Source organism: Dromiciops gliroides, chromosome 1 (genome assembly GCF_019393635.1).
Source record: "Dromiciops gliroides isolate mDroGli1 chromosome 1, mDroGli1.pri, whole genome shotgun sequence".
NCBI classification, from domain to species: domain Eukaryota; kingdom Metazoa; phylum Chordata; class Mammalia; order Microbiotheria; family Microbiotheriidae; genus Dromiciops; species Dromiciops gliroides.
This window is the reverse complement of record NC_057861.1, coordinates 715,634,963-716,788,395: the sequence shown is the minus strand read 5'-3', so window position 1 is coordinate 716,788,395 and position 1,153,433 is coordinate 715,634,963. Positions and strand designations below refer to the sequence as shown.

The 1,153,433-nt window shown below is 40.4% G+C and overlaps 6 protein-coding genes, 1 non-coding gene and 1 pseudogene across 14 annotated transcripts; 6 read left to right on the top strand and 2 right to left on the bottom strand.

Annotated features, from left to right (window-relative positions):
• Positions 1 to 147,151: 147,151 nt before the first annotated feature.
• LOC122739155 (histone-lysine N-methyltransferase SETMAR) lies at positions 147,152 to 161,607 on the top strand. Its single transcript, XM_043981002.1, has 2 exons — positions 147,152 to 147,434; positions 160,153 to 161,607. Exons 1-2 carry the CDS (start codon positions 147,207 to 147,209, stop codon positions 160,939 to 160,941), a joined length of 1,017 nt encoding a protein of 338 aa, XP_043836937.1. The 5' UTR covers positions 147,152 to 147,206; the 3' UTR covers positions 160,942 to 161,607.
• Positions 161,608 to 197,255: 35,648 nt separating this feature from the next.
• Positions 197,256 to 299,361, bottom strand: SUMF1 (sulfatase modifying factor 1). Its single transcript, XM_044001578.1, has 11 exons — positions 299,330 to 299,361; positions 298,487 to 298,679; positions 298,123 to 298,437; positions 289,633 to 289,806; positions 287,727 to 287,801; positions 257,509 to 257,591; positions 248,415 to 248,537; positions 247,517 to 247,631; positions 245,989 to 246,102; positions 210,869 to 210,928; positions 197,256 to 198,216 (listed from the first exon to the last, which is right to left on the bottom strand). The coding sequence occupies exons 1-11, from the start codon at positions 299,359 to 299,361 to the stop codon at positions 198,109 to 198,111; spliced, it is 1,392 nt and encodes a 463-aa protein (XP_043857513.1). The 3' UTR covers positions 197,256 to 198,108.
• A 1,987-nt stretch (positions 299,362 to 301,348) lies between these two features.
• LOC122753838 lies at positions 301,349 to 328,221 on the bottom strand (annotated as a pseudogene).
• Positions 328,222 to 329,077: 856 nt separating this feature from the next.
• Positions 329,078 to 724,618, top strand: ITPR1 (inositol 1,4,5-trisphosphate receptor type 1). Of its 8 annotated transcripts, none has more exons than XM_043977912.1 (63): positions 329,078 to 329,363; positions 330,251 to 330,327; positions 340,092 to 340,171; positions 354,886 to 354,993; positions 360,831 to 360,901; positions 477,891 to 478,006; positions 484,918 to 485,004; positions 485,842 to 486,000; positions 488,596 to 488,694; positions 490,463 to 490,546; positions 490,645 to 490,791; positions 492,970 to 493,065; positions 494,529 to 494,573; positions 501,863 to 502,017; positions 505,909 to 506,008; positions 506,475 to 506,635; positions 507,979 to 508,120; positions 508,944 to 509,102; positions 512,190 to 512,362; positions 513,576 to 513,695; positions 514,616 to 514,810; positions 517,186 to 517,437; positions 518,547 to 518,688; positions 519,280 to 519,433; positions 520,378 to 520,565; positions 527,153 to 527,291; positions 528,870 to 528,924; positions 530,310 to 530,475; positions 530,571 to 530,741; positions 531,774 to 531,839; positions 534,401 to 534,538; positions 539,014 to 539,139; positions 539,961 to 540,161; positions 541,249 to 541,500; positions 542,569 to 542,694; positions 544,785 to 544,913; positions 549,492 to 549,612; positions 550,802 to 550,986; positions 553,353 to 553,501; positions 555,038 to 555,149; positions 559,546 to 559,578; positions 570,299 to 570,334; positions 571,568 to 571,618; positions 580,835 to 580,967; positions 582,023 to 582,213; positions 631,550 to 631,730; positions 633,828 to 634,084; positions 639,316 to 639,516; positions 641,607 to 641,717; positions 644,015 to 644,110; positions 646,928 to 647,050; positions 648,305 to 648,409; positions 651,125 to 651,317; positions 659,946 to 660,068; positions 664,445 to 664,620; positions 671,051 to 671,215; positions 678,328 to 678,523; positions 679,632 to 679,724; positions 680,640 to 680,779; positions 681,402 to 681,567; positions 683,794 to 683,954; positions 709,999 to 710,160; positions 723,188 to 724,618. In XM_043977912.1, the coding sequence occupies exons 4-63, from the start codon at positions 354,902 to 354,904 to the stop codon at positions 723,272 to 723,274; spliced, it is 8,253 nt and encodes a 2,750-aa protein (XP_043833847.1). In that variant the 5' UTR covers positions 329,078 to 329,363; positions 330,251 to 330,327; positions 340,092 to 340,171; positions 354,886 to 354,901; the 3' UTR covers positions 723,275 to 724,618. The 8 variants fall into 8 exon arrangements, with proteins under 8 accessions (XP_043833847.1, XP_043833850.1, XP_043833846.1 ...); XM_043977914.1 differs by having other exon boundaries at positions 329,105 to 329,234; XM_043977915.1 differs by lacking the exon at positions 340,092 to 340,171 and having other exon boundaries at positions 571,571 to 571,618.
• On the top strand, positions 401,997 to 402,120 carry LOC122737836. Its single transcript, XR_006354599.1, has one exon. It is a non-coding gene; the product is annotated as a U6atac minor spliceosomal RNA (small nuclear RNA).
• A 118,291-nt stretch (positions 724,619 to 842,909) lies between the features above and the next one.
• Positions 842,910 to 848,691, top strand: BHLHE40 (basic helix-loop-helix family member e40). The gene is made up of 5 exons (XM_043975426.1): positions 842,910 to 843,375; positions 843,675 to 843,744; positions 844,030 to 844,137; positions 845,072 to 845,195; positions 846,539 to 848,691. The coding sequence occupies exons 1-5, from the start codon at positions 843,305 to 843,307 to the stop codon at positions 847,390 to 847,392; spliced, it is 1,227 nt and encodes a 408-aa protein (XP_043831361.1). The 5' UTR covers positions 842,910 to 843,304; the 3' UTR covers positions 847,393 to 848,691.
• A 122,996-nt stretch (positions 848,692 to 971,687) lies between these two features.
• ARL8B (ADP ribosylation factor like GTPase 8B) lies at positions 971,688 to 1,023,740 on the top strand. Its single transcript, XM_043966609.1, has 7 exons — positions 971,688 to 971,984; positions 1,007,583 to 1,007,663; positions 1,011,345 to 1,011,418; positions 1,012,252 to 1,012,345; positions 1,017,600 to 1,017,667; positions 1,018,366 to 1,018,436; positions 1,021,469 to 1,023,740. The coding sequence occupies exons 1-7, from the start codon at positions 971,862 to 971,864 to the stop codon at positions 1,021,516 to 1,021,518; spliced, it is 561 nt and encodes a 186-aa protein (XP_043822544.1). The 5' UTR covers positions 971,688 to 971,861; the 3' UTR covers positions 1,021,519 to 1,023,740.
• A 7,720-nt stretch (positions 1,023,741 to 1,031,460) lies between these two features.
• Positions 1,031,461 to 1,070,273, top strand: EDEM1 (ER degradation enhancing alpha-mannosidase like protein 1). The gene is made up of 12 exons (XM_043967662.1): positions 1,031,461 to 1,032,197; positions 1,039,276 to 1,039,348; positions 1,043,006 to 1,043,109; positions 1,050,179 to 1,050,350; positions 1,052,084 to 1,052,267; positions 1,053,315 to 1,053,489; positions 1,054,848 to 1,054,968; positions 1,057,767 to 1,057,937; positions 1,061,044 to 1,061,117; positions 1,061,807 to 1,061,903; positions 1,064,796 to 1,064,999; positions 1,066,015 to 1,070,273. The coding sequence occupies exons 1-12, from the start codon at positions 1,031,671 to 1,031,673 to the stop codon at positions 1,066,102 to 1,066,104; spliced, it is 1,992 nt and encodes a 663-aa protein (XP_043823597.1). The 5' UTR covers positions 1,031,461 to 1,031,670; the 3' UTR covers positions 1,066,105 to 1,070,273.
• The last annotated feature ends 83,160 nt before the right edge of the window (positions 1,070,274 to 1,153,433 follow it).

Sequence of the window (1,153,433 nt, the reverse complement as noted above, 5' to 3'; positions counted from 1 at the left end):
AGAATGGCAGCTAGGTGGCACAGTGGATAAAGCACAGGAGGACCTGAGTTCAAATCCAGCTTTAGACACTTGACACTTACTAGCTGTGTGACACTGGGCAAGTCACTTAACCCTCATTGCCTCTAAAAAAAAATGAATGTTGAAAACTATTTTTACATGTAATTGGAAAAAGTAAATACTATTTGAAAAAAAAACCTTTGAGTGAATAAATCATTTTGACTATTATAAATACCAAAATTAACAACAAAGGACATATTAAGGAAGACATTATCTGATAAGTAGAAGTATGTATAGAATGATTTTTACATATATATGTATGTGTGTATCTAATGGTAGGCATTTCTGGGTGGACAAGGAAGAAAAAAAGGGAAAAATCTTTAAAAAAAAAAAAAAGAAATTTACAGGGGCAGCTAGGTGGCACAGTGGATAAAACACTAGCCCTGGATTTAGGAGGACCTGAGTTCAAATTCGGCCTCAGACACTTGACACTACCTGTGTGACCCAGCTCAAGTCACTTAACTCTCATTGCCCCACAAATAAAAGAAAGAAAGAAATTTACCTGATAACTTTATTATATATATTATATGGTCACGTTATATATATAAAGGAAGGCCCCTACAAGATGTTGGAGCATGTGCTTTAAGCAAATTTTGTCCTGGAGAATTTCTGTCTTCAGACAAAATGTTGGTTCTAGAGAATTCTGTTAAATAAAGGGGTGTGGGTGGGAAACATTGTATTTGACAGTGATCTTTGACATTAAGGGTCTTTCTGATTCCCATTAATATCACTCCCCTCCTCCACATCTGCTCAGTGTCCTTGTGATACCCTAAGACTCTCGCTAAGGTTATTTCTTTTCCTTCTCGGTACTACAACATACCTGGCAATCTGCCCTCTATGAGTTGTGCCACCTGTGTGGTGCATCTTCTACTCTCTTTCTTTCTCCTCCCCAAATCCCACTCCATCAAAACTCAGTTGCCCTGTATTTCATGATATGTGATTAACTAGTTGTACTGGAAACAGGTCTGATCTAGAATTCAGGTCCTAGGTTCTTGGGAATTTTGCAGAGAGAATTTTCATTCAAGGAGGGTTGGATTTAAAAAACTAAGATGCTTTCCAAATATGACACTGTGACCTTGGAGAAGTCACCTTATGGTTCTAGGCTTTGGTGTCCTCATCTTCAAAATGAGAGAGTTAGACTAAAGGATCCATAAAATCATCTTCAGCTCACTATTCTATTAATATCATCTGATAAACTAGTTTGTCCTAAGGTGTTAATGGATGATAATGGCTTACCACATTGTTGTTCATCCTTCATTTTGGAAGAAGACCAATGGCATTATGAGGGTAATGTCTTCACTTACACATTAATTGGATTTAAGTGATGCAGAATTGCACAAAGTCATCAACCTCACTCTCTCTACCAGAGTCATCAAAGTCCAGTGGCAAGACAAAAGTCAAGATAACTGGAGATGGCCTGGGATGCATTGAACGACCTCAGCACCTTTGATATACACGCAAGCTCTAAGTGCTCCACAGCTCCTGCTTCAGATACAGGAACAAATTGTTCTCCTCCATCCACTCCACTGGGGGAGGTCTTCACATGGCTGGGGCAGACATTCCCCAAACTCATTAATGGGTTTGATGCTTTTAATTTACTCTAAACCTGAGTTAGCCTGTCTTCCAAGATGGTTTTACCAGGGTATGACCACTGCACATGCTACAACCTTTTGGAGCCACAGATGAGAGTTGGGTGATAGGTGGAAACCAAAAGTGTGTAACCAGCCCTGAAAAGGACTCAGCAACCCTCATACCAGAAGTATTAGTCCTCCTTGAACACTCCATACACCCCAACTTAACACATTATCCCTCTCCTAGGTAACATATTGGTACAAAGCCTTAACCCAATGGAAGGAATGTCAGCCACCTGATAGGACAATGACAAAGGCATTTTTGCAGTTCTTCACATCACTTCTTGAAGGCCCAAACTAGATTGCCTCAGGAGCTGATTTGGGCATTGATTGGAAAGGCATACGCCTTTGCAGCAAAGGAACAAATAGAGCAGCAGTGATTGTCTGGCACTATGGATATTCTTCAAAGTAATGAAAGTAGTTCTACCTAGAATATGAGAGAATAACTGCCCTGGAGTTGATAAATATGTTCATGAGAGAATAGTATCTTAGAGATGGAAGTAACCTTAGAGATCAACTAGTCTACTCTTTATTGTATAGAGGAAAGGGCCAGAGAGAAGAAATGGTTCATCCAAAAATACGCAGGCACTGAATGGTGACAGATCTAAAATTTGACCTAAAACTTTTTTTCTATATTTCTGAGATATCTCTGAGACATAAGAAAAGAACATTTTACTGTGTCAATACTGCTTGGAGTGGAAAAAATTATTTTGCTAGCTTAGTTTAAGGGGTTTTTTGTTTATTTTTTTTACATCTGGTTTTTTAATTGCTATATACAAACTGAAATAAAACAACAGTGTAGTTAAAACCAACACAAGTTCATTAAAACCAAATCATGTCCTTTTCTTTTATGTATTAAAATGGGATGGCTGTGAGTGATGCCTTTAATTATAGTCTTGATGTTTTAGTTGCCAGATAGTTTATTTAAAGTGACAGTATCATTTTCTTATTACATAATCACTACAACTGAATTTGTAATTCAAACAAATAGAAGACTATCTAATGATTCTGAGACAGAAGTAAAGGAGACAAGCACATGATAGATAATAATCTAAATGTACTTATTGCAGATTGCTGATTCAGGCCTAATTTGGTTTAGAAGTTAACTGATTGTAACAGAGGGGAAAGACTCATTATATACACACTGCTTGGATAGGGTCAGGGCATATGGAGTAGAAGATAAAAGGCCCAAGACAAATATAGATTTTACTGACCAAACTATTATCAGTGTCCACAAAACTGTTGGGAATTGGTGTGATTGTGACTTTTTAAAGTCATTCCAGAGAATTCTAGTCATCAAGACCAATGGGGAGAATCACAAACTAAAAGAATTTCAGAATTGGTAAGAATGTCAGTGGTCATCTATTCCAACCCATGCCCCACAAGTGTTCCCATTCCCACATACCTGGCCTGTGACCATCCAGTCTTCACTTGAAGAACTTCAGTGAAAGGAAACCCACCAACTCTTGAGACAACCCATTCCATTCTGAGACAGTTGTGATAGTTACATTTTCCCTCACATCAAGCTAAATATGCCTCTTTGAAACTTCTAGGTATTATTTCTGATTCTGCCCTCTTGGATCAAACAGAACAAGTCTAATGCATCTTCCCAAAAGTACTTCAAAACAAAGACAATTGTCACCCCCCACCCAAGTCTTGCCTGCTCCAAAAAATACATCATTTTGTCCTATAACTGATCCTTATAGGATAGGGTATGAACCTTAACCATCTTAGTTATTCTCCTCTTAACATTGTCTGGGTTATCAATACTCTTCTTAAACTGGGGTCCCCCAAATTGAACACAATCCTTCAGTCCAGGCACTATGGGACTATGACCTTTTCATTTATGTAAGCTATGTCACGCCTAACACAGTTCAAGATCAAATTAGCTTTTTTTTTTTTGGCTTCTATATCACATTTTTGACTCATATTAAATCTATGTAAAATCCCTAAATCTTTTTTTTCAAAACACTATATAATTATACCTCCCCACCCCATCTCATACTTTTAAAATTGATTTTTTTGATCCCAAGAGTAAGACTTTACATTTATCCTTTAAAAAATAATGTCTTGGGGCACCTAGGTGGCGCACTGGATAGAGCACCAGCCCTGGAATCAGGAGTACCTGAGTTCAAATCCAGCCTCAGACACTTAACACTTACTAGCTGTGTGACCCTGGGCAAGTCACTTAACCCCAATTGCCTCACTAAAAATAAAATAAAATAAAATAATGTCTTCTTCTATTCAGTCAAATGTTCTAGCACATAATAGATCTCTTTGGATTCTAATTCTGTCATCTAGTATATTAACTAGTCCTCTTAGTTTTGTGTCATCTACAAATTTGGCAAGCATTTTGCATATGCTTTTATCTAATTCATTAATAAAAAATGTGTAACAGAATAGGATCAAACAGAGATCCCTAGTGTATGTAAACCAAAATTTCCTTTCAAGCTGAAATTGAAGTATCATAACTCTTTAGATATAACCAACCAGTTCCAGATCTACCCAATCCTATTATTTTCTAGCCCATACACGAGAGACTTTGTCAAATGATTTATTAAAAGATAGATAAGTTTTACTTATAGCACTTCTCTGATCTAACCAGCTTGGTCATTCTTTGTAAAAAAGTGTGACGTTCTCTGTGCTCACTTCCCCAACTTGCATTAGAGGGTGGCTGACTATTACTCCCCTCAGGATTCTAGGGCTAACCTCAAGGAAAATGGAAGTTTTCTAGTCCTGCCATTCAGAAGTCCCTATTCAATGTACTCTTCATTGATTATCAAGTCAAATTAAGTTAACAGTTATTATACAGGACCTTACTATCAGCTCAATGCAATTAGTTTTGGGGAAGAAAATATTTACTTAACAAATATAGCAAGGACATTTGTTAGAGAAACATCCCCCAGAACCAGGGGGCACACTCTCCCCTTGTGTAAACACAGTCTTCTGTGAAAGAAAGTTCCAAGTTTGAAAGTACATGGGACCAAAGAGTAAACTCAGAACTCCCTCCATAATATCCTTTCTTCTGGGATCTGAGACTCGATATTCTTGTAGAGTTCTGAAGCTGTTTTTCCTTGATGTCTCTTAGCTTCCAACGTAGATACAGTCAATCCTCAGCTTTTGTGGGGGTAACATTCCTAGAAAACTACCAGGAAAGTCAAAAACTCAAATACTGATACATTGAAGCTATGGAAAATAGAGGGTCAGGTTCCCATGACCACCAAAAATTGTAATCTCTCACTAGAGATTGCTGAAAGTATACTTTTCTACATACAATTCTTGATAACAAAACATTAATTCTGATAATATGCACTTTTCCTAACACAGGAACCATGAAATAACCCATAAGATGGAGGGAAGAAGAGAAACAAAGCTGGAGAGGACCGGGAAGAAAAAGTAATGTCAGAAGAAATCCAAGGTAAAGAAGGAAAGGGTAACCTGAGCCCTTTAATCTTTGATCTCCCTTTTGGCTTGGTGAACTCTTCCCCAATAAAAGTTCTAAGCTTGGAACTCCTGCCTGGGGCATTTCATTGCTGGCCTATTGGGCATAGATCTCTGGGCTGGTTAAGGCAGTACAACAAGAGGGTAATGGTGACCACCATCTATCTCATTTCCCCACAGACTTGACCACTTTTACATTTTTTCAATTCCTCATCTCCCACTTGAAATGTTACTTTAGTATTTTCTGGAGTAAATTCAGAAACACTCATGAATATTTTCCTCCTTTTTGCAGATGTAACAAACCTTGACTTCATTGACACCACCAGATTTGTGGCTTCAGGCATTCCGACATAGAAGTTTATCTAAAACCTTTATTTTCTCACTAAGCTGCATCACTGACTTTGCATGCTTGGGCTTATAGCCCAAAGGACTTGCACTACATTTGGGGGCATAACTACAACATAATATTTGAGTTTAAAAGGCAAACAATGAAAAAATTAGGACATATGCCCTTCTCTATCCCTGAAGTCCCTCCTCTCCTATACACCAGGAACTTTTAAATATCACTAAGTGTGGTTCAGCAATCATATCTGCCAGGTTTTTTGTTTTTTTCTAACTCTGAGAGTCTAGTCCATCTGGTTCAAGCAACTTGAATGTGCTCACTATCTCCTAGGCCTTAGTCAATGAGTAAGCATTGCCTCTAACTGAGATCAGGGAAGGACTTTAATTCAGAAAGGCCAACGTGATCCACAGCATCCCAGGTCATTACCAGTTGTTCTGACTCTTATCTTGCCACTGGCCATTGATGACTCTGGAGGAGAATGAGGCCAATGACTTTGTGCAACTCTGCCTCACCTAAATCCAGTTCACAGGCAAGTCAAGACATTCCCTCATTCTTCCAGAATGAAGGGCAAACAACAATAATCTTGGATATCACGTTCCTATCAGACTTTTTTACTCTTTCTTTTCCCATCCAAAGGTCGTTCTCTTTGGCAGAAAAAAGACTAAATTAGAGTTTAGGTTTTTTATGCTCTAAATTGTCATTATCTCATCTACCATAAGCATCAATCTTAATGCATCCTTTATCTTTGTCTTGTCATTAATACAGCTATAAAATATTTATTTGTTGTCTTTCATATTCCTCACTATCCTTAGCTCATTCTCAGAGTTAGCACTCATGATATTATCCTTTTTTGTTTGGTGGGTTGGTTGGGGGGGTGGTGTTTGTTTTAGCAGGGCAATGAGGTTTAAGTGACTTGCCCAGGGTCACACAGCTAGTGTCAAGTGTCTAAGGTCACATTTGAACTCAGGTCCTCCTGAATCAAGGACCTGTGTTTTATCCACCACGCCATGTAGCTGCCCCCATGATACCATTCTTTCTTTCTTTTTTTTAATTTTTGGTGAGGCACTTGGGGTTAAGTGACTTGCCCAGGGTCACACAGCTAGTAAGTGTTAAGTGTCTAAGGCAGGATTTGAACTCAGGTCCTCCTGACTCCAGGGCCATTGCTCTATCCACTGCGCCATGCAGCTGCCCCCATGATACTTCTTAAATAGCTATGCCATGCAAATCTTCCTCTTCTGCAATCTTCCCTTCCTTCTATTTTTCTACAAATCTTATTTTTAATCAAAGTTAGTTGGTAAGTTCCCTATATATCCACATCAATTACTTCATAAAACTCCATTTTTTTCTCCTCCTCAGAAATATTTCTCTTTCTGTTTTCAGAAATTTATTCTTGAGAACTTCCCAAGTTGAGAGGGGAGCAGGTTTCAATTCTGCATATAAAAGAATATTGAAAAATATGCCTTTGGGGTTTTGGAAAGATAAGCACATTAATTCATTGTGAATTGGTACAACCATTCTGGAAAGTCATTTGGAATTAGGCAAAGAAAATGATTAAAACATCAATGTCCTTTGACCCAGAGATTCTGCTACTAGGCATATATTTTAAGAGGATCAATAACAAAAGGAAAGGCTCAATATGCACCAAAATATTTATAGAAGCACTTTTTTATTAGCAAAGAATTTGAAAGAAAATAAGTGTCCATTGATTGGGGAATAGCTAAAAAGTTTTTAACAGAATATCATTATGCTGTAAGAACTTATGGATATGATGAATATAGAGAAGCATGGGAAGATGTATATGACCTAAAACAGAATGAAGTAAGCAGGACCAAGAAAACAACTTACATATTGACTATAATAATGTAATTTTAAAAAATAACAAAATAATTTAAATTGAATATTGCAAAATTATAATGACCAAACTTGGCCCTAAATTCTCACACACACTGTGTATATAAATATGTATATATAAAGACATTTCCCCAGCTTCTTTGCAAAGGTGGGAGACTATGGATGTTAAACCATGCATATAATTTCACTTATATGTAATTATAATTATAATATGTAATTAATGTAATATATATAATTCACTTATATATAATTTCACTTATATGAAAAGTTCTGAAGGAGAGTGAAATGGCTGCACTGGGAGATGTAGGTGATATGAAAACAAAATGTTATCAACTAAAATTATTTTTAAAATCTGCCTCCAGCAATATGCCATTTGCTTATCAACAAAGAGGTCAGCTAATTTCAGAGAAATTCATCAGCAGATTTGACCTCCAGGTGACTTTGATACTAAATCTAGGAGGGGTTTCAGTCTATACTGGTAGAGAGAATACTCAAAGGAAAGAAGCATTGAAGGGAGGAGAAGAAGGAGGTGGAAAGGGAAGGTAGGATGTGGTGGGGTATGAATGGGAAATAAATTTCTAACAACTTGAAAAATTCAGCAATGTAAATGGTGGTCTGAGGAATCTCCCTACTGACTGAGGCTCCCTGCTGAAAAGACACTTGATGACCAACTACTCTGGATGGAATTTTTCCATTAGATGAAGAACTAGATACTGGTAACTTCCAAAACCAAGGTGCTATGATTCTATGATTTTATATAAGGAGTAGGAACCTGAAACCAATAAAATTTTGCCCAAAGATCATCCAGTCCAAAGCTTCTTAAACTGTGGGTTGCTACCCTATATTGGTAACAGAATGTGGGGATTGTGAAAAATTTGGCAATAGTAAAAGGTTATGTATACCGATTTTATATACCTATATACTCGGAGTCATGTAAAAATTTCTTGGGCAAAAAGGGTCACAAATGGAGAAAGTTTAAGAAGCCCTGATCTAATCTAACCACCTTATTATGCAGATAATAAAACTGAGGCCCAGAGAAGTTCAACGACTTCCCTGGCTCATAGCAAAGAATAAATGTTTATTGACTGAATAATTGCCTAAGATCACAAAATATGTTAGAAATAGGATTTATACTCAGATATTCTGACTCTAAATCCATAGGTTTTTATACTGCATTTAATTCCATCTTTCATAATAATCCATGTCTGTAAAATTGGAAAAAAATAACAGTCAATTCAGTGTACAACCTATGTTTTGTTTTTTTCACATAGCTCAAAATAACCTTGAATTTTTCTGGACATACAAGTGCCTTGTATCCCATTTCAAAGGATATTGGTTGCTTACTACCAGATGTGGTACATAATCATGTGGTCTAACCAGCCCCAGGTCTATTGTTATTCAGCCTAACCTATAAAGCAGTCCTAAAGCATGACATATAAATACTCCATAATAGCAAGGCTATGAGTTCCAACAAGGGGTAAACCCAAAAAAAGATTATGTTATTATTTATGTTGATTACCCCTTAAAATGTCCTCTTGGGACTTTGCACTCTATAAATTCTTCAGAAAGAAGTCCTTGGCCTTGAGCAGTTCATATTATAAGCACCAGGGCTGACGAAAGTCTTCATCTTGGTAAGAAAGTTTTTAAATATTTAATAACTGTGGAGCAAGCACAAATTAGAGGATAGACAATGAATAGCTGATAATTTCAGTAGAAGGGATTAGCCATGGGTTGATTTATATCCCATTGTTCCTTTGAACACAGTCTAGAAGGTCCCCCAAGTATATTAAAGAAATATGTCTTCGAGTATGGTCATACACTGATACATATTAAGTACCCGCATGTGTATGATACTGAACTGGAAGTCAGACAATGCATTACATTCTTTATGGAAACGATCAAGTACCACTTTCACCAGGAAATTTTCCCTGATTACTCTAGCCTATGGTAAATCAAAAACAAAATAGGACTTTAATATGTACATGATAATACTGTGCTAGGCCTAATGTCCAATGATCTCTTTCTTCTCTGAACTTCTATAGCAGATATCGCTTAAACCATTTATTTAGCACCAATAATGTACTTCGTGCAGGCAAGAAGTTGCTGTATTCTTATTATAATCAACTCTTTAGTTATTTAACTACTTGTATACAGTGAATTTCCCAACTATATCTTTCCCAAAATTTCTTTTTGTTTTGTTTTATTTTGGTTTTTTTGTTTGTTTTGTTTTGTTTTGTTTTTCGGTGAGGCAATTGGGATTAAGTGACTTGCCCAAGGTCACACAGCTAGTAACTGTCAAGTGTCTGACGCCGGATTTGAACTCAGGTCCTCTTGAATCCAGGGCCGGTGCTCTATCCACTGCACCACCTAGCTGCCCCTCCAAATTTCTTATACCTGTATATCACCTTGCAATTTATGACGTATTCTCACATAATATCAGAGCTATAACTCGGCAAGACCACCAGGACACTGAAATCTAGAGAGTGTTAACAAACATTTGAGTTCTTTCAGAGCCCTCGCGAATGAAGGAAAAACAATAACAACCACATTTGATCCCAGAGGTATGGGAACTACAGGAGTTTACTGAACACAATAGTCTTCCTCAAGTTGAGCTCCGATCATAGCGCCTTCCAGCTCAAAGACCTTTTGTGGCTCCTACTGATAACGGTCATCCCTAATCCAGCTCCGACCTACCTTTCCCAATTTATTTCATCCTAATCCCATTCAAAGAGTCTTCATTCCAGCCAAAGTGAATAATTTCCTCTACTCTGAGCTCTCTGCCTCTGCACATCCACAAAGACCATTCCACATGGCTAAAATTACTTGTCTTCATCGCTACTTATTGTATCCATCTCCTTCTTCTAGGCCCAGAGCAGATGCTACCTCCTTGGCAGCAAAGCCTTCCCTGAGCTTTCCTCAAACCAACGGGATGAGACGAGGTACATAAGTGGTGATTAGGGAGAGGGAAATTAGAGGAGTGAGGGTGTTTGTGGGGAGAAAGATCTTGAGCATATGGGGCACTGGCCATCGAGGGCAGGCCTAAATGAGACAGTACAGTGGGAAGCCCTAGGGATCCAAACACAACAGGAGAGCACTGGGCAATATGGGGAGGGGGGGATGGAAAGGGAAGAGTGCAGCGAATAATTGAACCTCACAGTTTGGCTGACAGTCAGCCTTATTCCTGATCCCTCCTGCCTCTCACCCTTGCAATCAGTGATAAAACCTTCAGTAACATTGACAACCTTCCCACTGGCTCCCAGCCCCCTAGTTTGGCCCACATCACACCTCCCGCAAACAGAAATCATTTGGAGGAGCTCTTTCTGCCTAATGTAAGATGACTTCTCTCATATGAGCATCTGCAAATCCATTTTCTTCACCCTTCACTTGGGTAAGCATTTTTAAATGTGGTTCTGACTGAGGCCTGTTGTGCTTAAACACATCAGGGAATTGTGCTCCAATTTAACTTTTGCAAATAACCATTGATGTTTGTAAAGATTCTTCCCTCCCCACTACCACCACCACCAAAAAAAAAAAAAAACCTTCAACTGAATGATAGCATTAAAAAAAAAACAAAGATTCTCTGAAGTTTTAAACATTTAAAAAATGAACTATGATTCCTTACCAGGAGTGGTTTTTTTTAATGAACTGAACACAAGCATTAACATAGAAACAGTTGGATGCTGATCATTTAGCTGGAGAAAACTATATTACACAGCTAATGGAAACACTAGGGGGGCACAGGGGAAATAAGAACTATGTGTTGCCAATAGCAATATATCTGTCGGCAACTCCACGTTACCAAATAGGCTAGCGTTTACTATAAACACTGGAGAAGCAACCAAGTTTTATAGCATCTTGCTGACCTCTTGGGAATTAGCCATATGAGGAATTTCAATTCTGAGAATGCTAATAAGGAGCATCTTAGAGAGAACTTGAGAAGAAAAAACAATAACATAAACTCACTTGGTGGCCCCAGAGCAGCCCCAAATACCATGGGGTGGCAGAGGTACCCCAGGGAACTAAAAACCTGCCTTTTCAAACAGAAGTAAAGAAACACAACCAACAAAACTACTATCTGGAGGAATCCCAATTTTATTTGGACCAAAATCCTACCCTTACGGTATGAGAACTCCATCCATGTTAATGCTCCCTCCAAATCCCCGACCTCCCAATTCTTCAATCCCCTTAAATCTCATGACTTACTCCTTTCTTTGCTCCATTTCAGTCATAGACAGGTAAGATCACACAATGGATCTCATCATGACCCCCAAGTGTCCCATCTCCCTGATTAAAAACTATCATACGACATGGCTATAACCTCCTAACATTCTCTCTTCCTATGTCTCATCCCTCAACTCATTCTCCACCCTCACTGAAGCCTCCAATCCATTCATCCCTTAGTATATTCTCAGGCTATTATCCCTGCTCTTACTTCAATTCAGCAAACATTTATTAAGCACTTTTGCCAGGTACTAGGAATACAAATAAAGCAAAAAGACAGATAATCCCTACCCATAAAGAATTTACAGTCTAAGTGGGAAAGGGAGCTGGAACTGTTTCTATTGAAGGGAGAGAAAACGGTTTATGGGAATTTGGAAGTGGAAAATAATGAGCTCTGTTTGGGATATATTAAACTTGAAATGCCTATGCAATATCCATTTATAGAGGTTCAATAGATAGTTGATACATGGGATGAGTTTTCCAACCAGAGACTGTGGATGAATACCTACATAAAGATTATAATTGAACACATGGACTTTGATGAGGTTATTGAAAGAAATCAGAAAATAGGTACTAAGACTAAGGCTTAGGGGATATTCCAAGAAAGTACAAGACAATTTAATAAAGGAGATGAGGAGTGATCAGACATGTAGGAAGAGAACCAGGAGAGGGTTATTAAAATAAAGGGGAGAAAATATCCCCAGATGAAGGAGACAGACTATAATGTCAAATCCTACAGAAGGACTGAAAAAAGACCAGCACTGTTCATCTACTATGTGAGTACTGATGTACTAATGGATCAGCTCTATGAATGGTGCATCCAACCATATTTCACATTTTGGGCAATTGGGATCTTTTATTCACTTGGCTTTTCCTGTGCAGATAAGTAAAATTATTTTATGTGATAATGTTTGTCATTCAGAAGGCTTTGCTTGTTCAAAGACTTGATACGGTCAACAAAAACAATCATCCAGACAACTTCCCCATTTCCAGAGACTCTCTCTTTCATTAGGACTCTATTTTAAACATTATCGAAGGCAATGTCAAACATCATCATGGGTGAATCCATGGCTCCATGATTTATATTTCATTTGATACTAATAATCTCAGAGAAAGAAAACAAAATTATCTCCATTAGAGGAGTGACTTGAAAGCTGTATTTTGCACTACCAAATCAAGTACTTTTTCCTAGACAACAAATAATAAGCACAGGAGTATCTCATTCTCTACAGCTTTCAATAAAATGTGTAACTACAAAGATGTGCTCTTTTGGAGAATGTGGCTTGTGCAAAACTGCCTGTTCCCTTATTGTATGTTTATGCGTGATACCTAGAAAATCATGCAGTATTGATTTGAGGAATTGGAGATGGATACCTTGGGGAAGAAAAGACAGAGCAAGAAGAAAACTATGCCCTTCAAGGAGGTCTTCATGAAAAATCTGAATTTCATTTGTTAGATATGTTTTAGAGATGATTCTTGTTCAGGTGTAAGCTGGCATCGATAATCTCTGTGGTCCCTCTCAATGCTGAAACTCAGTGACACTGTCATACATGCGTATATTCATTTCACAGATTCTGTAAAAGTATGAAAGCAAACATAGGGGTAAGTAGATAAGTATACTTCTTCAGTCATCTTTTTTTAAAAATAATGTCTTCGGGGCAGCTAGGTGGTGCAGTGGATAAAGCACCAGCCTTGGATTCAGGAGGACCTGAGTTCAAATCTGGCCTCAGACACTTGACATTTAACTAGCTGTGTGACCCTGGGCAAGTCACTTAACCCTCATTGCCCTGCAAAAACAAAACAAAAACAAAAAAATAATAATGTCTCGGGGCAGCTAGGTGGCACAGTGGATAGAGCACCAGCCCTCGAGTCAGGAAGACCTGAGTTCAAATCTGGCCTCAGACATTTCACACGTACTAGCTGTGTGACCCTGGGCAAGTCACTTAACCCCAATTGCCTCACCCCCGCCCCAAAATAATAATGTCTTATTTTTTCTAAATATCTTCACCTTTTCCTGATGTTTTGAGAATTGGTCCCTTAATTCTCACAGTCATGTCATATGTAACACAGACCTCTTCTTTGCATACTCAGTCTGTTCTAGCTTCTATTTCCTCCTTAGTTTTCTTTTGTGCCTTTTCTATTTCTTCATATAGTATACTGCTTACTATAGTGTTAGAGTCTGGTGTCTCTGCTATCACTGATATAAAAAATTTTCATAGAAATCTTGACAGACCTTATCTTTCTTATCAAGTTCATCAACTTTCTTCCAGAATAATGATCCGGCTAAACTGGGCTCTTCCTAAGCTCTCTGTAAAAAAATACATTCCCTCCACTGGTTCTTCCTGTTTTGTGTGATGTTACTACTTATCTTCCACCATCCTCTGTAAGATTTTTACAAATGAGTTTACATTATAAAACAGTGTTTCACCTGGCAAGAAGATCAAATATTTTCTGGCTGAGGTGGTTTCTGTGGGGGGTTTTGGTTTCTTGATTGTAGGAAAATTATAACTATTAAACTTCCATAAGAAATGAGGGTGGTATGTGTCAATAGCTATTCCTTTGTCCATTTCCCATTCTGCAGCAACATTTGCTTAAACAGGTTGAACTAGAGATGTTTTAATTAAATTCTCATTTTTTTCTAATGTCATTGATTTTTATATTTGTTCCAATAACACAATGGTCTTATGATACACAGAGAGATGATTTCTAGATGACTCCCAAGTCAGTAACCTCTAGTTTCTAATATATTAGAATCTAGTGAATTTCATTTTTGTAATGTTATTCTTTGCTCACCATGTTCAGTAAATCTTAACCTCTGCTTAAACAAAGAATTCACATTGTATAGGTACCAAGCTTCTATGTGCTCTACAAACTTCACTGCTTTCATTTCTTAACCTGAGCCATTATTTTATAATACATTTTTCATCATCCTCTTTTCCCTCATTTAAGTTAAAGGCATTGAGTATTAAAGTATATGTTGATTTAATTTCTAGTCTTATCAAATTTTGCATAGAATTTCTTTACCTTATCTTCATTTTCTATAAAAAATGTTGAAAATAAGATGTAAATTCCCTCATTATAATATTTTGCAATAAATGGCAACAATTACACTAATTAATATGTCACTTTATGGCTTACAGATGAGATAATATATCTAAAGTGAACCATAAAGCCTTTTATAAATATGAGTTGCTATTACGGGGAAAATGATTCCTGAAAAAAATTATCCTGACCCAAAGCAGAATAGGATTAACCTGGGTATATTCAGATCTCCTAAAGGACATGTGTACCCTCTAGGATTTACCAGAACAAGAAGGACATGGCATTAACCTAGCTGAATAAATATTAATCTTGTTATTCACTGCTACAGGATGCCAACCCGGAAGAATAGACCATGTAACCAAATAACTAATCATAATAACAAACTCCAATTGATAAGAAAAGCTGGGAAATGAGGCAGTAGGCAAAAGAGTTGGCTTTTCTTTTTCAAACTTAGTCAGCACAGAAGCTACAAATTGTGGAAGCAGAAAAGCAGAAACTATGCCAATAGAGCACAAGGTCAAAGCCATACTGAAGATACAGCTATGGAACACGTACAAATGTTCAGACAGCAGACAAGTGACATCTACCAAAAGGGATCCTGGTATCTGGATACAAGATATTCTGAGGTGGCTTGACTGGATATGAGGACTGATTGAAGGAGACTTTATCACAGAGGGAAGAAAAGTTAATGGCAATCATCGAGTCATTAAAGGACTATGTGGAATTTGGATTAGACTACCCCCTATAGAAGTAATAAAGACAAGTAAAATGGGGGACAGGAGGATGGACTAGATGCCTCTGGGATCCCTTCCAGTTGCAAATCTGTGATTCTGTGATGTGATCCTACTCACAACAGATTTAAAAGAGACAAATTTAAGCTCAACGAAAGGAACGCTCATAAACCATCAAAGTTGCCCAAAAGTAGAATAGGCTGCTATTGAACTGGTAGGTTCTCCCTCATGGAAGGACTCCAAGCACAAGTTGCACAACCAATTGTTCACTTCATTGTAAGGAGCATTCTTTTTTCAGGAATGCCCTCAACTAGATGGTTTCTTGAGGTCTCTTCCAATTCTGAGATTCTGTTCATTTCAAGTTCTTAAGGGACCTTAATTTCCTTAAGTTTCCCAGTAAGTGTCACCAGAGTCCCATATCATTGAGTTTCTCTTCTAGAACTAACCAGGTGCAGGTGCAGGTGCAGGTGCAGGAACTGAATATGTTGTGTACAGGCTGAGCATCTTCTGGTACAATCTAAAATCTCACAGGCCACGGCCTAAGGAAAGAATCCATCCAGAAAGTCCTTCATGAAAGAGCCAGAAGAATCAGGGTTACCCAAAGCTTAAGTGGATTGCATAGGACAAATGATGCTGAGTTAAAGGGGAAGAGGGTATACTAATAGAGAGGTTCCTCCAAGAGTTCACACAGTCAGTAACACCAGGCTTCTTTGTGAGTCCCTAGGGGTTCTTAGGCCTAGGTGTATAAGGGTAGCATTGTGGTTCAGACTCTTCCAAAGTAGTTGTGGATATGCAGGAACCTGCTGCCTCCTCCCACCCAGAAAATAGTCATCACTGGAGCAGGGAGTACAGTAATATCTCCCTCATTTCATTTTTTCTTTTTTTTTTTTGTGGGGCAATGGGGGTTAAGTGACTTGCCCAAGTTCACACAGCTAGTGTCAAGTGTCTGAGGCCAGATTTGAACTCAGGTCCTCCTGAATCCAGGGCCAGTGCTCTATCCACTGCGCCATCTAGCTGCCCCCTCATTTCATTTTTTCAACAAGTCAACATTGTGTTTAACTTGTTTTAAACCCGTGCTTATTAAATTCAGGAAAACAAGGAGAAAAAGATAGTCCTTGACTTCAAAGAGCTTACAGTCTAGTTGGGAAAAGGAGATGTATAAGTGAAACATCCAGACAAGTATTAAATTGAGTGCTTAGGAGACAACATGGTATAATGGAAAGAGTGTTTGCCTTAGCTTCTAAGGGCCATGTTCTCATTTTAGCACTGCCACTAACCAGCTACACGACCTTCTCTACTTTGGAAGTTGATTTGTTCATTGGTAAATTGGCAGCATTGAACTAAAGGATCAATAAAGTCCTTTCCATCTCTAATATTTTATGCATTCAAATTGGGATTTTGATACTCTGACTTGGCTAGACTCTTACTTCATGAAGGCTATGTCACTGAAGAGGTAGAACAAACCACACCTTGGGGAAGAGAAAGAGAGGCATTGAGAGTCTCTCCATTGACTACAACTGCTATTGGGCCTGATTTTGTATCACATATCTTTGATTTCTATATCCATTGATTAATGTTCGGAAAATGAGCACCATTATATCCAAGTGTTCATTCTAAGTTAAATCTGGAGCCTGAAGCTTTTCAGGGTTAATTCATGCCAGGACCATCACAATAGCTTTCTAATTAGTCCAGTGCCTCAAGTGTCTCCCCATTCAAGTACATCTTCCACTCAGCAGCCAAAGTCACTTACCTAAAGTGAAGGTCTGAACACATCGATAAACTCTAGTGTGGCTTCCTATTGCCTCCAGGCTCCAACAGAAAAACCTTTCCCGTTTGAAGCCTTTTACAACCCAGCCCCTTTTGGTCTTTCTATCCATTGTATTCTTTACTCTTCTCAGGGTATCCTATGATCCAGTCATGCTGGATGCAATCCTTCACCTCCGACTCTTGCTTTGCATTAATTGCCCCCCCCCATAGGATGTCCTCCCTTCTTTACCACCTCCTCTTAGCTTCCCTGGTTTCTTTCAAAACTGTGCTCAAATCTCATATTCATCTCCCCTCTGCCACCTCTAGTTCCTTCCCTCTGAGATTACCTTCCATTGCTATTGAATATATCTTGTACGCATCTAGTCATTTGCATGCTGTCTCCCCCATTAGAACGTGAGCTTCTTGAGAGCAGGGACCATGTTTTTTTGTTTGTTTTTGTTTTGTTTTTTGTTTTGTTTTGTTGGGGGGTTTTGCCTTTCTTTGTATTCCCTGGTATTTAGGACAGAGCCTAGTATATTGTAAGCACTTTGGATCTATGCTTGTTTATGGATTGAAGGATGGGTTCTGCCCTCTTCCTAGCCCTGTGACCTTGAGCAATAGCTGCTCTGAGATTCACTTCCCTCGTCGGTTAAAGGGGTGATGATGCCTTCCAGCGCCTTTCTCGTGGAGTACTGTGAAGATCAGAATCACAAGATTTCAGAGTAGGAAAGGATCTTTAGAGACCATCTTGTCCAGGCTATACCCAAACAACCCCCTCTACAATCTACTGACAAGAAAGGATAGTGGGCACCTAGAGGTTCTCATAGCCACATGTATAAAGGGAGCACCCCTTTTCAGTCTCTTCTAAAATAGTTGTGGCCATGCAGCAACCTGCTGCCTCACCCCACCCCCAGAAAATGATCATCACTAGAGCAGGGGGTAGACTAGTGATAGTCTCTTTTCATTTTTTTCCCAACAAATTAAGGAGTATTCATTAAACTTAAGAAAATGAGGAAAAGATGATCCTTGCCCTCAAGGAACTTACAGTCTAGTTGGGGATAAGAAATATATAAGCAAAACTTGCAGACAAGTAGAAATTCAAGTGCTCAGGAGACAACATAGTATAATGCAAAGGGTACATCAACACTTCTAGAGGCAACTCATCTCATTATCTCCATTGAAATAATTATCCAAAGTACTTTGATACCTTAAAGTTATATACAAATGTAAGCTGATCTTGCTATTATCATTATCATCATTATATTGTAATACAAAATCATATCAAATATTTATATTTACATACATTATGTATTTGAATAATACATAATTATTAAATTAGTGTTGTTGTTATTAATAGAATTCTAGATCAGAGCTGGAAGTCAACTCAGAAAACATCAATTTTATAGATAAGAAAATGGAAGGCCAGGAACATTAAATAACTTGCTCAAAGCACCAAAAGTAGCTCAGAAGTGGAATTGAAACCACATCTTCTGCATCCAGGACAAGGCCACTGTAGAACACAATTACTACCATTATTATGTAAAAGCCCAAGGCCCTGTCACCAGAGGGAGAGAACCACCCATGATGCAGATGTTATTGTCTCCCAAAACTTGTCAGCAGACATGCTGGCTAAACAAGTAGCTATTCTAAGACATGCAGAAGAATACTCTTCCGCTAACCAAGTGAAGAGCCATATGCCACAAGATGAAGTCAGCCCCATTCTCCCAACTCTCTATGCTCAAACTCCCACTGAGATCAACAGGAGCACCATTCACCAAACCAATATCACATATGGCCTTAAGCGTACAAGTTCCTGAGTGTTGTGATAAACAGAGTAATCTTTAAACAGAAACTCCAGTTCCAAAATGCTTGTGGGTAAAAATTAGTTCGGTTTTGCTTATTGGGGCAGCATGGGGGGTAGGGGGTAGGACAGGAGGTGAAGTAGGAGAGACGAATTTCTCAGATGGAAAATTTACTGGCAGAGCTAGAACAGAATAATGAAAGGGAGAAGGTTACTTCTTTCTCCCTGAAGCAGCATATTCCTCCTGGGTTTTTTGTGGTTTTCGGTTTGGGTTTTGGTTTTGGTTTTTTATTAATTGCCGATGATTGTCCAAACAAATGACGGCAATTAACTAAAGAATTGGGCTCTCTCTGTTGTGTCTCCCAAAAAAAAACACTACTCAGAAAGAGAGAAAATTCCCAGGGGCCCTGGATAATTCTACTTATTTCTAAGAGCTCTGTGTACAGGAAATATAGCTATCTCCCCAAGCTAAGTCATTATTGATGGACTTGTTAACAACTCCCCTTCTAGATGTGTTTCTAGCTACAATGTCCCCACAGTCCCATTTGGGAGTTTTAATTTTCCTTCCCTGGCCCCTGTTGGCAATTAGGCATCCCTGTGTACTAATCCACCAAAGATGCTGCTCCTACAGAGCAGGCCATTAAAAATTCACATACAGCATCCATTTACTGGGATCCACACATATTGGGGCAATGCAAAAAAATAACCACAAAGAGCTAACCCTGAGCCCCATAACCTCAGGATGGCAGAGATGCTGACAGGCAGGTAACTGAAAGAACATATTTTAACAAATACACCTTCCTTGTGCATTTGACTTTCTTTTTGTGTGCTCAGCTGAAGTAATTAGGAAAAGACTCTACAGGGGGCCTACCCCCAGAAGTCCCACTCAGCTCCCTCCAGCTGGGGCTCTCTCTGCTCTGCCAATCTCTGGAATCAGGAAGAGAGGCTGGGACTTAGCAGGGAGCCCAAAGTCTATATCTGCTCCAGGGCACAATCCCTCCTGGGCCTAGAAAGTGACCTCTTTGAAAAGACAATCAAAAAAGGGAAAATTCTTGTTCTGTTTAGAAAGCTATCAATGACAATCCCACACCTTTTTCTGACCAGTTATCTATCCAATACATCCTCCCTTTCTCAGATTTCTCATTTCTCCCTTTAAAGATTCAACATTAGCAGCTAGGTAGTGCAGTGGATAGAGCACCGGCCCTGGAGTCAGGAGGATCCGAGTTCAAATCCAGCCTCAGACACTTGACACTTACTAGCTGTGTGACCCTGGGCAAGTCACTTAACCCTACTTTGCCTCACCAAAAAAAAAAAGATTTAACATCGGGTTCTCTGTGCCTGGCCCTATGCCAGCCCCTTTTATGGAACACAAGGGAAACAAACACAGGGTCCCTGCCCTCAGGAAGGGGATAAAGGAGGAAATGGTGTAATGGGGGAAAAAATGAACTTTAAGTCAGTAAAAATTTGTGTTTGACTGCTTCTGGATACTAACTGTATGAATGAGGACAAGTCACCTAACTTTTGAGTCTGTTTCCATATTTCTCAAATGGAGATAGTCATAAGTGAAGTACTTCCCTGAGTGTTGTGCAGAGGATATCTTAAAGAATTGTAAATCTTAAAGTACTATGTAAATGGCAATCATTATCATGCTAATCTAATTGGATAGATCACAAGAAGCAGAAGCTGTCTATTTGGTCTGAGGTCCCAGAAACCAAGTTTCCTTTTTATACTTCTCAGGACAATAGGGATCTTGAGGCAGAACACAAAACACAGGGCTGTTTGTTTCCCCTTGGGGACTCATAGGAAACTGGGAAGTTGGCTTGATGTTATCAAATTAGGAAGGAAAATCATCACTGATAAGTAGTGGCCTTAGACTAAACTGGTTTACCTCTCATCTGAAGGGACATCTTTGAGGTGCCCACCATCTCTACCTTCCCAGTAGACCATCCTGGGCAAATATCCACCCCTTTACAATAATAAGATAGAAGTCAGTCTAAGGAATTCTTGGAATGAAGAGACCAGCCCTGTCTTCTCAGGAAATAAGTTTGAATATCTAAAATTAGGCCACAAGAATGATCATGAGAAGATGTTATCATGGAATCCAAGCTTAAGAAAAACAAATGAGTTCAAGGATACTGCCAAGTAGTAGGGTCACACATCTGTGTTTCAAGAAGGCATCCCAGAGTGTTATCCTAAAGATGTCAGAGGTCACCGGGTCCATCCCCTGGTTCTTCAGTTTACAGAATCATTAATGAAATCTAGAGAGGTTAAGTGACTTATGATGACACACAGGTCAATGCAAGATTTAAAATCCAGTTTGTTTAAGCGTTGGTTTTTAAACTACAGACATAACTCTTTTTTCCACTATACCTCTCTAAGATTTCAAAGGTGACAGGCATGGTTATGGACTGTGGCGATTAAAATTATATGGGATTGACCTATTAATGTCCAAAGTTTTAGGGAAACTTAGCTGGGGTTCTAATATATTGCTACTTAGAAATTAGAGGCTACTGCACCAGTTTGGGGGTATTAAGCATTTATTAAATCATAGTAAATATTAGTAAAGAGAGCACATGGCTCAGAAAGTTAAGAAGGAGAAACAGTGGAGAGACATAGTGGGCTGCATCTGCCCCCTCCAAGTTCAGCACGTGACTGTGTAAGCTTCCTGTGAGCCTTTACACATTGCTCAAAGCTAATTGGCTAGCATCATTTAAATCTATTGGTTTACTGGATTTGAGGGTGGTTTGGCACAGAGCATGCTGATGTCAGAGTACAGAGCCCTCCAAGGGGAAAAAGTGTTAAGGTAGGTGTAGTTTTAATCCCTATTCACAGCCCAAGGTCCAACCACATTTCCTTTGAAATTCTTCTAACTCTGGGCTGACCTTAAGAAAGGTCTGGCCAGGCTCTCTGGGTCTCGTAAAACCCCATTATTTTCTCACAGGACCATACAACAGTCATACAAATCTTCACACCCAAGGACGTTTAATGCTGGGCTGCTATAATTTCTCATATGCAGTGGTGACTTCTTTTTTTTTTTCCTTTTTTCCATTTGTTATTTATTTTTAGCATTCACTTTTTAAAATTTTTTAGTTTTGAATTCTCTTCTTTGTTCCCCCCTCCCCCTACCAATTGAGAAGGCGAGTAATGTGACATCAATTATACATGTAAAATCATGCAAAACATGTTTCTGTATTAGCCATTTAGAAAAAAAAGCAATAAAAATAAAGTTTTAAAATTATGCTTCAAGGAGCAGCTAGGTGGCACAGTGGATAAAGCGCTGGCCCTAGATTCAGGAGGACCTGAGTTCAAATCTGACCTTAGAAACTTGACACTTATTAGCTGTGTGACCCTGGGGAAGTCACTTAACCCCCATTGCCCCATTCAAACGTGTGTGTGTGTGTGTGTGTGTGTGTGTGTGTGTGTGTGTGTGTGTATACTTCAATATTCAATCAAGCTCCATCACTTCTTTCTCTGGAGGCAGACAGCATTTTTCATCACAAATCCTTTGGAATTGTATTGATCAGAAAAGCTAAGTCATTTACATTGGATCATCATACAATATTGCTGTTACTGTGTACAATGTTTTCCTGATTCTGCTCACTTCACTTTGCATCAGTTTATAGTCCAAGTTTTTCTGAGAGTATCCTGCTCATCGTTTCTTTTTTTTTTTCCTTTTATTTTTTTGGGGGGAGGGGGGTGGGAAAGAAGAAAAGAACTACTTATTTTATCCATTAATCCCCAATACAAACACAATAAAGCTGTCTTTTCTAATAGTGACCTTTTTTATGTAAAGTTGGGATTAAGCTAGCTTTGTTCAATAAGACTATCGTAGCCAATGAGAAAAGTCAATTATTAGAATTCCCACTGAACGACTTCCAAGAAATTATATTTGAAATGGTGAACCCAAAACCCTCTAGAATCTCTGTAAAAGACAAAATGGAAACTCATTAAGGAAGTCAAACTCAACTAGTTAGCCCCATCTAGTGTAAAGGAAGTCAATTCTATAAAATACACACACACACATATATATACATATACATATTTATATTTTTTATTTATTTATTTAGGGGCATGCAATGGAGGGAAACTACCCCCTATTTCATCTTCCCCCTCAAACCACTATGTACACAAAGCACCATACTTTCTTTTTTTTTGTGATATATAATTAAATGTTATACTTGTATCAAACATAGATAACACATATACATATACACATATATGACATGTATAATGTACATTTTCTATGTTATTACATTTAGATATACCTAAATATATTCTAGTACATATAACTTAGTATTTTAAATCCTTCCTCTTCCTTTTTTTATAAATACACAGTTTTCTTTATATATATGTAAATAACAGTTTTATAAATAACATATACATATCAATTTATATAAATAATATATGGCAAATTAGTTTAAACATAATTACTATACAAATAAGACCTAAATAACTCATATATGCACAACATGTATTTTTATGAGTGTGCATACAAATACATACATACATATATATATGTATATATATGTGTGTGTGTGTGTGTATATATATATATATATATATATATATATATATATATATATATCCTGTATCCTTACAGCATACCACTTTCTTTTTTTTTTTTTCAGGTTAAACATTTTTATTTCCATTTTTCTGTTCCAATCTCTATCCCTCCTCTCCCTCCTCCTCCCCCTTTCCCAAAAATACTTCAGGGACACTCCATGGAGGTCAAAGACAGAAGGAAAAAAAAAAGGTCCCCTGTATACCAAAACATTCTTGGTGGTAGCATAAAAGCCTGGAAACAAAGTCAATGACTATTGAGTTTGGGGAATGGCTGAAACGATACTGAATGTAGGGAAAGGAACAAGGATAGGATCTGAGCTGTGAGTTCAAACTCCTTCTAGTAATGTAGATTGGAATCTTCTCTACAATTTACAATCCTAGAGAGATGCCTAGAGAATTAAGAGGTTAAATGACTTACCCAGAATGGCAGTCAGTACATATCATGGGCAGAATTTGAACCTAGGTTTTCCTGGCTTCCAAATCAGCTTACTAGCTACTATGCCATACTGTCTCCACTCATGAATGTAAGGGAATATTATTATATTTGATTGCATAGAAAGAAATGACAAGTATGAAGAATTGAGGAAATCATGGGAAGACTTGTATGAACTGATGCAGAGTGAGGTAAGCAAAACCAGGAAAATATCTCCTCAATGTCTACAATAATGTAAAGTAAAAGAATGCCAAAATGAAGACAAACACTGTGTAATTATAATGACCAATCTTAATCCCAAAGAAGAGATGAGGAATTTCATTTCCTTCCTTTTCCTGGAGAGGGGGGGAGATTCTGGGTGCAGAATGTTTCAGATGATGTTAAACACGGTCACTGTGAAGGTAGGTTTTGTTTCATTCTCTTCCTTTGTTACAAGGGAAGGCTCAGTAGGTGGGAGGGCTGGTATATCAAAATATGTTTTCCATAAAACATTTTAAGAGCACTCCAAGGAAATCAGAGAGAAAAAACACAAAATAATTTGGACCAAAATGTTGACTTACTGGCTTTATAGATAAGCAATATGGAAGACCTAAACACATTCAGAGACCCCAAAACAACTGAAAAAATGTCTGTCTCATCTAGATAAAATAACCATTTTGAGTTTTTCAGTTGGGCTCTGAGTAGGCATCAGGGGACTGTGGCCAGGGCCAGGATTTCTCAAGTGAGATTTCATACCCAAAGCCAGATGTCTCTGTGCATTCCTACAGGTATTGAGATTGAGTAACTGTGAAACCTTCAGAGACAGCATTTTGTCCATATTTCATGATTCCTTCTCAGGGAAAGGCAAAGGGCTTCATTATCTGAGCTGTTTATTCTCCACAATTTTTCATAGTTCAGCCCATGTCGGTTTTCCCCAGTGCCTCTAATCCTAAGGCTGGCCTCAATTCATGCTCACAGACAGAGCCAGTCGCCAGCATCAGGCATATGTGTTCATACTTGTGTTCTCTAAGATGCCCATGTCCATGGAGGAATCAAATATATTAGTCACCTATTCAATGGGCTTTTACTTCTTGAAATTTGTAAGAAGAGGAAGGGGGGAGGGAAGGGAAAAGATAAGCAGTGTGAAGAAATATTGATTACATATCTAAGGTTTACAAAGTGTTTTATATATTTTATCTCATTTGAGTCTCATAATAACCATATGTGGTAGGTATTCTCATTATTATCATTTTACAAATAAGGAAACTGACACTCAAAGAGGGCAAGTGATTTGTCCACAGTCACCCAGTAAGTGGCAGAGATAAGAATTAGACTGAGGTTTCTTTGGCTCAATAATTCTACTTGCTACCCCAGGGTAACACTGTATATTTTCCTCTTTATGTAAAGTCCAACCTGTTCTCATGGGCTGAGATTCAATTAAATTCAATTTAATTTAATAAACATTTAGTAAGCACTTGGTACATATAAGCAAGGAATAGTACTAGGTGCTAAGAATACAAAGGCAAAAATTTCTGATACATAAGTTTTGATGGAAGAGAGATCAGGAAATTCAAAGAACATACCTAAATATGGAGCTCTGACAGAGATGAAAAACTACAAGCTGGGGAAGAAGAAGAAGGCTGTTCAGAACACAAAATGATAGTCATGAGATATCAAAATGGGTCACTAGAGAGTGTCAAAAATAAACATTCCCTCCTTCACTATTAAGACTGGGCCTAGTCATGTCTCTGTGTGTGTGTGTGTGTGTGTGTGTGTGTGTGTGTGTGTGTGTGTGTGTGAGAGAGAGAGAGAGAGAGAGAGAGAGAGAGAGAGAGACCAAGGTCCAGAGATACACTAGGGCATGAGATGAATGAATCAAAAAGAAATTAAGTATTTACCATGTGTCAAGTACTATACTAAGCACCATACTAAGATGTAAAGAAAATTGTGGGAGTATCTGCTCTCAAGGAGCACATATTCTAATTGTGAGAGATAACATTGAAAGGTGGGTTCAGTAGCAGGGCAGATAGAAAGGCCCAGTGGTCCCTGGGGCTCAGTGGCAGGGAAGATGGCAAACCTCAGAAGTGCATAGGGTATATCAGAAGGTCAAGTGGCAAAAGTTAGAGAAGTTCCAAGAAGGAAAGGATCACGGGGTTGGGATGGTCAAAAGTGAAATTAATAATTTTACATATATTGCTTATTTGAGCCTTATAGCAATTCTGTGAGGTTTAATGAAGTTATTATTCCCATTTTATATATAAGAAAACAGCCTCAAAATGTTCTATGGCTTTCCCATATCCACACATATGATGAGTGTTGAAATGGTTTGAATTTAGGTGTTACGGGTTCTCAATTTAGAGTTCTATCCACCATGCAAGCCTTTAGTAAAATGAATAGACTATTTTGGCTAAAAAGTAACATTCATGCAGCAGAGGGTGGCAAAGTAGGAAGGCCTTGAATGGTAGATGAAGGTTTTAGAATTTATCCTGAAGACACTGAGGAGCCTCTGATGATTCTGAACAGAACAGGAACATGATCAAAACAGTGTCTTAAGAAAATCAGTCTTTGGGGCAGCTAGGTGGCACAGTGGATAAAGCACTGGCCTTGGATTCAGGAGGACCTGAGTTCAAATCCAGCCTCAGACACTTGACACTTACTAGCTACGTGACCCTGGGCAAGTCACTTAACCCTCATTGCCCCTGCAAAAAAAAAAGAAAAGAAAAGAAAATCAGTCTGATAACAGTGTGCATCTACTGACTTGAGGGGTAAAAGACTGGTGGGATAGAGAGCATTTAGAAAGTTCTCTGAGGTAGTCCAAGTATGAGACCATGAGCACCAATGAGGGTGATATCAAGGAGAAGGGAAACGAGGTGGCCTGGCATGAGAAACTTGGAGTCACAGATCATAGGTTTGAATCCGGAATACTCATGTGCTCTTGGTCAAGCTAATTCACCTCAATGGGCCTCAGTTTCTACATCTATAAAATGAGGCAGTTAGAATCCGTGACCCCTGGTGGTTCCTTCTAGCTCCAAATTTATTAAGCTATGAATATTTTTTAACTTCATGTCATTCTAATTTCTTCCCCCATCTTCTATGAAATGCCTATAATTACTATAAGCTTTGTTTCTATTCTTCCAGGCAAACAGCAAAGTAAATTTTGTGAGCCTGTTTACGATTTACAATTCCACTCACTCAGCAATGTGTGTTGCCACACTTGGTAGGAAGAGATTTAGCTTGAGTTCATGCAGGAAAGCTTAATTAGTCTCCTGTGACTAAAATTTACTTCCTTTCCTAAATTCATTTAGATTAGAAGAAAAGGAAATATTTCCCCTCCCCCCCCCAATACCAATGGCCAAAGCATTTCAAATTCATTTCTAAATAAAGTTACAACCTTGAGGGCTTTTTATGAGGTGCTAACATTATTGTGTGGTGGTATCCATTTCTAAATCACTTCATATGCTTATCATTTCTGACCATAAAGGATCTAAGTGAGCACAATGAATCACCAGAGAAGACCATGAAACTTCCCTCATTAGAGACTTTAGAAAACGGAAAAGGTAGACAACATGTCAGGTTTTGAAGACTAGCCAAGCCAGGCCTTGAAGAAAGGGAGAGGTTTCAGAAGGTACTTCCAGAAGGCATGACATAATCACAGACCAAATACCCAATGGTACAATATGGGTCTGGACCTGAAGGTTGTTTGAAACTCAGCCATGGGTAACAAAGGTTACCCTTAGAAAGATGGACACAGCACTCACCCACCTGGTCACCTTCCAGGGATGGGTCATGGGCCAGGAGGATACACTGACTCACTGTATCCTCACTGTAGCCATAGTTACCTCACTGTAATGGTCCTACATATGTCCTATGCTCCCTCTTAAGGCTAGATCGCATTTCATGCACCTAAAAAATGCCAGCAATGATTGCATTGCTCTTTTCTTCCAACAAGATAGTCACACCTGACCCCTAATGCCCCAGCAGCTGCCTATTCACTCAGCTCTCTCTTTAAGATGAGGTCCACCCAGAGCCACCGGCCTGGAGGCAGAGGATAGGATAATACTTTGTACTAGGAGTTAAGAGAACTATGTTTAATTCTTCTCCTGGAGAGCTGTAGGAAATGAAGGGGTTGGACTAACTGCTGTCAAACATCAGAGAATTGGAAGGAACTTCAGAGGTCACCTAGGCCTACCTGAGGAAAATCTATTTTAATGCTGTATCATTTGATTATTAGTATTAATTTGTAATCTCTTTTACATCAGAAAGCCATCCCTTATACCAGCTTACAGAGAAAACCCACTGGGTTCATTCTAGCTGAGGAATGTCATCACGTTCAGTCTCTCCCAGGGTCTGGGCTGGGCCTTACTTCATTTATCCTGTAAACAAAAATTAAAGGAGCTGGTCAAGTGCTCAGAAGAACTACTTCTGTGGAGAACTACTTCTGTGACCTTGTTCCCATTGTTAGTTTGGAGCAACCTAGCTCAGGAAGGAAAAATCAAGCCAGAATAGAGTGGTTTTCCCTGCCCAGATTTCTAGAGGCTGCTAAATTCCATGACCAGGCCTCAATCCTCAGTGGACCTCCCCCCTCACCTTAATAATGATGAAATAATGAGGAGGGGCTGAGAACTCATGGTCCACCCCCTCAATAAATATCCACCAATCGGAGTTGCCATTCACTTTTCAGAAGGGAGACACAGAGATTGAAGGTGATCACAAGATATTGCTGTTTCTCTGTTGGTCACTGAAAGAGACCACTGACCTTCAATTTATTGATTATAACCTGGCCTAATTAAGAAATTGATTTTAATACCCAGAACTTTGTCTCTCAGAATTCTATTCCCTACAGAACCATTCCTGAACAAAAGTCCCTATAATATTGCAGACAAGAGGACACTCAGCCTTTGTTTGAAGGCCTACAGTGGAAGAGATCCTGCCCATCCAGCTTGGTCATTCAAGCCTTCGTTCAGATCCCCATTTCATTCTTCCATTCTCTTCCTTATAAGATCATTCCTCAACAGTGACCTTTTTTAGCTATTACTATAGACAACAAAATTAGGAACAAATTGTGTTCAAACCCACTTGAAAGAAGACTATGAGAATCAGGGGACCTTAATCTCAATTTTTCTAAAGGTTTTCTATAATTCTATATAACACACAACTGAGTCATGACATTCTATAAGAGGGTAACTCGACTTTAATCATTTTGCTCTCCTGTTTGGTAATATCCTCCCCCAGGGAGGTCATCCCATTTTTTCAATCTCCCCAATTATTAGAAAGTTTCTTCCTCCTCCTCCTTCTCCTCCTCCTCCTCCTTCTTCTTCTTCTTGGCAATGGGGGTTAAGTGACTTGCCCAGGGTCTCACAGCCAGCAAGTGTCAAGTGTCTGAGGCCAGACTTGAACTCAGGTACTCCCGAATCCAGGGTCAGTGCTTTATCCACTACTCCACCTAGCTGCCCCCAGGAAGTTTCTTCTTAAGTCAGACCCAAACCCATCTCTCTGTAGCTTCCATCAAGTTTTCTAGTTCTGACCTCTGGATCCAGTAGAGCAAATCTATTCCCTTTTCCAAGTGGCAACCCTTTAAACACTTGAAGCCAGCTCCCCTGCATCTCTAAAGTTATTTTATTTCAGGTAGGTCTCTCAATATCCCTCCTAGCTGCATGGTTCTCTATTACTCTAAATACCTCAAAAATAAGCTGAAAATCTCAAGATCCAAATTATCCTCCGGTTCATTTGAGTTCAGAACTCTGAAACGTCTCCAAGAGCACACTTGAATTGTATGCTACAGCAGTGGTGCTGTAATAGAGTTGGTTTAACTACTTAGCTGTCTGCCCACACAGATCCCTCACTACAGTCTTCTTTAATCAGTTCTAACTAAATGAGTTAAAGGAGAATAATTCAGGAACTAGCCGGTCATTCAGCATGCACTCAGCACCACATCGTCTTCCCCAAACAACAGCTATTTAGAAAGTTGAATGTTAGAGGTAACAGGGAGCTAGCCAGAGATCACTGGGTCCAGCCTCTTCTGTTTAAAAATCAGGGAACTGAAGGCCAGAAAACAGAAGTAATTGCTCAAGGTCACAGTCAGGGACTTAATAGCCAGGACCAGTACACTTTCCTTCATGCAACAATGTCGCTCTTGAGTAGCCTGTTCTGTCACAAGGAATATGATAGCATAGAAAGACCAGTGGTTCTGGAGTGAGAGGACCCATCTCTGATACCTGGGGTCTGTGTGATCTTGAGCAAGTCACATAAAATCCCTGGGCCTCAGTTTCCATATCTATAAAATGTAGAGTTTGGGCTAGATGACCCCTGAGGTCCCATTCAGCTCTAGATCCAAATGACGACCTTATTATCATCATGGGACATTTATTGAGTGATGCACCAAGAGAGATAATGGGAAACATCACTAGGGAAGCTTTCTTTTAGGGGTTGTCTAAGCATGGCTGGAGGCAGTGTGGTACAGTAGAAAGCAGGATGGATCTGGATGTAAACCCTGGTTCTGTTGCTTCTTAGCAGTGGGATCTCGGGCAAACCCTTTCACTTGTTTCCTCATCTAGAAATGTGGGAGTTGAACTATCTGGTCTCTAAATTCCCTTCTAGCTCAAAACCTATGATCCTATGACCTTATAACACAAGGATAATCGCCTGTTAGGTATTCCTTTAGCCTTTGAAGCAAAGTCTTAAACTGTTAACCCAGGCATCTACCCAAATTTGGGGTTAAGATTATGTAAAATAGGGGCAGCTAGATGGCGCAGCGGATAGAGCACCGGCCCTGGAGTCAGGAGGACCTGAGTTCAAATCCAGCCTCAGACACTTAACACTTACTAGCTGTGTGACCCTGGGCAAGTCACTTAACCCCAAATGCCTCACCAAAAAAAAAGAAAAAAAGAAGAAAAAAGAAAGATTATGTAAAATAATGTTCCAAGGCTTCACCCATAGTATTCCCCCAAATCTTTCCATCTTGTCATTTTTTTCCAGTCATGTCTGATTCTTTGTGATCCCATTTGAAGTTTTCTTGACAAGATATGGGTTTGTCATTTCCTTCTCCAGCTCATTTTAGAGATGAGGAAACTGCCCAGGGTCATACAGCCAGTAAGTGTCTGAGGTCAGATTTGAACTCAGGCAGATAAGTCTTCTTGACTCCAGACCCAGCACTCTATTGCACTGTACTGCCTACCTGCCCTATTTATCCCATTCCCATGTGTCATAGTGAGAACAAGAACAATTTATAAAAATAGAAAACTCTGTGCTATCAAACAAGTTCCAAATGACAAAGAGGATAGAACACGTGTCCTTACAGTCTCAGGCCAGGTCCTTCAATACTCTCAACTCCCGGGCCTCAGACAGCTAAAGCCACAAATCCGAAGTGCCTGGTCAAGTGGCTATGCTAGAGCCAGATTGCAGGCCAAACCTCAAGCTGTTTCAAACTTTAAAATGTAATAAGCAATCATGGGGTATAAAACACAATTGAAAACAACTTCACTAAGTCAGAAAACAATTAAAGGGGATACAGGTTTCAAGGAAAATGATGTAGCTCCTCCTGGAGAATCAACACAGCAAACAGACAATTAGGCACATTCTCCACGGGAGCAAGCTGGGGAAGGTGATTTCACTTCCTTCTGGGCTTCCTCTTTTACACCTCAGGGAGCAAGCAAAAAAACCAACCAAACAAACAAACACCCTACCCCCTTAAAGGACAAGTCCAGCCTATATATAACAAGTATTATATATGATACGCATGACCACCAGCTCTCAGTCTATGGAAACAAAGGTTGTTGGCCATTGTTTGGCTTCTAAATAGCTCAGAGTGACAGTAAATTGCTTCTGTTTTGTCCAGAAACCCTGAGGGTCTTCCCCTCCCAGTTTTTGTTTTTGTTTTTGCTTGCTTCCTTCCTTCCTTCCTTTTTCTTTCTTTCTTCTTTCCTTCCTTTTCTTTCCTTCCTTTTCTTTCCTTCCTTTTCTTTCTTTCTTTCTTTCTTTCTTTCTTTCTTTCTTTCTTTCTTTCTTTCTTTCTTTCTTTCTTTCTTTCTTTCTTTCTTTCTTTCTTTCTTTCTTTCCTTCCTTCCTTCCTTCCTTCCTTCCTTCCTTCCTTCCTTCCTTCTTCCTTCCTTCCTTCTTTTTCTCCATTTATTTAAGTTTCTGGTTGTATCTGGGCCATCTCGTCATCCAGATGTATTTCTTGCCACTGAACCCAGATGGCACTAAAGAGTGAGGCTGGTGACTTTGCACAGCCCTCCCTCACTTAAATCCAATTCAGTACAGGTCAAGACATCACCCCAATGTTGTGGCCATCTTCTGGAACAAAGGATAAACAAGAACAATGGGAACAAAGGTAGATGTGATGGAACTTGTCATAGAGAAGCATTAAAGATATAATTACTCTCTCTCAGGCTAGTAACTTTATCAAAAAAGGAAAAAGAGATTAGTGTAAATGGATTAGTTCTTAATAAAGCAATGCTATCTCTTAGACATTCATACTTCTTTTAAATACTCATGAAAACCATCTCCTAAAAAAAAAACACAATACATTCATTCATCTCCAGATAGAGAACAAATTGACTCAGAGGGTAGATTGAAGCATTTTTTCTTTTTTCTTTTTCTTGCTCTTTTTTCCCCCAGAAAATTGCTAATGCTGAAATATGTTTTATATTACTTCATATGTCATATGGGTTTTGTATTTCTTGCCTTCTGAGTGGCAGAGGAAGTGGAAGGAGGAATAGAATTCAGGACTGAAAATAAAAATTAAATTTAATTTTTTTTAATTCCAGAATTTTCCCCAAATCACAATCAAGCTCACAGTTCCTTCCTTGATTTAGAAACTCTCTTCCTTTTCTTTTTCTTTCTTTTTTTTTTTTATAAAATTGGTTTATCATTTTCCTTTTCCAGTCCTACAGAACTGTTCCCATTCTTCACAATTGTTCAAAGATCTGTGCCAGCAACTCAGTAATCTCATTAATCAATCAGTCAATAAGCATTTACTGAGCACCTACTAAGTGGCAGGAATTATACTAGGCACTCAACATAAAGGAGAAAAATAAAACTGTCTGTCCTCAAGAAGACATCCTGTCATATCCTGTATATATCTTGCTTGCATACAGTTATTTGCATGTTTTCTTCACCATTAGGTTGTGTTTTTGTCTTTCTTTATATCCGCAGTGGGGCAACTAGGTAGCACAGTAGCTAGAGCAAGGAGTCAGGAAGACATCTTCCTGAGTTAAATCCAGCCTCAGACACTTACTAGCTATATGACCCTGGGGCAAGTCATTTTACCCTGTTAGCCTCCGTTTCCACATCTGTAAGATGAGCTGGGGAAGAAAATGGAAAACCATTACAGTATCTTATCCAAGAAAAAAATTAAAAGGGATGACAAAGAGTCAGACACAATTGAAACTACCAAACAGTATCGCCAGTGCTTAATGCAGTGCCTAGCACATAGTAGGCACTTAACAAATGTTTATTAACTAACACCCACCAGCACTTTCAGTATTTTCAGGATGTAGTTAATCTAGGTGTTGTTAAGGGTTAAAATTCTAGCTAGTCTGTCTAAAATATCTAATGAGTGGTCGCCAATAAATTATAAGCTTTAGCAAGAGTTAGGTTTTTAAGTATTTATTAAGGAGAATAAGAATTGTGGTAAAGAGAAAGGCCTAGATTCCTATCTATTAAAGGGAGAGCACATTTCTAGCTCCCTTCTCCACCAGAGTCCAAAGGAAAGAGACCGAGACTGAGCGCCAGTCTCTTCCTTCCTCCTCCCACTAGCCCGCGTCACTTCCTGACTCCTGGTCTTGCCCTCAAAGACCTTCGCTTCATGGGCAGAACTCTTCTACAGTAAGTCTCCAGCAGGTGGCGTTATTCCAATCGTTACAGTGTGATAACCTGAACACACTGAAAACAGGTTGAAGCTCTCATATAATCTCACTTATCTTGCATTTCAATATTCTGTCAATCATTACTGGGCCATCCTTACCATTTTGAAGATTATTTACCTCAGTGGAGAAAACAAACAAAATAGGAATTAAATAACTCTTCCTCTTCTCTGCCATACATTATCATCATCCCATTTTATCCTATCCCATCTTTGATCTTCCTTCCCCCCCCTCCAACATCAGTGGGGAAAAAGGCACTTATTATTATCCTTTGAACTTATCATTGGCATGAGTTCCTGAGAGCTCCCAAACACAGTTTTTTATAGAACTATTCTACTATTTTGTATTCATCTCGTCATTGTTCTTGTTTTCAACTTCTACATATGCCTTTTTTTCAAACCTTAGTTGATCAATGAATTGCCTAAATATTTCAGAAAATGATCTCTGGATAGCTCTTTCCCACCTCCTGTTTTCCTCATTAATGAAATTGTTGGCTTATGATATTAGAATTTCAGTATTAGATCATGTGATTCTACTTATCATTTCTCTAAACTTTTTGAAATATGTCATCCTAAAATCTAGGTGGTATATTATTAAAACATGCCCAGGGGCAGCTAGATGGCGCAGTGGATAGAGCACCGGCCCTGGATTCAGGAGGACCTGAGTTCAAATCCGGCCTCAGACACTTAACACTTACTAGCTGTGTGACCCTGGGCAAGTCACTTAACCCCAACTGCCTTACTAAAACCAAAAAAAAAAACAAAAAAAAAAACACGCCCAGCTTCCCTCTCCCTCTCCATCACTGGCTCTGTGATGAGGTAGTTGCTCTCTCTCAAGGTTCCATAATGCCAGATTCATCAATAAGTTACTTCTTGTTGTCCAATACCATATGCAGAATAAGTTGCCCTAATTACCTCCTCTTGGTTTGAAAGACTGAAACTAACAGTCAAGTCAGTACTGGCAGAGAGTAGTCCATCAAATGTCCAGATTTGTGATGTATTTCCTAAAATGCTCATCCAGTGCTCCTTTTAATCTAGTGGTCTGTAGTGTACTCCCAAAACAATACTGATACTGTTCTATCAGTCCTTGCCAAAATTATCTTCACCATGGCTTTTCTCCCTCTGGCTTCTAGGTTTTGTCATACAAATATATTATCTTCATGTGGCTCATCATATGTGTAATCTCTTCAGTAAAATCTTTCCTGATGCTTCAGTTCTTGGTGTTCAACATCTCTCATAATAGATATATAAATATTTATACATTATAAATTATATATTACAAAATATATTATATTTATATGTTATAAATATTTGATATATAAATATATATATTTATACACATACATATATGTGTGTATATTCTACTAAACCCCCTGAACTCCAGTAGAACATAAGTAGAATTCGAGCTTCATTTTAGTCTTTGTATTCAAAGTTTGGGACACTAGTCTTAGCACAGTGTGAACTTAGTAATATTTATTGAATTTGAATATATACTTTACTTTACTTTACTGACTCCTTTATCTATTCTGCCCCTTTTGAACAAGGCAAACAGTTCCATAGCCTAAGTGTAGTAAGGAGTTCAATCCTACCAACAGAATAAGGTCCAATTTGTACCAATGCATTAGTGTCTCTGGTTTACCTTGTTTATTGCCTATACTCTATGCATTTGTATATACATGGCTAAGGACATTAATTTTAATTACCATTTCTCTTCTTAACATTGTCTCCCATGAATTATTGGTCTTTTCTTCTAAGTCTTCATTCTTTCTATTCAACTTCTTTCATTTGGAGAATGTTTTGAGACCTTTAGAGTCAAGAATAAACATGTTTTTCAGAAAGCTCTTATGGTAATATAAATGGGCAGATAGGTAATACAGTGGCTACAATACTGGTCCTAGAATGCAAAGACCTGAGTTCAAAGCCAATCTCAAATACTTACTAGTTGTATTCTCATGAGTAAGTCACTTAACTTCTGCCTGTGATAACACATACAAAGCACTTTGCATACTTCAAAGTGCCATATATAGCAGCTATTACTATTATTGGTTTTATGTCATTTTATCCCTAACTTGAGCCAAGTAGAGAGGTAAGAAAATGAATCTATTAGAATATACTTGTGAAAACTGGAAGTTCACAAAGAAACTTTTGTAGTTTCTTTGTAAGACAAATTAAAGGCACTGAATTAATTCCTACTTGGGCAGGAATCTGTTTAGTCTACTTAATTCATCTGAGCTAATGAATGCTAATGGTTTTAAATGACAGCTCAATGACTTTTCCAATATTCTTAGGCCAATATCTGATTTACAGATAAATAATTTATATGCACAAGAACAGGTTTCTATATATGAACCATTGTTTCTATATGTGCACCAGGTGGTGGTATTTATGTATTGTCAAATAAGATAAAGATGAAATGAAAAACAGCATGAAAGGACAATGTCTACATGTTTAAATACATGATTCATTTCAATTCGAAGACCAAATCTGAGATCCAAAATACTGTAAAAGACCTGGGGATAGAAGTTGATAAGTTCAGGGGTCAAGAGAGCTAGCAATATCCTAAAAGTAAGAAATCCCTGATTTGATATATAGATAAGTAGAGAGAAACCAAAAGGCCAGAGTGTGTTCTTAAAACATGTAAGAAGCTGAAAGATAAATGTAGCATCCAAAGAGAGTGGATCTGAAGACATCAACATTAGCTAACTATAATTTTGATGAATGGAAACTGTGAAAAAGTTATCTATCCAAAGCAGTTTCCTATTGGCTATTTTAAATTTGGGCTTGTATACAAAGTACCTGTCTGGTCTGAGAAGCAAAAACTGAAACCAATCAGAGAGGGAGATTAGGGCAGTATCTTAATTTTGTTTTTCATCTAATTTAATGTGCAGCATATTTTAATTGTTTTTTAAGTAAAATATTTTATTTAGTATGGTCTTAAATTGCCAAGTTACAATTTAAGATTGGCCAATCCCCATAATTGTTCTAGGTATAAGCCTTAGGAAACATATGGGTATTCTAAACGTATGGGGGCAGCCAGGTGGCTCAGTGGACAAAGCACCGGCCTTGGGTTCAGGAGGACCTGAGTTCAAATCCAGCCTCAGACACTTGACACTTACTAGCTGTGTGACCCTGGGCAAGTCACTTAACCCTCATTGCCCTGCAAAAATTAAAAATTGAAAAAAAAAACTAGGTGAGGGCCTAGCTAGGAAGATCTAAGTCAAGTAGGGCATCTGTGATATTTCTGGCATGCCTACATTGATTAATAGCTTCCAGGTGGATAGGGAGCAGGACATGTTTTTGTGTGGTTGATTTGAGCCCTAGATGGGTCATGTAGCAGTTGGTCAGGTGAGAAAGAAGCCTAGTACAAGGGGGTCAGGCCAAAGTAGAACAGAGAAACATTCACATCAATAAATAAATCAACCCAAAATCATTTCTTAAGTACCTACCGTGTGCTAGGCATTGAAGATACAAAGAAACAAGTATAACAATTATATAGTTATATAATTACATATAAATATAGGTATATATAGTTTTATACTAAATGGATTCAAAATGTATTTAAGGTGATTGTTTTTATGGGGAAAGGACTAACAGCTAGGGAGATCAGGAAAGGGATGATATTGAAATTAGGTTTTGATCTGAGTCTTGACAGACACAAGGACTCACAGATAGAGCAGATAATGGTGGGGGTAGAATAGGTGGGTAGAGTGTGGTCTCTGCTGTAATTTCAAGAAGAGGTAGGAACAATCAGAAATAGAAATGTGATCAAGCCCTGGGGTAGGCAGAGGCTTGATGAGTTAGAAGTTAATACCAGGCATTTCAAGGCTAGGGGTGGACTAGAATAATGCTGTTCCCTCTAGATTTCTCTATTTGTTCCTATGTGGATACACTGCCAAATGCACTGATTTTGCCACTGTGATAAGCCAATGTGAGACTGAAAAAAACTTTTCTTCCTTCACCATCCCTGTACAAATTTTCACAGCATATATTTTCCTTTAGCATTCACAGGGTAAAAATCCAAGAAGAGAACCAGCCACAATTTTAATAGGCCATGTTAGAGAGGCAGTGTGGGACAGGGGACTTAGAGTCATAAAGATTTGGGTTTAAGCCCTCCTCTGACAACTACTGGCTGTGTGACTCTAGGTAAATCACTTACCCATAGCAAATTGAAAAAGTGGTTCAGTTCAGAAAATGTTGACTTATACTCAACTTTTCAACTTTTCAAGACCATTTGTACTCAGTGAAGTACACCTGCATTACAGCAGATGTAAGATTCAAACATACAGAATCCTATTCCCAGAAAAGATATCCATTAGACCTAAATAAAGCTATAGCCTTGATTCCAAAATTCAAATGAGTTTACAGATGATATTCTCACCCCAAACCCTACAAAGGAGGAAATGAAAAAACAGAATTAAGAGGCACTAGAATTAAGAGGGACTGGGAAAGGCTTCCTATAGAAGGCAAGATTTTAGCTGGAACTTAAAGGAAGCCTGGAAGATGAGATAAAGGGAAGCATTTCATGCCTGAAGAACAACCAGTGAAAATGCCCAAAGTTGGAAGATAGCAACTGGTTTGAGGAATAACAAGGAGGCCAGTTGTCACTGGGTCAAAATGAGGCAGGGGCAATGGGAGGATAAAGTATAAGACTTAAAAATTTTGGTGGGGGTAGATTGGGGGGGGTGCGAAGCAATGAAGGTTAAGTGACTTGCCCAAGGTCACACAGCTAGTAAGTGTCAAGTGTCTGAGGCCAGATTTGAACTCAGGTCCTCCTGAATCCAGGTCCCATGATTTATCCACTGCAGCACCTAGCTGCCCCCATGGGGGTAGATTATAAAGGGCCTTGACCACCATTTTATATTTGATCCTGAAGGAAATTGTGAGCCATTCTAATGTGTTAAGTAGGGGAGTGATTTGGCTGAAGCTGTGCTTTACAAAATCACTTGGACAGCTGAGCAGAGGGTGGAGGAGTAGTGAGAGACTTGTTATAGGCAGACCAACCAGCAGGTTCTTGCCATCATCCAGATGTGAGGAGATGAGGGCCTGAAGCAAGGTCATAACAATATCAGAGGAGAGAAGGGGGCTCAAGGGCTGTAACAAAGGTAAAATTGAGAGGTCTGAGCAACATATTGGATATGGTAGAGGTGAGAGAGAGGGAGGAGTTGAGGATAATATTTAGCTTGCAAGCCTGGGCGATTGGGAGGATGGTGTTGTCAACAATGATAGGGAAGTTTGGAAGGGAGAAAGTTGGGGGAGGGGAGCAGAGAATGAATTCAGTTCTGCACAAGTTGAAATGTCTAATAGTCAGTTAGTGATGAGAGACTAGAGGTTGACAGAGAGGTTAAATCTGGCTAAATATATTTGAGAATCATTAGTATAGAGATGATCATTAATTCCATGGGGAGCTGATGAGATTAACAAATGAAACTGTATAGAGAAAGAAAAGGAAAGGACCGAGAAAAGAGGTCTGTATAACATCTACCATTAGTAGGTGTCACCTGGATAAAAATGCAGCAAAGAAGGCTGAGGGGTGGTCAGATAGATAGGAGTAGAACCAGGAGGGACCAGTGTCCCAAGAACCCTAAGTAACCAGGAGAAGAGGGTAATCAGCAGGGTCAAAGGCTACAAGAGAGGTCAACAAGGATGAGGACCGAGAAAAGGTCATTAGATTTGGCAATTAAGAGATCACTGGTAATTTTGGACGGAGCAGATTCCATTGAATGATGAGATCAGAAGCCAAACTGTAGGGGGCAGCTAGGTGGTGCAGTAGATAGAGCACTGGCCCTGGATTCAGGAGGACCTGAGTTCAAATCAGACCTTAGACACTTAATACTTACTAGCTGTGTGACCCTGGGCAAGTCACTTAAACCCAATTGCCTAAAAAAAAAAAATTTTTTTTTTAGTTTTTTTAAAAAGGGGGGGCAGCTAGGTGGCACAGTGGATAGAGCACTGGTCCTGGAGTCAGGAGGACCTGAGTTCAAATCCGGCCTCAGACACTTGACACTTACTAGCTGTGTGACCCTGGGCAAGTCACTTAACCCCAATTGCCTCACCAAAATAAATAAATAAATGAATGAATGAATGAATGAATGAATGAATAAATGAATGAATGAATGAATGAATGAATAAATAAATAAATAAATAGATAGATAGATAAATAGATAAATAAATAAATAAGAAGCCAAACTGTAGAGAGTTAAGGAGAAAGTTAGAGGAGAGGAAGTATAGGTACCTATTGTAGACAGCTTTCTCAAGGAGTTTAGTCACAAAAGGCAGGAGAGATATGAGGCAATAATAGGGATAGATGGATCATGTCACCTGTAAAATAAAAAGTTGGTGATTTCTAAAGTCTTCTCCTTAAATTAAAATGTTATGATTCAAAAATAGGAACCATATTACACAACTCAGAGGACTTGGGTTCAAATCCTGACTTTATTATTTACTACTGTGTGACCTTGGACAAATCACATAACCTCTCTTGGCATTTGTTTCCTCATCTATAAAATGAGAGGGTCTGACCAGCTGGTCTTTATGGCCCCTTCCAACTCCTAAGTCAAAGGAAGAATGGGCCATCTTATTTAGATCTTTGCTCAGACGCTTTCCATTACCCAAACCACGTATCAATTTATTCTATATAACTGAAACAAGGACCAATGATTTTGACAAACTATTTCTAAAATCTATTAGCTAAAACAGGGTTTTCTCTTCCAGTTTTTCCAGGCAGTACTGTCTCTAAAACAGACATCTGGAGGCACTGATAATCCCTCCACCTTCTCTTGGGGAAGGTCTGCCAACCTTTTCCTCAGAATCCTCCTTGACTTAATTGCATGTGACATGGTACCTGGGCGGGGAGGTGTTGCTACTATCTGAGGATCGCATTGGGAACAGCTTGAGACTACTCTGCTAGAGAACAGCAGGCACAGCAAAGGTGAATGTGTATTCTGCATGTGAATCAGGGAGATAAAAACCACCTTGCTTTTATTGCTGCTATAATCATAAAGGATGTATCCAACCTCATTAGAGAGCTATCTGATTATAGAGGAATTCATCACATTTTGTATTAAGTCTGGGAAATATACTTATATTTTAATCTGTCAAGTGCCAAAGGGTATGGTGCCTGAGAGAATGAATTTAATGGGCATGGGCCAATGTGTCTTTAAGGGAAAGAACAGGTAGTAGCGAGAAGGTGTAGTTAACACCTCCAGACTACCCAAGATTCAAGTTTCAGTGGAGTCCATTTAAACAGCAAGTAGACACACTTCCTTTCTACTGGTTATAAAGCATCCAGAGTTACAAGATAAAGATGCGACCATACAACAGTAGTTCCATCCGCATGAACTTAGGGAAGGATTTCAAATGCAGTCATTGTAATTATGGGGAAAAACACACAATTACCCCCAAACATCTTCATGCAACAAACATTTATTAATTATTATCTATTAGGCTGCATGGTAATAAGAGAAGAAGACAGAACAATAGAAACAGAGAGAGAAACACACACACAGAGACGGAGAGACAGAAAGGGAAGAAGGAGGGGAGAAGGAAGGAGGGGGAGAAGGATAGGGACAGAGACAGGGAGACAGGGAGAAACAGAGACAGAGTGAAAGAGCTGACTTCAAAACCAGTAAGTCCTGGGTTCAAGTCTTGCCTCTGACACATATTGGTTGTATGGCCCTGGAGAAGGCACTCAACCTACCTCTGCTCTAGGCAACCCTCTAAGACTGGAGAGATGCCACCAGCCTGAATTGATAAAAGAAATTTCTTCATTTCAAAATAATAGGTCCAGTCTCTAGTCCTATCTATCCCTATGTGCAAAGCATTGCACATAGGTGCTGAAACCTAAAGAAAAAATGAAACGACCTCTGCCCTCAAAAAACTAATCTTCCACTGGGAATATATTATGTACATAGGTAATTATAAAATACTACACATTTCAAGAGGAAGAGTGTCACCATTCTCCTAGAGATATAGAACACGTACACAAATAAATCGATACCAAGCAGAAGCAATTAATAGAGATTATTACCAGGGCAGCTAGATGGCACAGTGGATAGAGCACCGGCCCTGGAGTCGGGAGGACCTGAGTTCAAATGCGGCCGCAGACACTTAACTAGCTGTGTGACCCTGGGCAAGTCACTTAACCCCAATTGCCTCACTAAAAAAAAAAAAAGAGAGAGAGATTATTACCAAAGCATAGCACATAGCACATGGGAGGCACTTAAAATATTTTGCTTTCACCACAGAGTGAGAAAATGTAAACAAGTAGGAAGTTGGAAGGGAAGGGTTCAGGAAACAGCTCATGCAGTAGGTGACTCCTAAGTTGTCCTGTGAGGAAACGAGAGATTCTAGGCAGCAGAGGGGAGAAGGGAGCCTATTCCAAACATAAGGGACATGTGTGAAAGTACAAAAGTGGGAGATACAATGTTGGACAAATTCCCAGGATGTCAGGCTACTTGATAACAGACTTTCCAAGGGTCTGATGACTACTATGCTTTCTTGCTACACTTAACTATCACATTTTAAAATGCAGATTGACCCATGGATTCACATTTAATTTTTATTTGATTTTTTTCGCAATTACACAGAAACAAAAAGTTTTATCATTCATTTTAACGTAACATTTGGAACATTGAGTTCCAGATTCTCTCCCCTCTCCCCATCCCTGAGAAAGCAAGCAATTGGATAGAGATCACACATATGCAGTCATGCAAAACACCCATGAATTCTCAATCTGCAAACCAGGTATGCTTAGAAGTTGAAGTTCCCAAGCCGTTATAGAGTGAATCGATTTTAAAAGCTGTCCTCTTTTCCACCAGATAGACCAAATTTTGGTTAATGAAATCTTAGGACAATAAATCAGTCTTTAGGTTTTCCACATCCCCAAATGAAGGGCACAATCCCTAGCTTAGTGGGGCACTTCATCAGTGAAAGAATAAACATGAGTGGGGGCAGCTAGGTGGCGCAGTGGATAAAGCACCGGCCCTGGAGTCAGGAGTACCTGAGTTCAAATCCAGCCTCAGACACTTAACACTTACTAGCTGTGTGACCCTGGGCAAGTCATTTAACCCCAAATGCCTCACTTAAAAAAAAAAAAAGAATAAACATGAGTGGCTGGCTCATTGTTTACTCTGAGAGCATCTCTCTGGTATCATGAGAAAGGCCATCAGGTCAGTTGGAGTTGGCAGATTTCCAAAACAATGTCCTTCAATTCTTCCCACTTCCCTGAAAAAGTAGTATAAACATTCTGACAAACATTCCTCTTAGGAAAGATAACTCACCGCCACCTCCACCACCTTTTCACCTACTGTAACCTTTTTTTTTTTTTTTTTGGTGAGGCAATTGGGGTTAAGTGACTTGCCCAGAGTCACACAGCTAGTGTCAAGTGTCTAGGGCTGGTGCTCTATCCACTGTGTCACCTAGCTGCCCCTACTGTAACCTTTTTTTCTTTGCTTTTTTAAAACCACTATTTTGTATTATTTAGCCTAAATTCTCACCAGTTCATCTTCATATAACTCTAGGAAACAGTCAGCCTAAAAGCTATCAACCAGCCCTTGCTGAATAATAGTTAAGTAGTTAGTGCCAATTTTTGTTTGTTTGTTTTATTATCAAAAAAGAGACCTTAGCATTATTTCCCTTCTAACTTAGCAAATAACATATTTCCAGTTCAGTTTAGTTCTCAGCACCAAAATTTAATAAGGGCATTGATAAGCTGAGGAGTATCTAAAGAAAGGGAACCAGAATGACGAAGGCCCTGGAAATCCTGTAATATGAGAATGAGCTGAAGAGACAGCTTCCATGTAGCCTGGAGAAGAGAAGACTCAGGGAGATTATGAGAACAGTCTTTAGGTATTTTTTGCAGGGCAATGAGGGTTAAGTGACTTGCCCAGGGTCACGTAGCTAGTAAGTGTCAAGTGTCTGAGGCCGGATTTGAACTCAGGTCCTCCTGAATCCAGGGCCAGTACTTTATCCATTGCATCACCTAGCTACCCATAGCCTTCAGGTATTTGCAAAGTTGTATGGAAGAGGGATCAAACTTATTCTATTTTGCCCCTGTGATCTATGCATGGACCATCATGCCAATGAGTGGAATTTGGAAGGAATAAAAAATATGCATGACATCAGAGGAAAGGCTAACATAGTTATCTAAAAGTGGAATGGAATATAAAAGAAAAAAATTCTGAGGGCCTTTTTTTAACAGACATGTGATTTTATCCATAAAGGGAGCTCCCAGTGAGGAATATCCTCTACTAAGGCACTTATCCGCCACATAAAATCTTAGAGAGTTGCTGGCAGCATTGAGAGGCTCAATGATTTGCCTGGGGTCACATAGCCATATATGGCAGAAGTGGGACCGGAATACAGCTCTTAATGATTCCAAGGCCAGTTCTTTTTCCACTACACTACCTCTATACATAATTATATGCTGGCAAAATTGGAAATTTTTTAATGGAGGATTATAAACAACAAAAAAGTAAAGTACCCAACTTAATAAAATATGAACTAAAGAATTAACTCAATCTCAGAAAATGAAATTAAACCAGCTTTAAAGGAACTACCAAAGGGGTGATTGGGGAGGGTCCCACAGGTTTAGACAGATTGACAGGTGAAATCTATCAAATGTTTAAATAGCATTTACTACCCATGCTAAAAAAATCATTCTTGTAATGACCTGAAACAAATATTTTTCTGGTGTTAATATGTGGCTATTAGTCATAGAACACTACAGTCTCTAAATAAATCAAATTGAAAAGCACCCAAGGAACAATGGAGAGGAGTGTGGTGGGCACGGGTAGGCTGTAACACAAAGAAAGAAAGAATATGGAAAGAACATCAATAGAGAAGGGAAAGCAAAAAGAAGGATAGGTTAGTCACATTGTAAGAGTAAGGGATAATGATTGAATAGCCTGTTTTCTCTATTGTTATCCTTGTGATAGCAAAAGAATGTGAGAAAGAGGAAAGACACCCAGCACATGGAGCAACCCTCCTATGACCAGCTTATGGGAAAAGTCTGAGAAATAATAATAGAGGCTAGGAAGGAATGAATGGTTTGTTCTTTTCATCATTGGAAGGAATATCCATATCAGTGAGAGTACAGATCCATTTGAGGAATTGAGTAATACAAGTAACTGGGAGTTTCAGGAGAAAGAATCTGAACTTTAATTGGTAATTGATGGGAAAAAATGAAGATTTTTTTTGGTGAGGCAGTTGGGGTTAAGTGACTTGCCCAGGGTCACACAGCTAGTAAGTGTTAAGTGTCTGAGGTCGAATTTGAACTGAGGTCCTCCTGACTCTAAGACCGGTGCTCTATCCACTGTGCCACCTAGCTGCCCCTAAAAATGAAGATTTTTAATCAAGGAGTTGACACAGTCAGGACAGTATGTGAAGTCTAAGGTAGAGATATGGATATTCAGTTAATCTTCTTATTATGACTACTAACTCCATCAATGCAGGTTGTAATCTGCCCATGTCTTCTCCTTTGTATTTTTCCCCCATATTTTCCCATAATTCTTCTACAGAAGTATCGCCTAACATGGTAGAAGTTCCTCTGTAGATATTTTTTACATCAGTGGGTATCGGTGGGGCACTCAAATTGCCCATCTGTTATTCCTCTTGCATTCCACAAGATCTACTCAGTTCTCTCTCTCTTTTCATCCTTTTCCTAAGTGATACACTTCATGGCACTTCATAGCACTACTTGAGCACAGACCATCATTGGAAGTATTCTTCAGCTAACATGCCCACTCTGGATCTTTCCACTGCCCTTAGAATTACCTCACAACTTTTATTTCTCAAAGACTTTCCAAGTTTCTTAGTAATCACAGAATATCTCACACACACACAAATGAATTTATTTTGAAACGACAGATCTTTGTACAATGAAGCCATATGTGATGATTAAAAGTGTGGCCCAATCATTCAAATGCAACATGCTTCACATTCTTCTTCCTTTCAATTCTGAACTGAACTCATTGCCTGTCCCAAATATATGTACTGCTATGCTAAATTAGAGTTATCAAACACACAGCCCTCAGGCTACATGCAGTTCAAGTGCAACCTGAACCAGATTAAAATGTAATTGGGAACTGTTTAACAAAATAAAGAAAAATACAATAAAACATAATTAATGCTAATATGTGGTTTTCTGGGTCAATAAGCAGCCCACAGGGGTCTTTATCATGATTTAGTAGCCCCATTTCTACACACTGTACTAAATCAATAGGATGGCCATCTAACTACACAGCAATAGGAATTTTTTATCCATTTCATATTTACTGTGTTAGTTTCTAGCCTAGGAGAGATGCAATGATTTTAATAGGTACCATCATTTCAGCAATTGACCCAAGAAATCATTCTTTTTTACTAAATTGGATTTATATCAGGCATGCAAGAATGGTTCAGCATTAGAAAAACAATCAATTTAACTAATCATGTTAAAAAATGAAACCATCCCAAACTACACAATTATCTCAACAGATACAGAAAAAGCCTTTGACAAAGTACTATATTCATTTATGCTAAAAACTGAAAATATATCAGCAGATATTTTTTAATATCATAAAAAGTATCTCTCTCAAACCAAAAACAGATAGGAATACACCTGGATCATTCTCAGTAAACATATGAGCAAAGTAAGGATGCCCACTCTCCCCATTATTGGATATAGTTCTAGAAAAGTTAGCAATGGTAATAAGACAGGAGAAAGAAATTAAGGGAATACAGATGGTTTTTAAAGGGATTAAATTATCCCCATTTGCTAATGATATGTTGACTTAGAAAAGCCTAGGGAAGAATATCAAGGAAATAAATTTTTAAAATGTGAAGGAAGGTGGCCTAGCCATACCAGATTTCAAAATAATAATGAAACAATCTGGTAGTGGCTAAGAAATAAAGTGGTGGAACAGAGGAAAAGATTAAGCACATAATACACAGTAATACATTGCCATAGTAATCTAGTGTTTGATAAACCCAAAGATACAAGCTTTGGGAGTAAGAACTCACCATTTGACAAAAATTGCTAGGAAAACTGGAAAGGAATTCAGAAGAAACTAGGTAAAGAACAACCTCTCATATTGTACACCAAGATAAGGTCAAAATGGGTACATGATTTAGACATAAAGGATGATGTCATAAGCAAATTAGGGGAGCATGGAAAATTTTACCCATCAAACTATGGATAAGAGAAGAGTTTATGACGAAACAAGAAATAGAGAAGATCATAGGAAGTAGAATGGATAATTTTGATTACATTAAATTTAAAAGATTTTGCTCAAACAAAACCTAAATAGCCAAAATTAGAAGGAAAGCAGGAGGGAGGGGAGAATTTATAATAAGTATCTCTGGAAAAGGTCTCATTTCAGGGGCACAGTGGATAGAGCACTGACCCTGGAGTCAGGAGGACCTGAGTTCAAATCCGGCCTCAGACACTTAACACTTACTAGCTGTGTGACCCTGGGCAAGTCACTTAACCCCAATTGCCTCACCAAAAAAAAAAGGCTTCATTTCTCAAACATATAGGGAACTGAGCCAAATTTATAAAAATATGTCATTACTCAATTAATAAATGGTCAAAGGATATGAACAGGCAGTTTTCAGAAGAAGAAATAAAACCTATCTATAGTCATATGAAAATGTGTTCTAAATCACTGTTTATTAGAGAAATGAAAATTAAAATAATTCTGGGTTGCCACCTCACACCAATCAGATTGCTAATATGACAGAAAAGGGGGATGGAGGGGATGTGGAAAAACTGGGACACTTGATGGAATTGTGAACTGGTCCAACCATTCTAGAAATGAATTATGCCCAAAAGGGCTACAAAACTGTGCATATCCTTTGACTGAACCATAACATGTATACGTGTTGTTCAAGGAGGACTAGAACCTCTGGTGTAAGAATTTTCTGAACCTTTTTTCAGAGCTGCTCATCCACCACTGGTGTTTACCTGTCACCCAACTCTCACTGGTGATGCCAAGAAGCTGCAGCTTTTGCAGTGGTGATACCCTGGTAAAAAATCTCAGCAGATGGGCTAAAGCAGGTTGAGAGTAACTGACAGGCCTCAAACCCGTTGGCAAATTATGGGGTGTCTACCAAAAGCATGTGAAGACTTCCCCTAGAGTAATGGACAGATGAGAGCAATTTGTTCCAACAGCTGTGAAGGAGACTGAAAGAGACACAATTCAGTACTTAAAATTTGCCCAGACAACAAAGATGCCAAGACCATCCACTATATCCCAAGTCATTGCCAGTCATCATGACGTTTTGACTTGCCCCTGGACTTCAATGAATCTGGTAAAGAAAGTGAGGTTGTTAACTTTATGTAACTCGGCCTCACTTAAGTCAAATTCATACAAATCAAGATACCACTCCATGATGTCACTGATCCTCTTTGAAAATGAAGGACAGGGCAGCTAGGTGGCACAGTGGATAGAGCACTGGCCCTGGATTCAGGAAGACCTGAGTTCAAATCCGGCCTCAGACACTTGACACTTACTAGCGGTGTGACCCTGGGCAAGTCACTTAACCCTCATTGTCCCACAAAAAAAAAAAAAGAAAATGAAATGAAGGACAAACAACAACAACAATCACTACTAGGTCTGTTTCCCAAAAAGATAAAAGAAAAAAGAAAAGGACCTATATGTATAAAACTATTTGTAGTATCTCTTTTTGTGATGACAAAATCAAAAAGGATGCTCACCAGTTGGAGAATAGCTGAAAAGGTTGTGGTATATGGATTGCAATGGAATACTATTGTGTTATAAGAAAAAATAAGGAGGATGGCTTCAGAAAAACCTGGGAAGACTTATATGGACTGATGCAAAGTGAAGTGAGCAGAATCAGGAGAACACTGTACATAGTAATAGCAATGTTGTATGATCAACTGTGAATGACTTAGCTATTCTGATCAATACAATGATCTAAGATAATTCCAAAGGACTTGTGATAATAAATGCTATCCACATCCAGAAAGAGAACTGTTGAATTCTAAATGCAGATTGAAGCATAATTTCTTCACTTTATTATTCATGCTTTTTTTGCAACATGGCTCATATGAAAATAAGTTTTACGTGATTTCAAATCAATTCTTGATTTATACATGGATGAGGGAAGGGTAGGAGGGAGGGAGATAAATCAGAACTCAAAAAATTTTAAGAGAATGTTAAAAATAAATAAATTATATTTTTTTAAAGAAAATCTTAGGTAACCAGCTAAGATAATAATTGAGACAATAGTGTCATTAAAGTTATAGGCTACAAAATAAACTCTTAAAAATCAACAGCCTTCCCATAATGATAACAAAATCCAAGAGGCAATAGTGGACAGTAAAATCCCATTACAATTAACTACAAAATGCATAAAATATTTGGGGAGCAACCTACCAAGTGTAACAATTGGAATGATGCCACCTGCTGGAGATTTACTGTAGGAAAGCTCCAACATGAGGATAGCGCCTCTGAGGGCAGGACCATGCATCTTTTCTTTGGCATCAGGAAGTGACGTTTGCTTGTGGGAGCAAGAAGGGGGAGGCTGGCACGCTGGCTCACTCTTTTTCATGTGGACTCTGGCAGAAAGTGGAGCTAGAAAAACGATCTCCCTTTGATATATAGATGAATCTAGGCTTTTCTCTCTCTCTTTACCAAATTCTTATTCTCCTTAATAAATGTTTAAAAGTCTAACTCTTGCTAAAGCTTATAATTTATTGGCGACCATTCATTAGATTTTTAGATAGTATAGCTAGAATTTTAGCCCTTACACAAGGCAAACAAAACCCTTGTATAGATTCCAAGACAACATGGTCCTTCAAGAAATAAAGAACAACCCGAAAAAGATAGAGGACTATTTAGTGTTCATGGGTTGGACATATTCATATAATAAAAATTATGATACTATCAAAGCTTTAATGTTATACCAATCAAATTATCAAGGAAAAACTCAATAAAATAATAACAAAATTCATTTGGAAAAACAAAAGATCTGGAATATAAAAGAAAATTATAAAAAGCAGTAGGAACAAAGTGGGAATAGCACTTTTCAAACTGAACATATATTAAAAAGCAGCAGTCAAAAATCTTCTGTTAATGTTTTTAAAAATAGAGAAGAAGGTGAATGGAACAGATTAGACAAGGGAGAATCAGAAACAAAGGAACTCAACAAAGCAGTGCTCAATAAAGTGGAAAACATAAATTACTTGTGAAAGAACTCCCTATTTAATAAAAACCACTTGGAACACTGGAAAAGCAGGCTGCCTAAAATTAGGTTTAGACATTATACCATATTTCATAATGCATTATAAATGGATATGTGTCCTTAATATTAAAGATGATACCATAAAAATATTAGGAGAGAGATCTTAGACCTCTTACATTTACAGGTAGGAGATATTTTTAGTCAAACAAAGGATAAAGGTAATTACAAAAGATAAAATAGATATCTGTGATCATATGACATTGAAAAGCTTCTGCACAAACAAAATTAATGTACCTAGGATAAAAAAGGAAGTGATCAAATAGGAGAAACTTTTTGTATCAAATTTCATTGATAAGGTTTTAGTATCTAAAATATATACATATAGATAGATAGACAGACATATCCAAAAGTCATTCTCCAGTATACAAGTGATCAAAGTATGTGGACAAAAGAATTCCAAACTATTAGCCATATGAAAGTATGCTCCAAATCTCTACTAATTAGAGAAATATAAGTCAAAACAACCCTGGGATTTCATCTCATACCTTAAAAACTGGTAAAGATGAGAAAAGATGATAACAGTCAACATCAGAGGGGTTGTGGGGAAATAGGTAGACAAGTGTATTGCTAGTGGAGTTGTGAATCAGCATAGCCATTTTGGAAATAATTTTTGACTTATGACAATAAAGTGACTCAAATATCCATTACTCCTTGATCCAGAGATTTTATTGCTAGGCTTATGCCCCAAGAAGATCATTGATAAGACAAAAGTCTCTATATGTGCCAAAATATTAATAGCTGCACTTTTGTGATAGCAAGTAATTAGAAATAAAATAAATGCCCAATGATTGGAGAATCGCTTAAGCAAACTGTCAGGCAACAATATAACAGAATAATAATACTTTGTTATAGGGAATGATGACTATTATGAATAAAAAGAAGTATGGAAATCTCTACATAAACTGATGTAGAATGAAGTAAGCAGAACTAAGAAATCAATAATACAATAACTGCAACAATGTAAATGGAAAGAACCACCAAAACAAAATCAAAAATAAATGATGCAGGGGGAGGGTAGGTGGCACAGTGGATAAAGTACCTGCCCTGGATTCAGGAGTATCTGATTTCAAATCCAGCCTCAGACACTTGACACTTACTAGCTCTGTGACCCTGGGCAAGTCACTTAATCCCCATTGTCCTGCTAAAAAAATTAAAATTAAAAAATTAAAAATAAATAAATGATGCAAAATGACCAAAAACAAGCTTGGCTGAAAAGAAGAGATATGAGAAGACATTTTGTTTTACAGAAATGGTGGAAGTACATTATACATTGCACATATTTTTTAGAATTTTTCAATGTTTTGATCAGTTTTGCTGTTTTTTTCCAGCTTTTTTCTTTCTATGGTCTTTAAAAATACTATTTGTTCTATAGGATAGCTCTGTGGGAAAGGAAGAGGGAAAGTTATTGGGGGAATTTGTGGGGATGTAAAAAAATAAAAAACCAATACAAACTTAATTTTAAAAAATAAGGTGTCATCCCTATTCTTTTGGTCTTCATACTTCTGGTAAGGAAATGCACACTAGACAGTCTGAATGGCATGAAAAGGGCACAGAAATAGGAATGATGGGAAGTTTCTGAAAAATAGTACAGATCAGCTAGAGTATATGGAGAGAGTGCAAAAAAAGCAAAGAGTAAGAGATTAGGCTAGGAAAGTAGATTGGCACCAAATCATGGAACAACTTCAATTCCAGGAAAAGTAATTTGGACTTAACTTGGAAATTAATTGGAAGCAGAGGCTGTCCTGATCAGAGGTAAGCATCAAGAAAATAGCATGTTGGAATTCCATTCTTATAATAACAAGATATACTCATATTAAACCCCATTTGCTTCTTCCTGCCTGATTTTAAGGTGAAAAATTTTCCATGAAGCAGCTAACATTGCATGACTGCCTAATTTTCTCAATCTTACAGGACAGTAAGAGGCTCTTCTATCCCTAATCCTATCCCAATCAATAATGCTTGAGAGGAATGAACAAAACTTAATGATTCTTTGACCTCGTTGTTGGTTTTTTTCATCCTTTTCCAGCAGAGTCATGTTTGGTGTGGGGCAATAACAGGATAAGACATTTGGGGAGAGACTGGGACCATAAAATAAATCTAAATGAGAGTCATGATGTACAACCCTGTGAACATAATGGGTAGTGGCCAAAATGTCAATTAGTTTACAGAATAGACATATGAGTTCTGTAAATCCATATGGAACAATAAAGTTTAGAGCACAAAAGACCATAGAGACCTGCTAATTAGACATATCAGAGATACTTATAACATCTTATTTTCAAAAATAAATAAATAAAACTGTCTAGCCCTGGTAGGCTCAGAGATTCAGAATCATAGATAAGCAAAGAGTTAAGGTGACTGCTCATTATTTTTAATAGCAAATCCATTAGCTGACATTATAACATATCAATAGAAGAGAAAGCATAGTGAAAGAATGCTGGGATTGGAGTCAGAAAGATGTGTGACAACCAGCAAATCATTTAACCCCTCTGAGCCACAGGCATTCTTAGAAGACTGTAAATTATAGACAGGTTGCACTCTGTGTAATCAGTGGGGAGTTCCCACTCCAGTGAAATTACAGATCCCTGATATATTAACATATAAAAAATAAAAACCTAAAGCCATCTCAGAACTTGATTCTTTATCAAAATCAAAATTTGCTTCTGAAATTGGACAGTTAATAAGTACCCACAGCAAGTATAAAGCCTTGAATGCTAGTTTTGGAGTCCAAGGACCCGAGTTCTAATTCAATTTTTATCAGTAGATCTTTTATGTTACCTTAAGAAAGTCTCTTACCTCAATGATCCTCACTTTCCTTATCTGTTCAATAAGGGGTTAGATTAGATCAGGGCTTCTTAAACTTTTTCTACTCATGACCCCTTTTCACCCAAGAAATTTTTATCTGACCCCAGATATATAAGGTATATAAACTAGGTATACATAACCTTTTAATGTTGCCAATTTTTTTGCAACCCACAGTTTATGAAGCCAGTGACCAGATGGCCTTTAATGTCCCTTCCAGCTCTAAAGCCCATGATATATGATCCTATGTATATCCTTCGTACTTCCACTTAACTATAGTTTGATTCATTCAATCCACATGTTTATTCGGCACCTCCTATGTGCAAGATACTTCACTAACCATCAGGATTTACAAATAATTAAAATTTCAGCCTTCAACTTAAATAAGCACAAGAGAAAATAAGGAGTCAGTACGCTGAGGAGGAGAGAGAATGTGAAAGAATCCCAAGGATGAATGCTATTTTTAATCACACTATAGGAGGAGAGCCTCTGTCCTGTCACTCTTTCCACTTCCAACTCTAATACCTATGGAATATACATACATTGCCACCTAATTTACTGTCATTCCGTCTGTTCCTCTCATCTGCAGCATTTTTGCTCCTTTTCTGAGGTGCATTTTCTAGGCTGCCAGATTGTTATGGGCCTTGCTACTGATGAGCTGTTTCTGCTGAAGGTTCCAGGGACAGAGAACTCTGGTAAGGTACTTCTCCCACCCTTCTTCTGAAGTGACTTCCTTTCCATATCTTTGAAAAGACTTTGCCCAAGATTCATATGAAAATTGGTCTTGGGCAATGCATGTTACTCCTTTCTCTAGAAATTCCTATTATTCTCCTTTTCATCAGAATCACTAACTTTAAATTGCTATCATCATTCTATCTTTCCTACTGGCTCACAGATTCCCAGTGCCATTCATTAAGAATATTTCATAAGTCCACCACAGAAGTAGGTTGAATAGCACTCTACGTATGCTCTTAAAAATCAACTATTACCCATAAAACAGAAGCATATCTCCTGACAAATAGTATCAACAGGCTGAAAGAATGTAGTAGCAATCCAGTGAGGCCTGAAGTTCTTATTATTAACATAATTCCTTTCCTAGAGCATTATTTGTTTCAGATTAGGCCTAACCTAATTTCTTGTGAGCTCAAGGGCCTGGGCCAATTTGCATGGCTTCAGGCCATCCACTGAGCTTCATACCCTATGCATTTGATTTCAGAGCCTGTGAACTACTTGACTTTGTGTTTACATTCCGACTTCCCTCTACTTTCTGTCCTGCTCTTTGTATGATTTTTGTGCTAAAAATCAAACATGAGATGGTATTGATGTTGACCTTTATTCAAAAGGAGTCAAAACATTCTCAGATTATTGCAAAGGTCTTCAGAGAGCCCTGACATGTGCACAGATCGAAAATATTCAGAACTCTTGCCATTGTACAGACAGAGAAACTGAGGTATTGTGATGTGTAAAATTTAATGTTGGTCACCCTATTTCTGTCCCAGTGTAGGGAAAATTAGCTGGGGTTTATCCTATGTTTGTTACTTAGAAATTAGAGACTACTATACCAGTTTAGAACATTAAACATTTTTAAAGTATATTAAATAATAGTAAAGAGAGAACATGTGGAGTTCAGAAAGTTCAGAAGCCCTACATACTGTTAAGGGTTAAAATTCTAGCTAAACTGTCTAAAATATCTAATGAGTGGTCGCCAATAAATTATAAGCTTTAGCAAGTTAGACTTTTAAGCATTTATTAAGGAGAATAAGAATTTGGTAAAGAGAGAGAGAAAGGCCTAGATTTCTATCTATTAAAAGGAGAGCACATTTCTAGCTCCCTTCTCCGCCAGCGTCCTCCGGAAAGAGAGGGAGACTGAGCGCCAGTCTCTTCCTTCCTCCTCCCACTAGCTCGCATCACTTCCTGACTCCTGGTCTTGCCCTCAAAGACCTTCCCTTCATGGGCAGAACTCTTCTACAGTAAGTATCCAGCAGGTGGCATTATTCCAATCGTTACAATACCTAGCACAAAGAGCTGCCACCACCTCTGAGTCTCAGGCCAAAAAGAGGAAGATGCTGTCCCTGTCAGACCAGAAGCTACCTGTGGGTCTGGAAGAGAGGCAGTCCCTACACACCACTCCAAGCTAATTGGCCAGCATCACCCAAATCCATTGGTTCACTGAATTCGAGGGTGGTCTATGAGTAGAACGTGCCGAGGTCAGAGTTCAGATCCTCTAGCAGAAACAAGGTTTTCAAGGTAGGTGTGGTTTTGAGTGAAGTAACTTCCTGGCTCTGGGCTGACCTTAAGAAAGGTAAGCCAGGCTCTTTCAGCAGGGGTGTCCCTGGAAGTCCCAAAACCCCTATTATTAATAATTTTCTCACAGTATTAAGAGATAAAGGGATTTAATTACAAACCAATAGCAGTACTGGCAGTGCAGCTGAGGGGCTTTTCTCTGCCTATTCATTAGACAGATTCCCCAATGAGCAAAATGGTAGAAACCATGGATATGGGCTCTCCAAGTTCCATATATAGTCAGTCTATTCTGAGATGCTCTGACCCTAGAAAACCTCAAAGACCATAATTTCCAATCTGGTTAAATTCTAAATCAACAATCCTCCCCCATAATGATAGTTATTATTGTCATTACAATGCTTTGAGCATATATTTATATAATACTTTAAGGTTGGAAGAACACATTACATACATCATATCATTTGAGCTTTCCAAGAATGCTGGAAGGGAGGTGCTATTATTTGCTTCATTTTATAAATGAAGAAACAGAAACTTGAGAAAAGTAGGGTCATGCTAATATCTGAAGTAGCACAGATCTTCTTCACCCTGAGTCCAGCATTCTATCTGCTATTCTATGCCATTCTGCCTCTGGTGTGTAACTTCCCCCAAAATGCACAACTATAATTTCTTCTTTAAAATAAAATTAATTTGTGAAATAATGATATGTACTAGTCTCTAAAAAGATTATTCAGGAAAATGGATCCCTTCCAAGCAAGGTTACAATCTCCTAGTAGTAAACAGAGGATAGATGATAAGGATAGGAACTCAGCATGGGAACCAGGATGCAGGAATGAGGAATAGACAGCACTAGTAGCAAATATAGACCTAGGTGAAATCAAGCTAGACATAAATCAGGGTAGGTGGCTGGTAGAGAAGTTACTCACAGAAACACCAGAAGAAGGTAGATGCAAGTAGCTAGTATTGGGTATAGTCAAGAGTGTGAGCATTTTTTTTTCAAAAGGCAGGTTCATTCTATTAGTGAAAGAGTTAGGATTAGGTGGAGGCATTCTAATACCATGGATAGCTCCCTAGGAATAGTTGCATTTAAAGTCCATGTCTATTTTTTCCTCAAAGCTTTATTCTGATGCCTCCAAATTTTCTCAGAAACTGTCTAGCTGCTAGAGCAGTGTCATCTTTTCAAGGCCAAGTTTAGTCTCTATCATACAGAGAACTATCATAATTCCCTCAAAAAACTTTCTGCCACTGAATCAAATAGAAAGGCCATCTCCTATGACTCTACAGGACTGTCCTTGTGTTCAGGGGACTCCAGCTGACTCAAGGAGGAAATACCTCATATTCTCTGTGATCAAGTGGTTCATACTCTTGAGTCCCTCTCAAGAACTGAGGAAGGAGTTCAGGGACCCTGACAGATAGGGACTGAAAGGGAGAAGAGAGAATTAGGTTTTATGTTCATCTTTATTATTTCATGGATTCCTCTTTGATGAATTGTGTAACAGTTATTCAAGAACTAGAGCAGCTAAATGTTCATAACAAGAAACCAAGCTAAAAGGTAGTAATTTTTAGCAAAGCAAATCATGAATTTAATGAAAAACATTCATTAAGCACCATGTGCAAAGCATGATGCTTATCTCTGTTATCAAGGAGCTCACATTCAAGTAGAGGTAAAATCACATATAGAAGATTTGGGCTACAAATCAGATGAAAAGGTCCCGTGTTCCTTAAGGTATAGCAGGAAAGCAGGTGGTGATGCTTCTTATTTTATGTCATTTCCACTGAAAAAGTCATATCAGTTTCTGATGTTGAGCCATTTGGCATTTTTTAAGCTATGGTGGGAATTTTCTAAGTCTTTTCTTTTTCTAAGTAGCTATGTCTGTAGTACCAGCAGAAGCAGTTGCCAGAGTGCCTCTGCAGAGGCGCGATTTCTCGGGATGATGGCTATGGGACAAATCCTAGAAGCAGGACCAATGATCTGAGGTCAGACCCAGGGCTCCGAGCTTTCTCTATTAAGGTCTGCAGGGGAGACAGTAGTTGAGGGGATGGCAGTGGTTTGATTGGCCAAGTGTAGGCTCCCTTCTGACTTTCTCACAGGGTACCATGCTATTTTAGGTAGCTTGCTGTCTTGGCTGCCTCTTAGGTGATAGTTCTTCAGTAGTTGATGGAGATGGTTAGTCCCTTCTCTAAAAGAGTTGCTTCTGTGGATGATGGATGATGAAGACTGTCTATAAAGGTCTACAGGGGTTATAATCCACATATGTAAAAGAAGTTCCCATATGAATGACAACATAGTTCTTTAGAAACATTAGAGCACTTATACTCTTGTACTCTGATACTTGTACAATGGAAAGAACAGAGATCCTGAAGTCAGACAATCTGGGTACGGGTCCCACCTCTGAGATGTAGTAACAATTTTATCAAGAGCAAGTCATTTACTAATATGGAAATATATATGTGTGTATATGTATATAGATGTATATGTATGTGTGTATGTGTGTGTGTGTGTGTGAAACATGATTGTACATGTATAACCTATATCTGATTGCTGTCTTAGGAAGTGGGGAAGGAAGGGAGGAAAGAAGAAAAATTTGGAACTCAAAATATGACAAAAATGAGTTGAAAACAATCTTTACCTGTAATTGGAAAATAAAATAAATTATTACCAAAAGAAAAAAAAAAGATCAAGTCATTTAGCTTCCTCGAACCTCAGTTTTCTCATTTGTAAAAGGAGTGGTGTTGGATGACATCTGAGGTTCCTTTCAGCTCTTTATAATCCTATCACTTAGTTTCCTATTTTATATCTAATGTGCCACCGTCATCCCCCAAAAAAGTAATGAAAAGGTAAGTTAACCTATTTTACATGGAAAAACTAGCATCGGGTTCTTAGAATGGCCTCATCTAGTTCTACAAAAGACACACCACAACCTTTAGTGGAGATAAATTGCCAAGTTTAAAACATATGCTTTGTCATTGCTTGTGTTAGTTGTGTTACTAGGACAACAAATGATGCCCAAAGTCAAGAGCTTGCAAATAACAAACCTGATATCTGCAAGATTTTAGCTTCCCTCTGAAGACATGGAGGTGGAGCAGGGCAGGGAAAGAGTCCTATAGAACTTGTGCACCCTACCAACACTGTCTATTACCACCCACTAGCAAATACCATGAATTTGTTAGCGTTCTGTGACTGCTGAACTTTCAAATACTTGAAAAATGAAACTGTGAGTGGCAGGAGTGGGGAGCAAAGGAAGCTGAGCTCATTAATGGGCTGCCTTTTGACTTTTTGCAGGTACAAGGAATTCAAAGGTTTCCAAAATTGAACAAAAAGTAGGAAAATTGAAAGTTACAATCTCAAGTAGTTTTCTTCCGGCCTCTTTCTTACCAATTTTGCCAGATGTAGCCAGTCAGTCCCTTTGGAAGGGGACTCCTTTCTCCCAATAGGAGGGTTTAGGAGGATCCTATGGGAAAATGATGGCAAGAAAGGAAGATCCAGGTTTCAAAACAGCAAATTGTCTGACTTGATGAATATTCAAGATGCCAAAGTTGTGCTCTTCAATTTCGTCTGCTTTTTATAGGGGATTATTTAAAAGCAGGATGTGCTCTGCAAAGTAAAATGTTCAAGATGTACTCTCATCTAAAAATGCCAAGTTTTCTACCGACTCTGACTGCTCTTCTGAAGTCAGCCATGGGAAGTATCTGACTTAGATCATCCAACAATTTTCAATGCAAGTCATCAGCAGTTTGATTCTGTATGTAGCCTGCCATGTCCAGTAAGGTTCCCAGTACAAAGCCCTGTTAAACTTTACACGGTCAGTGAATTGTCCTGCAACAAAAAGAAATGCTTCATGGAGGCTTTTGAACAAGACATCTAAGTCCGCTCAACTTGAGAGGACAATTCTATGGATTCTCTTCTAGCCTGGCCCTTTTCTTTTCAATCAAACAAGGGAGCTGAGCCCTCTGTAAAAAGCCTTGCCAATGAACCTGCTTGTCTTGAGTATAGCTCCTTTTACTACGTGCTCACTTTCTTGGCCACTGGCATTTTAATTGAAACCATTAAAGCTTTATTGGGCCTATATTTTTACATAAGCCAAACAGATGGCTAGCTTTCAGGGGGTCTGGGGTTGCATAAGGTGATCTGAGCATGCAGCATGGTGCCAAAGTTCACATGTGAATTATTTAAATGTTTCTTCCTGGGCAACAAAGATAACACTTTAGTTGGGTTTAGGGTTGCTCTTTTCTCTTTTTTCTTTCTTTTTTCTCTCTCTCTCTTTCTTCCTTTCTGCCATCAATAAATCTCAGCATCTAGCTTCTCCATTTAACAACAGCTCTGAACAGTCAAGCAGCAACTAGATTGAGAAAGTTCCAAATACTAACCTATGAATAATTTTCCAACCAAGTCTTTTTTGCCTGGAGCTTCATGGTGGCAATACAGCATGGTGAGATAAGAAGATGTATTTTTTTAAAAGAGGAGGGAAGGAAAAGCAACATTGACCCAGTAAAACCTTGATTAATGGGCATGCTCAAAAAATAGGGTATTCTACTAAACCTACCTAAAATATTTTCATTTATTTTAATCAACTTGGTTAAAAAAATTTACTAGGAGGCTGTCGAGTATACAGTGCACAGTCCTAACTAAGCAAAATGAAAATAAGACACAGTTCCTTTCCTCATGGAGCTTGAAATCTAGCTGGGAAAAAAGTAATAAACACAGATAACTATAGTACACCTTCTGAGAAGGGGTCCATGGTTTCACCAGACTGACAAAGGGCCAGGACACACACACACCCGCGCATGCACTTTAAGATCCTCTGGGCTAGACGACCTCTGAGCACTCACTCTAAATCCTATGGCCCTGTGATAACTGCATTAAAGGCTTCAAAATAAAGCACTACATGAGGTTCAAGGGGAAAGGTTACTACCAAAATCTTCATGGAAGAAGTAGCATTTAATGAATGGATAAATATCAAAGAAAGAAGGACATTGTATGCATGGGAGACATCATGAGGAAAAGTAAAAAAGTATGATCACAAAGGACATGTCCTCTGGAGACGGGGCAGCACAGTTTGAATGGAGCTTAGATTACATGGAGGGAAGGATTGAATGGAGACAAGATCAAACAGAAGAGAACGGGCATATCAAGCTAGAGGTACCTCAGAAGTTGTCTAATCCAAGACTCATTTTAAAGAGGAGGAAGTAAACCCCAAGAAGGATGACTGGCCCATGGTCGTAGTCATCAAAGGTAAAATTTAAACCTGTGTTCTGCAACTCAAGAGCTAGTATTCTTTCCATTCCTCAAATAACAAGGAAAGTAGTCTGAGCCTTACCCTGTGAGCAATGGAGAGCCAGGGAGCCCTGTTTTAATCAGAAGAGAGTGACATAACAAAATCTATAGGAGGATTGGTACAAAATATTGATCAGAAATGGGAGACAAAGGAGGAATGGCCCATTTGGAGACTATAACAATTGACAAAGAGGTTGGTAGTGTGGCTTCTCAGCTACACTTGAGAATAATTTCGTTATCAATCAATACTACATTACCTGAGAAATATTTAGCAGCACATAATAACCCACCTCTCTAATCCTAAACTCCAAAGGTCTCAATGAAGTAGACAACCATGAATCATATGACTGGAATTTGCTGTTGATAACTAAGTTGGACCTTCCTTAAACTAACTTGTTCATAAATTGACTTATGACCAGCCTGCAGACATGGTATAGAGATTGGAATGCAGAATGCATGTTACCTCTAACCCTCAAGGGCTACTAAGGAATAAATGGTAACTCTACCAAAAGGGAAGATAATTAAATAAGACCTGACTAGACTAAGAATAGTGGGAAATACTTGAAGATGCACTTTGACAGGGTGGGAAAAGAACAGCAAGCAGCAATTCCATGCTTCTTCTAGTTTCTCTCTCTCTCTCTGTCTCTCTCTGTCTTTCTCTGTGTGTCTCTATCTGTCTCTGTATCTGTCTGTCTCTGGCTCTGTCTCTCCCTCTCTCTCTTTCTCTCTCTACCCCCTTTCTTTCTCTCTCCCTTCCCCTTTATTTGCCTCTCATTTGTACAGAGATAGAATAACTTTATTTTGCATCATGTCAACATAGAAGCACCACCAGGGCCCTGGATACAAAATTAAATTCCATCCATTATAGAAATGTGTGTCTGTGTCATTAGGGTTACTATTTAAAAGTATAGTCTCTATACATCCTTTTATAAAGATTTGTAAGTTAGAAACAGCATGGTATACTATGCCTTCAAAGCCAGGAATTACAGGTTTAAAGGTTCCAACTCTGACATATGCCAACTGTGTGACCCTAGGCAAGTCACATAATCATTAAGTCATCTAGGATACTCTCTAAGACTATAAGATTCAGAAAAGGTTCTGACTTACATTGATAGGGGCATTTTGCTCACTTGACAGCTCCCTGTTCCAATAAAAGCATAGCTTCAATCTCTATTCACCCTCCAAGTTTTTACTAAGCTACAAATTTCCCAGAAGTCCATGTGCTTACAAGGGTCCTCACTAAATATTACTATGTCAAGAACAATTGGGGTTCAACTAGCAAGCATCCTTTGTTGATTGATATCAACTTGGATTTTTTTGTCATTTGTCTTTCTTTTTTTTTTTTTTTTTTTTTTTAGTGAGGCAATTGGGGTTAAGTGACTTGCCCAGGGTCACACAGCTAGTAAGTGTTAAGTGTCTGAGACTGGATCTGAACTCAGGTACTCCTAACTCCAGGGCCGGTGTTCCATCCACTGCACCACCTAGCTGCCCCATCATTTGTCTTTCTCATGAAATTAGAGTGAAGAGAGAGCAAATAAACAAAGAAATTCTGGTTATCTAAGGGTTCCAAATATTCTGGTTTTTCTGGCATAGAAATATTTGGTCCAGGATGCAGAGAATTACATGGGGGATGGTAAAGAGCAGAAAGACGGTGATATAGTAAGCTAACAGCATACTGCTACTCCTGTACCCCCTTTCTCTTGTTAGCTACAGTTCCTGTCCTTGATTCTTTGCTGCTTTGGAATTTGCAGAAATTAAAATGGATTTGGCATGGGCTTCAGGACCTGCTGTCCCTGGAGGTTTTGTAAGAATCTGTTATCCTATTTCTTGTCCCATGGATTAAGCACATTTTCTGTTGGCCTAGGTGTCAACCATCTGCAATATAACTGGAGCTGTGACATGCCCACCGAGAGCGTGATTGCAATCACAGCTCTGATAACAATTGCAATGCCAGAGTCAGCAGCATGAAGGACATTGGAGTACTTGGGTCTGCTAGAGAAGCCTGTTCATATTACCCCTGCTTACCTTTCTGGTGCTGAGTGATAGGCCTACTCAGACAGGTCACAGCATAGACCACACAGAGAACTGTCCCCAGAGTTCAGAGAGGAAACTGGCCCAGGTACTATCCTGTACTTTAAAATAGGAGGTACGTCTCCCTCCTGCTATAAACCAGGGAGTTACTCAGGGATGTACCTGGGGGGGGGAGGAAATAACAATCTTGTAAGTCGGTACTAAGAGATACCTGAGACTAGACCAGTCCATAAACCAAAGACCTGATCCCTGCTCTCCTCCATCAGCAAGGTAAAATAATGGGAATACACACATACACACACACGCACTCGCGCGCGCACACACACACTTTCACATAAAACCTGCAGGATATCTTATGATTTTTTTTCTCCTTCAAGAATTCATTTGATGCTCATTTTAACCTGATTTCACCTGGATAAAAATTGAGGGGAAAGTTAAGGTAGACACAAAACCATAGGCTCTATCCCTACTAAGTCCAGCCCTGATGACATGTTATACCTTCCACAAACAAACAGTTCTCATTCTTGCAATGGAAATGAGAGGGAAGTAGCCATAGAACATGGGAAAAGAGATTCCACCACTGAATGACTCTACACTCTCCAGTGGAATGTGATAATTAACTGACTGCCTGTAACTAAAATGTATTCTTCACAGGGGCAGGTATTAACTGAATAGGAGAGTGATAGAGGCAGAGAGAACAAGGACTTCCTTCCTTCTACATGTAGGGAAGCACGTTTCTCATATCCTCCTAGACATAAAAGAGAAACCTGAATCCAGTGCCATTAGCTATGGATCAACCAAAGGCCAAACTGCCTGACTCTTCTATTTGCCATATGGGTAATGTTAGACAAGTCATTTAACCTCTCCTTTAACTACTGTTTGTAAAATGAGGGATCTGGACTACTTCATCTCTAAAATCTCATCTAGTTCTAAATTCTATGAGCCAATATGAAATAACTGTCCATTTATCTATGAGTAGCCTTTTTTTCCCTCAGCATACTGGGCCCCAGGCTATTAAAAGCTCTTGAATGTTTTATGCTCTAATTTGGGTAACGATAAGGGAGAAAAACATGACTTCATGCCCCTTGGCACAGGCGTATGGGATGATAGAGGGAAATGCTGGGACTCCACTATAGCTATGTTGCTTAGGCTATACAAAAGGAAGTGTTAAGAGCCAAAGACGGAGGGATCTTTCTTCATGCATTTATTAAACATCTACTCTGTTCCAGATCCTGTGGATAGGAAACAGTCCCTGCCCTCCAGGAGCTTATAGTCTTCTGAGGGGGAAAATACATGTACTGAGAGAAAAAATTGAAAAATATGTACAAAGGGGCAGCTAGGTGGCACAGTGGATAAAGTACCGGCCCTGGATTCAAGAAGACCTGAGTTCAAATCGGACTCAGACACTTGACACTTACTAGCTGTGTGACCCTGGGCAAGTCACTTAACCTCCATTGCCTGCAAAAAAAGAACACAAAAAACAAAAAAACTAACAAACAAACAAAAAAGAAAAATATGTCCAAAGTAAATACAAAGTAATTTAGTAGGGAAGAAGACTAAAAACTTGGAGTGTCAAGAAAGCCTTCATATTCAAGACAGCAATTAAACTGAGGGATCTCGGAATTCTAAGAAACAGAAGTAAGGAGAGGAAGTATTACAGACATGGGGGACAGCCTGTGAAAAAGTGGATAGTGGAACACCATGTATGTGGAACTGCAAAAAAAGCCATTTACCTTAAACATAGAGTACACTAAGAGAACCATGTGAAATCAATTCAGAAAGACAGATTGACATATAGGTCTTTTTCCATGGATATAATGGATTATACTCTAATGCCATTAAAAACAACAATGAAAGGGACCGTTTCAGAGAAACCTAGGTGAGCAGAATGAGCAGAACAACTTATACTATTGTAGATATTGCATAGTCTTTGTGTGTGTGTGTGTGTGTGTGTGTGTGTGTGAAGTAATTGGGGTTAAGTGACTTACCCAGGATCACACAGCTAGTAATTGTTAAGTATCTGAGGCCAGATTTGAACTCAGGTCCTCCTGAATCTAGGGCCGGTGCTCTATTCACTGTGCCACCTAGATGCCCTTGTTGTTTAGTCTTTTTTATTGTACATATTGTAAAAACCAACAACTTTGAAAGAATTAAGAATATTGATCAATGCAATGACTAAACACGATTCCAGAGAATAGCAGGGATAATGAATGGTTACCACCTCTTGTCAGAGAGGTGAAAGATTAAATATGTAGAATGAGACATGCTTTTTCAATGACAATGGGGGTATTTGTTTTTCTTAACTATGCACTTTTGTTACAAGTGTTCCTCCCTCCCCAATGGAGAGAAGATGGAAGAGAGAGGGGAAAAAAAAGAAATGCTGGCTAATTGAAACAATATAAAATTTTTAATTTTGAAAAAGAAAGGTTAAAGGCAGTTTAAGAAGGGCTTTAAATATCCATTAGAAGGGTTCATATTTTGTCTAAAAGGCAATAAATAGGGAGCTACTGAAGCTTCTTGAGCAGAACAGTGACATAGTCAGACTTGTGCTTTTAGGAAAATCAATTTCACATCTATGCAGAGGATTTATTGGAGACAGTAGAGGATGAATACAAGAAGACCAATTAGAAGGATATACAAGTAAGAGGCAATGAAGGAAGCTAGGTGTTGCAGCAGATAAAGCATTGGCCCTGGATTCAGGAGAACCTGAGTTCAAATTTGGCCTCAGACACTTGACACTTACTAGCTGTGTGACCCTGGGCAAGTCACTTAACCCTCATTGCCCCACCCAAGAAAAAAAACTTTAAAAAGAGGCAATGAGAGACTGATCCAGGCTGATGGCCATATGAGTGGAGAGAAAACTTAGCAGCTAAATGACAATAAGAGAAGGTGAAGGTTAAAGAAGAATCGAGGATAACTCTGAAGTTGTAAACCTGAATGAAACTCTGAAAGAATAATGATGTTCTTGAAAAAAAAGAAGAAAGTTCAAGAAAGGAGTAGATTTAAAGGGAAATATGAACTCCATTTCAGACATGTTTAGTTGAAAGTGTTTATTGGATTATGTAGCTGGTGATGTGGACTAGAATTCAAGAGAGAGATGAAGGCTGTATGAGAAGATTTCATAATTATCTGAATAGTGATGAAAATCGAACCCTTAGAGCTGTTGAGATGACCAAAAGAGATTACCCTCTTCTCTTCCATCAATCAAATCCTATCTCTCCTTCAAAACCAATCTCAAGTCCCACATCCTTCATGAAGCCTTCTTGGGTCTGGAAAAACATTGTCATCTCATACTACCCTCCACTTCTAGCACTAATTGTTAATGCCACTTATTTAGCAATTAATTTCCAATAGCCCAAATGGTACATTGGCACCACCAATATGCTGAAAAAACAAAGGAATATTTCTAATATGTTTTGCAGGCCCTCTATGAAGGATCTATGGATATATACAGAGCAAGAACTGCACAGGATAAGAAAGTATGTAAGAAGATGTGTGAGGGCTGTGATCTGCTCCAGGGGAGCAAGTGTCCATACTGATTCACCAAGTCCTGTGAAAGCTTTAGTATCTTTATCTCATGTTGTTATTTAACTCATGTTGTTGTAGCAAAATCTAGAGGAGACTGGTTTTCGTCTGCAGGCAGAGAAAGAGAAAGTTCCCAGTTGTTTCTTCCTGTATTGGGAGGCACTGAAGCTATTACTATGCAGAATGACTGCAACCACAGAGCAGCAAGATGGAAGCAGAGAGAGACAGAGACAGAGAGAAGAGACAATGGAGAGAGAAAAGAGAGGGGGGAAATCTTGAGGTTCAAATGGAAGCCAAAAGAGAGAGCACCAAGCAGCTGTTTTGTGATGTGAGTCTAGAGTTGAACATTAAGACAAACTGCCGCGGGTGCTGTGGCTGGAGCCACAGTGCAGCAGTTTGTGGGTCTCCTGGCTCAGGCCACGGTGATGCAGCCACCTTTACTTTCAGTGGCCAAAATGAGAAATTTAGAGACTCTAAAGAGTCTCCAAATTGCTTTACTGCCTCAGGGAGGGAAGAAGGGAGCGAAGGGAAGGAGAGATAGAATTTGGAACTCAAAGCTTTATTTTTGTTTTCGTTTTTGTTTTTGTTTTTGTTTTGTTTTTTTAGTGAGGCAATTGGGGTTAAGTGACTTGCCCACGGTCACACAGCTAGTAAGTGTTAAGTGTCTGAGGCTGGATTTGAACTCCTGACTCCAGGGCCAGTGCTCTATCCACTGCACCACCTAGCTACCCCCAGAACTCAAAACTTTAAATAAAAATGTTTATTATAAAAACAAGATTGGGAATCTAAGCTACTTATGGTTTTTGTCTTTCCACATAAATGAATAGGGATCAGACTATAAAGTACTGTCTCCCCTTCCCCACTCCTTTTTTATCCAAGAGAACAGATGGCTAAGTCCAGAGTTGTTTGTTCTTTAAAGTTGTTTACTTGCTGTTTAAATGAGCATCAAAGCTAGTTTGCTCTAAATAAAAAATAGGATCAGTCCTAACTGTCTTTTGATCTATATGTCTCCTCATTTGCAAGAGGGAGAATGAGTGAATAGTAGGAATTGATAAAGAGATTTTTTTTAAAGGACCAACACATGAACCTGAGTCCAAAATGCCAGACTTTTTTTTCCTGGCTGGGAGCTGAGTCAAATGAGAAAGACTTTTTTTTTTTTTTAGTAAATAATTTTACAAAGCTACTAATAGCATAGAAAGATTAGACCATGTGAATATAGACCATTAGGTCCATACCAATAGGTAATGTCTGAGCTATGAATAAGGAGGAGTGGTAAAAAAAAAAAAAAAAAAAAACCAGGACCCTCCCCTCAGAGTCAAGTACCTCAGACAAGTTCACTCCCCTCATTTTTTTCTCTGAAAGTTGGTTTGGTCCCAAGGGGCAGGCACTGTGGAGGCACTGACAAAGTCATACACTGGGACTGCAAAGGGAAGAGTTGGAAAAGAGGGTGCCACCCATATTTCTAAGGTGATGGGTACCTAAGAAAGAGTAGTTGGCTTGCCTGGGATACTAACCCCAGCTGGGACACTTGGCTACATGCTTATTTTTGTTAAACCCTCATTTTATTCTACCACCCCCACTAGCATGGAATACTATCATATATCTCTCCTCCCCTTCAGGGCTAAACTCTGTGAAAAAGCCCTCTCCATTATGCCCCCCCCATTCCTCTCCTCTCACCTTCTTCTGACCCTTTTGCATCTGGCTTCTGACCCTTTCATTCAACTTCCTTCATCAAATTCACCAGAGATCTCTTAATTGCCAAATCAAATGGCTTTTTCTCAGTCTTCATCCTTGACCTCTCTGCCTCCTGGCTTCCTTCAAATTCCATCTTCCAAAAGAAGCTTTCCCCAGTTCTTCTTAATCTTAGCGACTTCCCTCTGAGATTAGCATCATCTCCTCTCTTGCCTGGTATGTTCTTAGTTTTCCTGTATTCCTTCAATACAACTCAAATCTCACCTACTCCAGGAGGTCTTTCCCAGGCATTCCTCCCATCCCCCACTAAACTGCTGATGCCTTCTCTACTCAGAATACCTTACATCTCTGTACAGAGATGTTTACTTCTTGCCTTCCCCATTAGAATGTAAGCTTCTTAGGGGCAAGGATTAGGTGTTTTTTAATATACCTTGTATTTAGCACTGTGTCTGGCACATCATAATCACCTTTAATTAAATATCTGACAACTTGACTTTTACCTTTTCATGTATTTACATTTTGTCACATGTTCTCAATGAGATTATAAACTCCTTGAGGGCAATATAAATCTGTCTTCTACTTCATTGTTTCCTTTGCATCTCCCATAATACCTAGTCTACCTATGTAACATTAGTCAAATCACTTAATCTCCAAGGATATCAGGGTCTGTTGGGGTTTTTGTTTTATTTTTGTTTTTGTTTTTTTGTAAAACAGAGTGTTTGGACTAGGCTCTAAGGTACCTTCTACTTAGAGATCTATGATTCCTATGAGCCTTGCATATAGTCGGGACTATATAAATTATAGTTGATTGATATATTGATTGACCTACTTAGCTTCTCACTCTCTCCAAGATGGGGAAGGTTTTGAGAGGATTGGGAAACAGTACTCCTTGTAGTAGTAAGGATCACCATTCTTGTTTGCTTGTCATTATTTTTTTTTAGTGAGGCAATTGGGGTTAAGTGACTTGCCCAGGGTCACACAGCTAGTAAGTGTTAAGTATCTGAGACCGGATTTGAACTCAGGTACTCCTGAATCCAGGGCCGGTGCTCTATCCACTGCACCATCTAGCTGCCCCTTCATTATTTTTAAATTACAGCCAAATTTCTACTACCCACAAGTAAATTTCATTTTCTCAAAGATCCATAGAGGCCCAGAATTTCATCTCTGTTTTTCAACAACTTGGGTTTCAGACCACCAGCTATATGAGTGGGTTGGAAGAAAATCAGAGCTAGGCTTCTAAGGAATGAAGGTCAAAGGATCTTAGATCAACAGGTTTTTTAAACTGCAGGATCTTCAGAGGCTAGCCAATCCAACCTTCTCCTTTTCTAGATAAGGAAACAGGATTTGATGGGCCAAGTGAAGTTCCTCATGATCAACTAGGATTCAAATCCAAAATGATCATAGACCTAGAACTGGAAGAGACCTCAGAGACCATCTAGTCCACCCTTTCATTTACAAATGAGGAAACTGAGGAGCAAAGAAAGAAAGTGATTTGCACAAGGTATGTCTAGATGAGTGTTTGGGTATTTTATTTGAATGTTGATATGTCTGTATTTTATCATTTATCCCAAAGTTGGTTTAAAAAAGCACAACTTCAAGAATATCCATTAGTGTTTCTCATCCATAGCTTTTTACCTCACAAAATATGGATGATCAAAAATTAATTGTATTTATTCTAACTGTAAACTTCATCTATATTACACACTGCTTAACACAAGAACTTGCATTGTAGACACATTGTAAGACACATTGTACAATTGAATTCTTCCACTAAGCTAGCCATCCATTTCAGGCTTCCTTCCAGCAAAGCAGCCTATCATTTGACTGAAAAAAACTATAGTTTATCTGAAATACATAGTTTGGGGGTCCAATATCATATGAGGTTATTTGAAAATAAAGTTGGTAACTGAGGTATCACCTCACACCTATCAGAGTGGCAAACATAAGAATAATGGAAAATAGTGGATGTTGGAGGGGATGTAGGAAAGCTGGGAAGCTAATCCTCTGTTGGTGGAGTTGTGAAAAGATCCAACCATTCTGGAGAGTAATTTGGAACTATGCCCAAAGGGCTATAGAACTGTGCATACTCTTTGATCCGGGTTTGCTAGGTTTGTATCCCAAAGATATCCCCCCCAAAAGAAAAAAAGACCAATTTGTACAAAAATATTTATAGCAGCTCTTTTTGTGGTGGCTAAGAATTGGAAAACAAAGGAATGTCCATCAATTGGGGAATGGCTAAACAAACTGTGAAATATGATGGTGATGGAATATTATTGTGCTATAATAAATGACAAGCAGGATGATTTCAGAAAGGCCTGGAAAGACTTGTATGGACTGATGTATAGTGAAGTGAGCAGAACCAGGAGAACATTGTGCACAGAGACAGCAATATTGTTTGATGAAGAACTAGGAATGACTTGATGATTCTCAACAATACAATGATCCAAGACAATCCCAAAGGACTACTGATGAAACATAATCTTCACCTCCAAAGAAAGAACTGATATTGATGGAATAGACTTCTGAAGCATGCTAATTTTCACTTTCATTTTTCTTTTAATGGAGTTTTCTTGTACAAAATGACAAACAGGGTCATGTTTTACATAATCATAAAAAGATTAAAAAATAAAAAATAAAGTTGGTGACATTTTTTTCCAATCCACACTCAACTACTTCAAAGGTTTGGAAATACTTAAGAAACCCTGGCTTGCAGGCTAAAGAGAGTCCAAGTATAAATCCCTCAAGTGTCAATCCCACCAACATAACTTCCCAATGGAAGCCAGCTATTGATAAGTTGGTCCACTCCTAATTATGTAGGGCTAGATTTACTAAGGATATCTGAAAACCACAGGAAAGCCCAGGACATGGCAACTGCTATGGACTTCAAGGAACTTTGACACATGGAAACAGAACTCACATGCTGTGAACCTGAGGAAAAAAATGCATGTTTTTCCCATGAAAAGCAAAGGAAAAGAATCCAGTTTAAATCAAGGTTATACTACACTTGTAGACAGTTTCTGCCTCTTTTCTATAAGCATATACATATGTTACTGCATTTGTCGTTTTTAACTCTAACTCTCCTACAAATGGCTAAGACAAGGATGTCACAGGAATACTGTCTTAAAGTTGAAAGGAATCAGAGAGGTCATCTCTTCCTATCCCTTTATTTGACAAATAAGGGAAGGGTAATTGAGGAGAAGGGACTTGCCCAAGGTCATACAATTATGAGCCAGAGATGGGATTTGAATCCGGGACTTCTGAAGTGCCAAATCCATCATCTTAGGAACAATTCTTTCAATCTGGATTTCTGCTTTACACACTCCCATTTCATTGAAACTAAGGATATGACTCCAAGGTAAATTAACGAAATCTATGTTATGTTTTTAAACACACTGAATGAGACCAGCTGGTCTTAGTAACAATCAACAACCCCCCACTTAGGTCCCAAAATAATTTCTCTGCCTCATAGAAAATAGCCAATTGACACAGAACCCTTCCCAATGTCAGCTGGGTGGCACAGCGAATAGAGCACTGGGCTTGGAATCAGGAAGACTCATCTTCCTGACTTCACATCTGACCTTGTAGGATAATTAGCTATATGACCCTAGGTTAGTCACTTAATTCTGTTTGCCTCAGTTTCCTCATCTGTATAATAAGCTGGAGAAAGAATGGCAAACTACTCCAGTATCTTTGCCAAGAAAACTCCAAATGGGGTCATGAAGAGTCAGACGCAAAAGAAAAATGACTGGACAACAACCTAGAACCCTTCCCAATGTTATCAAACTATAGTACCAATTTGGAAGTCTGGGTTTGTTCCTACAGCTAGCCTGTAACAAGAGTAAAACCTATGTAGATGCAATCCTTTTCCTACAACCATCTTTTTCACTCATTTTATCCCCTACTCCTAATAGCAAAGGAAATGCACAGAAACCTTAAGTTAGCTTGTTAGCTAAAGAAAAAGGAGACCAAAGAATGAAACCAACACTGTGTTCTGATAGCCAGGGCTCAATTTTCCAAGGTGACTGCAGCCACCATTTGTAACAGCCAGCGGAGTTAAAAATAAAACCACTTACCCAACAGACAACTAGGGCAAAATCCTGTGGTGCTGAGTCAGCATCTTCTGACAGAGGCTTTTTCACTGGTTCAGGACAGCCATGCACAGGGACCCTCTAGGCCAGGGCCAGAAACTAATTAAGCAGTGTCTAAAAGAAAGAGAGGAGGGGAAACATTCATGAAAACCAAAACTATGCACCCTAGCAATAATACTGTGCTTATTCCAAAGCTCCCTGCTGCCCTATTGCAATAAAAAGACTCTGTAGAGAGGCCTAATCATTAAGAGTATTATAAATTTTAGTGGTCCATGAGATTTTCTTCACTTAACTCTCTAAAATCTACGAACGTAGAACACTTAAAGAATAAAAACAGCACCCACCCCCCACCAAATAAAAACAATTTATTCATTTTCCTAAAAGTTCTCTGACTGGTGAAAGTCTAGCTCTATTGTCCTTTGGATTATTTTTAGAAGGGATTTCTTCTGAGAGAAAAGAACATTCTACTTTAACTTTCTATCAGGCTTGATTAATTAAGTGATAAGGGGGATAAGCTTACATAGCTGATGATTAGACAGTAGTCTGATTTTAGCTCTTTTTAATATGCTGGGGGAAGAAACCACTGAATCTCTGGGATTGTAAAGAGATGTCCATTGGCTTATGATGAACATTACTCACCAGAGAAATGATTCTTTTTGGGGGGGCTGGGGCAGGGCAATGCGGGTTAAGTGACTTGCCCAGGGTCACACAGCTAGTGTCAAGTGTCTGAGGCCAGATTTGAGCTCAGGTCCTCCTGAATTCAGGGCCAGTGCTTTATCCACTTCACCACCTAGCTGCCCCCAGAGTAGTGATTCTTAAGAAAGGTACCTAAGTTCTGTATCACTTGCTAGATCTCAAATTATTATGGCAGGAAAAAAAAGTATTTTTTTATCCTCTTTGGTTTTAGGGAACAAATTGAATCATAGAATAAAAGAATACGAGAATGGCAGAAGACCAAAGAGATTGCCAGTTAGTAAGCATTGATTAAACACCGACTGTGGGCTAGGCACTGGGCTATTTTCTAAGGATACAAGCATAAAAATGACATAGTTTTGGGCAACTAGATGGCGCAGTGGATAGAGCACCAGCCCTGGAGTCAGGAGGACCTGAGTTCAAATCCGGTCTCAGACACTTAACACTTACTAGCTGTGTGACTCTGGGCAAGTCACTTAACCCCAATTGCCTCACTAAAAAACAAACAAAAAAAAAATGACATAGTTTCTGTCTTCAAGACTATTTTTGAGAAAGGACTAGGCGGTTGGTTAGGATAAAGCGTGGCTTGTGGCCTACCAGATATCCTAGGCCAAGGAGGAAAATGTCGGCTCTCTCTCACCCTCCAATACACATCAGTGTTGTCCCAGGGAAGCCAATCTAGTACTCCTACCATTGATGCTGACTGCATGTGTGACCATGGAAAAGTCACTCACCTCCCTAGGCCTTAGTTTCTTCACCTATAAAATGACAGGGTTGGACTAAATGACCTCTGTGGTCCCTTCTAGTTGTAGATCTCTGAACCTTTGAGTCCCCAAACTGAGTGGGAAAAGGCCAAGCCTCATCTTATAAATGAAGATACTGAATCCCAGAGAGATGATTTTCAACAGCAGAGACAGGATTAGAACGCAAGTCTCCTGACTCCCAGGCCAGCTCTGTTCTAGCCATTCTTCACATTCTGGACAAGTTGAAGGCTGAGGAAATTTCAAAAATATTCAAGGGGTCCATCATACCATGAACATCAAAACCAAGAAGGAACATTTATCAATGGTCTTACAGCCCAATTGAAGACTGGGGTGGGGGAGGGGAAGAAGCATAATATTAGAGGTTTTCATGTCTTGGGTAGAGAAAAAAAATATACCCTTTCTGGATTCAAATCACATTTAAATGATACTGCTTCCTATCTCCAGCTTTGAGATCAGCCAGTGCAGGACAGAGGATCAAGTAAGGTTAAAAAGAGAAAGGGTAGAGATGAAAAGAGAGGAAGAGGAAAAAGTGAGGGAGATGGATTACACCTTCCACCCATATCTTAGAGACCCATACTTCCCAAATATTCTATGAGAAGGAAGTTAAAAACTGTCTATGTGGGGCAGCTACGTGGCGCAGTGGATAGAGCACCGGCCCTGGAATCAGGAGTACCTGAGTTCAAATCCAGCCTCAGACACTTAACACTTACTAGCTGTGTGACCCTGGGCAAGTTACTTAACCCCAATTGCCTCACTAAAAAAAAAAAAAAAAAAAAAAAACACCTGTCTATGTAATATGATTTCAGGGGTACTACAAAGGCCCTAGTGGCCCTCCCTCAAATTCTCCCATCTCTATTGACAAGTGCTGGAAATTCTGGCAGTGACTCATCCCTTTACTTTATGGCCTTGGTTCCTATTAAAATAAACTTCCTTTAAAGAGTTGACCTTTAAGTTCATCTCAAATACTCATTCACAAGTGGAGCCTGTGATCTCATCTATGAGATGGGGGGGGGGGTTGGTGTTTTTTTTTTTAATTATTCAAGACAACTGAGGTTAAATGACTTTTCCAGGGTCACACAGCTAGTAGTGTCAAGTATCTGATTCCAGATTTGAACTCAGAGCCTCTTGAAATTTTGTGCTTTTCTGTGATTGATAAGATGCCTTGTTTGACTTAGTTGTGTGGTCTTAGGTCTAGGCTAGAACTTTTTTTTTAAAAAAAAGGAAAAATGTGGACAGTTTTGGTAATGTTAGTGTGTTTGAAATAGCAGCCTATTCATGCCTGCCTATCTATGTGCCTTTTGTCCATGTCTTCACATCAGTCTACCACAATGGGTCCATCCAAGATGGTGGAGGCCTTACTCAAGCTCTCTTGGCATTCTAAGAATACCATGAAACACACTGACTATCCATCAGATAACATTCCCTCTTGCCATGTGACCAGCCTGTCTTCTCCCTTCAGGCATAATTTATTTAATGATAGTCTTTATACCACTTCTTCATAATTCCTTGTTCTAATCATGTTACAGACTACTCACACCCACATGCCCCGCCCCACGCTTGCTCGCTCACGCTCTCTCTCTCTCTCTCTCTGTCTCTCGTTAACTGACTTCAGTTCTTCAGAGACTAGGCTGTTCCATGACAGAGATCAGAGATATACAACATCACTGGAAGATTATTAGTATTAAGAAGAGGACTCTGTTTTGAGGAGAAGATTGGGATCATTCAAAGAATACAATTTCCTAAAAGCAATATGGTCCCTTCTCTTTATTCTGTTCAACTCTGGGCCCAAATCATTGTTTTCTTTTTTCATTTTGTTTTAATGTCTGTCCAATACATACACATAGATTGCTGTGCAAAAGGAGAGGAAGTTGTTCCCAAAGAATAACAATGCCACACAGGGATAGCAATTATCATAGAAAATGTCCCAGTGGGAAACAGCACGGATATGCAGTCCTCACTGTCTCTAGCTCAATGAGTAGGCCTCAGACTTAGTGGCTTAGGTATATAGCAAGATATTCACTCAGATTACAGGCCCCATGCCAGTCAGAATTCAAACTTATATAGAGTCTTTGGACAAAATGTAGCATGAATAAGAGACTGACCCATCACCAGTAGCTGTGCAGAAAGAATGAGGAATGAGGGGAAGGGAGCCAAGAAACTTAATTCTAACTGTCACAGCATAAAAGCAGCTGAAACAGGAGGTACACCAGGTCTCTGGTTCAGTTAAGCCTTAACTTCCATGTATTATAGGGGCTGGGACCAAACCAGTCCAACTGACATGTATGCATGCATACATATATACCTACCTGTACACATGAGCTCTACACGTTTAAGCCAACATCAGTTATTTATACCTAAACGTGAACCTGAGAGTAGGGCTTCGTGAGAATAGATGACCAAAAGGACAGTTTTGAAGAAGAGAAAGTAAAAAGGGCTAGACATCTCAGAATCCAAGCATTTGCAGAGTAGAGACATAGAAAACAAATTGCACTTAATTCACAATCTTCTGGCCCTTCCCCTACCTAAAACTGACTCTCTGGCATTGTAATTTATTTTCAATCTCTGACCCTATCTTGCTGTGTTCACTCAATTGTTGCAGAAGACTAAAGCTTAAAACACAGGATTGGGGGCAGGGATGGAGAAGGGGGAGGGGGAATGAAAACAATGAAATGAAGAACAGCACCAAAAGAAACCATCAGAATTCAAACACACTAACATTGCCAAAACTGTCTACATTTTTCCTTTTTTTAAAAAAAAGTTCTAGCGTAGACCTAAGAACACACAACTAAGTCAAACAAGGCATCTCATCAATCACAAAAAAAAAAAAACCACAGAATTTTAAGCGGCTCTGAGTTGAAATCTGACCTCAGATACTTGACACGTACTAGCTGTGTGACCCTGGAAAAGCCATTTAACCTCAGTTGTCTTGAATAATTAAAAAAAAAAAAACAGAATTTCAGAACTGAAAGGGACCTCAGAAGCTTTCAAGCCCCATTCTTATCTTTTTTTTTTTTTTTGGCAGGGCAATGGGGGTTAAGTGACTTGCCCAGGGTCACAGAGCTAGTAAGTGTCAAGTGTCTGAGGCCGGATTTGAACTCAGGTACTCCTGAATCCAGGGCCAGTGCTTTATCCACTGTGCCACCTAGCTAGCCCCCATTCTTATCTAAACAAAAATTATTTGGAGCACTCCTCAAAAAGAAACTGGGTCATTCTGCATCATTCTTGACTTGGCCCCCTTTAAGCTCTCCAAGTAATGGTAACAGGGTTATGATAGCTAATATGTCACTGTGTGTGTGTGTGTGTGTGTGTGTGTATCTTTTAGGTTTACAAAGCGCTTTACATTCATGCATTTGATAATGAAAATGAAAATAATGATATTGGTGGTGATGGTGCCAAATATGGTGATGATGATGACTAGATAACAAAGTGGTCCTTCAAAAACCCTAAGGAGGGGCAGCTGGGTGGTGCAGTGGATAAAGCATCAGCCCTGGATTCAGGAGGACCTGAGTTCAAATCCGGCCACAGACACTTGACACTTACTAGCTGTGTGACCCTGGGCAAGTCACTTAACCCTCATTGCCCCGCCCCCCCAAAAAAACCCTAAGGAGTTGTTTACAGTCTGCTCAAATCCTTGGACACATCAGATAGGTCTTATGTTCTTTATATATAAAAAGGGATAGTCATAGATCATATGGTCCCCACCATAAAAGTGCCTATCCCCATCTGAAGTTTGCTTTATTCCAAGAGAATATTTGGTTACTGTATCAGCACAAAGCCACCATGTTTATTTTTTCTCTACATGGCTCCAAACACCGTGCAGGGTCTTTTGTTGTTGTTTTGGCTGTGATTAATGAGTTTCTTAGCAACACTGGGTCGGACATGCCTATAATCCCTGCTACTGGTGAAGCTGAGGTTAGTGTACTTCTCATGTGCAGGAGTTCTGAGCTGTAGTAGGGCTAAAGCCGCTTGTGTATCCACATTAAATGTGGCACCAATATGGTAAGCTCCCAGGAGAGGTGGGTCAACCAGAAGGGAAACAGAACAGATTAAAGGTCTTGTGCTGGTTAGAACTGAGATCATGCTCTTGAGTAATTGCCATCCTTCCAGGCTGGGTGAGAGATGAACATGGTCTAAAAAGCAAATGAACAAACAAAGCAAAAATAGTTTAATGCCCAGTAAACATAAAAATCAAATCCTGCTTGTAGCGAGAAAGTACACAGGTTACAGTGTTTTGAGTTTTTATTACTTACAGAGAATCACTCCCCATAGCAATCACAAACCATAAGAAGCTTGGTAACTCCTAAGTCATCACTGTATTTTTTGTTGAAAAGATGGAGAAATGTGAGCTAGACACTAGTATGGTTAGCTGGAATTGGAACAGATTAAATGATTAGGCCCAAAGAGTAATCATGAGTGGTTTGATGGCAGCTTGACATGAGGGTTTCTAGCGGAGTCCCCCTTGGATCTTGGCCTCATATTTTTGGAACATTCTACTCAATGATTTGATGAAGGCATAAAAGGAAGACTCATCACATTTGCAAATAAACATGAAGCTGGGGAAAAATCATCCCACCAAATGACAGATCCAAAAAGTTCTGCAGATTTAACCAATAGGCTGAAACTTCTAATATGAAATTTAATGGGGACAAATGTAAAACCCTACTCCTGAGTTCAAAAAGTCAATTTAATGAGTACAAGAACAAGGAAGTGTAACTAGATGACAGATTTGGGGAAAATATCTAGAGGTTTTAGAATATTAGGAAGATCGCTGTATTCAGAGTCCAAGGACCAGAGTTTATATCCTTTTGCTACTATTTCTACCTTTGTGAACATGGGTAAGATAAGACTCTGAGCCTCAGTTACTGCATCATAATGATAAGTCGTAATAATAATAATAATGATATCCAGCATTTATCTAGAACCAAACTTTATAAAAAACACTTTAAATATTATCCATAAGATATGCATCTGCAACATGAGGTGAGGCAGCTAGGCGGCTCAGTAGATAGAGCATTGGGCTTGGAGTCAGGAAGACCCGAGTTCAAATCCAGATTCAGACACTCATTAATTACCTTTGTGATGCTTGGCAGGTCATTTACCCTGCTTGCCTAATCCACTGGAGAAGGAAATGGCAAACCACTCCAGTATCTTTGCCAAGAAAACCCTATGTGTGGTCACAGAGAGTTAAACACAACTGAACAACATCATAAAAATGAGGTAGTTGGAATATACTGTCTCTAAAGGCTCTTGCATATTGAAATCCTATTATGTTAGTGGACTGCAAGTTCTATAGGAACCAAGAAAAAAAGTTTGTATCATCTTAGTTTGTAACAGAGGCATAGTGTCCAGAATGATGGAAATGATAGATCAAATGTACTCTGCCTTGGTCATACCAAGTATGATACCAGTTCTGGAGTACAGTAGTCAATATGGGCTGGCACAATTCAAAAATTGAATTCAATCCAACAAACATTTATTAAGCACTAGTCTGTGCAATACTTGAATAAAGAAACTGCTAAGCTGGCGCACATCCAAAGAGGTGTGACCAGGATGACAGAGGGCTGGAGACAACACCACATGAAAAAAACCTGAAGATATTTTGCCTGGAGAAGAATAAATTTACAGCAGATATGACTCCTTTCTTCAAGTATTTGAAAGACTTTAATAAAGAAGAAGGGTTCATCTTGTTCTGTTTGGCCCCAGAGGGCAGAACTAGTAACAGAGAAACTGATTTGGAGTTGCTGTAAGGAATAATTTCCCAACAATTAGAGATGTCTAAAAGTGACACAGGCTGAATTAAGAAGCAACGCATTCTCCCACACTGGAGGTTTCCAAGCAGGGGCTAAGTGACAGAGCTATAACCAGCTAAAACTGTAACTGGGACGTGTATATTTCAGTAGGAATTGGGCAAGGGGCTAGTGGAATGTAAGATAGTATCCATCAGGAGCAGTTGTGTCTGCAGGAGGGGCAGCCTATCTCCCAGAGAGCCTTGCTTCTGACTTCAGCAGAGTTTGGGAGGCAGAAGACACAACATTAAGAGGCTCCATGGGAACCTGGGAGCTGATGGCCAGCCCATGGTTTGTTTTTTTGTTTTGTTTTGTTTTTTGGGGGGGGTTGAGAGGCAATTGGGGTTAAGTGACTTGCCCAAGGTCAAGTGTCTGAGGCCGGATTTGAACTCAGGTCCTCCTGACACCAGGGCTGGTGCTCTATCCACTGTGCCACCTAGCTGCCCCCCAGCCCATGTTCTAAAAGACCATAGGTACATGAATAGTAAAGGTGGTCACCACAAAAGGAAAGCATGCTTTCCTTTTTTCCTTGGAGTAAAACCCTAATTAGCTATGTGGTAGTTTCCAATATTGTGAAAGGAATTTCTGTTCTAGTATTGGCTCTAATTACATCCTCCTCAAAATTAAGATTCTGTTATTCAACATAAGAATGAGTCTTTCTGCATACATGGGATGTCAAAGGCTGCCAGTCATCTCATGTATTTTTTCCGGACCTCAGTCACAGTGGATAGCTCCATCCTTAACTATGAAGATAATACTTAGATCTAGCACTTGAATCACGCAATAAGCAATATATCTGTGATTTTCTTAATTCCTTAGAAGTTTGCAAATGCTAGGGTATATATTTATAGAGATATATATCCATTTGGGGAATTTTCATTCTTGCTGAAATAAAAGTCATCACACAATATATGTCAATGAACTCTGCCTCTGATATGAACAAAGGGCCTGAATTTAGATAATTCCTTAAAGCATAACTCAGACAGGCAAATGGCCCTGGAACCAGAAATTAGGTTATAACCAACAAAGATATGATATAACTGAAAAAGAGAAGTTTGGTTTGTGTATTTGATGCTCATTGCTATTTTTACAGGGTGATCCCAAAGTCTTAGTGTAGTTTGAAGATAAAGACTACTTAACTGTAGTTAAGAACTTCTGTAGTGCGTTTTAAATCCTTCAACATCTTTTATTAATAGGCAAAAGTTTTGGAAACAAGAAAATCACAGTATTTGCAAAAAACAAAACAAAACCTGGAACTACCCAGTTGCAAATAGCATCTCAGAGCAAGGGAAAGATAATTATTAAAATGAAATAAATATATATATTTAGACTTAAAGAGTCAAAAATATGGACACTAGTAGAAGAAATGGGGAAAATTTTTGGAAGGTACATATGAGAACAGATTCCTGGGTCATGTCAGTCAACAACCAGAAAGACACAGTAGAGTAGATAGAGTGTTTAACCTGAAATAATAAAGACCTAAGTTCAAACCATGCCTATAATATTCCGAAGCTATGTGACTCTGGACTCTGACATTCAGTTTCCCATTTGCAAAACTGAGCTATTGATACCTGCCATACCTACATCATAGGATTATTTGTGGGATGCAAATGAGACAATGCACCTAAAATGATGTGCAGACTTTAAACTGACACATATGTCAATTATCATTATTATTCTCTATTTGTCAATCATTTTGTGGTTGTTCAGTTATTGTTCAATCATGTCTGACCCTTCATAAGCCCATTTGGTGTGGATTTTTGCAAAGATACTAGAATGGTTTGTCATTTCCTTCTCCAGATCATTTTACAGAAGAAGAACCGAGGCAAACAAGGTTAAGCGACTTGTATAAGGTCACACAGCTAGTAAGTGTGAGGCCAGATTTTAACTCAGAAAGATGAATTTTTCTGACTCCAGGCCCAGCCTATTAACTGTGCAGCCTATCTGCCCCAATTAATTATTTTACCTTTGGGGGGGGCTTGATTTGATTTGATGGGTATAGTAAGAAAACTCTTCCTACCAATGTACACTGCTCTGCAACTTCTCAGCAGGTCATCTGGGACATTGAGGAGTTAAGTGATTTCATCAGGATCAAACAGTTAATATGTATTTTAATCAATACAGCTATGACATATATATATATGACATATATAGACAATTCTGCTATAATCTGGCATATGCTTCCTAAAAATCACAGCACTATACAAAATTATTCAATAAAAACCATAGGGTTTAAAGGGATAATAAGGTTAGGAGTATAATACTCAAAAACATTGTCAGTGACCAAAAAAAAGTTAGAAACCGAATTTTAAAATAATAGCATAGCTTTGTACACATTAAATAGTCAAGATTTAAACCCAGTTCTTCAGAAGTCCAAATCTAGATTGGACTATAATCATTCAGTCATTTCAGTTGTGTGCAACTCTTCATGACCCCATTTGGAGTTTTCTTAGCAAAGACATTAGAATGGTCTTCCATTTCTTTCTACAGCTCATGTTACAGATAAGGAAACTGAGGTAAACAGAGTTAAGTTACCTGGCCAGAGCACAGAACTATTAAGTGTATGAGGCCAGATTTGAACTTAGGAAGATGAGTCTTCCTGACTCCAGGCTCAGCACTCTACCCACTGTGCCACCTAGTTGCCCAGAATGGACTAGCTTATCTCTAAATTCTCTTAGAGTTTTAACAGTCTATGATCCTTTGACTCTTTCTTAGCTAGAGAGAAACTGCCTACATGTGTTACATTCCATTGTACCTTAGAGCCTATGATAAGTTACATTCCATTGTCAAAACACAGATTGTGCTTAGGGGTATCTTTTAAAAGGTACCTACCATTTGGATCCTGCTTCTCTTGGAGCATATATTCAGCTAAGCTCATCCCTAAACACCCCTAGCTGATCCAGGAATAGCCAACAAAAAAGTATTCCTAAGAGAAAAGGGCAATGAAATTTTCACGACAATCAAGTTACTGTTTTTTCTAACCACATGGTCTCTGAGTTAGAACAGCATTTTACTGCCACCTCTTGGTAGATTCGCAGATAACAATAGTAGACATCTTTAGATAACTGAAATTCGGTTCCCATGTTAAAGAAAATGCCATGCTCCCCTTCCTAGATAACAAGCAAGAAGGAATGTATGAAATCGGATGCTATAAATATCACCTCTAATATTTCTTAACTGGCAATTACTGAATATTAATTCCATTAATTTTCTACTTCTAAGTACCATGCAAGAACACTAATATTTGTCCTCAAAGCAAAATATAAGTAAAATGTCATCATGGGTCTGGGAAGAATGACCAAGCCAATACCCCCACTCTCCAGAAGCCAGATGATGAAAGAAAAAAAATAAAACCCAGGGCTCTTTCTGAAAAAGCATGCCACATTAGAGAAATAGGATCAAAGAAAGTTAAAAAGACTTTACCATCTTCAACCTTATTTTATAGATGAGAAAAACTTAAGGGTCACAGACATAATGAACCATATCCAACATAGTCCCTATGTCCAACTTTTAATCAAGAGAGTTATGACTGTATAGGATATATACAGTCAATTCTGCTATAATCTGGAACCTACTTCCTAAAAATCATAGCACTGTGCAAAACTATTCAATAAAAGTCATAGGGCTTTTGGAGGATGATATTATGGGGGTTATGGGGATAATAGAGTTAGGAGTACAATACTTAACAACTTTTTCAGTGACAAATTTCAAAAGACAGGAAGCTAATAAAAATAGTAGCACAGGTTTACACATGTTCAATGGTTAAGAAATACAGAACTACTACGACAAATAGAGATGGCTCCTTGACCTTGGACTCCTGTTTGATCTGTCCCCTAGTTCCCATGGTTGGGAAGGTGGGGTAGGGTAGCATGTGTGGGTATGAACCAGCACCCCTGCCTCCAACTGCCCCTGTACCAGAAGATACATGATAAATATAGAACTTTAGCTTGACAAAGACCTGGAGTTGGAAGTGGGCTTCTGAATTGAGTCTCATGGGACCACTGTAGTGACAAGAAGAACCGCCACTGTGAGATCTGGATCACCAGCAACACCAGATGCTACAAAGGTAGGATGGTCATCCTCCTGGGTGGGAGACCTACTGGCCTTCTCTGGGAGGCACTCCGGGGAATCATCCCCCAAGGGGGGTGCCCTGCCCATTTACACTGAAGTGGTATACCACAACCATGTTCTGTAGGGCTTATCCCTGGGCAGATGGCTCATGGGTAGGAAAACTATGGTGGGATCAAAGAGGATGGAGCCATAACATAGTAGTTCTGGCTCAGTGGGTGAAGGGGATGAGCCTTCTCTTATTTTACATGCCCTACTCTCCAGACCCTACTTCTCTGTCAACCTGAGTGTTAAGCCCTTGCCCCATCCCAATAGCTTTCACCAGAGACAGACACCTCTTCACACAGGCCCCACTGCAATCTAGCAGCCCTCCCCATCCCACCATCCCACCCTCCCCACCCCATACTGTAGGATAATACATAAGCAAATGCAAAACTCACATTATGTTCAAATTGTCCCTTAATATATCAGTCGTGTTCGAACAAATTCCTATTTTCTAAATAAGTGTTAGAGCAGAGCTGACTGTACATAAATCAGTCTAAAAAGAGGTGTGGTGTTGTGGATAGAGAACCAGTCTTGGAGTCAAAAACACCTTACTTCAAGCCCCACCTCTGACACGATGTATATCCCTTAAAAAGTTACTCAACTTTCTCAATGCCCTAGGCAGCTCTCCAGGACCCAGAGATGCTGACCTGCATTAGGAGAGGAAGCTTCTTCACCGAGTGTCTACTAACACCAACCAAATCCCAAGTGTTTTCAAAAAGTAAAAATAAATCCACCCGTGCATGATAATGTAGACAATAGACTTTGCAAACCTTAAAATGCTATATAATCACAGCTATTATTTCTGTCATAATTCCCCACACCTTTCAAAAAAACACCATTGTGAGGCTTAATCCGGGATATGGCCCTGAGATCTCAAAGGCTATGACAATGGATCGCAAGCTCTGAGAAGTTCTGATCTAGGCTGACTTCAAGTACAGTCAAAGCAACAAACTGTGTGAAGATAAACATAAATATAGAGAAGTCCTTTGTCAGTGGGTTGGCTACTAGGTGATGAATTTTTTGCCCATGACAATCAATGAAACAGAAACAAGTATAAAAAAGATTTCAGTTCTGTATGACACCCCTTCCACTTTTTCACTGATGGTGACAGGGTAGTGGAAAAGGCAGCAGAGACCACCAAACATGTCAGGAAGTTTTCTAAGTCCGACGGAGGAACAGAAACAACAAAGTTTCCAGGCTGAAGTAAATAGGTTTCTTGAGAGGGGTTTAGTCCCCCAACAAGGCCAGTCATCCAGAGGTTACAAAATCCATGGGTTTATATACCCTTCCAGAAGTTACATAGTATCGATCTTAATTAGGTGCACTTCTAAAATTAAAGCATATTCTTAGGAAATATGGGAAACTGCCTAGTGAGCATAATGTCAGCATTTTCCAATACTCTTATCAAAGTCTTATGATGACAACAGGGTGGGTCATAGTCACGCTGCATGACCCCCTCCTATTATGCAAGCAGGCCACTGGTGAGCTACATGAACTCCTTGAGTCAAGTACGTCACTCGTGGTTTCTAAAATATAGTATTGGGGGCAGCTAGGTGGCGCAGTGGATAGAGTGCTGGCCCTGGATTCAGGAGGACCTGAGTTCAAATCCGGCCTCAGACACTTGACACTTACTAGCTGTGTGACCCTGGGCAAGTCACTTAACCCTCACTGCCTCGCCAAAAAAAAAAAAAGTTTTTAATTTAATTTAATTTACAAAAATAAAATATAGTATTGCCGACTACTGTATCTTATGATATTACTTAATGCTTGACATTGGAATGTTAGTCAGAAGAGAGACTTAACCTATTGACCATAATTGTAACAAAATAATATCTAAATATAATAAATCCCAATTTTAGTTAATATATTGATTATTATCTTAATTAAATCACTTACGACTATGGTAAATCTCTTATAACTAAAGGATGGGGAAAATCTCACTCACAAACATCACACAGCTTAAAAGAGCATCTACTCACAGCCCCTCCAGAGTGTGTAGTCTGAAGGTGGAACTACACAGTCAGGTCATCCCACATGCCCTCCAAAGAGGCAGGTACATATCCTCCAGGCTTGCCCAGGAGGCAGGATACAGTGCAGTCTGGTGATGTCAGCAGTGATGGTGATGAGCGTAATAGCAACCCAGATTTTTTTATAACTTAATGGTTTGTTTGCAAACCTATCTTTCCTTAAAGCACATTTTTTCTAACACAAATTCATTATTAATCTTTGTACAATCATGAAATTTTGACCAACAATTGTTTCCTGTCAGCTCCAACCATTTTTGTACATGTTGTATAGACAATTGTGCCTTTTTGGAGTTATATGTTTAGAAACTTGTACATATTGTTGAATATATATTATATATATATATATATCCTGTGAGAATCAGAATGCCAAACTAGATTTTTTAGTCATAGCAATTAGATTTTAAACATCATAATCCATACATATATACACATATATATGCATATAAAAACCAGGTAGCTGCTTCAGTTTAGAAAGTAAAACATCGGGGCGGCTAGGTGGCGCAGTGGATGGAGCGCTGGCCCTGGATTCAGGAGGACCTGAGTTCAGGTCCGACCTCAGACACTTGACACTTGCTGGCTGTGTGAACCTGGGCAAGTCACTTGACCCCAATTGCCTCACCAAAAAAAAAAAAAAAAAGAAAGTAAAACATCTTATGTCAAATCAAATGATCAAATTATATGTTCCACTGTTAAATGTAAATTTTTATGGTCATAGGGGAAAGTTTCTGTGTACAGATTGCTATGTAAAACTCCATATTTATTGTATCCATATTAGTCTTGGAAATGATTCTCTCCATCTTGTGTAAGACAGTAGCTTTACACTTCAGACAGAATTTCTCTGTTATGAAATATTCCAGTAAAATGTTGTTTACTGACTTAAAAAGAAAGACCATCTATACACATGAATTTAACTGTTGGTATCATAACTGTAAGATTTTTGCCCAATGTCCAACAAATGGGTTGATAGATTTTTTTTGAAAAAGAAACTAGAAAGCATATGCAAGTTGGTGAAAAAAATGAAAAATAACAGTTCACTAGATTCTCCATGGAGAAACAAATAAAGGAATGGAGATTGCTGGTCTCATAGTATAATCAAAAAACACACACAGAAACACACAAAGCAAAATAATTTCTTAGGACACTTGGTGATCTCACCTTGCAGTACTCATAGGAGCATGAGCAAAAAAGCCTACCATAAAGTTACCAAAACAATATCTATTTTAGAAAATGAAGAAGTGGAGAAATTACAAAGAATTTAGCAATCTCCTCCCAACCAAATGAACATACATTTTGCTACTTGGTGACATCAGGGCAAAAGTGGGTAAGAGAGAGTTAGAAAGATGTGTGCAAAAATATGGGTCAGAATTAAGGAATGAAAGAGGGCAAAGGTGTATAGGCTACCCAACGTTATAAATCACAAATATTTTATTCAAGAAAATATTTGAATGGTGTTAAGTATTGAACATCACCTGCCAAAATGGAATTGACAACATCTTAACAGATAGGAAAGGAGTGGTTACAGAGAAGTCATTTAGGAATCAGCAGTCTTTGTGCTACCCAACCATTGACTCATCAGAAAAAAAAAAGATAAAATCAACAACAAATTAAGAGGAAAAAAATTAAATCAACAACAAGTTATGAGAACTAAAAATGAAAAGACACTGTATACAATTACAACATCCCCAGTCTACCATATTCGAATAAGTGGTAAACATTTAAAATGGGAAATGGACAAGGCAGTTATATTTACATCAATTATCATCCCTCTCCTACTGCTTTGATCAATATAAAGCGGTCACCATAGGGAGGGCAAAAGGGAAGAAATTACTTGATCTTGCCAAGTGGAAAGACATGGCAGAAACAACAACCCTGATTGACACAATGGAAGAAACACTAGCTCTGGAATAAAAAAACATAGGTTCAAATCCTGCCTCAGATGGTAAGTACCAGGGTGACCCTGGACAAGTCATTTAGCCTTCCTAAGGCTCAATTTCCTCATTTGAAAATGGAGTGTTGAACCAACACTCGGGGCACTCCTTTCAAGCTCTCCATTTAGGATTCTATGTGGCTTAGAGTTTAAGCACACTTTGATCACATAAAGCAAAGTAGATTGTAGGCAACATTGATTCATAAAAAGAGTAAAAAGAAAGAGAAGAAAAAACAAATCTTCAGAAAGTTTGGGAAAACATGCAACTATGCTACATCATCTCAAAAATATATAGAGATAAAACTGAAAAGAAGAAAACAAATCAATGAAAAACAGAACAGATTTATCAGCTTCTCTATGATGATCTTTTTTCATCATCAAAAATAATGAAAACATCATATTTCACCATCCTGTGTGATAGATGAGAAGATAGAAGCGGCACTTAGAAAGATTAAAAGCCATGGAGGAAACTCAGGCTAGAGAAAACATCTTTTCAAATGTTTCAATTTTCAAGGTACTTTTAAAAAAATTATTTGATTTGGAGCAGCTAGGTGGTATAGTGGATAGAGCACCAGCCCTGGATTCAGGAGGACCTGAGTTCAAATCCGACCTCAGACACTTAACACTTACTAGCTGTGTGACCCTGGGCAAGTCACTTAACCCCAATTGCCTCAAAAAACTTATTTGATTTGTTGTTGTTGTCATTGTTTTGGTTTTGGGGGGTTTTATTGGGGGGGCTTGTGGGGCAATAAGGGTTAAATGACTTGCCCAGGGTCACACAGCTACTAAGTGTCAAGTGTCTGAAGCCGAATTTGAACTCAGGTCCTCCTGAATCCAAAGCTGGTGCTTTATCCACTGCACTGCCTAGCTGCCCCCAATTTATTTTATTTTTTAATTCATGGAACATTTCCATGATAGTATAATTTATTTTTTAAAAAGATGATTGCAGGGGGCAGCTAGGTGGTGCAGTGGATAAATCACCGGCCTTGGATTCAGGAGGACCTGAGTTTAAATCTAGCTACAGACACTTGACACTTAACTGTGTGACCCTGGGCAAGTCACTTAACCCTCATTGCCCTGCAAAAAAAGAAAAAAGATGATTGCACATGAAACTGCACATCTATTATGTATAAGTTGGTATTTCTTTTAAAGATATAACCAAGGTACTTGAAGGAGAGGGAAATAGAAAATCATTACCAAAAAAAAAAAAAAATCATGGGCTCTTTTAACTGCCAAGAAAAGGTGATTAAAAAGACAACAACTACCAAAGTCCCACACCTTTCTCATCTTCATATAAACCTTTTTTCACATGAATGACACACATTTTAAGAGTATACTTTATCACAGTATGACAAGGAAAGAAGCAAGCTTTCCCAAATGTTTTTTTCTAAAACAACCACATCTTTAGTCAGTTAATAAGCCTTTATTAAACACCTACCACAGTGCTAAGTGCTTGGGATACAACGAAAGACAAAAGACAGTCCTTGCTCTGAAAGGCTCACAGTCTAATCACTTTACAGGTGTAGCGAATACAAAATCCCACTGAATTTCTGTCTGTTGATTATCAATATATATTTTTAAATGATTCAGCCTGGTAAAATACAGCCTTACAATATCTCCTCCAACAAAGAATTTCTTATGACTATGTTAGTATCCTATACAAAGTCCAAATGGAAGAGACAGGCCCTGTAAGTACTGGTAAGTATGAGATCCTCCATATAATTCTATTTGCAGATCATATTATGCTGATTGCATCTGGGCTCAGAATCTTACAGGGTCTCCTCACTGAGATCCATGATGACTCAAAAAATATCACATTAATTATTCATATCAGAAAAAATACCTATTATATTGAGTATGACATGAAATTGGTTAGGCATTCCATTGGGTTAACCCATCAGGCACTGCAGGCAAACAATAAATTGGGTTCAAATTTGAACAAGAAAAAGGGCATGGGTAAAACTGTCCATAGAATCATGCAATCATAGATTTAGACTATAAACAACCTTAGAGATCACCTAAGTCCAACCTCACCACATTTTACAAATAAGAAACAGGCCCAGAGAGGCTAAGAAAAATACCAGGAGGCCACATTGGGATTAAGTGGCAAAGCTAGAATATGAACTAAGATCCCCTGAGTCCAAATTTACCATGTTCTCCACTATACCTTACATAGTCATCCAGTCATTCCAAACGCTTCACTGACACAAAAAAATATCTTTTTTAAAAGGAATATCTTCTCAGTGGTGCTATGTGTTACAAATCACATGTGACATCCCAGTCTCCGAGAAATCAGAACCTTTTGGGCGATTACCCAAAGGGTATTAGAGAGATTCATTGGGTGAGTAGGCTGAAGCATGTTTCTAACAATGACATCCAGGAAAAATTAGCATAAAGAACGCAATCCAGGAAATCTAATATGCAACGCATAGGCAGAGAGGGAGGGATAAGAGACACACTGCTCAAGTGCTGCTGCGTGATACCCAGAAACTGTCAAAATGAAACAAACAAAAACATGCAGTAGATCCTGAAGGAGAATTCATGGGAGGACACAGCCATGAATTTCACAGGATGAAGAAACACAGCTAGGTTGTGATCTGCACTGTTGAAGGAAATATTCACCTTGATGAAATCACAGCTCTATTGATAGAATTTGTCCTGAGCACACACAAGATAAAGCTCCTCCCCCGATATATACATACACCATGCCAATTACTCCCATGAGACCTCCTTTCCCCTCCACAGCCTCCTTGTATTCATTTTTTACTTTCTTTTCCCGAGACAAAAATATTGAGGATGAGGAAGGGGCAGCACTCTGAGGTCTATCCCGACTGGCACTTCTCTATCAATAGATTTGACACTGGCTTATTCTCTTCTTCTATCTTCTTCCACACTTCTGGCTGAGCAGTACCCGTCAATAAGCATGAATAGATATAATTCAGGGGTCAATAGAATGTTAAATCACTATGAATGTTTTGAGGCAAGTACTATTTATTGCATTCCATAAATCCAGGACTATAAATTAGAGCGTTTAGTAATTTCATAGACTGAGAGAAAGGTACGAATAGAGTCAAAATATATTGTGACGAACAATAAATGCCTAATGCAACAGATTATCTTAAATTGCCAGCTAGATATGGGGGGAAGAAGTGTATCCCTGTGCCTTTTATATTAAGAATAGGAGAAAATTGGCCATCATTAAGAAAAATCTACCTAAATTTAATGCTAAGTTTTCCTTTAAAGGTATTCTCAATTTACTTTCTAATGAGCAAAGGAAGAAACAGCATGGGAAAATGCATAGAGTATTGGGATTGGAATTAGACACAGATTCAAATCCCACTTCTGACATATCCCTGCTGTGTGATTATGGGCAAGTCACTTAACCACTCAGAGCCTCAAGTAATTCAATTCAATAAACATTTATTAAGCACCTACTATGTGCCAGGGAGTGTGCTAAGTTTTACCTACTAAACCATAAAGGTTATGATCTGCATTGGTGGAGGTAGTTCCCACACTGAAGAAATCACAGATTCTTCACTACAATGAATAGATGGGCAGTTATGCCCATGCATAGGAGATACAATGGGAAGAAAAGTGAGGGATTTGGAGTCAGGGGATCTGGATTCAAATTCTGCTTCTGCTACATGTGAACCTTGGACAGTTTGGGTTTTTGTTTTCTGTTTTTTTTTTTTAATCTCTCTGGCCACTCTGTCTTCAGGATCTCCCGGCTTCCTTCAGGACTCAACTCAAATCCAATCTTCTATAAGAGTCCTTTTGGGGGCAGCTAGGTGGCACAATGGATAGAGCACCAGCCCTGGAGTCAGGAGTACCTGAGTTCAAATCCGGCCTCAGACACTTAACACTTACTAGCTGTGTGACCCTGGGCAAGTCACTTAACCCCAATTGCCTCACCAAAAAAAAAAAGAGTCCTTTACTATACCCCCAGTCACCCAATACCAGTGTCTTTCCTCTGATATTACCTCCAACTTACTCTGAGCATACTTGTATGCACGTGTGTATGTATAATGTCACCTCCATCAGAATGTGAGTTGCTTAAGATCAAAGACAATCCTTTTGCCTTCCTTGATAACTTAGCATACTGCCCAGTACACTTTAAGCACTTAATAAATTGTCTGACTACTTCAGTGTCTTTATCTTTAAAATGACGGGGTTGGACTATATGATACCAAAGGTCCCCTCTGCTTCTAGATCACTAATGTTATGAAGCATGGATGGGATTTCTTACTAGAATCAGCCATACTACTCCATGTTATAAAAGGAGTTGGAACCCAGGAAATAATCAAGTGTTCCCTTTCTCTGGTTTCTTCCCCTAATCTTTCAAATATGACTTCATACAAGCTGATTCTACAATGCGTGTCTTTCATTAGGGATTTTATGACTTGCGGTTTTATTTCTTCTCATATTGACTGCTACGATGTGTATTTTATTATTAGTCATTGAGCTAAATTGTATCACTTTATGAAGCACAATAACATTTATGAACCTTAGCAAAATAATTGTATAAATTTGGATACAGCAATAATCTTCCGCCCCCTTAACTAAGGTCACATTTCCTACTTCTTGTCAGAGGAAAGATAAAAAGAAGAGATAAGACAAGAAGTGAATATGTGATCCTAGGGAAAGTTACTTCACCTCTCTGATCGCTCAGTATCAGTTTCCTCCTTTGTCAAAGGGGTAGGACAATGTTCCCTACCTCACAGGACTGCTCTGAGGAAAGTACTTCACAACCTTAGATTGTAATATCAATGTGAGTCCCAATAATAAGGATGAAGATAGATAAAAGAACATTTCTTTCAATTTGTTTTAAAAAGCAGTGAAAACACAATTTCATTTCAGTGTAAATTAAACAACAAAAATTATGTAACATATAATGACCAAGCTTATCCCCAAAGAAGAGGTGATAAAATTTGAACCCTTCCTTCTTTACAGAGGTAGGGAATTAAGGGTATAGAAAATCATAAACAATGTCCGACTCAGTTGATTTATGTGTATAGATGCTGACCTGCTTTTTCCCCCTTTCTATTTTTTATTCTTTGTTTCAATGGATAGTTTTCTGGATAGGGAAGAGCAGGGGGATATATTTATTGGACTTGAGATTTCATTGATATAGAGAACTCCCTCTACCAATGAGGGTATCAATCTCATTACCATCCATTGTAGGGGGTGGCATGTTGCCTGTAGACAACAGTTATCCTGCTGGTTTACGTGACCATAGTCTTCCACCACTAGCAGGAGACAAAGAATTGGCAGAAGGTTTTGTACAAAAAGACAGGTAGAACAAAGAGTCTCTCCCTTGGTTCCAGCTATAATAGTAACTGCTGTCTGAACTTGGCTGGCAGGATTTACAATCTTAGAGAGTTACCTAAGGCAAGGAGAGGTTAAATAAGTTGGCTGCGATCACAAAGCCAGTATGTGTCAGAAGTGGAATTGAAGTGAAGTCTCAAGGTCAGCTCTCTATCCACTAAACTATGTTGGCTCTTGGCAAAGAAGATCAATAAAAAATCATTAAAAAACAAGAAAATGTGTGACCCAGAAACTCCACTACAGGGGCTCAAAGAGGCAAATGACAGAAAGAAAAGTTCCATATATACCAAAATATCCATAAATCCTAATAATACTTTTTGTGGATAGCAAAAAAGTAGAAGTAAGTGGATATGCAACAACTGGTCATGCATTTAGTCCATGTTTTGATGCCTTTGGGTGTAACTTTCCTTTATATCATCATGGTAATTCTGCACATTGTTCTTGTTCTTTTTTTTTCCTCTTCATCAATTCTTGCAAGTCATCCTATACTTCTCTGAATTCTTTAGAGTTGTCATTTCTTATTGTATTTCTAATATAAAGAACATTAAGATTTCATTGCTTTATATATTACAACTTGTTCAGCTATCTGTCAATTTAACTTTCCAAGGACAAATGATAACACACTCCTCAGCAGCGAGGCAGCAAGGTGGTACAGTGGATAGAGTGCTATCCTAAAGTCAAGAAGACAAGTTCAAATCCATCGTTAGATGTTTTGTTAGCTATGTGACCCTGGGCATGCCATTTAACTTCTGTTTGCCTCAGTTTCCTCAACTGTTAAGTGAGGATAGTAATATCCCCTAACTTGCAGGGTTGTTATGAGACCCAAATGAGAAAATGTTGGTAAAGTGTTTATTCCCTTTCCTTCCCAAGCCCTATGCTGCTCTTCTTCTATATCTATAGCTTATGCCCTACTGCCATCAAACATACCCAAGTCTCCCCCATTCTTTAAAAAAAAACTTTCAACAGACTCTACCATCCCCTCAATCTACTCTCTTAGAGCTTTCTTTCACTTTTTCAGCCAAACTCCTAGAATAAACTAACCACACTCGCTGCCTCTACTTCCACTCCTATAATTCACACTTCAACTATTTTGCAATCTGACTTTTGATCTATCACTAAGCTGAAATTGCTCTCTCCAGAGTTACCAATGATATCTTAATTACCTGTTCTGATGATCTTTGCTCAGTCTTCATCCTTCTTCACCTGTTTCCTGCATTGTACACTGTTGACCACCTTCTCCACCCAGATGCTGTACCTTCTCAGGGTTTTCATGATGGTGGTCTTTCCTGATTTTCCTCCTATATGGCTGATCAATCATTCCTTCTCAATCTGCTTTGCTGGTTTATAATCCATGCCCTCTTACTGTGGGTTGTTCTCCCCAAGGCTCTGTCCTAAATCCTCTTCATTTATGTCTCTACTCTTTCTCTTCATAAAACCATCACCTCCTCTTGGCTTAATTATTATCTCTATACTATACACACACACACACACACACACACACACACACACACACACACACACATTTCTGACGAGTCCTGTCTTCTCAATTTGTTCATGAATCTCTCCACTGATCTTTATTACAACATAACCAACTGCCTCATGGTCATTCTAAACTGGATGTCCTAGAGACATCTCAAACTTATCATGTCCAAAACTGAAGTCATTATCTTTTTCCTCTTCCATTCACTCCTCTTCTTAGCTTTTCTCTTTTAAAAGCATCTCTATCCTTCCAGGTTCATAATCACTCCATTATTTTCAATTCCTTACTCTCCCACACCCTAGATACATATCCAACCAGTTGTCTGGGCAGGTAGGTGGCTCATTGGATAAAGTGCTAGACTTGGAGTGAGGGGAAAAAAACTAAGTTCAAATCCCACTTCTGATACTCACAAGCTGTGTGACCCTGGGCAAGTCACTTACCTCTCTGTGCCCCAGCCTTCTCACCTGTAAAATGAAGATAATAATAACATCTACTCTACAGGGGTGTTGTGAAGATCAAGTATAAAGCGTTTTGCAAACCTTAGAGGGCTATATAGATGCTATTATTATTATTAAATTTTGCCATTTTTACCTCCATAATATTTCTCATATCCAATCCTTTCTCTCTACTCAAACAAGCTACTCTCTTCAGGCCTTGGTCATCTTACAACTGTCTCCAAGTTGGTCTTAATGCCTCAATTATCTCCCTATTCTAATCTATTCTCCACACAGCTGCCAGAGATTTTCCTTAAATACAGATCCAACCTTGTGACTCCCCTACTCAATAAATTACAATGGCTCCCTACTGCCTCTGAGATAAAATATAAGCTCACTTTTTACTTTGAAAACCCTTTATGACCTGGCTTCAACATATCTTTCCAGCCTCACTGTATATTACTCCCCTTCCACACTCTCTCATCCAACCAAAAGAAATTGCCTTTCCTTGACTCCTCACACATGCGACTCTCTTCACCATTTCATAGTCCCGGTTTTTTCCTTTACAAACCCAGCTAACTTAAGATGTTCTATCTACATGAAACCTGTCTGATCCCTTCAATTCTTAGTGTCTTACCTCCCTATCCTGTATTTAATTACCTTGTTTTTATTTGTATATATTCTTTCTATTTATGCCACAAATACTTATATATGTACTTGGTGTGTGTGCATGTGTTTTTCTTCCTTCTTTTAAATATTATCAAAATGAGGGCTCATGGTGCAGTTAATGGGACACTTGGCTTGAAGACAAGCAGACCTAGTTTCAAATCCTATTTCTGACATTTACTAGCTGTACAAGTTTGAACAAATCACTTAACCTCTATTTTACTCAAGCAAATCCCTAGGGCATTTCTTCTAGGTCATAGATAGGTTACCATCTGCCTCCATTGGGAGATTCTAAGGAAGAAGGTTCCTCAAACTGACAAAGCCATAGATCCTTCATGTTTGTGTGTGTAAACATACATACATATATATATATATATATATATATATACATATACATATATATATACATATATATATATATATATATATAATGAGCAAGAAAAATAAGAAGAACTCTTAAAAATAAGATGATAAGATTCACAGTTTATTTCCAGGCAAAACTGATACTAAGGGAACATCAGCAGACATACTTTCAATATGATTATCTCTTCATATCTAAATCTCATCATTCAACAATAGTTCTTGTCAATATGCAAGTAGCAGCTGACACAGACACTTTGGCATGCTTAAGGAAGGCCTGGAAAGCAAGAGTTAACTTGGAAAGAAGTGCTTTAGAAAATAAGTGCAGGAAGTGAATGAACACACATAAAGAGATCAGGGGATCTAATAAAAGGGAACACCAGGAGGGAAAGAAGCAGGAGGCAGGAGAGGCAGTGATGCTATCCAAGCTCATTAGGGAGAGCAAACCAGACACAAAAGGGCCTTGAATTTAACAGGAAAAAGAAAAAAACACTTACTCCTCTTTTCAAGCACAAGGATTCCAAGGAACTTTAGTCGTTAACTAAGTGAGAAATATTTCACCTGCCACTAGCATGAACCCATCTCTTCTAGGGGCCATTTTTCTGATTCAGAATGCAATATTATGAAAGTTGACAAAAAGGTTAGGTTAGCCCACAGGTCAAAATGCAGGGTAAGACTACCACCATTAACAAGCTGGGCAATTTCCTTGGGTGCTGAGCCTCTAGTAAAAGTGTTTCTAAGGGATGGCAGATCACTGCAGAAAATACTAAAAGTGCAGGTTACTTATATACCCTTCCATCCAAGCAGAACTTTATCTAGCAACTTTTTTTAACCTGGAGCAACTAGCACAAAATATATCAAATAATATTGGGGAAGCCATCTACCACACAGAAGGGATGGACCATGGAAATATTTGGACAGGGAGAACTCATTTTGAAGATATCCACCCAGGAAGAAATCTCTGGCAGCTTCCTATTTTCACCCTTTTTATGGCTAACTTGGTGCTGTTTCTGTGCTTCTAAGGCACTACGAATGCTATGATCACCCTCAAAATTTTAACACCCTGGGGGCAAAGCCCAAGTTGACCCATTCTAGTCATTGCTCTGCTTTGAAAACTAAAAATATATGTATAATAAACTCATCAAATTTTCCTTAACATTCATTATGTGCAAGGTGCTGAGGATGTAAGACATGATCCCATGATCTTTGATGAGGAAAAGCAATCATAGCACCATATAAAATCGATACTAATTCATTAGCAGATTTTGTGAGAAGAAACCTGTTTCACTTCATTTAACCATTTCAGTGTAATGGTATTTAATAAAAGCCTCCTAGGTTCCAGGCATTATGCCTTATACTGTAGATTCAATGACAAAAACAAAAAAAGTGCCTGCCTTCAGAGAGCTTATATCCAAAAGCATATTTTCATTGGATTGTCTCCAAAATGTCAGGAACAATAAATGGGCACCCTCAAAGAAACTGTGTGCTAAAAATGATGGGATTGTGGGGCAGCTAGGTGGCGCAGTGGATAGAGCACCAGCCCTGGAGTCAGGAGTACCTGGGTTCAAATCCGGCCTCAGACACTTAACACTTACTAGCTGTGTGACCCTGGGCAAGTCATTTAACCCCAATTGCCTCACCAAAAAAAAAAAAAATGATGGGATTGTTCACTGTGATATAGGTACCCTATGTGAATGACTTAGGAAGAGTTGGAAGGAGTTGTAGTCTGTTTCTCTGAAGTCAACTTAACCTGTCTTCTTGACTCGCCCTGTTTTCCATAGCTGGACTCTTGGTGTGTCCTTGAGAGTAGAAGCAGCTACGAGATAGGCATGACCCAGTCTGCATCAGACTGATAAACTGTGCAAATGGAAGCCTTTCAGATAAACAGAACATTCTCCCTCCACGGGCCAAGGTTCCCAAGCCCTCCTGCTCCCCCTAGCTCATCCTCCCTTACTTCTCCCTTCCTTCTCCTATGCCATTCCCATTTGGGAGGGTTTTGCCCTACACTCTTCCCACAAGACTTCCCCTTTTTGTCATTTATAAATATTCAAGCTTCTGCCTGGATTGCAGACTCCTTCACACTTGGTATAGGAGTTCCATACACATGTTCATTCCTCTTGTATTAAATCCAATTTCAAGGTATGTCTCATGGATTTAGGATTTTTTGGTTAACAAGTCACATTATGTAAAAACTCCTTTTAAAAAGCAGTTCAGAGTCAAGCAGAGGACAGAGATCAGACTGGAAGGCTTATAGTTCCTAAGAGAAGAAGGAGGGTGTTCTTGTAACAGAAAGGCCATAGCAGGGAAATACCATACATACTACATAACAAATGGCTACCCCAAAGAAGCCATGGATAAGAAAAAAGTCCGCATATGCTCCAAAAATATTTATAGCAACACTTTTGTGATAGCTAAGAAGTAGAAACAAAGTGGATATTTATCAAGTGGAGAATGGCTAAACAAATTATAGTGAGTTGAATGGAAAATACTACTATACTGTAAAAAATGATGTGTGTGATGAATACAGAGAAACATGGAAATAACTATACAAACTGATGCAGAATAAAGAGAGCAGAGTCAAGAAAACAATAAAAACAATAACCACAACAATGTAAATGGAGAGATCCATAGCACTCCAAAAAATGTAACAAAATTATAAAGAAAAAAAATGATGACATTAAGTTGGAAAAGATGGAAAAGAAACCATGAAATGGCCTGTCTGACGAACAGGTAGAAAAAAGGTCAGCAAGCAAACCTTTAGATTCAGTATAACTATTTGCAATTGTCCACTAGTGAGTTCCTAATAATTACTCACACATCCGTATAGCTTAAGGTTTGCAAATCAAACCTTTATAAAGTAGGACAAGCATTCGTTTTTATCTCATTTTGAGTCAGAGATGGTTATATCGTTTCCTTCTACTGAACCTAGGCTGGCTAATAACATCTGTCCTTGACCAGATAAAATCCTACCTTTGGTTAATTTTCCGCTAATAAAAGCATAGATCACTAGAGTATTAAACTGTATTTATGTGTATAAATATTGAAATATATGTGTATTATGTAAAAATCTAAAGACATATGTTACCTATTCATTTTTCCACCGATATATGTGCATATACATATACAAATATCATGTATGTGTGTATATATGCACACACCCTCATGTATTTATCAATAGGCCCCTGGGGAAGAGTCCTTCTCTAGGTCCTAGATCTTTTGTCAACTTCTCCAGTGTCCTATTTGTCCTTTTGTAGTTACCATTGGGCCCAGTCTTCTTCTTTTTTTTTTTTTTTTTGATGAGGCAATTGGGGTTAAGTGACTTGCCTAGAATCACACAATTTTAACTCAGGTCCTCCTGACTCCAAGGCCGGTGCTCTATCCACTGCACCACCTAGTGGCCCCTGGGCCCAGTCTTCTTAACCACTGACAATTCACCCTCCAATTCTCCCAACTATGGAGGGGAAGGGAAAGAGCCATCTCCTCCTGGAAGTACCTCATCAAGAGCACCTAAACCTAATGGATAATTGATATCATTGCTTGCCTTCTCAGTCAGTGGGGGAGGGTCTGGAAGGAGGGAGAGAATTTGGAACTCATTTTTTTTAAATAATATAAAAAATAAATAATATTTTTCTATAAAATGAAAAAGAAAAATAAAGAGCACCTATACCTACCCCAAGAGGTGAGGAAGGGGATGGTCTCCTTTTGTGGTCCTCACTTCATAAATATGTGTGGATGGAAGGTGTATATGTATATGTATGCATATACACATGTCTGTACATACACATATATTTAAAATCCACCTAAGTTGATAATATCCCTGCTACTCTAAATCATGATATATGTTATATATTCCTCTTTACACTCATATTTGTGTATGTGCATATATAAATATCATACAAGTATACATGAACACAAATGTATTGCTCTCAATTATGAAATAAGCACAACTAATAATTGAGCAAGCACCACTGCTTACCTGGTGACAGCCATGCTAAAAGTCTATGTGGTGGGGGCAGCTAGGTGACACAGTGGATAAAGCACCGGCCCTGGATTCAGGAGTTCCTGAGTTCAAATTCGGCCTCAGACACTTGACATTTACTAGTTGTGTGACCCTGGGCAAGTCACTTAACCCCCATTGCCCCGCAAAAAAAAAAAAAAAAAGTCTATGTGGTGCCTCAAAACTCTGCTGCTAGTACTCGGGCCATCACCCTCATCTCCTCCCCATTGGAACCTTGACTTTCTCCCCAGGAACCACTCTGGGTTCTGATAGGTGAGCATTTCCCCTTATCTTGCCTGGGACCAAGACTCCACCAAACCCCAGAGTATGCTGGTCCCATTGTTCACCACCCTTTCCAGTTCCCTATCTGTGTGCTTTCTTCCTCAATTAGAATGTAAGCTTCTAGAGGACAAGTACTATCTAGCTTGTTTGTATTCGTATCTCCCGTGCTTAGGAAGGTAGCTGGCTTACAGTATGCGCTTAATAGATGCTCTATCATCTCTCCACAAAGTTAGCCTTTATTCTGACTGATAGAAAAAACACAGGATGATTTTTACCTGCTTGTACAAAAGCATCTGTGCTTTTTAATCTCCCTTTGTGTGACTTGCGTTTCCAAAAATCATAAAAATGGCACAAAAAGGAAGGGAGGCATCGAGCCAGCTTGAGGGGCTCTTGACAGATCCATTCCATGGGAGGCTGCTGAAAACGCAGTGTTGACTGGCTACCCACACTGTGATTTCTTCCGTCTAGACCAGCGGAGCAAATGCCGGGAGAGAAAGTGGCATGGGACGAACATCTCCTCATGACTCCACATAGGTGATCTCTTGCTTCTATTGTCTTAAAGAAGAGCCTGAATCAAGAACATGGCTTGGCTTTTTGGCAGCCCATAGGACAAGCAAACCCAGTGGTTTTTGCCTATAACAATGTGCTGCTTCACTTAGGCTGCCTTTGCTGCCCAGCTGGTAGCAGTTGGTGTGGATGGCTGGCACTGTGCTGATTTGTAATTGAGATCCTGTGAGTTACTTTGGTGTTAGTCTGCAAAATCAGATTGTGCAGGAGGATTAAAAAAAAAGATTTCAATACAATTTCTCTGAGATATAGAAGCAAGCTTTCTGTGAGCAAGGACAAATTTATATACACAGAAGAGAGATATACAAAGCATTTGTTCATTTTTTTTCCTTTACTAATTGAAGGGGTGTGCCATTTTTTATCTACAATACTAGAGAAACAGTGAATATTGTCTTTCTTTAAGGGCTGGAACCGATTCTTTTTTTGTCATGGTATGCCCATTGCCTATACAGTTAATAAATGTTTGTTGAATAATGAATTGATACTCATATCCTGATGGTATGAAATAACTAAAAGCCAACAACATCATCAAGGGAGAAAAGAATCTGTCAGGACTCATACTGATGAGTTGCACTTTTTCATCAGATTTATGTAATTGAATCTAAGGCCAACTATACTTTAGACACTGGGATCCCAACACTTCAATGTTGTATATTATACCTTTGTTGGCTATTCTGAAAGCATGGGTTTTCCGATCTTTTCAGGAGGCTCTACTTTTCATTTCCTCAAATTCTTAAGTATCACTGTTACCTGATTTACTATGACCCCCACCCCATCTAGGGACCCACCATCAATTAGATGACTGCAATAGCAACCCCATTTCCATACATGACTCTAATCTTCCACCTTCATCCCAGGAGGTAAATATTTTGTGAAAAGCTTTATACAGAAATACCAATAGAACAAAGACTCTCCCTCTCCCCCCCCCCTCTCTCTCTCTCTCTCTCTCTCTGTTTTTCTCTGTCTCTTTCTGTCTCTATCTCTCTCCCTCCCCCCATCCCCACCCATAGTAGTGACTACTTTCTGAACATACCCAAAAGAACTATATGCAACACCTGCTCATTCAGTTGCTATATCCTTTGCAATATCCTTCCTATATCAGTTGCTTGATCCTTGACAGAACTACCTTGTTTTCTTTTTTTTTGTGGGGCAATGAGGGTTAAGTGACTTGCCCAAGGTCACACAGCTAGTAAGTGGCAAGTGTCTGAGGCTGGATTTGAACTCAGGTCCTCCTGAATCCAAGGGCAGTGCTTTATCCACTGCACCATCTAGCTGCCCAGAATTACCTTGTTTTCACCCAAGGTATTGATCCACTGGACAAGGCTGTCCAATGATCAATCACCAAGTTCCTAAGCAATTTCTTACAAGATCTCTGTTATCCTGCACATAATTGCCAGTGTTGTCACTGTTACTACCCTGCTCAAAAGGTTTCTTGTTGTTGTTTTTTAATTACATTTAATTAAAGCAGAGCTTTAACTAGCATGGAGCAACTGGGGCTTTACCCTAGGGTGCTAACACTGATAAAGATCAAGAGCTGGGGGAAAAGACTGTACCTGTATTGACCTGCTGCCTCATGGTCCTTGATAAGCCACATAGTTAAATCTCTCCCGTGCTACCATCCTCAGACATCATTCCTACAGGAACTACTTTTTTCCTCACCCCCGAGCAGGATTGCAGGTCATATACTTTAGGTGATGGGCCTTTCCAGACATGTCTGTACCCTCCAGTTCCACTGCCCTTTATGTTGATAATACCAAGTCCTGCCCTGTCTTGATTGAATTTGCCTCAAATGCATGATTTCCTCATAGTTACAGCCCTCTGCCGTGGTTCTTCTTCAGAGCAGAAGCTGTCGTATTTTTCTATTTGTCTCCTTAGGCTTCAGCATAGTGCTCTGCACAGAGTAGGTGCTTAAAAATGCTTTTTCTCTCATTCATTTCCCAGCCAGCCAAAGAACACATTATTGTGAAGCATTCATTAAACCACATAATAAAATAAGGAACAAGAAAAATCCCCTCATACATACAAGAGTATATTCTTCCACATGTTACAACCCCATCCATGGAGGGAGGGATACAGGACCAGGAAAAATGCATTGAGAGCCCTATAAGTAAAAATGCATACAGTCAAGATTCATGTGTGGCTGAAGCATCTCTCAGATCCAGTCAATTCAATTCAATAAATATTGGGTATGTGCCTAAGGGGCAGAGAGGTGGTGCAGTGGATAGAGCACCAACTCTGAAGTTGGTAGGACCTGAGTTCCATCTCACCCCAGAAACTTACCAGCTGTGTGACCCTGGGCAAATCATTTAACCCCAATTGCCTTAAACATGCAGACATACTGAGATAGAGATAGAGATAGAGATAGAGATAGAGATAGAGATAGAGATAGAGATAGAGATAGAGATAGAGATAGAGATAGAGATAGAGATAGAGATAGAGATGATAGAGATAGAGATAGAGATAGAGATAGAGATAGAGATATATAACCACTAGACCCAGATGGCTTCAGCAGAGAGAGTGAGGTTGGTAACCTTGCACAACCCTCCCTGACAAGTTTGAGTCAGCACAAGTCATGACATCACCCTGATGTCATGGTCCTCTTGGAGAATGGACAAACAACAAGGTGCCCATCACATTACAAGACAATGGGCTAGGTGCTTATCCCCCCCCCCTCCAAAAAAAATCTTGCCTTCAATGAGCTTAAATTCTACTCAGGGGAAGTAGAATTGACATGGATATGTAAACTAGAAATATATATGAAGTAAGTAAAAAGCAAGATTACTAGAAGCATTGTGTACTGACTGAAGACTTCCCTTCAACAGAATGAACGGTTGAGAACAATTTGTTCCAATGGTTATGAAGACTGCTGAGACAGACACTGTGGAGGATTTAGCGCTTGGTCAGACATCTAAGATACCAAGATCATCTACCACATCCTGCGTCATCACCAGTCAGTCATCTTGACTTGTCTTGCCACTGGATTTTGATGACTGGAAGACAGAGTGAGGCTGATAGCTTGGTCCGATTCTGCATCACTTAAATCTAATTCACACACAAGTCAAGACATCACCCCATGATGTCATTGGCCCTAGAACAACAATATCTGACTGTGGGAAGCCAATGGTGCCATTGTCCTCTTCACTAGTTGGACCACATTGGAAATGTTGTGTTCAGTTCTGGGAGTGAGGAAAGTCAAGGAATTATGATATGTATTGTTTATATAGATGAATAAAAAGGGGGAGAGAGGACTGGGGGAGGCAGTGTGGCCTAGTGGAGGGATAGTCTCACAGTCAGGAAGGCCTGCCACTTCTGACACCTACTAGGCAGTGTGGCCCTGGGCAAGTCAGTTATCCCTCTGTGCTCTAGGCAATTACCTAAAACACTTTGACCTCATTAACCCTACAGGGCTTCCTAATCTTGTTCACCAAGTAGATAGTTTCTGGCTTCAAGAAGTTTATGATGTTTTATATAAAGCCCTGCCCTCAAGGAGGCAAATATCTTGCAAAAAGCTTTAAGCAGAAAGACCAAGAGAACAAAGAATGTAGGCAATCAGCACAATTCTGGGTATAGCTAAGTACTGAATAAATGTTTACTAGGTGAACAATTGAAAACTTGGCAGTTTGTAGTGAATGACCTGATATAGAAAATAAAGAAGAGAAAGAGATGGTAAATGACTCCAAGAATTGTGAAAAAGTCCAACATATCAGTGAAACTTGGTGGGCTATAATTCGTGGCTGGAATATGTTAGATATAAGGAGCCAGGGTACAATGTTACATCAGAAACAATACCATAAAAGAATCTCAGAGTTGGAAGTGGTCTTATCCACCCTATGCTCAGAAAGAAATCTCCGCTATAATGGCTATCCAATAAGAAGTAACCCAGCCTCAGCACAGACCTCCAATGAAGGGAAATCCGCAAACTTCGAAGGCAGCACAATCTACCTTTGGATACCTCTAATGGTCAGCAATTTTTTTGCCCTGACATCAAATCTCAATTTCCCCTATCTGCCACTTCTATATTGAAAATAATTCTACCCTGAGCCCAGACAGAACAAGTCCAATCTCTGATCCAAATGGTAGTCATCGAATAATCAAAGACAGCTCTCAGGTCCTCCCTGGGTCTTCTCTATTCCAGGCTCCATAGGCCATCGCAAATATGTTTTCTATTAGACAATATTAGCAATATGGCCTAAAAGGGTTCTTCAAGTGTGGGGAGGGAGGGGGGGACTCTTTTTTTCCTCATGTATAACATTGTATCTATGTTTCTGTAGGCAAACTGTTAAAAAAGATGAAAATTAAAATGCACAGACCTAGCACTAACAAAAAGAGATAGAGTCACCCAGTAAAATACCTGGCAGCCATTTCTAATAAAGATTATCATGTATTTTTTCCCAGCATCTCCCCCAAAAAAGAGCAAGCATTTACTTGGGCTCCTTGCTATTCCTTTGTTTCTTTGTTTGTTTGTTTTTTGCAGGGCAATGAGGGTTAAGTGACTTGCCCAGGATCACACAGCTAGTAAGTGTCAAGTGTCTGAGACTGGATTTGAACTCAGGTCCTCCTAAATCCAGGGCCAGTGCTTAATCCACTGTGCCACCTAGCTGCCCCCTTTGCTATTCCTTTTTGACTGGGTTTGCATGAGACACTCTAACTGTGAAGAACTAAGTAAGTGCCATAGGTAGAATATTATTTTCACTTAGTCTTGTACTACAGGGAGTAGGATGAAATGAGTAAAGATGATTTCCTTCCCCAGCCTGGCATGTAGGAGACACTTAATAAATCCTTATTGATTGACTCATTCAGAAGCTTAATGGATATGTAGCACTGAGACCAAAAATAAGTGCAACCTATAACATTTCACAGGCCAATGAAAGAACAGACACAGTGAATTTTGTGCTTTATTTTAAAGACAGTGTGAAAATCACAGTCCTTTTTGGGGGTAGAGGCAGGAATCACCAGTGTGAAAGTCCATGCTCCTGAAGGGAAGAACTTTCCATTCAATTTTGACTCAACAAACATTGATCAAGTGTTTATTTACAAGGCCTTGTGTCCACATACTGAGGATAAAAAAAAAAAAGTGTTTGCCCTCAAGTAGCTTACATTCTCCTGGAGAGGTATATATAAAGCACATAACTAAATGTAATCCAAGGTAGTCTGAGGTAGTACAGAGAGCACACAGAGATCCCAGGGTGACCACATATTGCAAATCATTTGTGTGAAGACCAAAGAAAGGAGAAGCAGAGCTGATATTGTGATAGGAGCAAACCACAAGCGACCAGGCCAGCTGGAGAAATTGAATGATAAACTCCTCATAGATTGTAAAACTAGAAGCTGTAACAATTAGAATGACGCCACCTGCTGGAGACTTACTGTAGAAAAGCTCCTCCATGAGGTGAAGGTCTCTGAGGGTAAGAACATGTGTCTTTTCTTTGGCCTCAGGAAGTGACATTTGCTTGTGGGAGGAAGAAGGGGGAGCCTGGTGCTCTGACTCGCTCTCTTTCCTGTGGACTCTGGTGGAGAGAGAAGCTAGGAATGCTCTCTTCCTTTAATAGAGGAATCAGGGCAGCTAGATGGCACAGTGGATAAAGCACCAGCCTTGGATTCAGGAGGACCTGAGTTCAAATCTGATCTCAGACACTTAACACTTACTAGCTGTGTGACCCTGAGCAAGTCACTTAACCCCCATTGCCCTGCAAAAAACAAAAACAAACCAAAAAAAATAGATAGAGGAATCTAGGCCTTTCTCTTTCTCTTTACCAAATTCTTATTCTCCTTAATAAATGCTTAAAAGTCTAACTCTTGATAAAGCTCATAATTTATTGGCGACCACTCATTAGATTTTAGACAGACAAGCTAGAATTTTAGCCCCCCTTAACAAAGCGAGAAATGAAGTAGTTGGGGTGGAGGATCGCAAGTATCCAGACCCCTGCTGAACGACTCTCTTTGATAAAATCCAAATAACTGATACATTCTTGGCTAGCCTTGCTAATAAGTTAATTTTTCAGAAGACAGAGAAAGCAAATTGGGATACTTCTACTCTACATGTGATTCTGAATCATCAGGGAGAACAGTTCAATGAAGTACAAATAATGGGAATCTTGAGAGGAAGTGACCTTAGCAACTTAGAATGTGTTATAGACAAAGAAGGGAACATTGATGACAATTGTATGTTTTTCTTATGCTTCAGGAGAGCAGAATTCAGAGTTCAGAACTAGGCTAAGTCCAAGAGAAATTTAGATCTGCAAAAATGAAATGAAAAGAGGCCCTTTTGAAATTATATTGAAATGTTGGTTGGTTGGCTCCTGTCCTTCATTCTCAAAGAGGGCCAAAATGGGGGGCAGCTAGGTGGTGGAGTGGACAGAGCACCAGCCCTGGTTTCAAAAAGATCTGAGTTCAAATCCGGCCTCAGACATTTGACACTTACTAGCTGTTTGACCCTGGGCAAGTCACTTAACCCTCATTGCCCTGCAAAAAACAAACAACAAAAAGATGGCCAGAATGACATCACTATGTTAGCATCAAGGTACAATGTGTCCGACTGTGACCAATCAGACCAATGTGAGCTTGAAATGCTCTACCACAGAGCAGGCATAAATAATCCATGTGAAATGTTAAGTGGAATATAAAGGAAGGAATAGGAACCCATTTATAGTGCATGAGAATACGATAATGGATTGTAGAGAAAAGGAAAAACTGTTATAATGAATGATTGATTGTATTGCATGTATTAAATGTTTATTATATACAAAGCACTGTTATACTATGATATTTTTGTTCTCTCTGCCAAATGGAATAATCTTTGGAGAGCAGAAGAATAAACCAAAATTAATTAACAACAAAGTGAAATCCAAAATAAGCCAGAAAATAGTAGTAAAGGGGCAGCTAGGTGGCACAGTGGATAGAGCACCGGCCAGGAGTCAGGAGTACCTGAGTTCAAATCCGGCCTCAGACACTTAACACTTCCTAGCTGTGTGACCCTGGGCAAGTCACTTAACCCCAATTGCCTCACTTTAAAAACACACACACACACACACACACACAAAGAAAATAGTAGTAAAAAAAACAAACTGCCCTTCATAAATTCAAGTCACCAGAATTAGATAAATTACATCCCAAAACACTCAAAGAACTTTCTTAACTACTGTCAGAGATTTCTAAAGAATCACGTCTTTAAAAAGAAAAATAAGAAAGAGAGAGAGAGAGGGATCCAATAAAACTGGAGATAGGCAAATATTTTCCCAATATTTAAAAAGGAGAAGAAGGTGACTGAAACTTAAGGTCAGTTTCTGGTTTCAAAAAAAAATTCTACAGTGGATTATTAAAGAGGCAGTTTGGGAGCACTTAGGCAGGGAGAAGGTAATCACTATGAGCCAACATGGATTCATTAAGAGCAATTCATGCAAGACTAACTTCATTTCCTTTTTTTAAAGGGTTACTTGTCTAGCAGAGCAGAAGAATGTCATAAACATAATGTATCTGGTCATTAGGAAAACATTTGACAAAAATCTCCCACAATGTCCTTGTGGACAAGTTGAAGAGATATCGGCTAGATGATAGTACATTAGATGGATTTAGAACTGGTTGAATAAACACTGTCACCTTAACAACTTATGTAACATAAGGACCCCTGGGTCTGGCCATTTACAGCACCATTGCATCGTTAAGGCTTCTGGGTCCTTCCATCTGCCCTATGTCCAGGGGTCAGCCAAACCTGCTCATAAAAGCCAATTTTTTAATTTCTAGCGTGAGCATTTACACATAAGAAATCAGAAAATGCTACAAAGCAAGGCTTGAATTATTGTATTCTTGATTGTTCAGACTTTTAAAAAATGATGGAGAAAAATGTCCATTATGCAGATTAAATTTCAAAGTATGTCTCTTAAAAATTTTTAATTTAAAAAATTAAAAATAAATAAATAAAAGCGTGTCTCTTATGTGTTGTCTCTCACAATTAAAGTGTGAGGTCCTTCAGAACAGGAACTTTCTAGCTTGTTTTATTTATATCCACAGAACAGTACTTATCACATAGGAAGAATTTAATAAATGTGTTTTCTTCCTTCATTTATTCATCAATATATCAAAGCTGACTTGGCAGAACATCTCTAGGAAGTGCCACAGGGTTCCACCATTGGTCCTGTTATGATTGTTTTTCTTTGAATAAATCACTTAGATTATTCCATAGATTAAGATCTTATCAAATTTGATGGTATGAAGCTAAGAAGGATAGCTAATAAACTGGATGGTATCATTAGAATCCAAAAGGATTTGACAGGCTGAAAGAGTAAATTGAAGATGCCAAGATGAAATTTAACAGATGGAGGACCGGTGGTTTTATTTATAAATGAATTGTAATTGTTTTGTATTATATTATATATGTGTGTATAATTGCTATGTGTATTATATATGTCTGATATATATATAAATTGTGGATTATATTATGAATATTATATTATAATTATATTATGTTATGATCAACATAATATATTTCTCAGTGTCCCTGAGCAATTCTCTAAGACAAAAGTTACAGAATAGTGGCAAGCAAAACAATTTGGTTAAAATGTAGCATGTATGACGAGAAAATAATATGTAGTAATCCCGGAAAAGTAGACTGGAGCCAGATTGTGAGTGAACAATGTGGTATGCCAACCAAAAAAGTTAATATGACCACTCTTTCACCACCACCACCACATCTACATTCAGATCATATCTGGAGTATTGTGTTCAATTCCAGATGTCACGTTTTAGAAGAAATATGATGAGATGTAGCACATTCAGAAAAGCACAAAGAGGATTGGTAACTATGCTATTTAACCATGAACTGAAGAAACTTAAGAATTAGGACCATCCATTAATGGAATAGATTATCTCATGGGGTAATGAGTTTCTTTGTCATGGTAGTTCTTCAAATGGAGGCTGTATCACCACTTGTCATGGATGTTGTTGTTAGAACTCATGATTTTGGTAAGAGTTGAGTTAAATGGCCTCCAATTCTTCAGTTGTAAGATTCTGTTGGTGCTAGAGACAGAAGGAGTAATCTAAGCAAGGGGAGCTTATTCTGGGGTGTGGTATATTCATTCAGTTTTGGACGTGTTTAGTTTGAAATAATGGGAAGACATGTCCAGTAAATCATTGGAGATTTGGGCCTAAATCCTAAGGGGGGAAAAGAGTGAAAACGTAGTTGTGGAAGTCATTTGCATAGAGGAAATAATTGAAACCATAATAACAAATGAACTCACCAAGAGAGAAAGTACATTTAAAAAATAGAGGGCCAAGAACTGAGCCCTAGGAAAGCATTATAGTTAGGAAATGAGAAGAGGCAAAAGAAAAAAGGAAGAAGTCAGAGATGTAAAAGAACCAGATGTCACCATGTCACTAAAGCCAAAAGAGAGGAGAATTTCAAGATGATCAATAACATTAAATACAGCAGAGGAGTCTAATAGGGAAAAAATGCTAGGAGATTTAGCGATGAAGAGGTCATCAGTAACCTTTGAGAGAACACCTTTAGTGAAATGATGGTAACAGATGCCAGATCGCAGGGGGTTAAGGAGACACATTTTTCTCCCTGATTATTTGTTGCAATTGATGTTGAAAAGCTGGCTTTATTCTTTTGATAATTATTCCACATTTTATTTTATTGTTACTTGATCTGCCTGGTTTCACTAAAGTTACCCATTTTATTTAATAGCACTTATTTCTGAGAAAAAAAAAACACTTAAAAGACTAATTTAGGTATAAAATTCAGGAAAGGACCATAATAGACAAAGGAGGCAAAAAACATGAGAATCTATCTACAATTCTCATCATCATTTTGGAAAATTTCTAATCTTCTTGAAACAAAATCAATGTTATTATCCAGCAAGAAGCAGAAATTACATTAAAATGAATGAAAACTGGCAGCGCTGCATTTTTACCAGAATTAAGCACTAATAATATGGATTAATAGGAATGAAAAAGCTTGGTCTTTTAAAGCAAAAAGATACCAAGGAGAACAGATTCAGGATTAATATAGGCACTGTTGGTTCTGTTCAGCTACAGTAGTCCCATTTATTCACCCATTCATTTATTCAACTGAATTACCAACTGGTTCACACAAACCTCCCACAATTTTTAGAAAAAAATCACATCTTCCCACAAAAAAAAAACAGAAATAAGATTGTAGATGAAGAGCTAAAAGAGGAATTCAAAGGCACCTAGTTCATTCAACCCCTTTATTTTACAGATAAGGAGACTGAAACCCAACAAGATGAGGTGACTTGCTCAAAATCCCATAAATAGTAAGTGGCAGAGTAGGTCCCTTGACCCTGACTTCAGTGCTTTGTCTACCACAACACAATGGCTCCTTCAGAGTAATCTACAAGTAGGAAAAACAGACATCTCTGACAAAGTAGATGACATATACCATAGCTATTGCAATCTTAACCATTTTATAATAAATGACACTTTGAGTGAAAATAATGATGCTGAAGGGGGAATGATGAATGGGAAACTTGTCCCTGGGTTATTATTTAGAAATAAACTGTCTATCATCATATAAAAGAATGAAGCATCTCTTAAAAATAAGGTAGTTGGAATTTTTCTCATATTATCCAAGCATTTCCTTCTCAGGTGAATACTCTCAGAGGAATAACACCACCAAGCAGATTTCCCAAATAAGAGCTCAATAATTATTTCATTGACTTGGATAGTTTTTTCAATAGCAGCTCACTTTTATTACTAGAAATGACTGTCAGAGCTCTTTTCATTTCTCCTACGAAGACATGGGTGTGTAATCATGTCCTACTCCCTAACTTTGATAAGAAAACGAATTCAATGGCAGGTTCAATTTTGATTTCAAGTTATACCACGTCAGTTACTTATAAGGAAGATGTGAAATGAAAGCTTTCTGTTGGATGCTTTCTCTCCAGGAGAATCTTAAAATTCTAAGACAGAAAGAATGCTGTATAGTTGGGTAAATGGCTGGTGGAGGAGCTTCTCAAAGCTGGGTGCAGAAAGTCTGCTCTGGGGAGCAGCAGAACAAGCCCAGTCCCTCTGCCATATGACAATCCTTCAAATACTTGAAGGTAAGTATCACATCCTTCCTGCATCTCCTTCTTCAAGCTAATTTTCCCCAGTTCTTTTAATTGATCTTCATAGGGAATGATTCCAAGATCCTTCACCAACCTTGGTGCCCTCTCCTGCTCAACATCAAACAAAATAGTCCAAGTGTTGTCTTATAGGGCCAGGGGCTATAGGACTATCAATTCTTTCGTTCTAGAAACCATGGTGGGGGAAGGGGGAGGATATGTGTGTGTGTGTATTTTAATACAGTAAAACAAAAAGTTTTAAAGTGCAAGGATTGTTTCCTTTTTGTCTTGGTATTCCCAGGGCCTAAGGGCCCTAAAGATTATGTGACTCGCCTAGGGTCACACAGTCTTATTGGATAGCAAACCCAACACAAAGCAATTTTAGAAACTAATAGGTCTACATAATATATTATAAAGTCATCATACAATATTTTGGTTGTAATGTGTTTTGGATTATCCTTGTTATTCCTCACTTGATAAATAAATCAACAAGCATTTATTAAGTACCTACTATGTGGTGGGCACTGTTAGGCACTGGGGATACAAAAACAATAACATATACCCTGCCTTATGGGGAGACAACATGAGTACACATAAGTATTTAGGAAATAAGAGACTCATCCTATGATTTCATTGGAATTAGGGAATCCCCAGTGAAGAATGCCCCTCCACTTATAAAGATAAGTACCTCCTCTTTACCTTGAGATCACAGATTTAGGGTGAGAAGAGATCTAGCGTTCAGGGTGAGTTCAAGTTCTTGTTTAATACATGAGAGATTTAAAGGACTTGCTGAAGGTTGTACAGCTGGTATCTTAAGAAGGGTTGAAACCCAGGTCTTCTTGATTCCTTCTGTTAGAGAGTTGCCTAGATGACCTCAAGGTAAAAGCACTTACTCAGGGCCAACAGTCAATGCATGTTGGAGAAAGGGCTTGGAGCCAGATCTCCTGACTCTGAGGTCTACTGTGTCATGCTTTCTCACATACAAAACATATACAAAATGAAATAAGGTCATTGCTTTGGAATAAGGGGATGGGGGAACCCTAGTAGCTGGAGGAATTAGAAAAAGCTTCATGTAGGAAGTAGCATTTGAGCTGAACTTTGTTTTAGATGACAGAGGACTGATTATACAAGATATTACTTTACCTAGCCTTATAATAAAGAATGTAATTAAGCTAACTTAATTAAAAGACTCAATACCTTGCTGATACTTGGGGATTATGGGGATAAATACAAAGTACTCTGCTCCTGAAGATTCAGCTCGTACTTGTAATTCCATGAAAAAGACATTTTAAAAGTCCATGACTCCTCTAAAGTAAATGGGAGTTTGAGTCTCTGTTGGGGGGCGGGGGAAAGGGGCACCCATACATTGTTAATGTTCAATGAGCCATCCCCTCCCAGAGATATTGCCATACCCCTTCTGTAAATTGGGTGGCCACGGTAACTTTTCTCCACCATGAGGACACTATTTATGATGTTATTTCATTGTACTTAATCCTACAAGCTTAACCAAATCACTATTAGCAGTAAAACACCTTATGCTTAAAGTAATTTGGCTTAATAGAATTTCCTATTCCGGAACCACTAACAGCCAATATAGTCATATATTTCCACTGCCACTAGGGTGCAACTTAGGACTATATCCTGAAGCAATGACTTCAGAAAGCACTAACACAGTTTCCAATAGGGTCCTACTAAAACTGATGAAGTAATTGAGGCATGAGGAAAAGCTGGCTCAATAAATGGCAAAAGAATAATTATCTTCCAATTCAAATTAGATCATAAGATCATGGCACCAGAGTTCCAGAGCTTGAAAGGACCTCAAAGGTCATCTATTTCAACCCCTTCACCTTACAACTGAGGAAACTGAGACCCAAAAGAAGATAGACATCCCACCTGAAGTTATACAAGTAATAAGTGGCAGAACCAAGACTCAAACTCAGGACTTCTGATTCCAAGTCTTTCCTCTTCACCACATTTATTTATTGAGCTTCTACTTTATGCAAAGCACGATGGTAGATGATGGATATAATAAGGATAAAATTCATATTTATGTAGCTTTTGAAGGTCTGGAAAATGCTCTGCATACATTATCTCATCTGATCTTCCCAACAACACTGGAAGGTAGATATAGTTCTTATTCCCAGTTTACACTTGAGGAAACTGAGTATCAGAAAGGTTAAGTGACAAGTCCAAGTCTGCACAGTTAAGTAAGTTAGGATTTGCACCCTGATCTTCCCGACTTCAAATGAATACTCAATGCCACTCTAAGATGAGAAACAAATGTCTTTTAAGGAGCTTACAATTTAATAGAAGTAGTGGGGGAGAGGGAATAAAACATCTGAACAAATAAATATAACACAAAGTAAGATTGAATAAGGACAAATTAGAGACGTGGGCAAAGGGCTTAAACAATTTAAAGAAGGAGAAATCAATTTAAATTTTAGCTTAGGGGAATCAGAAAAAGGCTTTGGGGAGGAAGTGACATCTGGATGTCTTGGAAAAAAAAGGATTTCAGTAGGCAGAGATGTGGCAGGAATGTATTCTAAACATGTGGGAATGCCCTGTGTGAATGCTGAAGTTGGGAGATAGCAGCATATGTTTGGATGGCAGGAAACAGTACGATTTGACAAGAACATGGAGGGTATGAAAGGTAATAGAGTGAAATGAATCAGAAAAAGTAGGTCAGAGTTCAGGTTTTGGAAAGACTTAAGTGTCGGGTCAGAGTTTCTACTTGCTGTTAAGGCAACAGGGAATCATGGGAGCAGTGGCAAATACATTAGAAATATTATTTTCTTGGCTGTTTGTGGGATGGTTTGGAGAAAATAGAAACTAGAGAATATTAGAATAGTCCAGATGAAAGATGAGGGTCTAAGCTATATCAGGGGACGTGAGAGTGATACAGCCACACATCTGACATATCATGGAGAGGCAATCAGCAGGACTTGGTAAGTGATTGGTGTACGGGTAAAAGAACCAGAAGAGTCAAAGATGACTTCAAAGATGCTCTAGAGAGATGCTCTAGAGAGAAATTAGAATGCCAAAGGCAGGACAGATTTTGAGAAGATAATAATTCAGTCTGGGACTTCTTGAGTTAGAGGTGCCAGTGTAGCAGACAGCTGGAAATGCAGGTCAGGAATTTGGAGGAAAGATTATCTTGGACAAATATAATGAGTGTTTTAGCTTTATTATAAGAAAGAGGAAGAACAAAGAAGGGCTTAGAACACTGCAGTTTTTAGTGTAGATGGAATTATGACCATGGATCCTGGTGATAGGGCAAAACTACCCAATTCCTTATTTTGTTTGTTTTCTCTGCTGTGGAAAATTACCTTTGCATTGGAAAAGACAGGGGAAAAAATGGTAATATACAGTCAATACCCAATCTAAGCAGAGTTAATAAGTGATTGATCGCCTAGCTATCCACCCTTGATGAGTTCAAGTTACCAGATCTATACCAGCTACACCTTAGGGTATTGAAAAAAACAATCCCTCAATTAGTGAACATTTATTCGGCACTTATCGTGCCAGGTATTTGGAGGACAAAGACCAAAATGAAGCAGTCCTTGCCCTCAATGTGTATACATTCTATCAGAATTGACAGACATGGGAGCAGCTAGGTAGCACGGTGGATAAAGCACTGGCCCTGGATTCAGAAGGACCTGAGTTCAAATCTGGCCTCAGACACTTGACACTTACTAGCTGTGTGACCCTGGGCAAGTCACTTAAGCCTCATTGTCCTGAAAAAATAAATTAATTGATTGATTGATTAATTAAAATAAAATCAAGAATTGACAGCCATGATTGCTGAGTGACCATCATTGATACTTGAAAGCTTGTGGTGAATGAAAGAGGTGTCATGGAACTGGAGAAATAGAAATATGATTCTTTTCAAAAAGGGTAAGAAAGTAGTATACAAAGTATAGGCAAGTAAGCTTGATTTCAGATCCTAAAAAATTCTAGAATATATTATCAGAGGAAATATAGTTAATATCTAAGAAACAAAGCTATTACAAAGAACCAGGATCACTTCATCACAAACAGGTCACAACAGACTGATTATCCTTTTCGTAAAAGGTTACTAGACTGGTAGATTGGAGAAATGTTGTGTAGTTTATTGACATTCCCACAAAGAATTTAACAAAATCAGTTGTGGTATCCTTTGAGACATGATGGAGAAATGTGGGTAAAGCAATAAAATAGCCAGGAAGATTTAGGACCATGTAAATGGACAGACCCAAAGAGTAATCATAAATGGTTATATGTTAACTTGGAAGGGGTTACTAATAGAATGTCCTAGGGAATCTATGCTTCTTAAAAATGTTTATCAGGGCAGGTAGGTGGCACGGGGCAGCTAAGTGGCACAGTGGATAGAGCACTAGCCCTAGATTCAGGAAGACCTGAGTTCAAATCCAGCCTCAGACACTTAACACTTACTAGCTGTGTGACCCTAGGCAAGTCACTTAACCCCAATTGCCTCACCAAAAAAAAAAAAAGAAAGAAAGAAAAGAAAAAATGTTTATCAACAATTTGGGTAAAGGCATAGATGACATACTTAAATTTGCAGAGTACACGAAATTGAGAGAGATATTTAACATGGTGGATGACAGTGTTAGAATCCAAAAAAATATCTCAATAGGCTTGAATGATGGGCATAATCTATCTAGTAAGAGGAAATTCAGTAATGATAGCTGCAGAGTCTTAAGGTTGGGTTCGATCAGAACAGTATTATCTGCCAACAGGAGAGTAGGCACTGAGCCCAAGCATGGGGATTAAGAGAAGGATAATACTCAAGTCCCCAAAGTGGCAGCATCTACAATAGCGCCTAACCTGGCACTGGAGGACATTGCTAGAGCTCCTGCACCAGAGAGCAGCACTTAGGTGCTGAAAGACGGCAGCGTTCTGGCCCTGGCGATGCTAGGCAGCAGAAAGAACAGCAGCACAGACTCTAGAGGAAGAGACACTGGCATGAGCAACAGCAAAGACGGGCCCAGAATAGCCTTTTGCTTAATGTAATCTAGAAGTGATGAAGTCTTCTACATTGGTGACAATGAAGTAACCAGTGGTAACTAGACAACTCTTTCCCAGGAAGGAATTAAAAGCCCAAGAGGTGGCACTATTGGGAAGTAGTGGACTTTCTGGTGACAGAAAGGAGATAAAACTGTCCTGCAGAAAAAGAAGGGGATCACTCCCTAAGAAGAGGCCTTGATGAAAGCAAAGCTTTGGTATCCTTCTCCATGAGGCTCCCAATGAAGGAGAGGTTCTGGCTGGGAGCTGAGATACAATTTAAAATTATGAATACAGGGAAATAAAATGTACGACCGGACTGCGTTCCAGGCGTCTCTTTCCACCTGCTGGGCCTTTCTAACTTTCCTCTTAATCTTCTGGCCGCCTTCCAGCATCTCTAGTCTCCGTTCCCTCCTCGTAGCCCCTTTCTGTCCATTCCTCTCCAACCTCTTAACCTTCCGGCCTCTCCCTTGCTCCTAATCCTTTAGCCTTCCCCTGCGTCCTTCTTCTCTTAATCTTGTCAGCCTCCTCTCTGTTCTTCTAATCTTGTCAGTCTCCTCTCTGTTCTTCTAATCTTGTCAGTCTCCTCTCTGTTCTTGTCTGCCAGCCTCTCTTCTAGTCCTCTGGCCTCTGTCCCTTCTTGCTCTTAGCTTTTTTCTCCTTCCCCCATCTCTTAGTGCTCCAGCCTTTCTGCTCTCTTAATCTGAGTCTAACTCCCAGGTCTATATATATTTTACTTTTCTCCACTCAGATCTCAGGGCTTTTTTCACCCCCATATACACCAAGCTAATCCGCCACCCAGGGCTGCGGCTCGGGCCCATGCCCCATGCTGTGCACCTGGGACCTCGGCATGAGCTATGCCAGAGCCCGGCCTGGACGAGCCCAGGATCTCTGGGGTAGATTCTCTCAGGGTGGAGGGAGCTGGGGCCCCCTCCCCCAGCTGTCTGACCTGGCATCTTGTACAGCCCACGGGGCTTTTTGGCTCAGCTGAAGCAGAGGAGGAGGGGCACCAGCACCTCCCACACAGAAGAGACCCTGAGGGTCTAAGGCTTTCTAATCTCAGCCTAAAGGTAGGGTCCCCAAATCAAAATAAATTTCCATAGTGGCAATTCTCAGTATTGACCCTGGCACCAAGACAGGCTTTGTGCAAGAGGGTACTGATTTCTCAGATGCCCTAGTATTGATGACCTTGATCTCTGATGAGAATTGGTGACTGCTCCTAAAATGTCATCAACTGTGCCATGACCCTAATCGTTCCAGGACTGTTCCTATGCATCACTTTACATTGGGAGACCTACTGCAAACTACAAAGATTTGGCATCATCCATATGGACCAGGTCACTTTAAGATCTGAGGCTCAATCTGAAGGGGAGAGGCAAAACCTGAAACGTCTGGTGTGCATTTTCCTCTATATTTTGCCACTTCATCAGGGGCAGTTATATTATTGTTGCTGCAAGGAATAGAAGAGGAAGGGGGGCTATTTTTCTGTTTAAGTTTGGGACGGGGGTTTGGGGGGTGTGAGGCAATCGGGGTTAAATGACTTGCCCAGGGTCGCACAGCTAGGAAGTTGGCAAGTGTCTGAGGCCAGATTTGAACTCAGGTCCTCCTGACTCCAGGGCCGGTGCTCTATCCACTGTGCCACCCAGCTGCCCCTTCTGTTTTAGTTTTTCTTTTCTTCTAGTGCTGCCTATGCCAACCTTCTCACTTCTTCGGGGTCCCAGTCATCCAGTAACAGTCCTAAGGTCATTTAAATGACTTTAGATGGGGCAGCTAGGTGGCGCAGTGGATAAAGCACCGGCCCTGGATTCAAGAGGACCTGAGTTCAAATCTGGCCTCAGACACTTGACACTTACTAGCTGTGTGACCCTGGGCAAGTCACTTAACCTTCATTGCCCTTCAAAAAGACAAAAACAAAAACAAAACAAAAAGCCTCTAGAAGACCTTTAGGACCTTGCTACCAAGAAGTGCCAAGAAGCAACACCCTGGCCAGGCTACTTTGTGTGTGTGTGTGTGTGTGTGAGGCAGTTGGGGTTAAGTGACTTGCCCAGGATCACACAGCTAGTAAGTGTTAAGTGTCTGAGGCCGGATTTGAACTCAGGTACTCCTGACTCCAAGGCCAGTGCTCTATCCACTGCACCATCTAGCTGCCCCCTGGCCAGGCTACTTTTGCCCTTACAGGTATCAAACCCATCTTCACAAAATAAATTAATTAATTTAATTAAATAATAAATTTTAAAAAAACATGCTCACATCTTATTTGGTCCAGTGAAATAAGACTTGACATGACTTCCCAGTGGCCCAAGTTCAGAAGCTAGTCATCAAGAAGTCAGGAACTCCTCCCTTAGGCAGTACCCATGCTTCTGACCAGGAAACACTACAACAAATAGGGAGGCAGAGAAACTATACCCAGATGAACAAATGTTTTCCAACTCTTTGCGACCCCATTTGGAGTTTTCTTGGTAAAGATACTGGAGTGGTTTGCCATTTCCTTCTCCAACTCATTTTTTACAGATGAGACAAAAAGGATGAAGTGACTTGCACAGGGTCACACAGCTAGTAAATGTCTGAGGTCAGATTTGAACTCGGGAAGATGAGTCTTCCCAATTCCAGGCCCAAAATGCTATCCACTGTGCCACCTAGCTGCACATCTTATTATATCCACTGTAAATAACCAAGCAAGCAAAACCTTGGACTTATAACATGTCTTTTTGCCAAAGACCACAAACCACATAAGATGATATCAGCACTCACATAAATGCCGCAGGGCCAGAAAGAATTCCATCTTTGTGAATATGGAAACCCAGGCAAACATCATTGGCAGTAGCAACAGGAGAGACAGGCCTGACTCCAGGTCACTTGATACGTAGAGTGGGCTCTGTATATTAAAAGTGGCATATACTCTTTTCTCTCCATTATATTCAGACAGATTTAATGACAGGGAATTTAAAATTTTGGCCTGGATTCCCCTACCTCCTATCCTAGTTTCCCTGCTGGCCAGCTTACTGGTGTTAAGGAAAAAATTACTCAAGTCAACTGAACAAAAGATAAATCAATATGATGGTGTAATGATCAGGCCTGCAATGCCTATGTTCACACACATACATATGAACACACTCATATACATTGCAAACTCAAAATTAATGACTGAGGCATTGTAGGGAATGATCGTTGAAAGCCCAGGACTGAAAAGAGATTGACAATGAGGTGTTAAACTAAATGTAAAAGATGCAGTCTATGCCAGGGGCTTCCTTTATATGAAGTGGGAATTAGTCCCTTGAATAAATATAAAAGAGAAAGGAGAAATAAAATGAGGGATGATAGAATATGCTTCATAATGACCTTTAAAAGACAATTCAGGGGGCGGCTAGGTGGCGCAGTGCATAAAGCATCAGCCTTGGATTCAGGAGGACCTGAGTTCAAATCCAGCCTCAGACACTTGACACTTACTAGCTGTGTGACCCTGGGCAAGTCACTTAACCCTCGTTGCCCAGAAAAAAAAAAGAAGAAAAAGACAATTCACTGAGTTCAAAAGATAAACTCCAAAAGAATCCCAACTCTAGAAGAGACATGAAGCTGAAGGAAGGAAAGACTTAAGAAGCCATGTGGAATTGGGGAAACACTTCTTTGATGAGGAAGCCCAAGAGGAGAAAGAAGATACTAGATTAGCCTTTCTTTGCAACAATAGTTCCTGCTGGAGCCAATGAAGAAAGCCCTGAACTAGATTCTAAATTGGTCATCTAGTATCTCCTTTCTCCTCTTGGGCTTCCCCATCAAAGACTGAAAACTTGACCTCTAGGGTTGAGAGAACTATTGTTTACCTTTCTTTGCTTTATTCATTCACTCTGGCTTAATAAACAGCATTAACCACAGGTCTTCTGGGTGTACTGGCTGTATTAAAAGTTGGGAGGACACTGCTGAGAAAAAACCTCCAGAAGAAATATAGAGATGGATCTAACACTAAGGTGTTTTTGCCAAGAGCATGTCTCTTGTTGTGGTTGTTGTTCAGTGGTACTCTTCGAGACTCCACAGATATAGCAAACCAATACGATGCATGAGGTTTTCTTGGCAAAGATACTGGAGTGGTTTACCATTTCTTTCTCCAACAGATTAAGACAAACGGAGGTTAAGTGACTTGTCCAAGGCCACACTGCTAGTAAGGGTCTGAGGCCATATTTGAACTCAGGTCTTCCCAGACCCAGCCCTCTGTCCACTGAGTCATCTAGCTGCCATGAGTCTTGCTAGAGGCTAACAAAAGGATAAAGATAATTACTGATTCTTTGATACCACTTTCCAGAGTGGAATAGAAATGCATATACCAAGAAATCCATTAGGGTTTGAAATGGATCGTAGTAAGGTGAGAGGCAAACAGAAGTGGCTGAACCAAAGTGACTACTGCCTCCCCCACCACTGCTATGGGGTGATTCTTAGCTTGGGATTTTCCTGTGCCCTTGTTCCCAGCCCTCTCACTTCTGTGAACATGAATAACGAAGAGCTGAAAGCATGTAAAAGGCAAATTATTGTAACCCGGATTTTAAAGACATGGATCTAACCTGGATCACGTGAATTGTCACTATTTTCTAAGGCTTTAAGAACTCAATGAGGACAAATTTCAATGGATATTCTTAAATCTCCTTCCTTCCCCCAGTCCAACCCAACTGTTGCATTCCAGTTAGATCCAGTTAAGTAAGTACATTTAGATAAATGTCATTATAGTTGGGGGTGGTGAGGGATGAAATTCTTAAAATTTAAAAAAAAAACCTTTTGATCAATTATAAAAGCATGAGTAGGAGATAACTTAATGCAGGTAGTTTGGAATGAAAATAAAATTCCATATGCTCAAACACAACTTTATTGGTTTGGAATAAAATAAAATCTAGTTCCTTAATTCCCTGGTGCCCATTAACATGAGGACAAACACTGTCATTGAGTTTATTAGTTTCAGACTAGATGATGAATATGCTGCAACTAATAGGATACCTGCAATATATCCTTAAACAACAAGGCATTTCATACTATGAAATATCAGCTTTGATTGATGCTAATCTACCCAATGACCTTCCCCAAGAGCACTCTGTTGATAAGATCCATTAAAGGAAAGCTCTTCATTCATGAAGCTGAAAGTTCTGGGTGAGACTAGACATTAAAACCCTCAACTTACCCGCAGGCATCTGTAGAAATCACCAGATAAAACAGAAATTGCATTTGGCTCACCTCCCGGCCTGCTTCCAAAGGACAATGTCAAACACAATCATTTTTTTTTTTCCCAGTGACACCACCAGCTGTTGCCTCCAGGTTAGCTAGACTTTGTACTCTCCCTCTGTGTTTGAAATCCAAACCAACAGCAGATGGCTAGACTCAGTGCCAGACCAAAGGTAACCTGGCAGCTTCCCCTAACGATGGACTGCCAGGCTTGATTAAGGCAAAAGCTCAAGCAATAGAAATCTACAAACCAGGGTCTAGAAAATAAATCCAAGCTTCTGGTTTAAATACACTGGGTCTTTTTTTTCAAATGTCTAACACAAATGATACTCCGCCTAAGCCCAGTAACAGTGGGAACAAGAGATAAGATGCTTATAGTTCTTATTTTTTGCCCGCAAATTTTTTCCTCCATGTCATCAATATTGCAATCTCTCTGCTCTGATGATGCAATTGTATATTTAATACCTTTCTCAGCTAAGCTTACGGGTGTATTCTAGGGATTAGGATTTAACCTTCTAGAGTTGGAATGTCACAAAATCAAATCTGTTTGAAAAATATTTCAGGGAAAATATTGCAAACCAAGGTAGAGTTAAATGCAAAAGCAGAAGCTTCTGGGGAAGATTGGATTTAGTAGAGAAGGGAATTCAGAATCAAATGCTCTGATCAGCCTTCAGATGATAAATCAAAGCAGACATATCAATCAATAAATGAAAGTGGTATTATTAGGATTATGATGCAATAAATACAACTGCCTTGCTGTCACATATGGAGTTTTATTTCAAGTAAAAATAAGAATACCGGCCATTCATAATGCAGTGGGAAAAAATTGTTCGATTTAAAATAAATTTGAGTTCAAATCCTGGCACTTATTACTTGTATGACCTTAGGTAAGTCACAACCCCACTGAGCTTTAGTTTCTTCATCTATAAAATGAGGACGTTAGGCTAGATGACCTCCCAGGTCCCTCTCAGTTCCAAAATCTATTTTTATCACCTGAGGCACAGTCTTTTAGTCTGTCTCTGGAGATCTAAAAAGAAGACTGTGAAATGCAGAAGGCTTAAAAACAATAGACCTAGAGCCAGGAACAAAGCACCTCTGAGCTCAATCAATCCAATCTCCTCATTTTACTAAATGAGCTGAGGCTAGAGAGTTTCTGTGACTTCTCCAAGGCAACCTGTACTACTTAGTAAGGAGCAAAGATGATTTAAACTCAGCAGGTGCTGTGAGTACAAGTTCTGTGCTCCAAGGTCAGCCCCCCTCCTCCCATGGTGCTACACTCCTATTAGGAGGGCATAGATAGTTAATATATTAATAATGTGTAGACCCGTTAAGAATTTTAATTCACTTCTTCAAACAATAACCTCATCATTCCAGAGATGTCCAAATAGAATAGAGTAGAATTAGGCATCACTCTCAGAAAATTAGCATTTCCCTAGCATTTCAGATCACTGGGTTTGTTGCCCCAAATGCTGACACAAAATAGGCTGTTGTATTGTACCACCAACAGATCTCTTAGCCCCCTCTCTAAGGCAATTAATAATTAAGCAAAGTTCTGGTTGGAACAATTGAATGTGACTGAGCAGAAGAAAGCTCTGGAGGTAACACACCCTTCTCAAGAAATCAGGTTCAAAGTCTTAGAAACATAAGAGTGGTCAATGTTTCTTCTCAAGCCAACTAATAAAAACTAATAAAATGTTCATTCTTTCAATGCTTAAGGGCATTGCCCTGGGAGAAAACGCATCTTGGTACATTTAACATCCAATCGCAAAATCCCAGCAGTTTTTGCCTTCTATTTCCAAATTAATCTCTCCAAGATAGAGAAAAAATGATTTTTTAAAAATTCTATTTCTTATTAAAAGATGCTTGTTTCCTCTACTGTGATAGCAACATATAAAGACTGTCCCTGGACATAGGGAACTCTTGGCAAAATTAAGAAATTGGCAGAGCATGTTTTTACACATCCCACCAACCCTTTTTCTGTTACCTTTTAATCCTTTTCAGCCTTAACTGCCCTTTCCTCCATGCTCCCCACCCCACACATACCCACAGTCTATCCCAATATCTTATGTTGCTCCTAATCTCCTGTCTTGAGGATCACAAATTTGCTTGATTATAAAAGGCTAAGAAATAAGATGGGCTCTGAGAAGGATTTCTAGAGTTGATGAGGAAGACATCACGTAAGAACGTTATAAAGATCCCTCCGTTTCAGTATGTAGTATTTGGATAAATTTCCATCGGCAAGATCTTCCTAGAGCAATACTTGAAAAATCTGATCCCATAAGCAGAAAAGGCTTGTTAACCTACCTTCATCAACCAATGAAGATAACCCAGTACCTTTTACAAAAAGATCAAAAAAACCCTACCTTGTAGGTCATGTTCCTCTTGGGCAGTATCAAACGCTTCCTCCACAATTCAAAATTAAAAGGCTTGTAAAGGAAATAAAAGACTGTGCCTTTCAAGGTCATAAGTAAAGCATTTCTATTCCTATACTGGCTACCTTATTAGCTACCAGCTGAATATATTTGGCAATAAACTTGTTCATATTTCTTTGATGAGGGAAATTAATTTCCTGCTGGTGACATTTTATGTTAAATAAAGACATAATTCTCTGTTTCACCTCTTCTCCTGTTATCAAACTTTTCCCCATTTGATTACATGCCATTCTGAGTTATTATTCAGTAATCATCCATTCTGGATATTTACTTTACAGCTACAGTACATACAATAACAATATTCTGATTGTAATTTTATCTTTATGTCTTTTGTTGGCATATCAACAAGGGAAAAATTATGGATTTCATTAAAGCACAGTACAGTGATATAAGAGCAAGACAAGATGAGAGAGGTTTTTTTTATTCTGCTGAAAACATTTACTGCCAGTCTAAACACAAAAATGTAAAAAATATAGTCCTTTGGAAAATGTAAATATCACAGAATCATCACTTTAGACTTGTAAAATACAACCCTAAAGTTCCTTTAATGAATTGCCATATTTTTCTTATTGCAAAATGATCCAAATGCCATGCATTTTGACATAAAATGGCAGCAACTAAAAGGACATTTTTCTTACCAAAGTATGACTGATTTGCTGTATAATTTACTAGTTTTTGACATACACTTCTACTCTTAGTAACTTCTTAAAATTATTTGGTAAATGAAAGGTAAAAACACAAACGACTACATGAATTGCAACATTGCTTTAAATTAAAGGAAAACATTGCAGACAAAAACCAAAAATCTCTATATAGTATGGTTTCTTTTTTTGGGGGGGGGGGTGAGGCATTTGGGGTTAAGTGACTTGCCCAGAGTCACACAGCTAGTAAGTGTTAAGTGTCTGAGGCCAGATTTGAACTCAGGTCCTCCTGAATCCAGGGCTGGTGCTCTATCCACTGCACCACCTAGCTGCCCCTATAGTCTAGTTTCTATATAACAACCTGTTTGGTTTGGTTTTTATATATATATATAGGATTTGCATGGTGTTGAAAGGAAATCTTCATTCGGACCTCACCCTGGTCAATGAGGCAAACTCAGGAAAAAAGGCAAACATATTTTATTAGCACACCAAGGCAGTAAGCAATTAGAATGCGGACGGCACCAATTTCAAACTGTGCATAACTTTTATAGACAGAAGTAGATGACTTTCACGTAAGGGCAAAAAAACACTGACTGGTGCACGTATGACAAGGAGATAGGTTTTTAATGCCACTTCAGCTCTTCCATGTGTCCCTGTGTGCATAGGGATCCACAAGGGTATCTCCAGACTGCCATCCTCCATAAACTGCTTGTGAGTAGACCCAAAGGTCAAGCAAAGTTAAAACATGAGTCCCTTAGGCTGGCCTTGCAAAAGCTCCTGTTTGGTGCTAATCATTCTAATGATACAGCCCCATAATTGGATCTACATCACTCCTCTGTCCTCAACTGCACCCTCTTAATCTAGGACACCTGTAATTTCGGGGTAAGTTTTGGAGTAGTTCCTTACACCATGCAAAACACTGCAAAGCAATCCCTATGAGGAAGACAGATGAAAAACCTACTGTCATGGGGTGCAGAGCACCTCAGAAGTTCTCTGGGGCACATCACGGAACTTTCTCCTTGAGAAACTAAACCAGAGGACAGATAATACCTAGACAGATAAGCGGAACCAAATTGGACTGAGCTAGCTTCAGATTCCCACCCTTCCTTTTGGTCTCTCTTACCCTGGGGAGATAAATTTGGGTGTGGCTGCGGCCTTTGTGTCCTGAAGAGGGATCCATAGCCACCCCTCAGCCAACTCCTCTAGTCACAACCGGTGGAGGATAGTCCTCCACTCCTCACCCAATTCCCCCAGCTACCACCAGTGAGGGATGGTCCTCCCTCACTAAAGGAACTTTCCACAATCAAATGGTCACCCCTTCCCCCATCAGTCCTATAAAAGTACCTGCCATTCTCCTGCTCGAGGAGATTGGTACCTCTGAGCCACGTGCTTTGTGCCTATCTCCCCATGAGAAGTCCAAGGATTTCTTTCATGGTTTCCCTTCCCCCACCCTTCCCTTCCCTTGCCCCTAAATAAACTACCACCTTATTCTAACTACTTTTGTGTGCAAGAGGGTGTAATTCTTTAAAGAGGAATTCCTAAGAACCCCAACCCCTAACCCAACTCCATTACATTTCCCCCATTACACTACAAACAAATACTTCAGCCATGAAAAATCGGGTAGCCATGATGTTCGCCACTTCCATTCTGCCCAGAACACATTCCTGGCTTTCCATAGTGAGTCCCAGTAGGTCTGAATGCTGTTAAAGTTGTCAGGAAGCCACATGCAGCACCTATAAGGGCACACACCCCTCCTCTCTCCACCAGGAGGAGGTCTAGAGATGGTCAGTTTTGTAAGGCCACAGCCCTGAGGACATGGACCTCAGCACCAAGCTCCTCCATAGGTCTCATTGACAAAGACTTGCAAAAACCTCTTTGGTCTCTTTAGGAAAATAAGGGTATGGGCAGTGTTGAATAGAGAACACGGCTACAAAGATACTCTCTGTTATCACCTACAAGAGGCAGAATTGGTGGCCAAAATCGAGTGTGGTATGTGCTTATGCTCAAAGGTAGGATAGACACGGCTCAAAGGCCAAAAAGAACTCAACCCATCTTGCAGCGTCCCTGCCAATTTGGAGGAAACCAATAGCATGCCTTGCTACTGCACCAAACATAAAGTCCTTGAGGGGCTATCCTAAGGAGTGCCTCAGTGAATACCAATTCTTGGGGTAGTAAAGTTCCCTTGTTTCCCCAACAGTCACTTTCTCATGTAGCCCCATGGTATAGTTACATCCTGTCTGCCACCACATTGCCTGGCTGCCTTTCCCATTTGTGTCTCCTAACACTCCTCTAATATACAGCAAAGCTTCTTAAACTATGTTTCACAACCCTATATGGAGTCACGTAAACAGTAAAAAGTTATGTATACCTATGATATATATCTATATACCCATGGTCACGTAAAAATTTCTCAGGCAAAAAGGGGTCTTTAGTAGAAAAAGTTTTAAAAGTCCTGGCATAGAACAATTGCAGTGAGGGTAAATGTTGAAATATGTTTGTAACCCTCTTCTACTCAAGTATGAAGGGCCGGTAGGACTCATTTTTCCAGCCTAGGGCATATTTTTTGTTTTCAGGATTGACTATAAACCCATAATCACAAAGGTTCCTGGATATCATGCCTTATGCCCAATTAAAGGGGCATGGAGACATAGTCCACAATTAATCCAATTAAAGGTGTGGCTGGCTTTTTGGATCAAGTTCACGTAAGTATTGGGTTCCTCTGTTCCCCCAACTTCAAATGCTCAAAACAGGCCAGAAAGCATGGAAAACAAATGCATGCTAAATTACAGGTGAGGAATAAGGTCCTAGTTATCAGAGACAAACAGTCAGACAAGGACCACTTGTTGGTGTCCAGGTCCCTTTGCAGCTTAACTGGGTCTACTAGCCACTCAGGGCCTACTTCCTTGGTTGGACTGAAATCAATCCTCCAAGCTTCCCATGGAAGTGATGTAGCCTGGTCATTCTTTTGATAACCTTGATAGCGGTAAGACAGGTCAGCAGGATCTGGAAAGGTTCAGTCTGTGAAGACTGAAGGCTAAATATCTTCCTGGAGTTGTGGATCCACATGTATTCCCTTGGCTCCAATGTATGTACCGACTCTTTGAAAGGCAGAATTTGTATCAAAGCTGCCTCCTTCCAGACCTGTGAAAGAGAACTAGACAGAGCGTTCTTATATCTTATCAGGCTTTCATCTCCTATGGCCAGGCTCAGGCTGTGAGGGTCCAGCCCCCAAGTAGTAATAGGTGGCATTAGGTGGCATTTAGGTGAAGAGAATTTCAAAAAGTGACAATCCACAATTGTGCCTACTATTATTTCTAAGTTGGAACAACACCAAGTGACGTACCTGAGCCATTTTAACTGTTTTCTGTCATGGCTTTCCCCAAAGGGTCTTAACTTCCCTATCTAGCTATACAACTCTCCCTGATCATTATGGGTAAAAAGGTTAACCCTAAAATACTTGGTTATTTCTGCAGTAAAGTATGGCCCTTGGTGTCATTCAGTAGTACATGGCAGGCCAAATCTTGATCTAACATGAGGCCCCAACCTCCAGGTGAGTATGTCTGATGCAAGCCCTCTCCATTCATGTACAAAAAGGAAAGGGGGCTTACCATAACTGTGAGCAGGGGAAGTTTGCCTCAGGTGCCCCAAATGGGCCATCCCTCCCCAGCGCAGCTGGTCCCCTGAAGCCACCCCAGACACGTAGGCCTCACAAACCATGCCTAGCCCAGGCCTAGCTCAGTGGGGATGTGCATGAAAAACCTCAGGGATGCTCCAGCTTCCTCTGCCCAGCCCCCAGCTCCTGGCTCATGGCCCAGGGCTCTGCCGGCCTGGGGCAGCCAGCAAAATTAGCTTGGCACGTGGGGCCGGCCCAAGGGTCCAGGGAGAAAGAAGGGTTTATATTCAGGAACAGAGGTAGTGAAGACGCTAGGAGGTCTTGGGGAGGACAAGTGAAGGGACAAATGAAGACTGAGAAAGGGGATCATTAAGAGGACTGAGAAAGGAGATGTAGCTCAAGGTTATAAGCAAAGGCTGTGGCAGGAGAGAAAGTTAAAAGAGAAAGTGGAGAGTTTGTTGGCAGAAATTCACTGGTCATATTTCTACATTTATCTCTAAGTTGGTTCTCATAAATAAACCCATTTAGTTAAATTGAAAGAGACTTCCTAATCTTTTTTCTTGTAGTCCGGGAGAAGTAGTGGGGGAATTTTTAAAGGGCCCTTGCAGACTGGCTTAGGCAGCTAATAGCCTGCTATAGTTTTACCAGCTAAAAGCAGTCAGACAGCCAGTCAGGAGTTCACAGAACAGTTAAATATTTTTACATAACTGAGCTGTCCCAGAGTGGGTGGGGAGACCATCATCTGCTTCTCTCTCCTGATTACTTCCTTCGAGGCCTCTTAGGGTATGAAGGACTCGGGGGTTTCTTATCTGTACAAGCTATTAGTTCCTTGGTGAGTTCCCTAAGTGCTAGACTCCTCCCTCTTCCCATCATTGCAAATAATCAGTATCCAAAACAGGGTATAGACTGTTTAGTGCCCATGATGGCTAACAGGCACCAAGGTGACAGTGGGGGTGGGGGGTGGGGTCCACACAGCATATAGTTCTTCATGGCAACCTCCTTTGGACTATCTGGCGGATGTCACCCTGTTGGAGGCCTCCTCTCAACTCACTTTTCCCTCTTAAAGTTCCTTTCCTTTTTAAAGTAAAAACCTACTGTCCCTTGCCTTGCTTTCTGAACTCCCTTTCTGGTCCTTAGCCCCTTCTCCTCTGTCTTCCTGCATCACCCCCTTCATGACATCCCCTCAAATCTTCATTTCCTTACCTTATCTTCCTTCTCTTTCTTAAATTCCTTCTCCTGTCACCCTTCAAATGCTTATGACATAATTCCCACGAATTCACTAATAGTTTTCCCACTCTAGCCAGGGCAGAATTTATGAAAGTAATTACAAATGTTGGCTGCTGATTGATTAACATAAGCTGAAGCAATTGCTTTTAGATCCTGCTCATTTTCTGAATCCAACTGAGAAAATTTCTGGGTGGCAGCACACAAACAAATGTGCAAAGCACTGGGATGTTCAACTAAATTTTGAATAATGGCATGGAATTTTCCCCAGTTTATTGGTTGTTGTACCGCTGGCTCTAGAGGATCAAAGAGGGCCATTTTTGTGTCACTGAACACTTCCCAGTCCCCATCATTATTATTAATTCCAATCAGGAATCATTCTGGGCCAAGTGGTCTTGTTATGCTCATCCTTTAACTTTACAGCACAGGACAGGACCGTTGCCTTCTCATCCTTTGTGAGAAGGGCATCTAATAATTCCTCAATACCCTCCCAAGTGGTGTTGTGGCTCCTTATGATGGTCTTAAATTTCTTAATGACAGTGGCAGGGTGGAATGGATCGCTGCCATGATACAATGTCTCCTGGTAGAACAGTAACATGTACTCTCCTCTGTTGATTCTTAAGGATGCCATGGTCTTTGGCTCTGGAATCCAGATTGTATGGTGGTATCCTGGTGGTTTTGACCAGCACTTCTAATGGACATGATCATGAGGAGAAGTTTCAGTTTGAAAGCACTGCCCAACACTACCAATAATCCACTTGCCTAGGCTCTAGCTCTTCAAATCTGGTTTTTTGCATGCACAGTTGAACATCATCAAGGCTCCCATATTTATTTGGCCAAATTTGTTTCCCACAATTAGCTAAGTACCGAGTCCAGTTTAAGCTGAGCTTTGCCATGTCAGTTTTAGATATTCCTGGTTGAACTGGAAGTTTTTCCTTTTCCCAAACTTTTAACAGCTTACCTAATATTACAGGTTTACTTTGACCATTCTGTCCCTTGGCAACCTAATGTCAGGTTAAGACCAATTATTCACCATTGCCTTTCCCTACATGCAGAGCCCACTCCCATATATTTTTTATGATTATATAAAACATTACCATATTTGTCATTTTGTTCAAGAAAACTTGATTGAGAGAAAAAATGAAAGAAAGTGAAAAATAGCAGTCTGTTCCATGAATATCAGTTCTTTCTTTGGAGGTGGATAGTATGTTTTATCAATAGTCCTTTGGGATTGTCTTGGATCATAGTATTGTTGAGAATAGTCAAGCCATTCACAGTTCTTCATCGAACAATATTGCTGTGCCTGTTCACATTGTTCTCTTGATTCTGCTCACTTCACTATACATCATTTCATACATGTCTTTCCAGGTCTTTCTGAAGTCATCCTGCTTGTCATTTCTTATAGCACAATAATAACCCATCACCATCATATAACAAAGTTTGTTTAGCCATTCCCCAGTTGATGGGCATGCCTTTGATTTCCAATCCTTAGTCATCACAAAAAGAGCTGCTAGAAATATTTTTGTGCAAATAGGTCTTTTCCTCTTTTGGGGGATGTCTTTGGCATATAAACCTAGCAGCGGTATTGCTGGATATGGGTATGCATTCTGATAGGTGTGAAGTGATACCTCAGCCCATTTCCATATCTTCATGCACAATGAGAGAATTAAATTTTGGACTCATGACTAGTTTCTCCCTATCTTTCCTGAGTTTGGGGAGTTTAATTTTCCAACTACTTTATAGATAACCAGGAGTACTCCAACCTTCAATCAAAGGTCCAAGTGCCAGCTGTAGAATCAAACAGTAGACTCAGCCAGTGACAGTCATACAAGCAAAAGATCACTTCATAGTAGTCACCAAAATTTTTAAAAGGAAATCTTGGTTCAGACCTCATCGTGATCGATGAGGCAAACTCTGGAAAGAAGGCAAAAATATTTTATTACACACCAAGGCAGCAAGAAGTTGGAGTGTGACTGGCAGTGATTTCAAACCACATAGAGCTTTTATAGATAGGAGTAAATTACTCCCATATAAGGACAAGGAAATGCTGACTGGTACACATATGATGAGACAGGGTGTTGTTTTTTATGCTACCTCAGCTTTTCCCCATATCTAAGTACATAAGCACAAGGGTATCTCCAGACTACAAGCTTGTTGTGCATGTACCCAAAAGTCAAACAAGTTTCAAATATGAGTCACTTAGGTCAGCTTTGCACAATGGCATTCTGTTTTTTTCAGTGTTTTCATATATAGAGTATCTCATCTAGGTTACAGGATGATGCTGATACCATGGAAAACAGCTGGGGCAGCTAGGTGGCACAGTGGATAAAGCACTGGTCCTGGATTCAGGAGGACCTGAGTTCAAATCCAGCCTCAGACACTTGATACTTATTGGCTGTGTGACCCTGGGCAAGTCACTTAACCCTCATTGCCCTATAAAAAAGGAAAACAGCCTGAAATATCAGTCATTATTGGCAAGTTCAGATTTTCTAGGTTGTTCAATGATGCTGTCACTAACATAACCAGAATCTTCTCCCCTGCCAGTCTTAGTTTTCTTATTACTAGTTGTGACATATATAACAGCATATCAAGCCTCAGATAGTGCTATTAATAGAGCCTTGGTGAAAGATGATCTCTGAATATTAAATAAAGGAGAGCATTCTTATAATACTGGTGTTATAGCCCATTAAAGGCTTCTCACATTACAGTATGTTATGCAGTACATCCTTGTGTCCACTTGATTTGATAACCAAATATATAGTGAGACCAAATAATATAACCAAATAATAGTGAGACATTTTATACTACATACAGGTTGTACTATGTTGAATCATTTTCCATCAAATAAATTCATTTCTGCCAGTAACAAAACTAAAACCAATGCCTATCTACCCACAGACACTGTAATATAACCTGATGGTCCATTAGTCAAGTGTTCCCAGTAAAATGCATTTTGCCTCAACCACAAAGAAGCCAGGGGTTTAATAGAGATCAATAAAGATATGTTAAGTAGATAGCCCAAATTCTGCCTTTCTATCAGGAATTTTCCCAACCAGAGATTTAGAGCAATTGTGTCTGAAATCAAAACTTTTTGTCTAAAACAAACCCTTAAGAGAGAACTACTTGGACTTGAGGTGTCATTACACTGTCCTAAATTTGAAATGAGTTCATTGTAAGAGTGTGTTTCACCAATCTATCAACAGACACCGTGATATAATCTGCTGCTTCATTACTCAAACATTTCCATGTTTTTGGTGTTTTTTTTTTTTACCTCAGCTACCAAGATGCCAGGGTAGAGATGGATATGAATGTAAATTAAGGCATAGAGCCAAACCTCTGCCTAAATGTTGGGAATTTTCCTAAACCTAGGCTCTCAGAGAAATTGGGACTAGGGACCTATTTCTTCAGCTAGAAAAAAATTCCCTAAAGCATCAGACAAGGGAACCACATGCACCTGAGGCACCATGGGATTGCCCCTTGGTTTTCAAGGAGTTTATTCTTTTAAGGGTTATCACAGGGAAATAACGTATTGTGACCACTTGTGGCAATCTATTAATGTCTAGTAATAATTTTTTCTACAATACAGTTGCCCTAGTTAAAGGAACAGATGGAAACTATCTCCTTTTTCTGGATCATTGAAGGGCAGGTATGCCAAAAAGGCAATGAGAGAGGGATTTTAGTCATGAAAGGAATGGATGGAGGACTTTGGGCTCGCAACTCTGAAGACTGATTATATCACCCTGTAAACACCCTCTCATTATTTTATTCTCATATTCTGTAAAATGTTTTCAGAGCCTTTGCCAGTTAGATAAAAACAAATTAAACTGAAAAAGTGACATGAACTGAATTTCTTATTTAAAAACTACCTTATTAAGAAACAGGCTTCAGAGGAAGAAAAAAAATGATTCTTTTATCCTCCTAGCCCAAGGAAGCAGATGAAAAATCTTTAAGACAGGATATAATAAACCTTTCTCTTGTAGACAGGTGGAGGACAGTGGGTGTAGAATGTGGCATACACTATCAGACTTATTTTGTGGGTCAGTTTTGCTTTATTGTTTTTCTTTGTGGAGTGGGTAATGTTAAGTTAGAGAGATGGAATATATCAGGAAATAATTTTGATATTAAAAAATTAAAAATTGGGGCAGCTAGGTGGCACAGTGGATAGAGTACCAGCCCTGGAGTCTGGAGTACCTGAGTTCAAATCTGGCCTCAGACATTTAACACTTACTAGCTATGTGACCCTGGGCAAGTCACTTAATCCCAATTGCCTCACTAAAAAAAAAAATTAAAAATTAAATTAATGGCATCAACAAAAAATGGGGAAAAAATTAAATTACTATAAGATAGTCAGATTTTAAAAGACATTAACCATGGTTTGGGGAGGTACAGATTTAATTCTATACATCTGATTTTCATGAAGGTTAGAAAAAAATACTTATAAAACTGGTTTTTTACTCAAAATTTATAGATAATGACAATTGTGTTGTTTGAAAATTTATGGGGTACCCTATCTCTATCCCAAGTTTTAGGGAATTTAGCTGGGATTTCTAATATGTTGTTACTTAGAAATTAGAGGCTAGAGCACCAGTTTGGGGCATTAAGTATTTATTAAAGCATATCGAATATGAGTAAAGAGGGAACACATGACTCAGTTCAGAAGGGTGAGAGAGTAAAAAAAAAAAAAAAACGCATCTGCTCCCTTCAGAGTCCCAGGCCAAGAGAGAGAGTGTGTGTGTGTAAGCTTCTTGTGGTCTGGAGGAGAGGTGGCCCTTCCACACTGCTTAAAGCTAATTGACTAACATCATTGAAATCTACTGGTTTACTAGACTTGAGGATGGTCCTGAGCAGTACCTGCTGAAGTCAGAGTCAAAAGGACAGACCCTGCTTTCAGGTAGGTGTGGTTTTAATCTCTAATTATCTCTATTCACAGTCCAAGGTCCAACTACATTTGCTTTGAACTTCTCCTGACTCTGGGTTGACCTTAAGAAAGGTCAGTCAAGACTCTGGGTCCCCTAGAAGCCCATTATTTTCTCACACAATATTAGCCAGCCTTATAATATTTATTATTTCTCTTCAAAATAATGACTTTGTAAAATGTATTTTAGTCTATAGCAATCAATATTTTAATTACAGAGAGGATAGCCTAACAGATAGATAAGAAGTACTTGACAATAACAGTGGCAAGGAACATTCACTGATCAAGGCCAAATCACCAACCAAGATTAAAAATTGGATTGATCAAATGAGTGGAAGTGAAGCAATGAGAAAAGCAGAAAGAAAACAAAGTTAGCAAGGACCTGAAAGAAAACAAGTTCTTCACAGGTACAATTTCACAAGCCCTATAGGTGTGAAAATGGCATGATAAAATGTGCAACTGGTTTAGTAACAGTCTGAAAAACAGTAGTACTCTACTTGCTGTGCTGTAGGAGTTTGCCCCATAAAATGAATACAGAATAGAGTTCTCAGAGGGGTGCTTTAACTTACTTCATTCTCACCCAAATGCTTAATTTCCTGGTAAATTTATATAACTGGAGGAAGATAGGGTAGAAAGGCAGTTAGTTAAGCCCAGTATTTGATAAAGGTTTCCTTGGGGAACAAAAAAAGAAGGTGTGAGTGGTGGCATTAGCATTTTTGAGAGGGGCTGCAGATTAGCCAAGGTATTTAAAAGAGTTAGCAGGTACAGAAGCTAGATGTTGGTAATGGTAAGTGGGGCATGATGGTAGAAGGTGGGTGGCAAGGCTAAGTAATATTGTAGGCATGACTGGATGGTAAAGATTTAGTGGTCTGGCCAAGGGCATGTTTTTTTCTTGCCTCTATAAGCAGCAGGTGGTGCCACCAAGCTAGGTAAGCTGAGCCATCAGCATCCATTGAGCCAGCAGAGTTAACAAGTGAACCCCTAAAAGTCTCCCCCCTTTTATTCCTTAGGTTCTTCCTTAGGGAGCATGGCTTTCTTTTAGCTCCTTCCTCACTCATGTCAGTGATTTTCCTTTCAAACCCAGCTTACCCACATGGCTGACCCCAGGGAAAGACATGCCTATATTCTACCCTTTTTCGACCTAGGGCTTCTCACTCACTAGCTCATATCTCAGGAGGAATCTAGCCTCAATTACTATTCTCTTTCTCCCTCTAACATACTGTGTTCTCAACTAAATATAGTAAATCCTCAACATTCTCAAGTTTAAATTTCAGGACTTCAGGCACTCCATTGATGTTATTAGTAACCTCATCTTCACTTTCACATTGACAACTGTGCACATTTGTGGCAATGTGCAGTAGAGAAAAAAAATGAGAGGCTGATTTGTACACGTTTATATCCACAAAAAAGGAGAGAATTCATAAAAATTTTCATGAATCCACTCAAGTGATTATGAAGGAATCAAAAAAATCAAAAAGTAACTAAATCTGCAGGTAAATGAGACCCCATCCCTCTCCCCAGCACAAAAGACAGAACAAGTGTCCTGCCTCCCCTGCTGCAGTACCCAGGCTTCTGAGCATCCCTGCAGGTTTATCTGGTGGAGCAGCACAGCCCACTGTGCCTTGTCAAGCCCTCAGAGAGCCACACCCCACCTGGGAGTTTCAGGAGTTTGGGGGGAGGGAGACAGACCAGTCGAACCACACTGAAAGGGAGATTAGAGATAGCAGATTGCCCCTTTCTCTTTTTTATCTCAGGGTTAAACTGACATCCTGCCCCTGACCCTTCCAGTCCCATTCTGCATTGCCTCTCCCATCTTCTGCATTTTACGAGTTATTTCATTGTTACTGTGTTTTTAAAAAGTGCATATTTCCAGGATTAATTAATGGTATGTTATAAGGTATTATATGCAGAAAAGTATTTTCAGTAAGCTCTAGCAAAAGGTTTTGATGGTCATGCGAACCTAATCTCCTATTTCCCGTAGATTCAATAATATCAACATTCGTGGTTCTTTTACTTTTGTATCATTTTATAGGAATGTTATTTCTGCCAGAGTTGAGGACTGACTGTATACAGCTTGAACTCCCAGCCAGTGTGCAATGAAAAAATCCAAATTGCTTTTATATAACTTCAATATTTAAAATCTTCTCACCTCTGTAGTATCTTGCCTCCATTCCCAATCTCATTGCCAGCAGTCAAGTAAGCAAAATCATCACAGATTCAAATGGCCTTCCAGTTTTTAATACATTGGTACATACATACCATTGCAATGAAAAACTGCAATAAACAGAATCTGAGACACAAGATTCCAAGCATAATCAATTTATTAACAAGGTGAGGAATTTCCAACAAAAAGAGATCCAAGATTCCTCAGTAGTCAAGGATACTTTTGCCTGCCAAAGCAGCCTTTTTATACAGTTGGAAAGATAACAGGTTTTGTGAGGTACCAGAAATAGTCTGTGATTGGAACTAAACTAAGACTATAACTGGTATTTAGCAGAGGGAAGGAGGAGCTTATACTTGGCCTGATTCACAAGAGGGGATGCTAGAACCCATGGCAATGGGGAAAAGACAGAGTTGAACAATATGCTCTGGAAAATTCCATGTCAGGCATCACCTACACCATAGTGGTCAGGTGAGAGGCAAAACATTTTATGACCAGGCTGACTCATTCCCCTATCCCCACTCCTCCCTTCTGAAGTAAAACAGATTAAGTCCAATCTGTAGCCCAGAGGAACAGGAAAGTTAAACTCTTACAAACTCTACTACTAAGGCCTATACAATTAAATCTAAATCTTATCCATAAATTTTGATTCCAGTGATTAGATACAATTTTCAATTAACAAATAATACAAAATAAAGTGGAGTATCAATTTTCCATCTTCCCCCTTCTATTTTCGAAGCTTGTTTACATTCTCCCACCTAGTTAAATCTTTACCATGCCCACTGCTATCAAAGTATGTCTCCAGGGGGCTAGGTGGCACAGTAGATAAAGTACCGGCCCTGGATTCAGGAGGACCTGAGTTCAAATCTGACCTCAGACACTTGACACTTACTAGCTGTGTGTCCCTGGGCAAGTCACTTAACCCTCACTGCCCCGCCAAAAACAAAAAAAAAAAAACAAAAAAAACCACCAAAAAACAAAGTATGTCTCTATATGTAGCAATCAGGGCACAGTGAGGATTTTAGCAGAGCCTGGCCAAAACCACCATACTAGATAACAGCTTGTGTGAAAAAGACCTGGGGCTTGAGTAGACTAGATGAGTCAACATAAGTGACCTGGCACCCACAAAAAGCTAATACAATTTTAGGTCACATTAATAGAGTATCCAGAGTGAGGAAGGTAAGAGTTCTTCTGTACTTTGTGCTAGTTAGATCATAGATGGAATAATACTGTGATCAGTTCTGAGGCAGCATAGTTTAGGAAAGCCATTGATAAACATTTGGTGAAGGGCAACCAGAATGGTGAATGGGGCTAGGAACCATGCCGCTAGAAAACCATTTGAAGAAATTGAGGGTATTTAGCCTGGAGAAGAGGAGATTTAAGAAAGACATGAAAGCTATCACCAAGTAGTTTAGAGGCTGTTAGGAGGAGAAGGGATTTGACTATTCTATTTGTCTCCAAAAAACATGACTTGGAGCAATAGGTAGAATAAACAGAAAGGCCCCTTTCTAATTTTGAATAGGAAAGAAAAAATTTCATAATTAGAGCTCTCCAAAAATGTCTGGAAGTAGTAGATTCCCCATTACCAGAAAGAAGTCTTCCAAAGATTCATAGGATTTAGTCCTGAAAAGGACTGCAAACATCACCTGCCCCAATTCCCTTATTTGATAAATGGAAACACTGAGGCTCAGCAAGAGAAAGTCATTTGCCACCAGTTGCACAGCAAATGAAAGTGCAGAGTTGGAAGTCAATTCCTGGTGGACAGATTCCAGTGCTCCTGACAGTCCACACTTGTCAAGTGTGGATACCTCAAGTGGGATTATTGTCCAGATATCATTTGGACCCATATGGTCCCTAGAAAACCTTCAAACTCTGAGGTTCTATTCAAATAAATTTTCCATTTTATTCTTTTAAAAATAAACAAACCAATAAGATGAAGAATGCCATAAATGTATAAGGAAAGAAGAAACTAAATGTCCCAAAAGAGAATTTCATTTTTAAGAGCAAAATGTCAATTACTTTTTGCAAACAAATCAAAAGATGCTAAGAGCCTATTTATAGAATAGGATCTGAGAGGTAAGAAAAGTTATTCTACTCTTTCCTAGTCCTCAGCAAATCATTTTCCCTAAGCAAGCAAGTTATCTGCAGTGTTGCTTTATTATTGTCCTCAATGCTTTAATCAGCTTTGAAAGATACAGAAACAATAAACAAAGGGGAATCTGTGGTCTCTGATTTCAGAAAACATTTATAACAACTAAACTGTCCAAAACAACTGTCGTTTAACTTCAGCCCTATCACTCACTCCTTAAAGCTCTCTAGTGACTCCTTATCTCTATGTACACCAAGTTTAAACTTGTTATAAACTGGTTGTACTTAGTTTAAAGTCCTAGCTACCTCATAGGACACACGCTCAGCAAGCAAAATGGTAAGGTAGGCATATCACCTCATGAACCTCTCAAATACCACCCCTGCAAATTCTCAGCACTGAGGGGTGATACATGAGTCAAACAGGGCAGAGAGAAGGGCAGCTGTGTGGAGAAACCAGGAGGCAGTTAGGTGCCACTGGGCCTGGAATCAGGAAGATGAGTTCAAATCTGTGTGACCCTGGACAAGTCACTTAGTCTCTCTGACTGCCTCAGTTTCTCCAAGTGTAAAATGGTACCTACCTTCCAGGCTTGTTGGGAGAATTAAAGGAGATAATTGTAAAGCACTTAGCACAGTGACTAGTGTGAAAAATAATTATTAATAATCAATATCTTGAGGGACCCAGAGATCTTCCCTTTCTTCTTAGTCATTTTTCCCTCATCCACCCAAGGTCTAAGTTCTCTCTGAAAGATTCATTTGGAAATCGAAAGAATGCCCATCAATTGGGGAATGGCTAAACAAGCTGTGGTATATATTTGTGATGGAATATTATATGGTGCTATAAGAAATGACAAGCACGATGATTTCAGAAATTTCTAGAAAGACTTATATGAACTGATGTATATTGAAATGAGCAGAGCCAGGAGAATGCTATGCCCAGTGACAACAATATTGTTCACTGAGAAAAAATATTAATTGCTCATGGATAGGCTGAGCCAATATAATAAAAATGAAAATCTTAAGTTAATGTATTTATTTAGTGCTATACCAATCAAGCTATCAACAAATATTTTATAGATCTAGAAAAAATAATAACAAATTCATCTGGAAAAACAAAAGTTCAAGGATAACAGAGGAATTAATGAAAAAATTCAAAAGGTTGTCTAGCAGTACCAGATCTCAAACTATATTATAAAGCAGTAACTATCAAAATAATCTGATACTAAGAAATAGGTGGATCAGTGAAATAGAATAGGTACAAATTACACTATAGTAAATGACTATAGTCATCGAATATATGATAGACCCAAAGATTCAATATTTTTGAACAAAAATTCATTATTTGACAAAAACTGGTGGAAAAACTGGAAAATAGTACAGCAGAAACTAGGTCTAGACAAACATCTCAAAGTGAATATTAAAATAAGGGCAAAATGGGTATATGATTTACAAATAAAGGGTAAGCAAATTAAGAGAGCATGGAATATTTGTCAGATTTATGGACAAAGGAAGAATTTAGTACCAAAGAAGATACAGAGAGCAAAAACAAAATGTAGCATAGATAATATTTTTATTATGTAAAATTTAAAAGTTTTTGTACAAACAAAATTAGTGTAAACAAGATTATAAGGGAAGCAGAAAATTGGGAAAGAATTTTTGAATAAAGTATCTCTGATAAAGGCTTCATCTCTCAAATATATAGAGAACTAAGTCAAATTTATAAAAGTACAAGTCATTCCCCAATTGATAAATGGTCAAAGGAGATGAACAGGCAGTTTCAGGCAAAGAAATCAAAGCTATCTATAGCCATATAAAAATGCCCTAAATTACTATTGATCAAAGAAATGCAAATTAAAACAACTCTGAGATATCACCTCACACCTATCAGAGTGACAAATATAACAAAAAGCAAAAATATTGGATGTTGGAGAGGATATGGGAAAACTGAGAAGCTAATCCACTGTTGATGGAGTTGTGAAAAGATCCAACCATTCTGGAGAGCAATCTGGGACTATGCCTATAGAACTATGCATACCCTTTGATCCAGCAAGACCACTACTAGGTTTATATCCCAAAGATGTCCCAAAAAAGAGAAAAAGACCTATTTGAACAAAAACATTTATAGCATCTCTTTTTGTGGTGGCTAAGAACTGGAAATCAAAGGAATGTTCATCAATTGGGGAATGGCTAAACAAGCTGTGCTATATGATTGCAATAGAATATTATTGTGTTATAAGAAATGACAAGCAGGATGATTTCAGAAAGGCCTGGAAAGATTTGTATGAACTGATTTATAGTGAAGTGAGCAGAACCAAGAGAACATTGTGCACAGAGACAGCAATATTTTTTATAAAGAACTGTGAATGACTTAACTATTCTCAGCAATACAATGATCCAAGACAATCCCAAAGGACTATTGAAGAAACATACTATCTACTTCCAAAGAAAGAACTAATAGTGATTGAATACAGACTAAAGAATTCTATTTTTCACTTTTATTCTTTTTCTTTTATTCAAGTTTTCTTGTACAAAATGATGAATATGGTAATGTTTACCTAATTGCACATGTATAACCTATATCTGATTGCTTACCACCTCAAGGAGCAGTGAGGGAAGGAAGGAGGAATAGAATTTGGAACTCAAAACTTCAAATAAAAATTTTATTATTATTAAAAAAAAGAGTAAGATTCATCTGGGTCAAACCAGAGTATGGTAGAGACAGATCCTTTTGTCTAAATTGCCCAAGGAATTATTGATGAGATTAAACCACACCTAAATGAAAGGATTTTGCCCTGATCAGTTTGAATGTAGATTTCTTACATTCCTTTCTCTGATGTCATCCCTGGACTTCATTTTAATATAACCCACTTCTAATCGTGTAAACCAATTAGATTTGATTGCTTCATGATGGATCTCCTATAGTGGGAAGGTATATGAACCAAGACTCTATCATGAGGAAGGGGTCTTTGGTCTGAGAAAGATGCCGTAGTCCTCCTTTTATTAACATCCTGCTGGCCATATTAATAAAATTATTAAATTACCTAGGAACTAGGTCTCTCATATTTCTAATCATCATACTAAGCACATAGTAGGTACTTAATAAATGCTTGTTTCCTTCCTTACTGTTTGTCCTATTAATGAAACAAAGAAGAGAGGAGTAGAAGGCAAGGATCTGACTCTTCCTCCTATCCTATCTCCCCACACAAAAAAACTTTGCTTCTAAAAGTATGTAAATATGGGAGGGTCAGCCCTAAAATTTCATGACAATAGGAACTGGTGGGTCTCCTTTTTACTAGCATCCATGGCACAACTAATGCTTTTCTACTTTGTTTTTTAATCACAGAGACTCAGAGCTCACATAAAAAAATACATATGGGATCATAGATTTGGAGCTTAAAAGGACCTTGGAAGTTATCTAATGCAACCCCCTCATTTTACAGACGAGGGAACTGAGGCCTGAAGAGATGATGTGACTTGCTCAAGGTCACACAGGCAGTAATTATCAGAACCAGAACAGAAACCCAGATTCTCTTGTCTCTAAGCACTGAGCTCAGACACTTAGTTGAGGGAATAAAAACAGACAGATACTAGGGGTGATGTTAGTTTCTAAGAACATCAGTGTCCTTGCTTTTTTCATACCAGTTACCCAAATACCTTGAAGCTCAATCATAGTTCTTCCTGTCTCTTCCTCCAGCCAAATTAGTCAGTTAGAAGAGTAAAATTGGAAGAAAAACAGGTGAATCAGCTTATGACTAAATAGCTATTAAAAGATTTCCAAGGGCACTCGTTAAAGCTCTATCTGTGGTTAGTTTCTCCTAAGCTAACTAAAGGTGAATCATAGAAGTGGAGAAATGGAAGAGACCTTGGCAGTCATTTAGTCCAATCACATATAAAAGGAATCCCCACTAAAACATATCAACCAGTGGTTATCCAGCCTTCACTTCAAGTCCTCCAAGGAGGGAACTCCAGCCCCTCTCTAAATAGTCCATTCCACTTTGGAGCAGCTCCCCTGATTTTAAGGAATTTTTTTCCTTGCATCAAGACTAAATCTTTACTATTTCTACCCACTGCTATTGGTTCTGTCCTCTGAGGCCACACAGAATGTCTAATCTATCCTTCACAACCTTGAAGATGGCTATCATGTCCTGTTTCTTCTGTCTCTTCCCCCAGTCTTCTCCAAGCTAAGCATGCCCAATTCATTTACCTGTGTTGAAGAGGGTGCAATTCTAAAAAGCAAATGGGAGGTTGAACAGTCAGTGTCAGAGTATTCTGTTAAATGCCTAAAAAATAGCTTTAATGTTTGGCTAATGGTGGTTCTGTTCTTGCCCTAAGCGAAGAAAAGGAAACCTGCTGTCATTAATCACAACTTACTGAGTGCCCTGTGTGTGGAAAGCTTTGTTCTGGGTGAAAAAACCAGCAGCAACAGTAGCATCTGCAACTTCAGGGTTTAAAAAAGTCCTTTCTTCCCATCAATCCTGTCATGCAGGTACATGGTGTGATAGACCTATGGAGAGCTTATGACCCACTGATCAAACTCATGAAAGACACCTAAGCCAGAGAGAGAATCATAGAAAGCCATTTTTGGAAGAGACCCTAGAAATTATTCAATCAATCCCTCATTTCATAGATGAGAAAACTGATGCACAGACAAGTAAGTGCCATGCCAAAAATGACACAGCCAGCGAACAGGAGGAGAATTGAGACTCCAGATCTCATGCTTCTAAACCAGAATGGTTCTAATAATGAACAAAAGAATAGGTGCTTGGCTGGTAGAAAATACAATCCAACTCAATAAACATTTATTAAGCACCTACTCTGTGCCAGGCACGATGTTAAATGCTCAGGATACAAGTGAGGAAAAGAAAGGATCTGGCTGCAAGGAGCTTACAATCTAATGAGAGGACACAATGCACAAAAGAAGTTAGGAAGGGTTTGGGGACACCAGGGGTTACCTGGTATGAAGCCATCTTGTTCAGTGGAATTTAAACCAGGAAAGGCAACAGATCCAGAATGGGGTGAGTTGAAAGTCTAATTTGTACCCTCTATAGGGGCAGCTAGGTGACACAGTGGATAGAGCACTGGTTTGGAAGTTGGGAGGACCTGAATTCAAATATGACCCTTAGACACTTACTAGCTGTGTGACTCTGGGCAAGTCTCTTAACCCCAATTGCCTTAAACATTCTGGGCCATCTCCAGTTGTCCTGACGTAGATCTTACCACTGGCTCCACTGCAAGTCATGACTATCACCTTCCCAATGTCATGAAGGAAGGGCAAGCCACAATAACAATAAGAAGAATGTGCCCTCTATAAAGGCAGGCTTTGGGAGGAGTTTGGTATTCTGTCCTTCAACCCTCCAATCAGAAAAGAGGTGAAGCTGAGGGAGATGGTGTCAATCAGGACTTGATTTAACATTTAACCTCATGGTGATGAGGTTAAAAGAGATGAGCTTATCCTAGGACGGGCATCTTATTCAGTGGAACTAAAACCAGGGAGGGAGGCAAGGCAAAGTGGAATGGCAGGCAAGGTTGAGAACAGCTGATGTGGGTTTGGACCAGTCAAAGGTCTCTCATCTCCAGGAAGTCAAGGAAGTACATTGCCAGGCTTGGAATGAATTCTCTCCTCATCTTTGCTTTCCAGAATTCCTTGAAGGCCTAACAGGTGCCCCATTCCTCTGTGAAGCTTTACCTGGTGTCCCTCCCAGCTGAAAAAGATACTCTCTTTCACATAGTCCTAGAATATTTTGTCTAGATCTCTCCTGTACCACCATTATACCTGTCATGTAACATACACATCACAGTCTCCCTAGAAGATTGTAATCTCCTTGAAGGTAAATAATAAGCATCTTCCCCCTTTAAATCCTGTAGCTTTGTACATAAGAGGCACTCACTAAGTAGGTTAATTTTGTATACAGTAGCTTTTCCTTCTAATTCCCCCACCCCCAAACTTTAGGCACTTACTGTTAGGCAAAAATTTAATGCCAGTATTTTACTGCTAAGTATAAATGGAAAATCAATAGTAGAGAGCAGGCCAGATGATCACCAGATCAAGAACCTATGCAGAAAAAACCAAAAACAAACAAACAAAACACACAACAGCAACAAAAGAACCTATGTGGAAAGAGTTAATAGGAAGGGCACTGAGCTGGGCGTCTGAGTACTTGGGACTTTTAGCCAAATCAGCATTCTTCTCTTAATTGTAGGATAAAGGGGTTGAAAGAAAGAGAAGGAGGGAGAGAGAGAGCGAGAGAGAGAGAGAGAGCGAGAGAGAGAGAGAGAGAGAGAGAGAGAGAGAGAGAGAGAGCGAGAGAGAGAGCGAGAGAGAGAGCGAGAGAGAGAGCGAGAGAGAGAGAGAGAGAGAGAGAGAGAGAGAGAGAGAGAGAGAGAGAGAGAGAGAGAGTCAAAGCCAGACCTAGAAGGATTCAGCAGCAGAAGCAAAGAGGAAGAACTGTTGCTGGTGTTATCCTCCCAAACTGAGCCCCACATAGGATGCTATTTGGAAATGCCCCAAGGTGAAATCTGACTTTGGATACTGAGGATAAAGCACAGCTCTGCTGTTTACTTACCTTGGGCAAATCACTTAATCTCTTTAGGCCTCAGTTTCAGCATCTCAATCTTCAATCTTTAGTAGCTCCCTATACAATAAAAGCCATATCATGTTACTTCTGCTTTCACAGCCAAATTGGCCATTTATTGTTCCTCATACACACTCCATCTCTTGCCTCCAAACTTTGCACAGGCTGTTTCAGGTGACTGAAAGGCATTCCCTTGTCATCTCTATCTCTTGGAATCAGCTTCCATTAAGGGGTCAACCCAAGGACCACTTCCCACATCAGTCCTTTTCTGACCCTCGAGCTATCACTATTTCTTGCTCCTAAAGTCTTTCTGTATATACTATATTTAAGAGACAGCCTGGTCTAATCAAAAGACTGCCAAACCTGGAATCAAGAAAAACTGGATTCCAATTCCACCTCTGATATTTAATGGCAATTAACTCTGGACAAGTCACTTAGCCTCTCCTTGCTTCCTAAGAGGTCTGTGTAAAGTCATGGACATGTTAGGGATAGGGACTGCACCCATGATTTCCTTAGTAATGGAAACAAATACTTGCTGAGGAACTTCAACTCATGAGCCACTTTCCCTACAACATACAGTCTTAGCTACTGAGAGCACTGAGACATTATGATTTATCTAGACTCACAAAGGGAATCTATGTCAAAGGCAGGTATCTCATTGGTATTGATTGATTGATGATGATGATGACAGCTAGCATTTATAAAGTGCTTATCATGTGCCTAAGCACTTTACAAATACTACTTCATTTGATCCTTACAACAACCCTGGGAGGTAGTGGCTATTGTTAACCCCATTTAACAGATGAGGAAACTGAGGCAAACAGAGGTGGCTTTTATTTTTAATGTCTTGCCTTGTATCACACAGCTAGTAAGTGTCAGAATCAAACTCCAGGCCCACAACCCTTCCTCCTTGACTGAGGTGCCTTCAAAACCAACTCTCAAGATTACTCCCAGATACACAGACTCATTGCAGATCCCAAATCCTTCCCATTTATTTCCTCAGCTTTTTACACATTGAACTCTACCCTCCCATCTTCCCACTCCCACTAGACCATACATTCCTTGAGGGCATCATTTTTAACCTATATATGTCATTTCTCCCATTAGATAGTAAGCTCCTTGAGGGGAGGGACTGTTTTTGCTTTATCTTTCTAACCTGAGGACTTAGTGGTACATAAATAAGCCCTTAATAAAGGCTTGGGTTACTTTTTTTTTTTCTATCTTGTACCCCCCACAGCCTAGAATAGCAATTCCCATGCATATAGCAAGCTCTTAATAAATGCTGGTTCAATTTGAATTAGAGTCATTAGATTGTAAGCTCCTTGAGGGCAGGGACTGTTTCTTTTTATTAATTGTATCCCCAGGGCTTAGCACAATGTCTGGCACAGAGTAAGGGCACAATAGACTGTTTATTGGATTGGACTAGATTGAATTTAGAGGGAAAGAAGGAAGCGGGGAAGGAGTAGAGTAAATGACCTCTGAGGTCCTTCAAAGCTTGAAATGTGCAAACCTAGATCATTTTTTTTAAAGCTGAAGGAGAAAATATGTAAGAATTGACACAAAATGGGAGGCAGGGGGAGCAGGGCCCAGAGAATAATATGTATGATAACAATGTATATGAAAAGATCCCCCAAAAGGAGACTGGCAACACACATACTAAAATAGGAAGCTGAACTCCAGGTTAACTTAAAAACAACGCAAGTCCCAGAGCACAGATAACCAGACACCAACCTACTCAAATCAGAGGCTGTAGGCTTAAGAAGCCAGCTAAAGAAGTCAATTGACAAACATTTCATAAGCGCCTACTACGCGCTCAGGCAGGGTGTGCATGGGCGCATGAATGTCGGATGATGTCACTCTGCCTGATGTTTTTGCTCAGTTGTTCTGGGAGGGAAAGCTTCATCGGGAGGAGGGAGGGGGTTTTTCTTCCCAGAAATGGCTGTGATATAGACAAATGACATCGATAAACCTTTTTTTGGTAAATCACCAGAAATCTGGCCAGGCTGCTTCGCTGGAGTCTTTGGATTTGCCCCACTTGGTCACCAAAGAACAGTAAATGGCTGGTGATGAATTGATTCTCCACTCCCTCCTGCAGCACGTGGAGTGAGGGCCTAGGATGGGAGCTAGGGTGGAGGAGGAAAGGAGGCCGGCCGAGCTCGAGGACTACAACTCCCATGATCCCGTGGGGCAGGGGAGCCAACCACTCCCAGCATCCTCTTAGATTAACCCATTAACAGGGGGGTGAAGGTGGGCGTGGATAAGCAGAGGGTAGCTCTCGGGGCATGAAAACCTCTCCCTGCCTCGCTAAGCACGACGAACCGTGGGCTGAAGCAGTCAGGAGCGAGGAAGAAACCGAGAAAGGAGAAGACGCTTGGCTGCGGCCACCCTCAGAGGGCAGCATGTCAAACGAACAGCTCGGGGCCTCCCCTGGAGGGCAGCGGGATGTAGGGCGCGGCCTCGAGAACCTGCCCATCAGTTCCTGGCCAGACGGGGAAGAGCCAGAGTTTCAGGTACAGAAGTGGGCGGGGCTCTGCCTGACTTCCAGCGCCGCCTAGTGAGGACGTGTGTGCGTGGGGCGGACACCGCGGCCCCGGCCCCACCCCCTCTCCTTGCGCATGCGCCTTCCCCTCCCGTCAGTTATCCTTTAAAGGACCGGACACTCTCTGACTTTTATGGGGAGAAGCGGTGAGAGTATCACGGGCTTAAGGACTTTTTTCGCCATCTGGAGGAAGAGGAAAGGAATAAGCATTTATTAAGTGCCTACTATGTGCCAGAGACAGCGCTAAGCCCGTCACATGTAGGAGAACGTAGGGAGAAATGTAGGCATTGTGAAAACAAACCAAAACATTGTTTTTAAAAGTGAAATGCCCTGGGCTGGAGAGAGAAAACCCCAGCGAAGATTATCTGCAATAACTGTGTCTATCTTTTTTTGTACATTAGTTGTTTTCATGTTGTCGCCCACATTGCTCTGAGCTCTTGGAAGAGACAGATTGCCTTTTGCCTTTCTTTAAATCCCCAGCCCTTGGCACAGTGCCGGCACATAGTAGGTGCTTAATAATTGCCTTCTGTTTGACTGACTACTAGAAAGCAATCAATTCTACTTGTAGATAGCTCAGAGTGCTAGAGTTTCTGAGGCAGTAGTGGTGGTGGTGATGATTAAAGATTCTAACCCCCAAGGAATCCTTAAACTTTCCCAAAGGAAAAACAGCTCTGCCTCTCACCTCAGGAATAAGGTGTGGCCAAGCAGGACCCTGGTATGCTAATAAGCAAGATACAGATGAGTGCTACATATCTTACTGATGTCCCATTATTCCAAAATCCCGTCCCAGTTGTTTGGGAGTATCACCTCCTCTGGGGAGCCTTATCTGGTCTCTCCTTCAGCTTTTGGTGCCATCTTCACAAAAGTTACTTTCCCTCAACTCAGTATTTATTTCTTATTCTGATTCATCTACATTGCCTCCTCTATTAGAATATAAGCTTGTTACCTGCAGGAATTGTTTTGCTTTTTCTTTGTATCCCCAACACTTAGCACAGTGTCTGGCCATAGTGAGCACTTAATAATTACTTATTTATTGATTTACAAATATTATCCACTTTTGCTGATGAGGAAGCAGGCTCAGAGGTTAAATTGCTTACTTAGAGTTACATATCTGGCTAATTTGCAGACTCAGGAATGGAACCTGGATGTTCTAGCTCTCTGTCCAGTGTTATTTACACAATAGCATGCAGCTTTCTTAGATAATAAAGACACCTAGAGGCAGTTTGTTTAAAACCACAAGATATTTTTGATAACACTGAATAGGACTATAAAAGACCCAAGTATGTTCTATTCTGTCTAAACTTATTCAAAACGAGTGGTGACATTCTAGTTTATTTACTTGTGTAAGGAAATTGACTAACTACTCTTTTTTCTCAATAAATACTAGCCATTGGATAGTGACAAATTTTAGTCACTATTATGTAGATAGCTTAAACAGTTCTGTACTTTGAAACATGTTTTCTCCAAATCAGATTGATCAGTTGTGCCCCGAAAAGATTTAAGGCAAGAATGTAACTCCTAGGCAAAAATAACTTTGTTACTAGTTTGCTTTTCAGTATTTTATGAGAAAACTAAAATAAAACTTTGAAATTCTTAAGGTAGAATGAAGAAACTCTAATGCCAGAGGCAATCAAGGATTGAAAACAAAACAAAAGCACACATTAATTTTGTTTGGCCAGTTCTTAACTTGCTGTTATTCTGATCTCTGAAAGCAACTCCAAACATGATTTCGAAGATCTCATAGCAGGACTAATCTGGCCACAGGCCCCTCAAAGCTGCCTTTAGCAAAAAACAACTTCGTGGGGCTAAAGGCCAAGTACAAAGCTTTTTGTAGTTGGATTTCAGAACAACCAAAAAAGGAAGGAACCTTTTCATGGCCATACCTCTGAAACCCAGGAGAAGCCAAAGGCTTTAAACCTGGGGAAGGCAAAAATATGACTTTCTTGAAGCTTTTGTAGAACAACTCAGTCTGACAAGTATTTGCAGAGCCCTCAGACATTATGCACTCAGTATTGTGTTCATTATTATAAAGGATGCAGAACAAAAGGCCGGAGACTTCCTTGCCCTTAGGAGCTTTCATCTTTGTTGGCTAGACTAGCAGTCATGAAACCATTGGAAAACAACAGGAAGCAATATCTAATTAAGGTGCCCATTGTAAATGCACAAGAGCCTGAACAATGGGGGCCTTACTAACCAGGTAATGAACACATTTGGTAGGCCGAGATTGTCCCCCATTTTAATTTAGGCTTCTAGTGAAATGATATTCCAAATGTTTCTTTAGTTAAGCTTGTTTTGAAGAAACATGAAATGTCAACTCCCAAATTTCAGAACTTTAATTGTAATCAGTAGATCTTACACTTATATTTTTGCCTCAGTTTTTAACCTTGAAGTCATCAACATAGTAATATAACATAACATAATAGAATAGAATAGAATTTCAGAAATCTAAGAAATAATGAAACATATTTCATCCACCCCATTTTTCTGATTGTTTCTAAATTTTAATATCCAGTGACCTTGGTTCAATTGCTGTTATTTCCCCCAGTTTTAAGTAAAATTACTTACATGTAGTATTAGTAACACTTAGCTTTGACTAAATATCTCAGGTTTGAGTATATAATGCAGAGAAGACTTTTAATATGCATTCTAGTACCAGTCAACAAGTACCTACTAATATGCCAGGCACTGTTCTAGGTACTGGGGATATAATTACAAAAAAGGAAACACTGTAAAAGTAACATAATTGAATTTATGAAAAAAATGTGTGCCTAAAATAAGAAAAAAAGTGATGAGTACTATTTGTGTAAACATATTATATGATCCATTAACCAACAAGTATTTATTAAGGACCAACTAGCACACGTACTATGCTTGGCACTGAGGATGATACAAGTACAAAGAATGAAATAATTCCTACTGACAATAAACTTACATTCTAATGGGGGAAGATCTGAGGTATACCTATACTGTGTTGTAAATTTTGCTTGAAAACTTTCACATCTTATATTAAGTACAAATGTTCTATTTTTATTTTTCATGATATAAATATTTTAAAATATTCAGAAAACATGATTGGAAAAGGAAATGCACTAGTCGTGTAGCAAGAGCAAGCAATTTTGGTTAGAGAAAGTTCTGTGTAGAGGATCTACAGCAGAAAAGAGTTCAGAATCACAAAAGATTAAAAGGCATGAATGGGGAAACATGGTGCACCAGAGACAAGAACATCTACATCAATGAAAAAAAAGATCCCATAAGTTTCAAAGTGTCTAATGGTTTTAAGAAAGAAAAAAAAATAATAATTGTAAGTTTACACACACAAGTACTTTTGAGTGAAACTAACCATCTTGATTATTTAATATATACATATCCTTTAAGGTTATTAAATAAGATTTCTATCCTTTAACAATAAGTTTATAACAGAAATTACCCTACAAGTAAAGTATCTTTAAAGTAACCACTTCTTATTCTACACATTCCTGGATTTTTAAAAATGGTAATCCTGTAGTCACATCTCATCATCTAGTCCTTACAGAACATAGCTGCTGAGGTGAATGCTCCATTAGGGAATAAGTAAAATCATATTGAACTCATTAAAGTTCTTACAGACATTTAAAATTAAATAAGTATGAATAAGACTAAATATGAAAATGTTAAGTAAAGTGGTTCTCTGAGGTTTGTTGGTATATTAGACAAATTGCAAAAACAAATGAGTACACATGCACGCCAATGGAAGTCAAAGCTATATTTTAAATTTCTTGCCTGTACTTCTGTCAGTGCAATATGATTCTTTTTGGATGACAAAGAAATATAATACATTAAATGTAACACATTTATATAATTTAAACTTCAATATTTTAAGGATCTGTGTTATTATAGTTCAATATTAGAGAATATTTTAGAAAATTAAATATGTACATTTAATACTGTGATGGGAAAATTGTACTGATATGTAATTGTAACCAAAAAAAAAATCAATAAAACAGAATCCCCAGAAAAACTTAAATGCTGAACTTATAAATTTGAACTTTTAGTTTTGTATTTTCCTAGTAGTACTCAGTGAATGCTATTTTTTTCCTGCTTTGATAAAAAGATTAGAACATTTATAATTTAGTATTTGAAGATCTATAATTTCATTAGTGTGCGTGCATCCTTCATTGACACAAATAATAAGCCATCAGCAATTTGGTAGATACATATTAAGACAGATGTTAAACTGTGACAATAGATATACAGTCCATAAGTGAAGACATACTATGAGCTTTGCAAGCTTGATAGAACCTTCCAGAGCTTGCATTCCATTGCCACACCCTTTGAGAACCGGGGATCCCACTCAGCCAAGGATAAAGCATCAAAGTTGGACTTTAGTGGAGGAAAAGTAGCTTTTTCATTTTGTTTTTGTTTTTTTAGTGAGGCAATTGGGGTTAAGTGACTTGCCCAGGGTCACACAGCTAGTAAGTGTTAAGTGTCTGAGGCCAGATTTGAACTCAGGTCCTCCTGAATCCAGGGCCGGTGCTCTATCCACTGCGCCACCTAGCTGCCCCGGAAAAGTAGCTTTTTAAAGTTCTAAAACAGACATAATCACAATGAATGTTAATCTATCTTATAATCATATTATGGGATTTGAAGTATTTTTGATTCTTTCATGTGAATGAATTAAAAGGCATTTAGTAAGCACTTTCTATTTTACCAGGCACTGTTCTAGGCCCTAGGGATACAAATACAAAAATTATATAACTGCCTGGCTTCAAAGAGATTGATTATATTCTAATAAGGGGCGAGAACTCATCTAGGGAAGTGGTGATCAGGGTGAGGTATTTTGGTCTGGGAGTCACAGGGATGGTACATCAGGAAGCCAAGTGACATTTCCTTTTCACCAGGCAGTCTTGTTTGGAGAGGAGAAGGTTAAGCAAGTAAGGCAACAGAGCAGATAGATGATGATGATGACTGAGCCAGGTGTAGATACTGGAACATGCGCATTTCAGCCGACAGCTTCATCAAACAGGACTGAGGCAAGAGTGCCAAAGCTGAGCAGATTCCATTTCTCTTGGCACAGTCATCTCTATAAAACTCAACTCTGTTCCCCCAGATCCTCAACCACTATCACAGTCACACAGAGGTAACTACAAATAAACACATCAAGCAGATGTAACACTAGGTACTATGTGGTGTGTGTGTGTGTGTGTGTGTGTGTGTGTGTGTGTGTGTGTGTGTTCTATCCCCTACATGAGGTTGGGAACCACATCTTTTCTAAACTTTTTATGTCACCTAGCATAGTGCTCTGCACACAATAGGCCCTTAAAATTTATCAACAGAGGGGCAGCTAGGTGGTGCATTGGATAGAGCCCCGGCCCTGGATTCAGGAGGACCTGAGTTCAAATCTGGCCTCAGACACTTAACACTTACTAGCTGTGTGACCCTGGGCAAGTCACTTAACCCCAATTACCTCACCAAAAAAAAAATAATAAATTTATCAACAGTATGGTAAATGCTCAAAAGAAATGTACAATTAATTGCCAGATGAGTAGTTCAGCCAGTAAGCCCAAGAGGAACTGTGGGGCAAAGGGTTCAGGGAAGGCATCAAGGAAAAGGGGAAGGGATTTGAGTTGAGCATTTAAGAAGATACAGAATTTGGATAGACAGAAAAGAGCATGTAGTTTTCTTCTGTGGAAGGAAAATATAAGCAAAGGCATGGAAACCAGAAAGCAGAAGTTTTGGAGGGACAGTAAATAGATTCATTTGGCTGGAGTGGAGGGCTCATCTAATAGTCTAGGTAGAGACTGGGAAGGGAGATTCTCAAAATGCTTTGTCTGTAAAAAGCATCCTTTTTACAAACTCAAGTCATTTTTCCAAATTAGTTATAGTATTTTATCATCATTTGTTAAAGAAGAAACTAAGGTAAAGATACAAAATTATTTGCACAGTGAATTGCTGCCAGGGATAGAGATTAAATCTTTGCTTTCAGAAAAATGTAATACCCACTTTTCTTGCTTTTCCCATTGGCTTTAAGTATAAAATTGGTTTATGTTAAAGTTAACAGTTCAATTAGACTACATATTTACTAAGTGATCTAACAGAGTAAGTGCCATTAATTTATTTCTGTATCAGAGGGAAACTTTACAGAAATCAATAAAATAACATTTATTTGGAAGAAGAAAAGATCTAGAATATCAAGGGAAATAATGGGGAGAAAAGGAGGGAATGTAGAGATACTAGTACTTGCAGACCTCAAACTATGTTATAAAGCAGAATCATCAAAAATCATTTCATAGTAAGTAAAACAATACAAAAGTAGATCAATGAAATGAATTAGAGAAGAAACGATCAGAAATAATGGAACTCAATTACCCAGTTTTTCTTAAACTTGAAAACAAAACTTAGCTGGGATAAAATCCCCCATTTGACAAATAATGCTGAGAAAACCAGAAAAAAGTATAGAAGAAATTAGTCTTTAGAACAAAATCTTATACCATGTTGTTATTTAGTTATTTTCAGTTGTGTCTGACTTTTGTGACTTGTTTTGGCTTTTGGGTTTGTTGTTGTTGCTGCTGCTTCTGCTGCTGCTGCTATTTTTGGCAAAGATCCTGGAGTCGGTCTGCCATTTCCTTTTCCAACTCATTTTACAGAGGAGGAAACTGAGGCAACCAGGGTTAAGTGACTTGTCCACAGTCACACAGCCAGTAAATGTCTGAGGCTGGATTTGAACTCATGAAGATGAGTCTTCCTAACTCCAGGCCCAGCTCTAAGTTTCTTAACTTCCCATAGTGACAATTAAAGCTTCTCAAAAGTCAAGTAAGTTTCCTTAGACCAGGTTCTCATTGCTGCCCATCTCATTCCATATTCAACTATAAATTCAAAGTGGATATATGACCTGAATTGTAAAGATGACGACATAAAAAAAAATTAGGAGAGAAGTAGATACACCTCTCACAGCTTTGATAGGGGATGTATTCTTAGCCAAACAAGGAATAGAGACAATTACAAAAGTAAAATATGTTGTTTTGATTATATTAAATTGAAAAGTTTCTGAAGGAACAAAATGAATTTATCTAGCATAAAAAGGAAAGCAGTCAAAAGGGAAAATATTTTTATCTTGTTTGATAAGAATTTGGTGTTTAAGAGAGAATAACAACTAAAGAAATACATGACTAAAAGGAGTCAAAGGATATGAACAATTTTCAAAGGAAGAACTGCACACTATTAACAACCAAATGAAAGAATGCTCCAGAACACTGTTGTTGGTCCTTTGTTCTCAAAGAGGACCATGATATTGGAGAGGTGATGTCATGACTTGCAGTGAACTAGATTTAAGTGAGTGAGTGCTATACAGAATCACCAGCTTCACTCTCTCCTCCAGAGCCATCTAGGTCCAGTGGCAAGATATTGATCAGGATGACTGGAGATGACCCTAGATGTAGATCACTAATAATAAACTCTGAGGTTTTACCTCAGGTTTACAGACAGTAAATTGGCAGTGATGTCAAAAGATGGACATAATGTTGGAGGAGTTGTGCAAAGTCAGTCACACTAATGCACTGGGCCTCAGGAAGACTGAATTCATGTACAAGCATTCTAGAAACACCAGAACTATGCAAGCAAAACAGTTAAAACATCCTTTCTTTTTTTACCCACAGATTCCACTGAGGTACATATCCCAAAAGTCATTCATAAAAAGAAAGACTCCATGCATATCAAAGTATTTACAGCAGCACTTTTTGTGGTAGTAAAGAACTAGAAACAAAGTCGATGCCCATCAAGTTGGGGATGATTAAAGAAATTGTAGTGCAAAAATGTAATGGAATATTACTGGGCAGTAAGAAATGACACGTGATGAATATGGAGAAAGCATGGAGAAAATTTCCTAAACTGTTAAAAAATGAAGAGAGCCAAAGAAATAATGACTTCAACAATGGAAATTGAAATAATAATAGTAATAAAAGTGTGCTTGAGATCCATGTCAGTGGAGCATGCATGCACATCAATGAAACCATAATGCTTTAAACTTTTCATCAAAGCAGCAAAAAAAAGCAAACTAATTTACTGAGTACTATTAGCAAAGCATGAAACTAAAAGTGCAAATTCATAAGCTTCTCTTTCAGAATTTTGGGGGGATTCTGGTGGGTTTTTTGTTCAATGGGATAGCCCTTCAGGATAGGGGAAGATGAGACATACAGGGAGAAATTTAATCATTGTAGAAACAAAAAGTATGAATAAAAATTTACTTCTGCTATTGTAAAAACAAGTAGTATGATAGTGTTTTACATACAATGGGTGCTTGATAAATAGTAAATTAATTTTTTAAGATCCTCCTAGTTTGGTACCCAGGTAACTGGTATCATTAGGTCTTATGCACATGATTCCCAGATCTATATATTCAACCTTAATCTCTTTTTGGCTCCACTCTTGCATCACCATTGCCTTTTTCAACTTATTAAATATAATGTTCCATAGGCATGTCAAACTCAAAATGTCCAGACAAGATATCATTTTTAACTCCCAAACTTCCCCTTTTCCCAACTTTTTTAACTGTTGAGGTTACCACTAACTCACTCCCTTTTCTACAATCTATCCTTCACTCATCTGTCAAAGGGATTTTAATTTTACTAAGTCATAAATCTGACCATGTTACCCCCTACTTAGTAAAGGCCAGTGTTCCCTGCCTTCCTGCACCTCCAGGATCAAATGTAAGATCTTGTTTGGCATTTAATTCCCTTCACAACCTGAACCCACCATGCTTTTGCACTCTTCGTCCATTCTGCTCCCTCCAAACACTCCCCAATCCAGCAACACCAGCCTACTTGCTGCTCCTTGCCCACAACATGCCATCTCCTACTTTCCTACCTGTATTCTGGCTGTGACCCATGACTGGAAGGCTTTGCCCTTGTATGCAGTTCCTGGCTTCTTCCTTTTCCTTCAGGACTCAGCTCAAATTCCACTTTGTGCAGGAAGCTTTTCCCATTCCCACCACCACTACCTAGCTCCTTCTCTGCAAGATTGCTTTCCTTTTATGCTGTGTGTATGCATTTGTGTATATGTGTGTGTGTGTGTTTAATTATTTATATGTTGTCTCCCCCATTCACATGTGAGTTTGAGAGCAAGGCCTATATTTTTATCGTTGTATATCAACCGCTCAGCACATGCCTGTCACATAATAACCCTAACCCTAACACCTGACTGGTTCATTCAAAGCTCAAGGTAAGCTTATTTTGCTATGTAGGAATATAGGAACAACTCAGGGTTTATAGTTTTATGTAGTTTAACAAGTACTTCCTTATTGTTCTGAATCACTTTCAACTAGATTTCTGATCGAAGTACTTTAAAAAAATTTTTTTTCATTATTTATTTATTTAGAATTTCCCTGAAGTTACATGTAAAAAAATTTTTTTTCACATTGATTTTTTTTAAAACTTTGTGTTCCAAATTTTCTTCCTCCCTCCCTCCTCACCCTTCCCTAAGAAATCAAGCAATTCAATATAAGTTATACATGTGCAGTCATGCAAAACATCTCCACATTAGTCAGGTTGTGAAAGAAAACAGACGAAATAACTTTAGAAAGAGGAACTAACAAAAAAATTATACTTCAATCTATATTCATATACCATCAATTCTTTCTCTGTAGATGGATGATCAAACTACTTTTTAGCTTAAATTTCAGAAATAGAATTTACTTTAATCTTTAGTTTTATTTTAGGTAAATTATTGTGAACAACTTTGACTTTCAAAGTATATTGGCATTATAGGTGCTCATTAAAACAAAGATTTGTGATTGACAAAGTGGTGAATTTCCAAACAATGCATAATTGAAAGACCATCGATATAGTTATTCATATCTGAAAATAAATTGTGCATTCTCTCCAATATTTCTTTGTTCTGAAAAGCTTCACTTTTGGTTAACCATCAGTTAACCAAAATACCTCATTTCCCAACCATACTAGTTAACTGAGATGTTCATTGGCCATAGATTAGAGCTGGAAGGGACTTTAGAGACCATCAAGTCTAATATCTTCCTTTTACAAATGAGACATAATTTGAGACATAGAAAGAGAGTGAATGATTTGTCCAGGGCCAAACAGCTAGTAAGTGACTGAGGGACGATTTGAAGTCAGGTCTTCCTCACTCTAAATGCTGCTCATGTACACTAGTTCTCCCCACACCCCAGATTACTGTTATTCTCATCTCTGCTCCCTGCTGATGCCCACTTCCTTCAAGTTCCAACTAAAATACCACTTTCTTCAAGAAATCTTTCTTGATCCCCCTAATGCTGGTGCCTTCCATTTGTGTATGATCTCCAATTTATCCTGTATTTATATCCTGCTTTATATAGTAGTTCTAATGATGTCTCCTTATTTGTTTACCTAGCACTTAGTATAGCACCTACCACATAGCAGGTACTTGTTAAATGCTTCTTGACCTGACTAAGATAATGCTTCAATGTATTCATTTATAACAAAAAGAATAATGAGAAATGCTTCAAGCTCTTTACTCATTCTTGAGATTCTTGGATTAAAAATGCACAGCTATTTGGGTTTACAGTATTTTGTAAACAGGCACAATAGCATCTGTGTTGTTTCCTTTTCTATTATACATGGTTCTATTGAACAAGATTATTTTTCATTATAAAAATTCTTATATCGTGTTCATGCTATTACATATATATATATATATATATATAATTAAGATTAGTTCCTCTATCAAAGGACTAACATTCTGATTTTGAAAACTGAATGGATAATTTAGTATTTTTAAGTCTACTGAAGTCCAAATCAACTAAATAGTATATTTCTAAACAATTATATTGCCCTGAGAATACTTAGGGTTAGATTAGCAAAGAAAAATAATTCTCTTTAAACATGAAACATCTCAAAGACATAAAAAGCCCTCCTTTATAAATTGAGAGGCCTAGGACTCTTTGCTTTATTTTGTTTATCAGACATAATCAGAATCCCTGAGGGATTTCATCTAAAATTTCAGCTCTATAAATTATAGCCTCATTCACCAAAATCTGAAGAAGAAGAAGAAAAGAAATTGGTGGAAAAAGTTAGGAGATCAAAGTAAGTCCTCCTTTTTCATCTCTGTGCAATGAAATGCAAATCTATTCACCAAGGACTGATATGCTTTTCTGCAAGTTACAAAATTGTAGGAAGTCAGGCATGATTTTAAAAGGAGATGATTGTGTCATAAAATCATTTTTTGGCTCACTGAATTATACAGTATTTAGGAAAGAGAGAGCTAGAAAGAACAAGTAGATTTAAAAGAATTCTTCACAAAAACTTTCACTAAAAATGATAAAACTTAATTTCTCATTACTTCTTAAAATGCCTCACTAGTCACTGGCCTACATTACTTTTGATGTTCAAAAGCTTTAAAATAGACTCTGCATAAGATGATGAGGTAGGGAATTTGATTGACAAGGCATTTCTTTCTAAACCAGCCTTCATCCTTCTAGGCCATCTATCTAGATGAAGACAAAAATAGGAAAAGGCAGAACAACAGAAACTATTTGTAGATGGCCATGTATTAAAGTTCAGGTTCTTCTCATGACACGTAGTATGTATGATCATGGGTAAGTTACTCAGTCTCTCGTCCTAGAAAACTCCTTAAAACTCTTAAGTTACAGATGACTTGTGAAGTTACAGATGACTTGTCAGTTTGCTAATCATGAAAGGAGCTTCTAAAGGATGTTTCCTACAGTGATGAGACCACAGGTATGAACCCCCCCTCAAAATGGGGACACAGCAGCTCCCCCAGTGCCGCCATTGGGCCTTTTTTAAACCTATGACATGATTAAACAACTAGTCATAGATGGCATTCTTTTGCAACTTTCTTTTCTGAATGACTAGTAGAAAAAAATCACAATGGCAATAACCACCTTTGGGGTTTAACAATTGAACTGAGGGGCAGCTAGATGGCGCAGTGGATAGAGCACCCGCCCTGGAGTCAGGAGTACCTGAGTTCAAATCCAGCCTCGGACACTTGACACTTACTAGCTGTGTGACCCTGGGCAAGTCACTTGACCCCAATTGCCTCACTAAAAAAAAAAAAAAAATTGAACTGAAAAGTTGATTTATGTAATAAACAAATTTTTCACAATGAAAGTTCAAATTCAATTGTAAAATAATCATGTCCTATATGAAATATCAGAAACCTGAGTATTTAAGAATTTGAATAACCTAGGAATTTTTTAAAATTTAAAATTCAGTATTAAGTCTGGGAAAATGTCCCTCCCTAAAGGAATTTTTTCCATTGGTATTAACTCTTGAACAAAGTAAAAGGCACTTGTTAAGTACTTGCTATGAGTCAAGAACTGTACTAAGTGCTAAGGTTAGAAATAGAAAATACAAGTAGTTCCTGGCCAAAGGAGCTTATATATTCTGATTAAGAATAAATAGCACATACAGGCATATGAAATATTTAGATGGCTCTGTGATTTCATCAGTATGGGCACTCCTGCTCACATTTTTCCATTCCCTGTCCCTTCTTATGCTGTCCAATTCTAGTCATGTCTTTGTATAAATCCTTCATAGAAGATTCACCCAACTCTTTAAAGATAACTAGAGAACATTTCTTTTTTAAAAAATTGGAAGGTACTTTTTATAACAACATAAAAATCTATTTGCATTGGGGCTTATCTCAACTACAAAGTTTTATTATAATATCCCACACTGACTTATGGTATCTTATTACCTTTGTAGTATACTCCTGAACATGTGATGGGACCTGGAGCAGAAGACGATCCTACTCAAATAACCTTTCCAGGATGCACTTGTCTCTCAACTTCTTGCCTCCCTACCATTTGTTCATGTCTTCTTCATGGGGAAAATTATGATAATTCATGCCTCAGAGACATAGAAAGTGAATTAGAATTTGCCAGACCAGTGTTTGAATGTAATGTCATGTGCCAGTGCAGCGAACAGTGCAAGAACAGAGTAGTTCAAAGAGGTCTGCAATTCAGTCTCCAGGTGTTCAAGACTGAGAAGAAAGGCTGGGGGCTTCGCACCTTGGAATTTATACCCAAAGGAAAGTTTGTCTGTGAATATGCTGGTGAAATTCTAGGCTCTTCGGAGGCACGCAGAAGAATACAACGACAAACAGAGCATGACTCAAATTACATTATAGCCGTAAGGGAGCACGTATGTAATGGCCAGATCATGGAAACCTTTGTGGATCCTACCAACATAGGGAATATTGGCAGATTTCTTAACCATTCTTGTGAGCCAAATTTATTGATGGTCCCTGTCCGCATTGACTCCATGGTGCCTAAGCTGGCGCTTTTTGCAGCCAAAGACATTTGGCCAAAAGAAGAACTTTCTTATGACTATTCAGGAAGATTTCATAATCTCACAAAGAATAATGGAAAACAAGAAGTGCCAGATAAAGACAAAATGGGGAAGCCTTGTTATTGTGGTACCAGATCATGTGCTGCTTTCTTGCCTTATGACAGTTCACTGTACTCATCCCTAGAAAAACAAACCTCAGGTTGAAAGATCAATTAAAAAATATGACATGAGGCTACCATTGAGAGTAAACATATATAGTCCTAAAAATTGTTTCCACAGTTAGAACCAAGAGGCATTAAAATAAGCATATTCTAACTACCAAATACAGGGTTGGTTATGTTTTCATTTCAAACTATTTTCTGATTGAGAATGGGACAGTATTTCCAAATCATAAAATGAAAATAAGAATGTAACATCAAAGAAGAGAGAACTCTGATAGCACCCATTGAATTGTGTGACAATTTTAAAATCCTGAGAGGCATAGTTTCTGGGTATTTCTATTATTTTATTAATAATGCCATCACATTATTAATAAAATTATGGTCATTTGGCCTTCTGTCTCAGACCAAAGGCCCCTAATGGTGATGACCTCACAGGTTATGTGCTCTTTGAAGAGTACTGGTTCCTGAGGGGGTGCCAATCAACTCTGATTGGTTAACACAATGGAAGATTGGCTGTATTAAAATAAGGGTCTTAGGGTAGTGACTTAGGTCACCCAAATTTTGGTCAAAGAGACATCAATTTCCATAATCACCTGTTTTAACAAAAGGAAGAATCAACATTTTCCCAGACCTCTTTGAGAAAACACAATGAACAGGAATACACATATTATCCCAAACTTAGAATTTCTTTTACTGTCTGATTAAATCTTGGTCTAGGTAAATCTCTTAAGAGAGATTTCCCACACTAGTTGATTTCTGGATGAGGAAGTTTGTTCATTTGTTTGTCGTTTTGTTGTTTGTTCTCAAAGAGGACCATGACATGGGGAGGTGATGCCATGACCTGCAGTGAACTGGATTTAAGTGAGGGAGGGCTATGCAAGATCACCAACCTCCCTCTCTTCTCCAGAGCTATCCAGTGGCAAGATATGTATCAGGACAATTGGAGATGGCCCCTGATGTTTAAAACAATTGGGGTTGTGACTTGCCCAGGGTCACACAGCTAATAAGTATCTGTGATGAGATTTGAACTCAGGTCATCCCAACTTCAAAGCTTGTGCTGTGTCCACTGTGCTACCTAGCTGCCCCAGATGAGGAAGTAGAAAAAGGGAAAAAACCTTTTTCCTGATTCATTCATTAGTTATTAAATACAAGAGAGAAATATTAATTTCTCACAATTGTGACCTTTATCTTCCTACTTTATAGCCCTATTGTATGACAGGATGAACTATTTGGGAATATAATAAACACCTTCAGAGTTCAAGATACTCTTAGAGTATCTTGCTATATCATTTAGCAAATTTTTATTCCAGGACATTAAAACAGAAATGAGTAAAATTAGTAAATTAGTAAAACAGAAATGAGAAAAATTATGTGAGTAGTCTAGATCACAAAAGAACTCTCGCAACCTTGCCTTTGTATGTTGGACATTTCGTGTCATAGTAAATATATCAATATTTGTTTCTCCCTCCACTAAATCAGCAGGCATCTATTAAATGCTTACTATGTGCCTCATACTGTGCTAAAATCCAGGAATACAAATACAAGCAGAAACAAGAACAGTCCCTGATCTCAAAGAGCTTACATTGTAATGGAAGAAAACAACACATAAAAGTTATGAAGCACTAGGTAATACACCAGACATTCTCCAATCTGGAAGCATGAACCAAAGCATATCCTGACATCCTTAGTCTCCTGATGTCAATGTCACAGCAAGTGAACAAGCCCTGGATTCAGACTGAAGAGATCCTAGATTCAGCTCTGCCACTTAACAATTATGACCTTGGCCAAGTCACTTAACCTTGGAGGCTCAGTTTTCTCATCTGTAAAAATATGGAGATTAATTGAAGTAACATGATAAAGTAGAAAGAGCCATGGATTTGGAATCCGATGCCTTGAATTGGAATCTCAGTGATGCTAATTATTGTTTATGTCATGTCGGCCTTAATCTCCCTGAATCTCAGTTTCTTCATCTGTAAAATGAGAGGATTGTCCTAGACAATCTCCAAGGTCTCATGTCCAGCTCTACATCTTGGGATCATAGAATTTTTTTTTAATTATTATTATTGGGGGGAGGGGAGGAAAATGAGAGTTAAGTGACTTGGCCAGGGTCACACAGCTAGTAAGTTTCAAGTATCTGAGGTCGGATTTGAAGTCAGGTACTCCTGAATCCAGGGCCAGTGCTCTATCCACTGAGCTACCTTGCTGCCCCTGTGATCATAGAATTTGCATTAGTTTCTTCCCAGAGCTTTTGTAAGGATCAAGAGAAAGAGTATATGTAAACCATTTCTCTTTACAAACATAAAGCACCTTATGAATGTAAGCTGTCATTACCATCTGATTTCCCACAAAATGGCTCTTCATGACAAGGAAAGCATTGAGCTGGATAGCAACCTTTGGTTTGACCCAAGATGTCATTTTTGCAAGCTGGTTTTTCTTTTCCCAAAAGAATTGTTTTCTGGGGTGGGGAGGGGCAGTTAAGCATATTCTCATTCATGGAGGTGGTCCTAATCCAGTTGAGCTCCAGAGATAACTTGCTCTATTAATATGACCATAAGAAAGTTAAGCATAGGCTATTATTGTTTTGAGGATAAAAAGAAAGATTTCATTTAACAATATAGTTTTATTATCCCTACAATGGAAAAATAGTACAATTACAAAATTAGAATAAAATATTTGTGCATAGTTGTTGAATGCCAGCATATCTTACTTTATGAAATAACTTTTCCTGAAAAAACTTTTTCTGTGAAAAAACCTTTGAAACAAATTTTGGTAAAGCATAGCCTTCTATTCAGCTCATTTATAAATATGGAGATTTGTACTTTGGAAAACATTTTGACTTAAGGACATCATAAAAATCATACTTAAGAATGCAGTCATCTATTTAAATCATCTATTTAAAGGAAAATTATAATTTCCTGATAAAACATTAATAATATTACTCATATTAACTCAATAGCTTTCCTGAAGGATATTGTTCTAGGCTGAAAGGAAAAATTCACCTCATTTAAAATATGTGATTCTAGAGATAATTTCTCTTTCCGAGACTGGAACAATAGTTAGCCTCTATGTAGATACTACCTAGTCTCAAATGGAAAGATTAGAATCTCATTTTGAGTCTTTTTGTTTCCTAATCATTGAGATAAATATTGGTCTGTTCTTGAGGCAGGAGAATATGTACTACATGCTTTTAAAATTCTGTTCCTAAAGTCGGCATATGTCATCTGTGGTAGGTGAAGGGCAACACTTTTATTTGGATGATTTTATGGGGCTCTACCCATGCCTTGAACTTTCAGTTCAGATTATTTTCTACCTTGTCTTCCTTGCTCTGAAGAAGCTAGAAGATCAGGAGGTTCTCTTCTTTTAAGAGTTTTTGAAAGAGAGGTGTTCACATTGTGAAAGGAAGCAAGAATAGAGGTAGATAGGGAAAGGGCTCTTTACCAGGGCCAAGAACCTCAGCACAAAGTGTATAAAGAGTTTTTGTCCTTTAAAATCTTAGCCAGTTCTTTATGATTGTAAGCCTAATTCCTCCTATTTGGGCTCCCCAGGAAACATTATCCTTGCAAGACAATAACAGAGATTTTCTTTATATACCATGTGTTTAAAAGAGTTATGGCGGGGGCAGCTAGGTGGTGCAGTGGATAAAGTCCCAGCCCTGGATTCAGGAGGACCTGAGTTCAAATCCAGCCTCAGACACTTGACACTTACTAGCTGTGTGACCCTGGGCAAGTCACTTAACGCCCACTGCCCTACAAAAAAAAAAAGAAAAAGAAAAAGAGTTATGGCACATCCAGTTAGATTAAATTCAACTAATTTCTACCAAGCATCTATGATACTTAAATATATTTGTAATCACATTGATTCAGGATTTCCCTCCAGGGCTGCCCATCCGGTGGAATTTTGGTCTTTGTTCGCCTCAAGTCTGCCATAGGGTATCCACCCACCCCTCTGGCCATTCACCTGTCATCCCTAACTCTTACCATGAGGCCTGCTTCTTCCTGTCACACAAGTCATTGGTGACTGAAAATCTACAGTATGACAAACATAGTTTTTTGGAAACATCACAGTCTCTGCCCTCATAGAGTGCCCAACCTACCTGGGGAGATGAAATGATTTATCAGTATAAGATATTTTGTGATTAAATGTTAAATAAAGTAAAACAATTGTGGGACATCAACAATCTGTAGTCCCGGAGAGGAGTGATGGGAAGGGTGAAGAGGCTAGGAATCAATCATAAGCTTAGATATGTGCAGATCTGTTCTTTAGAACTAGATACTAGAGGAGAGGAGAGTCATCTTCAGATGTCTGAAGGACTGTCATATGGAAGGAAATAGATGTTTTTAATAATAAACATTTTTATTTATAGTTTGGGATTCCAATTGTTATTCTTTCCCTCCCCTTCCCCTTCCCTGAGGCAGCAAACAATCAGATATGGGTTACAGATGTATGATTATACAAAACATTATCATATTTGTCATTTTGGACAAGGAAACTTGATTAATAGATATTTTATTTAATTCAGAAGGTATTTATGAAGTATGTGTAATAAAATAATGGCATTTGGCAGACACCCAGGGGTCCCACCTGAAGACCATCAAAATCAAAAGCACACCTGGCTGGCCCTGAGCGGGGTGTTGTTCTCAGAGGCAGTGTACTACTGACATCAGCAAGAAACCACTCTCAACCAATCAGCCTGAAGGACCTCCCCTTTGGGGGAGGGAGATAGGAAGTAGGGAGGGGAGGCTGGCTTGCTGGATCTAATTTTTGTCTGGAACTGGCTTGGTGGCCCCAGAGACAAGAGAAAATGGGAGGGCCTTTTTTCGTTCGAGACTTCGACTTGGTAGGAGACAGAGAAAAGGCGGACAGAGAAAAAGAGAGGAAAGCAGATAGAAAGTAGATAGACTTTTCTGGCGTTATGGGATCCCATGTGTTGTCTTAACTCTTTAACAAATCCTTAAAAGCCTAAACTCTTTTTTTTTTTTTTTTAGTGAGGCAATTGGGGTTAAGTGACTTGCCCAGGGTCACACAGCTAGTAAGTGTTAAGTGTCTGAGGCCGGATTTGAAGTCAGGTACTCCTGACTCCAGGGCTGGTGCTTATCCACTGCGCCACCTAGCTGCCCCAAAAGCCTAAACTCTTACTGAATTTATCAGTAAATCTTAGCTTCCCCCCCAAAAAAAAAACAACTGGGGGGGGCAGATTAGAACCCACATTTAGAATTTAAACATCACATATGCATGTGCCGCACTAGGTACTGGGTATGTGTCAAAAACCTGCTTCGGTATAAGGACAAAAGACCAAGAGATGGACTTTATAGTTGCAGGAGAGGTAGAGGGGGAGGCAGATTTCAGCTCAGAAACCAAGACCTTTCCAACAGTTAGTTGTCTGCAAAATGAATTGGGTGCCTAGAAAAGCATTCAAGCTGAGGTGGGGTCCATGTCTTTCAGGGTCCATGTGTTACAGATGGAATTCCCATTGGGGATTAGAAGTTGAACTAAGTGATCCCTCAGGTCCCTTCCAACTCCAAGATTCTTTGCTGTTAATAAGGGCAGACCAGGGAAGACAAGAGTCCTGAGCAACGGTAGAAATCAGATAACAGCCCACCACCAACTCCATCTTCTGCCAATTTACTACTATGTTTATTAAGTTACCAGAGTGGGATAGAAGCTAGAAGGTTTACATTGCATTCGAAAGGTTTTAGGTTTCATAGAACTCATATTGACATCTCATTTTAAATTTTACAAAGCACTTTTTATGCAATAGTAATGTGAAGTAGATAGGGATGAAGAGTGGCTTCTAATCCAAGTCTCATTGCCTGTGATCTTTCAGATAGAACTAGTTCCTGTGACTTCAAATCCAGTGCTCTTTACACATTTTCATACAGAACCGGGATTTCACACTCAGGTTTTCTTGCCTCCAGTTCTAATGTTCTTTACACTATACCACCCTTTTAGAAGAATGGGGAGATAAATCTGGCATATATAATGAGACTCTTCTTGATAGAATTACAAAAGCAAAAGGATGAACTTCTGTAGGTTTTTTCCTTCTTTCCAAAAAAGAGAATACTCACCAATCATGGAACAGTTAGGGGTAGCCCTAGAAGATATAGAAAAATAGATAAAGGAAGAATCAAAAACAATTGAACTCAACTAAGGGATCTAATAAACCCCAAAATGTAAATTACCTAGGGAAGAATTCCCTATTTGACAAAAATTTCTGGAGAACAGGAAAGCTATCTAGGCCAGTATTTGTACCATACAATATAATAATCCCCAAATTCACATGTGACATGAGTATTAAAAATCATACCAAAATATTAGAAGAAAAACAGCTCAGATACCCCTGTGGATAACGAGTGAATTTTTAATCAAACAAGGGATAGAAGTAATCACAAATAACAGATAATTTGAACCACATGAAATTGAAAATCGTTTGTATCATAAAAATTAGCACAACTCGGAAAAAGAGGAAAGCAATCAACTTTTTTTCCAGGAAAAAAAAATAAAATATCTGTAATGAGGGTCTGCTATCCAAACTATGTAGGCAACCAATCAAAATATGTAAGACCAAAAACCGTTCTCTAAAAGATAAATGTTGCAAGATATAAGCAACTCGGGGCAGCTAGGTGGTGCAGTGGATAAAGCACTGGCCCTGGATTCAGGAGGACCTGAGTTCAAATCCAGCCTCAGACACTTGACACTTACTAGTTGTGTGACCCTGGGCAAGTCACTTAACCCCCATTGCCCCGCCAAAAAAAAAAAAAAAAATATATATATATATATAAAAGCAACTCAATTCTCAAAAGAATTGCAAATTTATATATGTACACATACATATATACATATATATGAGTGTATGTATTACATGTGTGTGTCTATTTGTGATACATATGCCACATATATTGTTCATTGGGGCAGGGGCCAAATATACAATGGGACGACAAAGAAGGTGATGCCTAAGCTGAGTCGGAAGGAAGCTCAGGATTCCAGAAGGCTCAACCTAGGAGGAAGAGTATCCAAGGCATTTGGTATAGGCAATACAAAGGCACGAAGACAAGAAATGGAAAGTCATACACGAGAAATGGCCGGCAGGTCAGTTTGGCTGTAGCAAAAAGGACGTGAGCAGCTGTCATGGAGAATCAGCCGGCAACAGATTTTTCTGCTTGGCACAGTCACTATCCCTAGAGAGGTGTCTGACACTCCTCCACCATCTTTGTGGCAACATTTCTTACCCTGCCATTAAGTCTGACAAGAAGACAAAAGCAGAACTCCTTAGCCTTGATGGAAGGGAAAACAACTGTCTTTTTCTCTGGCCCCAAACACAGCAATCCTTTCTGTCTCTCATTTGGATGAGAAGGGTGAAGAGCACTCCCAGGTTAGCCTGTGCTCTTGGATCGCAGGATCTAGAACTGGAAGACTTCCACACTCATGTATAGCCTGATGGCTTCCTTTTACACATAAGGAAACTGAGGCTCAGAAAGACTGTGACTTGCCCAGGGTCACAGAGCATTCTTGAATTTTCTAATGAAATGTGATATAAACTCAAGAGGGAGGAGGGAGGGAAAGAGAGAGAAGTGAAGTGGGGGAGGGAATCAGTTGTTTGAAAACTTAGTTTAGATGAGCAAAACAATGAAGACCCAAATGATGTTCCTGAGAAATTCTTTTGTATTTCTGCTGGGTTTTTCCATTAAGACAAAGGAAAGGCTTTTATAACCAACCCACAGTTTGGGATTGTTCTTGATGTATTCATTTTTAGAAAGGAATGATGTAGTTGAATTAAAAGCATCAATTCTCTATTGTTGACATAATTGGCCCAGAGAGCAAACCCTCCTCCTGCAGACTATTTTAAGACTGGATTTTCGCTGTCATTGCATTAAGGAATTACCCTCCTCCCCCTTCATAGGAATCTCCAGATTGTCTTCATCCTAGTGGCATTTGGGGGATTACTGAGAGTTCCTTTCTTCTGCTTATCTGTGCTCCTCATTTGCATAGCTCTTAGGGATCAGAAATGCCAATAATTATGGTACCACCATCCAGACCTTTGCCCAGGAGAGTAAAACTTGTCTTCCCTTCCACATAACCTTCTTTTTCCTCTTCTTCATATTCTTCAGTCCCCCCTTCTCTATTACCATGTACCCCATGTTGCCACCAGCTTCCTGGATGTTGACCACCCAAGGTTGTCCTCGTTGTGAGAGCCCGAGCAGCACAGTTACAGTCCAGCCTGTCACACCCGTAACTCCACATTAACAAAGCCATCCAGGCCCTCCTGCCTAACCTTGAAATTGGTACTGGACAATGGGAAGAGACCTAGGGTCAAATCCTTAGGGACCACTCCTCGTGTTACCTTGGGCAAGTAACTTACCCTGTAGAAAGTTTCCTCCTCTATAAAGGAAGGCCTTGGACTACATCATTTCTGAGGTCCCTGCCAGCACTAGATCTTTCACCCTATGAACTTCCCTGGACCTCAGTTTTCTCCACAACACTATTAAGGCCTTGGACTAGATTGCCTCTAGGGTCCCTTCTATGGATCTTCTGATCCTAGAGGCAGCCAGGGGCACCATAATGCACAGAGCTCAGGCCTGGTGTCAAAGACTCATCTTCCTGAGTCCAAATCCAGCCTCAGACACTGCCTGGCGGTGTGACCCTGGGCAAGCCACTTGACCCTGTTCACCTCCAAACTGGGTCATGAAGAATTGAACGTGACTAAAAACGACTGAACAAAAATCATCCTGTGAACAAGACATTAACCTCTGTTGGCCTCTGTTTCCTCCAATGAAGGTATGAGACTAGATGGTCTCAGAAATGAGGGAGAGGAAAGGGAACCAGCACCTACTATGGGTACCTACTGTGTTCCAGGCACTGTGCTAAGTGCTTTACAGATTGTATCTCTCAGCTCTATACAGCAGTGCTGCTCACCGCCTTGTCTGCCTCCACCCTGTTTTGACACAGATGCATACACATACCCTCATGGCTCCCCGATTTCCAAAATCATCCAGTTCCAAACTGACTTTTCTATCTTCCTCTGCCTGACCAACACTGCTCTCAATTAACCAGTCTGTCCACCCAAGAGTGATGTCAATCCAATGTAGATAATTACTTCTAAATATATCTCTATAACTCATCGTTTGAAGGTTTAGTCTAAGCTTTTCAAAATTAATCTAATTACATCCCAAATCCTTCTGTTAGCCTCACAATGGGATGCAAGGAGGACTTTGGTGTCTCCTACTTGCTCTGACCTGACAAAAGGCTCTTTCCCCTAAGTCTTTGCCTTGTCTTCTTCTGTGTGCCTACCTCGCATTTATTAGGAGTAAACTTTGAATGTACATGGTACAACTCCAACACAGGCCCTTTTCAAGCGGCACACACAGCCAAACGTCAAGGACTACTCAAAGAATGATCCTAGCTAGGTGGTACAGTTGGATAGAGTGCTGGTCCTGGAGTCAGGAAGACTGAGTCCAAAGCTGGCCTCATACACTTAGTAGGTGTGTGACCCTGAGCAATTCACTTAATCTTGCCTCAATTTCTTCATCTATAAAATGAGCTGGAGAAGGAAATGGCAAACTGCTCCAGTATCTTTGCCAAGAAAACTCCAAATGAGATAGATCATAGAGAATAAGACCCAACAAAGGTTCTTCATGACGTCTAGCCTTCCCATTGTTCTCCCTGCCAACCTCCTCTGCACAACTTTCCTTCCGATCTTGACAACTGCATTTCACTTAATCATATATCCATACAGTGACTCATTCAAGTACTTACTGAGTACTTACAAAGTGACAGATGAAGTAATAGTAATTCTTACAATCATAATCAACATTTGTATAGGTCCTTAAAGTTTTCAAAGCCCCGTACATGTTATCTCACTGATGTAGGCATAGCAGATATTACAGACAAAGAAACAGGCTCAGAAATGATTTGCCCTACTACACAGCTAGTAAACCATAGGCTTGATTTGAAATGCCCTTTCAAATCTAACTTTTCTGTATCTACTTTGGAGCCCTAGACAGATGTTAGTTATGATCATAATAATTATTATTACATTACCAGCCTCTTTGTAAGTGCTCAATGAGTACTTGAATGTGTAAAGTTGCTATCTAGCTATGTTGTCTAAAATATCTAATGAGTAGTTGCCAATAAATTCAAAGCTTTAGCAAGAGTTTAGACTTTTAAGTATTTATTAAAGAGCATTAGGATATAATGATCAGAGAAAAAGGTAAAAATCTACCTATTTCTAAGAGACCCCATCATCTGACCTGCCATGGCAAGGTCAGGAGCAAAAAGGGCCCAATGCTTCCTTCCTCCTCCCAGAAGCCTCCTGTCTAAACCGGAAACGTAAAACATCACTTCCTGACATCAAGGAACTGACCTTGCAAGCCACATGGCTTGCCCTCAGATGCCTTCTCCTCATGGCGGAGCTTTCCTACAGTAACTCTCCAGCAGGTGGCGTCACTCCAGTTGTCACAAATGAGTCCCTGTAAAGTTACATGATTGAAATGCAGATGTCAGGAAAGATCAGGGAACAACCTGGGCAAATAGAATCCAGGCACAGCACTTCCCCTCCTCTCATCTACTGCCAGTAAGTGAGTGATGCTGGATTTAGAGTCAAAGCATCTGGGTTCAGATTTCACCTTTGCTACTTACTAAGTTGGACAACCTTGGGCAAATTATTTAAACTCCTGCACCTCAGTTTCCTTGTCTGTAAAATGAAAGAGTTCATCTATGAGGTTCCTGATATCACAAAATCTATAATCCTATGACTATAAACATAACTTTGGAATAACATGAGGAATTCATTATTACTGAGGCTCACGCTGAAATTGGGGCTCCAACCATCCTTCAGTCAGCCCCTAGTGCCTGGTTTGAGCCTTTGTTCTTCACTTAGCTGTTGAATGACACAAAAATCACAGGATCCATAGTCTTAGAGCTGGAAGGAGCTCAAGGGCATCTGGTCCAACCCCCTCCTAGAGAAAGTTACAATGCATAGAGGTCCTGGAGTCATAGACTTAGGGACCTTAGAGGGAAGTGCCTCATTTTACAGGGGAAGAAAGCAGGAGCAGAGAGAAGTACCTGCTGAGGCTCTTGCTCTCATCAGCCAGTGGGAGCTGTATTCACAGCAAAGAGACACTCAGGCCACCTTTCCACCTAACTGCTTCAGGAACACAGAGCAACAAGCAGCTGTGAATGGGGAAGTGGTGGGGAGTAGCAAACATGAGGCTTTTTAAAACTTTTAACCCAACTTCTGTAAGTTCAAAATCGTTATCCCATTGGTTTTCTCTACTGCTTCAGTCTTTTGAAGAGGGAGAGTAGAACTTGGCTCCTGAACCCCTAGGCCTCTGTTCTAATCATTAACCTTCTTTCTTCTACATTCTTTCAATAGGGCTTAGTACTTTCCCATGGCTCTGATCCTCTGAGAAGATGGATTATGCCTCCCCTCACTATGAACAGTAGATTTTTTTAAAAAGAGAAAAAGATGTGCAAAAAAATAATCAAAATTGAATGTTTGACATTATAATGACCAAGCTAGACCTTAAAGAACATCTTCTCTCCTTCCTTTGTAGTGTGATGAAATAATGGGATTTAGCAGATACTCAAAGACCCACCTGGAGATTAATCTAGACTGATTGAATCAAGTGAGAGTGATTGACTACTGATTAGCCTACTTCAAGTTAACTGGATCGTAATCACACCTGGCTATCCCTTAAGAAGGTATTGTGCTCAGAAGCTAGACTGTGAACTCAACTGGAGAACACCTTCAAAACCAATGGATTTGGATGACGCCAACCAATCAGCTTGAAGCAGTGTGTAAGGACCGCCTCTGTTCCAGACCTATAAAAAGCTTCCACAATCAGCTTGCTAGAGAGTTCCTGATTAAAGCAGGCTCGTGGAGGAGGACTTGAAGAAGAACCCAACCAGGCTGGAACTCTAGGCTAGGTGGGACTTCTTTTTCTTAACTTTCTGAACTCCTCGTGAATATCTGTATGCTTTAATAAATGTTTAATGCCCAAAGACTGGTGCTGAATCTTCTAATTTAAGGCGATCTTACAATATAGATTTTAAACATCACAGTAGGAAGTGTAAGACCATGGCTGAAAAATGCACCATATATATCATGCTTTTCTTTAACATGTTATTTAGTTTTAGGGAACTTTTTTTTTCTTTCTTCTCTTTTCCATACTGTTTAAAAGGGATGGCTTTCTGGGAGGTGTTGAAGGAAGAATATAGTGGAAAATGTGTTGTTCAGCTGTTTTTAGTCAAGCTTGACTCTTCATGACCTCATTTGGGTCTTGGCAAAGCTACTAGGGGGGTTTGCCATTTCCTTCTCCAGATCATTTTACAGACTAAGAACTGAAGCAAACAGGATCAAGTGACTTGCCCCGGGTCACACACCTAGTAAGAGTCTGAGGCCAGATTTGAAATCAAGAAGATGAGTCTTCCTGATTTCAGGCTTGGCATTCTACCCACTGAACCACCTAGCTGCCCATATAGGTGATGTAAAAATTAAAGATAGCCATATGATTTTATTAAAAGAAACAATATCAAACTCATTTACGAGTTTTCATCTCTGGCTCAATCTTAACCTAGAGGTGAGGGGAAAGGGCAAACCCCCGAGCCCTCTGGTTCAGTGACTTGCCTAAGTTCCTACAACTAGTACATTTTCGGAGGCTGACCTCTTCCATCATGTCCCTGGATTCTTTGCTTCTTCATATCACGTCTCTTCAAATATTCCAGCAGGCTTATTCAATTCAATGGAGGGAGGCCACGGAAAAGGCCAAATTCTTGGCTTTAGTGTCTGAATGGCAGCTGCCTAGGAGGATAGAATTCCCTTTAGAACATTGCAGCTATAGAACCAAGAGCCCTCTGCAATGTTGTTTCACTTAAAATCATGCAAAGCAGGAGATAAGCATCTGATGAAGGCACTACTGGTTCAGCGCTAGTGGAGTTCCAAAATATAAAAAGAACCTTTCTGACTCAATCAACTTTTCTTTTCTTTTCTTTCTTTTTTTTTTTTTGTGAGGCAATTGGGGTTAAGTGACTTGCCCAGGGTCACACAGCTAGTAAGTGTGTAAAGTGTCTGAGGCCAGATTTGAACTCAGGTCCTCCTGAATCCAGGGCTGGTGCTCTATCCAGTGTACCACCTAGCTGCCCCCTTTTTCTTTTTCTTTTTTGCGGGGCAATGATGGTTAAGTGACTTGCCTAGGGTCACACAGCTAGTAAGTGTCAAGTGTCTGAGGCCAAATTTGAACTCAGGTCCTCCTGAATCCAGGGCTGGTGCTTTATCTACTGCACTACCTAGCTGCCCCCCAGAGTCAAGGTTTTCTATGTTTATTCCAAGGATCATTGATCCATGACTTCATCAGCCTAGGGCATCCTCTCCCCCTATTCAGAATGCAGCCTGTCTGTGACTTGTTAGAGAAGGCCTGGAGAGGTCCTTGAAGTTCATAAAATTTGAGTGACTTGTCCAGGGTCATGCAACCAGTCTCAGAGGTGTTGGGATTTGTACCCAGTCTTTCTGCCTCTAAGTCCAGCTAGGTAGCATAGTGAGGGCTTCTTAAACTTTTTCCACTCACGACCCCTTTTTGCCTGAGAAATCTTTATGCAATCTCTGGTATATAGGTATACATAACCTTTTGTTTTGTTTTGTTTTGTTTGCAGGGCAATGAGGGTTAAGTGACTTGCCCAGGGTCACACAGCTAGTAAGTGTCAAGTATCTGAGTCTGAGTTTGAATCCTGAATCCAAGGCCAGTGCTTTATCCACTGGCAGCACCTAGCTGCCCCCCATAACCTTTTACTGTTGCCACATTTTTCGCAACCCCCATATTCAGTTATGTGATCCCATATGGGGTCATGACCCACAGTTTAAGAAGCTAGGGCTTAGCAGGTAGAACTTTGACTTTTGGAGTCAAAAATACCTAAAATCAGGTCTTATTTATTAGCTGTGTGGCCCTAAGCAAGTCACTTACCCACTCTGTGGTTCAGTTTCCTCATCTATAAAATGAATAGTTTGGACTCAATGATCTTTAAGATCCCTTCCAACTTTAAGTATGTGCTCCTATGATCCATTTTATCCCCTACATCATACTACTGTGATTAATAACTAGTCAAGTCAAGTCAAGAAGCATTGATTAAGCCTTTGCAATGTGCCAGGCACATAATCACATAGCCCTTGGGGTCAAGTAATAACCTCCTTGGGATCAAGCCATAACCTCCAAAGAGTCCCCAGCCCCCACTTTGTAGACCTCTGTTTATAATAATAATAATGACATTTTTTTTTTGTTTGTTTTTTTAGTGAGGCAATTGGGGTTAAGTGACTTGCCCAGGGTCACACAGCTAGTAAGTGTTATGTGTCTGAGGCTGGATTTGAACTCAGGTACTCCTGACTCCAGAGCCAGTGCTCTATCCACTGCGCCACCTAGCTGCCCCTAATAATGACATTTTAAATGCTTTAAAGTTTGCAAAATACTTGGTGTACATTATCTCATTTGAGCTTCACAGCCTACATATAGTTTAGATAAAGACATATGAAAGGCAATATAGCTTAATGAGCAGAGAACTGGCCTCTGAGCCAGGAGGACATGCACTCAAGCCCCACCTCTGGCTGTCCAACCATGGGCAAGACACTCAACCTCTTGGTGCCCCAAGCAACTAAGTCTAGAAGTATCAGAGACGGTACTGCTCTATGCTGGTAGAAGGACTTCTTCGCTGGGATCTCCTTACATCTATGAAATCATGGATCCAGAAAAAAATCCACCCATAATCATGTCACCTGCAAAGAGAAATACTGTTAACTTCCATATTGGTGATGTTGATTCATTTTGTTCCTTTTTTCTGTCTTATCCTTATGACTAACATTTATAAACTATGTCAAAAAGAAATGTTGACAATCGGTAGCCCTTCTCACATATATTTTTTTTTATTCCTCCATTGTATAGATTCTTAGCTCCTTATTTCAAATAGATAATAACTGTAGTAATGAAGGAAAACGATAGGCAGTAATCTGTCAAAAGCCAGGGAGGAGCCAAGGAAGTCAGTCAACAAGCATCTGTTAAGTGTTTGCCACATGTTCAGCACTGTGTGCAAAGGTAATAAGTGATAAAATTGGAAAGGGAGTCAGATCATGGAGCATCTTGAACGCCAAGCTAAGAAGTTTGCATTGTATCTTGTCACCCATGGGAAAGTGTTTGACCAAAAGAGAAAAAGAGACCAACAGATGGACAAAGACAGAAAGAAGAGGGAGAGGAAGGAGAGAGAGAGACAGAGATTAATAACAGTGAATATAGGAACATTACTAAAGATAAGAAGACCTTTAGGTTTTTATTCCATTTTAGCCATTAATTGGGTACATAGGACCCTTTCTCCCCTCTCAGGTTTTTTTTCCCAATAATGGATATAGTTGCTAAGAATATTTTTGTACAGTTGAGTCTATAGGATCACAGAGTTACAACTGGGTGGGAGCTTCGTGATCACCAGATAATTAATTGGGTCAGCAAGCTCCAAACCATGCTCCTCTGGCACTGAATGGAGAAGGACTTGATAGCATGTGGAGCTCTTCAGAGCATCAAAACAAGACGACTTCACACCGGGCTGCTGAGAATAGTAAAACTAGGAAGCTCCAGATGGCCTCTGGGCTCCTCCTTACTGCCCCAGACCCAGCTTTCCAGGGCTCTTGGCTTCCCCTTCAGTTGCACCGTGTTGCTTTTAGTTGTTGTCAATAACATCCTTAGTTAAGATGGTGCCCTAGCATCTCTCTATCAAAAAACACAAATGAATCTGTCACTCTGGCTGTACACTGCCAGAGTGGTTTTCAAAAGAATGGTGCCAACTCATAACCAGATGGATAGCAAGACTCGTCTTTCCAATTGTTTTTAGATGGTTTAAAAACTGGCATCATTTAGATCGTTAAAAACTTGCAAGGCCAAAGTCAATCGCATTTCTTTTCAAACAGTGCCACCCAGTGGAAGTCTAGGCAACAGGAAATGATTTAACCTTTAAAAATGAAGCAAGTGTGTAACATTGTGTATATTCACACAAGTTCTCAGCCTTGGTGTCTACATTAGGTGGTATGGGTCTATGAGATACACGGCACTATTTTCATAGAAGAACCTTCAGGAGATTGAATTAAAAGAATTTAAGTGGAGATAATTATTCATATCAAACTTATTTGATGGTAAATTTGGCGGAATATTTTGATATTTGCATCAAATGTCTGATTAAAGTATGGCATCTCAAATGTATAGTGAATTGACACAAATTCATTAAAACTGAGTTATTCTCCAAATAATAAAAGGTCATGGGTCAGGAAAAGTTTCAGAGGAAGATATGCAAACTATTAACAACTGGAAAATATGGTTTAAAAAAAAATTGAAACTGTTCATACTGGAAGGGCTCCAGGAAGACAGACACACTAATATACTTTTGGTGGAGTTCTGAATTGGTTGAATCATTCTGTAAAACAATTTGGAAGTATCCAAAGGTTCAGATCCCAACTCTATATTTACTATTATATGACCTAAAGCCAGTCATTTTTCCTTTCTGAAACCTAATTTCCTCATGTACTAGATAGGCTATTGTGAGATTTAAAATTGGATACAAGAGCATTAAACTCCCCTTTAACCTTTCCCTTATTTATCTCCCAGACCAGTAAGTGGAAGAAGCCTCTGATCTTTAGTTAGGGCTTTTTTTGTGTGGGAATTACAAGGTGATGTTGATTAGAGAGATAGGAAAGTAGAAATACAAACAGTCTTAGATCTAAGCTTAGTCTATATTCCGTATAGAACTCACCAAAAACCCAAGGCCACCTCTGAGGCTGAGAACTGCGTCAAGCACGTGCTGTTACAGGGCTAATCACCAAGGACCATGCTAACGAACTTGAGTCAGTGTGTGTGTGTACCGAACAAACCAGCAAGCAAGAGCAAAAGACTGAAAGCGCCAAAAAAGACCTCACTTTCGTTCTCTCCTTGCCTTTTAAGCTAGCACCCCGGAAGTGGAGTGCTTAGCAGACAGAGGTGGAGTGCTTAGCAGACAGAGGTGGAGTGCTTAGCAGACAGAGGTGGGGTGCTTAGCAGACAGAGGTGGGGTGCTTAGCAGACAGAGGTGGGGTGCTTAGCAGACAGAGGTGGAGTGCTTAGCAGACACGGGCGGCTCGTCATGGTCTCCTCCCCAAAAGGGTGGTCCTTCAAAAACTGGCATCCTAACCGACTGTTAAAAGCTTTCACTCTTTTACCACACCATGAAGACCTTTTTAGCTCTAATTGTATTTTTTTTACGATTAAACTATTCATACCTTTTGATCTAGTCATCCCCCTACATGGTTTATACACCAAGGAAGTTAATGGCAGAAATGTCTTTTGTGGACCAAAACCAGGAGAATACAATGTGAGTGACAATGTGCAACAGAATTAAGGTAGTATGGGAGCAATATCTGTTGACAAGTGATTGATATGTCAAAACAACGTATTAATTTAAATATGTTTAAAGAAAATGCAGTTTCAGCTTAGGTGTAATAATGAACCCCTTTTTGCAGCAATAGGTATAGGTAGTCTTCAGATTTCAAAGGAGAGCAGAGAGATGTTCTGTCATCTGGGTCACAAACTCCATCAAGGAGTGAGGAGTCAGAATGGGGACTATGGGAGCCAGCAGAAATTAAGGAGCATCAGTGAGGGTGGAATGATAGGAAGGAGTTCAGTGAGCTCCCCTCCACAGATTTCTCCAAACAAATCTAGAAAATACAGGACACCGAATGCTGATGAGGAAATTCAGAAAGCAACACAGTGAGTTATTTGTCCATCCCAGCTCGGTATAAGGAGATAGGAAGGTCTGAAGTGACGGGGTTGGGCCAGGAGCACCCAACACATGGGATACTCCTGCACTCTGAGAGGGTCTTGCACCAAAATAAGAGGCCTTAGACCCATACCAGGGCACTCCCAGACACATGCCAGGGCAGTCACAACAACGTATGCAAACTTGCAGCTTTGTTGTCTGCTATGCAGTTCCAGGTCATAGATCCAGGCAAATAAGAAGGGGATCTACTCACAGGGGTATTGTTCCTGGGTAAGGAGATCCTGGGCTCTGTATTGGGAAAGGAAGAAGTTCAAAAGCCAGCAGCAGCAGTGATGTGGCTCAGACCCCAAGTTCAAGACAGGTTCTCACGTTTAGCATCTAGCCCAGCATGCAGAGGTAAAAGCAAGGCACGAATCCCAGACCCAAGGGAAGCCTACAATTCTTCCAGTGAACCAACAGAGCTTTCCAGCTAATGTATAGAGGGGGAGTCCATTGGCAGTCTACTCTTGCACAGATCCAAAGCCAGGTTAGAAACTTGGAGAGTCCTGGGGATGGCAGGGCAGCAGTCATACTTTTCCCCGCATCGGACCACTTTGGAAACACAAAAAAAGCATGCAGGACCTCAGCCTATCCCTGAGATTGTGGAATAAAGCAACATTCAGTACTCCCAAGAAAGCAGCAACAGGACCAACCCAGATCTTCCCTCCAGAAGTGTGACAGAGCCTAGCCCTAACGTCAAATCCGAAGTCAGTTAGTAGGCTGAAAGAGTGGGCAAACAAAAAGAACCCTACCATCATGAGCCATTATGTCAGCAATGCTCAACAAACAAATAGAGAAGAGAATGATTCCAAAATATTTACAAGCATTATCTTAGAGGAAAAAACATGTCTTGGGAACAAACTCAACTAGGATTCCTGGAAGAAATAAAGAAATATATCTTTTTAAGTTTCAAATTTTCATAAATGGAGTGAGAGTTCTTGAGGAAAAAATAAAAAAGAAATGAGAACTTTGGAAGAAATCATTGGAAATAGAATTAACAGCCTGTGTGGTATATGATGGTGATGGAATATTATTGTGTTATAAGAAATGACAAGCAGGATGATTTCAGAAAGGCCTGGAAAGACTTGTGTGAACTAATGTATAGTGAAGTGAGCAGAACCAAGAGAACAATGTGCACAAAGACAGCACTATTGTTTGATGAAGAACTGTGAATGACTTAACTATTCTCAGCAATACAGTGATCCAAAACAATCCCAAAGGACTATTGAAGAAACCAAGAAAGAACTGATAGTGATTGAATACAGACCGAAGCATGCTATTTTTAACTTTATTCTTTTTTTATTCAAGTTTTCTTGTATAAAATGACTAATATAGTAATATTTTATATAATTGCACATGTATAACCCATATCCGATTGTTTACTGCCTCAGGGAGGGGAAGAGGAGGGAGGGAAGGAGGGATAAAATTTGGAACTCAAAATTATAAATAAAAATGCTTATTTAAAAAAAAAGAATTAATAGCTTGGCTCAAAATGTACAAACCCTTTCCCAAGCAATAAACTCCCTGAAAATTAGAATGTATGAAATAGAAGCTAATGATTCTGTAAGACAACAAAAAAAATTTTAAACAAAGTCAAAAGGCTGAAAAAATAGAAGAAAATGTAAATTATCATATGGCAAAAATAAATGACCTGGAAGACAGAGACCAAGGAACAAAACTTTAAGACTCGTTGATCTATCTAATGACGCCCCCCCCCCAAAAAAAGCATAGATATCATATTTCAAGAATTTTTAAAAAGAAAACTGCCCAGATCTCTTAGAAGCAGAAGGCAAAATGGGAAAAGAAAGAATCCACTGCTTACTTCCTGAAAGAAATGAAAACTCCCAGGAATGGCATACCAGCATTTCCAGGTCAAAGAAAAAATATTGTGAACAGCCAGAAAGAAAGAATTCAAGTACCAAGGAGCCACAGCAGGATCAAACATGATTTAGCAGCTACCACTAAAAAAAAAAAAAAGATCATTTGGAATGTTGTATTCCAGAAGGACATGAACTTCTAGCCCAGGAAAACTCAGCAATGCTGAGTATGATACTCTGGGGGGGCGGGAGGGGAGGGGATGGATTTTTGATGAAATAGAAGACTTCCAAGCATTCCTGATGGAAAAACGAGAGCTGTGAGGAAACTCTGAAGTTCAAGCAAAGGAGCAAAGGGAAACATAAAAAGCTAAACCTGCAGGCACAATGATAAAGGACTAAACAAAGATAAACTGCTTACATTCAAATATGGGAAGTCGATACACGTGCCCCCTGAACCCTATCAGCACCATAGGGGAAAGCCAATTAAATGGGGCCTAGGAGCGATTCTGTTTTGTCTTGATTATTGCCAGACTGCAAAGAGAGGGGAAGTCGTATACACTGATCGGGGAAGGGAAAGGAAGATGGGGGAAATTATCTCACATAATGAGGATGTACAAGTCACCAGCTACATAGTCAAGGAGCTGGAGAGCAGCTGACAGTGGAGCCCCGCTTATACCTAACTGGTCAAAAGGAAGAACACACACACAGCTGGGTACAGAAATATATTTCATTCAACAGGGAATTAGGAGGGAAAGTGGGAAAGGAGAAGGGATTCCAGGATTAAGGAAGAAGTGATTCCCAAGATAAACAAATTCTAAAAATGTACAAAAACATTCGGCTCTTTTTGAGGTAACAAAGAATGGGAATCTGACGGAGTCCCCATAACTTGAGGAATGGACAAAAAGTTATGGCACACAAATGTGATGGAAGACTATCGTCCTAAATTCTTATCAGCATAATGACCAACCAAGATTCTAGGGGATGGATGAAAGAACATGCTACTCACCTCCTAATACAGAGAGGGGAAATCCAATGCAGAATGAGACAAATTATTTTGTGAGACGTAGCCAATGTGGACATTTGTTTTGAATGATTATACATGTGTAAAATGGGCTTTATTTTCTTGTGTTCTCAGTTGTGGGCAGGGCATTTGGGTAGGAGGGTGAAAAGATGAATCTTGGCTGATTAAAACAAAATAATTTTTTTAATTAAAATTTTTAAATCTTAAATCTTTTTTTTTAAATTAATTTTAAAACTAAAGTAATTTAAAGATCCTGCTTCTGACATAAGACCCCTGGGCATACATCTTATCCCTGGCAATTATCAGGTTAAACTCTTTCCTCTTCAGGTCCAAATGGTTGTCCTGTTTCTCCCCCTCCTCCACATTCCCTTTTTAATATTGTTGTCTATTTGCTTCCAGATTCATTCTCATTCTCATTCTTTCCCTCTCCCTCTCCCCACTCTGACTTGCTTCAGACAAAAACATTGTCTTTTTATATGGCCCCTAATGGATTTTTCTTGATGGGGAGAAAAGAAAGCCAGGGAGTGACACCCTCATATTCCTCATGTTAAGGGCTAAAATTCTAGCTAGTCTGTCTAAAATATCCAATGAGTGGTTGCCAATAAATTATAAGCTTTAGCAAGAGTTAGATTTTTAAGCGTTTATTAAAGAGAATAAGAATTTGGTAAAGAGAGAAAGAAAGGCCTAGATTCCTATCTATTAAAGGGAGAGCACATTTCTAGCTCCGCTCTCCACCAGAGTCCAAAGGAAACAGAGCCCAAGACCGAGCGCCAGTCTCTTCCTTCCTCCTCCCACTAGCCCGCGTCACTTCCTGATGCCAAAGAAAAGACTCCTGGTCTTGCCCTCAAAGACCTTTGCTTCATGGGCGGAACTCTTCTACAGTAAGTCTCCAGCAGGTGGTGTTATTCCAATCATTACACTCACTAACTCTCTTTTTTTAAATCATAGAAGTATTTTATTATTTTCCAGTTACATTTAAAGATAGTTTTCACCATTTGTTTTCGTAAGATTTTTGGTTCCAAGTTTTTCTCCCCCCCTCCTTTCCCTCCCCCTTCCCCAAGACAGAAAGCAATCCCATATAGGTTATATATGTATAATCACATTAAACATATTTCTGTATTAGTCGTGTTGTGAAAGAAGAATCAGAACACAAAGGAAAAAAACCACCACCAAAAAGTAGAAACAATGTGGTTCAATCTGCATTCAGAACTCAAAGTTCTTTTTTCTGGATGTGGAGATTTTCCATCATGAGTTCTTTGGAATTGTCTGGGATCCCTGTATTGCTGAGAAGAGCTAAGTCTATCACAGCTGATCTTGCTGTTACCATGTACAGTGTTTTCCTGGTTCTGTTCACTTCACTCAGCATCAATCTACTTAAGTCTTTCCAAGTTTTTCTGAAATCTGCCTGCTCATCATTTCTCACAGCACAATAGTATTCCATTACATTTATATACCACTACCTATTCAGTCATTCCCCAATTGATGGGCATTCCCTCGATTTCCAGTTCTTTGCCATCACTAAGAGAGCTACTATAAATATTTTTTGTACATGTGGGTCCTTTTCCCTTTTCTATGATCTCTTTGGGATACAGACCTAGTAGTGGTATTAGTGGGTCAAAGGGTATGTACAGTCCCATAGCCCTTTGGGCATAGTTTCAAATTGCTCTCCAGAATGGCTGGATCAGTTCACAATTCTACCAACAATGCATTAGTGTTCCAATTTTTCCACAGTCTCTCCAACATTTATTATTTTCCTTTTTTGTCATATTAGCCAATCTGATAGGTGTGAGGTGGTACCTCAGTTGTTTGAATTTGCATTCTCTAATCAATAATGATGTAGAGCATGTTTTCATATGGTCCACCATTCTATTTCTTAGCCAGTACCAAATAATTTTGATGACTGCTGCTTTACAGTAAAGCTTCAGATTTGGTATAGCTAGCCCACCTTCCTGTGCATTTTTTTTCATTAGTTCCCTTGATATTCTTGACCTTTTGTTTTTCCAAATGAATTATTTTTTTAGGTCTATAAAATAATTTTAGGTAGTCTGATTGGTATGGCACTGAATTAGTAAATTAATTTAGTTAGAATTGTCATTTTTATTATATTAGCTCAGCCTATCCATGAGCAATTAATATCTTTCCATCTATTTTGATCTGATTTTATTTGTGTGAAAAGTGTTTTGTAATTGTGTTCATAGAGTTCCTGGGTTTGTCTTGGCAGGTAGACTCCCAAGTATTTTATATTGTCTACAGTTACTTTAAATGGAATTTCTTTTTCTATCTCCTGCTGATGAGCTTTGTTGGTCATGTATAGAAATGCTGATGTGGATTTATTTTATATCCTGCAACTTTGCTAAAGTTGTTAATTATTTCGAGTAGAATCTTCTCTCTTTTTTCAGAAAGACACTGTAGGAAAAAATAAGAGAGAGCTAGATGGTCCAGTGGATAAAGCAGTAGACCTAAAGTCGCAAAGACATGAGTTCAAATATGACCTCAGACACTTACCAGCTGTGTGATCCTGGGCAAGTTACTTAACCTCTGTCTGCCTCAATTTGGTTGAAGATCAAATGAGATATTTGTAAAGTGCTGTTATAGAAATGCTAGCTGTTATTATTAGATACCATTATACTTAGGTGTTAATGGTAGCTCTCTACACAAATAACTACACTAAATTCATGTATATTTCAGAGGACAGACAGATTTGGGCTATACTGAACATTTCACCATAGGATCAGAGGTATGGGTTCTGAGTAAGAGCAAGATGGGCTCCTATGTAGGACAAGTCTCCAGGTAGTAGATGAAGGACAGGAGAGAGCTAAGGACATTGCTGCTAAGACCAGAACATGGATTGAAGGAGTCAACAGCATTAAGACAGGGTTGAGCAGAAATGGGCTTGGGTTTTCCACCTTTACCCTTGCCATTTTAAAGCTTGTCCTGGACTAGAGGTGTCAGGTTGGGGGAAAGTTCAGCATAACAGCATAACCACCAAATCTCACAGTATATACAATTTCCCATACCCACAGTCCTCTACTTTTTGGGAAAAAGAGGGATGGATCAGTAAGGACACTAGAGCCTGGGCGTGTTGTGGCTACTTTCTTGAGACTTTCTGGTGACTTAAGGCCAAAACAGACCAAGAACTATGAATTGTGTTCAATCAGATCATTATAGTAACAGAGGTCAGGGGAAAGATTTCATAGATTCACAGAATGCTAGAGCTGTAAGTTCCCTTAGACTTCTTAGAGATGTGGCATGATATGAATTCACTAGCTTCAGAATCTTCAGAGCCTCTCCTTTCTCTATTCTTAGTTGTCTTTGTTTTGTCTTCCCCTAACCTCTCCTCCATCTTTAAAAGTGCCCAGAAAAGAACTGACTCATTTTGAAATGTCATCCATAGAACAGGGTTGCGTTCTTTAGTCCGTTCTAAATTGTGATTGCCTTTTGTGCCCCTGCAATTTGGAGTCTTCTAAGATTGGGATCTCTTCTTATTTAATTCTGGATCCATCTAGTTACCTGTTCAAGACATATGTCCTCAGTAGACATCTCGTCCAACTTACACATCATCTGGGCACTGAGCAATAAGCACAAGTGGAGGAGGTGTTTCATTTTTATTGATCTGAATTGGATCTTCATCCACTTAATTTCTTCACCATGGACAGCAAGACTGATCTCTTTCAAATGAAGATGCATTTCATCAAAGAGTCTTTATGGAATTTGGGGGCTTGATTTAGTTAGCATAAATGTCAGCTAACAGAAGCATGGGGAGGGCTGTGCCATTACTATGGAATCTCTCTTCTGTCTGCACTCTGTATAGGACGTTCTATGACAATGGCAACTGCTCTGGGTGAGCACCTCTCTTTTTTGTCCAAGTTGAGGTTATTTAGCAGATCACTGGATCTGTCATGACATTTTGTACACTCTTAACATGCCTGGAACATTGAATTGACAGTTATATTCCATAGTCTTTCTGTATATACAAGTGGCAATTGAAACACACATCCCACATCACAATAGGAGATTCACATCATGCTGCTAAATCTGTAGGCTTATTATCATTGTTTTAAAAAGACTATTCTATGTCTAACATAGTACTTAGTCCCTCAGAATCATGGAGATGCTGGGTGCTTCAGGGTTTGAATCTTTCCTCTGACAATCTGTGATTCTGGGCAAGTCATTTCATTACCATGATCCTCAGTTTCCTCATCTTTAAATGAAGTTAATAGCACCTACCCTTCAAGGCTATGAAGTTCAATTGAGCATGTATATAAAGCACTTTGCAGACCTTAAGAACACTATATAAATGCTAGCAATGATTTTTGTAATGGAAGCCAGCACAGACCAAGAGGACAATGGACCACCATGATATGGAAAGAAGCAGCAGCATTTGCTATGTTGAATAAAATCGGGGTTAGGTTATTACAGTAGCATTCTCAGTGGACTTCACAGATCAAGTCAACATTATGAGAGTCTTCTGGGTCTTAGGCTTCAATTACATAGAAGGGTTCCTTCCCGCACTCGCCTCTTGCTGAAGGTCTTCAAGCAAAAATTGGCTGATCATATGTTAAGATGTCATAGCAGGGATTAGCCAGAGGTTGGCCCAGCTCACCCCTGAATTCTGTGGTCCTATAAACTTTGCCAAAAAAGAAAGCTCTTGAGAAAATTGGTTCCCAAAGAAAAATCAGTTTCCAGTACTGGCTGACACCAGCTAGATATATGATCCTGTTTAAGACATTTAGCCATTTTGAACCTCAGGTTCACTTTTAAATCAGAGATGACAATATTCTACTGCACCTACCTCACAGTGAAGCTGAGAGGGATGTTTGGACAATTAATCTGAGTGTATGCTCCTTGAGGACAGAGACTGTTTCATTTTTGTTCTGGTAGCCCCAGCAGATGACATATAAAACATGCTTATTGACTGAAAAATGCTATAGAAATGTGAATTGATAATATAATGTAATATATATATAATATGATATGAGATATATGACATGACATAATATGGTATGATATAGTGTTAAAGGAAATTTGAAGTTAGAGGACCTCAGTTCTAATCCCAGCTCTGCCGCTTACCACCCATGCTTCATTTTTACCATTGGTAAAATAAAGGGGTTGCAGTCCATGGTCTCTCTCTTATCACAGCAAGTTCTCTCTTTAATTTGAGCTCAGTCTTTAAAAATTACAAAGTGGTCACTAGGGGGAGCACACACACAATTATGCTTAACCTTAATCTGAAAGAGAAACTTGTAGTTACTTCCTGTGGATGAATATAGAAGTATGAACTCCATTAAGATGCTTTAGCAAGCAGTGCTCAGTAACAGTAGTGTGTATCACAGCTGCATTACACTGCCCCTCTCATGCTTGCATCATGAATGTCCATCGGTTGGGAATGCAATAAACAGAAACCCTCCCCCACCCCATCCCCAAAGGAGAACCTTTTAGAAGGCCTAACTCTAGTTCAGGAATGAAGGAAGTTAAGGAAGAAAAGTTAGTTTGGCAGAATTCTCGATCAACATATCCCTGGAACTAGGTCTTATGACTCAACTTTCATTTGTAAACATGAAGAACAGTGACTATGGAGGGCAGGAAACCTTATCCTCCTTTCACAAAACCCAGCCAAAGGAAAACTTAATCTAATCAAGGCCCTTCTAACATAACCTTTTGCCAAGCTGTGATTTAACAGGCCTAACCCAACAAAGCGGTTTCCTTTACATTCTTTCCACATCTCTCCTTTCCCCTTTATCTAAAGGGTGAGATCCCTTTAATGTAGTCTGGCCTAGGAGTAGAGCTAATAATTCACCTTTGAATCTTCATGATTTCCAGTAGATGAGAGACGGAAACAGAGAGAGGGAAGGAAAGAGGGGGGGGGGGGGAGGGGGGGGGGAGGGGGAGAGGGGGAGAGAGAGAGAGAGAGAGAGAGAGAGAGAGAGAGAGAGAGAGAGAGAGAGAGAGAGAGAGAGAGGGAAAGAGAAAGAGAGAGAGAGAGAGAGGAGAGAAACCACCTGTTTTGCTGAAACATAATCACTTTGCAAACACAGAGGTCACATTCCTTGGAAGAAAGGGGAGGGGAGGGAAACACTGGTTTAGAGAGGTTTGTAATCTTAACCTTGGGTATCTTACTACGAGTGGCCTGACTGCTGTGTTAAGGCTAGTGATTACTGGAACATTACTGAGTTGCCGTGGCCTGGGCAGTTTAAAATACAGGATTTCCTTTGAGAAAAATATGGGAAGTGCATACACACATATCCTGTGCTAGTCTCTCCTCTCTCCTCCCCTCCCCCACAATTAACTCTTACTTCAGTTTTCCTCAGTTTCTCCATTTTTTAAAAGGAAAATTGGCCTGGATTTTGAAAACAAATCAATAGCAGGTCTACCTGGTACAATCTCTGCAACTGACATGCGTCCCACTCTACATGACTCCCGTCAAAAGTGGTGAGCAATGACTTTTAACACACAGTATGCCGTGTAATCCATGTGTGTGCAAGGATCATAAAATCACCGAGTTCAAGCTAGAGAGGACCTTAAAGGATGTCACGTCCAATCCCCTCATTTTATAGCTGATGAACCTGAGTCCCCAAGCAGTAACTTACCCAAGGTCACCTGGGTGGAAAGTAGGAGGACCAGGATCAGAACCAGGAGCTTTGGATTCTCCGGTACTCTGAAATCAGGCGTGGCACCTGAGGCCCTTCACAAACGGGCCCTTACCCGCTGTCCCAGCCTTATTTCCTACCGTTCCCACCATGGTTCCAGCCAAAATAAACTCCTTACTTGTTGATTCCCAGATATGCTTGAGTGCACATACTGGTGCCCTCGATTCACTAACCTAGGACAAAACCAAGGGCAATGGATGGAAGTTACCAGGACATGGGCATGGGCTGTCTCGAGAAGCAGAGGCTGCAGACCACCTGCCAAGCGTGCCTCAGAGGAGCCTTGTTCACCAGTGGGTTGGCTGAGCTGGCCTCAGGTCTATTTCCAACCTGAGATTCTGTCACAGCTGTTTCCTCTGCTCCAGGAGTCCCCAAGTCATATTTTATGCTTTCTAGTACATCTGGCATTGTTTTGGTTAGGGTCCTGCACCTATAGCTGGAATCCACTCCCTCTCTTAAGCTCAGCCTCTTATAATCTTTCTTTCTTGATGCCCCATGAAGCCTCCTCTGATCTTCCATTTGCTAGTGCTCTCTCCTCCTCTGATTGTCTATTTTTTTTAAACTTATCCCCACACATGTGGTTTTTGTTTTTTGTTTTTTAATTCTTTTTCCATACATGTGGTTTTTCTCCAACAGAAGGTTTACTTCTTGAGCTTGGGATTGTGGGGTTTATTTTTACCTTTTCAGTTGTGCCTTGCATTTAGTAGGAACATAGTGACTAGGGATGGAAGGATTGTTGAATTGAATCTCCACACCTGGTAAGAATTGTTCCAACTGCAAAAAGTCACTTTGTCCTATCATAGAAATAATAGCTACTCATTCTGAAGGTGAGTAAACTGAAGCCCCCGAAGTTGAAGTGACTTGTCCAAGGTCACACAGTCCATAACAAGGCCAGGTTTTGAACCTCTACTTTTCCAATCCAGGACTCTATCATATAGTCTCATTAATAGAAGTATTACTCTACTTGAAATGCCTCCTTAACAATCTTACTTAAAGATGCCAGGCCCTGTCTTCTGTAGGAAGCCTTTCCAGATTCCCTCAAATGCTACTTCCCTCCATCCCAAACTACCTGGTATTTAAATATGTCGCATGTATTTGCATTTATCATCTTTATGGTTATGCCGCACATACATTTATAAATACCAGCTGCCTGCCCCATTAGAAGATAAGCTCCTTTGGGACAGAGCCTCATACAGTGCCAAGCACACTTCAGTACATCAGTTGATGGTACATCATCTTCACATCCTCCAGGGAGGGGGCCCAGGGGTGCCACCTTTCTGAGTCTTTTATCTCCTCCAGTCCCTCACAGGTGCTCATGGTGGCTGAATTGCTAAACAGCCCCTGCATAAAGTCCTAGATTTAGAGCAAAAGGGGCTTTTAGAGGTCATTGAGTGTAACCTTCTCATTTTATCAGTGAGGAAACTGGGGGCCCAGAGAGGTTATGATTTGTCCAGGCTCCCACACTCGAGACTGAATCGTGACTGTCCACACAAAGTGGCTTGTGGGTAGGGGAAAACCTCTACTAGCCAATCACTGGGTAAGGAAACCAGACTGGCTGAATATAGCATACTTAAGGAGAAGAGGCCCATTTTCAGGGCCTTTCAAAGCCAGCAACAGCCTGAGTGGGTAGCAGCACCTGTAACTTCCCTAACTTCCAGGGTTTTCCTGCTCCAGATAAAGTGTGTCACCGTGGGAGGTGTGATACACTAGCAAAGGATTGATGCACTATGTATGAAACACTTGCAAGGTCCCGGGCGGGCAGCCCCTCAACACAAGAGTTATTTTAACTCCATGGCTGCTTAGGGCAGTCACTAGAGATAATCTCTCAGAAAATATGGTGCTTTGTTGCTATATGACCCATACCCCCCACCTCGATTGTGGGGCCCCTGTGGGGCACGAGGCTCAGGGCATACTTGAGTTAATCTCCACTCTAGACCACAGCTCACAAGCCCCCAGTGTTGTTGGGGTTTTTAAACCTGACAAATCAGAAGACACAAGTTCGAAGCAGAAAAAACATTTAAACAGCAAAGTAGACAACAGGCAAATCCCACCTCCCATATACCAAGGGGTCCACACTCCCACAGGCTGCCAAAAGAACCAGCTCCCCCTTCCCTACTGAGATCCCAGTGTGGTTCCCCCTCTTGTGGCCTTTTCATACCATAGAAGGCAGCCCCAGGCCATGTACAAGGGGGAGCATCAGCTCCTCAAAAGCTTCCTGCCTTCTTTTCTCCTTGGCACACTGAGAGTGGACGAACTCAGCCAATGATGAGACCAGAGACCAAACAAGGGGAATCAGAGCTTGGGAACTGCTGCTGGCCCCCTCCCGCTGCTGGCCCAGGCCATCTGCAGCCAAGGAAAGAGCTTCCCAACGGACAAGATCAAGTCCTCTCCCCTGGCCCTGGCTACTGCTTTGATCACTAGACCTTAGGACTCCTCTTGGCTGGGATTAGGTGTGAGGGCCATTCCCTTTCAGCTGATGCTAAAAAGATTTTTCTATGTGCATTACAGGTACATTAGAACCTAGCTTCTTAAACTGTGGGTCACGACCCCACATGGGGCTGCATAACAATGGGGGGTCCCAGAAATTTGGCAACAGTAAAAGATCATGATGCCTATATACCCCGGATTGCATAAAAATGTCTTGGGCAAAAAGGGATCACAAGTGGAAAAGGTTTAAGAAGCTCCTTGTCTGCAGGGGATACACATTTGCTCTATTTGTATCCCCAACGCCTTGCTCGTGATCAGCTTCTTCTGGCTTGGAATTCTGGCCTCCTTCAGAGCCTCCAAGGCTCAGCCATCCCTGGACTACAGACCCCTGGCACATCGTGGTCTGCCCCAAAGCAATGGGAAGGATGGTTCATCTTCAGTGCAGAGGATGGAGCCGGGCAAAGTAAGTGTAAGCTCTATATAGGGAGGCCTCTGACAACACTAGATGATAAGGTGCAAATGAGTCTGGGTCACTGAATTCCACTCTTTGCTGCTTCTAGGTAGGCTTCACCTAGAGGCTGACAAATGGGCCCGACTTTCTGTCCCACACAAAGGAAACTGCTTAGTCACCAATATCTCTTACAAGTTCGTAGATTTCTCTTCTTATTTAGACCCAACAAAAACAACAAATCACAGTGAGGGGGTACAGTGGATGGTGTTGGGCTTGGAGTCAGGGAGACCTGGCTTCAAATATGGCCTCAGATGCTAACTAGCTATGTGACCCTGGGCAAGTCACTCGACTGCTTGCTGTCTGCATTGGTTTCCTGAACTGGGGGACAGAACAATCATTTATTAAATGTGTCAGGCTCTGTGCTAAGCACTTCACAAATATCTCATTTTATCCTCACAACAACATTATGGGGTAGATCTGATATTATCCCCCCAATAACCCTGTTAGCTATGTCATTTCAGGTTTATTACCCCAATTTTACACATGAGAAAACTGAGGCTCTAGGAGGTTCAGTGGCTTGCCAAGGTCATGTGGCTATTACATTCCAGGCCAATCAAGATTTGAAACACTCCAGATCTACAGCTCATTCTTTTCTATCAGAGAACATAGTTCATGGAATTCCTCTTCCTCAGTAGAAAAGATGGAGAATGGCAGATCATTGTCTCCCACGCCTAGAACTTCACTTGAGCCTAGATAAACACCACTAAACTGCACCTCGTGTCTTTTATTTGCCAAGCCATTAATAACTTTCTCACCTGGACACCATCCAGATTTTCTGCCTCTCTCAAATAATGAGGTCCCAAACAGGATACTGCCTCAAGTAATAAACCATTAATTCTTCAAGTGATTTAACAAGAAGGAAAGTTTTAAAGGAACAGCACAAAATATTCCTTTAAAGAATTAGCCTAAAGCAGGCATCAGAGAGGGCAAGAGGAAACTAGACAGGATGGCATGTACTTTGGGGGCATCTCGGCAGCAGCAAGGTGGTCTTGAGGGGTCCTCAGAATGTGGGGTGGAGGGAGGGGTTCTCACATGCGGATCAGAGCCTCCTGAATTTCCTGGGGTGAGTAGCATTCAAAATGGAAGATGCAGGGCAGCTAGGTGGTGCAGTGGATAGAGCACCAGCCCTGGAGTCAGGAGTACCTGAGTTCAAATCTGGCCTCAGACACTTAACATTTACTAGCTGTGTGGCCCTGGGCAAGTCACTTAACCCCAATTGCCTCACTAAAAAAAAAAAAAGGGAAGCTGCCAGTCATATCTCACTTAACAGCCAGGTCCAACTTTTCCCCCTTAATGAACAGTTTCTGGACAATGCAGTCAAGAAGTTTATAAAGCATATACTTGGCCATGAATGGTAATCGTCCTAGCTGTGGCTTTGCATGATTGAGACGAGCCACAAGACTTTCCTTGTGGTGTGACCCCTTCCCACCAGAGTGTTTTCTGTCTTTGGAGAGTTATGTGAGTCTGTGATCCAGAGCAGGCCGCCCTTAGAAGCACCTTCTTGCCACTCCGCTTGTGAGACTGCTCTTTGGAGGATTCCAGTGACATCCTTCCCATATTTTTTAAAGACTAAAAATGAGACATTTTGCAATTTTTTTCAGGAGTAAAAAGCCCAGACTTTCAGAATGCAGTAATATAGTAAAATTTAATCTCTTAAAAAAATAAAAAACAGCAACACCCTAACACGTTCCTCTATCAGCACCAGATGAAATGACGTGGGTGAATCTCTTATCAGTGCCACCTGACAACATGTGGCCTCTTTCCCTCTTGATTTTCCATTAGTTCATCTCCCTCTCCCCCCTGATGTTTTGCTCCATAGCACTTAGCATTATTACCCTATTTGGGTAGAAGCCTGAGAGACCAAAAAGGGATCTCTCTGATTAGTTGTTCATTGCTCCTTCACCCACAAGCCCACTCTACTTAGAAACATTAATAACATATCTAGATGAAGTCATCTAGTCCAAACCATTCTACAGATGAGTAAACAGGCCCACAGAGACCAAGTTATTTGCCCAAAGTCACAGAGTTTATTGGTAGCAGAGTTAGGTTTTGAACCCATTCTCCGACTCCAATTCTGGGGCTGAAATACTTTCGGTCTCCATTTCCCTAACTGTAAAGTGGAAATAATAAATCCTCCCCTGACTACCTCACTGGATTGTGGTGAGGCTCCAATGAGACAACTCACACATGAGAACTTTGTAAATGTTAAGTAGTAGATGAACACAAGTTAATGAAGAAAACAGAGCCTCGGTCTGAATCCCTCAGGAGAGTCATCCTGCCTTCAATACTCAAGAATGACCTCAATTCTTTCCCCTATTTCACAAAGGCCTCATACTAGTCAGATAAGAATTACTTTGGTGTCATTACTATTTTAGAACAGGTTAAAACTCATGACCTCAAACAAGAAAATAACTCCTTACTAATCCCCACCAACTTTCTGTCCTAACAGGGAAAGCTTTTGAAATGAACATATCTCACTTCCCAACTCACCTGAAAATAGTTTGCAATGGCTTCCCATTTTTAATGAAGAAATCAGTCAAACCCTTTCTCTCTCATAAGCACAAGACCAAAAGCACACAATTCTTCAGGCCTGATGTCAGTTCTCCACCTAAGGCCCTCTGTGTCCATCATTTCCAAGCTGAGTTAAGCATCTAAGAAAATAATGAACTGGAATTTCTATTCATTACAAACAAGCATGGTCCGGTCCATTCTTTGGCAACTTTTATTCTGTTTAAATAAAAAGAAATCACACAAAAAGAAACACTTGGGTAGAAATAAAAAAAGGTTTACTATCCAGGAGTTTACTAACCAGAAAGCACAAGAAGTTGTTATTTTCCACTTTCTCCCAACACTACTTACCATCAGACCAAGACTAGAACTTTCTAGTTGGCAGATTGTGCTGGGGTTCTAGGGAATTGCTATGTAATGCAATAACCATTTTGATTTTGTTTTGTCTGAAGTATGGGGGAAAAGGATCTCAGCCTTAAAAGGCTTGTGCTCAATGATTATGATTTCCACGTTAGAAACACTGTTCTTCTGACCTTTTATAAGCCTTTGGAGGGAAAAGTAAGAAAAACACTTCTAATAAAGCCCTGGACAGAAAGTTAACAGGTGTGAGTTCTGGCCCTTACTTGTTATGACTCACCTTGAGCAAGTTCCCATGTCTCAAAAGATGAAGACAAAAAAAAAAAAAACCCTATCAACCAGAATTTGTGAACAGCCTGTTCACCCCATTCCCAGCATATAATGTACAACAACTTGGAAGGAATCGTACAGTAATTGGTGCAGGAAAGAGGTGACAGGTACTATTTTGGCAGAAGAGCAAGTTAATATAAGTGAGGTTCTGACAACTATGAAGCTAATCAACACTTTATTAGTTGGAGTTTAATTCTATGCTCATTCATATGCTGGATCCTATTTTATTTCTTATTCTCCAACCCCAACTTTGGTCCAGTTTACTCCTTAAGATTAGATTGTGGGGCAGCTACGTGCCACAGTGGATAGAGCACCAGCCCTGGAGTCAGAAGCACCTGAGTTCAAATCTGGCCTCAGACACTTAACACTTACTAGCTGTGTGACCCTGGGGAAGTCAATTAACTCCAATTGCCCAGCAAAAAAAAAAAAAAAAAAGATTAGATTGTGAGATCCTTAAGGGCAGGGACTATCTTTTGTCTTTTTTTTTGTCTGCTCAGGCCTTAGTAGACTACCTGGCACATGGTAGGTGCTTCACAAATGTCTGCTTTCTGTCTCCACTAAAGACCATAGAAGGCTAAGGATGGGGAACTCAAGCTAATCAATTCTGCTTCACTTGGGAGATTCATAAAACAGTTTCAGGTTACATCAGGATTCTTATTCAGCACATTTTTCAAAAGCATATCAAGACATCATAGTTAAGCTGGCTGGGGGTTTTACCAAGCAAAACTTTTTATTTGCAATTGGTAAAATAAGGGAGATATATACGATCAGTTTAAAGACTAATATTTTGGCTATACCCAAGAGACCCCTCAAACTCTTTATTGATTAAAAAAAAAAGTCCAATACTATTTAGTCTCACTTCATGGTTTCTTCTCCATTTAAAAACTATCCCTTGGAGCAGCTAGGTGGCACAGTGGATAGAGCACTGGCCCTGGAGTCAGGAGGACCTGAGTTCAAATCTGACCTCAGACACTTAACACTTATTAGCTGTGTGACCCTGGGCAAGTCACTTAACCCCAATTGCCTCACTTAAAAAAAAAATAACCTATGCCTCAAAGAATGACTCTGGAACCAATACTATTAGGGTTTTCCACGATTGTCCAAGTCAGATCATTAAGTCATCTTCTTTAATGGCTTCCAGCTTTCAATTTCTTCCAGAAGAGGCAAGTGGATCATTAGGATGGTGTGCCATCCTTAGCATAGTGCCTGGCATATAGTAGATGCTTAATAAATGTTTATTGATTGATTGATTTCCAGAAAGGATTGGTAAATTACTTACCTTTATATAGCTTTATGCCTAAACTTCAAATTAAAAAATGCAAAATCTGAGAAGGTTGCTCTGTTGTTTGAACCTCTGCGGATAGTGAAATTCCATATGTGGTCCCTCTTATTTGGTGCCATGTTTTTGAGGTTAAAGAAGGATGAATTAAATTATCTGTTCCCAATTTAAACTAAAGTACTAAAGTAAGGGTATTACAGATACGTGGAATAAAGCAGGAAGGATGTTAAATGTGTTTCCTGGAAGTCATCTGGCAAACATGAATAAAATTAAAATTTTCAAAATATTTACAAGCCAATGAATATTATAATACTGACATATTACACAGAGTACAATATGTTAGTTTTGTTTGGATGTATGATTTCATTGGTGTAGGGAACCCCCAGTGAAGAAACCCTCTCTAGCAATGCAAATTGGTAGATGTCTTGCAATTTGGAGTCTGAGAGAATGACCTTAGAGAGTGAAGCTTAGAGGTTAGGTGACTTGCCCGAGGTCACACAGTCAACATGTATCAAAGGCAGAACTTGAGGGCTCTGGCCCCTTTTCCATTCCACCCCTCTGCTTCTTGACAAAATCGCTGTCTATAGTGTAATCCTTTGCTTGGTAATGTATCACAAGGGAGCATTTGGATCATCTTAGTTTCACACTGGTGGTTCTCCTAGACTTGTGATCTCCAGATAAAGCTCAATGATGTACACCTGTGATTCAATTCCAAATTGCACAATAAGTTTCTCCCAGAGATAAAAAAAACTTGCCAAAGCTTGTGACCAAAAGTCTGTGTATTTGGCCCCCCAAAGCCTGTCAAAGGCCCAAACCATGTTTGTAGAAGCAAAGTGGCAGTGATGCTGGGCGTTCATTTAAGAGTTAGAGCCAGACGAAAGGAAGGACGCACACCCAGCAACGAGGACTCTTCTTCCCAGGAGATGTCAGCATGCTCGGAATGACAATCACTTGCCTTTTCAGGAGGCCATCAGTGATGCAACAGAGAAGAGCTGTCCCCTGGGCTGCTCAGCCATCTTCACTGCCTAAAATCACCAAGATCATTTTTTGGATCCAGGCCTGATTTCATTGGTGTAGGAAACTCTCATCAAGAAAATTCCTTTTAACAATGCTAACAGGCAAACATTCTGCAACTGAGAGTGGAAGAAAGTCCCCTGGGGGCACTAACAGTGAAGTGACTTACCCAAGGTCAAACAGCAAGGATGTGTCAGTGACAGGACTTGAACCCAGGCCTTCTGACTCCAAGGATAACTTCCTATCCACTACGTAACTTTGCCTCTCACTTGATAACAGATCTCATTGGATCCTTCAAATGCCCAACTTGCCAACCTCTGACCCATAAGCTCTGAAACGTAAGCTCTGACAAAGAAAACCAAACGGTTTCAGTGGTGCAGTGGTCTGCCACTAGACTGGCTAATGGTCAGTCCACTGTTCCCTTATCCCAAGGGGGAGTCATCACAACTACATGCCATCTTTGGATGTTGTTGAAGAAAAAAGTGCAAATGAATAGAAAGTGCTCTGTGCCTCCTCCCTCTGGATGAAGCCTGACCTAAGACAACTCTTATTTATGTGATTAATATCATGGAAGGAGTCTTTCTTATCTTCATAAGCAAACAGTGAGACTTAGGAAAGAAACTGGTCCAGTTAAAGCCTGATTCAGCCTACAACGATTTATTCGAAATAGTGCACAATTCAAAGCACCTGTTATTCCAAAGTCTGCTAGATGCCCTTTTATTCTTTGATTAAGAATACCGGATCATCTAAACTTGATTCATTCAAGGCCATTCACCAACATTCCCATATTTAGAATGAACAAGGACAGACTACAGACCTCAAATGTCACATTCACCAAAGACTGGCAAAAGGAAAAATGGAGCTCAGGTACACAGCTGCCCCTGTAAACTAAAGGCACTTAATGTTTAAAAGACACAGCACTACAGAATCACCCTCCCCCAGGCATTCAGGACACTAAACAAAACTGGAGCCCCCCATGCCGTTCTCCCCAGTGGGAGGCACCATCCCAACAGACCATCCTTGGATTTCCTGAAGAAGAAAAAAGTGCTAATGAATACAAAGTACTATGTCCCACCTCCCTCTGAATGAAGCCTGGCATGAGACAACTCTGATTTACATGATTAATATCCCGCAAGGCTCACACATGTAAAAACATCATAGCTAAAAAATAAATCTATCATAGATTCTGCTTCTGAAATCATAAGCCTTCTCTTTAAAGACCACCCCCAAAAATAACAATAAAATTGCAGCTCTCTCCAAAGACAAAGCACAATAATAAAACATTGGCTACTAACACTCCATGTCAGTGATTGGGTCTCGCAGGGAAGGGAGGGTCCTTTGGTTGGCAGCTTAGTGGGTGCAGAAACTGCCAAAAGTTGGGCATTTCATTGGACAAGATCGGTCACTTCAAAGCTTCCCAGGAAGCTCAGTGCAGGCTGGACATCATTCTTCTGCTGGTTGGCATAGGAAGCCTCCTCCCCTCCTTGGCTTTGATCATGTATCCGGGAGACGGCTGGAGGCACAGCGGAACCCGAGGTTGGAAGCAGAGCTGTCTGGAGTGTTCTGGCTGCGGGCAGCACAGCGGTACCTGTAACAATAGGACTGAGCACAGAAAAAGAAGAAATGATGAAATTTCATTTTTACTCTTTGCAAAAAGCTCCAAATTGGCCAATGCACACACAGTAAAAAAAATACTAAACACAAATACTTTGTTTTCAGGTTAAAAAATACTTCATCATAAAAACTTTACCTCTCTGACCTTCACCAAATATGTGAGAATTTTATAGCTGATCATGCCCTCCATCCTCTATAGGAAGCACGGGTTTTGAGGGGCAGAAGTGGGCATTCAGCCCAATCTTTCCTTGTTCTGCAAAAGAGGAGACTGAAGGCCAGTGTGGTCCAAAGGTTTCCCACCAGACTGGCTAAGGCTGTCCAGCTAGCGAAGAGAAAAGCCAGGACTTCAACCCAGCTCCTTCTGACCACCAAGACAATGCTTTTTCAGTAATTTAGACACATTTCACACTTTAAGGCTCAGAAAGAGCTTTCTTCACCACAGGTCTCTGGTGATGGTAATATAAGTATTATCATCCCCATTTGACAATAAAGGGAAACTAAGCCTGAGAGCAGTGACCTGACCAAAATCACCAGGCTCCTGTGATAACACTGGTAGAATCTTCCCTAGAGAAGGTGCACTTTAGGGGAAAGAAAAAGGAAAAGAGAGGCTAACATGGAAGGCATCCAGGAAAAAAACTGTCCTGCCTCTGACACACAGGAGCTGTGTGACCATGGCAAATTCTCAGCGTCCTAAGCAACTCTTTAAAACTAAGTTATAGGGGCAGCTAGGTGGCACAGTGGATAGAGCACCGGCCCTGGAGTCAGGAGTACCTGAGTTCAAATCCAGCCTCAGACACTTGACACACTTACTAGCTGTGTGACCCTGGGCAAGTCACTTAACCCTCATTGCTCAGCAAAAAAACAAAAACAAAAAAACTAAGTTATAACTTACTAGCTGTGTGACCCTGGGCAAGTCACTTAACCCTCATTGCCCTGCCCCAAAACAAACAAACAAACAAAAAACACTAAGTTATAGACAAAGCAGTTATCTGTATCAGTGGAGGGAGTTTCCATACCAGAAATTCTCCAGAAGGATGAGATCAAGGTACATACCAATAATATATATACATATATATGTATACATGTATATGTATATATATATATATATTTTTTTTTTAAATTAGTTGACATTAGGGGCAGCTAGGTGGCACAATGGAGAGAGCACTGGCCCTGGATTTAGGAGGACCTGAGTTCAAATCCGGCCTCAGACACTTGACACTTACTAGCTGTCTGACCCTGGGCAAGTCACTTAACCCCAATTGCCTCAAAAAAAAAATATTTGACATTAAAAACCTAAACATTTGTTAAATGCAGATAAGATATTATTATATGGCTATTTCTTCCCTTCACCCGAATTCATGACATTTTCTCCACCAAACTCCTACCCCTTTGACCCTTTTTCCTGGTAAACACCCAAAATAATGCCTCCAAATGGAAATAACCCCTTATGTAACCCATGCATTTGTTTTTTCAACTACAAAATTGGGAGTGACTGGTGACCTCTCGATGTATACACATTTTGGGCTCTTGACTAGATTTAAAGTTCCTTCCTGTGCTAAAACTGTTCCAGCTGGGAGTGCCAAGAACACCACCCTTCCACCACATGCTGAGAAGTTAAGTACAGGATTCAGATCCTGTGTCTGTATGCTCTTTATAGGTCAAGCTTCTAATTTAATTTTGCCTGTTGTCCCAAAGTAGAAAGCTCCCACAAATTTGCATCAGGAGAGCAAAACACACCGATGCAAATAGAATCTTGAGATTCTGTCCTTAGGCCTCTTTTCCCCTATAGTCCATCCTCTCCACCACCCCTACCAAAGCGTCTTACTGATCACTTTGTCTACATTCTGCATCTGCCTATCTGTGCACAAGCTGCATCTACCCCAGGAGAACATAAGCCCTTTGAGGGCAGGACCTAGTTCATGTTTGCTTTTGTGTCCACAAGGCTTAGTACAGTGGCATGCACAGAGTAAGAGAGTAAGCATCAATAAATGCTTGATGAACTGAACTGAAGCTTTAGGGCACAAAGCAGGCCTGGAAAGATGCATTTATGTGGCACTGTAAGGCATGTGCAGCACTTTACAAATATCTCACTTTACCCTTATAATGGCCCTGAGAGGTAGATGGTGGTGGTGGTAGTGTTTTCCCATTTTACAGATGAGGAAACTGAGGCTGAGACAGGTTAAGTGGCTTACCCATGGTCACAAAGCTAGTATCTGAGCCTGCATCCCAGTTCTGTGTCCACTGAGCCACCTCACGGCAGCTGCTGTGCTGCCTCACCAAATGGAACGTGCATGAACTTCGCCGGTAGTGAGGAGAGAGATGGGAGATATGTTCTCAAAGAGGTAGAGAGAGCAAAATTGATACTGCCTTAGCTACTGAAGTCACACCAAGTGCTGGGACAAAGACAGGAGAAGAAACACTGAGATCCCTGAAAATAATGTGACTGTATTCATTGCACACAAAAGAAAAGCTCACTCCTGGTTTGGACCCATGCCATCAATAGGGCATTTACTGGAACTGGACTTGTACAAAGAAAGGCAAATTAGCAAAGGGATCCACCTCACCCCCATTTCCCTTCCGTCCTGGCTGGACTACCCCTAATGGTGGTTCAGCATTTGTGGGCTACCAGTCCAGAGTCTGTAACACGGGGAGATCCTGTGACAAGAGGGGCTCTTCTTGAAGTCGGGATTCTACTTTGTAGGGATGTGTCCGGGGCCTGGTGAGGCTTACTCTAAGGGAAGAAGGAGACAATAATTCAGCCCCAAAAGTACAGTGGAGTCAGAACTTGGGTTTGAAGCCTGATTCTGTCATGTGTAGATTATTTAATTTGAGGTAAATCACTTAACTCCTTTGTGCACTTCATTTTTCTCATCTGAGAAGCGGGCATAAAAATATCCCCAGTACTTGATAAGGTTGTTTAGAGATTCAGAGAAGATCAGATGTGTAAAGTTTTTGTGGTCCCCAAGGATTATCTTTTTTTTTTTCCTCTCAATGATCATTAGCAGTTTCCGGGAATAATTCAAAGCACAAATAGAAGAAAGGGCACACTTCAGGGATGTGCAAAAGAATAAGAGAGGGAAGAGAAAAGGCCAAAATGAGAAGTCCCAAGCCGATCCTTCTACCCACAGCTGTTTACAGTGACTGGAGAGGCGCTCACCCAAGTCATGACTGTGGGACACCAGGTAACTCCTACAGGCCCCTCAGATGCTCAAATGCCCCATCTGTGAAGTGGTAATAGTAAAATGTCTCACCTACCTCACACCATAGTTGCCATGATCAAATGAGAAAATGCATCATAGGGGTTTTTTGGTGCTGGTGGTAGTGGTTTTTAAGAAAGAGGAATGTATTCAATATAAAGTACCATTGAGCATAAGGTAGCATTTATTAACAGGAACCTAGAATTCTATACAAAACAGGGCTTACCCTCCTCTAGATATACATCACAAATCGACAAAGGCATTGAAAATCCATACCAGCCAGTTGAGGATTTAATTGTATACTGTCTTAGACTATTACTACTATTTCATGTTAATAGCTCTGTAACAAAACTGTAAGATTGCTTGGGGGCACAGATCACATCTGAGGCTTCTTCTTTATCACCTACCACCTCACTGAGCTCAGAGTAAATTCTTTGCAAACAGAACATTTCAAAAGCTTCCAAATCCTTCATATTTTTATGAACTCCACCCCCCAAGCCTCCCACAACCTAAATAATAATAACTGACATTTGTACAGCCCTTGAAGGTTTGCAAAGCACTTTACATATATTATCTCATCTGATATTTATTGCCTTTTGAGCTAAAATCCCTGAGTCTGACAATAAATAATTTTTCTTGTGCACCAAAAATATCTAACGATGAACTTGGCTCTCTCTTAAACAAGAGGTCATGAACACCATATGATACTGCACAGAGGAGTGGTGAGGAGATTAACCTTGGAACTGGAAAAAGATCATTTGTGATTTGTGAAACTAGGGCAAGTGTACAGGTTTATTAACAACTTCTCTCACAAAAGTAGCACATTCCCAGTGTTCAGAGAAATTTTCTCTGAGGCTGACACAAATTCTCTAGAATCATCACACCCCCTCACCCCCTATACACACTGGCATGGTTACTGGGATCACATAATCCAAATTTGTTCCTGTATTTGTCCTGTGGATGAGAAGGAATGCAAAGCTAATAATTCTCCAACTAGCACAGGGAGAAAGAAGAGAAAACGTGTCTGAAATAATAAGACCCAGAGGATATATTTCAAGGAAAATCCTTGTCCTCATGTGCTAGCAAACTCTCAAATGATCAGAAGGTATGCATGTGTCTAAGTACAATAGAAGCCTCACTATCTCGATACTCTCTGAGGGTTCTTGTTGGCATAGTCAAGTAATAGGGGTCTGTCAGAGTCTTGGTAGGCAATATTTCATAGTGGGAAGCGCACCACATGAAGGCAAAAAGAGAATTTTGAATTCTGGTCTTAAATTTTGGCTCTTACATTTACTAGCCGTGTGATGCTGGACAAATCACTTGGTTTCTCTTAGCCTCAGTTTCTTCATCTGTAAGATGCCAACAGTAGTAGCCATAGCACCTACATCATGGGGTTGTTATGGAGAAAAAAAGGAAACAACAACAAACAAATCCTTATAGGAATGTGTGGAGTTATTCTACTTATTCTGTGAAAAGCAGGGCAGGTTATGAAGGCCGTGAAAGCCAAAAAAGAAGTATGGAAGTTACAGTAAAGAATAAGGTCCCAGAAAAATCTGAAATTGGAAAGCTTGTATAAACAAAAGTTGAGAACTCTCTTGACATGTATGGGGAGAAAAATGAAATACTTTATTACAAATAAAAAAAAGAATATCCTAAAAAAGAAAAAAAGAATAAGGTCCCTAAAAAGAACAGGGTATCATGGGAAAAGGGCCTTGGACTTGGAGTCAGAAAAAACCTAGGTTCAAATCCTGGCTCTGTCTGTTTGACCTTAGGCAAATCATTTAACCTCCATGTGTCTCATTTTCCTTATCTGCAAAATCGGGTGGGGGGGTGTGATCTTGAGGACTCCTATGGTCTCTTTCACTCTAAATCTATTATCTTATAAAATCAAGAAATATAGTGATGCAACATCCTATTAACATACTATTTTACTGCAATGTCAGTGTGAAATTATGGATATGGAGATAGCCTGTCTCATCTGACCCACTTCCCGCTAACTTTCTTAATTCAAATTGTTTCTCCCTGTTTCTGACCTAATTATACACACATGTAACCCCGCAAGATTTGTGAGACAATGTTGACTAGCTGCAGCCCATCCAGATGAAGGTGACCCAGCTGAAGGAGGACACAGCATGCAAGGATCAGTGGAAGGAACCAGTTGTGTTTAACCTGTGGGATGGAAGACTCAACAGGGAACATTTTCAAGTCTGTGAAGACCTGTCCTGGGCTCACCCCAAGAGGCCAGAACCAAAAGCACTAGGGAGAAGGTATAGGTGCAGATTTCAGTTCAGAGTAAGAAAACTAATGGTTCAATGAGCTGCTGGAGCTCCCCTTTCTTTTTTTAAGTTTTCAACATTTGTTTTCATAAGATTTTTAGTTCCAAATTTTTCTCCCCCCTTCCCCAAAACGGAAAGCAATCTGATATAGGTTCTATATGTTCAATCAATTAAACCTATTTCTGCATTAGTCATGTTGTGAAAGAAGAATCAGAACAAAAGGGAAAAACCTCAAAAAACAAAACAAAAAAAGTAGAAGCAGTACGGTTCAATCTGCACCACACAATGTTGATACTGTGTACAATGTTCTCCTGGTTCTGCTCCTCTCACTCAGCATCAGTTCATCTAAGTCCTTCCAGGTTTCTCTGAAATCTGCCTGCTCATCATTTCTTACAGCACAATAGAATTCCATGACATTCATATACCACGACTTGTTTAGCCATTCCCCAGTTGATGGGCATCCCCTCCACTTCCAATCCTTTGCCACCACAAAAAGTGGAGCTCCCCTCTCTAGAAATGTTTGAGCAGAAGCTAGATAACCACTTCTCCGAGACAGTGTCAAAAGGATTCCTATTCGGGTACAGGTTGGTTTTGAAAGCCTCAGAGGTCCTTGGCCAGCATCATGTATGTAATGGCTGCTTTCCCAGAGGACTTCCCTTTGGACTCTTAAATTCCTTCCAGGGCTGCAAATACCTGCATGAAGAATGCCTGTCTGTAAATGCAAAGTTCCAGGCAACTCTTTTACTAAGCTGCTGCTCTTATGAAAGAAACCTGGGTTGGAGAAATTTCCTTAGGGGCACATCCAAATCCATATAATGCTGGGAGAGGGCTCCACTGAGCTCTTCTGTCCCTGTGCTATCCTTAGGAGGCCACTCACCTAGAAGATAAACTCCACAGCAACGTAGAGAGGGAGGCCTTCCATGATTAACTCTTCTAAATGCAACCACTTCTCAAAATAACTTTCACATGAACTCAATTGTGTTTACAATCCTCTTTCCGGATCACTTTTTTTATTTTTAGGGTGGGCCCATCACAGGGGCTTAAAACATACTTTGAGACAATTTTTCTCACACATCTCCCAGGTGTCCTGATGTATATTGTCTTACAAGTTTAAAGACAGCCTGGTGTAAGGAAGAGGTCACTAGACTTAGAATCAGGAAGATTTGGATTCCAATCCTGCCTCAGACACTCCCTTGTGAGAACCCTGAACAAGAAGGCACTTAGTATCATAGCTCTACAGCCAAACCCCCCTTATTTTGTAAATTTTATTAATTATTTTTTTAATAATAAACATTTTTATTTAGAGTTTGGGGTTCCAATTTTTATCCTTCTTTCCCTCTCTCCCCTCCCCCATCCTGGAGGCAACAAACAGATATGGGCTATACATGTTTGATTATGCAAAACATTACCATCTTTGTCATTTTGTATAAGGAAACTTGATTAAAAGGAAAAAAAATGAACGTAAGTGAGAAATAGCCTGCTTCAGTCTGTTCTATTCTTTCTTTGGAGATAGATAATATGTTTCATCAATAGTCCTTTGGGATTGTCCCAACCTCCTTATCTTATAGGAAAAGAGACTGAAGCTCAGGGAAGTTCAGTGACTTGCCCAAGTAAGTGTCTGAGCCCAGGTCCCCTAACCCCAGACCCACTGCTCACTGCTCTTGGTACTGTTCCATGCTATCTCCCTTCATAATCAGCAAACATTTTCCAATCCAGTTTTGATTTCTTTTTTTCTGTCAGTGTTTTGGGATCATGTGCAGCAAGGCAGAGAATGCACAGTGACATTTTACCATTCACTTACACAGACATTAAATTAGCATGATAGATTCTTTTTTTTTTTTTTTTTTTGGTGAGACAGTTGGGGTTAAGTGACTTGCCCAGGGTCACACAGCTAGTAAGTGTCAAGTGTCTGAGGCCGGATTTGAACTCAGGTCCTCCTGACTCCAGGGCCAGTGTTCTATCCACTGTGCTGCCTAGCTGCCCAATAGATTCTTTTTTTTTTTAAGTGGGGCACTTGGGGTTAAGTGACTTGCCCAGGGTCACACAGCTAGTAAGTGTTAAGTGTCTGAGGCCAGATTTGAACTCAGGTACTCCTGACTCCAGAGCCGGTGCTCTATCCACTGTGCCACCTAGCTGCCCCTCTGATAGGTTCTTTAAGGACGCACAGAATCACAGAGTTTCAGGGCTGGAAGGGCCCTCCGCAGCCATCTGGTTCAGCGTACCTCCAAAAAGAATCCCACCATAATAAACCCAACCAAGAACTGTCTGGCCTCTGCCTGAAGAACTCCACTCACTGCTGATGCAGCCCACCCCACTCTAGGATAACTTCTCTAATTCTTCGGGAGTAGTGATCGACATCAGGACTTAATTTAGCTCTGTGATTTCTACCCATTATTCTTAATTCTGCCCTTTGGGGCCAGACAGGGCAAATTTAATTACTCTTCCACACGAGTCCTTCAAATACCATACCTGAATACTGCTATCCTCCCTCCTCCTCCTCCTAGCCCTACCCCCAAGCCTTCATTCCACCAATCTAAACTTCTCCAGATCCTTCAAGTGATCCTTGTCCCACATGGAATCAAGACTCCTAACATCCTGACTGCTCTCCTCTGAATATGCTCCATTTTCAAAGTTCTTCATGAACTGCAGCTGCTCCAGATGTGGTGGGACCAGGGCAGGGCACAGTGGGAAGAACCAGCCCAAGGCTTCCAGAGACATTTCAATCGCTGATGGTGCATGGGATCAAATCAGCTGTTAAAACCTCTCTTCCCCTCTCTCTAGTTTCTGCTTTAACCGAAAAGATCTATGAACTTCTATGAACAAGGGAAGAAGTCTTGCCACTAATTCCTGTCAGTCATCACAAGAGAACCAACCCTCCTAACCCAACACTGGCAAGTGACACCATAAATCCATTTTCTAGAGATAAGTGCTTCAGTTCAAATTAAAATTCTAATCTTTGGCAACTAATGGATCAAGTAATTAAACAGTTATATGGCCTAATTCCAAATGTTCTCATTGTTAAGTTTGTGCATGTATGTGGGGTTTGGGGGTTGTTTTTTTTAATATCCACTTTTAGCACAAGTAATGATTCTTGAGGATGAGAGGTCTTTGGGTACCTTAAAATTAGGTCACTTTTTTCACCATGAAAAAGGAAAGAAATTCATTCTAGCATAAATTTAATCAAAATAGCTAATTAACGTGTGACATTGATTTCACCTGAGCCAGATACTGGTGCTGAAAACGTGATCTCAGAGATAGAAGCAATCTAATAATGAGAGTGACATACCAATCTCGGGGCTCAGAGGTCAGGCAGAACAATACACAGAGAGCCCCATTTTTACGAAAAAGCTCTCCACAACGGAATAATTTTCAGTACAGTCAGAACAGAACATGACACACACTCTTGGCTTCTTGCGAGAAATGTACATCCTTGGACTGGACAACATAGTATAGAAATATGTCAGAAAACAATACATGATGCAAGGGAGAGTTTATGCTGACTAACACATGAGTTAAAAGACATCACAAGAGCCGCTAGGTGGCGCAGTGGATAAAGCACCAGCTCTGGAGTCAGGAGGACCTGAGTTCAAATTTGGCCTCAGACACTTAACACTTACTAGCTGTATGACCCTGGGAAAGTCACTTAACCCCAAATGCCTCACAAAACACACACACACACACACACATAAACACACACACACCCCAAAAGTCATCACAGGGGTTTCCCAATTCAAGAAACACTAAGTGCTTACCATGGGCCAGGTACTGTCCTACATGCTGTGGATACAAAGATAAAAAATAAATTCCTTCCCTAAAGGAGTTTATGTTCTATTTGGGTGATATAACATGTAAGCATAGAAGTAAATTTAAAATATTTTAGGGGGCAGCTAGGTGGCACAGTGGATAAAGCACTGGCCCTAGATTCAGGAGGACCTGAATTCAAATCCGGCCTCAGACACTTGACACTAGCAAGTCACTTAACCCTCATTGCCCCACCCAAAAAAAAATTAAAATACTTTAAGAAAATGGAGAACGTTAGCAAATGAACAATGGATGTTCAACATAAAGTTTGTTGGCCAGTGCCCCATCATACAAATAGAGAAATAACTCAATGGCACATTCTATGAACTTCCACCTCAGTGAGTAAATGGGGAGGGAATTACTTATTCAGCAGCCTCCAGAGAACATTTACCTTCTGATGGGAACCTAAACCACAGTGTGTGACTATGAATCTTGTGGGAGAAATAGGTAAACCCCTATAGGAAAGAGGAACTCACCGAAATGTCAAAGAGTTGGCCCAATTGTGACTTTAAGTTTTGCTTCCTTCTCAGGGACCTTATGAATTACTTGAGCACTTTCTGTATTTTCTGTATTTGTTCATTGGCTCTTGGGAGCCCCCTGCATCTTCTGCTGTCCTATTTGAGAGGCCTTGAGCTCCTAGAGCCCTTGTATGAGAACTGAGCGATCCTTTCATCCACATTTGAGAAACCTAGACAGAACTAGACCTATATTTTATTTGTGAAGATTTCCTTGGAATAAATTCTAGGGTGGAGGCAGAGGAAAAAGGAATCCTGTAGGGTGGGTCTGGCCATATCTGTGTAAGCTCCAAGATTTGAGGGACCCAAGGCCATGTGTCACCAAGGTTTTATTATGAGACAGTATGGTACAGTGGAAAGAGTACTAGGCTTGCAGCCAAAAAGAATAGGTTAGAATCCTCAACGTCCAGTAATTTCCCTATTGTGTATCTTACTTTGTCATCCAGAAAATGAGAAATTTGGATTAGAAAACTTATGTGATCCTTTTGAGCTCTAAACTTATGACCCAATGGACTCTTCTAGAACTAAAAGATTTGCAGTATTCCTCTATACATAAGCACCAAGCCTCTATGTGGAAATAAAATGGAAAGAAATTTCTGTAGGCAATTTAAAGAAATGAGGCTTATCTTCTTTTCTACTTAACCCTCACCCATTATCAAATATCTCCTTAACTGGCAAAATAAATGTGGGCCATCTGGGTGTCTCAAGAGTCTTGGATCATCTGAACTTAAGTGAATTAATAAAAGAAGCATCACACAATCACCCTGTGCAAAGAGCCATCTTTGCATAAAGAAAAGAAGGCCTGGATCATTAAAAATATACAGCTTAGAGAGAAAAACAGGGAGAGAGCCTTTGGTAAATTGAAAAGAGCACTGGATTGGAGTCATGAATCTGCCAAGAAATAGCTTTGTGGACATCAAAAAAAAAAGAGAAAAGACCTATTTTTACAAAAGTATTTATAGCAGCTCTTGTTGTGGTGGCTAAAATTTGGAAATCAAAGGAATGCCCATCCATTGGGGAATGACTAAACAAGCTGTGGTATATGATGGTGATGGAATATTAATGTGGTATAAGAAATGACAAGCAGAAGAATTCCAGAAAGGCCTAGAAAAACTTGTATGAACTGATGTATGATGAAGTGAGCAGAACCAGGAGAACTTTGTGCACAGAGAGAGCCATATTGTCTGATGAAGACCTGGGAATGACTTAACTATTCTCAGTAATACAGTGATCCAAGACAATCCCAAAGGAATAATGATGAAGCATACTATCCACCTCCAGAAAGAATTGATATTGATTGAACACAGACTAAAATTTTTCACTTTGCCTTTCATTTTTTTCTTTTATTAGTTTTCTTGTACAAAATTACTAATATGGTAATGTTTTACATAACTGCACAAGTATAGCCAATATCTGATTATTTGCTGCCTCAGAGAAGGTGGAGGGGAAGGAGGAACAGAATTTGGAACTCAAAACTTTAAATAAAAATGTTTATTATCCAAAAAGAAAAAACAATTAGCTTTGTGACTGTTTAAGTCATTTGCCTTCACTGGGTTTCATTATCCTTGTCTATAAAATGAGGATAATAATAGTAATTGTATTATTTATCTTGCTATGAAGAAAGTACTTTTGCAAACAATGAAGCAGTATATAAATGTGGGCTAGCATTACTTCACTTCAGGTCATCTTCCAAATTCCTTCTGCTTATAGCACATGAGCCTATAAGAAGTAGCTCCGTCATTGATGGGGAAAAAAAAAAAGCACAGCAGAAACCAAAGTGCAAATACAAACCCACTGAAAACCATGTAGAGTTCACAAGGCACACATTTTATACCTGGAATTCTTTTAAAAGTTATACTAATGAGCATTTCCAAAGTCTTCCACGCACCTTCTTTTTTTGTTAACTTCTTAGTGTAATTTCAAAGATTTCAATGAGTCTCTAGAACCTGGTAGCAAATACAAACTACTGGTCCTATTCAGGGAAGCCAATTATAACTACTGTAGAAGTAAGCAGTCATCGTCATCATGGTCATCGTCATGTTGGTGATATAATAGTAGTGGTAGTGGTAGAAGTGGTGGCAGCAGCAGTAGTAGTGGTGGTAGTAGTACTAGTAGTAGTCATGGTAATGATGGTGATAATTGTGGCAATAGTGGTAGTGATGGTAGAGCTGATGGTGGCAGTAGTGGTGGTGGCAGTAGTAATGGTGGCAGCAGTAGCAGTTCTAATAGTAGTAGTGGAAGTAGCAGCAATAACCCACATTTATATAGAGCTTTAAGATTTAGAAAGCACTTTCTGCACAACACCCCTAGAAGGGAGGCAAGTCTAACCACGATAATGCTTAGAGAGGGGGCTAGATTACTTTCCCAAGGTCATTCAGCTAGTAAGCCCGGGAGTACATAGACTGTTAATAATGTACACATCATTTACAATGAGTCTCAGAAACAGAACTATCTCCAAATAAAATGAATATGAGAAGCACATGGGCAATCTTCTGTGCTCCTCATTCTTGAGCTTTCCCTCCCCATTTACTCACTGGGGTGGAAGTTCATAGAATGTGCCATTGAGTTATTTCTCTATTTGTATGATGGAGCACTGGCCAACAAACTTTATGTTGAACATCCATTGTTCATCTGCTAATGTTCTCCATTTTCTTAAAGTATTAAAGCCGTTCCCAGCCTCGCCTTCTGCATCAGCACATCACCACTTTCTCCTGGCTGCAAGTGAGCCGCCTGGGTTCGGGCGAGCAGCAGGAGAGATAAGGCTGAGCTATTGTTTCTATGTGAGGGGCTCTGCTCTGGAGATTCCACAAGCCTGACATGAAATACGTGCATTTTCCCCAGTGACTTTTACCTTATGGCACATGTACGATCCTCCTTTCTTCACTCGGTCACTCCCAGTGCGGGGGCCTTTCTGTGGATGGAGAGAGGACAAACTGTCAGGCTAGAAAACAACACTTTCACCAGGTGCAGAGAGGCCACTCTAGCCCAGCCTTCCATCCCTCCTTCCCTGAAGCATGTGATTCACATGCAAACTTTGCTCGGCTATTCCTAGGCCTCCTTCTCTCTGCCCCCAGACCCCAGTCAAACCATTTCTTATACTCCTTCTACCCCAATCCTATCAATATCATAGGGCCCAACATTATACCCATTTCATCTATGAAACTTTCCATGGCTGATCCAGCCCACCCTGCCTTCTCCAAACTTCTCTAGCACTCGCTGTAACATTAATCATAGGCTGGTCACTTATATCAATCAGTCATTTAATCAGCAAGCATATGTAAGTACCTACTAAAAGATAAGCACTGTCCGAGGCACTGAGGATACAAAGAAAAAATTAAACAGTCCCTCCCCTCTCCTCTACTGGGAAGACAACGTGGACCTATATGTGTGTGCAGATATACCATACAAGGTAATTGTTGGGCAGGGGGAGGGGGAAGGAATCTCATCTGGCAGGGTGGGGGACAGAGAAAGGCCACATGTTGGAAAGTAGCCCTTGAAATGAGCTTTGAAAGGAAGGAGGGATTCAAAGAGGTCCAAGTGAAGAGCAGGTGCATTCTGCATGGGAAGAAGTCTGTGGGGCACAGTGACCTCATCGGTTCCTCCAGCCATTAAATATACCACAATCTTAGATGAAACCTTAGCATTCAGAACAGAAAAGAATGAAGGAAGTGAAAGACTTTGGGCCTTGCACTATCACCTTGGGTTATTATTTAACATCTCGTGTATGAATGTCTTGTCTCCTCATCTATTTAAATTGTAAGCTCCCAGAGGTCAAGGACTATTTATCAAGCTCCCTTGCATGTACTTGGCATATAGTGGTAGACCACAGATGAGCTGCCTAAGAAGGTCTTCAGATCGCATACTGGATACTTCTGGGCCAAACCGGAATCTGCTGGCCTGTTCCTTCTAGGAAGGGCAGGCATGGGATAACTATGCCTTCATTACCAGGCAGTGAACATGGACATCCCAGAAGTTTAGCTGTCAACATAAGATTTTCACACTTGGGGAGCCAGTGGTGATGCAGTCCAGAGAGCAGAGTTAGCTCACATCAGTGCACTGTGTGGGGTGAGTGGGAATCAGGTGGAAAGTCACTTTCTAATCTTTGTTCAGAAATGACAAAACGAATCATGCAGCTGCCCACTTGTTTACTAGAAGTGAGAGAGGCTTGGCTTCCCTCTGAGACACAATTCCCTCTCGTCCATCACATACTGTCAGGGAGTTAGAAGAGTCAAAAATCTAAGGAACCACATCTATTCTAGGGACCACTGCCACTTACATTGAAAACTTCAACTCAGTGAGAGGTGTGGGAAAATCTGTGCTGATCTACTTAGGTAAAGAAGTGTTCCTGTCAGAAACATTCTCAAGCAATAGCCTACTCCCTGGGGCAGGTGAGGCCCAAGTTTTTTAGCCTTCTTCACTGCTTAATGCTGCTATTAATGGAATTTCATCAAAGATCATAAATTGAATCCTGTAAATCCTCAAAGGCTCAATTATCAAAATTAAGCTTTAATGCTAAGCTATTAGTTAGTTCTGGATAAATTCTTTGTTCCCCAGGTCTCCCACTGGCAAGACAGACACAAGACCCCCACAGGTAGAGAATTTTTTTAAAAATCTGAGCAGGCATTTCCCCTGGCATACCTGATGTGTTATAAATACTTCTCCAGAATCAGAAGGATATGGTTCATAATTCTAATCCCTTAGCAATGAAGTAGCAATAAACTAATTGATAACCTCTTAGCTCTACCACAACACTTAATCCAAGTCAAGTACATTCAACGTGATGCAATTAAACACATGTTTAATGAACACTAACTATATACAAGTCTCTGTCCTAATTAAGACATACATTCCTTGTACTCAAGGAGCATACCAACTAGCTATGGAAAGGGCATCTATAAAATCAGCCTGAATACAAAATAAGTCCTTCGAAAGGATAGAAATAAAGTCAAAGGGAAGAAGAGATTTTTAGCTCAAGCACAGTCCAGGCATCAGGAAAACTAAATTGAGTAGTGGCTGATGGGACAGGTTGGACAACTGAAGTGAGGAGACTAGCAAGAAGCTAGCATCATATTCTAAGTGAATGATAATGGAATCCTGAACTGGGAGATAGTGGTCATGGGGTGTAGTGGAAAGAACCCTGGCCAGGGACCTCTACCAACTGTGTAAACATGAAAAAGTCGTACCATCCGGAAACTTCCGTTTACTTATCTGAAGACACTTGCTCTACAAACCTCACAGGGTTCTAGGAAGAAAAATCCTTCACAAGTGTGTCACAAGAAGAAATGAAAAGAAGGAAATGGACGAGATCTATAAATGAGGAAAAATGGCCAGAACTTGACAAATTGATCATATTGGGGGAGGGGGGGTAGAGTCAAAGATGATGGTCTTTTTTCTAACGTGAGAGAAGCAATTTCCAATACCAACAATAGAAACAGAGAAATCAGAAGAACAGGGTTTAAAGGAAGATAACGAGTCCAATTCTGGATATTTTGATTTCATGGCACTGGTATAGTTTATCTTCCACTCAGCTTTCAAAAATGGATCTTCCTAATGCCTAAGCGTGGCCAATAAACTCCAATGGCTCCCTATCACTTCCAGGATCAAATATAAAATCCTGGGTTCAGCATTCAAAGTCCTCTTACATCTTACTCCCCTTCGTGTTAGTCTGTGATCCAGTGACGTTGGCCTCCATGCTGGTCCCTGAACTAGACACCTTGGCATCTCCCAACTCTGAGTATTTTCAATGCCTATCTCCCATCCCCCAAAAGCTCTCCCCCTCCTCACCTTGGCCCCCTGGCTTCCTTGGCTTTCTTTACGTTGCAGTTAAAATTCCACCTTCTTGAAGCCTTTCATATTTCCTGTTCTCCCTTAATGCTGGTGCCTTGTCTCTATTAACTACCTCCAACTTACTCTGTCTATAGTATTTTTGTACATGATTATTTGAATGTTGTCTCCCCTGTTAGAGCAGGAGCTCATTGAGAGCAAAGGCTGTTTTTTGTTATGTTTTGGTTTTTTTGTCTTTCTTTGTATCCCCAATTCTTGGCCAGAGTATATATTTAAGAAATGTCTGCTTGCTGACTGTTGACTGGTGGAACATCTAGGTGGAAATGTCCAGTAGGGTATGAGCATTAGAAATTAAGAACTGGGGGCAGCTAGGTGGCGCAGTGGATAGAGCATCGGCCCTGGAGTCAGGAGGACCTGAGTTCAAATCCGGCCTCAGACACTTGACACTTAACTAGCTGTGTGACCCTGGGCAAGTCACTTAACCCCCATTGCCCCTTGCAAAAAAAAAAAATAAGAAAAATTAAGAACTGGAATTTAGTATCTCTACACAGAGTAGACAGAGTAGAGAATGTAGATTTGCAAGTCATTCACATGGACAAGCATTTAAGCACTTACCAGACAAAGGTTGGAAAGGCAGGAGCCAGGCTACAAAGTTTGTATTTTACACTAGAAGCAAGAGGGAGTCACTGAAGGTTTGGGGGCAGGAGAATGAATGGCATGGTCAGACCTGTGCACTATGCTATTATTCTGTCAGCTATGTGAACGATGGTTTAGAGAGGGAAGAGTCAGAGGCAAGGTGATTGCTTCCGAAGTTATTAGAAGAGTTCTAGTGAGAGGTAACAAGAGCCTGAATGAAAGTGGTGACCATGTGACTGGAGAAGAGATGGTTTAATAGATGGGTCAGAGGTAAAATTGATAGGACTGTGAAAATGACTGAACAAGAGAGAAATGGAGAGCAGTCAATAATGCCTATGTTTTTAAGCCAGGGTAAATGAGAAAATAGTGGTGCCATGAACAGAATTAGGGAGACTAGGAGAAGCAGGTCTGGAGAGAGGAGTGATAAATTCAGTTTATGATGTGCTAAATTCAAAGGATTGTGAAATATCCAAATGGAAATGCCCCATCTGAAATATGGAACTAAAGTTCAGGGTCAAGGGTTAGAGATACAGACTTGGGAGTCAGCAGCAGTGAGAGAATAAATTGCAGTCAAAGGCAAAGATAAGATGTCAAAGTGAGGGAACAAAAAAGAGAAGCAAGACAAGGACAGAGCCTTGGAGCCAAGTGACTGACTTAACATGTACCACTTGTGTGTTTGGGCAAGTCACTCCAGATGCTCTCTCTGATCCTCTGATCTCCGCATTAGGAGGGAGGTCACTGGCGACCTTGGGAAAGAAGTTTCACTAGAATGGTGGGAGCAGAAACCAGGCTGCAAGAGAGCTGACAAACACGTGGGTGGTGAAGAAGCAGAAGCCTTGAGTGGGGATCACTTTTTCTAGAAATCTGGCAGTGAAGAGAAGCAAAGACACAGACTATGAGCAGAACTTTGAATTCAACAAAAATGTCAATTAGCAGACAGACCATGAACATTTCTGTCCCAATGGGACCACAGTAATACGTATTATTATTAAAGCTTACATATATATATATATATATATATATATATATATACACACACAAATGTGTATGTGTGTGTATATATATATATACATATACATACACATATATATGTATATGTGTATGTATGTAAAAGCTTTGGTGACGTAAAATGGTACTAAAGCTTTTGGAACATCCTGTATGCAAACACATACATCATACACGCATATACACATACATATATTTGTTAAAAGTCTAAGAGTCCACAGAGCTTTACAAATAAAGCCCTTTCCTGGGCAGTACTATGACGGGCAAGTAATTACAAATGTCTGACAGGCCGTTTTACTGAAAAATGGAGAAAAAATATAACTGAAGAGGAAAAGTCTCATCTCCTAAGTACAAAGAAAAGGGCAGGCAAATCACTGTCAAGGTTGCCTATCACTAGGAAGGCTGTTTCTGCAGGATGTATGAACATGGTACATCTGTACTTGTCTATCATGCAGTCCATTAACTACTTTATCTTTCTGCCTATGCAATGAGACACATTAAAGACACATCACTTCACCCAGGAAAGTTCAAGTAAAGGAAAACACAGAACACTGGGTCTTTTCCAATCACACAAAACAAGAAGGAAACAGCTCTGAATCTCTAATGCTACACTCAGATGTAACTCAAACACTCAGCAATCCCGCTGCCTACGTGCTCTGAATATTCCCTCTCCATATGTAACCATATGCAATTAGTCAGCCTGGTATAGTTTTTTTTTAAAAAAAGAAAGTAAAAAAAAAACAGCTTGTTGTTGATCAATCCATCTCAATAAGCACTTATTTAATATTTACTAATTGCTAGGTTACAAAAACAGAATCATCTTTGCTCTTAAGAAAGTTTTATTCTAATGGAGCAATGAACAGACACAGACAGGGAAAGTATGATACCATACAATCAAAGGATGAATGGTAACAACTATAGAGACTGAGTAAGGCCTCCCAGAGTGGGCAGCAGCTGAGCTAAGGTTTGAAGTGCCAGGATCAGATCATAATTGGAGTTCTGTATTCAGTTCCAGAAACCACATTTTAGGAGGGACAGAGAATGTGTCCAAGTATTGCAACCAGACTAAGGAAGGAACTGAAGACCACTCGGTGCACAAATCATATGAAGGAACTAAGCTTTGAGGTATTCAAGTAACTGAAGAGCTATCTCATGAAAGAATGGATTAGACTTTCTTAGTTTAGCTCTAGAGGAGAGAACTAGGTACGAGCTGTAGGAAAGACTGACATATTGAATTTGAAAAACAAACAAAATTTTTCCAAGTCACTCAAGCTTTTCTGATGTGGGCTACCCAGGAAAGGGGGTGTTCACTGGAGATCTTCAGGATGAAACTGGATGACTATTCATTGTTCACACTACCCCACGTTCCGGTTCAATGAGGGGTAGGGCTACATGAATGACTTTCAGAAGTCTCCTCCAGCTCTGATATGACTGTGTGGGAATCAGAAAACAATAACTAGAGTTCTTTATTTGACATTTAGGAGCTAAGCAACTGCAGACGTGTCACTTCATCTCTGGGCCTATTTCTCATTGGTAACATTACTGGGTTGGCCCAGAGTCATTCTAGTTCTCATTCTCTATGTCCTTTGTCCCGGGAGCATGAGACTTTGCAAAGTACTAGTAGATTAATTCTAAAAAGAGCTCAATGCCTTGTTAGCAGATCTCAAAAAGAAAAGGAATGCAATCATGAGTTCGTGGGGCGAAGGATGATAGACAAGAGCTCTGGGTGTAGCATTCATTGTCACTGGAGGGAGACTCACGCTCCATTTCAAAACACCGGGAAACATGGAGTGCATAAAAGCCTTGCAACATGAATGTACAACCTCCAACAGAAGGAAAGCTGGACAGTGCAAGCAAATAAACCACAAGGAAGCAGCAAGCATGCGGGTGGAAATGACTAATTGAAGCCTCCTAAGATTAGCAGTCTGGAATTTAGCCAGTGAGGATAGTCTCTGACATCAAACAGAGAAGAGACCCCCGCTAAAGTAACAGAAGGAATGGACAAGAGCTCAGAGAGACAAAACCCCCTCAGCTCTAAAGAGCTCGTGAGCGTGATTTCACATGCACCCTACACATGCACAGAACACAATGGTTTGGTTCCATTGCCAGAAAGATCTACCACCATTTCCATTCCCTTTCCATTATGACCTTAGTATAATGATGAACCTATCTCTAAATATAACAAAGGAGATTCCCTCTAGAACATTAAACAAAGAGTTCTGGTCTCTGCTGAAGGATTACCGCCACTGTACCGATGATTTTTTTTTTTTACATGATGACTTCTGTTCAAAACCACGATCATCTTTAGAAAGAAACCTATTTGATTCCAGCAGAATTCCCTAGTGTTCTGGTCCTTGCAAGGGCCCAGGGATTCTGGTAGAAGCCCAGTCACATCAGAAAACAGGAGCCTTCTTCCCTTGTGTTTCCTTTGAGCCCAATGGAACCACTGCCCAGTAAGTAGAAGGGGGGGCAACAAATTGAATCTACAGTTTAATGACCAAAACAAGCAAACAAACAAAACCCAGCCCCATATGAGCACTGGGGTCAGGGGATGGTCTCGATGACGAAGCTGCCTTCACAAGTACTGCAAATTCCAAGAAATAAAGAAAACTAAGCAGCCCCATTCCAGGTTTGTATTCTCTCAGAAGTAAGCAGTAGATTAATGCCAGAGCCTTCCTAAGCTATACTCAACTTGCTCCCTTCTCATTCTTCCCCACCTTATACCTTTAGATCCCATTAATTAATCCAAGGGACTCAGTTACCATCTCACAAGATGGTCTCTTAGAAAACAAGAAACAACACTCTCTTGATAACTCCATTTCCCTGAAGGCCTCACCTGCCCTCAGAGGCCAGATGGCTTATAGCCTTTGAATTCCAACATCACAGTAACCCATCACAGTGACCATCTGTCCTAGTTTCTCAAAGATCATCCCTCAAAGCAAAATAACGTCCTTGTGAAACATCCCCTCAACTGTGAAACACCCACACCCTATGCAGTCCTCTTCTTCTTCAGATTTCTTTGGGCCCTTCCCCAGGGCCATCTCCAATGCCAGGCCTTACGCCAGGGAACAAGAGGCTATCCAAATTTAGCATCCAATCCAGATCCTGGTGGCCTATCTTTACCAAGCCCCAAGCCGTTGTCCTTCTTTTCTCAATGGATTCAGTGCCTGGCTCAGTCTTTCTTTCCACTCCCCTCCTGCCCTCATACTAGGGGATTTCAACATGTGTATGTATGTGTGTGTGTGTGTGTGTGTGTGTATCAACACAGATCAGTATATACTGATACTTCCTCAAATATGTGAAGTTCCCCGTTCCTCAATCCACTCGATTCCTACAACCTCCTCCTCTCCATCCCAGCCACACACCAGAAGGGTCACACTTGGCCTTGCCATCACCCACAAGTGTTCCACGTCCGTATCTACAAACTCTAAAATTCCTTCATCTGATTGTTAGGCCTTAGAACTCCTAAGCCCATGCTTTGTTCTCATTCTGACTTCCACTATCTCCACACTTCAGGTCTTTCCCAGGCCATCACCCCTGCCCAGGCTACTTTCTCCTCTCTTCCCTATGAATCCCAAAGCACAGCTTTGGGGGAGGGGTGGGGTCTACTCAAACCAAGTGCAGCACACAGCACTGATTACCTGAATTTAACTGAAACATATTTAGAAGAACTTCAACCGGACATGCAGTGTTCTCTCCCAGACCATCGACCCCACAGGAGCTGCACTCTCCTCTCTTCCTTATAACCTCTTGGTGAACCAGCTGGACTCCATACTACCCTCCGCTCTCATAGCCCTCCAAGGACTGGCAATCATGCCTACCCAAACCCCCTCCCAGGGTTACTCTCACCATCTGCTCCCTTGATTTAGAAGAAATCACAGAACTGGGCAGCCTGGGTCCAGTCATCTCGTACAGACCTACTGGACTGTTTCTGGCCCTTCCTTGTCTCTCTGTCATGTAGCACAGTGCCAGGGCTACAACTGTGTGCCAGCGGTAGAACAAAGCAGATCAGAGCAGCGAGGATGTCCAAGTAGTCAGGGAAGCCGGTGTCAGGGACAGAAAGATGACCTTCAACATCCGACTCTCTCGACAACACTTCCACCCATTCTAGGAAGTGCAGGCATTATGGAGTCAGTGTGTCACAGACAAGCTTTAGCTGCTTCTGCCCCCCTGTCCCCTGGCCTGCCTGTCCCTCCCAGGTCCACTATTCCAGAGCCACCTTCGACAAAGACCCAAGTTTGATACTTCCATTTCACAAAACAGACAGACCTCACTTTCTAACATTTCTCAGAAGACCTAGCAATCTTTGCAACGTCTGAAAAATGTTTTAAATACAGCTCTTCTAATCTCCAGACGGGGCTACTCAACCCAAGTTCAGCACACAGCAATAATTCTTCTGGAATTTATTTAGAGCAACTTTAAACAGACCTGTAGAAAAAGTTCAAAGTGTCTTTCCCAAAGCACTAAAACAAGCAAAACCAAACAAATAAACAAAACAAAAACAAAAACCCAACCCCAAAGCACCTTAGGTATACCAGATTGGACTTTGTCTTTAAAAGGTATAGGGAAATATAGGAGTGTGCAAGGTCACTCTAGGCCCCACTATAATTTCTGCCATCTGTGTCCCTTTGAGAGTAAAGGCATCCTGGGACATGTGGCCAAAGGCTGGCCAAGCCTTCAAGCTGTCAGATCATACGAATTCCCCACAGGTAAAGTTTCTACAGCTGAAGCATTCAGGGTAAGGAAAAACAACAATCTTGCTGGGTTTCATAGCAGCACCGTGTGGAAAATGAGGAAAGGGGGAGAGGGGAAGACAAGGAGGAGAGGGAGGGAAGAGAAAGAAAAGAGGGGGAGGAGAAGATCCATCTCTTAGTGGGCAGTGGGGGAGGAGGTTGTAGACTGTGTATGACTGTCTGTGTGAGGGGGGTAATACCTGAACTATCAAAAGATAAGCTGGGAGGAGGAAGATAAGCTGGTTAACTAAACCCAATTAAGCCTGGAGCTCAGCACCTGCTCCTCATCTCTTCTCTGAGAAGGAGCTGGAGGCGGCCCCTCACACTGCAGCCAGGAACTCCACGGGAAGTGCAGAAGGCTCAAGTTTTGAAACAGGAAGAAAAGCCGTCTGTTCCTACAGATAGAGGGGGAGCAACCAGCTCCAGGAAATGATGGCGCCCATTACCGTGGCCACAGGCAAGAAGAGACCCAGATGCTAGCCCAGAATAAGATGGGGAAAAGGCAGATCTCACCAAGAGGACTGAGGTGAAGGGAAAAAAAAGGGGGAAGAGGTGCCCCTTAAACTATGCCAGTCGAACCATTCGGTGGCTCCTGTGGTTGCCTCAGGATAGGGTTTCTGAATTCTGAAAGGGTGCGAGGGTAACATGTGAACCATTTCCAACCCAAACAAGATTCTCTCTTTGTAACCAGCCTGTCCCAGCATGGAGGCTAACAACATTTCCTTCCACATTCCCGATTTCACTCCTGCTAAGTGAACAAGAGAACTCCTATCCCAAGCACTATCACTCTGTTATCTCTCTTCACAATGAGATGGCAGGTGGCTCACCCTTTCCCTGTGGACAACACATCTTAACAGACCCCAGAGCAAGGCATTTCCCTCCTATGTCTGGCATTCGCAAGTCTTTAATATCCATCACTGACTCCACTGGGTTCTGGCTGCCTTGTGTTTTCCACATGCTTGATAAAATCCTTAGGACCTCTCATCTCATCCCTGAAATTCATCACTGTCACACCTGCCTGTATTTCATGACTATACCACAGAAAATCACTGAAGCCCAAAGACCAAATGTGAGCAACAGTTATAAAGCAAACGAATTGTTTACCTTTTGATGAAACATAATTAATTGTCTTTTCCTAAGTGCATTTCTTTTTCCTATGAGAATCAGCATGGAATAATATTGAGCTTACGCTGCAAAGCATCCACATGTGTATCTCATTTGGACTTCACCCCACCCCCAACCCTATGAACTAGGTGCTCTTATGCTAGTTTTACACATGAAGTTTCAATGACCTGCCCAGCCAAAGTCACATAGTAAATGTGTTTCTGTGGAAGAATTTTAACTCAGGTTGATACATAGTGACCCCAAAAAACCAGTTGAGAGGAAGAAAAAGTCTACTTCCAGGCAAAGCCCAGGGAATGGATCAAAGCACTATTTCTATAACAGACCAAAAAAATGCAAGAGCCAACCAACCTCAGGTGAAGAGTTGTCTGCAATGAAGAAGCCAACAGCTGGCAGTTTTGTTGGGATTTGTTTGTTTTTAAGTAACATAAGCCTGTGCCTCACCTGGCTGCTAATAACTGGTCTATTGTATTCCAGACACACTGTAATGTAGGAAGAAGCTGTTAAGAGAAAACACACTGGAATCCCTTCACAAAGTGAATCATTTCCCATTTCCTACAAATGATAGTGATTTTCTTTCTAAATGGAATTTCAAACAATTCAGCATGTTTCTATAGTACTTCCCTGCAAACTGGGGCTCCAGACTGGTGTGGATTAGTTAGAAGATGGAGGCTCATCACTATTTTCTCCATATCTGTTATCTCGGGTACAGCCTTATTCTAAACCAACATATCAACTGTGACAATAAGCACAATCTCCCCAAGTGTCCCAGTTGATTGATTACATGTGCCTCAAGGGTCTTTGCAAACCCATGATTTCTATATTGCAGAATAATGAGGGTAAAAAACATTGTGTTACATACTCTAGAAATGGCTCCAAGCTGGGCTGGAGTAGGGGAGAGGAGGGAGGGATGATGGCCTGGTAAAGAAATCATAGCTAGAATTTAGTTTTACTCAAGATTTCGTTTACTCTTATTTTTAGAGGTTCACAGTCTCCACTTTTAGCAGTTCCCATCCATTAGCAAGTTATGGAAGCCTGAAGCAATAAGCTTTTACTAAATTGCATCTTTAGTTAAGCTTTTTTTAAAAAAAAAAAACCCTCAAGTGGGAAGCACTTCAATACATCCTGTGGTTCCCCTATGTCTGATAGTAGAGGACTGAAAACCACCGCCAGGAGGCTCAATGATACATTTTCTGTTCCTCAGTATTTTTCCCTGAATAGAATAGAACTGAAGTTCTTAAAGGGTAGTCTGTTTCATTTTTGTTATTGAAACATTGTGGAGGTGGCAAAGTGGAGAGAGCACCTGACTTGGAGTCAGGAAGAACTGAATTTGAATCCTGCCTGAGACACTAGCTGTGGAACCCTGGGTGACTCACTTAAACCTCTCTGCCTCAGTTTCCTCATCGGTTAAAATTTGCATAATCACAACAGCTATCTCGAAGGACTGTTATGAGGACCAAGTGAGGTCATATGTAAAGGCTTTTCAAACCTCAGAGCGCTACAGGTAAGCTCTTGTTATTCATCTCTCCAAGGGTTGGAACAATGCATGGTACACAGCAGATAACATCACCCATGATGGTAGAGACTAGTTTTTACGTACCTCCTTTCCTGAGCATCAAGATAAAGCTCATGAAAAGAAGAATTATTTGTAGCTGCAAGCTACCAGATGGACTGTGTTCATTTCCATGTCACTAAAGAGGCATTTTCAATAAAGTCCTATAAACAAGGAGTTCCCGTGCTTTTCAGGATAAGAAGCCATTAAACACAGAGTTTATGGCCCTCCTCCTATGCGCCATTAGGAGTGATCTTTCAGGGCAGCTAGGTGGCACAGTGTATAAAGCACTGGCCCTGGATTCAGGAGGACCTGAGTTCAAATCCAGCCTCAGACACGTAACACTTACTAGCCGTGTGACCCTGGGCAAGTCACTTAACCCCAATTGCCTCACTTAAAAAAAAAAAAGTGATCTTTCCTTAGTTCAAAAAGAACTTTCTATCATTCTTTGCTCATCAATGGGAATTCTCTGCCCAGTGAAACAAATCTCATTCCATCCATGCTTTTTTCTCCTGTGTGACTCTTGTCCACCTCCTCTGATAAATCTTTGGGGGAGGGAGGGAGAAGAGGGGAGGTTGCCATCTTCAGGATTTCCTGACAGCACATGGGTAACAAGGCACACCGCATGTCTAGGTTTCATTCCTCCATCTATCTCACTACATGATGAACCCTTGTTTTTTTTCCAGTCATACACATCTCTGATGCTCCTCCTTCTTATATGATTAATATACAAACCATTATTTAGCTAAAGTATATTTAGGAATTTCCATGGCAGAGCCAAGATGGTGGAGGAAAGGCAGTAAGCTCTCGGATCTCATGACACTATCACTCCAAAAACGCTCCAAATAATGCCATAGGATAGTTTCTGGAGCAGCAGAATCCACAAAAGAACAAGCTGAGATTATTTTCCAGCCAAAGATGGCTTAGAAGGTCAGCAAGAGGGGGCTGTTGTTCTGGGGTGGAAGTGGAGCCCAACCCCACAGTCACACTGACAGAGATGCAGTCCCAGGCAGGCCTCACGAGAGAAAGAGACCCCCAGAGCCTCCAAATCATCTGCAGTACCAGTGTCATCTGGAACTAAGCTCATGGTCTGGTGAGAGGGCTGAGTGGTTGGCCAGGGGGAGATTACAGGGGTCTCTGCCAGTGATGAGGCAGAAGAACTTGGGTGTTTCACCCCTGCTGGGAACCAAGAAGTAGGTTTGAGTGACAGTGGTCCAAGTAGGAGAGGGGAGCAGGCTCTTTGGGAGCTAGCAAACACAGCACACAAAGTTTTGCTGCCTGGTTAATTAGCAAATTGGCCTGGGTTATCTACGGACCAGAGAACAGGCTAGGCGAGTGAAGAACCTGCCCCTCCTTAAATACCACCTTAGACCCCCTGAAGCTTGGGACACTACATCCTAGAAGTAGTGCCCCACTTTAAGAAGGAGTTAAAAGTCAAGTAAAAGTCTGTCAAGATGAGCAGAGAAAGATGAGGACCATAGAAAGTTTCTTTAGTGACAAGGAAAATCAGAGTGTACCCTCAGAAGAGGATAGCAACATCAGGGCTCCTACATCCAAAACTTCCAAGAAAAGTATGAATTGGTCTCAAGCCATAGAAGTGCTCAAAAAGGGCTTTGAAGATAAAGTAAGAGAGGTAGAAGGGAAAATGGAAAGAGAAATGAGAGTGATGAATGCAGGTCATGAAAAAAAGTCAATAGCTTGAAAAGCCAAATTAGCCAAATGTATAAGGAGGTACAAAAGCTCTCTGAAGAAAATAAATTGCTTAAAAATTAGGATTGAGCAAATAGAAGCAAATGACTTTATGAGAAATCAAGACACAATAAAGTAAATCCAAATGAATAAAAAAATAGAGGGCAATGTGAGATATCTCCTTGGAAAAACAGCTGATCAGAAAAATCTATCCAGGAGAAATAATTTGAAAATTATTGGACTACCTGAAAACCATGATCAAGGAAACAGCTTAGATATCATCTTCCAGGAAATTGTCAGGGGAAATTGCCCTAATGTTCTAGAAGCAGAAGGTAAACTAGAAATTGAAAGAATTCACTGATAACCTCCTGAAAGAGATCCCAAAATGAAAACTCCCAGGAACATCATGGCCAAATTCCAGAGCTCCCAAGTCAAGGAGAAAATATTGTAAGCAGCGAGAAAGAAACAATTCAAGTACTATGGAACCACAGTCAGGATAGAACAAGATCTAGCAGCTTCTACATTAAAGGATCAGAGGGCATGGAATATCATATTCAAGAGGGCAAAGGAATTGGGATTACAACCAAAAATCACCTACCCAGCAAAAGTGAGTATAACGTTTCAGGGGGAAAAATGGGACTTCAATGAAAAGACCTGAACTGAATGGAAAATTTGGCTTTGAAATACAAGACCCTAGAGAAGCATAAAAAGGTAAACAGGAAAAAGAAATTAAGTGGGATGCTAAAAGATTAAACTAATTACATTCCTATATGGGGAAGATGATACATCTAACTCAAAAGAAATTTCTCAGTATTAGGGAAGATGTTAGAAATAAATTTAGACAGAGGGCACAGGTGAGAATTGATTATGAAAGGATGATATTTGTAAAGCATCTATTTTTTATGTTGGAGTTTTTTGTTGTTGCTTTGGTGGGGTGGTCAGAGTTGGGTGACATACCAGGAGATAAACAGTGGGTGAGTGTCTTGTGACTGGGGCTGAATTTGGACTAGGGTCCTCCTGAGTCCAGGGTGGATCTTTGTCTACTGTGTCACCTAGCTGCCCCATGATGACATCTTTAAGGTAAAATTGAGGGGTGAGAGGACTGCACTGGGGGAGGGGGAAGGGGTGAGATAGAATTGGGTGAAATCCCACATGAAAGAAACAGGAAAGGGCTTATGGAGTGGGGGGAGAGATGGGGGAGGAACAAGATAGTGAATGAACCTGACACTCATCAGAATTGGCTCAAAGACCTTAATCTCATCAGAGTTGGCTCAAGAAGGGATTAACATACACACTCAATTGGGTGGAGTAATCTATCTAACCCTGCAGGAAAGTAGGAGGGGAAGGGGATAAACAGGAAGGGGTGAAAGAAGGAAGGGCAGAGTGGTGGAAGGGGCAGCCAGAAGCAAATCCCTTTTGAGGAGGGATAGGATGAAAGAAGATAGATAATAGGATGGAGGGAAACAGTTAACAATAGTAACTGTGAAAAAGAGAAAAGGAAAAAATGTACAAAAAATATTTCTGGCAACTCTTTGTGGTGGCTAAGAATTGGGAGATCAAAGGAATGCCCCTCAGCTGGGGAATGACTGAAAAAGCTGTGGTGTGTGATTGTGGTGGAATATTATTGTGCTGTGGGAAATAACGAGCAGAATGATTTCAGAAAAACCTGGAAAGACTTATATGAACAGACATATAGTGAAGTGAGCAGAACCAGGAGAACACTGTACATAGTGACAGCATTAGTGTTCTATGAGCAATTGTGAATGACTTAACTACTCTCAGCAATACAATGATCCAAGACTAATGATCCAAAGGACTAATGATCAAGTATACTATCCACATCCAGAAAAAGAACTGATATTGAATGAACACAGACAGAAGCAGGACACTTTGCATTTTCTTCTTTTTTTTAACTTGTCTTTTTATATAAAAATACGAATATGGTAATGTTTTACATAATTGCAGGTGTATAATCTATATCTGATTGCTCACCACCTCAGGGAGGGGGAAAGGGAGGGAGGGAGGGAATGAGAGAGGGAGAGAATTTGGAACTCAAAACTTTAAATAAATAAGTAAATTATAAAAATAAAAAATAAAGTATATTTGGTGGTGTGTCATTGACCTTCCTCCCTCCACTAGAAGGCAAGTTCCACAGGGGCAATCCTGCGTCTTAATTATCTTTGTACCTTTCCCTATACTTAGCACAGTGCTTTGCACACAGCAGACACCTAAGAAATATTTTTTTTAATAAAGAATCTCAATCAGGATGGATGGATATGTTGGATATATATACATATGCATTTCACTGAATATTTTACTCTTAATCTGATCTCATCTTGTTGAATAACCACCTGTCTCTATACTGTTGCCCAAATTGCATAGCATATGTCTATTCATTCCCAGTGGTGTTGTAAACAATGGAGTAATCTAGTAACCAGGCTAGTCTAGTTTAAAAAAAAAAAAAGACGACTTAATAGAGCTATGTTTCAATTTTCTTGTCCATAAAATGACCTTCCCCAATGGTTTTATTTTCTATTACAGGGAAGGGAGAAGAAAAAACAGGAGATAAAATAATGAAAGTTCAGAAAAAGGACTCCACAGACATTTAAAGTAGCATTATATTGCTGTTTGATTTGCCACTGCATTAAGAGATTGCTTCAAAGTTCAATTTATTAAATCAATAGTACTGAAAATAGTTTGACTAAAGAAAGGAATGAAACAAGAGTGATACTAAAGAACGCTAGAGATGACTTTCCATGATCTTAAAGCCCACTTTATACAAAACTTCACAGGCAAATCATTGCATTTATCTGAGAGAAACTACAGCATGACACAGCAGATTACATCTCCTAAATCATCATTTATCATTATAGCTTTTCTTTAAAGTGTTGTTCTGATGTGTGCAGCACACTGTAAAAATGTATTGTTAGCATAAATGGTCATTTGGGTCTTGCATTAACAAAGACAGGGCCTAGTCAATGCTGCCCACATCTCAACCTCTAGAAACATGGGTTCTAGACCCAGCTCTGCAAATAACTGTGTGCTCCTGGGCAGAGTCACAACTACTCTGTCCTAGAATTTCTCCATTAAGAGGACTACCTACCATTCCTTACTGACCCCAAAGCACTGCTATAAGGGCATGACATAAAAGCGTCTGGCACTTCAAAAGAAAGAATGGCATCACACACATTTAAAACTGGTGCTGTGCCTTCTAGTATTGTTTATATGTCTAGCCACGAAAGAGAAAAGAGAGAAAGAACGGCAACTGCATGGAACAGACTAGTCAAAAAGTCTTCTCTTTAGGAATGGGAGACTGACTATGTTTGTAAAGTCAGTGAAACAGGACTAGAAAGGCCCCAGTTGTTTTGTTTTTATTCTTCACAGCTACAACCTAGAGGCCTGGATCTGACAAAAATCTGTCAAATTATCCTATGTGTCCTAATATCCACTCCAAAGCACATTTATACTCAGGCAAAATGATCAACAAGAACAGCTTTGAAAGGGAAAGGGAGATGTTTTACACATAGTAGGCCCTCAATATTGTCACGCAGATGTCACAAAAGAGAAAGGCAAAGCCCAAGAGCTATTTTACTTACTCACTATGAGAGTTAAGGGGGAGGGATGAGGGGAGAGGGTCTGTTAAAGCAAGCAGGCCCAAAGTATGTTTGTGAACCCCTCCTGTCTTTTTAGCACCAGCTGGCAGTACTGTCTGCCCTGCCCTGTGACCTCCTGTTCTCCAAAGAAGCACAGACCTGGAGCAGCTGCCTAGTTTGTCATACCCTAGCAACTGGTTTCACAGACAAGTCACTGAAGCCGAGAAGGGTTAAGTCATTTACACAAGATCTCACTCGATTCTAGAAATAAACATGGGACACACTAATGCACTGTAGGTAGAGCTGTGATTTGGTCCCACCATTCTGGAAAGCGATTTGGAATTATGCTAAGAAGATTATGAGAACAGCCATATCCTTTGACCCAGAGATCCCATTGCTAGATACAAACCCCAAAGAGGTCAAAAGAAGAAAAAAGTCCCAGCTACACCAAGATACTGAATGTCTAGAAACAGGTAGGTGCGTATCAACTGGGGATGGTTAAATCAAATATGGTACATGAATGTGATGGTATATTACTGCTCTATAAGAAACAATAAATATGAAGAATTATAGAAGTACAGGAACACTTATATGAACTGATGCAAAGTGAATTAAGTACAACCGGAAAAGTTAAATAAACGTGTGTGTGTGTGTGTGTGTATTCACACACATATATAGACTTCAACAATATAAATGGATAAAACAACAAAATGTAAATGAATGGTAATTGTAATGATCAAGTTTGGTCATAAAGTAAAGAAGAAAATGTATCTCCTTCCTTTTTTTCTGTAGAAGTAGGGGACCACCAGGGCAGCTAAGTGACGCAGTAGATAAAGCACTGGCCTTGGATTCAGGAGGACCCAAGTTTAAATCTGGCCTCAGACACATGACACTTATTAGCTGTGTGACCCTGGGCAAGTCACTTAACCCTCAGTGCCCCACAAAAAAAAAAAAAAAGAAGTGGGAAACCACAGGTCTGAAACATTGCACATATCATCAGACTTGGGCAACACATCAGTTAGTTTTGTGAATTGCTTTCCCCCCACCATTCTTTTAAATTCTTTATTCAAGAAAAGGCTTTGGGGGTCAAGGAGAAAGGAAATGTATATGAAATAAAAGTGCTGAAAAAACAAAGGATATCAATTTTTTTAAAGCAACACAACTAGGGATTCACAATCTACTGGCTTCCTGGTTCCCCACTTAATTACGAGTCTGTTATTGACCAAAATACAATGATACCACATCATTTAAGATGGCTAACAACCACAGTGGGAAAGATGGTATAAAGTGTCGTAGGGGAAAAAACCATGAGGCATGAATTCTGGTCCTGATTATGGTTGTACAACCTTGATAAGAAATGGAACCTCTTTGGATCTCAGTTCAGGGATCTATAAATGGGGGGTAGGGGGAGGGAACAACATTTATACTACAGAAATAAATCACAAGGCTATAGAGGTGAAATGATGTCATATGTACAAGAATAATTCACTAAATAAATGAGCTCTATTTGTATTAAGAGTAAATTATTCAGTCCTCAATTTAATGTTCCACCTGTTGTGCCAATCCATTTTGCTGGTCTTCTGTTTCTAAAACGACCCAAACCTTGCAGCACATGGCAGTTCCTTCCCTGTTAAGCTATTGTGGTAAAATATGAAAGTTTTTAACAGTCGGTTAGGATAACTGAAAGACGCCAGTTTTTCAAGGACCACCCTTTTGGGGAGGAGATGAACAGTCCGCCTGCTGCGCATGTCAGACTGCCTGCCGGGTTTTTTGACTTCCGGGGTGGAGAGAAGGAGAGTAGGCCTTTTTTGCCTGCTTGGCGGGACTCCTGGTGGCGCAGCACAGACGGTCTCCCTCACTCCAAAGGTGGCCTTTTTTGGTTTGGTGAGTTTTTATAAGAAATATAGACTAAGCCTAGATTTAAGACGATTTCTACTGTATTTCTACTTTCCTATCCTTCTAATCAACAACACCTTATATACAATAAGGCTCTATCTAGAAAACCAGAAGCTTCTTCCATTTACTAGTCTGGGAGATAAATTAAGGGAAAAGTTAAGTAGGGGAGATTTATGATCTAATATCCAATTTTAAATTTCACAGTTTGGCGACCCCGAAGGGACCTTAAGGACCCTCCCACCCTCCCTAGTTTGGCCATAAGCCGGCTAATTCGGTGGATTTTCCGAATACCCCCCCCCCCCCACGGACTTTCCCTTTGTCTAATCTCCCTTAAAGACTTTAAGCCTCTAAAAGTCTTGCTTTAAACAGAAAAGCCAGCCCAGTTTAAAGGGCAAGATGCTCGAATATTCTACTATCCCTTTGATTTTTCTCATCGTAATGTATTGGGACAGCATAACGTCCCGACTTAGAGGAATAGTTTACTCAATGGTCCTTCAAAACATTATTGGTTTTTTCCTCATTCAGGCAGCAAAAAGTTTTTTGTATAATAGTATAAGTGAGAATCTTTGGGAAAATACGTTTAATATAAGTAGAAATTTTATGCCTGCAATTGAAATACCTTTTAATACCACATCCATAGTTCATACGACTAAGGATTTTATTTTTTTTGGGTTTTTTTTGTCTTGTTTTGTTTTTGTTATTATCATTGTTATGATATGGGGGAAATTCTCACATATGGAGAGAGTCCTCAATTTCTCCCACCCTTTTCCCTACCCTATACCTATTTTTTTTTTAATCCTTTTTGCTTTTTGTTTTGTTTTGACTTTTGAAAGGCACTGAAAAGACCTGGAATTCACCACACCTTTAAATTCTTTAAGAGCACAAAAGGGTGCTTAGCGAAATCTTTGCCTTTTATTTTTGGTTTTTGGTTTGCTTTGTTTTTTTTTTTACTTTTGTTTCTTTTGCTTTTCTTTAAAAAACCCGATTTTGTAAACTAAGTGACTTTTCAAAGGCATTTTAAGTATATGCTATTGAATATTGAATCTTGCTAATTGAAGTCTTATTTCTTTTTGATGAATTAATCACCGCTTTAAGTATCTGCTACTGTTATACTAGAGAATTCATGTATAAGATGATGTGGTCTACTTGCTAAAAGAAGATTATGTAATAATGTCTAAAAGAAGATTATGTAACAATGTCTAATATAATCAGCTATTTACATTCATTTATTATTTATATGTCATTATACTCTGGGTATGGTTTGGAATTATTGTATATATCACTAATATATTCTCAGTTATGCAGCATAGCACACATTTTTACCATCATATTGTCTTTGGTGAAATTAATGAGATTCAGAAATATGGAAACTTATCATTTCAGAGACCTAACTTGCTGTGAACTCTGATGCAGGCCCTGGAGAGAATATATGTGCAACAAAAGGAGAGACAGGTATACATAAGTCCATGGTTTGCTTATGATGGTGACTATGTAGAGCACCATTACTAGGCACAGTCTAGTATTCATCCTCTCTTCCCTCCTAATTTAACCTAATTTAACTGAACTTACTTATCTTTTTATCTCACTCAGTTGAATTCACCTGTGGCCTAGCACAATCACTGGCTGTCTCGGAACCATGAGATATGGTATGATAACCTTTCCATAACATTTTCAGGTGTCATGAACACATACTAAATTTGACTTTGATCCAGACACATGGTGTAAAAAGTGTTACTGATTGCAAAATGCTATGCTAGGGTTTAGTAAAAAAAAATACAGCAATTCAAAACAGTTAAAGAAGAAATCCAGCTTTCCAGACCAGAGTCCAGAGTCCAGAATCCAGACCAGAGTCCAGAATCCAGTTTCCAGACCAGGAATCCAGTTTCCTCCTGATGACATCTTACCACTTCAAGAAGACAAGAGAACTCAGAGACTTTATATGAACTGGTTTTGCTTTATTAGCTTTTACTATCTCCTTTCTGTTATATAACTATCTGTAACATGTACTCTCTGCAGAGGCTCTCCCTTTGCAAGGACTAATGTCAAGCGTCGGTTCATGAGAAAAAAAAAAAAAAAATCGCCCCTCTGGACAAAACTTTCCTCTCTTCCTTTTCTGTGTTGTTGTTCGCATATTATTAGTCAGCAAAAGTTATTATATTCTTTTTACTGTTCCATCAAGGAAACATTCCGTTTCTTGAGGAAGCAAAGGGGGGAAATGTGGTAAAATATGAAAGTTTTTAACAGTCGTTAGGATAACTGAAGACGCCAGTTTTTCAAGGACCACCCTTTTGGGGAGGAGATAAACAGTCCGCCTGCTGCGCATGTCAGACTGCCTGCCGGGTACAGTCCGCCTGCTGCGCATGTCAGACTGCCTGCCGGGTTTTTTGACTTCCGGGGTGGAGAGAAGGAGAGTAGGCCTTTTTTGCCTGCTTGGCGGGACTCCTGGCGGCGCAGCACAGACGGTCTCCCTCACTCCAAAGGTGGCCTTTTTTGGTTTGGTGAGTTTTTATAAGAAATATAGACTAAGCCTAGATTTAAGACGATTTCTACTGTATTTCTACTTTCCTATCCTTCTAATCACAACACCTTATATACAATAAAGGCTCTATCTAGAAAACCAGAAGCTTCTTCCATTTACTAGTCTGGGAGATAAATTAAGGGAAAAGTTAAGTAGGGGAGATTTATGATCTAATATCCAATTTTAAATTTCACACTATAAACTCCAAAACAGCTAATAAAAATCTTTATATTGAACAAACCAATAAGGAAGGCAATTTACAAATCACTCACTAAAACCCGAAGCAAGTTATACAACAGGAATTCTCTAAACACCAGGCTCATGAGGGCAAGGAAAAACTAGACATGCAAAAATAAAATAAAATGTTCATTATGTTAGAAAGTAATACTAGCTGGCATTTATGTAGCAAGTTAAAATTTACAAAGCAGTGCAATCATATAGTAATGTGTTCAAAAAATGCCTCAGACACTTATAGCTGTGTGAGCCTGGACAAGTCACTTAATCACTGTCTGTCTCAGTTTCCTCATGTGTAAAATGGGGTTAATAATAGCACCAACCTCCCAGGGTTGTAATGATCAAATGAAATTAACGTATGTGAAGCACTTAGCTGGCACATGGTAGGTGCTACATAAATCACCAGCACCAGCAGCAGCAGCAGCACCACCACCACCACTACTTTCTCCTCCTCCTTCTCCCCCTCCTCCTCAAGAAGGAAACTCTAGGTCCATTGCTCTGTGTCATCAATCTGCCCTCTAATTCAGCCCAGGTCAGTATAGACAGACAGAGAAGCCTGCAGACAATAAGGATGGGATCAGACACTCTGCTCAGAGTATTTCAGCACCCAGGAAGAGGCTGTAAACAATGGCAAAAGGAGGTCCTAGACTCATATTTAGGCATCCTCAGATCTATCCTCAAGCACTGAAATTGGAACAGGTGCCAACCGGCAGCTTTGTCACCCACTATCCAGGTCCTGATAACAGATTTGGGGCAGGCTGAGAAGGCAAAGAGTCCTGGGTAGGGAAGTCCTAGTCATACGTAATGAGAAAGGAAGAAATTGAGAAACCAGCCAATAGCAATGCTTCAGACCCCAGGAGCAGAGCATGGTCTCAGTTCTAAGGCAAGAATCCCATACCAAAAGAAAACCTACAATTCCCTGAACCAAAAGAGCTTCCCAGCTGACTGATAGGGGCTGAGGCCAGGAGCAGTGTACTGTTGATCAGATCCAAAACCCAGGTCAGGAACTTGAAGAGCTCAGACCAGAGCAGTAACAATCAGACTGCTTCAGGGGCACTGAAAGCTTGGAGATTCCCAGCTTGTCCCTGAAATCCTGAAATAACACAATACTTAATATCCCAAGAAAGCAGCAACAGAACCAGACCAAACCTTCCAGAAGTGTGGTAGAGTCCAGCCTTAACATCAAGGCCAAAATCACACAGTAGAAGAACAGGAGAACAAAAAGAATCCCACCATAAAAAGCTGTTGTGGTGGCAGGGAAACTCAAAAACAAACCCAAAAGAGAATGACTCCAAATTGTCTGGAAGCAAAGCCTCAGAGAAAAACACAGCTGGGGCAATAAATTCAACTAGAATTCCTGAGATGAAGTGAGAGGTTTTTAAATGTATTTTAACAAACTTTTTTTAATATTTTGAATTCAAATTCTCTTCTCTCTCCCACCTGTCCCCACAGACTGAAAAAGCAAGAAATGTGATGTCAGATAAACATATGAAACCACATAAAAGTGTTAGCCACGTCGCCACAAGAAAAACAACAACAAGAAGAAAATGAATAAATTATGCTTCATGTGTGCTCAGACTCCATCAGTTCTTTCTCTGAACATGGAAAGCATTTTTCATCATAAGTCCTTCAGGATTGTCTTGGATAGAGGGGCATTAGAATTGGGGGAATCACAGAAGTTATGCCTGACTCCTGGGTTGTTTAATATACGAATAATCCAATCTACTGACATACTTTATAGCTTAATTTCTTAGAACCAATGTGGGTACACATGAGTTAGGAATGGGGAAAATTGTTAGAATTTTATTTCCAGGTGCTTTTCATGATTGTCTCACCATCATCAGTCATCACCTGCTGCCAGCTACCAGAAGATTGGGGGGGGGAATGAGGGCTAAGTGACTTGCCCAGGGTCACACAGCTGGTATGCATCAAGCATCAGGGGTCAAATTTGAACTCAGGTCCTTCTGAATCCAGGGCCAGTGCTTTATCCACTGCGCCACCTAGCTGCCCCCTCAGAAGATAATATTTTAGACGAGACAAAGCTCAAAATATTTTTTATAGCGCATAGAGGATACTGAGATATTTGTGAGGCACATGGCTCTTATCACCTTGCTCTATAGCTACCCTGTAAGACCTCAGAGAAAACCACCTGTTATCTCTCCCACTTGAAATTCCCAGGGAGAAGAGCCAGATGAAGAGGGAGGACAAAGGAGGAGGCAAATGAACTTGGAGGGGTTTTTGTTTGCTTCCTTTTTGTTTTTCCTGGAGAGCTTCTCCAAAGCATCTGTTGGCTGAGGTTACTGTCTATACTAGGTGCAGTTAGGACATTGTCAAAGGTCTGCTAATTACTGATTGTTAAAACCTGCTAGACTAGAATATAAGGAGAGGAAGTATCAGGAGAAGAGACCTTTGGCAGTCTTTAAAACTGGAGGCACCTGAGTCCAGGGCTGCACTGAAGAGACTTGGCAAAATAGTACTGTACTTTACTGCTACACAACTGAGTCTCCAGGAAACGCTCCAGGTAAAGGAAGAATGGAGAGTAAAGGAAGAATTCTGTGGACCAGCAGATATTTTGCCAGATTTCTGTTTCTGCTACAGGTAAGTAACTGTGAGCTCCTTGACAACAGGGGCTGTTTTTAGCTTTTCTTTGTATCCCCAAGGCTTAGCACAGGGCCTTTCACATAGTAGGTGAGCAATAAATGGTTGTTGACTGATTGACAAACTAAAAGAGTAGGTCAAAGAGCTAAGAGAAAATGCCTCCCTTCCCTTTAACTCTTCCAGGACGTTAAGTACTCCCTGGGTGAATGGAAATAAGAGGAAAACCAAGAATAAAAAGTCTAAAGAAGATAGAGAGGAATAAAAAGCAGAGGCATAGGAGGCAACAGGATTAGGAGTTAAGAGAAAAATGCGGTATAGGAAGGAAGGAAAAGGCTCTCTAGGCAGCTGTGACTCTGAAATACCACTTGACACTAGCAGTGTGACCCTGGGCAAGTCACTTAACCCCAATTGCCTCACAAAATTTTTTATTTAATTTAAAAAATTAAAAAATAAAATCATATTGAGGTAGACAGAAACCAGTGGTTTCTGTTTGTTGCTTCCACATCTCCTGGAGCCAGAGGTGGGATAGCAGGGATAGACCCTGGAGATGAATTTTTTCAGGGTGGGGTTTGGGGAAGAGATGAGACACAGTCATTATGGAGACAAGACTGACCCTGAGCAGAAGCTTAACCAAGAGCCAGAGCAAGGACTAGTGTGCAGGGCACGCTACCTCCAAAGTAGCTAGAAGGGGACTAAGGAACAGAAAGATGCCTTGTTCATTGATTCACTGTAAAGTGATACCCTGTCTTCCTATTGACTTAAGCCAGTTTGGGTTGCTACTGTTACCGCATAACTTCAAATGTCACTTGAGATACCTACCAAGACAACCCTAAACTATACCACCATCAACTATACCATAAGTAGCCAAGTCAGGATTTGAATTCACAGTTCTGACTCAATCTTTTACTACTTTTTTCACTTATTTGGCTAACCCTAAAAGTCAGAATGGTGGAATCTGCAGAATGGCAAATTTTGGTTTCACATAAGGAAATACTTCCTAACTATCAGTTGTCTCAAAGTGGAATTACATCCCAAAGACCATGGATCCCACTGCACTAGATGTCTTCAAGAATCAGCTGGATAGGGGGCAGCTAGGTGGAGCAGTGGAGAAAGCACAGGCCCTGGATTCAGGAGGACCTGAGTTCAAATCTGGCCTGAGACACTTGACACTTACTAGCTGTATGACCCTGGGCAAGTCACTTAACCCTCATTGTCCCATTAAAAAAAAAAGAATCAGCTGGATGACCTCTGGTCACAGAGGTTGTAGAGTGGATTCCTATTTAGTTGGGATTCACTGACATCTGTAATCTTTATCCTGATACTGTGATTCGGTGGTTTCCGAGTCCATCTCTGAGATTCTATGATTCTACACTCTTGAGATGACAGCAGCATAATTCAGATACACAGCAGGATACCAGTAATCCATTATACAGTAGGCTCTCCCTATTGTCTCCAGCCTAAGCACGCTCTGAGCCCCTCTGGTCTGCTTTATAAGTTTTCTTAGGTTGTTGTCAACTTGACCGTGGTTCGAGAAATTATTTCATCCAATGTTCATCTTTAATCTCAATGGCCCCTGCATGCAACATTGTCTCAATCTTTAGCATTTTATACCATCTCTGTTATAAATTACCTTTGTGATGTTAGGTGAGTCACAGTGGAATGTGAAGTGAAAGCTGGGGTTGGGTTTTTGCAGTAACTAGGTCTAAAATGGGAAGGGGAAACAGGCTTACATCATGATGGACAGACATAGGAGTTCCCAAATCCCTGCTTTATATTAGCGTATAATTGTTTGAGTTGCCTCATTTAAAGCCAGTCCTCTCTGGGACAGAGGAATGGTATAAAGGAATAGACAATCTCTGTCCCCCAAGCCATTCTGTACATGGACAGATCACAAACCTACTTAGGGATTGGAGGTGGTTGTGCTTCCATCAGGCCCCTCATGAAACTCTAAACCCTTTAACCTTTGCTGATTATTCCATCTGTATGGAGGTATTCATGTTTTCTATGAGATTGAAGCTCCCTTCTACCATTAAGAGACTATTTTATGATTCATGTTTTCTTTTTACTCTCTGTTCTTAGGAACTTCAACATCCACTGAAATTACTATGCCTTTGTAAGACTACACTGTACATGGTATGAGGTACACAGTACACACTACATGGTACACAGTACACACTTGGCACCAAACAGGAATCCATAGAGTTCCAAGTCTGGATTCAAACTTGGGTGGCTCAACTTGATTAAGTCAGTCTCTCACATTCGGAACTCACAACCTTTTCTCTTGAGTTCCTAAAGCTTTTATATCAGGGCAAAACCCATGGTAATTATGTGGTCTACGGTGGCATGTCCACCGAATGGATGGTATACAATATATGGTACACATTACATGTCATGTGTTACATGGTACATACTACATGGTAGGAAGTACACAATACCTGGTACACAGCACACAATACATGCTACATAGTATACAGTATGCACTACATGGTACACAGCACACAATACATGGTGCATGGTACACAGTATGTACTACACGGTACACGGCACAATACACGGTACATGAAACAACAGTACATAGTAAATGGTACATGATACATTCTACAACAGACAATATAGCAGGAGCTTGAGAGTACTTTCTTCAAAATACCCTAGAGGGTAGGTAGTAAAAATATTATCCCCATCCTGTTCTCATTGTTGAGTCATTTTCAATTTGTGACTCCTTGTTAAAATTTTCATGGCAAAGATCCATAGTATACACTATGCTGTGCTTCACCATACTATACTATGCTATTCTTTCTTGTACTGTACTATATATCATACTTTAATCAATACAATATGCTATACTATTCTGTGCTGTAAGTTAATGTGCCATACTCTACTAGGCTATGATATACTACACTATTGTATTGTATAGTACACGATTGTATGCTCTCCTCTACTATACTTTATTATGCTGTGTGATGTGATATTTTACACATATAGAGTCTGGTACTCTACTGTAGTATGGTCAAATTCAAAGGATCCGTGTAGACCACATTAACATAATGTTGTATTGTATTTTTACTTTTTTGGTTAAACATTTCCCAGTTATATTCTCTGGCTGCATTCTGGGGTTTTGTGTGGGCCCTCTGCTATACTCTGCTGTGGTATGTTACTCCATACTCTTACACGCTACTCTCCTTGATTGTACTCTACTATGTTACACTGTATTACGGTATCCTTTGCTATGCTAAAAGATGTTCCACATTCCTATGGCATGCTACATCAATGCTATATTATATAATATGCCATACAATACAGGACAATTTGACATGCCACATTTTATGATGCTGCTGTATTCTATTCTGGTCTACACTACACAACACTACACTTTGCTATATTACGCTATGCCATGCTACAAAACTGTATAACACTGTATGTGTGCAACTAAATGGCCATCAAAATCCCTCCCAACTCTCATATTCTGTGACTGTAGGATTCTTTTTTTTAACCGCACGCACCTTGTTATCATAAAAATCTTGTGAACTTGTTTATAAGATAGAGAAAGCTTTGAATTGGGCTTTTGCTCCATTTCTGAAGAAGAGTTCACTTCCCCACCCCCACCCCCAGTCCATAGGGGTCATAAGTCATAGGGTTGTTGTAAGGATCAAAAGGAGTTTGATAATGTGCTTACTACAGTGCTTAAAAATTATTTTTCTCCTACCCTTCCCTTCACCTTAGATAAAGTATGTTCTTTTTATGCAACCAATTGCTGGACTTAACAAAAAAATGTTCCTCTGTCTTTGTTTAGGCGGGGGTGTGGGGCTGGAGACATAGGAGAAAATAAAACTATAAAATAAATGTAAAATAATATACTATAAAATCTATAAAACTTATATTTAGGTTACTTCCTCCTCCTTTAGATGAGCACTTTGTAACATTGATTTCGCATAGTCTCCTCTGATCAGGATTTCTCTCCATAATCAATCTAAGAGTATGGTGCTAAACTAAATCCTTCTTCTTCTAAACCCTCATGTCTATTCTCCTAGTATAGTGGATAGAAAACTAAGCTACGAGTCAGAAATCTTACGTCAGATAGGTGCCAGATGTGAACCTGGGCACTTCACAGCTACTCTGTACCTCAGTTCTCAGAGGTCACGTCTAGTTCTAAATCTATGATTTTTATCATTTAAAGTTTTCCTTTCTTTTTTAGGGTAATCCAGGATCTGATCTACCCTTTTGCTTTGGGCTTTCATGCTCCTCTTTCTCTCTGTGGTCCTTCCATCAGTTTCAGTTCTCAGGAATAGCTAGTTCAGTTGTTTGTGTTCCCCCTCACTCAGTCTAGAGCAAAGAGGGTCAGCTCTCTGCTTGAGAGCAAAAGCAGCTATGATAGTTTTCCTGTCTGTTCGCCATTTAAAGAGAAGATTTTCAATTAACTTCTAAGCTGAAACTGAGCATATGTGTGAAAGGGCCCAGGGCCTAGACTGTCCGCTCTCTTCTGCTTGGCTGATTAGAGTATTATGGGCATGCAGTGGGACCCCAGAAACCCAAGATCCCAACCCTCGAGACTGAGGGAAAAAGCTCCTCTTTCTCCCACCTCACAGATGAGGTGTGGCAGGACATGACCCCAGTAGGCTGACAAGCAATACTAAGGGTCTGCCAGAGGATATGCAAGATATGGATGGATGCTACATATCCCACTGATACCCTGTTATCAAAGATCCCCTTAGTTATCCAGCCCGTCTTTGCATTTCCCCTGCCTAGTAATTCCCTTCCCTTCCATTGTCTTGTAAAGATACAAAAGACCAGGTCTTCTCTTCACTTGGGGGGACAGTTCTCCATAGTGATCTGTCCCCCAGCCATTTAATAAACCTCTTTCTTATTTACAAGATTTCATGATGAGCCTCCAATCTTTGGGTGACTGAACCCCCCAGATCCAGGCCAGGATGGGGAGAGAAGTCCAGCTAGTAGCAGCCTCCTCTTCATTGGAGGTTACGAGGACATCAGCACACTCTTGTTCTAATCTCTGTTTGTGTCTATTCTCTTACTCCTTAGGTGAAAGATGATTGGATAGAGAATGAACACCAGGGGTCCCAGGAACTCCATGCAGAGTGGGCAGACAAGCCCAGTGAGGAGCAAATGTCATCCAACCTTCTCGAGCCAGCCCAGAATTAGTCCAATGCTGACACAGTAGTTTCTTTAATAAGCAAAGGGGTCATTTTGTCCATCTGTCTATGCTGAACTCAGAAGTGAACTTTGTAGGGTAAATGCTTTCTAGTGATGACTTTAAGTTTGAGCCCACCTTCCCCAGGCACCTAGGTGGGAGAGGGCACAGTATGCCCTGGGTTTGAGGGGAGGATTTTATACTTTTGAGTATAAGGAATGGAATTTACTACTTTTGGTCTTAAAATGGTTTGTTTCTGCACTTCCTGACCACAACCACTATCAGATGTTCCAATACTAGGGTCTCAGATTTAATGCCTTGAAATAGTAGGGCCATCAATCCCATGTCAATTCAGGAAGCAAATGCAGGTGTGAAACAATCAAGGCAGAAAGCTACACCTCCAATCTGTTACAGGGTAGTCCGTGGCCAGTGAAGACAGAATATTTTGAATCCTCTTCACATCCTTGGAAGAAATGCACAGATAGAAAGCTAATACCCACTCAGGCACCAGATGGCCAAAGATATGTATTCCCACTATGGCAGAAGGCTGCAGTTTTTGTTCTCCTTCCAAGCATGCAGATGCTTTTTATCTGTGAAAAAGGAAAAACTAACTCCAAGGCTGCTGCAAATAAACCGCGGTTCTACATTTGCCAGAGTGGATGGTGATGTCTCCTGGCTGCAGACTCAGTGAGGATTTCATACCCTTCTACTTCTGGGAAAGGGTTATTTTCAACCTCTCTATCTCCCAAAGCATAAGAAAGAGTACAGTTCCTGAAGGACTCAGCCTTTCATCTTTCACCAGGAAAGCACATCTAAGGCTTGGATTATTCATGAACAGCCCATGTGTTACACTCCCAAGAAGGCAAGCACCACAAAGCAAATTTATAATCACACTGAGAAATATGTCTGGGGCACAAAAACCCGAGTTATGACAACCTCACCCACCAGTGAGAAAATCTTGAGAAGTTATTCTTCCTTTTCCAGTAATTTCTCTTGTTTTTGAAAGGCCAAAATGTAAAATTAAGTATGCTAGGTCCCTGTCTAGCTAGTATTAGCAGGAATAGAGATGCCTGAAGCTGGATTGTCTGAATGCCCAGGCTTCTTATTCAAGGGCACGCTGTATGTGACTTTTTAATCTGTTTATACAATATAATATATTTGAGGATATTCTTTTTAAGTTTTCTTTTCAAAATGCTTCACCATTGGGGCAGCTAGGTGGCACAGTAGATAAAGCACTGGCACTTGAGTCAGGAGGACCTGAATTCAAATCCAGCCTCAGACACTTGACACTTACTAGCTGTTTGATCCTGGGCAAGTCACTTAACCCTCACTGCCCTGGAAAAAAAAAATGCTTCACCATATCACAGTCACAGGGTAGGGGGGACAAGTTTCTTCCCCCTGTCCATGAAGAACACTTTCCTTGTGACAAAGAAAAGTAAAAATGCAGTTACCTCATCTGAGGATGTATACGACATTCTGCCCTGGCAGTCCCCCCACCTTGCTGTTATGAAGAAGAAATGACATTTCATTATTTCTTTCCCAGCACCATCAGTACAGCTTCTTTTGGAATGATCTTATTATTTACGTTGTTGTAGTCGGTCTGCATGTTCTTCTGTTAAGATTTCTTTGAGCTAATATAGAGTAAGAAAGTCTATCAAGCATTTCTGAATTCCTCACATTCATTTCTTACTACACAATGTTCCATTGTTTCTATATGCCAAAAAATTTTCAACCTATGAATGATTAATTTTCAACATGTATACATCCATTGTTAATTTAGTCATTTCTAGATATGTCTAATACTTCATGACCTCATCTGGTTTTAGTTTTAGTTTTAGTTTTGGGTTTTTTTTTGGGGGGGGGGGGCAGCGCAATGAGGGTTAAGTGACTTGCCCAGGGTCACACAGCTAGTAAGTATTAAGTGTCTGAGGACAAATTTGAACTCAGGTCCTCCTGAATCCAGGGCCTGTGCTTTATCCACTGTGCCACCTAGCTGCCCCTCATTTGGGGTTTTCTTGAAGTGGTTTGCCATTTCCTTCTCATTTTATAGATAAGAAAATTTAGGCCAACAGGGTTAAGTAGCCTGCCCAGGGTAAGTGTCTGAGGCCAGCTTTGAATGCACAAAGATGAGCCTATCTGACTCTAGGCCTGGCACTCTATCCACTGTGCCACCCAGCTGCACTCAAAACGAATACACAGGGGCAGCTAGGTGGCGCAGTGGATAGAGCACCGGCCCTGGATTCAGGAGTACCTAAGTTCAAATCCGGCCTCAGACACTTAACACTTATTAGCTGTGTGACCCTGGGCAAGTCACTTAATCCCAATTGCCTCACTAAAAAAAAAACAACAACAAAAAAAACTGAATACATACACATGCACACACATACCACAGTCACAGATTTCATTTAGTCTGCTTATCTCCTTCCTTTCTTACTGCAATGTCACATCCATTCTGAAACTCATACCCCCTTAGGCCCCTTTCTCCCTCTGCTTGGAGAAGGTAGAGGTGGATATCTTGGGGCTCCTCCTCCTGCTAGACTGTGAACCCCCTGAGGACAGGGACTGTCTTTTGCCTTTCTTTGTATCCCTAGAGCTTAGCCCAGTGCCTGGTACATAGTAGGTACCGAATAAATGTCTGACTGACACAATGTAGTAAACTAGATGTATTTAATGTCCTTCCTCAACCACATTATAAGCAATTTGCAGACGATAACAGTGCATAATACTTCTATTGCCCTTTCCTATTACATCCAGAAATTTGCTGTTTTCTTAAATCAGTGCCTAAGAAATACTTCTCAATTAAGTGAATGAACTACATTGGAGGGTCATCATTTACAGAGAGGACCTCATCCCCTTGCAGTATTCCAGAATGCTGCAGCCTTGTACCTGGATGCTTGTATCTGTGAAAAAAGGAGGTCTCCTCAACCTGGAACATCTCTCTGCCATGCCAACCCCCTCCTCCCACTGATGCGTTTCTCTTGGTCCCTCTATTTTAGGAAGGGGCCCAAACCAGCCAACCCTGGCTATGATTCTGACTTTCTGAACTTCAATACAAGGGCCTCCCCACCAAGAAACCTGTCCTTCCCTTCTCATCCCATATATTCCTCACTACCATTCTCCAAGGGGGCCCAGGCTAGACAAACTTCATTCCTCTCCTGGATATGCTTCTGACTTTCTGGCCTTCAACAACACGTCCCCATGCAGGTACCTTCTCTCCCCTTCCTCACCCCCACCTCTTCTCAGTACCTTTGTATGCATAGTCTTCCCTCAGTAGATATAAGCTTGAGAGGCAAGGCCTTTTTGACTCTCTTTGTATACCCAGCACTGAACACCTGTGGAAATTTATTTGATTTGGGGACCCTACCTTTAGGCTGAGATTAGAAAGCCTTAGGCCCTCAGGGTCTCTTCCCTTCCCCCTCTGCTTCAGCTGAGCCAATAAAGCCCGGTGGGCTGTACAAGACACAGGTCAGACAGCATGGGGGAAAAAAGCCCCCAGCTCCCTCCGACCTGAGCGGAGCTATCTGACAAGATCCGGATAGCCTGTGCTGAGGCACATGAAGCTGGAGTGCAACCCCCACCCCCCCCCCCCACCAGCCGCAGCCCTGACTGGCAGATTAGCTTGGTCTGTGGGGGCGCAGGAAGCCCCGAGATTTGAGTGGAGAGAAGAAAAGGTATATATAGACCTGGGAGTTAGATTAGAAGGGATCTGTCAGGGGGTATGAGACGAACAGTAACGCAGGACTAGGACCAAGGAGGAAAGGCCAGCGGACAAGATTAAGAGAGGCGGACAAGATTGGAAGGGTGGCAAAGGCAGCAGAGGGCAGACTGACGGAGCAGACAGATAGAAAATCGGTGAGAGAGAAACACAGGGGTTCAGCAGTGGCAGTAAGGAGAGGAAAGTTAGAAGCAGGGGGATTTACAAAGTGAAATAGAATAAAGAATAGAATAGAAATAGAATAAAGTACCTGAGTGCCCTAAGGCAAGCGGCAGCTAAGGCCCTTATTTTATTAAAAAATTTTGAGGCACAGCAGGTAGGAAAGAGACACAATGGAAAGAGAAGTGCCGCAATGCAGTCAGGTTGTACATTTTATTTCCCTGTATTCTTAATTTTCAATAGTATCTCATAAACAAACTCTGCTTTGATTATTTAGTTGAGGCTTCTTAATATTTTGCTTATCAATTTGGAAGTGGAGCAGTGTGGTGGAACTTTATAAATGGCCTACATTAAATTAATAGCAGTCAGATAGCCAGTTAGTCAACAGTCCTCAGATTAGCCCCCAAATTAGGCCCAGCTAGTCATTTAAAAATATTCTCGCATTTGAATGGTGACCGTGGCAGGACTTACAGCCCAATTATAATTTCTCTAAACCTATAATTTTTCATAAATCCAATTATATAAATTTTCCAGGTTAGTTATAGTTATGAATAATTATCTTTTTTCCAACACAGTGCCTGGCCCATGGTAAGTGCTTAATAAATGCCTGCTATCTGCTTTGCCTGTCCACCATCTTTTATCAACTCAGTTATTGACCAAAAGCCTTTACTGAATAATACGAATTCACATACTCTGCTCCAAAATGTTCAACAGCTCCATAACATACATAGTCTTGACTACCATACAAATGACTCAGCCTGAAATTCAGGCTCCCCACTACATGGCTCATTTCTTTCCAGAATTATCTCCCACTCTTCACCTGTGTTACTATATAGGGAAAAGGGACAATGGATTTCCCAGCTCTAAGGAGCTCCCAGAGAGGACCCTCCTCTCTGCTGCTGCCTGTAGCAGTTTGCCCTGCTGCCCCGGGTCACAGAGATAATATGTATCAGAGGTGGGACCACCCATCAGGTCTCCTTGGATCCAAAGTCAGCCCTATCTCCTTTCTACCATACTGACTTATCAGAGTACCCTCTAGCACATCCAAACTAAATTCCTTACTACTCCCCCAATATACCCTATGCTTTCCAACCTTGACTCATGTGCTCCTTTCAGCCCAGAATACCTCAGCCCTAAAGATAAGCATTGCAAAATTCTATTCCAATTCCAAAGCCCTAGTCAAATGACACTTGTGAAACAAACATCATTTGTTATGGATTCTGCCCCCAACCCAAAAGATGGTAGCATGCCAGCCTCTGAAGTTCCAAAGTATTGGTCTCTTATGATACTCATAGCATGCTGTGCTGCATACTCATTATGTGTGTCTACTTCATTCTCTCCTATTGGACTGTCACCTCCTACATCGCTTTGAGGACAGGGACCGAGTCTCTTTACATACCCTATAGATCTCAGCTCAGGGCTTTAACCATAATGGGACTATACAAGGTACCTAGTGAACTGAACTGAACTGAACTGAACATCTTCTCAGCACTTGAGAAATATGGTCAAGTTTTCCCAGAGAAGGCAGATTTCCCTGAGCCAGCACAGCAAAAAGGTACCAATGTAGAACACACATCCAGATAGAGATACTTACAGGATCGTGGGTTTCCTCAACAGAATGATGAACGGTCCACCAGTCTGAGGTCCACTCCCATGCATTCCCCACTATGTTGTACAGACCATAGCCATTGGGAGGAAAGGCAGTAACCTGTACAAAGTGAAGAAGAGGTTAAAATGTTCATCTGTTTCCATAAACCCATTTGGCTGAAAAAAGCACTAAATCAGAAGTCTGGCTCTCCCACGTGAATATCAACGTCCATTTCATCAGTCAAAATGCAATCTGGCCAACAAACACGAGTGCAAACAAAGAGGCATTTTCCAGGCTGGGGCCCTCAAAAGGAATTTATAAACCCGCAGAGAGTTTATGCTTGCATGGTATAAAATACGATTAAGTTATTTCTAACAGGAAATTTATCACTGATCATAAAACAAAACTGCATCTAACTGAGGAGGGCAGAAGAGGGATGTTTACACCATCTGAAATATAAAAGTGAACTTGGCTGCTGCTCTAGCCAACTGCACTCAAGTCCCTGTTCTTCCTTGAATATGATAACCTCTTGTGTCCATCACATGTTTTTATTCATCTCCCTCCTTCCTCAGGAATACTGTCTTATGGAAATGCACAGAATTTGGAATCAATCAAGAAAGACCAAGATTCATCCCTGCCTCCCTGAGACTCAGTTTCATTGATCTCTGAAAAGACAATCGTAATATCTCTAGTGCCCTTGAGTGTATGTGTGTGTGTGTGTGTGTGTGTGTGTGTGTACATGTATACAAAGACATATCCATATATACATATGTGGGCAGGTAGGCTGCTCAGTGGATAGAGCACTAAAACTGGAATCAGGAAGACATGGGTTCAAATTCAGCCTCAAATACTTACTAGCTGTGTGACCCTGGGCAAGTCACTTAACTCTGGTTGTCTCAGTTTCCTCATCTATAAAATGAGCCAGAGAAGGAAATGGCAAACTTATGAAACTAAGGGATTTGCTTGGAGGTCAAACAACTGATACCTGCCAGAAAGAGGATTTGAACTCAGATATCCTCAACTCTAAGGCCAACTCATTCTCCACTCTGTCATACTGCCTCTATAATAATGACACCAACTAGCATTTAAACAGGTCTTTAAGAAGTTTACAGAGAAAATCCTGACATGAACCTTTATTTTCTGGAAACTATCACCCTTCAAGTATATTCACAGCATTTTACCATTAAAAATCACTTAGTGTCATTCAGTATCTTACACACATGCAAAACCCCATCCTGTCTTTTCCTTTGCCATCAAAAGGTGTAGTTATCTTCTTTGCCTTTATTTCTTGAGGCAGAGATAAAGAATATTTCTTAAAAGAAAGTTTTTAAAAAGAAGCAAGTAGCTTCCTAAGTAGTTACTCCCAACCAGTGAATTTCTTTTCAGGCCATTAAATGAAGACATGTCTCACATAATTTCATTTAAAGCGTCTGATAACCTGCAGTATCTGCCATGTGGGCAACAAACACATGCCAAGGGAGCAGAAGAACACACAGGGCAGATCCTGCTGCCGGTGTGCAGCCCTGATACTCACAGGTGCCGTTCCTTGGTAGCCATCTTCACCAGTGTTGCTCACGGGGAACTCTCCCTGCCAAATGTTGGCATAATGTTGACCTTTTGGCTGCAACTTGTTGCCCCACGGGTAAAGTCTGACAGAAGACAGAGAGGCAAGAGCCTGTCAAATGTACTCAGGTCTTTGGACTGGAATCCAGAAAAGAGAGGAATGTAACAAAAAGAAAGAACATGGCTACAGTGGTGAGGCCAAGATACATTTAATGGGAGACTTTTAATGGGCAGGATCGGGGGTAATGAAGCAGATCTAGATCATGTGATGCTCACAGCTCCCTCTGTCTCCTTCCAGATCATTCATGAGCACTGAAATAGAGGGACGCTTAGAGAAGTGCAACCAGTCGGGCCACATTATATACTAATATGGTAGCCTGGTCACACCACATTACATTGGGACCTCTTTTTAAATATTTCACTATTTTGAGGAACCTTTTCCTAGAAGATTTAACCCAAGCATCAATGCGCTCCAAGTTTTAGCAACATAGAAATACGTATTAGTTTTAGAAAGTACCTAAAAATAGGACAATGCTCACAGGGAGGGAGCTTGCCAAGCTGATGTAAAGAGCAATGAGTGCTTTTCTAATTCCCCAGCATTACAACCTCTGGGTGTTTCAAAAGCAGAAGGATTAGAACTCTTTTTACAGCACCAGGGAAAGGGCTTGGCCAGCTCTTTGCTTCTGAGGGGTATATTGGTTGGCTACCCATTGGTCAATATGCCAACCAACTTAGCTAAGATGAATTAAACACAATGAGAAAAGAAAATAAGAAAGAATTAAAAAAAAACTCTACTTGATCATTGCAAGATCTCCTGAGCATTAAAAAAAATGGCAAAGCTGTTAAGAAGATTTACACTGTATAAGTACCTATTCTCAAGGCCTCCTCTGCAGCTATATTCCCATTCTGCCTCTGTGGGTAACCGCTTTCCAGCCCAAGTACAGTATGCAACCGCATCATTCCAGGAGACATGAAGAACTGGGTGATCCTGCCTGATTAGTAACAAGGGGAAAATGACACAAAGAATGCAAAGACAATTAGTGTTCAGTGAAGTTCACTTTATTCCAATGAGCCCCAGTCATTCCAACAGTATTAACACATGGTTTAAACAGATATGCCCAGATGTTAGTCCAGGGTTCAGATATGCTTAATTGCTGAGCCAAGTTGTCTTTTGTTTTCTGCTTTACTCCAGAAATTACTGAATCCTAGAATCTCAGCACTCCAAGGGACCTATAACAGAAGCAGATCCTTCTCTATAACATCCCTGACTAGTGCCTATCCTTGAAAATCTCCAGCTAGGGATGACTCCCCAGCTCCTGAGACAGCCTACTTTTATTTTATTTAATTTTTTAGTTTTTCCCCAATTACATGTACAAAAAATTTTTTAACATTCTTTTTTTATTATTTTTGAGCTCCAAATTCTCTCCTTTCCTTTCTCCACACCTCAACTCAATGAGAAGGCAAGCAATTTGATACTGGTTATATATGTGTAGTCATGCAAAACATATTTCCAAGTTAGTCATGTTGTGAAAGAAAACAAAGACCAAAAAACAAAACAAAACAAAACAAAACCCAAAACCCAAGAAAAATAAAGTTAAGAAAAACTATGCTTCAATCAGACTCCATCAGTTCTGTTTCTGGAGAGGGACGACCTTTTTCATCGTATGTCCTACAGAATAGTCTTGAATCACTGGATTGCCAAGAATAGCTAAGTCATTCGCAAGATCATCATCCAACAATGCTGTTACTATACACGATGTTCTCTTGGTTCTGCTCCTCTCTCTTTGCATCAGTTCATGGAAGTCTTTCCAGATTTTTCTGAGAGCATCCTGCTCGTCATTTCTTATAGCACAATAGTATTCTACCACAATGTGAGAAAATAATGGGCTTGGGGATGCCCAGAGGCCCCCTTGAGGGATAATATTAAGATTGATTGGATTGGCTTTGCTGATTAATTCACTTAAAGTTAACTTAATTAAAACCACACCTACCTGAAAGCCTGGCCCTCAGAGGGTGTGTTCTCTGAACTCTGACCTCATGTAACTCTGCTCATGGACCACCCGCAAGTCCAGTAAATCAAGGGATTTGAATGACACTAGCCAATTAACTACACACACACACACACACACACACACACACACACACACACACACACACACATACAAAAGCACTCTCTTGGTCTGCTGGTGGTGGGGGACTTGGAGAAAGAAGGAAGCCAGGCTGAGCTCTATCTCTCCTCTAGTCTAGATAGGCCTTCTTAACTTGCTGAGCCACGGGTTCTCTCTTTACTAATATTTGATATGATTTAATAAATGCTTAATGCCCAAAACTGGTGCTAAAGCTTCTACTTTATAAGTAGCCATATATTAGAAACCCCAACTAATTTGCCCCAAACTTGGGACAGAAATAAGGCGACCACATATAATTTTAAATGCCACAACACTCATATACGATTTATTCAACCATTCCCCAAATGGTGGTCTTCCTCTCAATTTCCAATTCTTTGTACCACTAAAAGAGCAGCTATAAATAGTTTGTACATATAGGTCCTTTTCCTTTTTGGTTTTTATCCTTTGGGAATACAGACAGCATAATGTACTTTTGAGTAGCTCTGTTAAAAAATGTTTCCTTGTATCAAGTCAAAATATGACTTTCAGAAATTTCTACCCACTGTTCTAGCCCTGGTTAAGCAAAACAAATCTAAACCCTATTGCACACAACAGCCAACAAAATAGGTGAAGACAGCTATTGTGCTTGCTCCCCCTGTCCAGCCTGTCGTCTTGTCTCCACACAAAATATCCTGTGTCTTCAATTGTCACTCTTATGGTATGATCTCAAGGCATTCCACCTTAGCCACCTTAGCAATGTGCTTTCTCAATGGTGCTGCTGAGAAAAGAACATAATACTGTGCTGACTAGGGTGAAACATAGCAAGATCATAACTCTCCCTCAAACACCCAGTTCCTCTACCTAGTCACATCCTATGAGCTGTTCCTTCACCCACTTCAGCCACACACACAAAGGGTCATAGCTTTGATCTTGCCACAAATGTTCCACCTTCATGCTCAAGAACTCCAAGATCCCCTTGTCTTACCATGATGCATTTGCTCTCTACCTCTCTCCCTCCACCCTCCCTTATAAAACCCTACTCTTCATCCACATGGTGACCTGCAATACCTTGATCCCTAAATGCTCCCCAGGCCATCTCCCTTGCACTAGCCACTCTCCCTTCTCTCCATCCTGACCCCAGGGTGAACCAATTTAACTCTACACCATCCTCTTCTCTTGAGTCCTTGACTCCCTTATTATATTGCCAATTACACCCAGCCAAACCTCAGCCTTAGTTCACTCCCATCATTTATAACCTTCGTGCCTACACATATGCTGCAAAATGAAGATGGAGAAAAATCACACAATAATTCTGATTGGGTCCACTACAAATATATGTAACTACCTTCAACTGTGCCCTCTGTGAGAAATAATTATTGATAATCGATATCTTGGGGGACCCAGTGATCTCTCCATCTTCATTAGTCCTTATCCCCCCACCCCTCCAAAAAAAAGGCCAGTTCGTCTTGAAAGTTGGATTCATTTGGGTCAAAGGAGTCTTGGTGGAGACAGATCTGTTTGTCTAGATAGCTGAAGGACTTTACTGATGCTTTCTGGCCAGCACAAACCACACCTAGGTAGAAACTATTTTGCTTTGATCAGCTTGGGTGGGGATCTACATTCTTTCTCTTAGGTCACTCAAATCTTGGTAAGAATGATGTAAGTCAGGTATCCCCAGACTTCATTTTAATATAACGTCTCCAAATCATGTCAACCACTTAGATTTAATTGCTATGTGATGGACCTCCTACAGTTAGAATGGTAAAAACCGGGACCCCACTGCCATTCGGGGTCTTTGGTCCAAGGGAGCTGGTCAATGACCATCCTTTTATTAATAACCTGCTGGCCTATTAAGAAAATGCTTAAATTACCCAGAAACGATGTCTCATAGTCATCACACCTCACTCCTGTTAGGCAGTCTTACTATATCTCCCTTATTCACCACCCTACTCTCTACAGCAGCTCTTCCAAACGTTTTCATCCATGGCTCCCTTTTCTCCCACCCTTTTAGCAGAGATCCTTGACTCATTTTACTGAAGAAAAAAAAAAATGAGGCCATACACCATACACTTATCTCATCCTATTCTTATCTCTTCTGCCACTCTTTCCTCCTTCACTCCTGCCTCATGATGAGGTGGCCACACTCCTTACCAAGGTTAACCTCTCTCCCTGATCAAGCAATCCCATTCTATCTTGTCTCCTACAACAGATAGCCCCCACTATCATTCTTACTCTCTCACTCATTTTCAAACCTCCCTGTCTACTGGCACATTCCCTACTGCCTAAAAATATATTCATGTCTCTCCCATCTTGAAAAAACCCTCACCACTATATCATCCTATATCTCTTCTACCATTTGAAAAGGCCATTTAAAATAGATGCCTCCCCTTCCTCTCCTCACTCTCTTAACTCTTTACAATCCTGTTTCCTACCTAATCATTCCACTGAAATCACTCTTTCCAAAGAGTGTATGATCTCTCAATTGCCAAATACAAAAGCCTTTTCTCAACCTTCACTCTCCTTGATCTCTCAGTAACCTCTGACAGTGGTAATCACCCTCTCCTCCTCCATACTCTCTTCTCTCTCTAGTTTTCAGAAAATCTCTCTTCTGGTTCTCCACAAAAAGGGCTGTCTGACCTCTCCTCTGTATCCTTTGCTGGATCCTCATGCAGATCACATCATTTAACTATACATTTACCATAGGGTTCAGTCCCTGGCTCTCCTCTCTTGGTGATCCCACCACTCCCATGAATTTAATTACCATCTCTATGCTAACAATTATCAAATCTACTTATCCTGTCCCAACCTCTGTTGACCTCCAATCTTGTATCTCCAACTGCCTCTCAGATATCTTGAACTGAATATCCAGTACACATCTTAAACTCAACCTATCCAAAACAAAACTCCTTATCTTTTCCCCTAGATCCTACCCACCTTCCCTATTACTATAGACTAGGGCAACACCATCCCCTCAGTCCCTCAAGCTCACAACACAGAAGTCATCCTATCTCATAGTCACCCTCATAGAAATCACTCCTCACTATCTCTCACTCCCCATATCCAATCTCTTTCCAAGGCCTGTTGACTTCACCTTCGCAAAATCTCTTGAATATGTCCCCTTCTCTCCTCTAACATGACCACCACTCTGGTGTATGCCCTCGTCCCCTCACACCTGAATTGTTGCCACAGTCTGCTGATGGGTCTGCCTGTCACAAGTCTCTCCCCACTACAGTCAATCCTCCACTTAGCCATCAAAGTGATTTTCCTAAACTGCAGGTCTAACCATATCACTTTCCTACTCAGTAAAGTCCAGGGACTCCCTAACACCTCTAAAATCAAACAGAAAATTCTGTCTTACATTCAAAGTCATTCATAACCTAGCCCCTCCTACATCTCCATTCTTCTAATACCCGAATCTCCACTACTTCTCTTCAATCCAGTAACACTGGCCTCTTGGCTGTTCTATGAACAAGACACTCCATCTCTCAGCTCTGGGCATTTTCTCTGGTTATCAATGCATTCCCTCCTCATCTTCACCTGGCTTCCTTTAAGTCCCAATTAAAATTCCATCTTCTATAGGAAGTCTTTCCCAATACCTCTTAATTCTATTAACTTCTCTCTAATAATTATTTCCCATTTATCCTATATATAGCTTGTCTGAACATATGTTTGCATACTGTCTCTTTCATTGGACTATGAGTTACATGAAGGCAGGAATTGTCTTTTGACTCATTTTGTATCTCCAGCACTTAGCACAGTGACTGGCACACTTAATAAATGTTGACTGACTAACCAGATTATCAGCATCCTTCACTCTGGACACTATGCCTCTGAATTCAGCTAAAGACTATGATAGCTTAAGTATTTGCCATATCATACTGATGACTGATATTAAACTTTCAAGAGGCTAACTCCACCCTCCCACCTATGCCCAACCCCCAATCTTTTCCAGAAGAACTTCTGTTTAACCATATCTTGCCCATCTTATACCTGTATAACTTAATTTCTTGAAGTGGGATGTAAGATTCAATATTTGTCCCTACTCAATTTCCTCTCATTGGATTTGGCCCGTTCTAGCCTGCTTAGCCATTTTGACATCCTGATTCTCTGATCCCACATGCTAGCTATCTCTCCCAACTCTAGGTCAATTGTAAATCCAATGAAGAATCCCACCTGTGCCTTTGTCCACATACCCGACAAAAGTGTTAAAGAGCATAGGGACAAGGATAGATCAACAAGGTACTCTGGTAGAAACAACCTTCCATGTTGACATCAAACTATTAATAACAACACTTTTACAGATATTTATAGAACGCTTTAATGTCTGAAAAGCACTTTATACCCCATGTACATTAAAATATTTTTCAGTGTTTTAGCTAGTCTTGCTGAGCTGATTTTTCTTCTCTTTTTTCCCCCCTGCTTTATAAGGGAAGGTAGAGGGAGAATGGATACACCAGTAACATAAGTAATGTAAAAAACAAAACATAAAATTTTTTAATTAAAAATATTTTTAAAAGGAAAGTACTTTTAGCTGTGTGACCCTGGGCAAATCACTTAACCCTCATTGCCCCATGGGGGAAAAAAAAGGAAAGTGCTTTGCATACAGTAATCTCCTTTGATTCTCAAATAACCATGTTAAGTTAGGTATTATAAGTATCATTTAACAAATGGGGAAACTGGGACTCAGAAAATTTAAGTTACTTATCCAAAGACATGTGAGCAATAAGCACCAGAGGCAAGATTTGAACTCAGGTATCTACAAAATCAAAACTCAGTACTTTTTCTATTAAACTATGAATGGCTACTCTTTGGGTTTAGTCATTTAACCACCCCAGACTAATAATCCTATTAAAAATGGAAAGGAAGAGGAAAGTCTGACATGTCTTTTTTTTTTTTTTTTTGGTGAGGCAATTGGGGTTAAGTGACTTGCCCAGGGTCACACAACTAGTAAGTGTCAAGTGGCTGGATTTTAACTCAGGTCCTCCTGACTCCAGGGCCAGTGCTCTATCCACTTTGCCATCTAGCTGCCCCTAACAAGTCTATTCTTAATAAAGACATGTTGGCTCTTTGTGGTCATCACTTCACTGTGAAGAATTTTATAAGCCATTCCTTTAATGAGATATTCTAGGATTTTGCCAAGAATCAAAGTCAAACTCACTGACCTATATCCTTCACATTTTATTCTCTTACCTTCTGCAAAAATCTGGAGGACATTTGCTCTTTAGCACTGTTCTCATTCTCCATGGCCTTTCAAAGGTCACTCACGGTGGCTCAGCAACCAGAGGGGCTAGTTCCTTCACTAACTCAAATTAAGTTCATTCTAGGCTGGTACCTGGAACTCTCTGAAGGCAGACAGTCACTCTTATTTTCTCCTTAATCTGGGCATTAACTTCCTACATATTACTCATTTTTGCTCTGTCCTTTTCAAAGATTATTCACCATGACAAGGGGGGAAAAAAGCAAAATTCAAAGTGTATCCTTGTTTCTTCCCTTGTGGATCCCTCCCAAGAGGCAGTTTTGAGCCTTCTTTGATCCTCCCTTCTCCCCTCATACTAACATAATCCTCATTTTTTTTCTTAGCATTCATCATTAGCATAAGTTTATTCTGTCTTAGTTATCCTGACACTGTTCTTACAGAAGCAGTCCTCTCTTTTGCATTCACAGGCATTATTAATGTTTCATCTGTATATTATTTTTATCTAAGTTGATGAGCTCCCTTTGCATCCACATAAGTATCTTTAGACTGTTCCTTTTTGTACTCACTAGAACTGTTTCCTTCTGTGTTTTCTGAAATCAAATCAGCACCAACTACCTAATGGTCATTTCAAACTCCATGTCTCAGAGACATCTCAAACTCAACATATCCAAAACAGGATTATCAAATTAAACAATCTAGTCCCCCCAAACACTCCTCCTACTGAACTCTCCTATTTCTGTCCAAGGTCCATTCTTCCATTTCCTCATGCTGGTAACCTTGGTGTTACCCTCGATTCTGAACTCTCTCTTTCTCCACTAACCAATCAGCTGCTAAATCTTGTTGCTACTACAACAACCCTGAGAAATGACCCCTCCTTTTGTTCAGGCCCTTATTGTCTCTCACGCAGATGAATAGACTGGCCTCTTGACTGGTCCCCTGGCATCAAATCTTCTCTAATTTCAGAGCCACCAGTGCAGATCTGACCATGTCACTCTTTTGCTCAATGAACTCAACTCCTCTGTTTTGTTTGTAAAGCCCTTCACAACTGCAGCCCAGCCTCACTGGATGTTACTCCGCTTCCCAAATGAGCCAAATTTGGCCTTTTCTTCCTTTTTCTGACAACATTCCACCTCCTATCTCCATAGCCTTGCACTGGCTATCCCCCATATCTGTAATTCTCAGTTCTCACTGGTACCTCAGATAGAGCACGTGAATCTTTTTCTGATCCCTTCAAATGTTTCACCTCCTTTTTCACACTACCTTGCATTTAATTACTTTTGCATTTGTTTTCTGTATATTGATGCTGGAAGTACTCTCCTCTGTGTTTATCCCATTGAAATGTGGGCATTTGGCGGTTGGGGATTGTTTGATTCCTTGTATTTGTATTCCTGGCCCAGTGCCTGGCACCTAGTAGGTATGCTTAATAAGGACTTGGTTAATTCCCAAGAACTTCCCATTCCATTGGCTTGACTTCTTCCTTTTGGATTTTTATTCTGTGAGATTCTATGTGAAGAAATGGGTGACAGTCTCCTCTCAATAAGGATAGAACCGTCACCATTCAAATTACACGCCTGAGGACCTGTGTCTCAGTCCCCCTTCCCTCCCCTACGGCAAACATATCACATGGTTCAAGTAGCCCTGAGCTGGTCTCCCGGAGGTCCTCTTCTGAGCTGTGTTCATAGAAGGAAAGACTGAAAAAATGTCCCTGTGTCACCTCCCAAAGAAGAATTATGGAAATTAGGGTTAGGAATACAACGTTCCAGTTAGCTAGGTTCCCCTCGTTGATTGTAACCTTGATGAACAAGGGAAAGGTCCCTTCTGCATTAAGGATGAGGGATTTAAAAGGGGCCTGTGAGCCCTCACTCTCTTCACTTGCACTTGCTGGCTGTAGCTCTTATGTGCAAGTGCCCATTCTTTTGAGAATGAAAACAAATGAGCCTCTGACACATCGACACCGAGTTCCAGAGAATTACTGAGCAGGGGTCATTTTCCCCTCATTCTCTATCCTCTTTCTCTGAACCTTTCTGAAATCTGCTTTCCTAAAAATGTACAGTATATTTCAGACAAATGCACTTTCCTTCTGTATCAAGAATCCTAAGATGAACTAGCTGTTTCCCCATTGAGATTCCCATCATTTCTAAAATTTAGTAACCAATTCATCTTTGTTAGTCAGAATCCTGGTCCATCCAGAACAGCAGATAATTACTTTGCCAGCACTTTAGAGACTTGATCAACTTGTGGCTTTGTGATTCACCCATCAGATAATGTTACTGTGGCACTTCAGGGATTCTTTTTAAAAGTGTGCCAGTCCAGAACTGGAAATAGTTTAAATCCTTAACCCTAAACACACAAGCTTCAGCAGTGGCCATCTGGCAAGACAGAATTATTGATAAAAGTAAATGCTGATATAAGTAAACATTACATAAACTTAACATTCCTCTTTAAAAATAATGTCACATTTCAAAAAGGCTTTAAAAGCCCACTATCAATGAACTACAAAAATAGCCATGGTAGAAAATGGGAACAAAAAGTTACATAGGGTGGCCAAATTCTGGGGAGCTCACCTAAAGACCATGAATTCATTCTATAAAAAGCACAACCATAAAATCTGAAGTGAGAAAGAAGGCTTCAGCCCTGGGAAACAGCAACCTAACTTACCTGTGCAGAATAGTAGAATCAGGGCCTTCTGGATGTCTCCAATTAGCTCCTTTAACAGGCAACCACCATGGAGCAGCTGCAACCTTAAAGAAAAGCAGGCCAAGGAGATGTTACTGTTGAGCTTTAGACTCCCTAAGAGACCCTGTGGAAAACTAGGCACAAATTTAAGTGTTGCAGGTTCCTGCTCCATTATCTGTAATGTTCTTTGGGCACTTAGGAAAAAGCAGACCCCTATCTCAACTTACCAACAAAGAAAAAATGCCATGTAAATCCATTCTTAATATATAAATGTTTCATTGTTATAACCCCATTGTAAAGATTAAATTAACATAACGTCTTCACAGGGTCGCCTATAGCTAAGATATTCATAGAACTTAAAGCATTCTTCAGAAAATCAAATAAGGCCTAGGTAGAATCATTTCAAGTATGTAGGCAGGGAAACAAAGGTGCAGAAGAGCTCAGGTCACAAAGATGCTATCTACCTACAGAGAAAGAATGATAGAATGAATTATGTATAGTATGGTTTTATATAATATATATACATATATTCATACTTGTCGTCTAATAGTAGCTTTCTCTAGGATGGGGTAAGGTGGGGGTAGGGTGGGAGGGAGAGGGGAAAAAAGTTCACAGCAGAAACAAAAAAAAACTTAAAAGGAAACATAGAAAAGCAGGATAGCTTTAAAAATGATAACTATTACATAGTTTAAAAAATAAACAATGTGAAATGGAAATTCATGGTTTTATATTGAATCCTTTTATGCTGTGCTGTGTACATGGAAATATCATTTGTATTTAACTTTGAAATGAAATTTTTAAAAAAATTTTTAAAGGTCACAAAAGAGAGTCAACGATAGGGGCAGCTAGGTGGCGCAGTGGATAGAGCACAGCCATGGATTCAGAAGGACCTGAGTTCAAATCGGCCTCAGACAAACAATCTCTTACCCAGTAAAATGTGCAATTCTCTTTCAGGGAAAAGATGGACATTCAATAACATTGGGGACTTTCAATGTTTCCTGATGAAAAGACCAGAATTGAATAGAAAATTTGATCTTAACATACAAGACTCAAGAGAAGTTTAAAAAGGTAAACAGAGGGGAAAAAAAGTTACTCAATTAGGTTAAACTGATTTACATTCCTACACGGAAGATAATACTCATAAAACTCTTAAGAAATGTAAATGTATTTGGGCAGAGAGAAGGACTATACACAGAAGGTATATAAATATAAATTATCTTTGATGTGAAGATACAAAAAAAAATTAAGAGGTTAAAAAGGGAGTCTATGGGGAGGAGAGGAAAGGGGAGGTGAAATGGGATGAAATAAATCATATGAGGAGGTGAAAAAAACCTATTACAATAGAGGGAAAGAAAGGTGGGGTGAACATTGTTTCAACCCTACCCTCATCAGATTTGATTCAAAGAGGGAATAACATATACATTCATTGGGATAAAGTAAACTTATCTCATTCTTTAGGGAAGTAAAAGGGAAGGGAAAGGGGGGGGACTGATAGAAGGGAGGACAAAAGCAAGGGAGAAAAGGGTAAAGAAAAGGGAGGGGGTGATAAAAAGGGAGGGCAGATTGGGGGAGGCAGGGGTAAGAAGCAAAACGTCAGTGAGGAGGAAATAGAGTGAAAGAAGGGGGGAAAAGTACAAAAGGGGTAAACAGAATGGAGGGGAATAGTCAGTAATAATAACTGTGAATGTGAATGGGATGAACTCTGCTATAAAACAGAAGCGAATTGCAGAGTGGATTAAAAACCAGAATCCTACAATATGCTGTTTACAAGAAACACATTTGAAGCAGAGAGATACACACAGAGTAAAGGTAAAAGGCTGGAGCTGAATATATTCTGCTTCAGCTAAAGTAAAAAAAAGCAGGGGTAGCAATCCTTATCTCAGACAAAGCACGGGCAAAAATAGATCTCATTAAAAGAGATAAGGAAGGAAACCGCATCTTGCTAAAAGGTACTATAGATAATAATATAATAATAGAAGTAATATCAATATTAAATATGCATGCGCCAAGTGGTATAGCATCCAAGTTCTTAGAGGAGAAGTTAAATGAGTTACAAGAGGAATTAGACAGTAATACTATACTAGTGCGGGATCTGAATCTCCCCCTCTCAGAATTAGATAAATCTAGCCAAAAATAAATAAGAAAGAAGTGAAAGAGGTGAATAGATACTAGAAAAGTTCAGACATGATAGATGTCTGGAGAAAATTGAATGGGGATAGAAAGGAATATACCTTTTTCTCAGCAGTACATGGCACATTTTCAAAAACTGACCATGTATTAGGGCACAAAAACATCATAGTCAAATGTAGAAAGGCAGAAATAGTAAATGCATCCTTCTCAGATCATGATGCAATAAAAATTACATGTAAGAAAGAGCCATGGAAAAGTAGACTAAAAATCAATTGGAAACTAAATAATTTCATCCTAAAGAATGAATGGGTCAAACAACAAATCATAGAAACAATCAATAACTATATCCAAGAGAATGACAATAATGAGACAACATACCAAAATCTATGGGATGCAGCCAAAGCAGTGCTTAGGGGAAAATTTATAGCTCTAAATGCTTACATTAATAAAAAAGAGAAAGAGGAAATTAATGAATTGGGCATGCAACTTAAAAAGCTAGAAAAAGAACAAATTAGAAATTCCCAATTAGATACTAAACTAGAAATTCTGAAAATTAAAGGAGAAATTAATAAGCAAGAAAACTATAGAATTAATCAATAAAACTAAGAGCTGGTTTTATGAAAAAATCAATAAAATAGATAAAATATTGGTTAATTTGATTTTAAAAAAAGAAAGAAGAAAACCAAATTACCAGTATCAAAAATGAAAAGGGTGATGTTACCACCAATGAAGTGGAAATTAAATCAAGAATTAGGAATTATTTTGCCCAACTATATGCCAATAAATTTGACAATCTAAATGAAATGGATGAATTTTTACAAAAATACAAACTGCCCAGGTTAACTGAAGAGGAAATAAAATCCTTAAATAAACCCATATTAGAAAAAGAAATTGAACATGCCATTAATGAACTCCCTAAGAAAAAATCCCCAGAGCCAGAAGGGTTTACAGGTGAATTTTACCAAACATTTAAAGAACAATTAATTCCAATATTATACAAATTATTTGGAAAAATAGGTGAAGAAGGAGTTCTACCAAATTCGTTTTATGACACAAACCTGGTGGTGATACCAAAACCAGGCAAAGCAAAAACAGAGAAAGAAAATTATAGACCAATTTCCCTAATGAATACTGATGCTAAAATCTTAAATAAGATATTAGCAAAGAGATTACAGCAAGTAATCACCAGGATAATACACTATGACCAGGTTGGATTTATACCAGGAATGCAGGGCTGGTTCAACATTAGGAAAACTATTAACACAATCAACCACATTAATAAGAAAACTAACCAAAATCCTATGATTATCTTAATAGATGAAGAGAAAGCTTTTGACAAAATACAGCACCCATTCCTAATAAAAACACTAGAAAGCTTAGGAATAGGTGGAGTTTTCCTTAAAAAAATAAACAGTATCTACCAAAAACCATCAGCAAGCATTATATGCAACGGAGATAAATTAGAGGCCTTCCCAATAAGATCAGGGGTGAAACAGGGATGTCCATTATCACCCCTGTTATTTAATATTGTACTAGAAATGTTAGCTTTAGCAATCAGAGATGAAAAAGGAATTAAAGGAATTAGAATAGGCAAGGAGGAAACAAAACTATCACTCTTTGCAGATGATATGATGGTATACTTAGAGAATCCTAGAGAATCAACTCCAAAATTACTTGAAACAATTAACAACTTTAGCAAAGTAGCAGGATATAAAATAAATCCACATAAATCATCAGCATTTCTATCCATGACCAACAAAGTCCAGCAGCAAGAGATAGAAAGAGAAATTCCATTTAAAGTAACGGTAGATAATATAAAATACTTGGGAGTCTACTTGCCAAGACAAACCCAGGAACTCTATGAACACAATTACCAAACACTCTTCACACAAATCAAATCAGATCTAAGTAATTGGAAAGATATCAATTGCTCAGGGATAGGCAGAGCTAATATAGTAAAAATGACAATTCTACCTAAATTAATTTACTTATTCAGTGGCATACCAATCAGACTACCTAAAAATTCTTTTATAGAGCTAGAAAAAATAATAACGAAATTCATCTGGAAAAAGAAAAAATCAAGAATATCAAGGGAAATAATGAAAAAAAAATGCACAGGAAGGTGGGTTAGCTGTACCAAACCTGGAGCTTTACTATAAAGCAGCAGTCATCAAAACTATCTGGTACTGGCTAAGAAATAGAGTGGAGGATCAGTGGAATAGGCTAGGCACAGGAAACACAGTAGTAAATGACACTAGTAATGTAGTGCTTGATAAACCCAAAGACTCCAGCATCTGGGATAGGAACTCAGTATTTGACAAAAACTGCTGGGAAAACTGGAAGATAGTATGGCAGAAATTAGGCATAGACCAACATCTTACACCTTATACTAAAATAAGGTCAAAATGGGTACATGATTTAGACATAAGAGGTGATATCATAGATAAATTATGAGAGGAAGAAATAGTCTACCTTTCAGATCTTTGGAAATGAAAACGGAACAAAGAGACAGAGAATATTATAAAATGCAAAATGGATGATTTTGATTACATTAAATTAAAAAATTTTGGTACAAACAGAAGCAATGCATCCAAAATTAGAAGGGAGGCAGAAAGCTGGGAAACAATTTTTGTGGCCAGTACTTCTGATAAAGGCCTCATTTCTAAAATATATAGGGAACTAAATCAAATTTATAAGAATCCAAGTCATTCCCCAATTGAGAAATGGTCAAAGGATATGAACAGGCAATTTTCTGATGAAGAAATCAAAGCTATCAATTCCCATATGAAAAAATGCTCTAAATCACTAATGATTAGAGAGATGCAAATTAAAACAATTCCGAGGTATCACTTGACACCTATCAGATTGGCTAAAATGACAAAAAAGGAAAATAATAAATGTTGGAGAAGCTGTGGAAAAATTGGAACACTAATGCATTGTTGGTGGAGCTGTGAACTGATCCAACCATTCTGGAGAGCAATTTGGAATTATGCCCAAAGGGCGATAAAGCTGTGAATACCCTTTGACCCACCAATACCACTTTTGGGTCTTTTTCCCAAAGAGATCATGGAAAGGGGAAAAAGACCCACATGTACAAAAATATTTATAGCTGCTCTTTATGTGGTGGCAAGGAATTCGAAGTTGAGGGGATGCCCATCAATTGGGGAATGGCTGGACAAGTTGTGGTATATGAATGTAATGGAATACTATTGTGCTGTAAGAAACAGTGATCAGGAGGAGTTCAGAGAAACCTGGAGGGTCTTGCGTGGGCTGATGATGAGTGAGATGAGCAGAAACAGAAGAACATTGTACACAGTATCATCAACATTGAGTGTTGATCTACAGTGATGGACTATATTCTTCTCACCAATGCAATGGTACAGAAGAGTTCCAGGGGACTCATGATGGAAGAGGATCTCCAAATCCAGGAGAAAAAAAAACTGTGGAGTATAGATGCTGATTGAACCATACTATTTCTTTTGTTTTGGGTGCTGTTGTTTTTCTATTTTGAGGTTTTTCCTCATTGCTCTGATTTTTCTCTTATAACATGACTAATGCAGAAATATGTTTGATGTTTTATATATATATATATATATATATATATATATATATATATATATATAAAACCAATATCAGATTACCTGCTGTATATGGGAGGGGGGAGGGAGGAAGAAAAATCTGAAATTGGAAAGCTTGTATAAACAAAAGTTGAGAACTATCTTTAAATGTAACTGGAAAAATAAATAAAATACTTTATTTTTTTTTTAAAAAAAAGAAATAACAGAAAAGAACTGCTCAGAACTTCTAAATATAGAAAATTAAATTTAAATTGAAGGAATCCATAGCAAGGGTGCAGTGGATAAAGCATTGGCCCTGGATTCAAGCAGACCTGCGTTCAAATTCTGCCTCAGACACTTGACATTTACTAGCTATGTGACCCTGGGCAAGTCTCTTAACCCTCATTGCAGAGAGAGAGAGAGAGAGAGAGAGTGAGAGTGTTAATGTATCCTTTACAAGCCATAATGCAATGAAAATAGAAATTACTTGAGGGACCACAAACAGATACAGACCCAAATAGAGATTAAACAATGAAATCTTAAATAATGAATGGGTCAAAGAACAAATCATTGAAACAATTGTTAATATGAATGTATGGATCACCTGGATTTGATGGTGGTGCCTTATTATCCAAAAGTATTTTTTACCCTAGGATAACAGGAGCAAAACGTCCTTCAGCTAAACTCCAAACTGAACCCAGATAGCTAGTAGATAAAAGTCCCTACCTGGTAACTTCTTTCCTCAGGACAGTAAGTTCCTATCTTATGGTGACATCTGGGTGTCCTCATCCTGACCAAACTCCTTTTTTGGAATCCTGTATTCTTATCATGTTGCTTCTATATTTCCTCCATACTTGTTATAACTGAAATTGTTAAAACTGCTTTGCATTACGTCCATTCTTGTTATAGTATTTGCTTTTGGGTTGATTTGTATCATGCTAATGAAACTGACAACACCCTATAACCAGTGAACAAAAAAATACCCTTGTATACCCTCAGAAAGAGGGAGTCCCAGAGCTCCCTTCTTAGGAGGGGGTCTCCATGTGATCATGTTTCTTTCTTCTTGGGACAAATAAACTGGTATTATGTTTTGGTTTCTTTTTCCTATCTGTCTCTGATCTGGTTTTCGGATATGTTCTCTGATCTGTTTTTTTGGTAGAAGGACAGGTATGGAAGCAAATTGTAGGAGAAATTATAAAATAAATTTCTTTGATCTGTTTATTGATTTTTTGTAGGAGACGGGCAAAATTAAAAACTATATTTAATTTTCAACAGCAAAAGATGGTGCCTGTTCTACTGAGCCCCAGCCATAGTTGAATTTGTGTAACACAAATTTACATAAAGCAAGAAATGTATATATAAAATAGGAGAAGAAAGCCTGGCTATAGTCTGTCTGGGAAAAAAAGAACCAAGGGTTTCATTGGAATTTAAATACAAGAAGAGTCAATTGTCTTTTTAAAAAATTTATTATCATTTTTATGTGTTTTCTTTTGAGTCATGATTAATATGGAAATGTTTTGCATGCCTCCCTATGTACAACCTATATCAAATTGCTTGCTTTATTGGGGAGGGAAAAGAAATAGAGGGAGAAAATTTGGAACTCAAATTTTTTTAAAAAATGAATGTGGGGGCAGCTAAGTGGTGCAGTGGATAGAGCACTTGCCCTGGAGTCAGGAGGACCTGAGTTCAAATCCGACCTCAGACACTTAGCACTTACTACCTGTATGACCTTAGGCAAGTCACTTAACCCCAACTGCCTCACTAAAAAAAAAAAATGAATGTGAAAATTTTTTGTTTACATGTAATTGAGAAAAAATGAAATGGAAAAAAAATAAACATAATAGCATCAAAAAAAGTCACTTATATGAAATGGAAGCCCCCCAAAATGTAATCTTGAACACAGTATCAAGAACAAGGAAGGAAAGTACAACCATTTCCTGCCCCTGTCTGACCTCTTCTGGGATATTGGGTTCAGTTCTGAATACATGTTAGGCAGGACCCTGACAAATGGGAAGAGGATCAAAGGAGAGTCAACAAGATGGCGACAGGACTGAAGACCAAGGGAAATGATGCCTCTGGTATTTGGACAGCTACCATGTGAAATACTCAAATATCCTGTAATCTGTATTTGTGCACCTTTTTTTTTACTTTGTCTTTAAATAAAATGTTTATAATAGTCCTCAAAAAAAAAAACAGAAGGACAGAAGTAGGAGCAAAGGGTATATATACTATAGAAATACTATTTTAGGCTTAATGTAAAAACAATGTCCTCAACAATTAGAACTAACTCAAGAGACAGCAGACTCTACCTCACTCAAGGGCTTCAATCAAAAATTGGCTGACTTGTCAGAAATGTGGTAGAGAAGATTCTTGTTAAGGTCAGGATTGGACAAGATGGCCACTGAAATCCCTTCCAGAGCTGAGACTCTGGAATTCTGATTCTGAATCCCTCACTCTAGATATCAGACCTTTCCTAAAATGGTTTAGAGTGGCATTAGCTATTTTTGTTGCCATATTATACTGCTGACTCAATTTCCCATATCTTTTTCAAGGGAACTGCTGTCTAGACCCATCTCCCAACATCTTATATTTATAAAGTTGATTTTTTAAAAAAGATAAATATAGTTGTTTCCTATTAATTTCATCATATTTAATATATTCCATCATGCTAACCAGTAGAAATGTTGGATGTTCCTCTTCCTCACAGCTTCATATTACCTGCAAATCTGATAAAATGTGGATCTTTACTCTTAGAGAGGGGCAAGCTGTCTTCTCACTACTACCACCCACCCACATCCACTCAATATACAGGAAGGAAAGTTTAACATTAATAATAACAATAAAAAGAAAAATAGCAACAAACTAGCATTTGTATGTCACTTTATAGTTTGCAAAGCACTTTACCAATATTGTCTCATTTTATCCTTACAACAACCCTAAAAGATAAGTACTATAATGATCCACAATTTACAGATGAGGAAACTGTGCCTTGCTGAGATTCACAAAGACAGTAAACATCTATGGTTAGATTTGAACTCAGGCCCTGATGCCAGGTCCAAAATTCTATCCACTATGCTACCCCACTGCCCTAAAAGACTAAGTGATGGAAAGATATTTTAAAGGTGTATAATTCATTCCAATAAACATTTATGAGGCACCTACTATGAGTGGGGAAAAAAAGTTTACTAGTCAGGAGAAACACAGATTTAGTTAAGACAGCTTCTGCCCTTAGAGTGCTTTCTTTTAATCTAGTAGAAAGCTGTCAATGTACATAAATAACTAGTATACCAAAACCAAGATTGAATAGTCAATAAACATTTTATTAAGTACCTACCATGTGCCAAGAATAGTGCTAAACACTAGGATGCAAAAAGAAAAACCGTTCCTGACCTCAAGGAACTTACAATCTAATGGGGGAAAGACAATACACAAAAGGAAGCTGAAATGGGGGGGGGGGGGTTGGGGGGGGGAAGAATGGGATCCCTAGAGTCAAAACAGAGCAACAGCAACAGGTGGGAAATGAGGAGTTAGCAAGAAATTCTAAGCCCTCAATATATAAAAGGAGGCTTTGGAATGAGTTTTTGCTCTGCCCTCCAGGCTTCTAATCTGAGAATGCCTGGAAAACCTTGCATAAATTGATGTATGATGAAGTGAGCAGAACCAGGAAAACGTTGTACACAAAGACAGCAATATTGTTTGATGAAGGACTGTGAATGACAGCTATCCTCAGCAATACAATAATCCAAAACAATCCCAAAGGAAGCATACTATCTGCCTCCAGAGAAAGAACTGATATTGACTAAACACAGACTGAAGCATGCTGGTTTTCATTTTCCTTCTTTCATTGTTTTCTTTTATTTGAGTCTTCTTATACAAAATTACTAATATGGAAATTTTTATATAATTGTAGATGTATAACCTATATCTAATTGTTTATCACCTCAGGGAGAGGGTAGGGGAAGGAGGAATAGAATTTGAAACTCAAAACTTTAAATAAAAATGTTAATTAAAAAATTAGAAGAGCAAGTGGAAGTTGATTCTATGAGACATCAAGAAACAATAAAACCCAATCAAAAGAATGAAAAAAAAACAGAAGAAAATATTAAAGATCTAATTAGAAAAACAACTGACCTGAAAATGGATCAAGAAGACATAATTTAAGAATTACTGGATTACCTGAAAGCCATTATCAAAAAAAATTTAAAAGCCTAGAAATCATCTTTCAAGAAATTATCAAGAAAAACTGCCCTAATATTCTAGAACCAGAGGGTAAAATAGAAATTGAAAGAATTCACTGATCACCTCCTGAAAGAGATTCCAAAATGTAAACTCCCAGGAATATTATAACCATATCCCAGAGGTCCCAAGTCACAGAGAAAATATTGCAAGCATCCAGAAAGAAACAATTCCAATATCATGGAGCCACAGTCAGGATTATACAGGATTTAGCAGCTTCCACATTAAAGGATCAGAGGGCTTGGAATATGATATTCTAGACACAAAGGAGCTAGGATTACAATCAAGATTCACCTATCAAGCAAAACTGAGTATATAATCCTTCTTGAAGACACCTAGCGCCATGGGGTCTCTGGATTGTAATTCCACTCTGAGACAACTGTTAGTTAGGAAGTATTTCCTTACTGAAGCCAAAATTTGCCATTCTGCAGATTCTACCATTCTGACTTCTAGGATTAGCCAAATAAGTGAAAATCTTATTGGACTTTATTGAAAGACCCAGAGGGCAACGTGGGAGAGGCAAGAGCATGCAAAAAGAGTGCAAGAGACCCCTCGAGGGTTTTTAACCTGTCTCAGGTAGAGGTGGGTCATTCCACCTTGATCCAAGCACATGCAAGCAAATTCCTTGCTTTCTCAATTAGGGCCGAAGGAAGAATGGGAGGGTGAGAATTTAGAACTCAAAATTTTTAAAAAACATGCTAAAAATTGTTTTTACATGTAGTTAAAACAATAAAATATTAAATAAATGTTTTAAAACTAAGCCTAAAATATCAAATTATTTTTTAGCTCACCAAAAAAAACCCAAAAAAATTAAGACTTACATTTTAGCAAACTAAGTCACAATTTGAGTGAACTCATGTAAACTAAATCACAATTTGAAACCAACCATAAAAAAGAGAAATCTCATGTCCTTTACTTGACACTATCAAAATACTCTTTCACAAAAAGCTGCACGGCATATTTCTGATGGCACAGAATTCTCTTTTATTTGTGGCTTGGCAAGAACTTTAATCTTAGGATGTTCTTACTGACCAGACAATTCAATGTTTAGGTTCCAGTGATAGGTAATTCATCAAACATCAAGTGGAGTACAGAACAACACTTAAGTCATTTCCCTCAAATGTTTAAGGAGCCCCTCACAAGCATTCAGCTCAGCTAGAGCTTTTCCCACTTTAAGAAAATCCATTATGGGGCAGCTAGGTGGAGCAGTGGATAGAGCATCAGCCCTGGATTCAGGAAGACCTGAATTCAAATCTGGCCTCAGACACTTGAGGTCCTCCTGAATCCAGGGCCGGTGCTTTATCCACTGCACCACCTAGCTGCCCCAGGAAAGTTCACTTTGAAGAAGGTTTCAATGCAAGCTTACTTTCCAAAACATTTCAAACAGGATCTAGCTTGAACTTAACTTTTTGGCTAAATCCCAACGGACAAAGTAAGATTCGTGAAGTACAGATTTTCCTGGTGATCTGCACTTCTCAAAATGGCAAATACGTTTTCATTTGGCAAACTGTTAGATACCACATATAAATGCTACACACTATGCAACAAAGGCACCATGGCACACAATGGAAAGCAAACTAGACTTACCTCATTTATTTCTCTTCACTTGTAAAATGAAAGACTTGGACAATATGACTTCTGAGATCCCTTCCCACTTTAAAGCTCTTAGCTTATGAGACAGAGTTTGGGTTCCATTCTCTCCTATATATCTGGTAGCAGCCTATTTTCCCTTTTTCCAGAGTTCATCTTTCTGAAAGTTTCTTTCACTTACACCCCCCACCATCCTCCTCCAATGGAAACTGCCATCTGTACACATCTTAAAATCATAATCAAATAATTACAACAGGGCCAAAAAGCAGCCTTGTACAAACCATTAAATGGGAGTGCTGAGCCCAAAGGCCGTTAGCCTCAATAAGGGTACAAGCTATAATTCAGGGTGACAATAAATGTATTTTCAAAAGTTCTGAACTTCATTTATTAAACTCAAAAGCAGCAACAAATGCTTACATTTGTCCTGTATTCTGGGATGTAAGGCCATCTTAGGTCTTTCATAGGACATAATATTGCTTCTCATCACAGACTCAACATCATTATACCAGTATTTTCATTCTCTCTCTCTCTGTTTCTCTCTCTGTCTCTGTCTCTCTCTCTCTCTCTCTCACACACACACACACACACACACACACACACACACACCAAGGAACACACATAGCGCTAAAGACAATCTGAAGAATGATAGAAAGCATGGGCTTCCCAAAGACTCTCACAAAGAGTCAAATGAAACATCTCCCAGAATTATGCCACTCCCCCTCATATAAAAAAAAATGGCTTTAACCTGACCTATTTCTATCCAACCATCTCCATAGCAACTGCCTTGTGTTTAAGTTGAAACAGCTGTACCCAACAGCAAGAGACAGATTACAATGTAAATAGTATCTATGTGAGCAGTACAGTCAGGCCAAGACTAAACGGCTTTGCAGAGGAAAGAAGAGAGTCTTCCCACCTCTCTTAACTAAGCTACAGCAACAGTTCATGGCAGGAAGAAAAGGTGATTTTATTCTTTGGAGGTGTTAATTACACCTTTCTAAACATACACAAACCCCAAAGAGAGGAGGAATTGGCAGAGGGAATCAAGAATTATATAACTATGCAAATCAAGTCTGCTGAAAGATGTCAATTTCATAACTAGTCTCCATCAAATTACATTTAGACAAGTGAATTTAAAAGATGGTCACTTACTGTAAAATAGTATAAACATGACAATGCCCCCCCAAGAGGATTTCTAAGGTGACACTGTCAAAAGTGAATGAGAACTGTAGACGTGCCTAGGGTGTGCACAACATAGTAAAAATGCACAGAACATAGAAATTCAAGGCCCATGCAATTACTGAATATCAAATGAATTAAACACACAGATACCCAGATAAAATGTCCTTACTCAGCACCCAACAGGTACTGATCATAAGAGGAATTTGCTTTATTAAAAGAAAAAAATCCAGTAAAATTAAATGAATGATTAAATTTGATGTCTTATTTCCAAATAAGTCCTAATGGCAAGGATCTTACAGTGCTGACTTTTAGGGATACACTGTAGAGTGGCAGGAAATGTCATCCATTCCTTTATTATATTTTGGCAAAAATCAAAATGAAATTCTGGACAGGCTTGAGGTTTTATAATATTTTCCCTCTGGTTCTTAGTTAAATTCCTTATAATTCATCACAATCCTAGGCCATGTTGGCAGTACACCTCTATAAATGTGGAGGAAAGCATGCCATAATCCATGTATGTGTTAAGGCCAATGATCAAGTTAGAGGCCATTTGCAAAAGGGCCATTCCATCTGCAAACTGCAGCTAGAACAAGATCAAGCAAAGAGAAAAGCCTGATTTGAGCTTTAAATTTTTAAAGGGAAAAAAAAAAGAAATTACTCAAAGTTCAAAATGGCATAATTGCAAAACACTTGAATTTTGTTCATGTGTTTTATTCTGGTTTTAAACTAAGGTTTCACAATTTTTTAAACCACCATTAACTTAATAAATGACTTTCACATACTGGTTCATTTGTTTTCTTAAAGTTGGTTTTAAAGCCTCCAAATTAAGTTTTATGTAGCATTGCTGTATTTAGAGTTAGGAGGATTTTAGTAGAAGCGTTCCAATCCAATCTTCTCATTTTACTGATGAGGAAACAGGTCCAGTGAGATGAAATGTTTCTTCGCACCCGGAGGAGCTGAGCAGAGGGCCTGGCCCATTTCTAAAGGAGACAGTGTTACTTTTTCAAAGCACACCTATGTATCTTTTTTTTCTATCAAAATGGTCTCATGTTGAGTGTGCAGCCATATTTAGGTAAATATAGTCAGAAATGTCATCAGAGGCTTCAGGATGCAATGCTATAAACCAATTGAATGACCCTAATGTCAGGAACGTCAAGCACCACAGAAGGCCAGAAGGGGCTTCGGGGGATCCCTTATGTCACACCACAAAGATTAAGTTCTACCCTTTCCATTCAACAGGCTAGCTTTGATGACGAGAGAGAGAGAGAGAGAGAGAGAGAGAGAGAGAGAGAGAGAGAGAGAGAGAGAGAGAGAGAGAGAGAGAGAGAGAAAGGTACTTGTCATGTAAGTAAACTTTAGAGCTAAGCCCCCTTCCTCCTGCCCATAAACCTCTTTTCTAAAGTTCACTGTCAAGAGAGCAATTTGGGACTATACCCAAAGGGCTATAAAACTGTGCATACCCTTTGACTCAGCAATGCCACTACTAGATCTGTATCCCAAAGAGATCATAAAAATGGAAAAGGAACCACATGTATAAAAATATTTATAGCTGGTCTTTTTGTGGTGACAAAGAATTGGAAATTGAGAGCATGCCCATCAATTGGGGAATGGCTGAACAAGTTGTGGTATATGAGTGTAAAGGAATACTACTGTGCTATAAGAAATGATGAGCAGATGGAGTTCAGAAAAATCTGGAAAGACTTAAGTGGTGTTAAGGGGCTAAAATTCTAGCTAGTCTGTCTAAAATATCTAATGAGTGGTCGCCAATAAATTATAAGCTTCAGCAAGAGTTAGACTTTTAAGCATTTATTAAGGAGAATAAGAATTTGATAAAGAGAGAGAGAAAGGCCTAGATTCCTATCTATTAAAGGGAGAGCGCATTTCTAGCTCCCTTCTCCGCCAGAGTCCAGAGGAAAGAGCCTGAGACCGAGCGCCAGTCTCTTCCTTCCTCCTCCCACTAGCCCGCGTCACTTCCTGACGCCCGGTCTTGCCCTCAAAGACCTTCGCTTCATGGGCAGAACTCTTCTACAGTAAGTCTCCAGCAGGTGGCGTCATTCTAATCATTACAGTGGACTGATGCTGAGTGAAGTGAGCAGAACTAGAACATTGTACAAAATAACTGCAATATGGTGTGGTGATTAACTGTGATAGACTTAGCTTTTCTCAGCAATACGATGATCCAAGATAATTCCAAAAGATACATGATGGAAAATGCTCTCCACATCCAGAGAGACTCTGGAGTCTGAGTGCAGATTGAAGTATACTATTTTCACTTTATTTGGGTTTTTTTGTTTGGTTGGTTTTTGTGGTGTTTCTATTTTGTTCTGATTCTTATTTCACAATATTACTAATGTGGAAATATGTTTAACATGATTGTACATATATAACCTATACCAGATTGCTTGCTGTCTTGTGGAGGGGGGAGAGAGAAGGAAAGGAGAAAAATTTGGAACTCAAAATCTTACAAAAATGAATGTTGAAAACAAAAAAGAAAAATAAATAAATACTACTGCTTATAAAAAATAAAGTTCATTGTCTAGCTGTCCATGGGGCAAGCAGAGTTGACTGCCTCATAACACAGGGTCATAGGAAGCAGCAGATTGAAGGGACCAGGCAAAAAATAGGAAAGTAACAGTGAGATGGAGATTTTGAGGGGGATTCCTCTGGCAATCAAAGAAGTCACTCACACACACACACACACACACACACAAAATAACATATATCAGAGCACAGAGAAAGGCAAGAGGTAAAAATACATCAGTAATTTCTGTCATTGGTATTCCTTCTACCAATGGAGACTTCACGCTTGGTAGAAGGTCAAAGCTTGCAGCCCCTTTGGACTTAGCTCTGTGGTCCTGAGATGACCAACATGCAGTCCCTAAGCCCATATTCAAAACTTTCCCCACTTGACAGAAAATGCCAGGGCTTGCATGCTACCTTAAAGAAGCCAGGATTACTTATACATCAGAAAAGGAATTCAGTGAAAGAACAGGTAAAAATGCTGGGAAAGAACGAAAGGAACGGAGGCAAGCAGAGCAGCCAGGGCAGACACAACCCCAGTAGTAAGAGAAGACACAGCCCGGACAATGGCAGGGACAAAGCCCAGTGCAGGGCGGGGGGTGTTAGAGGACGGCAGGCTCAGAGAGAGTCAGTAGGGCCGCAGCCACAAAAAAGAATGCAGTACCGGGCTGCATGGGAGTCAAACTATATCATGTCCTGAAGCCACATTTTAGGAAGGACATGAACACGTACAGAAGAGGCCTGCGATGGTGAGGCTGGACTTGAACCACAGCACATGAGCATCTAATAAAGAAACAGAGTCTGGGGAAGAAAAGACTGGTGGGGACAGGGAGAGGGGATGTGACAACTGCACAAGTATCTATGGGCTGCCACATAGCAGAGTTAGCCTTGTGCTGCTTGACCCTGTAATTAAAACAATGGGTGAAAGTTGCAGAGATGCAGACTGAGGTTCAACATCAGGAAAATCTTCCTCACAACTGGAGCTCTCTAAGACTGGCTACTTTGGGAAGCAGGAAGTTTCCCCTCATGTTATTGTTGTTTTTCAGTCATTTTGGTTGTGTCCAAATCTTTGTGACCCCATTTGGGTTTTGTTTTGGTTTTTCTGGCAAAGATATCGGAGTGGCAGGGGCAGCTAGGTGGCACAGTGGATTCAGGAGGACCTGAGTTCAAATCTGGCCTCAGATACTTGACACTAGCTGTGTGACCGTGGGCAAGTCACTTAACCCTAACTGCCTCATCAAAAAAGAGAGAGAGAGAGAGAGAGAGAGAGAGAGAGATCAGAGTGGCACTTTATTCTCTAGCTTATTTTACATATAAGGAAATAAATGGAGGGAAACAAGGGTAAGTGACTTGCCCAGGGTCACACAGTTAATAAGTATCTGAGGCAGGATTTGAACTCAGGTCTTTCTAATTCCAGGCCTGGGGCTCAAGCCACTGCACCACCTAGCTCCCATCACCTACAGAGTTTCAAACAAAGACCAACTGGCTAACCATGTCAGCAGGCTGTGGACAGGTATGAATGGTCCCTGGGGTCCTTTTTGACTCTGTGACCTTGCCCAGTGGAGTTTTCCTTTTTCCTCTTTCACCTTGATGAGAACTGATCCCAAGAGATCTTGACCTGGAAAAAAACGAAAATGGAAAAGACTGCCAGCTAGAGAACTAACAGCTCTCGGCCAGACGGCTTCCCCCAATTCATCCTCATTCCACAGAAATCCTGAGTCTCCCAAAACCCAAGGCCTACGCTAACTAAGCTGGCAGATCTCTGATTCACTAATGCGGAGCCACAGCTTAGCACAGAAGAGGAGAAGCTACTCAAAAGAACAAAGGGCAATTTCCTCAACAGAAGGAAAGGTCTTTTTTTCCCCTTAATAGCAGTTTCATGCCTTTCTTCCCATCTCTAAGACGGGACTGCTTCTGCCCAAAATTAGATTAAAAGATCTATTAAATATCCCATTTTGTTCTATATTAAAAAAAGTCTGCAGACTCTGCAGCTCCTTGATTGTCAAGGTGACCTAAGGGTAACTTTGGAACAGGGTCAGTGATGTTCTATTATGACTCAGGGGACAAGAAACAAAGGTCACTTCGCTTCCTGCCTCAATTTGTTCCCCGCTGAAGAGAGGATAATACCAGCTCGGCCTGTGGCTGTGGGAAAGAATAGCAAGGATCTCGGGAGTGCAGTATAAATATGAAACTGCCTCCACTATTTGCTCCCTCAGGCCAAAAACCTCCCTCCCACAGGGCCTTTTATCCTGCAGGGCTAAACTTCCCAAGGAAGGCAGGCTCACCATCCATAGCTCAGGCCCATGGTGGTCGCCCATCACACAGAGGGCCTGGGCATGATTTTTAGTTGCACTGACACTCTGGAGCAGTGATGTGGGAGCCCGCGTTCTGCCTCAGAGAGACCATGTGCATTTCTTACGTTTGCTGATCTCTGCTTTCAAGAGAGAGCGTGTGAGAGCAAACACAGGATGAACAAGGGGGAGCTCCCAAGTGGGAGTCACTCAGGTATGAAATACACTTTCCTAGTGTCACAAGCAGAGTCTGAATGTGAGATCAGGAAGGGACCTGAGGAATTCAGGCTATACCCCAGGGGGAAAGAAAAAACAACAACTTGACAGTTGAAGAATCTGTGGGATGGCCTAGGGAACTGGCAGCCAGGAGAGCTCAGTTCAAATCCCAGTTCCAGCAATTACTACAAAACCAGGTGGAAAACCACTTGCCCCCTCTGGCCCTCAATTTCCTCATCTGTAATATGAAGTGGCTGGCCTACGTGTTTGCTAAGGACTCCTCTACCTCTAAATACCCAAAATCACTGGTCTACAACAGAGGCAGAACTGGAAGCCAGGGCTCCTGGCTCCAAGGGCAACACTGCTTCCATTACAGGTATACTTCACTTTATGCCATTGATGATTTCCAGAAAAGCTAAGTATTCTTTTCTAATTAATTAAGTCATATTTATGGTGCAATAGAAGAATTCCACAGTTATAGTAGCCCTGTAGTGGATCCTTTAAAAAAATTTTTTTTTCAAAAATTAGCCTTCTCTCCTTCCTACCCCAACTGAGAAAGAAAAAAAAACAAAACCTTTTTACAAACATGGGCAGCCAAACAAGGCCAAGAATATCACTGGCCATGTCCAATCTGCACTCTGAGTCCACCGCCTCTCTGTCACACACTGAGTGTCATGTTACATCGTGAGTCCTCTCAAAATGTGGTCAGTTACTGTGTCAATCAGGATCCTAAAGTCTTTCACAGCAGATTCTCTTTACAGTGTTGTTGTGTGAATTGTTCTCCTGGTTCTGATCACTTCACTCTACATCAGTTCATATAATTCTTTCCCAGGTTTCAAGAAAACATCTCTGCCATTTCTTAAAGGACAATAGTATGCCATAATATCTGCACACCACAACTTATTCAGTCATTCTTCAATTGATGGGCACCCACTCAGTTTCCTATTCTTTGTCACCAAAAAAAAAAAAAGCTATTATAAATAATTCTGCAGGTATGGGTCCTTTCCCCTTAATTTTATCTCTTTGAAATAGAGACCTACTGGGTTGAAGGGTATGAACAATTTAGTAACTCTTGGGGCATAGTTCCTAAATGCTTTCCAGAATGGCAGGACCAATTAACTGTTCCAGCCATGACAGTAACTTACCTGTTTTCCTAAAGCCTCTATATCATGTTGTTTTCCCTTTTTGTCAACTTTCTTTATGTGAGGGGAATGAAGTGGAACTCAAAAGTTGTTTTAATTTGCCTTTCTCTAATTATCTGTCATTTAGACTAATTTTTCTCTAATTATTAGTCATTTAGATGAACATTTTTTTCATTTGTCTATTTCTCTCTTTGAAAAGGTCCTGTTCATCTCCTTTCACTATTTTTTCAACTGAGGAATGGCTCTTATCCTTTTAAATTTTACTCAGTTCCCTATGTTTTTGAGACCTCTCTCTAGGAATCTTTTTGGGTTTTGGTTTTTTGGTTTTGTTTTTTGGGGTTTTTTTTGCAGGGCAATTGGGGTTAAGTGACTTGCCCAGGGTCACACAGTTTTAAGTGTCTGAGGCCAGATTTGAACTCAGGTCCTCCTGAATCCAGGGCCGGTGCTCTATCTACTTTGCCACCTAGCTGCCCCTCTCTCTAGGAATCTTTTTGGGTTTTGGTTTTTTGGTTTTGTTTTTTGGGGGTTTTTTTGCAGGGCAATTGGGGTTAAGTGACTTGCCCAGGGTCACACAGTTTTAAGTGTCTGAGGCCAGATTTGAACTCAGGTCCTCCTGAATCCAGGGCCGGTGCTCTATCTACTTTGCCACCTAGCTGCCCCTCTCTCTAGGAATCTTAATGCAAAAATTCCTTGCCACTTTACTACTTCTCTTCTAGATCTAATTACATTTGTTTTGCTTGTGCAGAAATTTTTTATTCTTTTGTATAATCAAAATTATCCATTTTCTCTCCTGTGATCCTCTCTCTCTGGTATGGTCTTGAACGCCTTCCCTACCCAGAGATCTACCAGGGAAGCTCTTCCTTGCTCTTCCAGTTTATTTATGATGTCACTTTTTATGCCTAAGTCATGTATCCATTTGGAGTATATCATGGCACATACAGTGTGACTTATAGCAAAGCTTTTAGTAAATCAGAAACATATCCTAAAGTCTACTTATTTAAAGCAACACATTATAAGGGGTGGGGGATGGGGGAACTAACTTACTAGTTGTGGGATAATAAGCAAGTCATTTGTGGTCCTCAGCTTATTTATCTGTAAAACAAGGTTGGATTAAATGAATTAGAAATGAAGATAACTGGATTCTAATTGTACTCTTGCCTATAACTGTGGTAAAGTGTGGTTGTGGTCAAGTCACAACCTTTTTAGCCTAATTTCCTCATTTGTAAAGTTGAGGGTGTTGGAAGAGAAGACCTAAGGTTTCCTTCTAGGTCTAAGTTTCTATGACTTAACATTTCAATTTGTATATAGGATATTCTTAAGGTCGGTCACACATATATTTGGATCATCCATTTGCTATTTACCAAATGACCTCTCTGCCTTCCTACAAGGCAGTTTTATGATATGAATTTCAGAATATTTTAATGACAGGAAGAATAATGCATACTATTGATCTTACTTAGGATTGATCTCCAATGACTCAAAGGGAGTGTGCCCTGAAGAAATAGGTAGGCTGAAACAAACATGAGCTAAAATCAGATCTAGCTCCTTGGCCTGCCTCAGATATATCCCCTCTGCTCAGATGTCTTATTCTGGAACAGTTTTTTTTTTTAAAAAGCGTGCCATTATCCTGCCACACTTGGCTCTTACCTTTAGGTGTTATCATAGGCACCCTTCTAAAACCTCTATAGCACACTGATTGCTAGGGTCAGGCAGACAAGTCCTCTTTTCAAAAAGACACAAAGGGTTGCTGTTTAACAACTGTTCCCTCCTTATCTTATCCATTCACTCTTACCCAAACCTACCTTCCTGAATAATTTAGTTACCACTTACCTACTCAACTCAGATGGCTAGCCTTGTTTTCTCTTACTAAAGAAAGTCTGGATTTACAAGCTGAGATGAGTCATACCAGGTCCAGGTCCAGGAGGTTGTCAATACGGATACTCCACAAGATGATAAGTAAAATGGATTTTTTAAAATGTCTAAGTCACAGTGGGTATCAAGTAGCATTAAAAGGATCAGAGTAATGATATCTGTAAGAATTCATTTCAACATTGAACACTGCTTTCCAAACTAAATTGGGCCATAGGACATTTAAGGGCTTCAAATAAAATCAAGGAACCCTAAAATAGGTAACTGAGTATGAAATACCCAAAAAATAACAGAGGGAATTAAAGCAATTCCCCACTTAAAAAACTGTAGCCCTTAAGAAGTATTATTGGCAGCCAGACATTTATAATGTATATATACCCTCTCGTTTGATTCTTGCAACAACACCCTGAAGTATTATAAGTGTAATTTTACAGAGGATGAAAACCGAATTTTAAGCGATATTAATAAAATACAGAGCCAATCTTATAGTCAACCCAAGGCAACTATAGAAAGTTTGACACTTTCTTGCCAAAAAGGAGGAAGGAATCATTAGATCACAAGATAAACAGGTCACAACTACAGAAATACTTTTAGAGCAGGCAGATGTTATTTTACCAAATATTAATAAAGGTTGATAACAAGTGCATGGCACTGGACTTGTCAAATACAAATGAAAGTGGTTTACCTTTACAGAAAAAGCCTGCAAAATGGTCAAGAACCAAAAATGGAATTAAAGGCCATCCAGGTGAACTCAGCCAACTATGTTAACAAAGAGGCATTGAACAAATGGCTGAGTCATGCAAATCTCTCTGTGGAAACAGAAGAGTTTAATGATGGCAATTCAGGACCAAGTCTTTGCTATCATATATATATATATATATATATATATATATATATATATATATATATATATATATATATATATATATATATTATATATAACTGTATCCTTGATAAATCCAAACAGCACAAATTATGCAAGGACACAGTGAAAACTGTGTAACACATTGTTGACAGCTGTAAAGACTTAGCACCTCTCAAACAATAAACAATACAAGTCCTGGTGGCTAGTTCACTATTTTTCTGAACTAAGAGATCCTCATACTACAAATACAGACCTCAAAATGTCCTGAAGAACTCAAGTAATAAACTATACTGGAACTAGACCATTATCACTGACTGAAGCCATGATTGCCCAGACATAACACTGATCCATAAAAATCAAAGAACAATATTTTTAATGGATGTCACCACACCTATTACTCATAGTCTCCAAGGAAAAAGCTTTGAAAATATAGAAGCCTAACTAAAAAAGATCAAAATCAAGTGAAGAGAATATAAGGTAGCATCCCTGTCACCCTATATACCACTGGAATTGTACCAGGGAGGTTTTCAGTGAGCTTACAGAAGATAAGCTTACACCCTAATACTCTTAATGAACTACAAAAAGCATTTTATCTTTGTGAACATGGCTTTATTATCTACTGACTCAAAAAAAAAAAAAGAAAAGGAATTATGTACCAGAGATAGAGTAATTAAAGCTGAATCCACAGGACAAGAAAGCAAGAAGCCCAGTAAGGTAACAGCCTTAGGAATTAGACAGATATGAATCCTTATCACACTCACTCAGCATCTCTTCCGCACCAGCTTCTATGCTCTGGCAATACCACTCTCAACTCTCAACCCAAACAAGCCGATGTCTTCTCCCGCCAATTGCAATGAGCAGTAGATACTGATTCTGCCTAGCAACCTGGGGAGAGGGGAGGGAAATCAAGCTTCCTTCCAAATAAGGTGCCCCTAGGTTAGACCAGGGCTTCTTAAACTTTTTTTCTACTCTCCACCCCTTTTCACCCAAGAATTTTTTTTTTTACCATTGCCAAATTTTTTGCAACTCCCACATTCAGTTACACAAACCCATATAGGGTCGCAACCCACAGTTTCAGATGCTAGGGGTTAGATAACCCCAAAAGCTACAGAGACAGCTCAGAACATGTACCTACCAACCTCAAAAAACCCTGACAAAAGTAACTAAAGCTGACTCAGTCCAACCACAGAAGGAAAGAATGAGAGAACCAGAGGTGGTATTGGAATAGGAGGCAGTGAGAGAGGCAACACTTGGGCATAAATGAAAGAGGACTTAAATCCAGATGTTTTCCCAGAAGCTTTTTAGGGCAGTGACTAGGCTGTTCATAATTTCTTAGTGTGGTAGGAAGTTGAGATAGACACATCTAGAGACACACATATATGTATATATCCCTATCCCTTGGTTTCTGATTCCTCCCCCGATGATTACAGGTATATCCTTAGTGATAGGCTGAAAAATGTGATGAGTAAGAGGTGGGGGCTCCTGATTCTCACAAAAGCTACCTCAACTATAGACATGTGTAGATATATATATGTGTATGTGTCTATAAATACTCATGTATGTAATTTTTAAAAGACTAAATAAAACCAAAGATTCCAAAAGGAAGAAAATTCAATTAAACATTTAGAGCACACAAATAAAATTAACAAAGTAGAAGGAAGGATGAGTACTAAATCATAAAAAAGATGACAAATTTCTTTGAATAAGTATCATAATACAAAATAAATTTAACCAATGCCTGATGAAACACAGAACTCTGTAGAGTCTCAAAGTGCATGGAACAATAAGATATTCCAGAATGCTTCAAAAGGGAAATGAAAAACAAAAGACTCAGCTAGGAAAGAGCCAAAGTCAGAACTTATGGTTTGTCAATCAGAAGTTATTAACAAAGTAGAAAAACTCGAGTCAACAGTATCAAGGCCCCCCAGAGAAGTGAGAGAAAGAACATACTTGGGATACAAATATAATGAAGAGGACAATCTGGAAAACACAGACAATAATAATGCTCCAAACACTCATGATTTCTACTGAAGTAAAAGTCACTGATACTGAAGACAGGATGAGCAGAGACAGCTGAAGGATCCTAAGCCTCCCAGAAAAACGTAATGACTGAAAAAAACCGAACCCCCAAATACAGGAAGTAATATGAGAAAACTGCATGAACTTCTGACTATAGACAACAAAAGAACCCACAGATCACCTTTAGGAAAGAATAAAAAAATCTACAAATCCAAGATATGTTGGTGTTTACAATTTCAAATTGTCAAGAAGCCTGAGAAAGACCTTCAAATGATCAACCTGTGCAGTAATTTACAAAACATTAAATATAAAGAGAAAATAGCAGGACAGAAGCTTCAATACAGCCATTCTGAAAAGCAATTTTGAATTATGCAAATATAGTGGCTAAAACGTCCATATCCTTTAACCCAAAGATTCCTCTAGTCAAAGACAAAAAGAAAGGGTCCAAGGACAGCAAAATATTTACAGCAGCACTCTCTATGGCAGCAAAGAACTAGAGTTAAAATACATGCCCATTGATTGAGGATTCATAAACTGTGGTACATGAATACATTGGAATATTATTATATTGTAAGAAATGACAAACAGTGAATACAGAAAAACATGGTAAAGACTTCCTTGATCCAATGACAATGGAAGGAAGTAGTGGCCAGAAAACAGGAGACATAGCAACTAAAACATTGTGAAAGGAAAGAACCATCACAAAACAATCAGAAAGAAATATAAAAAAAAAAAACACACACACATAGAATAAAGTTGGCCCTAAAGAAGAGACAGGATGACATCTCCCTGCCCCACTCCTCTGCAGAGGGAAGGAGACTCACAGGGGTGGAACAGTACACAGACTAAAGGAGTTCCTTTAATAAAGAATTACCCCCAGTAAATCAGTTGTGTTATTTTATACTAGATTTCCATGAAAACACAGCTGGACCATGCAAGGCACAAAAGAATCCTTCGATGATATCACTGTGCTTTGGAAAAGATGAAGAGTTACCCCAAGATTACAATGCCTTGGAAGTCAAGTTCACGGAGTCAAACCCTCTACAGAGTTTTCACTTTGTTTAATGAATCGTACTCCTAACGTTGGCCAGCCTGTAAACATATGACCTTGGTCACTAAGGAGACCGGACAGTACCAGAGCAAACTCATTCACACTTTAGGAGGAAAGGAAGGTCCATCCAGTGCCAAGGATATTATACTCCTAGGTGAGGAGCAACACGATCAGTGGGTGCAGGTATGGATGCGGACGTGTGTGGCTACAAGAAAACAAAGTGAGTCCAAATAGTTACTACGCTAGGTCCACAGACACACAGACCATCCATGGCTACAGTGAGAGAAGTTCCTCCATAAAAACACCCCAACCAGTCAAAACACAAACAGCAAGTGGTACAAAGCTGAGTACAGGGATAGCAAACAAGAAGAGCCAGCACTGAAGTGTCTTCAGGTGTGCGAAGCACTTTAGCAACATGATCTCCTTCTAGCCTCATAACAATCCCGGGAAGTAATACCCCCATTTTACAGACGAGGAAGCTGAAACAGAGGTTAAAACAACTTGCCCAGGGTCATACAACTAGCAAGTGTCCAGATCTGAACTCAGCTCTTCCTGACTCCGGGTGCTCTGCCCCACCCACTGTGGCACCTAGATACTGTTAAAGCTCCCAAGTCCCACCTACATACTCTTAAAGGTCCCAATTAAGCAAAACGTCTTGCATTTAAGTCAGTTTTCTTGCAGGCCCAAAAGAGAAGCAGATTGTAGTTAGGAGAACTAAAGAAGATGCAAGACAGAGCAATCCATAAGACTCAGCTGTTGATTCAGAGAGAAAAATACTTAGTGATGCCATAGAGGAAAGCTTCCTAAACTGTGGGTCTCAAGCCCTGAATATAGGGGTCTCGACAAATTTGGCAGTCAATGTTTAATTTGTATAGCAATTTTACATAGCTATCTACCCAGGGTTGAGTGTGGGAAAGGTTTATGAAGCCTGGCCATAGGAGACACTCCCCAAAGCTAAAGGGGCTTGATTGTTAGTGAACTGTTTTTTGAACTAAAAAAAAAGTAAGTAAGGTAACATGCAATAAAATGCTGAGTGATTCTGTCTGGCACCTGTTTTGGCTTATTTTAATGTATGTTTTGTTTTGTTTTGTTTTGTTTGTTTTTGTTTTTTTGCAGGGCAGTGAGGGTTAAGTGACTTGCCCAGGGTCACATAGCTAGTAAGTGTCAAGTGTCTGAACTCAGGTCCTCCTGAATCTAGGGCCAGTGCTTTATCTACTGCATCACCTAGCTGCCCCCTTTAACGTACTTTTACTATCCCCTGGAGCATGCCATTCTGAAAACTTACTCTGTCTTGCATTACATTGCAGTTAAACCTTACTTAAGATTTCTAAAACCTTAACATTTTTTAATATTATTTTTGGAGAAAAAGTAGATTTTTGTCAGGCCTTAAAGCTGCTCTCATTACAGTTTGTGCAGATTTATATAACTGAATCAAATCCCTAGCACTTAACAGTTCTTAGCCCAGATGATAGAATTTGCTCATTTTTTGTTTAAGAGAGGACCAAGGCACGTTGACGTCTTACCTTAACTCTTCCCCAGCATCACCTAAACAACAAAATCTTCGTCATTTCTTTGCAAAAGATGGCTTTGTCCTGGAATCTCTTTCACTCATAATGAGTTTTTTTTTTCTTTTTTTTTTTAAGTGAGGCAATTGGGGTTAAGTGACTTGCCCAGGGTCACACAGCTAATAAGTGTTAAGTGTCTGAGGCTGGATTTGAACTCAGATCCTCCTGACTCCAGGGCTGGTGTTCTATCCACTGCGCCACCTAACTGCCCCTTATAATGACTTCTTTATAACCCTGATGTCTTGCTACATGAGGAATAAGACCAACACAAGTTCTCCTTCTGATTACAGAGGAAAATCTCAAAACAGAATTCCACCTTCCTTTATCAAGAGACAACTTTCTCAGGAATTTGCTTTTCTAAATTGTTAACAAACTGGACAAGGCCAAACCACAAGCAAGGAGCTAATCACCGGTCACTTGGGATGCCTGCCAATAGAGTCTAAACACCCGTATCTTCTTGTATGCCTGCCCCATATTTATTCCTCATGCCAGAGATTTATGAGATAGTCTAATAATACACTTTATTAAAACCAAAGCAAAGAACAGTCGCTTAATATTATCCTTCCCAGAGACAGAAAACCACCCCAGATCAAACAATACAAAAACCTGGGCTCAATCCCACCTCTTATCAAATCTGTGCTTCAATTAAGACCATTGCCTTTGCCTCAAAGTATCAAACAACATAAAAGTCAAGAACAAGCATTTTAGCTAACATCCTGAATATGAAAACAGATGATTCTCTGGAACCACAAGTCTGCAATGAATACCAGTTATTCTTTAAAAAAAAAAAGTTGAATCTTAAATCAATGTGTGTCCTCCCCATCCCCTGCCCTCAGGACCTAAAAAACAACACTGTAGAAAAATCAACTGGCAAAGAACGTCAATGAAACAGATTCCTTTTATTAGCTTCAGCCCTTTCCAAACACACTTAAAAGGTTTGCTTTTCCATTAGGAGCCATTTAAGCGAATGATCAATACCATAATCCAGTAAGAGCTACTTGTCCTTACCCTAGTTATGAACACAGAGACTTCACTATTTACTTACCGGGCACATTCGGGAACCTGGCAATAATCTGCCCCTCCTTTTACACCTAATGCGTGTGGAGATTTCTCCAGTGACAGGAGGTAATATATCTGCAAGTGCAAACCGCAATAATAATTGCAAATGCCCATCAGTCTAGGCCCAGTATCTTAAAATAAGCACCTGCTGCCACAAATGCATAAAATAACCAGCTCTCACTGATCTCTAGCTCCTTAAGTAAACCATAAATACATAAGTACTTATTGGGCAATCTAATTTCCAAATACAAACTTGTAAGGAGGAAGCCAATTCTTATCTATAAATAGTACTAAAAAAAATTGTCACAGGGGGAGGCACATCTAAAAAATTTTCGTTTTCCTAGAAATAGTTTAAGGACGTCATGTCATTCTTCCCTCAGTTAACATTTTGCTATACTGTTCTGAGCAGAAAAGAAACAGTAGCTCAAAGGGTTGAATTTTTTGGCATAATAACTTCTAAAGGAGTGGGCAGAGTAACACAAATATATAAAGATTCAGTTATTACGGGAGTTAAACAAACAAATTTTAAAAAAAGATAAAGCTCAAATCCCTCCATTTTTAAAGGCAGTTGAATCAGTCTCATTCTAGTCTTCTGACCCTTCAATTCCTTCTGTCTCTTTTTTTTTGGCTCCTCAAACTTCTCAACTTCTACTTTTGCTCCTAGGTGTCCTACCCCCTCCCCAAAAAAAGTTTCCTAGAGGGCAAATAAAAACAAAGCTTTCCCGCCCCCTCCAAATCATCCAAAATCAACATTGGTAAGAAGGCAGGGGAAGCTGGCTTAGCAGGATTCCCATCAAAAATAACCTCAAAAACATAGAAAAGAAACAAAATTGTTAGAAAATACCATTAGAAAATGAAAACTCACCAAAAGGTCAATGAGTAAACTGAAGTAGGTCTCTGATGCAATGAAAACTATTAGGGAGAAAGGGATGGTGGGAAAATATCAGAAGAATACACACAAAGTATCAGAAACTGAATCAGGTAATGACAACAAGCATTAAGAGCTTTAAGGTATAGCAAAAAGCACTGAAAGAATTCAAGGAAGAACCAGACAGACAGTGGGGAAAAAATCTCTCAGAAGATGAAACAATTCAGCAAAAAGGGAAACAAGCAGAGAGAAATCTGAAAATACCAATGAATACAACAAAAACAAGATGAATATAATACAAGGACAGCTACTAGCCTGAAATAATATACCAAGTTCAGGGAAGAGCCTAGTTGTATAAAGATTGAGATATAATGAATACAAAAAAGACAGTTTGGAGGGTGAAGGAAAGAAAATTTCCATTATTGAAATTCTGTAATTACCAAAACAGAAAAGAATTTGATTGCCATACCTTAGCAAGTCACACAAGGGGAAAAAAATTGCCAACAGGGTTAAGTAACTTGCCCAGGGTCACACAGTTAGTGTCACGTGTCTCAGACCAGATCTGAACTCAGGTGCTCCTGACTCCAAGGCCAGTGCTCTAGCCACTGTGCACAAGAAAATTTTAGAAAGACTTTCCATAATCTCAAGAGAAAACTCAAAATGTAGTTATTCACCAGCAAACTTCAAAAACTACAAAAACAAGAAAAAAATTAAAAAATACTGATTATGAAAAAAATTTTAATTTAATTTTAAAAAAATAAGGATTTCACAAGATTTTTCTCCAAAAGTCAGAAATGATTCGGGGGAAAAATTGACCATGTCAGCAGAGAAGTGGTAGAGTATCAGTATGGGATGAGACTTATGTTGTCCTGGCCAATGAGTGAATTTATTTTGATTGTCTATATTTTGTTGCTTCAGGAGAAGCTTTAAGGTGGGGAAAACAGAAGAGTCATAGGCAGTTGAAGCAATGATTTTAAGCATCATTATTATTAAATGTGGAACTTTTTAAAAGTTCAGAAGACATAATAGAAGACAATACAGATTAAGCTACAATTGTTATTTTGTTGGAGCTTTTTCTTTTTATTGAAATGTAATAAATTACATTTTTTGGCTTTATTTGAGACTCTACTCCTTATTTTATTTCCATTATTCAAATTCGCTATGGTTGTAATTAAGTTTCCATACGTGGATGCACACATAGATATACACCCAAATAACTATAATTAAGTTTGGTGTGGACAGAATGAGTCTCATGTCCTATTTTCAACAAAGGTACAAAAAGATTTTTGGCTCATCCTGCATACAGAAACTCTTTTTTTAGAGTATATACTACAAGACAAGCACCTCTGTTTCAACACAGCAAATTCAAAATTGAGCCCTTAACAAAAGGACTCAATATTATCCTGATTAATTTTTTCACTAATGTTTGAAATTCAAGCTTTTACCCAAAAAAACTGAACTAATACATGCTTATAATTTCGTATAATTTAGAAGAAGAAATTCTCATTTGAATCCTCTACGACACACTGAGGATCATAAGCAGAAAGCAAACTATCAGGACCTTGGATAGTAATTAGTGAAGTGAGATGACACATTGCTCACGTGAACAAATGAGTTCAAATGATATCAACAATTATAATCTTTTAGATTTACACAGTGTTTTACAGTTTACCAAATTGTTTTTCACAAGCACTCTGTGAGCCAGGCAGGAGAGGCTGTTATCTGTACAAATGAGGATTTCCAAGGCGCTTTTCCAAGATGACATGGCTAGTTAAGTGGCAGAACCAGGACCAACACCCAGGTCAAGACTCCTCCTACATTCCTACTCCTTCTCCTCTATCAAAATATCTTATAATACTTGCTTAGTTTCAATCTAAGATTCAATCCATTTACTTTGAGTTCAATTTCATTTGCACTGACCCAGGCAGCTCATTATTTAGGAACACTATTTTGTATCAACACCCCCTCCCTCATCTCCCCTCAAACTGTCCCATAATGTAATTAGGTCAGCCAGAGTCCCCCATTTAATTAAACATTTCTTACTGCCTGGTGGATGTCACTCTTCACCTCATCACTCAACATGCTGTCAAAGACAAAGGAATCACCAAATTTCTCGGCCTGGAATGAAGGGCAAAAATAAAAATCTGTAAGCGGCTACACACAGATCAGTTTCTTTAAAATCACCAAAAAAAAAATGATTTTTGAGAGGCCTGCACTTGGACTCAGGAAATGTGAGTTCAAGTTCCAGTTTTACTATTAGTTATACAATCTTTAGCAATCCAGTGAAACTTTCTGAGCCTTAATTTCCTAATTAGTAAAATCAAAAACCTGCTTACTTACCTTAATAAATGTAATAAAGAGTTAATGGCACAACATATTTTAAAACAAAAAACTTGTGTTTTTTCACATTTCCTCAGAAGACCCATTGGAAAATATCTCCTCAGACAACTGAAACAGGCCAAGATTATCCTTTAATATCAATATGGTTCAACCAGTGAATTCACAGAGTAAACTGTGTGCCTCCTAATAAAGTGTCTTGCACAGTGCTTAATATATTCTTTTTTTTTTTTTTCTTGGTGAGGCAATTGGGATTAAGTGACTTTCCCAGGGTCACACAGCTAGTAAGTGTTAAGTGTCTGAAGCCAGATTTGAACTCAGGTCCTCCTGACTCCAGGGCAGGTGCTCTATCCACTGTGCCACCTAGCTGCCCCGCTTAATATATTCTTGATGAGCTGACAAATAATTTAGCTTCCAGAACCATACAATTCCTGATGACAGAAAACTTTCCATGCATTCCAAAAAAGCGTACTTTGAAAATGTAATACTATGCTATCTGTGGGATTATAGGGAATTGAGAGCACTGTCCTCCCCACTACCCGCCACCACACACAAATATAACTGAGCTGTGGGCAAACCTTCTTGGTGGAAGCTGGAAGCACACAGATGGAGTCATGATGGAAGAAGGTTGGAGGACAGAGATATGCAAATCATCCACTCAGAGATGATCATTTAAACCAAAGGAGTTGATGAGATGACAAATGGAAAGGGAGAGAGAGGAGAGAAGGCAGCCTAGGACAAAACCTTGAGGGATATCTATATTTAAGGGGCAGGAAGTGGGTGAGGAATCAGAAAAGATGTGGTTAAAAAGGAGAAAGAGGAAGGAAGGAAATAGGTACTGATTAAGCACTTACTATGTGCCAGGCACTATGCTAAGTGCTTACAAATATCCCATATGATCCTGGAAGGTAGACACTATTATTATGCCCATTCTCCAGCTAAGCACAAACAGAAATCAGGTGACTTGTGCTAGGTCACACAGCTAGCAAATGTCTGAAATTGGATTTGAACTCAGGTCTTCCTGACTCCAGGTCCAGAGCTCTTTCCACTGTGCCATCTAGCTGCCTCCAGTGGTTGAGGGGAAAGAAAAAGGGGGAGAAGTATATCAGGAAACAACTGATATTAAAGACATTTAAAGGCACAGGACCTAGGTTGGGTCCCAGCTCTAATCATATCTGTCTGACTTGAGGCAACTGAGCATGTAAGCATGCGCCAAAGCTTCCTATCTGCCAAAAAGAGAGCAAACCGCATTTCTGTTATCTATCAAACAGGGCTATTATGAAGAATGTGTTTTGGGAAACTCTCAAGTGAGCTATAATTACTGTCAGCAGCATTGTAAAAATTAACAGAATGGCCAGCATCATGACTAGACCTCATAAGTGATGAGCAAACCAGCGACGACTCAAGCTTTACCACGTGCCTCTTGAAGCTACAGACACGGCACAAACTGCGCCTCTCAGCCCCTCATTCTTTTGCAGGAAAGGGGGTTTTGCTTCATCTGCTCTCCACTGACTCAGCAGCAACTCAACATTACTGGAAGACTGCCGTCCCACTGTCTGTTTTTCCCTCTCCAAAGCACTTTACAAGGGGCCTTAAAGGACCTAGCACCCACCTCTGTCACGTAGCCTGTGGAGTTCACAAACTTCTCAAATTCAGCATTACTGACTTCATACAGATCCATGTAAAAGGAGTTAATTCGGACCTTTCTGGCAGGTCCTTCCCCATCCTGCTTTATTTGAGGATCATCTGTGCCCATTGTAAATACGCCCGCAGGGATGTGGGCCATCTGAAAAAGACAAAAAAACAGGAAATTGTTGTACTGTCATTTCACCCTGTAGGAGGAAGAGGCCTGGATTCACCAGGACACGTGAGGTCTGGCCTGCCTTTGCCATGTCCTGAAGCTTCAGCCTCAAAGTCTGCCCCTCTTTGGGCCTCAGTTTCCTCCTCTGTAATATAAGGGCTTCCACTCCCAGCTCTACATCTGTGAGCCTTATAAGAGACTGAAGCGTCTTTCCTTTGATTAGTAATGTCACCTTAAACTCCGTAAGTCAGCATGAGAAGTGAGGGCTCCTTAGAAAAGGAATCCTTCCATTAGAAGGCTGAAGGTTCTGCCTCAAAATAACCTAAATAACTTAAAAGAAGCAAAAAATGTCATTTCTGTGTCCCTGAGTCATTTTGAATGGAACACTTTACTTGTCAAATCTTTTAGCATCGGGAGGGAGGCACAGAAAGCAATGGATGCCACGTTAAACTAAATTGTTGGAAGCTTTCTAATAGACTGTAGGCTAGGTAGGAACCTGACTAAACTAATGCCAATGTCCTGATTACTGCTCAAAAAGCTGGGGGTGGGAAAGCTAGGGGAGGGGGAAAAGTTGGGGAAGGAGGAAGGATGAAAAGAGGACAAATAACACAATGACCACTCATGATATAACATTAAAAGGATATGACCGGGGTGGCTAGGTGGCACAGTGAATAAAGCACTGTCCCTGGATTCAGGAGGACCTGAGTTCAAATCCAGCCTCAGACACTTGACACTTACTAGCTATGTGACCCTGGTCAAGTCATTTAACCCCCACTGCCCTGCAAAGAAAAAAAAAAAAGGATATGACCACAGCTGGAGACTCATTTGTCAAATAAACCAGCCAATAAGAGTTCAGTTCCTATTTCCACTGACTAGGAATACAGTCAATCAATCGAAAGCATTTATTAAATGCCAATTTACCAGGCACTGTGCTGGGACCTGGAGATGCCAAGATAGAAATAAAAACAAGTCCTATCCTCTAAGTGCACAAGCACACAGCATGTGGGGGGAGGGAGGAAATGAAGAAAGCCTTCTTAAAGGAGGCGGGCGGCACTTGAGCTGAGCTTTGGAGGAAGTGAAGGCCTTATGGGACAAAGGTAAGAAGGGAGAGGATTCCCAGAATAAGGGGAACGGCCCATGTATACAGAGAAAAAGATAGAATATTATGCTGACCAGACAGTAGGTAGGGCAATATGGGAGGGAGGGAAGGAGTGAGAGAGGGAGGGAGGAAAAAAAAAAGAGAGAGAGAGAGATAGGAAAACAGGAACAAAAGAAAGAATGAGACAGAAAAACAAAGAGACAGAAACAGAAAAATAGAGAGACAGACACAGAGGTTTGTGAAAGATTTTAAATGTCAAAGATTGATGTTTTTATTTGATTCTAGAAGCAATAAAAAGCCAATCAAACTTCTTAAGCAGGAAAGGTACATGACCAAAGCCCTGCTTTGGAAATACCAATTTGTCAGCTACTTGAAAGATGGATCAGAAAGGGGAGAGCCTGGAAGCAGAGAGGATGATCGAGGAGGTAATGACAGTCTTTCAGGTGAAAAGTGATCATGGTCTTAACGGGAATGTTTTGGTACTGAGTGAGGAGAGACAAGTGATCTATTTAGGAAATAAATCGGACGAGACTTAGCAACTAACTAATTAGACACGTGGCTTTAGTGAAAATGAAGAGGTTCGTGTGATGACTAAGTTGTGAACTTAGGTTCCTGAACAAATAATGATACCCTGGACAGAAACTCAGGGAAACAAAGAGAAAAGGTGGGTTTAAGTGGAAAGGGGGAGATGAAGAGAGGAGACATCCTTAATAATTCTGAAAAGAAGACAGAAAAATCAGAGAGGTAGTCCACTGACTCTCGGTATATGATATCTGGGTCCATCTACTCCATGTGTTTCCACTTTCCAAAATGCTTGTATGTAAGATATTCAGGGATCTTTAGGGAAAAGATGTTATTAGAGCTGACATTAGAATCTTGATCTCATATGACCTGTTACCATGAGAAATTTACCAGGAGAAGGCCAAGTACAAGCAAGTACTTTAGTATAAAGTATCCCCTAACCACACAGCTGTATAGCATAGATCGTGAGAACTAAGACCACTAGGTAGATGAGGCAGAGAAACAGATATAACCTTGATTTTAAAAAAACAAACTTCCTAAGAGATAGCAACAAGTGTAATGGACCACCTCAGGAGGCAGATTCCCAACACTAGAGGTCTTCATGCAAGCAAAGGTTCAAATAGTGATATAATGGGGGCAGCTAGGTGGCGCAGTGGATAGAGCACCAGCCCTAGATTCAGGAGGACCTGAGTTGAAATCCGGCTTCAGACACTTAACACTTACTAGCTGTGTGACCCTGGGCAAGTCACTTAACCCCAATTGCCTCACTACAAAAAAAAAAAATAGTGATATAATGAGGCTCCTGTATAAAACACTATGTTTACAATTGCTTCAGATGTTTATAAATTTCCTCAGTCCTCAGAAACAGCTTTCTCCTACATTAGCTTTTTACCTTTCCATCCCTACCTATCCTATCCAAAAAAAAAAAAAAAGTGGAAAAGACCAATCATAATATAAAAGCTTAAAAATTAGTTTAAAAAACAAACCAATGGGGGGGGGCAGCTAGGTGGCAAAGTAGATAGAGCACCGGCCCTGGATTCAGGAGGACTTGAGTTCAAATCTGGCCTCAGACACTTGACACTTACTAGCTGTGTGACCCTGGGCAAGTCACTTAACCCTCATTGCCCTGGGTGGGGAGGGAACAATGAAGTTTTATAAAAGATTTAAAGGACGTAAAAAAAATTCCTCCCAGAGGACAAATAGGTCCTGTTATGAGAATAGCTGTCAATTCCTCAGCTTAAAAGTGAAGACAACAGAGAGTTGTGCCCATTTCATACATGTTTTTTTAATTACCTAATTTTGTTCTCTTATCTCTGCCTGCCTGAAGGTGAACATCAACATTTCTAAAGATTTCCACTGTGGATGCCTGTCCTAATTTTTTTTTCTTTTATTGAGGGAATAAGGCTACAGAAGATAATTTTCCATTCTGAAGGTTGTAGATAAAAATAACCTGTTCTACCCTGAATAAAATATGCTTCTCCAATTGAACTAATGAAGTGAGTGTTGTCTCATCTTACAAACTGAAAAGTGCTCTGAATGGGACATAGGGACATAATGAGCAACAAGGAGTCTTCGGCATCTGAGAGTCCCTTGTGACAGCAAGGAGGTCAAATCAGTCAATACTTAAAAGAAATGAATTTAGGCTATTCACTGAAAGGTCAAATAATGACACTGAAACTTAAATATATTAGCCACTTAATGAGAAGACGACATTCATTGGAAAAGACCCTGATGTTGGGAAAGATTGGAAGCAAAAGACAAAGGGGACAGCAGAGTTAAGATGGATAGATAGTGAGATGGATGCAATGAACATGAACTTGAATCGACTTCAGGAGACAGTGGAGGACAGAAAGACCTGGAGTCCTATGGTCTATGCAGTCATGAAGAGTCAAACTTGACTAAACAGCTGAACAACAAAAAGTCTCTGGTGTGGTCTGCAGCCAAGTTGTGCCAAGTGCAGTTGTTCAGCATGGAACTCTCAATTCTTTCTTCCAGGGTCAGCTGGTCAGTAGCAATATTCCCCAAGAATTCAAATGGGAAGAGACCTCCCTCTCCCCACCCCTGGTACTCTTCATTCAAGTGAGGGTTATGAGTGACTGAGGTGAGTGAAGAAATCACCCTGTTTTCCCATTAAAGCTTTGTAGTGACTCAGAAGAAAAATACTGACAGCTCACAAAGTGCTTTCCATACAACTCCATAAACTAAGCTGTACATGTATCTGTAATGGCAATTCTACAGAAAAAAAAATGACAGCTCAGCCAGATTTAGGGTTTGGTCTTAGGAGGCAGGACAGTGTGGTAATTAGAGTTCTGGACATGGAATCAGAAAGACCAAGATTCAAATCCCTCCACACCTCGTAGTGATGTGACTATGAGCAAGTCACTTAATCTCCTTCAGTCTCCCCAACTGAAAAACAGGGATACTTCAAAGAGCTGCTGTTGGAATGAAACAGCAACCTAAAAGCAAAGCACTATGAGACCTGAAAGCACAACAGAAACAGGAGATATTATTATTGTCCAGTCTCACATCCCTGTGGGAGCTGGGACTCAAACGCAGAGCACTGACATTTTATAAATCTCATCCTTTCTCTCCTCTTTCCTCTCCTATTCAATATCAGAGATACATGGGGTTTTCAGAGAGGACTAGCACTTCTCGTGTGAGGGCTTGCCAAGCCCTTTTCAGGACCATTCATCTACCTTTGGTGTCTACCTGACACCTGTGGCTTCAAGAAGCCATAGCCATGCACTGGTCACAACCCAGTAAAACCGTAGACTGGTTAAATCAGGTTGAGGGTAACTGACAGACCCCAAACTTGGGGGATGTCTACCCCAAGCATATAAAGACTTATCTTGGCTGAATGGGCAGATCTGAACAATTTGAAAGGTGGCTAAAGCAGGGCCTATAGAACACTGAGAGCTTGGTCAGACATTAAAGACGCCAAGGTTAGCCCCTGCAGCCTAGGCCATTGCCAGTCACTGGACTGAGATGACTCCAGAAGAGAGCAAGGCTAACAACTCTGTGCAACTCTGCCTCACTTGAAATCCAATGATGTCACCAGTCCTCTTTGAAAACGAAGGACAAACAACATTCAATGTCAGCAAGAAAAATAGAGAAACTGACTTTAAATGGGTTATGATAGCAATGTGCTCAGCCATTTAGCCTCTAACAAGATTTATATATAGAACCATATGCATAATCATGTTCATTCTCATTCATTCTCATTCTCTCTCTCTCTCTCTCTCTCTCTCTCTCTCTCTCTCTCTCTCTCTCTCTCCCCCCTCCCCAAATATTATTAAGTACTTATGCTAACCTTCTCCTTGCCTTGTTTCAACTTTAGATGGTTAACCAAAGCATAGACCATCTTCAGTAATGAAAAACAGACTATTCAAAAATTCTATTAGCCTGGGACCAAAGTGAACATGTCTACAAATGGGAACTAGGTTTTAATGGATGAAAAAAGGATGCAGAAAGAGTTCATTTCTTTGTCAGTGTCTCAGACCTGCCTTTCATCAGACCTAACATCAAGGAACGATATCAATGCATTCATTCATTCATGTATTTTATGCAAGGCACTAAGCTACACAAAGGCCCTACCCTGGAAGAGCTTAGAGTCCACCAAGAGAATACATTGAAATAACTAGAGCAAAATGCAACTATGTTTACGTTTAGAGAAGCTCAAAGGTGAGATTACCCCAATACTGAAAAGCAAAAGTTTCATTTCAGGTTAGGCTTTAAAAAGAACTTATGGGTAGGGAAGAGGGCAGGCTCATTGTAAAATCTGATCCAAGTTTCACAAATGTGAAATCATGCATATAATTTTATTGTCCTCAAATTTTGACCCTTGAACAGAGCTGCTAAGGTTAAAATAACAAAAGGGAACTGACTGTTTTGCTGCAGTCAACTCAAGATCATTTTCACAATGATAAACTTTCATCAAGATGGAATTTTGATCTTATTTAAAATGAAGCTTTCAATTAGTGTCTTCTGATGTTTTCCTTCAGTCTTCTTTTAAAGTAAATGGGTACACTGCTGTTATTCAGTCATTTTTCAGTTGTGCCTCACTCTTCTGGACCCCATTTGGGGTGTTCTTGGCAAAAATACTGGAGTGGTTTGCCATTTCTTTCTCCCGATCATTTTTACAGATGAGGAAACTGAGGTAAATAGGGTAAAGTGACTTCTCCAGAGTTACATAGTTACTAAGTATCTGAGGCCAGATCAAGAAGATGAGTCTTCCTGACCCCAGGTCCAGCACTCTACTTCACCACCTAGCAGCCCCCAAGTTGGCATAAATAATGCCTTACCTTTCAGAAGTCTCCCTATAAGCTAAGCTAGACCATATATGACACTACACAGGTTACCAAGCACTTTTCCATTATTCAAATTTTATTTCCTTTCCCCCTCACTAGTATTCTTGATATATCACAAATACTAGCACAGTAAATTACTTTTCTAATGAAACAAATGGAAAAGTCATTATCTTGTCCAAGTTCTTACTTTCAAAACAAACAGTTTGGGGCAGTTAGGTGGCACTGGCAGTGGAGAAAGCACTGGCCCTGGATTCAGGAGGACCTGAGTTCAAATCCAGCCTCAGACACTTGACACTTACTAGCTGTGTGACCCCGGGCAAGTCACTTAACCCTCACTGCCCAGCAAAAAAACAACAACAACAAAAAATCCCCAACAGTTGAAAAACTCAGATATCTAATTTTTCCTGTTAAAAAATTCTCCTTGCATCCTACATTTACTACAAATCTTAATGTGTCATCATATTAATATCATGCTGATCCACCAGCTGGCTGGTATTTTTTGTGGAAGGAATAATTCAAAGTCCATGTCTTATCTAGCACCTTATAAATCTTTGCTTCTTTTGTACAGCATTTGTCAAAAGTATAGCATTCAAACAAACTGAATCAAGGGTTCTTAATGTTTTTTGAGTCATGGATCCCTCTAGCAAACTGGTGAAGAATAAGATTTTTAAGTAATTGCTAAATTTCAGGCATAGGTTAGTGAAAATAATGAATTACTTTTTTTTCTATCCAAGTTCATGGACACCCCACCCCACCAATCATATCCATAGATCTATTGGGACAGACTCCAGGTCATGAAGACCGTGCTGTTCTTTTATTGCATGATAGGAACTTGGGAAAGATCACTGGTTACATAAGGATTTAAAGCTGGAGGAAACTTTAGAGAAATGTTTAGTACAATAGAGATACCAAGGACACTGAGACTGACTGTAAGCAGAAATAACAGGTAGCAGAGCAAGTCTACAGTAACCCTACAATGGACTGATATTTATAGACAAAGGAAAACAGGAAGAAAAGGTACTTCCTTTCAATCAATCTACCTTAATACCCTAGACAAGCTCCCGCATAACTTTCCTGAACCATGATTCCTTCATCTACAAAAGGGGAGAGATACCTGTAGTGCTCAGTTCACAGAGGAAATACTGGTGAGCACTTCACCGACCTTAAGAAATATGAGCTACTACCAAAGACCAGTAAGTTAGACATCCTTGAAGACTTGAGGGCTGAAATGGTCAACTCCCACAATGAAACACTAAGTAAATCAAATGCAAGACCATCAAGTTAATAATGAGGAATGCTACTTTCCCATTATGACAAACACTAAGAAATCTGCATTCTTACAAAACCCTTTCAGGACATCCTAAAAGAATGAGCTAATATATTTTGTAAACTCCCCAGGGGACAAAAAGGCACATCTCTCACTAACTTTCAAGGTTCCTAATGGTTTAGAAAGACCACTACTGCTATGGGAATGACTGATCTAGATAAACATTTAGACAGACTTCTTGCATGTTATCATAGGATAATAATGTCCCAAACGTCCTAGCCTCCACTTAAAACTCCACTAAGACTTTTGGGACTGCTCCCCTATATTCAGAGCTAGATGAGACTTTGGAGGTCAAGTGCTCACCCTGATCCTCTAACTCCAAATCCAACTTCTCCATCTATACCATGAAATCCCTCATTTTACAGGTAAGGAAATTGAGGCCCGGATCGAGGTCACACGGTGAGTAGGTCTCCTGAAGCTCCGTTAAAATGTGGACTTTTTTGAGGACAGGGGCCGTGTTTAGGCCCAGCCACCAGCACAGTGCCCGATACAAAGTAACTACCGAATGCTTGTTACAACAAGAACCTGCTAAAGTCTCAACTGACTAAACCCAGAGAAAGCCGGGCTGCACAGGCACAAGCCCAAATAGAGAAGCTGGCAAGGAACACCTAAAGGTTTTGCAAATGAATTGAGTCAGGGAAAAAACACTTCCCTGCTTTGTGGATCAAGTGTCATGGGCTTATATGGGCGGGGCAGACCTCAGGCTCCGGAAAGGAGTCTCAGAGATGCCTTCTCCAACCCCCAATTTTCCAGATGAGGAAACTGAGGCCCGCGAGAAAGGCATCTTGCCCAAGGCCACACTTAGGAGGCGGCTGAAAGCAAAGCCGGGAGTGAAATCAGGTCCTCTGACTCCAAAGCCTGGGCTCTTTACGCGGCTCGCGCCGAGAGATGGTCTCTCCGCAGACATGGTAGAACCGGGCCGCTCCGAACCCGCCTGTCCCCGATCCCGGGGGTGCGGGGAAGAGCCCTCTGCTTCTCCCGAGTCTCTCCTACAGGGCGAGCACCCCCCAGCCCAGGCCCAAGGCCCCCTCCCCACTGCCGCCGACCTGCGGGGGCAGCACCGGCCGTTCGGAGGAGGCCCGCTCCGCCACATTCGCCTCCCGGGAGTATTTGTGCGCCGCCGTCCCGGGGCGCTGGGGAGAGCCACAGCCACACGTCCCCGCTGCGTGGGCCGCGCCGGCTGCGGCGGATCCGGCCTCCGAACCCAGGCCCCGGGCCGCCCCCAACGCCCCAAGGATCAGCAGCGGCGGCAACACCAGAAACAGCCCCGGGACCCGGCGTTGCCGAGTCAGCCCCGAGCCGGGCGCAGCCATGTTGTGTGAAGAGCCATGTGACCGCGCTGGGTCACGTGATTCCGGAGCCTCTCAAGGAGGCGCATGCGTGCGACTGCTTCTGCGAATTCCAGAGGACGAGGTCGCGCGGGGTCTCCCCACTTCTTCCTTGGTAGGGCCCAGAGGAGATCCGCGGGAAATAGATGTGGTGATTGGCCATATGACGAAGAAGAGTGAAAACAGCAGTTAGACGAGCAGGAGGCTTGTCTAGGGCAGCAGCAAGCGTAACCCCCGGGGTAGAAGCGCCCTCGTCTCGGGGCCCCAGCGATACTCTAGAGGTCAAATGCGACCCCGCCCCCCATCTTACAGATGAAGCGACTGAGACCCACAGAGCTTCTGTGAATTCCACTTAAGAAATGGAGACCCCCTGCCTGGAATGCTACCCTTCCTCATTTCTACCTCCTGGCTTTCTCCAAAACCCCATTAAAATTCCACTTTCTACAGAAATCCTGACCTGACCCCCCCCCCCTATTCTGGTGACTTTCCTCTGCTGTTTATTTCCAGTTTATTCTCTTTTTTTCTTTTTCTTTGTTTTTCCGGGGCAATTGGGGTTAAGTGACTTGCCCAGGGTCACACAGCTAGTAAGCGTCAAGTGTCCGAGGCCAGATTTGAACTCAAGTTCTGAATCCAGGGCCAGTGCTGCCTCCGTAGTTTATTCTTTATATATCTTGTTTGTAGTAGTTGTTTGCAACTTATCGTTAGATTATGAATTCCTTGGAAGCAAGGACTGTTGGGGTTTTGTTGTTGTTGGGTTTTGTTTTGGTTTTTTTGCATTTTATTGTATCTGTAGTCCTCAGCACAGTGCACTTAATAAATGTTTAATGACTAACTGACTTGAGAAAGTGAAGCCTTTTGAAGTTGTGGCTTGCCCCTTGTCACATAAGTAGTGGCAAAACCAGAGTTTCAATCCCGAAAGTCTTACTCAAGAGTTCTTAACTTGAGGTCCGGATCCATGGTAAAAATTTCAGGGAAATCTGGATATTTGGATGTGGGAAAAAAATTACTTCTTTATTTTTATTAATCTCTAACTGAAATCTAGGAAGACTCATGAACTAATGAAAAGTGAAATGAGCAGAACCAAGAGACCATTGTACACAGTGACAGCAATATTGTAAGAATAATCGATTGTGAAAGACTTAGCTATTCTTATCAATACATAGATCCAAATAATTCCAAAGGACTCATGGTGAAAAATGCTATCCACATCCAAAGAGAACTGATGAACTCTGAGTGCAGACTGCAACATTTTTTTTCACTTGCCTAATTTTTAAAATATGACTAATATGCAAATATGTTTTGCATGACTTGACATTATAATAGATATATTGTTTGCTTTCTCAAATGTATGGGAGAGGAGCTGAAGGGAGAGAATTTCGAACTCAAATTTTTAAAATATTAACCTCTACCTTAAATGTTAAGGCAGCTAGGTGCAAAGTGGTTAGAGCACTGGGTCTGGAGTCAGGAAGATTCATCTTCCTGAGTCCAAATCTAGGCTCAGATACTTGCTAGCTGTGTGACCCTGGGCAAGTCACTTAAGCCCAATTGCCTCACCAAAAAAACAAAAACTGGAATGCAAAATTATAAATAAAAATATTTATTACATTTTTAAAAAAAGAATTTGAGCCTAAATCTTAGGAAAATAATCTAGTGGGTCTTAAAAAGGATCTGTGGAACACTTGTGTTCCATGTGATGTGACTAGGAGTTCTATTAAAAAATTCTGGGGCAGCTAGGTGTCGAAGTGAATAAAGCACCGGCCTTGGATTCAGGAGTACCCGGGTTCAAACCCGGCCTCAGACACTTGACACTTACTAGCTGTGTGACCCTGGGCAAGTCACTTAACCCCCATTGCCCTGCAAAAAAAAAAAAAAAAAATCTGATGCTACTATAATTTTCTTTCTAAAGTATAACATTTAAAATTATATATACATATATATATGCATATATAAAATGGTTTAATTGTATGATCTTTTTCTGTAATAAAGTAGGCTTAATTTCCTCCAAGAAAAAACAGTACATCATGGGTGTATTTTATATACAACACAAAACTTTTTGGATCTATAATTTTATTTATAAAAAAACAAAACAGGGATAATGATTAGCTCTACATAGAGCTTTATTCATTTTAATGATATTTACAGTTCTAAACAACACCTTTAAAAAAACAAAGGACAGCTTCAGTTTCGCAACAAAGAAAGGAAATACACTTATAAAGACAAACATTGACAGACTTTTCACAGTAAAAGAGGACTATTCATTCTCCATACAAAATGCCCGGAAACATTTGGCTAGAGAACTAGAGTTTTTTAATCTGACCAGCCAGGTCCAGCAGGCAAGAAGTAAAGAAATGTGGCTTGCTATGTGCCATGCACTGTGCTAAAGATTCAAGCAAAAAGAAAACAATCGTTTCAAGGAGCTTACTGGGGAAAGACAGCACCTGAAAAGGAGCTGAAAAGTAGTGGGGGAGATGGAGGAGAAAGTAAAGAGAGGTGGCAAAGCCCATAATCAGCAGATGTCCAGCCAAGACCTGACTCCAAAATAGAGGCCTGGAACCAATGGATAAAGGGGGCCATGTTGGCAAAAGGATGTTCCAGGGCAAGAAGTCCCCACCTAGGCAGTAAGAAAGATTCAAGGTAGTAATAATAATAATAATACTTACTATTTACATAGCATTTTGCTTTACAAATATCTCATTTAATCCTCACAATAAACTTAGGAGACAGGTGCTATTGTTACCATCATTTTATAGATGAAGAAACTGAGGCAAATAGAAAGTAAGTGACCAGTCCGGAGTAGTAAGTGTCTGAGGCAGGATATGAATTCAAGTCTTTCTGATTCCAGGTCTGCTACTCTGTCCTAAGCTACTAGATGAAAAGGCAACTAAGTCATGGTGTGGAATCTGAAGAGTTAGAAGCACAGCTTGGAGGGAACACTCCAGAACTCTCAAAGTACTACTCTGCCCAAAGGCTGATTACAGTAAGGATAGTTCAATGCCATTTTGCTAGCAATTTCTTTGGCAGAATCATAGACTAACATTTTAGAGAGCAGATCTGTGCTGTTTTCATCTACGTTTTTGACATGGAATGTCAGGCTCCCTGTTTCCCACTTGGGGAATATTCTCTTATGATACAGCATTGATTCAACTTGGGTTATATTTCATAATTAGGGATCCACAAAGCTCTGAAGATTCCGAAGAGTTGATCAAGTGTCCCAATCTCCATTGAAAAATAGCTTCTTGCTCACCAATTCAACCAATATTGTGCCTACACTCTGCATTTACATGCACTGAAATGAACTATCTTGGAGGCTCTAGCAATACCCGTAGGTATTGGTAACAGATTACTATCTCATGTGTATATAGGAGGTATATCATATATTAACAAATTTCAAGATTTCAAAGTTCTATGAACAACTCTTCTTAAATGACAAAAGTCAATGACTTGTAAGATTTGGTACAAATAATTGTGATACGAATGACAAGCAAAGAATCCATATACTTGTCAGGAAGTCTAGAATCCAAGTATTTCTTGAGATCTAGAGAAAGGAATTTCAAAATGACATCTAGTCTGGCATCTTGCATGAGTACCTCTTGAAGACTGCTAAAATGATGAAGCACTTTCAGAATAGAGAAATTTCTCCAATTGCAATACTCAGATTCCCTCATTCTCTAATCTGATTATGTTCATTCATGGCTACTACCTGACTGGCAGTTTTGTTTCAACTTTTATATACAACATCATAGGTAATTTCTATCTTTGTGTTATTCATTATGCTAGAGATTATGAATAAGATGAGGCCAAAGGGGTAGTGGTGACAATTTCTCATCTGCCTATGCTCTAAGGACAGTTTCAAATTCAACATGTTAAGGTTCTTCTCTATACACATCTTTGGGGTTTTTTGGAGGCTTTTTTGTTTGTTTGTTTGCTGGACAGTGACTTGCCCAGGGTCGCACAGCTAGTTTCAAGTGTCAGTCGACGCATTTGAACTCAGGTCCTCCTAAATCAAGGGCTTTATCCACTGCGCCACCTAGCTGCCACCTATATACACATCTTTAATGCCAAAAAACCCTCTAGTTTTCACAGCACTTATATATTTATTTTGTGATAAGTCCACAAAAGTCCTTGTCTGATGCCTTATGAAGGTAACTCTTGTCTTCCTGAAGGCTATGCAAAGCATAATTACCCTTCTCAGTGGTCTGAAAACCGGTGTAAATACAGAGATGCTCATTTTCAGAATGTTTTTCCAGCCATAGTAACCCCTGAAATTGACTATGTTGTATTAGAATGAAGGCACCAAGACTCCTGTAAACAGCAACATACAGGTAGTACTATTTCCAAAACTACCTAAAATACATGTAAGAGATCTTAGGATCAACACCTTCATATGTAGCTTAGGTGTAGTCAGGCAAACTGTGTGCTATACTACATTAGTCAAGAATCACAGCAACTGTCCCACCTCTACCTACTACTTGACTTGTTACCTTATTTCTCAGGCAAGTTCTAAAGCAATCAAAGAGTGTGTTCTGTTAGGGAAAAGAAATGTTTATTAACTGACTTACAGAATGATGGTTGTGCCTGTGTTTTCATTGGAATAGAGAACACCTCAGAATGCAAATTCCTTCAGGTTAGCACCTTCTCTGCAACTTTTAGAGAGTTGACTTGAACAGTGGTATCAACAAATTCAAACAGTTACCTGTAAGGAGCTGCATGTTGACTTAGAAAGCTACAAATTAACATCTATATTTATTATATTTTATTTTGTTTAATATTTTCTAATTACATTTTTTTTCCAGGCAGTGAGGGTTAAGTGACTTTCCCAGGGTCACATAGCTAGTGTCAAGTGTCTGAGGTCAGATTTGAACTCAGGTCCTCCTGAATCCAGGGCGGGTGCTTTATCCACTCCTGACCCCCTTGATTACATTTTTAAGTGAGGCAATTGGGGTTAAGTGACTTGCCCAGGGTCACACAGCTAGTAAGTGTTAAGTGTCTGAGGCCTGATTTGAACTTAGGTACTCCTGAATCCAGGGCCGGTGCTTTATCCACTGCGCCATTCAGCTGTCTCCCCCCCCCCCCTTAATTACATTTTAATCTAGTTCAGTATTCACTCTAGAATTTCTTGTTGCTGGTATCTGCAAGTTTGATACCTCAGGACTACAGAACTAAGAAGTTGAGTCTTATCCAGGGACACACATGGAATGTGTGTGAGAGGGAAAACTTAAATGCAGGTCTTTGGGGTACAAATGGGGTTAATGTATATAAAGTGCTTTGCAAATTTTCAAGCACCATGTAAATGTTAGCTTTTATTAGTATTATTCATCACTTTAAAACCTGCTCTCTATACAATAGTCAATAATCAATAAAAATTTACTAAGTACTTACTATATGCTGGGCACTGTGATAAGCACTGAGTATATAAAAATCCATTCCACTGACACTTGCAGATCCACTTTCTCCTCTGAAATTAGTAGACATACACAATCTCTCATTAATTAATCAATTAACTTTGAGCCCCACTTTAATTAATTAAAATGGAGAGACCTTTTTTACCCCTTATAGGCTTTCACTTATCTCCTTCAGTATCAGCCCCTTTGAGTTTAAACATCAGTATTTCTGTCTATATAGTTTATTAAGAATTCAACAAATAAAGGGGAAAAGGACCCACATGGATTAAAATATTTATAGCTGCTCTTTATGTCATGGCAAGGAATTGGAAGTTGAGGGGATGCCCATCAATTGGGGAATGGCTGGACAAGTTGTGGTATATGAATGTAATAGAATACTATTGTTCTGTAAGAAACAATGAGCAGGAGGAGTTCAGAGAAACCTGGAGGGTCTTGCGTGGGCTGATGATGAGTGAGATGAGCAGAACCAGAAGAACATTGTACACAGTATCATCAACATTGTGTGTTGATCTACTGTGATGGACTATATTCTTCTCACCAATGCAATGGTACAGAAGGGTTCCAGGGAACTCATGATGGAGGAAGATCTCCAAATCCAGGGGAAAAAAAAGAACTATGGAGTATAGATGCTGAATGAACCATACTATTTCTTTTGGTTTTGGTGCTATTGTTTTTTCTATTTTGAGGTTTTTCCTCATTGCTCTGATTTTTCTCTTATAACATGACTAATGCAGAAATATATTAAATAATAAATGTTATTATATATATGTATATATATAACCTATATCAGATTACCTGCTGTCTAGGGGAGGGGGGAGGGAGGGGAGGGAAGGAGAAAAATCTGAAATTGGAAAGCTTGTATAAAGAAAAGTTGAGAACTATCTTTACATGTAACAGGAAAAATAAATAAATAATAAAAAGAATTCAACAAACAATATAAATAAACATTTAAGTATTTTGTCAATATAGCAAAGTGAGACAAAGCACTGCTAGGGTCAGGTTGTCTTTAACTATCAGTAGTAGCTGCTGACTTCTCAAATCTGGAAACACAGTCCCACCATTCAGCTGTCTCATGATAGCAGTAAAAAATCTCTCAAGAATTGTACAAGAAAAACTTCCTCAATCTCGCGGGAAAGTTTTCTTAGTTTTCTCCTCTGGACCTCACAGTCTCTCTCCAATCATGACAGTTTCCAGTTTCCAGATGACAGCTGAACTGTCTCCTAAGATGCTATTTCTAAAACACAATTATAATATGTATAGTCTCTGAAGGATGTTATGTTCAAATTAGTATTACATATATAAATTCCTTATTCTACCTCTGTTGAAGACCCAAGGGAATGAATTATTTCTAGTGAAAATCTTAGTGCCTTATAGATAGGCCAATAGGGAAGTTACTTTCAGACACCAATTCCCATCATATTGTAAGGGAAGGTAGTCGTTCTGCCTGTCTACTCAGGATGGAGACTCTAGGTACAAAGAATTTTTGTTTGTACTTTACTGTTTGGAGATATTTCTACATATGAACATATACTGGAGACTTGTTTTTCCCCCTTTAGTTCAAAGAATCTTTAAGTTCACTCCATTTCCAAAATGAATGATATCTAAACTTTTTAAGGGTTGTGTTTTCCCCTAACAATGCAGAAATTTAAAAAGCATTTGAATAATTTAATGTAGAAAAAAATCAACCTTTAAGACCTCCCTTACTATGATAATCTAAGAATCATTGTGTGGGTAAATCACTTGATTGAAAAAAAAAGGATTAATTCAGGATTTGTGTTTTCCCAATTTATGTAACTACAAGATAAAGAGAACATTGTGTCACGATGTGTTTCTCTTTTTCAAAAACTTCAACTTGTTTCATTTTTACTTCCTTCTCTCTTAGCATGCAAAATATGTGTAGGCATATCTTGACATATATAAAACTTAGCTTCTGTTATCACCATCTTGTCCTCTTCTCTAGCTGCTGGTCCTGGGCAGGCAGCGTAGTATAGGGGCAAGAGTCAGAAGACCAAGGTTAAAATCTTGACTTTGCTATTTGGTACCCATGTGACGGTAGGCAAGTCACTCACAACCTTTCCTGGCTTCAATTTTATCTGCTAAAGAAGAGGACAGAACCAAAACCAAGAGGCACTTCAGGAGAATTGGAGTACAGGGTATAGATGAAAGGGGAACTAGAATCTGTTGGGTCATAAGTGGAATAAGGGAAGAAACTATGAAAATTAGGAAGTTTAAAGGAATTACTTAGCCTCATCTTCTCTGTTACCTTTTATCTTCATCTCATCATCTCCATATAGAGATCCTTGGTCCTCCTCTTATCCTCAACAGGGCCTTAAAACAAAATCCCATTTATGATGTTGATCAAATCTGTGGGTAACAGGAAACTAATACAATGAATGATGGAACTGAGATCCCAAAACTTGTGAACTAGTTGAAGTGATGGCTGAATCTAATAAAATGAAATTTGAATAGAGGGAAATGTAAGTTCTTGTACCTGGGTTACAAAAAACCTAAACTGTATAAATACAGCACATGGATGATTGTATAGAAAGCAGTTTGTGTGAAAAAATATCTATATTGCAAAGTCCATGTAATAAAGTGTAATGAGAGCATAAAAAATAGCCAATGTGATCTGAGGCTGAATCAAGAGAAGGAAACAATGTCACTTTTCACAAAAGGTCTGTTCTGATGGTTTAGACTATTTGCTGTTAGGAGGAACCTCAGAGGTCATCCAATAGCAATAGGTTTATAAGTGATCACTCAGCCTCTGCTTAAGGGGGAGGTCTCTTACCTCCTCAGAAAGATAGTTCCTTTTATTAATAGTTCTAACTTTTGGAAAGTTTTCCCAGATATGAAGTCTAAATTTTCTTCTTTACAACTTCTGCCCATGACTCCTTGGTTTGCTCACTGCCATCAAACAAAACAATTCTTGACCCACTGGAGGAATTCAAGCACTTTCCTATAATAATCTGTTAGAGATGTTTGGGAAAGAATCTAAGTATTATATGCACTAGTTTTTCTCTGTGTTATCTTCCAATAAATCTAGGTTGTTTGTTCAGTCATTTAAGTCATATCTGATTCTTCTTGACCCCATATGGGGTTTTCTTGGCAAAGATACTGGAGTGTTTTGCCATTTCCTTTTCCAGCTTATTTTATGGTTGAGGAAACTGAGGCAAACAGGCCAGATTTGAACTTATGAAGATAAATCTTCCTGACTCCAGGTTCAGTACTCTATCCATTGTACCACCTTGCTGCCCAATAAATCCAGGAATTAATCCCAATGAACGATTCATAGGCATGATTGGTTTATCCATGGGGTAGCTGCCCTCCTCATACTACTTTGTCATTTCACTTTGTAATATTATCTAATTAATAATACATTTGTAATTGATTTGAATTAAGGCCCAATCCCCTTTAAAACTGCTGATATACTAGGTTTTAGGGGGTGCTTGTAATATATAAATTAATATAAATTTCTTCCATAATGATGTTTTTCCTGCCAACTAGCTCAGTGAGATCAGTTATAATGTTAAAATGAGAGTTTTGATTAAGTGAAAATACAGAGTTACAAGAAGTAGGTAATTTCAGAGTGTGTAACATTTTGGCAGAGTTGAGCAAAGCATTGACACTGAGTAGGAGAATGGACTCCTGATGAAAAATGCTATCCACCTTCAGAGAGAATTGATAAGCTACACGTGCAGATCGAAGCATACTTTTTCACTTCCTTTATTTTTCTTGATTTTTTTTTGCAATATGACTAATATGGAAATGTTTTCTATGACTTCATATGTATAAGTTATATTATGTCATTTGTTTTCTCAATGGGTAGGGGAAGGGCTGGAAGCAGAGAGAGAATTTGGAACTCAAAAAAAATTTTTAAATAACCAATCAATTAATTATTTTTAAAAAAGAGAGAGAGAAAGAAACTGAGTGGGAGGTGGGGTAAGAAAGAGATTTGAAGCAGCCATGAGAGCACTGGAAACCTGGAAAGAAGTGAAGATGTCCAGAAAGAGAAATGGTTAGGTGTCAAAGACAAACCATTTCCACATATTTCAAATTTTGGCCCAAGGAAAAGTCTTTACTTTTCTTCTCCCTCCAAAACCACAAGACCCTGCTCCTAGTATCCTGAATTTGGATTAAGGTACTTACACTATGGATTAAATGGGTTTAAGGATTCATCTGGAAACTGAACCACATTAATGTTTTTCATTCTATGAGAAAATGAATTTCAAGTCTTAAGAAACCAATTTTTGATGATTTGGAATGCAAGCAGAAGTAAACTGGGGACAACCTTTACACAGTAATTTTTAAGACCCTGAAATTTTAATTGACCATGACTTCAACTCATAGCAATTAATATTCACTATTACATATTCTAATAAATTATCTATTCATGTAATATCCAGGTAGTTTTTCCAATTGATAATTTTCTAAAAGATTATTGCTTTTTCTTTAACTGGCTCATGATCTTTTCTGATTGATATGTGATATTTTAGGGAAAAGAGAGTTACAAAAGAATTTGATAGATGGATTTTTTTTTTGGCTGGGCAATGGGGGTTAAGTGACTTGCCCAGGGTCACACAGCTAGTAAGTGTCAAGTGTCTGAGGCTGGATTTGAACTCAGGTACTCCTGAATCCAGGGCCAGTGCTTTATCCACTGCTCCACCTAGCTGCCCCTAGATGGATCTTTTATTGACAGAGGCATTTTTGCATGATAATGTGCCTTTATATGAGTTAAAATGCCAATATTTTTAATATCCGTGACCAAATCATCAAGCATTTATTAAGAACAGAATATGTGTCAGGCAGTAGGCTGGGTTCTTAGGATATGAAGACCAAAATAAAAGTCTCTGCCTTCAAGGAGTTTACCTTCAATTGAGAGAAACTATTCTATCCTTTTAGCTACACTGTACCTGCCACATTTTGTGATCCTGCCAATCTGACCTTCTCTCTCTATTCCTTACACTTGGCATTCCAGCCTTTGTCTCTGTCTCAATGCATTTGTATTGGCCAACTCCCATGTTTAGAAAATACTCTTTTCTCTTCTCCTATTCATCAAATCCTTCTCTTCCTTCATAACAGCCCAAGCACCACCTTCCACAGCCTTTCCACCATGCCCTCAACCATCTTCCCTCCCTAACTGCCTTGTATTAACAAATTTGTATTTATTTCTTTATTGTCTTTATATATATTTTGTGCATGTGTGCTTATATATGTTCTTGTCTCCTGCATTAGAATACAAGCTCCTTGACAGTAGAGATTGTTTCATTTTTTTGGTACCTGCATACCCATCAGCCACACAGTTCCTGTCTCAGTAGATACTTTTAAAAATGGTTGTTACTAAAATGAGATCACAATGAGTACATGATTTACACATAAAAGGTGATACCATAAACAAATTAAGAGAGCATGGATTCATTTATCTGTCAGATTCATGGACAGAGGAAGAATTTAGGACAAAAGAAGATATAGAGAGCAATAAAAATGTAAAATAGGTCACTCTGATTATATAAAATTAAAAAGCTTTTGCACAAATGAAACTAATGTAACTAAGATTACAAGGAAAGCAGAAAAGTGGGAAAGAATTTTTGAAACAAGTAACTCTGATAAAGGCCTCATTTCTCAAACGTATAGAGAACTGAGTCAAATTTATAAAAATACAAGTCAATCCCCAATTGATAAGTGGTTAAACCATATGAATTGGTAGTTTTCAGACAAAGAAATTAAAGCTATCTATAGTCATATGAAAAAATACTCTAGATCACTATTGATCAGAGACATGCAAATTAAAACGAGTCTGAAGTATCACCTCACACCAATCAGAGTGGCAAATATAACAGAAAAGGAAACTATTGGATGTTGGAGGGGATGTGGGAAAACTGAGATGCTGAGTCACTGTTGGTGAAGTTGTGAACTGATCCAACCATTCTGGAGAGCAATTTGGAACTATGCCCAACGAGCTATAAAACTGTGCATACCCTTTGATCCAGCAACATCACTGCTAGGTTTATATTCGAAAGACATCCCTAGAAAGAGAAAAAGACTTATTTGTACAAAAATATTTATAGCAGCTCTTTTTGTGGTGGTCAAAGGAATGCCTATCAAGGGGAATAGCTAAATAAGTTGTGGTATATGATGGTGATGAAATATTATTGTGCTATAAGAAATGACAGCAGGATGATTTCAGAAAGGCCTGGAAAGACTTGTATGAACTGATATATAGTGAAGTGAGCAAAACTAGGAGAACGTTGTACACAGAGACAGCAATATTGTTTAATGAAGAACTGTGAATGACTTGACTATTCTCAATGATACAATGATCCAAGACAATCCAAAAGGTCTAATGATGCAGCATACTATCCACCTCCGAAGAAAGAACTGATAATGATTGAACATAGACTGAAGCATGTCTTTTTCACTCTCATTTTTTCTTTTACTCCAGTTTTCTTATATAAAATAATTAATATTGTAATGTTTTACATAATCGAATATGTATAACCTATATCTTATTGCTTACCACCTCCCTGAGAGGGGAGAGGAGGGAGGGAAGGAGGGATAGAATTTGGAACTCAGAACTATAAATAAAAATGTTTATTATTATTAAAAAAGAATCCCAAGAACATTTCACAACTTAAAAAAAATGGATGTTGTGATTGATTGAGATAATATATACACATATAAGTATAAAGAAAAGGTAAAGTAAGTGCAATGTGATCAAGTAGATTAGGTGCACTAGCAGGGCTGGGGATTAGGAAAGGCCTCCCATAGGAAGAGCATTTTAACTGTGCTTGGAAGGAAACTAGGTATTCAAATATATATCAATGAGGAGAGAATGCCCCTAGCCATGAAGGGACGGCCCAACCAAAGACTTGGAGACAGGCATTCAAATATCAAGTATGAGGAATAGCAAGAAAGTCCATTTGGTCAGAAATAAGAATACACAAAGGGGGGGTAGGATTTTAAATGCAAAGCTGTGGAATTTGTATTTGATCCTACAGGCAATAGAGAGCCATCAGCTTTAATTGAGCAGGGGGTGACATAGTTAGATCTGCACTTCAAAAAAAAAATACAACTTTGGCAATTGCTTGAAGAATAGAATGGAGATGGGAAAAGTTTGTGGCACGATTATCAGTAAGAGGCCTTCACCATAGTTAAGGTTGTAGATGATAAGAGCCTGGACTAGGAGGGCAGCCAGGTAAGCAAAAAGAAGGAGGCAGATGCAAGAGATGAGGTGAAAATGGAAATGACAAGAATTGGAAACTGCTTGGATATTGGGGAGTGGGCACAGAAGAGTAAAAAAATGACACAAGGTTGTAGACCTGTGCAAATAGAAGGATGGTGATGCCCTAGGCAGAAATAGAGAAGTTCAGGAGAAGTTTGCCTCTGGATCTTGTGTACCTAATCTATACCACTGAACAACTTTTGTATTTTTAAAGCAGTGCATTGTTTGAGACCTGCCTTTGAGACTAGACTCCTTTCCTTTCCACTCTGCCCCCCCCATACACACATACAATTTTTCTTCAGATTTTAATCCTCCAAATAATTTTTGTTATTTTTTTGAGTTGTACAAAGTTAATTAACCTTTAGCAGTTTGATTGATATGACGCTAAATCCATAAATTAATTTAGGTAGTGTTGTCATAGTACAACCATGAACAATTACTATATCTCTGATTAGTTAATTCTGCCTTCAGGTAAATAAAACATTCTGTAAGTGCTCACTGTGGTCCAGGCACTGTGCTAAGCAGTAGGGATAAACATACAAGAAAGCAAGACAGTTTTTGCTCTGAGAAGCTTACATTCTGATGAGAGAGGATAACACATAAAGGGGTGCTGGAGAAGTGGGGGTATGCACCTGCTGGTCTGGTCTGGAGATAACCAATAAGGAAGTGAAGGCCTGGATCTCAACAATGATCAAAGATCAGGGTGGCTCCAGGAGCAGGAGACAAGTTTCAGTGTGTAGGAGGGAGAGATGAAGACTGAAGTAGGGTCATCACAGTCTGCTGATGGCCACGGAATGGAGTTTTTGGGAGTTGTATGCTAACAATTCCTGTCTGGGTCTAGTTATCTGAACGTCCAGATATTTTATATCGTCTGTGGTTTTTTGGAATGAAACTTCTTTCTCTATCTTGTCCTCTTGTCTTTTATTGGTAATATATTGAAAGGCTAATGATTTTTGGTAGGTTTATTTTATATCCTGTTACTTTACTTGGGTTACTACTTTTCTATAATCTTGCTACCCATTCGTTTCTCCTCTGCTCTACTATGCTTTTGACAGGTATCCCATTGCATATACTGCAAGAAAACTCAAAAGAGTAAAAAAAAAAGGTAGCCTGTGGCTACTAAAAATAATATTTTGTGTGGAGAGACAAAAAGGAGATAAAAAGGGAAAAAAGAAAAGTGTATGGGAAGGGAAAGAAGAGGAGAGGAGAGGAAAAAACTGAGAAAGAGCCATATGTTTCCTTTTTTTCCATCCTGGATCTTCAATTAATATTCACAATAAGTGAAGATGAGGTAGGATGCTGTCTTCTTTCCACTAAGACCTGAAATCATGCTTACACTTTTCAGCAGTCTAGGCTAAAAGGAGAGTGCCCTTGGATAAATCATCCTACTTTGATATTTCTATATTTCACCAATTTAAATAATATGCAAATCACTCTACTTCCTTTCCTTCTCACTCCTTGCACTTGTGGTTCCAAGTCACCCACTTCAAAATTGGCGCTTTAGACAGCATTTGACTGGTAACACGTGCTACTAAGCCTCAGTGCAAATACATCCCTACTTAAGGGAAAGAGTCATGGGCTCTGATTAGTAGGGGTGAGGGTGGGGTAGTCTCCCTGGGTACACAAGAGAATACAGCTCAATTATTTTTGCTTCTGATTAATTGCCATTTGACAAGTGCCTTAGTGTTCTAAGAACTAAGTGCATGCATCCAGAAACAATCAATGGCACAGATGAAATTTCCAGTCACAGCCCCTTTTTCAACATTCAAAGCTTTCTCCAAGAATACTCTTTTCCCCCCCTGCAGAAATGTCATGCAACCCAAGAGGATTCCCAGGAGGGAAGAATTTGAATAAAATGTTTCCCCACAAAACAGAATGAAGAGGAAGCAGAAAGTTTTAAGAATATTTTTGAAGATTTTTCTAACAATAGAAGGAGGAAACTCATTTCTGGTGATAATGCAAGAACTACAGAAATGAATAATACTAAACTAGGCCAGAAGCAATTAATTTGGAAGTAATTGCAGAGAAGGGGAAAAATGGAACTGGGCCATTCCGATTCCACTGGGAAATTCTTAAGGAAAGAGTTTTCCTTTCAAGGGAATTTGCATCACCACCAAAGTCACCGCCTAGAATAGTTCCATCCTCTTTCACAGTAAGGGAGAAACAACCTTTCTCTGGGTCACAGTAACCTAAGAAGAACAGGTTTGGTCAGTTGGAAAACCAGGAAATTCTTGTGCTCTTATCTCACTTGAGGTCTATGGACCATAAAGCAATATGTCGCTTGCCTGGCAAAAGCTGGCCATTCAAAACCTTTAGAGCTGCCCATTTTCTACCAATTACAATATGGGCTCCTTAGTCTGGCATTCAGAACCCTCCAGTATCAGTATCACATTCCATTCTCCCTTTACAGCTTTGGCCAGACTTTTCCCTTGATGTCTTCTCTCTCTCTCTCTCTCTCTCTCTCTCTCTCTCTCTCTCTCTGGCTGGGCAATGAAGGTTAAGTGACTTGCCCAGGGTCATACAGCTAATGTCAAGTGTCTGAGGCAGGATTTGAACTCAGGTCCTCCTGAATCCAGGGCTGGTGCTTTATCCACTGTGTCACCTAGCTGCCCCTCCCTCATGTCTTCTCAGTCCCAACCATGTTCTATTACTTGCTGTCCTGCTTCCATCTTTTCGTGTATTGTGTTCCCTACATCTGAACTGGACTTTCCCCCACATCTGTCCCTGTTGAAATCTTTCTCCTTCCTTCAAGTCCCAACCCAGATATCATCTTTTCCAGGAAGACTTTCTTGATCCTGTCCAGTTAGAAGTGATCACTCCATCCTCAAACCTCTTGTGAAAGTCTGTTTCACCTTTCCTATGAGGTTGTTATCATATTACACATTTTATACATGCCTTTCCCCCCACTAGACTATAACCTCCTTAAAGGCAGGGACTCTGTCATTTATCATGTTTGTGTCACCAGCAACTCATCCTGGGGCTTGTAAAATGGGAGATACTTAATGTTACCTGAATTTAATAGATGATTTGGACATAGAAACCCTAATATTTTAGTTGGTGTCAGTATCTTCCTGCACTGGATAATTGGATGAGAGAATAGGGAAGAAAATGTTTGCCATTTTAAGTTCTGAAGTTGAAGTTCAGGCATTTGGGGACCTAAAATCCATTTAAAGCCTTCTGAACACTGTCTGAAAGTCCCAGATTCCTCAGAAACCTGACAACTTTCTATTTGTTGCCTAACTTGGACTTAATCGCTTAAGTACTAAAAGGGACCTTTGGTCTCAAATTCTGTGACGCCTTTTACAATGCAGATCTTCACTCATCTACTCCTGCCCATCCTGTCCATGACCTCCCATAAGTTGGCCATTGTGGGTTAACATTTGTCAGCCTACAAGGAACAGAACAAGTCACCCCTCCTTTGAAACTGCTTTTCCCTCCTGATATTTACTGAACATTCTCAATGAAAAAAACCTTTGGAGATGGTCAGCTTCCTAGGCACCCCATTTCCCCAAAGCTTTATCAATGCTTTCCATGTAGCTTGTCAATCAAGGGTGAGCTTTTTTTCCCTCTTTTTTGAAATGCGACTATTAAGCTCTAAGTGAGAACACAATGATACTGCTGTAATTAGTCCAAGTTTAGTCACTCAATGATTTTCAGCTATTTTTAAAATAAAAAGGATTTTACCCCCTTTATTTTGTAACAGATATTAATCTGCTATCAGCTGTCATTCTCTAGCCCTAAGAAATCAACCTAAGACATAACATACCTTTGAGTTTATTTTTAAAGTCATGGCTTTACCTCTGTTTCAAATTGTTCTCTTTCCACCATGTGTTTTACTTTGAAAAATCACTAGAGTAAAAAGAAATGGAAGATAAATTTATTTTCGAAACCTAGTTCCTGTCTTACACCATCGACATTTCTCAGTATAATGTTTCTTCCTTCCCACTCCCAGAGAACCATTCCTTTTGAAAAAGGATAAAAAAGAGGGGGGAAACAGTTCAGCAAAACTACCCAACACATTATATAAGTCCAACATTATTTGCAATGTCATGCACTCATAGTCCCTCATTTCTGGAAAGGAGGAAATGAGATGGTCTCATATTTCTCTTCTTTGGGAAAAAGTTTAATCATTACAATTTTATAGCATCCATATTCAAATGTTTTGTTATTATTCTTTCCATTTTCCTTGTTGTAGTGACTGGATAGATTGTTTTTACTAGTTCTTCTTACTCCACTTTGCAATAGTTCATATTACCTTCCATGGTTCTCTGTATTGATCATATTCATCATTCCTTTAGTAGTAAAATCCCATTAAGTCCCAGTACCAGAATTTGATTAGTCAATCTCTAATCAAGACACTTTCACTTAAAAATGTTTTTTGATCCATTTCATTTTCACACAAAAGACATATTCTAACAAACAACATCAAAAACCTTTCTAAGGGGCAGCTAGTTGGCGCAGTGGATAAGCACCAGCCCTGGATTCAGGAGTACCTGAGTTCAAATCCGGCCTCAGACACTTACTAGCTGTGTGACCCTGGGCAAGTCACTTAACCCCAATTGCCTCACCAAAAAACAAAAAAACAAACAAAAAAAAAACCTTTCTAAGAACATTGCCTGAAAAACAGTAACATGACTATCAATAAAAAGGAAGATATGGTATCAACACTGACTAATGCAAAAAAATTTTTTTTACAATTTCAATGAATTTAAATACAAACTATAAACATTCTCCAAGTTATTTCCAGCCCCTCTGATCAACTACAATTTTCCAGTGCAAAATGGTCCCTCATGAAATACAAAGTAATTTAATAAGTCTCACAATTAAATTTTCTTAAGCAAATACCATTAGAAAATAAAGGTTTTGATAAAAAAAAATAAATGCCTTTTCTACTATCAAATTTTTGTGTGAATTTACCTATTTGCTCTTCAGAATAATTCTTATTGATTCTCATTTCAATGCTTTTACTCAAGGCTACAGAGAAAATAGAAATACTTGGAAACAAGGTTTTTTGTTTGTGTATGGAATTGAAGAACTGATTTTAAGAGAGCTGTGATAAATTTCAAGTACAGTTAGTTGTTGTTTTTTCTTTCTTTCTTTTTCTTAACTTCTGGCTTCCCAAGGTATCTAAGTCACTGAATCATTTTTAGAATATATTTAAAAGTATGACTACTTCCTGCCTAATCCACCCACTGGTATCCAGTGCAATTATAAAGGAAGAAAAGAAGGCCTTAGCTAATGGCAACTAGAGAACTCACATTGCCTCAGTCATCATCATAGAGAACAATGAAGGCAGCCATTCTAGGGACTATTGAGTTCAAGGGAAGGATTCTGGAAGAAGTACAGTACAGAATCTCAAGGTCAAAAGGAGAATCATCAGTCTAGTCCAATTTATGCCAGCACAATGACTCCACAAGTCATCATCTAGCCTCTGCTTATTAAAGACCTCAATTGAGGGGTCACCCACTCCCGCCCAAAGGGCCCAATGCCACCTTTGGATAACTAGAATGATTAAAAAGCTTTCCCTGATGTCAAATCTAAATCTCTCTCTGCTACTTCTACTGAATGCTCCCAGTTCTCTCCTCTGAGATCAAACAAAACGTGTCTGATCCCTCTAGGAGGTGATAGTACTTTATATACTTGAAAACATGAATCATGGACCCTTAAGCCTTTTCTTCTCCTTTGGGTTAATACAGCTAGTTTCTTCAACCCATCATAAGGCATGAACTTGAGTCTTAGCATCCTAGTCATCCTTCTCTAGACCTTTTCTGGGTCATCAATTGTCTTCCTAAAATGTCATGTAGAGCTAGATGTGAAAATACACTTGCACCCACAGACAGACTGAGTATGACAAATTGAGATGATTTTTTTTTGTCTCGGAGGCAAATAAGCTAATTTTAGGCAGGGTCTCTCAAGGGGTTTAACTGGGCCCCTTGTGTCCAAGGGTCACAAATGCAGTAGGCATGAGCAATAGTCAGAAAATTGGTGACAAGTTGTGTTACTGAAGCGACCAGAGGTAGAAGGTTACAGGCAAGATCTGATGTTCAGGCAGGAATAATTCAGTCCTGGGACAAGGATCAAGGAGTCAAGGTGAACAGATATTGATTACTTGCCATGCTTGGTTGGTATGTAAGTAGGTATGTCTATTAAATCAAGCCATATACATTTCACCTACCTAGCCAACTACTTCTTCTTCTTCTTCTTCTTCTTCTTCTTCTTCTTCTTCTTCTTCTTCTTCTTCTTCTTCTTCTTCTTCTTCTTCTTCTTCTTCTTCTTCTTCTTTTTGCAGGGCAATGATTTGCCCGAGGTGACACAGCTAGTAAGTGTCAAGTGTCTGAGGCTGGATTTGAACTCAGGTCCTCCTGACTCCAGGGTCGGTGCTCTATCCATTGTGCCACCTAGCCGCCCCCTTTAGTTATCTTTTAAAGTCATGTAATAAGCAGAAGGCTACATAAATGCTCAGGCTTAAGAAATTACAATTTAGAAGGGATTCAGTGGTCAGTTCTACTTCCCTTGTCTACTGCCATTATGTATACAACACACCAATCTCTTTATTATTATTCTAGGTTGGGATGTTTCATAAAATATATAGCTGTGGCTTTTTCTTTTTTAGGGGGGGGTTATTTTTTATTGTGGTTTTTTTTTTTTTGCTTTTTACCTAAAAAGTTTAAATGAAAATTTGTAATAGTTGCATTTTATTTCATCCATAAAAACTACTTTGGGCCTCAGTTTCCTTATCTGTAAAATGTGGAAGCTGGACTAGGTGGCTTTTTAGGTTCCTTCTAGCTCAAATACTATGATATATGACCCTATGATTTTAAGCATTTATTAAACATCGATCATATGCCAGGTGTTGTGCTAAGCATTGGTTAAATGCCATTGTCCTAATGAAGCTTATATTCTACCATGCTTGGAAGATGGGGTGGGTGAGAGCAACATGTCCAAAGGTTAGTTGTTACAAAATATATGATGTTATTGTGAAGGACACTAACAAACTGGAGGACCTACTATGTGTTTACATACAGCCTTTATTTTTCCCCCTTTACTATTCCTTCACTGAAAAGATAGTCTTTTTAAATGATCATTTTATCCATAATATTTTAATCCTCATAATACCATTGTGAAATATTTAAAATAAATAGAAACAGAGAGAGCTAGCTAAACACTCACATCCCTACATAAAAGTATAGGCTAAAGTCTGAAGCAGGATTCATGTTGCCATTAGAAGGTCCAGACAATTAACTGTGCTCCAGAACTTCAATGCATCTGTGATCTCATCAATGTGGACAGGAATCCCCTCCAGTGATGTGGACAGCAACCCACCTTTGCCCGCCCATCCTGGGTGACTTGTTCTTGTTTTTCTGTAAATCCTCCTCATAAAAATAGCTGACATATGTAGCATGCTTTACAATGCATAAGAAGGCTCAGACTGAAATTATCTGATTTTATCTTCCCTCCAACCCTGTGGAGCAGGTAATACCAGCATTATTATCTTTATCACACAGAAAAGGAAACTGCACTAAAGTGATAAATCAGCTGCTTTGTTGACCAACATGTATTATCCTAAATGTTGGAGAAAGGAGTCATGTGAAGGCAGGGTTTGTTCCACCATATTGCACTGCTCCCACAATAATAAGCTTTGGATCATAAATATAGAGCGGGAGGTCACTTTACATACAGGCCAACTAGGTTAATCTCTTCACTTTATGAATGACAGAGCTGAGTCCAAGAGAGGTAAATGGTTTTTGCCGAAGTTCACAAAGGTAGTAAATGGCAGATCTGGAACTTGAACCCACATTTAATCACTCAAAAATCAGCATTTTTTTCTACTATTCCTCAATAACCCCCATATATATATATATTACTTGTTTAACAGCAACACAGAGTGGTTGATAGAGTAAGAATTATTCTTCCAGTTTTACAGATTAGGAAACAGACTTAGAGGTTCTCTGACTTGTTGAAAGTCATATACCTATTAAGCACCTAAACTGGATTTCAAACTGAGCTCTCCTGAATCTTTCCATTATACTACAAAATGTGAAAATCTGTGTCTACATCTTCCTCAATAAGGGTGTGAAAGCCAGGAAGACAGTATATCCACAGGTAACAAGGCTCTAGAGATAGAAGTACATCATTTACTAACATAGTGTCAAAGATTTAGATATAGAAGGGATCTTAAAGGCTACCCTCTCCTTTTGCAGATAAGATAAAGGAGTCCACAATTAAATGACTTGTCCAAGGTCACACAGGATTAGAATCCAGATTGAGATACTTACTAGCTGTTTGACCCTGAGCAAGTCACTTAACTCTGTTTGCCTCATTTTCTCATCTGTAAAATGAGGTGGAGAAGGAAATGGCAAACCACTCCAGTATATTTTCCGAGATCATGAAGAGTTGGATGCAACTCAACGACAACAAACAATTCTTACTCCAAATGCAGCACAATCTGACTTCTCATCGAAGCTCAATTCAATACACATTTGAGATATACTGATGACAAGGAGAGGACTGTGCTCTGTCCTAGGCAGTGACTGTGATGCTAAGTTTGGGGAAGCAATGACCTCTGCCTTTATAGAGCTAAGGGACTAATAAGGAAATTTGATTCATACACAAATAATGTCAATACTGTACAGAATGACAGTCAGACTTAGAGCTGAAAAGGATCTTCTTGCTGCCTAGGTTCTCAATCTGATAGATGTGGGAGCTGGAAGAGACTTCAGACATCACCTAGTTTAAGTCCCTTATTTTGGGGAAACTGAGGCAAGAGAGTTAAATTGACTTGCTATGATTGTACAAGTAGTAACCACACTATATAAGTACAGGAGGATATGATGCTAAAAATTTCTCCTTAAGGTCAGGGACTGTTTTGTTTTTGTCTTGGTGGTGGTGGTGGTGGTGATGTTGTTGGTGATGAGTTGTTTCAGTTGTATCCAACTCTTCATGACCCCATTTGGGGCTTTCTTGGCAAAGACAAAGAAAAATAGTTTGCCATTTCCTTCCCTGGTTCATTTTCCAAATGAGGAAACTAAGTCAGATAGAGATTAAATGGCTTGCCCAATATTACACAGCAAGTAAGTGTCTGAAGCAGGATTTGATCTTAGGTGCTCTTCAGTGACAGCAATATTGTTCAATGAAGAACTATGAATGACTTAACCATTCTCAGCAATACAATGATCCAAGATAATCCCAAAAGACTGATGATAAAGCATACTATCCATCTCCAAAGAAATAACTGATATTGATTGAATACAAACTGAAGCATTCTATTTTTGCTTTCTTTCATTTTTTCACTTGAATTTGAATCTTCTTATACAAAATGACTCATATGGTAATGTTTTAATAGTTGTACATGTATAACCCATACCTGATTACTTACCACTTCAAGAAGGGGAGAGGGGAGGGAAGGAAGGAAAGAATCTGGAACTCAAAATTTTAAATAAAAACGTTTATTGAAGGATCTTAGTTGCTCCTAGTTCAACCTTCTATCCACTCTGCCACCTAGCTGCCTTTGTACCCCTTGTACCTAATGCAGTGTGTTGCATGTAGTAGATTTTTAATTTATGCTTGTTGAATTGAATAAAGGTGAAAGCAAAGTACTCTGTGATATCCAAGGGGGATATAATTATTACTTACTGGGAAAGATCAGAGATGGATTCTTGGCTATAGAAGGTGAACTTTGAGGGGCTTTTAGGGATGGGTAGGAATTTAACAAAAGCAAAGGTGGAAGGAAAACATTCCAGGCACAGGGATCTGTGTGATTAGAGGCACAGAAGCAGGAAAGGGTAGGGCATGTTCAGAGTGCAGGGAGTGGTCCCGTTTGGCTAGAGTGCAGACTCTGTGGAAGGTAAAACTGTGAGATAAGGCTAGAAGCCAAAGACTGAGCCAGATTATGCAGGGCCTTGAAGGCATGGCAAAGGACTCATATCTTTACTTGGTAGGCAGCTACTGGAGATTTTTGATCAGAGGAGTGAGAAAGGTAAATTTGGCTCTCGTGTAAGAGATGCACTGGCCAGGCTAGAGAGAAGAGGTGGAAAGACCTATTAGGTCATCTCAATAGTCCAAACAAGTAGTATAAAGGCCTTTTATTAGGTTGGTGGGAGTGGGAATAGAGGGTAGGAGGCATTGCCAGGGTAGAATCAAGAGGACTTGATAAAACCTTTCTCCCCTTTCCTTTAATGATCTGCTTAAGTGGCTCTCTCTACAGGAGGCTTTTTCTCACTACTACCCCTCCCCCATAGCTGACCCTATATTTACTTAGTCCATGTTTTGTACATACTCATATGAGTATATACTATTTCAATACAGCCAACAAACAGAAAGCATTTTAAGTGTCTATCATATGCCAGGCATAGTGCTAGGTATCGGGGATGCAAATCCAAACAATAAAACAATCTGCCCCATTCCTAAAGAGCTGACATTTTAATCAGTGAGACACACACATATAATAGATACATTCTATATAGATATTATATATTATATATCTACATTTTACGTATGTTATATATTAAGGCTTAAACCCACACTAAAACTTTTGAAACATTCTATATATCTCTATCATCTCTCTATCATTTATCTGTTGACAATCTGTCAGTCACATATAAAGAGAGTAAATACAAGGTATTTGGGAAAGGAAGTTACTAGAACTTTGGAGTATCTGGAAAAAGTATAGGAGTTTGCGTTTGAGTTAAGTGTTCAAAGAAAAGAGGGATTCTCTGGATTGGAGGTGAAGGAGAACATTCTGGGCATGGGGGCTTTGCTAATGCAAAGCCATGGAGACGAGACAGGAGATGGAGTTCAACTCCCCCAGGAAATCCTCTTTGATCTCCTCAGTCAGAAAGAAGCTTTTCCCTTCTGGATCCCACAGAGAAGTGGATGGACTCAACATATTGGATGTCTAGCCAGGCTTGAAGTGCCCCAGAGAGCCTGCTTCAGCTCCCTTCATGGCTGTTGGAACAAATTGTTCTCCTCTTCCCATTCTCCCTGGGGAAGTCTTCATGTGGTTGGAGTAGACATTCCCCTGACTCACCAATGGGTTTGAGGCCTGTTGGTTACCTGTTTTGAACCATCTGCTGAGAAGGTTTAACTGGAGTGTGGTCCTTGCACATGCCACAGGTGAGATTTGGGTGAAGGTGGACACCAAAGGTGCCCTGAAAAGGGCTCAGCAAACCCTCAAAGCAGAGGCGATAGTTCTCCCTGAAAAAAAAAATCAGCAAAGGCAAAGAGGTAGGAATAAGCATGTCTTAAATATGATTATTATTACCACTACTACTGGATGATATTTGTATGATGCATGAAGGTTTTCAAAGCACCTTATATATAGACATTCTCTCTCTACTCTGTGAAACATGTACTATTCCTATCCCTATTTAAAGATGAAGAAACTTAGGTTCAGGAGTTAAGTGACTCATCCAGGGTGAAATGACGAGTACAATAGAAGAAGGTTTAAACCTGGTTCTTTCTGAGGATGAGTGCCAAGATGAGACAGAGTCAGATTATGGAGGACCTTGAAAGTCAGACAGAAGAGTTTGGATTTCATACAGGAGACAATAGGATATCACTGTCAGTTTTTAAGCAGGGGAGGGATTAAAGGATCTATGTACTATAGTTTTTACCACTTATTTGCATAATCCATGCTGATCATTTATTCTGAGCTCTTTATAAATATGCCTTCTAAAATTTCTGGAGCAATGTCCAGAGCCTAAATAGCCATCCTAAATGCCTCTACTCCTATAAATGAATCCACATGGTAAGACTCTTTCAACATATTCTTGGTTGAATTTATATAACTGTCATGAGGCTGCTAGGAAAAGCAGCGGATAGAGTGATGGATGTGTTCAAATCCAGCCTTAGACATTTATTAGTTGTGTGACCCTGTGCCAGTTAATGAACCTCTGTCTATTTCAGTTTCCTCATCTGTAAAATGAAGATGATAACAGCATCCATTTCCCAGGGCTGTTGTGAAGATCAAATGAGATAATACTTCCCAAGACACTGCCAGTTGTCTTGACTTTTTTGTCTTGCCACGGGACTTGAATAACTCTGGAAGAGAATGGGGCTGACGATTTTGTGCAACTCTACCTCACTTGAATCCAACTGATGAACAAGTCAACATGTCACCCTTTGATATCATGGGTCCTCTTCTAAAAGGAAGGACAAACAACAACATACCAGAGCACTTTGATATCACCTTCTTGTATTCAATTAAACAATGAAATACCAAGAAAATTGGTAGGAGAGAGTTCCAGTCTCTATCCCTTATACTTATACTTAAGGATATATGTTGTATATCTACTTATATATGTATATAGAAAAGTAGAAATAAGTAAACATGTACATATATATGTGTGTGTGTTTTCTCCCTCTATAAAATTTCATTTTGCATTTTATAGAGGAAGAAACTGAGGACCAGGGAGAAAGATGACTCAGACAAATATCATACATGATAAGTGTACCAGTATACTCAGCAGAATGGAAATCTAAGAGAAAATGGTTTCCTTTTTGTCTTTTGATTCCTTTGCCTAGCATAGTACGTGGCATAAAGTAAGTGCTTAATAAATGCTTATTGATTGATTGATAACCAATGGGATATGCCTGTTGAAGGAGAAGGATTAGTCAAAGACAACACAAGGTTTTCAAACAGAGACTAGCTGTGACTAACCATGGAAATAGCAAAGGCTCTGGACGTGGAATACTGATGATCTAAGTGGCCTTGGGAAAGTTATTTGACCCCTTTGGGCAAGTTGTTTGATCTCTCTGGGCCTCAGCTATGTCATCTGTAAATTAAGGGGGGTAGCACAAGATAGTCTTTGAGATCCCTTTCAACTCTAAATGTCTGATATTATTTTCTGTTCTCTAGAATGATTTGTTATTGTAATTGATCTGAACAACTGTAATTGATCCCCTGACTTAGGGAACAGTGGAAAGATCACTGGGCTCAAGAGTCAAAAGACCTGGATCAAAATTCTACCTCTGATGTTCACTACTTATATTAACTTGGGCTAGTCGTTTTACTTCACTTTCCTACTCTGCAAAATATGGGGATTGGACTAGATCACTTCTGAGGTCCATTCCATCTCTAGATATGTAATCCAGTCCATTATTAGAAGGAAAAGAAAGTTGGGCTTTTTTGTTTTTGTTTTTTGGTGGGGCAATGAGGGTTAAGTGACTTGCCCAAGGTCACACAATTAGTAAGTGTCAAGTGTTTGAGCCCGGATTTGACCTCAGGTCCTCCTGAATCCAGGACAGATGCTTTATCCCACTGCACCACCTAGCTGCCCCCTAGGAAAAGAAAGTTTAAAGGGAAAGCTAATTAGCTTGGCTTTGGACATGTTATATTTGAGGTGCTTATTACTCATCTCGGTAGAGATGTGCTCAATAGGCAGGTAGAGCATACAGTTCTGGCTAAGGATCGATGTTTAGGTCTGCCTCTGAACCATGTCTCTTGGATAGCACACTTTTGAGTTTGAGATTCTATGGAACATACAGGTGAAGCTGATCTACCAGTCCCTGGAAAGTTGGGTTTGGAATTCATCATAGGGATCTGCTAGGAACTATATGCATAGGAATCAGAGCGAGGCCCTGGGAGTGAATGAGAATGCCAAGGGAGAGAGTAGAGGGAGAACAAAAAAAGAGGATCAAGGCTGGATCCTTGTGGGAACAATGATCCTTAAAAAGATAAGGAGCTAGCAAAGGGCATAGAAAGAACCCAGTTAGACAGATGAGAGGCAAGGTCTTTGAAACAGAAAAAGCAGGTGTTCAGCAGTGTCAGATGCCACAAGGAGGTCAAGGAGGATGAGGGCCATTGGTAAAAACTAAAACCTGCTTCTCTTCTTGGGTTATGGGTGGGTGAAACACTCTCACTCTGATTATAGCAAAACAGCCTTATTGAAGTTCTGTAGGTAGATTAATTTATTTAGTAGCTGCCAGATTCCAGGATTAGTGATGCCACACAGGGCCACTAGCATGCAATAGCAGAGTAGGCCACTACCTTTAAGGTGTAACTTGAAGGATACCAATTGACCCATATCTCATCCCTGAAATTGCCTCCACCAGCCTGCCACATGCTTAAAAATTTGTCCATTAGAGTAATTTGTTTGGGTTAATGCTTCTCCCCCAAACCCTTATTAAAATGCAAATTATTACCTGGAAAGGATGAGGCACCAAACCCTTATTGTGGGCTACCATTGACCAACATGAAAAACAGAGAAGCAGGCCCTTAGGTAGTGAACAGGTATATTCTCACCTGGGGAAGTGATGCTAAGAAAGAGAGAGATGAGACAATTTAAGTTCTGGGGACTGTCAAGAAGGGGCAGTAGCTAATATAATGATGTGCATGTGATAGGTGTTGGATAAATTTTTGTTGAATTGATTTGGGATGCAGGGAATGGGTGATCTAGGTGGAACTGGGAGGTGGAAGAGGAGGCTAGTAGCTGGTGGGGGGGGGCAGGGAGCATAGAAGGTCCGGGAGCTAAGAGGACAGCTGAAAGAGGCAAGGTAGTTTCAAAAGGAAGGAGGGAATGAAGACAAAAAGGAAAGGAATATGAAGACAAACTTTGTAGTCTTTTCTATGATAAAGTTGGCTACCAGATGCTTTTTTACAAAAATGCTGAATAAAACAAAGTCATTCAGTGATGCTTTTTCCCCTTCCCCCTAGCCTTCTACTTGTATTTATAGTGTTGTAAGAATCATAGAGGCAGCTAGGTGGTTCACCAGATAGAGCACTGGGCATGGGGTTGGGAAGACTTTAATTCAAATCCAGCCTCAGATACTTACTAGTTGTGTGATCATAGGCAAGTCACTTAACCTCTGTTTGCCTTAATCTACTGGAGAAAGAAATGGCAAACCATGCCAGTATCCTTTCCAAGAAAACCCCAAGGATGGTATGGTTCATAAAATAACAGTCAGACATATTGAACAACAACAAAGAGCAACTTGATGTCGGCTAAAACCAGAGTGAACTAATTCTATTAAGCCCCTAGTAATGATGCAATAGGGCTAGATTTGCTTTGTTTTCCCCTTTGTTAAGTGAGAAAATGACTCTTACCAAGCTCACCAAGCTAGTATAGCCTGGAGTGATTTACTAGATGTCCAAGACTCAAAATAGCGACCTCCTATGGCATTGAAAGCCTTCCACAGCTACTGTATTTGACATTTAAAGTCCTTCACAAACTGGTTTCAATTTACCTGTCTAGTCTTATTCTTTATTACTCCCTATCATGCTCCATCATGCAGCCAAATTGGCCTTCCTGCTGTACCTCACACATGCCACTGTCTCCCCTCTCTGTTCTTGTACACTGGCTACTGTTTCTCATGTCTGGTATGCACTCCCATATACAGCCTTTAAAAATCCTGTTTCTTTCAAAGCTTACTTCAAATACCACCTTTTATAGGATGCTTTTCTCAATCTCCAAGCACCCCTCTGCAAATGTTAATGCCCCATTCCAAATGGTCTTGCATTATTTTGTATTTACTGTACTGTGTGTCCCCAAAGTCTTAGTGCAGGTTTCAACTTTAATAGCTTGAAGGTGCACTAAGACTTTTGGGACAATGTATTCTGTATCTATATATGTATTGCCTTCCCCATAGAATATAAGCTCCCTGACGGCAAGGGCTATTTCATTTTTGTCCTTGCCCCATAAGCATCCAGCACAGAGCTTTGTTTTTGTTTTGTTTTTTGAGGGGCGGTGCAATGACGGTTAAGTGACTTGCCCAAGGTCACACAGTTAGTAAGCGGCAAGTGTCTGAAGCTGGATTTGAACTCAGGTCCTACTGAATCCAGGGCCAGCACTTTATCCACTGCACCACCTAGCTGCCCCCTCCGTTTTTTTTTTTTGTTTGTTTGTTTTTGCAGGCAATGGGGGTTAAGTGACTTGCCCAGGGTCACACAGCTAGTAAGTGTCAAGTGTCTGAGGCCGGATTTGAACTCAGGTACTCCTGAATCCAGGGCCGGTGCTTTAACCACTGCGCCATCTAGCTGCCCCCCCTCCCCGTTTTTAATAATAAACATTTTTATTTATAGTTTTGGGTTCCAATTTTTTATCCCTCTTTCCTTCCCTCCCCTCCTCTCTCCCTGAGGTGGCAAACAATCAGATATGGTTTATACACGTGTGATTATGTAAAACATTACTGTCATTTTGGACAAGAAAACTTGATTAAAAGAAAAAATGAAAGTGAAAAATAGCATGCTTCAGTCTGTTCCATCAATATATCAGTTCTTTCTCTGGAGGTGGATAGTATGTTTCATTAATAGTACTTTGGGATTTTCTTGGATCACTGTATATTGAGAATAGTCAAGGCATTCACTGTTCTTCATCAAACAACAATGCTGTCTCTGTGTACAATGTTCTCTTGATTCTGCTCACTTCACTCTACATCAGTTCATCTAAGTTTTTCCAGGCCTTTCTGAAGTCATGCTGCTTGTCATTTCTTATAGCACAATAGTATTCTATCACCATCATATACCACAGTTTGTTTAGCCATTCCCCAATTGATGGGCATTCCTTTGATTTCCAATTCTTAGCCACCACAAAAAGAGTTTCTCTAAATATTTTTGTACAAATAGGTCCTTTTCTTTTTTGGGGGATGTCTTTGGGATATAATCCTAGAAATGGTATTGCTGGATCAAAGGGTACAACACAGAGCTTTGTACATAATAGGAACTTAATAAAATACCTGTTGTTTGATTGGCAGAGGGCACTTTTCGGGTGTGCTATCACCTGGGGACAGAATGGCCTGCTTTGGATACAAAGAGTTTTAACAGTTACTAATGCTGAAAACAAAAACCGCAAGCCGCTAGCTCACAGCCTCCTGCTCAGAACCCTTTAGAGAGGGGCAGGGGCTAAGGCAGGGAGCGCTGATGAGTCCTCTGGCTCGAAGCTCCTGCACTCCTGTCTGCTGCTTTGTCAGACTTCACAGCGCCGCGAGTTGAGGCTGTTTCAAGGCTGGATCTCGCTGGGATGTTTTTGGTTTTATTTGGGGATGCGAGTGTGTATGCGTGCGCGCGCGCGTGTGTATTTGCTTCCGAATCTCTTCACTGACAAATCATAACGTTAATTGGTCATTCCTGGATAATCGAGTTTATTTACCTCCCGTCCCTAGGTAGAAGGCTCGTGCTCCCCAAGGACTCGCTAGAGTGTGCTCCGCGCCCCGAGCACTCTCCAGCAAGGTCCACCCTTGTATGGGACCCCGGCCTCCCATGCAAGTCCCATTGTTGGCATGCCATGCCAGGGCAGGGGTTTGGGATTGGGAGGCAACCGCGGGTCTTCATCCTTTACTCGGAGCAGCCAGCCAATAATTATTAAGCGCTTATTACTCTGTGCTAAGCGCTGGGGATACCGAGAAAAGCAAGACCGCCCCCGCTCCCCGCTACAAAACAACAAAAAACAAACCAACCAACACACCCAACAAACTCCTCGGTCTCTATCCTCGAGGAGCGTGTATTCTAATTGGGGAACAACAGCACTGGCATTTTTGTGCGTTGTGTGGATTTTTGAAATTCTTGGCCAAGGCGCATTGGCTCAAATTGGAGCTGACAGATCCTTAAAATGAAACAAAGCAAAAACTTCCCAAAGCAAAAATTTAATCTGGGCCCAGAGGTTGCAAATCGGGGTAGCCTTCGAGGATCTGGGCTGGGGGTGCACCAGGGGAATGGAGGTACATCGCCTTGGACTCGAAGGCTCCCGGCCGAGCCGCCCCAGAAAACTGTCCTGTTCTTTGGCGACGATACAAAACGACCCTGTCCCTCTGAGCCCCCACAACCTAGAAAACTCCAGCTGCTTTCACTCCCCCAGCACTCCCTGCTCCCTAGTTACCCCAAAGCTAGGGAGATGATTTGGAACCGCAGCCCGGGAAGCCCAAGGCATTCTGGGAATTGTAGTCCCTCCTCACCGCCAGAGGCGCCTGCGAGACCCTTGACTTGGACTACATTGCCCAGGGAACCATGAGGAGTATATAAGTCGGGCGAAACGGAGCCCAAGTGCAGTAACCATGTGGATGTTCTGCTGAGCCGTTTCCTGAAACTCACAGGGGTGGGAGGAGGAGGAGGAGGAGGTGGAGGTGGCGGAGGAGAAGAAGAAGAAGGAGGGGGAGGAGGAGAAGCAGCAGCAGGAGGAGGAGAGGGGAGGTGGAGGGAGCGAGAGAAAGGCGAGGCGAGGCTAGGCACAGCACAGCACGGCACCCGACGGGACGAGACGAGACGAGACGCCGGAGAGGTGCGTGTCCGGGTCCATCCTAACGGGACCGAGCTCCAGCTCCGGGGACATGGAATTACAAAGTAGCTGCTAGCACTCTCCCAGCCCGGCTCCCAAAGCAAAGCAGGCACCGCTCCTGGGGGCGACAAGGTACGGTCCCGGGCCGGGGGAGAGCGGCAAGCGTGCGGGGAAGTGATCGAGGGAGAGCCGGAGCAGAACTTTTCTGCTCCGCCCTCCTCGGGCGCTCGGGGCTCGGCTGGGTTCGGGGCTGCTCGCACACAGCAGGAGTGTCCTTGTCAGTTATCTGTTTCCCCTCCTTTTGCATATAGGTTCCCCCGCCGGGAGCCAGAGCAGCTAGATTGCAAATAGCGGATTCTATTCCGCTCCCTCCCCCAGTCCCAAGTTAGGAGCTAGGGATCAGTAGCAGGAAATAGGTCCGGGGGTGGAGGGGTAGACGGGGTAAACCGTGGCGGCTGTGAGCGAGTGTGTCTCCTGGAGGAAACAATCTTGAAAAAAAAATGTAGTCTTCCCCCTGCACGACTTGGTAATGCATGCGAATGTTCGAGCCCAGGTCTGCGTGGTGCCCGGGGTGGGGTGGTGGGAAAGGTGAAAAGGAAGAAAACGGGGCCGAGCGGATGAGATTTGGGGAAGGGGGCGAAGATGCCCAGCATCGCAAAGGATGCCATCTCCTTTATCTCCAGCAAACAAGTGCTTGGAGATCTGTTCTCACTTTCCCCCGAACTGTTTGAATATTGCAGAGATGCGAGACATAGAGTGTATCTGTCGCCTTTATGGAGTGCGTGCCAAGAATAGAAAAAAACAACAACTAGGCACTGATCACCTTCAGGTTTTAGATCTAGGCTGAAGTCGAATCGTGGAGGGACACACTAATGAAGTTTGTAGGAGGTTACCTGGGAGAAGGGATCTATGCTTGTTGGATAAGCTGGCTCTTGGTATCTGGAACCGAGGCCAAAAGAACTGACATTGGCCCTTGTAATGAGTCCTTTTTCTTCCTTTTTTTTTTTTTTTAAACTCAGGCGCTGACCCAGTGGAGCAGGAACTGTACCACCCCAGTCTGGGTGTGTTGTAGATACCGTGGCTTAGCCTGTGACAGGTGAGTGTGCTATCAGTAATGAGCATAGGCTTCCTTACTGCCCCCAAGCTTTTAAGAGCTGTCAGAACCGAGATGGAGGAAGAGAAAGGAGTAGATCTCAGGCTGTAGTATTGATTCTCCCACCTGACTGATAGTTCTGTGTAGCAAGCACCTGGCAGAGGGGAGTTGGTTTGCTGTAGGGAGTCGGTCACTGATCTAGTACTCAGAGTAGAACAAATCAAAGATCTGTAAGAAGGTAGACTGGCATTAAATGGGGGAAGAAGAGAGAAGATCTGACTTGTTGGGTAGTGTGCATGTGATTTAAATTCTCAAAGATATACCGTGTTTCATATGCTAAGCATATATAAGCAAAATTAACTGCCTCAAAAATAACATTCCATCAAGTGAATACGTGCTTGTCAGTTTAGGGTTGGATGGGAAGGAAGCACTGTCTTAGGAGAAATGAAATAATCACAGCTGATTTGGTTTATTTATATTGAGAAGCTCAGTCAAATCTAGAAATGGAGGAGAAAATATCAGCACCCAGCTCTTGGCCTGAAGCCAAACACATGTCAAAGAATTCAAGAAGTTAATGCTGTTGGAGTGTCTTCTGTGGGATGTGAGTTGGGGCCAGGGTTTCTGCTATAAACACAGGCCCGCCAGCTCTTCCAGATTGGCTTGAGACGCTTTAGTGGAGAGAGGCTCTTATTGTGTACATACGTCCATGCAACTGTAGGCTTGCCCATCTGAAGTTTTCTTCTTAAATGGTCAAAAAACAGGGCCACAGGGGGTGGACGGGTCTTGGTAACTCATGTAACAGTCAAAATATTTAGCTGTTCCCTGGGCTACAGTCTTTGGGCTTTTCTAATTTGAAAAGAAAAAAAAATCAGACACTTCATTAAAGAGGTGTAGCGCTTTTGTTTCCTGTTGATAAAATTCTCAGGAGTGCTAATGTAGTGCGAAGCAGTTGTACTCTATTCATCTGTATTTGTGGAGAGACGGGGCCCATTAATTCATTTGGTGCTAATGAGACTAAAGCTGGGGGTTCCATCCTCTTCCTGACCAGTTAGTTCTGTACCACAGACTGGCCACGAGACTTCTCTGATGCCTGCTTTTGGGTCAGAGATAGGGACAGAACATGCCCACAAATTCTCTCCATCACGTTCTCCCTATCCTTATTGGTAGAGCTGTTTATAAAAGCCATACGTTTTTGGTTTCCTCAGGGAGTAGAATTTTCTGGGATGGGTCCTTGCTTTCCAAAATCAAAGTAAATAAGTTGTTTGTGGTTGTGAAAAAGAATGCTGGACAAGAAGTCACAGGACCCAGGTTCAAATCCTGATTCTGTTCCTTTCTGCCCATGTAGGCAAATCACGTGGGCTCTGTGGACCTCAGTATCCTTATGTTAAAAGGGGCTGATGCCTGCGTGCCTGCATTGATGGCCTCCACCCCCGGACCTATTTCCTGCTACTGATCCCTAGCTCCTAACTTGGGACTGGGGGAGGGAGCGGGATAGAATCCGCTATTTGCAATCTAGCTGCTCTGGCTCCCGGCTCCTCTGCTAAGCTTGTGTGATCCTGTGATCAACTTTATTATCACAAAACCTTGGATAATTTCAGGGTTTGTCACCCAGAGGGTGGATTATTAGGGCTTGCTTATTTGAGGAAAGATGCTTCACTTGGGAAGAAAGCATTGTTGTTATTAGGAAGTAGAGTGGGTCCTTTCCTATGAGGTTATGGATTCAAATGTCTGAGAATATAATAACTGGTTTCAGTTTAATTCTTTGAACCACTTTTGAAGTGAGATACCGGTTTTTTTTGCCGAGTATTTGTAGGCAAAAGCTGGTGATCATCATAACAGCTAACATCCTCTATTCCTTTAAAGTTTGCAGAATGCTGGATGTGAGACTAGAACACATTATCATGTATTTGTCAATTTTGCAAGTACTGCCCCAGTTCTAACTCACCGTAGGACCTTGGACGAGTCAGTGTTCCTTTGGGAGGCTCAATTATCCTTGAAATAAAGGATCTGAGCCAGATCTCTCAGGATCCTTCCACCTTCAACAATCTGTCGCTCTGATTTCTGTGGGAGCCGTTGCTTTAGACCCTGGGGAAGATCCCAAGATAATAAGATAAAGCTTTAGTCCTCAAGGGACTTATTTAGTACAGTATGAGTGAAAGAAATAGCAGAAAAAATGGATAAAATGAATTCACAGCTCAAGCTGCAAATGTGGATGTTGGTGCCTTTTCACATAACCTTCAAGCTCACTTTGTTGCCCATTGTACTTTTTTCCCCCCATCTTGAAGTACAGGCTGCTCTTTGGCTAATCCAGTGTGGAGCAGTAAAGCTTCTCAAGGTTTTCTTTCCTTTATCAGCCATAGAGGGTTCTTCATGTTCCAAATGGTATTTCTATCCCTAGTGAGTTTTCTTGAAAAGCTTCTTTTATAAAACTCTGATATAAACCTACCATCCTGTAGCACCAGGCTGAACTTTCTTGACCTCTATGTTGGATCTCATACACAATGTTTTAAAGCGACAAGATATCATCCGTGATGGTATTCTCATTTAAAGAGAATAGCCCTCTTTGTTCTTTGAGAACCCAAACAGAGGCACAATGGTTGCTCAGGAAAATAAGAGATGAAAATCTGTATGATAGATTTGGGAATTATTGCCTTATGGGGGGGGCAAAGCTAAAGAAAAGTCAGTAAACAAATTATCCACTTTCAGTGAATTGTTGAGAAAGTATTATCAGATGGCTTTGTAGACTCCATGGGAAATCTGTTTGTGATTTTTTTAAAGTGGGCTGCTTATGAAGAAACCAGAGTACAAGCAGCGGAAAAATCAAATTTAAATCTGGCTTAGAGTTCCTTTTCTAGGTCAAACTGCCCTGGGATAGACCTGGTTTAAGCAGAGTCTATACAAGGCAGATGTGTTGCCTTGTTTGCTGTAAGTTTGATCTTGTCACACAGACACACACGCACATATTCTCTCTCTCTCTCTCTCTCTCTCTCTCTCTCTCTCTCTCTCTCTCTCTCTCTCTCTCTCTCTCTCTGTCTTTCTCTTTCTTTCTCAGCATTCATAGTCTAGTTCTGTTAGGGGAAGCCTTGCCTGTTGTGTGATCTCAGTTAACTTCTTGTGTTCTGTGTTGCTGACATACTGTCCTAAAGAGCAGAGCTTAGAATTCGAGGAGATTGTCTTGACTAATATTAGTTGCTTTTGGAAAGCGGACAGTGGCTTCAAGGGTGGTTTTTGAGAACTAATGAAGGAATTGAATGCAGGGTGATCCATGGCAGTCTGCAGTCTTTAGTAGCGGGACAACCCAAGCTCCCTGAGGACAGGAACTGTTTGAGGTTCTTCTGAGTTTGTATCCCCAGCGCTTCACATAATGCTATTAGCATTTTTGGTCCCATTAATGTATAAAACTCCCCATGTTCCAACTCCCTCCAGTGATGCATGTGAGCTCCTCCTCTGTAGTTTTAGACACTTTAGATAGAGTGTCTTGCTAAGTGCCACACAAGTAAAGTGTCAGGATTTCAATCCTTTTTACTTGAATCCAAAGCTGAACCGTTGTCCACTCTGACATTCTGCCTCTTGTTTTGCACATATATTTTCCCCCAGGGTTCCATGGCACAAAAAACAATTAGGAAAGAATCCCTAGTTTAAGAGAAGACTGAGTGCTAGGGCCAAGCTACCACATAAACTATTTGCCCTTCCCAAGAGTAGCCAACCCATCTTGATCCCTACAGACCATACACTGTGCCTGCATCAGTTTGGTTAGAGGAACAGCTCTGAGAAATGGGACTTAAGCTGAAGACATTCTTGCTGACTTGTAGAATTGTGCTCTTCTTTTTTTAAAAAATAATTTATTTATTTTTATTAGTTTTTATTTTTTTTTCAGGGCAATGAGGGTTAAATGACTTGCCCAGAGTCACATAGCTACTAAGTGTAAAGTATCTGATGTCAAATTTGAACTCAGGTCCTCCTGTCCAGGGCCAGTGCTTTATCCACTGCGCCACCTAGCTGCCTCATTGTGCTCTTCTTTTGACAGTTTCCAAGCTCGTGCTTGCTTTCCCATTGTGTGTGACCCAAAATGTTGCTGAGCTCTGTGGCCATTTCAAATATACGAGTTTTGTTTTATTTCTAAAGAGACTTGATTTTGTGAAGTCTGATACTAGTTGGGCCCGCATAGTTAGTGGAGCCTGTTTCTAAGCTTTTCATTTGTATTCTTCCATAGCAGGCTGTCAGCTGTCACTTCATAAACCTATTAATGTGCCTGCCTCTCTGCCACCCTTCTCTGTGCGGATGGTGGGGAGTGAGGTAACTCAGCTTGTGAGAAGCATGTTCATTTAGACTCAACAAACACTTGTTAAACATCTGCCACATATGGTGGCTGCACTCTTGTGGGTGCTGGAGATACAAAGACAACAGTGGAGACAAGCCCTCTCCTCAAGGGGTTTACATTCTGTTAGTGGGTATGGTCAATTAACAAACCAGGCGCTGGGGAAATAGCAAAACAATAATAATAACAGACTGATGAACTTTACACAGTACTGTAGAGTTTGCAAAGAGCTCTCTCTATGTTTGTGTCATAGATGCATAGACACACACACACACACACACACACACACACATATATATATGAAATCTCATTTGAGCCTCACACCAACCTTGTGAGTTAGGTTCTGAAGGCATTATTATCCCCCATTTGCAAATGAGGAAACTGAGGTTCAGAGGGTCTGAGTGGGGTCTTCAGCCTCTGGATCCTGTGTCTAATGAGCATCAAAACTGGGATTTGAATCCACTTCTTTCTAACTCCCAAGACCAGCATCGATTCCATTTTGCCACACTACCTTAATGAAAATTTCATGATAGGATGATTTATTTGGAGCCACAAGTGGTCTTAAAGGCAGACCAGTCCAGTATTTTCATTTTCAGATGAGGAAAGGGAAGGGACACCTGTCCAGGATCATTGAGAGAGTAAGCAGTAGGGGAAGGGTTAGTAACCCAGTTCCTCTGACTCCAAACCCACTGCTTTTTGGACTCTGTCTATACAAGGCTATAAAAAGTAATTTCTGAAGAAAAGGAATATTAACCCAGGAGATCCGGCACAGGACTCAAGAATGAAGTAGCCCCTCATCCCTGCTCTGAAGGCAGCAAAAGATCCTAAGAGATGGTTAAGAAAGAAGCTGCAGGGGACAGGGAGACCTATTCTGAAGAGAGTCCCCAGGCTTGGACTTGGTGACCCCTTTGTTCCTACAAGGAGCCATTTGTTTGCTTTCACCCACATGTTCTACTTTGTCCCAGGTAGTTGATGATACAAGAGAGGGGCCCTTCACATGCTCCTGGTGGCGTGACTAGATCTGTGTTATTCAGGTGGGCAGTTATGAAGCACCTGCTAGGTACTGTTCTCTGGACATGTCATAGACAGGGACAGGAACCAAAGTAGGCCTTGCCCTAACTGAGCTGAGTTTATTCCTCTTGCTACCTATAGACTATCTTTACCAACCCCTGTGGCTCACACATCTACCCAGGACTTCTGTCAGGAAGAGAAAAACATTTTGGGGAAGCGGGTAATTCAGTCCCAGGTGCAGAACTGTAAAAATCAGGGCCTAATTTCTGTGGTTTCCCCTCCTTTATTTTCTCATAGTTGAAAAATCACCGCAAGAGTCTACCTAGCCAAAACATTCTGGCCACATGTTCATTCTAGTGCATTCACATGTATATATACATGTATGTATGTGTGTGTGCATAGATATGTTTGTAGGTTGTAGGCTTAATACATCATAACAATTACCCTGGGCTTCTACTTAGATGGTAGTTAGAAAGTCTATGTCACAGTCTTGTTCTGGAGAATATGGGTTCTCAAGTTTACAGTTTGAGAATGTTGTTTGGTGTTACTAATAACAATAAAGTGTGGTGAGAGTGACATGTAAACGACAAACTAGAACTTTACTCTTGAGGACTGAGTATTGCCTCTTCTCTCCGGGTGGGCAAAACAGGTAACATCTGTGTGTATTCATTTCCTCTTCTGTTGAATGAGTATAAAAATATCAGCTGCTTGTTGCGTACACAGTTTAATCAACTGGTATTTGTAAAGGTCTTGTCCCATGGAGCAGTGGAGGGAGGGAAGGCATTGAATCAGGCTTTCCTGATTCAGGTGTCCTGCCTGTGACCATGGAGAGACATTGACTTAACCTCTTTAGTGCTCCCAGACAGACAACTCGCAAACACAGTGTTTGGAACTGGTTTCCAGTCAGTCAATAAACATTTATTAAAGACTCTGCTACTGTGTGGTAGTGCTGAGCACATAAAGACAAAAGGTCCTGCCCTCAAACAGTGTACATTTTATTAGACTATTTCACACTGGTGAAATTATACTTCCAGATTAAAAACAAAAGCCAATTTTATTCAACTTTACCCCCTTCAATGCAACCTACCTTGGCTTGGTTGCCTTTTCTTTCCCTTGTTATTTTTCAGTGACACTACAGTGTGGGCCTTAATTTGTCCTGGCTCCAAAAAAAGTCCTGGGCTGGGAAATCAGGAGACCTTGATACCATTTTCGGCTCTGCTGATAGAAGCTGTGTGACTTTGGGAAAGACCTTACCTGTGCTGGGCCTCCCTTTCCAAATCTTTAAAATGAGAGAGTTGGGGTGGATGATCCCAAAGGTTACTTCTCTGATTCAGCAATGGTGAACCAGTTGGGGTGAGATCTGTTGTACTGGCAATCAGGGTTGAGAGAGGTCCAGAAAGGAACACAAATAGCGTATTCAAAACTACACCTGTGTAGATGTCAATGTACCTTGAGTCATCTGTCCAGCATTTGATTTTTTTTTTTTTTTAGTGACCGTGATAAGATAATAGGTTTTGAACTGAAAGGCCCCTTGGAGGCCTTGTACTTTTCTGGATGAGGAGACATTTTGAAGTCCTTGCCCATGGTTACATAGCTAGTGAATCCAAAGCAAGGTCCTCTGACACCGATTGCAGCATTTTTCTTCCATTGGACTATATACAATTGCATTATAAAAGTGTGATAGATTTTTGAAGGCTGTATAATTATTACATGAAGGAATTAGAGAATCACTCTGTAGTTATGTGTCTTTAAGGCCATTCTATTTCTGACTGTCTTGGGTCATCTAGGAAGACTGCAGAGTATTAAAGCTTCTAGCTCAAATGAGTTACTTTTGCACCAGTTTGAAAACGAAAGCAGGATTTTTTTTTTCCTTTGAATTACGACTCTGAATTGAATCAGGTTTCATGTGGTGGACTCAATCTGAATTTCTAAAGATGGTTTGATGACTGAAGATCAGATTAGCAACTAGCAGTAGTGAAAGGGGGTAGGGACTCAAAAATGCCTTGTTGCTAATGACTATTTCACAACTCAAGATTCTATCTTCAGTTATCTTTGCTTAAAGGAAATTCTGAAATGTTACCCAGGGACATCCAGAGCTGTAGCGAAATAAGAGTCAACTGGGTGAGTAAAGGTAATTCAAAAAAAGAAAAACTGGAACGAGTCAAATGGAGATGTGTTCACTATCTCGGTTATAGTTAGATGAGCCTATGTGTTTTGGGGTAAGAGATTAGATAATACCTGTGTCCTCCTGAGAGGGTCTTTTTTTGTGATCTTTTGTAGCTTGGTATGATGATGATGATGACAACAACTGGCATTTACAAGGGGTTTGGAGATTTCTAAAGCACTCAACATATATTTGCCCATTTGTCCCTTGCAAAAGCCTGTGAGTTGAAACGTTAAATGTTGAGGAGACTGAGGCTTAGAAGAAAATGTAGTCTGCCTTGGGCCATAAAACCAGCAAGTGTGAGGCAGGCATTGGCTCAGGGCTTTTGTAACTCCTAGTCTGGCAGTACCACAGTGCTTGTCACATATAGTACTATTTCAGCTTCATGTTCTTATCTATCCATACTTTTACCCCTTAAATATTTGGTTCACCTTACTATACTCTTGTCTCCAGTCATTAAGTAGATGCTCTAGTGCCCTGTTGACCCTCAAGTTGAAGACATAAGCCACAACAAACTTGACATTGTGATTATCGTGGTATATCACTTTACAATCCATAATGTCGTTCATAGCCCACTTCTGTCATCCCACCTTCCTTGATTCCCTCCCATTGTTGGGGTCCTCACCTTCCTCAGGTTACCTCATAGATCCTTATCTGAGTACATGTTTTATGTCCTCCATAGGATGTAAACTCTCTGAGGGTAAGAATTATTTCCTTTTGGTCTTTGTATACCTATGTCCTGTAGGCCTAGCTCTTGGAGCTATTCTCTAGACAGAAAATGGATCCAGAGCCTCAGAGACCATCATGAGAAGATAGGCAGGGTTTTCTTTCTTTTTTTCCCTTTAATGTGATTATGACAATTTTGGGGTATCCTTTATACCAGGGACTCAACTTGCATTCCATGAACTGAATCTAAGAAAAAAATTTAATTACTATATTTTAGTATAGTTGATTAACTTTATAACCCTATATTTTATTTTATACATTTACAAATGTTATTTGGAGAAGGGGTCTGTAGACTTCCTCCTGCTGCCAATGAGTCCAACATCCACTCCTCCACCCCCACTCCACCCCCGAAAAACCCTAACAAGACAAAGGCGAACAAGCTCTTCTTTATACGTCTGTGAACAGTGGACAGAAATCTAATGTCTAGATGAAATTTATTCCAGTATAAGCCAGCATCAGTGTTAAAAAGAAGTTTGGATTCAAGGCCTGTCTCTGACAGTGTCTGGCTTTGTGAACCCCGGTGAGGGCTTTTACCTCGAAGGACCTCAGGTGATTCAAAACTAGGACTTGCAGAATAGTTGCTTATTGACATTGGTAGAGTAATTGTCTCATCAGTAACTCCATATAGATAGATAGATAGATAGATAGATAGATAGATAGATAGATAGATAGATAGATAGATAGATACATAGATACATAGATACATACATACATACATACATACATACATACACACATCATCATTATCATCAAAACCATGGATGTGGACTAAGAAAAAGAAAGAAAAAAATTCCTGGAACAGTTCAAGTTGCTGAGAATACCAAAACAAAAAATGATCCAGTGCATACATTCAGGGTGCTTACATTCTCCTGGAATGGGTAGTGAATGTTTGAAGATGTGGGGAGACAGTTTTGATGCAGCTGCTCATCTGTTGGTTGGAAATCTACTGCACCAAAGTTAGGTCGAGTGAGTGTGCATGGGTGCATATTTGTGTGTGTTCAAACCCTTGTGTATAGAAATTTGTGCATCACAACACTTTTCAGTTTCTCTTAAATTAGGTCAAACTTTGTAAAACCCTTTAAATCTGGAAATGAAATGTCTCTCAGAAGGTGAAATACCAGAACTGTGATGGTGTAGAATTTGAGCTCCTTGAGGGCAGACACTGGCTCATGTGTTTCTGTCCTCAATGCTTGATAAATGTTTGCTAAATCGAATTCAATTACATAGTGCTATTTTCCGTAGAGGAGCATAGGCTCATTGTTATTGTTAGTCCTTTATTCTCAGAAAGGACCAAAGACATCACAGGGGTAATGTCTTGACTTGCACGTGAATTGAATTTAAGTGAGGCAGAGCTGCACATAGTCATCAGTCAGCTTCACTCTCCTGTAGAGTTATTCAAGTCTTGTGACAAGACAAAAATCAAGATGTCTGGTGATAGCCTGGGGGTGCAGTGGGTGATCTTGGCTTTTCTAAGGCTCCCATAGGAGCATAGGCTCTTAGATTTCAAATTGACAGGGGATTACCTAGTCCAACCTCTCTATTTTCCAGATACTTTTTGACTTTATGAAGAACAAAATCTGACTGAAGCACAACAGCTTTTGTTCCTGCACCCTGAACTTGCTTTGGAGGTAGGATGTAGCAATTCTCCCAAAGTTCTGTGAGTTTTGGAGAACATCAACATAAAATTCTTCCCTTTAATGTCGGCAGCATCACTATATGAGTTGGTAGTGTTGGGTGCAGATGTTCTCCTCCCTTTCCATCTTTTTTTGAAGCAGATTCATTTTTTTGTTCTGCCACAGACTTAGGCTGGACTTAAAATTTCATGCTTGTTATTAATAGACTAGTCCTGGTAATGGAATTTTTTTCAAAGAACTTAAAAAAGCAGAGCACAAGAATTAGGAGAACATTGTGCACAGAGACAGCAATATTGTTTGATGAAGACTTGTGAAAGACTTAACTATTTTCAATGATATAATGATCCAAGACAATCCCAAAGGACTAATGATGAAGCATACTCTCCACCTTCAAAGATAGAACTGATAGTGATGGGACAGACTGAAGCATGCTATTTCTCACTTTCTTTGATTTTTTTCTTTTATTCACGTTTTCATATACAAAATAACTAATATGGTAATGTTTTACATAATCATAGGTATATAACCTGTATCTGATTGCTAACCACCTCAGGGAGGGGGGGAGGGGAGGGAGGGAAAGAGGGATAAAATTGGAAGAGACTTGCCCTAAACCAGCTTCACTGCTTGAGCATAACAAAGGGAAATGACTTCTCCATTCCCTTGAGTGATGTCCAGAAAATTGCCAGTTGTAAGTTAATCGAGTAGCCAGATCTCTTGGGAGCAGGGTCATTAGAAAATGGGTGGTAGGCTGCATAGGGAATTTTTTGGCCTTCACAGCTGTGATTAGCCCTGCCTAATTTTAAGGTATTTATGGTGGCCTGGTTACTGGAAGTCAGACTGTCAAGCTTGAGCGGCCACGTGGTTCCGTTTTTAAATAAACACGTGTGCTTTGCTTTTCTGTGTGCACTTGTAAAAATCCAGGGGACTGTAGATTCAAGGTCACTCGTTGGGTATCATCATGGGAAGGAGCAGAGAATGTTGAGGGGAATATGAAATTTAAAGTGAAAGGATGGGGGGGTCCTAATCTGGGACCCCTTCTTATTTCCTGTGGGATTTTGGGCAACTCACTTAATCTCTTTGGGCTTTAGTTTCATTTTCTGTACATTGAAGGGGTTGGACTCCTTTAGGGGGTTCTTCATCAAGGGGTTTGGTGTTTAAATGCATTCAGTAAAAGACATAGAATTGTGATTGAAAGAAACCAATTATCTTGAAATACAATAGCCCAAATATTTAAAAAATCTATTTCTCAGACCCCAGAGTAAGAATCTCTAGTTCTAGTTGAACTTTTGTATTTATTCTGTATATATTTTGTATTTATTTGTGTACAAGCTCTCCTCTAGGTCAGGGACACTTGTCTTTTTCTGTCATCTCCTTTTTCCCAGCAGTGCTTAGGTACACTGGCTGGGGATCTGGTCTTGAACCTAGGAAGACTTGGTTTCAAGTCCTGGTTCTGACCCACACTGGCTTTGTAAATGTGGGTGAGTCACTTAGCCTGTTGTTGCTCTGGGCTACTCTTTAAGCCTCTGAGTTCCAGAGAAGGAGCTGACCTATCTTGGTAGAGGGAGTTTCCTCACTTGGGAATTCCCTACACCAGTGAAATCGTATGTCCAGGCCCTGTCTGTAGCACATTGCCTGGGAAAATAGTTGGAGCCCTAGAAGTGGTTCTTGAATTGACTGCAATCCTGGGGTAACCTTGGGGTTAATTTTTAAGTGTTCTAATTTAGCCTTAGTTTCAGAGGTTGCTAACTTCTTAAATCTAAATTTTGTGTAGGTGGAAGAGGAGATCTTAGGAAAACTAATTTAAGGCAATGAGTGCAATATGTGTCTGGGAAATAGATGGGGAAAATTACAATAAGTGGATTCTTTGCCTCGTCAAAGCTTTTTGCAAAAATGCTTGCGTTCCATACAATGAAACGAACTCTGTTTCAGTGTGATTGTAATCTCCAGCCCAGCTTAACAGTGAAATAGAAGAAATTCAGAAGGTCATTGTCATCCTCTGAATGTTTTTGTAAGAGCTATTAGAGGAACCACCTCCATAACACCAGTAGGGTAGGATTTCATGAACTAAAAATCTTTAGGGGAAGTCAGCCTAGGAGAGAGATGGGAAATACCAAAGAATTAAATTTTGAAGAAACAAAAGGAAAAAAAAACAGGAATTGTATGAAGAAACTGGTGTTGCCTGACAGAAGACTCACCAAACTTAGATTTTACAGATAGGTCGAGGATGATAGAAAAAGGGGCAAGTAACTGAGGAAGAATACAAAAGTGCTATGAATTTCATGTTGTAAGACTGTTCAGAGTACTAAAGCTTGGAATGAGAGGTTGATGAGGGGACCTAAGGATAACAGAAAAAATTGTTTTCAGCTGTTTTGGGGGAAATGTGTAGATCAAAGAAGAGATGGTGGGATGGCTGCACCAAAGGGGATGGGACCATGGTAGCTGACAAAAGAGACAAGACAGAACTGCTCATTTTTTATTTTGCTTCTGTTTTCTCTACTAAGAAGAATGGCTTTTGGACTAAAAAGGATAGGACAATATTGGCTAAAAGTGAGTTGCTACTTAAGATAATTAAGGAGATGCTAATACTATTGGCTAGCATTTCTATAGGTCTTTAAGGTTTGCCAAGTGCTTTACATATATTATTTCATTAGTAAGAGATCAGCTAGCAATATATTATTTCATTAGTAAGAGATCAGCTAGCAACCGTAGATGCATTCAAGGTATTTGGCCCAGATGACCTACATCTTTGGGAATTGAAAGAATTGGATGCTGAACGCATTGTCAGTGATAATTTCTTTTCTAAATAGTATTTAATTTTTTCCAATTACATAATTTTAACATTTTAAATGAAAATTTGAGTTCCAGATTTTTTTCCTTTCTCCCTCCCTAAGATGGTGAGCAATTTGATACGGGTTATAGATGTGAAATCACGTAAACCATATTTCCATATTAGTCATGATATGAAAGAATAAATAGAACAAAAGGAAAAAGCCACAAAAAATAAATCAAAAATGATATGTTTCAATCTGCATTTTCTGTCCTGAGTCTTTTGGAATTGTGTTTGATCATCGTATGGCTGAGAAGAGCTAAGTCAATCATAGGTGATCATTGCACACACAGTATTGCTGTTCGTCAGCTATAATTTAAAGATGGTGTCTGGGTTTTTTATTTAAGAGTAAATTCTGCAGACTCTAGGCCAGTGAACTTAACTTAGATTCTTAGAAATGTCAGTAAACAGTCAACATCTAGAAAAGGAAGTGGTGATCAGAGAGCTAGCCTGGGTTCATCAAGAAAAGGTTGGGCCAGACTCATCTTACTTCCTTTTTTGACAAGGTTATTAAAAAGATGATCAAAAAGTATGTATACCATATTTAAATGCTAGATTTTAGCAAAGCATTTGATAAGCATATCATCTTGTTCTTATGGACTAGATAATTCTACAATTAGATAGATTTGGTTGAATGACTAGAATCAGAATAGTCATTAATTCTTGGATGTCAGCTTGGCAGATCTTCTCGTGGATAGTGCCTCAGATATCTGTGCTTGGCTCTATGTTGTTTATTATTTTTATTAATGACTTGGATAAAATCACAACTGGCATATTTATCAGATTTGTAGGTGATAGAAAGCTACAAGGGATAGCTAGTGCACTGGATTTACAGTCAGGATCCTGAAAGCTCTTAGCAGGTCAAAGCATTGGTCTAAATATAATTTTAGTATCCTTTGGGTTATAAGTGTTTGATGTAGGGACAGAGGTGTTAAACATGGGCCTCAGGTGGCTAGCAAAACACCCAAGTAGGGCCAGAGCCAGATTACAACGTTGTTGGTCACCCTGGGCAAGTCACTTAACCCTCATTGACCTGCAAAAAAAAAATTATTGGAAAGTAACAAAGTAAATGAAAATATAGTACAATGCAGATAATGTTAATTTGTGGTTTTCTAAGTCAATATACAGCCATCAGGGAATTGTTTCTATTTGAGTTTGATGCCACTGATTTAGGGTATCTCAGGTACCTTCATGGACGACCACATGAATTACCACTCTGCTCTGTTTTATTGTCTTGTTATTTATTAAGTCTTTATTTCTCCAGGTTCCAAGGCAGTCTAGTGGGTATGCTATGGAGTAATCTTTTCATTACCAAAACTACAGAAAATTTTCTTAGTTCCCACTCCAAAGAAAAATCAGCAAAATCTTTTCTCCTGTTTTCTAGCTTTCCTCTCTCAGTCTTAAACTCTGTATTTACAGGCTAAGCCAAACTCACTATTAATGACTATTATCAGTCAACAAGTATTTATGAAATGCCGACTGTGTGTTAGGCAGTGGGCCAGGGGCTGGAATACAAAGGCAAAGAATGAAACAATGCTCACTCCAGAAGCTTGCATTCTGTCCAGGGAGACAAAATGTACATATATAAGCATGTTCAGAATAAATACAAGGTAGTTCCGGTGGTCAGGCACTGTCATTTGGGAAGATCAGGAAAAGGCTTCATGTGGAAGGAAGGTGGTGCCTGAAGGAAAAGAGGGATTCTGTGAAAGGGAGGTGAAGCGGGAGTACATTCCCAGAGGATGGTTAGTACCAAGGCATGGACATGGGAGATGGAGTGCCCGAGGTGATGAATACAGAGAATAATTTGCTGCACAGTTTGTGTTAATGTTATCAAATTATATGGATCCAAGATTGAGTAGCTTGGAATGGGAGGTGACAGAATGGAGTTGCTCTCTGGGATTTTTCTCACCAGTGCCTCAAATGCCTACTGCCATTGAGAGTGGTGTCAGCCCCAGTCCACTCCATTTTACTCTCAAGGCCAGGCACTCATTTATGCCTCGATCTTGTCTCTCTGCCTCCTGTTTGTAACCTCAAAACCTGGGCAAAAGTCTTTTCTTCAGAAAACAGAGTAACCACAAAATATATTGAACTGTCCTCAGAGCCTCTCATTGCTGTTGTCACAGGATTCTCTCTCCTAGCAACGTCTTCCAAAGTCTATGATCCTCAGAAAGTCTCTGGTCATAGGGAGGCCACTGAAGACTTTGTGATCTTTTTAGCCATACCAGAGTACATGAATAAGGCAAAATTTGATGGGTATAAATTGGGTTTAAAAGCCAACCTCTGAGGCATAAGGTAGAAACCATAGTTAGAACAATAGCTTCTATGAAAAAGAACTGGGGTTTTTATTGGACTGCACTCTTATGGGTAAACAACATGCTATACAGTAGCCAAAATTTTAATTTGATCTTAGGCTGCAGTAAGAGAAAATAAGGAAGTGATATTACCCTGGCCTTTAAGACTATATATCTGGAGTATTATTTCATGTTTGGGCCCCACAGTTTAGGAAACAGATTAATGAACTTCAGAATGGCCTGGGGAAGGCAGCCAGAGAGGTGAAGACCTTTGAATCCATGCCATATGAGGGAGGATCAATTCAAGGAACTTGGGAATGTTTACCCTGGAGAAGCAAAGGCTCAGGGAAGACAATAGCTATTTTCAAACACTTTAAATACTGCCATGTGGAAGAGAATTCAAACTTGTTTGTAGGGTCCTGGGGGGGGGGGGTGCGGCAAGAGTAGAGTAGTGAATCAAAGTTGGAAAGAGGCAAATATAGGCTTGATACAAGGTGGGCCAAAAGTCATGAGTATTTAATAACTCCTTTATCTCTTGTTTTTAATTTACAATGCCATAGCATCATATACAGGATAGATAGGAGATGAATTTACATTATACATGAAAAAGCAAATCTCACAAATGGTGAAAAATAAAGAAAAAATAATTTTCAAAAAGTTTTCAAAACATCAGACCCCTTCTTGACTTTTGGCTCACCCTGTGTAAGGAAAAAACTTCCCAACAAAGCTGTTCAGAAGTGGAGCTAGGTGCTTTGGAATGAAATGGGGCAGGCAGCTAGGTCTTGCAGTGGATAGAGCACCGATCTTGGAGTCAAGAAGACTCATCTACATGTGTTCAGATCTAGTCTCAGACACTTACTAACTGTGTGACCATGAGCAAGTCACTTAGCACTATTTGCCTCAGTTTCCTCATCTTTAAAATGGACTGGAGAAGGACATGTTAAATCATTCCAGTGTCTTTGCCAAGAAAACCCCAAATGGGGTCACAGAGAATTGGACACAGCTGAAACAACTGAACAATGAAAGGATTCCTTCTTGCTGAAAGTCTTCAAGGAAAGGCAAGATGACCACTGGTTTCATGTTTTTAATGGGGATTTTTCCCCAGATATGAATGTTCTAATGGGCCTCTGAAGTACCTGCCAACCCTGAAATTCTATAATAGTATGAATGCTATCTTTGAGTTTACCTTTCTTGGGTATTGTGTTTGGATACCCTAGAGTGAAGAGGCCTTAAATATGATCACTTGTTGGAACGCCAAGTCTTTCTCATTCCTCAGACCTTTGTTATTGAGGATTTTTAAAAATGGTATCCTTTATTTATCCTATCTAGCTACTCTAGCAATGGTAGCATGAATATAGGAGGTAGGAAATTGAGTAGAGAGATCTCCAGGTTAAGTGAAAAAGCTTTTGAATATTTAAATACAGATTGATAATCTTGAAATGCACCCAAAGTAGATGAGCTGTGTTGAAGGCTTTTTTTTTTTTTTGGTGAGGCAATTGGGGTTAAGTGACTTGCCCAGGGTCACACAGCTAGTAAGTGTTAAGTGTCTGAGGCCGGATTTGAACTCAGATCCTCCTGACTCCAGGGCTGGTGCTCTATCCACTGCGCCACCTAGCTGCCTCTGAAGGCAATTTTTAATCAAGCCTATGATTGGTGAACTTTCCAATGATAGTGGTGAGGAATAAATTTATTCCTACCATTGTTTTACTTAGTTGTGTGTGTGTGTGTGTGTGTGTGTATGTATTAGGCTTCCATTGCACTTTTCCTCTTCCCACATCCAATAATGTGAGTCAACTTAAAAAAAAAAACAATTAACCTCATATTCAAGGTACTGTGCTAATTGTTGGGGATAGAGATACAAAAATGAAAAACAGTGAAGTTCTTGCCCTCAATCAACTTGTAGTCTAATATTCAAGGGATCTGGGGGAGGATGTTTGACCTCCATAAGGATGATAGAAGGAAGAACGGGATAAGGACAAAGGGAAGCCTGGCAAAGGACTATAAAGATTTTATGGCAGTGTTGAGAAAGAAATATGCCAACTCTTCCTTCTTGCCCTTTTTGTCAGAGGTTATGGAATAAGGAGCAGCATACAGCTTTTGAGAGGGTGCCAAGATCTAAGGTATTGTCAGGAAAAAGCTAACTTTCAGTGAGTACTGGAAGATGCAAGAAATAGGAGGGGAAGATATCTAAGATAAATGGTAAATTAGAGGGCACAGTGGAAGGGGGGCAGAGGAGCCTTGGGCCAGAGGAAGGGTAGGGCTGAGTTTTTAATTGGTGAATGATGGAGGTAGCAGATGGCTACCAGTGGGTACTGCCTTCCTGCTGATCCCAGGAATCTTGTGTAGCTTGGGTCCCAGGCTAGGCATCATGCCAACTGACTCTGAACGTTTAGATTCGTACCAGGTCTCTCAAGAGTGGACTCCTTTGTCAGTTAGTAGGTACCGTTCATAAGTTAACACTTTGACAGTTGACATGAAAAAGAACTAGATGTTTGAATGGATCATAAGCTTAACATAGACCACTTGTATGATATGGCTGCTAGAAAGCTTAACTTGATTGAGGCTTCATTTCAGAAAATTTGTCTGATTTTCAATTCACAGTTATTGGATTTTATGGCATGGGTTGCCGTGACCAAAAGAGTTTGTTCTGTCACATGGTGATCAGCTCAGAGGTGGGAAGAGGTGATGATGGGGAGAAAACTATGAGAAAATGTGGTAAAGGAGAAAAAATGAGAAAGACCCGAGGCTTGTCTACCTTAAATTCTACTACATAAGTAATCTTAATGCATGACTGTGATGAGAAGTTTCATCTTCAATATCATACATGCTTTGTTCTAAGAAAAGAATTGGAAGGGGCCAGACCTGGCCAGCATCAAATACCAACCTAAGGGGGCAGCTAGATGGCGCAGTGGTTAAAGCACGGGCCCTGGATTCAGGAGTACCTGAGTTCAAATCCGGCCTCAGACACTTGACACTTACTAGCTGTGTGACCATGGGCAAGTCACTTAACCCCCATTGCCTTAAAAAAAAAATACCAACCTAAAAACTTAAAGTGATCACGTTTTAATAAATAAGAATAGACTTATCAATATGTGAATTATCCCTGTGTCAAGTATCTGTGCTTCATCAGACCACTGACTCCTTAGAGCTAAGATCAGAATTTATAATAAAAAGATGGAAGAGTTGTATTGTCATGTAATTATTAAGACTCAACCCTGAATTTAATAAACAAATTATTATAAATCAGATATGTCAAGAACAATAGAAATTACATCAGCTATAATAATTTAATCTAGAGGTCAAATGAATGTAAACTAATTGGTGCAACAGAAAGAAGTCCAAAAAGCTCCTTAGTAAACAAACATTTGATTTATTCACTAAATGGAGAAAGATAGCTGCCAAAGGCAATATCATGTTAGAATATAAATGTTTGGGAAAAAGGATGATGGAAGACTATGAGTAGTGTTGTCTCATAAAGCAGAGATGAGTGGAAGGTAAAACCAGTCCAAAGAAAGGTTGGCAAGATATCCAAGGTATCCTAAGGACATTTGTAGATGAAATTGGAAAGAAGTCTACAAACAGAAGAAAAAAAGGAAAAAAATTGCAGATACCATTACAACAAATCATTTTCATCATCAGGAAACCTCAAACCACCATTCTTGGACCATACCACCAGTTAGAAGAAGAAAAAGTAATGGTATGTGAGAAACATTCATAACCAATATCTTGGGGATGTTCAGTACTCCTCTGCCCTTCTTTCTGAGTCATTCAGCTTTTTTTTCCCTGAAGGACTTTACTGATAAGATTTAGTCTGCACAAAACAACACCTATATGGAAACTGTTGTGCTCTGATCAGCTAGGTTGGGGTCTACATTCTTTCTCTGATGCCTTTTTTTTTTTTTTTTTTGGTGAGGCAATTGGGGTTAAGTGACTTGCCCAGGGTCACACAGCTAGTAAGTGTCAAGGGTCTGAGGCCAGATTTGAACTCAGGTCCTCCTGAATTCAGGGCTGGTGCTCTATCCACTGTGCCACCTAGCTGCCCCATCTGATGCCTTTTAGATGGAGATTTGAATGACTTAAGTCAGGTATCCCAAGGCATCATTTTAACATACCCCACCACCATCATGTCAAACAATTAGATTTGATTGCTATATTATGGACTTCCTCCAGTTAGCATGGTATATAAATTGTGAGTCCATTGCCATTTTGGTCTTTGGTCTGAGATGGCCATTGATCATCCTTCTATTAATAATCTATCAACCTTATTAATGAAAGATGTAAAAAAACTAAAGAACCCATTTTCCCTAGTACTTGTTGATTTACAGAATGGACACTCCACTGAATAGACCAAAAGGTTCCTTACAGGTGGCTTTACCACAAATGGACCCCCATATGTCAAGATAATTCATGATTCCTTGGAAGATGTCAAAACATCTGTTCAGTGACCTAAACATCAGGTGAGGCATAAAACATGGAGGTAAATATTCACCAAAACTATTAACCACTCTTACCTAGGAGATCAGGCATGAGGTTCAGCTTGTGAAGGATGGTGAGGGCCTCTAAATGTTCATCTGTTTGCAGATGAAATTATATTGATTGCATCAAGCCCCAAGACAATTTAGAGCCTCATGAAAAAACTCTGAAATTACTCAAGAGACTTTGGCTTGTTCATCTATATGGGAAAGACCAACTGTATGACATAGTGTTTATTGTCCAGATTCAACATCCATCTGAATGAATGACCTACAGAACTTGCCAACAGTATGTATATTTGGAACAGACAGTACTGATGAGTGGTAAGCCAGGCCTAAGTTACAAAGGAGTAGCAGAGTATGCTAGACTGATTTCAAGTGATTACAAGACTCCCTTATTTACTTCAAGCTTCCCACAACAGTAAAGACCCATCTTTTGAATGCAGACATTTTACTGGTGTTGCTATATGGCAGTGAGACTTGGGACATCACTGCCTTTGATAAACTGAAGAAGACCATCACCTGGGGGCCATGGACAGGCATGAAGTGAATGTAAATATGCTGCAACATATAAGCAATAAAAGACCTCTGATGAACAGGCATAAAGGATGTCTTTTGAGAATTAATTGTACACCAGAAAGAGAAGATGGGCTGGTCAGATGGCAAGGGGGGGGGGACAGGTGGACAGTCAGAGTAGAGCATTTCAAAGGTACCCTCACAATGTTGGGCAAAAGAAAGGAAGATCTTTGGTATACTGGGCAGACCCCTTGTGGGAAGACATGAATAAGAAACACACAGGATGAATTACAATCTGCATCATTGGTTGGAGCTCCCCAGATTGATGGGATCACAAATCCATTTGAGTGTTTGAATCTTCCTGAATTTTAAATTAGCTGTCTTCTTCAGGAGGAAGATAGCTGTTGTCTATGAAATAATGTTGGCCTGTGAACCCTTCAGTATACTTGCTGTAACATTCAACTGACTTTTAATTATTGAGCTCTTTGCCTTAGTGAGTGTAAATTTTAAAGCAGTGGAATCTCCCACAAGCCTACTTGATCTTCTAGGAAAAGTGACAGTCTCAGAGGAAAAGATGACTTTCCCATATTGTCCACAAGCTGCTGGAGCCCTTGGGTGTCCAGTTCTCCCGGGTGGGTTTTAAAGCCCAGCAAGTGACAGTAAGAGTTTGTCTTTCTGCTGTCTCAGCAGGTTAGCACATCTGGTTTTCCTCTTGAGGGTCCCCCAGCGTTGCTTGTCTCTGAGTAGATTGAAAGAAGAGCATAGTGTGAGACTAGCCGGAAGACTGTCTGCAGGCACAAATGATACAAGATCAGATAAAAAAGCAGGCTCTTCCAAGCCCTCTTAACAACAGGAAACTTTCCAGATGACCGGTCTGTTAGTCCCATCACTCATGGCCTTTCCTCCTCCCCCACCCCTACTGGCCCTGCATGCCCTCCCTATTTGTTGACTTTACTGGGCTTTGTTTCCTTCCAAGGGAATGATGTAGAAAGGCATTCTCCAGGTCGCTAATGCTTAATTAATGGGGAAACCATTGGAAGCCTCCTATAGTACCAGGAAGCCTTTAACCTAATCCTTTGTTAGTGTAATTGTTGCTAGAGACCCCTGGGGAAAGTGGGATTTAAAAAAAAAAAAGCAAAAGCTACAACTGTTTTGTGTAGGTGTCTTTTTCTTTTAAACTGTGGCCCCTGGCAAATTTCCTAGCAGGCTGCCCACCCATCATAAGCGGTAGTGGGTGGTCCAGTCTCTCTAGTTTTAGGAAAAGTGAAAGGAAAAAAAAAAGGAAATAAGTGACATTTATTGCCTACACGTAAATGGATAACAGTGGCAATTTGTAACTAAGAAGTTTTTGATGACAACCTTTCACCTACAAACAAAAGAAATACCACGGGCTCCAAGGGGTGCTTGGGAAGAATGGTGTTGGATCCCAGTTTGTCCAGCAGAGCAGCTCATAGTGTGAGCATCTAGGTTGGTCAGAAACAGATCTTTCTAGTCAGTTTCTCCTTCTGCAAAGAACAGCAGGATTATGGCTCTGCTCACCTGGTGGTGGTGACAGCTTTGAGGGAAAGCAACTAGCTTGGCTCTGCCCCAGCCCACTCTCCCTAGGGTCTGGACAGGCATTTCTCCCCCCCCCCCATGCCCCCAGTAAATACTCCTTTAAAGTTTTTTTTTTCCTTTAAAGTTTTTAGTTGCAAATTTTATCCCTCCTTCCCTCCCCCCCCCCACCTGAGGTGGCAAGCAATCAGATATAGGTCATACATGTGCAATTATGTAGAACTCTGACGTATTAGTCATTTCGGACAAGAAAACTTGAATAAAAGAAAGTGAAAAATAGCATGCCTCAGTCTGTGTTCAATCAATATTAGTTCTTTCTTTGGAGGTGGAGAGTATGCTTCATCATTAGACCTTTGGGATTGTCTTGGATCATTGTATTGTGGATAAGCATTTTCATGAGCTACTCTGAGGTGAAGGAGAGACAGAGGTCCAATGGTCAATTTTTAAATTGGAGTCTGCACTGATAGCTAGCTGTCTTTAGAAGGAGTTCTCAGAGAAAAGCCTCAATCTTCTTGGGCCCCCAGAGGCAGAGTTAAGAGCAATGAGTGGAAGCTGAGAAGAGGCATATGTAAATTGAACCTAAGGAATAATTTCCTAATAATTAGAGCTCTTGCCTTGGGAGGAAATAGAACACCCTCTTTCCCTGTCCCCTCCATTGGAGGCCTTTTACAATAGAAACTGAAGTAGTAGATCTGGTTTAGCTCCTGGTGTTACTAGGAGGTCTTGAGGTCCATTCCAGTTCTGTGGTTTCATGGGCTAAGTCCTCAAATTTTTTCTTTTTCTTGTTTTTTTTTTTTTTTTTTTTGTTTTGTTTTGTTTTGCAGGGCAATGAGGGTTAAGTGACTTGCCCAGGGTCACACAGCTAGTAAGTGTTAAGTGTCTGAGGCTGGATTTTATCCACTGCGCCACCTAGCTGCCCCTAGGTCCTCACATTTAACAACTCTCGATAGCCTTTTATGAGACTTGAAAAATGTAAAAACAATTTGAATTTTCCTCAGTACTGATTATTTATCAATGAATGAACCTAAGCCTTCCAAAGTAAACCCGAGTTCATACTAAGGTAAGCAATAACTATCAAGTGACTTTATTTTTAATACATTACCAGAAAGGGGAAATAAATTAATAATGTTACTTAAACAAATTGGCTTAGCTTCAGCTCATAAAATACAGTTAAGATGTTGTAGGATATCGAAAAGAACAAATGCTCAGTGGATTGTCGTTTCTGTCCATTACTTGTATATCTGTTCTCATTTCCCAAGTCCATAAACTCTGGCTCTATTGTTTAAAGCCTCGTTATGTATTCTTTTTGTTACCTTTCTCTGTAAACAAGTTCGTGCCCGATGAAATGTTGTTTATCCCTCTTGCAGTGGCAGGATTGGATTTTTGGAATGAATAGTTTTTTCCCCCATTTCTTTTCTTTCCCCACTGACAAGAAGAGGAATACTTTACTGATTGATTTTTCTGAAGGTAGAAGAGGCCAGTCCCTATTTTTTTCTGGGGTTCCTTCACAGTTAAGTAATTCCCCTCCAAAGAAAACTTGGCATCTAAGAAGCCAGCTTAAGAATGAAAATATTTTTATACTCCATTATAACCATCTTGGCCTTTTATAAATTTTGTGTGCTAAATTATTTCTGGTTTCCAGAAGGTGTTAATAAATAGATGGGAAAAATGATTTTGAAGTCAGGAACTAGAGAAAGGAAGATGAGAAGTTCTTAGTAATCTTGAACACCTTGGGTGATATTTGGTGATTGGTTGTAGGCTTCACCTGTCTGGGCATTGACTTCCTACACTCAATTCTGTTTTTAAAAACAACATCATCAATATGGGCTTTGTAACACAACTGCCGCTCCTAAATATTTACCCTTCTGATGAAAACTGTTATGATGAATCATGCCAATATTTGTGTGTGTGTGTGTGTGTGTGTGTGTGTGTGTGTGTGTGTGTAGGGTCCTTGGATATGGGAGTATTTTCACATGATTAAATTGGGATGGTGGGAGTTAGAGGAAACACACAGCTTTGACTTGCTAGTTCACTGAGGTCCTTGTTATAGGATCTTAGAGCAAGGGCTGGAATGGGTGTCACAAGCCATCTTGTCAATCAGTCAATAAGCAGGTAGAAATTACTTACTGTGTCCAGACATTGCACTAAGCACTAGGGCCAAAAAGCAAAAGCAAAAACAGTGCCAGGCCTCAAGAAGCTTATATTCTTGTGAGGGAAATGCTGTGTCCATAAATACATATATTCAAGGTATATACTGAAAATATATAAAATGCCAAGTATATTCCAAAAATCACTTAAGAGAAGGTCCTAGCTGCTGGGGGTTGATCTGGGAGAAGAAAGAATTTGAGCTGAGTTTTGAAGGAAGCTATGAATTCTAAGTATTTTACACATGTGAAAACTGGGGTATAGGGAGAGTGTATTTTGCCCAAAGACATTCATCAAGTAATCATTAGAGGTGGGATTTGAAATTTGAACCCAGGTCCTCTGACTTATCCCTGGACACTTCCCCAAGATTTTAGTTTACAGGAAGAGCTTTCAAGTAAAATTCTTTGTCTTTTTAAACTTCATCTGCTCTATTTTCTACCTGGGACTATGTATCCTTGAAATGCTGTACATGATTTTTCTTCTAGGCTTTCCCTTCTTGCTGAATATTCCCTGAGGTGAACTAAATATGTTAATGTATTTCATAAGTCAGTGCTCTGACTCCTTAATCACCCCTAGGTCTTGGCTGAGTTCCTTGTAGGCTCTTTATTTATATCTACTATAGATTGCAGAGAAGTCTCAAATTGCCTGCTTCAGGTATGACTTTTATCAGAGAAGAAGTAAATCACTGTTGGAGAGTCCTGAAAATGAATTTAATTTTAGAAACTGTGTTTGTTGCATGTGTCTTACTTAACCCCTTAATAAACTCCTTGCCTAACAACAGGTTATTGAGACTTAGAAATAAGCCTTTTTGGGAAAACTGAGGCACCACCACTATCTCCAGCAGCATTTTCCCTTGAAAGCATTTCTCCCTTTCTAACCATTGAATATTTTTCCTTTGTCTAGGATCCTCAAGTAAAACATGTCTGACAAGATGTCTAGTTTCCTGCATATTGGAGACATTTGTTCTCTGTACGCAGAGGGATCGACAAATGGATTTATCAGCACCTTGGGGTAAGAGCAGCTGATGTCTTATGTGACAGACTTAAAAAAAATTATTTCAATAACCTAAGTTTAAAGTCCTATGGAAGATTTTGTATGACTGTGATCACTTTAAAAAAATACACCTGGCCATAATAAGTATTATAGTATAAAGACTGGGACAGTTGAAATCTATAGTTAATTTATTTTTTGTCCCTTCCTACCCCCCACTAAAATCTCTAGCATATTTCAAGCTTCATTTTAGTCATGTTTTTTTAATCTTTGTCACAAAAAACTTTTCTGAAATAGAATAAAATGTGAATTCAGAAAGAGTAAAACCTCACAAGTACTGGAGAAAAAGAGGTGTAGGTAGACAGCAGTTCATCTGAAAAAAAGATCTCAAATTTTCACTGGACTGAAGCTCAGTGAATCCATAATATAACAGCTACCCCTCACCGCTGCCCCAGCTCATGTTATCTGAGACTCCATGGAGGGGCATAGGGTCCAGAAAATGGAACTGATGGTACCGCTTTTCTCTGGTAAGACCACTTATGTATTGTCATCTTCACTTCTTAGTGGTTCATTTTAGAAAGCCTTGAGCTTGTCCAGAAAAAGGTGACCAGAGGTCACTGGAGACCTTGCTCTGTGAGACTACCTTGGCAGTCTTGGGGATGGCTAGTTTAGAGAAAAGGAAGACCTGGGCAGGGATAGAGGATGTTGTGACATGATAGCTGTATTTAGGTGTTTGAAGGGTTGTCATGGGGAAGAGCGAGTGGTCTTGTATCTTGTTGACTGACTTTAAGAAATTTATGTCTTTGATTTTTTAATATTACCTACTTTTCTCTGATGTATCCTATCCTCCTTTGCCCTCCCAGAGAAAGGGAACTTCCCCTTCCTTATATCTCAGAATAAAAAAGAGGGGGAAAAGTTCAGCAAAAATTACCTGATTCTAACATAATGTATAGTGTTCCTCACCCATAGTGTTTAACCTCTTCATTATAGGAAAAAGGGAGCATTCTTACATTTCTTCTTTGGAGTCAAGCTAGATCATTATAATTTCACAACATTCAGTTTAAATGTTGTTGTTTTTGTTCTGTTTGTATTGTTTAGTTATTGTGCACATTATTTTCCTGGTTCTGCTTTGTATCAGTTCAAATAAGTCTTCCTGTGTTTCTCTGTAATTAGTTGCATCCATTCTTCTAATATACTAATATTCTATTCTATTCTTATACTATAATTTGTTTAGTACTTGTTTAGCTTTGCCCCAGAGATCAGAAAGAAGGAGCAGTGGGTGGAGTTGCAGGGTGGCAGAATTTGTCGTTTTGGTGTGAGCAGAAGCTTTCTAAAAAATTAGAATGATCCAACGGGCTTCCTTAGGAGGTCTTCAAGTGAAGGTGGAATGACCATTTGTCAGTGATATTTTCTTTTTCTTTGTTCTTTCTTCCTTTTTTCTTTTTCTTTTTCTTTTTTTTTTTGCGGGGCAACAAGGGTTAAGTGACTTGCCCAGGGTCACACAGCTAGTAAGTATCAAGTGTCTAAGGTCAGATTTGAACTCAGGTCCTCCTGAATTCAGGGCCAGTACCTTATCTACTGCACCACCTAGCTGCCCCCTGTCAGTGATATTTTCAGAGTGTGCTCAGGTACCCTCTGGTTGGTACAGATGATGTCTGAAGTCACTTCCATCCCTGAGATTCTGTAATTTAGACTCTCAGCTAGGAACATTATCATTTGACATGGAATGTGGCTAAAGTTTACTTTCTATCTGTGGGGAAAACTTGCTAAGCTAATAATGAAATAAGATTCCAGGGTGAATATTTACCTACTTAGCAGAACAAGCTGTTTTCAGGCACTTCAAAAGCTATTAATTATGTACCAGTAACACCCAGTGGTTATGATAGGAACAGAGGCCCTGGCTGCTAATTAGAAAGGACTCATCCATCGGTTAAACGTGAACCTCTTTGCATTTCACTCTTAACTCTGTTTCAAAGCAACAAAACTGCCTGTCCTTAAAGGTGTCCAGGAATTCCAGTTTGCTCATGACTTGAGAGTGGCCACCCCCTCATTATTCCAAGTTGTGGTTTTATGATATTAGAACTTCATCACGTCCCCACTTTTCCCCTCCCCGGATGTGCCCATGAGCTAGGCCTATGTAATGGCCCAAAGGGAGGCTGTAGCAGGTTACAGAAACAAGGGGCCCACGGGTTAAGTATTCCCTGAATAATCAAGGACTGCCTTTAGTTTTTGTGTGTGCAGAGGCATAAGCCAGGGCTGGGTTGCTTTCTAGGACAGCACCTGTTCTAAAAGCATTTAAGAGAGAATAACCACCAGTTCTACTGAGACCCTAATCCTGGTGGCTTCCTATTATTCATATGTATTGAAAGTATACTTGACTTTTTCGGGTTATTTCTGAGGATCTCATTTCCTGACCATAATTTAAACATCCAGGAGTTTGTCCTAAGCGTTAGCCTTTGGTTCTTCAGGAATGGGTGTCTAGGAAAGGAGATTCATTTTAGTGTTTAGCATTAACCCTTTAGTCTTATGCTTCATACCTCTGGGCTGCACACTGACTTCTCCTAAGCATTCTTGTCGCTGAGGAGGTTAGCTTGCAGGTACTGGATGGTGAGTAACCACTGGGAGTGAGCAGAGGCAGCTTGGACCTTATGACCAGGGTCAGACTGCAAACTCTTCTTCTTCTTCTTTTTTCTTTGGTGAGGCCGTTGGGGTTAAGTGACTTGCCCAGGGTCACACAGCTAGTAAGTGTCAAGTGTCTGAGGCCAAATTTGAACTCAGGTCCTCCTGAATCTAGGGCCAGGGCTTTATTCACAGCGCCACCTAGCTGCCCCCCCATGTACCTTTATAAGGACTGTGAAGATAATAATAATCTAACATTTATATAGCACTTTCATGTTTGCAAAAAGTACTTTGCATCCATTAAACTTATTTGATTCTCACAACACCAGTGAAGTATGACAGATACTATTATCCCCATTTTATAGATGAGGATACTGGAGGTTAAGTGGCTTGCTTAGGGTCACACATATAGCAAAGGTCTGAGGTTAGATTGAATCCAGACCTCACTGACTCCAGGTCCTTTGGCCTGTCCATTACTCTCCTGCTACTGCCTTCAGGTGAACCTCAGGCAAACTGTTGGAGTTTCTGCTCCAGTTTTGTTCTGGATGCAGTTCCTGATCTTCTCTATGTGGCATCTTCACGTTCTCCCCGACTCTGCACACCCAGGAGCTCGGGGAACTCTGCTTTGGGGTGCACTTTGACCCAGACAGATTTCCTTCCCGTTCTGAGGTCATGCATCTTCTCGAAGGAGAAGAGGTGTGTGAGGGGATGCAGACAGTGAGCCAGAGAGGCAGCAGCAGGGATACAGAGGATGGGGATGGGAGCCCAAACCCGGGTTTGATCCCTGGCTCTGCTGCCTCCTTGGAGGCTCAAGTGTTTTACATTTGTAAAATAGTGGTTGAACTAGCGGATGTGTAAAGGCCCCCTTGGGTTCTACATCCTGTCTGTGATCTCTATGATCCATGGTACCAGGGGTCACCAGGGAATGCTCCCTCTAACTGAATGGTGGATAGGCAGAATTTAGAGTGCTGGGGCTAGCGTGGAAAAGCACCCTCAACTAAGACTCAGGTGGTGAAAAGGGCGGCTGGCACTTTCCTGGCAAGGACAGGTGTGGCAATAGATAGTGAGGCAGTGCGGGGTATTTGGCACTATGTCAGCCTTTGGGTCAGGAAGACATGGGTTTGAATGTCACTTAATGTCTTTAAGCCTCAGTTTCTTCATCTGTAAAATGTGGGAGCTGAACTTGAGGGCCTCTGAGGGCCTTTGTGGGATCATATAACCCCCTAAAGAAATAGTGGGAAGATGATTGTGAACGTGAAGTTCTTAAGTGGCTACATTCTCCATCATCGAATGGGAACCAGTAATTGTGCTATTGTCATAGAATCAAGGTAGAGGTTGTAATGCGTTGGAAGGCGGGTGGATACAGTTGGAATCATTTTCCCAGCAAGACATCTTTCAGGCAGTGTTTTTACTGGGAGTAGAAGACCTAGGTTCTGGTCCCTGGCCCGTCATTCACTCTCTGGGTGACCTCGCTTAAGTCAAAGCTTCTTCAATTGTGGGTCATGACCCAATATGGGGTCATGTAGCTGCATGTGGGGTTTGCAAAAAAAAAATTTGGCAACAGTAAAAGTTTACGTATACCTATTTTATGTACCTGTATACCCTGGGGTCATGTAAACATTTCTCAGGTAAAAAGGGGTTAAGAGTAGAAAATGTTTGAGAAGCCTTGGTTTAGGTCACCTCTCTGGCTCTTGGTTTCTTGTTATATGAAGCGAGAGGCTTGGACTAGAGAAGGGGTTTGTAATTAGTTTTGTGTATTTGATCTTTTGGGTGAAGCCTATGGACTTCTCAGAGTAACATTTTTATTTTAAAAAATATTTTTAATAAAGTGCTTAAAGTTAAAAAATCATTTTTATTTTTAACTTAATGTGTATTTTAAAACTAGTTTACCCCTTTCATTACCCACCCCCACTTAGCAACTTAAAAACAAATTCCTCATTACATGTACAAGTAGTCTGACAAAACAGATGTCCACATTTGTCTCTCTCAATATTGTAAGTTCATCACCTCTCTGGCCAGAGGTGAATGGTATATTGCATCTTCATTCTTTTGGACTCATGGTTTAACTAATCATAGTGTTGATCAGAATTCTAAAGTTATTTAAAGCTGTTTTTCTTTATAATGTTGATATTGTATAGTTGTCCTCCTAGTTCTGCCCACTCCACTCTGCATCAGTTCATAAAAGGTCTTCCAAGTTTTCTCTGAAATTGTCCATTTCATCTAAACTAGAGCAGAGGTTAAACCTTCTGTGTGTCCTGGAATCCACTGACAGCCTGGTAAAGACTATTGATCCCTTCTCAGAATAACGTCAAATGAATAAAATAAAACACAGAGGATTATAAAGGAAATCAATTATTTTTAAATACAATTATCAAAATATTTCAAAAAACTAGTTTCTTCAACCACAGGTTGAAATCCCCAGACTAGAGGATCTCTATAATTCCTTTTGACTCTGTCATTCTATTATTCTCATTTGTCTGTAAACTTAAACTTAGCTACTGCTGCGGATATATAAGGCTTTGTCCTGATTCCAGACATGAAATTCCTTAGAGGAGATGTAAATGTTCACTCATTATTTATAAAATGTTTCTTTCTTTTTTTCTTTTTTTTCCCTCCCTCCCTCCCTCCCTCCCTTCCTTCCTTCCTTCCTTCCTTCCTTCCTTCCTTCCTTCCTTCCTTCCTTCCTTCCTTCCTTCCTTCCTTCCTTCCTTCCTTCCTTCCTTCCTTCCTTCCTTCCTTCCTTCCGTGGGGCAATGAGGGTTAAGTGACTTGCCCAGGGTCACACAGCTAGTAAGTGTCAAGTGTCTGATGTCTGATCTGAACTCAGGTCCTCCTGAATCTAGGGCCGGTGCTTTATCCACTGCGCCACCTAGATGCTCCCAAATGTTTCATTTTTTTAGCTAGGGTATACTCAGAAGTGACCTATGGGTGTTTCATAGTTCTGTGGTGATCAGCTATGGGATAAGCTCATTATGTTTGTGATTAATAGAAGGAAGTCTCAGAGGACTGTTGTGATCCAGTATTTTTTTTTAAAAGGCTGAGCTCTGGGCTACTGCCTTGCTTGGTTCAGAGAGCACAGGCATACACACAACACAGTCATGTAGTACTTCCTGGTGGTCGATGCAGTTTATCCATATTCTGTGGCTCAAGAAGGATTTAGGTTCTTTTATATTAGCATATCGGATTCATTTTTTCAAGCCCTTCCTCAAAGTTTAATTGACGTTTTCTGCCTTTTGCAGTCTGGTGGATGACCGATGTGTTGTGCAGCCAGAAGCAGGGGATCTGAACAATCCGCCCAAGAAATTCAGAGGTAAGATAGAAGAATGACAAAGATTATGCTACTATCATGAAGATCTTAAGTATACATTGAACCATTTTGGAAGCTTAAAAAAACAATCCTTTTAAGTGTACACTCTTCTCTTAGTACTTGCTTGTAATCTCATTTTAAAACCGTGATGTCAAATTGAAACGTCATCGTAACCTTGCAAAAATAATCTCTCCCCAAACAAAATAGAAACATCTGGCAAGTCAGAATGAGCGGATTGCTTTTACAAAGGCCTGGGCTATCTGAAGTGAATGACTAAATACATTTTACTAAGTGCTCATTAGGTTTCAAGCTTTGTCTGATTACATTTCTTTCTTTAAAGGAATAGGATTTATGGACTTGATCATGTGGAATATTTATCTCAGCACTGTTTGCTCTTTCTTTGGAGATTTCAGTCTCCTAAACCTGGAAAAGAAAGCTCTTTGGCTGTGTGACTTTCCATAGTTTGGTGTTTTGAGTTAAGTTAGAGGAAGCAGAGAAATTCCGTGGCGTGTCTTATTTGTCTTTTTTTTTTTCTTTCTCTTCATTTTGGAGCTTTCCTCAGACATTTTTGTAACTCTGCATGTAACTCTTTGTAACTCTTTAAAATGCACAAGGCCATAACTCAGATGAAGAGTATTATGAATCTTTTTTGTTATTCCCCCAGGAATTTATCCATTTCTGGTTTCTGTTCCAAGGCTGGAGTTGGGGTTGGGGTTGGGGTGAGAGGGCAAGGTTTATATTTGCATATTTATATCCCTTTGGTAGTACCTACTGTTTGGTGAATTAGGACTTTAAAAATAATCTTTTTGGGCAAAAGCTGAGGAGCCTAGAAGAGAAGGTAGTATATAATCAGACTGGAGACAAGCCAAGACTTTTGGCACCAGGCTTCAGCCAATTGGCATCAAGTGACTAGGAGAGGATTTTCATCAGAAGCTGGATACCAGTTTTGTTCATTCTGTTGTAGACTCTGAAATTGGTGAAATAGCTTTAGGACTTTTTCTTTTTTTGCTATTTTCAATCATACCTCTCTCTATTTTTATCTTTAATATAATAGAAACTCAAGATATGATTAAGCGAACCAGAACATAGCCTGACTTAGAATCACTGTTCACTGTGCGTGCCTTAGCTGCACCCTTGGCTGGTACTAGCACATTCCAACTCTGAGTTGAAGGCTAGAGGAGAAGAGACTGGGGCAATGCTGGGCCAAATGAGCAGTCTGGCTAATGCTTAGCAGGAGCTTTCCCCAAGCAGAACACTGTACCAGGTACTAGGGGACCTAGTAAGGTCAGTGAGGCCCCATTCCTACCTCTGCGAGGCTCCTGATTAGGGGGCCATGATGCCTGCACAAAGATCTTAAATGATGGCTTTGTGGGAGCAATCATCAGCCACAACTGGAGCTGGGAATCTTAAAGACAGAAGGAGCCAAGGTGAGAGAGATTTTGGAATCTTGAGCCATTAAATAAGTAAAGAGGCAGTAAGGTATAGACCATGCTACTAGTAGAAAGAGCACTGGGTTTGGAATCTGAGGCACTGGATTCAAATTCTGACTCTATTATTTATTAGCAGTAGTTGCTTGGAAAAGTCACTTAACACCGGTTTTCTCATCTGTAAGATGACGGTGTTGGACCAGGGGATCCCTTCCAGCTCTAAGTCCTATAGAGTAAATACCGCATGAAATGAGTTTACGTGAGCGTCACTCAAATTGGGAACATTGGAAAGTGGTGGAGGTGGGGGTATGGGGGAGGGGAGGAGTGAGTCAGTGCCCTAGCATGGAGTAAGTGGCCTAAGTCAGCTGTAGCTCCATCATACAGGTATTCTCATTGTAGAGGTGCCTTTGGCTTAGGGGAATCTTTCTGCCTAAATAAGGAGCCATTGCAGAGTGATGGGCTGCTGTCTTGCACAAGGAGCAGACTGAATGGTGTGTACTGTTGGGCCTGCCCATGCTGAGGTCACATGGGAGGGCTGTGATTTATGGTTCACATTTCTCTGGGAATTGTTCGTGTTCTAAAGTAAGCTGCTTTAGGTTGGTGGAAAAATCTGGTTTCCAGTGGGCTCTGCTTATTAAACCTCTGCAAATGTAGGTCAGTTACTACTTAAAACCTGTCTACAGTCTTGGATCCTGCACAGGGGTGGCTAGGCTAAATCTGCTTTCCTTTGGTAGCTGGGGCCTGCATGCTCTTAGGGAAGGCCATGAGTGTTGACAAGTGTTAACTGTTTCCAAAGCATTCTCAAAGACTGTATTCGTGACAAGGCAGAATGAATTTTCTTAGCATGAGCAGTTCTTTTTGAGAAACACTAACTTAAAAGTCTTCCCCTTCCAAAGGGATCTATGTGCATGTTTCAGTTGAAATTCTCATTTTTGGCACGCAAAAGATACTGGAACAGTGACTTGACAAAGAGAAAAAAACATGAATCCAGCCCAGTCCAACTGACTCCTGGAGGACCCACAGGCTCTTCAGACTTAGCATGTTCAAAATTCAACTCTTCATCTCCCTGCCTCCCCCTGCCACATAAACTGAACTTGCTTTTCAAATTTCTTTTGATGATACCACCGCCTTTTTAGTCCCTTAGGTTTGAAGCCTCAGAGTTATCTTGAACTCCTCTCTCCCCCTCACTCCCACATCTAATCATTTGCAAAGTCCTTTGGATTCTACACCCAGGACATCTCTTGATTCTGTCTCCTTTTCTTTTCCCCCCAAACCACAGATTCTGACCTGTTTTGTGAGGCAGCACAGCATAGTTGATAGAGCACCAGACTTGGAGTCAGGAAAATGTAAATTCAAATTCTGCCTCAGTTTCTTATTAGCAGTGGGGAAAGCTACTCAGCCTGGCAATGCCTCAGTTTCCTCACATGTGAAAGGAGGAGGTTGGACTCAGTGCCTTCTAAGGTTCATTTCCAGCTCTAAAGTCCACATTCTCTACTCCTGTATTCCTACAGGTGACTAAGCCATCATCACTCTTCTCCTGGAAAGTTGTAAAAGCCTCATAATTGGTTTCCCTGATGACAGGAGCTCTCCTTTTGGATCCATCGTCCTCATAGGTGCCAAAATAATAATCCTAAAGCCTAAGCCTCCACTCCTGCTCAAATTAATAATTCAGCTGCTCCCTGTTGCCCCTTGGATAAAGTATAGATTCCTTAATCTGATGTTGAAAGGCATTTATGATTCAGCTTCAGCCTTGTTTCTCTCTTGCATTCTGTATTCCCATCAAAGGGAATGACAGTCTGGTCCTCAAACCTTATGTGCCCATAGACTGGGAAAAGATTATTTCATTGTCTCAGATCATTTGTGTGTGTGTGTGTGTGACTGAGGGTTAAGCGACTTGCCCAGAGTCACACAGCTAGTAAGTGTCAAGGGTCTGAGGCCAGATTTGAACTCAGGTCCTCCTGAATCCAGGGCCAGTGCTTTATCCACTGTGCCACCTAGCTGCTCCCGGGAGCTACTTCTTTCATGAAGTTTCCTCATATTCTCTTGACTGAAAGTATTCTTTGCTTCCTCACTTTTTCTAGTGTCCTTTGGATTTTGTCTTTGACCTCTCTTGCCTTCCATCATACTTCACTGTGGATCTCTTGTCTTTCCCCCTCCTCCCTTCACTGATTCTTAGTAGAATATAGGCTTATGAAGGGCAGAGACTGTTTTGCTTTTGTCTCTTTATCTCTTGTGCCTAATTCAGTGCCTGAATACTGGCTGGGATGTTGCAATTTAAATGTGCACAGTACGGTTCTGTAATTGCAGTTCTTTGTAGCCTGTTTCCCAGTGACACTATTGCCCACCCAAGTTTAGCGTAGACATATGGAAAATCAATGAGTTAAGGATGTGATGATGGGACCTTGATGTGAGCAGTCAGCAGAGCTCTGCTTAGTCATTTTGCTTTGCTCCATGGTTGTTTATTGCCGAGCTCTTCTCTATCTTGAGAACTAGTGTGGAGTGGGTTTTTTTTTGTACTTAATAGTATTTTTTCCAATTACAAAGACAGTTTCAGCATTCATTTTTTTTCTGTTTAGAATTTTATTTTCCAAATTACATGTAAAAACAAATTTTGACATCAATTTTTTAAAACTTTGCATTCCAACTTCTCTTCTTCCCTCTCTTCCCACTCCCCACCTCCAAGAACTCAAGCAATTCAATATAAGTTATAAATGAGTAGTCATGGAAAACATCTCCACATTAGCCGGGTTGTGAGAGAAAACAGATAAAAACAAAACTTCAGATTAAGAACTATCAAAAAAATTATACTTCAATGTGTTTTCAGATACCATTACTTCTTTCTCTATAAATGGATTGCAATTTTCATAAGTCCTTAAGAGTTATATTGGATCAGGGCAGCTGGGTGGCACAGTGGATAGAGCACTGGCCCTGGATTCAGGAGGACCTGAGTTCAAATTCGACCTCAGACACTTAACACTTACTAGCTGTGTGACCCTGGGCAAGTCACGTAACTCCAATTGCCTCACACACACAAAAAAGAGTTATATTAGATCATTTCATTTTAACATTCATTTTGGTAAGATTTTGAGTTCTAAATTTTTCTCCTTCCCTCTCTTTCCCCGCCCTCCCCCAAAATAGGAAGCAATCTGATAAAGGTTACACAGTACAATCATGTTAAACATATTTCCACATTAGTTATATTAGTCTGAACAAAAGGGAAAAACAAAGAGAGAGAGAGAGAGAACAAAAAATAAGTGAAAATAGTATGCCTCGATCTATATTCAGACTCCATAGTTCTGTAACGATTGGAATAACGCCACCTGCTGGATACTTACTGTAGAAGAGTTCTGCCCATGAAGGGAAGGTCTTTGAGGGCAAGACCAGGAGTCAGGAAGTGACGCGGGCTAGTGGGAGGAGGAAGGAAGAGACTGGCGCTCAGTCTCGCTCTCTTTTCCTCTGGACTCTGGTGGAGAAGGGAGCTAGAAATGTGCTCTCCCTTTAATAGATAGAAATCTAGGCCTTTTTCTCTCTCTTTACCAAATTCTTATTCTCCTTAATAAATGCTTAAAAGTCTAACTCTTGCTAAAGCTTATAATTTATTGGCGACCACTCATTAGATATTTTAGACAGTTTAGCTAGAATTTTAGCCCTTAACAGTTCTTTCTCCAGATGTGGATAACTTTTTCCATCACAAGTCTTTTGGAATTGTCTAGGATCACTGTATTGCTGAGAAGAGCTCAGTCATTCACAATTGATCATTGTACAATATTGCCATGACTGTGTACATGTTGTCCTAGTTCTGCTCACTTCGCTCAGTATTAGGTCGTGTAAGTCTTTCCAGATTTTTCTCTTGAGAATTATTGTTACCTGTTCCTGAGGGAGGAGAAATCCCAGCCTTGTTCTTGTTCTAGTACCAATTTCTGTTGGTGGCTGCATACCATTGTTCTAGAATCATGGATATATGGGCACTGCTTTCTATAGTTAAATGTTTTCTACCTTCACCTTCACTCCTGTGTATCTTCCAACATTCTCCTTTGTTCTTGTTAATTGAGCAAAACTGTAGTGAACCTCTTCTAGAATGACTTTCAATCTCTAGGTACAGAACCCAAACTTTTTATTTTGGCACCAGTCATCGATACTCAAGAGATCATTTGTTTTCCTATAGTGGGCAAAAGTAAATCTTTAAATGAATTGCTATTTTCCATTATTAGAATATATTCCCTGTCCACATTACATTTGTAGGAGGAAGACAACATTGGCTTCACATCTGTTATATATCAGCCAAATTCTTTGCATTATCTGAATTAATTTTGCATAATAACATTTTCTTCCCAATATTTTCAGAAGAGGTGGGGCATCTTAGAAATTCCATTGCTGTCATTCTCATTTGGCTGTTGAGATGTTCCTAGGTGTAAATCTTCATTGCGGAGTATGCCTCGTCAGCTTTTTTCTCTTTGTCCGAATGGGTATGGGGCAACGATACTGAGTAAACAGAGAAAGAGAACCAACCCCAGCTTGAAACTGGATGCAGCAAACACATTATAGCATATTTCTCCTCCTCTTCTCTTCTCTCTCCCCTCCTTCACCAGTAAAATGATAACCTCCCAAGAGAAGCAAGTTTAAAACCAGGAAGGCTTTTGATTTCAGGAGACTTTCCTTCTAAATGTAATCTGCAGGTTTGTTTGGCTTTCATTGAAAGGTCAGATAGAGGCTTGGGAATAAGCCCACACTGTTGTGTTGAGAACATGATCGTCATTGTAGAGTTTCCTTAATTACATTGGAGCAGAAGTGAGGCTCTCTTTCCACTCCTTGATCTTTGGTACGGAACAAAGTACCATTTGTGGGGCCTCAGATCAGCAGGAGCCTGAGGGCCAAACTCTTGACTGAGGCCAGATAGAACCGTGTCAGTGTGACTGAGGGACGTGTTTGCCTATGTGGGGTTCTTGACCTGCCAGGACTTCTCAGTTTAGGAGGAGAAGCTATTTGAAGGTGGGATATAGAGGAGGAAACTGCTCTGTGGAAAACATTGGTGAAAAAGGACGACGAATGATGAGAATTCTGACTCATTGGGGATATGGCAATGATGAAATATCACAGAGTCTGTCTGGGTGATGTCTTATTCCGTTAGTGTCCGTTTCTCCCCCTTTTGTACTGTCCCTGTGCTTTGATGTGGGAAGTTCCCTGTGCAACGGAAGACTCTCCTTCAGTATAGTCTTAGATTCCTGGGATACTGCTGGGTTACATAACTTGCCCAGGGACACAGCCAATATAGGTCAGAAGGAAGATTTGAACCCAGGTCTTCCAGATTCTAAAGCTAGTTAGTTCTCAATTGTACCATCCTGCCTTACTTAGCTTTTTGTGCCTTTTCTAGAGCAGACTCAGAGACCATTTGTTGCTTATGCTTCAGGTCCAGGGTTTTGTTGTTGTTGTTGTTTTTTTAATAGTTCTTCTCATAGAGCTATATCAGCACTGTGGTCTAGTGAGTGACGTGACCTCCATCTTCACTGTTAGAGAGGTGTGTGGTGCGGACTATGTTGTCTTATCTCGAATCTCATTAGACTTTCATGTTCTCACCTGTAAAATGGGGTCATGCTATCTCCCAGTGTGTCCTACCTCAGAGGAGTGGTTCAAGCACAAGATTAGGTAGCAGATTTGAAAGCACTTGGAGAGCAAAAGCGGTCTTGGAATCCAGTCTGATCCAACAAGTTTTCATTAAGTCCCTACTGTGTGCACTGTTCTAGGCACTGGTGGTGCCCTCCGGGAGATGGCATCTTGTTGACTGTGTGTCAGGAGTAGGTTCGACATGTAAACAGTTGAGTGTTGTTTGAGGAAGAGGGATAGCGTATTAGCTAAGCGGATAAGGAAAGGTTTCTCATGATAGGTGACCCAGGAGTGGAACCTTGAAGGAGCCAAAGGATTCTGAGAGGCAGAGATAATGATACTTTCTAGTTCTAGCTTTTCTCATTAGAGCCATGACTGGTGCCTGGTTCTGTGCTGAAGATCCAAAACGGTACCATAGGACCTCATATTTATAGGCATATACGAATAGCACATGGAGCCCAATATACGTTGTCTTAGCAGATCACTTTTTCAATGCTAGGAGGGAGAGGCCATTCAAGGGTTCTCCCCATTTTGCAGATGAAGAACCAGAAAGTTGAGGCAAAATGACTTTGCCAATGTTGCATCTCTAGCAACTGGCAAGGACTCTTTCACTCAGGTAGGTATTAGGACTCCAGGTTCAAATGCATCGATTCACAGTACTGCTTTTAGGAAGCTTGGCTGTAAGGGTTGGGCTGCTAGAGACTGAAAACTAGACAGACTATGAACTCTGGGAGTTGAGAGCCTCTACCATCTTTGAAAAGTTTTTCAGTAGTGTCCAAGGCAGTGATACCATACAATGATGAAATATGGTGAGTCTTAGTGGATAATAGCATTTGGACAGCACTTTAAACTGTGTGAAGCACTTTATGTATGTTATCTCTCTAGATCTTCACAAGAGCCTTGTGAAGTAGACATTGTTTTTAATCCCCATTTTTACAGCTGAGGAAACTGAGGCTGAGAGAAGTTAATTGACTTGTTTAATAAATGTGAGGCAGGATGCGAACTCAGGTCTTCCTGACTCTAAGTCTGGTACACTCTATCCACTGTGGCCAATTGACTTGAAGTCATAGAGGCCTGGGTTCTGATCCTGTCTCAGCTATTAGTTGTGTGGTCCTGGCTTAGTCATGTGTAAAATGGGATAGTAATAGTACCTACTTCACAGGGTTGTTGTAAGTATCCAATGAGATCATATAGATCCCTATTATTAGGGAATATAGGAAATAATGTAAATATATTATTATAGGGAATATAGAGAATTGCTTTTTGTTATTCATAATAACAACAACAGTGCTTCAAAGACCTGAATGATCAGTGCCCCTTCTTCCTCCTGATGTCTTTTAGGTCATAAGCCTGCTTTGCCTCACTAGACCTTTTTCATAGGTTTTGGTGGCTAAGGAGATGCGTCTTCCAGTGGCTAATTCTGTTGCTGGGCTTCTCCCCACCTTTTGAGACTGGTCAACTTTTGTTCATAGTCACAGCCTGTGGTTGGGTCTGCATTCAAGGCCTTCCTAGCCAGAACCTGCCAGATTTTGTGCTGTGCCGGCATGACTTTTCAGCCCACTCCACCCCCTTGCCAATCACTAAAGTGGGGCCATTAATACTTGCATTGTTTATTTCACAGGGTGTTGTCAGAAAAGCACTTTGCAAACCTTTTCATATGTGTGAGTTAACTTAGATCAGAAGACTGATAGATCTGGAGGGGGAAAGATCCCTTAGATGGCTTCTGGTCTACTCCCCCCCCACTTTCTAGATGAGGAAACTGAGACTCAAGAATGCTAAATGACTTTAGTAATAAGTAGCAGAGTTAAGATTTGAACCCAGGATCTCTGACTCCAAATTCAGCATATTTTCCCCTGAAACACTCTACCTCTTATACAATAAAGAGGCATCAGACTAAGGCTTTCGTGGAGGCTAAACAGAGGAAGGACCCAATAAATGTAACAGGTTGACATGCAAGTTAGGTGTATTGTTGTTGTTCTTCCTTCCTTCTCAAGGAGGACCGTGACATTGGGAGGTAATGGCATAACTTGCAGTGAATTGGATTTAAGTGAGGAAGGACTGTGCAAAGTCACCAGCCTCACTCTCTCCTCCAGAGCCATGTGGGTCCCGTGTCAAGATCTACATCAGGATGACTGGAGATGGCCCCAGAAGTTTTAGGCAATTGGGGTTAAGTGCCTTGCCCAGGGTTGGCAAGTGTCCGAGGGCAGATTTGAACTCAAGTCCTCCTAAATCCAGGGCCCTGTTGTATCCATTGCACCACCTAGCTGCTCCCAGGTGTGTTGTAAAGTGCTGGGGAATGACTGACCCTGGGGAGCAAACACCTCTGTAATTGACAAGACTTTAAATTTTTTTGGAGAGCCCATGACACTGCCCAGAGAAAGATGCCTGGTGACTAAAGAGATGCTTTCCCAAATTAGGACGCTCTTAGGGACACAGGTCTAACAGCCAGCCCGATATTAGCTTAGACAGCACAGCTGGGGTCCAACAGGGTCTGAATTAGGACCATGGCTGTGGCCAAAGGGTTCCATTTAGGTGATTAACAGTTACAGTTTTGACAGGGTTAACTTTGTTGCCAACCACCCTTCTTCACGGCGGAACATTGTTTTAGTCGTTGCTGAGCAACAATATCCTCCCCCCCCCCTTTCATTTTGGCAAGACATTGAAGGAATAAACCCATATCTTATTTAGATTTTAAAATACCCACACAGAGAAGAGGGGGAGGGGTAGCTGACATTCTGATTTTTTTTTTATCCTAATCAATAACCTATTTTTAAGTGATATTGATATGAGCATTTACTTAACTAGACATGTAGAAGTTAAATGTCTAAAATCTGGGTTGATTTAAGTTTTATTTGAAATATGAATCATAGAGCAAAGTGAGAAGGTTTATGTGTATGTGTGTATATATATATATATGTATAATTTTTTATAATTTTATATATATATGTAATTGTTGCAAATACAGACTCTGATGGAAAGTCTCCCATTATGCTCTGTGTTCACAGAAATCAATTCAAATTTAATAAAAAGATTAGTGGGTTGCTTATAATCTTCATTTCGCATTTACCAGCCAACCTCAGCCTTGCACCAACAGACTCCATTTAAAGGGAACAAAACTATAATTTAAATCAATTCCCTGGGCAACATGTAACATTCACAGCGTGTTACGCAACCGCAGGGTTGGTGCATGTGGTGTGATTATGCTGTATTCCCACACAGTGGAATGTGTCGCCAGCTGCGCCCCAGCCTCCTTGCTCAGGGGTTTGAGAGGAGAGGCAGAAGAAGGCTTGGGGCTCCCTAGCTGGGGGCTCTTAGGGCTTTGATGCCTGGGGTGGTTTTCTCCTGTAAGATCTGGGTCATCCAAGGGCTGGATGTACTCATGATAATTTCTCATGAAAGCCTTGCCTAAGGCTGCTTCTGATAGGCATGGACTTTTACATTTTTTTGTGGTCACAGGAAAAAATCTCAAGAAGCTCTTTTGACTAAAACTCCCAATGTTACAAATTTGTGGAATTAAGCCCTGAAGTTTTAAAAAATATATTATTTTTCCTCTTCCTCACTCCTGACATACTGGGGTTCTTTAAGTGTTGTTGATTCTACCTCCATAGTTTTTAGCTTCTTCTTTCTACTCCCACAACCCCCCAGTCCTAGGTCAGGGACTTCATTTCCTCTTGCCTGGTCAATTCCCTTTGCCTCTTAATTGGTGCCCTCTCTTCTTACCCCAGCTTGCCATGCCGTCCTTGAAATAGCTGCCAAAGCAGTCTTCCTCAGGCATAGGTCGAACAGTGTGGCTCTCCTGCTCAGACATCTTCAAGTGCTCCCAGTTGCTCTAAGTTGAAGAGACATTTTTTTTTGTCCAACATTTAAGATCCTTCCCAGGCTGTCTCCCGCTTACCTGTTCAAACCTTATTTCACATTACTGACCATAAAACTGTGGAGTCAAATCAAGCTTTTCGCCGTTTCTCAAACTCAATATGCCAATTGGAAACTATGACCCTCTGCATCTTCTTACCTTGAGGGCTTTTTCCCTTCCTTCATATTCCATCTCCTCCATCCTAGGCATCAGAACAACTCCACACACTTGCCTGCTTCCCCCCTCCCCCCAGCTAATCATGTTTGCTCCCACTTCAAGTTTTCTCAGAACGATTTGTCTATAATCTTCTTGTCTTCTGCGTTATGTTCCAGCTTCCCCACCCACCCACAAGTACAATGTCTGAGAGTCATAGGATCATACATTTAGGCCTGGCGGAATAGGACCTCAGAGATCCTCTGCCCCACCCCCCCCCCACTTTCTAGAGAATAAAAACTGAGGCCAGGGAATTTGAGTGATACAGTCGAGATCATAGGGGCATTAAGTGGCACTGCCAGAGTTGGAATCCAGGACTTCTGACTCCAGATCTAGGGCTCAGTTTAACTTATTTTGTTGTTTAGTCATTTTTCAGTTGTGTCCGACTCTTCGTGACCCCCTTTGGGGTTTTCTTGGCAAAGATACTGGAGTGGTTTGCCATTTCCTTCTCCAGCTCATTTTATAGGTGTGGAAACTGAGTCAAACAAAATTAAGTGACTTGCCCAGGGTAACACAGCTAGTAAGTGTCTGAGACCAGATATGAACTCAGATCTTCCTGACTCCAGGTCGCTGTTGTCACTTTTAATCAAGTCCATCTTAGAATGGTAGACCCCTATATTTTGATCATTCAGTGATAATAATTTTAAAATATGGACTGCTTCATTGTATTTATACAACTTCACTAGCACAGGAATGTTTTTTCCGTCTCGGTGATTTCTGCTTCTTTGGAAAGTCTTGCCACCTCCTAACGAGTTGTGTGGCCCCCATACTCTTCTGCTGTCCAACCCATCCTTCACACTTTTGCCAGACTAGTCAACAGGAATTTGTTATGCCCTTCACATGTGCCAGCCACTGTGCCAAGCTCTAGGAATACAAACACGAGCAGAAAGAACAAGTGCCTACCCTTGAGGCACTTACATTCTAACAGGAGAAGGCAACATATAAAAGCAAGGACTGGGAGGAGGAATGTGGCTCTCTGGAGAGGTGGGGGTGTATTTGGGAGAGGCACTAAAGCTATCTGCTCTGTACAGATCTGATCGTGCCAATCACCTGATAAAAACTGTTCCATGGCTCCTACTTGTTCACAAAGATTCTACTCTTTAGTCAGGCATGAAAGGCCCTCCCTATTTGTTCCCATTCCCCATCATTAGCCTTCTCATACTGCTCCCTTGGTAGCGGCATGTTTCCCAGCCGACCTGGACTGACTGCTCCCTGCCTCCCTGCGTGTGCTGAGCTTTGACATCCCTCTGTCTTTGATCATCCTGTTTTTGGTGGCGGTAATGCCCTCCCCCACTTCCCTGCCAGTTAAATTCCTACCTGTCCTTTAAAGCCTGAGGCAGATGCTACTTCTCTCCTGAAGTCTCTTTTTATTTCCTTCCTTCCCTCTCCTCTTTCCAAGTTAGTCATGACCTTTCCCTCTTCAGACCCTGAATGGCTCCTCACATCTCTTCCTAGGCCCGATTGCGTGTCAGCTGTCAACTTTGCGTGTACCCACCTCCCCCAGGAGACTGTAAGCTCAATGACAACAACGAACATTTACAAGACAACCATCATTTATTAAACACTTACTCTGTGCTAGCTGGGCCCTCTGCTAAGTGCCCAGCATAGGAATAAAAGACAAGACATCCTCGAGGAGTTCACAATAGAGTGGGGAAAAGCCCACCCCACCCCAAAGGAAGTGAGAAGGTGGGGAGGCAGAGGGGAAGGGACCAGTGGGAGCATGATGATGGCGGACTGGAATCCTGGTGCAGCTGGTGGGCAGTGAAGAGTTTGCTGGGCTTCTGAGCCCTCTCTCTCTTCATGGAGGCTCAGAGGAGGATTTTGCTCATCCCCAGCCTTCTGTTCAGGGGAACAGAGGCTACTGAGGGTTCTGATGAAGTTCGAGTGCCAAAGCACTGGGATGAAGGGTATCCTGGTGATGAGCATGGGGTGAAGGCAGGGACTGTGTCTGATCTCAATTTCACAATTCCCCTAGAAGCTCTCCCAGGCTTGGGAGCACACAGTAGCTTCTGAATAGACACTGAAGTGGCTTGAACTGAATCCCTCGAAATCTGACCCCTTGTTTAACGATGGGGAAATAAGAGCACAAAGAGATGAGACCGCAGTGTGGAGTGTGGCGGATCTCCATGCTGGACCCCAAGTCAGGAAGGCCCAGGTGGGGACTCCTCCTTAGATACTCACTAGCCTGGGCAGGCTGTTTAATGAATTTCACAGGCTTCTGGGGGATAATAAATACAGAACCTATGGGACCTTCCCCACCAGGTTTTACTGAGCCTCACCCAGGGTTATGTCTATAAAGTGATAGATATTATTACTGCTACCTTACAGCCATCCAAGGTCATATTTAATACCCACATTGAATTATCCCTCAGTTTGATCCAATTCTTTCTGTTCTGAAACCATGTTCACCAAACAACTTCTCATTACCAATCGAGTTTTCCCAGATATCAGAATAGTCCCTAATAGGTACCTTGGTTTCTGGCCCAGAGTTTCTAACCACATTCTCCTGTGCTGGATAAATACTGGTACAATGTCATGATGTAATGATGTACTCATTTTTATGGTAAACTTTATCTCGGGCATCATACCTTTATTAGCATAGATAGGAAGGGTGCTTTAGATGAGGGAGCACTGGGGATTTCCCTTGCTAATAAAATTACACATCTGGTCCTTCTCTAACTTTCCCTCCTCCAAGAAACAAGAACAACAAGAAAGCCTGGCCAACGCTGGATTGCTGGTGCCTGGCCCACCATAGAAGTTTTAATAAATGTTTATAGACTGACTGATTTAAGGTGATCTTTCCTCTGTTGCTTGGTGATGGTCAATCCTGGTATCTCTAGAACTAGTGGGCAAATGTTGCCATCTTGAAGGCGTAGTATGTGATGCAGCTTCTAGGATGTTTGCTAACCTCTTCACTCACAGGAGCTGCAGTGCGTCTTCTGGAAGGTTCTCTGACCATTCTTGGCCTTCCTGAAGTGAGTTTGGAATTGGAAGGCATTCAGCCCTGAAGTTGGCCTTATCATTGCACTAAATGCATGGTTTAAGCTTCTTCATAGCCTCAGGGGCCCTTCAGACTTGGGACCACCATAGCCTGGGGCTGGAGTTTTAGAATCTTTAGGTCTAGAACCTCAACACTCAGTACCCCCCCTTCCTGGGGGGGACTGAGCCCTCTGAGAAATGGTTCACATAGTTGAGAACTGATCTTCTTCCCCTTTGTCATGGGCCCCATTTGACAGCTCAGTGAAGCCTGTAGACCTCTTCTCACAGAGAGTTGAAGGAAATGCTCCATTTCAGTTGGAAATTCATGAAAATAAAGATGGAATTTTTTTTTCCCATGCAGGTTCACAAACCTCTTGAAATATCTCAGCAGCCCTGGGTTAAGAATGCCTGACCTAGGGGCAGCTAGGTGGCGCAGTGGATAGAGCACTGGCACTGGATTCAGGAGAACCTGAGTTCAAATCCAGCCTCAGACACTTACTAGCTGTGTGACCCTGGGCAAGTCACTTAACCCTCATTGCCCCCCCCCCCAAATCATTAACAACAACAACAACAACAACAAAATATCTGACCTATAAGTGGTGTGGTATGGTGTTTTCAACTTGAAATCAAGGAAACCTGATCTTAGCTCTGATGCTTCTCATTGTGTGACCATATGCAAGTGATTTCACCTTCTCAAACCTTGGTTTTCTCGTCTGGAAATTGGGGCTAATAATATCAGATAACTTTCCCTACCTCGCTTGAGACCCGAAGTGAAGTAACATGCTCAATGCACTTGGCAATGTTGTCTATATCTTTTCACTTTTTTTCTGGATATGTCTCCCAGGGGTGTGCAGATGAGTGTTTAATGACCAATTCCCCAGGGGGGAAAGCATGCATCCCCGAGACACACTTTGAAGTTTAATCTGGACAATCCACAAAACCTCTGATGTGTACTGTTTGCTTATTTCCAGGGTGTAAATGCTCACCCTGAGAATTTAACAATCAGATCTCAGGAGCCTGCACAAGCCTGCTCCAGCAAGCTACTGCTTATCTCCCCATTGTGTCAGCTCCTGGAGAGGAAGAAGGGATTGTTTCCTTTTTTGGATATGGATCCCCGGTCCCTAGCACAGTGCCTCTTAAGTAGGTGCTGGTTCCCTGATTAATTTCAGTATTATTACCATTAATGATAAAGTTATACAACTTAATAACTAATATTTATATAGCACCTTGATGTTTGCATAGCACTTACATACATTATCTCAATTTATCCTCACAACTACCTTGACATGTAGTTGCTCTTCTTAATTTTACAGAGGAAGAAACTGAAGCTGGGAGAGGTTAAGTGATTTGCCTGGAGTCCCATGGCTAATAAGTACCTACTATGGGATTTGAACTCAGGTCTTGCTGATGTCAAGTGTAGTGCTCTATCCACTGTGCCATCCAACTGCTTATTCTGATGTGTTCCAGGAAACATTTTTTTTTGGTGGGGCAATGGGGATTAAGTGACTTGCCCAGGGTCACACAGCTAGTACATGTCAAGTGTCTGAGGCCGGATTTGAACTCAGGTCCTTCTGAATCCAGGGCCAGTGCTTTATCCACTGAGCTACCTAGCTGCCCCTCACAAATTTGTTTTACAGTACAGTTTTCATGTTTGTTTATAGCATGATATTTTCCTCTAGTGTCTAGAACAATTGTTTTCTCTCTCCAGGGTACAGTCTTCCCTAGTACCAAGATACCTGAGAAACCAAATTTGGTAGGAGGAAGTTGCTTGATTAACATGAAATTAGAGCACAGTTTAATTGAAGGATTTTTAACCAAGTAGAGTTAGAGCCTGATTAAGGTTCCCTACTCTGCTACAAAGTATGTACTGTCCTTGTCAGTGGCTGTCAGACATCCCATCTCCCTTCCTTGGCCAATTTTCAGAAACCAGACAGTCTGTTTGTATGTCATTGCCAGATAACTTAAAAAAATTCCTCATACTTTATAATGTATTACAAAATTTCATTGGTTGTATTTAGGTAAATTGCCTATGGAGATGCACTTTTAGTATCCCCAGATATCCCATTTTACAGGATGAGGAATCTGGAAAGATTTGTGGCAAACAGTCAACCTCATATTTGGTTTCTGTGGCTTTTTAAAATTAGCATTTTTTTCCCCAGGTACCATGCTTTTATTTTTTCCCCTCCCACCGGAGGACGGGGAAATGCAGGGAGTGGGGGAGGGGGAAGAAAAACAAAATCCTTATAACAAATATACAGTTACACAAAAACAATTCCCATCTCTGTAATTTCCAAAAAACCACGTCTGATTCTGCATATTTAGCCTCTCAATTGTCTGTCAAGAGTTGGGGAGCAATCTTCACCATCAGTCCTCTGGGATCATGGCTGGTCATTGCTTTGATCTGAGTTCTTTAAAAACTCTTTCTTGAAAAAAATGTTCCTTTTTAATGATATTATTGTTACATTATAAATTGTTATCTTGGTTCTGTTAGGTTCTGCTTGGTTCTTAGCTTCACTTTGCATCAGTTCATAAAGTCTTCCTGAAGTTTCATACAAAAGTTTCTCTGAAACTATCTCTTTCATAATCTTCCTTCCTTCCTTCCTTCCTTCCTTCCTTCCTTCGTCATTGTTAAATGACTTGCCCAGGGTCACACAGCCAGTAAGTGTCTGAGGGCAGATTTGAACTCAGTTCCTTCTGACTTCAGGGCTGGTATGCCATCTAGCTGCCCTTCTTTCATCATCAGCCTTTCATTCTTTCATTTCATTCTTTCATTCTTTCATCATCAACCTATTAGTGGCATTATTAGAACATCAGCAATACTGTCAGTACTCTGATCTCCTTTTTGTATCCTTTTCAAACCCTTCATCTGGGAGTTGATCTTAGGGTCCTGTAAGCCTTTGACTATACCTACTGCAACATCTCCTAGATACGACCACACTTTGTCTTGGTCAGAACACATCTGGAATGCTTTGTTTAGTTGTATGGACTGTGTTTTTACACAAAGCACCAACAAGCTAGAGTTCCTGCATAGGACAGTGACTGGAATGGTGAGAGCTTGAAACCATGAAATGTGAGGAGAGTTTGCATGACCCATGCACCAGATATTTAAATCAGTAAAAGTGAAGACAGAAGTAGATCGAATCCATGATGGAAGGCAGAGGTAGAGCAGCTCCTTGAGTATTCGAGCATAGCTGGGGATTACTCAAGACTAGTGCATAGGACTCCTTTATAGTGTAAAAAATTGAAGGGGCCTTGGGGACTCCCAGGAGTCTGCAGACCATGCTTTGAGACCTTCTGCTGTCCTGTGCTTATGTTACCACAGAGAAGTGGTGTCATGGGGACACTAAACCATATGTAAGGATTCCCAAAGGCCACATCTTGATCTAGAGAAACACATATTAACATTGTCAATGTTTTATTATATTTCTATTTTAAATTTTTTTATTATTTTTAATTTTTTGGGGGGTGGACAGGGCAATGAGGGTTAAGTGACTTGCCCAAGGTCACACAGCTGGTAAGTGTCCAGTGTCTGAGTCTGGATTTGAACTCTGGTCCTCCTGACTCCAGGGCCAGTGCTCTATCCACTGTGCCACCTAGCTTGCCCCATCTATTTATTTTTTTTAAATATTTCCCAGTTTAATTTTATTCTGGCTCAGGCAGCACTTGAATGTATTGTGGTCCACATGGTGGCTACTTACCGAGTGTTTTGACATCTCTGATACAAAGGATAGAACTATGGGAGAAGTTACCCGATTTGGGGAAATTTTAGGAAGAACGTCCTAACGACTAGAAATGGAACAGGCAGTCTTGCAGAGCAATGAGATCATAGACACTGGCCCGGATGTATGACTGTCTTCTAGGGATGCTCGGAGAGCTGTTTTTCACATTGATTGGGAGGTTGGACTCAGTGAATTCTAAGATCATCTCCGTCCCCAAGATCTCACGATCCTGCATTTTCCCATAAGACAATGGCCTGGCTCCTGCTGGCTTTGCTTCCTGTGGGAGCACTGACCAGTGTACATTTGAAAATGATACAGACATAGCTCTTCATATGTGCACCTCTTGAGGAAAACCTCTATGATTCAGCCTTATTGTGGAAAGACCATTCTGGATGAGAGCAAAGTCGTAATTACAGAATAATTTCAGATATTTAACTTGGTTACTTTAAAGTCTGTGTACATGCTCATATGTGTGTGCATGTACTATATATGTATGTATATGTAAATTTACACATACATATGTATGTATTGTTCTTAAAGTCCTGTCCCTGCAAAGTATTTCTAGAGGTCCCGCCAAGCTTAGTTTGTAATTACCAGGACAATTTTATATAAAAAGAGGATATGCTATTTTTAAAAGTTAGCGACTACATGCCTCTCATGCTCTTAATTTGCCTGGCAAATCCTTTCTCCATAAAGAGCAGAAATATAAAACCCAGCCCAACCTGAATTATCACAAATTCTTAATTGATTGGAATTCTTTTCTGTTTGCTGTGTGATCTGGGAAGCACTAGAATTGTAGGCCTTTGGAATTAACCGTTCTTTCCTGTATTTGCAAACTTGCTGTTCAGGACTCTGTGGTTAATGTGCCCTTTGCTAAAGATTTCAACCTCGCTTTTTGTCCAGACTTGTAGAACCTCATGAAAAAGGACAGTTTTCATTTTAATTCATGCAGCAAATATTTCAGATGTAGTGTCACAAAGGGAATAAAATAGTTTTTTGAGCGCTCGCACTTGCTCTCTCTCGCTCTCTCTCTCTCTCTCTCTCTCTCTCTCTCTCTCTCTCTCTCTCTCTCTCTCTCTCTCTCTCCCCCTCTCCCACTCCCTTCCTCCCTCCCTCCCTCCCTCTCTTCTTTCCTCTCTCTTGTCCTCTCTTTCTGTCTCTCAACACCCCTTTCCCCTTTCCCTTTTCCCTCTCCCCATCTCATTCTCCATCTCTCCTCTTTCCCCTCTCTTCCCCCTCTCTCCCCCTCTTCCCCCTTCTCTCTCCCTCTTTCCCTTTCCCTCTCCCTTCCCTTCCCCCCTCCCGTCCTTCCCTTCTGTCCTACCTCTTGTCCTCTCTTCCTGTCTCCCAAAACCCCTTTCCCCTCTCCCTGTCTTCTCATTCTCCCCCCACCCCACCACCTCTTGCCTCCCCCCCCCTCTCTCTCTCTCACACACACACACACACACACACACACACACATTTTGATAACATTGATAACTGGAAGTGACATTTTGTCCTTGGTGCTTCTGAGGAGTTGAGCTATAAATTGGAAGGAATCCCAGTGGTCACTTCCTGTGTCCTACTGAGTGGAATGATGGCCCCTTCTTCTTAGAGTGTAAGATAACTATGACACTTTTGAAAGGAAAAAAGTTTGAGATTTTGCCAGTGTTTATCAGGCCATTCAGGACTGGGACATTGTTGTGTGGGGCACAGGGATGGTAAGGTGTGTGTGTGTGTGTGTGTGTGTGTGTGTGTGTGTGTATGTTGTATCTCATTAGAAGTTAACCTTTGCTTTTAAAATAAGGCTGTTATTAGTCAAGGACATGTGATTTTATAGGTAGGGAGATCCATGACTCTTAGTTGCAGGGCTGCTTGAGACTCAGAGAGACTCAGTGATTGTCACATACTCACCCACAGCAGGTAAGGCGCCCTAGTAAGGGAGATTTGAACCCAAGTTCGAAAGAGTTTGTATGGCTTCCCTGATTGCAAGGCCAATACTCGTATCCATAGCTCTATACAGCCTTATGTAAGTGGAGGTCAGTGGAGGAAAGAGATCATTTTAGGTAGCCCCAATTTATTGAGCAAATGATATGGGAAAATTTTCCTATTTCTGCTGGTATCTTCCTGCTACATTTGAACTTGAATTTGTATTTTTCTGAGCATTTTGAAGGAATTTTTTGGTGGCTAAAATTGTGTGGGAGAGACAGTGCGGTGGCACAATAGATCTCTGGACTTGGAGTCAAGAAGACTTGAGTTCAAATCAAGCCTCAGATACTTATTAGTTATGTGACCATAGGCGAGTCTTTTAACAACTCAGCCACATTTTCCTCATATGTAAAATGGAAATAATAATAGCACTTGCCTCTCAGGATTTTTGTGAGGATCCAATGAGATCATATTTATAAAGTTCTTTCAATCCTTAAAGCAGAATATAAATATTAGCTAGTGCTACTATTACCATCATCATCCTTATTATTATTATTATTATTATTCTTTAAAATGTTGTGCTGATAATTGGCCTATCACCCGACCTAGAATTCTCTGTGGTACCAAGATACCAAGGCTAATTCCCTTTCCCTTCATATCCCCCTCCTTCCCCAAGATAATACTTCAGGTGTGTTTTGAGAATGCAATTATGCTGCATAAGTTTACCCATCAAGTGGAATGATATGCCTTGTAAAAACTTAGCTTTGGCCTTGTAGACAAGAATGCGGTAGTTTTGTTGCCATAGTTTCAGTGAAAAATCTGACCTTAGCTACAATAACATCCAGTTAGAAAGAACCAGCTAATCGGTTTTCTAAAATTAGTGTTCCCTAGTACATAAGCCAGCAAGAGCAGGATATTTAATTAAATATTATACTTAGTTATGGAAACCCAAGGGAATGAAATGCCTTGATGATTGAGAGAGAGAAAAACAACCATGATGCTCCATTCCTGGACATTTTGCAAACTCTTGAGAACTTTTTTTTTCCTTTTAGTAACTGGATTTTATTATCAGATTTTTTTTTCCCTTGGAAGAAGAAATAGGTGAGACATGATCAGAAAACTGATGAAAGGAAAGCATTACTTCGAAGAGCTCCTCTTTAGGGAGTGGGCTAACAGAGAAGGCCTTAAAATGAAATAGAATGTCATTGATGAGATGCATTTGGGGAATTTTTTCATGGTTAAAGTTTCAGGGTTTAAGATCTGAACAATTAGCAAAAAAATTTTTTTTGGTACACTCTTAATCCCTTGGATGCTTAAGTGTGTGATTAGCTAAGAAACAAAATAGATGTTTGCCCATTAGGAAACAGCTAAACAAATTGTGATATAGGAATGGTTTTGACCCAAGTATAATGGTTTAAAAATAAATGTTTTGTTGAAAATTTAATGTTGAACTTCAATACAACAACCAACACTTATTTATAACCATTTATAATTAATTTACTTTCAGTGAATATAACATCACTGCCCCCCCCACCCTATAGCACCCACTTTCTCCCTCTCTCCATCTTCACCCCCCTCTCAGTAGATGTACTCTCTTATAGACAATATGTATAGTCAGGAAAAACAAATCAACATATTGTGTGAAGGGGCAAATGCATGTCTGGTTCTGTTCCTCAAGGCCTTTACCTCTCTGCCAAGGGGTGGAAGGTATTCAGGTATCAGTATTTTGAAGTTATGATTGATTCTGAGTTGTTTGCCCTCACGTTCTTCTTGTGGTCATTGATGTGTAAATTGTTCTTCTGCTAAGTCTATCTCATTTCATATAGATCTCTCTGTATTTCACTGATCAATCATATTCCCTATTTCTTATAGCTCAGTAAAATGGATTACATCCCTTATCACAATTTGTTTAGCTCTCTCCTAATTGAGGAACGCCTATTTTGTTTCTAGTTCTTTGCTGTAACAGTAAATCATCTTCTAAAAATTCTTCTACCCTTTTCCTGTGTCCTTAACTTTGGAAATATATGGTTAATAGTAGCATTTCTTGTTTGTATGTATAGTTTAGTGACTTCAGAGTAGAGTTTCTAATTGCTTTCCAGAACTGTTGGACCAGCATTCTCTTGTATTCCCACATCATCTCCGACAATTGCTATTTTCCCTTTTTTGTCATCTTTGCCAACTTCAAGGGTCTGAAGTGAAGCCACAGAGTTGTTTTCACTTGCATTTCTCACATTATTGGTGATTTTGAGCATTTTTCATATGGTTATTGATAACCTTGCATTTCTTCATTTGAGAATCCCCTCATTATATCCCTTTTTTAAAATTTTATTTTAGTGAGGCAATTGGGGTTAAGTGACTTGCCCAGGGTCACACAGCTAGTAAGTGTCAAGTGTCTGAGGCCGGATTTGAACTCAGGTACTCCTGAATTCAGGGCCGGTGCTTTATCCACTGCGCCACCTAGCTGCCCCCTTATATCCTTTTTTTTACCACTGGGCAATGGCTCTTATTTCTTCTACATTTCATCTGTTTTTACATATACCCTGGATGTTAGAAATCTGTCAATTGTGGAGGGTTTTTTTTTCAAATTAATTGTGTGACAGATTTTCTCCTCCATGGTGGAAGGCTGATATCCCATGCTCTGCCACTGCACAATTGCTGAATATTCTGGGATCAGCATTGCATCATCCTCAGAAAGCAGCACTGCATTCTGTAGCTTTCAGATCTTCTCAGTCGTCTCTGATCCTGTCAGCCTGAGACCCCTTGTGGCTTTTTCTCCTGTTCTGCTCACCAGTGGACATGTGTCCAAAGTGTCGTTTGACTACACGCTTAACTTAACACTTTCATAAAGCTCTTTGTAAACCTTAAAGAGCTCTAGAAGTTTGAGTGGTTATCTATCTCCCTTAGCTGTTGAATCATAGGAACATAAAGACAGACAGCTGAGAATGACCTCAGAGCTTATCTGGTCTAATTCCGTTATTTTCCATGCTTCCATGGGAAAATTAGGTCCAGTGAAGTCATCATGTGACTTAACCAAGATCACACAGGAAATGAGTGTCAGAGGAGTGATTTGAACCCAGGGCCTCAGATGCTGTAGCTAGGCCTCTTTCTCATGCTACCTTCTCAGTTTCTATGGCATCCTATTACTGTAACTGTTTTTAATCAGAAATCTAGGCTAAAAATTTATTGAAACTTTTGTCTGAAATTCACTGTTAAGTGACGTCATCTGTACATTACTCTTGTTTCTCTCTCTCTCACTGTTTTTTAAATAAATGAAGGTAGACTGCATCTTGGTTGAATTTCTTCCTTTCCCTCCTTCATTTCCCCTTCCTTCTCCCCTCCCCCCAACTTTATTTCTGCAATTCTGTTAGAATCCTCATTTCCTCCTCCATGTGTTTCATTTAGCTCATTGACCTTTTTGGAACATGCTTAACCTCCCTGCTTCCAGTTCTTTAAGGTGTTGAGGGTCACCTCATCAGAATCACTTTATTGTCCTTATCAATAACTTGCTTCTCAAGGGATAAAATGAAGTGTGACTCTCCGTGGTGCTGCCCCTGGCAGCACTGGTTTACCAAAGCCTCTTGACCTGGGGTTCTGAATCTTTTTTATTCCATAGACCCCTTTGGTAGTCTGCTGTTTTTAAATGTATAGAATTACCAAAAACAAAACAAAACAAAAAACAAAAACAAAACCCCAAAACTCCAAACCCACCAATCATACTGAAGTACAGTGATCCAATTAAAAAAAATAACAAAAAATACCTCAGATGAACAGTCTCTCATCTTGACCATCCACAAAGTTATGCATTAAAACCTGGAAAGACCCCTGTCTTGAAGGTGTTTTTAGTCTAATAAAAGGAGATGAGAGAATTTCTTGGTGGATTATTCATGGAGACTTTTAATCCTAGACTTGCTTCTTCTCTGCTGCTCGGCATACTCCACCCACCACCTAGTCACAGTGTACTCAGAATCCAAATTCATTTTAATATTAGCCTGAGAAAAAAAATATAATTAGGAAACCTGCTGCAAAAAGTCCCAGAATGCATCTAAATACCAGAATAGAAGTCATCCTTGATAATTTGGTTTTAAGTCTTCTATCACATCCCTTTCCATGAGCATGGATGATGTGAAAGTTGATTATAATAATGAAACCATATCAAGGATGAGGGGGGAGGGTCAGATTCTCCTGCTGGTGGGTTGGAGAATGGGTGGCTGTAACTGGGGAAGAAAGAATAGAATGTCATATTGTCATTATATCATCCTGTTGTAGGAAGCGCCTTAGCATAGTGGGGGCAAGAAACCCTTAAGCTAGAAAGCCAGATCTGACACTTGAGATTTGTGTGACCTGGCAAGTCACCAGATTTTATTTGTTTTTTTGGCCTTAGTTTCTTCATCCGTAAAATGAATTTAATGTTGCCTGCACTTCTTACATCACAGAGTTATTTGTAATGAAAACACTGTTTCCAAACTTAGAAGTGCTTTATGAGTTGCTCTTATTATAAAGTCTAGTTTGATATGTCATGAAATTTACCCTTCACAGTCAAGCATCTAAGGTCTAAAGTTGAAAAGACATTAGTGTGGTCTAACTTCATTTTACAGATGAGGAAACTAAGATCTGTGGAGGCTAAGTGACTTGTACTGTGCTTCCCAGGTAGTAAGTACCAAAGGTGGAATTGGAACCCCAGGTCTTAAATTAGGCAGTTGTTCCAGTTGTTTGCGCGCACGTGTGTGTGTGTGTGTGTGTGTGTGTGTGTGTGTGTGTGTGTGTGTGAGTGAGTGAGAGAGAGAGAGAGAGAGAGAGAGAGAGAGAGAGAGAGAGAGAGAGAGGGAGGGAGGGAGGGAGGGGCAGGGAGAGGGAGGGAGAGCAAGAGATTGAGATCCTTTTGGCTATCTGGTGAAGCTTATAGACAGACCTCTTCTCATAGTCAGGTTTTAAATTACATAAAATAAAATACATACAATTATGAAGGAAACTAACTATATCAAAACACAGTTATCTATCTATCCATCTCTCTGTCCTTCTCTGTATCCATCTCCATCATCTCTCCATCTCATATTCTTTCTCATTCTCTCTCTCTCTCTCATCCCAGGTTAAAACCTCTGCTCCGTGACTTTTTTGCTGTCCCTGCAAACCCTATTTTGGTGTATCAGGCTTTTCTCATCATCACACATCATCTCCCCAGTCTGTTAGGCAAAGCAGTTTTCTCTAGTTTTAACCAACCAAAGAAAAGTGAGTTCTTTAAGTAAAGGAAGCAACATATGCCTATTCCTGGATGTTAATTTCCATCATTACTCAAATGGTTGTTTGTAACAGTGGGTAATCTAATAAATGCTGGGCACTTAATTTTGTATTTGAATGCATGTGAGAAGTGTTCCTAGGGCTTTTTATTTGTATCTTCTTGGTACATAGATAAGTAGGGCTAAGAGAGCATTATTAATAGGCAGCTGTGCATGTAATGAGGGGAGGCTGGGAAATACTGGGCTAAGTCCTTTCAGAAAGACAGGGTCAATTCTGCTAAGATAAATGGACAAGAATAGATGTTATCTTCATCATTCATCAATATTATGTGATGGCTATGTCAGGAAGTCATCTTAGTAGCTTGCCCTTAGGTTTTTTCTTTCCCTGGAAACATCTTTAAGGCCAGAAAGCTCACATTCAGCCAACAGAGTTGGGTTCATTATTTTTATCCTCAAAGAGGTCAAGCACCTAGAAAAGCCCAAACGAAATGAAAAGATCTCTATTTAGTTCAAGGGTGGTTTTTTTTTCTTTTCCCTTTAAACCTTACAGGGGAAGTACCTTTTCCTGGAACATAGTCAGAAAGTACTTCCTGTCTACTCTGATCTGTTGCATACAAATACATCGCACTTTCTCTGTCTTTATGTCTTGCTCTTCAGGTGGGAAAGATGTTTTCCTTTTCTCCAGAAAAGTAGAATGTTGGAGCCGGAGGGGGAAGGTACTTAAGCTGAGGAAACTGACACCAAGGGAAAGGAAATGACTTCCCTAAGGTCACATGGCTACCTGGAGCAAAATTTGCATGTCTTTCCCCCTGGTCTTACTGTCTAATGAGGAAGGTAAAGGAAGGATTTTTGAAAGATCCTTAATTTTTCTTTTGCAAAGATACTTTGCTTACCGTTGTTCACAAGCTTGGATTAAGTCTTAAATTAGTATTCTTTTTGTTATCAAGCTGTGAATTCTCTAGAACTGATCCATAGAAATAATAATGGCTCACATTTATATAGCATTTTCAGGTTAGCAGATTCCTTTATGTATATTTTTTCATTTAATGTAGGTATAGAGACTTATTGGCTGCTGCTTTGGTCTGAATCTTGAGGTCCTCAGCCCTAATAAATAAATGACCTCCAATAAATAAACACATTTTAAGGATGATGGTGTCTGGCTGTTTTCCTGTAGGCCTAATGTACAGGAAAGGCCACAGCGTCTGCATCGGCAATGATCTTGGCTGTTATTTACACTAGTTCTTTTCTCTAGTGTACTCTTTAGCAGCAGCACTGACCTCTTTGCTGTTCTCAGAACAAGACACTCCCATCTCTCAGCTCCGAGCATTTTCTCTGGCTGGCTGGCTGTCCCCTATGTCCCCCATGCCTGGAATGCTCTCTCTCATCTCTACTTCCTGGCTTCCTTCAAGTGCCCCCCAAATCCTGTCTTCTACAGGAAGCCTTTCCCAACCCCTCTTAATTCTAGTGCCTTCCCTCTTTATCCTTTTTTTGTTTTGTTTTGTTTTTGCAGGCATTGGGAATTAAGTGACTTGCCCAGGGTCACACAGCTAGTAAGTGTCAAGTGTCTGAGGCCAGATTTGAATTCACTTCCTCCTGAATCCAGGGCCGGTGCTTTATCCACTGAGCCACCTAGCTGCCCCTCTTTATTCTTTATATAGCTTGTTTTTATGTATTTATTTGCTTGCTGTCTCCCTCCTTAGACTGTGAACTCTGAGAGGGCAAGGACCATCTTTTGCCTTTCTTTGTATCCCTGGCATTTAGCACAAAGCCTGGCATATAGTAGATGCTTAATAAATGCCTAGGGATGGCACTACCAAATGCTTATTATCCCCTTCATCTAGGTCAGTGCCTGGCACATAGTAGGGCTTGATTGTTTAATTTACAGCATTGTGCAGTCATGCTTACTCGCTAGCCAACAGTATTAATACTGTATGGGCAGAGGTGGGTCATAGTGAGAGGAAATGGGAATCATGGGGCCATTTTGTGGTAGAATAGAGCAAAGCTTCTTAAACTTTGGGTTGCAGCACCTTATGGTGTCACGTAACTGAATGTGAAGGTCACAAAAATTTGACAGTAAATGTTTGATTTGTATACCTGTTTTATATGCCTATACACCCCGGGTTATGTGAAAATTTCTTTGGTGGACAAAGTTTTAGGTTTTTTTTTTTTTTTTTTGGTGAGGCAATTGGGGTTAAGTGACTTGCCCAGGGTCACACAGCTAGTAAGTGTCAAGTGTCTGAGGCTAGATTTGAACTCAGGTCCTCCTGAATCCAGGGTCGGTGCTCTATCCACTGCGACACCTAGCTGCCCCCTCCACCACTTTTTTTTTTACAGATAAGGAAACTGAGGCCCAACAAGGTAAAATGACTCAACCAGAGCACCCCAGTAGTGACATTCAGTTTTGAACTCAGGTCCTCTGACTCCAAAGCAAATGCTTTTTCTACTCTACTGAATGAGTGTTTTAACATAGTGTCTGGGAAATAAAGATGGCATATGTACCAGTAGAACAAACATAGGTATATATCAATCTAAATTTGCATTGTGTGTTTAGACAAGATTTCGCAGCTGTCAGTGTCTCAATTCCTTAACTCTTGTTCAGTCTTCAGTGCCTTATAATCAGGCTTCCATATCCTGTAGGACTCTTGGAATTACTCTCTGAAAGGTCACCATTACCTTCCTAAATGCCACAGATGTTTCTCCATCCCTTCCCCACTCTGCCTCTCTGAAGAGTTTCACATCATCGACCTCCCTTTCTCCCAGGAGCCATCTCCTTCCATGGCATCACAGATGACTAGAGCGGTTTCTCCTCCTCGAACTACTCCTTTGTGTCTGACTTCTTTCTTTTCCTCTTCTCATTCTCTTATGATGGGCCTTCCCCAAGATGATTTTCTTAGCCTATAAATATTTTGGTGTATTTGGGGCCTTTTAAAAAAATTTTTTAAAAAATTTTGGGGGGGAGGGCTTTCTTTTTAATCATTAGAATGTAAGCCCCTTGAGGGCAGGGATAGATTCTTGCCTTTTCTTTGTATCCCCAGGGCTTAGCACAGTGCCCTGCACAAAGTAAGTGCTTAAGAAGTGCGTGTTGACTGACTTAACTATCATTTACCTTCTTGGAGTGACAAAGGATCTTCTAATTTAGTGTAATAACATCATAGATTTAGAGAGGGAAAAGATTTGGTTCTGAGAAACTGCTGGAGTTTACCCCCTACCCTCATACCCAGTATAGAGAACAACCAAATTAAAGGGGTTTAGGAAGATTACTTATGGAGGGAAAGTTTATTTTTTTCCCACAGTGCTTAGGATATGGGCCCATTTTCTTTTAAGACAACCAGAAGCCAACCGTCTTGATGCCTTTAGAACTATAATTAAAAAACAAACAAACAAGAAAACCTCCCACAAAACTTAGTTTTCCATATTCCTGTAGAAGGCATTCATTAAAAGTCAGCTTGTGTTGAACACAGGCATGTGAATGAACGTTTGCTCATTTTTCTGTTTAAAATGAGGCCCTTCCTCACTTTGACTTTGAGTCTTGCTTCGGCCTCTTTGTAGGGTGATTGTAGGCATGCTGGCCAAGAAAGTCGATATTTGCAATTCTTCCAAATGGGTCTTCTTTCCAGCATTGCCCGAGTTTGAATCTAGTTGTACATAAAGTTTAATAAGACTTGAGCCTTGACGGTTTCTTTAATGTAAAGCTGTCTGCCAAGATTAAATTGCAGCCTCAGAATTAAACCAATGCAATTGAATTTAGCTCATTAATGTGGAGTTTGTATTTTGCTCAGATGCTAGGTCTGGCATTGCCGTTCATTTCCAGCCTTCCAACTCCATTTTTGTCCTCAGTCCCTGAAAACTCGAGGGCTGGGTTAGCTATAACTCATGTATACATTTCTCTCCAACACTTTTATAGTCTACTTTTACAGTCTCATCATTCCAGAACATTTTGCATTCTTTTGAAAATCTGTAACACGTCAAAAGGGAAAAAAGGGTATTCCTTTTCTTCTAGTAAATATGTAGTCAGAGCTTCACCATTTCTCAGGTTACATTTCACTTTTTTATTTAGCTTGTTAAATTTAGCAGCAATTTGATTTCCCCCATGCAGAAAGTGGATCTCAGCATCTTTTTCTAAAGCCCCTATGCTTGTGTCTGAGATGTACAGGTAGCAGTGAATGAATTCTTTGTCCTGTTTGCTTGGAGTTTAGCCAGCACTGTTTCTCTTGTCATCTTGGTCTTTCAAGGTGAGATGAAAGGCATTGTACCTTGGAACCCAGCTCAGGTTGTAAATGCAAGAACCTAAATTGTCAGTCAGTACCTTTAATTCTTTTAAACTGTTAGTGGTGGTCCTGTGATAGAGTATTACTGAGAATGTACCTTTGATATCCTCAAGAGTGGGTACTGGAAAACTTTCTGCAAGTTTTAATGCTTCACACCTGGAGAACTGAATGAATTTTTCCCAACATGTAAACTGCTGTAGGCCAATCTAGTCAGTGAAATCTCCCTTCTCAGCAAAAATGTCCTATCAGAGACTGAAGTGCAATCTTGGGTTACTAAGGCACGGTTACCCAGGAAAGTACAACTCGTTTTTCTTCTGTGACTCAGAGTACAAAAACCAACAAAATACTGGACTTATGTTGTCATAGCATTGTTTTTTATTTTTAATCAATTTTCAACGGTTGTTTGAGGACATAATAACTAATCCTCTAAAGTATTTGGGAATAATTATGGCTCTTCATGACCCCATTTTGGGGTTTTCTTGGCAAAGATACTGGAGCGGTTTGCCATTTCCTTCTCCAGCTCATTTTACATATGAGGAAACTGAGGTAAACAGGGTTATGTGAGTTGCCCAGGGTCACATAGCTAGTGAATATCTGAGGCTCATGAAGATGAGTCTTGCTGATACCAAGCCCAGTGCTCTATCCACTGTGCCACCTAACTTCTACTTCATACAGTGCTCTCCATTTTACAGATGAGGAAATTCAAGCCCCCAAAGGTGGTGATTTACTTAGGATCACACACTTCCTACTTGTTCATCAGGTCAGTTAGACTCTGGTTTCCCCTCATTAATATGGTTCTAAGAAATATTTGAGGTGGGATTTGAATCTAGACTCCTGACTCCCAAGTTCAGTGCCAGGCTTTTTCTACTTAGACAATTATGTAAAACATTTTGATAGTTAATTTTAGCACATTTATTTTCTACCATGAAGAAAGGCCAAAAGGATTTCAGATAGTTAATAACCATAATCTTCTCTATTTTGTGGTTTTTCTTATTTGACTTTAAGACAAAAAAAGTAAATTATCCATAGTTCTTTAGTATAGAGCTGACTTATCAGAGCAATTGAAAACAGCTTCAACCCAGGGAAATTTTATTCATTTTTGCTTTTAAAAGTATTATCTAAGTTTTTAAATCTGCGTGGCACTTCTGAGAATCATGGACTAAAAACCTTGCATGTCCCTTTTTGTATTGTGGGATAATGGGATGATCTCAAACAATAGAGGACAATCCTCAATGTTTGTAAGCGTGTGTAGTATTTGTCGCATGTTTTTCTTGGCCAGAAACGTGTGTCATGAAGTTGAAAATCTTTTTTTATTTTTAATCTGCTATATTTTCCAGACTGAACAGATGAATTCACCCCCACCAAAAATCTAAATGCTTTTCTCCTCTAAAAAGTGGGGCTGTGAAAGTCTCCTAAATAGTCAACACTAATTTTTTTTTTGAATACTGCAGAAGATCTGTGATTTCCTCAGGGTGGGTACTTCCGTCATCAAAGCTAAGCACAGCCCCTTCATACCTTAAGAAATGGTGTTCTCCATGGGTACAAACTGCACCCTAACCAGGCTGTGTCGTAAAATAGCCTTTGCTGAGCTGCCACACTGGTCTAGAGAAGAACTGAATGTCAATTTGGTAGATCTGGAAACGATCCTTTGTAGAGAGAAACAAATGGTGAGAGAGAGGTCATCTAGGAGAATCATAGTGTTCTGTTAAGACCTTCTAGTTTTTTTGGAGCAGGTACTGAACTAGCTATTGTGAAAAGTAGCTATTTTTAAATGTTTGCATGTATCTGCATATATATATGTATATGTGTATATATGTATATATGTGTGTGTGTGTGTGTGTGGATAGATAGATAGATAGATAGATAGATAGATAGATAGATAGATAGATAGATAGATAGATAGATAGATAGATAAGGTAAAGGAGATGACTTGGAAGGGAATAAGAAAACTTTAGTCTCTCTTACTGGGGCTATGGGCGTGTAAGTGACCATTGTAGAGAAAAATTATGAGAGAAGCTTGTCTCTGTTCTCCTGCAGCTGCTCCAGAAAGAATCTACCCAACATTCTGGAGCCCTTCTTCCATTCTTACATTTCGGAGGTCCCAGTGGGGCGCTTGGGCTATCTATCTGTTGTTATTGGAGAAGAATCAACTCTATTATTTATGGCAAAGGAGGAGACAGGATAAGTTCCACTAGCAAACAAATCGATACCTTCCATGCCTTCTTTTTCTAAAACTCCAGCCAAAGCTTGTATGCAGAAACTAGTTAACCAGTTAAAGTGCTACTTTACATTTTTTTCTTTGGCCCTTCCTTTAGTGCGATGATTCTCTCAGAGGAAAGTGTGTGTGTGTGGGGGGGGGGGGGCGGGAAACTAGACCTCTGATATCAATGACCTAGGAAACTCCTTTGCCAGTGCACATCTCCACCCTCTCTGTAACTTGTTGATTTAGGGAAACCTAGGTGGCACAGTGGATAAAGCACTGACCCTGAAGTCAGGACATGGACCTGATTTCAAATCTCAATTCAGACACTTATTAGCTGTGTGACCCTGGGAAAGTCACTTAACCCCAATTGCCTCAAATATCTGTGGCTATCTCCCGTCATCTTGATGTAAATTTTGCCAAAGGACCCACATGACTCTGGAGGAGAGAGTGAGGTTGGTAACTTTGCACAGTCCTCCCTCACTTAAATCTAGTTCCCTGCAAGTCATGCATCACCCCATGTCATGGTCATCTTTGAGAATGAAGGACAAACAAGAACAAAAAGATTTAGGGAGCTGCCTGGAGGCACTGATAAATTAAATAGTTTGCTTCCGATTACAGCCGGTACCTGGCAAAGGGTCTTCTTAATTCTATAACCAGTTGCTGTTTTCTGTGGGAGGTGATTATGTAGTGTAAAATGCCCCAGATACTTTGGAAAGCCTAAGAGGGGAGAGGAAGAGATTGCTGTTGAGGAGAATGAAGGAGGACGTCTAACTCACTGGCTGAAAATTTTATTGTTCCTTGGGTGAAAGAATTTGTCAGGAGTAGTGGCCAGCCTCCTGGAGATGAGCCTTTTAGCATCTGGGTAGGCTTGGCCTTGGATAGCAAATATGATCTATTGCTCCAAAACCCTCTACCGGAAGCTTCTCTGGCATGGTAGGTGCTGCTGGAGTTTTTGCTACGCTGGCATAGCCCTCGGGAACCCAGGGGTCACCTCTACACCACAGTAAGCAATCAAAAATCAAGAGCTGCCTGTCAAGATAAAAAGGGGGAGAGATTCTTTTTAAAAGAGATTCATTAATGCCTGTGTTTTCTTTGGAAGAACATATTTGTTGAGGCAATCCTTGTCTTAAGCATTTCCTGTGAATTTCAGTCACTTTTATAGATACAACTTTCACCTGTCATTGGATCTGCTGACAACTTGGCACATGCACAAAGCAATCCATTCTGGGATTGTTCATTTATTGCCATTAGAAGTTATCTCTTGTAACTTAATTAGGACTAATTATTTTTTAATTAGATTTCAGCCATGCTGTAAAAAGATATTTGCCAAGCTGCCACGCAGGTCCAGAGAAGGACCAAATGACTGTTTGGTGAGGATGGAAATGATGCCACAGGTGGGATAGAAACAAACAGAGAAAGAGCGGTCATCTTGGAGAAAGAGAGCATTCTGTAAATTCCTGTTAGGAGGATTTTGGGGAGCAGGTACTAAACTAGCTGTTGTTTTAAAACTAGCTATTTTTAAATGATTGTGTGTATCTGTATATATGTCGGGGGAGAGGAGGTGACTTAGAAGGGGATATGACAGCTGGAGTCTCTCTTACTGGGGGTACGGGGGCGCAAGTGACGCTTACAGAGAAAAAGCATTTTTAGGACATGTGCTTTGTTGGTGTAATTCTGGTCTTGGCCTCAATGTGAAAAGGGCCATCTGGAGTTTTGAAATGAAAAATAAGGGGGAGATCCTGGTAGAACTGGACCAGTATATTTTTGCATTTATAGGCTTGCTCTTTATCTACAGCAAGGATTCTTAATGTGTCATCCATAAACTTGATTTTAAAATAAATATGCGTGTGTGTATTTATTTTAGATAGCTATATTTCAATATAATAGGTTTCCTCAGTAATGCTATGTATTTCATTTAATGCATTTAAAACCACGAGCCTAAGGAGGGGCTGTTAGGCTTCACCAGACTGCCAGACAAAGTCTAGAACCCCTGACTGAGATGGCAGTAATGAGAACCTGAAGCTGGGTGCTGGCAGGGGAAGTGCAGATAAGGGGAAAGACACAAGAGTGATTGCAAAAGTGGAGATCCAGTTCAACTAATAATAATAGTTGGCATTCATAGAATAGTTCAAGGTTTGCCAAGTGTTGTAATTCATTCTGTCATTCAGTGCTCACAACAGCCCTCTGAGATAAGTGCTGCAGGCATTGTGATCACAGTTTTCAAAATGAGGAAACTGAGGCTCAGAGCCTCTAAATGACTTGCCCATGCTCACTGAACTATTCAGAATGAAAGGTAAGATTCTCACTCAGCTGTCTCCTTGCTGAGTCTAGGACTGTCCAAAAAAACCCCTCCTGAAGTCTGATGATTCCTTCACTCTATCTCAGCTACATTGGAAACACCCCTACCTGACAATAAATTCTTCACTCCTTCATATATATCTCATAGACACATATGTGTATATATATGCATGTGTGTGTGTGTGTGTATGTGTGTGTATGGAGATACTCTTTCATGAAGACTGTGCCTCACCAGCCCCCTCTTTTGCTCCTACTCAGGGGCTGTGGAACAGAACTGGAGGAAGTCAGACAACTGTGCTGATTGTAAGGACATTAGAAATTCATTTTATCCAGCCTCATTGGGCCCTCCCTGCAGCAAGGCAGCCCTTGTCTTCCTTCCCTAATTGATTCCTTATTCCTTTCCTCCCAGAAGCTATTCCAGACTTCACTGCCCAAGCATCCCACAACTCTCTCTCCCCTCTCAGCTGAGGAGCTAGACTCTGATTTTGCTAGAAAACTGAGACCATTTGACATGAGCTCCTCTTCTCCCATTCTCTTCATATCAGAACCTCTTGACATCATCTTCCACTGTCTTCTGCTTTCACCCAGTCTCTGACAAAATGGTGGTCCTTTTCCTTGCCAGGGCAACCCTTCTATGTACATTTGAGCTCATCCCCTCCTCTGGCTTTCTGTTGTCTCTGGGATAGGGACACTTGACCTGTTTTTTGTTTGTTTTTGTTTGTTTTTTGTTATGGACCCCTTTGGCAGTGTGGTTAAGTCTGTGGATCCCTTTTCAAAACAATGTGATTTTTAAAACTCCTTCATAATGAAGAGAAATAATAAATTTTCATTTGAGGTTAGTGAAAATATATATGTATTTTTCCCCATCCAAGGTCATAGGCCTCTAAAATCTTTATATGGATCCTGTGTTAAGTTAAAAAGAAAAGATAAAATGCAAACCCTCCTCTGTTTAGCTTCTAAAACTCTACACAATGTGGCCCTGACTTAAATTTTTATTTTCAGAGGATATTCCTCACCCATCACACTCTTTGATCCCACCAAACTGGCCTTGTCTCTTTTCCTCATATAGGACACTCCTCACTGGCAATGCCCATGCCTTGGAATACACTCCCTTCTTATCTCTTCCTCATTAAGTTACTCTCTTTGTTTAAGACACAGCTCAAGCTTTTCTTGATTTCCTCCAGTGGCCAATTCCCTCCATGCCAAACTAAATTGTTTTTAACTACTTTGCATATATTTGTATTTATTTATTTTATTGGGCAGCTAGGTGGTGCAGTAGATAGCACCCAGGCAGGCCTGGAGTCATGAAAACCTCAGTTCAGATTTGGCCTTTAGACACTTACTAGCTGTGTGATTTTGGGCAAGTTACTTAACCCTGTTTGCCTCAGTTCCTGTCTGTAAAATTATCTGGAGAAGGAAATGGTAAACTACTCTAGTATTTCTGTGAAGAAAATCCCAAAAAGGGACAACTAAAATGACTAAACACCAACAAAACCAACAATGCTGTTCATGGTTTTCTATGTACTTGTCTTTCACATTAGAGCGTCAGCTCATTTCAAGTAATTTTTTTTTGGTGAGGCAATTGGGGTTAAGTGACTTGCCCAAGGTCACACAGCTAGTAAATGTCAAGTATCTGAGGCCAGATTTGAACTCAGGTACTCCTAAATCCAGAACCAGTGCTCTATCCACTTCACCACCTAGCTGCCCCTCATTTCAAGTAAATTTTGTTTCTTGTACTTGTATCCACAGTTCTTAGCACACAGTAGTCAGTTCACAAATATTTATTTGTTGATTCGTTATTTTTACTACTTCACATGGTCCATTGTAAAATGCCTTCTATGTATAATGACAGGACCTGGCAGATGATTTGGAGGAGGTTGGGAATGATGGAAAGAGAGGAGGCCAGGTTGGCTATACAGTGTTGAGTTTGGGTGTTCTTGTAGAATAGCGATGCTGTTGATAGAAATAGGACAGTCAGTGTATGCATGTGGATGTGTACGGTTCCAGGGGCCAGCAGGAGGATTTCCATGTGGTGGTAGCTAGTCGACAGTTGGAAATATGGGTCATTGGTGACTTCCTAATGGTCAAATCCAGAGGGAACTGAAACCAAATTAAAAGGACTTGAAGAATGTATGGTAGAAGCAGTGACTATTCTTTTGAGGTGAAGAGGAAGGAAGTTGAGAACACTCACAACTGATGTCTCCATTTCCTCAGTGAAGTAGGCAAGTTATTTGCAGAGAACTCATTATTTTGCACAGAGTAGCAAAGGTTTGAAATAGCCACCATGGAGAATGTTTTGAAAATGTCTACTACATAAGAACACAAGAATTGCAAAGCTATCTTGAGAGCCTCACTGAAGGCTCATAGAGTCAGTTGCTTTCATTGGTGTTCATCAGTTTAGGAACAGAAGAAGAGAAAGAGAATTGTAGAATTTACTCAGGTTTTGAGAGTGGAAGGGCAAAGGAGTGATACTAGGTGCTAGGAAAAGGATCACTGAAATGTCTGATTTCAGAGTCTAGGATATAAAGGGAGTGAAATGAAACCAGAATGAATCAGGATATTGGTTTGATGCAGTAGGGAGGAAGTAAAGGATTAAAAGTCTTGATAAGAGCAAAGACCACATTGAAAAGGGGGCAAGGGAAGTGTAAGTGTGTGTATATATATATGTATGTATGTATGTGTGTGTGTGTATTTGTACTGAAGTGTGAGAAATAAGAATGGTGGCAGATAACACTTCCTTACAGATAAATGAATCAAACAGCAGTCTTATGATGAAATAACAATGGTACCTTTTTTGGGAGTTGGGCAAGCAACAGAATGAAGGAAAACTATTTCCAAACTACAAAGAGCCTGATCTGGGAGCTGAATTATTCTCAAATGGAATGTTTTCCACCTGGGATTGAAACTGCTTTTGAAAAATGCACTATGTTCCATAGTATTTCTAATAAATATTTTGTAGGGTTATGATGTTCAAGCATTTAATGTCTTTTACTTATGTTCAGTTTTACCCCTTTTTGGAGACATAAAAAAGTAATTTAGAATGCTAGTAATATGGAACACTGAATAGAAGAATTTTCTTTGTTATATGTAGCAAAGGAAGGGATGGGATAACGGAAATCTATATTGAATTTCCAATCTAATCCTGCACTTGTAGAATAGTAGCTCTGGAAGAGACCTTGAAGGCCATCTAGTTCAAACTCCTCATTTTATAAATAGGGCAACTGAGGCCCAGAGAGGGAAAGTATCTTGTCTGAGGTCTCACTGGCTAATAGAGTAGTATTCAAACCAGCTCCTTTTGACTCAAAGCCCAGTATTCCTTTCTACTTTGCTATGCAAGCTACTCAGTATCTGTGTTGATGTATATGAAATTATTTTGAAAATATGCTTAAATTCAACTTGTTGACTGACCATTGCATATCAGAAATGGGAAGCATCCCATTGATTGGGGCATGGATAAACACATTGTGAGAAATTATTATTAATAGGATTGTTTGGGGAGATTGAGTTCTCCCTTTCTTTTGTATCTTAAAGACCTCAGTTTCTGAAGGTCAAGCTAAACTTCTCTCTCCAGCTGAACCCTTCAAGGAATTTCTAATCTCAGATGAATTCTATTCAATCAAGCTTAAGTGGAGACAGATCCTCTTGTCTAGATAACCCAAGATGGTCTAAGTGTAGAAACGGTTTCTCTGTCCAGAGGTATCATGCTGCCATGATTGTCTTTTGTCTAAGAGAGATGGTTAAATGGCCATCCTTTTATTAATAATGTACTGACTTTATTAATAAAATGATCAAATTACCCAGAAACTATGTCTCTTGAACCTTTTTAATCACCACATGTGTTCCGTGAACGAAATGGAATATTGCTGTGAGAAATGACAAATACGATGAATACACAGGAGCATGGAAAGACTTCCATGAAAGGATGAAGAGTGAATTAAGTAGAGCCACAAAAACAATATATAAAATGACAGCAACAATGTAAATGAGAACAACTACAAAATAATTAAAAGTGAGTGTTACAGAATTGCAAGGTATAAGTATGATCCCAAAGAAGAGAAATATGAAAACACTTCCTTCTACTCTTAGGCTAAAGTAGGAGGTCCACAGGTGTTCAATTTTGCTTATGTTTTGGTTTTTTTTTGATGTAGTCATGTGTTTTGATGATTTTTATCTTTTTCTTTTTCCTTTATTTCTTTAAAAAGGGCACTCTTCATTATATGGGATGGCTTTCTGGGAAAGGAGAGAGGAAAGAGTACTGGGAGAATTTTAGATGATGTAAAAACAACAGCTGGGTGATGCAGTGAATAGAGTGCTGGGTTTGGAATTAGGAAGATGAGCTCATATCCTCCTTCAGACACTTTACTAGTTGTGTCACCCTGGGCAGGTTCTTTAATTGTGTTTGCCTCAGTTTCCTTATCTGTAAAATGAGCTGGAGAAGGAAATGGCAAACCACTTTGGTATCTTTGTCAATAAAACCCCAAATGAGGCCATGAAGAGTTGGACATGACTGAAACAACAACAAAAACAAAAACACAATAAATTTTAAAAAGAAATGTGAAGCATCTGGTTGGGTTGTTTTACTTAAAGGCTTTAGAATTTTTAAAGCTAATTTTGGGGTGATGATCTGTGGTTCTGCTTCTTAAAGTTGTTTAGGTTCCTTTGACATGTTGACTGGGAATGAAGTTAGGAAAGAGTTCCCTTTTTACTAATCCTCTTTTGAGATCACTGTTTTCCTGGTTTAGATTTATAATATAGCATAACATGATATATTATGGGAAGTACAAGTGAAGGAGATGTGCAAGCTTTGTTTATATCTAGCAGCCTTATCGAGGAGAGTTGTTTGGACCCCAGTTTTTAATTTTTGTTTAAAAATTATGTCTGTAACTTAGGTACACAGTGCACATTCATTGTTGGTCAAGAATTACTCATCTTCGTCTCTTCCAGGTTTAAAGAGAGTTGCATTTAAGTTCATAAGACTCTTGGCCTGTTAAAATATTATTTTTCAGTCTTAAGTGTTTTGATTTAATACCATCATTCTGTCCCTGTCCCACATAGAATCCTTCCTTTAAAGAAGATAATCAGTTAAGAAAAATAAACTGAAGGACTGACTGGGCCTGACATATACATGTAATGTTCTGTTCTATGCCTTTGCCTCTCTCCAGTTCCATCTCTTCTTCCTGACTAATCAGAGTTTGGTTCCCTTTAGTATTATATTTCTTTACATTTTATAGCCATTGTGAATCATGTTCTCTTAGTTCTACTGACAACTTTGCATTAGATGCTATTTCTTCACTTTGCTCTCAGTTCCTCACATTCATTGTTTCCTCTAGTGAAGTAACAGTCTATTCTGTTTACCTAGCACAATTTGTTTAGCTATTACCCAATGGATGGGCAGTCACTTTGTTCCCAGTTTTTTGTTACTACCCCAAAAAATTCTTTTATGGGTGTCTTCTTTCATATGTATGTGTATATGTTTATGTGTAAATGCACACTTATATGTATGTATATACAGATATGGAAAAATCTTAGTGCAGCTTAATGATATTAAGGCTTAAATTTCACTGAGACTTATGGGATACTTCGTGTATGTATGCATATCTTTTAGTTTTTGGTTTTAAAAATTTTATTTTCTTTTTAATTTATGGCATAAAACAATAATTTCCATAACATAGTATAATAAAAAGATTGCATATGAACTTGAAAATGTATTATGTACAACTTGCTATTCAATTTACCTATATAATAAATTTATATAGATATGTGATTTATGTATGATAAATTTCTTTTTTCCCTTGGTCAAAGGGAATGAATAGCTTAGTGATAATATCTTGCATATCAAACTTTTTTCATTAGAAACAAATATCTTTCCCCACTTGACAGTTTCTTTTCTTTTTCTAGATAGCATCAGTTTTGTTCATTCAAAACCTTTTAAATCTTCTGTAATCAAAATAATCTATTTTTGGTTACATGATAATATTCCATCCCTTGTTTGATTTTTCCCCCTAGCCATAGTTGTAAAGTACTTCCTTTTTACCTTCCTATTTTAAAAAATGATATAACCTTTGATATTCAGGTTTGCCATTCTTTTGGAGTTTGTTATATGGTGCAATGTACTGTGCTAAAACCAATTTCTGCCAATTTTCTTTCTTCTTTTCCTAATTCTTGTTGAATATAGAATATTTCCTTCAGCAGTTTGTATTATTGGATTTAACACTGGACTGCAGTGTTTCATTCCTTTGATTCCTTGTTTTTCTAGCATGTTCTGAGTGTGTATGTGTAATTTTGAGAACTTTCCTTTTAGTATCTTAAAACTTATTTTGCTTTCCTTTTAACTGGTCAACGCCTTCAGTTTTGAAACTGAATTCAGAGATAGATTTTTATACAGATGTATGTAATACAGTCCAAGTCAGAATATTTTCCCAAAAGCCATCTGGCTGGCTTCTATGTGATTTGGCAGATTCAGCTTGCCCAAGCAGAGGGAATCTTAAGATTTTCAGAAATGAAGCTTAATTATAAACCCATTTTGTTTTTATTGGAAAAAAAATGAAGCCCACAGAAGTGTTTTGTTATAATGAAATGCAATACTTATGGTTTAAATTTTTTGGTTGCTTTTTAATTTAAGTCCTGAATTAAAATTTTCATTTTCACCTGGGCAGGTTCCATCTTTTTTGGGCAGCATTTGGGCAGATATTCTGACTTGAGCTGCAGAAGAATGACTCATTGTTGATAAGTGATGTTCTTTAAAGCTATATTTTTCTTTTTTTTTTTCCTACTGGCTTTATAGCTCAGTTGGAATTTGATGTTCACAAATTAAAAAAAATAAACCAAAACCCTTAACAAAGCTTCCACCTTTTAAGTCTCTAGAACATTTTCTTTTCCATCTCTAATAATTTTAAAAACTCTTCTCCTTTGCCCCATTTCCTATAGTCTGCTTCTGTTGTTCTCCGGCTCTCTCTTTATAATGTCATTTCTCTTTTCCTACAGCCTAGTCAGTGAAACCTTTCTTTAATAAAGGAAATAGGCCCCAGTCTTTTTTTAAAATCCTGCAGGGAACCTTAGACTAAATTCCTTAGAAGAGGGAAGAAAAACAGGTATTTATTAAGCACTTACCTTGTGCCAGACACAAAACCTTCATTTTATACTTGGGGAAACTAAGTCATACAATGGCTAAGTGATTTTCTCGGGTCACAAAGCTAGTAGGTATTGGAGACAGAGTTTGAACTCAAGTCTTCCCTGATTCCAAGTCTAGCACTTAACCCACCTTTCCACCCAGCTACCTCTTCAAGGGTCTGTGCTTTCATTCCTGTGATCTCTCTTTCCACCAAGGTGGAACACAGCAGCTCCTCTATGCTTTAGTAGCCTGTGTTCATGAGTTGATGTTATTGAGAAATCCATGTGTTGTATGAAAGGAGAGAAGGTTAGCACTCTTCTTGATAAGGATGGAAGAGGTCCTAGTGGCCTTTACAATACATATACAGAGAAATCCATTACTCTGAAGCTCATGTGGTTATAGGTTTTTCAGAACTTAGCTAGATTGGTCTTAGGGCCACCAACATGCAGTCCCTGGCCTGCCCTGTGAGTCCATCTTGTTGCTCAGTCATTTTAGCATCTGCAGCAAATACAACATACATCACTGTACTGGGTTTCCTCTCCACTTGAATCTCCAATTTTATTTACTTTTTTTTTGGCAGGGCAATGAAGGTTAAATGACTTGCTTGGGGTCACATAGTTAGAAAGTGTCAAGTGTCTGAGGCTAGATTTGAACTCAGATCCTCCTGAATCCAGGGCCGGTGCTTTATCCACTTGAGCCACCTAGCTGCCCTTCTACTTTTTTTTGGTTAATACCCAAATCCTGTGTGTTATTGGAAGAATAAAGACCCCTATCAGGGTAATTTTTGTTCGGCATGTTTGAGAGGTTCTTTTCAATCTATCTGCATGAATTTGGGTTGGCTTTTTATCATTGGGAACATTCTGTAATGGGGGATTTAAAGATTGTATGATAACTAGAATTCTATCAATTCTTAACTCTTTGGAGTTGTCATTTACAAAGAGGGGCAAGCCAGGAAAGGGGTGGCAATAGATAATGCTAATGGGAAACAGCCTGGGTAGGTAATTGATGAAGACCTCTTTGGTTAAGCTTTCTTAGGATCATCTTATTCTTCAAGACTCTGACTTTACCTCATCAAGAGAATGCCAGCAGAGAAAGGAAAAAGATGGTTGTGGACTTCCTTGACTTTCCTTGCCTGGATGTTTTGCTGTTGCTGAATTAGAAAACTTCCCAGCTTTGTGGCTGCCCATCCTCAGTCTCACTTGAGAAACCTCTTTACTGCTATCTACATTCTACTGAGATTGGTGCCCCTCTCCCTGGGACGCCTTTCTAGGAAAGCCCCCAGACAGGCTTTACCTCTCTCATGCCCGGACTCTGGATCCTTGTTTCTAGTTCTCATGCTGACAAAACTTCCCAACTGCACCCTCCCCATACCCTATCATCTCTTGCCTCTGCTTTCCAGCCCTATAGGTACTACCTTCTGCCATTAGAGTGTAAACTTGTGGAGGATAGGGAATGTCTTACTTGTTTGTATTTGTGTCCCTAATGCCTGCCGGGCACAAAGAAAGTGCTAATAAGTGTTTATTTTCTCTTGGTCTCTCTGTCTCTGTGTGTCTGTCTATATCCCTCTTTATGTCTCTCTTTCTCCCTCCCTCTGTCCTTTTCTCTTTCTGTCTCTCTGTCTCTTTCCCCTTCCCCTTTTCCCTTACCACCCCACCCTACTGAAATGGCATTTATAATTTATAATCGCTAGGTATTGTACATTTCTCCAAGTAGCACTGGGTACTTATGTTTAACATTCACCAAATCCTTGTCAAGGAGGTAACTTACTGATCTTGGTCCAGTACATACTTGAGAAAATTGAAGCATCCAGGAGCATATGAAATGAACAAATATTTTTAAGTACCTATTATGTAGAGGCAGGGTTGCTGGCATTTATAGAATGCTTTGAAGTTTTCAAAGTACTTTATAAATATTATCCCATTGTTTCCTTACAAATAACTTGGGAGGTGGGTACTATCATTATCTTAATTTTACAGATGAGGAAACTGAGGCAAGGAGAAGCTAAGTGACTTGCCTAGGATCACACAGCTGATATGTATCTAAGGTAGCTAGTATGTATCTAAGGGCTTTAACTCAGGTCTTTCTGGCTCTAGACTTGGTGGACCACTGCACCACCTAGAGAATGTAATAAATAGTGGTAATAAATAACACGTATTAAAGCACCGGCTCTGGAGTCAGGAGTGCCTGAGTTCGAATCTGGCCTCAGACACATAACACTATCTGTGTGACCCTGGGCAAGTCACTTAACCCCCATTGTCCCGCAAACAAAACAAAAACAAAAAATTCTATGTAACATACATTTTGGGGGCAGCTAGATGGTACAGTGGTTAAAGCACCGGCCCTGAATTCAGGAGTACCAGAGTTCAAATCCGGCCTCAGACACTTGACGCTTACTAGCTGTGTGACCCTGGGCAAGTCACTTAACCCCCATTGCCTGCAAAAAAACAAAAAAACAAAAAACAAAAAAAATAAATAAATTACACGTATATAGTGCTCTAAGATTTGCAAAGGGTTTTACATATATTATCTCATTTGATCTTCCCGACAACCTTTCGAGATAGGTGCTGTTATCTCCATTTTACAAAGGAGTGAACTGAGGCTAACCAAGATGGATTGAGTTGCCCAGGATCAAATATCTAGTAAGTATCTGAGGCAGAATTTGAACTCAAATCTTCCTAACTCCAGGTCCAGCAATATCCACTGGGTCACATAAATCCCGCAGACGAGTGTGGTGGAGAGGGTATTGAGCATAGTAGTCCTCTGGAGAGGCTTCTGGGAATAAGAGGAAGACCAACTGGTTCTTAAAGGATGGGAAGTATTTGGTTGAATGAGAGTAGGGGGAAGTTATCCTAGATAGGCTTGGACATTACTTGCTTGTCAGTGAAGAGCCCTTGTGACTTTTGAGTAAGAGTAACATTGATCAGAGCAGTGATATTTGGAAGATTAATGCTGTGGTTTAGCGCTGTCAGAGAGACTGGAGACATGTCAAGGAAAGACACAAAGAAATTGCTCTAAGATTTCAGTTGGGACAGAAAGCAGAGCATGCCTGTTGGCCTTGTAGGTGATGTGTTTTGGATTACTTGATGATTTTTCATTCAGCAGTCATTGATTAAGCATCCATTTTATGCAACTTATTCAAAGATATTTAAAGGAGGGTCTAGCAACAGTGACAAAATTCATATACAGATAAGCAGTTTTACATGGTAACCATGAAATGCCTATAGTCAACAGCAGATAACTGCCGTCATATTTATTATGTGCTGGAGGAGAGGCAAAATGTAGATGATGAGAGTATAAAGAGCAATTCAAGGTTTGAGGAGGAAAAGACTGTTTTCACCTGGAAGAGAGTAGATAAGTGAAGGTTTTTTGAAGAAGGTGATGATATGGAAAGATGGCTAGAGATTTACAAAAAGTGAAGCTGGGAAGGGGGACGGTATTCAGATGAAGGGAAGAGCATGAGCAAAGTTGGCGTAGTGGGAAAGTGATAAAGAGTAGGATGAGAGACAGCAAGTACATTTAGTGTGGTACATGGGAGAAGTGGAGTATGAACTACATCTAGAAAGGGAGGGAGGTGCCAAACTTGGTGGACATCTTTGAATTACAGCTGATGATTTGGGACTTTAGTAGAAAATACACAGGTTGTTATTGAAAGATCTTAAGTATAGGAAAGACATAAGATCTTTACATACAGAAAATCTCTCTCTCTGTTTAAGGGTCAGCTCTTGGTAATGCCTCCATTTATGAGAAGCCTTTCTTGTTTCCTCTTATTGTTAGTACTCGAAGATGATCTTATATTTACAATATATCTTTTCTAATGTATCTTCCCACTCGAATAAGAGCTTTTTGTGGGTGGGGGCTGTTTTTCATTTTTATCTCATATCCCCAATGCCCAGCACAATGCTTTACACATAATAAGCATTTTATTTAATTAATATGTAATGAGTTGAATTAAATGGAATCCTAGAAGAGGCTAGAAGTGATACAATTAAAGGTACAGGTGGAGAGTTTAGCCATTACAACCATCTGGAGTTGATCTAGCTTTTGTCCTAAAACAAAAAAATAAAGAAGAAAGATTGATTCAAGAACATTTGAGGTGTGGAGGCAAGAAGGCATGAAAGCTCCCAGTGGATGTTAAAATCAGGGGGGTACTTTGACTGATGATCAAAATCCCATCCATAGCCAGTTCTGTGAATTACTGATTATTCACATCTATTAGGTACAGGAAAAAACCATATAGAGCCAGAGGACAAAAGGAGTGGTAGTCATTCCTGGCAAAATTATCTTATGAAAGATACTGTACTGATTCCATTATCTATAATAGATAGCTCTATCCTGTGGTCTGCAAGGTAGGAATTCATTGAGTGGTTTATGAAGGGTGCACATGTTTTCAAGTGGTTCATGAGGGATACTTGGAGTTTTGCCATCATTCCGGGCTTGTTGCATATCATTCCCTTTTGCAAACTTTAAGTCCTGATGCTCATACTGACCAATGAATGCCTTAAATGCAACATTCCAAATCCTGCCTCCAGGCCTTCACACAGTCCCTCCTCTGCTTGAAATGTATTTCCTCTTCATTTCTGACTCTAAGAATTCTTAGCTTCATTAGAACTTAGTTTTGATACCATTTCCTTCCTAGGCAAAGCCTTTCCTGGTCCCTTCCCCCCAAGTTTTAATGCTCTAATCCTCTTCAATTGTATATTTTCTACTCAACTGCATCCATACTGTTCCATACCCCTCGTAGAACATAAGTTGTTTGAGGTGAGCATCTGTTTGGTTGTATCCCTTGCACCTAGCATGATACTTTCCCTGTAGTAGAAGCTTGCTGAATTGAATTGAATTTATTCTCATACCCATATGTTTACTTTTGGGGAGGTATACTATGATCACCCCAAAGACTGATGTTTATCAGAGCAGATTTCTGATGGAGAGATAAATACCAAAGCACTAACCATCCCAAATAAGAGCTGATGAAAATGGCCATCTTTAAATTGTCCAACCCTAAATCTTGCTTTGGATTAGATTTGGGGGTCGGTTTAGGGATTGCCCAGATAATTTAATTGTACTGCCTCTGTTCTGGGGTTGACTTGTGTGTAGCATCATCTTTTAGATGAGAAGTCTGAGAGTTTGGGGGTGAGAATGTACCAGTAGTAATGGTTGCCATTACTGAGTTGCAGTAGTAATGTCAGTATATGATACTGATATGATTTGTTTTGCTGTCAAGGTCACATCGAGGCTTTAAAATTTGGGGTTCCTAGGATGACTATTCTTAGATTTTGAAACTAAGTGCTTTGTGCTCACTCAGGCACCATTTTTGCCTTATTCCATTTCTTACTGTGTATACTAAGAATTCAGTTCAACAAGATTTATTGATTGCCTACTATGTGTGTGATTGCCTATGCTGTGCTAAGCATTGGGATTACAAATGTAAAGAATTGATAGTCTACCCTTAAGAAACTTACATATTAGAAGGGGGTGGAGGAGATGCAACACTTAAACTAGTAAGAGTTTAGAAACAATATAAAGAAGTAGAGTTTGTTAATAGCTGGGGGGTGTGGGAGAGGGGGATCAGAAGAGCCAGGTCAGACCAACCCCTAGGAACTGGTGCATTAACTAAGCCTTGAGGCAAGTCAAGGACTCTTAAAATGATTAGGTGAAGACAGATTGAGTTCTAGGCACTGGAGATGGAGAGATAGAATGCTGACTTCTGAGAACAGCAGCTTGGCCAGTTTGGATATAAGATTTACTCACTGACTACCCTTATGATATCCCTGTGACTGTAATTTTTTGTTCTTCAGTTGTGTTGGACTCTTCATGTAACTATTCTAGTTCTATTTGGAATTTTCCATTCCCCTGTTGTTGTTTCAGCTGTGTTTTACTCTTCATGACCCCATTGGGGGCTTTCTTGGCAGAGATACAAGAGTGGTTTACCATTGCCTTCTTTAGCTCATTTTACAAATGAGGAAACTGAGGCAGAGTGAAGTGACTTGGCCAGGGTCACATAGCTAGTAAGTATCTGAGGCTGGATTTGAACTCTGGTCTTTCTGATTCCAGACAACTCTCCACTACACTAACTAGCTGCCCATTTCCCATTCCCATAGAAACAGGTAAGAGAGCAGAAAAATGAAGGTGAGATTAATTAGCACAAAGCATTTATTAAGTGCTAGGCTTTGTGCTGGAAGCTGACAGGGAAACATACGTTTTTGTGGTGGGTTCTGGACTCATGAATTTTTTTGTATTATCTATGAGTATTCTGTACTAATATGTTCCAAAAAGACTATGTAAGAGAAGCATTTATGCTTAAATAATGATCATGAACATGGGAGTTAGAGAGGGTAGGGTTGGCCTATTTATATAGGAGGCAGCTGGGCAGTGTAACAGCTAGAGCCCTGGACTTGGAGTCAGGAATTGAAGGGATTTAACCTCCTTAGAAAATTACTACCTAACAGGGTTGTTCTGAGGATCGAATGGAGTAACATATATAAAGCACTTTGTACACCTCAAAGTGTTATACAGATGAAGGATATTATTTTATATTATGTTTAGTAAATAGTGTTATTGCTTATTTAATATGCTTTGCTAGTATCTTAGATTCTCTCAAAAAGGAAATAATACCTTTTTCAAATTTTAATAATGACTCTAACCAGGAGTTTTCACTTTGAAGGTACACATCTTTCATTCTAGTTGAATGTCCCACAATTCATTAATCTCAACTCCTAATCAATGAGAGGTTACTCATAAATACTTTGTAGAACACAAATAAGAACATTTGAATGGTAACTCTTTGGAATAGCAGTGAAATGTGGGCATCTAGACAGATTACGTAAGATAATGTGTCTGAAAGCCCCAAAATGAAAGGTCAGTAAATGTTCTCAAGGGAAAGGCATTTGTTTCCCCAAGTCTTGCCAGTAAAATGACCAATTTCGGCAGTACATTCTTACCTGTTCAGATCCCCTGATCTGATCTAGAGGAGCAGAAGGAATTTGTATTCAACTGAGGCCAATTTACTCATGGCTGGAATGAGGCCAGTGCTTGGCAATTTGTCAAATGTGATTGGTTTTATTCAAAGATGCACTGAATTTGGTCAAACCCAGGCTTCTTTCCAAATGGACAAAAAACGGCTTGCTTCTGCAAATATCTAAGATGAGGGATGTAACCCATTTTTTAGCTTCAAGACTTTGAATGTTATGACCTCTTCCCTTTTCTCTCCACTCCCCATTTAAAAGGAACTGGTGTCTCTGGTGTGATTTTTCTTGAAGCCCCTCTTTTGAAATTTTGAGAGCTGTATTTTTTTTATTACAGCTATCTAGACAGAAAGCAAAATAGTGAGTAGCTTAGTGACATTCTCATGGATGCATTAAAGTCTACCATAATTTGTTGATAGCAGTTCTAAGCCAAGGGAATTACTGACTCTGTGGCAGCTTGTTGCCTTCCTAACACCGCCTCCTGGGCACGTTTAGTGCCCATGGTAATCTTTATTCCGGAAAGGTCTGACAATATATCCCTACTCAGCAGTCTTTTGAAGATTAATTAGTTAATATTCGTAAAGCACTTTGAAGATGAAAAGCACTGTGTGAACGCTCAGGAAAATTAAAATTTGTCTCCTGGTGCCAAGAAATAAACTCTTTCTGTGATGCTCATGGCAGAACCTTCCTGTAGCCACAGTAAGGTATCTACTGTATTCACTGCAGTGAGCAAGCCATATTTATTACCCACCCACAAGGGACTAATGTGAGTGGCTACCACTCCTGTATTGAACTGGATTGGATTTTGCATGTTATTGAATAGTTGACTCCCTGCTAAATAGAAATGTGATTGATATCAATGCAGGATTTCGGTTTCACCTCCTACATAATTAAATTCAAGTAAGTGGTTGAATCTGAGACTGGAAGGTTGGGGTGCAACATCAAAGCACTTTGAAATGAGAGTCTTCCATAAGAAGAAATAGCGCCCTGAACCCAACCCATCATGTTTTATCCTTCATAGAAGTAAGGTTTATTCAGTCTTTATTTCCATTTGGGATGGTGAGTAAGGTTTCTGTTGAAAGGTTGTTTTTTTTTAAAGTCTTGCTCTTGCTGAAGGAGTGGTATAATTCTGCCTCTGTATTAGATTCCCATTTACAGTTTAATTTCCCTTCTGCCAATGCAGATTGCAACCCCTATGAAGTCTAATAGGTGATTTTTTTTTTTTTTTAGTGAGGCAATTGGGGTTAAGTGACTTGCCCAGGGTCACACAGCTAGTAAGTGTTAAGTGTCTGAGGCTGGATTTGAACCCAGGTACTCCTGACTCCAGGGCTGGTGCTCTATCCACTGCACCACCTAGCTGCCCCAAATAGGTGATTTTTAAGAGCTGCTATTGCTGGAAAGATGAATTACTCTGTTGCCAATATGGGAATTCTGGTAGATTATAAGCTCCCTGAGAATAGGGACTCGCCGTTTTTTCCTCCAGAACCTTATACAGTATTTTCACATGGGAAGTATTTAATAGGAGTTGTTAATTGACTGGTGGCTTGGTGAGCTTCTCAAAACTTAGCTAAATTAATCTTCAAAAAAGAGACCTATGGGAAGCAAATCCAACATCGAGCCCATGGTCAAAGGCTTTCTTCCAGCCAGTGCTTATGACATTCTGGCATAGACTTTGAGAACCCTGGGTCACTTCCATGTCAAATTGATGCATTAGGATGGAGTTTGAGTGGAGGCTGCTATGCCCAACCAGCATATCTGCCAAAAGCCATTGGACCAGTGCCCTTTATTGCGGTCTCAAATGAGTCTTCATTAAATTAGGAGTGGAAAGAGAAATTGATGCTCTTAGTAAAAAATCCAATTCTGAGTTCTCAAAAGGGAGATTATGACCCCTGTGGATCTGGTGGAGTTGTTGTGTCTGCAGTGACACATCTTTTCTAGTTGTTCCTCTGTGCTGTCAGGCTCCACATATTGTGGTAGGCATACCCTGCCTGTCATTGTCTCCTAGATCTTCCAGCTTTAAACTGTTGTCTTTGGGGATGTTATGTTTGTTTTGCCTTTTATTTATTTATTTATTGAAACTAACAAGTATTTATTTTTTCTAGGATTCCCTTCCCTATCCCATGGGGGAAAAGAAAAAGAAAACTTGCAACAAATATGGATAGTCAAACAAAACAAATTCCTACTTTGGCCATGTCCAAATATGTATCTCATTCTTCACATTTAGCCCATCATCTCTTCTCAGTAGGTTAGTTCAGTGGAACTGAACATCGATCCTCTAGGATAATGATTGATCATTGTATGGTCAGAGTTCTTAAATCTTTCAAAATTGTTTGTTTTTACAATATTGTTGTAGTAGAAAATCTTCTCCTTGTTCTAGTCACTTCATTCTTCATCAGTTTGTGTAAATCTTCCTTTGTTTTTGTGAAACTACATACCCTTTGTCAATTCTTATGAAAAATATTCCATTACCTGCATATACCATACTTTGTTTAGTCATTCCCCAGTTGATGGACACCCTCTCAGTTTCCAGTTCTTTGACATAACAAAAAGAGTTGCTATAAATATTTTTGTACATATTAGTACTTTTCCCCTTTGTTTGATTTCTTTGGTGTTTAGTCTTTATGGTAGTACTGCCGTCTTGGCTTTTAAAATGGATGCTCTGGCTTACATATGCATGAATAGATATATATGTAGTACATATATATGTTACACGTATATACATCTCTACTGGTGTCCTACTTTGGTGCTAAATTCTAGATTCTTGCTGGCTTTGGTATTGGAGCTCAAGTCCCAGCAACTTTTTCCTTTTAGGAAAGGCTTTGAGTATCAATCCACTGTTAAGTGTCATATCTGACAATTCAAGGAGTCTTTCCCAGTCTTCCTAATCCTTCTCTTTGAGACTCCCCATAATATATCCTGTATGTATTTTGGTTACACAAAGTTCTTTTCATGTGGTATCTCTCATCACACTGTGAGCTCCTTGAGAGCAGGGACTTTTGTCTTTGCATCCCTAGCACAGGGCCTGACATATAAGAAGGGGGTTTAATAAATGCTAAATAACTGATTGATTGACCACTCACAGAATCACGTAGATTTAGAGATTCAAGGGGACTTCGCGATCTCCTCATCCCAGCTCTTGGAAACATTAAGGTCACAGGGTAGTAAAAGCTGGACCCCAGCTATTCTATTGACATAACCAGGGCTCTGTCAGCTATGTCATGCTGTTTCACCATGTCCTAAGAAGACTCTTTTGAAAGTCTCCTTCATGATCACAGAACCTGAGAGTGAGAAGGGGTCTAAGGCTATCTAATTCCACTGATACTTAAACAAGAATCCCTTCTACAACTCATATGAGCTATTTAGTGGTGATCTAGTTGTAACACCGTCCCTCCAGCCTAAAAGGGCTCTGACCCTTTTTTTGTGAGGCAGTTGGGGTTAACTGACTTGCCCAGGGTCACATAGCTAGTAAATGTCAAGTGTCTGAAGTCGGATTTGAACTCAGGTCCTCCTGAATCCAGGACCGGTGCTCTATCCACTGCACCACCTAGCTGCCCCTGACCCTTTTTTAATGGGAGAGTTCCTTATGCTACTGAAATCAAAGCTCTGATCTAAAAAAATATAACACTATATAAATGTCAACTATTAATATGTGGCACACACATAGGGAGCTATAATATGAGGTGTGCTAAAAGTATTAGTGCAGTTTTCTAATAACAAATGGTACAAATGGCATAGACTTATAAAAGCATAATTTGAAAGGGTTAGTTTCTTTTATACTTATTAAATGTTGTGAGATTTGAAAAATAATTTTGAAATACCAACGCTGATAAGATGGAAGATTTCATCATTATGCATTCCATTCTTGGATGATACTTTTTCAGACCAGTGTGTTGGTAGGGGGCATCTTTTTGCTTGGTGACATTGGTCCACTGATAAATCTCCAGTAGATTTTTCTTGTGGGGCCATATAAAAACTATCCTGTGTGCATCAGGACCTCATTCTCTGCATAATCATAAGGCTAGGGTTAGAAATACAATCATTTCAGTCATCTAGCAGCAGCTGCTGAACATTTTTACAAAGTTGTAAAATCAACTGGAGAACTGTATTGTACAAGTTAGTAGTTCTGTTGAATTTTAATAAGAAACATTGATATTTTATATAATGAAGCTTGAATTTGGGGGTATATTTGTATCATGTTCACTTCTGAAGTTATTGACATTTAAATTTGCACTAAAGTGGAGGGGTGGGCTGTTACTGGTGGGGGAATCAGAAAAGTTGTTGGAGGATGTGGAATTTGAGTTGAGTTTTAAAGGCTACATTAGAAATTTGTTAGGTAATGAGGAAAAGAGAGGACATTTCAGACATTTGAATCAATAAGCCAAGACATTGAAGTGGGAAAGTACAGGCTATATTCAATCAATACACATTTATTAAATACCTACTGTGTGTCAGGCACTGAGTAGCCTAGTTCAGCTGGAATGTAGTGTGTAAAAAATGGGCAAGATAAGAGTTATAGAAGAAAAAATTGGAAAAAGAATTAAGAGCCTGCCACAAGACAAAACCTTGTCTAAGCAACAAAAGCCATGAAAATCAAAGTGGACCAAACACAAGCCAATGACTCCTTGATAAGAAATATGAAAATAAAGTCAAAATACGAGAAAAAAAAAAGAACTGTAGAGTATCACATAGCAAAACAAAAGACAAATAAATAACCCAGAAAACAGATCGAGGAGAAAAAAGTGAACAATTATTGGGCAACCTGAGCACTATGACCAAAACAAATATATTTCAAGAAATCTTAAAAGAAAACTGCTTATATCTCATAGAACCAAAGAGCAAAGAGGAAAGAGAAAGAATATACTGGCCACTTTTTGAAAGAACCCCTTCAAATGAAAACTCCCAGGGACATTATATACAAAATCTAGCACTTCTAGGTCAAAGAAAAAACACTTCAAGTACCTAGAAATAAAGAATTCAAGATGCCACCATCAGAATCACATATGATGTAGCAGTCACCACTCTCAAGGAGCAGAGCAGAGAGCTTGAAATAATGATATTCCAGAAGGCAAAGTATATAAGCTTACAGCCAAGAATAACTTACCACCCAAACGGAGTATGTAATTCTACAGGGTAAAAATGGATCTTTAATGAAATAGAGGACTTCAAAACACTCCTGTTGAAAAGACCAGAGCTGTATAGAAACTTTGAAGTTCAGACATGGCAGTGAAAAGAAATATAAAAAGGCAAACATGAATCATAAGGGATTAAACAAGGAGGGACGGCTTACTCTCACATTTAGGGAGATGATACTTGTGTCTGCTGTGAACCCTGTCATCATCAGTGGTTATAGAGTCTAAATAGAAAAGGCTTGTGAGTGGTTCTGTTATGTCTTGATGATCTTAATAGCCATTTTTATTTAAAGTGTTCAGTTTCAAATAATATCCCTCCCTTTCTCCCCTCCCCCCTCATTGAGGGCAGTAAGCGATCAGATATAGGTTGTACATGTGCAATTATATAAAACATTTCCATATTAGTCATTTTGTGTCAGAAGACTCAAATAAAAGGAAAAAAAATGAAAGAAAGTGAAAAGTACCTTCTGTGTTCAATAAATATAATTTCTTTCTTTGGAGGTGAATAGTATGTTTCATTATTAGTCCTTTGGGATTGTCTTGGATCATTGTATTGGTGAGAATAATTGTTCACAGCTCTTTATCAAACAATATGGTTGTTACTGTGTACAACATTCTCCATGTTCTGTTCACTTCATTGTACATCAGTTCATGTAAGTCTTTTCAGGTTTTTCTATTGTCTTGATCTTAAAGAAGAATGTAAAGAGAAGGGAAGAGGAATAACCTAGGAGGGGAGGAAGGGAAAGGAAGGTTAGAGAAAATTCTTCTACATAATCAAGGTGTACAAGTAGTCATTTATACAAATGAGGAGGAGGTAGAGGAAAGGACCTGACACTTAAATCTCATTCTGGTCTGAATTAACCAGAAGAGTGAAGAATACATACACAACTGAACACAGAAATACATTTCTTTCCATTGGGAAATAGGAGGGAAAGGAAAGAAGGGGGGTTAGAGAAAGGGTTGGTTAAGAGAGGGATTAATTCTAAGTAAAACAAACTGATGATAAACAAAATATTTATAGTTCTTTTTGAGGTAGCAAAGAATTATAATCTAAGGGACTTCCCATAAAATAGGGAACAACTGAACAGGTAATTCTTTCAAAATCTAATTAATTAATTAATCAACCCATGCATTCATTTTTATTTATTTTGTTTATATTTCATTTTTTGTTACATTTTAAGTTCTGAAATGTCTGTCTTCTTCCGTCCCTCCCTACCTCATACTAGAGTAGACCATCATAGATTGAGTGAATTATATAATGCTATGACAAATGATGGAAGGGATGATTTGTTTCAGAGAAACCTTGGAAGAACTATATGAAATAATGCAGAGTGGAGTGAACACAACCAGTAAAACAATTTATACAAGGGACAACAATATGGTAAAGACAAGCAACTTTGAAAAAGTGAATGACTCTCATCTGTGTTATGACTAATCATGATTTCAGAGGATTAATGATGAAACATTCCACTCACTTCCTGACGGAGAGATGAAAAGCCCAAAGAGCACAGGATGACACCTATTTTTTTAGACAAGGTTGATGGGAAATTTTGTTTTGTATGTTTTTCATGTAGTGCAGTTTTGTTTTTCTTTTGTTTTCCATTGGCAAGTTTAGGGTGGGAAGAAGAAAAGGTAGATTTTTGCTGATGGAGGGAGAATAGTGATTTTTTTTAGGAAGTTATGGGCGTGTGAAGTCTTCTATTCTTTAGGCAAACATTCCCAGTCCCTTCCACTGATCCTTATATGGCACAAATTCAAGATTCTTCATCTTGGTTGCCTTGGTCTGGACACTCTCACTTGGGATAATAATAGCTGACATATATGGCTTTAAGATTCCTAGTGTACTTTACCATATTATGACATTTGATGCCTCCAACTCTGAAACAGCCACTGCATGTATAAAAGCCTCTGCTTTTACAGAGGAGGAAACTGAGATATATTAAGCAACTTAACAATAGTTCCTTAGTTAAGTAGGATTCAAATACAGATCTCTCATGAAAACAAATCCCATGTTGTGCCTACCAGACTGTGCTGAACTTGAACTTGAGGTAGCAATGGTATGTCCAGTTAGATTTTACCAAAAGACAGTTGTAGACATAGTTTAGGTGCCCCAAAGAATAGTTAGGGCTAGAGAGTTTTGAAAGTCATCTTCAAAGTTGCAGTACTTGATGGGACTGAATGAGAATGTTGGGAGAGAGAGTGTGTATACAGAGGCCAAGTACAGAACTTTGTGAAACACCTGTGCAAAAGAGTCAGGAAGAATAGGAGCCAGGAATTGAGACAGAAAAGGAAATTATGGAGTTTGGAGGAGAAAAAGAGACTGTGGTGACACCTAAGAGAGGAAAGAGTTCAGTAGTAGGAAGGGTCATCTGTTTGCATTTCAGAAAGATCAAGGAGGATGAGGAATGGGAAAAGAAAGATATTAATTAGATTGGCAGTTAGGTTATTTTTTTTACATTTTTTTTTATTTTAGCGAGGCAATTAGGGTTGTGACTTGCCCAGGGTCACACACCTAGTAAGTGTTAAGTGTCTGAGGCCGGATTTGAACTCAGGTCCTCCTGACTCCAGGGCCGGTGCTTTATCCACTGTGCCACCTAGCTGCCCCAGTTAGGTTATTTATGACCTTTGAAAGAGCAATTTTAGTAGAGTGGTGGAGGAGGAAGCCAGATTGAAAGGGGTGGAAGAGAATAGTCAGTGAAGAAATGGGAGCATTAAGTGTAGATGACTTTTTTCCCCCTAGAAGTTTGTCAGGGAGTGAACCCAATGAGATGGAGACAGGATAGTAGCTATGTGGGGGCAGGAAAAATGGGGAATTGGAGAGACTTGAACATGTTTGTAGGCATGTGGAAAAGGAGCCAGGATGCAGAAAGAAGTTGAGATGGGCATTATTGGAGCAATGTCCTAGAAAAGCAGAAGAGGTTTGGTTCAGTGGTAGTGAGAGAGGACAACTCTTAACCAGGAGTTGGGGAAGTTTCTTCCTTTGGGACTAGAAGAGTAAGGAGGGAAGGGTGGGTATGAAAAGTTTTGGAGAATAGAAGAAAGGATAGGAGTTGAAGTATCTCTTGTTATATGGCCCTAATCTTGTTCAAGAGGAAATTGAAGTCATTTGCCATAGCTATGTGGAGTGGCAGTATGATTGGGGGCTTGAAAAGAGAGTTTGCAACAGTCACTGTAGAGAATGAAATAGGGATTGAGTAAAAGTTGTGAAGGAAGGCCCTTGATGAATTTACTTCATTTCTTTAATTGAAATATATATATATATATATATATATATATGTATATATATAATCCTCTTTAGAAGCCGGAACAGAGAAATCAGATAGCAAGGGTTCCCCAAGAAGAAGATTAGCAAAGGAGAAGTGGTGGAAATTTTGTGGGTGCGGAAGACAATAGTGACTAGTGAATCAGTTGAGTGGTTAAATGTGAGGTAGAACTTGGGTAGGTTCTGGGAGAGATGGCTTAGGATATTCAAGATGCATCAAGTGCCTGGAGTTCCAGACAAATACCAAATACAACTTTAATTAGGCTGTAGGAGAGGCAGAAATTTGTCATCAAAGGTAGAGTTTTGAGGTTCGTTATTTTGGAGGTGGTTTACTTTTGTGAATTGGTGAAGCCTGAGATATGCCCATATTGTTGCGCAGCTAAAAAATTGGATTGAAGAAAGTAAATATCATGGAATGTTTTTAGGGACCCAACAGGGTCATTAGTCACTAATATTGAGGTATCAATGGTATGTCCAGTTGGATTTGACTGAATGGTAGTTGGAGATGGAGTCAATTAGGAGCAAAGCAAGTAGCCACATTTTCTGGCTGGTGGGGGCAGATTGCAAGATGGAAGGCAATCTACCATGAATCCCCCCAACGAGTCTGCTTATGTATAGATTTTTAGGTCAGTATATATAAGTTAAACATTATTTAAAGTAACATTATATGAAACAAAGAAAAGAAAGATGGTTATTCATAAAATACAGGTGGTTATACAAAAAGAATAGTATACTTGTTGGAGAAAAATGTGTATTCTTAGCTACAAGAGATAGATATGGCATTTATCATCCCAATATATCTGCTCTCACTTAAATAAAAGAAATCTGCTGTTGAACCAGACAGGAACCCATAAGACAGTGAGCCCAGATCTCTGGAATCTTCCACCTTGAGTTCCAACAAGAGGTGAGAATACAACACTGAAGGACAGAGCTGCAATGACTACAGTCCTTTAGCTGGTGTACAATAAAATAGCTGAATTCAGTATATTTTGAAACAGGGATGTTACTAAGTAGGGGAGAGAAAAGGGTCTTTTGTTACACCAATTGGTCAGGGAAATGTGTGGTACATACTGGGGTCTTTGGCTTGGGATACTAAGGCAAAGGAAAAGGGATTTCTCACTGGAAACCCTTCCTCAGGATATTTGTTGGTCAGTCACTTATGTTCATTTGGGAAGGGGGCAGTCTTTGTCTAGCATATGATAGCATAAAGGCTATCAGAGGTGAGGATGCTGAAGATTGTTTCAGCAATGTACAATGGCATCATGGAGAACTATGAGAAAGGAAGAAGTGGAGAGGAAGATGCTGAGCTGAAGTCATTGAATAAGTTGGAAGCAGATGATTCAGACTCCCTGGGTCCCATAACCCCCCGAGTGCTGTTGAATCAGGTTAAAATGTAGTTGGGTGTTGTTTAACAAAATAAATAAAAATACAATACAAACAGATAATATTGATTTGTGGTTTTCAAACTCAATATGTAGCCCCCCCCAAATCTGTTTCTATTTGATTTTGATGTCACTGGCCTAGAGGTTAGTAGATCACAGCGGCAAGGAAGGGGAAATAGAAACAGAGGAAAGGTTGAATGAGGGTCAAGGGAGGTGGGATGAAGGCAAACCTGTGCTCTCTAATGACAGTGGGTAGCAGGAATAGGCCTTTCCTGGCCTTTGGAGTTAGGAGGAGTGGGAGGAATGATATTCAAAAGAAGGTCGTAAAGGATGTGGTGCCCATTAGGAAGAAATCTGGTTTCCATTCAAAGGAAGAAGTAGAACAAGGTAGAAAATTGAGCATCTGGGTAGAACATAGACACACAGTCTGAGAGAGAGAAGGGACCTTCAGAGTCGTTGAGACCAAACCCTTCATTTTACAGAGGAGGTAAGTGAGGCTTAGCGAGTCTGAGATACAGCAAGTAAGTGTTTGCAGTGGACTTCAAGGTTAGGTTTTCCTGGCTCCCAGTGCATAGTAGTCTGCCATCTGCTTAAATTCAGTTGTAGAGCAGGGGTTCCAGAGGGCATAATGGAATGGGCTAGGAGATGGATGACCTGGTTGGTGGTAGCCTTAAGAAGAGAAGGATGGATCCATATAAGGAGGGGAGGGTTCAGGAAGAACAAATAGATAGAACTAGCCTCTAATTCCATACACACCTGGATGATAGGGATTAGAGAACCCAGAAAATGGGATGTTGATTGGAGCATCTGGCTGGTTGGCAAGGCTGGGGAAAGGGGGCATAGTTGTAGAGATTGTTTAGTTGACAGAACTTAAATAATAGAGGAAATACAAGAGTTGCCCCCCCCCAACGTTCAATAGATACATACTGCTGGTGTTCCGGAGCTTTCCTGCAGGAAGTCTCCACCAGCCCCCTCTCTTAGGGGGTGTTTTACTCCCACTGCTGGTGGATGTGGGGCTTCCTGGCTGAGATGGGGGCTGATGGTGATTAGTCAAGAAAAAGGAAAGCTTTGAGCTTTGGAGTGAGATGAGACATCATAAAACACCAGGGCTAGAGAGCTTGAAAAAAGCCTTTGAAATGCCCAGAAATCCCATTCTGAAATTCATTGACATTAAGCCTAATTTTCCTTTAGCACCAGATTTCAAGATAAATTTTATAAACAACTTTTATTATGTGGCTTTGCTTCTCTAATTACTAGCATTGCAACACTCCTGTTTTCTTTTGTTTCTACCTGTATTACCAGTTAAAAAGGCCTCTTGTGAGGTTGGCCAGCCAACCTAGCCACCATTTGGGTACATTGTTTCCATGGGAAAAACAGAATCTGACTTCCAGAATACTAGTTTAAAAAATATGAACTTCTGGGATTTCCTGTACTGCCCCAGCCTCAAGATAAGAGACCTTATTCCTTATCTTTACCTGCTGGGGATTTTTTGTTTGTTTGTTTTGTTTTTTAGAAGCTTTACTTTGTATTTGTACATTGAGGTTGGATTTGTGTATAGAACATGATTTTGAAATTCCAGTAAATAAAATCGGATGATGTTATGTTTTGCTGGGGCTGGGGGGGGGGTGGAAGATAGAGGGAGGAAGGGGGAGAGAGGGAGGGAGGAAGAGGGAGAGAAGGGGGGGGTGGGAGGGAGAGGGAGGGAGAAGGAGAGAGAGAGAGGGGGAGAGGGAGGGAGGGAGGGGGAGAGAGAGAGAGAGGGTGAGTTAGTTGTGATTCCTTCAGACACCTGTTTTTAAGAGTGCCTTTAATACCATCACACTTAGATAATGGACTTCTCACAGCTTGAGTCTGGACTGTTAGTGTCATTTTGAAGAGCAGGATTTTCTAAACATGTAAAGGAGGGAGTGTTTATGGAACTGGCACTGAAGTGTGGCAGAGGGTTTGAGGTGCCACCTGTTGAATTTATATTCATGCATTTTTAATATTGTATGACCTAGAATATCTGAAAACCATAGGAATTCAGATTTTAAAAGAAAGGGCTAATTGTGGGAGGTTCCTATTTTTAAGCTGCTGATCAGCCAAGAACTGATATTTATCAGTCTTTTTCAAAAGTGTGACAGCTCCAGGCTAAAACTCCTCATCTCCTCTCCCCGCAACTCTACCCCAATTCTAGGGATCTGTTACCCCTTAATATTGGAGGTTTGTGTTTTTACAGTGAAGCCTTCAGAGCTAATATTTCAAGATAGATATTATAATCTCTTATAAAAATATGCTAAGGCATTAACATTTTAATAAAACTAATTTCCTTTGATATTATATTTTTAGATTTCTTTTCTGACTTTATATATTTCTCACATAATAAGTGCCTTTGATCCCCACAATGAGGGTACTGATAATATTCCGTACTTAGAATAATAATTGTTATTATTCATCTCGGCATCATGGATGATAGATACCTGACCTCTGAGACAGGATGAACTGGGCTTCAGGTATTTCTGACATATACTGGCTGTATGATCCTGGGCACCCCAGCTGACTCTCTGACCTGGGGGTTCCTGAACTTTCTAATAAACTACATCTATATTTACTTTGTATAAATACACACCTACATATACACACTTGTATATAGAGTGATAACTTTTTTTGAATACAATTGGTTTCTGTCGTAATCCTATGTATTTCATTTTATTATTTTATGCATTCAAAAACATCATTCCAAGAAGGTGTCCATAGGATTTACCAGACCTCCAAAGGGGTTCCATGACACAAAAAAAAGTCAAGAACCCATGACCTAAGACTCTAGGTTGGGGAAAAACAACTGTTTTATATTGGTAGACAGTTTCTCTTAGGGTGCTCCCTACACTGGTGAAACCTCAAACCCAGTCTATATACATACATATATGTGTGTGTGTGTGTGTGTGTGTACACACACATATCTCATCAGGTTTGCAAAATGCTTTACATGAATTTTTTCATTTGACTCTCAACCCTGTGAGGTAGGTACTGTTATGGTTTTCCTTTTACAGATGAGGAAACTGAGGCAGAGCGAGGTTAAGGGAATTGCTCAGGGGCCGCTAGTAAATATCTGAGGTTGTATTTGAACTCGGATCTTTCTAACTCCAGGCCCAGGACTTGAGCCACTGAGTCATGTTGCCTCTCATTGGTTTGTACCGTGCTTTTCTTGACTACAGTCTCATTCCGATGCCCTCTTATGAGGTGGAGGTAGCTATGGATATTGGAAGGGAATGGCCATTGTGCCTGACCTACTTTTCTGTCCTTTTCTCTAATAAAAACAAGGTTGTGAAGGCTTATTAGTTGCATTGTCTCCTTTATATTGTTTTACTTAAATGGTTTGGGATCAGTGAATGTTGTGTAGAATTGAGTTGAGAATATGTTGAAGGTTTTTCTATATTAAAACTAAATTTATCAGCAATTTTTAGAAATGCCAGCAGGGCACAGGCTCTGACAGGTCCTGGCAGATTAGGAAGGTTTTGAGTGGGGGCTCTGCCAGCAGAGCTAGTCATGAGACAATAGATGCACAGTATGAGTTAGGAGAGGTTCTCCGGGTCAACCATTCAGAAGATGAATCTTTTGGCTTCAGCATCTCATCCGCAGTAATAAGTTATAGAGGAATTGCAGTTGATAATGTTGGCAAGAGAATCATGTTGGCTTGAAGCATTGGTGTATGTTGGTCTTTATAGTTTGCAAAATATCTAGGGTACATTATCTCTTTTGTTCCCCACAATGGCCTTAGGAGAGGTATGGCAAACCAATCATTTCCAGCTTTTTTAGATTAGCCAAGTGAAGCTCAGAGAGAGAGGTTAGCACAGTGCCTGGCACATGATAGGTGTTTAATAAATGTTTATTGATTGGCTGTGAGTTTCCCCATGTCATCCAGTTAGCAAATGTTCCTAACCATCGACAGTTTACTTTTTTGAATTGTTGGTGCAAAACTCAACCAGGTGTTCAAAAGACTTAACGGCAGTAAAGCTAGCCATACAAATGTACTGCAGTATGTATACATAGGTGTCCATTGCAATGACCTTTCCAGCAAGAAATACTAGAAATAAATATATACTGACTCACAGTGTCAATAAAGTGATCTCAGATACATCCAGTCCTTGAAAGTAAATGATGATAATATCTAAGACCTATATAATATTTTAGATTTTATAAAATGCATTTACAAATATTGTCTCATTTTATTTTCACAACAGCCCTGGGAGTTAGGTACTCTTATTGCCCGCCATGAGGAAACTGACAAGTTAAGCTACTTGCCTTGGGTCATACAACCAGTAAGTCAAGCCTTCTTGACTCTAAGTTGGGCACAGTGTTCACCGTGATGCTTAAATAATGCTTTTATGCTGAAAAAATATCTAAGGAAGTGTATCTACTTTGTTTTGCTATCCGCATAGTAACTCAGGGAATGGGAATAGTGTGAATGACTGAGCAAATTGTTTATTTTGAAAAATGCCACTAAACTTTAAGTATAACCAGCTCTCCAGTAAGTGGGAGCAGATGATCCAGGCCCTTTGTTTCTCTTTTAGGAACTTGACATGATAGGACAACTGATAAAAGAAAATGTGGTTGTGGGCTCCATTAAGAGAATGTCCAGAAAGGTGGGCCTGATGATGCTGTTGTACTCTACTCTGGTTTGACTACATCTCGGATGCTGTGTTCAGTCCTATGTGGCACATCTTAAAAATGTCATTATCATACTGCCACTCATCCAGAGGATAGCGAGGGATTTGAACCATGCTGTATAAGGATGTTGTCTTTTGTCTGATACATAGTAGGCATTGGATATCTGTGTGGTGTTTGATTTTGATCGGAGAATAAAAGGTTTAAGGATATATGACAGCTCTTATGTCACGGAGGCTTAGTCCCAAAGGCAGAACTGGTAGCAGTGGGCAGCAGCTAGAGGAAGGCAGGCTTGAACTTGGGCAGGAATGATCTCACTATTACAGTCGCATGAATATAGGGTGGGCTGCTTGGTAGGTAGTGGATTCCTACTCCCCAGAGGCCTTTGAACAGAGCTTCTGGGTCTCTCCTTGTTAGGCATGTCATAGAAGGGATTCTTTGTCAGGAATAGATTGGACTTGAGATCACCTGTGAGGTCCTTGAGATCCTGTGATTCCTGTTGCCCTTGTTGGGGATATGTTAGTGTGTTCCATCATCATCATCTTCCTTATGGAGAGGGCTTGGGATCAATTGTTTGTTACATTTTTTATTTTGGATGTGCATTCCTGGTTTGATCGCTATGACTTTACAGACTTGACCTTAACTTTGTTCTGTGGCCACAGCTCTTACCCATAATCATCTCCTAAGTAGTTTGAAGTGTTACATGGGTCCTGAAGAATCCAATCAACAGTGTATCACCAGTCATTGCTAGAAAAAGCACATTAACATACAGATCCTCTTAATAACACAGAAAAAGTAATTTCTTCTTGGTACATGAAAGATACCTTATAGCAAGTCCAGTAAATGAGGCATTTAGCTCACCTGCATTTACCTTACCTGCATTTAGTCTGCCCACATTTTCCACATCCTCTTCCAAAGGACTTAAGTGCCTGACACTCTTGTTTCAGTTCTCCCTTTAAATCTGAGTGCAGTGCCCAGTCTGTACCAGGAATGAAATGAACCTATTTCAGAATCACCATGACAGAAATTCCCGACTGTAGTCTGTCTGTTCCTCCATCTCTTGTGGAACAGAATCTCTGCGTTGTGAGAGAAGCCTAAATAACAAAAACAATGGGCATTTCTTGGCCATCTTTTTGAGGTATTCTTAGCAACATCATACTTGACCTCATGTGCTTTAGGGTCTTCAGTGCTAGGTTTGCACATAAGTGGCTCTGTTCTCAAGGGGTTGAGGCTCTAGAAAACTTATTCCAATTTCAGCATTCAGCTCATCTTAAGGCGTCATCATGTTTCAGTTTCTTACCCCACCTCAAGTGGTCCTCTTCCTCCATAAAAGAAAGCTGCTCACCCACTGATGTGCATTAAAGCAGACAGGCATCAGTCAGAGCAAAGCTAGCTGGACAAAAGGGTAGTCTCTTTTTTTGCCCCCCTCTTCAATAGCTTTCACATGCTGTTCTTTCTGCTTTGTTATTCTGTTATTTCACAAATAATGATGTCTCTTTCTCTCCCATGACAATCAGGATGAAGAAGCTTATTCCTTCATATTTTCATGAACCCAAGCACAGTATGTTGGTTTAAAAATGATTTCTCTCTGTTTTGCCTTATGTTTCTCATCTTTTGTAAATATTCGTCTGGACACTAATACATTGTGTTATGTTCTTCCTCTAGGAGCAGAGTTAGGAGTTAATGTGACAGCATGAACTTTAATTTAAATACTGGATTTGTTGTATTTGGGTGCAGCCAATACTTTGAGTAAACACAGTGTTTGTCCAAAAGCCTTCTAGAATTCCAGAAATCTGGAAGCTGCTGTAGGGAACATGTAAAAATGTTTGACATAGGCCTTGCCTGCAAGAAGCATAAATGTTGTCCCCTCCAATTAGAGCATGACATGAAATAATGAGCCAATAAGGTAAAAATATTCTGTAGCCAAATGCTGAAATTTTGCAAAAGAAGAGGTAGCTGTCTCTCTGTCTTGAAGTATTTTATGGACTGTCCTATGGAACAAGGATTACACTTATTCTGTTTGGCTTCAGAGGGCAAGGCCTGAGTCACTCAGTGGAAATTGTAAAAAGACAAATAGAACCTTAGGCTTGATGTGAGGAAAAGCTTCTAATAAGTAGAGCTGTTCAGGGACTAATTGGGCTGCCTGGGGAGACTAGGACTTCATCTTCCTTAAAGATCTTTGGGCAGAGACAGGCTGATCACTTACTGAGTATGTTCTAGTGGGGATTCCTTGGCTCTGAGTTGGAACGACTGTCCTCTGCTGGAAGGAGATCCCTTCCACTTCTAAGAGTGTGAATTTTCTTTAACGAAGCATCTAGAATAACCCCAAGATCAGCAAAGGAAGATAGATGCATAGTTTGGGGCACCATGAGACCACAAGACTTTTCTTTCGGATGTCAGGAACTGAGAGTCTGGACTTATGATTTCATTGGCATGAGAATTCCTAGTGGGGAAACTCCATCCACTGAGGCAGATTGTTCATTCATCTGTAATTCAGGAGTCTCGGAGAGTTGCCTGGGGGTCACTGTGAGTAAAAGGGACACACCTATGGCCATGTATCAAGTATATTTCAGAAGTAGTACTTGAACAGAGGTCTTCCTGACTCCAGGACCAACCCTCTATCCGCCACTTCTCAAGACAGATATATGGGGCAATTGCTTCTGTCATGACAAGTGTCCTGATTTGTAGTGAAAGAAATTGTGGAGGCATCTAGTTGAAAAATACTCTGTCAGTCAGCAAGCATTTATTAAGTACTTACTATGTGCTAGGTACTATGCTAAGCTCTGGGAGATAACAAAGAAAGGCAAAAATTGTCCCTGTGCCCAGAGAGATAGCATGTCATTAACTAGAGACATATACAGAGTGGATGAAAGGTCCAGAAACCAGAAGGTCTAGATTAAGGTGGTCAGTACTATGAGTAAAATCATTTAGAAAGCTTGAATTCATAGGGTGGCTCTAATTCTAACTGATGCCATTGTTCCTTTATTTTTCTCCCTTTTCTCAGCTAAGGGTGTGAAGTACTGATTTATTCAACATGCCTTATGTTCATTGTATGTTCATTGTATCTTACTTGGATACAATTTAGATAACACTGTAGATAACAGTGATACGATTTAGATAATAGTGGTGTCGGTCCTCAAGGAGCCTCTACTCAAGTAGAAAGAATGATTAAGATACAAAGACAGATGACTATGTAGCACATATTTTATTTTCTTATCTTTTTTTAACCAGATCTATGATTTTTTTGTGTATAAAGATTTCCCAGTAAGGAAACTAACTCCTTCTTCCAATACAAAGCAGCATTAGGGTGTCACAGATAGGACTTAGGATCCAGGTCTTCCTGACAGCAAGGCCAGCTCTCTGTGCCATACTCTTTCTCATAATTCACAACGTGTGTTAATTGAATTCTCATGATTCACAATATATGTTTGTGAACTAGTTAATAAGTGAATTAGAATGCTTTCTCTAAAGGAGAAATTTGTTACTAAGAAGGGGCATAAGAGGAAATTGTATTTGAGTTGGGCTTTGAAAGGTGGGTCATTTGTCTCTACTTGATTACAAAAATAGGAAGAGTTACTTTGTGGTGACCGGCTTATCATGAAATGAGTAACTAGCATCATTAAAAATTTTTAAAGTTATTTTATTGATACTTTTTGTTTTTACATCATTTCATTTCTAAATGTCTTCATCCTTTCCCTCCTACCCAGTGAGCAATCCATTGTAACAAAAGAAGAAAAAAAAAGGCAGGTTAGCCAAAGTAATTAAGATATCCACCAAGCCTGGGAGTATGTGCAGTATGCCAAACCTATAGTCCCCACCTCTGCAAAGGAGAGAGTGAGATACATTTTCTGATCTCTTCTTTTGGGGCCACTCTTGGCAGGACCATCAAAATTGCATAACAAAATGTTGGCCTTTTTACTTAAGTTTCATATTTTGTTTATAACAAGCAAGAGTATGAGAAGTATTACTTTCAGATTGCTGATTCTTAACACTCTGGGGCTTTTACAAAGGTCATAAGTGGATAAATGCAGCTATTGCGTAGGCATGTTCTTTTAAAAAAATTATTTGATATGAGGTTAAAGACTTAATTACATAAGATTCCGTAGAAAACAGATTTTTCTCTGCTACTTCTTTGGGGGTTTCTTAAGTGATTTTTAGTCTTTTGAGTGACAGCACTGGAGAATATAAAGTCATCTGTGTTCAGAATAGGGACATCGTGGGAAGGAGCAATTTGGATCAGACTTCTCACTTTATTTTGCTCCATTGTTCTTGCTGCCCAAAATATCCAAAGCCCAACCTGGAAGCTTAAGTATGGCTTAGGGACAAGAAGATGGAAGTCTTCATTTTTTTTTTTTTTTTTACCAAGCCCATTTATCAGTTAGTAACCTAGCACCATAATACTAATGCAGGAATGAATCTTAGAGAGCAGTCATTGAATATTACAGGTGGAGAAACTAAGGTTTGGAGAAGTGACATGATTTGCCCAAGATAATGCAACTGGTCAGAGGCAGAGCTAGTACAACTTCAGTCTTCTGAAAGCCAGTCCAGTACTTGGGTTATAGAACATGCTTGTCCATGTGGTTTGTAATACATAAGTTATCCCTAGTTTGGATGTTCCCTTTATATACCTTTCAGTTTTAAAATATTGATAGATTTCTATTGATATGTTTTGTTTTTTTCATCACCCGGATTTCTCCTCCTACTTTCCTCCCACCTCCTCTTAAGAGCTATCCCAAATAAGAATTTTTTTAAAGAAAAAGAAAAACATTTAAGAAAAGCAATTCACACATTGAAAAAAATCTATTATATGTATATATATATATTCCACATATAACTGTTCCACATATAAAAATTCCACATATAACTTGCATGTATATGTGCTTCACATATGTTCCACCCATAAACTTCAGCCTCTTGCACAGGAACAGAAAATGTCTCCCTATGTCTCTTGGGACAAAGTTTGTTTTTCATATTTCACAACATTCAGTCCTTCATTTTATGGTTGTTCTTTTCATTTACATTGTTGTAGTTACTGCATATATTGTTTACTGCTTACTTCACTGCATCAGTTCATATATTGTTCCATGTTTCTTTGTATCTATCATGTTCATTGTTTCTTAAAATACAGTGATGTATTACATTACATTCATGTACCATAATTCATTAAGCCATCCCCATTTGTGGGCTAGTTCATTGCTGCCACAAAAATTATTGCTGTAAATATTCAGGTATACTTGGAACCTTTATTTCTTGGCAGTGACATTCTTGGGGTATTTGTCTAGTAGTGGAAACTATGGGTCAAAAGATATGAGTGTTATAACCATATTTATTATTTTGTAATTCCAAATTGCTCCCTGGAATGGTTGTGCCAGTCCATAGCTTCACTAACAGTATTTTGGTGTTCCTATCTTTAGAGAACCACCGCAACTTTAATCACCCATATTTTGTTAATTTAGTCAAGATGTTGGGGGTGGGTGGGTACAGTGAAACTTCAGGCCAGTTTTATTTGCATTTCTTTTACAATGGTAGCCTTCTTTCATATTATTGTTAATGGTTTGCAATTCTTTTTTTTTTAAGAATATTTTTGTTTTCCCAATTACATGCAGAAACAATATTTTTTGTTTTTTTTAATTTATTTTTTATTTTTGTGAGGCAATGGGGGTTAAGTGACTTGCCCAGGATCACACAGCTAGTAAGTGTCAAGTGTCTGAGGCTGGATTTGAACTCAGGTCCTCCCGAATTCAGGGCCAGTGCTTTATCCACTGTACCACCTAGCTGCCCCCCAGAAACAAATGTTAACATTCGTTTTTTATAATTTTTGAATTCCAAATTCCCCGTCTTCCTTCTTTCCTTTCCTCCACTGTCTTTGAAAAGGTGAGCACTTTGATATAGATTATACAAGTGCAGTCATGTAAAACATATTTCTGATTTAGGCATGTTGCAAAAGAAAACATTGACACCCCCCCCCCAAAAAAAAACAAAATAAAGAAAGTTTAAAAAGTATGCTTCAATCTGCATTCAGACACCATCAATTTTTTCTCTGGAGGTGGATAACACTTTTCATGATAACTCCTTTGGAATTGTCTTGGATCATTGAATTGCTCAGAATAGCTAAGTCATTCACAGATGATCATCATACAATATTGCTATTACTGTATAGAATGATCTTCTGGATCTGTTCACTTTGCATTAGTGCATAGAAGTTTTCCCAGGTTTTTCTGAAACCATCTTGCTTGTCATTTTTTATAGCACAGTAGTATTCCATCATAATCAAATACGTACAACTTGTTCAGCCATTCCCCAGTTGATATGTATTCTTTCATTTTCTAATTCTTTACCACCACAAAAAGAGCTGCTGTAAATATTTTTGTACATATAGGTCCTTTTCCTTTTTTAAAAATGTCTTTGGATCAAATGATATTCACAATTTTATAGCCTTTTGAGTATAGTTTCAAATTGTTCTCCAAAATGGCTAAAACAGTTCACAACTCCCCAAGAGTGCATTAGTGTCCCTTTTCCCCACCCCTTCAACATTTGTCTTTTTCCTTTTCTGTAATATTAGCCAATTTGATAAGTGTGAGGTGATACTTCATAGTTGTTATAATTTGCATTTCTCTGGTCAGTAGTGATTTAGAGCATTTTTTATATGACAATAGATAGCTTTGATTTCTTGTTCTGAAAACAGTATGTTCATATCCTTTGGCCAGTTATCAATTGGGAAATCACTCATATTCTTAAGACTTTGACTAATTTCTCTATAGAGTTGAGAAATGAGGTTGTTATCAGAAAAACTTGGTGTAAAATTTTTCCCCAACTTTCTTGCTTACCTTCTAATCTTGGCTGCAATACTTTAGTTTGTGCTTTTGCACAGACCTTTTTATTTAATGTACATAAAATTAGCCATTTTTTGTAGTTCTTTTGCGAAGTATCTGTTGGTATTTTTTTAGTTGTCTGTGCATCATAGATTCTAAACACTTATCAATGAAATGTAATACAAAGATTTGTTTTCCATCTTCTTCCCTTCTTATTCTAGATGGACTAATTTTGTTTGTATAAAACATTTTCAATTGCATGTAATCAAAATTATGTATTTTATCTTTTGTAATTGCTTTTAGATCTTTTGTTAAGAATTCATCTCTTGCCCATAGCTGTGAAAAGTCTATGATCTGCTTCTCTAATTTTCTTATGGTATGATGATTAATCTTCAGGTTGCATGTCCATTTTGAATTTATTGTGGAAAATGGTATAAAATGTGGGTCTAAGCCTTATTGTTACCAAACTGCTTCACAATTTTTTCAGCAGTTCTTATGAAATAGAAAGTTCTTTCCTGGTTAATTTATGCTTTCAGATTTATCTAACATTGAAGGTATTGAGTTGAATTATTTCTAGTTGTTGTCTAGTCTGTTCCATTGATCTACTTTTCCATTTTTAAACTAGTACCAAATGGTTTTAATGGTTGCTCCTTGCTAATATAGTTTGAATTCTGGAAGTACTTTCATTTGATCTTTTTTCATTACCCCTTATACCCTAGAACTTTTGTTCTTCCACCTGAAATTTTATTAATTAATCTAGTTGTTTGTTTGTTTTTTGTTGCGGGGGGGGGTGGTGGTGGCAATGAGGGCTAAGTGACTTGCCCAGGATCACACAGCTAGTAAGTGTCAAGTGTGTGAGGCTGGATTTGAGCTCAGGTCCTCCTGAATCCAGGGCCAATGCTTTATCCACTGTGCCACGTAGCTGCCCCGTACTTAATCTAGTTTTGAAAAATGTTCTTTTTGATAGTATGTATAGTATTAAATCTGTATATTTGCTCCCAAACTCCTACCCTGAAACTGTAGACTAGTATTACTGATGAATATCAGTTCAATTTCTTCCTCCCTCCCTCCCTCCCTCCCTCCTTCCTTCCTTCCTTCCTTCCTTCCTTCCTTCCTTCCTTTCTGTGGGGCAGTGAGGACTAAATGACTTGCCCAGGGTCACACAGCTGGTAAGTGTCAAGTGTCTGAGGCTGGATTTGAACTCAGCTCCTCCTGAATCCAGAGTCAGTGCTTTATCCACTGCTCCACCTGGCTGCCTCCAGTTCAAAATTTTTAAATAAAATTCTGGCAAAATGACAATAGTTTATCCAAAATGCATGCATTATGACCAACTTGGATTTATACCATAATCTTTCTACATTAGGAAAACAATCAACAGAATCATATTAAAAACAAAAAAATCAAACTGTGAATATCTTAATAGATGCTTAAAATTTCTCTACAAAGTATAACACTCATTTATGCTAAAACCCCACAAGGTATAGGCGTAGAGGGACTTTTTATACATGATAAAACATATCTGAAACAAAAAGTAAACATTATGTGAACTGGGATACACTAGAATACAAAGATAACCCCTTTCCTTGCTATTGTTTGACATAGTTGCAAGAATGCTACCAATAGCAATAAGTAAAGCAACAGAAATGAAAAGCATAAAGTCATCAAGAGGAGACAAAACTATCCATTTTTGCTGATAACGTGATGGTTTATTTGGAAAATGGTAAGGAATCAGCAAAGAAACTGAGAATAATTTTGGTAAAGTTGCAACCTACAAAGTAAACCCTTCCAATGAACAGCATTTCCATATGGTAATAACAACATCCAGGAGGTGGTAGTATAAAGGGAATTCCCTTTGAAATTCCCTGCAACAAACCAGAAAATGTCTGGGAGTCAGTCTACTAAAGCAGGGTGGCATGGTATACAGAACACTAGACCTGGCAGCAGAAAGACCTGAGTTCAAATCCTGTCTCTGCCACCTGGTCAAACCACTTAACCTCATTTACCTCACCTTTCTCATCTCCAAAATCGGAATAAAACTAAGATCTTCTTCCAAGGGTTGTTGTGAGGGTAAAATGAGATAATATTTGTAAAGCATTTTACAAATCTTAAAGTGCTACATAAACGTAAGTTGTTGTTATTTTATTCAGTTACAAAATGTTCCTTAAAGGAAAAAAGAACAACTTAAATAACTGGAGAAACATTCAGTACTAATCACTGAGTCATACCTATATAATAGGGGGCAGCTAGGTGGCACAGTGGATAAAACACCAGCCCTGGATTAAGGAGGACCTGAGTTCAAATCCGACCTCAGACACTTGATACTTACTAGCTGTGTGACCTTGGGCAAGTCACTTAACCCTCATTGCTCCACCCCCCAAAAAACATACCAAACCATACCTATATAATAAAAATAATAATACTTGTCCTACCAAAGTTTATTTACATATTCTTTTTTGTCATTTTTCTAAGTATCTCATGTCTCTAAGTATGTGATGCCATCTACTGTCATCCATTTCTTTTAAATATTAACCTCTAGGATATATGCATATGTACACACAATCAGATACACATAAATGTACACACATATGTACATATAATTAAAAATTCATATTTACATAATACTTTAAAGTTTGCAAAGTTTAAATAACAATGATAGTAACTACCATTTATATATTGATTTAATATTTACAAAGTTATTTACATGTATTTCATTTTATTCTCACAACTACACTGTGAAGTGCTACAGATGAGGACACTGAGGCTGAGGGGTTAAATAACTTAGTAAGAACCTCAAGTAGGATTGGAACTCACATCTTCAAGGCTCTAAGCCTAATATTCCATCCACTTGGTACCTATTTGCCCCTTTACATATTATCTCTTCCATGTTACATGTTACCCCTTTATATGTTATCTTATTAATACAATAACCCAGTGAGTTAGATGGTAATATCCATGTTACAGACAAGGAAAGTGAGACTTTCCCAGGGTTACACAGATCATAAGGTGAGATTCAAATCCAGGTTTCATGAATTCAAATTTGATGCTCTATCCTTGACCCTCATTGATATGTATGTAGCCTCTGTGAAATGAACCTCAGTGAGTGTGTTGACTAATACCCTTCCAGCTGCTACCATCCCCATTAGTACTCTTTTCTCAAAAGATGAAAAAAAAATCAAACACCCATTCAGATTCTATGGTTAAGAGAATCAGTAGGGATCAATTATTTAGAATTTCTTTATCCCATTGGAAAATTCAGTGATAACTCCATTATGAGGATGAGTTTAGAGATGCAATATCTTTGCTCAAAGTCCCCACACTTAAATCTTTAGCCATGAAGAAGCCTTCTTCCTTTTCTCAGTTGGTTTCTATGATGCCCACTACAAGTTTTAATAGATTCAGTTCAGTTTAACATTTATTAAGTCCCAGGCTCATGTAAATTCATGGAGGTGGGAGATGAAATGTCTCATTTGAAGAACAGTTCATGGTCCAGTTTCCCTATAATGTTTTATTTGTGAATGAGAATTGTATTTAATAATGCTGGAAAGACAGGGAACCAGACTGTGGTGAGCCTTCATTGAATTTATATATCATTAGGTGCTTATATATTAGCCTACAAAAAATGAAGAACCATTGAAAAGTGAAAAAATGTTAACAGACTTGACCTTAGGAAGATTATTTTGGCAGTTTTGTGAAGGATATGTTAGAATGGTGAGAAGCTGGAAGCAGGGACATAAAGGGAGCTATTGGAATAATTCAAGCCAAAGGTGATAACCTAAAATAGAATGGTGGGCCTGTGAATGAGATGGTGGGAGATGGGTGGAGAGATCAACAGTGGTGGTTAGGGCTGACTTAGAGATGATGAATTTGGGGGACTGAGACCATGCCCTTAGTAGAAACTGAGATCTCTAGAAAAAAAGCCTTTTAGCAGGGAACGCAATGCATATTTTTATGGATATATTGAGTTGGAGGATATCTAAAAAGAAATATCTAGCAGGCAGTTGATATGTAATTGTGGCTGACAGAGGATAGGGTTGATTATATAGATTGAAAATCCTATGCATAGAGATTAAATTTGTGTGTAAAATCTCATGAAAGGTCCAAGAGAAGGAATGGGATGGGGTGCCTTGTGATTATCGTGCCATAAGTAGTTTATCAGATTATTAGGTCTGGAAGGGACCTCAGAGATTGTCTTGTTCAGGTAATTTCTGTGCTTATCCCCCAAAGAGCATCTTAGTAAAATACCAAAGGGAAATAAATGGATTCATATAGAAGAGGCATTTGCAGTTTGTAGATAGGCGAGGTAGCTTTATGGGGAGGAAGTTTATTGGGGGGCAGAGTGATGAGCAAAACTTCAGTGAATAAAAAAGTCAGAATTAACAAATTGGAGTCTGGGCTATAAAGAGAAGAATTAGTCCTTGCCCTCAGAGAGCTAACATTCTGTTGAAAAGACATGTACATATATAATAAGCAAATAAAAATATATTGAAAGTAAACAAAAGGCCATTTTGTAGGGAGAGAGACGCAATGTCATCTGGGTGACATAAGAAGGGCTTTATGTAGGAGGTGGTTTGAGTTGATCTTGAAAGTAAATTAGGGATTGTATGTAAGAGGCTAAGGTGAGGAAGAAGTGCATTCCAAGCATGATTGACAGATGAGATTTACAGGATGACAATGATCTTTTATCATCATTGTTGTTATTAATGACTACTAATTCCATTCTCATCTTTTCCTATGGAGCTTCGATATAAACGGTCCTGAGACAATTTATTGTTTTTATGATACCACTGAACTTTGACAGCTAATCTAGTCTCAGCAAGGACAAAGAATATCTCCCTTCCCCAATCACTTAGTCCTTTGGGATTGTCAATTAAGTCATTCACAGTTCTTCATCAAACAATCACCATGCACAGCTTCTCCTGGTTCCACTCACTTCACTATACATCAGTTTATGTAAGTCTTTGCAGGCCTTTCTAAAATTATCCTGTTTGTCATTTCTTATAGGATGACATTATTCCATCATATTCATATACTGCAGCTTGTTTAGCCATTCCCCAGTTGATGGGCATTCCTTTGATTTCCAATTCTTAGACAGCACAAAAAGAACTGCTAGAAATATTTTTGTACAAAGGGGTCTTTTCCTCTTTTTGTTGTTTATGATGCAGAAATGACCACTTGTTGCTCACCACAGAGGATCAAATCATTTTTTTTGGTGGGGGTGTGGGGAGGAGGTTCAGTATTGATTTTAGTACTTAATTTTAAAATCAATTTACAAACTCCTTGGGTCACTATAGCTGAGTGGTTGTACATCAGTCCTGATCTTACATCATAACATGAAGCCAACTTTTTGAGATTTATTTTTTATGAATATGCTATGTAACTCTCTACAGTCTATCACCAATAAACAATAAGTGCCCACCAGACTCTCTGTAGACTTTACATCATGGCTTAGATGTAGCATCACACAGAACGTCACAAAATTTTCCAATTTTTTTAGAGAGGCATGAAATAACCTTTTTATGAAAATTTGTTTTCTTCTTTCTCATGAGTAAAATAACCTTAAAGATGCTAATGGGATATATGGATATATTGAGTTGGAGGATATCTAAAAAGAAATCTCTGGCAGGCAGTTGATGATATATAATTGTGGCTGACAAGAGGGTAGGATTCATTATATAGATTGAAAGTCCTATGCATAGAGATATGCATATGTCAGTCAAGCATTATGTTTTGTATGCCTGACATTTTCACTATAAATAGAAATGTGATCATTATCTTTTGACCCCTGCATTGCAGGAGAGTTAATATCAGATGGGGGCATTTAATATTCTAGTTGTCACCATGCCAAGATTATTTGTTTCATGGTAGAGAACTTAAATCTGCCAAGTCTCAGGTGACATAATGGATTCCTTATCACTGATGTGCTTCTGTTGAATCTGTGGTAGGCATATAAGAAATACTCATCAGGAAGTATGAAGATCTTGATGTTTTTTCAGCTGACTCTGTAACTGCAGGTTAAAATTCATGACCATACATGGTTTGGGATTATTTTCTTTCTGATCCTTCCAGGAATTTTTTTTTCCTTCTGAAGATTTGACAAGAATTATGTATAGTTAACCTAATTAGACGTAACTGTTCTTTTTTTGGATAACTAAACCAATTAACTCCTTTTTAAGGTCTAAAATAATTTCAGTTCCCATTGATAACTAATCGTCTCAGTGTTATTAGGAATTCAGGGTTGAGGGATTTAAGATTGTAGTTACTTAAAACTAAAAGAAAGGCATTCATTTTGGTAAGGATTCAATGATAAGGCTCCTGCTAGCTCTAGAGTTATTATTTATGATTCCACTGAGTGTCTATTATATACTGGGCACTGTCATAGGCACTGGAGAGATAAAGGAAAACATGAAACAGGCCTTGCCCTCAAAGGACATACTAGTTGCTTATGTTAATAGAGAACATTGGTTCTCCATGAAATTTTCTAATCTTCTGATTGCCTAAATCCCATATCTCACTAACTGCCATTTTTGGCTTATTGGCCCTACCAAACCAATCATCCAGTCACACATCTCTAGTATCCTCCCTGGTATCATTGGAAGAAATAGCAATAAAAGCAAGGGTCAAATAATATTTGGAAGTGATAGGCATAGCAATGAGACAAGAATAAGAAATGGAGAGAATAAGCTTAAGTAAAATAAAGGAAAGAAATATTCATGACCATAGGGTAGATAGGTGGTGGAGTAGATGGGTCTGAGGTGAGGAAGACTGTTCTTCCTTAGTTCAAATCTGCCCTCATACACTTACTAGCTTTGTGACCCTGGGCAAGTCACTTAACCCTGTTGGCCACAGTTTCCTCATCTGTAAAATGAGCCAGAGAAGGAAATTGCAAACCACTCCAGTATCTTTGCCAAGAATACTTTATATGGAGTCACAAAGAGTTGAACATGACTGAAAAATTACTGAACAACAACAACAAAGAAGCAAGATTATCACTTTTATTCAGATGACAGGATGATATGCTAAACCTGAAAGAGTCAACTAAAATTTAATTTAAACAACAACTTGAGCAAATCTGCAGGATATGAAATAAATCCACATAAATCATCAGCATTTATGTGTAATACCAATAAACCCTAGTAGCAAGAAATAAATTGCATTTATAATTACTACAGCATATATAAAATGCTTGAGAGATTATCTCCCAAGATACAAAAAAGAACCATATAAATACAATTACAAAATACCATTTCTGAAAATAAAGACATATCTAAGACATTGGAAAAATATTAATTGCTCATCAGTAGGATGAAGCAATATAATAAAGATTACAATACTACCTAATAATTATGCAATACTATACCAATTAGACTAGCAAGGAAATACTTTACAAAACTATGAAGGGGAAAAAAGGTCAGGAATCTCAAGGGAAAAAATGAAGAAAAGTGGGAACAAAGGTAGGCCAGCAGTGCCAGATCTCAAACTGTACTACAAAGCAGTCATTATTCAAACAATTTGGTACTGTTTAAAAAATAGGTTGATCCATGGAACAAAATAGGTATATAACATATGGAAGCAAATGTATCTAGTACCCTTATTGTTCAGTTGTATCCAACTCTCTGTGTTTTCTTGGCACAAATGCTGGAGTGGTCTGCCATTTCCTTCTGAGAATTAAGGCAAACAGAAGTTAAATGATTTGCCCAGGGTTACACAGCTAGTAAATGTCTGAGGCCAGATTTGAACTCAGGTTTTCTTGACCCTAGGCCCAGCACCCTATCTACTGAGCCATCTAGCTGCCTTGACCTAGTTACCTAGTATTTGACAAATACAAAGACCCCAGCTACCAAGATAAGGAATCCCTATTTGACAAAAGTTTCTGGGGAAATTGGACAGCAGTATGGAAGAAATTTGATTTAGACTAATATATTACACCTTATATTAAGGTAGATTCCAAATGGAATGTGATTTAAATATGACTTCACAAACAAATGAGAAACATAAAAAATTATCTGTCAGATCTAGGGGTAGAGAAAAATTTATGCCCAAAGGATAGAGAGTATTGCAGAAGGATAGAGTGGATAATTTTGATTATTCAAACAAACAAATCCAATAAAGCTGAGATTAAAAGGAAAACAGTTTAATTGGGGGAATTTTTTTATATCAAGTTTCCCTGATAAAGGTCTCATCTCCAAGATCTATAAGGAACCAATTCATATTTGTGAAGATAAGAGCTGTTCTTTCTATGGCACCTAAGAATTGGAAATTGTGGGGATGCCCATCAATTGGGGAATGGCTGAACAAGTTGTAGTATATAATTGTGATGGAATCTTATTGTACCATTAGAAATGACAAGCAGGATGACTTCAGAAAAACCTGTAAATATGTACATGAACTGATACAAAGTAAAGTGAACAGAACTCCAGGGAACATTATATACAGTAACAGCAATATTTTATGATGAGCAACTATGAATGACTTAGTTATTCTCAACAATGCAATGATCCAAGACAATCCCGAAGAAGTATTCATGATGAAAAATGCTGTCTGCTTTCAGAGAAGGAACTGGTGTCATCTGAATACAGACCAAAGCATATTATTTTCCACTCTTTTGTTTGAATTTTCATACATAAAATGACATCTAGAAATGCATTACATGATTACACATGTAAAATCTATATGATTGCTTACCATCTCAGGGAAGAGGGAGGGGAGAGAGAGAAGGATAGAAGTTGAAACTTAAAACTTTAAAAAACAATGAATTAAAAAAATTGTTTTTACATATAATTGAGGGAAAATACTTAAAAATATATTTTTAAAAAGTATAAAAACTATTCCTCTAGCTGATAAATGGGCTAAAGATGTGAATAGACAAATTTTTTGTGGGGCAATGGGGGTTAAGTGACTTGCCCAGGGTCACACAGCTAGAATTTGTTTTGTTTGACTATACTAATTTGTTATAAAGAATTTCTTTTTCTTTTCTTTTTAATGGAATGAGGAGAGAGGAAAAATAGATTTCTATTAATTCAAATTTATTTTTAACAAAAGAGATAGGGCAGGTGCTACAGATATGTGGAATGTTACATACACTTTCAGATGAGGTCACTTTATTGGTAATTTTATTTAGTTGTTTTACTTTGTTTATGAAGACCTCACCTATTTAATCTATGTTTGTAATGTAAAAACAACACACATCAATAAAACTAAAAAAAAAATGTTGTCTAAGTAGAGGTGAAGGTTAGAGGTGGCCACCTCACCCCACTGATAAGAGCTACCTTTCAGTGCCTCTGCCCCACCTCCGAGGTCTAGTCTTCACTGGTTCCCTCCATTCATTCTGCCATGATCAATTTAAGAAATATAGCTAGAACAAGGTGAATCTTTTCTCATATTTTGGGCTCTGACAAAATGATTTTCTCCATATCATCCCCACAAGCCGCTCCCAGAAGCTGTTATAGTCTCTGTTCTCACAGCCCATCTGGAGAGGTGCTAAACCCAACTGACAGTATGCTTGCTGAGTCAGCATTAGCAGGGTATAGTAAAGCTGCCAAACAGCGGGGTCTCTCTTCATCTTTAAAGAAGTCATCAAATTCTGTACCAAAGGGCTTTTCTTGTGACACTGACGTTCTGTTAGCACTACCGCTGTTGTAAAGTTAAGTTAGGGGAAGAATGACACATCGAATTTTTGTTCCTTAAATACATTTGTTAGAGAGAGTGTGCTGGAGTGGAGAGATGGCTGGCCTTTGGAGAGGACCTGTCTTGGATTATAGACCTTGTGAATTCCTCAGAATAATGACATTAAATGAATAAAACAAAATGCATAGGATTACAAAGGAAACTAATTCTATGGAATACGGCTATCACAAATGTTTTTTAAAAACCCAGCAGTTTAATGGATCTCAAGTTAAAAATCTCTACTTAAGAGTCAGGATGACCTCTGTCCAAGACCTGCCTGATGTGTCCAGTGGCTGGGAGACCGTGGATGAATCAGTTAGCCTCTTCAAGGCAACTCTGCATTGGTGGAGGGAAATTCCTACCAGGAGTTCCCTACACTGATGAAATCAGAAGTTTGAACCGCCCCTCCTCAAAAACAAAACAAAATAAAACAAACAAAACCCAAATAAAAAAAGCCATTTCTATTCTCCAGTTTTATGTAAATTTTCCTTGCTTGTCATATTTTACATAAGCCTATTTAAGGAAAATTTGGGGGTGGTAGTGAGGCTATTATTAGGAGCCATTTCTAAAAAACATGGAATGGATATGGGGGAAAAGCAAGCAACGCCCACTCTATAGAAGCTTTATATGAAATAAACATCTATTCCTGCTTTCTGCCGACTGCGACTACACTGTATGAAGGGCTAAAAATAGCCAAATGCTCAGAAACCATTTGTGATGTAAAAATGGCTGTAGGGAACTATGTTTTGTGGCACTCCGGTCACGGCGAGGGGAGACACTGTAGCTCATTGGGAACCTTTCATCTTACAAGTCAGCTATTTAAAGGCCAAAAATTTTCCCCTAAAACACTGGAGCAAGGTCAGTACCAGGCTTTTTCTGGTGCTTAAGTAGCCAACAGTCATCCCCATGGACTTGAAATGCCACCCTACCCACACAGACAGCTAAGTAAACTTAAAATAATGGAGACAGGGCTGTTTTTTGTTGTTATTATCATGCCTGCCCAGAAGAAAGCAATTGGTTTTGAGTGTATTGGAACATTTGTGACTTGTTACAGGGTTTTGTTTATAAGAAAAAGAGGCAAACTTAGAATGTACCTGCTTTGTCATCAGGTCCTCTAACCTGTGATTTAAGCATGTCTTTGATCCTTTCATTGTTCCATAAGATATCTCAAGCATGAAATTTAATTATCAGATTATCTTCTTGCAAGACTTTGGTCTTTCAGCTATAAAATGTATTTCTAATATGGTCTAAAAATGCATAAAAAATTCAAGCTCTGAATTCTCTAAGGTTAAAGAGATCCTATTTTCATCAAGAAAGCATTTTCCCCTCTAGGAATAAGTTCTGATCTAGAGATGCTAGAGGAAGCCAAGAGAACAGCTGCTTAATTTAATGTCTGAAGACTGTGTTCTAGCCACTTCCATAGGAAAATCATCTCCACAGCTTTAATATATCCACAGTGGACAAGTTGACCCAATTCTTAATGTTTTGTAGAACGGAAAAGATTCTCCAGTGTCTTGTTTGCCACCCCCTCCCAGCCCTTCAGCACATATTGTTCTAAGGTAACCAGATAAGACTTGGGTATTTGTATTCTGCCATCATGCATTTTGACTCAGAAGATGTGATAGGATGTTGTCATATGACCATGTAGTCCCAAAAGGAATGTACTTTAGCTGCATTATCTAAAGCTGAACAGAACTAGAAATAAGTCACCAGATCTCTTGGTTTCTTAACCCTTTGGTGCTTTGTTTTTTGTTTTTTTAGCTTTAAGAATTTTTGTCTGTTCGAGAATTCTTTTGTGACCCAATTTATTGGGGGGGCGTGTGTGTGTGTGTGTGTGTGTGTGTGTGTGTGTGTGTGTGTGTATAAAGCAGTAATGTTCTAGATACTGCAATTAATACTGTATCTGTCCTTGGAATATTCTGTGAATGTTTTATCTCCTTCATTCTCAATAAATCGTTTTGGTTGCTTAGTTCTGAAAAATGGTCAAAGTACTTGAACATGGATTTGGTTCTTGAATCTTGCAGAAGATGGTCTATTTTATCTCAGACTTTTCTAAAAAAATCTACACAAAAAAAAAGGAAAATAAAATCAATGGAGACTGTATGGTACCATGGAAATTTAACAACTTTTGAAGTGAGAAAACCAACATTCAAAGCCTAACTCTGTCACTCACTGCTGACACGACCTTGGGCAAGTCATTTAACTTTTTAAAGCTCCATTTCATTTTCCCATCTGTGAAATGAAAGTTTAAATTAGGTGATCTTTAATGTTTCTTCCCACTTTGATCCTCTGATCTTCTGGGAGAGATTGCACTACAACAGGAAATGGAATGGTGGCTAGCCCTTCCTTTAAAGGATAGAAACTAAGTCCTTAAAAATGAAGTAAAAACACTTGGAAAAGCAGTCCTTTCTAGGTCAAATATTAAAAAAAAAATAATCTCCACGACCATGTAATAATACTGAGATATGTTACAGAGGAACATTAGGTATTCTCAAAGTATATCCATCCCAATTCCTACCTTTAGTTCACTGAGTGCATACGGCACACAATTTTATTTAAGAATAGGCTGTGTTTTACAGGCAGTCCCTCCAAACGCATAGATGCTTTCTGTGGGCCCTTGTGGCTTGGGATTAAATGCGTTTCAGGAGGCCACTTGGCCAACCTTTCTTCCGGTGATAATTTCTTAATGTTTTCTCCTTGCATTTGTGTTCTGTGCTAGTAAAACATGAGTATTCCTATTTCTCTCATCCAGCTGTTAGCTTGGGGAAGGATGCAGTCGGAGCCTGCTCTGCCTTGGCTTTTCACTTTCATTTGCCATATTTGGTAAAGCTGAGCTGTTCCCTGTTCCTGGAAAGGGCTGTTTAACTAGTTTCATGGACTGTTTCCCCTCTCAGTCTGGTTTTTAAGCCGGGGGACCAGAGCTTGCTGGCAGCTCTGATGTTAACTCATCAGATCACCCTTTCATTGCTCAAAACTATAGGAATTGGTGATCCTGGTGGCTTCTCCCACGTGTGTCAGTAATGAGGTGCTTAAACCTTTGTGTGTATGTGTTGGCGTTCATATACCTATGGATCATAATCACTTGTTGATAAATCTGGGACACATGAACCTGTGAATCAAATCCTGTCTTGTCTTTGTCTCACGAGTCAGGGATGGTGGGCCTGCCTTCGTAGTTTTCTCCCAGTTTGGTCTTCTTTCCACCATTCCATTTCCCTGTGCACTTCTTTATCTCTGTGAAGGCTGCTTCTCCTCTGACCTCCTCCTGTCCCTTGGAGGAGATAATTTTTCTCTCGTTCAGGAAGGGCACATTTCCGGGCCTGTGTCGTTGTACAGTATGCAGATTATAAGCACCCCCTCCGAGAAACCACACCCCATTATTAATCAGATGATTTTTCCTTAAACTGAATTCTACCTCTCCCTCCCACCTCAGACCCGTTCCTAAAATGAGGTCTCAGGTTCACATGGTTTTCTCCCAGTCTGGCCATTTTCATGCCAAAGTCTTGGTGAGGCAGAAAGAGGGGTGAGCTACTTCCTTCCACTTGAGTTTTGGGTTCGATGCTCAGCCAAAGGGAAGCCAGCCATGTCTCCCCGCTTCTATCCCTCCTCCCTTCACCAAAAAAAAAAAAATCTAACAGGAGACGAGTTGCTGGAGGAAGCTTTCCATCATTCATTGCCAAGAGAGTGGTTTTTAAATGGAAGGAAGTAGAGTTTTATGAGGGGCCTGGAGGAGAGACGGGCTGTGAGAGTTTCCCCTCCCAAGATGCAATGAGTCTGTTGCTAAGTGGGAGATACTGTGTGGCTCCAAGAGACCACTTTCATTTTCATGCATCTGGGGTCAAATTCTTCTGCCCTGTGACCTTTCTCTGTCCCTGACTCTTGCTGACTTATTTTTGGTTCTTTTTCTTTCCCTTTTGAGGTCTGCCTTGGTAGCTGGCACCTCTAGCACCTTGGGGCATCCAAAAGACAAATGAACATAATATTTGTGTTCTCAAAAATTTTATGGGGGAAGAGGCGAGTATGTGTTATCTACAGAATTAAATAAATTAAAAACAATTGAATGATTGTCAGAGCACAAGTTATAGATCATCATTGTTGAGTTATATAATTTCTAATTTAATGGTCATTTTTTTTTCCTTCTTAATCTCTTGTAGGAATAATGCCCTAATCTCAAATGTCCCACTCTCTCCCATTCATATAGTCATTTTCCCATTCTATGGTAACTAATTATATATAGATTTGAATGGATAGCTGATCAGTTTTTTTGTTTATTTAAAAAACAATTGTTGCTTTCCCCACCTCCCTGTCCCAGTCCTTGCAGAGTATACCCTCACACAGATGAATCTTTTCCTAATAAAATATATGAGATTCCAGATCTATAGGCACATATGTCTCTACCAACTGTGGTAGGGGAGGGCCATGGATATGTGTTTCATTCTCTGTTTTCCAGGCCCAAGATTGTTGGTTGTAATTAATCGAAGCACCATTGCCTTTTAATTGTTTTCTTTTTTATGATCATTTTATGCTATAGAAACCTTCTAGTTTGATACGTGTTCTGTTTTCCAAAAGCTGACACAAAACTATTCCGTTAATTACTGAAGCTCTGAGCTCGTTTTCTTAACTGCTAGGCCATCCCAGTGACCTGTTTGGGAAGTACTAGCAGTGGATCATCCCAGTTCCCAGTGAATTTTAAATAGGGCCTTGTGAACGTGATGCCTGACTTGTTCCCTTACTTCTGTTTTCTTTGCTCCACATCACTTATACAAGTCTTGCCCTGCTTCTCTGAATTCCTCATTTTTGTCTTTTCTGAGGCACAATTATTTTTACCAAATGATGGGCACCCACTTCCTTTCCAATTCTTTGCTACCAAAAGAATGCAGTTAAAAATATTTTGTCATACATGGAATCTTTAGTTTCAGTGACTCTCGAGAGTATTTACCCAATAGTATGATTCCATGGTCAAAGAGTATATGATACTTTGGTATCTTTCCTTCCATAATTCCAAATTGTTTCCCAGAACTATTGGGCTAATTTTTAGCTTTACCAGCAGGGTATTATTAGTCTGTCCCTCTCTCTATCATTCATCCAGCATCGACTATTTCTAACTTCTGTCAGCTTTGCAAATTTGATGAGTGAGGATGAAACTGCAGAATGATTTCAGTCTGCATCTCTGTTATTATTAGTAATTTGGGGCATTTTTCCATGGGATTTTGTTGATCCTTTGCATTTTTTCTTTTAAAAACTGTTTGTTTATCTGGTTTGACCCCTTTTCTAAGCAGCAAGGTGTTACAGTTGGCCAGAACACCAGACCTGGTGTCAGGAAGATCAGAGTTCAGATTGAGCCTTACACACTAATTGTGACCTTGGGCAAGTCACTTAATCTTTGTCTACTTCAGTTTCCTTATCTCTAAAATAGGGGAAAATAGTACCAACCTCTCAGAGTTATTAGGAGGATCAATTGAAGTAATATTTGTAAAACACTTTATAAAGCTTAAAGCACTATATAAATGCTAGTTTTTATTGTTATTGTTACTGTATTAGTTGTATTATTATATTGTGTATTACAATATTTGTGATTATAATTGTTGTATATACAGGGCAGCTAGGTGGCATAGGAGATAGAGTGCTGGGCCTGGAGTCAGAGTCAGGAAGACTCATCTTCATGAATTCACATACAGTCTCAAACACTTACTAGCTGTGTGACCCTGGGCAAGTCACTTAACCCTGTTTGCCTCAGGTTCCCCATCTATAAAATGAGGTAGAGAAGGAAATAGCAAACTACTCCAGTATCTTTGCAAAGACAACCCCAAACAGGGTCACTAAGAGTGGGACATGACTGAAAACAATAGAATAACAATATACAACAATTAGTTGTATTATTGTGAGTTTACCGTATGTTTTACAGATTAGTTTTTTTTTCCCCAAAATGACAATTTAAAAAAATTTAGCTGTATTGATTTTTTTTGTTCAAACACTTATTAATTTTAGGTAACATAAATAATCTGTTCTCTTACAAGATCCTGTCTGTCCTTTGATTGGTTAATTCTTCTGTAGCTGTAGTTTTGAAGGATCTCTTCAAGCATCCTCTAACTTTTTTTGTGGTATGACCTTTTATATTGGGGTTGTGTATGTCTCTGGAGTTTCTTGTGGCATGTTGGGTATATTCTTTAGTATCATGGCTAGAGAACTAAACAGGAAATCAGGAAGATTTGGATTTGGATTCAAATCCTGCCTCAAATAGATGCTGGCTGTGTGACTCTTATCAGGTCACTTAACTGCTCTGGGCCTCCATTTTCTCGTTGGTTAAATAGATATGATAACAGCACCCATTTCACAGAGTTGTATTTAACGAGGCCTGTTTGAAGGACTTTGCAAACCTTAAAGCACCATATGAATGGAGTAATTATGTGGTCATTTATTTTTTTATTTTCACATTTTTCCCCAATACAGAATAGAAAGAAATCTCAAGTAGTTCTGTTATTATTCTTTTATACTCAGGATCCAGTGGATTATGGCAATGACTGTTTTTTATGATTGAGTAAAAGTTTGTGGATATAAATGTATCTTCCGTAGGCTCACTGGAGCATTTCCAGGACATCTTCAGCCCCAGACAACATGATGGGGATGATATGTACCTCATCCCACATGGTTCTGATATCTTCTGCTAGTTCATTTTACATCATTTGGCAATCGTGAGTATTTGGTGTGGTAAAATCTATTAAAAACAACATTCTCTTGTGGTTTGATATTCTGTCAGGGAGACTACGGGCAACAATTTTTTCTGTGAAAATGCTCATGTTCCACTACAATTTGTGTTCAATTTTCATGGGTAATTTGAGATCTGCACTTAGGCTAGGACTTTATGAAGAATATTAAGCTTCTGGCCATTTATTTGATTGGTTTTTTTCTTGCATAATCTGTGTTGATCAATAAATTCAAGCTCCTAAAGGATGACCTTTCTGTAATTTCTGGTGGCAATGACCTAGTCCAGAATCATTACAAATGCCTTCCTTTCTACAAACAAAACTGAATGATTGAGACATTTGTTCTCTACTTTGTGCTTCCGTACACATTATTTGTGAGTTCATGGAGATTTTTGCAAACTGATATGCCAACTTTTGATTTCCCCCTTGGATTTTAGCTGTTCTGCAGTCTTTATCTGAAGTAAATTACTTTTGGTTACATTTGATAATCGTAGTGTTGTATACCTATTGTGAGCCATAGCATTGTTTAGTGAAGTGAGACTCTAAAAGTTTTTTTACTCTGGATTTCCTTTTATTGCCCACACTGGAAGTACATAAGTACAGGGGTTACTCACAGGCCTGGTCCCATTCTGATCATCACATAGGCTTTCACATACTCTTTCCAAAATGGGTGGCTTTGCCACTCCTTATGCAACTTGGTGCCCTTCCCCAACCTCCTAAAGACTTACATACCAGTGTCAAACTTAGTATGAACACACCTGATGAACTTAGCCCACTGTAGCTCAGAAGTTCTGAGCTCGAGAGAGCCACCAGCCTCTGCCTTTCTGGTAGCTGGGATTACAAGTGTGAGCCATCGCATCTGTTCCAAAAATATTTCGGTACATTTTGACAATGATACTTTTGTCAAGAAGTAATCTGTTGTTGCACATTCTACTGATATCATTATAGTTATTATTATGTGATGTAAAATGCTGGTCTAAACCTAATTTCTTCGAAGCTTAGCAAAGTTTAGCAACTATTTTTGTTGAATAGAGTCCTTTCCTAGTGGTTTTTAGTCTTCAATTTATCCAACACACAGGGGCAGCTAGATGGCGCAGTGGATAGAGCACTGGCCTTGGAGTCAGGAGTACCTGAGTTCAAATCCGGCCTCAAACACTTAACACTTACTTAGCTATGTGACCCTGGGCAAGTCACTTAACCCCCATTGCCTCACTAAAAACAAAACAAAACAAAACAAAACAATTTATCCAACACTGGCGTTACTATGGTCTTGCCTCTCTAGTCTCTTCTACTGATCTACTTTTCTGTTTCTTTAACTATAATCGAGTGGTTTTAATGATTACTCACTTACAATATAGTTTAAGATCTAGCAATTCATTCTTTTTTATTTTTTGCATTATTTTCCATTAGATTCTAGACCTTTGATTCCTCCAAAAAAGAAATTTGTTAACATTTTTATTATATTAGCATGGTCCAATCAAGGATAACATATTTTTCTAAATATTAAGTGTCCCTATATTGTTGTAAAGAGTGTTTTTAGTTGTATTTAGATAAATCTTATATTTGTTGGTAGCTTAACACATAAAACTTTTATGCCTTTCATAGTTATTTTGAATAAAGTTTTTTCTTTTTTCTTGCTCCTAAAAGAGACATATAAAAAGGCTAATAATTTTTATGAATAAATTGTATTGTACACTGCTACTGAAACTATTCATTATTTCTGTTAATTTTTATTGAATTTTTGGCTGCTCTAAGTAAACCATCCTGTTATCAAAATAGAGATGATTTTCTTTCATCTTTCCCTATTCTCCCAGTTTCTTTCTTTTATTTCTGTAGCTAACATTTAGCATTATATCAAATAATAATGGAAATAGCAGAGATCCTTGCTTTTACCCCTGATATTACTGGTAAAACTTATAGCCTTTCTGTAGTATTAATAATGCTAACTCTTGGTTTTGGGTAAATATTTTGACCGTGTTAAACAGTAATCCTTTTATTATTTCCCTTTTTGTTTTTAAACATAAACACAGTGCTGTTTTCTGTCCAAGGCTTTTCTTGTGTCTGTTCTAATTGAGAGGCATTGTGGTATATAAGAGAGCTGTCCTCAGAGTCCAGAAGACTTTGGTTCAGATGCTGCATGTGACACATCCAGGATGTTTATCCCTTGGCAAATCATTTGACCTCTCAAAGGCCCAGGAAATTCTTAAGACGATAAATTACAAAACAATTGTTAGTCTTCCTCATTGAAAAGGGTCTCCTTTGAGGGGATTCCTTAGACTAATGAAAGCACAGATCCAAACCCAAAACTATAAAAACAACAACAAAGCAGTATAACACCTTTATCTGTACATTAAGGTTCGATTCATGATGTTTGGAAAAGTAAATGTGGTATGAATTACCTGTGCTGATTCTCATCATGCCCTCATTTTCCTTTTCCAAATTGTTGTCATCCCTGTGCTAACGTATGTCTTCCAAAATCTAACTAGGCAATTCCCTCAGGGCTACATGGTACAGATGGACAAGAAGGGAATGATGTGATAGATAAGCCCTCTCTTTTTGGGAAGGATCAGTTAACAGGCAAGCATTCTTAATTGAAAACTCAGCATCTAATCGTTTGCAGTAAACCCCGCACGATGCAGTATGTGATTTTTTTTTCTTGAACAGTGACAGTTTATAGCAATAGATCTTTTAACACCTTTTGTCTGACACTGTTAAATATTGTTCGAGTCCAAAATAGAACTAGTGAGAATCTTCCTAAGCACATCTCAACTGCCAAGCTTAGCATCTTTGAGTTGCTTTGGTTCTTTCTTGTAAGCTCTGCTCTTGAGGCATAAAAAAGTTTACTCTCTAGTACAAGGTCACCCCAGATTCCTTTTGGTTCCCTCCTGTTCAGATGCTGCATTTCAGCCAATTTCTCTGAGTTTCAGTTTCCCCATCTGCAAAATGGGGTAATGATACCAATGGTATTTAACTTATCTGTTTGTTGTAAAGCTTGAGGGAATACTCTCTATAAAAAAACAACAACATACAAATAAATAAATAAATATTGGAATAGGTTTTATAAAATACTTTGCAAAATTTAGAGCAAGTGTATAAATGGCAGCAAGTATTATCTAGACTGGTTGTGTCAAATTCATGTCGACATGGGAATCATTAAACCATACGCAAAAATCCCTGGGGGCTGCATATTGACTTTGAAGACTACCCATTAATATTATCTGTGCTTTATTATATTTATATATATTTATTATATATTTATATAATATATCAATATAATATATGATATACTTGTATATTATTATATTTATTGTATTTTATTTTGTTAAATATTCCCCAATTACATCTTAATCTGTTTTAAGTTTGACATTTCCTTCTCCAGCTCATTTCACAGATGAGGAAACTGAGGGAAACGTTAAGTGACTAGCCCAGGGTCTCACATCTAGTAAGTGTGTGAGGGAAGATTTGAACTCAGATCTTCATGATTCCAGGCCGGGCACTCTATTCACTATACCATCTAGGTGCTCTCTGGATCCATGCTATTGCATAAGATGGTCCTCTTCATTCTTCCCCTAGATTTTAGCTCCCATCCCCATTTAGAACACTTTAGGGTGGTCATATTATATAAGCAGATTTTTTTAAAGATTCTAGAAGAAACAGCAGTTTTCAGTCTCCAAGTTTGCAAAATTAGTATTATTCCTTCCCATCTTTTCTTGTCCCCACACTCATTTTCCTACAGATGGTTGATTCAGAACTTGTTATATGGGGGAGGAAATTCAGTACCAAATTTGAGGAATTCTCTAACTAAAAAAAGAGTTCGAGAGTAGGGGAGGAAAAGAGAGCTCGTGTAGCAATTAAAACAGAATTTGGAACCTTCAGGGATTGAAGGATGACTTATTTTCATTGCTGTGGGTATTCCCTATACCAATGAAGATTACTAGTCCTCAATGCCTTGGTGGGAAGGCTGTAATAATTTCTGTGCCTGAATGTTCATTGTCTTTTGGTCAGCCTGCTGATTAGCCTTTCTGAGATGTAGCATCCTCTGAGGGGTCTGGGCTAGCTTGGTAGGCCTTGCCAGAGCCTATGAGGCCCAGGCGGAATCTCTGAGAAGCTGGAGTCATTGCCAAGATGAGGCTTTGAAGAATAGCTTCAGTAGAGGAGGCTTTCTCTTTGATTCTCTAAAAAAATCAGGTTTTTATTGATATTTTATTGATAAATTTTTGTTTTATATTGCCTAGATTGCCCATTCACCCCTCCCTTTCAGAGAGTCATTTCTTATAACAAAGAATGTTTTTAAAAAAAGAGGAAGAAGAGAAAAAAATTAAGCAAAATCAATCATTGTAGGGAAAAAAGCTCACATTTTATTCAGTATGCCTCATGGGCCTCTCATCCATAAGGGGGGCATTTCTTCTTATAGCTCTGCTTTGGGACCAACCTAGGTTTGTTGTTATTGTTTGTAATTTTTCAGGATTCATTTTCAGTTGCTCTGTGGTGGTTGTACTTTCTGTTTACATTGTTGCAGTCATGTCTCTTTTTTCTTGGAGCTGCTTCCTTCACTTTGTATCTATGCATTTATATCTTTCCAAGCTTTCTATCTTTATCATATTTGTCATTTCTTATAGCACTATTCCATTAAATGAATGTATCACTATTTGTGAGTCATTAAGCATTTATTAAAGGATTACCATGTGCCAGGCACTGTGTCTACATGACAGGGATACAAAGAAAGGCAGAGAGAGAGAGAGCGAGAGCGAGAGCGAGAGCGAGAGCGAGCAGCCCTTGCTCTGAAGGAGCTTACATTCTTTTTTTGGGGGGAAAGGGTGGAGCAATGAGGGTTAAATGACTTGCCCAGGGTCACACAGTAAGTGTCAAGTGTCTGAGGCCAGATTTGAACTTAGGTCCTTCTGACTCCAGGGCCAATGCTCTATCCACTACGCCACCTAGCTGCCCCCCAAAGAGCTTACGTTCTAATGTTGGAAACAACATAAAAAAAGTTGTACATAGTAGATATATACAATGTAAATGGAAGGTAATCTCAGAGGGAAGGTAACAGTAGTGGTGGGTGGATGGTGTGTGTGTGTGTGTGTGTGTGTGTGTGTGTGTGTGTAGAGGTGGACCTGGATCTAAAGAGGAAGAGTAAGCCAGCTATCAGGGATAATCAGTGAAAAAGCATGGCATCAGAGCATTGAAAGCTGTGGGTAAGGAACAGCAAGCTCTGTGCTTCGGAAGGGGTGGGGTAAAAGTGTTAGAATACTAGAAGGAAAGATAAGAGGCTTGGTTGTTAAGGGCTTTAAAAGCTAGAGGATTTTCCGTTTTATTTTGGAGGTAATAAGAAGGCACCATTCACCAGTGGATAGGCATCTCTTATTTTCAGCTCACACATAAAGTGCTGCTGTAAATATTTTGATAAACCTGGTGAGTTCATCTTTTCTATCCTCGACCCCAAGGTTATAGAGACATTAGCCACCCTGCTACACATTATTGCTGATTCACAGCTCTACCACCTCTCCATGTGCTTCTTTCCACAACCCAGAAGGGGCATATTTTCATAAGTTAAGAATCTTATGAGCCCTCCTTTCTTGTTCTAGCCACTGTGGAGGCTTCCAAAGGCCAGAAACATAGTCTTTATGTACAAAGAGAAGGGTAAAATATAAAATGTACAAGATAATCATCATCATTAATTGAGACCAGAACTACTCGAAACCCAAAATTCAAACAGTGGTATATTTTAAGTTAATATGACCTTATTTATTCCTACAAGTTGGAGGAATTTTTATTCTAAAATTATTGGCAATTAGAGTTGGAGTCCTCAGAGATCATTTCTAGTTTCATTTTGCCATTTTAGAAATAAGAAACATTGACACCCAGAGACAGTCATTGGAATCCTTAAGACCACTCAACTCAAGAGCTGAGACATAGGAACCAAGTCTAATGCTCCTATTAGGAAAGAGCAAAGGAAGTAATGAACAATGGTTTCACTTGAGTTTGTATTTGTTATTTTATGGTCAGAACATTCCCCTGAGGTAGGTAATGTCAAATCTTATCATTAACTTGTTAGTGGGGAAACTGAGGCATGGTGTGGTTGAAGAAGTTGTCATACTGTGTGTAAGGGTGAAATCAGAAAGTGAGTATTAAATAGGGAGCCCTGAGAACTCCAGCACTATCTCATCACTGCTTCCCAGAATCATGATTGGTTTTTTTTTGTTATTGTTGTTGTTGTTTTTATGTGTGGCCTTTTCTGATTTCCATTCTCACTCCCCCCTACGGGGGGGGGGGCAGAGTCTCAGGTCTTTCTCTTTCCTGCCCCTGATTATTTTATATTCTACTTATTAGTATATTCTGTCAGAAAACATTCATTAAGCTACTACTATATGCCAGGCAATGTACTAAGCCCTGGGGATGCAAAGAAAGGTGAAACGACAGTTGAGGAACTCAAAATCAATTAGGGGAAGCAAGATGCAAAAAACATATACAGAGGGGGAGAGGGAGGAGAGGAAACAGAGGGAAGGGTGCAGAGCACTTTCTTCCTCTCATTCCCCCATCCCACCCCTTACAGTGTTAGTTCTTTGGGATCAGGGATATTTTAAGGTTTTTGGTTTTGTTTTTTGCATCTCCAGTGCCTGGCCATAGTAGGCCCCTAATAAATATTTATTGAATTGAATTTCTCTCCTCTAGAGGAATTTCTCATTCCTTAAGGGTAAACTTTTAGTAACCACCAACATAGACATACTTTCAGATACATAAGCAAGATCCAAAAGATGCTAGATGAGACTGCTCTTTAGAGTTTGATTTGTTATTTTTTCTTGATGACTACTAACTTTAACAACATAATGGCAAGATTGCCCTGTTTGCTTGTGAGCATGTCCCCTTCTGAGAATTTCCTGTCTGGATTTTGTTGCTCCTATTATTTGCATAATTTTAGCCAGTGTTTAGGGTTGCCAAGTGAAGAAGTGTATAGAGCACTGGTCTTGGAGTCAGGAAGACCTGAATCCAAAAGCTGCATCGGACACTAAGTAGTTGTAGGATCCTGGGCAAGGTACTTGAACTCTCTAAGCCCCAGTTTTCTCATTTGTAAAATAAGAATAATAACACCTACTTGACAGGGGGGTTATGAGGATCAAATGAAATAACATGTAAAAGTGACCCTAGGCAAGTCACTTCACCCTGTGTACTTCAGTTTCCTCATCCGTAAAATGGCAAACCATTCCAGTATCTTTGTCAAGAGAATCCCATGGGGTCAGGAAGAGTTTTACTCTACTGAAAAGACCAGACAACAACAACAAACCTTAAAGAGTAATGTAAATGCTGGCTCCTATTGTTGTTGGAAGGATTTCCAAAACCTCAGAGCATGGAAACGTCAGTTAACGTTCAGGGGTCAGATAGATGTGTGGGAGAACTATGGGTGCAGAGTGCTGCATGCATTGTCAGATGCAGTCACAGTTTTACTTACCTGGGTTTCTTAGAAGAGAGAGGGTTTAGTGCCAGGGGTAGGGAGAGATGCCATATCTAGAGGTGACTGTAATATAAAAAGGCATTGATAGAACTGATCTTTTTAAAAAGAAGAAAAGCTCAGGAGATGTAATACAAAGCAAAAGGCATAGATTTTCTTTGTGAAAACTTTTTCTATGTAGAAAAAAACAACTAGGTTGATTTGACCTATGTCTTTGATAAAAATAAAAGGCAGTATAAACGAATGTGGCTACTCCCTTAGAATTAAGGGAAGCAGTTTAGAATCATGATCTGTGAGGTTAAGTGAAGTCAAAGTATCTATTAAGTGCTTGCTGTGTGCAAGGTCCTATCCTAAGTACTAGGGATCAAAGAAATAGAAATGCAGTGCGAACACACACACACACACACACACACACACACACACACACACGCACCCCTACCTTCCTTCCCATGCCCCGACAAAGAAAGGCTGCTTTCGCAAGGATTTCCCAGTCAAATGGGGGAAAGAACATGCAAACAAGTATACAAATAGCTATATACAGGGCACAGTGGTGATAATCTTAAAGGAAAGATACTAAGTGCAAAGGGAATCAGGAAAGACTTCTAGCAGGAGGTGGGCTTTTATCTGGGACCTCAAGAAAGTCAGGGAGACCTGGAGTCAGAAGAGGAGGGAGAGGATCGCAGGTACGGAGGTCAGCCAGGGAGAATGCATGGAGCGGGCAGAAGGAAGGTCTTGTGGGTGGAACAGCAAAGAGGCCGACATCATTGAATCACAGCGTATGCGGAGGAGAGGAAGATATGAAAAGATTAGCAATGTAAGAAGGGGCTGGATGGTGATGAGCTTTAAATGCCAGCAGAGGATTTTATGCTAGATACTGTGATGGGGAGCCACTGGAGTTCACTGAATAGGATGGGGCGTCACAGTCAGACCTATGCCATAGGGAGATGAGTTTGTCAGGGGAATGGAGGATGGATTGGAGTGGGAGAGATTGAGGCTAGCAGCCCCACCAGCAGGTTAGTGCCATAGTCCAAGCCTGAGATGATGAGGCCCTATACCAGGGGGGTAGCAGTGTCACAGGTGAGAAGGGGGCCGGCATATGTGAGAAATATCCTGAAAAGAAAATCCAACTCAAAATCGTTATCCTGTTACTGTGTAAGATTGAGGATGAGGAGATAAATACCTATTAAGGGCATTCACTTAAAGCAAGTGACCCAATAAACTTCCGTGGAATTTCTTTTTCCCTACTCTTAAATATTAGGTTTACCAGTCCCCCCAATAGCCTTCTCGCATTCCCGGAATTCCTTTATAATGTACTATTGCTTGGAGGAGGGTCAGTGTACTGTGCTTTCAGTCACTCTGCTGAACCTTTGAGGGTTGGCACTGGCCTGTTCGATTTCATTTATAGGTGAGGGGTATGAAATGTTGCAACTCAGGGATCATCTCAGAAGGACTTGGCATCTTGGCAGAGACTAGTCTGTAAGTCCTTGGGGTTTCCATTCAGGTGCAAAACCCAATGAACCAGGTGACTTTTGCCTTTGGAACTACTTAACACTGGACTGAAGAGGAAGTCATGGGGTGTGACTGTCCCATCCAGGTTCTACACCCTTGCCAGCCCCCCCCACTTCTTGTGGCATAGACTTAGACCTTAAACCTGTGTGCCACTCCTAGTACTTCTTCATGGGATCACAAGAAAGCCTTCTCACAGCTCTCTCCTGTAGCCAGCCTTAAGGGAGCTGTCTCCCTTTCAGATTAGACGCGACCTAGTTCAACTACTTCACTTAATTGTTCAGTCATTTTCTGATGTGTCCAACTCTCTGTGACCCCATTTGGGGTTTTCTTGGCAAAGATAATGGAGTGAGTTGCCATTTCCTTCTCCATGCTCATTTTAGAAATGAAGAAACTGAGGCAAATAGAGTGAAATGACTTGTTCAGGGTTGCACAACTAGTAAGTGTCTAAGGTTAGATTTGAACTCAGGAAGATGAGTCTTTCTGACTCCAGGCCTGGCACCTCTAGCCACACTTGCCACCTAGCCACCCCACTTTGCTTTATGGGTGATGATAAAACTGAGGCCTAATTGCGGAGCACTGATTTACTATATTAGTGTGTGAATGCTTATCTTCATTATAGACATTTAAACAGTCAGCATCCTGGTGAAGAGCAATCTTAAGTGTTCTGTTTATACTCAAGGTTAAAAGAAAACATGTATTTCAGTTTTTGTTGTTGTTGTTATTAATCCCTTGTCCTGGGTGATTTTCTGAAGGACCTCTGTGTTTATGTGCCCTGAGGTGTTGGCAGCACCGTCTCCTTCATTCGATTGAGGTACAAGGCACACCTCTAAAGAAATGAGACAGGCCCGCAAAAACAACACCACACCATTCAGATATTTACCACACAGAAATAACTGCAATACGAGAAGGATGTGCTAAGTGATTTAGAAAAGCCCTCACGTGTGAGTGGAGTTTGGAGGAAGGAGACGCGAGCCTCCAGTTGGGGAAATCAGACTTTAAAAAAGGGACTGACTGTGCAAGGCCCTGCCAGGCACCCAGACATCGAGCATTTATTTATTAAGCACCTTCTGTGTTCCAGGCCCTGTGAAAAGCTCCCAGTCTAATGCAGACAACTATGTGCAGACAAACTATGGGTGTGAGAGAGTGGAAATAGTGAGCTGAAGGCAGGCATGAGAGTGAAGAGGGGAGGGCTTACTTGAGGTGGTGAGTTTGAACACAAAGAAGCCAGCGGGCAGAGATGAAGAGGGAGATCTCTCTGGGCATGAAGAATAGGCAGTGAAAATGGGAGGAGTCGGGCGATACAAGGACAGTCATGGAGGCCGGTGTCACTGGATTGCAGATGTGTGGTGGGGTAAACGGGATTTTATATTGGATCCTAGAGGTGGTAGGGCACCAGAGTTGGAATGTTAGGGGAGGGGGGCATGGTCAGACCCATCCATACACACCCGAGTGTCCAGAAGATGCTCCTAGCAGCCTGGCCCACCCTGCGCCAACCCAGGAATGAAGAGATGAAGGCCTGCACCAGAGTGGTGGCAATATTAGAGGACAGAAGGGGACATATTTGAGAGATGTTACGAAAGTACAATTCACCAGCCTTGGCCACATATTAGACATGAAAGGAGGGGGGAGGTGGTGAGAGAGAGAGTAAGGAATTGAGCATGATGCCTAGGTTGTGAGTCTGGGAGGATGGTGGTCCCCTTGATGGTAATAGAGAAGTTTAGAAGGGGAAAAGGTGTTGGAAAAAAGGTGATGAGTTCAGTTTTGGATGTCGTGAGTTTAAGACATCTGGTTTGAAGTGTCCAGGAGGCAGTTGGAGATGTGAGACTGGATATGAGAAGAGAGGTTAAGTAGATATGAAAATGGATAAGCAGGGGGCAGCTAGGTGGTACAGTGGATAAAGCACCGGCCCTGGATTCAGGAGGACCTGAGTTCAAATCCGGCCTCAGACACTTGACACTAGCTGTGTGACCCTGGACAAGTCACTTAACCTTCATTGCCCTGCAAAAAAGAAAAAAGAAAATGGATAAGCAGATAATGAAAGTCATTAGGTTCAAAATTGCAGAGGTAGTTTGATAGTATAGTAGATTGAGTAAGGAAGACCCAAGTTCAAATCCAGCCTCAGGCACTTATGAGCTGTGTGATTTTGGGTAAGTTACTTAACTTCTTTTTGCCTCAGTTTCTCGAACTGTAAAAAATGAGGGTGATAATAGCACCTACCTCCCAGGATTGTTCTGGGGATCAAATGAGATGATATTTATAAAGCACTTCAGCACAATGCCTGGCACATGGTAAGCAATGCATATTGCTTTCCTCTTGCCTTTCTGGGTCTCAGTTTCCTTATTAAAATGAGAAGGTTGGAATAGGTGACTTCCCAGGTCCCTTGTAGCTCTACTTAGTGGCTTCATGATTACTGTGGAATTTGAGCAGGGTCTTGAAGAATAGGAAGAATTTTGATTGACTGAAATGATGAAGTAATAGAGGAGAGGGTGTTCCATCTAGAGTGAATTGGAAGTTTGAAGATACCAAGGAAGTCTGGAAGGTATGTGTGGAGAAGTATTCCCAGTGTGTTCAGTTTTGCTTGATGATCAATTCATGTAAAGGCAAGTTGTAGCCAGATAGTGTAAAGCCTTGAATGCCGAACTAAGAGTATAGGAACATATACAGCCAAATGAGCATGTCCCCTTAAAGTGATTACCTTAGGAAATTACAGGGTTCTTTCATTAATCTTTCCTTCAGTTTGTGAGTGCATGTATGTGTTTATCAATGTTCTGAAAGCTTTTCATTCCATGTATTTTGGAGCTTGGCACTTAATAAATGATTATTGACTTAATCTTTATAGGGATAGGCTACATCTATTAAAAAAGTTCTTAAAGTTTTCATTTGTCATTGTGGCATTTGGGTGATGGTGGGCTCTTTCCTGAAGCCATGGAGAAGCTGTTCTAGGTCATGGATAAACTGGGAAGCATCTAGAAGAGGACTTTAACTCCAGAACTGAACTTGTCATCTTTCTCCCCCAAACTCTCCCCTCTTTCTCTCTTCTCTTCTATGTTCTCCTGGTCACAAAGTCTTGCAATCCAGGTGTCATTCAGGATTCTTCACTCTCTCTCACCCCATCCCCTATTAAGTCCATTGCAAAATCCTGTCAACCCTTTCTTTGTAATATCTCTTGAATACACTTTTGTTTATATTTAGTATAGTGCTTGGGATATAGGAGGTTCTTAATGAATGTTTGTTGACTGACCAACTGACCTTAAGTGCATGTTATTTTAGGGTCAGTTGAAGGAACTAGAAATGTTTATAGTGGATAATAGAAGACTCAAGAGGTGTGAGGTATGAGACGTGGTAACTTTAAATATTTGAAGGATTGTTATGTGGAAGAAGGATTAGCCTTGCTCCATTTAGTCCCATAGGGCAGACCTTGGAGCAATGGATGGTATTTGAAATTGGGCAAATTTAAGTGTGATACTGGGAAAAATAAAACAACTCTTAAATAGACTTCTTTGGAAACGGGGCAAACTGCCTCAGGAGGTGATAAGTTCCATCTCATTGAAGGACTTCAGGCAGGCTGGTTGGGCACTTTGTTGGACTGTGTTGTGGAGAGGATTCCTTTTCAGGAGAGGGTCTAATTAGATGGCTTCAGAGACACCTTCTACCTCACAGAACCTTTGATTCTGGAATGGTGCCATCGTGTTTATTAGCTTTTGGGTTTGGTTCCAGGAGAAACTGCTCTTGTTTGCGAGTGGTTCAGGAAGATTGGGTGCAGTTGTCTTTTTGCATTTGTTGATGAGAAGAGGAAAAAAAAGAAAAACCCAGCTAGTGTAACTTCCTTCCACACCCCCACCCCTACCCCTGACCCACCCCCACTCCCACCGTCAGAATCTAATATGAGAGCCCAGCAGTGGTATTTATCAAACATGTGTATATCTGAGTGTGTTCTAGGTGTCCTACCAATGTGTGCCTGTTTTAAATGTGATGTGTAGAGTTGCTTGCATGCGGGGTAGCGCTCTGGGAATGTGGAGTTAATGGTGGCAGATGGGTTTCCTGGATGAATGTCAAGATTATTGCAGACATGCTAACTTCTATGGGCATCATGGTACATGATTGAATCCCTCAAGGCCAGGCCCACAGTATCCAGCAGTCATCATAACAGAGGAATGAGCGAAATAAAAATAGGACCTCTAGTTAATTTTATGCTTGGGAACTGTGGCTTTAAAAACACATGCACACATGCGCGCGCGCACACACACACACACACACACACACACACACAACCCAAAACCATACACACAAAACGCCCACCCCATGACTCTGTGGTTTTCAGAGAAATTCATTCAGTGCTCCAACAAACTGGTGTTAACAAGCTGTATTTATTCTGGGAAAGAAGACTTGGGCAGTGCCAACCTGACCAAATATGGTGGCAAGTCCATTCCCTGATAAGTCATTGAGGATTCAACTAGGCCACATTTTTTAAAACCAGGCTACATTTCAAGAAATAGCAAATAGCCGAACAGAGCCATCTGAGAGGAAGCACTTTGTATTTTAGACAGCCTTAGGCTGACTTTGCTCTTCCAAATAAACTTCCCAGTTATTTTAAGTGAAGTCTGACATTGTATAGAGAGATCAATTTATATTCATTTTATGATGCCAGTTGATCAAAGAAGATAGAGAGGCCACACTGTAACTTCTTTTTTCCAGAGACATGGAAGAACATTTTTTTTTGCTCTTAGAAGGGTAAACTCTGAAGGGATATTGTATCATTCATAGCCAAGGACAATAGGGACTGGACTTGTGATAGGATTTCATTGGCAAAGGAAATCCTTGAATGAGAATATTGCCTTTGCTAATGCAGATTGGTACCTTTTTGTAACTGAAAATGTTAAATTTTCGGGGGGCACTAAGAATTTAAGTGACTTGCCCAGGGTCACACCATCAGTATGTGTGAGTCAGAATTTGGACTAAGGCCTTCTTGGGTTCAGAGTTAACTCTCGGTCCAAGCCAGGATGCCTCTTTTGTGGCCAAGCCACACCATTCATTATGATCTTGGCAATAAAAATAGAATTAGAAGGAATCTAAACAAAATCAAGAAGCTACACTGAAGTCCTGATTTAGTAAGTTCTAGAAATGTGCTGATCTCCTTTGCTCCTCCTCTTGGACCCCTATTCCAGGCTGGAAATAGAAACGTCTTTTAGACCACTGCAAGGCAACAACATAAGCAGAGCTAACTTTTCTCTTTATTTTTTAGAGTTCTAGCAGAATTTGAGAGCAAGATGAGAATCACAAAGGCTCAGAGTAGGAAGGGATTGTTGAGGGCATCGAGTGCAATCCACACTCAAGAAGAATCCCATATATGTTACCCCCTACCACATAGATGTACTGTCTCCTGCCTCTGGCTTTCTGCAGGCTTTTTTCTGTGACTGGAATATGCAGGCTCCTTGGCCCTGCCTTGTTGAATTTCTGCCTTTCTTCAAAAAGCTGCCATTCTTATCTTTCCCAACCCATTGTCAACACTTTTTCCCTCTTGAAATTACTTTGTGCTTATCTGTATATAATTAATTCTATCTTCCGCTAGAATATGAGTTCATTGGGGGTAAGGCCTTTGTATCCCCAAGGCCTACTTAGCATAGAGCCTGGCGCATAGTAGGTGCTTACAGTGATAACCCCACAGAGATATGGGGCATGAGATGATTGGTCATAGCAGAGAAACATGTTTTTAGAGAGGGAAGAATTTAATTTGCCAGTTAAATAATGTGTTTGGTAAGAATAAAAGATCTTAAGAAGTGATCTTTATTAAGTGGCATCAATATTTTTATGGCTTTAGGATTCTCTAGCAATATGGCGAAGATGAAAGCAAGTGATACCTGTGTTGTTGCTGGTTCAAGTGACTTTTTACCAGATCATCTGGACCTTCATCAAGATAGAGATAGTAGGGAAGTAAAGACTTTCTCTTGTGTTTCTTGTTCTTGGAGGCCAAGAGAATGCTAGTCTCCCCCCTCCCCCCATATCTGAAGGATGTCAGGAGCTTGGGCCCAGGCTAAAAGAAATTAAGTTGATTCCCAGATGCACCTGGAAATCCCCAGTCATAAGCCTGGAATTTTTCAAGAGAAAACCATGTTTTTTTTTCCTTAGTGTAGCTAAAATTCCTAATAGAAAAAGATTTTTTTTTACTTTTTCCCCCCCTGAGGATTCTGGACAAACAGCAAGAGGAATAATAAAAAGGTTACATAACCCTTTTCAAACCAGGATCTTGAAGCTTACAGTAGAAGATCTTTTTATTTAAGGTCTAAAGTATGATCAGAGACTGAAATGCTGTGTGACTTTTGAAGTATCTAGCTCTGAAAAACTCAATTCCATTTACTTTGAACATGAAAGGTCTGTACTTTTGAGGCCGTTAGCACTTTGTCTACTGAAGCCTTTTAAAAGTAAATGTCTGTGCAGCATTCGCTCAACATAGCTATGTCTTGAAGCTACGAGCTTTTCTCATTTTACTGTGGGTTTCTTTGATGTACTTTCTGCCAGGCTACATCTATCCATCTAACTTCACCTTCCTTAAATAGGCTGGTTTTATGCAGATTGTTAGGTGGTGTTTTTTTCCTCTTCCCTATTTTAGCTGGTTACCTTTTTAAAAAAAATGGTTTTTTGGGGGGTGGCGCAGAGGATAAAGCACTGACCCTGGTTTCAGGAAGACCTGAGTTCAGATCTGGCCTCAGACACTTGACACTTATTGGCTGTGTGACTGTGGGCAAGTCACTTAACCCTCATTGCCCCACCAAAAAAAAAAAAAAGGTTTTTTTGACCATTAAAAAAAGTTGAGTTAGGAATGTGTGCTGAATCAAAAGAGTGCTTCACCACTTACCACTTATTTGGCCACGTAACCTTTATGAGCTTTGCTTTGCTCATCTGTAAAATGGACATAACATATACCTACCTTGCCTCAAAGGAATGTTGTCAATTCTCCTCCTCCTCCTCCGGAGGCAATTAGGGTTAAATGACTTTCCCAGGATCACACAGCTAGTAAGTATCAAGTGTCTGAAGCCAGATTTGAACTCAAGTCCTCCTGACTCCAGAACCAGTGCTCTATCCACTGCACCACCTAGCTGCCCTGAAGTTACTTTCTAAGTATGAAAAACATTGTTTAGATCTAAGTGATAGCTGTTTTTAGTCAGTGGTCCTGTGTAGAACATTTTAATATTTATCGTGTTTTTAAATATTAAGTTTAAGATAATGTTAAAAATGAATTATTTTTAACTCAACCAATTCCCATGTATTTTTCTTTGCTTTTTCTTTCCTCTGCCTATCACTGTCCCTACCCCCACCCCAAAGCTGACTTCCTTCAGGCCTTGTTGTGGAACAAGCTTTATGGGGATTAGGCTATAAGTCAGGGAATAGAAATTACATCGACTTTCCTTGAGGTTACTCCGTAAGGAATGCCAAACAGGAGTGTGATCAGTGTAAAAGAAACCAAAAATCGAGGCGGGGGAGGGTTCTAGGCGCCGCTTCTGTAGGGATCTAGGATATTTTCTCTTTTTACCTGTGATTTAAACCCCTCCTTCTTCAGGAAGCCTTTCCCTAGTTGCTATTCCCTATTCCCACCTTTCCCTCTGTAGTGGAGAAATTTAGCTTTACACTGAATGCACACAGTTGTCTTCCTGTTGTGGCCATCAGAATGTGATGCCCCTTGAGGGCAGAGATCATAGTTTTTGCCTTTCTCTGTATCCAGGGCACTTAGCACAATGACTGGCCCATAGCAAGTGCTTTGTAATCACGTTGTGATGGAATGTTATCACAGAAAGAATGCTGGATCATTTAGTTAGAAGACAAAGGTTCAAGTCTTTGCCCTGCCACTTAATACTTGTGTGTCCTAAAGTATGTCACTTGATATTTCCGGTCCTTGTTTCCCTCATCTGTAAAAAGAGGGGGTTGAACTAGAGAGTCTGTACGGTATACTTTCAGTTCTAAAACTCTGTGGTCCATTTGGTGGACACTCTGGGTTCTTTTTGTCTCCCTACCTTCTTTCTTGTTCATGTGAGAGATGGCAATATGCACCTGGAGCTCAGGAGAGAGAGTAGGGCTGGATATAGATAGATATATAGGTAGGTAGGTAGGTAGGTAGGTAGGTAGGTAGGTAGGTAGGTAGGTAGGTAGGTAGATAGATAGGTAGATAGATAGATAGATAGATAGATAGATAGATAGATAGATAGATAGATAGATAGATAGATAGATAGATAGATAGATAGATAGGAGATCATCTGCATAAAGATGATAGCTGAATGAATCCATGAGAATTGATGAGTACATGAAGTAAGACAGTATAGATGAAGGGGTTTTAATGAGGATTGTGCTGTGGGTAGATTTTAGGAAGTCTGTGAAGATGAATGGGAAAAATTAGATATTTACTTCAAAATTATTGATTTCCTTTTTCAATCCTATGCAATTTATTTTTTGAATTTAAAAACATTATTCCAAGAAGGGGTACAAAGACTTCACCAGACTGCATCCATGTCACACAGAAAATGTTAAGAGCCCTTGGTATAGAGAGAGAAAAGAAGATGGCCTAGGACGAAGACTTTGAGGACACCTCCAGTTAGTGGGGGTGACCCAGCCTGGCCATGATCATACGGCCAATATGGGAGAGAACTTGAACCCAGATCTTCTTGATTTTAAGGTCAGCCCCCTCTCCACTCCATACTGAGTACGTAATGAGCGCTTGTTGTCCTTTCTAATTCTGAAGCCTGTGTTTCTAGGCACCTGTTGACTCTGTCTTTGGGTTTATCTCAGCAGTTCTCACAATTATTTGTGACCCATTCTGTTTAGCATGAATACAGATGTGACATTCATCTACTTATTTATACAACATTTCATGGTTTTGTAAAAATTAGATTTCAAAGAAATGGGATTAGGTACAGTAGATCAAATATGTGTTCATTCACAGTTTCCTGTTTTGTTTTTCTAGACAAGGAAAAGAATGGAGCCAGATTATGTAAAATTGTTTTCCAGCCCTTCTCTCCTCCCATACCAGTCCCCACCCTTGACCTTAGCCTCTGAAATAAAAGCTTCCATGGCATGTAAATAGGTCCATGGAAGATTTGGTTGGCAATTTAAGACTGAAAATTCCACTTCCCTTAAAAATGCCATCATCAGGATTTAGCCACAATAATCCCTCTGCTGCTTGCTGTGCTTTATCAATCCTCTGAAGAATCTGGAAGTTCTGGACAGGTGGGACGGGTTTTTGCTTGTTTTTGTCACAGAACTAGCCATTTCTCTTCCTCCTCAGTGATTTGCAAATAGTAGGTGATTAATAAGTGTGCTGAAAAGAAACCCAGATGTGGAATCAGGACACCTGAATTTGCGTCCTGGCTCTGCCGTGTAGTAGCTTTTGTGACCGGGCAAGTAAAACATTACCTTTATGCCCCTCAGCTTCCTCATCTGTAAAATACATCCTGTGATTCTCCTACTCCCTACTTTACAGAGTTGATGTAGGTGTGTTGCTTTGTAAATCTTCAAATACAGGGGATCACAACTTTTTCTAGGGGTAGAGCCAGTAACCAGACAAGGAATAGAAGAGAACATAGAATTTAAAATATACAATTTAGATTATATTTTGTACAGCAAAAATAAATAAAAATTGGATAATATGAAGAATCTTTCAACGGGGGGAATATTTGCATCAAATATCAGTGATATCAAATATCAAATATGAAATCTTCTGTTTGTCATTCAAAACCCTTTATGACCTGGCCCCTCCCTAACTCTCTAGTCTTGTCATACCTTACTCCATTCAACTTATTCTGAGATCCAGAGACACTTGCCTCCTTGCTGTTCCTTCTATACAATGCTCCATTTTCCGATATTTTCACCAATTGTCCCCTAAGCCTAGAACTCTTATCTCTTCATCTCGGTTTCCTGATTTCTCTAGCTTCCTTCAAGTCCCAACTAAAACCCACCTTCTACTAGAAGCCTTTCCCAATCCACCTTAATGCTAGTGCCTTTCCTCTGTGATTATCTCTGATTTATCCTCATTATATCTTGTTTGTACATAATTGTCTCCCTCACTAGACTGTGAGTTCCTTGAAAGCAAGGACGGGGGTATTTTTCCGTTGTTTTTTTTTTTTTTAAATCTCCAGCACTTATCATAGGTAGTTGGTTAGTGAATGCTTGTTGATTTGAATCACTGATAAGTCTGATATTCAGGATGTATAGGAAATTGACATAAATATATAACACCAAGAATCATCTCCAGCACATCAAAGATATGAACCAAGATGACAAAAGAATTCTCAGTCATATGTGATCATTTGAAAATATGCTTTAAATCACCAGTAAGAGAAATGCAAATTAAAATAACTCTGAAGTTACATTTCATGCTCCACAAATTGGCAAAATTGATGAAGAAAACAGAAATGATCCCTATTAGAGAAGCTCTGTGGAGATAGGCACTCTGTTAAGCTGTGAATTTGGATTATTCAAGAAAAGTGACTAAACTGTCTATACCCTTTGACTCCTCAGTTCCATAATTGGGCATATATCCTATGGAGATCAAAGATAGAAACAAAGGTCTATGGTATACCAAAATATTCACAGTAGTGCTCTTTGTGATAGCAAAGAAAAATTGGAAATATTGGGTGCCCATCCACTGGGGAATTGTTGAAAAACCTGTGTTCCCTTAATGTGGTGAAGTACTGTTGTTCAATAAGCAAGCACAAACATGAAGAAGTTGGAGAAGCACTAGGATCTTTGGATGAACTGATAGAGAGTGAAATAAACAGGATTGCCAAAAGAACAGTGAATGCATGGACTATAATCAAATACATTCAAACATCACTCGAATAATTGAAAATCCGGTGAATTTTCCGGAGAATTGATAATTAAATAAGCTTTTCTCTTCCTCCTCCTCCTCCTCTTCCTTCTTCCAACATGGGGGTGTGTACCTGCCACACCCTGGCAGACTGTCTCAGCAGAAGGGCTAAACCAGGTTGAGGGTAGCTGACAGGCTTCAAACCTGTCAGGGAGTTAAGGGGGTGTCCACCCCAAGCATGTTAAAACTTTCCCTGACAAATGGGCATATGAGAACAATTTGCTCCAATTGTCGTTAAAGTGGCTGAAGCAGTTGCTACGGAGGCTTAGCGCTTGATCAGACATCGAAGATACCAAGGTCATGCACTGCCTCCTGAGCCATTACCAGGCATATTGACTTTGTCTTGCCACCAGACTTCGGTGACTCTGGAAAAGAGTGAGGTTGAGGACTTTGCAACTCTTCCTCACTTGAATCCAATTCACACATAAGTGTGATGTCATTGGTCCTCTTCAAAAACGAAGGACAAACAACAACAGTGGGACTACTTGATTAGAATATTGCATCCATTGTCAGATTTCTTTCTACTGTATCTGGTGCTTCTGCTGAGTTGTTTTTCTTGTTACAGGGGAGAGTTCAGTTTCGAAGAAGAGTGGAGGAAGGGTTTGTTTTCCCCTCAGAAATTACTGTCATATAAAAAGAGAAAGAACCAGTAAAGAATTTTTTTTTTTCCTTTTCTCAGGGCAATGAGGTTAAGTGACTTGCCCAGGGTCACACAGCTAGCATCTGAGGCTGGGTTTGAACTCAGGTCCTCCTGAATCCAAGGCTGGTGCCTTATCCACTGCGCCACCTAGCTGCCCCTAAGAATATTTTTTAAAAGTATAAGAATATGAGCTGTCAAACATGTGTTCTTTATAAACCCAGAGGCTTATATCATGCCTAATTACAGGTCTTAATTTCCCTAATACCCATTTGAGAATTCTTGAACTAATGAGATTCGTAGAATCTAGGAATTTTTGAACTGGAAAGAACCTACCTCAGAAAGATAACATCAGTTGTAAGCCATCATTTTTCATTTGGGAAGTCTGTGGCCCAGAGAAGTGTTGGGATTTTACTCAAAGCCATTCAACTAAATCAGTGATGGATCTGGGACTGGAACCCAGGACTCTTGACACGAAGTTCTGTCTTTCATTAACATCATATTACCACCTTTCTTCTGAGAGCCTTAAACCATGTCAGAAGTGAAATTTTATTCCTATTCTTCATTTTAGTTGTAGACTTCAATGCTCTTTCTACCACTCCTTCTCAACTCCCAGGCCCTCCGTGTCTCTGTGAATTGGTGTTTTAAAAAACTTTGTGCATCTTTATTCCCAAAGTGGGGAACATGTGTCTCCTCTTGGTCTCTCTCAGCTTAAAAATGTGATTTCTCTCTGACCCCTTGTCTGTATATATAATTTAATATTTTTCTGTCATTAAAGTCTATATATATGATTTTCACCTGCTCTTTCATTGTATAGCCTCTGATTTTAAGTTTCTTGACTCTCGACTTTTAATTTCACTTTTCTTATTGTGTAGAAGAAATAGAGGGTAGATGTTGTGAGCTCATTCTTGTCCCCTGTCTTCATCTCAAAATCTCCTGACACCATATCTCCACACACCTACTGTCTCTTCCTTTCTGACATTCTTTGATAATGAAATGGCCTTTCTTCCTGCCAAAGCCAGTCCCAATGCCGCTGCTTTTGATTGCATACTCTCCTGTCTTCTCTAGTAGATTGGTTCCTTAATTCTTCTCCCACTCTCTAATCGTCATTCTCTCCCTGTCTACTGGTTACCTCTCTACTATCTTCAAACATGCCCAAGGATTTGCAGATCCTTAAGTTATTTCTACACCCTACCATCCCCTCAAGCTATGGGTCTACATCTTTTTTTTTTTCACTTTCTCAGGTAAATTGCAAAAAAGCTATCTTTGCTTCTTGCTTTTACTCCTTTTAAAATGATTTCTTAACCTATTCAGATCTGGATTTCAGTTTCATCATTCAACTGATACAATTCTCTCCAAATTACCAATTTCTCTTAATTGCCAAATTGAATGGTCCCTTCTCAGACCTCACCATTTTCCCCTTCTTTGCTGGATTTGGCTCTGTCAGCTACCCCATTCCTCCCGGATCCTCTCTTCTCTGGATTTTTGTCCTGTTATTCTCTGCTGATTTTCTTCCTGCCTTCCTGATCACTCCTTCCCAGTCTCCTTTTCTGGATCATTATCCATGTCATATTCTTTAACTTTGATTGTAGCCCAAGGCTCCAGCCTGGCTCTCACAGGACCTTCTGTTTTGGTGACCTCATCATTTCCATGGGCTTAATGATCATTTCCATGGATATGACTCACAGATCTCTATATCTAGCTCAAATTTTCCTGCTGAGTTCCAATTCTACATCACCATTTTCCTGTTGGACATTTCAGATGGGATGTCACATTCATCATGTTCCAAACAGAATTAGTTCTCTTTTCCTCCATTCTCTTTCCTCTAGTAAATTTCCTTGTTTCCAGGCGACCACCATTCTTTTGGTCTCTCAGATTTATAATCCCAACTCCACATTCTCCTTCACCCTATATATCAACCTCATATCAAATCTCATCATTTTTGCTTTCACATAATCTCTCTCATCCAACCCCTTCTCTCTACTCACACAGCCACCACCTTACTTCAGGATCTTATCATTTCCCAGTTGGACTTTTGCAATAACCTCCTAATTTGTCCACCTGAATATCTCCCTCCTCCAAGCCATTCTCTACCAATGGGATTTTCCTTAAGTATAGATTTTTAAATATTACCCTCTTACTCAATAAACTCCAGTCGTTCCTTGTAAGTTAAAATACAGATTCCTCTATTTGACTTTTAAATCTCTTTACAACTTGTCTCCAAATTTTTTTGGCCAACTTCATGAAGCATTCCTCCCTTTCCCATACTTGTGCAGCCAAAGTGGCCATCTCTTTGTTACTTTCACAGGGCATAATATCTCCTATCTTTGTGCCTCGCTCAGGCATGCCTGGAATTCACTTCTTCATTTCCACCTCAGACTCTTTTACTGTCTTCAAGATACAATCCAAGCATCACCTTCTATGTGAAGCGGAGCCCAATTCCCTTCCCTGCTAGTGCCTTCCTTCCATTACGGACTGTTCTAAACTACCTTGTATTCATTCAGTATATAATTATATACGTAGATGTTTTCTCCCTTGATAGATTGGAAGGTCCTTGAGAACAGGGACTGTTTATTTTTTTTTTTTTTTGTCCTTGAAGCTCCAGTGTCAACCTCAGTACCTGGAACATGACTTAATAAAGCTTGTCATTAGGGGCAGCTAGGTGATGGAATGGATAAAGCACTGGCCCTGGATTCAGAAGGACCTGAGTTCAAATCCAGCCTCAGACACTTGACACTTACTAGCTGCATGACCCTGGGCAAGTCATTTAGCCCCCACTGCCCTGCAAAAAAAAAAATAGTAAAAATAAAAATAAAGCTTGTCATTCCTTGACTATATTGAGCCTTAAAGTGCTCCTATGGGCAATTAGGCCCAAAGGCAACGTAATTGTCACTGAAGATGGATGCTTTTCACTTGCAGTGAAAACAACTGCCCACTGTGCATTCTGGCCAACCCCTCTCTGCTTTGGCATGCTTGGCTTGCCCCCAGATGTGCTGAAAGTCTCTAGGGAGGTTTTTTTTTCAAAGTGACAATTAAACACTTATGTAATACTTCCCCCCACTAAAAACTAGCGTCTCCTTACAAAAGTGAATTAAGAAAAATTAAATCAATAGAATATTTTCATTTTTTAAACTCTCAAATTAATATTTTTTTCTAAACTCTGGTAGATGCCACATAGAAAATCAGGCTGGCCAGATGGCAAGTGTACTTCCCTGCTGACCTTCTTGGTCATCTCATTTTGACTTCACCACCTCATGTCAATGTGTCTTTTATATTGGGACCGTCCGCTCCCCAGCAGTTGTGGTGTGTTTTCTATAATACCTGACATGCAGGAGGGAGTGAAAGTTCAGAGAGAGAGGGATGGATGCATCACCTTTTTTTTCTCTTTTATTTCTTTCCCAGGTCCATTCATTCATTGATATAACTGGCTTTGTTCTTTTGACTCCTCCCCTTTCCCTCCCCTTGCCCCCAATACCATATAGATGAAAGAGTTTGCTCAGGTAGCTTGGGGGACAGGTCAGCTGTTGGTGCCGAAGAATGTTTCTTCTGTTCTCATTCCCCCTTCCACAGATATACCTTAAGTCCTCATCTGGTAGCTATTTTAAAACACTGGATGCTCAGTAAGTGTTGATAACTTGGCATGTCAACTTGTCTTGTTCCATCCAAGTTCTGAAGAGCAGTTTGGAACGTGTGTATCTCCACTCTGTCTACCCTGCTATTTTGTCTGGTTCCTAGCCCATAATTCCATTAACACTTAACAAAACCCCTCTATTCAGTTAAAAGCTTTTATACTACTCAGATGTGGCATATACTAGAGTTCAAGAAGATTCCCAAGTTTTTTTGGAAAGCTTAGTTTATTTTCTTTCTCAGAAGGACTACAATAACACTCATCAAACAAGCTCTTCTTTGTGGCAGCTGTTGAAGAAGAATATGAAGTTAAAAACCATGGTGGTGTTTTTTTTTAACTGTTGGATGTCTGCATAGCATATACAATATTGTAACCTGTCCAGACTTTAATTTTGGGCTTCACGGACACCCAGATGACAAGGGACAGTAAAGAAATGTCATTGTGTAGTATTCCTGAAAGTTGGGTTGAGCACTATTCCCTTAATTGAATTTTTGCCTTGATGTCAGTTGCTAAGCAACTGTGGAGACAGGGCAAAATCAGTTCGGCTAATTTGGTTCTGTTACAAATAAGTTAGCATCTCATATATTTACATAGACCTTGGGTTGCAGTAGCTTAAGCTACTCCAGTACTCTGTTAAGCTTCGAGGAACATTCTCAGAGTATAGATTGTGAAAGGGGTGGGAACTGATGTGTTTTGTCTTTTTAAATCTGCACTCACTTTTCAAACTATAAAGTTACTGAAAGTTGTAAGTCAAGATATCATTTCACCTTGCTTAATTGTTATATAAGGACAGGTGTTGTGTGTGTTGGGTCGCATGTGAACATTTTAATCGCGTTTCACTGATGTTTTCTGTAGTTTACCAGTACAGACGGTATGTTCTCCCCACTTCTACAACCACCCAAAGGCTAAACTAACCAGTTGACAGATGTTTCCTGAGCACTTGTAAACAAATGTGTGTAAGCACTTTCTCATGTCAGGTGTTCTGAACCCTTTTGTGTGTCATGGACCCCATGTGTGTGAAGCCCATGGGAAGAATCATGCTTTTGGATGCATAAAATATTAAGGATTGCAAAGGAAACCAATGGTTAGTGAAAAGAAAGATGTATTTCTTTTCTTATTCAAATTCATGAACTTTCTGAAGGAGGTTTGTAGATCCTCAGTTAAGGATCTGACTTTAACCTCTCTGGGATGTGGCATCCCTAGCTCCAAAATGGACATGACCATTCTCACTCTACTTTTCTCACTCCTGTGGTTTGGGGGAGGATGGAAGAAGATAATTCAGGGGATATATTTTGAAAACCTTAAGTTGTCATTCAGATGTAAGCTCTTTTTTTTTGTTTTTTGGCTCCTCCATGAACACTTGATGGCCTAGAAAAAGTTTAGCAGTCATGTCTCATGTTTTCTCAAGCAGATAAAAATATTTATATTTCCACTTGAGTAGCAATAAAGGAAAGTACACTGATGGATGCCATAGCACCTTAGAGATGGACAGGATCATGGGATCATTCAGTTAGAGCTTGGAACAGCCTGTCTGGTTCTGCCTCCTCATTTTACAAATGAGAAATTTGAGACTCGGAGAAGTGGCTTCATTGGAGCCAGATGCCATTTGTGTTTCTTGGCATCCTTAGACTCACTGTCTCCTTATTTTTTTTTCTTTTCTTTTTCTTTCTTTCTTTCTTTCTTTCTTTCTTTCTTTCTTTCTTTCTTTCTTTCTTTCTTTCTTTCTTTCTTTCTTTCTTTCTTTCTTTTTTTTTTTTTGGTGGGGCAATGATGGTTAAGTGACTTGCCCAGGGTCACACAGCTAGTGTCAAGTGTCTGAGGCTGTATTTGAACTCAGGTCCTCCTGAATCCAGTGCCAGTGCTCTATCCACTGTGCCACCTAGTTACCCCCCACAGTCTCCTTCTTAAAGGAGAAATTGAGTTTTTTTTTGGTTTTGGTTTTTCTTTATATGCTTTTGCTTGGGGTTAACCTAAAGACTTGATGTGATGGAATGATCACTGATGTCAAACTGGAAGGAGCCTTAGGGGCCATCTGGTTCAACCCTACCATTTACCAGAAGAGGAAGATAAGTCTCTGAAGGAGTGAAGGGTTTTGTCCAGGGGTGTGAAGGTCTTAATTGACACATGAAGGATTTGAATTCAGATCCTCAGCCTTTAAATCCAGCATGCATTCCACTATAGGACATTGTATGGGCCCTGAGGCAGCATGATCTCATTCTAATCATGGCTCTGCTACTTAGGAAGTGTGAGACTTTGAATATGCAGCCAGACTTTTCTGAGGCTCATTCATTCATCTCTAAAAGAAGAGAGTTAAATGATCTGTATTATTTCTTCTACCTCTGAGATTCCAGGTTTCCAGTCAGGTTTTTTTTTTGTTTTTGTTGTTTGTTTGTTTTGGGTTTTTTTGTGAGGCAATTGAGGTTAAGTGATTTGCCCTGGGTCACACAGCTAGTAAGTGTCAAGTGTCTGAGGCTGGATTTGAACTCAGGTCCTCCTGAATCCAAGGCCAGTGCTCTATCCATTGCGCCACTAGCTGCCCCTCCAGTCAGTTTTTATGAAATAATATCCTTAGCAGAATGGTTTCATTTAGACTATGTCTTATTGCTTGCTCCCTGCCACCCCGACTTTTTGGGAGATATTCTTGATGTCTACCATATGGATTTAGCTCAGTTGGTTAGGGTAGTAGTCCCCAAGTTGGGGACTTCTCGGGGATCCTCATCCTCAAGTTGGGATTTGATCAGCAAAAAAAAGGGGTGAGAGGCTGGGTGGCATCCCACCCTTTCCCTGATATAGCTGGTCATGGGAGACATCTCCAGCACAACCACATTTATATCTACCATATTGTCCAATAGTTCCTCAGACTGCTCCTTCTCTTTTCTACTCAAGTTCACAAACCACTCCCCTTCCCTTTATGTAATAGGCACTCCAGACTCAAGCATTTATAACCTAAGCACTGTTGGCACCCTCTGTAACAGGTGCAGTTACGAAGGAAGCTAGAGAAACCAATAGGCAAAGTTGAGGAGGGGGAGAGTGTCCCAGTCATGGGGGACATCCAAAGAAAATGCCTCGGACTGAATGATAGAGTGTCTTGTTCCTGGAAGAGCCTGGAGGCTGGTATCACTGTATCAAAGAGTATGTGGTAAGGAATAAGGTATAAGAAGAGTGGACAGGTAGAATAGGTCTAGTTTATGAATGGCTTTGAATGCCAAACAGAGGTTTTTGTATTTCATTCTGGAAGTAATAGGGAGCCACTGGAGTTTCTTGAGAAAGGGGCAACATGGGGGGGCAGCTAGGTGGTACAGTGGATAAAGCACCGGTCCTGGATTTGGGAGGACATGAGTTCAAATCCGGCCACAGACACTTGACACTTACTAGCTGTGTGACCCTGGGCAAGTCACTTAACCCTCATTGCCCTGCAGAGAGAGAGAGAGAGAGAGAGAGAGAGAGAGAGAGAGAGAGAGAGGAAGGAAGGAAGGAAGGAAGGAAGGAAGGAAGGAAGGAAGGAAGGAAGGAAGGAAGGAAGGAAGGAAGGAAGGAAGGAAGAAAAAGAAAAAGAGAAAGGGGCAACTTGGTCAGACCTGCACTTCAGGAAAATCACTTTAGTGGCAGAATGAAGGATGGACTGGAGGGAGGAAAGGCTTGAGACAGGTGTGAGGTAATGAGAAGAGGGCAAAAATGTTGCAAAGGTAAAATCAAATAGATATTGGGAACAGGTTGTGTGTGTGTGTGTGTGTGTGTGTGTGTGTGTGTGTGTGTGTGTGTGTTTGTAAGGTGAGGAGTTGAGGACAACACTGAGGCTGTAAGCCTGAAGTCACTGAGAAGATGGTGTTGTCTTTGACAGTAGTAGAAAAGTTAAGAGGTGGGGAGGTCTTAAGGGGGGAAGATAATGAGTTCTATTTTGGCTTTATTTAGTTTATTAAGATGTCTAATGGACATCCAGTTGGAGATATGAGATTGGAGATCAGTAATGGAGTTAGGGCAGGATAGGTAGATTTGAGAATCTTTAGCATAGAGATGATAATTAAATATATGGAAGTGGATGAAATCGCTAAGCGAAGTAGTGTCGAGGGAGAAGAGAAGAGGGTGCCGGACAGAACCCTGAGGGACATCTACAACTCTGTATAGGAATGGAGGTAGTAAATGATAGGAGTCATACAAAGCTGAGGCTTGGCTGGGTGTAATGGGAAAAGTGATAAGGGGGCTATGGATTCAAGAGAGGACAATGTAGAATTAAATTGACTCCCCAAGGTGTCTTTATGGGGAAAAGAAAGCGGCAAGTACAGGGGATACTGCCTGGGAGAGCACTGAAGGGTCAAGGGATTTGAGGTCACAGTGTGGACAAATAGTTGGGTTTTGTTAGGGAAGGCAAAGGGAGAGGTAGAAAAGACTATGGTCAGATAAGGGGATTTCAGAATGTGCAAATGCGGAAGTGATACATTTGTGGGTGATGGCAAGATCAAGGGTATGACCATCTTTGTGTGTAGCTGAGGTGGTGCGGAGGAGTAGCTTGTGGGAAGTGAATAGATTGAGGAACTGAATGGTTAGGGGGCTTGAGGGAGAATCAGTATGCATGTTGAAGTCCCCTAGTGTGAGGGCAGGAGTTGAGAAGAATTGTGAGCCATGTACTGAACTCATTGAGGAAGGAAGGGGAGTGGCCTGAAGTTCTGTGGACAGCAACTGCTAGGATTTTGATTGAGTGGTAGATATGAGGAGCATGAACCTTGAAGGACTTCCCATTCCCTCAGACTGGCAACCTCAATGTCATACAGAGTAAGGAAGGTCACCTCATGCTTAAGGCAGGGAAGCCTCTGGCTCCAGAGCAGTCACTGATGAGTTAGAACCCCAGGCCCTCCCCCCCTTTTCTTTTTGAGTTGTACAAGTTGAGCAGACATGATGATATTTTGCAATATGCATCACAAATCTTACAGCTTTCTCTTTCTCTTCAAACCTGCTCCCCTTCAGAACTGCCTCAGTTTCCTCTTTAACTCCTCCCTCTCTCTCACCTCATCTTATTTCCACATACCAGTTGCCAAATCTTATCATACCTTCTTAGAACTTCTCTTCCATTTGCTCATATGGCCTCCACCCTAGTTCAGGTTCTTAGTGCCTGTTTCTCCTGGACTATTGCAGCAGGCTTCTAATTGTTCTTTGTGCATGGTCGGGACAGGTCTAACCACATCACTTCCCTGCTTAATAAACTCTAGTGGCTTTCTTTTGACTCCAGGATCAAATATAACTTAATCTTTTCCTCACCATTTTAAAATGTGTATGTTTGTGTAACTTGTGTAATACATATTTTTTATCCAGTTATTCGCCTGTACAGTTTACAAATCAGTGAATAAATACATATTGGGAATAATGTGTTTACTTTTTTAACTGATAAAGATGTAGGATGAAAAGTTTAGAGGCAGATGAGTTAGGGGACAGTATTAAGGAAACGAAAACCACAGAATTCATTCCTGTCCACCTGGATCAGTTAACTTTAAAAAAAAAAAAGAAATCAGTTTATATTGGTAGCCTTTATTCTTACATCCCTAGATTTTCTGACCAAAGCCTTTACTTTTCTCACTGGCCATCTACCTGACTGGTGTGTGGTATTGATACAAGGGGAATTGGGCCAAAAAGGCTGCAGAGATGAGTCTAAATTCTTCACTGCTAGTGAAAAAAAGGAAGGTGTGTTACTGGCATCAGCACTGGTGCATCTCTGACAAAGATGATGCTGTTACTGATAGGTTCACCAACAGTGTATGACCATTGTGTATGAGGGATAGCTCCCTTGTCGTTTACAAAGGGAAGATCACAGTGGGATTCCAGTCCTTTTGCTTCTCTTTCTTTGTTTCTATACAGCTCATGGGCTGACTGTGTCATTTGTGTGCAGGACAAGTTCAAATGTCTGAATGATCATGTATGTTCTTGATAGTGACTTTCTCGGTGGCCTTCATTTCACTTTTTATAATTACTTGTAGCCAGAGAGAAAATTTTAAACCATGTGGTGCAGATGGAATTAAAAAACACACTGTTTTGGTTCTTTTTTTCTAAACTGTACTGAATGTTGGGATTTTGTAAATGTATCACACACCACAAAAGTTCATTGATTTCAACTCACAGTGGGAAAAGTCGATCTAAATTATGACAAATTCTGAATATTAAGATACTCTACCAGAAATGTCTGTGATGCATCATTGTGTAGTAGACAGGATGCTGGTTGTAGAGTAATGGACATCTCAATCTGAGGCCTGCTATCTGTGTGGTCCTGAACCATGCAGGAGGTCATTAAACCTTTTGGAACTCCAGACAGCTCTCTAAGATTACAAATTATAGTTAGGTTGCATTCCCCAGAGAGGGAGAGTCCTCACACCAACAAAATCAAAGGTCCTTGTGCTGATTTATAAAGTATAAGAGTTGATTTTATTACCTCTAAAGATATACATTAATTAGCTCTAGGCTAACAGTCTTCTCTTAAATAATGAATTGAAAAGAATTTATAATTAAAATCACTTTATGTGCTCCATCTGTTTGGTTTGAGGCAGATAGGTGGTGTAAAGTATGATGATAACAGATGCAGTTTATATAGTGCTTTAAGGTTTGCCATGTGCTTTACAAATATCATCTCCTTTGATCCTCCCAACAGCTCTATTATCACCTCTGTTTTATAGATGACGTAACTGAGGCAGACTGAGGCTAAATCACTTTCCATGGGTCATACAACTAATAAGTGACTGAGGCTGGATTTTAATTTGGCTCTTACTGACTCCAGGTCAGCTCTTTCCACTATGCCACTCAGCTGCTGGAGAGAGAATATTAGACTCAGAGGCACAAAGATGATGTATATTTAAATCCTTTCTCAAGTAAGTCAGTTAAACTCTTTCAGCCTCAGTTTCCATATATCTATATCTATATCTATATCTTTCAGCCTCAGTTTCCATATATATATATATATATATATACACATACACATATATATCAGGGCTGATAGACTATCAATCCCTCACAGGGTTGTTGTGAAGATCAAGTAAGTAAATATGTGTAAAAAGCACTTTTCAAATCTAAAAACACTATATAAATCCTAGATAATACGATTATTATGCTAAAATGTTTGGAAGTGTTTTTGTGTATTTTTACCAGTCCCCCCCTGCAACCTTATTTATACTGGTAATTTCCTAAGCAGATTTTTCCTTTTTTATGCAACATGAAGGTTAATTAGGTGACCTTGTCTAAAGGATCTCAAATCCTAAGTTAGTGGAGTCCAGTGTAATTGATCTTCACCTTCTTTGGATGAATAACCAAAAGATACCCTTTTTTTTCCAAGACTTAAAGTTTTCAGAGGCTTGATCAAAAAGCTCTTCAACTGGTTCCTTTTAAACAGCAAATTCCTTGACTACTCTTTAAAAGGTGATTTGTTTTGTGAATGTTCAAGTACATCTGCAATCTATCCACAAAGAGAGGATGTTGTAAAGATTTAGAGGTTGAAAGTGGTTATAACGTTATTGTAAATGGTATTTTCTCCACCTTCTCAAAATCTCTTTCCCTGCTCCCCTTTTTCCTTCTAGATTGCCTCTTTAAGCTATGTCCTATGAATCGATATTCTGCACAGAAGCAGTTTTGGAAAGCTGCAAAACCTGGCGCCAACAGTACAACAGATGCAGTACTTCTCAACAAATTGCACGTATGTATCAAAGACAACCCAACCATAATTTGTGATGCCCTCACGTTTCCACATCTGGTCTCATTTTGCATTTGATTGGTATTTGGTGGTGGTAGGGTTGAATCTCTGCCCAAACCCTGCCTTGGTGCACTTTGTTATTGTACATCATTTAATCAAGTGGTGAAGGTTTTTGTTTTTTTTTACCCCTCCTACTCCCCGTCCCCAAAAGGAAGATGGTTAACAGGTTTTACGAGAACTAGTATCTTCTTTCACAGTTTCTGTGAAATTGTCCTTTCTGATGCAGCATGGGGCTTCAGACTTTGAGAGCACATTACTTGTATTGATTTTTCACTGGATTGAGAATCGGGAGACCTCCAGCTTCTAGTCCTGACTTGCTGTGTGACCCTGGGCAAGTTGCTTAACTAATCTGAACCTCACTTTCTCCATCTGTAAAACTGTGATGGTAATATTTGCCCCTCCCACCTCCCAGGGATGCTCTTCTGAAGAAAGACACCGCTGTAAAACCAAGGTATTATCATATTATTGCCATTTGGGGCTTGGTGGTGATGTTCAGGATTATTGAATAGGCTTCATTGTTTAGTGAAAGAGGTGGCCCATCAAGGTCAAGGGTACAATCTCTGCAAGGGTTAGTTAGTTACCCTTGTCTTGTTCTTTGTCCAGAGACTGCACTATTAACCCTAAGCCAGCAATCTCACTGATGTGTGCTGTTGATTCTAAATGGGGGAAGGGGAGTTCAGCACAAATCCATCACCACAAATGTAAACAGTTTAAAGCAGATACCCAATTACTTGGGTCAGTAGCCAGAATGTAAAAAATGTATTCAGCAGACCCAAATTCATTTTGTCGTCCTTTCCTTCCGTGATGTAACATGTATTTAGTCTTGTGGGTGCTTCTCAATCCCCAAATATTTCTTCTACTCACCAGGGTTCTACTACATTTCCATTAATGGCAGGGTGCCATCTTCCAATTTCATTTTTTTTAAAAAATCAAATGAAATATTTTCATGACTCATGTTTACCTCAGTCCATAGAAAAAGTACCCATTCTTGCCTTTTCCTCGAAGATATGACCAGAGCTGTGACTCTGTTTCCCTAACTGTACAAATAAGCAGTTGACTTCCTACGTATTTTTGTTTTTGTGTGATCTTTTCCAGGACATTGAGATATATGGATCAATTTCAAATATTCATTGAGATATTGACAGATTAATTAGTGTTGTGCCTTTTCTGATCTCTGGCTCTTTGAAATTCAAATGGATTTCTTTCCTTAGAGGTATGAGTGTCTAGCCCCCATGATAAAGTTTGGATTATTTTAAATTAACACCATATATGGGATGAGAAACCTGAGCCACCTGGCTTCCTTTGCCTGCTCTCAAGAATCCACAGTGATTTAAGAAGGCTGACATCTAGTGGTCTTTAGTGTTTACAGAATCATTGAATTAGAGAGTTGGAAGAGACCCCAGTAACTATCCAGTGTAACCCCTACATGAAAGGAATCCCCACTGTAACATCACTGACAAGTTTAGTCTAGGCTTTTTTTTTTTCCCATGGACTCTAACCATTTTCATACATCTCCTGGTCATGCTTCCTTGGTTTTTCCCTCCTCCCCCATCCTCCCCATGGCATTCATTTTAAAAGTCTTGACTGTTTCCTGACGATATTTACCTGTTCCCTCGAAACAGGCTCCCACATTGTTTGGCTCTCAGCAATGAGCACTTCTTAATATGAGGCTTTCAACTTCGACAGGATAAGAGGAACTGAGATGGTGACAACTCATTATTGTCTGTTGAGACTCAGTCCTGCATTACTTGTTTCCGAAGCCTAATATAACATCCCGTGTTGTATTTTGAGTTTGTTGACCTTAAAAAGAGGGGATGGGGGAGGGCATTTTCCTACTATCCCAGTGACCTTTTTTTGCAGTCATTTAATCATGTCTTTCCAGTGTCAGCAGCAGAGTAAATAGCAGCCGAGGTAAAGAAACTTGGTCTTGGTTTGCCTTAAGGAACTTGGTAGCATCACTGATTAATAATCATAGTCATCACTATGGAACTTTGAATTACCTTTCAGGGGAAGATGAGCAGGTGATATGCCCTCAGTTTAGCAGTAAAGTTGTAACACACATCTGATAGGAAGGAAACTCGGAAATATATCTCGAGACAGTAGATTATGTGCAAATTCAGCATTTGCTTTGGTAGTTTTGCAGATAGAGGCCTCAGCTTTATTAGAAACAGTCTCATTAGCAAATCTAAGTCCATTCATTGGTAAATCATTGCCCATTATTCCCACTTGCCTATCTTGTTTTCTCACTTGTTTAACCTGAAACAACATGATAATTGCTGACCTCTGGAGGCCAATAGCTGTTGTGGGTGGCTCTCTCAGTGCTGCCTTAAGAAACTTAAAGGGAAATGTTTGATATCCATACATTTAGTGAAGAATAAATATCAGGTGTGTTTTTTTAAACCACCCCTCCCCCCCCCCAGTGAAGATAACATAGAGGAAAGGAGAATACCTGAGAAAATAATAATAAATTTAACCTCTAGATTTAATGCTCCATTCTGGAAAGGCAGGAAGACTAAATTGTAAGTCTTGTATGTTTTACCTTTCTAATAAAGCTGTGGAGATGATTAATTTTTGAGCTACAACTCCTTTTTTGCTGGTTTTTAATTTGACTGTGACCAGTTAACTCATTTAGATGAAATTCCCAGATTCATCTTTGGCATTTATTCTTGAGTCACTGATGTTCAGTTAAAGTCGTCAGTGATGAATTTATTGCTTCCAAATTTGTGTTTAGGTCTGTTGGTCCCCATTTCTTGGCAGTTTGAAGCTCAATTCAAGGTTCCATTGAGAGGGAAGAGCTTTAATTTTATCAGTGTGGGTTACTCCCTTTACTAATACAGATCCCAGCCTCTTTTTTTTTTTTTTTTTTGTGGTGGGGCAATGAGGGTTAAGTGACTTGCCCAGGGTCACACAGCTAGTAAGTGTCAAGTGTTTGAGACTGGATTTGAACTCAGATTCTCTTGAATCCAGGGCTGGTGCTTTATCCACTGCACCACCTAGCTGCTCCCTGCCCCCCCAGCCTCTTATTAATTTCATCTTTGAGAGTTGCTGTCACCTAAAAAGTCATCTTTAACCAAGGGAGGGATGATGGTACAGTAGAAAGACCATTGGCTTCAGAGTCAGAGGGCCTGAGTTCAGAGGCTTTCTCTGCCACTTAGTACCTGTGTGACTTTGGACAAGTCACTTAAGTTCTCTGGGGCTCCACTTTTCTTGCCTGTAAAATGGGGTACTTCCATAAATCACATCCATGGATGTATCAAACCATAAAACCCTGGTCTTGTACTTTGTGATCTGTGACCCTTACTCGCACTTATCTAGGCTGTTCTCAGACAGCAGAGGTACTGCATCTTTGCCCAAGTCTTACCTGCTTGGCAGAACCTGCTAGAACTAGTACTCTCCTGGAAGAGCCTTCAAGAAACCAAGGTCACCTCTAGATCACAATGACGCTTTGCTGTAAGACTTTAATGGATGTGAAAGAGAAATAAATAAGCTTTTGACGCAAACTCCTTGAGAAGTAGGAATTTTTTTTAAAAATCTTTTTGTTCCAGAGCCTCCCACAGTGTTCTGCATTGAGCAGGAGCTTAATAAATGTTTATGGATAGCTCGATTAATCAAGGAGTTGTCTTTTCAGTATAATGATTTTATAAGTGGAAAAAAAGGATCTTTCAGGGTACTAACAATGATTTTTGTATTATTTTATGCCATTGCCTTTTCTTCTCAAGATATGATTTTCCTTTTTGATTTATTTGGTGACAGCTTTCCAAAAACTTCACTAAGAAAATCATTTTCAAAGCAAAATGAAACATTAACTGGAAGAGCCAGTAGCTAGATGTTGAGTATAAACATTTCTCTCTAAATACCAAATGGAGAACAAGGCTGTCATAAAGGGTCAGTATCCTCATTAGCTCTGCTGTGCTTGGAGATGCCGTTGGGCATAAAGACTTTAAAAGGGAAGAAGGGAAAGGGGAGGAGAAGGAAGAGAAATAGGGAAAAGGAGGGAGGGAGGATAGAGGTGTGGGTGTGTAGGAAAGGGAGGGAAGGACAGAGGCAGGAGAGAGAGTGAGAGGGAAATGGTGGAGCACCCATCATGGCTGCCACTGTTTGTCCTGTCTTAGTCTTTCTGTGGAAATTCACATTGTAATACAGTGAAATTTTTGCAGCTCAGAATCATCAGATATTATACCTAAGCCAGTGAAGGGACAATCTCACATAGTTCTCATAGTCTGGTTTGGAAGCTCACCATCTAGTTAATGTTTCCCATCAGATTAAAGCTTTTGAATCTTGCCTTAGAGGAGGCTAATATGTAGATGGATTAGAGAACTGCCAAAATGGTGTGATTCCATGAGCCCCCATAGAGCTTCTGCTCTCAAGTAATTCCCCAACTGGCTTTTGATGATACCTGAAATCACCACCGCTAAAGGTCTTTTGGTTTGATTCCTGTGCGTCTGCGAGGGCACGGTTAAAATGAAGCTGTTACCTGGGAGAAATAACAACCTCCAAGCATCCACTCACTCCTTAGTTTACTCTGATAAAAAGATGGACCCATCCATGTGGGTATATCCTCCAGTAGGTTAAATTAATCAGTCAGTAAACATTTATTAAGTGCTTGCTGTATGCTAGGCATTGTGTCTTCAAGTAGCTCACAATCTAATGGGGAAACAACATTCAAACACATATGCATACATATGTAAACAAGCTATAGATAGGGTAAATAGGAAATATTTAACAGAAGGAAGGCACTAGAATTAAAAGGAGTCAGGAAAGGCTTCTTATAAAAGAGAGGATTTTGATCAAGACTTAAAGGAAGCTAAATTGCAGCCCATTTATACCTTCTCATTCTAGGTGACTCTTACCTGTGCCTTGACATCAAAGAGAAGCCTCCCAATGTGCTGAAGACTTTTCTCTTTAGACATTTCATGGGTATCAGTTTTCTGTGTGTTATCCACCTTCACCCAGGTTTTCTTATTCCATCAGCCTTTTAGAAGAGGTCCCGAGGGAGGCCAGACAGAGATATTTTGACTAGAGGGAGTTTGGGGTTGAATCAGGTTTGAAGGAAAAGGAGTGATCACAGATCTAGAATTAAAGAGAAGCCAAGAGACCTTCCAGTCATGAGATCATTGCTCTGGAGCTGCAAGAGATCTCAGAAGCCCCCTGAATCCATCTCTCTCACTTTACAGATGAGGAAACTTGTGGAACAAATGAGATCATCTACACAAAGGGCTTTGCAAGCTCAAAGCTTTCTCAGAATGTAGGCTTTTACCATTAAGTTAAGTGACTTGCCCAACATCATGCAGGGAGTAACCATCAGAGATGGGATTTGCACCCAGAGTCTCTGACTTCAGAGAGTGCTTTTTCCTCTGAGCCAGCACACCAATTTGCTCCTTTTCTAGAAGAAAGTACCTTTCATACTGATTATAGTAGCAGCAGGAAGAAAAGGAAGAGGAGGAAGAGTAACTGGCATTTGTATAGCAATTGAAAGTTCTTGAAGCACTTCCCTTACATTACTTGATTGGAGGCTGAGAATGGCCCTTTGAGATGAGTAGTACAGCTATCATTGCACAGATGGGGAGGCTGAAAGTTAGAGAGGTTATATTTGCACAACATCATAAACGTCTGAGGCACGATTTGAACCCAGGACTTCCTGACTTTAGGTCTGGGAATTTTTTTACTACATTGCTAACATCTACTTTAAAATTTTGCCAATCCTGACTTTAATACTTTAAAGAGGCCAGTATGAAAATTTCTTTACCCAATATCAGGGAACTAAGGGGGAAAGGGGAGCCTTTTGGGGATCAAAATGTTGTGGAAGTTAGGCCACATAGATAATTAAGGATGGATTTTAATTGGCAGCACAGTAAAAGATAACGTAAAGTGGATTAAATGTATAGGAAATGTCTAATTGAGTACAGCACGTTCTAGTTAGAGAGTACTTTATATACTAATGTATATTAGTTCATCATTGCCCTTGGTCAGAGCAGCGAGAAATCATGTTCAGGAAGCTGAGTAAGGCATATTTCAAGCCACCTTCTGAGAATATTTGATATAAGGGAAGACTGGGAGTCTTTGGAAAATCTAGTGTGGGAAGCCTTGGCACACCTAGTGACCAGATTAAATACTAGGCTTCTTCCCACAGCCTCCTTTTCAGTACACACCTATGCAGGACTGAGAGGAGGGGACTTGATGATGCACATGTTCCTAGAGAGCACAGAACACAACTCACCTTTCAGGGTTGTTGTGATAGAAGAAAAGTAGCATGGTGGAAAGAAAGATGATCTTGGAGTCAGGAGAGACCTGAGTTCACATCTGGCTTCTGATCCTCCCTGGCTGTGAGCTCAGGAGCAAATCAGGTGGAGCCCAACCTGGTGCCCAGAGCCTAGCACATTGTAGTCATCGAATAAATGAATAAATGAATAAAACATTCTGCAAATGAAATAGTGAGAAATGACTACTCAGGAAAACAGCCTTTCCAATAAGCGCAGAAGCCTTGGTATGTCTTTACTCAACATTCACTGACCTGTCCATGTTTATTAAAACCATCTCCTGTTTCCCAGTTCTTCCTTGTTTCACATCCTCTGTTCTTGCATCAACGTAGATTTCAGTCAGTTTTTGTGAGGAGTGGGAGGGGGAAGAGGATGAGAGGGCGGAAAGATGGAAGAGGATGTGAGAAAGCCAAGGAATCGCAGAGTTGATGGAATGAATTTTCTGCTAGGTCCTCTGCCTGATTTCACTGGGTTCCCGACTATCCTCACCCATCCACTAACTTTGTGTGATTGCCGTAAGTTCTAACAGGGTCCTCAAACCAGCAGTAGCAGCGGAAAGCTGCCTGCCTTCACCGGGCATTCCTTCTTTCTTTCCAGCATGCAGCAGATCTGGAGAAAAAGCAGAACGAAACAGAAAACAGGAAGCTCTTGGGAACGGTCATCCAGTATGGCAATGTCATCCAGGTAGGTGGGGATGGCTGAAGCCGCGCTCCTGCAGTTACAAAGTAAGACCGTCCAGAGCAGTTTAAAGAGTTCGGTCTCCAGATCTGAGATCTCCATTCGAATCCCACTTCTTGCTGAGTGAACCCCTTTTCTGGGGTGAAAGATGGAGAAAAATTGTGAAGAAATTTGATAAGGAGTAATGATTGTGCTCAGGTGGTCATTCTAGTGAATTTCTTCTTCCTCCTACCCCTCGCCCACTCTTAAACTTGAGGCCTCAATAGGCCTGTGGGACTTAGGGTTATTGGCATTGTTGGAGGCAGTCCACATTTCTGAGTTCAGTTCTTGGCCTCTGATCTCGTTGCATGCTTGTCTCTCTTGCCTCTGGCATGGACTAGAATGAATGGGAATGAATAACCATCCTTTCTTTGTGCCCTCTGTGGGGAGGTCAGTTTGCTTCCAAAATAGCCTAGAGTCTATTTTGATATCCTTAAGGGGCAAACAATTTGTCTGGTAGCTCTTATTAGAAACCCTTAACACAGCAGATCCTACAGAGGGGAGTGCAATGGAATTCTCACCTTGGTCCACCCTTCTGCAAGAGTGATCTCACCTCTCTTTTAACTACATTCTTTTCTCACAGTCTATTGAGTCAAAAGTTCCCGGTATTATTCCCATGGAAAGAACACTCTTTGGAACCCCTTAGTCGAACTCATTTTCAATTAACTCTTAGTCAAACTAGGTTCACTTCTGGAAGGAGCTTAGTCCCAAGAAAAGGTGTTTTCTGTGCAATTGCATAGGACTGAGCTATCTTAAGTAAAGAATGGCCCTCATTGGTTTCCATCTTCTCGTTGTGGGTTTTAGCTCCTGCATTTGAAAAGCAACAAATACCTGACAGTGAATAAGAGGCTTCCAGCTCTCCTGGAGAAGAACGCCATGAGGGTGACTTTGGATGAGGCTGGGAACGAAGGTTCTTGGTTTTACATTCAGCCCTTCTACAAACTACGGTCCATAGGAGATAGTGTAAGTAGAGATCTCCCTTAGAAGGTACTTCCTGCCCCACCTTCAATTTAAAGCTCCAGCTTTCAAAGAACTAGAGATGTAGCAATAGCCTTCATCCCCGATGATCCTCAGTACAATGTAAGTGTCATGACTGCTCCCTAGGTGTGTCTGTGTCCCCAGCACCTGGGAGGTGACTAAGGGCTTAACAAATATTTGTTGAGTTATCGAAATGCAGTTGTAGCTGTATTCTTATTCTGCACCAGGTTGGGTCATGCCTGGCGAGGAAACCTCTATGCAAATCAGCAACTGTGTTGTACCTATGGTCTTAGTTGCCTGGGATACCAAGGGATTGTGTCTTGTCCTAAGCACACAACCAGAAGGGATCAGAAGCAAGATCTGAACCCAGAGGTCTTTCTGACTCAGAGGCAAGTTCTCTATCTTCCTTGCCAGACCCTGATGCCATAGACCCAGACCTCAAAAGTCATAGGTGAGGGGGCAGCTAGATGGCGCAGTGGATAGAGTACTGGCCCTGGAGTCAGGAGGACCTGAGTTCAAATCCGGTCTCAGACACTTAATACTTAACTAGCTGTGTGACCCTGGGCAAGTCACTTAACCCCAATTGCCTCACTAAAAAAAAAAAAAAAAGTCATAGGTGAGTTCTGTATCAGCCAAGCTGATGCTCTGTAAATGTTAATGACCAAATGCTTTGCTGATCACTTATACTGACAATGGAAAAAAAATCCTCAAATCTCACCTTGACTTTCAAAAAGGATCCTTTGAAGATAGAAACTAAGGGGTTTCTTGGAAAATGGAGTTAATAGGTCCATAGGTCTAGAACTGGAAGTGACCATAGAGGGCACTGAGTCCAGCCCCTTCATCTTATAAACAAGGAAACTGAGGCTGTGAGAGGCTAAGTGACCTGTCCTGGGTCACACAGCCATTAAGTGTCTGAGATAGGATTTGAACCCAGGTCTTCCTGGCTCCAAATCCACTGTCCACTCTGCCACAAATGTAGTTGTCTCTTGATAAAGCCTTTGATCTGTCTCACTTTTGTGCTTCCCTTCCCCTGACCCCTTTCCCCAGTGTTACCAAAGTCCTTTTGGTTGCTGGTTTGGTCAGACTCCTGTGATTCATGTGGCCTGTCTAAAAATCTGGACAAAGAAGCTTGTTCTTTAGAAAGAGAAGATTGAGTCTTCGGTCTTCTAGCAGAGGAGCAAGAACACAGCTTTTCTAGGGAAACATCCGGCTTCTGGGGCCCTGAAATTCCATTCAGAACTTTTGGTAGAATTAGCTCAACTCATCATTGTGAAGGGGAGAAGAGATCCTTGAATGGCTTCTCTTTGAACCATTTATGTGTAGCTGAGGATAATGGTCCCCTGGGAAGTTTTGCCTTGATTGTTAACAATAGACTTGTATTAATCTTCCTTTACCAGCAGTGAAAGTGTTGAATGGATTTGGTTGGGAGACAGAGAGGAGACTTGAAGTTGTTGTTTTTTTTTAAAGGGCCCGACATATGGAAAAGGAATTAGTTTTGTTCTTGGCCCTGAAGGACCAGAGTAAGAGCAGTGTGACTGGAAGTTGAAGAGAGGAAAATGTAAGCTCGAAATAGGGAAACACTTGCTAGCTCTGCCAAAATGGAGTAGACCGTCTATCTTAAAGCTTTTAAAAGACGGAGTGTATTCTTTGCCTCTCTTCCTAACTGGGCCAGTGATCGAGCACCCCAAGATTAGGGTAGTAGCTATCTCAGAAGATGTTAGGGGCGACAGGGATGCTACATTTGGAGTTAGGAGACCTGGGTTTGAATTCTAGCTCTGCTGCCCACTAGTTGAGTGAGTGTGGGCAATTTACCCAACTTCTCTGGGGCACAAATACCTCATTGGTAAATTAAGGGAGCCAGAGTCAGAAGGCCTCTAAGGTTCCTTTCAGCTTGAAATATATGGTCCTGTGAACTTTAGCAACTTGTATTGGAATCTGCTGCAATCCATCCATGAAATGATGGAACTCCTAGAATGGCCTTAGAATTTCAGAAATGGAAGGGACCTGGATGGCCACTGTCTTGTCCAAGCTGTGCTTGAAGAGAAAATCCTCCTTCGACATAGCATGGCGGTCATTTGTCCTCTGCTTGGAAACCTCAGGTGAAGGGAACCTTCTTAGGACACTCTCCTGTCTTCAGCTTTCAGTCATTGCTCCTACTGCTGCCCTTTGGAACTAAGAACAGGGCTAATATGCCGACCCTTCAGACACTTAAAGACAGTACCATTTCCCCTCCCTGTCCCTCTACTAAAGCCTCTTTCTCCAGCCCAAATTCTTTCAGCTGATCCTCATATTCCATGAACCTCAGAAATTAATATAGAGAAATATCTTTTGTTCCATTAAATACCCCCACCCCTTTCCTCCCTCAGTGGAGGTTTGGAGTAGGAAGGTTCTCAGTATGTTGACTCGTGGGATATGCCAAAACTGTCCAGTGGCCATCTTGGTCCTTGTACCACTCTCTGCAAACTCTACGTTATAAAAAGCTTGTTTGTGGGTATACTCAGACCTAGTTATATCTTGGAGCCAAGAAATAGGCCTCCCCCCTCAACTCCAGCCTTCTGAGGACACCTGCCTTCTTTTCAGGTTGTCATTGGGGACAAGGTGGTTCTGAATCCTGTCAATGCCGGACAGCCTCTACATGCCAGCAGTCACCAGCTGGTGGACAACCCAGGCTGCAATGAGGTAAGAGAAATAAAAACAAAACACTCAGCTGTGATCTCGCAAGAAGTATATAGACTTACCAGAGATCATAGAATGTTAGCATTGGAAGCAACCTCGGGGATGGTCACGCCCAACTTTCTCACTCTGCAAAGGAAGAGATTGAAGTGCAGGAATTAAGTACATAGTAATACTCTTTAATTACACAGCAATGATAATAGGTAGCTTTTATAGAGAGCACTTTAAGGTTTACAATCCACTTGACAAAAGAGCTGGAACAAATTAGAGGCTGCTGAAACTGAGTCTGACCTCATTATACAAATGAGGAAACTGAGGCACAGAGAGTCTTGCCCAGGGTCACACAGCTAATAAGTGTCAGGGGTACTTGGATTTGAACTCATGACTCTGTATTCAGCTCTCTAGCTTCTATATCATTTGATCTTCCCAACAGCCCTTCCAAGTAGGTGATATTATTGCCCTCCTTGGACAGACAAGAAACCTGAGCGTGAGAGAATCGTTCTTGTTGGGAGTTTGAAAGAGTTAAGTCTTAGGTGGAAGAAAGTTGGCCTCTTAGTAGCCATATGTTAATTGAGTCCCAGGGGTGTCAAATATAGCCTAATTCACTCAGAATAGAAAAAAGTTCTTGTTCTCAGGCTTCTCCTGGAGGCAGCTGAGTGACACAGTGGATAGAATGCTGGACCTGGAGTCAGAAAGACTTGAGTTCAAATCCACCCTCAGACACTTGTACTAGCTGGGTGGTCCTAAGCAGATCACTTAATCTCTGTTTGCCTCAGTTTTCCTAAACTGTAAAATGGGGATAACGATAGCACCTACCTACCTTCAGGATTGTTGTGTGAATCAAGCTAATATTTGTTTTTGTGGTTTTTTTTTTTTTAAAAAAAAAGCTCTTCTCGCAGTACCTGGTACATAGGAGACACTATAGAAATACTTATTCCTTTCTCCTTTTCTTTCCTGCTGGTGAGCAAGATGTTTGGTAGGGTCAATAGCAAGTGAGATTGATTGATTGATTGATTGATTGATTGATTTCAGGGCTCATGGCTTTATTTTTTAATTATATTTTTATTTATCTCATTAAATATTTCCCAATTATATATATATATTTATCATTTTTTTTAAAATTTTGAGATCCAAATTCTCTCCTCCCTTCCCACCTCTCCCCCATACTTGAGAAGGCAAGCAATAGGATATTAATTATACATGTGAAGTTACGCAAAACGTAATTCCGTATTATCCATGTTGCAAAAAAAAAAAATCACAAAAAGGCAAGAAAAATAAAGTGAAAAAATTATTCTTCATTCTGCATTCAGAGTTTATCAGTTCTCTGGAGACGGATAGCATTTTTCATCACCGGTCCTTTGGATTATTTTGGTCATTTTCTTGATCATGGTATCCAAGTTTTTCATCATTGATCATCTTTACAATATTGCTATTACTGTGTAGAATATTCTTCTGGTTCTGTTCACTTCCCTTTAACAAGAGATGTTTAGAAGATAAGTAACCGCAGCTGGGTCGACTTTATCAGGGCTGCAGAAGCATGGCAGTGCTAGGCCTCTGCTTGGAACGCTGCTCTCCTTCCCACAGAATGGCATTGCCCTAGTTAGCTGTGTAGTCACACCTTAATTCTGCAGGTATTTAGATCCTTGCTGACTTTTCAGAGTTTTCCCCCAGCCACAGTTTTATCTTCTGTGCGGTAATGAGGACTTAATGAGTTTGATAAAGGGGTTGACCTACCTGACCGAACACTGTGTCAACCTCATCATTCCTTTTCCAGGTCAATTCTGTCAACTGCAACACCAGCTGGAAAATCGTCCTCTTCATGAAATGGAGCGATAACAAAGATGACATATTAAAAGGGGTAGGTTCACGCTGTCTAATTAATGGTATTGGCCTGTATTTTCATCATCTTCTATCAGCTGAGTCAGAGCCCTTTATCCTGTGCGTGTTCATCATTAGGGTGATGTGGTCAGATTGTTCCATGCTGAGCAAGAGAAGTTTCTGACCTGTGACGAGCACCGAAAGAAACAACATGTCTTCTTGAGGACCACTGGGAGGCAGTCCGCCACTTCTGCGACCAGTTCCAAAGCCCTGTGGGAGGTCGAGGTAAGCAGTAAAGAGCGGGAGAAGGGGGAGAAACAAAGGCATGGATTTCTAAGAATAATCTTCCTTTAGTTTAGATCTCTGCACGTTCTCCTCAAGAAAGTTTTATTTCGTGTATTATTTAACATATTAATTATTTATTTTATATTTTAGTGTAATTTATCTCACATATTAATAATTTTTTAATACCTACACTTACGTCACCCCAGTGAGGTAAAGACAATTAAGGAAAACCTTAGAGTCCAACAGTAGATGCGGTATTCAGCCTTTATAGGCTCCCACCTCTCGTGAGAGACCAGAGGGGAACATGTACTAGAGACATGTTCTAGCAAACACGTCTGTTTCTGCTGAATAGAATGTAAGATCCTTGAAGGCAGAGATTATTTCACTTTTATATTTGTATATCCAGTACATGCCATAGTGGTTGGCACATATTTGGTTGGTTGGTTGACTTTAGGCATTGCAGTTGATCTGAGTTGACCCACCTTTTATTGTATTTTTCCCCTTGTATTATTGCAGTCTTTCATTGTATGTGATACTTTTCCTCGTTCTGATTCTGCATGCTCCCATGTTTCTCTGATTTCTTCATCTTTGTGTTTCTTATAATACAACAGTGTTCCATCAGATTCATTCATATGCCATAATTTTATTTATTCACCCCTTGGATGAATGCCTTTTTTCTCTGAGTGCTTTTCTCTGTAAGCCTTCATCTCTGTCTCTCTATTCTTTTCTGCTATTGACATTACTATAGCAAAATAATAATAATAATAATAATAATAGATGGATAGCATTTATATGGCACTACTTAGATTTGCAATGCAGTTCACAATTATCTCATTTGATACTCACAACAATCCTGTGAGGAAAGAGCTAACATTGTCACCATTTTACAAATGAGGTAGGCAAAAATTAAATGATTTTCCTATGGTCACTCCGCTAGTGAATGTCTAAAGTCGGGTTTGAACTCAAGTATTGTTTTATTCTGAGTCAATATTTATTTGCCAGTCTATAGACATACTTAATATTTTCCATGATAGGAACTGAATCTAATTTTTCCTTTTGCCACATAAGAGAAAAAAGGAAGTTTGAGATTCATAGTTCAAGTTGGAATGAATTTGGTTGTAATCAGTCAGAATACCTTGTGGTTGCCATATTTAAGAAATAATATGGGTACTAACTTTTAAAGTAATATTATGGTGGTATGGCATTGTTTCTGATCATTTTTTCCAGGGCAGTGAGAGCTAAATGACTTGCCCAGAGTCACACAGCTATTAAGTGTCAAGTGTCTGAGGCTGGATTTGAACTCAGGTCTTCCTGAATCTGGGGCCAGTGCTTTATCCACTGAGCCACCAAGCTGGCCTGCCCCCCTGATTATTTTTTAAAAATCACTCATTTTGTACATATCAACTTAGAAGGCTACTTAGAATGTTTTTTATAATAAATAGTCTCTAATAGGATTTATCCTCAGAGCCTAGTGCCAATTCCTTGCAAATACTACATATTCACTTGATTTTTGTTGGATTTTGAATTATCGGTTTGATTAGCTGTCATATATTGACCCAATTTACAGGAACTTCTACTCTTACGTCCTAAGAGCTATCTGATTGTTCTTCATTATTGGAAAATCTAGGGCCAATTCATTTTTCCTAAATGCACCACAGAAATATCGAGCCTCTGAAGTGATATTGTGCCTTGTTACTTCTGGAAATTCAGAGACCTTTTCAAAATCTCTGTTGACTCTATGTGTATTCTGAAATTTAAAAAGGTGAAAAGACACCATGTTTATTATATAGTGAATTATCTAGATTCTTCAGTCTCCAGAAAACCACATATGTGTCAACTAATATTTTGATACATAATTAACTTGTAGATCTCCTTATGCATGCTGATGAATTCCAAAATCCGTTGTTGTTTTTTTTAATCCCAGGAAAGTCACGCTAATCTTTCCGTGAATAATTAAGGAATTTTGTACTAATTTCATTCTGATAACCAGTAGATTCGACTTGTACCCTGAAGAAACATTATTTAACTCTTTCCATAAATTTGGATTTACAAAAGGCTTGTTGAAAGATGATCATTTATCTAGCCAGTCTTCCTGTCCATTTAAATATGTCAAATTGGCTGTTCTTTTATAAGTGTATTACATTTTCTTTTAACATGGCATCCCACTCCTCTTGCCAGGTGGTTCAGCATGACCCATGCCGTGGTGGAGCAGGATACTGGAATAGTCTCTTTCGATTCAAACATCTTGCTACTGGGCATTACTTAGCAGCAGAGGTAAGGTGCAACCACAGTCCTTGGTTTATCTCCATTTGTTCTCTCACCTCGCTATCATCCTACAGACAATACAGTCAACTCAATATTGTTCCATGCTATCTGACTTGTGAACTACCCCCTTACTTTTCCTCCTTAACTACTTCCTATGAGTGCTTATTAATACCTCTACTGGAAGACATAGCAAGGAAGGTAGTAAAAATCCTCCCATTTTGTTTAGGTGTTGGTACCTTGATTAAAATTTGATGAAAAAGAAGTTTAGAAACTAGCCTTCAAATGACATTTTAGGATTAGCAGTGGATTTCATTTGTCCATTTTGTCAAATCCAATCATATTTCATGCCATGATTTGGGGATAATTGTGAGTTGATTTCTAGGTAGATACATGACGTGAATATGCCAGAAATGGAAAGGAGTAGAAAATTTATAAATATGTATTAGGTTATGAAAGCAAGTATAATTTTGGTAAAATCTGTAAAAAAAAATCTGAAAGTATCTTCTAAATCTTTTTTAGTTTCAAATAAAGAAACCTGATCATTTGGTGCATTGAGAGGACAGAGATGGGCACAATCTCTTTTATTAAAGTAAAAATCAAATTTAAGGAAAATAACTTCATCCCAAATACTTGTCAAGAGTTTTAAAGGCAAGATTTAATAGTGAAGGACAGAAGGAATTTGCTTCTTAATTTACATGTTAAATTAAGGAGACTTCCTGCAGTGTGGCAGATGTTGAGACCTATTCATAGTAGCTCCATGAAGTATGTCAGAAAACTTCTGTTGTCTTGTGCATTGGTGTTATTTATCATGGATCTTCAAGGTTATTGATAAGTGGGTGAATCAGCATTCTGCTCCTATTGACATGAAAAAGGCAGAGCTTAAAAGCCCCAAGCTCTTTGGGAGATCTGATACTTGAGTGATTTATTCCAAGATTTTTTTTTTTGCTCTTTCAACAAATATTTAAGAGCTGAGGATAAAAAGCCTACTTTGAAATTTCAAATATGACTCTAAGGAATTACTAACTGGCTGTGTAGAATTTTGATTACAATGGTTTGCCGAGATAAGTGTTACCTTACCTCTCTGGTACTAGGATAAAGATAGCTCTTGCTGGAAGGTATTATTTCTTAAATTCTAGTAAAAAGGATTTCTTAGAATTACTTTCAGCAGATTTGAATTGATTTCTATCAGACTTTTATCTGAGCCAGACTATCGCTTTGATAGTCATTCAGTTGCATTCCTTCTGTCCGGACCTGAGAGCCAACTACTTGGCAAGAGGTCACTTGTAATGTGTGTGTCGTGCTTGTGTATCTTGTGTGTGTTGTAGTTGTGGCATGCTGGTTTTGTGGAAGGGAAGAAAGAGGCTCCTCGTTTTTCTAACATTGTTTGCAGGCATTGAAGCCTTGTAAAAGTGGGACCATGAGCCTGAGAAAATGATGGATTTTTAAACTTCCTAATGATTCTTTTTCATCAGGTAGACCCTGACTATGAGGAAGAATGCCTGGAGTTTCAATCCTCAGTAAGTATGGGCAAGAGCCACTTCTTGTCTTCATCTAGGAGGGCATGACCATAGGCCCTGGAACCGAACTAGGTTTTCTGTATCTGTAGGCTCTGAGTCTGGACTCGAATGAAAGGGGTAGTTTGGATTGGCTGGCCCCCGGGTGGCCTCAGTATCCTTTAAAAGGCCAACTCCTATAGAACATCATTGCTCATGATTTTCTTTCCATCTGGTTAATCAAGGTGTCTTATTACCTCTCTCCTAGAGTGGAAAAGTCATCAGGTTTTCTAGAAAAGATTCACCATATGTTCTATAGTGTGAATCCAATGTCCTTATTATCTAGAGAAGGAAAGGGAGGCAGAGTAGAGTAGTGATATGCCAATGTGTACCACTGGTTCTGATTTCATTCAGTTTTCTCGGAAAGAACACGAGATATTGTCATTAGTGTCATTTTGTCTGTGAAGTTGTCCTGTTAGACATTGCATACCTGATAGTCGATCTGACATCCTAGAGTTTTAAGAGTATGTCCTCTGTTGGCCAGAAATGGGTAACTATCCTTGTTCTTTGTTTTGGTTTAGGCATGTTATTGCAAATTGATGGTATGTCTCTAGTATAGATTATATTTCCAGTTAATGATGGTGTTTAGAAATGTGTACTTCAAATAGGTATGTGTTGTTTGCTAAGAAGGATTAGAAAAGGGACACTGGAAAATATTAAGTGATAAAGTGTGTGAAGCCTTTTTCTTGGGAGGGGTCTAAGGAAATTGGATTTTGGTCCTCATAGCTTTGAGAAAGAGGGGAAAAACATTATTTGGACAAGTTGTGTCTACTTTATAATTAGTCTAGTAGCATGGGAAACGGTGATAAAAAATTTTTAGGGTTTCTTAGAAAATAGTAATAGCTTTTATTTCTATAGCACTTTATGGCTACTTTATTACTTCCTGGAATCATGGAATTTAAGGGACCTCAGTGGTCATATAGCCAGACTCTTAAATGAAAGGAATTCCCACAGTAATATCCCACTATATCATATTTTACTGGATCTGTGAACTCAGTGTTGTAAGTGCTCCCTTTATCAGTGGAGATCTAACCCACCTCCCATTCCCCCATGCCTTCTCTTCTTGTTTTGTGGTATCCTTTTCATGTACTTCTGTGGTTCCTACAGAGAAGATCTACCTAGTATGCTGAAGGTTTTCTTCTAGGTCTTTATCTACTTAGAAGATAACCAGGACAGTACTAGTGATACCCATCTGTCCTAATTCATTTTCGATGTGACTGGCCCACCAACTTTTCCAGTCATCATTTCCTTTATGATCTCCTTTATACTGCTTCTTGTACAGTGGCCACAATTACAAATACACTCGCTGCCTTTTACATGCACCTGCCATGTGTCTCTCATTATGCTTTGGGTTGTCTACAACTCTTATTGTTTGGAGAGCAAAATATTTCATAATTCATAATCATGCAGCATTGCTGCTGGAACATTTGAGTTAAAAAAAATTGGTTTGGGGGACATGTTTAGGATCATTAAAAGCATCACCCAGCTTCCCAAATTCAGTTCAACTCATTCTAATATAACCCATCTTATTGTCCATCATTGTCCATCTGCTGTACCCCTCTCAGGCAGATGGACTGATCTGTAATGACTCCACATACTGACCATCCATCTACATGTCAGCATTTGGACAATAGGCATTTTTAAATCCACCTCGCTTTTCACGAGTTGATGGTGAAGCTGTTCTGAGTAATCATAGATCTCATTTAAGAGAATTCAATTTACTCTCATTACATCTAGGTCTGACTCCATTTATGCTTCACTTCCTGGCCATCTCCTAGCCAATGACTTTGCTCTGGATTAGGAGCCATGCCCTGGAAGATTTCATCTTTTGACCTTAATAAGTGTGACTCTGAGACCCCACTGTTCTGATTGGTTCATGTCCCGCTCTGTATCTGGCTACAGCCATGCTTCACTTCATTCTCCTTCCATCTGCATGAGAGATTCCTTGACATCTGACTATAAACCATGCCCTGGAGAACTTAACTCTTTCTTCCCCCTCCCTTAACTACCACTTAGGGTCATGATTGAGTCAAATTACCTACTGCATTCGGGCACTGCTCCAATCAGACTTCCCTTAACTTTCTAGCCATCTTCTCATCAGCCACATGATAATCAGGGTCAATATCTGTCTTATTCCATTTTCTATTTTTTAAACATGGATGCATTGTTTGAATAGGTCAGGTTAAAACTGTTGCAATTGCTCACAGTATTTTTATAAAGATTCTGAGATTTGGTCTAACTGACCGACTAATTACAAATGAACAGCAGATTCTGCTATGATTTTCACATCATTGATCAGTTGTTTATTGCTTATGAAGACTGAATCAGTTTCTTTGTTACTTCTAGTGTTTGGCATATCCAGTGCTTGACATTCATGTTTTGGCAGAATATCTCTTTATATATATATATATTTATATACATATATATACGTGTGTGTATACACTCGTACATATCTATACACACACACACATACATACACACATATCTAGAGAAAGTGGGTGGGGTATGAGGATTCTGAACAGTGCACAAGCCTTTAGACTCTTAAGTTCTCAAACATGAGTCACGTTTTCCAACATACTTTTCACCCTCATTTATTGTGGCCTCCTTTACATTGAAGTCACTGATCATCAAGATGTATGTTTCTTTGAAGTGAAAGATATTGCCACATTCTTCATAGGATGTTCTTCATAGAATGTTCCTCTGTCTCTTCAGCCACTTTTACAGAGTCGGTATATAAGCTTCAGTTTTTTCATAGTGTTTTTTTGCTTATGTTCATAATGAGTACTGGTAAGATGGGATGACAAAGAAATGATGTCTCTTGTTGCTTTTGTACTTAGAATATAATAAAATGCCATTTACCTTCATTTGCTTCTCCAAAGTACCGTAAGCCATTCTTCTATTAAAGGAAACACCTTTTTGTCTTCTTATTTAATTTATTGTGAGAATATGAATATTGGTGTGGTTCATTTTTTTTTCCTATTGTATGCCAGTCCACTTGTCACTCAACAAATTTTTTTTTTTACATTTAGCATGCTTATGATTAAGTTAAAGTTTATAGATGGCCTAAAAATTATTCCATTCTTAGCAGCTTCTTCCTCACTTTCTGCAAATCTATGACCATCACTGCCATAATGGAAGGAGTTTCATAGGACTGCCATTTAAAAAAAAATTCAACATTAAATGGCTTGCTGTTGGCCAATAATTTATCACCTAATGACCATTGTACTAATGATGGAACTCTTGTTACTTAGTGAGACCGAACCTTGGACAGCAGATTCCATCTGTCACAGGGATCATACTTGAGTCTTTCCAGCATGATAGGATCTACCAGATTTATGCTTTACTGGCACTTCCTTCCAAACTAGGATGAGGATGGTGGCAAATAATGTTATCCAGCAGCACTTTGGAAATAGCCATGTTTGAACATCTACAATAATGGGAGAGGTCAGTGTAGACAACCCAAAATTGACATTCAGAAAGCATTTTCCAATTGCAACACATTTGCCTTACTATGTATGTCTTGATAGAATTGTAGATTCTCAGCCCTGGATGGTATTTGGAGATCATTCAAGTCCTCCCCATGGTAGAAAACCCCTTTAACCATTAATCGTCCTTGGTTTGCACATTTTCAAAGCTTAAAGAGCTTACTACTCTGTATGTTAGCTTGTTCCATCGTTAGATTGCTCGAATTGTTACAACACTGTCCTTTATATGGTTGAACTAAATTCTGCACCTTGAGTCTCTCAAGCACCCGTCCCAATTCTGCCGTGTGTAGCTACACATATCATTTACTGCCTCCTTCATATGACAACCCTTCCTAAGCTTTTTTCAATCTATATTGAATACTCCAGTCATTTCAACCATTATTTATATGGTGCAGTTTGCAAACCTCTCACCATCCCAGTTATCCTCCTGGGCATGTTCTTTTGCCTGTCATCACCTTTCCTAAATGTTGGTTCTTAGAGCTAAAAATACTATTCTAGATGTGGTATGATCAGGACAGCATATAGTAGGACTATCAACTCTCTTGATCTGAGCATTGTATTTCCATAAAAAAAGACCATTTCCATTGCCTTTTTATAAAAAAGACACACACCTGTGACTCATTGTTTATTCATTCAGCTTGTAGCTAACTAATATCCCTAGATCTTCTTATTTTATTGATGATTTCTAACCTGTGTACTGTAGACCCCCTAAGGTGGATTAAGGGGGGGGGCAGGTTATTGGTTCAAAGGTCCGTGGATGCATTTTTTGCGCAAAGTGTTAGTAATATGATCTTTAAGGTCCAAAAAATTTTGCAGCGTGGGTCAGTCTAATAAATGATCAAATATACTTAAGTAGACCGAATAAAGTCTCACAAATGTATGTACTACTTTTCCAAATAAGTGTAGACAACGTTGTGATAGTTTTATGCTGGTTCCTAGTGATCACCTATTTCCCTTCTGTGATTGTCAAGTATGTTTAATGATTTATTTTTAGAATTATTCTGGGATCAAATATCAGGCTTACTGGTCTCTAGTTTCCAAAATACACTTAATTCCTCTTTTTGAAAATCTTGACGTTTGCCCATTCTCTATAAATAATCTCTTAATAAAATATTACTAACTGGTTTTATGTTTGTATCTGCAAGTTATTTCAGCCTTAGCTGGGGTTAGAATTATAGGCGTAGCTGATCTGAAGAAGAAAACCTACCATTAGTAACTGAGAACTTCTTGATGGGGCTAGGGTGAGGGTGCGCTGTCCATGACAACGATTGTGGATATAGTTATGCAGAGCCCACGGTTTCATTACTCTGGACATTACTCAAAACTGTAACTCTGAGGGCAGCTAGGTGGCACAGTGGATAAAGCACCGGCCCTGGATTCAGAAGGACCTGAGTTCAAATCGGACCTCAGACACTTGACACTTACTAGCTGCGTGACCCTGGGCAAGTCACTTAATCCTCATTGCCCTGCAAATAGAACAACCCCCCCACCCCCCCTGCCAAATATAACTCTGGTGTGATAAGGATAACATGAGAAAGGTATAGCTCACTGCCACCACCATGATTCACCTATTCCTGTGCCTGCCTCAGGACGTTACCTGTATTGGGAGTATACTCAACTTAACCCACTTAACTTAAACTTCACTCACTTTTCTGGTGCCATTAGTAGAAGAGTAGAAAAGTTGGGACATGACAGGTTTAAGACTATTTCATTCTGTTCTACTTTTGCTCTTAACTTTCCCCCGTAAGTTTTTCCTTGTTGTATTCATTGTATTTCCCTCAGTGGTTGACATTATCTATTCAGTGGTGCCTTGCAGTCATTTAAAAAGGAGAAATGGGAAAGCTTTCAGATTTTAGGCTTGGCCCTCTTGATTTATGCTATTTGCCCACTAGATGGCAAAAGTAGCCTGCACATCGAGTGGCTGTGATCCAGTTAGCCTTACCTCGGACCAAGATGTCAGGAAATTATGAGCCGCTCAGATCTGGACAGAGCTGCCTTCTTGCAACCTTAGGTTCTCTTTGACCTTCTCATATGTTTCTCTGAAGTTTTAGTCACCAGGCCACAGCTTGGACATGTTCCTCTGTTTAGTGGCCATTGCAGAGTTTAGATCTGAAGGGATTGTGGAATGCTTTGCAGGTTATTTGAGGTATAACAGACTCTATCCAGTCGGGATCGGTCCTGCCCGACTGAGATTTTCGTGCTGTGTTGTGGGCCCTGGACTGTGTATAGTTATCACCATGTGGGCCAACTGGGGTTCAGTTCAGTTGGCTGTTAAAGGTATGAGGGAGAAAATGAGAAGGGGAAAGAAGTGGCAAATTTGGCATACTGAATGTATTTCAGGGGGAGATGGAAGGAAAACACAAGAGATTATTGGTTTTTTGGGGGGGTGGGGGATTGTGGGACAATGGGGGTTAAGTGACTTGCCCGGGGTCACAGAGCTAGTGAGTGTCAAGTGTCTGATTTCGGATTTGAACTCAGGTCCTCCTGAATCCACGGCCAGTGCTTTATCCACTATGCCACTTAGCTTCCTCCACTTACAAGAGATTATTAATGAAAGAGGCAAACCTTGAGGAGCCTATGCCAAAAGGGATTGAACCTCAAAGGAGAAATCTGTCTCCTCTCTCCCTTTTGCTGTGAAGATCTTTAACTTGTCTCTTCCTTAAGTTTTGCAGTTTTCTTTGCTGTTGGAGGACAAAGGTTCTGTCTGAGACGAACGGGCTAGAGAAACTGGAAAACCTGCTATTCCTAGTTGGAGTTTGTCACCAAATATCTGAAGCTCTGCCGACTGTTAAGGCATTTTGCTTATGCCTCACTGGCATAAATAAAGCCTGTATAGAATCACAGGGATAAAAAGGACCTTGAAAAACCTAGCCTCTTGTCAGGATTTGCTTTACAATTCAAAATAACTCAGGCAGATGGGCATCTGACCTATTTTTGAAAGACTTCCTTAAGAGGAGATTTTATAATCTCTCTGGAAAACCCAGGTTGTTTAATGGCCCTTGTTCTCAGAAACTTTGGGCTTCTTGCTAACTCGGGTTTCTTATGTTTTAATACAGGGCAATTTTACCCTTAAGAAGCTCTTTCAAACACACTTTCCTGTTTGATTCTGGATGAATGACCTGGGCCCATCTAATTTCACAACCTAAACTGTTGACCAGTACATAGAATGCCATCTTAGAAGCCATTGAATTCAACCCCCTCATCTTGCAGATGAAATAACTCAAGCCTAGAAAGGTTAATAAATTATGTGCCCCAAGTAACATGCATAGTGAGTGGATGAGCTAGGATCTGAATTTTCTCGAAAAAACATTTGTCCTAAACACACTGGAGTTGTTCTTGGCTTTAAATCGGCTATTTCTTCCTTGAAAAGTGGATTGTTCCCTTAATAGAATCAATGTGGACCACCAGAGCAAAATTTTCAGATAAATTGGATCTCGTAGATGCTTTTAGATTTCTGGCTGGTCTCTTTAAGGGACCTGAATTCCTTTTTATCACCAGTGGAACTATTTTCATGGAAGACCAGGACTGTTCCCTGAGGCTGATTTAAAAGGCATTACAGTGGGAGGCAGGTTGCATAATTTTTTTTTTTTTGGCCAAAGTGCTAATTGTCAACTTTTATGACCTTTTTGAAACAGAGGTGTAGTTTCTGCCAGCTCCTGGCATTCAGAATCATTCTTCTTGGGACCTGCGGCTTAGAAGATGATCTTAGTACTTATGACATTTGCCAAAAACCACTTTTCTGACTTTCTGATAAATTTTCTTCCTCAGATGGACTCTGATCAGGACGCATCAAGAAGCAGGCTACGAAATGCCCAAGAAAAGATGGCATACTCCCTGGTCTCTGTGCCTGAAGGAAATGATATCTCCTCCATCTTTGAGCTAGATCCCACCACTTTGCGAGGGGGCGATAGCCTTGTTCCGAGGTATGACAGAAAAACGCTCCCCATACGGGGTCAGTCCGTGCTTGGAACCTGACATAGTAGTGAGGCCCCTGTACTGTCAGCTGGCACAGCACTTTTACATTTGCATACTGCTTCCGTGTTGATTCTCTCTCATTTGACTTTTCTCAACAGCCCTTTGAGGGAGGCTGGGTAGACAATATCATTTCTGTTTTTACAGATGAGGGAACTGAGGTACAGGAAGGTTGTGATCTGATCAATATCAAATGACTAAAGATTTGGCTCAAGTCTCTCATGTCCGCTTCCAGGGCTCTGTCAGCTACAATGTTTTGTCATCTCTTACACCAGCCTCTGTAGAAAGAAAAACCGTACAGCCAGGCTTTTCTGAGAAAGGCCAGAACTGCATTAACTAGCCAGCGTTTGGAGTAGTCGAGGTCTGGAACCCTGTGTCCTTTGGGAAAAGGGGGCCATAGATTTAGAGCCAGAGGGGACATTAGTAGTTTCCTACCACAACTGCCTTCTTTTACAGATGGGGAAACCAAGTCCTAGCCAGAAGAAGTCACTTTCCTGAGGCCAAATAGGAAATCATGGCAGAGCTAACTCTGATTACAAATCCAGAACTCTATCCTCTCCACCACCAAATAATTGTTCAGTAATCAGACTTTAAACATGTGATCAAGTAAGAGTCTAAAGGGTCTAGTTTTGAGGTGCCATGGCCAGGGAAACACCTAAACATAATTCCTTCTTAGTATTTGTGGCTTTACTCACCCCTTCATTTCCCTTTCCTGATTGGATGCTGCTGACCGAATGAAGAAATAATAGGAAGGAAAAATTGTTGGAATGTATTGGAAATGGTGGATGGCCCAGTGGATTGCTGCAAGAGTGCTAATGAATATTCCGGTTATTTTATAAAATTTTAATTTTGTTGTGCTTTTGGAGGAATGTGGCATGTTAAGTAGGGCTCTGCTTTTTTTTTTTTTTCAAACATTCATTCAGTAAAGGTTTAGGAAGTGCTGGCTATGTGCAGAACAAAAGTACTTATGCTCCGAAGGAGATGCAAAGTTAAGTACCCACCCTCGAGAAGTTGACAGTCTAGCGGTGATGTCTGACAGTGATCCATGTGCAAAGTGATAAGAGAATTCCAAGGAGGGAGCAATCACTTTTTTTTTTTTTTTGGTGAGGCAACCAGGGTCAAGTGACTTGCCCAGGGCCACACAGCCAGTAAGTGTTAAGTGTATGAGGCCGGATCTGAACTCAGGTCCTCCTGACTCCAGGGCTGGCGCTCCATCCACTGCGCCACCCAGCTGCCCCTGGGAGCAATCACTTTTGACAAACAAGGGAAATCCAGAAGGCTTCCTGGAGGATGTGGCATTTCATGTGGACCCTCAAAAATGGATAGACCCTCAGTAGTTTGGCATGGTTGGAAGCAAGTGGTTCAGGCATCAGTAGTGGAATGAATATAGGCCCAGAATGAAAAACTCTTCCACCAGTGTGTCTGGAGCATAGACTGTTTTGTGGAAAGAGGTGAGGGATAAAGCTGAAAGGAGATGTTGAAATAAGAGTGCAGAAGGGCCCTGGATGTCAGGCTGTTTATTTGGCACAGGCAGTTGGGAACTGCAGGAACTTTTTAAATAGAGGTAGAATGTGATCAGATCTGTGCATTAGGAAGACTCATTCATCAGTAAGATGGAGGAGAGACTGGAGGTGGGCAGGGATTGGTTAGGAGGGCATTGCTCTGGTCCAGTTCAGAGGTGATGAGTACTTGATCAATGGTGTTGGTAGCAGGAATGGGAAAGAAGAGACTAATGAGAGAGAGTGTGTTGGGGGGACATCAACAAAACCTGGAAGCTGATTTGATAAAGGCTCTGAGGAATGAGGGCAGATGAAGATGGTGCTAAGATCTTGGGGTGACTGGGAGAATTTTAAAAACTGAATTACATTTTAAAATAGGGAAAGCAGAAGGAGTCGGTTGGGAGAGGAGAGAAAGGGAATAGTGTTTTATTTTGGATGTGATGAGTTTGAGGTCCTTGTGGTACATTCACATTGAGATGTCCAATAGGCTTTTGAAAATATGGGTCTGTACAGTGAGAGGTTGGGGCAGATTACATGCAAATTATCATTGGCAACATGCAGTTGAATATATAGTTTTTTATAACACCTAAATATTGATTTGTTTCATATTGTGAGATATAAAATTGGATACTGAGCATTAACCTCCCCTTCCTAACCTTTTCCTTAATTTATGATGGGTAATATTCTTTTTAAATTAAATTTTCATTGACATATTTTGTCTATTACTATTTTCCTAGCATATCCCCTCACCCTTTCCCTCTTAGAAAGCCTTCCCTGAAAGAAAAAAAGAAAAAAGCCACTTCAACATATCAGAAAAGTTGGCCATTATATGCAGTGTTCTATGCCCAGAGTTCCATATTTCTGCAAAGAAAGGGAAGATTTGTGAATGGGGTGTTAAAGAAGCCTCACCACATCTCTCTACTGTGTAATAACACTGCAGGTGGTATTCTTCTTTCCTGGATGCCTTCACTTATCCAGATTCAACCCACCCTTCAAAGCCCAGCTCCATTTCCATCTCCCCTATGAGGTCTTCCTAAAATCTTTGGTCCTCATTTTTCACCCTCTTTGCTGAATTCATGTGACATGTGGTTATTTAGCACCTCTGTGTTTGTGGATGTGTCCATTCACATAGGAGAAGATCAAGTAAATGAGGAATGGCTGTCGCCCATATTTCAACATGTATCTAAGCAGACACTTAATAGGGCTTGTCCAATACTATGTATATCTGAGACAGACAGTAAATATGAATAATTATGTGGAACCAGAATCCAAAGGGAGGAGGAGAGTCAACTGTACACTTTCAGAGAATTGCCAAATACTTTTACTGACCCTAAGCAGCCTCCCATGAAAGCAAAGAACCATTTTTTTCATTCCTCTAGTGTTGTGCTATAGAAATGAGACCCACAATACCCCTGTTCCAAAGACTAAATATGAATATTGCATAGAGGAAGGATTCACGGGGGGTGTGAGCAGGCTGCGACATATAAGCAATAAGACATTACCCAAAAAATGGGAGTAAAGAATGTCATCAAGGAATTTTCTATATAAGTAATTTTATAACAATGAGAAGTTAAAGATTGGCCCCATGGCAAGAACAAGGGATGGCTTTAGTGCTTACACTGGTACCTTCATGATGAGAAAGGTCACTAAGTTTCAGAATATGTAAGACTCATCCAGACTGGGCAGGCATGGCTGTCTTGGAATTTGCCTCATTCCTGAATCAATAAGATCACTGATCCATTTACATATTTTTAAAAATTTCCTTGGATAACAGACTCTTACTATTATCTTGTATTATTTATTGTTACAACAGCGTATTAGTCAAGTTAACTCACAAACTCCTTAAAGGTAGAGACTATTCCTTTAATATTTCAGTACCCTGCATTCAACCTTGTGCTTAACATATCAAGCACTCAATAAATAGTTTAATTTGGGGGGGGGTACAGTGTTGTGCATAAAAAAGGCCCCAAAATTTAAGAAGTTGATGCTAGGATACCTGTCGTGGTTATGACCACTGTAATATGCCACGTCTGAGAATTTGAAAAGATCATTAGCCAGGACCAAGAAATTTAAACATTATCAGAAATTGATAGGTATTGAGTACCCACTAGCACTTAATGCTACTAGGTACTTAAAAAAATATGCATTGCTGTGTATATGGCAAAAACAACAATGACAATAACAGTAACAACCAAAAACCAACCAAACAAACAAAAAACCCCATACCCACTAATTATCTTGTGTACATTTACTTTTGGGGAGGGGAAAGTGGGAATATTTTGAAACAAGGTGATTACAGAAAATGACCTAAAATGCCCTAGATGAATTCTTGTTTTCCTTTAGGAACTCCTACGTCAGGCTCAGACACCTGTGTACTAATACCTGGGTTCACAGCACGAACATCCCCATTGACAAGGAAGAAGAAAAACCGGTGATGCTTAAAGTGAGTCTGGGAACTTGGCTGCTGACTTTGGGCCTTTAGTTGATCCCCAATGAAAGGGTTTCATTGTATCCAGAAGGGAAACATACCAACCTGTCAAGTTGTGTTGATTCATGACCAACTTGAACGTGGCCAAACTAGAGTTCTCCCAAAGAATTCTCTGCAGAGAGAACTGAAGTGAAGCAAGCTCGGAGCAGTAGAAATAATGAGACCATTTAGTTTAGCTTCTGGTCTTTAAGCTTATGCAATTACCTGGATTTTCATGCCTGTCTTAAGAACAGTTTTGGCTGCTAATAAATAGTGTTTTGGCTTATAAACTTGAAGACTATTAAATTTCCAATTGATATTTAAATATAAGGCACCATGAAAAATTTTGCCATTTTCATTACCTTATATAGTGAAAGCAATAGAAATTCCACTGCCTGGCCTCTTAACCCTTTTGTTTCTTGGATTTTCATGAATTTTTTAGATTGGCACATCTCCCGTGAAGGAAGACAAGGAAGCTTTTGCCATAGTTCCGGTGTCTCCCGCTGAAGTTCGGGATTTGGACTTTGCCAATGATGCAAGCAAGGTTTTGGGATCCATTGCTGGCAAGCTGGAAAAGGGGACTATTACACAGAATGAAAGAAGGTAAAGGGATCAGAAAGTGAAGGGATGCATTTTCTCTTTTCCAGAGTGTACAATCACTTGCCTTTATAGCGGGCTAGAATATGCCATTCATAGTGTACTTGTGACCTCTTCTCATGAGCCACCTTGGAATCTTGCAAGCACTTGTAAAGGGAGGTGAGACTTTTCCCCATTCCAAATAGACCTGTGCACTGACTTTCTCACCAGATCCTTCGAATCGTTAAAATCAGTGGTGATTTCACCTGTTAGCTTTCAGTAATAAAAGGTAGCAGAGTAGGGGGCAGCTAGGTGGCGCAATGGATAAGGCACTAGCCTTGGATTCAGGAGGACCTGAGTTCAAACCCAGCCTCAGACACTTACTAGCTGTGTGACCCTGGGAAAGTCACTTAAACCCCATTGCCCTGCAAAAAAAAAAAAAAAAAAAAAAAAAAGGTAGCAGAGTAGAATTGAAGGTGGATTTGGAACCAGAGGACCTGTGTTTGTATTCCTCCGTTTGAACAATGAGGCAGTCGTTCTTAAGTGTCTTCTGACGTCCCTTTTAGTTCTAAATCTATAATTCCTGGTTTTTTGTTTTGTTTGTTGTTTCCCCCCTTCAGTTCTGGAACTTCTAATTTGGGGAAGATTTATTCAGTTAGGAGCTTGGTTACTAAACTGTACTAAGAAGAAATTAACATTTTATCATCCATAATTTGCCAATCAGATAATCCACATGTGCATAATAAAGAACTGACTCTAAACTCTTTACTTTGTCATTGGTAGAATAGATATAGATGCACTGACATCCCAACACATATAACTTCCTATTTGAGCCTGTTCTTCTTTAAGGCTTTCTGGTTTCAGTGTGTAATATATTTGCCATTGAAGGTGTCTAGCAACCAAAAAAACTAGGAATGTTTAGCCTGGAGAAGACTTGGGGGGGCGGAGGGAGGGAGAAGCTATTTCAGATACTCCTCAAGTATTTGAAGTACTTATAATTGTCTTTGGCTTCCCGGAGGAAGTTATAGTCTGGCAAAACGAAAGGGCCACATGGACTAAAGCTTTTCAGTACATCAATTGTGTCAGAGAAGTCTTAGCTTGTTCTTCTTGGCCCCAGAGGACAGAATTAAGAGGAGTGGTTGGAAATGTCAGAGAGAAGGATTGAGGCTTAACGTCAAGGAAGACCTAACCCTTAGAGCTTTGCACAAATAAGGAGGGCTCCCTTGGAGGCTGTGATGGGTTCTCTTTCCTTGGAGGCCTGTGGTCAGAGTCTGGATTACCACTCATCAGAGCTCAGATAAGGGTTTGACTAAATGTCTTTTCAGGTTCTTTCCAATTCTGAGATTGTGCGATTCTGGTTTCTTCTCTAGATCTGTGACCAAGCTGCTTGAAGATCTAGTTTACTTTGTCACTGGTGGAACTAATTCAGGTCAAGATGTGCTTGAAGTAGTATTCTCCAAACCTAACAGAGAACGTCAGAAACTGATGAGAGAACAGAATATTCTCAAGCAGGTCAGCTGGGCTCCATGACATGGGAAAGTTTGAAAGAATGAATGGAAGTCATCCTTCCTAGAGTTCCTTGTATGATTCCCCCATAAGAGGCTTGTTCAGGCCTCAGGGTAAATAAGTCCTGGGACTAAGATTTCCCAATAAATTTAAATAGTGAATCAGTAGATTCATAACAAATAGAAGGTTAGCTATTCAGTTCCACATCTTTTTCCTCACAAACCCTTCATGAATCTCCCTTCCTCTTGTTCCCCCCTCACAACCCCCAGCCCACAAAATATCCCACCATTATAAATTCATTTTTGCTCAGTTATGCTTCAGTTGGTTAGGCTGGGAACTGATGGGTTGCTGTGGTGATGATTTTAGGAGGTCCTTAAAGAGGAATAGTATCTTTTAGGAAATGTTGATTTCTTACACTTAGTAGCAGTAAATGGGATATTGGGAAACTAAAGTCCATGATATTGTACCCTTTGCATTATTAACTTGGTAAAGATAGAGACCATGCATGCCTTTTTAATGTTGCCCTTTCCCATGTGCTTAACTAAGTCCTTCACTCACAATAAATGTTTGCTCATTTGAGACCTAAAACCCCTCTTTTCACAGTCAGTCAACAAGTTGAATAGGTATTTGTTGAATGAATGCACAAGTGAAATATTTATGATCTAGCTACTGAATGCAGAATATATTATACTCAGTAGGTACCCAGCTGCTTTTGACTCACCAAGCCCTGGTGTCTTCTTTGGGGCATTTAGAAACAAATGAAAAGCGTGGCCTATCAAAGATGATGACGGTACTCTTTTCCATCTTCACTTGCTAAAACACCTTACAGATTTTCAAGCTGCTGCAGGCCCCATTTACAGACTGTGGAGATGGACCGATGCTCCGTTTGGAGGAGCTGGGGGACCAGCGGCATGCTCCCTTCCGACACATCTGCCGACTGTGCTACAGGGTGTTGAGGCATTCACAACAGGACTACCGAAAGAACCAGGTGTGGAACAGGCTGGAATCTGATGAGCAGTTGAATGGTGGTAGAATTTGTTCATTGAACTTGACTTCCTAAATGAAGTTGTCACCTGGTCAAATTAATGTGCTGCATGGATTTTTTCCTTAATGGATAGGGTGGGCATTTGACTTGTTCACTGAGCCTCTTACTCTTAGGGAGATGCTGAATTTTTCCCAGACACCAGAGGGCTGTTTAAACCAAGGACCCTGCCAACAATCCCATGGAAGCTATCATTTTACTTGACTTGATTTTACCCTCATTTCATTGTGTTTGTGATGTCTTCTCTTAAGACTTGGAAGAAAAACGCTCTACTGTTCTCAAACTTGAATGTTTTGTTTATTTTTTTGTTTCTTAATGTGATGTTTCACTGGGATCTGTAACTCTTGGTGAGGAAGCTCTCTTCCGATGCCGATGGTCTCCTGCTCTGCAACTTTACAGTCTTAAGATAGTTGCCTAGGGCACTGAGAGATCAATTCCTTTGCTCAGGTCCAAACAGACATTGTGTCACTTGAAACATGTGTCAAGAAAGACTTGAACCTAGTGAAAGAATGGCTTTCACTACGCCTTTTAATACATGGGAGTGTTTATTTCCTTGTATAGTCTTTTTCACCTCTATTCCCAGTCAACAGCTGTTGCTTCTCTTCATCTTGAACCTGGCACGTGTCTGGTAGAATTCTGGGCAGATAAATATGATTCCAAGGCATTCAGAAAATCTATTAAGAAATAATGTTTTTTCACGTGAGATGAAATTTTTGGTCCATTATATATGGATTAAAATTTAACTTTTTTTGCTGTAAACTTTTTTTTTTCCTTTGCCATTATTAGGGAGGGTGGACTTAAGAAGTTCCTTTGAAATGTAATGATCAGTGAAGATTTTGAATGCCCCTGTCTTCTTTACTTAATTTCATAATTCAAATAGGAAATCATACAAATCTAATTTGTTCATTATTTTGTTGAATATTTTCATTTCATTTATCTGGGAAATTTTTACCTCTTACCAGAACATGGGCTATGATGAAATTTTTTTTTCCATAAAAGTATTTTATTATTTTCCAGTTACATGTAGAGATAGTTTTCAACATTTGTTTTTGTAAGATTTCTAGTTTCAAATTTTTCTCCCTCTCTCCCCTCCTTCCACCCTCCCCAAGACAGCAAATAATCTGAAATAGGTTCTATATGTACAATCACATTGAACATATTTCTGCATTAGTCATGTTGTGAAAGAAGAGTCAGAACTAAAAGGAAAAACCGAAAAACCGAAAAACAACACCAACAAAAACAATATGGTTCAATCTGCATCTAGATTCCACAGTTGTTGTTTTCTGGATTTGGAGAGCATTTTCCATCATGAGTCCTTTGGAACTCTCTTGGACCATTATGTTGCTGAGAAGAATCAAGTCTAGCTGTGATAAAATTTTTAAAAATTAGGCCTGGATCCAAATTCTTGCATAAGTTTGTGCCATGTCCTGGTAATGATAACTAATTTTAGCATGTCAAAACTTACACAGTACTTTATATGCTTTATCTCACTTGAGCCTTCCATCAGTCTTATCAAATATGTTTTATGGCGACAGATGATGACTCTCTCCAAACATAGCCAAAAGGGTTCCTCAGAAGATATTCTGTCCATCACTGACTCCTTCTCTGACTCCTTCTAATCTGGGGAGACCTTCCTGAGCTTTCATTCTATGGGCATAGCCTTCAGAAATTCAGGGTCACCTCTGTGCCATGATGGAAGAAGATGTCTATTTCTGAGGTGTATGTAAAACTAGTACATTATAGTTCAGGAGAATAATAGACAAGAGGAGTAGATAGGATACTTACCTACCCTATTCAGGTCTTCAGATGAAGTACCATGGTGATTTATCTTAGGCAATATCTTGATTGAATAACCTTGCCTTGCCTTTAGAAGTGTTCTCCTAGAACAGATATTTTTAACCATTTGTGTGTCCTGGACCCCTTTGGGAGTCTGGTGAATCCTATGGGACCCCTCAGGATAATGTTTTTGAATGCGTAGTATAGGATGAATGCAGACCATAGGATGATGATGGTGGTTAACACTTATATAGTGCTTACTATGTGTGAGAAATTGTACTAAGTACTTCATAATTCTCATCTCATTTGATCCTCATGATGCCCCTGCATGGTAGGCACTATCATTATCCCTGTTGTATAGATTAGGAAACTGAGGCAGAGGTCAAATAACTTGCCCAGCATCACACATCTAGTTAATGTCTGAGCCTGCATTTGCACTCCGGTCTTCCTGACTCTAGGCCCAGCACTCTATTCACTTTGCCACCTAGCTGCCCCTTACTGTAATCCTCTAGGATTACAAAGGAAGCCAATTATTTTAAAATATAATTGTCACAATATTTAACACCAAGATCATAGATCCCATTTTAAGATCATCAGGGAAGATCATCATGCAGTGGAAAGATCAGGAGAGATCTGAGTTCAAATCCTGGCTCTGTTATGATTTCAAGCAAGCCCTTTTGCCTCTCATGTTTATCAGTAATACTTGTAGGACTTAATTTTGATAAGAATGTTCTACAATCTGGAAATCAGTTTTTTATTGCTATTACTACAAAATAGAGATAATCACAGGGATATATTTCAATTCTCGTGGATCTTTGAGAGGGAAAAATTTGGAACGAGCCTGTTCAAATGGGATTAATATGCATTTACTCGGCATGAACAGAGCAAAGAGCACCAGTTAAATCCTCTTGAATTAATAATAAATTCAGAGTTGATAAACAAAATCTGACCTTTTAAAATTGCCACTCGTTTAAAATTCAAACTGTGCACTTAATGAAACACCCCTCCCTGAAAGCATTAAGTGATGCTTTCCTCAATTATATTCACTTGTCAGATTTCATAAAATATCAGGTGTGAGAACATTTTAGTTGTCACTTTGGGGGGTGGCGTATTATTCTCAGGGTAAAATTCTGGGAGCAGTAACTTCACTTTCCATATAAATGTTGACTTTAACCAGTCAATTGGTGTCCTTTCCTTTAGTTCTGAACATGATTACAAATGCCTTTGTTTTCCCTGACCCCGATCCCTCTCCCAAAGGAGTACATCGCCAAACAGTTTGGCTTCATGCAGAAGCAAATTGGCTATGATGTGCTGGCAGAAGACACGATCACGGCTCTGCTCCACAACAATCGAAAACTCCTGGAGAAGCATATCACTGCTGCAGAGATTGACACCTTTGTCAGCCTCGTGAGAAAAAATCGGGAACCCAGGTGAGGTGGACCCAAAGCTGTGGGGACAGCCACATGGTGGATCCGCAGCCTTTTAGGCTAGGGAAGTCACCTGGACAAGGTGAACTCAGGTCTCTGAAATTATATTTCCTGGAGGCTACTGGGGCTTGGTCTTGTTGAGGCTAATCATTTCCTTTTGGATTTTTTTCCAAGTCCCTTGTCAAACTCTCACCTTGAGGAAGCCAGAGGCAGTCGTCATTCTTGTTGACCTAGAGTCTTACTGGGAGGTGATATCGCTGTGGCCAGAGTGAATTGTTGCTTTGGCTGGTTCACACACCAGTCAGCACAATAGTTACTAAATGATGCCAGATGTATACAGGCTGCTTTTATTTCTTTTAATTGACTTCAAGGCCACGTATTTTGACATTGACTAGACCAGAGGTAGGCAGCCAGTGACGCTGGTGTAGTTACTGAGGGCAATTGAGGGAATGGGTGGTGGGGCTCTGATGCCACCTGCTATATGTGGGAGCAGTGTGACGAAGGACACTGGATTTGGGAGCAGGGACCCTAAGAGCGAATCCAGGCTTTGATGCTTCCTGCCTCTGTAAGCCGTTTTCTCTCTCTAGGCCTCATTTTCCTTATCTTTGAAATGAGGTGGGTGACCTAGCTGACCTTTAGAGTCCCTTCTAGGAGTCTCAGTCTAGGATATCACACACCTCTTTTATTTCCCTCCCTCTACCGCATTCTGAATTCTTCCTTGTCTTCCATTTTGCTTTCCTTTTTCTCCTTTAAATTCTTCCTTTCTCTACCCAGACTTTGGGTTTCTAGTAATATTAGTGGGCAGTGGGGACACTTAATACACTCACAATGTGTGTTGTGGTTTTTTTTTATTACTGATTTTTAAAAAAAATTTCTTTTTTGGCAGGGCAGTGAGGGTTAAGTGACTTGCCCAGGGTCACGTAGTTAGTAAGTGTCAAATGTCTGAGGCTGGATTTGAGCTCAGGTCCTCTGGAATCCAGGGCCAGTACTTGATCCACTGCGTCACACTACCTGCCCCTGTGTGCTTCTTCTTATAGCCTGCTGTGTAGATCAGCATTTTTTGGAAGCATTGCTTTGGCAAATCTTAAAGCACTATGCAATTATTAACTGTTAGCATTAGCCATTTTCAGGGCATCTCAATGCATGGGTCTTAAATGGAGAGAATTTCTTTTATCTGAAGAGAATGCCCATTTTTGTGTTTTCTCCTTCCCAATAGATTCTTAGATTACCTCTCAGACCTGTGTGTGTCCATGAACAAGTCAATTCCAGTGACCCAAGAACTGATCTGTAAAGCTGTGCTGAATCCAACCAATGCTGACATACTGATCGAGACTAAGTGAGTTGCATCCTGGTGATTTTAAGACTATTGGAGAGTTGAGGGTTTAGGCACAGAAAATGCTAGAAGACTCCAGCCAATATATGTTGCCCGGGCATCACAAAACAGTGAATCCAAACCACTGAAGAAATCATAGTTGGTGGGAGGTATAATTATCCAAAATAGGATGGTATTAGATAGTTCTTTTGGAAAGTGCTATCTTACTCATTTGCATGCAGAGCATTCATTTTTGTCTCTTCTTCAAGATGGTTCTACTGCTTTCATTTGGCCAGGCTCAGTTGAGATACCAATTAAAATGTGAGCATTTTTTTTAGCCACTCAGCTTTAATGTGAAGTATTTACAATTGTGAAAAAATGTTAAGTGTCTTTAGGTCTGGAAGGAAGTAATTCTTATTCGCTGTGACTATACTATACTTAAAGAGAGCTTCCTAAAATGTCATCCTGACATTTTTTTGTTTGGGTGGAAATAGCTTGTATGTCACTATTCAATAGTGACAGCCGATCTACATGAAGGAGGTCTGTCCTGGAAAAGTATTTCACCATGGATAGGATACAGGCTGTATTTTTAATTTTTAACTATAAATATGCTGTTGAGATCTTTGTGGGTGGGATGTTTATGTCTACCAAGCATGATCTAATTTGTCATTGGCTCCAGGCTCTTCAGATGTTTCCCAGGCATGATCTAATTTGTTCTACAGGCCCTGGGCACTTGGAGTGTGAGGTTATGACATTTTAGTTTCAAGTGTTCAGATCATCTCCTGGGCTGAGCTCCTGGAAAAGGATCCCAGCGTACTTGAGACGTAGAGAGCCAAAGCCCTATTTTATTCCCAAGGGTGGAGTTTATAACATCTCCAGAGTTAAAGTGGCTTACCATAGAGCTTAAATTAATGCTTTTGGTTTTCCATCTCCTCATTATCCAGGTTGGTTCTTTCTCGTTTTGAGTTTGAAGGAGTGTCCACTGGAGAAAATCCTCTGGAAGTTGGAGAAGATGAGGAGGAGGTCTGGTTATTTTGGAGAGACAGCAACAAGGAGATCCGTAGTAAGAGTGTCCGGGAGCTGGCTCAGGATGCTAAAGAAGGACAAAAAGAAGACCGGGATGTGCTCAGCTACTACAGGTGATGAGAACACTCGGTGTTTGACTCTTGACACGAGGATGCTGGGGAGTGGGTGCTCAGGATCAGTCAGGGATCCACGTGTTCCCTGGTCTTGCTCACAGAGTCATCTGCAAGTCATATGAGGACACAACAAAGCAAGTTTTGTGGTTATTATTACAGGATTTTAGAACAAATTTAGTCTAGGAGAGGCAGTATAGTATATAGTGCAGTGGAAAGAGCTTTGGACTTCTAGTCAAATAACCCGGGTTTCATCTCCATCACTTACTCTCTGTGCAGTGGATAAGCTGTACCTCTCTGAGTCTGTGTCCTCACTGACTGTTGTTTTGAGAAAGGCAATCCTAGAATCATAGATCTGGACCTGGAAGGGGACCTCTGAGTGCATCTGCTCCCCCTCCCCCATTTTACAGATGAGGAAACTGAGGAGATCCGAGTCAAATATGTTGTCCAAGTTCTCCTAGATAGTGAGCATCAGGGGAGGGATTTGGACTGGGAGCTCTGTGGATATATTTCAGGGGCCCTTTGAACTTGGATGGGAAAAATTCAATCTTTATTCTCACTAACTTCTAACTGGAACTTATCTTTTCCTTCAACTATTTGAAAAAAAGTATCCATAGGAAGGGTCTGTGATACAAAAGAAAGGTTAAAATCCCTTGCCCTAGTACCTGGGGTTTTGTTTTAAATCGGACTAGGCTGCATCCTAGATGAGACAGGTGAGCTATGTGTAAGGCATTTTGTAAGCCTTAATGTGCTAGCTATGTAAATGTCAGGTAGGGGATAGCCACTTAGCCTGGTTCAGGTGAGAGTATTAGCTTCAGACTCGGAGTATTTAGATCTGAATTCTGCCTCGGGCACTCCAGTGGCTTACCTAGATCTTAACAGTTCTACTCATCACGTGCCTCTCAGGTCAACGGGAAAGGCCACCAATCTCAGACCATCACTCAAGTTTTAAGAGCTAGGTGTAAGTCTTATTCAAAAACTTAAGAGGTCTTCATGCATTTCCGCTCCCATCACTGATAAGGATTACTACCCCTGTGCATTTCAGTCAATGGTGTTCTAGAGTTGGATTGTACAAAAGATTCCTGGGGCCTACCTGGAGATGAACTTCTCTGCTCTTTAACTAGGAAGATCTTGGAGTGACAGATACAGAAACTAAGAAAAAATAATATAGTTCTAATGAATAGTGCCTGTCTCCCAGAGTTGTGAGGATCAAATGAGAGAATACTTGCAAAGCACTTAGTGCAATGTCTGGCACATTAGGCATTATGTAAATGTTAGCTATTATTGGGGAATCCATCACTGATCTCACCAGTGACTTAATATGATGATTCCACAAAGGCCCTGTCAGAGTTCATTCCTCTGGCCTAGCTTTTTAACACTCCAAGCTCAGTTCTACATCACAGCCAGGCTTTGGGACAAGAATGTAATACAGGATGTTAGTAGCTATTGAATATTTTTCAAATTTGGGGAATTAAAAAAGCACCAGAGTCAACAACTAAAAAGGACAGAAAGCTTAGTACATAAATTCTCACTCAAGAACATGGCCAATAGGGATGTATGTGGAAGGATTTGAGGATGAAACTCCTTCCATCTGGTGCTACAAAAAAAGACACAGAAGGTAGAATTGATGGGGAACTTTGTTTCGTGAAATTAGTATGATTTTCCTTTAAACACACTTTTTAACATGGTGGAAGATTTCTGCCAACAATCTTTGAGGTTTATGCTTTTCACAAGTTGCAGCCACCATTCAGGGAGTTAGTTTACTACAAAAATATTAAGAAAGCGCCACCCTAATAATGACAACTCAGTGGACAGCAACTTTGTTGTGCAAGGAGGGATGAATTTTAAGTTGTTTGAAAAGAAAGAAAGCGTGCGATGTAAAAACTTGTACCTGAAATTATGAATACATAGGTATATTTCTGTATCTATTTTTAATAATAATTGCTAATGATATTTATTTATCACCGCCTGTGTGCCAGGCACTGTGTTAAGTACTTGTTACAAATATCTCATTTGATCCTCACCACAACCCTGTGATGTCAGTGCTATTATATCCCCATTTCACAGTTGAGGTAGCTGAGGAGGAAAGATTAATTTATTTTTCAAGAGTCATACATTTAGGAAATGGCTGAGGAGGAATTTGAACTCGGGTCTTCCTGATTCCAGGCCCATCTCTCACTCTATCCACCAAGCCACCTGGTTGCCTCCTAGACTGATAGAGATTAAGTGACTTGCCCAAGGTCACATGGCTAGTGTCTGAGGCCAAATTTGAACTCAGGACTTCCCAACTCCAAGCCCACTGTGCCATCTGGTGTCATAATGACTACATTTCTGTGACTTTGTAGGACTTCTGAAAACGTCTTTTTTCTCTTCACCAGGTATCAGCTGAACCTGTTTGCTAGGATGTGTTTGGATCGTCAGTATCTGGCCATCAACGAAATATCCGGCCAACTTGATGTAGACCTCATTCTTCGATGCATGTCTGATGAGAACTTGCCCTATGATCTGAGAGCATCATTCTGTCGGCTCATGCTCCATATGCATGTTGACAGAGACCCTCAGGAACAGGTTACTCCCGTGAAGTATGCCCGCTTATGGTCGGAGATTCCCTCAGAAATAGCAATTGATGAGTAAGATGACTTTCTTTTTCCATCAAGACCAATGCATGTTTTTATTCTCTTATATTTTAAACAGAAACAATAAGCAAACTACTAGTCCAGATTGCTTCTGGATGGTTGTGGGATGACATCTTTGCATTTTAAAAACCAGTCAATCAATTAGCATTTATTAATGGCCTGTTGTATTTCAGGCAGACACCGCACTAGAGATACAAGTCCAAAGGATGAGATAATCCCTACTCACAAAGAGTTTATGTTCTAAAGAGGCAGACAACACATATACAGAATAGTTATAAAGAGAGAAAATGCAAAAAAAAAAAAAAGTTAAATTTAAAGTAGTTCAGCTTTAAATAGTGAGACTACAAAATTTCATCATTCAATAAAAAATTTTTGTTTTAAGTATTTATTATAATGGACTTTTGGATCTACCTGGGAAAAATTGAAAGCAAATTTGGCACTATCAGGAGATCAACATTCTCATATTTACATTCACACATTTTAATGGGGCCCATTAATATTTTGAAGGCAAATAATTACCAAAGGATTATGTATTTAAATGCCATTATTGAAGATTACTAAACATGTAATCCCAGAAAATTTTTATAAATTAGGATTTATGGTTAGTTTTTATTTGTAAATTTTTGTCAAAAGTTGGCATATTGTTTTTTAAAAAAGGAATCCTTTAAAGACTGGCTAATTAATGTTAATACTGGTTATAATAAACCAGTGTCTGTAAACGTTTGAGATCATGTAAACCAAGCCAGTAAATTGTAGGATTGCCCTCTTTCCCCATTACTTTATACCTGTCATCGCTCTAAGGTGCCTGTTATATCTGAGTTAAATGTTACTTCAATTTTAAAAGAATGTTTAACTTACTATTCTTGAACTGTCACTTTTCATTGTAGTGATTTCTCAAAGTACTATCTGATTTCCATGTTCAAACTTCTTGAAATATGTAATTTAAAGAATGTTAGTTTTTGAAAAATTATATTTGTGAAATGTTTTGCAGAGTTGAGTAAATTTCTATTTCTCACTTCAGTAATTTAAAAGGCATGATAAATACGTATATATTTATCTGTTGAGTTTCAGCCCAAAGACTTAAATTTTACTTTTCCTTCCAGCTATGACAGCAGTGGAACTTCTAAAGATGAAATTAAAGAGAGGTTTGCTCAGACTATGGAATTTGTGGAGGAATATTTAAGAGATGTGGTTTGTCAGAGGTTTCCCTTCTCTGATAAAGAGAAAAATAAGCTCACATTTGAGGTAACTTTAAAATTTAAAATACTATATCTTAAATGCACATTTTAGTAAGAGATGAATTAGAAAATATCCACATTAGTTTGTACGCTGGTCCTTGTAAGTTACTTTTTATATTACATTTTTCTTTCTTCTTGAGAATTTAATTACCATTAGATTATGCAGTAGTTTATTGGGTATCTCCAAGGTCTAGTGTTTATCTTTAGCTTTTTGAAAAATATCTCTGTGATGAGATTCTAGAAACTTGAAATCAAAAGGTATTGTGTTTAAGCTACAGCCATATTAAGGAAAATCATGTAGACCAAATGAATAAGTCAGCATTTCCCCCCACATTATTAAATATAACAGAATCAAATAAGATGAATAACTTGGCGTCTTTCTTAGTTAGAGGTCTCTGACCATTCTTTCCATTAGAACATCTTGCCCATTTCCAGAAAGTAGTAAAAGGTAAATGGAATAAAGTTTCTGCTGTCATTAGTAAGTTGAGAATTTTTACAAACTTGTTAGTACGAATCAGGAGTCAGACTTAAAGTAAGGCAGTATGAGCTCTGTTTGCTATTCTTTTTAAGTCTGTTTAATTCTTTTTTTAAAAAATAGGTTGTAAACTTGGCCAGGAATCTCATCTATTTTGGTTTCTACAACTTCTCTGACCTTCTACGATTAACCAAGATCCTACTGGCTATCTTAGATTGTGTACATGTGACTACCATCTTCCCTATTAGCAAAATGGCCAAAGGAGAAGAAAATAAAGGTAAGAAATAAGTGTTAGATGACTAATATGGAAATATGTTTTCATTGTATAACTGATATCATATTGCTGGCCTTTACAATGGTGGGGGAGTGAAAAAAGGGAGGGAAAGAATTCAAAACTAAAAATGTTTTGTAAGTGAATATTAAAAATGAATACTATAGGGGCAGCTAGATGGCGCAGTGGATAGAGCACCGGCCCTGGAGTCAGGAGGACCTGAGTTCAAATCCGGCCTCAGACACTTAACACTTACTCGCTGTGTGACCCTGGGCAAGTCACTTAACCCCAATTGCCTCACTAAAAAAAAAAAATGAATACTATATTTGTTTTTTAAAAATAAGTGTTGGGGAACGGGGGGTAAGATTATTTGATTATGGCATTATAAAAAATTCCTTCTCTTCCTTATAAACTTCACTTTTAGCTGCCTTTTATCATACACTGCTCTCAAATTCTTTGTATTATATAATTGGTCACTTTATCATATGACTATATAATGATATTACATGTAATTCTGTCTTATTTGGGGTATTTCTTGTTTCTTCAACTAGATTATATTGTAAAATCCTTGTAGGCTGATGTCATGTATTATACTACCTTTGGATTTTTGGTGGGGGTGGGGGGGTGGAGGGATGGGGTGGTTCCTGTGATATCTCTCCAGGGTAGGCAGTTGGTAGTTTAACAAGAAGTGTTTCCAATTAGAATCCTGACATCATTAAAGTAAATCAAGTGTATGTGGCTTGGGATGATTACCTTTCATATCACTTAGTTTAGTTAGTATCCTAGAGCAGATGTGTATGGGATCCTCTTCTTCAATGTGAAACTTGTCCACAGAGAGAAAATAGTTGAAGGATATAGTCAGACTCTCACTTGTAAAGCCAAATGCCCCTCCAAGGGAGAACCTGTAGAAAGGGGGTCGTAACTTGAGGATTGTCCTTTCTGTTCCCTAGGCAGCAATGTGATGCGGTCCATCCATGGAGTTGGAGAGCTGATGACTCAGGTTGTTCTTAGGGGAGGAGGGTTTTTGCCCATGACTCCCATGGCAGCTGCTCCCGAAGGGAATGTGAAACAAGCAGAGCCTGAGAAAGAAGATATCATGGTTATGGATACTAAGTTAAAGATCATTGAGATCCTTCAGGTACCTTCTAGTTAATGAGGGACCCCAAAGAGCATTTCAAAAATGGAATCTCTTCCAGGAGAGGGAGCTGTAGTACTCTTGTCTGGATTGGATAGAAGGGCTTAGAATTAATCTGCTGCTTCCTTGAATGACAATTCATGGGATCATAGATTAAGAGCTAGAAGTTACCATAAAAACCAGCTTATTGAGTCCTCTCATTTTACAGATGAGGAAGTTCAGATTGAGAAAATGTAAGTGGCTTTGCTCATTTCAAAGTAGATAATGTATTTAACCAACCAATAAGCATTTATAAAGTGCTAATGCCAGGCATTGTGACAAGTGCTGGGGACACAAAGAAAAGAAGTCCCTGCCCTCCAGGTGTCAGTTATTGTTATTGTCCAAATGCACACAGGTAACAGAACTAGGATCTAAACCCAAATTCTCTTCAAATTCTGCTTTCTTAAAAAAAAAAACAACTCCTGTTTTATTTTCTTCTCTGCTTTTATTTATCATCATTATACTTATTCATAATAATAATAATAGTTACCATTTAGTACTTTAAGGTTTGCAGAGGACTCTACTCATTATCTCATTTGATCCTCACAACAACACTGAAGATGGGTCCTATTGTCATCTTCATTTTACAGATGAGAAAAATGAGGCGAGAGAGATATTGTATGATTTGTCTATGGTCACGCAGCTAGTAAGTGTCCAAGGAGGAATTTAAACCAAGGTTTTTCTGACTGCCAATGCAGTACTCCATCTGTTCCATCCCACTGTCTCTATTACAAGAAACAATCCCGGAACATCACACTAACAGGGAGTTCTACCTCAATTTAGCCCTACCATGAATTCATCTTAGGTCTTCACTTGGCTTTGTCATATCTCTATTTATACATTAGGAAAATAGGGAAGGGATATGATTTACAGCTATTACTATCCTCATGGAAAATCCCTTTGATTTTTCTGGTTTAAAATTTCTCCCCAAACAGTGAGCAATTCTTCTGTTTTCAGATTTATTTTTAAAGTACAATACTTAGGTTTCGTTTCACTTCATGTAGGAATTTTTGTGCTTCCCATCACTATCATCTCCCAATGTCTTCTCCATTGTCAACCAATAGAATCCTCCCTTGTTGGTTTGTTTTTGTTTTTGTTTTAGGGCAAAGGGGTTTAAGTGACTTGCCCAGGGTCACACAGCTAGTAAGTGTCTGAGGCTGGGTTTGAACTCAGGTCCTCCTGAATCCAAGGCTAGTGCCTTATCCACTGTGCCACCTAGCTGCCCCATAGAATCCTCCCTTGTAACAAAAAATATGCTTAAATAAAACAGATCAACATGTTGTCCATGGCTGACAACACATGCTCCATTTTGTTCTTGTATTTTACCACTTTTTCTGCCCATATAGGAAGTCTGCTTCACCATCCAGTCTTCTGAAAGCATAATACAGTATACTTTCAACCATATTGTTTCATTAGCTCCTTTTTTCAGTGGCAGACATTTCTCAAAAGTATGGGGACTAATTATTAGCTAGACCTTTTCTCATTTTTGATTCTCCATTTGACATTCAGTAGGACACCATTACTTCCCAATACAGAAGAAAGAAACTTATCATCTGTCCCTTTCCCAGAGTCTCTTAACACAAGCAACCAAAGCTGATGTAAGAGAATTCCTCCAAGGAATCTTTCTAGGGATTATAAACTGATGGCAGACTTACCTCCAAGATAAGACCTCTGGTCATTCCCTCTTGGTGGTCTGTGTCATGACCTCTTCAGAAGATGGAGATACTTTTTTTTTACTCTATGCTGGATCTCTTCTCTGGGTATACACTGTCACTCAAGTCCTCTTGCTTATCAGATGGACAATTATTTGACTTAAAAATCACTATAATAATAAAAGAATATATAAGAAGCTTTTTTGTTCAATTATATGATAACCAGACTTACAGGAAATGGATAAATGTTTACAAAAATACATAATAACCAAATTTGACAAAAGGAGAAATAACCCAATGTCACAAAAAGAAGTAGAAGAAGTTATAAACTGCCGAAGAAAAAACTCCAGGACCAGATGGATTTTACACATAAATTCTATCATATATTCAAAAAGATTTAATTCTAGTATTCTGCAAACTGTTTGCAATAATAAGAAAAGCAGATACCTTTCCAGTCTCTTTTCTGTGATAGAAAAATGATCTTGATACCTAAATCCAGGAAAGACAGAGTGGGGAAAGAAAAATACAGATCAGTATTCCTGATGAAATTTAAGCAAGAAATTTAAATAAAATATCAGCAAATAGGCTGAAATAGCATATTAGAAAGATTATACTCTTTGATCAAGTTGGGTTTATACTAGGAATGAAGGGTTGGTTCTATATGAGGAAAAGTATAAATATAATAAACCATATTTATGATATAAATTTTGAAAGCACATTATCAATAGAGACAATTTCTTTTTACAAAATCCAGCATTAGTTTTTATTTAAAACTCTAGAAAACATAGGAATAAATGTACTATTTCTTAATGTAGTAAATTATATCTATCTAAATACAATAGTAAATACTATATGTAATGGAGAAAAGCTAAAGACCTTTCCAGTAACAGAAATAAAGCAAGGATGTTTGTCACTGCTACTACTTAGCTCTAGAAATTCTACTGTATTAATAAGAAAGAGAAATTGAAGGAATAAACCTAGGCACTGACAACAAAAAAGGAAAGTATTTCTTTTTTAAAGATGATATGATGATTTACTTAGAAAATCCTAAAGTATCAACCAAAAAATTAATCAAAACAATTAAAAATTGAGCAAAGTTCCAAGATATAAAATAAATCAATATTCCTGTATGTTACCGAAAAAATCCAGTAGGAGGAGCTAGAAAAAGAAATTGCATTCAGAATATCAATAGAGGCTATTAATCATCTTGGTGTGTATCTGCCAAGAAGCACTCAGGGACTATAAGAATCTAATTATAAAACACTCTTTGGGGGGCAGCCAGGTGGCACTGTGGATAAAGCACTGGCCCTGGATTCAGGAGGACCTGAGTTCAAATCCAGCCTCATAACACTTGACACTTACTAGCTGTGTGACCCTGGGCAAGTCACTTAATCATTGCCCCACTTAAAAAAAAATTAAAAAATAAAACAGTCTTTGAAGAAATAGACCTATATAATTAGAGAAACATGGGTAGGTCATGGGTAGGTAAAAACAATACAATAAACATAACAATACTATATACATTAATTCACTTATTTACTGCTATACCAAACTACCAGAGAAATATTTCATAGAGCTATAAAAATACATATGGAAAAAGTACATATGGAAGTAATAAAAAATCAAAATCTTAAGGGTAATAATGAAAAAAAAAAGTGGGAAGGATAAAAAATAGGTTGATGGGGGGGGGCAGCTAGGTGGCGCAGTGGATAAAGCACCAGCCCTGGATTCAGGAGTACCTGATTTCAAATCCGGCCTCAGACATTTCACACTTAATAGCTGTGTGACCCTGGGCAAGTCACTTAACTCCCATTGCTCTGAAAAACAAAATAGATTGATCAGTGCTTCAAATTAGGTACATAACATAAAGAAAGAAATTAATACAGTAGCATAGTGTTCAATAAAACCAAAGGCCCCAGGTATTGGAGGAAGCATTTAATGTGTGTGTCTCTCTGTCTGTGCCTGCGTGCGTGCGTGCGTGTGTGTATTTAATGCTAAGAATTAGCAGTCTGGCAGAAATTAGATTTAGACCAATATCTCACACCATATTACCAGATAAGTTCAAAATTGACATATAACCTAGATTTAAAAGGTGATATTATAAGCAAATTAGAGAAACAAAAAAGAAATTACCTTTCAGATTTATTTATAGCACAAGGGTTCATGACTAAACAAGTGATAGAGGATCACATGTGATAAAATTGATCATTTTGATTACATAAAATTTAAACCATTTTCACAAACAAATCTAATATAGTTGAAATTATAATTGGAGGTGCAGCTAGGTAGTGCAGTGGATAAAACACAGGCCCTGGATTCAGGAGGACCTGAGTTCAAATCCGGCCTCAGACACTTGACACTTACTAGCTGTGTGACCCTGGGCAAGTCACTTAACCCCAATTGCCTCACCAAAAAAAAAAATATATATAATGGAAGCAGACAAATAGGTAAAAAAAAATCTTTGCAGCAAGTTACTATGATTGAGGTCTCATATTTAAGATAAAAAGAAACTGATTCGCATTTGTAAAACTTAAGAACCATTCCTTAATACATAAATGGTCAAAGGATATTAATAGGTAGTTTTCAGTGGAAGAAATCTAAATTATGTACAACTATATAAAAATGCTCTAAATCCCTAATAATTAGAGAAATATAATTAAGTTTGAAGTTCCTTCTCATACCCATGAAACTGGCAAAGATGACAAAAGAGGAAAAGGACAACTATCAAGGGCTTCAGGAGAACAGGCACACCTTGCAGGTCTGTGGATTGGTCCAACCATTCTAGAAAGCATGCTCCCCACATTCCTCAACTCTACTTTATTCTTTGACCCAGCTATACTACTAGTATATACCAGTAGACCTATATCACAAAGAGAACAAAGACATTGGAGTTCTATGTCCAAAAAAGTGGGGTGTTTTTTTTTTTTGGTAGTAGCCAAAAATTGGAACATAAGAGAGAATACTTCTAACAAAACCACAGCAGATGCTGAAGAAGCTTTTAAGAAAACAGAGCACTAATTTGTGTTAAAATTCCTAAAAAGCACAGGCTTAAAATGACTCTTCTTTATTTAATATGGTCAAAAGGATATACTTAAAACCAAAGAACTAGTATTTCTTGCTTTGGAGAAACACTAGTACAAAAAGGGATAAAGCAAAAACATCCTCTCTCTCCACTATTATTTAACATCTTTCTAGAAATGCTAGGTGCCTCAACAAAATGAGAACAAAATTAAGGGTGTAAACATTGGCAAATATGAGGTGGTTATCTCTACTTAGAGATAGGATGATGGAGTTACTTAGGAAAGTCCAGGTTGCAATGACTTTTCAGTATGGACACAGTGATGGACAATATACCTTTCATTCAAAGAGCAGTGTATTTGGGTCTATTGCAGAGTGACGAATTTTTTTGGCCACAACAACTCTCAAGGAACGTATGATAAATAAGAGAGAACATTATAATTATCAGCAGTGAAGAGAATGCTCCAGTTGACAGAGCCACAGATCCTTATGTATGGAAGTGATGTGTGTGAGACCCTGTGCTCAGCAGTAAGGGATATTACAATGAAAAGCAGTCTAGTCCCTGTCTTCAGTCGATTTGATAGTAGGTGTGTGGGGGTCAGGGGAAGAACACAACATGTAAACATAAATATAAGAAAAGGTGGAATATGTTAAGGATAAAGGAAAAATACAGAGCAAGTGCTCAAGGAAAATATGAGGAAGGGAACACTTTAAAAAAAGTGTCTAGTGGGAAAAGTTCTGAATTTAGAGCCAAAAGACCTGAGTTCAAATGTTAACTTTTTTATTTACTGCCCATATGAGCTTGGACGAGTCACTTGACTACATTAGTCATCTCTGAAATAAGGGGATTAAAATAAAGGTCCTCTGAGGGCCCTTCTAGCTCTCTTGCTGTGATCTTATGATAAGTGACCCCTAAGGTTGCTTTCAGTTCTAAATTTTTGATCCTACAACAGAGGATCAAGAAATGATTCAGAGAGGAGACAGCCTTTGAGTTTCACTTTTAAGAAGAAAGAAGAATGTCCAGATGTGAGGTGGCCTTTGTGATTGCACGGTCATGAGACTAGGAAACATCTAGAATATAAAGAGTGGGCAGAGGAATGATGGGAAATCGGCCTAAAAGTTCAGGTGCTGCAAGATTTTAAATGCCTGGCTAAGGAATTTATAGTCTGTCCTATAGGCAGTAAAATACCCACTGAGTTTTAGGCTAAGCAGTGGAGAGAGTAACATCATCTGTCTTATGCCTTAGGAAGATTATTTTGGTAGCTATGTAAAGGATAGACTTGAAAGGGGAGAGATTATAGGGAGGAATACCAATTAGGAGTAGGGTAAGGATATCTATGTGAGAAGATATGATTATATATGAAACAACTGGGTGGAGGGAGAAGGAAGGATGAGTCAGATTCCATGCATTTATATATATTGTAAAAAAAGTTTTTTTATTGATATATTTTGTTTTTATATGATATAGATTTTACTTTGTATCCTTCCCCCTTCAAAGAGCTATGCTTCATAGCAGAGGATTGTTTTTAAAGAAAGAGGAAGAGGAGAAAAAATTTGGCTAAATAGAACAGTACATTGAAAAAATCTGACATGATCTCCTTCTAAGTAAAAAGGAACAATTAGATTTTAACAAAAAGCTACAGTGATATGGAATGGCTTAATACACTGTGTCCAGGCACACACATTTCTTTTAACCCAACCGTTTACAAGTCAGCTAAATATTTGGTTCACTCAATTTTCAGAGGATCTGGCATGGCTGAAACCAGGCCCAGATCAAGTGCCACAGCTGATTGGCAGGGGCGGGGAGGGGGCTGACGGTGACGTGTAAAAGGCAGTATGTGAATATAATCAATCTCTTTCCATTTCCACTTGAATCTCCAGTTTATTTTGAATGTGAGATTGGATTATAGGATCTCATGCCTCCTGTGTATATTTAAGCGGGAGTTTGATGAAAGCAATTCCCAGACCTCCGAGACGTCCTCAGGAAGCAGCAATCAGGAGGGGCCAAGTAACGTACCAGGTCAGTTATTCCAACAATGGATCTTCAAAGATGGAATGGGGTCTGGGATGGAGAGAGGACTTCTGTTCTTAGAGAAAGTCAGAGGTGCACTACCTTGGTTTTCCCTTTTTTCTTTTTAGAAGTGGTGAACCTTATTGCTTCTTCAACATAAAATGTTTTCACCTCTACTTGGAAATAGGATGAAAAACCAATCTGCTGTTTTTCTCCTCTTCCTTATTCCATTTTCTTTTTTTTTTCCTACTGAAGATCTATTCTAACCTTGATCCTAAGTATTTTCATTATGTGTCTATGACCAAGCCCAAAGGGAAAAGCCCATTTTCCATTATGAGGAGGATTAAGTTTCCTTCATTCTTTTTTTTTTTAATTTTGGCTTTTACATAGTAAGATAAAGCACATTTATTTTTAGTGGTTTCTTTCACATTAATCAGCAGCTCTGCCACAAGTCCTGGGGGCTTCCTGGTAACTGATGTTTATGCAAACCAGGCCTTTTCATCAGCAGAAAATGCAGAGTGCCCCAGTCCTGACTAGACTTCTCTGTGGACTCTCCTCTTTAGCCTTCCATGAGCATTCAAACTCTTCCTCTGTCCTCCCATAGCATGACCAATAGCAGTGGTCTTAGTGACCTTTATGCTCATATCCATGACCTTTGTACCCACCAGCCATAGTTCCTTCACAGACACTTTGGCATTTTTCTGGCCTCCACAGAAACAGAATGGGTAGCAAGGAAACGTTGTCATTGCCTTCAAATCTGTAGTCACTGCTCTTTGGGGTTACTGCACTGGGGGAATATTCCATGTAGTAGCATCATCTGAAACCGGATCTGCTCAGAGGAACTTCTACTTGTGTTGGAAATTGTATTCACTTCCCTGGTAATGGGCTCTTAAAAGGCATCCGTGGGGAAAAAAGAAAACTTCTTTTTAGCACTAGGCTTTCTCAAACCAGGCATGGTGATGGCTTTCTCTTAAAGTGGGGCCATATTTTGAGGGGAAAGTGATATGAAGCAACAGCAGTCACATAAAACTCTTCTCAACAGAAGTATTTAATGACATGGCTAAGAGAAAGCTTGCTTCATAACTTGCTGTTTCTAATCCTGGAAGATGTTTGGTTCCCATGTGGGTAAGGGCACAGGTATTTTTGGTAAGTGCTTGGGGGGTAAGAACAAGTGATTCCGGACATCAAGGAGTTGGTTGGCTGCCTAATACTTCTTTAGCAGTTGAGGGCTCGGGGTATTTCCTGAAGATTAATGAATCCCTCAATCCCCAGGAAACACCCACTCAGTGAGGCAGCTATCTGTGTTATAACTTGGAATGAATGGGGGTGGGGAGGTAGGAACCCAGGGATGATATGTGGTCGTAATTTGTTTTGTGTTTTTTTTTTCTTAAAGTGGTGATAACTTTATTTAGTGAGAATGGAACACCATTAGAAAATGAATCCCCTCACCTTCAGAGGACTTAAATCTACATTTTTTTTAATGATAAATTTCATTCATTGTTTTCTGGCAAAATATTTCCAAATGCTGATGTCATATATGTCTGATGTTCTCAAATGAAATGAATGTATAAATTCCTCGTTTTCCAGGAGCTCTTGACTTTGAACATATTGAGGAACAAGCTGAGGGAATCTTTGGAGGAAGGAAAGTATATTTTCAATATTATGTGGCAAATGTTTCTGGGGTTTAAGGGAGGGAACTTTCATGTCTGTCCCTAGGCCTTTATTTCTCACAGTCAAAGGAAACACAGACTTTCTTCAGGCTAAATTTACATACTATTCCTTGGAATTCTGACCAGCCAAGGTAGCAAAGTCCAGTGGAAAGAAAAGGTGGCTAGATGAGTTAATGAATGATAGAATAAATGAATGAATAATGAATGAATGAATAGATGAAAAAACATTTATTAAATGCTTATGGTGTGCCAGGCAGGCACTATACTAAGCATGGGAGATACAAATACAAAAGAGAGAGAGTTTCTGCCCTCAAGCATCACAGAATTACAGAGTTGGAGAGTTGGAAACAGCCATTTATTCCACTCTTTCCTTTCTAACATAGATACATCTAGGGGAAATAATAGAAAGGAAAGGGTGAAGTCATAGGGATGATGAGCAGAGGGATGAGGTAAATGAGTGATACATACTTTGTAGAAATAATGGTAATATTTATTTGATTCCTGTTCTCAGAGTAAGAGGTGAAGATGGAGGTGAGGGGGACTACATCTGTTAGCATGACAAGACGAAGGCATGCTCAGGCAGCTGGGGCCTGCTTGATGTAATCGGCTTTGTCCACTCGGCAGGACCACTAGGCAAAAGCTGGAAATCTCTAGTCCATAACTGCTTCCTCATCAGCATTGAAAGTTCTCATTGGTCACCACATCAGCTAGAGTATTTTGAAGCTGTTGGGACCCCAGCGCTCAGGCTTGTGTGTCACTCGCTGTTTAACCTTAGGCAGGTCACTGATAGTTCTCTAAAATAAATGATGATTATCATGAATCTTTATCATCCATTGTCTCTACCTTCATTGGCTTTAAGGAAAAAAGGGATGATGTTCATCTTATCAGTACCATTATTATTAGATTATTCTCATATAAACTGGCTCTGTGACCCTGATATACTTGCATACACATTAGAGAGGATACAATTCATTTCTCAAATTTGAAGAGGTAGAGAGACACAGAAAGAGTTGTATACACATGGGTGTGCTGACTAGTGGGTCACTGAGTTTTCAGCCTGAAGGATAGAAACTTCAGCTATCCCATAGTTATTAAAGGAAAATGACAAAGCAGAGGGACCCAGGCTCATCAGAATGGAATTATAATGGCAAACATTGATGTGACACATCTTCTTATCTCCAATTGATAGATTCAGAGATTTGCAGTCCCTTGCCCACTGTAACACTCACCTTGTTAGTGTCAGACGTGAGACTCAAACCCAGGGCTTCTGGGTCCTTTGCATCATGGGGTGCTATATAGGCAAGGAGGGAAAGTCGACAGTGAATGTATCTTCTTCTCCCCTTCTGCACATTTGTAGTGAAGAGAACACGCCTTTGGACTTGGACGATCACGGCGGAAGAACGTTTCTCAGAGTCTTACTCCATCTGACAATGCATGACTACCCGCCTCTTGTGTCTGGGGCGCTTCAGCTTCTCTTTAGGCACTTCAGTCAGAGGCAAGAAGTCCTTCAAGCATTCAAACAGGTAGCTTTTGGTTGGGCTCAACTCTTTCCATTGCAGGGATTGTCCATCGATCAGAAAGGGTGTTGTATTCAACTAATGGATTGTATTCATGTCAGGTTCAACTACTTGTTACCAGCCAAGATGTTGACAACTATAAGCAGATCAAACAAGACTTAGACCAACTGAGGTCCATAGTGGAAAAGTCAGAACTTTGGGTGTACAAAGGGCAAGGACCTGATGAGCCAATGGATGGAGCATCTGGTGAAAATGAACACAAGAAAACAGAGGTGGGAAATCTTAATTATCTAGGAAGTTATGTTGAAAATCTGGATCAGTCGTGCAGACTTGTCATGTCAGTGTCATAAGAATATCCCAATGCAGAATCTGCTATCACCGTTAAAGACCAGCAATGGCCTTGACCTTGTCATCTTAGAGAATTGCCTGGAGATACTGACGACAACAACAACAATAACAACATAGCTAGGATGTGTAGACTTGAACCCCAGGTCTTTGCAACTCCTTTCTCCTTCTAATACACTATGTGCTCCCTCATAATCTAGATAAATCATTTCTCCCCCAAAGGGCTAAGCTTTAATTTCTTTTTTTTCTTTTCATTTTTTTATCTTAAAAGTATTTTATTGTTTTCCAGTTACATGTAAAGTTAGTTTTCCACATTTGTTTTTATAAAATTTTGAATTCCAAATTTTTCTCCCTCCCTCTGTTTCCTTCCCCCTCCCCAAAACAGAAAACAATCTGATATAGGTTACATACGTATAATCACATTAAACCTATTTCTACCTTAGTTATGTTATGAAAGAAGAATCAGAACAAAAGGGAAAAACCTCAAAAAAGAAAAAACAAAACAAAACAAAAAAGTAGAAACCGTATGGTTCAATCTGCATTCAGATTCCACAGTTCTTTAGGACTGAACTTTTAACTACAAGTTCAGAATACAACCAGCCACAGTCTGAAGGAGAGTGTCTCACTGTCCTCTAATTTTGCCCCTGATCATTACCTTTTACCATATATTAGCCTTTGTTTAAATCCATTAATTAGTTTTGTTGATTACATCATGGAATCCAGTCACAGGATGGGTTAGTTACTTCACTGACAATAACTGTTAAATATTCTGAGATCATACCACTAGCTACAGCCTGGTATCTCACAGTAACATGGTACCGATCTGTCTCCATCACTGCTACTAAAAAACTGGTTTCGAGCCCTTATGGTGGCTCAGTCCCCTTACATATGATATTAAACAGTGTCCTGTAGCATCAGAATTGTAAGGTAACAGGAACTATGTATGTTTTGGTCTCTAGGAAGGGAATAACAAATCTCAAAAGCATGAAAGTACCAGTAGCTACAACTACCGAGTGGTAAAAGAGGTAAGATTCCAGCCCCCTCCCTTTTTTCGTTTTTATTTCTCATGGGAAACTACACCAGATCAATTGGCAACCTGAACGTCTTAGGTCCTTTCTCCTTAGAAATCAGTTCTTAGCTTTAGGGCATGGATTCTTTTTTAAAAAAAAAAAATCATAGGACCCTTTGGGAGTCTGATAAAGCCTGTGGACCTCTTCTCAGAATGGTATTATTAAATGCATTAAATAATACATAGACAAAGGAAAATATTGAAATACTACTATCAAAATATTTCTTTAAAATGTTCATAGACCTCAGGTTAAGACCCCTAGCTTTGGGCCATCCAAAATGGGAAGGCTTTAGCAATGGCAATATTTTCCACAATAATGCATCTTTCCCAAGTTCTGTCATCTATGGCTGTGTATTCAAAGAGTTCATCTTCCCCAACATTTTCTGTTCCCTTTTGCCACTAGGAATTAGATTCCCCAGCCTGCCATTTCAAACTCTTCACAATCTGGATCCAGGCCTCCATTCTAACCTTGTCTCATATTACTCCCTTTCACATAATTCACACTCCCCTTAATTGGTTTGTTCTCTCAAATAAGGCTTCCATCTCTTGCCTCCATGCATTTGCACAGACTTTTATCTATGACTGGAATACACATCGCATCTTTCCCTTTTCCTTAGAATCGTTCACTTCATTCTAGACTTAGGTGCCTACAATGGAAAGAATTTCCCAGTCCCCACAGCTGTAGCATTCTCTTCAGCTTCACATGATTTTGCATTTGCTTATCTGTGTGCTGTAACCCCATTAGACACTGGAGAGAAAGGACTTTTGCTTTGTTTTTTATTTACCCAGCTCTTTACACACTTTATGCATGTTTTTGTTTTCATATTGCCTGAATTTTTCACATATTCCTTTCCACAACAAAGAAAATTTATTTTTTAATTAATAAAGTATTTAATTTTTTTCCTGTTACATTTAAAGATAGTTCTCAACTTTTGTTTATACAAGCTTTTCAATTTCAGATTTTTCTCCCTCTCCCCTCCCCTCAACATCAGGTAATCTGATATAGGTTATATATATATATATATATATATATACACACACACATACATATATATATACATATATATACACACACATACGCATAATAAAATTAAACATATTTCTGCATTAGTCATGTTATAAGAGAAAAATCAGAGTAATGACGAAAAACCTCAAAATAGAAAAACATCAGCACCAAAAACAAAAGAAATAGTATGGTTCATTCAGCATCTATATTCCACAGTTCTTTTTTTTTTCCTGCATTTGGAGATCCTCTTCTATCATGAGTTCCCTGGAACTCTTCTGTACCATTGCATTGGTGAGAAGAATATAGTCCATCACAGTAGATCAACACTCAATGTTGATGATACTGTGTACAATGTTCTTCTGGTTCTGCTCATCTCACTCATCATCAGCTCATGTAAGACCCTCCAGGTTTCTCTGAATTCCTCCTGCTCATCATTTCTTACAGCACAATAGTATTCCATTGTATTCATATACCACAACTTATCCAGCCATTCCCCAATTGATGGGCATCCCCTCAACTTCCAATTCCTTGCTACCACGTAAAGAGCAGCTATAAATATTTTTGTACATGTGGGTCCCTTTCCCCTTTCCATGATTTCCTTGGGGAAAAGACCCAAAAGTGGTATTGCTGGGTCAGAGGGTATGCACAGCTTTATCGCCCTTTGGGCATGATTCCAAATTGCTCTCCAGAATGGTTGGATCAGTTCACAGCTCCACCAACAATGCATTAGTGTTCCAATTTTTCCACAGCTTCTCCAACATTTATTATTTTCCTTTTTTGTCATTTTAGCCAATCTGATAGGTGTCAGGTGGTACCTCAGAATTGTTTTAATTTGCATCTCTCTAATCATTAGAGATTTAGAGCATTTTTTCATATGGGAATAGAACAAAGAAAATTTCTTAACAACAACAACAAAAGAACAAGAGGAAGATAAATAAAATAATCAGCAATATTGATCATTGCATCAAAAAAATTGACATCATATAGAGTATTCCATACAGGGGCTCTCCCCTCTCTGCAAGTAGAGAGGGGATGTGTCTTTTTACATCTTTCCTTGGAGGCCAGGCTTGGTTTTTGTAATTTTGCCAGATTTATTTTCAGTTGTTTTATGGTTGTTTTTTCCCATTCACATTATTGTAGTATAAATATTTTGAATTGAATATCAAAAAATCATCATTCTGAGGACTAGGGCCTCCAATCAAGCTGTCTATAGCAACCAATAAGCACTACATTTGACTTCTGCTGACACCATCTAGGCAGCTGTTCATAGACAAAGCCTTGTCTTGTTCTTTCTGGAACCTAGTTACTGTTCAGTAGGGGTGTAAGCAGTGAAGGTACTTCCCACCTGTTTTTGCCAATTTTGCCACCTTTGTCCCCCCCCCCACCTCCCCTTCTTTTCTTTTTTGTTTTGTTTCTTTCCTCTCTCCCTTCTCTTCTTAATACAATTTCTATTCAGAGAACTCTAGGACTTCTGGGAAGACCACTTAAGCAGACCTATTGTTTTCTACCAGATTTTAATTAGACTTAGCAAACTGTGTGTCCAAGAGAGTGCCTCTGTCAGGAAGAGCAGAAAGCAACAACAGCGGCTGTTGCGAAACATGGGAGCCCACGCCGTTGTCCTGGAGCTCTTACAGATCCCCTATGAAAAGGTAAGTTGGCCACACAGCAGAGACATCTCCCACAGAATCAGTGTTGCCTTATTATCCCTTGATTTCCCCCTTTCCCCAAACTCTTGTGAATGCAGAGATTGCGAAGGTTTGGAACTTTTGTGCACAAACAAGAAAGAGCTTACTAAAATGGAGGATGAGGAAAATGTGTGGGGTCGGGGGAGCAATTAGTCACTCAGGAGCCTTTGAAGAAACACGTTAATAAACTTGGTTTTCAGACCCGTTGGATGACGCTTCAGGCCAAGAACCTTTCTTCTCAGCTAAACACACCAGAAGTTGAGTTGCCTGGAAATGGAAAATGTCATCTTTTAGATGTAGTCTGTGAACCACTGAAATGACTTATGGACAGTAGGTAGAGCATTCTTGGCCAGATGCTTCCTTCCTGTGGTGTAAGAGTTGTGCTTGGTCATCAAAGATTGTATCAATGGAACACAAACTTTGGTCAGTCTTAACCAAGAATGTGGGCCAGAGTCAGAGGCCTGTCCTAGCTGAGGGCACAGAGAGGATCATCAGCCACATTGCTATTTATTTCTACCTAGAAAGAGCTGGATTTTTCAGCCATGGCAACCCATGAAGCATGGAGGGGTTGTGATCTGCATCAGTGGAGGGGAGTCCCCACACCAGTGAAACCATGGATCTTTGAAAGAATCAAAGTATAATGAGCATTTGTAGGAGCGTTCAACAAAAAGTCACAGTTTTAAAAGTTTGTACTTGATCAGGTTACAGTATCTCAACAGACTGAATGCATAAATAGCTTGAAACTAGGGTTAGTCTATGCAAGACAATAGCTGCAGCTCAGCCTTTGGAGCAGAATCCAAAGCTTACTTCATGTACCTATGGGAACTATGGGAGGTCGCTTGTTGCTAACCCATCTTTCCAGCCTCATTAAACAGGGTGTCCCAGAATCCACCTCCTGGCTTCCTTCATGCCCCGGATCAAACCTCACTTCATACAGGAAAGCTTAATCACGCAGCTTCCCTCTGTTATTTCCACTTTATCCAGTATGTTTGTGCATAGTTGTTTACATCTTATCTCCCCCATTAGACTGTGAGCTTCTTGAGAGCAGTTACTGTCTTGTGCCTTTTATTTTTTTTTGTATCCTCAGTATTGAGCACAGTGCCTGGCACATAGTAGGAGCTTCAAAGGTGTTTATTGACTGACTACTAAAGCTTTCATCTGCACTGAGACTTTTGGGACTCCCTGTACGTTACTTTTCTCCCCACACACTGCTCTTTTTCACCTCTACCTCATAGAGTGCCTTGCTTTATAAAACAAACTCTGCTTTGTCTATAAAGCTTTTCCTAAGCCCTGGTGTTGCTTTTTCTTTGTATCCTCAGCATTTAGCACAGTTGGTATATTGTAAAAGCTTATTAAGAGCTTGTTGATGAATTGATTCTGCCATCTCCCCCAACTGCTACTGCCCTCCCTGCCTAATTACCTTGGATTTATTTTGCATTTATTCAGTATGCATTTATTCTGTATATACTTGGGTACAGCTAGCTCCTGATTAGTGCAAATAATAGATCCCGTGAAGTGGCCTCATATTCTAATTTGCACAGCATATTTCTATTGGGCTGGAATCAGTCAGCATGTTTTACAGAATTAGAACTTAAGATAGTGTGAATTCAAATGCTTGTGACTACTTCCAGGAAATTCATCATTTTGCACTAATTAGAACCCAGCTATGGGCACATGCAGTCTCCCCCGGTAGAGCTTTAAGGTCCTTTTAAAATTCTTGGCTTCATATCCCCACTGCTAAGCATAAGGCTTGCCACATAGTGGGTGCTTTATAAATTCTTATTGATTGGTTGACTGCTGACCAAAGCTGTAGTCCAGAACTTGAGCATTTTCTCAAGGGATGGAAACTTTTATGCAAATTTGATTTAAAAAACCATTTGGAAGAGAATGGATTTGGTGGGAACTTTAAGTCTAAGATCCAAAGTTTCTTTTTTTTTTCTGACAAATTCTCCAGTGTTCCAAGGTTCCTTAACACCTCAGAATCATGTGAGACTTGTATTAGGAAGAGGATACTTATCCTTTTTTGTGTCAGGAACACCTTAGGCAGTCTGGGGATGCCTATGGACCCCTTCTTAGAATCCTGTTTTTAAATGGATTAAATTTTTTAAAAATAGTATTACAAGGTAAGCAAAAGTAAGTAAAAGTAAAGATTGAATTTTTCCCATCCAAGTTAACAGACTCACTGAACTCTTATCTGGGGATCCTAGGTTAAGAACACCTGGTCTAGGATTTTTTTGATGATGAGTAATCTCAGTGATAGGTTATCCTTAATATTGTTACCTTTTTTTAAAACTTGTATTATTTTACAATTATTTTTTAAAATTTTAATAAGCATTTTTATTTAAAGTTTTGAGTTTCAAATTCTGTTCTTCCTTTTCTCTCTCCCTGAGTTGGTAAGCATTCAGATATAGGTTTTACATGTGCAATTATATAAAACATTTCCATATTAGTCATTTTGTCTAAGAAAAATTGAATAAAAGAAAAAAATGAAAAAAAGAAAGTGAAAAATAGCCTGCTTCAGTCTGTGTTCAACCAATATCAGTTCTTTTTCTGGAGGTGGATAGTATGCTTCATCATTAGTCCTTTGGGATTGTCTTGGATCATTGTATTGCTGAGAATAGTTAAGTCATTCACAGTTCTTCATCGAAGGTTACCTTTTTAGATTCCTTTTCATAAAGAAAAGATATTCAATTAATTCACAGTCTAGTGGAATTTTTTAGAGAAGAATAAAACTGTATAGAAGCATTTAAAATTATGGCCATGAGCCACAGTTAAGTGTCTTTGTTAAGAGACACTCTAGATTTCTCATGGTGAAGTTGTCAGTCAACAAGCATTTCCTAAGTGCTTATTATATTCTAGGAACTGTACTAAGAGCTGAGTTTACAAAGAAATTCAGAAAATATGCTGCCATTCCCCTCAATAATTGGCCTTGCCAAGTCATGCTTAGACTTTAAAAATTGTTTAAAACTTCCACTGCCCTTTTTCTATTGTCAAAACACATAGCTAAAATTCTTCCATAAAGCAAACACAAGTCCTCTGCTTTGTCTCCCTCAAAGGATGGTTTTGAGAATTCTTTAGGGCAGGGTCTGTAAAAGTGCTTTGGGAACAAAAAAGTCCTTTCTGAATATGGTGAGATTGTATTTTGCTTTGTAGATCAGTACTTTCCCTATCAAATCCCTCTTTACTTGTTCAGAATTTGGTGAAATCTCTGCAGAAATGTGAACCATGATGGCAGAGATTTAGCTGTTTCAATTACCCTCCAAGGCAGACCTAGAATACATGGGTAGAAGTCGATAAAGGGCATATTTGGGCATGATAGCTAGGTTAAACTTCTTAACTAGAGATAGACAAATGTGGGATGGATTGCCTTGCTAGAAGTAGGTTTCCCCTCATTCTTGGTCTCCAGGTAGAGGCTGAACACCCCCCTTTTCAGATACAGTGTAGAAAGGTTTCTTTTTCAGGTACAGGTTGGATCGAGATGGCTTCTGAGATGCCTTCCCGCTGTGAGATTCTGTGAAACTGGTGCAGGTCTATGCAGGTAGTTGGTCTGGCAGTAGACAATTTGAAAGGCAAACCTAAGAGATGGGAGCATGACAGTATATTTTCAGTAATGGGGAAAATGATGATGGTTTGCTTTCCAGGAGCTCAGGTGGACTTATATCAATAATCCACATGAATGAATGGATTTTAATTGGGGAAGAATTTTTTTATTAGCAATCACTTTCTCTGTTGTTGCCCAATTTGTAATCAGTAATTAAAAGGTCAAAACCTTTTCATTGGGATATCACTTGTTTTATCCCTAAATTATTTATTTCTAGGAACCAGACCTGTGGTTTTTGGTGCGGAGGTCTCCTGGGTGTGAAAATTAACTCCTTTAAGCCTTAAATGATTGCTTGGGACACTGAGGTTTTGAGTGACTGACCCATACGATCTTCATGAGAAAGTATGTTTGAGAGTTAGGACTTAAACGCTGATCTTCCCAGCTCTGAGGCTTGCCATTTGATCTGTTTGCCCATTCTGCATCTCTTTGTTCCTAAAAATAATGTGTTTCCTCTGGACCAAAGGATGCCTCAGAGTGGCTTGTCTGCATCACACCATTTAAGTATCATAGTTTTCAGTTTGTTCAAAGGGCTTAATTCGTAAAGGCCTTTGAAATCTATTATTTATGGAGTTACAGAGCCAGAAGGTTACTTAGAGAGCATGTAGCCCACTGCCCTTATTTTACAGGTGAATGAATTGAGGCTTAGATAGTGACTCGACAGAGGTCATATGCAGTGTCTTCATGCCTCACACCTAGTAAATACTGAAGCGACTCCATCATACGAGTAGCTAGTGAAAGAGATACCATAGTATTGCAGGTGTTCTACAGTGCTGGTCAGTATTGTGTCCCATAGTTGTGCACCCTGTTAACCCGGCCTCTTCCTCATTATTCCACCTAGGCTGAAGACACCCGGATGCAGGAGATCATGAAGCTGGCTCATGAGTTTTTACAGAACTTCTGCGCTGGTAATCAGCAGAACCAAGCACTCCTCCACAAGCATATAAACCTCTTTCTGAATCCTGGGGTAAGGATCATTGACTGCCTGAGCCTCAGAGAAAAAGGGCACAAGGCAGGAAGGATGACTTGTCTTATAAAATGTTGTTCTTCTTAGGGTCCAGATAGGTACCCTGTGTGTACCTTGGGATTTATTTACAAAGTCATAAATCCTTTAGAGGCAATTTGGCATAGTGGATACCAATAACCTACCTGAATTCATTTCTCAGTGATTAACAAACTCCCACCCTGTTGTACCCTCCCTATTACAGTCATTCTGAGCCCCTGTCTATTATTATTCAAACCCAATTCTCAGTTCCAAAGTTTCCTCCCCGCAAACATCCCACTCTAAAGGTGCCCACCCCTTCCAGTGTGTGACTCCGTCTCCCCACTCTCTGAACTTTAACTGGCTGTGCCCTGTGCCTGAAATGCCATCCTTCCTCTGCTGTATCTTCTGGCTCCTCGGTCTTCAAACCCCACCTTTCCTGAGCCTCCTTAATGCTAGGCCCTTTTCTCTCTTGATTACCACCTTGCAGGGAAAGGGCTGCTTTGTATAGGTAGAGGGAGTTTATTCACCTGGGAGTTGCTATATTGATAATGTCCCAGGTCTGGGTCTAGCCTATATGTCTCTACTACTAAGTCACTTAACTTGTATGTGCCGTAGGGCTTATTTAAAACCAAGTCATCATCGGATGTGATGGCAACCATCTCTTACTGCCCCAGCAACTTCCCAAGCTAATGAAATCACAGGTCTTTCTCGTGAGCCATACATATCATTATTCTTGCACTTCCTGAATACTTCCACATCCTCGTTATTCAGTTTTCTTAAACAGATTTTCCTTCCTGTGTCAGATCCTGGAGGCAGTGACGATGCAGCACATTTTCATGAATAACTTCCAGCTTTGCAGTGAGATCAATGAGCGAGTCGTCCAGCACTTTGTTCATTGTATCGAAACACATGGCCGGAATGTCCAGTACATCAAATTCCTGCAAACAATTGTCAAGGCCGAAGGGAAGTTTATTAAGAAGTGCCAAGACATGGTCATGGCGGAGGTAAGTGAGAGCGGCCTATTTACGTATAGTCACTTCCCACAGCTGGTGGGAAGGAGGACTTTCCATCTGACACCCTCAACTGAAGAAGCCTTCAAGGGTAGTGACTAGAGAATTGGCCACAGACACTGGAAGACCTTGGTTCAGGTCAGGCCTCTGACCCACACTGGCTATGGAACCCTGGGCAAGTCCCTTCCCTTCTTGGTGCCCCAGGAAATTCTCCAAGTAGTTGGATTCTAGAGCAGTTACCCATCTGATAGAATTTCCTTATCCAGGAGCCCCCTCTAGCAAAGACAAGCACGGGCCCTATACTTATCCCTATAAGTATTAGCAAACCTAACCTAATATGAAGGCCCTCTTTTTTTTTTTTTCTGATAAAAGTATTTTATTTTTCCCCAGTCATACTCAAAGATAGTTCTCGACTCTTGCCTATACAAGCTTTCCAATTTCAGATTTTTCTCCCTCCCTCCCCTCCCTCCCCCCTCCCCTAGACAGCAGGCAATCCGATATAGGATATATATATATATATATATATATATATATATATATATATATATATATATATATATACACATACACACACATACATAAAAACACTAAACATTTTTCTGCATTAGTCATGTTATAAGAGAAAAATCAGAGCAATGAGGAAAAACCTCAAAATAGAAAAACAACAGCACCAAAAACAAAAGAAACAGTATGGTTCAATCAGAGGGCCCTCTTTTATAGAGGACTTCCTACTAAACTGCTCCCTCCAAAGGCAAACATTTTTTTGCAATTAACTTTTCACTCAGATCATTTGCATTATCTGTATTCTTGGGCTGGAATTGGGGTGTAAATAAAGCTTAATTTGGGAAAGGGAATAAAACCAGCTCAATAGTAATGAACAGTTAAATATTTAAATAAAAGTGTTTATTATTGTTTAAAACAACAAATGAACAGTTATATCTTCTCGGTTATTGTTTGGGAGTCTAGCACCAGAAGGCCAGTGATAGAACTTTTCTTTCATTTTTTATCCCAATAAATAGGTTTCTGTAGCATTTTATTCCCCTCCAGCTTTTGATAAACATGTTTTTCTTTTTTTTTGTAGTTGGTCAATTCAGGAGAAGATGTGCTCGTCTTCTACAATGACAGGGCCTCCTTCCAGACACTCATCCAGATGATGAGATCAGAACGGGACCGGATGGATGAAAACAGCCCTCTGATGTACCATATCCACTTGGTAGAACTCTTGGCAGTATGCACGGAGGGTAAAAATGTCTACACAGAGATCAAGTGTAACTCTCTCCTTCCTTTAGATGACATTGTCCGAGTAGTGACCCATGAGGATTGCATCCCTGAGGTGAGGGTCAGCAGGGCTGGGCTCTGGTGTCCTCCCTTCTTAATGTGTGTAGAGCTGAGATTCCAAGTTGTGAATTCTGGTTTAGTGGGATAGGAAAAAATTCCATAATACCCTTTTTTGGACTTAAGTATAAAAAATCAGGCTTATAATCCTGTGCCAGGAAGAATTAGTCTTCAATCTTACTTTCATGAGAGAAGTGCATGAACTTTTGTAGTCATAGGATCATAGAGTTGAAGTTGGAAGGGTAAGAGGTAAAGGCCTCTAAGGTAAGGGTCCCAGAATTCAAACTTCATATTCCACAGATATGGAAACTGGAGCCAAGAGAGGGGACAAAGTTCACCCAAGGTCTTGCATGTGCTAAGTATCAGAGGTGGGATTTGAACCCTGGTCCCCTGACTCCCAAGACAGTGCTCATTCCACTATACAAGTTTCCTAGCTTCCCTAAGGATAGTCGACCCTGTAGAGTTTGGAGGGAATTTGACCTGAGTAAGAAGCTTACCTCCTATATTCTGTTGAGTTCTGTTTCACTCTCTTTACACATGTAATTATTTCATCAGGCTGTATTGACTATAGTGGAGAGAGCAAGCAAGACCTATGTTTGAATCCTGCCTCTGAGACTTACTAGCTGTGTGACCTGGACAAACCATTTGACTTCTCTGACCCTCACTTTCTACCTTTATAAAGTTGACATTGCAATAGCACCGACCTCATAGAATTATTATTATTATTATTTTGGTGGGGGCAATGAGGGTTAAGTGACTTGCCCAGGGTTACACAGCTAGCAAGTGTCAAGTGTCTGAGGCCAGATTTGAACTCGGGTCTTCCACCTAGCTGCCCCCCCTCATAGAATTATTATGGCTCAAATGAGCCAGTGGGTAGAAAACGCTTTTCAAAACTTTAAAATTTAAAATAAAATGAGCTGTTGTTATTATTAACTCACAGGCTCTTACTTAAAGTTGGAAGGGACCTGGGAAATCGTCTAATCCAGCCTCTTAGTTTTGCCTGTCTTATTACATGGACACTGACTTCTGGTCTTCTTAACCATCTCTTTTGCATCCTTCCTTCTAGGTTAAAATCGCCTACATCAACTTCCTGAACCATTGCTATGTGGATACCGAGGTGGAGATGAAGGAGATCTATACCAGTAACCATATGTGGAAGTTGTTTGAGAATTTTCTTGTTGACATCTGCAGGGTAAGAACGTTTGGGAATTGAAGATGAAGTCTTGTCTTTGTGATTGTGGCTCCTGTCACTGACCCTTATCCAAAGGAAGTACTTGTTTTTTACCTCTCTGGTATAATAAAAAATACCCCAGCCTTTGAGTCCATGTCCAAGGTCTCCTTACTCCCTGTGTGACCTTGGGCAAATAGCTTAACCTCTTGGTGCCTCAACTTCTTCCTCTGTAAAAAAGAGAACCATACCATGTATAAAAGTCCCTTCCATCACTAAATCTGTGAACCCGTAGACTGAAGTCTCTTCATCTCTCTACTTCTGCCCTTTTGCCTTTTGCTTGTTGCTGATTGTGGATTTTATTAGTTATATTCTGGAAAGAAATCTGTTTTCTTTTTTTAGCCACAACTTGTTTTCTAAGATAGTATCTGTCATGCTTATCTAGGCAAGGTTTATGGGGATCTCCCTACCTCATTAATAGCCACAAAATTCAGCCCTATAAGAGAATGTTCCTGGACTTGGCCATTTATTTTTTGTGACTTCTGTGTGTGGGAACCTATAGCATATCTCATCTTTTGATGAATCTTTTCTAACTCAGCACTTAGTAGATTTTCCTATATCCTTTTTGGTTTTGTGCATTGGGTGTAGTAAGCATGTCAAGCACCGAGAATATTTACTGCCTGGTGTCAGATGTGCAGACAGAAATATTAGGCCCAGAGCCTGGAAAGCACTTAGAGTACTAGCTTACCTTGACATGTGCTAGGGACCTTCATTTAATAGCACTCAGCAGCTAATGTCAGGAACCTTTCAGGCTTTGACTTTTCAACTCCTACCACTTCTTCTTGTCCTTGTCCCAAACCAGCCCAGGGCAGGGTGGGGTAGTGCAGAGTCCTCTACTTGGATTCAGAGGATTTGGCTTTGAGCCCCCAGTTCTTACTCAAGTCATTTATCTCTCTGAGTCTGACACTATACTCCTTATACTGACATCCTCACAGGGTGGTTGTGAGAATGTGAGCGATGGTGGGCATGAATGCCCTGTCTCAGTGTCAGCTGTTACTATTTAATTAGTTCCCTCTTAAACTTTTTATATTCCCCATAGTGCCAAAAGCCTAGCAGGTACCCTGATAAACATTTATTTACTCCCTTGATTCAGTTATTTTCTGGGTCTGTGATTATAGCCTCGCTATGGCTGTCCTCACAACAGCCAAATTAAGTACAACTGAAGTTCCATTAAGAAGATGGCACGTCATAGGATTTAGAAGGCACTGAAGATATTGGAGGCAGCGTGGTGTCAATTTGTCAATTCAATAAATATTTATTAAGTACCTACTTCGTCCCAGACACTGTGCTAAGCACTAAAGATACAAAAAGGGGCAAAAGATAGTCCCTGACCTCGTGGAGCCTACAATCTTATTAACATGGTGTCTTGGAAAGAGCTCTCGATTCGGTCTCAGAGGTCCTGGGATCAAAACCCAGATTTGCCACTTACTGCCTGTGACCTTGGGAAAATGACTTAATCTCTCTGGGTCATCTGTAAAATTGTGGGGGATGAGGTTTCCTTCCAGGTCTAGATAAGGAAACTGAGGCACCCAGACCGGTTCTGACATGTTCAGTCAAACCCAGGCCTGCTGACTCCAAATGCACCATCTTTTCTACTGTACCACGCTGACTATATGTGCAGAAAGATGCCTAAGTCAAAGCTTATTCTTTTGAGCTGTATTTGACAAAATAAATTCCAACTTAATAAGAGAATTTGTATACCCCCTTGAGGTCCACTGTGACAGTCAGAACAGAATAAAATTATAGAATTTTAAGAACTGGAAGTGGGGGCAGCTAGGTAGCACTGGCCCTGGATTCAGGAGCACCTGAGTTCAAGTCTGGCCTCAGATACTTGATACTTACTAGCTGTGTGACCCTGGGCAAGTCACTTAACCCTCATTGCCCTGGGGGAAAAAAAAAAAAAGAACTGGAAGTGACTTGAGCCAAGCCAGTTATTGTCATTTTATATGTAAATTACTTGACCTAAATGGTATTTGTTCGGCACTTGGTGCTGATTAGCCACAAAAACCATCAGTTTTGATACTGTCTCCAAAGCTCTCCAATTCTTTTCTTAGGCATGTAACAACACAAGTGACAGGAAACATGCCGACTCGATCTTGGAGAAATACGTGACCGAGATTGTCATGAGCATCGTGACGACTTTCTTCAGCTCCCCCTTCTCTGACCAAAGCACAACCTTGCAGGTAAGCAAAGTGCCCAAACCGAGTTGGCTCCTGGTAGCCTCAGGCAGGCGAGTGTGACCCAAGCTAAGGGCACCTGGCAGGCTGGCAGGAGGTAGGACTAGAATAGCCCCAGGGAAAAGGGTGAAGATGAAACCCTGATGAGATGCCAGGGCACACAGGGAACATCCAGAATCATGTGATCCAGATCGTGACTGTGGAGCCTTTTCTTCCCTTTCTGTATGGCTTATAGCCCTTTTGTTCATCTTTCCCAGGATCCGCCATTCAATCCAATTCTGCAGTGTTTTGTTAAGTACCTGCCTAGCTATTCAGGGCCTCTTATACTCATGCTTTGGGGCAACTCACTAAGACTAGACCAGATCTGCATTTTTTAGTGAGTTTCTTCAGTATAAATTGTCTGTTAGTGAAATCACTAGAGGAGGGGGAAGAGTTCCTGGCACTGCTGTGAGAATGCACAAAGGGAAATGGAAATTTACCATGAAGGAGTTTGCCTTGTACTGTGGGGATTGAAATGGTACAGTTAGCTCTAAATGATCTGGGAGTCAAACAGTGAGCATTTATTGGGTGCTTACTGGGGTGTTTAGGGAGGACTAGGACCTCAGGTGTGAGGGCTTGCTGAGCCCTTTCAGGGCTGCTCATCCACCTTTGGTATCTACCTGACACTCAACTCTTACCTGTGGCTCCAAGAAGCAGCAGCATGGGCAGTGACCACACCCTGGTAAACCATCTTGGCAGATGGGCTAGACCAAGCTGAGAGTAACTGATAGGCTTCAGACTCCTCCAAAAATTGGGGCGGTGGGGGGGGGGCGGGTCCACGAGAAGACGTCTCCCAGCAGAAGGGATGCATGAGAACAGTTTGTTCCAACAGCCGTGAAGGTGACTGAGGCAGGCCCCGTGGACTGCTTAGAATTTGGTCAGGCTTTGAAGATGCCAAGGTCGCCTGACTTTTTTTTCTTGCCACTGGAGTTCAGTGACTCAGGAAGAAAGAATGAGGTTGATGACTGCGGAACTCTATCTCACTTAAATCCAATTCACGTGCAAGTCAAGACATCACTCCATGATGTCATTGGTCCTCTTCAAAGAGGAAGGACGAATGATAGTTATAATTGTGTGTTATGCACTGTGCTATAAAGAAGGCAGAGCAATTATTAGGGAAATAGTGATTAGCTCGATTTTTTTAATAAAGACAGCAGCCTAGAAGCCCTTGACAGGAGAGAGGTGACACCAAGGACCATGTTCCGCAGGATGGGTTTACATAAATTTCCCCCTGATAGTGGGAATTGGGCCCAACATGTGGCAGAATGATTCCTGTCACTTTATTCTGGACGTTTTGAGTAGCATGCTTATTCTAGAGAAATTGAAATGGCTTTTGATTTAGCTCAGGAATGCCTGGGAAATGCAGTTGGCTAGCGATGTGATTTACAAATCTCTGGTGAACATGGCATATTGATGTCAACCACCTTCTAGGACGTGGACGTGCTGTTAAAAGCCAGATTTGTCCCACCCAACACACATCCACTCTCCTGAGTGGAAAAATTACTCTCCAGCAGTGACATTTCAGGTGTTTTGCTTGTGATTTAAAGGGACAGTTCACCATGGCAGTGCTGACATCCATGTAAACTGTGAAACTTTGGTTGTAACACACACCCTTCTATTGAGCTGTCTTAGATAGTTGTCAGAACAAATAACTACTCTATTGCATTTGTTTGGGCATTCTTACCTCTTAGTCACCAGTCTATCTCTGCCTTGCAGAAATCTTAGAATGTATTAGGTTTTCTACTCATTACACCAATGGAGTTTCTCATAAAAGGGGCTCTTTTAACAGGAAAGGAGTTGGCCTTGGCCAAATGGAATCATCAAGAATCTTTGCTCTTATATTTACTAGCCATGTGAGTAAGGCCTCAACAGATCCATATACCCAGTCCTTTAATGTTTAATCAATCTTTTGTCTATCACTCCTACTGTGTTTTCAGTATCTTTAACTTCTTTGAGCCTCAGTTTTCCTGATCTGAGAAATGGAGCTAAAAATACCTATAGTACCTACCAGGGTAAGGGAAAGGGAATATGCATTTATATAACTCCCAGGGTGTTTAGGTACTGTCGTAAGTGCTTTACAGATATCTCATTTGGGGGACAGCTAGATAGCGCAGTGGATGGAGCACTGGCCCTGGATTCAGGAGGACCTGAGTTCAAATCCAGCCTCAGACAGGTGACACTTACTAGCTGTGTGACCCTGGGCAGGTCACTTAATCCCCATTGCCCCGCCAAAAAACAAACAAAAAAGCAAACATATCTCATTTGCATCACAAAGCATTGTTGTGAAGATCAAAAGAGTTGTGAATGTCCTTTTTATACGTAGATGTATAAAGATAGGATTTTTGAAGATAGTGGTCTCCATAATTTGCATAGTGCTTATTGTAGATTACTTACTCAAATAGAGCCTTATTTTGTGGACTAAATGTTTTTTGTGTATGGCTGATCTACCCTACTAAATTTTAAATCCTGGGAGAGCAAGAACTATTTCCCACAGATAAATACTTAGAAGGCATTTCTATTTATTACATTTCTCTTTGTATTAAGTGTTTAGTTTCTGAGCAGTTGAAAGACTCTAAGATAGCAGCTGGTGGCACAATGGATAGAGCACTGTACCCAGAGTCCAGAAGACTCAACTTCAAATCCAGCCTCAAATACGTATTAGCTGTGTGACCCTGGGCAAGTCATTTAACCTCTGTCTGCCTCAGTTTTCTCATCCAAAAAAAAGAGGGTAATAACAGCACCTACCTCCTGGTGTTATTGTGAGGATCAAATGATACATTTGTACAGTGTTTTGCAGATCTTAAAGCACTGAATAAATGCTAGCTATTGTCGTTGTCGCTGATTCTCATTTGATATTTCTGGAAATCCTTGGGCTCCATCCCTGACAATGATAAGAATAAGCAAGAAGAATGTGCATCCACCACACAGAATTGAATTATATGATGTTAAGTGCTTTATGAAGATAGAGATCAGATTCTTTTCTGTTCCAACATTTACAGGAAGGCCTGAGTTCTTTAACTAACCTCAATTTTCTTGCAACAGACATAATTTTCATTAACATTCAGAGGGTGTTTATTCAGTTGCCTGGATCGCTTCCCCTAACCTTCCCTCCCAGATACCTTGCAGAACATTTGGCTGGTAATTTTTATTAAGCTGATTAGCTTTTTTAACTGTGTGAACTGACAACATAAAATGGGGTGTGTCTCCCTCATCATACCCAGGGAGTCCTGCTTCAAAGCATGAGGGTCAATGAAATGAAGTATTCTCCTACAGATGGTTCAAGACCTAAAGTAGACTTGCCCTCTGAAGATGTGAGATCCTCATATACTTAGATCTGAATTGGTCAAATGAAATCTTGCACTTTTCCAGCTGTAAAAAATAGGATTGGCCTTTTGCCTACTTTTTAGTGGAAAACAATACCATTGAGTAAAGGATTTTTAAACATCCATTCATGACCTCTGCTAGCTTTGTACACTATATTATAGCATATTTGAGGGATCGGGTGGGTGGGAGTTGTGAGCTAGGACTTTTCTAGAAGATCAAAACTCAACAGTACTTCATCCAAGACTCTGTTGTTTTGTTTTGTTTTTACCCTTCCCCCCATTCTCCCAACTAATCCTTGCTTCTCTTTCCTTTCCCAGGGGCCCTTCTTGTGAGCAACCCTAGGGCAGATAACTTCAGCTTTGTGCTCTGGCTTAAGATAATTGACTTGCGGGTTTAGGATAAATCAGAAGTTTGTCCTGTGAGAAACAAAACCAAAGATGACCAGATAACAAGACTGACATATCAGAGGAATCAAGGGATTATTAAAGTTTAGATTGACCAACTAGATATCAGGACAGACACACCTAAGAAGTAAGGGGAGATAAAATTCTACTGCAGGAAAGTCCATTAGGCAGGGCTACTACCTGACTGGACCTTGGAGACAGAGATAACCCAAAGGTCCGGACCATCATTTCAAAAAGAAATCCCCCTCCATTCTCAGGAATATGACAGAGGTCCAGGCTTTCCCCAGCCTACCCCAAACGGAAACTTTCTGTTTCCAGGTAGATACCCCATCTATCCTCTATAAAAGCTTTTGCCTTCTCTCTATTCAGAGAGGAGGATCTTTCTAAGCCCTTCTCCCCTAGGGGTGAAGTCTTTGACTTCCCACTTGGTCACTTTCTCTAGCGTCAAATAAAAGACCACTTGAATTCCGATTGAACTGTGTGTAAGTGTAATTCTTTATTTTCCCCATGACAATAATTATATGTTTTTCTTCCTTACTATTTCTAATGAGCCCTAAAAACACTTGGTGATCTCCCTGTTCATCTGCTCTTTTCCCTCTTTTGCCCTGGAATATTTCCTATTTGGTTTGCAAATGAAGAGGTCTACTCTTGAATTAACCACTCTTCCAGGAGTTAGATGAAAGCTAGACCTTCTGAGGCATCTTGGGTATCTTCAAAGAAAACCCAGCTGGGTATAAGGAGAGTTGATTTATTGTTTGTTTGAAAGAGTGAAATGCAGCTTCCATGTTCTTTTTTTCTCCTTTTTTCCCCCCATTAGACTCGCCAGCCAGTCTTTGTACAGCTGCTACAGGGAGTGTTCAGGGTTTATCACTGCAATTGGCTGATGCCGAGCCAGAAAGCCTCCGTGGAGAGTTGTATAAGGGTGCTCTCTGATGTAGGTAAGAAACCATTGTTTCTAATGTAACCAAAGTGCGTTTTGTTTAAAGAAGGCATGGATTGGTGGAGAGCCCCTATAGCCTAGTCTATAAAAGTATCAGATGTGTAAATAGTTAATCTAGGTTGGAATCCTGCTTCAGATGTTTACTAGCTATGTGATCATGGACAAATCATTTCAGCTTGCCAATCCTGTATTTCTTTGTTGGTTTAAAAATCATATTTTAAATAAACATTAATAGCAATTGTGCTGTCTACTATGAGAAAGTACTTTGAAGACTGTAAAGTAGAACTGTTATAATTAAATTCTTTCTTCTGTTCTTGCCTCAATCCTTCCTTTTTAAAATAGGATACAGAAATCTCTATTCCTCTTCCTCCCTTGGCCTTAAATTTATATTGGTCTCACTTATTTTTGCCCTAAGTACTACATATCCTGCAGCTGTCTGCTTGTACTACCAGGCTAAGAGAAAGGCTTCTTTTACCTTTGTAGCATCTTATGACTGCTACACATTAATTGATAACAGAATAATGGGCAAGCCAGCATGATATTAAATATCTACCATCAATAATGGAACGTTTATTTACCTATACATACATATAAAGTAGAAAACATAGAGCTAACATTTATACATAATTTTAAGATTTGCATTTGATCCTCACAATAACCCTGGAAGTTAAGTGCTATTATTATCCCCATTTTGCAACTGAGGAAACTGAGGCAAACAGATTAAGTTAATCTGAAGCAAAAAGATTAAGCCCAGCTAGTAAGTGTCTGAGGTCAGATTTGTACTCAGGACCTAGCTGTAGCAGGTATATATGTATGTGTGTGTGTATGCACACATACACAACTACATATATACATATGTGTGTATATATATATATATTCACACATAGGGATATATAGATAGATGTCTATCTATATAAGTATATGTATACATATAAATATTTGATTGTATATATAATTGTGTGTATGTAGAGATATAGATATAAATATTTGATGGGCTGATTATCTTCAATCTTCTGGTAGATGATAGAAAAATTATAGATGAATGATAGAGAAATAGAGAGCTTATAGAAAAATAGGTGATAGATGGCTGGATGGATGGGTAGGGATAGATGGCTAGATAGCAAACAGACACATTTGACAACACACCAAGTAGTCCAGTGCTCAGAACTTACTGTCTTCTCTTCCAGCTAAAAGCCGAGCAATCGCCATCCCTGTGGACTTGGACAGCCAGGTCAACAACCTGTTCCTGAAGTCACACAACATTGTGCAGAAAACTGCCATGAACTGGCGGCTGTCGGCAAGAAATGCCGCTCGCCGGGACTCCGTGCTCGCTGCCTCCCGTGATTACAGGAACATCATCGAAAGATTGCAGGTGATGGTCTAGTCCCACATATGCCCTCTTTAAGTTTGACCAAGCACATGGGATCCATCCAAACTAAAATAAAGGAATTTCAAAGTTGTGAGCTTTGGAGAAAAAAATAGCATATTGGGAGGGGAGTATGAAATCATTTGGGAAAAGACAATTTTGACTTGAGAAAGTCATCTGAGGTTACTGATTGCTTTAAAGGTCCTTAACTGGGAGTCCAAGTAGTCCATGGATAGATTTTGGGGGGATTCTTTGAATTTGGATGGGGGGAATGGCATCTTTATTTTCACTAACCTCTTTTTGAAAATTAGCATTCCCTTCATTTATAAATGTAGGCCACTAACATTATCCTGAGAAGGGGTTCGTAGGCTTCACTAGGCTTCCAGAGGGGTCCAGGACCCACTTTCAGAATCCTTGTTTCAGAGGAGTGGCTAGCCTTATAAAGAGTATGGGCCAGCTCTTGTCAGGAAACAGAGTGCTAGCAGCCAGGGTGTGAGGCTCTAGACGTTTGTTTTTGTCACCCTGGGAAGGTCATCTTATTTTCCCAGAAGTTCATAACATGTACTTTATGAGTGAGTTTGGCATTGAGAGGAGACAGATGCTTCTATTGACCAGCTGACCCCCAGGTTGTCTGGTAGGCTGTTTCAAAAGATCTGTTAACTCCTTCCCAACCTGAGGCTCTCATATAAGAAACTTGTACTTTGGGACTCTAAGTGGCATCTTTAGGGTCGCTCACGCTCTTTACTACTTGCTTTGAGCAAGTCACTTCCCCTCTCACAGCCCCAGTTTTCTCATGGATAAAATGACAATTGGTCAGACTAGCCTCCAGCTTGTAAGCTATGATTGGGTGCATCACTCAGTGGATTGTCATAGCGAATTCTTGAGGGATCTCCATCGACAATGAAATGGAAGTCCTCCATGAATCTGGCTGGGTCGGTAAATACTACTTAATACTGTGGATGTGTAAGTTTCAAATTGTTTCACAAGGTGTTTGCTCTATATGAGGATGTTCTGGAGGATGTGCTGTCAAGTCAGGGTCAGCATAATCTGGGTTCTTTTGAGGATTCTCTCTGATCCGCTGAATCTTGCTGAGCATCATTGAACAGTGTCGGTGTAGTCACTGAACTGACTCCCTGTATCCACAAATTGAGTGACCACATAGTTTGCTTTGCTTGTTCAAATGGAATAATCATCTTGCTACTCATGACATTTATATAAGGTCTTAAAGTTTGTAAAGGCCTTTACGTGCATATTATCTCATTTGAGCTTCACAGCAACCCCAGGAGGCTAGGTATGACAGAGACTGTTCTACTCACTTTACAGGTGAGGAAACAGGCTCAGAGAGATTAAGCAACTTGCTAATAGTCACACTTGTTGTTATTGTTGTTCAGTTGTTTGACTCTTTGTGACCCCATTTGGGGTTTTCTTGGCAAAGATACTAGAGTTGTCTGCCATTTTCTTCTCCAGCTCATTTTACAGATGAGGAAACTGAGGCAAACAGGGTTAAGTGACTTGCCCAGGGTGACAAAGCTAGTAAGTGTCCTGATGCTGGATTTGAACTCAGGAAGATGTCTTCCTGACTGCAGGCCCAGATCTCTGTGCACTATGGTACCACCTAGCTCATGTCAAAGGTGGGCTTCGACCCCAGGTCTTCCTGACTTCCAAGTACTACCGTCTATATGCCATGCCTCATAGCCAAATAAGCAGATTTGATATCACTGGATGAAATAAATATAAAACTTTGTGTGTGTGTTTTCCTCAGAAATGAATGCACAAGAGATTTCCTCTCTTGCAAAGACTGAGCCTAGAGTCTGTTTTCTGTTTCAGTACAGTCTGTACTCGTCTTAGCCATGCCGGCTTTAGGTTGGTCCTAAGTCGCCATCCTGTAAGAGACGTGCCCACTGGTGGAACGCATCCCCTCATCTGTTCTCTGCTACTTGCCTTTCACATATTCTTTGCGGTGTTTGACTTAGCTGCCCTTTCACATTTTTCTCTGTTTTCCTTTCCTACAGCAGTGTGTTTTGTATTTGAAGACCATCATGCTATCAGGGTACATCTATTTAGCATGTTGATACAGCATGTTCATTTGTTTGTGTTTTCATGTAACCGTAACATGGAATGCATTGTTGGCCTAAAAGACTCCATTTCCCTAAAAGGATGGGTGGCGGGAAGTTTGCACTTCAAAGACTAGCACTTCTCTTCTTGAGAGGATGGAGGGTGGGGAAGAGCAGGTCATTTTAGAAGTGTGCTCCATGAGTTGATGGTGCAGAGTCGTAGTATGAAAAACTGCTTATGGATGGACTCGACTTTTCAGGATGCCAAAGCTCAACCACTGCCTTGTGCCATTAACACGACCTGCCGTTGCCTTCCAGGATATAGTGTCCGCATTAGAAGACCGGTTGCGGCCCCTCGTCCAGGCAGAGCTGTCTGTGCTCGTGGATGTGCTCCATCGGCCAGAACTGCTTTTCCCAGAGAACACAGATGCCCGAAGAAAATGTGAAAGTGGAGGCTTTATCTGCAAGTAAGTTGCTTGTGTCTCAGGGGTGGTGTGAGACCCGTCAAGAATGCCTATCTGGGGCCTGCTGTGTGTGTGTGTGGAGAGCCTAATTTAAGAACCCTAAAAACTATTGTGGGGGGCAGCTAGGTGGCATAGTGGATAAAGCACCAGCCTTGGATTCAGGAGGACCAGAGTTCAAATCCAGCCTCAGACACTTGATACTTACTAGGTGTATGACCCTGGGCAAGTAACTTAACCCTCATTGCCCCTGGGCCAGGGGGACTATTGTGGAAGGAAGAAGTGTGCCCCCTGCCTTGAACAAGTTGACTACTTTTAACTATGGTTACTTTCCTTAAAACAAGATTGGGAGAGCTGAATGGGGAGTTAGGGAAAGCCCTATTGGTTAACACCATTTGGGGCAATTTGCTCCTAATTTTAGCTGCAAAGCTTTTTTTACTTGCATGTTCTAGCTCACTGTTCTCCCATTACTTTGTAGTACCTATTTGTTACAGACATAAGCTGTGAGAGAATCCTAGGAATGTAAACATTAATATCTAGATTTCTGTGCTCACTAAATGCTTCTTCTCCCACCAATTCCCACCTCCTTAATAGGAGCATCCTATTTTGGATCAGAGACAAGTGTATGTTCTCCACAGTCAATCGAACCACAAGTATTTATCCCATGCCATTTGTGTGCCAGTCACTGTGCTAGACTTTGGCAGTTTGTATTTTGCTGGAACTGTGATTTTAGTGGATGTCAGTGGTATAGGGAGTTACTGGTGAAGGACTGGCCATCATTTACAGATTGGCCGCTGGTCTGCAGGTTATAGTCTTAGAGCAGTTGCCCAGGGCACTCAGAACTTAAGTGACTTGCCCAGGGTCACACAGCCTGTAGGACTAGGAGGTCAGACCTGAATGCCCATGTCTTTCTGACTATCCACCACCCCACGAAGCCTCTCAGACCCTGGGCTCTGGGAATACAAAGACAGAGCTCTTATGGAATTTACATTCTGTCAGGGAAACAAGCGCATCGAGCATCTTCATGTGATTCCTTACTTTACCTGTTTAATTCAAGCAGGACTCTGCAGCATGTGGCTTGGCAATGCCATAGAAATCATATTGTTTAAATACATTTTAGTGCATTGGTTTTCCTGCTTGTATCATGTATATTGTTAGCTCTTTTAAGCAAAAAGATCTTATTTTCTTTACCATTGTAAAGAAGGGGCTCAGAACCTGAAGCAGTACCTGGTACACAGCAGGCACCTAATAAATACTTGCTGGTGAATGTAAGGATTTGACCCCACTCATCCTGGATCCTGGCTTAGGAGGTCATCTGGAGCCTTAGCTATTGCTTCTCCCTGTCCACCAGCAGGTGTCACTTTTGAGACACAAATGAGCTAGTGGGCCAGCCAGCAGGCTTCTGGAACACTGCTGTTGAATGCAGGGCATTTGGTCCAGGCTTCTTGGCCCTGTGTCCAGTTATCCTGACATGCTGAAAAGTTACTGCTCCTAAAAGACAGTGGCAGCAAATCAAACCATTCCTTTTCCTCCCCTTTTCAGGTTGATAAAACATACTAAACAACTGCTCGAAGAGAATGAAGAAAAACTCTGTATCAAAGTGTTACAAACACTCAGGGAAATGATGACCAAAGATAGAGGCTATGGAGAAAAGGTACTTGGCACATATTTTCATTCAACAGCATTTCACTATTTAATTAAGGGAACAGAGGGGAGGGAGAGGGGGAACATAGATTGCAGGTATTGACTGTTTAAAAAAATAATAAAAAGTTTTCCCTAAAATTTATTGAGGAAATAACTTTAAGCCTCTAATTTTTGGTTTGAACTCAACCAACAGCTTGCCAGCATGCATTCCAGTATATGATTTTATCCTCTTTGAGCCTTTAATAAGCTAATTATACTCAGTTCTTTCTTCTCATAGCCTGCTCACCTCATGATATGTTCTTTTTGGAGTAAATAATTAACAGAATTTTGCATGTCTTGCTTTTAGTTTATATTTAAATTCCAAATGAAAAATGGTGTGTGTGTGTGTGTGTGTGTGTGTGTGTGTGTGTGTGTGTGTGTATATGCCGTGCCCGCGCATGCATATATATATATATATATGTGTGTGTGTTCGGTTCCTGATAGTCAACTTACATTTCTTATTGTTGAGTTGCTACATATGTCTTGCTGCTTATGAAAAAGCCTCTGGTTTTAAAACTGAAAGACATGCTGCTCATTTAGTCTGAGTATAAATGCAAGACCACCATCCAGAATCCTTGATATTGACTAAATACCCATGGTGTCCTGGGAACTGTTCACCTCCAACCCAAGTCCACAGAAAATAAAACTGTCAGTCTTGTATCCCTTTCACCCACATCTTCCTGCCCCTCCATGTCTTCCCTGGTGGTTGCAGTTCTCATTCACTGTTTCAGCCCCATTTTGGTGAATTTAATAAGGATCATTATACTAGGATTACCATAATTTAGCAAAGTGTCTCACAACTCATTTACTCAGTGGAGTGATGATGTCATAAGAACTGAATCTGAGGTGTACTTATCAAAATAAATGTCATTAGAGAAAACTCAACTTTTACCGCCTCTTTTTTAAAAAAAAAAAGTTTTAGTGCTTATTGATTGTCAGAGGCCTCGGATTAGTAGAAAGCACAGTGACCTTCAGAAATATTGGCTAAGTTTACAGAAGGGCTGGGGAAGACGTCTCACTTTTATCACTTTGCATAGTTTAGGACTTTCAGAGCCCAAACAAGATTTTAAAATGTTTCACACAAAATGACAAAAAGAGTACAAATAAAGTGGCAAGATGAAAAATAGTATTATGAAAGAGAACTCATGGAGGACCCCTTTTAAAAGCTCAGCCACACAATAGCCTTCCTAAGAAACATTTGTCACCTCTGTGGAAATGACATCTTAGTAGCTTGTGAGGCATACTCGTGTACACAGATTAAGACTGACCTAAGAAAATATGGACTATACATTAATTAATAATTATATTCCTTACATAAGGATTCAAAAGTTTATGGAGTTTTTTTTAATTCAAGCTTCTCTGGTGGATTTAAATTTTGATGTAGTTTCACAGGAAAGTTCTCCAGAGTGGATCTGTCTTCTAAAGTGGAGTCTAGGATATTTATATTATTAATGATAAGCCTTATAGCTCTTTAAAGGTTGACATATAATTGGAATCTGTTTTAGAATAACGGGCCATTTTCTACATTTTGATTAAATGTTTAATATATGCCAGGCATTGAGTCCTGTACATTATAGACTGTTCCTGTCAACAGACAAATTAGTGGGATTACTAATTAGAGAAGCAATGTGGTTTAGTGGGTAGAGGGCTGTCTTTGGAATCAGAGGACCTAGGTGCACATCCTACCTCTGGTCCTTACTACCTGTTGACCTTTGGAATGTCTCTTCCCCTCTTAGGACCTCAGGTTCCTCATCATTTGAAATGAACTGAAATAGGTGGCTTCAGAACCCAGATGGGATCTCAAAGAGTTGGACTCGACTGAACAAAGATCCTTTCCGGCTCTAAGTCTTTGATCCTCTGATCATCATTTTGTTATAGTTTAGTTGTTTCAGTCGTATGCAACTCTTCATAAGCCCACTTTGGGGTTTTCTTGGCAAAGATACTGTAGTGGTTTGCCATTTCCTTTTCCAGATCATTTTATAGATGAGGAAACTGAGGCAAAACAGGGTTCAGTGACTTGTTCGGGGTGACACAGCTAGTAAATGCCCGAGGTCAGATTTGCATTCCAAAAGATGAGTCTCCCTGATTCCAAGCTCAGTGCTCTATCCATTGCACCACCTAGGGCCTGGAGTCAGGAAGACCTGATTTACCTGGCTAGTAAGTGTCTGAGCAAGGCAGTATTAGAACTTAACTCTTCTTGACTTCCAAGTCCATCATTCTCCATTTTGCAAGCTAGTTTATTCATATGATGTTGTATTACTTTGAAATTTTTGTCACCTAGAAAGTAGAACTCCTAGATTCCTTACCTATATCTCTCCATCTACATCAGCAATTAGTGACTTCTGTGATCATGTAGAAGATGGCAGCTTGCTCTCCTTTCCTACCAATCCCATTAATTCTGGTTAATTACAAAAGGTTGCCATTCATAGCCATCCAAGAAGAGATGCCAAATGTGATGTGCAGTCAGACTTTTCCCATGTTAATGCCTGACAGAAGAGGATATAGGAAAGAAAGAGGGGATCTTGGCCCACAAATTAGTTCCATTTATTGAATTTCAGAGCCAAAAGGGATGATCTTATGAAATTAAAGATCATCTAGTACAATTTATGGACAATAGAAAAAGAATTACTGTGCCCGCCTGATTTTTCTTGGCTTTCATAGGAGTAGAAATTGCATTCTCTTTGGTGCTGGTGGGGTCACCATTGCTAAGACATCTTCTTTTTTCTTGAGATTAAATCATCTCAGAGAAGCAGATGAAAAGACCTCAGTGCCGTGGAAGACATTCTAGGAGGTAATGGCAGCTGCCACCTCTAATGCCAATAACAAACAGATAATAGCATTTCCTGTCCTTTATAAATGTAACAAAGACATTTTAGCAGTTGGAAAATTCGACTTTTCTCCTCATATGCACTTTATTAAGGGAACAAAGCAAAGCAAAGAACCCAGACTGCTTCACCTCCTCTCATGTGACCCCCAATATTCATTGGTTATTCCCTACCATGCCCATGATTTAAATCGATGCCAGGAAAAAAAAGAATCTTTTGTAACCAAACATCTCAAAATCAGGTCCATTCATCACATATTTATTAATTGCCTGGTATGCATCTGACACTGCCGAGTGCTGGGACACAGAAATTTAAAATGAGGACCTTCACTGGCCTCAAGGAACTTGCATTCTACTAGGGACAATCCATAGGGAACACATTCAGGTCTCACAACAGCATCCCAAGAGGCAACCTAGTTGTTAGATCTTATCTTAACATGGCTGGCATTGGAAAAGTTACATTATAGCAATTTGCCTAAATAGGTGCTTAAAAACAAAACAAACTTGAAAGGAAAATCAGAGGAAAAAGAGGTGTAAATTACATTTCCCCCCTTGAATAGTCTCAACTATTGTGTACAGGAAGCAGTGGGGTTCCCATATGCCCAAATTATTATACACTGATTACTAAATCTTCCCTTTTTTCCAGTTGGGTAAGACATTTATATTTTTAGTTCCCAGGTCTCTGTTAGGAACTTAAAGGTTTACTTTATGTGTCCAAAGTTAACGTGGAGACTTGACATAAAACCCTTTCAGAATTTCTAATGAATGGTCCTCTTGCATTTATTCTTTCGACAGGATACACTGGTATAGGAACTGATTAAGGGAAGGAATCTTCTTCCTTTTTGCTTTTTAATCTCCTCAGCTCTTTACTATCACAACAGTATCATTTGATTTTAACTTGGACAGACCTTTCCTCTTAAACCCAGTAGTTGAGTTGGGTTTGGAACGTCTGGGCCTGGAAGGTATTCATCCCATTATTTTCCTGGTGACCCTGTGAAAATTGAATTGTCTGCTAATAGAGATCTGATGCCTTGTGTCTGACATCCGTCACACTTCAGTTTGGGTTGCCCTAGTCTTGTTAAGATTGAAAGTGAGAGGTTCTCCTCCTCCCAAATTGACGTGCGTTGTCTCCCTTTCAGCTTCCATTCTTTCCAGCTGCCATCTGAAAATATGACGTGATTAATTGGGGAATTCTCCCTGGCCCACAGTTCTGTACACATTTTAGCCAACTCGCAAGCCACAGGGTGGAGTTCTTAGAACTTGGTTGGGCCATCGATGTGGTTTGACACTCGGCATGTGAACAAAGCATGACTACATCCTGTCTGTTTTGTTCCCTGGTAGAATGTTTCAAGCAGAGCAGATGTCACCAAGTAAGGTGACAGCATTGTGAACTGGATTGGGGCTTTCATAACAATTACAACAATTTTACATCACTGGGTTTTAATCTGTGACAATCTCTAATAGTGCCTAGAACGTGAATTGGCTTATACTTTATATTCCTAATGTTTATTTCCCCTCTCCCCCTTTTTTTTTTCTTTTTCAGCTGATTTCCATTGATGAATCGGATAATGCTGAGGTCCTCTTTTCTCTTTTAAATGTCTCATAGTGGTGTTTCCATGCTCTTTTCCAAGTTGCCCCATGACCTGTCTGTCCTGTAGTCTCTCTCTGGTGTTTAACATTTTATTTTGCCTGCTTTGCCCATGGGAGTGAGTCCTAGTGTATCTATCATGTGTCTTCTTCATTGGCATTTCTCATGACTGATTTGTGTGCCATCGGTAGGACTGTAGTTTTTGTCTCAGTGTGGAGAAAGCTTTGTGAAGTTGAGATATCGTTTTCCTGATTGCTCAAACATGAAGCTAAATTTCTTGGTGATAGTGACCACATGCTGATGGAAGAAAATCTTCATTTTTGAGAATAGCATTGAAGTGAAATAATTTTATTTTTACACAAAGCATTAAATATAGAATCCTGTAAACATGCTTGGACTTGGTCTGAGGTTCAGACTGAAAATAACAACAATAATAATATGAGGTAGCATTCTGCATTATACTAAGCACTTTACAAATTATTATCTCATTCAATCCTCACTTTCTTGATAAAGGAAAATTAAACAAGAGAGAAAAGTAGTAAAAGAAGATTATTTGGGGAAAGGCACTGTAGGAATGGATGCTAACTTAGAATTACTCCTGCTTTGTCTCTAGACAGAACACAAATTTCAGAGAGTGAGAATTAGAAGTGGAAGGTTTGTAACTGAAGCTTTTCACATGGAAATGAAAATAGATTTTATCTCTGGCCCCCTTTCTTAGAAAGCACATTATCTATAGATTTCTATGCATGGATAGAACCCCTCCTAAATTCCTGAAAATTCCAGTTAATTTCCCTTGTCATAGCAGAGCAATATTGGAGAAAGGAGGTTAATTTTGGACAGAATTTTAAATATAGATTGGATTCATGGACCAGCACTTTTAAAAAATAACCCCCCAAACCTTGAATATTTGGGGGAATATTATTTTTCCACTGTAATCAGATGGTACAAATGTAAGTTATTTATCCCAGATAAAAGTCTTTTGTGTTATTCGAGAATTAGTATATATTTGCAAGGAGTGAGATTGAAAAGGCTAAAAATAGGTTTTTGTCTTTAAAAAAAATTTTGTGTTTCAGAAAACTGGATAACATTATAGAAAGATAGCTGTCCTTTTTTAAATAGGAAAATGACTAAAATATAATTTGAATTGGGATCTATTCCCGCCCCGAAAGAAAGAAAGAAAGAAAATAGAATGGGATATTTTCTTCACTAGTGCTCTAATACTTACTTCCTCAGAAATCAGAAGTAATCAGAAATGACCAGACCAATTTAAGGAGAACGACACTTAGGATTACAGAATTGTAGAGCTGGATGGAGTCTTAGGATGCCAGCTAATATCCTCCTTTTGTACTGCATGTGAGAAAACCAAGGGCCAGGGAGGGACCGTGATTTCCCCTCAGTTATATATCTTGTCGGTGGCAGAGTCAAGGTGCCCAGATTCCAAAACCAATCCTCTTTCTGCTATACAATGCTCATTAATAGCCTCAATTTCTAAATTATGTAAATTTGATCTAGGGGGGTCACATCTTCTGGGCATGGGGGAGACATGAAGAATTCAACGTGGGCAAGAGTAGTGAAGTGATTCAATTTATTTCCTTGAATGTATTAATGTTTATCTTTATCTTTCTACTTTACCTGTCCTTTTTGTGGCGTGGAGTGGGGGGTGTAGAAAGGTCCACAACAACAACCAAACCCCATACTACTAATCTGAAATGTTTTGGTTGTGTTTTCATCTCAAGGATATAAGAACCTCAGTGAGTTTAATTTGTCTGTCAAAAGTTCAAGCTATATTTTGAATTGCAAATGAGGCCATAAAACAAGAACTTTCACCAGTCTTAGGCTGCAATGCCCTGCTGTGGACCAGAGCAGGTCAGCTGAAGTGTGGGATCTCCCGATATAGAACTTGGTCTCCCGGCTGGGACTTTATTACTCCTTCATGGAATGATTCCATGGCTGTAGCAGGTGTGTCTATAAATACACAGTAGGAAATGGAATACTGTCTGTTTATGAAAAGAGCATAATCTGGCTAGGCTTTGAATTCTTTGTAAATTCCCAGAGGAAGCAGTGGTGGTTCCCTTTTCATTGTTACCACTAGCAACTGTCAAAGCCTGGTAAGGCATAGAAAACAAGGCCCCACTTCTTCAGGCCTTTGCAGTGTCTGTTGGCTGTGTATCATCATGTCTGGTTGGCTTTGACCATCTTTGTCTATTTTTAAAGTGATCATAGTATCTATGGGTTTCTTCCTCCTCCTTTGGTGAGAAGGGAGGGAGGGAGAGAGGGAGGGAGGGAGGGAGGGAGAGAGAGAGAGAGAGAGAGAGAGAGAGAGAGAGAGAGAGAGAGAGAGAGAGAGAGAGAGAGAGAACACGTGTGTGCGAGCAAGCCAAAAATAGAATGATAGGTTCACTTGACAGAGCCAAGGTTTGTGTTCTTCAGAAATCTAATAAGTTCATTCTGTCATGGGCTGGCATCAAGGACCCCACCCTACAGTGTAAAGAAATATACCAAACTCAGATCCAATAATAAGTGGGAAAAAAAACAACTGATCAACAACAGTGAATGTATTCTTCTAGCTGGTGACCAAAGCAATTACCCCTAGAAATTGACTGGGTAAGAACTGCCACCCCCTTGTCTCAAGCTGAGATAGATAGAAGAGGTAGAGCAGTTGTGAACAACTTGGAAGATCATTTACCATTCCAAGCAATTTTGGGTGCTTTTCCAACAACAAGGTGAACCGAGGACAGGGTAATAGATTGTCTACAACAGAAGTGCATGTTGGAGGGCCCTTTCAACTGTGTTCTGGAATAAAGCTTCTTTTAAACCCAACCAAAATAGGTTTCTCAAATAAAAGAAGGGATGGGTGTATCTCCACTCTTCTTACCATCACCTTCAAAAGGAAAGAAGAGAGAGAAAGCCACTGAACATTACTTTTCTGTAGAGCCTGTCGTGTCAGTAGAGAGGTGGGGAACTCATTTGAAGTGTTCTTCCTAGCTTCAGCTGAAAAATTCATGCAGTTTTCTCTTCAGAAGGAAAATTCCTTGGCCTTTATGGCCTCAGCTGGAGCCATCACATTTTGGACTAGAATTAACCTCCACTGACCCAGTGAAATGCTGGAAAATGGGACAGAACTGTGGCCCCTAGAGTCTGGCCAAAAGCATCGTTAGGAAACTTGGGAAGCAATAGAGAAACATTTTTTCAGTGTTGCCTTTTGTTGTTGTACCATGTTTTTGTCACTAAGGACATTTGACTCAAAGATATTTCTTGGGGAGAAGATGGTGGGGGGGTGGTTATTTTGTTTTTAAAGTTAACTCATCTCAGTGTTTCTTACCTGAAAAAAAATAATTCACTGACATTGGAGCCCATTCCAGAGTAATAAATAGAAATCTTTAGCAAATTGATGTGAAAGGACTTTGTCATCTTGAGAAAAGCAGTAAGGTAAGACCTTATTGCCAGTATTAACTGATAATGATGACTTCAGGTGAGGGTGAGGAGAAATAATAACTCCTTTAGCACAAGTCTGGTTTTCATGGGTTGTTCTTTTGCTTGGAAACCAAGCAAAAGGATGTGTAGCAAGTAGATGCATTTCTAGCTTCTGTGTTATCCCTGTCTGCATTCATCCATCATTGCCTAGTACAAACTAAGGACCGGGCTTAGCCCTGGGATTAAAAAGATGAAAATGATCAACTAGTTGCCACCCAAGGAGCTTATGTTCCAATGCAGGAAAACAGCATATATACAGATAAATAAATACAAAAATGTATACAGAGTATCGTGGTGGAGCACTGGCACTATGGAGGGAAGGGGGAATCAGGGAAGGCCTTTTATAGGAGATGGTGCTTGTCCCGAGCCTTGAAGAGAGCTCGGCGTTCCAAGAGGCGCCACAGAATCACAGAATTTTCTCATTTGGAGGGATGTCCAACACCATCCAATCCAACCATCCCTGAACAAGCATCTCCTCTATGTCCCCCATTGGCAAGGGGTCGTCCAGCCTTGGAAGAAGCACTCACCGCTTTGGGAGAGTTCCAACCATGGGAAAGGTTTTCCTTCCATCCAGCCAACATTTGCTAGTGTTCCTAGTTCTTCCCCCTGGGACCAAGTAGAATAAGTCTTGGGATCATAGTAGAACAGTTAAAGCTGAAAGGGACCTTAGAGGGCACTGAGTCTCTTCTCTCTTCTATGAGATAGTCCTTTATATACCTGAGGACAGCAATCATACCCCCCTAGATCTCCTCTGTCAGATAAATATTCCCAGTTCCTTCATCTTCTCTTCATGGGGTAGGAATTGAAGGAGGAATTTACCACTCCTGGCTGCCCCGCTGTGGATCCTTTCTCCAGTTTATCAATGTCCTCCTTAAAATGTGATGAATCATCGTTTACTCTCAATTAGCATGCTGTATCACTCTCTGGCTCCCTAGCCCTAAACTAGCAGCTAAATTAGCTCCTCATGTTGGAGAAGAGAAACCACCCACAGTTGCTTTTGGCCTGGGACCTAACCTGATTCCCCCCTGCCTCTTCCTGGTGCTGAGAGATTCTGAGTTCCCAGCATCCTGTCTGTGCTGCAGGGAAAGTCATGAGACTGAAGGTGAGGTTTGTAAATCCCAGAAAAAGAAATGGGAGCCATCCAGAGTTGGGAGGGAGTGTTGCTCTAGGAGGGTCAAGAGGAAAGAGAAAGAAGCATTAAACGCCTTCTCCTTCAGGGGGAGTTCTCAGGACGTTCAACATAAGGCAGAGATGTCCTACTTTTTTTACATTGCAGCGGACTGTTCTCTTGGGTACTTGCCAACATTCAGGCAGGACTTACATAAGAGCTGCCTTTTTTTTCCTGGAATTTAGGCTCACTGCTGATGTGTGACCTTCAGCAGTAATTGCCAATAAATGGAGTAGAGCTGTTTACTGTTAGATACAGGCAACCACAGAGAAGATGGAACTAGGAGAGGGCACAGGAGTATGTGCCTGGTGGAGGTTGTTGGTTTGTTTGTTTTTTTGGAAGGCTGAAATTATTCCATGGTGACTGAATGCATACAGTTGAGTCAAGTCAAAGTTGGACTAATTCTGCATTTCATCACTGAATCCCAGCGAAACTGTTGCTGATCTATAAAACAGAAGACAATTCACCTAAGCAGAGGGTCTTCTTTCTTCTATTTAAGTCATCACTGATTTTCTCAAGAGTTGTTTTTGAGGAGTTTGAGCCCCCACAGCCCATCCTGTCTCCTTTCCCCTTTCTTGAATGTTTATGCCTTTTACCTTCTTCCCTAACCAGAATACAGTTAGCAAACAGTTTTATGTTTAGTAGACAGGGAGCTCTTCGTCTATTTTCAGTGAAATGCCAGATTACCTCAATTTTAGCCCAATTTAAAAAAAAAAAAAGGAAAAAGAAGCTTTCTGCTCCATTTATGTGGGCTTTCCCTGACTGATGAATAGCAGGACACAGGAAAAGGTATCTGCAAAACCATTCAGCATTTCCCCGCCCACCCCCACCCCTCCAGCCTTCTATTTGAAGGTTATGAGTGGGTGAGAGAGGAACTTAAAAACTGATTCAAAGGGATTGGCAGAGTGACGCATTCATGATGAGCAGCTAGAAAGTGACATTGCCCTAACTAAATGGAATTTGGGGCTCTTTGGGGATTGTGGTTGTCAGTCAGATAATTCATGGGGAAAATCCTAGGGAGGTGAATATAGGGATTGATTGGCAGCAGGAGAAGAAAATTCAAGATTCTCATTGCTGTCGTGCTAGGACTGATAACACAAACTCTAGAAAATTTGTGGCCTTCTTTTTTTAAAGAAGGACCACAAACTCGTGCCCTTGTTGGTCAGAATAAATGTCTCCACAGTGTCCTTCCTGCCTGGTTACCTCCCTGCCTATGGAAGTATGTGGAGATATGTTACCATTATAGTTCATCATGATAGCTGATATTCCCCAGTACTTTATAGTTTGCAAAGTACTTTAAAGTTTGCAAAGCATTTAATCCTCATTACAACCCCAGGAGGTAGGTGATATTATTAGCCCCATCTTACAGATGAAGAAACTGAGGCAAGCAGAGGTTAAATGATTTGTCCAGGATCACACAGGTAGAATTTGAACTCTGGTCCTTCTGATCGAAAGTCTGGCTTGGTCACACAATTACCACTCTAATGAATGGAGAAATGGTCTAGAAGACAAGGAGATAGGAAGACCTTCATTCAGGTCCATGTCCCTGACACATGCTGATGGTAAGACCCTGGGCAAGTCACTTATCCACTCAATGTTCCAGGCAGCTAAGATTGTAGATTGCAGAGAAGGCACTGATTTGGCTTCATAGAGGAAGGGAGCTCCCTCAACAGAGCATTCACTTTACCAGTATAATCACAGATTTATTGCAAAACATGTTATCCATAGAGATGAAATACATATAGCAATTTATATTCAGGATATTAGGTTTGGAAGGGAATAAGCATTTATAAAATGCCTACTATGTGCCAGGCATTATACTAAGCACTTTAGAGCTATCTTGTTTAATCCTCACAACAACCTTAGGAGGTAGGTAGCATTATGGTCTCCCTTCTGCAGTTGAGGAAACTGAGGCAGACTGCAGTGAAGTGACTTGCCAGATTCACACAGCTAGTAAATGTCAGTCAATAAGCATTTATTAAGGTCCTATTATATGCCAGGCAGCCACTGTAATAAGATCCAAACAGAGGCAAAATACAATCCCTGCCCTTAAGGACCATACAAACCAATGTCTGAGGCTGGATTTGAATGGAGATCTTCCTGATTCCTGGCCCAGTACTCTATCTCTTGTGCTTTCCTGCTGCCATTAAGGGACTTTAATGAATTATGGTTCTGCTTACACTTTTTTCCCCCAAAGTTAACTGTTTGTGCTTTTTTGTTCCTTCATCTAAGTGGCCAGACTTATTGTTTTGGTCAAAGGTCATTGATAGATTTCTAAGCCAAAGAGTAGATAGAAGTTGAGTTTTCAAGTAGACTTTGAAGATCAAAACAGAAGAAATTAAGTTCATTGTTATAAGATCAGGTCACTTATTAAAGTTGATTTCATAATAACAGTTATCTGATAAATTGTAATCATTTGGTCTAATCAATTCAACAAGCATTTATTAAGCACTTACTGTATACAAGACATTGTTCTAGGCACTGAGAATACAAACATACATAAAAACAATCTTTAACTTCATGGAGTTTACATTTTACTAGCGTAATAACATTTAAACCAATAAGTACCATGTAGTTTGGGGAGGAAGAGAGTACTAACCAGGGGGATCAGCAAAGGCTTCTTGGAGAAGATGGCCCCTGAGTTGAACCTAAAAAGAAGCTAAAGGTTCCAAAAAGTGGAAGTGAGAAAAGAATGCTTGGTGTAGATGATGATAGCTTGTACAAAGGCACACCGATTTGAGATAAACTGATGAGTCCTGAGATGGCAAGTAGATCTGTTTGCCTCTTAGGTAGAGTACATGATAAAAAAATATAAGGTGGGTTGGTATCAGACTCTGGTAAACAGAGGAGGTTTTATTTTGTCCTAAGGTGATGAAGAGCTACTCAAATTTCTATATGGCAAGGAAGTACCATGTGTAAACCTGGGCTTTAGGAATAGTATTTTGGCAGGTTCTAAGTCTTGAACACTGATGTCAACAGATATTCAAGATGACCTTGAATCTGTGATGAGACCTGTTCGACCTATGAAAGCTAAATCCATTCGGAAATTGAAACTCAAGTCATTATGGTCCTAACCCAGCTAGACCGGTAATTAACAAATTAGTTGTCAACAGATATATAGTTCAGAAATTAGCTTCTTTTCTCTGAAAACCACATAAATGTGGTTTTGTTTTAGTTTGTTTCTATAATTTGTGGCATAATCCATTAATCTCAACAAAATCAAAGGAAAGCCTTCCAAATATACACATATAATGCAAATTACTTACATTGGTTTTTTTAATGCATCCTTTAACAAACTGGTAACTATTTATCCTGGTTCCTTCACAAGAAATGGATTTTTGGTCATGGCAAATCTGAGCTCCAACATTTACTACTCTTTGTGACCTTGGGCAAGTGACCCACCTTCTCTGAACTTCTTTTACCTCATCTGTCAATTGAAAATGTTGAAAAAAACAATTAAAAAAAATTTTAAAAAGAAAGTGTTGAACTAGATACTCTCTGTGATCCGTTCTAGTTCTACCTAAGGGAGTTAGATGGTTGTCTCAGAGACATCTTCATTGTACAACCATTTTTAATGAGCTTCTGCCAACACATGCCATGCATGGCACATCAAAGTAGGACAGTGTTGTTTTGGTAGACCAAGTTACCAGTGTGTATCTTTGTTTCAGAAAAAAAAATCTAGTTAGCTAAGTTGTTGGTGTAATATGCTAATGAGGCCAAGGTCATAAGTCTAGTTCCAATGTGGGCCATTTGTCTTGGATTTGCGCCCCACTTGCAAGCTGTGCCCTTGAACACACAAAGAGCCAAGTCACAGACACATGCCTTTGGTCAAAAGGAGACAGGACAAGGTGCAACAATGATTAGATCAGCTGTAATCTGTTGCTCCTGGGAAAAAAAAAACACACATTCTTTTAATGACGTCAGTCAGCATCTTCATTTATGTGCTGACATTTTTCATGTACATGAGCATCCCTTCTTCATACCTTTTACCTCTTCTATCACCTTTCTTCTCTATAGAAATTCGGTCCAAGATAGTGATCTGATCATTTCAGAAGCTGGCTAAGAAGAGGTCAGCAGCATAGAAAGCCTTTCCCTTTAATGAGGACAATGAGGGAGGATGACACAAGTCAATGGATTTTCAAAAGTCTTTGGAAAAGTTTAGGAGCCCGGTATTCTAAAAAATGTTAACCAACTTTCCAGTCACCCAGATTTGCAACTCTAGCTTCATCCTTGATGCTTCACTTACCCTCATTTTGGATCTGTTGCCAAATCTTGCCATTTCTACCTTCGTAACATCCACTTGAGTATAATCTGGAATTATGACCAAAGAGTTATTAAACTGCTTATATTCTTTGACCCAGCAATGCCACTACTAGGTTTATTCCCAAAGATGATTAGGGAAAAGGAAAAGAACCTATATGTTCTAAAATATTTACAGCAGCTCTTTTTTTTAACATGTCTCCTTCTTTTCACTTGCACAGCTATTACTCAAATGCCCTCATCGCTTCTTGGCTGAACTACCATAATAGCTTTCTGATTGGTTTTCCTGCCTAAAGTCCTTCCCCATTTGAGCCCTTTCTCTACCAGGCTACCAAAGTAGCCTAAAGGCCATGTCTGATGATGTCCCACCACTTCCCCCTCACTCTGTACTTTAAAAACTCCAGGGGCTCCCCATTACCACAAAGATCCCGTCTGCAATCCTCCCTTTGACCTTTAAAATCCTTCACAGCCTGAGCCCTCTAACTATCTAGTCTTATAATTGATTCCCCTCTGCATACTCTGTGATCCAGCCATACCACACTACTTAAGATTCCTCATTCAAGTCACTCTGTCTCTTTACTGTGCTGGGTTTCCCCTGTGCCTGTAATGCTCTTCCTCACCTCCAACTCTTAACTTCACTGATTTGCTTCAAGAATTAGTTCCGATTTCAGCTCCTATATGGGGTTTCTCGTTTCCCCATCACCTACTTCCTAGGACCTTTCCTCTGAGATTACCATCCATTTACATTTTATTTGTCTATCTACCTATATTTTCTTTATCTATCTATTTCTATATCATCTGTCTATCTACCTATGTCTTATATACATGTGTCTATATCTATATCTATATCTATATGTATGTCTGTATACATGTGAATGTCATCAGTATCATTTGATGGTGTGTTATCTTCCCCAGAAAGTGAACTCCTTGAGGGCAGGGGAAATTTTTGCCTTCATTGTATCCTTTGGGCTTAGCACAGTGCCTGGTGTGTAGTAAGCCCTTAACATAGACTTGTTTACTAATTCATTGTGTGTTCTGAGCATCAGTACCTCACTTCTGTTTGCCTCCATTTGGCAAACCCTGTTTTCCTTTTTGTAATATCTGGGTGCTGCTGCTCAAGAGATGTTAGATGGATGATCCTTTGCTAGGTCTTTCCAATCTTATCTAATCCCCCAAGCATTTAATTAAGTACCTACTATGTGCCTGCTGTGGATACAAAGGAGCTTACTACCACTCTTTGGGATGTGATATATGTTTGTTAAGTTGAATTTGTGTCTGCGAGGTACACAGAAGGTATTGGTTCCTGCTAGATGTCGTCTTTTTTTTTCTTAGTCTTTTTATTTTTATTTTATTTTTTTAAGTGAGGTAATTGGGGTTAAGTGACTCGCCCAGGGTCACACAGGCCGGATTTGAACGCAGGTCCTCCTGACTCCAGGGCCGGTGCTCTATCCACTGTGCCACCTAGCCGCCCCTCTTAATCTTTTAAGAGGGAATATATTATTGACTTCTTTTCCCCTAAATGATCTTATAGTATCTTGTCCTTTAGGCTCCCTGTGTTATACAGAGCCTCTCACTTCTGATGCCATGATATCTGGGGCATTTCTAGTCATATAAATTTATAATTATAATGCAAAGTGTTCCCATCTTAGTCTCTCTGCTCTCTACTTTGGCATAGAAGAGAGCCAATCCGCAGAACCTATGATCTCACTACCACTGGTGTGCATTAAGTGTTGAGTGTTAGACTTCTTTGTGAATATAAGAGATGTGGTACTCTGAACTAACATTACACATTTTATTTTCAACTAGCTGCCACAACCTCCAGAAACGGAGAACTCGGTAGAGGTGTGTTGCTCACCTATATTTGCTATGCCGACAAATATGGGTGTTTATGAGTTGTCTTGGTTGAGTGTCTTAATTGTTTGAGCAAAATCTGTGTCCCCGTATTTTGTGAACTTGAGGGAAATCCGTAGTTTGGTTGGAGGATCTGATGGTTCCTGCAAATCCCACTGATCTCTCAATGCAGAAATTGCCTTCTTGGCCAAAAAATCCCTTCAGTTCTAAAGGTGGAGTTGTGACTTCTAGCACTTTACACCAAAGGCACAGAGTTTTATATTAATGGGGTAGCATCCACATTTTTAACCTAGAAGTTGTTTTCCTTAGATGCATTGTGCAAATTCTCCCTTGTTTTAGGAGAATTCTGGGTGCCTTTGATGCATGTGGAGAAAAGTGCAGTTTCAAAATGCATCAACATAGCATAGAAATTCCACTGATGGAATAGATACACACACACACACACACACACAGACTAACTCCACAGGATCTGTGTTCTCTTTTCTAGCTGTATCTAAAGAAGTCTTTTGAATGAGGACTTGGGAGTCATTTAAGTACTTGAGGTTTTCAGGGAACATTTTTTTCTCTTATCGGTAGAATTAGACAATTTTTCCAAATCTGCTAATAAAGCAAGCAAGGAGTTTAAATTATTTTCAATAAACTTACCAAAGGCCTTGTTTTTTTTTTAAAAAAAGAGCAAAAAGCACAAAGGTCTTTATAGTTTATATGTTTAATGTTAATCTTTTTTTTCATCTAGCAAGAGAAAGTCCTGTTAATAAGGATGATTTATAATTAAATAACTGCACTTTGCTCATTATGGCTTCTGTGGGTGTGCATGTATGTATGTATGTGTGCATGTATGTGTGTATGTGCGTCTTTATGCATGTATTGTAGAATAATGCATGTGTGAATCACCAAGGAGCTGCCCCTCCCCTCCTTTTTTCAATTTTGCATTACAAATTACTATTAGATTATATGAAGAACCCATAGAGAAGTTCCCTTTGAACTCTAGCAAAACCAAGCATCCTCCTTTATCTTAAAGAGGGTATCAGAGCAGGCCAGATTAGTGAAGCATCATCCGAAGTAAATGAGTACTCCTGTTGTTTGATCCGGTGGTTTCCGTAACTTTGGCCTTGCTCTTGTTTTGGTTGTGTGACATGCTCTCAACAATTTTATTACTTATTGATGCTAAAGATAAAGTGTTTCTTTAGTATCATACTTAAAATGGCATTTCTGCATGCTCAGCAGGAGGTTGATCAAAGTCTACCACTGAGGCAACTGGAGGACCATAAAAGGGTATGTATGTGGTCCCAAATATTTGGAGCTAATCCTTGTAATGTCTCTGTCAAACTTTCACTGTCGTTCAAAGAGTCTAAAAAAAACATTATTAAGTACTTATTTAATGGCAGCTAAACATAGGTACTAATCTCAGTGAGACAGATTAACTGGAAACTCACCTTTGACTTAGCAGATCAGAAAACATTCCTTAAAAATCCTTTTCACAAGAATGGCAAGAAGATGTTAGCACTCGTCATTCCTAAGGGTTGAGTTCTTCCAATGAGATGATTTGTTTCTGAGAAACAACCTGAAGTCCATTGCTGTGGAAAGAGCACAGAACTTGAGGACCAGAGTTCAAATTTTAGCTCTACTGTTTGATTACCTGTGTGACTCTGGGTGAGTCACCTAACCCTCGGTTTCCTTAATTATAAATAGAGGGGCAGCTAGATGGCGCAGTGGATAAAGCACCGGCCCTGGATTCAGGAGTACCTGAGTTCAAATCCAGCCTCGGACACTTTACACTTACTAGCTGTGTGACCCTGGGCAAGTCACTTAACCCTCATTGCCCCACAAAAACAAAAAAACAAAAACAAAAACAAAATTATAAATAGAAAGAGTAGGACAAGAGGGACTCTCAGGTCTTTCCAAGCTCTAAATCTATGATCTTTTGGTTGTAATTAGTGTGTGCAAGGCTTTGCCCTTAGCAGAATAGCGGTCCAAGTTCACATGTCGTCCAAGGCCAACTATAGTAGCTGTGGAAAATCTGGGTACAGTGCTGGAGCAGAGAACCCTGTGTCCAGTTGTTTCTCCTGCCCGGCCAAGACTCTCCCAATCCACCACAGCCACCAACCTTCCCTAAAATCATCAGAGGGACGTGGAATGTCTTGTGCCTACCATTAGCAATGGGCATCCAGGAAGTAGAGACTCATTGCTTTATCTCCAAGGAAAAGTTCCCATGAGAGGAAGTAGATACTTAAGATACTGAGAATAAGTTGTAGCCATTCCCCTCCCAGCAGGCTTCGGGTGATAGGATTGTGGAGCAAGAGCTGAAAGAACTCTCAGAGGCTATTTGTCCAATTCCCTCATCTTAGAGAAAAAGAACCTGAGGCCTAGGGAGGTCAAATCACTTGTCCAAGGTAACACAGGTAGTAAGCAGTCAAGTTGGGATTTGAACTCAGGTCCTAGAACCTCTAGCACTAGTGTGCTTCCCAGGATACCACAGTGATGCATCTTCAGTGGCAGTCAGCCGCCCTAGCTGTGGTCTAAATTGTTTCCTTGTCCAGGTTTCCCCTATATTCACTCCCTTTCCAACACTTCATTTTCCTTTTCTTTCTTTTTTTTTTAAATTTTATTTTTAGTGAGGCGATTGGGGTTAAGTGACTTGCCCAGGGTCACACAGCTAGTAAGTGTTAAGTGTCTGAGGCCGGATTTGAACTCAGGTACTCCTGACTCCAGGACTGGTGCTCTATCCACTTCGTCACCTAGCTGCCCCCCATTTTCCTTTTCAATAAGTATTCCTGCATCTTAGAAATTGGCTTCTGGCATTTATCATTTCTCTCCTTAATGCCTACTCCTAGGATAAAGGGAGTTAGAACTGGGAGGAACTTTATAGAAAAACCATCTGATCCAAACTCCCCATTTTAAAGATTAAACAATGAGACGAATGGCCAAAGATCGCATAGGTGGTCAGTGGCTGGGATTTGAACCCAGGTCCCTGGGATCCTGTGCTTTTTATCAGAACATGCCCTGGCACCTAGTCAGGTGTCCCATAGGTTTGAAAGTCTCCAAGACCTTTTGTGGAAAGGGCACAATATGGGGGATTTAGGAGAGAAGCCTGTTGCCTGAGGACCATTGACAAGTACATTGTCAAAGTAAAATACTGGAAGGGCAGATCTTACTTTGTTTTCTTAGGAAGGTATTAGCACAGTGCCTAACACACAGAAGCTTAATAGAAATTCCTTGGTTGGTTTTCATTGAGTAGAACTCCCACAGAAGCTTGTAGGTCCAAGAAGCCAAGTAGGCATTTGTGTCTGTCCCGGTCCTTAGGGGCTCCATCATTCGCACATCTCTACCTGCAGAGGTGACCCTTGAGGTTGGGCAGATGCCAGTTGAGTAGGGATAAGCAGAGGAATCTCTGTTCTTGACAGAGCCATGACTACAGCTGAATGTTGTTTCTTCTTGACACTGATTACTCCTTACCAATATTCTTACTTGACACTTAATACAAATGAAACTGACTGTTGTTGAACTTTCTTTCCCCTAGGTAATGTGTGTTGTATTCCTCACTGCAGCGAAACATCTGATATTTGTTTGCATACTGTAGGTGTTAAACTGCTGGAAAATACTAGCATTATTTTTAAAGAAGTGTTTCACAGCCAACTGTTAAAGCTGAAGAAATGACGTTATTTGGGAAGTCATTTTTTTTTTTCCTGCTCTGCCATCAGATGGCTCAGTCTAATGTATTGTGAGCAGCTCAGGGCTGTTGAGTAATTCATGTCAAAACAATTATGAAGGCTCTTCCCCAAAGCATTTAAAGGCCCCTCAAGGTAAACTGTTGACTATGAAAACAGAGAACTCCAAAAAACCACTGGCCCTCATTGGGCCTAAGTTCTTACAGTAGGAATCCACCTGACTTGTGGAGGACAGGAGAGTGTGGGAGCTGCTTTTTATTGCTGTCACCTTTTAAGGAAAATTCTTGCAACTTGTTCCTTCCTTCATGAAGGCTATGGGCCTTGTCCCTCGCCTTAACATCCCACATGTACTCTCCCCACCGCCCCCCCCCCCTCAGCAGATTGTGACAATTCAACTTTCACATTCAGAGTTGAGAGAGGAAAAACAAAAACCCACAAAGGAGCCAGAGAGCATTAATTAAAAAGAACCCAGGAGAAAATAAAAGTTGTGGGGGAACATGTTTTCATAATGAGTGCATTTCACGTTATTCTCATATAGGGGGAAAAAACCCATAGCATTTGATGCATCAGTTGCTATGGTAACTGCTAGCTAGGGTTTTCAGTACAAAAGAAGGGAAAATGGTAATATGAAATCCCAGTATAACTTAAGTTTGGCATACAGGATGCAGAAATGTGAAGTTGGCATTTAATGAGTACACACATGGTGCTCCCCGCTTCCCCACCTTTTGCCTAATTTGAGCCTAATGGCATGATACATCATTTACCCACAAAAGTGAGAGTAGCTGGAACCCAGGTCACTGTTGCCTAGATGTTGGAGAGTATAAAACCGGGGAGAAATCTGAGAGATCCTTAATTCTAATCCTCCTGTTTCTCAAGTGAGTTGAGTTCAAAAATAGAGAAGTGACTTATCCAAGGTCACACAGCCAAAGGAGTCACAGAGTAGGATTAGATCCCAAGTGTCCTAGTAGTGCTTTGTGGCTAAAAACTTCCCTCTCTAAAAACAAAAACAAAAACAAAAACTTCCCTCTCTCTTTGATGCTCTGATTTACTAGAATGGTGTGATAAGTTATTCAGTCTTAGCTCTCTCTTTTTGGATGGTCATGGACCTGGTTTGGTCTCTCTCCCCTCCCCCTCTCCTTCCCTCCTTCCCTCTCTTCCTCCTCCCCTCCCTTCCTCTCTCCTTCTCTTCCTCCCTTCCCTTCCTCTCTCCTTCCCTCCTTCCTTTCCTTCCTCCCCTACCTCCCTCCCTCCCTCCCTTCCTTCCCTACCTCCCTCCCTTCCTTCCTTCTATATATTTTGGAAAATAAAATTCTATTCAAAACAAAATTTAAGAGGGCAGTTGAGGGTGCTTAATGAGCTGCAAATCACGGATTCGTTCCTCATATGACAAGTAAGCCTCCCCCTGTTCCGTGGCCAAAGGCTAAATCCCTCACTTTTGCCAGTCGTCTCACAAATGAATGCTATTGGGGCCCAAAGTTAGAAGCCAGGATGAATCCATGCTGCCTATCACCACTTCTGTGAACACAACTCAGGAAACATGTGTTGGTGGCAAGTAGGCAACTGCCTCCTTTGTTCTTGGAGAACAATGCACTGACTGATCCCCATTGCTTACCGCCCAGAGGAGTCTGCTTCTTCTTAGCAGCCTCTTGAGAGTTTTCTTTGAAGGAGGAGAGAGGTGGGACTTAATTCCTTGAATCTGCTTTTATTTCACAGTAAGGTGCTTCATATTCCAACTAACCCTTTGCCTCCTTCCCCCTCTCCAAACCCTGCCAGTCTCTGTGGAGTATCCTCATAACATCATGTAATCACACTGCAGGCGAACTTTGCGGAAAGTAGCCCCAAGGCTTAAGAAAACCTTGGCAAGTCTGGTCCACCCCCTTTATTTTCCCAGATATTTGCCTTCAAATCTCCAGCCTTCTTCTTGGGACTTGTTAACATATCACTTGAAATTCTACTGAGTCATGTTACAGTTGCAGGTCTCTTCAGAAGAACTCTTGGGGTTCTATTTCAGGACCTGCTCTGTTTTCAGCACCTCTCCTGCCTTGCTAGACTTCTCACTTAGCTCTCTTGATGATATGTCAGAGGTAGCTTCATGCCATACTACTCCTTTGCCCTAAAATAGTTCAGTGGAAAATGCTATGTAGCCCTCAGGTTGGGGGGCCTGACAAATGCAGGAGGTGTTAGAGGGCCCACTTGAAAGTAAGGGTAAAGAAACCCACTTCTTGTCCCACAATGGTTTGTCAAAGCAGTAATTCAAGAAATATTTCTCGAGCACTTACTGTGTACACTGTGCTAGGCCTTAGGGGATATGGACGATGTAGATGAGACACAACCCTACCTTCATGGAATGAAATGTAGGAGGGGAATATGATGCAGCCAATTCTAATGAGGAATACCTCCATCGCAGGTGAGAAAAAATGACCTGTGAAGTTTAAGGGATGGAAAAATAATTGCTTACTTGGTCGGGAAGGCCCTTGGAAGGTAATGTTGTATGCTGGGCTTTAAAAAATTTAAAAGAATTTCCAAATGCAGATCAGTAGACAGAGAGAACAATATGAACAAGAGTGCATCAGGAAACAAAATGGCCGGTAGTTCTGTTGGCTAGAGTATGAGGCAAGGAGTCTTGGGAGATGAGGTTGGGAACATAGGGTGGTACCAACTTGTGGCAGGCTCTGAATGCCAGGCAGAAGAGCTGGGAAAATCATAAAAAGAGGAGAGACACTGCAGTTAGTGAAGAGCGATTTCGGTTTTTGAGCAAAGGAATGCACATCAGAAAGTCTGGCAGCTGGGCGAAAGATGGTTAGGAGGTAAGAGAATGGAGGCTAGAAGATCTGTTACGAAGGTATTGTAATAGTACAGGAAAGTGGTGAAAAGGCACCGATACTGGAGTAGAAATAATGAGGAGAGAGAAGAGGAAGGATAAAAAAGAGTTGATTGGACAAGACTTGGGAGGTGTTAGATGTGAGAGGTAAGAGTCAAAAATAGTGTTGAAGTTTTGATTGGAGGAATGCCGGTGCCACTAATAAATGTGGTTGTTCCTTTGTTTTTGAAGAGGTCCAGTGACATCATGGGTGATGTCTTGACTTGCGCGTGAATTGGATTTAGTGAGGCAGAGCTGCACAAAGCATCAGTCTCACTCTCTCTTCCTGAGTCATCAAAGGCCAGTGGCAGGGCAAAAGTCAAGACGACTGGTTATGGCTCTGATGCAGTGGGTGACCTTTGTGTCTTTGATGCCTCTGTGAACTTGATGCCCCCAAGGTACCAGCTTTAGCCTCCTTCATGGCCATTGGAACAAATTCTGATCTGCTCATTCTGCCAGGGAAATTCTTTGCATGCTTGGGGTATACCTCCCCCTAACTTACCAACGGGTTTGAGGCCTGTCAGTTACCCTCAACCTGATGTAGCCCATCTGCCAAGATGATCTACCAGGGTGTGGCTGCTGTGCATGCCACAACTTCTTGGAGCCATGGGTGAGAGTTGGGTGAAGGTGGACACCAAAGATGGGTGAGCAGTCCTGAAAAGGGCTCAGTAAACCCTCACTCTGCAGCTGCTAGCCCCACCCCATCCCTGCCCCAAAGACCCCATACACCCTTACTAACAAATTAGGAAGGGAGAAAAAGAGAAGCAGGTCTAGAAATAGCAATGATACACACCATTTGGACATAGGCTTAAGGTACTGATGATTTTTCCAAGTAGAGAAGTCTTACCACAAGTTGGAGATGCAGGTTTTGAGCTAAGGAAATAGAGCAATGCTGGAAATAAAGAGTTAGATGTTATCTGTATAAAGGCCTAATAGTTGAAGCAATAAGAGGGAAGGAGATTATCAGTGTAGAAAGGAAAGAAGAGGACCAAGGGCAGAACCTTAGGGGAAATCCACATTACAGAATCCTGGATAGAATGAGAAGCCAGGAAAGGAGGCAGAGTTATCATAGAAAGTAGTTTTAAAAGGGGGCAGCTAGGTGGCGAAGTGGATAAAGCACTGGCCCTGGATTCAGGAAGACCTGAGTTCAAATCTGGCCTCAGACACTTGACACTTACTAACTGTGTGACCCTGGGCAAGTCACTTAATCCTCATTGCCCTCCCCCCTCCCCCCCCCAAAAAAAAGTAGTTAGGAGAACCTGAAAAGGTGAAGCCTCCAAAGTCAGTGAGGAAGAAGATACACAGAAATAGGGGTTGGCCAATTCAACAGATATATTAGGTGTCCATCATATTTAAGACACTGTCTGTCCTAGGCACTAAGGATGCAGAGATGAAAAGGGGTTCATTCCTTGCCTCAAGGAGTATATTTAGTGGGGAGGGAGAGAGACTATGACATAAAGCACAAATAATTATAGCATGTAATAGACAGTGACTGGGTCAAAGGTGAGTCAAGCAAAATACTTAAATAAATTTGAGGAGGAAGAAATCTCTCACCTTGGGTATTGGGGAAGGTTTCATAGAGAAAGTTGCATGTGATTGGGACTTGGAGTAAAGGAAAAATTTCAAGGCTACAGATGTTCAGGTGAGAGAAGACAAGAATCCAAACTGAGATGGTTATACTGGGAATGGAGAAGAGGGGGCGGAGTTGGAGAAAAACCCAAAGAGGTAGAAACCACCAGTAGATTAATAGGGACAGGAAGAGGTCAAAGAGGATGTCAAGATTAGAATTCGGGGTGACTCAAAGGATGTTCATACTTTTGATAGAGGCATGAGAGTTAGGATGAGGCGCATATTTAGAAGTCAGTTTTGTCAAATACCGCCTAGAAGTCGATTCAGTTCAGTAGACGTTTGTTAAATGCCTTGTGTGTGCAATTCAGAGAAGGAAAGGATGAAAAGGGGGACTGATGGACTGTATACTTATTATCGGTGAATATTTTATATTATTTTATATCGATGAATATTTTCTATTTCTATATAACTTTGAGAACATTTTCATAGAGCGATAGGGAAATAAACCAGTTTGCGAGGAGTTGAAGAAGATATGAACAGGGCAGCTCGGTGGCGCATTGGATGGAGCACCAGCCCTGCAGTCAGGGATACCTGAGTTCAAATCCGGCTCAGACACTTAACACTTACTAGCTGTGTGACCCTGGGCGAGTCACTTAACCCCAATTGCCTCACTAAAAAAAAAAAAAAAAAGAAGAAGAAGATATGAGAAGTCATGAAGCAATGTCATTCAGGTGTTGATATGTTTTTCAGGAATTCTGGCAGTAAGGGGGAGGGGAAGGATGGAATAGGGAGTAGCAGCTGACTTGGGCAAGTACACCTAAGTAGTTGCAAAAGAACCAGTGGAGATGGGGCAGTTAAGATGCAGGAGAGAAGTTTCAGGTTACAGGTCATAAGGAGAATAGTGGGACAAACTTATCGCCCTGAGTAAAAAGGGGGTGATGTTGCTGATATGTTTGGAAAGGGAGCCTGGGAGGATTTGCAGAGGACACTGATTCAGTCTTCTCAGTGAAATCGGGGGTCATCTCACCAACTGTAAGTTCAGTGGGTACTATTGGTGGCTGGAGGAAAGATAGAGGAATAGGGAAAATGAGTCACTTTAAAGTAGAAGGCTTTGGAGAGACAAGAGATCTTTCTACTAGACTAGGGACATAGGCAAGAGTTATGCTTCATGATTGGGGTATCTTTGGTAGTCTGATGTCCAAAGAACTCCATTATAGTTGGGGAGTTTCTGTTTGTAATTCTCCAGTGTTTAAAAGACTGAAAGGGACAAGACTGCTATAAGGAAGACATAGTGTCTACCCCTGTTTTTTGAATTCTTGTTAACACATTGAGAATATCCACTTTGGCTAGAGCCATATTTTTACATGTTCCATGGAAACTGATTTGTTGCATTTTGGACCTATCTAAATGTCAATGACTTATCCAATGAGCAGCTCCCTAGGAGACTATGAGTGCAAAACAGTTGTTAATCAACATTGGTAGAGGGAGTTTCCGCCCTAGTACCCTTTACCAGTCAAATCACGGGACTCAAGTCACCCCCCCCCTCCAAGAAAAAAAAATCACATGAATATCTTTAAAAATAGGATTTTTTCTAGTTGCTTTTAGATGGTATTCTAAAACAGGAACTGTGTTACAATGCTGGTGGCCCAGCAAATTGGTTCAGCCTTTTTGGAGAGAAGTCATGCAATACATAACAAGCTATAAAATTGTTCATACCCTTTGACCTGGTATTTCCACTTTGGGGAATATGTTCCAAGGAAATAACCCACAGGAGAGAATAATTTGTACCATGATGTTCACAGCACTATTTATAATAGTGTGAAATCAGAGACAGCCTCAATGCCCACAACAGTAGGAGAATGGCTAAATAAATTATGGTAGGTTGATGTGATAAAATCCTCCTAAACCATGACAAATGGCTCAGGTGTGGCCTATACTGATGAAGCGTGTTGATATTGATACCCCTGGATGCCACTGCATGTGTTGATGTGAAATGTCTCTGTACACTGACAAAGATTAGAAGAGAATTTAAAGTGATGGAAATGAAGTTTAATGTTCATTAGATAATCTTTAAAAGTCGCTTAAGTGCATAAGAATGATGGTAAACGTTATAATATGTAAATGAGCCTTTAATTTTAGTCTTTGCATTTTTTACTATTTGACAAAGAGTATCAGGAAGAGGAAACATCCGGAGTTGCTGCTTAGGGTTATGTGGTCTTGTCACTTGGAAAATATTGAACAAATTAACCTGAAAGTTTGCAAGTGTTCCTGATCTGTTTTCCCCCTAGTAAAACTAGGCCAATTATGACTGAGTACCCCTGTGTCTTTTGAATATTAGTTGCTCAGTTATGCATTAAATTCAGGACCTGATTTCATTATCCTGTTTGAATTAAGGGTGAGGCACTCAGGCAAATTTTGGTCAACCGTTACTATGGAAACATCAGACCTGCAGGAAGAAGAGAGAGCCTTACGAGCTTTGGCAATGGCCCGCTATCTCCAGGAGGACCTGGCAAAGCTGGGGGAGGAGGTAGGCTGTGCGGTAGGCTAATTAGTGCTGTGTGTGACTCTGGATTGCCGTGTGGTATCTGCATGTTTCTGCATAACAGATTGAATATTTAACAGGTGAACTGGGGCTGTGTGGGGATCTGGGGAAGGGTTGTTATTTTTTTTTTCTTTAAAGCAGCTCATTATTTCTTTAGCTTATATCCTATCAAGAAAAAAAAACCACCTATAAATATTTTCATGCAAAAGAAGGCCCTATTTTCTTCTCTAATGGAATTAGAAAATCCATAAGTTGAACATTTACTAAGTGTTTACTTCTTTTGCTTCACTAGATCATATTCCTTTCCCATGATATATGAATAATCCGGTCAACTTGACTTGATTATATTCCCAGTCACTAACAAAAAGTCTTCCTATTAACCAGTAGAATTAAACAAGTAATTACTGCCTAGGAAGAATTATCATGAGAGTACACAACAATTAGCCCTATACACCCACTTGCTTTCCTGGAGAAGAAATTATTTTTTTTTTGGAAGAAATGATTTTTTAAAGTATTTTATGGTGGCCTTGAGCTATTAGTCATTTTTGAATCACAGATAATCACAGATTTTGGAGCTATACCTGACCTCAGGAATCACTCATTCAGCAAACATTTATTAAGCTGCACCATGTACCAGACGTAACAGGATATAATGACAAAAATGGCGCATTCCCTGCCCTCCAAGAGCTTACATTCTCTTGAGGGAAAATGATATGTGCGTATGTTAGCAAATATATACAATGTATGAAATGATATGTATTATAACATTTAATCTAGAAACATAATCATCTAATCTCCCCATTCTACAGAGGAAGAAACCGAGGCCAAGAGGACAATGACTTGTTCCTTTGTGGTGATGATGATAGCTTGCATTTATGTAGTGGATAATCTCTAAAGTTCCCTTCTGCCACAAAAGTTCATTTCTGGTCCATTTTTCCTCTGTGTCAGCAAATGCCCGAAGCATTAGGAAATTGATTTTGTGTTGAATGGACTTACTGGTCTGGTACCTCACTCTCCATCATGGTGCTCCACCTTTCTAGGGGGAAGTTCAGGATCTAGTACCATGAGCAGAGGCGAGATGAGTTTGGCGGATGTTCAGTGCCATCTAGACAAAGAAGGGGCGTCCAATCTCGTCATCGATCTCATCATGAATGCATCCAGTGACCGAGTTTTTCACGAAAGTATTCTGCTTGCCATCGCGCTCTTAGAAGGCGGCAACACCACCATTCAGGTAGGGAAGGTGTTCGGTGATGGGGGGTAGTAAGGCACAGGGGTAATAAGTGCTGTTTACTTTCCATGTCATGGAGTCATCGAGTATTATCAACTGCTTGAACAACAGACGTGTCGTTCTGAAGGTGTAGTGTTTATTCTACCCTGCTTGTTCTGGGAATAAGATTGTGAAATCCTTTAAAAAACCAATTCAATTTAGGCCAGTTCGGACAATACTTAACCTCTCACCTCTACGGTCTACCTGGCATCTACCTCTCTGGTATTGTTTCACACACTTCCCCTTTATGTGCTCTCTTCTCCAATAACTCATACTTTTGTATTTCAAAATTTGCTCGGAAACAAGCATGACTTTAGAAAATAGTTGATAATCTGATTTTTTCTAAAAGAGAATGTCCCTGGCATTCAGATGAACTCATCACAAAGTGACCAAAAAAAAAAAAAAGTTGGGAACGTCTGTGTGATTTAGGTTTCTTTTTTTTCCCCATTTAAAAAAATACGTATGTATACCAGATTAGCTTCATTTCCTGGGGTTGTTGCTTAAATTAATTCAGATGCCTTTAATTTTAGAGTGCAATGAAACTTTACCAGTTTGTACTAATTGCGGATTCAACTCCACAAGTGTCTCCTACATGCAAAGGCCTGTGCTAGATGCTCGCACTACAAAGGCCAAAACTAGTCAGTCCCTATACCCAAGGAACTTGCGTTCTACTGAGGAAAACATGTATAGTACATGCATACGTATATACATACATACACCCATACATGTGTCTGTCTAGTATAGTAAAGTAGAAGGAAAATCTAGGAGGAAAAGAGAGCAGGAATGTGTAGAAGTGGCAGGGAAGGGTTTGTAGAGGGAATTTTGGATTTGCACCTTGTACGACAATAAGGATTCTCAAGTTAAAGATTGAGGAGAGAGAGACTTCCAGGTATAGAGAAGCTACAGAGAAGAGGGAGATAGCGTCAAGTACTGGGAACCATCAATAATAGTCCAGTGTGGCTGGAATGTCAAGTTGAGAAGGAGAAACATGGCTAGAAGGGTAGGTGGGATCCAAATTATAGAGGTCCCTAAATACCAGGCCTTTTTTTTTTCTATTCTACTATGTTATAGAAATACTTGTTTTATTTCTTAAGTTTAGAATAAAATAAATTAAATTTAAAAAAAAAGAAATTGTTATTTCATTCTGGAGATAGTAGGGAGCCATAGTAGGTTTTTGAGCTAGGGAGTCACACTTGTGTCTTCAGAAGATTATTTATTTTGATGGCTACATGGAGAAGAGACTAGCATGGAGGAGATTAACAGGAGGCAGTTTCAGTAGTACACAAAAGTTATGAGTGCCTAAGGGTGGGAGCAATTTGAATGGAGAAAGAGGGAGAGATGTGACAGGCAACAGAGTCTGTTTGAAGGAGTAATAATAGGCCCCTAAAAGAGCTGGGAAAAAAGGCAACCTAATTCAATTAGGCAAACACATGGGATCATAGGTTCAAAGATATTCATCCCCACTCATTGGTCATCTCCTGGACAGCCGCAACAGCCATCTTGCTTCCTGGATCAGAGAGCATACTGTGGAGATTTTAACCCTTTCATCTCTGAAACTTCTGCCCTGAGGCCCCTGATGTTCTGATGCTTCACCCAGTCCACTCTTTCAGGCAGCCTCCCCCCATGCTTCATGTCACTCCTTGCTCTCCTTTCTTCTCTCTAGCCTTGTCAGCTGCCTACCCATCCAACTACCCACCCCACCTGCGTTCTGGAACCAGGAACAAATGCAGTCTGCCATTGTTCCTAGGAAGGGAGGGGGTGTTACTCTCCTTTTTATCCCTGTCCCTCTTAGACCCAGGAGGCCTTCCATAGCCACCAGTCCCTTCTGGGGGTCGTCCTCTCCTGTTAGATTGTAATCCCCAGGACTTAAGACAGAGCCTGCCACAGACTGAGTCCTTAATAAATGCTTTTTTATTCATTTCACTCCTGACATTTGAAAAACTCTGCACTTGACATTAGAGATCTAAAGATAAACACACAGTCTCAGTCTTGGAAGAGCTTAAACTCTAGGTGTGGGGGGGTGGATAAGAGGTAGAATAAGTTTACATTTAAGAGGGGAAGAGGAGGCAGGATGCAGGACTCTGCTTTGAACTCATAATTAAACTGCGGGCTCCTTGAGAGCAGGGACTTTTTTCCGCCTTGTTTTGTATCTCCAGTGTTTAGTAGGTACTTAGTAAATGCTAGTTGACTTGAATGGCTCGATTCAATAAAGTGTTATTAGAATACAGAGTAGAATGGAAATGGTCTAGGCAAAGTGCTATATAAGAAATACGAGGATAGGAAATCACTTTCAGAGATATATTGTAAGGGTAACGTTTCTAAGACCCATCAGCTAATTGGATGTTAGAGGAGAAGAAACTGTGAGAAATAATTGAGGTTCCAAGCCTCACTTGCTAAACTGGGAGATTGGCAGAGCTACCAAAGAAACAAAGAAGCCATGAGGAGAGGCAGATTTGAGAGGGGAGATGAGTCCCCCAGAAGAGATGGCTGGGCATGCAGTTGAGGCATATAGCAGGAATTTGGAAACATGGAACTGGCTTAGGAGGCCAAGGTTGGAATGAGATATATAGATTTGAGAATCCTCTTGATAGAAGAGGTAACTGAAGGCAAGGGAATGGAAGAGATTCCCCAGACAGAATAGAAAAGAGGACAGAGATGGAGTTTTCTGGAGTATCCACATCAATGAACAGGAGAAAGGAGGAAAAGAAGCCAGTAAATAAAGCTGAAAGGGTGTCAAATAATTAGAGGGAGAACAAACACTGGAGAGAGGAAAGGAAGAGCCAAGAGGGGCTGGTCAGCCTTGTCACATGATGGAGAAAGGTCAAGGATGGTGAATACTGAGAAAAGGGAATTGGATTTAGGTATTAAGCAACCGTAAGCCTTTGTTTTGTTTTTTTGTTTGTTTTTGGTGAGGCATTTGGGGTTAAGTGACTTGCCCAGGGTCACACAGCTAGTAATTGTTAAGTGTCTGATGCCAGATTTGAACTCAGGTCCTCCTGAATGCAGGGCCAGTGCTCTATCCACTGCACCACCTAGCTGCCCCAACCGTAAGCCTTTGAGAGAGCCAGTTCACTATAATGGTGTGGATGAAGCTAGGTTTTAGGAAGGTGTTTAATTGGAGGCAGTGACTACAGACTTAGCTTCCTAGAAATTTAATAGTAATAAATGTTAAAGAAAATTTACATGTAATTGAGAAATATCTAACAAAGTAAATAAAAATATTTTTAAAAATAAAAAGCTCCCTCTGGAGCCCAAGGAAATTTAGTAGTAATGTAAAGGAAAGATATATGATGATAAATTGAGGAGGTGGTTGGCTCAAAGGAATTCTGACTCAGTAGATAGAGTTTTGGTTTTGAAATCAGGAAGACCTGAATTCATAACCTGCCTTTGATACTTCCTAGTTGTGTGACCCTGGGCAAGTCTTTTAACCTTTCTCAGACTCAGTGTCCCCATCTGTAAAGCAGGAATAATAATGGCACCTACCTCCCAGGGTTGTTGTGAAAATTAATAATATTAATAATAACTTGAATTATTACATCAAGAATTTACATTGCTCCTTAAAGTTTGCAAAGCACTATGTTGTCTCAGTTTATTCTCACAACAATACCAGTTAGTAGGTGCTATTATTTTCTCCATTCTACAGGTGAAGAAATTGAGGCTGACAGAGGTTAAGTGACTTGCCCAGGGTCACACAGCTAGTAAGTGTCTGAGGTGGGATTTGAACTCAGGTCCTCCTGAATCCAGGGCTAGTGCTTTATCCACTGTACCACCTAGCTGCCTCCCCATCCTTCATTCTTCAAGAAGACTTAGGGACCTCTGCTGTGATAGACTTGCTGGTGATAGACAAATGAAGCAGAGTTGTGCAAAAGTCCTCCTTCATCAAAGCATTGGGGTCCAGTAGAAAGAGATTAATGAGGTCAGTAAAGAGGGACTATAGATGAGGGGGTAAGAAGGAATGATTAATGAGGCAGATGCCAGATGAGATGGGAAGGAATAGGATTAAAGCTACAAATAAAAGAGGGCTCCTGCATCCTTTGAGACCAGAAGGAAAGAATGAATGGGTGGGTAAGGGTGTGGAGGAGGTGATGAAGGGAACTTATAATAAATGGCCTTAGTCTTTTCAGGAAAGTAGAATGAGTTCAGCTTTGAACCTGCAGAGTTTGAGGCGATGGCAGAACATGCCGTCCTTGTCTTAGGTGGGGCTAGGGGAGGAGGGAGAAAGGATGAGGATGGAGTAGGTAATATGAAGGGAAAGAATTTGGGACCACTATGGGGGAAGGTATGATCCAGAGTCAATCTGAGATGAATAAAAGGATTGCTCTCAACAGTGAGGACCCTGTTAAGGTTGGCATGAGTCTGTTGTGGACTGAGTCAGTGTGGTTTCATGAATCCCCAACAGTGCTTAGGAGTAGAAACAGAGGGTGACCCAGGACTGGGCTTGCCAGAGTGGGGACTGCTGAAAGACAGGATTCAGGAATGAGATTGGCTAACCATAGGGGCAAGAAGGCAAGCCAATAAAGTAAAGCCAGAGTGGGGCTGGTAGCCTCAGAGAACACAGAGGAATGCTGGGAGCAGAGGCTACTTGTTAGCTGACTTCTTGGCTAACAAGGTATTTCACAGGAGAGGTCCCTAAGGCAACCTGTTATAATGAATAGTTATGTAGATACGAGTTCTAATCAGCATGTCAATTATTGACATATAAACGGTACTTTATTTTCAAGTGTTTTGAGTATTGCCCACAATCTTGTTGTCACTGTTAATTTAGTATATCTGTAAAGAGGAGAATGACTTAGAACCAGGAACCTGTTCTAAGGTCCTGTTCATGTTATTACAAATTCCTAAGTGCAGAATGTGAATGAACAAGGTTTGCTAGAGTTTGGCAGTTTTGAAGGATGTTTCCCCACCATACAGAGTTAGGCACTATGGTATATTAAAAAAAAAAAAACTACCCCAAAACCCCTCATTATTGAAGAACTCACAAATTGGGTGGGAATTTGTGATAATTAGCCCCGGAGATCAAGTTTACTAAAGTGTAGTACTTGGGGGAATTATAATGAAGAATCAAGTGTGGTACAGTGGTGGGGTGGTGATGGTAATCGTTGTTGTTGTAGTTTGTTGTAAGAAGGAGTACCTGGGTTTGCATCCCTGCTCCCTTATTCCATATGTGGTCTTGTCCCTGAACCTCTCTGAGCCTCAGTTTCCTTTTAAATTTCTCTAAAATGAGGGGATTGGCACCTGAAGTCCCTTCTAGATCTAAGGTCATGATTCTATGAAAAGCACATTCAATATTGCCAAAGTGTGTGAAATCTAATCACAAATGTGCCCAGGAAGGAGCCTTTACCAAAGGGTAAACTATCTCAGTGTGTGAAGCTTGGTCATCATTAATACATAGTAAAAAGTATCATATAACTGTTGTGTTCAAGAAGCCTTGATTCATGTGTTACATGGAGCGCCTGTAGAATACAGACTATTTCATGACTAATGAGCCACATGATTTAACTCTGGGCACATTAGGCACTATAGAAATAATGATCTGCAGTATGTTTTTTTCACAGTTGGTTGGTGATCATGTGGCATAATGAAGCTGTTTTTTCCCCAAGTTTTTTTTATCATTTTTAAGTAATTATGAATATTAGCTTCATGTTTTCACACATTTGTTACTCATACCCACATGCCTCAGTTTCAGACAAAATGCCAGGCTTGATTTACATCGATTATTATTCTTAGAACAGGTGAAAATATTCTGTTTCTATTTCATAGGCCAGGCTCTCATGAGTGTCCTTCAAATGTACTTTAGGGCATACTGTTGAATCACCAGACATGGATATGTCATGACTTCACTGTGGAATCCGTATAGTTTTTGGTTCCCTCAAGCCATACCGTTAGAACTTGGGTTCTACTTTCCAGACTCCCTGTTGCCTCAAAGATAGAACACTCTCTCCTCAGCCTGATATTTAAAGTCCTCTTTAATCTGGCTCCAGCCATATTCCTCCCCTTCATACCTTCTGTATCCCAGGAGCTAAACTGAACTCCTGGTGTTCCCCACACTCACCTGCCATCTGTCACATCACTTTGTTCACTAAGGCCTGGAATGGTCATCTTCTAACATTGCCCCTGTTGATTCAGTTCAACGAGGATTTATTAAACACCTAATATGCATCCAGCACTGTGCAGGGACTGGAGATAGAAGGCAAAAGTAACACAGACCCTGCCCTCAAGAAGTTTACACTCTCCTGGGGAATACAACATGTAAACAGATAAGTAAACTCACAATCACTCTGCAAAGTAAATGCAGGATGGAGAGTGCTAATAGCTAGGCAGATCCATAAAGCACCAGTGGACTGCTGTAGGAGGAGGTACTCGAGCTGATCTTTGAGGAAAACTAGGATTTCTAAGAGGTAGAGAGTGAGCAAGAACATTCGAGAAATAGGGGTAGTCTGTGCAAAGGCATGAGGGCAAGAGAGAGTATATTATTATCCAAGGAAGAGCAAGAAGGATGGTTTGATTAGAACATAGAAAGTGGCGGGGGGCAGCTAGGTGGCACAGTGGATAAAGCACCGGCCCTGGATTCAGGAGGACCTGAGTTCAAAGCCAGCCTCAGACACTTGACGCTTACTAGCTCTGTGACCTTGGGCAAGTCATTTAACCCTCATTGCCCACAAGCAAACAAAACAAAACAACAAAAATAAAACCCATGAAAGTGAGGGGGAGGAATGTGAAATCAGACCATAAAGATAGGTTGGAGGCAAATGACAAAGGACTTCTAAGTACCTAACCAAGGAGTGTGTCATTTACTCCTAAAGGGAATAGAAAGCCTCTTCAGCTTCTGGAGCAGGGTGTTGACCTGGTCAGACATGTGCTTTGGGAATATCAGTATGGCACCTATAAATGAGAGAAGGAAGAGACAGGAGTGGGGGATATTCCTTGAAATCTGTTGCAGTAGACCAAAATGATTGTTGAACCTATGAAAGCTAATGAGCTCATTAAGAGCAAGTGCAGGGAGCAGCTAGGTGGCAGAGTGCATAGAGCACCAGCCTTGGAGTCAGGAGTACCTGAGTTCAAATCTGCCTCAGACACTTAACATTTACTAGCTTTGTGACCCTGGGCAAGTCATTTAACCCCAATTGCCTCACTTAAAAAAAAAAAAGAGCAAGTGCAGCAAGAAGAAAGGAGGGGTGGGTGGGAGAGGGGAGGCATGATATGCATGATGGTCCTACAAGGGATGCTGAAAAGGATTGGTCCCACAGTAGGAGGAGAACTAGGAACACCAGGAGAGTAGTCTGGCTTTCTGGGATTAGCCTGCTTTCCTCACTGAAAATAAGAGAACTCCACACGTGAATTGTACACAGCAAAGGTGGCATTTGACTTGGGTTAAAAACCACAGTAATGACCATTAATGAGGACTTGGGTTCTGCATTTCATTCAGGCCAGAAGGCAAGAATGAGTTTCTTTGGTAACTCACGACCTCATTCTCTCTTCCCCATTAACCTGACCCACGTTACTGCAAGGGGGAGGGAGATCCATTTGTGGCCACGTGGGCCTTCACAGAGCTGCAGGTTGCTTATATAATAAATGGTAGAAAAAAAGCACGCAGGACAAAATGACCGCTGACCTACATGTTGCCTCTGAATGGAGAGCTCTTCTTATCTAACGAAATCCCTTTTCAAATCAGATTTATGCTTTAGTTGACTCTTCTCCCGCAGTGTTTAAGGCATTCATTCAGCAAATATTCATTAAGCACCTACTTTGTGAAGTTCACTTCAGTAACAAACATTTATTAAGCACTTACTGTGTGTTGGAGATACAAAATGAAGGAAACAATCCTTACTTTCCAGGAACATTATGCCACGCTAGGTGCCTGGGGAGATGCAAAGATAAAAAAAAAAAAAAGACCCAATTCTGGCCTTGTAGGAGTCTCCAAACAAGACAACACGTCATATATCTTCAATTACAATGATTTCATTGTCCCACTCCCAAGTTTTTCCTTGACTAGTAGTCAGGTCAGTGTATGTAGGAAGTTAAAAAAAGAAATTTGAGAAAGGATAGAGAGGGTTCTGGAAGAAAAGACCGGAAGCCGAGTGATTCTTTGTACACAGGCTAGATGTGACTGTGATCTCAAATATAAAAGTGTATGTTCAGGTCATAGAAGGTCTATGGATGTGATGAAAGATGGACAAAGTAAATACTGCATGATTCCTTCTTTTGCTTAAAGGCTGATGCTCTCCTACCAGAGGCTTGGATCACATCCTTTTTCGTTTTCTACTGAATCATTTAAAAGAGGATGTGGTCATCTGGGACAGGCTTCTTGCTAATATTCCATTGCTTCGGCAATGGAGTCTTCCATTTATGGAAATGTATGTGTGATGCAACACAGAATTTGGCAACCCAAGAAGCTTCCCAAAGGGAATTTGCCCACTATTTTCATTATGTCTCAGCTCGCAGATCCTGCCTAAAGATCTAGGGGAATTTGGATTACCTTTCCTCATGGGCAAAGTGTGATTTCTCACTCACCTTAACTATGTTCCTGGCTACTCTGGCCCAGCCCTGGCTTTCAAAATCATCACAATAAATGAGAGTGGATCACACCCATGTGACATGGTAGATGTGGGTGCTGTTTGGATTTGAACAATGTCGTTACTGTGATTCATCTCCCTAGACACAAAAAGGTTGGGGCGGGGCAGATAGTGGCTGTTGATGATCTCTGGGTCACATAGGAACTTGACAAATTGTCTGACCTCTAAATCTAGTTTAAATTTCTTTCCTTCTTTTTTTTGGAAGTATAAAACTTCCTCCATCCAACTGTCCTCACTCCTCCCTGCCCCCTCCTACCAACCCCCAAAAGAAATCTTGAGTTTCCATTTGACGTTTTGCAGTAAGTGGGAAACTGTAAAATAAGCATTTGCTTATGAATTAATTTTTGGCATGCAGCTAGTTTAGCAAACCTCACAGCACTTTCATATCCGTCCCATGCATCCTAGCCAACTTCTTCTGTTCTTTCCCTTTTAAGTTGGTGCTTCCAGCAAACCGGAATAGATACTTCCATTCTCCCTCCCTTTTTTCCCTTCCCAGAAGGTAGTATCAGAGGAGCCCTTACCTCAGGGGGGACAACTTTGAATGGACCCAGTACTTTCAGCAAATGCAAATGTATATGTGTGTACTAACATAACTTCATTTATCAACTTAAAGGGGTGGATTTTTTTTTAAATTCTGACTAATTGTTTTCTAGTTCCACAAGTACACTGAGGTCTTATATATGAAATGGTTTGGGGGCAGCTAGGTGGTGCAGTGGATAAAGCACTGGCCCTGGATTCAGGAGGACCTGAGTTCAAATCCAGCCTCAGATACTTGACACTTACTAGCTTTGTGACCTTGGACAAGTCACTTAACCCTCATTGCCCTGCCAAAAAAGAAAAAAGAAAGAAAAAAGAAATGGTTCAAGGCTGTCTAGAACTGGTGTTATGTGTAACTGGGCTGTAGACACACCCAAGGACAAGCTCTTTCCCTCACATACACATCTAGAAATGGAAAATACAAGGGGAAAAAACTGACTTACATGTCCAGCTAGCTCAGGGAGATTCCTAATTTAAAAGTCCTTGCCCCAGAGCCCTCTTACTTCTGAAGATGGTTTAAGGAAATCAGGAGATGAGAAATTAAGGGAATTGGTTTCTTGCCCATCCCATCTCTCCCTCCCACACTTGTAAAATAAACCACTGAATAAATGACTGGAGGGAATTAAGGTTCCAGTTAGCCCATACATAGGTGGAAGTCTTAACGAAAAGTTGGGTTTTCCTTGGCAGCAGAGAAGAGTATGTCTTGTGGGGGGGGGTCAACCTGGAGTAGAGGTGGCAGTCACCTTCAGAACAGGTGAATAATGGGTTCTGGGGCACACGACATCAAGGGATAGGTTTGCTTTGGTTTTGTTTTTTTGGCAGAGGATCCCGAAATGAGTCATCTCTAAGTGGTGTTTTCTAACCTCAGGTTTCATCCATGTGGGAAATGAATTTGGCCAGCTGTGAACTAAAGAAGTCCATTTTTCTTATTGACATTGCAGGGATGAGAAGCTCCCATTAGGATAAATTCAAATCTCCTGGGCAACACCCAAGCATATTAGCTGGAGACTAGATCTATATGTTCAGGCAACAATAGCTGGAATCCCATAGTTGTTCCAGTGTAGTTCTGGTAAAGATTTAGACGGCAGGCCGCCTTTGGCGAGCTGCTTTTGTTGGAAGCCCAGAATGGGAGAGCTCAAAGAAACTGACGGAGAACATCAAGTCCAAGGCTGCCTAATGTAGGATCCATAAACTTAGTTTTGAAAAATATTTTGATAACTATTTCATTGTAATCAGTTACCTTTGTGATCCTATGTATTTTATTTTACATATTTATTGTTTTGTTTTTGGGTTTTTTGAGCAGGGCAGTGAGGGTTAAGTGACTTGACCAGGGTCACACAGCTAGTAAGTGTCAAGTAGTGTCAGAGGCTGGGTTTGAACTCAGGTCCTCCTGAATCCAGGGCCAGTGCTCTATGCACTGCACCACCTAGCTGCCCCCTATTTTACATATTTAAAAACACTATTCTGAAAAGAGGTCCAGAGGCTCTACCAGACTGGGTCAAAGGCATCCATGTCACAAAAAGGTTCAGAGTCCTAATTGCAGATTCTAGTCCCTCATTTTATAGATCATAATCATATATATTCTGATTTAAGTTGTCCTGGGCCTCTTGTGCATGAAATTCATTCAGACAGCGTGTTATACAATAAAATATTTTAAAGTAGAAAAGAATAGTTTACATTGTTAAACCAACATATACATATATTTACTTCTTTCTTCCTCCCTTCAAAGGGACTGTTTTGTTTGCCTTATGCCTCATCCATTCTTGTTGTGCTTATTGACCCAAACCTCTCTGCTTCTGTGTATCCTTGAAGTGAGTTCAAAACTAGAGTAGAACAAGAAATTAGTTTGCCACTTATTTCTAACTTCGGGTGCCATCAGTTAGTCGATTAATATTTAAGTACCTACTACGTGCCAGGCACTGTGCTAAGGATACAAAGAGAGTTCCTGTTCCCAAAGAGCCTACAGTCTGTTGGGGGAGACGTCATGCAAACAACTATGTACAAACAACTTGCATACAGAAAACAAAACGGGAATAGTCTCAGATAGAAAACTCTAGTATTAAGGGAATCAGCAAAGGCTTGTCATAGAAGGTACATGAAGGAGGCTAAGAGGCACTATAACACTCATTACAGAGAAATTAAAGAACAAAAGTTCAAACCAATAACTTTTTTCATTTTAAACACTTCCTTGCCCATGAGTTTATTTGAGTATCTTCAAAGATGGATCTACTGTGCCCTCATGAGAATGTAGTGTTGTCCGATGAAGGCAATTGGGAGAGAACATGGGAGTGAAAGTGGGGAATTGGGGAGTTCACTCCATTCTTCTCTCAAGGGGAGATAATGTGGCTCTCACTGGCATATTCTTCTCCTCCTCAAATGGTGGAACGGACTGCCCCCCAATCCTAGGTTGAATACTCACTGTCAGGTGAGCTCGAGGTGGCTCATTTTCTTCTTGACTTTCTTTTTCTCCATATGAATATGGTTTCTACCCAGATGATTTGAATATTTGTTCTGAGGGCCTAGAAGGAAAGGTGTGAGTTGCCACACATGAAATCCAAGCTGTTAGCACTGAGAAAATGTCTGGTAGCCAAGGTAATCTAAATCAGATCGAGAAATGTGAGGTCCTGGAAGTTGAGAAGATGGGGAAGCTTATGTTACAATCTTTCCCCCTCCACCCTCCACCCCCAGCCTTCCTTTTTCTTTTCTGAGCATCAGAGCATGCCGTTTGAAGAGAACTCTGGGAGCTCTCCATATCTAGTTTTCTATATTTTAGTATGGAGTTGGGCGGCAGCTAGGTGGTGCAGTGGACAGAGCACTGGTCCTGGATTCAGGAGGACATGAGTTCAAATCCAGCCTCAGTCACTTGACATTTACTAGCTGTGTGACCCTGGGCAAGTCACTTAACCGCAATTGCCTCACCCAAAAAAAAAAAAAGTAGTATGGAGTGTCATGTCCAATCCAATGCAACAAGCATTCATTTAGGGCCCATTATGTGTTTAGGAACAATACTGGGAACACAAAGGCCAGGCAAAACAGTCCCTGACCCCAAGGAGCTGGCATTCTACTGGAGAGAACAATGTTCATTTTGAATAAACAAGCTACCCATAGCGGCAGCTAGATGGCGCAGTGGATAGAGCATGGCCCTGGAGTCAGGAGGACCTGAGTTCAAATCTGGCTTCAGACACGTAACACTTAGTAGCTGTGTGACCCTGGGCAAGTCACTTAACCCCAATTGCCTCACTTAAAAAACAAAACAAAACAAAACAAGAAAACAAGCTACTCATAAAGTCTAATATATGACCAGAGGCCTTTGGGGAAAATACCAGAAATCTAAGCGTGATGTGAAACTATTTGCGAATTTAACATTCATTTTCATTTTCCATCTTGGGATGCAGTTTCAGATTCTCATTATAATCACCCCAACTTTGAGGATCCGGCACAAGTCCTGACTCCTCCGTGAAATGTTCCCAAACTACTCTAATTCACACTACTCTCTTTTCAGAACACGATTGTACTCATTGGCAGGTTAGCAGCTTAATTTCTTCTCATTTGATGGGTATTAATCTGGTCTCGTTCTACTTGATGATAAACTCCTTGAGAACGGGAACAAAACTTTTAAATTCTCCATAGCGCCTGACATTGTTTGGAGGGGGGGGAGGGGGGGAGGGGAGACAGAGACGAAGACAGACAGGACAGGGAGAGAGAGTTGGCACTCGGGTACTGGACTGATGGAAGAAAGTTGATTGCCAGTGACAGGATTGTATTTTAGCCAAATGTGAACCTTCTTCCTTAGCTGGGGGATTAGGGACTAAGAGAGAATAAGGGATTCTTTTTAAATATGTGTACCCAGTTCTGAGAAGGTCTCTGTCTTCTCTGAGAGGTGTGTTTTTTTTTTTCCTGTTGCTTCCCCTTATGATCCCCTCCAATTCTATACCCCCTCCAAAGTTCCAAGTGCTTTATTTGTCTAATCTGGAAGGATGAGTAAGATGAGTCATTCTTTTCTTAGGAGTTATACCTCTCTGGCTCACACCTTCGACTTCAGGGGAGTATAGGCATTCCACTCCAGGCTTTTGATCTGGAAGCACATTTCAGGCAGCTCTACTCAGGAGCATTGTGAACGATTATATTCTGTTCTTTACTTAGGGCTAAACCTTGTGCTGTTTCTGTGTCTTCTATAAAGCAGGATTTCCTAGTGATAAATGTAAGATTCTCAGGACATAGACAATTTATATATATATATATATATATATATATATATATATATATATATATATATATATATATATATATATATATATATCCTGAACCTGTGATTTCATCCATATAGAAGACTCCCAAAGTGGGCATTTACTCCACTGATACAAATAACAGCTATTCTGTAAGAAGACTTACAATCTTCTCTAGCTTTAAACAATTGTAGAACTCTTGCCTGGATGCACTGAGAGTTTGAGTGATTTGCCCAGGGTCACACCTTTAATAAATATCTGAAGCGGGATTTGAATTCAGATCTTCCTAAGGCCAAGGACAGTACTAGTCATTGAGTTACACAGACATTCTCTGGTGAGTTGTGCTTTAATGTCCCAAACTACTAAATAATAAAGAATACTTTATTATCTATTCATAGCACTCAAAGGAAATTGAGGCCCCAGAGAGGAAATAGTTTCAGATAAGGTAAGTCCGAGTGAGACAGACATCTCAGAGCAAGGAGTTAGAAATCTAGAAATCTAGAACCAGCACCTTGGGGTTGGGGACGGGCTTCCCAAATGGAACAACAGTAAGTGCACTGCCTCTGGGGTCCAATCCCACTTCTGATGCTTACGTTGTGAATGACCTTGGACAAGTCACTTAAGCTTCTTGGACCTCAGTATTCTCACCTCTAACATGAGAGAACTGAGAGTCACAGGGTGAACTTTCTAAAGTCATGAAGGTAAATATGGATTTCAGGATTTGAACTCATGTACCTGACGCCAAATCCAATGCTTATTCCATTTTGCCCCATGGCCTTACAAGAGGCCAGACAACACAGTGCTTTAGAGTCTGAGATGTTCTCTTCGACTGCTATGATACAAGAGTCTCATTTATTTAGCAGTTGAGGACATTAAGGTACAACTCACCAGAGAATGAGTATTTTTAAGAAATGGCCTTTTTATACATACTTCAGGCAACTATTATTTAAAAACAGTTCTATTCTGAATTCAGGACTTCCTCCCAGTTTGGAGATTTAAAAAAAAAAGTTGTATTATGGCATCGATACTTTAAAAATCTTTATTTATTTATTTATTTATTTATTTGGTTGATTTTTTTGGGTGAGGCAGTCGGGGTTAACTGACTTGCCCAGGGTCACACAGCTATCACACAGGGTCAGACAATATCAAGTACCCGAAGTCGGATTTGAACTCAAGTCCTCCTGACTCCAGGGCCGGTGCTCTATCCACTGTGCCACCTAGCTGCCCCTTAATACTTACTTTTATAAAACACTTTGCCGACAACTGTAGCAATATTCCACTTCAGTAGAGTGTAATCAACAGAAAAGGTCAAAATCACGTCCAGTATCATATGGGTAACAACAGTGGGTACCACAGAATAATGGGAAGTGTAGTATATTGGAGAAAGTGTTGGATTTGGATTTCAAAAACCTGGATTTGGGGCAGCTAGGTGGCGCAGTGGATAGAGCACCAGCCCTAGAGTCAGGAGTACCTGAGTTCAAATCTGACCTCAGACACTTAACACTTACTAGCTGTGTGACCTTGGGCAAGTCACTTAACCCCAATTGCCTCACTAAAAAAAAAAACAAAACACAAAAAAACCCTGGATTTTAACTTGGCTCTGCCATTGACTAGATGTCTGACTTCAGGTGAGTCACTTCATCTTTCTAAACTTTGGTTTCCTCATGTGGAAAGTGATGGGTTGTGGACTAGATGACCATTGGGGTCTCTTTCAGCTTTCAGTCTAGGATCTTCCCTAGAAAACATTTTGCTCATGTCCTTCAGAGACCTTGCCTTGATGTTTGTAATGTCTGCTGCCTGGTCTCCTTCTCCCCCATTCCACAGAAGGTAGTTTTTACATTGGTTTGGGGAGGGGGTCTTTTGAGCATGTGGTTTTATCTTTTTTTTTTTTTTAGTGAGGCAATTGGGGTTAAGTGACTTGCCCAAGGTCACACAGTTAGTAAGTGTTAACTGTCTGAGGCCGGATTTGAACTCAGGTACTCCTGACTCCAGGGCCGGTGCTCTATCCACTGCGCCACCTAGCTGCCCTGTAGTTTTATCTTGTTTTTCAAACTTTCAGTAGATGACCTTGTACCTGAGGGCATCCTTCCCTCTACAAGGTGTAGAAGGCAATGTGTTTGTTTGGAGTTTACAGACATAACTGTTCTGTGTTTGTATTGGCTCCTGCTACCATAGTGTAAGTGAATGACAGGAGGAAGTCAGGAAAGATTCTTCCTTTAGCCCTGGAGTCTCATTTGCTAAATAAAAGTGACGTGTGCCCATAAATGCTGCTTCATATCTCCAGAGTTTCAAGTTTCCCATGTCTGGAAAAAGTTAATGGAGAGTAAACTCCCTTACATAACTTTCTCTCCGTGGAGACTGAGGTCAGCTCCCTTAATTAGGGCTTGTATAAAAAAGCTAGATTATACTACTAACAGTTTTCCTTTTCAGTCAAGAGAAACATATGTTCTGTTGCATAGTGGATCATAGATTGTAAAGAGGCATAAAAATGTTATTGTGCTGGCATATTTCAAAGTCCTGGCTGCTCTCAGTTTCTCATCCAAAGCATGGCTGATGAAGCCTATTCTTCTTCATGCTGGTTCCAGGTTAGGAGAAGGTGTTTAGGTGAAGGTGTTTCACCCTTTTGGAAAATTTTTATTTTTTATTTATCTGGGGTTTTTGTTGTTGTTATTGATTTAGAGAGGATGACATTTGAGGCACCATGTCCAGTTATTCCAAGCGCTGTTTATTTATTTACCTGTTTACACGAGTGAAGAGAGGTGGCATCATTGGCTTCATTGGGGACATGTTCCCACTGTGGTCAAGATTGTGTTTGGTTACCCTTAGGTTTTGTTTTTGTTTTTCCAGGGCAGACTTAAGTCAAGTCACTGGAATAATGTCTCCATCATAGTAGAATAAAAGTGCAGTGCATAGATAGCTGGGCTCGGAATCAGGAAGGCCTGAGTTCAAATCCTGCTAATGAAAATGTGCTTCGGTTTACGTACTCAGCCATAGGTGATCATGATAATGATGATGGCCATGACGGGATGATGATGGTGGTGGTGGTGATGTTGGATTGGAGTTATGGAGATGGAGATGGAGGTGGTAGTGGTGGTGATGATGGTGGAGGGTTGGGACTGGACATGTGATTGCATTAAGATAGGGAACTCCTAAGTAGGAAACTCCTTCATGCAATGTAAGTTGGCACCTTCTCTGCAACATGCACGGTTTCATGGTCTGGAGCCTTGCAATCTGTCCACTATAGGACAGTGTTTCTCTAGTAGTCATAACAGCTAATATTTACATAGCAATTTAAGGTTTACAAAGCCCTTTCCATAATCATCTGTTTGGTGGAGGGAGTTCCCACTCAGTATATAACACACAGACAAGCCACAGACCCTTCCTTAAAAGGGAAGAAAATGTCAGTAGTGCCCATATCACAGACACTTATAATAAAAGAAAATACCTCAGACACTTATTAGTTCTAAGGCTTTGGGCAAGTCACTTGACCTTTTGGTGTTCAGTTTCCTCATCTGTAAAATGGGAATAATAGCACCCACCTCACAGGGCTATTATTGAGGATCAAATGAAACAGCAAATGTTCAGTGCTTTGCAAACCTTAAAGCGGTGCTGTCAAATGGAAACAGGGAAGTCCTGTGTTGACTAAGAAAACCACAAGTTAACATTATTATCTAAGTTGTATTGTATTTGTATTTATTGCTAAACATTTCCCAATTACATTTCAATCTGCTTCTGCCCATACTGGATACTGGAGAGTTAATCTGGGTGACTGACACCCTTGCCTTGGAGCACTATGTAAATATTATTCTTAAAAAATAATAGCGTTATCTGCTCATTTCAGGTGAGACAAAATCAGTCTTCCTTCCACCAGTCTGTAAAGCTGATAGTAAGCAACTTAACACCCCTGCCCTGAGATTCCTGGGCATTGTTTTCCACGGGAACCAGCCCACTCTTAGAATTTTGTATGGCTTCCTTGAAACTGTGTCTCCAGAGGGAAGGAGGAAAGGTTAAGCCTGCCTTGCCCCCCAGGTATCAGTGAACCCTGCTGTGGATTCCAGTTAGTAGATTGGTGTGTGAGTTGTATATAAGTCTTCTATTTACAAGAGGAAGTATCCAGTTTAATTTTATTTTCACACTCAAAGTCCAAGTGTTAAGAGAACATGATGTTTCAACACTCCCTCAGTCATCAGCTAGGGAACGGAGGTTGTATATTTTCACATACACTTTTCTGAGTATATTTCTACATTTGTTACCTGGCAACATGGTTGCATTGGGACATGGGGAATTATTAACTCCTACTAGCTCTTCACTGTTCAGAGTTAGAGAAAAGAGTTCTTACTTACTCTGTGAAGGAATTCAGAGTTAAGAGAATGGAACGTGAACGAATCAGCCTCTGAAGGTTAGATACGGGGCTACAGATGTGGCCGATTTCTATCGTTCCAGCTCTGCCAGGGACCTTATGTGTGACCTTTTGCAAGTCACTTGATCTTTTCGCTTTTGTGTAAACTGGTCGTGTTGAGCTAGGTCATCTCTGAGGTTTTTTTCTAGTTGTAACATGCCATGATTTTGTGAAACCCCAAAGTAAGAGAAGCCATCAGCAAGTATTTATTAATCGCCTACTTCATGCCAAGTGCTGGTCATACAAAAAACAAAAATGAAAGTCTCTAAGTCTGAGAAGCTCACACTCTGTGGAGAAGCTCTGACTATATGGGGAGACTTCATCTATTTTTTTGGTAGGTGAGATTTTGATAACCAAAGTATTCAGGTCTCTAATAATGATATGTCTACATAGAACCCAGGCTCTCCAGAGAGCAGAAAATAGAAGGTGAAGAGAAGCAAAGTTAGGCTTCCTGTAGGGACAGACTTCATCTTTCTTAACCAGCATTTATTAAGCTCCTGCTGTTTGCCAAAGATAATGCTAGATCAAAATGAAACAGTTCTGGCCCTTGAGAAACTCACAGTCTAACCAGGGAGTCAACATACACATATATAGGCATTTGTGATTTGTGGAGTGGGGGATGAAGGCACTAGGAGCCAAGAGGTCAGAAAAGGCTTCTTGTGGAATGTGCCCTTGAAGGTTGAGCTTTGAAGGAAATTAGGGATCCTAAGAGGAAGCGGTTAAGAGAGATCAGTCTGGGAATTCATGCTGTCGTTCAGTAGAGTGGTGTGCCTCACTTTGGGGCTTCCGTCGGAGACTGGACAACAACTTGTTGGAGATGTTCATGGTAAGGATTATTTTTCAGGTCTGGGTTGGCCTAGCTGAGCACCCAAGTCCCTCTGAACACTGAGATTCTGTGATTCTGAGACTCCATCTGCATTCCTGCCTTAAGTCAAACCCCATTCTGTTGCATGAAGAAGTGAGAAGACTGACCCACACCCCACCCCAGCCATGATTGAATAGCTTTCCATCAAGCTCAGCGGACAGGAAAAGCACAATGCAGGCATGCCATCTGCAGCATCCCTGGTGGATGCGGAGGGCCACTTACTTAGGAGGAGATGCTTTCTTTCCGAGACACGAAAAAGGCTTGTCAGAGCTAAAGCTCTGGAGTTTCCTACACTGATAACATTTCCAGAAGGGTAGCATTCATTCCCTTGTTATTCGGGGGATAAGCGTGTTGCCACAGTATGAAGGATCTTTAAAGCGTTCTAGTTTACAAGCAACTCAGCACGTACAGGTTAAGCATGAAAACAAGGTGCTGAAAGGGCTTAGCACTGCCCCTCCTCCCCCCAACCTGTCCCAAGGCCAAAGCGTCTGGGAAGTAAGGGGAGGAAGTCCTTCCCCATTGTTCCAGGGAGGACTGGAACTGGGTGATGTAATAAACTGTTGGACCAGGCTCAGAGAATGTGGTCTGCAGCTTCTTCTCTGCTGTCTGCTGTGACACAGAGGCCTTGGAAGAGGAGGTTCCTTAATTCCACTGTACTCCTCTTGCCCTTCTGTGAATCCTTGGCACTTATCACAGTGCCTGGTATACAGGAGGTGTTGAATGATTGCTTGACTGACTTCCCTCTCTGTACATTTAAGGAAAGAATAACTGCCCAGTTCTAGAGAAGCAATGAAATCAGATGGAAAGAACCTTAGCTTGTCAGAAGCCTAATCCTGGCTCTGCCACTAACTCACTGTGTGGCCTTGGGCAAATCACTTGGCCCCTCTGAACTTGTTTCCTCATCTACACAGTGGGATGTACTACTAGACTCACAGGGTTTGAATGGGTAAAAAGTATTCTGAAGATGGTGTTGTTTTTAAGCCCTTTATAAATGTATCCTGGAGTCAGGAAGATCTGAGTTAAAATCTGACCTCAGACACTTATTAGCTGTGTGACCCTGGGCAAATTACTTAACCTCATTTGCCTCGGTTTCCTTATCTGTAAAATGAGCTGGAGAAAGAAATGTCAAAGCATTCCAGTTTCTTTCCCAAGAAAACCCCAAATAGTGTCGTGAAGAGTCAGACACAACTGAATGACAACAAAAGAGATGCTGGGAAATTATCATGTATATTTAAATATCTGCATTAGGTACTTTTTCATTCATACGGTCATAGGCTTAGAACAGGCTGAGACCTTAGAAGCCATGTAGTCTGGTCCACTCATTTTATAGATGAGGAAATGGAGTCTGGAAGAGACAAAAGGCTTGGGGTCATATAGGGAGTGTCAGAGGCAAGTTATCTGACTCCAAATGCAGGGCTCATTTCTACTGTCATGTTCCTTTGAATAAACTTTCTAAAGATCTAAGGCAGCAATATTCATCTTTTTTCTCTCAACTATTGCTATTGCCCATCCAGTTATCATTAAGAACGCTGAGCATGAGACTTACAGACATCCACCAATGTCTTCAAAGCAGCCAGCAGTGCCTCGGCTCTGGGCTTTAACCTACAGGAGAAAGACTGGACCCTGTGCATATGCAGCCTTGGCCTCTCACTACCTATGCCCTGAACTGGGAAATCTCTAGCCTGCTGTTTCAACTTTTCAGATGATCCCTAACCGGATTAAAGTCATCAACAGGCAGGCAGAGGCTGGCTATTCACAAGAAACAGGGTCAGGCCACATTTTTTCTTTTCGGTAAGCACAGGAATCAACAAAGAGATGTTATATAACATCTATTTATATCCTCCTTGCTCACTAGCTGCAGGCATACAGGAGTAGCTGAGAAGGGAATTTAATGAGCTCTCAGGGTTTGCTCACCTTCCTGAGCTGGTAAGAGCCAGCTCGTTCTGAAGTGCGTCAGCAAATGAAGCTGCCTGTGGGTGGGTGCTTTGGGGTAGGTGGACTGGGTGGTTGCTATGGTTTTCTTTAATTCCCCTGTCTCTCAGAGATCTCACTTTGTTGTTTTTTTTTCTTTTCTCTCTCCTTCCGTCCCTCCCTTTTTCTCCCTTCTCCTCCCCCCTTTTTTTGGAGTCTGTAAACTTCCTTCTTTCTCACACCTCCTCATAGCTCTTGGGTTGTCTCAGGGAAGCCAAATGTTTGTTCCTTCCGGTCCCAGCTTGGAATTGTGACCTCAGGATGGTTTTACAAGACATTGGCCTCACCCCCCCCACCCCCTTTCCCCCCTCCACCCCTAGGAATGGTCCTAAAGTACAGCCTTCCCCTTTTCCCCAGAATGATACTAATTCATCATTATGAAAGAGATGTCGTCTGTCCAGGACTGAAATGATCTAGCTCCCAACCAGAATATCCCTCCTCGGATTTTTTGTTTGTTCAGGATGCATGTTTGTAGCTGTGCTGTGAATGTTCTTTTTGTCTTTTTCCCTTAGCATCTCTCTTATGGGCAGATAGTAGCAGTTACTTTTTTTATTGGTCCTCTGTAGTGTTAATCATCCTATATAATCTCCAGATCCAGAGGCTTCTTAGTGGAGGCAGTGAATCGGTCAAACATACATGACCCATGAGGCTAATTCCAGAGCTGAGGTGGGACGACTTGGCACTTCCCAAAGGCTTCTGGGCAGGGGAGATGGGGGGAAAGTCAGGCAGCTGGTCCCAAGGTGACTTGTGGATCAAATCCACAGTGGGGAAAACAGTAATACCAGCCTTGAGAATTTGGAGAGGGGGCTGCATCAGAAGGGCTCACCTGCATCCCTGCTGCTTGGGTGGTTGCCACAGAGACCTCTGGGATAGTGCCAACAATCCTCTTCTCACCACAGCAGAGGCATTTTAAAAGGAGTTAGGTAGACTTATTTGTAATGAAATGTTCTTGGAGTCAAACTGTGGGGAAGGCTAAGTCTAGAGAGGCCTTAAAAAAAAAGAAAGAAAGAAAGAAAGAAAGAAAAGGGCACGCTTGCCCAGGAGTTGAGCAATAGTTAATAGCAGTAGCCTGTTGGAATAATCAAAGGCAAAGCCCACTGACTTCCCCTTAATAACTTCTGTTGGAGACATCTGGGTAAAATATCCCCAGATTCCAGACCCAGTATGTAATCTTCCCCCCCCCCCCCCGAATAACTAAGGGACTTTCCCTTTGGAAACAGCCCAACATTGTCATTGCCATAGTTGAGAATATTTTCTGATGAGGAACTAGCTGCTGTTACCTTGATTCTAGATCAGGGTGGGGAGGGGGACTCAGACTCTCCCTTATTAAAGAAAAGTCTGTGTCCAGAGCTGGGCTTTTCCACTGGACATTATCTCATGCGGCTTTTTACAAAGAAACATCCAGACCAGGGCTTGCATTTTTCTGCTCATTTCAAAGTAACGGGTGCGTTCTTGAAGTTTCCACCAGCTCCCCAAAGTGAAGAGGTTATAAACTTTTCATCCAGCTGTCCAAGAAGCTGAGAGGGGTGTGGTCCCCAAAGTTATCGCAATTCCTCATACCAGTTCCCTCCCTCCCTTTGCATTCAGGCTAAAAACCTTCTTTTTCTTTTTCTTTTCACCCTTCAAAAAGCGGAATTGGCTTCTGCTGACCTCCTAGACGTTTTTGGTGGTTGTTTTTTTTTTCCCTGTGAAATCTGTTTTTATTAGCCTGCTCTCCACACAAGCCTACAAACGGTGAAGCCAGGAGCCTGTAATTAGCCAGTCTGGGAAAAGAAGCCAAGCCGTTGGATGGGAAACACAAAATGATCAGCTCGCCTGTTTCTTGGTTAACGATGCAAGCAGAGCCAGGGCTAGGGCACAGTAACTGGCTTAATGCGTCCCCGGTCCCCAGGGTGGCAGACACTCCCTACGGAGAGCCACATAGACCAAGACATGTGAGCAAAGTCTGATAAGCACTGGGGAAAACGAGAACCCCCAATTGGCTCCCACTGGCTCGTCCTGGAAGAGCCACTTTCCCATTTGGCAGCAACTCGAGCTTTCCCACAGAGATGCAGCTACCTTTGAGGTTCTTTAACCCCACAGAGACACAGGGTGGGACAGTGGGAGTCTCTAAGTCTGGAGAGCACAGAGAGCTGGCTTGGACACTGAAGATCCATGTGGTTTGAGCACATCACTTATCCTTCCGGAACCCCAGCTTCCTCATCTGAAATATGGGGAGGAGGATGATAAGCGTAGCTCGGGATTGGGAAGCAGAAGCTACCTACGGAACAACAACACTTTGGGACACTATTTGTACCAAAAGTCACCTGCTGTTATTTCCACCTCGAGAGCCTTTTCTTTGTTCCCCAGTGCTCAGCATGATGCCTGGCTTAGGCACCTAGTAGGTGCTCAAGAAATGTTTATCGAATCTCTGTGTCTCTGTCTTTCTCTGTCTCTTTCCCTATCTCTGTCTCACTCTGTGTCTCTGTCTCTGCCTGTCTCTGTCTCTGTCCATCTCTGTGTGTGTGTGTCTGCCTTTCTCTCTGTCTCTGTCTCTCTCTTACACACTCCATATACCGAAGCAGAAGCAGCTAAGTGGTGTTAGAGAGAGAGAGAGAGAGAGAGAGAGAGAGAGCGCGCGAGCGCGAGTGCGAGCAAGCTCTGGACTTGTCAGAAAGACCTGAGTTCTAAATTTGGCCTCTAATACTTACCAGCTGTGTGAGACCCTGGCCTCAGTTTCTTCAACTGTAAAAGGGATAATAATAGTACCTACCTCCCAGGGTTGTTGTGAAGGTCTAATGAGATAATAAATGTAAAGTACCTGACACATACTCTATCACTACATCTATTTATACTTTCTGATCAGGTCCACATTGGGAAAACAGTAATTTCAACACTGAGAATTCAGAGATGGGGGCTGTATTAGAAAAGCTCCCAGGGGCAGCTAGGTGGCGCAGTGGATAGAGCACCGGCCCTGGAGTCAGGAATACCTGAGTTCAAATCCGGCCTCAGACACTTAACACTTACTAGTTGTGTGACCCTGGGCAAGCCACTTAACCCCAATTGCCTTACTAAAAAAAAAAAAAAAAAAAAAGAAAGGCTCCCAGACTGAATCCTTGCCACTTTAGTAGTTGCCACAGAGATATCTGGGATGGTACCAAGAAGTCTTGTTCTCTCCACAGGAGAGATATTTAAAAGAATCAGATTGAGTTTATACAGGTTGTATATATGTATATGTATGTGTATATATTTATACATGTGTCTATGTAGATATTTGTATATGCATATATGTATTTTTGTGTGTATATGTACATAAACATGCTTTGTTTAGCTGGATCTAACTCTTTAAGATTTCATTCAGGGTTTCTTGGCAGAGATACTGGAATGATTTGCCATTTCCTTCTCCACTTCATTTTACAGATGAGGAAACTGAGACAAAGAAGGTTAAGTGACTTGCCCAGGGTCACACAGCTAGTAAAATGTCTGAGGCCAGATTTGGACTCAGGAAGAGGAGTCTTCCTGATTCCAAGTCCAGTGCTCTTTCCACTGTGCCATCTAACTCTCCTATATAAATATGTACATACACACATGACATACACACATATATATATTTACACATATATGTATATCTATATATGTTATATATATGTACATGCATATGTATGCACGCACGCTCTTACATAAACATATATATTGGGTGGGAGAGCAAACTTGTGATTTTATTGCCACAAAGAACTCTAAATGTGATAACCCTCTCCCCTGATGTAAATTAGCAAGTAATTTAGTTTATGTTCTGTGATTGAATCACAAAACATAAGGGACTTGCCTAGTCTCTGAGGTTAAATAATTAGCCTGTGGTTATGGTCCAAGACAGTTCCTCTCTCCACTTCATCCTAACCCCACTCTCCTTTGAGGTAGGGCAGGTTTATGGAATTTAATTTCAATAGCTGAGGATACTCCCTTTGCCAATCAAGGTTGGGATTTGTTTTGAAATGTCATTCAGTCATTTTTCAGTTGTCTGACTCTTTGTAACACCATTTGGGGTTTTCTTCGCAAGGATACTGGAGTGATTTGTCATTTCCTTCTCCAGCTCATTTTATAGATGAGGAAACTGAGGCAAATAGGGTTTAAATGACTTGCCCAGGGTCACACAGATAGTGAATGTCTGAGGCCAGATTTGAACCCAGGCCTTCCTGACTCTGGGCCTAACATTTAAGCCATTTCGCCACCTCCCCGACCTGCTCTGCAACTTCCAGTCCTCAAAAGTTGCCTGTGCAGTAAAAGGTTAAGTCTAACACAGCTTTTATACATCAGAGTTGAGACTCAAACTCAGGTCTTCTGACTCTGAGGCTTACTCTCTATCTACTATGCCATATTATTAAAATATATGCTACCTGGTCTTTCATTTTTGAAATTTTCACCCTCTGAAGCCCTAAGTTTTTCATGACATCTATACAAATTATTTCAATAAATTGCTTTAAAACCTACTAGCCTAAGAGTGAGGCTGGACTAACGAACAATTATAATTATAACTAATATTTATACAGTACCTTAGAAACCATTTTCTACCTTATGGCCCTGAGATGATTAGTGCAAATATCTCCAATTCACAGATAAGGAAAATGAGTGTGAAGCTTGGGTACTGAACCCGGGTCTCTTTCTACCCTATACTCTTTGACATCTCTTAGGTAAGACCTCTAAGGTCCTTCATGACTCCCAGTTTCTATGATTCTCAAGGGCACAAAGTTGAATTTAGCAGTTGACTGACTTACTTAGATACCCACCTTTGATGCCTGAGCCATGATACCTTGAGAGGCCCTCACAGGAATGGGCACTGGGTAATTCCACCCCACTGATCTTTACCCACTTGGCTCTGTCCTTTCTGCCATCAAATAGATACCCTTCTGAGGCACTGCGTGGAGCTGAACAGAAGGTCCCTGTAGATTTTAGGCACAGTGATGCTAAACTACTAAGGTTGAAATGGCTTAAGTGACCTTCTCAGCCTGGAGAACAGCTAAGTTCAGGCATGGACTTTGGCTCTGGCCCCAGAAACCAACTTAATCGAGTTAAGGGAATGAAAGGGCCTCAGATCCTATTTCATGGGCTCAGAAGACTTCTCTTGTTGCTTGTTTTTCCTGACTTTCCCCTTTGAGACACCAGTCTCCTGGCTGAGGATGGGGTGAGTTGGTTGGGGGGGGGCGGTGTGTGTGATTATTTTTCTTTGGGTTTTATAGTAAACTTGATCATAAATAAAATATAGACTGGCTACAAGGTAGCTGCTGAACCAGTCTCAATACAAGGACCTGATAAGAGCCTTGTCAGATACTTGTCTCCTTTTCCCTCTGGCTCCCTGTGGTATGCAGTGGGAAGTGAGTACATCTGAGCATCTGGTCCTTTTTCCATGAATGCAGGAACTGTGTGGGTACTTTGGTAGTTTTCCCACATCATGGTACAAATCTCATGCCAGGTAAACTTCGGGGACAGATGTGGGATCATTGGAGCATCGAGGTTTGCTCGATATCGAAATAATCAGTCACTAGGTCTTGTTTTCAAAACCACAGAACTTGGGATGCTGTTTGACCTCCAGTCCCCCCTCTCTCCCTCTCCCGACAGGCTTCCCTGGAAAGCTTCACTTCAGCCTCTGATGGAGTCCTTGGGAGCACTTAGAACATGAGAATATAGTTAGGTTTTGGCATCCCTTGTAATGGTGTCAGTACTTTTGATATGGGGAGCTACTTTTTTTCTGTTTTCCCTGAAATTCTTGGGCTCTTGAATACAGAAGATGACTCCTTCATGGAAATCCTGTTGTCCCCCTGAGCATTTTCAGATGTTTTATGAAAGCATGGGAACAGCCTCTGTTTTTTGAGTGGGAAAGGCTTCCCATCTTCACTTCCTAGCTAAAGGGAAGAGAATTTGGACAGAGGGGGCTGCAGTGAGTCTGTGGGAAAGCTTGTCATGGCCCTTGGTATTCTGATTTGAACCACTCTTGTAACTGAATTATGGAATCAGAGTTGGAAGGCACCTGAGAGAATGGGGGGCCAAGTCCTCTCTCTTCAGGCAGGCAAATACACAAAACATCTCAGACTGGAAGAAGAGAGGAGGCCAGAGCAAGGAATGGTTGTTCTTCAGCTGTCGGTATCCAAGGCTGGATGTTTCTTGTTCCATTCTAACATTCTATCAGAAAATCATTATGCCTAAACCAGGTCTTTTCTCTAGCCTCTCTCTATTTTTTGTATGTAAAATAATACCTTATGTCCTACTCTTATTATCCTACATATGGCAGGAAAGACATAAGCTCCTTGCTGTTGGCTTGGAAACTTGGGATGCTCGGGATGCTTCCTGGTCTGTTTCCCTGGAGCAACTTTGACAGATGGATGGACCTTGGGCTTAGAGGTGATCAGTTATAATTGGTGGCAACTCCCATGCCAAGTTCACTGGCCTGTAGTTTGATATCTCTTCCTTTTTTTCTAAAAACAAAACATCAGCCCCTCTCCAGTGCCCAGGCCCCTCAGTTACAAGTACTCGGAGATTATAGACAATGCTACAGCAACGACATTCGTATGTCTCTTTTGGTACTTCAGCAGTGGAGTTCACTCGGGGCAGCCAGCCATTCATTCTCTCACCTTCACAATTGGGGCAGCTGGGTGGCACAGTAGATAGAGCACCGGCCTGAAGTTGGGAGCAAATCTGACCTCACACATTTACTAGCTGTGTGACCCTGGGCAAGTCACAACCCTGATTGCCTTAAAACATCTGGGGCCATCTCCACTGGACCCAGATGGCTCTGGAGGAGAGATTGAGGCCAGTGACTTTGCACAGCCTGTCCTCACATTTAATATCCAGTTCATTGCAAGTCATGACATCCGTCATGGTCCTCTTTGAGAATGAAGGACCAACAACAACCTTCACAACACACTGAACTTTGGTTTCAGTTTGTTCTTAATTATCTTTATTGACTTCTTATATTCTTCCAAGTCTGAAGATGATCCTCATGGTTTCATAGACTTTGCTTTGGATTTCTAGGCCCTTAGACGTCATCTAGACCATCTAATTTCCTCATTTCTCAAATAAATTAAATCCGGGAAGGTGGAGTAACCTTGCATAAGGTCATACAAATCATAAATGGCAAAACAAGGACCTCAACCCAGGCCCTTTGGCTCCAAATCTATTGTTCTTTTCCACTTTTCTCCTTGGTAGAGAGGACAAAAGAAAAAGTGGAGTAGAGTAGCTGCTTTTCTCCCATTGTCATCCACCCATCAGTACCAGACCGGGGTCTTATCTCTTATTCAGTCTTCCTTTTGCTTCCAGAAAGTGTTCTCATTACTATCACAAAGTCTAAGATGAATGTTTTTTTTTCCCTTTTAAAAATTAGTTTTTGTTAATTGGTCAGAAGCGGGTCCATCATAATATGTTCCACATCACTTTCTCCACCCTTGTGAAATCATTCAAAATGTTTTTACTTTTTTATTTCTTTTTTTTGGTCTGGACCTGTGATATCATTGGTATAGGTCATTCTCAGTGTGGAAAGTTTCCTTAGTCAAGCAGTTTAACACCTGTTCTGCACCTTATAGTCTTCAAGAGCTGAGATGTGGGTATGGGATCATAGGATCATAATTCCACTGCTTAGCACAGTGCTTGGCACATAAGTGTTTAATAAGTGCTTGTTGACTAGATACATAGATGATAGGTAGATAGATAAATAGATGAATGGATGGATAGATGCTTGTTGACTGCACTTGAATAAAAGGTAGCTCAAAGGCCATTTTGTCTAACTCTCCCTCGTTTTACAGATGAGAAAACTGAAGCTTCAAGAAGTTAAGCGTCTTATATGTTGAATTTGGAATACTATCAGATACCCAGTTGAAGATAACCAGAAATACTCACCAAAACTCTTAGAAGAGTTCATCAGGGGAGAGATATGAATTTCTTAGATAACTGAATAAAGATGATAATTGAAGTAATGGGACCAGATGAGCTCATCAAAAAGATAGAAAGAAGAGGGTCAAGGACAGAACCTTAGATGACATCCAAGTAAATTGAAGAATGATTGACAATGAAAAGTGCCCAAAAAGGGATAGGCAGAAAGGAAGGAGGAGAGAACAGGCAATTATAGGGCTACAGAATCCAAAGGAAAACAGATTGTCAAAGAAGGTGGTCAGTAATGTCTGATAACACAAAGATCTCTGGAAGGATAAGGACTGAAAAAAATAGGGCAGTAGAGAAATTGGTATTTATAATCTGGATCGTGACTGGTTTGGTTAGCAATATTTATTTTTTAAATAACAAAAAAATAACCAATGGTGCTTAAAGAAACAACAAAACAAAGAACAGGTCATCAGCACTTGTGAACTTTATCCTTACAGACTTATCGGGTGCGTAAGCCAAACTAATTAAAGAAGAACAATACTAGAAAATAAGCCATGTTAGAGGACATGCTTATAGACAATCTAATGTGACTGCACATTGAACTTTATTAAAGCTAAATCATTTCATTGAAATATAAAATTTTAGAGCTGGTAGGCCATCCAGCGTCATCTCACCCAACTCCTAACCCGTGTAAGAACACCAGTCTGTGTTGGAATGCTCCCAGTGTCAAGGACATTATTGGATTATTGTTATTGTCAGAGACAATGCTGAATGACTCTGCTTGTTAGAAAGCTTTGTTTTTAAATTCAGTCAAATGATTTGCACTCTTTAATCCTAGTTCTTCCCTTCAGAATTCTACAGTTTGTCTCTTCTGTTTGACAACACAAAGATCCCTTTGGTTATTTGAAGGTAGTTAACATCCCTGACCATCCTCTCTTTCCCAGATTCGGTATCTCTAGTTCATTCAGTTCTTTCTTGTGTAGGATGCATTTAGACCCTTCACCATCCTTGGAGTTCTACTCCAGGCATCCACCAACCAATTAGTTGGCATCTCTTTTAAATTGTGTCTCTGAGAACTGATTATTCCAGATCCATGTTGACCAATAAGGTTAACAACAATGGGTCTGTTACCTCCCTTATATTGGGCACTCTATTCTGATTAAGAAAACCTAAGCTTTTGAGCATCCATACCAAACATCATTCAAACATCTCCTGAGAATAGACTGAAAAGTCCAGATTTATGCTGCGAAAGATTTGGGAAGAGGGAATCATAAAGAAACAAAAAGTTCTTCAATTTATGTCAAGCTCCAGTGTTTTAACACCCAGAAGGCAGTGTTTCTGTGAACTCTAGTCAGCTCTTAATTATCTATGCTGATGGGAACAGAGCAAAGATAAACTAAAAATCTTTTTAACCACTGCTTTTATCCTCCTAACACCAGCAAGCGTTTTACCAGAGCTGCTAATAAGTAGATTTGTCTAGCTAGAGATTTTACCTCCTGCCTCTGCTTGCCATCTGGTCTTTGAGGGACTATTGAATGGTGAAATGGCCTACAGTCAGGCAGCAGGGAATAAGAGAAGCAAAGAATTTTTTAAAATTTACAAATTTAATGATCTCCTTGAATATTGAGGAGTTGAAGTTCTTGGTCTGACATTCAGAATTTTAAATTCATTTTACTGTGGATAAATGGAAAAATAAATAGAAAGAATGGCATAATGAATGGTTTGGATACAGAAGTTCTTAGGCTGACTGGAGAATCAGTATCCAAAGCATTGATCCCGTGCCCCACTGAGAGCAGACTGGGTGCTGGACTTTAGAAAGGACGTGGATAGGAAGCACACTTACAGAAGGATGGCTAAGGTCCTGAGAAGACTAAAAACCAAACCTTCAAAGGATAGATTGAAGGAGTTAGGGATATTTATCCTGGATACATAAGAGTTCACATTCAAGGCTTTGAAGAAAGCTGTCAGGTGGAAGAGGAATTAGATTTAGCCTACTTGACTAGAGGGAACAGAACTTGGAGCAGTAGTGGAAGATGTAAATAGGGAGAATTAAGATTGGGAGTAAGGGAATAATAGGCAGCTAGGTGGCGCAGTGGATAGAGTTCCCAGCCTTCCTGACTTCAAATCTGGCATCTGCCACTTACTAGCTGTGTGACCCTGAGCAAGTCATTTAACCTTGTTTGCCTCAGTTTCCTCATTTGGAGGAGGAAATGGCAATGAAGAAGGTATAGCAAACTACTCCAGCATCTCTGCCAAGAAAACCCTAGATGAAGTCACGAAGAGATGAACACAACTGAAATGATTAAACAAGAACAACAGTAAGGAAACACTTCTAAATGATTGGTGTTCTTTCCTGGAGGAGGGATTAAGTTCCTCTCAATAGATATCTTCAAATAGAGTCTGGATTAACCACTGTCACTATTCCTTATAAAATCTATCAGTGAGGTTATAAGGGAGATTCCTTTTCAGATCTAGATCAGACTGAATGATAATCTGAAGTTCCTTTTGACCCCAAGATTTGTCATTTTGATGATGCCTTTGAGGGTGACCAAGATAACCAAGTACACATCTGTCATAACCAGGGCGATGTGCAGCCTGCTCTGAGTGCACATCCAGGAGGGAACTGAAAACCTACCTAGACTTAGGAAATGCCATCACTGCTCTATCCCTGCTGATTCCTGGGAACAAATGTCACCACCAGAAGAAAAGTTGGAAACTATCTCCAGAGTCTGTGAAATTCTTGGCAAGAAACTGAAGTATATGGGGACACAGGTGGTGGTGTCATCTCTTCTGATTCCAAATCGGGACCTTCGGAGAAAGGAGGAAATGGAAAGTACAGCTAGCTAAGTAAACTGTCGAGAATGAGTGTCAGGTTTCTGAAATATGACTTAAGATAGCATTTTCTTAACTAATTTGGCCATGAAACCCTTTGGTATTTTACATATGGTATTTAAACCCATACATTTCTCATCCAGGGAATTTTAAGCCTTAGAACTGGTTAAATAGCCATACTACCAACATATTGATGAACAGATCCATGTTACTGTGTAAAGTCAGTCATTAGTGACCTGCAAAAAACTGGTCTCAGAGGCAGCTAGGTGGCTCAGTGGATAAAGCACTGGCCTTGGATTCAGGAGGACCTGAGTTCAAATCCAGCCTCAGACACTCGACACTTACTAGCTGTGTGACCTTGGGCAAGTCACTTAACCCTCATTGCCCCACAAAAAGTAAAAAAACAAAACAAAAAAACTGGTCCCAGCCCCTGTCCAGTTCAGTGTCTATCAGCAATTTGCTTTAAGATATGGATGGCATGCTCATGAAATTTGTGGAAGGCACAAAGTTAGTGGAGAATACTTTTGATGCCAGAAACTGAATTTTAAAAAAACATGTGGATTGCAACAGTGGACTTGGTTAAAAATGATGAAAAAGTTAACAGAGATAAATTGGAAATTCTGAACTTAGATGATAAAAAATTAACATCGGGGCAGCTGGGTGGCACAGTGGATAGAGCACCAGCCCTGGAGTCAGGAGGACCTGAGTTCAAATCTGGACTCAGACATTTAACACTTATTAGCTGTGTCACCCTGGGCAAGTCACTTAACCCCAATTGCCTCACTAAAAAAAAAAATTAAAATCGTATGTACAAGATAGTGGAGCTGTTTTAAAGACATCATAATCTTTTGGGATGATTTGGTATTTTTCATGACCATGATTTTATTGATTCAGAAAACACTATCTAGTAATACTGATTGGCACTCACCCTGCATCTGAGAGGCTTAGCTTCCAGGGGAAGGATAAGTGACTTGTTCAGAATCCTACATCCAGTAAGAGGGTTTGTGTGGGTGTGTGTGTGTGGGGGGGGTATAACAGTATTGGGACTTGAACTCAGATCTTCCTGATCCTGTGCCTAGCTCTCTATCCAATATACCACACTACTTCTCAAGTGTAACCTTAGACAGTGTCTAGAAAATGGAAGTTAGTGGTAACATTTTGTTTTGAACTGGTCAAGTCACACCTGGAACTTTGTATTCAATTCTAGTTACTTTTTAAGAGGAACATCAAAACAACTTGAACATATCCATAAGACAGGATGCGAATCTGACTCAAAACCATATTCAGTGAGGAACTGTGAACGTTAATCCTGGAGAAGAGAAAGCTAAGGGGAACAGATATCTAAAGGGATTAGACTTCATCTGTGTAGCTCTAGAGAACAGAAGAAGGACCAGTGGGGTAAAAGTTCTAGAGGCAAATTTTGTTGCAGACTGAAGAGGAAGGCTAGTGAGTTTCTGTATTTGGAAGCATTTGGGCAGAGACTGGATAACCCCTTGTAGGTTCATATGATTGAGAAAGGGGAGTTCTTCACCCTTATTGTTTCATGGACTTACTTGGAAATTGAGTGAGGCCTATGGACTCCATCTCAGGATTTTTAGAAAATTCATAAACAAAGGATATGCTAAGTTTCAGTTAGAGGTTAGTGAAAATAAAGATGTACACTTTCCCATCCAAGTTTATGAATCCCTTGGGTGTCCATAGTCCCCAGGTTAAGAACTCTTGATTAACAGCCAGTCTCTTCATTTTCCAGATAAGGAAATTTGACTAAAGATGTGAAGTGATTTGCTCAAAGTCACAGAAATAGTGTGTAGCAAAAGCAGGATTGAAATTCTAATACTCCTACTCTAAAAACCACAGTCCTTTTGCTACTGACTGTCTGGGCTGTTATAGAGGGGATTCCTGGATCTAAAATTCTCTAACTATGAGTAATAGACTGCGTGTTCCAATAAGGGCCTGGGGCAGTTGTGAAAAGTCCCTATGATGAAAATTCTTTCCTGTTGGACAGAATCACAGTAGAATTGGTGGTGTGGAAATTTCCCAGGATTCCAACCCCATTCTTCCTTGTCCTTCTGCCCCCACCCTTGTCAGGTTCCAACCCGTGCAGAATCTCTGCTCCCTAATTTCTCCTTCCTATTGCAGCTGTTTAAGAATTGTCTTCCATATCTTTGCCAGGAAAAAGGTATATAGGGAAGTGGCTTTCAGACTAGTTCTCTATATCAAAGGGCATTTGTTAGTTTAAGCTATTATGAACACAAAGGCACTTTTCTTTCTCTGAGGTGCCTGAACTCTAGGTAGAATACTTCTTATGTAACTCTTGAGGCAATCCTGTCATCTAGCTCTTTCTTCTCTTGTGGGGGGTGATTCCCTGCTCACTCTACCAACCAAGGACTTTTAAAGCATGTGGACTAGCCTTGGATGAAGGATCTCTTTTCTTTTTTCCTTTCTCTTTTTTTCGTACTTTACCCAGACAATTGTGGTTGGATTTTTAAGCTGGAGAGGACCTTGGCAATCATCCTCCTTCACCTTTCTTACATAAAGTGGTAGCTTTTCTCCTTGCTAAGGCAATTCCTTCTATATGCTTAAGTGATTCCCGTCTGTCTTTTCCAGCAGATTATTCCTTCTATTATCCCTTACTATCTCACTTATCTTCAGTCATTCCTCATCTGTTGGCTGATATCCACGGACGTGCCAATGTCTCCCCCATCCTCAAAAAACCTCACTTGATCCACTCCTCCCATTAGCTATTGTCCCATATCTCTCCTCCCTTTCATGGTTAAACCCCTTAAGAAGGCCATCTACACTAACTGCTTCCATTTCCTTTCCTCTCTCTTCTAACTCTTTACATTCTGGTTTCCAACCTCATCATTCAACTGGCATTGCTCTCTCCAAAGTTCTCTCTACCAATGAACTTTTCATTCCCAAACTCCATGACCTTTTCTCCTTCCTCTTCCTTCTTGACTTTTCTTCAGCCTTTGATATAGTCAATTATCCTTTTTTCCTCAATGCTCTCTTTTGGCTAGGTCTTCTTGACACGATTCTCTCCTGGTTCTCTTTCTACCTATCTGACCACTCTTTGTCAGTCTTTTTTTGTTTTTATTTTTGTTTTTGTTTTTGTTCTTGTTTTTTTTGCAGGGCAATGAGGGTTAAGTGACTTGCCCAGGGTCACACAGCTAGTGTCAAGTGTCTGAGAACGGATTTGAACTCAGGTCCTCCTGAATCCAAGGCCAGTGCACTATCCACTGCGCCACCTAGCTGCCCCATCAGTCTTTTTTGAACGATCTTCATCTAGGTCACTCTTGCCAATGGTAAGTGGTCCCCAGGCTCTGTACTGTACTATATTCTCTTCTCCCTCCATACTATATCACTTAGTGATTTCGTCTCCTCTCTTGAATTCAACTATTATCTCTATTCTTATTGATTCTCAGATCTGTTATCCAGTCCTAACCTCTCTCCTGACTTTCCAACTCACACCTTAAACGCTTACTGGATATTTTGAACTGGATGTCCCCTATAGGACATCTTAAACTCAGTGAGTTCCAAAACTGAATTCATTGTCTTCTCCCCAAAACTCTTCCCTCTTTCAGATTTTCCTATTATTGTAGAAGGCTCCATTGTCCTCCAAGTCATCGAGACCTACAGCCTAGGTGTCATCCTCAACTCATCACTTCTCTCAATCCCCATATCTGGTCTGTTGTCACGTCCTGAAGATTTTAACCTTCATGACATCTCTCTTGTATGCCTCTTTCTCACCTCTAGCACTGCTGCCATGCCGGTGTAGGTCCCTCTCACCTCACTCCCAGACTATTTCAATGGCCTTTTGATAGGTCTTCTTGCCCAATCTCTCCACAATCCAGCTCTCAAATTAATCATTCTAAAGCACAGGTGTGACCGTCACTCTCCCTATTTCAGTCAACTCCAAAGGTCTCCTGTCACCTCCAGGATCAAATATAAAATCCTCTTTGGTGTGCAAAGTTCTTTCTAATCTGGAGCCCTCCTACTTTCCAGTGTTCTCCTATCTTACTCAGCCCTACACACTTCACTCTTCAGTGGCACTGGCCATCTTGTTATCCCTCACAGATGACACTGCAGCTCTTGGCTTGGACATTTTTGCTGACCATCTCCTATGTCTGAAATTCTCTCCCTATTTATCTCTGTCCCTTGGCCTCCTTCAAGTCACAGCTAAAATCTCTGCAAGAAGCCTTTCTCAATTCTTGATGCTAGTGTTTCCCCTCTTTTGATTATTTCTTATTTATTCTCTATACATTGTTTGCAGTTATTTACATGTTGTCTCCCATGTTATACTGGGAGCTACTGTAGGGCAGGAACTGTCTTTCTTTGTCCCCAGCCCTTAGCAGAATGCCTCGTAGACAGTAGGCACTTAATAAATGTTTGACTGATCATCCCATTTTATAGATGAAGTAAGTCCCGAATTAGTGAAGAAAGAACTTACTCAAGATCAGTTAAGTTAGTATTCATTGAGTTACTGTGGCGCTGGGCCTAGAATGCAGGAGCTAATGTCCAAAAGACCTGGGTTCAATGACCACCTCTAACTGGGTAGGCAAGTCATTTAACCCCTTATTTTCCTTGCCTGTAATATGGGGATAACAACAGCTCATATTTCACAAGGTTGTTGTGAGGATCCAATGACATAACACTTTGTGAACTTTAAAGTGCAATTTAAAAGCTAGCTCATTATTATTAATAGTAGTGATTGGGGGCAGCTAGATGGCGCAGTGGATAAAGCACTGGCCCTGGATTCAGGAGGACCTGAGTTCAAATCCGGCCTGAGATACTTGACACTTACTGGCTGTGTGACCCTGGGAAAGTCACTTAACCCTCATTGCCCCCCACAAAAAAAAATAGTAGTGATTAAAGTATGGCAGAAATATCAGCTATTCTTAGATAGCAGAGTCAGTCTAATTTGAATCCAGGTCCTCTGGGTTCCAAACCCATCCTCTTACTATCATACTGAACTGCCTCCGGTTGAATGAAGAACTGCTCCTTATCCTTACCCACCTAATTCAGCAGCCCTTGGTGGGCTAAGCTTTGTCCTCATTTCACTTTCTTCCACTCAGGTGTGGTTTCCAGTCCCTTCCAAGCCAGGCGGGTTTGCCATGAATCACCCCTCTGTGTTTTGTGGAAGGACTTGAATGTGGGACAGCATTTCCTAAGCTCGACAAGTGAGATTTTGCCATTTCTTTATAATGCTGAGACAGACTTTAAGCACTCAATCCTGAGCTCATTAGTTCATACTATGCCCTGGCACTGCCAGGGGATGGACATAAAAGTAGGGGAGCCTTCTATATTGGAGACCTGGGGCTTATTGGTTTTGTTTTTATTTGGGGGGGTTGCTAGATTGAGAGAGCTTGCTGAATGTCTTAAGGCAGGCTTGTGTGGTGAGAATAGCACTGAATTCAGTCAGGAGACCTGAGTGATCTTATGCTCTGTGACCTTAGATAAGTCACATGCCTTCCATGGAGAGGCCTCAGTTTCCTCCTTTGTAAATTGGACTTAATTGTGGTCATAGCCACAGTGTCTTATGGCTCAGAAACCCAATGATTTCTGTCCTTGCTTTCTGATGGTCTTAGACCCACATTGCCACCTTTCTCCAGTGTTCCCGTAGGCTGTTAGCAGCTGCCACAGCTGGCTCAGGACGGTCACTGCCAAAAGGAGCTTTCTCACCCTGCCCGTGACCACATTTGCTTCCTTCCTTAAACCCACATCAAGTTCAAACCTGATCGCTTCACTCTCTGGGATTATTGCTCTCTCTGCCTTGAAAACATCTTTCATTTCCTCCTCTTTCCCCACCTTATTCTCTTACTCCACCTAAATTTGGCTTCTGTCCGTATGTGTGTGCACACGCTCACACGCCCTCGGCCTTGCTCCACCTCTTGTGGGTCTTTTAAACTGTTTCCTTAAGCACAGGGGTCTCAGGAAACTGTCAGCAACTTTAGAACCTCACTCTCCTACAGGAGTTCTTAACCTGGGATCTTTGGGGGGCTGTGAGCTCAGATGGGGGAGAATGAGACCTTTATTTTCACTAACCTCTAAATGAAAATGAGCATTTCCTTCAATTCTTTAAAAAAAAAAAAGTAATGATCCTGACAAATATGCGATAGACTCATGCAGAATGAGACAAATACTTTTAGGTATGGACAACATGGAAATTTGTTTTGATTGCCTATGAGTATTTCTTATGAATTTTTCTTTCTTTTTCTTTCTTTTTTTGTTCCTACTGGGAGTGGGGAATGAGAAGAAAAAGAAAGCTTGATAATTGGAAAAAAATAAAATTAAAACAATTTTAACTCTTCCCTCTTGAACAAAACAACCCCCCATGCACTGGTATAGAAGTGTCAGATGTGTGTGAGGAACACAACACCCCAGTGCAGCCTGAACCAGATTAAAATGTAATTGGGAAATATTTAACAAAATAAAAAAATAATTAAACATAGATGATACTAATATGTGGCTTTTAAAAGTCATTTTGTGAGGGGCAGCTAGGTGGCACAGTGGATAAAGCACTGGCCCTGGATTCAGGAGGACCTGAGTTCAAATCCAGCCTCAGACACTTTACACTAACTTGTGTGACCCTGGGCAAGTCACTTAACCCTCATTGGCATGGGGGAAAAAATGTGGTCTGTAAAAGTCAGTATGTGGCCCACAAGGAACTTTATGTATAGCTTAGTTGTCTGACCCATCCGAAGGGCTTTGGACAAAGGATCAGTGGGTTCTGCTCCTGACATTGTCATTCATTTGCTTAACCACTGGAATTCTGCTCACTTGATCTGAGTTTGTTTCTTCATTTTATAAGATAGTACAACTGGAGACCAGCCCCAAAATTAAACAAAAGAGTGCCTGTGAAAAGCTAAATACAAATTTTGAGTCTAGCCCATCATGCAAATAAGTATCTTCCATCTTATCTTGGGGAGGACCTGATACTTTTCTCAGTGGGGTGATCAAATCCAAACTGGCCTCTTACCTCTGGTAAGTAACCCTGTCTTGTGCCTTGGCATTATGGGAATGTACCAGGCCTATTCTGTGGAGTATGAACCCGAAAGACAGGGTGAATCTTGAAAAAGATCAAGAAAAAGAAATCATTGACCCTTGGATGTCCTCTGCAATTAGTGTATTTGCTCTTTGGCCCTCATTATTAGAGATCCTCAATTGGAGGTACCAAATCACTGACATTGGTTAGATCATTCTAAGGTTTGCAAAGTGCTTTACACACATTAGTTTAAACTTTGAAGCAGCCCCATGAGATTAGGTACAAATAGTTTTATTATACCTACTATTTAGATAAGGAGACTGAGATAGCCCATGATCATACAGTTAGTAGGTATCAAAGGAAAGAACCAAACATGACATTAAAGACAGTACTCTACCCATAGCTCCACCCTGCCTCTCATCAAATATAACTGTGCTGTGTTTTATTGCTTGTTTTCCCCCCTGGAATTCTCAGAAATGAATTTGAAGGTTTAATTACCACTGCAGGATCCAAGCATGACTTTTTAGTGGTCTTAGCCTTCTCCTCCCCTCCTCACACCATCTAGATGATACTTGGTCAGTCTATCTCTTTGCAAAGCCAATCACTTTCAGATGGTTGTTAGAACTTGCCAGCTCATCATGAATGTGTAATTTGTCCATCCCTCCCACCCCCACCCCTCACCCGAGAGGACTCAGAGCTATTGAGCTTAAGAGGTGATTATGTTGAAATGAACTGAGTCATTGAGTCGACTGGAGAGCCAACTTCTTGGCAGGTGAGTGTGCCTTGAACCCTGACTCTCATGGCCCCATCTTGCAAGCTTACTTAATGGCCTTGTTCAAGGTCTCTGACCCATTTTTTCCCCAACACCCTCCTTTCCTCCCTTTGTAAAGGGATCAGGAAGCTAAGAAATGAGCTTTGTGAACTTGATAGCAGGTAATAGGGAACTACTCTTCAGGAAATTTCACACAGTGCTTGTCCTGACTGCCCTAACCCGAGGATCCTCGTCTTAGAAGAGCTGGAGAAAAGGCAGCTCCTATGCCCTGTAACGTGACAAAACTGAGAAGAACTGCTCAGATATATCAGAACACCTGAAAGACGGGGGGGTGAGGGGGCAAGATACTTGAATTGGAGAAGCCAGTTTTCTCTACCCCCATTCCCTCCCCTGACCTTTCCACTCAAAGACCTAAAAACAAAATGTGGGCTGTGGTTTGGAATTTACTTGAGTGACATTTGGGTCCTTTCTGCCTGGTTGACTTTCTGGAACTAGATTTACTGAATATCCCAAAGGTGAACATAGTTTCTCTTAGCCTGTTATCTTGTGATGTCTACATCACTTTGGAAAAGCCTACCTTCAAGTGATGAAGGATATTAGAGGTTCCCTAGTCCTCGCTTGTCTTTAGTTTTGTAGATGGTCTGCTCAAGTTCTGACCATATCATTTTAATAATCTCTTCCATACAATGGTTTAGTTGTACTGTTTTTCCAAATGGTATTTGCAGGCCTAGATAGATGACAGATCGCTGTCTTTTTTTTTTTAAGTGCATTGATTTTCTTCAATACCTGGTCCCTGGATGCTTTTTAAAATTCCACTGTCCAAAAAGGGAAAAAAAAAGACTCTTGTGGGTTGTTTAGGTTAAATGTGTGAAACAACTGCTTTCCAATATGGCCTTCAAGTTCAGTTACCAATCTCCTCAAGTGCTCTCTCTACAATGAGGCTTATATTGTTCTATCTTTGTGGTAGATTAGTTCACTGTAATTAAATGAATATGAGTTTCTTTCCTATTCCATATGCACCCATCTTTGTTGTTCTGGAGAGAGCTCGTTTAGCGGCTAGGCAATGAAATCTCCAGCTTTGGCTCTTTACATGTCAGCCTCCCCAAATTGCTTTAAATTTGTTTTAACTTCTGAGTTGAAGTGGGTTTTCCCACAATCCCAGAATTGCAGCGTTGGGACAGCCGTCTAATCCAGCTCAATTCTGGAAAAGTGAAATAAGGGAGAACATGTGATAAAAGGTCTTCCAGTCTCTGTCTGAAGAGGAGCTCACTATATCCCATCGCTTCTAGCACCACCCTCTGGGACCGCATAGATCATTCTTATCCATCTGCCACTTCAACAATCCTTCAAATACTTGAAGACAGTTATCACATGACTCTTAAGGCGTCTCTTCTTCAGGTCAAGTATTTCCAATTCCTTCAACTCATCCTTGTATGGCATGAATTCAAGGCTTTTCATCCTCTCCTCTACACACTCTCCAATAAAGGACAGGGGCGATGATCCTTGAAATTATCAGTGACCGTCATCACATGTCCCAGAACTGAACACAGCAGTCCAGATGTGATCTGGCCAAGGCAAAAGACAATGAGACCATCTCTCCCTTATCCTGGGAAGCTCTTGATGTAACCCAAGAGCACCCTAGCTTTCTTGACTATTATATCATACTTTGACTTACATTGGGGCTTATAGTCCACTAAGCTATGAAATGATATAACACATGTAAAGCACTTTGCAAACATTAAAACACTATATACGGGGGCAGCTGGATGGCACAGTGGTTAAAGCACCGGCCCTGGAGTCAGGAGGACCTGAGTTCAAATCCAGCCTCAGACACTTGACACTTACTAGCTGTGTGACCCCGGGCAAGTCACTTAACCCTCAATGCCTGCAAAAAAACCCAAAAAACCCCAAAAGCAAAAAAAAAACAAAAACCCTACTATATACATACATATGTATATATAAATGCTAGCTATTATTAAACTGCCCATATCTTCAGACATAGTGGTGTCCAACTGTGTCTTGTACTTGGGAAAATAACTTTTTTAACCCAAGCATTAGACTTTACATTTATACCTTTTCAATCTTCTTATGGTTAGAAGAATTCAACTAATGGTACTTATACGGAGTTTCTGTCCCTTCTCTCCACCCCCACCCTCCCATCAAAATTTTCTGAACCACCAATATATTCCTATTTTGTGCTTCAGATTTTACTCTTTCATTGGTGCCCAATCTTCAAAGCTACTTAACAAGCATGTTCAGGGGTGGGGGGGGGGAGAGAGAGAGAGATAGATTGATTGATTGATTGAGATTTCATCAGTCATTGTGTAGATCTAGACCCTGAAAACACTTAATACCACAAATTCATTTCCTCTGGTTGTTCAACCCTCAGTGATATTGAATATTTTGAGTTGAAGTTGCTGCTGTTAACAAATCATCAGGAATCTCTTTTCTATTTTCCCTGCCTTCTCCTGAGCTGTGTATTTTCAGTCTTGCCTTAAATGAGAATAAGCTTTATGCTTTTTTGTCAGAATTGAAGGGGTTAATTAATTTAAACATTTGCCTCCACGATCAAATATAAAATTCTCTCTTTGGTATTTAAAGTTTGCTACAACTTGCTAATTTCCACCGTGGCCGTCTTCTCACACATTACCCCCTCTCCATGCTATACAGCCCAGCCATGCTGACACACTTGTGCTTCCTCACCAGTACTGCTTCACTTCCCCTTTCTTTGTCTTTGCCCTACCTGTGTCCTGGGCCTTGAATTTGATATAATATTCCTGAGATTTTACTTTTGTCTTCTCATCCCTTGTGTCTAGCACAGTGCCTGCACTCTTCGCTGTGTTGTTTAGTCATAGCTAACTCTTTGCAAGCCTTTGGGGGATTTTCTTGGCAAAGAACTTGGAGTGATTTGCCATTTTTTCCCTCCAGCTTATTTTACAGATGAGGAAACTGAGGCAAACAGGGTTAAGTGACTTGCCCATGGTCACACAGCTAGTAAGTATCTGAGGCCAGATTTGAATTCAGGAATACAAGTCTTCCAGACTCCAGGCCCTGTGCTCTATCCATTGCACCACCTAGCTGCCCTTTAGTGGGTACTAAATAAGTATTTGAGAATTGGTCAAGTATGTACTAAGTGCAAGGCTAAGGCCAAAGTTACAGAAGGAGAATGAAGATAATACTCTCAAGGAGTGAATCACCTAAAATTATAAAACCCCCAGTACACAAAAACTGTAAGAAAGGAGAGAAAGATAGTGTTTCAGAGAGGTAGCAATAAGATCACAGAAGGAGGAGAGATGCACTACTGACTAGGTAGAGAGGTGGAGTGTGTGAGATAGCTAATGAATACATCAGTATTGTTTGTTATTGTTTGGAACATTGGGTAGAAAGCTCTAGGAGAGGCTAATTGAGAAGAATCTAATGGGAAATACAACAGTTCTTGCCCTTGTAACTTTTATAGTCCAGCCCCAGCAAACCAAGAAGCAGCCGATTAAGTTAAGCATGGATAACATCTGTATGTGGATGCTAATTGAATTGAAGTCAGAAAGCTGTGAGATATTGCCCACCCAGCTAGGGACGCCTCAGTGAAGTGGAGGCTTTAGAGTCAGTTCTTAAGAAGAAAGAATAAACTTAACATATGGAAGGATGTTTAGATGGACAAAGGTTGGACTAGAGAGGAGAATGGAACAGTGGGGTCAGAGGATTTGGGTTTGGAAGGGACTGGCAGACAAGTTAATGAAAATTAAGTCAAAGACTAGGCCATGCCAAGACATAAAAGTTAAGTAGGAATCACAGGCATGAATCTGAACCTCACGCAGAGAGTTACTTATATAATTAGAGTTTGGGGAGGATGAGTGAAGTAGTTAAAGTAGATTGTGACTTTGGTGTTTAGGAGTGATGGAAGGAAAAGAGAAAGTGAAAGAGAATTGGGAAGTGGGGAGACTGGTCCTAAAGTGACTAGAGTAAAAACAAAAGCTGTCATGATGGAAGCCACTGTATAAAGGGAAGACTTTTGGACCAGGAGCTGGCAGACCTGAATTCTAGTCCTGGTTATATGGCTATAAACAACTCATTTAACATTTCTGAGCCTTTATGAAAGGGGATTCTATAAGTTAGACAGACATTCATTAATCGCCTGGTGTGCTGGGTGCCAAGGACACCAAGAAAAAATAAAACCGTCCCCTCCTCAGGGGATCCCTTGTGGTTAAGAGGATGAAACAAATACACAGCAACTGCTTATCTCTCAGTGATGGGAGTCTTAATAAAGTGGTCACTTACATAATTGTTTATCACCATAAATTTTTTCTCACCAAACTCAGAGAAATGTGATGTATTTTTACATGCTTCCAACAGCTTATTAACAACCATGTGTCCAGAAAGTAGTGATTGCACAGGCTAATAATAAAAGCCATCTAGAAACAGGTCAGTATTTCGAGTGCTGGGCTTGGAGCCAGGAAGACCTCTGTAAAAATGTGAAAAGGGTGAAGTCTCAATTGGGGGTCAGAGTTTAAGGATTTAATATGTTACCCTGAACCACTGAAGTTTTTAAAGAGTAAAGTTATATATAGTTTTATCTACCTAGAAGATCAGTTACAATATAATGAAGGCTATATTGCCAATAAGAAGATATTAGAAGTAGGGAGATAATTATAGTAGTCTAGACAAGAAGCTAAAAGGGCCTGAGCTAGTGAAATGGGGAGTGGAAAAGGTGAGTTGGAATTGAGTGGTAATATAGAACTATAATCAATAATTTGCAGGAGCCGCTGATAGAACTGTCAAGTAAGAGGAGTTGATTCCAGGATCATCTGACTCAAAGTATCATCCAGAGGATGGGTGACAGTGTCAAATGGTACTGAGACAGTAAGGGCAACAAGGACTGGGAACAGGACATTCTAATTAACAGTGAGGTTGTCTTTAGTGACCTTGGAGAAAGCTGTTACTAAGGCATGTGTGAGGCCAGAAGCCATACTTACAAGAGACTGAATGAGTGAGTAGTGAAGAAGTAAAAGTGCACAGAGAGGATAGATGACTTTTCTGGAAGTTTGGAGGCAAGATGTGCTGATGAGTGGTGAAAGCGAGGGGCAGAGGAGGTGCTGGTGCTGATGGTTTTAAAGATTCTGAGGTGAGAAAGAAGCCCAAGTAAGGTTTTTGTTGTTGTTGTTGTTTTGTTTGTTTTTTGGTTTTTGGTGGGGTTTTTTGTGGGGCAATGGGGATTAAGTGACTTGCCCAGAGTCACACAGCTAGTAAATGTCAAGTGTCTGAGGTCGAATTTGAACTCAGGTCCTCCTGAATCCAGGGCCGGTGCTTTATCCACTGTACCACCTAGCTGGCCCCCAAGTAAGTGTGTGTGTGTGTGTGTGTGTGTGTGTGTGTGTGTGTGTGTGTGTGTGTGTGTGTGTGAGAGAGAGAGAGAGAGAGAGAGGCTATTGGGGATAAGTGACTTGCCCAAGGTCACACAGCTAGTAAGTGTCAAGTGTCTGAGGCCGGATTTGAACTCAGGTCCTCTTGAATCCAGGGCCGGTGCTCTATCTACTGTGCCACCTAGCTGCCCCCCAAGCAAGTTTTTAAAGTGTTTTGTTTGTTTAAAGGAAGGGGGCAGCTAGATGGCACAGTGGTTAAAGCACCGGCCCTGGATTCTGGAGGACCTGAGTTCAAATCCGGCCTCAGACACTTGACACTTACTAGCTGTGTGACCCTGGGCAAGTCACTTAACCCCCATTGCCTAAAAACAAAAACAAAACAAAACAATAAAGGAAGGACAAAGGGGAAGAAACCGCTGATAGATAGAAGAATAAAGAAGAAGCATCATACAATCCCCACCTACAGCCCTGCACAGGATTATTGTGACATTCAAATAATATTATATATATAAAAATACTCTGTAAACTGAGGTGGGCTTTACTGTCTCGATCCACCCAATTCAGTACAGCAAGAATTTATGAAAAGCTATGGGGTAGGCCCTGACAAAAATGATTGCCTCTGTCCTCCAGGAGTTTATATTCTACTGGGGATGTAACATGGAGACAAATAAATTAGAAGTAGTACAAAGTCATGCAAAGTATTTAAAGAAATAATAGTAACTAAGTGGGAGAAGGGTCAGGAAAGGCCTTGGAAAGAAGGTGTCACCTCAGCTGTTCTTAGAAGAAAAAGAGGAATTCTGAAAGGTAGAGGCTTTAGTGATTGTTTCCATAAACCACGCTGTCAGGTAAAACACAATAGGGGTCATTTGTTTGTTCTCTGCTGGCTAAATAGCTGGTTTGCATCAATAGGTAGGATTTGTCGGTAACATGTTAATGACGATGGGAAAGGAATTAAGTTGATTCTGTCATTGTGCAAACAGGACCACACTCTGATTAGCAGGTGGTTCAAAGTTTCTTTCTTACAGCTGGGAAACAATGGTAGAATTACTCATAGGTAGGAGGAGCAGTAGAGAGAATGCTATTGGGCATGGAGTCAAGAAGACTTGAGTTCCAATTCAGCCTCTGACATTTACTAGCTGTGTGACCCTGGGAAAGTCATGTAACTTCATTTGGCCTGAGTGTCCTCATATTTAAAATGGGAATAATAATAGTGCCTTCCTTACAGGGTTGTAGTGGGGATAAAATAAGAAAGTATTTGTAAAGCACTTTGCAAACTCTCAAGTATGATATAGATGCTAACTGCTATAATTACTATTATTATTCAATAATAATACACACTCTAGTTATATTTATACAATTTATAAAATTGGATGGAAGGCAGATATTAGTAATAATTTTTCTTTAGCATGAACAGGACAAAGAGACCCTTTCTTGTTCCTAACACAGGAAAGGAACCTCTTTGGGCCTTGAGTTAGACAGTAGTCAGGAAAAAGCAAGAAAGCAAATGGGGAACACATATAAGGGAGATTTCGTCTAGGAAAAAGATTATTTTCCCCTATAGTTTCTATAACATGATGAGACTTATTGCTCTCCTACATATAACATAGTGATGGTGATCATCCAAGAGGCTTTGTTGGAGGTTGTAACAGATTTTGTTATCAGAATATGTGGCCTGAAGGTTAGCCAGGAGAGAGGTAAGACCCCGGAGCTGTGGTTAGCAAAAGGAAGGATAATGGCACTAGCAACAGAAAGATGACTTCCTTCAAGTCCCACCTAAAACCCCACTGTTTCCCAATCCCTTTTGGTTCTAGTGCCTTCCCTCAGTTTATCGTTTCTTATTTATCCTGGATATAGCTTGTTTGTACATAGTTGTTTGCATGTTGTCTACCCCATTAGACTGTAAGCTCCTTGAGGGCAGGAACTGTCTTGGGTTTTCTTTATATCCTCAGCATTTACCTGGTGCCTGGCACATAGTAGACCCTTGATATTTATCATTGATATCGAGTTCATTGACTGACTGATTATAGGAGTTAGAAGGAAGACCTTTGGAGAAAGTCATTAGAGCCAGACATGACCTGCTGGACCATAAGGTCATAGAAATACCAGAGGCCATTTAAGCCAACTCCCCTGATTTTACAGAGAAGGAAACAAAAGCCTGTGGAGGTTAACTGATTTGCCCAAGGTCACACAGTAGTGGGAGTTCTCTGAGACAGAAATTGAGCCCAAGTTCTCTGAGATCAGAGCAGTTGTGCTTTCCTGTGAAGCTTGCCTCCTCCCATGACCTTCACATTCCAGAAATTCCATTTCTCTGGACCTTGGTTTCATCACCTGTGAGATGAAGGGGGTCTGACTAAATCCCTGGGTTATCTTTCAGCTCTAAAACCCATCACCCTGTGATTTTCTAGGCCAGGGATTCTTTAACCTTTTTTTGTGTCTGGGACCCCTTTGGCGACAGTCTGGCGAAGACCTTCTCAGAAAAATATTTTTATATACATCAAATAAAATATATAGGATCCCAAATAAAACCAATTATATTGAAATATAGCTGCATTTTTCCCCATTCAAGTTCACAGTCCCTGGGTTCTGTGGACTCCAGGTTAAAAATAATTGATTTAGCCCTACTCTTCATCTTACACACGGGAAGACTGAAGCTCAGAGAATTGATATGACTCGGCAAAGGTCACAAAGTGATGAAGCTGAAATTATAACTCAGAACTCCTAGAACTACTAATTATAACACACACGTTGTCCTAACCTGAGGCCGTTTCTAGGCCCACAGTAACAATCTGAGCTTTCCTTTTGTGTAAACATGCTTCACTCTCTCAGATAAGGAAGGTGTGATATTGTGGAAATTGAGATTCCAGAGTGAGAACGGTCGGTCTGTTATTCTGGCCTTTTGATTTCTCTAGATGTGATCATCCCATACGTTTGGATATTTTTTAAAATCTAGAAGAAAACATATTTACAAGGGAGTCCAAAGCAAATACAAATGAAAGTTAGCAGTTTGCCATTCTCATTGTGTAACAGATTTTTACTTGTCTGTTTGCAATACATTCAGAAGCAAATACAAATAAATCTCACCTAACACCATTCTTTGGTTCTGCAGAAACACAATGTTAGGTGACATATTGTTAAAGGAAACTTTCATTCCACCATTACTAAGTAGCCAATTTGATTCTCAAGTAAGTTTCCAAACAGCCGCTGGGTTTCACAGTGTTATAGAGTTATAATATATTATTTTGGGGATAATAGATGATGGCATCTGGACCAACATTGTGCAGAGTTTGCCTGTTTGTAGAAACAGGACTATGTTGCCAGTTAAATTTTGTGCTTGTTCACATGTCACCCCTACCCTGACTTCAAACCCAGCCTTCCCCGATCACCCCAGACCACAATGAACTTGTTATCCTCAGAACTTCTCTAACACTTAAATTACATGATGTCTGCCGCACCTGTGATGCTTGTTTTCCTGAGACATCTAGATAGTGTAGTAGATAGAGGCCTAGACTTGGATTTAAGATGACCTGAGTTCAAATTCTGACTCAGATACTTACTGGCTGTGTGACTTAATTTTTCTCAGCCTCAGTTTATTCATCTGTAACAAAGAAATAATAGCACCTACCTCCCAGAGTTTTTTGGAGGAACAAATAAGATAACATATATAAAGCACTTTGAAAACCTGGAAATTCTCTATCATTGTTAGATATCATCTGTATTATGATATATTTTCTTTTGTTTTAGTTATTTGAATACTGTGTCATAAGCTCGCAGAGATTAGAGACCAGTCTTATCTACATGCATATATCCTTCAACCCTTCGTAGGAGCACTTAGACAATCGGGGGAATGCATTTTAAATGTTTGCTATACTCATTTAAAAAACATACTTAACTTCTGTTTTTGTTTCTTATTTGGATTATACTTCTTTCTTTTCCAACTCCCTCCTCCTCTTATTGCTTCTTCCTTCTAAACACACACACACATGTATGCATACATATGTATTTGCCAAAATTTGTGTGACAGAGAAATGGCAATCCCAAGAAGGACATTCCAAGGGAATGAGTAAACACTTATAAATTTGAGAGAAGATGCCCCCAAAACTACTAAACTGTGGTTTACCTTTGACCTAGCAATACTACCACTAGGCCTATATATCTAAAGAGATCCAAGAAAGAGGGAAAGGACCCATATGTACAAAAATGTTTATGGCAGCTTTTAGTGGTGCCAGAAATACTGGAAATTTAGGGGTGCCTATCAATGAGAGAATAACTAAATAAGTTATAGTATATGCATGTGATAAAATGCTATTGTGATGTAAGAAACTATGAAGGTGATGGTTTCAGAGAAACCTGTGAAGACTTTTATGAGCTAATGCAAAGTGAAGTGAACAGAACCAAGAGGACAATTTATAAATAATAATAATATTGTTGAGACCAACAGTTTTGAAAGTCCTAGGGATTCTGATCAACACAATGGAAATGTACACAGTTTCAGAAGATTCACAATAAAACATTTGATCCATTCCCAGATAGAGAAGTGATGAACTCAGAGTGCAATTTGAAGCAGGTGTTTTTTTAATATGGCCAATATAGGGATATGCTTTGCTTGACTGTATTTATTTGTAACAGGTTTTCTTTTTCTTGCTTTCTCAATGGATGGAGGAAATCGAAGAGAATTTGGAACTGAAAATTAATTTTTTTAAATGATGATAAAAAACAAAGTTGAGATCAGACACCTCCTTAAAGAGAACCTTAAAGAATTCCTAAGTCCAGTAAATGTATAATAGATGTTCCAACTGGAGCCATTTCTAGGTTTCTGAGAGGTTCTTCCTTATTTAACTGGTGATTGTATTTTTCCTTGTTGAAAAGATGAAAGGGATAAGATGAACTGATCTGACAGAGAGAACTGTATTAAAAGCCTGTGCTTTTCTTCCCTGGTAGCACTCCTTTTTCTGTCGGTTGACAGAGGATAAAAAGTCAGAAAAATTCTTTAAGGTTTTCTATGACCGAATGAAAGTGGCCCAGCAAGAAATCAAGGCAACAGTCACTGTCAACACCAGTGACTTGGGGAATAAGAAGAAAGATGATGACCCAGACAGAGATGCCCCATCACGTAAAAGAGGTAAGGGCCAAAATATTTTTGCATATATGTATTTTAATTCTGTTAGTTTGACTATAAAGTACCATGTTAGTGAGTTTCCTTACGGTATGAGTTTTCACTACTTCTAAGATCAAACATGATCAGATAGGAAAGTTATAAAAGGAATGTTTTAGTTTTCTAGTGCTCCTTGGTTATTTTGCAGGAACACAATTAATAAAGGAACCTGAGTTAAATCCTGCTGTTTTGGGGAACTTGCCTTCCTGTCTGGATTGAATAAATTAGAACCATTCATAGGATGTTAAGCTGGGAGGCCAGTTTATTGTTTTTCATCTTTATATCCTGAGTACCTGGCACAGTACTTTAAGAATGCATAATAGAGACTTAATACATTTGCTGAATCGATGAGCTGGAAGGGACCTTAGATTTAATCCAATAGCATCATCTTCCAGATGAAAAAACCTTCAGGTCATACATACTAGTCAACAGCAAAGCCAAAACTGCCCATTTTCCTCATTAACTGTTTCCCCTCCTTAACCACTATTACTTCTCCCACTCAACACTACTAAAAACACTGTCCTTTGCTTCTGTTATACTTATTCAAAGTCTAGTTTTGAAGAACCTTTTCTTGATCAAAGTTAGGACGTAGCTGGTATTAATAAGAGATTTGAAGAACTTACCTTTTGTGTATCTTGGCCATTGTTTGATGGAAAAGGATAAGAAAGTATTCTCAATTCAGGTAAAGGACAGGGATGATACAGGTTCAGTCCAAAGTAAAGTTATCAGGAAATATCAATCCCTTCTCTTCAAATCTTTCTCCAACTCTATGATTCTCTAGAAAAGACACAGACTTTGATGATTATTAGACTGTTCTTCTGAAGGCATAACTCTAATCAAATTGCTCTCCAGCACAAAACTTCCAGGGGATCCCCATTTCTTTCCAATGACATCTTAGTCCTAAGAGCTATATTTTAAGGACATTAACAAATTGGAGCATGTCCTGAAGAGGACATCTGTAGTGGTGAAAGGCCAAGAGATAATGCTCTACAAAAAGAATTTGGAGAAACTGGGGATGGTTAGTGGGGAAAAGAGACTACTTAGGAAGAGACATGATAACTATCTCCAAGTATTTGTAGGACTCCCATGTATAAGGAGGAATTAGACTTGTCCTGCTATGCCCCAAGAAGGAAAAACTAAGCACTGTGCATAGAAATTACTGATGGGCAGATTTGCTAGCAGAAAATAAACTTCCTAGCGATTAAAGCCATCTAAAAGTGAAATAGACTGCTTTGGCAGCTAGTGGGTTTCCAGTCACAAAAGATCATGAAATGGTTACTGGATGACCTCTTGTTAAGGAGATATAGTACTAGGGAATTCCTGTTTAGCTATGACTTAGACAAGAATAACCTCTTAGGCCCTTTCAATCTCTATTCCCCTAGCCAACCAACAAGGTTTTTTTTTTCTCCTTTCAGGTAGTTTATGTTCTAACCAAAGTCCTACCACCCATTGCCGATTTCATCTTTCCCTCTCCCATCTCCATTTATTTGTAATCCCTAGAAGGAAATTTCCCCTCTGATATTCACCTACATAAATCAGTCTCAGGTGGTTCTTCTTCAGAGGACCTTGATGATGAAAGACCTCTAACCTCATGAATTTTTAAAGTATACGTGGCCTCTCTTGGGAGGCATAGTGTATAAAACACTGTATTTGTAACCAAGAAGACCTGAGTTCAAAGCCCACCTGTGACTTTTCCCAACTGCATGACCCATAGCAGGTTGCTGGACCCCTCTGATCCTGTTTCCTCATTTATAAATGAAGCGCTTGGACTAGGTAGCCTCTGAGATCTTTTGATGATCTATCTCCCTCCTTGAATCTTTGTTACCATTTTGATGCTGTCCTATGTACTTACATTCTCATTTGAACTTTGGTTATTAGTATGTTTAAGCTATCCTTCTGGATCATGAATTTCTTAAGAAGAAAAATTCCCTTGTTTCATCTCTGCTTCCTTGGCCTGCCGTCTAGGGCCCCACATATAGTCAGTGCTCAATAAATGCTTCTTAACTTTAGAACCCAGCAGTTCCTCTTAAGATAATACCATGTGTTATTTAAAATGTGTTTTAGCAAAAGAGCCTTCGACGCAGATAACAGAAGAGGTTCGAGACCAGTTATTGGAGGCCTCTGCTGCCACCAGGAAAGCTTTCACTACCTACAGAAGAGAGGCCGATCCTGAAGACCATTTCCCATCTGGAGAAGGTGGAACCCAGGCCACACCAGACAAACCCAAAGATGACTTGGAGATGAGTGCCGTGATCACAATCATGCAGCCCATTCTTCGGTTCTTACAGCTCCTCTGTGAAAACCATAACCGGGATCTTCAGGTAGGTGGGCAGCGAGTAGTGGACAACAATGGACACCTGACATTAATGATGCTCCTAATCTGGGTTTAAACTCTCATAACTTGTTTCAGTTCCTTTTGGTTCAGCTATTTTGGTCACTTTAGTCAAGGGACACGAGCAGGTTTCATAAGTGAAGGTTTCAGGCAGCTTTGTTAGGTTGGGTATGTTTTTCAAAATGCCATTTGTTTTCAAGTGACAGAGAAAGGCATACACCTCCAATTTCTGTGGCAAAGAAGCCTATTACAGGAAAGTGTACGTGTGTGTGTGTGTGTGTGTGTGTGTGTGTGTATCATTCCTTAAGAGAGAGTCAACCTAAACCGTAGAACTTCCTTTAATGCCTCTCTAATATAAGACCTTGGGAAAGCCATCTCTTCTTGATGAGGAGGAAAAATAAGAACATGTCTGAGAAGCTCCCCAGAGAGCTGCCCCAGAGACCCAAGGTGGCAACACACAAGAAGCTCTTCTAGTCTAAGGCCTTTTTGGGGGTCCTAAACCTCTTTGACAGTTTGAAGCCTATGGGTCTCTTCCAAGAATTAATGCTTTTAAGTGCGTAAAACAAAACACATAGAATTACATAAAAAGACAAATACATATTGAAATACAATTAACAAAATATTTTTAAATGAATTCATGGACCCCCAGGTTAAGAAGCCCAGCTGTAGAGGACAGCTAGGTGGCACAGTGGATAAAGCACCAGCCCTGGATTCAGGAGGACCCGAGTTCAAATCTGTCCTCAGACACTTGACACTTACTAGCTGTGTGACCCTGGGCAAGTCACTTAACCCTCATTGCCCAGCAAAACAAAAAAAAAAAAGAAGAAGAAGAAGCCCAGCTATAGTCCATAGCTAGCAAGGTAGAAACGAATCCTTTTTAAATCTTTGCATTAGTGATTTCCTCTAGTTTGTGCAATCCTTGATGACACAGTGAGTAGGATGCTGGACTTGGAGTCAAGAAGACATGAATTCTAATGATACTTCAGACACTTACTAGCTGTATAACCCTGGGCAAGTCACTGAACTTCTGTTAACCTCAGTTTCTTTATTTGTACATTAGGAACAATAATAGTACCTACCTTGCAGGGTTATTATGAGGACCAAATGAGATAATATCTGTGAAGCATTTAGCAAACCTTGAAGTACTATATAAATCCTAGCTGCTGCTGTTGTTGTTGTTGTTATCTGGTCCACAAACTGGTAACAGCTAATCTGCAGTGGTATTTAACTTTCTCTTGGGCATGTTGGAGATTCTGTGAACAGTCTGTTACAACATAGGGGTGATGGTGTAAAAGAAGTAGTGCTAATACCATTGGTCACAGGGGAAGGATGGTGGAGTCAGTACAAATACACCTCTACCCCTTTACTGGAAGAACAAAGTGAGTGCTCTTTTGCTAATAAATCACTAAGTTCCATCTTCATGTAGTGATGGGCCTCATTATTATAACAGCCATTTGGAATTGGGTTGGCTCTGGGCAATAAACAAGTATTTAGCTGTCTTGTTCAAGGTCTCTCACATTTGTACTCTGGCCTCAAGTTCCACAGAGCAGTGATACTGAGATGATGACAACCCCATTCTTAGCTGATGACTGAGGCCTTTCTTCAGTTCCTGTAGTTTATTTTTCTGTGAAAGCTTGAAAGGCTAAAATCAGTAGCATATTTAATTGTGGTTCCTTCTTGACATCCCTCTCATTGATTTGCCCTGTAGTTTGCTCATTCCTTTTTTTTTTTTGTCTTATCCTCCCACCTACCTCCAAATGCCATCCTAACCATATCTAAAAGAAGAGGTTTTAAGTCCAATAAGGTATTTTTGGACAACTTGACTGTGATGTCAGTCTTTTTAGCCAAATGTCCCTTGCTGTAAATTTACCTCTTAGGTGAAATTGCCTTTTGATAAGGTCCTCTGGGGTACTTCTGTACCTAAACTGCTTTGGGTGAACTCTGTGGAGGAACTATCAAATCCTAAATTTCTCTCTATGATAAATATTCATCTTATAAAGTTCCACTGCAGCTCAATAAGAGAATCCATTTATCTTAGAGTTAGAAGGTTAAAGATATCCAGACTATTCTCCCACTAAATATAAGAATCCCATCTTGTGTCTTCAGAAGATGATCATCAGCCTCTCCATGAATATCACCAGTGATGTGGAACTCATTACCTAACAAAGCAGTCAGTCAACAAACATTAATTAAGTGCTTACTGTGGGTCAGACATTATCCCCAAATATTGGGGATAGAAAGAAGAATAAAAAGCAATCACTGATCTTCAGGAGTTTCCATTTTTAATAGAGGAGGCATATCTAAATAGATGCATTCAAGATATGTACAGCCTAAATGGAAGATAACCTAACAAGGGAAAGGCACTAGTAGGTGGGGGACCAGAAAGGCCTTATGTAGAAGGTGGTATTAACAGTTCTAGTTAGAAAATTATTTTTTTGTTGTTGAACCAAAGATTTACTTGCATTTTGAAACATAAGCTCTCCTTGTCCAGATGTCGGTCCTCCTCTATATGTGTGAAACTAGGAAACACAATTAAACTCTAAGGTGGTACCTCTCACCTCCCAGGTTGATTTAAGGATAGTTCTTCCAAAACCACCCAAGGTGACTTCCCAAGGTCCTTAACAGCCCCAAGATTCCATGAAGTTGAATAGCGTTTGTTTTGGACCATGAATCTCCTCCCTCACCCTGAATGTCTCTTACACCAAGTTAATAGTTGTGAAAATGTGGGGAAAGTAATCTGTAAGCAAAGGCTTCTCCTCAATGGTGATTTTTCTTTCAAATTGAAATTTAAGAAAAGGCAGCATCATTCCCTGCACAGAAAGAGAGTAAGGAGCCACTTGGGGTAATTAGTCAGCAATGAGAGTCACTTAGGGATTTGAAAAGGGATCCAGAGTATCATAGAAACCCAGTTTTGGTTTCTTTTATATGCGTTTGTTTTGTTGTGGTTGGTTTATCAATCAAGTGCTAGGAACCTCTTTAAAAAGCACCACATAGCACAAGTTATACTAAAGCTTTGGAAGTCGAGGAGCAAATTGCCTTTAGAATTCATTCTAGCGGAAATACAATGATAAATTGAATTTCTGTCATTTTCATAATTATTCATAATAATTTTTTCCCTTGTAAAAATTCTTCCAAATGTTAACTAGCGGTGAGTCATCAAGTATGGTACACAGAGTACTGGGCTTGTAATCAGGAAGACTTAGGTTCAAATCCTACTTCTGACACTTAGCAGTGAAAAAAAAAAATAGTCATTTAAACCTTTGTATACTTCAAGCAGTTCCCTAGGACTTGCCCTTTAAGTCTTAGATGGGTGGTGATATGCACTGGTATAGGGAGTAATGAAAAGTAGTGAATAATGAAATCACAGATCATATATAAACTCCTCTGGCATTTAAAGGTTTTTTCAGTCTGGTCCCAGCCTTCCTTTCCAGCTTACTGATATATACTACTTCCCTTCACTTACACATAGCTCTCCATCTTCTGTTTCCTTGCTTTTCTACCGACTAAACCCTATCCCTAAAATGTAATCTCTCCTCACCTCCACCTCTTAGAATCTTTCATCTCCTTCAAGATGTGGCTTAAGCTACATGAAGCCTTTCCTGATCTGCCTAGCTACTAACGCCTTCCCTTCAGAATTTCCTTGTGTTTTTCATGTCTCTATTTTGTATAGAGCTTTAGAAGAGGCATTGTGACTGAGGAGAGATAATGTTGGCCGCTAAGCCAGGAAGACCTGGACTCCTAACCTATGTCTGCCACATACTGGCTGTGTGACCCTAACAAGTCCTTTGGACCTGTCAGTGCTCTGGGCAACTCTTCAAGGGCATCTAGCTCCCTCCTTAGAGAGAGTTTCCTTATCTCTGATTTCCCTGGACCAGTGAAATCATAGGTCTGATCCCTATCCTGTGCTTTTATGTACATGTTCCCACCTCTGATAAAATATAATCTCCTTGAGGACAGGGATTGTTCAATTTCTGTCTTTGATTACCAGTGCCTGATAGTGCCTGGCACAAGGGAGAGCAGTATTTAATGTGTTGTTTTTTTTTCCCTAACTGATTTGATCAATCATGTATAAAAACAGAAGCATGAGGGATTGGGGAAGTAATGTGCTTAATGGGAAGAGCAGAACATTGCAATGTAGGAAGGTAGAAGAAATACTTAGAGTAATTCTCTTCTTTCTTCAGTGATTAAACATGATCTCTTCATGAGTGGTATCTTATTATAGAACAAGGGTTCTTAACCCAGGATCCAAGGACCTCCCCCCACCCCCAGTGGATCCACGTTTAGGTTTCAGGAGACTTAGGTAGGAAAAAATAATCACATCATTATTTCAGTGTGATTGGTTTTTTTTGTAAGCTTTCACATTTTGATTTTTTAAACAATATTCTGAGAAGGAGTTCACAGTCTGCCAACAGACCCCTAACCCAGGGAACCTTGCCTCCCATGTAGTTTCATGGCTCGGGAGATTTGCCCCAAACTTAACACATCCCAACCTCCCTGGAGCAGGAAAAGACAGAGCCAGATTCGTGTGTGTATGTGTGTGTGTGTGTGTGTGTGTGTGTGTGTGTGTGTGTGTGTGTGTGTGTGTCTGTGTATTTTGTAGCACTTAGCCTGGGCTGCTTCCCTAGAAGCAGAGTGGACCTTTAACAGTCATTTAGCAGCTAAGCTTACATCACCACCTACTCCTCAGATCCACCTCCCTCTGAGCTTGGTCCCATAGAAGCTTGGGTTGAAGGCTGAGTGTGTGAGAGTGTGTGTGTATGTTTGTGAATGAGTGAGTGTGTGAGTGTGAGTGTGTGTAGTGCACACGTGTGTACACATACATACCCAAGCGTGTTTGTGCCTGTGCCCAAGCAAGGGGGTCAGAAGTGGGCTGGGAAATGAGATAATGCAAAGAGGTAGTAGGAGTGTGAAGTGAGTGTTCCCAGAGAGGCGACTCTCCCCCTCATCTGATAGAACAGTGTCTCTTCTGAGAGCTATTCGTGTTACATAACAACCTCTGCCAGTAGGCTGCTACTTATTGGAGGCCCCGTTTTTAATTCTCTGTTCAGTGCCATGCTGAGTCATTGTTCATAATTGTTGATTGTCCAAACTGGAACACCACCATATTCAGAGATCCGAATGAAATGGTGCCATAATCATTTTTAATACCCCTTCTCCACCTTTCTTCTCCCTCCTCCCTCTCCCAACCCTCCCTATTCCCCTGAAAATGTTCAATTACAGAACTTCCTTCGTTGTCAAAACAATAAGACCAACTACAACTTGGTGTGTGAGACGCTGCAGTTTCTGGATTGCATTTGTGGGAGCACAACTGGAGGGCTTGGACTTCTGGGCTTGTATATAAATGAGAAGAACGTCGCACTAATCAACCAGACCCTGGAAAGTCTGACTGAATACTGTCAGGGACCTTGCCATGAAAACCAGGTAATCTAGTGTTTATCCTCAGAAGAAAAATGAGCCCCTCTTTAACCAAGAAGAGCTGCACTGACAACTGAGGCAGACTCTAGCAAGCATCTCTCTTTAGGCTTGTGGAGTGGCCAGCCTTTTTCCAGGAGCTGAGAAATATTCACAGTGACCTATTGCTCCTGGAAATTTTGACAGCCTGAGGCTGCGGAAACTTACCGTCTACTTTGTCAAAATTTTCCAGCTCTTTACTAGTATAAGGACCCTTTACCTATGCCTAAGTGAAAATAAGTGCTATTCAAATTAGAAGAACTTAGAGTATACCAGCAATCTAAGACTAATTATGGTGGGCCCAGCCCTATGATGGGTGCTATAGCTCTCAGAAGGTGGCCTCTCACTCCTAGATGCTTCAGATACCATAGATCCCATAGAAGAGCTAACAGGTACTTACAAACCCATGAAACAGAATGATTAAGAGGCAACCAGGTGGCACAGTGGATAAAGCACCCACCTGAAGTCAGGTAGAACTGAGTTCAAATGTGGTATCAGATACCAAATCCCTTATCTATTGTCTCACTTTCCTCATCTATAAAATGGGGATAATAACAGTACCTACCTCCTAGGGTTGTAAGAATCAAATGACTTAATAATTGTAAAACACTTAGCCCATTCCCTGGTATATAATAAGCACTGAGTAAAAGTTATTATTATTACTTTTGATCATATGTTAAGTTATATGGTATGAACTAGAGTACTATCAAAGTTCTGAAAAGATTGCCGAGGTTTGGAATTAATCGAGGCGGAGATCATGGCAGAAATCAGTCTTGAGCTTTGCCCTTTATGTAAAGACAGGATTGAAGTTGGGATCCTTGGTGGTTTTTCCCCAGTATGCTCTTTATTTAGTAGTAGCTCAGTGCTTTAAGCACTTTATAAGACTTAGGAATCTGTGTGATTCTGACCTGTGCTGAGTATTCAAGTCTCTTTGAGAGACTAACTTGATTCTAGCCACAATAACCATATTACCATCACAAAAGAAACAGGAAAAGGTTTTTTACAAAGAGCTCTATCTACTCAGTGGCCAAATGAAAATTCAGTTGAAGATCTGAACTTGGGGTGGGGTAGGGAGTTGAAGGTAGATGGAAACATTCATGGGTCTGGCAACTCATTGCTACATATTAAAATATATTTTATTAAAAGGAAAAATGAAGGGGAAACATTCTATTCCTGAGTACTTCCTGAGACATAATTGAATTAATATGAACACTCAGTAAAACAGTGGCATAGTATTGGGATGGGGAAAGAGGTGTGTCTACTTTGTATCAAGAGAATTTTACTATCAATTTGGAATTCCATTTCTACAGCACAGAACAGAGCAAAAGCCTGCCTAGGGGATTAAAGCAGTCTACTAAAAGTTTGGCAGTAGATTATCAATCATGATATGTTGTCATTGGAATAGCAAACTTATTCCCCATGTTTGGTACCTCCTTAAAACTCTAAGAGGAGGGGCAGCGTGGTGGCGCAGTGGATAGAGCACCAGCCCTAGAGTCAGGAGGACCGAGTTCAAATCCAGCCTCAGACACTTAACACTTACCAGCTGTGTGACCCTGGGCAAGTCACTTAACCCCAATTGCCTCACTAAAAAACAAAACAAAACAAAACAAAACAAAACAAAAAACTCTAAGAGGAGCTATCATATATGAAAAGCAAGTTCTCTAATGAGATTGAAACACACCTTTGGGGGTGAGGTGTAGAGAAGGACCAATCATCCAGTTTCAATAACAAAGTATATTTTCTGAACTGTTGAAGTTGGACATGACCATTGTATCAGTTACAGCACTAAGGGACTTTCCTGAGACTCTTTTGTACATCATTCGACTGTTTACTGTTAATTCTGAAACTAGAGATTTTCATCTGTCTTATTTTTTTTACCACTTTCTCACGGAAAATTTGCAATTCTCCCCCCAGAAACATTATTGGGGGGGAAAATGATGACTGCCCATTTTGGTGTGGAGTGGTAATAAGTGTTATGTCAAAAGAGCAGTTTAGTTTGTTGACTTTTTTACATTTTCTTTATAATGTGTGTGTGTGTGTGTGTGTGTTTGTGTTCTCAGAACTGCATAGCCACTCATGAATCCAACGGCATTGACATAATCACAGCTTTAATCCTGAATGACATCAACCCTTTGGGAAAGAAGAGGATGGATCTTGTATTAGAGCTGAAGGCAAGTTGTAATTGCATAGTAAAAGAGAGAGCTGGGGAGATACTGTGTTCTGCCTCAATTTACGAAGTCGTCTACCATGGGGAAAAAAATGGATAGATTAAATTAGAGACCAAAATAGGAGTTCTGAGTAAAATACAATGTTTCCATCCATCTCTTCTAAATAAACTCTTTCTGCCTGGACATCTCTTGCTTAGTCCCGTGATGTGACCTTACTGTATAAAGCAGAAACACCGTTTTAGATGTCATTCTAGTACTAAAAACATTGTTTCTGAGAGCATCAGTCTAAAACAATGGAAATTCCATTCTTGTGATGGTATCTGATCTTTTTCCCCTTGCTTGGTCAGTGGAGGGGTAATATACATCAGACTGGTGGGGGATGGGGAGGAGGCAGGTGCTTCAGGTTGGCAAAGACATGCTCTGAGTCATCTAGATTAAAAAAAAATTTTTATACAGATCTTAGCACATAGTGGGTGTTTAGTAAAGGTTTTCTTAAAATCATGGCAATCATAACATAATAACCAGGAATGTACCCTTGAGTCTGTGATTAGCTTCACTAGATTTGCCCCATTCGACTTTCACTAAATGGCCGATCTTAAGCTATAAATGACATTTTGGTCACCTAACATAACAAAGTGATCCTGATGAACTGAAGGCATGAGCCCAAGGTGTTAGCATTACCAGCCCACTTCTTAGGTATCTGAGAGAGGAGCGACAGTCCCTATATTGTAGTTAGTAGCCTGAAGGACTTTCTGGGGAAGGGGGAAGTAAGTGTTCCAAGGATGTCTTGATGTCTCCGAGAACTGAAATTGCAAATCAACTTAATGTACATTTAAAAAAAAAATCTTAGTGATTTAAAAAAAATCCTTCTTGGGCACATTTCCTATTTAATTCTTATCCATATTCAGGGCATGTTGTAATTTGTCCCTGTCTTCCCCTCACTGGTTCCCAGGACTTTTTAATTATCTTGAGCAGTCCTGAAACTCATGTGAAACACACAGCAGAGAAACTGGCCTGCCTCTCCAGCAGAAGTATGTCACAGGAAAGACAGGTCGTTAGTAAAGGGTTTTGACACTGAGATATCTCCTTAGGAGTGGTAAGGTCCTGCTTGTTTCTCCTTCAATGTTTCAAAAAGAATAATTGGAAGTAGTAGTTGACAATTTTTAAAATATAATTTTAGAATGACCTTTTTTTTTGTTTCTTGGTCTTCCTAATTAGACAAATTGTATTAAAAAAAATTAGCCTGAATTAAGCAGCAGATTATTCCTCCTCAGCTTCCAGTTTGCCATTTATCAACAGCGTGAACTGCAAGTAGCTCAAATTAATTGAGGATTTGGAGTACCACCAGGCAGCATTCAGGAGTTTTTGCTTGTAATAAGTAAATTTACCTACTAGAGAATACTGGGGGTATTCCCTCCCCCCCCCACCCCCTGCAAGGAAAGGTCACCATTTGGCAGGACAGCAAATTGGTTGAACTAGCATGACCTTTTGCTGAACCAGAATAGCTTTTGGTCCTATATTCTAAGAAGCTAAAACCAGTTGTGAAAATTAGTGTAGGACCCGGCTCTGAAATTAGGCCAAACCATAAGAAATCGAATATGTAGGCAAATAATGGATTTAAAGCCACTGGAAAATCTGATTGGGACACTGCTCCTTTGCCTGATATCGACTGTAGGATGGACATTAGAGTATTAGTGGCTGGAATAACAAATAACGACGACTGACATTCCCATAGGGCTTTCAGGTTGGTAAAGTGCTTTTCGACCTTTGTCAGAGGTGAGCCCTTATAGTAACCCTGTGAGAGGGTGCTACAGGTATGGTGCTCTCCATTTTACAGAAAATCTGGGAAGTGTTGATGACAGTACTTTAAGGAAGTGAATAACGTTTGCTGATCATCTTTTCAGGCCCCTCGCATAGAAATGCATGTGGCTGAGTTTTCCACAAACTGTGGTAGTAGGGATATGCCATCTGCACGTCCCCTTTGACAATTCAGAGCTGTTCTTACATCAGAGCTCTGAGAAATGAGGCCAAAAAGTTATGCAGAAACTTGGCCCAGATATGACCTGTATGTACTCTCTGTATGTTTCTGTGGGTTGGAAGTCATGTGGACCTGGGTGAATATGATCTTTACCCAGAGTTCAGCTATGTAGTAGAAAGTTCAGCCCATGGCCTCATCTCAGTGGAGTGACTAAAGAAGTGTCAGGCCCACCCATTCACCTAGGATGCAGATCTAAAAGGGGCCTTTTTGGGCAGCCATTGACCTACTTTTTTTCTTCTCTTTTTTTTTTTTCTCCAACTAGAACAATGCATCTAAATTGCTCCTGGCGATCATGGAAAGCAGGCATGACAGTGAAAATGCTGAAAGGATATTATACAACATGAGACCAAAGGAACTGGTAAGCGTCACTCCCATTGTGCTTGGACTACTTGTCCTACCTGCTGATTTAACTCATCGTGTAGACCACTAGCAGTGGTCTACGTACGGTCACCTCAGTGCACTTTGTGTTTCCCCATTTCTGCACCTTTGCTCATTGTCTTTAAAATCTGTTCTTGGGGAGCAGCCAGGTGGTGCAGTGGATAAAGTACTGGCCTTGGATTCAGGAGGATCTGAGTTCAAATCCAGCCTCAGACACTTGACACTTAACACTTAACTAGCTGTGTGACCCTGGGCAAGTCATGTAACCCTCATTGCCCTGCCAAAAACCAAAAAACAAAATCTGTCCTTGGAAGCTTGGATTGAGCCGAGCTCTCAGCCATTAGGCACTGCCTGCAACATTGCAGATGGTAGCACATTCACGCTTGCCTCTCCTTTGTGTCAGTGACCTTCTGGTGGGCAGCTCAGTATGCTGGACCTTTCTGTAGGACTCAACATTGCACGGATACCCGTAGAGCCCACTAAGGTTTCATCAGTTGTTCCCAGGTTTTGCTGCATGACTGATTCATCTTCTGATCATACATTTCTCTGCTGATATCCTTTATAGTGTATCTCTTGTCAGACTCCCCAGTACAGCCTCTTCATGCCCATTTAAGCCTCTTAACAGCCCTTTGGATGACCTGTAACTCGAAGGTCCCAATTCCAGTCCCACCTTCTCCATGAAGCCTTCCCTGATTGCCCCCATACCCAACTCAGACATGACCCTTTGAGGACTCGTAGTAGCACTTCTTTCTTCTCTCAGACATTCATCATACTTCCATTTGGTTTGATATTTACATGTGTATGTATCTCACCTCCCCTACTAGATTGCAAATTGTGTCTCATCAATCTTTGTATCCACCATAGGACAGTGCTTTGTGAGTACTAGGTACTTAGTAAGTGCTGAATTTGCATTTGACTAAGGAAAGATTCCATTGAGAGGCTAAATGGAAATACCCAGATCCTTTGGGGAAATCATCAGAATCACAAATAAACAAACAAATAAATAAACAAACAAACAAACAAATGAATGAATGAATAAATAAAAGGAAATATTTCAGTCCACTGTCTTGGGCAAAGAATATAGAATATCTCTTTGTAGCATTGGCCGTCTGCCGCCTCTCTTTGGGTCCTCTTCAGTAAGTCTTACTACAAAAACACTTTCTTCCTAAGTCCCATTTTCCTTATCTAGACCTGTGACTACATGCAGCAGTACCCTCACACAGTGCTGAAATATTTAGCCTCCTGATGCCAGTCCTCCTTACGTAACTGGAGGTGATCTCCACCAGTTCTCTGGTGCCAGTAATAAGTTATCTCTATTATAAAGAGAATGTGGTTCACAGGTATATTTTGAGGAATGATGCAAACTGCTTGCTATGATTTCTGAGGAGGAGAAAGGTCTCACCCAAATTTGGAGTTAATATAGAAAACTGTGAGACTAGCAACAAACTGAAGTAGTGGGATGAGTTGAGGGCAGAATTTTCATTTGGAATCTTTACTGACCTATATGTGCTTTCCCCTCCCCCCCCCCCCCAGCCCAGTCTCTGAACAAACTACAATTGACAATTAAGGGAATTAAGTTAGAGCTGAAGGATACCTCACACGTGTCCTCTAGGCCAACTCTCTACTTTACCATCCAAAGAAACTGAGGCCAGAGGAGTTAATGACTTGTCCAAGGTTACCTAGGTGGTAAGTAGCAGAGCCTCTGACTCTGCTTTGATAAGATGCTAATGACACCAGAAAACTGCAAAACTTGATTCTCCACGCTTACCAACATGTATCTTTAGAAGTGTAGCTAATTTATTTTGATTTCTACCCCACTACTGTGGATGTCACCCTCAGAGAGCTGAGGTCACGGTGGAATGTCATAACCCTCAAAAGGAAATGCTATCAAGGTTTATGTTAATGGTTTTATAAAGGCAGGACAGAGGGGATGCGGCAAGGCACAGAAGACAAGACTTGTCCGCTTAAGAAGAGGAGCCTGTTCCATTCCTGTCTCCTACTGGGCCAACCAGGAGGTCCATATAAACTCCTGGCACTTGTCCCCCCACCAACTTTTTATATCACGAATGGGCAGTGTCATAGTGGAAAGTGTGGCATGTGAGCCCCTGGTTGCCAGTTGCCCCCTTGTGGTTGGAGAGTGCCAGTCCCTGGTATATAGTACATAAGGAATATCTGGCCCTTATATTAAACTCCCAGCTATCTAGAACTCGGGCTATCAGACATCTCAAGTATTCATAACCCTTTGGGGGGTGGGAATACATTCTCCTAACAACAACTGAAAAACAGAATTACCTAATAAACAAGTTGAGAATGTGAATTTATTTTTCAAAAATCTGTTTCCAGGCTGTGTCCTGAGATCAGAAGAAATTCATCCCATTCTCCATGTTCTATATCCAGTCTTCTGTGTTTAGATAGAGAATTAAGTTTTTTACACTGATGACACCAAGGCACTTCTGAATCATTAAAGATTAATATTCTGTACAGTTTTTGCCTTAGTTGTTCCATGTTCCAATTATTTGAACATGAATAATACATTTATGACAAATATGATAACTCAGTAAACTAGAACATCCATTTAACCAAAATATCCATTCTTTAATATACTGGTGAAAATGGAAGTTTACTTTATTTTACCCTAGGGCATCTGAAAATGGATCGATTTGATTGATGACATTTGTTGAATTGAATTGCCAAAAATACAGACTATAGCTAAAGGTCTGCTCACTGTTATGGTCAGTGTGGGGTAGGCTCATGTTTTCTCCCCGCAGAAATTTGACTTTCTTGCCCTGACCTATAGGTGGAAGTCATCAAGAAGGCATACATGCAAGGTGAAGTGGAATTTGAGGATGGAGAAAACGGTGAGGATGTTGCTGCGTCTCCCAGGAACGTGGGCCACAACATCTATATTTTAGCCCATCAGGTAGGACGGACCACCCCATAAGCATATCTCATTTACAAGGGCAACCTTCCATGAAAAATGGCTGTGAAGCAGGCCTGTTTGCTTCACTATATTGTTGGGAGCCTGACCTTTGAATCCGTCTTGACCCAACTGCTGACTTTGGAGATTTAGAATTCTACCTTTCCCATTCTTAGCTATAATATGGCATCCCCTTCTTAAGAAAAGAAATCCTTGTGCCCTTAAAGGCATTTAAGATCAAGAAACCTCCCCTTTCCTTTATTCCCAGTGGTCTCTTAGCCAGAGAGAGTTGAAAGGCTTTCTAAGAGTACTGAAGTGATCATTTCTTGATTATCTAAAGAAATAAACTCTAATTTCTTGATTTCATTTGGAGCTCCTCAGCCTTCAAACTTCTAAGTTTGCAGTGGTTTTAGTAGCATAGAGTACTCTGTACCTCTGCAACAAGGAAGCCAGTTTCCCAGGTTTGTTTTGATTTTAAGACATCCTTCCCAAATCTTGGCATATCTGTGTTCTGTTCTGAAGCACTTTTTCCATCTCTGGTGAGCATCGCCCACAAGTGTGCCTGTTGGATAATTACTTTTCCCTTCCCTTTCACCTGAGTAATCCAATTAGACTTGTTATCCCAAGGTATTGGCACTACTTGTTGTTCCTAGGATAGGAGATAACGACATTGCACAGGCTGCTGGCAGCCCCTTCAATGATAGGCATATTTACAACGAGAACTTTTTATTTTGCATATCGCTGGAGGTGAATAACAGACAATCAGTATTCTGCTTTTTAAGTGGAATTGAAAATATGGATGTCCCCCAGGGAGCCAGACAATGTCACCACCGTTATAAATGGCATTTCTCTCACACCATTTCTCTCCCTGTTCCCCCCACCTCCTTGTTTACTGGCATCTAGCCATCCAAGGGAGCTTTCAAAATGTTTAGATTAGAAGGAGATCCAAGAGGTTGTACTGAAAATTCTTTTCTCTGCCTGGCTAAATAAGACAGGGGTAAAGCAGGACTCAGCGTGGGCAAAAGTGTTCTGTATTTTCTTCTGATTGGTTCCCAAAATAAACTTTGTGTACATAGCACCTAGTTGGAATATAACAAGTCTCCCATCACCTTTGCCCTCCTGCTAACAACTTTGCTGGTTATTATGTATTTTTCATACCAAAAATTTTAAATGAGTATGTGTGTTCCTGTTATAAAGAGAAATTGGGTCTCTCCTATTACTTCCCCCTCACCTTCACCCCCCATTCTTGTATTCCAGTTGGCTCGGCATAACAAAGAACTTCAGAACATGTTGAAACCCGGAGGTCAAGTAGAAGGAGATGAAGCTCTAGAATTCTATGCCAAACACACAGCACAAATTGAGGTAAAAAAAAAAAGAAAGAAAGAAAGAAAGAAAGAAAGAAAGAAAGAAAGAAAGAAAGAAAGAAAGAAAGAAAGAAAGAAAGAAAGAAAGAAAGAAAGAAAGAAAGAGAAAGAACAGTGAGCTCAAAGTGGTTTTAATTAAAGAACTTCAGAGGGACCTGAAAATCCATTGTTAAACCATAGATTGTTTGAGCTAGAAAGAGATCTAGAGATCAGATGGTCCATCCCCTTCTTTTTGATAGATGAGGAAACTGAGGTCAGGGTCATACAACTTGTTAATAGTAGGGCTAGGAATCAAACCCAGGTCTTCTGAATCTCAGCCATGTGGTCTTTCCCTCACTGCACCATTCATCTCAGGGGTCTTTTAAAAGCCAACTGCTTCCCTCGCAAATCAAAGCATTATTAACCATCCTTTGATCATGAGAGAATAGAGCTAGAGAACTTAGAAAAAATACCCTCTCACTATCAGCAAATATTGGAAGCGGCCAACAGTCAAAGCCAATGGTCAAAAATATCCTTAGCTGATATTTTAAATCTCTGGGCCATCGTCCTAAATGGACTTAATTCTGTTGACTCTTTTGTCAAACCCTTGTAGCCATGTTGAGTGGCGAGATCAATCTTGGGTAAAATGGTCATTAAATAATCTTCAGACCCATGATCATATGAGCCTGTGATTAGAAACTGCCTTAATTGGGCCCCATTCCCTGGAACTTGACTCAGACTGATTGCCTTAAACACAATGGGATCCTCAGCTGTTAGAGTTAGAAGGAAACTTAGAGGGGCAGCTAGGTGGCGCAGTGGATAAATCACCAGCCCTGGATTCAGGAGAACCTGAGTTCAAATCTGGCCTCAGACCCTTAACACTTACTAGCTGTGTGACCCTGGGCAAGTCACTTAACCCTCAATGCCCCCCCCCCAAAAAAAGAAGGAAACTTAGAGAGAGATCATCCTGCCCAGGACTTTCATTTTTGAGATGAAGACACCAAGACCCTGACAAGGAAAGGGCCTTGTCCAAGATGCTACAACTAGGGGAAAAGCTGGTGGCCAGACTCCTCTCTTGATAGGTACTCTTGCCATTGGACCACTCTGTCACAGAAACTTCAGTTGAAGAAAAGAATCATTATAGAGACTCAAGGGGGGAGGTCATTTTCATTTCTTTTTGTACTTCAGACTTCAAAGTCTATGTGCTTCAATTTGAAAATATGCATTTTGGACTACAATGATTTATCCGAGATTAAGAATCAGGGCTAGGAACATTTTAAAGGTATTAAAAGGTATTCTTGGGCTCTGACTCTGGAACCACCTGGGCTTTGATAAGTGAGCTTCTTGCATTATTTTACCCAAGCTCACTATCTCTACACTTAGCCTCTTTAGGTGTGCCCCACCCTCCTTTCCTATCTTCCCTTTATATATTGTCCCTTCCTACCCCACCAACCCCTCTTAAAATAGAACCTCTTTGACGGCAGGGAATGTTTTGGCTGCTTGTGTTCTCATTACCAGCATTAAATCCAGTCCTTGGCACATAGTAAGCACTTAATAAATGCTTTATCTGTCTGAAAGAATTTGATCATTGGTCAGGTTTCAATGAAGGAGGTGAATATAGAATGCAAGCTCCTTGAAGGTAGGAATTATTTCTTTTTTTTCTTGTCTCCCCAGTACCTAGCACAGGGCAGTGCACTGAGCTGTTGGCCTAATAAATGCCTGCCGAGGGGCAGCTAGGTGGCACAGGCACCGGCCCTGGAGTCAGGAGTACCTGAGTTCAAATCCGGCCTCAGATACTTAACACTTACTAGCTGTGTGACCCTGGGCAAGTCACTTAACCCCCATTGCCTCACTAAAAAAAAAAAAAAAAATTAAATAAATAAATAAATAAATAAATAAATGCCGATTAATTGATAGCCCCTCTGTGCCTTGCCCAGCTTAGACTGTTCTGGATATCACATTTTAGGAAGGATGTTGACACATGCTGAAGAGCGTCTGGATCTAAGCAGCCAGGGTGGTGACAAGACTAGAAACAATGGTGGGTTAGGATTTGTTGAAAGAAGTGAGGCTTTTTAGCCTTGAAAAGATTTGGTTTGGGTAGCAAGAGGTTATGACTGTCTTCGAGTATCTGAAAGCTATTGGATTTCCTTGGCTTGTATCCTGGGAAAGAACTATGAGGTGTGGGTGGAAGATGCAGGATCAGGTTGTTGACTTGATAAAAAGAAAAACATCCCAGTTATTAGTAAGTACTTTACAAAAATGGAATAAGCTCCTTTGGAAGGTAGTGAGTTCACCATCATTTTCAGTCTTAAAATGGAGTCCAGACGAGCATCTGTTGTTCAAATACAGTTTGAACTCCACAACTCTAAGGTCCCTTGCATCTTCCAGGATTCTTTGACTGCAAGTCATATGTAACTCCTAAAGTTTGGCTATATCAGGCTCATTTGAATATGAATGCAAAATCAACCTCTTTAATCATTAGGGTAAAATACTAATTACCAAATCTGAAGGTTCGAGGTTTGTAAAATAATAATCTTATAGATTTTCCAGAAATAGCTTTATTCTACTCCTCCTAGGACTCAGAATAGCCTTAGGTATTAAGCTCTTTAAGTATTAGGCTGATTTCTGTCTGCCTTCCATGACACCTTAATCCAAGGTCAGGAATAAATAAGTGTCTGATAAATGCCTTTTTATGATACTAAAGTAATCCTTTGATCTCATGCATCTCTTCCAGATCGTCAGGTTAGATCGTACAATGGAGCAAATAGTCTTTCCTGTGCCCAGTATATGTGAATTCCTTACCAAGGAGTCCAAACTACGGATATATTATACCACCGAGAGAGATGAGCAAGGGAGTAAAATAAATGACTTTTTCTTGAGATCTGAAGACCTCTTCAATGAAATGAACTGGCAGAAGAAGCTGAGAGGTAGGTTAGACACATTCACACAGATACGTTATGCTGATAACTCATAACAGCCCCATGAGTGCGGTCATTAGTAAAGTATTGCCCCCATCTTACTGATGAGAAAGCAAAGCTTCCCAGTGCCCCCAAACATGGGAAATACCAGAGATGACACTCAGACACAGGGCTCCAGAGCCATGGTTTCAGTCCTCTTGTCTCTGTCTTTAGCAGGCTGCCACACAGAGAAGTCACCCAGAGCCTTTAGTTTCAACATTCCAGGGGGTGTTTGTCCCCTAGGGTAGAAGGGCTGTGGTCCACCTCAGAATGCCATCAATACATACCTCAGAATTCTCCCCCGACAGGGGTCAGGGTTCAGAATCCTAGTCAGAATGTTCTGAGGACATTATCCTCATCCTCTGTTTGGTGAAACTTGATTGAACAATCCCTCAGAGGGGCATAAATGCTACTCGCAGTATCTCACTTTTTAAAAATACAAGCAACCACCAGGTCAAACAGAAACCAGTCTCTTGGATTCACCAGACAAGGCTCTTGAGCAAGAAAGTTAGGTGCTTTCGTTTCTCATTTACTAGCACACCTGCTAAGGAGACTTGGGCATCTCCCCCCTCGTAGGCTACCTCTGCCATTGTTAATTGTGTCGTTTTATAGGCCGTGGAATTGTTTGCCGCATTAGATGTGTCAGAGCTAATGAGTGAGTCCCGTTTGAAACGCCTGACTATCCGATGAAAATTACATGTTTAAAACACTTTTATAGGGGCTTTCCCAGAGGGCTGCTCAGCTCATGGTTTTCATTAGTTTTTTAATGTGGACCTTGAGCACTGACTGAGCACTTGGCACCAACAGATAGGACAGACTTGAAAGGATTGGGCTGTGTTTGTATCTCTTAGTCTGCAACTGAGTTTTTATTGGAAAACTCAGGTTGAGATTTTTGGTTTGGTTTGATTTTTGTATCGTTAGGTTCTTTTGGTTTTCCTCCTTACTATAGGTCCAGGTGGGAAATGGGGTGAAAGAGAGAGCTGTGTTTGTTTTTTGTGTTCAGGCTCTGCTTGCTCGCATGCTATCTCCTCCTGCAAGGGGCCTTCCCCAGTGTTCCCACATGCCAGGCCTTACCCCCCTCCTTTGTATTCCCTTTGTAGATAGTTTACATGTATTTACCTGTGCATGTATGGTCCACCCCATGCAAGCTCTTTGAGGGCATGAGCTCGGTCACTTTTGTTATTATAGCCTTAGTACCTGGCTTATGGCAGACATTTCATATTCAGGCGGCCTACTCAATTGGATCTCCTCAAGTCTGAGGTGGGACAGCTAATGTCCTCCCTTATTTGTCCTTGGATCACAGATTGAGAACTGCATCTAGAGGTCTTAGTTCAAGCGTCTCCTGTTTAATCTGGCCCTCTTGTTTTACAGGTGAGAGAACTGGGGCTCAGAGATAAAGTGTCGGTCCCGGGGTCACAGAGGTGGGGTTTGAACCCAGTCACTCCAAGTTCAGTGCCCTCTCTTTTGTATCAGGGTGCCTCTTCTCTACCTCCTTTCCTCATTCAGTTCTTTCTTCCATCCCCTGAGCAGCAGATAGATGAGGCAGAGCCATTAGACTCATCTTCTTCCTGCCTCAATACTGGGCTTAGTCTCTTATAGCACTGTAACATAATACTTTGAGAGCCTAATGACCTTCCCCGTTCCTTACAGTGGTACAAATGACAACCCGGCCCTGCCTTCTGGTCCTCTGTACTTCTCATCTATGTCTTCTCCAGAGAATTTGTCCCATGCTCTGAAGGCCTCCCTCTGGGTCTGTTAGCATTTCCCCGGTATCTTTTATCTCTCATCCTCCTTCTATAACTGCCCCACCTCCTTCCCTGGTCAGACACTTCCTGATTTTCTCTTACACCACTTCTTGAACACAAGCGATCATCCACCATTTGCTGAAGCTGTGTGTCCCTCCAGTGACCAAGAATGTGCCAGTAATAGCTGACACTTAGATGAGGCTTTGAGATTTACAGAGCACTGACCTCCCAGCAAGCCTGTGGTAGGTAGGGAGAAGGAGGGCTTTTATCCCATTTTTTTCAGATGAGGGAACTGAGGCACAGGGAAGTTCAATGACTTTCCCTTAGCCACGAACCTAGTGTCAGAGCCTGGATTAGAGCCCATTTCTAATGACCCCAGGTCGAGCTAAGTTTCCACCACATCATATTGCATCTCACTAAATGTTAGATGGAGTCAGATCTGTAATGAGTCTCGGTTTCCTCCTCTCTGGTCCTTCAGAAAGGTTCTTAGGGTCCCTGCTTCGCCGGGCTATTGTAAAGATCAAATGAGATAATGTCTGTAAAGTACTTTGTAACCTTCAAATTCCATTTACACAATAGTCATTATTATCTGTATGTTCTGTCGCTAACGGAGGCACCAAAAGACCTTTGGGAGGAGGCTCAGTTGTCCTTCTTGATGTCAGCCTCGAAGGGATGGGGATGTCCTGCAAGAAGAGGCAGCTAGGTGATACAATGGTTAGAACCTTGGACTTGGAGTGAGGAATGCTTAAGTTCGGTCCCACTGCACACACTGACTGTGTTACTGTGGGCAAGTCACTTGCCCTCTGCCTCAGTTTCCTCATCTGTAAAATGGGGACAGTAGTAGTAGCACCTCCCTACCAGCATTGTTATGAGGATCAAATGAGATATTTGTAAAAAGTGCACGTAAACTTTTAGATGCTACACAATTGCTAGCCGTGATCGCTATTATTAATAAATGTCTGTTTCCCCTAATAACCTGATTAGTCATTTGCGAGTTACCATGGGAACACATCATCTCATTTGATTGTCGCAACAACCTTATGAGGTAATTGCTGCAGATATTGGTACCCTCATCAGTCATTCACAAAACATTTGTGAATGTGGCAGCTCGGTGTCATAGTAGAGAGAGTGCTAGGTTTGGAGCTGGTGAGATCAAATCTTGCCTCATACACTTACTCAGCACCATGGGCCTAACCGGTCTCAGCCTCCGTTACCTCCCCTGAAAAGTAAAGGAGTTTGCCTGATGGTGATCCTTGCCCATTTGAAATCTTGCAGGCCTGTCTTTCCCATTGCACTCTGGCCAAATGCTTTCTCTTGACATCATCCTTTTTTCAATCTCTTTTGGGGAAGGAAAAAAAAAAAAAAGCGTGTTTCCTTTGTGCTTAAACACAGCTACTGGTTGCCAACTGCATGATTTTAATTGGCTTCAAGATTATCTCCTGGTGAGAAGAAGGAAAATTGTGATTAATGACTTTGAATTAAACATGAATTTGCATGTTTGTGTGGGGAGGGAAGAAATCTATTCATTAGGAAAAAATCTTTTTGTTATAATTGTATTTCCATCAGTAGCCACTTTTCCTAATAATAAACCTGTGGAAAACTTATTCCTAGCTCATTTATGTAACAATTTTCCTGAAGGCAACATCAGACTGGTACTCCATTCAGCTGGCTCATTACAGAATTTGGATTCAGATGCAGGGGGACAGCCTGTTGGAAGGTTTCCCTGGCTATTGTGACTACTCCCATACGCAAGAATTTTCTATCTTGCATAATAATTATTTCATAGGCTCATAGCATTAGGGCTTACTCCAACGCCTTTATTTTACACATGGGGAAACTGAGGTATAGAGGGATTAGGGGACTTGCCCAAGGTCACATAGATATGAAGAGGCAGAGCTAGGAATTAAAACTAGACCATCCACTTCCAAAATCAGCATGCTTTCTACCGTATCATGCTGCCTTAGGTCCCATCCCCTTCTTGGTTGTAAACTCCATGAGGGTATGGACTCCAGCAATCTTCATCCTTGTATCCCCAGTATCTGATACATACTTGCACACAACATATTCTTAAAAATATGTGGGTAGAATCATGTTTCAGTTTCTCTTGGGAATTTTAAAATCATCCTTCTTTATACCTTCCCTGACCCCATGACTATCACCACTGCTTAACCTCCTGCCACTAGCGCTAAGCACAGGATTATTGCACAATTTAAAATATAGATAGGGTAATTTTTTATGAGTTGTGTTTAACTTAGTAAACATTGATAAATATTTGTTGGTTTGAATTTAGTAAGTGGCTGCTCTGTACAAAGAAATGTAGATGCTGAGATGCAGATTATAATAGCATTTACTTCCTAAGGTTAATGGGAGGATCAAAGAGATTATAAAGCAATTAGCACAGTGCCTGGCACATGGTAAACTCCATAGAAATGCTGACTGGTATTATTATTATCATTATTATTATTATTAATTAGAGGGAAAGATAAATATTACAGTGTCCTCATTGAGCTTATAGTCTAATGGGGGAATGAGACATTTGTACATAACTATTACACTATTAGAAAATGATGAAATGCATCAGATAACCCTGGCTCAGATGATCAGCTACAGAGGAGATCCCTTTAACCACATTTTTCCATTTTATACAATTAAGCCACAACCCTAAAATCATTGTGTCTTTTAGGTCCACAGCAGCAGGTGCTAGAAACACAAGACCAACTCTTCCAGGTTCACTCGGTGCCCAGGGGATAGATAAAGCATGACTGAAATACGAAAAACCCAACAACAACCCATTGTTGATCATCTGAAATAATGTAATTTGTTAATAGGTTTATAGGTTGTCCAGCATTCTACAAACAGCATTTACTACCTGTACTTCCATCATCATGTCTGATGTTGAAAACCTGCTAAGAAATCAGTGGTAGATTAGCATTTGAGAGAGACAGAAAATCTCATGTTGTATTGAACAACAAAAACCAAAAACTGGGCTCTCGTTTAATTCCTCACACTCGGCCCCTGCGGTTGTGGCCAGATGAGACATGTTTTCTTGTTCTAGGGCAAAATGCCATCAGTAATGTCAGGTTTTTTCCCCCAGGGCAAATAATTCCTCCTTTTAAAATCCTCCCTCACCCTCCTACCCCAACAGCAGTAAATTTAAAGATCTTGAACAGAACTGATAGAGTAAATCTTTAACTTGAGCTTGGCATCGTTCAGGGAAGGAGGCCTGTCTAGCACGTCCGCTCTTATGTTGGATGGTGACTAATAGCTTGTCACCATCTCCCAAGTGCTGGTCCCATTCGAACTATTAGCCTTGGTAGAAAATGTGGTCTGTCCCTCCTTCAGAAAGCTCCACTCATTTTTCAGCACAAGTGGAAAAAGCCAGCAGATTTTTTAAGTACCTCTGGCTGCGTTTAATTATGATATGACTTCATGATTGGGAGAAAGCTTTGGAAAACGTGGCCTTCTTGCACTAGGCAGGTCATTTGATTTGCTCCCGGCTGCTGTTTTAAACTCAATGGTCATTCCATTGAAGAAAAATCCGATCAAGCTCTTTTCCCACGCATCCTGCACCCATATACAGGGCGGGGGGAGGGGAGGGAATGAATGAGAACACATTTTAGGAATTTTGCTTCTGGTATCACCAGAGACACTGAAGTTCTTCCTACGAAGTATTTTTATGAAACAACCTCAACAAGGCACCATTTAACACCATTTATACTGGTTGTCCCTAAAGAAAACGGACGAAGGCATTGTGATTAAAAATGTATTCAGAAAAGCAACATGGTAGAATGGAACGAGAACTAGGTTTAGAGGCCAGAGACCTGGGTTCTGATCCTGATTCTGCTTCTGATTGCTCTGAGCCTCAGTCTCCTCTTTTTTAAAATAATGGAGCCGGATTAGACTACCTCTCGAGTCTATTTTGGCTTTTACCCTGTTCCTGAATGAGTACAGGGTCTCTACATGGTTGCGAACAACAGTTCTGGACAGGTCACATTTCTCTAGGATATTAGGGTTTCCCAATCACTGGCATACACAACCACCTTGTGAGGTGGGTAGTACAAATGATCATTAGGCACATTTTTTTCAAATAAACAAACTGAGACTCTGTGAGGTTATGTGACTTGGCTATGAGCAACAAGCTAAGCTGAAGTGGGATGCTTACCCGGGTCTCTTAACTTCAAGTCCAGCCTTCTATTCCCTATGGCCTCTTAATTAACACGCAGGTGGTAGCAGGAGCCATCTTCTGAAATGGTTCAGTTTTCCTCAGTATTTCAGGTTGCTTTGCAGGCAGCATATTAGTGTCTCAGAGCTCAACTTGAAAAAACATCAAGCTTTCTTCATTAGGAACTGCTCATAGTGAAATCTGCCCCAAACCTAGAACATGCCTTTGTATGCCATGTGGAAGAAGATATTACATCTCACTTTGCCTTGCACTGGCCAGTCCAGGTTGTAAGATAGGATAGAACAATGAAGTGACTCCCCAGTTGGCTGGGCATTTGAGAATCTTGGAGTCTTAGGACTTTGGATTGTCATTGCTTAGTGCCTTTTCCCAAGGTAAGAATCCTTTCTACAGCCAGTCAGAAAAGTCGTCCATCTTCCTCTTGGATACTTCTAGTGATGTAGGTAACTCATTGCTTCTTGTGGCAGCCTGTTCCATTCATAAATAGCACCAAGTTACTAGAAAACTCTTTCTTGCATTGAATTGAAATCCTTCTCCCTACATATTCCATCAGTCCTGAACTTCTCTTGGAAGCAACACAGAACAAATCTATTCTTTCATCTCTCATCATGGCAGCTTTCACTTGTTTGACACACTTCACCCTTTTCTTTTCCCACCATTGGACTTACTTCAAGTTTGCCAGCATCATCCCTCTTGAGAGGAAGCCCCTGGAATTCAGCAGCTATTCCAGAAGTGATCTAACCAGCTTAGGACAGTGGAACAATGGTCAGGGCAGCTAGGTGACATTGTGGATGGAGGCTGGGTTTGTTGTCAGACCTGGATTCCAGTCCTGCCTTGTAGACTTAGTAGCCGTGTAATCCTTGGCAGGCCACTTCATCTCTCTCAGCCTCAGTTTCTTCTTCTGTAAAAAGGAGATAATAGTAGCATCTACCTCCCCAGGTGGTTGGGAAGATCAAACGGGATCATTTGTGTAAAGTGCTCCTGATAATTTATAATAGGCAGTTTATTTCTGTTAATACGGCTAGAGATCACATTCACTTTTTTCCCCATTGTTAAATCACAGGGTTGTTTCCTATTGCTTGCTACACTCTACTAAACTGTGCCCCCACATAATTTTTCGGATGAATTTCCCCCAGATGAAGCTTTCCCTACTCCAAACTTGTGGAACTTGGTTTTTAATATAAAAGTAAATTATTCCAGTTAAATTTTATTTTGTTTATTTGGGACCATCATTGCAGTCTTTTGCTCATTTTGAATCTTGATTCTGTCATCCAGGATGAAGTGTTAATATGTTGGCATCCCTTCTGTAGCTTCATTCAAATAGCTGATAACAACTTTAAACAGGATGAAGCCAAGTATGGAGACCACTGGCACTCCACTAAAGACCTAAGGACCTCTTCCCTTCTACTGACACTAAGTCACAGCATTATTTCTTTCCTTTTTTCTTTTTTCTCTTTTTGTGTGAGCCAATTGGGGTTAAGTGACTTGCCCAGGGTCACACAGCTAATGTCAAGTGTCTGAGGTCTAATTTGAACTCAGTTCCTCCTGACTCCAGGGCCGGTGCTCTATCCACTGCCCCACCTAGCTGCCCCACATAGCATTATTTCTTATAAGTTATTCAGCTAACAGCCAGTGCCTCTCCATACTGCTGTCCAGCCCACTTTTCACTGTCCTCTGAGTAACAAGGATAGCACAAAAACTATTCAGTGTCTTGCTGAAATCCAGATGTATTCTATTCTATCTGTAACATTCTTTTAGCCTTTCAGCGGAGTTAACTCAGAATAGGAAATGAGGTTACTTTGGGAATGACTTATTTGTTATTAACCAATTGTTCTTAGCTCTTAATGAGTACTTTTCCCCGCTAAATTCTCAGGAACTGTTGATTAATCTGTTCTCAAAATTGTCCAAAGACAGGTGTAAAGCTGTAAAGCTCTGTGGTTTTTAGAACCTACCCTTTTCAGCGAAGGAAAAAAAACACAACAGAATTAGAGGTTCCTTATTCTGCTACTAACTAGTTACTTTGGTTAGGGTTAATTATCAGATGTTTAAGTACTCCAAATGAGATTTCTTTGTTAAACATTGGCTAGTCAAAGAAATTGGCCAAATGAACACACTATAAAGTATAACACTCCCTTTCAGAAAAACCATGGTGACTAGTCATAAATGGGTTACAAGAAAGGGAGTGACTAAAAGTTCTGCCATTTAGTCTGAGACTGGCCTAGCCAAGGCCATTCCTGGGCCCCCAGGTTACTAGAAGGGGCATTTATTACTTTGCTTGGTTTGAGGATCCTATAGCCCTTTACTACACATAGATGCCAACGCACTAGGCAGCCCCAGAAGTCCACCAAAGGCTTCTGGGGTCTCCTTGCTGGGAGAGAATCTGGCACGTTCTTGCTTGTTTTCCTCCCCTCCCCGCCACCCCTTCATGTCACTCTGCCTCACCTTCCAACCACACACATAACACCTTCCCCTTGCTCATAAAGTTTCACGTAGCAATGTGTGATTAGTTTATTTCCCTGAGTCAACTTAAAAAAATTAAAAACAAGTGATCATTTCAGATCAAAGCAAAACCAAAAAAGGTCTCATCTCTGTGAGGCAGAGGGCTTCCAGGGATCTCCCAGCTTTCAGAGGGAATCTCCAACACTGATGGCGGCCTCCTCTTTGTCTCCACAGCCCAGCCGGTGTTGTACTGGTGTTCTCGGAACATGTCCTTCTGGAGTAGCATCTCGTTTAACCTGGCCGTCCTGATGAATCTGCTTGTTGCATTTTTCTACCCGTTTAAAGGAGTCCGAGGAGGTATCAGCCTTTTTTACTGGGATGGTGAACGCCGGAGCCAACTAGAAAGGACCTAACCTGGGTTTTGAATGCAGTTTTCCCAGCTAAATCTGCATTTACCATTCTTTGATAACTTTGCTTTATATAGTCTAGGACAGATGAAATTGTGAATTTTTATTGCCAGTATTTATTAAAATGTACCTTAGTAAACTACAGTTGTAACTGTGGGTTGGGATGGGAGGAAATTCGCATGATTGTTCATTAGCCAAAATGAGGCAAGGATAGGGGTTCTTAACGGTTTTTGTGTGTCCTGGCTCCCTTTGGCAGTCTGGTGAAGTCTGGGGGCCATTTCCCAGAATAATGCTTATAAATGCACACAATAAAATGCACAGGATTACCAGGGAAGCCAAGTATACTTGAAATGCTGTTACCAAACTACTGAAAAAAAAAAAAAAAAGTTCAGGGAGCAGAGGTTTAGAAGCCCTGGCCTAGAGAGAAGGTGAGAGCTGGCAGAGGTCCTAGAACTCATCTGGTCCAACCTCTTCATTTTATAGAGGACACTGAGGGTCAGAGAGGAGCAGTGACTTTTTGAAGGCCATACCCCTGTTTAGAGGCAGGCATAGGCCAGAGCCTGTAGTTCCCCAGGTTCTACCTCCATCCTTCTTACTACCATCCCATAGATAACATTCCTTTGAGCTGAAGAGTTGCAAATATCTAGAATATTTTTTTTCTTTGGGTCAGTCCATGAGTGATGGTTCACATGGTGATTTTTAATGAATTTATACCTCAAATTCCTTGCACCTTTTTCTCTCAATTTGTGATTCCATCAATGTAAGGAGCGCCCAGTGAGAAACCCCATCTACCAATGCAAATTGGCAATTGATCGGCAACTTATCATCTTGGAACATTGCCGAGAGGTTTAAAAGGCTTGCCCAGGCCTAACCTGCCAGGATGTGGCCTAGGCAAGACTTGAACCCGGGTCTTTCTGACTCTGAGGCTTATGCATGATGCCACACTGCCTCTCCTGTAGGTAAAGTACTTATTAGAAAAAAGGTAAACAATACATTTGGCGCTTTTGTATTTCAGCCTTCACATTGGGGCCCCTTGATTTTCTTTTTTTTTTCCTCTTTTTATTTTTTTTTGGTGGGGCAATGGGGGTTAAGTGACTTGCCCAGGGTCACACAGCTCGTAAGTGTCAATTGTCTGAGGCCAATTTTGAACTCAGGTCCTCCTGAATCCAGGGCCATGCTCTATCCACTGCGCCACCTAGCTGCCCCCTTAGTGAAATTCTTAAACGCTTTACATTTGTGGATTTCAGGTGGCTGATATTGTAAGTAGCAAGATTTCAGCTCCCTCTTTTCCATATCTACTACAGCTTCCAGGGATGCATTCTTGTCAGTTTAATTTCCACCCAAGTATTGTGACAGAGACTTTCAGGTATAATGTCAGTCTACCCATTCATGTTGTGCAATATGCAATAAAGGTCTAAACAGATGGCCCAGCAAGCATGTAGGAAAAGGCTGGAAAGCCATCTTCTCTTGTTGGCAGAACCATCCTTTAAGCTCAGCAGCTTCACATGTGAGGGCAGTAAATCATAACATCTCATATGCCTGATAGACGTGAGTTAAAGGTGATGAGAAAACATTATTTCCTATAGGTAAGTAGCTGATGTTTTTTCAGGAATTAAAAAGAACTTGGGAATTTGACCTTAAAATATATAGAAAACTACATATGGATTTTTTTTATGTGGCTGTTTAAATATCAGTGCAAAAGCAAATCATTTTTCTAAAGTTACACGGCATGAAGAACCAATTCCCAGCCACAAATCTCAGCAGGAACATACATCTACAAAATTTTCTCTAAAAGGACTATAATTAGTTTTCCTATTGATAGGATCAAGGGATGTTCTATTTTGTAAATTGCTTAGCCAAGAGCTCGGTATGATCATCAGAATGAGCAACGGCACCATGATTGGATCTTCAGACTAATGTCTGAAGTAGCCGCAGTTGGTCATGACAGAGTTTCCTTTTTTTAAATTTATTTTTTATGCATTTGATATTTCATTTTCCCCAATTACATGTAAAAACAATTTTTACTATTTGGGTTTTTCTAAAAAATTTGAGTTCAAAATTCTTTCCTTCCCAACCCTACTCCCTCAGTGAGAAGGCAGCACGGCAGAATTTTCAACTGTAACCATAGGTCAGTATTTTTCTGGCTTATTTTCTCTAGATGACTTGAAATGGATTCTCATTGCATTCATTTAACAGCTTTCTCACTAGTCATTGGACAAGTCTGTAGGGAAATCCAGCAGATCCAGCTCTTAGGGGGTGATCAGCTGGCAACACTACATCAGACCTTTCTGGATTAGAAAGCACATCATTAATAGAAAAAAATTAATTAAACAGAAAAATGAAGAGAAAGGAAACAAACAAGGAATTCTTGAGGAGAAGAGACCTCAGTTTTATTCTCGATTCTTCCGCCAAATGAGCTGTGTGACCTCGAACTAGTGATTTTACATCCCTGGGTCTCAGTTTTCTGTGTGTATAGCGAGGGGGTCAGATTACCTGTCTCAGGCCCTTTACAGTTCTAGCGTAGGAGGATTCTGATCCTGTGACTGGTCCTTCTGATTGGTAGGAATAAAAGATTTTAGGGAGCAGCTCTGCTCTTTCTAAAAGTCTGACTTTTTAGACTGCTTCCTTGTGACTGATTCAAACAGAAGTCATGATTAGACTCTCTTGGAGGCAACACATGATGATGATCTGACATCAGGGAGTAATAACCTACTAAAGTTGTGTGGTGTCGAGATTTCGGCAGGGGTTATGCAAAGAGGATTGTTTAAAAACAGCCCAGCCATTCATTCCCTCTTTTGTGAGAGTCTTAAGGGCATTCTCTCCTACCTGTTTCTCAGGAGCTGCATGGCTGCTAACTCTCTTCCAGACTCAGGCTAAATGAGTACTGCCTAAGATCAAGTTCCATTGGTGGCCTACCAGTGATTCCTTTAGGCTCCGGGTTCTCACTCTGTCGCCTCGATACACGGCTCCCCAAATGTCCCTGCTCCGACCAGAGCATGTAAAGTGACCTTGTTACCTGCCCTGATGTCGTTTGGCTTCCCACCCCTGTTGGGCAATGGAACAAGCCCCAGCTCCACTGCTGAGCTGGCCTTAAAAGCTCCTTTCTAAAGTGGCATTTCTTTCTGTTTATTTGAATGCTGATGAGTAACCTACAGCGTGATCTTTCAAAAGCATGAACCTTAGGCGACTGCAGATTTCTTTTGATTTTCAGCTGAACTTGTGGGCCTGCTGTGATGATTAAAGGAAGTGTAGTCCTATTTTTTACAGGGTTCCCCCTCCCCAAGTAGAAAGGCAGCAGGTTAAAATATCATTAAAGAGGTGACCGGAAGACAACCCACTAAATTCTTTCCTCCTGTGCGTGTTAAGTAGTTGCATATCTCTTTCTTGAGAATTTGGGTAGATCCATTCTACCTTTTCATGTTTCTTTGGGCTGTAGTATGCATGGGGTGGGGGGTGTTATGTGACCTCAGCTGTCAGGGGGTATTCGCCCTGGGCCTTGCTGGAATTCTCAAAACATACATCTCCCTGCTGGTTGGGAGTGCTTTCCTTATGCCCAGCTTCAACTAAGTTGGCTTTTTCTAAACCTTGAAAGAAAGACCCATGGGGGTACAGGGGGAGAACAAATAGTTTAAAAGGGTGCTCTGGCTCTTTGTGGTCACACGTTCAGTGAATCAGGTTGCTTGGTGCCAGTGGAGGAGAAGCCCCCTAGGCTGTCAGGCATTCTCCTTTCCTTGTCACGTGGGTTATGCTGCAACAAGAATCACAGTTTTGAAGATGCAAATCTCCTTTTTATATAAGCAGCCTTTACTTTGTGCTGCTGCTTGTTTACGTCGGAAGGAACCTCAAAATACAACAACATTTAAAGCACGTTGTTGTGGGGGGTGGTTAAGAGAGGAATATTTTTAGCCATGGCAGTTCATGTTATATAAGCAGACCATCTCATGGGACACCCAGAATAGGACTTGAAATAGCCAGAGATGACAAAAGCCAGTGTAAGATCTCTCAGGAGAGAGTAGCATAGACGGAGTATGGCCCTAAAGATACCAGTGTTGTCCACCTCCTTCCCTTGGAGAAATCTGATCTGAGCAGTAAGGGAATAAACTGTTCCTTTTCCCTTTTTTCCCCTCCTTTTCATTCTTTTAATTAAATTAAAGGCTCATTTGGAAGTTTAGCCTTCCAAGTGGGAAGCGAGATAAGATATTTCAGCTGCACGTGTGTGGAGGGAGATGCCATTCAAGAAAACACAGCTCCCAGAACGTGTCTGTCACCAGCACGAGTCAGAAACATTGATTTGAAAAAACCCAGACCCCTCCTTTGTTTTCCCAGGTACCCTAGAGCCCCACTTGTCAGGACTACTATGGACAGCCATGCTGATCTCCCTGGCCATAGTCATCGTTCTGCCCAAGCCCCACGGGATCCGAGCTCTAATTGCCTCCACCATTCTGCGCCTCATCTTTTCGGTCGGCTTGCAGCCCACGTTGTTCCTTCTGGGTGCTTTCAATGTAAGTACGGAATGATTTCATTCGTTTCCCAGCACTTCACCTTGCGGTACAACTGCCTTTCTGTCCCCTAGGAATTTTTTTTTTTTGGTCTGAATCTGAAAAGCAGAAAACCGTGGATGAGGTGCTGTTGTAACGGAAAGTCTGGTCCCTTTCAGGGACTCTCCCAGTGTAGTCAGCCCATGATTGCTTCTCCCATCCCTCCCCTCCTCTCTCTTTTCACTGCCACCACCCGAATACAGGCCGCCATTACCACTTGGTTGGACAAGTCTAATGGCCTCTCTACAGAATTTTCCACCTCCACTCTCTCCCCTCCTTCGTACAGCTGCCAGACTTATCTTCCTTATGCGCAGATCTATTCATGTCATCCCCTATCAGCCCCCATCTCCACTAAAAACCCCTTCAGTGTCTTCCTGAATAAAGTTCAAATTCTTTAAATTGGCATTCGAGGCTTACAGCAATACCACCCTACCTGTTCAGTCTTAGCCTTTGTCCTTTCTGCCCTCTGCTTTATAGCCAGACTAGACTGCTGACCAATGCCATGCTTTTCTATCTCTTTGCTTGTGTTTCTGTTGTTTCCAAGGCCTTTTGAATTCCATTCATCCTTTAAAGCTGACCTCAAACACTCTTCCTTTCATGGTTTTCCCTGAGCCCCTCCTAGTTAGTAATGGCTGCTTCTTCCATGGATTTTATGTGGCATTTTTGATACCTTTCCTATACATGGATTTGGTACCATAGTTATTAGTTATATTCCCTGTATCCCTGTACTCCATGAGAGTAGGGACCCTGAATTTATCAACCCCTCAGCTGCTAGCATGGTGCTCTGTACACAATAAGCAGATAGTCTACTGAACTGAGCAATTTAGATACTGACATTTCTGTTAATGAATTATCCTTAGATAATCCCTTGACTTTGTTTCTCCTTTTCTCCATGTCACTTTTAGGCCATGTCACAGTTGTTGGGGCATCTTCCTCAGAAACTGGTCAGGGGCAGGCAGGGGAATGGAGAAGGAACTGAAATGCAGATCAGATAATATTTCATCATTGTTCCAAACCAACAGATAGATATTCCCAAGATATGATGCTGGGTGTTGTAGGGAATGCAAATGGTCATAAAACCTGGTCTCTGCCCCTAAGAAGCTTATGTGCTAGTTAAGATTATAAGACATACACCCATAAAGCAGCACAAGATTTCTCTAATAATTGAGGACAACAGAGGTGTCATAAGGCAGGACCTAATTAAGGGAGAGATGAGTGAGCAGTAAAGACAAGCTCATGCTGCCAAGAGGTAACTTGAGTAAATGAGTGAAAAGCATTTCTTTATTATTTACTATGTGTCAGACACTTTGCAAAGTAATAGGGACACAGAAACAAAAGTGAGACAATCCCTGCCCTAAAGTAGCTTATATTTTAATGAGGGGAGATGTATATAGCAGAATCCTGGCCTCAGAAGGGAATGGAGAGTTAGGGGAATTGATTGAATTGGTGGTAGTACAGGTTGGATTATAATTCCCACCTCAAGCAAGCTGGAAAAGACAATTGCGCTGGATGGACTTCAAGACGAATACTGGGATGGATCATGGAAAGGGCTGTGAAGCATGAACTGGGGCTGGATCACTCTACTGGCCTTTGTGAGTTTTTGCTCATTCACTTACAAATCAGGACCGTGTGACCCAAGGATAGGAGTTCCCAAACTGGGACAGCTCCCCAAGGCATGGTCTCTGGAGGTCCAGTGGTCTAAAGGATAGAGCAGCAGAATGAATGGTAAGAAGGCATGTGGTCTGGGGCAGCTAGGTGATGCAGTGGATAGAGCACCGGCCCTGGAGTCAGGAGTACCTGAGTTCAAATCCGGCCTCAGACACTTAACACTTACTAGCTGTGTGACCCTGTGCAAGTCACTTAACCCCAATTGCCTCACACAAAAAATATATTAATTAATTAAGTTTAAAAAAAGAAGGCATGTGGTCAGAAAGGTTTCATGGAGGAAGTCAACTTGGTCTTGTAAGCCTTAGGTAGGAGGGAAATTCTACACAACTAGACCAAGGTGGGGGAAAAAAAAAAGCAGGGAAGTGTAGAAATTGCAAAGCATATCCTGGGAATGATAAATGGATCACTTGGCCTAAAATAAAGGATTGTAGAAGGGTGTGGTGAGAGATAAGGCTTGAAGCCAAATTGCAGGAGGTTTTGAATGGAAGAAAACTAGATTTTTTTTTCTTACTATAGGTAGTAGGGAGCCCTTGATGGTTTTTCAGCAGGAAGGATGTATGTAGAGGAATTTGATGAAGATTAATCTGGCATTGGTATGCTTGGAAGTATTAGAGAGTAGAGAGACAGGAACGAGGGGAGGGATGTTGGGAACAAGTATTCATTAAGTGCCTATTATATGTCAGGCCTCATGTCTAAGTGCTTTACAAATATTATTAATAAGTTTGAAGGCTGTTTGTTGCAGTAGGCCTGGCATGGAGTAGTAAATGCCCAAGTGATGGCAATGAAAATGGATTGGAAAAGGCATTTCTGACTGATGAATATTGAACAAAGGAGAGTTAGAATCATAGATCCTGGAGCTGGAAGGAGTCTCAAGTAGAGTGGTGCACTGGCTAGGCAACAAGACACAGGGACTGGCAGACTCGGATTCAAATTCTGTCTGTGATACTTGCTGGTTTTGTGACTTTACTGAAGTCTGATCAATGCTCTGGGCTTGTTTTATCATCTGTAAAAATAAAGCCTCTAATATCTCTACTTCTGAATCTGCGATTCTGGGATCATTGGATATTGCCAACTCTTATGAAGAGAGCAACAGATAATTCTTCTCACTGGGTTTTTAAATTATGACTCGGGTTTCAAGCCTGAAGTGATTAGGAAAATGGCCAGTGAACTTCAGAAAGACCAGAGAGGATGCTCTTCGACACAGGGAGATGCTGAGCTTCACACGGACTGATTTTTGAAGTGATAAAGAGCATCCAAATGGAAGGGACTCCAAGCAGTTAGAAGTATCCCCACGCTGGAGTGTGGGAGGAAGGCAGAGTGAAAGATTTGAAAGTCATCCATCCCTACAGAAAGGAGTCAATAGGGAAGGGCCCAGAATGTCGAAAGAGCTGAAGACTAAACCTTGGGGAATGCCTTCATCTAGGGAATTGGAGAAGGAAGGAAAGCATCCTAGGAAATGAAGGAAGAGTCAGAGGTAGGAAAATTAGGATAGTTTATTACAGAAACCCCAGGAAGAAGTGATTTCAGGGAAGTGCTCAGTATTGCCAAATGCAGAACGCAGGTTAAGAGAAAAAGGAAGGGGAGTAGCTAGGTGGCGCAGTGGATAAAGCACCAGCCCTGGATTCAGGAGGACCTGAGTTCAAATCTGGCTTCAGACACTTGACACTTACTAGCTGTGTGACCCTGGGCAAGTCACTTAACCCCCATTGCCCCACAAAAAAAAAAAAAGAGAAAAAGGAAGATCGATTAAAGGCCACTGGTGATTTCTTGAAAGAGCGGCTTGAACTGAGTAGGAGGAACAGAGGTCAGAGGAGTTACAGTAGTGAAGACCCTGGATAGCGACCACTCACTCAAGAAATTTAACAGTGAAAAAAGGGAGAGAAATGGAATGACAGCCAGAAGATCCAAAGAATGGAGTTTTATTGTTGTTGGTAAAATATAGAGAGGCATATAACCCCTACAATATGGTCATTTCAGCTAGGCAAGGGATATAGGATGCTTTTTGATCCAGAACAGGAACTGTTTTGCTTCTGACTGCCCCCTCCCCGAAGAGAACAGGAACTGTTTTTCAGTTTTGTCTTTGTATCCCAAGCTCCTAGCACAGTTCATTGGACTCATTAAGTGCAGAAGCAGGTAGGTGGTGCAGTGGATAGAGTGCTGGTCCTGGAATCAGGAAGACTCATCCTTGTGAGTTCAAATCCAACCTCGGACATTTACTAGCTGCGTGACCCAGGGCATATCACTTCACTTCACCCTGTTTGCTTCAGTTTCCACATTTGTAAAATGAGCTGGAGAAGGAAATGACAAACTGCTATAATGTCTTTGCCAAGAAAATCCCAAATAGGGGCAGCTAGATGGTGCAGTGGAGAGGGTACCAGCCCTGGAATCAGGAGGACCTGAGTTCAAATCCAGCCTCAGGCACTTACTACCTTTTTGACCCTGAGCAAGTCACTTAACCCTTATTGCCTCCTTTCAAAAAAGTCCCAAATGGGGTCACAAAGAATTGGATAAAATGGGGGGGGAGACTGAACAACAAATTAAGTGCATATTGGGTTTTATTAAACCCATGTTTCTCCATTGTCATCATCACAGACAAACTAGAATGAACTTTTTCCACTATGTGAAAATTCTGCTGTGCCATCAGGTAGCATACTGGAAAGTCCCCCTTATTCTGAGTGAGCCTAGAGCATTCTGAAGAGCTAGATAGATGCCTGTGCTCTATTGCTTATCCGATTCCTGAGATTCTCAGTTACTCTTACCAACCGGATGAACTGGCAGCATGTTGCAAGTAGCCAGAGCCAAGTTGACCATCACAGCAGAAAAGGAGTTGGTCAAGTCATTTAAAGATTCCTCTCCAGGATTCAGTGGATGCCAGCTGAATTTTCTCTTGAAGGGGTGGGCAAGTTGACATCAGTGTGACCCCATGAAGACTTAGGAGTTTTCTCTTCCAAAGACAGATTCTCAGAATGGCTAAATAAATTGGGGTGTGTGATTGTAATGGAATACTATTGTGCTATAAGAAATGATGAGCAAGATGATCTCAGAAAAACCTGGAAAGACTTACGTGAACTGATACAAAGTGAAATGTACTATAGATCAGTTGTGAGTAACTTAGCTATTCTCAGCAATACAGTGATCCAAGAGACCTCTGAAGGACTTATGATGAAAAAATGCTATCTATCCCCAGAGAAAGAACTGATGGTGTCTGAATACAGATTGAAGCATATTTTTTTACTTTAGTTTTCTTCAATTTTTTTAATGTTTCCTTTCACAGCATGACTAATATGGAAAAGTTTTGCATGATTACGCATGTATAACCTATATCAAATTGCTTGCCTTCTCAGTGGGGGTGGGGGGGAGGAAGGGAGAGAATTTGGAAATCAAAGTTTTAAAAATGAATGTTAAAATTTGTTTTTACATGTATTTGGGGGAAAATACTAAATAAAAAATCCAATTTAAAAAAAAAAAGAGATTTGGCCTCAGACACTTAACACTTACTAGCTTTGTGACTCTGGGTAAGTCACTTAACCCCAATTGCCTCACCAAAAAAAAAAAAAAGAGAGAGAGAGAGAGAGATTCTGATCCCATGTTTATATTGTGAGCTCCTCACCCTAGAAAGTCAATTAAAAACTGAGACTAGGTATATATTGATAGCAATTCTTTTTAATATTGGCAAAATATTAGAACTGAGGAGTGGGGGATGCCCATAAGGTATATGAATGAGATGGAATAATATTACGATGTAAGAAATAATGAAAGGGGTGGTTTCAGAGAAACCTTGAAAAACTTATATGAACTAATGCAGAATGAAGTGAGCAGAACCAGAAGAACAATTTCTACAATAACAACAAATTGTAAAGAGAAACAACTTTGAAAAATTTAGAAGCTCCAAGCAACACAGTGACCAATTAATTATAATTCCAGAGGATTCAAGATGAAACATGCTCTCCACCTTATGACAGAGAAACAGTTGGCTCAAAATGCATATTGAGGCAATTTTTTGAACATGAACAACGTGGAAATTTGTTTTGCTTGACCATATACATGTTTGTAACAGGGTTTTAGTTTTTCTTGCTTTCTTAAGAAAATAGGAGGAGACAGAAAAGGTGGTTCTTCATGAAAATAAAACTTAATTTAAAAAACAATAACAATAACAAAAACAAGATTGTGAGTTCCTCAAAGGCATAGCTGAAGAGTCTCACTGAATTGTGCCCCCATAATGCTTAGGATGTAGTAGAAACTTAACATGTGTTTTTAGTCATGATTAGCTCAAGATTACTGACATGGTAAATTCTTTTTTTTTTTGACATACTCAAGTAAGGAGGTTAGAAATTATTCATTTGGAAAATCATAATCTGTGTTGTATGTGTGTGCGTTCATGTGTATGTTCTGGTCATCAACAGCAGAATCTAATGAACATGAAGCATTCTCTTATTTCACATACAATTTGTAATGTACCTGAAAAGCAAAGTAATTAATTGACCAGATCAGCAAAACTTACTTTTGGGATATTTCCTGTTTTGCTGTTGGAGCATGTACTATTGGACCAAAGTAGTCAAATATTTTGGATCTCTACTCATGCTTTAAACAATGGACATTGCAAAGGTGGGAGGAGAGAGTGACTGGGTTTGGGAGGGAAGGAGAGGTAAGTTACCATTCGCTTTTACAATTTCCTCTAATTTAAGGGTGGTCTGCTGTGTCTAATCTTTGCTGTCATTGTGCTTAGGTATGTAATAAAATCATCTTCCTGATGAGCTTTGTTGGTAACTGTGGGACCTTCACAAGAGGATACCGAGCAATGATCCTGGACGTAGAATTCCTTTATCATCTGTTGTATCTCCTTATCTGTGCCATGGGACTCTTTGTTCATGAATTCTTCTACAGCCTCTTGGTAGGTGACTGACTCTCAGCATTAGTCATTCAAAAATGCTTCTTGATCATTTGCTTTGGCTAAGACTCTGGGCTAGGAGCTGATGATACTTGACATATATGCTTGATCTCCTTTGAACCTGCCAACCACCATTTATTAAGCACCAGTAAAATGCCAGACCTTGTGCTAAGTGCTAGAGATGCAAAGAAAGACAAAAACATCATCTCTTACCTCACAAAGGTCACATTCTAAGGGGAGAGACCGCATGTCAATAAGTCCAAAACTCTGTGTGTACACACAAGGAATAGAAAAGGTAGACGGAAGGGAATGTCAGAGGGGAGGCTCTGGAAGCAAGGGTGGAAGAGGACTGAAGGTCTGTCTCCTGGACAGAGTAGGATTTGAGCAGAGTCTTGAAGAAAATCGGAAGACAGAAAGGAGGGCTTCAAATTCTCCAAGCGTGGCTGATGACCAGCAAAATAGACAGGACAGGCGGTCTTATTCCTGTCTTACAAATGAAGAACCTGAGGCTTGGAGTGGTTAAGTGACTGACCCAAAACTCCAAGGCTCCAGTCCAGGAGCGTTGGCTTCTGATTATTTGCTTAGTCCAGACACGTGACTGGGAACTATTTCTGAATCGAAAGGTTTGGGCAATGAGTTTGGTATAGTTATTGGGACAGAAGAGTTTTCAAAACAAGTCATTTAATTTAGATCCAATTCAAGCAGTGAATGTCTTGGTGTAGCCTATGTAAAATGAATTGGTTCAGGCCCCTTTCCTTATAACCGAGTTTTTAATTACAGAGTCAATTAACTGTTTGCTCCTTTTTCATTTGGATGAGAATACAGACCCTTGGCATAAAGATTAAATCTCTTTTTTCCCCTGCATAAAATTAGGGAAAGGATAATGTTTTACCAATCTGTGAGTCCTCTTTCAGAGAATTGATTACTGGCCTTAAAATATGAAAGTATAAAGTCCTTCAGATCTAAAGGTTAGCCTCATGGCTTAGACTAGCAAAGGGCTGAGATGTTTAAAAATCCAGTGTCTCCCTACCCTGCCTCAGAGTCTCTCATTGACAAGATGGGGGTAATTTTAAGATATGTCAAACTCTGTGCATGTTACGGACTTCAGAGCTGACACATTACCAGCATTAAGCCCTTTTTCTTTGCCCTTGGTTTAAGATTGGTGTTAGCAGACAGAGCTTTAAAATCATCATGCTCAGGCATTTGACCTGTCACCTAGGAAACACTGACCTGCAGCACAGAGTATGTTTCTGCACCCAGGGCTTAGGATTGGGAAATGGCCTCTGTTTTGTGAGTGGAAGTTGGCATGAAGGAGTCCGGCATGCTAGCTTGTATCTGGGCCCATGCTTTAGCTCATGCCTATGTCATATGACTGCACAAGGTCTTACCTTTGTTCCTCTCCTCCCTGTGTCAAGATCAAAACACCATAAAAAGAGTCTTTTCTGAAAAAGAGAGGTCCTGGCTTACATGCGACCTTGGCCTTGGCCTTGCCCCTGGCCAGTGTAAGGCCTCACCTTCCCGATGCCTCTTGTTCTTTATTAGTTCCCATTACCCCTTTTTACTAGCCGATGTGAAAAGCTCATTACGGCAGTGAACCCTATAACTCATAATGCAACTTGCTTTTAAAATTTTCTAATCTCTAATCTAACATTAAGAGAAGATAAGAACAGCTCACAAGTTCCGGAAGCTTTACCCAAGGTTAGTTCTCTCTCAGAAGAGTTTAACAGGACCAAAGCTTGCTTGTGGCCTGACTCTCACATCATCCTAAAGATTTGCAGGGTCTGTGATCTCCAGGAGAATTAAACATTCCAGTGAAAGGGCATTTCTATTTGAGAACTGCAGGCAAAATACTGAAATCTGTCTTAAGACATGCAAAGTAGCCTGAGACCCAGACCTGCAAGAACTTGGATTGGTCCTAAGAAGTTACTAGAAAATACAGCTCCAGCCTGGTAACAAGATTCTTGATAAATGCCCAAACCCTGCATGATTGCAGCAGTTAGCTTGTATATAGTGTTTTAAGGCTTGCAAAAGGTTGTATGTGTTTTATCTCCCTTGATCCCGACAAGAATCCTGAAGATAGGGACTATTATTATGACCATTTTACAGATGAGGAAATGGAAGCTGAGAGATATTCAGTAACTTGCTGTCACACACAGTTCTGGGGATTGTCCTTTTTCAGGCTATGAAGTACAACACCATGAAATGCTTCATTGCTAGGACACTGATAGGTATGGGAGCAGGTGGTAGTAGAAATGTAGTGAAAATGCAAAAATGCTTTTGAAATTATGGCCACAAGGAAACCTAGCTTGATAAAGTACAATGGGGCGGGGCTTTACCTTCTCATGCCATGGTCCAGGGGCAGTCTGCTGAAGCCTGTGACCTTCTCAGAATAATGCTTATACAGTAGAGTCAGGAATACCTGAATTCAAATTCTGCCAGAGGCAAGTCCTAGCTGCCTGATTCTGGACAGCTCACTATACTTCTCTGAGGCTTCATTTCCTCATCTCAGGGTTATTGTGATAATCAAATGAGATAACATACATAATAGATCATCTCAAAACCTTAAGGAGCTGTGCAAATGCTAGCTATTACTATAATGATAAAGTAAAATATATCTTATTACAAAGGAAACCAATCAGATTGAAGTACAGTTATCAAAACATTTAAAAGTACAAGTCTATAGACCCCGGGTTAAGAACCACTGCAGTGAGGGGCAACTAGGTGGCAGGGGCAGCTAGGTGGCACAGTGGATAGAGCACTGGCCTTGGATTCAGGAGGACCTGAGTTCAAATCCAGCCTCAGACACTTAACACTTCCTAGCTGTGTGACCCTGGGCAAGTCACTTAACCCCAATTGCCTCACCAAAAAAAAAAAAAAGAAGAACCACTGCAGTGGGTTAATCATTAAAAGGTGCTATTGGGTGCCAGCTAGGTGGTACAGTGGATAAAGCACTGGCCCTGGATTCAGGAGGACCTGAGTTCAAATCCAGCCTCAGATACTTGACACTAGCTGTGTGACCTTGGGCAAGTCACTTAACCCCAATTGCCCTACCCCCCCAAAAAAGTGCTCTTACTTTATACTGTGTATTCTATATTAATGAGAAAATATTTCATCTGTTTGAGCAGTGAATCTCCATCAAGGAGGGAGGGGAATAAGCACTTCTGTGGTGCCCACTATGCACCAGGTATTGTGCTAAGTGCTTTTTGTAACTATCATCTCATTTGATGCTCATTATAATCTGATGACTTTGGTGCAATTATTGCCCCCATTTTACAGTTGAAGAAACTGAAGCAGAGGTTAAGATATTTACCCTGGGACACACTTAGTGTTTGAGATCAAATTTTAACTCAGGACTCCCTAACTCCAGGCTTGCCACTCTGTCTAATGCACCACCAGGGCTCTAAATGTAGTCCTCTATACAATTTCAATTTCGATGCGTCCTCATAGTGTGGAGGTTGTCCCTGGGATCTCAGAGGCTGTGACAGTGGAGCCCAATCTCTGGTCAGGTCAGGAGGCTTCAAATATGACCTAAGGGACAAAGGGAAGACTATTTCCCAAGGATCAGCCCAGCTGATCACTGAGAGGCACATCACCATGAGATAGGTAGCCTAATGATGAAGGATTTTTGGCTATGGCAACCCATGAAACAGAAAAAAAGTGAAGTGACTTTCACTCCTGCATCTGCAGGGAAGGTGCCAGGGAGATGGGAAAGGCAAAAGAAGGTGCTTAGAATTACACAGTCATAAAACAGTCACCAAACTTAGTTTTCCTGTTGATATTTTAAAGGGGAAATCCTTGTCTGGTGACCAGTGAAGGGACCTGTCACAGAGAGAGTGGAACCATGGTAGTCTTAACATTCTTGCTATAAACAAAACCAGAAAAAAAGAAGGAAGTGCAGAAGGAAAGATGGCTCACAAAGAGAGGAGATGGCTGACTGGGTTTTCTCATATGCCCCAAAACTACACAGTTGTTATTTCATGTGACATTTGACCATCACTTATTGAAGTACTTAAGTATTTACAAAAAGATAACCATGAAAATTAGTGTGGCTTGTGCCCCAGCACCATTTGCTAAAGATGAAGTGGTAGAGAAATACGAGGAAGCACTTGATCAGACCCTTCAAATAAAATAACATAAAAGGGGGGGGGGAAGGGAGGATGAGGAGAACTGTATTGGAAAGTGAGGCTTAGGAGAAAGAAATGAGAGAGGCCCAAATGTATAGATTGTACAATTTCTTCAAAAAGAAATTAGTAGGTAATTGACATGGTAAGTAAGCATCAAACAACATCACAGACAGTGACACTGAATACATTTTAACAGGAAGGAAGAACCTTATTATGGATGTGGGAGTTAGGCCCAAGGAAGTCAGGTGATCAAATTGGCAGTGTGTATTATACATTCTGTCACATCAGAGAATGTAATAAAAAAAATAAAGAATAGCAAAGAAAAAAACATATGGAGTGTAATCAAGATTTCATTCTGAATTACTAAAAACCTTTCAAAATAAACAATGGGAAATGGACAACAGAAATGACATTGATGTCGACTATTATAATAATTTCACCAAGAAATTAAACCAATGTAAATTTATTCTCATGATGAGGAGACCAAAAAGAGCCTAGAAAGCTCCTTAGTTAGCAAACGTTGTGACTTACTCTCCCAAATGGAGAGGTGGCTGTCAAAGGCAACACTGTGTTAGAATATAAACTCACGGGGGCGGCTAGGTGGTGCAGTGGATAAAGCACCGGCCCTGGATTCAGGAGGACCTGAGTTCAAATCCGGCCTCAGACACTTGACACTTACTAGCTGTGTGACCCTGGGCAAGTCACTTAACTCCAATTGCCCCGCAAAAAAAAAAAAAAAAAAAAAAGAATATAAACTCACCTGTAAAATCCTACAAAGAGGGATGATGGGTAATTATGAGCATAAATCAGAGAGAAGCAGTGGAGGGTGAAGCCAGTTTAAAGAAAGCTTGGCAAGATATTCAACTAAGCAGTCATCTCAAGGGCATTCAAGGATATAGACCTAAAGAGGAAAAATGGAAAAGACTTCCAAAAATTGTTACAACAAACTATTTTCTTCATCAAGGATTTTCTTCGTCACACTTGAACCTAACAACAAAGTTTCTGATGTGCTGATACAGGAAGTAAAAATGATTTTAAAGAATAAAGACCTGAAAAGCAGCTGTATTAGATTGCTATATCTAGAAGAGATCCATACTAGAGATAACAGTTGTGATAGCACTATAGCACTGAGGGCTTGATTCAAAGGGAGAGGAAAGAGGGTAAGTTGTCAAAGGGGTAGAAAAAAAATCTCAGACCTTATTGATTTTTTTTTAAGTGACCAAGAAGACAACTACCACTGACCTATATATCTCCTTTCACATCTATACAAAATCTCTGTGAGAGTATTCTATACATGAAGTGAAAGTATTCTCAATGAGGTCATTAGTTTGGAATAAGTTGGTTTTCTCATTATATTCAATCATGAAAAACACCTTGCCATCTCACAATTGACTGATGGATGTAGAAAACATAAGACCTTGTTTGTGTTTATCATTTGTTGATTATGAAAAACATTTTTAATAGATTGAACAAAAACGCCACTCATAAGCTTTTGTAGAACAGATTGTCTCTCAAATGTGTATATGCATACATAGGGATATATTATGTCTGCATATGTCTACATACATATCATGTATACACATGTGTGTATGCACACACATAGATTAAAAGATTATTCAAGATTCCTTGGAAGATATATATAAACAACAGAAATGTCACTGTCTAGTGACCTGGTAATAGACATTAAGTGAGGCAGAAAACAGGGAGTCATATGCTTGACAAAAATAGAGGAGCGATGGAGGCGATCCAGTGTGGAGTCCAGAATGAGAAGTGATTCCCTATGCACAGTGAGTTCTCCAGATGTTCTCGGTTATAGATAACATTATCCTGATTTTACCAAGCCCCAAGACAAGTCTCCTGGGAATGACCTGTAATCATTCAAAGGTGTTTGACCTATCCATACACACAGGAAATACCCAATGAATGCAGACTATCTATTGCCGAAATTTCAGCATGCTTCTAAATGGTCACCCCATTAGAGGTTGGCCAACAATATGAATATTCAGCTGAAAGAGACATTATTCGTCAAGTCCATCTGATTCATTCTATACAAAGGACCAAAGAAATGAAGTGACTTACCCAAGGTCCTACCTTATCCCTTCTTCCCACCCCAAGATTGCAGCAGATACCCTGACCAAAGGGCTTCTGGGCCACATCTTCAAGATGTCACATTCCATCTCCCATTTCTGTGTTTTTGCTTGAGTTGCTCCCTGTTCCTGAAACCTATTCCCCTCCTCATCTTCACTTAGATTCTCCAGTTTCCTTTGAGACTTCCTTCAGGTGCCATCTTCTTCAAGAGGCCTGTCCTCATCTGTACAGTTCCAAGTGCCTTCCCTCCCCTGAAATCCCATTATAAAAATTCCGTATTTGCTTACTTTTGTACGTGGTGTCCCCCTCTCTTCCCTAAGAGAGTGTAGGCTTCACATGGGCAAGGACTATTTTGGTTTTGTGTTTTTAACCCAGCACCTAAGTATGCCAGGCAGGCAGCAGATATTTAATATCTGCTCATTTGAATGAAATGTTCATTTTCCACGGAGCCAACTCCAGAGAAGGGAAACCCCCTAACAGTGAGAAAGCTTGGATCTAATCCCCACCACTAGGGATGTCGTGAAGGTCAATGAGATAATACATGTAAATACTTTGCAATCCTTCAAGTGCTCCGTAAATGCTAACCATTGTTATTATCAGTCAGTCAACAAGCATCCAGTAATCACTCAGGATGGTCCAAGTACTGAGAATACAAAGAAAGGCAAAAAAAGTCTTTCCCCTCAAGAAATCCATATTCAAATGGTTATGAAAACATCTAAATAACTAGGAAAGATATAAAAAGTATATGGAAGGTAGTTTCAAAGGGGTTGGCACTAGCATCTAGGGGGAAGGGGAATCTGGGGAAAACCTGACTGGATTGGCACTATGGAAATCCTTATAGAATTACTGATAAAAACTTGTCATAGAAATTTCTGAAAATTTGACCTTTTTTTTTTTTTAAAGCTTTTTGACTTAGTGTACAGAGAAGAGACGCTGCTTAATGTCATTAAAAGTGTTACTCGCAATGGACGGTCCATCATCCTGACAGCTGTTCTTGCCCTTATCCTGGTTTACCTGTTCTCCATTGTGGGCTATCTGTTCTTCAAAGATGACTTTATCCTGGAAGTAGACAGGCTGCCCAATGAAACCTCACTTCCAGGTCTGTTTGAAATGTTCTAATCCTTTTATCTAACTGGGAGGGCGGGTAAATAAAGAGGGGGAAGAGGGACAAAAGTGGAGATTCTGTTATAGAAATTATGATTTTTTTCAACAAAATTAGTGACACGACCAAGGTTACCATGTCTTCTGAACACCTAGAGAATAGAGTTTAAAAGTAAATCCTTTAGCAGGACTGAACTCACATGTTTCAAAGGACTGGTTGAATGTGATTTTGAACCTTAATTTAGCAGGTACACAGAACTCATGGATTTGAGTGAAGGTCAGGTTCTTTGCTACTACAATTTATATACATATATATTATATTTACATTTATATACATATCTATATACACACACACCACAGTGCTTGGTGAAATGCTGTTTGTTTGTTTTGCAGATTTTATAGTAGCTCCCAACACAAGAAATGCAGGCAATGTTTTGACTAACTTTTGCATATAGTTTTGGTTTCATCTCCTTAAACTTTAAAATCTTTTTTTTTTTTTAGTGAGGCAATTGGGGTTAAGTGACTTGCCCAGGGTCACACAGCTTGTAAGTGTTTGGTGTCTGAGGCCGAATTTGAACTCAGGTACTCCTGAATCCAGGGCCAGTGCTCTATCCACTGCGCCACCTAGCTGCCCCAAACTTTAAATTCTTAACAATTACTCATGTGTGGACACACACTCTCATCACGCCAGTTGAAGCTAACTTCATTTCACATCTTGACCAACATGAAAATCTGAAGTTAATCGTTCTGGGACTGAGATAGCCTATAATATCAATTAAAGCTAGGGGCAGAATTTGGATAGTTCTTGTTTAACATGCTGCATATTCAGTAGTGTCCTTCGGAGATGTTCTTTAAAGTAGAAGAGATGGGCTAGTGCATACGGTATTTCTCATGAGCTACGCAGAAATTCACATCCTCTGGCTTTTGTATTTCATCCAGAGACAGCATTTTTCAAATGAGTGTGTACATTACAACTCACATTTTAATTACAGTTCAGTTACATGACTTATCTTTGTAGAGGATTACTTAATGGGGTATGAATTAATGGCTTCAAGCATTTTGGCAAGATATGTTTAGACTGTTCACCATAAACTTTGTCTTTACAGACACCAGTGAAAGTTTGGCGGGAGAGTTCCTGTATTCTGATGTCTGTAGGTTGGGGGCTGGGGAAAACTGTTCTTCTCCTGCACCCATAGAAGGTAGGCATTTAAAATTTAATAGCCTCTAAACCCCATCTTCAATTTGATTTCCTCCAGAGCCTATGCCATCTCCTCGTCTAAGGCTAGGTAAGACTCGCAGGCTCATAGAATGGTACATCAAGATCAGCTAGCTCCCCTTCCCCCTCATTTTACACGTAAGGAAATTGAGACCCAGATAAATTAACTGAAAACAGGTTGGAGCAGACTCTGCTTAAAAATGAAACTGCTAGCAAATGTCAAAATGTTAGTGAGGGTTTTTTGTGGTTTTTTATTTGTTTGTTTTAGAGGAAAGGACAGGAATAGGGCACGTGAGAGTGGCAGATGATCTGTTGATAAATAGTACTATTTCTTTGTTCATTAGGAAAGTAAGAAAGAAAATGCCCTCTTAATATACTGTAGCCTGGGGAGATTACCATGAATGAGAAGGCCCACATTATAGCTACAGATACTTTAACAGTACATGCTTTCATAGATATCACACTTTAACTTCACAGTAGTCCTGTGAGGTCAGTAAGTAGTGGTATCCTCCTTGGACAGAAGAGAACCCTAGACTCCGAGGCATTAAGCAGCTTACCTGAGGTCAAACAATGAGTCAGTATCAGGACTGGGACCAGAATCCTATACATTTCAAAAGAGCGGGGAGTATTTTTAGATGTCGTCAAAGAAAGGATAACATTGGAACCAAACAGAGGAAGTTACTAGTGGTTGATGCTACAGTCGCTGAAAATGTGAAATGCTACTATTGATGGTTACACATTTTGAATGGAAATGTTTGGATCTTTTGCCCTCAGTTTCTAAATTTATTTTCCTTTCCTGCCTGTCAGCCAGTGAAATGGCATTCAAGAAATATAATATCAAAATCATGGTATATATTTTCTCACATGTTAAACCTGTTATTATTTGCTATGTTAACAGAGCTGACTCCTGCAGAACAAATTGAAGAAGATAAAGAACATACGTGTGAGACATTACTGATGTGTATTGTTACTGTGCTGAGTCATGGGCTGAGAAGTGGGGGCGGAGTAGGAGATGTGCTCAGGAAGCCATCCAAAGAGGTAAATTAATATGGAAGGGGAAGGAAGAGAGATGTGGGTGGGTGATAGTGCACAGTAAATGAGATTAAATGTATACTGAAGGAAAATAGGAGGGAGCCAAGTAAATGGGGTTCAGTGGCCGGTTATGCATACTTTCTCCAAAAAGACTGTTCTAGTTTACCATGTTAAAGTCATATGTGGAGATTCACAATCTATAGAGGGGCAGTGTTTATTCTGTATATATAAACAGTTGTAACATCAAATGCCAGTCATCAGGTTCATCGGCCTGAGATCCATCTCCCAAAGATCTCAGATCTCAAAAGTTTGTTTACTGCATGACAGATGGTATATGGAAGAGCTAATGATTTGTAATAGAGATATGTTTTTTTTTAAAAAAACGTTTATAGAACTCAACTTAGTCTCATCAGCTTTGTAGAAAATAATGGTTTTCACTTATTTCTGAAGCTGGAACGAAAGATACTAATGGGCACCAGAAGTTTCAGTTTGTCCTGACAGCTGACGGGAGAAAGGTCTAGCTTAAGCTTGTTTCAGGGTTTCTTAATGCTGTTTCGCCATGGAGCTGTCAAAACTCAAAGGATCGAGCTAATGGTTAGAATTAATGACGACATTTCCTTTCTCTCAGGAGCCTCTATTTGCTGCTCGAGTGATTTATGACCTCTTGTTCTTCTTCATGGTGATCATCATTGTCCTTAACCTGATTTTTGGGGTCATTATCGATACCTTTGCCGACCTCAGGAGTGAAAAGCAGAAGAAAGAAGAGATCTTAAAGACCACCTGCTTTATTTGTGGTAAGTCTTGCCACTCCCCTCAGGCTACCGAGGGAGGGGAGTTCCCATTCAGCCGGGAGCCACATCCGCTGGGATGGAGGAGTCTTGGGGAAATGTGTGAGCCTTGAAGACATGCCAGATGACGGGCTTTGAATTTCCCGAGCGTTTCCCTCTGGTTAAACTCTTATTTCTTCTGTACTCTTCTTTCAACATCGTCCGTCCTCAGAGCAAAGAATATTCTTAGAGGAAACCCATTGCCTTTCCTAACTTAGCCTGAGCAGTGTTTTCCCCATCACTACACTTCTTACAGCAGAACAGTTCTAAGAAACAAAGACTGAGGGTTCTGCCTGGCATCACGTGCCTCGACTTTGTGGTTGTTCCCTGAACTTGGGCCTTCTATTTTCACACCCTTGCCCCTGAACAGATTCAAAGGAAGGAAGATGTCCATGTAGGTCTAAACTCTCAGAAATGTTTTTAAAGAAAGTATCCAAATTTTACTTGTGTGCCTGTGTGTGTGTTTATGTAATAACAAAAGGATTATTTCATAAGAGATCCTTGGAAAAGCTATGCATCATTTCCTCCCTACAATGAGTCATTAATTAATTTAAAAATTTTAAGCACCTACTATGTGCCAAGCACTGTGTTAAGCACTTGCAATACAAAAAGAGGAACAGCCCCTGTCCTCAAGTAGTTTACAGTCTAATGGGGGAGACAACATGCAAATAAATATATGCAAAGCAAGCTATATGCAGGATAAATAGGAAATACTTAACAGAGAGAAGGCACCAGGATTAAGAAGGGATAGGGAAGGCTTCTAGTGTAAAGAACAATTTTAGTTGGGACTTAAAGGAAGCCAGGTAGGTTAGTCGGCAGAGTGGAAGAAGGAGAACATTCCAGCCAGGAGAAAATGCTGGGAGCTGAGAGATGGAGTCTAATCAAAAAACCTTTATTAAGTATCAGCTTTTCTATTTTAGCCAGCACTGGGTTGGGGGGAAGGACAGGAACAGAGAGAAATTTAAAGCATGCTTCAAGCTCATAAAAATTTTGGAACTTAATCAGGATGATATATTTAAAAGTATCATAACCTGATCTTCTGAGAAGTAAGCATATCTACTAAACTATAAGCCCCCTGAGGCAAGGACCATGTCTTATAGATATTTTTATCTCCCCCAGTTCCTAGCTCAGTGAATTATGTGTCCTAGATGCTCAATAAATGCTTGAATTAATGAATTTCAAGATGAGACATGCTCACTGAACTTATCAATGGTTTGTCTACTATAATTAGGATAGCATGAGCAGTTTTCACTTAACACACTGATTCTTTGGTCAGTATGAGGAAGTGAGAAGGCCACTGGTTTGGAAGGCAGAAGACCTGAATTCAAATCCTAGTTCTATTACTTATTTCTTTTGTCATCTGGGATAAGACACATAGCCTCTTTTAGCCTCCGTTTCTTCACCTGTAAAAAATGAGGTGCTATGGGGCAGCTAGGTGGCGCAATGGATAGAGCACTGGCCCTAGAGTCAGGAGGACCTGAGTTCAAATATGGCCTCAGACACTTAACACTTAATAGCTGTGTGACCCTGGGCAAGTCACTTAACCCCAATTGCCTCACACACACACACACACACACACACAAACATAAAAAAAATGAGGGGGCAGCTAGGTGGCGCAGTGGATAGAATACCGGCCCTGGATTCAGGAGGACCTGAGTTCAAATCCAGCCTCAGATGTGTAACACTTATTAGCTGTGTGACCCTGGGCAAGTCACTTAACCCCAATTGCCTCACCAAAAAAAAACGAAAACAAAAAACAAGAATAATACCCTCTTGCACACAAATTCAATTAGAATAAAATAATCTTTAAAAAAAAAAAAAAAGGGCAGCTAGGTGGCTCAGTGGATAGAGCACTGGTCCTGGAGTCAGGAGTACCTGAGTTCAAATCCGGCCTCAGACACTTAACACTTACTAGCTGTGTGACCCTGGGCAAGTCACTTAACCCCAATTGCCTCACTAAAAAAAAAAAAAAAATGAGGTGCTTAAACCAAATGATCTCAGAGGTCCTTTAATCTGTAAAACCTCTGATATATGTCAGAGGTATCCTTTTAAACCTGTGTTATGTTTAGACATATACACAAATCTATAATGGGGTTCATTGGAAGGCCCAGTAAATCCACATTTTTAGATGGAATTTATAGGGCAAACAGAGTTTATTTCGGTGCTAAAGAGAGGCTATGTTCTCTCTTTTAGGCTTGGAAAGAGACAAGTTCGATAACAAAACGGTCACTTTTGAAGAGCACATTAAAGAGGAACACAACATGTGGCATTATTTGTGCTTCATTGTCTTGGTCAAGGTGAAGGATTCTACCGAGTACACAGGACCAGAAAGTTACGTGGCAGAAATGATCAAGGTGAGTACAAAAATGCCCTTCAAGGCAATTTTGGTTCCAGCTCTTGAACATGCATGTTTAGGTCTGCCTCCCATGAACTAGTGTCCCACTAGAACAGAACTGTTGACTCATGATGTTTTCATCTGGCCTGTAGGTAACCTTTCAGGCAGATGCTTTGCTAACAGGTAGGGATCAGGTGAAGAGAGGGATTTGAATCTCATATTAATTTTTGCAGTGATTGGAAAGACACCGATAGATACTTAGAAGATGGGGCAGTCATTGTGAGTGCTTGGTGAACTAGGCTTTTGTGGGGCCTTGTGGGGGCTCAGAATTTGTGCTGAAGAGGTCACCAAGCCAGCTGCTCTTTCATACCTGTGGTCTAAACCTCATTAAAATGCTCAGGAACAGAGGAGAAGATGGCAAAAGGAAGGGAGGGAGGCTGTTCTATTTGGGTAGCTATGCAACTCTGGCTTCTCCTCGGGGTACTGGAGACTTATACGTGCTGATTGATTACACATTATCCTGAATGACCGCTCCCCCCCTTTTTTAGCTGTGATTGTAAAACTTTCTATGTAAACAAGCACAAATTAAAACTCTTATTTATAGATGGCAGGCTTTCAGTGCAAATACATTTGCTTCCTGGCTGTTCATTGGCAACAGATTTGGAACACTCCTGTGCTAAGTGCCACAGAGACTATCCTAGCCCTAAGAAGAACAAGGAGGCATTGCTTGTCCATGAGTAGCTTACAACCTGGTTTAGGAAATGGAGCATACGGTCATTTTAAAAAATGTCAAGTTTCAAAGTGTTGTACAAAGTGGTCCAAATTACTGTAACACAAACTGAATATTAAGTGCAGAGGAGATTAAAGGAGTAAAGCATTTGGGTTCTCTTAAATCAGGCAGCTAGGTGGTACAGTGGATAGAGTGCCAGGCCTGGAGTCAGGAAGACCTGAGTTCAAATCCAGCTTGTGTGACCTTGGGCAGGTCACTTTAACCCTGTTTGCCTCAGTTTCCTCATCTGGAAAATGAACTAGAAAAGGAAATGGCAAGCTGGTCTGGTATCTTTGCCAACAGAACCACAAATGGGGTCACGGAGAGTCAGACATGACTGAAAAATGACTGAACAATAACAATAACTCTTAGATCAGGAGAGGATTCCTTAAGGTGACTTTGAGCGTGGTTCTGAAGAAGGAAAACACAGATTAACAGAGGGAAGGGAGAACATGTGGGCACAGATAGCTGATTTAGGAAAGAGTCACATGGCTCAACTAGTAAGCAGACTAGTTTGGCAGACTTAGGGAATCTCTGTTAGGTAGAAAGAAGCTGATTGAGGGCAACCAAGTGAGGGCTTCGATGGGAAATGTTAGGTAATGGGAAACCATTGCAGATTTTCAAATATAAGCAATGCCAATGATTTGCCAAAGTGACAGTTTTAACCGTTGTCACAGGAAGCATTAGAATAAAAAAAAAAGCAAGGGGGCAGCTAGATGGCGCAGTGGATAAACCACCAGCCCTGGATTCAGGAGGACCTGGGTTCAAATCCAGCCTCAGACACTTGACACTTACTAGCTGTGTGACCCTGGGCAAGTCACTTAACCCCCATTACCATGCCAAAAAAAAAAAAAGAAAAAGAAAAAGAAAGAAAGAAACAAGTATAAATCATGGTACATGCTTACTTTGGCTAAGCAGTGTGTAGGGCAACAACGAAGCATGAAGCATAGTCCCTATCCTTAAGGAATTTACAATTTTGTTGGGGAGTTAAGACAAATAGGAAATAATTAAAAGATCAGAGCAAGACAGTAGAAAATAATTAGAGACCAACAGCAAAAGATATATAGAGCAGATGAAAATTGACCTTAAAAATGGGATTACCCTACCTACTGGGTAAGAACTGGCTGGCTATTTGACCAAAACTTCTGGGAAGTCAATCTGGCAGAAATTAGATTTAGACCAACACATTATACTGCACACCAAGATAAGCTCTAAATACATGAATATGATATAAAAAGTAACATCATAAACACATTAGAGAAACAAGGGGGATAAATCACCTTTCAAATCTATGGATAGGACAAGAGTTCATGACCAAAGGACAGAGAGAATTGCAAAAGGCACAATTTCAATTGTCTAAAATTAAAAACATTTTGCACAAAGAAAACCAACGCAGCTAAAATTAGAAGAAGAACAATTAAGTGGGGAAAAAAAGAATCTTTGCATTGTTTCTCTGATAAAATTCTCATTTCCATGACATAAGAAAATTATCCAAATTTTTAAGAGTAAGAGCCATTCCCCTAATTAATAAATTAATATGAATCAACATAAAGAGAACATGGTTTTCAAAGAAAAACGGCCAAACTGTCAACTGCCAGATAAAAATGGCCCAAACCACTAATAATTAGAGCAGTGCACATTAAAACAGCTCTGAGGTTCAACCTCAAAATCATACCCGTCAATTGACAAGGATGACAAAAAAGGAAAATGACATATGTTGGAGGGGCTACAGGAAAACAGGCTTATTAATGTGCTGCTAGTGGAGCTATAAACTGATCTAACCCTTCTGGAAAGCAATTTAGAACTATGCCCCGACAGTTACTAAACTGTGCATGCCCTTTGATCCAGCGATAGCACCATGAGGCCTATAGCCAAAGGGATCCATGAAACAGGAAAAAGTGATACAGACAAACAGTTTTTGTGGTGGCAAAAAACTGGGAGATAAAGGAGGTACCCGCCTCCTGCTGAATGTCTGGACAAATCATAGTTAACAATGTCATGAAGATTATTGTGCTATAAGAAATGACCGAAAGGGCTGTCTCAGAGAAACCTGGGGAGATTTGTGTGAAGTGAGCAGAACCAAGAGAAACAACTTGAGAAGATGGAAGGCGTGCGGGCAGATGCTAACACGGCCCATTCGTAATAGAACAAGATCAAGGAGCCGGATGGTTGGCCAGGAGGCTGTTGGGAAGTAGCAGAGGGGAGAACAGAAGAAAATGAGACTCCAGCTGACTCCGAGTCTAGCCCTCGTCCTCTCTGCCTCTGTCTGGAAGCCCTATAGGTGCATGTATGTGTCACGCGTACCTTGATCCGTATCAGAGCACTTGTAAGAGAAGGCCTTGGTTTTTCCATCTTTGTCATAAGTCTTTATGGTCTGCAATCTGTTAAGAAAAGTTCTTTTCGTTTTCCTGTCTTAAGAGAGTCTTCATGCCCAGTATCTCTGTCTACAGATCTTCCGGAGGTTGAATGTGAGGTTAACTGCTAACCACGTCACTTTGGGGTCACTGAATCCTCTGGCTGAGTGTGGGGTTTCTGCCTCAGTAATGAGGACTTAGAGGAGTCTTGTGAGCTATCACCTGATAGGGGATTAGCAGCCTGAGAACACCCCCACTGGCCCTGCCTCCAGAATGGCTCCAATGGACACGCTGTTTTCATAGCCCGCCATACCAGTGGTGCTTTGAGAACACCAGCTTCTGACTGATTTTGCTTTTACTATCCCTGCCCTTCCTCGGCTGAATGACTCTCCACATCAGCCTAAAACTATGGTGTCAGATAGATCGGAAGGGTGAATTTAAGGAAGCCGAGTGTTGTTCAGTAGGTAAGGGTCACAAGGGGAAGCTGAAATATAGTGAGTCTTTTAACACTGATTCTCAGCACAAAGTGTTTCTTTTGGGGGGGGGGGGAGTGTTATGGGGCAGTGAGGGTTAAGTGACTCACCCAGAGTCACACAGCTAGTAAGTGTCAAGTGTCTGAGGCCAGATTTGAACTCAGGTCCTCCTGAATCCAGGGCTAGTGCTCTATCCACTGTACCACCTAGCTGCCCCTACAAGTGTCTCTTAACAGGCCATGGAAAGCCTGTGTCAGACCACCCATCTGAGGTGGAGGCTGCTGCTGAAGATGTCAGTGCCATCCTGAGTCACCTGGAAGGGAAGTAAAGGAATCCAGCTAAAGGAGGAGAACAGAAGTGAGCAGCAGAACCATTTCAGGGCTGTTAAGGCTTAGTCACCCATTGCTGGGGGGCAAGGGTGGGGAGAGCAGCCTCAGTAACAAAAAAAAGCCCATGAGCTGTACCCCATGAGCCTTTGCAAGAGGTTGAGCCAAGTGGTTACCTACCACTTTGCAGAGGAAAGCCAGCTAAACTTTCAGAAAGGCCCTGTAGCCCCCAACCAGGCCGGGATGATTGTAGTGTCGGTCTGGTGACAAAGGGTGGGCAAATGAGCAATGCTAAGGATGTGAGGAAGATCTGTTAAAGAACTGCTGCTATTAAAGGCCTGCTGTTAGCATCCCTGCCTCTGCTCTTTAAAGAAAAATGGTTCCCATAAGCCCTCAGAGGCACTTCACAGGGACTCACTGCCCTCTTACCTCTTTACTGAAAGTGACTTTTCAGGCAGAGTGCTAGGAAGTGCCCCATCCTGTGCTGGCCTACTTCTGTCTGGTGATTAATGGGATTGTTGGAAAGACTGGAGTCCAGATGCCCCTGAATATATGAGAATATCCTATGTCTGCCAACCTCTTCAGAACCAGTTCTGCATGAGAAAAATCACCCAGTTAATGGACTGACATCATAGTTGTTAATTCTTTGTAGTAGTGGAGATGCATAGTTGCCCTAAGGAAACATTTGCAAGTATATGCTATACTCATCAAAAAGATGACACAGACCAGGGATCCTTGACCTTCTGGGGAGCCTTGAGCCCCTTCAGCAGTCTGGTGAATCCTACAGACCCCTTTTCAGAAGAATGTGCTTCAATGCATAAAGTAAAACACACAGGATTACCAGGGAAACCAGTTCTATTAAAATGTAGTTATCGGGGCAGCTAGGTGGCGAAGTGGATAAAGCACCGGCCCTGGATTCAGGAGGACCTGAGTTCAAATCCGGCCTCAGACACTTGACACTTACTAGCTGTGTGACCCTGGGCAAGTCACTTAACCCCCATTGCCCTGCAAAAAAACAACAACAAAAAAATGTAGTTATCCTTTTTTTAAAGTTCACAGACCCCAGGTTAAGTAAGGCCCTTTGATCAAGACTAAATCCAGTAAACCAAGTCTCTTTCCTTGTTGGACTACTTCACCAATTTTTTCCCTACGTGGAGAGGTCCTATAAGAAATGAAGCCACCACAGCCATGCTGTGAGCCTGCCGAGCACTGTAAGCCTTTCCTTGCTAATTGGCTCTGGGAGTGCCGTGTTCCAGTTTGGCACAGTTGTAGACTGTGAAGTGGTCAGTGTCTCTGGAAGCTCTGGAGTCTGATGGTGCTAGAAAAACTCTTTCCACTTCCTGGGGGATGAAGAGAACTCTCCCTCCCGGAGAGGAGAGGCAATATTGGAAGAAATGATGGATTTTGACAATGTTGGCAGCTGGGTTGTTGGGAATCTTGATCCTGGTTTCAAGATAGAAGAGAGTTTCTCATGTTTGTTCCGGTCTCCCCTCATTTTGGCTCATCTCTCACTCTTCTTTACTGGGTGGCAGCTGCCAGGTCACTCATGCCCAGAGGCCTGTGGAACCACAGTGTTTCAGATAATAATGATAGCTGACTGGTAGATCTTCAAGGTTTTCAAAGTGCTCTACTTCTGTTATATCTCCCTCATTTGATCTTCACTGCAACACTATGGTAGATACTATTATTTTATTATCACCCTCATTTTATATATGAGGAATATGAGACTGCGAGAGATTAAGGCATTTGCCCAGGATCACACCTATAAATGTTTGAGGCAGGATTTGAACACAAGTCATCTGACTTTAGGTCAGTCCATTCCCCCAACTCCCTTGGTACCTCCAGGCTATAACGTGTGGTTGGATGAACAACTTGGGACACAGAAAGCAGATAGTGAGCTGGGCCTGGAAGTGAATCGGAGAAGAGTAGGTTGGATTGTCTTTGTGAAATTACAGTTTGGGGGAATGACACCCTCTTCCCCCCAGCTTCTTATGGAAACACAAGTCCACATTTTAACACTAATATTCTTTCTGGTGAGGAGGTATGACTCCAAGTTGTGTCGTACCGTGTCATACTAGTCTCAGAAGGCTGGAAGGAGAAGGTCACCCAAAGAATGAGAGTGAAGAGTGGGTGCGGCCCAGCTGTGTCATGCAACAAATGAGGAATTATGTGAGAGCAGCAACATGAAGGAGGTCGCTTGAGAAATCAGCAGTGGCAGGAAAAAGTTACAGGACAGTCGTGTGGTGGGTGCAGGGGTGACCAGTAAACAGCTCCCGTGTTTCACTGGTATCTGTGCAGTGTGAGGAAAGGTCCAGGAAGGTCTTCAAAAGTGGTCAGACCTGCTGTGGTAGATTCATGGGAGGAGATGGAGGAAAGTCCCCCAGGATGAACCAGTGTGAATGGGCTGCAGTTTGCATCATTGGAGGGAATATCCATACAGTGAGGTCAGAGATGCACTGGTGTGTGGACTTCATGGTACAGCCAGCCAGGAGTCGGAGTGGGAGAGAGGACAGTGGCAGGAAATGTTGCTGGTTCAAGGGCTATTCTGGACCGTGCTGCCCTCCATCAACCCACCCTGCCCAGCTGTTGCGATCCATAGGCCAATGGCAATCTAGCATTCCTCCCAGCAGAAAAACAGATGTCATTGTGCTCATTCTATCCATTAAGTCCAACATACATTTTATTAAACTCCGGCTATTTGCAAGATTCTGCAGATGCAAATAGAGACATGGCAGAGAGGCCTTGCCCTCAAAGAGCTTATAGGCCAACAGGTGGGAGACAACGGGAAGAGAATGAGCCTTCATGAAGCACCTACTGTGCTCCAGTCACTGTACTAAGTGCTTCACAAATAGTATCTCATTGGATCCTATAACAACAGCCCTGAGAGGTAGATGCTGTTTACACTTTACACTTGAGGAGACTGAGGCAGGGAAAGGTGGAGTGTCTTATCCAGGGTCACGCAGCCAGTGAATGTAGGAGCAAGCCCAGTGTTTTATTCACTGGGCCACCTGGCTGGAATGAAGCACATGCACAAAGAGTTATGATGAGATTAAGACGATGTGAAGGAGAGGTACAGACACAGTGTTCTAGGAAATTTGAGGGGAGAGAGAATCTTCAGCCATGAGAAAACGTAGACTGGGTCTTGAGGGAAGAAGGAAACGCTGAAGAGGCCTATTGGTGGGGAGGATGGCCCAGCACAGGGGCCATGTGAACATGGAGCTGGAAGAAGTCAGGACAATAGTGGGAGGTGGTGGTGGAAATGAGTTCTGTTTGGTTGGAGGTGAAGTACACAAAGAGTCTATGAAATAGGACTCAGGAGGAAGAGAAGGGCCAAGTTCCTATCACCAGCCCTCTTTAGGACCCTGAACATTGCTCTATCACCACTCCCTTTCAAAGCAGAAGTGGATTTGGCTGTTACCATGAAGTGGTGTGTTGGGGTCTACACATCTGATTACCTTGCTGGCAGATTCTGTGTGTTCTTCCCTTCCAAAAGGTCTAAAGGTGGAACTTTGACTATCCAGGGTAGGAACAGGTGGATCATCCCATTGTAGTGGAAGTGCATCCATCCATAGCTTCACCCTGTGAAGAAGGAAAGGTGCACAAAGTACACGACACCCTGGGACTGAAGAATGACTTCTTACAGTTCTCTGTGAGCAGAAGCTGGAGAAAACCCTAACGCTCCCTCTCCCAATGAGAGCTGCTATTTGGATGGCTTTCAGTGAACTATCTTAGAACAGTATCAAACTTAACTATAACTTTATTAACATTAAATATTTACCTTTTAAAATAGTTCAGGTACCAAATGTCACCTCCAACCCCCCAAAAAGGTAAAAATTGATTAAGAGAACTAGAGGAACCCTGGAGCAGTGGCTATATTGCCTTTGGGAGATTGATGGGAAGATATGGACAAGATTTGCTCAGGATGATGGAATTGATGGACTGCAGATTGCATGATGGAGCCATTTCCAATGAATAGTAATAGTTAACGTGTATATAAATCTCACCCATGTTTACATAGCACTGTATTTAAGATTACAGTTCCATCCCCATAACTCTTGCTAATTGTAAGGAAGTTTGTGTTAAGTGCTGTGAGAATGATTTCAAAGCCCATGCTCCACTATATTTTTTTTCATCTCAGAGTGGGCCAATTATGTAACACATTGGATGGAGCCCGGAGCAATTATTTTAACTTTTTTCCATTTTCTTATTTTGTCCTATTTTTAAATGATGGGTTTTTTGTTTTGTTTTTACATTACCTTCATTTACAACTATATCTCTCCCCCTACCATACCTAGTGAGTCATCCCTTGTAATGAAATTGAAAAAGAAAGAAAAGAAACCTGTTCAGCCATACCAATCAGCTACATCTGACAGCAGATGAAATGTTCCACACCCATGGCCCTCTGCCTCCCAAAGAAAGGAGGAAGGTGCATCTTTGCAAGTCACCTAGAACAGCATTGTAGCCTTAAGATTACATCTATGAAGTATAACAAAGACTCAGTCTACCAAGTTTCTCCATCTATAAGTGACAGCCTATTAGGCAAATGCAAGAGATAAGCCAACCCTCAATTACCACATTCCCTCAGTAAGCTAGAAGCTCAAGAAACTCATAGATAGTGACTAATAAAAGCTGACTCTTATACACGGCTTTATGGTTTTAAAAATGACTACCTCTTAGCGATCTTGTGAAGTACATAGTAAAAGTATTGCTATCTCTTTTTATAGATAAGGAAACTGAGATCCCAGATAGCTAGAGGCTTGCTTATTGGTCACACAATTTGCATGTGGCAGGTACCAGACCCCAGATCCAAAAGTTTTGGACTGTTGGGTCCAATGTTCTTGCCACTATTCCGGAGTTTCTCTGGTTTTTTGTTTGTTTGTTTTTGTTGGTTTTTTGTTTGTTTTATTTTGGGTTTGGGTTTTTTTTTGTTTGGTTGGGTTTTTTTGTTTTTGTTTTTTTTTTTTTTTTGGTTTTGCAGGGCAATGGGGGTTAAGTGACTTGCCCAGGGTCACACAGCTAGTGAGTGTCAAGTGTCTGAGTCCAGATTTGAACTAAGGTCCTCCTGAATCCAGGGCCGATGCTTTATCCACTGTGCCACCTAGCTGCCCCCGAGTTTCTCTGTTTCTGAGGAAGACAGAATAGGAACTGAAATCTAACATAATCATTTATTAATTTAATATGGATTCCAGCCTTCTACCAACTCTACTAGCTTTTGAGTTTGAGGCTTATTTACTAATGCTGTGATTTTTATTTGGGGGCGTGGGGGACCTGTGTATTGAAGGACACAATTAGAAATAATTTTGTTCACTCATTTTTCAGTGGAAGGTCCTAAACTCTCAAGCTGTTAACGGACCCAAAGGGTCCTCTCTTCTCCTTAGAAATCTGTGTGCTTTCCTCCAGCATAATAAACTAATTCTCTCAGTTTTGTCCTAGCTTAGTGTAGTTCATGTGGCAAGAACACATCTGCAGTGCCGCCTCCCCAACTTAGCTTGAATTTCCATGAGTATCTCAAAGCTGTTAGAAAAACAGTAGGGTATAGTGTGCTCAGGGCTGGCATATAGGAAACATGCCTTGTACCCATAAAGAAGACAGCTAGGGCAAGGCCAACAGACATAGGCGTGCACTCAGACACACGTGTGCACACTGAGAACTTTGGTGGTTGGAGTAAGTCTGTTGCCTTTGGGCTTCTGGTCACATCTGGTTTCCCAGACTCAGGTTGGCACCTCTCCCAGGCTCCTGTTCCTCCCTGGCTTTTGCACCTCCTCAGCAGTGCTGGGTTAGCCATTGCAAAGAAGGAGGCAACTCCCCAAAATGGGGAGGGGGAGACATCTGAGAGCAGAGGGTGTGGGTGGTTAAAGGAATCTCTTGAGAGAGATTCATTGTCTAATCCAGAAGTGACCCTAAATCAGCAAGAAAGAAGCTTAATGCATTTAGTGGATTTTAATTCTCAGTGTTCCTGCCACGGTTCCTGCTGCTCATGTGCAGTTGCAGATGTTCGTTCAGATGACCCAGGTTGAGCAAAGACCAGGGACTATACTATGTCTTCCCAAGTGTTTTCTGGGAAGCACATTAATTATGCACTTTAAACTTTTGATAGCTGAATTGTTCTTGCCTTTTTCTCCAACAGAATTTAATGGTCAACTTGAATTGCTTGAGAGTGACCCTGAAAAATCAGGTGACAGGAATGTGTGTGTGTGTTAAGTAAATAAAAGGGGAAGGATGGATTCACTTAAACCACAGCCAGACACCGACTCCCACACCCAGATGACTAATGGGAATTGGGCCCAACTCCCTAATAATTAAAACATTAGAATGGCTGATCTGTGACCCTTCTGAGCTAGTGCAGCTCTTTCTCACAGAGTGGGCCTGCTCTTTGGTTCTTCTGCTGCTGCTGTTTGGGGCAACTCCCCTCATGATATTACGGTGATGTAATTCATGATAGACTGAATTCACTTAGTACAGAAACTGTTCTACAGATAAATAACCAAAGCATCAGTCTTTCAAAGGGATAAATAATATAATTAATATAAGGGAAAATGGAAGGCTCAACATGATGGTAGGGCCCTTGTACTCCATGTGTACAATGTGGATGGTTCTTAGAATGCAGCAACTGAGGGGCAGCTAGGTGGTACGGTGGATAAAGCACCGGCCCTGGATTCAGGAGGACCTGAGTTCAAATCTGGCCTTAGACACCTGACACTTACTAGCTGTGTGACCCTGGGCAAGTCACTTTTATCCCTCATTGCCAGGAGTAGGGGAAGAATGCAGGAACACACATTCCCGTGATCCTAGGTACCATGCATAGAGTGATCAGATGGCATTGGCATTGTCCAGACTTCAGCCTTTGATAGAAACTCGAGGTGGTGGGGAAGGGAAGAGCTGAGAGAAATAGAGAACATTGGAGGAAGGGGTGGGGATGGGGAACAGAACTCGATGCCTGTCTGTAAGTATTTGCAGGGCTGCGCTGTGGAAGAGAGATTCGATCTCTTCTTCTCGGCCCCAGAGAAGACAAAAAGGAGCAGTAGATGAAGTGACCGAGGAGTAATTTTGGTTTCCAATAATCAGGTTTAGAGCTGGAAAAGACTTTAGAGGCCGTTGAGTCAGCGGTGTGCTGGTAAATGTTTAACAACCAGCTCTACAAACAAAAACATGTGAGCACGATACACTTTTTATGTTTACTCTGCATTTTCAACATTTTCTCCACCACTTTCTTAAGCCGAGACAAGTCAGCAAAACAATAAATCAAGCCTTGATTTGTAGCATTTGCCAATTTCTGAGGTGTAAATGCTCACATTGAAAGTTTAATAATCAGTTCTCACAAGTCGGTACAAGCTGGCCCCAGCACACCTCTGGTCCAATTCTTTCATCTTACAGATGAAGAAACTAAAACCCAGCCAGTTTAAGTGACTTGCTTAAAGAAACACTATCTCTTAAGCAGGATTTGAACTCGGGTTACCAAGCCCAGCATCTTTCCACTGTACCACCTAGCTATTTTCAACGTAAGGAAGAATGATTGAGCATATTGGCAGAGATAAGAGGTGGCAAGAGGTTAAAGGTGGGGAGATGAGCCAAGGTAGCAGAAACAGAGACCAATGTCTGGTTGATTTGTGTAATGTGGGAGGAAAAAAACTGGCCCCTAGAACTGTTCAAGAGCAGTAATATTATGTAGAGAATATGAGGAGGGAAGGAAACAGACAAATCATTCATGTCTCACGAGAATCCCTGCCCCTTCTCCCCAACCAGAAATTAGGAATGTTGGATGGGAGAGAAAGTTTTCATGGAAGTTTCAACTGGATTGTGGGGCTGCCCTGTGGCCCTAGATGGGAATGTGCACTCGATTTCATTAGGCTCCTGATGAAAAGCACTGTGAGCTGCACTTCATTGTTGGGTAAAAGGGAAGGAGAATCCTGGCTGTGGGGAAAGGATCCAGGAAATTGTCAACTCCTGTGCTTATGTGCAGATGCGGAATGGTGTTGAAACTTTTACCCTGGAATTCCTCTGACGATCTGGGAGGGAGGGAGTGCCTTGTGTGAGATTCCTGAGAATCTGCTTTGGAGGCTGGGTGCTTGCTGCATTTGACAGCTTGAGACCCGGGCTAGCTCAAATGCCATCTTCTTCATCTTCCACCTAAAAGCACCTTGCTGTGTGTGAGAGGGTGGCATATGCTTCCATACAACTCCTAGTCCCAGAAAGTTTTCTGAAATGAGACGGCTCCGCAGCCAAGTTAATATCAGAGGGAGAAGGCTCTGGCACAGGCTCCTTGGCTGCTCCAAACAGTGTCAGCATCATTGGCCGCTGCTTCGTAAGGAGGTGGGGAGCGGGGGAGCAAGCTCCAGGCTGGGTTCCTATCAGAGGTGGCAGAGCTGAAGCTTCCCCACCCAGATTTAGAACCCGTTCTGTCCTCTGGAGGGTATGACGTCATTGCCATGCCCCACTGCCGTGGGCTGAAACCCTTCCCTTCCTTTCATTATAGTGCTTGGCCCTTCACCCACTCATCCTCTCCTCTCCCATGGCTTCCCCACTCCTCCTTTTCAGACCTCCCATCTGTACCCGAGTGGAGGGTTGCCAGGCATTCCTTGTCCACAGGTTACACCCACCAGCTGCCCTGGCGGAACCAAGTGCTAAAATGGGGTATTTTGGTGAGGCAGGTGTACAAAAGAACATGTACTAGGGAAAGAGATGGGGGCAGGAAGCAGAGTCCCGCCAGAGCCAGGGAAGGGGGGGAGGGCAGGGCTTGTTTTTAGCTCTGCCCCTTGATAGACATATGACCCTGCGCAGATTATTTCACGTCTCTGAGATTCTACTTCATCATTTGTAATTTAGCCATGCTTCTCACCTTACAAGGTTGTTTTAACAACAACAATAAGGAGGTAACAGGAGCTAGGGGGGGAAAGGCCTGGATTTGAAATCAGAGGACTTTACTGTCAACAATCTGTGTGACCCTGGACAGGTCACATAACCCCTCCATCTCAGTTTCCTCATCTAGAAAATGAGAGGTTTAACGCTAGATGGCTTCGGAGGTCTCTTCCATGCAGAGGTCTTTGGTCCTATGATTTTTTTCCTCCCTGAGGACTTAAAACTGCAAATGGAGTTGGGTTTATGTTATTCTCTGTGCATTAAATCTACTGGCAAAGTGTGCCGGTCTGAAAATGCCTTCCACAGTAGGCATCACTTTGTCAGTCTGGAATGTTCAAATATTCAAAATTTTGTCAAGTGAATTCACTTAAAATAAAGGATATATACATATGTATCTGTATACATATATATGTCTGTATGTACACATGAGTAGGTGTGTGCATGAGAAAGTTTGTTAGAAAGAACAAGGAACATTTTAAAATTAATTTTTATTTCCAATACCAATCCCCCAAATTCAGAGTATAACTGTAACTGTAACTAACATTGGTTACAGTGCCTTTTTTGCACAAGTCACAAAGTGCTAGAGAACCAAGGCCAGAAATCAGCACTGTTTTTCCTGCTTCCAGAAGTTTGCCTTGCAATCTGAGCATCTGTGGATGTGTTGGGGTCAGTGTAGCAGTCATGGCCACTTGCCTCTAAGGAGAACCAGGTACCAGTGTGGTGACAAGATCAGCACACAGAGGTGTTGGCGCAGGCTTTGCTCCTTGGCGAATCTGGGGGAGTTCCCACCTCCTTGGGCCTGTTTACTCATCTTTAAAGTCATCAGATTTAATTAGCTGATCACCATACGTACCCAGCACCTTTCATCAGGGGGTACTCTTAGGGAATTTTACTTTTTCCTTTTTGTAGATGAACATGTATTGAATACTCTGTCATAGAGGACATTATTTTGACTGATCAAACTAACTGAACTTAAACCTAGACTTAACTTTTAAATTGACAATTAAACTTTACTTAAAGGGCAAACTTTTAAAATGAGACACAATACTAATTTTTTTGGAGACATCAGGTTGGGCCTGACCTTTTAGCCACACCGGCAATGATCACCATGGTACTTTTCATCCCTAAAATTCTAACTAGGAGTGATGGCAAAAAGCAGGTCATATTTTATGGAATCTTGAAAGGACAGAGGTGGACTCTGGGCATGAAAGAGGCCCCAGACAAACTAGATGACCAATGGATTATGTAGGAGCAGAGTAGAAAGAGCAAGTACAAAGGTGGGTGAGTGAGAGATAGGAAGCAGTTAGAGCAACCTCCTGGAGGTAGAAAGTTTTGCAAATTGATCTGCAGCTTACTTGAGAGTAAAAGAGTTTATGGTACCTTTACCCAGAGTTCTCTTGTAATCCAGTCTTAAATCAGTTTTTTGTTGGTATACATTAGAGCAGGAGTTCTAAACCTTTCTGAGCTTATTTTTTGAAAATATTTCTACAATTCTTTTACCAAATGGTTGGTTTCCTTTGTAGTCTTAGGTATTTTCTTTTATGCATTTAAAAGCATGATTCTGAGAAGGGGTATATAAGGTTCACCAGATTCCAGAGGGGGTCTATGACACACACACACACATTTTTAATGACACATTAAAATGACACTAGCACACTTTCTTCTAGATGCTTCCTGCTGCAAGTAAAACCACCCTTTGATGAAGTCAACATATACAGAGCACTTCTTATGTTGGAGGAATTCTGTTGGGGGGGGGGAGGGGAGGGTGTTTTTGTTTTTGGAGAGGGTCAGGATCTCTAATGTCCTAGGTGTGGGAAATACCTTTTACCATTCCATATCAGGGACTGTTCTGTAACCTGGAGCCTTAAAAAGTTTCTAGAGTGAATGAGAAACTAAACACCTTGCCCCAGGCAATACAACCAATAAGAATCAGAGGTGCAATTGAACCCAGGTCATCCTGACTGGGTGACTTGGCTCTATCCACTAGGGTACACTGCCTCTCGCCTTGGGAATATACAAATTAAAATGTCATCATCTTTTCCCTCATAGAGCCTGAAATCGGCTCTTCTGCCTTCTTTCTGTTCTGCATCAAACAGGATCACACTGTGAGATACCCTGCAGGGATGGATATTTGCATATCGCTAAAAGACATACAAATTCGTTTATTCAGAAGGATCTCAAAGTGACTTGTCAAACTCTCCAGTTCCTTAATTAATCCATCTAAATTATGCCCCAACTCCAGGACATAGAAATGGTCCAAATATAATTAGATGATGTTTGTAAAGTGCTTTGAAGATGAAAAGTTTCATTTAAAGGCTGCTATCGGTTGGTTAAGGTAGCATGATTGCTGAACTAGGAAGGAAAGGAGAAGAGAATATCTAATTGAAACTACATGGGAAATTGTATGACCAGAATATGATTACACGGCTTGGAATTGGTATGGTTTGAAAAGCTCACTTCCCCTGTGGTAGGTGGATAAAGTCATGGGGTGGTAGTTGTTGGGCGAGCAGGTGCTGTGTGATCGAGGGTCCCGATTGGCCGTGGCTTCAGTGTCAGGAATCAGGTCCACACTAGCTTTTTCTCCTTCCATACCTACTTCCTCTCCAGCACCCTGGGTCTAGCCCATCTGACACTGAGGCCAGCCACCTCCTTCACCTGTAACCCTGAAACAACTGCAGAGAACAATGGTGTTTCATTTTCCTCAGGATTTCGTAAGAGATGGGTGGGGTTTATTACTGCTGGTAGTCAGTGGCCTGTCTGTAACACACTAGATGATGGAAGAAGAGCCCTTTACCAAAGTGGGGGGCTGGTAATTAGGAACTTCAACCCAGCTGTTGATCATATAGCATGTCCTATTTTAGTAATGCACCTCAAAGTTGAAGAAATAGAAGCAGACTGACACCTAAATGTGTCAAGAGAGCAGACAACCTTTATGTATCTGCTTGTTTTGTGAAACTTAAATTTTCACCATCCCTTTTCCCAGAAAAGTAAATAAACTGACTACTAGATTAAACATCACATTAGGAATGAAGATAGCTAGATTCCCATCCCAGCTTTTGTCACTAGCTTCGGATCCTATCTAAAATGACTTGAACCAAGCCACTTGTGTGTGTTTCACTTTTCTCATTTGTAAATGGGAACTAATCTCTACACTTCTACTCCTTAGAGTGGATAAAGGAATGAAATCAGTGAGTATTTTGGTGGTTTGATGAAAGCATTTTTGAAAATATAAAGCACTATCCATTCAACAAGCATCTGATTAGGTGCCAGGCCATTTGGGACACTAAGAATATGACAAAAATGATATTGCCTCTGCCTTCAGGGAGTTTATATTCTTATGGGGAAAAAGAAATTTTATTGATTTCACACACGTATGTACACACATGTATACACACATGTATATATATGCCTCTATACGTATGTGTACATGTATGCATAGATGTGCATAGAGACATGTAGTCACAGTTGTCTATGCATCCGTGTGCATACATACAAGATATCAGAGGGAAACAGTTACCAACAAATAGGGGTGCGGATGAGGAAAGGCCTATTGGGGAGAAGGTAATACCTGAGCTAATCCTTGAAGGAAGCTAAGGATTCTAAGAATTGGAGGTGAATAAAGGATCACATGTCTGGAATGGGGCCTAGCCAGCACACATGCACAGGGATGAGAGATGGAGTATTTCTCATTAATAGCAAATAGGAGGGGGCAGCTAGGTGGTGCCCTAGATTCAGGAGGACATGAGTTCAAATCCAGCCTCAGACACTTGACACTTACTAGCTGTGTGACCCTAGGCAAATCACTTAACCCCAATTGCCTCACCAGAAAAAAAAAAAAAAGCAAATAGGCCCGTTTGACTGGAGCCTAGAATACTAATGTAACTCCAGTTTCAGTGGCCTCTCCCACAGAGATTGCAGCTAATGTTATTGTATTTTTAAGCAGTAGAATGTTGGATAGCCACAGTTTAACTGTCATTCTTTGAGAAATCTGTGAGAAGAAAAGGAGTTTTAACTGTCATGCTGGAGAAACTGTTAACTGTGACATTTGAAGAGAGGGCAAAGGAAAAGGAATGAGAAAACTTATTTGTTGAGAGATAAAAGTTTAACCATTGTCTTACAAAGAAACATGAAAAAAAAATTCAGGAAAGACTTTACTTGTTGCCCCGAAGGAACTGAATGTTGGGATTGTGCCTCTAAAATTGAAAAGTTCACCATTTTAGTAACAGGTAAAGGTGACTTTGACTCAGCTCTTTCTCATAGCTGATAACGTAGATGTGTATCTATATCTTTATTTTATTGTTAATTACACTGCTAATAAATAGCATAGACAGACATTTTGATGTTTAAGTGTGGGGTTGATATGAAGAGAGAGAGTTTAAGTAAAGCTCATGGGAAAAAGAGTTTTCTCTAGTTTATCAAAGAAATAATATTTAGTAACCTTGGGTGGAGGACTCAGAGCTAACTGTTGAGAGATGTTGAGTTTTAGTAATGAATAAAGAAATATTAAGACATATTCCTTGATGGCCCTGGAACTGGAGATGAGAATAAATAAGGTGGGGCAGGTAGGTGGCATAGGGGATAAAGCACTGGCCCTGGGTGCAGGAGGACCTGAGTTCAAATCCGGCCTCAGACACTTGACACTAGCTATGTGACCCTGGGCAAGTCACTTAACCCTCATTGCCCTGCAAAATAAAAAAAGGTGAGAATAAAATAATTGAACCAGTAGCAGATAGAGTGGTTATCACCCCATATGGGCTACATGTGAGGAGGGTGGACCCTAAACCCTTGTTGCCTAAACAAATGCTAGGCAGTATTATTGTAAATTATTTCAGAGGCATTCAATGTTTTTTAGATTATTACTAGTATCCCATACCTAGAGAAGCAAATGCTGTTTTTGCTGTTTTGCCTATAATTTTTGAGAAGTGAGCTCCAGAATTATTATTTTTTCTCTGCCCTTTGACTATACAATAGGAACAACTCACTCAGCCAGCTCACAATGAAAGATGAAGTGTAATTTTTTAAGTGTTTTGTGATTTTCCCACTAAGCAGGATAAATGCCACCACAGTAATATTGATCCTATTTAATCCCTGAGCACCTTCTGAAAACATCTCTTAATTGAGAGAAGGTAGGATTTGTTCACTGGGGCTTCTTTAGTCTTTCTTATAATCTAATATTCACTAGGCCCTGGTGAAAAGCCAAGTGGAAGATTTAGATTGTCTTCTCACTTGGTCTGCAAAATGTGGGTTTTTAGCTTGAAGTAACTTAAATGCAGAAGTGGCATTTGGCACTTGGATGAAAGGACACTCCTAGTTTAGCTTCAATGGAATCTTCCAGGAAGGGGGATGGAGGGTGGAGAAGAACTGGGGAGAGAGGGAGAGGGAGAGAGAGAGAGAGAGAGAGAGGAGGGAGAGAGAGAAAACGAGAACAAGAACACAAGTCATCCATTTCTCCTTCCACCCCTAGCAAGTCTTCACTTTGACCTTTTGGGTTCCCCTGAACTCCCCTGATAAAAATTAAAACCCCAAGTAAACAAACAAAATACCTTCCTAACCTAAACATCCCAGCCTTATCTGCACAGTTCTGTAGCTGTGGGTGCAACATTTAAAGGTTTCCCTTATTTTTCTATACTCTCAATATTGTAAATAAAATCCTGTACTTAGGTGTGAGTTTTTCTAAGGAGGAGGTTACCTCAGTCATGGTTCTTTCTCAGAATAGCCTCTTCAGTTGAACCCAGGGAGAGTGAACACTTCTCAGAATGAATAATATTTGCATCACACAATACAACTTCCTTTTTTCTCCACCCTTTCCCCCCCCTTCCAATCATGGACATTTTGAGAGGCTGGTCAGTGCCGCCCCCATGTCTGCAACTTCAATGTTGGCGTTTACAGGGACTTTTCCAACTTTACCTAGAAAAGAACTAACCAGAACCCCAGCCCCTGTGGTTAGCCTGTTTCCGCCTGTGGCTTTGGTCCGTTTGTCTGCTCTGACAGAGGAAGCTCTCACTGTGACGGGAAGAGGGAGTTAACTGCACAGGCTGGATCACGATGCCTCAGCTTGTAGGAGGACCAGGGCAGACAGTACCTAATGCCATTGGTATGCGAGATGCCAGCAGTGAGGGAAGGGGGGAAGGAGGAAGGCAGAGACCCAGAGTGGCAGCTAAAGCTGGCAGCCACTTAGCGCATCTGTAAGCCTCACACATACCAAATGATGAACTCAACTCTGAAATCAAATCCCCTCTAATTAAAATGATTTTCACATAAAAAGTTGAGTTGACGCTGAGCCACAGAGACATGGTATTTGACCTTGAATAGACATTAAAACTAGATTTCTTGCAAATTGATAGAGCTTTGGAATCTCTAACTGGCTGGAGATCTGTGTGTGAACAGCTTAGTAGACACTCAGAGTAATCCAGCAGTTGTTTCTGCCTGGGAAGTCTGCAGTAAAGTTTTGTTGGAAAGGCTGGGCCAAAGAGAAATGTAGATAACTTACTTATTTGTGCTGGGGTTGAAATCTTCAAAACAAAAGTGAATGTTGTGATCAGTCTCTAGATAGAGAGATGATTTCAAAAGGATTCACATTCATGGAAGATTGGTTCCTTCAGCACTAGAGTGAAAATTCTCTGTGCAGATCAAAAAAGCAATCTGGCTACAATTACTAGAGTAAGGCCTGATCCCTCAGTGCTCCTCACAAGCTTGACTAGACAGCCACCAGTGACATATAGGAAATGAGAGGGCATGTAGCATCCAGGCTTTCGGACCATGGGGTCTCAACTGCCCATAGTAAAACAAGTCGAACATGATGTTTCATGATACTTTGCTCGTGGACACTTTAGCTTTTTTAGATTAAGAGCTAAAGAAGGTGGCAAGGCGGCAGGGGTGGGGACTAGGGGGGCAGGAGTGCAGAGAAGGAATGTTTATAGTGATCAGGAAAGGGAAATGTCTAGCACAGAGGATGTGAGGACTAGAAAAGACTTCCCGGTTCTCTCTTCTGAACTGCTCTTTTGGTGAGTGGCATTGATAACAGTGTCATCTAAACTACCACCATATTACAAAGGGCTCATCATAGAACAGAACCCCATGAACTGAACATGGTTTGTTTTAGTTAACCAAAGACAAAGAGACTCTGCCATCTTCCTTTGCTTTGGGGCCCATGGCAAAGAGGGGAGAGTTGCCTGTGGAGGTATAAGGAGGCTATTACTCTTCTATCTATGACCAGTGAGAATGAGGGATGTTAGGGTAACCTTTCCTTGTGCATTTAAGTGTGTGCCGACCTAAATCTTGCTATCCATTTATTTGGAACATTTCAGTAGTAGCCATTCCTTTTTCTACTCTATTAAATGGAAATTTGTACAGTCAATAAAGACCAAGTTCATTAGGCAAACTAACAGAATTTAAAGACTACAAGGAAACTGTGGTAAGCAATGTAAAAGATAAGTTTTTTCAAGCAATTTCATTTCAAACTGTTTGCATACCATCAGCTAATAAGATAATTACAGATGAGTTAGATCAGTCTAGTCATCCTTGATTCCTCCATTCCCCGCTCATTTTCAGTCATAGAGAAAGTCCTGTCACTTACTACTTTCTAATGACTCCTTCCTTTCCATTCCCTCTTCTCTGATTGCCTCTTACCTAGAAGACCAGAACTGATTAAGCCTTCCACTTGAGTTACTGTAGTAAGCTACTACAGTACAGGATAGGGAAGGTATGTGAAAAAGATCAGGGCAGTGTGAGTCAACAGTGTTATATAGCAACCAAAACAAATAGGATGATCCATTAGTGCAGGCATAGTGTCCAGAACAAGGAAGGTGATGGGCCCACCTAGCTCTGTCCTGATCCTGTTGTGTTCAGTTCTGGACACCAAACTTTAGGAAGAATATTGACCAACTAAGATATCAAGAGGAGAGTGAGAAGGATGGTGAAAGTGACTTGAATGATCCCATATAAGGATCAGCTGAAGGAACTAGGGATCTTTATCCTGAAGGATGAAAGGCTCAGAGGGAGAACATGAGAGCTGTCCTCAGTATCTGCGGGACAGTCATATAGGAAAAAGAAGAAACTTGGGGTTTTGGGCTTTAGAGGTCAGAACCGAAAACAATGGATAAAGGTTGCTGAGATTCAGGTTTTAATTTGCTCTCAGGAAAATGTTGGTAATAATGACAGCTGTGCAGAAGTAGAATTCTTCAGCCTCAGGAGCTGTAGTAGGCTTCTCAGCATGGAAGGCTCTTCACACAGGACTGGAGAGCCACTCTCCCTCTGTCTCTGTCTCTCTGTCTCTCTGTCTCTCTCTCACACACACACACACACAGAGAGAGAGAGAGAGAGAGAGAGAGAGAGAGAGAGATTGCTCCCTCAGTATTTTTCATAGAATACTTCATTTAGTGAAGCTAGGTCTATTTCTTCCCATCCTATGGTTAGGGGCATTTTCCAAGAGAATTAGGTTAAGAGAAGTTGCGATACAAAAACAAAGAGAAAAGCAGTTCCTCCTCTTAAGGATTTTCTAATAGGAAAGATAGCAAATACATATATGGCGTTTAGGCGTTTTTCCGTCGCCTTGTCCAACTCTCTGTGACCCCATTTGGGGTTTTCTAGGCAAAGCTACTAGAGTGGTTGGCCATTTCCTTCTCCAGCTCATTTTACAGATGAGGAAACTGAGGCAAACAGGATGAAGTGACTTGCCCAGAGTCACACAGCTAGTAAGTGTCTGAGTCCGGATTTGAACTCAGAGAGATGTCTTCTTGATTCCAAGCCTAGTGCTCTATCCACTGTTCCACCTAGCTGCCCAAAGACCATATATAAGTATGCATTAAATAAATTTAAAGATAACTAATTGCTACAAATAAATAATAATAACTACAAATCATTGGTGAATAATATAATGAATACAAACTAGTTAAAATACAAGGAAAGGAAAGAGGGCACAAGCAGTTAAGGGGATGGGGAAAAGCTTCATATAGAAGTTAATGACTGAGCTGCATCTGAAGAGAAGAAAGGGCTTCTGTGAAGCAAAGATAAGGTTGGGAGTGTCTTCCAGGTATGAGGAAAAGCCAGTACATGGGAAAGGGTCCACGGCAGGGACGGAATGTCATGGGTGAGGAACAAAGGTCAGTTTGACTGGATCACTGAATAGAGTCAGGATGAGGGGGGTGGTTTGGAGGTTTCGGGGAGGGAGGGAATGGGCACTGAGGCTGAAAAGACAATTTGGGGGCCAGGTTGTGAAGGTCATTCAACTCAACAAAAGTTTCTATTTGATCCTAGAAGCAAGAGGAAGAGATTGAAGTTAATCCAGTAGGGAGTTGATATGGTCATATCTATGCATAAGGAAAGTGACTTTGGTAGCAGCATGTAGTAGGATGGATTGGAGGAGGAAGAGACTTGAGGCAAGCAAACTAATTAGGAGATTATTAACATAACTCAGGTGAGAGGTGGTAAGAGCCTGGATAAAGAGAGTGGCTCTAGAAGTGGAGAAGAAAGAGATATCAGCAATGTTGTGGAGGTAGAAATGGAAAGATTGGCAATTAATTGGAGATCTGGGCCAGTGGGGTACTGAGAAATGGTTAAAAACCAGTTCTCCAGGGGAAAAAACTTGCAAGACACACTTATAAATTTAATCTGTATTATTAACATTTGTTCCATCACATTCTTAAATCTAGACAATCAACAAAACAGTAAATCAAGCCCTGTTTTGTAGTAAGCCTATTTCTGAGGTGGAAATGCTTACACTGAAAATTTAACAATCGGTTCAGGTCGGAGCTGGCTATTCAACCACCACCACCCCAACCCCACCCCACCCCCAGAGTAGGATGAGGGAGAGTGAGGAGAATGACATGATTAAGCACCTGGGATGGGAGAGTGAAAGAATGGTGTTACCTTAAAAAGAAAAGGAAGTCTAGAAAAGAGGTGGGTTTGGGGAGAAAGTGGCATAATCCCAAAGTCTGGACCCCAAACTGAGTCCAGGACTGGGCACAGATACACATCAGAAATCTTTACTGAGTGACTTTGTTTTTCCTCTCCTTGAATATGCTGCTTTCCTGAATGTCTCCTCTACATATGAGGCAGTCAGTATGGATTCATTGATAATATAACAGTGGGATGACTGTCTAATTTTAAGTCCTTAAACTGCATTTCTTTAAAAATATTCTGTAATCTCTGCATTTGAGTTGACTTCCTCTCAGTGTTCCTTCAATACTTGCATCGCCTCCATTCCCTTTCTTTGTCGAAGCTTTTTCCATTTCGGGCTTTCTTTCTGTTTGACTAAAATGTTAAAGTGCCATTTTCCTCAACATGAAAATACGAAATTGTTTGATATCAGCATCAAAAGGAATATTGATTGAGCAGGAGCTGTGGTCAAGGGAAGAGAATCCTCACTGTACTCAGAAGACCTGGCTTGAAATACATTTACTTGCTGTGACCTCAGACCAGTCATTTAATCCCTGAAGCTCAGTTTCTTCATCTATAAGATGGGGATAATCATACTTGCTCTACCAACCTTAGAGGATCGGGGTAAGGAAAACACTTTGTAAACCACAGAAGGTTACCAAAATGTGCGGAGTGTTATCATCAGTTATAACCATCTAGCATCCTATAACGTCATCCACCCTTACCATCCCTGGACAGTTTTCTGAATACCTTTTGTGAGGGAAGAATGATTCCCATTTTCCAAAATAAGACCATGAAACCATAACCCTGTCTATTTCCTAAGTGGGCAGATGAGAATCTGTGTAAAGTCGATTTCACCCACAGGAATCATAGAGGCAGAAATGATGTCACACTCCATCTAGTTCAATCTCCTCATTTAGCAGGTACAGAAATGAAGGCCCAGGGAGATTAAATTACTTTCCCAAGGCCACACAGGTGAGCATCAAAGAGTCCAAAGTCAACACTCCCTCCCCTGCACCATGCTTCCTTCAAGATTGTCCAGAGTGCTTGGTTTTCAGACCCCTGAATTCTACTAACTGAAGAAATTGCCAGTCAATAACAACTGTGAGTAGAAAAGAGAGATAGCCAAGGGTGGCGTGACTGAGAGTGAGGATTAAGGCTTTAGGGAAGAAGCCAAATGAGAGAGAAAGAGAGCTAGAATTGGAAGTGTTAAGTATTGAACTAATTCTTCTGAAGTGGGGTTTATATACTCAAGACCCTTGGTAGTGATAGATTGTGTGTCAGCTTTGAAAATGTTGTATCTGTTATATGTAGATGCTTCCACAGTTCACTCATGGGGCTCACTTTGGGGCATTTAGTTGCAGAAAACCCAGGTGGCAAATGAAGAAAGACCATTGCTTAACACTTATGCCCTGTCTGCCTCTTTAAAACCAACAGATACTAAAATATTGTTCTGTTAAATACTTAGTGGCTGGTGGTGAATCGATGTTGCTTTTGACAAAGATGAAGATGGGATAACAGTTTAGCTCCTTGCAAGAAAGCTGTTTGTCTCAGGGCTTTTTGACATATGTAAATCGAGACAGTTACAGTTCCCACTTAAGTTGTATTTTTATAATCATGACCTTTACTACAGGTGTTCCAAGGTAGACCTGAGTCACCATTACCATCTCAGCAGGCACTCGTAAAGCTAAGGATTAGGCTTGACTCTGTACAACAAATTGCTTTGGATGTTGCTTATCCCTCTCTCCTGAACACGCTCACAGACAGGTGCTAATGAATATCTCAGCAACGTGAACTCTCACTTGAGTAGCTTTCAGATTTTTTGCAGTTTCTGTAGTAGCTACCTGCTTTAATTCAAGACATGGGGTATAATTGCCTCAGCTGGTTCACAGTACTGGCTGAAGACAGGCCACATGCATGTGCTTGCCTTTGTCTTTTGGAAAGAAACAGGGGGAATGGCTCCTGGTTTCTTTAGAAAAGCACATTGGGATTCAGAAAAGCTCTTCTGGATTTAGACACTGTTAGAATTCATCCCCTAGAGGTCAAGATGGTCAGGGAAAGATGGAAGATTAAATGAACCTCGGATGCCTTGGGTTTTTTACCTCATTTCTACAGCTGATTAAATCCTGCCCGAATGTTTACTCCTGACCCCTTGTCCAGAGCTCATTTATCCAAGCTTTGCCTGCTGTTTGGCAGAAGAGCAATAGGAAAAGGGGGAAGTGGGGGACTCAAGAAGACCTGTCCCTTTCTATTCACCAGCAATCAGGTACAGGCCACAGAACTCCTGGTCTATAGTGAGGGGTGAGGCGAGGAAGAAGAAAAAAACGGATGAAATATTGTTGTCGTTTTGTCCCCTCACCTCTCACCCTGCCAGCTGTTGGAAGGCATCAAAAGGCTGGGGTGAGAGGAAAGCTCTGCTGGGATTTACCTCAAGACTGACCGAAATATCACCTCTCTTCAACATACTATTTTATTCCTTTTGTTAAATTCTGTTTTGCAGCTTTATGAGATAGAAGAATTGGGGAAAGGGAATGAAAGATGTTTAAAACAACAGCAACAACAACAGTGAAGTTTCTCCCCCCCCCAAGATGTGATTGTTTAGTTGTGTCCTACTCTTCATCACCCCATTCGGGCTTGACTTGGCAGAGATACTGGAGCAGCTTCCCATTTCCTTCTCCAGCTCTTTTTATAGATGAGAAAACTGAGGCAAACAAGGTGAAGTGACTTGTCTAGCATCACACAGCTGGTATCTGAGGCCAGATTTGAACTCAAGTCTTCCTGACTCTGGGCTGGGTGTTCTACCTAGCTGTCCTACGAAGATGCAACAGGGGTTAATGGAAAGAAACTCAATCCTGGGAATCATGAGACCTGAGTTTGAATTCCAGTTCTGGAATTACTTACCCAGTATGACCTTCCCAAGCCTCAGTTTCCTCATTTGAAAAATGAGATAGATAATAGTTGCACCACCAACCTCACAAGACAAAAGTCTTTTATAAAAATGAACAACTTCTTTTCCCTCCATGACACACTCAGTCATCTTAATTATGATCAGTGCTTGTGCCCTTAAAATCTCATTATTTCCAAGGTTTTATCAGCTATGTATTGGTAATTATGACTGCTTAAAGCAGGCATACAGACATCAACATAGGATCATGGATTTAGAGATGTGAGGATGCTTAGAAGCCACCAACTCTAAACTTGCCACTTAATGGATGAGGAAATGGAGGCTAAGGGAAGTTAAAAAGAAGGGTCACCGCAGGATTTGAACCTGGGTCCTCTGACCCAAAGTCTAGCGTTCTTCTGTCCACAGAGATAAAACAAATACAGTTTTGTTCTATTTCTTTATTGCTGTTCTGGTGTCACCCTCTAAAACATTTTCTCGTTCTTCCCCTTCTAACACCAATTCCAGGAAAGAAATCTGGACTGGTTCCCTAGGATGCGTGCCATGTCACTGGTCAGTAGCGATTCTGAAGGAGAGCAAAACGAGCTGAGGAGCCTACAGGAGAAGCTGGAGTCCGCCATGAAGCTCGTCGCCAATCTCTCCGGTCAGCTGTCAGAGTTAAAGGACCAGGTAAAGGCGGGGCCTCGCTTCATCTTCCCAGCAGCTGCCCTCCCCACCCCTAATCTCATGAGGAACTCACTCAGATATTTAAGAATCTGCCACAGTTTCACATGACTGGAACTAGGGACTGGGTCACGGATACCAACCTAACAACCACGCAGCTGGTCAGTCTCCCCCACTGTGCATTGCAGTGGCCACAGCTGCTGAGCAGGGTCAGGGTTAGCATGAAACACAGAAGTGAAGAATGCCTATGGCTGGAGGCTACAAGAGCAGGCATGGGAAGAATAGAACCTACCAATTGTACACAGAGCACATGTATCCTATGACAAAGCAATGTCACTCCTTCAATCCCAGCCCTGTCTTGGCCTCCGGATACAAATATGGCATTCCTTCCCCATCCTTAGTAGGACAAGCGCTGTCTTTGGTAATAGTGAGCACAGGTTAACGCAGATCCATCCACACTCTGGCTTGACCCCACTCCATGCGGACAGCGTGCAGTTTACAAACAGTCTGCTGACATAGGGTGGGGCTGTGAGGCAGTTGTGTGGGATGGGATCAATTAACAAAGTGAGTGGGGACCTGGGGCAACCAGGCTTGGGACTTTGACCTTATTAGCACATCACTCCAACAGTCTGAGACATCTGAATGAGAGTGTATTTCAGATGTACAACTCAAATCACTTTAATCCCCTTCTTGGTAAGATTACCCATTTTGCATAAGAAGTCTTTGTGCAGGTACTATATAAGAAGCAAGCATAGTGGTTTGCTACTTGTATGTATGTGTGTGTGTGTACACACACACACATGTATATATACATACATACATACACACACACACACACACACACACACACACACATATATATATATATACACATACACACACACATGAAGTGTTCCTGGGATCATTTTTGGACACAGTTCACAAAGTATTATTAACCCTACTCTGAATTTCTTTATTTCCCAACGAAATTAAGCCAAGCCCTGGCCCCAGACAGCATGCAGCCTAATGTACCAAATAAAGTATATTAAAGAGCCTAATGAGAAAGAGAGAAATCCTTCTTCATGAAATCTGTCCTAAGCTCAGAGCTTGATAGCCACCTAAAATGAGTAATAACCTAAAAAAGGAAAACTAATGAAGATATAACTAGATTACTTGGCTTATTATTTTTATCAACTTTTGCTCCCATGGTGAAACATTTGACAAATGGTCCACACATTTCAGCCAGTTGGTGAAAGTAAGTCTGTTGCAGCAGCTTCTCTCCTGCCCTTTGAAGAGAAAAGCAAAGTTCATATAACATCTATTGATGATGCAGTTCTTCTCCCTTTTGAGTGATCTGTTGCTAGAAAAATCTCAGTACAGTTAGAAGGTTTTTAAAATATATATATATATTAAAAATCCTGTGGGTGACCTTATTCCAGTCCAGAAATGCCAAGTATGAGAATCCTTCATCCCTTATTGAGGCCTAATAGCATTTCCAAAAGAGGAAAACCCTCGCCACGCAGACTTTTGTTTATGCCTAGAGTTCCCAAATGACAGCATCTCCACTATTCTAGCAATCAGTGGTCAGTCTGACCAAAAACCACTATGCCCATTCATTGTAATGTCTCAGTATCACAACTGGAGGCTCTCTGGAGCATGCTTCTGCTAAGCCAAGCACATTTTCCATTCAATGGAGAGTTCATTGAAATTTCTGTCTGGACCACATTGTCCATAGGTGCTTAGCTCACGTTGTAGTTGTCAGTGGATCACAGCATATTATTGAGCAAACCCTTTTCTATAGAATGTACAAGTTACAACTGGACAGCCTGTACCAAGTAAATTTTACTCTTTTGCAGAAGTGAGCTAGATATAGTGAGGTGTATATTGGTTGTCTTCAATACACTAGTTTTCCTTCTGTTTTTCTCCGTTACTGCTTTGTGAAATTGAAGAAGGTATATGTTCAGTTGAGAAGTGAGGCTGGTAGATGTATTATTACCTCTCATTTTGTTATTGGTAAATTTTATCATTAGTAAATTGGTATTACTGGTAAATTTTAATCCAAGTTAACATTTTCTTACTAAAACTAAAACTTTAGCTTCAGTTCAGAAAATACATCCCTGCTCTGAGCAAGGCAAAAAATTATGACCATAGACAGGCTTTCATACACATTAAATGGCTAACTCTTTGCTCTGGCCACATTTTTAGCCTTTTTCATAAAGTGTGTCCTTTATGATAACTTTACCCAGGATCCAAGAGATGCTCTTGTCGTGAACAAGGAGAAAAAAATGAATCTGTTTTTGGAAACATGATCTCCAAAGGCAGATGAGAAGTCAAGTTTATTCATTCTTACAAGTTCCCTCGAACACATACTTCTGTTTTAATTGGTGATAAGATAGCACAATTATGCGGTAAATACATCCTATCTTTTCTTCTTTATGGAATTGGGTTTTCTTCTAATTTGATGTTAGCACAAAGATGCTTTTGATTCTGTAACTGACAAATCTTTTTTCTGTACTTGGTTTGAAAATCAAAACTTGTTGCATGAGTCTTAGGTAATTATGTCAAATTTAAGGAATCCATCTTAAAGATCCTCTGGATTCTACTTTAAAAAAAAAAAATTACACTTAGGATAGAGCACCGGCCCTGGAGTCAGGAGTACCCGAGTTCAAATCCGGCCTCAGACACTTAACACTTACTAGCTGTGTGACCCTGGGCAAGTCACTTAACCCCAATTGCCTCACTAAAAAACAAAACAAAACAAAAATTACACTTAACTGGGAATTTAACAAAATTCCCATTTTTTGAAATAGTAATTTTTGAGAATTCTTGCAGCTTTACCACTCTAATTTTAAAAAGCTTTGATTTTTTTTTAATTCCTGGAAAAAAATTTAGTGAACAGGAAACATATGTAATAGTCATAAAAGCCACCAGCTTTGAAAGGTGGTCATTTCAGGGGTGTGGCTCCTTCAGTAGACAACTGGGCTCCATCATCTCTTAGAGATGTGGTGGTCCCCCAACTACCATGATGGGTCAACAAATCATTTGAAGTTTGTGTAATTTTTGGTGTTGGCCTCTACACAATTATTTGCTGCTCTTTAAAGTTCCAATTTCAAAACAAGTGTCCAAGGTGTCAGTTAAAACCCTAAGAGCTAAAAAAGGTCATTTGAGTTTGTTCCAAGTGGTGTTAGGTAAACCTTCTCTCCTGAGAAATCCAGAATCCGAAATGTGGAATCCTCTTCCAAGGAGTAGAACATAATACATAAGAATGTGTATTTTTTATGCCAGTGTCTTTATTCTAGATTTGTTCCCATCTTTCATGTAGAATCATAACCCTCATTTGTTTCAGTGCCTGTATTGGGAATTCTGGAAATGCTTGAAAACCTAGAATACCCTACAGGCTTAGGGAATTCAAGAAATTATTTCTTACAGGAGTTAACCATTGGTTGAGAAGTACTACAAAAACAATATGAGTCAACTAGCAGGGTTAGGGAATGGATATTTTAATAATGTTCATTGGATATTCTGCATAACAAAGAGTAAAAAGATTTAAGCTGTTCCCATTCCTCAAAGAATTCAAATATATCCAGCTGTAGATTTCGATTCGGAAGGCACTTCAGAACCTTGTGATGCTTCACAGTCATTATAGGAATTATCATCCAGGACCATAAAAATAATTCTGATTAGTTGAGTTTTCAGATTTTTGTGTCTTCTGAATAAGAAGAGCTTCCTACATCAGGAAATCATACTTACAAAGTAAAATTATAGAGTCTCATTATGGGCAGATTATGGCATCTCTGCAGGGTTGCTGACCCTTCCTTCCTGTGCACCTCCCCTACCCCACTATAAATTATTTAGAGCTTGATGTTAGAAAATTGGAATTCACCCTTTGTCTCCAATCGTATAGATTTTTATGAAGATATTTTCAGACACTTTGCTGTCTCTGATTTTAAAAGCCACAGTGTACTTTGTTGTCCTGTTGTTACTTCTTGTCTAGATCAATAATGTCAAAGCACGCTGAATGATGAAAGTAGAGCTCATTTGGGGGTTAAGAGAGATAGAAAAAAACAACAGCACTTCAAAATGTTCATCCTCAGTTCAGAGGGAAGAGAGATAAGTTTCAGTACATAAAAATTATTTAGCCAGAAATCAGATGAAATCGTGGATAGAGTGTAAAGCCTGGGTTCAAGACTACCTGGGTTCAAGGCTCTTATTAACTATGTGACCCTGGGTAAGTCATTGAACCTCCATGTGACTTACCCAACGCCCCAGAATTTAATCTATTCTGGCATAGGAGAGGTACTAACTTCGATCTGCTTTGGGGAAGGGAGTTTTCTACCATGCCACAATCACAAGGGTATTTGTACTTGCATCCTGTGAGTAAAATTCTCTCACTCCTATAAGTAAAATAGCACTCTTTTTGCAGAGCTCAGACTATGGCAGTGCCATTAAAAGAATTAAATGTCCTTACCTTTCAGTCAAACAAAGGTCAATAATAGTTCAGCTGTCCAGATCCAGGGGAAGAAATAAACCTGGAGGGGGAGAATAAGCTTTGATCCTGGTGTTGGTAATTATGCTGTGGAACATGCTAGTGGTTATTGGATTATGTGTGAGGCATGAAATTAGGCTAACAGATAGGGAAAATCATTTGAGACTATAGACCAGAATATAGCAGATGAGTTTCTGGCTACTGAAGGTTCCTATATACAATAATATATTATCCCATACAGATGTTGACCCTTAGCTCTTGCAGACCTAGACTATCTTCCCTGTGAATCATATTGGTTTGTTTCTATTACTGCTCCCCTGCCCAAGTTTCCTTCTAGTTGAAATCTTTCGATGACCACTTGCCAGGAGGGATGACCATTAGACTCTCCCGGCAACTGCCTTAATTCTTCTTCTTTATGGCAGCCACTTAAATACCAGCTTTGAATTACAATCTACAAGATGTCTACAAACCACAGTCATTCAGAACCTTGAAAAATTAACCATATGTTTGTTACTGTTTTTCAAGGAAGCCTCATAAGCTGGATATCAAACATTCACTGATTTGACAAATTTTGAGTGCCTACAGTGTGCACAGTTCTAGGGGTCACAAAAAAATGAAAATAAACGGATTGGCCTTTCCCGTCCAGTAGCTCATAAACTGAATGGGAAGACAAAGCACCATGACTAGCACCACAGAATGCATCAGGACAACAACAAATTGAGTTGTAGGGGGACGAAACTTCGAAAAGAGGGCCCAGCCTTCCAGAAACAAGACTTCAAACTGATAAGAGGCCTCTGATCCCTTGGAGATGAGTCCTCTTGGAATAGTTGTTCTTGTTAACCAAGTGCTACACTAAGTTTTGTTCTTCTTACTGACAACACTCTCTAAGTTTCGGTGTTCTGGGGCAATGCCCTGGTTTATCCTAGTTATAGCTCTACATAAATATCTAAATAGTGATATCTACATAAATATCTGAATAGTGATTTATGACACATAATCCACACTCAGACACAAAATATGAATTCATACATGATATCTTCCCTATCTTGAGCAGCCCAAAGCAGGTAAGGGCAATGTTACCAGTGGAGCCTCCTGAGCCCTTGATTTTATATTCTGTAATGATTTCTGCTTTGTAGTGTCAGTCCAATTTAATAAATTTTGAAAATAGTTTTGTTAAGAGAAGTGAGGTCAATGTGGGATAATAATAATAATAATAATAGTCAAAGAAATCTTCATGGGGGACTCTGACAAATGACTAGCAATTTAGATAAATAGGGAAGATGTGGTGGGCTATCTCAGGTAGGTCAGCATGGAGATTGGGGTAGCCATGATCTGTTTGGGATGAAAGTGAGTGAAGAATGTGTATAGGAGACAGCCTAAGAGTGTTCACATTGGACAATAATAAGAGGGGAAAAATGAGTAGTTGTAGGCAGTGAAAAGTTGAGGGCCCTGTAAACCAAAGCTAAGAGCTTAGAACTTGCCCCCTAGTGCTAAAAAGCTACTGCATGTTTTGTAGCAGAAGAGTGAAATGATTCAGTTACATTTGACAAATGTAATAAATGAAAAGTACGATGCTGGGGACTAAGAGCATAAACAAGGATTGACTGGAACCAGCTCTCACCTGGCCTGGGAGAGCTGCCTGTTCAACATTTGGCAGCACACCTGGGTATGACCAAGATGAAGGTGACAGCTGGTGTCCTCAGGGGAACATAGATGTAGTGAAGGGAGATGCCTCATCTAGCCTGTCTCCATTTTATAGTGGAGGGGGAAGGGGAGAAGGGAAAGAAAAGAGAGGGTGGGACAAGTCTTTATTAAGTGTCCACTATGTGCTGAGCACTATACAAATGTTCGCTCATTTGATTCTCACGACAACCTTGGGAAGTAGTTGCTGTGATGATCCCTGTTTTACAGTTGAAGAAAGTAAGGAAGATAAGGGGTGAAATGACTTGCCCAGGGTCACACAACTAGTAAGCAGCTGAGGTGAGAGTGAACTTAGGTATTTCCAAATCCATGACCAATGCTCCAACCAGTTTCCAGGAGGAAACCAAAGCCTAGGGAAGTCATGACTGACTCAAGATTCCATAAATAGGAAAGCCGGGATTCCAACCGATTCTCTTTCGACTTCAATGTCATGGACATTGTGGGTGGGGACAGGTGGATGAATGGGGGAGGGTAATAACGAAAAGACACAAAGATGTATTACACCAAATACACAGGGAAAATGAACAAAGATTAATCTAGACAAGGTAATTTGAGGAGGGAGAGAGCCCTAGTAATTGAAGTGCATCAAGGAAGGCTCCATTAAAGAAGTGGCGCTTGAGTTGCATTTTAAAGAGACATAAGGAAATTGACAGGCAGCACTGAGGCATAAAGGGAGATGGAACATTGGGCAGCAGCTACTAATTCAACTCTGTCATAACAAGAATGGGAAACGATATGAATGAAAGTGAAAAGGTAAGGTAGGGTGAGATTGTGGAGGGCCTTGAATGCCAAACCAGTGGTCTGTATTGATTCTAGAGGCAACAGTAAGCCACCAGATATTCCTGAGCAGAAGAGGAACATAAATAGCCCTGTGCATTACAAAGATTTTTTTTAAACTTTTATTTATTTTAGCTTTTTTTTTTTAAAAGAATGAAATGGAGATGAGAGAAACTAGGGTCAAAGACATCAGTTAGCAAATCACTGCAGTAGACCAGGAAAAAAAGTGATAAAAACCTGAACCAGAATGGTGGCTATTTGAGGAGGAAGGAGAGGAAACTGAAAGATGTTACAAAAGTAAAATCAGTGGGATTTGGTGTCTGATCTGGCTAGAAGAAGGAAGCAGGGGAATGAGAAGGAAAAGCTGAAGACGATGCTGAGGTTACACGCTGAGTGATTGAGAGCATGGAGATCCCTTCAACAGAAATAGAGACCTCTGAAGGCAGGGAAGTGAGTTCCATTATGGACATGCTGCTTTTGAGATATCAGGGATACATCCAAGTTCCATTATGGACATGCTGCTTTTGAGATATCAGGGATACATCCAAGTAGAGCTACCCAGCAGGCAGCTGAAGAAGTAGGACCGTTCAGGGGAGAGATTAGGGCCAGATATTTTGATACTTTAATAAATTTGGCATTCTGGTTTAGAGATCATAACCCAAGGATGAGTGAGATCACCATGGGAGAGTGTAGAAAACAGAAGAGTCAGTAAGTACAAATTCATTAAGTGCCTACTATGTACCGGGCATTGTGCTAAGCACCTGTGATACAAAAGACACAGAGCCTTGGAAGACATTCATCTTTTGGGAAGATAATGAGGCAGAAGAAGCCAAGAAAAGAAAGTGTCATGGAAAGTCAGGAGAGAAGAAAATAAGCTGCAGAGTGATCCACTTATGTCAAAAGCTTCAGAGAGGACAAGGAAAGTGAAGAAGGAGTAAAGGGCACCTTTTTATTAACCATTTGCAGTCTGAGAAAGTAGTTTTAGTCAAGTGAAGGAGTCAGAAGCCAGATTACAAGGGCTGAAGAGACAGTGGGTGGGAAGGTACTGGAGGCAATGAGTATTGACTGCTCTTTCTAGGAGTCTGACAATGAAAGGCAGGATAGAAATAGGACAGTGGGGGGCAGCTAGGTGGCGCAGTGGATAGAGCACTGGCCCTGGATTCAGGAGGACCTGAGTTCAAATCCAACCTCAGACACTTAACACTTACTAGCTGTGTGACCCTGGGCAAATCACTTAACCCCAATTGCCCTGCAAAAAAAAAAGAAAAAAGAAAAAGAAATAGGACATTGATGAAAGGGGTGTTTTTAAGAAAACTGATCCCTTTTGTAAAGGGGGGTTATAGAGGAGAGAAACTGGTGTTAGGGAAGCTACTTTGGGAAGTTGTGCCTGAGAAGGTGACTCCGAAGAGAAGAGCAGTTTCAGTGGAAAGGAAGAACTGGATCCAAGGTATGGAGAAGGAGCAGTTGGCAGGACTTGGAGACTGGTTAGGTGTATCAATCAATGATGACTCTTAGGTTTTGCACCTGGATAACTAGAAAAATGGTGGTTCTGTTGACAGACATAGCGTTGGGAATGAGCTAGTTTGAAGTAGGCTGGTCAGCACACATCAGTTTAAAAGGCCCTCAGATTTAGATGGGGTATCCTTACAAAGGTCACAGAATTAAGAGACTAAAAAATGATCAGTATTAGGTATAAAAAGTTTGGGGGCAGTTAGGTGGCACAGTGGATAAAGCACCAACCCTGGATTCAGGAGGACTTGAGTTCAAATCAGGCCTCAGACACTTGACACTTACTAGCTCTGTGACCCCAGGCAAGTCACTTAATCCTTGCTGCTCCACGAAAACAACAATGACAACAAAGTTTGATTACTCTTGGATAATTTAAGATACCCTATATTAGATGGAATTAAAAGCCCTGAAAATCCACAATTCATTAGAATTATCTGTTGAGACTCATCCAGATAAACTTAGCACAAAGCACTGAATCAGATTCCGTTAGATTGCAAGAAGTAAATGAGAACAGCAGGATCCTGAGTTCCATGGAAGGTCACCAGCCAGGGAAGCAAAGGTCAGAGAGTTGAGCTCGATGTTTGAACTACCAACAAGGAGGTGAAATAAGTCAAGAGCTGTCCTATAGAGAGTGCCGTGTTCAGGTGTACTGGGGATTCATTCTTCAGCTAGGGATACTATATCAGATTTTCCTTCTTGAATGGAATTTTGGAAGAACATACTTCCCTCCAGAGTTCTAGTTCTCACCTTAGGGCTCCCAACTCCAACTGAGGCTGTTAAGTAAGGTAACAGGACTGTACAAGCTCTGTCCTTTGTTAAAATTGGAGATTTTCTAAAATGCTTCCTGGAAATATTTGCCACCTGTGTACCCTGTTGGTTCACATGGCTTATGGAATAGTCTAGAAATGGCATCTGGCTCCAGCAAAGGCTAAAGGAACCCTTAGCTATGTTTCATGATAGTGGAGATGTTTTAGATGCTTTGGGGGGGGGGGCAGGGCAATGAGGGTTAAGTGACTTGCCCAGGGTCACAAAGCCAGTAAGTGTCAAGTGTCTGAGGTTGGATTTGAACTCAGGTCCTCCTGAAACTAGGGACAGTGCTTTATCCGCTGCGCCACCTAGTTGCCCCTTAGATGCTTTTTAAAAAAAAAAAAAAATCACACTTAGGTATATAGTTTTCAAGTCCTCCAGGACACTTGACATTTTAGGAAACAAATCAATCCACCTAAATGTTTAGATTTTCTCTGACACAGTGAAAGTGTTATGCCATTTTTATGCAGGCCGCTGACCCCCCCACACACACACACACACAAACACACACACAGGTTCTATGAAGAATATGATTTGTTAATCAGGGATTTGTTAGCCAAAGTATAAAGTCTAAGCTTCCTCAGTCGGCCACACCCAGGTTCTATCTGATATGGTTCAGCTGCCAATAACTATAACATGACATAATCAGCCTCCTTCTGATCACAACACCCCATCCTTCTCTCAGGCACTATGACGCACTACTTCGATTATGTTTGCTTATTTGCCTTATTCTCGCTACTAGATTATAAGCTCTTTGAAGGTCATGTTTAGGTCTATATTTCTAACCCATAGCACATTTCCAGAATACAGTCGATGCTACATGAGTGTTGAATCGTACCAAACATCTGCCTTAGAGACATTTTTCAGGCAAACCAGACTTCCAGACAATTGGCTGCTGAAGACTAGAGCCTTGGGAGAGTGGCCTTTGGTGTCATTCATGGTGACAGTCACTAGGTTTGGGATGGTGTCATTCTTTGTGACTCATCCCCAATACTTATTACAGAGCCTGGAACATGGGTGATTTCGATGTTCTGAAGCATGCTTAGGTAAGAAGAGAGAGCTCATTGATTCTTCTGAGGCAGTCTAGGGTTTTTCTCATTTGCACAAGAAGCCCACTTCTTTATTGACTAAGATTTTGTTCACACCTGATGCTTTTTGCATGGGATCCTATAAACCATCCAGGTAATGTTTCATAATGAGTTGACATTTCTATAGCACTTTATGTCTTCATGGACTCCCAAAATGCCAGAGTCCGAAGGAAGCTCAGTGGCTGCTGAGACTAGGACACACCAACAAATGGCCATCCAGACATTCTTAGAGCGCTCCAGTGAGGAGAAACCCCCTGCCTCCCACCTAAAAGCCTGAAGTATAAGGAAATTTCCCCCCCCTTTATATTAAGCCTAAATTAGCTACTTTGCAACTTCTGTCTACTCCCCATAGGTCTGCCTCACAAGACCAAAACAATCTAATCCTTCTTCCATGAACAGCCTTTCAAGTAGTTGATGACAGTTGTCATGTAACCCCCCAGACCTTTTGTCTGCACTGATTTGAGGCCCTTTATGAGCCTGGTTGTCCCTCTTCTGGTCAATTTGCTGTTTATTAATATCCTTCCAAGAATATGATGTTCAGAATAGAACACAACAGCCCAGGTTTATTCTAAGCAGGAGAAAATACAACTGGACTCTCACCTCCTTCTTCCTGGAAGTTCTGCTTCTCTTGATACAGCCCAAGGTCACATTTGTATTTTTGGTTTGTGTTTCCCCCACTGTCAACTCCTGTGGAACCTGTAGTCCACTAAAATCCCTCATGTCTTGTGCTGTGATGTTGATTTCTTGAGTCCAAGGGTAACTTTACATTTATCCCAATTAAATTTAATCTTCCTCAATAGCCCCATGTTGTGGTCTGACAAGTTGTTTAGGGATCCTGCTTTATTCACACAGTGTGTTAGCCCTCTCTTCCTCTCACCGCACTAAGTTGGGGTCATCCGCAGAACTGATGAATTGCTGCTTCTACCTTCATGCAAGCCAGTGACAGAAAAGTCAGACAGCCCAGGTTGAGCACAGATTCCCCCTTTCCAGACACTCGAGTTCCATTTGATTGAGTATGTACTACGTGCTGGATGCCAGGCACAGACTTGGGCACTAACCCTGCCCCTTAACCTCAAGGAGGTGACCTTCTATAAAGGAAAAAGAGCATGTGTGCACATGAACCGGTACAAAATAGAGAGTAGCTTCAGGGAAAGCCCTATCCACTGGGGCATGAGGGAGACCTCTTGGAGGAGGCAGCCAGTGGGCCAAGCCTTAAAGGTGGTCAGGGATTCCATGAGGCAGAAGAGAGCAGGAGCATATTCTAGACTTGGGGTGCAGCTGGAGATCAGGCAGGCACAGGGAGATATCAAGTCAGCCACTTAGGCTGATATGTCAGGGATATGAGAGGGTATGAGCCAGACTAAAGAGGGCTTTAAATGCAAACTGATGCAGCAGGGAGCCACGGGAGCTGCTCAGGCAGGAGAGGGACTTGCTCAGACCCAGGAAAGTAAAATTCAAAATCCAAGTCCATAGCTCTTTCCACGCTATCAAACTGCCTCTCCATGTTTGCAATGTTCTCAATACCTGTGACTTTGTTATTAATTCTGAGCAAAGCATGATTTTTCACTCTTACACACACACACACTCACATAGAAAATACATAACAGGGCAGCTAGGGGGCGCAGTGGATAAAGCACCGGCCTTGGATTCAGGAGAACCTGAGTTCAAATCCGGCCTAGATACTTGACACTTACTAGCTGTGTGATCCTGGGCAAGTCACTTAACCCCCACTGCCCCACAAAAAAACACAAAAACAAAAACAATAAAACATAACAATAAAATACATACAATTAGAGCTTATTGGGTATGATGACTAATTTACCCATGGCTCATCATAAAGACTGTCAACTGAGACATAGAGGGGCTATGAAATTTGCTGATCAAGGGAATGCCAGCACCAGTAAAAACACAGATGTTCTGAAATGTTTGTACTTATGTATCAATAGGGGTTCACTTCTCTTAAGCACTTAGCCGGGTGAGTTTTGGAAGAAAATGGCAGCTAGGTGACTTTATAGATAAAGCCCTAGGATTGGAGTTAGGAGGACCTGAGTTCAAATCCTCCCTCAGTCATTTAATAACTCTAGAACCTGGGGAGAGTCACTTAATCCATTTCAGTGTCCTCAGCTTCCGTGTCGGTGAAACAAGGAGGTTGGAATCCATGTCCTCTAAGATCCCTTCAGTTATAGCTCTGTGATTCTCTGGTTTTGTGACCCTTTGATTGTACCCCAAAGAAATGTCATCTAATTAGTTAGTCCTGTAGTGGGAAAGATTTCTCTAAGTATTTTCCTTAAAGACACGTTACATAAAGAAGCCATTTTCCAATGGGTGTTCACTCGGGGTAAAATACTGCAGGGGCCCCATTCATTCAGCAGGCGTTTTCTGCCTGCTCCACACAAGTCACTGTGCTTCTCCCTGTACTCTTCTGCTGCATTTTTCCCTTGTGAAACAGGAATGAGGCAGCGTGCTTGAATGTCACAGTGCATGAGGAGGTTCACAGAATTCCCCATTCTGCCCCGGGGAGATGCTCCTTTTGATGTTCGGTGTGTTGAGTCGAGTGGAAGTACATTATTTGTAGAAAGTGGCTTTCAGTGTAAACCATAACCACAGAGGTACATCTCTGGTTCATTATGAGATTTGACGCACAGGAAGCGTCTGGGTCTAATGAGAAAACTCTTTAACTTTCCAGATGACAGAACAAAGGAAGCAGAAACAGAGAATTGGCCTTCTAGGACATCCTCCTCACATGAACGTCAACCCGCAGCAACCAGCATAAGTCAATGAAATAGAGGGGTAGTATTTAACCATTATCATTATTAATATTATTATTATTATTATTAGCGTGAATAATGCTAAGCAGAGGTTCAGATTCAACCACTAAAGCTACATCTGTGTGTTTAGTACATTTGTAAATACCCAGTTTTATACTGTATGTATATGATTGCTACTATAAAGGTTGGGGTATATGTATTGTAATTAGAAGTGTTGGCACGGTGAGGTTTCATTTGTGCCAAAAAAAAATATCAAAAATGCCTTTTTTTGGAAGGACTAAAGAAAGCACCTGAATTGCACTTGAACAGGATTATAGAATAAGTATGTGACCTGTATTTTGTATTTAAAAAAAACTAGAATAGCCAGTATTTATGTTTTTATACAATTGTGCAATATGAATTATGCAATCACAACATGTTTGTAACTCCTGAGTGTCCAAAAGGGAGTGCACATCTTTGAAGCTGGTGTGTTAATACTCTGTAATAAATGGTTAAATATCAGGCAAAGAAGGCAGCTGCCAAACTGTATTCATAGCAAGTTTCAGGACCCTGGGCATTTTGTACTACATAATGATTCCATGATGATGCCATTTTCTTGTGGTTGGTGGCATTGGTGCCTCCATCTTTCAGTAACGTAGCCGGAAAGCTATGAGCTCTTGAATTGGTATCCATAGAAAAAAAATCTTTTAAAAAAAGTCATTTTAGTTTTATACATTATTTTATGCTTCTAAATTATTCTTGATCGAACTGATGATTTCTTTAAAAGCAAAGGGTCAAAGTAGAGGCTCAGGCAAAAAAATGCTTGTTAATGAATTTCTTAAAGGGAACTTTTTCTGCCAAGTTGAGGATGTATGCACACTGCTGGCCAATCAGTGTCATCTCCTGGGGTGGGGGTTGTGCTATGCTGTAAAGGAATGAATAAATGATGGTTTCTAGATTCACTGATCCAAATGCAGGATTGATTTTTCTTATTTCATCACATGCGACATGCTGTACCAATTAGAAGTTTTAAACAGACATGCATTATACCAATTGAAATAGAAACTATATCCCATTAGGACTTGTAGTTGAGCACTGACATGTAATACTTGTGAACGAGCCACAGTGTTTTGATTTTGTTTTTGTCACTTGATTTATTTTTCTTGACGGCTGAAAAAGTATGAAAGGAAACTTTTTTATATCTGTCGCCTAGTTTTGTACATGGACCTCATTTTAAAAAAAAAAAAGATGATTTCTCTGCAAATAGTTTTAAAATGTACTGAAAGCAGAGTTACAAAATGAGTACTACTAAAGTTTGTAAATGCATAAATAAAGATAGATATTTAAATAAATGATGCAGAATACTACTATATGGTGATAGACTGCTGGTGTTTGTTTGGGAGAATCCAGTGTTTCTTTTTCCACACTTAGGCACTCCACATAAATTTTCTATTTAGGCTAAGTTTCAATCATCAGAAAGACAAAGGGTTTGGGTACAGATAAACATTGCCTGATTGTGGGGCGGGGGGGGGGGGCTGATATAGAGTATGGAGGAATACTCTGCTCCCCCTCATTGTACTGGGAACACGCTAAGTCTGAGAGCCAATAGCAGGACATATTTAATACAATATTCATTCATTCTTCTACCACAGGGATTATCAAGCAGGCTGTCATGACAACCTGGTATGTGTCACAACACAAAGCTAGGCGTGTTTGTCTGTTTCTGCTGCCTTGGATTCATTAGGCAATCAATCTGACTGGCTATCTGTCATCTAGGAGTGTCCCTGACAGCATGGTCAACTCCAGATGACAGAGTTGTGGCAAGAGACTTTCTAGCGGGCAGAGCTTTGACCAAAATTTGGTCAGAGAGCCCACTCGCTCTCCTGCAGAAAAAGGGGCTTCTGACTCTGCTTTCCTGTATGCTCTGATGAATAAAAATTGTTACCTAAAGTTGAGAAATAGGTCGCAGAATTGGGAATGTTTTATATCAACAGTGTTCATTGCAATTGCTTTGGTCATGTTTAAGATTTTGAGGTAGGGGAGGTGTAGTGATAAGTTATTTATTTATTTATTTATTTATTTTTTAGTGAGGCAATTGGGGTTAAGTGACTTGCCCAGGGTCACACAGCTAGTAAGTGTTAAGTGTCTGAGGCCGGATTTGAACTCAGGTACTCCTGACTCCAGGGCCGGTGCTCTATCCACTGTGCCACCTAGCTGCCCCGATAAGTTATTTATTATCAATTCACCAGTAAATTCATTGTTACAGTATTGTTTCCACATTAAGTCAACCCCAAGATATTTGAAGGTGTGTATCTAGAAACAAAGAAATAAATGAGGCTATTGCTAAAAACCCATGAGAGAGGCAGAGACAATCTTTGCAGCCTTCGGCCAATTTTCTTCCCCTTTCTCTCTCAAGTTGTCCAATACAATATAAACCTGTGGCATGTGTGGTTTGTTCTCCAAGTCCCATCGTGTTCACTGGAAAGTTCTGCATTGACATGTTCAGGTTATAGCACCCATGAATTTGTCATGTTCCATTTGAATCCTGTCACTTAAGATACAGATCTTGGTTCAGTTTGCCAGCCTCAGCAAAACTGAAGCAGAATAGGAATGTCCCTACACCCTACGTGCAGTGTGATTCAGTTTGGGAGTGAACACTGAAGCCCAATATATACTGGCAAAGAAAAGTCGAAACACACACTGGAACCTTCTTTGGGGCATAGCTGCTTATTGAGGGCTCACACTGACCTTCTGAGTGCTATTTAACCCTAATGCTTCTTCACATGTCAGAGGCCAGGTCACCATCAGTGCCAGTTCACCAGGTTAGGTTTTACCAGTGCTGTAAAGGGGATCAATCACCAAGGGCTATATTTTAGAACCAAACTTACACTTCAGTCTAAAATAATATTTTCTTAGCCATATACCTGTAAGTCAGGCCAGCATTCTTCAGTTTCTAGATTAATTTTAGGTGAATACAACTTAACCATCAATTACTATTAGTTATTTAAAGAATACAGTGTGTGTATGCATATATGTATACATATATAGTATACTATTACTACTCATAGTATACTATAAATAATATACTATAAAATAATATTTTGTGCTATTTTAAGATTTTATAAAATGGGATTTTATAGTATACTATTTATAACATAAGGTACTGTAGTATACTATACTAGTATACTAGTTACTATTAGTCACTTAACCATTAATCTTTCACTAGCATAAATCTCCTAGAACTCATGTAGATTTCCCAATAATTCTCATTTACCTCTTTAAATCCATTTATTTTTTCCTAATATCCACATTAGATATTGCTCCTTTTCTGTTTTTTCCCCAAAATTGCCTCTTGAATTACTTTAGCCTTTTTTTTTCTTTGTGCTAATAAATAAAGTTTCCATTCATTTGCTCAGATCCTGTTGCACTAATTGATATTCCATCCTGTTTTAGTGACACTTCACTTTTTCCTAGAACTGTGCTTTTCCCCTGGTTAACTTCCTTTATTCCCGTTCTTTCACAATTTGATTCAACTTGTTTGGTTTGCTTCCAGGTTTATGTTCCTCATTCATTGTTCTCATGATTCCTTTCAACATGTTGCTTATTTTAGTTGTACTTTCTGAAAACGGGCTGCTGATGAATTTGACTCCCACAATATACATATATATACATATAGATGGCTGGGGCATTTTACTTTGCTCAAGTGAACATTTCTTAACACATTTGCTAAGCCAGAAAAGAAGCACTCTTTATTTGTGGAAATTAACCAAACAAGTTAGTCCTTGCTGTAGCAAACTGAACAAAGTTATATTCCTGAACCAGTGGGGAAATTTCCACAGCCTATCAAAAATATAAGGAAATGTACATTTTAAATGCAGAATTCTAGATTTCTGCAACCATCTATTATGAATGATTTGGATCAGGAGTCAATATGAGGACATCATATCCAATAAAGTACAATGAAAGTCATCTAAAGATCAGTTAGGGGCTGGAACAGCTCTTTTTAGCAATCATATAGTCTAGTCCCTTCATTCAGTAGATGAAGGAACTGAGGCCCAGCCAGCTTGTTCCTGTGCCAGATTAAGAATCTAGGTATCCTGGGGGCGGCTAGGTGGTGCAGTGGATAAAGCACCGGCCCTGAATTCAGAAGTATCTGAGTTCAAATCCGGCCTCAGACACTTGACACTTACTAGCTGTGTAACCCTGGGCAAGTCACTTAACCCCCATTGCCCTGCAAAAAAAAAAAAAAAATCTAGGTATCCTGAAACCCAGAATGTGGCTTGTTTTTCTATGCTATGTGGCCTCCTTGCCCCAGGACCTGAATGATAACTTACCAAAATCGTGTGGTTGAATTTTACAATCCCACCCAACTTCTTATAGAAAAGTTCATAGATATTTAGTATTTTAATTAGGGTGTATCAACAAAATAAATTTATGCCCTGTTTCCTTTTCAAGCATTCAAGGGAATCTACAAATCATAAGGCACTGAGTTATTTAAAAACAGTTTAGTTCTGTAGAAAGTTTCGATTTAATTCAAGCATTTATTAAGGGACTTATGTGCAAGGTAATATGTTAGGAACTTAAAAGTCATCAACATGAAAGGGCTCCCATAGAAGGTGGCCTCTGAGCAAGGCTGAAAGGATCCTGAGGAAGAGGGAATGCTGATTTTAGGAAATAGCAAGATCAGTTTGGATGAAACACTACATAAAGTGCAGTAACATGGCCTATCAGGAAGGTTAAGCTGGAGCCGGGCAGAGAGGAGTTAGTGTTTTATCCTAAAAGAAACAGGGAAGCTACGAAAGATTAAGTAGAGGAATGACTGGTCATACCTGGACTTTATGCTCACTGTTTTCTGAGATATGTATATGGAGGATTATGCTGGGGAGGGAAGACTGAGAGAAGGAAGACTAGTTAGAAAGCTATTAGAATCATTCAGGTGAGAAGTGATGAGCACCTCTCTGGTATTGGTGCAGGGGAGGGACAATGGAGAGTGACTTTGAGGTTGTGAACAAAGGGAGATGCATGGTGTACCCTCAACAGAGGGATAGGTTGAGTGGAAAAACAATGAGTTCCTTTTTGGACGCGAGTTTGAGATGCTGATGGGACTTCTAGGTGGCCAACAAGCACTCAATGATCTCCCCAAAGAGATGGAATCTGTGTCATCTCTAACAACCCAATAAGTATTTGTCACCTAATACACTTTTCAGAAAGGAATTAGTCCTTTTTCAACTTATATAATGTGGTTTTCTGTAGTGAAAATATGTATATGCCGAGACTCAGACTTTATCTTGAGTACTCAGATGTTTTTATTAGTAAACTTGGCTTTGCTTTTGCTCTTTATAATGGTAATTTGTCAGCAACCAACAAGAATGCTGGAAAACCCCTGTGAAGATTTCAATTTTACAAAAAGTACCCAAAATTCCACCAGTTTTGCATCACAAAGTAGTGGTTAAAGTAAAGGTTTGAGTAAAGTGCCATGAATGTGGTTTTTGTGGGTGGTTGTCTCTCAAAATGACTATTAGGACTCACCAGTTATCTGACAGGGGAGATCTAGAATGACATCTATAAATATGACAAGTGTAACAAATATCTTTCCACCCCTGGTATTCTCGCCACATGATCAACTCACCGAGCATCATGCCACAGGTGCCTAAAAAAACATTCTCAAAGTTTCTGGACTGTGAATGTGTGCTAGGGATGAAGTCAGAAAAAACAGAGAAGTTGTAATAAAGAGGCGCTTGTTCCCAGCACATTTCCAAATATGGCCTAGGAAAGAAATCAGCTATATTCTTCAGCAGGGTCTCCATGAGCCTCTACCTCTCATGACAAAGGTTTTACTCACTGGTGGATTACATTTAAAATCATTACAAGAGACTGAGCACTGAAATTGCAAGTGGTTTATTATAAGGTCATGACAAACTAGCATGAACAGAGGATTCTAACACCCAGAAGTGAAACTGCCTCATCTCCGCCGGCTGGAAAGAAAACAAGATAAAAACCACTCAAAAATAATGTAAAGGTTAAGAAAACCCCAATGATGATTTTGAAAAAGAGTCCCCAAACATAGGCTATGCATCCAGCATGCGGAAATAAAGGTATAGAGCTTATAAACAGCTCCCACATATTAAACTGAAACTATAACAAATGCTCCTGTGGGCAGAATTCAGCACTAAAAAAAGATACTACAGCTCTGGCCTGGCCGGTTTTTATACAACCTTAATTTAATCCATTTAAACTGTGTTGTTACATGTTAGCTTCCAAGTTGATAATATGAATATGAAAACCAGACCAACTGGGAATGAATGGTGAAGATTTACAAGGCATTTTTTTGACAGTTCTCTGGGAGGGGGAAAAAACTCAGAATGGACGGCTGGATGTGAACGAAATGAGACTGTCTAGGTGACAAGTTAAGTTTTGAGTTATGCCAATGACAAGAAGCTTGCCCTGACCGCATCACATCCTTAAATTGGAGCCACATCTCCCAGCACTCTCCTTCCTCACTGCCTTGCCTTGAATCCCCCTTAGGTTTCTTTCTTTTTTGTTTAATCAACCAAATATCTTAGTTTTTCTCTCTACTAGCAGAGTGACCTTAAACAAATCACTAAATATCTGAGACTTAGTTTCCTCAGGAATAAACACAGAGTAGGGGCCAGAATCTAATGTTTATATGTGTGAGCAGTAGATAGGAAGTCCAGCTTGATTCCAGGGACAAGGAACGGGCTCTGGCTTGAGGGACAGGAGGCTGAAAAGCAGCTGAATATGTGAATTACCCAGAATCACCCACCTGCACTCTAACTGAGCCTGAGCTTTTTGGCTAGATGTTTACACAGGACCTACCTGCCCTTCCTCCAGACCCAGAAAGGAGGGAGATGGAGAAGTGCCTCCTGGCACTCTCCTCCATTCTTTCTAATTCGAAGTAATCCACTTTCTAGAATGGCAGGTGACAGGATTGACTGCCAGCCTGGATACTCTGAGCCAGTAAAGGGGGGGACTGAAGATCTGCTCTCAGTCCACTGCCCCTCACATCAAACATATGCCTAGAGAGATCTTTTAGTATTTCCTCAACTGCACTATGTCAAAACAGGTTATGGAAATTTCTAGAAATAATAACATTTGTAAAGCACCTGTTTGCAAGGTTCTGAAGCTACAATGACAAATAAAACGGCTTCTTGTCTTCCCAAAGCTTAAATTCTATGAAACCTTCATAGTTTAAAAAAAAATGGGTGATAGGAGAAGGTTTTTACCAATAGGATCAAGAGCAAACAAATTTCTCAAATTAGCTGAGGCCATAAACCCCATTTATATGAACATAAAATGTTGAGGGCTGTATTCCTAACACTCTATTTTAAATAAAAACATCTGGGGGCAGCTAGGTGGTGCAGTGGATAAAGCACCAGCCCTGGATTCAGGAGAAACTGAGTTCAAATCTGGCCTCAGACACTTGACACCAGCTGTGTGACCCTGGGCAAGTCACTTAACCCTCATTGCCCTGCCCCCCCCAAAAAAAGCTTTATAAAAAAACTGAATACTGTAAATAAAAATATCCAGATTACATTGAGATACTAATCAAGTTTGAGGTGGGAGAAGAAACCTACAATACAACTTATGTCCTTCAATTATTATACCTACTAGGTTAAAAAAAAAAAAAGGAACAGTCATTTATTAAGCATCTGTTACATACAGAGCACTGTGCTAGGTGGGGAGTACAAGGGAGAGGGGATATAAAGTTTACACAAGACCCGGATCCAGGCCTCACTGAACATACTCCAGCATATCTGTGCTATTCAACATTACGAAGTTCCACAACAAAGGGCTTCATGAAGTCTGATGCCGGTGGCTATTATAGACCCAGAGATTCAAGGAAGGCTTCAGAGAAGAAATGACATTTGGGTTACACTACAAATTAGGCAGAGTTCAACAGATTAAAATTGAAGAACAGGGAAAGGTGTGTGCAAAGGCATGGAGAGATGAGAGCACCCAACAGGTTTGGGAAACAAAAAACATTCTAGTTTAGCTATTTGTTGTCGTTTTTCAGTTGTGTATGACTCTCCATGACCCCATTTGGGGTTTTCTTGGCAAAGATACTGGAGTGCTTTGCCATTTCCTTCTCCACCTCATTTTACAGATGAGCAAAGTCAGGTAAACAGGGTTAAGTGACCTGCCCGGGGCCACACAGCTAGTAAGTGTCTGAGGCCGGATTTGAACTCAGAGAGATGAGTTTTCCTGGCTCCAGGTCTGGCACTTCATCCACTATGCCCTTAGTCTAGCTATGACATGTAGTAGTACATTGAGGGAATCATGTGAAATTAGGCTGGAAGGGTAAGGTGGTGCCATCTTAAGTGAAAGTGCTTGAATTCTCAACACAGGAGTTTAAACTTTATTTTGTAAATAATAGGGAGCTACTGAAGATTTTGAGCAGAGAATGGCATGACCCAGATCTGTGCTTTTTGATTCACTGGCTACACATAAAGAGAATTATATACATATAGTAGAATTATGGAAAGAAGTAGAGGGGAAAAAATATAAGAAGCTATTATAGTCATTCAAGTGGGTGAAAATAATGACCAGCACTAGGTCGATGGCACTAGACAAAATCAAAGGATATTTTGCAGGTAAGATGGAGACTACTGGATAGACTGTATATGAGAGGGAGGGAGAGGAAGGAATCAATGGGGGCAGCTGGATGTCGCAGTGGATAGAGCCCTGGAGTCAGGAGTACCTGAGTTCAAATCCAGCCTCAGACACTTAACACTTACTAGCTGTGTGACCCTGGGCAAGTCACTTAACCCCAATTGCCTCACTTAAAAAAAAAAGGAATCAATGGTAATGCCAACGCTGCAATTGTAAGCAGCCAGGCAATGGTGGTGCCACCCAGGGAAGTCGTTATGTCAGAAGAAGCTGCAGATTTAGGAGAAGGAAAAGGAAGTAGTGCAGTTTGGGACAGGGGCTCTTAGCCTCTGTGTCATGGTGAAACCTAGAGACCCCTTTGCAGAATAATGATTTTAGATGCATAAAATACACAGGATTACCAAGGAAAGTAATCATATTGAAATACAGTTATCAAAATATTTTTAAATGAGTGGCTACAGCTAGTAGGCCAGCTAAACCAATTAAAAAGTTATTGGAATAAGTCTGATGGACAATGAAAACTGAGGAGGTGCCTGAAGTGGGGTGGAGCCTATGTTATTGAAGAGATGTTGTAGACATAGTATGGATACGACTTGGAAACTGTTAGGGCATGGGAGGTTGAAAGAGAACATTAAAAAAAAAAAGGGATAACTGAGGTTGGGAACCTGAGTGACTATAGGGAAATTTGCTGAATGACTTTGGTTGTGGGGTGGAAGGCTGGATATGTAGATTTGGAAGTTATGTGCATAAAGATGATAATTGAGCTTCTAGGAGATCATGAGATCATCAAGGGAGAGAGTGTAGAGAGCGTCTTAGAGAACAATCATACTTAGTGGTCAGGAAGACCATGATCCAATAAAGCGAATTGAGAAGGAATAGTCAGGTGGGAGAAGAATCAAGAAAAGCCAAGAGAAGAGAGAGTGTCTAGCAGGTTGGACAAGAGAACTAAATGTGGTGTCTCTGAATCCAAGGGCGATGGAGAATATCTAGTAGGGAGGGGATGGTTAATAATATCAAAACTCCAAAGGCCAACAAGAATTGGGTAAAGTCAATCATAGTTCATTAGAATGACATCAAGAACACAGGAGGAGGGATTAGACTTCTGATGGAGCAAATCAGCTGCCAAACCTTGTCATTTCTACATCCGAAATATCTCTCACCTTGGTCTCCTCTCCACCCACACAACCATCCTGGCCTAGGACCTCATCACCTCTTCCCTGGCTATTACAGTAACTTGTAGCTTGGTCTCCCTGCCTCAAGTCTAGCTTCACTCCAATCTCTCCTCCACACAGCAGCTGAGGTGATTGTCCAAAAATACAAGCCTTGCAGTATCACTCACCTAGTCAACAGGCTCCTCAAAAATCAAGTGCCAAGTCCTCTTTGGCGAATTTACAGCCCTTCTCCAGCTGGTGCCAGCTTACCTTTCCAGACCCATACTGCTCCTTTCCTAGCACACTACGGTTTAGCCAAACTGACCTCCTTCCTGCTCTTCATATACAGTGCTCTCTCAGTGTATCAAGGCTCAGCTCAAGCATCAGCTTCCACCTAAAGCCTCTTCTAAGCCCCCTAGCTACCAGTGCCTTCCCCTGCTATAAATCACCTTGCCTATATTTTATAGAGACACACAGGCATACATACATGTCAATGAGCATTTATTAAGCACTTACTGCATGCCAAGCATAACACATGTGTGTCAATGTTCATTTCCTTGGCTAAGTTGTAAATACCTCGAAGGCAGAGACTTTTACTTTTGTCTATGAATTCTCTATACCTACCATTGTGCCTGGCAGATATTAGGCACTTAATAAATGACTATTGATTGGGAATTAGAGGGACCTTTGATGGAAGGAAAGAAAAGAATAAATGGGTGATGAGGCTAAGGTGTTGTGAGGAATGCAAGTGGGGAGCTGATGGAGTCCACCTCAGCTGGCAGCAAGCCTTGCAATGATCCTACTTCATCTTCTCTAAGTGTAGGCCATAGGGATGTGGTTGGGGGCAAGAGAGGTGGGAAAAGAAAAGCTTTGAAACATTCTCTGTAAAGAACTAGATAAGAATAATAAAATGGCAACCAATCAAATTGGGTCCCTTAATTGAAGCCTGAGAGACTGAGGCCCTTGCTTCTGAAGGCTACTTCCTGTCTCTATTCCCACTGTGCTTAGAGAAATCCTGGTGTTTTACAAAGCCTTGTCTTCCCTTCAGTTTAGGGAAATAGAGTACCTAGTCTGGAGTTAGAAGACACCCGAGTCTGGCTCATGGCTTCTCGGCTTAGCAACTTCGTGATCTTGGACACATCTCAACACTTCTCTGGGTCCCAATGCCCTCTTCTATAGAAGAGGACAGCCCCTTTCTGCTCTAATGAGATGATCCCTTGATCCTACTTGGAAGACCTCTATGGGCTCCCCAGTAAGTCGTAGGGTCCACATAGTAGGAGCACAGAAAGTCATACATAGTTCATGTACTTCACTGTGAAGTAGAAGGCAAAATTGTTGATCAAATCTAAAGTATAAAATATAGTTGACTCAGTGGCTATTTATTCATAAAGACCTTTGCTTTTAACTTCTGATATTTCATTATCTTATTTAAGCCTCTCCTTGGTATTTTCAATGAGATTTTAACTCAATGAAACTAGGCTTTACCTATTTCTTCAGTATGTAACCCAGTGCATTCATATTTGTTGTTCAGTCTCAGTTTTGTTCAGACTCTGACAAAGTCATGGGGTATTCTTGGCAAAGTTACTGCAGTGGTTTGTCATTTCTTTTTCCAGTATATTCCCATTTTACAGATGAGGAGCAGAGGTAAATAGGGATTAAGTGATTCACCCAGGGTGGCAGAACTAGCAAGTGACTGAATCTGGATTTGAACTCAGATCCTCCTGACTCCAGGCTCAGTGCTCTAGCTGCCAGAATTTCATATGGTATGCCTTTAATAAATGTTTAATGGATAAATGAATGAACAAAGACATTCTCAACTTTCATAAGACTGTCAAGGGTTCCACGAGCTAGGACAGCCCTGATAAATCCCAGCTAGAGGTGACAGAGTTTTAATCTAAAGCCATTCTTCTAACTTCCTTCTAATGAGCTGCAACAAGTGCAGGTCAGTGGCTATCCCTTTTTCTGGTTGCTCCTTGACCAGCCAGGAGTAATGGCAAAGATGATGAACAGACACCAAGCTTCTCCTTCTCTAAGAGATGTCCGACCAGTTTCAAAATGGCAGCTCCCATTCTTCCAGGCCATACTTATCTACACTGTTAATTCCAATTGCATTCCCGGTCTTTATAATGTAATATACCTGAATTGTTCTCCATGTGCCTCCATGAAAGAAGCAAAGGCTCTCTAAAGGTAGAGTTTACCCATACTGCTCTACCACTTTCCCCTGTCCTTCTCCCCCTTCCCAAGGACAACATTTGCTAAGCAAATAGTGTGGGCTCAACAAATACTTGATTGATTTACAGTTACAGCTATGTGCTCATCTACCTTAGCTGCCTGTAGGCACTGTGACAATTTACAGACCATCCCAGAAAAGGTAAAAGGTACACTAAGTACTGTGATAAAAACAGATAAGCATGTCAATGTCAGCTGAATGTAAAGCTTAACTTATAGTCACAGTTTTCCAAAAAGGGTTTGACATAGCTATTTTTTAAAAAGATGCTGATTCTCCTTGATAACGCCTGAGAGAATCCCTTTCATTTGAATTGTACCTAAAATGCATTTGTCAGAAGGCAGCACATTACTTTTTGGTTGCTCCTATTTGATGATGAAAATTATTTAGCTTAAATTAAGGGGGTGGGAGGGGAATTAGATCTTCAGAAATGTTTCCTAGTCTTATTATTCTATAATCATGCTGATGCCCTGACCTGTTCAGCCCGTTTTTTTTGGAGCTTGAGAGAATGTGACCTCCCTCTATTCACATTCAGATCAGATATGCAATAGCATAATTTAATGACATTACTTATTTTGTTCCTTTCAAGATTTAAGCCCTCGCTTAGATCATGCTTGGACAACTCTGCTCAAATCATTCTTTGTCTTACAGGATTACTCCATTTGCTAGTTCCCAATCCCAATCTTTAGATCTTGCAATGTCCTTTTTTTCCTTCTCAATTCTTTGTTACTTAGGTGAGACACAACACAGAAACACTGCAAAATGTTTACTTGTGTTTAAACCACTTTAAATTTTCTATTCAGATTTTTATTTTAAATTTATCGCTGACAACACAAGTAAACATAACCCATATTTACATAGTTCTTTAAAATTTAATTTGGGGCAGCTAGGTGGCACAAGCACCGGCCTTCAGGAGTACCCAGGTTCAAATCTGGCCTAAGACACTTGACATTTACTAGCTGTGTGACCCTGGGCAAGTCACTTAACCCTCATTGCCCCACCAAAAAAAAAAATTTAATTGGCATTTTTCTAACTAGTGATCCAGTAAATTAACTACAGATAGGGCTTGGGATAGGTAAGGTAGGCAACTTTCCAGAATGCAACACGTAATGGTATGTCAAGAAAAGTTGTTTTTAAAATCTCATTTTCAATGCTTAGAAATCCTGCTTGCCATGACCCATGACATATAGATATGTACTATGTGCAAAGTCAAACATTTTACTGTCTACAATAACAGGGAGGTGCAGAGCACGGGTGCAGTTTTCAAATCTTACCCAAAGTGTGGGTGCCTTGCCTCATTTCTGGACCTGAGGATACAAAGTTGAGTATATATCCCATAAACTTGAGCTATATAATATGGAAAGTTCAGGGTGGGGAGAGAGTTTAGCAAAATGCTCTTCTTCCTCCTGAGCATTCTTTTAACCTAAAATATAAAAAGAATTTCCTAATTCTGGCTGAACTTTATTAACAATGTGTAGATCTGGTTTGCATCCCACTTGGAGCCTCCAAAACAGACCCCAAATATACACTGGATCAGAGGATCACAGATTTAGAGCAGGATGGGACCCCATAAGTCATCCAGTTCACCCCTTTCATTTTATAGACATGTGAAATGAGCCCCAAAGGATAAGTAACTTGTCCATGGTTGTACAAATGATTTAGACTAAAACTAGGATTTAAGCCAAGGGCCTCTCACTCCAAATTCAACAATTTTCCCACTATTCCATCTCAGTATTAATTCCACATCTATACAAAAGTGGAATCTGTTTGCATTTTTGACTCAATTGCTACTCCTGGCATTATCAACTTCTTTAGTTCCATTTTTAAAAAATCTGATTGACCTACTAGCGCTGTGACCCTGGGGTCACTTAACCCTCATTGCCCCACAAAAAAAAAAGAAAGAAAATCTGGTTGTTCTAACATGCCTATATATGAAAGGTCACCATCACCACTACCACCATCATCACCACCACCACTACTATTTTAAAGGTGACTCCTAATAAGTACTAAGTAAGTATGAAAAGGGGCACTTTTGCATGTGGTTTCATCTGATCCTCCTAATAACACTATGTGGTAGGCAGGACAGGTATTATCCCCATTTTGTCAATGAAGAAACTGAAGCCAGAGAAGGGACTTGGCCCAAGGGGCTAGAAAGCAGGGCTTACAGTCAGGCCAAGTCTCTTTCTACTACCTCACCTTCTTTATCATTCCTGTTAGGGATACTTCTTTATGACTTGTTAAAACACAATAGAGGGGCAGCTAGATGGAGTCAGGAGTACCTGAGTTCAAATCCGGCCTCAGACACTTAACACTTACTAGCTGTGTGACCCTGGGCAAGTCACTTAACCCCAATTGCCTCACTAAAACAAAACAAAACACAATAGAGCATAAAAACAAGCCCTTCATTTTGTACCAAAGATAATAGCTGACATTAACACTGCTTTAAGGCTTATAAAGGGTTTTGTATACACTATCTCACTTGGCCCTTGCAACTACCCTGTACAGAATATTCTACAAATATCAACCCCATTTTATAGATGAGGAAATTGAGGCTGAGAGAAATGAAGTGGTTTACCAATGGTGTCACCTGAGTTCAACTCTACAGCTCCTGCTGCTACTCATTTTTATAGCAAAGATGGAAAACATCCATGAAGGCTGGAGTAGTTTTCAACAAAGCCTTTTCCCCCCAAGCCATTTATCACACTAAAGTTCTTTGGAATACCCAACACTGATGTGAAGCCTTATTAGATAACCATAATTTTAAAACTTTTCCCAATTCCTACAGACTAAGGGAATTAACATAATCAATCACTGTCTAATAATAATGGTCTCAGAGTGAATGTAAAAGGGCACCCAAAGAGAGTTCATACTTTCCGGATCTATTTCTGTTACCATGAGAGAAATAACTAAACTTGACTGTGAGCACTTTAAGACTTTAGGTGTGTCCTTCAAAAAAAATAAACAGATGGGTTCTCCCAGTGTCTAAGCAACTCTTGAATAATATTTAAGCATGAGACTTGCTAAGAGTCCCATGCTTGAATACCCAAGTCAAGAGACCTAGGTTCCTACTTCCAGTTTTTCCACTAATTAGCTATGTCACCCTAAGCAAGTCACAAATTCTCTGAGGCCTCTTTCCTTCTCTGAAAAATGTGGGTGCTGGCAAAGATGATCTCTTGACCCTACCTATTCAAAAATTCAGATTCTGTCATTGCTGACACCACAGTGTCTCAATTAGGCTCAAAAGGTTGCCTGATATACAATAAAATTACAATACGGTAACACCTTTCTCCTAAAGAAAATCAGTATTTTCACATATTTCACCTCTCTTTACATCATCCCTAGATATCTAGCCAGATGCAAGTTGTAACATCCCCATTTTATTAACTGAGTCAGTGGCAGAGTGGGGACTAGGACCTAGGTCTCCTGACTCTCAGGCCTTTAATCACAAGACTGTGATGTCAGTTCAAACTATTAGTTGGTATCCACTCTGCTCTGTACTGTTTGTGCAATGCATGAAAATCATAAAGAAAAAAAAAAGTCACTCGTGTGGTCAGAATTTATTTTTGCAGATATGCATCACACACATGTGACTTTAATTAAAATGCACTTAGAAAGCATCAAGTAAAAAAAAATACAAACACAAATAAAATAAGTATTTTAGCCTCAAGGGAATGAACATTAAAGAAAAAATAAAGGGGTGACCCTCTTAGGAATTAGGGTCAATATGTAAGAAATGAGTCTTTATGAGTGGGAATTGTTTCATTCTTCGTGTTTGAATCCCCTAGGCCTAGCACAGTGCCTGGCACCTACATACTTGATTGATTCAGCAAGGTAAAATTAAGCCCCAAAGCCCCATGTTAGTTATAACCATAACCTTTTCCACATTCTGTCTCCAATATTTATATTTCAACATATGTTGTCATAAGAGGGAGTCTGGTGGGGTTGTCACAGAATGGGAAGAGACTTCAAAGATCAACTGGCCCAGTGATTTATCAACTATAGCTTCTCCAATAAACAACCATTTCCAACCTCCAATAACAGAGAAACTCAATACACCTTGACATAATCCATTCTTTTTTATAGGACTACTAGCTGTGTGGCCCTGGACAAGTCACTTAACCATGCTCAGACTTGGGTTCTTCATCTGTACAATGAAAGAAAGAATTAGAATCATTCGCCTCAATGGTTCTTTCCAGCTCGAAATCTATGATCCCATGATCCTAATCATTATTGAAGTTTTTCTTTACGCAGTCAAAGTGTGCCGCCAGGTAACTTGTAGCTATAAAGTACTCCATAATTAATGAGTCCTGTTCTGCCCTCTGGGCAAGATGAAGCCTGATCCTTCTTCCACATGATAACCCTGCATTTTGAAAACCTTTTTCATCCTCAATTTGGTTTAAAGTCCCCTCATTATTCTGATTGCCTTTCTCTGACTGACAGTGCTCCAGCTTGTCAATGCACTTTCTTAAATGTGGGACTCAAAACTGGATTTAAGATTCCTGATTAGATCTGACCAAGTCAGAATGCAAGGGGGATAACAGGGCTCTTGCTGTGGCCACTAAACAGCTCCTAATGGCAGTCATATATTGGGTGGGACATCCAGAGCCCTCCCCAAGACACTATAATTTACAAGGCACTAACAATACTTGTCATCGTTCAGCAACTTGGCACCTTGTTAGGAAAAAGAATTAAAATAGGAAAATAGCCTGTTTCCTCACCCCCTTGGCAATAGCCCAGGTGAGGTCCTGCTGGTCCTGGCCCAGATTCCTTCCCCAGGTGTGGCCTCAAGATGTCCAGAGGTCTGTCCTGAGCACAAAATGCCTAGTGAAGGCTCAAAAGGCAGCCTAAGATCACATGGTGTTTTCAAGCTGCCATAATATACTGCTAACTTATGCTGTGTTTGTAGCCCACTAAAAGCCCTAGATCTTTGGTGCACAAAACTTCTAACCTTATCTCCTCCATCCTGTACTTGTATATGCAATTTTTAAAAACTTATGTTCAAGTTTAGGGGGCAGCTAGGTGGCGCAGTGGATAAAACACTGGCCTTGGATTCAGGAGGACCTGAGTTCAAATCCAGCCTCAGACACTTGACACTTACTAGCTGTGTGACCCTGGGCAAGTCACTTAACCCTCACTGCCCCACGATTAAAAAAAAAAATCTTATGTACAAGCTTACATGCATTCCAATGAAATGTTACATTATATTTGGCCCATCTTTCTAGGCTATCGGGGTCTTTTGGGAGACCAATTTAGCCATCCAACACACCACCCTCCATAGCTTCATGTCATCCGTGAATCTGATTAGCAGTCCAACTGGACCTTTGCCCAAGTTACTGATGAAGATGTTTAACAGAATAAGGCCCGTGACAAAGGTGGGAGTGCTGCGTCAGAAACTTCCTTCCAGGATGCCAATGATCCATTGGTGTTAATGTCAGCTGGAAATTACCTCATTTAATAAAACAGTAAGTGGCCACATTTACTTGAATATCAAGTCATAGAATTTTATACCTGGAAGAGACCTTAGACTAGATCATTCATTTTCCTTCCCTTTGTAAATGAGGAAACTGAGTTCTAGACGTTAGGTGACTTGCCCAAGGTTAGACATGTAAATCCCACTTTTATGCTATGCAATAAATCACAAAACTCAATCACCTATTCATATTTGATGTACATAGGAAACAAAGGAGAGTCATCACGAAATCAGCGTGCAAGGCATAGGACAGAGAATCACTGTAGCTAAAGCACATGCAGTGTTAGATCATAGGTTCATTCTTTATCTTCCCATTATTACTTCACTATTATTAAGTAGCTTTTACTTAAGATAAGTTCTTTCTCCTATAGGTATGTATGCATGTATGTACACATATACACACATACATGAATTTGTGTACACACATATACATACAGGGTGGGCCAAAAGTCACAAAGGAGTTTCAATATTTAATAACTCCTTTATTTTAAGTTTTTAATTTATAATATCATAGCATCACACACAGTATATATAGGAAATTAATTTACATCATGTGTGGAAAAATCAAATCTTTTAAATGGTGAAAAATAAAGAAAAAATAATTTTCAAAAAGTTATTAAAACATACTGACTTTTGGCTCACCCAATATATACATTTGATTTTATCTTCCTGTCTATTTTGAAATTTAAACATACTCATTACACAATAGCAATTTTATAAGAGAAGACTCCAAAATATCTCAGTTATCTTTCAACTTTTGGTTCCCTTTCTTACTTATGACAGTAGATTTTAAGGAACCATCAGTTTTGGCCACTAGTCAAAACATCATAAAAATTGGTTCTATTATCTGAAATAAATATTGGAAGTTATTTAGGATGCTTAAGAACTAGCGGTTTTATTTTGCCTGATAGCACAAGTATAATCTATATCAAATTGCTTGCCTTCTCAGGGAGGGGGTAGGGTAGGGAGAGAATTTGGAACTCATAATTTAAAAAAAACGAATGTAAAAAATTTTGTTTACATGTAATTGAGAAAAAATAGAATAAAAAAAAGAACTAGTGGTTTTAAACATGGGGGAGGGAACCCAACACTTGTATCAGAGCACAAGGAGTAAGGCTTTTTAACTCCTAAAGGAAAAAAAAAAGTGAACACATAATATGGAACTGATATATAGAGTTGATGAGTTTGAAATAGTGTGCCTAATAATATTCTTACCCTCTCTTACTTTGTTGGATCCTTATTCAAAAAACTGGAATTTTAATGCTGTATTAAGTCTAAATATTATACACATATAAATTATATATATATACATAAACATATACATCTATTCTTAAAAGTAAAAGGTATCCCTACATAAACCTATTTAAAACTTATGTACAAGTTTACATGCATTCCAATTAAATGTTACATTATATTTGGCTCATCCTTCTAGGCTATTGGGGTCTTTCCGGAAACCAATTTTGCGATCTAACACACTATCCCTCAAAGTTTATGTTTCTACATTACATCATATGCTGATATTCCTCATCTTAACAAATTTTTAACACTTTAAAATAACAGCTAATTAAAAAAAACACACAATGGTTTTGCTTTAATCCCATCATTCTACATAGGAAAATATTCCTGAGTTTACAAATCTGCCACTTCATCCTAGGGTTCAGAGTTTAATGATTTAGGTGTTCATTTACGGATGCAAGGCAACATGGATACTGTAAAATAGTATCATTATAAAAGCTAATGACATCTTAGCAATATAAATGTTTAATAAGCAGATCATAAACACAACTATCACTTGTACTCCTAAAAAGAACCCAGCTGGTGTTCCCCCCACCCCACCCCTTCCCTCCCTCCCTCCCTCCCTCCCTCCCAGTTTTAGTTGCAGATTTTTTTGCTTTTTTTTTTTCTCTTCTTCCAGACAGAACAGTAATTTGATTTACACAACACTGTGGGAGTCAGGGTGTGGTCAGGCACTTCTAACTAATATTACAAATGGATTTTCCCTGAACTCCTGTAGCAACAGGATCTTAAGTGGTTACTGGTAGGAAAAAGGTGAGATCGAGGTCAAATTGGATTCCTAAGAAAAATACTCTCCAAACTGTGCAGGGGGAATACTGGGGGGTGGGTGGGGAGGGAGGGGGTTAGGAGGGGGGAGTTTAGAGGGGAGGGGGGAAGGGTAAAAGAGTAGTGGGTTTCATGGTCTGAGTGTTTTAAGGCTAGGCACAAGGCGGGGGGTGGGTGGGGGGGTCTAAAATAGGAATCCTGGCCATCGATGGCTAAGGAATAGCGTCCTTTGAAAGATGCCAATCGCGCCTTCATCCTTTGGCTTTGGAAGGGGAGCTAGGAGAAAAAAAGCGGGGGCCCAATGGACGGGCCCAGTTTCGCTTCCTGTCTGAACCTCCTTCCAAAGCAGGACAACGAGAGCGCTGGGGATGAATTAGTGATTATAGGGCTTCCAGGGCCGGGCCGGTGCGGTCTGGCCAGGCCGACTCACTCTCCCGGCATGAGGATGCCCTCCCCACCGGCTGCCCTTGACCCTGTCTGCATTTCCGGCGCCTGGATCCCTGGCTCGTCCACTTCCTCTGGGAGCTAGGCCTCAGTTTCCTTATCTGTAAGAGGAAGAGGGTTGAGCCTCGACGGCCCCGAAGGAACCTTCCGGCTCTGGGCCTAGGGCACGCTACCGTCTGTATGACCTCGGGCGAGTCACTCTGGCTCAGTGGGCCTCAGTTTGCCCCTCTGTAAAACGAGGGGCTGGGCTGGATGGCCTCTGAGGCCCCTCCAGCTGTCAGTGTCCAGGATGCCAGGCGGCTTCTCCCCAGGAGGGCCTGAGGAGGGGGCGTGGCTGCCAGCTGCCCCTCCCCCCCAATCCCCGCGGGGCGGGGGGAGGCCGAGCACAAGGCCGCTAGTTCTCTGCCTCCCCCCGCCTCCGCAGCTTTGGCCGGTCACGTTGGCCTCCGCATGGAGGAGGTGCAGCCAATGGCGAGGCGGGGTCTCCCGGAGACTCCGCCTCCTCTCCCTCCAAGTATTCCCCACCCCCCTCCGCTTAGTCCTTCGCCTCGGGTCCGCCCCGCCCCTTTTTCCAGCTGGGCAGAGCTCCCCAAACTCCTCGCCTGGCGTCTCCACCCCAAAGCTCCAGCAAGCTCGGGGTCCTCTCCCCCTTTCTCTCCCCACCTTGGGCTGCACGTGGCTCTGCACGTTGGAGCCTGGGCTCCGCTGGGGCCGCGTGCGCTTGCGCGCTGGGAAATCAGTCTGGGGAAGGAAGGGGCGCTTGGAGGAGCTGAAGGAGGGAGGGGACAGCCTGGGGACCTCCTGTTCCCGGGCCCAGGCTGACTCAGCTTCTGAGTCCCGTTCTCCAAGCTTCAGAGAGACGCAGCACGTGGGAGGATCCTGGGAGTGGTTCAAACCCCGATGCAGGCAACGCTCCATTATTAAGCGCCTACTGTGTGCCAGCCAGCGTGCTGAGCAGCTGTGCGCACAACAGCGAGGCCGGGGATGCCCTTGGAAGCATGCAAGCCCCCTCTCTTCAAGCTTTGGGCGAACCAGGGTAGGCAGCAAACGTTTGTTGTGTACCCACTATGTGCAGGCACTGTGCTAAACGCTGGCACTACCACGGCACCTGCCCTCCACCACCCAGGACTATTTTTGTAATAGTGCAACATTTATGTCCAAATCACCAATTCAGAATACTGATTTGTTTCTTTCGTAGTCCTACGGCTTTTGCAGGTGTCCCCGGGCTTCTCCAGACGCTGCCAAAGGAAGACCTTAAACACCAAACATTGCCATCTGCCCAATCGGCAGGAGATGTTAGGACGGATACTGACAAAGGTGGCAGGTTCAAGGGCCACTTGCCCTACGAGAAGTCTCTGTGGCCCCTGCCCCCTCCAAGAAACTTCTGTGCGTTCTGGGTATCCAGTATTATGTTGTGTAAATACTGGCTTAATTAATAGAACGTGAGGTCATGGGCGGGGAAGGCGGAGGAGAAGTGGAAGCGATTTTCATTTCCAGGGTCTACTTAGCACTGCAGTGGATACTTGGTAAATAGTGTTGTTGTTTTTCCTTAGTAAATACTTTTAATCGAATCCTTGAAGTCCCCCGCTCCAAGGCATCCTCCAATCAGCCACTAAAGAGATTTTTCTAACGTGCAGGTGATGCAGCACGTCATCACCCCTGCTCTATAAACTCCAGTGGCTCCCTATTGTCTCCAGGAACAAAGCCCTAAAGAATCTAGTTTCCTCCTAACCTTTTTGGCCTAACAGATACTCTATGATCCATTGACTGACGATGGCCTCTCTGGGCTCCAGGCATTTTCTCTGACTGTCCCCCTTGTTTAGAGCACTCTCCTTCATCTCTGCCTACTGGCTTCTCTAGCTTCCTTTCCGGTTCAGCTAAAAGCCCTGGTTCTACAGGAAGCCTTCCCTCCCCCTAATTCTAGTGCCTTCTTATTTCCCATTTATCCTGTTTATAGCCTTTTGGGGTACATATGTGTTTGTCGTCTCCCCCGTTAGATTGTGAGCCCCTTTCGGGAGGCACCAGCTGGGAAAGCCCGTGAGTTGAATTGTGTATTTCAGGCATGGGAGGCAGCCTGGGCAAAGGATCTGAGGTGGGAGATGGGTGATGAAATGTTCTAAGAGAAAAAACACCATTCTAGCTCTTTCCCCCTCCTTTACTGCCTGTCAAATAGGTGGCTAAAGCACCTGAAACTATCTCCCCTTTTTGGAGATGGGGAAACAGGCTCAGAGGAATGACCTACCCAATGTCACAGGATGACCGGAGCCAACCTCTGAACTCCGATTAAAATATTCTGATTAAAATTCTGAAGCTGTTGTTTATTACAATTTAATACCAGGGTTCCAAGGTCCTAGACTAAGGGATATGAAAGGGAGAGGGTAGGGCAGTGCTCACTTAACACCTGAAGGGAACAGCCACTTTTTTAGCCTCTAGTCACTTTATTTGTATCTCCACAGTGCCCTGTCCCAGCTCCAGCAGTCAGTGGAGGGTTTTTGAAACGTGGTGAGGTGAGATACACTGTGCTAGCAGCCTGATTAAGTCATGCGTTGACTTGTTTGACATTGCAGATAATAGCCTTGCAAGGATTTGGCCCCAATTTGTCTAAAATAGGACTTTGGCAGAAGCAACAGAGAATGAAGAACTGAAAGGAAAAGCCAAGACAAAACTGAAAATGAAGCGTTGGGAAGAGAGGAGGAAAGAAGACTAATTAGGAGAAAGGGCTTAAAATGGTGGAGTCAACTGACTTAAGAATTAGAAAAAGAACAGCCCCGGAAGGATGAAAAAAGGTGGTTAGACAAGAGTAAGGTACATGGAAGCAGCCATAAAATAGTCGGGAGGTGGCAGGTCCATGGCTGTGGACCCAAATATAGGTATACTTATACTTCCAGATTTTTTGCTGTGTTGATTGTTTTTGCTAACTTTTTTTTTTTACTCTTCTTCTATTTTTATGGTTTTAAAAAATTATTCTTTGTTATATGAGATGACTTCAGGAATGAGGGAAGATGCAAAGGGATATCAATAAAAATTTATTTTAAAAAAATAAGGTAACCAATTTTGATCTATATAATATCTTTTTTTTCCTTTTTTGTGGGACAGTGAGGGTTAAGTGACTTGCCCAGGGTCACACAGCTAGTAAGTTTCAAGTGTCTGAGGTCAGATTTGAACTCAGGTTGTCCTGAATCCAGGGCCCGTGCTTTATCCACTGCACCACCTAGCTGCCCCCATCTATGTAATATCATTATAATGAGCTTGATCCTTGGTTGTGATTTTTTAAAATCATGTTTCCTCTTCTGTTAACTAGAGAATGGATCAGGCACAGGATAGAATAGTTGGCTTAGAGCCGAAAGGACAGCAAAGCTCTCTGAACCCAATGTTTAGCAATCATGATTGGATGGTCTGGAATGCTAATTCCAGTGGATCTGAGATCTCATGGATGTGGGGGTGCCTTCCAATAATAAAGGCAGCAACCTATCCAGGCCTGCCTATCCTATATAATTCTCATTCATGCCCTTCTATAAGTTCACTCCAGGAGGCCCTACCCAACATACTTAGATCTTCATCACTTTTTCTTTATCATCATCATCATTTCCTTCCCATTGCATTCCTACTGAAGAATTGAGAATGAAAATTCACATGTAGTCCAGCATTGTTTGTGATGCTTGTCAGTGTCCTCCAGAAAGCATCCATCGAAATCACTAGAGGACTTCCTTTGGTCTTTTAACAATTTTTTGGGCACCAATGAGTAAATCATTCGAACTGTCTCTTCTTAGCCCTTGGTCTCATTACAAAAGCAGCCTACTCTTTTTCTGTTCATACATATTGCCAAATAGCCCTTTCTTGTACATAAGCAATCATTTGTCCTATGCAGTAGCCTGTTTACCATGAGTCTCTCCGTTGTTTTGGGAGCTACTTATAATTTGATTCTTTGGAGTGTGTGGTATTTCATATTGGTTGTAGTGTCCCACAATCACCAGGAAAGTATCGAGATAAAGAAGATGGGGTTTTGTTACAGGACAGTTTGGGATTATTGAAAAGTGTTGCGAAGATTTTCAAATGCAGTGCAGCCTGCTGTCTTTTTACTGTTTCATTGTGGGGACAGCTCATTATTTAATTGTAGTATCTGTCCAAGGTATAGGTACTGATGGATGAACTCGGTGAACTGCCTAATTTATGTCATAGTCTGGACAATAGACATTTTTTGTCCATTTAGCTTTTCCTGTATGAATTGTTAGACCAATTTCTGGAGTGGTTATGAATTTTTATTTGACAATTATAATCAAATCAATTCACTAAATCAAATAGTAAATGAATTCACATTTATAGTCTAAAAGTTGTAATTCTTTTTGTCATTACCGTCAAAACCAAAGAAGGAGGCATAAGATTGTAGGCTATTTTGTATTTTTAATCAGAAAATAAAACTGTATCTGTGTTCATCAGATCCTTCTTTACATTTAGAACCTGTACTTCCTTTTATGAACAGCCAACCCTTCAACTTTCTAACAACTTCAACCAAGGCAAGACCTTTTGTTCAAATAAATAATTAGCTTTGGAAATCAATATGGAAATAGGAGCATAGGTTACTGATGTGTTTACTTCCCATTCTGTAGTAATAATAGTAGTTCACATGATGCTTTCCTCATCTCACTCCTGTGAAGTAAGGAGCATTATTATCCCCTTGCTACAATCTGACAAAACTAATACACAAAGCAGTTAAGTGACTTACTCAGGTTTATATGGCCAGTCCATGCCAGAGCTCATGTCAGAGCCCAGAATCAAAATTAAGCCTGATACTTCAATCAGTGCATCAGGCTGTCTCTCCATGGTAAGGACATTGACCTATTCTTGGTATTAGGTATTAAATTATTTTTCCCTTGAAATCCCCCCTCCCAAATGCTGCATATACAATTGATGTTAGGTGATAGGTATTTGATTGAAAAATAAATTATTATGAAACTGCTTAGATTTTATCTTTTGATGCTTACATTATTTCTAATTGCAACACTTTTTCTTAGCAGAAATGTAATTCCCTTATGCTCAACCACTTGGCTTTTCAGGTTATAATTTATCCCCTGGGGAACTGGATTGGAAATAGAAAAGAGACCATGAATAACCTACCATTATTGAAGTTGTGTAACACTTTATACTTTAAAAAAAAGTCTTACTGGTTACACTTTAAACAAGTACAGTATTCATACCATACTAGAGGAGCTATGTATTTAACCTGGTTCTGGCAATAGCAGCCTTTAAAAGAAATTAACTGTGTATTTTCTAGGATAAGCTTTGAATAACTTGTACTCCAAAAAAACTTACATATAGCTACCTAACCGAGTAGATCTAGATCTCACTAAAATTAAGATAGCATGTTGGAGGACAAGAAATCAGATGTGCTGTGTGTATTCTTAATTCTAGTGCCAATCATATTATGTAGATTAGCCAAATTCCAGTTTTTTGAGAACAGGAAGGAAAACATTTTCTATTCTTGAAAAAAAAAATGCCCCAGGACATGTAAAGATCAAGTGCTAACGTCCTTACCTCTATGTTAGTTTGTTCTTTTGTAATGTTTTAAAAAATATTTTCACTTACTTACTAGGTTCACTGTTGAAGTTACCAAGTTCTCTCAGATACTACCTGTGTGACCATGGGTAGTAAGACTGTAAAACAGACTGAGCTACTGAAAGAAATCAGTAGAGGCTGCTGAAATTACAGAGGAGGAGGAGGAGAAGATGGAGAAAGAGGCCAAGGAGGAGGAGGAAGAAAGAAAGGAAAGGAGGAAGGAAGGAAGGGAGGGAGGGAGAGAGAGAGAGAGAGAGAGAGAGAGAGAGAGAGAGAGAGAGAGAGAGAGAGAGAGAGAGAGAAAAGAAAAGAAAATTTGTAAGATATGTACAAAGTGATTTATCATCATTGTTCAATAATATTGCATTTGATGTCCTTTTCCATTTACATTTTAGAGACCTTTTCCTTTATTTACATCTTCATTTATCATGGTCCAGAACTGATGATTTTAATTCTGTAGTGTTAACTTTTTAGATTATTACTGACAATCTTAAGGAATCATACAATTTTAGATCTGAAAGGAACCTCTGAGGTTTTTAGTCCAATCCCCTGATTTTCAAATGAGACACTGAATTCCACAGCAGTTAAGTGACTTACCCAAGGTCACACAACTGTTTAGTAGAAGAGCATTAGAACCTGGGTCTTCTCCTTCTGAAACTACTGTTTTATTCTTTCTTGCTACCTACGCTGCCTCTTGTAGCCTCTCCCTACAAGAGTACCCCAATTTACACATGTTCCTACAATGTTTTGGTAGTTACATTTGTACGTCTACCCCTTTTCCCAACTAGCATAAAGTGTTTGGTCGATTGGTTGGCAAATAGCTCCTGACATTTTATGTCTGCAAGCCAAATACCTAAATGCACAAGGGGAGCCATGCTTTAAAGGAGTCCCTGAGTAAATGGAAAGAATCATATCATGATAAAAATGATAACCTCTTCATTCTTAAAACAACACCTCTAACTATATCATAATAGATAAGGTGCCTGGAGCTGGATCAGTTGACTTGGGTTTACAAACCAACTTTGCCATTCACCGACTTTGAGACTTTGGGCAAAGCATTTAATCTTTCAGAGCCTCACTTTTCTAATCTGTAAAATGGGGGAGTTGGACTAGATTATCTTTAAGGTTCCGTTTCGCTCCAGAGCTATGATCCTGGGGGACAGTTCTAATTTAGTCTAAAAAAATAAGTGACATTTTAAAAGAATCTGCTCGATTCCCAAAAAGGACTGAAAATGCTTGGGGGAGGGGGAGGGAAGGGGGGCAGCACAATTACAACCTTTAATCAGTCTATCAGAACATGTCAAACTACGAAGCCATATCACAAAGTAGATGTGTCACAGAAAAGAGGGATTTGCTTTTAGAATAGCTTTTTCTAAAGAACCTTGTGTCATAGTAAGCCTCTGTACACACATGTAGACTATTATACTGGACAAATAGAGGAAGTGTCATTCTCCCAGGGTACATCGTGCCCTGTATATGTATTTATTTGTCCTCTTTTTTTTTTTTGCAGGGCAATGGGGGTTAAGTGACTTGCCCAGGGTCACACAGCTAGTAAGTGTCTGAGGCCAAATTTGAACTCAGGTACTCCTGAATCCAGGGCCAGTGCTTTATCCACTGCGCCACCTAGCTACCCCCTATATGTATTTATTTGTGACAAAGCCAGAGAATACAAGGGAAGTGGGCCCTAAGAACTGCCTTTAAGGGCTCCAGGGTAAGAGGAAAAGATTGACTTCTGGCCAAAGAGTGAAAGAATATTCCAATGGTATAAATTATTAAGGTTGACCTCTAGTTAAACTATAGAACTGGGTAATCCAAGGGGGGTGTTGAGTTCTTTCGAGGTTCACCCAACCACATGAGAGTTGTGAAACAAGTGTTTCGGGTTCCTTGAGGGATGGCTCCACCCCACAGAGAGGTTACGGTGAACTGACCTGATTGTATCATACAGTGCTGCCACCAGCCTTAATTTAAGACATAGTTTGAATTTCTGGTGCCTTTTTGATTTATAATTATTCAGTCACTATAAGCAAAGTAAGACAGAAGAGAAATCATGTTCTATTCTTTCCAAGGGAGGCAAAAGAAAAAAGGGAATGAGGGAGTTTCTTGGAGGGAAGAGTGACACATCACTATATCCTTCACATAGTAGGTTCTTCATAGGCATTTGTTAACCAGGGGATTAATTCAGGATGAGTTGCCACAGGTTCACAGACCCCTCCCCACTAGATAAAAATCAAATAAAATGGGTTGCTGAGCAACAAAAGTCCTTGAGACAGGTAGGACTTGGCAACCATTCAGAGACACTATTTTCTAACACCCCTAAAGCCATTCTTATTCTTAGAAAGCCCAGATGTAGAAGAGGGGAAGGGGGGAGTCCAATCATTGCATAGAGTGATTTTATACAAGATTTCTTTGCCAGAAATAGTCTGTGTATTAATTCAGGCAAATTTCCATTCTGGGGCTAGAGTAAAGGGTCAGTATATTCCTAGAATTCGCGTTTGTGCCTTTGGACTTTAGATGGGCTTGTTTAAATAGAGGTAGAAATGTTAGTAGAAAGCATAAGGTTGAACTTTAAATGTGTGGAATGAGGATTTTTTTTTTAATCGAAAAGACTGTCATTGGAAGCTGACAGTCCAGAACATATGTTACGATGTTTTGAATTATATAATTCTCTTGATTGTTGGCTACAAAGGCAAGAACCAAGATGAGAAATCACAATCACAAGATGAGAAAGACGTAAGTGTAGTGAAGGCAGAAATCTTCTAGAAGTCTGGTTATAGAAATAATCTGATCAAAGGTGCTTGGGGCCACTTCAAGTATATGCTTATCACATCCTTTATCCATAAGATAAACAGCAGGTATGTTGACTAAAGCATATTACAGCAGGCATACAGCTGGTAAAGGATTGTGGTCCCATAACACTGCTGCTGGGCTTTATTTTCCCTTAAAATATGCTGAATTGCCATCGCACCAGATCCTCTTTCAACTTCACACACATCTGGGGAAAATGATTACTTTTCCTTCCTTTCCCTTGATATATTGTTCCCTTCTGGTCTCTTTACTCTGAATAGGTAGCTAGCCTGTTCTTTATAGCACTCTTTGTTTCTTAATTCTATCCTCTACCTTCTTCTGTGCTACCATCTCTTTCCTGGCTGTTTCAAACACTGCCCAAAAAAGAGAAGTCAATAGAGCAATTGGAAACAAAACAAAACAAAAAACCACATAAATTGGAATGCCTCTTTTGAAATATTAAGTGTCTTTTCCAAAAACTATATGCAAAACCAGCAAAGATGGCACAGTAGGAAGTAGAGCCCTGCTTTGCCCAACAACCACTCCAACAAAGACCCAGAAAGAGTGCCAGACTAAGTTGTGAATGGAAAACTCAAGGAAAATTCACAGTGGGTTATCTTTCCAGTTCAGGGCAGCATAAGGAGACAGAGTTCTGAGGATATGCTCTTGCCAGGAAAGCAGCTGCACAGAGCCTTACATCACTGGGACTAAATTGAACCCTACAGCTGCTTACTAGGGGACGAAACTCCTGAATTCAAGCAGGGATAGGCATGAGGCTGTTCAGGGAATAGGAATGGGGCCACTTGACAGCCCTGTTGCTCTGACCCAAGAGCTGAGCTGCAGATGCAGGGTGGATTGAAGAAGAGACCTGTACCAGGGGGCTAGAGCAGTTGTGGGTCTGACAAAGAGCTGGAACAGAACAGAGCAGTAGCCAGGTGGCTCTGCCCTAGAGCAGGATTAAAGGTAAGTTCAGTTTCCAGCCCAGAATCTGAAGTCTGCAGTAAGTAATGAAGACTAGAAGCTCAGACCAAGAGAGAACTGGAAGTTCTAAATGTACTGAACCTTCCAGCCAACTGACAAGAACTGGTAAACGAAGCAGCCTACTAGAGCTCCAACTAGGGGAAAGTGTGCAATTGTGCCGCCCCAACCCAAACCTGGGGCAAGAGCTCAAAAAGCAGAGGCTGTTTTGGATGCACTGAAAGTGTGCAGATCCTAGATCTGAGCTACCCCTGACTCCATTAATGAGCATGACACAGAATCTGAAGAAAGTAGCAGCAAAAATCAAAAAAATACAAACCAGAACCAACTAAGGCCCAGGTTGTACCTCCAGAAATATGCAGAGCTTAACTCTAACACAAAGTACCAATTGAGAAGTACGTCTGGGAAAATGAGTAAACAAATACAATCCCACAATCATTATTGTTATTGTTGTTATCCTGCCTATTGTGGAGATATGGATGCCCAAGACACAGACTCAGAAAAGAATGACCCCAAAGCATCCACAGGGAAATCCTCAAATTAAAACACAGCATGGAAACGGGTTCATCTAGAATCTGTGGAAGTAATTAAACAAGAGAGTGGTTTTTTTGTTTTAAATGATTTTATAAATAAATTAGAAAAGAGGTAGAAGAAAGAAATAGAAAGGCAATGCTAGCTTTAGAGGAAAATCTTGAAGGAAAATTAAGAGCTTAGAATAAAAGTCACAAAATCTTGCCTAAATAATTGATTCCTCGAAAATAAGGATGAACCCCAAAAGAAATCATTGACTCCATAAAGCAACAAAATTTAAAAAATTAAAAAAAAACTGATCAAATCAAGAGAGCATAAACTATCTCATATCAAAAGGAACGGAACTGGAAAATAGATCAAGATAGTTATTCAACTAGCATTAAGTGCCTACTATGTGCCAGGCATTGTACTAAGCTCTGGGGATACAAAGAAAGGCAAAAAACAGACTCTGCTTTCAAGGAGCTACATTAATGTTGTAGACCAAAGCTTCTTAAACTGTTGGTAATTGAATGGGACGGGAGGGGTTGTAAAAAATTTGGCAGTAAATATTTGATTTTTATACCTATTTTATATACCTATTTTCCCAGGGTCACATAAAAATTTCCTGGGTGAAAAGGGGTTACAAGTGAAAAAAGTTTAAGAAGCCCCAGTATAGACAATATGCAAAAAACTATGTACAAACAAGTTGGAGGGAGTCTAAGAGGGAAGCCACTAAGATTAAAGTCTGGAAATGACTTCTTGCAGAAAATGGAAATTTAGCTAAGACTTAAAGGAGACCTGGACAGGAAGTCCAGTAGGTGATTAGGAGGGAGAGCATTCCGGGGATGAAGAGAAGCTTGTGAACATGCTTGAAGTTTGGAGAGAGTGTCATGTGCAAGAAATAGCAAGGAAGCCAGTGTCGCTGGATTGTAAGAGTATATGGACAGGAGTAAGGTATAAGAGAACTGGAAAGATAGGAAAAAGTCAGGTTATAAAGGGCTTTAAGAAAGATAACTTGAGAGTTATTTGACTACCTGAAAGTCATTACTCAAAAAAAACCCCAAAAAAGGGCCTGAACATCATATTTGAAAAATCATGAAAGAAAACTACCCAGAAGTGCTAGAACCAGAGGACAAAGTTAAAATAGAAGGAATACACCAGTCACTTCCTGAAATATACTCCTAAATAAAAATATCTGGAGCATCCAGGTCAAGGGGAAATCACTTCAAGCACCTAGAAAGAAGAGGTTCAAGTATCAAAGAGTCAATCAAGATCACAGAGGATTTAGCAGCCACCACTATTAAGGAGCAGAGATTTTGGAATGTGGTATTACAAAAGGCCAAAGGTATGGGCTTACAACCAAAAATCATTTGACCAACAAAACTGAAACAAAATCCTACAGGGGAGAAAAAAATGCTCCTCAAATGAAATTTGTTTTTCAGTTGTGTCCAAATCTTCATGTCCCCATGGACTTGGGGACTGGGAACTTGTCCATGGGGTTTTCTTGGCAAAGTTACTGGAGTGGTTTGCCATTTCTTTCTCCAGCTCATTTTACAGATGAGGAAACTGAAGCAGACAAGGTGAAGTGGCTTGCCCATAGCTAGTGTCTAAGGCCAGATTTGAACTCAGGAAGATGAGTTTTCCTGACTTCAGGGTGGGCAGTTTATCCACTGTGCCACCTTGCTGCCCCAAGAATGAGATAAACTTATCCATAATATGGAAGAGAATAGATGAATGGATTAGAAAGCAGAAAGCACATAGTAAGTACTTAATAAATACTTATTACAAGAATAGGGAGCTGGAGAAAAATCTATTATACTTCAGCTAAACTCAAAAAGGAATCAGCAAAAATAAATTTGATTTCTTAAAAATCACTTTTGTAGAAAGGTACCATAGACAATTATATTCAATAAAAGACCTTTTTTAAAAGTTGAAAATTAATTGAAGGCTAAAAAACAATCCTAAAAAATCAGTAGGTCAAAGGACAAATAAAAAAACAAAACACTAGATAATTTCATTAAAGGTAATGACAGCATACCAGAATTTTTTGGATGCAATCAAAGTAGTACAGAGGGGGGAAATTTATATCTCTAAATACTTGGAGAGAGAAAGAGAGAGAGAGAGAATAAATCAAAGAATTTAGCTTGCATCTAAAAAAACTAGCAAAACAACAAATAGAAAACTGCAATTAAATGCCAAAATAGAAAACATGTAAATCAAAGATGAGATTAACAAAATTCAAAGCAAAAATCCACCAAAACCACATTGAATTAATAAACAAAACTATGAGCTGTTTTCTTTTAAAAACAGATAAACCATTAGCTAATGTGATAGAGAGGAAGAAAGGGAGGGAGGGAGGGAGAGACAGAGAGAGACAGAGAGAGAAAAGAAAAGAAAAGAAAAGACCAAATTACCAGTAGCTTGGCTATATGTATATGTCATGAGTGTTTTATTTTTCTTCCCCCCTTCCCCTGCCATGATGCATGGAAAGAAGTGTGAAGGAAAGAAAATTTTGTTCATTAGAAAAAATAAAATTAACTTCTAAAAAAACTACTTACTCCCATGTGGCTGGTTGGACTAAACAAACTCTCGAGTAACAAGGTTGTGCTGAAGCCAACTGCCTAGCTGGAACTGATTGTAAAAATTTTGGTAGGAACATTTACATCCTGGAAATCCGAAAGCTACAAATCAGGGCTTGATTTATTGTTTTACTGATTGTATAGACTTATGAAAGTGATGAAGAAAATATTAATAGTGAAGATTAAATGTAAAAGTCTGTAATTTGTACATGCCCCCCCCACACACACACACCAGGAGCTCATTGTTAAACATTTACCAACTCATCCCTAGTTACAGAGCTCTTCTAGGAGTCTTTGCAGTGTTCTGGTGTTTATGTAATCATCACAATGTCACCCACAAAAGAAACATCCAGAGAACTTCACCATCCTTTGGAAATCCTTCTTCATCCTGAACGCTGTGTTGGTATTACTCCATTACAGTAGCAAACATTTTCTTTGGAAAAAAAACACTAGATAGGATGGTCAAATTGTGAGTTCAAAAGATAACCAGACTGCTACATTATAGTATCTTTTAAATATAAGGAAAAGTGGAGAGGACCCCCCAGAATGTTAGGTGAGCCCTCCTTGGGTGGGCTTATGGGAGGGCATTATGTAGAGCACAATTGCTGGACATAGTCCAGTTTCTTCCTCTATCACTCCAAAAATGTTCTGGTGTCATGTTAGCCCTAATGCATGCACCTGGTTTAACTTAACTTGGCTTCTTCACTCAGTCTCGCATCGTCAGAATCGATCCACCTGAGGCCTAGCACAATTATTAGACGTCTATGCACCATGAGATATGGTATAGTAACCTTTCCATAACATTTTCAGGTGTCATCATGGACACATAACTAAATTTGGCCTTGATCCAGACATATAGTGGTAAAAAGTGTTAGTAATGTCATAACTGTCTCAATTTTGTATTGCGTATGGATATGAGTATCCTCCAAAGGGGAGACTACAATATGCTGTATATATATCAAGTTTAAACTTGTTTTGTATATTTTGAAGAACTTTCATTGTTTAATTTGAACATTTTTGGACAATGCTATGCTAAAGATTAATGAAAATCCAGCAGAATCCAGGGACAGCCAGAATCCAGACCAGAGTCCAGTTCCCCTGATGACATCTCAACCTTCCTTTGAAGACAAGATTTTAAGGACTTTAAATGGACATTTTCGTTTTTCCTTCTGTTACTATATACATCATCTGTAATATGTATTTTCCCTTTCCTATATTGTTATTAGTATATTGTTTGTTAGCATTGGTTATGATATTCTGTTATTTTTAAAAATTTATTTATCGTTTATTGTTTATTGTTCCATCAAGGAAACACCCCGTGTTTCTTGACGAAACAAAGGGAGGAATGTAAAGAATCAATTGTTATTTGAGGTTTTTATGCCTTGGCACGCACTAGCCTGGGGCTCCGCAAACCGCATGGTGCTCCACACACTGGTTGAAGCCATTGCCAGGGCTCTGGCACCTCAGGTCATCACCACTCGCCGACGCCTACATGGGCCTGGCAAAATTATAATGATTGGAAGCCTAGTGAGGGCAGACATGTGACTGTCAGAGTGGCCATCCCATTGGCTGGGGCTGTGTGGGGAGTTTCTAGGTTTGGGGGAGGAGAATTGGGCATTCTAGGTGGAAGCTGGAAAGTGGCAAGCATTCTGCTGCGTATTTTCAGCTGATTCCTGGGCGGTGGTATTTTTTCAGGTATTATAATTTCCCTTTTCCCATTTTATTTCCTTTCCCTTGATCCTACTGATCCTGTTTGTGTTGGGTTTTTTTTAAGCTCATTCTTGTTAAAATAAATCTTGTTCTGTTTTGAGGGAGGCTGCTGGTCTCCTTCCTTGCCCCAATATTGTGGCGAGCCGCTTAGCTAGCACTCCCCAATTAAAAATTGGTCCCCACAGCATGTATAAATGCACAGCAAGTGCAGGCATGGATACTAGTTACTTTGTTAGAGGAAACATCCACATTGATGAAATCATAGCTCCATTTAAGATTTTGAGTATACAAAATATTAGTGATTCCCAGCAGAGATCACAGTGAAGGGCAGTTTGAATGAGAAATACTTTTTATCTCCCTCTCTTTGCAAAGATTGGGAGGAATTGATCATACTTATTTCTATTGATCACACTTTTGGGTGGGGTGGTTCAGGGCATGATCTTCTCTTGCAGTGTCTCCCTCCTCCCCTTCGCTTACTTGGCTGATTGAAGAAAAACTCAAAGGTTCTGGGTACAAAGAAACCTGTCTGCTTAGAGAAATGAGGGCAAAGGTACCCATATCAATATTTTTCTTGTTCTTCATCATCATCATCATCATCATGAGGGTTAAGTGACTTGCCTAAGGTCACACAGCTAGTGTCAAGTGTCTGAGGCCAGATTTGAACTCAGGTCCTCCTGAATTCAGGGCCGGTGCTTTATCCACTGCTCTACCTAGCTGCCCCATATGGCTTCTTTTCTCTGCAAAGTTAAAGAGCATAAAAATAGATTGTAAATCAAGTTCATAAAATGCAATGACTTCCCCCAAGCAGTCTGTTGATTACCAAGCTGGAGGGTGGTCTTCTAGCCAATTGGATTTTATGGAATCAATTAGCCACAGGTCTCTGTTTCCCTCCTTACCAAACTATCCATAGCAAATACACCTCTTTAGTGCTAAGTAACATTCTTTTTTATCTAGTAAACCACTGTTTTTTTAAAAATGCAAATAACCAGTAAGCAGAAATTTAAAACAACTAAGAAACACTTAGTAATGAACCATTCTACCTGCTGCATGTGACAATAAAATAGAAGGAAGAATCGGTGCCTAAAGTAAATTCACTATTGTTCAAGAAGTTTCTCCAAGTAGTCATAAATCAGTCACTCTCTGAGATGTGAGTCACCCTCCTCACTTTTCACCTGGCTGTGCTCTTGACTCTCCAGTCTCTTCCACCTTTCTGCTTAACAGCTTTCTGACCCTTAAGGTGTGTTATCCCCTGAGGCAGCTCCTCTGATTGGTGAGTTCTTCCCCAGGAGCAGTATTTCATGAGAATCCCAGACCATTCCTGCTCATTTGATCCTGGCTCCGCTCTTGATTTTCTGCATGTATTTACCTTACCTCCACTCAGATATCTTGCTGCCTCTATTTGGTGCTCCTCCTCCTCCCCAGTTTTCCAGCTCCCTTTTATGTGTTATTTACCCCTATTAGAATGTAAGTTTCTTGGGGACTAGTCCAGATGGCAAAATAGTAGAAAGAAGTACAGCTGAAGTCTCCTCTACAAGTATTCCACAAAGATCTGGAAAACACCAAGAACTAAAAAAAAACATAGTCTTTTTTCCCCAGCTCATGTTGGCATAGGGAGAAGTCTGTAGATGCTGGGGATGTGGTCTATCCAGGAGTACATCATGCAGAGCATCGCATCACAAGAACAAAATGAGGACCCCCCCTGCAGCTGTGTCCCAGTAGAAGTCATTCCAGGTCTGGTACTGTGGGCCTTACCTTGTGATTGGAAGTGGAAAGAGTGCCAGCTGTCAGCTCTGTTCCCAGTGGGTGTGTGAGCACTAGAGGGGGCCTGCATTTAGAGGCAAGCATTTAGGGAGAAGGATCATTCAGGCCTGGAGCTGTGGCTTAAGTGAGGACAAGGTCAGGTGTGTGGCTCTGATCTTAACAATGTCCAGAGACAGGAAGCAAGGCTGGAAGAAGGAGCAAACAAACAAACAAAAAAACCCAAAAACCACCACAAAAAGCTATTGTGGTGACAGGGACTCTCAAGATGCAAACCCAAAAGAAAATTACTCTAAAACATCTACAATCAAAGCAACAAATGAAAGCAAAGCTTGGGAATAAGTTCAACTAGAATTACTAAAAGAGATGATACAATAGTTTAGAATGCTAGAGAAAATATTTGGAAAAGAAATGAGAGTGCTAGAAGAAAATAGAAAAGAAGTGAGAGGTATGAAATAAAGAAATGAAAGCAGCTTGGCACAAGAGGTACAAAACTTTACCCAAACAACAGACCATTTGAGTTAGAATAGACCGAATTGAAGTTGGTAACTTTGTAAGAAAACAAGAAATGTTAAAACAAAGCCAAAGGATTGAAATTCTAGAAGAAAGTATAAAGTATGTCATATCAAAAATAACTCACATTGAAAACAGATTCAGGAGAGGATATTTAAGAATCACTGGACTATAAAGGACAATTAATTCCAATATTATACAAATTATTTGGAAAAATAGGTGAAGAAGGAATTCTACCAAATTCCTTTTATGACACAAACATGGTGTTGATACCAAAACCAGGCAGAGCCAAAACAGAAAAAGAAAATTATAAACCAACTTCCCTAATGATGCAAAAATCTTAAATAAGATATTAGTAAGTGATCACCAGGATAATACACTATGACCAGGTGGGCTTTATACCAGGAATGCAAAGCTGGTTCAGCATTAGGAAAACTATCAATATAATCCACCACATCAATACCAATACTAACCAAAATCATATGATTATCTCAATAGATGCAGAGAAAACTTTTGACAAAATACAGCATTCATTCCTAATAAAAACTCTAGAGAGCATAGGAATAGTTGGAGCTTTCCTTAAACTAATAAGCAGTATCTACCTAAAACCATCAACAAACATTATATGTAATGGTGATAAGTTAGAGGCATTCCCAATAAGATCAGGCTTGAAACAGGGATGTCCATTATCACCTCTATTATTTAGTATTGTACTAGAAATGTTAGCTTTAGCAATCAGAGAAGAAAATGGAATTAAAGGAATTAGAATAGGCAAGGAGGAAACAAAGCTCACTCTTTGCAGATGATATGATGATATACTTAGAGAATCAACTAAAAAACTACTTGAAACAATTAACAACTTTAGCAAAGTTGCAGGATATAAAATAAATCCACATAAATTATCAGCATTTCTATACATGACCAACAAAGTCCAGCAGCAAGAGATAGAAAGAGAAATTCCATTTAAAGTAATGGTAGACAATATAAAATACTTGGAGTCTACTTGCCAAGACAAACCCAGGAACTCTATGAACACAATTACAAAACACTTTTCACCCAAATAAAATCACATCTAAAAAGTTGGAAAAATATCAATTGCTCATAGATAGGCCGAGCTAATATAATAAAAATGACAATTCTACCTTAAATTAATTTACCTTGGATGACCTAAAATTATTTTATAGAGCTAGAAAAAATAATAACAAAATTCATCTGAAAGAACAAAAGGTCAAGATATCAAGGGAACTAATGAAAAAATGCACAGGAAGGTTGACTAGCTGTACCAAATCTGAAGCTTTACTGTAAAGCAGCAGTCATCCCAACTATTTGGTACTGACTAAGAAATAGAGTGTTGGATCGATGGAATTGGTTAGGCACAGGAGACACAGTAGTAAATGACTTTAGCAATGTACTGTTTGATAAGCCCAAAGACTCCAACTTCTGGTATAGGAGCTCAGTATCTGACAAAAATTGCTGGGAAAACTGGAAGATAGTATGGCAGAAATTAGGCATAGACCAACATCTTATACCTTATACTAAAATAAAGTCAAAATGGATACATGATTTAGACATAAAAGGTGATACCATAGGTAAATTAGGAGAGGAAGGAGTAGTTTATCTGTCAGATTTATGGAAAGGAAAATAGTTTATGACCAAACAAGAGAGAAAGAGAATATTATGAAGTGCAAAATGGATGACTTCGATTACATTAAATTAAAAAGGTTTTGTACAAAGAGAAGCAATGCATCCAAAATGAGAAGAAAGGCAGAAAGCTGGGAAACAATTTTTATAGCCAGTATTTCTGATAAAGGCCTCATTTCTAAAATATATTGGGAACTTAATCAAATTTATAAGAATCCAAGTCATTCCCCAATTGAGAAATGGTCAAAGGATATGAACAGGCAGTTTTCTGATGAAGAAATCAAAGCTATCTATTGCCATATGAAAAAATTTTCTAAATCACGATTGATTAGAGAAATGCAAATTAAAACAACTCTGAGGTACCACCTCATACCTGTCAGATTGGCTAATATGACAAAAAAAGGAAAATAATAAATGTTGGAGAAGCTGTGGAAAAATTGGAACACTAATGCATTGTTGGTGGAGCTATGAACTGATCCAACCATTCTGGAAAGCAATTTGGCTATAAAGCTATGCATACCCTTTGACCCAGCAATACCATTATTAGGCCTTTTTCCTAAAGAGATCATAAAAAAGGGAAAAGGACCCACATGTACAAAAATATTTATAGCTGCTCTTTTTGTGGTGGCAAAGAATTGGAAATTGAGGGGAATCTCATCAACTGGGGAATGGCTGAACAAGTTGTGGTATATGAATGTAATGGAATACTATTGTGCTGTAAGAAATGATGAGCAGACGTTTTTCAGAGAAACCTGGAAGGACTTACATAAACTCATGCTGAGTGAGATGAGTAGAACCAGGAGAACATTATACACAGTATCAACAACATTGTGTGTTGATCAACTGTGATAGACTTGACTCTTCTCAGCAATACAATGGTCCAAGATAGTTCCAAAAGACTCATGATGGAAAATGCTCTCCAAATCCAGAAAAAAAGAACTGTGGAATCTAGATGCAGATCAAATCATACTATTACTACTTTTTTGTTTTTCTTTTCTTTTTTTCCCTTTTGCTCTGTTTCTTCTCTTATAACATGACTAATGCAGAAATATGTTTAATGTGATTATACATATATAACCTATATCAGATTGCTTGCTATCTTGGGGAGTGGGGAGGGAGGAGAGAGAGAAAAATTTGAAACTAGAAATCTTAGGAAAACAAATGTTAAAAACTATCTCTACATGTAACTAGAAAATAATAAAATACGTTTATGATATATACATATATACATATTTTATTTATATGTGTGTGTACAGACACACACACACACACACACACATATATATATATATATATATATATAAAAGAATCACTGGACTAACTGAAATCTAGGACCAAAAAAAAGAGTCTGGATGTCATATTTGAACAAATCATGAAAGAAAACTGTGTAGATCTCTTAGAAACAGAGGGAAAAAAGAAAATAGAAAGAATCCACCAATCACCTTCTGAAAGAAACCCACAAAAACTCCCAGGAACATAATACACAAAATCTAGAGCTTCTAGGTCAAAGAAAAAAAATACTACAAGTAGCCAGAAAGAAATAGTGCAAATACCAAGGAAGCACAGTCAAGATCACATAAGATTTAGCAGCCACAGGTATAAAGAAGTGGAGAAATGGGAATCTAATAGTCTAAAAGGCAAGATATCTATATCTCTTACAATATTCTTGGTTTGCTTACAAGAAAGAATAACTTGCCAAGCAAAACTAAGTATAATCCTATAAGGGAAAAAATGACTTTTAATAAAATAGAAGATTCCTAAGCATTGCTGATTAAAAGAGCCAGAGTTGAGTAGAAACTACAAACACAAGAGGCAATAGAAACATAAAAAGATCAATATGTTCAAGCAATCATAAGAGCCTAAACGAAGATTAAGTATTTACATTCTAATATGCAGAGATGATATATCTGCCCCTCAGAACCCTATTATCATCCAGGGTTGTAGAAAGTGTCTATCTAATTAGTCAGAGGGTCTGGGATTGTGCCTTTTTTATTATAAAAGTATTTTATTATTTTCCAGTTACATGTAGAGATAGTTTTCGGCATTTGGGTTTTTTTTGTTTGTTTGTTTTTTGTTTTTAGTGAGGCAATTGGGGTTAAATGACTTGCCCAGGGTCACACAGCTAGTAAGTGTTAAGTGTCTGAGTCCGGATTTGAACTCAGGTACTCCTGACTCCAGGGCCAGTGCTTCATCCACTGTGCCACTTAGCTGCCCTTTAACATTTGTTTTTATAAGATTTCTAGTTTTAAATTTTTTCCCTCCCTCCCCCCCTCCCCGAGACAGCAAGTAATCTGATATAGGTTATATATGTACATTAAACATATTTCTGCATTAGTCATGTTATAAGAGAAGAATCATAGAAAAAACCTCAAAAAAGAAAAACAACAGCACCCAGAACAAAAGAAATAGTATGGTTCAATCTGCATCCATATTCCACAGGTTTTTTTCTGGATTTGGAGAGCCTTTTCCATCATGAGTCCTTTGGAACTATCTTGGACCATTGTATTGCTGAGAAAAATCAAATCTATGATAGTTGATCAACACATAATGTTGATGATACTGTGTACAATGTTCTCCTGGTTCTGCTCATCTCACTCATCATCAGTTCATGCAAGTCCTTCCAGGTTTCTCTGAAATCTGCCTGTTGTTTCTTACAGCACAATAGAATTCCATTACATTACATTCATATAAAGATTGTGTCTTTTTAAAAATGTTTTCAAAATCTTAGACGAAGGGAAAGGGAGGAGGGAAAGGAATGCATGAGGGAGTACAGAAGGGACAAGGAGAAATATTTCACATAATTTGAGTAAGCAAGTAGAAGACTATACAAACAAGGAGGAACAGGTGGCAGAGAAGTCTTAAACTTCACTTTCATCTAAACTGGTCAAATGAGATAAGAATATATATGCAAAGTTGGGTGCAGAAATACATTTCACTCAGCAAAAAAGAAGATGGGGAAGATGAAAAGGGAAAAGGGATAAGAGAGAAGGTAGGTTAAGGGAGGGATTTATTTTAAGCAAAACAAACTAATCACAAAGGATAGATATCAAAGAAAGTTTTTAAAGGAAAAGAAATAATGGGCATATATTACTAGGGTGACAGTCAGGGAAAAAGAAGGGCAGGGGAGCAGAAGCAGATTGCATCGAACCTAGAACATTGGTATTGAATGTACTCTTCTCTCTCACTACCTTCTTCTTTTTCTTTATAAAGAGTAGATGGCACTGGCCCTGGATTCAGGAGTACTTGAATTCAAATCTGACCTCAGACACTTGACACTTACTAGCTGTGTGACCCTGGGTAAGTCACTTAACCCTCATTGCCCCGCAAAAAACCCCCAACAAACAACAACTAAAATGTTGAAAACTATCTCTACAAGTAACTGGAAAGAGTAGATGGAAAAACTGTGATGAACACAATGACCAACCAGGATTACAAGGACAGGTGATGAAACCTGCAACTCATCTCCTGACTGAGAGGTAATGGACTCAGTATGTAGATTTCAACATAATTTTTTGGACATGTAAATATGGAAATTTGTTTTACTTGACTATGATATTTGTTGCAAAGGTCATTTTTCTTTCTTTTTCAGTGGGGATGAGGGTTTGGGATGAAGAAAAGGTGAATTTTTGTCAATTGAAAAAAAACAAAATTAAATTTAAAAAGCATATAGGTTGAACACAGCTAAGATTGGAAGGGAAACAATTAACTGGAAAAAATCTTAGCAACAAGTTCCTCTAATAAAGGTTTCATTTCTAAGACATATAAGGAACTGATTCCAATCTATAAGAACAGGAGCCATTCCCCTATTGATAAATGGTCAAAGGATCTCTAAAGGCAATTTTAAGAGCAAGAAATCTGATAAACTATCAAAAAATGCTCCAAATCACTAGTAAGTAGAGAAATACAAATTAAAGCAACTCTGAGGTTTTACCTCACACCTCTTAGATATCAGTTGAACAAAAAAGAAGGGAAAGGGAAAGGAATAAGTATGTATATAGCATCTACAATGTGCTAGACACTGTGCTAAGCACTTTCCCCCCCCCCACAATTTTTTTTTTTAGTGAGGCAATTGGGGTTAAGTGACTTGCCCAGGGTCACACAGCTAGTAAGTGTTAAGTGTCTGAGGCAGGATTTGAACTCAGGTACTCCTGATTCCAGGGCTGGTGCTCTATCCACTGCGCCACCCAGCTGCCCCAATATTTCATTTTTTTAAAAAGGAAAATAAATGTTGGAAGGGCTTCAGAAAAAACAGACATATTCATACATTGTTGATAGAATTGTAATTATTCTGGAAAACAATTTGAAACTGTGAAAAAATTACTAAATTGTGCATACTCACTGACACAGCAATAACTATTAATAGACGAAAAAAAGACGTACAAAAATATTTATAGCAGATCATTTTTATCTTGGCAAAGAATTAGAAACCAAAGGAGGGTGCACATCAATTGGAGAATGACTTAACAAATTATGTTATATGAATGTAATGGAACATCATTGCACCATAAAAAATTAGTGGTTTCAGAGTAACCTAGAAACCCTTCTATGAACTGATGCAGAGTTAAGTGAGAATAAAGGGAGAATAGTTTATATAATAACATCATTATGTAGACCAATAACTTTGAAAAACTTAATAACTGATAAATGCAATGACCAACCACTATTCCAGAAGACTGATTATGAACATGCTTCCCATCTTTTGACAAATGGGTTATGTCCTCCAGATGCAGGATGAGATGGACATTTTTGCGTGGCCAGTGTGGGAATTTGTTCTGGATAAATAAATCAATACTTAGTTTGCTGAATCACCACCTAGCAATCATTATCTACATAGTTCTAGAATGTGATAAATGTCAAATGAATTTTGGAGAGTAGATACTAGAGAAATTCATAGGAAGGGCATTTCCATTTGTGATTCTGGATGAATTCTGCTTGACAAGGCACATTTCCTATAAGGGTTTGGGTTTTTTTTCACCCAGTGGAGACAGGAAGAGAAGGAAAGAGAAAGTAAATACTTGTTGACTGAAAAAAAATTATTTTTAAAAAAAGAATGTAAGTGTATAACCTATATCTGATTGCTTACTACCTCAGGAAGGGGTGGGGGTAGAGAGGGATAGAATTTGGAACTCAAAACTTTAAATAAAAATGCTAATTAAAAAAAAAAAAGAATGGGGGCAGCTAGGTGGCTCAGTGGTTAAAGCACCGGCCCTGGATTCAGGACGACTTGAGTTCAAATGTGGCCTCAGACACTTGACACTAGCTGTGTGACCCTGGGAAAGTCACTTAACCCCCATGGCCCTGCAAAAAAAAAGAAGAAGAAGAATGGAATCTCCTTAAATTAGGTAGGGACTCTCTTTTTTGGGTTTGTATTTGTATTCCTAGTTCTTAGCACAGTGCCTGGCATATAGTCGGTGTTTAGTAAATGCTCTATTTATTATCTCTCAATCCATCCATCAATCTGTTCTTTTGTCTATCTATCTTATCTTCTGCCTCTATCTATGTCTATCTATATCAAAATATGTTTATCTATATCTATCCATCCTGGAAACATCTTCCACCTGCTGTTGTGCTGCCTACCTGCCTCTCTCTCTCTCTGTTTCTCTCTGTCTCTGTTTGTCTGTCTGTCTGTCTGTCTGTCTGTCTCTCTCCTGATTTAAAAACTATTGCTATAGCAGCAATATGCCCTCCAGTTCCTATTCTGTGATAGTCTCCCTCTTCCCAACCTGAGAAGAAATACAACTCCCAGGGTCTTCAGTAACTTGGGCCCACTAGCAAGGTCCAAGCCTTGCCAGAGTGACTATTAGATTAATATAACCATAAGTCCTGCTTCTTTAATATTCGTTCAAAGCACCCTCAGCACAGTTATTAAATTAATTCCTAGGCCACAGAGACTGCTAAGAAATTTTTGAGCAACACCCTCACTAACCAGCCCAGCACGAAGGGACATGTCCTTCCTATGAACTTCTCTAATAACCACTCACCAAAATTCATTTGTCATTTACCACATTCTATAAGTGTACAACATTATGAACTTTAGGTAGTGATTCAGTGTTTATAAGGCACTTCACTCATAATTACACTCTCAAGTATATAAAAATATTCTTGCCCCCAGTTTACACATGAGAAAACCGAGGCTCAGAATGAGAAGAATTATCTACTAGCAATTCTCAGAGCTGAGATTTGAAACTGTCTCCTAACTCCAGATGCAATGAATGTTCTTTCTACTATGTCACACTACTATTTAGTACCTTTTAAATGTATGCACCTTATCTTCCAGAATACATTATAAGTTTTTTAAGGGCAAGGATATTGTCTTATATTTTGCAATCCCCTCATTACCTTGTGGGTAACAGTAACTCAATAAATATAGATTGATTGGAGTAAAAAATGCTTTGTATCCAGCAAGTGTTTAATAAATGTTTGTTGTATTGATTTGATATTTTGATAAATTGTATTTAATAAGCAAACACTTGATCTTGTTGACAGATGGAAAAATATGGCAGCTATCTGCCAAACCAGTTCAAATAATGAGTGTATTTCTAAAATCTTTCATGGCGGAGAATAATGAAAGATCCTGAGTAATGTGAAAGATTATAAGCAAGGTGACCTCATCAGACAGAAAGAAGCAATGGAGAGGAAAACAAATTTACAGAAAGCTGAATGGGCTTCTTAATCAAGTCTGATCAGGGGCAGCTAGATGGCGCAGTGGCAAAGCACCGGCCCTGGATTCAGGAGTACCTGAGTTCAAATCTGGCCTCAGAAACTTGACACTTACTAGCTGTGTGACCCTGGGCAAGTCACTTAACCCTCATTGCCCTGCAAAAAAAAAAAAATCAAGTCAGATCATTTGGGGGTGGGGTGGGTTGTGATCTTTAAGGATGAACTGGGAGTACAACAAACTGATAAAAAGCAGAAAATTCCTCTCAAGATTTCTTTGACAAATTATTTTGTCCATTAGTGAGATTGTTCTGATTTTATTGAGCCCCAAAATATTATAGAGGCTCCTGCATGAGACCCATAATTCCTTAAGAGTTTGGCCTAGCTATCCATACAGAAAAAACCAAATGAATGAATACTATTATCTAAACTAAGATATACTTTTGGATGGACGGCCTATAGAGCTGATCCATCAGTACATCTTATTAAAGAGCCATTGTGGATAGACAAGGAAGTGATGTCAGAATTGAATTGGAGATGAAGAATGAACTGGATTGCATTTTGGACACCGAGTAGTACTTTGGGGGGGGGGGCAGGACAATGAGGGTTAAGTGACTTGCCCAGGGTCACACAGCTAGTGTCAAGTGTCTGAGGCCAGATTTGAACTCAGATCCTCCTGAATCCAGGGCTGCTGCTTTATCCACTGAGACACCTAGCTGCCCCCCAAGTAGTACTTTTAAGGACTACAAGATTCTTCCAGAAGTCAAAGCTTATCTTTTCAACATCATTATTCTTTCAGTGTGGCTATGTCAGGTCATCCACAGGGCAATAGAGAAGTTTGGTGGACCTAAGTAGATGACACATATTTCCAATAATTAGGAAAGGAGAATTGATATAAAAGTTATTCAATTTAATTCAATACAACAAGGTTATTTTTTCATTCCTACTTTGTGCCAGGGACTATTCAAGGCATTTGGGAATACAGAGACAAAACCAAGATGGTTCTCACCCTTTACAGACTTACATCCTACTGGGAAAGATAAACAGAAAAGATCAATCATATGCTAAGAGTAAGAGATAAACACTGGATAGCCACATGCTCCATTGTTATCCATATAACATCAAGATATCTAGAGGAAGGCTTTAAGCATGTTGAGTGAATTCCTTGTGGATAAATTACTAGAGAAAATGAACAAAAATCACATGATATGAGAGGCATGGATAGGTTGCAATCTCTACCATTGGAGGGTATAACACATTGATGAAATCACAGATCCATCAAATTATAGAAATTAATGCTGCTTTAATATAGCTGGTAATCATAAACACTCCAACAAACCTCAGAGTATACCTCTCAAAGTATTACTAAGCCAAATAACACATTAATATTTACAAATTATGGGACAGAAGACAGTACACTTGTAATTTATCATTGATTAAAAAACAAAGGGCTGTGTACTTCAACAAGGCAGTGTCAGTATCCATCGTAATTTGAGTTTTATGGGAAAATAATGTTGCTGTCACTTTCATAGTTGTAATCAGTGTGTATATTATTTTTGGTTTTTTTTTTTTTTTTTCAGGCAATGGGGGTTAAGTGACTTGCCCAGGGTCACACAGCTAGTAAGTGTCAAGTGTCTGAGGCTGGATTTGAACTCAGGTACTCCTGAATTCAGGGCCAGTGCCTTAATCACTGCGCCATCTAGCTGCCCCGTGTATATTATTTTTACATCTAATTTCTTCACTGTATCACTTCAAACAAGTTAGCCCATATTTCTTTAAGGTCTTTATATTCATTGTTCCATGTGGCACAATATTTTGTTACATTTATAGAGAACAATTTATTTGGCCATTCCTTATTTACCAAGCACATAATTTATTTCTATCTTTTTGCTATCATAAATAGTATCAACATGAATACTTATGTACAGATAGGTCTCTTTTTCTGCTTGTAATATCTTTGCATTATACACTAAGTAGTGGGATTTACAGGTAGAAGGTTATTAATAATTTTGTAACCTATCTGTATAATTCCACGTTGCTTTGCTAAAATCAAAATAAATAAAATGACAAATAAATTGCAAACAAAACTGGTACTGTGACCAGGAAGAATTTGATTTGCTGAATTTAATCAATACTATTTTTTTAAATTTCTACATTAGTCATGTTGTGAAAACAAGATTGTTCTTACCCTTCACCGACTTTTGTAGACTCCCTCCAAAAAGAAAAAAACTAAGAAAAAATAAAGAAAAAGTATGCTTCAACCTGCATTCATACTCCATCAATTTTTTTTCTGGAGATAGGTAGCATTTTTCATCCTAAAACCTTCAGAATTGTCATAGATCATTGTATTGCTGAGAATATCTAAGTCATTCACAGTTGATCATCACACAATATTGCTCTTATTGGGTACAATGTTCTGTTTGTTCTGCTCATTTCACTTTGCATCAGTTCATGTAAGTCTTTCCAGGTTTTTTCCGAGAGTCTCATGCTTGTCTTTTCTTATAGCACAAAACTATTCCACCACAATTATATGCAACAACTTGTTCAGCCATTTCCCAAATAATGTACATCCTCTCAATTTCCAATTCTTTGCCATAATTAAAAGAGCTGCCATAAATATTTTTGTACATATATGTCCTTTTCCTTGTTTTGCTCTTTGGGATACAGACCTAGTAGTAGTATTGCTTGTTAAAATATACATGGTTTTGTAGCTCTTTTGGAATAGTTCCAAATTGCTTTACAGAGTGGCTGAATCAGTATACAATTTTACCAACATTGCATTAGTGTCTCAATTTTCCTACATCCACTCCAGCATTTGTCATTTTCCTTTTCTGTCATATTAGCCAATTTGAAAGATATGGTAGCTCAGAGTTGTTTTGATTTGCATTTCTTTAATCAATTGTGATTTAGATAATTTTTTCATGATTATAGATAACTTTGATTACTTTGTCTGAAAACTGCCTGTTCATATCCTTTGACCATTTATTAATTGAGGAATCCCTCTTATTTTTATAAATTTGACTCAATTCTCTATTTGAGATACAAGGTCTTAATCAGAGAAACTTGCTGTAAAAATATTTTCACAATTTGATTACTAAATATATTCCCCTCCATACTATTTTCTCCATCTATCCTACTCTTTCTCTCCTTTCATTCTGTCCATCCTCAAAACTGTTTTTACCTACCCCATTCTGCCCTCCTTTCTATTACCCCTCACTTCTTGTCCCCTTCCCCTCCTACTTTCCTGTAGGGTAAGATAGATTTCTATCCAACTGAGTGTGCATGTTATTCCATTTTTAAGCCAATTCTGAGAATAAGGTTCGCTCCTTCCCTTCCACCTCCCCCTCTTCCCCTACACTGTAAAAGCTCTTTCATGCCTTTTTATATGAGATAATTTATCCTATTATACCACTCCCTTTCCCCTTCTCCCAGCGCATTCCTTTTTCTCATCCCTTAATCAATATTATTTCATGAAGGTTATCATGTAGCCAATGCCATGGATTTTTTTTCACAAGTTAAATGATTTGACTGTATTGGAGAGTGCATCCTGGAGGCAAAGCAAAGAAACAAGAAGACTTGCAAAGAGAAATTGAGCTCATCTGCATAAGGCTATGGAAAGAGCCAAAGGAATCTATTCCTATAAATGAAAATTTAACTTTTAAAAACTCTACTTCTGTCTCAATTTATTTTTACCTAATTGTCCTTCACTTCAGCATTCATGTTGTGGAACCATTGACCACTTCCTAGGAATAGAACTCTCTTCCATTATTATACTTCTTTAACAACTACATTTAATAGAAAATACATTGGTTATTTTGTCTTTCTTTGTATTCCCAGAAATTATTGTGGTGCCTGGAACATGGTAGGCATTTAATAAATGTTTGTTGGCATGGCTTGTTGTTGGTAAAGACACCTTGAGAAAGGTTGTTCCCGTGTTGAACTTTGGGAAAGGATTGTCTTAGTGAGAATCAATATCCTAGTCAATTCAAGAAGCACAGAACCTATTGTAATGTAATAGAGAAAAAAAAGAAGGAGGCAGGTGCTTTAAATTAAGTCATTGTACAATTGCTAAATTTGAATTGAATTCTAGCACTAGCTATTTTTTATCATAGAGAAAATGTCTGGTCCATTTGTCCCCTTTCAATTTTAGCATTTAATTTTTTTCTTAAATGTTTTTGGGAGAAAAATTATGTAGAGAAATAGAAGCAGTAGGCTTTATGCTGCTCTGCTAGGAAGAGTATTTAGTGAGCCCAATGCTAGGATCTAAGGCAGCTTTTATATCACTGCCTTATTACCTGTGGTCTCCGGTCCATGTTTCATTTGCTTCTCCACTAATAAGTTTTAGCATTTGAAGCACTGACATTCTGTAGTTTCTGTAGTTAAATCCTGTTAGTCATGGTTTCCAGAAATGAATAATGAACATTTTAATAAACATAACAAATATTTTATTTAAACAAATTTTACTGATACCTTGTTTTTATTTTACCTACATTTTTCAACATGCCCCTCTTTCCCCTTCCAGAGAGCTATCCCTTGTAACATAGAATTAAAAAAAATTTCAGCAAAACTAAACAGCACATCAAAAAAGGCTAGTATTATATGCAGAATTTCACACCCAGAGTCCCCAGCTTCTGCAAAGAAGAGAAGAAAGTACCTTCTTATATTACTTCTTTGGGGTTAAACTTGGCCACTATAATTTCACAGCATTCAATTACAATTTTTGTTGTTGTTGTTCTTTCCATTTGCATTGGTATAGTCATTGCATATGTTGTATTCCAAGTTCTGGTTACCTCATTTTGTATCAGTTCATAAAAGTCTTTTCATGCCTCTCTGGATTCATCATTTTCATTATTTTTTATAGCACAGAAATATTTCATTGCATTCATGAACTACAACTTGGTTAGCTATTTTTCCAATTGATGGGCATCTGTTTTCTAAAGTCTGTGCATTTTTAATTAATTGCAAAGACGTCTCATGACATCAACATGTGGTCTGTTATAGGTTGGATTTTTCAAATAATCTTTTGGGGAATGCTTCATAGTTGCTGTTTCAGAAGAAAGGTTAAACAGACCACCATTTTAGGACTGTAGTATTTAATTTAGCTGGCAAAATCAATGGCCTTTACATCATCTTGTTCTGGTCTAACCCATACTTTGCTTACTCTTTTTCCTGGCTTTCTCAGGAAGAAGTTTAGACCAGTGGTAATAATTTATCACACAAAGAGTAGTTAAATATTCATACTCCAAAAAGCTTCCTTTACTAGGAGGAGCCTGGAAAATTTCTCGGGGGCTGTTTACTCATTCTTAGTTTAAGATTATGAATAATAAAGAGATCTACCTTACAAAGCATATAGGCCCCCTACTTTCTCTATTCACCATTTATACTGTATTTTCTGAGGAATAAAGCGTTTTATGAACAATTAAATATATATCCCAAATGGATATATTATATGTGTTTTTGCGATTGGAGATATTCAACTTCATTTTTCTTATTGCTATAGTTTTTGGAAACAACATTCTGGAAGGAAAAGTAAATTCTAAAAAAAATCAAAGTAGATCTTGATTTTGCTTTTATTTCAAATTTACATATACTATCTAAAAGGTAGCAATGTGGTGAGGGAAAAATCACTGGACTTGGAATCAGAAAACCTGAGTTTCATACAAATTCTGCCATTTACTGACACTCTGACCTTGGGGAGAAAAAAAACAGCTTCTTCCTCTATAAAAAGAAGAGATTGGGCTAGGTGATCTCTACGACTCCTTTCAGCTCTTGCAATCTATATGGTCTGGTAATAGTGATACTTCTTTGTTATTTCTTCTGAGCCTTTGAATGAATTGCATGTATATTTCTACGTGTTCAATATATTGTACATTTTGTGAATGCATCATATCCTGGGAGAGGCTATTACCACGTTGTCTTTCCCAGGAAGAATGAGAGATTTGTCCTTGGGTCCATATATATTTACAACTCTGAAAGATAAATAAGTAAAATCAAATACAAGTTTCCATTTACCATTCTCATCTTTTGAGTTTGTATATGGTGGCTGGGTTTTGTGCTTCTTGAATTGTACAAATATTAGATTCAAGCTTTTAAAACAGACTTGACTAGATTAAGACAAATCAAGCGGAAGACACTGAGATAAGCAACAGGCTTCCATCAAGTGCAGCCTCAGTATGGTTTAGAACTGCTTTAGAACTAACTTATGAAATTCACTCATTTCAAGGATATTGATTCGATCATTCATTCTAAACTATATATACGTTATTCTTATTAAACTGCAGAGAATAAATCACTACCACACAAAAAGTGCATAATCAAACTGATAAATCTGGCTGTTTAACTCCCTCCTTCACTCCCACACATGACTTTGCATGTGAATGTCTAAGACCCGTATGCTCTATATTTTTTCACTATAATATTGCAATTAATCACATTATATAACCAGCCTACTGGTGTTCCTAATTGAATACAAAAACCCCACAACCAACACAAAAACAGTCTGTCTTTAGTGACAGTCCTAGGGGATTCTGGGGAAAATCTCAAATTTCATCTTTCTTTTGACCCCCTTACATGTTAGACAATATACCACAATAAAATATGTTTTGTATGATGCTCAATAATTTCTGGTCAGGACATATTTGACTCACTGCTGCCGAATAGTTTTGTTCTCAGACATATAGGATTTCATTTATAGAATACTACACTAAATCATTACCAGAACCCAACACTAAAGAAATGTAGGCTCTTCAACCATTTCAGACTCATTAAATATTGCTACGTAATCTTCTGAAGATGTTTCTCAAGGAATTAATTAAGAGTGGAAGTTAAAGGCCTGTGCTCTAGGTCCCTATCTGTCACTAATTTGGAAGTTGAAGGGGCAGCTAAGTGGTGCAGTGGATAAAGCACTGGCCTTGGATTCAGGAGGACCTGAGTTCAAATCCAGAATCAGACATTTGACACTTACTAGCTGTGTGACCCTGGGCAAGTCACTTAACCCTCATTGCCCAGCCCCCAAAAAACAAAACAAAAAACTAATTTGGAAGTTGAGACTCAGGGCATGGTCAAGTCAGCCTTAGGTGGGGGAAGTGTGCCTAGGGGTCAGTTCCTTCGGAAAAACAAAGCCAAACCAAACCTGGGGTTTTGGTAGATCTTAAGGTCAATGAGACAACAGTGTGATATGCAAATTTAAAAAAAGTAAATGCAATCTTAGACTACATTGAGAAGACTATGGTCCACAATTAGGAAAGTGATAATTCCACTTTAGTCTGAGTTAGACCACATTCTGGATGCCATATTTTAAGAAGCAGAATGAGATCATCAAGAGGGAAGAGACAAGCATGGTGAAAGACCATTAGATGATGATGAAGGGATCAGTTAAGGAAAAGAAATGGAAAAATTTAACCTGGAGGAGAGAGGAATGGGGGGGGGTGCGGTTCTCCCATAATACATATCATCACAACCTCTGGGTCATTCTGACTCTACTAATCAGTTGACAAGTCTTCTAACTCTACAACATCTTTCATATCTGCCCTTTATAGGCAACCAGATTGGTCAATGGATAGAGCACCTAGAATCAGGAAGACATGAATTTAAATGCAGATTCAGACACTTAATAGCTGCGTAACCCCCAGGCAAGTTACTTCACCTTTGTCTGCCTCAGTTTCCTCATCTGTGAAATGGGGATAATAATAGCATCTACCTCCCAGGGTTATTGTAAGGATTAAATGAGATAATGTTTGAAAACGTTTTGCAAATCTTTAAAGTGATTCTTGTTCAGGTACCAATTGAACCAGATGGCCTCTGGGGTCCCTTCCAACTCCAAAAATCTATGATTCCATGAGTCTCTTCACATAATCATGGGTATTCCATGTGATATTTCTGTGACCTGGAACAAGTCGCTTAATCTTTGTATAGACCAGTTGAACTTTTTGTCCTCAATACCCATTTATACTCTTAAAAATTACTGAGACTGGGGCAGCTAGGTGGCACAGTGGATAGAGCACTGACCCTGGATTCAGGAGGACCTGAGTTCAAATCTGGCCTCAGACACTTAACAATTACTAGCTATGTGACCCTGGGCAAGTCATTTAACCCCAATTGCCTCACCAAAAAAAAAAAAAAAGAAAGAAAGAAAAGAAAGAATTAAAAATTACTGAGACCCCCAAAGAGCTTTTGCTTATATATGTCACATAAATAATGTCTTAGTATTTATATGAAATTAATTTGACCTAAACTATCCCCTGAAAGGGTGCTAGGGAACCCCAGAGGTCTGTAGATCAAGCTTTGAAAACTGCTGTTGTAGAACGAGGAGGTTGGATTATATGACCTACAAAGTCCTTTTCCCTTCTAAGCCTATGATCTATAAATTGAGGGATTTGAATTAGATTGTGTCTAATAGTTTATAATATTATAAACTTCCTAAGAAGGAAATTGGTATATGAAGGAGACTTTTAAAAAAATAAGACTATAATATGGAGAAAATGAGCACGTGGGAACTTCTAAGAAGGAGCCTCATGAAGCACGAAGAAAATAATAAATATTCATCAGTGATATATTGCAGATATAAAACAAGCATATGTAATATGCAAAACATATGCTTCATAAAGCCCATGCCATATACAATGTGTAATTCTATATATTTAAATGCATTCAGCATCAAAATCCATTTAGACATATTCCTTTTTAAATGTTGTAAAGCAAACTATTTAATCTGTTCGATTCTGTTAATCTTCCAAACCCAAAAGAAAAAAAGTGGAGGATATTTGTTAAATTCTAAAGGTACTCCTTTATAGTGTTTGCTGTTCCTTCCAAATTTAATTTTTCATTATTCATTGGAAGTTCGTTCAAAGTCAATTGCAGTAGGATTCTCTACAATTTGATTTCATTTATTTCTGATCACATTTCTCTTTAATAATTTGCTTCTTAAAATTTCATGTTGTACTAAAAATTTCAAACTAAGTAGGTTTAATTGCATTATTGATAGGCAAAATGAATTGAATAAAATATTTTTGGATCTGATGCCCAATTCTCCTTCGTTGGTTTAAACATGTTCTGTACAAGTTTATCCTTATACTATAGCTTCTTAAACAGAAAACATTTGGCTTAGAAGAATCCGTGACCATTCATTGATTATAGAGCCTAACTTGCTGAGCGTTGATGAGGAATTTTAATCAGTTGGAAGCTAATATATTCCCCTTAAGTACCTAAGGACTTGATTTATTAAAGTTTACATTTTACATCAGGTATTTGAAGTTCGAAAGAAGTCATTCCCCTGCATTTGCTTGTCTCCCCTGTCTTCTGGCTCCTTCAGCTGCACACTGAATCGTGTTCTTATTCCCGTTCTGTGAAGGGGACTGTCCTGTTTCCACATGTTGTTGTCATCAGCATCTGCAAAGGCATTTTCTGACTGCAAAAGATTCTTCCCAGGCTAGGCCTTGGTTACCGTAGTGATCTTTTACCCTTTTACCTTATGACGTCCTAAGGCAGGGGAGAGAGCATTAGGTTCAAAGGAACTTGATTCAAATCCCAGTTCCACCTCTTACTAACAGGTGATCATGGACAGTCATTTCACTTCTATGAAACTCAGTGTCTTCATGTTGGAGTAAAGGGAGTGGAGTAAGCTGGCTGCTAATGTCCTTTTCAGCTTTAATATTCTAAGATCCTGTGATGGAAAAACCATACTTTGTATTAAGGAGTTTAATAAATATACTAGTTCAATGTTTTTACCCTACTGTCTCTTTCCAGGCATGAGGAGGGGCACAGGGCATCCTGTGTAGAGGCACATATGGGAGACATGGACTGTCATAGATAAGGGCAGTTGAGCTGGACCAAAGAGTGTGTTAAGGGCAGTAATGGGTAATAAGTTTCTATGCTTAGGTAGGTTGGTCTAAGTTCATTTTCTAGGAGATGCCATTATTTGATTATGTAGATGAGGAGGAGGAAGAAGAAGGTGACAATGAGGACGATGAAGAAGATGACGACAAGGACGAAGAAGAAGAAGAAGAAGAAGAAGAAGAAGAAGAAGAAGAAGAAGAAGAAGAAGAAGAAGAAGAAGAAGAAGAAGAAGAAGAAGAAGAAGAAGGAGGAGGAGGAGGAGGAGGAGGAGGAGGAGGAGGAGGAGGAGGAGGAGGAGGAGGAGGAGGAGGAGGAGGAGGAGGAGGAGGAGGAGGAGGAGAAGGAGAAGGAGAAGGAGAAGGAGAAGGAGAAGGAGAAGGAGAAGGAGAAGGAGAAGGAGAAGGAGAAGGAGAAGGAGAAGGAGGAGAAGGAGAAGGAGAAGAAGAAGGAGAAGGAGAAGGAGAAGGAGAAGGAGAAGAAGAAGAAGAAGAAGAAGAAGAAGAAGAAGAAGAAGAAGAAGAAGGAGAAGGAGAAGGGGAAATGATCATAAGATCTTAAATTTAGAGCTGAAAAGGACCTGAGAGGTCATATAATTCAATTCCCTCATTCTGCAAGATCAGAAAACTGAGGCCCAGGGAAATTATGTGACTTGCCTGAAGTCACATGGATAATAAGCATCAGAGGTAAGTTTTTAACTCAGGTTCTCTGAGTCCACAGTACGTGTGCATATTACCACACACTAATGTGGGAAAAGGTGATAGATAGATAGATAGATAGATAGATAGATAGATAGATAGATAGATAGATAGATAGATGCATATATGAGTGTATGTGTGTATTTGTTGTGTTCTCCTAACCCCACCCCTTTCCACATAATTTCAGAATGCCAAGCAAGGCCATGTATATAGTACTGGACATGTTCTTCTGAGTATATTCAAGGCATCAAAATTTAGAATGGCATTAAATTCAGTCCTAAGGGCTCACTGGGAGATCAAAGAGTCTGAGACTGTTTCTGAGTACTTTTATAATGCAGTATCTAACCCAGTGCCCCAAGGAAATAAAGATTATTGTTAGAGAAGCAATGTGGTACAGTGGAAAAAGAACTAGCTCTTTTTTCTTAGTCAGAGGATCTAGATTCAAATTCTACCTTGGATACTTATTCCCTGTGTGCCTTTAGACAAGTTTCTTTTTCTTTTTCAGGGCAATGAGGGTTAAGTGACTTGCCCAGGGTCACACAGCTAGTTAAGTGTCAAGTGTCTGGGGCCGGATTTGAACTCAGGTCCTCCTGAATCCAGGGCCGGTGCTTTATCCACTACGCCACCTAGCTGCCCCTAGACAAGTTTCTTAACCATCCTGGGCCTCAGTTTCTTTATCTATAAAATGAGGGGGTTAAATATATATGACCTTTAAGGTCCTTTTCAGCTCTAAATTTATGGTCCCATCATCATTTCAAGATGATGATGATGATGAAGAAGTACATAATCAAATAATGACATCTTCCTCTGAAAGTTGGACTCTGACCTACCTTTCCATGATTATCACACATTACTGCTCTTCACACACTCTTCAGTCCAGCCCAACTGTCCTTCTATATGACATTCCATCTCTTCTTTAGGCTTTTGCATAGGCTGTGCCTCATAGCTGGGATGCTCTCCTTCCACATTTTCGCCTTTTAGAATCTGTCTTCCTTCCAAACCCAACTCAAGCACCATTTCTTACATGAGACCTTTCCTGGTCTTCCTAGATACTAGTGCCTCCCTCAATGAGATTACCTATCTGTGATTTTTGTTTTGCTTGCTGTGTATACTTCTTGTCTTCCCCAATAGAATGCAAGGTCTTGGAGGGCAGGCACTTTCCTTTTTGTCTTTGTATTATAAACAATTAGCACATTTTTAGGAACTTAATGAATGTGTAACGATTAATTGTTTGATTAAAGGAGTGATGTTGAACCCTCAACCATAATTATTACTTTTCCTAATCTCATAAGAACAGATTTTTTAAAACGTAATGTATTTATTTTATGATTTTTCACAAGATGTACCTTTAGTACATCCAGATTTTCATAACCCATCAAACATTTTGCAGTGTGTGTTGTGGCAGGATATTCTAGAACTGCCAAGAGAAGTAAATTCACATAGCTGCCTGCAATGCACTAACTGTAACAAATTAGCATAAGTAACATGTTTTTTTAAAGGAATGACTTTTACAAGGTAAACAGAAAAACACTTTGGTTTTGCATTTATATCATTAACAGATGTCCAACTAGTATATGACTTTATCATAAATATTTGAAGCACATATCAGACTATGTAAAAGGTGCTACTTATTCTATGAGATATTATGAGATTCTTTGCTAAAATGGAATTGGTTATCACCTTGAAACTAACTAGGAACAATGGCCAGCAAGTCTATCTTTCCTAGTTTAGATTTTTATTTTTGTTTGTTTGGGTTTTTGTGAGGCAATTGGGGTTAAGTGACTTGCCCAAAGTCACACAGCTAGTAAGTGCCAAGCGTCTAAGGTCGGATTTGAACTCAGGTCCTCCTGAATCCAGAGCCGGTGCTCTATCCACCGCACTACCTAGCTGCCCCAGTTTAGATTTTTATAGTTAATATAAGGAAGTAAAAAGAACACTGTAATAAGAGGACCTTGGTTTTGGAATCCTGGCTCTACCATTTATTACCCTCTGTGATCTTAGGCAAAGTGACTTGCTCTCCCTGAGCTTCAGTTTCCTCATGTGTAAATTGAGAAGGGGCTAGACAACCTCTAAAGTCCCATTCTTCTCCAAATCCATGATTTTATGATCTAAGTAAACCTCTCCTACTCTGATAGCTTAATTGGAGGAGACCCAGGGTTGTCAAAGGTTATATCAGTGGAAGGAAAGCTTAGATGGGGCCTACCAGTCTGAAACCACATAAAGTCCACTTGAGGGAACCCCACAAGAACCAGCGCTGCTAAGCTAGAGGTGCCTCACAAAGTTTAGTCACTGGGTGAATTCTTCTACCACAGTAACTCTCCAACCCCACTTACCAAGTTGTAGAGACTTTGCTATCACTAAAAGGAATATCAACACTGATGAAATCACAAACTTTTGAAACATATCAAATCAAAAGTTTTGATTTGTGTCCTATCTTTTAAAGCCCTATGTAAATGTTGTGCATTTGGTGTGAACTACCCAAGTTGTTCTCTTCAATGCTGACTATGAGGTTGAAGAAAAGGAAGTCCTATGGGTGTACCCTAAAAACCATAAACAGTGTATCATTTAGAAGGAACTAGGCCATGGGATAAAATTCCTCAAAATTTACTGAGGAATTTTCAGTAGCAAAGATGTTATTTTGTTTCTAGTGCTACAATATAAAATTGTCTTTGACTGATATACACATGAAAATGAGAATTTTTAATTATCTGGTCTGTTAACACGTAAAGGATCATTTCAAGCAATGCCCCAACCTAAAAAACCAACCAACCAAACAACAAAATGCACCCCAAAAATTGTAGATTCATGTTTAACCATGTAATTGCATCTTCAATGTAATCATGTGACAATAGAAAAATTGTACAGGTATTGTTATCTGGCATAAATTCATAGATGGCAATTTGTTTGAGGACAGGAATCTTGTCTTCTAGCACATCATCCATCTTTGTATGGCCTCCAACAACGCCCATAGTCAATCAATGAAAATGTATTAGGTACCTTCTTTGTGCCAGGCTCCTGTGCTAACCACTTGTAATAAGCAGAAAGACAAAAGATAACTCTTGACGTTGAGGAGCTCCCAATCTAATACACAGGAGACAACATGCAGACAACCATGTGCAAATAAGCTAGATGTAGGAGAGATAGGAAATAATAAAGGAAAGGTGCTAGAATTAATAGGAATCAAAAATAAAAAAATATGGGGGCAGCTAGGTGGCACAGTGGATAAAGCACTGGTCCTGAATTCAGAAGGACCTGACTTCAAATCCAGCCTCAGACACTGGACACAAACTGTGTGACCCTGGGAAAGTCACTTAACCCTCATTGCCCCACAAAAAAATAAAAATTAAAAAAATAGAATTAAGAGGAATCGTGAAAGTCAGCAGACAACTATGTACAAATAAGCTAGATATAGGATAGGAAAGAATAAAGGGAAGGTGCTAGAATTAAGAGAAATTGGGAGCACTGGCCCTGGATTCAGGAGGACCTGAGTTCAAATCCAGCCTCAGACACTTGACATGTACTAGCTGTGTGACCCTGGGCAAGTCACTTAACCCCAATTGCCTCACCCAAAAAAAAAAAAAAGAGAGAAATTGGGAAAGTCTTCCTGTTGTAGGTGAGATTTTAGCTGGGACACAGTATTTTTTAAATGTCTATTAAAGGAATCAACATTAAATCAACATTAAATGAAATAGGATGTGATCAGAATAATTTTTCTTGACTACTGATACAGATTGAATCATATTGGTCCCCCCTTTCAGTTATAATCTCCCAGAAGACATTTATTCTCTTTTTTTAAATCTTACTATAGCTCCTATTACAGTGTTAACTAGCTATATATTGATTGTCCTGTATCTTTCAGATAGCTTTCATTGTTTAGTGTTATCCATTTCTTCCATTCCTTTTTATGGAGCAGTATTGAAAAGGAGAATAGTTTAGATTTATAACAATGACTCAAAGTATGATCAGAAGATCCCTAGATGTCCCTCAAGACCTTCCCAAGGTTCGGAAAGACATGTATGAAATGATGTATAGTGAAGTGAGTAGAACCAAAAGAACATTATTCACAGAGACAGTAATATTTGATGAAGAACTGTGAATGACTTGACTGTTCTCGACAATACAATGATCCAAGACAATCCTAAAAGACTATTGATGAAACAAACTACCCACCTCCAAAGAAAGAACTGATATTGATGGAACAGACTGAAGCATGCTATTTTTCATTTTCGTTTTTTTCTTTTAATCAAGTTTCCTTGTATAAAATGACAAGTATAGTAATTTTTTTACATAATCATACATGTATAATCTATATCTGATTGCTTGCCGCCTCAGGGAGGGGGAAAGGGAGGGAGGGAAGGGGGAATAAAAATTGGAACCCAAAACTATAAATAAAAATGTTTATTACATTTAATAGATAGATAGATAAGAGAATAAATAAATAAATGGGTGGGTGAGTAAATAAATAAATAAATGGGGGGGGGTCTTTTCCAAAGGGTCTTTGAAGTCAAAACTATTTTCATAGTAATACTAAGATATTTGACTATTAAAATACTCCTCCCTTTTCCAAGTGCATATCTCTGTAAGGCTGGATTTTCTTCATATGCTTTGACCAAAACAACATCATACCAGATTGACTGCAGAAGCTGATATGAGAATCCAGATGTAAAAATATGTAAAGCAATGCTACTTTTATCAGTTTTCAAAATTTTGGAAAATACAGATTTTCATAAAAAAATAAATTGATATTAATGCGTAATTGGTTTTAATGAAAAAATTGTAAAATGAATAAATATTTTTAAATTTTATGCATTTATATTTCTAATACTGTAAATATCAATAGATAAAGCCCACATAAACAAAAGATCATCAATATTTTTTAAGAACGTAAAGGGATTCTGAGACCAAAGAGCTTGAGAACCTCGAAGAAAATTCAGGAAAGAACAGAGATTAGTAACATGTCTTAGGGAGGAATCAAGAAAAAACAATGGTCACTGGCCTGGACCAACTCCAATCAGATCTGATCTTCCAGGGCACCCCTAGGACTAAATGGATTACCATTCCAAAACCTGGGCACCTGGCTTGATATTCTGAAGCCTTTTTAAGTATTGGAACTTCTCACTCCTCAGTTTTCAGACTTTTCTGAAGCTATCAAGATCTCCCTACTAATATTCACGTTTATTTTTTTGCTGGCTTCACCATTTCCATTTGGTTTGTCTTTTCCTGAGAAATTCTGGGATTCACCTTTCTTTTTTTTTAATTTAATTTTTTTTTTAGTGAGGCAGTTGGGGTTAAGTGACTTGCCCAGGGTCACACAGCTAGTAAGTGTTAAGTGTCTAAGGCCGGATTTGAACTCAGGTCCTCCTGACTCCAGGGCCGGTGCTCTATCCACTGCGCCACCTAGCTGCCCCTGGGATTCACCTTTCTGAACCTTCAGCTAAGGTTTCTTGCATTTGCATTTCCAAGGACAGTGTGAATGTGGGACTTGGAGCCCAGTGGTCAGGCTCGGAGTATTCCCTCTCTTTACTGACTAGCTTTGTGACCTTGGTCAAGTGCTTTCATGCCTCATTTTTGAAATAAAAGGACTTGACTAACTGATCACTATTTCCTTCCAACTCTAGCAGTATATGAGCAGGTGCTTATGCAGCTTTCTGATCTTAACAGTGGGTCTGGCTGCTGCCTATCTGATGTCTGATGTGAGCAACCCGACTTGGGTTATGAATTATTACGTCTTTGTGAACTACGGACCCTATTCTAGCACTATCCATGCCTACTGTTCTCCTATTTTGCCCTAAAGTAAAAGGGGACAGGACCATGGAAACTGATTCTCATCCTCATAATGACTACAAAAATGTAAATGGGGGGAAAACCCCAATTGCATGGAATTGAATGTTGTATAATTAGACCAAGCTTGGCCCCATAGAAAGATTAAGAAGATGAATGTCTCTTCCTTTGGGGCGTGGAACTTTGTATATGCTAGCCAATGAAGTTGATGTGTTGATTCGTTTTCCTCAACTGAATCCGCCCCCCCCCCATTACCTTTTGTACTCTGTGATAAGGGATGACTTCCTGGATAGACAAGGAGGGATATATTTGGAAATCAAACTGTCATCAAACAAAAGATATCAGTACTTAAAAAAAAATAAATATATACAAATTCACGCTAGGCAAAACTTCATTGAGTAGGCATACATATGTAGTCATACTTTGGATACTCACCTGAAAATATTTGTCTCCTCTGACAGAGTATATGCATAATTTTCATCTAGTGAATTACATATTTGCAACATCACTGGCATCAGAAAGAGTATCCCACCTACAGTTACCCTCCAGGTTCCGGTAGCACTTTGGAAGGGAGCCAGTACCCTGTCTGTCCTTGATGTCATCTGGTAAGTGAGAATAGCATGAATCATATTATATTTCACTAATGAATTACCAGCCAAAGCCCTAAAACAAATATGTACCATTTACCTCATGCCAGTTATTTCCCCTTTCTGCCAGTTTCTAACACTGTGTTACTTTGGCTTTGATCTGTGTTGACACCTGTTATTTAAAAACCCCAAATCCAACCCACTGATGTTACTCTGCTTTGCAGATAAAAGTAAAGGTCCATTTGTGACACATCAAACAGAATTAGGGGAATGTGGGATGTGTGTCGCTTAGTGTTGCCTAGCAATATGTTTAGGGCACAAGAATCACAGAGAGGATGAAATTCACACCCACAGGGAAATTATATTATTCATAAACACAGAGACACACATGCCGAAATCTCTGGTAGAAAATACATGAAATATGACTGCAGAATTATAGTTAACAAGAGCAGTTTGATGCTTGAAATAAAATGGAACATCCTTCAGAGTACTGTAGGAACAAATAATCTATATAATTGGTTGTCTCTCTCTTTTTAAAGTTTACATGTAGAAGTATTGCTGTCGCTTGGAAGAAGAAGTATTTCATGCCCACACATGGAGTTTACATTCATAGAGCTGAGCTTTGTCTATATGCTTACAAGGGCACATTTTGGAAATGTATAAACTTGTACGTGTAATTGTGAGTAGTAGACTCAACATTGGAATCAATCCAGTCCTTCTTGTTAACTTTGTTTCCACCTTTTATTTCAGAGTGTTAGGTCTTGGCATTGGTCTTTCAAACACAAACTTCCTGAGTGTCAACAACAACAAAGACCCAGGGCAGAATTCCCTCTACTATGATCAGGTGCAAGTCATACCTTGCAAGATTTCAGATAATCCTGGACAGATCTCCTGTTCTTCTTTCATAGATGATCCTGGATCTATTTCTAGACATTCTTGCAAGTGTCACCACAGAGCCATATCATTTGGGTTATTTCTGGAAGGTGGAGACTTTTCAAGTTGTGTTAGAAAAGAGATCTGAAGCTGGAAGAGAGTCCAGGAGCAGAAGGTTCTTGTCCAGAACCAACAGGAGCTGCCTCTTCTTCCCGCATCACCTTGACCCTCCAAGCAGGGTAGGAGGATGTGGGCATGGGGGTGAGTGAGAAACACTGGTGGAAGGGATGTGAGTCGACTTAACATGAATTCAGTGACTAGAGGTAAAAGTCACTGTGGAGGAAAGGGTTACACGTGACTAGGGAGGAGAAACTCAAAGAGCTAAGAACTCCATCTAGCTTCTTGTAGAAAGGGACTAGGTAAAATTAGCCTTAGGCAAAGTTTCTGTGTAAAGAAACGTGTCTTTAATCCCCGTGTCCCTACCCTACTTTAACCCTTCTCCTATATCTTGCTAGTTCTTTTCCCCACCAGTAAGTAGTACCAGGCACCCACCACCTTCATAACTCTCCATCTGCTAGTTGTTTTTATCAAACCTCAGGCCCTCCGGGTCTAATCTATACCCATCCATGAAGAGGAATGATTTCTGCTGCAATTGCCAAGGGATTGCTATGCTCTAAGCAGAATTCTAGCGCTTCAATAGACAGCCTATCCTAGAGCCTAAAACACCTAGACCATGAGCAGCAGATCCAGGAGCTGAGTGAGCTACAGGGCGAAGGATCGCAGAGGAGAAATAGCAAGCCAAGGTGAAATGGGACAACCACTCCCTAGTGGGAGAGATAAGAGAGTCAATCCTGGCCTCCTCCTTGGCTGGAGCCCCACCCAGACCCTTCCTATGAAGTCACAGCAACTGGACAAATCCCTAGGGGGACCAGTAGCCCCCACTGGAGGAGGTTTAACTATGGCTTCCTAGGATTTTAGCTGTGGATCCTTCTTATAGTCATTAAATTGTAAATAAAACTACTATGTTTGGAAAATGTCTTTCTACTGGCTGTTTCCTACTCCTAGAATGCACTGACCCCTCACCTCCATCACTTAGTTTCCCATACTTCTTCTGTGAACCAGCATAAATCTCACCTTCTGCCAGAGGTCTTTCTTTGTCTCTCATCCATCCCCATCCCAGCTGCTTATGCCTTCCCTTTTTCATTATTATGTTGATATACTCTGTATATCATCTACTCTCTATATTCTATGTATATACATGCCAGGACTTGGATATTTCCATCCGTCTCTGTGGTCTCTTTTTGTTCCCTCACTCCATCCCCATCCCTGCACTGCACTGGGCCTGGCTCTTGCTAAGTACTCAATAAATGCTTGTTGACTGGAATCTCTTAAACCTTTGTGCTTTTAAAGAGAACTGGTGATTACCCTTGGCTCCATGCCAGATTCTGACCCTCCCTGCTCCCTCTTACCTTGGGATACCTAACTCAAAAGGAGGAATCTCCAAAGTATACACAACTCATTCTTGTCAAGAGGAGGCCTTTGACACAGGAGTTGCAAACACGGGGTTGTTATGAAGTCAAACCAGAAAGCACCATACTAGAAGTGTGTGGCTTTAAGAGACTTCTATGCCATACCTTAAGGCATACTGTCTGGAATTAGGGAGGAAATAGCACCTCTGTATTGTTCTGCTTCTCCCCAAAAGGTAGAGGAGGATTTCAACTTGATACAAGAAAAAAAAAAACTTCCCAGTAGTTAGAGCTGTGCAAAAATGGAATGGATTGCTTTAGATCGTCGTGGGTTTTCCAACATTTCAATCAAAGGCAGGATCATTACTTGTCCTTTTCAGGTGTGAGTTGAGCTAGATAACCTCTGGTGTCCCTTGCAACTGTGACAGGCTGTGAAATGACTGTTGCTATTATTATAACTTTAAAAAAAATTAAAGGGAACATTGTTCCAAACTAAAAGTGACTGGTTATTACTATGACTGAAAAAAGAATTAATGAAAAGGGAACAAAGATACAACACCTTGTAATTTCACTTCTTTTGGAAAGACCCTGAGTATATTACTGTAATTGTCTTCATAGAGAGGTCAGCAATCAGAGTCCTCTTCTGTAAACTGAAGCTGTTGGCCTAAATGAACTGTCTAGTGCTAAAATTCTATGATTCTGCAGAGCAGGGCTCAAGAAGTCCAAAGTGAATACAATATAAGGGACATTTGTCAGGAAAGAATGAAAAATAATTTCAAGCATGTAAGGAAAAAAATATATTCATTTTATTCCAATCAAGAAACTAGGCTAAGGAACTATTTTAAGGGGAAAAATCATTTTTAACACCCATCCTTTTGTTTCTAAAATCTGATTAGTTATTTTGTTCCATTAACCCTTTTTAACAACAAAATTAAATGACAATGAATCTTTGCTTACCACTGCTAACATGATTTATTTTAAATAAGCAGTTAGTTATAAGCGTTTTGTGGCTTTTGCAAAGAAAGTTCTCTCTTCTTCGCATATTTTCACTTTTCACTTAAACAATCAGAATTCTGCCTGGAATTTTAACAGTCTGGCTCTGAGGGTCATAGGTAACTAATCCTCTTTCACTTTTACTTCCTTTCTCCACAGAGTTTGTGCCTCCATTTTGAAGCCTAAAGATTTCTCCAAATATAGTAAATGCTGAGGATACACAATGAAATTTAGGGGTTAGATGTGATCTGAACTGGTCAGAGTGCAGTAGCAATATCATCTTCCCCTATCTAAATTTTAAATGAATGAATGAAGTCATTCTAAAATCTGAAAAGCAATCACATTTGGGGTGGAGGGGTGAGGAGGTGGAGGGATGAAGCCTTTCTTTTTTCTACAGTGCTTAGCACACAACTTTTGGCACATAGTAGGTGCTAAATAAATGCTTGTCGACTGACTGTATGGTGTAATGTTTAGAAAGCCAGCTTTGGAGTCAGAAAAACCTCAGTTCAAGCCCCTCCTGAGATGATCGGCTCAATCCTTTCCAGCAACAATGAGAAAGGGCGACAGATATGTCATATGCAATGACAAAAGATTCCCAAAGCCAGGGAAAGAAGGATTGCTTAAATTCTGCAGCTTTGACTTTCTGATCAGGCAGTTACTACAGACAGAGCCAATAAAAGAATCAAGCTGTACTTGGGGAGGCTTTCTCCTGTTACCTTCTCTACACTGTAGTGTCTTCCTGGTTAAGGGGAGACAAAGCATTTGAAGACCACGCCCCTTTTTTATCCAGTGTTATGAATACATGAATGTCAAAGATGCAGAAACTGGAAATTTTAAGTGATCTGTACACAATTCCCCTGCAGAGGAACACAAGAAGATTTGAAAAGTGATTGCTATGATTAAGCACTAACGTGAATTTGTAATCCTTTTCTCACTGGATTGTTCATACCAATCCTATCACCATTAAACTAACTCATTGGGTACCCAAGAATTATGAGGTCAAACAGTGTAAGTGATTTCATAGCTATTGTCTTCATAATATTAGGCTGAACTACTTTGGGCCTCCTCAAAGAGGACTAAAAACAACAACAACGATAACCAGACCTTACAAATATGACATAACATGATTTTAAAATACAGTGTATTCTCCAACAACTTGGAAGATATTCCCAAGACCTGAAAGAGGGAATGAGTATTGTTCTCTGGGGTCAAGGACCAAAGACTTGCATCCTCCTTCTGGAAAAAAAAAATAACATTGATCTCCACTGCAGCTGGATAGGCTGCATTATGGGTGCAAAAGGAATTATGCTCCTCAAAAGTTACTTGGGGTTGCAACACTCCCCAGCCACGCCCTCTAACACTTCAGAGCATTCTTCTGAAATATGTGGGCATATGCACAGCCAGAAGTTGACAGATGTTTGAGAAACCATTCACACTCTGCATAAGCCTTCTTCAAAGATAGAATATAAAAAGGCAGAAAAGGAGTTGGGTTGGGCTGGGTTGTTTTGGTTTTTTTTTTAATTTGTTAGGGGAGAGGGGTATTTCTGAGTTTCCTTCATAACTGCAAGATACACAGCAGAATTGGGAAAAATATTCCAGCCCATTCTATCAAGACGATGGGGTTAAAAGATGAGGCATATTGTTGAGTTTGTTACTTTAGTGGTCTTCCCTCCCTACATCATCCATTTGTGAAAAGTAATGTTCCTACAAAGGTATTTGCTGTATTTGAAAAACGCAACTCTTTAAATTTGGTTAACTTTAGGGGGCAGCTAGGTGGCGCAGTGGATAAAGCACTGGTCCTGGATTCAGGAGGACCTGAGTTCAGATATGACCTCAGACACTTGACGCTTACTAGCTGTGTGACCCTGGGCAAGTCACTTAACCCTTATTGCCTCGAAAAAAAATTGGTTAACTTTTTAATTCATTAAAATATTAAAACAGTCCTCCCCCCTTCCCTCCCCACCCAGTTTCTATCATTAGAAGTAGCTAGACTGCAAAGTGGATAGAGCACAAGGTTTGGAGTCTGGAAGATCTGAGTCCATTTTCAGGATCGGACACTTAATAGGTGTGTAACCTTGTGCAAGTCAATTAACCTCTATTTGTCTCAGTTTCCTCATCTGTAAAATGGAGATAATGATAGCACTTTCCTCCCAAGGCTGTTGTGAGGATCAAATAGATAATAATTGTAAAGTGCTTAGCACAGTGTTTAACACATAGTAGGTGCTATATAAATGTTAGCTATCATCATTGTCATTATTATTGTTAATGCACTGAAAAAAAGTATTCATACTCCCGTTTTATAGATGAGGAAACTGAGACATTATGTTTAACAATTTGCCCAAGGTCATTCAGTGTGAATCAGTGGTAAATCCTCAGAACTCAAAGTTCTTGGCAGTGATTCAGAAAACCTTGCCTCTTTCCAAACTGCTTTAAAATAGGACCTTCAAGAATTCTGATGAAGAGACTGAATTTGGCATATTTTATGTGTAAAAGTCAACTCAGTAACTCCATATAATAATCATTGTTGATTTGTTGAATCAAAGCCCATAATAATTCATGTCCTGTATGTTCCCCCTAAAAGGGAATTTTCCCTCATTTTTCAGTGAGGATAATAAAATAGTTCCTGGGAAGACCTTCAAATTGCAGTATAATCATCTCTGATTTCTATATAAAACTATGAATTTTTGTCCTTTCAGTCTTGGTAAGGAAGTTGAGTAGAAATAATTATGTTTGAAACATCTCATTTTATATTTATAGAAAGTTTAGTCTGAATGACAGATTCCTGGACAAGTTAAATTTGAAAAGAGCATACTTTTCTTCCATTTTACTTATATTATGAAAAATCAATATACAACTCATACTTTTAAGTACTTTTGTAACTTTATTGATTACATAAAATAGTTTCTGTTCCCTTAAGGGACCATCTTAAAAGTTGTGCATCCTAGTAATTGTATTTATTTTATTTTTAAAGTCCAATTGTACAAATCCGGGTGGAATTCAGTATGTTTTAGTGGGTGTGGGTAACTACTTTGTAAAATTCATGCATTTTCTGGTAGACATTAGTGGAGAAATTGAATGTCCAAAGATTCCCCAGTGCACAGTGAATTCTTGTGAATCCTTTAAAAAGTTGATTAATCTGAAAACAAAGAGGATGGCCCGTTGAGGAATAACTGAACGATCCACGGTATGTGAATGTCATGGAGTTCTGTTTTACCATAAGGAATGCAAAGAAACATGGGAAGACTTATATAATTCATGCAGAACACAGAAAGCAGAACAATGACCATAGTTATATAATGACGTATTTTATGTGTAAAAATTATTATATAATATATTATTAAAATGAGTTATATAATGAAGCATTTAATTCAACAAACATTTATTAAGTGTCTACTATGGGACATGTACATAGTAGATTTTTTTTTGGCATGCAAGAATTATATTTAAACAGTCTTTCCAAGGGTACAACAGGATTACTGATAAAACTTTAACTTTATTTCCTCCAATTTTCCCAACCTATTTCCCTTTCAGGCACATAGTAGATTAAGACAACACTAAAAAACAACACGATTCAGTTCAACTTCAGTGACCAATGTTGGTTCCAGAGGACAGATATTGGAACATACCCATTTCTTCCTGGTAGAGATGTGGGAAACTAAAGGTTCAGAATGTTACATAATTCCGTCAAAATCACTGTATTAGTTAAATCTATATTACTTAACTTTTTGTTTTTTAAATAAAGGACAGTGTTATAGGAAATTGGATATTAATAAGGGAGTATGGTAAAAAAAACCAATAAAACCTTTTAAATTTAAAAAAGTTGGATAATAAAACTAGCTAAGACACTGCATTATATTACAGTTATATTACATTATATCACAGGCTTTTTTCTTTTTAAAAATTTCAAAATATTTTCCTTTGTGCCATCTTGATTGCTTTATGGCATTATCTGAGAAAACTGGGGAAAGGAGAGGTCCCTTCAAAGAATCATTGACCTAAATTGCACCAGAGAGCACTCCCTGTGCTATCCATACCACCTACATGTCTCCAGGAATACTAGTCAATTACAAGCACTAAATGTTTAGTCATTTCCTGCATCACATTTACGAGATGGGTTAGCTTTGCACTATTAACATATTTAACTGAATTACAGTTCAAATAGTTGGTTTCCATATCAGCAGCTGTTTAGTTTAATCCCTTTTTGGGAAAAGTGCCACAGGCAAGCCTTCAGTAAACCTCAAGTTAATATTTCAGCCTCCTTTCCTTAGATGGTCTAGCTGAGTTCTATGTTGACTCAGTATTACCAACATTTTGCTGTGGTGTATGAATTTGTGAAATCTTTGTGGATAAAATTGTCTTAAAGAGAGAACATCGGAGACCCTCTGACTTTTTTGCGGAATTTAATTGTGTGTTGTAGGGCATGTTATGATTTTATTAGTATGCTGTAGGTTAGTTCTTCCGCAGAGAGTGAGTTTGCACTCTAATGGATAGTTACTTACTGTGCCTATGGAGAACAGGATTGACAAGGGCATAACAATCTAAGCCTCCAAAGGCAGCATTAATTACAGCATGTTTACTTCTCACTTTTGACTGGGAAGCCATGTTTCAAATAGAAGTTTCCATTAGTTAGGTGACCAATTAAGGAAGCAGAAAACATCAAGATGGAAAAGTGTAAATATCACTGCAGAGCACTATTCCGAAATGGAGCTATTAACCTATAATAACGGAGTAGACTATAGGTATTAGTAGCAAGTTTTCATCAACTATAAAGGTCAAGATACACGTCATGGAGAAATCAACTCGATGTGCAGAGCTTTGAGATTAGAATATCCTTATCTCATTAAAGGACAGTGCTACTTATCTACTAGGAATAACCCTGATTTATTTTAGCAGGCCCTTTAAAAAGTATCATGTAACATTTGCTTTCTTTTGTAAAGAAAAAGAGGTCATGCAGGCAAGAATGCCCCCATACAACCACTCCCTTGCTGTGTGACCTTGAGCGAGTTTCCATGTTTCTGTGAGCCTCAGTTTCTTCATTTATAAAAGGGTACTCAATGAGGGAATCTCAAATCTGTCTTTTACCTCTAAAAGAATATAGTTACAAAAGTGCCATTGCTTTACCCCATGGTTGAACTTGCATTGTCCATTAAAAAACAACAACACCCATCAAAGTAAAATATTACTTTTTACAGATGACAGTTATCTTTGTTGTATGCAGCTCAAGGTTTTTTGATGCATACATCTTCCTCAAAATTCTTCCCCTCTTCCTAATTGTCCCATTTCTGTTTTATCATCTCCCTATAACCTAGGCTTAAATTCAGGATGATCTTTAACTTTTTTCTTCTGGCTTCTTTCCTCCACTCAGGAATCCCATCACTTCCATAGTCATGCCAATTTTTTTCCCCTATATATACTCTTTCTCTTTGCTATTCCTATTGCCTGCAAACTAGTTCAAGCTGTCATTGCCTCTTGTAGGGATGATTTCAATAGCATACTAACTTGTCTCCTAGACAGTTCCTTCAGGGTAATCTGATCTGGTCACTCCACTGCTCAAAAATCTTCAATGGCTCCCATTGCCTACTGAATAAAATACAAACTTCATCTGGCATCTGCAACCTGACCCCAACATTCCTCCTCAGTCTTATCTCATATTATTTTTCCTTCTCATATGCTTTGCTTCTGCCAAATTGCATGATGAGTCATTTCCTAAATTCATTCATTCATTCATTCAATCAGTGAGCATTTATTAAGCACCTGCTTCTGTAGGTGGCAGACTCTGTATTGGCACTGGGTATACAAAGAGAAAAATTTAATAGTCCGTGTCCTCAATGGATGTTTACATGGGTGGGGAACTGGGCATGCACAAATAAACATATGCAAAGGAAACAGTGAGGGGAAGCACCAACAGCTGGGAGATTTTTGGAAAAGCCTTATGTACAAGGAGGTGTCATGAGAGATGAGCTTCGAAGAGATCTAAGGATTCTGGGAGGCAGAGTTGAGGAAGGAGAGTATCTAGGTGAGGGAGAGAGGCAGTGTCAAGGCTTAGAGATGAAGGATGGACTATGATGTATGAGGGACATTGGGAAAGCCCATTTGGCTGTACTACAGAGTCCGATCTGAGCCTTGGGCCACACTTTTCCCTTATGCCTGAATTGTACGCCCTCTCCCACTCTCTTTCCTCATTCTTTGCTTGTTAAAGTCCTTTCTAGTCTTCAAATTCCAACATAAGTGCCCCCTCCTCTGTGGAGCCTTCTCTGCAATTCCCAGCTAGGAAGAACTTCAAGGGTTTCTCATAGCATTTTCTTCCCTTTTCTTGATTCTTTGGTTTGACTTGATGTGATTTCATTGAGTCATTTACTAAGCTCCTGGTGTGAAGCAATGTGTTCCCCCTACAAGCTCAATTAAGCCATAGAGTCCCCATTTTTATGGGCTTGCAGACAAGGACTTCAAACATCATTATAAACACAGAATTTTAGAGTTGACAAAGGCTTTAGAATCTCCAGCCCTGCTCACTCATTTTACAGATGAGTAACCCAACGTCCAGAGAGCGTAAATTACATGCTCAATATTACTCAGTTAGCTAGTGGCAAAGCTCAGACTCGAATGTGAGTATATTGGCATCTAGTCCAAATCTCTAAAGATACTAATCATATGTGTGTACATACACACACATATGTAGTAAGCCTGACATCTCTTCAATCATATGGTAAGAGGCTACTGGGTGCACAGTGAATAGAGTACTGAACCTGAGCTCAAATCTAGCCTCAAACACATACTAGCTGAGTGACTCTGGGAAAGTCTCTTAACCTCTATGTGCCTCAGTTTCTTCATCTTTAAAACAGATATAATTATAGTGCCTACCTCCCAGGGTTATTATGAGGGTAAAATGAGTTAATACTTGCTGAGTGCTTTGTAAACCTTAAAGGACTTTATAAACTTTCTAGCTATTATTATTGTAAGATTCCCGAAAGTAGAAACTCTGCTTTATTCATCTCTGTATTCCCCAATACTTATCACAGTGCTTTGCACATATTAAGCACTCATTAAATTCTTATTGAATGTGTTGCTTAAATGTGATTAGAAAAAGAGCAGAAAAGTTATATTCTTGTCCCTTTAAGTCCTACCTATGGAAACTTGAGCAAGGCCCTTCAATCCACTGGGCCCCAGTTCCCTCATCCCTCAAATGAAGAATCTGGATCAGATGACTCTCAAGTCTCCTTTAGTTGGAAATGCTCTGATTGTACCTAAATTGTCTAGTAACCTGCCTAAATTGCCTTTTAAAATTTGTTTGAACTTTAATTAATTTTATTAAACTTCAATTTCCATGACATTTCTTATATTTACTGTTTTAGAAGAGGCCACTTTGGGCAATAGGCAAGACTTTTCAGCGAAATGTCTTGTTTGAAAGTTCTTTTCACAGCTGCAGAGTTTCCAGTTCATAAATTTATGAGTTAGTCAAGAGAGGCAAAAGAGTCAGTCAGGGCCTTATTCACTACCTACTGTCACTTAAGGGCTTAATAAATACTTCGTGACTTGACTCTCTTGTTGGCCTTGAAGACATATGGGGCCTACCTGTCCATCTGACACATATAGAGATGAGTAAAGTTATGGAGTAGAAAGTGCCTGGAAATTCAGATAAAACTGTTGATGCAAGATTCTGTGGATCTAGAGAAGCAAGTCTTTGTCCCTTCTTCTCTCTGCTGAGTATTTATAATAAACTTAAATAAAAAGTCCTAGAATGAAACTCAGGAATTACTTTTCCAACTCACATGCGCACTACAGGCCAGATGCTCAGAGCTAGCCTTCCCAGTGCTATCAGCTTGAGCCCTTGTTTCAATTTATTTTCTTTAGGTTAGCCACTAGTGATTAGCCCTCAGTTTCACTTAACCAATGAACACCATTTAGCTTTTACAAACATAATATAATAAGAAGATATTTACTGTTAAGATAAAAGAATAGAACAAGAATAGAAGCTACAAAACATACCCCCAACATTTGGAGGCACAGTTCCCTTTATCCGATCTTGGTCCCTTGGGAGAGTAGGCTCAAGCTGAAAGTCTTTTCTACAGAGTATCTGCTGCACCAAGTTCACTTATGAATTCAGCACACCCAGTGGTTGAATCATTTAGGTGTCTTCGATGCTGATGCTGAGTCAGAGGTGCTTTAGACTTCATTCATCATCATCAAGCTACTGGCTAATTCCATCACGAACTCTAGTTCCCAGACTGCAAGGGGCTGGCCTTCTTGATTTTTTGAAGCTCACAAGGTCATAGCAACCTTCAATATTCATTCATAAAGAAAGAATAGACACTACAGAGACAGAAGCAAGAACAAGGCCATGGGCTCTCATGGTCATGCTGGGTCTTGTTGAAAGAGGGTCCAGGGTCCTTCTCTCACCTCTGCTTCCTTACTTGAACATCCCAGTAAGCAAAAGAGACTAGCCCTTGGTTAGTTAATGCCTTTTGAATACTCACTTTTTTCTAGTTCAGAAACCAAGCAACAGTCAATCTCATTACCATGGGATTTTAGCAGACCACAACCAGTGACAGAATATCTATTTGTACTCCCAACTGATGAGCACTTCCTTTATACCACATATCATCATGCCTTTTTTAGAATCAGCTTCTTCCACCTGGGCTGGCAGCAGGAAGGACATAGCATACATGCTTGGAACATGGAGATCCATTGGTCAGGCTCCTTTTATAGACCTAGAACCATTTCTACTTAACCCTTTCTCCTCCAAATCAAGAGTCTGAGAGGAGTCTATTCCTGTCTATGCTGCCTATGTCTAGAATATACCCTCTTTCCTTCTCTGAAAATCTTCCATATTCAGTATTGCCCTCAGCAATACTGGGCTATCCCAATCAGAGATGCAGGAGGTTTATGAGCTTAAATCCATTTGGCCCAAGCATTAAGAAGTTTGGTTCAGTTGACAACCGAGCTTCTGTATCCTTGGAGTCAAAGTCCTTCTGCCCACAATTATATGACCTTCAGGAAGTCAGTTAATCCAGTCCATTCCTCATTGTCCTTATCTATAAAATTATGCAAAACTATGCACTTTCCAAAGATGCTTTGCTTTTGTCATCTTAAAATCTTTAGATGAAAGACTAGGTACCAAGAAATGTTACCTCATTTCTTCAGATTGGAAGAAATCTGCATTTTTCTGTTGTTATTTTACTTCATAGTGGTTGACATTCCTCTTCCATAAATTTGTGGTAACAGATGGGTAGAACTAAAAATATTAGAATCAGCATTACCATACATTAACTATATTTGTTTTCTTAAAGAATACAACGATGACAACAAAATCAAGCAATGAGGTATATGAAATACATACTGGAGAACAGGTAAAAAATGCACTTTTTATTTGTTTAGACTTGTCACAAATTTAAGTGCTCTAGACCTCCTCCATCATCTTAAATCAGAATGAACCATAAGAAATACAACAAATCTCCAGGGAGCATATGTTCACAGAGACCTTGATACAAAGCCTGTCCATCCCCAAAGAAAGCACTTAGCTTTGAGAACAGTGCACATGAGTCTACAACACAAGATAATGTAGCATTTACTCCTACTCTTGGCTGCAGAATTATCTCGAAAGCAAACAAAAAACTGGCTTTAAAAAAATAATGGCTATGAAGCCTTTCAAGACAACACGGTCTTTGTTGCCAAGAAAAAAAAAGTCAAAGAACGGATCAAAAGGAGGAAAGAAAAATGTGGTTAAAAATAAAAGTGATGATGTGTTCATCTAACTTGAACTTCTCAAGTCTGTCAGAATGAATTAAAGAATTTTTCTCTGAAAGTCTTTGCCAACTTCCCACCATTTTTTTGGATGGACAGGGGGATTGAAAACAATCCATAGAGGCTCAATGAAGTCCTGATTTTTTTTCCAGAGCAGATGGTGACTCAAAATCCACCACAAACCAGTAACTGCAGATAAGGCCAGCTCAAGCTGTCTGACTGGTACTGGCCTTCTTTGGATGTTTCAATCTCACACCCATGCACACCCATTCCAGAGTTATTTCTTAGTCCTTCCTTTCAACAACAATATACCTAGTTTATACAGAAAGAGCTGACCCATAAAAGATCAAGAAAAAAGAGAACAAAGAAATTTTTTTTTAAAAAAAGATAATGCTTGTCACCAAATCTCTACTAACAATGAACAGCATTCATTCACATATCTTGTGCAAAATCTAATCTCTTAGAGAATAATAGGTTTTCATTCATCAATCAATCAACCAGCTCTGACTGATGAAACACCTAGTATGTACCAGGCACTGTGATAGGTGCTAGAGAAGCAAGGACAAAAATAAGTAGTCCTTTCCCTCATGGAGCTTGCATCAGCTATTTATTAAGTGAAGATTCATAAACTAAAACACTCCTTTTCCTAGATTTCACTAGTTAAGTAAAAAGTTAAGTAATTGACTAGTGAAAGAACAGACTTCCATTCTCAGATTAAGTTTGTGGGTATTCCTGCAGCATTATTAACTCATACAAATAAATTGTTCCCAAAGGGAAAAAAAAAAGGACTCTAACTGGAGAATTAATACAGCCAAAATAAGCAGTTACCTAGGGCAGTGACTGACCCGAGGGCAGCAAAATCTCTAACAAAACAGTTATGTGAGGGGCAGTTATGAGGTGGTGCAGTGGCTAAAGCACTGGCCTTGGATTCAGGAGGACCTGAGTTCAAATCCAGCCCCCGACACTTGACACTAGCTGTGTGACCCTGGGCAAGTCACTTAACCCTCATTGCCCTGCAAAAACAAATAAACAAACGAAAGTTATGTGAGCAAACTCAGCCTTTGAATATGGATGGATGGATGGACATCTTCTAGTTGGCTAAAGGTAACAGCCTTCTCAGAGCAAGGAACAAGTTAGAACATGAAACAGCCATGTTGTTGTATGTGCAAGGTGGCAGATGGGACAGTTTTGAATGAGACCAGCCAGAATTCAACAAATCTAAACGATCACTTTCATTACTATGAATCTATAGAAAGAACTCAGCATTTTCTAATTATGCCTGTCTTTAGACATATCTGTCCTGAGTGGCTTAAAATGTGCAAACTAAAAATAAAGAGTTGCTTCATGAATGATGATGCAGCCAAAACAAAAGGTTCAGATGACATTGAATGGTTAAGAATATTGGTATGATTTCATTTGTCATCTTAGTAACCTTCTGGTTACCACAGGCACAGGCTACTACTTGAAAACACCAACTTGCACAAACATGGATCTCAGGGAATAAGTGAGGAGGGGTATTGATAGAGAAAGAGAATATGTTTATACTGATGCTTCTGAGGTTGTCAATTGAGAAGCATTATTAATTATTAATCACCTACTATGTGCTACTGTGTACTTGTTAAGAAAGGAAGCATAAGTCAATTTTCTTTGTTGAATTTCCTGATCATTCTTTTAGGTTCATAGGATCATAGATTTAGAGTTGGAAAGGTCATGTAATCCAATTCTATCATTTTACTGAACAGATTGAGAGTCTGAGTGATATGTCCAAGGTTGCACATAGTAAGATATAGAACAGGGATTTAAACCTTGTTCTACTGACTTAAATGCCAGAACTCTTTCTACACTACTATGCCTGCAAACAGTAGGCACTTAATGAATATTTGGGCAAAGGAGGAAAGAAGGGAAGGAAGCAAGCAAGCAAAGAAGGAAGGAATGAAGGAAAAGAAGGGAAGGAAAATTGGGGGAAAGGAAGTAAAAAGGGGAAAAGGAAGGAAAGAATGAATGAAAAAAGGAAGGAAGAAAAACGGAAGAAAGGAAGGGCTTACTTGTTTAGATTCTACTTTGAGAAGCTTTCTTTTACTCTTCAGGTATATATTCAGTATACATTATTAGTAACTATAGAAACATCTATAAAATAAGGGGGTTGGACTTGATGACTTCTGAGGTCTATTACAACTCTATATCTAATATTGTATGATACCAAAAGAATGATTACGAAATTCAACCTAGAATACTGACTTAGACTTTCTTAGCTGGTGAATACAATTCCTGGTTCTTCCCCATTAGATTGTGAGTTCCTCCAGGGAAGGAATTGTCTTTTGCCTTTCTTTGTATCCCAAGCACTTAATAAATGTTTATTGACTGACTGGTTCACTGTAGGCAATAAATATTTTTGATTGAATAATTGATTAACTATAACTTCACATACATTAGACTAAACGCATTTTCTCTAGATGCCTCCACGGCCCAATGCAGCTCAAAACCCTGTGATCCAACCAAACCATCCCCCACTAATGCTTATTGTACATTCTTAGTATTATGAATAAGAAAAGAAAACCACAGAATCACAGAATGTTAGAGTTGGAAGAGGTCTTATAGATCTTGTAACCCAACTCCTACATTTTATTCAAGCACAGAAAGACTTGTTCGAAGCCATATAATAAAGTGGCAGGACCTAGATTCTAGCCCAGGGCTCCAGATTGCACATCAGGCTTCATCTCTCTTCTCTGTCCTTTTCTTGCAATGGTTACTGTTCATGGTCCTCTCCTTTCTCCACTTTGCCCCTCATATTTTTAGCTACACTATGCTTAGAATATAACAAAATATTTCCTGAATAATAGGTCTCTGAATATGCATATTCTCTAAATATGAATATAAGCCTATTTGCAAATCTAGTGCTTACACTCAGAGTGTTGTTGGCAGAGCTCTGATGGAAAATGTAGTACAGTGTAGGGATTACATTCCATATATTTTCCATAAATTGAAAATAACTTTTGTGATTTTCACATTCCTTATAATTTATTTTATCTACTTTAAAAATATCAAATCAATACTAAATGCGCCTTACCCCCTTGTAGACTTGAGAGCACTAAAAATTTCTAGTGACCCTGTGATTGATGATAAGTGAGGCTAGGATAGCCTGTGTGGCTCCTGTCCATTGCAGAGGGAATTTAGGGAGGTCTGCCTTGGGAGAGAGTGAGACAGAATCATTCATTATTCAGCTGCAACCTTGTCTGCTCCCACACAGTTTTAGGCCATTCACATAATGTTCAGCCCAGAAGACCCTTGGGACCAGAACGGTCACTGGACCTGAACTCAAGAGACCTGGATTCTCTCTGTCATCTCTTTGCAGTGGGACTTTGGGAAATTCACTTAACCCTGCTGAAACTCAATTTCCTCATTTGTAAAATAAAGAGAACTGTACTTGCAATTCCAATCACACAGGGTTCTTGTGAGGCCTAAATAAGACAATGTATGCAAAAAAAATTTTTTTTTTTAAATGAACTGCATCTTGGTCCAGGGGCCTGTATTCAGGGCATTGGGTTTCAAATCCTGTGTCTGTGACTTACTTCTTGCGTGACCTTGGGTAAGTCACTGGGCTTTCATTTCTTCATCTGCAAATGAGAAGACTGGACAAGGTGATTTCTGGGATTTCTTCTAAAGTGATTTTGTTATCATTTCCCCTTGTGGAACTGCACAGTACTATGAAGCTCATGGATGGGATGGCAAGAAAATACAAACAGGGACTGTGTTCATTTGTTGTCCTTCCATTCCTGGTGTCTTGCGTGGTACCAAGCATACAGTAGTTGCTTAATAAATGCTTGTCAAATGTAATTGGGGTTCAACGGAAGATAGATTGAAAACTCTTTTAAATCCTTCCTCAATCATCCAGTCCTTTTCTTTCCTAGCTCAGTAACACACTTCCATTATTCAAAGTTGGTAGAGAAAAGCTCCCATAAAGAACATTAATAGAGTTCTCGTTATTCAATATAAATTCCAGCTTCCAATCCATGCATCAAAGTGCTCAAGGTTTCCCCTAAGGGATGAAAAAGCCCCAGGCAACTCACATTATAGAGTCCCACCCCACAACATTAGTACTAAAGTTCACCTGGTCTGTGACCATGATGAGGGAGGAGTGGGAGAAGGGGGATGGGAGAAAAGGAATTAAAAGGAACTGAAAGGGTTGTACACTTCTAAAGGGCTGATCATCTCCAAGCAGATGGATAGGACAATGAGATAAGGTCCTAGAAGGTTGTTGTGGGGAGTAAATGCACCCCAGAATGAGCTCACTGTCACTGAGGGTGGGACCACAAAGGGAAGAGTTGTCTAGGGTGTGTGGAAAGCAAAGTACTTCTGCTGGGTGGTATTATTAAGATGGGGTCTACGGGGTGTTTAAGAGGACTAGCACCTCTGGTATGAGGGCTTGCCAAGCCCTTTTTTTTTTTTTTTTTTTTGGTGGGGCAATGAGGGTTAAGTGACTTGCCCAGGGTCACACAGCTAGTGTCAAGTGTTTGAGGCCAGATTTGAACTCGGGTCCTTCTGAATCCAGGGCCGGTGCTTTATCCACTGCACCACCAAGCTGCCCCTGCCAAGCCCTTATGAAGGCTGTTCACCCACCTTTGGTGTCCACCTCATTCACCCAGCTCTCACCTGTGACTCCGAGAAGCATGTCCAGCAGCAGCTACATCCTGGTAAACTATTTTGGCTAAATCATGTTGAACATAACCAAGAGGCCTCAGACCTTTTGGTGAATGAGGGGGGTTTCTACTCCAAGCATGAGAGGACTTGGCCTGGCAAAATGGGTGGATAAGAACAATTTGTTCCAACTGGCCGTGAAGGTGGTTGAAGCAGGTGTTGTGGAGCACTTGGTCAGACACTGAAGGCACCAAGGTCATCCACTGCATCCTGGGCCTTTGCCAGTCATCTCGACTTTTGTCTGGCCACTGGACTTAGATGACTCTGGAAGCGAGAGTGAGGCTGAAGACTTTGTGCAACTCTGCCTCACCTAAATCCAATTCACGCACAAGTCAAGATGTTGCCCTCATGATCCTCTTCAAAAAGGAAAGACAAACTATTAAAATAGAACCAAGGACTAGATCTAGTTGATATAGGAGGCAAAAAGGGGTTAATAGAAAAACCTAAGACCCAAGCTCTAATTCAGATATTAGCTCTAAAAGGGAGTCAGACCCCAGTTAATGGATAACTTATGCTAGGTTCTTGTACCCACAGAAATCAGTCCCCATCATGGGAACAGAGGGAAAGAAGCCATGATGAGGGGCAGTTAGGTGGCACAGTGGATAAAAGCACTGGCCCTGGATTCAGGAGGACCTGAGTTCAGATCCGGCCTCAGACACTTGACACTTACTGGCTGTGTGACCCTGGGCAAGTCACTTAACCCTCATTGCCCTGCGCAAAAAAAAAAAAAAAAAAAAAAAAAGAAGCCATAATGACCTTAGACTAAATGACAACAGTATAGAAATTCTAATGAAAAAATGGATATATTTTGAAACTAGCCATGGGAATCAGAAAGCGACATGCGCAGAAAAGGCCAAATTTGTCCCCAGATTCACCTTATGACGTGTAAACCCCCAAAACACACCTCCACTGAAAAATGTACCCACCTCGGGGATTGGCTTAGGACCCCAGGAACTCCAAATTAGGATAACCCCCCCCTTGTAACACCCCTATGTGGACAATATTATAATGAGAAGGACAGGCCCTCCCCTGTACCTCCCCAAGGTAGACATTATTATAATGAGACTGATAATCAATTTATCCATACTATAAATATAACTGTCTTTCCTTTCCTTATTTGAGAGATACCTTTTCAATATTCTGGTTCTCTCCCTGTGGACACCCACAGTATTGAAATAAAACTTGGGAAACTGAGTCACTGAGTTTTGTAATTCTTTTGGGATGACTCACAATCAATTTGACCCCAAATTCCATCCCACATCATAGTGATTTCATTTATATGGGTGACTATTAGGTAAGGAAACTCCTATTACTAATGCAAGTCCATACCTTCTCTTCAACTTATAGTCAGAAAGTTGACTAGAACATCAAAAAGATTAAATTACTTGCCACATGTAATACAGTCAACATAGGTCAGAGGCAGCACTTGAACTTAGATCTTCCTAGCTGATCCACTATGTCACACTGCCTTTCTCAGTAGTTTTAGCAATCCTTAAATTCTAGTGTCCTGTAGCAAAGCCCTGGCATCTCTGTCTTAGTTCTAGCCCTGCCAAAGGAACCTTGGAAGAGAAAAAAAAAAAAAGGCATGAAAGCCAACTGATGATATGAGAATGCTCAGTTCCGCCCTTTGTCTTGAAATAATGGCAGAAAATCTATGATATACATGTACTTGTATATCCATACAAGCCTTAGACACTGAGCCCCAGATTTCTTTTTCATAGAAAAATATATATATTTTTTCACATTAAAGAAATTAATGATTATAAAAAATGGTTCCATACATCCAAACTTCAAAGAACTTCCATTTCATAATAGGAGAACTTGGCTGGCCATGAGGACATTTTAATAAAGGCAATTAGAGAGAAGAATAAAATGAAGTAAATGTGACTACTGTAAACTTCCACTGCAGGATGTCTTGCATAATCTGAAATGACAGATATGAAATGGCTCCATAAAAATGTTGACATACTCAGTATTTTCTATTTGTATCATTTTTGAAACCAGGTATTCTAACACAGCAAAAATAAATAGAAAACCTAGAATCCAATATTTTTATTGATTCTATGAAGGGCACGATGATTTGTGTCTCCATTCAGAATCCATAATTCTGAAAAGGCTGGCCAGGCAGGAGCTCCCTTTCCTGTCTACTTCTCTCTGTTCTCTCCTATTTGTCCATGGCAGCCCTATCTCATTCTAGCTCATTCTTTCATTGTGCCCTCTAGAACTCCCTGATCTAGGTTAACTGCCCTTCATATTAAATCTGTGCCCTCCCCTTGCTGAAATTGCTTTGCAAATATTTTTTATTTTTATTCTGTGTATGTGTTATTTGAATAAATGAAAAATGCACTTAATAAGCCCTCACTATGTGCAAAGCACTGTATTTTGTCAGACAGTCCCTGCTCTCAGGGAGCTCACATTGTAATGGGGAAGACAATGCATATGGATAATTTGCCCTATAAGTCAGATGGAAATTTATGAGGATCCTTAGCATGAGGCATCAAAGCAGATGTTAATGCCTCTTCTTTAATGTCATTTTTTAATGCTACTACTCCCAAGACTCTTGAGTTTTTCCTGGGTATTTCCCTCCTCCCTCAGTAGAATGTAAACTCTTTGAGGGTTGGGGTAATTTCTTCCCTCCCCCCACTCCCCGCCAGCACAGTATCTGGTACACAGTATGCATTTAACAAATGCTTGTTAAATTATAGAATTGAATTGAATTTCAGCATAGTTCCTGGGAAAAGTTCTGATAGTTCCAGAAAAAAGGTTTAGAGAAAAAATAATCTTATGAGAGAGTACCTGGAAGTATGACTCTACTCATCTTCAATAGAATCTCCATGGAAGAATCTGAAGGCAATTGCATCCTTTGGGTCTGTGAGAGTTCCAATCTGGTTCTTTAAGTGACTTGAATATGTTGCAACTGTAAATCCTGAAAAGAACATCGAAAGTCTCCCTTCTAAAAGCACCGGCCCTGGATTCAGGAGGACCTGAGTTGAAATCCAGACTCAGACACTTGACACTTACTAGCTGTGTGACCCAGGGCAAGTCACTTAACCCCCATTGCCCCACCAAAAAACAAAAAAAGAAGAAGAAGAAGAAAGTCTCCCTTCTACCAGTTTCTAGCAGTAGAATTTTGCCATTGTCAGTGTGATCATATTTCCATTTATCTACATGAAACTTGTTTCACTATAAGAACAGAGGTTTTTTCTGGGGCTTAAATAGCACCTAGATTACCAAGAAAGTGTAGAAATCTTGTTGGTGGCTGTAGTTTCTAGTACTAGTCTTATAATTTCAGCAAAACAGCGAGCTCTGCTTCCAAATGGGCTCCTCCTAATGAATTTGTTTTTCAGGATCAGATTTTATAAAGGCAGTCAATTGCATGTTGTATGCATTGGTATACTGTTAACAGCAAACACACAAACAAAATGAATATATACTCACTGAGGCAAATAACAAAAACCCAAAACCCTGTTACTTTATACTCTTAATTTAAAATTAATTAAGAATCAGTTAATGTCTAGAGGCAGCTGGTGGCTCAGTGGATAGAATACTGGGCCCGGAGTCAAGAAGAACTGAGTTAAAATCCAGTCTGACACCTCCTAACTGTGTGACCCTGGGCAAGTCACTTAACCTTTGACTTCCTGACAAAATGGATCCACTGGATCCACTAGAGAAGGAAACAGTAAACTACTCCAGTATGAAACGATTGAACAACAAAAATATCTAGTTGTCAAGTGGTCAATCTACTATTTACAAAAATTTATAAATAGAAAACAAAGTAATTACTTAAACAAGATGATAGAATTTATAAAGGATGATTCTGTTTATTAGTGGCAATATAATTAGAATCATCAGAATGATCATACTAATCTTCATGGTGCTACCATGTTAATTGAAGCAGTACAATTAAAAATCGATTTGGTGGAATCTATGGAATCAAGACTCCTAGTGCACAGCAAGCATTTATTAAGCACCTATTAGACAAAAGGTACTGTGCTAGGTTAACTGGGGATATAGAAACAAAAATCAAATCCCTGCTTTCAAAGACCTTACTTTTATCATGGGAAACATGTGTATATATACACACACATACACACACACATATACGTATATATAAATAGATTAAAAAGTTAGAAATGGGAAGGTAGAGCACTGAATAATAGAATCAGGATCCAAAAAGATCTAAAGCACTGGGTTGAATCGAATTAAAATGAAATTCAATAAATGTAAAGTCTTACACATGGGTTCAAAAAATCAAATACAAGGCAGAGGAGACATGATTCAATAGGAGTATATCTGAAAAATATCAGAGGACTTTAGTGGATTGCAATGGACTCTGGCTCACATTCAAAATGAATCAATAGTGTGATATGGCAGCCAAGAAAACAATGAATTTGATCTTAGACTGCATTCAGAGAGACACAGCCTTCAGGAATACAAGATTGTAAATTCTCTTCAGAAGGTGCCTACATGTTGTGAGTCCTCCACAATTTATGAATGAGACTGAAGCTAAAACCAAATGGAAATAAATTAGCTATAATTCCTAATTAAGTCTTTGTTATTATTCTTAAACCAATTGGATTTTTTCTCTTTTTTTAATGACTGCTGTTATTATATGTAGCCAGATCAGTTAGCTAATCAGTAATTGTTAAAAAAAAAATCTGGTTATCTTGTGTGGGGTAAATATAGTTCTAGGAATTCAGAAATAAGATTTTAAAATGCTTTGTGCATTAATGATTTCACCCCTTTCTATAGCCTTAATACATAATCTTTCTGAATCACCTCAGTTGGCTAAACTTTCTGCCATAAACCTTTCTCAATTTAACTTGTCCAGTCCTTGAACAGCATATAGATATGAAGTCTATTGTTAGATTTGTACAAAGGCTTACTAGTGTGTGGGGTTATCTCCACACCAAAATAAAGCATCACAGGAAATATCATCACACAAAATGAAGTCCCCACAGCTTTCACGGTGGAAGCCATTTATATTAGATTGATAAAAATAATGAACCCTATCTGTTCTTTCTCCTCTGCATTAAGAGAGCAATTGTTCAAGAGAACAAGAATTTGGTCTCACACGTACACACGCACACCAGTAGCCACTCTAGGGGTCACACTGACCAGAGAGGATTCATGACCTGAAGTGTTAGTAGGAGTGTCTCCTCATTATACCATCAGCTCCTTGAGAGGAGAGACTGCTTTTTGCCCTTGCCCTTCCTTAGCACTTAGCATAGTGCCTGGCATATAGTGGGCGCTTAATAAATGCTCATTAACTGAATAAATGAAGAAAAGTGGAGCTATTAGGGCCCAGCAGGCAAGATTCAGCCATCTGATACTAATGAACAATAGGCAGTGCTCATTTTTAATGTGAACAGTTCTAAAGAATACACATTGTTACCGCAACTATATAGGGTATGGGGAAGGAAGGAAGGAAGGAAGGAAGGAAGGAAGGAAGGAAGGAAGGAAGGAAGGAAGGAAGGAAGGAAGGAAGGAAGGAGGGAGGGAGGGAGGGAGGGAAGGAAGGAAGGAAGCTGGCACTAGGCTAAGCACATTTTACAAAATATTATCTCATTTCATCTTCACAATAACCCTGGAAGGTAAGAGCTATTGTTACCACCCCCATTTTACAGATGAAGAAACTGAAGCAAAAAGAGGTAAAGTGACTGGACTAAATAGCTGGGGGTTGGGTGGGGAAATGGGGCAGAGGTGGAGAAAGAAAAATTATAGAGGTGAGCAGGGATAAAGAGAAAAAGGCAGCTTAATTTTCCAGGGCCTTCTCTGGGGACATTGAGGGCAAATTAGTTTTTGCTCCAACAACAATATAAAAGGCTGTGGTAGATAGAGCGCTGGGCCTAAACTCAAGGTCTGAGTTTGAATCTAGGCCCAAGAACTCACTAGTTATATGTGACTGTGTATAGACACCCATATGTATAGATAGACACATATGTGTATGTGTGAACATGTATACACATATGTGTATGTAAATGTGTTTTGTGTGTGTGCACATATATGCATATATGCATCTCTAGAAATTCTAACAACTATTATCACTTTACACCATCTACTACTCTACTATTTGCATAGCACATTAACATTTCTCATTGTATCATTTGACCCTCAAGACCACCCCACAACAGAGACAGTGTGTGTAACATTATTCCAGTTTTATAGATAAACATAGGAAAGGTTAAATACTCCCCCCACAAGGGCCCTAAAGGAGAGGGTGAAGAAATACGCAGACTCCTGTTCCAAAGTCTCCTCCCCCCTCAAGAAATACATTAAACAAAAAGAATGATCTATGAGAACATCACAAAATTTTTATTTTTAGTCATGATAAACCAAGAGGCCTCAGCTACCTGTGTGTAGCTAATAAAGTTCATCTGGGCTTTTTCTTAACTTTTTAAAGGGAGTAGTATCATTTTTCTTGGAAAATGCAAATCTAAAGAATTTAATGGGTATTTTTCCTTTTCGGTTTTTACTCTTCCCCATCTAAGGTTTAAGGGGAAAAATTTTTTTTAAGGAAATGGTAGTTTCTATGAGGTAATAATGTTTTTCTAGAACAGTGCCTCATGTGGAGAAGGTAGAAAGATCAAAACCTGATGAGGGCTTATATCCGTTATTAGGTTCTTGGAAGGATCTGTGGTTTCATCATGTCATCTTGGGGAATGTGGGAATTCCCTCCACCAATCAAATCACTTATGATTTCATAGACAAGCTATCTGTGAGGGAAATGCCTGGAGCAATAACTGACTTGCTCAGGGTTACATAGTTAAGGTCACAATCAGTATGAGGACCCAAGGTCTTCCTGAATCCAAGCCTAGCACATCAGGCCACGCCACCTACATAAGTTTTTTACTAGGATTTATTCATAGGACAAAACAAGAAATATATTGTCTCCTGAGGTGGAATGTAAGTTCTCTGAAGGCAGGGCTAATTTTTGTTTTGTTTTTTTAACACAGCGTCTGGCACATAATACTTGTGGATTGATTGAAAACAGGTCTGGGCTTTAATGATTACAAAAAAAGTAGTGAATTCTCAAATGGAGACTGTCAAAAACCAGTTTAAGTGATAAGCTAGGCTATAAAATCGCTTTTTTGCAGAGAATTTAAAAAATAGGTTAGGTTGTTATCTATGCCATAGTGGGCCATCAACACCTGAGTGTGAATAGCTTCAGTTGACCCTCAGTCCATAAGCATTTATTGAATTTTATTTTTGGTGAGGCAATTGGGGTTAAGTGACTTGCCCAAGGTCACATAGCTAGTTAAGTGTCAAGTGTCTGAGGCTGGATTTGAACTCAGGTCCTCCTGAATCCAGGGCCAGTGCTCTATCCACTGCGCCACCTAGCTGCCTCCATAAGCATTTATTAAGCACCTACTGTGTGCCAGACACCATGATAAGCTCTGAGAATATAAAAAGAGGCAAAAGATAGTCCTCGTTTCAAAGAGCTCACAATCTACCGAAAAGGACAACGAACAAACAAATATAATCAAACAAGCAATTTACAGGATAAATCCAGTTTAACTGGAATGAGGAGATCAGAAGCTGGATCGTAAGGGGTTAAATCAGAGGGTGAGCGGAGAGAAAAAAGGTGGTTCTCATTGTAGGTGATCTTTTCAAGGAGTTTAGCGCACAAGAGATCTAGGACAATAGTTATCTAGGATGGAAGGATCAAATGAGGGTTTATTGAGTATGAGGAAGACACAAGCATAGTTGGAGGCAGTAGGGAAGGAGCTGGTAGGCAAGAGAGAAATTGAAAAGAAGGGATATGATGGGGATAACCCAGGGGATAATCTAGGATACAATGGGATCCCTTATGCAGGTAAAGATTGGCCTTTGCAAGGAGTAAGGCCATCTCTTCATATGAAACAGGAGTGAGTGAGGAGATGGGACAGAAGGCATCTGAGTGATAGGAGATGAGGAAGAGGGGAGGAGAGGGAAAGCATGGCAAATGACTTCAATATTTTTCTGTAAAATATGAGGCAAAGGGGCAGCTAGGTGGCGCAGTGGATAGAGCACTGGCCCTGGAGTTAGGAGGACCTGAGTTCAAATTCGGCCTCAGACACTTAACACTTACTAGCTGTGTGGCCCTGGGCAAGTCACTTAACCCCAATTACCTCACCAAAAAAAAAAAAGCAAGTTTCTTAGCTGAGAGGATGGGGAAAAGTAGATCCATGGAAGGGCTGAGGATGAAAAGGCTTAGAGGAGCTGCTGTGGACAGGGGGATAGTGAGTTGATGAAGAAGGCACAGAAGGGATCTAGCAGCAATGAGGGCTCGATTGAGGTTGTGAAACATAAATTTGTAATTGACCCAATAAGGGTGGTTCTGTGATGAGAGTGATACCTAGTTTCCTAAGAGTAATATCTAGCCAGGTAGGTGAATATGGGGCTCTCCAGTAAGTCGTGATGGGAAGTAAGGTTAATCCACTGAGGTTCCCTGGGCCAAAAGATCTCTTGGGGACATGAGGTACCTGGAGAAGAGATGCTGAAAAAGTTCACAGGGTGAAGGTAGGGGTGGAATGGAAGGCAGCATAGAAAACAAACTTCATTTATTTAATTCACAATTGCTCCTATAACTGGTCACATAGGGCTGGAAGGGACATTAGAGGTCAATGAGTCTAACTCTTCAAATTAATCCAGTCAGTTACTAAGCATTCTAAAAATACCTACTATGTGCCAGACAAGGTGCTAAGTGCTAGAGATACAAAGAAAGTCAAAAGACAGTGCGGGACCTCAAGGAGCCCACAATCTATTGGGGAACACAACAAACAAACATGTACAAATATGTGCAGGATAAACAGGGAAATAATGTCCAGAGAGAAGTCTCCAGAATTAAGAGGGGTTGGGAAAGGTTTCCTGTGGAATATGGGATCTTAAGGAAGTCAGAAATTGAGATAAGAAGGGAGGGCACTTTCAGTCATGGGGATAGGCAGAGAAAAATGCCTGGAGCCCAGAGATGAAGCCAAGAGGCTGGTGTCACTGCATTGAAGAGTACATGTATGTGTGTATGTGAGGATGGGCGTAGGAGTAGTAATTAGGTTTAAGAAGACTGAAAAGGTAGTGGGTGGAGGTGGGAGCTAGGTTATGAAGAGCTTGGAATGCCAGCCGATTTTATATTTGATTATGGAGGTGATAAGAAGCCAATGGAGTTTATTGATCTGGGAGCTGTCACAATAAGACTTTTATGAGTCCCAGAAATTTTAAGTGATTTGCTCAGGGTCATACAATCAAAGGTCCGAGGTTGGATTTGAACCTAAGTCTTCATGACTCTAAGCCTAGCATCAAAGAAGACAATCTGTTGTTATATCCATCAAATATTACATAATTCTTACCTTATATAATAAATAATATAGGGCATTAGAGGCAGCTAGATAGCATAGTGCTAGACCTAGAGTCAGGAAGACGAGTTAAAATCTGACCTCAGACACTAGTTGTGTAGGAAAGTCATTTAACCTCTATTTGCCTCAGTTTCCTCAAATGCAAAATGGGGATAATAATAGCACCTACCTCAGAGAATTGTTGTGAGAATCAAAGGAAATAATAATCGTAAAGCAGTCAGCACAGTGCCTGACACTAAGTGTTTGATAAATGCTTGTTTCCTTCTCCTTCTGGTAGGGGATCTTCTAAAGTGGCATTTTGCTCTGCCAAATCAAATGCACTTCTATTGTCTATATCTTTTGGTCCATCGTGTGTCTGTAAAGCTGTGGTTTGCTATGGAACACTGTTCTCATACCTTTGTCCAGGGTGCCCCCTGTGCATGAGTAGATTATTCTCAATTAAAAAAAAAATAATAATGCAGAGACAGGAAAGTAGTCATGTGTTATTTGTTAACATGTTTTTGATTGTTTTTGTTTGATAATAATAAATTCTGAGATTTTTCCCATGTTTTTAGTACCCTTCCCTTTCATATGCCTTGAGGGACTAAGTCTCAACATTGTCATAATTGCACTAGCTCCAATATGGGTTTCTTCCATATATACTTTGGCTAGTCCAGATGCTCTTCCCAGCTTTGTTTTCTTTAGTGCCATTCTGTACTTCCTTTTACAACATATTGCATAATTAAAGAGGGGAGGGACCTCGATTGGACCTCTGCTTCTTATTTCTCTTTCCTTTCAAATGTCCTGGATTAAGAGTTTTTGAAATGATATTTTTCACAGACCAAAGAAGGTATGTCACTTCCATTAAGACATTCTCTCCCCACCGCCCATGTCTACCCAAGTAATGGATCTCAACTTTGGCTCAATAAGAATGCCTTAGTTGTCATGGTTCATTAAGTTATGGACTTCATCCAAACTGTTAAGATGGATGCTGACTTTAAATCCAATTTTTGTGATGTGGAAAATCATTTGCTAGGAACTGGACCATAGACCAACAACTACTTTTACAGGCCACCAACCAGGCCAGAGTTAGCAGGTAATTGCGGATCCCTCTAGTCCAGTTACCATGATGCTGATAGGACGGAAGTATGTGCCAGGATCAATTTTCCAACCCAAGCTATTTAGTCCTTACTTAATGAATACACTGGGATTATAAATGGCTACCGAAAGCAGTTTTAGCAAGAGGAAGCTGAATTAGCCTACATAACTTTTCCCCTGGGACCAGGATACCTAAGGAGCCTTTACTTCGAAGAGTTAGTCTTTAACATACATCTCTACAGTGGTACAGGCTTGACGAGGACTCCCAAGTGTGCCACTGCGCCACAACTGAGAAATAGAATAAAATATCTATTCGATGTCATCTATACTATTCTTGCAGGTAATTTCTGTTTTCTGTGTTCTCTGTTGAGAACTACTTTCATTTTATAATCACTTCCTTGTCCTACTTTTCTTTCCCCTCTATCCATTCTCAAATTCTGGTCTTTAAAGTGTTTAACTATTATGGAAACCATATTCTCTCTTTTTAAAAAAAAAAATTACTTTTTTTACCATATTCTCTTAAAACAAAAACCCTGAGAATTACTTTGAAGACCAATCACTTGGGTCCATTCCTTCAGGGTAACAATCCTATAAGGTTATGATTACTTTTCTGAATTAAGGATAAGCTACTTCATGTCCTGGGTATCCAGGGAGAGATGAAAACACAAAGTCCAGATGTTACATTCACCAGAAAGGCTGTTCTGGAGCAAAGGGGAAAAAAAAGAAAAATCCTTTCTGTAACATGAACACCATCCATGCATACCCCCAGCAGCTTCAGAGATGAAGTATCGAATAGGGAGTTATGATAAGGCAAATGTGGAAATAAAAAAAGGGAACAAAACCAGGAAGTAGGCTGCTATACTTTCTTTCCAGCAGGCTCCAGATGCTAACACTTAGCTTTAAATGAATAGCTTCTCACCATTTCTTGAGCAAATGAAAAGATGCAAGGATTAAAGAATAAAGTATGGGTTAGGGGACCAAAAAAGAAGAAAAACAGCATGAGGGGGGAAAAACAAAACAAAACAAAAAAACAACAACCACCCAGCTCATTTGGGTATCCCATCAGACAATTCACTCCTTCTTACCTTATCACACACTGTGCTCTATTCATTAATTCAGCCATACCCCTAGGAATCCCCCCTTCTTTTTTCTTCCCATTTGAACACTGGAAAGAAGAACGCTAACAGGGCTGCACTAAGGAAGGAGATCGGAGCTGATAAACACAGCCTCTCCCTCTGAGTTACACCATTAAAGGCACAGATTCAAAACTGATCCACTAGGAATGATCAGAGAAACCTGGCTGTCAGAATGGAGTGTGAACTGTTGTCTGCTACAGAAAAACAGCTTGCCTGCCAACCCCGAAGTTAGGTAACACCGCGATGCAACTGTTAATTTCCACCCCACTGCATCCTCTTAAACATATGATGTCTTTTACACTGTGCCACTGTTATATAAGTCTAAAGCCCAGACGTCGCAGTGCAGCCAAGTTACCAGGACACCCGCATATATTCCACAGCTACTTCTTAGCCAATTTTGAGCAAAGCACCTCTTGCGTAACGGGGGTAAAAAAAAAATCAAAAACCAAGAAAATAAAACCTCTATTTATGAATATAAGCTAGTCCCAACTAATTTACTTTAATTCACATTGTTATCTCTCTCCAAAACAGGCCTGAAGAATAATAATCCTTTATTTACTAGTGATGGAGCTTTCAGGATTCAGATCAAAGGGCTTTTTCACTGATGTTAAGCTTATGTTGTAAAGACTCATTTTTTGGTTAAATTTTCTAATCAAGATGAACAACTCTCACTGGCCTCCTTGTTACTGCATTGAGGATTTTTATAAGAGTCTTTCATACACACAGACATGGAGTGGTAAAAGTGTCGGCTAGGGAGACTTATTTTCTCCTCCATCTGTTATGGCAAAAACCCAAACAATCAACCCACCAAAACCTTATAGGAGTTAGACACACAAAGAAACAACATATTTTCTCCAAGATCTTTTACACATGAGATATGAAAACCAAAGACCATGAAGAGAGAGGGGTTGTCATACAGATTTATCTCTGACTCAGTAATGAATAGGGCAAAACTAAAACTGGAAAGAAAGATCCTTTGGAGTAGCTGGGTAGAGAAGGAGGGGAACAATGAATTTACACGGACTGTCCTATGCTTTGGTTTTTTATTATTGGCTTCATGGAAATTTCATCATCTGCAGTAAGTTGTCCTGAAAAACAAAACAAAACAAAAAAACAAATGTCAGGGCCAGCCTAGGACGAAACTACTTTTGATAGAAATTGTCTTATTGGCCCCTGTTTTCCTTTTAAGCAGTCTATTTCTCCCCTAGTCCTCGACCCTTCTCCCACCTCTGCCCCCTTCCAATATGGCACTCATATTTGGAAGGACCCTCAGAAACCAGCTAGTTTTATGCCAGAATAGCAGGTGGCCATCCAGTCACTGGTGGAAGACCTTCAGGGGAATGGATCCTGACAGTTGAGAGCCTGGTCCTCCAGTCTGCTTACCTGGAACTACACTTCCTTTTCCTTTCACCATCCAATCTTACCTATCCTGTGCCCCATTACCTTGTAGAATGTGTATGTTTGAGCATATGATAATAATGATAGCTAGCATTTATATAGGACCTACTATGTGTATGTGCCTCTCTACATATATATGTATATAGTACTACACTGTGCTAAGCAGTTCACAAATATTATCTCATCTGATCCACCTCACAACAACTCTGGGAGGTAGGTGCTGTAACTATTCCCATTTTATAGCTGAGGAAACTGAGGCAAACAGAAGTTAAGTGACTTGCCCAGGGTCACATAGCTGGTAAGGATTTGATGCTGGATTTGAACTCAGGTCTTTCTGACTCAGGCCCAGCATTCTTTCTACCGCATCACTTAAATGTGTATGTTTCGATAGTAATCTTCTGGAGATTAAAGCCTTAATACCAAAGAATGGCTCTGAGTAAATCAATGCAAGTTTTCTGAATCAGAAAGAGAAAGTGATTGCATTTGTTTTTTAAAGGGTAGAGGTTGGGACATGGTACAATGGATAGAGCATTGGTGTGTGTGTGTTGGGGGGGGGTCAGGAAGCCCCAAATTCATGTTCTGCCCTGTGCTTACTAGCTACATGACCTTGAACAAATCACTTAACCTCTGTCAGACTCAGTTTCCTCATCGTAAAATGGGGATAATAGTACCAACCTTCCCAAGCTGGTGGAAGTCTCACATGAGAAGACATGTAATAGGCCTTGCAAACTTTGGCACACTGTGTATATGCTAGCTATTTTATAACTGCAAAATAATGTTTTTGCATGCTTCCCAATTTGGGGGGGAGGGGGCAGGGCAATGAGGGTTAAGTGACTTGCCCAGGGTCACACAAGCTAGTGTAAAGTGTCTGAGGCTGGATTTGAACTCAAGTCCTCCTGAATGCAAGGCTGGTGCTTTATCCACTGTGCCACCTATTTGCCCCCGTGCTTCCCAATTTTTAAAAAATGCTGTCCTGCAAATGACATAGAGGAAAGTCAAGCTCTGCTGCCTAACCACTTGGCCAGTCTACAGAAGTAGGTCTCATTTTATTTTGAAGACCTAGATATTTCAAAATAATAGCCTGTGAGGTACTATCTCATGCCTATCGGAGTGGCTAATATGACAAAAAATAAAATGTTTGGGCAGCTAGGTGGCGCAGTGGATAGAGCACCAGCCCTGGATTCAGGGGGACCTGAGTTCAAATCTGGCCTCAGACACTTGACACTTACTAGCTGTGTGACCCTGGGCAAGTCACTTAACCCTCATTGAAGAAGAAGAAGAAGAAGAAGAAGAAGAAGAAGAAGAAGATGGTGATCATGATGATGATGATGAAGAAGAAGAAGATGAAGAAGATGAAGATATTGGATGTTGTAGGGGATATGGGAAAACTGGGCACTGTTGGTAGAGTTGTGAACTGATTCAACCATTCTGTAGAGTAATTTGGAACTATGCACAAAAGGGCTATAAAACTTGTATACTCTTTGATGCAGCAATACTACTGCTAGGTCTATATTCCAAAGACATCCAAAAAAGAGAAAAAGACCTATTTGTACAAAAAAATTATCATAGCTCTTTTTGTAGTGACTAAGAAATGGAAATCAAAGGAATGCCCATCAATTGGGAAATGGCTAAACAAGCTGTGGTATATGATTGTAATTAAATATTATTGTGCTATAAGAAATGACAAGAAGGATGATTTCAGAAAAACCTAGACAGAATTACATGAACTGATGCATAGTAAAGTGAATAGAACCAGGAAAACATTATACACAGTAACAGCAATATTGTTCAATGAAGATCTGTGATTTAGCCATTTTCAGCAATATTATACAAGACAATCCCAAAGGACTGATGATGAAGCATACTATCCACCTCCAGAGAAAGAACTCATATTGACTGAATACAGACTGAAGCATGCTATTTTTCACTTTCTTTCTTTCATTTTTTTCTATTTGAGTCTTCTTGTATAAAATGACTAATACGAAAATGTTTTACATAATTACTCATGTATAACCTATATCTAATTGCTTACTATCTCAGAGCAGGGGCAGGGGGGAGGGAAGAGAGGGGAGATAGAATTTGGAACTCAAAACTTTAAATAAAAGTGTTAAAAAATTTTAATTAACAAAAACAAGCGAGGGACTTGGATGAAACAAACAAACAAAAAAATAGTCTGTGAGCTTCTTGAGAGCAAAGAATTTATTTTTTGGTCTTTCTTTGTATGCCTAATACTTAGGTAAAGCCCAGCAAATAGTCAGTGCTTAATGTTTGCCTATTGACTTGACTTAACTAAATATGAATGGATGGAAAACCCATTTGCTTTGGACAAATATGATCCATTTGGCCTCATACAATAGACTTGTCAGGTGATAATGTGTGACACATGCTTTCAAATCTGAAAAGCTCATTATTGTTTGAGCTTTGGGTGAATAAAGAGTTAGCTAATTTATAAATCAAAGCAATACAAATTTCCTACACTTTGTAACGTTTTATTTGTATGTAATGGCTTTTTTTTTGGAGTAGCTTTTATGAGGACAAGTACCCATCTCAATTAGTGATTGAAAAAGAACTATAAATAATAGTTATCAATAACACCATGTTTTGAAAAATTTTGTAAGAAAAAATGCCACTAATATCAATAATAAGGTTGATTATTTTGTTATAAATAGGAAAATTTTATATGATTTTCATTAAATTCAGATCTCATAACTTTTGAGCCAAAAGAGATAGTCTTCTAGCAATTTCTCTCTTTTTAGTTTTTTAAGTGAATGCTTGCAATATGATACAACTACTGATTGAAAGACTGCTAATGAGGTCACTAAAATGACATTTTGTTTGATTCAAGAATGACTTTGTAAGCAAGTATTGAAAGATAATTTGTTTGACCAATAGAAAAGTGCCTATCCTCAGCTTGTTGTATGCCAAGTACTTTGCTAAGCTCTGCGGATAGAAACAAACAAAAAAATCCATCTCTGCTCTCAAGGAAATAATATTTCAATGGAGGAAACAACATACAAATGATCATTTTATGTAAGATATATCTAGTGTAAATGGAAGATGATTTTAGAAGGAGGGAGAGGAGTGTACAGGAAAAGCCCTCCTGCAGAAAGTGGGATTTGAGCTGAGTTTTGAAGAAAGCCAGGGAAGCTAGCAATCAGAGGTGAGGAAGAGGATCAAGAGCATGGGGTCAGCTATGCAAATACATGAAGATGGGAGATGAACTGTTATTTGTGAGTAACAGCAAGCAGGCCAGTGTGGCTGGATCTTAGAATTCAGAGAGGTGAGTAGAGTATAAGAATATTTAAAATGTAGGAAGGAGCTAGATCACTTTAAATACCAAACAGAGGATTTTATATTTGATCCTGAAGGGAATAGGGAGCCATTAGAGTTTATTGAGTAGAGGAGTGACATTGTAAACCTTGAACTTTTTGAAAATGACCTTGGAAACCAAGTGAAGGATAGACTGCAGTGGGGAGAGACTTGGAGCTGGAAGACCAATTAAGAGGTTATTTTTTAATGTAATAAACATTTTTATTTATAGTTTTGGGTTCCAATTTTTTATCCCTCCTTCTCTCCCTCCTCTCCCCCCTCCCTGAGACAGCAATCTAGAAGGTTATTGTTAAATGCATGAAGACTAAAAAGAGAAGTTGAATGGGGTAAATAATTTTCATATCAAATTTCTGGATTAAGGATCCGTAAATTGTACACATTGCACATATTTTCAGGCTTTTAAAAAATGTATTGGTCAGTTATACTGATTTTTTTCTCTTTTTTGTCTTAAAAATACCATTTGTTACATGAAACGGCTCTCCAGTTCAAGGAGGGAAAGTATAGGGGGGAGGGAGGGGAGAGTGATAAAAAAAGAAATCAATAAAAACTTACTTAAAAAGAACAACGACTTTTTAAAAAAGCTATTACAATAGTCCAATGTAGACTTGTACAACTGTAATGACTCTAAGTGGAAAAAAAAAGGGGACACAGATGAGCTGAAGGCAAAAATGACAAGATTTGAAAATAGATTGGCTATATGGGATGAGTCACCACTGAAAAGTCAAGAATGCCACTGAGGTTTTGAGCCTGGGTGACTAGGAGGATGGTGATACCTTAGAAATAGGCAAATCAGAAAAGGGGAAGGTTTGAGGTGAAAAATAATGAGCTCCTGGTTGCAACAGGAGATCAGGAAACTAGGGAAGTCTATGCAGAGCTCTTAAACATATACATAGAAATGCTGGTTGAATCCATGGGAGCTGATGAGACACCAAGTGAAATAACAGAGATAGAGGGCAAAAAGAAGAGAACCTAGAAAAGTGCCTTGGGGGTGGCCTCGAGACTCTTACTAGCTGTGTGATCCTGGGTCAGTCACTTCAGTCTGTTCGCCTCAGTTTTCTCTTCTGTAAAATGAACTGGAGAAGGAAATGGCAAACCACTCTAGTATCTTTGCCAAGGAACCCCAAATGGGGTCAAACATGACTGAGACAACTCAACAATAGTGGGACTGATCTCTTGGAGCCTAATATCCATGGGTCTAGCTTTCAAATGGGCCAGTTAGTCTTGTTTTATTTTAGAGTCAAAGTAAGGTATAAGAAAAAGATCATTAAGTATATTGAGGGCATTTGGGGACATTCCCCCACAGGACATTATACCCCATGCCTAGTTACAATGTGATGCATTTTTATGTGCTGAGGCCCCATTTGTACAATATTTCTGCATTCATCTCCGAATAGGCAAAAACCTATTGGTACCTTGTTGCTCAATACACTCCTTCTTCTACCGCCTTCATTCTGTCCCCTGATTTCCCCACACCACCTCTCTTCCCCTTCCCTGCCTCGCTTTGACTCATCTTTTACTCTTAGAAACAGTATCTCGTGCTTTGTACCCCCTGGCCTTTTTGTCCTTTCTCATCCTCAGTTGAAATTTCTCTGTCCTAAGTTCCATTCCCTTTGGGCTTTGATTTCAGCTAAATGATAGGTCTGCTAACCTGATAAATGAATGTGTACTACATAATGACTGTTAATGAGTTAATATCTTGCCCCTCCCAGGTAGTGTACTTTGATTTATTGAGAAGAGGGAGGCACTTTGGAGAACATGCCTTTTCCAAGGTTTATGTAGTGATCTTTCCTCTCCCCCTTTATTTATTTATGTGTTTGTTTTTCACCAAAATATATCATTCTCCCTACATTTTTCATAAAACGACATACATAAGTTTTAGCTTAGACTTTGTTCAAATAAGATTTAGAATTTTAAAAATATACAAACAAATCTTATACAATAGAAATAATGCAACAGGTGTTTATTGATCAAAATTTGTAATTTATATACCTATAACAAAAAGCAATAACCACAATACTATTAATAAGGTGATGGAGTTGGGGGAACTTACTTTATTCAGTGCACAGTTTCTCAAAATTTGGTGTCTTTGTTGGTATTGCTACTTAAAATTCTTTTTTTTTCAAGCATGAATCAAGATCAATATGGTCTTTATAACAGCTACAAAAGAAAACCTCATTTCACACAAATAAGGTGTTATGGATTGTAGTAAAATTGGTATAGCTTTGTTTCATAAACTAAAGAATACTTTATTTACTCACAGCTAAAATACAATATAAAAAGATTTTAAGGTTAAAATGTTGTTTCAATATATTATTGGGAGACAAATATATTAACCATTCTTGTTCAGATGAATTGAGGCCAAATGTATCCAATCTGTCCATGGCAAATAGGTTCCTTATCCATTATTTAGAAGAATGTAGAATTTTAAGGAAAATGGGAATTGTTCCTGTAGACTAGTCAAGTGATTAATAAGTAGATCTTTCGTTTCTTCTACTTTTCTCACAAGACAGGTTTTTTAAACTGAGAAACTGTAAAAGAACTTATAAATTCATTAATAAATGATATATTATAAATAAATTTTATATTATAAATATATGATTATATTCTAATTTGTATTATAAATAAAGTTATTACCCATAGCTTTTTCATAAATGCAATTGCTTTATCTTTTTGGATCAGAGCATGAATTTGAGGACCTTGATTTGAGCTTGAATATTTAGTTTTTCCAAAATATTCACCAAGTGCATGGATTTCAGGAGAAAATATTATTATAAAATGAATTTACTTTATCTTTATCCTAATCACTAAGAAAAATAGCAATTTTATCTTTCAGCCCAAACATTATGGAGACTACTTTGGTTCTTGAAAGTACTTTTGGTCTGTATGTATCACAATATTATATATACATCCTGTGCTCATCATATAATTTTGCAGAGATACTTCTTTGTAATGGACTATACTTGATAAAGTTGGTTATTCTTATAATAACTTGAAAAACTAAATACAGCTCCTTGTTCATATATCATAATACAAGTGATTGTCTATGAAGCTTGATATGGATCTAAATTACAGGAGGGATATATATATATAATTTTTTTGGGTGAGGCAATTGGGGTTAAGTGATTTGCCCAGGGTCACACAGCTAGTAAGTGTTAAGTGTTTGAGGACTGATTTGAACTCGGGTCCTCCTGACTCCAGGGCCAGTGCTCTATCCACTGTACCACCTAGCTGCCTCGAGGGCTATATTTTTAACTAGTGTTTGGAGATTTACATTTTATATCACATTAATTGAGCTTCAACAATACAGAGTTCAATACAATTCTCCCACATTACATCATTTTCTTTCTTTTTTTTTTTTAGTGAGGCAGTTGGGGTTAAGTGACTTGCCCAGGGTCACACAGCTAGTAAGTGTTAAGTGTCTAAGGCCGGATTTGAACTCAGGTACTCCTGAGTCCAGGGCCGGTGCTCTATCCACTGCGCCATCTAGCTGCCCCATTACATCATTTTCATTTAGAGTTCCATGTTATACTGAAATTTTTCCTAACATCAGTTTCAAGAATATATTATGTACGTATAATAAAATGAGCATCTTTACTTGTATCTGTTGTTTCAACCACTTTCAATGCAAGATAAGATTAGTGTCTCAGTTGGTTTATTGATCCAAAAGGTCTTCAGACATTTAGACAATTCTTCTGTCCTCTGCTTTATCTGCACAAAGAACCATTTAAAAAATATACAAAGCTATAAGTTACAGGTAGTTTGTGAGAAAGACCAGCAGATGGGGAAATCAGTAGTCTTAAGCAGAAAATAATGATGATGATGACGACGACAGCGACAGTTAGCAGTTACATAGCACTTTGGGATTTGCGAAGTGCTCTATGTACATTATCATACTATATCCTCATAATGTCTTTGTGAGGTTATTGTTCAATTGTGTCTGACTCTGTGACCTCTTTTGGAGGTTTTCTTGGCAAAGATACTGGAGTGGTTTTGCCTTCTTCAGCTCATCTTACAGATGAGGAAACTGAGGCAAACAGGGGGAAGTGACTTGCCCGGGTTCACACTGTTAGTAAGTGTCTGAGGCTAGATTTGAACTCAGGAAGATGTTTTCCTAACTCCAGGCCTGACGCTCTATTTACTGTGCCACCTAGCTGACAAATAAGCTATATTTTAGACGATGATTTTTGTTGTTATTCAATTGTTCAGTCGTGTCTGATTCTCTGTGACCCCATAGAACATACTGTCCATGGAATTTTCTCAGCAAAGATGCAGGAGTGGTTTGCCATTTCCTTCTTCAGTGGATTAAGGCAAACAGAGGTTAAGTAATTTGCCTAGGATCACACAGCTAGTAAGTATCTGAGACCAAATTTGAACTCAGATCTTCCTGACACCAGACCCAGTGTTCTATCCACTGTGCCAACTAGCTGCCTAATCAATATTGAATAATTACTACACTGTAGCAATTGTTGGAGTGAATTTTCCATGTTAGTCTCCCTTTTGTTGACTTTCATTTGAACTTTATTTCCTCAGTAGCAAAAGAGGGTATGTGCTTAAGTTGTATTTGAAAATACCCAATAATTTTGCCTATTGCTTAATTTTTCCATCCTTTCCTGCCCTCTTACCCTCTGCATTTCCCACCTATCAAAGAGACTGAGCATGCTCTGCAGTTCAGAGAACTCTGCCTTAACCCATTGGATTAAGAGACTCTATTAGAAATTTCAGAGCAGCTAGCTGGCACAGTGGATAAAGCACTGGCCTTGGATTCAGGAGGACCTGAGTTCAAGTCTAGCCTCAGACACTCGACATGTACTAGCTGTGTTACCCTGGGCCAGTCATTTAACCCTCATTGCCCCGCAAAAAAAGAAATAAAAAAATTTTTCATATGGTACACATAGGTGGGTGGGAAGTTTTGAGGTAAGCAGACCTTTCAATGCAAGTCATATCACACCATACAGATGGTAGCTCCCTGCTCCAACAAGGTTTAGGGCTTTCCCCAGCTTCATGGTGCATCCCTGAGCCCAAATTTCTGACTGGCAAGTGAGAGTGTGGGTAGATCAATGCAACCTCCAACGTCAAAGTTCACATCAAGTCAGTATGTCGGTAATTTCATTCTTATGGACAAAAGGGTGGATGTAAGATGCAAGGTGAAAACCGTTCCTGCCAAGTCCTTTCTAGGCATCATAATGTACTGTATTAGCATGTTAGGGAATTGTTTCAATTGTTACAAGGCCTTTTTACAAAGGTTATTTATTTATAGCCAAGGAGTGGCATCCAGGACACGAGGACCAGGGGCAAATAATTTTACTGGGAGAGTACCATGACTCACTATTCTGCATAGCTTATTTTAACAACAAAAAAGTATATAATAAATTCAACATGTTACTTTCAGAGCTATCTTGACTCTGTTTCCTTCTAAACTTTATTTTGTTCTGTTTCAAAACATTTATTAAGCACCTACTATATACTAGATACTAGAGATAGAAAGACAAAAATTAAACAACCCATGACATTTATGAACATACATGGCGGGGACGGACACTCTTCCTGAGGAAGGTACAACTGGTATACTTGGACAAGGAAAGTGATTTTCAAAATGAAGTTATATTGTGTCTTCTAGGTGATTTAGGATAATAATAATAATGGCAATGATAATGGTAGCTAGCATTTATACAGCATTCGAAGGCTTGCAAAGCACTTAATAAACACGTCAGATCATGTCACCTCCTTCCCACTCCCCACCCCTACCCCGACTCATTAAACTCCAGTGGTTTCCTAGGTACCTCTAGGAGCAAATATAAAATACTCTCTTGACATCTAAAGCCCTCTTACCTCTCCAATCTTCTGACACTTTGCTCCCCCAAAGGTCCACTTTGATCCAGGGACACTAGGTTTCTGAAGGAGACGCTCCATCTCTCAGCTTTGGGCATTTTCTTTGGCTGTTGCTCTCCCTCCTCTGGCCACTAACTGAACTCCTTGGCTTCCCTGAAGTCCCAACTAATATTTCTCTAGGAAGCCTTCCCCAATCCTTCTTAATTCCAGTGCCTTTCCTCTGTTAACTATTTCCTATTTCTTCTGGAGATAGCTTGCTTTGTATGTATTTCTTTGCATGTTGACACCCCCGTTAGATTGTAAACTCCTTGAGGTCAGTGATTGTCTTTCACCTCTTTTTGTTATCCCCAGCACTTAACAAACTTAGGCTGACACATGGTAGAAGCTTTATAAATGTTTATTGATTATCTCATTTGAGACATGCATTACCCGTTATCCTCATTTTATAGATGAGGAAACTGAAGCTAACAGAAGTTAAATGACTTGGAGCACACAGATACTAAGTGCCTGAGCCAGGATTTGAACTCAGGTCTTCCTGACTCCAAGTCCAGCATGCTCCTGATTAAACCACTTAGCTGCCTCGAAGAGGGACTGAACTAGATGCAAATGGAAATGAGTTGTTCATTCACCAGAGGGAGGTTCCCTGTGATCCTTTTGCTGCAGACCCTCCTGCAGCAATGAGACAATTATCAGAAGAATTGGTAAAGCCTCTGAGATAGACATAAGGCCTGCCTGTGGTCATGGTACAGCTACAGCACATGCCCAGTTGAGCAGCTTTTCTACCACCAACCCAGGGGAAGCAGCAGAGCAAGAAGATTGAATTTAAAAAGAACAAGACTGAGGAGACTGAGAAAAGGTCAATGAAGGACAACAGTGGGAACTCCGGACAGCATATACCTGCACAAAGCAGACTCTGGGGCCTTGCCCTCTCTTCAGAATCAATTAATAGGCCAAACTATGTTGTCAACTTCCCCAGCTCTCTCACTAACTAGATGTGACTCTGAATGATATACTTAACCTCTCTGGTCCTCAGTTTCCCCATCTGCACAAAGAGGGGGGATATAGTAAATGACCTCTAAGGATCCTTCTAGCCCTGATAACCTAGAGATCTCTGATCGTTTCCAATTTTCCATTTTCCTCATCACTCTCATCTAAAAATCCTTATATTTAGTTTTAAATCTAAGGGTGAAAACTGGGTAAACTAAAGAACCCAGAAAAAAGGGCCAATCAGTAAAGATGAACACCAAGGAACGCAAGTACAGTCTATGTCTGCTCTATTTCATTATTGTCTGTGGAAGGAGGCACAATGTGCCAGTAGAAAGAAGGATGGATTATAAGCCAAAGAACTTTTCTGATTAGGGAAAAAAAATCTGTATGACCTAGACCACAGTATTTATTTAATGTTTCTGACCCTCAGTTTCTAAATCTGTAAAATGAAAGGGGCTGTGGGGGCAGCTAGATGGCGCAGTGGTTAAAGCACCGGCCCTGAATTCAGGAGTACCTGAGTTCAAATCCAGCCTCAGACACTTGACACTTACTAGCTGTGTGACCCTGGGCAAGTCACTTAATCCCCATTGCCTGCAAAAAAACAAAACAAAAAAAAAAATGAAAGGGGCTGAATTAGGTGACCTCTAAGGATCTTTCCTGTTCTACAACTCTGACTCTAGGATCTTTATGGAAACATCAAAAAGGAGCCCTAAATGATCAGGGGTGAAACAGGGATGTCCATTATCACCTCTATTATTTAGTATTGTACTAGAGATGTTAGCTTTAGCAATCAGAGAAGAGAAAGGAATTAAAGGAATTAGAATAGGAAAGGAGGAAACAAAACTATCACTCTTTGCAGATGATATGATGGTATACTTAAAGAATCCTAGAGAATCAACTCAAAAATTACTTGAAACAATTAACAACTTTAGCAAAGTAGCAGGATATAAAATAAATCCACATAAATCATCAGCATTTCTATACATGACCAACAAAGTCCAGCAGCAAGAGATAGAAAGAGAAATTCCATTTAAAGTAACGGTAGATAATATAAAATACTTGGAAGTCTACTTGCCAAGACAAACCCAGGAACTCTATGAACACAACTACCAAACACTCTTCACACAAATCAAATCAGATCTAAATAATTGGAAAGATATCAATTGCTCATGGATAGGCAGAGCTAATATAGTAAAAATGACAATACTGCCTAAATTAATTTACTTATTCAGTGCCATACCAATCAGACTACCTAAAAATTATTTTATACAGCTAGAAAAAATAATAACAAAATTCATCTGGAAAAACAAAAAATCAAGAATATACAGGGAAATAATGAAAAAAAATTCACAGGAAGGTGGGTTAGCGGTACCAAACCTGGAGCTTTACTATAAAGCGGCAGTCATCAAAACTATCTGGTACTGGCTAAAAAATAGAGTGGTAGATCAATGGAATAGGCTAGGCTCAGGAAATGCAGTAGTAAAGGACACTAGTAATGTAGTGTTTGATAAACCCAAAGACTCCAGCTTCTGGAATAGGAACTCAGTATTTGACAAAAACTGCTGGGAAAACTGGAAGATAGTATGGCAGAAATTAGGCATAGACCAACATCTTACACCTTATACTAAATAAGGTCAAAATGGATACATGATTTAGACATAAGAGGTGATACCATAGGTAAATTAGGAGAGAAAGGAATAGTGTACCTATCAGATCTTTGGAAAGGAAAACAGTTTTTGACCAAACAAGAGATAGAGTATATTATAAAATGCAAAATGGATGATTTTGATTATATTAAATTAAAAAATTTTTGTACAAACAGAAGCAATGCATCCAAAATTAGAAGAAAGGCAGAAAGCTGGGAAACAATTTTTGAGGCCAGTGCTTCTGATAAAGGCCTCATCTCTAAAATATATAGGGAATTAAATCAAATTTATAAGAATCCAAGTCATTCCCCAATTGAGAAATGGTCAAAGGATATGAACAGGCAGTTTTCTGATGAAGAAACCAAAGCTATCTATTCCCATATGAAAAAATGCTCTAAATCTCTAATGATTAGAGAGATGCAAATTAAAACAACTCTGAGGTACCACCTGACACCTATCAGATTGGCTAAAATGACAAAAAAGGAAGATAATAAATGTTGGAGAAGCTGTGGGAAAATTGGAACACTAATGCATTGTTGGTGGAGCTGTGAACTGATCCAACCATTCTGGAGAGCAATTTGGAATTATGCCCAAAGGGCGATAAAGTTGTACATACCCTTTGACCCAGCAATTCCGCTTTTAGGTCTTTTTCCCAAAGAAATCACAGAGGGGGGAAAGGGACCCACATGTACAAAAATATTTATAGCTGCTCTTTATGTGGTAGCAAGGAATTGGAAGTTGAGGGGGTGCCCATCAATTGGGGAATGGCTGGACAAGTTGTGGTATATGAATACAATGGAATACTATTATGCTGTAAGAAATAATGAGCAGGAGTTCAGAGAAACCTGGAGGGTCTTACGTGAGCTGATGATGAGTGAGATGAGTAGAACCAGAAGAACATTGTACACAGTATCATCAACATTGAGTGTTGACCTACTGTGATGGACTATATTCTTCTCACCAATGCAATGGTACAGAAGAATTCCAGGGAACTCATGATAGAAGAGGATCTCCAAATCCAAGAAAAAAAAAAAGAACTGTGGAGTATAGATGCTGACTGAACCATACTATTTCTTTTGTTTTGGGTGCTGTTGTTTTTTGTTTTTTTCTATTTTGAGGTTTTGCATCACTGCTCTGATTTTTTCTCTTGTAACAGGATTAATGCAGAAATAGGATTAATGTTATTATGTGTATATATATATATATGTGTGTGTGTGTGTATAGATATCTATATGTACATGTATATGTATATGTATATAGATATATAGATATATAGATATAACCTATATCAGATTACCTGCTGTCTAGGGGAGGGGGGAGGGAGGGAGAAAAATCTGAAATTGTAAAGCTTGTATAAACAAAAGTTGAGAACTATCTTTACATGTAACGGAAAAAATAAAATACCTTATATGTAAAAAAAAAAGGAGCCCTAAATGCAGAATTATAAAATAGCTATTTTGACACACGGGACAGTTCAGTTTAGGGAGGGAAGGCGCTGGCCAGTGACGGTGGTGGAGAGGGAGAGACGTCCCCACTCCCTCCCTAAAATACTGAGAGCCCTCTAGTGAGAACTCTGATGTAGTGGATAGAGTGCTGGGCCTAGAGTTGAGAAGGCTTTAGTTCAAATCTACTCACAAATTTACTAGCTGTGTAACCCCGGGCAAGTCACTTAACCTCTGCTTGCCTGTTTCCTCATCTGTAAAATGGGAATAATGATAGCATCTACCTCTCGGAGATGTGGGGATCAAATAAGAGAACAATTGTAAAGTGTTTAATATAGCACTTGGCACATATTAAGGGCTATATGTTAGCTATTAATAATAACAATAATTAATAATAATAATAATAATAATAATAATAGCCAAAAGTCTTTAGCAGACCCTGTATATTAAAGAACGAAACAAAACCCAAATTCACAGACCTCAGGTTAAGGACCTTTGATCTAGACAAAAGCTCTTCAAAAAATACAAAAATGAGATGAACTAAGAGAGACTTCTGGTCACCAATATGGGGAAGAACTTACAAGCGCAGAAAGATATGTAGGCTATAATCCATTTGGGGAGTTCAAGTGTCCCAATGTGTTCGATGCTGAATCAGCATCTTAGTTCCCTCACCAGAAAGTGTCCTGAAACTAAATTTGTTCAAGCATCGTGAACATGGCTGGATTCAACACTACCATGACAGATGTTTACCCATAATTTTCATTTGTAAAAATAGATAGAAGGCAAATTCATCCTAATTACAGAAAGTAACCTGAAGCTAGAAGAATCTGAATAGAAATCATCAGAAGTTAGAGCCATATGAAATCACTTGGAAAAAAAATGTCTTTTTACCTGTGAAAAAAAACTGGTTGACTTCCAACCCCAGCCATCTTCTTTATATTCACACACACACACACAGAGATCATGCCCTGGAGGTCCTAACCCCTTCACTTCCACTACTCCTTTAGCCCACTCCAGCTATATTTCACTTTACTCCTTAATTGTTGTTTGGTCATTTTTCTGTTGTTTCTGATTCTTTGTGACCCCATTTGGGGTTTTCTTGGTAGAGATACTGGAGTGGTTTATCCTTTCCTTCTCCAAATCACTTTACAGATGAGGAAACTGAGGCAAACAGGGTAAAGTGACTTGCCCAGGATCACACAGCTAATAAGTGCCTGAGGCTGGATTTGAAATCAGGTCTTCTTGATTCCAGAGCCAGAGCTCTCTTCTCTCCATCCAGCCTGCCCTCATCTTCTTACTGCTTCCCCTAACTTCCTGGCCTTCCAACTCTGAGTCCAGAGTCAAATGGATACAACTTTGCTACTAGAAAGGATGAGTCAATCTATTCCCCTAAGGATCTACTCAGTATCTAGTTGACTTTCCAGTCCAAACCACTCCTCCCTGGCCACTATTCCCCTTTATATGTTGTCTGGCATCCACAGCATTGAATAAAGAGCTTTGCACATAATAAGTGCAAGGTTTTTTCATCCACCCACCCACCCATCCATTCATTCATAGATTGCAGATGGAAATCAAGTGCTATTAGTACCCCTAAATTTTGGCACTGAAAGCAAAGCCCTGGATATACCTGGCTAAGGCTTTGACCATAGACCATAGAGACTCAGATATCATTGTCTTAAGTGATCAACAACATATGTCACTTCAACTCTTGGTCCACTAGACAGAGATAAGTGATAGATCGGTAGACAGACAGACAGATAAACTAATTTAGATAGATGGACAGATGAACAGAGAAACAGACAGGAAGACAAATGGACAAATGGATAGATGATAGATAGATAGATAGATAGATAGATAGATAGATAGATAGATAGATAGATAGATAGACAGACAGACAGACAGACAAAGGGAAAGGTAGATAGATGATAGATATTTTAAACATATAGAAAAAGAAAGACAGATAGGCAAAGGGACAGGTAAATAGAAATAATATAAACATTAAGGTAGGTGGACAGATGGACAAAGAGACAGACAGATAAATAGACAATTGGTCAAATAGACAGATGAATAGATGATTAATGTATGTGATCAGATGTGGTCATGGCTATGTGACCCTGGTAAATCACTTTACTTCTCCATGCTCCAGGTAGCAGAAAAGGTGCCCATCTGTACTGGTACAGGAAGTTCCTAATTGGGAACTCCCTGAACAGATGAAATCCCACATTTAGTCAAAAAGGAAACTACTCTCGCCAATTTAGAAGGCAAACAAAACATCAAACATAAACAAAGTTTCATATTAATCTAACATTGAAAGTGACTACAATCCACTCATACCTGAATAAGTTCATACTGTCGCACAATCTATGACATAATGGGAAGGTAATTAAAGCAACATTCAAATGGTTTCCCAAATGCATTAGCCAGCTGTGAAGTATATAGGCAATGAATTAGGCCTCCCTATAACTTTAAGGAAGTCTTATTCATCCTGTTCATATTCCTGGTCTGGAAATTTGAAGGAAACTTCCAGGATTTCCCAAGGTTTGTGTCATCCATCTCCTTAGTGTGAAAAGAAATGACACCTGGGTCTCCAGAAGAAAATATCCCCTCCCATCTCATTGCTCATAAACTTTCAAATATTTGTTCTCATTCATTCACTCCTTTGCATTTGGCCAAGTCAGCATCATTTAAACGGGAGAGCATCTTTTCACCTTGACTAAACATTTCCAATCCTACTTAATATCCAGTGATCTATTGAATAGCACCCATAGTTCAGTGATCTGAAAGGGATCGGAAACAGGCCAAGGACCACTGCTAAAGAGGTCACTGAGCCTCTCTCTCCAAACCTCACACATAGTTCCAACAATCCCTGGCAGTTAAAAAGCTGTTGGTTTTCGGTTTCCTTGTACATTCTGTACTGCCACATTTCTAGCGGTTGTGTCCTGACTGTTGACTGGAGCAGAGTACAGGGCCTAGAGCAGCTGGCTGGAAGTCACAAGGACAGTCTCCTGTTCCTAAGTACTTGATGGTGCTGAGGACATTAGTAAAAAATGAAAGGGAAAAAATATATATATATATATATATATATATATATATATATATATATATATATATATATATATATAAAATCTCTCAAGGACACTATCACGATAATGGCTGTGAGCATCACAAAGTCCCCTGTACTCAGTTGAAAGACACCTCTTACAATGTAAAGCAGTTGGATTCAATTCACTGAACGTGTATTAATCAACTGACAAACATTTATTAAGCCCCTACTTTGTGTGCCAGGCATAGTGTTATGAGCTGGGGAGACAAAGACATTAAGAGCTTGTTATGTGCAATACACTATGCCAGTGATAGTGGCTCCTGCCCTTATCGAGCTTACATTCTACTAGTGGGGGGAGGGGAAGGGAATATAATAAGTAGAGAAAGGGACTACTGGCTTTGGAGTCAGAGGAAGTGGGTTCAGATCCTGCCTCTATCATTTAACTATCCATGGAACCTTAGGAAAGTCACCATTCTGAACCTCAACTGCGCAGTGGGGTTGTTGGACTAGAACCCCTCTGATAGCCTTTCCAGCTCAAAATCTGTGATACTAAATGTACACATGATTTTATGAGAAGACGAGCTTATTTTTTGTCTACACGTGTCATTATGAAGATGCATTGCAGAGGTGTTATTATAGTGGGGATTCCTTTCCTCTATGGGTTGGACCAGATGGCCCCAGAGGTCCTCCACCACCATCATCATCATCATCTCATCGGTGAAGTGGATAGAGTGCCAGGCCCAAAGTCAGGAATACTCATCTTCCTGAGTTCAAATCTGGCCTCAGATACTTACCAGCTGTATGATCCTGGGCAAACCACTTAACCCTGTTTGCCTCAGTTTCCTCATCTGTAAAATGAGCTGGAGAAAAACTTGGCAAACCACTCCAGTATCTTTGCCAAGAAAACCCCAAATAGGATCATGAAGAGTCAGACATAACTGAAATGAATCAACAATAACTAATGTTCATATAGTACTTACTATGTGCCACTCACACAAGGCAGTTGCTTACATGGTGGTCAGAAGAAGCGATGCAAGGACACTCTCAAGGTCTCTCTTAAGAACTCTGGGATCAAAAAAAAAAAAGAACTTTGGGATCGATTACATGATATGGGAGACACTTGCACAGGACCATCCAGCATGGAGTGCCCTCATCAGAGAAGGTATGTGCTCTATGAGCAAAGTAGAATGGAAGCAGTCAAAAGAAACACAAGATGAGCAAATGGAGAGAATCCACCCCAAATGTTCACATGGACTAGTTGCGCCCGACCTGTGGCAGTGCATTCTGAGCTGAGCTTGGATTGGTCTGATCAGCCACTGTAACTTGGCTCCAACATAGTGATGTCATTTTGGTCCTGTTTGAGAACAAAGGACAACCACCACTAAGTGCCATGCACTATGCTAAGTGCTTTGGAATTACTATTTCTTTCAACTCTCACAACCCTAGGAGGTGAGGGCTATTATTATCCCCATTTTATATGTGGAAAAAACCCAAGCAGTGACTTGTCCAAGGTCAAGCAACTACTAAATGTCTAAGGTAGGATTTGAACACTGGTCTTCCAGATTTCAAGCCCAGTGCTCTATCCACTGCACCACCTAGCTGCTTCTTATGGTCTTAGAGAGTTGCCTGAGGTTCTGAGGAGCTGAATCTGTCTGTAGCCACAAAGCATTATGTGTCCAAGGCAGTGAATCCAAGACCACTTGGCCAGGATCCTTCCCTTTACATGACAATGATCAACAAGAGCAGCAGGCAGGGTAATGAGGCTGAATTGGGCTAGTCATGGAGAACTAGCCCCATTCAGGTACTCAGGACCCATGGCAAGGGCTGGCTGGAGAGCTGAGTCACAGGCAAGGTGTGGCATAAAAATGGTCTAGGAACAGTAAGTTCATATTCTTGGGATTCACTGAAACCAGACTACGGAGATCAGACCGAGAATAACCTCTCCTTTCCTCACCCTGACCTTGTTATTAGCTCTTCCCTTTGACTCATTCCATGCTGGCAATCCACTGCTAGGAATCCATGAAGACCAGGGTTCCTTCCCGTCCTGTCTGTGACACAGACTAGCTACACAACTCTCAGAGCTCCAGGCAACTAGCAGAGAAGGTAATAACCAGCATTGATAGAGGGAGTTCCCTCATTCTACAATCCTCTACCTGAATGAGATTAAGTTTAGTCTCTATCCCTATATCTCTGAGCATAAAAGGCTGAGATGTCAGCCAAGCTAAGCTATATATATATAATATATTATATATATTTATATTTTGGTGAGGCAGTTGGGGTTAAGTGACTTGCCCAGGGTCACACAGCTACTAAGTTGTCAAGTGTCTGAGGCCAGATTTGAACTCAGGTTTTCCTGATCCCAGGGCTGGTGCTCTACCCACTGTGCCACCTAGCTGCCCCTAAGGTATATTTCAATACACAAGTCTGTAGCCCAGGAAGACCCAGGTACACACAGACCTAATAGCCACCAACCATTCATAAGACTTAAAAGCAAGACTGCAGATAATCAGTTGAACATAATCGGGAATTGGCAGTTCTTTATTATCAAGGAGGGAAGAGATTTTCTCAAGTGTGCACATGGTAACAGGGAGCCTTATTAAATGAGTTCACCTCACCTTGCTTTACTACTCTTAACAGATGTTCTCATTTGTTTTTTAAGAGTTACTTTGGTCTGAAGTGACCTAAGTTAGACCTTCTCACTGAGTTGTCTGACAAACGATTGGTCTGATCTTTTTAAATGAACAATTTTTTTTTTTTGGTAAGGAATTGACTTCAGTTGATCAGATGAGTTAGTATCATGTAATTAATTGATCAATCAACAAGCATTTCCTGAGTATAGAGGACAGGAAACACTTCTGGCTCTCAAGGGTCTTCTGTTCTAGAGGAGAAATGGCTCCCTGAGAGCCACAACTGTTTCAATTTTGTGGCTGTCAGCACCTAGCACAGTGCCTGGCACACAATAGGTGATTAATAAATGCTTTATTGATGGATTGAAATAACAACGATTTTTTTTTTTTGGTTGGATGGTGTGGGGGAGATGAGATTCATCCACTCACACAGAGACCTGTGAAATCCTGGTGGGGAATTACAAAATACACAGAGAATAAAAACAAGTAAATATGAGGGAGAGGTATTATCAATTGTTGAGGTTCAGGAGAGTTCTGATGTAGGAAGGGTTTAGAAATTCTAAGAGGCAAAAGGGAGAATGCAATCCAGACATGTGTGACTGGGCTGTAGGGTGTGTGTGTGTGTGTGTGTGTGTGTGTGTGTGTGTGTGTGTGTGAGAGAGAGAGACAGAGACAGAGACAGAGACAGATACAGATACAGAGACGAAGACATACAGAGAGAGACAGAGACAGAGAGAGATAGGAGATCTGGGAGAAGGAATTATGGATTAAGTCTGGAAAAGTAAGTTGTAGCCGTAGAGTGAAGGGCTTTAAATGTCAAACAGAACAGTTTATATTTGATCCTAAAAGAGACAGTCAATAAACATTTATTAAATGCCTACTATGTGCCCGGCATTCCATTAAACACAACGGGGAGCCAGTGGAGCTTTCTGAGCCCAGGAGCACAGGTGTCTTGTGTAAACAAAGTATTCACCATCCAAACTGTATTGTATGATCATTAAATAAATGCATTTGTATTCTAATTTATACAACTTAATTAAAAAATCTCCCAGGACTCATCCTAAATTTGAAGGGTCATTTGCATATATTAAATCACCTTAAAATGACCCAGGAAGGTAGAACTGCTCTCTCATATTCCAAAGACGCCCCAAGTACACCAGGTTTCTCTATTTTTTAAAAAATAAACTACAGAAAATTCTCCAAATCTCCGTTACACATTGGGGGGGGGGGGGAAGGGGGCTAAGGTATCGCTAAACCAAGGAGCTAAGATTTCTAAGATGTGGAAACTTCCCTCCCCTCCCATGCAATCATCTGTTAACGTAGTGGATGTTTTAGGGAAGAGGAGAGAGGGGATAATCACTGCTGCACCCTCAGTTGCTTCATTCGATAGTTATTTGAGGGAGAGCTTGTGGCCTGCCCAAGGTCACATAGCTAAAACTCTTTAAGAGGTGGAGTTGAACCCAGACCTGCTTCCTTTAAAAATGAAAAATTTTATTTTCAGTTCTAAATTTGCTATCCAACCCCATCGTTGAGAAGGCAAGAAAAATAAAGCCAATTACAAATTTTGTGTGTGTGTGTGTGTATGTGTGTGTGTGTGTGTGTGTGTGTATGGCAAAACAAATGTCTTCATTAATCATGTTTGAAGAAAGAAACAGAAGAACCCTGCTCTTCTTGATTCCAAATCTAGCACTTTGTGGAGGAGGAAGAGGAGGAGGAGGAGGAAGGGGAAGAGAAAGGGGAGGAGGAGGAAGACCACACTATATCACACTACATCACACTACCTCTCCTATCCTAGGGAAGTGCTGGGTAATGATCACCTCATACCTTGCTTCTACTCATTTCAGAAGAGATCAAAAAAGTTCATGCCACAGTTCATGCTAAAAGTTCACCCTAAAATGTTTCCTTATTAAGAAATTACATCTGGTTCCCAAAAAAAGGCAATCACCTATTTGCATACAAAACAAGTTAGTCTTTCATCCTGGGTTCCCCTTTCAAAAAAAAGATTGCAGGAAAAAAAATTGGGCTCTGCCACCTATTCCCATATCTGAGTGATTCAATTTTTCTTGTAGCACTCAGACCTCTGCTATGGAAATGCTGTTTCTCTGACCTTATCGCCTCTCCTCCAGCATCTTTTGTAGTCAGCCTTGCCCTCCTTTATCAATGTCCTCTTAATATAGGCCCTGCTCATTCAATCAGTGCTTCACAACAGTGCCTGGCACTGAGTAGGTGCTTAATAATTATTGACTGAATGACCAGTGTTCTAAAGCCTATAATTTACCTTTATGTTGTGGGGGGGGGAGAATGTTTGTTGAGTTCATTAATAATATAAATGAGGAAGGAAAGAAAGAGCATAGAAGAGTCAAAGCTTAGAAGTTTTCTTTACATAAAAATGATATGCTGGTAAGAAATAATTCTTAGCTATTCATTGCAATCCTAGACTGAAAGGAAGCTCAGAGATCAAGCAAGAAAAGACCTCTGTGCTATAGCCCTTTTGAAAACCCCTTACATAGATTTCCTCCTTTTACCCTCAAAATAACCCAGTGTAGTATTATTCTCATTTTCAAGAAGAGGAAATTTAAACTCTTTTTTTGGTGTGTGTTTATTTTGTGTTTTAGGAGGAAGGGGGAAGCAATTGTGGTTAAGTGACTTGCCCAGGGTCACACAACTAGTAAATGTCTGAGGCCAGATTTGAACTCAGATTTTGAACTGATTCTAGGCCTGGGGCTCTATGAAATTAAAACTCTTAAGTGATTTGCCTGATCGCATGAAATAGCTCAAGTAGAATTTGAACCTCACTGTCTACTGAATCAAAATCTGCTGTTTTTTCTACAGATCAAACTTCTATTTGGAATCATGGACAATGCCTCCAACATTCCTAATGACTGGTCATCTGGTCTCTGTTTGAAGACAATGGTAATAATAATAATAATAACAATGACAATTATGTAGCACTTTATGATTTGCACCTATACCTTATTTGATTCTCCCAACAAGCCTATAAAGAGGCGCTGTTAACACCTCTATTTTACAGACGAGAAAACTAAGGCTTGAAGTTAAGTGACTTAGCCAGGGTCATAAGGCTACTAAGTGACTGAAGCAGTAGGTGAACTCAGCTCTTCTTGAGTCCAAATCCATCCTTTTATCTACTCTACCAAATGCTTCAGATTTCCATTGGTAGGGAATTCTTACAGTCCCACTTTATCCTTCTGCCCCTTGGCTATGCCATTTGGAGAATAACTGATTGTTACTAAATTTTCACCTCTGTTGAGTTGGAACCTGTGTGTGGACCATTAACTTCCACTCACTGTTCCAAATTCTGCCCTTTGGAGTTAAGCAAAGTATGTTTAATCTCTTGTCTTCCATATGACAACCATTTGCTAGCCTAATTCCAATTACTGAAAAAAAAAAGAAATCAGGGAGTAAAGGAAAGAGGAAAACAAACATTGATAAGCACTTACTATGTACTTGGTATATAGAAATCTTCTCTAGCTGAGGGGGTACAAGGAAGGTTTCTCATAAAAGAGGTGACAACTAGGGTGTGCCTCGAAGGAAGGGATGGATTTTAGTATGTAAGGATGTGGAAGGCTTCCATTCCTGACTTGATTAATTCAAACCATTTTCCAGAGAATCACATCACTAGGTTGGTGAAATTCCCTTCTTGGGAAGAGGCTCACGCCTTGACAAATGGCAACCCTGGGTCACCTCTGGAACAAGTTTATCCTTCTTCAAGAGGACAGCCCTTCAAATACTTGACAGCTTTCAGGCTCCTGCCTCACAACATCTTGCGCCGCCGCCACCACCACCACCACCCCCCAGCCTTAAAATAATAAGATCATGGCCCTTGAGCTGGAATGGACAACTTTTCTTCAATTTAAATATTCCCAGTTCCTTCAACCAAGCTTCTTATGGCATGGCTTTAAAATCCTTCACTATCCATATTGTTTTTCTTTGGACATATTTCAGGATATCCATATTTTCCCTAGGATGTGTTGACAAGAACTGAGCATAATTTTCCAGATGGGGTATGATCAAGCCAGTCCATTTGGACCTCCTAACTCTCCTACCACAGAGAAACAATTGCCCTCTTCAAGAAAAATTTAAACCACTGACAAAGACAAGCTAAGATGTCTGCTAGATTTTAGAGTTGCCCCTCACCAAGTTACTTCTCTTAAGAATTGTATTAGGTGTAGAAATATGTTTAATGTGATTGTACATATACAGCCTATATCAGACTGCTTTCCATCTTGGGGAGGAGGGAGGGAAGGGAGGGAGGGTGGGTGGGAGAAAAAAATTTGGAACTAAAAATCCTGTGAAAACAGATGTGGAAAACTACCCTTACATGTAACTGGAAATAATAAAATACTTAAAAAATATATTAATTGTATTAGGGGCAGGTAGGTGGGGCAGTGGATAAAGCACCAGCCCTGGATTCAGGAGGACCTGAGTTCAAATCTGGACTCAGACACTTGACACTTACTAGCTGTGTGACCCTGGGCAAGTCACTTAACCTTCATTGCCCTGGGGGGGGGGGAGTTGCAGTAATTTTTTGGACTTCCTACCCTACTGCCTTTTAGAAACATTTGAGCTTATCAGCTAGCAAGGATCATTCCTTAGTTCCCTGGGGTCTTGATCTCTTCTGAATAGGGTAGAATTCAAGGTCTTTCCACAGGAATTGTTACCCTGCCTCCTCAATTCCTCCCCTTCCCACCCCAACTGCTGAGCCTGGGTACATTTCACTGGGCTTGCCCTTGGTGTCAAAATTATTGGTTTTGGCTCTGATTAAAATGGATAAAATCATACTAGAGTATAGACAAGGTTAGCATGGACTTTTTCATCAAATCCTGATAGAGTGAAACTAGAGGACAATTCTTAAAGGTTGTAACAAATAAAAAGAAGCAGAGTTGTGTATATGAGGTAGCAAATGCATGGTACTCATTGACCTCAAAGGTGTTAAGGCTGAAAGTGTAAAGAATGATAACTGACATTCATATAATGCTTGAAAGTTTGCAGTGTTTTGTACATATGATTTTTTTTTTTTGGAACTTCACAACGATCCTCATACGTGTTATTCTCATTTTACTAATGAAGAAACTGAGGCTCAGAGAGGTGTAAGAATTTGCTCATGGTCACCCAGAAATAGGGGTTTAGACATTAAGTCTTTCCATCAGAGGCTGCCATTACATGGCACCATGCTGTCTCAACAGGCATACCTAGTTTTAGGAATGAGAGAGCCAGCAGAAGATATGACCGAGGGAGGGTGGAAATTTGGCTTTATCCTTGCACTGTCAGAGGCAATAGATGGTCTAGGTCACTATCTATTTCCTTATTAAAGGTGCTTCATATCATTACAATGTAAGTTCCTTGAGGGCATAGGATCCTTTCTGTCTCTAGATGGCCAGAATTTAGCACAGTGTCCTGTATATAATTTTAATAATTTTAATTTAATCAATTTTGTTGATGATTACTACAAAATTGATGCAAAGGAAGATAATCCTACCCCGTAACCCTCCTCCTTGCCCCATATCCCAGCAAACCCCGGTCTCCTGAAGAGAGAATAATACTGGGTTAGATGAGCACCAGAATTGTGACCAAATGACAGTTCTCTTCCAAGGAAACTAAACCTACTCGAGAGGATGAACACAATCAGGGTAGGTTTCTCCTTCAGGAAGGAAGTTCTAGAATAATTCACTTGAGAAAGCAACTGAGTCATGGAGAAGGCTACCTTATTCCAGGAGGAATAACTTTCCTTCCCAAACGCAGAGGACAAACCAGGGAACAGACTTTTTTTTTTTTTTAAACCAGGCATTTCTCACACTTGCTAATGAATTTGACACTTGTGAAACATAAACAGGAAGCGGGAATTCTCCAAAGCAAAGTGAAGGAAATTCATGCCCTCTTATGTCGTCAATGTGTGCATTCCAGTCCTCAGGCAATGCCCAAGAATCACAGCCATAACTGGGAGAAAGCTCAGAGACAATAATAATTATAACAATTTAAGCAACAGCTGCATTTTGAAGTGTACAAAACCCCTGACATACACGATCTCATTTAAGCTTCGGAACAATCCCGACAGGCAGGTAGGTGCTACGGGGATCATCCCCATTTGACAGATGAGGGAACGGAGGTGAAGTGATTTGCTCACATAGTCCGGCCACTAAATTATAAGGGGCAGGATTTGAACCCTAGTTTTCCTTGACTCTGGGTCCAGCCTTTTAATTACTATACCTGCTGGTTTTTCCCAAACTGTGGCCTGTGAGAGGCTTAAGGGACTTGTTTAAGTAAGGTCACAGGGAGTCAGAGGCCAAGCCTGTACTCCACACTTCTCTGGTACCTACAGAACTAGGGCTAGCCTTAGTACTGAACCCAAATGGAGGCCTATGTATCACAAGTACTGACCTCATTTACCTTGCCTTCTAAGCTTTTTATAGGATTATAAGATTTGAAACTGGAAGAGACACCTAAGATCATCCTCAGTCAGATAGGTCATTCCCTCCTAAATCTGGGTACCCAGCAGCCAGGGGTCTGACCTGAGGATACAATAAAGAAACGTACTGTCATCTCTCAAACACCTATCCAATCGGGCCACAGGTCCCTGAAATCCCTCAAATTCAGTTTCATCTCTAGTCTCTACCTTCTCTCCTTTCACACTTAAAAATAAAAAACCCGGAGCTGCTAAGAGCGGCTAAGCTCGACTGATTTGAGTTTCCTTTCATCTGAGCAAAAGGTATGGAAATTTGGGACTTTCGCACAAACTAAATCCTTTGGGGTAGGGACGAGGTCATTAAATGAAGATTTTGTCTGGCCCAGGATGGGGGAAGGGCAACTTAGAGGAAAAGGACTGTGCCCCTCCAAGTCCGAAGCCCCAGGAATCCCTGCAAACTGCAAGCCGGAGCCCACGTTTCTCCCTCTTAGGATTCTGGCTAACCCCGCGCACATTTCCTCTCTCTTGTCCTTTGGGGCAGCCAGCCAGGAATCCTCCCCAGAACGGTCCTGAGGACTTGATATAGGTGGCAGGAGATCAGGTGGGGGGGCCACCCGCCCCATTCTCATGGGCGTACATAGACCAGGCTGGGGGTTCCTGAGTGACTTGGGTCTGGCGACCCTTTTCCTTCTGCTTCCTGGCCCCGGTGTCCTAGCACCGGGAGGGCCCCGTGCCAGGTGAGGGCCAGCCGAGGTGCACGGCAGCCCAAGAGAACTTGGCAAGAACAGAGTGCCCCTGCCAAGTCACCGTCGGGATCTGCGTGGGACTCGGCCCGGAGCCCTGGACTGGCCACCAGGAAGCTGCGGAGAGGCTCCAGTCCGGGGAGGATGGGGGGGGGGGGGACAGCTAGCTGGCTTTCCCAGCCGGCCACGTGAAGGTTCACGCCCCGCGCTCCTGCTGGGAGCAGCCGCGGTTGTGTAACGTCGGCTGCACGGGAGGGGGGAGGGCATGGCAGGATGGCAAAGCGGATTCCCCTCCCTCCCCCGTGCCCCCGCCCTCCCCGTGCTCCCGCAGCCCCGCTGAGGGCAGCCGGGCATCCGAACGGAGGACTGGGGGACGCGGCTGCGTGCGGGGCGCGCCCCCGGGGGCAGGGCGCAGTGGCCGCACTCGGCCATCAGGTGCAGCCGGCATGCTCGGCGGCGGCCTCGGCTGCCCTTGAGGCTGGAGCGCTGCCCGTTCCGTGATGCGAGTCCCGGCTGAGCTGTTCCAGTGGGGTGACATCCGCCCCTCCCCTCGGCCCCTCCCCACGCCGGGCAATTCCTGGACTCCGGGTGGAGGAGGACAGGACGGAAAGAAACCAAAGCCCCTGGGGCAGGGAGGCTGGGTGCCCCCCCTCCCGGCTCGGTTCCTCCTGGAGCGGAGGGGGTGGGGGGAGCGGAGGGCGGGGGAGGAAGCGGGCTGGCTGGGAGAGAGGGGATATTCCTCTCCCAGCTTGAGTCAGACACAGGCAGGCGGATCTGGCCATTCCTCCCCCCCCCCCCCCCGCCCCGCTCCCCGGAGACTGGAACTTACTTCATTTCCCTAGGGCAGGTTCGCCCACACGGCCAAAGCCAGACCTCCCCCCTCCCCCCGCCTGCCTGCTAGGACGCCCCCCCGGGGGCTGGGACCCGGACGTACCCCACCCCCCTTCGGGTAAAGACAGCCGCCTCAGACACCAGGGTGCAGGGGGGAAGCGGGAAGGGGGGGGGGTGCGATCAGGCTGGGGGCGAGGAAAGGAGGATGTGTGTGTGTCGGGGGAGGGCTCCCTTTCAGCAGCCCAAGCGTTGTCCAACACGTGAGCCTCATGTGATGGAGAGGAGGGGAAGGTGGCGGGGAGGGAGGTGCAGGGGGAGGGGGGCGGGGGCAGGTCGCTCCTTCCCTCCCCGGCAGCAACCAGACGTGCCTGGAGTCACAGGGTGGAACACGTAGCTCCAATCCACCCACTCGCTCACATTTAACCCAGCCTGCAGCCTCCCAATTACTCCTCGGATCAGCCCCCCTCCCCTCCACCACCAACCAGCCTCCCCCCTCCCCCCCCCACTTCTCCTTCCCTCCCTCTGTCCCTCCCTCCCCACCAGCTCATTCACTTGGCTCGCACGGTCCAGACGTCGCAGGGAGAACAGAAAGACAGTCTGTGCGGGCAGACAAACCCGAGCAAGAGGCAAAGAGGGGGACTCCTGCACGCTGCGAGCTGAGCCGCGAGCATCCCTCCCTGCGCACCTCCAGCCGCAACCCGGCGCATCTGCCTCTCCCCGAGCTCCCTCGGCTTCAGACCTGGGACTTCCAGTATCCGGGAGAAAGAAATCAAGAGACTTCTTGGGGCTCCTGCGACTTAAGTGAGGGGGGGCAGATCCCACGGCCGCCCGCTCCGCGAGTCCCAGACAAACAGGGCATTAAGTTTTCCGCGCCATCGCCGTGCCATGGAAAGGATCACCAGCGCCCAGCCGCCCCCCGCCTGCCTGGGCAAAGTGCCGGGACTGGAGCCCACAGGGTAAGGAAGTTCGGAGGCACGGCGCCCCGCTGCCAGCCGCGCTCCCCCGAGGAGTGCGGGGTGCGGGCCAGACGGGATGGCCCTGGGATCCCGGTGTCCCCAAGCAGCCTCTTCCCCAGATGCCCCTTCAGTCCATTCAGTTCCCTTTCCCCTGGGTCGCCCCAGACTTGACCTCCTCTGTCCCCTCAACTCTGGCTCAGCTCCGGCGCATCCTGAGCTGTTGCCCAAGAGAATGGACGATGCACGGCTCTCCCCCTCTTTCCCTCGTTCATTCTGCATCCTGTTTGCTTTCCCTGCAGGATGGATTTTGCCCACATGTACCCAGTGTACAAACCCAGGAGGGGATTAAAAAGGAGCGAGGACAATAAGGTAAGAACAGATCTTGTGCCGCCACCCCAATCCCCGACGCGCCCCCCCTCCGAATCCTCCCCCAGCTCCCACCGTTAGAGTTTCAATGAAAAGTGTAGTCCCGGCTCGGGTAGGAGAGGAAGAAGGAAGAGAAGACAGCGAGGGGATCGGGACCGGGCCAACCCGGGACCATATTTCCGGGGTTACCCTGGGTCTCCCCGGCTGCCCTCAGAGCATGACTGTGTCCCCGGGAACCCACTGACTGTCCCCTTGCCCGGGTTGCCCACAGTCCCCTTTGCCTTTCAGGAGACCTATAAATTGCCGCACCGACTGATCGAGAAGAAAAGACGTGATCGGATTAATGAGTGCATCGCCCAATTGAAAGACCTCTTACCCGAACATCTCAAACTTACTGTAAGTGAAAACCTGGACTCTCTCCAAACTCTGCTCGCCGGGGAGGGCGGGCGGGCGGGTGGCTGGTGCGCAGGTTTCCCCGCCGCCGTCTTCAGGTACCGCTCGGTACTGCAGCTCCGATGTTGCCCCCCGGAGTAGCTTGGCGGCTCTGGTCCCCTCAGTCTGCATCCTACCTGGTTTGGAAGCTTCGCTTTCCACCAGAGAACGGGGAGTGGTAAAGGACGCGTTGGAAAGAGACTCCGGCCCGGGCTTTGTGAAAGCTTTTTACCTCAATTTAGGCTTTTTTCCTCCTGGGGCATTAGAAACTCGGGCTTTTTCAGAGTTCACAGACTTTATTTGCTAGCCCATTGCGCCCCCAATTTACCCTTAGGAGAAGCCGCAAGGTGGGAAGGATGCTTTCTTCACTATTTTATATGAATCTCCCCTGGGTCAGATGCTTTTGTCATTTTGGAACTGAAGCCTGTAGGACTCCCAGGTTTTAGGGCGCTGGGGTCTGGGAGGAAAGAGAAGGGAAGGAACCAGGCTTGGGGTTTGGGGTTTTATTTTAAACCAGGAAGTTTTTTAAAGGGAAGGAAATCTCCTCGGGAAAGCCGTTTTGGCTTCCCTTCTGTTAGAACTCCCCCTCTGGTTTGACACCACTGCAGAGAAACGTTATCTCTGGATTCCCCTGAGTTAAGGTCAGGGTACCAGCCGGGGCTGGAGAAACAGATCTGTCAAATGCTTTCTCTTGAGGCATGTCACTGCTCCTAAAATACCTCTGAGCATAGCTGTCACCTCCTTTTTTATCTTTTAGTTATGGTTGTGCGTTTCTAAAGCAGCATTCAGAAATGCCAGCCTAACCCAAAGTAACACGGGAAGGGAGAGGACAGCCTCTCGCTGCTAAGCTGCTTCCACAGACAGGGGCTCACCCCGTTCCTTTTTTTTTTTTTTCCAGACCTTGGGTCACTTGGAGAAGGCTGTGGTTCTTGAGCTTACCTTGAAGCATGTGAAAGCACTCACCAACCTGATTGAACAGCAACAACAGAAGATTGTGGCTCTTCAGAGCGGCTTACAGGCCGGTGAGGACTCAAGCTTGCTTGGCTCTCAGCAGGTTTAGTGAAAGGAAAGATTTAGTTTCAACATCTGTTGTAAGGACATCTCTGCGACAATTACTCGCTCACATTGGTGTGGGCCCTGCCATTTTATCTTTCCTAAAAGGACAAGTTTTCATCTAAGAATCTATTATGCCACCTGACATGAATACAAATTAGTGGAATGGTGCAATACTTAACGTACCCCTTTTTGCTTTATTGTCTTGGGGACTGGGAACTTTCTTTAAATACTAAAGTAACTACCTAGTACCCACTGGAACTTCTGACATTTTTTTTCTATTTGGCTTCATCTCCCTATTATTTTGAAAATACTTTATTTAGTTACTTTTGGAGGGGGGGGTGTCTTAAGAATCTCAAGTCACAGTTCCCTCGATCACTTGAGAGAAGACTGCTGGCATACACTTGTTCTTGATTTATTCATTCTCTTATCACTGTGTGTGGCATAAGCCTGCGCCTGGCAGTCGTACAAGAACAATTTTCCATTCGTTTGTGCTGTTCCTTGAAGAGCCACTAGGCATGTTGGTGGAGTTAGGAAATATGATTAGAGCACCCAAGTTTAGTTGTCCATTTTTATTGATTTCCAAAAAGCAGTTGGAAGGGCTCTTCCAGTCTTGTACCTTCCAAGTAATAATATTTAGGTTTATAAGTCAGTTTTGACATCTTTTCCCTTCCTCTATTATGACCTCATTCTCCCATAGTCATTTTGAAAGCTCATCTAAGGATGACCCTTAAAGTGTCAGTTTTGGGATTTGGAACAGATCACAACAATTCTCCTTCAGTTTTTTGTCTGTTTTGTTTTTCATGTTTCAATTAGGGGTATAAATATTTTATTATCTACTGGGAAAGTGGATGAACAGCATGAAGATTTAGGACATTTACAGATAAGGAGAAGCATTTTTGTTTGCTATGGGATGAGCCATTGAAAAAAAGTTTTCTTTGGGTTAATATGTCCAACCTATTAATACATGAGAAGCTGAACAGTCACTGTCCACAAAGAAATTAGTATCCATGGGATCTTGTATTTAAAACTGGAGAAGCCTAGGAGGTTACCTCATTCAACCCCCACATTTTACAGATGAGAAAACTTCCCAAGAGAAGGGAGGTGACTTGTCCAAGGTCACAAAGGTATAAATGGAAGATCGAGGGTTCAAACTGACATCCTCTAGACCCAGCATTCTTTCTACTGTACTACCCAGCCCATCGCCTTATGTTAGGGGGTTCTTATATTAACTAGTTGAGTTGCTTCCTTTGGTGAACGGACCTAGGGTAGGCACCCTTCTAAAATTTCTTCCCTTTTTTGTTTTCCCCAGGTGAGCTATCCTCGAGAAACCTTGATGCCAGCCAGGAGATGTTCTGCTCTGGTTTCCAAACATGTGCCAGGGAGGTGCTGCAGTACCTGGCAAAGCATGAAAGTAGTCGGGATCTGAAGTCTTCGCAACTCGTCAGTCACCTCCACCGAATGGTCTCTGAGGTCCTGCAGGGCGGAGCTGTCCACAAGCCTAGCGATCCCACCCCCAAAATGATGGACTTCAAAGAGAAGCCCAGCTCCCTGACCAAAGGCACTGAAGGGCACGGGAAAAACTGTGTCCCGGTAATCCAAAGGACTTTTGCCCATTCGAGTGGTGAGCAGAGTGGAAGCGATACAGACACTGACAGTGGTTATGGAGGCGAGCTGGAGAAAAGTGACTCTAAAGCTGACCAGCAGTATTTTAAAAATGATAACGAACATAAATACCCACTGGGAGAAAGAGTAAGCGCCATTAAACAAGAATCTGAAGACCCACCTGCAAAAAAGACCAGACTAGAAATGTCTGACAGGGAAAGCCATTTTAGCAGTGATATTATTGGGTCTTCTTTTCTGGGCCCTCACCCTCACCAGCCTCCCTTCTGCCTGCCTTTTTATTTGATCCCACCATCAGCGACAGCCTATCTGCCAATGTTGGAGAAGTGCTGGTACCCCACCTCTGTCCCAGTCTTGTACCCTGGGCTCCCTGCTTCAGCTGCAGCTCTCACTGGCTTCATGAACCCAGAGAAGATCCCGCCTCCTTTGCTGATGCCCCAAAGACTCCCTTCTCCATTGCCACCCCATTCCTCCATCGACTCTTCAGCTCTGCTCCAGGCTCTGAAGCAGATCCCACCTTTAAACTTGGAAACCAAAGACTAAACCCAGTGTGACCCCTGACCTCTTTTGTTTTGCTTCTTAAAAAAAAAAAAGTCTAATGAGACTGAGTTTATATCCAGATTAAACAGAGGTGTGGAGGTTAGGTGGTGTGTGAGTGTGTGTGTGTGTGTGTGTGTGTGTGTGTGTGAGTGGGTTATTGTACACAAGTATAGGACTTGGAAACCTCCTTTGGCTCCAGCAGTCAGAAAGCTTAGGGAAAACATGAAGGATGGACCTAGGTTAACATATGTAGGGGTTGGCTTGTTTGGCATCATTTTGTTTAAATAAAACCTCCCAGATTTTACCACCCAGAGAAAACAGCCCACTGAAAACAGAGTCAACTGAATTATTCAAAACTGTGACTTCTGTTCGGTTTATCCAGATTTAAATTTGGGAGAGAGGGCTACGGGGTAGGGTTTTTTAAAACTTTTTTTTTTTTTGGTGAACTGGAATATGGTACTTTCATGTGAGGACTTGGACAAAGCACAGCTCCCCACCAGGCCCACAGCTTGAGACGGACTTATTCCACCCCACCCATCTCTCAGTATTTTTCCGTGTGACTCAAACACAAAAGGGCAGTCAGTCTTAGTACTGGCGTTTTGTTCATCTCCATCCAAAGCTGTAAAGTAGCCCCCCATGGCGTTGTCCCCGAGGATTTCTGGGAAGACTTGAGATGGCTTTCTCTCCACACCTTGGCCTTGAATGAGTACAGAGCATAGTTGCTGCTTAAGCTGTATATGTAATTATCTAATTAAGGAACTAAATGTGCCCTGTTGGACAGCCTGACCCACCAGAAGAACGAGTGAGGAGTGTTCCTCCAGACTTCTCTGGCACCTGATTTTTTGTCTTCTTTTTGCAACTGCTGCACAGGTGTCTGAGGTACGGGAGAGCAGAGGGCTGCTTAAATTACGTAGAGTGTTTATCAATCAGGGCATGAATTGCTACCCTTAAAGAGCAAATTTGAATATAGTTTATTTTTTCCGTTGAAAACTCCTGCTAATCGTCTTAGCCCCCTCAACTGCCTGACCACCCGTAGACCAGATTGTTTCTGCAGTGATAGTGCCCCTGTCTGATGGCTTATAACTGTCCTTTAACTGAAAAAAAAAAGCATATCTCCTTAGTTAAAAAAAAATTGTGTCCAGAGTAAATGTTTTCTGAATTGTCTGTCTATGACTGCACCAGCTATTGAATGCACTATGCCTGATTGTGTTCTAACTTCTTTTGGGGTCTAAAGTTATTGCCTTATTTGTAAAACTGTTATAAATATATATTATATATAAATATATTAAAAAGTAAAATGTTTAAGATGTTTATTTGTATAATTACTTGATCAAAACAAGTGAGAAACATGAATGTATTTCTGTTTTCAGAGAGAAGAATAATTTTCTCTAGAGAGAGGTACAGTGTTTATATTTTGGAACCTCCTTGAAGGTGTAAAATTGTAAATATTTTTATCTAATGAGTAAATGTTAAGTAGTCGTTTTAAAATACTTAATAAAATAATCCTTTTCCTGTGGAAGATAAGGTTGGTCTCCTGTGTTCTTTGAATATTGAGTTTACAGGAGAGAGCCATTGGTGGGCCAGATGTTACATGTAACTGACATTTTCCTTTCTTTTTAGGTCACAAATGGTTAACTCTCAGAATATAATTCACTTTTCACATGCACAGTGTTAAGTCAGAAGAGCTTAGTCAACTTGATAGGTAAATATTTGGTTTCCTTTTTTTTTTTAACTGACTCTAGCTGGTATTTCATAGTCACTCTCTCTTGGTGCCAAGCAAAGATTTCTTTTCTTTTTCAGCATGAGTTAAAGCCCTGTAGAAAAGAGAGCTAGAGTCACTCAGCAGAATGTCCTGAGAAGTTTTGAACAGGGCAAGACCCTTAATAGCATGGGGCTTCATCAACAACGATTATGAAATATTAACTGATGTTGAGAATGAGGCTCATTCTCATTTTCTAACTTTCAGAGCAGGGGCTGATAGATTGACCGTGTCCAGCAAAAAGTACTGGAGGAAACCTTTCCTAATTATGTTACATCCTTCCTGAACTTCCTGAGATTGGGTGTGTTGGTGTGTGAATGAATATTGGCGGCGTTGCTTAGTCATAGATGCTTAAAAAAAAAAAAAAAAGACACAAGGCAAGTATGTTGAACAGTGGGCAGAATAACTCCTGGGCACAGATTGAGGTTGGAGCCGTTGGCTTTATGGGTTTTTAACCAGAGGCCGAGTACCTTTGTATTAATCTTCAGCATTCCTGGCTGAGGTTAATCAGTAGAATGGGTTCTAAATGTTTGGTTAGATGCACTCTGATGGCTAGGCTGCCCCACACCCTCCAGCTTGTAAAGTAGTCTGCCAGACAGAAGCTTCACCTCCCATGCAGTGAAAATGACCTCAGGGATCTGAAATCCAGGCAAAAAACCCCACGCCACCTGACCAGACACGGCTTGTCATGGCTGTTCTCTCCAAATGTCACCTTCTCTCTGTCTCCTCCACAGCCTCCTGATGAAGCAGCAAGAGTAGGGAAGCTTCCCCTCAATAAAACCGGGATGGAAACATTCTGAATGTCATTATTCTCCCACTTAAAATATTCATGGAGGAATCCGAGAGGTTTAGTGTAGTGGAAAGAGCTTCGGGGACCGGAAGTCAGCAGATTGGTCCCAGCCCAGCTAATGTGTGACCTTGGGCAAGTCACTCATCTTCTCTGGCTCTGGTTTTTGACTTAACTGCAAAATGAGGGGATTGGTATCGAGATGATTTCAGAAAGTCTCTCGCTGTTCTGAGTTTCTGATTCTAGGAGAGCCTTAAGGGACATTGCTTTCTGCCTAGCTGAAGAGTTTCCCCAGGGTAAACAGAATTGGTTTAATGGCTTACCTCTGCATGCTAAGCACCTAAGGCAGAAACTGTTTACATCATTATTTGCCGGGCAAGTGAGTGTGCAGGATCGCTCTCTAAGATTTTGTGCAACAGTGGAGATAAAGACGGATCACAAATCTAAAGCCATTTACTACAACCCCCTCAATTTTATGGAGGAGGAAACTGAGACCCAGGGAAATTAAGTCATTTGCCCAAGGCCTCAAGAGCTTGTAAATTGCAGAGGTGAGTTTTGAACCCAAATCTTTTGACCCCAGATCCAGTGTTCTTCCCACTGTAACCATTTCCACCTCGGCTTTGGTGAAAGGAGTCATTGGGTCTCCCTCGGGAAAGTGATCGTCATAGCATTAACAGCCCAGAGTTAGGGTGGTAGGGACCGACGTGGGTAAGTGAAGAAACAGAAGCACTTTGCCTTCCATCCCGTTACCATCCAGAGTGGAAAACTGGGGTGACTGGCTTAGGTACAGGCACTTTGGTGGTACATAGCCTCCTAAGCCCCACCCTACCTCCCACTCCCTGAATTCTGGGCAATGACTCAGGAAGGCAGGTGGTTTGGCCAGTGACTCAGGGAGGCAGCTGGTTGGGGAGGGGGGGAGGGGAGGAATGGATGGGTGAAGGTGGTTTCACCAGCTAGTACTAAAAAAGGACTTGAGGCTCCTATATGCACAAAAATCAGCCCCATAGAGTCCTCCCTCCCCCATCACTACCTACTTTCCACACAATCCTCCCCCCAGGCTTCATACTGCTAGTTTGTGACTTTCTCTCCCTTCAAAGGTTGCCCTTTATGCTTATTAGAATAATTTTTATCTAGGAAAAGAATGTTGGTGAGAGAGTGTAAGGGTGGAGGCCTAGCTCCCAGGGTCCTGGACACTCTAGCCCTCCCTGTGATATTCCCCTCCAGTCCTGCCCCAAGCCCTTGGGCCTGCTTTAGCGAGAGAGGTCTGGGGATTTTCTCTGAAAAGCACCACCTTTGTGCCAAATGTAAGTGAGGTCCCTAGACCTCAGTTTTCTCAATTATAAAATTAGGAGACTGAACCGTATGGCTTCTGCTGCAGATTCACGATGCTATGAGCTTCCTACGAGGCTGGGGGCCCTCTACAACTGAGCAACGGAGAACTGGGAGAGCTGGGGCAGAGCCGGCTGAGAGCCGGGAGATAGAAGGAGAGCTCAATTTTAGATCTGGGAGCTGGCGTTGGGAGCTGACACCTAGAGGTGTTGGGGGCTGAGAAGTGGAGCGGGGACTGGGAGGTCGAGTAGGAGCTCAGAGTTTTGGACATGGGACCTGGGAGCTGGAGTTGTTGAGGGCTTCTGGGACCCGGAGGTGAGGGAGGCTGCAGCCGGGAGCTGGATATTGTTGGGTGGCAGGGAGCTGGAGGTGAGGAGGCTGGGCTGGGAGCTGGGAGCGCAGGACGCCTTGCTCTCCGGCTTCTGAGCTCATTCTGTTCAGACAGGGTGTGTTGAGTTTCCCCCGGCTTGTTTTGATGGTCTCACCCAGCTCTGACCTGCCTCGAATGTTGACACAATGTCACGTTTCCGACTGCAGTCTTTCATGTGCAGCCCGGGGCTAAATACGGCTGCCGGTTCCTGGAAGCAGACGTGCCTGGCACCACTTCAGCAGAACCCGATCCCCAGGGAGGCTTGGCACAGCCCGGGCGGACGGAATACCACCACTGCAGGCAGCGGACCTTTCAGCCCGGGGTTTGCACCCCTAGAAATAGCACCTGGAATCCTCTGCACCTTGAAGCCCACCATGTGACATTAAAGCGCCTCCTGGGAAAGAAATCAAAGGGAGGGGGTGGGGAAGGAGGCCTTAGAAGCTCTGCTTAGGAGGAAGGGAAGCTGTTCAGAACGCTCGTCTTTGCATCCTCCCGCAATGGACGCATGAGTCATCTCCACTCCCAGGCCTGTTCTTGGGAAAGGACCATGAGGCATGACTGGTTTAATGGTACAAGAGAAAGGCCATGGGTCTCAAGGGTCAGAGGACCTGGCTGGGTTCAAATCCTGACCCTGATGAAAACTACACGTGTGATTCTGGGCTAGTCACTTAACCTCCCTGAGTCTCAATTTCTTTATCAGTCAGATGAGGACCTCTGAGTGCTCCTGCGGGTCTAGATCTATAATCTTATCATCTTATGACTCTGGGCTAATAATAATAATAATAATAGCTACCATAGATAGTGCCTACTATGTTCCAGGCACTGTGCTTTACAATTATGATCTCATTGGATGATTACAACAACCTGGGGGGAGGGGGGTTGCTGGTTATTTCGCCTATTTTATAGTTGAGGAAACAGACTAAGTGACTTGTCTGGAATCGAAGTTAGTGAGTATTGTCAGGCCAGATTTGAACTCAGGTCCTCCTGTCTCCAGGCTCAGCTCCCTATCCACTGAGTCACTTAACTGCTTAAAAGTTGGCCTCAGTTTCCCCATCTCATATATCACCTTTTTGGGGGGCCATGAGGGTTAAGTGACTTGCCCAGGGTCACACAGCTAGTAAGTGTCAAGTGTCTGAGGCCAGATTTGAACTTAGGTCTTCCTGAATCCAGGGCCTGTGCTTTATCCACTGCTACACTTAGGCTACCCCCAGTTTCCCCCATCTCCTAAATGAGACACTACTCTTTGATGATCTCTAAAGACCCAGGTTCATAGCCACTGAGAATCAGATGGAACCTCTGTCTTAATCCAGTGCCACCCACACCTGGACTAGGATCTGCCATTGGTATCATCTAGCTCATCTCTAAGATCTCAAGAAAAGGTGTACCATTGCATTTTTCATTAGCACTGATGGTTCTAAAGTCTCTCAGTCTTAGCATCATCCCATCTAGAGGACAATGGGATGAGACTACTGGAAATGACAAGGTTGGTAGGGTAAGATAAAAGGACCCAGACCTTTGGGCTAGGGAGCCACTGAATGCTGTTTGGGTTCTTAGAGTTAACAGCTCATATTTCTATTATTACAACGCACTTTCTTTACAACCCATGAAGTGGAGAATATGGCCCACATTAATTATCTCCATTTTACAGATTAGGAAACAGAGGCTCAGAGAAATAAAATGACCTGCCCACTGGCACAGATCTCATATATGCCTGAACTGGGCATTGAACCCAAATCTTCTGTCTCCATGACTGTCGCCTATTTTACTAGACTGTCTTCTAGTTTTTGTGGGCAATACTCGCCCATACCTGCTTTCCTTCAGCCTTGTCCCAGAATCCAAACATCCAATTCAGTTCAGTTCAATAAGAATTTGTTAATTTATTAATATGAACAATGCCATGTGTCAGACACTCTTAGGTGCTGGGGGTTCAGAGGCAAAAAATCAAAATGTAATAGTGGAAAGGAAGGAAGGAAGGAAGGAAGGAAGGAAGGAAGGAAGGAAGGAAGGAAGGAAGGAAGGAAGGAAGGAAGGAAGGAAGGAAGGAAGGAAGGAAGGAAGGAAAGAAGGGAGGGAGGGAGGGAGGGAGGGAGGGAGGAAGAGAAGGAAAGAACAAACGAAGGAAGGAGGGAGGAAAGAAGGAAGAAAACCTAGAGTTAAATCCTTGTTCTGTCACTTTTACTTGTGTGACCTTGGGCAAGTTACTTAAACACACACACACACACACAGCAATTTGGTGGGATAGTAAATGGAATTGAAGGAATCAGAAGAGGGCTTTTGTAGTAGATGACACTTGACATTACAGGAGAAGGAGAGGTATGGGAGGGAATGGGGATGGGTGTGATACCAGGTGTTGGTCCCGAGGGCAAAGCTTGGTTTGCCAGTAAAGGGCAAGCAAGAGGCCTACTTGTCTCTACAAAAAAAGATACTGATCTCTAATAGTGACCCTAAACTTGAAATACTGTCAGATTTAGCTCTGATAAAGGCCTAATTGCCCATTTCTAGTGAGCTAGGTGATTAAAAGAGGAGCAAAGGATATTGCATGCCCAAATAATTCTTTATAAAATGTTCTTTAAAGCAAGAGTGCATAGCAGTTGACAGGCTCCCAGCCACCCTCTCCTCTCCCCACCTGGCCCGGCTGCCCTCTTCCTGGTATGTGTGGCTTCAGAACAAGGCTGAAGTCATTGAAATCCCCCTCCTGATATTTATCCCTTCGCCATCTGTTTGGCTGGCTATCATAACTGAACATTAGCCTGGGTAAGGATCTCAAATTGGACATGGAGGTTACATTTTGTCTTGTGGCTATTGCTTATGTCTTGTGATATGGTTGAGGAACAGCCCAGAATAGTGTCTCTCCCTATTACCTCCAGGATCAAATATAAAATCCTCTATTTGGCTTTTCAAGCCTTTCATAACTTGGCCCCTTCCTACCTTTCCAGTGTTCTTTCCCCTTACCTCCTTCCATATATTCTTCAGTCCAGTGACTTCCTCCTTATAATTGTCCCTCAAACAGGACAATCCATCTCCAGACTCCTGGATTTTCACTGATTGTCCCGATGCCTGGAAGTCCTCTCCTCATCATATTCCAATTACCCTACTTTCACAGCTTCCTTCAGGATTCAGCAAAAGTCCTACATTCCAGAAGAAGGCTTTTCCAATCTCCATTGATTTGGGCAACTTCTTTCTGAGATTACCTCCAATTTATCCTGTATGCACCTTGTTTGTACGTACTTGTGTGTATGTTGTTCTGCCACGTTAGACCAGGAGGTTTTTGAGCAGTGTTATTTTGCCTCTTTGTATACCCCAAATGGAGGGGGTAGTGCCAGGTATCTAGTAGCATTTGTGACTTGTTGTCTTGACTGGGGTTGGGATCTAGGCAGACAATGGCTTTATGGGAGTCCATGTGGGTGATGGAGGGCAGTGGAAAAGACACTGGATTTGGAGTGAGAGAGCTGGCCAGCCAGCTGGCCATTTTTGAGCTTAGTGACACGGGACAAGTTATATAACTTCTCTGGAACTCATGTTCTTCATTGGTAAACTGAGGCATTGGACTAGATAGCTTCTATGGGTCTTCCAGAGCTAATCTGTTTTTTAAAAAAATAAGCATCTATTTCTCTCTACCATTTCCTGTAACCCCTTTGAGAAGGGGGGGGAGGGATGAAGGAGGAAGGAAGGGAGGGAGGAAGGAAGGAAGGAAGGAAGGAGGGAAGGAAGGAAGGAAGGAAGGAAGGAAGGAAGGAAGGAAGGAAGGAAGGAAGGAAGGAAGGATGGAAGGATGGAAGGAGAAAGAACGGAACAATTAAAGGAAAAAATGAAGAAAAAGAAAGAAAAAAAGGAAAGAAGGAAGAAAGAGAACCTCCTCTAACAAATATACCTAGTTAGGCAAAGCAAATGCCCTCATTGGCCTCATTTCTAAAAAATGCATGTCTAATTTTGAACGCCATGACCTCTGAACATGCAGCCTTCCACTTGGTGTGATTGTAGAGGGATCCAGAAGGTACTCCTGGTCCCAAATGCCTAACCTGCCTACTTCCTAATGCCTGAAATCCCTTCAGAAGGGGCCAGTGTTTCATTGTCCAATTTAGATAATGCATAAATTGCACATTCTCCTGGGAGAATCATTCTTCCTAAGGTATAAATGGCTGGCTTCAGTTCCTTTTCTGAAAACCTATCTCACAGGAAATCTTCCAGTCCAGGGGCAGCTAGGTGGCGCAGTGGATAGAGCACCACCCCAGGATTCAGAAAGACCTGAGTTCAAATCCGACCTCAGACACTTGACACTTGACACTAGCTGTGTGACCCTGGGCAAGTCACTTAACCCCAATTGCCTCACCCCCCACCAAAATCTTCCAGTCCTGAGGTTCTTAGCCTTTTGTGTGCCATTCTGGAGAAGTTTTGACGTTAGGTGCTGGGGGTTCAGCACCTGGAGAAGGCTATCGACATCTCAGAACAATGTTTTGAAGAGCACAAAATAAAGTACATTGGATTACAAAGGAAACCCATTTTATTGAATAGTTATCCAAATTTGTTTTTGTTTGTTTGTTTCGTGGAGCAATGGGGTTAAGTGACTTGCCCAGGCTCACACAGCTAGTCAGTGTCAAGGTGTCTGAGGCTGGATTTGAACTCAGGTCTCCTGAATCCAGGGCTGGTGCTTATCCACTGGGCCACCTAGCTGCCCCCCCAAATATTTTTAAAAACAAGTTCATGCAGCCCAGACACTTGACATTTAGTAGCCATGTGATCCTGGGCAAGGCACTTAACCTCATTGCCTGCAAAAAACCAAAAAAACCAAAAAAAAAACATTAAAAACAAAACAAGTTCATAAACTGAGGTTGAGAATCCCTTCTAGTCTGACCCCTTTATTTCAAATCTGGGAAGACTTAGGTCCCTAGGGGAAAAGATGACTTACTAAATGAGACAATAAAAGGGGGTGCTGATGGAAGAATTCAGGTTTGTTTCTTTCAAGGGAGGCAGAATGTAGTCCATTTGAATGTTGTTGATTTTTTTTACCACTACAGTAAGGCTCTCTTTGGATGATTTGCTGAAGGAAAGGGGGAGAGAGCTGAAGGGCACTAGGGACCTATAGGGAGGGAAGGAATCAGCGTAGGGAGAGGGCCCTGGGCTGGACAAGCATCCACCACTTGGCCATTTTTCTGCATGCAGGTGGGCTCTGATCCCAGTCACAGCTTCCAGCAGTTATCCCTGAGGGAGAAAGCTGAGCAGGGGACACCCAGAGATGTCAGAGCTTCCTGCCCTCCTTCTCATCCTCAGGCAAGGTTACTGCATGCTGCGTGTTTACCAGTGCTGGCATTGCAGGATCCCTTGAACTGTGCCCTTATACAAAGAGACTTTCACACAAGGAGCACACTGTCCGGGCATGTTCCGAGTCACCAGCACTAGCCTGAGCCAGCCAGCAGAAAGAAATAGGGGACGGTGTCAAATCCACCTTTTCTTTTATGTTTCGTTATTGATTTTAAAAGTAGAACTGTCACTGCCCAATAACTGTACTTCTCCTCCCTCCCCCCAAAAAACAACCTTCTCTTTCAGGAACAAAAATGTTATACAAACTAAACACATTTGTGTTCTGATGGCATATATAGTATTCTGCCCCACTGTCCCCACCTCTCTGAAGTATGATAATACCTCACATTTATGTAGTATTTTAAGATTTGCATGAGCAACTCTCCAGTTATTTTGTCATTTGATCCTCATAATAGCCTTATGAGTTGAATACTTAAAAACATTTTTTTATCACCAACAACTGATTTCATTGGTATAAAGAACTCCTGATGTGGACACTCCCTTATCAATGCAGATGTGGTACCCAAATTGCTATTTATATTTTAGACAGTTGCCCCTTACAGGGTAAGTGACCTTACCCGGGGTCACCACCACTAATATTTCTAGTATTTACTAGTGCTTTGTGACCTCATTTGATTTTTACAACAATGTTATGAAGGAGATGCTGTTTTTAGCCTCATTTTACAGATGAGGAAACAGAGACTGAGAAAGGAGAAGAGATTTGCTCAGGGTTACATAGTCGAGTCGATGAAGAATTCAAAATTTAAGCTTCTTGACTTCAAAGTCCAACACTGTATCTACTCCCCTGGGTTGTGTTTTGAGAAATCTGGAATCAACTGGTAATTACATTCACATGAATTCAGATGCACCATTTCATTTCATTATTGAGGGCATTGTGTCTATTATTCTTATATCTTCACCCTGGCATCAATTCATTTGGGTCTTTCAAAGTTTCTCTGAATTCTTCTTATTCATCACTGAATACAGAAAAAGGTATATCCATTGCTTTCCTAGTTCACAGTATACTCATGCATTCCCCAACCATAAGCCACCCACTTAGTATCTAGGTGTGTTTTTTTTTCTCTTTTGCCAGAACCACCTCTTTCCTCAGCTATAGCCCAATCATAAGATTCTAGAATTTTCAAACCGAAAGGAAAATTAGCAATTAATAGGACCCAACATCCTCACATTATGGAAGAGGAATTGAGGCTTGAGAAGTGACTTTGGATCAGGCCTTAACACTGCTATGCAAATCTAATCGGTGTTGGTCAAATTAAACTGAAATGGATCAAATTAATTAAATTGGTCAAGGTCACACAGTCCCTTAGTGGCAGAGTCCAGACTTCTCTTTTGTCTCTACTACTGATTCTCCAGACTTCCTCCACCTTGTTCCCTCCCCAACCAAGGATAGTTTTCTCCATCCCTCTTCAGTTCCCTTTTACATGTCATCTTGCCCTCATTAGATTGTAAGGTACTTGAGGGGAGATATTATCTTTTGTTTGCTCATATTTGTATTCCCAACATTTTGCACAGTGCTTGTAACATAATAAGGCTTAATACATGCTCTGAATATCTATCTATTTATCTATCTATCTATCTATTATCTATGTATCATCTACAAAATAACCCAAATAACTGATAACATTCCTCTTTGGCAGAGAGAGCATGAGAGCGCCAGAAAACCAAGAAAGGAAAGAGTGATGAAGAAAGAAAAAAACGATTCAGCAAAAAGAGGTAGAAGATACCTAGGACCCACCTCTCCATACCACCCAAGAACCTGACTTGAAGCAGCAAAATCCATATTTGCCAAACACCCAAGCCCCTGCTGGTAAACTGGCATCCTTATAGCTGGCATTTGGGACAAATTTTGCTCCCAGGCCCTGGAGGAGTGTTCCTGAAAAATGATGCTCCAGCCCCTTGCATTTTAAAAATAAGCAACTTTACCTTTCATGAACTCGCTCCTGAGCTCACTGCTCAGGATCTGGTTTCAGGGCTGTTCATCTTACAAGGTGTACTTGTCAGGGGGTAGGACTCTCCTACAGCTTTCTTGAGAAGCTTGGGCTTTTCCAACAGACTGTCCTTAAGGTAGATTGTGGAGGGAGAAGGGGAAAGTTTATGCTGATACTTTGACCTTGGGGGCCTCCTGCACAGGAATCCCATCTACAACATCTTCAGAAATCATGCCACTAACCCATTCTATCCCTATCCACTCACTCTCAGTTTTCAGGAGGAAAGAAGTCTTCTCCTAGCTAAATACCCCCGTTTTTTAACTGATATTTGTAGACCTATTCACAGTTCTGTCCACTTTCTAGCTTTAGTTTGTCAATGTTCTTCCTAAATGCGGTGCCCAGCACTGAATACAACACTTAGATATGGTTCTCTTCCCTCACTCTGGACACCATGCATCTGTTAATATGACCTAAGTAAGATCTGCCTACTTCATAAAGGTATTGGAAGAAAGCACTTTACAAACCTCTAAACACTAGAGAAATAGAAGCATTACATCATTACTGTTGATGATCTGTGCCTCAGTTTACCTCATCTGTGAAATAAAGCATCTGAATGACCTCAAACTAGTCAATAATTTATTAAACTCCTATTATTGTCTATGACCATAGTCTTATATCGTCCGACCTTTCCTGTTCATTCATTTACTCAAGAAATACAATTTCATAAGTGCCTACTATGTCAGGAATTGTGCTAGGTGCTGATAAGACAAAGCTAGAAGGGCAACAAGCTCCTTCTTCAAGGAACTTACATTGTATGAAGGAAATGGAATGTATACAAATAAAGAAATTATACACACAATCACACACACACACACACACACACACACACACACACATGCAACAGGGGACTGGCCAATGAAGTCCCAGTCCTGGGAAAAGGTGAGGTGGATGAGTCAGCTTCTGAAAGTGTCTGATGACGTGGAAGGGAGAGGCCTGACTGTTCCCAGGTATTCTGCAGCTGTTTGTTCCATTCGAACTTACTTAGAGGCAAGGTTAAGCCTTTTGATTGGCCTCTGAACTAGAACTGAGTGTGCACACAAGAGATACTGATTGGTCAAAATGATGTATCTCCCTTCCTGTGATCAAGTGAGGAACTTCTGGGGATCTCCGGGTTGAGGATACAGGTCAAAGGGAGGCCTCTCATCCCATCACCCTGAAGCCATAAGTTAATAACACGGCTGTTTTTAGGTCTCTATTGTGCCTCTTCTTTCCTGCATTTAGGGGAGGGAGTATTGGAGGTGGATATGATCTTGTGAGGCAACTGGAAACCAAATTAGAGTTTACCAGCAGCTGAGTTCAATGTGGTTGCACAGCACTGAGCGGTGATCTGCATGACCCGCCTAGCTAGAGAGGAATCCCTGGGTTATCCAAGATACCATTTCCCTGCATTAGGGAGCAAACTGATTCAGCAGTGATTCTACATTCAGATATGAAGTTGGTGGGGGCAAATACTCTGCAGTAACCACTTTAAATTAGGGCTCACTCTCCCCAGGGGTCAAGGTGGTAGAGGGGAGAATGTGTCAGTTGAATGGGATGTTTTAGACTTTGGTTCTCACTTTGATTTGTTGGTAAATATCCCTTTGTAAAAACTGATATTAAATTGATAAAGCGATTTCATGGGGGCGGAAGGACGCCAGCAACTATAGGGGAGGGAGGAATCAGGAAAGGTCATTTATACAAAGATGGTACTAAGGCTGAGCTTTGAAGAGAGACAGACATTCTAAGAAGTAGAAGTGAGGGGGGCAGCAAGGTGGTGCAGTGGATAAAGCCCCGGCCCTGGATTCAGGAGGACCTGAGTTCAAATCCGGCCTTAGACACTTAACACTTACTAGTTGTGTGACCCTGGGCAAGTCACTTAACCCCAATTGCCTCACTAAAAAACAAAACAAAACAAACAAAAAATACATATTCTCAATTGTATGTGGCACCTGTGCAAAAAAATTGACTGTTATGTTAGTATAAGAAAAAACCTCAGGGCAGCTAGGGAGCGCAGTAGATAGAGCACCAGACCTGGAGTCAGGAGGACTTGAGTTCAAATCCGACCTCAGACACTTAATACTTACTTACTAGCTGTGTGACCCTAGGCAAGTCACTTAACCCCAATTGCCTCACTAAAAAAAAAACCCCAGAAACAAAACAAAACAAAACAAAAACAAAAAAAAACCCCTCATAAACAAATGCAAAAGGAAGCGAGAAAGGAGTGCTTTCTGGGGGTGAGGACTAGCTTCTGGAAAGATAGATAGGTTGTGAAAGGCTTTGAAAACACAGCAGAAGAATTTATATTTGATCCTAGAGGCGATAGGAAGTCAGTGGAGCCTCTTAAGCAAGGGAGTAATATAGTCAGGTCTGTACTTTTGGGATGTCACTTTGGCAACCAAGCTGAAGATGAATTGGAAAGAGGAGAGACTTAATATAGAGCTAGAGCTGGAAGAGACCTCAGAGGTCTGATAGTCTTACCCCTTCATTTAAAAATTTTGAGCTACTGTGACATGTAAAATTAAATGTGTGGTCACCTATTTCTGTCCCAAGTTTGGGGAAAATTAGCTGGGGTTCCTAATATAGTTGTTAATTATAAATTAGAAGCTTTAGCACCAGTTTGGGGGCATTAAGCATTTAATAAAATATATTAGATATTAATAAAGAGAGAACACATGGCTTTGAAAGATAGGAAAGCCTAGCTAGGATTTACGGGAGAGAGAAGAGAAAAAGCCTCCTTCACCTAAGAGTCTTAGGCCAAAAAGGGGAAGATCCTGTGCCTGTGAGAGCAGAAGCTACCTGTGGGTAGGAAGAGAGGCGGTCCCTACACACCCTGCTCTAAGCTAATTGGCTGGTAGCATTCAAGTTCATTGATTGACATGACTTGAAGGTGGTCTTAAGTTAGTTAACTTCCTTTAGTTAGTTAGAAAGGTCGATCTACATTTCCTTTGAAATTCTCCTGACTCTGGGCTGGCCCTGCAAAACCAGTTCCTGTGTGTGTGTATGGGGGGGGGGGTCTGAGTCCCCCAAACCCCATTATTTTCTCACATTATATGTCCAATTAATTGATTTGTTCTTTCTCTCTTTCATTGATAAAAGTGTATGAAGATATACATGTTCCCCTAAGGACTTCCTTGGCTGCATCTCAAAATTGTTGCTATGTTGTCTTATTATCATAATTTTCTTTGATAAAAATATTTGTTCTTTACATGATTTATTCTTTAATCCATACCTACTCTAATATCATATTACTGGCTCCATTTAAATCTGAATCCTTTCTTCATATGTCACTTATTATAAATTTTATTGCATTGTGGTCAGTAAAGGCTATGTTTAATATTTCTGCATTACTCATCTGTTTATGAGTTTTTTATGACCTAGTATATGGTCAAATTTTATAAAGGTGCCATATAAATCTTAGAATACTTATGATCCTTGTGCTTTCCTTTCAGTAATCACTAGAGGTACGTCATGTCTAATTTTTCTAACATTCTGTTTAGGTCTTTCTTATGGCACAAACATAAGACCATACTCTGGTTAGAAGGAAAATTCTTTATCTCTTTATTTCTCACAGATGTGGAATTGGGGGTTTCATTAGAATTCGAAAACACTAATAATTATATTTATATAATCCATAAATCCAGGGGGCTATAACATGGATGGTAGTGGACAGGTAAGCTTTAGTGAGGTCATAAAGTGGGGTAAGGGGAACCTTAAAGAAACATATGACACACATATTGGGGTACAAACTTGGAAAATGAAAGATAAGGATGAAAGTTTGAGATGAGATTATACAATGATAGTTCTGGGCAGTTTAACATTTGTATCAATTACTTGGAAAAAGGAATAGATGGCACTCATCAAATTTTCAGATGACACAAAATAATGAGAGATAACTATAACACTGAATGACAAAGTAAAGATCCTAAAGGATCTCAACGGACCAGAGAATTGGGTTAGATCTAATAGGATTAATTCGGTAGTGATAAAGGTTAAGTTTTACATGTGGATACAAAAGATCACCTTCACAAGTACTAGAAAAATGAAACGGGGGCAGCTAGGTGGCGCGGTGAATAAAGCACTGGCCCAGGATTCAGGAGAACCTTAATTCAAATCCGACCTCAGACACTTGACACTTACTAGCTGTGTGACCCTGGGCAAGTCACAACCCCAATTGCCTCACCAAAAAACAAAAACAAAAACAAAAACAAAAGAAAGAAAAATGAAACGGTGGAGTAGCTCACTGGTATTTCTCTTCAATTTCAATGAACTGTTGCTATGTTTGGTAGGTTTTTTATCTTTGTTCATCATTTCTCAGGAAAGCCAAGCTTAATTGGAAACCTTTCATGAGGAAATGTTTTTCAGAAATCCCATACCTTCCCATTTTACAGTTGAAAAAACTGGGATCAAAAGACACGAAGTAGTTTTCTCAGAATCACAGAGGTAGCAAGTGGCAGAGCTGAGATTTGAACCTCGGTCCTTTGGTTCTAGATCTGGTACCCTCTCCATTGTACCATACTGTCTCTCTGCTCTAGTGCTTAAAGAGATAAAAGATTAATAAATTCTAGATAGGGGGGAAGGAATACACAAGACAACTACAGTATAAGATATATATAAGATGTCATAAAACTAGTGTAAGGGCAAGAGGGCCCTTTCTGACAATTTGGACAGAAGGCCAAGATTTAAATTTCAGAGATGGCTCCCACAACTTAACAAGTCAGAAATCATTTATTGAGTAGATACCATGGAAAGTTCTGTACTTGGCCCTGGAGAATGTAAAGAAGTAAAAGACACAATTCTTGATTTCTAGCTGCTTGCAGGTACCTAGGGAAAAAAAATAATAACAAGCACTTATGTATGATCCATCCCTTTAATACTAGAATTCTTCAAGCGATGTTATATGACTGCTAATTATGAAATACCACAATCTCCAAAGAATCAAAATATAGATGAGCCAAAGACAATGGAGAGATCCATGGGGCCTATAATAGGCTAGATTATTTTACCAATTGGTGACATGCATGCAAGAATCATAGCCCAATGCCTGACACATAGTAGCCATTTAATATTACCTACTGATGGGGGCAGCTAGGTGGCACAGTGGATAGAGCGCTGGCCCTGTATTCAGGAGGACCTGAGTTCAAATCCAGCCTCAGACCCTTGACACTTACTAGCTGTGTGACCCTGGGCAAGTCACTTAACCCCAATTGCCTCACCAAAAAAAAAAAAAATAATAATAATAATAATACCTACCGGACATAGTATATGTTTAGTAAAAGCTAATTGATAGTATCAAAAAGAGTGATAGATTTTGTGTCAGAGGATCTAGGTGAAACCCCATGTTTACCACTTATTTGAGCAAGTAACAGCCTCTCTAAGCTTTAGATTCGTCATCTGTAAAATGAAGTGTTGGGACTAGATGTTATCTAAGGTCCCTTCCTACTCTAAATTTGGAAACTATGATGCCGAGTGGTGTAAGAGTCTTCATCTAGGAGGTCTCTAACTGGAAAATGAGATGGACTTATTTTATTTTGAGACTGAAGGAAAACAGAAATATCACCCCAGTGTGGAACTAGTATCCCAGGACTGTTAAAAGACCTAGAAGAAAGCCCTCATTCCATATATTTTCTTTTATTTTCTTTCTTTCTTTTTTTTTTTAGTGAGGCAATTGGGGTTAAGTGACTTGCCCAGGGTCAACACAGCTAGTAAGTGTTAAGCATCTGAGGTCGGATTTGAACCCAGGTACTCCTGACTCCAGGGCCGGTGCTCTATCCACTGCACCACCTAGCTGCCCCATTCCATATATTTTCACAGAAGACTTATGGACAGATATGAGTGAGAATTGCATGAGATGACTGGGAATAGAGTTATTGTGATCTGTCCTGTGGAAGAAGTGCCCATTTCCATGAGATTAGAGATCCATTGAAGTATCAAGGTATTGAAGCAGATTTATCTAGAACTTTATGATATGCAGAACATGTCATATATGTGATCTCATTTGAACCCAAAGCACCACTGTGGGGGAGCCAGTTCAAGTAATACTATCCTCTCTCTTGAAATGAGGGAACTGAAGAAAGAAGTAAAAGGAACTTGCTCAATGACACATTGCCCACAAATGCGCTTTTGACTCTTCACCTACAGCTGAGTGCACAGGATAGGGATAGAGACCAGTCCCATGATTTCATTCATATAGGGAACTCCTGAGAGTGGAAGCTCCTTCTACCAGTGAAGAATGACACCTTCCCTGCAACTCACAGGTTTGTCTGGGGACACTGAGAGATGAAATTATATGTCAGAGACAGAACTTGAATCTAGGTCTCTATCCTCTAAATCATGATGCCTTTCTTCTAGGTGTATAAACATTCAAAAGAAACTAGAATACCTTACAGAGGCTGCCAATCTAAGTGACAAATGAGCTGTGTAGATAAATATACCATAAGACTTCTGGGAGGCCCACTGGGATTCAAGCAGTTAGGTGGGCTAGGGTGGATGAGGGAAGTTCCTGGCTAAAATAGAATCTCCTGACTCCAAGTGATATAGCAATCTTCATCAAGGACATAGATGACTGCAAAAGGAGGTAGACTACTCCTATCACGAAAAAAAGGATAGCAGATAAACAGTCCCAGTATAGTCAGTACCTTTCTCATGCAGAAATAAGTGCTGCAGGAAGCTGGGACCTTCCCCTCCAGTACCCTAAGCTACCTGATTACTCAAATCCCAAGTAGTTGTCCATCGAACCAGAAAAAACAGGTAATGGGATCTCTTTTCTTTCCATCTCCGCAGTCCCTATGTCAAGTTTTCTTAGCTAGATGTTGACCCTCTCATTCCTCCTCCCCTAATAGGTTACCTTGAGTCCCCATTGTACTCCCAACACTGGGTCCCACTACTCCTTACTCCTCATAATCAGGCATATGGCCACTTACATTGCTGTAATGAACAGAAAGTTACCATCTAAAATCCTAGTAAAATGCTCGAATATCGAGTGAGCATTTTCCCCACTGTTATGCCTTCTGGAATCCTGGGCATTGCCTCCTGACAGGCCACGGCCCCCTAAAGACTTTCAGGCCTTGCCCATTCACCTGCCAGTGAACCCTCAGACCACCAGGCTTTCTGTCTACCTTGCCACTGGACTCTCTACCATTGTGTTATTTTCCCTTAATTAGAACGTGACCTCTTTGAGAGTAGAGACTGTCTCAAGTTTCTGTTTTCATCCCAAGTGCTTAACACAGTGCTTGTCACATAGTAAGTGCTCAATAAATATTTATTAGCTTATTCATAAGGGCATAGACCAAAGAAAGATATCGGATTGATTTGTTTGACCCACAGTCCTTGAAAACTAGAAAAGATTTTGAGAGTAAAAAGGAAAGAGAAAGGTATCAATCAATCAACAAGTTTTTATTTAACACCTGCTGTGTGCCAAGTTCTAGAGACAGAAAGACAAAAATAAAGGTGGTCCTTATCCTAAGGAAGCTTCTATTGGTAGCAGAAGCGATCTGTTGAGCATGTGCTTTGGATCTGTGGAGATGGTCTTGAGTTTTGGTCTTTTGCTGAAGGACAGGTATTTTCCTCAGCTGAGGTGGTAAAGCAACCCAAAGAGAAGGGATCAGCCTTTTCTCATCTCTCCAGCTAATGATGCCTCATATCCTACCCCAACCAGTGTTGCAAAGAAAATCACATCACCAAAGCTTAGGAATGGCTTATGTCTAGAGTTTTCCCCAAAGGGGACAAACAGTTACTTCTAGAAAAAAATACTCAATGTGCAATCTCCATCCCAAAATAAATGTTTAAAACACAAAATATTCACATGTGAGAAATTTTAAAATACTTCATATATAAAACAATAATCCTTTCACAACACTGTATTCAGCTGGGAGGTGAAGATGGCATTACATATAAAGGTATATACAAAATAGGAACAAGGTGATGGGGAAGGGCATTAGCAAATGGGGGAATGGGGAAAAGATTTGTGTCAAAGGCAGCACTCAAGTGAAACTGAGGAAACAGGATTCTCAGAGGGAGAGATGAGGAGGGAATATATCCCAAGCAGGGAGAAGAATCAGGGCACAGAGATGAGAAATGGAGTTTTATGTATGAGGAAGAGTAAGGAGGCTAGCCAGGACTGTGGCATGTATGACTGCATGAATGTGCTGCAGCAAGCTGGGACCTTTCCCTCCAACATTCAGGCTGGCTGCTCACCCAAATTCCAAGCAGTGGTCCAATGGACCAGAAGGAGCAGGGGAGCACCTACTGTGTGATGTGAAGGGGAGTCATATAATAATAAGGCTTGTTGCTGTTATCCAGTCATGTCTGATTCTTCATGACCCCATTTGGGGTTTTCTTGGCAGAGATACTACTGAAGAGGTTCACCATTTCCTTCTCCAGTTCATTTTACAGATGAGGAAATTGAGACAAACAAGGTTAAGTGACTTGCCCAGGATCACACAGCTAGTAAGTGTCTGGGAACAGGTTTAAACTTATAATAAGGCTAATAATGTATAATAAGGTAGTTTGGGGCTGGCTTGTGAAGTACTTTCCCCCTGGGCTTCCAAATGGGGAGTCCTTTACTATCCTGTGGAATATACATTTCTACTGCTTTATGACCGAATACTTAACCCAGCTCGCCCAAACTAACCCAAATGTGGCAGACTCAAAGATCCTCTGGGCATCTGACCAGCTCCAACATCAGAACCTTGCTTGGGTCGAGTAACTTTATCTGCTGTCTGCCTTTGCTTTAAGACTAGATTTCACTGTCTATCTGCACGGAGGATCTTGCAGCAATCTGCTTCACCCTGGTTCAGGGACTCCTCTCTTGTTAACTTTGGGGCCGGGCCAAAACCTAGGCAAGAAGAGACACATTCCTTCTGACTCCAAAGCCCTGGTGGGGACTGGAGTTGAAAGGGAGAGGTCTCAAGGACTGCTAGTGATTCCAATTTGTGCTTGGATTAGGTTGTCACTTTGGGGCTTTCTACCATTGGCCCTACTGTGCTACTATGGGTTGCTGATGAGACATCTCAGAAGCTTAGAGAAACGTTTACTTTTTTAGTTCTTTCTCAGGGACTTAATCATTAACAAAGAGGAGTCTTCCATGGGGTGGCCCAGGGAATAGAGGGCTTTGTCCAAGTAATAGGGCGTCTCTGAATTGGATCACAGATACATAGAGCTATATCTGAAAGGTACCTCCGAGGTCATCTGGCACAACTCTCTCATTTGACAAATGGAGAAATGAATTCCCAGAGATACATAGAAAGGATCCTTGGATCACAGGCCTAGGGAGGATGGACCTCAGTGCCCATCTAGTTCTAACATCTGATTTTACAGATAAGGAAACTGAGGCCCAGAGAGGAGAAGTAACATATCTAAGGTCATCACTCAGTAAATAAAAGTAGGATTTGAACCCAGTCCCTCTGCTTTCAGATTTAGGATTCCTTCCATGACTGTACAGCTGCCATTCTTTGTAAAAGATTTTGTCCTGTTTTTTAGAACAACAACAACAATACAAAAGGTCTCGAGGTGCTAATTATTTCAAAAGAGGAAAAAGAAAGGAAACAGATCTTTCTGGTGCAAAAGTAGACTCTATTTATTTTTAATGGGGGTGGGTGGGTGGGACAAAGGCAGAGATAATTCTTTGGATGATGTTAAGTCCCCTTCTCCACCCTCCTCACTCCCAGTCCTGACTTTGTGAGAAAGTATACAGTGGCCAGGGTTTTTTTTGCATCTCTCCAGCTGTGGAGGCTAATGAGTTGCAAATGAGTAATGAGGTCCCCCAAAGTGGGCAGCCAGAGGAAGCAGCAAGGTACCCAGAGAATCAGAAAACTGGATTGACAACCTCTGTTTCTTGGAGGGTTCACTTAAGGTGACTTAATGCCTTCTGCTTTGTGAGCAGCTCAGAGAGAAGCTGGGAACGGCTGGTTACCTTGGCCTACATGGGTTACTTGTGGCTTTTGGCTCTCTTTGGTCCCTTTGTTGTGTTGTTCTAGACTCTTAAGACCATAGATTTAGGACTAGAAAGGATCTCTTTGCTTTGCTACTTGTATCCCCAGTACTTGGCACATAGTCGGTGCTCAATAAATAAATGCTTTTTTTCATTCATTCATTCATTCATTCATTCATTCATTCATTCATTCATTCATCCATCCATCCATTCATGCATTCATTCATTTTCCTCGTTCAACTCATTGTGCAGATGAGGGAACTGAAACACAATAAAGGTGAAATGACTTGCTGACAGTCAAACCAGCAGAGATGGCATCAGGAAGCCAGGTGTTCTTAAAACGAGCGTTCTTTCTACTTCATCTTGCTGCTCCAGAAGAGGATAGTGTAAAGTCTTTAGGGAGATCCTTTCAGGATCTTAGCTAAGAAAAGATTCCAGGGGCTTCTGACCCAAGACTGGCTTTAATTTATTTCAACAAACATTTATTAGGTGTCCATGATAGGCAAGACACTATGCTAGGTGCCCAGTACACAAAAACCATTTTTTTTTTTGGTGGGGCAATGAGGGTTATGTGATTTGCCTAGGGTCACACAGTAAGTGTCAAGTGTCTGAGACTGGATTTGAACTCAGGTCCTCCTGAATCCAGGGCCAGCGTTTTATCCACTGCCACCACCTAGCTGTATCCACAAAAACCATTTTTACTAGCATAGTCCCTGATCTTGGGGTGCTTATGCTTTGCTAGAGAATAGGGTTGGGGAGGCAGATATAACCTGTAGCCTTGTTTCTCCTGAAATCTTAACTGCAGACACTTTAGGAAGTCCTTCTGGCTAAGAAGTACCCTGTCTCCACATGGTGAAAATGAACTGGGATACCTCACACACCTATCCCAGCTTCCACCATGGCCTAGAGTTCTGAGGCAGAGGAGCCAGATATTACAAAGCCATGCCCGCCCCGTGAAAGCCTGCAAAGCCAGCAACATTTCTTATCTGCCATATCCCTCTCTCCACCCTGTCCTCACTTCTCCCTTGCCTCCCCCAGTCTTCTGTTGTAGCTTTCCATAGCCTCTTGCTCATGCTGCTCTACTGCCTTCAGTCACTCAAAACCCAATTCTCTTTCACTGTGTCCCCTACCCCCACCCCAATTAAAATCAGCTTTCAAGAAAAGACAGATACACTCATTCACATTGAGGTCTACATGACTGATAAAACAAACTGGTTTTAAGAAAAGTCCATCTAATTCTATTAAAGAGCTTGAAGGGACCTTAGAGATCATCTATTCTCAATGGTCCCATTTTACAGATTAGGAAACCAAAACTAGAGAGGTTAGGTGACTTGCTCAGGGTCACACAGCTAGGAAGTGTCTGAGGCAGGATTTAAACTTAGGTCTTCCTGAAAGGACAAAGCCTTATGCTAAAGATCAAAGATTCAGAGCTGGAAGGGATCTTAGAAACCATTTATTTAGTCTAATCTTCTTATTCTATAGATGAGGAACTGAGTTCCAGAGAAGTTGAGTGATTTCCTCAAGGCCAGATGGGTGGAGAGTCCGATTTTTAAAGCAAGGATGTCTAACTCTAAATTCAGAATGATTTCCATTGCCTCTAAAAAGAACGATTTTCTGATTGGGGCCTATCAGGCAACAGCTCGAGGTAGGGAAGGTAATATTTTTTGGCAGGAGGCCTTTACTGGGGCTCCTGAGATAACACTGTGTAGGTGTCCACCTACTAAATCTATGCTAACTGTAGGTTGTGTTGCATGGTATTATCCCAGGAATTCAAAGAGGAGCTTGCCCTGGGCCCCAGGGCCTTAGGGGAGCCAAACTGTTCTCTTGGAGAGGTTTAGTGGTAATTTGATTCTGAGCAGTGAACCCTGAAGGGACCTACTCCAAGAGCCCTCTCATGTAGAGCGGGTGTCTCAGGCCAGAGAGGAAAAGGAAATCCACTGCTTAGAGATAACCATCATTGAGATTCTCCAGCACCCCCTTCCTCTCCCTCCCCCCCTCACCCCACAACCCAGAACCCTGGCTGGCTTACTGGAACTACCACCCTATTTTCTACATCCTGAGCAATATGAGAGGTTCAGCCCCAGCACAGGCCAGGCCCCTGGGTAGTTAGGTTGTGAAAGTGTAGCATTTAGTTCTGTGAGGGGAAGCAGAGAAGGGGTTGGCTTCGGGTTTGGACAAGTCTTCCAGGCTGCTGCCCCAAGCACTCCTGGTGCCTGGGGCTGCTCGCAGTGGTCCAGGGGAGTGGGGGAGTACAGATCTCCATCCCCCGGGGGCACGGGGAGCCCCAAAACCCTGGAGAGAATGCAGCAGGGGCAGTCAGGTTCAGAAACCTGTTTCAAACTGTGAACACCTAAATCCTGTGTGCCTTGGGAGAGCTTCAAGTAAGCACCCTAAATGCCCAAGGGCGAAGGGAGGTGTCGCCTCCTGTTACTCAACCATGATCCTACTGGCTGATTAAAGAGAAGTTCTCACAAGCTCCCAAGAACTCACCCAGTCTGCAGGGCTGAGAAACAAGGGTGGTTTGGGGGTGGCAGAAGGGTTCATGGTGTCTCCACCGAACAGGGGCCTAGGTCCCAGAATTGTGGGATCATAGAATTAGGAGGGATCCTAGAAATCAGGCAGTCCAACCCTCTAATTTTACATAGGAGGAAGGTAAGGATAGAGAAGTCATAACTTATCACAACCAGTAGATGTCTATGGGAGGATCCTGGCTCAGGTCTTCCTCAAAAGTCAAAGCTCATAGATTAAGAGTTAAAAGACACCTTCCAGTCCATTCTCCAGCCCAGGGAAGTCAAGTGACTTACCCTAGGTCACCCAGAGAAGATCAAAGTCAGGATTTGAACCCAAGCCCTCTGACTCCAGAGTTGGCACTATTTTTACTCTACGAAATCATCATTGCCATTCAGTTGGAATTCCTCACTGCATGAGTGAAGGCTCGAGCCAGGGGGCCAATGTCTAGGGAGTAGTGAAGAGGTCAGACTGAGGAAGTGGTTGGGCAACGGTGGTAGAAGATGCCTCTGTGGGAGGGAGTCTCCCAGAATTCTAAGTATTGGGCCCCCTTATAGCCAGAAAGACACCATGGGAAGAGCAATAGATTTGGAACCAGCAGACCTGGGTACAAATTCTTCCTATATCAGCTACTAACTGTGGAAAGAGCTCAGAATCTTGAGTCAGGAAGACCTGAGTTAAAATTTAGCCATAGACATTGTGTGACCCTGGGGAAGTCACTTAACCTCTGTTTACCTCAACTATAGCATGGGGATAATAACAGCACCAAGCTCGCAGGGTTGATATGAAGGTCAAATGAGATATTTGTAAAAGTGCTCAGCACAGTAAATGCTTATCCCATTTCCTTTCTCTTTCCTCCTCATCTTAATGGCCTCTCAGATCCCTTCCACCTGGAAATCTGTATTCCAAAGCCTCCTACTGCCCAAGTTTGAACTGTGGTAAAGATAGAAAGCATGCTCGAAAGAGTTCTATGGTCTGGAGGGGTGGGGGCGCTAAGGAGCAGCCTTAGGCTTAAGGGAAGGGAATGAAGGCTTGGGAATTTCAGAAGGTCTCTTCCTTTTCTCACTTGTTGGCTGTCCCCTTCCACCTGTGCCTGGGTCCCTCCCACACTCTCTCCCACTCTGCCACCACATGAAGTAGGGCTGGTTGTCTTGCATGTCATGGTTTCCTGCATCTTCAGTCATGAAGCCGATTGGGCTCAGAGGGATTTTCCAACTAGGGCAGTGAGATCGAAGACCTGAGACTTCATGAAATGAGAGTGGCTGCTGTTTACCAAGAAGCAGGAAAACCCCTAGCTAGCCCCATTTGAGAGTTGTTCGGGCCCCCCGCCCAACTCTTCAGGCTGGTGACTGAGCAGATGGGCTCCCAGGGAGAGGAAACCCAACTCTTAGTGGGTGAGTTCGGGTCACTCAGACCTTCTAGCAGGGAAGCAGAGAGACATGCACCTGCACACTCCTCACACATACACACGCATGCACGCACACACATGCATGCATGCACGCACACAGATATTTATTTGGCTGCCTGTGGTTTAGCTGCTGTAGTAACTGAAAGTTTTCCAGGGCCCACTGCTAGGAAAGGTCTGTTTGGCTTTGTAAGATAACTTGAGTGAGTGAAACCAGAGAGAAGCAAAAGGGAGCTGGGATCATTGCTGGAAACTCTAACCGCTCTACCCTCTCTCATCCCCCTCTGAACTGTCTCCATGGCCCCCCAAATAACCTCTTGCCAACCCTGCTGATAAAAATCAACTGATAAAAGAGCTGTTTCCTCTTCTCCCTCCTCCCCTTTCAATTCCCCTCTTTCTCTCCACACCACACCCCCCATCTGTTTGTTCTGTCAGGATATTCAGATTCCTGTGACAGCTCTGCCACTAGCTATATATGTGACCTTGGAAGACTCACTTCATCCTCTCTGGGCCTCAGTTTCCCCATCCACAAAGACTAGATCGAGAATTCTTAATATTTTTGTGTGTGTCATGGATCCCTATGGGCCTGCTTCTCCAAATAAATGTTTTTAAATAACTGAAGGAAATACTAAATTTCAGTTAGAGGTTAGTGAAAATAGAGATGTAACTTTTCCCTACCCAAGTACATGGACCCCTTGAAATCTATCCACGGACCCCTTTGGGGATCCATGGACTTGATGACTTCTATGATTTTCTTTAGTTCTTAGATTCTAAGTATATGTCTACATAATGTAATTATTCTTATATAGACATATCAGTTGTGCAGTTCTGGGCAAGTCACTTAACCTCTCAGTGCCCTAGGCAGGTTTCTGAGCCTCTAAGTAGCAGAACTAGTGCCCATCTGCCATGGGAGAGAAAGAGTATCCTCAGTAGGCCTTCCTGCACATATCACAAGTTCTGAAAAAGACATGTATTATTGATGGGGTCTACTTGCCATCTATAAGGAGGGATAAAAATACAGGGATTACCAGCATGTACAACATTACATGTTCATGTTGCCTCTAAGCTAAAATGCTAGATCCTTAGTTTGGCATGGAAAGCCCTTCCCAGTCTCCCTTCCCAGCTTGATTTCCCAACTCAAAGTCAAGAATACTTGGGTCCTGCCCCCGAAATATACTGGCTTTCTGACCTTGGGTAAGTAAGTGCCTTAGGTAGCTCTCAAAGACTGTACAGTGTGGAGCAAGTGTTGATCTGCTCTGGCAGAGAGAGTTTCCTCAGTGAGAGATCTCTATATCATTGACATCACAAGTTCTATCCAAATATGTGTGAAATACTCTCCTGTAGGCTGCTTGTACTGGAAGGTTAAGTGCTTCCTGCTTGTCAATTTCCTATCCCCCATAGTCAAGAAGTATCGCTGAGGGGTTGGGCATCTGTGTGTTGGGGGGGGGGGTCTTTCTTTTTTTTCTTTTCTTTTTTTTTTGTGGGGCAATGAGGGTTAAGTGACTTGCCCAGGGCCACACAGCTAGTAAGTTTCAAGTGTCTGAGGCCGAATTTGAACTCATGTCCTTCTGAATCCAGGGCCAGTACTTTATCTGCTGCACCACCTAGCTGCCCTCAGGGGTGTCTTTCTGATATTGTACATATTGCAAGTCCCCACCCGTGTGTTCCTTTCACTATTGGTGTTTGGTATCAGTCGGCCAAATGCAACAGGTTTTTAGAAAAAGTATTAACTGAAATGGTATAGGAAGGACAATTGATATAAAACATCTCTCCCCAACCCTGAAAGTCTGTGACACACTCTCCCATGAGAACATACAGAGTCCAGGGGAAAGTGAACTCAATCTTAGAGCTCATAGGGAAGAAGGAGTAATTCCCGACTCCTGGATTTCCTTTTGCTGGAGTTCTCAGCATGTTCCCCTTAGCTATGGTGTACCTTTTCTGTCAGGCTCTCTGTAGAGTCTTGCTTCTTCTTTTCTTCATACATAGCATCTAGTCTATGCTTTCCCCCTAAAGCAGAAACTGCTTCCAGCCTTTCCCAGGGATGATGGGAAGTCCAAAATTCTCCTGATCCTTCAAAGTTCCTCCTCTAACCAAGAAGGAAGGGAGCCAAGGAGGCCAAGGCTGAGGCACTCTTCTCCCCCACCCCAATCCCTTTTTAGGAGTTTGGCTGGAATATTCCTTCCTGGTTTGCCACTTGCTCAAATTCCTTGGTTCCAGAACTAGCTCTGTATTTTATAGAAGAACCACAATATGTGACTGAGTTTCTTCAACCAATCCAAAGACCCTTCCTATTATTCCAGTCTCCAGTTCATCCAATAGTTTTCAAGTCCTTTTCTATTTTAAGTCTTTGATGGATTGATTAGAGATATAGTCTCATCTGGGTAAGGTATCAGGCCAGGAGCATCTCACTACTTGAGGTGGGATAATTTGATTGATCAATTAATTCAACCCTCTCCCATCTTTATATATAAACTAGATAGGAACTGTAGCTGTGATTTCATTAGTTTAAGGAATTCCTAGCTGAGGAAACTATTCTACATATTGTAGGTTGTCTCTTCTACAGTTTATGGAGTTCGAAGTTTCTCCAGTTAACTGACTAATTGATATTCCCATAGACATTGTTGTTATTGTTCAATTATGTCTGATTCTTCCTGACCCCATGGACCCTAGCACACTAATACTATCTATGGGGTTTCCTTGGCAAAGATATTGGAATGGTTTGCCATTTCCTTCTTTAGTGGATTAAGGCAAACAGAGGCTAAGTGACTTGTTCAGGGTCACACAGCTAGTGTCTGAGGTGAGATTTGAACTCAGGTCTTCCTGACTCCAGGCACAGTGCTCTATCCACTGAGCTACCTAGCTGCCTCCTATAAATATACAGATACACACACACATATACAAATAATTTATACATATATATTATGAAGTTATGCTTCTTTCCATCACCTTACTTTATAGAATTGAACAGAATTAGAACATATCCTGTCCTTGTTGCTCCCAGTTAGTCGGCCTATGATTGCAAACTTGTAGAGGGGAAGCATTGCAATGGCCTTCTTAATTGCTATGTTCAGCACCCAGCATGGTCCTACCTGCACTAAGGCTCTGTGTGAATGCTTTGAGGTATTGATTTTAGCCTGTCACTGACTTAAAAACAAAGGCTCTCAAAATAGCCATGCCACAGGATTCTGTGCTGTAAGGATGTGATTTAACTAGCACTCCTAATTGCAAACACTCTGTAAACTCATAGATAGTCTTGGGGAGTTGCTGTGGCCAAAAAATTCAACTGAACTTCGTTGGATTTGTCCATGAACAAGAAACAGACAATTTACCACTAGCTCTATATTTGACTCTAGTTACCAGAGCTTAAAAATGAAGGGCCAAAAGACAGTCACAGAATTACTCCAATGCAAGCTTAGTAACTGGAAATTGTGCCTATTTGAGGCTACTGAGATGGGGAATAGGATTACAAAGACCCGAGTTTTGAATCCTGAGTCAGACACTTACTGGCTGTGTTACTCTGGGCAAGTCATTTAACCAAATATGTGCTGTAGTTTCCTCATCTATAAAATGGGGATAATGATAATATGTACCTCCCAAGGTTGTTGTGAGGATTGGATGAGATGACATATGAAGAACTTTTCAAGCCTTAAAGCATTATGTAAATATTAACTATATTGTTATCATTATTGACCCATGATACTCCTGTGTTCAATAGTATTAATCAGTCAGACTAATGCATTAGATTTCCTCAAATCTTTAGATTCCCTAAGATGTGGAAGGTCTTTATTTACTTGAAGTTGTTTCTCAACTAATTCCCAACTTTATCAGTTGCACGGAAGTCACCTTGGAACATATTTAAAATTTATATCTTAAAACAACAGAGGCAGCATGATGTAAAGATCTGGGCTTGGCATTGGGAAGACCTAAATGCCAATCCTACCTGTGCCTCAGGAAACTCCCCAGGACTTATCCACTACATTCTAGAGGGGTTGTACCTACTTCACTGAAGGAGGGATTTCCCACTGGGCAGTTCCCCTCACTTGATGAACATTGATTCTTCCTGTTTATTCTGGTAATATTTGGGCACCCTGAAAACCTCTGGCTCTAACTTGTAACCTGCCAGGTTTAGTAAGTTTAATGTAAAGTGAACAAAAAAATCAATCAATTTTGTCTTTATTCGTCCTTGTATCTCCCAGCATATGGAAGTAGGGATTTACACAGGCCAAGGCCCAGCATAATGTCTAGGTAGAGCTAGAGACCTTAGGAGACTGACCTGGTTTCTAATTTGCTCTGTGACATTGGACAAATTCCCTGACCTTCCTGTGCCACCAATTCTTTCCCTATCGAATGGACAGGAGGGTAAAATCTGCCCTTCCCTCCCTTGCAAAGGTGTGCTGCAATATTTAATGAGATAATTAGCTTAATTGTCTCCTTTGGGCCTCACAATGTAACAGTACACTTTTGGGGACCTCAAAGGAGAAAACTTTCTGTAAAAACAGGGAGGATGAGGAGGTAAATTCTCCCATCCCTATGTTAAAAGTGGGTGTGATCGTGGTTTACAGGTAGAAGCATCAGCTGGAACATCTCTAAAAGCCCTGGCGACCTTTTCTCTTTTCCCTTCCCTTCCCTTCCCTTCCCTTCCCTTCCCTTCCCTTCCCTTCCCTTCCCTTCCCTTCCCTTCCCTTTCCTTTCTTTTTTTAAATGGAGATGCTTCCTCTTGTCCTGAATATGGACGATGCCCATCTTTTCAGACTGATGGGGTCTGCACTTACACCACCTCCCCATTATGTTTATTTTTGTATACATGTTTTATTAGTGATTTTCAAAATATCACTGCCACTTTCCCATCACCCCAAACAGAATCCTCTTTTGTCAGAAGTATCACTAAGCAAACTAAACCAACAGATTGGCAGATGTAAGCTCTATGACTCTTGGCAGCTCTGAGCTTTTTTTCCTCATCTATAAAGTGGGAAAAATAATAACATAGGGATGCTGTAGGGCTCAAATGATGTGAATTATGTAAGACGTTTACAAAGAGTCAAGGGATGTATAAACACTAACCATTGCTGTAGTTCTAATAATTATAAATACTTATTATTATTACTTCTGAAAACCTCTGCTTCATTCTGTACAGTAGTCCAACACCACCTCTGTGCTGAGTTGAGTCCAGGCTTGGAATGAACAGAATTGCTCCTTGCAGATGCCTTTTGATGTTATTTTTCCTTCAAATTATTGTAGTCACTTTATAATATTCTTTGGGCTCCTATTCCTGCACCTTCCATTAATTTGTGAATCTCCCTAAGTCCCTGAATTCGTCATATTCACTGGCTTTTAATATGATAATATTCCATTACATTTCACATACTCCAATTTGTCCAAGACATTCCTCAATTTATGGGCGCCTACTTTGTTTCCAAATTTTTTGTTTTGTTTTGGTTTTGGGGGGCCATTTGGAAGCTCTTTGGAAGAAGTGTATTCAATACAATGAAAGATATTTAATCCTCAAATTCCAAGACCCTCATCTAATTATACTATATTAGGGACATTCCAAGGGATGGTGTGATATGACAGAAAGAGGACAATCCTTATCCTATCTCATGGGGCTATCATGATGACTGGTGCAGAGATGGTAAGTGATAATACTGTGAAAAGTGTCAAATACTCTCTGAAGGCAAGGGATCATTATTACTTAAGAGAATGACCCAACAGAGGTAAGAAAGAAAGCTGGAATCTGCCTTAACTAATATCAAAGTATCCCCTTTTACAGGCTAGGAGCTTTGGAGCTAGATCATTTCATCAGATTTCTGGCTGATCATCTATTTCAATCTCTTATTTCACAGACTAGGGGACTGAGACCCAGGCAAATTAAGTAACTTGCTCAGGGTTATTCTGGGAGTAAGAAGAAGTAGGATTTGAACTCAGCTCTCCTGATTCCAAATCCACCACAATTCTTTCATTTATTAAAATCATGCCTGAGTTTGAAGACAACTTCCAGGAGGCACTACCCTCTTTCCATTATTCCTCCTACCAGGAGGCTTCCTACTACCAGTGACCCTGCTATAATAGAGATATGAAATATTCACGGGAAGTATCAATATCGTACTAAACTTAAAACAACTTCCCTTTTTCAATTCTTGTTACTACTGATAAAAGTTCTTCCTTCCTCATTCTCTTGGACTGTCCTGGCGTGGCCTTTGACTGTCACCGCAGGGCCAGGCCACCCACTCATGTCACGTCTTCCTCCCATCACAGGACCTCCTCCTTGGCCTGGATTTGAACTGGGTCTTAACACCTCTTCCAACAGAATACTAGTGGCGCAATCCTTCTCATGGGCAGCTAGGTAGTGCAGTGGTTGGAGTGCCAGCTCTGAAGCTAGGGCGACCTGAATTCAAATCTAGACTGAGATACTTATAGTTGTGTCATCCTGGGCAAGTCCCTTAACCCTATTTTCCTTAGTTTCCTCATCTATAAAATGAGCTGGAGAAGGAAATGGCAAACCACTCCAGTACCTTTGCTAAGAAAACCCCAAATGGGGTCTCGAAGAGTCAGATATGACTAATGACCAAACAACAACAACAAGCTTCATAGTAGAAATATTCCTATCTTCTTTCCAACCCCTTTCTATAGGAAACCCAGTTTATATTTCACTTTTTCACAAAGTCAAGATGGGGGAATAGTCTTAACTATTCATAGTTTAGGTGCCAGGCTGAGTTGGTCCCTTCTTGGTAGGGAAGAGGAAACGTAGGTCATGCCACTAAATTATCCCACCCCTATGAGACAATATGTGTGATAATACCAGTGCAAGGGCTTTGACTATCCAAGGTCATACCCATTTCTGAGTTCCACATAACTGATATTCCGGAGGCACAATTGCCTTAAGGGGAGTCCTTCTCTTTTTGGCTTGTTGTACTTCTACCTGGAGTTCTCCAGGAAAATCTCTAAAATGAAGCTGTTAGGTTTTATGAAAAGTAGATTACAGGGTCCCTAACTCCTTCATAGGCCCTTAATGTACAGTAGAGGTCTCAGTTATACGACAGCCTGTATTTCATCTACCACAGGAAATATGTAAGACATAGATGACTCTTCAAACCCAGAAACAAATAGAGAAACAACGCACTCATAGTCTATTGGATTCTCTCCTGAAGATAAATGTACATTGGGAGACTGCTGAACAAATACATCCCATTTGCCTTCCACCTGCATTGTCTAAAAAGTTCTCTTCTCTAGACTTGCCCACAATGCCTCAGCCACTCCCTGGCTCCAGTCCTATTGAGCCCCTTTCTCCCATGGGTGGGTTCTTCACGGAGAACTCCATTTTGGGGAGGGATCCCAGACCGGCCATACTTCATTCTCTGAACTTAACCACCATATTTCTCCCTGTCTGAGCACCTTCTTTTTTCCCTCTCCTTTCAGCTACCCCATTATGCTTGTCTTCATCCATTGAAATGCAAGCTCCTTGAGGTCAAGGACTTCTTTTCTTTTCTTTCTTTCTTTTTTTTTAAACTGGGAAATAAGGGTTAAGTGACTTGCCCAGGGTCACTCAGCCAGTAAGTGTCAAGTGTCTGAGGCTGGATTTGAACTCAGGTTCTCTAGAATCCAGGGCCAGTGTTCTATCCGCTGCAGTGCCACCTAGATGCCCCCTGACTTCTTTTCTTTTTGCTTGTATTTTCTTCCCCGGTGCTTAGCACAGTGCTTGGCACATAGTAAATACTTAATAAATGCTTACTGACTGACTGACTAAGCAACTCACAGTAATATCGTGGAGGTTTGGCAAGTTCAAATCTTCCTGTCTCCGTGACATGTCTTTAGACCCCTGGCTTGAGGGATATTGAGGATCTTCTTCCATCTCCAAGCATGCTATTGAGGAAATCTTTCTCTAAGAGTCTGGTGCCTGGTTCCCAAATTCAGGCATTCTTTATCTCTAAGACACTTTAGATCATGGGAATACTCAAAATCAGGACTACTCATGGGGTAACCCTCAAAGAAGGAAAAAAAAAATCTTTCTTTGGTCTCTGATCTGTGCTCTTAAAAGGAAATGCAAAGGCAGAAGAAGGTAGCCGGAAAAAGGAGGGCCAGGAACTGCTCTCTCAGGCTCCATTTGAGAAACAGAGGCTGCTTGCTGTGTGCTTCTCCTACAAATCATTGTTTTCTTCTTGGGATGGAGGAGACAGTCTTCTCCAAGCTACCAATCACACTGGTTGCTAAGGTGTGCAAAGTAAATATGAGAAAAGAAAAAGGGGGAAGGGAGCAAAACATTCCATCGCTTGTTCTTATAGATCAACAGAGAGGTTGGTTTCTTTGAAAAGAGTTCATTTTCCTGAGACTCAGTCACTTGGGAGGCAGCCCTAACCTCTGGAGCATTATGGGAGCAGTTCTTCAGATGCCTGAATCATGGCCCACATCCTATAACCTCATCAAACTGAGGAGGGGTGGTGGTGGTGTTTTGTTGTTGTTGTTGTTGTTGAGTCATTTTCAGTTGTGTCTGACTCTTCGTGACCCCATTTGGGGTTTTCTTTCTTTCTTTTTTTCATTTGGGGTTTTCTTGGCAAACATACTGGAGTGGTTTACCATTTCCTTCTCTGGCTCAAGAGGAGGAAACTGAGGCAAACAGAGTTAAGTGACTTGCCCAAAGCTCACATAACTAGTAAGTGTCTGAGGCCAGATTTGAACTCAGGAAGATGAGTGTTCAGACTCCAGCCTGGGCATTCTATCCACTGTTAACACCCAGCTGCCCCAACTTGGTGCAGGACTCATTAAATTGATCGATGACTTCTATCTATATGTATCCTCTGCATCCTCTAACTACCTCAGCTTCAGATACTAACTGTGTGACTTTGGGCAAGTCACTTTACTTCTGTTGATGTCAGTTTCCTCAACTATAAAATGGGGATAATAATAGTACCCACCTCCCAGGATCCTTGTGGGGATCAAATGAGATAATACTTGTACAAAGTGATTAGCAGAGTGCCTGACACAGTAAGTTCTTTCCTCTCCACGCCCCTCCTCCCAATGAGACAAGATGAAGTCCGGACAAAGTGCTGGAGGGAAACTGGAAGAGAGAACGCTTTCACCTCGGGGCTGGCTTCTCAGAGGAGGGTGATCCCTAAGCAGAATTTTAAAGGTCAGAGAGAGAAGACTATGGGAGGATTGCTTAAAGGGATGGATGGACACGTCAAGTGAAGGAGAGATCTGAGCATGTGTATAGGCAGCAGGGAAGGAGCTAGTCACTAGGAAGATTTTTTTTTTAAGTGAGGCAATTGGGGTTAAGTGACTTGCCCAGGGTCACACAGCTAGATAGTGTTAAGTGTCTGAGGCCGGATTTGAACTCAGATCCTCCTGACTCCGGGGCCAGTGCTCTATCCACTGCGCCACCTAGCTGCTCCCACTAGGAAGATTTTAAAGATGAGAATGGGAGAAGGAATGATTAAAAGGAAAACGTCTCGAAGGGGACAGGAAGGGACAGGATCAAGAACCTGGCCAAGGACAAGGGCAGCCTCATCCTCTGAGACTACAGCAAAAGCAGAGAGAATAGAGGAGCCTTCTCCAGCCAACCCTCCTCCCCCCACTCTATCTTGTATCATGCTTATCTACATACATGCTGCACCCTCTCAGTGACCCACACTGATGTCCTGTAGAGATACCGAGGTCTGGAAGAAGGGAAATGAGGAGGGTTAGGATGGATGGTTCTAAACCTCTCAGTAAAGTAGGAGGGGAGATCATCCTCTGAGATAGAAGGCATGGAGGCAGGGGGCAGAGATCTGAGGAAAGAAGAGACCATGTAGAGCAGCCAGTGAAGGGAGCTTCTCCTCCAAACTTGACTTAAGTCACAGGTAACTAAACCTAGGAGTTGGGATCTTGAGTCTTGAGGCTACAGAATTAAACAAAAGGGAAAAAAATAATATCAAACCACTCCATCCATCCCTGCTCCCCAGTCTCAAGTGCTTCTCAAATCCAAATGACCCTATATGACCATTTCAAGGTTCAATGAACTTGTGCCAGCTTAACTATGAATGGGCAGTCATCTGGTAAATTGAAACCTTATGGGAAGATTACTGAGCCTGAGTGTTTCAGATGGGCTGTCCTCTAGTTCCCAATTCACTAATTAATTGTTTGCTCTACACCACCAGAAGCGTGTCCTAAAAGTGGAGGCAGTAGTGTTAGGCCTCTAGGAATCATGCTTTGTCTGTCTCATCACAGTCCCTATTACTTTCCTAGCATACCACATTTTTATGCTGCTGAAATAAGGATGCAACGTAAAGAACACTGGTCCCGGAGTCATAAGATTCTGGGTTCGAATCTAGTCTCTGGTGTTCATTACCCATATCAAATTAGGCAAGTCACTTAAATCTCTCCAGGGCCTCAGTTTCCTTATATGTAAAATGAGGGTGGGTGGGTGGGACTAAAGGACTTCTGAGGGCCCTTTTATCTTTAGATGTCTGATTCTATGAAATCAGACATCAAAAGCAGTCTTGATAAGAGAAAAGAACCAGGGAGTTTTAAACAGTACCACCAGTTTTGCCTTCATGATCATGAGAGTTCAATCCCGTGATTCATAGCCTCAGGTCATTTCCAGTGTCCACTGATCCAAGAACCTCCTTTCCTTATCAGCTGCCTCCTCATGCCCCAAGAAGCCAGCAGTGAAGGAGGGTGGGGGCCTCCCTCCAACCCAGGGCAGACAATAGGGCTCTGAATCAGAGAGCTGTGGAAATGAAAGTTTCAAAGACTCAATTGTCATCTCAACAAAAAATGATGCCCCTCACTAGTATACCCTGGGGCGTCAACCCTTGCTGCAGACTTGAGCTTGTGCTTCAAGTGGTTTCCTGAGGACAGGGACAAGAGCTTACTCATTTTTGACTCTCCCCTGTGTGCCCAGTAGTACAGAGCTCTGTACACAGTAAGGATTTAATAAATGGTGGTTGGACTCATTACTTCCACCTCTCGGGAAGCCCCAATTCCTTTAAAGGAATGAACTGTTGCCAGCCATTTTAGTGTTTTTAAAGGAAACTTCTATTTATTTGCATCCTCTCTGCTCCCCTCTTAAAACAATGTTTGTACCTTGTAGAGAAAAGTATTTTAAACCCCTGTCCTATGATAATGGTAAGGGAGAGAGGGGTGGAGCTGGGGGGCCTAAAATGTGCTGAAAATAGTCCTAAGGACAAGCAAGGTTGGGAACCTGACTCATTGTCAAGCAACTAAATTTCTGAGTTGGATTTCCACTCAAGAAAAGTAGAACTTGGGGGGCACTAGGTGGCGCAGTGGATAGAGCGCCAGCCCTGGATTCAGAAGGTCCTAAGTTCAGATCCGGCCTCAGACACTTAACAATTGCTAGCTGTGTGACCCTGGGCAAGTCACTTAACCCCAATTGCCTCAAAAAAAAAAAAGAAAAGAAAAAGAAAAAGAAAAAGAAAAGAAAAGAAAAGTAGAACTTGGAACCTGAGGGGGGGGAAGGGGTGAAATGTGATTTGGGATTTAAGACACAAGATTATTATCAGTTCATATTCTTTCTCTCCCTCTTCTCTTCCTTCCTCTTTCCCTTCCTCCTTCCCTCTCTCTCTCTTTTCTTCTCCATTTCCCCTTCACTTATTTGTCAGGTTTTTAGGTGCTTCTCTCCTCTCTTTCCATCTCCCCTATCCCTTTTACTGAGCCTTTCAAAAGATGTTCTTTCTTCCCTTCTCCCTTTTCTTCACTTGCTTGGGTGTTCTTCTATTTCCCAGATGTCTCCATGCCTATGAACAGGCTATACTTCTCTGTCTGGAGTGGCCTTCCTCTTTACCTCTACCTCTTGGAAGCCCCAACTCCCCTTAAAGGCTCAGCTTAAGAGCCCAACTCCTACATGAGGTCTTCAGAGCCACCATTCCCCCTATTCTTTTGAAATTTCTCTCGCTACATTCTGCATGTACTTATCTAGTAGAATGTAAGTTCCTTGAAGACAAGAACTGTTTCACTTTTGTCCCTGCATCCTTAGTACCAACTACATAGTTGTTCAGTTGTTTCTGCTGTGTCTGCCTCTTCATGACCCCATTTGGGGTTTTCTTGGCAAAGCTACTGGAGTGGTTTGCCATGTTCTTCTCCAGCTCATTTTATAGATGAGGAAACTGAGGCAAACAGGGTGAAGTGACTTGTCCAGGATCACATAGCTAGTGTCTGAGGCTGGATTTGAACTCGGGTCTTCTTGACTCCAGGCCTTGTTGTTTGTCCTTTATTCTCGAAGAGTACCTCCAGGCCTGGTGCTCTATCTATTGAACTCCTACCTGCCCTACTGTGTAGCAAATATTTAATAAATACTTATTGAATTGAATTGATTGAATTTTCAATTCCCTCCCTTATCTACATGGCTTTGTATATTTGACAACACATTTCCAAATGATATCACAGAAAACAGCCCTCCTTTGATTGTACATAAAAATTTCTCTTCCTCAGCTTTCATTTCTCAGACTATTCATTTTTTTTTCAGTTTCATATTTGGGTGGGATACCTGGGAAGTAAAATATGTCCTACCACCCCCTACCAAAAAAAGAAAACAAACCAAAGCTGACAATCTCAAAGCAAAGCTCCCCCCTCAGTTCTGTAAACAACAAAGGGATGGTACCCAGAGTTTCTTATTTCTCATATTTAGAAGGTATGTCAGCTAAAACCCAGAGAGCTTCCTTTTTAACAAATAGTTTCCAGGTGATGAGTTGGATGGAGGTTTGAACTCAGTTCCCTGGCTGTTTCTGAATATGACTGCTTGAAGCCATTGTGTTTTCTGAACAGAGAAGTTCTCACGTTCAAAGCATGGACAGACACTGAATTGTTTGATTTTTATAAGCCAAAACCAACAGGGAGTTTCTGAAAATGATTTCCTTCCCTACCAATAGGGTTTAGTCATAGCTGTTACAAGTAAGGGGGAGGGGGGAGGAAGGAAGAGAAAGACAGAGAGAGGTGGTGGGAGAGAGAGAGAGAGAGAGAGAGAGAGAGAGAGAGAGAGAGAGAGAGAGAGAGAGAGAGAGAGAGAGAGAGAGATAGAGAGAGAGAGAAAGGAGACAGAGAGAGATGGGGAGAGAGGAGAGAGAAGACAGACACAGAGACAGAGAGAGATGGGGAGAAAGAAGAGAGAGGGGAAAGAGAAAGAGAGAAAGGGGAGAGGGGCAACAAGAGGGGAGAGAGGAGAGAGGAGAGAGAGAGAGAGAGAGAGAGAAGTGAAGAGGAATCAGTCAATAAATATTTATTAAACACCTACTATGTGCCAGGTAATGTACTAAGTACTGGATATACAAAAAGAGGCAAAAGACAGTCCCTGCCTTCGAGGAGTTTACCACTCTAGTGGGGGAGCAACAAGCAAACAAATTAAATACAAAGACAGAGGCACAGAGACAGGGATACAGAGACGACAAAGATAGAGAAAGAGGCATAGAGAACTACAGAGAGGAAGAAGGAGAAGGCATGAAGAAATAAAGATAAAAATGAAGATGAAAAAGAAAGGAAAGAAGGGAAATAAAAAACACACAATTTTGGTATTGGGAGAAACCTTAAAGATCAGCCAGGGTAGAGCTATAAACACCAAGCCAAGAAACTCTGATTCCAAATCACTTATTTGACACATGGGAAACTGAGACTGAAGAGTTTTGGTGACTTGCCCAAGGTCACACAATCAATTAAAGCAAAGCTGAGATGAGAATGAGTTCATTCCCACCAGTCCGGCACTTAAAAAAAAAAAAATTCACTGCACTGAAGGAGTGAAGGGCAGCATTGTCAAAGAGCCCTTTGGTTAATTCACAAAAGGCTTAAGATTTATCTGAACAAGAGGAGTTAATCTCCCCCGAGCCAATCTTATACCCAGGGTGGGCCCTGTTCTTTTCTTTGTCCCACCCTCCACACCCTCTAGCTTTGTTGCAGATGCCATGGACTGACACATTTCTCATTTAGACAAGGTACATCTGAGCTCTGGACCTCCACAGGGTGTAGCTCATAAGGAAATCTAGGTGGATAAGATATGGGTGAGCCAAAGCTTTGAAAACCCCTAGTGAGTGGCAAATAAAATCAGAGGCAATCAAAAGTGTCCTAGTCCTCAGAGACACTTGGCAGCTTGCCTTCCCTGGTGATAAAGGGTGTGCTACCTTAGAGCATCAAAGAGAGGGTTATTAAGCGATCCCTAAACAATTCTGGTATCTGTGCTCTGTTAATAAATGCTTGTTGATTTATTGGTTAACCTGAGTTCCAAGGGTAATCCAGTCAGGCACGTATAACTCCCAGCTTGCTTTCGGGGAGGTGTGGCCTCCTCTCTCAGTCCCTTGATTTGCGGGCTCATGCTTATTTCCTTGGCTGAATATTGTGGACTGGCTAGCTCAGTTAGTTAGAACTGACTATAAAGAGGGCGTGGGTTTGAGCTTCATATGGGCCTGGTTTAGCTTCCGACAGCTGGGAAAACTTGGGTCATTGACATCAGACTTTACTCAGTCTTGGCCAGCCATCTCACAAAAGTCTGCTGTGGGTTAACAGGAGGATTGGGTAGGGGAGTGTGGATTGTTGAGTGCCTCCTGTCACCACCATCTGAAAAGCTCATCCAAATGAATGCTGAGATTAGTAGTGTCCTTTTTGTGTGGGAGTTTCAACAGGTGATATGGTAGGGAAAACTTGGGGAGTCAGAGTAGGCAGCATGATGTAGTGGAAAGGGTCTGGGATTTATCAGAGGACCTGGATTTGAATTCTGATTCTGCCACTTAGTCCCTTGAGACCTTGTGCTGGTCCCTTGTCTTCCCTGGCCCTCAACTTCCTCTTCTGGAAAATGATGGACCCTGTAACCTCAGTTCAAATCTCAAATCTCTGCTACTGACTACCTGTGTCACTTTGGGTTAAGTTATAACCTCTTCTGAGCTCAGTTTCTTTATCTGATAAGTGGAGGTAGACTACAGCAACTCTAGCTTTCTTTTCAGCTCTAAATCCTATCATAAGCCTATGGTTTAAAATAAATAGCTTTCATATGCTGGCTAGGCACTTTGGGGGAAACAAAGTCCACTAAAAGAAGTCCTGAAATAGTGCAGGGAGCAGGTACTGCAGCCTTTTCTGTCCTATTCGCCCCACCCCCACGCCCACCCTCTAGGTCTTCACCCTCATGGAGAAGAGAACTCTGGGAGTATCCTCGTCTTTACAACCTCTGGACTTGCTGCCAGTCTGGGGCCCATTAGTAGGGAGGGAATTTTGGATGACGTGGACTCCTGCCCCAGAGGTACTGCTCAGAGATGGTCTCACAGGCACATCTCTCACACCTGGAGGGTGAGGGCGGGGAGGACAATGGCAGGGGAGCCTGGAGGGAAGGGGTTGGTCCCTCCTCCCTCCCTTCAGCAGCTGGGTTTGTACGTGCAGAGGGACAGCAGGGGAATTCACCACGCTGACAGCCACCCTGAGGATCTTAGAGACTGGCATCTTTGAACTACCAACTCCATGCGTGGTGTGCACTCCGGTATGATATCCACTAACTTCGTATTTAATAATAGGCACAAGTAAAATGTATATAGCACTTTAAGGCTTGCAGAGTGCTTTGCATGTGCTATCTCATTTCCTCCCCACAACAAATCTGAAAGGTAGGTGCCATTATCTACTCCCCCACCCCATTTTACAGATTAGGAAACTGAGTTAGATAGAGGTTGTGGCTGGCCCAGGGTTGTAGTTAGTAAGTGTCTGAGGCAGGATTTTGTACTGAGTACTACACTAACTCTATCCATTCTACCATCCAGTGGCCAGTTTACTTTCCAAAGCGGGATTGGGGCAATAAACATTTATTAAGCTCCCATTGTGTGCCAGGCAAAGAGGCTGTCTGGTGAAGTGGATAAGGAGCTGGCTTCTGGGTCAGAAAAACCTGGGTTTAAATCTAGCCTGCAGTACTTGGAGGAGTGGAGACCCAGGGTAAATCCTTAATCTTTCTATGTCCCTAAGCAACAATTCTAAACTGTAAACTCCTTGAGGGCAAGGGATTTATTTTCCTTGGCCTCTTTTTGCATTCTTTTAGCTCAGTGGCCCGCACTTTTAGGCACTTAATACATGTGTATTGACTGACCTCAATACTATAAGTTGCTGAGCAGGTGCCGATCTGCTTTGCTGGAAGGAGAGTTCTCGCTGGGAGTTTCCTATTGCCAAGATCGGTTCAAAAAGAAAAAGAAATGTTTTGGGGGCTGGGAATAAAGAAGACAAAAGCAAAGAAACTGACCAGAAACAGAAACAGAAACAGAAACAAAGCCATCCCTGCCCTCAGGGAGTTTGCTCTCTATGGGAGGGTTAGAGATGGGGCTAAAGCGAAGGAAGTTCCGGGACTGCTGCTGCTCCTCCTCCCCTTCCTCCTTCCCTTGGCATCTGTCTTTCCTTCCTCTTGATGTAGATGCACAGGGGCAGGCTTTTCAAAGATGGCCCTGATGGATTCTTTATTCCCTGGCTCTTTTGCAGGGACCCAAGCACCCCATCATCTCCCAGTAGGCAGGAAGCTTGCAAGCTCTGGACTCCCAGAATGCCAATTAATCTGGATTTCTAGTTACTACATGCCCCACTCCCCCCACCCCAAACACACAGAAAGAGAGAGAAGAGAGAGAGAGAGAGAGAGAGAGAGAGAGAGAGAGAGAGAGAGAGAGAGAGGAAAACACACACACACACACACACACACACGCACACACACACACACCAAAAGGCAGCTTATCTCATGTAAATGCAAAAGCTGTTTTAGTCCCGACCCTCACTTCCTTTCTCTTTCATTAGACTCCCCAGGCTGCCCCTAGTCAGCCTGGGGTGAAGAGCAGGTCAAACCCGGAGAAAAGGCTGCCTTCGGAAGAAGCCCGGAGAGCAAGCGGCTCCTGGGTTTGATCTGCCTAATCCCCACCTAACTAAAGCGAGGGAGAAAAAGCCCCCGAGGTCAGAGAGGTCCAGGTCCCCATTTGATTGGGTCAAATCCCCTCAACAAGCCTTCCTAATTAGTAAAACTTCCAAGTGTTAATTGGATCCTCTGAGTGCCTTTGGTGGGTGTTGCTAACCGGATTTTCTCTGATTCACATGCCAGTCTCTTTTCTTTCTTTCTTTCTTCTTTCCAGTGAACTAGGAAATGATCTCTTGTAGGACTAGAATGCTGGATTACTGGGGAGGGATTAATTACTATGCTTCTTTTGGTGGCTGCTTTGGGAAACACTTGTGATGCAGAACTCTTTTTAAACTGATAAAAAAAAAAAGTGCCTATTGGCCCTCTGTAGCCACTGCCAATCAAAAGCAATTCACTTAGCTCAGTTGCCCAATTGTTATTACAAAAGCACTGGTTTAATCTCCACTCTCTTGCTCTAGAAGCTTCAGTGACTCCCCATTGCCTCTAGGCTAACATACGCACTCCTTTGACTTTTAAAAATCTCGGGTTCCAATCTATTTTTTCCAGACTGATCTCGCATTACTCTTTTTCATGAACTATTTTTTTTCCAGTCCCATTGCCCTACTGCTCTTCTCAGAACACAGATGTCAACTTTCTGCCTGTGTCTGCTTAGACCCTATGTCTTCTGCTTAGAGTGCTCTCCTCACTCACCTCTTCCTTTTTGAATCCCAGGCTCCCTTGGAAGCTCAGTTGTCATGCTACCTCCTTTTAGAGACCCTTCCTGATCCTCCCAGTTATGAATAGGTTAAGGGACTGGAAGTTAAGGAAAAGGAAATGTGTGGATTTGGTGTAAGGCATTAGCATCCTAATGGGTCTCAGCCTCAAGACTTTCTCTTCTTTAATCCATCCGGGCATACTTAGTTAAGTACTTAAATGAGTACCATAAAATTACTTAGCTTTTACTTTGTATTCTATATTTAGTCAAAAAGTATTTATTAAGGTGCCTGGAGGGACAGTTAGAGCTTTGGGTTTGGAGTCTAGAAGACTTGACTTCAAATTTGACCTCAGACAATTTATACTAGCTGTGTGACTCTGGGCAAGTCACATAGCCTTTGTTTGCCTCAGTTTCCTCAACCATAAAATGGGGATAATAATAGCACCTACCTCCCAGGGTTGTTGTGAGATATTTGTGAAAAATCCAAAAGGAATATGGAACCACTTGACTTATTCAGCTAGGGAGTGGCGTGGTCAGAGCCAGGAACTAGGAATATCGTTTTGATAGTTGTGTTGAAAATCGATCAATCGACAGTCATTATTAGACAATTGCCGTATACCAGGAGGAATCAAAAAGAGAGACCTTAGATAGGGAGACCCACCAGGAGGATGTTACCTCACTTACACCAAACCTATTCTTTTCTCCTTCTTGATTTCCAGTCTCTTGGCCCATCTTTAAACTCCCAGTTCTTTCAGCTGACCACCATTCACTGAAGGCAATTCAAATCTTCCTTCTACCTTCTACGTGCCCCAGCTGCCTCCCCCTTCACATGCTTCCAGACCTACCCCATGTGCCTCTTCTCTATTTTTCAAACCATCTCCCTAACCTGGACAAGAATCCTTTCTACAACACAGCCTATTGATGGTCATCCGGTCTTTGTTTGAAGGCTTCCAGAGAGGGGGAGCCCATGTCCTTCTAAAGCATCCCATTTCGTTTTTTGGATAGCACGGATTGAAACAGTTTTCCTTGACAGTGAGCCTACATTTGCTTTTTGGTAGCTATTGCTTTGAGTTCTGTCCCTAAAAAAAAAAAAAAAAAAGAGAGAGAAGGGGGGGGGAAGGAAAGAAAGAAAAGGAAAAAGAAACAGTCTCTGCCCCCAAAGAAGCTAGCAGAGGGAAACAATATGTTCATATATAGGTACATGCAAAATACATTCTACTTCATCAGTTCCTTTTCCCCTACCATGTAAATTTCAAATGTCTTTGCCTGGCATTCAAGAGTTTCTACAATCTGGTGCTACCCCACCTTTTCAATTTTCTCTCTGCAGCTGGTGATTCGGTAATGCCTTTTCATCTCAGGGATACCTGAGGGCCAAGGAAGTTTCTTCAGAGGGAAACAGATGGAATTTATGAGATATGTCGCCAGAAGAGAGGCTGCCCTGATTCTGTAACAAAGAAAGGAAAGCAAATATTGTCTTGCACTAAATTTGCTCTTAGGCAGGAAGCCATGAGATAGGATTGAGGGGGATCTGTTTGCTATCGAATCGATGGATGGTTTCCTGTCTTCCTTCCATAGCCTTCTTAACTTGTATTCAGGCTTCTTGGTTGCCTTGAGGGTGCAAGGGGTGAGTTGCTGCTAATTGGGACCACACTAGGGAAGCAGTGACCACAGTCAGTGCTGTCCTGAAGTCCTGTTGCCTGAAGAATTAGATGACTAAAAACAGTGATACGGGAGAGATTCTAATCTTGGAGCAGAGAAGGACTTCAAATCTTGATGGGAGAAAACCTTGCACAATAGCAGATTACCAGCTATTGTGAATCTCGTTGGATTGGTGACCTAGAGTCGGGGAGGGGGAGAGGAGAAACTAGTTTCTCTTGACATCTTGCCTCTTTCCCCTTGTTTCTACTCTGTCATCTACAGATGGGGTGTGAACATCTCCTTTCCTTTCCAAGAATTGTTTGTTGTGTGTGTCTGGGAATCCCCCTGGCCACACCTGAAGATCTAAGAGGGTAGCATGTAGGAGGTTTAGGAGATGGTTGGCGGAAGATACTTCCAGTACTGGATTTCTTTTCTTTCACTTTATGCAGTGTACAATAGCATATTCTATCATAAAATGCTAAGTCGCTGAATTTATAAAAGCAGGGGCTGTACAACCAGGACATATCTGAGCCTCCATCATATATGGCTCAAGAGCTATGTTCAGACTCTGGATTTTATATTTTAATGTTTTGTGTTTGACACTTAGAATTGCCATTGAAGTGGAAGCTTGGTACTGGGACTCCAGCCCATGCGGGACTACACAGGATCAGGTAACTGCTACTCCAAGGGAGAAGAAAGCTTGCAAGAAAATATCCCCCAAAATAAAAGACAAAGGTTTATGACCAAAAATAACATATCTGGGGAAACTGAGTGTAATCCTATGGGGTGAGGGGGAGAAGATGGATTTTTAATGAAATAGGAGACTTCCAAGTATTCCCAATAATCAGATTAGAGAACTTTTTTTTTTTTTTTTTAGTGAGGCAATTGGGGTTAAGTGACTTGCCCAGGGTCACGTAGCTAGTAAGTGTTAAGTGTCTGAGGTCAGATTTGAACTGTAAAATGGAAGATTTTGTTGTAGTTGTTGAGTTTGTGACCCCATTTGGGGATTCCCTGGCAAAGATACTGTTTGTCATTGCCTTCTCCAGATAATTTTATAGATGAAAAAACTGAGGCAGACAGGGTTGTGACTTTCCCGGGGTCACATAGCTAGTAAGTGTCTGAGGCTGGATTTGAACGCAGGTCTTCCTAACTCCAGGCCCAACACTGTATCCACTGTACCACCTAGCTGCCCTTAAACTGAAAGATAGTAGAATGGATTAAAAATCAGACTTTAACAAAATTATTTACAAGAAATATACTTGAAATATATTTATATAGGATTAAAATGAGGAATTAGAGCAAAATCTGTTATGGTTCAGGTGAACTAAAAAAACCTACAGCAGAAATCATGATATCAGACAAGGAAATTATAACAGTAGATACAAATAAAAAGAGATAAGCAGGAAAATAGCATTATAATTAAAACATCATAAATATGAACCAATATACATATTATTTAAGCATCACAAAACATGGCAGTTAAATGCTTAAAGGAAAAGCTAATAAAATTGTAGGGAGAAATAGATACTGCAAATATAATTGTGAGGGATCTCAATATACCCCCTTCAGACCCAGAAAAATATAACAAAAAGAAAACAAGAAAAAAGTTAAGAACCCCAGTAGGATTTTAGAAAAGTTGGAGATGATAAATCTCTGCCAACTACTGACTAGGAAAAAGAGTTTACATATTTTTCAACTGTGCATGACACTGATAAAAAAAAAACCCAAAACCTGACCATGTATTGAGGCATATTAAACATATCCTCTTTTGACTGGAATGCAATAAAATCATTTGCAAAAAGGACTTGGAAGAAAGGATTAAAAATTAATTTGAGACTAAATAACTCAATCCTAAAGAATTAGTTAGTTAAAGGGAAAAAATAACAATAGAAAATTTCATCCAAGAAAATGACAGCAATGAAACAAGATATTAAAGTTTATGGAATTCGGGGGCAGCTAGGTGGTGCAATGGATAGAGCACCGGCCCTGGAGTCAGGAGGACCTGAGTTCAAATCCGGCCTCAGACACTTAACACGTACTAGCTGTGTGACCCTGGGCAAGTCACTTAACCCCACTTGCCTCACTTAAAAAAAAAATTTATGGGATTCGGCCAGAACATTTATTAGGGAAAAATGTCTATCTCTAAAATTTTTCATCAACATAAGAACAGATCAATGAATTTGGCATGCAATAAAAGAAAAAAACTAGAAAAGAATTAAACAAACTTGGCATCAAAGTAGAATTATAAAAATTAAATTAACAAATAAGACTCAGTTTGAATAAACAAATAAGACTAGAATTCAACTATTTTCTGAAAAATTTATAAAATAGATAAATAGCCAATCTGATTACAAAGAGAGGATAAAAAAGAAAGAATAATTAAATTGCTTGTATCAAAAATGAAAAAGGATATTTCATAGCAATTAAAGACAAAGTAAACTGTTAGAAAGTCTTTTGTCCATTCATATACTAACAACCAATAACAAATTAAGTGGATCAATATTTACAAAAATATAAAATATTCAGATTTATAGAAAAAGAAATAGACTATTAAGTAACTATCAGAGAAAAAAAAGTGAACAAGCCACAAATAAAATTCCAAAGGAAAAAAATTCCAGCATCAGATGGCTTTACAAGTGAATTCTATCAAGTCTTCAAAGAATAATTAAATCTATTATTATGACTTTTAAACTCTTTCTATGACTAAAATATGATCTTGATACTAAACCCAGGAAAGATAAAGCAGAGAAAGAAAACTATAAAGCAATCTTCTTTAAAATGTTTAAATTTAACAGAAATGTTAAATAAAATAGTAGGAAAAAGACTACAATAGCATATTAAAATATTCTGTGCTATGATCAGGTTGGATTTTTTTTCTTTTTTTTTCTTTTTTTTTGTTGTTTTTTGCAGGCAATGGGGGTTAAGTGACTTGCCCAGGGTCACACAGCTAGTAAGTGTCAGGTGTCTGAAGCTGGATTTGAACTCAGGTACTCCTGAATCCAGGGCGGGTGCTTTAACCACTGCGCCATCTAGCTGCCCCCAAGGTTGGATTTTTATCAGAAATGTGAGGCTGATTCAATATAAGGAAAACTATAAATATTACAAGTCCATATTAATTATAGGAATAACAAAAAACATGATTATATAAATAGATAACTTCAAAAACTTTAGACAATCATATACCCATTTCTATTAAAAAAAAACCAAAACACTTGAAGGCAGAGGAATACATGGATTTTTAAAATCAAGAGCCAACATTATCCATAATAGTGAAAGACTACAGCCCTATTGAAATAAGATCAGTGGTAAAACAAGAATGCCATTATCACCACTATTTTTTTAAACTAGTACTAGAAATGTTAGCTATAGCAATAAGACAAGAAAAAAATTCAAGGGAACAAGAACAATTAAAGAAGAAAAGAATAAACTAAAAATTGAAATGATAATTTCAGCAAAGTTGCAAAATGGAAAATACATATAAACCATCCACATATCTGATGTAAGCCAAAGAACCCAGAAGAAAGAAAAAAGAAAGAAGTGAAAGAAAAATTATATTCAAGAGAACTATAGAATGTACAATACATTTTGGACACTATCAAGATACATGCAGGAATTATGAATGAGATATGAATACAACTACTACACATTTTAAAAAAATTTTTCTTATTTTTTTAGTGAGGCAATTGGGGTTAAGTGACTTGCCCAGGGTCACACAGCTAGTAAATGATAAGTGTCTGAGGCCGGATTTAAACTCAGGTCCTCCTGACTCCAGGGCCAGTGCTCTATCCACTGCGCCACCTAGCTGCCCCAAAACTACTACACATTTTTATAGAAATAAAGATAGACTTAAATAATTGGAGAAATAGGCAATTTCAAAATAATAAAAATGGAAATACTACCTAAATTATTTTACTTATTCAGTGCCATATAAGCAATCTTCCAAAGGATTACTTTATAGAGCTAGGAAAAAAACCAGTAAAAACATTCATTTTGAGGGGAAAAAAGCCAAGAATATCAAGGGAAGTGATGGGTGGAAGACTAAGAAAGAAAGGGGCCTAATATTATCAAGTTCCCAACTACTCTAAAGCAATAATTATTAAAGGTGTTTGATACTTGTTAAAAAATAGAAAGATTAATCAATGGGACTGATTAATTATATGGTATATAGAAGCAAACAGACATAAGAATATAGTGTTTGACAAACTCAAAGACTGAGCTACTAGGGAAAGGACTCACTATTCAACAAAAATGACTGGAAAAATTGGAAAACATTTTGTCAGAAATTAGAAATAGACCAACATCTTACACCATATACCAAGATAAGCTCCAGATAGATACATAGCTTAGATATAAAAGGTTATATCATAAACAAATTAAAGGAACAAGGAAGAAACTGCATATCTGATATACAGATAGGAAGAGAGTTCATGACCAAAAAGGGGGATAAAGAGGAACACAAAAAACAAAATTGGAAATTTCAATTACATACAATTAAAATGCTTTTACTTAAACAAAACTAATGCAGTTAGAAGCAGCTAGGTGGCACAGTAGATAGACCACTGTCCCTGGAGTCAGGAGAACCTGAGTTCAAATCTGACCTCAGACACTTAACACTTACTAGCTGTGTGACCCTGGGCAAGTCACTCAACCCCAATTGCCTCACCAAACCAACAAACAATAACTAATGCAGTTAAACTTAGAAGGAAACCAGTTAATGGGGAAAAAAATATCTTTGCAGGAAGTTTCTCTGATAAAAGTCTCATGTCCAAGATATATAGGAAACTGATTCCAATGTACAAGCATAAGAGCCATTTTCCTTCTCCAGTTCATTTTACAGATGAGGAAACTGAGGCAAACAGGGTAACATGGATTGCCTAGGGTCAAACATCTAGTAAGTATCTGAGGTGAGATTTGAAATAAGGAAGATGAGCCTTCTTGATTCCAGCCACCTACTGCCCCACGTTGGTGAAGGACTCATCAAATTGATTGATGACTTCTGTCTATATGTATCCTTTGCATCTCTAGGAACATAGATAGTCTCAAAAAATTAACTTTTAATTTTAGTACCTCTGTATTTCTGTGAAAAAACAAATCAAGTCTTTTAAGCTATGACTCCTTTCCTTTCCTCTTCTTTCCTGTCCTGTCCTGTCTGTCCTTCCTTCCTTCCTTCCTTCCTTCCTTCCTTCCTTCCTTCCTTCCTCTTCCTTCCTTCCTTGTTTTTTCCCTACCTGTCTTCCCTCCCTCCGTCCATGCACGTGACCTTAGAGCCCCTTTAATACTAGTCTAAATAATATATTGAAAATAATGAAATGACCATGCTCTCCCCCTCCCCCACCCCACCCATCCCTTTCCCATCTCTAGATGGGGATTAGTCCAAGGCTGCTTCTTCTGTGAGCCACCTGTGTGACCTTTGGGAAAAGCATTTGATCTCTCTGGGCCTTGGTTCCTGCATCTGTAAAGTGAAGGAGGCATACGAGATGACTTCTAAGGTTCCTCCCCCCACTGACACTTGATTCTTTGACTATATCTTTTTCCTCTCTTCTCCAAAAGATGATGTAGACATATAGGTTCTTGACCTCTGAGTTCGCTTTGGGATTTGGGTCCCTTAATGATCCCATCTATTGGAATATTGAGTCAGAAAGAAGAATGTCTTTTCCTGAGCCACAGACCACATCCCCCAGAGAAATTATACTTCCAGCTAAGCAGATTGGCAGCCTATCCCCAGTTAAAAGTTGGGACATAGGTGTAACTGAAACAATGGGAATGTGGTCCAGGCTTGACAGTTCTTCCTCCTAATCCAATGAATCACCTCCAGCTCATTTTCCCATACAGCCCAAACCTCACTCGTTTGAAATGCCCCAAGGGAATTCTTGTCTCATTTAGTGAAAACATTAAGTTTTATTACTTGCAAGTACATGCAGTAACCCAAACTGATGGATAACAAAGTATTGTTAAGAAGAGGTCTTACTGGATCTCCTTTAACAAATATAGAAGGCATTCATAATCAGGATGTTAACTGAATGTGAATGGTTGATGCCAAAAAAATATTTTTAAGTGGTTAGAAACAATTTGACCTCTTAAATGGATTAACATCTGACAATCAATGTTCACACCATTAATTTTTCTGAGCAAATCTGTTTCTTATAGATAGTACAAAAGAGGAAATATCTATCTCACGTCCAAATATTAATGAATTCCAATTAAGCGGGGCATAAATTAATAAGATTTTACAGAATTTGTCTATATTCTAAATTCTTTTTCTATCCATTTAGATGAAGTACAGAAGGAATAGTGAGCATGGGACTTTGACTATCCACTGTTTTGGATCGTTTGTTTCTCTCATCTCATTACTTACACAGATAGTAAATATGACATGAGCTTTAGAGATCACCTAGCCCCTCCAGCTTTTTTTCCAAAAAAGTGGTTGTACCAAAACTCTGGTTCAAAAAGAAAGGTCGGAGATTTTTGAGCCAGAATGAACTTCAGACACCACCTAGTCCAACCACCTTATCTTTCAGATGAGGAAACTAAAGTTTAGATGGCTCAAGGTCATATGAGGTATTATCCAAGGTGGGATTTAAATCCAGGTTCTCCGACTCTAAAGCTCGTGTTCTTCCCACTGTTCCATGCTTCCTCAATTAGAGAAAATGGATGAGGTCAGTTTAAGGTTGAACCTCTTAAATGCTGACCAGCAGGTCAGTTAGTTTAGTGAGCTCTGAATACTGGACCATATCTTATAAGATGAAATTTAATAGGGTTAAATGTAAATTCTTACATTTGACTTAAAATTAATCCTACAAGGGGCCGCTAGGTGGCGCAGTGGATAAAGCACCGGCTCTGGATTCAGGAAGACCTTAGTTCAAATCTGGTCTCAGACACTTGACACTTACTAGCTGTGTGACCCTGGGCAAGTCACTTAACCCCAATTGCCTCACGAGAGAGAGAAAGAGAGAGAGAGAGAGAGAGAGAGAGAGAGAGAGAGAGAGAGAGAGAGAGAGAGAGAAAGTAACCCTGCAAGTATAAGACAAAGGAAGCTTAGATAGACAGCAATTTGCCTGAAAAAAAAAATTGGAAGTCTTAGTGGGCAGCAAGCTCATTATGAGTCTCTATGATGTGGAAGTAAAAAAAAAAACAAACAAACAATAACTGATGTTTGGGTTCATGAAGAGAACCTTAGCTTCCAAGAATAAGGAAGTGATAGTGCCTCTGTACTTGATCCTCCTGGTCAGATCAGATTTGCAATAACATCATGATCAGGTCTGGGTGCCATAGTTTAGAAAGAAGATGAATAAACTGGAAAGAAACAAGAGGAGGGCTTTTAGGACATTGAAGGGTCTTGAGTTCATAACATATGAGGATTAAGTGGAGGAACTAGAGATATTTAGCCTGAAAAAACAGAAGACTAAGTGGGGGAAGAGGGTAGAGTAGAATCACGCAATAGCTGTCTTTAAGTTTGGGGGTTATTTATCATATGGAGCTATTTGGCCCCAGAAGACAAAGCCAGGAACGGTGGGTAAATGTTGAAAAAGAGGTTAATAGTTTATAACCATTAGAACTGTCCCAAAGTCAAAGGGCCTACCTTGGTTGGTAGTGGGTTTTCCCTCAATGGAGGTCTTCAAGAGGAGGCTGGATGCCCACTTGTTAGCTGTGTTGTGGTGGGGACTTTCTTTTGGGTTTGGGTTTGATTGATCGGTCATTGAGGTTCCTTCTCATTTTGACATTCTGTAATTCTGAGAAAAGGATGTGTGGATATTGGAAGGAAACTAGCTGTGGGATTAACTAGGCAAACAATATCAGCAACAACAACAACAGGATTTATAGAACCCATGAAGGTTTTCAAAATACTGTACAAATATTATCTCATTTGGTCCTCACAAAAGCCCTGAGAGGTAGGTGCTATTGTTGTCCTCGTTTTACAGTTGAGGAAACTGAGGCAGAGAGAAGTTAAGTGATTTGCCCAGCGTCACACACCTGGTAGGTGACTGAAGCTAGATTTGAGCTCAGATCTTCTTGACTCCAGCAACTGCCCAGCTTAAATCACTTGAAATTCCTTGGCTCCCAGTTCTCTTTTTTACTCACAGGACTGTTTTGAGAACAAAGGGGAAAATGTCTTTGGAAGCAAGTGGGAAAAGTAAAAAGTGTTACCCTGAGTGGAAGGTACTAAGACAACCTGCTCCTCAGAGAGAGTCCACAGAATCCTTAGGCTCCTTTACCTGGGTTCCAGATTCAGTGGTTTCTTAAGTAACTGTGGACTTTAGACAAGGTCACTCCTTTGGGGAAGAGTTAAAAAACGAGACTTAGGAAAGTATGTTACTTTCTATTTCTATGACAACTGAGTGTTAAATAAGGAGACACAGAAGAACGTCATCTTTCAGAACCAAAATTCCCCACCTCCACACACTGCTGCTGCTCTGGGCCAGCCCCGCCTAACTCGTGGGACCTTCCTCCACAGGAAGTGAATTTCTTCTGGGAAAGCAGATGACTTTCTCTGGTGTCAATCTCTCCCCTGCTCTGGCTCATCCCAGACATTCAGATGCGCCCAGAGGCCTGGGCCTTCTGCAAACCAGACAGCACGAGACAGCTGAGACAGCCTGCACATCCCTCCCTCTCTGTTCTTCTCTTCCTTTTGCGGCACTATCTGTTCCCTCCCAGCTCCCAGCCAGGTTTTTGGTTTTTTTTTTTTTCCTTTTAAGAGACTGACTCCCCACTGAGGAACACAATGCTGAATTTTTAAGTAAATAAAAATAAAACTTTAGCCTCGCTTCAAGGTCCAAGCTAATAAACGAAGAGATATGCACAAAAACCTTCCCTTCCTCCGTTTCCCATGGGTCTTTCTCTGGCCTCTCTCCTTGCTTATTACCTTTGTCTTCTGTGCCAACTACATGCGAAATGCTCTCTGCGCTCCCTGGGGAAGGGTGAGGTTAGCTGAAAACATGGCCAGCTACTGCCAAGGAAACGGCCCCGGGATCACAAGGGAACAGAGCTGCCGGAGGGGGATGAAGCTTCACGCTTCAAGAGAGGAGGTGTCACGATGGGTCTTCATCTCCATCTGCTGGGCAAACCAGAGATGGGAAACTCAAGTTCATATCTCAACCCAGATTTTTTTTTTTTTTTTTTAAGCAGAAAGGAGCTTTCATCATGGGATCAAAGGAATCTTCCACAGGATTTTTTTTGGAGGGACCTTAGAGTTCTATGAGCTCAATCCCTTCACTTTATAGAGGAGGAAGAAGGAAAGTGACAACTCAGGTTTACATGGGAAGGAATAGGCAATGTGGTTTAATCAATCAGTCAATCAATCAGTCAATCAATCAATCAATCAGTCAATCTTTATTATGCATTTACTATGTCCCAGGTGCTGTGCTAAGCCCGGGGATACAAAAAGGAGGTGTGTTGTTTGCAAGAACAAACCCCAAAAACCTGAAATAGCTTTGGAAAGAAATTTATTAAGCTATTTGGTAGAGGAGAGAGCTGAAAGAAGGGATGGCTCCCTCTCCCCAGGTTCTGGAAGGTTTCGATCATACAGAATTTTTTTTTTTGAATTTTTTTTTTAAGTGAGGCAATTGGGGTTAAGTGACTTGCCCAGGGTCACACAGCTAGTAAGTGTTAAGTGTCTGAGGCCGGATTTGAACTCAGGTCCTCCTGACTCCAGGGCCGGTGCTCTATCCACTGCGCCACCTAGCTGCCCCGATCATACAGAATTTTGACAAAGGTATGGCACATGTCACACACGAATCACGTGAAGGGAACCCAAAAAATAAGGTTGGATGGACCCAAAACAGGAATGCTTTAGGTGGATCCGGGACTTAGGGGAGCCCAGAATACCTTGTAGCCATCTTTAGGATTCCTAGAGAGATAGCGAGGTTTGGTGACATTTTGGGTGCAAGCAACCTCTAATCACATCAAGTTGGGTCTTAACAGTATGATTCTTTTTCTGAACTGTACAATAAAGCATTCTTTCCACAGGGAAAACATAGTCTTTTCCTTCAAGGAGCTTGCAATCTAATAGGGGAGAAAACATGCAAACAAAAATATACAAAGCAAGGGATACATAGGGTAAATAGAAAATAATTTATATGGGGAATTAAGAGGGGTTAGGGAAGGCTTCCAGTAAAAAATGGGATTTTAGTTGGAACTTAAAGGAAGCCAGGGTGGTCAATAGTTGGAGCAGAAGAGTGAGAACATTCAGGCATAGGGTATAGCCAGAGAAAATGCCCAGTGCCAAGAGATGGGATGTCTTGTTCATGGAGTGTTTGGGAAGCCAGTGTCACTGGACGTGGGTATGTGGTGAGCAATTATGTGTAAGAAGACTGGAAAGGGGGGCAGCTAGATGGCGCAGTGGATAGAGCACCGGCCCTGGAGTCAGGAGGACCTGAGTTCAAATTCAGCCTCAGGCACTTAACACTTACTAGCTGTGTGACCCTGGGCAAGTCACTTAACCCCAATTGCCTCACTAAAAAAAAAAAAAGACTGGAAAGGTAAGATCAGGGCTAGGTTATGAAGGACTCTGAATGCTAAACAGTGGTAATAGGGAGTCACTGGAGTTTATGAAGTAGGGGATGACAGGTAGTGAGGAGCTGAGAATGAATCCTAGGTTTCAAGCCTAAGGGACTGGGAGGTTGGTGTTGCCCTCTAAAATAATAGGGAAGGGGGGAGGGGAGAGCGTTTAGAGGGAAAGATAATGAGTTCCATTTGGGATGTAGTTTAAGATACCTACTGGACATTCAGTTTGAGATGTCTGAAAGGCAGTTGGAGATATGAGAATGGATGTCAGGAGAGGTATTTGGGAAAGATAGAGAGATTGGAGAATCACGGGAGCTGAGGGGATCACTAAGTAAAGGAGTGTAGAGGAAGAAGAGAAGAGGGACCAGGACTTGTGTTTAACTCTTCCCTTTTCCTTTACTTTCTGATGAATGAATGAATGAATAGAGTGAGTGAATGAATGAATTGCTTACTAAGTTCCAACCACTGTGCTAAGGGCCAAGGATGCAAATAGAAAAGTCAAGACAGCCCCCTTTTAGAAGCCCACATTCTAATTAGGGAAGAAGGCAATATATAAAAGAAGACTCAGCTACAGGATAGATTAAAAGGCCCAGGAATATCAAGGATTTTTTAGTAACATAGGTGGCAAGGTCCAAGAGTCAAATAACCAAATACTCTTAACTCTACCCATTCTATACCCTTTATAGCTAAACCTCTTTAGCTATCACCTTAGTGCAAGATTTGATTTACTAGACCCTCATAAAGCAAAACTGGATTACCCAAATCTTTATCTCCCCAGGTTCCTTTTCTTAACAGTTCAAGAGTTGGTATGGTAGAGCTAAGATTGAATTGAAGAATAGAGAAAGCACTCATCTGACCCCTCCCAACATTCCTCTCCAAACACCTTTAAAATCATACCTCAGATTGAATTCTGGAGTGACAGAGCCAATAGAAGGTCACAGTGAGACATTCTTCCAGCCCAAGATAACTTAAGAGTTCAGAAAGAGAGATTTGTGACATCAGGGTGAAGGCTGGTCTGGATCCCACATGAAGGAAGCACTAGTTGGTAGAACTAGCAGTAGCAGCTTCAAGAGTTCCCAAACCAGAGAGACAGTAAGGAAACCTGGCAACTGGTCAGAAAGAGACCACAGTGGACCCTTGTGCTAGCACTGGATGTAGGACCAGACTCTGTTTGGCAACTCCATTGCCTATATCAACTTCTGAGTCATAGTTCAAGGACAGGGAAGAACACTTTCAGTCAAGAGGGAGTGGATGCCCTGAGAGGCAAGTATTTGGCATCTCCATTGTTTATACCCACTTCTGGGTCATAGTTCAAAGGCAGGGGAGAACACTTCTGGTCAAGAGGGAGTGGAAGACCTGAGTAGCAGTATTGACTGCAGTCCCAAGGAATGAGGGGACCTTCCTCAATAAGGACCAGAGTGAAGACAAGGAGAAGAGTGACCAAACCTTTCCCAGGATCACACTACCTTGGAAGTACCAAAAACTTCCAAACCCCCAGAACTAACTCTGAAAATAGCAGTGCAAAAAATCCTGAAGCTTGAGGCAATGTTCCTACATCCCCCACATGTTTAACAGAGCACAATATTGTGGTAAAAATTATTTGTGGTAAAAATTATTATTGGAGTTTCAGCTGACTCATTTGGGAGGAGCCACACCTGGCCCACCCTGAAGTTATGTATGCTACTGAGGTCAAAAGGAGAACTCTGCATAGGCAGTTTTTGAAGGACCTTCCCTTTTGGGGGAGGAAAGACTGAATGCTCCCTGAAGGGAGGCGGAGGTGTTTCCAGAAATCAAGCTCGAGTGCACGCACGCTCGCGCGCTCTCTCTCTCTCTCTCTCTCTCTCTCTCTCTCTCTCTCTCTCTCTCTCTCTCTCTCTCTCACTCTCTCTGACTTCTCCCCTTCCAGTGGCATGAGCAACTGTAGGCTTTCCAGGTGTTGGTGAGTGAACAACAGAAAACCCTAAATTCCTTTGATTAGCTTAATTGGAAATGATCTGGGGATTGCATAGGCTAAGTTTAGAGTTAAGAGCATTTATCTGTATTTCTTTTTCCTATTTCCTTGTCTTTGATTTTTATTAGTTTCACCTTTGTTGTTTAATTAATTCCCAAGTAATAAAATCTGATCCTTTTGTGAATTAAAGCTTAAAGGCTCCTTTCTTATTGGCCTGGGAGAAATATCTAAAAAGGGCAGTTCAGAGGGGAGGGTGAACCTAAAAGTTCCCTCATATTTCCGGGACCCCACTATTCTGGCAAGTCACCCAATTAACACTCCATATATCAAATTTTGGCCCTCACAATATAAATGTAAAGTTCCAAATCAAGAAATAGGGTGAAAAGATAAGAAAACAACAACAACAAAAAGGCATCTGACCGTTAAAAAGTTACTATGGTGATATGGAAGATCAAGACACAAACTCAGAAGACAATGAAGTCAAAACAGCTATAAGCAAGTCTCAAAGAAAAAAAAATGTGAATTGTACAAAAGCCCAATAAGAATTCTTGGAACAGCTAAAAACTATTTTCAAAACCAAATAAGAATGGTAGAATAAAAATTAGGCAAAGAAGTGAAAGCAAAGGAAAAAATATTAAAAAGACAATTAATAGCTTGGTAAAAGTGGAACAAAAATAGTAAAGAAAATAACATCTTAAAAACAGAATTGGCCAAATGGAAGCAGGAAGTATAAAAATTAGCTGATGAAAAGAACTTAAAAAGAATTGGCCAAATAGGGAAAAGAGGTATAAAAGCTCACTGAAGAAAATAATTTCTTAAAAATTAGAATTGGGCAAATGGAAGCTAATGATTCCACCAGACATCAAGAAACAATTACACAAGGTCAAAAGAATGAACAAATAGAAGAAAATGTGAAATATCTCAGAGGAAAAACAACTGACTTGGAAAATAGATTGAGGAAATATATTTTAAAATTATTGGATGACCTGAAAGCCACAATTAAAAAAAAAAGAGCCAAGAATTTGTCAAGGAAAACTACCCAGCTATCCTCAAACCAGAGGGAAAAATACAAATCAAAAGAATTTACCAATCACCATCTAAAAGAGATTCCAAAATGAAAACTCCCAGGAATATTATGGCCAAATTCCAAGGCTCCCAGGTCAAAAAGAAAATACTACAAGCAATAAGAAAGAAAATATTCAAATACTGTGGAGCCACAGTCAGGATCACACGAGTTTTAGAAGCTACCTAATTAAAAGGGTGGAGGGCTTGGAATATGATATTCTGGAAGGCAAAAGAGCTGAGAATACAACCAAGAATAACCTACCCAGAATGACTTAGTATAATCCTCCAAGGGGAAAAATGCATATTTAGTGAAATAGAGGACTTTCAGGCATGCCTGATGAAAAGACCAATACTGAAGAGAAAATTCGACTTTCACATATACAAGGCTCAAGAGAAAAGGTAAACATGAAAGAGAAATCATGAGGGACTCAACAAGGTTAAACTGTTTGCCTTTCTATATGGGAAGATGATACACGTATTTTCTAAGAACTTTATCATTATTAGGGTGGTTAGAAGGATTCTACATAGAAAGAAGGTGTGGGAGTGAGTCTATTATGTTGGGATGATGTAAAAAATGGATGGGTGAGAAAGAGGGACTCCCCAGGGGAAGGGAGAAGAGGAATGGGGAAAATTATCTCGTATAAAAGAGATGTGAAAGAACTTTTATAGTAGAGGGAAAAATGGGGTGGGGGCAGGTAACTCTTGAATATCTCACACATCTAAATTGGTCCAAAGAGGGAAAACACACACACACACACACACACACACACACACATTCAATTGGTAATAGAAATCTATCTTGGCCAACAGGGAAGTAGGAGAGGAAGGGAATAAGAGAAGCGGGAATGATATGAGGGAGGGCAAATAAAAGAAGGGAGTGGTCAGAAGCAAAAAAAACTTTAAAGGAGAGATAGGATAAAAAGAGCTTCCTTCCTTCCCTTGTTCCCTCTTTCCCCCTCCCCTCTTCCCTACTCTCTCACCTCCCTTCTTTCCCTCCTCTCTTTCTGTACACATAGGGAATCATACCCTTACCTGTGGGTAAGTGTCCAAAGGAATATAAATTTTGATTGCTGAAACCTTGCAAGATATCTTGGGGTTTACAGGCTAGATTTCTTTTTTCTCCTCTCTTCAATTTTTATTTATTCTATCTTTAAAAATATCCTGGGGGGGAGGCGTAGCTAGGTGGCGCAGTGGATAAAGCACTGGCTTTGGATTCAGGAGGACCTGAGTTTAAATCTGGCCTCAGACACTTGACACTTACTAGCTGTGTGACCCTGGGCAAATCACTTAACCCTCATTTCCCTGCCCCCCCCAAAAAAAATCCTGGGTTAGCTAGGTGGCTAAGTGGATAAAGCATCAGCCCTGGATTCAGGAGGACCTAAGTTCAAATCTGGCCTCAGACACTTGACACTTACTAGCTGTGTGACCTTGGGCAAGTCACTTAACCCTAATTGCCCCACCCCACCCCCAAATCCTGAGACAATTAACTCTTTTGTCCCCATGTTGTTTCATTTATGATTTCTTGAAATACAGCATTGGAAAACCAGGCTTTGATAAAACCCATTGAGACTTGAATGGAGCTACTTGACTGTGCCTTAAACCCAAATCACTCTGTCTCTCACTGATTGACTAACAACAGGTCCCAGTAGATCAATGAATTGGGGCATGCAACTAAAAAAGTTAAAAAAAGAAAACAATTGAAAATCTGCAATTAAATACCAAAATGGAAATCCTAAAAATCAGAGAAATCAAAGTAAGAACACCATTAAACTAGTAAGTAAAACTAAGAGCTGATTTTATGGAAAAACAACAACAAAATAGATAAACCATTAGTTAATTTGATTTAAAAAAGAAAACCAAATTATTAGTATCAAAAATAACAACAGTGTCTGCACCACCAATGAAGTTAAAATTAAAGCAATAATTAGGAGCTAGTTTGCCTATTTGCCAGCAAAACTGACAATCTAAGTGAAATGAATATTTACAAAAATACAAACTGCCCAGATTAACAGAAGAGGAAACAGAATACTTAAATAACCCTCTCTTAGAAAAAAAATTGAACAAGCCATCAATGAGCTTCCTAAAAAAATCCCCAGGACCAGATGGATTTACAAGTGAATTCTACCAAACATTTAAGGAACAATTAATCCTAATACTATATAAATTATTTTTAAAAACAAGTAAAGAATTCTTTCTATGACATAGAGACCTTTTATGGCTTTTATACCTTAACTAGGGAGCACAAAAAACAAAGAAAGAAAACTATAGACCAATTTTTTTTTTAAGTGAGGCAATTGGGGTTAAGTGACTTGCCCAGGGTCACACAGCTAGTAAGTGTTAAGTGTCTGAGGCCGGATTTGAACTCAGGTACTCCTGACTCCAGGGCCAGTGCTCTATCCACTGCGCCACCTAGTTGCCCTGACCAATTTTCTTAATGAATATTGATGCAAAAAATTTGAGTAAAATACTAGCAAGGAGATTACAGCAATATATCACAAAGATCATACACAATGATGAGATGGGATTTATACCAGGAATGTAGAGCTGGTTTGATATCAGGAAAACCATTGGCATAATTGACCATAACAAAAAACAACAAAAATCACATGACTATATCAATAGATGTAGAAAAACCCTTTGATAAAATACAACACCCATTCCAATGAAAAACACTGGACAGCACAGGAATCACTGGAACCTTTCTTAAAATGATAAGCATTATCTATCTAAAACCAAAAGTAACCATTACCTCTAATAAGGATATACTTGAAGCCTTCCCAATAAGATTAGGGGTGAGGCAAGGATGTACATTATCACCATTATTTTTCAACATTGTACTAGAATTGTAAGCTACAGTAATAACAACAACAAAAAAGAAACTGAAGGAATGAAAATAGGCAATGAGGAAACAAAACTATCACTCTTTGCAGATGATATGATATGAGGTATACTTAGAAAACCATAGAGAATCATCTAAAAAATAGTTGAAACAATTAACAGCTTTGGCAAAGTTGCAGCATAAAAAATAAACCCATATAAATTATTAGCATTTATATGTATGACCAACAAAACCCAGCAGCAAGAGATAGAAAGAGAAATTCCATTTAAAATAACTGTAGACAATATAAAATACTTGGGAGTCTTGCCTGCCAAGACGAACCCAGGGATTATATGAACAAAATTACAAAATACTTTTTCAGAAATAAAGATAGATCTGAACAGTTGGAAAAATATTAATTGCTCATGGTTAAGCATTTGATGATTAAAAAGGTTCAAGAGACATATTTTCTGGGTAATTTAATAATTTTATTCATAAGGCCAGCAGGTTATTAATAAAAGGATCATCATTTGGGCATCTCTCTCAGACCAAAGACCTCTAATGGCAGTGGGATCAATTTATATGCCCTTCAAAGAAGAGATGTTCCTGAGGAATGCCTAATCACCTTTGATTGGTTAACACAATGGGAGGTGAGCTAACTTGGGGCATGTAACTTAAATCACTCAACTATTGATCAAAGACATATCAATTTCTACATCAACTATCTTGATAATAGGGAGAAACCCCACACCTATCTGAGCAAACATAATGAATATACCCATTAGCCTAAACTTAGAATTTCTTTTACTGTCTGAATAGATCTTGACCTGGGTAAATCTCTAAGAGAGATTTTTCACAATGGTTGCTTTCTGGATGAGGAAGTAGAAAAGGGGAAAAATATTGGTCCTGATACAATAATTAGTTATTAAATATAAGAAATACTCATTTTGCAAGCCAATATAACAAAAATGACAATTCTACCTAAGTTAATTTATATATTCAATGCCATACTAATCAAACTACCAAATAATTATTTTACACAACTAGAAAAAACAGTAACAAAATTCATCTGGAAGAACACAAGGATAGCAAGGGAATCAAAGAAAAAATTTAAGGAAGGTGGCCTAACAGTTCCAGATTTCAAACTACATTACAATCTGGTATTGGCTAAGAAAAAGAGTGGTGGATCAGTGGAATAGAATAGTACACAATACACAGTAGTCAATGACCATAGTAATTTGATGTTTAATAAATGCAAAGATCCAAGCTTTGGGGGTAAGAATTCACCATTTGGCAAGTATTGGTGGGAAAACTGGAAAGAAGTTTGGAAAAAAACTAGGTATAGAGCAACATCTCACATTGTACACCAAGATAAGGTCAAAATGGAAAATAATTTTGACATTAAAGGTGATATCATAAGTAAATTGAGGGAGCATGGAAAAAATGTATCTCATATCTATGGATAAGGGAAGAGTTTATGACCAAACAAGAGTTAAAGAGAACTATGGGAAGTAAAATAGATAATTTTCATTGTTGTTATTCTTCTTGTTGTTCAGTCATCCAGTTGTGTCTGATTCTTTGTGACCCCCATGGATCATAGTGCACTAGGCCCTTCTATCCTCCTCTATCTCCCAAAGTCTGTTTAAGTTCATATTTGTTGCTTCCATGACACTATCCATCTCATCCTTTGCCATCCTCTTTGCCTTTTGCTTTCAATATCAAGGTCTTTTCCAATGAATTTTGTCCTCTCATGTAGCCAAAGTATTTAAGCTTCAGCTTCAGTATTTGACCTTCCAGTGAATAGACTGAATTAATTTAAATGTTGACTGATTTGATCTCCTTGCTGTCTAAGGGACTCTCAAAAGTCTTCTCCAGCACCCACAATTCACAAGCAGTACTCAGTTTTCCTTATAGTCCAACACTCACAGCCATGCATTGCCACTGGAAAAAAATATATAGCTTTGACTATGAAGACCTTTGTCAGCATGGTGAGGTCTCTGCTTTTTAGTATGCTTGTACTTATTTGCTGTAGATTTCCTTCCAAGGAGCCACTATCTTTTAATTTCGCGGCTGCAGTAGCCATCTGCAGTGATCTTTGAGCCCAAGAATATAAAATCTGACACTGCTTACATTTCTCCTCCCTCTATTTGCCCGTTAGTGATGGGACCAGTTGCCAACATCATAGTTTTTTTATGTTAAGCTTCAAGCCAGCTTTTACACTCTTCTCTTTCACTCTCATCAAGAGGATTCTTAATTCTTCACTTTCTGCCATCAGAGTGGTGTCATCTGCATATCTGAGACTGTTGATATTTCTCCAGGCAATCTTAATACCAGCTTTGGATTCATCTAGCCTGGCATTTCCCATAATGTACTCTGCATATAAGTTAAATAAATAAGATGGCAATACACAGCCTTGTTGTATTCCTTTTCCAACCTTAAACCTATCAGTTATTCATGTTCAGTTTTTACTGAACCACATACAGGTTCTTCAGGAAATAAGTAAAATGATCTGGTGCTCCCATCTCTTTGATGACTTGTTACATTTTGTTGTGACCCACACAGTCAAAAGGAGTCTTAGTCTAGTCAATGCTTTTCTACATGTTTTTTGGAACTCCCTTGACTCTTTGAAAAACAGCCTGCTCTTCCGGTAATTCTTGGTTCATATATTGTTGAAGCCTAGCTTGTAGAATCTTAAGCATAACATTGCTGGCATGTGAAATAAACACAGTTTGTTCAGTAAATTGGCACTTTCCCTTATCAGGATAGGGATATAAACTGACCTTTTCCAATCCAGTGACCACTGTTGAGTTTTCCAAATTTGCTGGCAAATTGAATGCAGCATCTTAACAGTAGTATCTTTTAGGATTTTAAATAGCTCAGCCAGGATTTCATTACCTCCACTAGCCTTATTGTTAGCATTGCTTCCTAAGGTCCATTTGATTTCATTCTCCAGGATGTCTGGCTCTAGATCAGGAACCACATTATCTGGATTATTGGTCATGTTAAGATCTATCTTGCATAGCATTTTGTGTATTCTTGCTATCTCTTCTTAATCTCTTTTACTTCTGTTAAGTTCCTACCATTTTGGTCTTTTATCATGCCCATTTTTTCATGAAACATTACCTTCATATCTCTAATTTTCTTGTAGAGATGTCTCGTCTTTCCCATTCTATTGTTTTCTTCTATTTCTTCTATCTGTTCATTTAAGAAAACATTCTTATCTCTCCTTGCCATTCTCTGGGATTCTGAATTCAATGGGGTATATCTTTTCCTTTCCCCTTTTCCTTTCTCTTTCCCTTTCCTTCTTTCCTCAGCTATTTGTAAAGCCTCATCAGACAGCCATTTTGCTTTTTTTTTTTTTCTCTTCTTTTTCTTTATACTTGTTGTTGCTGTCTCCTACAATACTGCAAACTTTTGTTCATAGTTCTTCAGGCATTCTATCTACCACATTGAATCTTTCAAATCTATTTAATCATCTCTACTTCATATTCATAAGGGATGTTATTTAGGTCATACCTATGCCATCTGGTGGTTTTTTGTCCTTGCTGTAATTTAAGTCTGAATTTTGCAATAAGAAGCTGAATCTGAGCCGCAGTCCACTTCATATATTCTTTTAACTGACTGTATAGGGCTTCTTTACCTTTGATTCCAAATTATATAATCAATCTGATTTTGCTATTGACTATCTGTTGATGTCTATGTACAAGTTTCTTGGATAAAGACCTCACTTCTCAACTATATGGGGAACTGAGTCAAGTAAAAAAAAAAAATAAGAGCCATTCTCAGTTGATAAATGGGTATGAACAGGCAGTTTTCCAAAGTCAAATCAAAGCTATCACTAGTCACATAAAAATAATCTAAATCATTAGAGAAATGCAAATTAAAACAACTCTGAAATACCACCTCATACTTATCAGATTAGATAACATGAGACAAAAGGATAATAACAAATGCTGGAGGGGATATGGAAAAAATTCGACACTCTTGGTGAAGTTGTAAACTAATCCAACTATCCTGGAGAACAATTTGGAACTGTGTCCAAAGAGCTATAAAATTGTGCATATCCTTTCCTTTTACCCACAAATAGCACTACTAGGTCTGTATCCCAAAGAGATCAAAGAAAAGGAAAAATGACTTATTTGTACAAAAAAAAATATGCATAGCAGCTCTTTTTGTGGCAGCAAAGAATTGGAAATCGAAGGGATGCCCTTCAATTGGGAAATAGCTGAACAAGTTGTGGTATATGATTGTGATGGAATACTATTGTGCTATAAGAAATGATGAGCAAGATGGATTCAGGGGCAGCTAGATGGCACAGTGGCTAAAGCACTGGCCCTGGATTCAGGAGTACCTGAGTTCAAATCCGGCCTCAGACACTTGACACTTACTAGTTGTGTGACCCTGGGCAAGTCACTTAACCCTAATTGCCTCACCAAAAAAAAAAAAAAAATGGATTCAGAAAAACCTGGGAAGACTTATATGAACCCATGCAAAAAAGTGAAGTGAACAGAACCAGAACATTGTACATAGTAATTTTGTAAAAATGATCAACTGTGAAAGTCTTAGCAAGACGACAGACCCAAAGGACTTATGATGAAAGATGCTATCCACCTCGAGTTAGACAACTGCTGACTTCTGAATGCAGAGTGAAGCATACTTTTGTTTACTTTATTTTTAATGTTTTATTTCACTTGTGTTTTCTTTTGCAACATGGTTAACATGAAAACATGTTTTGCATGACTTCACATGGATAATCAGTATAAAATCATTTGCCTTCTCAAAGAAGAGGGAGAGGATTTGGAACTCAAAATTTTTAAAAATGAGTGTGAAAAGTTTTTTGCATGTAATTGAAAAATATTTAAAATAAACCAGTCTAAAAATAAAAATCCTCTTTTAAAAAAGAGCTACTATGATATGGTGATAAGACCACTGAAGTTAGGAGAACTATGTTCTTCTCCTGGCTTTGACACTAACTGGCTGTGTGACCTTAGGATGCTTAAATTCTTTGGGCCTCAGTTTCCTCATTTCTAAAATGGTTGTTTTGGGTTTTTTTTTTTTAACCCACCAGGTGGTGCTGCTAGTCACTTTTGTACTCAACAGGAAACTCTAGATCCCACTGTTACCATGTTCACTCTGGCAATTTTGCACATATACTGCACTGGAAGGAAGGATTAAATAAGCACCAAACTCTCTTATGGCTCTCCGAGAGTAGATAACCTTCTCTCCCTTAACTCCACTATTACCTCCTGGGCAGCCTGACTCATTCCCCAGGGTGGGGTGAAGGGGAGTGGAGGGGAAAGGATTATTGCGTATTTACCCAATGACAGCAGCTCCGAGTCTCCACTTACTGACCTTCTTCTTGACCTTAACATATGTCATCAAGCCTCCGCCATGGAAGGCTGGTGTAATGAAGCTTGGCTTCCCTTACAGAAATAGACAGGTGTTCTAGGATACTACAAGCAGTGTTTACTCTTCACACAGGAACAACAAAAGCAATGACCAATATGCAGTGAGACATCCCTCCGTTTTACTGGGTGAGCCCTAAGCTTTTCCCAGAACCCAGCAGTTCCCAAATAATGTGCAGCCATTTCAAGCCCTGGATTTCTAAGAAATGTATCATTTGTTTACAATTGGCTGCTCCACCGTGAGGAGGCAAAGGTGTGCAGAGAGCTCCCACGTGATGGTCAGCTTTCAGGGGAAGGTTCCTGGGCTCCAGGTTCCTTGTCAGGGATGGGAACATAGACTTGGGAGGAGACGGAAACTTTGGGGTTGAATTCATTTCTCAGCCTCAAGCACCTCATCCATGGCAGGAGCTCCATCTTCTCACTTCAGAGCAGCTATCATCGGGCTTTGTGAGTCGACTTCAGTGGCTGGCCCCAGGAAGGAGCTGCGGATGGACCCATTCCACCAAACACTTATGAAGTTTGAGGCACTGTGCTAGGTGCTGGGGACGCAAAGACAAAACACAAAATAGCGTCTGCCTTCTACCCTGGCCTCCCACTCTGACCTTGACCCCTTCGCTATAGCTACATCACCATTTCCTGTATCAACTTCCTTTCTTGATCCTCAAATACAATGGGGGTGGGGAAGATGAGAGAGCTAGAGGGATGACCTCTGAAGTCCCTTCCCCTTTTATAATTCTATGATCTTATGAAATACTAGGCAAGGGAAAATCATTATGGAGTAGGATTAGTCAGGGAGGACTTCATGGAGCAGGAGGGCCTTGAACAGGACTTTGAAAGACTCATAAATCAAATGTTAACGAGGCAGATCAGTCACTCCATAAATCTTCACTGAGGACCCACACTGCATACAACCTTCACCTGCATTATAAATTGAATGAAGTGAAGTGGAGACAATGGGATTAGGACATGATCCAGGTGAAGTTTCTGGTGGTATGATTTCTTAAAACTAGGAGTAGTTTCTAATGGAGCCTCATAAATCAACTTGAAACTTGCTTCTACATGTTGATGTCATGTAAAAGCTTCCTGGAGACTCAGCAAATCCTGTCCAGGTGTGCTTAGACAAAAGGTCCTCAGCCATCAGAAACTCTCTCTTCCCATCAGCCCACACAAGATGCTTGGTCCTCCCAAGAACGGCTTTGGGAAGTAAGTGTAGACAGTCTCCATCAACCAAATGCACCCAGTCCAACAAGCATTGACAAACAAGGGGGTACAGAGACAAAACAAAGAAACAAAAAAAGACGTCACTGCCTCGAGGGACTTACATCTACTGCAGAGAGTGGTGGAGTGGAGGCTATGTCCCACTGCAGCTCAAAGACAGAAGGTGCAGGTGCAGCTGGGTTCTGGAAAAACCATGAAAAAGGCTGAGGGAGACAAGGCAGTATGGTGAAGTGGAGAAGACCCTGGGATGTGAGTCAGTTCTACCCCTGCCTGGGCTATTAACTAACTGTGTGATAGTGGGCAAGCTATTCTTCTTCTATGAGGAGACTAAGTAAGACAAACTCAAAGATCCCTGCAAAGCAAACATCTGTCCTATGCTTCTAAAGCTCTTCAAAGATGGGCATCTGGGAGAACAGGAAGGAAGGAAGTAAACAAGCATTTATCAAGCACTTACTACATACCAGGCACTGTGCTAAGCACTTTATGAATGTTATCTTATTTAATCCTCACAACAATCCTGGGAGGTAGGTGCTATTACTACCCTTGTTTTAGAGTTGAAGAAATTGAGGCAGAGAGAGGTTAAATGACTTGTCCAGGGTCATACACCTAATTAATATCTGAAGGAGGAGTTGAATTTAGGTATTCTTGACTCTGGCCCTAGTGCTCTATCCATGGTGGTATCTAGGTGATGCAATGATAGAGTACCTCAGTGGAAGAGAGTTTAGAATTTACCTCAATGGAAGAGAGCATGAGTTAGTTGAGAAGCAGTCTAGCAGAAAGAGCTCTAGAATCAGAGGACGTGGGTTCCACTTCTCTGCATGGCCTTGAGTGAGTCATCTAACTCTAGGCCCCAGTTTCCTCCTCTGAAGAATGAGGGAGTGAGTCTAGCAGTTCTCTAAGGTCCCTTCCTGTTCCAAATCCTGTGATCTGGTTAAAGTGTAGTGAGAGATGGCATTGGATTTGGAGCTTATAAAACAAAAGACCAGCCATGACCATATGGTTTTGTGGACTTCAGAAATGAAGGGAAGATCACAGTCATGACAACCCTGCCTGGGGAGGGGGGGGGCGGCGCAATCACACTGAAAAGGAAACTAATTTGGTTACTCTTTCAAGTACAGACATATGCTGAGGTCTCCCACTCTGAAATCTGGTTGATCATTAGGAGTTTGCTGTCAATGAGTAGGGTGGCAAGTAAGAGTTTCTATGCAAGCTGCTCATGGTTTCTAAGATAATATCAGCTGGTCTTTATATAGCCCTTTAGGGTTTACAAGGCAACTTACCTATGTTATCTTACTTGATCCTTACAACAATCTGTTGGGGTAAGGAGTATCATTAACTCTTACTTTATAGTCAAGATTGAAGTCCAGAGAAAGAAGGTGACTTCCCCTTGAAAGTGGAAGAGGTGGGAGATCATTAGAGTTCATTGGGTTTAGAGATGGAAAGGACCTGAGAGGTAATTCAGCCTAATCCCTTTTTTTGGGGGGGGGGGCAGGGCAATGAGGGTTAAGTGACTTGCCCAGGGTCACACAGCTAGTAAGTGTCAAGTGTCTGAGGTCGGATTTGAACTCAGGTCCTCCTGAATCCTGGGCCAGTGCTCTATCCATTGCGCCACCTAGTTGCCCCCATCCCTTCATTTTATTTTTATTTTATTTTTTCATCCCTTCATTTTTAAGATGATGAAAATGGAGCCCAGAAAGGAATGTGAAGTGATTTGCCTGAGATCACACAGGTGGTAAATGGCAGAGATAAACTCCAAACCCAGGTCTTTAGATTTGAAGTACTCTGCTTTTTGTCCAGGTGTGCCATAGCTGCCACAGCTGGATCTAACCGTAGGGAGGGAAGGAATGAGGTCTGATGAAAAGTCGTTGGGATCTAAAGGGGGTAGCGATGGCTCTAGGGAGGTTGTGGTAGAGAGAAAATGAATCTGAGTGTTGAGGGGCTTTAGGTTTGTGTTCATGTATATTGGGAAGCTTCCTGAGGGTAGAGTGGGATAGAAAAAAGAAAATGAAATTGGCACTCAGAATATTTAGGCTCTGACTTTACTTCTGCCACCAACTAGCTGTGTGACTGTGGACAAGTCATTTAACATCTCTACATCACGGGAAAAATGATGAGGTTGACCTAGATGGTATCTAAGGTTCTTTCTAACTCCAATATTCTTGGTAAAGATTCTGTCTTGGGTTTTTTGTTTGTTTTGTTATCAGAGCTGATACTAGGTACTCAGTAAAGATCTCACTCCAGGCCCAGGTCCCTATAACTTGAATTTTGGGGTATATCCCAATACCACAATGGACCTGTGATCTCACAGATGTGATTACTCCCTCCAGTGATGCAAATTGGAACCCATCCATGCCTCCCTACCCTGTGCAACTCTTTGGTATCCCCGTAGGATACCAGTGACATGACTACAATTAGTTTTCTCTCTTTTTTTTTGTCTCTCTCTTTCAAAATTACTGTCCAGGCTTAAGAAAGTTAGTCTATTAAAATTCAGAAAAATCAGGGGGTGATGCTTCACATTACAAAATAATTCTTCAATTTGGGAGAAGATGTACTGGAGGGTTCCTTTAAATACCAGCTTCCCAAAATATATTTGAAATTTTGTTTATAATTACAAATCCCTTAGGGAGGCAGAGTTAGCTGGTAGAGACTCAAATGTTAAGAGTCCTTACCAATTAAAGATCAATCAGAGGGGCATCTAGGTGGCACAGTGGATAGAGCACTGGCCCTGGAGTCAGGAGTACCTGAGTTCCAATCCATCCTCAAACACTTAACACTTACTAGCTGTGTGACCCTGGGCAAGTCACTTAACCCCAAATGCCTCACAAAAAAAAAAAAGATCAATCAGAAAAGAACACAAAGCATTGCAGGTGTAAACATCCAGGCATTCTCATTCTGGCAGAGAAAGTGCTTTGAACTCACTTGGAAAAGTGGGCTACAGAAACATAACCTATTCCCACTATAAAGATTATGGGTCAGAGTCAATAAAGCTGACTTTTGCCATCAGAGCCAGCGATGTCAGGAGAGAAGAGGAAGAGAAAAATAGAGATGGAAAGAAATCACTTGTTTGACCCAGCTCTAATGCTACCTCTTCCACGAAATATTCCCTGATCCTTCCACTTTAAGACTAAACAAATGTCCATGTTTATGGAAAAGACCATTGTTATGGAGAGAAGCAGTGTGGTGTAGTAGAAAGGATACCAGGTTTGGGGTGAGATGACCTGGGTTCATATCCCAGCACAGTCACCTACTACCTCTGTGTCTTTGTGCAAATTGCGTTCATTTCCTTGTCTGTAAAAGGAGGGGGTTAGACTTCCATCCAGTTCTAGATCTATGATCCAATAGCACCTTGCATTCCAACTAGGACCCTTTGATAGTCTACCTTGGATTGTAGTTATCTGGAACTGTGTCATCTCCCCAACTGCAGGCTCCATGAGAGCAGGAATTATCATATTCATCTTTGTATCTCCCACTTGGCTCAGCATAAATACATCTCATCCTTATTATTGAAGGAACTAGAGACATTTATATTGGAGAAGAGAAGACTTGGGGAAGACATGACCATAGGCCTCAAGTTTTTTGGGGGTTTTGGGTTTTTTTTTTGCAGGCAATGGGGGTTAAGTGACTTGCCCAGGGTCACACAGCTAGTAAGTGTCAAGTGTCTGAGGCCGGATTTGAACTCAGGTACTCCTGAATCCAGGGCGGGTGCTTTAACCACTGCGCCATCTAACTGCCCCAGGCCTCAAGTTTTTGAAGGGCCATCATGATCAAGAAAGATTAGATAATGGATAGGGTGCTGGACCTGGAATCGGGAAGACCTGCGTTAAAATCCAGCCTCAGACACTTAATAGTTGTGTGACCTTGGGCAATTCATCTACCTCTGTTTGCTTCAGTTTCCTCAACTACAAAGTGGGGATAGTAGTAGCACCTGCCTCCCAGGGTTGTTGGAAGGGTCAAATGAAGTATTTGTAAAAGAGTTTACCACAGTGCCTGGCATATAGTAAGTGCTTAATAAATGCATTTTCCTTTCTTCTTCCTTCCTCTCACCCCTTCCATTGCAGAAATAAGGAAAAGCCCTTGACTTTAATCAATAATAAATAGAAATGATACGGTCTTACAATCTCCTCCAAGAAGCCTCCCTTTAGTCAATATTTTTTGCAGAATGATAATCTTCAACTACTAGACTGCAAACTCCTTGAGGGGAGGGACTACGTCCTCTCCCCCCCCCCAATCTTCTCTTTATTCGACTAAAATAGCTTGCACATTGTATATACTTCAGCTTGATAACTATTTGCTCCAATGAACTGAATACAAAGGGCATGGCTGTAACTAATAAATTAGTATCCTTCTTGAGAGAACCAGGGGAAATAGGTCAACATTGCCATCCTGTTAAACAACAACAGGGGGCAGCTAGGTGGTGCAATGGATAGAGCACTGGCCCTGGATTCAGGAGGACCTGAGTTCAAATCCAACCCCAGACACTTGACACTAGCTGTGTGACCTTGGGCAAGTCACTTAACCCTCATTGCTCTGCAAAAAACCCCAAACAACAACAACAAAAGCCCCAAACAAACCAGAAACTCAATTTTCCTTTATCAACAGAGACACTTGATGGAGTTACTAGAACAGGAAGTCTAAACTGACACTTGGAGTGCTCAGTCAATTTGAGAAAGGATATGGGGCAAAGTGAAAGTAGGTAATCTCTAATCTATATCCTTCTGGGACCAAATCCTCAAGTAATCTAACCTCACATTAAGCTACTCCCCCAATAAAATGAAATTGATTTGAAATGTACCTACTCTTCCTCCCCCTGTTTTTTTTTTTAAATTAGGAGTGCTAATGAACAGGGTAAGTTCCAAAGTATCTGAAACAAGAGAGAGAAGGAAGTGCACCAGGAAGCCTCGTGTGTGTGTGTGTGTGTGTGTGTGTGTGTGTGTGTGTGTGTGTGTGTGTGTGTGTGTGTAAAAATCAGGGCTTAGTCTGCCACAAAGTAGTCAAGTCAACACGTCTTTATTAAGCATGATGGGGTACCAGGTGCAAAGGGCTCTGAGTACAGACACAAGGAAAAATAAAGACATTCCCAGTCTTCAAGGAGTTTTTATTCTAGTGGGGGAAGATAGCACATAAATGGGACCTGAAATGGGTGGGGAGGAGAAGAAAGAAAGTAGCCAAGAAGGGACATGGTGGAGAAAGTCCAGAGAGTTAGAAAAGGAGTTTAGAGAGGAATTAAGACTTGGCTGGCCGGGATACTTCCCTTAAAATGGAGGGTCTGGGATGTGAGAAAATAATGGGATTTTGCCCCCCCCCCTCCTTAAGAGAGCCTTGCCTGACCTCTTTTAAGGCCAGCTTAGAGTCAATAGGATGGCAAAAGAAATGTAGATTGACCTTCCTGACTACCTAAAGGAAGTTAACTCACCTAGATGACCACCCTCAAGTCATGCCAATCAATAGACTTGAATGTTATTGGCCAATTAGCTTGGATCAATGTGCAGTGACTCTCTACCTGCAAGAGGATAAAAACCCTTGGAAAGGGGGGTGGCTCTCTTCTCTTCTCTCCCCTGCTCTTCTCTCTGTGCCTCTCCCCATCCTGGGATTTTATGCTGGGTCTGGGATGCTGGAAGAGGCAGCCACATGGCCTCCACTCTGTTTTCTATCTAGGTATGTAGGGCTTCTGAATTCTAATTCTGAGCAATGTGCTCTCTCTCTTTACTAACATTTAATATGCTTTTATAAATGCTTAATGCCCCAAACTAGTACAGTAGCCTCTAATTTATAAGTAGCAGTATGTTAGAAACCCCAGCAAAGTTCCCTAAAACCTAGAACAGAGACAGGCACCCCCATATGTTTTCAAATGACACAGGGACCAAGCAGAGGAAGGGACCACAGGAGCCTTTTAGCAGGTGCTCAAAAAAATGTGTGATAAATGAATGAATATGGACAAGGTTCGCCTATTGCTAAAATATAGGACAAGAAAGGCAATAGCTGCCATTTAAAAAGTTATTTAGGAGCAGCTAGGTGGCACAGTGGATAAAGCACTGGCCCTGGATTCTGGAGGACCTGAGTTCAAATCCAGCCTCAGACACTTGACACTTACTAGCTGTGTGACCCTGGACAAGTCACTTAACCCTCATTGCCCCCCCCCCAAAAACCCAACACAAAACAAAAAAAAAAGTTATTTAAGGTTTGCCAAGTAAGTCTTTTGCATATAGTAGCTCATTTGAACAACCATGTGAAGGAGAGCTGTTATTATCACCATTTTATAGGTGATTAAAATGAGACTCAGAGAGGGTAAGAGATTTGTCCAGAGTCACACAGCTACCTAGTAAGTGTCTGAAGTGGGTTTGAATTTCAGTCTTCCTGACTCCAATCACAAGATGATAAATTTAGAGCTGGAAGGAACGTTGGAAGTCATACAGTCAAATCCCCTCATTTTACAGAGAAAGACACTCTGGCACAGAGAGATTAAGTGATTTGCCCAGGGTCATACAACCAGTAAGTGTCTGACAGGATTTGAACCCAAGTTCTGCTGCTCCCATGATTCCATGTGACAATCATGAGAAAATCTCTAGATGTAGATAACCCAGAGGTTATGGATTCAAGTTTTAGCCGAGGACCACTGGCAAAACACTAGATCTCCCTAGGCTTCAATTTCCCTGCTTGAGCGATAAGACAAATAATGCCATTTGCACTGTCTGCACTTCAGAATCATTGGCTGTAATGTAAATGCTTCATCAAATGTAAAGTCCTATATGAATGTGAGCCTCAAGCCTCGAAGAATGCAGTAAGCACTTATCAAGCGCCATGTACCCAGTGCTGTCCTAGGTACTGAGAATAGAGAGACAAAAATGGAAACATTTACTACCCTACATTCTGGTCATATTAAGAAAAATGAATTGAAGATATCTTACAGGCTGCCAGAGCCCAGATAACTAACTTCCCTCTAATAGAAAATTACCTGCAAAGGTTCATCCAATCAATCCACAAGCATTTATTAAATACCTCCTATGTCCAGATGCTGTGCTGGTCACGAAAACAATTTGATGTCTTTAATCCTAAAATAAGCTTTTTTGACAATTTTTTTTCCTTTGGAAAGTTGCTCCAGGTCATTTCCAGTGGTGTTTGTGTTTTTAAAAATGTCTCCACCATTGGAATGAGGTCTTTTCAGGTTAGAATATAGAAAGAAAGAAAGAAAGAAAGAAAGAAAGAAAGAAAGAAAGAAAGAAAGAAAGAAAGAAAGAAAGAAAGAAAGAAAGAAAGAAAGAAAGAAAGAAAGAAAGAAAGAAAGAAAGAAAGAAAGAAAGAAAGAAAAGATCTGGCTTGACATTGAGTTCTCAAATTGCGTGAATAATAAAAGAACTTTACCCTAGGAAATAGCTTTGTTCCAGGAACTTGTAATAAGAGTTGGGGCTTGTCACCTCCAGGTCAGTGATTGCAGTCTAGCTCAGGAGATTTTTTTGGACCATCTGCCACTTGATCTATGGCCTACAGAGGGAAAAAAAAGTTGGGCTCTATCCATTCCAGCAGACAGGTGTTCTTCTCACAAAGCCAGTGTCTGGTTCATTGGGTGGGGTAGAAAGGTCAAAAAGTGAATGGCTTTGGGGAGCAATGGACTTTCCTCTTTAGCAATGGTGTTTCTAGGTCAAGGGTGAGCCAATAAAATATTGAGAAACCCAACCTGCCTTTTTTGGCATTTGAATGGTGGTCAGAGAGACTCGGCTTCTAGGACACTAAGGGCCTGATCTTCTCCACAACAAATATGGTGAAAAAATGGAATAGAATATTTAACTTATGGAAAGAAAAATGAAGACTTGAGAAGGTAATTTCTAGGTATTGACATTTGTTCTTTGTCTGAACGTAAGGAACTTATAGCTGTGCAGCAAGAGGAGGAGGTTTTTTGCTTTTGGATGGAGGTAGTAGGGTGCTAAGGGGACCCTTGTCATTGGCCTTTTTTGCTTCTCCAGGTCAACATTCTCTTCCTAGTGAATATAGATTCTGAATTTAGAAAAGACACTGAGTTCTGGGCCTGACACCTTTCATGGATAGGAAACAGGTGGTGCAAAAAATCAGATGATTTATTCATCTGCATCTTAAAGAATTCTTTCTTGGGAGAATACACCCAAATAAATTGTTTTTGTGTGTGAATTAGTTGTTAACCATTAGATGGTCATTATAAAATAAAATACTCATTTAGAGATAAGGGAGACCTGGGTTTCTTAATGTAAAGCTTGACAGTTTTTAGTAACAAACCTACAACTACCATCTACTTTTTAGGGCCTGTCATGGGGAAAATGAGGGTGGTGGGGGTCCTTAGGTATTCTATAAAGAATTACACTCTTGCACACAGTCCAAATAGAATTAAAATGGTCTTTTATTGAGTGCTAGAGAAAGTGGCCTACAGGGAAGGTGAAGACTTAGCCTGAAGGGGAGGAGATGGCTTAGAAACCTTTTCCTCCCAGAACAGAAGGAATACCAAAGCTTTTACAGAGAGGATAGATGAAAAGTTCCTTTTGGGGGGAGGGGTGGGAAAAGATTCCTGAGGGTCAGGGGGGATTTTTTTTTTTTTGAATGATAGTCCTGACCTCTGGAGTTATCTGTCTCTTATCTCAGGTAGTAGCCACACCTAATTGACTTTTCTGCTATAGAATTTTATTTCCTCTTACTAATTATGTGTGTCCATCCTGATATCTAATCAGCCAAGCTAAACTTCAATAGTCCCTTGATTCCTCGATATGCCTGTCCTGTTGTCTGGTCACCTTTGCTTTTGCTTCTCAAAGGAGAAACTTCTTCTGAGTTATCCTAATGTCCTAATTTATCCTAATATCCTAATTTATCTCCATGTCAGGGCCCAGTAGTTCTATTCCTAAATGCCAATGCCAATATTATACTAAAAACTTCCATTTGATGAATTATAGGATCACATAAAGATGGGAGAGGCAGTGGGGTCTAAAGCAGTGTTTTTAAACATTTCATTTGATTCTCCCAATAGCCTTATAAAGTAAATAGGTTATTTTCATTTTACAGACAAGGGGACAAAAACCCAGAGAAGTTGTGACTTGCTCAAGGTCACACAGCAATAGGAACTGGTTGTTTGACCAATAAGAGGGTCCGAATATTTACAAGTGAATATTTTGTCTGCAGCAGATTGTTTTGACTATCACCAATGATGGTGACTATCTTTGTATTCTAGGGTAGATTGTTTTGGGGGAAACCATTAAAAGTCATCTGGAGGCAAGTTTAATAAAGAAAGTGGGCAATTAAGCTCAATGATATCATTTAGGGTAAACAAAAAAAAAAGCAAATAAAACAACGTGCAACTACAAAGCAGTAAGGCTGATTTTCTTGTATGGTCACTTGCTGGCTCTGAAGATAATTCCTAGTGGAAGGATGTGCTTTTTTTTTTTTTTTTTTAGTGAGGCAATTGGGGTTAAGTGACTTGCCCAGGGTCACACAGCTAGTAAGTGTTAAGTGTCTGAGGCCGGATTTAAACCCGGGTACTCCTGACTCCAGGGCTGGTGCTCTATCCACTGCGCCACCTAGCTGCCCCTGAAGGATGTGCTTTTAAAATTTACAGGTCAAAAAGGGTGAAATTACAGAGCCAGTGAGATGTAAGTGATCATCCTAACTATTTGCACTTCTGGAAGGTGAACAACTTTTCAGATCTGAGTGGATCATTTTAAAACTCATAAAGGATATGAAGGTTTGAATGGCTTATTTGTGTATAACATATTCTCTAGCCATTCTTTTGCTTAGAGAACTTTAGAGTTAAAAAAAAAATCTAGAGAACGCTGAATCCCAGAGCTATTTGTAGATTAGTGGGCATGTGGCCATTGCCTGATTGTGACCTAGTTTGTAGACATGAAGAGTTGGGAAATATATCAGATGGTCTCCATAAGTTAGGATGAGGTCTCTGTCCAAGAGGACCCAGTTCTGACCCAGAAAGAATTAGATGGAATCACAGACTTAAATCTGAAAGGGACCTTTGTTTGTTTGTTTCTTTTCTTTTCTTTTCTTTTGCAGGGCAATGAGGGTTAAGTGACTTGCCCAGGGTCACACAGCTAGTAACTGTGTAATTTAAGATTCTAAATGTGGATTCTAATCTGTTTCCCCAGTTTGGGGGAAACTGACTAAAAATCACTGATAAAACGAGTTTAGGTTTTTAAGGGTTTATTGGAAAATAGAAAGAAAAAGATTGAGAACAGAATTCTAACAGCCTGGCATTCCTATCTTTCCTCAAATTTCCTGTGAAGTCCTCTGCCGCCACCATCATCAAGTCAGGAAGCCAAAAAGCCCAGCGCTCTCTGTGCAGGCTCCCTTTCCTCCTTCCTGTCTCCTCCCAGACCATAGGAGGCTCCTCAAGTTGATTGGCTGGTAGCCTTGATAGACAGCACCCATGAGCAAACGTCATTTCCTGACGCCAAGGAAAAGCCACAATGCCTCTGAGGCATTTTCCTCATGGTGGAGCTTTCCCACAGCAAGTCTCCAGTAGGTGGCGTCATTCCAATCATTACATAAGTGTCAAGTATCTGAGGCCCGATTTGAACTCAGGTCCTCCTGAATCCAGGGCTGGTGCTTTATCCACCTAGATGCCCCACCCCCTCCTTGAAAGGGACCTTTGTTGAAAGAAAATGCTAACCTTCTGCTTTTCTACCTCCAGCTTCGGAAGTGACAAGTTTTCAGTCTTTACTCATTTTGAAAGACCATAGCAATAGGCTAACTCATCCAGTATAGATAACATTCCCTGTGAGGAGTGAGCCCAACTGAGCAATCTATCCAGCATAAATGCCATGCCCCAAAGCAAACTTTTGGAGCACCCTACTATGAAAGGATAACTAGGCACTACAGCTCTGGAGTTTTGAGTTACCTTGACCACATGTGAACATATGTGTGCCTCTCTCTATACTTATGCTTTGAGTTGATGTCTATTCTCCCTACACACTTGGTGTATATTGTGGGCAGAGTGCTCCCCAGGTTTATGGGAATGATATTTTGTAATTACCATTCTTGCTAGTCCTTTGCTAAGAATTAATCGAATCTATTGATTGATTGTTAGAAGGAAGCATAGCAGTACCCAAAGAATACTTACCCTAGAACCCTAGAACTCTAGAATAACAGCCTTCCTTTGGGGGACTCAAACTGCAAACCTGCCTGTATAAGTTGAGGAAGTAGCCTGAGGGGGTGCCATGCAATAGGGCATTTCATGTCATCACCTGCAGAAAGATGTTTGACCTTCCAATGAAGCCCCCTTCCCTCCTGTTTTAGTACATTTCTATAGGCTTAGTAACTTCCTGTGTGTGGTTCTCCCTCTTTGAATTACTGATAAGGACATATTTAGAATGATATTATTAGGGGAGGCAGCAATAGGCTGCTTGAAGCGTTAGGAAGATGGTGAGACTCGTGTGAGCCATGTCAGAGGAGAAGCAGGACTAATATGCCTGAAGCAATAGGTTCTGGGATCCTAGAGTACACCAAAGACTTGGAGTCCTCTGGCCTTAAGCCAGCAATCAGTTGTCAGATGAATTCACAAGGGTGTGAGCAGGGGTACCTCTTAGTGGGAACACTCCCTTTTCCCTTATCTATGACTGTGAAGCACCATTTTGTCTAGGGGGAATTAATTTGTTAACTCAGTCATTTAACCTGTTAGACTTATAGATTAGAGCAGTGAGTAACATTTGGGAGTTTCAATGCTGTTTTAATATATTTCTCTTTCTTTTTTTAAATTTTATTTATTTATTTTTTTGCAGGGCAATGAGGGTTAAGTGACTTGCCCAGGGTCACACAGCTAGTAAGTGTCAAGTGTCTGAGGTCGAATTTGAACTCAGGTCCTCCTGAATTCAGGGCCAGTGTATTATCCGCTGTGCCACCTAGCTGCCCTATCTTTCTCTTTCTTGCAATAAATGTATTTAACTTATAATTTGCATGTGTTTTCCTTTTGGGTCACTTGAAGCTGAGATGAAGATGAAGATCTTAATGAGGAAATGAGGCACTGATTATATTTGTTGATGTCCTGGGAGTATAAATCCACAGTATGAGCTTAGTTTGTGATCTATTCATGAAATGTCATATGCAAACGTTTTTGTACCAAAATGTAACCCTTTACTGAATCTAGAGGAACCCTGGCTAGGGTACGGGGCAGAGGTGTTTGTTATAATGAGAATAAACCCTCTGTTCCCTCTTCCAACTTTGAGTAATAGGATTAAATCCCTCATCTCATGAGGGTCCATCCTTATAGTTAGTTACATATGAGATAAGCATCATTCACTATAATCTCTATATCTACATCTTTATGTCATCGTAGAGGGCAGTGAGATGAAGTAGATAGAGGATCTGCCTTAGAACCAGAAAGACCTGGGTTCCAGTCCTGCATGTGACATATACCTCTTAATGCCCTAAGAAACTCTCTAAGACTGGAAGTTAAAAAATAAATTGTCAGAAAAAATCAAGGGGAAAGAAACTGGAGTTTATGGAAAACACGAAGTAGTAAGTTATTTGCAGTACAACAATGAAGAAACCATTGCTCCTCTGTTGCCCTAGTTTCTTCCTCAGTAAAATGAAAAGATTGGATGAGATGATTTCTGGGATCCCTCCCAGTTTTACACAGTCTACGAACCTGTGAAATCATCTATCTTTCTGAGGTATTTGAATTTTAATAGGCATTTTTGAAAACTGAAAAGCATTCCATACCCAAAGGCACAGAACTTTCTAGCGGTGATATTTCAGGCATTGTGACAAGCAGCGGGAAGATAACTTGGGGAAGAAAGGTCTGTGGAGAGTCTTTTGACTCTTACACTGAAGGCAGGTACTTACTTGGAACATTGGCAATGAATACTGATTTAGAGGGGTTGAGTGTAATATCCAAATAAGAATCATATACCCATAGGATATTAGATTTTAGAAGTGACCTTAGTTCTTATCTGGGACAACCCCTGATTTCATATATCAGGAAATTATCCTAAGCATGAGGTTTCACCTAGAGTCATAAAATGCTAGAACTGCAAGAAAACTTAGAGCTAACCTTGTCTAATATACCCATATTACTAATAAAGAAACTAAGGCCAAAAGAGGTGAAATGATAGAAACATAAGATTCAGAACTGGAAGGGACGTTTGAGGTCATCTAGTTCAACATTATCATCTTACACATAAGAAAACTGAGTCCTAGAGAATTTATACAACTTTCCCAAGTTAACATTCCTGATTAGTGGCAGAGCCCTGATTAAAACAGGCTTCCTGATTCTTAGTCCAAGAACAAGCCATACCTCATCTTGTGACTCCATAGTGTCTCTCCCAGTATCAATAAAATGAATTGAGAAGACAGAATCGTTTAACTTTATCAGTTACTGGTAAGTTAAATCTTGTAGCAAGACTTAGTAAAGCCCTCCTCCCCCCACTTCCAGATTACCCCCCAGCCCCCCTGCAAATAATTCTGTTAATTTACGTGCAAGTTTGTGTGAGACATCGGGCAGGGAACACACACCACCTGCTGGCCACTAGTGTGATATTTTGAATCCAGTCAAGGAAATTCCATTTAATTCAGGTCTACAAGATTCTATTTATACCTACTATGTTCCTAGCATTGTGGAGATACCCAAGAAAGGTGCTAGCCTCATTGAATTTATAGTCTTCTTAGACAGACAAAAATACGTTCCCAGTGAAAAAGTTAGGTACCTTTTCCATTTAATCACTGACCTCCATTAATTTCTGACTTTGTTTTTAGGAGTGTTGTTTTACTTGATAGGATGTAAGCACCTTGAGGGCAGGGTCTGTTTCAACAAAGGAAGTGGTATAACTTATCAATCAGTCTAAAGCATTTATTAAGTGCTTACTACAAACTGGGCACTGTGCTAAGTACTGGGGATAGAAGATAAAAATCAAAGGTCCCTCCCCGGGAGAAGCTTACATTCTATCAGGGGAGACAATGTGTACCTGAAGAAGTATGTACGAAGTAATGACATCTTTAGAGACCCGTGTTACCAGAAAAGAAGGTGAAATGGTCATGTGGCAAGAGTCAGAAATTATTGATGGATAGCCTTGGTGAACTATTAATATCCATACAATGCCAAGGAAGTCTTCTAGCACATTGGATGCAAGCCCCATAAAAGAGTTGTTGAAGGAGTAGAAAAGAGTCTCACAGATGGATAGGGGAAAATGTGCTGATGTCATCTGCATGGACTGGAGGAATTGCCCACAATGATAAGATCACAGACCTTTCAAAGTACTGGAGTAATGAAGGAGAGAATGGATTAAAACTGTTACCTTAGGGGGCAGCTAGGTGGTGTAGTGGATAAAGCACTGGCCCTGGATTCAGGAGGACATGACTGAGTTCAAATCCGGCCTCAGACACTTGACACTAGCTGTGTGACCCTGGGCAAGTCACTTAACCCCCATTGCCCTGCAAAAAACAAAAAACCAAAAAACTGTTACCTTTTGATTTCCATGTGAGGTTGGAAGGATGAACTTTCTGTTCTTCCAAAGCAGACTGTTTCAGAAATGGAAAAAAAAATCTCCATTTTCCCACTCTCTCATCAGAGGTTCAAAACATCTCCAATTTTGTGGTGTTTCTTATTTGGATCCCCTTTTCCTTGAAAGGGAAGTGCTCACAAGATGAGAGCACCAGACGCAACTCAAAAATCCATGTAATCAAACTAGTCATGGCTGTGCCTACACTGAGGATTAGCATCTCAAATCCCTCTGAGGGATATAGATATATAGATATGTGCACGCATAACCTGTGCTTTGGCATGGTATGGGTGAGTTCCCAGATGTCAAGAGTTGTAAATGTTATGTCTTTGCATGTGCCCTACTAGAACCTAGTGCTGTGGTTGAAATTAAGGTAAACTGAGGTACAAAATTCCAAGCACTATCAGTTTATTAATAAAGCATGAATTAATTAATAAATAGGGTCAATGGCTACCTCAGCTATGCCAGAGTCATTGAGTGAGGGCTGACAAGGTCTTCTATAACAATTAGCAAGATGACAGAATAAAATCTGAACAACATAGGTGTCTTCTACTGATTGGCTAGCAATGACACAAATTGAGATTATTTCAACCTCCCCTTTTGAACCACCCCCCCCCACCTCCTTAATGAGAGCAATGTCATATTATCCAAAACACAAGACAAAGGTTCCCAAGTGATGGGAGTAGTCTTCAATGACTTACTACAATAGTTTAAATTATGAGATTTCACCTTTTAGGGTTATCAAGTTTTTCTGGAAAGTGGGTGAGGGGGGAGAGTTAACAAAGGTGGAAGGGCAGCTGGCGGGGTTGGGGCACAGTGGCTAAAAGGCCACACCTGGAGTCAGGAAGATTCATCTTCTGAATTCAAATCTGCCCTCCAACATTTACCAGCTATGTAACCCTGGGCAAGTCATTTAACCTTGTTTGCCCCAGTTTCTTCATCTATCAAATGAGGAAATAGCAACCACCCTAGTATCTTTGCCAAGAAAACCCCAGATGGGATCAGAAGAGACAAACACAATTGAAAATGTCTGAACAACAAAATTAGAAGACAAAAGCTTGACTTTTAGACAAGTTTCTCTGGGATGTGGGTGATTGGTGAAGTTGCAAGGGTGGAGATACAAGATGAGAATTGTGAGACAACTGACCTGAGGTTACCTGAATAAAATTTACAATGAAGGGGGATATTAAATTTAGCTTAAATTAATTAAATTAAAATCAATTTTTAATTTTACATAACACATTGTTTTGAAAATGTTTGTTGAGTGAGTATTCCAATGTATTGATGGCTGTACATAGATCGAAGTAGGACTGATTAATGGTTAGACTCTTGGACCTCATTCAGGTATTGAGTCCAGGGATATAATACGAAAAAAGAAAATGCATCAGACATTGGTGGTAGTGGGAAACAATATGTTTTCTTTCCACAGACTGTGTCTGTTTCTAAATATGTTTCTCCCCTATCCCTCCATTTTGTTATACTCCCTTTACCTCTCACATTTCTATCCCTTACTGGAAATGAATAGCTTCCTTGCTTTTGTTGTCCAGCCATTTTCCAGTCTGATTCTTCCTTACCCCATTTGGAGTTTTCTTGGCAGAGATACTGAAGTGGTTGGCTGTTTCCTCCTCATCTCATTTTACAGACAAGGAACTGATTCAAAGAGGGTTAAATGACTTGTCCAGGGTCACAGAGCCAGTAAGTGTCTGAGGCCAGATTTCAACTCAGAAAGAGGAATCTTCCTGACTCCAGACCTGGATCTTTATCCACTGTGCCCCCTGGCTACCCCACAATTCCTTGCTAATTGGTGTCTATCTGCCTGGACCACAGAAGGTATGAAACTAATAGAGACCATGCCCCTCCTTGTTAAAACATCTGATCCTCTTCTTAAACTCCAAGTCTTATTTTGTGGGACAACTGAAGTATTCCCACCCCAAACTGAGAGGAGGAGTAAGATAGAATCAGGGTTAGAGGATGCCTCTTTTGTGAATGTTGATCCCATTTTCCTTCCAAAGCCCTGAGAAAATCTCACCCAAGGCTTGGGCTCCCCCTTATGGCTAAGTTGAGGATGAATCCTGTTTATTTGCTGCTTCAGTTTTATCTGTTTTTCAGATAGATGACTGTGATCCTACTGAATGTTCTCCATGCCCTTCATTGTCTCCTGTTGTCATGAGGGGCTCCTTTCAGATGCCTTTTCATTTGTGAGTTCTAATATGCTGCATCAAATATTTATTGTTTTTAACACCATTGTCTAGTTTGTTTCTTCCGTGGAAATCTCTTAAGTCTCCAAAAGCCACTGGAACTTTGTCTGGGACAAACAGTGACTGGGACAGACACTCGAAGCAATGTGACACATTGGAAAGAGTGTTGTCAGTGGATCTGGGTTCAAATCCTAGCAAAGGGTAATTTGCTTAATATTTGTGAGCTTCAGTTTCCTCATCTGTATGGAAGCTTCAAGTGAGTGTCAAGTGTCTGAGGCTGGATTTGACCTCAGGTCCTCCTGAATCCAGGGCTGGTGCTTTATCCACTGTGCCACCTAGATGCTCCTTGGAAGCTTCAAGTGATATAGGCAAACTAGGAAGGCTGAACTCTTTGTCAATCGTTCATTAAGCCAGTGGAACTCTTGCACATACGACTTGCTTCCCTAGCAGTTCATTCTTTTTTTTTTTAAAGTGAGGCAATTGGGGTTAAGTGACTTGCCCAGGGTCACACAGCTAGTAAGTATTAAGTGTCTGAGGCCGGATTTGAACTCAGGTACTCCTGACTCCAGGGCTGGTGCTCTATCCACTGCGCCACCTAGCTGCCCCCTAGCAGTTCATTCTGTTACAGGGGGACGGCTTTCCCCTTCCAAGCAATTCAGTCTCCACCTCTCAGGGCATGGATTTCTTTTTAAAGCCTGGCATGACAAAGGGCTTCTAACAAGAAAGCTATGGAAGGAAGGAAAATGCTTGGCTTTACTCTTTTGCAGGCTCCCATTATTACTAGCTTGTAATTTTATCTTTAGGGGTGTCTGAATTATGAATTCTTTACCGGGTTTGTACAATCCAACGTTGGTCTCTTCTCTTTGCCCAGCTGTTCTAAGTTAGCTCCAAGTCCTTGGATTCAGTCTGAATCAAACATTGAATTTACCCCCAAATAAGCAATGCTCTCTGGTCTTCTCTATTTGTAAGTGTAACATTGATTACTCTGGCCCCCATTCCCTGAAGGCCAGGTGGGTTGCAGTTCACCCCTCCCCCAGGGTTCTCGAGTATCCCTAATTTTAGGGTTCCAAACACCCCAGTTCCATTTAACCACTAGACAATCAGATTAGGTTTTAGAGGTATATTTGTTTCAAAGGCATAACAAGGAAATAAAAAAACATGCAAACATTATCCCCCAAACCAGAAGGGCATAATCCCCCTAACCACCTTGGTCTCTGGAAAGGGGAGGGGAATTCGTTTTACAGCTTAACTCAGTTCCTCCATAGCGTTGGTCCTACCACAGTCCAAAGTGTCTCCCCTCTCTACCTCCCCACTTTGGCTTGCATCTAGGCACCCTGGCTTCTCAGGGCTTGCCTCCTTGGTTGGTTGTGACATCTGGCCTCGGCACCAAGATTGCCATGACCTGAGATCCTGGGTCAGGAAACTAAAACCCTGAGCCCATTTCTTAGGCACAGGGGAGGACAAAGTGATCCTCTGGCCCCTCCTTCACCAGCTTATTATATGACGTCCCTCCTACTTGTCTTCATGCCTGCATGCCACTGGAAACAGAGAGACTATGTCTCAGGGGCGTAGTTTTTTTTTTTTTTTTTAGTGAGGCAATTGGGGTTAAGTGACTTGCCCAGGGTCACACAGCTAGTAAGTGTTAGGTGTCTGAGGCCCGATTTGAACGCAGGTCCTCCTGACTCCAGGGCCGGTGCTCTATCCACTGCACCACCTAGTTGCCTCTTGATGGGTCTTTTTTTTTTTTTCTAGCAACAAACATTTATTTTATTTTCCAGTTACATGTAAGGGTAGTTTTCAACATTCATTTTCATAAGATTTAGAGTTCTGAATTTTTCTCCCTCCCTCCCTTTCCTCCCCCCTCCACAAGATCGCAACCAGGTTATATATGTACAATCCACACGTGTTCTTTTTATCAGTTCTTTCTATAGGGGTGCATAGTAAGCTTCCTCATTAGTTCCTTGGGATTGTCTTGGATCATTGCACTGCTGAGAGTAGTTAAGTCATTCGTAATTGCTCATTGAACAATACTGCTGTCACTATGCACAATGTCCTCCCAGCTCTGCTCAAATCACTATACAATGATGTTCATTAGTCTTTCCAGGTTTTGGGGGGATCATCCTGTTTGTCATTTCCTGTAGCACAAGACCATTCCACTACAATCATATAATATAGATTTTTCCATCATTCCTCAATTGATGGACGTTCCCTTGATTCTCAATTCTTAGTCTCCACCAAGAGTTGCTATAAATATTTTTTGCACAATTTTCCCCCCTTTTCTCTTTTTCATGATTACTATTGTTAACTGTTTCCCTTCCCCATGATATTTATTCTATTATCCATCTTCTTTCATCCTATCACTCTTCAAAAGGGATTTGCTTCTATCTGTCCTTTCCCCCCCTCTGCCCTTCCTTCTTTTGTCCCTCTCTCTTTATCCCCTTCCCCTCCTATTTTCCTGCAGGGTTAGAGAGATTACTGCACCCAATTGAATGTGTACATTATTTCCTCCTTGAGCCAATTCTGATGAGTTTGATGGGTCTTCTTGACCAATCTTTCAGAAGCTACCTACTCACCCTGCTTCTGCACCTATGTCTCTTCATCTCTCTTGACTGACTTTTTTTTTTACCCACAATTCCCTTTTGTAGAGGGAAATCCAGGTTACTCTGCCAGGAGCAGTGAATCCCTCCTCCCAAGTCTCTTACCCACCGTGGGCATGGCCAAAAAGCTCATTATATTCAAAATGATCACCTCCCAGCTCAAAATTGATGGCTTTAATGATCCTATGAACACAGGCTTATACTCTACCAAATTGTGAAGTAGGCACAATAGTTCAGGAACTCTTCATCCGGCATCTTGTAATTTCCTCCTCATTCCAACCCCCCAACTCCAGTTTATTTTGTTCAACCCATTATCATCAATAATATTACCTGAAAGTGTTGATGAGAAAAAAAAGCAGTCAAAGGGCAAGAGATATGATAGAAGGGCAGAATGAAGTGGGGATGGGTGGGGTTTAAATATGTGTATGTGGAAGAAGGGGGAGGGAGAAAAGATTTGCCTTTAATTATTCATTGTCTGAAATGTTCATTTCTCACCATCAGCCCACACAGTCACCCATTTCGGGGAAAAACCCCCCAACAAAACAGAACACTGTATCTTGGCTACATACCAAACCAAGTGTTTCCTATTTAAAAAAAATTTTTTTTTTCTGATCAGCATTGCTTTAGGGCAGTTAGGTGACTTATTGGATAGAGCACAGACCCTGGAATCGATTGAAGTCTTTTGTTTTAATATCATGTTAATTTCCAAATATTTCCCCTTCTGTCTTACCCTGAAAGCCTTGCAGTATAATAATGATTAAATAGGGAAAAAAATAGCTCAGTAAAATGAACCATCACATTGACTGAGTCTGACAGTATATGCAATATTCCACAACCATAGTCTACATTTGCAATGAAAGGAGGGGCATTTTCTTAATTCTTTTCTAGGACCAAGATTGGTCCTAATAATTACCCAGTGTTCAGTTTCACTTTATTGATCTTTCCATTTGTTAGGGTCCTGTATAGATTGTATTCCTGATTTTACTTTCTCTATTCTGTATTATTCTATATACATCTTCCCATATTTCTCTGAATTCTTTATATTCATCATTGCTTCTTAGTGCACTGATATTCTATGTAAATATAATAATTTATCTAGCAGTTTCCTAATCATTGGGTACTGACTTTGTTCCCAGTTTTTGCTACCCCAAAACTGCTACAAAGAATTTAGAATTATGCCCCTAAAGTTACCAAAGCAGGTATATACCCAGCTCTACCACCATACCCCAAAGAGATCAAAGAAAGAGGAAAAGGAACTATATGCACAAGAATAATTAGCAATTTTTTTAATGGTGGCCAAAAATTGGAAACTAAAGAGATGTCCTCCTCTTGGGGAGTGGTTAAGCAAATTGTAGTAAATGAATATAATGGAATATTGTTGTACAATAGGAAATGATGAAATAGTTTCTTTTTTAACATGTAAATATAAGTATATATTTTCTTTCTTTTTATGCTTAGTATTTAAAAAAATTTTTAAATTATTTTTTGTAGGGCAGTGAGGGTTAAGTGACTTGCCCAGGGTCACACAGCTAGTAAGTGTCAAGTGTCTGAGGCCAAATTTGAACTCAGGTCCTCCTGAATCCAGGGCCAGTGCTTTATCCACTGTGCCACCTAGCTGCCCTATGCTTAGTATTTTATTCTGCTCCCCCAATTACATGCAAAACAATTTTTTTAACATTTGTTTAAAAAATTTTGTATTCCAAATTCTCTCCTTGCCTCCCCCCCTACCTCCCTCTTTGAGAAGGCAAGCAATTTGATATAGGGTATACATGTGAAGTCATGCAAAACATGTTAGTCATGTTATAAAAGAAAAAGGACAAAAAACCTCAAGAAAAATAAAGTTTAAAAGTATGTTTCAATCTGTATTCAGAAACCATCAGTTCTTTGTCTGGGAATGGATAGCATTTTTCATGATAAGTCCTTCCGAGTTGTCTGCTGAGAATAGCTAAGTCATTCACAACTGATCATCTTACAATATTGTTTTTACTTTGTACACAGTACATTTCACTTTACATTGGCTCATGTAAGCCTTTCGAGGTTTTCTGAGAGCATTCTGCTCATTATTTCTTGTAGTACAATAGTATTCCAACATAATCACATACCACAGTTTGTTCAGCCATTCCCCAATTGATGGGCATCCCCTTTGAATAGACAATTTCATAGGAAACTGAGATGACCTCTATGAATTGATGCAGAGTGAAGTGAGCAGAATTAGGAAAATAATTTACACAATGATAACGTTACAGAGAAAAACAACTCGAAAGATTTTAAAACTAATAAACACAATGACAAACCATGAATCCAAAAGAAAGAAGATGAGATATAGCACTTACCCCCTGAGAGAGAAATGATGAACATAAAATAAAGACAGAGATATACATTTCCAGACACAGTCAGTGAGGGAATTTGTTTTGCAGAACTATGTAGCTCTGTGTTTATGTTATTTTTAAAAGATTTGCTCAGGGGGCAGTTATGTGGTGCAGTGGATAAAGCACAGTCCCAGGAGGACCTGAGTTCAAATCCGGCCTTACACACTTGACATTTACTAGCTGTGTGACCCTGGGCAAGTCACTTAACCCACATTGCTCTGAAAAAGAAAAAAAAAGAAAAAAAGAAAAGATTTGCTCAATGGAGATGGGACAGATTACTTTATATGTAATACATACACACACACACATATATACATGTATTCTGATGTGCCATATTTATTCTAATATAATTTATTGTTATGCATGTATTGCTCTGAATTAAATCTCAAGAACTAAACCACACTGCCAAAGAGGAAAGGTAAAAATACACTGCATCATCTTCCTACTTAAAATATATATATATATATATATATATTCAATGCATTGCCTTCATTGGGTGAGACTGCTATTGATACCATTGTGTTTGGGGATGAATGAAGAATATTTGTTGAAGAAAAAAACGTAAGTGCACAGGATTTAAAGTTGACATCATTTGTGTTTTTAAATCATTGTATGGCTAAGCCTTACAGGCTGTGTAATGAAATTTAAAAAGCAAAGGAAAATTTTACAATGAATATTTTGGGGGTATATAAAACCTTTTTGTCATACAGAATTATTCAAAAGGAGAGGTCCTGTGGAGATTCAGTATGATTGACCAGAGTTTGATCCTGCTTCTGACTCAGATGGGCTATGTGATCCTGGTTTTAGCCCCTCTGAGTCTCAGTTTCCCCATCTATAAAATAGGTATAACAATACCATGGTATCTACACCCCTGGTTGCTGTAAAGCTCAAATAAGATAATGTATATAAAACATATAAGAAACCTTAAAATGTCAACTATTTGCCAGGTCACCAGTCCTATGGCTATATGTATATGTATATACACTTGCACACACATATACAAATGCGTACACATATATAGATACCCATATATTTGTATATACACATGAATATATGTATAGATGTGTATGGAAGGTGACAATATCGTGAAAATCACTTCAACTATAAATTTCTAGTTTCACATCCATTTAGTAGTTTGGCATTTCTAAACACATGAGAAAACAACGGCGGATGAACTTTTCTTCCTTTCAGATCAGCATGTTTTAATTCATTTTTCCGACACGAGGGTGAGATCCAACAACACAGGCGGGATGCAAGCTACTTCCTTATGACTCAACCAAGAGAGAAATAGTCAAAACATGTTTTTTACATAATGTTTAGAAATAAGCATCTGAGAAGTGGGGAAACATGCCGTGCTGATTTACCAAGCTACATCATTAAGTCGCGGCATTATCACCATCTGCTGACTGGGGACAAGTCTGAAGTGAGTCACTGAGCATTGGAAACCTCATAGACACTGGCTCTATTGATGATTCCCAGTCCCCTGGGAGTAATGAAAGTCTGTGCTACTTGCATAAGTCTAGGACAGCTCAAGAGACCTTAAGTTCCCCCACGTGGCATTCTGGTTATCCTCAAGTACCCAGAAATCAATTTCTTCAGTGCTTTGGTGTGTCTTATCTCTCAAGGATGTTAAATGGCTTGGAGTACTGTGATATTACTTCTAAATTCACCAAGGCAAGGCACTGGCTATATTAGATATCCCCTGAGTCACATTCTCATCCCATATTCAATATCTATTTGACAGCTGATGACTGAACAAGGCAGAGAGGTGATTTTAGGGATAGAAGACAAAATTAGGGACATGTGAGAGGAATGGTGTTCACAAAGGGAAGAAATCAGGCAGACTTGAGGACTGAGGAATTTTGGTTTCAAATATCCACAACTCACTGCCAACAAATCATGGGTTTGACAGTCTCCTGTTCCCAGACCCAATATGAATCCTGCAATATTTTTCCTCTTCTTGCTGCTGGCAGATACCCTGAGCCAAGATATATCTTCCTTTCTAAAAGGTTGATGAGCAATCTTCCTTGGTTGGAGATAATCAGTTATAAGGTGTTGAAGTAAGAGTAGCTAAAAGAGGCTTTCTTCCTGGGTTCACAGAATTGAAAAAAAAAAAAAGCAGAATGTTGAAGAGAAACATACCCATCTGTCCAAGACATTTTGTACCAGTAACAAATTGTACAGTTTTTGTGGTATTCCTCTAGACCATTTCCTCTGTGGAAGTGGACTGTATCCTATATATGTGTAATGGAAAGTCCCATGAAGACCATCACTGAGTCAGAGGGAAAACCTGACTTCAAACCTAGAATGTTTTCAGGAACAATTGCTCTGAAAGGTCTATGCTTCATTCATTGCCTCTGAAAGGAAATAAGAAAACTGCAGCTCTCAAACAGAATCAGTAACCATAGCTCATTAGATGTTGTAGGTATCATTGGCTCCCGATGAAGACTTAAAGCTTTTATAGTGAAGCATTATATTTAATGAAATATCAGCTGCCCCAGGAAAATAACTTATCCATGATTACTTTTTTCCATATAAATATTTTGTTTTTTTCTAGTTACATGTAGAGATAGTTTTCAACATTTGTTTTTATAATATTTCTAGTTTCAAATTTTTCTCCCTCCCTCTCCCCTCCCCCCTCCCCAAGAAGCAAGTAATCTGATATAGGTTATATATGTACAATCACATTAAACATATTTCTGCAGTAGTCATGTTATGAGAGAAGAATCAGAGCAAAAAGGAAAAAACTCAAAAAACAAACAACAACAGATTCCACAATTTTTTTTTTCTGGATTTGGAGAGCATTTTCCATCATGAGTCCTTTGGAACTATCTTGGACCATTGTATTGTTGAGAAGAGTTGATCAACACATAATGTTGTTGATACTGTGTACAATGTTCTCCTGGTTCTGCTCATCACACTCATCATCAGTTCATGCAAGTCCTTCTGGGTTTCTCTGAAATCTGCCTACTCATCGTTTCTTACAGCACGATAGAATTCCATTACATTTATATACCACAACTTGTTCAGCCATTCCCCAATTAATGGGCGACCCCTCAATGTCCAATTCCTTGCCACCACAAAAAGAGCAGCCATAAATATTTTTGTACATGTGAGTCCTTTTCCCTTTTCCATGATCTCCCTGGGAAAAAGACCTAATAGTGCTATTGCTAGGTCAAAGGGTACGCACAGCTTTATAGCCCTTGGGGCATAGTTCCAAACTGTCCTCCAGAATGGTTGGATCAGTCATGATTACTTTTTGCTAATTCAAGTGTAACAGGGGGAATTAGTTACCACACCAACTTATTTCTCCCAACCAGGACTGAATTACAGATTGGTGAGTTATTAAAATGTTATTAAGATGCTAATAACGTAAGATGCTAATGGGGTAGCTAAAGTTCAGGGCCTGGATGCAGGAAGATCTGAATTCAAATCTGACTTCTGACACTTGACTAGTAGAGTGACCCTGGGCAAGTCATTTGATACCTGTTTTCCTTTTTTTCCTCATCTGTGAATTGGGTCACAAAGTTGTACATAACTGAAATGACTGAACAACGAAAAGATGCTAACACTTAAAAAAATCCTTTTAATGATTATGAATGCTTTTCTTTGATAAAATGGGTTCAACCTTGAGGGTCTTTAAAGTGTTATGTTGGCCAACATTGCAGGGCAATACCGGCCAAGAACAGCTATATGGAGGACATCCTATGCCTATATGGAAGAGTGGGGAATTTTTTCTCCTCTTCACATCAGTCATGATGTCTAGCAATAGAGCTATGTGATGATTGAAAATATGAGAGACTTAGTATTTGGGTAATTTAATCATTTTATTAATATGGCCAACTGGTTATTACTAAAATGAGGTCTATGGCTATCTCTCTCAGACCAAAGACCCCATGGTGGTGGGGCACAAAGCTTATATACCCTTGAAATAATAGGTGGTCAGTGGGGTCAAGAATTGACCCCTGCATAGAGTGATCTAGTTCTGGCAATTGAAAGTGAAGCAGAAAAGAAGTATAGGCCCTGGGAGCCCAGGTGAGTGATCTACCTGGCACAGATTCTGTGTTGGAGATGGGAAGTGGGGTGTGACATGAAACAGGAGTTCTCCATGAGGACAGAAAGAATATTGAGGCTCTATAAAGAGGGCGTAAGCTGCCTTGGCCACGTGCATTTCCTAACTAAAGGCTTCTCTAACAAAATTTTGCCCAACCTTCCCACATATGGATGGTATGTATATTTGTTGGCAACTGCACCCCTATTTTATGGGGGAAATGTTATAAGTACCTACTGTTCTTACTAAATACCTTTGTTTTGAATTATTAATATAAACCACACCAGAGGGGGCTTGTGATCTATAGTTTTAGAACAGTAGACTCACTATCATTAAAATTTGAGAATAGTAACTATCCTGTGGGGGCTCCACTTCCCTTTGAAAGAACAAGTAGGAAGGAATAGCCCAGAGGAAATACTACACAAGGAAAGGTGTTATGTCACTTTATCTTACTTTCCCATCAGCCTTGTATCTACCCCCCAATCTTTGTGTAAAAAGGATTTTTTCCTGTTTCACACAGTTTTTCACAAGTTGTTTTTCCTGTTTCACAAAAATTCCCCCACACCATGGCCTTTTTTTTTAAAGTTGGAAAAAGACAAATAACCTTCTTATAAGCATCCATATTCATCATCCCTCTAACTGTCCTTTCCCAGTCAGGCAGTTTCTTAGTTCCTCAACTCCTCTCCTTCCTTTCCAAGCCTTTGAAGTTCAAACTTATATAAAGTGTATTCACACTAAAATGTATAAGGTTATTCTTTAGTCACTCTAGCAGGCTCTGTTGGGAGGTTAGGGAAGCAGGTTTTTTAAAGTATCATACTTTTTTTTTTTTTTTTGGTGAGGCAATTGGGGTTAAGTGACTTGCCCAAGGTCACACAGCTAGTAAGTGTTAAGTGTCTGAGGCTGGATTTGAATTCAGTCCTCCTGACTCCAGGGCTGGTGCTCTATCCACTGCGCCACCTAGCTGCCCCCTCATACATTTTTATAGACTAAATACATTAAAATATATACACACATATTTACATAGAGAGAGAAGTTTTTAATTTGACATAGAGATATCTTTACATCCCGTCAAAACCTGTTCCTAGGAATTAATCCATCATCGCTGAAGCCTGAGAATTGAAGTCAATGTTACTTCTCCCTGAAGTATTTGCATTTTGAACCTTATAAGCTAACTGTAGATAGAAAGCCCTAACTCCTGTTAAAGAAATTTGTTAGGGAGCAGATGAGGATGTAGTGAAGTTGCTGATAAATATTCAGTTGCTTCCTTTCTTTTAATGATTAGTAAATTACAAAAGCAGAAAGTCAAAGGTATTATCAGCTATTGGCCAGTTTTGTTTATCTATTTTCCAGGGAATGTATTTTATAGAGGGGTTTATTTAGGTGATCATTTGGAAGTATGTTTCATCAAAACAAAATGTATCAGTAAAACAATTTTTGCCTATTTCCATTGTCATTGGAATTACAATGTAAGATAACAGGGTCAGAGATTTAGAGTTGAAAGAGAAATTAGAGGTTATTTAGTCCAATTTCTTTATTTTTACAGATGTAGAAACTGAGGTCCTGAGAGGCTAAGTGACTTGTCTAATGTCAGAGGGGTAGAGAGTGGCAGAGCTGGCATTTGATACACATTTTTTTGTTGTTTAGTCGTTTTCAGTCATGTCTGACTCTTTTTTTGCCCCTTTTGGGATTTTCTTGGCAATGATACTGGAAGGGTTTGCTTTTTCCTTCTCTAGCTCATTTTATAGATGAGGTAACTGAGGCAAACAGGGTTAAGTGACTTGTCTAGGATCACACAGCAATTAAGTGTCTGAATCTGGATTTGAACTCAGGTCTTCTCAACTCCAGGTCTGGACCACTTAGATGCCCAGTGATTTATACTAGACACAAACAACTTATAGCACATTAAAAAATATCAGTTGTGCAAAAGAATAGACAGAAAGGATGAGCCAGATGTATGATGGGAAAAACAGATGGACCAGTGATGTGTCTAAGTTATCAGGGACAACTACTGAGCAGCCCACAAGCTCGACTGGTATCCATGCAACGAAAGGGGGCAGCCCTCAGGACACAGGGTAGACTTTTCTCTGCAGAAGGCATAGAAAGACATGGACAAGAGCTTCACAAGGTGGTGAAGTCTGGATGGGTTTCAATTTGCATGACTGTGGTCAATTTAGTAAATTATTCCAATCACTTCATTCTCTTAAGATATCCCAGAGTTGGGGCAGCTAGGTGGTGCGGTGGATAAAGCACTGGCCCTGGATTTAGGAGGACCTGTGTTCAAATCTGGCCTCAGACACTTGACACCTACTAGCTGTATGACCCTGGACAAGTCACTTAACACTCATTGCCCCTCAAAAAAAAAATCCCAGAGTCTACATGATATATGTGTGTGTGTATGTGTGTGTGCATATACACACACACATATATCATATAGACTCTGGGAGACTCTGTGGCTCACACATAAGTAAACCACACTGGTGAAATTTTTAAAAAATGCCCTAATAATAAATAGGTTTTAGAAATCCAAATATAAGCAACAAATTTTACCTTGAGTATTTTTTATTTTTTGCTTAAGGGAAAGGTGTAGTTGTAGATCAGATTGATTGAAGTAATTGACAGAACTATGATATCAAAAATTAACTTCGGGGCAGTTAGGTGGCACGGTGGATAGAGCACCGGCCCTGGAGTCAGGAGGATCTAAGTTCAAATCCGGCCTCAGACATTTAACACTTACTAGCTGTGTGACCCTGGGCAAGTCACTTAACCCCAATTGCCTCACCAAAAAAAAAAAATAATAATAATAATTAACTTCTTGGTGACTTTAGATGATTCCGGATGAGCAATTGATTTATGATTCAATTACAGCTGAAAATATCTCTTTCATGAAAGGATTTGATCCTAACAAAATCTTTTTAAGGATCGTCAGTTTATTCAGAAACTAATATTTCTCTTCTGGATAGTTCCTCATCCATGTGAGCTGTAGAAATTGTCACCGTGAGATCAGCAGTGGTACTTCTGAATTCAGAGGAAGTTCAACATACCCAAGGAGAAAATATGGATTGGGGATTTGCCCATGGATTTTACATTTCATTTATTTCCAGCCCAGGTCTGCTATTGCTGTTATTTCATGTACAAGCAACTTCTGGTTCCTTAGGCTACTTGTTGTTTCTTGTATGTGACATTCCATCTGCCTTTGCAAGTGCTACTCCCTGTGTCTGGAATGTACTACTTTACTTCCTCACCTTTGCTTCTTAGCATTTCTAGCTTCCTTCAAAGCTGAGCTCAAGTGCTGTCTCCTGATGGTTCCTGATACCCCAGCTACTAGTGCCTCCCCACCCCCACCCCTACAATTACTGTGTTCACTTTGCATACATTGTGTGTGTGTGTGTGTGTGTGTGCGCACATGTGTGCATGTTGTTTCTCAGGTTGATGGAAGCTCCACTGAGGGAAAGGCATTTTCTTTTCAGGGGCAATGAGGGTTAAGTGACTTGCCCAGGGTCGCACAGCCAGTAAGTGTCAAGTGTCTGAGGCCGGATTTGAACTCATGTCCTCCTGAATCCACGGCCAGTATTTTACCCACTGTACTACCTACCTGCCCCCGGGAAGGGCATTTTTTAATGCACATAGTAGCATGAATACTCAGAAGATATCTTCTACTTAACTTTGACATGTGTAGTATGGTGGAAAGCATACTGGACTAAGAAGAAAGAATCCTAGGTTTGAATCTCAGTTCTACCACTTACTACCCATGTGACCTTGAACATATCACTTTCCCCTTTTTGGGCCTTAGTTTCCTTATCTGTAAAATGATGGGTTTGGATTAGACAATCCTTATGGTGTTACGATCAATCATACATTTAGAGTCAGAAGGGACTTTAGCAATCATTTAGTCCAAACTCTCTTATTTTATGGATAAGGAAACAAATCCAGAGAGGTTTTGAAACTTGCCCAAGGTCATATAGGGCTAAACAATAGTAGAGGTCACACACATAGGTAACACAATGGCAAAACCAGCATTTGAATCCTGGCCTTCTGAGGTGAAACCCAATGATTTTTCCCCCACTGAAAACACAATGATTTCTTTTGCCTCTGACATCCAGTGATTTCATGAAATGCAGAATCTATTTGTTTATTCATTTGTTTCCCAATAACCTCTTCCAAGAATACAGGCAGTTCCTCCCAGCTCCTTGGAGAGTAATCTCATTAAGGATTTCCTAGGACATTGCCTCCTTCTCTAATATATGTTAAGGAAGGAGAAATTAAAATGCGCTTACATTTGCAGAGTCCTTCCTGGGTGGTGCTAAGTGCTTTTATATCCCATCCAATGGATCTTCAAAACAACCTTGTGAAGTGTGGAATACAATTGTTAATATTCCCCTTCCCTTTTTGGGGGGAGGGTGAGGATGGTGATCAGTAAACATGTATTCATTGTATTTCTGTATTAATGATATGAATACATGTTTATTGATTGACTGATTGATGGATGGATTGATGTTAAGCACCTAGTCTGTGCCAGGTTTTCTGCTAGGCAGGGGTGATGCAGAGAAAAGGCAAAGACAGCTTCTGCTCTGGAGAAGCTCACACTTCATGGTGGTTTTGTTCTTTGATGTGAAACTGATCTCTTCTTGGGCATGAGGATCAAGGCTATGTCATCTGTAAGCATGGCATCGGCTTTGAGGATCTGATTTTTACGATAGATTATTTGGGCTGGCCTTTATGGACCTACAAGTTCCTAGGCTGTATCTCCCTTCTCACTCTGACCAGTCAGCATTAGATAGAAGATGTAAATATATTTCTATTTCTTTGTGCTGAGAAAACAATGGGTTGTCATGGCCAAAGAGTTTATTATGTAGAGCCAGTTACTTTGAGATAACTTTCCTGTTCTCAGCTCAGCTAGTCATTGGATTGCTGACATGCTGTTATAGCTTTTCCAGCTTCATAATATTTGCATGGTCTTCAAGAGCCCAGTAGTGTTCCCTCCATTAAAAGATTCATTGAAAGGTAGTGTAATGATGAAAAAGAAAGAAAGGAAGGAAGGAAGGAAGAAAGAAAGAAAGAAAGAAAGAAAGAAAGAAAGAAAGAAAGAAAGAAAGAAAGAAAGAAAGAAAGAAAGAAAGAAAGAAAGAAAGAAAGAAAGGCAGTGTGATGTGGTAGAAAGAACACTGGACTTGGAGTGAGAAGATCTGATTTTATATTCTGGCCCTTATAACTTACTAGAGGTGAATGTAGATAGTAACTGTATCTCTCTGATCCTCAATGTTATCATCTGTAAATTGGGGATAAGAGTTCTTGTTGTTGCTTGTCCTTCATTTCCAAAGAGGACCATGATATGGAGGTGATGTCATGACTTGTACTCTCTCCTCCAGAGCCATCTGGGCCCAGTGGCAAGATATATATCAGGACCACTTTGAGATGGCCCCAGGTGTTTAAAGCATTTGGGGTTAAGTGACTTGCCTAGGGTCATACAGCTAGTAAGTGTCTGAGGTAAGATTTGAACTCAGGTCCTCCCAACTTCAGGGCCAATGCTCTATCCACTGCACCATCTAGCTGACCCAAGAATTCTTGTATTACCCAGATTGTAGGGTTGTTGTGAGGAAAATCCTTTGTAAACTTTGACAAAGAGGCTGAGGAGTTGGAAGGACTACAGATACAGGAGAGGATAAGGCAGAACTGATTGTGTATACCAAAGGTTTGAGGAGATGATCATATCTTCCTTTCTTCTTTGGCAGCTTTCAAGAGAGGAGGATTACTATGAGTGCCAAGTAGAGGAAGGTCTGATAACTAGCCCCTCTTCTCTGCCATTGAGTCACCATATGCTCTGAGGCATTCATTGTGCTGGATTTTTTCCCCAGTTTGTTCTCTTCTGATTTGGGTGAATGATTAAATGAAGATGGAACTAATCAGATTATGACTTTGTATGCTTTGAAAGGTCATGGGAGCCATCAGAGGTCCCCTCGGCAACCACAATAGATAGCAGAAACCTTCAGTGTCTATAGCAGCAGTGGCCAAGTCCCATGAGAAATCAGCCTAGCTGAGTAAGGAGAAGATCACTGATATGACACCCCCCCTCCCAAAGGACAGTGGGAAGTCCTAAAAGGGAGAAAGGAACTCCCAAAGGTAGAATCTGTTACAAATGCCCATTGGCCACACATGTTCCTTAGAGTGGTGACTCCCTCCTGACTTTTGTGTCACCTCTCTACGAGGACCAAACATGTACAGAGGGGAGAATAAGCCCCCGGTTTAGGGGAGATATGTCCTTGCTATACTTTTTCAGCAAATATCCTTTTGTAAGTTTATTGATATAAACTGGTTTACAGATATGGGGAGAGGAACTACAATGGATGGAGGCTTGGGAACAGTAGTATCCAAAGCCACAGACCTTGAGGGTTACCCCTAGAACCCTAAAAGGAACAGTAGTGAACCACTTTTTGAGGACTCAACCTGCCAGTGGTAGGGGGGGCTGACATACCAAAGACAAACTTAAATGGCTTTTGAGTTAGCCAATTAGCCAAGCAATTATATTTTGGATTTTCCAGTATCTGAAATTAACTCTTCAATCAATTCCTCATCCTCCTGTGTTCTCCACCCAAAACACTATTAGTATGACTATTTGGGAGATAGTTGTATACCAAGGGAATTTTCATTACAGTTAGTCAAAAAGCATTTTTAAAAGCCTTTATTAGGTGTAGGGTACTGTGTTAAGTGCTGGGAATATAAAGACCAGTAAAAATAGTCCCAGCAGGCTAATGCTGTTATTTTAAAAAATAAAATGTGGAAAAATAAGAAAATGTCAATTTTACCTCTGGTTATCCAGGCTGTAAAGAAACCCAGATGCAGACCTTTAGATATTGCTGTGTTGCAACATATAAAATAATAACATATTTTTATAATTCCCTAAAATTTTCTCTGGGCATTCCTTATTCCTGTTTGACTCCCAACAGCTCATTGAGGCAACTTATTCAGGTGTCCTTTTCTTAGATGAGGAAATCCAAGTCCAGAGAGTGACTTGCCTTAGTTACACAGCTGGCTAAGCGGCAGAACAAGAAACTAAATACAAGTCTTCTGATTCACAGTGCAATGCTTATTCCACTATATCATGAGATGCAGCAGGATGTAATAATGATCAGAGACTCGGAGTCAGGAAGATCTGGGTCCAAATACTGCCTCTTGACAATTGCTAACTGTGCGACCACAGACCACAGACAAGTCATTAAACCCCTCTCAGCTTCCTTTTGTTACTCATTTGTTAGTATAATGGAGATAAACTTGAATATCACAGGGGATGCACAGGCTCGGTCCCCTATGCCTAGGTTGCTTTCCCCCTTACCTCTGCCTTTAGGAATCCATCCATCGCTCCTTTTAAAACATAGCTTAGGGGGCAGCTAGGTGGCACAGTGGATAGAGCACTGGCCCTAGAGTCAGGAGTACCTGAGTTCAAATCCGAGCTCAGATACTTGACACTAGCTGTGTGACCATGGGCAAGTCACTTAACCCTCATTGCCCCACAAAAAAGCAAAACCAAACAAACAAAAAATTAAAAAGTTATAAAAAAACCATAGCTTAAGTAGATATTCAGAGCACTTGATGAGGACTTGTTGCTACTTCTATCCCCTGAAATTACTTTGCCCCTTTTTTACTTATCAGTGCATATATTGATTTAATAAAAATAACTAGTATTTCTAGAACACTTTAAGTTTTACAAAGCACTTTACAAATTTTATTTCATTTGATCCCAACAACAACCCAGAGAGGGAGGTGCTATTACTACCCCCATTTTACTGTTGAGACAACTGAGGTTAAGTGACTTCCCCAGGGGTTATATGGCTAATAAGTGTCTGAGGCTGGGTTTGAACTCAGGTCTTCTGGATTCTAGGTTCAGCATTTATTTCCAGAGAAACTTTCTCAAACCTTTTCCCTCCTCAATCCTCCTAAATTTCACCCTGCCCCCTCCTTTATTTGCTAAAGACCATGCCTCTTTACTGAGAAAATTAAGATCATTTGCCATGAACTCCTCCTCTCTCATTCTATTCATCTCAAAACTCCTTGACATCACACCATACTTTTTTCTCTTCCCCAGTCTCTGATGATGGTGGCTCTTCTCCTTGCCAAGGTTAACTTCCTTACATGTATATTTGATTCCATCTCCTCCCACCTTCTCTAGCAGATTGCAACCTCAGCCATTCTCTCTCTTTTTCTATTCTTTAACTTCTCTTTAACTATTGGTTCCTTCTTGCCCGCCTTCAGAAAGGCCCAAGATCTCCCTGTCCTTCAAACAAAAGCAAAACCCAACTTCACTAAATCTGAATATCTCCCTCAAGTAATCAAAGTATCATCTAACAGCTTGCCTTCCTTTCTTAGCCAAATTCTAGAAAAATTAACCAATACAAGAGGCAGCTAGGTGGCGCAGCGGATAGAGCACCAGCCCTGGATTCAGGAGGACCTGAGTTCAAATCTGACCTCAGACACTTAACACTTACTAGCTGTGTGACCTTGGGCAAGTCACTTAACCCTCATTGCCCCTTAAACAAACAAACAAACAAACAAACAAAAAGTGTAAGAAGATCAGAAAGATGGTGGTTTAAGGGTTGTCATAAAGGGCTTAAAATTCCCAAAAGAGGATTTTATATTTGATCCTGGAGGTAATAGGGAGCCAATGGAGTTTGTTGAGTGGGATGGGGGAATGGGGTGACATTGTCAAACCTTCACTTTAGGAAAATCACTTTGTTGGCTGAATAGAGGATGTATTGGAGTGAGGAGAGATTTGAGGTAGGCTGACCCACCAGCAGACCATTATAATAGTCCAGGCATGAGGTGATGAGGGCTTTCACCAGAGTAGTAGCAGTGTCAGAAGAGAGAAGGGGATATATTCAAGAGATGTTGCAAACGTGAAATCCATAGACAGTGGCAAGAAATTAGATATGGGGAAGTGAGATATAGGGGTTGAGGATGACATGTAAGCTGCCAGTCTGAGGGACAAGGAGGATGGAGTTCCCCAAAGGGAAATTTGGAAGGGAAGAAGGTTTTGGGGGTAAAGATAGTGAGTTCTGTTTTGGACATGTTGGGTTTAAGATGCCTATTGGCTATTTAATTAGAGAGATCTGATATGCAGTTGGAGATTAAGAGACTGGAGGTCAGCAGCGAGGTTACGGATAGATAAATAGATTTGAGAATCATTAGCAGAGAGATGAAAATCCACAGGGGCTGGAGATCACCAAGTATAGTAGTATAGAGGAAGAAGAGAGGATGGACCCAGGACAGAGCCTTGTAGGACACCCACAGTGAAGATCAAGTGGGAGGAGCCTGAGGAGTGGCCAGACAAATACTAGAAGAACCAAGAGGAGTATATCTCAAAAATCTAGAGTGAAGAGAATTTCAAAGAGGAGAAGGTGAGCAACGGTGTCAAGGCTGAAGAGATATTGAGAATGAAGACTGAAAAAAGGTAATTGTTTTGACATCTAAAAGATGATTGGTAAATTTGGAGAAAGCAATTTGGGTTGAATGATGAAGTTGGAAGCCAGATAGTAGAGAGGTTATTGGTGTTTGTCCTTCATTTTTGAAAAGGACTGTGACATCGGGGTGATGTCATGACTTGCAGAGAACTGGATTTAAATGAAGGAGGGCTGTGCAAGGTCACCAACCTTCCTCTCTCCTCCAGAGCAATCTGGGTCCAGTGGCAAGATATATATCAGCACAATTGGAGATGGTCCCAGATGTTTTAAGGCAGTTGGGGTTAAGTGATTTGCCCAGGGTCACATAGCTAGTAAATATCTCAGGTGAAATTGAAACTCAGGTCCTCCCAACTTTAGTGCTCTATCCACTGCCTACTGCACCACCCACCTGCCTCGATGATGTGCGTACCCCTCCTTCACCCAACAAGAGAGTGAGAGAAGTGGAAATAGCCTTTTCTTGAACTTTTTTTTTTTTTTGGTGAGGCAATTGGCATTAAGTGACTTGCCCAAGGTCACACAGCTAGTAAGTGTCAAGTGTCTGAGGCCACATTTGAACTCAGGTCCTCCTGACTCCAGGGCCAGTGCTCTATCCATAGCACCACCTAGCTGCCCCAGGAAAGCATTATCTTTTTTCTTGTTTGTTTGTTTTGTGAGGCAATTGGGGTTAAGTGACTCACCTAGGGCCACACAGCTAGTAAGTATTAGGTGTCTGAGGCCAGATTTGAACTCAGGTCCTCCTGACTCCAGGGCAGGTGCTCTATCCACTGCACCACCTAGCTGCCCCAGAAATAGCCTTCTCAAGAGTTCAACCACCTCAAGAAGTTTAGCCACAAAAACCTCAACCAAAAACTGCTCTTCTCTGTTAATAATAGTATTAACATTTACATAGTACTATGTTCCATTATTTTTCAAAATTTTGAGTTTCAAATTCTCTCCCTTCCTCCACCCTTGAAGCAAGCAGTTTGATAAAGGTTACACATGTGCAGTCATGCAAAACTTATTTCTGTATTAGTCATGTTTTGAAAGACCAAAAAAAAACCATGAAAAAATATTTAAAAAGTAAAAAATAGTATGCTCTACAATTGTTATCTCATTTGATCTTCATAACAACCCTGAGAGGTAGGTGCCATTATTGTCCTCATTTTATATTGAGGAAACTGAGGCAAACAGAAGTTAAGTAACTTGTCCAAGGTTGTTCAATTATTTAGTGTCTGAGGCTAAATTTGAATCCAGATCTTCTTGACTCCAGGCCTGGAGCTCTTGAGTCTGGTGATCATGTCTTAGTCCCTTATCCTCTTCAATTTATCTTCATTTGACCCTGTTGACCATCTCCTCTTTTCCTGTATACTCCCTTCTCTCCAGGGTTTCATGATCCTACTCTTTTCTGGATTTCCTTCTACCCATAGGACCACTCCTTCTCTGTCTACCTTGCTGACTCACCATCTATATCATTTCTTCTAACTTTAAGTCTTTCCTCAAGGTTCTGTGTTAGGACCCCTTCTCCTCTCTCTCTACTCCCTCTCTCAGTAACCTGAGGGTTAGCTTGCCTGTCTATGCAGATAATTCACAGATCCATATAACCAGCTCCAATCTGTCCCTTGAACTTCAAACTAGCTTCACCAACTGCCTATCAGATGTTTCGAACTGGATGTCCTGGAGACCTCACAAACTGAACTTGTCGAAAACAAAACTCACTATCCTCCCTGCTCACTTCAAAATTCCCTCTATCTGTTGAAGGCACCGCCACGCTTTCTAGTGTCTTAGATTTAGAAACTTGGCATCATCCTTAACTTTTTATCTCATTCACCCCACATTTCCAAACAGTTGGCAAACATTGCTGGTCATACCTCTGCCCCTAATCACTGCTTCCATAGAGGAGAGAGAGAGAGAGAGAGAGAGAGAGAGAGAGAGAGAGAGAGAGAGAGAGAGAGAGAGAATCAAAAACTGATGTTTGTTTTTTTGAAGTCCTTGTTTAGTTTCTGCAGAGACTGGGAGGAAACAGAAGGGGATGCCAGAGAGTTTTGTTATTTACAAGAAAATATGCACAATCTTTTAAAAGTGTGTGAAATAGCTGGAATTTAAGATCTCTGGTGGGGACTGGAATCCACAGTTTGTGTGTGTGTTGTTTTTTTCAAAGCAATCTGTGATTTTACTAAATAGCTACTATGGATAATGGGACTGTTAGGTGACACAGAGGATAATGTTCTCAGGCTGGACCAGTTAGGAAGACTCCTTTACTGGAGCTCAAATCTAGCCTCAGACACTTACTAGTTGTATGACCCCAGGCAAGTCACTTAATCCTGTTTGGCTCAGTTTTCCACATCTCTAAAATAAGCTGGAGAAGGAAATGGCAAGCTACTCCAGTATCTTTGCCAAGAAAACTCCAAATGGGGTCTTGAAGAGTCAGACATGACTGGAAAATGACTGAACAATAAACACTAGACCATATGATCTTTGAAATGTTCCAGCTCTGAAATGCGATGTATATAAATGCAAATATTTCAGTTGTTTCTAGGAAGAGCTGTATAAGAAATAACTCAAGAAAATGAATTTACCTTCATTTTTTAACATAAAAATGAGACTTTTGATGAATTTGGGATTTTGTTGATATGGGCATTCCCTTTTGTGATGCATTTTACACTCCATCCACACCCTCTTATTCTGTGTAACGCAAGATAATTTATATCCATAATTCTTCCACAGGGGGTCCACCCAAAGAACTAGGGGATTATTTTGAGTTTTGTTGACATTACATGGACATCAGTGGAGCACCTAGCCTGTCTCCCTCACCCTATGACCAGCCACTTTTTTTTCTAGTAACATACCTCTTAGAGGACCTATTTTTCATGGCTTTTCTTGCACAATTCCTGGGTAGTAATGTTTCTGTGTCTCAGTTTCCTTATCTGTAAAATAAAGCAGTTGGATTTGGCCAAAGATATCCCTTCTGACTCCAAATCTATGCTCCCATGATTAACCGACAAATCAATCAAGAAGCATTTATTAAGTGCTTCCTACATAATTGTAAAGTGCTTAGCACAGTGCCTGGAGCATAATAAGTACTATATAAATGTTAGTCGTCATTATTATCATTATTATTCACTGTGCTAGGGATACAAATACAAAAATAGCTAATAATGATAAAAGCTAACATTTTAGGTTTGCAAAGAATTTTACAAATATCATCCCATTTTATCTTCATAGCAATCCTGGCAAGTAGGTGCTATTATACTACCCCCATCTTATAAATGAGGAAACTGAGGTAGAAAGAGGTTAAATGATTTCCCCAGGGTTACACAGCTAGTAAGTGTCTGAGATTGGATTTGAACCCTGATTCTAAGTCCAATGATCTATCCATCGAACCATCTAGCTTCCTATTTATAATCCCTCCTTCCATTTAAATGCTACCTCTATTCAAACTCAAAAATATTGTAGTCTTATAAATGAGATACATTATTACTGAAACGAGTTTGGTCTAACTACTTCCCACAGGAAAAACCACAGAGATGAAGAATGTTTGTTGTCTGGAATATGATATTGCTACCAAATGGTTAACCCATAGAGGTGGTCCATCAGTCCTATATATTTTGTCCTGACCCTGCCAATGGGCAATGAGGTAGGTTCAGAATTGAAAAAAAAGAGGAAAGTGACTGAATTTCCTTTAAGGGGTTGCACAGTGCTTTTAATGACCCCAAGCTTTTTGAAGGTCCTTTTTTTTTGAACAGCAACATTCTTCTGATATCCAAAGTGTCTTAAGTATTAAAGATGGAGGGGGGGATCACTTGAAGGGCAATGGAGAACACAGAAACATTACTTTTTTAAAATTTGCTTTCAAGATTGTAAGTTTCTTGAGGGTAGAGAATGGTCTTTGGTTTCTTTTGTTTACTGCCATGCTGCTAAGAGCAGCTATCTGAAACAACGATTTCTTGAAGAGTTGCAGATGGTTGAAAAATTATGTAATCCTTTGCACCCTCTTCCTCCTTTCCCTACAATCTGCCAAAATCACTATAAAAGCAGAATGGGGCCACAGAGGACTCTTAAAATTGTGAATTACGCTGTTGGAAAAGAGCATACAATTGGCTGGCTTCCACTTGGGGAACTAGACTTCGTTAATAACCACTTTATTTTGTATTTCTCAAACAGTTATCTTCCAGCACCCCCCATGGAGCAGGTCACCGGTCTGCTAATTTGCGCCAGCCATGGTTTTCTGGGCATTTGTTATCCTTCCCCACAGAATGCTCCCATCTGGCTTTGAATTCTGCCTGGATGCTGAATACAGACCCTGTCAAGGATCCCCAGACAATGCTGCTGAGCGTAATAATGGCATTTCTTTCTGACTCGCTTCCTGTCAGACAAAGGCCTGGCAGGCTTCCCTTCATCTATCAAGTCAAGCTAAACTATAAAATGCACAGGCTTGTGTTTGTATGTGTGGTGGTGTGTGTGCGTGTATTTAAGTCCCTTGGTTTAATAATTTTGTTCATTGTGCTCCAATTCAACAGCAAGTTAACTTGCTTGGAAAGTGAACCGGATGATCTCTAAAGTTCTGGCTGCATCTAAATCTAGGATCTTTTGTACAATGGTGAATGTCCAGAAAGAGTTCTAAGAAGAGCAGAGCACTTTGTGTTTATTATTTCCTTTGATCCTTGTAACAACACTGTGAGGCAGCTGCTATTGTTACTCCTGTTTTCCATTTATTGCTGTTGTTGTTTGACCTTCCTTTTTGAAGAGGACTATGACAGATTTCATGTCTTGCAGTGAATTGGATTTAAGTGAGGAAGGGCTGTGCAAAGCCACTAACCTCACTTCTCCTCTGCAGCCATCTGGGTCCAGTGGCAAGATATGTTACCGGTTTGACTGGCCCCGGATGTTTTTAAGGCAAGTAGGGTTAAGTGACATGTCCAGGGTCACACAGCTAGTAAGTGTCTGTGGTGAAATTTGAACTCAGGTCCTCCCAACTTCAGGGGCAGTGCTCTATCCACTATGCCACCCAGCTGCCCCATTATCCATTTAAATAAAATGAGGAAGGAGCTAGGAGAACCAAGGGTCACACAGGTAGTAATGAAGGAAGGATTTGAACTCAGATCTTCTGACTCCTAATTTATTTCTTCACCTCCTGTGCCATCTAGCTGCTTTGAGAAATAGAAGGAGAAGAAAAAATGGCCTTGGAGCTAGAGACTTTCCCCCTGGACTGTGTCTCCAGGGATTCTGGATAATGAGGCATTTACTAGCAGCAGCAGCAGCCAGCCCATTGCAATGTCAGCCCTAGGGATAGGAATGATATAAAAGCAAGGTAGCTGGAAGCTAGGGAAGGAAGCACACAGTCAGGTGGAACCAGGTCTGGGAAGCAGTTAAGGTTGTCCTGATCCATCTACAGTATATGCTGTGAAACCTAGATCAACCCTGTAGCAGTGGTGTGGTTCTCCACTCCTCTGAGTGACTGAGATACCTTTTTCAGACAGATATCTTCTCCCTTTCTTGTTTTGGGGAAGGGGCAGCTAGGTGGCGCAGTAGATAAAGTACTGGCCCTGGATTCAGGAGAAACTGAGTTCAAATCTGGCCTCAGACACTTGACACTTACTAGCTGTGTGACCCTGGGCAAGTCACTTAACCCTCATTGCTCTGTAAAAAAATAAATAAATAGGGGGCAGCTAGGTGGCACAGTGGATAAAGCACTGGCCCTGAATTCAGGAGGTCCTGAGTTCAAATCCAGCCTCACACACTGGACACTTACTAGCTGTGTGACCCTGGGCAAGTCACTTAACCCTCACTGCCCCGCCAAAAGAAAACAAAACAAATAAATAAATTCTTGTTTTGAGGAAGGAAGGAAGGAAACAAACATTAATTAAACAACTACTGGGGCAGCTAGGTGGCGCAGTGGATAGGGCACCAGCCCTGGAATCAGGAATACCTGAGTTCAAATCCATCCTCAGACACTTAACACTTACTAGCTGTGTGACCCTGGGCAAGTCACTTAACCCCAATTGCCTCACTAAAAAAAATAAATTAAAATTAAAATTAAAAATTAAACACCAACTATGTGCCAGACACTATGCTAAGCACTTTACAAATATCTCATTTGATCCTCATAATAACCCTGAGAGGTTGTTTTTGTTCAGTGGTTCAGTCACGTCCCATTCTTCCTGACCCCATGGACCATGGCATGCCAAGCCCTTCTATCTTCCACTATCTCCCAAAGTCTGTCCAAGCTCATATTCGTTGCTTCTGTGACACCATCTGTCCATCTCATCTTCTGCTGTCCCTTTCTTCTTTTGCCTTCAATCTTTCCCAATATCAGGGTCTTTTCCAATGAGAAACATCTCATTATGTGGCCAAAGTATTTCAGCTTCAGTTTCAGCATTTGATCTTCTAGCCTGAACTAATTTCTTTAAGTATTGACTAATTTGATCGCCTTCCTTTCCAAGGGACTCTTGAAAGTCTTTTCCAGCACCACAATTTGAAGGCATTGATTCTGTGGCACTTCGTTTTCCTTATAGTACAACTCTCAGACATACATTGCTACTGGAAAAACCATGTTTTGCCGACAGGGACCTCTGCCAGCAAGGTCATAACTCTGCTTTTTAGTATACTGTCCAGATTTGCCATAGCTTCCCCCCTACCCCCACAGTAACCATCTGCAGTGATCTTTGAGCACAAGCATATAAAATCTGACACTGCTTACACTTCTCTATTTGCCTGGCAGTGATGGGACCAGTTGCCAACATCATAGATTTTTTAAATGTTAAGCTTCAAGCCAGCTTTTACACTCTTCTCTTTCACTCTCATCAAGAGCCTTCCTGATTCTTCTTCACTTTTTGCCATCACAGTGGTATCATCTGCATATCTGAGATTGTCGATATTTCTCCCAGCAACCTTAATTCCAGGTTTGAATTCATCTAGGCTGGCATTTCCCATAACAGAGTACTTTGTATATAAGTTAAATTAATAAGATGGAAATACACAGCCTTGTCATACTCTTTTCCTAATCTTAAACCAATCAGTTATTCCATGTTTGCTTTTAACTGTTCCTTCTTAGCTCATGTACAGGTTTCTCAGGAAACAAGTAAAATGATCTGGTACTCCCATCTCTTTGAGGATTTTTTGTCACATTTTGTTGTGATCCACATGTTCAAAGGCTTTTTCGTGTAGTCAATATTTTTCTAGATGTTTTTCCTTGAACTCCCTTGCTTTCTCCATAATCCAACAAATGTTGGCAATTTGGTCTCCAGTTCCTCTGACTCTTTGGAAACCAGACTGCTTTTCTCCTAATTCTTAGTTCACATATTGCTGAAGACTAGCTTGTAGAAGCTCAAGCATAACCTTTCTGGCGTGTGAAATGAGCACAATTGTTCAGTAATTGGAACATTCCTCGGCATTGCCCTTCTTTAAGATTGGGATGTAAATTGATGTTTTCCAATCCAGTGGTCACTGCTGAGTTTTCCAAATTTGTTATGTTAAGTGCATATAAGTATATATAAGTAGCTGAGTTGGAATTCCATCATCTCCACTAAACCTAATCATTAGCAATGCTTCCTAAGACCCACTTGACTTCATTCAGGATGCCTGGGACTAGATCAGTAACCACATCATCCTGGTTATCAATGATGTTAAGATCTTGCATAGCTCTTTTGTGTTTTTTTGCCACTCGATCTTTTCTGTTTCTGTTAAATACTACCATTATTTTTGTCTTTCATCATGCCCATTTTTGCATGAAACATTCCCTTGATATCTCTAATTTTCTTGGAGAGATCTCTGGCTTTCCCATTCTATTGTTTTCTTCTATTTTTGGCATTACTCATTTAAGAAACCCTTCTTGTCTCTCCTTGCTATTCTCTGGAATTCTGCATTCAGTTGGGTTTTTCTTTCCCTTTTCCCTTTCCCTTTTCTTCTTTCCTCAACTATTTGTAAAGCCTCATCAGACAGCCATTTTGCTTTCTTCTGCTTCTTCTTCTGGAATTATTTTTGTTGCTGTTTCCTGTATGATATTGCAAACCTCTGTCCACAGTTCTTCAGGCACTCTACCAGATCTAATCTCTTAAATCTATTTATTACCCCTACTTCATATTCTTAGGGAATGTTATTTAGGTCATACCTATTTGGTATGATGTTTTTTCTTACTTTCTTTAATTTAAATCTGAAGTTTTCAATAAGAAGTTCATGATCTGAGCCACAGTTAGCACCAGGTCTTGTTTTAATTGATTGTATAGAGCATTCCCACCTTTGGCTGCAAAGTATATAATCAATCTGATTTCTGTATTAGCCATCTGATGATATCCATGGATAGAGTTGCCTTTTGGGTTGTTGAAAAAGGGTGTTTATTATGATTAGTGAGTTATCTTGACAAAATTGTACTAGTTTTTGCCCTGCTTCATTTTGTACTTCATGGGCAAACTTTTCTTTTATTCCGATTATCTCTTGTTTTCCTACTTTAGTATTCCAATACCCTACATTGAATGTGACATATTTTATTTTTGGTGTTATTTATAGAAGGTGTTGTTGGTCTTCATAGAACTGACCAACTTTGGTCTTTTGGGCATCAGTGGTTGGAGCACAGACTTATACTGCTGTGATGTTGTATGGTTTGCCTTGCCTTCAAACAGATATCTCCCCCCGCCCCCCATCCAATCACTGCCTTGTTGAGGCAGAAGGGCTTGTGTAACTCAATGAAACTATGATTTCTGTCATACAGGGTTATCCAAGATGGACAGGTCATATAGTGGAGAGTTCTGACAAATAGTGATCCACTAGAGAAGGAAATGGCAAACCACTCCAGTATCCTTGCCAAGAAAACCCCATGAACAGTACTAAAGTAAGGTGTCCAATGTGGTACTGAAGAAGAGGGGAGGACAATTACAAGTAGCTCCAGAATTAATGAAGTAGCATAGTTAAAGCCCAAAGGAAGCTCAACTGTATATGCATGTGGTGATAAAAGGGAAATCCAATGTTGTAAAGATAAATATTGCATAGGAACCTGGAATATAAGATATATGAACTGGGGCAGCTGGGTGGCACAGTGGATAAAGCGCTGGCTCTGGATTCAGGAGGACCTGAGTTCAAATCTGACCTCAGACAATTAACACTACTAGCTGTGTGACCCTGGGCAGGTCACTTAACCCTCATTGCCCCACAAAAAACAAAACAAACAAACAAAAAGATACATGAACTAAGATAAGGTTGATGTGTTCAAACAGGAAATGGAAAGATTAAACACTGACATCTTGGGTGTCAGTGAACTTATATGGACAGGAATGGATGTATTTAATTTAGATGATCATGAGCTGTGGGCAAGAATCCCTTAGAAGAAATGGAGTAGCTCTTAGAGTCAATAAAAGGGTAAGAAAAACAGTACTGGGGTAAAATTTTAACAATGACAATAATATCTGTTCGAATCCAAGACAAACTATTCAACATTATACTAATACAATTCTATGCTCCAAACCTGAAGGGTAGGTGCTATTATTAACCCCATTTTGCAGTCGAGGGAACAAAGGCAGGCAGAAGTTAAATGACTTGCTCAGTATTACTCAGCTAGGACACATCTGAGGCCAGTTTTGAACTCAGGTCTACCAGACTCCAGGCCCAATGTACTAACTGGTGGGACCTTAGGAGACCCAAGGGTGTATTAGAAAGTAGTTAAATTGGGGCAGCTAGGTGGCGCAGTGGATAGAGCACCAGCCCTGGAGTCAGGAGTCCCTGAGTTCAAATCCGGCCTCAGACACTTCATACATACTAGCTGTGTGACCCTGGGCAAGTCACTTAACCCCAATTGCCTCACTAAAAAAAAAAAGTAGTTAAATTGATTTAGGTCCCTGTCCTGTTGTGCTGGAAAAACAAGCAAGCAAGGGGAGTGGGGAAGTACTGAGAAAGCAACTGAGAGAGAAGTTGGGGGGAGGGGGAGGGGGAGGGAGGGAATAGTTTTATGGGAGAGTAGTTGCTCCTTAGTGTATTTTGTTATTTGTCTTTTATTTCTTCTTATAATAAATTGTTCTTTTGTTGCATTTACCATCAAGTTGTATGTGGCTTATGAGATTGTAGGGGACGGTGGAAAATATTAGTGTTGTATCTGGCACTTAATAAATGCTTGCTGGCTGATTTATAGATTGAAATGAAGGCTTCATGAGTGTTAGAGCTGGGACCCCAAACAGTCTCTAGAAACTTATCTATTACACTTATTGTTACAATAATATATTATTATATTATATTATTACAATATCTTGTTACGATTGTAATTATGACTATAGCAATAGTGCAAAAAACTTCATTAGGAGGAATCATAGTGCAGTGGAAAGGGAGTCAGAGGACCAAGATTCAAAAACCGGTCTTGCAATTTTTGTGTGAGTGTGGATGAGTTAGTTCACCTCTCTGAACCTTGTTTTCCTTATTTGTAAAATGAGATTGGATTTGATGAGCTTGATGTTCTTCTAGGGCCGCTAGGTGGCGCCATAGTGCATAGAATGCTGAGCTTAGAGTAAGGAAGTGAGTTCAAATTTGACCTCAAACATGTACTAGCTGTGTGACCTTGAGCAAGCCACTTAACCAGCTTGCCTCAGTTTCCTCATCTGTAAAATGAGCTGGAGAAGGAAATGGCAAACCACTCCAATATCTCTTTCCAAGAAAACCCCAAATAGGGTCACAAAGAGTCAGACATGACTGAAATGACAGGACAGTTAAGTTCTCTTCCACTTCTAGTCTGCTAGGCAGTTAATAAACATTTTTTTTTTTTGGTGAGGCAATTGGGGTTAAGTGACTTGCCCAGGGTCACACAGCTAGTACAGTGTCTGAGGCTGGCTTTGAACTCAGGTCCTCCTGACTCCAGGGCCAGTGCTCTATCCACGGTGCCACCTAGCTGCCCCCAATAAACATTTATTAATTCCATACTATATGCCAGACACTGTGCTAATCTCTGGGGATACAATAAGATGTAAAAGAATGTTCCTTCCCTCATGTTGCTCAGAAGCTGATGGGGGAGACAGCATGTAAACAAATACATGCAATCTATATACATGATAAATAGGAAACCATTAATAGAAGGAAGTTATTAGGATTAAGAGGGATTGAGGAGGACTTCCTGTAGAAGATGGGATTTCAGTGGGGCCTTAAAGGAAGCCATGGAAGCCAGTAGGTAGAGCTGAAGGAAGAAGTGTTTTGTTCACGGAATAGGCTGGAGGCCAGTGTCACTGGACAGAAGAGTACCTGTTGGGGAGTAAGGTGTAAAAAAGATTAGAAAGTTAGAGGAAAATAGGTTATGAAGGGCATTGAATGCCAAGTAGAGGATTTTTGTTTTTATTCTGGAGGCACTAGGGATTTTATTGAGTAGGAATGGGGGTGGGGTGGGGTGACATGACTGGACCTGAACTTTAGGAAAACCATTTTGGCCGCAGAATAGACAATGGATTGGAGTGGGCAGGGACTTGAGGCAGGCAGACCCATCATCAAGCTATTGCAATAGTCTAGACATGAGGCGGAGAGGGCCTGTACTAGGGATGTGGCTAGGTAAGAAGAGGAATGTTACAAAAGCAAAATCAACAAGCTTTGGTAATAGATTGGATATAGGGCGGGGGTGAGAGATGAGGAATTAAGGGTGACTCCTAGGTTGTGAGCCTGAGGGACTGGGAGGAGGCGGATGCTTTGAGGAGTAATAGAGAAATTGGGAGAGGAGAAAGGTTTAGGGGAAAAGATAATATGTTCTGGTTTTTGACATTTAGAGCTCATGATGTCTACTGGACATGTAGTAGAGATGTCTGAAAGGCAGTTGGAAATGTGAGACTGGAAGTCAGCAGTTTAGTTTATCCTGATAGGTGGATTTGGGAATCATCAGTATAGAGATGATAATTCAATCCATGGGAGCTAATGAGTTCATCAAGAGAAGGGAGAAGGGGGAGGGGGCCAGGATAGAGCCCTGAGGGAAACCTATGATTAGAGGGTGTGATATGGATGAAGATCCAAACAAGGAGACAGAGGAAGTGGTTAGATGGATAGGAGAAGTATCATCAAGCGATGTCTGGAAAACCTAGAGAGTGTCAAGGAGGAGTGGCTGATCAACAGTGTCTAAGGCTGAAGAGAGGCCAAGGGGAATGAGGACTGAGAAAAGGCCACTGGATTTGGCAATGGAGAGATCACTTTGGAGAGTGCAGTCTTGGAGGAACAAATGAGGGTGGGAGTCAAATTGTAAGGGGTTAAGAAGAGGGTGAGAGGAGAGAGTGTGAAGGTATGTATAGTAGATCAAAGCCTCTTAAACTGTGTTACTGAATGTGGGGGGTTGCAAAATATTTGGCAACAGTGAATGATTATGTATGTTTATTTTATATACCTATATACCTGAGGATGAGCAAAAATTTCTCATGCCAAAAGGGGTGGCAAGAGGAAAACATTTAAAAAGTCCTGTGGCAAATGGCCTTTTTACTGAGTTTAGCTACAAAGGACAGAAGAGATACAGGACAATTGTAAGGATGGAAAGATCAAGTGAGGGCTTTTGGAGGAAAGGGGAGATAGGGGTCTGTTTCTGGACAATAGAGGAGCCAGTAAGTGGAGAGATTGAACACAAGAGAAATAATCTAAATCTGTTATTATTTCATTCATTTAGCCCCCTTTCCCTTTCAGTATTTGCCACTTGCAAAGTTTCTTGCTTCCCCCTAATTTTTTTTCTGAAATACCATACTTTCTTTTAAAAGTGTAATAACTTCTGGCAATGGGCCATGAGTCTAGGTTACAGAAAGATTAGTTGATACAGTAACTATACTCAATTTAGGGTTTGACACTAATTCAGAAAGGGCTGACCTGAATAATAAAACATTTTGGCGCCTAAGCATTTAGCAAGTTGCAGAGTCATGCTGGTAAAAGGGTACATGTGCTGCCCCTTTAAGATGCCATCGGGATGACAGCATGTCTGGAAGACAACATGGGATACATCAGACTTGCTTTGTTATTTAGCCAGAACCATCAGCACCTTGGATAGGGCAAACCAACTGGGAGTTCAGATGACAAGAGGTTTGAGAGTCGAGATTTCTTGGTTTCAATCAATCAACCCACTAATCAATGAAAAATAGCACTAATTAAGTCCCCATTTGAGCTGAGCACTGTGCAGATTGTGATATATAGGAATGGTCTATGTCCTTGAGGAGTCTGTCATCTTAGATCCTCAGGCTTGAAATTCGTCTCAGCCTCAGTTTCCTCATATGCAAAATCATGGGATTGGGTGAGATTATGTAACCAATAAGCATTTATAAAGTATTTCGAACATAACAAGAGAACCTCTAAATTCCCTTCAGACTCTGACAGTCTATAGTGCTTCCTAAGGAAAGCAAAGAAGTAACCTCTCAGCCCTTTCTCTAGGATTTATGTAGGGGGCCCAGTGCTGCTTCGATGCCTGGCTTCTCTCCCACATAGCCCACTTCATAGTTGTCATAATCCCAGAGCATTTACTCAGTGCCTGCCCTCTGCATGGGTTGGCTCGAAGTCCAACAAGGCCCTTGCTAGCAATTTAAGAAAACATCAATGACATATGTAGAGATAACACAGAGGATTATATTTCTTCTGTCCATCTCTCTCCTGTTCTGAGATGCTTGCTAGGTTTGGCTGTCTAGATGTTGTTCTGGACCTGCCTCCTGCTGCATCTGGGGCACTGAGAATTCCCAGTGTTGCTCAGGGCCTGTCTCCTGTGGGGCTTTGAGGCCACCACTCTGCCTGTGGGACCAGGCACTATGCCCTTCTTTCCCCCTACTTTCTCTTTGCTCTGGACTTCCATAGGATTCAGATAGCCTTTTTGAACTGCTTTAGATAGGATAGAGTATTTGAGAGCAGATTCTGTTTTTTCTTTTGTTTGTTCATTTTATCACTGTTCTGGAACATTTTTTTTTGTTGTTCTGGAACATTTTAAAGACTTTCTTTTGGTGTTTGTGGGGAATATGGGGGCCTCTAGTTCTAAACTTGTCTCCATCTCCTCTTTCTCCTGTTCTCAAGACAGTTGGGTCTTTGATCTTGATACATTAATTTAGATGTATTAATGACTTTAGATAAATGAGTGAATTTAGATACATCAATGAATGCTTGATATCTACCATGGGGATGCTTCTTCCAAAGATCTAGACTATGACCTCTCTCTGCTTTTTTATTCTTTCTGCAACCCTTGATTCCTATTAGGCTCCTGTCCTATGAAGCAGATTTATTTAAAAGAAATATCTTCCATTCATAGTGATTCTGCCCTTGGACATGTAGTTATGAAGTGGCTCATTCTTATGCCCACACTATGAGAGAAAAAACTGTCTCATCGTGGGCTGAGGGGGTCCCTTTCTCCTGTGTGGCTCCCACTGCACCCTCATGCTTCGAAAAAAGGGAAATGAAAAAAAAAGAGTGGCAGGGTCAACCACAGTTGTTTCTGAGAAATAATAAATCCATCAAATGTATTCTTTAGTAGAATAATGTAACACTATTAAAGAAGTAAGACAGGGAGGGAATAAGAAATTCCATTTCCTCATTCCTTTTGTCTGTTTTTCTTTCAGCAATTCAGTTTGTGATTTAATAAACACACACACACACACACACACACACATTTCTCTGCTTGTCTATTTAGACTCTTATGGTCTTGGAAGAAGGAAACTGCTGATGTTGTGGCCACTGGCTACACAATAGTGTTGCTACAGTGGGGCCTCCTATTTCCCGTTTCCTCTCTTTTGTCTCAATTCCTCCACTCCCCTCTTTTCTCTCCCCTCAGATCTCCTCTTTGTACATGATACCACTTCCCCCTCCCTCATCCAATCCTCATCTTGTGTTTGCTTCCTCTTTTCTCAAGCTGGGAAGAATTACAACTTCCAGGGTCTCAGAAGTCGGCCAAACCTTTGCTAAAGGTTGTTACTTTTCTAGAAATCTACCATAGAGGATATATACAACATGGCGGAGACCTTTCTCCTCTGTTTCTTTGAAGATCTCAGTGTAGTACTGGTGTACTACTTGGTCTGGGCATCAGTAAGCTCTCATTCTTGATAAATGAATAGTTGATCTTTTGTTGGTCTTCTTGGACATGAGTCATTCCTGGTAGCAAGTTATAGCCTATTCATTCCTTCCATAAATTATTCCAGTGACTATTGATTTGCTGGTAATCTTGGTTCTTGAGGGATTGTAGAAATCCACTATTTGCAACCACATGACATCATCAGGAAAATATTGGTGTTAAACACAGGGACTTTTATGATAGCAAGTACTGAATGGATTGCTCTGCTTAGTTTCTCAAATGCAGTCTAGCCAAATCCCATCTTTCTACCAAATTCTAGGTCTGGTTCATTGTTCATCTACAGCACCTGTAAAAAGTACACTTACATTTTCACAAACATTTTGCACATAAGTTTGAATTCTGCACGTACCTTTGTCCATTTCCTCCCCCATGCCACACCCACCAATTCACTCCCCTCTTCTCTCTGCCTCTTAGAATCCCTCATTTATTTCAAAGCTTAGCTCAAGTGCAACCTTCTGCATGAGGCCTTACCAATTCCTCATGCCTCTCTTCCTCCCTAGAATTACTTCATATTTATGTTGTATGCATCTTTAATATACGTATATGTGTACATATTGTTTCTTCCAATAGAATGGAAGATCTTTGAAGGCAGGGACAATTTTGTGTACTCTTGGCATCCTTGGCACCTAGCAATGTCAACATGTAACAGTTATTTAATAAATGTATGTTTATTGTTTATTGATTGATTCTTGTAGGAATCAATATATAGATATATATACACATTAGGTATATGTATGTATACTGTATATATACACACACATATATATGTATGTATATAGGTACATGTTTATATATGTACATGAATAAAATCTGATGGATTTGTGATATTATTAACGTCTTTCCTCCAAGGATGCAAATCAGAATCCATCCATGTGTTTTTATCCTGAATGGCACTGGTGTAAGTATACTTCCATGTATCTTCACAGGAGGTCCACACAGATATCAGGCCCTTTTTCTAAAACTCTTTACATTATTGTGGATACCAGTGGATCATGTAGGATATGCATAGATTATCTCCAGTTACATGACTGACTCATCTTTTTTGGTCATACCTCTGTCTGCATTTTTCATGTTGCTTCTATATCAGGGAATACAAAATCTTTCTCTTCCAAATTGTTCTTGAAAACGGTGTCTCTGTCTATTCCTTCTCACTTTTGGAGAAGTAGCTCTGCAGTAATTTCAAAAGCTCAGCCCAGCTCTCCCAAGGGATGTCTAGGGATGGAGGGAGAAATGGGGAGGGATTAAGGGTGCTCCCCTGAACAGTGAGACCTAATGGGAGTAGCCTTCTGATTACATGGCGGGGGCGAGGGGGGGTACACTAAGCTGTCCAAGGACTAGGGGACAGAGGAAGCAGAAGATACTAATTTATCATTGCTTTGACTATAGGTGCTCATTTGAGCAGCTCGAGAACATTCCCAGACTCCTTAGAGACCCTCAGAGTTGGAGGGCAAATACTTTCAGACCCAAGGGACAAAAGCAATGGAATGTAAACGCTCTGGGGGTGTTTGAGAACTACAGACACATTCCAAAGTAATTATTCCACACAGACCAGCTGTTAGAGAGCGGTTCTCATGGGGAAAGTAAAAAATGCCATATGTTGGAGAGTGGCGACTTAATTTAATTTATAAGATAATAATAGACTTAGAGCCAGGAAGGACTCTTAGAATCCATTACATTGTAATTTACAGATGAAGCAACTGAGGCCCTGAGAGTTTAAATGACTCATCTAGATCCACATGGCTAATGTGTTCAAATTGAAATTTGAAGCCAGGTTGCATTGACTCCCAGTCTAGAGCCTTATCCCCTACACCAGGTAGCTTCTCTGTTCAGCCTACATTTAATGTATGCATGCAGGACCCAGGCAGAACTCTGGAAGATAGCAAAAGAGCTGAGGACAGAAAGTTGGTCTTGTGTGGAACAATGACCTAGGGGAACTCTGGTAAAAAAAAAATGTGGAGAACATGCAAAATTTTGGTGAGAACCTAGAGACAGCTGGGAAAAGACCAATTGGTGGCCAGTTGGCCAGCAGAGGTGGAAAGTGTCCCTGAAAAGGGCTATAAGCCCAGAGGCACTAATCTTCCTTAACACCCATACACCCCTTGTGACTGACAGCACTCAAAACAGTATATTTTTGTCATTTGGAGGGATCTGAACCTGTCATTTCACCTGTGTAAGAAAATGTTTCTCCACCAATGCATTTGTAACAGTCTTAGAGTCCACCTAGTGCACTCGGTGTTTCAGTGACTTGCTCATGGCCTAGCAGCAGTTAATGTGTGTCAGAGGAGGAACTGAAGACAGGTCATATTGACTTGAAGACTGACCCCAATCTACACGTGGAGCTCCATCTCTTTGGTCACTTACTGTTTGTTAAAAGAAACATGTTTGTACCATAATATTTACTCTGATTTTTATCCTTATTTAATGTTATCTTTGTTGACAGAAGGTAGTCATTTTAGATATTGCCCTTTCATACAAATTTTCCCATTTCTTGGAATTTTTTATATTCACTTTTTTTCAGGGTAACAATGAAATTTTATTACATTTAGAAACCTTGATTTATTCTACCATTCTACCATTCCCCAGATATTGTTCCCAACTTTTTGTCATTGCAAATAGCAAGGACTTGTTTAAACAGATTAAGTCAAATCAGAGCTGCCATAATTGTAAACAATTTCTTATCTTGATTCTTTCTTCCAGTTTTGCATTTGCTTTGATGTTTAAACAAACCAGGGAAAGATCCGATTTCACATAGACAGATGATTCTAAAACAATAGGGGTGTCTTTAACCTGTTACTTCATGCCCATTAAGACATAGTCAATTTCAATTTCATTTTTCATGATGTCCTTAGAATCCCACTAGGTCCATCATCTTCTGCATCTGGGTTTTTCTTTGTACTTTTTTTTTTTTTGAGTGGGTCAATGAGGGTTAAGTGACTTGCCCAGGGTCACACAGCTAGTAAGTGTCAAGTGTCTGAGGCTGGATTTGAACTCAGGTCCTCCTGAATCCAGGGCTGGTGCTCTGTCCACTGCCCTATCTAGTTGCCCTGCATCTGTTTTTGAAGAAGGCATTCTAAGCAGTCTATAAGTCTGGATCTCGATGGCTAAAAGAATTAACCTCCTGAACCTCTTCATATTTAACTAGGTTGGTCATTATTTAATAGCACTGTCTTCCTGCTGGTTCCTTTTTGCACTCACTGCCAAAGACAGGATTATAGGACTCAGAGCTTGAAGGGCCCCAAGAGAACATCCAGTCCAATCTTATCATTTTATAGACTAGTAAACTGAGACTCACAGAAACCTGGAAACTTCTCCAAGGTCACACAGGCACATAGATGTAAGTGCCTTCTATATCCCAGCCTCCAGGCTCTAGGGTAGCCTGAGGAGTCAAGGGTTCTCTATTCTCTACCGCTATCAGCTTGGGCCCCTCATAAGCTATGGCCTAGCACTATTAGGAGTTAATGCTCAGTACCCCAGTTACATTTAAATGCTTTACAATGGTTGACTTTTATATCTCAAAGGTATAGCAAGAACTGATGTACAAGCCTTCCCCTTCCAAGACCTCGGGGGCATACTCTCCCCCATATTACATTGGTCTCTGGGGAAATAGGCTTAACTCTGATCAGTTCCTGCACAGCATTGGTCCCATCAAGATCATGCCTACAGGCGGCATCTCTGCCTGAGTCTTTGTCTGAGCTGGACTGGGGTCACTCCCAAAGGTTGCTCCTTGTTGCACTGAGAATCCTGGATCTCCATCAAGTTCAATCATCTTCTAGTCTTTTCACAGCTCCCAAGACTGGGGAGCCTATACTTCCTTCAACTAGAAGGGAAAAAAACAAACACTGAGGCCAAAGTTCTGAGGCCCATTTGGGGGGGCGGGGAGCACATGGCCTCAGAGGGGAGAAGGCCCTCGAGGCATCCAATCAGTTAACATTTACTAAGGACCTATGCTAAGCACTTCTCCCCTGATAGCAGTTTCTCATTGGATGTTGTAAGTCACTGGGATCCCCCCAAAACAAAGGAGGCCCAAGAGGCAATGACTGAAGCTAAGAGGGCCTTTTGAATGACTCCATATACAAAGAACTTCCCTTCCATTAAGTGGTAAGCTGATCACAACCAGTTATAGAATGTCTACACATGCTCCACAAGGTACTTCTTTTACATGTGTCATCATCATGATTCTCTCTTGGAAAAAGCTACTTAGCCATCTCTTAGACATTCTCCCAGGAGCTCTAGGGATGCATCTGTACCCTGCCCCCCCACCCCCAATAATAAGTAGAAGAGCTTGGATTTGTACCTAAGTCCTCTGGCCCCAAATTCACTACTTTTCTCACGATTCCAGGTAGGACCAAAGCTTCATACTCTGGTTAGGGAGGTGTTAATAGCCTTTCTTAGTAGGCTAGAGCCCAGAACTTGGGCCTCCTGGAAGAATCCAGAGCGCCTCTCAGTCTCAATAAGACATCTGAGTAGGATTTTAAAGAAGGCCTTTTTATTTATAACCTATTAATAAAAACTAATGTATAACAATCACATGCATTTTAAAAAATTTGTTTGTTTGTTTATTTATTTAAAGTTTTGAGTTCCAAATTCTATCCCTCTATCACTCCCTTCCTCCCTACCCTCTCCCCTCCCTGAGGTGTTAAGCAATCAGTATAGGTTATACATGTGCAGTTATGTAAAACATTACCATATTAATCATTTTATATAAAAAGACTCAAGTGGAAAAAAAAACTCAAAGAAAATGCAAAGTATCATGCTTTAGTCTGTGTTCATTCAATATCAGTTCTCTCTCTGGAGGTGGATCGTCTGCTTTATCATTAGTCCTTTGGGATTGTCTTGGATCATTGTATTGCTGAGAGTAGTTAAGTCATTCACAATTGCTCATAGAACACTAATGCTGTCACTGTGTACAATGTTCTCCTGGTTCTGCTCACTTCACTATACATCAGTTCATATGAGTCTTTCCAGGTTTTTCTGAAATCATCCGGTTTGTCATTTCTTATAGCACAATAACCTTCCATTACAATCATTTGTTTAGTCATTCCCCAATTGATGGGCATTCCTTTGATTTCCAATTCTTTTTTTTTTTTTTTTTGTGGGGCTATTGGGGTTAAGTAACTTGCCCAGGGTCACACAGCTAGTAAGTGTTAAGTGTCTGAGGCTGGATTTGAACTCAGGTCCTCCTGAATCCAGGGCCAGTGCTCTATCCACTGTGCCACCTAGCTGCCCCTGATTTCTAATTCTTAGCTGCCACAAAGAGTTGCTACAAATATTTTTTATACAATTTTTTCCTTTTCTCTTTTTCACAATTACTATTGTTAACTGTTTCCTTCCATCCTATTCCCTTTCCCATGATCTTTATTATCTATCTTGTTTCACCCAATTCCTCCTCAAAAGGGATTTGCTTCTGACTGCCCCCTCCCCTACTCTGCCATCCCTTCTTTCACCCCTCCCTCATTATCCTCTTCCCCTCATACTTTCCTGCGGGGTTAGATAGATTACTCCACCCAATTAAGTGTTCCTTAACCAATTCTGATGAGATTAAAGCCTTTGAGCCAATTCTGAGGAGTGTAAAACTCATTCACTGTCCAGTTTAGATAGATTACTCCACCCAATTGAGTGTATATGTTAATCCCTCCTTGAGCCAGCTCTGATGAGATTAATGTCTTTGAGCCAATTCTGAAGAGTGTGCCCTGCTCTCCTCCATCTCTCCCCCTACTCTATAAGCCCTTTCCTGTTTCTTTCATGTGGGATTTTACCCCATTCTACCTCTCCCCTTCCCCCTCCCCCAGTGCAATCCTCTCACCCTTCAATTTTACCCTAAAGATGTCATCCTGAGGCAGCTACGTGACACACTGGACAAAGCACCCACCCTGGACCCAGGAGGACCCAAGCCCCAATCCAGCTTCTGTCACAAGACACTCACCCACTGCCTGTCCCCAGGCAATCAATTTACTTTCTTTCTTGCTTTTTTTTTTTTTTTTTTGGTGGGGCAATGAGGGTTAAATGACTTGCCATGGGTCACACAGCTAGTAAGTGTCAAGTCTATGAAGCCGGATTTGAACTCAGGTACTCCTGAATCCAGGGCCGGTGCTTTATCCTCTGCGCCACCTAGCCACCCCCTTATTTTTTTTTTAATGAACAAGCACTTATTTCTTTTTTCCCCTCTCCCCTCAAGTGCCTCCGAAAAAAAGGGAAAAAGAAAGCCTTGTACTAAATATTCATAGGCACATTGGCCACGTCCATGAGTGCTGCTATTCTGGAATGCAATCTGGAATAATGTTCTTGAAGTTACTAAACTGGGCATAGCCTCTGACGCTGCACCGCTGCTCTCTAACAGTATTGGGTAGTTTTGCTTGCTGGATCTCCCCCTCCCATTTCTCCTCTTCCCCCTCCTCCCCCCCCCTCCCCCTTCTCCTTTTCCATCGTCATAAAAGGAAGGGGTGAAAGAAACAAATGAGCGACAATTTTCCCAGGGGAGTTAAGATGGGATGATTGACAGGAGCTCGCGCTACGGCGCTCTCCGCGGGGCGGGGCAAGGTGGGGCGGGGCGCTCAGGAGGACTTTCGGGCTTCCCGGGACGGGCTTTCCGGCAGGGGACGCTGTGGGCTCCGACGCAGGCGCGCCGGCGCAGGCGTGCCACTCTTGCCTTGCGCGCAGGCCGGCGGGGCGTGGAGGGGAGGCCGAGTCATATGACCGCTCTCTCGGCTTCCTGGCTCCGGCCGCCGCTGCCGCCGCTGCCTCTGCGAGAATCCCTGTCCGTGCCCCCGTCCCCATCCGCCTCGCTTCCCGGGGCCGGTCGAGCCGTTGGCGTGCGGGGTCCGTGTCGCTCGCGTGGAAGCCGCCCGCCCCCGCCATCATGCTGGCGCTCATCTCCCGGCTCCTGGACTGGTTCCGCTCGCTCTTCTGGAAGGAGGAGATGGAGCTGACGTTGGTGGGGCTGCAATACTCGGGCAAGACCACCTTCGTCAATGTCATCGCGGTGAGCGCCCCGCGACGCCCCCCGGGGTGGGCCGGGCCAGGGCGGGCCCCTCCTCCCCCTCCCGTAGCTGCCATCCCCGGAGCTCGGTCCTGCCAGGCCAGTAGAAACTCCGGGGTCCGCCGCCCGGCACCTAGTAGGCGCTTACCAAATGTGGCTGGCAGCGGTGGCACCTTCTCTCCCTCAGTCCATCCCTCCCGGCCGGTCCCCGCGCCCCTTTAATTCTCGTCCGCTCTCCCTTCATGTCCGGGACCGTCGTCCTCTTAGGGCCCGTGGGAGTGGGGGGAGGGATGCTGGCAGTGGGGCTAAATGTCAAGCGCCTACTATGTGCTAGGTAGGAGCCACAAAGAAAGGCAAAACACTACTCGCCGCCTAATGGGGTGGGCGAGTGGGTGGGGCAGGGGGTTAAGGCTCGCTAGTTTGCTGGCGCAAACAACTATGTGCATAAACGATAGGGACTGGATAAATTGGGGTAATTGGCGGAGGGAGGGGATCGGGAAAGGCTTCCTCTAAAAAGAGGGATTTTAGGGAGCCAGAGATGAGGAGGGAGAGAATGCCGTTGAAAATACTGGGTCGGTGTTTGTGGGTTTAAAGGTCTCAGCTCTCGTGGAAATTATTTGTCAAAACGAGGGAGATAATCCTCATTCTGCTAAATTCTCGTCTACGGAAATAGGATTGTTGTCAGTTTGCTGGAGGAAGAGGGTGTGGGTCCGATATTGAGCCGACCTGGGGGAAGGGGAGGAGGGAGTGTAGGTGGGGCCTGCCCACTCAGGCCCGCGTGTCATGCCCGCTGGTTTCGGGTGGGTTCCTTCGGGAGCAGTCCCAGGGAGTTCTGTATGAGGAGTTGCGATGTCTGTTTAGTATTGATTCTATGTGTGGGTGGGAGAATACTTGGTGTGAAGTTTATGATTTGGGGGGAAAGAGGGAGGAAGACATAGGAAAGAATGTTGTTTGTTATCCTTCATGTAGGGTTGAAAAGTTAGGGTCATTGGAGCTTTGGAAAGATCTTGACGGGAAACAGTAGTAGACCTGGCACTTTTCAGCTGGCTTTAGAAGTCTCCATTTGACAGAACACAAGCTGCTCAACTGGTTTGGCAGCTAGAATGATTCAGTAGTTCCTCTCCTGTGTTGAAGAAGCTAGGTAATCTGTGACTCTTAATCATTCCCATTGCCACATTACTGCTAGGATTAACACTTGGTAAATTCAAATACTGCACTAGCTGAAATTAAACCCAGCAGTAGGAGTTCCTTTGAGGAAACTAGTATTGTCAGCAGAAATAATGCCTACACTTTTAAAGAGCTCATTTTATAGTAATAAAAGTTTTAAATTTTGGAATGATCACCACCATTTATTGTACGTAGATGTATCTCAATGCTTTTCAAATGAATACAAATAAGTAAACATTTAGGTTACTTAGAATACTCACAGTTGCACAAAATTTAAATGTGATGTTAAAAAAAAAGATGAAGCTCTGGGCCAGCTGAAAAGAGATTAATCTTTTTTTGGCTCTTCTGATCCTCCTAACTTTGTTTTGATGGTAACAGATGAAAATTGGAATTTATTTTGTAATTCAAAATTCTTTTGGAAAAGTGATAAATTCTTTGCAGAAAGGCATGTTGCTCAAGTGATACTTTTGTGCCAAAGAAGCAGCTAACTTTTAGAAATCTAAGAAAACTTTCTATACACTCTGAAAACTGAGTGCTGGTGATATTCTGTATAGGTATTTCATAGAAAAACAGATCAAATTTTGAAAAATATCCAGGGAATCACTCCCTTTTCAGTTCAGTTTTTTTTTTAAAGATGATTGGTTGACATTTAATGGTATCATGTACTTTTGCAGAAGAGCATTTTACAGTATTTCGGAACCTCTTGAATGAAGTTGGAGTTCTGAAAGTAAAATTAATCAGTTGAATGTTGTCAGTGTTATACTAGATAGTCTTTGGATACTAATGATGTGCCATGTTCTGAGATAAAATCTGGACTATATCTTTAGCTCATATGAGTATCTTTTTTTTTTTTTTAAAGAAAGGAGACATTATTACTCTTCATGTTAAGTGTGAAACTTTAATATCAAGAATTAATTTTAGAACTTTTATTTAAAAGGAAAGTTGCTTTACTTATTTAAAAAACTATCATCTTGCAGACCTTAAAAATAACTCTAGGGATCTCTTTATGTCTCTTCTGTGATTTTTAAAAATTTTAATTTTTAGTCCGCAGATTTAAATACAGATGTTTAGACCATAATATGTCATAAGTATAAATTGAATGTTTAATCTGATTCACCAATCCTATATTAAACACTTGCTTCTCACAATTCTTAAATGTGTTAGTTTAAGCTAAGCTAATTGTCATTTTGGAGTCATTAAACTTTAAAATAAGCTTTCAGTCAAATCAAAATAACATTGTTTTAATTGGTAACTCTTTAAATGAAATTAATGCTTTTTTTATAAAGATGAAATGCTCATAGCCCTTATTACTAATTTTTTTTTATTTTATTTTAATTTTTATTTATCTTTTGGTGGGGTAATGGCGCTTAAGTGACTTGTCCAGGGTCACACAGCTAGTAAGTGTCAAGAGTCTGAGGTTGGATTTGAACTCAGGAACTTCTGAATCCAGGGCCAGTGCTTTATCCACTGCCCCACCTTCCCACCCCCACCCTTATTACTAATTTTAAAGGCAAGGCATTAATATAGTTAGAGCAGGGCTTCTTAACTTTTTTGTGTGTCATGGACCCCTTTGGTAATCTGATGGAGCCTAGGGGATCCCTCCCCAGAATTATGTTATTAAATATATAAAATGAAATACATAGGGTTGCAAAGGGAAACCAATTATGTTGAAATACAGTTGTTTAAAAAAACAAACAAAAAAAGTTAAGAAATCCTAGGTTAAGAACCTCTGAGTTAAAGGGAGATTCTAAACTTAGGAAATTATGAATTTAAAAACTGAAATTTTTACAAATGTAGTCCAGCTATTTTCCTTCTATACGGAGAAAAGTTTTACTGATCGCAGAATTTCCTATTGAAGGTATTAAGGAATGAAAGATGCCTAAACTCAAAGGCAATGCAAAGTCTTCTATTTAAGCAGTTATTGCTCAATAAATCATGTGCTCAGTTTACAGTGTGATGTGTGTGTGATGTATGTTGAGTAATCGCCATTTAATTAGTATTCTTGTATTATTAGGCAGTTTATGGGGTCCACAAATTCCTTATGAGGTGTGTATTTAATGAAAGAACTTTATGCACCTAGACATTCTGTAAGCTTTCATTTAACTTTGAATCTCTCTTAGCACTTTGATAAGTATTGGAGTTAAAAGGTAATCTTGGCAAAAGTTTCCTGCTGCGGTCTAGTAAGAAATTTTGGGTTTGTGGCTCTAACTGAGCTTGATCTTTATTTGCCTTCAAACATTCTATACCAGTTGTTTGACTGAAGTGATATGACATTTCTGTTTTTGCTTTTGTGCTAAACAAGGATACTGTGAGGAATGTTAGGTAAATACAAAAACTAATTGGAGTATTGGATTGTTATCTAAACCCTTTTGTTGTTCAGTTGTTTCAGCCACGTCTGACTCTTCATTATCCCATTTGGGGTTTTCTTGGCAAAGATACTGGAGTTCTTTGCCGTTTCCTTCTCCAACTCATTTTACAGATGAGGAAAATGAGGCAGACAGGGTTAAGTGACTTGACCAGAGTCATACAGCTAGTGTCTGAGGCTGGATTTGAACTTAGGTCCTCTGACTAGGCCTGATGCCCTATCTACTGTGTCAACTAACTGTCCTCTAAACCCTTAGTGACGCCTTATTAGAATCTTTGTAGCATGTTAAATCTAGACCAAATCCTTTGATTAATAGTAGGAAGCCTAAAGAGGCCATTCTGAAAAGACTTAGGGAAGAGAATATAGGTAGTTACTATTAGAATATTATGGATAGAAACTTACTGAATGTAATTGAGTTACTGTGCTATCTGAACATCCTTAAAGCAAACATTAACTATAGATTGAATAGTTTGCTCAATTTTTTTCATCAAAAAAGTGATAAAAGCAATTTTTGGGGGGGTAGGGCAATGAGGGTTAAGTGACTTGCCCAGGGTCCCACAACTAGTAAGTGTCAAGTGTCTGAGGTCACGTTTGAACTCAGGTTCTCCTGAATCCAGGGCCAGTGCTTTATCTCCTACACCACCTAACTGCCCCAATATAAACAATTTTTAAAGGAAAATCATTTTTAAGTGACATGTACAAATCTAGAGATAACTAAAGAATGAGATCTGTTGATGGAGTGTACTATGTAGTTTTTTATTAAGTTCATAACGTGAAAACCTCTTTTTCTAGAGGTTCAGGATGTTGTTACTTCTGGGTATCCTGGAGTCTACAGTGAGGAGTGTTAGGGCTCTAAAACCCCCAGCCACAAGTTGTCCTCCTTGGAACTCTTATAGCAATTAGGGGAATGTGTATAGAGCTGGAAGAGACCTTAGAGATCCTTTAGTGTAGGGTTTCTTAAACTTTTTCCACTCTTGATCCCTTTTCCCCTGAGAAATTTTTATGTGGGCCCCAGGTATATAAGTATATAAAATAGGTATACAAATCAAACATTTATTGCCAAATTTTTCGAGACTCCCACATTCAGTTACATGACCCTATATGGGGGTTTAAGAAGCTTTGCTCTAAGGCAGATTTCAGAAAAACTTGGAAAGACTTATATGAATTGATGCTGAGTGAAATGAACAGAACCAAGAGAACATTGTACACAGCAACATTGTGTAATGATCAATTGTTGATAGACTTAGCTCTTCTCAGGAATACAGTGATTCAAGACAATTCCAAAGGACTCATGTTGGAAAATGCTCTCCATATCTGCATCCAGAAAAAGAGTCTGGATGCAGATTGAAACATACTATTTTCCCTTTTTTTCCTTTGATTTCTTTTAATTTTTTTCCCCAATTACATGTAAAGATATTTTTTGAGTTCCACATTTTTCTCCCATCCTCCCTTTCCTCCACCCTCCTGAAGCCAGCAAGCAAACTGATATGGGTTATTCATTACAATAATGTTAAACATATTTCCACCTTAGTCATGTTGTAATAGAAGAATCGGAACAAAAAGGGGAAAAACGCAAGAAAGAATAAACAACAAAAGTGAAAATAGTATGCTTTGATCTGCATTCAGATTCCACAGTTCTTTTTCTGGATGTGGAGAGCATTTTCCATCATGAGTTTTTTGGAATTGTCTTGGATCATTATATTGCTGAGAAGAGCTAAGTCTATCACAGTAGATCATCACACAACGTTTAGTTCCAGATGACACTGGCACTGGGGGTCTCTTTCTCTGGTGAAGCCTTCCTGGGACTGGATCTATGTCAGCGTGACTGTGGGGTTGGGCTCCACTCCTGTCTCAATATAGCAGCTCCCTCCTTCTGACCTTCCAAGCCGTTCTTGGTTAGAAGATGATTTCAGCACATTCTTCTGTGGATTTTCCTGCTCCAGGTATTGTCCTGTGGCATTATTTGGATGTTTTTTGGATCGGGTTGTGAGTTCGAGAGCTCACTGTCTTTCCTCCGCCATCTTGGCTCCACCCTGGAAGTCTGCACCCTATTCCTTTTGACCAGTGTTTTGCTTCTGACCCATCATCACACAATGTTGTTGACACCGTGTACAATGTTCTCTTGGTTTTGCTTATTTCACTCAGCATCAATTCATATAAGTTTTTCTAGGGTTTTCTGAAATCCATTTGTTTATCATTTCTTATAGCACTATTAGCATTCCATTACATTCATATACCACAACTTGTTTAGCCATTCCCCACTTGATGGGCATCCCCTCAATTTCCAATTCTTTGCCACCACAAAAAGAGCAGCTATAAATATTTTTGTACATGTGTTTTTCCCCCTATTTTATGATCTCTTTCAGATTTGGACCTAGTAGTGGTATTGTTGGGTCAGAGGATATGAACAGTTTTATAGCCTTTGGGGCATGGTTCCAAATGAAGCATATTGTTTTCACCTTTGTTGTTGTTTCTCCCCCCACCTTTTGTTCTCATTCTTCTCTTACAACATAACTGATGTGGAAATATGTTTAACACGATTGTACTGTATAACCTACATCAGATTGCTTGCTGTCTTGGGGTGGGGGGAGGGAAGGAAGACGGGGTGAAAAATTTGGAACTCAAAAATCTTACAAAAATGAATGTTGAAAACTATCTTTACATGTAATTGGAAAAAAATACTATATTTAAAAAAGAAGAAGAAGCAGCTTTGCTCCACTTCAGGGGTTCTTAGCCTATGATCCAGGAACTTGTTTTTTTCACTATTTTGATAACTGTTTCAGTGTATTTGATTTCCTTTGCATTCCTGTGTATTTTCTTTTAAGCATTTAAAAACATTTCTGGGAAAATGTCTTTTGGCTTCATCAGACTTGTAAAGGGGTCCATGACACATGAGAGGTTAGTTAAGAAGGCCTGGCCTTGGCCAACTCTTCTGATTATACAGTTGGGCACAGTTCAGCCTGGACAGAGGAAGTGATTCGGTCCAAGCTGAACTGCAGGGCCAGGGTTGTGTCCCAGCCTCTACCATGGTGTCTTTCAAACCTTGTGTGCACTTTTCTTTTATTTAATTTTGTAGTTATTTTTGTTCGGATGCCCATTGCCATCTCCTTAAACGCAAGGACCATGCCACTTATCTCTTAGCTTCCTTCAGGATTGCCCAGGAATTGTCTCCCTTTGCTTTTGTATTGGTACTCCTGTATGCCCCACTGCTGGCTATGCTGGGAAGACAAAGGCAAGAATGAAACAGCCCTTGTCCCCAAGGGCCTTAGCTCACTTTTATTCATCTGCTGGCCTGTCTTTTGTGCTGACATGTTCTCTAGCCTAGCAGTGAAACCAGAGGTCTGAATTAAGAAAAATGATTTTTATTGTATTTAAAATGACTGCCTTTCTTGAAGAAGTTATTTCATAGCCTGTTGTCCCTTGTTAATTGTCCCAAATCACATTAACTGGACTGTCAATTGAGCATCAGTTAAAAATTCATGACTTCCATAGGAAAAACAATGGGCATTTAGGAAATGTGGCCATTTAGGTCATTGTCTGAGCAGATTTTGCTGCTATAGAGTTATACTAGATTTGCCATTGTGCACTTTTGAGGGTAAAATTTGCTTATTTTTCTGGGAAAAAGCCCAGTAGCAGAGCAGTGAATATTTTTGAATTTATTGAGAATATCACTCTTCTGGGTTAAATTGGTTTTTCTAAAGACCAGGGCTATAAAATGGAACATTTTTCCCCCTGATGTTTTTGTTAAGCTGGAAGGCAGTTTGTGTAAATATAACTCACTCTTTTTAGTTGTTGTGGTATTGTATTAGCATTAATTGGTTTTAAAAATTATTACCACACTGGACTATATTAATTCATCTTTCAGAATTGTAATGTTGCTTATTCTCTGCATCCCTTACCTGACCTCAGTACTGTTTGGTGGAGGCTGGAGCATCACGCTCACTGATTTGGGGATCTACAATAAAAGCATTTGTAGTTTTTTTTTTTTTTTAAAGTGAGGCAATTGGGGTTAAGTGACTTGCCCAGGGTCACACAGCTACTGTTAAGTGACTGAGGCCAGATTTGAACTCAGGTCCTCCTGACTCCAGGGCCAGTGCTCTATCCACTGCGCCACCTGCATTTGTAGTTTTTGACAAATTCCAAGCAATTTCACAAAGCAGACTTGCTTTCTGAAAATATTTGGGGTTATTAATCAAATCTTTCATTTACTGTCTTTGAGTGATGTCATATGATTGGGAATCTCTGAAGGATTAAAGTATGGGTCCATAAATGGCATTGAAGAGATTCACGGTGGTCAGTGAACAAGCTATATATAATGATCTACTATGGAGGATTTACAAAAGGACATGAACAGGATGAGAAGATATGGATGTGTTGTAATCTGTACCACTGGACGAAGTTCCCACATCACCAGGATAAAGGCATTGAAGCATTAATAATTTTTAATTTGTGCTAGATTATTTCTTGACTGTTGCATTTAACTCTACAAATAAGTTAATATATTGGGACTGGAAACATAATAAATAAAAAGTATTTCTCAATTGAATTAAGAGAAAAACATGGACTAATGTATAAAAACATTTAGATTTAAATGATGCTTAGATTTTCCCAAGGTATATTTGAAACTGCATTAAAATTTTTAGGGTTAAAATTTGGAGGTTTAAATATCAGTTTCTTTAAGTAAAAACACCAGTACTCCATTTTGTTAATGCTGTTAAGCTTACACTGTTTCTTAAATTAGAGATGGCTCTTGTGTATGGATCTGATTTCAGCATTTGACCAGCCTTTTTCAACAAGATGATATTCCCGTGGATGTCCTGCAGTGGATGGGTTTGTTTGTTTTTTAATTTAAAAATCGGTTTTTAAAAATTCCTTTTCAAATAATACTGTTTTCCTGTTCTCTTGCCTTCTTTAAATAACTTCTAGTGAAAGAGGCTTTACATGCTAGATCTCTGTTTGCATTTGGAAGTTTCTCTTCACATGAAGAGATGAAAAATGTCCTTTAATACTGAGGAGCCCGAGTGGCCATAGTCTAATTTCTGTAGCATTACAAGGTGATTGGCAAAGATGATATTCCCCATCACTTGTTGAAGGCTTTTTTGACAGTTAAAATTACTTTCAGGATGTAGGAATTTTTATCTTAAGCTTCAAAATTTGAGCAGGTGAAGATTCTGTGAGAGGCTATATTTGGAAAATATTGAACAATAATGAGCTTTGTTCAGATTGATTAATCCTTACAGTTTAGGTGGTGCGTTTTAAAAATGCATTTATCTTTTTAATTTTTTTATTTTAAATTCAGAAATTTTAGAACATGCATAAACTTAACACTGATTAATTTGCAAAAGATAGACAAATTATATTTCAAGGTTGTGGTAGAAATTTGTGTGAGGCACATAATTATACATTGAATTTAATCAACTTAGAGGATGAAATAAGACAAACACTTATTATTGAAAAATGTATTATTGCAATAATAACTTGTTTTAATGAGTATTTTCCCTGAATTGAAGTAGGGAAGTAGAAAATTCTCATTCTTCCATTGGCTTCTGTAAGGATTTGGGAAAAGTAATTTAAACTCTAGTCCTCAAGCTTCATTTGTAAATAATTGATAATCCATCTAATTAAGATTTTATTAATAATTGCAGTTGGAGGATTTAAACTCATGCTCATTTGGTGTCACTGGGAAGAGGTAGAAAAATCTGTCTTTACCAATAAAATCATAGATCGATCTGAGTATTTATACTATGTGTGATTTCAGACACTTACCCTGAAACCATAGCTTCTCTTTCAAAGGGGAGCTAAGATGAAGTCGAATTTGGCTGTTTCATATTTAACAAACGTTTTTGTGCCCACAGTAATGCCCATCTAGACTGTATTTCAGAGTCCACACTGAAAGAAAGGAAAGACACTTGGTGCTGTTTTACCGAACCTGTAGAATTTAGATTCTCCAGAGAAGTGGGCGTTTGTATTTGTTTATGGTATAAGTATAACTATTGATAAGAGAATAACTAGATTTTAGTGAGAAAAAAAAAAACAAAACACAACAACAAACAACAACCTCTAAAAACAACTATTCCACTGAATACTGAATAGCTCTCAATGCCTTTTGCCTTTTTGTAGTGTTCCCGATACAGTTATGCTAAAGTCCTATTCCAGTGATGCCCCAGCATCTCAGGTGGATGAGCTTGGGTAATTGAAGGGTGTGCTGCTGGAGATGATGTGGCTGGAGCAGGGCCCTGAGTTTGTCCTCAACAGGTCAGCCTAGCCAAGGCTGGGAGAGGCTCTCCATCAAAAAGGGGATGGTATTTTCAGCAACAGCAATTCATGAAGAAGATTTACTATGGTGTGGAGAGGATGAGATTTGCATTAATGGAAAGAGTTAACTACAAAAGTCATACATCTTTGAAGTATTGAATCTATGCTTAGAAGTTATGTGCTCATGGGAAAGTCACAAAACCCTGTAGAGTCTCAGTTCTTCATCTCTAAAATAATACTTGTAGTACAAATGCCAAGACTCAAATGAGTTTATATGTGTGTCTATAAATATTCATCAATCTTAAATCACTGTATAAATCTGTTATTAAACTACTGATAAAGCCTATTTGCAGCCAACAATACAAAAATTGTCAGGCTGAAAGTTGAGACACTCTTCAGGAGGCAGCAAATGTTTTATACCTTTAAATCTTTGGAGACTCTACCCCCTTGCCTAAACCTCTCTAGTTAGTGTGGAGAAAAACTAGTGTGTGTAAATTTGATACATACAGGACAGCGTGAAGGCTTGGTATATGTCATCTTTTCTGGTTTCTGTTTCCCGATGTCTGCCCTTGGAGTTTAAGTTCTGGATTAAGCCCTGGGATTACTGGGCCCTCTTTTCTTTCAGTTAAAGCAAATTTTGTATTTGCAATGTGTCTGTGCACATTGCCAGCATGTATATCCTTTTAAATGAAAAAAAAAAAAAACAACCAGGAGAGGTGAGAGAGCTAGCATTCCTACATAGCTCTTTAAGGCTTGCAAAGAGCTTTTAAAATATGATCTCATCTGATCCTCACAACCACCAAAGGAGGTCGTGTTATTTTCATTTTCTAGGTGGGGAAACTAACGCTGACAGAGGGGAAGTGTCTTGGCCAGGGTCACACAGTTTATAAATGCCTGCCTGTGGTCACATTTGAACTCAGGTCTTCCTGCCTCCAGGTCCCATGCTTGCATCCACAGCTTCACCCACACCTCTCTGTGAGACCAACTACTATCTGTATTTCCTTCCTATCTTTTTTTTTTTTTTTTTTTGGTGGGGCAATGAGGGTCAAGTGACTTGCCCAGGGTCACACAGCTAGTAAGTTTCAAGTGTCTGATGCCGGATTTGAACTCAGGTCCTCCTGAATCCAAGGCCCGTGCTTTATCCACTGTGCCACCTAGTTGCCCCCCTTCCTATCTTTTTTTTTTCTTTCCTTCCTATCTTTTAACAGCATATTGACCCTCCAGAGAAGGTCAGTGAATTTCATTCTCCATCCAGTTTCTTAAAAAAAGTTCATAGTGTGTAAATTATTTACTTAAGATGTGTGATTCTGAAGGGCTTACCAATCACAGCTTTTGTTTTAGAGTACAGGAAATGATTTATTTGAGATGTTTAAGGGTTACATAATGAAGTGAAATTTATTGGAAGTCTGCAGAGGAACAGGTGTCAATCAGCAGACCCCAGTGTTAGCGGGTGCAGCCATCGAAGGCCCTGAATCTGGCAGCCCAGCTGTGTGTCACCCTGGGCCTGGACTTCTTGTTATTGGGCACATGATGAGTGCCTGATGATAAATGGGACTGCTACCCTAAGTGTTAGATGACTTAGTGTCCCCCTGTGGGGAGAATACCCTATGGAAAGATATAACAACTTTTGCGACATCTTCATAAGACTCTTCAAGGGGGCAGGGCCTAGGAGAAGTTTGTGATGTGACTAATCTCTATGAGGTGGATTCTGTGTGCTCCCTTTCTCAGCGAAGGGAGTATCTTCTTGAATGATCACATTGTTGATACTTAATGACTCAAAGCCACATTTGTCAATAGCCAGAAATGGAGAATGACTGAAGAAGGTGTTCATTTAAATGCTATTCCTCAGGAATGTTAAAGATAATAATAGTAATCAGCATTTTATAGTGCTTTAAGGTGTACAAAGCACTAGAACAGTATCTTATTTTATCCTCACACCAACTGTGGGGGCACTGGATGCTATTATTGTCCTCATTTTAGAGATGAGGACTTGTAACTTCGTAACTTCTGCTGAAACAGAGGTGAAGTGACTTGTGTAGGGTCACACAGCTAGTGTGTTTAGGGTGACATTTGAACTCAGGTCTTCCTGATTTCCTAGTGTTCTATGCATTGTGCCACCTCGCTGCCTCAGAAGCCAATAGACTAAACATGGCTCATTTGCTTTCAGGCTTGCTAGATTTTTATTAGATTTGAATAGAAATAAATGGAATCTTTCATGAAACAAAGGGCTAGCTTGAATTTGAATACCATCTTTCCCCAGAAGACCATTTTGCCGTATTTGTCTATTTTAAACTCAAAGGCTGTCAGTGCTTGGAATTTTTCTGAGTTTCTTTTAAGTTTTAGGTCTTTGTATTTTGGTATCCTAGATTTCCTCATTTTCCTTCTACTCAGATCATAATGCATATCACCTTAACATTTGAGCCTAGTGAAAGGGAAAGATTGTTGTATGATCCCTAGTCCTTTTCACCTTGGTTGCTTTAGGGTCTTCTGTTCAATTTCTCTGGGTCCCATAAAGCTTTTCCCTTCCATTCCTTTGTGTGTCCTGTTACTGCTTGAAGAGAGCCAGTTACTGTGGAACATTTGCTTTAACTCCTTTATAATTGTACCCTTATTGGCTGTGACAGTGTTGACAGTATTTCTTGTCACTTAACCTGTGCACATCTGCATTTGGAGCTGAGTTAGAATGCCCTGGCTTAGTTTTGGTGCCCTGATTCTGCTCTAGGATCTTGAAGGCGACAGTTTGATTTGCCTGAGATCTTAGAGGTCATGTGCCCATTGAGAACAGGGATCTTGATTTTAAGTGGTCACCTAGAGAGGAGCATTTCAGGACTTGTGTTTGTACATTCTAGCTTTTACCATCTGATATGTTGAACTCATAACTGTAATGAATTACCCAGTTCTAAAATTGGATATGATTGTTCATGGACTATATCCTTTATATCTTTAACTTGTTTGTCTGTAATTTCATTTAGCTTTTGGTAGAATCCATGTACTCCAAGACTCATAAAAGTTGTACTAACCCTTTAAAAATTCACATTTCCTTCAACTTTCAATGTTTCCTCATAATAAATTCTCATATTTATGGCAGCATAGCTTTTGGGGGATGGGGTGGGTTTGGGAAATATGGATGTATTTGTTTATCTTGATAAGCAGATTTTATTAACCAGCTTTCTACCTGGTTGAAAGGCTGCTGATTTGTTGTGAGGTGATTTGTTTTAGTGATTCAAAGTGGAATGCAGTATTGAGCGACTGAGAATTCTTAATTGTTACAGAACTGTGACTCTTATTTAATAATATGGCATGGCGTCTCTTCATTGTGTAGCTAGAATAGTTGCCATCTTCTTTGTAACTTCCACTGAGCACAGAGAGGTTCCATGATTTGCCCAGAATTATATAACCCAGTATGTGCTGGAGGTGGGATTCAAAAATAAAAAACATATATATTTTTTTAATCAAAATTTTTATTTATAGTTTTGAGTTCTGATTTTTATCCCTCTTTCACTCCCTCCCTTTTCCCCTCCCTAAGGCAGCAAGCCATCAGATAAGGGTTGTACATCTATGGTTATGTAAAACATTAACATATTTGTCATTTTGTTCAAGAAAACTTGAGTAAAAGAAAAAAATGAAAGAAAGTGAAAAATAGCATGCTTCAGTCTGTTCCATCAGTATCAGTTCTTTCTTTGGAGGTGGATAGTTCTTTCATCAGTAGTTCTTTGGGATTGTCTTGGATCATCGTATTGTTGAGAATCATCAAGTCATTCCCAGTTCTTCATCAAACAATATTGCTGTCTCTGTGCACAATGTTCTCCTGGTTCTGCTCACTTCACTATACGTCAGTCCATACAAGTCTTTCCAGGCCTTTCTGAAATCATCCTGCTTGTCATTTCTTATAGCACAATAATATTCTATCAACATCATACACCACAGCTTATTTAGCCATTCCCCAATTGATGGGCATTCCTTTGATTTCCAATTCTTAGCCAACACAAAAAGAGCTGCTGTAAATATTTTTGTACAAATAGGCCTTTTTCACTTTTGGGGGATGTCTTTGGTATATAAACCTAGCAGTGGTATTGCTGGATCAAAGGGTATGCCCAGTTCTAAAGCCCTATAACCCATTGTGCATAGTTCCACATTGCTCTCCAGAATGGTTGGATCTTTTCACAACTCCACCAACAGGGGATTAGCATCTCAGCTTTCCCACATCCCCTCCAACATCCAATATTTTCTGTTTTTGTTATATCAGCCACTCTGATAGGTGGGAGATGATACCTCAGAGTTGTTTTAATTTGCATTTCTCTGATCAGTAGTGATCTACAGCATTTTTTCATATGATTATAGATAGCTTTGATTTCTTTGTCTGAAAACTGCCTGTTCATATCCTTTGACCAATTATCAATGGGGATGGAGGAGGGTTTTAAACACAGACCCAGCTCTGAGGCCTGCTCTATACCCTCCATGCTGGGCTATCTCTACTTCTGTGGCTTTACACTTAACATGTAAGGGCCTGTGCTCTCTTAGGTCACAAAGCCAATCCAAGACAAACGAGCTAGTGATGAAAGAGGTATCCTTGATGTTTTGTAAATTGCACTGAATTCTGATTCAAAGGGAATATCCCGGAAAGACTGATGCAAATACACAGGAAACTGACCAGCCAATTTCGATTTAAAACAAGAACGTATTGAGGATGGAGCCAAAGCAGCTAAAAGAAAATGAGTCTTAAAAATGTGGCCCATAAATGCTGTGTCAGCAGTGCTGGATCTTAGCAGGAGCGGAGGCTGGCATGGATGCTAATGACAACACAAAAGGATTTTCAAGGCTGGATCGTGAGAAGGATCATACTAGAGAGGAGCTTTGGGGGATCCATGGACAGATGATTACCAACAATAAAGAGAAGGTAGAACTGCTCTGTTCTTGCTTCTGGTTTTTGCCAAGGAGAATTACTTTTGTCCAGGAAGTAACTGAACAAAGATTACTAACAGGGAGTGATACTGAAGATGAGAAAGAAGAGAAAGAGCACCTAATTGCCCTTGTGGTCACCTGGCCCAGGGGAACCATAGCCTCAGGGACTTAAAGCCCTGAGCTGCTGATGGAGGTAGCTGAAAGGTCACAGAAAATGGGAGAGCTACTGTGAGAGTTTAGAAGGACAAGTGTCCCAATGTTAAAAAAAAGAAAATAGAGTCTGCAAACTATTGGCCAGTTAGGCTTTGATTCCAGGGAATATTCTAGAACATATCATTAAAAAGATGGTTGGCAAACATTTAGAAAAGGAAGCAGTAATTATTATGAAGAGCCACTCTAGCTTTGTCAAGAACTGGTCAAGCTAGACTAACCTCATTTCCTTTTTTAACAAGATTATTAAATTAGTAGACATGGGAAATCCTGTGGAAATAGTTGACCTAGATTTTTAGCAAAGCATTGGTAAAGTAGCTCATACTGTTTTTGTGGAGAAGATAGATGTGGATGAGATCTCAGAACTTTTTTTAGTTGTGTGCATATCTATCAAAAAGTTTTTGTAAACAACACCAATATATGTGTATTTCCTTATTTGTAATTATTTATATATGATGTGGTACATTATTAAACTTATACAAAACTGAAGTGAAAACAGAGAAGATGAAATAGTTGTTGAATTATATGGAGTCAGGGAATTGCATGGTTAGACTCCTGCTTTAGGAAAATCACTTTGTCAGCTATGTGTAGGATGAAGGAGGAAGACCAATTGGGAGCTTTTACAGTAATGCAGGTGAGAGTTAATGAGGCCCTGAACCGGCGTAGCAGCTTTGTGAGGAGAGAGGAGAGATAGAGATGACAAGATTTGGCAAGTGATAAGATATCTGCACTGAAGGCAAGTAAGGAATCAAAGGTAAAAGGTTACAAGCTTGGGTGACTAGAAGGATGTCGGTATGCTCATCAATAAAAGGGAAGTTTGGAAGAGCAGTATTTGGGGGGTGAGAAAAGTAATGAGTTCTGTTTTGAGCCTGTTGAGTCTGAGATGCCTATGGTTAATTGATGGACAACTAGAGGACTCAATGGATAGAGCACTAGACCTGGAGTTAGGGAGACCTGAATTCAAATCCTGACTCAGACACATGCTAGCTGGACAAGTGACTGCCAGCTGCCTCAGTTTCCTCATCAGTAAAATGGGAACAATAAAGCACCTTTTTCCCAGGGTTGTGAAACACTTAGCATAGTGCCTGGCACATATAGCAGGAGCTTAAATGCTTTTTCAGTCTCCTCCCCTATGCACCTTTCCTTTCCTACATCCAGTTTGAAACGTCTTATTAGGCAGTTTGTGATATGGAACTGGAATTCAGGAGCAAGATTAGGGCTAGATGTTTAGATCTGGAGTCACCTGTGTTGAGATGATAATTAAAACCCTGGGAGCTGATGAAATAACCAAGAGAAAGTTTACAGTGGGAAGAGAATAGGGCTCTGGACAGAGACTTGGGATCCATTCACAGGTAGGGGGCACAATATAGATGGCCATCTAGCAAAGGGGACAGAGAAGGAGTGGTCAGGCAAGCTAGGAAGACCAAAAGAGCAGTGTCAGGCCAAACTAGAAGAGAGACAGGAAGTAGGGGTCAAATGCTACTGAGAAGCCAACAAGTATGAAGATTGAGAAGAGCCTGCCAGATTGGGCAGTTAAGAGATTGGTAGCTTTGAAGAGAGCAGTTTCAGTTGAGTGAAGAGTCAGGAATAAGGAACATGTTGAGTTCCTGGGATATTGGGAGGATAGTGATTTCCTCTAAAGAAATAGGAAATTCCAGAAGAGGGTTGGGTTTTTTGGGAAAGAATTGCTACCCATCTCCATTTGTTCATTTTGTGCTACTTATTCTCAGTGAAAAAGGAAAAAGCGTGTTGGGATGGACTTATTAGCAACTGTGATTCTGTGATCCAGGGGCAGACCACTGCACTAGATAATTCGGTTAGAAGGATTCCGAACTGGGTAGATGACTACATTCAGAAAGTAGCTGTGAGTGAGTTAATGTCAACATGACAGTGAGTACCCAAGGAGTTTGTGCTTGGGCTTGTGCATAAATGTATAGATGGCATACTTACATAATTTGCTTGGTATAGCTAATACAGGGATGACAGTCAGGATCCAAAAGGACTTGCAGTCCAGAGTTTTGGGCTGAATCTATTAAGATGAAATTCTGTAGGGATAAATGTAAAGTCTTACAATTGGGTTAAAAAAACAATTTCTATGATTAGCCATTATTTTGAAAAAGATCTGAAAGTTTTAGTGGACCACAAGCTCAGTACAAGTCAATCTTATGATGTTAGAGCCAAAAAGCTAATAATGCACTGAGAGGCAGAGGTTCCAGGAATCTTCATCTGAGTTACTCATTTCAAGGAGCTGCAGTTTAAAAAGAGCATTGACAAGCCAGAGGAGGGCAACTAGGATGATCAAAGACCTCGAGTCCATGTCTTCTGAGAATGTTTAACCTGGAGAAGAGAAGGCCCAGGGAGGCTTGTGCTTTTTGGTTCCAGAGGGCAGAACTAGGAGTAATAGAGAAATGGTTCAGAGAGATAAATGTAGGCTTGATGTCAGGAAAAGAATCCTAACAATTATAGCTGTCAAAAAGTAGTATAGGATTCCTGAAAGGTGGTGCCTTCCTCTTTATTGGAGGTCTTCATGCAGAGTCTGGGTAACAAACCACTTCTGTCATTTATCTTATAGTGGACTAGATGGCCCCTGAGGGACACCTCCAGCCCCCATATTCTTTGATTTTGTGAAACATATCTAACAATTCCTAGAAAAATATCCCTATCTCTCAGGCTCTTTATCCCTTAGCAGCTTATTGTGGTGGTATCAAGTGCGATTGTGATTGTAGATGGCTAATGAGTAAATGCTATCTATGTCGTATCTTGAAGACACTGTAATTTGGCATTTGATTAGTGTTCAATGATTTAGTATTCCATGAGTATCTGTTGTTAGACTTTTAGTGTGTGGAAAATAATCTACTACAGTCAGCTAATGAAACTGGACCTTTTACCAGCAGTAATGTCAAACTCCAATAAAAATGGAGGCCACTAAATTGCAAATGAGAATCTCTCCCCACAGGTAGGCTACATAGTGATTTCAGAAATCATGTGTGTGTGATACAGCTAATATATAAAAAGAAATATTCTTGCTATGGGACAGTTTATTATGTTATAATATACTAATGTATAGTTATCTATTATTTTATAAGAGCAGCTAGGTGGCACTGTGGATAGAGCATCAGGCTAGGAGTCAGTAAGACCTGAGTTAAAATGTGGCCTCAGACAACTTTATTTGCTAGTTGTGTCACTCTGGCTGAGTCACTGGTTTCCTCAGTTTTCTCATCAGTAAAATTTGGGATAATAATAGCACCTACCTCTCAGGGTAATTAAGAGAATCAAATGAGATGATAATTTTTTTTTTTAAGTAAGGCAATTGGGGTTAAGTGACTTGCCCAGGGTCACGAGATGATAATTTTAAAGTGCCTAGCCAAGTGCTTGGTGTACTGTGAGTTCTATATAAATATTAGCTGTTGTTATTAGACAATTTGTTTTTAATATTTATTGATATTGATATTTATTACATGTATACAAATCAGGTAAGAACTGGTTACAGATAAAAAAAACAATTTTGTTTAAAATCAAATAGGTTCAAACTTATTATAAATTTTGTCACTACAAGAAAATCCAAAATTGATTTAATATTGTTTGCTAGAAACTTGACATCTTTTGCCAGTAATTTTATCACTCAGTTCTCAAAGACTGCATTTTTCTCAAAAGCAGTTTTCAATATGGATAATAAATGTTCATTTGATAGTCTTACCTACAAGAAGTTTTAATATTCTTCAAGGATGAAAATAACAACTCCCTTAGGTGTATACTACCAAATACTTTGCTAAAATTCTTGTAGCAAACATACACGTTTCAACAAAATGTCTTGGCAAGTAAGAATAAAAATCTGGAACACCAACTTCATTATACTTTTCATTTAATGTCGCTATATTGAATGTCAGCAAGTACTATTTGAATGTTACTTTTCATTCTCAACATCAAAAGATAATCAATAGTAAATAGTTGTTCTCACACATTCCAGTCCTTCATATTGCCTTTCAAATTCAAATAGTAATTCCCAAATATGTGAGGCACTTGCTGAAAATACAAGACCCAAATGTCTCCTGATTATTTTTACTTGTAGGAAAATGAGTGAAATAAAAAATTTGTTTCTTTTCCCAGAGACCAGGTTTGAGCTTAAATACTTTAATACAGTCATATATAAACATTATAGCCTAATTTTGACCCTGAAATTTTAAATTCAGCTAATTTAAATGCCCTTTAATACCTACAATGAAAGCCCAAGTCCTGAAAACAGTTATTAAGTTTTTCTGGTGACTCCCCTTTAAGTTCTAAAAACATTTTGATTCAGTGGTGCAGTTGCCAAAATTGCTTCAAATCCTGATGACAGCCAAGCCAAGCCAACTTTTATATGATAAAGTAAACCTTCCTGCTCACTTTCAGTTTCCAAGAGTAATGAAGAAAACTGTCATTGATTTAATCTTTCAGAACCTATAAATTCACTATTTTAAAAAACTTGAGCTCATTGTCCCTTTTCACTCCTTTTGAACACTCCATTTGCTGGTGTATAATGCGGTGAACATGATGAAACTTATTCCTGCTTAACCAGTAATTGAGCTACAAATCCATTTGTCTTGCTGCTGCACCATCACTGCACACATTAGTTTTGATGGTGGAAGATTATACTTTTCTAAAAGTCCACATACTTTCTTAAAGATATCTTTACCTGTGGTAGCATTAAGAGAAGGAATATCAAGGAATTCTTCACTGACAGTAAGATTTTTGTCACAAGATCAAATAAATATGGCTACTTGTGTCAGTCTTCTATACCTGGACCACAATAAAAAAAAGTCAGACAGTTTTCTAATTTTGATTTGTTTTCCGTGATATCAGCAGCAATTTCATTAATTCTTTCTGAAACAATGTTTCATGATAATTTTTTTGGTACAAAGAATTTCAGTAGCTTTCACCATACATTCCTTCACAAAATAACCTTCACTGAAAGACTTTGAATGTTTAATAAGGAGCTCTAAAATAACATAACTAGCGTGAGTAATGAGCCTCACTCTTCCTGTCTTCATGGATTTTTGTAAATACTTTTTGTTTTTGAAGCATACATTTAAAATTTTAAAATTTATTTCTTATTTTACCTAAGCATTGATCATACTCAGAATATTGTATTTCAATGTGGTTTTTAAAATTGTATTCCTTGTGGACACTAATACTATGTCTATCAATTTTTAAAATCTTGTTTTCTACTTCAGAAAAGAAATATCTGGCTCCCAACTTGTCTGAAAAATTCCGTCTTCTTCTTCTTCTTCTTCTTCTTTTTTTTTGTGGTGCTGTGAGGGTTAAGTGACTTGCCCAGGGTCACACAGCTAATAAGTGTCAAGTGTCTGAGGTCGGGTTTGAACTCAGGTCCTCCTGAATCCAGGGCTGGTGCTTTATCTACTGAGCCACCTAGCTACCCCCCATATACTTCTTGTATGGATCTTTTCTTGCTGCTCTTAGAATGTGATATGATTTATATCCTTCCTGTAAAATAAAAAATTAAAATAAGTTTTAAAACAAATAATTTATAATTCTGTATTTCTAATTATAAATAAATTTATAAGTTTCTTACCTTACATAAGTTTCAGTTAAAGACTCTTCATTCTCTTAATCCTTTTTACCTATAGTGAAGATCATTTGAATATGAAAGCAACTGCTGCATATCATTTCCTGCATACTATTTAACTCAGAATGGATTTCATTGGTCCATTGCCAAAAATTATAGATCATCCACATGAACTGTGCATAAAAGAAACTCAGAGTGGAGCTGTGAACTGATCCAGCCATTCTGGAGAGCAATCTGGAATCATGCCCCAAAGGCTATAAAACTGTGCATACATAGCCTTTGACCCAGCAATACCACTAATAGGTCTCTATTCCCAAAGAGATTATAAACAAGGGAAAAAGACCCACATGCACAAAAATATTGATTGCTGCTCTTTTCGTGGTGGTAAAGAATTGAAAATTGAGGGGATGCCCATCAATTGAGGAGTGGGAAAACAAATTGTGGTGTATGAATGTAATGGAATACTATTGTGCTGTAAGAAATAAGCAGATGGATTTCAGAAAAACCTGGAAAGACTTGATGCTGAGTGAAATGAGCAGAACCAAGAGAACATTGTACACAATAACAGCAATATTGTGTGATGATCAACTGTGATAGATTTAGCTCTTCTCAGCAATACCAATGATCCAAGATAATTCCAAAAGACTCATGATGGAAAATGCTCTCTATGTCCAGAAAAAGAACTATGGAGTCAGTGCAGATCAAAGCATACTATTTCCACTTTTGTTGTTGGTTTTTTTTGTTTGTTTCTTCTGGTTTTTGTTTCTGATTCTTCTTTCACAATATCACTAATGTGGAAATACATTTAACATGATTGTAATGTGTAACCTATGTCAGATTGCTTGCTGGCTTCGGGAGGGGGGAGGAAAGGGAGGGTGGGAGAAAACTTTGAAATATATTTGGATGTTTGGAAAATATCTTTATATGTAATTGGAAAAAAAATTAAAAATCAAATTAAATTAAAAACAACAACAACAAAAGGACCAGCAGGTCAGAATTTACATGAGTAGGTGGCCTGAAGCCTCCTCCTCTAGACTGCTGTGAGGAGTGAATTTCAGAATGTGAATGACTGGTGTTCTAAATGGTTGGTGCACAAGAGACAGACAAAGCCTGCTATAGGGAGTGCAGCAGTGGAAGAAGAGGAAGGACTGCCCCTTGTGTATCAGTTTTGGCTCCTCCTTTTCAGAAATAATAGCCTCTTATTTGTTTAGCTCCCATACCAGCTCCACTCCAGCACATTGCTTGTCTCTGACATGACGAAGGCTCCATGCTTCATTACTGCCCAGGAGGATTCTACTTTTCACTAATAGCCCTTTAAATACTAAAAAATCACAAAGTTCTTCGTAATAAACATTTTAATACATTTTCTACCCAAAATAGATTGTAATTTGTAAAAACAGTAGTGCTGCTGTGAACTCCAAGACTAATTTAGAATGTTTAGCCACTTTGCTCATGTGCTTATAAGTTAGATTATGACCACTGCCTTCCATGTGTGGCAAATTTCTGTCCTAATCCGACACATGTGCCATGCTGAACTTCCTTCCTGTTCTTCCGGCTCAGAACTTCCTCCTAGCCAACCACCAAATCATCAGAAAAATTCCCTTCTCACCTCATACTCCCACCTACCACCTCTCTGCCTCCTCCAAAGTTACCAGTAACAACTAGATATTTGAGGAGGGAAAATTACTCCTTTAAGAGCAATAATTGCCACACTAATCAGTGTAACAATTCGAGGACTAGTAAACAGGGTAATGAGTTATTTATTTGTTTTAAAATATAACATCTATACTTTATTGTATATTTTGTTAAATATTTCCAAATTACAGTTTAATCTGGTTCAGGCTGCACTCTTGAGTGTTGTATGGCCGTGTGTTAGGCACCACTGTTCTACAGTGAGGACCTCTCCTTTTAGGGCCTGTGTTTTCAAGGTCAGAGTGAGAAAATCCTAAGAGTGTTCAAAGACAACTTGGGGTACCACTTTATAACCCTGGGTAATCTGACGGTGTGAAGGCAGCTATTTCTACTCATACAATTCATGAAAATAGTGGATTTTTGGAATTTAATAATTGAAACATAATACACAGTCAGATAAACAGTATTTCTGAAACATTTTCCACTAGGGTCAGGGAAACATTCTGTGTGATAGTAACAAAGAAGAGGGTTAAATTTGAGCATAGCTTACCTTTAAAGGCTTTAAAAATCACTGGAGCAGAGAGCTGTGATGTTAGAGATAGGGAACAGTAGTTGAAAATTCACAAAGGTTCGAAGGGAGCTCTAGATGAAAGACTACATGAAACCCATGGTTAGGTACATAATTTGTTTCCCTTGTTTAGGGGGAGGGAACCTTATTTATAAGCTATATTGTATTTTCAGCTTTTTCTTTGATAAATACCGTATTACTAGAAAAGATCAAGAATTAATTTGTGTGTTAGACATATAGCTTATCCATGGTGCTGAGGTTTTTTCATTTTTCTTTTTTTAAATAGTAAACTTGATCAACATCAGCAGAATTCACATTTCCATGTATAAAAGAACAGAATATGAGGATTGTATAAAAAACTGGATCTCTTATCAATAGCTTGTTTTTTTTAAAAGTGTATGTATTCAATTTAACATGGCATTACCAACACTTCCCTGTTTATCTGTGACTTCTGAACTTCTGTTAATTTCTGTGAATTTTTAAAATGTTGATGCACTTTTGATTGCCTCACTCCCTTAAAAACAACACCACCAATAATCCTCTGTTTGCAGCAAATATATCTCTGTCTGGAATGTGTGCCTCATTCTGCAACTTTCTCTCAAGGAATGGGAAACATAATTTGTCATTAGTCTTTTGTAGTCAAGATTGGTCATTGCATTGTTCAGAGGTCTTCAATCTTTAAAAGTTGTTCTTTTGATGGAATAGTTGTTTTTTGGGGGGGGGCAGGGCAATGGGGGTTAAGTGAGTTACCCAGGGTCACACAGCTAGTGTCCAGTATCTGAGGCAGAATTTGAACTCAGGTCCTCCTGAATCCAGGATCTGTGCTTTATCCACTGCACCACCTAGCGGCCCCCAGTGGAATAGTTTTAAGAGAAGACAAGTATACTACTCCCTGAGGGCATTGAAAGAAAAATTGTATAAATTATTAATGAAATTTAAATTGGTTAAACAGATGAATTTTTACTTAAAATCACATGTCCCCTTGGAATAGGCACAGACTAATGGAACTGAACATTTATGATTAAAAAAAAAATCTAGGTGCCTTTACCTCAATGTACATAAATTAGTTACCTTGAAAGGTTGTTGGGTAGAAAGGGAAATAAATAAGGAATGGCAGAGCTTGGGGGAATTGGGGTCCTTTCTGGGAGCTGTTAGCCCTGAGAAGGGAAGGGGGTGAGTACTTCACAGGTGAGGCGTTATTGAAGATAGAAAAAGCTATAAAAATCAAAGGGTTCTACACATACATATTTACTTTACCTATGGGTTCCCCCTGAAAACAAGTCAAGCCAAGGATTATGTGCCAGTTCTCTCTGGACTTTGTCACCTTCCCTCTGCAGAGATTTCTTCTTTTATACCTCCCAGGTATGTCTGTGCCAAAGGTGATGACCAATAAATAGATCCTAGACTGCTTTTACTAACAGTGATTAATTATCTTGCATGCATGGATCATGAGCAAGACTTACAGTCTTTTTAGAAAAAGCTAGTCAGCAGCAAAAAGTAAAACTATTCAATAAATGATTCATTATAAGGTGTCCTCCAATTAAACTTAACTACAAATGTGGCAGTGACATGGAAAGCTGAAGTAGCAAATGGGATTCTATAGAAGGCCATCTCAGTTGAGTTCAAACTGTAGGAGCTGGTAGGCTTTGCAAGCAGTCGAGCCAACAATCGCCAGAGGATGGAGTGAATCTTTGTGGTTTTATGTAAAATATTGTCCTCATTCTTTTCTGTCAGATTACAAGATAGTAATAATAACAACAGCTATCTTTCCCATGGTGCTTATTTGACTGGACTTGGATGACTCTGGAAGAGAGGGTGAGGCCAATGACTTTGTGTACCTTTGACTCATGGAAATCCAATTCATGTGCAAGTCAAGACATCATCCTGTGGTGTCATTGGTCCTCTTAAAAAATGAAGGACAAACAAAACGTATTATGTGTCAGGCACTGTGCTAGCTGTTTTACAATTATTTTCTCATTTGATCCTCACAACAACCCTGAAAGGCAAATGCTATTATTATCCCCATTTTTCTGATGAAGAAACTGAGGCAAAGAGAAGTTAAGTGACTTGTCTAGAGTCACACAGCTAGTAAGTGCCTGAGACCAGAGTTGTATTTAGGTCTTCCTGACTTGAGGCCTTGCACTCTATTCCTTGAGCTACCTAGTTGCCTACATATGTACAAATAAACATATACACATACATATAGATTTATTAGTATTTGGTCCCTTTCTTAATGTTATCCTTAAGGACCATGAATGGAGTCCTTTTATTTTAACAAATGTGTTAAGTTTTGTAATTATCAAATTAAAGTATGAAATCATATAGAACAAACTCAGCCTTTTATATTTGAAAACCTTTTATGAGCTTATTTTCCCCCCATGTAACTAAAACTTAGTGCAGATTTGTTTTTCATTGAATTAAACTAATGAGTAGTAACAAGGTTCTTGGACTTTATATTTGTTCTTTATTTAGTTGCATATGTCTCTTTCAAAAGAATGAAAACTCCCAGAGGTCAGATACTACATTCTATCTCTATCTCCAGTCCTAGCACAAAGACAGTGATTAATAAATGCTTTTTGAATGAACGAACGAATGAATGAATGCTCTGTGTAGAATTAGGTTTGTGATCAGAAGGATCTCTTACCCTTGGGCAATTCAGTGTTAGGGAGTGGGGTAAAGATGTGGGCTGCCATTCCTATATCTCTACTTTTGAAGGATAGTAGAGTAAAAATTTATTGAGAACGAACAAGTGTTAGGAAAGTGCTGTTAATATGCTTTATGATGCAGGGGAAATATATCTCCTACCATCTCCCTTGATTTGACATTGGAGTTCTAGAACTCCCTTCTTTAGTACAGAGTACTCACAAGTCTTAACCTTATCCAAAGCAAAATACACTTAGAATTAATGAGTAATCTCAAACAAGTAGGCACAAATACTCAAGAGGTCACCATTGCTCTCTGGCACTGAATTATGATTATGGTAATAAACATGTAATTAGAGCTTCTTTCAGAGTCCTGTGATTTTTAAGGATCTGTGGTTTCATTGATGTGGTGGCTAATCTCACTGATGTAGGCACCAGCCCCCCCCCCCCCCCCCCCCCAATGATCTTGGAGAGCAGTTGTGGCTAAAAAGTCATTACCCTGAAGTGATGAACCTCTCTAAACTTGGTTTGACCAGCTCTCGCCTTTCTGGCTTGATAGTAATTTTTGACCTTGTGTTCTATTAGCATAACCTTAAAGAAACTATAAGTCACCTCCATTTCATGAGGAGACATTGGAAGAAATTTTTTGTGTTGGTTTCAACATACTTAATCCTTATTCTTGACTTAAGATAGACCTAAAAAGGGTTAGGCTGGCCAGATGGTGCATTAGAGAGAGCTCTGGAGCCAGAGAACCTGCATTCAAATCCTGCCTGTGATGGTTCTTAAGTGATAGGTGATTTAATCACCTTTATAAAATGAAGAAGATGGGCTCTATTGCCTCTTAGGTTCCTTTCAATTCCAGATCTGTTACGTTTTCTACTTCTACTGTAAAAGGAGTTAAGATCAATTTTAACTCTGTCTTTCTTTAGCAGCTAGCTTGTTTTAACAGCCCTCAATGGAAACGAGGCTGCTTTTCTTCTATTTTATTTTGGTCTTGGCTTGAAATCCATAGCCATAGTACAGATTGCGATTTTAATTGGAATTTGTGCGTTTTTTCGTATCACAGTGGGAAGATACTACTTATGATAGAAGGAAAAATAAGAATACGTTTGTAGTGATGATTGTCCAGAGACCAGTGAATTTTTCAGACCTTACAGTATGAGGGTTGTTTGGAGTCATGATGATATGATTAAATTTTTTTTTTCTGCTCCATCTTTTCCAGCCTGCTGATAGCTGCATGTTGACCACAGGTTTTGAATTATAAACATTTTAAATCAGTGGGAGGGCATAGCTCTAGGCGTTTATTAGTGAACTGTTTATTTTAGTAAACAGGCTTATGACAAAGACAACTCAGCTTATATTGAAAAAGTTAGGTGATAAGTTTTACATGTGTCACACTTGTGTGCTATAAGTAATCCATTAAAAATAATCTATGTAATAAAATTTAATGTAACTTCTTCTTAGGGGAAAACCATGACTTCACAGAATATGTGATATTAAACTGTGATAAAACCTCAGGATCAAGGTATAATAGTGGATGGAAGGTCCTTGTGTAGCATGAGTCATCACCAGGCAAGTACCTGTGTGTCTACTTTTTGCAAATCTTGCTGATCTTTAGTCAAAATGCAAAAGCTTCCATTTTTTGCTTAGAATGGTGAAATTTGGCATACTAGATAATAATTCTTTTTAAGGCTAGTAATCAAGAAATGAGTCATGTACCAAGTTTTCCTCTGTCTTGGAAAGCCCTTTCTCTAGTAATGGTGTCTAAACAGCAGGGAAAAGACTGCGCTAAAAAGCAACATATAGATTGCTTACTAACACTAACAGTTATTATAAATGTGTGATCATTGTCAAATGACAGTTGACAAATCATTGGAGCATTTGAATCTTAACTGATGAAACAGCCTTGTGTTTTGTTAAAATATATTGAATCTCATTGAACTTGGCATTAAGTACTTAGATAAACATAGGTTTTAGAACTAGAAGGGACCTTAGAAATCCTCCAGTCCATCTCCTGTATTTTACAGATGAGAAGACTGGAGCTCATCGAGATAAAATGACTTGCTCCACCTCCTACAGGTAGGAGGAAGCAGATTTGGAATTTGACCAGCTTTCTCCAGTTCCTGGTCCAGCCAAGTGCCCGATATGTGCTGGGCACTGAGGATGTACCAGCCCAGCAAATAAATAAATGAAGGACAATTTGAGGATGTGGCATCTTGCTTGACGGTTGAAGGAAACTAAGGATTTTAAGAGGGAGTGCATTACAAGAATGTGACACTGCTTGTGCAGTCACAGAGGTGGAGATGGAATGCAGGGTTCTGGGACAGTTGGTTCAGGCTAATTTTGGTAAATATTAGCAATCCATTGCAAGAGTTCTTTTAATCAGACAGACTTAGGATGACCTGCTTACAAGAAGAAAGTGCTCGGTGAAAAGGTCTGTCCCCATTAAGGAACAAAGGATAGGCAGTATGGAGTGGATAGTAAGTCAGAGTCATCCTCGACTTCTGTGGCAGGAAAACTTGGGTTGTGATCTCTGATACGTGCTGTCAGTGGGACCTAGTGCCCAAAGGCAGCTCTCTAAAACTATAAATGGTAGAGTAGGGGCTGATCTGATCAGTAGAGGTAATCCCTTTCCAGGAGCTCCCTTCAAGATGAAACCAATGGTCTGATCCAAAAGAAAACATTTAAATGTCCTTTTAAAATTTTTCTTGGCCATTCTGCTTTTTAAAAAAAGTTTTTATGAGAATTTTAATCTGTTAATTCACTAAATACAGTTTAACAGCTTAATGTCAAAGGAATAAATTTAAAGATTGAACAGTCTCACTCAGCCTACATTTTTCCACAGAAATTAATTTTAAATCCATGTGGCTAGCTAGGTTGGTTGTCGTCCTTCATTCTTTTTTTTTTTTTTTAAAGTGAGGCAATTGGGGTTAAGTGACTTGCCCAGGGTCACACAGCTAGTAAGTGTTTAGTGTCTGAGGCCGGGTTTGAACTCGGGTAATCCTGACTCCAGGGCTGGTGCTCTATCTGCTGCGCCACCTAGCTGCCCCGTCCTTCATTCTTGAAGAAGACCAAAATGACATCACTATGTTGGAGTCAGGGTACAGTATGCCCGGTACAGTATGTGACTGACCAGACCTACATGAGTTTGGGAGGCTTTACCACAGGTTGGGCACAAATAGTCCACATGAATGTTTGCACATCTCATGTTTCTTTTGAACTACTGCAATTTTGCTTTGCTCATAGAGCACAGTGTCTTCTTTGATTCGGGCATGCCATGCTGGACAGTTCTGTGCCAGTGTCTCCCTCATCACACAGTCGGTTCCAGAATTCTTCAGAGAGACCTTGAGTGTTCTTGTATGTCTTCTGACCTTCATGTGAGTGCTTGCCTTGCCTAGTGAATTCTCCATAAAACAGTCTTTTAGGCCAATGTATGTTTGGCATTTGAATAACGTGGCCAGCAAATTGGAGTCATGCTCTTTGCAGTAGAGTTTGAATGCTTGGCAGTTTAGCTTGAGAAAGCACCTCAGTGTCCAGTGCCTTATCCTGCCAGGGGATCTTCAGAATCTTTGTAAGACAATTCAAATGGAAGGAACTCCGTTTCCTGGCATGGTGCTAGTAGACTGTCCAGGTTTCACAGGCATCCAACAATGAGGTCAGCACAAAGGCTTTGTAGACTTTCAGTTTGATGGGCAGGCTGATACCTCTTCTTTTCCACACTTTCCTTCCTCCCACATTCTGAGCTAGCTCTGGCAGTGGCTATATCAGCTTCATGATATATGTGGACATCCCTGGAAAGTATACTGCTGAGGTAAGTGACCTTATCCACAGAATTTAGAACTTCTCCATTTGCTTGTGTGAGGGCCAAAATTTGATATATGGAGCGTTATTTGGGTGACTCGCCTTAATATTGGGGTCCTGGAAATATGAAGGTTCTCCCTCTGCTCTGAACTGCCCTATTTAGATATTTCTCCCAGGCCAATAAGAAAGGATCCTCTAAGCTTTAGTTCACAAAGGGATCAGATTTTATTACTTGGGAATTAATTAAACAACAAAGGTGAAACTAATAAAAATCAAAGATAAGGAAATAGGAAAACAGAAATACAGATAAATATTCTTAACTCTAAGCTTAACCTATTCACTGCCCAATTAAGCTAGTTCAAAGGAATTTAGGGTTTTCCCGTAATTAACTTACCAAACCTGAAAGTCTACAGTTGCTTGTGCAGCCAGAGCAGCCAACACAACACTGCAAGGGGAGTTGCCAGACAGAGAGTGAAGACATCACCAGTGCAAGGGCCAAGAAGGAAAAGACAGAGTTCTGGAAGACGCCTAGCGTTTGGGAAGCAAGCCTGCCTCCCTTCAGGAGCATTCAATCTCCCCTCCCCCAAAAGGGGAGGTCCTTCAAAAACTGCCTATGGAGAGTTCTCCTTCTGACCTCAGTAGCATACTTAACCTCAGGGTGGGCCAGGTGTGGTGCCTCCTAAATGATTCAGCTAAAACTGCGATATTAACCTTTACCACAAATAATTTTTACCACACTTGTAACCAACTGATGGTTCCACATATGGATGATGTGGTGCTGGCTGGTGGAGCACCTGTGTTTTCTTGGTGTTAATTGTTAGGCCTAAATTAGCACAAGCAGCAGAGAATGGATCCATACTTTGTTGCATCTCAGCCTTAGTGGTTGCATCGAGTGTACAATCAAGAGAATACTAAGCATCTAAAAAACCCCCAAGGAGACAGATACAAAACAAATTAAGGGACCTGCTAGTGGCCAGAGGGCTTAGCCCTTCCAGAATTTTAAGTTCGAATCCAGCTTTCCTGTTTCCAAGGCCAGCCCCTTTTCCACTATACCACCTGCCTTTTTTAATACCATTTGGTAAATTCTTTTTTTTTTTTTTTTTTTTTTGGTGAGGCAATTGGGGTTAAGTGACTTGCCCAGGATCACACAGCTAGTAAGTGTCAAGTGTCTGAGGCTGCATTTGAACTCAGGTCCTCCTGAATCCAAGGCCAGTGCTTTATCCACTGCACCACCTAGCTGCCCCATTTGGTAAATTCTTGATGCTTTGCAAGAACAAATGTAACTTGAATTTTTATACTTGTGTGTGCCTTAGCACAGGTAATTACAGTCACCTTTGTCTTTCATATAATAATATTTGGCTAGAGGAGGAAATTATCTAATGATCTCATGACAATATAATAATATGAAAGAAGTGTCTGGGGATCATAAGTTGGAAATTTTCCTTGCCCCATTTCTTCCTTAATTTATTTCCAAGATGCTTACAAAGGGAGTTGGGGAGAGTAGGTTTTCTATGCTGATAGTATCAATCCTAGATCTTGAAAAATTAAAAAAAACAGCATAAATGAACAGTTGTGGATTATATAGTACATGTAGTCTTTTGTGATTTTTTCTTTCTTTCTTTCTTTCTTTCTTTCTTTCTTTCTTTCTTTCTTTCTTTCTTTAGTGAGGCAGTTGGGGTTAAGTGACTTGCCCAGTGTCACTCAGCTAGTAAGTGTTAAGTGTCTGAGGCCAGATTTGAACGCAGGTACTCCTGACTCCAGGGCCAGCACTCTATCCACTGAGCCACCTAGTTGCCCCTGATTTCGTGTTTCTTAAAAGGAGTATGTGCTTTAATTCAAAGAAGTTTGACATGTTTTGTTACTGATTAATATTTCGTGTCCAGGGTTGTAGTCAATTTGTGTGTTGTTTTGGCTGTACTTTCTTCACTCTGTATCACTTTATACAAATTTTTCCACATTTTATAAAATTTCATCACACATAGTTTCTTATGATATGGTAGTGTTCCATGACATTCATATATTAAAATTTATTTAGTTATTGTCAAATTGTTGGACACATAGTTCTCTCAGCTTTTTGCTGTTTCAGAATTCTACTATGTGTATCTTTATAAAAATGAGTCTTTTCACCCTCACAGTATAAACTTAGGAGTGGGACCACCATGGTATGATCAAGTTTGTAACTTTGCTCATATAATTCCAAATTGCTTTCCTAGACAATTGGACCATTTGACAGATCCACCAACAATACATTGGTTTCCCATATAGATTTGGGAGATTGGAGAGTCATTTTGGCTCTGTGTGGTGGTGGGGAGGGTTCTGGATATAAAAGGATGAAAGGAAGTTTAAGACAACCTTATGTAAGCAGAAGGGATTTTTCCAAGTGATTAGGCAATGTGTTATTTATGAAACCAAACTGTTTCCCACTATTAAAATTATTGGCATATATTAGCTATTATAGCTTCAAAATGGACAGAGGTAGGAGTTTTGATGAGAAAAAAAGTAACTTTTCCAATGGGAAATTATAACTGTAACAGGGATGAGAACTAGGAAGGTCATTTGACTGGTAAATATATCTGTCTGTTACTGTGTAATAACTGTACCGTCTATATCTGTACAGGTTAATAGGAGGTTTTAGAAAAAGGGCTCTGGGCAGCTGAGGAAGCAGTTGCTTCCCTGTAGACAGCTCTGAGAAGTGTGTTTAGCTGATATCTGTCTCTCACTGAAGTGGTCCATTGGAAGGTGGCCACTAGATGGAGGCCTACTGACTGCAATAGTTAGTGACATTGAATATTATCTTAGTTAAATCTGTGATCTCATCACACTTGAGTTTCCTCCATTGCTTTGGATCTCAACCTGTCCGTGCCTTATCAAACTTTGTGATTCTTGGCCATGGTCTTTATTTTTTTTTTTAATCAGAAAAAAAAATTATCATTTGTTTTTATTGCCTTTTCCAGTATTTCCTCCTTTACCCACTGGGGTAGCCCTTCCCTTTAATGAAGAACAAAAATAAAAGAAGGAAGAAAGTAGTATCTATCAGTAAAGCTAATCAGCACATAAGTATATGCTGTGTTCTGCCTCCATGATTCCCTACTTATACCAAGAAGGGAGGGGAGTACATTCTCATATCCATTCTATGGGACTAAACTTTGTAATTATAATTACATTGTATTCAGTTTTGCTTTTTGCAGCTACTGCTGTTCTTTTTTCCATTTATATTATTGTAATCATTGCCCATATTTTCTGGGGTTTGTTTACTTTGAATCAATTCATGAGTCTTCCCATGTCCATGGTGAATTTCATGCAGTTTTATTATCTGTGGAATATTATGTTCTATTTAATTCTTGTTGCATAAAAAGGTTTAGCAATTTTAAAGGACATGAATATGTCCTTTAAATATGTTATGAACATTGCTGTTGTGGTGTATGTGGGTTGTTTATGCTCTTTAATACAGAGTGCTAGAGGCCTTTTTCTAGACTTTTTTTGTATTTCATTGGTATCATTGAGTTACTTGGGCTGTCCATTTTTATCCTTTGTGCTTGACCAACTCATCTGATCATATATTTCCTTGGGATATCATCAAATCCCAAGCATTCCCTGATTATCCTGGGTAAATGAGAATTATATATACCTTTTGCTTTGTCTTTTTTCTGAATTACAGATCCAATCAGTCAACAAGTATTTATTATGCACCTGCTAGGTTTTGGGAATATAAAGACAAGTTATGAGATCTCTGCCCTCAAGGAGCTTACATTCTATCAGGGGAGACGTGTATGTTTATACACACACATACATACGTACACACACACACAACATATATACAAACCTATATACATGTATGTATATGTTATCTTTATTTGTATGAACAAATAATTTTTGGGGGGAGGCATAAGCAACTAAGGGATTAGGAAAGGCATCACGTTAAAAGTTGTGTTTGAAAGAAACTAAGATGTGGAAATAAATGAGGAGAGGATGCATTCCAGGAGTGGGATATAATCTGTGCAGAGGTATAAGGATGATCTCAGAAGATGGATCATCAAATGCGAAGAGCAGCAGCTAGGAGGCGAGGTTAGCTAGATCATACCACGAATGAAGGAGAATGTTGTGTGATGAGGCTGCAAAAGTAGATGGGACCAGGTTGTGAGGGAGGGGCTCACAATGCCAGATGAATATTTAGTTGATTCCAGAAACCCTTAGAGGAATACATATGGCTAGACCTATATTTTTGGAAAATCACTTTGGTAGGTGTGTGGATGATAGATGGGAGAGGACTGAGACTTGAGACAGGGACACCATTCCAGACCAATTACCCACAATAGTGAAAGGTTGTCTGAGCTCTGAGTCTAGCCAGAAGACCTGAATTCCTGTCCTAGCTTTTCTGGTTATCAGTCCTGTGACCTTGGGGACCCTGTGGATCTTCCTTATCTATAAGGCATGTTGCGTGTCTCAAATAAGATGTACTTGGAAGTTCTTTGAAAACTATTGTTATATAATTAGAATTTGGTAGCATGACAGATTTCCCAGAATTGGCCAGAGGGTGATAGAAGAATTAGAATAATCTTTTGGAGTTTGTTCTAATTGAATTTGACTGATAACAAGGAATTCAGTGTGTCCTAGGACCTTGTTGGAATTTGAGACAAGTTATAAGACCTGTGAGGTCAGCTCTGCATGCACGATCCCAATTTTACCTGCACAACTAACAAGTGTCAGGAATTAATCTCAGGTCTCTTGACTCCTAAGTACAGAACCCTTTGCACTTTGTCAAGCAGTATACATGGCTACATAATGGATATTATTGGATTTGGCTAAAATCAATCATTAGGGCCTCTAGGTGGCAAAGTGGATAGAGCATTGGGCCTGGAGTCAGGAAGACTCATCTTTGTGAGTTCACATCTGGCCTCAGACACTTAATAGCTGTGTGACCCTGAGCAAGTCACTTAGCCCTGTTCACCTCTGTTCCTCATCTGTAAAAATTCGCTGGAGAAGAAATGGTAAACCACTCCAGTATCTTTGCCAAGAAAACCCCAAATGGGATCATGGAGAGTTGGACATGACTTAAAGGACTGAATAGCAACAATGGATTTCAGTCATTAGTAATGTCGATCAAATGGAAGCCTGTTCATTCATTTATCTACCAGCTATTTTGTTTCTCTTGTGGTATGTCATAATACTATGCCAGAATTCTCTACCTGACTCCAGGTCGGTCTTAGAGAAGAAAAGAACTGATCTTTAGAATATTCCCTTCCCTTCCCTTCCCTTCCCTTCCCTTCCCTTCCCTTCCCTTCCCGTCCCTTCCCTTCCCTTCCCGTCCCTTCCCGTCCCTTCCCGTCCCTTCCCGTCCCTTCCCGTCCCTTCCCGTCCCTTCCCGTCCCGTCCCGTCCCGTCCCGTCCCGTCCCGTCCCGTCCCGTCCCGTCCCGTCCCGTCCCGTCCCTTCCCGTCCCTTCCCGTCCCGTCCCGTCCCGTCCCGTCCCGTCCCGTCCCGTCCCTTCCCGTCCCTTCCCGTCCCTTCCCGTCCCTTCCCGTCCCTTCCCGTCCCTTCCCGTCCCTTCCCGTCCCTTCCCGTCCCTTCCCGTCCCTTCCCGTCCCTTCCCGTCCCTTCCCGTCCCTTCCCGTCCCTTCCCGTCCCTTCCCGTCCCTTCCCGTCCCTTCCCGTCCCTTCCCGTCCCTTCCCGTCCCTTCCCGTCCCTTCCCGTCCCTTCCCGTCCCTTCCCGTCCCTTCCCGTCCCTTCCCGTCCCTTCCCGTCCCTTCCCGTCCCTTCCCGTCCCTTCCCGTCCCTTCCCGTCCCTTCCCGTCCCTTCCCGTCCCTTCCCGTCCCTTCCCGTCCCTTCCCGTCCCTTCCCGTCCCTTCCCGTCCCTTCCCGTCCCTTCCCGTCCCTTCCCGTCCCTTCCCGTCCCTTCCCGTCCCTTCCCGTCCCTTCCCGTCCCTTCCCGTCCCTTCCCGTCCCTTCCCGTCCCTTCCCGTCCCTTCCCGTCCCTTCCCGTCCCTTCCCGTCCCTTCCCGTCCCTTCCCGTCCCTTCCCGTCCCTTCCCGTCCCTTCCCGTCCCTTCCCGTCCCTTCCCGTCCCTTCCCGTCCCTTCCCGTCCCTTCCCGTCCCGTCCCGTCCCGTCCCGTCCCGTCCCGTCCCGTCCCGTCCCGTCCCGTCCCGTCCCTTCGCGTCGCACAATGAGGGTTAAGTGACTTGCTCAGGGTCATATAGCTAGTAAGTATCAAGTGTCTGAGACTAGATTTGAAATCAGGTTTTCCTGAATCCAGGGCCGGTGCTTTATCCATTGTGCCACCTGGCTGCCCTCCTTTTCTTTTCTAAGTGGGTTTTTAATGACATGACACTCTGAAACCAGTGATTATGAAAAGTGCTATTTTTGAAAAAAAACTGATATTGTTGGTGGGTAGAACCAACAATAATTTCAGATGTTAGAATGATCGAGGGAAGGTTTTAATGCTTAGGTAATCTGTATAAACTTGGATTTGTCTAATACATAGTTTTCCTTTTATTCAGTCAGGTCAGTTCAGTGAAGATATGATCCCGACAGTGGGCTTTAACATGAGGAAAGTAACTAAAGGTAACGTCACAATAAAGGTATGTAAAAATCCAGCTGTGTATTGTTTTTGGATTCTCTGGTCTTTATAATTTAGATTTGAGGGAAGGTGAATTTTTTCCATCCAATCATTAGAAGCCTCCAAATTATAAGTGGGTTATATTTCAAAGGCTTATTATTTAAATCAGTTGCTTATTGGGAAATGTATTTCAAATTACAGTCTTTAAAAAGGTATCTAAGTTGTCAGGCCACAGCTACCTATTGGAGCAGTTGCATTCTCAAACCTAAGGGCCACGTTTATAGTGTTAACATGTGTCCCTGGTCTCTGTGATTTAGAAGAACAGAACACAGCTCTCTTTTACAAGTCAGGAGAATAAGGGCATAATCAGGGGTGGAATGGAGAGTGAGTCTCAGGTGGGGTTGTGGGGTTCTGGAGGTGGTGAGGTTTGCAGAATCTCAGCAGAGAACTTTGCTTCTTGGGAGATCTTTTTTCCTTTGGCTTCAGGTATTACACGTTGACTCCCAAATATGTATCACTTTCCCCTCAGAGTTCTCTTTCCAATAGCTCTTCCACTGACACCATAAACCTCAAACATAAGCACAGAACCGCATGGTCATTTGTAGCTCTTAAAATCTTGTTCTTCTCATGCTGGTTTTCTTTTCCTTCTTTTATTACTGTCACCATCCTCCTCGTTCTGTAACCCAAACTGTTTCCTCATTCTCACCTTTTTTATTCTAACCAATTGTCAAGTTCTTTCTGTTTCTGCTTTTGCAAATATTCTCGTCCCTTCTTTCCATTCCTATGGAATCATCCTAGATCAGGCTTTCATGTCCTTTTTTCCAAGGATAATGTTACAGCTTCTTTACTGGGCTTCTTGCCTCTAGGCTACTCTTCTTCAATCCATTCTCCATACCCCTACCCCAGTCAGCTTCTGAATACATTGCTCTAATCACAACTTTAAAAGTCCCCCCAAACCATCCTCCCCTAAAACACCTTTATTGATGCTCTATTGTCAGAATTAATGTTCTTAATCAGCTAAAATCTTCCACAATCTGGCTCCAGTAGACCTTTCCCAATTTACCTCAAAGCACTCTTTGTTTAAATAGGCTGTGTTTGGATGTTCCTCTCCTCACTTCTCCTGAGGTCTTTTACAGCTCTGGATCAACAATCCTCTGATCTCTTCTCTGCTCTGCTCATGGTCTTCTGTGCCTGGTAGGAACTAGGCCCTGCCCTTCAGAGATTTGCCTCTTGTGGTCTGTTCCTGTGCTGCCTCTTCCATGAAGAAGTGCCTGATCAGATCCTTCTTAGCCAACAGAGATTGCTCTATCTTTAGACTTCCTCCAGTTGTTCTCAGCCTCCTTGTCTCCTTTGTGCTTAATTCCATTTTCATTTTTGTCTTTATAACCTAAGCCTTCTGGCCTTGCACAATTCCTTGTACTCCTGCTTCTCTCAAAGCCCAGAGCTCTGCCACATTTTCCTATTTCATGTGACCTTGCCACCATCCTTCTAATCATCTTGGTCCATAATTTTGTCTGTTGAGCTTTACTGTTATATCTTCTGCAACCCCTTTCAGTTGCCAAGTCTTTTACTACTTGTGCTTAATTTTACCATAGCTTCTGCATTATCTCCTTTCCACTCAAACTTTCCACATCTTTCAAGCACCCCTCCTTGTCAGTGGTACCATTTAATTTGTTGTCTCCTAATTGGAGCCTCTAGTCGCCTTTTCTAATTCATCCTCTACATTGCTGCCAAATCGGGTTTTTTTGTTTTTTGTTTTTGTTTTTTTTGGTGAAGCAGTTGGGGTTAAGCGACTCGCCCAGGGCCACACAGCTAATAAGTGTTAAGTGTCTGAGGTTGGATTTGAACTCAGATCCTCCTGACTCCAGGGCCACCTAGATGCCCCAAAATTGGTATTTTTAAAACATATCTGGCCGTATCAACTCTCTACTCAGAACTCTCCAAGCATTCCCTCTTTGTTCTAGGATAAAATGCAGACTCCTCCATCCAACTTTCAAAGGGTCCAGTTTGATTTCAATTTACTCTGCATTCTTCATTCAATTGAAACTGGCCCACTAGCTCTTCTTACGTCATGCAGCCAATCTCTTTCCTCGGTCCCTTTCTGTACGTCTCCTTCCTCCCCTGTCCTGTACATGCTTCTTCCTTGCTTTTATTCTGTAGAATTCCTAGCTTCCTTCAGGGTACAGCTTAAGTGTTACTCTTCAGAGGAGACCTTCAGTGTGAGTTGACACACTGTCCCTCTTGAAATTGCTTTTTTATTACTTTGTATATACTTGGCATTTACTTGTGTGCATGTTCTGTCCTGCCAAAGAATGTGAGTTCATTAAGAGTGGGGGGTGATTGCATTTTTGTCTTTGTATCTCTGGTGCCCAACACAGTGCCTTGAATGAGGTCAGTACATAATGTATGTAAGCACTTACTAGATGTGTGACCCTGGGCAGTTCAGTTTGCCACTCTTTGCCTCAGTTTCCTTAGCTGTAAAGTGGAGATTATAATAGCACCTAACTCCCAGGGTTGTGAGGACCAAATGAGATAATTTTGTAAAGTGCTTAGCACAGTGCATGGCACAATGCCTTATTTCCTTCCCTTTCCTTGGCATCTTTCTGCCCCCATTTCCTTGTACCTAGTAGGCACTTAATACTTGTTTGAATCGAGTCACTAGGTGTAGGACACACAGAACTCTCTTCTGAGCTCTGTTGTAGTTTGTTTCTTACTTTTGTGATCACATCTTTTAAAATTCAGGGGTCCTCCTACAAATTCTGGTTGGGAAGCTTCCTTATGGGCATGTATGGCTGCTTTATTTGTGAGATTCAAATGTTACTTATTGCTATTCACCTTTTGGGACAGTATGGGATTAGAGTCAAATGCACAAGGGGGAAACCCATCTCTAAGAAGTCTTATGAATTTTTTAAAGTAATAAACATTTTTATTTATAGTTTTGGGTTCCAATTTTTATCCCTCTACCCTTCTTATCCTCCTCCTCCCTGAGGCGGTAAGCAATCAGATAGAAAGTCTTATGAATTTTAACATTTACTGAGCACTATAATACTTTGAAGGGCAGTTGTGTTACATGTAGTCATTGATGGGGAAGAAATTGGCAGGTGACTTTGTGTGAGGTGGCACTTCAGAGAGTGGTGGGACAGCCTTTATAAATTCAGTCTCTAACAAATCAGTACATGTTTTTGTCTGAGATCCAAGGTTCCCACGTGCAGCAGATTGGGTGGAGGTGTCGTCGTACTGCACATGTTCTTTAATAAACCTGAAAGCACTCGTACTGATATCTAAAGCAGTGAAAGGGAGAGTAGATGTTCAGGTATTATGAATGTAATATGAACATGATTTAGTGAGACTTGAATAGTATGTTCTGTTTAATACTCATTTTTTTCAAAGAATTAAGTTCTCAAAAATGATTGAAATTAATCTTTCCTCTGTAGGATCTGTTTGGCCAGTGTTAAATAACTATGAATTCTTTGTGTCCTATGTGGTCAAGAGCCCATTGCAAGTCTTGGATGATAAAACTACTATATCTGATGTTTTACTGTGTTCATATGGTTTGCAAATAAGTGTTTTGTTTTTTTTTTGGTGGGGTGGGATGGAGTTGTCTTTACAAAGGAAGTGGAAAATGCTTCTGAAATTTCTCTCATCTTTCCTCTCTATTACTTGAAATGTTCCTCAAAAACAATTGTCTTGTTTTGGTTTAAAGATCTGGGACATAGGAGGGCAGCCACGATTCCGAAGCATGTGGGAACGATACTGCAGAGGAGTCAATGCAATTGTGTAAGTGGGGTCAGGCCCGGTCGAGAATCTTTCCAGTTTGTTCTCAGAAAAAATTCATAGTAGCCTTGGACTCAGTCAGCAAGCATTTTAGTAAGTACTTATTCTGTGCCCCGGTGCTTACTTGACACTGGAGACACAAAGAATGAAACAATCCCTACTTCTAAGGAGTTTACAAGTTCAGTGGAAAGAGGAATTTTTTCTTTCCTATTTTTTTCTTATCCAAGGTGGGGAGGGGGTGGTCACAAAGTTCAAAGTCTTTTTAAAAATTCATTTTACCTGAATTTTGAAAATTTAAAATAATGCACGACTTTGTATTATATTTACTTGAAAGAAAACTATGGATTAAAAACTTTAAATGACAACTGTGACCTTAACTGCCACTAATTGGGTGCCTATAAGTATCCCTGAAGATGCTAAATCTGACAGGCAAGTAGGTATTGCAGTAGATAAAGTGCCAGGCCTGGAGTAAAAAAGACCCTATCTACTTTAGTTTCCTCAACTGTGAAATGGGGATAATAATAGTGCCTATCTCACAAAGTTGTTGTGAAGAACAAATGAGATAATGTTTGTTAAGTACCTAGCACCGTACTTGGCACATAATAGGTACTATAAAAATGTTAGCTATCACGTTATTAAATTAAATCTTTCTTCAAGATTAGTTTTTTGCCCTGGCTCTTCCCTTCTCTGGGCAGTCCTTGTCTTGTCTATTCCCCCTCTTCACTCTTCCTCCTACCCTGAATATTTTGGTCTGAGGTTGATCTATGGGACCATTTTTAAAGACAATGAGACTTTTAGATGTTATTATTAAAGAATTTTGCTCTCAACTTTTAAAGTTACATGGTGGATGCTGCAGATCGTGAAAAGATCGAAGCTTCTCGGAATGAACTACACAATCTTCTGGACAAACCACAGTTACAAGGCATTCCAGTAAGTCTGAGAAATTTTCTTTTTGATTATAATTAGTATAGTTCACTGGCATTTGAAATGGAGATAGATCTTTAGGAGGGGAGAAGCTGTTACTTAAAATACAGGGTGTGAACATGACGAAATGAGACTGGTTTGTATTTGGCTTAAGGAACCCATATTCATGACTTGTATGGTGTTATATGTTGAAATACTGAAGATAACTCTCATCTTCCATTACACAGAGGGAGGCCTGTAAGACAGTAGGAGAAATGTGACAGGGAGCACTAGGGTGTCCTACACAGCAGTCTTCCATGTCAGCTGTCACACAGGACGCCTTGGGAGAAAGGGGACCGATCTTGCTGTCCGATATGCTGTGGGCTTAAAAAGGCAGATAATCAGGCATGGTAGGATTTTGTCAGTGTTTCCTTCAGCTGAAATTTGTTACATGCCCCCTTTGGGTGCTGCAGAAGACCTTAGAAATGAATGAAGTACTGGGCCTACCCTCCAAGCTTCCAATTTAGATTGTGGTTAACCTGGCCACAAATAAAGGATATGTGAGTGAGAGGCTGTTAGGGCTGTGTCCTCAGAGATAGGCACATAGGAGTTAGTAATGGAACCTAACGTGTTGGTTAGAGGCAAACATAGGTAAGGGCATTTTGGGTGTGAGGTTGAAGAGTCATCTGTGTTGATATTGGGCAGCGCAAAAGCTTGTAAATCTGGTGACTACATAAAGCCCTTGTAGAATAGGGTTGGGTTTGAGGAGCTTTCTGTTTAGGGTTCACTTTAGAAGGTGTGCTGGCAGGAAGGACCTTCCAGGCATGAAGTTCTATGGCCAAAGAGGATTAGGCATGTCTGAGCAGGAGATGTGAACTTAAGGGGGACAAGTAAGTCATTCCGCATAATCAGGTGAATTGGATTTGAGATTCTGGTGGTTTTTCTGACCTCTGATCTTATTATCTTTGCTCTGTCTTCTTTACAAGTAGCTTAAAAGGGTAGCATTAGCCTGAGAAGGGAATCAGTAGAGGATGATTCGCTGTAGTCCAAGGTAGAATTTTTAACGTAAAATAACTAATACCATTGCAAATGACAATGTACTATCAATCAAGCAAGTAGTATTTATTAAGCACTTACTCTGTGCCAGGCACTGTGTTAAGATTAGGGAACAAATAAAGGTAAACAGTACCTGTTCTCCTTCTAAAGGGGAAGAGAACATGTATGTAAATGGGCGCAGAGTAGCTACAGAGTAACTTGAGAGGGGAGGGCACTAGCAGCTTGGGGAGAGAACTGGAAAGGCCTCCAGCTGAAGGTGGGATTCGAGCTGATTCTTGAAGGAATTCAGGGAAAACTTAAGAGGCAGAAAGGAGGAGGGATAAGATTCCAGGCAAGGATGGGGGACATCCAGTGCAAGAGGGATGGATTGGAACGAAGAGAGACTTGAGGCAGGGAGACCAGTGAGTAGCCTATTGTAATTGTCCAGGTGAGACGTGATTGGATGTGTAAGGTAGGTGAGTGAGAGAGAGAGAGAGAAAGAGAGAAATGAGTTGAGAATGACTCCCAAGGTTGTGAACTTGGGTGAATTGAAAGAAGGTCATGCTCTTAACAGAAATGAAGACGTTTTGGAGAAGGGTGGGTTTTGGGGGGAAAATGATGAGTTATGTTTCAGACATGTTGAGTTTGGGATCCCTATTGGATTCCAGTTTGAGATGTTCAATAGGTAATTGGTGATGCGGGATTGGAACTTAGGAAGGAGTTTGGCCTATCTCTGTAGATCTGGGAATCATCTGGATAGAGGCAATTGAACCTCTTAACCCGTGGGAGCATGAGAACATAATGTGACAGATTATTGAGACAAAGGAGAAGTGGATTTGAAACATAACCACAATTAGTACATGTGATATTGATGAAGATCTAGCAAAGTAAATTGATAAGGAGTGGTCAGAGAGATAGGAGTAGGACCCTGAGAGGAGAGGGCATCTTGGAAGAGGAGATGAAAACAGTGTCTGATGCTAAAGTTCAAGAAGGATCAGGAGTGAGAGAGGATATTTGGTTTGGCAACTTGGTAACATTAGACAGAATAGCTTCAGTTGAGTAATGAGATCAAAATCAAGATTTTGGAAGGCTTTCAAGAGAATGAAATGAAAAAAAGGAAAGCATTGAGTGTAGGATGTAGTGAAGTTTTCTCAGGGATGAGGAAGATGTGTGCTTGTAGGTTGAAAGGAAAGAAGTAGATGGAGAGAAATGAAAAACTAGAGAAGGGGTATTATAAAGACAATTTGCTGGAGAAGATGGGATTAGGAATATATGTGGAGGGATTGGACTTGGCAAGGGGAAGGGACACCTTCATCAGAGACAAGTAAAAGAGACATTGGAAAATGATCTTGGCTAGGTGTGAAATGAGAAAAGGTAACTTGTGGTACATTGTCTCAATTTGGGGGGAAAGTATGAGGGTAAAGTCCTTAATTGAGGGAATCACCAAGGGGATATTGTAGGAGGCTTAAAGAGAGAAGAGAAGGTTTGGAACAATGGCTATGGTGAGTGGAATAGAAAATTGTTTAGGGATGAGTATAATATAATAGTATGCTGGACCTGGAGTCAGGAAGACCTGGGTTCAAATCCTGTTTCATATACTTATTGGCTCTGGCTTTGGGCACATTGCCTGACCTTTCATTGTCTTAACTTCCTGATCTGGAAAATGACAGGGTTGGATTTGAATACTTCTAAAGTCACTTCAACTCTAAATGTACAACATTATAATTAGGAGGATTTGTTGTACATTTGTTTCAGTCGTGTTGGACTCTTTATGACCTGATCTGGGGTTTTCTTGGCAAAGATAATGGAGTGGTTTGCCATTTCTTTCTCCAGCTCATGACACAGATGAGGAAACTGAGGTAGACAGGGTTAAGTGACTTGCCCAGAGTGACACAACTATTAACTGTGTGAAGCCAGATTTGAACTCAGGAAGAAGAATCTTCCTGACTCCAGGTCTAGCACTCTTTCACCATCTAGCTGCCCCTCGTAGGAGGATTAACTTGAGAATAGATAATATGCTTTTGTAGTGGACTCAGTCAACAGAGTTTTGTAACTTTGTCCAGCTCTGTTTAGCATCATGTGAATAGTAGCAAATGAGGAGGAATCCAGGGTTGGGATTGGACAGGGTGTAATGTGATAGGGCAAGAGATTTGAAAGTGGACGTGTGGCAGGTGAAAGATGAAATGATTGAGGAAACAAAGGTTTAATCTTGGTGGTTTTTTTTTTTTTTTGGGTGAGGCAATTGGGGTTAAGTGACTTGCCCAGGGTCACACAGCTAGTAAGTTATCAAGTGTCTGAGGCCATATTTGAACTCAGGTCCTCCTGACTCCAGGGCCGGTGCTCTATCCACTGTGCCACCTAGCTGCCCCTAGCATGCACTTCTTAATAAATTAAATTGATATGCTTGAAATTAAGATTAAACCTTTGTTGGGGTAGCTAGGTGGCACAGTGGATAGAGCACCGGCCCTGGAGTCAGGAGGACCTGAGTTCAAATATGGCCTCAGACACTTGATAAATTACTAGCTGTGTGACCCTGGGCAAGTCACTTAACCCCAATTGCCTCACCAAAAAACAAAACAAAACAAAACCAAAAAAGAAGTGCATGCTAATTGCCTAAGAAAATGGGACCAGACCTCCTCAGCTTAGGTCTGGAGACAGACTTTTATATATTAAAAACAATCAATAAGATAAGACTTAATTTATTTAAAGGAAACTAGAGAATCTGATATCTAACTGGAGGAAAGATTAGGAAATTTTCAAGTTGGAAGGGGGAGAGTGAACAGGTATAGTTGCCTCAATTTAGAAAAAGAGGTGTCCCACTTCCCCCAGTATCTGTAAACAGTCAAAGGAACATGGAAGCAATAACTGATCATTACAGGGCCAGTTTTCAGATAAGACCTATGGGTTGCTTTGAGATGTACAATTGTGAGTCATTGTGGTTCACTCACATCCACAATTAACCTCTTGCCATCCTGATTCCCTCAGAGGTTAGTATAGAGTTTATTTGGTGTGCTGATCATTCAATAGTTCATCATTGGGAAGGGAGGGAAGTATAGTCAGAGCAGGGGTGATTGTCTGGGGAAGTACTGAAGGGTGGAAGGATTAGAGCTGACTGAGGACAAATAATAGGGTAGATTTAGAATGAGATAAAAGAAAAAGGCAATGATTTGATAAAGAAGTTATGGAGCTCTTCAGCATGAAAGAGGGAAACTTGTGGGTGATGGCAAGATTAAGGATATGACTGTGTAGTGAAGACGGAGTGGAAAAATACATTACGGGGGCTGGGAAGTTAAGAGTTTATCATCGTGCATGTTCAGAGTCTCCTTATTCTGACGATAGGAATTGTGATAGAGAGGGAGGCTGAGCTAGACATTGACCCTCCTAAGAAAGGAGGGAGAAAATATCATGGCTAGAATGTCAGGACTGAATTGAGTGGTATATTTGGAACTTCAGAGGAGTAGTGTTTGCTGAGGGATGATGGAATAGGGAATGTCTGGAAGCAGTGGTGAGTTGAGTTCCAGAGAAGTCAGAACGGTCAGTGTGCCCTTAAAGGAACCTGTCTGAGTATTCTCACAGAAGATTCCAGCTCTGGCTGGCCCCCAGATTTTTCTGATTATTCTGACTTTAGAGCCATTAGAAGGATTTTATGTGAGTGTATATATGTATACTTCAATATACATAAGTGCATCCCAGCACATTTGTATATTAGGTTAAATACATAAAGTTATTAATGCTTAACATTTCTAGGCTTGCCTAAAATAAAGTTTGATTTTAATGAAAAGTTCCTAAGCCAGTGAAATTTATAACAAGCGGAATGTATAGAACACAATTTTAGAGTTAGGTAGTTAAGTAGTTTTTAGAGTTTAGGTAGGAGTCCTGTCTTAGCCTGCTATGTAAAAGGATTCTATTTCTGAAGTACCAGGACCATGGATACCTCATCATGTATCAGGAGGGTTAAGATGGGCTCTTGCTGAACATTTCTTTTCTTTTCTTTTCTTTTTTTTGGGCGGGGTAATGGGGGTTAAGTGACTTGCCCAGGGTCATACAGCTAGTAAGTGTTAAGTGTCTGAGGCTGGATTTGAACTCAGGTATTCCTGAATCCAGGGCCAGTGCTTTATCCGCTGCGCCACCTAGCTGCCCCCTGAACATTTCTAAGCATCAAATACTGTGGAAGTTGGTCATCTTTGTTGACCCTGTGCTTAAGGAATTTTCATTAATATTTTAATTTTCCCCTCTCTTTTTAAAGGTGCTAGTACTTGGAAACAAGAGAGACCTGCCTAATGCCTTGGATGAGAAACAACTAATTGAAAAAATGTATGTTTCAAGAAAATATGAGAGGAATTTTCTTTTGTACCAAATTCACTTGTATTGCATGCTTTTATTGATAGCTATTTTTAGCAAGTTATTTCTTGACATTTTTCTTCCCCATATTAGAACTGTGCCCTTGAAAACAGCAAAAATATTAAATAAAATTGACATATCTGACAATGATTCTAAAAGAGGCTTTTTGGATGTCATTTTTTTACCTGACAATCAAAGCTTAATTGCCATTAAGCTAATTTTGGCTTCCTTTTAGTGTTGTTTTCATTTTTTTAAAGTAATTTAGTATATTCTTTTTAAATTAAAAAAATATTTTTTAGTATATTCTTCTGGTTCTATTCATTGATTTGTATCATTTAATACAGATCTCTTCTGTTTTTTTCTGAATTCCCCATATTCTTAATTTCTTTGAGCACAATACTGTTCTATTCACATTCCATGATTTGTTCTCTTGCATACTATTTTGATTGTTTAGAATTCTACATTTATTTGGCATTTGTAGCTGTAGTGGTTTTCTCCTTGCAGGTGAAAATTCTCAACCTCTTAGAGATATCATAGATGCCTCTATGTATTTAGTGGTGGTTAAAGAATAGTCTCTTCATTCTGTTTATTAACACAAGTACCTAAGCAAAATTGGCCAGTCAGGTCCTGTTTTTAAACATAAATTTGTTTTAAAATTTTGCCTTTTCTAGGAATCTCTCTGCTATTCAGGACAGAGAAATTTGCTGCTATTCAATTTCTTGCAAAGAAAAGGATAATATAGGTAAGTAATGTCTAACATTTCCTATATTTATTTTCTATTTGTTCTTGTACTTTTTTCTTGCCTCATTATAGGTTAAATGACTCTCACAGTGTCCTATTTTTCCCCCCATGATGAAGAGACTTTATGCCCTTTGACATTGAGTATTATGTCACTAGACTTTCCTCCCAACTATTTAAAGAGATTAACTCAATAAAACCATGCTTTATTGTTGCATGATATTTATTGTAGTAATCTTTTCAGTGCTGGTATCCAGCTGTGCTATGTATTAAAATGGTACTTTTGAAATAGGATTTTATAAAGACTGGTCTGGAGACACTATAAAATTTTAAACAAAAATATCAGTGTATAGTGTTTCAGAAATGGTCCAAAGATGGTTTGCTAGCTTTGCTTGTAGCTTTCAGGGGAGTTTGGGCTGCTTCTCTCATTCCCTTCTTTTTTCACTTTCTGTATCCCTTCTCATCCTTAATCTTTGGGATTTCTCTGTGTACCAAATATAATAATCTGTTTGAAAATGCTTTGTAAATTATAGTATGCTATGCTTTTTGTGGAGTCAGCAATGTTTATCTGATACCTAATTTGTTTCAAAAACTTTTTTTTAAGCTCATTTAGGGCCTTAGTGAATTGATGCTGACTAAATTTAAGGCTTCTTTATAAATAACAGTGTCATTGTATATCTCTTGAGAAATATCTAATGAGTTGCTTGAGATACTCATGTTGACTGGTTGGGACACTTATTTCCCTTGGGGTAATGCCAGAGAAACACCAATATTCTTAGATGCACTCTAATTCCCATTTCTGTTCCACATCAGGATAATGATTGATCTCTTTGCATTTGTCACCGTATTATCATCTTTTTACTTTTAATTTCAGCATGCATTAATAACATGCTTTAATTTTATGGTGGCAGATCATTTTTCATGGATTTAGTTTGGTTCTTTCTTATAGGAATGTCAACAGTAGCATTTTTTCCCAAATTCTGGTCTGTAGTGGCTTATTTCTGGGATAACTAAATCTTGTTGGAGTATTATCTTTTCTTTCTTTCTTTTTTCTTTTCTTTTCTTTTTTTTGTGGGGCAATGAAGGTTAAGTGACTTGCCCAGGGTCACACAGCTAGTAAGTGTCAAGTGTCTGAGACCAGATTTGAACTCTGGTCCTCTTGAATCCAAGGCCAGTGCTTTATCCACTGTGCCATCTAGCTCCCCCTAGAGTATTATTTCTTATTAGCTTTTATAACCCAAAAGGCTTATATGACTTCTCTTATTCTCCCAGGTTAGGGGTCCATCTTACTTGTGAACTTGTCCTCTGTTCAGTGATTATAAATGTGGGGAAACACAGTTGAAAAAATAGATAAATTTAGACATTTTACTAATGTAGTCTTGCCCTACTCCTCAATGAGTCAAATTCTATTTTGCCGCTTTTACACTTCAGGGATGTGTTCTAGCTGTTGAATAGGACAGACAGATGGATTTGTATAATTACCAGTTGAATGTCTATGGTCTTTAAAAACATTCATCTTTCTAAACCCATAACTTTTACTTTGACTGATATGTAGCATATTGATCATAAAAGATTTTAACTTTATATTTCTCCTACGTGGTCGGGGCACGAACTATTCTGCTTGATTGAATACAAACATATTTGTATGTACCTGGAACTAGAAAGGGACCTTGGTGATCATTTAGTTTTATGCCCTCATTTTGTAGATCCTAGGGTCAGATCTCTAGCTGGAGGGGATCTCAGTCAGAATCTTTCTGTTGCAGCTCCCTCATTTTATTGATGAAGAAGTTGAAGCCCATGATGGGGAAATGACTTGTCTAAGCATTTAGTCCAGTGCCTGGCACTTAATAAAATACTTGTTGACTGAAATAGGCAGGTGGGATTTGAACCTAGGTTCTTTGTCCATGATCCTACTTTGAGTTATGTCCCTTAAGTGGAAATTTGGAGTCCTGCATTATATGGTGCATCCGTCAGGATTCTCTTGTGAGATCTTGGTGTCACAAATAATTCCCATTATTAGGCACCCTTTGTAGCGGTTGTGGATAGTGCTTCGTGTTGGAAAATGAAGTACTTGGCTCTTGGTCTTAATTTGTAGGACACATCCTCATTGCTTATACTTACCATCGATGTATATGTTTTGCATTTTGGCTCCAGAACAACATAATTCGTGTCTTTAGACCCTTCTGCAACAACCAGAACATAGAGAAACTCTGTGAGGCTTTTTTCCGTTATTCTTGCCCTTTTCCCTCTCTCCTCAACATATTTTGTATTTCTTTTGTACTTTTTCATCTCTGAACATATATACCTCTACCCAATAGAATGTAGAATGTAGCTATTTACTAGGGTATCAGAAGCAATTTGGAGATGTGATTGTTGAGATACTGTTTTTGATATTTGAAAGATTTAGAAAAATATGCTGCAGGACTGGAAAAAGGCTAAATTTCCCAACTTGCCAGAAAGGGGAAAGAATAGGTCCTCCATACTGTAGGCTGGTGAGCTCAATTCCTGGCAGACTTCCATAATGTCTTATTAAGAGGATAGCTACCAAATATCTAGAAAAATAAGTAGTGATCACAAAGAACTTTCTCAAGAGCAAGTCATGGGGGCAGGCTAGGTGGTGCAGTGGATAGAGCACTGGCACAGAAGTCAGGAGTACCAGAGTTCATATTTGGCCTCAGATACTTACTAGCTGTGTGACCTTGGGCAAGTCACTTAACCTTGATTGTCTCAAAAACCAACAACAAAAAGGAGCAGGTCATATAGGTTAAGTTCTCCTCTTTGATACAGTGAAGCTTGGGAGGATGCCTTTTGGCAAAATGTTATATGAGTGTCTGCCAGTCAGGATCTCCTGTTTTCCCCTTTGCTTCATGGTATTGAAAGTTGAATTCAGATGTTGTAGCTAATTTAGGTTTGATTTTACATCATTGAGAGATTGTTCCAAATTCTGATGCCCTCCTTGTGCTTTGCATTTAGTCCATTAAGTGTTTTATTTAGTTGTCAGTAGTCTTACCATCATTTTCTCCTTTGTCCACTTAGACATCACGCTTCAGTGGCTTATTCAGCATTCGAAATCTAGAAGAAGCTGAGATCTTCAACCCCTGGAGCCCCATCCCCCACCCCACTGGCTGTGATCCCAGACTTATCGTCCGTTCCTCTGACGTGCTACCCAAAATATGGTCCTTCCTACATCCAAGAAATGGCCTTTTGTCTGAGTTAATTTCTCCTGTGCGCTGCTGGAGACGTGTATCCTTCACCTGTCACAAAGCATCACCTAGAGTTGTCATGATAAAGTCAGCACAAAAAGGCCTGTCACAGACAGCACACAGCTGTTGAAGCAGTCTTGACCATCTTAAATCAAGGAAATTGCATATTTCAGTGTGGGTCATTCTGGCCAGATTTTTATATTGATTTTCAGCAAGTGTTTATGATATTTAATTAGATTTCAGTAGCTTGATACTGAGACAGCATGAGGATTCTAGCACCACCTACAGTATTTAGAAACCCTTTAAGCCTGACTCCTGTGGGATAGAAGCCTATCTTTTTTTGTCTTATCTCACACATGCATGTGAAATGTATATTTTTAAGCCATAGAAATGGAAATTGTCTGAAAAGGGGGCACAAAAGGCTCAATGAGGTCAGTGTCACCATTTCTCTTCTCTACTGGTGAGATGTTACCCAGGGATTTTTAGAAATGAACCACTTTACGGTGATGCTTAATAGCCACGAACATAGTGGCTGTGATGTGGGAGAAACTAAGGCATGCTGTTTTGTATCTGTCCAGATCATTACTTGTATCTTTTTTTTTTTTGGGTTTAACACTTTTTTAAGGGGATGGGAATCAACTTTCTCAAAACTTTCAAGGGTTTAGAGCATTCCAGTCAAATAATAAAACTTATGAAGAAAGTCACTTTGTTCCAAGCCCTGTATGTTTTTCTATCTCCATGTCATTAAGTCAGTGCTGCAGCATGACTCTCAAACTATTGAACTGATAGGACTTTCAGCACAAAAGATACCTATAAAAACTGTCATGTTTTGTCTCTCTTACTGATTTCAGGCCTGGCACCACTCTGCCTGGTTCCCTAGACATCTTGGTTATTGTGACAACTCTAGACCTGCTTGCTTTTGTAATGTAATCATGCGCCATGTGGACAGGTTGTAGGCCATCTGAGACAGAAGTGTCTAAGCACAAGAGAGCTGATTAATTGATCCTGTTAATTGATTCACTTCTATAAGGTAGAGATGGGTGGGTTACAATGAAAAATGGACATGTTTTTGTAGCTTAATGATCTCCGTATATTTAAAGGGACACACGTGTTAATTCTGGTTCATTCGTAAAATATTGATGTAGACCACTGTAGGAGATAAAACTCTCTGGTACACCTGCTTATGTGTTGCCTCACACTGTGTGTGATTTTTCTTTAGCAGCACTTAAATATAGACAGTGCATTTCCAAAATCGTTGAGCACTCAGCAAAGTGTGGTCAACAGTGACTTCTTTTAATGAGTACCCGTTTTAATTTATAGACTGCCATGGCCTTAATATTCTGTACAAACTACTGCACCATGTTGCACAGACACTACTTGGTTTCTCTCCATTTACATTTTTTTTAAAAGAGAAAAATTGGGGCTTTATGAAATTGTCCTTTGTTTTTTCCCCTTAAAGCATGTTTCATATTTCCCGGATGATTTTGGCGGGGTTGGGGTGGGGGATTCTGTTAGATATGGGGATGGGATAGTAACTTGCTGCTATAGTTGAACATCTTTAATGTTCACTATGAGTTGCGACAATTAATTTAGCAACTTGCTTGTGCCTAAAAGGAGGAAACTGAACTAAAATGCGTGAATCTCTATGTGGGGACCAGGTCACATTTTATTAACTGACCTATAGCTGAACTTGAAGTGTTTGTGTCGAAATCATTGCTTTTCAGCATTTTAAGGCATCCAGACACTACTACTACCAACTGTTTCCCTGTGCATTTATTAACCTTTGCATGTGAAAACTTACATAGTTACTGAACTTTGTAAATAAGTGAATTTTTTTATTTAGGTGGCTGCATCTGTCTGTTTACTGCATTTCTCAGCTTAATTCAATAAACTTGCGTTTCAAGGGTTGTATTAGCAATTTTAACTTGCTGAATTGTTCAAAATGTGAATCATGATGGAAGATGCTGACTTTATTGAAGAGAGGATGTAAAGACACGGTTAACACAAGGTCCAGAGATCCAGGGTTGGAAAGATTGTTAGCCATCCAAGAAATTGGGTTGTAGGCCAATAAAAATTGAAATAAACCTTTTAAAATATATAACCCACCAAACTGATACTGTGATTCTTTTTCAGGCTATTGCTACTCTCTGCCTTGTATGTATCGTTACTGTGATTTTGAATTGGGAAGTGCTCTTACATGTGATCTGAGAAGTTCTTAATCTGGGATCCATGTATTCTTCTCCCCCCCCCCCCTGTCCCCGCCCCATGGGTCCATGTACACATTTGGGGTATCTGGATTTGGATGAGAAATTTTTCCTCCCCAACCTCCACTGATCTCTGGGTGAAATCTAGCATTTTTTTTCCCCCATTTTAAACCATTCTGAGAAGGGATCCATAGGGTTTCCCCAGACTGCCAAAGGGGTTCACAGTAGTAACTGCTAGCACTTATGTAGTGCTTTGAGGTTTGCAACAAGTACAAATATTATTTTAAGCTCACAACAACTCCATAACACACCAAAACATTAAGGTTCCCCATAACCAACTGATCTCCAAGATCTCTCTAACTCCATTCTGGGAGCTTAACCAGTCCGATGAACTCAGCCTCACAAGACCAAATTGAATCTCTACTGCAGGTGTTGCTAATTACTAGTAAATATATCCCCATGTCATTTCTTATTTAGGGATTGACAACTGTTGAAAAATAGATGCTTTTAGTACTTGCTGCTACTTAGCAAGTGCTATTTTAAAGTCATGAAAATAGCCACCTGACATATTTAGGGTAACAAAGAAGCAGCTAATACTTGTAAATAGTAACAGAAAGTTTCTTAGTGTCAGCTGCCACAGTGCATAGTTAGGTATGGAAATGAGTAAAATCTTAGTACAATCAAGCAATCACCTACTTGTCTCCATTTGGAAACCAAGCAAATTTTTACTTGTAAAACAAGCCATCATGTAGAATACCGTGTTTAAGTGGGAAGGGATACAGTGACTTTCTGGCGATCAGGAATGGGGAAGTGACTACAGAAATGAAACAGCAATGAGCTTATCAAGAAGATACATCTGGGGGCAGCTAGATGGCACAGTGGTTAAAGCCCTGGCCCTGGATTCGGGAGTACCTGAGTTCAAATCCAGCCTCAGACACTTAACACTTACTAGCTGTGTGACCCCGGGCAAGTCACTTAACCCCCATTGCCCCGCAAAAAAAAAAAAAAAGAAGAAGAAGAAGATACATCTGTTAATGTGCTCAGGAAGAAAGGCAGATTCTTAAAATATTAAGGCACCAGGGTAATATATAGAGTAAGAAGCTTTGGACAAGGTATGGGCAAACCTGGATTTTTGTTTTGATCTTGGGGATTTCTAGGAAATAGCTTGTGTAAGTGTAGACCTTCCAGGTTTGCCAAGCCCTCTACACACAGGATCTATTTTGACATAGCTGTTAATATCTTTACAGATGAGAATAGTGAGGCCCAGAGATGTTGTGACTTGCCTAGCCTTAAAGAGCTATTTTGTGTCTTGAGTTTGGGCTCCCTTCCTCCAAAGCCAGTGTTCCAGCTAGTATTCCATGCACTTAACTCATCCTAGGTCTTAATTTCCTTCCTATAACATGATATAATTAAACAAGGTGACCATGATGGGATAGTTTTTTTTCAAGTAAGCTATATTAATTTACCTATAGACATTTGTACTGTGTTCCCAGGGCAGAAAATTAGAGTAAGCCACTTGTTTTAAGAAGTTTAATTTCTTTTCACTTTGTAGGGGTTTAAAAAAAGAAACCCAAGTGGTTAGCTAGGCTGCTTTATTTTAATGTACCTAACTTTTGGGGGGGGGTAGGGCAATGAGGGTTAAGTGACTTGCCCAGGGTCATACAGCTAGTAAGTGTCAAGTGTCTGAGGCCGGATTTGAACTCAGGTCCTCCTGAATCCAGTGCTGGTGGTAAATGTACCTAACTTTAAACCTCAACATAAGTAAAAGGGTGAGGGACAGTCATAAGCATTTATTTATTGTCTAACACTTTAACTGGGTTTGTGGACATTTAATGGACATTTTATTTGCCTGTTAGTTTTTAAATTGTCATTGTTTTCACCCTGTAATTTGCTAGCTCCTGCATAGATTTGTGACATATAGTGAGTGATTCCTATAGTTAGTCCTCAAATGGCTTGAGCCCTTTCCACTATACAAGAGGGAGACTACAGGTTCTGAAGTACATTTGGCCCAAACTCTCACCTTTTTAGACCATGCTAGAAAATGGGTAAGAAAATACTTTGATTCAAAATATCAGAGGATAAACACAAATTTGTGTTTGTGATATGGACAGTCAACAATGGACTACAGTCTTAGGAGTTGCCTACCATAACTGGTTCAGCAAGGTCTTTTGTAACTTTTGTAACCTCTGCCATTCCTGAATGTTTTATAGCAAATCACAATTACATAGCACTTCTGTTTCAACATATAAAGTCATGGGCACTTATACCTATGTTCTTTTTTTTTTCTTTTTTTTTTTAGGTGAGGCAATTGGGGTTAAGTGACTTGCCCAGGGTCACACAGCTAGTAAGTGTTAAGTGTCTGAGGCCAGATTTGAACTCAGGTCCTCCTGAATCCAGGGCCAGTGCTCTATCCACTGTGCCATCTAGCTGCCCCAGCCCCTACCTATGTTCTTAAAGAAAAGTGTACCTGATTTCTTTTTAAAGTATTTAGCCATCATTTAATTTGTGTGTGTGTGTGTGTGTGTGTGTGTGTGTGTGTGTGTGTGTGCTCGAGCGTGCGCTTGTGAGAGAGAGAGAGAGGGGCGGGGGAAAGGGAGGGAGGGGTGCAGTGGATAATATGAGAATGGTGTGTTGCTTTTATGTAGTGAGCTCTTGGCTTCTTCCACACCATTCAAATTAAGCCAAGTAATCCACCTACTTAAGTCCTCTCTATTAATGCTAACTGGGTAACTAAACACTAATTATCCATCAGCCATTCTTCAATATTATTAATAAGTATCATTGCATAGAACCTACTAAATGCCAGGCACCTTTATTGGTGTGTTTTTGCTTTAATCTCCTTGGAACCTTTGTAGAAAGTAGTGCAAGAGAGTTTACCATTCATATTTTTTTCTTGTTTTTTCTTTCTTTCTTGTTTTTTCTTTTTTTTTTTTTTTGAGGGGCAGTGAGGGTTAAGTGACTTGCCCAGGGTCACAAAGCTAGTACCAAGTGTCTTTGGCCACTTTTGAACTCAGGTCCTCCTGAATCCAGAGCCTGTGCTTTATCCACTGCTCCACCTAGCTGCCCCCCATTCATTTTTTTTTTAATTAGAAATCAGTAACTTTTTGGAGTGAATTGAAAAGATGTAACAACAATACCAATAGCTAGTATTTGTATAGAATACTAAGGATTGCAGTTCGTCTAAATATTTGCTCTCATTTGATCAGAATTTCTTTTATAGCAGCCAGTGCCCTCTTCTTCTGGTAGGCTGAGTTTTAATCCTTCTAGGTGCACATAAGGTGGTGTGGACTGTTGGGCTCTGCCCAAAACACCCAAGGTAGATGGAGTTAACATGGGTTGAGGATCTTTTATTTTTTTATGCTTAGGAGCTCCTTTCTGGGGGGATAAAAGATAATCAAGCTCTGAGGAATGGATTCATGCCACTCAAGTTCATGAGATCAAACTAGCTTTCAGATAGACACATATTTACAATTGGGACATATCTTTCTACTAGCTGTTGCACTCTGGCTAGTATTAGCTTCCTGGTAAACTGGATTAATTGAGGGCAGTTGGGTGATTGTGGACTCCAATCCCTAGGGATATTTTAACTAGGTTCTAATGAAGAGTCTTAAGAATCATTGCCACTCCGTCTCAGAGAATATTCTTTTTTGGGGGGGGGGTGAGGCAATTGGGGTTAAGTGACTTGCCTAGGGTCACACAGCTAGTAAGTGTAAAGTGTCTGAGGCCATATTTGAACTCAGGTCTTCCTGACTCCAGGGCCAGTGCTCTATCCACTGCTATACCTAGCTGCCCCTGAGAATATTATTCTAGTAACCAGGCTTCTCTGGCTCCACCAGTTGGTATAATCTTTAGATGATGCATTCCATAGTAGTTAGATGTTTTGTACAACTTGTTAAAGGAATGCTAGATAAATATTGAGAAATTCTAACTTTCTTAACATCTTGTCTTGTGATGAATATCATTCAATTAAATCATAGCTTATTTATTTGCCTCAGTTTTCTAAACTGTAAAGTGGGCTTACCTCCTTGGGCTGTTATAAGTATCAAGTGAGATAATACTTGTAAAGCACAAGTGCCTGGCATATAGTAGGCAATATAAATATATATATAGATATATATATATATATATATAGATATATATATATATATATATATATATATGTCGTTTAGCCTGAGTCTCCGTTTCTTTTTTTGTAAAATAATACTTTCCCAGTCAAATAGCATATGGCTAATATAATCCATTTTAGAAAATAATTCTTGTTGGCTTCAATTTCAGAAGAAAGCATTTTCTGACTTTGAACCTAAATTCTGAGGTAGTACCTACTTGGGGTTGTACAGAGTACTACTTTTTTTCTTTTTTTAAAGGAAAATGACCAATGTTTATGAATTACATATGAAAGATCTTTTGCGATTCAATTTTGAATGAGCATAAGATTTAGAGCTGGGAGGGAACTTAAAGATCAGCTGATCCATCCCCCTCAGTTTACAGATAAGGAAACAGGCCCAGTGATTTGCCCAAGGTCACCAAAGTAGTCATAGAATCAGAAACTGGGTCCTCTTATTGCAAATCCAGTGTTCTTTTCGTGAAGATATGGTTTAGACCTTGGCCCTCCAATGAGGATAGGCCCCGTGTCATTAATATATATAGCTGCTGTGTCTGTTGGCTATATAAACTTTAAGTTGCAGTTAAGTCACATCATAAAGCATTCAGCAAAAGGTTTGATGCACCATAAAATCCCTGGTCTTTGTAATTCTAGCAGGGATAGAGCCTGCAAATCCAGGGTCCAGGACCTCTGATGTCTAATAAGTCAGCAGGGCCAGGTTTCTCAAGGGAGTGGTGTGCACTTCTATGGTGTTTAGTAAGGTGTGCTTTCTTATGGGACTTTAATGTTTACAACAGAATCCACAGAAGAATGTGCCTTGGTCTGCTGCCAATCAAAGCAAAGGAGCCCTTGACCCTGAGGGTGGGACTGAACATGTACCTCATCACACCCCGTCATTCCTCTTGTAATTGCCACTTCAGTTTGCCAGGCCAGTGTTCTGGGATCCCTTGGGTCTCTCACCTCTGCAGCCTTTCTGGCCCTTGGGGTGGTGGCCACACATCTTGAAGAGTCTTAAAGGAGACCTGAGGGACAAACTATTTCAACAGCCTGATTGTACTGAAGAAGAAACTTGAGACTCAGGGTGACTCCCCCAGCCTCAAGCAGCTCCTTAATGCTGCTAGTCCTCCATGTCAGGCAGCTGCTTTCTGCCTGGTACAAAATAAAAGCTTAATAAATGTGTTGTTATATGACTTTGGTATCATTTGTATCTTCTTAGCACTCTCCTGATTTTCAAAAGCATTTAGCTTTACATATTAGATCCTAGGCGTAGAGCAGGCCATCTAGTTGAGCCTCCTCATATTACAGATAAGGAAACAGGCATAGATTAAGTGGCTTGCCCAAAGCCCACACCTTGGCAGAGCTGGGAGTTGAATCCACACCCTTTGCTTCCAAATGGAATGCTCTTTGGATGGACAAACATGGAAAGTATAGGAATGGCAGAGCAAGAAAGTGGAATCCAAGATTTCAGTTTATTGTCTTATCAAAGAGACAGCCATGTGAGCATATAGAGAGCTGGCCTAGAGCAGCAATAATACTATTAGCTCACATTTATAAAATGCTTTAAGCTTTGCAAGGCACTATGGAGCACATCAGGATCTGGAATCAGTAAGACTCCAGTTCAAGGCCACCCTCAGTCACTGGCCTTGTGACTCTGGGCAAGTCCCTGAACCTCTGCTTGCCTCAGTTTCCTCAACTGTAAAATGGGGATAATAGCCCCTCCCTCTGAGTGGTTGTGAGGATCAAATGAAAGAACACTTGTAACGTGTTTAGCACAGTGCCTGACACATAGTGAACCCTATCTAGATGCTTACTCCTTTCACCTTCCCCCCTTCTGCTTTGTAGCTGAGAAAGGGGGTGGTCTTCAACTCTTGCCTCTGACATATGGGCTCTGTGCAGTCACTAAACTTTTTTTTTTTTTTTTTGGTGAGGAGGGGGTTAAGTAACTTGCCCAGGGTCACACAGCTAGTAAGTGTCAAGTGTCTGAGGTCGGATTTGAACTCAGGTCCTCCTAAATCCAGGGCCAGTGCTCTATCCACTGCGCCACCTAGCTGCCCCAGCCACTAAACTTTTCAGAGCTCTGGCCACTCTAACATAGAAGTTGTAGATGTATCTGTATCTTCCTCAGTCAGTAAACATGAAGTGCCTGTGGTGAACCTGGCCGTGTGCTCGTGTGCCAGAAGGCTATTGAAGTGATACAGAGGTTTTCCTATGACATAAATGGAATCACCGACCCAGCCCTGATCTTAGCACAGGTCTGTGGCGAAGTGGTTATAGTGTTGGAATTCAAGTCTGGAAGACCTGGACTCTGATACTACTGCCACGACTAGCTCTGGGCAAATCAACCTCTCTCTACTTAATTATAAAGCAGGAATAATGATAGTGGCTCAGTGGATAGTGTCGCCCTGGAGTCCAGAGTACCTGAGTTCAAATCCATTCTGACAACTAGCTGTGTGAGCAAGTCACCTAACCTTGTCTGCCTCACTCATTTGTAAAATGAGCTGGAGAAGGAAATGGCAAACCACTCCAGTATCTTTGTCAAGAAAATCCCAAATGGGGTCACGACTGAAAACGATTGGATATCACGCAATAGGGGTTTTGTGAGAATAATAGGAGATAAAACTTGTATTTTGAAAACCTCAAGGGGTGTATAAGTATTGTCTGTAATTGTTGAGATGGTGATGGGGAAGGGCAATTTGGGTGGAACTGGGATTATTAATCATCGATGGGAACAGGGTGAAATGTTCACTGCCCTGCTTCTGGACGAGAATAGGTACCCAGCTTTCCATCGTCTTGCCGATTCCACTTGCCCAAGTACCTTTCCACGCGTGGCCGCCCTAGCCCCTCCCTTCCTCGGTCTTGCTGAATTTCCCCCGGGCCTTGATCTAGAAATGCGAAGGGACGGGTCCCAGTGAAATGAGGACAGATGTGGGAGGACCCGACGCCGGCACCGCACCGAACGGGTGGAGCCTCTCTGGGCTAGTTAAATCCCCGGCTCGGGAAGACCGAGCGGGCAGGGAGGAGGGTCCCAGCACGTGCGAGCTCCAACCCACAAGACCTTCGGGCCTCAGTTTCCTCCTCTGTCAACCTTCGGGGGTTCCAGCTCTTCGTCTGTGAGTCCAAGGTGATGCAGCGATGGTGAGGTCCGCAGCCTTGCCCAGAAGCGGGCGCTTCCCCACTCCGCCTCGAGCACCCGGAGCCCGGAGCCCAGAGGCTGGGGCGTGCCTCCACCCGCCCGGCTGCCATTGGTCGGAAGTTCTCGAGTGGTCACAACTTGCCACGACAACCCTGTCCCCGCATTCCACTCCGCCCCTCTCGGCTGCGCTGCCCTTTAAGGAGGCGGGATCTCGCCGCGGCTACAGACTTTGGGCCGGGCCTATGAAACCGGAGGGAATCCCCTGTCGGGCCCCGCCTCCCCCGCGGCGGGGCCGGACCGCGGGGGGCGGGCCCCCAGGGGGTGGGCGTTGGGAGGGGGCCGGGCCGGGCGCCAGTGCGCGCGCCAGTTCCTGGTTCGTCACGGGGGAGTCCCTTAAAGGGGAAGCGGCTGCGGCGCCGTCGGGCGGGCGGACGGCGCAGCTCGAGGCTTGGTGGGTCGGTGGCCGGCTGCCTCCGTCTTTCTCGCGCGCTCTCGGTCCGTCTGCCTGTCCGTCCGCCGCTCGCTCGCTCGCTCGCTCGCAGGGCCGGCGGGGAGGCCCCGCGCTCGGGGAGAATGCCCGCGGAGCCCGGGCCACCATGCAATGGAAGTCGCTGGTCCTGGGGCTGCTGCTGCTGCGGCTCGGCCTCCACGGCGCCCTCTGGCTGGCCTTCGGCCTGGGCCCCAGCCTGGGCTTCTACCAGCGCTTCCCCATCAGCTTCGGCTTCCAGTGCCTGAGGGGCTCCGAAGGCCGCGCCGAGGCCGCCTCCTCCGCGCAGCCCTCCTGGCTGGAGGCCCCGGGGCTCGGCGGCCCGCGGCCCGCTCCGCGGCGGGCGCAGGCGGGGCGGCGGCCGCGGCCCGAGCGGGACCCGGGGCCGCCGGCGCCGGGCGTGTGCCCTAAGTCGTACTGGGCGTCGCTGCTGGGCGGCCGGGCCCGGGGCGCGGGGGGCGACGAGTACGAGCGGCGCTACAGCGGAGCCTTCCCGCCGCAGCTGCGGGCGCAGATGCGCGACCTGGCCCGGGGCATGTTCGCCTTCGGCTACGACAACTACATGGCGCACGCCTTCCCCGAGGACGAGCTCAACCCCATCCACTGCCGGGGTCGGGGGCCCGACCGTGGGGACCCGTGAGTGTGCCCGGCCCGGGGCCTGGGGGGGGGGGACTCGGGTCGGCGGGGCCCGGGGGGACCGGGCAGCGGGGGGGATCTGACAGCGGGGGGGACCTGACAGCGGAGGGGCCGGCCGGCCGCCCCCATTTTGTGGGGGACCCCCCATTCTACATTGAGCCTCCTTAGAGACCCTCAGTGCGACCGCTGCTGGTGCCCTCGCAGCCGAGCCCGGAAAAGGACATCTTTAGCTGTTATTTTCACACCTCTGCCCCACGAAATCCCCTCGCTTCCTACCCTCTTTAACAACTCCCGGAAAACTAGGGAGGTGGGAAGCCCCCTGGCCCCCTCCCCTGGGCAGAGTGACCCCATCTACGTTCAGCCTTCCGGTCGGGCGAGGACCTGGTTTTCCTTCTCAGACGCCCAGGGTGGCGGTGAGAGGGGTGTGATGAGTCAGCCCTGGGATGATGTGAACCGGAGCGTCCCCAGAAACAAGGCGCCTAATGAGCCTCCTGGACTCACACCCCAAGATAGAAGAAAATTGTAACCCCCTCCCTCATGGGTCAGAGGCTCCCACTTATGGCACCTCACTTGCTTAAAAGCTGCCCTCTTAGATCCCATCTCCAAGTGCCAGATGGTAGGAGCCCGGAGCGGAGGGAGGCAGATTCCCGAGGGTTACCCTCGGAGCTGGGAGGTTCATGGTTCGTTACTGTTCACATCAAAGTCCAAGAACCCAAGGCAGTACTGCCATTGCCAATCAGCTGTCCAAGCTGGTGGTGAGGAGCTACTTTTTAATGGATTGCTGAGGCTGTTCTTTTAAACCTGTATTCTCCAGTGAGAACTAAGGGATTGGCTGATGCTGCCAGATGCTTTTGAGGCGTTATGGAGTCGGTGCCAGCCTTTGTAGACTTTGTAGGTTTGGGATTAACACATTATGGAATCCTCTGAGTTGGAAAAATAAAGTGAAATCAGTCAGAATTGCCTTTCTGTGCCCTCCATTCTAGAAGAAAGCAGGCTTTAATTTTTTTTGTTGTTATCTAAAAATTAACCACTTGAATTGTTTGTTATTGAGAGTTATTTTTTAATCCCATCATGACTTCAAAGCAAGAGGACATTCCAAAGTATTTTTGGCTAGCAGATAGAACTGTCAGAGAGAAAGGAAAATGGTACAAATTTATTTTTCTTGTCTTATTCAAACACATCATACTTGGTTTTAACGTTTCTCTCACTTTTTGGGGGGATAGTAGGAGAATGGAAAGAAACTTTTGGACACCAAAATGAGTGTTTTGTTTTTAATATCAAGTGTTCTGTTTTCCTTCTGGCCTCCCCATAAAAGAAAAGAGACTAGTAGTGAAATGTGCAAACATTTTCAATTCCAGATGATGGGAGTTCAGGGAGGGACTTGATAGAACTTTAATGTGTTTTGTTGAAACTTCTGCAGACTTACCTCTTTCAAGTTAGGGTGAGGTTTTGGCTGGTGGATGAATTTGTGGGCCCAGAGCAAATATGTATTAACTGAACTTTCTGCTTGGGACCTTTATCTTACTAGGATATCATTCAACAAGCATTTATTAAGTCCTAGCTGCATGCCAGGGACTGTATGTGCTAGGCTGGGGCATGGGGTGGGGGTGGGGGGGGAAGTAATTTACAAAGATGAAAACTAAAGTCCCTTCTTTTAAGGAGCAGAATAATTTGGTGCCATTTCAGCACCCTCTACCCCATTTTGCAGTTAAGATCAGGTAGAATTTTTATGGGGATAAAGTCGGTAGAGAGGGAGTGGGAAATTATAGGTCAGTATTACATAAATTTAGAAGCCTTGAATTCTAGTCTGGGTTTTCCCAGTGTGATGGGTAAAACTAAATGTGTGTGGTCACCTGTCCCCTGTGTGGGGGGAAAGCTAACTAGGACAACTGTTCCCTGGTAATAATATTCTCACACCAGTTAAGCAGAGTGATGTTTGAGCAAGCCAATTGTCATTTAACCTCCTTGGGACTCAGTTTCTCCATCTGTAAAATGAGGGGTGTTGGATTTAGGTCTCAGAGGTCCCTTCCATCAGTTCAAACATTCATCATCTCCAAAGTTTTTAAAAGCTTAAACTGTGGTCTCTACGATTATGTGATTTTTGTGGAAGTATTATGGATTAATTATAGCTTTTTGGGAAGAATAGTTCTGTTGACTGATAAAGTGGTTATCTTTTTTTTTTTTTAAGGGGCAGTCACTCAGCTTGTGGTATAGTTTTTAGCTGTACTGACATTACAGGGTCAGACCCTGTTTTCAAAATTGGCCTGAGCTAGAGTTCTCTTTTCTCCATTCCTTCATTTAAAAGAATGCCAGGCTTGGCGTGTAGTCACATGACCAGAGTAATGGAAGCTCCTCCCTTCCTCTCATAACTGATCCTTTTAAAAACTTGCATCAGGGATATGCATTGAGGCTTTTTTAGTGGGTGGGGAGGTTCAATTTAGGGCTATCTGGAATCCCACTCTCCTACCCGCCTACCCAGAAGGGCATGTTTGCGTTCCAGTGATAATAAGGTTTGCCATTTTTCTTAAGATGCACACAGATGTTACCTAGAATGTGTGAGGCAGCCATGTGCTACAGTGGCTAGAACCTTGGGCCTCGAGTCAAGAAGACCTGAGTTCAAATTTGACCTCAGACAATTAGTGGTGTGACCCTGGGCAAATCACTTAACCTCTCTTTGCCTTTTTCCACTGGAGAAGGAAATGGCAAACCACCATTCCAGTATCTCTGCCAAGAAAACCCCATGGATAACATGGGGTCAAGAAGACAAGACTGAACAAGAAATGAGACTAGGCACAAAGTTAAACACAACCCCTCTTTTAAAGATCTGCAACTGCATTTGTGACTCACTGTTTTCTGTGGTGTTTATCTGCTAGAGTTGGGAAGAATGGAAGGATTGGTAATAAGTAAGTAAACTTTAACCATTGAACAAAGATCTTTTCCACTTCACCTGACTCTGAACACAGATACATACATTCAGTTAAATAAGCATGAACTGCTGTTAGCTGAGAGAGAACTTGTTGGGCCACCTTAGGGTCCTGATGTGGAAGCTGGGCAGCAGCTGCCACATGGAAAGGCTTGCTGGTATTCATGTCAGTTGCAGGCTCTTTACTGTGCTGGCCATGGAGAGTTTTCAGCCTCTATCAATTTCTGAAGTCTAAGGTATTGATAGGACCACAGGAGCTCCAAGGGACTTCAGAAGCACCTAGTCCAGCATTCTCCTTTTACAGTCGAGAAAGCTGAGGCCCAGGGAGGTCAGATGACCTAAGGTCACTGAGGTATTAGGGCATCAGAGGCAGGATGTGAACCAGAGCCAGTGCTCTTTCCAGGAGTGTTATCCATTAAGTGGAGGGAGTACCCCTAGCTCATAAATCATGGATCCTCGATGCATTCATTCAGGTGCCCTGTCAGGTACTGGGAATGCAATGATGAAGTAAGACTGAGCCCTTGTCAGAGAATTTGTTCTTATGTGTTGGATACAGAAGTGGTACTTCTGGACACCGGCAGAGTCTAGGGTAAATTGTGCAAACATTTATTTGTAATTTCATTACTGATTGTCATATTCTATGAATTATGCTCCCTTCCCCCCAGTGCTGTTTTGTTTTTTTAAAGGGACACGATTGTTCTACTTGTTTCCAAAGGGCAGAACTAGGAACAGTAGGTGAAAAGTGCGTATGAAAAACAGGTTTCTGTTTAATGTAATGAGATATTCCCTAACAGTGAAAGCTGTCCAGAAATAGAAATGACTGCCTCTGGACACAGTGAGTTCCCCCCACTTGAGGCCTTCAGGGTGTTGCAGAAAGGGGGTTCTTGTTCAGGTCTTAGGTTAGAGGAGCGTCCCTTCATACTCAGAAACCTTAGGATGGTTTCCTTGCCTGGCATGTCTTCTTCCCCACCCCTCTGGTACCTACCAAGTGCTACCCAGCCTTCAAAACTCAGCTCATCCACTTTTCCCCTGATGCTCCTCACTGACTGTTCCTAATGAGTCTTCTTTCCTCAGAGCTCATAAAACTTAAGTTAAGGACCAGGTATTTCCACAGTTAGTTGTATCTTTCCTTATATTCTTTAGTGGGTCCATTATTGTTTTGTCTCCTTGCTTACAGTTACTTGAGACCCGGAGACTATTTCTGACATGCCCGTATTTGTACCAGGCCAGGGCCCCCTTATGCTTTGTGCCAAACATCCAACATTGAAAGCTCTCAGTTTTGTTGTTTGATTTTTATTGGTTTTGGACTGAAAATGTTTTCATCAGCCTTGGGAGTGCCCCTGCCTAGGGAGCTTTTCACACTGGTACATCGACCACAATTTCTTGTTTTAGGGGGTTGCCTAGGGCATCCAGGGGTTATGTGACTGGCCAAGGGACACAGGGACAGTATATGTCACTGGTGGAACTTGAACCCACCTCTTCATGACTCTTGAGGCTGAGGATCTTTTTGATAATCACTGCTCATTAGGATGACACATTTTTCAAAATTTTCCAGTCAGAAACAAAGATTTTTCTCTTTCAAGTTAACAAGCATTTATTAAAAACCTACTATGTGCAGGCACTGTGCTAAACACCAGGGAAACAGACAAAAATAAGCACCATAAAAAGTGAAACAAATTTGAATGCTATAAAAATTCACACGCTGTAATTAAGTTGCAAACCCAAGTCCAGATTCTAACCATTTAGTCAGTTAATAACATCAGTGGAGGCTGTGTACTTCCTGCAGAGTCCAGAGTTTGTGCAGCAGAAATAGATAATCAGGCTCTTGCCCTTTAATGTGTTTACCATCTCACGAAGCAGACAGGATACGTGATTGAAGATGTAAAAACAGACAGGAAGAGCCTCACCTAAGACAAAGTCTGTGATCTGCTTTGGTGGAAGGAATGCCCCCTCCTCCCCTGGAATCACAAGTCTGTTGATGGGACTAGAATCTGTGTTCTCGTAACTCTCATAAGGCTACTCCCGTACTTTCACATGGCAGCCCTTTAAATGTTTCAAGACCAAACTCTTTCTCCACTCCATGAGTTCTTTTTCCCAGTCTCAACCTTCAACTTATTCTCAGAGGAAAATATTTTTGGACCATTTCAGTCACCTTCCTTTGGACCCTTCATATAATGTGGCGCTCAGACCGCGACATCATATTTTAGATATGGCCTGATCAAGGTAAAAGACAGGCAGGGGAACGGTTGCTTCCCTCCTGCTAAACACTACCAAGTGAATACATTCTGTTCTAACATTGTAGACACTTCCAACAAATAACTCACCCCCCCATCTCAGCCCCCCAAGCATTTGTTCAGAAAACATTGCTCTTTAGCCCAAAGGAGGGATTTGTTCTTTAACTTTGGTGACATGAGACATTCTATCAATGGGGCCTGCAATTAATTGCATAAGTTTAGGGTTTTTTTTTTTTTCTGGGGCAGTGAGGGTTAAGTGATTTGCCCAGGGTCACACAGCTAGTAAGTGTCAAGTGTCTGAGGCCCGATTTGAACTCAGGTCCTCCTGAATCCAGGGCCAGTGCTCTATCCACTGTGCCACCTAGCTGCACCTCCATAAGTTGAGTTTTGCTAGTTTTGCTTTTGGCTGCTGTATTGTGCTCTTGACTTGTTGTGCTCTGCACACTAAAACTCTCGGCATTTTCCACTAGGTCTTTGAAAGCAGTGAAAAGTGTTGAACTTGAAGTCAGAAAACCTACATTTGAATCCCTGCTGTTACTTACTACTGTGTGCCTTGGGGCAAGTTACTTAATCAGACTTCAGGCTTTGCTAGCATTACTTTGAGAACCCAGGGTTAGCTCCTACCATGAAGTCACCAACAGAGGACTCTAGTGACCCTTCAAATCATCAGGGAAATATGTGATTACGAACAGAGGTTGGCTAGTCATGAAGTGAGATGTAGGGCTAACGGATGAACAGCTTGAGGCTCTGTTGGTCCCTGTGGGATGGTGAAGGGCTTGCTTACAGGAAGGCATTCAATATGCCGAGTGCTAAATTTGTTATGGAAGATGTTTGGAAGGATGTGGACAAGAAGAGCAGAGGATAACAAAGTGAATGGATTGTAGACTTATGCCTGCATCAATAAATCAGTCCTCTTCTTTTCCAGGGGTATCCCAGGAACAAGCAAGTAGAAAAGGAGTGAGGGGAAACCAGGGGTACTAGGTCATCTTTACCACCATCAACAGATGTTCTTTGAGCCTCATACTTGACCCACTTAGATGGGGGACTTGAGCAACAACCTACTACCCTTACCTCTGCTTAGCCACTATTCGAAAACTCCTCATAACAGGAATAATGGTGCTACTCCGGATGAAAGCGCATTGAGGTTGTTATGTTCATGTCAGAAATCAAAGTACAGAATAGTGATGCCCAAATCATAATGAGAAACACTTGGTTCTTTCATGTGTAACTAGCTAGAGATGGCTAACTTTATGGTTTTGTATATTAGACTAGAGAATATAATAGATATATTGTGATGATGAATCATAGAATTTTAGAGGTAGAGGATACCCAGGAGACCTAGTCTAGTCATTTTTGTTTTACAGATGAGGAAACTGAGGCCCAGTGATTAGCCCAGTTCACAAAGAGCGGTAGTAACAGACCTGGAACTACAAGATTGCTAGTCTCCTGACTCGCTGTCTAGTGTTCTTTCCACCAGCCTTCAAAGGTGGCTCCAGAGTTGATTAACTGTGAGTACCGCTGGTATGGATACTGTCAACTTAGAAATACTTAGTACTGTGAACTAGTCTGTGGCCTGTCAGGAAGAGACCTGCAGTTTTTGTTTTTTGGTTTTGAAGTACCTAGCTTAACTTGATGCAGGATGGACCGTCTGGGAAAAGAACGTTCTGTTTGTCAGAAGCCTGGGGTTGGATTCTTGCTGCTTTTCAGCTTTGTATTCTTGGGCAATTCAGTGACTTCTTTTGAGCCTTAGTTTCTTTATTTGGTAAAAAGGGGCAATAGAACTTTCACTACTGGCCTTACTGGGTGGTTGTGTTTATCAGATGAAATAATCTGTGAAATTGTTTTGTATTTTAGGTGTAAATCACTATATGAATGTATTATTCTCAACTCTTATACCCCTTCAACTTTGTTTCTATTTCAGGTCGAATCTGAACATCAATGATGTTCTAGGAAACTATTCATTAACCTTGGTTGATGCCTTGGATACACTTGCGGTAAGTGGCCAACTCAACTACTTAAAAAAAACCAAATCTTTAGATGAAGGAGTTGGTTTTCAGGAGAACCTGCATTATTTCTTCCCAGAGGATGTCTTAAGCATGAAAAGAAAACAGCTAAGAGGACAGCTGCACAAGGAGGCAGGGTTAGATAATGCATTCAGACTGTTGCTCTCTTTGAGCTGAGAAAATGGGAAAATAAATAACAGGTATTTCAAAGGGGAGGAGAATATGGAATGTGCCAAAAATGAAATAGATGAAGTTTTGAGAGAGCAGCTCTATTCTACCTTGATAATAAAGCTCTAAGGAAAGACTTTTCTTTCAGTCTTCAAAATTATATAAGAAATTAGTCCTTGTTAACAGACAAGTAGACAAACCATATTTATGATCCTGAGTTTGGGCAGGACTGTGTCTGAGACTGTAGTGATATAGTAGCAGTGATGTTTTAATACGGGAAAGGAAATAGGGTTTCCCACCTGCTCAGCCTATTTTCTGATGCTGGATTGCCTTCTGACATGGTTTCCAGGAATAGTTTGCCATCTGAAAGCCAAAGAGCCATTTTCTGTTCTATTGTCATTTATGTTCAGAAAGTTCTTCCTTGAATCTAGCCCCACAGTTTAAACCTATTTACTCTTGGGCTTCGGGGTATGTTAGAAGCTGTTGGGGCTGATTAAGCTTGGGAGTGTGAGAAAAGTTGTCCACTATCCAGCCAAGTGGAAGAGAGTGGGGGAATTTGGAATCCTTTTGTTGAATCATATGATCCTCCATCCTAAGTTCCCCTTCTCCCACTGTAGCTCTTTTCCTCCTCCACTCCTTTTCACCTACCTTTAATAAACCAGTGAACCCACAACAATTTCAGTTTCATGTCTTTTTTTGTTTTTGTGGGACAATGAGGGTTGATCACACAGCTCCTAAGTGTCAAGTGTCTGAGGCCAGATTTGAACTCAGGTCCTCCTGAATCCAGGGCCGGTGCTTTATCCACTGCACCACCCAGCTGCCCCCTTAGTTTCATGTCTTTCAAAATTAGTTATGACCCTGAGCCGTTCATTATCCAGAGCTTGCTGCCTTCCTTTCCAACACACACACACATATAAAGAGCAAATACAAAATTGGGCAGTTACTGCTTACACCAAAGAGGTTGATGGTTGGAAAGGGCAAGTTGACAGTGATCAATCATCAGAGAGCTTTGAGAATCACAGTTAAAGTGTGCCTCTGGGACCATGAGCCAAAAAAGCAGCTCCAGTAGCCTTTCTGAGCCTCAGTTTCTTCTGTAAGAAATTACAATGGAGGTCATACCTTTAGAACCTACCTGATAGGTTTATTGTGGGGATTAAAGGAGATAATTATGTTGTTGTTGAGTCATATTAGTCTTGTCTGACTTGTCCCATCTCCTAGGATTGTTGAGGGTCTAATGAGAAGATATTTGTAAAGTGTTTAGCATAGTGCCTGGCACATAGTAGGTACTTTATAAATGCTAGCTCTTATATGTAAATGTTGCTATGATTATGGAGGGGAAGGGAGAAGAAAATACACTTTTAAAAGTGATTCCTTTTAAAGCATTTGTTCAGCCTCCTTTTTCCTCAACAATACCCACCCAAAGGCTACTTGTTTTTTTTTTTTAAGAGTGAAAATCAAGTTTTATTACTCAGTAAAATCCACTTGTTTTTGTTTTGCTTTACAGGGGAGTGATACAATAAAATAATATAACTAGAGTCAAATGTAATTCTTTTTTTTGTTTGTTTGTTTTGTTTAAATGTTTGTTTTGTTTGTTTTTTTTTTTTTTTGGTGAGGCAATTGGGGTTAAGTGACTTGCCTAGGGTCACACAGCTAGTAAGTCTCAAGTGTCTGAGGCCAGATTTGAACTCAGGTCCTCCCGACTCCAGGGCCAGTGCTTTATCCACTGCACTACCTAGCTACCCTCCAAATGTAATTCTTAAAATAGAAATATATTAGTTAAACAATGTGCAAACAGAGTACTTGACTTCCTTCAAGGTATAACTCAGGTGCCATCTGATCTTCCCTTGTCAGGCTACTTGTTTTTGTTCTCTTGTGGCTTCCCTTGGCCTTCATTTCCATCTGATTTCAGCTATCTGAAAAGTGCTTTGTAGGGGAGGTGCCACCCAGAACCTGCCCTGGGGTGATGACTCACCCAGATGAGCAAATCTAGGTTTTAGTCCTTGGGTGAAGTTTCTTCACATTCTGGCCATCTGCATCTGCTTCCAAAAGTTATCCCTTTAAACAAAAAAATAAAAAGCCCTTCTCTGGGTGGCTTTCTTTTTTAGAACATTGGGGCTTTAAATGTTTAAAATAATACTTGTTTTGCAGGTGCAGTTTCACTGGTTATCCTTATCTATGGTGTCTTAAATAGTCTGTAACTATTAAGTCATAGGAAGACCACAAATGACTTGTGGAGGGAAGTCTGGGAATTCCCTTAGCACTGCTACAAGCTTCATTGTGCTGCACAGTCCTTAAAGAGAGTTGGGGGGCCTGGGTTCTGATTCCAGCTCTGTTCTAGATCATGCCTGGTTTTCTGGGATAATGGGCCAAATCAAATTAATGATGGTTTCTCTTTGATTTTGATGTGTAAAGTGCAATGGACTAGGAAGCAGGGTATCTGTGTTAGAATCCTGACTGCCACTCACTAGTGATATGACCTTGGACAAGTCACTTACCTTCTTTGGGGGTCAGCTAAGTGACTTATCCCACATTACTCAGCTAGAAATTTGAACCTAAGCCCTCTGACTGTATACCACTGCTCTTTCCACCATACCCCCAGATTCTGTAATTGAAAAGAATACGTCTATAGATCAGTGATTTTTAGTTTTGAAACACCCAACATACCTCCAAGTGACTGCTAGGGGTGTCATGAAATTTTTGGTAAAGTGAATTAGTTTCCATGAAACATGAAATATGACTGCTATAGATTACTCTTTAAGAAAAGGAATTAGGGGCAGCTAGGTGGCGCAGTGGATAGAGCACCGGCTCTGGATTCAAGAGGACCTGAGTTCAAATACGGTGTCAGACCCTTGACACTTAGTAGCTGTGTGACCCTGGGCAAGTCACTTAACCCCAATTGCCTCACTATAAAAAACAACAACAAAAAACCAAGAAAAGGAATTAAATATTTTGTTTCCAAACCCCTCCCCCCAAACAATATAAAACACTAAACTGGCTGTTCCTTTTGATGTGTGTCTATCTAGATAAAAAGTTTTTAAACAAATCCACCCATTCTTTCAGATGACTTATCTCTAAGATTACAAGCCAGATATTTGGCATCCTGTAGATATAGCCTGTAAATTTATTTATGGAGAAAGGAGCAAGGTTTTAATTTTTTTGTTTTGTTTGTAGACTCAGTTTGCTAGGCATTTTTGATGGGACTGATCTCAAGTAGGGGGGAATGGGTGGGTGGGAAGGGAGAGTGGTTTTGTGCTTTTGTCTTTTGGAAAAGGGACTTGGGTTCCCCAAGAGGATGAATTTGCTCTTTGATAGGACACGTTACCTAAAGGGGACCTTTGCGGTTCTTGGCTTCTTGTTTTTGCCTGGGTGGATTGCAAGACCACATCCAGATGCTTATGTGGGAGTAGCCCAACTGTCTAAAACATCTGTAGCCTCTGGTTCAATTTAAGCGGTTTTAATGTTTTATGTTCCTCTTTCAAGATAATGGGAAATTCATCCGAGTTCCAGAAGGCAGTGAAATTAGTGATCAACACAGTTTCATTTGACAAAGACTCCACAGTCCAAGTCTTTGAGGCTACAATCAGGTAATCATAAACAAGATTGATTGAGGACATTTTTTGTGTGTAGAATGAAAGGTGCCCCTAGTTGTGAAGTGGGTAATGGGAAGGGAAGGGAAGGGAAGGGGCAGGAAACAAGCATTTATATGGTGCCCACTGAGCGCCAGGCACTGTGCTAAACACTTTTACAAAGATAGCAACTCTGGGAAGTAGATACTATTATTATCCCCATTTTACAGTTGGGGAAACTGAGGCAAACAGCAGCTAAGTGACTTGCCCAGGGTCACACAAGGTCTGAGGCTGGGTTTGAACTTAATACCTCCTGACTCCAGCAGTGCAGTAACTGCTGTGCCACCTAGCTGCCTCGTTTTTTTTTTTTTTTTTGGTGAGGCAATTGGGGTTAAGTGACTTGCCCAGAGTCACACAGCTAGTAAGTGTCAAGTGTCTGAGGCTGGATTTGAACTCAGGTCTTCCTGAATCCAGGGCCGGTGCTCTATCCACTGCGCCACCTAGCTGCCCCTAGCTGCCTCATTTTGAAGTGACCAAGAGGTCATATAACTTATACAAATGGTAAGCAGAAAGTTTCGAACTAGCTAAATATTGGATAAGAAAAATGATTTTTGTTTGCTTTACAAAAATGTTTCTTTCACTGAAGAATTGCCAGATTTAGATTGCTTACTTTGATGACTAATCTTGTTTTCCTTTGATGATAATAGCTCATTTTTCTAGTGCTTTAAGGCTTACAAAGACATTTTAGTATGACTGCCCTGGGTAGTAGTACAAGTATTCAAATCCCCATTTCACAGTTTCACAGTTCTGTCAAGTTTCGAGTTTTGACAGAAGTGAAGTGGCCCATCTGTTTGTTACTTCAGAGCTCAGACTTACCCATGGAGCCTGAGAGCAGGGGAGCTTCTCTGCCTGACTGTGCATTGCCTCCTCTATCTTTAAGGGATACTGAAGATGGTACTTGCTTTCCCTTCTAGGTAGTGCTACTTGCCAAGGTGTTATTTTTTAAATGAAAGCACCCTTTCCATTTTTGTCATGAGAAGACCCATTCTGAGATACCGGATGTGTGCCAGTTAATTTAGAAAACACCTGTCTCCTCCGAAGCCGCTTTTTCTTTGTCCCCTCCCTTTTTAGGGATAAAGAGGACTCCAACTGCTTATCTGCTGAACCAGGCTCCCTATTTAGTTGACCACGTAGTTCTGCTTTTCTTGCATGTCTAAATCTTCCCCAAGAGTAGAACTTTATTATTTTTTTTAAATGAGGCAATTGGGGTTAAGTGACTTGTCCAGGGTCACACAGCTAGTAAGTATTAAGTGTTTGAGGCCAGATTTGAACTCAGGTCCTCCTGATTCCAGGGCCGGTGCTCTATCCACTGTGCCACCTAGCTGCCCCAGGACTTTAATTTTTGAGGAAATATTTTAGCACTTCAAGGCAGATACATTTTATTGCTTACCCTAGGAGTGTTTTAATAAAGTAGATTGAATAGCATCCTCTACTGTTTCTTCCCATTTATTGGGAAACTTTGGCATTCATGTTGATGCTCCCTCAGACTCACTCAGTCTCCTAATTCTTCAGATTTTCTTAATCTCTTGGTCCTTCCCCATGACCTTAACCCCATATCGCTTCACTTCAGCCACCCTGTGGAAGGTCCTAGCTTGGACCTCAGCCTTGCCCAGAAATGTCCTTCCCTTCCTTTATCAAGTCTGACTCTAGCCATTGTTTTCTCTTCCTTATGCCTCACACTCTTTTTAAAAAAAATTTTATTTTATTTTTCAGCAACAAACATTTATTTTATTTTCCATTTACACGTAAGGGTAGTTTTCAACATTCATTTTCATAAGATTTAGAGTTCCAAATTTTTCTCCCTCCCTCCCTCAAGTCTTTGAGCCTTTTCTGATGAGTGTAAAATTCATTTACTGCCCTGCTCCTCTCCCATCTCTTCCCCAACTCCATAAGCCTTTTCCTGTTACTTTCATGTAGGATTTCACTTCTGCCCTTCCCCCTCCCCCAGTGAATTCCCTTCACCCCTCAATTTAACCCTAAAGATGTTATCATCTAGCTAAGTGACACAGTGGACAAATCATAACCCCTGGACCCAGGGGGATCCCAGCCAAGACCCGGCCTCAGACACAAGACAGTCACCCACTATACGACCCCGAGTATGTCCCCCAGCTCCAATTTTTTTTATGGTTCTCTAGGGTCTTGTATTTGAAAGTCAGATTTGCCATTCAGTTCAGGTCTTTTCATTACAAATATCTGAAAGTCTTCTTTTTCATTAAAGTCCCATTTTTTCCGCTGGAAGATAATTCTGAGTTTTGCTGGGTAGGTGATTCTTGGTTGTAATCCCATTTCCTTTGCCCTTTGGAATATCATATTTCATGCCTTCTGGTCCTTTAATGTAGAAGCTGCTAGATCTTGTGCTATCCTGACTGGGGCTCCACAGTATTTGAATTCTTTCTTTTTGGCAGCTTGCAATATTTTCTCCTTGACCTGAGAGCTCTGGAATTTGGCTATAATATTCCTAGGAGTTTTCCTTTTGGGATCCCTTTCTGAAGGTGATCGGTGGATTCTTTCAATTTCTCTTTTAGCTTCTTCTAGAAATTTCAGGGCAATTTTCCCTGAGAATATCTTGGAAGATGGTGTCTAAGCTCTTTCCTTGATCATGGTTTTCAGGTAGACCAATAATTTTCAAATTATCTCTCCTGGACCTATTTTCCAGGTTGGTAGTTTTCCCCAGAAGATATTTCACATTGCCCTCTATTTTTTTATTCATTTGGATTGGCTTTATTGTGTCTTGGTTTCTCATAAAGTCACTGTCTTCCATTTGTTCAATCCTAATTCTTAGGCAATTATTTTCATCAGAGAGCTTTTGTACCTCCTTTTCCATTTGGCCAATTTGACTTTTCAAGCTGTTGACTTTTTTCTCATGTCTTTCCTGCATCACCCTCATTTCTCTTTCCATTTTTTCCTCTACCTCTCTAAATTTATCTTCAAAGTCTTTTTTGAGCACCTCTATGGCCTGAGACCAATTCTTATTTTTCTTGGAAGCTTTAGATATAGGGGCCCTGATATTGACATCTTCCTCTGAGGGTGCCCCTTGGTCTTCCTTGTTACTGAAGAAACTTTCTATGGTCCTAACCTTTCTCTGTCGGCTCATCTTGCCTTTCTTTTACTAGACTTTTAGCTCCTTAAAGTGGGGCACTGTTTCCAGGCTGCAGTATCCCAAGCTTAAGAAGTCCCAGGTGGTATGATTTAAGGAGAATCAGGTTCTTCCCTTGCTCGGCCTGTTCCCTGGTCCTTAGATGACTCCAGACCAACTTGCTAATCAACCAGCTTTGTGTGTTGTGGTTGTCAGCTCTGACGAGCCTGTGCCCCTCCTCCACCTGGGCCACTGCTACTCAAGCCTACCACCTGGTTCTCGGTAGGGGTGTAGAATCCAAGTTCTGTCTTAGCACCAGCATAGACCCCTGTAGTCTCTCCCCTGCCCAGGGCTTAGCCCACTCACCAGACTGTGAGCTTAGTTCCAGACAACACTGGCGCTTCAGCTGATTCAGAGGCTCTGGGGGTCTGCTTCTCTGGTGAGGCCTTCCTGGGACTGGATCTGTGTCAGGGTGACTGTGGGGTTGGGCCTGACTCCTGTATCAGCACAGCAGCTCCCTCCTTCTGACCTTCCAAACTGTTCTTGGTTAGAAGAGGATTTCAGCACATTCTTCTGTGAGTTTTGCTGCTCCAGGCATTTTCCTATGGCGTTATTTGGATGTTTTTTGGAGCGATCCTGTCATGAGTTCGGGAGCTCACTCCCTTTCCTCTGACATCTTGGCTCCGCCTGCATGCCTCACACTCTTAAATGACTCCAAGCCTCACTTCTCCCTGGTGTTTCATCAGGCCCCTGCCCTGCACTGGCTTCACTTTCCTTATTCCTCCCCTCCCCGGTCTGAATCCTATAGTTAACCTTTTCAGTTCCATACTGTTATCAACTCCCTCATCTCCTTGCCCCTTGTCTTCTTGACCCCTTGTCCTGCTGCTGCTTATCCCTGGCCACATCCCAGCCTGGGATGACTCCCACTATCTACCTCCTCTACTCCTACTCTTAATGTGCTAGAGGGCAAATCCCACATCTATGTTGACTTGGGTGCATTATTCATTGATGTTACCCAGCTTTATCTGGGCTTTCTCTGCAGCAAGGCAATCCTTTTATTCTTCCCTCATTGATTTCTTATCTTGCTTCCTTCTAGCTATTCCAAGCTTTTTTTTGCTTCTTATGATGTCCACTTTGACCTTTTCTCCACTCCTCTCCCCACCTGTGAGTTAATCATCCCCTTTCTCGAATCTTATCCTCAACACCTCTTCTTACCTTTGACCTTCAAACCTGCCCAAGTCTTCCCCCACCTTGAAAAACCTTCCCTAGTCTCTGTTAAACCCTTAAGTTATTATTTCATATCTTTCCTCCCTTTCCTGACCAAACTCCTAGGAAAAATGCTATCTACATTCATGGTCTTAGCTTCTCTTATTCATTCCTCAACAGCCTTTTGTAACCTGGCTTCCAATTTCAAAACTCAACTGAAATTACTTTTTCTGTTTTCTACGATGTGTTAATTTCCAGCTGATGACTTTTTCTAAGGCCTCATTCTGCTTGACCTATGGGCTACATTTGACAGTGTTGATAACCCTCTTCTCAATACCACCTTCTTTAGAATTTCATCACACTCTTCACTTTGGGTTCTTTTCCTACCCATGTGTGTTTCTATAAGATTAAGTGACTACTATGTGTTTTTAATTAATTGCTATTGCACCAGTTTTGGCAGTAAGCATTTATTATTAATTAATATTATATATACCAGTAAAGAATTGACCATATGACAGTTAGCCAGGAGTAGGAGAAAATTCCCAGAAGACCCATGCTGTCTCTTGGAGAGACAGCATGCGGGTTTTTTTGTTTGTTTGGGTTTTTTTCCAGGGCAATGAGGGTTAAGTGACTTGTCCAGGGTAACACAGCTAGTAAGTGTCAAGTGTCTGAGGTTGGATTTGAACTCAGGTCCTCCTGAATCAAGGGCCAGTGTTTTATCCACTGTGCCACCTAGCTGCCCCTGACAGCATGTGGTTTCAAGGAAAGTTCAGAAGACCTATAAAATCTATGCTGAGGGAGAGGCAAGAGCAAAGATCGAGAGTCAAGTGCCAGTCAAGAGAGAGCAAGCTTGTCTTTTCCAATATTTATGCTCTTTTGATAGAGGTGGGTCATTATACATAGATCAAAGCTAATTGGTTAGCATCATTCAGTTCCATTGGTTGACATGACTTGAGGGTGGTTTAAATTAAAATGAACTTTACAGATAACGTGAGGGAGAAGACCCTCCTTCAAGATGCCTATAGCAAAGTCCGTTATCTAGATGTGGTCCTTCACTGAGCTAGAAAGAGTCTGTCTCCATTTCTTTTGTTCCCTTAGGTTTGTCCCAGGCAAGATCTGAATTTTCTGGAGTGGGAGTTGGGGGTGGGGGGAGGACTGAGGGACTGATCTGGGTCCCCCCAAGAAATCCATTATTTATATTTTTTTCACACGTGTGACTTTTTCTTCTTAGTCTCTTACTGGGTTTTCTTCCATATCTTGGCCTTCCTTGTGTATCCCAAGGTCTGTCTGAAACCTTCCTCTCTTCTCCCACCCTTGGCCCACCATACTTTCTCACATCTTAGCATGATCAGCTCTCTTGAGTTTGACTATCTTCTCTATGTAGAGGACTCTCACAGATAAATAGATCCAGTCTCAGTCTCTGCCCTGAGCTTCAGGCCTTCATCACTAATTCCCAGCTGGATACTTCAAGCAGGCTATCCAAAGACATCTTAAACTTGCCATGTTCAAAACTAAACTCATTAACTTTCCTCCTAAACCATCTCATTTTCCAAATTTCCTTATTTCTGTCAAGAACACCATCCTCCTTCTAGTCTTATAGTTTTGTAACCTCAGCATTATCCTTGACTTTTCACTTTTCCATAGATCTTGCCCTTCCTGCCTTTATAAGCCTCTCCTCTTGGATCCCTTCTCTTTAGTCACACAGTGGCCACCTTTGTTTGGGCCCTCATCATGGCTCATCTAGATCATGGCAATAGTGTTCTGATTGCTTTTCTTGCCTCAAGTCCCTCCCTGCTTCTGCCCACCTCTCTTTCATACCACTGCCCAAATCTGGCCATGCTGCTCCTCTCTTCTCTCCTCTAGTGGCTCCCTTTTACCCTTAGGATAAATATAAATTCTTTTTGGCTCTTAAAGCCCTTCACAGCCTGACCCTAGTCCGTGTTTCTAGCTTCATTAGATATTATTTCCTTTCCCCAACTCCAGCCAAACTGACCTCTTGGTTCCTCATATACAGTATTTCACCTCCCAGCCCTGCACTGACTGTCTTCCATGACTGGACTCCCTTCACTTAAGCCCCATAGAATTGCTCTCATCCTTCACAGCTCAAGCACAACCTTCTATGTGAAGCCTTTCTCGATACCCCCTCCCCCATTTAACTAACCACTTTGTGTTTACTTGTATTTCTATTTATTCTGTATATATTTATGTATGTGTTTGTCGTCTCCGCCGTTAGATTGTAAGCTTCTTGTGAGCAGGGATTGTTTCATTCTTTATATTTGTAATTCTGGTACCTAGCACAGTGTGTGGAAGATAGTATTCACTCACGTGCTTGTTGATTGGCCCTGGGAATAATTGGAACCCATGAGGTGGGTCACTTGTGTAAATGATCAGGATTATCAAGGCCCCCTTGTGTCCTTTGAAGTGATCTACCCATGAAGCAGTTCTCCACTTGAGTGACACAGATCAGCAAGAATGCGTTGTGTCTCCTTGGGGCTGAAATGGATGCCCAGAGGTGGTGGCCGAACACATTCCTCTGACTACAGCTCATACTCTGCCTGTTCTCTAAAAATATACAGCCTTCTGCCATTCTGAGTCGATCAGATTGTACCCGGGGAGTGTAGACATAATCCAGTCTAACCATTTTATTTTACAGATAATGAAACTGAGGCCTAGTTCCTTTGGGTTGTAAGTGTATTCACATATGTAACATTAGAGTATCTTTTGTTTTTTCCTTATTCACAATAGGGTCCTTGGAAGTCTCCTTTCTGCCCATAGAATAATAACTGACTCCAAACAGCCCTTTGGTGACATGACAATTAAGGATTATGATAATGAATTGTTGCATATGGCTCGGGATCTGGCATTGAGATTGCTTCCTGCCTTTGAGAATACAAAAACTGGAATTCCCTACCCTCGGGTGAGTGAGCCCTTTTGTGTTGGGCCTTCAGACTTTCCATGTAATGAAGCCTTCTTTCTGGTTTTTGGAAACTTCTTTTTTGGGGGGTTGGGGATGGGACACAGTTGGGGGTAATATATTTGGGAGATTTTTCCTCTAAATGCTACAGTTTTTTTTTTTGTTGTTGTTGTTTGTTTTTTTGCCAGGCAGTGAGGGTTAAGTGACTTGCCCAGGGTCACACAGCTAGTAAGTGTCAAGTGTCTGAGGCCGGATTTGAACTCAGGTCCTCCTGAATCCAGGGCCAGTGCTTTATCCGCTGCACCACCTAGCTGCCCTCCAAATGCTACAGTTTTAAGTTTACTTGTGTTGTCCTGGGGATGGCCTTTAGTCATTTCACATGACTGTGTGTCTTTCATTAAATAATAGGTCTCCTGGAGCAGGGATCTTGATTTCAGTCTCTTGTTCTAGACCCTCCTAGCATATTCCTGCATACACTAGGCTCGAGGTAAAGGTTGCTAAGTGAATTCAAAAGATCATAGATTTAAAACTGGAAGTTAGAGGCCATCCGGCCCAACTTCCTCCTTTTACAGATATGGAACTAAGGCCTTCTGGGTAGTTTCTTTCAAATGTGGCTTCCACAGTCCGGCAGTTCCACTGCCCCACTGTTGATTTAAACATGAGAACCATCCTTGCAGCATCACAGCTCTAGTGGCTTCCTCTGGGAGATGAGTCAGAACCTTGGGTGATGGAGAGAACTGATGGAGCCTGGACCCTGGAACTTAGAAGCCTGGAGCCGGGCTGATGATGAAATAAAGTAGCACGTTTAAAGCTCTACAGTAACACCCTATAAATTCTTTGTGGTTTGGTTTTAAGAGCCCTCTTTGTCCTGGGCCCCTGGGCGCAGAGTCACTGTAAATATGGAAATGCATCAGGTCTGCAGTGATGCAGTTTAGCAAGTGGCACTGTGATGATTCCCCTAACCCCTCTCGTCATTGACATAGAGGTCTAGAGTTCTCATTAATTTCCTTTTTTGGACTTCTCCCTGGGTCACATAAATGTTGATTTTGCTCTGTGCACACTCCTAAGTGATAGTCATACTCCTTTGACCCAGGGTTGTAGGCAAGTGTTCTGGGAAAAGTCTGGAGGGGTTTGGGATTCCAGTGAAATGAAAACGACATGCTAGGCCGATGCTTAAGCAAGTCATTTATTAGTGGGGTGAGGTTGCAGGGGAAAGAAGTACTAGAGTCTGGGTGCCACTAGCAACCTTAAGGAAAGAAACAGCCAAAGTTGCAATATTATATAGGGAGAGGGGTACGGTCACGTATGGCACCAAGCGATTCCTTTCTGTGGGGAAGCTCATGATCTCTAGGGCTCCTGTTCTGGGTAGAAGTGGCTGAACCACCTGCAAAACGGGTGCTTTCCAGTAGGGCTAAGAATAGCTGAGCCCCTCTCCAGGACTGGGCACAAACACACCAAGAATATTCCTTTATGCAAAGTAAGATCGGTTTACAAGAACCAGGTAGAGGATGCAGGTGGGTGCCAGGGACCCACAGTCCCACAATAATTTAATATCGCAGTGTGGGTACTGATCTTACTGTGAATAGCTTGGTATACAGAGGCCCTGCAGGTGAATACCAGAGACACGTAGCTCAGCAGGATCAGGGGTCAGGGACTTCTAGTAATTTTCTGTCACACTCTTCACAGTCTTGTGATGTGGACTTGCCCCCCCAGCCCCTGTGCTGTTCTTTCTCCAGGTAAATCTCAGGAGCGGCGTCCCCCCCGATGGCAATAATGAGACTTGCACGGCTGGAGCCGGCTCCTTGCTGGTGGAGTTTGGGATTCTGAGCCGGCTGCTAGGGGACTCGACGTTCGAGTGGGTGGCCAGGCGAGCCGTGAAGGCCCTTTGGAATCTGCGCAGCAACGACACTGGGCTCTTAGGTGTGGCCCCTGTTCTTCCTTCCCTCTTCTGCCTTGGGTTTCCGTATTCTCCAAGCCTGCCTCTCACTTCTCTTTTCTCTATGCACCTCCTCCTCAGACCACTGGATCCCAAGACTAAGGAGTCTTTTCGATTCCACTCTGGTTCCTTTGCCTGCAACTTTTGCCTTTGAGCGTGGCTGAGGGATCTGGCAGGGCTCTCTTCTGAACTGAGTCTCTCTGAGCATGTTCCTTTTAAAAAATAAAACATAATGACTCATAAAGGAGAACACTATAAAAAGAAGTACCTCAGAGGGAATTTTCTGCATGTCCAAAATGAGGTTTTAAACACCCACTGGTGGTGGTAGGGGTTGTCTTCCTCTGGGGAAAAAGCCAGACCTTAAGGACTTGACTGAATTAGATCTGAAGGGGTGTGTGTGTGTGTGGGGGGGGGGGGATGATTGGTCTAAGAGGTCAAGACGGAGTTTTGATATGTGTTTCGTTTCTAATGTTATGCTTTGTATTATAAAATATTTCTCAAGTATGTAGTTTTTGCCATCCTGGACCTGGATACTTGTAAACCATAGCTAGTTCTTGAAAGATAGTTAAAAAAAAAAATCCGTCCCCTCTTGTGCTTCATAACAGTCCCTTTCCAGCAGTTGTGGTTCTGTCATCTGTATCGGCATAGCCTAATGTAACAGATGATGTGGTACACAAAAGTTAAGAATTGGGGCTATAACTCATAGGAGACTTAGGATCTAGGTTTAAAATTGGAATGGACCTCAGATATCAGGCTCTTTCATTTTATAGATGAAGAAATTGACGTCCAGAAAAGTTGGGACTTGCCCAGAGTCACATAGATAGCACAGCTAGAGTTTAAACCTGTCCTCTTACCCACATGGACTGTTCATTGCCCTGTGACATGCTGAATTAAACTTTAACAACCAAGGTTTTCTCCTTTCTCTCTACAAATTGGGGTTACCCTGATGGGTCAGATGATGGTGTGTGGGGGTGAGGTGGAAGAGCTGGATAAGGGAATCTTGAAATGCTCTGTGTTGTCTATTTTCTCAGGGAATGTTGTGAACATCCAAACGGGCCACTGGGTTGGAAAGCAGAGTGGCCTTGGCGCTGGGTTGGATTCCTTCTATGAATACCTCTTGAAATCTTACATTCTATTTGGAGAAGACGATGACCTGGAGATGTTTACTGCTGCCTATCGGAGTATTCAGAGCTACTTAAGAAGAGGGTATGTGTATCTAATGCCCAGTTCTTTTGGTCCTTGTAAAAACAAAGGAGAAGTGTTCTGAAATTGCCTTGCAGATCTTAAGCTGTTTGCCTTCTTCCCTTCCCTTCCCCACCCCCTTGCCCTTCATTTCTCTTTCTTCTTGTCCACTCATTTTCAGCCTGCTTATCTTCTTCCCCTTCCCTTTTCCCTTTGACTTTCCCCTTCCCTTTCTGTCTCCCTTTCCCCACACTCCTTCCATTTCTACACCTGACAGCCCTTTTAGTCTTTTTCCTTTTGTGCTGCTGAAGATCAGGCCAGGTAATCCTCATTAGTCATCTGGGTGACCTATCACATTTCCTTTCTCTGTGCTACCCCGTTATCCCCTGTTATCTCGCTATAACAGGTCAGGAGATGATTGCTGTGGAGGCCGTCACTGAGTTAGAATATTTGTAAAGTGCTTAGCACGGTTCCTGGCACATGGTAGGTGCTATATAACTGCTTATTCCCTTTCCTTTCCCTCTTCATGCTGTCCTGGCTTTCTTCCTGGAGTCCTTCTCCTTAGCCTGCATACATCACCACAGTCTGCTGTGTGGTGCTCAAGGTTTTCTTGGGCCCGTGATGCATTTATCTTTGGCATTGTAGGAGTTCCCCATTAAGTTACTCTATTTGTGGGTAGGATATGATACCATAGCAGACTAGGACCGGCAGTTTGTGTTTGTGGGAGGGAAAAAGTGGAAATAAACTTGAGCTTGGCCTATGCAATCATAGAACCATAGCATTTCAGAGTTGGAAGGAATCTTAGTGATGATAGAGTTCACTGATCCCTTTTTTATAGATGAAGTTTAAAGAATTGCAATGACTTTCTCAAGGTCACAGAGTTAATTTGTCCAGGAAGCCGAACCACAGCCCAGGTTTTCTGACTTCCAGTCTAGTGTACCCCACTGCTCCCAGTGCATATTCTCTGGGTCCGTGCCATTGGGCCTGGATGACCACATCTACTTTGGTGTGTGTTTATTAGGTACCTGCCTTAGGTCCTCTTTAAGCTCCAGAATTTTGAGAGAGTTGAGGAACTTGAGATTCAGAGAAACCACGACTGGGTCCAGATCATCCCCCTACTTACCGGCAGGCCCAGAGCTAGAACCCCAGCCCTCCTGAGAAGAGAACCTCCCTCACGTGAGCTCAATAACCAGCCCTCCTTGGGCAAAGTCCGCTTTGGATTTGCCTTCTACCGGATCCCTTCTCTAGCCAGGCATGAAAGTCACCTTCAAAAGGGTGTGTTTTGAAAGGAAGATAGTAGGCAAATGAACTGTGAAACATTTTCTCCCCTTCAGAAATGGTGTGGCCTATCAAAGCCCTTTCTGCTTTGTTTAATTTTGTAGCCGGGAAGCTTGTAATGAAGGCGAAGGAGACCCTCCACTGTATGTGAATGTGAACATGTTCAGCGGGCAACTGATGAATACCTGGATTGATTCTTTGCAGGCTTTTTTCCCTGGATTGCAGGTACGTTTCTGATAAGTTCTCCAAGAGAAGAAGGTAATTCCACCTTCTAGAGTTGTGAATCCTCCTTATTTTAGTTTGGTCCTTCTTTCTTGGACTGATGTCCCCAGCAGGAAAATGATCTTTGAGAGCTGGTTGGGTCCTGTTTAGGGTTTTTTTGTTTTTGTTTTTTTTTTCGGGGGAGAGGAACAACCTTGTGTGTGTGTGTGTGTGTGTGTGTGAATGAGGGTTAAGTGACTTGCCCAGGGTCACACAGCTAGTAAGTGTCAAGTGTCTGAGGCCACATTGGAACTCAGGTCCTTCTGAATCCAGGGCCGGTGCTTTATCCACTGTGCCACCTAGCTGCCCCAGGGACAGCCAATAGTGTGTGCCTAAGAATGAGTCAGGACTGGAATAACAAACACAGATTGGTTTGGAAGCTGTCGTTTTTTGTCCTTCATTCTCCAAGATGATCAGTGATATAACAAGGGGGATGGATGTCTTGACTTGCAAGTGAGTTAGAAGTAAGTGAGGCAGAACTACACAGTCATCAGCCTCTTTCTCTCCAGAGTCAATTGAAGTCCAGGGGCAAGACATAAGTCAAGATGACTGGTGGTGGCTTGGGATTCAGCGCATGACCTTGGCCTTTCTAAACTAAGGTCCTTCTCTGGCCTCAGTTTGCTTGGGGCAATGCCCTTACAATGACTAAGGGTTTGGAAGCTAACATTTTGCAGATGCAACTTGGGGTGGGGGGAGCTCAAAATTGTATTTTATGAGTTGCTTTCTCTCAAATGTAGCCAGGTCTTTAGTTGCACCAGGAGAAAAAGGATAGATACCATCCAAGTTTCTATTTGTCTCTGAAGTCAATTGTGTATACTCCATGGTTGGCTCTGATGCTGTCCTCATGAATCCTTCCTCCCATCTCTGTAGTTCTGGCAGCTGGACTGGGACACAGGAGCTGTGGTTACTATTGGGAAATCACAAAGTAGACAGTTAAAGAACTAGAGCTGGGTCCAGCTGTTCTGTCTTGGATGAGACCAAATGGGTTGTCGTTTGAAGTTTATTTCGTCTGCTTTTCCAGGCCCCTCTCACTGTGTTTTGGGGCTGAGAGGAGGCAGGAGAATTTCCAGAGTAGACGAGGTAATGAGATCTGGATAATCACATTGACCAGGTCTTTGGTCATATTGTCACAAGTGTGTAAATTCTGAGAGATTGTGCCTGCTTGAATAGCATCTCCTTGGAAGACAGAGTTTTGAGTGTTCACCTCTGGATGGTCGCTTCCCAAGGGCTTGGTCACTCTTCAGGTATTCAGAGTACTTTGGCTTGCAGGCAGAACGCTTAGGCGTGATGGGTGAACGATACAGGGAGGAAGATTTCAGCACAGATACATTGAAGTGCTTTAGGTGCCCTGGCAGTGTGGTTGGGAGTGGTCAGCCAAGATGAGAAGGCTCCCTGGCAGGGCAGCCCCAGAAGCCCCCATTGAACAGTAGGGTGGACCGTTTGGCATCTGTGATTCCTTTCAAAGCTTGAGATTCTGTGACTCTAGTAGTACCTGTTAATCAATTAAACAAGCATTTAGTAAGCACTTGCTGTGTGCCAGGCATATATTTGTTCCTGTTCTACTTGAAAACAGTGAGTTCCTTTTAAAGTAGGTTTTACTTTATAGCCTTGATTTTCAGTGGCCCGCCTATCCAAGGCAGGAATTGTCCCTACAATCTCATCTGTAGCATAGTGGATTGAGAGCTGCAGTAAGAGTCAGACTTGGGGTTGAGGCCCACTCTGCCACAGGCTGTCACTGTCACTTGGGACAAGTCACTGAACCTCTCCAGAGACTCCAGAAGACTCTCTAAGCCCCACGTTTCAGAGATGGTGCAGATCTGCATTGACTGGTGGAGGGAGTTTCTCACTGTGAGCTCTGCATATAGATGAAATCACAAGTCTAGTTAATAGCAATAAAAGATCTAGGTGGGGGTGTGCCCTTTTCCAGAACTGATCTTGACCCCGGACCCCTTGGGTTATCATCCTAAGCAATTCTTGTCCTTATTTTTCTGCCCTCTATGGAGGATTCGTTCAGTTTGCCAGGACCCTTTCTTGGGTTTCTTTCCTATTGTCCAGTTCAGTATTTGGGTCACGAGTCAGTCATCCCTCACTTGCACTTCATGGCCAACCCTCTTCCTTGTCTATTCATATGGGTCCTTGATGAAATCTTCGGTTGCTACTTCTGAAAGGCAAGACTTTGGCGGTGATGTGCTGCTGCTATTTGTCCTGAAAGCACACGGTGAAGCGTCTGACTCTCTCCCACGCTCCCTTTGGAAGCTCGTTGCAGCTGAAATGCTCCAATCTGAGCTTCCAGGGAGGCTCAGGAGACAGCTTTGTGTAGACAGGCTCAGAATCAGCTGTGGTTAAGCTGCCATCCGGGAGGAACTGGGCACAGAAGCCAGACAGCTTCATAGCTCCTCCTCAGTCCAGAAGAGCCAGCATCACAGTGTGACTGCTTTAGCATTGTTTGAAATGACCCCTCCCCTCAACGGCTGGCGCTCTCACCTTCAGACAGGCACAAAAATGTACTCCACAGGTTGGACCTCTGAAAACTTCCTGGTCCCTCTATTTGAAATGCTAACAAAATGAGGATGTATAGGCCAAGTAATTCTGTTTGCTCAGAGGTCCAGCTGAGCTTCCTCATTGGCAGTGTGTTCCCAGCCATGTCTGTAGATAAGCTACAGCAGAGTTTACCAGGTAGAAGACCATGCCTTTTGAATTGGGTTGAAAAGCTTTCTCCTTGGGAAAGTGACCATCTGATTATGTTTCATTCTTTTCCCTAGGTGTTAATAGGGGATGTGGAAGATGCCATCTGCCTTCATGCCTTTTATTACGCCATCTGGAAGCGATATGGTGCTCTCCCAGAGCGATACAACTGGCAACTACAGGCCCCTGATGTCCTCTTCTATCCTCTGAGGCCAGAGCTGGTGGAATCCACCTATCTCCTTTACCAGGTATGGAAGTTCAGTTGAGAGTAGGAAAAAATACATGTGTATGTTTTCACACTTACCTGTCATGTAAAAAATATTGACTAAATATGTATGGTCTAGCCTGGGGTTGTTGGTTTAGGAAACTCCCTTGATGAATGCAGGTCTACAGGTGCTCTGTCTGTATATTATCCTCTTTAGTTACAGGTTAAGTGACTTGCAGTAAGTCCAGGGTTACATAATGTGTGTGTAAATAAATGTATAGTAAATATTTGTGGTGTGATACATGTATAAAGAATACGTTATACATTATAATTCTATATACTTTTTTATAATATATGATTATATGTGTGTGTAGACATATATATACACACACACACATACATACATATATACATAGAGAGAATGAAAACAGTGTATTGTAGCAGATAGAGTGTTGGGCCTGGAATCAGAAAGACCTAGGTTCAAATCTAGCCCCTGAAATAGACTTTTTGACCCTGGGCAAATTAACCTTTATTTGTCTTATGTAACTTTCTGGGGCTTAACTGGGTAGATGGAAAGAGTTCCTCTCACAGAACTACAGACCTGTCATGTATTTACATGTATGTGTGTTTATACATGCATATGGGCCACAAATATAAATAGATATTTATATAAGCAGAATAAAACAACCACATTATTGTGTTCCACCATGAGACAGGTATTCAGACAGAGAAAATTAATTTTAGCTTTCTTGGGTTCTTGATTGTAAAGAAATTCTAGAGGATTCCTGTTTAATATTTTCATTTAAATCTTTTTTTTCTTTTATTAAAAGTTACTGAAATTTTTAATTTTTAACATCATCTAAATTTCCCCATTAAATCTCTTTTCCCTCTTTCAGAGAACATTCTTATATAACATTTTTTTAAAGGAAAAGAGAAAAAAGAATGAACAAGAAAAATCAGTACATTTAAAAAATATGAACACGTGCAATGTTCCACACCTGTGCAAAGTAATGTACAAAGTAATGAGGGGAGATAGCTTTTCATTTCTCTTTGGGTGCTATGCTTAGTCTTTGTAATTGTCTAACATTCATTTCACATTGTTTTATGATTGTTCTTTCCAGTTTGCATTGTCGAAGTCATTGTGTACATTGTTTTCTTGGTTCTGTTTACTTTACCCATCATCAATTCATGGAAGTCTTTCCTTGCTTCTGTATTTATCACATTTGTCATGTCTTACAGCACAGCAGTATTCTAGTACATCCCCAGTTAGTGGGCATCTGCTTCGTTTCTAATTCTTTGCTACCACAAAAAATTCTGCTGTAAACATTTTGTTGTTTGTGGGTGCTTTGTTTTTTTATTAATGACCTCTTTGGGAAATATACCTAAAAGTAGAATCTTTGCATCAAAGGGCATAGGCATTTCAATCACTTTGCATAATTTCAAATTACTTTCCAAAATGGTTTTACTAATTCAGAATGCCATTAGTGTGCCTCTTTCTATAAATCCTCTCATATAACTCTTCAGAAGTACACTAGGGAACCTTATGCAAAGATAGATACAGTGTTGATTTTGAAGTTATTACATTGTCACTGAGAGTGAAGTCTTAATTATGAAATGTCACCTCTGCTACAGTTTTAATCCAGTGGATTCCATTTGTATGTATCTTCTTGAAGAGACACACATTCTAAAAGCTCACTACCTAAACCGTGGAGAAAGGGAGCCTCTGGTTGGTTCAGGCCCAGCCACTAACATCTGGGGAATCCTTGCTATTTCTCCCTGGTGGAAGAAAGAGGAAGAGAAACTAAAGAAGAGGAGAGGGGAGTGTTTGGTGTAGTGGTTTGGGCTATCAACTTATTAACAGAAAGAATAGCAGTCTTAATTTTTAAAGATGACCACACCATTCCCTTAATTTTTTGAAGTTTTTTTTTTTTAATAACATTTGTAATCAATAAAAAGTGAAGGTATAAATTTTTAAATGGTGGTCTTGGCATTGGTTTGTTTTTTCCTCTTTTGTGTCATTTTTATTGTCTTAGAGCTTTTAGATCTTTTCTTTCCATACTCTTTTTTCTTGTTTTACCCAATTACTCACTTCTGTTCTTAACTTTTTCAGACTTAAATCATTGTTCAGTACATCCATGACACTTTAAAAACACTCTCAAACTCTACCCACAACTTCTGAATCTGAGTGATTTAATGACAGGAGAGGTACCATATTTGAAACTAAAAGACACATGTGTCTGAATTCAGTAGGACCTTTGATTTGCAACTTAAATGACTAGAAAAATAACTGCTTGTTCCTTGGCATAAATATGGTCATTTATTGGTGAAAGCCAGAAAGCTTTTTCTGGAAATTACTGAGGAAATGTTGAGGAAAAGGTAACCTCTAAGATCTCCTGACTCCAAAAATTCGGTAGTTCCGAGTTCTGGCAGAACCTGGTTTTAAGCTTTCTTGGAAAACTTGGTTCCTTCTGTCCTCCAAGCAGTGCTTGATTGTGTGGTATCTGGGACAGAGGTGGAAGGAAGCAAAAAATGTTCATTCTGTCAGTTTCTTAATTTTCCCATTTATTTAAAGAGAAGTAGCTCCTGGGTTTGGCCTTTAAGGTAATGCAAACCCAGCTTTTGAGGTAGCCCTATGCTGGTGAGAAGTGGAAGTTTGAGCATTGCTGTGGTTTTTTTTTGTTTGTTTGTTTGTTTGTTTGTTTTTTTAGTGAGGCAATTGGGGTTAAGTGACTTGCCCAGAGTCACACAGCTAGTAAGTGTTAAGTGTCTGAGGCTGGATTTGAACTCAGGTACTCCTGACTCCAGGGCCGGTGCTCTATCCACTGCGCCATCTAGCTGCCCCGAGCATTGCTGTGTTTTTACCTTCAACCCCAACCTTGTGCTCTCCCGAGAGCTGAAGTCAGTATCCCTGGAGCAAGATGGTCTGAGACCATTGAAAGCTTAAACAAAACAGACTTATGGTGACGTATAAAAATGAGTTTTCCCCAGTTCTTTCATATTCTTGAAGTACCCATTAATTTTGCCCTGTGCCCACCTTCCTTTGATCAGCATTCATATATTCCTGCTTAATACTTTCTGATATATGTTTTGAGGTGATTTTTCTGTTTCTTTTGCTAGATTACGTTCCTTTTTTTTGTTGTTCTTTTTAGGCAACCAAGAATCCCTTTTACCTCCATGTAGGAATGGATATTCTTCAGAGCCTGGAAAAGTATACAAAAGTCAAGTCAGTTTTAAAGTTCTTTCCTTTCTCTTTGTTGGCCACTTTCTGGCTCTGTTTTGAGTTGGTCTTTGAAATGTTATTTTTATATTGCATTTGGAAATAAAAGGGGAGGCAGGCAGTGTCTTTGAAAGAGCAGGTGTTAGGAGGCCTGGGTTCTAATATAGGCTCCACAATCTTTTGACCAGTTTTGTGACCTTGGGCAAGTCTGGGCTTCAGTTTTTTCTCTTTAACATGAATTTGTTGACCTTGAAGATACTAGCCAACTCTTAAGATCCCATGGTATTAAGTCTCCAGTTTTAGTTTGTAAGCTTTCAGGCTGCAATCAATAACATCATCTTGCTGTTGGTAGCTACTTTGCAAGTTATAACCTGCTATCAGTTATAGCCTAATTACTGTTCCTCAGTCAAATTCTAGATCACTTTAAAAAAAAATCGTAAAAGTCTTTTGTTACTACAGTTCAGAATTGAGGCCAAAAATGAACCCATATCTTGTCTGTATTGCAGAACATTCCATTGGCATTAGATTAGCCCACTGGTATGTTTACTGCCCTTTCAAAACAAGAGTAGAGAGCATTTAAGTTCACGTGATTGTCTATGTGGAGCTTGGTTATTAGTCTTTTAGAAGACTATATCCGAGAAGTCTATTTGACTGGTTAGGTGGAGAGAATGATTTAAAGCACAATTCTTTTGCAGGTGTGGTTATGCTACATTACATCATGTCATAGATAAATCAAAAGAGGACCGGATGGAGAGTTTCTTTCTGAGTGAGACCTGTAAATACTTGTATCTGGTATGTATTGCTTTCAAAAGTGATTTGCTCTATGATAATATTTTCAATAAAGCTTAGAGCAGTGTTCATAACATTTATTTGGTTCCTGGTCCATCTATCAACTTGCTGGGGACCTACACTCTAGCCAGCCATTCATCCAGATCTATTTTCTACCTCATAACACTTCCTCCTCCTTATGACAACATCATAATAGTTAGCATTTCTATAGTGCTTTAAGCTTTGCAAAGCACTTTATAAATATTATCTCATTTTATCCTCACAACCACCTTGGGAAAAAGGTATCACTATTATCCCTGTTTTGCAGATGAAGAAACTGAGGCACAGAGCGGTTAAGAGGCTTGTCCAGGGTCACATAGCTAGTGCGTGGTTGAGTCAGAGGTAGGATTTGCACACACACACACACACACACACACACACACACACACACACACACACACACACACACACACACCCCTTTTGCTTTCTTTCCATCATTTCTACTCCCATCCTTACTAAAAAAATATCAAAGATTGTACATAAATAATCTCTATCAGATGGCATTCTGTCTTGGGGAGGGAGGGAGAAAAATTTGGAACTAAAAATCTTATGAAAGCAAATGTTGAAAACTATCTCTACATGTAACTGGAAATAATATTTTTATGATTAATAAAATAAAATGGAAAAACAAATATCATAGAGTGAGGAAATCCAGATTGGGTGCACACACCAAGAATTTTTTCACAACGTAACAATGGTGTTAAGTGCCTTACTTGAGAAACAGTGACTGAGACAATGGTACCAGGGTACGGGGAATTAAATAGCAGTTGATCTTCCTGTGTTTTGTCTCTACATATAAGCAAGTGAGGTAGCCTGGAATAAGTCTTTAGGCCAAATCTTAAGTGCAAGCACTTGAGAACTGCATTAATATAGAGGTGCCTGAGGATATGCTAACTGTATAGCCATGATAGCTTAAAAAAGGAAAGCGCACACGTGCGCGCGCACGCACACACACACACACGCACACGCATGCACTCATGCACGCACGCACACCCTGTGAATTAAATTCACTGGTCCAAGAACTTGGAAAACTGGGGGCTGCTTCTGGCTCTACCACAAATTAACTTTAGCATCTTGAACAAATGGCTTATCCTCTCTGAGCCTCTAGTTTCTCATCAATTCGGTGAGGTGTATGGTCTATGACGACAGTTTTCATGTTGGAAGCTATCCTATCTAGGCCTTGAACACATGCCTTTTTTCCTCTCCTGGAATCTTTTTCCAGCAATATTCCCCATCCTCTAACTCAGTACCTTTTAAAAACATGTCCTTTGTTGGGTTCTTCTAATATCTGCAAACATACCAAGGTTTCTTTAATCCTAAAAAGTCTTCTTTTAGCCCTTCTGTCACAATCTAATTTCTCTGTCTTCCTCTTTACTGCTAAGCTTCTTGGGAAAAGAGTTCTCTTTCTGATGTTTTGTCTTCCTCCACACTGCATTTAGGGTCAGAGTGCAGCTGTGACTACCCGTGTGACCCAGGGTAGGCCACTTTTTTCTTTGGGCCTCAATTTCCTCTAGTCTGAGTTGAGGGACTTGAACCATATGACCTCCAAGATTGCTTCCAGCTCTAAATTGTGTGCCTGTACCCTCTTTCCCCTCCTTTCCCATGGCAATCTTGGCACTCCCATGGTTACTTAACCTTAATATCTGATTTCCAAATTGGAAGTATCTCCTGAGCCCTGGACCCCTACCTTTGATGATATACATATCCACAGTCACACTTATCTTTCCCCTTAAGCCTTATTTCACGATGATTTCTGTCACTGTACTGCCCAGTCTCTCATGTTCCAAACCTTGGTGTTTTACTTTTCCCTTTTGCTCCCCTCTTTTCTGTCATCAGTTACTAGTCACGTAGATGCCATCTCTGAAACAGTGTGCATGCATCCCCTCCTCCCTATTCCCACTGCTGCTGCCAGAACCTAGGCTGTTGGCACCACCTGTTTGGACTGTTGCAGTAACCACCTTATTAACAGCCCTGGCTCTGTCGTTTCACATAGTGAAACTCTTTGTCACTTGGCTGTCAGATTTACCCTCATTTTGTGTGAATCTGACCGTGGTACTTTTTTGCTCAAAGTCCTTCCTTGGCTCCTGATGGTCAACTGATAAATGTCAGACTCTTTGGCTTAGCAGCTGCTTCACTTTTCCTGCTTTCTTTCTTATTGTTCTTTTCTTCATTCTCTACACTCTTAGACTGAACAACTGCTATAACCTCCTGGTATGGTTTCACTTCTGTGTCTTTGCTTATGGTGTTCTCTAGGCCCTTGCTGCCCATCCTTTGTATAAAAATTAATTCATCTGTCATGGGGGTCTTCCCTTTTATTCATCTTTCTCCTGCTCCTTCCCAAATTTGGCAGTCATCATCTTTTCCTTCCTCAAACTTCACATGGCACTTTGCTACCTCTGTGATGTAGTCAGTGTTAGCGAGCTTTTGTTGTAGAAATTTGTCTTCTCCACTAACCAAATCACATGATCTCTTAGCACCTGGTACAGCTTGGTTCACAGGGTCCTGTAAGTGTTTGTTGAGTTGAATTGAACTTGAGACCACTTCCATCACTAAGATTCTGTTATTCTTTGAGTTCTGACTCTCACCCTTGGTCAAGCTGATCATCTTCAGTGAAGTCCTCGTGATCATCCAGCATGTCATGTCCCCTTCTCCTCCCTGTGAGTGATCAACTCGAGATTATCCTCCCTTTCTATTATAAAACTACAGTGCTATAGATTAACAGCAGACACATTCAGTGGTGTGATAAAAGCCCCCTTTCTTTATGGTGATTGCTGTGGGAGGAGGCCTGCGCCTAAGTCAGTTTTGGGGATGTGGCTTTCTGCCTGAGGATTGCATCATGTTCTTTTCCCTCCCTAGTTGTTTGATGAAGAGAATCCAGTGCACCAGTCTGGAAATAGATACATGTTTACTACTGAAGGACATATTGTGTCTGTGGACAAACAGCTTCGGAACTCTCCCTGGAAAAAATCCCTTTCTGAAATGGGAGGGGAGCACCAGGAAGAAAAACATGTGCCTAGACCCAAACCTTTGGAGTTAAAAGTCATCAATTCAAGCCTAAATGTAAGCATTTTTAAGAGTGAGGTTGGAAGGTGGAAAAAATACTGGTGATGACCAGTTATTGAGAATGGAGGAGAGAGGAACAGGGAATCAATTACTAGTAATTGGCATTTTAAATTGGAGGTGGTTGTTTTTAAAGGTTTGGTTATTTGGTATGATAAACCAGTTTAAAACTTGCTTTACCAAATATAATATCATGTTATGACAGGAGCAAGGCAGAAAATTAAGACTTTTAAAACATGGCTAACTTTAATATGGCTGCCATTACTATTTGACCGAAGTGGAATTAGTTATTTTGGTGGAGGCAGCTTCTAAAATCTGCCTAAACCAGAGTTTCATGGAACCTTTTAATTCCACTCTGTTCTGAATGTCTCTGTCCCATCTCTTCCACATTTCCAAACAGGAAAAAGTATTTGTCAGAATAATGCCAATATTGGATGTTTGGGGCCTGTATATTTGTATCATGTTATGTCTAGAGAGCTTTAGAGGAGACAGTCCCACCGCTTGATATATACCCTTAGTTGTTTCAAGTGTTTTCACCATACAGTATCTAACATTTGGATAACTGTATGAATGTCAAGGTAGTAAAAAAGAAGAGACTTGAAACATGATTCCTGTATAGAGAAGTAGTGGTGGGTAGTGGTGTGTGTGGGGGTGTTTTTAGACAATTAAATTGCCATCTCCAATTCTAGGATGACTAACTTATTGAGGAGTCAGAACCCGTTTCTCTTCCCAACTGTGTCACTGACTAGCTGCATGATGTAAATAAGCTGACCTCTCAGAGCCTCAGTTTCCTTATTTTTGAAATGAAGGGATTAGACTTATATGTTTTCAAAAATCCCTTCCAGCTCATATTTTGTGGTGTCATTGTACATTGCTCAGTACTTTAGCTTTCTCTTACATAACTTCTTTGTACCGAAGGGCAAAATACACAGCCAGCCATGCTACTTGAGGGGCTGGTGGGCCAGGGATTTGAATTCAGAATTAATTTCTCACCAGCATTTTCTTTTCCTCCTAGTGTAATCGTATTCCTGATGAGAGAAGGTATTCTCTGCCTCTCAAGAGTGTCTACATGAGACAGATTGACCAGATGGTCGGCCTGATTTGAGCTATCACCATGCATGGTGATGTTTAAACAAACAAATACAGAGCTCTAACTGAAGTGGAAGAAAGACTACAAAAGTCTGGCCATGAATAATGATGATGATGGCAGGTCTGGCTAGCAACATACTTGCTCTCTCTTCTTGCATATTTTAATTATTCTCTCCAGTTCAAAACACAAACCACCAAAACTGGTCCCCTGCATTTCTTTATTAAGATTTGAAATCAAGAATAGCTGACAGGTAGTCACTGAGCAAAGCTGAAATGACAACTCTGTTTTTACAATAGACTGCTTGTGAAGGCAAGTATTGAGGAGTGGCTGCCTGTTGCTACCTCTTTATGGTGGGATTGTGGCTAAGATCCCTTTGCAGAAGGGTTTACTGGGAATTACTTCTTTTCTTGAAACAGCAATATTTTCCTTTGTGGGATGGTTAGGCTGTCTCCTAGCTTATCAGTAAGCCATTGTCTGCCCTGATTTTCGATTACATTTATTTTTAAAGAAAAGAAAATTCATCTTTTGCCACTGGTGTACCAAGTAACCCTCACTAATCATTACTGCCATGTCTGAATTCTAACCAATGGCTTCTGAAGGATCACATCATGGAACTAAGAAATGACCTTGTTTTAAAAATCTAATATAACATGGACTCTCCAGAGAACTCCTATAGTCCCGGAACTTTGAGGTGGAGCAAAACTGCCCACTGCTCCTCAGGCTTTTCATGATTTCCAGTGCTTCAGTTATTGTCATGCTTGTTGGCCCTGCTTCTTGATCCTCACCATGTTTGGGTTAAAAAAAAAATCTTCCCTTTTCTTTTTTCCTTTTCTTTCTCTTTTTTTTCCTTTCTTTTTTTTTTTTTGTTTGTTTGTTCAATTTCATCTCTAGCACTCATTGAATGGAGATGGGGAGAGAAAATGACCAGGATGATACTCTTACGTGGTTTGGGCATTTTTCCTGCCCAAGTTTTCAGTTAGTGCCTTATATAAGATGACTCAGTTATGGGTCACTGAAAATCTAAGCTGCTTCTACTTTTGAGCAGGCTCAGTTTGTGTTAGGATCTCATGGTGTTGGCATAGAAGTAGTTAGGGCTGGAATAAAACAGTAAAAGAATGGACAGATTGTTATTCCTGAGGAATGACTTTGGCAGGGGGGGTGGGGGGTGGCATGGACCTTTCAATATTTCATTTCAGGGAGGTAAATAACCAGGAAACTAGACTAATTTTTGGAGTGAAAACCTCCTCTTGTTAGAAAGGAATAGAAAACTGATGGTGGTTTTCCTTCACGAATTCATTTAAACTCGTCAATAGTGAACTCAAACTTGAAATGAAGGCTAATAGTTGATCTGAAAATTGTGTTACCATCAGACGTCACGATCTGGGCCATCAGACACAGCCTTGCTTGGTATTTCCTACCCAGTCACTGCTGCACATGTCAAATGTTCTTTACCCTTTTCCCAAAGGGAAGCAGACTGCTCCCTAAACCCTCACATTTATCAACCAACTGGGGAATTTTTCATTCCTTTTTTTGGGGGATAGTAAGTTTTATAAGTTTTAGGTGTTTATGTTTTCTTAAATATAGATTAGATATAAGATTCAACTCTTGGATATTTTTAATAATGTGGTTCAGAAACCCATTGACTCATTTTAAAACCCTTTGCTAGTATATAGGATATACTTTTTTAAAAAGCAAGAACATAAAATATTTTGCTGTTTTCACTGTTTAATTTTTAAATGCCTTATTCTGTTCTGAATCACCACTATCTGCAGTTATTTGCTGTATAGATTGAGCCTTCTTTCATCATACTGTGTTTGAAAAAAAAAAAGTCTTCCGTGACTCAGTGTAATCAACTCTTCGTTTTTCCCCTTTACTCCTACACATTGCCTTCTCCAGCCAACTTTAAGTAAAAGTCTTTATGGCATTGAGGAGGAGCAGGCAGTGTGTGTTATCTGGGCAGGAATTGGAACGGCCAACTTTGTCTTCCTTTGGGTGTGTCCTTGCAACATCCCAGGTTTCCATGACAAAGTAGGAGACAGCCACTGTCCCATTCTCTTCCAGTCCTCTGTTCTGCATGCCTAACACCTCCTTTCTTCTCCTGGTGTTGGAATCTGTGCCTGGCATCACGATCCTCTTCCTCTGCTGAGCTATTTACGCAACTCAGGGACTTAATGCTCCAATCCTGAAACAGCTCTCAGTACTGCACCTCTGTGCATAAGTGTTAGAGGATTGCTGAGTGGCTTCCCCAAAACCCCAACTGTTCAGCCCCACCCAGGTCCAAACAGCCTACGTAGCTAGGTGTTTGGGCCCAAGTATTGATCCTGGAAGGCATCAGTTCTAGGGTCATTGGTTTGTCATGAGGAAGGGCAGAGTCAAATCTCTAATGGATTTTTTAAAAAGAGGCACTAGGGGCAGCTTGGTGGCACAGTGGATAAAGCACCAGCCCTGGATTCAGGAGGGTCTGAGTTCAAATCTGGCCTCAGACACTTGACACTTACTAGCTGTGTGACCCTGGGCAAGTCGCTTAACCCTCATTGCCTCACCAAAAAAAAAAGAAAGAAAGAAAGAAAGAAATAAAAGGAGGCACTATTTGTGAGGTTGAATGTGGGTAAACTCGCTTTCATTTTCTACATTGGTCAGTGCCAGTAGAAATGATAGTGCCCTCAACTTTGTGATGGTCACTAATCTTGTTACTTTACTGTGTCATCAGTGCAAGGTAGATCTCAGAAGGCAGAGGAGAGGACAGTTTCTTGCTGATTTGGCCACAGAGAGGACTGATCTCATTGTGTGTCATCTGTGTGTGGGGATGCTGATGGCACACAATGTTTCTAGTCACCTCTGGAGCAGGGGGCACTCACTAAGCATGGATGGCTGGTGGCTTGTTCACACTATCAGTGCGTCTTCTCACTCAGTCACTGCAAGTGTTTTGTAAATGTCTCTGCCCAAAGTATTCTGGTATCCAGTTCTTGTGCATCAAAAACATGACCAAAGTCAGGCCTTCAAATTTGTGGTGAAAATTACTTTGCTTTTAGTTTTGTTTTTTAAAGGTGTCTTCCAGCTTTGCAGGTGCACTGACCTTAAGTTAGGGCCCACAAGGCACTTTCAGACTCTCCCTCAGTGCCATCAAACTTTTCTAATATCAGATATTGCCCAGGGGCCTCATCCTGTCATCTGCCTCCAGACTGCTTAAAATAGTGGCCTCCTTTAATCTCTTCATTTTGATAGTGCTTTAGGATGTAGGTGTTTTGAAACCTTTAGTTGACTTCTCTAAAAACACACATAAACCCAACTAATGATTAAAGAAAAATACATGCAGTTCCATATAAAGGAAAGTTTTACTAGTTATCTAACTTGAATGCTTTAATAGAAATAGTTTAACAGTACTAATACATGATTTTTTTCCCCCATCAGATTTGGACACGGGAAGGGTGTAGGGGTAGCCTTGTCTACCATCCCACCTCCAGGTTACTGGTTAATTGTAAAGTCTTCCATCATGTGCTGTGAATGCACATACACTGAAGTCTTGCATCTTTCCACCTAAGCATTGCAGGGTGTACTTTAAAAAAATTTAATTTGAAGGTTTGAAAATCTGCTGCTAGGGCCAAGGAGCTCTCCCATCATGGTTGCCATAACCATGTCTCCCTTGCCGTCCCTCTTCCCTGTTCCCTCAATCCTTTGACTCCCACCATTGTGCCTCTGCTTTGCAATTGAGGGGCCCTCCTACAAAGAAGTAAAAGGCTCGGTCAGTCCCTGTAACCCATTCTATAAGTGTTAAGCAAGCCAACTGAGATAGAATTAAATTGGGTATACACTGGTCACCAGTCGGGCCGTGGAGCAGGCTTTGAATAGTGACCACACTTGAAATGAATGTGAATTTGGTCAAATGTCAGGTAGCCATGACACTTCCCAATTCAGTTCCATTCCTCACCTCCTGATAATTACAGGTGAAGAAGGTGGGGAGGAAGGATTTGGGTAGGTGTTTTTATTTTTTGTTTTTTAAATAGCAAAACATAGGGCACATTTTAATTTATTATGCACTAGAAAAGCAAATCTGTTTTTGCAGAACTGAGAATTGAAAACGGCTGGGGTGACTTGTTGAAATATACAGGTCTGTTGTGCTTCTCACTCTGTAATGTGCAATATAATTTGCAACTATAAATGATATGTTTAATCTATGTAAATAAGAAATGGGTTTAAATTAAAGGGGAGCTTTTTTGTTTTGTAAAAGGACCAAATGTTCTTTTATAAATATCCTGAATATCTTGCTCTTTGAAATTTATTAGAATTTTTACAATTTGCATTAAAAGATTCTTTTTTAGTTGTCACCTTTTTTTGTGCGTGCGCGCGCCTGTGCGTGCGTGTGTGTGTGTGTGTGTGTGTGTGTGTGTGTGTGTGTGTGTGTGTGTGTGAATGTGAGAGAGAGAGAGAAATTGAAGCAATGTTGGAATTAGGGTTAAAAGCAGGGTCAGGACCAATCAATATACATTTATTAAGTTCTTATTATGTGCCAGGCACTGGTGCAGATACAGAAGTGAGACAGTCACTGACTCCAAGGATCCTACATTTACATTCTGAATCAGAAGATCTGTTTCTGTCACTGTTGGTCCTGGGTGAACAAATGACTTCACACCTTTGTGCTAGATCTATCTTGCTCATTTGCAAAATAAGGGGTTGTAGAACTAGAAGGGGCCTTAGCTCCAAGTCTAACCTCCCTTTATGGGTGAAGCAAGTAAGAGCTAGAGAGGTCAGACAACTGAGCCCGAGTCTGACAGGAAGTATCTGAAGCAGATTCCAAGGCCGGAGCCTCGCCAAGGGGCTTGGACTAGATCTGAGGTCCCCAAGTCTGGCTCTTCAGTCTTCTTACTGACTCCTCGAAAATGGGGTTGTTGGTTGTGAGGGAAGAAAGGAAGGAGTAATCCTGGTGCTTTCACCTCTGAGAATGACAGACCCTTCCCCTTTCCAGAGAAAGTTATCCTGAGAATACAGAATAGGATGAAGTAGACCAGCCTGCCTAATTAAACATTTCGGCTTGCTGAATCTCATCCAGACTAGGAGTCCTGCTGTGATTGATGGCACCAGTGGCACTATCTTAAGGCTTTCAGTGGGGAATACCCTGGACTGGATTAAGAGAGAATCTGGGGGCAGCTGGGTGGCACAGTGGATAGAGCACTGGCCCTGGAGTCAGGAGGACCTGGGTTCAAATCCAGCCTCAGACACTTAACACTAGCTGTGTGACCCTGGGCAAGTCACTTAACCCTAATTACCTCACACACACAAAAAAAAGAATCTGGATTCACATCCCACCGTGACCACTTGAAACCTGTGTTACCTTGGGTAAGTCGATGTCTCTGGGTTTTAGTTCTCATATCTGTCAAGGTGGTTGGACATTGAACCCTCAGTCTAGTTCCTCGCTGCATCTCAGAAAAGTCGATCCCATGAACACTAAGGGATAACCTTAGGGTCTCAGAGGTGGGAAACCCCTTAAAGACCACACAGACCAACCTCGTAAATGAGGAAGCAGGCCCAGAGCAGTGCAGTGGCTCGACAGTGCTCACACAGGTAACCTACTGGCAACACTCAGACCCAGGTTCTCCCCAAATCTGGCATGGCTCCATCCATGGCATGAATCGGTGTGGCTCCATCAGTGCTCATCCTCCCACCTAAACCCAACCCCAGCTCCTAGCACCATTTGAGAAACTGCCTCCCACCTTGTGGGTGCAAAATAGAGTCATGTCACTGACACAAATTGGAAACAAATTGACCTTCCTAGGGTGGAGTCTTATTTTGGGTTCTCCAGGGGGCAGGTCAGCCAATAGCTCCACTCAGAGGTGTCACTGGAGAGACTTCTTTCCTGGGGACAAAAGCTCTCAGGGCATACAGAGGGAGAGGGTGGTGATGGCGTTGTATCATTATGTTTGGGAAAGGGGTAGCTCTGCCCCTTGCCCTCTGCTGACCTATGACCCTGTTCCTTCACCCTTTCCTGGCTCTTACCTTCTCCCTCCAATCCTACCCAAACCCATGTTAGTTCTAGGAAAGCGCTAACAAAGTTTGAAGCCTGGCTTCCTGATTCTAAAGTTGGTCCTCTTTTCATTGGACCCAATGGTCTCCCTGATGGCTTCTGTGATAGGCTGCACCATCCTGGTTATAGCTTGGGTTGAACCCGTGTCCCTGAGAATATGAAACTAAAGTCATTCTCTGATGTGCTTGGGACTCAGATCGATTCTGTGAGTGATGTGATATTCTTCAATGTCATGAAGCTATGTCATGACATGGGTGTCCCAAAAGTCTTGGGGCCATTTAAAGCTATTAAAGCTTTAATAGTTCCACCCCCCCCCCCCGGGCAGTGAGGGTTAAGTGACTTGCCCAGGGTCACACAGCTAGTAAGTGTCAAGTATCTGAGGCCGGATTTGAACTCAGGTCCTCCTGAATCCAGGGCCAGTGTTTTATCTGATGCGCCACCTAGCTGATCCCTTTAATCGATTTTGAGAGAATAGAATAACAGAATAATAGCTTTTGAAGCCTCAATATATTAAAATGTCCCTAAGACTTGGGATACCCTGTACAATTTTCCTGAAGTTAAACAACAAGTTTTTTTTAATATGAATGCCCTTTGTGCATTCATTCATAAGAGAATTTTGTTCTGTCATGAATCTAGTTACATGATAGAATGTCAAGTTTCCTAGACAGTCATTAAGCAAGTCTGGTCTTCAAAGGGAGTGGCAGAGATTTATGAATCGAGTCAAACTGATAAATTAACTGATCCTAATGAGGCTCTATGAAGGGAAAAATGAGTAGCAGAGAAGTACTCCTGAGATACTAGAAATGACTTCTAGCTAAGTGATAGTGAGAAAAATCTGTCATAAAAAGAGATAATAGTCGCAGCCCTGAGTTGGCTGTTTAGAGTCCCCAGAAGCCTGTCCTGGCCAAGAATTTAGAGTTTTGTTCTCTTCATTATGGATGAAAATGTCATGTTTCCCTCCTCTCCCATCCCCACCCCTCTGACTCATTTAAGTAAACTCTGTCTGACTCTTAGGGAAATCCAAATGCTGGGAAATCATTAAAATGCATGAGGATGAAACCAGGAAGCCTTCTAGCTGTAAAGGGACTCAGACATAAGGAGAGATTGGCCATCTGTAAGAGCTGAATTTCTCCATCACTGGGGGGTCTTTAAGCAGAGGCTGGATGAACACTTGACAAACGTTTTAAAGAGTCCTTGCCTGTTCTTTTGTGGTTTGGACTGGACAGCCTCAGCATCTTAGAATTGGACGGGACCTTCACAATCCACCCACTCTCCTTGGCGGGACATCATTAGTTTATGTTTATAGAAACAGAGCCAAGCGAATACTCAGGCAATGATTGCAAACTTGGAGCTGAAAGTCAACATTATAAGTCATCAAATTCAACTACTTCACTTTACAGGGGAGGAAACTAAGGCTTGAAGAGTAAAAGGGATTTCCCCAAGGTAGTGAGCGGTAAAGCTGGAGTTTGAACCAGACCTTCTGATTTCAGAGCCTGTATTATTATTCATTGTAGCAGGCTGCCCACTGATCTGGTGAATGAATGTGGGTGACTGCTCTGCGCAAATGCATTCCTGAGCCTACAGGTTGTTGTTGGTCTCCCCCACCCCCAACCCATGGTTTTCTTTGTCTGTTACTCTAAATAAAATCTGTCAGCCTCCTTGCCACCAAGGGTCTAGGAAAATGGAAGCCATTCCTTCCCAGGAGGCGCCACTACCACTACTGCTGGTAACGTGTTCTTGACTTGGCCCAAGATTCTCACTGGGATTGTGACAGAGACCTTAAATCTCTCTCAATTTCTGTTGCCATGTGTTCAGTTCATGCCAAGGGGCAATGTGGTAGAGTGCTCAGGGTGCTGGGGTCGATGTCAGGAAGATGTGTGTTGAAATCCTCCCCCAGATATTTACTAGTTTTGTAATCTTTCTGGACCTCAGGTTCCTAATCTGTGGACTCAATTAGTTTGTAGGTTATTAAAGAGAGAGAGGGAAAGAGAGAGACAGAGACAGAGACAGACAGACAGAGATGGGGTGTCCCCAAGGGAATTTGTCAACCATGAGACTAACATAGTTCCAGCTGATCAGAGAGAGGGATAAGGAATGGTAGAGTTAATGGAATTGGGGCATCTAGGTGGCGCAGTGGATAGAGCACTGGCCCTGGATTCAGGAAGACCTGAGTTCAAATCCAGCCTCAGACACTTAATACTTACTAGCTGTGTGACCCTGGGCAAGTCACTTAACCCCAATTGCCTCAACAACAACAACAACAACAAATTAAAAAAAAAAAAGAATTAATGGAATTGACCTCCTCCTGGTAAATATTCATAATACTTGAGAAGTTGGACAGGTCAGTAATCATGACCACTACTGGAACAGTAGCAGCCTCCACTCTTGGCAAATGATCCATCTCTTACTTTACTGAGAACACTCTCTTTCCCTCTGTTCCATGCTTTGGCTGGAGTCAACAGGCATTCCAAAAGTGTTTACTATGGGCAAGGCCTTGGACTAGGGCTGGGGCTACAAGAAAAGTGATCCATTGTCTTCACAGTATGATACAAGGTAGAGAAGGTAACTTCCTTAAGACCTGACCTATCCTTTTCTATTTCAGTCTTAGAATAGGAGGTGGCTCTCTTCCTGACTAACTCTACTGCTGCTCCTGATCCCATCCTTTTCCATCTCTGCTGAGCCTGTGTTTCATCTGCCATCACTTCCACTCCCCAACCCTACTGCATCCCCTTATCTTCAATTTCTTCTTTCCTATTGATTTCTTTCCCTCTGCCTACAAATATGTTCAGGTCTCCTTGATCCTAAAAGATAAGAAAAATAAATAAAAACTCCTGACTCTAGAGTGAAGGCTTAGAGCTTCAAAGAATAGTAGAAGTCATCTGGTCAATGACCAAGGTCTCCCAGGTTGAAAATTGGCAGAGTCAGAACCAAATCTAGATCCTCAGATTCCAAATTCCTAGGGTCACAATGGCTAAGAACCAGAAGGGACCTCAGTGGCTACTGAGTCCAATCCCATCATTTCATGAATGTGGACACTTCAAAGGCACAGAGAGGATAAATGACCTGGGTAAGTTCATCCAGATAACAAGTGGAGGAATTGGTATTCAAGCCCAGACCCTCTGACTGCACATCTGGTTTTCTTTCAGTCTTTTCTCTTTACAATGTTGCCTGTTTGTACCATCCTCTCCTGTGGTCAGCCAATCTCTTGCCTCTCTTTTACTACTAACCTAAAGAAAACAGTCTATGTATACTCTGTGCCTCGACTTCCCTCATCAGCATTCTCCTTGATTTCCATTCTCACCCCTCTTCAGGAACTTCTCACTACAAGGTCTTCAATAATCTATTTTTTATTAAGAATTTGATTTGGGGGCAGCTAGGTAGCACAGTGGATAGAGCACCGGCCCTGGAGTCAGGAGGACCTGAGTTCAAATATGGCCATGGACACTTGACACTTACTAGCTGTGTGACCCTGGGCAAGTCACTTAACCTCAATTGCCTCTCAAAAAAAAATTTTCATTTTAACTTTCCTTGCCAAGTATGAGTATCTACATCTATAATCAAGGAAAAAAGAGAATAAGGGAAAATTTTAAGCACTTTGTTTTAGGACTTCCATGGATCTGATATCTGCTTTGGTGGTCTAGGATCTCAGCTGATTAATGCCTTTTTTCCCCTGTATTCTCCCATAGCTATTCCAGAGAGGGTCATCTCAATATACCGGGGACTTTTCTTTAGAGTATTGTACATTTGGAAGGTACCCAGTAGGGTACTTGGACTGTCCGTCTGTTATCCCCTCCACCCCCACCCTGTCATATTGATCAGACTTGCCCTTTTAAAAAAATCATATTTCCTCAATGATTTCTAATCAACCCATTAAATAAAAAACAATAGCATGAAACAAAAAAGATTGTAAAAGATTCTACATTTATCTTCTGAACTTGTTATTTATATATTTTAATGTATAAATTTGTGTATATTAACTTTAAAAAATCATGTTTCCATGTCACTCCTACCTCTTTAAACTTTTTTCTATATATTTATGCTGAGATTTGTTGCTAATGTACCTTTATTCCCATAGTTATAGTTAGAGAATTTATTTCATTTTTATTTATTTATTCATTGATTTATTAATTTATCTATCCATTCATTCATCTATCTGTTTATCTATATATTTATTTGTTGTTTAAATGTACCTTTATTTCCATAGTTATAGTTAGAGAATACTCATTAATTCACAATTTTCTCCTCCTCATTGCTAAATTCAAGGCTGCATTCACTTTGAAGATTTTTCAGTATGTTACCCTTTCTTGAAGGGTTCCCATGATTCATCATTTACTTCCTGTCTTCTAAGGGGAGGTGTTCCCCAAGGCTCTGTCTGTGGGTTTTCCCACTTTTCTCTTTTCTATGATTGGCCATATAATGTCAGTCAATCAACAATCATTTGTTTTATGCTTATTGTATGTCAGACATTATTCCATCTGTTCCCAGAGCTTCGATGACTATTTCTTGTTCACACTATTGTTTGTTTGTCCTTTGTTTCTGAAGAGGGTCAGTGACATCACAGGGTGGAGTCTTGACTTGGGTGTAAATTGTGTTTAAGGGAGGCAGAGATGCACAAAGTCGTCAGCCTCCCTCTCTCGTCCAGAATCACCTCTGTCCGGTGGCAAGACAAAAGTCAAGATGATTGGCGATGGTCCCGGATGCAGTGGATGGTCTTGCTCTTTTTGATGTCTGATCAGGCTCTAAGTGCTCCACGGAACCTTCCTCAGCTGCCTCTATGGCTGTTGCAACACATTGTTCTCATCTGCTCATTGTGCCAGGGGAAGTCTTCACATGCTTGGGGTAGACATCCCCCTAACTAACTCACCAGCAGGTTTTAGGCCTGTCATCTACCCTCAAACTGGTTTAGCTAGTCTGCTGAGACAGTTTACCAGGGTGCTATCCATGTCTCCTTTGAGCCATGATTTATATGCATACACATCTTACACTTGTTAAACGACCTTTAATTAAATTGGATTGCAATAACACTTGGTTAGGAGCTTATCTGCCCTGCTTACCTGAAGACAGATTCACCAATACTAATGGTTTTGAATGGCCCTTAATTTTGGCTGGAGGGATAAATATGCCAGTCAGTAAAAGGTCTAATTATCAAATTGGTCACTTTTATCATATGAGTAGAAATGTGGAAATAGGGTCTAGCTCTATAATCCCTTCTCTAGCAGGGGCTGAGGCTGGTAGATCACTTAAGCTCGGCAGTTCTGAGCTGTATTAAGGGCTGAAGCCAATCCAGTATACATACTCAGTCTGGTATTAATATGGTGAGTCCTGGCTTAAAGACGAGTGACTGGCCTAAGTTGGAAAACAGAGCAGGTCAAAACTCCCATGCTGAATTGCGCCAGTGAGTGGTCACTAGATTTCCAACCTAGGTGAGAAAAAGAAAAGAAAAGAAAGGGAATGAGAAGGAAAAGAGGAAGGAGAAGGAGAAAGAGAAGGAGATGGAAGAGAAGGAGGAAGAGGAGGAGGAGAAGGAGAAGGGAGGAAGGGAAGGGAAGGCATTGTAGAAAATAGAGAGCACTTACCAGCTTTGGAGTCAGACTGGGTTCTTTGCTCGGATCTGTATTACCAATATGACCTTGGGCAAATCACTGAATCTTCCTTGGCTTATATTTAATCTTTTGGAAAATGCAAGGCTTGGTCTAAATCAATGATTACCTTATGGTTCCATGTTCTTGTGATTTAGATAGCTCAAGCTTTTTAATTTTTTTTTTTTGTTTTTTTCTGCCATTTCAGTGGTAAGTACAGTTTTCTCCCACAAGAGACCACTGTTGCTTCATTCTTTGTAATGCTGCCGTCCTTTAAAGGCTTAGCCACCTAATGGTATAGTGGTAATAGATTGTGTTGGCAGTGTTTAAAACACAGTGTGCAAAAATGCAATTTCATGGTCCTCTGGAATCTTGTCTTTTACCACTTTGGCTAAGGATGACACATTATACTAATTGAAAAATGAATAATGATAACAATGATAATGACACTGCATTCTTATACAGTCTTTCTGACAAGATCATATTTCTTTTATATACATTATTCGATAAAAGTTGCTTGACACCTTCCTAGGGTGGGTATGCCCATTTTCAAGTTAGGTGGTTGAACCAGGGTTGAGTTGTGAGCTTGTCACTCAGGTTGGTTAGAAAGGAGAAAACATGGTCTTTTTATAGGTTTTAATGTTTGAACAGCGGAGTTGATTTTAATCGGCTGAAAATGTTCTTGGGTTGGAATAAAATGAATTGGAGTGATAATAACTGACCTTTATGTAGCAATTTTGAGGCGCTAGGTGGCGCCATAGTACATGAATCCCAGACCTGGGGTCGAGAAGAGTCATCTTCCTGAGTTCAAATCTGGCCTCAGACACTTAACTAGCTGCATGGCCCTGAGCAAGTCACTTAACCCTGTTTACCTCAGTTTCTTCATCTGTAAAATAACCTGGAGAAGGAAATGGAAAACCACTTCAATATCTTTTCCAAGAAAAAGTCCAAATAGGGTCATGGAGAGTCAGATACAACTGTAATGAGTGAACAACAAAATAAAGCACTTTGTAAAGTGCTTTATATGCATTATCTCATTTAAGTCTCACTACAGCCCTCTTAAGTTGATGCTACTATTTGTTTTTGTTTTTGTGAGACAATTGGGGTTAAGTGACTTGCCCAGGGTCACACAGCTAGTAAGAGTCAAGTGTCTGAGTCTGGATTTGAACTCAGGTCCTCCTGAATCCAGGGCCGGTGCTCTATCCACTGCACCACCTAGCTGCCCCGATGCTACTATTATACCCATTTTATGGATGAGGAACCTGAGTCTTAGAGAGGTTAAGTGACTTGCTTATGGTCATACAGCTAGTAAGTGTCAGAGGTGAAATGCCAAATCCAACACTCAATTTGTTGTCATACTATTTTCTGTATGAGCTGAAGAAGTATGTGGACAGACCCCCTTCTCAGAACAATGTTTGTGTGTGTGTGTGTGTGTGTGTGTGTGTGTGTGTATGTATATATGTGGTGTTGAGAAAAATTATTTTCTATTTTAGTAACCAAGGTCTCTCTGAAGAACTTTGTGTGACATGGAAGACACTGGCAAAGGACTGCCCAGCATGGCATGCCGGTATCAAAGAAGGTGCTGTGTTCTGTGAGGAAAGAAGAAGTGTAATAGCTCAAAAGGAACATGAGACGTGCAAATTTAGACATCTCCATTCAAAATGTTCATGAGGACTGTGTGTTCCTGACCTGTGGTAGAACTTTCCGTGATGATTAAAAAGTTCTGAGAGACTGTTTCGGGGTAAATTAAAATCAGTTTTATTGACTGTCTAGAAAGCAGTCAACAAAAATAGGCTCATTGCCCCCTTAGTAGCCAAAAAGAACAAACCTGCTAAACCTTCAATATTTATAAATCTTTTGAAAAGGGGTGCACCTGAGGGTGAAAATCAACTCTGGTCAACAATAAGAGAATGAATATTATAATAGGAAGCAGGCTATATTATAATGAGAGTCTTTGGGGTATGTGACTTCAGTCACCTGTTTGGATCATGCACATCGGTTAAAGAGACTTTTCAATTTCCAATATCACCTGTCTGACAACAGGAAAATAAATCCATATTTTTGCCCAACCTGTCTGAACAAACATAAGGAGTGGAAATACACCCATTAGCCTAAACTTAAATCTTCTTTTACTCTCTGATTAGATTTCAGCCATCCTGGCTGGGTATGTTTTTTAGAAAAATTTCCCGCACTGATTGATTTCTGGATGAGGAAGTAGAAAAGGGGGGGGGGGGAACTTGGTTCTAATAACAATTAGTTACTAATAACCAGAGAGAAATAATCATTTCTCACACTGCTGAGCTCATATTGGTCTGATCAGCAATAGTCAGACACATTGTAACTTGACTCCAACATAGTGATGTCATTTTGGTCCTCTTTGAAAATGGACAACGAACCAATAACCAATTATTACATTGGGTTTTAAGCTTTTCTTTCTTTTTTTTTTTTTAAATTTCCTCATTCAGGGACCAGCCCCTGTAGGTTAGTCAGCCAGTCTCTGAAGGGCATGGCTGATAGAAGAGATTGCCTAGGTCCTCCTCCCAGTCTTGGGCATGACCCCACCCAGCTAGGAGACCTTACTTCTGTTTAGAGATGTAAACAGAATCTAATGTAGGAAGATTCCTGCCCCCAAACGATGAACCCATGTCCTTGTACACTCCATTGGAGTTTAGGGTGACCCAACTCATGAAGGAAAAAAACAACCAGAATGATCTGGGTAGAGATGGATTCCTTTGTCCAGATTGCTGGAGGATTCCGAGTCTCATGATCAAGCCATGTTCTCATCGGAAGGAGCTAAAGACTTTTAGTTGATTAATTGTTCACCAATTAGGGTTGATTTTCACCTGTCAGAGCACCCCTTTTCTAAAAGTATATTAAGGCTTCCAGTCTCTTCATGTCTTTGTCTTTGGTTGCTGAAATCACTGACCATTAATTTATTGATTATTAGCTAGCCTAATTAAAAATTGATTTTTAATTACCCAGAAACTGTCTCTTGGGTTTTTCATTCATCACAGTATGCAGTTTCTCTAGGCACATCTACCCTTGCCTAAGCAAAGCAGAGTTAAGTCAGTTATCTGGGTAATTTGGGTAGACAAATGACTACCTCTGCCAAGCCAGTGTGGTATTTGGTGAGAAAATTAGGAGCTAGAGCTTTCTCCTTTTGTCATGGACCAGTTAAAAGCCAACTCCAGGGAAGCTCTCCTAAGAGAAAAATGTAATAGGGAAAACAATAGGGGAAAAAAACGTATTCACACTCATTGCCTTTACTTTCTTACCTTTACTTCTTTTTGTTTGTTTTTGTTTTTTGTTTTGTTTTTGTTTTTTGGTGAGGGAATTGGGGTTAAGTGACTTGCCTAGGGTCACACAGCTAATCCACCTAGCTGCCCCTCTTACCTTTACTTCTTAACCTTTCAAAATCAGACTTATTTTTATTTTGAATTTAGTAAACACCATATGTAAAATAAGCATTTCCACATATCCACCATACAGAAGAGGATTGTACATGAAAATGTGAATTACTAGTATGTACAGCTTGTAATCTGACTTTTGACTTTATTATTCCATTAAACTGTTCCTGCCAAAGCTACAAATGATTTAATTTCTAAATATGATGGTCTTTTCTTCGACCTTAGCCTTTATCTTTCCTGAAATATTTTACACTCTTGATGTCTTCCCTGCGACCCCTGCCAGCCATGCTCTCTCCTTCTTGGGTTTTCATAACATTGAATGGCTCCCACCTGGTTCTCCTCCCACCTGTCTGACTATTTCTTCTCAGTCCGCTTTGCTGGTTACATGTCTTACCTCCATTTTGGGGTGTAGCCCAGGGCTCTGTTTTGGCCCTACTAGAGTCTCTTTCAGTGATCTGTAACGATTGGAATGACGCCACCTGCTGGATACTTACTGTAGAAGAGTTCTGCCCATGAAGGGAAGGTCTTTGAGGGCAAGACCAGGAGTCAGGAAGTGACGCAGACTAGTGGGGGGAGGAAGGAAGAGACTGGCGCTCGGTCTCGCGCTCTTTCCTCTGGACTCTGGCGGAGAAGGGAGCTAGAAATGCGCTCTCCCTTTAATAGATAGGAATCTAGACCTTTCTCTCTCTCTTTACCAAATTCTTATTCTCCTTAATAAATGCTTAAAAGTCTAACTCTTGCTAAAGCTTATAATTTATTGGCGACCACTCATTAAATATTTTAGACAGACTAGCTAGAATTTTAGCCCTTAACAGATGGCTGACCACGAAGAGGAAAGCTGAACCTCACTTCTGATCTTCCGGTTGGGTAAGAAATTTTCCCTACCCTAACCCTTTAAATCTTAAGTACTGCTGAATTGCCTGGTGTTTTCCCTTTAAATTTTTTCAAATGGACCTTTTAAACTCCCTAATTACCCTATTTTTGATTTTAGTCTGTTTAACCAGACAAATGGGAGATAAGATCATGTTAATGCTTTGTTTTTCTGGATTTTCTATTTTTCTTTTTATTTTTGTTAAAAGAGCCAGCAACTTACTCGCACAAGGAAATATCTCTCCCTCTCCCAACCATGCTTTTTCAGAGAAACCTGAAGAGATTCCTGCAGCTTTTCCCAGTTCTAACACTAATTGTTGCTCTAATTTTGCATGCCTGGAGGCAAAGACCCACCCTCTAGAAGCTTTTAATCCCCTAGCACCTGGAGGCAAAGTGGGGGAAGAGGAATCCAGGCCTGAGTTCAAAATCAAGTCTGATTCAAATTGCGCTGGTCCCTTCCCCCCTCTCCAGACTCCACCCTCTACTCCTCCCATGGCCAAGCCCATTGCTTCCCCGGCCTGGGAAGTCCAGAGATCTAATGCTCATGCGCAACTTTCTCTAACTACATTTGCAGCTTCAGGCTCAGCCCTTCCCCAGCCTGGCTGTGCTTCTGAGACAACTTTAGAAAACCCTTTAAATTCCAGATATGCTCGTTTTGTTCATAATTTTGCTAACCTGCTTTTGTCTTTAATTAGTAATCTTATAAAGCATTTGTATGGTGAAAAGTCCGACAGACAATACAGAGGGGTTAAAGAAGAAAAACTTAAGCTGAATAAGAATGACAATCAACATAGTTCAAGACTCTGCTTCTTTTGGCATGGAAGGGTATATATTTTACAGAAATGTAGAAGTAAGCAGCAAGGTATTGATATGAGTATTGGGGATTTTAGATATCGGAATCAAAAGTGTTCTGAATTCACTCAGAGTAATAGTATCAGTTCAGAGGTTACATAGGATTTCTGTGCTATTATATATACATTTTGAAATTAATGATATGGGTTTATTTTCATAGAGATTTTCATGCTTTTGAGATTGTGTCTTATACTTAGTTTCTAAAACAAGGAGAATATTTGTAAAAGCTTTTTATAGTCATGTGATCAAGTTTATATTTTATAATACTCTTATTGATATTAAGTTCATATTCATTTAGATTTCCTTAGTTTGAATTTCACTGTATTTTATTGTTCCATGTGTATTTTCTTCTATTCATTTGTCTATCTAATTTTGAAACATTGCAAGATGGTTTTGATTTTATTATACAATGTTAATTCTAAGAGTATTGTGCTCCCATATTCTGAGTTGTTTGTTTTTGTTATTTTTTCTCAACTGATTATTTGATCAAACTCTTTAAAGCATTTCCCTGGCAAATTGTTTGCCATGGCAAGTGTAAATTGATTCTAGAAGTATTATTTTTGATAAGCATATTCCAAAAAAAAAAAAAAAAAGAGGGGAACATTTGTAAAAGTTTTCTTTTTTCAAAAAAAAAAGTTTTCTTTGAGATTCTGTTGTGCTTTAACTTGTATTTAAATATGTTCTGATTTTTCACAAAAGTAATTGTATACTAAGTAAAAAAAAAGGGTAGTATTTGAAATTGTTGCATAATTATATATTATATTTTGAGTCAAGATGTATTCACATTTTTTGCAATCATTTATTATCCTCAATTTTAAATCCATATGAGACTTGGATTATGGGAACTTATCATTTAAGACATTAATTGCCTTTATTCTGAGTTATCAGATGCCAGTTGGCCAAGATGCCATCCAATCACAAGAGGAATACATGCAAGAGCAGACACTGAACTGTCACATGAGGGGAGACTCGCATGAAGTCAAGGTATGGCCGAGGGAACGGCTTTTGACTAATGTTGAGGTTGGATTCTCTTGGTTTAATATTTTATTTTATTTTTCCCCACAATATTGTACAGATGGCTGGAAGTATTGATCCCACCCATCTCACTTCTACACCTGGCTTCTATGCTCCCTCCTATATGCCTGATGCCATGGACCATTTCAATCCCATGCATCTGATTAAGTCTGACTCAGTTTCCTCCAATATGTTTGGTGGCATGGACATGTATTCCATCCACCTATTTTAAGCCTGGCATACTGCATGGACAGTATATATTGCTCAAGTGTGGGAATGTTCATATCCCATCATTTCTCTGTTCTTTTATGGTAACCCCCATAATTATCTCAGGTGTCATGATAAATACAGTGTTGAATTTGGCCTTGACACCTGTTACCAATTATATTAGATTTTTTAATTTCTCATAATGGCATGAGGATAATTAGGCAGATGATGCAAAAAGTGATAAAACAAAGATAAAAATTATTTTTATTAATTAATATTGCAGCAATTGTCTTCTCAATTACCCTCCATAAGGGGGGACTATAGTAATATTATAATTTTAAAGAATGGTTCAATTTTTGTTTTATTATATGTTTCATGTGTAACAACTAAGATTCTGAATTCCCTTAGACATGTTTTTGAGAACTTTCATTGTTGGATTTGATTATTGACAAAGCTATTTTAAAGTTGTGTTAAGCTCAATTTTGTAGGAAATTTCCTGGCTGATTACCAGCATCCACACATCAACCCCTGAAAAGACTTCCATTCTACGACTACACCTAGAGGACATCTGAGAAAAGACTTTCAGAGACTTTAAATGAACAGTTTTGATTTGTTGTTTTTGTTGTTTTTTCTCTTTCTGTTATAATATACACCATCTGTAACATGTATTCTCTGCAGAGGCCCTCCCTTTGCAAGACTAATGTCAAAGCGTCAGTTCATGAGGACAAAAAATCGCCCCTCTGGACAAAACTTTCCTCTCTTCCTTTTCTATATTGTTGTTCACATATTATTAGTTAGCAATAGTTATTATATTCTTTTTACTGTTCCGTCAAGGAAACATTTTGTTTCTTGAGGAACAACAGGGGGGACTGTAACGATTGGAATGACGCCACCTGCTGGATACTTACTGTAGAAGAGTTCTGCCCATGAAGGGAAGGTCTTTGAGGGCAAGACCAGGAGTCAGGAAGTGACGCAGACTAGTGGGGGGAGGAAGGAAGAGACTGGCGCTCGGTCTCGCGCTCTTTCCTCTGGACTCTGGCGGAGAAGGGAGCTAGAAATGCGCTCTCCCTTTAATAGATAGGAATCTAGACCTTTCTCTCTCTCTTTACCAAATTCTTATTCTCCTTAATAAATGCTTAAAAGTCTAACTCTTGCTAAAGCTTATAATTTATTGGCGACCACTCATTAAATATTTTAGACAGACTAGCTAGAATTTTACCCTTAACAGATCTCATCAACTCCCTTGATTCAATTATCACCTCTACATGGAAGACTTGTAAATCTGCTTATACCCAGCACTTATCTTCCTTCTGGGCTTGAGCTCCACATCTCCCCTTAGATGTGCCGTAAGGATCTCAAATTCAAAATATCCCCAAGCAGAACTCATTATCTTTCCCCTCCAACATTCCCCCTCCTAATTGTCCTATTCCTGTTGAGGTTACAACCATTTTTTCATTCACCCAAACTCAGAACCTTGAAATCAGCTTTGACTCTTACTCTCTTTCAAGTACCCCATGGCCATCCAATTATTTTTAAAGTCTTCCCAATACTATCCCCACAGCTCCTCTCACACCTGTTCCCTTCAGTCTGCTCACAGGGTCGCTACCTTAATTTAAGCTCTCATCACCTCTGTGAGAATCAGGGTGCCACCCCCTGCTGAGAAAGACATTGTGAGAACCAGAGCAATGCCCCCCCTGAAAAGAAAGCATGTGACTAGCGTCTGCAAGCTGCCTGGTGTCTGGAAGTTACGTCTATTCAGACCACCTGTAAGTCATGTCAATCAATGGACCAGCCAATTAGCTTGGAGCTGTGGGTTGGGACTGCCCCCCCCCCCCCCCCAGTCCTGCAGGAAGCTTCCACTGGAACAGACTGAGGATCGAGCTCTTTCATTCGGCAACAGGCATGTGGTGGCAGGGGCAGACAGACTAGACAGATCTCCTAACTTTCAGAACTTCACATGTTCTCTTTGGAAGCTAGTTCTCCCCACACACACACTGGGGGGGGGGGGGTGATCACACATTAGATTTTTTTTGGTGAGGCAATTGGGGTTAAGTAACTTGCCCAGGGTCACACAGCTAGTAAGTGTCAAGGGTCTGAGGCCGGATTTGAACTCAGGTCCTCCTGAATCCAGGGCCAGTGCTCTATCTACTGCACCACCTAGCTGCCCCCACACATTACATTTTAAACATCACACCTCTTATATTACAATTATAAATATTACAATTGTCTCTTAATTGGTCTTGCTATATATCTAGTCTCTCCCTTCTCCAATAGACCCTCTGCACATGCCAAATTAATGTTCTTGAAGAATTGGACTACTTAAGTCATTATCTGTTCAAGAAGCTCCATGGTCCCCACTATTGTTTTGAGGATGAAATAAAGTATCTTAATTTTTTTTATACTCTGATTCTGATCTATCTTTCCAAACTGATTTCACATTATCCTCCCTTACACTCTACATCTACAGACAGCTAGGTGGTACAATTGACAAAATGTGGGAATTCGGAGTCAGGAAGACCCGAGTTCAAATCTTGACTCAGATAATTATTAGCTGTGTGACTCTGGGCAAGTCACTTAACCATGGCCTGCCTCAGTTTTTCTGTCTGTAAAATGGGAATAATAATGGCACCTATCTCAAAGGGTTGTAGTGAACACCAAATGAGAGAACATGTAAAGTCAAGCAGACAGTCAGTGGACATTTATTAAATGACTACTATGTGCCAGGCACTGACACTGACCTCCTGCCTAATCCTAGTGTTATTTTCTCACAGAAGGCACTAGGACTAAGAGGGCTTGGGAAAGGCTTCCTGTAGAAAGAGGAGATTTTGAGGAAGCAAGGGAAACCATTAGGCAGAGATGATGAGCAAGAACATTGCAAGTATAGGAGACAGCCAGAGAAAATACCCGGAGTCAAGCGGTGAAGTGTCTTGTTTGTGGAAGAGCCAGGAGGTCAGTGTCAGTGATCAAAGAGTACATGATAGGGAGTAAGGTATAAGGTAGGAGGGCACTAGGTAATGATGGTCTTTGCTAAACAGAGAATTTTGTATTTCATCCTGGACATGATAGGGAACTACTGGAGTTTATTGAATGGGGCAGGGGTGGGGTATGGGTAGGATGATATTGGCAAACTTCCCCTTTAGAAAAATCACTTTGGAGGCTGGAGGATGGCTTGAAGTGGAGAGACACTTGAGGCAGACAGACTCACCAGCAGGCTAATGCAATAGTCTGGGCATGAGGGGATGAAGGTCTGAACTAGAGTAGTAGCAGTGTTAGTGGAGAAAAGGGGCTCTATTTGGGAAAAATTGCAAAGGTGGAATTGGTGGGCCTTGGTAACAGCTTGGATATAGGGTAGTGGTGGCCAAAGATAATGGAGAGTCAAGGATGATGCTTACGTTGCCAGTCTGAGGGACTGGGAGGGTGGTCTTGTCCTGGACAGTAATAGGAAAGTTAGGAGGGGGAGAGGGTTTGGGGGAAAAATAATGCCATAGTAAAATCCACATCATATGAGAGGGATAACAGATGAATGGTCCAAGTACTCTATTGGTACCCTCCAAATGTAAAATGCCCTAAAGAAAGGTCCCCAGCATGTTGGGTTGACCATCTGTGGAAGAAAATAGACAAAAATCATGTAGGACAAAAGGTAGGGATTGCTTGCAAGCGAGATCAAGAAAAATCTTGGATCCATGGAAATCCTAAAATAAAGTGCTTAATTTTTTCCCTTATATTTCTCCCCCCCTTGATTATTTTATTTTATTTTATTTTATTTTGTGGGGCAATGAAGGTTAAGTGACTTGCTCAGGGTCACACAGCTAGTAGGTGTCAAGTGTCTGAGGCCGGATTTGAACTCAGGCCCTCCTGAATCCAGTGCCGGAACTTTATCCACTTCACCACCTAGCTGCCTCCCCTCCTTGATTATAATTATGGATACTTATACTTTACAAAGAAAGTAGAATCCAGTTCAAGATGTCTGAAAGGTAGCTGGAGATGTGAGCTTGGAGGTCAGTAGGGAAGTTAGGGCAGAATAGGTAGATTTGAAAATTGTCAGCATAGAGATGGCAAATCTATCTATAGGAGCTGATGAGATCATCAAATTAAGTGGCCTAGAGGGAGAAGAGAGCCCAGGGCTGAACCCTGTGGTTTACCTAAGGTTAAAGGACATGACCAGGAAGGGGATATAGCAAAACAGAGTGAGAAGAAGTCTGGTAGGTATGGGAGAAACAGAAAAGAGTGATGTCTGAAAACCTAGAGAGAAAATAGTATCAAAAAGGTGGGTGATCAACAGTGTCAAGGCTGAAGAAAGGGTGAGGAGAATGAAGACTGAGAAAAAGCCATTGGATTTGGCAATTAAGAGATCATTCATAACTTCTGAGAGAGCAATTTTGGTGATATGATGAGATTGGAAACCAGATTGTAAGGGGTTAAGAAGAGAGATGACCTTTAAAAAAATTTTTTGTGTGGGGCAATGAGGGTTAAGTGACTTGCCCAAGGTCACACCCCTGGTAAGTGTCAAGTGGCTGAGGCTGGATTTGAACTCAGGTCCTCCTGAATCCAAGGCCAGTGCTTTATCCACTGTGCCACCTAGCTGCCCCTATAGATGACTTTTTCAAGGGGGTTAGCCACAAAGGGCAGATGACATACAGGATGATAGTTAGTAGGGATGGGAGGATCAAGTGAAGTTCTTTTCAAGACAGGGGAGACCTGGCCATGTTAGTGAGCAGTAGAGAAGCCTGTAGACAGGAAGAGATTGAAATGTGATAGGATGGGGGTGACAAGGGACAATCTGTTGCAGGAGATGAGATATAATGGGATCACTTGTCCAGGTAGAAGGTTTGGCTTTGGTAAGAAGTAAGATCGTCTCTTCACATGAGACAGAAATGAAGAAAAATAATCTGGCAGAAGACATCTGAGTGATATGAGATGAGGCAGAGGGGAGAAGAGAAAGATTATGGTGAATGGATTCAATTTTTCTTTGTTTTGTTTTGTAAAATATGCTTCTCTACCATATGATTTTGATGTTGGACACTATTCTTAGAGTGTTTTCATGGTGCTTTATGATTTTTCTATTGCACTATATTTGGACTATCCCCATACATCTGTCCAGTTATGGCAGTTGGTCAAAAACCAGGATGTGAATGACTTGGTGGAAACCCTTCCCTCTCCCCTTAGTCTCATTCTTATCCAGCTCAATCTTACGCTTTGCTGGCCATTGCTTCCACTGTGCCCTCTGGAATGCTTCCTCTGCTGTTAAACTGTTAGCGGGAGGCAGCATTCTCTTTTTGATAATTTCCATGGGTTCAATGATTGTTCCTAGAGATGGCTTTCATATATCCATTCTATATCTACATTGCAGGGGCCAAATTTAATATGGGGAGAGTTAATTGGGTGGCTCTCCATAATACTGGGGTTCAGAAAATAATGAGAGACCTCTAGGTCCAAAAATTCCTCCCCTCTGAACTGCCTTTTTAATTATTTCTCCCAGGCCAATAAGAAAGGAGCTTAACAGCCTCTTTTTCACAAACGAATGAGGTTTTATTAATGGGAATAAAATACACAGCAAAGGTGAAATTAATAAAGTCAAGGACAAGGGAATAGGGAAAGAGGAAAAATGGATAATCCCCCTAACTCTAAAAAAACCCCATACAATCCCCAAACTTGCTTCCAGCTCAGCTAATTCAAAGAGCCGGACTCGTTTTATTAACTCACCAGCTGGGGTCTGTAGCTTCAATGGGAGACAGCTGGGCAGCCAAGGCCCACAGGACAAACCTGCCAGGAAAAACCTCTCTCTCATCCACTCATGGAAGCTCACTGATCAGAAGAGACAGAGTTCCCCTCAGCAAAAGTTTACTTTCCCTCCCCCAAAAGGGAGGTCCTTCAAACTGCCTGTGGAGAGTGGTCCCCTGCTGACATCAGCAGCATATGTCACTCAGGGCAGGCCAGGTGTGGCCCATCTCCAATCATTCCTTGCCAGTTTTCCAAACACTACTAGATCATTCAGGTGAGCCCCCATGGCATCTGCCAAATTCCATTATTTTACCTCTCTCTCTCTCTCTCTTCTCTCTCTCTCTCTCTCTCTCCCTCCCTCTCTCCCTCTCTCCCTCTCTCTCTCTCTCCCCCCCCTCCCCCTCTCTCCCCCCCACTCCTATACCTATACCTATATCTACATCTACATCCATTTCCACCCATTTCTATATATGTAGCTCCAAACTCTCTCCAGAACTCCAATCTCTATTGGTTCTATCCATTTAGATGGCCCATTGCTACCTCATATTCAACATATTCCAAATTAAATTCTTCATCTCTCTCTGAAACTTACCCTTCTTCTATATCTGTTGGTGGCATCATCATCCCAGTCAAACTGGGTTTGTAAACTGGGAGTCACCATCTAGTCTTCTTTCTCCCTCTTCCTGCTTTCCTCACATTATCCAGTTAGTTGACAAGTCCTTTCAGTTGTATCACTATCATATTTCTTTCATTTTCCCCTTTGGGTCTCTTGCCAAACGATGCAGACTAATTTCCCCCTTCAGTGCCTTACAATGTTATGCAACAGTATAGTTAGTAAGCTTCCATCATATCCCTCTATAACGCTTAATAAATGAATATATATTCCAATCTGATGTTACTCTTGGTTGCTTCATATTTCTACTTGTCAAGAAGCCCATATATTTGCTGGCTGAGAGTTTCTGGACTCTTTTTTTCTCCTCATTGTGATGACTATATCATTTTTGTAGTAAGGCTGCCCTCTACACGTAGCATGAGAGTGTCATTGTGTGGCTTGGAAGGAAGGTAGAATACATATCTCTAGCCTCTTCTACCCTGAACCTTCTTCAAGAGAGACCAATTCCTGCTAGGAGAGAAAGCCTGAGGCAGAAGGCAGAGGCTAATGATTCTACTCTTCTCATAGAGAGGGGGTACTAGTCTAGATTTATTTTTATCTGTTCCCTTAATTATCATTAGTATAAAGGATGTGGTTTTCAGATTCAGGGTAAACTTCTGATTGCTTTTCTGTAATGGGGAAAGGAGGACACAAACTTTGTACTCAGGGCTTGGCCTCCTTCCTACCAAATGCCATTTCCATGACGAATACACATAGTAAGTAAGAGAGAAATATTATCTAAGTTGATAGCATAACAGAAATCGGAGAAATTATACATAGAATATTTGTTGTTGTTCTTTCAGTTGTGTCTGACTCCTTATGTCCCCATCTGGAGTTTTCTTGGCAAAGATACTGGAGTGGTTTACCATTTCCTTCTCCAGTTCATTTTACAGATGAGGAACTGAGACAAACAGGGTGAAGTGACTTGCCCAGGGTCACCCAGCTAATATGTGTCCGAGGGCAGATTTGAACTCAGAAAGATGTCTTCCTGACTCCATGCCTGGCACACTGCATCACCTAGATGCCCAGGAGAATATGTACCAGACAATGAGTGAAAGAATATTTCCACTGAGAGCAAGGTAACTCAGCTCAACCAGAGAGAATTTCAGATCTCATCCAAGAGGAAATTCCCTGAAGTCTCTAATGTAGCGAGCTGGAGATGGAGAGACATGATGAAGACTGCCAGCTCTTCTTGTGTTAGCTTCTTCCCAGAGCCTTATTCTCCCTTCAGCAACTTGAAGAGAAGTTGGTAATGTTTATCTTCTCTTGAAGCCAGAAGGTGCTGAAGCAGCTTTGGGACTTGGATTTCATATCTATTCATCTCCTCTAAGAAGTGATGACAACTAGAGCAAATGTCTTCATTTTTTATCTGGATGATTTTGTTAAGGTTAGTATATACATATTTATACATTGAAATGTTTAACAAGTTTAGAGGTTGTACATAGAATCTTCTCTAATCCCTTTTTTATTTCATTGATTAATGGGTTGATCCAAAAACATTGAGGAAATGTAATTAAAAAAAGAGGCAAGCCTGATCAATATCTCAGGGGAGAGAAAACAGATAGATACTCCAAGTACTCTGCTAGTACCCTCCAAATGTAAAATGCCCTAAAGAAAGGTCCCCAGCATGTTGGGTTGACCCTCTGTGGAGGATTTGTGGCAGAATACAGATGACAAAAAGGTATGAATCAGCTTAGACCTAGATCACCAAAGCAGATCTCAGATCCACCGAAGTCCTAAAATAAAATGCTTAATTCCTTCCCCCCCCTCCTGTTTTTTTCCCTTGATTATAGCTGTAGATACTCATACTTGGCAATCAAAGTTAAAATTAAATTCTTTATTTTTTTACATGGTAACTTTATTATATATTTAAAAGGAATAGCAAGTGATACATAAGTTTGCAGTTTCACGTACAATCTTTTTTTTCTATTCTACTATGCTATGGAAATGCTTATTTTATTTCTTAAATTCAGAATAAAATAAATAAAAGGAAAAAAAGAAAATAAGAGAGGCTTATATGAAATTGGGGTTTAGTGAGTGGTTCAGTTCATTATTTTTAAGTCAAAATCTTCATACATTCAGTTGTTCATCTTCTACACTTCCCCTCTACCTATTTCCAGTTAGTTGCGAAGATCTGCAGATTTCACTTCCACCATGCGATGAAATCATTTTTTACCCTTCTTTTTTTCATGTGAATATCATTCTTTTAAAAAAAATACTTTTATTTCAGTAAATATTTCTAATTGCATGTAAAAAAGTTAACTTTCATTTTAAAAAATTGAGTTCCAAATTTTCTACCTCTCCCTACCCTTACCCTATTCCTTGAAAAGACAAGCAATATAATATCAATTATACATATGAAATTATGCAAAACATTTCCATATTGCTGCTGTTCATTTTCAGTCATGTCTGACTCTTTGTGGCCTTATTTGAAGTTTTCTTGGCAAAGATACTGGAGTGGTTTGCCAGTTCCTTTTTAAAAAAATAGTCTTTTATTTTATTTTTTTCCAATTACATATAAAGATAGTTTTCAACATTTTAAAAAAAGATTTTGAGTTCAAAATTTTTTCTCTCCCTCTCTTCCCTTCTCCCTCCCCAAGATAACAAGAATTCTCATATAGTTTATACACTACAATCATGTTAAACACATTTCCTTATTGGTGATATTATGAAAGAAGAATCAGAACAAAAGGAACAAAAGGAAAAAAAAACACAAGAAAAAACAAACAAATGAAACAACAACAACAAAAGTGAAAATAGTATCCTTTGATTTGCATTCAGACTCCATAGTTCTTTTTCTGGATGTGAAGAGAATTTTCCATCATGAGTCTTTTAGAATTTTCTTGGATCATTGTATTGCTGAGAAGAGCTAAGTCTATCTCAGTTGATTGTCATACAATGTTGCTGTTACTGTGTACAGTGTTCTCCTGGTTCTGCTCATTTCACTCAATATCAGTTCATGTAAGTCTTTTCAGGTTTTTCTGAAATCTTCCTGCTCATCATTTCTTACAGCACAGTAGTATACCATTACATTCATATACCACAGCTTGTTCAGCTATTCCCCAATTGATGGGTATCCCCTCAACTTCCACAAAGAGAGCAGCTATAAATTGTTGTATATGTGGGTCCTGTTCCATCTTTATGATCCCTTTGGGATATAGACCTGGTAGTGGTATTGCTGGGCCAAAGGGTATGCACAGTTTTATAACCCTTTGGGCATAGTTCTAAATTGCTCTTCAGAATAGTTGGATCAGTTCACAACTCCATCAACAATCCATTAGTGTTCCAATAAAATTAGATTTTTAATAAAAATAGATTATTGGAGACTTTGTAGTGAGAAGTTCCTGAAGAGGGGTGAGAATGGAAACCAAGAAAGAGAATGCTGATGAGGGAAGTCAAAGCACAGTATATAGTATATAAATTGTTTTCTCTAGAAGTTTATTAGTAAAAGAGAGGCAAGAGATTGGCTGACCACAGGAAGGGGATAGTACAACCAGGCAACAAGATGAAGTGAAAAGAAGACCGAAAGAAAACCATGTGTGCAGTCAGAGCGTTTGGGTTCAAATGCCAATTCCTTCACTTGTTTCCTGGGTGACCTTGTGCAGGTAATTTATCCTCTCTGTGTCTCTGAAGTTTCCACATTCCTGAAATGATGTGATTGGACTCAATGGCCACTGAAGTCCCTTTTTGTTCTTAGCCATTGTGACCCTAGCAATTTGGCTCCCACACATATGGCCCAGAAGGAGGTCTTCTCCAAATGACTGCCAAACTTTCCTGTTCTGTATTCATCACTCTGATGAAGTGGAATGTCATTCTAATAGTTTACCCTCCAGGGTAAAGGTTTTAAGCCACACTCTTCTTTAGTACCCTCCACTCTTTTCATAGGCAGAATAAGTAGTATTGTTAGATAAAGGTTTCCTTCTCTCCTTTCTTTTCCTTCCTTCCTTCCTTCCTTCCTTCCTTCCTTCCTTCCTTCCTTCCTTCCTTCCTTCCTTCCTTCCTTCCTTCCTTCCTTCCTTCTTTCCTTCCTTCCTTCCTTCCTTCTTTCCTTCCTTCCTTCTTCTCTTTCCCTCTTTGAATATAGGGCTACAAGGTCACTAATTCCAACTTCCTAATTTTACAGTTGAGAAGACTGAGACAGAGAGTGAAGTGACTGGCCCATGGTCACACAGCTAGAAAGTGTATGAGGGGGAATTTGGTACCATATCTTTCTCAGTCAGTAAATAGTTATTAAGTGCCTACTATGGGCAACACTGTGCTAAGTGTTGAGAATACAAAAAGAGACCAAAGGCAGTCCCTGCTCTCAAGGAGCTCACAATCTAGGGGAAAGACAATAAGCAAACACACAGATATATACAAAGCAAGCTATCTATAGGATAAACAGGAAACAATAGAGGGAAAGGCACTAGAATTTAAAGAGGTTGATAAAGGCTTCCTGTACAAGATGGGAAGTCAGGGAAGCCAGTAGTCAGAGATGAAGAGGGACAGCATTCTAGGTATGGGAGACAGCCAGAGAAAACACCCACTATACCATACTGCATTCCTCCATGTATTGGACAGAGCAAAAGCAATCCAGAGAGATAGGGAGAGAGAGAGAGAGAGAGAGAGAGAGAGAGAGAGAGAGAGAGAGAGAGAGAGAGAGAGAGATTGAGATTGAGATTGAGATTGATTTATGGTCTGGGCCATAATCTTAGTCAGAGTCTTGAGTTGAACCAAACTGCAAAACTAGCAGTAGTAGTACCTCCTTGGCAGGCGCCAAATCCCTTGTTGGTGAGGAAGACCCAAAGATCTTATTTAGGACAAAAGATAAAGAAAAATCCAACAACTACAATAAGGAATACAATTGTCCAGACCACTTAATCTACCATCACCAGATCAGGAGATAGTCTGGTACTTTGAGGACTCTGGAATCACAAGGCCTGGGTTCAAATCTCAGCTTTGCTACTCACTACCTGTCACTTTTGGCATATCCCTTCCCTTCTTTAGGTCTTGGTAAAATGAAGTGGTTGAATTTGATGACTGGCAATGTTGACTTTCAGGTCCAAGTCTATGCTTGGACTGAACACTGCTAACTGATTCTGAATTGAATTCCTTGCTGGTACTCAATCATTTTCCAACTGTTAAGATGGAGTCATTTTGCCATACACACTTACTACCTGTGTGACCCTAGGCAAGTCACTTAACTCTATTTGCCTCAAAAAAAGAGATGGTATCATTTTCATTTTTTTCCATGGCATTTTATTACTACCACTTCCCCAGACCCTTCTGGTTCTTGTTGTTCTTGTTGTTCTTCTTGTTGTTCTTCTTGTTGTTCTTCTTGTTCTTCTTGTTGTTCTTCTTGTTGTTCTTGTTGTTCTTCTTGTTCTTCTTGTTGTTCTTCTTGTTCTTGTTCTTGTTCTTGTTCTTGTTCTTGTTCTTGTTCTTGTTCTTGTTCTTGTTCTTCTTCTTGTTCTTCTTCTTCTCAATTGGGGTTAAGTGACTTGCCCAGGGTCACACAGCTAGTAAGTGTCAAGTGTCTGAGGCCAGATTTGAACTCAGGTCTTCCTGAATCCAGGGCCAGTGCTCTATCTACTGCGCCACCTAGCTGCCCCCTGATCCACATTTTTAGGAGTTCTCTAAAACAATGAAATCATAGGTCTGGCCAAAAAAAAAAAATGTTTATGGGAGAAACTTGATAGTAATTTGATCCTGAGTTGATGGATGAGTTGTCTATGAATGAGCTGGATCATAGATTTAGAGTTGGAAATGAATTTAGTTTAGTCAGAAACCTTATTTCTGGTACCTCCTTTGTCTCTGTGAATTATTTTGACGCAATAGGGGTTGACAGAATCGAGCCTACACTTCCCAGTGTGCTGTGCACCAAGCATGAGCTCATCTGATTTGGAACTACATTTCCCATGAGGCCCTAGTCCCCAAGAGTCTGGCCTGATTGCAAAGGAGTGAAACTTCAAATGCCCAGGAGACATAACATCAACAACAAAGGATATTGTCACTCTAAGGAGATGGAGAAAGAAGGAAGTGGAAATCGATCCACACAAGGGAGACAGCAGTCAGTGGGTGCCAAGCCATGTAGTCCTAGGAAGAACTTGACAAGTCCTTCAGACTGAGAATTCAGCTGTGCTGGTTCTTAGGCTGTCACCAGGGATACTCAAGGACTTTTCAGCTTGGCAGGAATTGCCCAAGTATGTATTCTGCTATCAGAGCATCATGGGACAACTTTCATCAAGGGCCTCATGTAATTAAAAATACATTAGTAAAATGAGATTCTTCGACTACATGTCCTCTAAAGCCCTTTCCAAATTAAAAAAAAAAATGTTCACGAGAAAGCACTTTGAAAAGTCTTACGAATATCAGGGATTGTTATTGATGTGTCTGAATTTAAGTTCCAGGAAGACAGTACCTTGTTAGGGGGGATAGCACCATCCTATTTGTCTCTGACCAATAAGAGGGCCAACTTCTACTGCCCAAAGTGTTGGCGCACTCAAAGATGTGAGGATACCTTGAGGTGGTGTCTCAGTGACAGGAATCCTTCCTCAAAAGCTAATAGGAATCATAATTGGAATCTGCTAGAGCAACTTCAGAGGCTGAACTGCTAAATCTCCAGCTTGCTAAGGAGTTGTGACTTTGCCTGTCAGAACTGTCACACCACGGACACATTTCTGTAGCTAAAACAGCGGCAGTCCCTGCAAATAGGCAAGCTTTGGCAGCTTAAGTTTCTGTTGTGGGGCATGTTTCAGCAGCCCGGGGGTGCACAGACATTTCCAATGGCCATTTATTAAGCAAAGCACTGAGCTAAGTGTGAGCGAAGGCTCGGATATTCACAAGATTGGGTCCCTTGGAGCTTAGTCTGGTGGGAGAGGCAAGATTAGTACCCATATAGCTATCATACTAAATTGAGCATTAGGAGTTCGGGGGGTGGGGACAGAAAACAAGTGTTATCAAAATTCTGCATAGAATTATAGTGTCAGTTATGGAAAGGACTTTGCTGACTATCTTGTCCAACCTTCACCTGCACAAGAATCCTCTCCAAAGTGTCACTGACAAGTGATGCTTTTGCTTGAAGACCGCTTGCTGATGGGGAACCGATTGCCTTTGGCAGCTGAGTGGGATAGGGGAAAGAACATTGGAACTGAAGTCAGGAACACTTGAGTTTAGGAATTTGAGACAGGAACACCTCACTAGCTGGACAAGTCACTCACACTCTCTCAGCTTGTTTTGTCATCTGTAGAATGAGCAAATAGTCCTCAGCTCATAGGGTTGTTGTGAGGACCAAAAGTGCCCTGAAAACCTTGAAGTTCTCTGTATAAATGTTAGTTATTGTTATTATTACCTACTGTGCTATGTGTGTTCTCACTTCCTCCTATGCTTGGTAATGTCGTTGGCAGCTGACAACCATTTGAATGGAAATGAGGATGGTGGAAGACAGGCCCCTCCCAACTTTCCCCACCTAGCTCCTGACACTAGGAGATGTTCCCCAGTGGGTGACAAAAACTGGGAACAGTTTGCTATCATGAATTTAGATGAGAATTCTTTTAAAGTCCCAACTAAAATCTCATCTATTACTTGGAAGACTTCTCCAACCGCTCTTAATTCTAGTGTCTTGTCCTATTAGTTATTTCCTATTTATCCTATATATAGCTTGCTTTGTAAATGTCTTTTTGTTTGTTTTTGTGGGGCAGTGAGGGTTAAGTGACTTGCCCAGGGTCACACAGCTAGTAAGTGTCAAGTGTCTGAGGCTGGATTTGAACTCAAGTCCTCCTGAATCCAAGGCAGGTGCTTTATCCACTGCGCCACCTAGCTGCCCTCTTGTAAATGTTTTTTGCATGTTGTCTCCCCCAATAGATTGTAAAATCCTTGAGGGCAGGGACTGTCTTTGACCTCTTTTTGTATCCCTAGGGCTGAGTACACCGCCTGGCGCATAGCAGGAGTTAATCAAACCAGAGTCTTGTTCCCCAGTTTGCCATGTCAGCTTTCTGTTTCTGGATGGAATCAAATCTCTTGGATTCATGCATCATTCATAGGATCCCAGATCTAGAGCTGAAAGGGATCTCAGAGGTTATTAAGTCCAATCCTCTCATTTTACAGGTAAAGAAATGGAGGCAGAGAGGAGTCAGGTAACTTGTTCAGGGTCATTCAGTTAATAAGTGTTGAGCCAGGGTTCAAACTCAATTCTTCTTGACTCCAGACAGGCTGTGGGAGAGGCAGTTTGTTTCTTCTCACAGGGTGGAGCTGAGATCAGTGATTACCTTGGGTTCTAGGGGGAAGACAAAGAACTGAGAACTGTTGACCTAGTTTGATCAGAAGGAACTTCTGGCGTTTGGCTCTTTGACCTTGCTTCCTCTGTCTCTTTCTCCTGGTGGCTCAGGAAGTGGGAGCCTGGTAGCACCATCCCTATATTTCCCCATTTTCCCTTGGCCTCCATGCCTTGTTTTCTCTTCTCTTTCAATGGCCTAGAAGCCTTGAAGCTCCTGGGCCAGGCCTCTTTGCCTCCCTTCCCCTCCCACAGTCATGAGAAAGTAGCCCAGTCTGGTCTTGCTTGTTCCTTTGGATCTGCCAAAACTTAAAGCTAACATCAGCGCCCCAGCCTTGTAGCCTTTTCCATTTCCTTCTTCTCTCTTTCTTTCTCTACCAGGAGTTGAGGAGGCCAAGTGTTGTCATGTCCTGACAGGCCAGGTATTGCTGTCCATTCTGAGCTTCTTTATGGGAATAATTGTTTGCCTTATATGTTTAGCATAATTGCTAAGGATTCTATTTTTCTATACAGGAATCAGTTTTAATTGTTTATTTGTTGTTGAATTAATAATTCATTTAATGGCCTAAGCACTTGGTAGTTCAACTTAAAAATAGATTGTTACTGAGCTAAGAATTCCCCGATTGTATATTTGCCGATGATTCCCATTAAAAACCTCTCTCTCGAGAGCAAAATTGTATCTTTTTTTTTTAATTTGGAGGTTCAGTTTTGCAGATATACTATGATTAAGACCTAAAATGATCTTAGGAGTCCAGGTACTACAACAGATTTGGGAGTATATGGCACAACAGTTGGGGGAAACTGGGGGTTCTCCATTTTCTGGCAGTGGTGTTGATATCTGAGATAGACCATTTCACTTTTGGATTGGTAAATCAATCAATATTTACCATAGTGCCTGCTACGTGTTAGGCACTGTGCCAAGTGCTAGGGTTACAAAGAAAGACAAAAGACAGTCCCTGCTCTCAATGAGTTTACAATCTACTGGGGAAGACAACATGCAAACAAATATATACAAAGCAAGCCATACACTGGATAAATAGGTAATAATTAATAGAGGGAAGACTATAATTAAGAGGGCTTAGAAAGGACCAATTGTTTGTTTGTTTTTTTTTTTGTGGGGCAATGACTTGCCCAGGGTCACACAGCTAGTAAGTGTCAAGTATCTGAGGCCACATTTGAACTCAGGTCCTCCTGAATCTAGGGCTGGTGCTTTATCCACTGCGCCACCTAGCTGCCCCTGAAAGGTCCAATTGTTATGAAGGTTTTCCTTACACAAAATAGAAATTTGCCTCTCAGCAACTTCTAATCAGTACTCCTTGTAACATCTGGGGTAAAGCAGTATGATATAATTGAATGAGCACTGTCTTTAGGATTAGAAGAGCTGGGCTCAAATCCTGATTCTGTAAAGTAAGGGGGGTGTTGGATTAAAATTTTAATTTTAAATTAAATTAAAAAATAAAAATAAAAATATGGGGGCAGCTAAGTGGCACAGTGGATAAAGCACCAGCCCTGGATTCAGGAGGACCTGAGTTCAAATTTGGCCTCAGATACTTGACACTTACTAGCTGTGTGACCCTGGGCAAGTCACTTAATCCTCACTGCTTTGCCCGCCCCCCCCCCCCCCCCCCCCCCCCCCCGGCAAATTAAATTAAATCAAAATTTTAAAACAGGGATGTGTTGGTAAATGTTTAACAACCAGCTCTCTGAAAAGCACACTTATCACTTTCTTAAGTGTAAACAGTTAACAAAATGATAAAACCAAAATGATAAACCAAGTCCTGATTTGTAGTGCTGCTGATTTCTGAGGTGTAAGTGCTCACACTAAAAATTTAACCCTGAGCTCTAGTACAGGCTGACTCTTGTACATCCCTGTTTCAGGGACCTTCCATCCCTAAATCCATGCTTTTTTCCCTCTTCAAGTTGAATGCTCCTTGAAGTTCCTTGAGGGCAGGTACTATCATGTTTTTTTATCTTTGAACCTCCAGTGCCTTGTACATAGTAGGTGATTAATAAATGCTTATCAAATCAAACCAGTTCTATGATTTAAAATAATTTATTTTCTCTTCCCAGCAAGGGATCTTCAGATATTTGAAGACAGCTAGTGTGTTGCCCTGTCTTCAAATATCTGAAGGGCCCTTCTCAGGAAGAATTGATTCTTTTAAATCATAGAATTGATTTTGATTCAACTAGTGTGTTGCCTGAGGCAGCTAGGTGATACAGTTGGATAGAGTACTGGGCTTGGAATCAGGAAGACTCATCTTTATGAGTTCAAATCAGACTTCAGACACTTACTAGCTATGTGACCCTGGACAAATCACTTTACCCTGTTTGCCTCAGTTTCTTCATTTGTAAAATGAGCTGGAGAAGAAAATAGCAAACCACTACAGTGTCTTTGTCAAAAAACACAACAAATGGGGTCACAAAGAGTCCAGCCTGACTGAACAGAATCAGCAAGTTGCCCCTATGTCTCCTCTAGACTAACCCTCATTGTCACTGGCTTCTCCTTTCTGTAGTTTTTACTTCCTTCTTTCTTCTGTCCCCCAGGGTGCTCATCCTCTCCCTTTACCCTATGAAAAGCCTATGTCAGCATTTGATACTCAAATGGGAGTTTAAATGCATTTGTCAGTTCTTCCAGGACCCTTTGCATTTTAATGCCTTACCTGGAAAGTGGAATGAAAGGTTTTGTCACGAACTGGTGTCCCCACCCAAGGGAAGCTCCAGTTTTTAAATAATGTACCCTTTTCTTTCTGCATAGTGACCTCCTCTACTCACACAACTGGTTGCCCCAGGTGTGGAGGCCTAGGGGAGGGCAATGTTGGCCCTAAGCCACCACACTTTTAGGTCTGGAATTACCCTTTCCTGAATTAGATAAAAGATGTCAGAAGAACAATAAAGTGACTTGGAGAGTGTACATATTATCTGTAACTAAATAAAATGAGGATTTCAGCAACTACAACTCAATCTTCCATCTCTGAGGTTTATTACCTCTAATCCCACTAGAGTCAGCAGTAGGATCGGGAATGCAATACAACAGACTCATTTTTCACTATGTTTTCTCCAGAGCTGGTGGCCTATAAAGAGTTGTATTTAAAAAAAAAATAAGGATATGCTTAAATTTCCTTGCCTCATTTCATGCTGGAGTGAAATTTCATGGGAGCCTTGTTTTTTTCTAGGGCTGTGGTTCTGACCTTACCTCTGCTTCTCCTTGATCTGTGGGGGTGAGGGGAAGTAGCCCAGTTTCATTCAAAGAGGTCTGAAAGACCCTGGGGCCATTTGATCTTTTGGAAAGAAGGAAATGGTGGACATGGTCCTGGTGGTGGCAGGATTCTGATGAACCTACTCTCACCTTTTCTCTACATTGACCTTGTAATTGCTAACCCCAGTGGCCTTTGTCTCAGTCCTCATTCTCTGTGACTTTTCTGAGGCATCTGACACTGGTGGCCAATACTTCCTTCTTAAGATATTCCATTCTAGGGGGCAGTTAGGTGGCACAGTGGATAAAGCACTAGCCCTGGATTCAGGAGGACCTGAGTTCAAATCCAGCCTCAGACACTTGACACTTATTAGCTGTGTGACCCTGGGCTAATCACTTAACCCTCATTGCCCTGCCAAAAAACAAAAAACTAAACAAAACAAAACAAACAACAAAAGATAATCCGTTCTCTCCATTAGCCTCTATCACTATATTCTCTCCCGAATCTCCATCTACCTTTCTGACCCCTTCTTCATTATCTTCATTGACTCCTCTTTTTTTAATTTCCTATTCTTCAAGGCACTATACCCAGCCTTTCCTCTCCTGTCACGTCCTGCCCTCTCCTGTCCTGTCCACTTTTCTCCTCTCCTCTCTCTACCTGCTCTCCTACCTGACACATCAAATCTAGGATTTCCAAAATAAAACACATCTTCCATCTCAAAATAGACTTCTTTCCTAGAGTCTCTTTTTTTTCTGTTGATGATTTTGACCATCTTCCCAGTCACCTTGGATTGAAACAAGGAGTCATTTTCTTTCTTTCTTTTTTTGTTGTTTGTTTTTTCACGGGCAATGAGGGTTAAGTGACTTGACACAGCTAGTAAGTGTCAAGTGTCCGAGGTCAGATTTGAACTCAGGTCCTCCTGAATCCAAGGCCGGTGCTCTATCCACTGCACCACCTAGCTACCCCCACAGGGAGTCATTTTCAACACTTCTGGTTCCCTTACACAAGATTAGTTAAGTCCTTTTCCCCCAACCTTACTTCCATCCTGCTTTTCATTCTCACAGTCACTGCCCCTCATTTTCTCTTGCCCTGATTATTGTAATAGTTTCCTAACTGGTTCCTTGTATCAGATCTCTCCCTTCTCCAATCCATCCCTGGCATAGCTGCCAAAACAATACTTCTAATGCACAAATTCAAATACCCTTAGTGGCTCCTTATTATGATTAGGTAAAATAAAAATATATTATTCTGACTGCCCCCCCACCCCAGTAATTTAACCTTTTTATGACCTAGTTCTGACCTATCTTTTCAGTCTTTTTTTTTTTTTTTCCAGGGCAATGAGGGTCAAGTGACTTGCCCAGGGTCACACAGCTAGTAAGTGTCAAGTGTCTGAGGCCGGATTTGAACTCAGGTCCTCCTGAATCCAGGGCCAGTGCTCTATCCACTGTGCCACCTAGCTGCCCCTTTTCAGTCTTATTTTACACCACTACATTCCAGTCATTCTATATCCTAGGTGTGCTGTATTACTAGCTGTTTCCTGATTTTATCCTTCCCTCTCTGGCTTCCATGTAGTAGGCAGGCCTCCCTCCACTTCTCTTCCTTGAAAGGCCTAACTCATGAGGCACACTCTTCATATAAAGCCTTCCTTGGTCTCCCTGTCTATCCCACCTCCCCCTACCAGAGGAAAATGATTACCCTCTTATTTTCTCTTTGCTCTTTGGATGTCTTTGCATTTATCTCGTTTTGCTTTTTACCATGCTTCTTCGCTTCCTGAGGGTGCATATTGTCCCATTTTTTATCTTCATAGTCTCAGATCTTACACGGTACCTTGCACATGGCATGTGATTAATGTGTTTTTGTTGAATTGAATACAGCTTCTTTGCAGGGAGAGCCCAAATCATTTGTCCATTTATTGGTTTTTGGAGTATTTCTCCTCAGAGAATTTCTATAAGAAAATCCATTCTACAGAAAATGTCAAGTAGGAAGTAGGCGATACTCATTGTCTTTCACTCATCCCTTGTTTCTCAGTGTATAAGTGTTTTCAGTCATTTCAGTTCTGTCTGACTCTTTATGACCCCAGGTGGGGTTTTCTTGGTAAAGATACCTGATGTATTTTGCTATTTTCTTCTCCAGCTCATTTTACAGATGAGGAAACTAAGGCAAACAGGGCTAAGTGACTTGTCCAGGATCACACAGCTAGTAAATGACTGAGGTCAGATTTGAATTCAGGTCTCCCTGACTCCAGGCCCAGCATTCTATCCACTGGACCACCTAGCTGCCCTTACTCAATAACTGTTTCCCAATAACATCGACCTAATCTAGGTTTCTGTCATGTAGGGAACAACCTTCTTTCTACTAGAGCACATCTTCAAGGGAAGTAGCATGGCATAGTACCAAAGGAACTGGATTTGGCATTGTGCTAAAGCACTGGGGATGCAAAGAAAGGCAAAAGAATGGTCTCTGCTCCTAAGGAACTCTATGGCCTCAGTTTTTTCATCTGTAAAAAGGAGGGGATCAGAATATATGACTCCTAAGACCCCTCCCAGTCCTAAGCCTCTGATAAACTAATTTATAGTAAGGTTATAATACAATGGGTTAATTTTACCTTTCCTATTAAATGAAATTCTGATCTGATGCTTGATTGTGATGTGGAGTTAATCCTGAATTCTTGTAGCCTCTGCCAGTAGAATACAAGTTTGATTTGGTCCTTTGAGCATGGCATGGCAACAGACCCTTTGTCATCCAGGGACTAGCCTAGGCTTATCATCAGAAAGGTGCTCATAAGGTGATTGTAGAAAATTAAAACCGGGGAAGGGAGCTTGGTGTGAGATCCAGATAAACTAGAATATTTGTAGATGATATTGGACAAGAAATATATGTGAAATAGAACAGATTTGTTGTTGTTGTTGTTTTGGGTTTTTTTTTTTTTTGTGAGCCAATTAGGGTTAAGTGACTAGCCCAGGGTCACACAGCTAGTAAGTGTCAAGTAGTATCTGAGGCCAGTTTTGAACTCAGGTCCTCCTGAATCCAGGGCCAGTGCTCTAACCACTGCGCCACCTAGCTGCCCCCCCCCTTTTTTTTTTTTTTAATAATGAGCTATTCTTGTCAATAGCATAGAATGGAAACACCATTCCTGGACTCTACCAGCTTTTTGTCTAATGGGCTTTGTTTTGTGGGGAAATGTTACTGGAATTTAAGAAAATGAAATCAAGATTATGGTTGGACCTGACCAAGTACATGTAGCAGAAATCCATGTTGGAAGAGACATGATTTTTAAAGGTATTCAAGAATAATTGTGATCATATGATTGTTGCTCATATTTATATGGTGTTTTATGGTTTATAAGGTACAATGATCCTGTGAGGTTAAGTAACTCAAGTTTTATTATCACCATTTTACAGATGAAGAAACTGAGATTCAGAGAAGTAAAGTGACTTATTTCAATAATCAGTAAAGTCAGAATTCAAGCACAAGTCTTCTGACTCAAAGCCCAGTACTCTTTGTAGTATTGATTCTCAAGATACCTCAAAGAGAGCAAAATTCCTAAAGAATGGTAAAGAGAGAGCTAGTTGGTGCAGTGGGATAATAGAATTGTGGACCTAGAGTCGGGAACTCTTGAATTAAAATATGACCTCAGACACTTAACTAACTAGCTGTGTAACCTAGGCAAGTCACTGAACCTCTGCCTACCTCAGTTTTCTTATCTGTAAGGAGGGGATAAAATAATACCTGTCTCCCAGGGTTGTTGTGAAGATCAAATGAAATAATATTTGTAAAGTACTTTGCAGTTTTTAAAGTGCTATGGGAATGCTAGCCATTCAAGATCATTACTCAGTGCTTTGCCATGTGGGTTCTTGTGAGGGATATAGAAATAGAAAGACATGAAGCCTCTTAGAAGGTTTCCCCGCCCTGGAATTGTTGCAGTGCTTACTTCATGGGCTCAATCAGTGAATATTTTTGACTCAAGGGCACAGGGGTTGTTACTCCTGCCCTATTTTCTACTTCCACCTCTAGCATCTCCTTAAATTTTCTCTCATTGCTTTGGGCATTGTCTTTTTTTGGGAAACCTCCTTTAAGTTACCAAATTGCTACAAAGGGCTGAAGCATTAGTTCTGATGGTCATTGTTGGAGATCACTAGCAAGTGGTTCTGCCTAATCTGTGGGGTGGAAGCTTTGTCTGGAGTGTAAAAATGACCATTCAGCTCTACTCATGGTCAGTACTGATTGATGTTCATGGCACTGATCACAGCCTCCGTTTCTTCAGGGAGTAAGGATAAGGTTAGTAAAGTCCCAGAGTAGGCAATTGTAAGTCAAGTGAGCTAATAAACAAAGCCAATATTAGGAACCAGGAAGGCAAAATGATGCATGAGAAAGGGCCAGAGACTGGTGGAAGTTTAAGCGGCATAAACAGTGTTAAAACTTGAAATTCACAACAAAGTTTGAGGGAGAAAGGTAGAGTGGGAGATTTGATTTTGGGTAAGAAACAAGTTGCAGAACTAGGTAAAGTCATGGGTCTCATGGGTTCCTGTGTATCTGGGTAGCTTCCTGTGCCATCATGGCTTTCATGGACTCCATTGGGCAGAAGATACCATCAGGTAAAAATACAAAAAGGAAAGCTATAAACTTTCAAAAGACAACTTCATAATACACCACATCTTTATGGTACATTATTTATAGTCCATCATTTATGGTCCAATTGGGAAGAGTCTGCTCTGTTTATTGTTTGTTGATTTGAAGAAAACATTATATAAAAACAAACAGACAAACAAAAAACCAAATCAAAATGCAGTCTTGAAGGCTCTCCAGATATCTCTCTCATGAGTATATAAAAATCATACACTATTCTACAATAGAGGCAATTGCCAATCTGATTTTGTTCAGTGATCTTCTGAGGATTGATATCTGACAAGAAGTTAAATGCCAATTTCATGGAAGGTGTCTGGTATAAGATTTACACAAGATAAAGATTTTTCTGTTGATATTGAGGTTATCCATATGCTCACACTTGGAGATGACATTATAGCACTAGAAAACTACAAAGCTTTAATGAGGTCCCAAGCAATGCAAGGGAGATTGATCAAACCATCTAGACTAGAGAAACAAAGTAGATGAAAAATTGAGATAATTTCAATTATAACATTTATCTGGGCAAACCATCATATCCATCCAAGAAGCTGTGTATCTTGAAGATAGATAATGAACTGAATGCAGAATTAAAGGGGGAATCAGGCTGAATTGCCACTGGGAAATCATGCAGTGCTTTCAATGACCCCGAACTGTTCACTGCTGCAAAAATCTTACTTTAACAGCTGGATTCTGCTGGTGATGTTATATTCCCCTGAATTAGAAATATTAATGTGACAAATAACCCAAAAGACATTGAGAAAGCATTTGGTGGACAGATGTACAGGTGGTCCTGTTTTTTCATAAACAGAATATATAGTATTAACAAGGTAACCTGTTGTTATAACCTCTACAACATCTTTCTCCTCTATTCCCAGCTCTTCACTCAAGCAGCCACCATCTTATTTCTGTCTCTTATCATCCATTACCTCCTGCATCCAACTCTCTTCTCTTCAATCTATTCTCTACATAGCTGTCAAATGGTATTACTAAAGTCCAGCCCTTACCATGTCACTCTTCTGTTACAGGAATTTCAGCGATTCCCTATTGCCTCTAGTATAATGATTCATTTGACATTCAAAAGCCCTTCACAATCTGGCTCTGACTTTTTTCTTGGCAGATTGCACATCATTTACCCCCTGACGGACTCTACATTTTAGCACAGATGTCTACTGTCCACACCTCAAATATGATATTCTATGTCAAGCATCCCTAACATTCTCACTCTCCTCAAAGCTTCCAAGGTTTGCATCTTGGAGCCACCAATTTCTTTTAAGGGTCAGCTCAAGTGCCACTTTCTACAAGAGACATTTTCCAACTGAGCTTTGGTACAACTTGAATTGAGAGCTGGAGGATCATGGGATGGAATACTTTATGCTATCAGTTGTTTGCACTTTTGTGAGGGTAGATGATGGGGGTGGAGGGTGAGAAAGGATGAAAGAAGCACAGCATGGAGGTACAGAAGATAAGCATCACTGTCTTTACAGTTTTGACTCTTTGTAACCCTACACCTTGGATTTTACCAGTCTTTGAGAGACTTAACAGCAATCAGTCTATTCTCCTTAAAAAACCCCAAAACCCTCCCCCCCAAAACCCACTCTGCAATTGTTCACTGTAGGTCCTAAAGATCACATTTTCTGAATGGATAAGCCTGGAAACAACACAGAATATGGGTTTTTCTTTAGCTCTCTCTTTTAAGAAAAGGAAATAACAAATTATAGAAACCTATTTGTGGCTCTGCTGCAGTGTAGGACTACCTGCCTAGGTCCGTGCATGTGTGAAAGCCTTTTAGGTGTGGGAAAATTAACACTACAACCTCGATATCTTTTTCTTTTACAACCTTGATATCTTTTTTTTTTTTTAATTTTTTTTAAATGAGGCAATTTGGGTTAAGTGACTTGCCCAGGGTCACACAGCTAGTAAGTGTTAAGTGTCTGAGGCCGGATTTTAACCCAGGTACTCCTGACTCCAGGGCCGGTGCTCTATCTACTGCGCCACCTAGCTGCCCCGCAACCTTGATATCTTAAAGGTTCCCAACGTCTTCCCCACTCTGCCCACTCCATCATGACTGTCTTCCTCATCTATCACTAGCCTTGATCAAATATGATGTCATAAAGCTCAGTTGGCATTGAGTTGTGCACAAAAATATAGTTGAAGAAGAATAAGGGGAAACAAGGGAGGACTAAAATTCCCATCCACAGAAGGCCTGGGAAGTTTACACATAATGCAACCATCCCTGGGTCAACATTAGGCATAAAAAAGTTTCAATCCAAGAGTTTGTGATAGTAAGGATTTATTAAGGCAGAGGATGCTGCAATCATGTAGATAGAATTTGCTCCTTTGAACACAAACTGTTTAACTAAAACTTCTTTCGGATTTTTTCCCACTATAGTCAAATGTTTTAAAAGGCTCTGAAAAGCAAGTGATTGAAAAAAACCCCACAAAACAAAAGACCTATTGACTTAAGAACAGCACTGAAAGTATTAGTGGTTTTAAAACTTGGCCTATTCACTCAGAAAGGGACAGGTCATTTTTAGGGGAAATTAAGGATCTGATAGAAAACCAGAATTGACTTTTCTCCTGCTTCATAGCAACTTGCTTGCAGATTTACCCTGAGAGATGCTTGTTCTTTAAGTCTACAGTATCCTAAGAATCTGAGGTTACAAGAACATCATCAGTCTGGATGAATGCAGTGTTTAAAACTTTCTGAAACCAGATTTTCAGAAACCTTAATAGTCAAGAGATATCAAGGCTTTTGTGATCTTTTCCTCTCTTTGTGTAATAGATGCCAGTTACCTGCTATTCCTGTTGGCCGGGTAATCTGTGGATGTGAAATATTAGCCAGTTGGCTGCCTTTAATTTTTCATAAGGCTCATTTATTGAAATCTGTAATTTGAACATGCATAGCCTTTGAAAAGCCCCATCCCTTCAGACTTCAATCAATTTCTTAATCATGTTACAGCAGCAGGGGCCCTTCTTGTGCTGAGGCTGGGATACAAAATACTGTTCTTGCTCTCTCTTGTATGAAGTCTGGGGTGGCATTGGAAGCCAGCCTTCACACTCATCCCTACAGTGTCATCGATTTATAGAGAGTTAGATCTTATGCCTCGGTCCATCTCAGCTGCTTGGGGGAGGGACCGAAATGGACAGAGAAACAGACTCTGAAACGATCATAGTTAGAACAGCAAAGGATCTTTATCTTGGCAGCCAGCATGTGATGGAAGGCATATTATATTCTATGCATCGATCACTTTTTTCTCCCTCTCCAAATGATTTATGGTTCTTTGAATATTACCATCAGTTTGCTCGCCTGCTGCAGCATAAATATTTGATCTCAGAGTTACGCTTTCCACTACTGCCTTTTGCTTTTGCCATATATCCCTGTTCCTTTTGCCTCTAACTTCCCAAGATTAAAGAGAGGAAGCAAATTCGAGGAGGGGCAGAGGGAGGAAGGAGTACAATAAAAATAATTAACCTGTAAATTATCTGAGGGAGGAAAAACCACTGGGATTTAATAAAACATCAGTAGGGAGAAACATTAAAAATGGCTCTTCTGGATGCTGTTTTTGGTGTGTGTGATCGTATTGTTGTCTCAAATCTGTTTGCCAATGGGGAGAATCTGAATACTGGGTAGTTTCCTCATTTCAAACCCTGCTTTTGAAATCCTAACGTTTTGTCATTATGTTATAATTAAAGCAAACTCCATGTGGGAAAACTTGTTCACTTTAGTATCTGGTCTCTGCATGGGAATCATGTCAAAGGGAAATATAATAATGAGTTTGGAACAGAGTCAACTTCTAATTGTTCCTTTTTATCTGCAGGAGAAAGTCCATTCATTTTTAGCCTTGACATTCATGGGTTGATCATAAATTTAGAGCTGACCCCAAACATCATCCAGTTGAACCCCTTATTTTACAGATGAAGAAACTGAGCTCCAGAGAGGTGAAGTGATTTGCCCCAAGTCACACAGGAAATAAGTGTCAGTCACTCCCTAATCTTCCCTCAACCTATCTCTGAAGACTTATCCTTGGTGTTCTCAAATAGAAGCCTTTGGCTGTGACTAAGCTGGTCTTTTCCTTGTTCACACCAATGACTGCTCATCTTTGTTCATGTCATTCACCTTACCTAACTAGGCTATTGGATTACCACATCCTGTACATTTTACCATTCTAACGTCTCTCATATATGGCCCCTTCTCTCCTATGACATAGCCACCACCCTGGTCCAGGAATACTGCAAGATAGTTGGTTGGTCTCCCTGTCCCAAGTTTTTCTCCACTTCTGTCTACTGTTCCTTTAGCTGTCAAATCGATCTTCTCAAAGCACAGGTCTGACCATGTTTCAATAAACTTTAATGGTTCTCTACTACTTCTAGGATCAAATATAAATACAAAAAGTATAAAATATAAATTGCCATGTTTGGCTTTTAAAGCCTTTAATAATCTAGCATCTTCCTACTTTTCCAGTCTTCTTCCACCTTAATCCCTACCATGTACTCTGTAATCCAGGGACGCTGAGCTTCTTGCTGGTCCTTTAACCAGATGCTCCAACCATTTTTTCCCCTTGGCTGTCTCTTCTGTCTGATATCTCTCCTTCATCACCTCTGCCTCCTGGGTTTCCTGGCTTTCTTCAAGTCTCAACTAAAGTGCTTTTAGCACCATCTCTCTGAGACTAACCCCAATATTTCCTGTATATCTTATTTGTGCAAGGTTGTTTATCTCTTGTCTCTCCATTGGACTGTGAGCTCCTTCAGAGTAGGGAGTACGTTTTGCTGACTTTTGAATCCTCCGTGCTCAGCATCGTTTTGTAAACTACTTTGCACAAACAAGACTTTCTTGACTATTGTATAGAGAAGGGAGAGATCAGGATCAACAGGAGACAAAGAAGAAAAAGACAAAAATAAGACTGTATTTTAAAGACCCGTCTGTTACTTCCTATTGATAAAGTTGCATACTTTTGCTAGTCATGGATCCGGGTCTCCTCACTTCCTCCTTTGAGAGAGACTCATTATATTACCTTTTTTGATATAACCTCACTAGCAATACAGCTCATTAGAAGTAGCATCTCTTTTTCCCTTTTATACCAATAGGGTCCTTCTTTACTGATGATAGAAAGCCATTCCTCAATATAGTATTCATAGTAAATTGGGGATGAATGCTGAATCAAGGGGATCCTGCCCTATTAATAATCTGAAAGGTATTCCTACAATCTGTGGTTATTGGGAACTACTCTTTCATGTGGCACAGTGGATAAAATGCTAGGCCTGCAGTCAGCAAGACTCCTCTTCCTGAATCTAAATCTGGCCTCAGATGCTTACTAGTTGTGTGACCCTGGGCAAGTCACTTAACCTTGTTTGCTTCAGTTCCTCATCTGTAAAATGAGCTGGAGAAGTAAATGGCAACCCCCTTCAGTATCTCTGCCAAGAAAACCCCAAATGGGATCATGAAGAGTTGGATATGACTGAAATGACCAAACAACAACTCTTTTGTGAGTCTTTGTCTTGCCTTGAACTAATGGAAGGAAGCATTTTTTTCTGTCTCCTCTCTTCCTTCCCCTGAAACAAATCCAAACAGCTAGAATGTGATTTGGTGTCAATTGTTTACTGCAATATTACCAAGGATGGTTAAGCTGGCATGCTTGTGACACCATTGTGCCTATTATAGTGCCAGGCATGTAGCAGGAGCTCAATAAATGTTGACTAAAGGAATTAATAAACAGGTGAGAATTAATTTAATCGTATCAGTCTCAAGGCTATCTTCAAATTGACACAAGAGAGCTTCCAATGGAATCCCTGTCCAGTGGAAACTGAGTTTCCTACCTAATTTAGACAAGTCAGTTTGATCAATTTGTTTTCCAAAGAGGGATATGTGCATGTTAGGGTAAGGATAGATTTCACCTAATGATTATTTCTATTGCTATATACATTAAAGGCAACAGAATCAGTTACTTACCCCCTTCCTGGTTAGTTGAGATTAAATGATATAATTTATGTCTGGCAGATTGCAAATTTTAAATATCTATGGAAATGTTAGTTATTTTTTACTAAGTAGGTAAGTCAGAACCTCCCCCTGACCCCCCATCTCCTGGGTGCAGACCTTATAGGGTATTTGCTTTGTATTTGGTGAATGCCATGTCCTTGTTGGTTGGCTGGTGACTTTGGGAAGGAGAAAAGGAGGGGACTTTGTCACCACTCCCGCCAAGACAATTGGAGTGACACTGCTCTTCTTTCCATGTTAAAAAAAAATGTGTGCAATGTAACAGCTCTTAAAGCTATCACTATCTGTCAGAAAAGTCCTTAGGCATTTTAAAATTCTAGTGTACTTAGTATAGAAATATGAGGTAATCCTGAAGTTGTTAGCACTCAGAGTCTATGAGTAAATATGAGTCTTAAATGCATCTAATAAAAATTCTCATAAAAACACATACTTTGCCTCAGCATGATCTTTCTTAAATGGCAAAAATGATTAGGCCCTTTAGTGAGGGAGAGCTTGCTACATCTCTTGCCAATTAATGTAGATATATGTATGTATACCCCGACACAAGCAGCAGAGCATGGGGGGTTACAAACTTATCTTGGAATCAGTGGTGAAGAAGACACTACTACTAATCCTACTTTTTACTACTTGTAGTAGTAGTACCACCACTGCCACCATCATCACCTCTTTTAACATCATTGCCACCGTTACCATTACCCCCACTACCACTGCCAGTATCATCAACACCATCACCACTGCTACTTCTCTGTGACCCTGGGTAAGATATTTGATGTCTCAATGCCCCACGCCTCTAAGTCTAAAAGATGCAGAAAAGTTGCCTATCTGCATTGACAGAGGGTATTTCTTCACTAGGGTTTCCTCATGCCTCTGAAAACAGAGTTCCAAACCTATGTATCATGTGTGTGCATGAATAAAATTCTATTTAAAAAATACCTTCTCCATCCTAGCTTTGCAAGACCCAGAAAGAAAAATGCAAATTTGGATACATTTACTGTAATAAATTGCAAGCACACACATAATACACCTTAAATTTAGCCACAGAATTCAATTCAACAAACATTTATTAGGTGCTGGGAAGAGATACAAAATTTAGACAAAATGTAGTCTTTATCCTTATGGAAGGGTAGTCTATTGGGGATGGGCATGTGACACATAGACAAATAGGGCTAATACAAAACAACAGGAAATCAGTGCACTGAAGAGGTGTGAACCAAAAGTATTATGGAATCCAAGGAGGAAATGGAGCTTTGCCATCGCAATGGAGAAGATCAAGGAAGTTTTCATGAAGGAGATAGCATTCAATAGAGGCTTTAAAGGATAGGTAGAGAATAAATAAACACAGTTGAGAAGTCTGGCAAATGAGAGTTAGTATGATGAAGGCAGAAGACTATTGAGCCTGACGTTAGGAGCCTCCACTTTGATTGCCAGCTCTGATGTTTACTTATGGTCTGGTTCTGGGCAAGTCACTTAACTGCTCTGAGCCTCAGTTTCCTTATCTGTAAAATGAGGTGAATCATACCTGTATTACCATGACAGGTAGGTGGTACAGTGGCCCTGGAATCTAGAGGATCTGAGTTCAAGTCTCACCTCAGACACTTACTAGCTTTATGACCCTGGGCAAGTCACTTAACCCCCAATTGCCTTAAATATCTAGGGCCATCTCTAGGTGTCTTGCCACTGGACCCAAAGGAGGAAAGAGTGAGATTGGTGACTTTGCACAATCCTCCCTCAAATCCAATTCATTGCAAGTCATGACATCACTCTGATGTCATGGTCCTTTTTGAGAATGAAGGACAAACAACAACACCTGTACTACCTATTTCACAGAATTGTGGGATCAGTGCTTTTAATGTGAAATATTCACAATAGAAATGGGAACTATTATTAGTCAGCTAGTATAGGGCCAGGTATGAGTAAGCAATTAATGGATGTTTGTTAAACTGAATTGTACAAATGGGTCCTGAAGTTAATTCTAAGAAAGTGTGTGTTACATTATGTTATGGATCTGGTTCCCCAGCATAAATTACATTGAAGTATTCTGGATATATACCATTAATTTTCTTATTATTAGTATAATTTTAAAAAGGTAGCCAGTCTAAGGGGAAAAAAGCTTTTTTTTTTTGGAGGGAAGGTGAGAAGTGGGTGGGAGAGGTGTCTTTATTTATGATTCTAGTTTGCCATTTATAAAGACATTCCCAAACTTAGTGAAATCAGCTTTGATTGTTGATGGAATCTTCTGATTACCTTGCTTGGCTAAGCAGAATTTTGTAGCTATTTAAAGGCAAAGTAGTGAGCCCTACTTTTTCTAAAGTTGAATAGAAGTCTTTTCTTAGTACATTGAGCAATACCATTTTTGAGCTAGTTCGGCTACTCCAGTGATGGACCTCATAGATTGAAGTGCACTGACCCCAAACTTCATTATCTTGGAGCTATAACCATCACAGATGATGAAATGGACCTTTTTGTCCACAGTCTCATCGGCAATCTGCTGAAGTGGAGGGTTTCTATGCTGGTGTCCTGTACCACTAGATCATCCATTTAAAAACAAAATTGTCAATATTCAGAGATGAAATGTAGAGTATGCACACAGATCAAATATACGGAAAATTACAATCTAATAATAATGATACCTTTCATTTGTAAAATGTTTTATAGTCTTCAAAGCACTTTCACATAAAGCATCTCTTTTGATACTCACTATTATGCTGGGAAACAAACAAAGATATGTTTTAGAGGTGAGGAAACTGAGGGTCAGAAATATGATGATTTAGTCAAAGTCATATGGTTAGTCAGTCATAAGAAGCTATTAGAACTTGGAGGGACCTTAGATATTATCTAGTTCGACCTATTTATTTTATAGCTGAGAAAACTGAGGTCTGGAGAGGGAAATTGACTTGCCTATAATCACATGAGTGGCTAAAAGGACCAATGTATGGTTAGCAGTATTTTCCATACCATGTTTCATGAAACTGGCAATATTACTGGTATACAGATATATACATACACACACATACACATACGTGTGTATGTATGTATTACTACTACCACCACCACCACTACTATTACTACTACATGGTAATTAATTATATATACACTATGGTAATTATTATATATTAATTTATATGTATATATTATTATATGTTAAATATACTATACATATTATATATGATAAATTGGAGACCAATTTTGAATCAAGGGGATCCTGTCCTATTAATAATCTGAAAGCTGCTTCCATAATCTCTGATTATTGTGAACTATTCTTTTGTGAGGCACAGTGGATAAAGTGCTGAGCCTAGAGTCAGCAAGACTATTAGTCTTACTAATAATGTCTAGCTAGTATAATATAGTAGTATAGTATAGTAGTGTCTGGTAGCTCCAGTGAGCTATATTGCTAGTGAGTTTAAAATGAAGAAGGTAATATTGTAGACCACAAAACTACCAATTAGTATTAACACTACCACTACCACTACCACTACCATTACTGCTACTGCTGCTGCTGCTGCTACTTCTACCAGACACTACTATTATATAGTATAGTAGACACTACCATAAGCCAATGAATAAAAAAAAGAAACAAAACTGAGTAACCTTACTTAAATGTTCAAAACTGTCCCGTGGGAAGAGAGATAAGCCTTTTTTTTTTTTTTTTAGTGAGGCAATTGGGGTTAAGTGACTTGCCCAGGGTCACACAGCTAGTAAGTGTTAAGTGTCTGAGGCCGGATTTGAACTCAGGTCCTCCTGACTCCAGGGCCAGTGCTCTTTCCACTGCTCCACCTAGCTGCCCTGAGATAAGCCTTTTTAATAAAAAAAAAAATCAATGAGGGTTTATGTCATAGACAGCTTGTAATAGGCAGAGGAGCTTATTTTACTTTATTTTATATTTTGGGGGGCCAACTTTAACTGGAGCCAGAGGAGTAATTATGTAGTGAGTCAACAGGGTGCAGTGGAAATAGCACAGGACTGGAAATGAGAGGACCCTAATGACCTCATTACTTTGATTCTCTGGCCTTCAGTTTCCTCATCTATAAAATGGGACTGCAACTGAAGAGAGATAATGCTGGCAAAGAAGGGATGGCAGGAATCAGTATTTATACAGCGTCAACTATATATCCCAGGCACTGTGCTAAGCATTTGATTCTCACAACAATCTTTCATAGTAAGTGCTATTATTATCCCCATTTTACACATGATGAAACTCTGGCAAAGAGGTTCAATGACTTGCCCAGGTTCACAAAGCAAAGTAAGTATCTAAGGCCAGATATGAACTAAGGAGAAACTAAAAGGAAAGTAAGTGATCTAGATAATGGAAGTAATATGAAAAGATGTATATGGAATATTTAATAGAAATAGATATTTAGGGGGCAGCTAGGTGGCTCAGTGGATAAAGCACTGGACCTGGATTTAGGAGGATCTGAGTTCAAATATGGCCTCAGACACTTGACACTTACTAGCTGTGTGACTCTGGGCAAGTCACTTAACCCTCATTACCCTGTGGGGGAAAAAAAAAGAAAAAGAAAAAAAGAGAAATAGATATTTAGCCTGGCAAAGAGAAGGCTAAGGTGTGTGTGTGTGTGTGGGGATATGATTACTCTTACAGTGGGCAAGAGAGGAGAGGAAACTGTGGATAGTCTGATTTGGCTTTTGACAAAAAAGATGAAGGAGTTCAAAGAGGGATAGGTAAGATCCTGTGGAATAACATTCTGTAGGGGAAATCAGTCCAAGAGGGATGGGTGTTCTCAAAAATACAATCTGGAAGACACAAAAAGAAACAACTCAGATGGAGAGGTAAATGTAGCATTGTTTAACTTGACAGATGTTGGTTCACAGGGAACCCACTGACCAACTTAGATTAAAAAGAGATGTGTTTTAGAGATGGAAGCAAAGGCAGGTAATTGAGGACAAGTACAAAAGCATGACATGATCCTGTAAGAACAGTATCCAGGTTCTGAAAGCTCAGAATGAGCTGGTGTTGGCAAAGAAAGCTAATGAAAAGAAAGCACAATGAAAAAAGAAAAGCTTAAAAAAGGGTCGAGAAGGCAATAGGAAAACCACTGGTGGAAGGGACAATGACAACTGGTGACAGTGAGAGGGCAAAGCTACTCAATTCCTTTTTGCTTCTGTTTTTCTCTGCCACAGAGAACGATTTGGGGTCTGAAAAGGACAGAATCCTAATGGGTAGTAGGAAGTTGGCATACAAATAAAGAGCTAGATGGCTCAGTGGATAGAGTGCTGGATAGGGCCGGGAGTCAGGAATACCTGACCTCAGACACTTTCCAGTTGTGTGACCTCAGGCAGGTCACTTAAGTACTGTCTGCCTCAGTTTCCTCATCTGCAAAATAGGGATAATAATAACAGCTACCCTTCTTGGTTATTGCAAGGATCAAGAGATTTTATATTATATAATACATTTATTTATTCTTTAAAAATATTATATACAAAATGTTTATTCCTTTCAAATGTTATATACAAAAAACTGATTATTTACAAATATTATATACTAATACACTTATTATTTATTTGTAAAACTCTTAGTCCAGTACCTGGCATATAATAGACACTATATAAATATTGTTGTTGTTGTTATTATTATAGTAGGAGACCATCTAGCATCCCATGTGGGGTTCATATCACCAGGCCTGGGTGGAATAAATTATTGGGTTCTTTTTTTAAAAGGTTTTTTTTTGTTTTGTTTTGCAGGGCAATGAGGGTTAAATGACTTGCCCAGGGTCACATAGCCAGTAAGTGTCAAGTGTCTGAGGCTGGATTTGAACTCAGGTCCTCCTGAATCCAGGGCTGGTGCTTTATCCACTGTGCCACCTAGCTGCCCCCATTATTGGGTTCTTAAAGAACTGGTAGATGTGATATTGAGCCATTGCAAATGATCTCTTACTTCTTCAGTCCTACAAAGTTGTTTGTTTTTGTGGTGGTGTTGTTATTGTCTCAGTGATCCTCCTGTTTCATCTCACTTTATTTTGCATCAGTTGATAAATTCTTCCCAGGTTTTCTGGGAGTGAGGAGCATGTCTCAAGGAGACTGAAGCTGAAGTGACTCCTGCCTTAGCTACTAAGATGTCTCTTCTATGAATCTTTCTGAACTTAGATCTATTTTTAGAATTTCTAGGCTATATCCTACTCGTGGACTGGAGAGAGGAACATATGAATCATCCTTTTTTTTTTTTTTTTTTACAGGGCAATTGGGGTTAAGTGACTTGCCCAGGGTCACACAGCTAGCAAGTGTTAAGTATCTGAGGCCAGATTTGAACTCAGGTCCTCCTGAATCCAGTGCCAGTGCTTTATCCAGTGTGCCACCTAGCTGCCCCTCATACGAGTCATCTTAAGGGAGATGAGTCTTGACTTATCCTCTTCAGTTTTGATGGTGTCAGGCAGACTTGTCCTGAATCTCAGTTTTCTTACTAGCAAAATAGGAATCATAGGATCTTACAGAATCTCTGTGAGGAAAGCTCCTTAAAGTCCTATAAACATAAGAATTATGATGAACCTCCTACAATTGCGGACAGGAAATAAGGGCAGCTCCCTACTATGTGTATAGATTGTAGTAGACTGAATTGAGATTTGAAAGGACCTAAGAGTCCCTCTAATCTAAACCCCTTATTTTACAGGTAAAGAAACTGAGGCCCAGAGAAGTTGTGATTTGCCCAAGGTCACACAAGTCATGGGTGGCAGAGCCCAAATTTGAATCCAGGTTCTATAGCCATTAAATCTAGCACTAGGAGGTTAAACTGTCTGGGAGTGAAAGCAGAATAAGGGCAGAACTTGACTCAAAAATCATTTCTTTTAAAAATGTTTGATGTATGGGGCAGCTAGGTGGCACAGTGGACAGAGCACCGGCCCTGGAGTCAGGAGTACCTGAGTTCAAATCCAGCCTTAGACACTTAACACTTACTAGCTGTGTGGCCCTGGGCAAGTCACTTATCTTCAATTGCCTCACCTAAAATTAAAAAAAAAAAAGATTGATGCAATTGATTTTCCATCTAGAAGCAGCTAAATAGCACAGTGGATGGAGTTCTAGTTGTGGATTCAAGAATACCTGAGTTCAAATCTGCCTCAGAAACTTATTAGCTAAGTGACATTGGGCAAGTCATTTAACTTCTGTACACTTCAGTTTCTTCAACTGTAAAACTAGGAAAATAATAGCACCCACTTCACAGGGTTGTATGATTAGATGCGATAGTATTTGTGAAGTGCTTAGCAAAACTTCTGACACATAGAAAGTACTTAATAAATACTTCCCTTTCTCCTTCTTTCCCTATATAACTTTTTCAAGAGCATATCTCTGGGGGCAGCTAGGTGGCGCAGTGGATAGAGCACCGGCCCTGGAGTCAGGAGTACCTGAGTTCAAATCCAGCCTCAGACACTTAACACTTACTAGCTGTGTGACCCTTGGCAAGTCACTTAACCCCAATTGCCTCACTAAAAAAAAAAAATAATAAAATAAAATAAAATAAAATAAGAGTATATCTCTCAGGGGCAGCTAGGTGGCTCAGTGGATAAAGTACCAGTCCTGGATTCAAGAGGGCCTGAGTTCAAATCCAGTCTCAGACACTTAACACTTACTAGCTGTGTGACCCTGGGCAAGTCACTTAACCCTCATTGCCCTGCAAAAAAGAAGGAAAAGAAGACTATATCTCTCTACCCAACTCTCTCTTCCTCAGTAAGCTATCTCTTGTTAAAACAAGAGAGAGAGAGAGAGAGAGAGAGAAAGGAGGGAAAACAATTTAGCAAAACCAACCAACATGTCAACTATGGCTGACATGATATAATGATTTTCTATACCTATAGTACCCCACCCCCGGGAAGAAGAGAAAGAGAGGGAGGGGCACTTTCTCAACTCATCCACAAGACTAACCTTAGGGATTACGATTCCACAGTGTTTGGTTCCTACAAAACCGATTTCTTAAAAGATATCAGGCCCAGGCTTTAAAAATGGGAAGAGAAAGCTCTCAAATGCCAAGCAAGGGGGTTTTTCGCCAAGGCAACAGAAGGCTGCAGCCGGGAAGCAATGATGCTTATCATGAAAAGGTGCTAAGTCCCTGAGCACAGTTTAATTATACCTGAGGTATTTCTGACTTGGTGTGTGGGTGGAAGGTTCTGTTTCCTTCTCTATTGCTGCTATTATCTGATGGTTCTCCAGTGTAATTCCCTTCCCCCCCCCCTCATAGGGCTACTAATTCAACCCTCCCAATTCCCTTCTTCCCTTTCTTCCCCCATCCACGGGTGTCATTCCTGGAAAAGTATTTGAAAATGTCAAAGACATGTTGCCTCCTAGGTCTCCAGCTATTAACAGTCCAAATTACCCACTGTGACCACTCATCAGACTTAATCATATAGGAATCCTTTGCCAGAGCTGTGTGTGTGTGTGTGTGTGTGTGTGTGTGTGTGTGTGTGTGTGTGTGTGTGTGTGTGTGTGTGTTTGGCATACTTTAGTTGTTCCTGAGGCTAGGTCTACAGAGCCCAGCTCTGTTTGCTATAGAGACGTGGCAAGAGCAGCCTGCAGCCTGAGTCGTTGCTGGGTGCTGAGTCTGAAGAATTCAAGAGGGGCAGGTGCATTTCACAAGGAGGTCTTACTTCAAGCCTTCATCCCTGTTTGCTTCTTTTTTCATTTCTAATGAACAAAACACTTGATCAATACTGTATTTTGTATCCTTTTTCTCCAGGCCTCTCCAACTGTTCTTTATTCATCTTTCTGGCTACACCTAAATATTTAATAAGAGTGAATTTCCCAGGGCTTTCCATGGGATTGGAAAGCTAATCACTAGAGTCTGCTTCCTCTTGCTACTAAGTCAGGTCCTGGCTTTCAGGAGTGAATATACAGTAGCCTTCTCTCTTCTTTCTTTTCTTCTTTGTCTTCTGTCCATGGTCTCTGAATCTGGGATCCTTTGATACAGTGATCATAGATTCCATTTAGTGCAGCAAATATTTATTAAGTGTTTATTGATGCAGAACATTGGACAGACATCGGGCAATATTGAAATCATCCTCAAAAAGCTAACATTTCATTTGGATATACGTATACAGAAAAGCAAATATAAAGCTCATATGAAATAATTCTCAAATAAAACAGTCACATCCCTAAAGGAGCTAACACTTCACCAAGATAGATGTACACAGATGAGTAAATGCAAAGTATGTTCATAATAATTTCAAAATGAAACATTCCTTGCTTTCAAGGCGTTTACATGGTGGGAGTGGGAAGAAGAGAGGCTAGATGCACATGCATAGAATATAGAAAGTAAATTTTATTTGTTATTGTTCAGTTTTTTCCTAACTCTTTGTGACCCCATTTGGGGTTTTCTTGGCAGAAATACTGGAGTGGTTTGCCATTTCCTTCTCCAGCTCATTTTACAGATGAGGAAACTGAGGCAATCAGGAATAACTGACTTGCTTAGTGTCACATGGCTAGTAAGTGTCTGAGGTCAGATTTGAATTCAGGAAGATGGGTCTTCTTGACTACAGGCTGGGTACTCTACCCACTGCACCACTTAGTTGCACTAACAATTAGGGAGATGAGAAAAGGCCTCAGGTTTGAAGGGAAACCTTCCTGGGCTGGGTCTTAAAAGGGGAGTACAGATTCTAAGATTCAAAGATGAGGGGGGTATGCATTCCAGGCATAGGAGATAGACTGTACTACATAGGGCATGGGTATAGAAAATGAAACATTGGTCTGGGGAAGAGTAAATAGGTCAATTTGGTTAGCATGTAGAGTGTGTAGGGGAAGTAGTATGAAATATGTCTGAAAATGTAAGCTAGAGTCATGTCGTGAAGAAAACCTTTTAATGCCAAGCAGGGGAACTTTTGTTTTATCCTAGAAGACAATAGGGAACAACTTAAAATCCTTGAACAAAGGAGCAACATTATTAAAAATGATTGAAGGACACCATATTATAGAACTAAGGGTATGATAGAACTCAGGAAGACCTAGGTTCAAATTCTTTCTGATACTTACTAGTTGTGTGACTTTGGACAAGTCTCTCTGGGTCTCAGTTTTCTCATCTATAAAATAAGGGGATTGGACTTGATCTCCCACTTCTCTTCCAGTTCTAAATTTGTTGTCCTGTGTCTTGTGATTTAGGAAGACTATTGGATGCTTTGACTGGTATGGAATTGATGTATGAATCAGAATTGATGTTAAAGATTATTTTTGTTCTTGGTTAAAATAAGTGTAGAGCTTAATGGGCTAAAAGATTGTGCTCCATGATAATGCCCTTCCACGAGTCTTGTTCATCAATATTTTTTGTTATCATCCATCTCCAGTTTGGTTTCCTCACAGTCCTTTGAACATAATATATACATTAAAATTGTCATGTCATTCTCCATGTGTGAGATTGACCTCCCCTTTCTTCTACCTATCCAAATTCTGTTCCTTCTTCAAGGACCACTTTTTTTCAGGAATCATGCCTGAACTACCCTCGACCATAGTGATATTTCCTTCCTGAAATCCCTTATAATTGATTGTCTGAATTATTCTGTCAGAGTATGTGGATTATGTCTCATTGCTGAAGCTTGGCTACTAGGTCATGAAGTGTTCTGTTTTGTTTTTTAACCATAGGAACTGATGAAAATATCTATTAAAGGCATAAAGGAATTATTATTTTTATCAATGGAGTAGTGATAAAACAACTGTCTTTGGAGGCAGTGAAGTAAAGGTCTTATTTTCCTCAACTAGACCATAAACCCCTTGAGGACAAGAACAAGGTCTTAATAATCTGCTTTTTTTTTTGGTAGCAGCTATCTCAGTGCCCAGTAATATCTGATCATCATAAGCACTTGTTTAACTCCTCCCTGCACTTGTGGAGGTGTGATAGACCCTAAACAAAGAAAATTGGACGCCTCTGCTCCCTAAGCTCTGGACAGTTCTAGGGTAAGGCTAGGAACAGACATCGAGGCGATAACAGTTGAGAAAAGTAAATGACCCTGAGATTAACCATTTCTGAAGCTCCCTTCTCACCCAAGCTAGTCAGTGTTTGGTGTAAAGCAGGCTCACTGCTGTAACCTATTATTTAGCCTCAGTAAGCACGGTTGGCTAACTGCCATTAGGTTGCCTTCAGGTTCTAAAATCAGATTGTATGGGTCACTCATCATGCACTAAACCACCCAAGTTCCAGGAATGATTTCTGATTTTTTTCCCCATGTTTGATGTATGTCCCTGACTTGATTCACCCTTCATTTGTTGAGGATTTTTTTTTTTTTTTTTTTGCAAATTATACCCATGAGCAGGTTCAGGCAAGAAGGAGATTTCTCTGGAGGTAACAGACAATAAAACTCAAAAGGCACCCCCCCCCACCCCCAGCACACTGCCTGATCAGATTACCAGGATAGTACTCGGCTTAAAACCTGGAGACATACAACTTTAAGGCTCTTCTCACTGCTGGTTAGGCATAAGAAGGATTTTTCAAAAAGCGGTGGACAGTTTAGAGTTGACACAATGCAAAAGACAATCCTTTGGTAGAGAAAATTATAAGAAAAGAGATGCATGCTGCTGGTGGGAAAGCCAAACAAAATTACAAATGTGAAGGCATGTTTTAATACACTGACTCATTTTAATCTGGGGCTACTGTGGGTATAAAGGCCCTCATATTGCATTATGTGAACCTCTAAGCAAAAGCTTGCTAAAAAAGATTTTTAATCCAATGGTACCATTATGAATTTACTGGGTCTCTTCCACATTTGTTGTTGTTCAGTTGTTTTCAGTTGTATCTGACTCTTCATGATCCCATTTGGGGTTTTCTTGGCAAAGGTACTGGAGCGTTTTGCCATTTCCTCCTCTAGCTCATTTTGCAGGTGCACAAACTGGGGCAAATAGGGTTAAATGACTTTCCTTGGGGTTACATAGTTAAGTGCCTGAGGCCAGATTTGAATTCACTCTATCTACTGTGCCACCTAGCTACCCTCTCTTCTACAAGCTAATGCTATATTCTGTGGGTAAAAAATAATCCTACAATGTGATTCCTGTCCTGGGAAGCATTGCATGCAAGATGGAATTTGTAGAGGACCATATGGAGAGACTGGATAAACAATGGCTCCTTCTGAAATCAGCCAATGGAATTACATGCCACATCTACTCAGTCAGGAAGTGACCAACAGAACTCCCTTATTAGTGTAGTGATACTTTGTACTCACTCTTTCAGAATGAGATTGGATGCATCTTCCTTTCAGGGTTCTAGGAGAACCACTGAGGGGTTGGAATGTTTCTTTTTCTAATGTTATAAGCTCCAGCCCCCAATCTGTTCTGTCCTCCCCCCTCATTAACCACCAGTTATTAGAGCCCCAATTCCATTTATCCAATGAACATCAATTAGTATTTACAAAGGGTATTTTGAAGGCATAGCAAGAACAGAAATATAAACATTTCCTTCCAATAGTTGGGGGCATACTCTCCCTGGACACACCTTGGTCCCCGAGGAGAGTGGGCTCAGACTTAATGAAGTTTCTGCAATGCATTCACACCACCAAATTCCCTTCCCAATATGACATAGAGAGTGGATGGATAAGTCTGCCTTGATGTTACAGTTAGGTCAGATCAAGCAAATTGCTTAGAACCTTGCTCCTCATTCTCTGGCTTCAGGTAATTCCCAGCCATGGACTCCAGCTTCCTGACACTGGTGGTTCATTCTTCTGACCTTTCAAAGATCACAAGGTCATAGAGCCATTTCCAATCTCCTTCCCTTAACACAGGAAGGAACAAACTTGAAGAGACAAAGAACGGAGGCCTGTATTCACAGGAAACATTGACCTTTGATAAGGAAGGCTTGAAGTCTGTCCTCTTACATCCTTGTTTATCTCACCTGAATATCAGTGAGGCACCAGAGATGGAGCAAAGCAAGGGCCAAGCCCTGGCTGACTAATGCTCTCTGAATGTGCCCCAATTCCAATATGTGGCCAATTAATAGTGTAGCTCCTCATCACATGTTTAATTGCCTGGAAACAGCTATAGAATGTCTGCACATGCTTCAGATTGGTGAGCAGGGCACTTTCTGTTGTTGTTGTTTTGTTTTTTGGTGGGGCAATGAGGGTTAAGTGACTTGCTCAGGGTCACACAGCTAGTAAGTGTCAAGTGTCTGAGGCCAGATTTGAACTCAGGTCCTCCTGAATCCAGGGCAGGTGCTTTATCCACTGTGCTACCTAGCTGCCCCGGTGAGCAGGGCACTTTCATTAAAGGTCATAATGCCTTTTTAGAAGGAGGTTCCCCAGCCTCTTCCACATTGGGGATTATATTCTTATCTTTCCATTACATGACATTACCAGTAAGACCTATGTGGTTCTCTGTGTTGCATATTTAAATTCCTTGGCTGATTCATTGAAGCCTCCATATAGATTGAACCAATGATACCAGAAGCTTCCTATGTATGGAGTTCTTTTTTTTTTTCAGGGCAATGAGGGTTAAGTGATTTGCCTAGGGTCACACAGCTAGTAAGTGTCAAGGGTCTGAGGTCAGATTTGAACTCAGGTTCTCCTGAATCCAGGTCCAGTGCTTTATTCACTGCATCACCTAGCTGCCCCTGGATGTAGCTCTTTTGCAGGGATTTAGCCATAGCTTGACCATACTGCTAGAAGAATGAACTATCCTCATTTAATTATTTTTGTTGGCTTTTTTCTTAACACTATTAACCAAAGTTCTTTTCACTACCATGTTGTGAATCTCACTCTACTCTTACTCTCATTATTTGAACCCAGACCCTCCATGGGCAACTGCAAGAAATAGTTAAATGTAAATACTTCATTACATCAATGGCTCTTTGATCTCATTGACATGTATACCCCCACTCTCAAAGGGGATCTCAACCCAACTGAATCTTCTCATCAGGGATAATTCCTTTCCATGCCCTTCCATCAATTCTCCTTAGAGTATCAAGCTAATATATTGGAAGTCTTCCCTGGCACTCTTTTCTTATTTAGCAGCAATGTGTATAGCCCATTTTCTATTTTTTATTTTCTTTAAACGAACAGCTGCCTCTTTTTCTAATTATATGTGTCACTGAAGATGTCTTATACTCTTCTCCTTTTTTGGTAAGCTGTTATTGGTAATGTACTGTGGCCTGCGAACACTTAGTATGTGTCCTTTCATGGCCTTATGAGTCACCCACAAAAGGGAATCTTCTGAGATTGGGGTACTTCATTACATGGAGCCATCTAGCATCACCGAGAGAATTGTATTATTGCTTCTCTCCTGTCTCTGTGACTTTTGCTGTCCTTCCTGCCCATAATACTCTCCCTCTTCATCTCCATTTCTTAGAATCCCTCACTTCCTTCAAGACTTGGCTCCAATGTTACCTCCTGAAGGATGTATTTCCCAGTTCTCCCAGCTGCCAGTACCTTCCCAGACTCTAAGGCTGCATTCTATGTACTCTGAATGCAACTTGTATGGTATTATTTATGGACACATTTTGATCTTCCTAATGAGAGTGGAAACAACTTGAGGGCAGGGACTGTTTTTGTTTTTTCTTTTGCTTTATACCCTCAGAATTTAGCCTAGCGCCTGGCACACGGTAAGTTGGTAATATGTTCTTCTTGACTGATGAACTGATGGTTTTGGTGGTGAATGTTTTGCCATCACTGAAAACACAAATTAGTCTTCCACTGTGATCTAGAATGTAGCTAACCTCCTATTCAATTCTGAACCCACCTCATTATCCATCTGCAGGGCTTCTGTGTGTTCCATAGGTGTGCATGTGTAGGCATGTGTGTGATTGCATGCACATTAACACAAACACATGCATATATGCAAATACACCACACACATATACATACAAGAATAGACACACATGTACATGAGAACACATACACATACAAATACAGGTACATATGTATGTGTGTAATATATATACATATATATATATATATATGTATTTAGGGTTGTGTTTGTATATGCTTGTGTGTGTATTTGGGAGAAGAACTGCAGATAGACAATGAAAGAGGTCCTGTCTCTATCTCTATCTCTATCTCTATCTCTATCTCTATCTCTATCTCTATCTCTATCTCTATCTCTATCTCTATCTCTATCTCTATCTCTATCTCTATCTCTATCTCTATCTCTATCTCTATCTCTATCGCTATCCCTGTCTTTATCGTCTCAATCATTGCTATCATCTCTATTTCTATCTCTGTCATCTCTATCTCTATCTCTCTCTATACACAGATCTACATCTGTCTATGCCTGTCTATATCTACACACACACACATATATAGGACCTCTCTCATTGTACATGTATTGTGTACACACACACACTGAACCAAACTGCATGAGTTGTCCATACAACCACATCATAATATGGATTCTCTACCCTCTTTGTTTTTCCTAAGAGGATTATTAGGATGAACCCTTGAGTAACCACAAGCCTCATTGAGAAACCTCCCTGTAGTGATCTTAGATGTGATACGACAAACACAATTAGCATTCACAAGCAGGAGTGGCTCACAAACTCTGATGATAGGAGTTTGCACAGGAAAATGCCTCATGCATAGTAAGTACTTAACTCTTTTTAGTTGGTTGATTGACAGGAAAGAACGCCTCATCCCTCCTGATGATGCAAAATGATATTTAATCTCCCAAATGAAGTGGCATAGTTAATAGATACTATAGGAAGCCAATAGGGAGAAATCAATTTGTCTGAAGTATGGTTGGGGGGACTTCACAGAGGAGGTGATACTTTCATTGAACCCTGAAGGATTTGGATAGATAAAGTCAATCAACTAGCATTTATTAAGTACCTACTGTGGGTCATGTACTGTGTTAAGTGCTGTGGATGGACAGATGAAATGTGATGGGGGCATTATGGAGCATCCCATTCATAGAGAACTTTGAGTCAGATGTAAGGAGAACATTTGGAGATCATGGGGGCATTGGATATACTCCAGTATTTGAGTACAAAAGAGAAAAGAAGACAGAAGAGTTGAGTGGGACTGGAGAACCTAGTACATTATGGTAAATAGTTAGGATGTGATTCTATTCATCAGTCTTTCTCTCCTTCCCTCTCCTCCCATAACCCATTTCATTCTATGCTCTTCTAATGTGGAGCCATATTGAAAGTCTTTGGGATTCAATGTTATATGGTCCAAAGAGCACTGGATATGGTATAGGAAGCCTTGTGTTCAATTCCCAGGCCTCTGCTACTCACACTAAGTATACATTTCCACTCTTTGCTCTGAGTGGTGCCCTCAGGGGCTGAACAAAACAAATTGAAGCCCTTTCCCACATGGCAGCCCTTCAAATACTTGAAGATATTGACTATCAGGATTGGGCCTATGGTTTCATTGGTATAAGGAGCCTCCAGAAAAGGAAACTCCCTTGTATTAGTTCAGTTCAGCACCTTTTCTGCAACTAAGAGTCTTAGGGGGTTTAAACGACTTGCCCAGGGTCACACAGCCATTTGGTGTCTTCCTGGTATGGTAGCTGCCTCTCTATCTTCATACAACAACAAGCTGCCTCTCTTGTCTTGTCTTCTCCAGCCTAAACACTCCCCCTTGGTTCAAGTGACTCTCCATATAGCATATTCTCCACTACCTTCAATCTTCATTCCATCATAAGATCATAGACTTTAGGAGGGACCTTAGAGAACATCCAGTTCAAACCTCCCCCCCCCATTTTACAAATGAAGAAACTGAGGTCTGGAGAAGTCAAGAAACTTGCCCAAGCAATGAGCAGAGGCAGAATCTGAGTCTAGGTCTTCTGACATCAAATCCAGCACTCTTTCAGCCATAATACTTCATAGTTCTCTTCTAAATCTGTATCTCAATTAGTTACAGCTAAGTTAGCATTATAAGGACTTAGGAAAAATTGGAAAACCTGAAAAAGGGGAGGTGGGGAGTGGAAAAGAAGGTGGAGAAGCAGACCCTATTATGAAGGAGAGCTTATGGGGGCTTTTGTTGTAAGGCTTTCATCTGTGAAAAATCACTGGCTCATGACTGAGATGGAATGAACCCACTTAGTTGGCCATCTGTTTACTAGGTGGTTCCCTGAGGTGGATAGCCTATGGTGAATAGACTGAAGCCCTAATAGGCTGGCATCTCACCATGAAGGATTGCTCAACATTTTCTTGAAATCTAATTAATGTAAAAAGGAAAAAAAAGAGAGATCGTGAGGAAGAATTACTTTTGAAGTCTTCTTTGAGCTATATTTCATTCTATGATGTTGCTAGGGTGTCGGTTTCTTTGGGAGAAGCATTAGGAATGTTCAAAGAGTAGGCTGAGAGAGTGATGTTTTATGGGATTGTAACTTGGGTACAGCAGGATGATGCTACTAGTGACTGGGGTAGCTCAACCAGAGGAAGTTGTGGAAGTGCCTGGGATCGTGATTAATTCTTTGGACTGGGAACCCCTTTCTGCTCTTTATTCTGCTCAAAGCCATGAGGTGCCACCCCCATATGAAAAAGACTGGGATCACAAGAGCCTAGCTTCAAAGCTGAAAGTCAGTCAACAGAATTTATTAAGTACTTATTATGTGCCACACAAACCAATAAATGCTAGGAATACAACGAAGGGCAAAAACCCAGTCCCTTCTCTCAAGTTCACAGTCTACTAATGAATACTTTAGAACAATACTTTATCAGGGAAAACTGAAAACGGAAATGAGGAGAGAGGGAGATAATTTCCAGTGCTGGGGTCAGCAGGTGAAAATGCTCAGAGTTGGGAGATGCTGAATCTTATTTGGGAACCTGAGAATCTATCTATTCCAACCCCTTCATTTTATAGGTGAAGAAACTAGGCTCAGAGATGTGACAATATCTGCCCCAAGTCACACAGGGAAAAACTGGCATGAGAGCTTAGGTCATAGGATCATTGATTTGGAGCTTGAAGGGGCTTCAGTGGTCTTCCAGTCCCATCCCTTTGTTTTACTGTCAAGAAAGCTTGTCTCAGAGGGGTCAGTTGCCCAGAATCACATAGGTGATAAGGGTCAGAGGCAGGATTCAAACTCAAATAGTCTTGACTCTGTCTAGTTCTTTATCTACTACCCAGTGGTGTCAAATTCAAATAGAAATGGATCATGACAGGTCACATATTATCTTAGAAAATCACAAATTACCATTATCAGTGTTGTATGGTATTTTTATTTATTGTGTTAAACATTTTCCAATTACATTTTAATGTGGTTTGAATGATGAACCCTGGTCTTTTCCCATTACACTACCCAACCTTACTCATAAGCATTTGCTATTGCAAGCCAGATGTCAGAGGCTGACTAGTACTGCAGAGAGGGAAAATGGCTTGGAGGCAGTAATAAGCATGAGACATTTAGGCATAATGGGGGATACTGGACTAAGGTTCAATTTTGTGTTGGGAATAGGGAGGAAGAAGGTCAAAATGGTCACGTGGGTTTGGATGACAGAGAGCCTAGAACACCATGGTAAAGAGTTTTGAGTTGGTTCTATTAAGCCTCTGGCTTCTTCCCCTCTCCCTGCCTCAGCTTTCCTCCTCCTCCCAATCACCCATCCTTCTTTTCTTCTTCTGGGGAAGGGGGGAGAAGTAGGCAATGTGGGGAATGGAAATAACAGTCGGTGAACCTTCTAGCAAGATGAAGCTTAGCTATTACTGCTGTCAAGAGGCAGGGTCAACCCCTGACAAAACTATCAGTAATTCCAACTTCCATTTCATAAAGCTTTGAGGTGTTCAAAGCACTTTTCACAAGACAATCCTGTGAGGTAGGTGGGCAGGCTATTTGTCTTTGGAGAAGTTTTGCCTTCCTAGTCTTCTTTTTGCTTTTTCCTCTACTGCTATTTGGAGGCCATAGTTCATAGGATTCAATATTTAGGGCTGGATGGGAACTCAACTGGCTGAGCCCAACACCCAACACCTTTTACAGATGAGAAAACTGACACTTGGAGGCATTAAATAACTTGTCAGAGATCCTGCACTAGAAAATGGCAGACATAAAGTTCCCTTTAGGCCTGAAATGTCATTTCTTCCTTTCATTTGGTCTGGAACTATTGGAGGAGAGACCTCTTCATGGGGAAAAATGCTCTCTATCAGTGAAGATTCATATGTATCCTGCTATTTAGAGATTTACACAGTAAAGAAGGAAGAAGCATTTATTAAGCACCTACTAAATGCCACGCATTGTGCTAAGTGCTTTAGAAATATTATTTCATTTGATTCTCTCAACAGCCCTGTAGTAGGTGCTATTACTATACCCATTTTATAGGATGACGAAACTGAGGTTGACAGTGATTAAACGGCTTGACTAGGGTCACACAGTTGGTAAGTTACATCTGAACTCAGGTCTTTCTGACTCCAGGCCTGCTGCTCTGTGCACTGTGGCACCCCAGTGTTACCTCACAGGGCACTCACAAGTTAGTGACATGTTAATGTGTACCAGTCGTGGGACTTGAACCCAGGCTCTTTCTGATCCTGAGGTGGATTTTCTCTCCACTCATACCATGCTGCTGCTGTTGATTAAACCTGTTTTCCTTGAAAGGCTCTAAGAAGTACTGGATTTGGAAGTATGGTTCTTATACTGGCTTTGTCATTTTTTGTCTGCGTGACCTCAGGCAAGTCATCTTCACACTTCTCAGGGCTTTAGCTTCCTCATTTGTAAATTGAGGGAACCACACAAAGGACCTCTAATGTCACTTCCGGCTTTAAACCTACAATTGTACAATCGATCACATCTTTGTATGACTTTGTTGCTCAATTTCAATCTCAGGGCATTTACTCATCAAACCTTATCTCTAGTTGTGTGAGGGGAAGTGAGACCTTGTCTTATGGTAAAAGGATTGAAGGCATCAATAGGCAAATGGGAGGCATATTTTTAGGGGAGGGGGCTTTTCTGGCATCCCATGTCAAAAAACATACTTGGCAAGAGCTTGCCCTCTCTGCCTTAAGGTAAAGCTTATCCTAGCAGTAGGGCATTTACTTCAGGCTGTTGTTTTTTGTGATGGGGATGGGTCTGTACTGAGCCATATATATTCTCCTTTGATCTTTTAGTTAGGTGTTTAGTTACTTTGGGTAGATGTTTTCTCTGCTTTGTCTGTTAGAATGCATGATTCCAACCCTCTTTGCTATTTTCTTAAGCTCCTTGGCAGAATTCACCAGTTGGCATTTACTGCTTACCTATATGACTTCCTTTGGGATGGCATAGCAGTCTAATTTCCTTCCATTGAGTATTAAAGATCACCAATGGTTCCCTCTGGTTCCAATCCAATCCCAAGTACCTTCCATTGGACATTCATTTATGAAATGGCCAAGGTGGGGTTAGGAACACCCTATGTGCCCCTAGAAGAATACAAAGTGAGCTGATCCCCATAAAGATTCTCCTGAATGACAGGTGACCTAAGAACTGAGCCAACCCAAGATATTGCATTTATGTGGAACATTATCAGCATTATAGAGATGAGTCTTATCTTGGTGAAAGAGATGTTTGTCATAAAAAACATTTATAGAAGGGAAAAGTGATGTATAGAGAAGGAAAGAACAGATGCTACTCAAAGTCACCCAATTGCATAGAAAGAAGCAGACCTATCTGAGCCAGAGGTAAGCTCTGCAAACTGTCCCAAGGGCAAATGGAACAAAATATGTTCTCAACTGAGGGGAGTGGTGGACCACCACATTTGGGCAGTGGATGAGCAAAGACAGAGCCCCAGGGGGCACTAGTACTTTCCTGTTCATTGGGGACATCACCTCATACTGGGTCATGATGGTAACAGGGAGGGATGGAGGAGGAAGAGCTCACCCCAGCCCACCGTCTGGTAGCTTCCTATTTTAACAAATTATTCTTGGTAACTGAGTGCCAAATGCTACTTCTTTTATGCTGCTGAAGGGAAGCTAATGCTGTCAGCATCCTCTAAAATTGGCCCCCTGATTTACCTGCCCTAGTTATAGGCTTAGAAAGGAGGGATTGCTATGTTTTTAGCTCTCAACCTATTCAGTACATATGAAATCTACCACTGCTGATGGAGCTTTCTTACTAATGGTCATTCATCCCTATGGTTTATGGGGAAAGTTCTTTCATTTCAGAAAACTATAATGTGATAACCCCTCACCTTCAAGTGCCATGTGCAATGTTGTAGGATTTTTTCCTAGTTGTGTGTGTGGGGGTGGTGGTGGTGGTGTAGCATGATATATTTCCTGGTCCCTGACCATTTACCTAAAATGAAGATGATGTCATCTTCCTAAATCCTTACAAAGTGTTCATGACATCTGTGAGATTTAAAATTGGATACTAGAGCATTAACCTCCCCTTTTAACTGTTTCCCTTACACATCAGTGGTGCCACATGGGAAGCAGCCATGTGGCTATTCAATGAATTCCTGCAAAGAAGGATTATAATAGTTTACTCCAATTTGATATATTCTCCAGAGGCAGCTAGGTAGAGCAGTGGGTGGAAGGCTAGACTAGGGGTCAGGAAGACTTGAGTTTGAATCCAGCCTCCGACAGTTGGTGACCTTGGGCAAGTCACCTAACCTCTATATGCCTCAGTTTCCTCAACTGTAAAACGGGGGTCACAATAGCATCTACCTGTCAGGGTGGTTGTGAAGTTCAAATGAAATAATGTCTGCGAAGTACCTACTATGTGTCACATAGAGTAGGTTCTTAAGAAATGTTTGTTTCCTTCCTTCCTGCATCTTTTCCAGCTTCTACAATGGCACAATAGGAATTTTTGTTCTCATAGAATATGCCAGGAGAAAATATCTCTTTTTTGGATATAGCAGTTAGTGGAGCCCAATCAGCCCAGTGTAAGTCTATTTTTGGTCCCATTCTCCCATCCGAGGCTCCTGTAAAAATTAAATTATATAATTATCAGATGTGATTGGGAAGGGGGAGATCCAAAAACCCACACAACAGGACCCCTCTCTCCCAGGAGGAGACCATATTCTAATTGATTAGATAAACCACGTACACAAATAGCTTGAATGCAAGACAGGAGGTAATAAGTTCCATACTAGAGGTGCCCAATGCTAGAGAATCAGAGATTTAGAGTCGGAAGGATCTAGAGCTCATTTATTCCCCCCTCATCATTTTACAGAGGCGAAAACTGAGCCTCACAATGCCTGGCACATAGTAAATGTTGAATCAATGGTTGTTGATTTCTTGACCTGAGAAACCAAGGGGTAGAAAACAACAGAGCCTAAATTCCAACCCAGCCCCTCTGATGCACAGACTCTTTCTCCCCTACACCATACTACTTCTCATAAGAATTCTGTAGGAGATGGCACTCCTGACCAGGTAGATCAGAGAAGGCTTCATGTAGGAAGTGGCATTTGAGCTGGACCTGAGGAAAAAGGGGAAGGATTTTGACAGATAGAGATGGGAGAAAGTTAAAAGATCAATTGACAGCTTTTATGAAGTACTTCCTATGTGTACCAGACTCTAGGAAAATGACGTGATCCAAAGACAGGAAGCCATAGAGTGTGGTCAAGGAATGCCAAGCCATACCGTTTGTTTAGATACAAGGTAGAGTTGATGTACATAGAGGAACAGATAGAGAGAAGGCTGGAAAGGAAGCTCAGATGAGTTTGTGAAGGGCTTTCAAGACCAAATCTAGGCACTTAGCCCAATTTTCTAGGAATGGAGGAGTCACTACAGCTTTTGGCATAGGGGTTACTGAGGGCCTTGTTTTTTGTTTTTTAATTTTTTTTTAGGAATACTACTATCTTCCATTTCCATAGTACCTTATAATTTACAATGTATACTCTTTCCTGCTACCCCCACCCCCGGGCAATGAGGGTTAAGTGACTTGCCCAGGGTCACACAGCTAGTAAGTGTCAAGTATCTGAGGCCCGATTTGAACTCAGGTCCTCCTGAATCCAGGGCTGGTGCTTTATCCACTGCGCCACCTAGTGCCCCCTACAATGTACACTTTTTTTGGGGGGGTAAGGCAATTGGGGTTAAGTGACTTGCCCAGGGTCACACAGCTAGTAATTGTTAAGTGTCTGAGGCTGGATTTGAACTCAGGTACTCCTGACTCCAGGGCTGATGCTCTATCCACTGCGCCACCTAGCTGCCCCCCAATGTACACTCTTAAAAAAAACCCTTATAAAGTGATTAATTTGAAATGTATGCTACTCATAAGTGAAACTCAGAGACATTAAATGTTTTGCCTGGGGTTATATGTTAGCAAGTGGTAGAGTCAGGATTTGAACCTGGTTCTTTTGATTTGAAGTCTAGTGCTCTTGAAAAAAAGTTAACAAGATTTTATTTTTTAAAATTAAAAGGTATTTACTTTCTCTCCTACTTCCCCTTAGTGAAAAAAGAAAAAAAAAAACAAAATCCCTGCAACGAGTGAAACAAATTTCTACATTGCCCATGTCTAAAATGGTATGCCTGATTCTGCATATTTAGTGCATTACTTCTCTGTCAATAGGTTGGTAATATTCTTTACAATTGGTCCTTTGACATCATGGTTAGTCATTGAATTGATCAAATTTGTTGAGTTTTTCTGATGTAGTGAATTTTTACAATCCTGTTAGCATAGTATAAATTTTTCTTCTGGTTCTATGTAGTTCATTCTGCATTAGGTCATAGAAGTTTCCCCAAGGGTTTCTGAAACTGTCCCTACCATAGTTTCTTAGAGCATAATCGTATTTTATTATGTTTACTACCACAATTTGTTCAGCGATTCCTAAATTAATGAACACCCCCTTAGCTTTCATTTCTTTGTTACCGCACGAAGCATTGCTATAGATATTTTTGGGCACAGAAATCTGTTTCCTTTTCCTTTGATCTCTTTGAGGAGATGGGCATAGTAATGATGTCATTGGGTCAAATGGTATATGAAGTTAAGTAACTCTGGGGGCATAGTCCCAAGTTGCTTTCCATAATGGCTGGATCATTTCATAGCTCTACCAACAGTGCATTAATATGCCTGTTTTCCAGCACCACCACCACTATTTGTCATTTTACTTTTTTTTGAAACTATCTTTACTAATTTGGTTGCTGTGAGTTGGAACCTCAGAACTCTTTAAATTAAACCATGCTGCCTCCTTAATTAGTTTCACAGAAATATACAGGATGGATTGGAAGGGGGAGAGACTGGAGGCAGGGCAACCAATTAGGATAGTTGCTATTTTGAATGATATGGGATTTTAATTTACTAGCTGGTATAGGTTATAATTTCTCCTAATCTCTTAGAAGCAGTCAGTCATCATCAGTCAATAAACATGTATTAAGTACCTGTTATGTTCCAGGCTCTGTACTAAGTTCCATGGATACAAAGAAAGTCAAAATACAATCCTTGTTCTAAAAGAGCTCACAATCTAATGAAAAAAGACAACATATGAAAAGAAGCTGAAAGGGCGGAGGGGCAGACAGCACACAGCTTGGGGCATGATGAAGTCCAGAGAAATGCAGCTGGTTGGAAATAAAGAGACTGTCACGTTAAACAGAATACTAAAGCTTCATACCATGGCCAGTCTTCTGGCAGTGAGTTTTGAATTTGACATGTTTGGTTGATAGACCTATCCTTGAAACTATTCCAACTTGATAGCCTCTATCAGAATTTGAGCTCCACCTGCCCTAGCCAGTACCACCTCCATACAACAATGAGGTATTTTTTGTTTGTTTGTTTTGTTTTTTTAGTGAGGCAGTTGGGGTTAAGTGACTTGCCCAGAGTCACATAGCTAGTAAGTGTCAAGGGTCTGAGGCCGCATTTGAACTCAGGTCCTCCTGAATCCAGGGCTGGTGCTCTATTCACTGCGCCACCTAGCTGCTCCAACAATGAGGTATTAATATAGGACCTCAGAGAAAAATGGGGGTAAAGTTTTCTACCCATATGTGTAAGATAAGATTCTGTGTTGTTAGATTGATTTTTTTTTTTTACTTCTTTCTCTTTAGCAGCTGTTAGGGAGCAAAACACCAGCAAAACCAGATCTCTATTGATATCCATTGACAAGCCTGGCTCTCCAACTAAGTTGCTAAATTGTGCTAAGCAGAAATGGTGGAGAAGCTGATAATTAGTAGTAGCAAAATTATTTTAAGCTTCTAATGAGGTACCAGATGCACATAAGAATTAAATGGTAACCAATAATTGGACAAGTCTTTTAGTCATCATCCTATTTGAGAGGAAGTGTGTGTGTGCATGTGTGTGTGTGTGTGTGTGTGTGTGTGTGTGTGTGTGTGTGTGTTAATGCCTTCAGTATTGATCATAGTATCTTACCAGACATCTCTGACCAAGAGTCCAGAGATTTTCCCTTGGGTGTGTGGAATGACAATTGAAATTTACAAAGTCTAGTTCTGAAATTATGGTGGGATAGCAGAAAAGAGGAACTAATTGTGGGTTTTGCTGCTTTGAAGATACCTTAAAAATCATAAAAAAAAATTTAACGAGATTTTAGAGGCAAACACTTTAAAATCTGTTGAGTGAAACACAGAAGTCAATTTTATTTGAGATCTGAATTTGTGAGAAAATGTTATAGCCCTGGCATAAACTCCACTAACTCTTGCCTGAAAAACATTACCACTTCAATGTCTTCTCCCTCCCCCAACATCACCACTCAGTCTAATGACTTTTTCTGAAAAATGGCCCATTTTTTCCATTTTATAGACTCTTCCTAAATGGGTTCTCTTGGACAATGATGAGTACCAATATTTAGAGTAATTCCTTCAAGGGTGCCAGCTATATTGAATCTGTAAGAATGCCTCTTCATTCGTATAGTAAAGACCATAAACCACTCGAGATGACTCCAGATAAGTTGTTAATTAAATGTCCATAAATCATGGGGGACATGGATGAAACAGTGAGAGAAACTTGTCTTCTTGCTCCCTACTTGGTGATTTGCTTCATTGTTTTCACTGATCAGAAAGCTTTTAAATGGGCAGGATAGGTGTCACATGCTCAATTAACGCACCAAATGTCTCTCCCTTCACTATGTAATGTTTAAAAGCAATGTAGGGAAGGGAGTTTGACAGGCCGCTAACCTGAGGCTTTGTTTTTCTGTTCTTTTAGCTCCTTGATGTATATCTAAAAATGAATAGAAACTAACATCTGGAACAGATGGAAAATGTGTATTTCAGAATGGGTGAAGGAAATGTGCAGCATTTAGTGGACATTAACATCTTAGGGGCAAGAGCAACTGTGTATGGTGATATATTTTGATAATGAGTGCTTAAGACACCTTGATTTCTCTGAACTTATGCTTCTTAAAGTATCCAAAATAAATGCAAGCAATTGACCCCAAGGGAGGGAGGATGGGAAGTAGGGAAGTTTTTGGCTCTGGGTTTGAAAGTTGAAGAATGAAATGATTTCATTAAAAATGCATTATTCATAAAGTGAAAAATGCCACCCTCATCTTCGGTTGACACACGATTATTAGATTCTTGAGGATTACTTGAATTTGTTTTGCAACTGACACAACATAAATGGCATCAGAACTTTTTAAACCAAGGAAGCAATTTAGAAATTCAATATTGCAATAAGAGGAAAACAAATTGTTCTTGTCTGTTAGCATACGGTGGCCCTAACAATATACAACTGCAATTTCATGGGTGACCTGTGCTGTAATTTGCTTGGGGAGGTTCACTAACTAATTTTAATTCCAGGGACCCTGTTAGTCACCCAAATACATGTGGAAACCATTGTGTAGCCCCTCTCTTGAAGAAATAGAAAGGAAAGGTGATCGAGAAGAGACAAAGGGGACTCTGCGGTCTTTGAGGGTATGTAGTTTTCATTTTGGGACTTTGGACAGTGGTGCTCTCTTCCATTTAGATAATATTTACAGCATAATATTTGATATTTGTACAGTGGGAAGATCTTAGTGCCTGATGTCAGGCTGCTAGATTTGGGGTGTTCAGGATGGTGTTGGGATTATCTCTCCAAAAGGTCTCTAATGTTTTGCAGTATAGTGTAGGTGACTTCTGGTTCTTGAAAGCTATGCCAGTGACATAGAACTATGTCAGATCCTTCTACGCTAGAAAGTCCTCTATTATGTAGCCAACAAGAGACTGCTCGATTTCTGAGGATGAACCAAGCTAACTTCAAAGGCTGTTTGCAATGGACTAAATTAGTTGCCTTTTAAAGCCCACCTGCTAAGTCTTGGAGGGGTTGCAATCTCCACTGGTGGAGAGAGGGCCCACACTGACAGAATTATGGTTTCTTGTAGTATTTAAAAATTTTTTTTTTTTGGTGAGGCATTTGGAGTTAAGTGACTTGCCCAAGGTCACACAGCTAGTAAGTGTAAAGTGTCTGAGGTCGGACTTAAACTCAGGTCCTCCTGAATCCGGGGCTGGTGCTCTATCCACTGTGCCACCTAGCTGCCCCTCTTGTAGTATTTTAGTAAGTCAGGGTTATCTCCCTCAAAAAGGCATTTGTAAGCAATGGAGAGAAAGTTTGAAATATTGCAAATTTCAATGACTAATATATAGCTGTTTTCAAAGTATCTCTTTCCATATATTATTTCATGTAATCGCAAACCTGTGAGGTAGGTGCAAGGGTGTGCTGGTAAAGGTTTATGACTGGCTCTGGGTGGGGGCGAAAACAAAGGAAAAAAATGTACTTAAGATACACTTTTAAGTTTAATCTGATTTTCTCCATTACTTTCATAAATCTACAAATCCAACAAAACAATAGACAAAGGCCCTATTTGTATCATCAATCTTCCATCGTCAAGGTGTAAATTCTCACAGTGAAAATTTAACAATTGGCTTTGGAGGCCTGGCTCCCGCATAGCTCTAGTAGGGGCTATGACTATTTTACACATCAGAAAATAGAGAGTGAAAGAGCTAAAGTGTCTAGATAAATAAAATATATAGTACTCTAAATTTTGAAAAGCACTTTATATGTGTTAACACACTTGATCCTCATCACAAATCTAGGAAGTAGATGTTGTGATTATCCACATTTTACATATTAGGAAATGGGCTGAAATAAGTTAAATGACTGGGGGTGGGAGTGGGGTCACACAGCTAGTAGATATCTGAGACAAGACTTGCACTCAAGTCTTTCTGATTTCAGGTCTAAAACATTGTGCACTGAGTCACATAGCTATACCCTGGTGAAAAGAGAGAGGAAGCAGTAAATACAATGGGTATTATGGAGTCATTATTTAGCAATAGATGAGATATGGAAAGTGAAAGATTTCAGGACTGAGGCGGAATCTGAGGTCTTTTTTATGCAGAAAGGAAAATTTGGGGGGACCCATGAGAAGTCCAATTTTTACTGGAGCATTCACCAGTATCTAGAGCAAAGTTAAGAGAAATCAATGCCTATTAAGCAGTCAATCAAAAAATACTTATTATTCACTACCATGTGTCTGGCACTGTGCTGGGTGGTGAGGATATGAAACCTAAATGGAGCACTACCTTTTAGAAAGAAGTTTACATTCAAATGCGGGAGACAACATCTCTACACTTCAATATGTGTAAAATAAATAGAACGTAATTTGGCCGGTGGGGAAGGGTTGGGAGAAGGTACCAGCAAATGAGGGACTTCAGTAAGTTTGTTAAGCAAAAAGCTTATGAGCAGCAAGCCAAGAAAGCCTTTTAAAATGCCAACTAGAAGAACAAGATACAGAATGATGACAATAAAGTAAATGAAAGACCATATGGTCCATGAGAGGGAGGGAATAGCATTGCTGTAAGAAATAATGAATATGATGAATACAGAGAACTATGGGAAGTCTCACATGAAGTAAACAGAGCCAATAAAATAATATATACAATAACCACAACCATGTAAATGGAAAGAACAGCCCTGAAACATTTAAAACTGAATGTTACAAAATGATAAAGAACAAGTGTAGCCCCAAAGAAGAGATACAAGAAGATCCCCTCCCTCTACTCCTTTGCAGAAGTGGGAAGTTAATAGGTTTGAAACTCTGCATTTATTTTCAGATTTTTTGGATTTTTTTGGTCAGTTTTTGCTGATTTTCCCTCTCTTTTTCCTTTTTTCCCCTTTTTAAAAAAAGGTATTTTAAAAGATATTCTTTTTTTTCCTTTAAAATATTTTTTATTATGTGGATTGACTTTTTGGGGAAGAGGGAGGGAGGGAGATACTGGGATAACTTTTGGTTAAATAAGTAAAAATGATTTTTATAAAAAAGACATTAAAGGATATGAACAGGCAGTTTTCAGATGAAGAAATCAAAGCTGAAAATGTTTTAAATGAAATGTTCTTTGTTCTAATGACAAAATGTTCTAAATCACTATTGAGTAGAGAAATACAAATGAAAACAACTCTGAGGTATCACCTCATATCTATCAGATTGGCTAATATGACAAAAAAGGAAAATGATAAATGTTGGAGAAGATGTGGGAAAATTGGAACACTAAGGCATTGTTGGTGGAGCTGTGAACTGATCCAACCATTCTGGAAAGCAATTTGTAATGATGCCCAAAGGGCTATAAAACTGTGAATACCCTTTGACCCAACTACTAGGTCTGTATACCAAAGAGATCATAAAAAAGGGAAAGGGGCCCACATGTGCTCTTTTTGTGGTGGCAAAAATTTCAAAATTGAGGGGATGTCCATCAATTGAGGAATGGCTGAACAAGTTGTGGTATATGAATATAATGGAATACTATAGTGCCATAATAAATGATGAGCAGGCAAATTTCAGAAAAACCTGGAAAGTAGGCTGATGCTGAGTGAAGTAAGCAGAACTAGGAGAACATTGGATACAGTAACAGCAACATTGTATGATGACCAACTATGATAAACTTAGCTCTTCTCAGCAATATGATGATCCAAGACAATTCCAAAGGACTCATGATGGAAGATGCTCTCCACATCTGGAAAAAGAACTATGAAATCTGAATGCATATTGAACCATACCCTTTTCACTTTTTTTTGTTTTATTTCTTGAGGTTTTTCCCTTTTGTTCTTATTCTTTTTTCACAACCTAATGCAGAAATACATTTAATGTTATTGTACATATATAACCTATATCAGATTGGTTTTGTGGAAGGGGGAGGGAAGGAAGGAAGGGAGAAAATTTTGGAACTCAAAATCTTATAAAAATGAATGTTGAAAACTATCTTTACATGCAACTGGAAAAAAATAAAATACTATTAAGATTGAAAAAAAATAAGGACAGCGCTGATGTGTATTAGCTGTGTGACCCTGGGGAAATGATTTAACTTTCCTGAGTCCTGGTTTCCTCACCTATAAAATATGGGAGCTGGGCTAATTAGCCTTTGAGTTTCTTTCCAGGCCTAAATCTATGATCTTATGATTTTAGATGTCACCCAGGAAGGAGTAAAGACTTCAGGAAGAATTAGTGGTTGTCTTGAGGTATCTGAAATACAATTAGACTTTTTCTGCTTGTCCCCAGAGGCCAGAACTAGGAGCAATGGATAGAAATGGCAGGGAAGCAAATATATGCTTGATTTCAGGAAAAGCTTTGTAACAATTATAACTATTCCAAAGAAGAATGAATGTATTGCCTTGGGAAAGTGGGCTCCCCCTCACTGGAGGCCTTCAAGTGAAGGCCTGATGATCATTTATCATATATATCAGAGTATGCCATGGCAGGGTTGGAGTAGGACTTAGAAGACATGGTTTAAATATCATCTCTGTTATTTGAATGAGTTTGAGGAAGTTCCTTCACCTCTCAATTTCTTCATTCATAAAATAAGGGGGTTAGCTCATCTGTAAGGTCTCTTTCAGCTCAAAATTGATGATCGTAAGACATTTAATCTTTCTAAACCTCGCTTCCCATCTTTGTACAGTAAGGATAAAAGTAGGATCTATACAAGTGGATAGAGTGCTGGACCTGGAATCAGGAACACTCATCTTCCAGAGATAATATCCAGCCTCAGACACTTATTAGCTTATGTGACCCTGGGCAAGTCACTTCACCCTGTTTATCTCGGTTTCCTCATCTGTAAAATGAGCTAGAGAAGGAAATGACAAAATATTCCATTATTTTTGTCAAGAAAACCCCACATGGGGTCACAAAGAGATTGACATGACTGAACAACAACAATAACAATGCCACAGAGTTGTTTAAAAGATCCAATGAGATAATGTATGGGATTTCTATATAAGTGTTAGCTATTATTATTATATTCAACTAGGTATTCTTTTTCCAGAAATGGATTGCTCTGGATCATTACTGAGGTCCCTTCCAACTGATCTTCAGTGATTCTACTGAGTGAGCAATCCTATTGATTATAGAGGAGAGGTTGAGAAATGTAAGGCTTATGGTTTGGTCTGTGAAGAATCTATAGTAGGTCTTTGGTTATGACCTATAGGGAGACTTCTGAATGAAGAATAGTTTTCTTCACCTTCTTATATGCTATTTCCTTGATGATTTATGGGCTCCATTAGAGGAGAAATCCAAGAAGTCAGACAACAGATCACATTCATAGCCATGTCCTGTTTGTTCATCATGAATATTTCAGTTTGGTTGCTAATAAACATGCAAACAAACAAATAAATAGCTAAACAAATGAATGAATAAACAGATAAATAAATAAGTAAATGAATGAATAAATAAACAAGCAAATACATAAATAAATAAATGAATGAATAAATAAATAGACAGACAGATAGATAGATAGAGAGATAGATAGAGAGATAGATAGAGAGATAGATAGATAGATAGATAGATAGATAGATAGATAGATAGATAGATAGATAGATAGATAGATAGATAGATAAGTAAATGCAGTCTTCCACCTGGAACTTGACAAGTGAACTTTGAAGAATATAGGCTTTCAATATGAGGATGAGATATCAAAAACCTAAATAATACTATTTGATTAAATGGGATAGGTAGTGATGCTTGATTACATGTGAGTATATTAGAGCCCATTAAGCCCATTAGTTTCCTCATATTAACATTCATAGAAACTGTGAGGTACTAGTTTATAGTTTGTTGTTGTTGTTCGATTGCTTTCAGTTGTGTCTAACTCTTCATGACCCCATTTGAGTCACTGGAGTGGTTTGCCATTTCCTTCTCTAGCTCATTTTATGGATGAGGAAACTGAGGCAAACAGGGTGAAGTAACTTGCCAGGGGTCACATGCCTGGTACATGTCTGAGGCTGGATTTGAACTCAGGAAGGTGAGTTTTTCTGACTCTGGGCCTAGCACTCTATCCCCTGGGCCACCAAGCTAGTTTTACTCCTTTGGAAATTTCTCTTAAGTGGCTTATTAAACTGAGACAAAAAGCAGTAGTTGTTATGGCTTATAATAATTCTTCTGCTTTCTTCTAAACACCATCTTGGACACCTTTGAAATAAATATGGGTGAATATACTGACAAGCTGATGAGGACAGGTATGGGGAATTGAAGGACTAGTGCTCATTCACTATGGGGCCTAGAACTTGAGACTCTGTTTCTTCATTTGTAAAGTAAGGGTATTGGGTTACTTTGCTCCTGAGCTTCCTTCTAGCTCTAGCTCTACAAACCCACTTGAGGATGCTCAGGACTGCACTTAGGAGGGAGTTGATGAATTCTTTTTCTTTGATGTTGGCCTTGGCTACTGAGACTAAGGTGCAGTGTCCTCATAATAGCCAGTTACATGTTGTAGAAAGCATGCTGGGCATTTGCAAGGGATTTCAAAGATCTCAGAACACTGAACCTCTTTTGAGGAGGCAAATTATCTAAGGCATTGAGCAAAGATTCAAGACACTCATCATTCTAGTGTTTGATTTTGACTTCGATGTTGGCTTACTCATTAGTCAATCAACTGACAAATAGCCATTGATTGTCCACAATGCATGAGACATAAGCACAAGAAAAATTTCCTTTGTAGCACATTTCAGGTGCTGCTTCTTGCTGATTCTCTCTGATTGTCTGTATTTGCTCCCTCTTGAAATGACTTTAAATATGCCTCATATTTACTTACCCATATACATGTTGTACTTCTCAGTATCATATAAGATCCTTGAGCACAGTTACTCTTTATTTTTCTCTTTGGATCCAGAGTGACTATGCTACATCTTACAGGCAATAGACATTTAATAAATGCTTGGTTGTTGATGTAATGTTGAGTTGAATTTCCTAATTTCCCCATTTCTGTTGAAGACATAACCATTTTTCTAGTCAGCTTGGTTTGGGACAATAGAGTCATCTCCTTTCCTCTCCTTACCTTCTGAGATTCAATCATTGCCAAAGTCTTTTAACTCCTATCTTCACAATTCTAGAATCCATTCCCTTCTTTCAATTCATTTAGCCATCACTTTTGTTCAGAGTGACCCTCATCACCTCTTGCCTGGGCTATTGTAATAACTTCCTAATTAATCTCCCTGTCTACAGTTTCTCCTTTTTCTAATTAATTCTCCACACTGCTGCCAAATGTGTATTTCTCAAGCACAGGTCAGACCTTGTCATTCTCCTGATTACAAAGCTTCATTGGTTCCCAAAAATCCACTTGGGTAAAATACAAACTCCTCTGTTTAGTTTTTAAAGCCCTTTACAATCTGGCTCCAGGCTACCTTTCCCAGCTCATTGTATATTAATCTCTGCCATGCACTCAATTTTATGGCCCAATTGGTCTATTTGCTATTCCTAGTGCCCCCATAGTACACCTTTCATCTCTGTACTTAGGCACAGACTGACTGTACCCCATATCTGGAATGTATTTCCCCTTCCCCTTCCCCTTCCCCTCCACCTCCACCTTCTTCTTCTTCTTCTTCTTCTTCTTCTTCTTCTTCTTCTTCTTCTTCTTCTTCTTCTTCTTCTTTTCCTTCTTTTCCTCCTCCTCCTCCTCCTCCTCCTCCTCCTCCTTCTCCTTCTCCTCCTCCTCCTCCTCCTTCTCCTCCTCCTCCTCCTTCTCCTCCTCCTTCTCCTTCTCCTCCTCCTCCTCCTTCTCCTTCTCCTTCTCCTTCTCCTCCTCCTCCTCCTTCTCCTTCTCCTTCTTCTTCTTCATCTTCTCCTCCTCCTTCTTCTCTCCCCTTCTCCTCCTGCTGCTCCTCCTCCTCCTTCTTAATCTTCTTCTGCCATCTTTGAACTTTTATTGTTGGGGGGGGAAGAAAACAAAAAATGTTTTACATTTACATTCATCTTTTAAAGAACACTTAATGTCACCAGTTAATGATTTTTATATAAAATGTCTATCATGTTTGTCAGAACCGTAGCAAACAATTTTGTGTGTCATTTCTGTTTTGTTTCAGTGGAATGAACTTTTGGCAAATTGGCATAAAAACAGCTGTTGTAGTGACATTCCCAAGCACAAGAATTAAATGAGCAGGGTAACTTTTTTAGTTGACAAAATCAGTAAATAATCAAGGACTAGGGAGATATTACAATAAGAAAACTTAGCTTTCTTCTTTAGAGTTCAATGAAAAGTTACTTCTTAATAGTTACAGCCACTTCCTAAAAGCAAGGGTTTCCCCTTCCCCACTCACTCCTCAGTACTCTCCAAAGATGGAAAGCCACATTCTACCATGGGTCCCAAACAACACTTCACAAAGGTCAAACCACAAAGACCCCTACCACCCAAGTGAGCTCAGCTCAAGGACCATATTGTACTGTAGCAAATACTTGGGGGCTACTATCCCAACCCTGACACTTGTTGGCAGGGGAGCCCAAAGAACACAAATACTGCTCACCTCATGAATCTCGGGGTCTCTAAGGGATCAGGGGTGTTGTGATAATGCTGCAGCTCACAAACTCCCATCACTGTGCCTTCCCTCTATGATTATTGATCGACATAAATTAATCAGTCAGACATTTTGCTTTTGAAAATTTGGAAATTGTATTTACTTCAGAGTAGTCGGAATAAAACATTCCCCCATTGGTGTTCCTCTAATTAAAAAATACAGGGACTAGGAGAAAGTGTTTTCAAATTTAGAAAACACAGATGGCAAAAGGGTAACTCATAGTTACTCAAAGTTCTTTTGTCTGAGTCCTCAAGAAGATATTCCTCTTAGCTATCCTGCATCATTTCCACTAGGAGCCTCATAGTGTCTTGAATCTGTCTTTCTTTATAGTGTGCAGTCTGACTTTGTTTCAATATAGACACTACTGTCAGCTGCTACTGTCCTGGGTGCAAGCACTCAAATTACAAGGCCCCTAATCCTCTAGTCCTTTGAAATACGTAAGATTCTCTGAACGAGGGGAAAGCATGGGGAGGAGATGGAGATGGAGTCTAAGGTTAGCTTTTCTCTTCCTTCTGAAGGGGTTCTTTCACAGGGGTTTGGCTAAAAGATGTCTATCCTATGTTGCTCAGGTCTTTGGCTTCTGAATTGTTCTTTTATTTTATAGACAACCCATAGGGCATGGCCAAGTTTCTCAACCAATTCAAATATACTTCTTGTGCAACATAACTCTACTTCAATCCAGTCACTTTCAAGGACATCCAAATTGATTGAGGACATTTTCTTCCCTTAATCTAAAGTCTATGATTGATTTATTCAATAGAGAAGTGTTTTCATTTGGTTAAGGTATCAAGTCTCTTCATTTACTTCGAGTGGTGTGGGGAAATTGCTTGAACCCCAGCCTTTTCACTCTACAAAGCCTGGCCTCATTGACCCAGTTGCTTGGGGAACAGACAGAGGAAAGGGTTTGAACAGAAGCACAAAGGTAGTAGTGTACAAGTTGTACTAGAGGAACAGTTAGCCAACCAAACTGGTTGAATTGGGAGAGCTGGAGTTGGGAGGAGTGGGAGGCAAGGTTAAAAAGGTAAGTTGTGTGTAGAGGTCCTTGAAAGACAACTTTAGAAATTAAAAATTGAGTGATTTAGCCATTTAATTTTTTCCTGTATCTTCAACTTCCCTTTCTATAAAATGGGAAAGTAAATTCCTTTGACCTACCTTATGCAATCATGAAAACAAACCATTCTAGTTGCAAACTCATTTCTAGGCAAGTTTCCCTGATTAACTTCACTGTTTTGATCATCCTTTTCCTCTTTGGCACTTGAGAGTTTAATTTGTCTTATCCTGCAAACACATTCTAATTTAATACTGTGCCTAGAGTTGTCTAAAAATAGCCTTCTTGGTCAGGTACCACCTAGTGAATTTAAGAAAAGCAGCCTGGATAGGGAAGGATGTAATATTTGTAGATTTAAAAAAAAAGATTACCCATTCAAGTTTCATAAATCAAATAATTAAAATTTTGTGGTCCTAGACATGATCAAGCTCTTGCTCCTATAGAGACATTTCCAATGATGTCATAGCCAAGTGACTAGCAAGGCTGGATTCACTGAGGACAGATTGCACAATGTGGAAACTTTGGCTATGCTTTGGTTTCTAAATTATGTGTAACAGACTGGCTCTGTAGGATCACAGGGTTTGCAATTGGAAGGGACATTAGAGCTCAAAGGATCATAGGATCACAGATTTGGTGACCATCTAGTCTAATACCATCGTTTACAGATGAGGAAACTGAGGCTCAGAGAGAAGTGACTTGCCCAGGGTCATGCAGCTAGATTTGAACCCATATCTCCTGCATGTCAGTCCCCCACTCTACCACTCCTCCTTCAAGTCATTTAATCCAAAGCTGTAGGTGAAGGGATTTACCCAGTGTTACATAGGTATTGTCACTGCTCTTCCTCCAGTATCCTTGAAATGGCACCTTCCTCTTTGGCCATCTTTAATCCAACTGGTAAATTATCCTTGGCTCCTCCCAACTCCAATAAAGAAGCCTTTGCCTCATCTTGCTGGAAACTAGGCATGCTTGCCATTTTCTTCAGGCTTCTGGCCATAGCCTCTCTTTTTTTGTCCAGCTCCTCTGTAGGCATTGTCCCGCCCCCCCAATAAGAAAACATATTCACTGAAGGCAAAGTTTGTCTTGTTTATTTGGATTTGTATCTCCAGTGCCTTACTATTATATATAATACTCTCTCTCTCTCTCTCTCTCTCTCTCTTCCTCTTTCCCCTGACACCCTTCCTCTTTCCCCTCTCTTTCTCCTTCTTGTCTTGCCTCCTCCTGTCTCCTCTCCTTCCCTGTCCTCTTTCTTCTTCTTCTTCTTCTTCTTCTTCTTCTTCTTCTTCTTCTTCTTCTTCTTCTTCTTCTTCTTCTTCTTCTCCTCCTCCTCCTCCTCCTCCTCCTCCTTCTTCTTCTTCCTCCTCCTCTTCTTCTTCCCCTCCTCCTTCTTCCTCCTTTCTCTTTCTTTCCCCCTCTTTCTTTCTCTCCCCCTGCCTCTGTCTCCCCTTCCCTCCCTCCTTCTCCATCTTTCTGTATTCTCTGTCTCACTCTCTGTCTTTATCTTTATCCCTGTTTCTTTTCCTCTCCCTCTGTTTTTCTCTGTTTCTGTCTTTGTCTCTCTGTCTGTCTGTCTGTCTCAAGTGACATGTTGGACTTGGAGTAAGGAAGATCTGGGTTTGTCAGAAACTTACTAGTTTCGCGACCTGTGAGAGACTTAGCCTCTGTCTGCCTCAGTTTCTTCAGGTGTAAAAAGGTGATAATGGCATCTACCTTACAGGATTATTGTGAGGACCAAAAGCAGTTTGAATACCGTGAAGTGCTATACAAATATTAACTGGTATGTATTCATGCTTGTATATATACACATAGGTATGCATGTATATATCCATACATCTATCTAGTGGAGTCAGGATTCAAACCCAGGTCTTCTGACTCTAAATCCAGTGTCCTTTCCCTTACACTTCTGTAAAGATTGAACTGTGGACATCTTGCAAGAGGCCTATTCTGAATCTCCCGGTTGGTGCCCTGCATCTCTTCAGTGTTCATTTATTTTGTATATATCCTCTATTTACTAATCTATCAATATGTACCCTCATTAAACTGTAAATCTGTTGAGGGCAGAAACTGTCTTACTTTTTGTTTGTATCCTCAGCCCTTGGCAAGGTGCCTATAACATAGTAAGTGCTTAACAAATGCTTGGGATTGGTTGATTGCTTTGATTGGTTTTATATATTATTTTACTTGTATTGGATATTTCCCTATCTACCTGTTTCTGCTTCCTGCATCTTTATGGCATCGGACAACAAGTGTCTGGTGCTGCGTTGGTCACTCTTGACCATGTACCAAGTGCTTTAGTGCTCCCAGCTCTTGCCTGAGGTCCTATCCAGTAAAACTCCAATATGTGAATTCCAGTATTGAGGTATCAAAAAAAAAAAGGGAAATACAGAGAGACCATCTTAGTTCATTTTCACATCCCTAGCTTTTTGCAGAATGACTTGCCCAAGGTCGATATTTAATAAATATTTGTAAAATTGAATAGCCTTCCATAGAGACTACAGGGGCTCATTAATCATTACATAGTACCATAATGAAGGGCTAAGAGATAATTTCCCCTCATTACTGCAAAGTAGTCACAATTAAGGAAAGCCTAATTATAATTTTCCAGCAAAGAATGGTCAAAAATAATCTGGGATGGGCGAGTTACTGGGAAGGAACACTTGTGACTCATGAGTTTTGTGATCTGGGGCAAGTAATTTAATTTTTCTGGGCCTCAGTTTCCTTATTTGGAAAAATGGGTGAGTTGATCTGAGGTTCCTTTTCAGTGCTAATACTTTATGTGTAGAGAAGAGAAAAGATACTTATAAAACTTATGTTAATGAACAGGATGGGCCATTGTGGTGGTTTTGGGGAGGGGAGGACAGACTATATCCTCACCTTTACGAAACAAGATTTTGGTAAGTGGTAGAGGATTTTAGGCTGTTAGAATGACATAAAATTGGGCAGCTAGGTGGAGCAGTAGATAAAGCACCAGCCCTGGATTCAAGAGGACCTGAGTTCAAATCTGGCCTCAGACACTTGACACTTACTAGCTGTGTGACCCTAGGCAAGTCACTTAACCCCAATTGCCTCACACACACAAAAAAGAAAGAGAATGACATAAAATCAAAGCTTCTTGTGACCAACCCAAACCGATCCATATTGGGCTATCCTTGTGGGGAAAGGTGATATGGCATGCAGGGGTTGGTCAATAAAGGTTGCTCTCAATTTTGGAGCTATTTCTTTATGAAGCTTTGCCAACTCTAATGGGATCTTTTCTTAAATTTCCTTTGGACTCCACTCCTTTGAGAAGAGCCCTGGATTCTGAGGGTCTGCTTCTGAACATCAGGTGGTCCCCTATGCTAACTTTGGGAATCTGACCCTTCTCTGGGCTTCAATTCCCTCAGCTCTAAACTGTAGCGATTAGTTGGAATAGACGACCTATAATAAGGCCCAGCTCTAAACCTGTGATTCTCTGATCTAGCCAACAAAGGGGAATAGGCAGTACTAGGAACTGAGGACCCATATAATTCTCTTCCAAAGTGACACAGGAGGGAAGCAAGCTTATTTCCTATCATTTCCCTTCATACACACTCTATTCCAGTCAACTGGCCTATACCTTCCCTATACCTTAACACTCCATCTCTATCCCTTTGTATAAGTGGACCCTCATTTCTGGAGTTCATTACCTACTCATTTCTCCCTGGTAAACTCCCTGTCTCCCTTCGAAACATACCTCAGATGCTACTTTCAACTTGAGACCATTATTAATTCTCCGCTCTCCTCTCTTTCTAAGTTCTTAGTACTCTCTGCCTCTTGAAATTTTGATGAATATACTTTTTATTTACTTATGTGTGAGCATGTTTTATCCCCCCACCACTAGAATGTAATCTCCTTGAGGGCAGAGACAATCAATTTTTCCTTTGTAACTCCACTGCCTAGGACAGTGCCTGACATATAGTAGGCAATAAAAAAATCCTTTATTAAATCAAAATGAATGCACTTGTTCAAGTATCTATAGTTTGAATGGGGAGACTGGCTTCTGAAGGAAAAACCTTTAAACCATGTGTAGATATTCCTTGCCTCTTTCCAGTCCAAGAGACTAAATGGAAACTTGGGAGTATTTGTCCATGAATGAGTAAGAAGATAGGACCATATGATGGTGAATTGTCTTCTAATTGTATGCAAAGCTAGATGACTGATGATGTAGGGGATGCAGAGCTAGAACCAAGTGTGTATAAAAAAGGCACAACTCAATCATCTCTTACTTTTTTCTTTTCCCCCCTTTTTCTTTTCTTCCAGGGCAATGAGGGTTAAGTGACTTTCCCAGGGTCACACAGCTAGTAAGTGTCAAGTTTCTGAGGCCAGACTTGAACTCAGGTCCTCCTGAATCCAGGACGAGTGTTTTATCCACTGCACCACCTAGCTGCCCTCTTACCTTTTTTCTTCATGGTAGTAAGGAATCAAAAAAAAATTTTCTACCTGACCATTGGCAGGTCATTGGCTACTGGCTATGTGAAAACATGGAGACTTCTGTCTGTTTTGTGTTTGCTTCCTTGGTTAGGTGGTTGAGCAGCAAACTTGAGAGGGATGCTTCCAGGCAGTGATTTTATGAGTATTGCAAGGTTTAGCGAGATTGTAGGATAACGGTTGCCATCTTCTCTTTTCCTGGCACCGGAGTAGAAGTGGGAGAGAGTATCAGCTGCAGAGCAATTTGGTCAAGTAGAGAAGCAGTCCTTCCCAGCAGAGGAGCAGCCAAGTCAAGAGGCAGTGAAAGGGTCTGGCTCAGAAACAGAGTTGATTGATGTAGTCAGAGATGCTGCACCCTGCAAGGAACCAGCTCACCTGGGCCATGGGGGTCTCATCCATCACTAACACCACACCTTGCATCAAAATTCATGAAGACTCCATAGAAGGGGGAAAAGACTTCCAGGTTCAGTAGTGGGAGGTACTCCTTGGTCATATATGTTCTCTATACTCATATCCCACTACCATTGTATCTCAAGTTTGTGCCTACTCTTCTTTGTGGATGTTGTGTGCCTAGTCCCTGGGTTGGTTAAGCCTTAGCATACATGAATCCTGGAAGCTGGGGATGAAATAGTCAGACCAAATGGCTCAAACCAGGAGTCACACAATTAATAAATGGCAAAGTGGGGTTTGAACCCAGATTTTGTAATTAATTAGGTTTATAATTAACCCTGACATAGTAGCCAGGAAAGAGAGAAATAGAGGCATTAAATGACCTGCCCAGAGTATCAGCAGTAGCAGAGTTAACCCTTCAAACCCATGGATCAAAGCTAGGAATACCTGGAGGAATTGACAAAGAGTCAAATGAAAGCTTGTCATAAGGAAAAATTGCCTAATCCTTAAGGTTTTCTAAAAGTGGAGTGGGCTGCCTCAGAAGGTAAAGAGTTCTCCTTCCCTAGAAGTCTCTCAGATTGATACCTGTAG

Excerpts from the sequence above, each read along its gene's own strand:
- SUMF1 (XM_044001578.1), bottom strand. The coding sequence starts at position 299,361 with ATGGATCCGGACCTCAAGTTAAGAACTCTTGA. Across the intron at positions 298,438-298,486 it reads GGGAGACCCCGCGCGACCTC|GCTCCGGAATCACGTGACCC; the intron begins GTCCTCTGGAAT and ends CCTCCTTGAGAG. Across the intron at positions 248,538-257,508 it reads GATTCTACTATTCTGCACAG|GCAGGATCACCCAGTTCTTC; the intron begins GTAAGTTAGGTT and ends GTTACTAATCAG.
- ARL8B (XM_043966609.1), top strand. The coding sequence starts at position 971,862 with ATGCTGGCGCTCATCTCCCGGCTCCTGGACTGGTTCCGCTCGCTCTTC. Across the intron at positions 1,007,664-1,011,344 it reads AAGGTAACGTCACAATAAAG|ATCTGGGACATAGGAGGGCA; the intron begins GTATGTAAAAAT and ends TTTGGTTTAAAG. Across the intron at positions 1,012,346-1,017,599 it reads CACAGTTACAAGGCATTCCA|GTGCTAGTACTTGGAAACAA; the intron begins GTAAGTCTGAGA and ends CTCTTTTTAAAG.
- LOC122739155 (XM_043981002.1), top strand. The coding sequence starts at position 147,207 with ATGAAAACCTCTCCCTGCCTCGCTAAGCACGACGAACCGTGGGCTGAA. Across the intron at positions 147,435-160,152 it reads GGGAAGAGCCAGAGTTTCAG|TATACTCCTGAACATGTGAT; the intron begins GTACAGAAGTGG and ends TTACCTTTGTAG.
- BHLHE40 (XM_043975426.1), top strand. The coding sequence starts at position 843,305 with ATGGAAAGGATCACCAGCGCCCAGCCGCCCCCCGCCTGCCTGGGCAAA. Across the intron at positions 843,745-844,029 it reads AAAGGAGCGAGGACAATAAG|GAGACCTATAAATTGCCGCA; the intron begins GTAAGAACAGAT and ends TTTGCCTTTCAG. Across the intron at positions 844,138-845,071 it reads CCGAACATCTCAAACTTACT|ACCTTGGGTCACTTGGAGAA; the intron begins GTAAGTGAAAAC and ends TTTTTTTTCCAG.
- ITPR1 (XM_043977911.1), top strand. The coding sequence starts at position 354,902 with ATGTCTGACAAGATGTCTAGTTTCCTGCATATTGGAGACATTTGTTCT. Across the intron at positions 541,501-542,568 it reads ATGAGGATTGCATCCCTGAG|GTTAAAATCGCCTACATCAA; the intron begins GTGAGGGTCAGC and ends CCTTCCTTCTAG. Across the intron at positions 550,987-553,352 it reads ACATCATCGAAAGATTGCAG|GATATAGTGTCCGCATTAGA; the intron begins GTGATGGTCTAG and ends GTTGCCTTCCAG.
- EDEM1 (XM_043967662.1), top strand. The coding sequence starts at position 1,031,671 with ATGCAATGGAAGTCGCTGGTCCTGGGGCTGCTGCTGCTGCGGCTCGGC. Across the intron at positions 1,052,268-1,053,314 it reads CAACGACACTGGGCTCTTAG|GGAATGTTGTGAACATCCAA; the intron begins GTGTGGCCCCTG and ends CTATTTTCTCAG. Across the intron at positions 1,053,490-1,054,847 it reads CAGAGCTACTTAAGAAGAGG|CCGGGAAGCTTGTAATGAAG; the intron begins GTATGTGTATCT and ends TTAATTTTGTAG.